Below are 1,153,433 nucleotides of genomic sequence, written 5' to 3'. Positions count from 1 at the left end.
ATAACAAAGTACCACAGACTGGTTAGTTTATGCAACAAAAACGTACTTCTCACAGTTCTGAAGGTGGGTAGTCCAGATGAAGTCCAAGATCAGGGTATCCAGGGATTCTCTTCCTGGTAAAGACCCTTTTCTCTGCTTGCCTTTTCCCTGTGTCCTCACATGGAGGAGGGTGCTCTCTCTTGGCTTCTTATAAAGCCACTAATCCTGTCCTGAGAGTCCCACCCTCATGGCTTCATCTAACCTGAAACTACCTTCCATAGGTCCCATTTCCAAATGTTGGGGGTTAGGGCTTCCACGTAAGGGTTTTTGGGGGGACACAGTTCACTTCATGGCAACTGTGGTTGAGAAAAGTAAATTTTAGGGCATTTGCAACTCATCTGTCCTGCTTACCTTCTACCTTTTACAGATATGTCTTGATGTGGTTAAGCTGGTTGTATTGGATGTTTCAGATGTCTTAGGGAGTCCTTCATTAACCATTCATCAAACAGTTACAGAACTAGGATTCAAAAGTCAACAAGATAATTTTGCCCTTAAAAGCCTTTAAAGCACAGCTGTAGTTTCTTAACTGCAGGGAAAGACAAACACATGTGCAGATTGTTATGGGAGTAATTGTCTCTTAGGGGTTGGGAATCAGAGAGGTACAAAATCAGAATATTGGCAAGAAGGTATTCTCTCGAGATCCCTTTCAAGGCCAATATGGTACTTTATGTGATGCTGAAATTGACATTGTATCCTGCTGTCATTGTGTCCTGTGATTAAGGTCATGATGGAGTTAATCTTCACCGCTAGCATACTAGCATGGATAATTTCCCTTCAGGTGTGGTCCTGAATTTAAGGAAGCTGTTAATTTCATTAAAGTTAGTATAATTTTACTTTAATGCTAAAACACATCTTTCCACATTTTAAGATCTCTGAAATCAGGATCTCTGATTTAAGATCTCTGATTACAATCGATGCATCTTAATTGGCACTTTTTTCTTTTCTTCCCTATTATGGTATTTATTTTATATTGTTTCTCATTTTCTTATTATAACATTGTAGTACATTTTATGGTTGGTACAGAATATTCACTGAAATACATTTGTAAAAGCTAGGCTAATACGTACCTGCATGAGCTCTTTACTTACCATCTCATTTAATGCTCGTAGTGACATGTTACCATGTTTAATTTATAGAAGTTTTGGTAATATTAATTGCTCAAGGTCATTTTTTTCTTATTAGTTTAAATTATTTTCTCCACGAAATAAATACATATTTTTTCTTAATAAGCAAGACCGCAAATCTTTTAGTAATTCTCCGAGACTGCATACCTTAAGTGAAAATTTTGATGAGTTTTGCTCTGAATTTCATGTGAATTTAAATTACATAGTTCTTGGGGAGAAGTTCTTGGGGGAGAAGTTCTATCTTCTTGCATTTGCTGACGTTCAATATGTGTGTAGTAGTTTTGTCCTTCAGCTTATTAGAAGATGAGTTCTTTCAGGACAGCTGAAATGATACCCTTGGATCCTGGCTTCCTCCAGTTTCAATCCCAATTCCATAGCTGGGATTCCTCAGCTCTTGTTTGCAGGATTATTTTCTTTCTAGTCACTGAGGGGAATCTCTCTCTTAGAGGAAATTTCAGAAACCCAGCCCATTGTCTTGATTGGCTTAGCATAAAATTAATCATGATACTGGTCCTGCTGTTTACAGTGGCTGTGTTCTGTTCACTGGGTTCTCTTGTGGACAGACTTTGAAGTCAGTAGCTGAGTGTATTTTCTTACCATGCTGCGGCCTGTGTAATGGTTCTTTGCCGATCTTATGGGATCCAGGCCTGGCTGCACTGATCCTCCCTGCCTATGGCCTGTGTCTGCTGTCTGATGCTACGTAGTAGGAGCCACATGCTGCCTTTCTTTGGAAAATTCCCTATAGAGCCCTGCTGGCATTACCTGTCCCTGTTTATGGTGGATGGGGTCTGGGGCTCTGTTCCCTCATTCTCTGCTTTGGGTTCTGATTCGGACCTGTGGGACCATACCTTGAATACCACCTAGGTCTCTCTTAGCCTGTTATTCAGGACTCTCCAAAATTGGCCTCTGACTTTTCTTTCCAACAGTTTACACTATTCAGTACGATCAAACTTCCCTATGGTAATTTGTTTTTACTATATTATGATTTTTGTTTGTGTATATTTGTTTAAACTTGACTGGTGTACTCTGAGCTCCTTGAACATGGGTCCATGTCTTTTATTTATTTATTTATTTATATTTTTTAAAAGGAATTTATTTATTTGACAGATCATAAGTTGGCAGAGAGGCAGAGAGAGAGAGAGAGAGAGAGAGAGAGAGGAGGACGCAGGCTCCCTGCTGAGCAGAGAGCACGACGCAGGACTCAATCCCAGGATCATGACCTGAGCTGAAGGCGGAGGCTTAACCCACTGAGCCACCCAGGTGCCTGGACCATGTCTTTTATATATAAAAGATGAAAACGATCCCCCCTCATAGTATCTTGCACATAGTAAGCAGAATGAGTGGATGGTAGAGTTAATGTCTGCTAGGCACCCAGTGCTGATGTGATGACTAAAAGCTTATAGTAAACAGAAAAGCATTCATAAGAAGTGGTCCCTGATCACATGATCTGTGCCTTATTGGGACCATATATCTGGACTTTGGAATGATGCTCTTTAGCTTTTGAATATTTGCTTCGATACATGTTAGATCCATCTAGTGTGTATAATCTCTTAACTTTCTTCAGAATTCTGGTTTTTTTCTCCAACTTCTGGGATCATAATTTACATATGACTTATACATGAAGTATGTACATTATATAGCCTTTATAAATGAGTGTTAAAATTCATTTAAGTTTTTCATGGTTTAAGTATTTTAGAACTGTTTAAATGTGTCACTAGCATAGTGACTAGCGGTAGATTTCTTGAGTTTATTTCTACATGCTCAGTTTCTGGAATAATGTCCAGGTACTCAATAAATATTGAACAATAGGTGGTCCATAAATTGGGAATGAATGAATAATTATAACAATGTCTGCTTTGGACAGCTGGGGAGACGGGGGAAAAATCAGTATTTCAAAATTCTTCTGTGGATTTTGTATATTGCTTACAGTTTGATTCAGCTTTAGTTTCCAAGTTGTATGAGCTTATAGACTCTAAGGTTTGGAAGGGAACTTTAATCTATTATAGTCCAGCTTCTCCACCACAGAATAGCTACAAAGTGAGTATCATACATGTCAGTTAGTAGAATATTTAGTTCAGAGATTGTCACAGGAAGCGTAGGACTGTGACACCAGTGACGAAGGACGGACCATTTCCTCAGGCTCTTTCCCCCTTTGCCCCCAACTTAACGCATTGTTTATATGGGAACTACGGAAAATTATGTTATATTAAAGCGATTTGTGAGGTCAGCTGAAGGGGCACAAAAGTGGCTTGTTGCTGATTTGAGAGATCAGAAGCAGTTCTTCTATTGTGTTTATTCTGTTTCTGTTCCATCTTTTCTGCCAGTGGAAAATGGCCTCAGGAATAGGAGAAAGAAAGGGTTATGAAACATTTGAGCTGTGTTTGGTGCCATATTGAATGTTAGTGCATTTGCTTTGTTCATTTGCTTAGCCCTATTTTGATTAAAACCATATTTCTGTAAAAAAAGGAAATAAATATTAATAACTTTTATAGTTGACCAGTTGGCATTAGCAGCAAGTAATAACTGGGTAGTTAATTAGTTCTTAGAGTGTTTCAGAGTAGAGTATATAGTTTTTTTCTACTCTTGGTTAATGATAGTTCCAGTGATGAGATATAGTCTATCTGGTCCAGAAAGACCTGAAGTGTGATGGAGTCATTTTCTCATTTGGATTTTCTCCATAACCTTCTTCTCAGGTGTTCTTTCTAGATGATCCTTCTATATTTTACTTGTTTTTTTTTAAAGTCTAATTTTTCAAAATAAAAATTTCCCTTATTTTCATTATGCTCTGTTTGCCCAAGCCTCTTACCTATTGTTACTGGTTTGATATCTGGTGCTATCAAGAGGTTGTCTAATTCCCCTCACATATATCTCCCTTCTTGAGTTGTCAGCTTCTCCAGACTAAATAACCATAGACCTTCAGCTGCTTCTCAGGTTCTGTTGCTGGATCCCCTACTCTCTTATTGTCTTTAGATTAGATACATCTCTTCTGTTACATGTTGTTTAAAAAAAATCATAGGCAACATGAGCAGAGAGTAATTATATTCTTGGATATGATTATAGGAGCTTCCTGTTGGAATAAGTGAAGTTTTGTGTATTGAGAAGTAACAATTTTATCTTAACAAATGAAGCAAACATCCCAACATCCCTTTTCTTCAGTTTGTAGTGTGTTTGAAAATGGTCCTTTGTATCTACTACTGTGATCTTTACAACAATTCAGTGATCATGGGTTTCCCCCCAAATATAAACATTTACAAACAGAAGGGACATAAACCTGAAAATGCATAGCTGAGATTTAATGCTAGAAAGATTGTGTAATAATGTCTTTAGCATACATAAATGAGATTAAAAATGAGAAGCTATCTCCCATGCGTTTGCTCCAGCCCAGTTCTGTTTGTTAAAATGAAAAATGGCTCATTCTGTTTTGGAGCATTGCCATTATAAAAATAAATGTCAATATGTTTCGTACTTGCAGACTTTTAACACTTGTCTGCAAAATGCCAGAGGATGACTACACTAGTACTTCTGGGTGTGGGCAGTATATTCACAGGAGAATGACATTGATTACAAAAATGTAAGATTGTCTTAGAGGAGTTTCCCCATTGTGATGTTTATTTAATTACACCAAATGCCTTCTTCCTTCGTGAATTCTTAGAAGGATAGGAACAGCCTAGGTGTGGACATATTTGGTGGTTTTCTCTCTACCACTTGCTGTCATCTAGTTTCTATTCTTTCATTTTCCCTCTGGCTTTTCTAACTCCCTCTTCAATCATTTTCCCCTTGCCTTGCACTGAGCAATGTGGGCACTGCTCTGTCCCAATGGTGGCATAGGGATTTAATAAGATTGCTGACCTCTGGGCCAGAATGACTCTTGCCTGGCTGACAGCTGTTAACTCCTAGTGGGCTATGTAGGTAGGAAAAGTGAAGTGATAGAATTCACAGGAGCTGCTGAAACAGAAGGTGTGGACGACCAGGGACCTCTGTCAACAATTATTATTTTTTATTTTTTTTTTTGCCTTTTTTCTTTTCTAGTACTGGGTCTGGATTGGTGGTGATCTAACTGGTTCAGAATTAAGTAACAGGAGGGGCTGATGGACTGGCTTTCCATGTTGCTTTTAATCACATGTTTTCCCTGTATTCAAGGCCTTTCACTTGGTAAAAGGGAGTGAGAACAGGGTAGAGAGATGTTAGAAAAAGCTGTTCGTATTTTCCTTGTTCTTAGAGAAAGGTTTCTGGTTGTGGGCGTGGAGATAGAGGTGCTGTATTAGCAATGAGGATTTGGACACAGAAAATGCGTTTGGGCCACCAGGTTCTGGGAATGTTGGGGATGATGCTGTAATTATAAGGACATTAGCAGAGTGGAGACCTAGAAGAAAATGCTAGTTCACTGTTGGCAAAAGTTAAGCCATCTTTGCAAATTATGTATTTGCCTAACTTAATCCTGTTCAAAATTTCTAACTTTGAGGGTACTTATTATCAAAGTTATGGAGATAGTTTTTTAATTTAATATTCCATTCTGGATGCTGATATCTTGTGATTTAGAATACGAATTCTCTCTCTTGTGTATCAGATTTGAAATACAATGATACTAATGACAAACCAGCATCCTGTGAGGTGCCTGGAATTCCTAGTTGTGACAACAGATGGATTAGAGTCAATTAAATAGCTTACTCCACTTGCTCATATGTAACCATTTTCTCTACAGAGCTAGGGGCATAGAGGGTAGGTAGGTAGTTTTTTCTCTAATCTATTGAGTTTTTTTTTTTTTACCCAGTACAAAGTCAAATAACTAAGGTAATAAATTTCTTTCCCTTCCCCCTCCAAATGCTTGATTGGGATATAGGATTTGAAATTTGAAAATGTTTCCTTAAACTATGCTGCAAATATTTCTATCCCAATTATTAAAAGTGGAAAGTTTTTTTGTTTTATTTGATCTTTTGCTCCACCCCATTCACCAGTAAAACAAAATAAAAGTTAGTATCAAGTAAGCCTTTGATTAAGTTAGCAATGATTTAGGGGGAGCCCGTTAACATATTGCACAGACAGGAATAGAAGAGATTTGATAAATCAACAAAGCAGAAAAAGGAAAGTACATTCCCATTCCTGAGTTTTGTGAGCCAAGAAACTCCTCGCTGGCTGTGTTTATGCCTATTATCAGTCCTGCAAAAGAGAAACTGATTTTCATTTGTGCTATCTATTATGCTTTGAAAATACTGTGTGCATTTTCATCTTTAGAGAAGATTTCTGCAAACAGAGATCTAAGAACTGAACATAAGTGATTGTGGGGATTGTCTTATTTATCCTTAAAAGCAATATGCTTCCTGTTAGAGCAAGGGATTAAAATGCAGAATCAATAACTTGGTTGCCGTGTAGGACTTGCTAATATACAAATTAATGTATGATGCTTATGAGCTTCATAAGCCCGAAAGGCCGTATTCTCCCAGTACTTCCTTGCCATGGAGTCAAAATGAAAGAATAGAGAGAAACAATGTAAAGGAATGAAACGATCTATATCCTGATCTTTCAAGGATGTTAATTCACATGTGTAGCGACAACAGCATTTATCTATGTGATAGCTAGTTGCTTGACAAACACTTGTGACATATCACTGGTGTTGCATGTGATATGGTTTCCTAAAGCAAAAATCAGAGAAAACCTGGTAGTGTTTTTCTGTTTGTTTTGTTTTAATAAGAACTCATGCTTTGGCATGTATAACTAGAAAGCATTGGCAAATGGACACCCGACCATGAGATTCATTCCCTGAAATGCTCTTTTCAGGGTTCCGTGTGAAAGCGTTAGCTGTGTCAATTAGTTGAGATGAAATGACATAATTTATTGACCTGTGGTGATAACTTCCTAAATACATTGAACATTTGGCACCACATAACTGAATGCCTCACTAATTGCTCAGACGCATGTCTGCTTTCGTAATCTGTGTGCTCCTTGGGCTAGGCTCAGCAGGATTTATTGCCTCATTTTCTATTTCAGACTGCTTAACCATTCACTGGGTGGTGTCCCTGAAAACGACATTCCCTACGGATCAGAATCAGTGTGTCAGAGGGCAGAGGTCTGTCTTTTTCATGGCTTTGGAATCACTCTTTCATATTCTAAGAGGAAGGCAAAGCTGGCCATTTGCATTTAAAGCACTGCTCTCCAAGGTTACATTCTGTTGAGTGTATATTTCAGATAGTGGACATTTATCATAGTGTAGCTCTCAAATCTGAAATTGCTGCTGAAGGTATAGCCGAAGAGCCATCCCAGTCTTGGGGAACAGGTAATAAATCAGAAGCTGCCACAGGATCGCTATGGTAACCGTCAGGTCCTGTCACACTGCGAGCATTATTGAAGGGTAGGTACAATGTTCAGCTTATCAAGGGTTTGTGATCATAAACCTATTGACACTATAGATTTGATATGACCACATTATTGTCTTTGTGAATGGAAAGGGACTGCTGTCATATTGAAGGTAACGTTTTATGACTCTAGACTTGAACTTGTTGCCAATGCCAATTGGCTTGATATGGTAGTAGTATGTAGTTTTTCTTTTTAAAGGTAAAAGCTAGTTTTTCAACACTGTGAAACTAAAAATTTTTTTTTTCTAATGAGACCTTCATGCTGAGCTGAACATGTAGACTTATGTAATTATGTATCCACATTGATCCAAATCACCTAATTCTAACATTTGAACAATATTTAACAGTGTTATTTGACAGTTTCTTTATCATGATTTTCTGAACTTTAAATGGTATATCTTGAGATGCTGTTTTCTGCCTTCATTTTTAAATATGCACACATAATTGTGTCTCGAAATTTTATAACATGACGTTTAGATTTAGATTTAGGTAACATCTTGATAACATTGTTGGTGAATTTGCTGTGAAGCAATTAGAATGTAAGGCCAAGATTCTGCAAGAAAATTACTTTTGTTTATAAGAAGGGTGCGTTCTTGAAATTATAATGACAACTTTAAGTAAAAACATATGTTCTCTAAGAGCAAAGTTCATATATCCAGTGTATTTTATATGGATGTAGGGAGTACTAGTATTTTCAGTTACATTTATTCATAACAGAAGGTCATTCCCCAAAACAGATTTAACATATAATTGTCTTGCGTTTTATTAAAGAACATATGTTTAGAACTAATCAGCAGGGGAGAAAAACCCCCATGTATTATTATTATAAAATTGTTAGTATTTTCCTAATTATTGCATTTGAACATCTTTCTTCCAACTGAACCAAAAGGGCATTCCTAAATGTTAAAGGCAGTAACTATGGTAATTCCCTTGTGAGAGAGACAAAAACTCATTAAGATCATAATAAGGCAGTCACTTCTACACATTCCTTAGAAGGATTTGGATTTTCCTCTCCCCTGTTTTAAAAGAGTGATCCAACATTACGTTAGTAAGCACCTATCCATCATTACATCTTGGAAGCATCCTATCCAGCCCCTTGCCCAGGGATAGTGCATTGTAAGGTTTGCACTGAGCTTGAGCATGGTGCTTACTGTCTGTATTGGAAGGTGGGAGGGAATGAGGGACAGAGGGGAAGAAAGAGGGAAGCCCTTGAGCATTTCCTATCCCCTTCCCTGCACAGAGCATGAGTTTTGGATCTTGGTATTCAGTGACTAGCCGAGGAGGAGGCACTGTAGATATTTAGCAGTTTTCAAAGAAAAAAATTTCTCCCTGCCATCCTTCTTTTTATAGGAATGGCAGCCTACAGCAGGGGCCTGTTCCTGCCGAACTGTGGTGGAATGCAGTGATAGGGCCGACGCGGTAGGGTCTGCCCTGGATCGTGAGTGCTGCCGTTTCATGTGGGATGCTGAGCAGCTGCCAGATACGGAACCACCCTGCACTACTTATGGGCCAGAGTGAAAGTCAGAGGCTTGGGGCCAGTCAACCAGCTTGTGAAGCTCTGTCTGAAAGAGTGTTTATAAAGGCGGCGGTTGGATCTACTTGTTATCTTCACTCAGTTCACTTTTCTTGGTTTCCATGTCCATTATCCTTATTACATTAGATTCTTATTCAGAGGCACTAGCTCTAGCATTCTGATACATTTTTGAAGATGTTCGGGAAAATTGCACATGGTAAAGGAAGACTGCAAATTCTTACTGCTTCCTTGCTGTGTGCTAGGTAACCTGGCAGGTCTTTGCATACATACTTTAATCCTGAGGGCAACCCTAGGAAGTGTTATAATGCCCATTTTACTGATAAGAGGGCTGAGCCTAAGAAAGATTTAAATGTCTGGAAAGTGGCTGAACTGGATTTTCAACACCCGTTTTCTCTTATGCCAGAGTCTGTCCTGTTTGTATGACTGTTCAAAAAGGTATAACTTCTCCCAGTTCCCTTTTTATATTCTTATTGTTGCTGTGGCAAGAGCACTTAATATGAAATCGACCATCTTAACAAATTTTTAAGTATACAATACAGTATTGTTTCCTATAGGCATAATATTGTATGCCTGATCTCTAGAAATTCTTCATCTTGTACATTTGAAATTTGATAACCATTGAATAGCAACTAGCTCCCGGTTTCAATCACCCCCTAGTGCCTGGCAACCAGCATTCTACTCTCAGCTTCTGAGTTTGACGACTTTGGATAACTCAGATAAGTAGAATTGCCCTTCTGTGACTGGCTTCACTCAGTGTAATGTCTGCAGGTTCATCCCTGTTGTCTACTATCCTACTATGTAGTTCATCAGTTCTCGAATTGCATTCAGACATTGTGCCTGGTGCTAGAAAAATCTATGTAAATTCAGTCGTCTGTACCCTTAGTTTTAATGGCGTCAGATTGGGGTAAGAAAATCATGCTCTAGCAGTCATATTTGGTATTTGATTTCAGGCCTTATTTTGTACTAACTGTTTAATTTTGGGCAAACAACTTTACCTTTTTGGATCAGATCCTTCTTTTGTAGGGAAGAGATGATAATGCCTAGCTCCCCACATTATAGTGAGGATTGAATGAATTAATGGATGCCAGAGACCTAGTGTGGAGTAGGTATTGCTCATCCTCATTTTTATTTGTCAACACTTGCAGTTATTAAATAGCTAAAGTGTTAGGTTAGGGTAAGCCAAAAAAATTGAGATGAAGGACAGTATTGATTTTTTTCATGCAACTGCACTGTATATAATAGATTCAATTGATAGAGTAGGCAATTATTCATACTAATGCTATTATATTTATATCTTCCTATTAGAGGCTGATTAATTTCTGTCTTCATTTATACATTGAAAATTGAGCTGCTCTTTTGACCATTGGAGGCAAATATAGAAAAGAAAATGAGGGGCGCTTTTCCGCCCAAATCTAAATCCACAGTGGAGCCCCCGAGGGTCTTTCACTGTCAATCCTGGAGTCTGTGCAGAAGGGAATCCTGCCGATTAGAATCAGGAAGGCAGAGCCCAATGCACTAATCCCTAGCGTTTTTCCAGGAATCGGTCCTACCTCCATGTCTGCTTTTGTTGATTTGCCTGCCTTTGTTTTCCTGTCACTCTTACTCTTCAGAGAAACATCTGAAGATTTGTACTTTGCACCTTCTGTTACAATAACAGAGTATAAACCTTGCTACAAGCAGGACCCTTTGTTCCATTTCATCTAGTTTGTTACAGTTACATTGGCCTTTTAAATGGTAAGCACTTGGTGTTGCCAGTCCGGTATCTCACGAAATCCAGATAGCATGTAAATAAAGGTTCAGCTCTCCCCTAACCGCTGAGAGCCGCACATGGAGGTGTTGCGGCTACAATGATGTCATTGCCGGACTGATTGCCTTTCTTTTGCAATAATGGCAATTACTTGATTAACTGAAAGATCCTTCTCATAATAAAGAGTTAGTTTTTTTTCTTTAAAAAAAAATATAAAACGTGTTTCAGACTTCTAATAACTTTTGTTCAATGCTGTTAGTAGTTTTTTTTTTTTTTGCAAAAAATACTAAAAAGTTTCAATTTTGTAATATCTTACTTGTTCATTGCTGTTGGTTGACTCTGTTTTGGTGTGTGCTTTTTACACAAAAGCTTATGATGTGTGCAGAAAGCAGATGAAATTCTCTAAGTTTTGTTATCTCAGGTAACACTTAAAGCAGAATTGCCATGGTAAGGCATCTTTGTGTAGAAATTCTGATGACATTGACTTTTCCTCTGTCGTCCATATTCAGTTCTCAACAACAGGCAGAAGCCTGAAATTCTTGTTTCTGTTAGGTGAAAACTCACCCTTTTTTGGAAATGTTTTATTTACCTTGGCTTGGCCTTTCCAGTGGTAAACAAATAAGCATTACCGTTTGCAGAGCCAAACTAAGATGAAAACAGGCCTTTTATATTTGGGCATCTTGATTCTAGTTACACTAATAATGTATATTTTGCTTCACTGCTTTCTAAGAAGTGGAAACAGAGATATACATAATTGATGAACCAGGGAATTGTGATTAAGTGCTTGATGTGTGTGTGCTTGCTTATTGGTTTTCTTGTTCCAAATGTGATTGCTATATTTTCTTGTAAGATTTGGGAAAACTGTAGCTAAATTAAAGGCAACGGGAGACTTAGGGTATAAAGATGACTTACTTATGAAATTTGTATATGTGGTTTTGAAAAAAAAATTTTAAAGACTTTATTTACGGGGGGTGAGGGACAGAAGGAGAGAGAGGGAAAAACTAAAGCTGACTCCCTGTTGAGCATGGAGCCCGTTGTGGGGCTCGATTTCACGACCCTGATACCATCACTTGAGCCAAAATCAGGAGTTGGATGCTTAACTAGCGAAACCACCAGAAACTCCTGAAACTTACACATGTTAAAAGTCACTTTTTTGAGGTGTTGTTCTGTGAGTTATGACAGATTGCATCAGCACAGTCAAGGTTCAGAATAATTTTTTCCCTTCCCTTAATTCCTTTATGCTGTCCCTTTGAAGTTAAACCCTTCTCCTGCTTCTAACCCCTGGCAACTGCATATTTGTTCTTCCCTATAATTTTACCTTTTCCAGAATGTTGGCCTATATGGACTCATATGTAGTCTTTTACATTTGAGCCTTTTCCCCTTTAGCATGATGCATTTGAGATTCATATAAGCTTTGTATCAGTAGTTCCTTTTTATTTTTGAGTAAAATTCCATTGTATGGATGTACCATGGTTTGCTCACTCACTCACCACTTGAGACATCTAGGATGTTTCCTGTTTTTTGCACTTATGAATAGGCAACTGTAAATATTTGGATATAAATTTGTGTGTAAACATAAGTATTCATCTCTCTTGGATAAATACCTAAGAGTATGATCATTGGATCATTTATTAAGTGCATATTTAACTTCGTAAGAAGTTGACAAACTTTATTTTTTTTGAAGTAACATTTTGAACTGCTTCAACCAGCAAAAGTATGAACTTCTCAGTTTCTCTTCCTCCTTGTTAGCACTAGCTATTTTCTTTCTTTTTTTTTTTTTTAAGATTTTATTTATTTATTTGACAGACAGATCACAAGTAGGCAGAGAGGCAGACAGATAGAGAGGTGGAAGCAGGCTCCCTGCTGAGCAGAGAGCCCAATGTGGGGCTTGATCCCAGGATTCTGGGATCATGACTTGAGCCATAGGCAGAGGATTTAACCCACTGAGCCACCCAGGAGACCCTATTTTTTTTCTTTCTTCCTCCCTCTGTCCCCTCCATCCCCTTCTGTTTAGCTATTCCAATAGTTATGTAATGGTATCTCATTATAGTATTAATCTGCATTTTGCTAATGACTAATGTTGAACATCTTTTCATGTACTTGTTATCTATATATCCTCAGTGAATTTTTGTTCAAATCTTTTACACATTTAAAAAAAAAAAGTTTGTTTTCTTACTAAGTGCTATTCATGTCCCCTGGATATAAGTCCTCTGTCAGTTATGTGACTTGAAAACACTTTTTCCCCAGTCTTTGGCTTGTCTTTTAAGTCTCAGAGGCTTTTGCAGAGCTAAGACTTAAATTTGATGTCCAGTTTAACCATATTTTCTCTTTTTTAGATTGTAGTTTTGATGTTGTGTCTTAGGAGTATTTGCCTAACTTAAGATAAAATACCTCCTCCCATGTTTTCTTATAAAAGTTTTATAAATTACATTTAGATCTGATCATCTATTCTCAATTTTTGTATAAAGTGTAAAGTATATGGCAAAGTTTTTTTGTTTGTTTTTGTGTTGTGTATGGATGTTCAGTTGTCCAACACTAATTATTGAGAAGCTGTTCCTTTGAATTTCTTTTGCATCCTGATCAAAATTGATCATATTTGTGTGGTTTTACTTTTCATACTTTTATGTTGCTCCACTTACATGTATCTGTTTTTTTTTTTTTTTTTTTGTAATACTATACTCTCTTTATTACTATATCTTTATGGGAAGACTTAGAATCAGGTATTGTGATTCTTCCAAATTTGTTTTCCAAAATTGTTTTTGGTATTTTGGTTCCTTTGTCTTCCCATAGAAATTTTAGAAGCAACTTGTTGATAGCTACAAAAAATACCTCCTGGCATATTTATAAGAATTATATTAACTGTTATTCAATTTCCATACATAAATTTTGGGATAATCTGTATCTTAATATTGAATCTTTCAATCCATGAATATGATGTATCTCTTAAAAAATTATATCTTCTTTACTTTCGTCAGTGCTTTTTGCATATTTTGTTAAATTTTCATTTCTCTAAATATTTTGGGGGGCTATTATGGTACTTAAGTTTTTTTTAATTCCAGTTGCTCATTGTTATTTATAGCAATATCACTATTTTTTGCATTTCTACCTTGTTTCTGGTGACCTTATTAAAACTCATTAATTTTAGAAGCTTCTTTTGAGGATTTCTTGAGATTTTCAGTCATGTTGTTTCCAGATAGGAATAGTTTTATTTCTTCCTTTCCAGTCTATATGCCTTTTCTTTTTTTAATCTTATTGCAGTGGTTAGCATTCTGAATGAGATGCTAAACACAATTGGTGAGAGGAGTTATCTTTATATTTTTCTCAATTTTAGGTGAAGGCATCCAGTCTCTTGTGAAGACTGATGTTAGCTGTAGATGTGTGTGTGTGTGTGTGTGTGTGTGCGCTCTTTGTTAGGTTTAGAGAATTCCGTTTTACTCATATTATGCTGCTAATACTTTTTTCTTAATTGTGAGTGGGTGTTAAATTCAATTTCTTTTCTGTATCTACTGATGTAATCCTATGATTTTTCTTTACTAGTCTGCAAATATGGTAAACTACATTTATTTTTAGAATGTTGAAGTAGATTTGCGTTGTTGGAAGAAACCCGAGTAAATTATGAAATAATGTATGTGTATATGGTGTGTGTGTGTGTGTATATAATATAATCTTATATTTTCTTGAGGATTTTTACATCTGTATTCATGAAGAATATCTGTACTTTTCTTGCATGTCTCTGGTTTTAGTCTCCGTGTAATGTCAGACTTCTATAAGGAAATGGGAGGTGTTCTTTCCTCTTCCAGTTTCTAAAAGAGATTTTGTGGAGTTGTTATGATTTCTTCCTGGAATATTTGGTAGAACTTCCCAGTGAAACCATCTGGGCCTTGAGTTTTCTTTGTTGGAAGGATTGTGATTATGATTTGAATTTTAAAAGTAGTTGTAGGCCTCTTCAGGTTCTCTTTTTCAGTTTGGTTGTTCCTGTCTTTCAAGGAGTTGTCTGTTTTATTTGTGGTTTTGTTTGAATTTATCTTATTTGTGGTTCACCAGGCTTAGTGAATCTGTAAATTAATGTGTTTAGCCCAATTTGGCCATTATTTCTTCTACTATTTTTTTCTGCACCATTGTCATTCTTTTTATCCTGCAGGAGCCCCATAACACAAATGTTTGTCCTTTTGATATTGTCCCACATATTTCTGTGATTCTGTTCATTTAAAAAAGAAATCCAATCTGAAGAACAGAGAGGACAGCTTCTATTACTCTGTCTTCAAGTTCACTGACCATTTCCTTTTCCGTCTTGGTTCTGCTATTGAGACCATGTCCTGAATTTTTGAATTTCAGAATTTTAAATTTCAGGGTATTTGTGTGTGTGTGTGTGTGTGTGTTAAAAATTTTATTTTTTTATTTTTTATTATTAGGCTCTTGGGTCAATATAAGGAGCTAAAGACGGAAAAACCAAACTAGTAAATGTGCTTGTTCTTTTCTATGGTTTCTTCATCTCTGGGGAGACCTTGCTCTTTTGGTTCATTTCAAGAGTGTGTTCAAATTTACCACAGTTATAATTGCCTCTTTAAAGATCTATATTAATTTAAAGATCAAGGTCATCTTGGGCTGGCCCCCTATTGTTTGTTTGTTTTTTCCTTATGAATTGGTTAGAATTTCCTGGTATTTCATATGTTGAGTAAGTTTGAATTATATTCTGAACTTTGGGAATATTACTTTATGAGACTGAGTCTTGTTAAAGTCCTCCTGAGATTGTTGACTTCTTTTGTTTCTTTGTTTTAGCTGGCAGTGAACCCATTTAGGTTTGTACCACTTCGGTGGGTGTTTGCTTAATGTTCTGTTTTCCAGGGCTTTGCTGTACTCTTTTGGGTCCATTTTGTACATTCCCACTCTGAGGTTCATTTGGGACTTGGGTGGTGGTTTTGATCATAACTTAGTTCTCAAAACCTTTGTTAGGTTTCTTTGTGTCTGTGTCATGAAAGTGCAGGTTTGTGGACCTGGGATTTGGATTGTTGACATACCCTGTTAGAGGATCTCTTCTCCAGTCTTTTCTCACTGGATTTTCTCCAGTACTTTCTGACTCCTAGTACTCTGTTTTCTTGTTTCTCTCATTAAAAAGTCTAGTGTTTCTCTCAGTTTATCACTCTGTGTGTTTTATAGTTCTGCCTATTTGGGCTGCCTTTGGGATTGAGCAATGGAGGGGTGGGGTGGGAAGTTTGGGGGAAGACAGAGACAGAAGAAAAATGCTGATATCCTCACATTCTTTAGATCACTTGTGTTCATTAGCTCTATTCCTTTGAATCAAGAGATAGGTTTTCTTTCCAGATTTTAAATGCCTGTGTCACAGCTGTGGCAGTAGTGTAAGACTGTGACTGCAAGAGGTCTCTGAGCAGAACTGGGAAAGGGAAAAAGCAAGGATTCCTTCCACACTCTTCTGTTCACAGGGGTCCCTTTTGCGCTCATCTGGAGAGAAAGAGAGAGACCTTCTCTTGGAGTTTTCTGCCATCTCTATCCACTATGGATTTCAGGGACCCAGACCCAGCCTTGGGCCAAAGCAGGGAAACCATTGTACTGATTGTTCCTTAACTTTTGACTTCTCTCCCTAAATCATCACTCTTCTTTATTTCTCAGAGTTTTCAAGTAGTTGCATTTTCTGTTTTGTCCAGAGTTTTTAGTTCTAGTCATTGATGGGGAGAGAGAAGGTATAGTAGAGTTATTCTATATTGGCTGGTATCAGGAGCACAAAATAATGTTTTTAAAATTAAACATTATTTTATTTTCTAATAATCAAATAGCAAAATATAATAACAATATGGAAAGTCTGGAAAATACAAAATTACAATTAAACTACCGATAATCCCACAGCTTAAAATTAAGTACTCCAACATTTTTTTGTATACCTGGTCTGCTCAGTTTCTAATGCGTAAGTTTTTTAGAGTTGACCATATTAAACACAGTTTTGTGTCTTGCTCTTTTTCACTTATTACAAAGGAAGCTTTTTAAATGTTATTAAAATTATACTTGCAATGAGTTTATAATGAGTTCATTGAATAAATCCATTATAGTTTATTGTTTTCCCCTATTGTTAGACATTTGTTTTTGAAGCATTTGCTACCAAAAAATTGCTGTGATTAACATCTTTGTGTATAAATATTTCTCTAAATTGAGATTATTCTTTAAGATATCTTTCTGGATGCATAATTACTAACTCAGAAGGTATGAATGCTTTAAGGGATTTGTTATGTAATTATGAATTGTATAATACCAGCATCTTACCAACAAACTGTTCCACTGGTATTAATGTAAGAGTGCCTAATTCTTGGCAATTGAGATTGCTCCACACATCTTCTGGAAGTCCTGATCCGAAGCAGGGCTCTGTCTACTCCCTTGAACCTTATGTACTTAATCCAGACTCTGCTCATCACCCAGGACACTCTTATTCTGAACCCTGTCTTGTCCCTTACAAGCTTGATCACATGTTGACCTGGTGCTATCATGACTTTGTAAGACTTGCACTATTGGAGACTGTCCCTTGAGAAGCTCAACTATGACCACCTCAATTTCCTGTTTAAGACCTATTAGCTGGATATTGCTTATGGGGAAAAGTGCAAGTTTCTTATTGTGGCCTAAAAGGCATTTGACCATCAGCCTTGCTTATTTCTGATGCCCCATTTCTTACCATTCTCATCTCCTTAGTTTGAGGCCTACTCAAACATTCATTTATAATATGTGCTTTCTTGCCTTCAGATCTTTATTTATGTTCTTCCTTTCTATGTTCTGCTTCCTTCTTTCTTCACCTACCCCTGCTACATATTTCCTGTTCTTCAACAACAGAAGCAGACACACACTTGTAAGTTCCTATGTCTTATATAATTTAGTTGATGTGTCACTTTTTCCTTCAGGATGTTTGTTCCTGAAGAAATCTCTGGACCACTCCACTCACTACAGTAGTGTATATATTTGATTAAGCTGCATTCAGATTATTTGCCTATAGGTTTCCTCCCTTCAGCAGATTATGAACTCTGCAAATGAGATATCCATGCATAATCTCCAGAACCCAACACAATGCCTGATGCATAGTAGGACTTTAAGAAACAATTGGTGAGTTGAATTAATGTGTATATATGAATGAATGAATAAATGAATGAATGACTACCTGTGAAATACCCTTCTGTTCACATGATAACAGTCACTGATGAACAAGGTTAAAATGGTCACAAATTCTTGAGCAGTTATTTCTGGCTATGGCTGAATATGGCTACAGTACACAAATCTTTGTGTATTTTGGGTTAGCTGATGGTGTGGGTCATGGAGTAAATGCTTTTTGTTACTGTCTTTTCTCTCTCTTTTTTTTCTACACTTACCCCCTGTTCTTTCAAGTTCTTCATTTCAGGATGTATGGTTGAAATTATTTTACAACTGGTCCATTAAAGTACTATGAGAACCATTTGATTTCACTCTTGTTAAGTAAAAACAGATTAAAAATGATGAGATGTGTAAATGGTTTTTTGGGGAATGGTATTTGAGGCTGTAAAATTGTTTATCTGTAAAAGTATTGCTTAGGCTTTTTGCTTTTTTCACTCCCCCAAATTCACTAGGACACACCCAAACTCTATTAAATACAGATTTTAATATTTTCCAAGCAGGTATTTGGTTTCAGGTAAAAAGTCCATAGAATCCAATGAAAGCAAGTAACTAAAACAGAATATAAGGCAGAAATAAAGAGAACATATCTCACTGGAGTATCCAGCTACATGCATTTCTTTTGCATCTTAACCTATTAATAGGGACTATAAGTAAAAAGTCAGAATTGTGATCCCTCACCATGCACCTTTTCCCCCCAATATTGTTTTTCATTTTTTCTTATTAATAATTATCCTTCTACATTCTTCCAGAAGCACCATCATGGGGCAAATGTCTACCTTTTTATACTCCCATTTTAAAAAATATTTTATGCTAGCTTGGAATGGTTGAGGTGGTCTTGAATTCTTCAGGAGTTGACTCCAGTTCATGTTCTTGTTGGATCTAAGGATCGGGGTTTAGCATCTGCCAGCTGGTTTGGTCTGCATTCATTCATTCATTCATTCATTCATCCAGCCAATTTCTTGAGTGTCTATTAATACGTCAGGCATATAGGATACATGAGGACAAGACCCTGTGTCTGTTGCTAGGGACCTCACAGGGAAAGCAGCCCAGGGATGAAGTGATCAAGTCAACAGGCAGTTGTAGGTGACACTGTAAATGTACAATGTACCAGGGTAAGAGTGAATGGGAGGTTCTTTGAGTGTATCTAGAGTAACTTTGGTGAATCAGGAATAATTTTTTGGAGGCAGTGAGAACTAAATGTTGATGTTCCTGAATTATAATTTGGAATATAAAAAATCCTTCTGTGCTTTTGGATAAGAGTGTTTAGCTCTTAGCACTTGGTTTCCAAGTATGTCCTTCTTACTCTGCACCTTACTACTCTGTCACTCTGTCCTTTCTCTTTCTGGCTTTTTATCTTTAACAGCATAGAGCATCCAAAGAGCTCTTCTTGGAATCTACAACCAAATCCATGAGGCATATTTATGCAGGGCACCTAGCTTTATTCCTCCCTTTGTATTTTTAGGCCAAGTGGGAACAGTATTGCCATCAATGTTTGCCAAGAGCAATTGCCAGCAGGAATAGTGCAGGAGGCAGGTTGTTAAGGTGTGGTTATGTGAGGCCCAGCTTACTCACTGGTGAGCTTCCATCTCTCTGGCTATTGACAAGTTGTAGTTGACATTACTCAGGGGCAAAAGAGGTAACTTTTGTCAGCAGTTTTGAATAGAGGAGGAAGTATTGTCTCTAGGGAAATGGTAATTTAAAGCATGCTGTTTTTCACTTTGGAGCTGGTTCTAGTATCTGTGTATATTTTCTCTTCCTAGCTGGGTGAATGACACTCTGCTGCACTCCAGCAAATTGGGGTGAGTCTCTTGGATCCATTCCCATGGTTATAGCTGAGTAACTGCTGGTGCCATGTTGGTTCCACATGTATCAGGAATTCACATCACGAAACAAACAAGGGTTTGTTGGTCTTGGGCATCACTTCTAAAATAGATTTTTAAGTATAATCTGGGGAGGGTCCATTTAAGTGGTTACAATCTTTATTATTTTGTATAGTCAGCAGTAGTGTGGACTGTAGATCAAGATTGTTGGGGTTTGCCTTCTGGCTCTGTGGATCCTTGCTAAGTCAGCTAATCACTCTGTGCCTCATTTTCTTCATTGGAACAGTCATAATAACTTATTGTAAGAAGTAAGTAATTTAATATACATAAAGCACTTAAAATACATGGAAGAGTGGACAAGTGCCGCTTAAAAATGAACAAACACTGCCTTCTATGGGGTCAGAGGATGAGAGAAAAAGGAATGAGGAGGGTTTTGTGATAAAGATCTGCATAGATAAAGCAATCCATTGAGGGTTGCTTTGTGGGAGGCATACATAGCTGAAAAAAAAAAAAAACAAAACCGGAGTCTGATGGCAATTTCTTTATCCAGGGCTATCATTCAAGTTTTTCATTTACACCTTCTCCAAATCCAAGGAAGCACTTCTGTTCCCTTTGAAATTTCTCATTCCTTTATCACAGCTCATCATCATATAAATTAATTTAAATCACCCTTGAGGTTTTGTAGTCTGGTTGTAACCTGTGGCAGCCTTTTTGAAAGAGCTCTCCTCTTGAACAGGCTTTATAAAATAAAGCTTGTTTCAGAGTTTTGGTTTGTTGGCATCCTCCTTCATGTTATTTATGTACTTCTTCTGTTATTTCTTTGGAGTGCCTTTTTCTTTTCGTGTGAACTTACTATGTTTTGTGAATTGAGGTTCTCCCTTTGTTTATAATGTGGCTTTGTCATGTGTTTTTTCCTCCTTTCTTCCTGTTTCATTTCCTTACCAACTGAAGGAAAATTTTTCCCTCAGTCACAGAGTCTTGAATGTAATTCAGTTTTTATACTGTTTTATTCTCATGTTCACATGTGAGCAGTGAGTGACTCCCCTGTTCTAGGCCAATTATTGCATTGCATGTGGGGGGCAACCTTAAAAGCAGTATAAAGCATAATTTCCATTTGGTGAAACAGGGCTATAGTCCTCATCTCTACAAAAATTCTGTAACATCTTTAGGTTAGGTTCTTCACTAAGTGTTTTGTGATACGTGTGGGTTCTGAATCTATGATAAAACTTTTAATGTTCATGTGTCTCATTTATATATGTCGCCCAAACTAGAAGGAACTTTTTATTATGCTTCATTTTAGTCTCCATTCAGGGGAGACCAAGAAATGTACCCTTTGGTTGGCTTAAATCTACTTCCTATTGAAGTTACTAAGCTTTCCCTGTATTGCCCTTCCCCTGGCATATATGAAAAATCTGACTTAAAAGCCAAAAGGTTGTTGAGTAAGGGCAAACATTATGTAGCAGCTGTTAGGAAAATTTCAGCAAGGGGTCATTGTGCACGTAAAATACAGTCTCATTTTTTCCTTATATATGGAACTTACTATTTATAAACCAATTTCTTTTTCTTTTTCTTTCTTTCTTTCTTTTCTTTTTTTTTTTTTTTTAATTTTATTTATTTGACACAGAGAGAGAACACAACAGGGGGAGCAGCAGGCAGAGGAGAGGGAGAAGCAGGCTCACTGAGCAGAGAGCCTGATGCGGGGCTGGATCCTAGGACACTGGGATTGATGACCTGAGTTGAAGGCAGATGGTTAATGATTGAGCCACCCAGGGACCTCTAAACCCATTTTTATAATGTCAGATACTTTCCCCTACACGTATATGCATTCTTCTGTGTTTCCCTTGGTATGGCCTTTTTCTATCGAGTCCTCTTAATTTTATACCTTTTTTATTGATCCGATAGCTTTGGACATACTCAGCTTGTTTTGAATGATCCTTTGTTTCTCAATTTCTTTTTTGCTTCTTGAGATTCTGTAAAGATATTGTTGCTGAGTCGTGAGATATCAAATGAGTTATTAAACTTAGAAGTGATTTGTTTTGCTGTTTCATTTACCTCAGCAAACATTTTGTAAGTGTCTATGTTGTGCCAAGATACTTAAATACAGAAGAACAAGTCTCCCCAGTTGAGGTTCAAAGCAATGGTGGAGATAGCTGTCAAGGGCAAATTTTTGTATATAGTGGTAATTGTAATGAGGGACACATGCATGGTAACTGCTTTAAGAGCTCAGAGGAAGGTCACCAAAATAGCTAGCATGGTCAGCCAGCAGAGGCTTTTTCCTGGATAGGTTAAGTCTTAAGGGGAAGCAGGATTTGACTAGGAAAGGAGCAATGAGCCTGAGCCTAAGATGTAGGATAGAACACCAGTCAATGGGCACAATTTTACGTGGTTGTGTAAAATGGGAGAGTGTATGTTTCACTACAGGTATGTTAGCTCTGCTTTAATGTGACCTGTGCATTCTTAAAAGTCACTGTCACAAAACTGCACAATGGGAAAAAAAAAAAAAAACTTGCTTATGAGAAAAAAAGGGGTCGGGACACCGCATTCAAACTTCGTGTGTCAGGGAAGAAGAAAAGTAGGAATCTAATAAACATGATAGCACCGTTTTACACATATCAGAAGGTTCAGAATTATATGAATACTGCAGCAAATATGGCACATGGACTTGAACAAGATCTGAAGTTTATTTTTGGAAGTTGGTGTCAGAAGGGTTGGAACTTGTGAATGATTGTGAAGTGGTGGCAAGAGGGTTATTTGAAATGGGAGTGAAAATTGTAATACCAGATGTGTGGCTCATAATATAGGAGCAAAGGGAACTTGGTGGATGTTGAAATGTGCGTGCGCGTGCTTTTTTATTTGGTTTTGTCTTCCTGTGTGGCTTGGTCTTAACTGGGCGCCCTTCTCTTTGTTCACCTAGTCTTTCCCAAAGATGAAATTGCACCTAACCAAATGCAGAATTTGGTTATGCTAAATTGTTTGCTAATATGATCAATCATGTTGGGACACAGCAAGTGCTGTAACAGAATCGACTGGTTTGTATTGTACTCTTGGGGGATAACAAGACATGCCCAGAGTGGCCAGAGATGTAGGATGTGGTTCCAGCATAGGACTTCTATTTCTGTCTCCAGCATCTTTCTAATATTTGCAGTGGAGTAAGATTGCTATTGAACCTGTAGCAAGTTCATATGATCTTTCATGACCTTACCGGCTTTCCTGTCAATTCTGTTCTCTTCAGCATGCTCCTTGCACCCCACCGGCAATTTTCAGTGTGGTCATATTGTCTATTTCTGACCCTTGTCACTCCTGGGAGTTGTCCACTGTGTTGTCAGCAGCCTGGCTTTTCCTCCACCTTCCATCCTGTCCTATCACGCCTTTTCTACATGAGTGCAAGGGCTGCTGGGAGTTAAGTCCTGTCCTACAGTTGCTACCCAGATTCTGTTTTCCCTTGAGTAACGACCTTGCTGTGGTTTGGTTTCTGTACGGACTGGTTGCTTGCGCCTCATACGTTGCTGCTGGTATGTTGTCATGCTTTTTGAAAATTTACCCTCAGGTGTTCACTGCTGGAATCTATGCTTAGCAATTTAAGTGCACCTGAGGGGAATCAGGATTTCTTTTAGATCATTTATCTGTGTAGGAAAAGTAAAACCTTGCATATCTCTAGTTGATGATCATTTAATTGTAATAAGGAAACTTTCCTGAGTATATCGTGTAAGGACAGGCACAGTGTCACATTAATTTTACCTGGATATTTTCATTTCATCCTTTCAATGGCCCTAGGAAGTACTGTTAATCTCCATTTTACACATACACTAGTGAGACTCAGAAAGTTAAGTCACTCATCCAAGGTCACACAGGCACTTGTTCAAGGTCATGTGGTAGAGTGTTTATAAGAACCTAGGTAGTTTAATCCAGACCCTATACGTTTAACCATCATTGCATAATTGACATCATTTCTTTCAAACACTATTGTAGGCACCTTAAGCTTGTACTGGGAAGAAGGCATACCTCAGTGTGAAGGACCATGATGCTTGGATAGTTTTCAGATAAGATCTACAAACAACTAAGTCTCAGTACTCAGTTACATAGATACATTATTTGTCACTTTGTATGTTAGACATTCATCAGAATATTTTAATAGTACTTGAATAGATGCAGGCTAAATTTTAGAACCACATTTTTGATAGTTTTTTTTTTTTTTTGAACTAGACTTCTTGGCTTGTACTGGTAGCATAGTTGGTGAGGGGAGAAACAAGACCTCTTGCTTTGCTATAATGGGTTATAGAGTGCTTCCATGTATCAAAGTGTAAAGTCCCACTGTAAATGTTGCGGTGGAGGTGGGAGAAAAGTGTACAAAATAATCATGAAAAATATGCTCAATCATGAAATATGAGAGTTCATGACTATAAATAAATAAGTCAACTATTTGGTTCTGTCTTTATGAGCAAGAGAATGAAGATGGAAACTGGAAACAAGGAAGCTCTAGCGCCACCTCGTGGAGAGATGGCCGCGGTCAGGTTCTGCCCTGTCCTTGCCTGTGCAGCATGCTACTGGTGGCCTGTGGTGATGGGGTGTGACAGCATGGATGGGGATGTTGTGGCATGCTTCTGCTAAGCACCTATGTTTCTAACCAAATGTTTGGCTTCCATGAATTAGAGATGATGAAATTGGATATCAAGCATAATGGGTAACCTTGACAGTTTACAGTAGCCTTCTATTTGTATTATTTTATTTATTGCATTTCTGTAATGTAGGCAGGGAAGCTATTATTCTTATTTAATAGGTGTGAAAATGGGTATTCTGAGAGGGTTAATTGACCTACCCAGGGTCACAGCCAGTAAGTGATAAAGCTTTGACTTGAAATACAGTCTTTTGTGTCTTAATCGAGGGGATTTTCCTGTTGTACTGTGTTCTTTATAATGCATGAGGCTGGTTCATGTGCAGACAGCAGCTGTCCCATCTGACAACTGCTTCCGCAGCTTCTTTTCCTTATAATTTTGTAGTATTTTCATGTCTTCGTCATTTTTTGTATGACTGGAGATCTGGGATCTGAGGACTTCAAATTCTTGTTAAGAAGATCCTAAATCTATTTTCTCTAGAGTTAGACAGATAACAAGTGGCAAGTTCTTATATAGACTCTTTGCTTGGAAATTGCCATCAAATGATCTTTGGTGGGGAGAGAGAGCTTCCTCTCTGAAAGGGGGGAGAGATTTCATTTTTGTTTTTAACAGTGCAGTGGACTCAGTATGTGAGTACACTCTGCACTAGGATTTTGTTTCTGTTTCAATCTGTGGACTTTATGGTTTGGTTGGAGTCTGGTGATAGGATCTCATTCTGCCTATTCTGTATAACTACTCGTTTCTGAATTGTCTGAGATCAAGGTGCTTGTGTGTCCTCTTCATTGCTGTGTTGTCAGCATTTATGAGGTGCTCAAATAATTGAGGGATCCATGAAGGAACATTGGCTGTTTTCTTTCTGTCAGATCAGTGCCCCGATTCCTTAGGAAGTTACCGTGGCACAATAGTTGAAGGTAGACTCTGGAGTCAGAGATACTCAGATTTGTCTCTTGAATGTTGTCTTTCTGATTGTAACCTTCTCCTTCTGAGTCTCAGAGTGGGTTTTTTTTTTTTTTTTTAAAGTATGGTTGACATGCAATGTGACATCAGTTTCAGGTGTCCAGCGTGGTGATTTGACAACTCTAGACATAATGCTATGCTCACCACAGTGCAGCCACCGTCTGTCACCGTGCAGTGCCATTTTCGTACCATTGACTGTAGTCTCCATGCTGACCTTTCATCCCCACAACTTCTTTATTCCATACCTGGAAGCCTGTATCTCCTACTCCTCTTTACCCATCTTGCAACCATCAGTTTCTTCTCTGTATTTATGGGTTTATTCCTTTTTGTTTGTTTGTTCATTTATTATGTTTTTCAGATTCCACATATACGTGAAATCAAATGGAATCTCTCTTTCTCTGACTTACTTCACTCAGCATAATACCCTCTAGGTTCATCTCGACCTTGGTTTCCTTAACTGTAGAGTGGATAGTTTACAAGATACTATGCATGTAAAGAATTTAGCACCTGTTTGGCACATTATAAGTCTTGAATCTGTGTTGGTTGATATGGTCATAGCCATCTGAATTCATTTGGACTTCTGTCCTTTTCATAGGATGGGTTAAAAACTCTGAGTTTATAATGTTTGCTTTTGCTACATCTCTAAATATGGTGCAGTTCTTTTTTTTTTTCTTTAAAGATTTTATTTATTTGACAGACAGAGATCACAAGTAGGCAGAGAGGCAGGCAGAGAGAGAGGGGGAAGCAGGTTCCCTGCTGAGCAGAGAGCCTAATGTGGGGCTTGATCCCAGAACCCTGAGCCAAAGGCAGAGGCTTCAACCCACTGAACCACCCAGGTGCCCCAATATGGTGCAGTTCTTAAGACTGTGGTATCTGTCCAACCCATAATTCTTCATCATGTCAAATCACTTTGCATATTTGAATGCCAGGGCTCTGACTCAGGCTCATTTTCTTTGGTCAGTTGGAGATGAAGCCTTGGATAAGAACTAGATCCTTTCACATGAATATCGACATTTGTCTTAAAGTTTTGGGGAAAACCTAGGCCTGATTCTGGGCTGTGCAGATGAATATAAGCAAAGTGAAATGTCTGGAAAACTTTTGTGTGCCTAGCAAGAGATCCTTGTTTAATTGTTCCTGCAATCATTTTTCATATTTTACACATGTCTAGACCAGAGTTTTACCACCTCAGCACTATTGGCATTCTGAGCTGGATAATTCTCTATTTTGAGTGGTTGTTCTGTGTACAGGAGGATGTTGGACAGCACCCCTAGCCCTATCTGTTAGGTGCCAGGAGCATTCCTTCTCTTCCAGTTGTGACAATCCAAAATGTCTCCAGATGTTGCAGATGTCTCCCAAGGAACAAAAACCACCCTGGTTTGAGAACCCCTGATATAAACCCATCTAGGTCTGTTTCCTGCTAGATAGTGTCTCCTTCTAACTAATGATAGAGTTTTCTCATTTATTCTTCCTTTCCTCCTGTTGTTCATTTTCACTCGCTTCTTTTCCCTCTGAGAATACCGATTTGCTAGGTTGAGGGAATTACTAAAGTGCTCTGTGTGAGGGCAAAGGTTTAGCATCAACACTATTTTAAATGGTCCAGTGATTATAAGTCCCAAGGGACATGTTTCCCAGAAAGTAAAAGTAGTAATTTTGCTCCTCTTTAGCACAGGAAATCTGTCCTTTCGAAGGAAGGATAGAATTTTGTCAACATGGAGGCAAGTGACATTAGTCTTGCTTGCTGCTCTTTCTTTTCTCTTATATCCTAATGCTCCCTTTCCAAACTTCAAACTTATTCCTGCTGCCCTTCTGTAATGTACAACATTTTATTGTCAATCTTCATTTTATAAGGAGTTCTGTATGCATTGGATCTCAGCTAATGAATAGGAGAGCCAGATGTTCAATCAAATTTGCTTGAAATTGGAAATAATTCAGAAGAGTCACCGTATTGGGTCTCTTAGCATGTGTGTTTTGTTAAAAGGACAGCTTTCTAACTTCGAGAAGTCTCAGGGGTTTTGCTATAGTGAAATGAAGAATTGTCAGCAAACGGGTGAGATAATTTCAGATATAAGAGTCTTCCCTGCACCTCGTAAGTCATGTCTTCTCAACCACCAATTTTTCTATATAGAGACAACCAACACCCATTTTGAGAGTTTTTTCTTTTTCTTTTTAAAAAAATATTTTATTTATTTATTTGACAGACAGAGATCCCAAGTAGGCAGAGAGGCGGGCAGAGAGAGAAGGGGGGAAGCAGGCTCCCTGCTTAGCAGAGAGCCTGATGTAGAGCTCGATCCCAGGACCCTGAGATCATGACCTGAACTGAAGGCAGAGGCTTTAACCCACTGAGCCACCCAGGCGCCCCTCTTTTTTTTTTTTTTTTTTTTTTTTAAGTAGGAGCCCAACTTGAGGCTTCAATATAATCCAGAGATCAATACCTGTGTTAAGATCAAGAGTTGGATGCATCGCTGACTGAGCAACCCAGGCACCCTTCAAGAGTTTTTAAGTAGAAGTTGTCCCACCTTTTTGCTATCCTTGTAACTTCTTGGAGTCTTCCTCTACTTGGTATGATCCTTTCTTCCGATTCTACTAATTTTTCTTGCTACTCGGGGTGGTGCGCTATTCGTGGTCTGTAAGTAGAGAAGGATGTCGAGTGGACGGATAGGTTGTGCATTGAGGCAGGCCACTGGAAGAGAGAAACAGAATTTTAAAATAGTATGTAAATTACGTGGGAGGCTTTGTAGAGGGGGTGGTACAGTTCTGGTTGTGGGAAAGAGTTAATTTATACTGAAGATTTAAATAACTCTGGAGGAGGAAAGACAGCTGGAAAAACATTTGTACGCGGCAGAGGTGAGGATGTTATAAAGAAGAAGACTGGGGGTAGACAGCTAGAAAAATATTTGCTGCCTTGCATATAAAAAGAGGGCTGGGAGGATTTCTATATGATCTGTAAAATGAGAATATTGGCTTGCTCCCCCTCTGAGTCTAATACTCTTGTTATTACTAGATGACATTCTTGAGAAGCCGGGAAAGAGGTAGTGTTTGCCATTTAATACCAGAAATGCAGTAGGAGCCGTCTCTTCTCTGGACCTCATTACTGCAAAAATCATGTAACAGAAACAACTGCAGAATGAAGAGTTGTTTTAGACAAAAACTTGGGTCTACTACTTCCTCTCCTTGGATATGTTCTGTGCTTGAGTATATTCCGTGTTCACAGACTCGACACTCACGTGAATCTGAGTCACATTCAACAGTGACTTTATCACTTAAAATATTTTCATAAGGTTAATTAGGCTTCTTAGGTCTTGCTTTCTTTCTGGATGTTTTAAAATATCCTATAAAAATATAGTCACATTGAGGGGATCAGTATTGCCTTTCATTATTCCTGAAATTTGTATAGGACAGTCTTTAGGAACACGGCAGCATGGATGCAGCCAAAATGGCCTACAGTCACAGATAGCACAGACCATTAAAAAAAAGAGAATTCTTCAACAACTCTTTGTTAAGTGTGTACAATATCTGATGTATTTTGCTATGTGCTGGGGCTATGAAAGAGGAAACAAATAATCAAACAAACACAACAGCAACCATTTCCAAATTATAGTTTGCTTTCTCAGTTTGCAAAAGCATGATGATTAGAATAGAGCCCATGCACAATGCTAGAGACCCTCATGCTTGGAATACAAATGCAAGTGAAGCCCCTTTGCTCTAGACCACGCTCTGCATAGGGTCAGCTGCAGAGGAAGTTACTGAAGGCAAGAGAAACAGAAAATGGTACATATATGCCGGGCAGTGGCCCAGAATGCCTCTGGATTCATTTCGTGTTGTTTGATAGATTCTTAGAACCCTGCCCCATCCACACTTTTCTGAAAGATTGATTCAGAGTTCAGATCTCATCAGCAAGTGGTGCAGTTTTTGGATCTCTTCTCATCATTTGGGAATTGACAAAAGCAGAATAAAATCCTGGGGCCAACTCTCCTGTCATAGAGGGTCCTCCTACCTACAATCGGTTCCCCCACATGCTTTTGCTTTTGTGGGTTCTTGAGGCTGAACTGCTCCCTTGGTTTTCTTCAGGGAAATTCTGGCAATTCCAAATGGACCAAGGTTGAGAGAGAGGCTCAGGACAGGAAGATCAGAGGTAGATTGTTAATGATGGTTTAATACAGTCAGTCCTTATCCCCTAGTAAAATGTCCAACTTGCAAAGAGATTGAGTCTTCTGTCTTGCAGCCCCTCTGTGACTTTGGGCAAGTCACGCTTCCTCTCCAGGACTCTGGTTTCATGTCAATAAAATGAAGGAACTGGAGTAGGTAATTTCTAAAGTCGATCAAAGGAGAAGTTACCTCTAATCATATGGCCTCTTGGTAATTCTCTTTGAAGAGAACAGGATTGGTTCGAAAGCAGTCTCATTGGGCCCTTCACTGAGTTTTGCTTGTACAGTTTTTACTTGTTTGCACTGAAGAGGGTAGCCTTTTAAGTTGAGATTGAGCACCCATACTCCATCTTGCGAATAAGGTACCCCTCAGTTTCTACTGTACAGAACAAGATGGATTCTTCAGTTACCTGTAGCATCCAGAATAGTGGTAATGGTAAAAGAATAAAGAGTAATTATTATTGCTACTTGAAGAGCCACAGGACTAGGGCTTCAGAGTTCCTAGCTACCATTTATTACTGTCTTGTCATTCTTGCCACCATTGCAAAGAAAATGCAATCGGGATGAGAGTTGTACTTCCAGCCTACAGATAAAATTTTTCTCAGGGACTACTTTATTTTTTTTCATTTGTTTGCTTTTTAAATCAGTGAAAGAAAATGGGTCCTAGAAGCTGCACTGATCTAAGCAGCAGTAAGTTTGTGCATTCATCTTTTTGTTTTGTTTTGTTTTTTGTTTAAATGTGGTTAAATTACCATACTTCTTGCACTTCTCATTTGCTTGTAGTTCTGCACCATACATAATAATAATTGTAGTAACATTACCCCCTATCCCAGGAAAAAAACAAAACAAAACAAATTACTCTGGAAGAATAATTTTCACTGAATTCTGACCTGACTTCGATAAGTGGACTGTGATAAGGTTAGAAATGATATGATAAGGGATATCAACAGATATAATTTCTGTGTGGAAATAAAAAGGTAAAAATGGAGGATTGTATCCAACTTCAGAAAATGCAAGACTGGTTTGAGATGAAAAGCCCATGATATCCAGAAAAGCGATGATGTACAAAAGGCACGTTCAGATGGAAGATGTCCTCACCCACAGTGTTTGAAGTATACCTATTTCTTTTTACTGGAAAAATAAAAGATAAGTACATGTTGGTATTGGCATCAAAGAAGCAGTCCAAATCTAAAGAAAGAGCAAGGATCTTTTTTTTTTTCTTTTTCTGGCATTATCTCCAAAAGCTGTCAGAAATGTAAATTATGATTGCAGAACTTCTATTATTGGGGCAGTATTAGAAGCAGGAAGAATGTAGCAGGATGTTCAGATCCCAGGTGGAATCTGTCTGACTGGCAATTACGTCCCAGATTTTGATTTATAAAGCAAGAGCAAAATCGTGAAGGGAGTGTGAGTTGCCCAACCTCCTCTGTCATTATTTGAGATTACATCCAATTTTATAATGTAGGGAAAGTTTTTTCTGCTTCCCTTTTATTTAGAAAAATAAATGCAATGCTATCATTGTGAGAAAGAGAATTCCAGAGTTGTATTTAGAGAGGATCACAAATGATCTATTTACATTCAAAAGGAGAGTTTCCAGAAGAGTGAGTAAAAAGGTTTTCAAACTCCGGATTAGAAATGGGGGAACTTCCCTTTGCACCAAACACATTTTTAAAAGTTACAGTCAGGTTGCCTGCTCTCTGGTCCGTCTCTGTACTGAATATATTGGGGACCACTAAATGTGTAGTGTCTGGGATCTGGTCATAGCTTCATAATGGTTGAATAAATGTGTAAGAGTTAAAAAAAAAAAGCTACCATTATATGACTCCTAGGAACCAATTAAAATTAGGTCTTTGAATTTTATTCTCTTCACGGCAGTGTAAACCTTACATGTTGTGAGTTTAGCCTTATTTTTGGCTTGGAATCAGAATGCCGACCATTCATTGGTATTTAAAAGTAGTAGGGTTCCCTGACTTAATGTAGTCGAAATGATTCCTAAGAGACACATCTCTTAGCCCTGATTAAACTCATTTTACTTTTACCTTCTCACGGCTAAACCAGAATAAGGGATGTTTGAACAGGACAGGATATCCAGGAATCACTAGTCATCCCTTTCCAATAGTCTTTCCTGGAAACATCTGGAAGATGACTAATGGTTTGGGGAATAGGACCTATGAGTAAAAGTTAACAGGAATTGAAAATTATTTCACATGCAGATAAATAAGTGGTGATTTAAATACAAATTGTAAGGTCATGAGGAACAGTTGGGAGGAGGACAGTAAATGTCATCCATTCTTACAGTCATCTATTCTTCTAAAGAATAAAGAAGAGCATATATAACATCAGGAGAAATTTGTGTTAGAAATGAAGGTGAAGGGTTGTAGGAGTCTCTGAGGTCGATGTTAACTTCTGTAGTATGTTAGAAAAAGGTAGAAAAAAGTTAGAAAAAGGGCAAATAGTTAACTCTAGATAAAGTCCCAGGATTTGGGGTCTGTGCACAAAATTTTTTCCAAGGTCTGTTGAAATTTGTTTTTCACTTATAAGCAAAGTGGTAAACATGTACCCATATCCTTAACAGTCATATCACTTGTATCCCTTATTCTGTGAAGCTGTGATGAGGACCGGGTATTCTTGGAAGCAAATCCGAGGTACCTAGGAATTGGTTGTTGTAGAATACAAATTCAAGGAGTTCAAGACTCTCCTGGGGTCTCTACTGAGTATGTTGGAGGTATTCTGGCAAGAAGAAAACCACAGTAAGCTGTTTATAACTACAAGGAGTCACTGATGTCATGATCCGTGAAAATCTGTGACTAGGGAGTCATAATTTGAGGTAGAGGAGTTGTGGGCAAAGAGAAGTCATTGGTCCAAAAAGAATCATTGGAAGATGGTTGTGGTTTTTTCTTTTTCTTTTTCTTTTTTTGGTTCTCAGACTTCCACTGCTGAAAATAGGTCCCAGTTTAAGGAACTCAAATTAAAATGTAGGAAGAGCAATGTATTAGACATAATTTTCATATATTTTTGAGAAACTGTTAAACACATTGTAGGTATTTCTTGGCTTAATGGCATTCTTTTTATTTCTTAGGATGCTATTTCATATGCATTCTTTTATTCTGCAAGCACCTCTTTTCTTCTTCTTTGCTTTTGTGTGGGATTGAAATAAAATAAAAAATTTAGAGCTATACAATGCTGTCAGGCCCATAATGAAATCTAGCTTTATTGATGTGTGCTTCGAGGATTTGGAGCAGTCTGAGCGGCTAACTGTGGTGTTAAACATTGTTTGATACTCCCCTCCCTTATATCCTTTGAAAAGAGCAGATTTTTTATGTTCATGCAAAAGATCCCTTAGAGGATAGTGAAGGAGGCATGTGGTTTACTCATACATGGGATTATTTTATTATTATGTAACCTATGCAATTGTTAAAGGAAGAAGCAGCTGTGTAGTAAAGTAGTACTGAGCGGTTTCCTGTGAAGTTCAAGAGCTCTACAGTTTAGGAAATTCACAGGAAATCTTAATCATGCCTATAAATTTCATTTATATAATGTGTGACCAATGTATTATGGTATAAGAGAGATCAGAATATGAGAATGGGACCCAGATTAGATTTCTTTTCTTTTCTTTCTTTTTTTTTTTTTTTTTTTTTTTTTTTTTAAGATTTTATTTATTTATTTGACAGATCACAAGTAGGCAGAGGCAGGCGTCTGGGTGGCCCAGTGGGTTAAGCCTCTGCCTTCGTCTCAGGTTATGATCTTAGGGTCCTGGGATCAAGCCCCGCATCAGGCTCTCTGCTCAGTGGGGAGCCTGCTTCCCCCTCTCTCTCTCTGCCTGCCTCTCTGCCTACTTGTGATCTTTCTCTCTGTCAAATAAATAAATAAAATCTTTAAAAAAAAAAAAAAAAGAAAGAAAAGAGAGATGGAGGGGGAGTAGGCTCCCTGCTGAGCGGAACTTGATTCCAGGACCTTGGGATCACAACCTGAGCTGAAGGCAGATGCTTAACCCACTGAGCCACCCAAGTGTCCCCAGATTAGATTTCTTAAGTTTATATATCTAATATGAATTATTTTAACTTGAATGACTGGGCAATTCAAAATTTTCTCATAGCCCAACTACAGATAAGTAGGATGTTGATTTTTTAATGGGGCTTCATGACCTAAAATATCTGAACTTTTTCCATTGATCTTAAATAATCACAGCCTTCTGTTTGTATCAGGATGTCACTGATAACATGTAGGAAGGGACGAGGGTACCTCATATTTAATCAGAGGAGTAGCCACACTGGAAGAGCAGGCGAGGCCTAATTTAGAAGTGTTAAGGTCCAAGAAACTAAGGGATGTACAGAATTAGGCTATTCAAAGTAGCAAGACCTACAGCCTAGGCATCACCTGGGAGCTTGTTAGAAATACAGAATCCGGGGAAGACAAATAAATAAAATGTTTAAGAAAAAAAAAAAAAGAAAAAGAAGTGCAGAATCCCAGGCACAACCCAGAGGTAGTGATCTGCATATTTAGCTCCTGAGGTTGTTGGTATTTGCTGATAGACTGAATGATGGGTCTGTCCCCGCCAACCCAATTCATACATTGAAACCTAACCCCCATTGTAATGGGATTTGGAGGTGGAGCCTCTGGGAGGTAATTAGGTCCAGAAGGTGAAGTCCTCCTGATTGGGATTAATGCTCTTATAAAAGAGGCACCAGATTGATCCCTCCCTGCTGCCTCGCTCATATGAAGTTACAGAGCGAAGACTGTGGTCTATGCGCATCAGCAAGCAGGTCCTCACCAGACACTGAATCTGCTGCTGCCTTGATCCTGCACTTCCCAGCCTCCAGAACTGGGAGAAGTAAATGTCTGTTGTTTATAAGCCCTCGGGTCTATGTTACAGCAGCCTGAGCTAAGATAGTGTATACCTTGGAGTTTAGGAACACTCATCTACCTCCCTCCGATGGAATGGGCCTTAAATCCAAATTGAAATGAGGGTACGCAGAGTGAGGCATCTTGAGCCTGGGAAGCTGGAGTATAGGATCAGGATCAAAGAAGGGCATGTGAGTTTGGGTTGGTCTGTTTTGGTGATGGGAGAGGGAGGGCTAAGGGAAGAGATAGTATCTTGAGTGGCTGCCTGGGTTAAAACCTCTGTTATTGCTTGGCATTTGGTTTTATGGCATGTGCATGAGGGACCTTGTTTACAATTAGGGGTAAAACATATACTGGCTGACTACAGAGTCTGGCAGCTGTTAAAGGCTGGAATGGATCAGAGACTTGGAAGTCTTGTGAGAGTGGAAGACCCCAGCTAAGTTTGGGGAAATGAATGTTGTTGGCTGAAAGTGAGCCAGCTTCTTGGGGGGTGGAAAACCAATCAAATCTTACTCCCAAGAGGAAAGGCATTTTACTGGTGGGTTGTTTGCAGAGTCTGGCTTAGCTGTGTCCATTTCTTAGGTCAGATGAGGCGCTATTGCATGCACATATTCCCCCCAGATGTGCATGAGCCCGGGACTTTGGGGCCAGGTCCAAGGATAGAACCAGTACTAAAGCATTAGGTTTTGCTAAGGTGAGATATGAGAAACAGTAAAACATACATTTTCTGCTGGAAACAATAGGAAGCCACCCATCTTATAGTTGGAGAAATGTCAATAGTTATTTTTTGTTAACTTTTGAAATTAAAATTTAATTTTAATTAAAAAATTTTCTGTTGACTTTTGTTAATTTTACTCAAATGGCAATACAACCCCTGGTGGCTCAGTCGTGAAGTGTCTCCCTTCGGCTCAAGTCATGATCCCAGTGTTCTGGGATCAAGCCCTGCATTGGGCTCCCTGCTAGGTGGGAAGCATGCTTCTGCCTCTCCCACTCCCCCTGCTTGTGTTCCCTCTCTTGCTCTCTCTGTCTCTTTGTCAAATAAATAAATAAATAAATAAAATTAAAAAAATTAAATACTGCATAAAAATCTAAATCATTTTGTACTATAGTATGTATGTAGCTTTCCATATTTCAGGAGGAAAAAGAATTTGTTCATGATAGCATTTGAAATTTTTAGAGGAGAACACAAGCATATTTTAGTAACAACAATTCTTCTGAATAAAAAGTGTATAGGGCTTACTAAGTCTATAATAAGGACCGAAAGTTGAGTTCTTTCTATGAATTACTAGCACTCTGTAGGCAGGAAATGATGAGATGGGTTGCAGTATATCTTGGTCTGTGCCAATTATGTCAATGAGATCAGAGGTATATATAAAATATATTTTTAGTGGTTGCACAGCACTTAAGCTGTGGCAGTCCTTATCCTACACTTTTGTGGTTTAGCTTGGCAGATCTGAGATGGGACATAAGCCACAAAGTGCCATGGGTCTTAAGACAAAATGAAGTCATGCATTACCGTAAGGGGTAGGGAGGAGGAAAATCAACATTTTCCAATAGCCGAGCTCTACATGTAGATACTGAAGATACATTTCACTCTTTCTGTATTTGTTTCCTATTAAAACTCTGTAAAGGTTGCCTTGATTTCTCTGCCTCTAAATTTAGGGGACTAGGTGTCTGGCCTTTGTTCATGTTCCTGGCTATTACTTGGTGCTATATGGAGTTCTCCAAAGCAGTGCTCTCTGGCTCTTCTCTGTATGCTGTGGGTGTTAACATGATCGGTTCTTTTGTTCATTGGCATTTTGTTGGGTGCCTGTGGTGCAACCTGTTTACATTGTAGCTAGTGTGGAAATACTGAGGTCATTCAATTGGTGGGAGAGGTGAGAGTCTAGATTGAAAGGTGAGTGTGGAGAAGTGAGGAGACGGTGTGGGTAGACTCCAGACAGACAGGAAGGATGGCGGTGACTAGGAGGCTGACACCTCGAGCTCCCTGGTACTCACGTCTTGGGATGCCCTCAGTAGAACATGTCTGGATGAGCTCCTGCCTGTGACAGAGTTGGCTGACTGACAGGCTGCCTTTGGTCTGCATTAATGTTTCAAGTTGGAAAATGGGAAAATTATCACCAGAGGGTAACCATCCCTAGTAAAAGGATGCTTTGTTGAGATAAGCTAATCTTGCTTGTGCTCTAATTACCTGAAAGTGTTAGAATGAGAATACATGTGGTAATATAAAAACAAATGGAGATGTTGATCTTATGGTTGATTTTATTGTGTTTTCCACTTAGAATCATGACTGTGTCTTGGTTCTGGCACCCAATGATATTACAAGAGGTCATAATATGAATCCCTTATAAGAAATGGGTATTTTTAACCATTTTTTTTTAAGTGAGGACATTGGTTTTTTTCAAGGGATAATTTGGTTGGTATAAAAATGCTCATTCTTTTGAGACATTTTCTTTTTGCATATTTCCTGTTATTTTAGCTTCATTTGAGCCAGTAATCTGTGCCTTGTGCATTTGTGTATTATTCCTTCTGATTTTGGGGGGGTATATTCCTAGGATTAAATCAGTCTCAACCGTAACACATGTATTATGAGTTCAGGAAGGGGAGCTGGGAACTATCCTCTGAAAAAACCTTTTTTTTCATTTTTTAGGGATTTTATTTATTTGAAAGACAGCAAGGGAGCATGCACAAGCTGGGGGTAATGGGAGGGAGGCTCAGAGGGGGAGGGAGGCACAGGTTGCCCAACACAGGGCTTGATCCCAGGACCCCAAGATCATGACCTGAGCTGAAGGCAGACACTTAGCCCACAGAGACACCCAGGCATCCTGGTTTTTTTTTTTTTCTTCTTCTTAAAAAACGCTATAGGATATCCTGAATTATCCCCATTAAGATTAATTTTTGTTTCTGAATGGTCATAGATAACTGAAAAGTAATTCAATGATTATTTAAAGATAGGTTGCTAAGATTCATCTGGAGAAAAAAATATTAGTACTACAATTTGCTATTTATCATAAGAATATACTATATATTAGACACTTAATATACATGTTTGTATGTTAAAATGTCCTAGACTAAATTTGTATAAGTATATGGTAGATATCCAATTGTTTTATATTAATGCCTCTGATTATTTTTGGTGTTCATGCTTTGAGCTGCTGTTTTTGAATCAGTTATATGTTTATTTGTTTTGTAGAGACAGACGATTTTTCATGGGAAAGAGAGACAGCCTTTTGTCTTTTGTAAGTGAATTCATGGAATGCATTTTAGAAATGGATTTTCTGTGGCAAGACTTGATCTCACACATTGTTGAAACTTTTATTAGTCAGACCTTACCAAATTTCCATTTAGCACTTTTCTCCCTCTATTTAAACATTAGGACATGAAGAGAATTTCAATAGCCTAGAAAATTTACATGTATCTATTCAGGGAATCAAAATATTTCTTTTAAAATTTTTTATTTGACTATGTAATGAAAATTGTGTAGTAAAGGGTGATAATTGTTAGTAAGACAATGTGGAATAATGGAACTCTAGGGCACCAGTGACCAGCAAAATGAGTTACAATTTTAACGTGGGTTTATTTTTTGTAGGGATAGTATTTAAGGTCCCAGTTTTTAAAAAATTGCCTTGACACCAGCTCTTAATTACATTTCTGCCTAAAAGCCCTCCTGTAATAATCAGTTAGCAAGCCAAGCTGGAGGAAACTTTCCTGTGTGTAAATACAAAGAGCTTGTGCTTCTGTGTGTGTGTGTATGTGTGCAAATGGCACTGAGGAGCGTGTGTATGTGTACGTATGTGTATGTACTTGGCTGTGTGTGTGGTGTGCATATGTACTAGGGGGAGGGTTGGGTCTTTCCTCCTAAAGATGCTTTGTAAACGTCTTTTGTTTTCATGTATTTCTCTTTCCCTTTGTCTGCAGTCACTTGGATTCTCCTCTGCACCGGTGCCCTAAGTGACAGCCACTGGCAGTAATGAGGCTGCACGCTCCTCTATAATGGAACCCTGTCAGCGCTGCCCATTAAGGCCGTGGTGTGCGTGCCAGCTCTTTAATCCAAAACCCATTTCTTCTCCTCCATCATTTTTCCTTTTACTCATGGCACTATTTCAAGTCCCGATCCCCTCATCGTGCATGTGGAGGTTCAGGAAAGGAGAGTAGTTTAAAAATGTAGGTGAGTCCTTAGAAATTAACCGCTCTAAATGAATCAGATTGATTAACATGATCACTTGCTTCTATATAACTTTGAATTTTTGTTTAAAGAAATGGGAACACTTTTTTAAATGAGTGGAAATTCTTGATGTTTGGTACTTAAGTCGTTATCTATTAAGCTGTTTTGTTAGGCAGGCTAACTTGGGTCTAAGTATTCTAGGACTCACTTTTTAACTTTTTTTCAGATTTTATTTATTTATTTGACAGAGACAGCAAAAGAGCAAATACAAGCAGGGGGAGTGGGAGCACGAGCAGCAAGCCCATGCAGGACTTGATCCCAGGACCCTGGGGATCATGACCTGAGCCGAAGGCAGATGCTTAATGACTGAGCCACTCAGGCACCCCTAGGACTCACTTTCTATAAAACTAAAAAAACAGAAATAGTTATCAGGAAAAAAATAAGTAAATTGTAACTTGAGGGTGAGATTTATTTGATTATTATATAGTGTTCTATACTTGCTGCAGTTCAGTGTTTGAACACAGTAAGAGTTTGAATTAAAATGTAGTCTAAATGATGAAAATTCTGTGTGGGTGGACATTTTTGCCCTTGTTGTACCTCTAGTTCTCAGAATGGCAGAAGTACTCAATACATTTTATTGACTTCATTAATTAATTCATTTTGTAATAAAGGCAAACATTACTGTTACAACAAAGGATTTCAATCTAGCTTCTAGGTTGTAAACAGAATAACCAAAGAAAATATCCTTTTATTTTTATTTATTTTTTAAAAGATTTTATTTATTTATTTGTCAGAGGCAAAGAGAGGGAGAGAGAGAGAGAGAGTGAGCGAGCACAAGCAGGGGGAGCAGCAGAAGGAGAGGGAGAAGCAGGCTCCTTGCTCAGCTGAAGGCAGATGCTTAACTGACTGAGTCAGCCAGGCGTCTTTTTATTATTAATATAAATATGTATCCAGGATGAAACTCAGTCTCCAACGTAAGCTTTTTAACTTTCCACAACCATCCAACTTTGTAATAGTTTCTCTCCTTATAATCAGAGGTCAAAATTACTTGTTTTAAACTCCTTATATTTTCCTGATAAGTTTCATTTCACTAATTGTAGTCAGGTAAGATAGTTTTTAAAACCCACAGTAACAAAAATCAAAATTTAGTCATTTAATCTCTATTAGAGGCACCATAACATATATCTTGATTTTTTTTTTTTAAGAACACAGTTCAGAAAAGTCTCCTTAAGATTATGTAGTTAGTTTGAGCTACATGAAATTGGCACATTTTTAGATGAAACCTACCAGTTTATATCTTATTTCCAGATCTTGAGGTCAGAAGACATTTGAATTTTTCTCCTGCTCCTTTCTCTCTTCCCCTACCCCCTGTGTGTGTGTGTGTGTGTGTGTGTGTGTGTATGTGTAGGGTTTGTGTGGTGAAAAATTTGAATACGGTATAGGGAGTAGCAGCACATGCCACAGAGTTCTAAATAAACCACCCAAGAAACAAGAGTGCTTAAAGTCTCTTTTTTCCTAAAAAAGGAGTTAAGGTGGGTGTGGGAGACAAGTGGACTCCACCCAATAATTTCAGGGCTCTCGTTGATTGTGATGTCATTAGCAATTTGACCCTTGATTATAACCATATGACCGGGAATTTTCACTAAGATTGAGATGTGATCCAACAACCTTTTCTTTTTTTCTACATAAAAGCCCAATTATTGTGGAGGGAAAATCAACATAAGTTATGTGTCTTGAAAAATGCTTGAAGAATTTGTCATTGTGGGAGTTTCCTATACTGTTTCAATGAAAACTCAGTATTTAAATTTGTTGCATTTTGAATACTTGTGTGAAAGAAGGCATCAGCAGATGATTTTCCTAACATTCCTTCTCCTCCACATTCACCCCCAATTTTTGAAGTCAGTCACGATTCCAGTTCTTGTAGATTCCCCAGTTATGCAAGGGTCCTCACAAAAATGAGTGTTTCAGAGAATGAGCCTCTTGGAGATGTAGATAGTGTTGTCATAGGAGTGGATGTATTTTCTGCCACAGGCAGAGGCCATGGCTTTTGCAGAAAACTTAATTAGACTTAAAGACTAATATACCTGTCCCCCTACACACCCTGTTTCTTGACTTTGATTTAGGCTTTGGATGCAATTGTAAATGGGATTGACTCCTTAATATCTCTTTCTTCTGTCTTGCTGTTGGTGTAGAGAAATGCAACTGATTTCTGTGCATTGATTTTATATCCTGACACTTTACTGAATTCCTGTATAAGTTCTAGCAGTTTTGGAGTGCATTCTTTTGGGTTTTCCACATATAGTATCATATCATCTGCGAAGAGTGATAATTTGACTTCTTCTTTGCCGATTTGGATGCCTTTAATTTCCTTTTGTTGTCTGATTGCTGAGGCTAGGACCTCTAGTACGATGTTGAATAGCAGTGGTGATAATGGACATCCCTGCCGTGTTCCTGACCTTAGCGGAAAAGCTTTCAGTTTTTCTCCATTGAGAATGATATTTGCGGTGGGTTTTTCATAGATGGCTTTGATGATATTGAGGTATGTGCCCTCTATCCCTACACTTTGAAGAGTTTTGATCAGGAAGGGATGTTGTACTTTGTCAAATGCTTTTTCAGCATCTATTGAGAGTATCATATGGTTCTTGTTCTTACTTTTATTGATGTGTTGTATCACATTGACTGATTTGCGGATGTTGAACCAACCTTGCAGCCCTGGAATAAATCCCACTTGGTCGTGGTGAATAATCCTTTTAATGTACTGTTGAATCCTATTGGCTAGTATTTTGTTGAGTATTTTCGCATCTGTGTTCATCAAGGATATCGGTCTATAGCTCTCTTTTTTGCTTAAGCAGACTGATACCACCTCTGTCTCATTGAAAACCAGTTTCTTTTTCTTTCTTTCTTTTTTTTTTTTTTAAGATTTTATTTATTTATTTGACAGACAGAGATCACAAGCAGGCAGAGAGAGAGGGAGGAAGGGAAGCAGGTTCCCTGCCAAGCAGAGAGCCCAATGCGGTGCTCGATCCCAGAACCCTGGGATCATGACCTGAGCCGAAGGCAGAGGCTTTAACCCACTGAGCCACCCAGGCGCCCCTGAAAACCAGTTTCTAAAGTCCTTACCGTATTCCTATTAGACTCTCCCCTGAGACTTTGGGGGCCTTCAAATCAGCTAATGGTTGTATTTTTAGTAAGAGTGTGATGTAGACTAGGGTCTATTGAAAGATCTTATAAATCAGAATGTAACTGCTTGAAAGTAACTTAGTTGAGTGGGTAAGTCATTTGGGGGAATCTAATGTTAGACTCTAATCTGTTGGAAGGTGACTGACATTAGGTACAGTGGACACCAATAAACAGATCTGTGAACAGAAAATTTGTGTATCATGCCCTGAAGAGTTATCATGTCCATTGACATGAGACAGCTCACCATACATTGGGTAAATTTATGTGTTAAACATTGATGATCTTACTGAACCTTCAAGAGGCTTTCACCCTTTTTATTTATTGTGCTAGGATTGATGTTGCCTGTTAAATTAATATGACATGATTGTTTCTGATTTGCCTGGGTTCTTTGTTTTAAATATATTTTTCAATATTTTTATTTGAGAGAGAGAGCACAAGTTTGTGTGCCTGTGTGAGCTTGCGCATGAGTTGGGGAAAGGGCAGGGACAAGTAGACTCTGCACTTATGGAGCCTGTTGCAGGGCTCCATCCCAGGTCCATCCCAGGACCTTGAGATCATGATCTGAGCTGAAGTCAGACACTTAAGTGACGGAGCCACCCAGGCTCCCCTGATTTGCTTTATTTATAATAATTTTCTTGGGAATATCATCTAGTAATCTTTGCTAAGAACATTACCTGTGTATGGTCCTTCCACCGCAGAAAAGCAGGAACATATGCCTTTTCCCCCAAGCATCTCACCTTTACTCCTTCAAACATTAATGAGAACCTGACTTCTTCTGAGTGAGATAAATGACTAATTTTCAGTATATTATCTTAATACTCTTATTGGCACAGAATTAAAGACTAAAATTTTACTTGATGAAGCTCATTCTTGTGTTCTTACATTTTTCACATGGAGTTATTTCTTCCATATTGAGCTCTGAGATTTTTTAAAAATTACCCTGTACTTCAGGACAAATCCTTGTTTTATATTATTTTAAAAATATGGTTGGTTTCCTGAAAAAAAAAAAAGCTAGATTTTAAAAAATTCTTGAAGTAACCATCACAGCCAGGTTGTGGTTTGATGGATGCTGTTTGTTGATGGTATGGTAGAAGGTGAAAAATGTGGGATTCTGGAGTTAGAACTTCTGACTTTTAGTCAAAACTCTGTAGATTAGTCTAATATATGGTAGCTTTTCTAAAGGATAGTTTGGAAATGTATAACAAAGGTTCTAAAATGTCCATTTGGTTTTCAAGAATGTTTCCTAAACTGTTAGGGATATGCAAAGACGTGACCAGAAGAATCTTTCCAGATGGAGGGAAAGATGAGAGGGGAGGAAGAATAATTTAAGTCTTCAAGAATACAGCTGTTTCTTTAATTTTCTGTATTTATAGAAGACTGCCCACATTGCCATTCATAATGAAACTCTGTGTTCTTATTTAGTACCAATAACATTTGGGAGAATGTAGCATAGAGGGTATAATTCTGTGTTTATTGGAAAAATATATATCTTGGAATATATGCACTAAGGGAAAAATAGACATTAAAGGTAAACCATGAGGATTATGAATATTTCTTTTCATCTTTAGATGCTGTCTTTTTTCTCCTCTTTCTACAACAGGTGCATTATACTCAGTTTGTATTATATTGTTTTGCATATAAGAGCCCTCCACATTTATTAAAACATAATTGTTGAATGCTTACTGTCAAACCCTGTTTTAAGTGCCGAAGGCATAATTGGAAGATAAAAGCAGATTTTTCCTGTAGAGATTATATAACTAGAATGAACTTGCTGTACTTATTAGCAGCCCTTCCGTAATGAACAAACAAAAAGGTTATTACTTTTATCGTCTTCACAAAATGAACATGGATATTTTCTACGGACTTGTAATTTTTATGGCCAAAGGTATTTCTGTTGCTAATGGTGGTTAAAAGGAAAGATGCTGAGGACCATCTTTCATTTTCAACCTTTTACTTGTAGAGCTCAGTCTCATTCCATTTGTTCTGAAATTTTAGGCCTGGAGGTTAAGTTTGTCAAGACACTGAGTGTACCTCTCATGCCCTATAACTGAGGCATGGTTTATACTTAAACGTCTCTACTGGTAAAGTTGGGAAGTATTATTTTACAAAAAGAGAACTAGGCCTAATTAGTAATTTCAGATACCGAGTGGACGAGTGATATATTTTATTTTGAATTTCATTAGTGGTGAGAGGGAGAGACTCAACAATCGTAAACTGTTACCTAAATTAAATTCTAAATTAGCTCTATAATAACTTTGTAAATGGTATTGCTTTAAGACCCTAAAATACTGTGGTGTCCTGTCAATGTGTGTTTTTTAAAGTTTAAATTATGTTTTATACTGTTGTGTTTACATGCCAAAGCAACCATGCTGCTGTTATTAGACTGAATCTAATCTTAGAGAAGCATAAATAACTTCTTGCAAATTAAAATTGCTTAAACTATTCAGGTTCATAGTAATAAATGTACTCCAGGTTAATTTTACTTAGTACTTAACACTATTTTTCAAACGGCTAGAAAAGCAAGGTACCTCGATTAAATCATTTTAGGAGGATGATTTCATACACTGGTATTCTACAAAGTGCTATTTCTTGAGATATGGTAATGCAGGTGGTGTAGAGTGAGGGGTTTTTTTGATCCCCAAATGTTATTTTGATGCCAAAAATGGTTGGGAAATACTGTATGTGAAGTGCTCTGGGAAATACAAAAGCATGCAAGCATATTGAAGGCTCTGAGAAGTCCTGCAGTAAAGAGTCCAATTTCAGTTTGTTTAAATTAGTGTTTTTTAAGTTTATTTAACCAGGCAGTTTTCACATATCTTAATATGCCACATTCTGGTGTTCCATGAACCGTCTTTGGCCAGGATGGTCTAAGTTCTGGAGCAGTGCTTCAGAAACTGCTATGGTAAAGTACTAACTTTTAACACCTCATCTCTCATAGTAGACTACTCATGTTGACTAGTATCCACAGCTTTTACCACGTGAGTCTGACTGTGTTAAACTGGCCATTATACTGTTTGATTTGTGAAGTTCAGTGATCCTGCAGTTGGATGTTGCAGCAATGTCAGGTTTCAGTAATACTGTCTAAATGCACCTCCTCACTTTCCTCATATTTTGTACCTCCCTCATTTTAGACTGATGACAGACGCTTGCAGACCAGTGGCCAGTGTAGCACACTTTGATAGCACATGTCCAGAGCCTCACTTACTCAAAGTGAGGTCTCCAAACCAGCCACATTGGGATTACCTAGGAATTTGTTAGAATGTAGCACCTCAGGCTTCACCCCAGACGTGCGGAGTCATGAATCTACATTTTATTCAGAATCCAGGTGTGTTCTGTGCACATTAAAATTTGGGGACCGTGAATCTAGAACTGTGTTCTAATAGATGTAGAATGAATGTGAGCCACATAGGTAATTTTAAATTCAGCATATCTATATAAAGTGGTAAGATAGTCTGTATTTTTACAAAATATGCCTTGGAAATTTGGTGTGTATTTGCACTTACAGCACATGTCAGCTCCTGCTGGCCACATTTCCAGTGCTCAGTGGCTGCATGTGGCCAGGGGCTATCATATTGGACAGCTCAGGATCTGGCGTGATATTTGCTCAGAAAATATTCATAGAGTGAAAGGAGTTGGGGGAAAATATTTATTGGAGACCAGCTCTGTACCAGCTACATTACTGCTTCATAATCTGTAGAATGGGTAGTTTTGGCAGAATAGCATTTAAAACTAGGTCTCTGATTCCTTGATTCACCATGTTCTTTTAAGCTCTTGATAGCTTTTTTTTTTTTTTTTAAAAAGATTTTATTTAGGGGCGCCTGGGTGGCTCATTGGGTTAAGCATCTGCCTTCGGCTCAGGTCATGGTCCCAGGGTCCTGGGATTGAGCCCCGCATCGGGCTCTCTGCTCAGAAGGGAGCCTGCTTCCTCCTCTTTCTCTGCCTACCTCTCTGCCTACTTGTGATCTCTGTCTGTCAAATAAATAAATGAAAAATATTAAAGAAAAAATAATAAAAAATATTAAAGAAAAAAACATTTTATTTATATTTATATTTATATATTTATTTATAAATAAAATGTTTTTTTCTTTAATATTTTTCATTTATTTATTTGACAGACAGAGATCACAAGTAGGCAGAGAGGTAGGCAGAGAGAGAGGAAGGGAAGCAGGCTCCCTGCTGAGCAGAGAAAGATCCCAATGTGGGGCTCGATTCCAGAACCCTGGGGTCATGACCTGAGCTGAAGGCAGAGGCTTTAACCCACTGAGCCACCCAGGCGCCCCGCTCTTGATTGTTTTTTATATTTTTATTTTTTTGTGAATCTCTTTAGTGCTCTTCAGTTATAATTTTTCTTATTCTTTAAGAACTCACTTTCCCAGATATTTATAGGTCTATTTTAAATCCTTTCTGGAAAAAGTGTAAATAGATAAACAAGACCGAGATTATGTTATTTCTTTGCTTCTCTGATAATTTCTTGAGGTGTTTTTTGTTGTTGTTGTTGTAGTTTGTAACTTAAATCTACTTTGGGAAAAATGATCAGATATGTCTTCCATTCTAGAAATTCTTTTTCTAAATTCGATAGGAGAAGCATTAGGAAATTAAAAGCAATTGGTCAAATGAAATATAAATTGGAGCTCTTTCCTATGTAATATGGGCCCATTTGATTAAAAATATTGTTGATTCCTGGTATCCAGGAGGTGCAGAACCTCCGTGTCCTTGGACAACAAAACAAAACAATCAGAGGATGCTGAGATAATGCTGTGCCTACAGATTTCCTTATCCTTGGTTGTAACAAGGTGGTAATTGGGAAGGTGTCCTAGCATAAGAGGGAGAAGAGTAAGTACTTCATTATTTTCACCTAAGTGTGCTGGTGAGGTTTTTCAAAGAATCAAAAACAGAAAATAAAAGTATTTCTTGTACTATCTTTAGTTTCTCTCCTACTTATGAGGCTAATAAAATCAGAATAGTGACTCTGTGCAACTTCTAAATGGAAATTCTACAGCTACTATTATATCCCAGTCATGTACTGCTTGCCTTATTCAAGGAATCCTCTGAAGACAGATGGTAGTACAAGTTCCAGAATTTTAATTAAGAACCCATAGTATGTTTGTTGACTCATACAGGAACTTAGCAGACTGGAAAAAGCTTGAATCTAGGAATAAGGTATTTCAGGTTTTAATCTTGGTTTTACACCAACCCAACTTTAATAAATCTCTGTGTCCTCCTCTGTTAAAAGAAGGATAATTCAGAACTTACAGGATGGTATTGAGAAGAGTAAAGGAAACATTAGGATGTAAGATGCTGATGTAAAATTGGGCCAACAGAAATGAGTGATCCATACTTTTTCCTGAGTGAGGGCGTGGGGAAATGGGAGTTTTCACATACCAATGATTGGTAGAGGGTTAATCGGGACACACTTTATGGAAGGCAGTTTGAAGAATTTTGACATCCCAACATTGACATCCATGTATTTGTACAGCTAAAGAATAAAGTCTTCGGATCTATGAACAGTTGTGCTCGTGATAGCATTTTTAGATAGCAGATCTGAAACTGCAGAGAAATGCGCCTACATGACAAACACGAAATCATAGCAAATCCATACAGTGAGAAGTATAGACATCACAATAAATGGCAGAGACCCTTGGGAAGATGTCCAAGGCCTATTAAGTGAAAAGAAATTGCAGGATGCTCTTCCTTGTACAGAAAATATATAAAGGAAAATGTAACTATTAAGTGGGTTACCCCTGAGAAATAGGAATAGGATTTAGAAGAGAAGAGGACTTTGATTTTTCTCCCTTCTCTGTTGCCAGAGATTTTTGTTAGGAGTAGACAGTACTTTTTCAAAGTATATCAATATTTATAATAGGGAATGTATTGCCTTCTAGCTAACTACTCTGATTTTTGGATGAAAAGACAATTTGGGGGAGGGAGCTCAATATCTTATAATACAGTAATTTTGAAGTTTTGCCAGCCAAGAACTCAAAATCAATTCAAAAGCCTGCATACTCTGTTAAATTTGATTCATTGTGTCAAGTTTGGTCTCGGAGTGATTGTTCCGGCGTTTTTATATTAAGCAATCTAGTGTTCTACATTGTGATTCAAGCATTTTCATAACAACTTAATTTGATATTTTGCAAGGATTCAAATGATTAAACTGGATGCGAAAAATGCAGCCTTAAAAAAGTCCTATTGATTCAGTTTTTCCTCAGCCATCAATGTAAAATAAACTAACGAGGTCTGACTTAATTTTTCTGGAGGTCAGTTTCTAACGCATTTTATTTGTACTGCATAAAGAAAAACGAAAGACGAAATAAATTCAAATAGATTTATTATAGGAGGGACACACTCTGAATGAGTTGAGCTAAGTAGATCCTAAAACAAATGTGGCTTATAAAAAAAAATACGATAATGTAAGGATTTTTTCTAATCCTGATTAGATTTTAAATTGTCCTTTCAGTAGTTTGCATAATTATAAGGCACTGCCATACAGTGAGTAACAATAGAAAATAACTCATTAATGCCTGTTTCTCTTTGGCATCGTTCCAGGGCGTGCAGCTTGATGTTTACAGAGCAGACAGTCTGTAGCATTTCCCTGTCTGATACTGAACATCAAAGATTGCTTGGATTTCTCTGTACTCAGACATTCCTGATTTTGTCTGAAGTGGTAATATCCTGAAAAGCCAATACCGGCATGAAATTTAAAGTATTTTGGCACTTCCTGGTCCTTGTATTATTTTCAAACGTCATGATATTAGAGAAGTAGATTGAGATTCCTTGGCTTTTAAACAAAGTGAACTGTTACAAATCTAGATTGGAACATAAGGTTATAAGGTCATTACAATGCTAGTAACTGAACTCCTAATCTCTTTCCGGAGCTAGGGTTTAAAATATCTACCACTTATAAGCCATCATGTTTGTTTCCTGAGCATTAGTGTATTTTCACTGGTGCTGAGACATTAGATATGCTTCCCTAATTAATAAATAATGAGGTGTTGAATCTAGAGTACTAGAATTTTATTCTTCACTATGCAATGTTTTTTAATACAGGTTGTGCCCAGTCATAGCCCATTAGGAAAGAGTTGTATATACGGCTGATGCCTTGCAAATACTTAAAAAATAAGGAGTTCCTATTTTATCAGAGTTAAACTGATGCCAGCAGCTGTGGGCTTAGACTGATCAGCCCACTTCAAAAAAAGCAGATCCTGGGGTGCCTGGCTGGCTCAGTCTGAGGAGCATGTGACTTTTGATCTTGGGGTTGTGAGTTTGAGTCCCATGTTGGGTATGAAGTTTACTTAAATGAATAAGTAAAAACTTAAAAAAGGAAAAGAATGGAATCCACTGATACATGGACGTGAATCCAACTGTGGATCCTAAAATATATATTCTTCATGGGATAGATGCTATGGAACCAATAAAGACCCTCTTATAAAATAGTTCAGTACTAACATATGGAGTAAATATTAAGATAATCTTAACCAGTCAGTCATTTACTATATAAATCTTTCTGTTGTTTCTTACTGGTAAATTCATCATTTATCAGTTTGAATCAATCAGAAATAATTATTCATTGCATCTCTGCATTTTTAAATGTTCTTTGGGTATGTCTACTTAAAAATATGTATATGTAAATATATGTATGTAAGCATATGAATGTGTGTGTGTGCGTGTGCGTGCACGTTTTTACTATCACCCAAAGACAGTTGGGCATTCAACAAGGATTACGTAGTTGTTAGATTTTTATAAGATAGTGATACATATAATATACGTGTGTGTATATACTCATAGATGTACAATGCCTCTGTACAGCACATGTTATCCATATTATATTAGTAATAATTAAAATGTGGGTATAGATATTAGTTGAAAATTTGTTTTATTAATTGGAAGACACAATTTTATCCTTTAACTTTTGACAGGGAATACCAAACTTAGATACTTGAGAAAATTACCTATTCTTGAGAAAATTACCTATCTTTCTCAACCAGAAATATGCCTTACTGGTAGCATCTGCTTCCTTTCTGGCTATCGTGGTTAATGAGCCCTGGACAGCCACGGCTATCAGGGCCCCTAGTTAGTTACATATTCCTAAGATTGTAGGTCACCCCTTTTGAGGTAGGACTAGCAAGATGAATGTTGTCCTTGTTGACACTGACAGAATACATGGAAAGGTAACCAAATTCAGAAAATGTCTTTTCTTTTGGACCTCTTTATTTCTGAGCTGTAGAATGAAATTTTCTGCAACAGACACAGATCTATAGATCTCTCAGCTACTATGTACCTTTCTGACTCCTGAATAACTCTGTCCTTCTGTTCTTCCTGTGAGGAATTTCATTTTGTGCATTAAGAAAGTGAAAAAAACCTCAATCAGCATAACATCTCTTTAAAAAACATATGGTTGGTTTTGGTTCAAGTATATGATTGTATTACTTTCATGACATTATTTGTTTAGTTTAAAAGAAGATGATCATGACCTAACATTTCAAAGGATAATTCTATCTGCATTCTGCAGTAGCCACTGCAATATAGGGAAAGACCTAATTCCAGAGGTTTTCCAGATGTGAGGAGTATCAAATATAGTATATCCAATGAAAATGTTGTGAGATCCTCTCTGTAGAGTTCTTGCATTTCAGAATATGCTCATCAGACATCAATTTATATTTTGATTATTATTTTCCTTGATTTTTAGATTTTCTCTGAAGGGTATGGATTTTCTAAATGAAATCTAAAATTTAACTTGTAAAAACAATATATAAATGAACCTATTATGAAAAATGCTGTTAAAGAAAATAATTTATTGCTGACATAGTTTGTTATATCAAGCCAACACAGAAGAGAAAATAGAAACCACCTGTAGATATGCCATCTGTATTAGTTTCTTAGGATTGCTGTAATGAACTATCAAAAACTGAGTGGTATAAGACAACAGAAATGTTTTGTCTAACAACTGTGGAGGTAGAAGTCTAAAATGAGGGTTTTGGCAAGGCCATGTTCTTTCTGAGAGCTCCAAGGGACTTGACTCTTATAGCCTGCAGTGTTTGCTATCATCCTTGCTGTTTGACTTCTAGACATGTAATTCTGGTCATGTGGCCATCTTTTTTTCTTTGTGTTTTTACACCATTGACTTTCTATGCATGTCTTTTTGTTTGTCCAAACCCTTTTGTTATTAGCAGGCCAGCATACTGAATTATGGTATCCTAGTGACCTCATTTTTGTCCTATTTCCAAATAAGGTTACATTCTGAGGTAGTAGGGGTTAAGATTTCAGTGTATTTTTGGCGGGTGGGGGGGCGGTGCGGGGCGGGGATGATTCAACCCATGAAATCATCTGAAGATGGAAATGTGGAGGATGTTTATTCATTTAGAAACTGTTTACTGAAAATAAATTATGGGATGTGGACAATAAACCAGGTAGTTGTAAAAAAAACCTCTCAATGATCTGTATCACTATTCATTATTCAGTTATTTAAATAAGGTTGAGAAATTGCATAGATTAAAGCACAAGCAGAGTTAGCAGAAATTTGTGTGTTAGGAATACCAGTGCCATAGACTATAGTTAGGAAAAAAAGGTATCATATGAGAAAAAGTTTCTGTGACTAGTAAATACATAAAATGCTGGGTTAAATAGTTTAAAAGGGTTCTTCACTGAGGGAATGCTCAGAACTTTGAATATGCTATTGTGCTTTGAGAATATCTCGCAGGAGAGTACAGTGTTTCTCAAACTTACTTGACCACATAACTCTTCTTTATCAATTATATCAGGGATTTATGTTCCTGGGAAAACACTGGAAACTAATTTAGTGTAAAAAAAAAATTTGGTTTCAAGAGCAGGTCACTTGATTCTAACTAGATTTTGGAGTAAATCAAATTTGCTAGATAAAATGTAGAATTCTGTTCACTAGTAGGTATTTTCTTGCATCTGTCATGGAGGAAATTGGCACTCTCTTGACGAAGATGGACTAGATTTACACGAGAGTTTTGTAGATTTCTGAAAACCTTTGGTTTAGTCCCCAGGGCCCTGAATTATCTTCGTAACCATTAGATTTCTTTAAGTTTTTAGTGACATCTTAAATGCTATTTTGGACCTTGAAAACATGGCATGTAGTTTTGAGACAGTACCATGTTACTGATTATGTATCGACTTGAGGAAACATGAGACTGTGTACCAAATTGTATTAGGAAAATCTTAACAGTGAATACACTTATAGTAACAGTTTAAAGCAGGAACAATTCTCATCTTCACTCTGAGAATTCTGGAAAATGAGTTGGCCAAGTAGTAGTCTTAATAGCATTAAAAACCACAGAGAGACTAAGAGATGTCTAAGTGTCTAGCCTGCCCCTGCCCAATTTGGTTGGGTCTGGGATATGGATGGGTTGGGATTGGGATGTTTCTGTTTTCTTAATAGCTTTATTGCTATTGTCTCTACCTTTTGGAAACCCATTTGGAGTCATGAAGTTATGGCCAATCTGAGGTGTGGTGGGGACTCAGACAATTATCCTCCCAGAATATGGAAATGAAAGTAAAATTTTCCTATAGTTTTCCAGGGACAGAATCCCCCAAGGATCACTAACTTGCCTTGCCTGTGGTTTCTGAATAATGGCCCACCTCCTAATTCATCACCTTTAGCATTCCACAGCTGTGTATCGAGCGTGGCAAGGCCATTCCCCCTGACTGGTTCCACAGAAGAGGAGGTGGTACACTTTTTAAGCACAGGTCAAATAACGGTGCAGGATTAAACATGAACTCTTCAGATGTCTAAGTCCCAGAGTAATGATTTTCCAAATTTTCAGACTCCAATATCTCATTAAATGTGTCTGTTTGGAGTTTTGTGAATGTCATTGCTATTCAATTTTTTAAAAATCAGCTCTCATTGTCATTTGTTTTGTATTTAACAGTATAATGGCCCAAACATTCTACATGTCTGGCACAGTGATGGTTGAATGGAATGAAAAAGTTTCTGATAGATATATTCATAGGAAAGTTAAGTGAATGCTTTTTGGAGCCAGACAACACTTTGAAATATTACAGTGTTCCAGAAATTGAAAGTCAGGGTAGTAGACAATGAATCTTGGTTGCCTTTTTGGGGCCTGTGTTGAGTCATCCAGCCTGTGGTAATTTTTTGGTTAGCTGAGTAATTCTGGAGGGCTTGATGAGTTCCTTTCTTCTGCCTTAATGATGGCTCAGTTTCAAAAATGGATGTAGAGACTCCTATATTTTTAAAAAAATGTTTGTCTATTCACATTAACAACATGGAAATGTAAAACATTTGTTATTATTATTGATTATCTTCTTATTCAAGGCTACTCCCTATAAAGAGAGGAAGCCAAGAACTTTCTATTCATTAAAGCTTCTAGGGAAAAGCAGAAGACAGCAGGGGAACCTCAGGGATAGATGGAGACTTGCCTCTGCAGTGACAAATGAGGGTCCAGAGATGTTCTTATTATCTGGCTGATAAATGGAAGGTCAACTCATTGTTTCAAAAATGTGCAACATTGATCAGTGTTCAAGCAAAAGTGTCTGTGTGGAACACTTTGATGATTGCATGTCCTGACATTTTGGAAGTGGAAGAGGAGGTAGATTTGGGGGTATATTGAAGATTATTGTTGTGGTGTGCATTTCAACTTCTTGAGGAACAACCAGGCAGTTGATTCATCCCCAAGCATGAATCCATAAGACACTGTTGTTTTTATTGAGATCATATGCAAAAGTTTTTGTGGACTTAGCAATCAGGGAGATTCAAATCAAAACCACATTGAGATACAACCTTACACCAGTTAGAATGGCCAAAATCACCAAGTCAGGAAACAACAAGTGTTGGAGAGGATGTGGAGAAAGGGGAACCCTCTTACACTGTTGATGGGAATGCAAGTTGGTGCAGCCACTTTGGAAAACAGTGTGGAGATTTCTTATGACCCTACAATTGCACTACTGGGTATTTACCTCGAAGATACAGATGTAGTGAAAAGAAGGGCCACTTGTACCCCAATGTTCATAGCAGCAAGGCCACAGTCACCAAACTGTGGAAAGAACCAAGATGCCCTTCAACGGACGAATGGATAAAGAAGATGGGGTCCATATGTACAATGGAGTATTATGCCTCCATCAGAAAGGATGAATACCCAACTTTTGTATCAGCATGGATGGGACTGGAGGAGATTATGCTGAGTGAAATAAGTCAAGCAGAGAGAGTCAATTATTGTATGGTTTCACTTACTTGTGGAGCATAAGGAATTACGCAGAGGACATTGGGAGATGGATAGGAGAAGTAAGTTGGGGGAAATCGGAGGGAGACAAACCATGAGAGACTGTGGACTCTGAGAAACAAACTGAGGGTTTTGGAGAGGAGGGGCTGGGGGGTTAGGTGAGACTGGTGGTGGTATTAAGAAGGGCACGTACTGCATGAGCGCTGGGTGTGGTGCATTAACAATGAATTTTGGAACACTGGAAAGAAATAAAATGGAAAAAAAAGTTTTTGTGGACTTAAGTTATCCTTATTTAATTGGAGAAGCTGTGGAAATGTATTTGGTTCAGTCATCTAAACTTAGAACAAACTTTTCATTAGAAATCCCATTGAGAACTGGAATTTCTCCCTTTCCCTTAAATCAGGACTTCCAATTTAATTTAATTTAATTTAATTTTTTTTTTTTTAAACTAGGCTTCACACCAGCATAGAGCTCATTGGAGCGCTTGAACTGAAGACCCCAAGATCAAGACCTGGGCTCCAGGACTTCCAATTTTAAATACATATCATCAAACTATGTTCTGAAACTTTAGATTTAGATTTTGTGTCTGTAACTCATTGTTACACAAGACAGTTGTCTTCAGACAACAGTATGTTGTTTCTTTGGACAGACAAACAAGATGCTTACATATAGCGGGCGACTTAATGTGTCCATTCTGCACAGTCCAGGATGTCTTGAAGCATTCCAAATGACTTTTATGGAGAGGTAGCTGTCTAAGACCTACCAAATTCTTATGTAGCACTTAAGTTTGGCAGGATTGAAACAATTTGCACATAGATAAAATTTTATAGGAAAAAAATATATTCTAATATTGCCTATGCATATATTAAGTGAAGAGAGGAAAAAAAAAAGAGCTGACCATATGACATCTAAAAGATTTGTTTTCAGTTCAGGCCATTAGTTTCTTGAGGACAGGGATATCTCTTGCCAGCTGATGTCTTTGACCCTCGTCATTACCTGACTCAAGGAGTTCAGGTTGAACAACATATGCAATAATTTTGAGGGGCTTTTTCAATAACCAATGAAGTGAAGTTTTACGTTTGATTCATTACAACTTTAAAATCTTAGTTACAGATCTACAGGATATGAATATAATTTGACTGTGATGGCTGTCACAACCCCACTGAGGGAGAAAGGCATATTTTCCTCACGTTTTTTGTAAGAGGAAAGAAACAGGAGCAGAAAGGGTACATGATAAACTTTCAAAGTTGCAAATAAGATTTACCCATAAGAATGAGGAACTCACCATTCTGACTGACCTCATATTTTATGAAAGAGAATAAGCTTTCCAACAATCTTTGGTTCTTTGGAATTACCTGTGAATTATGGGAATAGGTGAAATGTTTGATTTTTCAATTTTTTTAAAAAAGATTTTATTTATTTATTTGACAGACAGAGATTACAAGTAGGCAGAGAAAGAGAAAGGGAAGCAGGCTCGTTGCTTTGCAGAGAGCCCGATGCGGGGCTCTATCCCAGGACCCTGGGATCATGACCTGAGCGGAAGGCAGAGGCTTTAACCCGCTGAGCCACCCAGGCGCCCCAGGTTTTTTCAATTTTAAATGCATGAAAACTTGGAAAACTAGAGGGCACCTGGGTGGCTCAGTTGGTTAAGCGTCTGCCTTTGGCTCAGGTCATGTTCCTGGATTCCTGGGATCGAGCCCCACATCAGGCTCTCTGCTCAGCGGGGAGTCTCCTTCATCCTCTGTCCCTCCCCCTGCCTGTGCTCAGGCTCTCTCTCTCTAAAATAAATGAAGGAAATCTTTTTTAAGAACTTGGAATAGTAGAAATACAACAAATTAGAATTTTATTTAAAATGTTTCAATTTTGTTAGATTTATTTAATTTTGTTGACATTGCTGCCTGCTTGTACTTAGGAAGTACTTAGGTGACAGCAGTTCTGCCACCCTTCTGGAACTGAAGTAGATGATATATAATGTACGTGAAAAAACATAAAGCATGTCAACATGGCTTATCTCTGGGTGACTGACGACACACTGATGTCTCTTACAGTAGCTTTTTGGGCTTCTCGGGATATAAAAACTATAGCCATGTAAGGCATTATTATTTTAAAAATTTATTTAGGTAAACCGTACCTACCCTAAAACTCATTAGTTGCAGTGTACAATTCAGTGCTTTTTAATAAATTTCTAAATTGTGCCACTATTACCACGATTTAGTTTTAGAAAATTGCCACCAATCTCCAAGTCCCTGTGGGTATTATTGTAATTATTGTCATTCTGGGCAATTACTGATATCTTTTCTGTCTTTATAAATTTGCATTTTTCCATTTCATATAAATGTATTATGGAATGTATAAGTCTTTTGTGCCTGGCTTCTTTCACTTAGCATAATGTTTCTGAGGTAACACTATCAGTAATTCATTCCTATTTTATTATTAAATATTGCTTCATTTTATGAATATGTCATATTCACTTATGTATGGACATTTGGATTGTTTTTTGACTGTTAGGAATAATAATGCTATGGGCATTTGTGTACAAGTATGTGTGTGAACATGTGTTTTCATTCTTCTTAGATTCCTGGGAGTAGAATTGTTGGATCATATGTCTGTTTCACTTTGACAAAACTGCCAATCTATTTTCCAAAGTATCTAGATTAGTTTCTACCAGAAACAGACAAGTGGTTCCAGATTTTCCACATCCTCACCAACATTTGGTATTGTCTGTCTTTGATTTTAGCCATTCTAATTGATAGGTGTGTTTCATTGTGGATTTAATTTGCATTCCCTAATGAATAATGATATTGATTACTTTTTCAGATCCTTATTAGCCATTTTTTATCTTTAGTAAGATATCCATTGAATTGTTTTGTCAATTTTTAAATTGTTTTGTTTGTCTACTTATTATTGAGTTGTAAGAGTTCTTAATATATTCCAGATACAAGCCCTTTATATGACTTACAAATAATTCCTCACTCTCTGGTTTGTCTTTTCATTTTCTTTTTCGTGTTTTTGAAGTGGAAAAGTTTTTAGCGTTGAAGTCCACTTTTTGAATTTTTTAATTTTAGGCTTTGTGATTTTTGGAGTCAAGGTATTATTAATTGATATCATTATAGATTTTGAGTTCAGCATCCCTACTAACCTGTTTAGATAATTAAAAAATGAAAAATGAAACAGTAAAATAGGGCATTAAGGATGTCCTGTGAGAAATTTTCTTTGTAAGAAATATTAAGGGAAAGAAACCTTAGCTGATGGTTACAGTGCATGGTTGTGAACTCTGCATTGGCACTTGGGATTACTGGGTCCCTGTGAACAGTGGTGGTGCCCAAGGGCTGGCCTGGCTTCTTGTGATGACTGAGTCCTTGTACTGACACTGGTTTGCATGAAAAAAATGGTAAAACCTTTGTGGGAGAAATATCCACTCCATGGAGTCCCTCATCACATTAATGTTCTAGTTCTATTGCATACAAGCTTACTTTTATAAAAAGCAAAACATGGAGTTTTAACCCCTGGCTTGCATAGATTTTTCTGGTATGGATGTGTTTCCGAGAAGGTTATATTTTAAAAGTCTTTAGGCATTGTGTTGTTTGCTCAGTTATTTAAAAAAAAAAAAAAAGTAAAAGATATTAATGATCCTTGAAGCCCCTTTTTGGAAGCAGTCTCATCTAACTTAACTTCACTTTTTGGATTTCTTTTTCTTTTTTTTAAGATTTTATTTATTTATTTGTCAGAGAAAGAGAGCGCGAGCACGAGCGCACAAGCAGGCAGATTGACAGGCAGAGGCGGAGAGAGAAGTAGGCTCCCTGCAGAGCAAGGAGCCTGATGCAGAACTCAATCCCAGGACCCTGGGATCATAACCTGAGCTGAAGGCAGTGGCCTAACCGACTCAGCCACCCAGACGTCCCACTTTTTGGATTTGTTACACAGAGTGACACTATTCTGTGGATTTTTTCTCTTGCTCTTAACCAGCATGCTAGTATTAATACCAGGAATGACGAATGCCTGCAGCAGTCATGTTCCAGAAGCAGGCTGTTACATACAGAGTGCTGTAGAGGATGCTGCTACTGAGATAGTAGCATCAGGACAGAGGTAGTGCAGGGAAGACATCTCCGTCCTCTCATTGCATTTTCTACCTTATTGTGATAGGATCCCATCACAACTTCTCTAACCCCTTGGTCTTGGGATGAGGGCTTTAAGCTAATTTCAATTTGATTTCTAGCTCTTCTAGTTACTAGCTGAATGACCTTGGACAGGCTATTTGACATCATCAGCCTGTGATTTCATTGCTTGTAAAATGGTATCATGATATCTACTTGTACTAGATTATTTTAAGAAGGAGGGAAAATGCACATAGATCACCAAACATCATGATTAACACATGATAGATGTTTCATTGGAGAGAGGAGATTGTTACTATTATTGTTAACGTTTTATTTTCTAAATTCTTGATGATCCAGAGAACCCTTAAATACAGAAATCTGAAGAAGGAAAAACAGTCATATTGGAGATAGAACAGATAGACTTAACACGATAATGAAACTTAATTTTTTTTAAGTGGGGGGCGGGAGAGTGTTGTTGATTTTTCCCTAATATTCCAGGTAGGAATTCATGCATTTCTCTTCTCAAGTTCCATATTTTTCTTCTTTTTATATCCTCAAAAATAGAATTTTTAAGACATTTAATGGGGGGAGGGTTCTAGCATGAAAGGAGCCTCTATTTTTGAGAGGTTTGAGCCTTCTGTAAAAGCTGCAGAGTGTTCTGAGGTCTGTGGAATTCCCATATTTAAGTCATTTATTTGTACTCCTGGACCCTCAAAACTTGCAAGGTCAGAAGAGCCAAACCAGTTTTTGCTTTCTCTGAAATAACACTTCCTTTCTGATACGAGTTATGCAACATTTTTAAGCCTCAACGCAAAATTCTCTCTACATTTCAAAGGTGCTAAGATGTTGCAGCTTTAACATAAAATCAAGTTAAAATTCTATTATATTGCGTAGGCAAAGTTCAAACATCATTAGATAACCTAGACATAAAGTGAATAGTTTCTCTCTTGATATTTATGTATCATTCATTATTAAAGTGAGTAATTTATTTAATTAACAGCTGCTCAAAAGATTGGTTTTTCTGTCTTTTAGATTAATTTTACTAAAAGTGTAGGAAAACTGCAAGATAAATTGACTCTGTGTTTTTTCATGCTTAAAATTCCTAATTTCTCTCTCACATATATTTCCTCTCATAATTACACATCTAATTTTCTGAGCTCAAGTACAGATTTATCCATACTAATAGAAATAAAATCTCTCCTATTGAATTATTGCCTCTTATTGAATATTATAAGACATTTAATTAGTTCTCATATCTACCATTAAAAATACTGTTGCGCTCTCTTGACAACTAAGCCACATTATGTGTTAAAAATTGTCCCAATATGTATGGATTTACTGTATGCACAAGTCTTAAGTGTCAAAATTAGTTATTGCAACATGTAATCCACATAACCAGGAGCAGGCCTTGTACAGGTACCAGTCTGTAAATGGGGTATATAGCTTCTTCTGCAGACACATCTCCCCCTTTGGCCAAGAGGATCAACTCTTCAGTTATTCTCAGCAACCCAAGTCAGACTATCCTTCCATTGAAAGACTTCTTGTTTTTTGAAGGACACTTGTGATATTTCATTTCTTTGTTAATGTTTTCAGTATTCACTATTCCAGACAAAACTAGGGTGCTGTGTCATATATTTCTCTTGTAATTGAGATGAGACAAAGACAGGAGAGATGTTGGCTATTATAAGTGGAGTGATGGGCAATGTTCTTTCTTAATGCCTCATCAGCAGCAATTATAACAAAATTACTTAATGCACTCATTAATATACTCAAAACATGAATAGTATTGCATGTCTGTTTAAACATCACCTGGTGGATATCAATAGACCACCAACGATCCGTTGACCATATTTTGATAATCACTGCTTTAGAACTTCAAATGCCTTGGAAACGACACAAATAATTTAATTTTGATTTAAAGATATTCTAATGAGCTTCATAACTGCCTGCTGTATTTGCAAGTAGAATTGCTTCCTGCGACTTTTACAGAGATAGGAAGCCAGTCTTATTGATTGCATGGTTGCTGTAGAATTTTACCTTTATGGTATATTTATTTTTGGAGGCTGAGCTCAAGATCTTTCTAGTTTCTTCTGAATGATCATGTGTACTTAGTTTGCTCAATTTGATCAGTCCTGTGTTGGTTAAATTCTCTTAAGTTGACTCCAGAGAAAATTCCAATGAGCTAAGCATTTTAATGTGAAAAGGAAACTGAGAAATCTATGCAGTAAATAACATTTAGGATATAACAAATGGCTCTAAGAGTGGCTGTAAACGCTTTCTGTTTATTTGTCCCTATGTAGCTGAGATTGAAGTAGATCGAGCTCAAGCTGGAATCATGGCTACTTTAGTCATTAAACTTCAACATTCGGATGCCACTTCATTAAGTGTCCTTTATTAAGTGTCCTTCCAAACAATTTTGCACTATGAAGCAATTTTCAGACACATAAAAGAAAGAGATAGCTTGAAAATATCTTTAAGATCAAGATATTTTATTAAAAATGAACTTGATGGAGCAAATCATAACACTACAAATTTGGATCCACAAAAAAGATGATAGAGGTGAAAAAAGTTACGTCCGATGTTGAAAACTGTCTCTGACAAGGGAAGTCCAAACGTGATAGGCTGGGGGCACCTGGGTGGCTCAGTGGGTTAAGCCTCTGCCTTCAGCTCCGGTCATGATCTCAGGGTCCTGGGATCAAGCCCCACACCGGGCTCTCTGCTCAGTGGGGAGCCTGCTTCTCCCTCTCTCTCTCTCTGCCTGTCTCTCTGCCTGCTTGTGATCCCCCCCCCTCTGTCAAATAATAAAATCTTTTAAAAAACAAAACAAAACAAAAAAAACATGATAGGCTGGTAAGTACAACCTTTGGAGTCCTGAAAAAAAAAAAAAAAAAAAAAAAAAGAGAGAATCCAGAAACTACCAGGATTGTATCTAAAATGAGGTATTTTGTTTGGTTTTGTGAGCAGTTAATATTCGTCTTGCTTTTAGAAGCAGAGCCACATGTTAGAATTTATGTACTATAGTTAAGATGAATTTTCTGGAAATGATCCCTCAATTTCTCCAGTCAGTTTGGAGGAAAACGTCAATGTTTTTCTGCAAAGAAAACACACTTTGCCTAAGGATGGTTCTTATTAAGCATCACATCTGCAAGGTTAAGTAGGTAATCAGAATGCCAGCTCATCCAGTCAACATTGTTCTCCAGGCTGTACATTGGAAGAGAAAAAAATCCTCTAGGCACTTAAAAGACCAGCTTAAACCCAATGTACTCCTTTCTCTTTCTCCAAAGGTGGATTCCTATCATTTCTAAACATTTGCTATATAATCAGTTTCAGGAAATTTAGAGCACAGTATACTTTTGCAAAGAACAAAATGCTTTCAAAGGGTGTTGAGTTTCTAAACAAGTGCTAGATAGTTGTAACAAAGAGTTAGTAACATTGGATTTCAACTAAAATTCACTATTGTCTAAAATACTAAAATTAGGCTTTTAAGCATGTTTATTGAATTTAAAAATACTTTATTTCTTTCATATAGAGAGTTTTCATACGTTACATACTCACATGAAATTTGATATAATTACACATGGCAGGTACAGTTGTTAAATAGTGGATTACCAGTAATTTTCTTGCCTAAATGTTTAGAAGAATGATCAGTGATTTGAATTGCCTCTTTGAAATTTCTTTAAAATTCATCATTCCCATTTGGTTGCACATATTCACATTACTTGACTCTCACAACCACATAAGGATGTTTTAGTCCACAACTCAGGAGACCCAAACTTGAAGTAATTCACTTTAAAGCATACATGTTTTAATCAAGATTTTTTTAAAGTCCAAATTTAAAAAGCCCTCTCAATTTATCATAAGAGATATTTGTTATGATGCATTCTCACGTACATTGAAAGCTTGGAAATGAAGTCTATTTAAACCATATGGTGCCGCGTCTGGCAGACTGGGAGCTGATTGTCTGAAGTCATTTGTTATAAAGGTAAGCCATTCACCTGTCACAAACATGGCAGCACTTTCACAGGGGCGGTAAGATGGGGTCCCTTCCAAGTAGGGAAGTGTGGATAGGATTGGCATCTCAAAATAGAGCTGCTACAGAGCAGGTCTAAAATGCACACCTGGGTCTGCTCATTTCAAATGAAAGGTCTCCACCCCGTGTACTTGCGGTTAAAGTTAAGTGATTAATTATTCATTTAAAATACTTTGAATAATTTCATGGATCCTAGAATTTTAAGTTTTGATCATCCTTTTAAATAAAATATAGGACCTAAATATTTGAACGCTTTCAAGATTTTCGGAGTGAAATTTGAGTATGATTTATTTTTCCTTTGACTTTCCCTCTCCTCATAAGTAACACTAATAAAACCTAGGAACATTAAATAAAAAATTCTTAAGACAGAGAAATGGAGTCAGACTTCTACACTGTTCTGGCTGTGGAGCATGTGTGTAAGCTGGGAAGTGGTTGACAGAACCAAGGGATGCTTATATATAGATTGACCTCCCAAATTTAAGCTCTCAAGGCAGCATCCCAATTTCAGCCTAGCCTACAATTAACAACCCTCAAACCTTTGCATCTTATAAAAATAAAAGCTTCTTTCTCACAGAAAATTTTTGTTGTGATTCAGCTTTAACACCATTCCGCATTTTCTTCAATGGATTCCCTGCCCGAAAGGCAGGAGGATATTGCTGATCTTGTGTCAAAGAGAAAGAGTTAATGCACAACGCACCAGTTCTTAAAGCCAGAGATGGGGTATACCACTTGTGCCTACATTTCATTGGCCAAGTCAGGTCATGTAGCTATGGCTGAGTTAAACTGGTAAATCTTTGTGCAGTGAAGGGTCATCATGGGGCAGGGGACAGTGGGGAGAGCAGAACAAACATATAGGTGAACAGAAATCTAGTCTGCCACAGCCCCATTTTAACATTTTTACTTATTTCCCAGAATCCCCAGAGGCAGGGGGGGACTATCACTGATCTTTGTTATGTTAGTCTATATGGACATGTAAGAATACATAAGACTATATGGATTTTGATAGCATGTATATGTGTATGTATTCATACACACACACACACACACACAATGCCTACATTTAACAGTTACCTTTTTAGTCTTGAGATCTACATTTTTTTAACCCTTATCAGTACTTACTGCCTCTTACCCATTTTAAGTGTTTGTAGTATACTATGCATAATAGAACATTTAGGCTACATTATCCCTGATCTTGAATTTACATTTTAAAAGAAAAAATATATATGTATTTCTTCATTTTATTAAAGATTTATTTTAGGGAGAGTGTGTGTGTGTGAATCTGTGGGAGGGGCACAGGCAGCGGAAGTGGGAGCCTGATGTGGGGCTCAGTTCCAGGACCTCGAGATCATGACCTGAGCCAAAACCAAGAGCGGTCACTGAACTGACTGAACCACCAAGGTACCCCTGGGCTTTATTTTTTAGAGAAGTTTTAAGTTCACAGCCAAATTAGGGGAAGGTAGAGGGATTGTCCATATATCTCCTACACCCACAAACACATACCCCCATCATCAACATCCTTCATCAGAGTGATACATTTATTATCACTGAGGAACCTACATTGACACAAAATCCATAGTTTACATCAGGATTCCCTTTTGGTGTAGTACACTCTATGGGTTTGAATAAATTTATGATGATATATATCCACTGTTACAACCTTATAAAGAGTAGTTTCATTGCCCTGAAAATCTCTCGGCTCTACTGATTTGTCCCTTCCCCTGACCAGCATCTTACAACCACTGGACTTCTTATAGTCTCCAAAGTTTTGCCTTTTCCAAAATATATAGTTGGGATCATATAACTGGTAGCCTTTTTATATTGGGTGTTTCTACTTAATAATAGGATTTTTGTTTCCTCCATGTCTTATTCATGGTTTGATAGTTCATTTCTTTTCAGCACCGTCTTGAAAGCATTGTTTGGATGTACCGCAGTTATTTATCCATTTACTTACTAAGGATGTCTTAGTTGCTTCCAATTTCTACTAATCATGACTAAAGCTGCTCTAAACATCTGCGTGCAGGTTTTTGGGTGGACATAAATTTTCAACTGCTTTTGATGAGTGCTAAGGAATGTGATCACTGGATCCAATGGTTAGGGCATGCCATGTTTCCTTAGAAACCACCAAACTGTCTTCCAAAGTGAGTGCACCATTTTGCATTCCCACCAGCAATAGACGAGAGCTCCTATTGGATCACATCCTCACTCACACTTGGTGTTGTCAGTGTTCTGTCTAACATGTGTGTGCTGATATTTCAGTGTTGTTTCGGTTTGCATTTATCTGATGACATATGATGGGCAGTGTTTTTACAGACGCTTATTTGCTTCTTTATTTCTCTTTTAGTGAGGTGTCTATGAAGATCTTTGGCCCATTTTTAAACTGGGTCATTTGTTTTATTATTTTTGAGTTTTAATAGTTTACATTCCTTTAGCAGATACATCTTTTCTCCCTGTAGCTTCTCTTTTTGTTTTCTGGACAGTGACTTTTGCAAGACAAAAGTTTTTAACTTTAATGAAATCCAGCTTATCAATCCTTTTGCCTCCCCCCTGTCCCATGGATCATGCTTGTAGTGTTGTATTATAAGGCCCTTGCTAAATGCTAGATCATCTGGATTTCCTCTTATATTGTCTTCTAGGAGTTTTATAGTTGCATATTTTACATTTATGTCTGTGATCCATTTTAATTTTTATAATGAGTATACTGTAATATCTAGATGATTATTATTATTTTTGGCATGTGGATATCCAGTTGTTCCAGCACTATTTTTTTGAGGGAAAAAAAAGACAAACTTTTATTTATTTATTTTTATAGATTTTATTTATTATTTGATAGAGAGAGACACAGTGAGAGAGGGAACACAAGCAGGGGGAGTGGGAGAGAGAGAAGCAGGCTTCCTGCTGAGCAGAGAGCCCATGCGGGGCTTGATCCCAGGACTCTGGGATCATGACCTGAGCTGAAGGCAGCTGCTTAACGACAGCTACCCAGGCGTCCGATAAATGACAAACTTTTAAAATGGCATTTTTGTTTGATATTTTCAGCAAAGTGCTGAGCAGTATTCTGCAGGGTGAGATTCGTAGCCCCACAGTTAGAGAGTAAAGGAAGAGGAATGATTATTGAATGGCAACTCTGTCTTAAGCAATGTACTATACAGTCCATGTATATTATTTAGACTTTGTAACAAACTGAGTTAGGTATTGATCTACCCATACACGATAAGGAAGTTCAAATGTAGAGCTTAAATGCTGCTTCCAACCAGATTCACTTCATGTACACACGCACACACACACACATATGAGCGAGCACAGGCTCTGGGAATAAGCCTGTGTTTGAATCTGAACTTTGCCACTTTCTAGCTATGTGGCCTCTCAGATTATGTAACTCTTTGTTTTCAGTTTTTTCATATCATGTGGGTAACAATCACTTCTATTTTATAGGACTTTTGTAAGAATTAATGTCTGTGAATTGTTTACTGCCAGGCCTGTGCATAGTAATTGCTCAATAAAGTAGATGTTAGCTATCACTCAAACCCAAACATGTCATTTCTTTCCATCTGATAATACTAATCTTGAGAAGGGAAATAGTAGCCATGATTTAGGCCTGGTTTCATGGACAGAATACTGAAATTTAAGAGAAGGTGCCCATGTTACATCACAGGAAATGATACTAGGATTCTACCACATGGAGACGTAAAGTGTTTATAGTGGTATAAAATGTAGTATGACACTTTTAAAACATATGTTGCCATAATGAAATAATAAAGAGGAAACCATGAAAGCAGCAAATGGAGAATTAAAGCTGAATGTTAACATAAGACAACATCTGTCAAGATTGTACCCAAACTCTGATTAGCCTATTTTTCATAAGTGAAAATAAACCCATATCTGCAAAGGATTGCTAACTGTTAATACACCATTCCACTGAACTACTTTGTTTCATAGTAAACTTGTGGAAGGATGTTTGGGTATTTGGGGACTTTTTTTTTTTTTTTTTTTTTAATGAAGACATCAATGTAGTGGTTTTATCTGTAGTCAGTTTATGAACATTCAGAAATTTGTATTCATATAGTAGTTGTGGTAGCTTATCTTTGCGGACGATTCACCACATGCTAGGTTTTTCAAGTATTTACTCATTTAATCTCTTCCAACAGTCCTATGAGGTAGGTGGCGCTGTCATACTCATTTTATAGATTACGAAACTGAGAGATCAAGAAACATGGCTAAGATCATATGCCTAATTGATATGTGACTGTGGCTGAACTGAGATTCACATCAAGGTGGTTCTGCCCCCAGAGCCTGCATTTAAGCATTCTCTAAGGGAGCATGTAAGTTGTTTTCATTCTCAAAAACTCTAAGAGAAACAATGTATTTATCATTGTTACTGCTACATACACTATTTAAACATCCTGCAGTTTGGGCTGAAATTACAGCCAGTTCTTTGAAATACAAGGTCTAAGAGGGAAAGTAACAAGTGCAAAGGTTTCGATGAGGAACGAGATGGGATTAGGGTTTGCAGGTGGAGTTAGGAGCCGAGGTGCACATGGACTGCACTCCATCTGTACAGGTGTTTGTTTCCTCTAAACATGGTTTTTAAAAATACCTCAAGTCATAGGTTATACATATGTCAAGATAGGCACTTCACCTCCCACCTCAGTTCTTACCCTTCCTCGCTTGTTCTTTGTTGAGTGTGTGGTCCCCCTGGTCTGAAGAGGAGCTCCAAGTTAGTTTCCCAAAATCTTTGTTGCCGTTAGCATTTCATTGAAAATAGTAAAGCATTTCATTTGTCTTGTTTTTCATTTACTGAACTTTTTGAGACAATATAACTTTAAATACTATATGTAATATTTGGTTCTTGAGGTTAGGAAGTTGTGTTCACCGTACCTCTTTTGCATATAACATGATGAGCCAATTATTATCCTGACCAGTTAATCCATTCACTAATAGTTGCTTGTGGGTTTTATGAAGAAAGATGCCCTGTAAAAGGGTGTTCGAATTCTAAGGGTTGCAGTTGGACAATTAATTCTTACATTCTTTTGAGGAAATGTTCCTGCTAGACCTTGTTCATCACCAAAGCAGTTTAGTGGAATGTAAAGACAGCACTAAAATTCATAAACACAAAAAAGATGTTTACCATTGCATCTTTCTTTCTTTCTTTCTTTCTTCATGTGCTTTGACTTCTATGTGAAAGTCAAGAGACTTGGACAGGACTTTCTGCTTTTATTACCAACCATTTTGAACATTGTTGTCCATTGATGTTATTACATCGTGGGGGGAGGTAAGACTCTAGATGTTTAGACAAAATGTATATTTAATTCCCACAAGTTAGGTACATAAAGGAGTTGCTGAAAAGCTCATAACTTTGAGTGCGATGTAAGATAATAATTGTTTCTTTTGCACCCTATTTAAGCTTCAACTTTATTGTAGAAATGTTGCTAAATAGCCTCAGGGAAGATGTATTTTCAGGAAGGATGTTGAGAAGTAAATACTGAATACTTTTTGTTACAAAGAAATTTTAAAAGTCAGTCCGATAGTATGTTTTCACATGAGTCTTCAGCTGAATAACATTAGGAGGTATCAGGATGGCATTTGGAGTGTAGCTGAGAGACGGCATGGGATGAAGGACATAGAGTCCGGACTCACAGTGCCTGAGATTAAATCCTGGCTTGGCTACTTCCTTGTTGTTGTCCCTGTACCTTAGTTTCTTCACCTGTCCAATGAAGATAATATGACATCTCTCCTCATGCAGTTGTGATCAAGTTAACCTGAGTTAATATACAAAATTTGCTTTGAACCATGCCAGGCACTCGCTTATTAAGAAGGTATAGGGGCGCCTGGGTAGCTCCGTGGGTTAAGCCTCTGCCTTTGGCTCGGGTAATGATCCCAGGGTCCTGGGATCGAGCCCCACATCGGGCTCTCTGCTCAGTGGTGAACCTGCTTCCCTTCCTCTCTCTGCCTGCCTCTCTGCCTACTTGTGATCTCTGTCTGTCAAATAAATAAATAAAATCTTTAAAAAAAGAAAAACAAGGTATGAGTGTTAGCCTTTATCATGAACATTATTCTCATTGAGAACATCCTTGCTTCTTTAATACCAGAATAAAATAAATAACACTACAAGTATTCATACAATAGAAAATAATTTATTCTCAAACTCCTCAGACTGAAGAGTCATTAGGGAAAAAATCTCTGCAGTCCATGAAAGGTGTTTGTATTTATAAGCCCTAGTTATTCATGAAGTTCAAGCATCTCCATGTTGAGGTCAAGGTTTTTGACAATGAAAGCCTTCCTATCCATCATATTCAAGGAGTACTCACCTGTACAAGTACTCTGAATGGTACAGAACTGGTTTGAGTCATCTTTTTATTTTTTTCTACCCTAATTAGCTTTTCAGAAGTCAAATTTTATGGCAAAGTAAGTCTGTGATTGTTTTGGTAAATGAAGGAGGAATGAATGTAAAGGTTTTCATACCACATGTGTTCTGGAGCATGCTACATGGGTTGTTCCACACTGGCACAAAGGGCTGGAGTCCTCACCAAGAGCTGAGAGTAGGTCCAAAAAGATTCAAACCATTACAGATTTTTCAGGTGCTCACTTTTTAATGGTAATCATTGCATAAAGTTGACAGCAGGGCTAGTGACTGAATTTTCAGACAAAATCCCAGATTTGAGAAGTTAGGATGCTGAGAAAGGTATGCAATTAGCTGAGGATTGATAATAGTCCCTGAGGATTGACCATAGTCATGGCACATTTATGCAAACTCCTGAGCCTCCTGTATCACCATAATTGCTTCTGGGCCACAATAATGCACTATAGCTTGCTCTGGTGAACACCTCTAAATTAGCCATTTACTTTGGATGGGAGGAATCCATGAGTCTGTTTTTCTCTGGCCCCAGGAGACAATGGCCGGGGTGCTGTTAAATAAGATAGAATTAGAGAATAAGAGGGAGTTTTCTGGTTTGTGTACTCAATGAGGGAAGGAGAACAGTTCAGGAAGAAGTTATTTTTCTCTGGTTCTTCCATAGCAAAAATCTAAGCAGTCTGCCTAGTAGGGGGGAAAACTTAGGAGCTCTGTTTTCACCACCTCTTCAGCAGCTTGTAGACTCCTTATAGTAACAAGGTGCTCCTTAAAATTATATTTACTACCCTCAACACTCATTCCCCACTTGTCTCATTTGGGTGGAAGAGGTGAGAAGAGCCATGAAAGTCATGAAAATAACCACTATTAAGTTGGCTTAACTCTTACATCAATACACATTTAAAATAAACCTAGAATGTTCTTTTCCTGTTGATCCCTATTGTTGTAATTCTCCATGATAGTCTATTAACATTTATTCCACGTAGATTTTTTGATATCTTTTTTTAACAATTTTATTTATTTGAGAGAAAGAGGGGGAGAGAGAGAGAGCACAAGCAGAGGGGAGGAACAGAGGGAGAGGTGAAGCAGACTCTCCCCTAGGATCATGACCTGAGCCTAAGGCCAATGCCCAACCAATTAAGGCATTCATATGTCCCAGATTTTTTTCATATCTTAATATACTTGTGTGGGACCTTGTAAATTGCAGATAGGTCAATGTAAATTTTCACAACTTTGCATTGCTCTTCCAAAGTAGAAACTGGATTTTTTTTAAAAGAGTAATTGCCGTCTGGGGTGTAGTTACTCGTACTTTGTTACCTATGAGCTTATTCCTTAGTTATTTCTGGCCTTGTTTGTTCTTGAATTTAAAAGGGTATTTGGAATAATCTTTGTTAATCTCCTTTAGGGTCCATAACATGCCTTTGACTTCTCTTTTATTCCCCACAATACCTGGTAGTATTGGGCACTTAGTAGGTATTCAGTAAGTACATCACTTATACTTTCTGACTTTTCTGAAGAGGAGGTAGCGATAGCTGTTACTTAGATTTAAGAACTATTTCTTAAAATTCCCTCTGGCAAATGGGGTTGTTATTGGCATTTGTTGTTTGGGAATAAACCTTTTGCTTGTGATTACTAGCCTTTCTCATTTAGAGAGAGTTAGGCTCTATTCTGTCCTTATGGTTATATAGTTACTTGATTTTGCAGAGGCATATACAGTAGTGGCTAAGCCTGCTTCTGCCATTTATTAGAATGGGACCTTGGAGGCCTTAATAACAAGCACTTAACCTGTTTGGAGAGTTAAAGAGATGTAAATAACTTAGAAAAGAGCCTGGTTAATGGATTTATTCATGTTAGTTTTTTTTTTTTTTAAAGATTTTATTTATTTATTTGACAGGGAGAGACACAGTAAGAGAGGGAACACAAGCAGGGGGAGTGCAGAGGGAGAAGACAAGCAGGGAGCCTGATGCAGGACTTGATCCCAGGACCCTGGGATCATGACCTGAGCCGAAGGCAGAGGCTTAACGACTAAGCTACCCAGGCTCCCCTCATGTTAGCTTTTACTAGTAGCTTTTAAAAAGTGAGTTTATGAAGTCCTTTGCTTTCCTAAACTATGTAAATATTCAGAATTGGACAAGCTTTCTGGAAATGCAAGTGCTTATTTTATTTATACTAGTTTGAGCCTTTTGCATTCGGTTTATTTCCCTTGACCTTGGCTTACTTTCTTCATCAGAACCCTTTTCCTTTAAAGATTTTGCTCCCAGGAAAACTATAATCTTTGTGTCTAGAGGAGACAGGATAAATTATAGACAGGATACTTCTATGTTCACCAGTTTTTTTCAGAGTTCTACTGAATATAGTCTCGAATGGATTGATATGACCCTTGACAATACTAGTATGTAGCCAGTTTAGACTTGAAAATTATAAATTTTTTTTTGATGAAAAGGGAGTTTGGGATTTTTCTTTTTAGCTAAAACAATTTATATAAGACGAGCCTACAGTTGCTCTTTTCTTTCTTAAGCACTTTTGGACTATCAGGTCTTTATTAATTCTTGATATTGAGGCATCATAAAACATTCTTATGGCTTTAGTGAATGGGATAATATTGAGCCAAGCACTACAGAAAGCCATTGAACATTACCTTTCAAGAGTCCATGTAGACCATTAGATGAGTATTTAAAAATTGATCTTAAAGGGTTAAAAAGGCCTTTTATCCCTCATTGGATCTACACAGATTTCAATGACTTAGTTTTCAAATCCTGATATTTTTGAAATGAATTTATTCAGATCCATTATGGGTTTGTATGACCTCTCTTTTTAGCTCTAGGGAAATCGGCCCAATTTTACAACTCATCTACAATGCCAAGTTATCAATTAGCTGTCAAGTTTACTGCTTTAGAAATCAAACAGCCTCTAAAATCCAACTCTATGTCTCAGTAGATTTCTTTCTAACCACATCTGAATCATGGTCCACTGTTCTAAAGTGCTGAATTAAATCAACCACTGACTCTACTCTTCATTGTCAACATCAAACTTCTAGTGGATCAATTAGGAAACATATTGATTTTTTTAAAAGGCTCTTATGCTAGATAGAACTTATAAACCACAAGAGTATCTCTATATATTTACATACAGACTCGATCTGTAACTCAGACAGTTTCCCAATCTTTGCCAGTGTGATGTTGGAGTACAGTTTGAGGTGAACTATGGTCTGTTTTTTAAATGAGCACCCATGAGTATTTCATGCTTAATGCAAGCAGGAAACAGAGGCACCGTATTTAGAGTGCACATTTATTTCTGAAAGATACATTTCAGGACTAGAGATAGTAAAGGTTTTTAAATAAATCCACTTTGCTTATTTACAATCTGTATTAGTTATTGTCTATTTTGAGTAAATTAATTCAATAGGAATTTTAGGTTACTTATGGTCCAAATTAGAAAAAAAAATCTATGTTCTGTGATAGTATTTACTAAAAGGTCCTTCAAAAGCATTAATGATCCAATTGTATTTGTGTTTTACTTAAAATATACCTTATTATGAAATAAACTTATACATAAAGTGCAGAACACAGTGGGATTGATTCCATATCATCTTAATTATATTTCAAAGGCAATGCTTATAACTAGTAGTTCCTTTTTCACATGTGAGTGCTGGCATTTATGTACTATAATTATTTTTATAATGGAGTATCAAAAATCATACAAATGAATATGGCCATAAAATGATCACATGGAAGGTCATGTAGTTTTCCAACAAATGTTGCCACTATCTCAGACATTTGTGTGTGTGTGTGTGTGTGTGTATGTGTTAGAGAGGGAGAGAGCATGCGCATGCGTGCTTGGGGGTGGGGGAAGGGCAGAGGAAGAGAATCTCAAGTAGACTGTGCTGAGCTAGGAGCCTGATGCTGGGCTTGATCTCATGACCCTGAGATCCTGACCTGAGCCAAAACCAAGAGCTGGATGCTTAACCCATTGCACCACCCAGTTGTTCCTCAAACATTTTTTTGTTATTATTTTGAAATGTTACATACAGAGTTTTAGTCATACCAGTTAACTTTATAGAGCTAATTAACTTTTACTAAGCACAGTGGTACCACCCTCATTCATGAACTTTTGTCTGAATGGCTTGGCTGTAACCAAATACTAAATCCATTTTCAAATAAAGATACTCATGTGACAGTGACAGGGATTCTCAGATAGTTCAGCTTTGGAGCCATAATTATTGATGACTTTGGAGGCTTTTAAAAATAGAAACAGCTTTATCACTGTCAAAAGTGGCCAGAAGTTGGAAAGGGTGCAAGTTTGCTATTTGTCAGATGAGATAGAACTATCTCATCCCCATCCTGATTATTTTCACTTTCCTTTCTTCTTTCAAATATGTCTTAATGATGTTTCCTAAATTCTCAGAATTGGTTGCAGATCTCCTAATGAAATACCAGACTGGTTCTATTTTGGGGGGTGGGGAGAAATGATGGAAAAGTCCAAACAGTCTTTTGTACCAAATGGGACTTTTTCAGGTATAATTGATGACTGTAGAAAGATATGGAATCTAAAGGTTGATTACCTCCTCTTGCAATGGGTGTGATTAAGGAAGTAAACTAATTAAATAAAAAATATTTACTGTGTGCCAAATTGTCCTGGTTATTGTTGAAAACTCAAAATCTGGGAATCTTCTTTGTCTTCATATAATGAAGGTGTGATAGAGTTGTGAACGCATAAATCGCAGTCCAAGAGCTAAATAACAAGAGCTATGAAAAGTGAAAGAGCAGAAAGCATTTTATGATGTATTGATAATACCTTACATTTCTTTCATGTTTTATCATTGTGAGAGTACTTCTGTGTATATCATCTCATTTGCTTCTCAAAATCACCAGGTACACAGGCTAGATATCATCCTCATTAAATTGTGAGAAACAGGTTAGAGATTAAGGAAGCTTACATGAAGTCATAATTAACTAAATGTACTACAGGTGTCAAATGAAGATCTTTAAAAAATAAACTCCAACATTCGTCTGACATATTCAGAAAAAGCTTTTAGAAATGGGAAGATCACAATGGATCTTGAAGAGATACGGGTAGGATATCTGGCAAAGTACCAAAATGAGAAAGTCCAAGCAATATTCTAGAATACAACTGAGAACTGAGATAGATCAGGGGCTTTTTGTAGGGGCCTGTTGGGAGGAGGTTTCCTGGAAAGGTGATATGTGGCTAGGTCAATGATTTTCCATGCGGGTGAAATTTAGCAATGTCTGGAGATGATTTTTTGTTGTTGTAATTGGAGGAATGAAGTGGAGCGGCTGGCATGTAGTTGGTGCGTCATGAAAGATGCTCCTAAATATTGTATAATCCATAAGACAGTCCCATATAATAAATAACCTTCCAGCTCCAGACATCAATAGACATCAATAGTGAGGTTGAGAGACCCTGAGCTAGATCGTGGAGAGCCAAGATGCCCACTTAAGGAGTTAGAACTTCACGCGCCACTGAATTTTTCATTTGGGTTTAAGGAGGCGTGGCTACCCAATGGAAGTAGGTCAGAGATGGTGATCTAGAGAATAGATTCGATTTTTTCAAGTTCTTTGACAAAAATGAAACTCCAGACTTCTACCTTATGCATATAGGAATGGAAAAGAGACTACAGAATAATTATGTGATACGTTTTTCAGGAGGTTCTTGCAGGGAAGAGATGGGTCTTGAAAGGTACTGAAACCTTACAGGCAAATCCCTTCTATGTGTGTGAGATAATGAGAAGTCAGCTCACAAAGGATGGGATTTAACAGCCAATTGTAAGTTTCTTTCAGCGAAATGACTTGGGAGGATCCTGTCGCGCCCAGCAGAGCTGAAAGGGCACCATCAGGCTGCCGATGCCTATAAATCACAGAGATGGTTTATAGCAAGGGCAGACTGTGCTGACGTGATTGATGCTCTCCAAACCATCAACGGGACATTCCTCGCCTTGATGAGATGTGAATGCTGCCAGGGGTCATGAGAATCTTGGATTTATCCGGCCATCCTGGATTCTGAATAGCTTCATCAAGTGAGCGTTGTCACGGTCCCAGCCCCCATTTTTAACCTTCAGCTGCATGAGATTTCAAGTCTATGAGCTACAACACGAAGACATTTAGAGGCGAGTGTCTGTGACTTCTGTAATTATCTTCCAATCGCTTTTCCAGCGTTCTACTTTTCACTTACATAATGCTAGTGTTCATTCTGTCATTGAGTGTTATGCCATAAGAAGCTGGTTCCTCTCTCCTTTGCTGTTACATGCATTTCTTTGTAGGACATTCTCCTGTGAAAGAAATTATATACTAACAATGGATGGTATCTGTTGCTTTAATGGGAGAGAGAGAAATGAAAGATATGTGCCAAGTTATCTTTTGGTGCTGTGCTCGATACCAGGATTAATGAATGTGTTGCTATACCTAAGCAACTCCTATTTGGGGCTGCTCTCTGGGAAGACAGTGATTAATGTAATGCAAACTTCTCCCAATCTAAAATGGGTATGTTTTTACTTATCTGAGATAAGCTACCATTTGCTTTAAGAAAAAGTGCACATTTGGTATGGCTGTAAACTACCTTGAGGGCCCTGAAGAATAGCAAACTTTATAGATTGCTTCAAACTAATTCAATCCCAGAAAAAGGTCAGTCTGCAAAAATTTAATTTTTATTTTTCCAAATCAGAAGGTAGAGAACGTCTGTGTCCTGAGGCATATGCATTAGCTCCAGGGATGGTGGGGGGAGGGTGGGCGACGGGCATCATCTTTTATTAATATTCTTGGTTTTCTGTGGCGCTCTTGTAAGTCTGGTCAGTTTCATCCTCTGGACCAATGCTCATTTGCAGGGGAATGTAAATCTATTTTTAGGTAGTTGCCTTTACCCAGTCTTTAAGTGAAAAGAACATGACCATTACTCAAGAAGATATTTTAAGCCTTTTAGGTTGGTGTTTTTCTCAGGAAAAATCACAAATGCTGGTGGAAAATGACTTAGAAGGGCATGGAATGAGGTAGGTGACTCATCTGTTGGTTAGGTCCATCAACGCAGAAGAAATATATTATAAATGCTAAACATTAACCATGTGATAATGCAGGATTAACACAAATTTGCCTATTAGAATTAAGCTGCTTTCTGGATTTTATCAACTAATCTTCTTTTTTGGATACATAGCTATAGTTACTAAATATCCTTTGAATGTAAATATATGTTGATAGTTGGACGTTCTAATATTAGGGGCCTGAGGGGCACCTGGGTGGCACAGTGGGTTAAAGCCTCTGCCTTCAGCTCAGGTCATGATCCCAGGGTCCTGGGATCGAACCCCGCATCGTGCTCTCTGCTTAGCAGGGAGCCTGCTTCCTCCTCTCCCTCTCTCTGCCTGCCTCTCTTCCTGTTTGTGATCTCTGTCAAATAAATAAATAAAATCTTTTAAAAAAATATTAGAGGCATGACATATCCCTCATATTTTGAATATATATTAATACATTTAAACATACACACCCAGCATTTTATGCTTAGGTTTAAATTTTCTATTTTGATTTTTCTAATTTTTCATTTCAATAAGTTAATGGCTTAGATTAAAAAGAAAAAATGCAACTAATTAAAAATTTACAGGCACATACTACTTGGCAAACTTAAGAAAGGAGAGCTGTACATTGAATAGCCAGTTTTGGGAAGACAATTCCTATTTTGAATATGCTTGAAAAAGACCAATTTGATTTGGAAAGGGAATATATAAGGGAATTTATAACTTTACAAGAAAATAAAACATGCTTAGGAAAAGTCTTAAAAATTTTGAAGAGGCCTGACATGATTTTGATGATATTGTAAAAAATATTGCTATGGAGTCCTTTAAGAATTTTATGACACTACACTTGAGAAATAATAGAAACTCCAGTTATATGGCACTCAGGTCATATTAAGTAATATATAATATGATTGGTTACTGAATATTTTACTCCTGTGAACTTTGAAAATTTCTATACCTCTAGTACTGAAAATGGATAAATATAGTCATTTCTATAAAAAGGTGCTTGAACCTTGAACATGAGTTCAGTCTCCAGTTATAAAGTAATACTCATTTTGCTTAAATTAGCTTATAGAGTCTTTAGAAAAATAATTAGTCAAAGGAGTATAAACCATATTTTTCTTTTGGTTTTGGGTTCTCAGATCTAACATCTAAGGAGAGATCAATATTCCTAAACTGTGTTGGCTTGTTTGATTTAAATTATAGGAAGAGGAGCCAGGGCTATTAGATAATGAGAAAATTATCAACACAATCCTCTATGTGTCTTAAAATTCACTAAATGAAAATAAAACTTTAGGCAATTTGTGCTTGTTGAGGCATAATTTAGTTATGCATTGAACTCTAAATTATTGTCAACATTAGCATTCATCTTCCAAAAATAATATACTTAAATATCTAATCACTTGCTAAATGATATTTGAATGTTTGCTGAAGTGTGAGTTAGTTTGAATGAAAACCTTTGCCTTTATTTTACACTGTTTTATCTTTGATACATACATATACCCCTGCTTTTCTGTGAGAAAATTTTCACCCCATTTATTTAATTTTACAAATCTGTGTGAAGGAATCATCACGTTATAATTCCTCCCGATGGTAATCTATACATATTAGAAAAGTGGAGCTTTGACTTTGAATAATGAAAACAATCATTTATATAAATTTTAGTGTACTGTCTGCCAGCATGTAATAGACCGTCAATAAAAAATATTTTGGTATATTTAAATTGTGCTTTACTCTGGCCAGATTGAATCATCCTGGTTGCTTTCTTCTGTTTAACTTCACTGTGAGCCCATATGTGTGATGACTCTCTCTCTATGGCCAGCCACCAGTTGGAGTTGGCCAACATTGTTTTTCACAGGGATGGCTGTATTACTTTTCTTTTACTGCTACACCAAATCACCACAGATTTAGTGACTTAAAACAACACACATTTATTATCTCACGGTTCTGTGAGACGGAAACCTGGTTACCGTATGGCTCAGCTGGGTTCTGTGCTTTCAGTCTCACAAGACTGGTGAATCAGGGTGTTAGGTGGGCTCTGTTCCTTTCTGGGGATGGGTCCACTTCCAAACTCATTCTTGCTCTTAGCTGAATTCAGTTCCTCACAGTGGTAGGACAGAGGTTCCTGCTTCCTTGCTGGCCATCAGCCCAGAGCCAGTCTTTGCTGCTGGAGTCTGGCAGCATTCTTGCAAATGCTTTCTGTGTTCTGTGTTCTCCTCTCCACCCTCAGCAGCAGTGGGTCAGATTTCTCTGATTCCAGCCAGAGAAAGTTCCCTGTTTTAAGGAGCTTGTATTATTAGATTTAGCTCATCTGGATAACACAGGCTGATATCTTTATTTAAAAGTTTGTAACCTTAACCCCTTTGTAACAATCCCCTTTGCCATGTAACATATTCCGAGACTCCAGGGATTAGGGTTTTTGGACATCCATTTGATGCCATTCTGCCTACTAGGATGGCAATAGAAACAAACTCAAGAACAGCTCAAGTTCTCTTTAGTGTCTCCCTCACTAGCCAGGGGTATGATCTTGATCTTTCAGTTTGCTTATGTATGTTGGGCCATGAACTCTTAAAAGTCTCTTCTAGTTGTTTATACCATGAAAGCATGGTATAAAAGAAAGCATGCCTTCTTTCTTTATTCTTTTCTCCCTCATATCATTTAATTTTTGCCCAGACCTTTTTATTTTCTCTGTTATATTTATTTTCACTTTTCTTTGTGCTTTTTTTTTTTTTTTTTCTCCTTCAGTGTTTGCTTGGAATTCAAGGGACTCTTGGCTGGTGTGAAAGATTTTTATCTCATTTAATTGTAATATTTAACCTTTGTTTGTTCCAGTTAATGTGCGTTGTTTTTGTTCTTTGTTTTCTTTAATTGGGTTTTTTTGTTTCTTTATTTGTTTTTTAAGATAGAGCCAGAGAGAGCTTGGGAGGTATGGGCAGAGGGAAAGGGAGAGAGAAACTCAAGCAGACTCCATGCTGAGTGCAGAGCCCAGCTTAGGGCTCCATCTCATGATCCTGAGATCACTACCTCAGCTGAGACCAAGAGTCGACTCTTAACCGACTGTACCATGCCCCTTTTCTCTGTTTTACTACAGGATATTAATGTGCTTGATTTTACTTTGCTGCTCTAACCCTCTCCCCCCGCCACACACAGAGTTGTGTAATAGAATATTACTGTATTACCTTCCTAATATCTGAAACATTTTGAGTTCTGCAACAATCTGATTTCAGTCATTTCAGATAGTGACAGCTTATTGGGTGTTGTAGTAGTCCTACGTTCCTACAGTATGCCATATGGTTTTATGACTTTCTTTCCCTCTTCAGGATGCCAGGTATCAATTATTTGTTTAAAGTTAAACTGAATCATATTTTACTGTTTTGTTTAAGGTGTTTTTGAAAATTGCCCACCCATTGTGCTAATAACACACATCTCTTTTGAGAACTGGTGTCACAGAGCCAGGCCAAAGAAATACTCCCAAGAATCTGTTGCCAGAACTATCGAGATGCAAAATGTGCATTAACCACAGAGGGAGGAGACCTCTATCTATCAGGGATATGCTTGGTTTTCAGTTAACAAAAAATTCTGGGCATTATTCCAGAATTTAAATTTATAGTGTTGCTATCAACACATGAATCTGAAAGTTGGAAGATTGTGCTAATCATCGTGGATTCCCATAAGATGCTCTGGACCTGTCCTAAGCTAGATACAAATTGTGCTGGGAAACTTTACTGTGTGTACCTAGCAGCCTTGCTAATTTATTAATTTGTTTAATTTATGATGCTAAAAAGATACTTTTCTTTAGCTTATTCTTTTGTATTCAGCTACCGCTAACATTTCATCAACATTCTTCACTTGATTTTTAAAAGGCTAAACAAAGCTTATTCAAAAATCTGTGGTTGACTTTTAGATTGTTAATTTACAGAAAAGTAATCACATTTATTTTCTGACAGTGTTACACAATTAATATTTAAACCAAGAATCTTGTATGTTGGAGCTGTTGACATAGAGTTAAATTTCTCCTAGAGGAAGGGACCACCGTTCTGTGAAAATTCGCCACCCCCACCCTGTCCCTTCAGGAATTTTATCAGATAAGCTCCAGGTTAGTTATGTAAGACTTTGGCTCTTGTATTTCTATCAGGAGTTATTAGGATCTGGCCCTGGGAATGTTCTCTGGTACTGTGAGTTGTAAGCTAAAAGGATGAACATGGACTATGGACTTGTAGCTGTTCCTTATTTATGATTCTCCATGATTGCTGTGTTTTACTTACAGTTCTCCCTGTACCCCCCGACCCCCCGCTGGGGAGTACCAAGGAAGAGAATAGTAGTGTGGTTGCTCTTGTTCCTATTTTTCATATAATCTCATTGACTGATTTCTGGACTGAAATAACCTTATTTAGCTATCTGAGTACTCCTTTAAATGATATTTTCCGTGGCAAATGAGTATCGTCTAAAGCATGACTAGTCATGAAGTTCTATAGCAGCATTGCAAATAATTCGGTATTTTGATTTTCTTTTTCTTGGATGATTTTTCTCTTCCATAGAAAGTAAGTAGTAGGTAAAATGAGGAAATACTTTTTTTTACTTGTCTTCACTTCTTTTGGATACAGAACATTTATGAGGATTGAAATATTACTCTATTCTCTTAGCCATCATAAATCACCTATTAGTAATTTTTTTTTATCACCTGTTAGTATCTCAAAGTCCTTTGAATCAAAATTATCTGATTCCTTAAAAAATGTTAATTTTTTTACATTCTGTTTTTTCAAGCTTGAATTTGTCATCTAATGATAAAAGTAGCCCTTCCTTGTTTTTGTCCAAAAAATTTTATGTTTTAACCTTCAAGATGAGTGAGTGGTACAGGTAGAAATTATAGTTTTGGTGTTCTATAATTTGAGTAGTCAGGTTACCAGATAATTTTAGCCTGTTTTTACTGTAACATCATCGTACTTTTGATCAAATACTGCTTCAGCTTTTGAGTGTAAAGAAACCCTCCCTTGACCAGTGGTTCTTATACTTAGGTCTGAGGACCCCTGTAGGTCCCCCAAGTCTTTCTGAGGTCCACAAAACTTCCCTTTTGCAGCATTTCTGTGAGGTTAGATTATCTTTATATATTTCAACCAAAATAATATATCTTAACAGCATCTACTGGTTTTTATCAAGCCAAAGAGTAAAAAGATTTACAGAAATGGAGAACAAAGTTACTCTCTTCACTAATTATTTTTGTTTTAGAAAATGTGCCTATTTTTTTTTTTCCACAAAAGATATGTATTTACATTTAAGCATGCCATGGGCATAATATTGTTATTTAAAATGCATTCACAAATATTTAATGCGTCTCACTTTTAATTCTTATAGGTAAATGTTGATAGTTACAACCCATGGAAATAAAAGATCACTGTGGTTCTCAATAAATTTTAAGGGTTTGCAAGCCTTCTGAGCCCCCAAACTTGAGAAGAACCTGCCCTGTACACATTTTATAAGGCCTCCTAAACTTGTGTTTTCTTGACCTCTTTTCTTTGAGTTCCAGCACCTGGATACAGTGGGCTTTATAAATATTTTCTCTTTAGTGTCTGATACTTTTATGTAGTTTTCTGATGTAAAAAAAGATCAGAAAAGCAATGCTCTGTTTTCTGATAGATCTCCAGGAACAGTTGACTGGTTTAGGGAGGGACAGTCTGGGGAGGGGAATTTGCAACAGAATATTGGGTCTGAAACTCTCAAAGTCAACAAGGAGTAAAGGAAAGGGAATGTCAAAATTTTGCATACTCACTGCTCAACTTCACAACTTCACAAATCTCAATATTTTCTGTGTTTGCTCCCTGACTGTTCTACTTTCTTCTTAATATTTGGACCCCTGTAATTTCATTGAGTCCATCTGTATAATCTCCCCGTCTCAAATCCTTAATCAAATCTGGAAAATCTCTTTTGACATTTAATGTAATATATTCACAGGTTTCAGGGATTGGGAGGTGGTATCATTGGGAGAGCCATTATTCTGCCTATCATGGGAGTACATATCTGTGACCTTACTAGATGTTAGCACACTGGTCTCCAAAATTGTTTTGCCAAATTTTTCTTCCACTAGTAGTGTAAGAGTCAATCAGCTTCCTTGTGGACACCTGGTATTATCAGACTGTAATAGTTTTATTACTTTTTGTTATAAAAGACTATTTTCCTTATTGTTGGTGATATTGACCATCTTTTCATTTGTGTATTTTCCTTTTGTATAATGATTCTCTTCTTGTAAGTCACCCTCATACAAGCATAGCTTGGTTTATTTTGGCTAAGAATGTTTGCTCACATTTCTTTGCACTCACAGAGCCCTGTGCAGTCTTTTTGCTGGTTATTTCTGAGATTGGCACTTTACTAGCCAGAAATATTTAGCATAATCTGCAAATTGAGAGACATTTATCAAGGTGAAAAAAAAGATCTCAGATTTAATTATAATTGAAATTAATCCAGAGATTTACCAGAAAACTATTTGTATATAATGCTATTCCTTGTAAGTGTATCCTTGATGATTTAAAATGTGTATATATTCATAGACTTATTATGGTTACACACATGATTATGACAAGGACATTGTAGCCTACTGGTTTTATTCAGCAGGAATTCTTCCTTAGCTGCCTCACTTAGCATGTTGTCTTGTATCCTTTGTAGCCTGGGCATTTCCTATAGTCTCTTACCTGATTTCCTTTTCTTTAGTGTTATGCACTGTCTGCCCAATCTATATACACTTCCGTAACCAAGCTCATCTCTCCAAAGCATACCTGCTGGTAAATTCCCTTACAGATACTCCCAAAAGTTTTCATAACATTCCTTAATTTATGGACCCCTTTTAGAATGTAAAGACTCTGTAGATCCTTTCCCAGTGTGTGTATACACACACACACACACACGTGCACACACATTGTAATTATAGTCTCAGAGTGTTCAGAGACCACATCTATTGTCTGTGTGTTCCCAATTAAATCACCTAACTTGAAGGATAAAGACTGAACTGATTAGCCCACAATTGTATCAGGATGCCATTTATGATCTGTTCCCTAGGTACCTGCCTTTCCAGATTAATTTCCTACCACTCTATTCTGCATGAACATTTTACTATTTGAAATTCCTCAAACATTGCATGTTCTTATCCATTGAATCTAACTCTGAGATTTACTTATAGGATCCTGATAGCTATTTCTGGATGTCTGATGACCTTGGTATTAGTAGCTAGAAGTCTGTTTATGCCCTCCAAAGATTTTAGATTTTAGATAGCTTTCAGAGATTTTTGTTTTGTCCTTCTTTGTTCTTAGTTGTTATTTATCAGTGTATCAGATTTGAATCATTTTCATGCCAGTGGCCTTGGACAATGGAAGACTATTTCTTTCATAACTTAAAAAAAAAACCTTTGAGATAATTATTTATTGCTTATTGTCTGTCTTTCTCTTTCTCTCTTTCCTTCCTTCCCTCCTACCCTTCCCATTTCTTGATTTCTTGTAGTGTTGCACAAGTCAAAGCTTTCTGGGTGCTGGGCTGTGGTACAAGTGAGTGAGAGCCAGTATAGTTTGGTGTTTATGAAGGTGTGTCCTAAAGCTGGAAGGACCCTATGAATCAGTATCCTAACAGTTGCAAGTTTCAGAAAATGCATTGCAGATTGTTTTAATTAAGGACTTTTTTTTTTTTTTCTCCTGTGATCAGAAGTCCGGTAATATGTTCTCCTCTAGTTGAATTTGATCTCAACTCCAGAATTATTTATCTGTAATTATCTTATCTGTGTCTTTATATTTGAGTTGTCTTTTCTTTGGAATACTTTCTCTTAAGGAAGCTGGCTGGCCTAGCTCTAGGCCTCATACCCTGTATCACTCCATCTGAAAATGTAGAAAATGTTCTTCCTTTACCCTAGAATGGGAGACTTAGGATTTATTTCATTTAAAACAACATAGGCCACATGCCAACCCCTGTGGTTAAGGAAATCTCATGTACTAGTTGGCTCATAAGGGGATTAGTGCTCATCAATAAAACAGTTGTCTTTGAATAAATAAGTGAATTTGGCATATTTAACAATGAGTGTCTGGAGAAGAAGATTTCAAATCATGCCCAGGGGCACAGATTACCCATGCATCGCACCTGGGTGCATATCTGAAATAATTTGATCAATCAAAAAATTAAAGGAATAGTTGAAGACACTTCACTTGAGTTAGTAGAACCGCATCAGAAAAATGTCTGCCTCAGATGGTTATGACTGTTAAGAAATGGGAACAGTTTGAGGTTTTACCATACTTGGCAAACCAATAAGTTAGCCTGCCAAAGTCCATGTTTGCTGGCAAAAGGGACACAAGGCTCCTGATTCAGATACAAAGGGCTTTCTTACAACTAGAGCAATAGAGGAGTTTTCGCACTTGTTCCTACAGGGCAATGCGGAGAGGGCCAGATGAGGTCTGCACATGCAGTGGGTTGCATTATATAAAAGGAGCACCCAATCAAGATAAGGGAAACTGAATTTCTTCTGGTGTCCTCTAAGCAAATCTGCCTGACCTTTGCCTTGGACAGAGTCATCATCTTTATTATCCTGGACAGTAAACAAACATGCCTTTTCCTCCAGAGAGAGATAATTTGTTGTCGTCGTCTTCTTCTTCTTCTTCTTTTTTTTTTTTTTAAGATTTTATTTATTTATTTGACAGAGAGAGCTCACAAGTAGGCAGAGAGGCAGGCAGAGAGAGGGGGGAAGCTTGGGGTCATGACCCCGAGATCATGACCTGAACCAAAGGCAGAGGCTTAACCCACTGAGCCACCCAGGCGCCCCAAGATAATTTGTCTCCTAAGGCTATTTTCTACATAAGCATCCTTGATGGTCTAGAACAAAAGCTCTTAATGCGGGGCGCCTGGGTGGCTCAGTGGGTTAAACTGCTGCCTTCGGCTCAGGTCATGATCTCGGGGTCCTGGGATCGAGTCCCGCATCGGGTTCTCTGCTCCGCGGGGAGCCTGCTTCCTCCTCTCTCTCTCTCTGCCTGCCTCTCTGCCTACTTGTGATCTCTCTGTGTCAAATGAATAAATAAAATCTTTAAAAAAAAAAAAAAAGCTCTTAATGCTCCTGCTTGCAAGATGTATATAAACACAAGGGACTTATAGAAAATTGTTTCCCAATAACTATTCCACATTTCTGCTCCCTCTTGGCTTCTGGAGACTTGTCCCTTAAGTATCCCACACCATGGGCTGCTCTACTGTGGCCAACAGAAGCTGCCTCGAATCTATTTAATTAATTCATCGCAGAGAGTATTTAATTAATACTACTATCAACAGCATTCCACGCATTCTGAGCAGTATGGTGAGGCCAGCCTTCTCTTCCAGGGGCCCAACCCTACTCTCCAGGGTACCAAACCTAGCTAACTGAACAAATCCCATAAAATATCAGGGTCATTGAAACCTGATGGCTTTCTCTTTAAGTTTTTCTGTTGACCTTTCCACTTGGTTTAACATTAATTCAGGTGTAACTGGATGTGTTGGTGATTGTATCTACAGAGCCTCAGCCCAACAGGAGTTAAGTCTAAGGCACCTCTGTCATCCGTAACAGCCTTGGGCAGTGAGCTGAAGCTGACCTGAATGTTTTCCAGGGCCTACTTGGGATCATTGATCACTTCAGCTCAAGTCAGAGATCCATTTCATAGCACTTTTTCTAATTAGATGGCTTCCGTTGTAGGAAAAACTGCCCACAGGGTGTCCATAAATAACAAGTTAGTTATGCCTCTGGCTAGCTCCCCCAGGTAGGAAGGGTAACCTCATTTAATATGGATTTCAGCAGTTTTCTGATAGCTATGTGATCTCATGATATACTTCTAGAAGCAGCTGTAGGGCAACTTAAAATCATCTCTATCTCCCAATATTTAACAGAATCTTTGAATCTCTGTGTGACCTGGCCTTTGCCCACCTTAACAACTGTATCTTGTCCTAACTTCCCCCTCACTCTCTGCATTTTCTCATTCCCTTAGGTTTGGCCATGCTCGCTCTTAATACGCAGCCCTGTGCAAGCTGGGCCCTCAGTATAAGACGCTTTTCCTACCAGTCTCGGCCTAATCAGTTTCTACTTAAGCTTCGTTGACTCTCTCCTCTCCTTTCCTCCTTATCCTATTGTACTAGATCTTGTGCCTTTGAGGTGTTGGGTACGTACTGCTTCGTGGTACTTGTCACCATTTCAGTTTGCATCTATCAGAATGGTTTCATTAGCGTCTGTTCATTGTTACACTGTATGTTCTATGATGGCTGGGAATGTGTATGTTGTTTATGTTTTTGTTCCACAACTTCCTAGCACAGTCTCTGGGGAGTAGTTGGTAGTCAGTAAATATCTATTAAGTTAATTAATATTTTTATGTATTTAAAATTAAACATTTAGAAAGGATGTTGGTGTTTAAGCCCTTGGGAAGTAATCGTTCATGCACGAGGCATGGCTCTTCATAGTTGGTTGTAGCTTGACTGACCAGGAAACATGATCCAGCTGTAAGACACCAAGTTAAACACAGAATGGTGTGATTAGCAAAGATAGCAACAATTAAGGTGAGCCAAAGAGACTTTTTACTTTTGTAGCACTTAGGGAAACACAGTTTGAGCCTGAAGAGTGCAACATTTCTTTCTTGGAACTTATCAACAGTTGGGCAGGCCACAATTAATCAGGAGGTGACTCAGTGGGGTGCCTGGTGGGTGCTGTCGGTTCAGCATCCAACTCTTGGTTTCAGCTCAGGTAGTGATCTTAGGGTAGAGATATCGAACCCTGTGTTGGGCCCCACATTCAGTGGGGAGTCTGCTTGAGTTTTTCTCTCCTCCCTCTACCCTTCCCATTTGTGCCCTTTCTCTAAAATAAATAAATCAATCTTTTTTTTTTTTTTTTTAAAGAGGTAACTTAATAGGTAACTAAATCCCAGGTTACTTAAAGTCCTTCAAAGACCTGTCCTGCCAAGATGCAGGAGATGGATGTCACATCCTGCTGTTCCCCTCGTTCCTTAAGGGGTTCAGGGAAGGGAAAGCCTCAAGGTAGTGCTTAGGAGTTGGATCTGTTTGTTCAAATGAAGAATAGTGATTGTGTTCACACAAAGCTGTCATTCCAAATTTATTTGCAAGATCTTTTTATTTTACTTGCACTTTCAATTTTTTTATGAGGTAGTTATGTATTAGGGAATTGATTAGGAGACTGAAAATAGTCAAAATGTTTACTTTCAGTTCTTCTTCCACTTTGCTATAAGTTGATTAAAGTCAGGCACCCTACATATTCTCTGTCTTGGTTACTTGGGATAGTGCCCAAGGTGTACTGGGTAGTGACTCCATGGAGTTTTGTTATGTAGGGTCCAGAGAGAGACTGCCTAGTTTCATTTCATTTTGTTCCTTCTTTCCTTCCTTCCTTCCTTTCTTTTTTAAGATTTTATTTATTTATTTGGCACAGAGAGAGAGAGAGATCACAAGTAGGCAGAGAGGCAGGCAGAGAGGGGGAAAAACAGGCTCCCTGCTGAGCAGAGAGCCCAATGCGGGGCTCGATCCCAGGACCCTGAGATCATGACCTGAGCCAAAGGCACAGGTAACCCACTGAGCCACCCAGGCGCCCCGAGACTGCCTAGTTTCGGCCAAGCTCTACTTGCTGTGTAACCAAAGAGGTTTGCGGAATCTTGCTAGCTGCAGTTTCCTTGTGGAGATAGGAAAGCATGGAGGATTCTTGGGAGAACTGAATGACATATAGGAAACACTTAGGAATTGCCTGGCAAATATTTAATGCTCGATGAACATTAGTTTTCATTTTTAGGAACATAAGCTCACACTCTCCCTACATTTTGGTCAGAGTTTGAGAATCTTAAAATCAGCTGGAATATGAATAGCTATGTCAGTATCGGCAATTAGTGGTGATTGCCAGTTGAGAGGCTTACCTGGGCTGTTCTTCAAGAGGTGACTCAGGGATTCAGAATCCTTCTCTCATGTTTCTTTCTGTGCTCTAGACCCTCCTTGGAAATCCAGCTGCACCCCCCTCCCCCATCCAGCTGACTGAGGAGTGGAGATCAAGAGTATGTCAGATAAAGCAGGCAGATTTAGGGGCCAAGTGTAACAGTGATACAATTCTCTTCTACCCATGTTCTTATTGGCTAGAATTCAGTTACATAACCCCATAGAAATGCAAGAAAACTGGAGAGTGTAGTCTTAATGTGCCTAGGCAATGCCCTGAGGGAACTCACTGTACATCTGTAAGATTTTATTAATGATCATCAAATATCCATAATCAGCTTGAAATAATATCATTTTCACTGAATTGAATCTAGTTTTGTTGATGTTGCTCTTGTTGTTTTCATTCCATTTGTTTTCACAGATTGCCTGGTATGGCCATGTTCTGCCTATGGGTAGATTCAGTCTGACAGCTGGAAGAACAGTAGGAAAGATAGAAAAAACAGAGGACCTGCCTCCAAACAGGCACCATGAAATTGTCGAAGCTGTTTTATGCCTTGGAAATCATAAGAACTGCAGAGATAGGTCTTAATGATACCTATTGATTTCTCTTTAAATTCTCCTTTGATTTAATTGTAGTTTTACATAGATCCCATTTCAGACGTTAATATGCTCTAGCAACTGCATATTTGACTTTGAGATTCTAGTTAATCTAAAGCTTTATCTAGTAGTAATATATATATGGTATGTCTTATTTATTAGCTATATGATACATTTTTAGCAGTTATTTTTCAAGAGACATCTGCTCCATAGGTCAGGTATTAATCTCCATTCAACCAAGTAGAGAGACTTGGTTCTTACACTAAGGCAATTGACCATGTCATTTCGACATCCCCTGGTTCTTTTGCATTATTTTTAGTCGTTCTTTATTCTCTATATTCTTAATTCATTTGATAAAGAGGGTTTTAGATTCCCCAAGCTAAGAAACAAAAGTGGCTTGAGTGTCCTCCTTATTGCTTTTAAACCTGAGGGATTATCAGATGCATTACAACTCTGGAAAGCTCAAGGCAATTTAATAACTTGCACACTCCAAATCAGAAGAACATATAAAACAACTAGGACAGTAGCAGCTTAAGTAGGACATTTCCTTTCTAAACAGTGAGAAGTAGCAGCATTAGACTGAGTCATAATGGAACTAAAACTCGACAACCTAGACCTTGAACCTTTGCAGCCACTGAAACTATTTGTAGCAATTGGCTGCTTTACCTTTGAGTCTTACCAAGTGCTTTTCTTATATACCATCAAAAGTATATGTGATATAGTGATGGTTAGAATTATATCTGGGTAACTTAGATGTGGGTCATAAGGTTATGTTAATACTTCCCCCCACTTGGGGACACATGCTTTTATCAATATAATCCCTTGTCATGGCCCCCAGCTCTGGGAACATGGGGGTACACAAGAGTTGGGTGCAAGACTGAAGGTTTCTCCTTGATTTTAGAGAGCTCTAAATTGAGATCAGAGAGCTGTGGCATGCCTGGTGAGCATTCTTGTGTTAGGATTCATAATATTAGGATTAAAGGCTCACATGATTGAATACATTTCCCTCTAAGCCATATTCTTTCATATTTCCTGTCCCAAGAACTCCAGGAAAAGTTGGGGGAGGCTAAAGTTGAAGTTCAAATATAGTAGTCTTTTATCCATGGTATCCAAGTAGCTCTTTATTCAGCTGTACTTAGTGACCAAATCTAGGTTCTGTTTCAACCAACTATGTGTAACTAAGATCGTCTTAAAGGGGTTTGTTTGTCAGCATGAAACTTTAACTCTTTGGGAAGATGTCAAGGGCATATTTTTATTGGTGGGACCTTTTCTGGACCTTCGCCAGAACCTGAGGATTCAGAAAGAATAGCAACGTTGTTTCTCTTTGATTTACTTTTTTCTCGACAGTTGCATTTTTGTGTTTTATGTGTGCTTAGCAGCTCTGCGCACAGTTTTATTGACTTCTAAACTAAGCAAATAGAACAAACTCTGGTGGTATAAAGTGCTAAGTGAGCGAGCCGCAGGGAGCACATTATACCGAGGCTCTTCACTCACTGGGCTCTGGCTGCCAATTTGCTTTCAAGTGCAATTCAGGAAGCTGGTTATGGTCTATCAAGTCCTAAATAATCTAGGCCTTGTTCACCTCAGAAATTAGCTGCTGCTTTTTATACCATCACCACAATTAATCATGGCCCATCTTGTTCCTGTCATATGAGGGAAGGATCTGCAAATATTCCATTTGATGAACTCTTCCTAAAACCTGTCCCCTTTGCTATAATGAGTGGTAGTGTAGAGGAGTATTGGAGTTGGGCTTTTTGAGACTGGGCTCCAGTTCAAAATTCAGTGCTGCTACATGATAGCGGCGGGATGTTGATCAACATACTGTAGCCAGTGCTACTGTTAATTATAAGAGCAAACACACAACACTGTGTGTCGATACCATTGTGAGTTTTACAAATATTTATTCTTTTAATTATCACTCCCAACTTATTCTGTAGATTTTATTGTTTTCCCCAATATGTGAGTGAGGAAACAGGAAAAAATACTGGAACTCTGATTTCTCAGATTCCCCAACTGGAAGATGAGAATAATAGTACTAATGTAATAATAATGTGGTAAGGATTAAGTGAGATTTTGTACATAATAGTGTCTTTCACTAAATATGTGCTCAGGAACTATTAGCTATTAATATTATGATCACAGTTTTGTTAGGGTTCCCCAGAGAAAGAGAACCAATAGGATACATTAAGATATATTCATACAGTATAATTAGGATTTATTATAACTGATTAATATAATTAAAATATATATGAATATATTATATATGAAGGAAATAAATATATGTTAGTATATGTAAATTTATTATAAGGAATTGGCTCATGTTCTTATGGAGGCTAGGAAGTCCAAAATCTTCAGGGTCATTTGGGAGACTTGGCGAGAGCCAGCATTCCAGTTCGAAGGCTATCATGCAGAAATAGTCAATGGTACAGAAGAAGTTGAAGGCAGTTAGTGAGAGAATTCTGTCTTACCTGGAGGAGGGTCAGTCCACAGTCTATTCAGACTTTCAACTGATTGGATGAGGCCCACCCATGTTGTAGAAGGCAATCTATTGCCTTACTTAATGAAATGTTAATCTAATGTTGAAGTCTTCCCATTTAAATGTTAATCTCAAAAAAGAACATCCTCGTAGAACCATCTAGAAGAGCATTTAGCCAAATATTTGGGAAACTCATGGCCCAATCAAGTTGACACTTAAAATTAACCACCATTACAGTAGTCTTTTTGATATAATAATAAATGTGATGAAAGCATTTTCCCTACTGTGCATAATTTTCTCAAGAGAATGACCATGTCTAATGTATTTTTGATATATTAGGCTTTATTTTCACCCTAGATTATTGTTGTAAAAGACTATGGGTGCTTATGTATGTGTGTGTGTGTGTGTGTGTGTGTGTATTTTGTTTTGAATCTAAAATTGTCCATTTCATCCATGCAGACAAGGATATTATTTTTTGTTGGCCTTTTATTTTTTCCTGCTTACTTGAGGGAAGAAGTATCTTTCTTAACTCTTGGATTTCAGGGAATATGTGGTATCCTTAAGGAATTGTGAGCAATGACTCTATTTTGCTCCAGATGTGACTATTTTCAGACAAGGGTGTGCCTGTCTTTAGCATAATGGTTCTATGGCTGAGACCCAATAGAGCACTCTCATATCAAAATATGCCTTACCAGGAGGTAGGTTTTTTTTATTAATTATTTTTATTAATATATAATGTATTATTTGCCCCAGGGGTACAGTTCTGTGAATCGTCAGGCTTGTACACTTCACAGCACTCACCATGTTACATACCCTATCCAAAGTCCATAACCCAGCCACTCTACCCATACCGCCTCCCACCAGCCACCCTCAGTTTGTTTTGTGAGATTAAGAGTCTCTTATGCTTTGTCTCCCTCCTGATCCCATCTTGTTTCATTTCTTCCTTCTCTACCCCCCAAACCACCTGCCCTGCCTCTCAAATTCCTTATATTTGGGAGACCATATGATAATTGTCTTTCTCAGATTGACTTATTTCACTCAGCATACTACCCTCTAGTTCCACCCACGTTGTTGTAAATGGCAAGATTTCATTTCTTTTGATGACTGCATAGTATTCCTGTGTGTGTGTGTGTGTGTGTGTGTGTAAAACATATCTTCTTTATCCATCCATCTGTTGATTGATATCTAGGTTCTTTCCAAAATTTGGCTATTGTGGACATTGCTGCTATAAATATTCAGGTGCATGTGCCCCTTCGATTACTATATTTGTATCTTTAGGGTAAATACCCAGTGGTGTGATTGTTGGGTCATAGGGTAGCTTTTTTTCAATACTTTGAGGAACCTCCATACTGTTTTCCACAGTGGCTGCACCAGCTTGCATTCCCACCAACAGTGTAGGAGGAGTCCCTTTTTTTCTGCATCCGCTACAGCACCTGTCATTTCCTGACTTGTTAATTTTAGCCATTCTGACTGGTGTGAGGTGGTATCTCATTGTGGTTTTGCTATGTATTTCCCTGATGCCGAGTGATATGGAGCATCTCATGTGTCTGTTGGCCATTCTGCTTTGCAGAAATGTCTGTTCATGACCCCTGCCCATTTCTTGATTGGACTATTTGTTCTTTGGGTGTTGAGATTGATAAGTTCTTTATAGATTTTGGATACTAGCCCTTTATCTGACATGTCATTTGCGAATATTGTCTCCCATTCTGTTGGTTGTCTTTTGGTTTTGTTGACTGTTTCCTTCGCTGTGCAAAAGCCTTTGATCTTGATAAAGTCCCAATAGTTCATTTTTGCCTTTGCTTCTCTTGTCTTTGGCTATGTTTCTAGGAAGAAGTTGCTGTGAATGAGGTCGAAGAGGTTGCTGCCTGTTTTCTGCTCAGGGACTTCGATGGATTGCCGTCTCTCATTGAGGTCTTTCATCCATTTTGAGCCTATTTTTGTGTGTGGTATAAGGAAATGGTCCAGTTTCATTTTTCTGCATGTGGCTGTTCAATTTTCTCAACACGATTTGTTGAAGTGACTGTCTTTTTTCCATTGGACATTCTTTCCTGCTTTATTGAAGATTACTTGACCATAGAGTTGAGAGTCTATTTCTGGGCTGTCTATTCTGTTCCATTGATCTATATGTCTTCTTTTGTGCCAGTACCATATTGTCTTGATGATGACAGCTTTGTAATAGAGCTTGAAGTCCAGAATTGTGATGCCACCTACTTTGGCTTTCTTTTTCAATATTCCTTTGGCTATTTGAGGTCTTTTCTGGTTCCATATAAATTTTAGGATTATTTGTTCCATTTCTTTGAAAAAAGTTGATGATATTTTTATAGGGATTGCATTAAATGTGTAGACTGCTTTAGGTAGCATAGACATTTTCACAATATTTGTTCTTCCAATCCAGGAGCTTGGAACATTTTTCCATTTCTTTGTGTCTTCCTCAGTTTCTTTCATGAGTACTTTATAGTTTTCTGAGTATAGATGCTTTGCCTCTTTGGTTAGGTTTATTCCTAGGTATCTTATGGTTTTGGGTTTAATTGTAAATGGGATTGACTCCTTAATTTCTCTTTTTTCTGTCTTGCTGTTGGTGTATAGAAATGCAACTGATTTCTGTGCATTGATTTATATCCTGACACTTTACTGAATTCCTGTATGAGTTCTAGCAGATTTGGAGTGGAGTCTTTTGATACCTCCACATAAAGTATCATATCATTGGCAAAGAGGGCTAGTTTAACTACTTCTTTGCCAATTTGGATGCCTTTAATTTCTTTTTGTTGTCTGATTGCTGAGGCTAGGACTTCTAGTACTATGTTGAATAGCCCTAGTGAAAGTGGACATCCCTCTGTGTTCCTGAAAACCTTGGAAAACCTTTTAGTTTTTCTCCATTGAAAATAATATTTGCGGTGGGTTTTTCATAGAAGGTTTTGATGATATTGAGGAATGTATCCTCTATCCCTAAATTCTGAAGAGTTTAGATCAAGAAAGGATTCTGTACTTCGTCTTTTATTAATGTATTGTATCACATTGATTAATTTGCAGATGTTGAACCAACCTTGTAGCCCTGGAATAAATTCCACTTGGTTGTGATGCACAATTCTTTCAATGTACTGTTGGATCCTATTGGCTAGTATTTTGGTGAGAATTTTCACATCTGTGTTCACAAGGATATTGGTCTGTAATTCTCATTTTTGCTGGGGTCTTTGTCTGGTTTTGGGATCAAGGTAATGCTGGCCTCATAAAATGAGTTTGGTATTTTTCCTTCCATTTCTATTTTTTGGAACAATTTCAGGAGAATAGGTATTAATTCCTATTTAAATGTTTGGTAGAATTTGCTGGGAAGCCATCTGGCCCTGGGTTCTTGCTTGTTGGGAGATTTTTTATGACTCCTTCAATCTCTTTACTTGTTATGGGTCTGTTCAGGTTTTCTATTCTTCCTGATTCAGTTTTGGTAGTTTGTAGGCCTCTAGGAAAGCATCCATTTCTTCCAGATTGTCAAATTTGCAGGTGTATAATTGCTCATAATATGTTCTTATAATTGTATTTTTTTGGTGTTTGCTGTGATCTCTTCTTTTTCATTTATGATTTTATTTATTTGGGTTCTTTCTCTTTTCGTTTGGATAAGTCTGGCCAGGGGGTTATCAATCTTAATTCTTTCAAAAAAGCAGCTCCTAGTTTTGTTGATTTGTTCTAGTATTCTTTCAGTTTCTATTTCATTGATTTCTGCTTTGATCTTTATTATTTCTCTTCTCCTGATGGTTTTAGGTTTTCTTTGCTGTTCCTTTTCCAGCTCCTTTAGGTATAGGATTAGGTGGTATACTTGAGACCTTTCTTGTTTCTTTTGAAAGGCTTGTATGGCTATAACACTCTCTTCTCAGGACTACCTTTGCTGTGTCCCAGAGACTCTGAACAGTCATGTTTTCATTACCTTTGTTTCCATGAAATTTTTCAATTCTTCTTTAATTTCCTGGTTGACCCATTCATTCTTTAGTAGGATGCTCTTTAGCTTCCATGTATTTGAGTTCTTTCCAACGTCCATCTTGTGATTGAGTTCTAGCTTCAGAGCATTGTGGTCTGAAAATATGCAGGGAATGATCCCAATCTTTTGCTACTGGTTGAGATCTGATTTGTGACCCAGGAAGTGATCTATTCTGGAGAATGGTCCCTGTGCAGTAGAGAAGAATATATATTCTGTTGCTTTATCATGGAATGTTCTGAATATATCTGTGATGTCTCTTTGGTCAGTGTGTTATTGAAGGCCTTTATTTCCTTGTTGATCTTTTGCTTGGATGATCTGTCCATTTTAGTGAGAGGGGTGTTAAAGTCCCCTACTATTACTATATTATTGCCGATGTGTTTCTTTGATTTTTGTTTATATAGTTGGCTGCTCCCATGTTAGGGGCATAGATAGTTAAAACTGTTAGATTTGTTTGACAGACCCTTTGAGATATAGTGTTCTTCCTCATCTCTTATTATAGTCTTTGGCTTAAAAATCTCATTTATGTGATATAAGAATTGCCACCCCAGCTGTGTGTGTGTGTGTGTGTGTGTGTGTGTGTGTGTAAGAAAAAGCTGGGGTGGCAATTATATATATATTTGGGGTGGCAAAATTATATTTTGGGTGTATTTTGGTCTCTTAGAAGAAACTACCTCTGAAAATTTTGAAGAAAGAAAAATATATATATATATATATATATATATATATACACAAAAATTTGGGTAAATATGATGAGGGACTGTTATATGATTGTAGTGATGAAAATTAAAAGAAAATTCTAAAAAAGGAATTGATAAGTTTGTTGGAAAAAGAAAAAAAAATAGAGAATGTGCTCAGGCTGGAGACTAGAGCAAAGCCATGTGCTAGTTTAGGGTATATTTTGATCTATTAGAAGAAATACTACTCTATATTTTTTGGAAAAAAAAAACCCTATATATATAAAAAATAAGATTAAATACAATGAAGGAATAAAATATGTCTATAACAATGAAGGTTTAAAAAGATTTTTTTTTAAAGAAAGTATTGTTAAGATAAACTAGTTACAAAATGTTAAAAGAGGAAAGAGGAAAAGTTTAAAAAAATAGAATAAGAAAACAATAAAATTAAAAATATTTAACTTTGCAAGAGTAAAGGATCATGGGGAAGAAGCCATGACTTTTGTATGTTGCTTTCCCCTAAATCTGGATTTCCAGTATTCTCCTTGATCGATGAGCTTGGTCTTGGCTGGATGTTCTTGCTGATCTTCTGTTGTAGTGATTCTCAAATGTCTTTGCCCAAAATGAAATTGCGCCTCACTTGCCAGGGGCCGGGCTAAGTAACTGGCCCAGGTTCGCTCTCAGGAGTTTTTGTTCCCTCATGGCTTTTCATAGAGTTCTAGAGGAGGAAGATGAAGATGGCGGCCTCCCAGTCTCCCCATCTGGAGGAGCCGATAACTCAGGGCTCCACTCCTCAGTGCGCCCTCATAGAGAAGCAGTCAATTACTCCTGTCTCCCTGGTCTCCGGCTGTGCTCTGTGCTCACCCGGCCTGTGACACAGCATTTCTATCTCTGACACACGGTCCCATTTGTAGTCTCCAAACCCAGCTGATTCCTGCTGTGCTGCTCCTCCCAGAGGAGGAAGTTCAGTCCCTCCGGATCTGCCACTTGTGGGGTCCCTGCTTGAAGAGCAGTGGCCCAACTGTGCCTTGGATCATGGTTTAAGGTAACTCTGAGCTGAGAGCCCCCACCTCGGAACTGTCTCTGCAGTCGGTTCCCAGCTCTGATACATTGGAGCTTTGCCACACTCTGACACCCCTGATCTTTCTGTGACCCTGTGGGACCTGAGACCACTCTGTCCCCATGAGGGCTCCACCCCTGTTTAGCCTCTGGAGTGATGTCCCTCAGTGGAACCAACTTATAAAAGTTCAGATTTTGTGCTCCACTACTGCACTGCTTGCTGGGAGCCAGCCCCTCCCCACACAGTCTATCTTCCCATTGCTTTGGATTCTCTCCTTTGCAAGTCCTACCTTTCAGGAAGTGGTTGATTTTCTGTTCCTAGAATTGCTGCTCTTCTTCTCTGCTATCTCCTGTTGAGTTTGTAGGTGTTTAGAATGGTTTGATAACTATCTAGCTGAACTCCTGGGACCTGATGTCCTTTCAATCTGCCAGTTCTCTGCCATCTTGCCTCTCTCCCAGTAGGTGGAGATATCAAGTTCACCTTGATATTTGGAAGAAATCAGTTGAATCCACACTTTTAATACTCTGCTGCAGCTCAGTTCCCCTATTTTAGTTATTTTCTTAAAAAGGAGAGGAAATGATCCTCTCTGTCTGTCAAGCTCTTAAATCTTGATGGTGCTTTCATCGCTGGAATAGCATCTAGTTTCTCAAGGCCTTGAAATGGACCCTCGAAGATGTAATTTAACTGGCTTTGTGTACAAACATGCAGCAACCATAATGAAATCGATATTTTGTCTGGTTCTCTCTAATCACATGGTTAACGTGTATCTTTATATGCAATTGGAGTACATTCAAGCAAACCACCATTTAATTGGAAGACCTTTGGTAATTAATCACTTCCTATATTTCCATTTCCCCCTCTAGGCTTGTTTGCAAAAGTCAGTCTTCCAAACATTGACTTTAACTCCATTTGGTTCATGGTTGTTTAGTACCTTTTCAATACTGAAGTGACTCTTTGGCTTAATATTTTGTGTAATTTTTCCCCAAGCTGTTTTTGGATCTTCAGAACCATACTAATACTGAGATTGTGGATTGTAAGAGAAAAATCAGAAGCAGGGATGAAATACTGAAAAATTGATTCCATTTAGCAGGTGGAACCTCTATATTAAAAATAACAATAGGAGGGGCACCTGGGTGGCACAATGGGTTTAAGCATCTGACTCTTGATCTCAGCTCAGGTCTTGACCTCACAGTCATGGTTTAAGCCCTGGGTTGGGCGCCATGCTGGGCTTGGAGCCTACTTTAAAATAAGTAAGTAAGTAAATAAATAAATAAATAAATAAATAAGTAAAAATAGGTTATGATGAGTGTCACTATCTTACATGGAGGAAGCCAGGGTGGTAGAAAAACTATAAAAAATAAAACACCACAAAATCTTAAACAAATGGTTAGTAACCCTGCAGTTCTGTGAGTCTGTATTTTACACAAAGTAAGTCTGTCTAATCTTGCTTAAAAATCCTTTCAGTAAAGAGCTATAGGAAGGGAAAATGACAAAAAGAAGTCCGTGATACTGGAAGTTTCCCTCTAGCATATATATGGCCCAGTCTGTCTCTCTTAGAAGCAAATATGGTGCCTATTGTGACATCATTGTGCTATACGAGTCAGGTGTAAGGATTCCTGGTTGATTCTACTTTGTCAGTGGTCAGTAAGATTTCCAGTTCATTCTGCTTTGTTGTTGGTAAAAGAGAACATTGCTTTCCTCCTCTGAGACTTGAGAGATGCACATTTAGACATAGTATCTGCTGACTCTTGAGATGGTGCATACAATAGTTTATATCCTTGCAGTCATTCTGGAAAGAAAGTTTTTAGAGTTTATCAGTGGCTCATTGTGATTCCTTGATGATGGGGACTGTCTGGTGTTCAGGTCCATAGTCTTGAGTAAGGACAAATCTACTTTGTTAAACATGAGCATGGGGGAAAAAAAAAGATTAGGGAAGTAAGTAGAAGAAGAGCAAAGGGTAGATAGAGTAGTAGTTTGTTGATTTGGGGTTTGTTTTGTTTTACAACAATGTCCAGATAGAGTGACCCTGCAAATAATTTATCAAGGTTGACTTCTGCTTTTGACCTCAGAAATCTTCCTGACAACTATCTCTAACAATCGACTTTGGGATTTAATTTAATAGTTTCTGCCCCGTTATCTGCTGGATAAAATCCCAGTACAATAATTTCCTAAACTGAAGTATGATGGGTACATATCATGATGAGAAGAAAAACAATGTATTAACTATTGGCAAGGCGAGATTGTTGTGGACGTTTGGGATAAAATAAACAAACACGGTGGCCCCTTTTGCACACTCCACCACAATAAAGAATATCCGTGCGAAGTGATGGAGGTTCTCAGCTGAGACTCTTGGCTCAAAATACTGCAACAAGAGGCAGAAACCTCTCCCTGAAGATTCATGCTGCATATGAACAAAACAGTTTGTATTGGTATCTACTCTTCTGTTAGGATAATTCTGGGAGAGAAGCTCTTCTGAAGGTCCCTGGGGCTCCTTTCTGCCTTAGGGCCTCTGAACTTAATATTCTCTTCCCTGGAAGCTGCTGACCCAGATCTTCTCGAGAAAGGTAGCTCTCTGCTGTGTGGAAATGAAATATTTACTTCTCAGACTTCTTTCCTCACCCCAAACTAAAGCAGCTCTCCCTGTCACTCATTCACCTCGGCTTTATTTTTTACATCGATTTATGTGAAAACAAACACATTTTAGCAGAATGCTATTGCTGTTTGCCTGTGTATCTGTTGTCTGCCATTCTCCATTTCACGACTAGAATGGGAGATCCAGGAGAAGAATCAAGCTTGCCTTTCTAGTTGCTGTTGGATTTCCTATATATTTGTATCATCAGTGCTTTAAGAATATTTGTTGGTTGTATTGTTGACACACAGAAAATAGAGCCACCTTAGTTTTCATTTGCAGCTTTTTTATTTTTTAAGATTTAAAAAACATTATTTTTAATTTTTTTCTTTCTTTTGATTTAATTTAATTTTTTCAGTGTTGCAAGATTCATTGTTTATCCACTGCACCCAGTGCTCCATGCAATACGTGTTCTCCTTAAGACACACCACCAGGCTCACCCAACCTCCCACCGCCTCCTCCAAAATCCTCAGTTTGTTTCTCAGAGGCCACAGTCTCTCATGGTTCGTCTCCCCCTCTGATTTTCCCCAACTCACTTCTCCTCTCCATCTCCCAGTGTCCTCTGTATTATTCCTTATGCTCTACAAGTGAAACCATATGATAATTGACTCTCTCTGCTTATTTCATTCAGCATAATCTCCTCCTGTCCCGTCCATGTTGATACAAAAGTTGGGTGTTCTTCCTTTCTGATAGAAGCATAATACTCCATAGTGTATATAGACCACATCTTCTTTATCCATTCGTTCGTTGAAGGGCAACCTGGCTCTTCCCACAGTTCGGCGACTGTGGCCATTGCTGCTATGAATATTGGAGTATAGATGGCCCTTCTTTTCACTACATCTGTATCTTTGAGGCAAATACCCAGTAGTGCAATTGCACGGTCATAGGGTAGCTCTATATTTAATAGAAGATTTTATTTATTTTTAAGTAACCTCTACGCCCAGCATGGGGCTCAAACCCACAACCCTGAGATCAAGTCACATGCTCTACCCACTGAGCTGGCCAGGCACTTCTCATTTGTAGCTTTTCTTTTCTTTCTTTCTTTTTTTTTTTTTTTTAAAGGTTTTACTTATTTATTTATCAGAGAGAGAGAGAGAGAGTGAGAGAAAGTGAGCACAGGCAGGTAGAGTGGTAGGCAGAGGCAGAGGGAGAAGCAAGCTCCCTGCCAAGCAAGGAGCCTGATGTGGGACTCAATCCCAGGATGCTGGGATCACAACCTGAGCCGAAGGCAGCCGCTTAACCAATTGAGCCACCCAGGCGTCCCTCATTTGCAGCTTTTTATGAGTAACATGAATGGCACTAGTAACAACACTCTCTAACATACTTTGGGGGCAGTGGGCCAGCACAGTGCCTGACATACTTTCTTATGTCAACCTCAAAATAACCTTAAAATTTAGACACCATCATTTTCGCTATTTTGTAGAAGCAGAAAATGAGGTGCAGAAAAGTTCCTACCACTTGGCAAAAGGTCCTGTAGCTGGTAAGTGGCAAAGCTAGGATCTGGTTAAATCTTTGCAGCTAACTACATATTTCAGGTCCTGAGGCATTTTTCTCTGGAACATGACACAGTTTATGAGCTTTGCTTTTATATGAATAATTAAGAATATTTGATGCTTGGCAGTGTGATGTGCTATGATAGTTTCAGAATTTCATTCTGAGTTATACTGAATGACAGAGTCTCTGAAGATAGCTCTTTTTTCTCATACAGACTCTACAATCCATGTTTTTAACCTTTTGTAGACTATGCAAATGGTAATTTCTATTGTTTGAGGCATATTATGAAGTACATATTTCCTATCTTCTCGTCTATTGGTTAAATTTTTCTGTTCACATATATCGGTTGTTTGTACAAGAAGATGTTCCTTTGCTTTTTTGAGGCTTGTAGTGGTATCATTGGTTAGAAGCTGCTTTTTCGTTGTTATCACAGTCAAATTTGGTTCAGTCGGGAGCTTTAGGAGGGGTTTTCCTGTGATCTTTATATATAACGAAACCTAAGGTAATACGTTGTGTTGAAAATCCCTCAAATCTTAATGCTGAGACATTTGCCAGGTTTGTGTCAAATGTGAGTCGTAGCACCCTAGTGTCCATAAGCATGATACTGTGAAATGAAAAATGTACTTTAAGTTGACCCATAAAATCACTGCCCTAATCTTCTGTGAAGCTAGGATAGTAAGAGGGCTTAACCTGGCAAGTATTTGATGAACTCAGGAAAATATCAAAGTCGATAGCTATGTGGAGTCACCCTCCATAAACTTAAGAGAAGTGAAGATACTGCATTTCTTCACATTCTGTAATTAACAGAATTCTGATTTTTGGAATGCAACAACAGGGTAGGAAATTCAAGCTCATTTAGAAATTTCATGTGCTTTCCTTCTTCCACAGTTTTGCAGAGCTCCAAGGTTATGCACTCCAGCATGACAATGATGTGTGCCCTCTTGTCACTGGTGATTAGTCCAGTGGTAGTGATTTGAGGGATACCCACGTTTTTAGACCAGATGTTTCCTTGCAATCATCTCTCCATTAATTCCATACTGCAGTTTGGGCCCAGAGATCTTAAGCAAAGTTGAAAATCCAGGAGCCATGGTAACTAGTTCTCCTTTGCTTTTGTGTCCCACACAATAGTTCCCCTACTTGGCCCAGACACCTCTGTCAGTCCCCAGACCTCTGTCCCCATCCTAGTCTCAGGAAATCCTCCTTCCCCACCCCAGGTCTTCTCAAAATTACTTTCAGTGGGCCAGTCCAAATCTCCCAAATAAGGAATCACAAGGGAAGACAGAAAATTTAGTATTTCAATAAATTATTTTTATCATAGTAAATAGAGCACCTTTTAGAAAATGAATCCCAGGAAGCAACCTAACTTAGTCCATTTATTTTATATAACAAAAGAGCTATTTTGAAAAGAAAGTCCAGGTCTTGGTAATATCCGGAATGGAGATTGTAATATATGTTTATCCCAAATTGTTAAGAGCAGGGAGCAGGATGCTGTCTTGAAAAAATGCTGTTGACATAAAAGCCCTGTTCTCGTCATGAGGAAAGTTATTATATTGGGTAGCATTAAAATGCAAATAAACCAAAAAAGCATGTTTCTTTTACCAAGAAGGCCTCTGTGGCTCCCATAGACCTTTGGTTGATTCTTCTTTCCATGAATGAGACAACTAAAGAATTCAAAATGGTTAACATTCTGCAGTCGTACTGAATCACAGAGCTCAATGGCATATATCTCAGAGCTGCTAGGTGGGGAGATGGAAGGAAGAGCCCCACAGCACCCCTTCTGGTCTCCTCATGAATAACAGTCCTTGGAGGAGCAGTTTCTTCGTTTAGAGGATTAAAAAGGCAAGGTGTAAGGTATTTGATAATTATAATAGAATAAACACCAGCTGGCTATAGACTAATATGAGACAGATCAAGAAAGAGGACTTTTTATTAGCATTTATGTACAATTGATTATAAATGTCTCCCCCCCCCTTTTTATTACCATCATTCCAAATATTCTCAGATGTGTTTGGCATTTGGTTAAGAATTAGTTTCATCCACATTGTTTACTTGTGACTGTTCTCTTGTCTTGCTTCCACTGTTATTTAAGCCTTATTTCCAATTTCACTTTGAAAAGCACATGATAATGGAATTAATTTTGCTTTGATCTGGGGCCTTCTCTGATGAGTGAATACTGTAATTTACCCAATGCATTGACTTTGATATGTTTTTCTTGGTTAAGCTTACATAGGTATTACATGTCACAACTGGTGGGGCTATAATAATTTTACTGTTCACTGAATGTCAAATTAAAAATGTATATGAGATAGCTAAGGATTCTATTCCATTAATTATTCTCTTAGGATTTCTGAAATTCTGTGTTAATGAGCTGTAACATTCTGAAGACCAAATGCCTGAATGTATTAAAAGGGAGAGTGAGAAAACCTCCAACCTAAAAAATATACATGAAGGAGAATAAGATAAAAATAAATGTGCTATCCTTTGACCATTTTTTGAAATGAAGAAGTTGGTCACTTTGGAGATGAAGATCACTCTTGCTATTAATAAGTATCATTCCGAGTGTCAGTGGCTGTAAAGTCATGTGCATTGTTACAGCGTTCCTACAAAATCAAACCTACCCTCTTCATTGGAATTCAGTGCGTGGAACCGGCAAATGAATGAATGAATGAAAGAATGAGTGAGTGAGCCAGTAGGTTTTTTATTCTTTTTTTCCTCCGTGTTCTGAAACTGGGACAAGTTATTTGCTTCTCTGAACCACTTTTTCCTCATTTATTAAAAAAAAAAAAAAGTTCCTGTTTCCTAGTGGTTGAAGCCTGAATAGGTTGATCCACATGTAATTGTTACATATATTCTGAACTGTTTTTGTAATACTGTTTTGTTTTTTTTAACCTCATTAGCGTTTGAATATTAAAATTTCTCGCAGTCCATGGCCCTTTTGATTCAAGTGAAGGAGCTGGTGCTCTGAAGTATATGTTTGTGCTCTATGTTGGTTATTCATCTGGTTTATGGAGGGACATTCTGATAATTGCTTTTTCTATTTTTGTAAAGGAATAGTTTATTGGGAAGTGTAGCTTTAACAGTTTATTTTGGGTGATGTCATAAGAATCCCAGAGACATTATGGAAAGTTTGAGCTCAGTAGTCATGGTGATAAGATTTTGCTGTAAGCAGCCAGGTGGTCCCATATGGCAAAGGACCTAGTCTAAATGAAAGCTTTATTTTTGAAACTAAAGAATCTTCATTTTCAATCTTTCATTCATTTTCTCATGTAGCTCCCCAAAAGCTTTACTCAGAAATTTGTAGATGGTTACACTTGGCTGGGTTTTTAAATTATACAGAATTATGATCTATGGCTTTATTCTGAGAATAAATATTGCCAATGTGTTACATGATGTAAGCCTGTATTTACTGTTGGAAGAGTAATGAAGATTTTCTTTTATCTCATTTTGTTTTAATGAACTCTGAAAACTAAGTAAATGCAAAAGGGTTGTGGAAAAGTTACGTGGGCTAGATGTGATGACAAGCATAGGGTAAAGGCTGACAGAATCTTAGATACCTGTGCTTTCTTTAATGAGTCTTTAAATGAGACATTAAAGAATTAGACATTAAAGACATTTGAATTTGAAGACACTTTTTGCATAATCTAAATTACTTGGAAAGAGAAGCTAGCACTTAGAGTTCTTTTATGTTTTGAATATCCAATAGGGAGTACATTCTGCAGATGTACGAGCATGGACTGCCTTTCAATGACATGAAGCTACATTTTTAGCTTCATTCTTGGCTCTTTGGAGTCCCTACCCCCCTCACCTCATTTTGATCATGTTACATTGTATGGACTTGGTCCTCTATCTGAACCTTCATCTTAACCAGAATATACCTGTGATTGCCATGCAGTTTCTTTTCTTCCACTTCTCAAAATAAACAGAATATACCTGTGATTGCCATGCAGTTTCTTTTCTTCCATTTCTCAAAATATGTTTGAGAAAGTTTCCGTGTTCTTAGCTTCCACTAAAACTGCACATCCATAGGAAGGCAGATTTTCTGTGAAACTACCGAAGCCTCAAGATGAAGGTCCCCCATTTGTAAGCGGCTTTTTCTAGGCTCCTGTGCAAGGGTCCTGTGCAATTTTGTATTCATAATATTTTTCTTTGAAAGAGGACTTTAAAATTGATTAATTTTTGTGTCCCACGAGATCTGAATATGCCCTAAGTTCTGTTGCCAAATACTCTGTGAAATGTTGTTGCTAGAATGATCAGTAACTACAGCATTTAAAGTTTTGCCTGGACTTTGTTGTACATTATGCTCTTAATCTCTTTTCCATGAAAAGCTTTTCGTTTTGGTTCGTATTTCTTGCAGTTACTGTGGTTTCTTGAAAGTTCCTCCTCATTTGAGTTGTAGGCTGTTTTCTTATCTCTATTGACATTATCCAGGGTTCCAGTTCTAGTCCTTCCTTCTTTTTCAGTTTACACTCTCCATGTAACACACACATTTTCAAGTCTTCAACCACCCCCGCTCTGCAGTACACAATACAGTAGCCACTAGTCCCATATGGCTACTTAGCAGTTGAAATATAACTAGTGCCATATGCTGAAAAAAATATTTTGGATACGTTGGTAAAATAAAATATAACTTTATTTGTTATCAATATGTTATAACTTTTAAAAAAATGTAGCTAGCAGAAAATTTTAAATTTCATATGTGAAATGCGTCATGTTTCTATTTGAGAAGACAAGAAGATGCTGATGGCTGCCTTAATCTGTCTCCAGTGCAGACCCTTCACTGGAATCTTAAGCATGAAAATCCTGCTGGAAATCCTTCTGGGCATCTTATGAGGTCACAGACTGAACCCATCATCATCTTTGACAAATGCTCCAGTTTTCTTTATGTCAGTTGGAGGAATGCATTGCCTAGTAAGTCACCCAAACTAGAGACCTCATATCATATTTGATTCTACTTTATTGCTCATGCCCACAATGAATCAATCACAAATCTTAGTCAATTAGGTCTCATAATTACATTTCAAATGTATCTTTTTAATCCTCACTGTATCTAACCTTCTTTGAGCACTCATATATTTTAGGCAAAGTGTTGTAATAATCTTTCAAGTATTTTTCCCATTGGATTGATGGGAATACCTCTCAAATATATTCTCTGGTGTCTGATGGTTTGTATAGGAGAGGAAATATAGGAAGATGATTAAAAAAACCAAAAACATGAGGCTTACAGGAGGATTACCATAACTTTATGAGTGGAGAAGTGTACTATTCTAATATAAAGCAGGGGCTTTATATATGTGCAGTGGCTTCCTATATCAAACCTAACTCTCTAGCCTCACCAATGCGATCAGAAGATAGGCACATATCTCAAATTTCAATAAAGTGCTTCTGATTGCATTTTTCCTCCTTACAAAATATATTAAAAACATTATTTCCCAAGACTTTGCTCTTCAATCTGGCATGCTCACTGTACATGGGCAGTTGCTTATGTATATATACTACAACAATTGTTTTAATAACTCTCTGTTGCTTTTCTTCTATGATGTCTGTTTTGGTGGCTGTTTTAGATTATAAGTGCCTAGCATGAAGAAAATGAATTGCTGAAACAAGGTGGTGTATATTGTAAATTAATAAATTTATTTTAATTATGATGTCATATTAATATTTATGAAGGCAAATTTTAAGGAAAGTGAACAATAATCTTAAAATAGTAGAAGGTTCTTGGTGAGGAAGATTGAGTAAAAAACTAACCAAGTATCTTCTAACTGTTAATTGTTACATTAATATTCTCCTCTTTTTTGGCGGGAGGACAATGGGTAAGTTCATCAATACCTTTGCTGATTTTTTTTTTCTCTTGAGGATCTTTACATTTTACCAAGTAAAATTGGTACTTGGCTTCTCTTGATTCAGACTTCTCTGAGGTAGAAATACAATAATTCTACACTGTCTTTATCTGACTTGAAGAAGAAGGATTGCTTTATTCATAGAAAATGCTTAGTATAGTAAAAACATAAAAGAAGGAGCAGTTATCTTTAGATGTAGAAATAAATGATCTGTGTTATATATCATGAATGCAATGGTACATGATTGTAATCATACTTTGTCTTTTGAAGGTATAAAGGATCTCTGTTCTCCAATGATAACCCTCTACTTTGGTGTGATCCATTTCAATTTAAAATTTGTATCAAATATGCATTCAATTATTTAGATTTCAATACAACTTAATAAGTATTCTTATTAACGTTCTCTATCGTGAACCCTTCAATTTTACTTCTGTGCTAAACCAGGCTTGCCGGGATGATTACATTAATAATACATCTCTATCCAAAATTGAAGTGCCGAGTAGAGAACATGCTAATGGGTTTCATTGATTTCAACTTGGAAATGGGTGCAGGCAATCAGAAAGCAGGTGCAAACCTGACTAGCAGTGAACTACTGGGAGAATATTGAGCCAGGATCAGTGGCAAGATTCATAGCTGTGATTTGAGTTAGAAAAATGTTAAACATAATGAAGTTAAAGCGATTAAAGCCTTCTGAGAGAAATGTGAATGCTTCATTATGCTTTTCAGATGGTGGCTTTGAGTGATAAGAGTTCTAAATTCTGCCTTTGTAATTGTATTAGTTTTCTTCTATTTTTTACCCCCTGGAGTTAGCTGCATCTAGATTCATTCTTTTTTTTTTTTTTTTTTTTTTTTAGATTCATTCTTATTTTAGTGTTCTAAAAACTTCAACGATGCGGTTAAGGACACAGCTCAAAACATTCAAACTACCCCCATGCTCTTTTCTTTAAAATTAATTTGAATTTGATTCCAACATTTGTAAAAGTGCTGTCTCATTAAGGCTAATTCTTTACTTGAGTATGGACTCATTTGTATTTATTCCTTTAGCTTGGGCCCTCAAAATTTGAAAAGAATAGATGATACTGTCCGTAAAAAGTGATTTTAGAGTTAGTTGGAGCAAAGAGTTTCTTAAAATGCAGGACGGAAAGAGTAGTTATTTTCCTAAGTTCTCTTTTGTTTTCCTCCCTCTTAGGTTATGTTCTTTTGAAGCATGCCCCTTCTGCTTGATAGGCACACTTTCCTATCTTTTTTTTCCTATCTTTCCTACTTTTATGTGGTTTTGCACAGGTAGTAATTGATATGATTCTCATTAGAAATCTTCAGTAACATAGAAATTGACTCATTCCCTGGAAATTTAAGAGGTTCATTTGGTTTCTTCAAACAGCTTATGATAGGTGTCGGAAGGAATAGGTAATAAGCATTAGGCCTGTGTGTTCTATCCTGGAAATACCACCTATGACTAAGGAGCTGCTCTATGGGGCATGGTCTTCGTAATCTGGAGCACATGCTGAGAATTCAGGCTGTCTGAGAATTAATCCCTGCTCCCCCTACCTGCTGGCTCTGTGACTTCCTGTCTCACTTAAGAAATGGAGCTAATTCTGATACCTACCTGTAGAGCTGTTGTGAGAACTAAATGAGTCAATTCACTTAAATCTGTTGGAGCAATGCTTGGCACATGGTAAGTACCTTATAAATGTGAATATGTATAGTAGTAGTTGGTGCTGCTGGTACTGCTGTTATTATACTAATAGTAATAATAATTATTATTACAAATCTCCATATCTCCTTTCTCAGAAGTGGCCTCATAGCAAGTGCTGTTCTGTCCTGACCGTTTCCATGGTCATTCATTCCAGCTAACTCTCTTTCTTTTGCATTCTTGCTGAAATACTGTACTACGTCTAGATTTCTTTTCATTCCTGAGAAATCTGAATTTGATGCAGTCTACCAGATCTTTATGAGTGGATGTTGATAATTCCAGGTAGTGCGTTTTATTTGCTTCATTGAAGGAGAAGACGGCTCTTGTTTTGAGCAAGGACCAAATCTACTCCAGTGACTGCTTGTTAATCTGGGAATGTTGGAAGAATGTAAAAAAGAATAATTAGGTTGCATAAAGGATTCTCACTCCTGAGGCTGCCTTCCTAAATCTTCTCAGCTATTCTTTTACTGGTATAATTTTAACTTCTGATTTTTTTTTTTATGTATCTAAAGAATAGGAGAGATCTTTCTGGTTGTTCATGCTACTTAAACTGTATGTGGTTTTAATCAGGTAACTAAACCTCTCTAAGGCTGTTTTCGAATCTAAAATAATGATAAAAATAGTATCTACTTTGTAGGATTGTAGCTAGGATTTACTGTTTCAGTGAATATGATGTCCCTAATACATTATGTGATCCTTATAAGTTTTGTTCATCTTTTTTTTTTTTTAAGATTTTTTATTAATTTATTTGACAGAGAAATCACAAGTAGGCAGAAGTAGGCAGAGAGGCAGGCAGATAGAGAGGGAGAAGCAGGCTCCCCACTGAGCAGAGAGCCCGATGTGATGCGGGGCTAGATCCCAGGAGCCTGGGATCATGACCTGAACCAAAGGCAGAGGCTTTAGCCCACTGAGCCACCTAGGCGCCCCTCATCGGCTGATGTGGGTGCACAGCTTGTATTTTGTGGACCACGCTTTCTTCTATTCTGCCATCCATCCATGGCTGAAAATGGTCTAGATCCCTTCTGGTTTTTTTCACCCTCGGTGATGATATTAATTTGTTAATCTATCTGACTGTAAGCATTAGTCTTGGGGAGCCAGTGCTCATCTTGGCTTACTTCAGAAAAGGGTAGTAATATTTTAATATGTAAAAACTAGAGCAAGAAAAATATGAGGAACATAAGGAAGGAAGAATTTTAAAATGTAAGCATGAGACATGGTTGCCAGTATTTTTCTCTGTCCCACAACAAAAAGAATAGAGAGCAGATTTTCACAGATCCTTGTTCTTGATTAATGTTCAGTGAAAGCCTAAAGCCATCCTGGTCTCTTCCCACTGAAAACTAAATAAAAATGAAGAAATTTAGGTTCATTTCCCTGTGTAAAAACTTTCACTATAGCAAGGGCAAACCCAGAAATTCAGCCATTAGTTCATCAATCATACTCAAATTATTCCCTGGGGAATTCTCTTTTGTACTGGAAAGTTCTTAGCATTATTATCAAACATCTGAAGAAAACCTGTATCATTGTTACTTAATTCACCTGATCATCATGTTCACTAGAGAGTTTGTGCGGTGTACATGACCGGTGAAATTATCGGTGGTTAAACTGCCAATACGCATTCTGTGACTTTCAATTATATAATAATTTCTCAAATTATTCATTTTAATTTCTAAAGGCAAGAGTCACAAGAACACATTTTCCTTGAATGAATAAGCACTGGGGAAATCATTTGAGGCCACTGCATTAAACAGTAATTGTCCTTTTTTTCTACTAGTGCAGAGAACCCAAGAAGCTTTGGGAAATAATGGTTTCATTTGGTTACGGATATCTGAAGAAAAAAATAAAACCTTGCAAAGAGTTGCCACATATTTCTTTGGCTACATTTAGGAAAGAGATTCAACTGGTCAGCTATGGATACATATACTCTTCAAAATTATTGTTCCTCTTGTATCAATTAGATATTTGTAGACATATTCTTAATTTTGTAATACCACAGCAGATTAAATGAAATTGGCAAGAATACCTTAGTAAATCTATTAGGAAAAAGATTGATTACATGACCATATATACATATTTATAATTTTACTCTTCTTGCTGTGAATGTGTGTATGTGTGTGTGCACGCATGTATGCGTGTATTTGTGCTATCTCAGTCGCTTTGTCTTGGATTCCCCTCAACCACAAATTCACTTGAGGGAGAGGAGAATCTTTTTCTTATTGATTCTAGCCTATGTTTTTCTATTTCTGTGACCTCACTGGTGTGTGTAGTATATCTAAAATGTGTCATGTGCTAGACTTATTTTCCTTCCAAATCACCAAATTAAAAATATGAAACAACAGGCCTGAAGCTGATTTTGCTGGTGAGCCAATCGTTGTCACAGGAAACAAATATTATCAAATTGGCTTGAATATTCTACTCTCCCAGCTTCTCCCCCCCCCTTTTTTTGTCACCCACTGATCTTCAATTAAGAGTACATTTTGGGAAATTTTTCCATCTTGTTGTCTAGGGGGAAAGGAACCAGTGAGAATCTATAGCACAATTAATTCATAGTTTTCAGTCAACACTGTTTGAGGAAACATTCAGGATTCCGTACTTGGGCATTTATCATTCATTCATTCCTTCACTGACTCAAAAAAAAAAATTACTGACTACCTGTGTGTCATGTAGTATAATATAGATAAAGTCGTGTTTATGGAGTGTGGCTACTTGAAATGCTATATGTCCATTCTAGATTTAATTTGTGTACAACGCAATAAACATGCATTCAGGCACATTCTGATATATAAAAAAAAATACAGGAGTTAAAACACAGAAACAAACATAGAATATAGAAAAGCATGGAACTCATGTGTATAGTGGCAAGTAATATGGTACTCTCCCATTTTTTTGTCCAACACATTTTTAATATGTACAAATTTCACATTTAGGAGCTTCAAAAATAAGGTGATTTATATGTACTTTTATTTTTCTCTGTCATGTTTTTACTTACCTTGCAGTTTCAAGAGTTTTTGGTCGCTGTTGCTTTTCTTTCAATTCCTTTGGTATGAGTATGTGTCTCCTGACAACAGCTGTTTCAGTCCTGAGTACAAGATAGAGACCCAATGTGGACTCCTACAGGTACTTCAGAATGAATAGAGTGAAACTAGGAGACGATGTGTGAAATGCTGCAGCAATATCGATTGCCTTGCCACACGAACAGGAATAAACCGAATTACTGCTATTATGCAGGCCTTTTATAATTCTGGGCAAAGGCCAAGGTTAAGCTGGAAAGTGAATTGCATTCAGAATGCTGTAGGACATATGGATTTTTCAGAAAGGATAGAGATTGAAGACTTGGAGAGATTGTGAACTTTGCTCCATAACATGGAACATGTTTGCTTGACTGAGATTAAGAATCAGTTATAGGGGCACCTGAGTGGCTCAGTGGGCTAAAGCCTCTGCCTTCGGTTCCGGTCATGATCCCAGGGTTCTGGGATGGAGCCCCATGTCAGGCTCTCTGCTTAGCAGGGAGCCTGCTTCCTCCTCTCTCCCTGTCTGCCTGCCTCTCTGCCCACTTATGATCTCTGTCTGTCAAGTAAATAAAAAAAATTAAAAAAAAAAAGAATCAGTTATAACAGGCAGACATACCTACTTGTTAAATGCTATCCTTTGAATTGTAAACAAGGTGGTTGAAAATCATTACCTATAAAAAAAAAAGGAAAAATCACATAGTAGGTGATCGATAAACATTACTGAAAAATTTATGAACTGACATAAGCTGACCAACTTGAAGATACACCGAATGAAATACTGGGAAAATAATATTTCATCTACTTAGGTCCATAGCAGTTGGAACTCTGGGTTGCTTCCTTCTAAATAACAAATAAAAAAGTGCCAGTTTTTGCTTTGAAGTTTCCTCAGAATTCTTTTACATTCTCAGGGACCTTAATTCTTCATATATAAACGCTTCATGCATTTGTTCGCAAGCAAATAAAACCCTGAGTTTGTATGTGATTATATGATACCTGAGATGATATTCAAGTCCTTGCTTCATTAAAATGTTAAAGTCAAATATTCTTCTTTTATTTTTCTGTAAATCAATACTCCTCCCAACTTTTTTTTTTTTTTTTACATTTTAGTCAAATGCTTTGGAACAATACAGAGATAACCTTGTTGTCTCTGGTTCTAGCAGTTGACATTTAAGATGGAAATTTGGTAGGCAATAATTTATGCTTTTTTTTTTTTAAAGGAAATCATTATGATCTGTAGTTATGGTCCAGCCCACAAAAGTCACCCGTTGATTGCTTTCTTCTTTAAAATTTGAACTTAATGTTTTATATTTGATGTCTTACCTCATATATGGTGGCAAACCTCTTCAGGGCAGGGATCATAGAAAATCCCAAGAATTATCAACTTTTTTGAGGCCAGTGCTGAGTAATACAAACTGTGTCATGCTGAGAGGAAATAAGAGAGTAAATAAGAAAATGAATACTAAGTCCAACAATGTTTTAAAAATCTACATGCCGCAGGATTGAAGGGGCCATGGGGGTAGGAATATTCCAGTCTTCTAGTACTGGACAGTAGTGGCGGGGCAGTGGTGGAAGGAAAGACGACCCAGATCAGAAAAGCACAAGGGGTAGCATTAGTGGTAGTGATGGAGGAGGAAGGAGACAAAGCAGTGAGTAATAGTGGTTTTTTATATCTACATATTAGAAATGCACAATAAGTCAGGTATGTATTGCCTGTAGCTGAAAGATAGTGACAATCCAGTCCTGCAGGATTAGGTGTGTAATGAATAACTATTGATTTACATGATCTAGACCAGCATGTCCAGGAGAAATAGTGTATAAGCTTCAGATTTAATTTAAAATTTTCTGGTAGTGGGGCGCCTGGGTGGCTCAGTCATTTAAGCATCTGCCTATAGCTCTGGTCTTGATCCCAGGGTCCTGGGATTGAGCCCCACATTGGGCTCCCTGCTCTGGGGAGTCTGCTTCTCCCAACCCCCCTACCCCACCCTGCTCATGCTCACTCACACTCTTTCGTGCTCTCTGTCAAATCTTAAAAAAAAAAAAAAAGTTTCTAATAGCTACATCTTAAAAGCAAAAAGAAACCGAGAGAAAACAGTTTTAGTCGTTTCATTTACTTTACCCAATATTTCCAAATTATCATTTCTTCAGGTAATCAAATGAAAATGAGTGAGCTACTTTTTTTTTTTTTTAAAGATTTTATTTATTTATTTGACAGAGATCACAAGTAGGCAGAGAAGCAGGCAGAGAGAGAGGAAGAAACAGGCTCCCTGCTGAACAGAGAGTCTGATGCTGGGCTTGATGCCAGGACCCTGAGATCATGACCTGAGGCAAAGGCAGAGGCCTTAACCCACTGAGCCACCCAGACACCCCTGAACTACTTTATATATTTTTTGGTACTAAGTTTTAAAAATTTGGTCAATTAACAATGTACATATCTCCACTTAGACTAGTCGAATTTTTAGTGGTCAGTATCCCCACATGGTTACTAGTGATTATATTGGACAGTGAAGGTATGTGTTGTTGTTGGTTGTTTGTTTTTTTTTTTAACATAAAGTTTTTTTAAATACTAAAAATGAAGTGTATATGGTTTCTGTTTATTTCTCACATTTGTATGTTGCTATTTAAAATTTCAGAAGGATTTCTTCATGTATCGTGTAGAAGGCTGTTTAGAAATTTTAGCAGAATAGTCCCAGTGTTACTAAGGTCACACTGTGTCCTTGGGGTCCTTCCCTGGCCATGAATAATTAGGACCTCTGAGGAATCCCTGAAATTTTAGCTAAAATTCTTCATGTGAGTGTATAATGATGTATTCATGCACAGGCTCCCATGTGCCTCTCTAGGAAGAGAGTCTATGCCTTCTATCCAGTTCTCAAAGGGATCATGACACTCCCACCACCCCACGAAAAAGAGGCTAAGAACTTTGGTTAGAGTTTATTTTCTTTAGTAAAGAGACCAAATATTATATTAAAATGAAGTTGGTGAAATGAAAATCAGGGCTGTAGTTAATATTGGCTAGAAAGCTTACCATGATGACTCATATACACATTAGAGTAAATACCTAATTAGAAATCTGTGAGTCTGGTGCACAGAATGAATTAAGTGAAATTCTATAATATTGCATTCATTATTAAAATCTGACAAGTAATTGTTTAATCCTTTACAGTTTTTAATGAGGTATTTACATAACTTGCAAATGACACTTAATTAACATAACGTGTCTGAGGTCTCCACATTTTGTTCTTTAATGGCATATTTCTGGCAAGGCTACCTATTCAGAGTGTGATGAAAATAACTTGCGCTCATCCAGGATGCTTCGTTCCTGGTTTAGTGTATGCTGTATGCTTTCAGTCTAACTTTCCTGTAGAAGACAAATTTTAATTCTCTAGTTCTGTGATCTTTGTTCTAAAATCTATTATTTTGTTTTCAAGGGGATATTTTGTTGACTCAGATATCAGAATTACAGTAGACTCCCACCTTGATGGAATGTGGGGTGATGAGAAGTCTGTATTTCATTATTTGTGTGCAAGAGTTTCAGGTGATAAAGACTTTTTTGTCGTATTCCCTTTTCCTTTTCTAAATAATTCCCCCTTTATAAGTGCATTTGAATTGCAGAGACTGGAAAACAGTTTTAGCAATCTGTAATTATTAATTGATTACCTTTATATTACACAAGCTCCCTAGTGACTTGGCTAGAGACAGCTGTAATAAACCCCGACATTAACATAAATTAATCATGAAAGAAAATAGGAGATATGTGAAGAGCTGAAAATGAAATTAGAAGTAACTTTTTTTTCTAGAGAATACAAAATAAGAGCAAAGGTTTTAGGGAGAATGGAAATAGATAATCTCACATGCAAAGGAAAATGAGAAGCAAAGCCCAAAGTCTGGGTAACACGAATGCGCAGGTTTGGTAAAGGCCCCAGTTGTATGGACAGGCGGCCAAAGGGTTTGAGGACAGTGAAAAGCCAGTTAGCAGATCTAAAGGTGAGAAGTGACATCTAATACAAAGCCATTTTGGAAAGATTAGAAGGTAGTAAAGATAATTATAGTACAGAAGAAAGGAGAAAATTACATGGGTTAAAAAATAAAAAAGGAAAATTCAAGAAATAGGAACTAAAGCACCATAAGCTGGCAAAGCTGACAAGGAGCTCTGTCAGGCGGTGCTGACAGGCTCTCTGCAAGTGGCCGGTGTCTCTAAACAAGCAAGGGACAGAGGCTGCAGTCACAGTTGCAATGGCCCGAAATGGATTTGGAATGGTAATTGTATCTTAGTCCATTTGGGCTGCTATAACAGAATACCGTAGATTGGATGCCTTATTTAAAAAACTTTATTACTTACAGTCCTGAAGGCTGAGAAGTCCAGGGTCAAGGTGCCAGCAGATTCTATGACTGTTGAGGGTCCATGTCTTGGTTCATACCTCTCATTGTGTCTTCGCATGATGGAAGGGATGAAAGTGTTTTCTGGAGTCTCTTTTATTTTTATTTTTATTTATTTATTTTTTTAAGTATTTATTTATTTATTTGACAGAGGGAGAGAGAGAGAGAGATCACAAGTAGGCATAGTGGTAAGCAGAGGGTGAGGGAGAAGCAGGCTCCCTGCTCAGTGGCGAGCCTGATGTGGGGCTCGATCCCAGGACCCTGGGATCATGACCTGAGCCAAAGGCAGACACTCAACCGACTGAGCCACCCAGGCGCCCCTATTTTTTTCTTTTTTAAATTTTTATTTTTATTTTTTTTATTTTTAAAATTTTTATTTTTATTTTTAAAATTTTTAAATGATGCTGAGAAAACTGGACAGCTATATGTAGAAGAATGAAACTTGACCATTCTCTTAAATAATTTTGTTTTTAAGAAAAGGAGGGGTGGGAGATGGGAGGAAAGGGAAGGAGAGGGAGAGAATCTTAAACAGATGCCACACCCAGCACAGAAGCCGACACAAAGCTTGACCTCACAACCCTGAGATTATGACCTGAGCCAAAATCAAGAGTTGGATGCTTAACTGACTGAGCCACCCGGGCACCCCTGGACACTCTTTTATAAGGGCACTAATCCCATGCATGAGGATTCTGCCGTCATGACCTGATCACCTCCAAAAGTCCTACCTCCTAAAATGACACTGGAGATTAGGTTGCAACATAGGAGTTGGGAGGAGGCACAAGCATTCTTTCTATAGAAATTTGCTTTTTTTTCTTCTCTTGAAGGGGTTAAGTTTGGAAGTCATGTTGAACACATGGATGCACATTCACATGCACAAGCACTGAAATCTTCTGGGGCCGAATGGATTTAAAGTGCATATCACCTTGGCAGTACTGTCAAGCCAAAATCTGACAGATTTCAAATGAGTAAAAGCCAATGTGGCAAGGCCTGTCCTGGAACTCAAGCAGACTGGTTTATGGAATGTGGGCTACGGATGGAAATTTAGCGTTAAGGTGGTCAGATCATTAACACGGAGATGGGTTGGTTGATAGTTTAAACATCATTAACACCATCATTATCTTACTCCTGCTGACCCTTCCTCTTCTGTGCATGCGCGCGCGCGTGTGTGTGTGTGTGTGTTTGTGTGTGTATGTAGAATAAATCATGGCCTGGAAAGGGGAATGAGTAGCTACATTTGAACTAAACCAACATTAAGACATATGGATGGTCTGCCTGAATGTTGATGTATTAGGAGGAGTTTAACAGGTCAGATGCTCATATTTTTATAGCAAATATTGATGTATTAGAATTACAGCCAGAGAAGTCTGAATCCAGAAAGTTCCTGCAAGAGCAGGCAGAAATTGGTGCTTTCTGCTCCAGAGGAAGCAGAAGGGCAGGCTGCTGTCAAAAGCTTCATAGTACTGTGCTTGCCTTTTCCTTACCCCACAAACACTGGTGTGCTTCATATTGATAGAAGAATCCATCCAGGATCTCAATAAATTGTTCTGAAGCTCTGTATTGAAAGTTCTCAACAAACCTGGGCTCACTTCTTGCCCTTTGCTACAAGCACGAGATTTCTCTAGCAAGGAATACTTCTAAGACCACTGCAGGAATGTTCTGGGAGAGAGGTAGATAACCCCTTACAGCTCCTTTTTACCATGAATTGACCTGACTTCTTATGCCTAGAACTAAGCTGCTAAGTTTTAGAGTACTGTATCACTGATTTCTTCCCCTTCTCAGCTTTATAGAGGTACAGTTGATACTTAACACTGTATAAGTTTAAGGGGCACAACAATATGACTTGATTCTGGGTTATTTCTTTGGTCATTTGTTTACATATCTTTTCAAACTGCAAATTCTATTTTGGCATGTAGACTCAGCATATTCTGGAAGATGGAGGAATGTTGAATTGTCTAATAAAACATGGATATATCAGTCATTCCACCCACCGTTATATATTTTACTGAACATCCCATGGGGATGGTAAACCTATGCTTTATTTTTAACTACTATCTGGGCTTTCAAGAAGGAAAATGTATGCTGATGATGTCTATACTTTCAAAGAACATTATAACAAAGTAGATAAACAAGTTCATACTTTGGCCCTTAGGAATAACTGACCTCCAGCATAGCAGGGACTCTGTTTCCTCCCCTGGTCCCAAAGCTTGATGTCACCAGGTAATGTGCATAAACTTAAGTGGTGATCTGAACCATAAAATGTAAAACTTGTCCAGGAACACTTTACTGTCAAAGATACTAAGTCAATGCAATGGGGATTTATTTGCTTTCTTTTTTATTTAGAAAATGGAATCTTAGTAGAATATAAAGTGGTCTTAATATATAAGATTAATGGAAGTTGGTAATCAATGTATCCTATTCTGGATAATAAAGTTTACCAATAGAAAAAATTTCTCTTCAGTAACCTTGTCAACATAATATTTATTACTCTTCCTCATGCACATGGTCATATTCCATGAGAAAGGATTTTCTGCTCAATATTTCAATAGATTATGTATTTTCTCCTCAGCATGTGGTATATTTTAAGAGAATGTTGGTTTTGCTGTTTTAAAATACTGTGTCTAGAAACAATATAATGCTTCAACTTGAGCCAAAATATTTGCATTTGAGAAATAGCCCATTGGTTTTATTTATTGTTCTCTATTTTTTCCTGACTATTTCTGGTTACTCACAAGCTCAGTAAAAAAAAATATTAATGGTGCTAAGGTCTTAGATGTGGTATACTCAAGCCAGTTGGATTTGTGTGCATTTTGCCATGCTTTAGACTAATGTTTTGCATCTCCAAATGTAGATAAAGGGCTGAAAGAATTTGAAGGATAGCATCATTTTCCCTCTAATTGAGACAAAAAACTGTGTGATCACTTGTCTAATCTTCTTTTCACTGAGTAAGGGAAAAACATATTGATTGTACTCAAGGTCTGAATAGTCGTTCATCAGAAGAAAGTAAAATCACATTTTCCTCTGTGTTTCCAGATTTTTTATACCCTGTAGTATTTGAACAATTGCACTCACTGATTTAAATTTAGAGACACTTACCTGAGATGTTTTCTAGGAGTTGAAATAAAATGCACAGAGTGTATTATATTTTAAAAAGTAACTAGCACTATTATAAAAAGAAGTTTTCCAGTGTTTCCCAGCTCTTCAGACAGCTTGTACCTGTATACAACTATGTTTCTTGACACTGCATAGTTGAAAGATACAACCAAATACTACTGATTTATGTAGTATGTAAATGGTAATTACAAATTTAAAAACAGATCCAACGAGGTTATGGATTGGCAGACAGAATGTGTTCTAGAGAATTTAGCCTGAACCTAAGTTACGTAAAGTTGGAATAGAATCTAAAGGAGTGTTTCTTAGGCATCTAACCACTAATACACTTGCATCCATGTTTCTGTGTGTTCTCCTGAAAACCATGGACCTCCCTGCAGTGGGATGTTTCCACATTCCCCCAGTTCTCCTTACTAGTGAAACTCCACTGGTCTAAATATCTAAGTACATAGAACACTTGACAGAAGACATCCAGCCAGGTAGCTTTTATGGAGCCAGAGAGAATTCAGAAAAAGAGTATAATCAGAAATTAAAAGAACAGCCTGCTCATTGGGCTTGGCTATACATTCTAGGTTGGGGGAAGGTCACTTTTTTGTGATATACCCAAAGGAAATGAAATGAGTACCTTGAGGAGGTACCTGCCTTCTCCTGTTTATTGTGCCATTATTCACAATAGCCAATATATGAAAACAACCTAAGTGTGTTCTGATGGATGAGTGGATAAAGAAATTGTCATATATCTATTGTGTCTGTCAATGTATCTGACATATTTATGTATGTCTACATAGAATATACATATCTGGATATATATGTAAATATAGAATAATATTACAGATATGTTGATAAATATCTACATAGATATGTATGTGAATAAAAATATTAGGGAACATTATTTAACCTTAAAAAAGAGATCCTACCATAAGATAAAATTAGAGGACATAATGTCAAGTGAAATAAGCCAGACACAGAAAGGAAAATACTGCATGTTCTCACTTATGCGGAATCTAAAAAAGTTGAAATTACAAAATCAGAGAGTTGAAGGATGATTGTGCAGTGGGGAGATATTGGTCAAAGGGTACAAAATTGCAATTATGTAGGGTGAGAAAACCTAGAGATGTACAGTGTGATCAGTGTAGTTAATAATACTGTATCGAATGCTGGAAATTAGCTGAGAGTAGATTCAGGTGCTCTCACACACACATAAAAGGTAACTATTGAGTTGGAGCAGATGGCAGTGAACTTGACTGTAGTAATCTTTCACTATGTCCATGTATATTAAAACACTGAATATATACATTTTAACTTTTTTTTAGAGTACAGTGTTTCATTCTTACCAAATTAAAAGAGGAAAACAACAACAACAACAACAACAACAACAACAACACACTTGGAGTTCACCAGGAGTCTATAAGGGTAGATTGCAAACAATGGCAAACTACCACTACAAATTACAACTTCAGCCACAAGGCAAGGATCCACTCATCTGTGCCTGTCTTGTAGATGTATCTGGATCATAGAAGAGATTCTTGAACTTTACCATGTTCTTTTAACAAATGGCATCATTTTTAATAGAATATAACTTAGGGTTTGAAAAGAAGATTTTTTTCCCCCAGTATTTTCGATCTACTGTCATTTTTAGATAATAAAGATAATTCCTCAAGTAGGATAAAGAATATTTTCATGTCTTGCCAATTATCCTACTGGGAGCCCACTCAGTAAAGACTGATGTTAAAATCAGCAGGCTGGACATCAACTGGAGCTTTGTAGAGAAATATGAATACAGTTTGCCCAACAAAGAAAGGTGGAAGAGGGAATGTAAGACTTGAGCCGAGAGCCCTCCTATTAGGTCAGTGCATTAAATCTCTCAGGCAGATAAAAACCAAATGCTGCTGCTAAGTTAAAAGGGATGTCTTGTAGGATAAGTTCCAGGACTTCTTTGCTACCTTCAGAAGAAAATTCAAGATGAAATCTTTCTTACTGATGTTCGGTTGAAGATGTGTAGGATGGTACCCTTTGGGATCATACTTGATTGAAATCAGAATTTGCAAACTTGAAGCCAAGAGTCCCAGTTTGTCTTCTGGCCATGTTGGAAAACACGGAGATGTTTAGGGGAAAAAGTAAGCTGACAGTTACAAATTAGAGGTTTTAATTTAAATATGTAGGTAGAAATTGAGGGAGCATAAGAATTTCTGTCTAAGCAGCTGTATTGGACCAACTCCGTGCCTCACTGGGCCTTAGTAACTTGCCTAATGGAAGGCCTCACCACATGGTCACTACTTTATCTCACCATACATTCTCTGCTGGGGTGAGGCCTGGCCACAGCAGTTCTGACACCCAGGTCCAACCTCTAGGTCCAGACTAACAAGACTCATGGAGGGGCTTCTTAAAACTTCCGGGCTTAGAAGAGGTGCTGTCTGAACAGTTCATAGAGTCTGGCTTCTGTTCCAGCAGTTGTGCAGAGGGCAGGATGAAGGAAATGGGAAATATTAGAGGATTATTATGACTTGGGGCTGCTCTGACCAATGAGAGAAAAGTGCCTCGAAGAACTGTATAGATAGTTCAGTTCCCTTGGACCTGTACCTGATTCTGAAATATTTGCTTCAGACATGGGTTTTTAAAGAATTATATATTTATTTCTTAATTCCAGTAGAGTTAACACACAGTGTTATATTAGCTTCAAGTGTATAATTTAGTGATTCCACAATTCTGTACATTACTGAGTGCTCATTGTGACAAGTGTACTCTTAACCCCCTTCACCTATTTCACCTGCCCCTACCACCCCCACCCCTGACTCACCTTCCATCTGGTAACCATTGGCTTTTCTCTAGTTAAGAGTCTGTTTCGCTGGTTTCTCCTTTTTTTTTTTTTTTTTTTTCATTTGTTTTCTTTCTTAAATTCCATACATGAGCAAAATCACATAATATTTATCTTTCTCTGGCTGACTTATTTTACTTTACATAATCTACTCTAGCTCCATCCATGTTGTTGCAAATGGCAAGTTTTTTCTTTTTTATGGCTGAGTAATATTCCTTTGCATGATTTGCCATCTTCTTTATCTAGTCCTCTTTTGATGGACATTTGGTTGCTTCCATACTTTGGCTATTGTAAATAATGCTGCAGACAATGTAGAGATGCATATATCTTTTCTAGTGTTTTTTATTCTTTGGTAAATACCAATTAGTGGAATTAGTAAATGTTATAGTTCTATTTTATTTTTGCTGAGAAAATTCCATACTCTTTTCCACAGTGGCTGCGTGAGTTTGCATTCCCACCAACAGGGCACAAGGGTTCCTTTGTCTCCACATTCTCGCCAGCATTTGTTATTTCTTGTGTTTTTGGCATTAGCCATTCTGACAGGTGTGAGGTGATAGCTCATTGTGATTTTGATTTGTATTTCTCTGATGATGAGTGATGTTGAGCATCTTTTCATGTGTCTGTTGACCATCTGCATATCTTCTTGGAGAAATGTCTGTGTTTTCTGCCCACTCTTATTTTATTTTATTTTTTATTTACTTATTTTTATTTTTACCAATTAAAAAATTTTTATTTCTTTTTAAAAACTTTCCACTTAAATTCTAGTTAGTTGGGGGAGCCAGGGTGGCTCAGTCATTAAGCTTCTGCCTTCGGCTCAGGTCATGATCCCAGGGTGCTGGGATCCAGCCCCACATGGGTCTCCCTTCTCAGTGGGAAGCCTGCTTCTTCCTTTCCCACTCCCCCTGCTTGTGTTCCCTCTCTCACTGTCTCTCTGTCAAATAAATAAAATCTTTAAAATAAATAAATAAATAAATAAATAAATAAATAAATAAATAGATTCTCGTTAGTTAACATGCAGTGCATTATTGGTTTCAGGAGTAGAATTCAGTGATTCATCACTTACTTGTAACACCCAGTGTCCATCACAGCAGGTGCCCTCCATCACCCATCTAGCCCATCCCCCCTTCGTCCCCCTCCATTAACCCTCAGTTTGTTCTGTATCATTGGATTACTTGTGTTTTCTTGGTTTATAGTTGTATAAGCTCTTTATACATTTTGGGTACTAGCCCTTTATAGCGCATGTCATTTGCAAATACAAAGAATCGCATCCAAAAGAGACTAGTATCTTTGAGGATTGAGATACTAATCTATTATTCAAACAGGAATTCTAACAGATGGCCTGGTGACTTCTACTTGACTTCTACTTCTAAAAACTAGTTTAATTGTTAAGTCAGGATTTCAAGAAGTATACAGAATAAATGTAATTCCTTTTTCATGTGTATTTAGAGATAAATGAAATATTGCAAAAATGGTTAATAGTAAGGACTATTGGAATCAGGGAGCCCTGAGATCAAATGTTCTTTCTAGTACTTGCTAGGTGTCTGATTGTGGGCAAAGGTACACATTCTTTCCCAGCTTCAGTGTTCTTAAAATATAAGTCTATGACAGTTTGATTTGCATCCCTGGGTCTTGAGGCACTTGGCCATTGAGTGAAAAGGAGGGAAGATACTGGAGGTTGGTGAATGTGTGGTCCCTCTAGCTACTTTGCACTGTGTCAGTCAAATGGGTTCAAGTTGGGAGATTATTGGACAATAGAATTGCTAGTGAAGACTGGAGTTAAAAAGAGTACAATCAAAATGAGAAACCGCAGTTGTGCTCCTCAGCTTGTCAGCTGAAAACCAAATAAGAGGTTAGTAAAGGGCATCCAGGAATGTAAGATAAGATTAAATGTGACAGCTTTGCCAGGAGGTCTTCTTGGTGCTGTGGGAGAAGCAGAAGTGGAAATACACATTTTGGTTTCTCTCTTCTCTCTTTTAGGCATAGCCCAGGGAAAGCCTGTAAGTTGGAGACATCACCTTGAATATTGTTTTCTGTTTCTTCCAGGCAATTTAGTAATCACTGTTTTTCATTTTGAATTACTGAATATTTCATTTAAAAATATCCAAAATTCTAAGAGGAGGAAAGAAGAGTGGAGAGAGAAAAAGGGGCAGAAAAAAGAGAAACCATCTTAAGCATAAATTTATTTTCTGTTAGCTGATGTCTGTTAAAAGGAATTTTTTGTTTGTGAAAAACTACCCATTACTACATTTTATAGTATTTTATAAAGTTTTATAAGATAATTAAGTGTTATGAAATTAGGGCTTTGCAACAAAATACATTTGAGGTTAAAAATGTGTTTCAGAAAAATCTTTATCTGTGTAGTACTTACATATGATAATCTATAATCCATGCTATATAGATTTTTTTAACTCCTCTGCATTTTGCATTTTCATCTTGCAGAGAAGCAAATTTGTATTAGCATCCTTTTTCATAGCTCCTTTGATATTCTTATTAATGTATGTATGATATTTTTAGTTTATCAGGACTTTATATAAAGTCATAATAAATTACTGTTGGTGAAATATACCTAATGTGCAGGTTTTTTAAGCTGAGCTTTTAAATGAAGATGATAGAGTGCCATAGACTTAACTCTCTACATTGCAGTATATTGCAAACCAAAAGTTTCCTCTCCTGAAGAAAAATTAAGCTCAGTCTTAATTTTGCATAAACCCTGGAAATTCTATGTTGGTTACTCTCAGGCATTCTTGTAAAACAAAGGACACTTGCTTCCATGGAAGGGAATGTGAATAAGACTGTGTATGTGTTCTTTGGTCTTCATGAGTTTAGAAATACTGGTTTGCTCTAAGTTCTTAATTACATCTACAGTGATTGGGAAGGGAAATGATAGAGTAGATTGAAAAGTCCTTAATCATTCATGCATTCATTCATCCATCAACGATTTATTAAGCCACTAGTATTTGGAAGCCATTGTTCTAGTGATGTCCTTTAGGCTTGCATTGAAAAACAAAACAAAACAACACTGCAAAATTGAAATACTCACATACATATAATACATACCTTCATGTTCAAAGACAAGAGTCAAGTAAAATACTTAACATGAAAATAAGTGGCTAACTGCTTTTTGCCCAGCCTTACTGGGTGGAAAGGAAAAAGAAAATACAATTTGAGGGGCCTAATAGTTATTGAGAGTCTACTTGGGGTTGAATTCTTTACTAGTTATTTTTTTAGACATTGTTTCATTTAATCTACAGACCATGAGAGGTAGATGTGCTGTATGATGAGCACTGGTGGGACAAAGCTGGTGAACAGGCCACTCCCCTTGTCCCAAGGGATTTATACTCTAGTGGGGGTGGACATGGATCATTTTAATGGAACATTTAAATCCTCCAAGGATATTAATCCATACCTATTAATCTATATGAAGTGAAGGAGACCACATCATACACAGCTGATTCAGCCCAGGCCAAGTCAGGGACTCCCCTGTTTCATCAGAATTGACTTGCGTGGGGCTAAGTAGTTTGTCCAAAGTCAGTGTCCTCAGGGATTTTCTGCTCTTTAGGTGTTGCAGAATGAGAAAACTGGGGGCAGCAGATACATCAGCCGATACTGGTGTGTTATTCAGTATCTCAAGAAGAGCTAACAGTGAAGGATCTGTACCAGCCAGGATGTGCCCTCTGGCCTTGGAACAATGACCATATTGGAACATATTCACAGTGTATTGGGAGTTAGTAAGAGTTATAATGGGGTATCTACCTGCCATATCTTTTGGACATAAAACTAATGAGTAAGAGTAATTCGTTCTGGCAGGCCTTTCAAGAAGTGGTCTTGTGTGCTACAGGAGCAATAATAAAGGATGTTAACATTTTCCTGGCCTAGCTCAATGTTTGTGTTCCCTGGGACAGGACTGTGTAGGCTCAGCTTAGTACTGGGCCCATCCCTCGAGTGACTCACACTTTTATTCCTTTAGAAAAATTTGGGCCTTCTCTCTTGAGGCATCTCGACAGCCTCTTGAGAACCGAAGTGACATCTGGGTGGAATCAGCTGGCAGAGTTTTCATGTAAAATGCCTGCCTGTTTCTGAAGGCTTTCCCTCTCTTTCCAGTGGGCAGTTTTATGTTTGTACTTTGGGTACTCATGAGAAACTGAATTCTATACTTACTGGTAGGTTATTTTGACACATACACGATTCCCACAGTCTTTTAGGCAATATTGCTGAGGGCAGACCCCTATGAGACTGCACAGGCCACTTATCTGTGAAGCTGACCATGATTTTAGAAAACGGTATGGAGATTCCTCAAGACGTTAAAAATAGAGCTACCCTATGGCCCAGAAATGGCACTACTAGGTATTTACCCCAAAGATACAAATGTAGTGATGAGAAGGAACACCTGTACCCCAGTGGTTATAGCAGTAATGTCCACAATTGCCAAAGTGTGGAAGGAGCCGAGATGCCCTTCAATAGATGAATGGATAAAGAAGATCTGGTCCATATATACAATGGAATATTACTCAGCCATCAGAAAGGATGAATACCCACCATTTGCATCAACATGGATGGAACTGTAGGGGATTCTGCTAAGTGAAGTAAATCAAGCAGAGAAAGACAGCTACATGATTTCACTCATATGTGGAACATAAGCAATAGCATGGAGGACCGGAGTGGAAGGAAGGGAAAATCTGAAGGGGGAGAAATCAGAGAGGGAGATGAACCGTGAGACACTATGGACCCCAGGAAACAAGCTGAGGGTTTCAAAGGGAGGGAGATGGGGGGAGGGGGTAACCGGGTGTTGGGTATTAAGGAGGGCATGTGTTGTGATGAACACTGGGTGTCCTTGAACACTACATCAAAAACTAATGATGTATGATACAGTGGCTAACTGAACATAAAAAAAGGAAAATTAGAAAAAGGAAAATTATCTGAGGCACTGATCCCCAAAGCCTGTGTTCTGGTGCTGTTCTGTAGCAAACCTTTTACTGGTTGTGACAAATAAGAAAAATACATGTTCAAACTATGTAGCGATCTACCAAACATTTCATAAAATTTACTAAAGGACTAACTCTTTAACTTAATATTCCAACTTTTTTCTTTTGTTATTCAAATAGCTTTTCTTTTTTAAATGATTCTGATAGACATAAAAAATATTTCTCTGTCGAAAGTAGCACTCGGTAAACCCTTCCACTTGTGTTACTTTCTCCTCCCAGCTCCGGTTTACTCAGTAGACATTTTTACTGTTTTAGAATTACAGATCAAAAGTACCTAAAGAGAATATTTCATTGCTTTCTCTAAATTCTTCATGAGGTTCTATCTTCCAGAAAGCAACATATTATTTAAGCTTCATTGGTTAAACTTACTGTTTGGTCTCTAGTCTTTATCAAACATTGTTAGAAGAAATGGCCAAAAAAGATAGTTTTCCAATCCCGTATTTTTTTTAAGTTATTTTTCATCTCATTTTCAACAACTCCCTTACATATAAGGATCCACAAAATGTGTTCTTCCTAGACCTCAGTGCCAACAAAATCTGCCTCTCAAATGAACTCGCTTGCAAAGGGTAATGTGAAATCCCTCACAGAATTTTAGCTAAGTGCTACATTTGATCTCCAGTTGCAGCAGTGTCATACCGTTTTCCCAGTTTCTTTCTTCCTTTGCCTTAAATGGTTTCTGATCTCTCAGAAATCTGTATCTTAACTGCCCTTATTCCGCTTTAAATGTTCTTATTGTAAAATTTTTCAAATGTATTCTTAAGCTTGAAGTTGACTTAGTTAGGTAAATAAATAGTCAAAAGTAATAGATACTGAGTGACAAGAGCTATGAGTGCAGAGAAACATTTTGATGAGACTGTAGAGCTTGGATAATACTCAAGGCAAAGTTACATGCTTTTTCTTCCTGACACCTTCTGTATCTGCCTCATTAGCATTTTTCTCATATGATTGTGCCAAGTGGTAGTAATAGAAGGAAGATGAGGATGACTTAGTTTCTTGGAGAATGTGTCAATTCCAGGTTCTGAGACAGTGACAATGAGGCTGTCACTCCTTTCCCTCAGGTTTGTAGTCAGTGTGAAGTATGAAGCATTCTTTCTTCTCTGGAATTTAAGCTGCTTCTCTAAATTGCAGTTTCAAACACAAAGAGTAATCCTGGGTTCAGCTTCAAAATGCATAGGCAAAAATTGATGTGTCTTGAGAACAGTGCAGAAGGGAGCCCCCAGCTAGCCTGCTGTTACCTCCTCACCTGTCTGCATCTTAAACATCTAGCTGTACAAATGTTTCCTCTTTTAATAGATGACTTACACTTAAATAGATAAAAATCCAGTAAGCGGTACTCTCTCATCTTAAGAGAAGCTGATGGATATTTTTACTTTAATTTTCATAGTGGTTTGCTGTGTGATATCCATTATGAAACACTGTAGAATGGTGCGTATACTTTCCAAAAAAGAGGGGAAGGACTTCATTGAGTATCCTACTGGTACTGCATGTCAAGAGTTACCCATATATTACTTTATTTAATCTTGATAAGTTCATGACAATATATTATCTCCACTTTTTTGTGTATTGAAAAATGAGGCTCCGAGAAATAATTTGCCTTATGTGATATAGCCAGTAATTTGTAGAAGTAGAAGCTGTCTGTAGATCTGTCTGATTTCATCTGATCCCAGATACTGCACACTTATAGCTTAGAGTAAAGTTGTAACCCAGTGGAATATCTGAGGTCTTCAGGCAGCATGCAGGGAGGAAGCTGATGATGATGGCTATTGTATTACAGATCTGTTGTCACCAAGACGCACTTCACAGTGCAAAGACATACCTGAGCCAGCCCGTCCTCTTGTTAGGGCTTTCAGAGCTTTTTGGAAACTATACTTGTCATCTTTGGGGAAAACAAAGTAAGGAAGCCTTGGATATGAGAGAAGGTGTCTTTCTCCTGATGGTCTGTAGCTGTGACAACTCGTACATTCATTTGGTAAAAGAAATAAAGAAAAAATCTTACTATGTGCAGAGTATTGTGCTACATTATATTATCTTTTAGATACTATAATAAATAAATTCTTGACCTCATTTCTCATGGAGTTCATTGTTTGTTGGGATAAACAGTAAGCAGATAATCACTAACTAGAAATCATAACTAGAAATGTGACAAAGACTACAGTGAAGGAGAACAGGACGTGATGAGTGTGTAAGTAAAAGAAGAGAACAAGTAAGTCTGAAACTGAGTAGCGGTCAGTTGAATGAAGGGTCTGGAATGTGTTGAGCTTTCCAGGCAGAGGGTCCAGATAAGTGATAGAAGAATCACCTGGAAATAAGCAACCCTGATGCTAGTTTTCAAGAGGCCGGAATAAGCAGATCATGACAACCTGGGCCATCAGATACCTTCAGTTAATACTTGTGGAAGTTCTGAATTCCATCCCTGCCCAAAATAGTTTTGTAGCACATACATAACCTGGCAAGTGCCTGCTTATAGCAAGGGGTCCTATGTGTTTTTCCTGAATTTTCATTATCTGTTGCTGTGTAATGAATCATTACCAACCTTAGTAATAAATAAGTAACCATTTATTATCTGTCATGGTTCTGTGAGTTCACTGGGCTCAGCTGCATGGCTCCAGAAAGTACACATAGAAGCTCCAGGACTTTTTATTTATTTATTTATTTTTTAATTCTCAAATCATTTATTTGTGATTTCCATTTTTCTGTTAAAAGAGTTTATTATTTATTTATTTATTTATTTATTTTATGTAAAATGTATTTTTGGTCCCAGGGGTACAGGTCTGTGAATCATCAGGCTTACACATTTCAGAGCACTCACCGTAGCATGTACCCTCCCCAGTATCCATAACCCAGCCACCCGATCCCTCCTCTAGCACCCCCCAGCAACTCTCAGTTTGTTTCATGAGATTAAGAGTCTCTTTTGGTTTGTACCTTTCCCGAAACCACCTTGTTTCATTTTTTCCTTTCTTACCCCCCCAAATCCCCTGCCTTGCCCTGCCCTTTCTCATATCAGAGAGATCATATGATAATTATCTTTCTCTGATTGACTTATTTCACTTAGCGTAATACCCTCCAGTTCCATCCACATCCTTACAAATGACAAGATTTCGGTTTTTTTTTTTTTTTGATGCATATATATATATATATATATATAGAGAGAGAGAGAGAGAGAGAGAGAGAGAGATATCTCACATCTTCTTTGTCCATTCATCTGTTGATGGACATCTAGGTTCTTTCCATAGTTTGGCTATTGGGGACATTGCTGCTATAAACATTCGGGTGCATGTGCCCCTTTGGGTCACTGCATTTGTATTGTTGGGGTAAATACCCAGTAGTGCGATTGCTGGGTCATAGGGTAGCTCTATTTTAAACTTTCTGAGGAACCTCCATGCTGTTCTCCAGAGTGGCTGCACCAGCTTGCATTCCCACCAACAGTGTAGGAGGGTTCCCCTTTCTCCACATCCAACACCTGTCATTTCCTGACTTGTTAATTTTAGCCATTCTGACTGGTGTGAGGTGGTATCTGATTGTGGTTTTGCTTTGTATTTCCCTGTGTTTCCCGAGTGATGTTGAGCACTTTTTCATGTGTCTGTAGGCCATCTGGATGTCTTCTTTGCAGAAATGTGTGTTCATGTCCTCTGCCCATTTCTTGATTGAACTATTTGTTCTTTGGGTGTTGAGATTGATAAGTTCTTTATAGATTTTGGATACTAGCCCTTTATCTGACATGTCATTTGCAAATATCTTCTCCCATTCTGTCAGTCGTCCTTTGGATTTTTTGACTTTTCTCCTTTGCTGTGCAAAAACCTTTGATCTTGATGAAGTCCCAATATCATTTTTGCTCTTGCTTCCCTTGCCTTTGACGATGTTTCTAAGAAGAAGTTGCTGCAGCTGAGGTCGAAGAGTTTGCTCCCTGTGTTATCCTCAAGGACTTCAATGGATTCCTGCCTCACATTGAGGTCTTTCATCCATTTGGAATCTATTTTTGTGTGTGGTATAAGGAAATGGTCTAGTTTCACTGTTCTGCATGTGACTGTCCAGTTTTCTCAACACCATTTGTTGAAGAGACTTTTATCATTGGACATTCTTTCCTGCTTTGTCGAAGATTAGTTGACCATAGAGTTGAGGGTCAATTTCTGGGCTCTCTGTTCTGTTTCATTGATCTATGTGTATGCTTTTGTGCCAGTACCATACTGTCTTGATGATGACAGCTTCGTAATAGAACTTGAAGTCTGGAATTGTGATACCACCAACTTTGGCTTTTTCAACATTCATCTGTCTACTTGAGGTCTTTTCTTGTTCCATATAAATTTTAGGTTTATTTGTTCCATTTTTCTGAAAAAAGTTGATGGTATTTTCATATGGATTGCATTAAATCTGTAGATTGCTCTAGGTAGCATAGATATTTTAACAGTATTTGTTCTTCCAATCCATGATGGAACATTTTTTCATTTCTTTGTGTCTTGCTCCCTTTCTTTCATGAGTACTTAATAGTACAGAATCTTTGCCTTTTTGGTTCTGTTTATTCCTAGGTATCTTATGGTCTTGGGTGCAATTGTAAATGGGACTGACTCTTTAATTTCTCTTTCTTCTGTCTTGCTGTTGGTGTATGGAAATGCAACTGATTTCTGTGCATTGACTTTATATCCTGACACTTGACTGAATTCCTATATGAATTCTAGCAGTTTTGGAGTGGAATCTTTTGGGTTTTCCACATAAGGTATCCTATCATCTGCAAAGAGTGCTAGTTTAACTTCTTTCTTGCCAATTTGGATGCCTTTAATTTCTTTTTGTTTGTCCGATTGCTGAAGCTAGGACTTCCTAGTACTATGTTGAATAACAGTGCTGGTAGTGGGCATCCCTGCTGTGTCCCTGACCTTAGTGGAAAAGCTCTCAGTTTTTCCCATTGAGGATGATATTGGCTCTGGGTTTTTCATAGATGTCTTTGATGATATTGAGGTATGTGCCATCTATCCCTACGCTGTGAAGAATTTTGATCAAGAAAGGATGCTGTACTTTGTCAGGTGCTTTTTCAGCATCTATTGAGAGTATTGTATGGTTCTTGTTCTTTCTTTTATTAATGTATTGTATCACATTGATTGATTTGCTGATGTTGAGCCAACCTTGAGCCTTGGAATAAATCCCACTTGGTCATGGTGAATAATCCTTTTAATGTATTGTTGGATTCTATTGGCTAATATTTTGGTTAGAATTTTTTCATCTGTGTTCATCAAGTGTATTTGTCTGTAATTCTTCTTGCTGGGGTCTTTGCCTGGTTTTGGGATCAAGGTAATGCTGGCCTCATAAAATGAGTTTGGCAGTTTTCCTTCCATTTCTATTTTTTGGAACAATTTCAGGAGAATAGGTATTAATTCTTCTTTAAATGTTTGGTAGAATTCCCTGGGAAGCCGTCTGGCCCTGGGTTCTTGCTTGTTGGGAGATTTTTTTATGACTGCTTCAATCTCCTTACTTGTTATGGGTCTCTTCAGGTTTTCTATTCTTCCTGATTCAGTTTTGGTAGTTTGTAGGCCTCTAGGAAAGCATCCATTTCTTCCAGATTGTCAAATTTGCTGGTGTATAATTGCTCATAATATGTTCTTATGAATGTATTTTTTTGGTGTTGGTTGTGATCTCTTCTCTTTCATTCATGATTTTATTTATTTGGGTCCTTTCTCTTTTCTTTTTGATAAGTCTGGCCAGGGTTTATCAGTCTTATTTATTCTTTCAAAGAAACAGCTCCTAGTTTTATTTATTTGTTCTAGTATTCTTTTGGTTTCTATTTCATTGATTTCTGCTCTGATCTTTATTATTTCTCTTCTCCTGCCGGGTTTAGGCTTTCTCAGCTCTTTAGGTGTAGGGTTTGGTTTGTGTTTGAGCCCTTTCTCATTTCTTAAGAAATGCTTGTTTTGCTATGTACTTTCCTTTCAGTACTGCCTTTGCTGTGTCCCAAAGTTGTGTTTTTATTTTTGAACAGTTGTGTTTTTATTTTCATTTGTTTCCATGAATTTTTTCAATTCTACTTTAATTTCCTGGTTAACCCATTCACTCTTTAGTAGGATAGTCTTTCGCCTCTATGTATTTGGGTTCTTTCCAACTTTCCTCTTGAGATGAGTTCTAGTTTCAAAGCATTGTCATCTGAAAATATGCAGGGAATGATCCCAATCTTTGGTACTTGTTAGGACCTGATATGTGACCCAGGATGGTATCCATTCTGGAGAATGTTGCATGTGCATTAGAGAAGAATGTGTATTCTGTTGTTTTGGGATGGAATGTTCTGAATATATACATCACAGACAGATGTGATGTCTGTCTGGTCTAGTGTGTCTTTTAAAGCCTTTGTTTCATTGTTGATCAATAGCTTGGATGATCTGTACATTTCAGTAAGGGGGGTTTTAATGTCCCCTACTATTATTGCATTATTGTCAATGTGTTTCTTTGATTTTGTTATTAATTGGTTTATATAGTTCACTGCTCCTATGTTAGGGGCATCGATATTTAAAATTGTTGGATCTTCATGTTGACAGACTCTTTAAGCATGATATAGTGTCCTTTCTCATCTCTTATTATAGTCTTTGACTTAATATCTAATGTATCTAATGCAAGGACTGCCACCTCAGCTTTCTTTTGTTGTCTGTTACCATGGTAAATTGTTTTCCATCCCCTCACTTTCAATCTGGAGGTGTCTTTGGGTCTAAAATGAGTTTCTTGTAGAAAGCATATTGGTGGGTCTCTCTCTCTCTCTCTCTTTTTTTTTCTTTCCTTTCTGATACCCTGTGTCTTTTGATTGGGGGCATTTAGTCATTTACATTCAGGGTAACTATTGAAAGATATGAATTTAGTGCCATTATAATGCCTGTAAGGTGATTGTTACTGTATATTGTCTCTGTTCCTTTCTGGATCTGTTCCTTTTAGGATGTCCTTTTGCTTAGAGGACCCCTTTCAATATATCCTGTAGGGCTGGTTTGGTGGTTGCAAATTCTTTTAAATTTTTTTGTTTGTTTGTTTGTTTTAATAACTTTGTTTGTCTTGGAAGCTTTCTATTTCTTCTGTTTTTGATGACAGCCTAATTGGATATAGTATTCTTGGCTGCATATTTTTCTCATTTAGTGCTGTCAATATATCATGTCAGTCCTTTCTGGCTTCGTAGGTCTCTGTGGCATAAGTCTGCTGCCAATCTAGTTTTATACCATTGTATGTTACAGACCTCTTTTTCCAGGTTTCTTTCAGGATTTTCTCTTTGTCCCTGAGACTGTATGTTTTGGTATTAGATGATGGGGTGTGGACTTATTTTTATTGATTTTGAGGCAGGTTCTCTGTGCCTTCTGGATTTTGATGCTTGTTCCTTTTACTAAATTAAGGAAATTTCCTGCTCTAATTTGCTGCAATATACCTTCTGGCTCTCTCTTTCTTCTTCTTCTGGAATCCCAATTATTCTAATATTGTTTCATCATATGGTATCACTTTTCTCTTGATTTCTCCCCTTTTGGTCTAAGAGTTGTTTGCCTCTTCTTTATTCTCTGTCATTGTTCTTCTATATCACTAATACTCTCTTCTTCCTCATTTATCCTACCAGTAAGAGCCTCCATTTTTAATTATACCTCATTAATAGCCTTTTTTATTTCAACTTGGTTAGATTTTTGTTCTTTTATTTCTCCAGAAAGGGATTTTATTTCTCCAGCATGAGATTCTCTAGTATCTCCCATGCCTTTTTTGAGCTCATCTAGCCCCTTGATAATCATAATTTCGACTTTAGTTCTGACATATTACTAATGTCCGTATTGATTAAGTCCCTAGCTGTTGGTACCTCCCCTTCTTCCTCCTCCTCCTCCTCCTCCTCCTTCTTCTTCTTTTGTCAGGTTTTTCTGTTTTGTTATTTTATCCAGATAAGAACTGATGAATGAGAGAACAAAATACTAAAGGGGTAGCAGTGACCCCAGAGAAATATACAGTAACCAAATTAGAAGAGACCCAAAACTGTTGAGAGAAGAAACAGGGGAAAAAAAGAAAAAATATATATATATTAGACTGGTGAATAGAGCAAATACCTATGATTTTGGGTATATTTTGGTCTGTTAGAAGAATCTACCTCTCAAAATTTTAAAGAAAGAAAAACTTGTATATATACAAAAATGAGGGTAAACACAAAGGACAGAAAATTATCATAAAGATGAAAATTAGAAAAGATTCTAAAAAAGGAATCTATAAGAAACATTGGTTGGAAAAAAAAAAGAGGAAAGAATATGATCAGGCTGGAGAGTAGAACAAAGTCTTAGGCAATATATAGGGTATATTGTGATCTATAGAAATAACTGTATTTCAAAATTTTAAAGAAAAAAGACTATATGTATACAAAAAATGAGGTTAAATACAATGAAGGGATAAAATATGAGTATAAAAATTAAAAAATGTTTTAAAAATCTATTGATAATATAAAATATTTGAAAAATGTTAAATAGGAAATAGGAAAAATTTAAAAAATAGAATAAGAAAAAATAAAATTAAAAAATTTAACTTAAAAGACTAAAGGCTCATGGGGAAAAAAACCATAATTCTATATGTTACTTTCCCCTAGGTCTGGAGTTCCACAGTTCTCATTGATTGGTGAATTTTGTCTTGGCTGGATGTTTGTGCTGAGCTTCTGCAGGAAGGGCCTGTTACAGTGATTCTCACATGTCTTTGCTTGAGGCGGAATTACACCGCCCTTTCCAGGGGCCAGGTTAAATAATATGCTCGGCTTCACCTTCGAAGAGCTTTTCTTCCTTGAATGCTTTCTGTAGAGCTCTGGAGGATGGGAATGAAAATGGCAGCTTCCCGATCTCCAACCCCATAGGAGCCGAGAGTTCAGGGCTCCACTCCTCAATGTGCCTTCAGAGAAAAATAGTCAATCCCTCCCTTCTCCCTGGTCTCCAGCTGCACTCCGAGCTAACCTGGCCTGTGATCAAGCATTTCTATCTCTGGTGTGTGGCCCCATTTGGAGTCTCCAAATCCAACCGATTCCTGTTGCATACTCCTGTACCACTCCTTTTGGAGGAGTCTCTATGGATCTGCCACTTGTGGGGGCTGTGAGAAGAGCAGTGAGCCAACTGTGCCTTGGATCATGGTTTAAGGTAACCCTGAGCTGAGGGTCCCCTCAATTCCATCTCTGCAGCTAGCTTCCCTGCTCCGATAAATGGGAGCTCTGGCACACTCAGATACCCCTGGTCATTTTGTGACCCCTCGGTCCTGAGACCATACTGTCCCCATTAGGGGTTCACCCCCACTTAGCTTCTGTAGTGACATTCCTCAGTGGAGCAGACTTCTTAACATTCCAATTTTGTGCTCCGCTGCTCTCTCACTTTTCAGGAGCTGGTCCCTTCCCCTGTGTTCTCTCTTCCTGTATGTTGCCTTGGATTCACTTCTCCACATGTCCTACTTTCCAGAAATTAGTGGACTTTCTATTCCTAAAATTGCGGCTCTTTTTGTCTTCTATATTCTGTTGAGTTTGTGGGTGTTCAGAATGGTTTGATAACTATCTATCTGAACTTCTAGGACATGAGGATATTTAGGTCTCATACTTCTCGGCCATCTTGGTCCTCCCTCTGCTTCAGGACTTTTTTCTGGTCTTGTAAGTCCCAGGACTTCACTTCTGCCATATTCTTTTAGTCAGAGAAATGATTAAGACTTGCTCAAATTGAAGGGACGGGATAATGGACTTAACCTGCTGGCTTAAGAGTGAGTAGGTCACATTGCAGAAGAACATGCTGGAAGGAAGATATTGTTGCTACTCTCTTTGAAAAACTGAGTCTGCCATGCTGAATAAAAGAATTGGATGCTAGTCAAGACTGAGATAAGCTCAGGAGGCTGGTTTGTCTGCTCCTTATGGTCGCAAGTTTCTGATTTGATCCATATTTTAGGAACTGCCAAGATTAGATATGTCTCTCTTCTTTTAATCAGATCCTACTCTGATTCATTTAATCCCTATGAGATGGCATTACAGAATACATCCCTGCCAAGTATTTTTGGTCAACTTATATTATTTCTTTAGGTCTTAAAAAAAGATCTTGTAGAATCTAGACTGTAAAAGCTTCCTTATGTGCTACATTAGATTGTAGTAAGGTTGCCAGTGATTTACTCGTTTGTTCAACAAACACCAACAGCAAAGGCTTAGGGTACTTACTATAGGTCTGAAGATATTCTACTATTCTAAGAGCTATGTATTCAGTAGTCTTTAATAATAGGACTGAGGTCCAATTGTGTGCCAGGTAGTATGTTTTGTTCTGGGGATGTAAATATTAACAGAAAAATGTGTGGCCCTGCTCTTGTGAGTTTCTAGGGTAAAGGAGCGTTTAGAATAGTTAAATGTTCACACAAGTGTGAACTTAAATGTCAAACACAAACACATGTAATGAGAATAACAGCTTAATAAAGATACACAAGTACCTGCTTTGTGCTAGGTCTAGCATAATTTAATTTAGTAGGTGACAGTTTCTATTGTGGATGGTGTGTAAAGGTCATTATTCATGTGTTTTGGGGAATTTGGGGGGCCCTGAATAGTTGTAAGATTCTAGCTCAGTGAACTTAGGAAAGAAGCTAAAATATGGATTTGATGATGACATTTTTTTGAGTGCTTTGAAAGAATTTTCTCCTTATATTTGCATGGACAGTTATGACTGAAACATGATGGAAATTGCTTTAAAATGGTGTTTCTTATTAAGTTCTGTCATTTTTATGGCAAATCTGCCCACTTTCCCCTCTTAAGAAAAAAAAAAAAGAAAATAAAGTTTTCTTTCTGGTCCCATTATTTAGAGAGACATGTTTCCTTCCCAGAGAATAAGGCAAGATATTTCTCTGGCCTTTTTGTTAGAAAAATAGGAATATTCTTTAATAAGTATAGTGACACTATTTAGAAAACTAAAACCTTTATGTTTGGAGCCAAGAGAATCTGGCTTTGAATTTCTTCTCTACTTTTTTCTAACCATTCTTAGGGGAGTTACTCAGCGCTTCTGAGCCTCGATTTCCACTATCTGTAAAGTCAGGTGATAGTATCTTATTTTTATGTAATCTGTGCAACACTATGTAAAGTATTACAGTATCGTATAATTATCATTTAATACTATTGGGCAGCAATTGGGACTGTAGAATATTATGTTGCTAGCTGAGACAAAATCCATTGTACCTAATATATGTTCTCTTTTATTTTAAGGTCAATGGTTGATTTCAAAACAGTTGTATTGGACCTTGAAACGAATTGCTGTTAGAGCTAGTGGCTATGTTGTATGAGAGATCACCTTTAATATAGTCTTCTTAGTAATATATTAATTTGGCCATCTATGGTTTTAGTGACTAATCAGCTTATTTTTCTCTACAATCATGATTTCAAAGCAATACACAGAGTGCTTGTTATTCATATATAAGGTTGGGTACAGAGCAAAAATGGCTATAACATTAAGTTTTTTACTGATATTTATCTCAAAAAGTAGTCTCCATTCAGACATTTCTTATGCTTAATGATGCCATCTTTACCTACACCTGGTATCATATTCCACAGTGGGTAGTTACTTGTTGAAATATAATGTAAATTCAGTATGAATCCTTAGGAATTGAAATGATTGCTCTTTGAGTGAATCAAAAATGAACAATGTCTTGTAAATGTTTTCATGCAATTGTCTGAAAAATTTTGCCTCTGAAATTTGTATCTGATTTATTTTTGGTCAGTTTAAAAATATATATAACTTATTTTCCTTATTTTTGTTTTTTTGGTTCAGTTTTTATCAATCATTATTATAATATATTGATTTATGTATTTTAATTGACTGCTTTTGGTAACATTATCCTATAATACAGGGCACTTATTATATATTAAATTAGACCCTGATATCCAGTTTATGAGAGAGAGTGTGGCAGAGTGATGATAGAGATAAAGAAAAGAAATTATTTTTTGAGGGATAAGGTTATTTTCAAGAAGTTTAAAAACTGGATTTCCATTTCTTTTTTTTTTTAGAGATTTTATTCATTTATTTGACAGACAGAGTTCACAAGTAGGCAGAGAGGCAGGCAGAGAGAGAAGAGGGGAAGCAGACTTGCCACTGAGCAGAGTCCAATGTGGGGCTCCATCCCAGGACCCTGGGATCATGACCTAAGCTGAAGACAGAGATTTTAACCCACTGAGCCACCCAGGCGCCAATCCATTTCTTTTTTGTTTATTTATACTTATTATAGTTTATTTATAGTTAATTTAAAACGCATGCAAAAAAAATAAGTCAGCTTGTTAAAAATAGTTATTAGTTTACTATGAATTTTTGTTAATGAATTTGGATTGTTAGTTTAGTCATCAGTACTCTAAGGTCAAGACCCAAATTTGAAGAAGACCCAGAGAGGATTGGATAAAATATAACTTCTAATTTTTCTTCTAATTAACTTGACTTTCTTATATCTTGCCCTTGTTAACAGACATTTCAGTTTAAATTATACTCAGTATTTACTCTGACCAGCAGTTCACGAAAAAGTTAACAAACTTCAGAATCACCTAGGCAACTTGATAAAAGCTCCAATTCCCAGACCTGACCCAGTCCAATTAAATCAGAATATCTGGGAGGTATAAGGCCCAGGCCTGGCTATTTTTAAGACTTGTCCAAGTCACTCTGATGTATGACCAAGATTGAGAACTACTGACTCAGCAGATCCTGACACAGCAGTCCCTCACTTGGGGTCCTGGGATAGCAGTTAGCAGCCCTCCATCTCCTGGAACTCATTGGTTCAAAAATGGCTGCACCATTATTCTGCTCTGTACTCTCAGCTGTTCTTCCCCTTGCTCCCATGCAGGAGATGTAAGTGTCATTATTTAGAGCACGACTGGCCCCAGGATGCAGGTTTAGCAAGATTCCAGCTTGGCTGCCATGATTGACTGGAATTGCTTTCCATAGAGCCAAGCTATTTCTCTTTCGAACAACTTAAAACTTAGTATCATTGTAGACTGGGGAGGGTGAAATAGCTCTCTGGTTTTCTCTGTACCCCCAGACCCTGGTGTAGCTTTTTAGCTATTATATGTCACCCTTGAAATGGACTCCTCTGAGGTCATGGCTGGAAATTTAGCTGATTTTACATCAAGGAGCCATCCAGACAGGCTGTGAAGTGAAAAGACCCAGCTGCTGAGAAGGATGAAGCTGCCAGGAACAGCTTCGGTTCCGAAGCCTGGAACCTTGTCTGTCTTGTTCACTGTGGGGTCCCTGGCTCCTAGAACAGTATTAACCACAGAGTGGGCACATGATGGAAACTTGTTGAATGAAGGCACGAAGCATGAAACGCCTAAGTGCTTAATGGCTTTGGGAAAGGCTTTTTATTTATTTATTTTTTAAAAATATTTTATTTATTTATTTGACAGAGAGAGAGATCACAAGTAAGCAGAGAGGCAGGCAGAGAGAGGAGGAAGCAGGCTCCCTGCGGAGCAGAAAGCCTGATGTGGGGCTCGATCCCAGCACCCTGGGATCATAACCTGAGCCAAAGGCAGAGGCTTTAACCCACTGAGCCACCCAGGCACCCCTGGGAAAGGCTTTTAAACACTATCTATCATCCTACCCTCAACCCCATACTACTGAATGATTATAATATTAATTGTTATTACTGAGTGCTTTCTGAACACTGCACAATTCACCACCTCACATGTACACCTACGTACCTGGACACATGCACGTGGACACAGAAATACAAATATGTTATTTCCTGTTAATGACTCCCAATGATTCTGTTAAGTAATTGTTATTATCTATTATTATCCTCCTGTCATAATTGGGGAAACTGAGATTTAGGTCAAATGACACAAGCAATTAAAAGCAAAATTGGTATCGAATTTTGCATCTTCCAATTCCAAGGCTACATGATAAAATCACCGTTTGATGTTCATAATCTCTCTGTCTTTAGCTTCAGTTTCTTTAAACATTTTCACAAACATTATCCCATCCCTTCATAGCAGTTCCCACTCTCAGAATTGTGTTATTCCTGCATCCGTTCACTTACCTGCCTCTATTAGCATCTAAGTTCCACCCGAGAAGGGTGTTGGTTTTCTTGTTCACCACATTAGCTAAAGCCTAGAGAGTGGCTAAGTGCTTGCTGGATCCATGAATAAATGAACTTACTCTCATCTGTGGTCCCTGTTTGATTGATAAGCCCCACCGTCCAGTTGCTCAGTCAAGACAGCTGGGCATTATTGCTGCTTGGTCAGATTGTGTTTACTTCTCAAATGTTATTCAAATCTGTGTTTTTCCCTCCATTGCCCATGCTACTGCATTAATTCTGGTACCTATTACTTCCTATTTTGTGGTAGCATCCCCATCTTTGTCCCTAACTTGAGTTACCCTCTGCATCAAATTTCTTGTGTAGCGGTTTTCAACTGGAAGAAATTTTGCCCTCCAGGTGAAATTCAGCAATGTCTGCAGACGCATTTGGTTTTCACCGTTGGGGATTGCTACTGGCATCTAGTTGGCAGAGGCTAGAGATGTTGCCAAACATCCCAGAATGCGTAAGACTGCCCCCCCCCAAATGAGGAATTACCTAGCCAAAGGGTCAACAGTGTAGATATTGAAAAATACTGTTCTAGAGAAAGCTTGCTAAAACTTCATTCTTTTTTTTTTTTTTTTAAAGATTCTACTTATTTATTTGAGAGCGAGAGACTGAGAGAGAGCATGAGAAGGGGAGAGTCAGATGGAGAAGCAGATTCCCTGCTGAGTTGGAAGCCTGAAGCAGGACTCCATTCTGGGACTCTGGGGTCATGACCTGAGCCAAAGGCAGTTGCTTAACCAAAACCACCTAGGCACCCTGAAACTTCATTCTAATTTATGTGTTCAGATCCTTTCACTGACCGGACTCTGCCAATATGGTAAAGTAGGAAGTTCATAGCATGTAGAGTATAAGTATGATTTGCTTCCTCCTTCCTCCTTCAGCTACGTCTCATTCTTCTACCAAATGTGCATGAAATTCCAGTTACTTGAAGGAATTTGCATTTTTTAAAAAATATTTTATTTATTTATTTGACAGACAGAGATCACAAGTAGGCAGAGAGGCAGGCTGAGAGAGAGAGATCACTAGTAGGCAGAGAGGTAGGCAGAGAGAGAGGAAGGGAAGCAGGCTCCCTGCTGAGCAGAGAGTCCGATGTGGAGCTCGATCCCAGGACTCTGGGATCATGACCCAAGCCGAAGGCAGAGGCTTTAACCCACTGAGCCACCCAGATGCCCCAGGAATTTGCATGTTCTTGAAAGCTTTCTGGTATTTCCTATTGCTGACTTGTTAAGACTCTCAGGCAAGCTTCTGAGATGCCCTTTTAGTCTGTCCTAGATACGGTCATTCAGTAGATCCTAAGTGTTCAGGGTGTGGCCACTGTTAGGCACTCAGGATACAGATGTGAATAAAATAAATGAGGCCCCTCTCCTTGGGAGCTTCCCATCTTTACTGTGGTTAGCTGAGGGTAGAGCACTTACAGCCATCCCTTCGTCATCATTAGACCACTACATACAATTCCGCTGTCCCTTCAGATAAAATGAGCAATAGTTAAGTCATTCGCAGTTCTCAGCAAATTCACATATATTTGTCTAAAAACATGTGTGTTTTAAGCAGTTAGTTTCTTCAAATCAGGTTCTAAACAAGATCCATTCATTGTATTTGGTTATGTCCTTTGTCTGTATTGTCTTTTGGGTTCTTTTAATCTAAAAAGCAACTTCTCCCCTCCCTCTCTTTTCTCCCCTCTGTCTTTCCTTCATTCCTTCTTCATTCCTCTTTTCTTCTCCTCACCTATTCTTTTCTTTCTCCTATTTTGTTGTTTTGTGAAAGCAGTCAGCCAGTTGTCTAGATTTCTTTCTTTCTTTTTTTTCAGGTTTTATTTATTTATTTGACAAAGATCACAAGTAGGCAGAGAGGCAGCTGGGGGTGGGGTGGGGAGAAGCAGGCTCCCCGCTGAGCACAAAGCCCTATGCGGGGCTTGATCCCAGGACCCTGAGATCATGACCTGAGCCGAAGGCAGAGGCTTAAGACACTGAGCCACCCAGGCGTCCCTGGAGTCTAGAATTCTGACTTCTTTGTCCAGGCATTTAACTTATTCCTCTATTCTTCGTGTTCCCTTATAGAATGAAAATTAGGTAGGAAGGTTTAATTAACTTATGTACATTTTTGCAATAATAATTCATAAGTAAGTAGTGCTGTGTATTTCACATTTCATCATATAGTTGGTAAACAATGTGTGGTTGATTGATTTTTAATGATGTTTAGATTGGGTTCAGATGGTAACAGGTGACAACCCAATATCTTCCTTATAAACTTTCCTATCAACTCGCACCTAATGGCTTTAGCATTCATTGAGGACTATTGTATGAATCGGTTAATTAGATATTTAAAAATGGTGTCAGTCTAATTCTTCTATTCTGTTTCCATTTAGGAGGTAAAATTCCTCCATGTAGAACTTCCATTATGATTACCAAGAAATACAAATTAAAATAGAACAGCAGCATAAATTTTAATTTTCCTCTCTAGTCATTAATTTTCAGAGAAATAATTTGGTACCTTAACATTCTCTGGTGGCATCCAATTAATTTTAATTTGTTTTTATTTTTATCCTTTTTCTTTATTTTCTTCTCTAAGTATTATTATGAACTAATAGCCCCTTTATGCCTCTTACCTCTTTTTAATGCATGAGGCTCTAATATTCAGTACAAACTTTTGTACAGGCAGTACATAAGCAGTGGATATTTGTGGGTTTTCTTTTTCTGAAAATTAAAGAAATAATCTTTGTTTTAGAATTTAGGAACATTTTTATTAGAGAATGAAATGAAATAGATAGTAGATACTCTGCCTGATTTCTTACCTCAGTAGACATGGTCTGTCACCTACTAGACATCAGGCTAGATGGTGTTTTTGTTGAAAATTTGTTTTTGGTCATAGTATCTATCAATTATTTATAATCAAACACTATTGGAATATGCAGCTTGCTAGATAAGTTAGAGATGTCTCAGGAATTATACCCTTGGAGGGAACATTGGGAATGATTATGGGTCACTGTGGAATCTCTCTCACATTATATAATTCCCTTGTGTGAACAAGCATATAGAGGAACTTGGTCAGCGACATTTTCTAAATGAGCTGATTAGAAAGGACTTAGCCAAGTTAAAACAAGACAGTGAACTTAGAGTAGTTTGAATTTTTTGTTTTGCCCTTGATTTCCTAGACATTCTTGATCAAATCTTCTGATCTCTATTTTCCCCCAATTGCTTCACATTTAACAAATTATGTTTATGTTAATCTACTTATCTTGAGAGATATGGCATGTTTCAGTTAGTATTATAAAAATACATAAGTAATAATTAAGTTTTCAGTATCCCATTCCGGTATATGTTTTGCTATTAAATAATTTTACCTGGCTGGTGCACACCTGAAGTATTATTGCACTGTTAGTGGACTGTTGATTACAGCTTAAATTACTTTTCATTATTGGCAACTGGAACACAAAGAATGATATAACTTTTTTTTAAATATGTCACATCTCAATTTTAAAATTTATAATGAATATAGTTATGTGAACTGGCAGTAAAGATGGAATCACTGAATGGTGCTTGTCTTTGCTTATACTAGTGATGTTTTCATTTGTACCAATTATTTTCTCTTGTTTAAAATTGACTATATCATTAGAGTATCTGCTTTAAAATATTTTAAGACTTTTACAATTATTTAAATAAAAATAACATCGGTTTAATTGATTACTTACTATGTTGTTGGTCCAGGATATAGTACCTAATTTTAAAAATAAGCTTTATAACTATTTAACTTTTTAAAATAGTCCAGTGAGTTTCTAGAAGAAAGTTGAGTCTTACAGAGGTTGAGTAATTTTCCTAGTGCACCATATATAATTAGAACTAAAGTTGAGATTATCTAAAGTCAGGTTGACTCTAAAGTTCATGCTCTTAACTATAGCTACCGTCATCTTTGAAAAAGACAAATTCTTTTTCCTTAGAGAGCTATTAAGTCATCTTTTCCCATCATAATAAATGGTTGCTTACAAAGAGTGAGCATATATTTGTTAGTATGCATATATTGAATGACCCTAATAACCTAGAAACTCATTACTTAGTATCAGAGCAGCATGGCATGAAACAAAGTGAGTAGCCCAAGATAATTAAAAAATATATTCTATTCTTGACTTGCTCTGATCTTCAACAGACATTAAAGATGCTGAAGACCTAGCTCACGATCAGCATTTGTCCAACTTCCCCTTTCTTCTACAGCTCTTTTCTCCAGATTCTCCAAGTTCCTTTTCACAACACACCTTTTAAATTTTTAAAATTTGTGGTTTCAAGTCTTTCAGTTTGGGCAAGAATTCCTCTTTTTAGGGAAGAGGTAAGGGAGAATCAAACTTGTGACTTCAGCTGTGGCTTTCAAACTTTCTTGATCACATATAATAAGTGGAAAGTGTCAGAAGATAATGCAGTGACCTTTAACCCTTCTATGTTATTTTATTCCGTTCTGCTCCACTCTACCCCTTTCCTTTGTGCCCCTTTCCTCCTCTACTTAAGAATTTTAGTTATGATCCATCCAGTTGATTGATGATTCATCAGTGGGTCATGCACAGCAGTGAGAAACTGAGTTACACAATTATCTATTAAAACACCTGTCCTGTGATTTCCTTCTCATGGAATGTCCGAAATAGTCAAATTTATAGAGAGAGAAAGTGGACCAGTGGTTGACAGGATGAGGGTAAGGTGGGGTAGGAGAAGTGGCTGCTGAGGGTTACGAGGTTTCTGTTCCGGATGACAAAAATGTTCTAAAATTAGATCATGGTGATGGTTGTGCCTCTTTACTAATATACCCAAACCCACTAAATTGTATATTTTAAATGGGTGAATTTTATAATATATGAATTTGATCTCAGTAAGGTTGTTGAAAAGGAAATATTATTTTAGAATTGAGTGGAAATATTAAATAAATGTTATTGTTTGATAAATCATGTGATAGTCTTTATGTTTTTTGGATATTTTTAAAAAGATTTATTTATTTATTTATTTGATAGAGATCACAAGTAGGCAGAGAGGCAGGCAGAGAGAGAGAGGGAAGAAGACTTCCTGTTGAGCAGAGAGCCCGATGTGGGGCTCGACCCATGACCTGAGCTGAAGGCAGATGCTTAACCCACTGAGCCGCCCCTGTTTTGGATATTGTTTACATGTTTATTTTTCATATTAGAGTTCTTGCTCAAGGTGACTTCACCTTCTAAAGAGCACAACTAGCATAGCAATTTGGCTCAAGTTGTATAAAATCTGCATCTATAAGAAGAAAGTCAATAAAGAATGATATTTTCGGAAACATTTAAAATTAAGGCTAATAAAATGGCTAATAAAATAAAAAGGCTAATAAAGAAACTACAAACAGTAGATTTTTAATGTAGACTGTAGATTTCATGTTGCTAATTTTGCTTCAAGATTTTTATAACTGTACTTCAAAATTAACCTTTTATTTTTCTTATAATTTAACTGGGGACTGATTCCTTCTGTTTTGGCCATAGTTTAATTGTAATCTGAGGTAAGTCTGAAAAAAAATCAGGGTTTTGAGATAACTAAAAAATAAATTTAATTTTGAATAAACTTTGTTTTTGTTTTTGGAGTAATTTTGTATTTGTACAAAAGTTGTGAAGAGAGTAGACTGTTTCCTTAGACCTTTACGGATATCCCTAAAGGCTTGCCATGGTATAAATACTGGTGAAAACTAGGAAATTAGTATTAGCACATTGATATTAATTGATTTGGAATTCAGTTTTTTCCACTGATGTCCTTTTTTCTGTTCGTTGATCCAATCTAGGCTACCACCTTACGTGTAATCATCATGTCTTCTTAGTCTCCTCTAATGTGTGACAATTTTTTGGTATTTCCTTGTCTGTTGCATGACTTTGACGTATTTCAGGGGTCCTGGTCAGTTATGTTTTGGAATATTCCTTATTTAATAAAAGCAGTGAGAGGCAAGCCATAAGATACTCCTAACTAGGGAACTGAGGGTTCCTGGATGGGAGGTGGTGGGGGATGGGTAACTGGGTGATGCCGTAAGGAGGACACTTGATGTCATGAGCCCTGGGTGTTGTATGCCACTATGTGTCACTGAATTCTACCCTGACACTAATAACACACGGTATGTTAACTAACTTGCATTAAAAAAAAAAAAGGAATATTTCTTAATTGAGTTTTGATACATATTTTTTATCATTGTTAGATCTGAGTGGCGAGGGTTGGGGAGGGTTGGGGACAGCTATCACAGGGATGAAGGTCCCTCCTGCTTATCCACGTCTGGAGATGCATGGCATCAACACGATTTATTCCTGGTGATACTAATCTTGATCACTTGTATAAGGTAGTGTTTGCTGGGGTTTCTCCACTGAAAAGTTTCTGTTTTCCCTATCTCTTTCCTATTCTTTGGAGTGAGGAATCTAGTTTTATATGCTTCATTTTTATTTCTGTTTTTTATTTAGGCCCAAATACATCTTTTGAATCTGTGCAGTAGGGAGGTTCTTTTTTAATCTTTAATTAAAACATCTTATCCTTCCTATGGCAAGTTATAATGCTTCTTAAGCAAATTTTGATTTTCATAACAGACCGGAGATTCCACTATGCTGAGTAGTTTTTTTTTTTTTTTAATTTTTTTATTAGTAACAGTGAAGTTGTTAACATAAGATGAAAATTCTCTTACCAAAGGGAATATATTTTTAGGGAAATCTAATAAAAAAGCTTTTTCATGAGTGTTGTTTCATATGAACAATAAAGGAAAATACTATACCATAAATGGCATTTTGCATTTTGTCTGGAAAGATATGTAGCCCTAATTTTCATGTGCATTTTTCAGTCCATGTATGGAATGTTCTTCACAATATGAGTATTATAGTTTTACTCATTCCATGCACTTTATAGCATTATAAGGTCCTTCTTCAAAAATTGTGTTTTTTCTCCCCCCACAGACATTATGCTTTAATAACCTCCCAGGCCTCTCATATAGAAAGCAAATTCCTCTTGGTCCACTTCCTTCCTGTTTTCTTCAAGAATGGATTCCTTCAATTAATTCCTCATTTTATTTAATTTTCAACCCCTCCTGCAGTTTGGGCTCCTTCACTAAGGCTAGAAATAAGCCGTCTGGCTCAGCTTTAAAATGAGCATGTGTGCAGGGGCACCCATATGTGTGTGCACATGCACACACACATGCACGCGTGCACACACACATGTTCTTGCAGTCTCAGGCAAACACACCTGCTTTCTTGGCCTCTGATTGTATGTGTAGGTTTTTCAGTTCTTCTCCTGAATCTCTTAAAGGGTACATTTGTATTTAATATCACTTAATTGTATGTTTAAAAATGGATAAAAGTGGCAAATTTGGATGTGTTGTATCACATTAAAAATGAAAACAGGGGCACCTGGGTGGCTTAGTGGGTTAAAGCCTCTGCCTTTAGCTCAGGTCATGATCCCAGGGTCCTGGGATCGAGCCCCGCATCAGGCTTTCTGCTCAGCAGGCAGTCTGTTTCCTCCTCTCTATCTCTGCCTGCCTCTCTGCCTACTTGTGATCTCTGTCTGTCAAATAAATAAATAAAATATTTAAAAAAAAAGAAAACAAACAATAGGTTACATTTATCTCTTTTATGTCCCCATTTGCTGTCTTTAACCCAATTTCATTCTGAATTTTCCTGTACTCTCTCTCTCTCTCTACTGAAACAGTTTTGTCTGTGCCACCAGTCATCTCTAATTTTCTAAAATCTCTAATTTTTCAAATCAAATGGACTCTCTCCTGGAGTTGGACAGGTATGAACACACACAGTGTGTACTTAATAAATATCAGTTGATTGAATGTTGAAGGAACTTTTAATTCTCCATAAAAATGTTGGTATATATATGAATACCTCTCAGAAGTATCCCTTTCTAATTTGCTTGATGTGTAATGAGAAGTGATTCCTCCACTCCCACTTCTGTGTGGTACCCACTCATGTGTGTGAATGAAGCAGGAGTATCTGGGGTAGTCCGACAGTGTTCTTAGAACCCTTGCAATGTAGATACGATTACTGGGTATTTTTAGTTCATGCTCCACTGATAGTTTTAGTAACTGGTTTGGGGCCTGTTTGGTCAGTTCCCAGTGCTCTGATTTCTGCTTGCCTGTTCTTAAGATCCAAAGCGTCTGCAGAGGTCCAAAAACAAACAAACCAAAATAAAACAAAACAGAAGAAAACAAACAATGGTACCACTGGACTCCAGAGCTGCACTCACATTATGGAGGCCAGTCTGCTTAGATAGCTGCGGGTCTACAAGGCTTCCCTGTGCTGGAGAAGAGCATGTCTCAGAGGCTCTTAGCAAAATTCTGTCACCAAGGAACTGGGCAGGCGTGGTTGTGGAGGCGTGTGAATGAACGGTCATCCCATCAGGTGCCCATATCCCTTTTTGTGTCTTGTGAGTTCAAGTTCCAAATATGTTCCAAATACGTTCCAAATACACTTCAGTAATTCTGCTCTTTGCTTTGTCTGGCCCAGAAGTCGGTTAACTGTCCAAACGCAGGGAGCTCACAAATCAAAACAGTCAATTTCCAAGAAGAACAGCCTATTTAAATTCAATTCCAGGAAGGTACTGGAGTCAGGGGTATATAATAGGGCAGCTCAGAACAAAAGACTGAGATTGGCAAGGAGGGGAGGAGGGCCTTTCAGGCAGGGAATAATGTGTCTGTTATTACACTTGAGTAACTTTAAATTTTGGTCCTTTTATTTCCCCTTTCTACCTCTTTCCAGAAATTGCTGAAGAAATTGGACAGAAAGAATAAAAGACCATAAACCTTCTACCAGTTTAATAATTCTTATTTAAGTCTGAAATTTATTTAATTGAGATAATTTGATATTTAGTTGAAATCAAATATAGGAGCGAAACTCAGGTAACCAACACGATGAGAGCGTTTGAATGACTTGTTGAACAGCAGAGAGGCTTTTGTGTTTTTCAGAATCTTTTGCAAATTTGCAGCCAAAGAGAATTCTGGTGCAAACAAGATTTGTCTAATATTGCTTCCTATTTGTTAGAGAGTTGTAGTTGGTTAGCTGGAAATACAGTATTTCAGTTGCTAGGCAAAATACCTCTTCTGTAAGCATTAATGCTTTTACACAAATTTACCTGAGATTTTGGAAGAAATTAAATTCAACCTGTCCTCACTTATAACATTAATGCATGTCTTTGGACTGTGTTGATTCTAAAGCATTGGTTATGACTCTATGTTATATTGTTAATTTATATGGTCGTTCACTGTGTATAGAGTGGGATTTGAGGCAATTTGAAGAAGAGCAGGCTACTGCTCTTTCTTTAAACCTCTTGTTTTTTGTTGCTGTTGTTGTGGTTTTTGATGCATAAATTAGTTTATTTAATTTTTTTTAAATAAAACTTTTTATTTTCCCACTGAAGTTTCCTTACAATGATGGTGAATATCAACAGTACCAGAGAGCAGGTAGTGTCTGTATTTTCAATCTCCCAGTATTAGAGAGATATTCTATAACATCTTGTTTAAAACAGTAAATATTTGAGATTGCTGAAGTAGGATTTTTTTTGAAGATCATTGAATGTCCTTTATTTTATATTAAACAATGGGCACTGTGTGTCTTTCTTTATATGTAATAACAAACACTTTGGGGAAAATGTGTTCTCCAAAATTTTCTTTGGTATCAGTTTTGTGTCCATTCAACTTAATAACTATAAAAACCAAATAAAGCTATTAAAAAAAAACTATTTATTTTAGAGAGAGGGAGAGAGTGCAACTTGGAGGAAGGGGTAGAGGGAGAGGGAGACAGACTCCCTGCAGAGTGGGGAGCCCTACACAACAGTGGGGCTCAGTCCTAAGACCCTGAAATCATGACCTGAGCCAAAATCAAGAGTGGGATGCTACTGACTGAGCCACCCAGGTACTCCTAAAGCTATTTCTTTTATGAGCATAAAGTCCTCATTATTAGTGTTTTGGAAGTGGTAAAAAGTGCATTCTGAAGATGGACTCCCAGGATTCTCCTACTACCATCATTTACTAGCTGTATGCCTTTTAAACAACTTAAACACCTCTCTGTGCATTAGGTTTTTCAACCTTAACTGGAGATTATAATATAATAGTATGTGCTTACTTAGAACAATATCTGGCAAATAGTAAACACAATTTTTATAATAGCTTTTATAATTTGTTTAGTTTTGATTGGTAATTATATATCTAGGAATCAGAGTATTAGAATTAGACTTTCTGATTCTTGATCAAGCTGGTTTTCATTTACTGTAGTTACTTTAGATCTTATTTCAATAATTTGTAAAAAATATATTTTGAGAGAACCCAAAGATATTATGCCTGAGAATCAAATATAAATATACATACATACACATATTAAAATCATTTAGTCATGTTGCATTAACTTGAAATGTGAAACTATTTCAGCCCATTTCATTTGTTTGCAAGGTTTTCAAGTTAAAGTGCTTATTTTGGAAATTCTTATGAAAATTGTGTGCTGTATGCTATTTCCTTATTTTCCTTGTTAATCTTAGCCCTGTCCTTAATAGATGGACACTTTACAATTATAAAATCACTAAATGAGAATCATTCATTTTGGTAATTTATGTTTTTATATTTGTGCCCCTTCTTTAAAGGTATAATGGGAAAGCAAGTTGTATACTTGAAATTTATAGAGTCTAGTTTTATTTTGTTTTAATAAGTCATAGGATGTGAAGCTCTGAGATATGGTAATACCTTGATTTTCTGACATGTTGTGAAGAAATGATATATTCTAGATAAATGTGTGGGTGTTTTTTAAAGATTTTATTTATTTATTTGACAGACAGAGATCACAAGTAGGCAGAGAGGCAGGCAGAGAGAGAGGAAGGGAAGCAGGCTCCCTGCTGAGCAGAGAGCCCGATGCGGGACTTGATCCCAGGACCCTAAGATCATGACCCAAGCCGAAGGCAGCGGCTTAACCCACTGAGCCACCCAGGCACCCTGATAAATGTGTTTTTTTAAGGTGATTTCCCCTTTAATGGATTATTTTTTTTCTTGTCTCCTGGAGCAGTGCATAGTAAACATAAATTTTTCTTCATAATACAGGGTTATCATTAGGAATTTTAAGTATACTGCCCAGTGACATGGCATTGTCCTCAGGATATATTAAGATGAGTAGCTCTTCTTGATCGTGTACTAAATGAGTCCAGACAGCTGTCTTTCTGTGAATTCTCATGTCTGCTCTTGTTCTTTACCATTGGCAATGTGTCAGCTTCTAGAAAGCTAATCCTCTTTATTTGTTGATTCTGACTAAAAGCCATGCTCCCTGGATTTGTGTCTAAAATAACACTAAAATAGAGCTTGAGTAAGGACTTGATGTTTTCTCCTCAAGTGAAATTCATGGGATAAGGTGTTAGTATATATAAATGAGATATTAGCTCCCTTAGAGAGCTCTGCTGGAGGAATTAGTTTTGATGTCTGTACACGATTCCAGTGTATCATCAAAGAGCCTATTTCTATTTTAAATAGATGGCTAAGTGAAGAATTTGAGTATAAATGTGAATGCTACACAGATATAACTGAGATTCGCTATATCTGTACACAGGAGAAATATAATTTTGACTTTGTAAATTAGACATCTTAAATATAATGCTAGTAAAAATAGGAACATGATATAATATGGGTCATGAGGAGTCCCCATCCCTGGACATATTTCATAGTAAAACTTGAGAATGACCATCAACTATTTTTAGTTAATGCTTTGGTAGTGGAAGTTTTATTGGCCATTGGACCATTTGAAAACTCTTTGGCTCTGCCTTTGTTCTCTATTTCAGATATTGATGGATTGATTCATTGAATGATTATTTATGAGTTAATTTACTCCATTAAAGATACTGTGGGAAGTACTGCAGAGGTAACTAAAAGATATATGGCCTTTGTCCTCCTGAACAGAGGGGTAAATAATAAGGCAAAGGAATCCATATTTATCAATTGTAATAAAACTTATAAAAGTATTGGGTGTTGTGAGTTTACATATTAGCAAGAAAAGGTAATTTAGACCGGGAGTTTACTTATTTTTTTTTAAAGATTTTATTTATTGACTTGACAGAGATCACAGGTAGGCAGAGAGGCAGGCAGAGAGAGAGGAAGGGAATTAGGCTCCCTGCTGTGCAGAGAGCCCAATGTGGGGCTTGATCCCAGAACCCTGGGATCATGACCCAAGCCGAAGGCAGAAGCTTTAACCCACTGAGCCACCCAGGTACCCCTAGATTGGGAATTTAAAGGTGAGTTGATGAGCAAGTTGAGATCTAACAGGTGAAGAAAGACTAGATAAAACAATGCTCCTAACAGAGGAAGCAGTGTGGAGAGATTCTTAGAGATGGGAAAGAAATTGATGCATTATGAGAATTGAAAGAATTCCAGGAAACTGGAATGTGGTGAGTAAGGAAGACTGTGCTTTATGAGCTAGAGATGGACCTGTTTGTAGGTGACAGGTCATGAAGTACCTTGGAGGCCATTGTAAGGGTTTTCAACATTTTTCCAAGTGTAAAGACATTGAAGAGTTGTAAGTAGCGGGATGGCAACATCAGAGTTTAAAAAAATATATATATTTTCTTCTCAGCTCTTCACTGACTAATGGAAATTGGAGAAGGTATGAACAGGTGTAGAGACTGGCAGAGAGGCTATTGAAGCAACAGAGGGTAGGGAGACCGATGAAGGGCAGAGGTGGACAGAGCCAAGCTACACAGACCAAGTCCTCAGTTCCATTATCGTAAAATGGGGACAGTTGCTGTGTTTGATACAGGTTTACAGGTTCAGTAAGTATTAGCTATTATCATTTGTGTTATCCAGTGGAATTTGTACTAGTCAATTAGTTAATTGCAAAAACTGGTTAAAGGTGGGAAATGGTAAATAATATATAAGCATGTTCTATGTTTTAACCTAAAGCATATAAACACTCACTGCCAATCTTCTAATGCAGTGTTGGGATCATCTGTTGAATGTGAGTCTGTGAATTGTAGTTCTCAATGGATTTTGTTGGGTTTAGTTTTGTATGACCCATACCCATAGATGTATCCTCTGATTTATAGTTGTGGTTCTTTTGAAGTTCAGCAGGAAATTAAAGATATCTTTAGATGTCTTTGTAAGACAAAGGTGAAGATGGAAACAGAGACCGATTTTTTTTTTTCCAGTTTTTCCCAGTGTGTGATTTAAAAACAATTTATAAAACAATTTTTCTTGGCGGGGACACCTTGGTGGCACAGTCAGTTAAGTGTCTGACTATTGGTTTCAGCTCAGGTTGTGAGCTCATGGTCATGAGATAGAGCCCCGAATTGGGCTCTGTGCTCAGTGCAGAGTCTGCTTGAGATTCTCTCCCTCTTCCTCTGCCCCTTCCTCTTATGCTCTCTCTCTCTCTCATTCTCTAAAATAAATACATAAATCTTAAATTTTTTTTTCTTGGAAGTTTTAAAAATAGTTCATATAGTTTTGTAGAACTAAACTTTTTAAAATTCAAATGTTACCAGTTTATATAATATTTAATTAAAATACATAATTTCACTAATAAGTACATACTGATATAAACAGATTAGGGAAAAAAATTACAACTTAGTTCTGGCACAGATATCATTTGACTGGAGGGAGTTCTCATATAGGGTGATACTAGAAATTAACTTTGTGTAAACATTCAGTGTGCGGTAGCCATAAATTGGTGTCTTTATATAGAAGTAATGGAGGCTATCAGTAAACCTCACAGTAACTGTAGGATAGTTAAGAGAAATTGTAATGGGTTTTGGAAGTAGAATTGACAGGACAGGCCTTGATGAGGGTGGGGGAAAGGAGAGTTCCAAGCATGTCTCCCATATTTCTGGTGTAAGCAACCATTTGGAAGAAGGAATTATTTATCAAGATGGATGGGAAGTTGGGGAATAGGATCCAAATGTAGTTTGTAGCTTAAGATGCCTGGAAGACGTTCAAGGAGCATATTAAATAGGCCTTTGGCAATTCAGCTCTAGAGTTTAGAGAGATTTTGGCTGGCTTTGTGTCAGGAGCTGATGGGGAAGTGTGATGAAGGCTTGAACCAAGACAGAGTGGCCCATGCGCCAGGCTGGATTATATGGAACGAGGAATCAGGGTGGCTGGAGGCCAAGTGGTGAGAGGGAGGGTCTGAATCGTCCTTGCCGAGGAGACAGAGTGATGTAGCTGCAGGAATAGGGCTGATTGCCAGGTACTGGGGTCAAAGTGAACTTCCACATGCAGAAACTAATCAGAAAATCACAAGTCTACAGAATTAGAAGATAAGAACTAGGGCAAGAAACAAATTAAGGTAAATGCTTCAGCAGAAGACTGCTAGTATTAGAATGCCATTTTTGTGTTGTGGTTATTGAATAGTGTGGGCCAACATGATAGCTTTTCATGCGGTCACCTGCCGTAAACATTAATTTGATTTCCTAGAAGTGTCAATGGACTTTTCATAGTGGATCCTTGATGCCAGAGTGCTCTTGTAATCGGTGGTATGCATTTATGAACATATTAACCTCTGAGAGGGGGTTAGACTACAAAAAGCAATTTTGAATTCCCTAAAAATGGACTAAGCTCTTAACCTTGGCCTTGTTAACATTATTCTATAACAAAATAAACAAATGGATCCTACCAATTTATTATCTGCGTACACAGCAATACAGACATTTGTTCTCACCAGTGCCCTAGATTTATATTGACGTGCAAATCATTCCATTGTGTTGGAATTCATATGGAAAATGCAACATATTTAGAAACGGGTGGAAATTATAATTAGATCTGAAAGTATTCTGTCAATCAAAATGAATATTATGTTGTTTTACCCAGCTGAGTTAAGTAGCAAATTGTGGTAAGGAAGGAAGTATTTATTTTTAGTCAATGAGTATAGCTAATCTGGCCTCTCAGTATAGGGGTGTTGTGCTGGGATAGGAGAGATAATTTGGCTGACTAGCCGAATGATGGCTTATTAAATAATTTCAAACATGCCGGATTGAAGATTCTCATTAATTTTCCATTTCCTGAAAGACTAGAGAGCTGAATCTGGGTATTTTTTCCTTTTTGAAGAGACAGTCTCTTAAAAGATTTTTTCCTTCTAATGTGGATATTTACAGATTGAATATTAAAACTGGAAATAGGCATCTTTGATTTTTTTTGCAGGACTTGACGCCTTACCTATATAATGAATTTCTTAAAGGTTTTAATCTTCACAAATATTTGATGTTTATGAATTTTTTAAGCATCTATTTTTTTTTAAATCCCTGAAGAACTGTTTTTATGTATGAGAATTTGTCAGTATCTCATGTTCTTTTTTTTTTTTAATTTTATTTATTTATTTGACAGAGAGAGACAGCGAGAGGAAACATAAGCAGGGGGAGTGGGAGAGGGAAAAGCAGACTTCCTGCTGAGCAGGGAGCCTGATAGGATTTTGATCCCAGGACCCTGGGACCGTGACCTGAGCCGATGGCAGACACTTAAGTACTGAGCCAGGCAGGCGCCCCGATATTGCATGTTTATAATATAGTTTTTTTCGTTTTATATTTCGAAGGAGCCACGCATCTCGTACAACTACCATATTCTCTTGCCAGTTGTTCTTGATTCGCTTTCTCAGGCTCTGATGTTGTCATTCATTCCCTTGCCCAAGGTGGAAAACTGGACTTCAGGCTTGACTCTTAACTTTTCTCTTTCTTCTGTCTTTAATTCATTCTAGAGGCTGCTCAGAGCTCTGTCTTCTTAGGCCCTACTTAATTCAGTCCTTTGTCTCTGCCCTACATTGTTGCTGTGGCTTTCTGCATTCTCTCTGCCTTTCAACCCATTCTTTCTCCTGCAGTCAGCATGATGTATAATCATGCCATCTCCCTGCTTTAAACTTCAGGGTACTGCCCTTAGGATAAAACACAAACTACTTAGCATGTTGTATAAATGTTTTGAGGCCCGACATCCTCCTATTTCTTCAGGTTCAGACTCCTTTCTTCCCTCACATTCTAAGCTCCAGGCATATAGAAGCTTAATTTCTGTTCTCAAATGTCACATGGCTCTCTGGCAACTCCCCTCTTCACACATGATCTTCCTTTCGCTTACTGTCTTTCTACCTTCCAGTCTTCAGTTGAGATGTTACTGCGCAGAAGAGATTTCCTGTGAGTAGCACTGACGAGGTTAGGTGTTCATGTTGCACATACGCAATGCAGTCATTTCATCTGTATGGTGGCACTTTTCATTTGCCATTACTGCGGCTTACTTACTTGTTTTTACCTCCAGCAGATTGAGAGATGAGACCATATGTAATGTTCTGGTTATCTATTGCCTCATGTTTTAGTTTTGTTATGGTAGTACCCACCCCACTTCCAGGAACCCAAATTTGTTCCAGTTACTATTAAAACAAACAAACCCTCAAAACTTAATGGTATAAGACAGCCATCATTTTGATTTTTTTTTAAATTAACATATAATGTATTATTTGTTTCAGGGGTACAGGTCTGTGACTCATCAGTCTTACATAATTCACAGCACTCACCGTAACACATACCCTCCCCAGTGTCCCAACCACGCTATCCTTACCATCCCCCTCCTCTCCAGCAACCCTCATTTTGTTTCCTGGGATTAAGAGTCTCTTATGGTTTATCTCCTTCTCTGGTTTCATCTTGTTTCATTTTTCCCTCCCTTCCCCCATGATCCTCTGTCTTGTTTTTCAAATTACTCATAGCATTGACATCATATGATAATTGTCTTTTTCTGATTGACTTATTTTGCTTAGCATGATACCCTCTAGTTCTATCCACATCGTTGCAAATGGCAAGATTTCAGGTTTTTTGATGGCTGCATAATACTCCATTGTGTATATGTTTGTATATATACATACACATATATACATATACACATATATACATATATATAGATATATATCTATATATCTCACATCTTCTTTATCTATTCATCTGTTGATGGACATTTAGGCTCTTTTCATAGTTTGGCTATTGTGGACATTGCTGCTATAAACATTTGGGGGCATGTGCGCCTTCAAAGATACATTTGTATCTTTAGGATAAATACTCAGTAGTGCAATTCCTGGGTCATAAGGTAGTTCTATTTTCAACTTTCTGAGGAACCTCTATACTGTTTTCCAAAGTGGCTGCACCAGCTTGCATTCCCACAACAGTGTAGGAGAGATCCCCTTTCTCTGCATCCTCGTCAACATCTGTTGTTTCCTGACTTGTTAATTTTAGCCATTCTGACTGGTATCAGATGGTATCTCACTGTTGTTTTGATTTTTATTTCCATGATGCTGGGTGATGTAGAACACTTTTTCACGTGTCTGTTGGCCATCTGGATGCCTTCTTTGCACAAATGTCTGTTCATGTCCTCTGCCTATTTCTTCATTGGATTATTTGTTCTTTGGCTGTTGAGTCTGATAAGTTCTTTATTGATTTTGGTAACTAGCCCTTTATCTGATATGTCATTTGCGGATATCTTCTCCCATTCTGTGTTGTCTTTTGGTTTTGTTGATTGTTTCCTTTGCTGTGCAAAAGACTTTGATCTTGATGAAGTCCCAATAGTTCATTTTTGCCCTTGCTTCCCTTGCCTTTGATGATGTTCCTAGGAAGATATTGCTGCGGCTGAGGTCGAAGAGGTTGATACCTGTGTTCTCCTTAAGGATTTTGATGGATTCCTGTCTCACATTTATATCTCTCATCCATTTTGAGTCTGTTTTTGTGAGCGATATAAGGAAATTATCCAGTTTCATTCTTCTGTATGTGGAACAGCCATCATTTTCTATGTTCATGGCTTAAATGGGTCAGAAATTTGGACAAGGCACAGTCCAAATATGGGATGACTTGTCTCTGCTCCATGGTGTGTGAGGCATTAACTAGAAAGACTAGAAGGGCAGTAGATATAGGATGGAATCGTTTGAAGACTTCATTACCCATGTGTCTGGTTCCTAGGCTGATAAGGCTTGAAGACCTGATTCACTGGGTTTGTTCACAGAGTGGCAACCTGTGGCCTGTGTTCTTTGGTGTCTTCAGAGTATGGTAGATTCAGAATGCCAGGTTTCTTCTATGGCATCTCAGGGCTCCAGGAGCAAGTCAGAAGAAAGCAGAAGCTGCACACTAATCTCAGGGTCAGCTGATGGTCATCTTTAATTCCAACAACTTCAGTTCCCTTTTGCCATTGAACATAATGTATTTACAGGTTTTGACAATTAAAATGTTCACATCTTTGGGACTATTCCAGTCAGTCCCACTCAGATTCTAGGTCACTCTTGGCTATAGGGACGAGGTTGTAAGACTTGGTATTGACAGAAAGTCCTTGCATACATTGCCCCAATGTCCTTGCTTACACAGAGATTGAATCATCACCACAAAGAGACCAGAGCCCCAGCTGTATTCTCACCACCACTGGATAAGGCAAGAGGACATAGACTCACTTCTTATAGAAGAGGTTCAAGTAATTTGTAGCTGTAGTTTTATACCACCATATATGTCTCGCTCATCAACAGTCTGCTTCATTGTTTGACAAATAATAAGCACTTAATGAATGAATTCAAGGTACTTAAGGTTTGTATCATGATTGAATTGAATAATGTCAACTCATAGGGAGGAACATCAGAAAAAAATAAGCTATGAAGTCTGGTAAGAAGTTTGTGTGTCTAAGGAAATACAGATTTTCAGTCATTAGCTCTTTACATAAGCAGATATGCTCAGTGATTACTAATGAGCATCAATGATGTGTCAGGGTTATTATTGTGAACACTCCAGGAAGGCATGCTCATTTATGTGTTGTGATGTCTCTAGTCTATAAAAAGCTGAAGAACAGAAGATATAGAGGGAATGTATGATAAATATATAAGAAGTATAAGTTTATAGAAAAAACGAAAAGAGAGAGGAACCAGAATGAACATAAATCCTATGGAAGTTTTAAAATGGTGTTATGGTGGGGCACCTGGGAAGCTCAATCAGTTAAGAGGCCGAACCTTGATTTCATCTTGGGTTATGATCTTGGGGTCCTGGAATCAAGCCCTGAGCTCAGGAGGGAGTCTTCTTGAGGATTCTCTATCTTTGTCTCCCCCTTTCCCCCACTCATGCCTGCTTGTTTTGTCTCTCAAATAAATAAGCCTTCTAAAAAAAAATAAAATTATATTATGGAGTGAATTGTCTTCCCCATTCCCCATTCATATGTTGAAGCACTAGCCCCCAGTGTGACTGTGTTTGGAGATGGACCTTTGAGGGAGTAATTACTGGTAAGTAAGGTGTTAGGGAATGACCCTAATCTGATAGAACTGGTGTGATTGTTTCTTTTTCTTTGGCAGAAATGTGGCCTTAGAAAGTAAGGAATTTGCATCATGAATGCCACTGAGATTTTTTTTTAAAGACTTTATTTATTTATTTGACCGAGATCACAAGTAGGCAGAGGCAGGCAGAGAGAAAGAGGGAAGGAGTCTCCCTGCTGAGCAGGGAACCTGATGTGGGTCTCAATTCCAGGACACTGGGATCATGACCTGAGCTGAAGGCAGATGCTTTAACCCACTGAGCCACCCAGGTGCCCCGCCATTGAGATTCTTAATCTTATGGCAGTAGGTCACTTCATCAGGTTAATGTGGTAGTTCCCACATAAACCATCATCAATTTTTCTTATCTTCAAATTGAAGAAACATACCAATATTCATTTCCCCCCCTGGTTTTGGTATCCTTCACTAGTTAATATTCCCTTGAAAAGTGCTGGGAAAGCAGCTTGGCTGATTTCAGTCAAAACTATGTGAGAAATGGGTACATGTAGAGTCCCAACATCTGATGGGATGGTATTTTCCAGATAAAGAGATAAATTATGATATTAATGATTTTAGAAACCACCTGCTTAAACATGCTCATTAAATTAAGAGCTGTTGTGTAATTTGTGTTGACCTAGCTATTAGACTCTCTAAGAGAGATTATCAGTTTTCATTCATGGAGAAATCATATTAGAAAACAAGATTGAAATCTCTGGTGACACCTTTGGAATTGACTACATAAATTAGGGTTTTTTTGTTTGTTTTTTTGTTTTTGTTTTGTTTTTCCCCAAGCAGTGTATTACCATGGTTAGCTTCAGTAAATAAATGCATTTATTTGAATCTTTGGGTATAGTTCCCAGTATTCAAAATGATACTATAAGCCAGGCTTGGGATGGAATCAGGCCTACTCACATGGCTATTGGAAATAGGAAAGTTTTAACCATCTTTCTCTGGCAGCTTCATGGGATACATGAACTTAAAATACTCACTCTGCCCTTGCATTCCCTTACTTGGATTTCTAAGAGTTAGAATTTTAGGTTGCCCCACACTTTACCTGTATATGGATGGTTAGAGGAAAGAATCAGTGATGAAGACCTTCAGGGACTCCTTGGGGATCTGTAGTAGAAGAGTGAATTACGTTGATTTACTGTTCCACCAAGTTATGGCATAGGGAAAGAAAGTTATTTCCTAAAATGAAACTGGATACTACTAACAGATGCCCATTAGTCTGCTTCAAGGCAAGAGCTATCCACCATAGTAGGATTTTTTATTTTATTTTATTTTATTTAAGGGCTGGAAAGCAGTCAGGCCTTGCATAAGTAGTCCTGTTTTTACTCATATACACTCTTTAAAAGAGTGAACAGCCATAGTCCAGGTTATAACTAACTGAATAGATGTGTTTTGGACCTTCCTAGTGTTGTAAAGAGTCAATATATTATGCTTAGGACATTACCTAGCAAGTAAAGATTAGATTTTAAAACAAGCATTGCTTTTGAAGTGAAAATTGCTTGAGGGTTACTACCAGTTTAAACAGAGAGTTTGGGGATAGAACAACAAGAAAATCTTATAAAAGTGAACTATAATTGTAAAAATATTTAATAAAGTAATAAAAGTAGAGTTACATTGTCAACAGCTCTACATTTGCCTCTGAGAAGACACAGAGTGTTTAATAAGGGTGTCAAGATAATTCAGTGAGCAAAGAAGAGACTTTTCAGCAAATGGTGTTGGGACAACTGGATATCTCTGTGCAAAAGAATGAATTTGGACCTTCTATTCCATATACAAATATCAGCTCAAAATGTATCATTAGGTGTACATGTCAAAGTGGAAACTATAAAACTATTGAAAGAAAGTAGTCATAAATTTCCATGATCTTGGGTTAGGTAATGGTTTCTTAGGTATGACACCAAAAGTATGAGTAACAAAAGGAAAAATAGATAAAGTTGATTTTACCAAAATTAAAAATTGTTATATTTTAAAGTATGACATCACCAAGAAAGTGAATCAACAACCTTCAGTGGATTTTGTCTGTGTTTTCTCCAACAGAGTGGTAGAAAATACCTGCAATTCTTGTATTTGTGCTGTGTAAAGATTTATTCCAATTCAACAATAAAATAACTCAACTGAAAATAGGCAAAATATTTGAGCAGGTATTTTTCTAAAGACATACACATGTCCTGTAAACACTCATACATGTTATTTGTTATCAGAGAAATGCAAATCAAAACAACAGTCAGATACTACTTCATACTCCTTAGGATAGCTAAAATCAGAATGAGAGACAATAACAGGTGTTTTGAGGAGGTGGAGATATAAGAACATTCATACGTTGCTGCTGGGTTTGTAAAATGGTGCAGTCATTTGGAAAAACTTGTTAGCTGTTCCTCCAAATGTTAAGCATAGAGTTACCATGTGACCTAGCAATTCCAATTTATGTATATACCCAAAAGGACTATTTTTCATACAAAGACCTAGACCTGAATGTCCATAGCAGCATTATTCATAGTAGCCAAGAAGTGGAAACAACCCAAATATCCATCAATTGATGAATGGGTAAACAAAATATGATGTAACCATACAATGGAAGTTTATTTGGCGTTAAGAAGGAATGAATTAGTGATATGTACTACAGTACAAATTAACCTGGAAAACATGCTAATTGAAAGAAGACCGTTATAAAAGGCAACTTATTGTTTGATTATTTATACACAATGTTCACTTTAGGCGAATGCCCAGAAACAAAAAGTAGATTAGTAGTTGCCAGAGACTGGAGGGAGGAGGAAATGGGGAATGACTGCCTATGGGTCCAAAGGTTTTTTGTTTGTTTTTTGTTTGTTTCAGTGATAAAAATGTTCTGAATTATATAGTGGTGATGGTTGCACAATTCCATGAATCTTCTAAAAACCACTGACGTGTGTGCTTTAAAAGAGTGAATTTTGGGGTGCCTAGGTGGCTCACTTGGTTGAGCTGCTGGTTCTTGGTTTCAGCTCAGGTCATGATCTCAGGGTTCTGGGATCCAGCCTTGTAAAGCCCCTGCTCCGCTGGGAGGAGGCAGATGGAGGATTCTTTCTCATTCCCTCCTCTCCCTCCACCTCTTTCCACCACTCACGCATGGTCTCTCTCATGCTGTCTCTCTCAAATAAATTTTTAAAAAAGTGAATTTTGTGGCATGCAAAATACATGCTAATAAAAGTTGTTGGAGGGAAAAAAAAAAAAAGACAAGATGGTCATCAGGATCTGGATTTGTTTAGCTACCTCATTAGGAGGGCACCTGAGGCCTTCATTTTCAAGAGTGAGTCTGGTTTTCTGGTATGTTGTGTGATTTGGCTTTGTGCTGGCTCTAGGTGTAGTGCATGAAAATGTGGGCCTTCCTTACCCTTCAAGAGCTGTGACCCAAAGAAGGAAGTACAGAATATCATTTGGCAAACATTTGCATGCGGTTCAAGTCAACAAGCATTCACGGAGCGCCTCGTGTATGACAGCCTGTGTGTTAGACAAAAGATGCAAGGGTAACTGTGATTTATTTTCATTATTTCAGAAAGTCACTTGCTTAGAGTCTCAGTTCACACTTCCGCTGATAAAATAGCTAGAGGTCAGTGAAGGGGAGGGAGCATCTCTATTCTGAACTGAAATTTGATGTAATTTCAATAGAAATACTAAAATGAATAAAAAACAGCTATTAATTTTCATATTAAGGATAACTTTATTTACTTCATTTGAATATTTAATGCTGTAATTGGCTTTCTTGCTGTTAAGCAAATAACTTGCAAGTAATACAAGACTAGCAAAGAGTATTTTTTTGCCTACTATATTTTGTATGTTATACTTTATAATAATCTTTCTAGATATTTGAATAATACTGAGTTACATGCTTTAATCTATATTTTTAGCATACTTCAAAGATAATTCTATATTTTGAATAAAATTTTAACATTCTGTTATATTTTACTAGGAAGTGATTAATTAACATCATCATATGTTATAACTCAATTTAGTGAGAAGCAGAAAATCTATGTTCGTCATGTAAATGTTTCCTTCCTATTCTCATTTCCTATTTTTGGGAAAAACATGTACATTGCGGTCAATATACAAAGATATAAAGAATGAGATATGAGTAGATTATTTTGACACATGTATTCAGTAAAAGAAATAGGGTTGTCAGGAAAAGGGCTTAAAGCAAGCAGTGTAAATGAGTTCAGTGACAACATAGGAAGAATGAGTTTAGTTAAGTGTCAAAAGGTTTGAGGCATTTTTTGAGGCATATTTTCATGTTCTCAGTTGCTTCCAGTCACTCTTTCTGCTAACAGAATTTGATAGTTTTCAATTTTATGATCTGTGCTATTCAGTGATTTCTTTGGTAAAGGCAAAACATTATGTATATTCTTTAATGTGTAGTCATGAAAGCCACTATATGTATGTATATAGTTATTAAATACAATGGCTTATATAACATGTATTTTATTAGAAAATATATGAGACCCCAGAGTAATTTCATCCCTTGCTATAGTCACTTGTCTTATTCTTCAGGGAAAAAAAAAAGTTGATTAATTTTTGCAAATCTATTCTTCAACGTAACTAGAATTTATTTTATTTATCCTACTAATTTGGTTTACCAAAAATATAAACATACCCAAAGATGAAAAATTGGCTACTTTTCTGTAAATATATTAATTACCTGGTTTATAGTAGTATAAGAAAATTGTCATATTTTCATTTTTCTAATAATGCATAAGATTCCTTAGAGATTATCTGGTGAGAATGTTAGAAAAAAAGACCTCAGTATTATTTTCCTGTTCATACTAAGTATCCACAGCTCCATGATTTATAGCAAGTGTTATGAAATGCATACATAATAGGTTCTCCATTCTCGATAATTTGACAGTTACCATGTGTTTATTAGATATGCAAAAACTTTCTTAAGGATTTAAAAAAAATATGATTTTGGTGCACCTGGGTGTCTCAGTTGGCTAAGTGTCCAACTCTTGATTTTAGCTTGGGTCATGATCTCAAGGCCGTGAGATAGAGCCCCACGTTGTGCTCCATGCTCAGCAAGGAGTCTGCTTGAGATTCTCTCTCCCTCTCCTTCTGCTCCTCCACTGCCTGTGTGCCCCCCCTCAACTTGCATGTTTGTTCTCTCTCTCTTTCTCTCTCTCAAATAGATAAAGAAAATCTTTTTTAAAAAAATCTGTTTTTAACACTGTGGCATTTTCCTGGTGCCTTTGTTAAGGGTATTATGTGAAAAGTGAGTTTAGCCAATAAAAAGGCTTCGTGCCTGATATTCCTTCCAAATATGTTTGAATGCAGACATATTTGAATATTTTGAGAAAGATGTAAATGTCATTCTAGTATTTTTAATTCCTCTGTTGTATAATTTTTTGGATTCAGAGCATAGTAATGAAGTATCACAGAATGTTATAGTGTAACATTGTGTGTCAACGGTATGTGTCGATGGTACTTGAATTTAAAAACGTTATAGTGAGTAGTTAGGATCAAAAGTATACTTAATATTTTCAACATCAGGGTATATGCATATGAGTGAAGGAATGGGGAAACAGAATCAGAAGAAGAAGGAGAAAAACTGATTTTGCTAATATATCTGCATTTGAGTTTAATAAATGTCTACATAAGTCTATAAGACTTGTTATAATTTTTGACATAATGTTTAAGCCAAAAAGTTTAGTCCAACCAACAATGTTAAGCAATATTTATGCTCAATGATACTCAATATAAAAATGAAAGAGGAGGTGGGTGTAGTCCCATTTTTGTATTTGCTTTATCTAGAAATTGGAAGATTATTGGTAGGAAAAAGAAGGCACTGCAACCCTATTTAAATACATGATACAAAGAAAAATCTTATGATTACTGCTTGTCTGTGCCACAATTTGCATGCTATTTTCAGTTAAAAACATGGATACTGTAAAATCTGATTATTGAACAGTTATTGCCATTTATATACTCAAGATTTACTGTATGTACAAAAGAACTGAAAACAGGATTTTGAAGTGGTATTAGTGCATCCCTGTTCATTGCAGCATTATTTACAGTGTCCAAGAGGTGTCCATCAGTGGGTGAATTGACAAAGAAAAGTGGTATCTACATACAGAGGAATTTTGGAAGGAGGCTTTTTTATATGTTGAGATATGAATGAACCTGGAGGACTAAGTGGAATAAGTTAGTCATGGAAGGACAAATACTGCATGATTCCACTTATATGAGATATCTAAAGTAGTCAGACTTAAAGAAATAGAAAGTAGAATATAGTTACCAAGGACTGAGGGAGAAGCAGAAATTGGGTGTTGTTCAATGGGCACAATTTGTTTTGCAAGACGAAAAAGCTCTAGAAATCTGTTGCACAACAGTATGCATATAGTTAACATTAGTGTACTATACACTCAAAAAAATGGTTAGGGTGGTAAATTTTATGTTTCTTTACCACAAAATGATTCCTAAGATATATACACATGGAACACCAAAAAGGTATGGCATTGTATCTAGACTCTTTTTCCCAGCAGTGGGTGGTAGGGATAGTTTCTCCAGAAACTTGAATAAAATGAGATATTTTACAGGGAAACAATAAAAGTGATACACGAATCAAACCTTCACTATGAAAATTTAGAACTGCGGAAGCATCTGGGTGCCTTAGTCAATTGGTTGGCTGTCTTCAGCTCAGGTCATGATCTTAGGGTCCTGGGATCTAGCCCTGCTCTGCTTCTCCCTTTCTCTTTGCCCTCCCCTTACCTCCATGCTCATTCACACTGGGTCTCTCAAATGGATGGATAAGGGCCTTAAAAAAAATTAGAACTGCAAATTTTGAGTTGGAAAAATTTCACTTTGTAGAAAAATGAACAAAAAATAGAAGTTGTTATGCTTATTCATTCAGGGAAATTTTCTGTTAGGAGAATCCGATTAAGAAATACTATATTTTAAAAAGCCTTGGATATGGATGGACAGGCAGAATTTGAGACTGACCATGTCTTGGGTAGCACACTGTCTGGTGTGGGAAACAGATGCCTAAGTAAATAATAATGATGACGGTGAGTGCCCCAAGAGCTCAGACAGGGATGCAATGCCTGAGCAAGAGGCTGCAGAGCCTGGCTCTGCCCAGGGCACCAGTGAAGGAGCCTTTATGGTAGAGCGGGGATTGGAAGGCTGAGCAGTTGCCTGAGAGAAGTATAAATGATGTTATGTATGAAACAGCACAAGTAAAGCTCGGAGCTGTGGAAATAGAAGATGCCTCGAGGGTGATGAGAGGTGCAGTGTGCTTACAGTTTGAGAGGCACAATGAGAACATTGGGAGCCATGTCATAGTGCCTCCCAATGGCACACTGTGCCCTTAATAATTCATTAAACATTTGTTTTAATTTTATAAGATTTTTAATTCTTTAAAAAGATTTTATTTACTTATTTGACACAGAGAGAGAGCACGAACAAGAAAGCATAAGCAGGGGGAGCAGCAGAGAGAGTGAGAGAAGCAGGCTCTCTGCTGAGCAGGGATCCCGATGTGGTGCTCGATCCTAAGATCCTGGGATTATGACCATAGCCGAAGGCAGAGGCTTAACCGACTGAGCCACCCAGGCGCCCCACTTTATAATTCATTCTTCAGGTGTTGCGAAACTGTGCTATCTAGTGATTATAATAGTTCTTTACTGAGGCCTAACCATGCGTGACAAATGAAGTTATTTACACGTATTATCTTAGTCCCACTTGGTAGACAGGGAAACTAAGGCTTGAAGAAGCTAAGTAACTTAACTAAGGTCATATAACAGATAATTGGCAGAACCACGTTTGGAGCCACCTAGAGTCAAATTCCAAAGATTCTGCTCTTAAATAGTAGAAGACTTTGCAGCCTGCTAAGCCAGTATTTAAGGAGGGGAATAGAGGCCAATGTGAGATGTGTCTTAGGGAAGATATTGCAGTAATAATGTAGTGGAGGCTCCTGGTGGAAACATAGGTTACAGCAGTAGCGCAGGTGGAAAACCATGAGTCAGAATCAAAAGCATTGGTGGGAAGTTGTTGAATCTAAAACTGTACGGATCTGAGATATCACTCTCCTTAGAAGCTAAGAGGCTTGCCTGTGAGGGCATGTGTGCATATATGTGCTAACAGAAAGCCAGACTCTGGGTTCAAGAACAGACCATTTATTCACAGAGCATTTTCACAGCACTAATTCCTCATGCTGCAGTTCTCCACGGGGCTGTGCTATGCTGACTAGGTCTATCTGTTCACGCGGGAAATGCACCCATGGAGAGGGATGCCCAAATGATGAAGCTCAGAACTTATATAGGGCAGCAAACAGAGCCCTTACTCCCACATGGAGAGAGAAGTCCTGTCTGGGGAGGGGAAAGAAGGTCCTTAGATTTTTATTACCCATAAAATGTACACGAGTAGTGCTGAGGGAGATAAGCCCTTAAATCTCTCTAGAAAAATTTATCTCTAACTTCTAATGTGTGGTGACCATTCAATCATCCTTTAACCCAGGTTGCCAGTAATTTTTACTCAGAAAGTCCTGAATGTGCAGAAACATGAAAATCTTCGTAGAACATAGTTTCTCAACAGTGGTATGAGCAACCTATTGAAAGTAGATAGAATTTTTATACCTTTAATAAGATGCTTCCACTAGCTCTAAACACATCATCTCGATTATTCAAATGATAGTCCTTGTATGTCTATTCTTACTTGAAGTGCCAATAAATTATGTTTGAAAAGAATCCTATTTCTTCTGTACTTGGAAAGTTGCTGAAGCAGTATTGGTTAGTGGTCAAAAGAAGAACCAAGGAATCCTGGTTTTTGTTGTTGTTGTTGTTTTTAAGATTTTATTTATTTATTTATTTTGATGGACAGAGATCACAAGTAGGCAGACAGGCAGGCAGAGAGAGAGGAAGGGAAGCAGGCTCCTTGCTGAGCAGAGAGCCCAAGGCGAGTCTTGATCCCAGGACCCTGGGATCATGACCTGAGCCGAAGGCAGAGGCTTTAACTCACTGAGCCACTGAGGTGCCCCAGGAACCCTGCTTTTATTTAGAAACCCAGGAAGTTATCACAATTTTGGGAACACAGCAACATATCTCAGGAATAAATTATATATAATATAAAATTACATTGGTTGTGAAATTTTCAAAAGAGTTCCCATATTTCAGTTGTTAATGTGTATCTTAAGCTCTTTTCTAGAGCATAGTGACACTCAGTTTTGTTTTTCTTAAAAAAAAAAAAAAAAGATGTAGAGATGAGTTCTTGTTTCATAAAATTGGGCAGGTATCAGGTAATTCAATAACTGCATTAAATCACGATCATATTGAACCAAGAGGAGTCTGACATTTTGAGAGTTAAGAAAAAATTGTTATCAGTTTTTAGCATAATACAATGGCCTTTCATTTCCGACTTTTTTCTTTTGTGTGTGTGGGTGATGGAGGTTGGTCAAGGAATAGATAGAAGGGAGGAAATAAGGATGGAAATGGGGAATAAGCAGGAAATAAAGATGAGACTTCCAGGGATTTTCCAGTGCTGGTTTGACAGCAAGTAACTTTTCCAGTGTATTACATATAAAATGAAACTGTTAGGTGGTTTTGTTTGTTTTCATGTTTCTCCCGCCTTCTCTCATTGCCAGAGATGATATTAGCCTTGATCCTGTTACTTACATGCTAGAGAAGAGATGGCCTCTGTACCCCAAACCAAGAAGTGCACCTTGGTTGAAGCCCAGATTTCAATGTGTAGATCTTTTTGCTTTCTATACTTTTCAAGTGGAATAATGATAAAATAGCAATATGTTTTTAAAAATAAAAAGTTGCACTGTTATGCCACCATCAATTTGCTTTTCTATACTACCTTGTATTTTAGAGACATACCCAGCCCTGCCCTCCACATGCACAGTAAAGTTTTGGTAGATAGTAAGTACTTAATACATCTTTCCTATGGGCATTGTATTTGTTTATTCAGAGAGGCACAAAAAGCTCGAAATTGAATGCTAAAAATACAATTCAGGTGTAGTGAATCTTTTAAGTTTGCCAGAGTAGCACTAGGCTAATGTTACTCTTCCTAGTGACAGGGTAAAGTAGCAAGAGGCAAAAAATGATCTCTTGTCACCACTGTTAGGCAAGATGAAAGTGCCAATTTCACCTTTTTATTTTGCTGACCTCATAATTTTAATTTCATATGACCCATTTGTAAGCTTGACTGTTGCTTCATCAGAATAATTTATGATTCCTATAAATTATCAATTATTTTTGCATAGATGTTCATACATTCATAACTATTGGAAGAGAAATCATTTTGACAGATAAATCAAAGACAATTAGATCTGTTAAAAGCATGTGTATCTCTCATGTACCAAGGCTAGTCTCTAATTTTGTTGTAAAGCTAGGAATGCTGCTTTAAAATGGAGGTTCTTACCTATCTCTGAAGAATCGGGTTGGGTAGATCTAATGTGGGACCTACTAAATTTGTCTTTTTTAAGTGTGCTTCCTTGATTTTGATGCATGTGGTTGTTGGACCACATTGAGAAAATATCAGCTTTAGGGTTTGTTTTTTTGAGCACTTACTTAATAGATGAGTACACTGTGGACCAGGAGAGTGACAGGCAGGCATCAGGGAGCAAAAACACTCTTCCCTTGGGTTAAACAGTAAGAGATTTTACTGTCTCGTGAGAGGGAAATTCAAAGTGAGCTTCTGGTGCAGGTCAACTAGGGCCCCTGACCTGAATCTCTTGGGTCACTGAGATTTTGTTTTCTAGGTATCACATCACCATGCTTACTTCTCACGCAGTGGGATGGTGCAGTGGCCATTGGAACTGCTCGATTCCTCATTCATATTCAGCACTCACTTCCTTTGATACCTCTGACCCTCTCTGACATCTCCCATCTTATTGGCCAGAACTGGGTCACAGGTCTATCGCTCAGTTACTGATGGAGGAAGATAGGATTACCAGGATTGATACTCACGTAGTCTTTCTTAGACTTGGAATTACAGTCTGCTCCGTGATCTGCCTTGCCTCCTACTGAATGGGGAAAGATGGCATAACTATGGTGAAATTTTAAGGCTACAATGCCTTGTTTAAGAAAAGGAAGAATTCTCTTGAATTTAATTTCTGACTGAAATTGTGCAAATAGTTACCTCCATTCTCTGAATCTTTTCTGTTACCATTTTTTCTTTTTTCCAAACATTATGCTTCGTAACTTTGTTCTAGGATAACACTGTAAACGTTTAAGTGTTTTCAATATGTAAGAATGCACCAGAGAGTTTTAATTGAATTTAGTGAAGTTTCTATCAAGAAATACAGTTAATATGCCACATCGGCTTGCTATTTGCTGTGAGTTTCATTATTGACTGTGCTGCTATGGCAGGGGGAATGTCAGTGCTAGGACTGGTGTTGAACCCAGATGGACAAATCCTTGTGCCTATGGCATGTGCTTTCCAGCTGTGGATTCATACATGTGCAGGTAATTACAATGTCATCTCAGTTCAAGGCTACTATAACAACACAGACTTGGTGGCTTAAATAACACGTATTTCCGTTCTAGAGTCTTGAAATCTATGATCAGGTTGCCATGGTCAGGTTCTTGGTAAAAGTCCTTATTCTGTAATTTAGGAAGTAATTCAGTTATTTAGGAAGAGAGGGACTTGCAGGATTAATGCACCTGGTTATATCCTCTCAAGGTCTTTCTTTGGTGCATGCGCTGAAAGAGAAATCTTGTCTAATATTTTTATAAGGGCATGAATCCCACCGTGCATGTTCTGCCTTCATGTCTTCATCTAAACCTAATTACTTCCCAAAGGCCCCACCTCCAAAAACCATTACACTGGAGGTTGGGGCTTCATATGAATTTGAAGGATGGAGACAGAAACAATCAGTCCATATACAATACAGGGTAGTAAGTTCTGTGATAGGAAGAAGCATCAGGTGCTGTGGAGGCTGGGTTATGAGGCGCACCTAATCAAAAGTGAGAGGTCAGTGTCAAAAACCCAGAGGGGATAACATTTGAGCCAAGGTCAGAACTTTGAGTAGAATTTAAGTAAAAAGGGATATAAAGGGAGTTTCCAGGAAAAAAAAAAAAGGCAAAAATGAACATGGTTTATTTAAGGGAACCTGGCATTCAACATTTCAGTGTGTTTGGAGCAGAGATGGAATGCAGGGGGGTGTGGGTGCAGAGTAACCAGAGAGATCCTCAGTGCCAGATTCTTAAGGACTTTTGTAAGTTACACTACAGAGTTGGGGCTTCTTTGAGGCAAATAGGAAGCCAATGAATGCCATTTCAGGAGGCAACTGCCATAATGGGATCTGTATTTTCAAAGGGTGACTCTGTGAGCCCAGATGTCCATCAACAGATGGATTTTTTAAAAAAAGGAACATTACACAGCTGTCAAAAAATGAAATCTTGCTATTTGTAATGATGTGGATGGAACTGGAGGGCACTATGCTAAGTGAAATAAGTCAATCTGAGAAAAATAATTGTTATATGATCTCACCTATATGTAGAATTTAAGACTCAAAGGAGAGGATCATAGGGGAAGAGAGGGAAAAATAAGATGAAACCAGAGAGGGAGACAAACCATAAGAGACTCTTTTTTTTTTTTTAATTTTATGTATTTATTTGACATAGATCACAAGTAGGCAGAAAGGCAGGCAGAGAGAGAGGACGGGAAGCAGGCTCCCTGCTGAGCAAAAAGCCCCATGCGGGGCTCTATCCCAGGACCCTGGGACCATGACCTGAGCTGAAAGCAGAGGCTTTAACCCACTGAGCCACCCAGGCGCCCCCCATAAGAGACTCTTAATCATAGGAGGAAACTGAGGATTGTAGGAAGGGAGAGGCATAGGGGGATGGGGTAACTGGGTGATAGACATTAAGGAGGGCATGTGATGTGGTGAACACTGGGAATTATATAAGACTGAGGAATCACAGACCTGAAGCTCTGAAACCAATAATACATTTTATGGTAATCAATTGAATTTAAGTTAAAAAAATGCTTTGGCATTAAAAAAAAGGAAAAAAAAAGGATGACTCTGTGTGTGAATAGTGGATTTTAGAAGGGTAAGGTAAACCTTTCAGAAGGAAAGTTCTTAGTGATTCCTGTGAGGAATGAAGGAGGTTTAAGGTCAGTCTGAGGCAGCAGAACTATAAAAAAGTTAGGTTGAAGAAGAATTAAGAGATTAAATCAGCAAGTCTTTGTGAGTAAGTGAATATAGTAATTTAAGATGAGAAGAACTTGCAGGATTAATGCACCAGTGCCTGGGAAAACTGTCTAGTTGGTGGTACCAGCCACTGTGATAGTCATAAATTGAGCAATGCTCATGGACCTTTTTCAGCACAATAGTGTCTTTTTTTTCTAAAGATTTTATTTATTTGAGAGAGAGAGAGAGCATGAGAGGGGTGAGGGGCAGAGGGAGAAGCCTGCTGAGCAGAGGGCCCGATGTAGGACTTGATCCTGGGACTCCAGGATCATGACCTGAGCCGAAGGCAGTTGCTTAACCAACTGAGCCACCCAGGTGCCCCCAGCCCAATAGTATCTTTAAAAAAAAAAAAAAAAAAAAAAAAGATTTTATGAGAGAGAAGGAGAGAGAACTGGGGAGGGACAGAGGAAGAAGCAGATTGCGAGGCTCGATCCCAGGACTCTGAGCTAAGCCAGACACCCAAATGACTGAGCCACCCAGATGCCCCAGCCTAATAGTATCTTTAGGACTTGATGATAAACATGGTTGAGTGGGAAAAGTGATACATTTTGCACTTTCAACTCTTGTTCTTAAGTTTCCAGTTTTATGTCAGTATTGCTAAAATGCATATAACCATTTAAAAAATTGTACATAATTTTTCCTTGGAGCCCATCTGATTTCTGTCACCAAAATAACAATTACAAGCTTTCTCTTTGGTACTTATACATGTATTACCCTCAGCTACATCAGTTTTGAAGTGTATTGGGGTTTTGCTTTTATTTTCTTATGTCTTTATTTTTTATTTGTCCTCATTAGCTTTATTATTAAGCCCTTGGGAGTACCTTACCTTCTGTTCCTCTGTATCTTATTAAGGTATTCAGTTGTGTTGATTTGATAAAGGTTTTGACTGATTGAGATGTCTATAACATAGAACGTAAATGTGGATTCTGGCAAGGATAAACATTATGTAAAGTTCAAACAAACTAACCTCTAGGCCTGGGAGGTTTGATATGTTGGAAATTATTTCTATTCTCATTAATGTGTAATGAAGCTATCAGAAAACTATTGCATATGTATTTTTTGTTATATATTGACTCTATGCAGAGGACCAGTAAATGGATGAAGTATTTATTGATAAAATCTTCTGCACAGTAATTATTTCCTTATTATTGCAAGAAATAGAACTTTCTGAAATAAAATATAATCATATCTCTATCAGTAAATCCAAACCAATCAGACTCCTCTCACTTGTTTCTTACCGCTGACAGCAATGTTGAAATTCCTTGCCAGCTGCAAAAAATTCTACTGTGGCTTCAAAAAAAAAAACTATATGAAGAAAATGAAATGTATGATAATTTTTTTTCAATTTTCTAAGTTGAGCGTAAATGTTGACAGAGCTGACAGTTCTACATACACATGCACTTATATGCGAAGGATGTCTGATTTAGTATTCAAACACTCAGACTCTTTTTATGGTCTTGAGTTTTGCAATCATTTTTCTTAAAGGACCTCTTTTTTGTTCATGTTTTTATAGGGTAACTGGGATGTCACTGTCATTTATGGTGTTTAAGATTTTTGACAAAAAATAAATAAAAAGCAACTAAACTCTTGTTTTCCTATAAATCCTATGAATATTTTCATTTTTAGAAAAACGTGAATTATGAATGTTGTTTGGCTGAGTGCTTAAAATTCTGAGCCACAAGGCCATATTTGGTATCCTTCTTATTTCTTATCTTTTGAATGTTTTATCTCTAAGCAAATGTCTATGGCCTGATTTCTTTTTCTTTGCATGTATCTGTTGGAATGATTCTTTAATCTAATTCAACCCCATTATTCTATCTTTTATTATTGACTTGCATGTGCAGTGTCACTTCAATTGATTCTAAGGTCTTTATTTAGCTCTATTTTAAAATATGTTGGGTTACTATATTTCTTCTATTTGTTTTAGTTTCTTTGTCAAGAAAATAATGGATCTGTAATCCATATGTTTAAAATCTTTAATCTTATCATTAACTTTATTGTAGTCAACTTTTTAATTTTTTTCTTTACACTTTTGGAAAGTCTGTAAAATTTGACTGATAATTCTTGATTTGAATTTTACATTGTTTATTGCTTACCATCTCTAATGTTCTTTTGAATTCCAGTGTGTCTTTATAAATAACCCATCATTCTCTTATACAGCTGCATTAGTACATTATTTTGCCATGTTACGATTTATACTAATTAGGATAGACTAGCCTATGCAACAGGAATAAATAACCAAACCTGAAATCTATGTAGCTTAATGAAAAAAAGTGTATTTTTTTTTTCATGCTGTACATACATCTGAAGGTGATGGTGTGCTCTGCTTCTCACAGCCGCTCAGTGACCCAAGCTGATGGAACCCCACCGTTACTTACCAGCACCATCTGGGATATGTTACATTTTCAGTCACAGCACTGTGATTGAGTTTTTCTGTCTCATTGGCTGCAAGCAGTCACTTAGCCCAGCAAACTGTATGGACCTGGAGGAAGAGGAGAGTCAGCTATGAGGAGCACTAGATATCTCTATCAGAGCATTTATGAAGTCAGTGGTTATTTTTAAAAATTGTTTTGAGTGGGGTTGCCTGGGTGGCTCAGTGGGTTAAAGCTTCTGCCTTCAGCTCAGGTCATGATCTCAGGGTCTTGTGATCAAGCCCCGCATCCGACTCTCTGCTCAGCCGGGAGCCTGCTTCCCCGCGCCCTCCCCCCATCTCTGCCTGCTGCTCTGCTTACTTGTGAATTCTCTCTGTCAAATAAATAGATAAAATCTTAAAAAAAATTGTTTTGAGTGGATAAAGCAGACATTGTTTAAACTTCATCTGTGTTTTTGATGCTAAAACTTTTAGAGGTATGAATGTCCTCTCCTTTGCTTTGGCAGAATCTAGAATACAGAGTATGGGACTACTGTGTTTTAATGTATTTTAATATACTAAAAGAATATTTATATTATACAGGACCATTATAGGTATCTTAAGTTGCTTTCCCAAATTAGATACTGGGAAAGTGGTTTGCCTCAGTACCATTTACAAGATTTTTCCTTCTCATTGCTGATTTGAATTGAATGATCATCTTTGTATACGAAATGCTCATGTTTTTTAAGCACCTGGTAGGGAAAAGCATTACCTTTTTCCCCCCTGAACTTTTCTTACTGTTTGTGTATATTTAACCTTCAAGTGAATTTTAGAATCATATTCTCACCTTAAGATTTCTGAAAAGATGCATGACGTGGTTGTACCTCATCGTTATTACACACAATTAGTAGGAAGTCTTAGAACTCTTTTTCGTGGAGTCAGATTCCTGGGTTCTAATCTCAGCATTGCCATATAATAGCCATTTGACCTTGGGAAAATGCGAGTCTCTGTATCTCAGTTTCATCGTCTGTGAAATGTGGGTGATCACATCATCTGCCTTATTAGGGATATTATAAAGATGAAGGGTTAGTATTTGTGAGGCTTTTAAGACAATGTTTGATATTTCCTGTTAGTGGTTTTTTATCTTTTTTTTTTTTTTAAAGATTTTATTTATTTATTTGACAGACAGATATCACAAGTAGGCAGAGAGGCAGGCAGAGAGAGAGAGAGGAGGAAGAAGGCTTCCTGCAGAGCAGAAAGCCCAACATGGGGCTCATCCCAGGGCCCTGGGATCATGACCTGAGCTGAAGGCAGAGGCTTTAACCCACTGAGCCACCCAGGCGCCCCTGTTAGTGATTTTTTAAATGTAAATAAAGTGAATTAAAAACATAATGCTGTACTACACTAGAAATACATGAGGTTTTTGAGAATACTGTATAAGAAGAAATGTATTTGTATCACATAGGAGGAAAAAGACATCATGTGTGAACATGGGCATCATTATTCTTCCTGATACTGGTTTTCAGGGCAGATGAACGGTCGCTGTACCTGATGTGATGAGTGAGGTCATCTGAGATTAGAACATTTGATATTCCCAAAGAAACATTAAAATTCCTATCAGGGGGGGTGCCTGGGTGGCTCAGTGGGTTAAGCTGCTGCCTTCGGCTCAGGTCATGATCTCAGAGTCCTGGGATCGAGTCCCGCATCGGGCTCTCTGCTGAGCAGAGAGCCTGCTTTCCTCTCTCTCTGCCTGCCTCTGCATCTACTTGTGATTTCTCTCTGTCAAATAAATAAATAAAATCTTTAAAAAAAAATTACTATCAGGGGGCACCTAGGTGGCTCAGTGGGTTAAAGCCTCTGCCTTCAGCTCAGATCATGATCCCAGGGTCTTGGGATCGAGCCCCACATGGGGCTCTCTGCTCTGCAGGGAGCCTGCTTCCCCCTCTCTCTGCCTGCCTCTCTGCCTACTTGTGATCTCTGTCTGTCAAATAAATAAATAAAAAAATTAAAAAAAAATTCCTATCAGGAGTCTTATACATTCTGGGGGAAAGTCTACCCAACTCCCACCCTCAAAGCATTGTTCTTCATAGTAAAGCTTGCTTCTAGAGGCCTGTTAGTACCCATCTTCAGCAGAAATAAAGTTGTAGGCTGTGAATTTTTAAAATCAAAGATAGCAGTTCATTAAAAAAAATTGTGTGCAAGCAGTCATATATATTATTCTGAATGTTTTACTATTATGTCTGTTTGTTAGGGTATGCTAGAAGTTTTATGTGATTGTAATATTGTTTAAATATAGGGTTTTCAAAAATCAGACTTTATATTTGAAGGATAATGAGGCCTGCAAAGGCATAGCAAGAGCTGAATAATGTCCATCATAAATTAATATTCAAATATGGAGATGTAGGAACTATGGAGATGTAGGAACTGAAATATGAATCTGCTGTTTACATTGCAAACTGAAACATCACATGAATCCTCTCATTTTAAAATGTTAGGAATCCTGTGCCTCCCATTGCAAAAGCAAGAATATAGGAAATGAACCATTTACTGCTGTGCTAGCACAGAGCGATATACCTTTTTTATTACAGAATCAGGGAACAATCCTCTGAGATTCTTATTGAAGTAGAATGGAGTGAATTTTTATTGATTTGTTATTTCATTTAAGGCATCATTTTGCCCTCTTGCTCTCTTGTAGTATGAGTGTTCAATAAATAATACATTCTTTCTTGTACATGTTGCTATCGAAGAATTTGTTTGCCTCAAAATAAGCCAGTTGTTTCTACAGCCCACTGTTCTTGCTTCTCTGTTGTTTTGCATACCTGGACTGGTTTTCTTAATGGTTTTGTGTGAGAGGAATTCAGGTTGTGAGATGGAAGGTGGTCTGGGGTCAGCCGCTGAAGTACCCTGTGCTCGATGGCCAGGTTATGGACACATCTCTGGTTGAAATGTGGTCATGGTGGCTGACCCCTGAGTGTTATGCCTGACTGGTAACCGATCGATGGAACCCACCTCAGAATGATGATCGGTAGACAGGACTGACAGCAAGCAGATGTAAAAGTGCCTTTGCTGCTGAGAAACTCATTTCGTGGTCTGATTCAGCAGGGAGCATGGCTGTGACACAAGCTACAGTTTCATAATCCTGAAAACAAGTGACAAGACAGGTCTTTTCAGAGAGGGTTATTTATATATTTCAGTGATGATTCCTACTGGACTTAGAAATACTAGCAACGTCACTTTTAGATTGTTCTAGTAGGCTTGAAAAAGAAGGCAAAAGGAGACGGTTTTAAAATAGTACATAGTAGGATTTCAGTCAGTATTTCATTGAAGTCAGAATTAAATCAGAAAGCATCTTTGGGTATTTCCTGAAGTCCATTCTTCTGTGAAACTGCTGTACTCTACACCAGGACTGCATGATGGAAATGCATTCAAATGGCGGGAACCACCCCATTCCCCTGACAGGTCTAACTTTCCCCATTTCGAACCTTTCTTCAGGTGAGGAGTGCAGATTACGCATACGGGTATGCGATATATGCTACACAGACTGCATTAAGCCAGGGGTCAGATATTTGTTGTTAGTCAACAAATTTTTGGACAGAATATGTTCGTTCTTATTTATAGTATCCCATTTGGATCTTCCCTCTCTCATTAGAACCTTGGTTTCCTATATTCTGTACTTGACCTGGAAGAAATGATTGAGTACAGAGAGTGCACTTCTCTTCAGAGATGATTTGTAATGATGGGCCACTCTGGGACCTTACAGGCAGCCAATGTAGGATTTAGGTAGTAATTTTAAATGAAAGGTCATTTTACTTTCTACTTCAGATTTCAAATATAGGATGATTCTTTTTTTTTTCCAATTTATTTTTTTAAATTAACATATAATGTATTATTTGTCCTGGGTGTACAGGTCTGTGAATCATCAGGTTTAAACACTTCACAGCACTCACCATAGCACATACCCTCCCCAATGTCCATAACCCAACCATCCCCTCTCTCCTCCCCTTCACCCAGCAGCCCTCAGTTTGTTTGTGAGATTAAGAGTCTCTTATGGTTTGTCTCCCTCCTTATCCCATCTTGTTTCATTTTTTTCCTTCCCTACCCACTAAACCCCCCAACTTTGCCTCTAAAATTCCTCATATCGGGGCGATCATATGATAATTGTCTTTCTCTGATTGACTTATTTCGCTCAGCATAATACCCTATAGTTCCATCCATGTTGTCACAAAAGGCAAGATTTCATTTCTTTTGAGGCTGCATAGTATTCCATTGTATATGTTTGTACCACATTTTCATCCATTCATCTGTTGATGGACACCTAGGTTCTTTCCATAGTTTGGCTATTGTGGACATTGCTGCTATAAATATTCAGGTGCACGTGCCCCGTCATATCACTACATTTGTATTTTTGGGGTAAATACCCTATAGTGCGATTGCTGGGTTGTAGGGTAGCTCTATTTTCAATTTTTTGAGGGACCTCCATGCTGTTTGTTCAGAATGGTTGCACCAGCTTACATTCCCACCAACAGTGTAGGAGGGTTCCCCTTTCTCCACATCCTCTGCATCACCTGTCATTTCCTGACGTTAATTTTAGCCATTCTGACTGGTGTGAGGTAGTATCTCATTGTGGTTTTGATTTGTATTTCCCTGATGCCAAGTGATGTGGAGCACTTTTTCATGTATCTGTTGGCCATCTGGTTGTCTGCTTTGCAGAAATGTCTGTTCATGACCCCTGCCCATTTCTTGATTGGATTATTTGTTCTTTGGGTGTTGAGATTGATAAGTTCTTTATAGATTTTGGATACTAGCCCTTTATCTGACATGTCATTTGCAAATATCTTCTCCCATTCTGTCAGTTGTCTTTTGGTTTTGTTGACTGTTTCCTTTGCTGTGCAAAAGCCTTTGATCTTGATGAAGTCCCAATAGTTCATTTTCGCCATTGCTTCCCTTGCATTGGGCAATGTGTCTAGGAAGAAGTTGCTGTGGCTGAGGTCGAAGAGGTTGCTGCCTGTGTTCTCCTCAAGGATTTTGATGGATTCCTATCTCATATTGAGGTCCTTCATCCATTTTGAGTCTATTTTTGTGTGTGGTGTAAGGAAATGGTCCAGTTTCACTGTTCTGCATGTGGCTTCCAGTTTTCCCAACACCATTTGTTGAAGAGGCTCTCTTTTTTCCATTGGACATTCTTTCCTCCTTTGTTGAAGATTAGTTGACCATAGAGTTGAGAGTCTATTTCTGGGCTGTCTATTCTGTTCCATTGATCTATGTGTCTGTTTTTGTGCCAGTACCATACTGTTTTGATGATGACAGCTTTGTAATAAAGCTTGAAGTCTGGAATTGTGATGCCACCAACTTTGGCTTTCTTTTTCACCATTCCTCTGGCTATTTGGGGTCTTTTGTGGTTCCATATAAATTTTAGGATTATTAGTTCCATTTCTTTGAAAAAAAAAAAAAAAGGATGGGATTTTGATAGGGATTTCATTAAATGTGTAGATTGCTTTAGGTTGCATAGACATTTTCACAATATTTGTTCTTCCAATCCAGGAGCATGGAACATTTTTCCATTTCTTTGTATCTTCCTCTATTTCCTTCATGAGTACTTTATAGTTTTTTTAGTACAGATTCCTTGGCTCTTTGGTTAGGTTTATTCCTAGGTATCTTATGGTTTTGGGTGCAATTGTAAATGGGACTGACTCCTTAATTTCTCTTTTTTTCTGTCTTGTTGTTGGTGAATAGAAATGCAACTGATTTTTGTGCATTGATTTTATATCCTGACACTTCACTGAATTCCTGTACAAGTTATAGCAGATGTGGAATAGAGTCTTTTGGGTTTTCCACGTAAAGTATCATATCATCAGCAAAGAGTGAGAGTTTGACTTCTTCTTTGCTGATTCAGATGCCTGTAATTTCTTTTTGTTGTCTGATTGCTGAGGCTAGGACTTCTAGTACTATGTTGAATAGCCCTGGTGATAGTGGACGTCCTTCCGTGTTCTTGAAAACCTTGGAAAACCTTTTAGTTTTTCTCCATTGAGAATAATATCTGTGGTGGGTTTTTCATAGAAGGTTTTGATGATATTGAGGAATGTACCCTCTACCCCAAAATTCTGAAGAGTTTGATCAAGAAAGGATGCTGTACTTTGTCAAATGTTCTTTCAGCATCTATTGAGATTATCATATGGTTCTTGTTCTTTCTTTTATTTTATTGTATCACCTTGATTGATTTTCAGATGTTGAACCGAACTTGCAACCCAGGAAGTTGTGGTGAATGATCCTTTTAATGTACTGTTGGATCCTATTGGCTAGTATTTTGGTGAGAATTTTCACATCTGTGTTCATCAAGGATATTGGTCTATAATTCTCTTTGTCTGGTTTTGGGATCAAGGTAATGCTGGCCTCATAAAATGAGTTTGGCAGTTTTCCTTCCATTTCTATATTTTGGAACAGTTTCAGGAGAATAGGTATTCATTCTTCCTTAAATGTTTTGTAGAATTCCCCTGGGAAGCCATCTGGCCCTGGGTTCCTGTTCGTTGGGAGATTTTTTTTTATGACTGCTTCAGTCTCCTTACTTGTTATGGGTCTGTTCAGGTTTTCTATTCTTCCTGATTCAGTTTTTGTAGTTTGTAGGCCTCTAGGAATGCATCCATTTCTTCCAGATTGTCAAATTTGCTGGTGTATAATTGCTCATAATATGTTCTTATAATTGTATTTTTTTGGTGTTTGTTGTGATCTCTTCATTCATGATTTTATTTATTTGGGTCCTTTCTCTCTTCTTTTGGATAAGTCTGGCCAGGGGTTTATCAATCTTAATTCTTTCAAAAAAGCAGCTCCTACTTTTGTTGATTTGTTCTAGTATTCTTTCAGTTTCTATTTCATTGATTTCTGCTCTGATTCTTTATGATTTCCTTCTCTTGCTGGGATAGGCTTTCTCTGTGTTCTTTCTCCAGATTCTTTAGGTGTAGGGTTAGGTTGTATATTTGAGACTGTCCATTTTCGTGTGTGGTGTAAGGAAATGGTCCAATTTCATTTTTCTGCATGTGGCTGTCCAATTTTCCCAGCACCATTTATTGAAGAGGCTGTCTTTTTTCCATTGGATATTCTTTCCTGCTTTGTCGAAGATTAGTTGACTGTAGAGTTGAGAGTCTATTTCTGGGCTCTGTCCTTGTTTCTTTAAAAAGGCTGTATTGCTATATATTTTCCTGTCAATACTGCCATAGAATTTGAAGAGTTGTGTTTTCATTATCATTTGTCTCCATGAATTTTTTCAATTCTTCTTTAATTTCCTGGCTGACCCATTCATTCTTTAGAAGGATGTTGTTTAGTCTCCATGTATTTGGGTTCTTTCCAAATTTCCTCTTGTGATTGAGTTCTAGCATCAGAGCACTGTGGTCTGACATTATTCAGGGAGTAATCCCAGTCTTTTGGTACCGGTTGAGACCTGATTTGTGACCCAGGATGGGATCTCTTCTGGAGAATGTTCCATGTGCACTAGAAAAGAATGTGGATTCTGTTGCTTTGGGATGGAATGTTCTGAATATATCTGTGATGTCCATTTGGTACAGTGTGTTATTTAAGGCCTTTATTTCCTTGTTGATCTTTTGCTTGGATGATCTGTCCATTTCAGTGAGGGGGGTGTTAAAGTCCCCTATTATAACTGTATTATTGTCGATGTGTTTCTTTGATTTTGTTATTAATTGGTTTATATAATTGGGTGCTGCCAGGTTGGGGCATAAATCTAACAATTTAAAATTGTTAGATCTTCTTGTTGGACAGGCCCTTTGAGTATGATATAGTGTCCTTCCTCTCTCTGAGTATAGTCTTTGGCTTAAAATCTATTTTATCTGATATAAGGATTGCCATCCAGATTTCTTTTGACCATTAGCATGGTAAATTGTTTTCCACCCCCTCACTTTCAATCTGGAGATGTCTTTGGGTCTAAAATGAGTTTCCTGTAGACAGCATATTGCTGGGTTTTGTTTTGCTTTGTTTTTGTTTTTGCTTTTGTTTTTGTATATTGTCCCTGTTTCTTTCTGTCTACTACTTTTAGGCTCTTTCTTTGCTCATAGGACCCCTTTCAATATTTCCTATAGGGCTGGTTTGGTGTTTACAAATTCTTTTAGTTTTTGTTTGTCCTGGAAGGTTTTTATCTCTCTTTCTATTTTCAATGATAGCCTAGTTGGATATAGAATTCTTGGCTGCATGTTTTTCTCATTTAGTGCTCTGAATATGTCATGCCCATTCTTTCTGGCCTTCCAGGTCTCTGTGGATAGGTGTGCTGCCAATCTAATATTTCTACCATTGTATGTCACAGATTTCTTGTCCCAGGCTGCTTTCAGGGTTATCTCTTTGTCAGTAAGGCTTGTAAGTTTTACTATTAGATGACTGGATGTGGACCTATTTTTATTGATTTTCAGGGGGTTTCTGTGTGCCCCCTGGATTTTGATGCTTGCTCCCTTTGTCATATTAGGGAAATTCTCTACTATAATTCGCTCCAATGTATCTTTTGCCCCCCTCTCTCTTACTTCTTCTTCTGGAATCCCAATTATTCTAATACTGTTTCATCTTATACTATCACTTATCTCTCAAATTCTGCCTTTGTGGTCCAGTAGTTCTCTCTGTTTTGCTTAGCTTTCTTTATTCTCCATCATTTGGTGTTCTATATCACTAATTCTCTCTTATACCTCATTTTATCCAGCAGTAAGAGCCTCCATTTTTTATTGCACCTCATTAATAGCTTTTTTGATTTCAGCTTTGTTAGATTTTTGTTCTTTTATTTCTCCAAAAAGGGCTTTTATTTCTCCCGACAGCATTTCTCTAATATCTTCCATACCTTTATCGAGCCCAGCCAGCACCTTGAAAATCGTCATTCTGAATTCTAGATCTGACATATTACCAATGTCCATATTGATTAAGTCTCTAGCCTGTACTGCCTCTTGCTCTTTTTTTTTTTTTTTGTGGTGAGTTTTTCTGCCTTGTCATTTTATCCAGATAAAAATACATGAATGAGAGAATAAAGATACTAAAAGGGGGGCAAAGTTCTTAGAAAAATGTATGCTAACCAAATCAGAAGAGACCCCAAATCAGGGAAAGAATAAAGGGGGTAAAAAGAAGTTTCAAAACATTTTTAAAAATTAAAAAAATATATAAAAATATATATATATGAGACTGGTGAATAGAAAAGAATCTCCTACCTGATTTTTGGGTGTATTTTGTCTCTTAGAAGAAACTACCTCCCAAAATTTTAAAGAAAGAAAAACTGATATATATATATATATACACAAAAATAAGGATAAGCAGGATGAAGGGATGGAATATCACTGTAAAGATAAAAATTTAAAAAAATTCTGAAAAAGAAATTGATAAGATAAGTTTGTTGGAAAATGAAAGAAAAATAAAGTGAAGAAAATTTGCTCAGTCTGGAGAGTAGAACAAAGCCTTGTGCTGGATTTAGGGTATATTTTGATCTATTAGAGAAATTGTATCCCAAAAACATTTTAGAAAAAGAAAACCTTATATGTATATAAAAAATAAAGTTATATACAATAAAAGATAAATATGCCTATAATAACGAAGGTTTAAAAAATTTTTAGAAAGGTATTGTTAAGATAAACTAGTTAAAAAATGTTAAAAGAGGAAAGAAGAAACATTAAAAAAATAGAATAAGAAAAAAAATAAAATTAAAAAAATTTAATTAACTTTTACAAGACCAAGGAATCATGGAGAGAAAGCCATGAATTCCATGCTTTCCTTTCCCCACCTCTGGAGTTCCATTGTTCTCCTTTATCAGTGAGCTTGGTCTTGGATGGATGTTTTTGCTGATCTTCTTGGAGAAGGGCCAGTTGCAGTGATTCTCAAATGTCTTTCCTGGAGGCAGAATTGCGCCACCCTTCCTAGGGGCTGGTCTAAGTAATCTGCTCCGGTTCACTCTTGGAAGCTTTTATTCCCTGAATGGTTTCTGTAGAGCTCCCGGCCGGCTCTCAAATCTCCGGCCTGTAGCACCCGAGAGATCGGGGCCACACTCCTCAGTGTGCCCTTGGAGGAAAGTGATCAGTCACTCCTGTCTCCCTGGTTTCTGGCTGTGCTCTGAGCTCACCCAGCCTGTGACCAAGCATTTCTCTCTCTGGAACACAGCTCTGTTTGAAGTCTCCAAACCGAGCAGATTCTGCCGCTCTGATCTTTCAGCAGATAAAGGCTGGTCTCCCTGGATCTGCCACTCGGGGTAACCCCGAGGTGAGAGCTCACTCCTTGGCTCCATCTCTATAGCTGGCTTCCCCACTCTGATACCTGAGATACCTGTTACACTCAGACACCCCCCAACCCCCTGCCAATCTTTCAGTGACCCCGTGGGATGTGAGACCACACTGTCCCTGCAAGGGCTCCAGCCCTGCTTAGCCCCTGGAGTGATGTCCCTCAGTGGAGCAGACTTCTAAAAGTTCAGATTTTGTGTTCCACTGCTCCACCGCTTCCCCGGAGCTAGCCCCTTCCCCCTCGGTCTATCTTCCTGTCGCCTTCGGATTCACTTCTCTGCACTTCCTACCTTTCAGAAAGTGGTTCAATTTTCTGTTTCTTGAATTGCTGCTCTTCTTCTCTTTGATCTCCTCTTGGGTTTATAGGTGTTCAGAATGGTTTGATAACTATCTAGCTGAACTCCTGCAACCTGATGTCATCTCATTTTGCTACTCCTTGGCCATCTTGATTCCTGAGAGAGCTCAAATTTAGGATGATTCTTAAAAGGGTCATGTCATTATACCCTTTATCAAATAATGCATATTTCAATTACCAAAGAGCACTTATGAACAAAATGTATAGTTTGAAGCTACACTGTGAATTGTGTGTGATTTTTGTTAGGCTTTAAATACATAAATACCTTAGGTCATGATTTCTTCAGCATTTGAATTCTTTTTGGATTGGATAAAGGACATATGGATGATGCTAACACGTGTGGGGCACAAGATGGAGAAAATAGAGAAGGCAGAGGAAAATCTACAGCCAGGTATTGAGAGAGAAATTAGTATTTCGACCCTTATTTCATATGTTTGTGTTGTTTATTGTCAGTTTAGAGGCCTGTACATTCTCCCAAACTGAAAGCAATGAGAGGTAAAAAGATAATTGAAATAAGAAATGTTAGTAAGAGTTCTCTAATGCCAAGTCCATAAGTATTATAATCATGAGCCCTATTCCTTAATAATGTTGGTTTACCATTTGCATTTACTTGTTAATGGTCTCTTGGTACTGCCTTGGATTCCATATTTTTAATTTGATAGCATTTACTGTTTTTTTTTCTAATATAAAAGTAATCATTATGTTAAAAACTTTGGAAAATATGTTCAATAAAAATTTAATGAAAAGCATTTGTGGGAAAAAAAAAGCATTTGTGGGAAGATGATACATGATGAGATTTGCTTCACAATACTTTTAAATGAAAAAAGAGGTAGGATCTAGCTGAAGCTGTATTTGCTGTGATAAGTTTTGGGTACACAGATTCATTATGCTGTTTACTTTACTTCTCTATCGTTTGAATATTTCTCTGAGTAAATATAAAACACCTATAGTCCCACTTCTCAGAGATAACTGTTTCTTCTTCTGCACATACATATATTCATAAAAACACACACATACTCACACTTTCCAATTTAAACAAAATTGGCTCCCCCAAGGTGATAGATCCAATAGGCTCCAGTAGAGACTCTGTGGCTGGTAGAGACCAGGTTGCTCTTCTTAAATATCCTTGGCAGGGTCGTGTGCAAAGCACCACTTCAAATTTGTTGGCTTGTCGTTGGGTGGTCAGATGTGGTGAGGAACTGACTTGTGTACTCAATTATGGGGATCCATCTCCAAAACACAATGAAGTATTACATTCATTGGCGCTAAACTGTGGATAAATCTTAGAATTTTCTTGTATTTGGTTCTGTGTTTAGATAGCTTGCATATCTTTCATAGGATATGTGGGGAAAAGTAGAAAAAATAGGGAGGCTGCCTCATTGTCATCCTCTCTTCCTTTGTACTGTTTACTTCCTCTTCTTCTGAAAGAAATGGAGAGAAAACTGAGTAAGAACCTCGGAATGTTTAGCTCTGAGAGCAAAGTCTGAAAGAACTGGACCGCCACTCACTCTCCCTTCCTCCCGCCCCTCTCTGCCCTGCACCCCAAGCCCTTGCATGTGTCAATTTCATATGTACAAGTTCTTTTCCAGTATCTAGGCAATAATAAAGTATTTTCTGAAACAAAATTTCTAGGACAGATCTTTGGGTAACATGACTCAAAGGATTTTCTAGGTGCTAAGTGTTCCAGAATGATAATCCCTATAAAGATATTTAATTATAAATCTCTTACTTGCTTTAAAGATATTCAAAGTAACTTTTTACCTTGGTCCTTAGAAAAAATTCTTATGCTTTCAGTTTTGCATGAATGGCTTTATATTCTGGAGGCATGTGAGAAGCATTCTTAGCACTACACTAATTTTCGAACATTGGAAGTAGGTGTATGTCCAGGTGTGGAAAAGAATCACATTGATTATGGGAAATTCATTTCCATTCATGAAGAAAATGGCTGCATACTTTTAAAAACCCTTTTCTTAGTACAGCTCATTTTCTTTGCACTAGCCTTACTTTGCATGGGCAATTGTTCTTGAATATTTATTTCAGTACATTAGGCAAATACAGAGTTCTTACCATGCTGAGTTTACCATTCCAGATACCATGAATTCTGTTCATACCTATTTATTTTAAACATTTATCTTTATTAATATTTGTGTGTTACTGTATTCTTTCTACACTGTGATAATGAAATTTGATGCAGTACTTGTGAAGCAGTTCTGGGCACTGAGCTCTGGTGGCAAGACATGAGAGAAAAGGGAAATATGATTGTAAGGAAACAGTCTACACTGCAAAAGCATCAGTGAGTTGCACTGTAGAATTTTGGAGCAAACAAGATTTTTATGTATCTTTGGCAGAGTCAGTGACCTATGTTTGTTCCTGGTATAGGGCAGGAACTTAGAATATTTTAAAGCCTAACTGGGCTTTTAAAGCCCTATATTTTCAGATTGGGATTTATTATGAATTCAGCTCTCAGGTTAGTTGCTAGCTTGGTTTGTGGCTGGGACATGACATCAATGCACAAATAAAATTTATGATCAGTGATTTTTTTCATTACTGCCTATTTTAAAATTCTGTGCTTGGTTGACTGCAATTAAGAATTGAGTGATGGGGTGCCGGGGTGGCTTCGTGGGTTAAAGCCTCTGCCTTTGGCTCAGGTCATGATCTCAGGGTCCTGGGATCGAGCCCCGCATCAGGCTCTCTGCTCAGCAGGGAGCCTGCCTCCCCCCCCTCTCTCTGCCTGCCTCTCTGCCTACTTGTGATTTCTCTCTGTCAAATAAATAAATAAAACCTTTAAAAAAATTGAGTGATAATTTAGTTTTAGTATTTTTATATGCTATCATCTTTTATGTTAACTTCTGCTGTAATACCATAGATGTTCTTCCAATATCAGAAGATATGTCAACATTTAGTAAAAATCTTAATGTTTCCTTCAAATATAATATCATTCTATAATTCTTTTGTCTACTTATGTTTTAATTTCCCAACTTAGACCCTGTAAGAAATTAGTAAAATTATCATGTACTTTAAATTTTCAGTTGTTATATAACTACATTTCTGTTGAAAATTTTCACTCATTCCCAGACCCACGTAAAAAGTAGAAAAACATTTTTGGAACATATTGCCAAACCAAAGTGAGACACTGTTTTGGCCAGCTCCTGTAAGGTCAATAGACCTAGTCTACTCCCCACATTAATTTGGTAGCTTGCTAAACATAAATGTTTGAATTAATCCTTGGAAATAAGGAATCTCCTTTATTTCAAAAGGTTTGATTTCTTTTCCTTCACATTTTTATTTAAATTCCAGGTAGTTAACATGCAGTGTAATATTAGTTTCAGGTGTAGAATTTAGTGATTCATCACTCAGACACAACACCTAGTGCTCATCAAACCAAGTGTCCTCCTTAATGCCCATTGCCCATTTAACCCATCCCCTGCCCACCTCCCTCTACCAACCCTCAGTTTTTGATAGTTAAGGGTTTGTTTCATGGTTTGCCAGTGCCCCCCTTCCCTGCTGCCATGTTCCTCTGTTCTATGTGTTAAATCCCACATATGAGTGAAATCATACAGTATTTGTCTCTCTCTGACTGACTTATTTTGCTTAGCATAATACTCTCCATCCATGTTGTCGTAAATAGCAAGATTTCATTCTTTTTTATGGTTGAGTAATATTCCTGTGTGTGTGTGTATACACCATATTTTATCCATTCATCAGCTGATTGACATTTGGTCTTTTTCTATAGTTTGACTGTTGTTGATAATGCTGCTATAAACATCAGTATGTGTCCTTTCAAATCAGTATTTTGTATCCTTTGGGTAAATACCTAGGAGGGCAGTTGCTGGATTTTAGGGTAGCTCTATTTTTAACTTTTTGAGGAACCTCTGTACTGTTTATACTGTTTCCAGAGTGACTGCAGCAGCTTGCATTTCTACCAACAGTGTAGAAGGATTCCCCTTTCTCCACGTCCTCGCCAACATCTGTTATTTCCTGTGTTGTTAATTTTAGCCATTCTTTTTTTTTAAATTTATTTATTTATTTGACAGATATCATAAGTAGGCAGAGAAGCAGGCAGAGAGAAAGAGAGGGAGGCAGGCTCCCTACTGAGCAAAGAGCCCGATGTGGGGCTCAATCCCAGGACACTGAGATCATGACCTGAGCCGAACGCAGAGGCTTAACCCACTGAGCCACCCAGGCACCCAATTTTAGCCATTCTGACAGGTGCAAGGTAACATGTCATTGTGGTTTTGATTTTTATTTCCCTGATGATGAGTGATGTGTATCTTTTCATGTGTCTGTTGGCCATCTGTATGTCTTCTTTGAAAAAATGACTGTTCGTGTCTTCTGCCTATTTTTTAACTGGATTGTTTTTTAGGTGTTCACTTCTATAAGTTCTTTATATATATTGGATACTCACCCTTTATCAGCTATGCCATTTGCAAATATCTTCTCTCAATCACTTGGTTGCCTTTTAGTTTTGTTGATTGTTTCCTTTGCTGTGCATAAGCTTTTTACTTTGATGAAGTCCCAATAGTTTATTTTTGCTTTTGTTTCCCTTGCCTCAGGAAATGTATCTAGAAAAAAGTTGCTGTGGCCAGTGTCAGAGAGATTACTACCTGTGTTCTCCTTTAGGATTTTGATTGTTTTTTGTCTCACATTTAGTACTTTCATCATTTTGAATTTATTTTTGTGTATGATGTAAGAAAGTGGTCTAGTTTCCTTTTTCTGCCTATTGCTGTTCAGTTTTCCTAACATTATTTGTTGAAGAGAGTGTCTTTCCATTGGGTATTCTTTCCTGCTCTGTCAAAGATTAGTTGACCATGGAGTCATGGGTCCAAATTTGGGTTTTCTATTATGTTCCATTGATTAATGTATCTATTTCTGTGCCAGAACTATACTGTCTAAATCAATGCAGCTTTGTAATATAACTTGAAGTCTGAAAATGTGATGCATTTGGCTTTTCTATTTCAAGATCGCTTTAGCTTTTGAGGGTCTTTTATGGTTCCATAAAAGTTTTAGGATTGTTTGTTCTAGCTCTGTGAAAAGTACTGTTGGTAATTTGACGGGGATTGCATTAAATGTGTAGATTGCTTTGGGGAGTACAGATGATTTAACAATATTTGTTATTCCATTCCATGAGCATGGGCTGTTTTTCCTCTTCTTTGTGTCATCTTCAGTTTCTTTTATCAGTCTTACAATTTTCAGAATATAGATCTTTTACCTCTTTCATTAGGTTTATTTCTAGGTATCTTACTATTTTTGGTGGAATTGTAAATAAGATTGATTTCTTGATTTCTCTTTGAGCTGCTTCATTATAGGCATATGGAAATGCAACAGATTTCTGCACATTAATTTTGTCTCCTATAACTTTACTGAATTTGAGTACCGGTTCTAGCAATTTTTTAGTGAAATTGTTTGGGTTTTCTATATAGAGTATCATGTCATCTACAAACAGTGAAAATTTGACTTCCTCCTTGCTGACGTATATGTGGACATTCCCGACTTGTTCCTGACCGTAGAGGAAAAGCTCTCAGTTTTTCCCCATTGAAAATGATACCAGCTTTGGGTTTTTTGTATATGGTCTTTATGATGTTGAGATATGTTCCCTCTATCCCTACTTTGTTGAGAGTTTTTATCATGAATGGGTGTTGTACTTCGCCAGATGCTTTTTCTGATCTATTGAGAAGATCATATGGTTTTTATCTTTTCTTTTATTAATGTGGTGTATCATGGTGATTGATTTGTAAATATTGAACCACCCTTGCAGCCCAGAGACAAATCCCAATTGATCGTGGTGAATGATTTTTTCAGTATATTGTTGGATTTGATTTCCTAGTACTTTGCTGAGAATTTTTGCACCCACGTTCATCAGAGTATTAGCCTGTAGTTGTCTCTTTTTAGTGGAGTCTGTCCAGTTTTGGAATCAGAGTGAGACTGGATTCATAAAATGTTTGTAAGTTTTCCTTTTTTGTTTTTTAGAATAGTTTGAGAAGAATAGGTACGGACTCTTCTTTAAATGTTTGGTAGAATTTCCTTGGGAAGACATCTGGTCCCGGACTTTTGTTTGCTGGGAGAGTTTTTGATTACTGGTTCAAGTTCTTTGCTGATTGTCAGTCTTTCACAGTTTTCTATTTCTTCCTGTTTCAGTTTTGGTAGTTTATGTTTCTAGGAATTTGTCCATTTCTTCCTGATCGTCCAATTTGTTAACATAATTTTTCAAAATATTCTCTTATTTGTATTTCTATGGTGTTGGTTGTTACTTCTTTCTCATTTGTGATTTTATTAATTTGGGTTCGTTCTTTTTCCTTTTTGATAAGTCTGGCTAGGAGCTTATAGATTTAATTAGTTTTTTCTTTCAAAGAACCAGCTTCTGGTTTCATTGATCTGTTCTACTGCCTTTTTTTTTTTTTTAATTTTCTGTATCATTTATTTCTGTTCTAATCTTTATTATTTCCCTTCTTCTGGCTTTAGGCTTTGTTTTTCTTATTTATTTAGGTGTACAATTAGGTTGTTTATTTGAGATTTTTATTCTTATAGTAGGCCTGTATTGCTATATACTTACCTCTTATGACTGCTTTTCCTGTATCCCCAGGGGTTTGGACCATCAAGTTTTCATTTTCATTTGTTTTCATGTATTTTTAAAATTTATTCTTTAATTTCCTAGTTGACCTATTCATTCTTTAGTAACATGTTGTTTGACCTCCATGTATTTGTGGTCTTCCCAGATTTTTTTCTTGTGGTTGAGTTCAAATTTCAGAATATAGTCAGAAAATATGCATGGTATGATCTCACTCTTTTTTTACTCGTGGAGTCCCGATTTGTGCCCTTGTATGTGATCTATTCTGGATAATGTCCCATGTGTACCAGAAAAAAATGTGTATTCTGCTGCTTGGGGTGAAACAGTGCAGTGGGCAGTGTTTGGACTGTGGCCAGACTATGGCAACTTTTAATTAGGTGTGCTCTGGTCTTCTTGTTAAATGAGACCTGATGCCACTTCCACTAGAATTGAAGACTTGCAGAACTATGTCGTCCATAGACATGGTTCTTGTAGGGGTTTGTGTTGGTCTTTAGGGGAAGGAACCCACGCTCTGATGCTTAGGCACACTTGCTTAAGGAAAGCAGTACCAGCAGAGTGCACAGGGGCAGAATTACAAACGTTGTTGGCGCTGTGTTGTTTACTGAAGTTGGTTTATGCTGAGTGGCAGGGGAGGGAAATGGCACCATTTGTCCTTGGAAAGGGGACTCAGTGCTTGCTCCTCTCAGAGAAGCACTCCCAGAAGAGTGACTAGTTTCCCCTTGTATATCCCAGGCATTTTGGCATTTCTCAGATCACTGTTTTCACACTGTCCCTCTCCAGGTTGCTTGTCTGCCTGGAGCAGTGAGGTGCACATTAGGCTCTATCCCAGCCAGGTATGCTGACTTTTAAAACTCCATACTTTAGGGATCTGGTGTAGTGGGGACCTGTGCTGCTCTTCTGGGGGAGGGTCTTACTGCACTGGGATGGATTCAGGTATGACTAAGAAGGGCAATCGCGCCAGAGCACAGGGCCATGGAATTTGGAGCAGTGCAGGCTAACTAGCCATTGTTCGGGTTAGCTGTCCTCAGGAGATATCTCTGCTCCTGTGCTGAGGGTTGGGGGAGGGTAATGAGAACCAAGGGTTCCTTTATCTCCCAAGAGGCTTCTTTGTGAATGTATCTCTCACAGATGCTGGGAGAGCATTCTATTTCTGTGTACCTCAGGTGGTCCTCAGGTGGTACTGTCTGCTAGGAGGTTGTTTGTCTGCTTCCTCTCCAGGAGTAGGACAGTGTCCTTAGGGCTTTACCCCAGACAAGCCTGCTGACCTCTAAAACTCCAGTCTTTGAGCTCTGCTGGTTGCAAAAACTCAGGAAAATCAGCACCTCTCATTTTCCCAGCCAACAGCTTTGGGGTAATTGTTCTCCTTTTACATATTCCTATGTGCTCCACTTGCTCTCATCTTTCTCCAAGACCAGGGCTCCCTCCCCTGCTGCTGCATCTGCAATCTATTTCTCCTCCAAGCCACATTTCCCCATTACTACCTTCCTTGATGTGGCATCTTCTCTCCTTCTAGTTATGGGGTTTGTTCTGTCAATCCTCAGGTTACCTTTACACATATTCCATGTAATGGGAAGAGGAAAGTTCAGGTGAGCCTATAGCCATTTCTTCTAAGAGCAGTGGCACATAACAGTTCTACTAGGTTCCATTAGCTAGAAATGTGTCATAAGGTCACACCTAGATGCAAGGGAGGCCAGGAAGTGTCTCTAGTTATATAGTTGTTTATCTGTTTAATTTGCAACTTTTAATTTGGGATTTTTAAGGAAGAAGGGGATGATGAATATTCATGAAGAATCAGTGGTCTCTTCCAGAGATGTGCATGCTAATCAGTCCATGCTTTGGGTGAATCCACACTACTGCTTCTGATACTCACTGGGCCTGAGGAATATCATTTTATCATCTGTTATAACTGGCAGATGCAGAGAGATTGCATTCAAGAAAGTGACTGGGTATTATCTTAAAATGTTGACACTGGATATGTGGGGGATAACAGCAAGGACAGTTAAACCACTAAGTTGTGAGTTTCTTGAGAGTAGATGCTGTTGCTTGTTACTCATTTTACTATTCCAGAATTTAATGTGGTTCCTAGCTTGTATTGTATGACTAGTAAATACTAAGTGAATACATGAAAATATATCCATTAAGAGGGTAAGAAAGAAGGATATCATATAAGGAAAAGATGACAAGTGTTTAAATTATTTAATTCATTGTGTTTTTTAAAATTGTTTTCTGCTGTTTTTGTTTTCTTATTTTTGCACTTGACTTTCTCTTAATATTTGAAATTAGTGGTCCAAGACACATACTTTCTCTCTGAACCTTGTGTGAGACTAAAATATATAATGACTCATAGAAAGCATACCATTTTTCTATTCAAACATAAATATAACTTAAACTATACATCTGAATGTAATGTAAATACTTTCAACTCTGACATTGATAAATTAAAAGCAATTCCTCAAATAATAGAGACACTGTATTTTTATTTTAATAACATATGTGATGATAATGTTGACTCTTGTACATTGAAAATAGATTTGGGGATTTGTCAAGCTTTCACGTATAAGGATATAATACTTAGATTATATTGTATGAATTCATTTTGGTTTTCAATCACATCTCTAGTAGTACTTTGGTAAACAATATTATGTTAAAATTGATTAGTTCACATAATTAATTACCCTTTATGATATCCAGGCAAACATACGTTAAAACATGTGTAGATGCACACACACTCTGTGTATGTGTTTATAAATGTTTCCTATTAGGGAAGTATAAACCAAGTTGCCTTATTGGGAAATAGATCTTTTAAACCTTAAAATATAAAGAACTTATTTAGTTTATTTTGTTTTGGCATGCAAAGGAACTAGATAGCTCCACTGAACAATACATAAATGGGTAAGGTAATTTGTAGAAAAGTTTAAGGATACTCAGTTTACCTTAATTATAGTCAGAGCAGGAAAATATTCCATACTATATTTCCTACAAATATGGTACAGTTTTGCAGATATGTAATTAATGATATACCTTTTATAGTCTCTCCCTTCTCTGATATGAATAGAAATTGTTATCTTTAGTTAATTCACTTAAATATTTTGAACTCCTTGCATACCCCTGACCATATGTGAGGGTATGTACTTACATTACATATCATATTGTTTATCACTCTTGATATGAAGGGTGATGTTATTTTTTCTCATTTTATAGATGAAGACACTGTGTTCTTAGGTGGGATACAAACCTAGTTCTAATCACGAGATTCCCGTTTATTGCAATTAGCTCTGTTTACCCCACTCCTTTTTTTGTTTCTTATCTATTTTTACCTTGTACTTGTCTGTATTTTTATGTATTTACTAAACTGTGAGCTCCTTGTAGACAAGAATTGAATTATAAGAAAAAAAATATTTCTCACATGCCAACTATGAAGAAAGCAAGTAACATTTTTATACCAGCATACCAGAGATGATCATTTGGACTTGGAAAATTTACTGAGACTGTTTTATTTTCCTTTTGGTTCTGGGGCCTAGGTTTCCCAATATGTGATGGATCTGGGAAATCTTGCCTGAAATTTCTGCTGTACTTTCATTGCAAATTTTACTGCAAGCTCTGAATTTTTTAATGATGACTTCCAAACAAAATAGAAAATACAGGATAAAACTACTAAGGATTAAGCAATAAGTAAAGTGGATATTTTTAATTTTCCTTTTAACAAACAAACTCTCTTTAGAGGAACTAAGAATTTCCTCTTCTGTTGTTTGTAATTTAATAACACTTACTATTTTGATCCATAGAAATGTTTTATATAAAAAAGTTATTATACACATACTAATGAAAACATGGAAGTTTCCTCTTTGATATAAAGAAAAGCTTATTTAATTATGACAAAATTAAAAGCGATATAAAAAAATAATAATTCGACCACACACACATGCATACACAAACACATGCAGTTCAGGGGATAAAATACCATTTGCAAAGTTAAAGAAAACTGATGAATTGGCAGTAAATATTTGCAACATGTGCTACAGAGGGCTTAGTATATTCTTAATAAATAAATAAATTATGAAAGATAGGGAAACCCCTCCCCCCCAGAACTCCAAAAGAAAAAAGGGAAAAGATATAGCCAATTGAAATTTGTGAGAGAAGATACAAAGATGTCCCTTAGGTATAGGAAAAAAAGGTTCAAATTATTAAATGCCAGCAAAATAATAGTGAGATACTATTTCTCAACCATCAGCTGACTGAAAATGAGGAAGTATGATAACATATGCCATTCGTGAGTCTGTAAGGAAATAGGTGCTCTCCATCATTGCTTGTGGGAATGCAAAATGGTACAGTCCTGCTGAATGAGAATTTGAAAATACCTTGCAAAATTATATAAGCTATTACATTTGACCAGCAACTGCACTTTTGGAACTCTCCCCTGTAAATACATCTATAGCAGTATGGATATACCTATACAAACTTAGGTATCACTGCAAGTTAAATTAGAATTGCAGAATACTGGAAATGACCCAGATGTTCACATATGTAAGAATGATTGAGTAAGCAGTGTTATATCCACACAGTGGAATACTATACAACAGCAAAAAGCAAAACAAAAACAAGGAAAAATATAAAGCAGAAAACCACAATGTGAAGAAGATTGTATTATGCTATTTTTTTTTGTATCAGAAATAGGGAGTGTAAGAAAATATAGGATGTCTATTTGACCAAAATAAATATGGAAAGGATAAACCAGAAACTGAGATTGTTACCAGCAGAAGGAGAGTGAAAAGAGGGTTGAAATGAGAGTTATACTTAATAGAGATTATGTATAGCTGTGAGAGTTATAAACATAATAACCTTTCATGTATCTTTCCCCAAATAAACAATTAAAATCAATCAGGATGTAGGGAGGACCCAAAATGGAATTTAAGGAGTAACAAATGAACATAACTATATTATAGATGAATGCTATTATCAAAGTAAGATGAGGAAAGAAAAGATTTAGGTAAATTTGAAAAATGTATTTGGCCATGTACTGTAAGGTACTGTAAGGTTGGAGACAAAGATGAACATAATACAAATATTATACTTTATTAGTTAAGACATTTCACAGGTGTCTGCTTTAATTACTTCATGCATATTAGAACTAAAGAAATAAATGAGTATATTGTGGATAAAGAGCCAGATTTCTCAGAGAAAGAAGACACAAATAGAAAAGGGAGAAGAGAACCCTCATATGAACCCATGGTTTTGGTGAGAATCGGAGCTGTCAGTGTGATTTCATGTTTTTAATATATAATAAGAAAATGCAAACATAGATGTAGATGTGTGTGTGTGCATGCACGTGCATTGGTGTACATACCTGTACTTCTCAACCTTGTCTGCTTAACAGTGATATCTTAGTAGCAATGAATACCCCTGAGATGTTGATTTCTTAAAAAATTCTCCAATAAAAGGTACTGTGGCTACTGAGGGAAATGGTTGACTTCAGGATTGGGAAAAGGAAAATAGAACTTGGGTCATTGTATGCTGTCAGAAATTAAGTGCTTAAAAAGTGATGATAAGGGACGCCTGGGTGGCTTAGTTGGTTAAGCAGCTGCCTTCAGCTCAGGTCATGATCCCAGCGTCCTGGGATCGAGTCCCACATCGGGCTCCTTGCTCCGCAGGGAGCCTGCTTCTCCCTCTCCCTCTGACTCTGCCTTCCACTCTGTCTGCCTGTGCTCGCTCTTGCTCTCTCTCTGACAAATAAATAAATAAAATCTTTAAAAAAAAAAAAAAAGTGATGATAAGGGGCGCCTGGGTGGCTCAGTGGGTTAAGGCCTCTGCCTTCAGCTCGGGTCGTGATCCTGGGGTAAAATCATCAGAAGGATATAACAATTACACCCTACATCACAGCACTCAAATATATGAAGTAAAAATTGTATAGAGCTGAAGGAGGAAACAGACAGCAACATAATCATAGTAGACTTCTATACTCCACAATACACATTTGTCCCAAGTACAAATATGACATTTTCCAAGGTAGACTGTGTGTTGGTGATAACTTAAATTTCAGTTGATTTCAAAAGAATTCAGATTATAAAGGATGAAGTTAGAAATCAATAACAGAAAGATCACTGGAAAATTTTCAAACTTGTGAAAATTAACACACTTAAAAACAAACAGTTTCAAAGAAGAAATTAAAAAGTAAATTTGAAAATATTTAGAGACAAATGAAAATGAAATACAACATGCCAAATTTTATGGAATGCAGCAAAAATTCTAAGGGGAAATTTTATAACTATAAATGTATACATTAAAAATAAGAAATATCTCAAACTAAATCTAATTTCACAAAATAAGGATGTATGAAAAAGAACAAGCTAAACTCAAAACTAGCAGAAGGAATGAAACAATAGCGATTGGAACAGAGATAGAGAATAGAAAAACAAAAGAGAAATCAATAAAACAAAAAGTTGATTCTTTGAAAAGATCAACAAAATTGGCATTTAGCTAGGTAGGACTTAAGGGGAGCAAAAAGAAAACTCAGGTTACTGAAGTCAGAAATCTAAGTCGGGGGAACCTGGGTGGCTCAGTGAGTTGAGCCTCTGCCTTTGGCTCAGGTCATGATCTCAGGGTCCTGGGATCAAGCTCTGTGTCGGGCTGTCTGCTCGGCAGAGGGCCTGCTGCTTCTCTCTCTCTCTCTCTCTGCCTCTCTGCCTACTTTTGATCTCTCTTTCTCTCTCTCTGTCAAATAAATAAATAAATAAAATCTTAAAAAAAAAAAAAGAAATATAAGTGGGGCCATTACTACCAGTTCTATAGCCATATAAAGAAAAGATTATAAGAAAGTGCTATGAGCAGTTGTACAGAAAGAAATTGGATAATCTTATTGAAATGAGCAAATACCTAGAAACATAAAAATCTACCAAGATTAAGTCACAAACAAATGGAAAATCTAAATAGACCTATGACTAGTACGGAAATTGAGTAAGTAACCAGAAGTTTCCCAACAAAGAAAAGCTTGATGGCTTCACTGGAGAATTCTTCTAAGCATTTAAAGAAGAAATAATACTAATCATTCTCAGACTTCAAATAATCGAAGAGGAGGAAACATTTCACTTATTCTGTGAGGGCAGCATTGTCCTTATATCAAAACCAGACAAAGATACTACAAAACTGTAGACTAGTATCCCATATGAACATTCATGAAACAATCTTAAAAAAAAAAACACCCAAAATAACCCCCAAATTCCCCAAACACGTAGCAAACTGGATTTAGTGTATTAAAAAGGACTATATACCATGACTAAGTGGGATTTATTCCCAGAATGGAAGAGTGCTTCAACATGAAAATTGGTTGGTGTAATATGCCACCTCAGCAGAAGGAAGGATAAAATCTACATGATGATCTCAACTGATGCAGAAAAAAGCATTGGTAAAAAGTCAACAAACTAGGAATAGAAGGAAACTACCTCAAATAATAAAAGCTATCTATGAAAAACCCATAGCTGACATCATACTCGATGAGAAAAGACTGAAAATTTGCTCTAAGCTCAGGAACAAAGTAATGATGCCTTTTTTATCACTTTAAATATACTACTGGAAAATGTAGTCAGAGCAAATAAGCAAGAAAAATAAATAAAGAGCATCAAAATTGGAAAGTAAGAAGTATAATTATCTGTTTACATTTGATATGATCTTATACACAGAAAACTCTAAAGATTACACTCACACACCTGTTAGAACTAAATGAATTCAGCAAAGTAATAGGATATGAAACACAAAAATCAGTTGTACTTATATTCATAAACAATCTGAAAAGGAAATCACAATGTCCCATTTATAATAGTATCAAAAAGAATAAAGTACTTACAGATTAACTTAATCAAATTGGTGAAAGACACAAAGAAAACTACAAATCATTGCTGAAAGTAACTAAAGAGGATATAAATGAAACATCTCATGTTCATGGTTTGGATAACTTAATTTTTTAAAGAGGATTTATTTATTTGAGGGAAAGAAGTGGGGAGGGGCAAAGAGAGAGAGGATCTACAGCAGATTCTGCACTGAGCACCGAGCCTGATGTGGTGTTTAATCTCTAGACCCTCACTAGGGTTACGGTCATGACCAGAGCCAAAACCAAGAGACAGTTGCTCAACCAACTGTACCACCCAGGCTCCCCTGGACAACTGAATATCGTTAAAGTGTTAATACTAACAAAACCAATATACAGATCTAGTGCAATCTGTATCAAAATCCCAATAACTTTATTTTTTCCCTAGAAAATCTACCCTAAAATTCATGCAGAATCTCAAGGGGCTCTAAATAGCCAAAATAATCTTCAAAAAGAACAAAACTGAAGAATTTCTACTTCCTGATTTCAGTATTTTTCAAAGGTACAGGAACCAAAACTGTGGTACTGACATAGAGACAAATACATAGACCAATGGAATAGAATAGAGCCCACAAATAAATTCTCACATGTATGTTCAAATGATTTATGAAAATGTGCCAAGAGCAGTCAACAGGGAAAGGACATTCTTTAACAGATGGTGCTGGAAAGTGGATATCCACATGCAAAATTATGAAATTGGACTTTTATCTAACACAATATATAAAAATTAATTCAAAACGGATCAAGAGTCTAAATGTAAGAGCTAAAATGAGAAAATCTTAGAAGAAAGCACAGGACAAAATCTTTATAACATTGTATTTGATAATGACTTTTGGATATGACACCAATGGCACCGGTTACTAAAGGAAAAATAGACAAATTGGACTTCATGAAAAATGTCAAACATTTCAAAAGATACTCTAAACAGTAAAAAGGCAACTCACAGCATACGTTAAAATATTTGTTAATCAGGTATCTAGTAAGAGATTAATACCAGAATATATAGATAATTTCTAAACCTCAGCAACAAAATAAGCAGATTGAAAGATGACCAAAGTACTTGATTAGATGTATCTCCAAAGAAGATACAGAAGTGGCCAACAAGCACATGAAAAGATGCTCAACATCACTAGTCATTTAGGGAAATGTAAATCAAAAGCACAATGAAATACCACTTTTATACCCATTAGCATGACTGCTATTAAAAACAAATAGAAGGGGCACTCAGTGGGTTGGGCATCTGCCTTCGGCTCCGGTCATGATCTCAGGGTCCTGAGATCGAGTTCTGCGTCAGACTCTGCTTGGTGGAGAGCCTGCTTCCCCCTCTCTCTCCACCTGCCTCTCTGCCTACTTGTGATTTCTTTCTGTGTGTGTCAAATAAATAAATAAAATCTTTTTTTTTTTTTTTAAGATTTTATTTATTTATTTGACAGAGAGAAATCACAAGTAGGTAGAGAGGCAGGCAGAGAGAGAGAGAGGAGGAAGCAGGCTCCCTGCCGAGCAGAGAGCCCGATGCGGAACTCGATCCCAGGACCCTGAGATCATGACCTGAGCCGAAGGCAGCGGCTTAACCACTGAGCCACCCAGGCGCCCCAAATCTTAAAAAAAAAAAAAACAAATAGAAGACAGATGTTGGTGAGGATGTGGAAAAATTGGAACTTTTGCGTTCTCTTGATGGAAATGTAAAATGGCATAACTGCTGTAGAAAACAACATGGAGGTTCCTCAAAAAATGAAAAAGAGTTATCATAGGATTTTGCAATTCCACTTCTGTGTACACCCCAAATAATTGAAACCAGGATCTCAAAGAGGTATCTATCTGTATAGTCATGTTCATAGCATCATTCACTATAGCTAAAATAGAAACAACCGTATTGTTTATTAACAGTTGAATGAATAAAATGTACCATACATACAATGGTACATTGTATGTATACATACAAAGGTATTTAGCCTTTAAAAGGAAATAGATTCTGCATACTCTTACCTGGATAAACCTTAAGGATATTATCCTAAGTGAATAAATCAGTCACAAAAAGACAATTACTGTATGATTCTAAACTTATATGAAGTACTTAGAGTAATTAAAAACATAAAGGGTGTTACCAAGGCCTGGGAGCAAATGGAAAATAGTGAATTATTTAATAGATACAGAGTTTCAGTTTTACAGGTAAAAGAGCCATGGGGATGGAAATGCAAACAGAACTAATGGATAAATTTAAAGGAAATAGGTGCCAACTTGATGGAGTTTCTAGGTCAAAACAAGACCAATTTGAACAAGACAATAAATAATGAGAATGTTGGAGTATAGCTCATAGAATACAGCAAATATCCATACTGATATAAATAAATTACTGAATACATAGCTCCTGGAGTAGAGATAGCTTTTTCAGTAAGCCTTTTCTTAATCCCTTTAAGACCATTTTTAGGGAAGTCTGTGTATTTTTAGTGACATAGATAAAACATTTGTCTAAAAGTAGGGCAACTTGTTCAACAGGAGTCCTATATTCCAACTTTATCTGATTAAACTGCCATTAAGAAATGAAATATCAATTAAGTATTGGCATGAGAAATTGAATGTTTAAATGTAACAGGTAAATCCCTCATAAATAAGATGGGGAAAAAAAGGATAAAGAACAAAAGTTCATTAGCTGGGGTGGAACAGCTCAAAACTTTTATAGGAAGCAAGTCTTGAGGGAAGATGTGTAACTAAGAGATTTACATGCAAAGATTTGGGTTTATAATTAACATGCCCCAAGTAGCTATGAGCAAATTATTTTGAGTTAGAGAATCATAGAAATTTAGTTGTCCTTTGGGGTTCTTATTTTACAGAGGAAGAACCTGAAAATATGATGGAAACAGTGGGCTTAAATTAAAACTGTTAGGCTATTATATTGTTAATCGTGCAGTAATTTGTTGTTTGAAGAAGGTATTTTAGTGAGATAAGGGGTAGGAAAATGCCTTTGAAATTAGAATATGATATATGAAATTGGTTCATAAGTTAAAAAAAATCACTTGTTCTGAGCATGAGGGATCCTTTCCCTCCCTATCCTCACCAACACTTGTTATTTCCTGTTGTTTTGATTTTAGCTATTCTGGCAGGTGTAAGGTGATATCTTATTGTGATTTTGGTTTGCATTTCCCTGGTGATGTTGAGCATGTTTTTATGTGTCTATTGTCTGTCTGTGTGCCTTCCTTGGAAAAATGTCTATTTGGGTCCTTTGCCCATTTTTAATTCAGATTATTTGTTTTTGTGTGCGTGTGTGTTAAGATGTGAAATTTCTTTGTGTATTTTGAATATTAACCCCTTATTAGATATATCAGTTGAAAATATCCTCTTCCATTTAGTAGATTGCCTTTTTGTTATTACTGATGGTTACTTTCCTTATGTAAAAGCTTTTTATCTTGGTGTAGTCCTGATAGTTTAATTTCGCCCTATTGGTGGGAATGCAAATCAGTATATCCACTGTAGAAAACAATATGGAGGTTCCTCAAAAAAAAAAAAAAAAAGAAAAGAAAAGAAAAAAAAAAGACAACCTCTGGACATGATTTCACGGTTGTGAGATCAAGCCCTGCATCAGGTTCTATGCTGGGCTCCATGCTGGGCATGGAGCTTGCTTAAGATTCTTTTTTGCCCTCTTTCTCTGCCCCTCACCCTTTTCTGTCCCCCTGTCTAAAAAAACTACAGACACCATATGATCCACTAATTCCACTAGTGGGTATTTACCCAAAGATAAAAACACAAATTTAAAAAGATAAATGCGCCCCTTTGTTTTTTGTAGCATTGTTTACAGTAGTGAAGATGTGGAGCCAACCCAGGTGTTTATCCATAAATGAATGGATAAAGAAGATGTGGTATATATATACAGTGGAATATTATTCAACCATAAAAGGATGAGGTCTTGGTATTTATAGCAACATGGATGGACCTAAAGGATTTAATGCTAAGTGAAATCAGTCAGCCAGAGACAAACAAATACCATATAATTTCACTCATGTGGAATTTAAGAAGCTATCTTAAAACAAACAAAAATAGGAAGACAAACAAAAGACAGAATCTTAACTACAGAGAACAAAGTGATGGTTGCCAGCAGGGGTGAGGGGTGAAATAGATAATGCAGATCAAGGGTACATTAAGCTTGAGTACTGAGTAATGTATAGAATTGTTGAATCATTATATTGTACTGAAATTAATATAACAGTGTATGTTTAATTAGCTGCTCCCTGTCTCCCCCCAAAACAATAAAAAACAAAAATCAATTGGTATTTTATATCTGCAAGCTATTATTACTACCTTTCTTTCACTCATCTAACGAATATTCCCTGGAGACCCACTGTTCTGGAGGAAAGTAAAATTTTAAAGCCATACTTTTCTTTTCCCTTTCTTTCTTTCTTTTTTTTTTAAATTGAAATTTAATTGATATACAATGTTACAGGTTAGTCTCAGGTGTACAATATAGTGATCCAATAACTCTATACAGTGTTTACCACAAGCATAGCTACCATCTGTCACCATACAATAAAAGCACACTATTTTTAAAGTTTTTATTTAAACTTCATTTAGTTAAAATACAGTGTAATACTAGTTTCAGGTATAGAGTACAGTGATTCAACACTTCCATATATCACCCAGTGTTCATCACAACTGCCCTCCTTAATCTGTATCACCTATTTTACCCACCTTATGATGGTTACCCTTATGGTAACCATCAGTTTGTTCTGTGTAGTTAAGAGTCTATTTCTTGGTTTGTCTCTCTCTCTCTCCCTCCTTCTCTCTCCTCTCTGTCTCCTTTTTTCCTCATTTGCTTTTCCCCTTAAGTTCCACATGTCAGTGAAATCATATGGTATCTGTCTTTCTCTGACTTACTTTACTTAGCATAATACTCTCTGGCTCTGTCCATGTCATTACAAATGGGAAGATAGCATTCTTTTTTATTGCTGAGTAATATTCCACTGTGCATATGTGTGTGTGTGTGTGTGTGTGTGTGTGTATTGTGTATTATATATCTATGTCTATGTATGTATCTTTACATAACCATAATTCAGTGGACATTGGCTTGTTTCCTTAATATGGCTATTATAGATAATGTTGTCATAAATAGGGTGCATGTATCCCTGAATTATTATGTTTATATTCTTTGGGTAAATACCTAGTAGTGTGATTGCTAGATTGTAGGGTAGTCCTATTTTTAACTTTCTGAAGAACCTCCATAATGTTTTCCAGAGTAGTTGCACCAGGTTGCATTTCTACTAATAGTGCAAGAGAGTTTCCCTTTCTCTACATCCTTGTCAATATCTGTTCTTTCTTGTGTTGTTGATTAAGCCGTTCTGACATTTATAAAGTGATCTCTCATTGTAGGTGAATCTCATTTCTTCTATTTTTTTATTGGATTACTCATTTTTTGGGGTGTTGAGTTTTATAAGTTGTTTATATATTGTGGATACTAACCCTTTATGGATATTTATTTGCATGTATTTTCTCCCATTCTGTAGGTTGAATAAAAGCACCATTTTAATTCAGAATCAAGCTATCTCCTTCCACCATTTACAACCAGATGAACTTTGGTAGCTTATTTGACCTTCGTATACCTTACTGTAAACTAAAGAGAATGAAAGTCTCAAATTCACAGGTTTTCAATGAGATGGTAATGAACATGGTACTGAGCATGGCTTATAGAAAGTGCTGTGTATTTAAGCTATTATAAGCTGTAGTTCATTTGAAAGAAGAGTGTAAGGCTGAAGAGTAACTCTAGTACTGATAGCAACAGTACCTAAATGATCATCGTTGAAGCTGAGTTTCAATCCAATAGAATTCATATTTCTTCCTTTAAGCTCAATATGTATTTTTAGGTCCTGGAAGAACTAACGAGTCCTTACAAGCAAATCAAGGAATTATTTTTATTGACAGGCTGAAGAGATTTTCTGTACTATTCCTAAATAAATTGAGTGAGAAATTGCCTTTATGAAAGCCCATCAAAAGAAAATGTATATAGCACCTTAATATAGCCATTTTTTAAATTAATCAAAAAATGGTACTGCCGGGGCGCCTGGGTGGCTCAGTGGGTTAAAGCCTCTGCCTTCGGCTCAGGTCATGATCCCAGGGTCCTGGGATCGAGCCCCGCGTCGGGCTGTCTGCTCCACGGAGAGCCTGCTTCCTCCTCTCTCTCTCTCTCTGCCTGCCTCTCTGCCTACTTGTGATCTCTGTCTGTCAAATAAATAAACAAAATCTTTAAAAAAAAATGGTACTGCCATGTGAACTAGTGTTGCTGAATCATTTATGTAGATAAAATATATATTTGTATGTGTGTTTTTATATGTGTGTGCACACATTTTTTTAAAGTAAACTCTATGCTCGAAGAGGGACTTGAACTCATGACCCCAAGATCAAGAGTCATATGCTCTACTGACTGAGCCAGCCAGGCACCCATAATATTTGTATTTTAATGCAGAGCTAGGCAGATATTTCTGCAGGATTTCCTGTTTGCAGTTTAATTGAATAAGAGATGCTATCCATTGGAACCAATATTTTCCCCCAGAGAATAGCATCAAGGTCACCTGTTTTGAGTTGTTCTTTTTAAATTTTGTTTTGTTTTAAAATTATATCATGCTAGCTACCTTCTATAATTTGACTGTGAGGTTAAAGCTCTGCCATTGAGGGCGCCTGGGTGGCTCAGTGGGTTAAGCCGCTGCCTTCGGCTCAGGTCATGATCTCAGGGTCCTGGGATCGAGTCCCGCATAGGGCTCTCTGCTCAGCAGGGAGCCTGCTTCCTTCTCTCTCTCTCTCTCTGCCTGCCTCTCAGTGTACTTGTAATTTCTCTCTGTCAAACAAATAAATAAAATCTTTAAAAAAAAAAAAAAAAAGCTCTGCCATTGAATAAGGAAAGTGATGGCTTCATTCCTTGTGAGTGGTAGATCTTTTTTTTTTTTTTTTTAAGATTAATTATATTTGTTTAGAGCAAGGGTGAAAGCATGCATGCAAGCAAGGGGAGAGGCAATGGGAGAGGGAGAGAATCCCAAGCAGTACCTAACCTGAGTTAATTTTACGTAGTGGGGAGTGAGGGATAGAAAAGGTGAGGATGCTCCTTTCACGTGGGGGGAACCATGTAGATAACTACCTTCCACAGCAAGAAAACTAGAAAACATTTTAAAGCTGTTTTTTTAGCTCACCAAGTCTCAGTATATTTACTTCTATGATTATCTAGAAAAAAATGCCTATTTGCTGTTATAACAAGAAACAGCCATATGTTTCACATCTCCCTTATAGGCGCCTGTATTCTGTAAATAACCAAGTCCATGTACGGACTAAATGTAAGAAACTGATCAAATAAAAAGTGTGATTAAAATGACATAATAAGGCACTAAATTTTTGTAAACATGCATCATAAGTTTATGCACATAATGTGTGCCTTATCATCTTGGTTGTGACCTGAATTACTGGAATTATTGTGTACATATGTATGTTTTCCCCTTCTCTTCAAGGCTTAGAAACTCCATGTCAGAACTATTACTGAAGATTGAATTGATGTCAGCCAGGAAACTGTAATTTCCTGTCACTTGGCCTTGAATTAATACATTGAGTTTTCAGACAGTAAGTGAATTTAACTAAAAGACACAAGTTTTTTTTTTTTATTTCTACTTATCGTTTGTACCTAAGAATATGAATGCTTTATACTGTTTCATCTCCATTACACATACATTAATTGACTCAGAATGATATTCAACCCTCCTTGTGTACTTTTATCTTGAACTAATCAAGTCCAAACTGCCTCCTGAAAACCCATGTATGTTCTTTTAAATGTGGGCTGCAGAGCCAATTTATCTGATAAAGCAAATAACCTACCATTTCCAGTACAGCAATGAAGCAAGCAGCCATGTTGCAAGGAACATAATGTTTTCCCCTGCTGTTTTTATTAGTTCTGCATATCTCAAGTGAGAAAGATGGAATTTTATAAGAATTTAGTTGGTGAAGTACGATGCATGGCAGTTAATTTTTCTTTAAGTACTTTCCCCAAATATTTGTTATACAACAGAGAAGCTTGTTTTGTCTTACATAATTGGGTTGCAGTTTTCTGCAAACCCACAAAATTTGTGTTCTATTAGCCTTGACTTTCTGGTTGCCAGTTTCACTATGATGTTGCAAAAGGGGACTGATTTATTTGTGGGGCATTTATGGGGTAACTGGTAGCATGAGGTGTCTGTTTAATTGTGTGTAGCTAAATCAAGTAGGGCAGAAAGATTTCCTGAAGTTAACTTGATGGAACCCTCAGATGAAGGGATGAACTGGGAACTCAGCTTAGGCGTTGGGGCCAGGGTAGAACCTTAGGCATATTTTTTCTTTCTGGTCCAGGAACGATCCCTGACACATAGGAAGCTCTGAGAAAGGAAAAAAAAAAAAAAAAAAAAGTGTTGTTAAGGGAAGGATACCAAAGAAGAGTCCATTTTTTCATGATAAGTGATTTGAGCTAACATGGTGGTTAAGTCAGGCGTGTTTCAAGGCTGCTGATGTGGTGACTGTAACTGTCAGCAGGAAATCCAGGAATAATTTTTCCTTGACCTGAACTGTAGCAATGCATTGAAATTAGTGATCATTTGATCATTCTCCCCCTTCATCCCATAAATGTCAGCAGCTATTCTTGCAACAACCGAAAAGAGTCCCTGTCCCCTGGCACATTATCCAATGTCACTTATGAGGGGTTTAGCCCTGCAGAAACCCACTGGCTAGAGTCCCATAGTTAGTTTTTGGGTGATGGACTCATCTATTACAAGTATTTTTATATTCTACAACTCCTTCTTTTTAAACATTTATTTTTATTGTTGGGAAAAGCAGAATGATATAATAATGATTAACTTCTGGGTACTCAACATCCAACTTTACCATATTTTAATATTTTGCTTTAGACATTTTCTGAAGACGTGGAATACTGCATCATGATTAAGGCTTCCTCTGCAATCGTCTCCAATCTTATTTCCATGTCCTCACCTCAGAAAAAACCCTGCTAACCTGATTTTGGATTCATTACTTCTTACATGTTTTTATGCTTTTACCATACTCGCATGTATTTCTGAATGGTATTTAGTACTTCTTTATACGTTTAAACTACTTAAAAATGATATCACACTCCATTCTTGCATAACTTCCTTATTTGTTAAGTAATTATGCTATCAATATTTGTTTAGGTGGATGTGTAGGACTTTAGTTCATTCATTTTAAATGCTATAAACCATGTCCTTATACAGATATAAGCCACAATTTATCTAATTTCTGAGGCTGGATATTTGGATTACTTGAAATTTTTTGACCAATCCTAAGGATGCAATAATGAGCATTCCTATACACATCTTTTAATGTATGGATTTCTGCTTAGGAATTCAATTGATGTGTAAATAGTCTGCCGACATTTAATTTTACTAGATTTTACAAGGTTCCAGCAGAGCAGGTACACACCCACCAGCAATTCATGGAAGTTTTTGAATGATCCCATCTCTTCCATCAGTTGCTATCAGTAGCATTTAAAATGTTTTTAACACTGTATTAGGTAGGATATAGTATTTTTTTTAAAAAATGTATTTTCTCAATTCCTACTTTTCATATGCTCATTGGCCATTCCTATTTCCTCTTGAAGGAATTGCCTATTCATATACTTGGGCTCCTTTTTCTGCTGGGTCATTTGTCATCTTTGTTTTTATTTATTTTTATTAAGAATTTTGGTTTTAATTTGTACACACACTTATAGGTATATATATGTATGTTGTAAATATACTGATGTTTATCAAAATATTTAACATTTTTTTGAGTCAAAGTATTATAGTACTTTTCCAATATTTTTACAGTGGTAAAGTCCTTTATTGTAGGCAACACTGGAGTCTTTGGTCTGGGATAAGCAGTGGAAAGGCAAGTGGAACTTCTGACCACAAGAGCCTTTTTACTGGAACAACTCCTTAACCTTTTCCATTGTGCCTGGATCCTTTTCTTTGCACTTTAGAAATACTGATTTAGCCATATAAAGAATATTTAACAATTCAATATCAGAATTTAAAAAGTTGGACAATGACCATTTACCTCTAATACTTAAAATTCCAAAAGCAATTTCCAGTAATTTTAATAGTTTCTGGTGGTGTGATTTGTTACTTTGTCAGTGTTTACCACAGCAATTGTTGATTATTTTACATTCTCATGGACTTGAATAGAGGTCACAGAGCCTGGGAAAACTATGTGAAATAAAGCAAACCTTCTTATTTTTTTATTTGTAAAAATGAAGAGTCCAGAAAGCTTGAATTAGGATATTGAGTTCAAGATAATGAAAAATTCCATTGTTGAATTGGACTTTATTTTGGTCAGTTACATGAATTGGGACCTGTAAGCACTACCATCCCCTTCCTGGAGTGAAAGAATGAGCTATTGCTATTTGCAATTACACAGATGAATCCTCCAGATTTAATGCTAAAAAAAGAAGAATCAACATGATTTATGATTCCACTTAAGATATTTTAAGGACAGATAAATCTTCAGTGATAAAACAGAGGAGTGGTTACCTATTAAGGAATGGAAGAATGAAGGGATCTTCTGGAGTTCTGGAAATGTTCTGTATCTTCATGTAGGTGGTGATTAACTTACTGTATCATATGCTGTACACTTAAGATTTTTGTACTTTAGGGGCACCTGGGTGGCTCATGGGTTAAAGCCTCTGCCTTCGGCTCAGGTCATGATCTCTGGGTCCTGGGATCGAGCCCCGGCATCAGGCTCTCTGCTCAGTGGGAAGTCTGCTTCTCTGGCTGCCCCTCTACCCACTCTTGCTTGCACACACAGTCTCTCTCTCCCTGAAATAAATAAAATCTCAAAAAAATAAAATAAATTCAGAAAAAGGTTTTTTCTTTCTAAACGATATATATGGTTTTTGTTAGAATGAAAGAATTTTCGTATAAGCTTTTTAGGCTTACAGATTTTTGGTTAGAGTTGTGTGTGTGTGTGTGTGTGTGTGTGTGGTCAGCTCATATTTTTTTTCAGAATCACATGAATCCTTTAATGAATGATTAACACCCTCTACGTGTTGTGTTATAATTTGGGGATTCTAAGAAAGTATATCAGGGCTGACGGACAAGTAAGTATGTGTGAAAGCAAGGAGGGGTGGATATTTAGTCCCTCCCAGAATATTGGGGAAGAAGGGCCTGGCTTGTCTACGGTGGAGTTAGGGACATAAAATGAAACCTTCTGAAGACATAGCTTTGTGGAGAGTTTTTTTTTTTTTTTTAAAGATTTTATTTTATTTATTTGACAGAGAGAGATCACAAGTAGGCAGAGAGAGAGAGGAGGAAACAGGCTCCCTGCTGAGCAGAGAGCCCGATGCGGGACTCGATCCCAGGACCCTGAGATCATGACCCGAGCCAAAGGCAGCGGCTTAACCCACTGAGACACCCAGGCGCCCCTGTGGAGAGTTTTTAAGGATAAGTAAGACTTTGGCAAGTGGATTAGGTAGCCCTTATAGATACATTAGTCCTAAAGGTGTGAAATGATATTTTGTCCTCAGGGACTCTGACGTTTTTGGTATAACTACAAAAAAGTGTTGTAATTATTAATTTCACTAATACATGAAATTAGAAAGTTAAAAAGAGTCATGATCTGGAGAGTGTTGAAGGACATGCTAAGGAATTTTGATTTTGATTTTCTCTTTACTTTTAGGTGTTAGGGACCCATTGATTTTACTTAAGTGTTGTGATCAGGTTTGCATTTGGGAAATAATTCTGGCAGTATTATCAAGATAGTTTGGATCTTCCCCCTGGAGTTCTTCCCTTTGTGCTTTTCTTACTCTTTATAACGCCTGTGTATGGTCTCCTTTACAGACTGGTGATTCCTAAGTCTAAATCTGTTCCAAACATCTCTCCTGTTTCTTCAAACTTGTTAGTAGAATTAATTGTTTCTCTGTCCCTGGATGCAAATTTGGGTTGCTTCTTGTCACATTAGGTGACAAAAAATTTCCATTTACAATTTAAGAATATTTATTCCAATATATTTATAAATTCATTTTTATTCAAAAGCTTCTTCCCCTTCACCCAAACCCAAACTGGCTGTTAGTGCCCTTTACTACTTCATTCCCGTTATTTGGAAAGAACACTTTTCACCTCCTCCCCCCACTCACTGGGGTCTCTGTAGGGAAGATGGGGAACAGGGGAGAGGTACAGAGGTAGAAGTTTTGTTATTGGCTGTTACTATGGTAAGAAGGCTTCATTCTCTAGGCCTGGGGACTATTTAAACTGACTCTCTCTTTGTTATTTTGCCTGATATTTGAGGATTTCACTATGGAGTCCATTTGATCTTATGTCCCCTGACCTGAGTAATGATATCTTCTTGAACTGGACATTTCAGATCTCTCCTTAGCTCCCTTCCCAGTGGTACCTACAGCTTCCTCCTGCAGGAATTCTCTTACCTTGGCAAATTACTCTTTCAAGCAGAGTCCCTTTTATACATGAATTCAGGCAAACATTCCTACCACAAATTCCATATCTCGTTCCTAAGGTTTACATGTCTTTGATCTGCATTCAGAGAAGACTGTAATTTACTGTCCAGATGATCTCTTTAGCCTGACACCACAGGTCCCTTTACCTTGCTCAGGTACTGGGCTTCGTGAGTACATTTTCTGACATTTGACAGACCATGTAATGGTTAAAGGTTGACATTGTTCGTGGGCAAAATTCTATGCCATAATCAAACAGCTGGTCCATGACCTTAAAAAAGAATGATGCCCTGGAGTAACAGATCCCATCAGTCTAACTTAGATACTTACTTATTGCTTATTGGAGAGACCATTAACGGGACTACTAAAGAAAAGTTGTATCTGAATTTTTTCTCAGCTTATTTTTTTATCACAAGACTTATTAAACATCAAGAAAACTGCACAGAATGTAAATTTACAGTTCACTGAATCATTACAAAGCTAGCATCCAAGTCGTGCCCACCCAAGTCACAAAATGGAATATTGACAGCATTCCAATTAAATTCCATCCCAAACACTTTCTGTCCCAGAGTGCCCGGGTGGCACAGTCATTTGAGAGTCTGACTCTTGGTTTCAGCTCAGGTTGTGATCTCTGGGTAGTGGGATCGAGCCCTGAGCCCTATGTTGACTCCTCACTAAGCTTAGAATCTGCTTGTGTTTCTTCTCCCTCTCCTGCATCTCTCCACTGTGCTTGTACTCATCTCTCTCTCTCTCAAATAAATAAATAAATAAATAAATAAATAAATACTTAAAAAAAACCCCTTTCTGTCCCCTTCCCACCAAAGGTAACCACTATCCTAACTTACAATACCATAGTTATACATATTTTTTGAACTTACATAAGTGAGATCATACAGTATAAATTCTTTTAGTTTGGACTTCAAATTCTTAATATTTTGATAATTATATTGTTATGTATCTATTGTTTACTCATTTTATTTAATGTATGTTTATCTTTTGTATAAATATACCACAATTTATTTACCCATTGTAATGGTGGACTTTTGTGTTGTTTCCATATTTTTGGTAATTCTAAAGGAAACATCTTACACATTTTTCTTGATGCACATATACATATATTTTTGAAGAGTGCAAACCTCAGAGTATGATTGCTGGGTCATAAAGTATGTATAGCCTCAAACTTAATACGTTTAACAGTTACCGATTTTTGGTAAAATAAAAAGAAAAGAAAAAAGGTAACTTGTTTTGCAAAATTGTTGTTCCAGTTTGTACTTTGGCCATCATGTTCTTGTTTTTCCATGACTTTGCCAACATTTGGTATTGTCATTTAAAAAATATTTTTTTACTCAGTTTTTAATTTTAATTATAGTCTAATTAATATACAGTGTTATATTAGTTTCAGGTATACAATATAGCATTTCAACAATTCTATACATTTCTCAGTGCTCATCATAAGTGTGCTCCTATTCCCCATGGTTTATTTCACATCTCTCCCTCTATCCCTCTGGTAACCATTGGTTCTCTATAGTTAAGAGTCTGTTTATTGGTTTATTCCTCTTTCCCTTTTTTCCCTCTTTGTTCATTTGTTTTGTTTCTTAAATTTCATATATGAATGAAATCATATGGTCTTTCTCTGCTTGCTTTATTTTATATAGTATTCTACTCTCTAGCTCCATCAGTGTTGCAAATGGCAAGATTTCATTCTTTTTTATGGCTGAATAATATTCCTGTGTGTGTGTGTGTGTGTGTGTGTGTACACCACACACAATATATGTATCCATTCATCTATTGATAGACACTTGGGATGCTTCCAGATTTTAGATATTGTAAATAATGTTGTAATAAACATAGAGGTACATACATCTTTTTGAGTTAGTATTTTTGAATTTCTTGGGTAAATACTCAGTAGTCAGATAACATCATATGGTAATTCTGTTTTAATTTTTGGAGAAATCTCATTACTATTTTCTGGTGTCTGCACCAATTTGTATTCCCACCAACAGTGTTCAAGGGTTCCTTTTTCTCTACACCCTTGCTAATGTTCTTTTTTGTTTGTTTGTTTTGTTTTAGCTATTCTGATAGGTGTGAGGTGATATCTCAGTGTAATTTTGATTTTTATTTCCCTGATGATAAGTGATGTTGAACATATTTTCAGGTGTTTGTTGGCCATCTGCATGTCTTCTTTGGAGAAATATCTGTTCACATTTTCAGCCCATTTTTAATCAGATTATTTGTTGGTGTGTGCGTGTGTGTGTGTGTGTGTGTGTGCGTGCACGCATGCGTTGAGTTGTAGATATTTTGGATACTAGCCCTTCATTGGATAGGTCACCAGCAAATATCTTTTCCCATTCAATTGGTTGCCTTTTAGTTTTGTTGATTGTTTCCTTCACTGTGCAGAAACTTTATATTTTGATGTGGTCCCAATAATTTATTTTTACTTTTATTTCCCGTGCCTCAGGAGACAGATCTAGAAAGATGTTGCTGTGGCTGATGTAAGAGAAAATACTGCCTGTGCTCTCTTGTAAGATTTTTATGGCTTCAGGTCTCACATTTAGGTCTTTAATCCATTTTGAGTTTATTTTTGTGTATGGTGAAGGAAAGTGGTTCAATTTTATTCTTTTGCATATTGCTGTCTGGTATTCCCAGCACAGTTTGTTGAAGAGATTTTTTTCCTATTGTATATTCTTGCCTCTCTTTTTTTTTGCCTTTTTTTTTTTTTTTTAAGATTTTACTTATTTATTTAGAGATAGATCACAAGCTGAAGGAGGGGCAAAGGGAGAGAGAGAATCTTAAGCAGACTCCATGCTGAATGGGGAGCCCCACACAGGGGCTCAATCTCATGACACTGAGAACATGACCTGGGCTAAAACTGAGAGTGGGACACTTAACTGTCTGAGCCACCTAGGTGCCTCATCATTTGTTGGAGATTAATCGACAGTATAATCATGGGTTTGTTTCTGGGTTCTCTGTTCTGTTTCCTTTATCTATGTGTCTTGTTTTTGTGCCAGTACCATACTGTTTTGATTTACCTCTTTGTAGAATATCTTGAATCTGGAATGGTGATACTTCCAGCTTTGTTTTTCTTTTTCAAGATTATTTTGGCTATTCAGGATCTTTTATGGTTCCAAACAAATTTTAGTATTACTTGTTCTAGTTATGTGAAAATGCTATTGGTATTTTGATAGGGATTGTATTAAATGTGTAGATTGCTATGGGTAGTATGGACATTTTACCAATATTATTAGTGTATGGAAATGCAATTAATTTCTGGGTTTTGGTTTTGTATTCTCTGACCTTATCAGATTCATCTATCAATTCTGGTAGTTTCTTAGTTGAATCTTTAGGGTTTTCTATATATAGTATCATGTCAACTGCAAATACTGAAAATTTCATTTCTTTCTTCTTGATTTGGATGCCTTTTATTGCTTTTTGTTATCTGATTGCTGTGGATAGGACTTTCAGTACAATGTTGAATAAAAGTGGTGAGAGTGGATATCTTCTTCCTGATCTTAGAAGGGAAGTTTTAAGTTTTTCACCATGAAGTATGATATGGGTTTTTCATGTATTGTGTTTATTATGTTGTGGTATGTTCCCTTAAGCCTACTTTGTTAGGGTGTTGTCACTTTTTTTAAAATCCCCTTGGGTAGATGAGAAGTTATAAACCTTGGTTTACATTATCATTTTCTTAATACTAATGAGGGTGTTTACTTTTTAATGTTTTTTGGTCCTTTATACATCATCTTTTTTTCTCACTTTTTATTTTTAGATAATGTTAGATACACAAAAAATGTTGGGAAATAAAGTATAGGGAGGTTTAATGTACCTAGTTTCTCCCCATGGTAACACTGTGTATTACTATAGTATAGTATAGTATCAAAGCCAGGAAACTGGCATTGGTACAATTACAAGAGTTTACTTATATTTTGCCAGCTTTATATATACACATTTATGTGTATCTACAATAATCTTATTGCATGTATAGATTGATATAAACACCTCCAGAATCAAGATAGAATTATCCTTTTACTACAAGTCTTCCTTACACTAACTCTTTTAGCACACCTTTCTCCCCGTCTTTAACCCACAGCAAGCACTATTTTCTATGTCTGTTATTTTTTCTTTTTTTGGAGCACCTATTGAAATATTTTTGTATGTTTTCTTATTTTTTTTTGGATGTAGTTATATACATAATATGTATTTTTTCCTACACTATGGGTTGCATTTATATTTTCTTATTGGTGTAATCTGAGGAATAAAATTTCCTGATTTTGATACTATCTTAGTTATAATCTTTTTCTTTACATTTAGTGCTTTTGACCTCTTGTTTCCATTCCTTCAGATTATAAAACTATTCTCCCTGTCTTGTCACAAGTACATTCATAGTCTACCTGGAATTTATTATTGATGTGAAGTAGAGGTAAAATTTCTTTACTTTTTCTTTTCTTTTCTTTCTTTCTTTCTTTTTTTTTTTTCTCTTACCAACAGGGATATCTAATTGAGCCAGAACTCTATTGAAAAAATTCCTGTGGCAGAACGCCTGGGTGGCTCAGAGGGTTAAGCCTCTGCCTTCGGCTCAGGTCATGATCTCAGGGTCCTAGGTTCGAGCCCCGCATTGGGCTCTCTGTCCAGCAGGGAGCCTGCTTTCCCCCCTCTCTCTGCTCTGCCTCTCTGCCTACTTGTGATCTCTGTCTGTCAAATAAATAAATAAAATCTTTAAAAAAAATTCCTGTGGCTTTGTAAATGTAACGTTGTAATAAATCAAGTGACCCATATGTGTTACGAGTTTGTTTCTGGGCTTTCTGTGTGCATAGTTAACTTGTCTCTGCTAGTACCAGTTATATACCATTGTATTTATTGTTGGTTTATGTTTCTTAACATCTGGCAGAGCAAATAGTTGCAACTTGTTCTTCAAAAATGTCCTGGATTTTAATGGTATTTTGTTTTTCCATATATATTTTAGAAGCATCTTCTGAAGTTATAAAAATAAAACTGGGAATTTTGATTGATAATGTACTGAGTCTGTAAATTTTTTAGGAATAAATTGGCATTTCTGCAGTATTAAATCTTACAGTTTGTGAGTGTAGCATAATCTTTTTTTTAGATTTTTGTTTTTTGATGTTTTATTGCTTCATCATAAAGTCCTTACCATCTTTTATGAGATCTATTCCTAGATATTTTATATATTTAATGCCACTGTAAACAGTATCTTTCTAAAATTTTGTTTTTTGAATGTTTGCTGCTGTGATAAAGGAATATAAAGGGATGTTATATGTTAATTTTGTGTTTAGGAAACTCGCTAACTCAAATATTAATTCTAGTAATTTATCTCTTTATTCTTTAACATTCTGTATACATCATCATAATATTTATAAATAAAAGTTGTACTTCTTCCTTTCCATTGCTTATACTGCTTGCCTGCATACTGCTCCCTCCATTCATCTCTCTCTCATATTTTCTTATATCACTGCATGGTAGGACTTTAAGTACAATATTGAATAGAATTTATATTAGCAGGTATTTATGTGCTGTTCCTCAGCAAAAGGAAAGTCTTTAATTTTTTACCAATAAGTCTGATGTTTACTGTAGACATTTTGTGGATATGCTTTATCAGATGAAGGAATATTATTGAAGTCCTTTTCTAGTCTTCTAAGAGTTTGTGCGTGCATGGTGTGTGTGTGTGTGTGTGTGTGTGATGAATCAATGTTTAATTTGTCAAATTATATTAATGCTCCAGTAGAGATGAGCCTATCATTATTCTTCCTTATTTTGTTAATGTGGTAAATTATACTGATTGATTTTCAAATCTTAAACCAAGCTTTATTCCTGGCGTAGCACCAATTCGGAATTTGTATGTGATTCATTTTAGACACTGCTGGTTTCAGTTTGTTAATGTTCCTTTAGGATTTTTGCTTCTATGTCCGACAGTGAGATTGACTTCTAATTTTCTGGATTTTAGCAAGCATCTGTAGTTCGCTTTGCAAATTCTTTTATCCTATCCTGTCCAAAATGCTTCTTTTTTGGTATTTGCTGTTTTAGATGATATAATCCTCCCTGTGCTCATGCACCCTTTGCATCACACACCCACACTCGTGTCCAATCAATTAACAATTCCATCAACTACACCTTTTAAATACCACATTACTTAGTTTTGTCATTTTTTCCATCCCATCAGTTCCTACGCTAGTTCAGTTCAGAATACTGTTGTCTCTCTCTTTGATTGTTTAAGCAATCCCCATAAGATTTTTCTGTCACAAGTTTTGTTCCCTTCCATTTATCTTCCATATTGAAATTAAGATGAACTTTTAAAACCGGAAATTCTATTATGCTTCGTTTCTTCTTACACATTTTCCATGACTCCTCGTTGAATTTCTGTGAACTCCTCATATTAGCCCTGTGTTCCCTCATGTCCAAGCCTTGGCCCATGCTATTTTCTTTGCTGATAACATTCCAATTAATATGCAAACTAAATATACCTCTGCAGTGTATCAGAGGACTTCAAGAAAGACCACGGCTTGTCAAAATAATGGCTAGACAGGAGACAGTGTATGGAAAGGCCAAAACGTAGTTCAGGAGCTGATTTTTCAAACACTATCTACTTTATCATGTATTTTGTTCTTGGCTTGCTTGTTTTGTGGAACCTGGCAGTGATTTCTTAAAGGGAACACATCATGCTGAACCTTTGTGCTCAGCTCTTGATTGCACAGTTTATGAGTCCTGTAAAAATTGGAACCTCTCAAGTAAATAACCAGGGTGATGAGGAATTGTTGCGGGTGCTAGAAATGGTTAACCTGGCTAAGATGATACTTGAAGAATTGTCAGATAGAAGAATAAATTAATAGTATTTTAGGTATATTGGTGATTCCAAGAATGATCATCACAAAAATATAAATAATGTACAGAAGTATTTAGGAAAGCAGAATTAATATCTAAATTAGGAAGAATTGTCTAAAGACCAGAACTGCTTTGCTATGGAAGGAACTGCCTCCCAAGATACTGTTTCTTTTTGTTTAATGTATTCAAGCAGTGGTCCATCAATTATGTTAAGGGATTTTGTGTATTAGGGCTGTGGTTCCAAGACTCAGGTCATATCTAGACTAATTAAATCAGAGTCTCTGGGTATGGGATATAAGAATCAATAATTTTTGCAGCTTCCCTATGATTGCAAAATGCAGACAAGTTTGGGAAGCTCTATAGTAGAGGGAGATTTCAACTCCTCAGTGGTTTTACTGCATCAGGAATGTCTTGAAGAGTTGGAAAAAAAATGCACATTTTCAAGCACTACCCTGTAGTTTCTACATTAGCTGTGTTGGGTTGATACAAGGAGTCTCTATGAGTAGGCGTATTCCCAGATTATTCCATTTTCTAGCAGGGTTTGGAAACCACTAGATCATATGCATTTTTTTAAAAAGAGAATGACTTATGCATTCATAATTCAGCAAGGTACCTGGCAAACTCATTTATGGGATCCTTGTGGACAAAATATATAATGTGAATTGAGACAGCTATGTGGAGGACAAAGAATGGGTTTTGGATTCAAAAGAATCTGAATTCTAATTCTAGTCTTATTACTACTTATTTATTAAACTTACAAAAAATTTACTTACCCTCTCAAACTCATCTTAAAATAGACTAACAATTTAATTTTAATTTTAAATTTAAATTTTAAATTAAATTTTAAATTTAAATAAAATTTAAATGAAGTTATTTATGAAAACTGTCAGTCTAGCATCATGTCAACATGTATTGGGCTCTTTTCTAAATTCTGTAGTTATGCGAATACTGAAATTAATGAGTAGATCCACAGAGCAAATGCACATGTTTGATGAGTGTGTATGTTTATTCTTTGTTGATTTTTAACTCTGATAACCTGTGAATCCCTGGTTTTAATACTGTGCTTTAATTCAGTTATTGTATTTGGTTTTTTAAAGACTAGAAGAGTAAAGAATATTGCCTTTCACTTGCTGTTGATTTTATGTGAAATATAATCAATGCCTAAACTTGTTTTTTTCTAAATTTCACATTTTAGATAAGAATTTTTCATTATTTGTACTATAAACGATGGGGGAGAATTAACAGTGCGTATTATTTTTTTTTTTTAAATCACAGGTTTACAGGAACTGTATAATTATTTAAAATGGAAAACTGTGAAGAAAGAAAAAGATAGCAGTTGGAGTTAAAGTTCTGGATTGAATATTTTATTTTTGAGACATCAGCACTTAAAAACGATATGCTGATTTGGAAAGTCCTGGGAGTATATTGCAAAATTCATCTTTTCCATTCAATCAATGGACTTTTTAATCTTTCCCTGGAGTTGATGAAGTTCGGAGACAGTGTTTGATGGGAAATGTGGCATGCCAGTGTTTTCCTAGTGAATGCATCTTGGATTAGTTTGCTGCTTTTTTGAAGAGATTCCATTTTGAAAAACAAGAACCTAATGTGATGGATTTATCTTCAGAGATGAACAGACATGGGAAGAATCCAGTGAGTCACAAGCTAGAAGATCAGAAGAAGGTAAGACAATTTCCTTTTGCTTGGTCTTTTTTGTTTATGCTTAGAGAGAAGTTTGTAAATTGAAAATGAATGTGCTTTAGGAAATAAAGTAACATACTATTTCATGGAAGTAAATCCTACCCTATAGCCAAGCATATCTGTGGGTTTGGATTTCATTACCAGTTGGTGGTTTTGTTTCTGAAGTCTTCTGAATTCATCCATCCAGTGGGTTGGCAAAGGACTCTATGGTGTTCTCTCACTCTTGACTTTTAGAAATCCTAGTGACCTGCTGGCCTGATCTCATGGAACAGTTTTCTGAGATCCAGGGTGAGGTATGATTCATGGGGCATTGCTGGAGTAATGGAGCAAGTTGGAGCTCTCCTAAAGGAGAACACTTGCCTTGCTACCAGTAGAAGGTGCAGTTGACATTTGCAGTTCTCCAGTTTCATGTCCTTGGGGTACATCAATATAAGCTTTCTCGTTTTTACAGCTGGCCTGGAAAGAGAGTCATGAAGAAACTGTGAGCTTTGGTTTGACTCTTCATGTTTGATGTTGAAAGAACTAATGGAAAATATAAAAATAGGGCTTTACTAATATATATATATATATATATATATATATATATATATATATATTTTATGGATTTAAAGAAGTTCTGAGTGAGAACCTGGGAATTGAGTATCGAGGTTTGCACATAAACCTCATTTTTTCTACCTTCTTAGACATTCTTACCTGCTAAACTGCTGTAGAGTGGTGAGGTCATCAGAAGGGTCAAAGATGGTGCCCAGGAGAGGAATCCCACTCATAATGAAATATATTCTCTTTCGTAGTGCTTTCATTGACTCCATTAGTACAGGAGAGGTGTGTGGGGACCCAGTCAGTTGCTGAAGCACAAAAGCAAGGAATAGAGAGATAATAGAAAGGATATTTTGTGTCAGACCTGGATCTAGGGGGCATGATTAAAGTTTGCTTTTACATCTGGCTTGGAAATTTGCTTACTAGTCATCTGGTAGTTCCAGGAGACAACTAGCTCTTTTGCAGTTTTGGAGGTAAGATGTTTAGAAGAGGTCATATAGACAATAGCTTGTTAATTTGCTCTGACATTTAGACCAGGGCTACTAGGAAAGGTGCTACATTGATTGATCCTTTGCACGACTCCAAGCAAGAATGGGTGTGCTATTAATGTCCCGTTTGGTTCATTCACTGGGTTTACCTGCAGTATAAGTAAATCATGGAAATACTAAGTAATGTAAAATCCAAGATGCCTGGAATCCATTTTGACTTCAATGTGGATATAGATTTCTCAAAAGTAAATGTGTTACTAAGAATGCTGTTGGTGTTTCAAATGGGTCAGCACTTTTTTTTTCTTCTGCTGATACTAAGGGTGTTGTTCCAAAGGAGATGGTAAGATCGGTTTTCCGTCCAAAGCACAGTATGCAATTTCTTAACTATGGGGAGCAATTTAATCATTTTTCTCTAGCTACAATTTTAAAGTGTCCTTAACCCTGATGGATTTCTCTCTCAGATTGAAGACAAGGGAAGTGGGTAATAGGTAAGCAATTAATACCACAGAATTCTGATTTTTGAAGGCAGTCTTTCTTTACTGGAAGGGAAGTCCCTTTGCAGGTGTTATCATTTTCTTTCCTGAACAAAAAATATTTTCTGCAAACACAGAAGGGATAGCAAGCTACAGAATGGAGTGAACTCTCTCAAAATCATTCTGAAAATTCCTTGTATGGAACTTTACACAATGATCTGTCATGATGCTTAGTTTCCCAGGCGAGTTCACAAAGGGCCATTCAGCTCATAGAGAAAAGTAATAGCGTTTAGACAAACTATGGAGAGCCATGATTCTGTTTGTGTTGGATGAGAAGATCCCCATCTCACTGAAACCTCAGCTTTTAGTTGATAGGGAAGTGGGGAAGGCAGGAACATTTTCAATGAGCATTATCAAGGGGAAAATGGGATTCTAATGATTTGCTAGCTACCCAGTTGATTTGAACATTCACACTGAGTAAGCTGGAACCTCAGATATTGATCAATCAATTGATCAGTACTTCAGATTCAAATTTGCTAAGTGTCAGCAGGGATATCTAGTCTCAATGACAGTTTTGTGAGTTTGTATTAAGGAGAAAAAGGAAACGTTAATATCATAAATCTTTGCAGACTAAGCTCTGGGCGCAGCCCTGCCACCACACAATTACCCGTAGAGATTATAAGAGCATTCATGTAATTACTTCAAGTGTTTGTAGTCCTTCATGATGAATTAATTTAACAGGCACAGTGTTCCACATCAGAGAAATAAAATGCATTTATTCCAACTCATGACTTAATCCAGAGGTGAAGCGTCTTTTTGGTGTAACTGAAAAATGTGTTCTTCTCATAATGCTTGGCATGTGGTAGCTATTTAAAGCAAGGTGAATTGAACTGGCTTCAGTACATGCTCCTGTTTTGAACAATGTGCCACTGATTTTTTTGTTCAGTTTACGAATAGCTCACTAGTTTTTGTTCTCCCCTTAAAATATATGAGTTTGGCTTTGTATGCTCTGCTTCTGAGTAGGAACTGTTAGGACACTGAGCGTATGAGTTTGTGAGTATGGTTCTGCTGCACACAGTGAGTCCGTGAATGTCAGGGAAGAGAGAAATTTATGGAGTGCTTACTATACCATGTGCATGCTTGGTCCTTTCCAGTTTGTGAAGAACATATATTTCTACAGAGATAAAAGGTGCTTTTTTACCTTTTTTATATCTCCTTAAGAGATTTGGTCCTGTAAAAATAATGATCAGTTCGTTAAAAATATATATACAATAATAAGAATATATATATATGTGTATATATATATACATATGTGTATATGTATATATATATATATACCATTATTCAAAACTACAGAGTTCAGAAGTGTGTGTGACTTCTTGGGCTTCTTCAAAATAATACCCCATCACCTGACTAAATCTGGAAAACATACTTGAAAGTTAAAAGATATCATATCCACAAGTGCTATCTGAAGTACTCTTCATTATGGATAAAGCCGAGATGTGAATCTTACAGGGGTTGAGAATACTTCTAAGAATCTCAAATTGACTTGGATTAGTGTAAGGCTGGGTGAAATTCAACTCACTTTTTGATTCCTGTGATGTTTATCAGTAGAATTTTCAGTCAAGATTGGCCCATAATCCCTGCTTTTGGCATTCTGTTTCTGGAATGCCCCAGATGGGAAAATTTCCGTGGCATCTGAGTTCCTGCATGCCCATAATGTGGTGTTTTATTTTTGAAAACTTGACCTTTTGACCCATGTTTTCTCACTGATGCCAGTGTGTTTGGTGTATTGTTTTCGACTAATTTCATCGTTTTATGGGATTCTTTCTGCAAAAGCCCCTGGAACAGTAAAAGCCCAGTAGGTACAAATGTCACTTCAGTTTAATTAACTGTGACCTTGAATTGAAAAGCAGAGCTCAGTAGATTTTACTGTCAGTCTAATTGCAGTAGTTTACAGCTGAGACAGCCCTGGGACACTGCATTATTGCTCCATGAATATTTTGTGTATTAAACCAAAGCATTTGTCCTAGTCCACAGTTCGCTAGGTATTGCTAAAAAGGATAGCAGGATACATATTTTGAGATTGTAACAATGAAATGCAATACGTATTTAGGGACCGGTTGGAATGCTTTTGTTTCTCTGTTCCCTAAAGCAGAAAGGGATGACAGTATTATTGCTTGTTTGCAGAGATTGACATTCATGGAAATGTCTAAGATTGATGTCATCACATGTTCTCATTGCCTAAAATCAGGTCTTTCACATGCTAGTTAGCATTATTTTCACACTGCCTTGCTAGATCCTCCAGATAAATTCTAACGCATCTTGTCTTTATATATGATGGCGGTTGTTTCAGAAGTAACACAGTCTGGGTGTAGTGAGTGAGAGAGTCTGAGATGTGGAAAGCCATGTTAAGTGAGAGAAACAACTGAGTTAATTAATAGAAGAGGAGGTGCTGATTTGGAGAAAGCCTGCTGTTTTAAGGGCAGCCCCACTGGTATTGTGGCCTTAACATCAAGGTTAGGTTGGAGATTAGAAAAAGCTTCATCTACCGGTGACAATGAGGGCTTCCACAGTGTCTCTCCACATAGACTAGTTTTCATTTGTTTGTTTTTCAGTTGACTTCAGACAGAAGTGTGGTCTAGCCGTATCATCTCTGCATACAATGTGAGGCTACTCCAGTAATGTTGCTGAAAACCTTACTCATGATTACCAGTGCTTGAGAGAGTAAAGACAATTTATTAATTTAAATCTAGCCTAATTCTTCTCTTAGTATCTTTCTTTTTAGTGTGCTGATTCTTTTAGACAACATCTGTCGCATTTTCTTGCAGTATTGGTAAAATAGCATCATTTTAGTGTCAAAAAGTATATTGGGATTGTCATCACAGGTGTTGAGAACTACTTGATATTGTTTCTGTTGGAAATTGATTAAAAATCTGTTTTCTTAAGAGAAAATATGAAGATAAATCACTTAAGAAGAGAAGGTTTAGGATAGATCCAGGCTTTTCATTCTTAGATCTTCTTGAAGGATGGACTCATTCAGTGGTGTTTTATTTTTATAAATCTGCCTGACTTTTTTTTTTTGTTAGTGTATATGAGGTATGTTAAAAGGACTTTTAGGGATAATGTCGTTTCTGAAGCAAAGTTACATCATTTATTAATCATCTGATTGTGAAGCATGACTGCTAATATGAGTGGATTATCTAGTGGTCTCAACAAAATTGATTAGTCATCTGGTTACTGGTTATCCAAACTTTTAATTTTTGAAATTCATTGAGCAGCCATTATGCAATTCCGTTGTATAAATCTGGAATCCAGGTACAAATACAAATATGAATGTCATGTTCACAAGAAACTGGTACTGGAATTGTGGCATACTATGATATCATTAAAGATTGTCCCTATTTCTCCCTCTGCCTCATCATCTCTTAAAAAAGGGTACTGCAAACAACTGTCGCCAACCACTTTACCAGGAGTTCTCTAGGGATGAGTTATATAAGGTGGGCTTTTCTGTGAAGCAGTGATTCTAGAAATTTCTCTCTCAGACTGAAATTTCCAAGTTCAGACTTGGATAGAATTTCTTTTAAATCTTCTATCATATGATAGGTGGTTTATATGGCTACCTGCCTTTTGGGTCCTGGCAGCAGACATATTCAATGTCAACAGACTTGGGCTAATGGGAAGAACTGGAAATAGATAAAAGTGAATACTGTATACCATGCTTAATGGTTCTGTTCCTTTGTTCTAAACTAGACCATGTTCCATTTCCTGATTGGTGGATTTTAGATATCAACAGATGTAATGACTGCATATTCTTCCTAGAAATAGATAGATAAAACTGGCAGGTCCAAACTAGATGATACTTGAGTTTTGTGATACATGTTTTATGCATTTTGAAGACAGAATTATATGTAAATTCTTGTTATGATTACTAGTTATCATTAATTGTGATCTCAACAATGACTCCTAAGCTATAAGATTCAGTAAGTTTTAATTCCTGTTTCTTCTTAAACCCTTTTTCTTGTCTTGATATTAACATGTGAGTTCTGATTTTTATCATTCCATAAAGGAATGATGGAGACTAATTTTTTCTTCTAAAATATGTTGGAAAGGGGCGCCTGTGTGGCTCAGTGGGTTAAGTTGCTGCCTTCGGCTCAGGTCATGATCTCGGGGTCCCGGGATTGAGTCCCACATCAGGTTCTCTGCTCAGCAGGGAGCCTGCTTCCGCCTCTCTCTCTCTCTCCCTCTCTGCCTGCCTCTCTGCCTACTAGTGATCTCTTTCTGTCAAATAAATAAATAAAATCTTAAAAAAAAAATATGTTCGGGGTGCCTGGGTGGCTCAGTGGGTTAAGCCGCTGCCTTCGGCTCAGGTCATGATCGCAGGGTCCTGGGATAGAGCCCCGCATCGGGCTCTCTGCTTGGCAGGGAGCCTGCTTCCTTCTCTCTCTCTCTGCCTGCCTCTCTGCCTGCTTGTGATCTCTCTCTGTCAAATAAATAAATAAAATCTTAAAAAAAAATATGTTGAAAAAATGTGACCATATACAATGGAAAAAACTTGAAATACACTAATATACCAGTTTCCTCTCACCTTTCTATACATACATACATACATCCTTCAACAGATTTCTGTGTTAATGTTTATAATATTTATATTTATACACACACACAACTTTTTAAAGCAAAGATTAGAATATTGTGTGGCCTGTTTTGAATGGCTGATCATGTCATTGTCAGTTTCTCCTTAAGATTGTCTTCCTAAAAGGCCTGGGGCTTTTCTCCATTTGATCACATAAATACATACTTTTGAATATAACACAATGATTTTGAAACTGTAGTTTAACCATATCTGTTTCCTCCTTTGAGATTCCAGGTAAGTATAAAAGGGTGGACTGAGATTTCACAAATCTTACCCTGAGGTAACAAAGTAGCAAAACCTTGGAATGCATGTAAAAATACCATTAAAGAGTATTGAATGTTAAAATTGGGTGGGAGAGGAAAAAAAAGACTTTTGCTCATTTCCAATGGCCAAAGATGAGATTAATCACAAAATCGGGGTGTACTTTGGTACCGGAATGGAATGGGAAACAAGAACTGGATATATAAAGAGAGAGGAGGAGTCTGAGATGACCCCTGAGTGGATTGACATGCCCAGTGTGTTTCTGTGTACAGCAGGCTACCTGCTGGTGAGCAGAGCCATCTGATTTCATAGCCCTGGGACAGGGTAGACAGAACTTTTTGTTTTCCTTACACGTGGACTGACCAGATTTCTCCCAGGCACAATAGTCAGTGAATGTGCCATGCCTGGAATAAGAATTACATGAAAAAAAGCAAATTTAATGATATGTTATAAAAGCAGTGGACATAAAAAAAATTGTCAATTTTATTTGCAAATTTGGAAAATTTTTATGATAAACAGAAAACCATTAGATCTTCAAAGTGTGTTCTGAGGAACAGCAGTAGTATTCTCATCAGGGAATGTGTAAGAAATGCAGGGTCTCAGGCCCTACACCAAACCTGCTGAATCAGAATGTGCTTTTTCACAAGATTTCCAGGTGATTCTCATACACAGTAGTACTGGAGAAGCACTGGCCGAGAGCTCATGCCTGGGGCTCCTCAGTGGGACGAAGCTTTGTTTACCCATTGTTGCAATAAAATGCCCTTTATTTTCTATCTTCTGGTTCCCGTTTCCTTTCCTGACTTCTCTCCCAGTATTTCTGGAACGATCAGCTAAATAAACTACTTTCACAGGAATCATCGTTTCAAGGTCTACTCTGGCAGAAACCTAAACTAAGACATTCTATACTAGGGCTCTAGTATCCGTAGTGTTAATTTGTTTCAGTCAGCTAGTGTTGGACTCTATGTTAGCATAGTTATTTGGAATTCAAGTTTTTCAAGAATTCTTCTACCTCTTTTATTCATTCCTATTTTATTCTTGGATATCTGCAGTGCACACCCAGATAATAATATCAACACTGTACAGTCCCTGTCAATTAACAGGTGATCTGCACCCAGGCCAGCTGCTGCCACCTCCCACTGCCAGGCCATTGTCAGTGGCCTCTGCACAAATTGCTAATTGACCCAAGAAGTCGCTGGAGGAGCTGTGAGCACCTTTGCCCATCTTCTGCCTTCACCTTATTAACTAAAAAAACAAACAAGACACAATTAGTGAACCTGGTGTTTGGAGTGGGTTCTTGTGTGAAATCTTTCCATTTGTTCCTCTTTTCCTTTGCAATTCCTTGTTGGAGAAGCTCTATATACACAAAACAATCTCTACATGGAAACGAAGGACTAGCATTATAAAAAGAGTATCCATATAAAGGCTCCTAAACTCTCCTAAAAGTAGATCTTCTCTGAGAAACTGTAATGCCTCAGTTCCCGGAGCCAGATCTGGTTTCCTACTATCCTCAAAGCTGGAATCACAGCTCCAGTGAACGGATCTGAAAATACTAACCGTGTTAGTTGTATGGATGAAGATGAATCGTGAACCTGCCCCAAGAGGAGGACTCTGTTAGGGGAGTGGATCACAAATGAACAGTACGATGGAGAAAAAAAAATGGTGATACCCATGATCTTATGTTAATTAGGAAGAAACACGGCCCAATAATAAAACTTGGCTCAGTATTTCACACATGACCTCATCAGTCAGGCTAGCAGTGTCTTTGGGAGGATCCAGTAAAAAAGTAGCCTCGTAAATAGTTAAGAGCAAAGGATCTAGAATACGACTACCTGAGTTTGATTCTTGGGTCTGGTGCTTCCTCAGATTACTGAACCCCTGTCTTCTCTTAGTTTCTCTGTTGTGTTATTTTATAAAATGGGAGTATTGAAAAAAAAAACCCACATATATAAAACATTTGGAGCAATGTCTTGCACCTAGGAAACACTGAATAATTGGTAGTTTTGAAGGGTGAACTACAGTTGGGCATGGTTTAAAACTATGTATAAAAACTATGGGGGAATATATTAGTAAGAAGTGATGCATCTTGATTCTTACATTCTATAATTTCTGTGCCTTACTCTCCTGAGCTTGACTCTCCTCCTCTATATAATTTAGGGATCAAGAGAGCTTTGAGATTTTAGAGAGACACTGACTCGGGACTGCTATTACTAGTCTTTTAGCGGCATTGGGTATTGTTCCAGTTGGCATGGGACCCTAAGCAGTGTTTCTTACATGATATATATAGGAAATATATTCACAATTTCCAACCACTGACTTAAAAATCAATTATAGGATCCATCCCCTATCTGTATTGATTTTCCTTAACTCAAAAATAAATTTGTTATATACAATCATGTGTATATTTCATAGAAGAGCACAATTATCGTACTTCAATTTAAATCTGAAGATGTCAGTTCCAAGAATTAACACAAGAAAATACCTTTTTATCATTTTCGAAATCATTTATTATGATCGGTTTTCATGTTTCATGGAACTAGCTATTCTTTATAAATGTTTCCTGACACATATCATGGTAAACAGTGTAGCTGTGTAAAAGTTAATAAAAATGGGCACTGTTACATTGCCTGTTTAGAAGTAGTTCTTGTGAGTGTTTTTGCATAATGGTGAAGTTGTTCCTTAGTGCCCAGTGGATAGTCCTTAGCGAAGAATGTTCTACACATTCTTCTACAGAGGGTTCTCCGTAGTGCTTGCTCTCTTCCAGTTAACTAAGCCATTGTTTCAGAAACAGAGATGGAGGTTAGTGCATTCAGGATAGTATTGTTGCCCTTAGTTGTATTACACATTGCATTGTAGCATAATACTTTGTTTGAAGATGGAAATTATCAGTCTAAGAATCAAGCACAGATTTAAAAGATACGATGTTTTTACTGACTTCAGTGTGTATTTATATATTTATTGAGTGCCTACTAACACTCTTCGGTAGATAACAGTAATACATTTTACTGTGTTAACTGCATTACTAATGGCTAAATCCATATATATCCATCACTTCCGCCTTGCATAACAAAGCGGGTTGGGCTTCTAACTAATATTTAAATAGCAAGCAATCTGTAGTTTACAAAGGACTTTTCCTTGCATTTCTGTCCACCCTCACAACTTGTGGGTCCAATACTTTTACTGTCCATTTTAGCAATGAACTTGTCCTAGACGAGAGAACTTACCAGGTTGTACCTCCTTCTTTGGGTCAATGGTCTATGATTTTATTTTAAAGTTTATCTACCTATGTTTAGCATGTTTTCTATGTGCATGGAAATCATTTCTTAATCTAACATATTAATGTATTGTTAAAAATCTTTTTGAAAGATATAAATCTATGGAAGACTTTCTAGTGTTTCTGCTAAACTTTTATGCTATGTGAGTCTGAGTATAATACTTTTCTAAGCAAGTGGTTTTCTTTTTTCTTTTTCGTTTTAAAGCAAATGTTTTTCAAGAGCCCCTCCCAAATGATTTTGAAAAGATGTGAAAAATGTGAGCCCAGATTTGGGAAACTGCATTTCTTTATTGGCATTCAACCTGGTTTGGTCACATTTGACTTGTCACATTTGGGAACTTACACTCAAGGTTCTCTATCTATCTTATTAAAGGTGACGGATTTCATTAAATCACATTAGGAAGCTTCATTTAATTGTTAGGAAAATATGTTGTAAGGAACACAGGTCACATTTAAATTTGATAGGCTACATGGAGAAAAATCATTGCCAGTCCACACGGGTAGGGCCACACTCCATCTCAGCTTCTCATCAGCCAGCAGATAACCCGCAAAACTTGGCTCCCTGGTCTCCTGGCTGTGCCAGTGACACATGTGAGTACACGCAGGTATGTAAGCCACTGTGCTCTCCTGGAGGGAGGCAGGATGTTCTCTTGGACCACATTCACATTCAGAATTTGCTCATCATGGTGGAAATGAATGGAAAGTGGGATCTGTCCTGGAGATAAGACTGTTAGCCATTTTAACCCATGTCCATTTTTTTGAGGGAATATTAAAAAATAAAATGGATACGTGTCCATCATTGGACCTAATTTATAAGACGTTTGATTGATCTAATGCAAAATGAAGATGAGAATAGTGTTCTATATAAATAGCCATTTTGACTTTATACTGTAATAAGTATCTTTCAATAGTGCTCCAGTTACAAGAATCACATTTTCCTTTAGGTGTGTTTTCACACATACTAATAACCTTAAGGGATTAATTTAAATGGGCGCATTTAGTTCTGAGGCAAGACGGCCCCTCCTTAAGAATGTGCCTGAAAGCACATGAATTCTCCTGCTTATTTTTCACATTTTCTGCTGGTAGTTAATTTTACACCTTGTTTATTGTTTTGGGGTTTTTTTTTTTGTTAACATTAGTTGTTCTCCCTTGAAACTCTTACTAGCTGCTTGATGAAACAGCATTGTTAGGTGCCATGTAGTACTTTTACTTCATGCTGTCTCAGTAAGGAGGGCTTCTATCTTTTAACAGTTGCTGGTATTGGCAAATCGTCGTGCTTGCAAATAACAGATAAACAACACCTTGCAGGGACTTGTCACTCTCTAATTAACACTGGGAAAGGATGAGGGTTAAACTCAAAAAACAACATAATGCCTTACTCTGCTTTGCTTTGTAAAATATTTTTATAGAATCATGAACTGATGCAATGATTTCCACCTTGCTTTGGGGGAAGAGTACAATAAAAGTTAAATAAAAATGTGCCTTCACATTTCAGTCCCACTTGTTATTTTAGAAATGTCTTTCATATCCATTATCAGGTACCAAATTAGTGTTCTGGCTAAGTATATGATACCAAGAGGATTCATGGATATAACAATGATTTTCTTTTTAATGCATCCGGATTTATCACTTGCCTTCTGAAATGACTTTCTAGTGCATTTTGATTACAATCTGAACTCTTTGACATGGCCCATCGGGGTCCAGCATAATCCAATTCTCATTCTCCCTCCCATTTCCTGCCACCTTTCTCTCCCTCATTCTGTATGAGGCCTGTTGGTGATCCGCCAGTACGTTCTTTGAACAACCAAGGGCTTTCTCTCTTTCAGGTCTTTGCACTGTTCTTTCTGCCTGAAGTATCTGTTGCTCTATTTTTTTGCGTGAATGACCTCTCATCATTCAGGGATAGGGTATTAATGTAATTTCCTCCAGAAAGTGCTTCCTCGCCCACTCCATCATTGTGTTCTGTTGATTTTCTTTCTAGTAATCCTTTCAATGTGTCCTCTTACCCATGGAACTGCTTGCTTGTTTATAGTCTGCCTCTATTAGGTTAAGGACACTATCTTTCTTGGTCAGCATTGTGTTGGAAACCTTGCATGTGGTATAAACTCAAGAACTGTTGCTGTGGAACAAAGGAGAAAAATCCATGTAAATCCACAAACAACCATTTATTCAGCAAAGGTTTCGTGAGTACTTGCTAAATTGGGGTTATTTTTTTTATAAAAAACTAAAGAAGGAAGATTAAAAACAAAAACAAAAAACCATCTTACTCCCAAGCAGTTCTCTAAAAAATCATTAAATATGAAAATGGGCAAACTTTCACCCAAGACAAGGGCATTTTGGTTGGAGTAAATGCTTATGAAGATTCTCTGCCCAAACATACCTTTGGAACTTTATTTCTCTCTATGAGGGAAGAGTGGAATTTTCTTTTTGAAAGATTTATTTATTTGAGAGAGAGAGAAGAAGACAGTCCACAGCAGGGGAGGAGCTGAGGGAGAAGGAGAATCTCAAGCAGATTCCGGGCTGAAGGCAGAACTGGATTTGGGGATCCCTCCCATGACGCTGAGATCTTGACCCGCACTGAAACCAAGAGTCAGAGGCTTAACTGACTGTGCCACCCAGGTGCCTCAAGAGTGGAATTTTCAAAACACAACTATCTGTGCAGCCTCCTCTATTTTCACTGACTCTCTGAATCCTTTCAGCTCTAGAAGGTGAGAGAAATAACAGGTCTAAAAGTTTAAGTACTTTCATTACAAACCATCTAGCTATTTATTTATGAATTAATCCATGGTATTTTGTAAGTAGAAGAGATGATACCTCTTAGGATTTAAGATGGTTGGATACTGACTGATCTAAGTATTTCTGTGATATTTGGACCTTGTCTATTTAAGCAGTATCAACAGTGAAAGGCTAACATTATTGAACATGTAAGGTTTGATTGTTTTTACTCACAAATAGAGGGTAAAAGGATAGTCCAATTTTATTTAAGTTTTGAAATCATTATAAGTGCCTCACCTATCATCTTAGCACAGACACTATCAACTTCTTGAGTAGTAGTCCAGAATTCTGATTATTTAGTGGACAGTGGAAAAGGGCAGAGTCAGTCCTACTTACCCATGCAAGTAGAGCTAAACCCATCTCATCAGTCCATGCTATTGTTTTTTGCTGCCAGATGGTGCTGACAGGTGTTTCTTTATAGCCGAACTGGTAATGGCAACTAGTGGTGGATGTTCTCTGACAGAATATGATCTGCTTCCTAGGGCTAAGCTGGGCTATATTTTTGCCACTACCTGCAGTATTCAATGTTCCTTCTTTTCAGGTAAGATAATACCCATCTCCCAGACATTGGCCAGCACCAGGGATGCTGTTTCCAGGGTATTTGTCCTTCAGGCATTTAGATATCATTTTTGTCTCCTAGACCTCATTTTTCTTTTCTACCAACAAACACAATGTTTTACACCCTTTACCTGGGTAGTTGGCCTCTTCTAAAACTTCCTTAAGCCCTAGAATCTGAATCAGTGACTCCAGGGTAATTTCCAGCAGCTCACATGCTAGGAAAGAGAAAATACCAATATGAAAACTATACCAATATATTCCGTAATGAGCCGTGCTGCTGTGTAAAGTATATTAGTCAACAGATGTGTTGCTTTCCTTACCTCTGTAGTATTAAGCATATCCATTCTCAGAAACATTCTGTAGTATTATAATTTATACTGACCACCAGCTAGCTTCTTGCACCTGAAGTCTTAATCTGTTAATTCTGATAATATCATTTGGCCAAAAGTATTAGGATTCTTTCCTTGAAGAAAAAAACTTTATTTTTGGTAGTTAGGAGAGCACTTTCCTGGGTAAGAAAATATAATTAGCCCTTTATATGCTTGTTTTATACAGCTAGATTCTTTCCAATATTCAGAAAGACTGGGAGTCCATTAGCACACACTGTTGTTTTATTTTTTTCTCAAAGATAATGGGCTTTTCATACTCTTGTTTACAAACATAATTAAAAATAGGCTTTTATGGAGAGGAACTTAATTCTAATAGAATGTTGATTAACCAAAGTGTTATTTAGTTTTTTCTAAAAATCTTTGAGAGCACCTGATATAAATTTAGGATTATTCTAAGAGAAAGCAAAGCTAGAGCAGCTACTTCAAAGTAGAAAACAGAGCTTAAAAAGTATTCAGATGCTCTATCTGTGCTTACTGATACAGTATCCACTAGGCACTGTAGCTATTACAATTTAAATTAATAAAAATTAAAGAATTCAGTTCTGCAGTTTCAACAAGCATATTTCAAGTGCTCAATCTTTACATGTGACTAATGGCTACCATATAGGAAAACACATTTACATATTTATAGCAAATTCTATTGGACTGAAATACAGTCCTGGTTAGAATGCAATATAGAATGGGAAAGTAGGGGTATCAGAATCAGAGTTAGAACAATGAAAGTCAGAGGAACAGAACCGTCATGGAAGGTGTTTGGTCTTCCTTTTGCACACAAAGTTGGAGTGGGAAGCCATCATTGTTCCATGAAAAAGGGGATAATAACCTTTTTGCTTGCCACTAATTTAGTAAAATAAAGTGTTTGAAAAGATGTTAAAAGTCAGACCAATTACCAAGTTAATATTTAAAATGTTTTTATTGCTTATTTTTGCTTACATGGACTAATCCAAAGCACCCTACTTTAAGAGCAATGAGTGGGATGATCAGTTTTGCGTTATATATAAAGAAAAGAATTTGAATTGTCATAAGCTCTTATCCATAATAAATTAGTTGATAGTAAACTTTCACTACTAAACCAACATGAAGACTTTCCAAAAATGCTTTCCATGATCTCGTGGGGAACTAAATGCTGTTTCAAATCTTAGAACATGACAAGGTTGTCAGCCAACAAATGAGTCTCAGGGCAAAAGTACAGAGGTCAAAAAGGATCTCAGAATACTTGCAAAAATACATGTAATATTCCTTATCATTTTAGCAAATGATTTAACATCATGTTTATATCCATTTATGTTGTAGTTCAACTTGTCATATATATTTTATTGTCTTTTTGCCAAATGATAAGATGCACAAAGCCATATGTTTCCTAAGCTCCTCTTGGACAGAAATTTTACTAAAGCTAGAACAAGAAAAATATTACCCACTCAGCAAGGACTTTGTTAGTTAAATTTGTGTTCTAGAGGTGTTGTTCCAGAATGGGTATTATGGAAGCCCATTTTCCATGAGGTCATATCAGATCACTTTGGGTACAAATTGTAAAACCAATGGTACCTCAGAAAAGCTTGATGAAACTGTTATATTTATTAAAAATGAAAGAATATCATGGAGTTTAAATATTAATACAAATAAGATACATGAATACTTAATTTACCAGAAATGTGAAATCTCAGCAGACTGAATTGTGTTCCATGTAGTAATTACAGAATGATAAAGCCAAAAAAAAACCCCAAAAAACCAAAAACCCCCAAAAAACCTTAGGGATGGCATAGTTCACTCTGAAAGTAAGAAATCTGAGGCGCAGGGTGGCCATGTGACTTTTTCAAGTTCACACTATTGAATACTGTCAGAACTGTGATCAAAGATACATACAAAAGTAGTTTTGATTCCACTAGTTGATTTTAATTTTTTAAATTGAATTGAATCTTTTAAGGATGTATTTATTGATTTTAGAGAGAGAGAGCTTGAGCAGGAAAGGGAAAGGGAGAGAGATTCTCAAACAGTCTCTGCACTGAGCGTGGAGCCCAGTGTGAGGCTTGATCTCATGACCATGAGATCACGACCTGAGCAGAAACCCAGAGCAGACACTTAACTGATTGTACCACCCAGGAGCCCTGATTTAATTTTTTTTTAAATCAGGCAGTCCGTTACAATATTTAACATCTTATAATTCCCACATTTTATTTTATTTTATTTTTTAATATTTTATTTATTTATTTGTTAGAGAGAGCACAAGCAGGGGGAGCAGCAGGCAGAGCAGGTGAAGCAGGCTTCCCGCTGAGGAAGGAGCCCAACGAGGGACTCAATCTCAGGACCCTAGGATCATGACGTGAGCCATAGGCAGCCTCTTTTTTTTTTTTTTTTAAAGATTTTATTTATTTATTTGACAGAGAGAGAAATCACAAGTAGACGGAGAGGGAGGCAGAGAGAGAGGAAGGGAAGCAGGCTCCCTGCTGAGCAGAGAGCCCGATGCGGGACTCGATCCCATGACCCTGAGATCATGACCTGAGCCGAAGGCAGCGGCCTAACCCACTGAGCCACCCAGGTGCCCCAGCCGTAGGCAGCCTCTTAACCAACTGAGCCAACTAGGTGTTTCGTAATTCCTACATTTTAAAAACATAAATTTATATATGTATATACCAATGATTCCCAAATTTAACACTCTCAGAAATGCTTGTCTTAATTTTATGGGCTAATACATGTGTACTGTTAGAGGTGACCAGTGATAGGATAGGAACAACCCAGTAGTACACTTGAATTGAGCTTCATTTGCCATCTTCTTGCCAATTTCAGACACTGATGTTCACACCCCACCTTGTGTTGTAGTTCCTCATGACTGCAACTATTTGTTTGGTGACTGCAACTATTCAGGTACTTTATGTCCCCGGTCTTAAGCATCTCTGTATCCTGGTGCTTAGACTTAGGCCTAGTGCAGTCTCTGTTTTTGTTGATTGAATGAGTGAACGATCAGAATAATCTATCCTGTAAAGATCTCATTTTGGTTAAGTACCTATAAAAATAATTCACATGAAAAATATAGTCTGAAACTTAAAAATACTCTTTTTGTCTCTTCTTCTAAAAGAAAAATTTTAATGTTAATACAGCATTGTTTTTTGTTTGATGAGAAAAACAAAATTATGTAACTTTGATTCGTTTAAAAAAAAAGAAACTTTTTCCCCCCAAATTTCAAATCCCTTTTAGAAAAGAATTATAGTTGGCTCTCTGGACACTGAGTAGCGGGCGATGAAGGCAGTGGACTGTAAGTTAGCACTAGGTATAGCAAAGTAAAACCTAGGGATGACTGGTAGGAGCAAGCTAAAGAAACTGTCCATTTGGGGAATATTCCAGAGCTTTAAGTAAAGACAGGTCAGCATCCAGGAATCTGAGTTTCTCAAAGCAGTGTAGGAGCATCAAGCCCCATCAAAGCAAAACAGCCCAGATTAGCTGAGGCTGGAGATACAATATCTAAATATTGAAAGAAAGATTGCATAACGAAAAAACTTGAAGAAGATCTTGGTAGCATGAAATAGTAGGAAAAACATGGGCTTTGAAGAGGTAGTAGTTCAAATTCTGGCTCCCTCACTTAATAGATCTGTGAATTTAGTTCAGTAACTTAACCATAGTGAGACTCAGCTTTCCTTATCTGTAAAATGGGTTTGTAATGTTAGTTTCCCTTTCCAGAACATCGCCTGCCCAGAGACTACTAGTCAGCAAGCATTCTCTTACATAGGGCAAATGTGGATGCTCTTTTAAAATCACTTCTACTATCTTTATTTTGTAGATGACAAAGTAACACTATGTTCCAACAAATATATTGGACATCATCTTAGCAAAAAAGCTGAAAAGTACACTTTCTTAAAAGAAAATTTGCAAATAATATTTGTCCATACTTGGATCAACAGAGTGTATAAGTGCATATGATGTGTGTGTGCTTATTATATTGTCCATCAAGTATGATTTATGGATGTGATACATACTACACAGACATGTACACACATACACTCTGTAGTTAGCCAGTTGGGAATATCTGAAAATGACAGGTTAATTTATAATCAGGGAAATGTCATATGTAACAAAAATTGACTGATTTAAGACCTGAAAGTATTATTTTATACTGGGGTCATAGTTGAAAAGAAAATTAAAATTTCACTCTTCTTAGAAATCATTTCCCAGTGTTCTTACGGAGAGAACCTACTTTTGTTCCTCTTTTTGGATTCTAGTGACACTTAGTTGAGTGGTGTGGAGGATGGTAAGGGATTGCTGCTGCTGAAGTCCTATAATTATGGAAGAAGATAATTGTCCACGGACTAATGAGAAGGTTCACAAAATCCCTTATCCCTGACAAGGAGGTCAGTGGACTTTGGAGAAAGGAGTTTTAACCTAGTTGATCAGTTTAACTTTACCATCAAATCATATAAAGTCCCTTGCTGAAGTCTTAGCTTAAAACAATTTGTTTTTTACATAGAAACAATAATGAAGAGAGCCACAAGAGGACATCTTAAACTGACCTTGAATTTTAGTCATCTACCACGTATGTTTTACAAAAAATAGAGGTTAAAGGCATGGGTTCTGAAGTGGGACAGGCTGGGTCCAAGCATCAGTTCGTCTATTTCCTAGCTGCATCAGCCTGGTCAGGTGCCTTAGTCTCATGCTTTCGTTTCTTCATCTGCAAAATAGGGACAGTAATAATCTGTCTTCATAGGGTTTTTGAGAACATTAAAGATGCAACAGCAGATTCCCAGCAGGAGGAATGATGTTAAGATCCCACACTTGTGGTTTAAATAATTCATATCAGTGTGCTTATTCGTGGAGACTGATCATCAGGGGATTATACATAGAAGCTTATATGGAATTTGTGAATAGGCACAAAATTTTGCAGTGATTAGCGGCATGTTGTCGTCCTATAGATCTGTGTATGATTGTCAAGATTACTCTGTCTTTTCCTTGTGGTCATAGCTCCTTTAGCCTCAGTTTATTCATTTGAAAGATGGGGGTCATATCATTAGACGGTTATGATAATAAGGGTGATAAGCCATGTTAAGTCTCACTGTACAAAGCTCACTGTTCATTAAAATCACTGTCTTCTTAACAAAATCCCTCAGTGAATTATTTTCAATTTGAAACCTAATTTCTTAAAAGGAAAGTTACGATTAATTTAAAAATCTGTTACTTCTATCCATCTCAAACACTTTGAGAGATATTTGTCTATTTTATTAACTCTTGTGGACAATGGGATAAATTTTATCTGCTGGATTTCCTTGTAGGTTTTTAGGATTATTTTCTGTGGGAAACTTTACAGCATGAGTGTGATGTTCCTTATTTAATTATTTTGTGCAAACTCCAAAGTTGAAGATATTTCTGGGAGATATATAAAATATACATACAGTCAATCCTGTTAAACTCTACACAGATAGAAGAAGCTGGTACTTAGAGAATAACCAGATTTTTGAACTAGCCAATGTCGATACCTTGAGTGATTGGGAAGCCTTCTACTTGACCCGTCACATTCAAGCGTGTCAGCTGATTTCAAAATTTGAACATATAGCATATTATTCTAGATTTGCATATCTAAAACTGAGTGGCCCAGGAGGCAATCCTATATGAATATAAAATTATATGCATATATATATGTATATATATGATCTTGGATTTATGTATGCATATTATATGTGTGTTTATCTATGTGTGTGTTTAGATATACTCCGATACATTCATATGTGTGTAAATACACTCTCATATTTGATATTCATGCTAATTAATAAGAAAGTCTACCTGATTTTTAGTAACATGATGTTATGAATTTCTGAGATGGTTTAGGAATTGTGAAATATATTTTTCGTTCTGTTGAGGCAGATCATCTGAAACAGGATTCAGGGGTGGGTCACTGCGTTGTTGTTAGAGACTAGAAATTCTGGGCCTCTTGTTGGGCAAGCTCTGCAGGTGCTTTGCACAGTGTCTGGCTCTGAGACCCGCTTTGGATCCTGCTTAGCTCATTGGGCTTTCCTCCCAGGTTTTTTGATCAGAAAACTGAAGGCCAGCTGCTGCCTGTCATTAGGAAGCTTAGTGAAAGTCAACATGGGACTGAAAGCTGGCTGGGGGCTGGTGGGGCACCGTCCACACGCTGCCTAAAGGTCACCTAGAAAAGGGCTTTCTAATGCTGCTGAGGACTTGCTGCATAACGTTCCTGCTCTAAAGCAGCCCCAGAGAGGTAGTAGATCAGTTTCAGGATGTTCTGTCATTATAGATATGTCTGGGAAATTTTGAACAAGGCTTGGGTGAGAAAATGGTCTTTCCTTGATGGCACGTATATACTATTAGATTTGAATCAAGAGATTCCTTTTGTGTTTCTCTGAAGCTTTCACTGAAGTAGCTCCCTGTCCTTTCCTTGTCTCACAGCAGTCTTGCCCACTCATTGGCTTCTGTAATAGAGCCTTGAGGGGATGATTTATTTGCTCACCTTCCCTTAATGAAGACAATCAGATTTTGCCCTGTAGCCTAACTGTTCCCAGTCTCTGGTCTGGTATTTTTGGTTGGTGCTACTACATATGTCATGCTTGTTTACATATGCTAAATGGCTAAACTTTCCTACATTTCTCCAAATATTTTGGCTGAATATTTCCTCTGGCAGTTGATTAACCAGGTTGCCCATATACTAGGTATTGGGAATTTGTCCTGCTTTTATCTGACTATTTTATACAGTGGTGTATTTTTGTTGAGCAAAGCCCATTGGAGGAAAAGAAAATGCTGACATTTGAACGGCAAGCCCAGAGGGTGCAGGAAATGCCAGAGGAATTCTACAAATAGCCTTTCTCAGTGGCCTAGACAATTGGGATCTAATTCTTCTTGGGGAGCAGATGGAGGTGGTAAAAACTGAGCCGCTAAGTGGCCTGAGTCTCTGAGTTAAAGGGCTTGGTGCTGTGCCCTGGAAACAGCCCTGCTTTTTTCCAGCCTGCAGCAAGGAGAGAAGCCAGCTTCCAGGGAAGACTGGGCCTGGGAGAGAAAAGAGAAACCCACACCGCCCTGGGATGGCCAGAAATGATTCGTTTTTAAAAATAATGGATCTGTTGAAAAGGAATGCCACTGTCGTACCAACACTATTAACACTCATTAACTCTATGGAGTGTGTGTGTGTGCGTGCGTGCACGAGCGCTCGTGTGCGTGTATTTTTATCCCTTAGATTTTAAACAATATAAAGCGGATTAGATCTTACTCCACCACATTAGCTTCCCTCTCTCTCTCTCTCTCTCAATCTGTCTCTCCCCGCCCTTTCTCCTCCCCTTGCTCTCTACTCATCCCTCCCCCAGCTCTGCTTTTCCCTCTTTTTCTCTTTTTCTCTCTCCCAAACAGCCAAAGGATTGTATTTGTGTGTGTGTGTGTGTGTGTGTGTGTGTGTGTGTGTGATTTGTGGGGGGTGGGGGTGGGAGGGAGGGAGTATTTTGGGCAGAAGTGAGCAAAAACAAGGTGTTTATAGCTTGTTAACTTGTCTAATGTAATGCTCTCTTCTTGATATTTAACCTTCTACGTCGTATCCCACGGTTGCCGTCTAAAGCCTGTGAAACTTACACGTTTACTGGCACAGCCTCTGTCACGTGTTTAGTTACTAATTTTCGAACAAATTATACATGATTTTTACCTCTTCTCGTTTTCAGCAGATCTATTTAATGCCAATGACTAACAAAATCATAAAAGGAAAATCTTACTAAGTCCCCATGCTCTTGGAACAATAATAAAAAAGAGGCTAGGAAATTGTCTTTTAGCAGAGGAATTTTGGGTATTATCTCACACATTTACAACTACAGACACTTTATTTAATCATTTCTATTGCCCACAGGGGAGGTGGGGGTGGGAGCTAGGTAGTAGCTCATGTACACCTATTGAAAATACTGTCACGTCAAAGAGAGTAGCCACACAGAATTCTATAATCATCTTCTAGAATCATCTATCCCTGTTAAGAAAAAAAGAAAAAAAAAAAAAAAGAGCCGCTTAGCCCTTCTTCTGGTGTTTAAATGAACATGCCCAATTATTTTAACCGGTTTCCACTGACTTGTCAAAAATCCTTGTGTATAATAATGGTGTGCCGGCGGCAAGACTGGACAGAAATACTGTACAGTAATTGATTTTGTTAGCTGAACATCTGGCAAAACAGCCTGGATATTTACTCGGAAGGAATGTTCCCCAACCAGAATAAGTTCACGGTTAGGTTTTAGGGCACTAAAGTGCCAGATCAGGCTGCACTGGGCATAAAACACATAGATGACGATAGGCAAGTAAGTCAGTGAAAGAAATGAGGAGAAGATGAGAAATAAGGAGAAGGAAATGAGGAAGAGAAGGAACACTTAGAACACATGGACTGGAGGTTAGAGGACATTTTTTCCAGACTTCCTTACTGGTTTCAAAATGGAAACACACAGTGATTGTAGGATAATTATTTTACTTCATATGATTTGTAGTTAGCTATTCATTTTCTTTTTTTAAATCTTATTTATTTGTCGGGGAAAGAGAGAGCACAAGCAGGGGAGGAGCAGGCAGAGAGAGAAGCAGACTCCCCTCTGAGCAGGCAGTCTGATGTGGGGTGCCCCGCTGAGCAGGGACTCAATTCCAGGACCCTGGGATCACGACCTGAGCCAAAGGCAGATACTTAACTGACTGAGCTGCCCAGGTGTCCCTGCTATTCATGTTTTTTTTTTTTTTTTAAGATTTTATTTATTTATTTGACAGACAGAGATCACAAGTAGACAGAGAAGCAGGCAGAGAGAGAGAGAGAGGAGGAGGAAGCAGGCTCCCTGCTGAGCAGAGAGCCCAATGCGGGGCTCGATCCCAGAACCCTGGGATCATGACCTGAGCTGAAGGCAGAGGCTTTAACCCACGGAGCCACCCAGGTGCCCCTGCTATTCATTTTCTTAAATGGGAGTTTTGCTTTTATAAATGCCACTAAGGAAAACCCAACTATGAGGGAAAAAAAAAAAAAAAAAGAATTCATTATTAAAATATAGTATCTGCCAAATTGCATCTGTGAACTGAATGAAGTTCAGTACTAATGGTTATGATAAACACTGTTATTTGGTTTGTTTCCTAGCTAACCTGTCTGGTGTGTGTATCTGTTTGTTGTGTGGTTTAGTTGACTTTCCCATGGGTGTATGATTTGACATGGGTGTATGTTTTGACAACAAAAGAAAGTTCACAGTGTGTTTTCTCTCACCCTAACTGATTTCTCTAAGTGGGCTATAAGTTACAGATTGCACTTTGGACCATAAAACACAGCTGGGGATATTTTTGTTGTCTTTTTAATTCTGTGGATCTTGTGTTAGCATATATTTCTTGTGGGACATTAAGAAAAATGTGTTCTAAGAAAATGGTCGCTCTTACTAAATACAAACGGTAGGATATGTTGGCACAACCTCCTTATTGGTATTCCTCAAATTGCAGCAGTTAATTAATTGTACCTACTAAGGTGGACTCCACAGTAGACTGAGATTGGCTTGTGGGAATGTATCCTACCAGTTTTTATACTCTAGCCCAGTTGCTGACATATGTTAGTTATTAAACGAAACGTATTGAACAAATCCCTCCATAATTTATATTTATTTTCAGCTCATCTTTTATCACACCAAACAAAAGTTTGCGGAAGAAATAAGCCATCATATTACAAATGTGAAGTGTATTTGCTTTGCTATGTATATGTATAATTTGAATATTTGTCATATTCATATAGTTCTAACTGGCTTTGTGACACCTACACTGTCTGGCAGATAAGTAATAAGGAACAAAAGGTAATGCACTTGAAATTGTTTAAAATAGGAGGAAACTTACCTTAAGAGCACTGGAGATTCACTGAATTTGTAGTTTTTATTCAGTTGCTTGATGCATTCTGGGAATCTTTGAGCAACATCCTTTCAGTCATATAACTAGTTACTAAAAGGTTGGGCTCTGGGGCCAGGCAAATCTGGGTTCAAATCTCACCTCTTCCACATTGCTGGTTGACATTGGATTAGAGGCTTGATCTCTTTGAGTCTCTTATAATCAATGCAAATAATAATACAATCAATGGGAATAACCAACCACGGATGGTTACTATTAGATAAATGAAGCAATGTATTTAAGCCTTTAGGAGGTTCGTAATGCATGGCAAGAACTTTAAGAAAAAATCATAAATTTTGATTATTTGAGCAGATAAAAAAAAGAACCCTGATTTTACTTTGTAAAGACCCTGGATTTGATAAAAATTTAGCCTTTTATCAAATCATTCTTACTATTTATTGATTGGTATATTAGATCATAAATATTTTATGCTATAAATAACAGTAAAATAAAAATTCAAATGTAATGCTACCAAGAAATCTTCACAGCTCAGATTTCTTAGATATCAAGTAAAATTGCATAAACTTTTATTCAGATTTATTTCTGAACATTGCACGTTATTCCAATTTCATGGGTTATAGAGGTAAGTCAGAATTTTTAGCATATCTTTGTATTTGCAAATTAAAGATTAAACAATCTTTTCATGAAGCAGTCATCTCCAGATGCATCACTATCCATTGAGAATAGGGGATATAAATGACACCTTCTTATCTTTCAGGGCACACAGAGACTAAGAGAGAAAAATGTTTTAATGGAGTAATCTTAATGAAACAAGACAAGCTTATATAATAATGCACAAAGGTAACATCAAGGAAATAGTGATAAACTATGGAAGGAGTGGAGTTACGTGGCTATTTTGTTGGGGGATACAAGATACAAGTCATGGTTGTGTTTGAAGGTCCTGAGACTTGAACCAGGTTGGTGTGTTTGGGCGTCCATACGCAGTTTGACTTTGCCAGAAAGTAAAGTTGAAATATGAGATGGAGAGAGGGGAAATAAAGTTGTTGGTAAAGTGAAATAATGAAGGGTCTAGTGTGGCTAGTTCTCTGTGCATCGATTTATTCCATTCTCTGCGTTGCAACAACATGATCACTTTCTTCCATTCAACGAACAGAAATGTGCTGACAGAGATCTGTGTCCATCATTATTCTAAAATTAGCCAGCATTTTCTGGGCTCAAGATAGATGGTGACAGCTAACATGCAAGGTGAAAACCCTGAACAGTTCTTTCAAAGTGACAATTAGTAAGAGCTAATGATATTTAGGGTCTAAAGTAACAACTTTCTTTAGCCTGTTCTTTGTTGGGATGTGTTTGACGCTACCACGGTATGGTGTTGCTGACTTTTTTGTTTTCCCAAATCAAGTTGCAGTGGCTTCCATTCAGTATTGGCCATATGATATGAAATGATTTGTTTCTGTTCTTGTCTCCTGCACTAAGCCAGGAAGTCTGGATTATGTCCAGGGCACAGAGCAGGTACTCAATAAGTATTCATATTCTTTATCTTTAAGTATTAGGAATTTTCAGTGATATTATGAAAAACATCATTTTTTTAAAAATATTTTTTATGTATTTATTTGACAGAGAGAAAGAAAGTAGGCAGAGAGGCAGGCAGAGAGAGAGGGGGAAGCAGGCTCCCCGCCAAGCAGAGAGCCCGATGTGGGGCTCGATCCCAGGACCCTGGGATCATGACCCGAGCCGAAAGCAGAGGCCTCAACCCACTGAGCCACCCAGGCGCCCCAAACATCATTCTTTTAATCAATTGAAAAAGATCTTGGCTAGCATGGTGATTACATAGGTGATTAAATTTAGGGAATCTTTAGTTACTTGATTTTATTTTTAAGTAGGTGTTATTATATACTTTAATTCAAAAGTCACTGAACAAATATTGGGTCTTGGGCACTGTCCTGAATGGCAGGATTTAAACATGAAAATGAATGTTTTCTTGTCTCAAGTTCCAATTTCTGCCTTGTGATATATGCAAACAATTGAAATACAATAAGAAAACGGGTATGTTCAAAATGTGATAAGATCAAGTTGCATCCAGGTCAACTTGAGATGAGCAGAAAACTTTGACAGAGGATGTAATGTTTGACCTGGAAGCAAGATCCTAGTTTTCAGGTGGTAATGTGGGGAATGGATCTGGATGGAATTGGTCTCAAAAAGGAAAAAGAAAGCCTCCTTACATTTTTGACTTGATAGAAGAAGGAAAAAGGGAAAAGGTGGGAACAGGACAGGTACAGATGTGATAAATTTTTGAGGAAGAGTTTCAACCCTACAGAAATTCATACCTGGTAACCGCTGTCTTTCAGTTTTATAAAAATTCATTCCATCTTCCTATAAATAGCTTAAAATTGTTTTATAAGTTATATAGCTACATACATATATTATGGAAAGTTAAGTCATTTTTTCCAGAATGTTGTTCTCCTTTTTTGTTAGTGAAAATTTTTTGTTTCATGATAAGTGGCCATTTAAAAAATATCTAAGTGTTAGTCTACAATATCATTTTAAATGGTGAATAGTATTCTTTTTGTGGATGTATCCCAATCTAATAACCATTTCATTGTTGTTTGAGTATTGTTGTTTCAGTATTTGTGACAATTATGTATGATGTCATTGACACTTGAAATGATGAATATTTGCTAAATATTTCAACATATGTTTTAGGATAAATTTATAGAAATGAAATTGTTAGATGATAGTGCACATATATATTTGAAGGACTTTGTAGTGCCTAATTATCTTCCAGAAATTGCATAAAATGTTAAGCATACCATTTTATTTATTTGTTTCTTTATTTATGTGTAATTAGCTTTATTTCAATGTCATTTATATGTATACAATTTGATTACATTGTTTCCATGTGTACATCTGTAAGGGCCTACTTAGCCAGAGCGATTCCATCTCTCAGATTAAACAGCCATTGTGTTGTTTATATAGTAAAATATGGTCGACCAGCCCCTGATAACAGAGCCCAAATACAAGGGTGGGTCAGGTCAAGTAGAGATAACAGAGCCCAGATGCAGGGACCAGTAGGGCCAGGTGGAGACATTCAATCAGTGGGGTGCACATACTGTCTCCCTAGCTACCAAGGAACGTGGGTCCTGCCTTTTGGGCACCAATTTTGACCAAGGTGATAGGCTAGTTCAAATAGCTACTGTGGGGTGAACTGTAATTCAGTTGCCACCCATGTGTGACCTAGCATGACTATGCAGCCTTCTCTGTGTGTTGCAATCTCACTGGCCACCTGTGTGTGGCCAGGCTCAATCACATGGCCTTTGCTCTATAAAAGTTAGTCTGTGAGGCTGGGAGGAGTTGCCCTATCTGTAAGAGGCGCCCTGAACGGTGGGTTTGATTCTCAATGCTTGGCACGAAATAAAGCTTTGATTGACTTTCGCTTTGTATCAGTCTTGCTACTTGGATCATGGACCTATTATTGGGGCACCTTTCACATCCATGGGACTATTGCCACAATCAAGTTAATAAACATACCTCCAGATATTTCCTCCTGCCCTTTTCTTGTTTTTGTGTTAAGAACACTTAATCTGAGGGGCGCCTGGGTGGCTCGGTGGGTTAAGCCGCTGCCTTTGGCTCAGGTCATGATCTCAGGGTCCTGGGATCCAGTCCCGCATCGGGCTCTCTGCTCAGCAGGGAGCCTGCTTCCTCCTCTCTCTCTCTGCCTGCCTCTCTGCCTATTTGTGATCTCTCTCTGTCAAATAAATAAATGAAATCTTAAAAAAAAAAAAAAGAACACTTAATCTGAGATCTGCCCATTTTAGCAAATGTTTTAATTACATAATACATTTTTATTATCTGTGGGCATAATGTACATCTGGTCTCTAGAACTTACACTCATTTTGCATTAACTGAAATTTTATACCCACTGAACAGCTTTCTCCCAGCCACCCCTGGCAATCATCATTCTTGTCTCTGCTTCCATGAGTTGAATTATTTTAGTTTCCTCATATAGGTGGAATTATGGAGTATTTGCTTATTTCACTTAGGATAACATCCTTGAGTTTCATCCACATTGTCCCATATGGTGGGATTTTCTTTTTTGTTAATGCTGAACAGTATTCCATTGTATGTATATACCACCGTTTCTTTATCCATTCATCTGTCACTGGACATTGAGTTGTTTCCTTATCTTGGCTGTTGTGAATAATGTTGCAGTGAAGATGGAATGCAGATAACTCTTCAACATTGTGATTTCAGTTCTTTTGGAATATATCCAGAAGTGGGATTTAAGCATGACTTGTGAATATTCTACTCTGGGACTATTTTTCTGGTATATTTACCAGCAATGTGAATTATAACGTCATGCAGATTCCATTTACTGAAGTACAATTTGCGAACCCCCAATTTTTCATTAGTCAAAAAATAAAACAAAATTCTGTATGCTGAGAACCATTCCAACATAGAATATTTAAAGTTTGGGTAGTTGTGATGCATATTTGTGCAGGCATTTTAAAACTCGTTTTTATCACTTATATCAACACTTACTGTAGTCCTCTCAACAGTTACAATTTATAAAGTCTCAATAATTTTCTCAGATTTTATTTCTTTAAACATACTATTATTTTTAAAAAAGACTCAGATCAGGTTTTCTTCTCTCAAAAATGTTGTGATTTACATTTGAGAGATCATAAATTTTTAACTTGGTTAGTTTCCAATTTATAAGAAACCAAATACAAACAAGCCTTAAGGAATAGAGCGGGAAGGAACACTAATGATTATCCAGTATTTAGTCTAATCCTTTCGCTCTCCGAATAGAAAGTCAATTTGCAGAAATATTTTGCCATTAGGCCGGTAGCGCAGCTTTTTAATTTTTAAAGAAGCTTGTCAGATCTTTGAAAAACTACATAACATCACAGTTTTTCTTCTCCTTTGTAGCCATACTTGCTGTTGGAATATATTTAGAAACATTGATGCTTAAGCAAATGTGTAATACATGTGGTCAAAGTAATGCAGCATAAATGTAAGTTTACCCCAGGGAATGCAAAACTAGAGTTTTGATGTTTGTGCTGAAATATTTAGTACCTAGGCCAGCTCTAGGCAGAATTAGCAAAGCTTGTCTTTGACATTTTCATCTTCTTTCAGCCAGTTTCTACATAAGATTACTGATGTACTTGGCCTGGGTCTCTGATCTAGTACTGATCATTGCCCCAGTACATCTCAGTTCGTTCTTCAACTGAACTTTCCAACACAGATCCTTCTGCCTTCCTGACTGTCTCTTCTCTCCACCTCATTCTTCAACCTTCAAGTCTTCCCCAAGCTTCCAATCCAACCTATAAAGCAGGAATTTTGTAGCACAATGGGAATATGGGCTGTTTGGGTATGGGGAAAAGCCACAATGGTGGATATGGTCTTCAGATTAGACCAGCGACAAGAGAATTTAGCAGAAACACAACCAATAAGTGTGTTAGCTCAGAAGGGGAGAATCTATCATAAATCAGGGAGTTAATATATGAATTGGAAGCTAGAGGAAAAGCATCCATTGGATGGCATAGCTGGAGAGAAGAGTATAAATTTTGGTCAGAGAGAGAAGTCAGCTTCATCTCAGGACACATGGTGATGGATGACCTTTACATAGGGATGAAGGTCTAGTTCAGGATCTATCTAGCAGATACTGAGCTCTGGCTTCCAGTATCTTTACATATACTGGGCCTTAAAGTGGCAGACTTCTGCCAGGTATTTTATAACCCTTGAAACTCAAGAGATTATTTATGTAACAACTTCAAAACTGTACCCAGTTTTAGAAAAGTTTTCTCACTATCCTACTCAATAATAATAATTATAAGAAAAAGAAAAAGATACAAATAATTAGCCATCCTTTCTGTTCACTCAAAGATGCTAAGACCCTCTTTAGCTTTCCTTTACCATTTTCTTTTTGAAATTGTAGTAACAACCAGCTTTTTTACAGTGCTTGGTGTGCACTTTCTGTTTTAAGTGCTACTTTATATGCATACTTGTTACATATTTACAACTAACTGCAAATCCAAACTCACTTTATCCTGACAAATACTATATGATTAGGAAAAATTATTGTTCTTATACCAGATGAAAAAACTAAAGCACAAAGAGGGTGAGGGATGTGCCCAGGTGAATGGCATATACCTGGTGAGTAGTAGGGTTAGGGTTTAAAGTCAGGCACTGTGGCTTCAAAGTTCATGCATGTACTTTATGACATATAGGCTACTGCCTCAACTAATGCTTTTATCTTTTTTAACCAGAAAGAAGGATTATGAGAGGAAGAGTCCATCTGAACATAAGGGAGGGCTATCACCATTGTATTTTTTTTTTAAAGATTTATTTATTATAGAGAGTGAGAGCAAGGATGCAAGCAGAGAGAAGGATAGAGGGGAAGGGAGGGGGAGAATCTCAAGCAGACTCCCCACCCACGCTCATGACCTGAGCCAAAATTAAGAACCAGACGGTTAACTGACTGAGCCACCCAAGCACCTCACCATTGTACATTTTTATTCTGGTAAGATGCTTTCTTTCATTCATTAAATCAATCTTTGCAGATATACTGAAGTTTTGAAGGATTCATTTAGTTATTCAACAAATATTTATGACTATCCAATATATACCAGGGTGACAGAGATACAAAGATGAATAAGAAATGCTTTCTATTCTTCAGAAATTTAAAGTGAGTCAGACAGGCAAATGGGTAAGTTAAAATATGATTTACTGCTGCTGTTACAAAAATATGAGCAAACTCATATAATAGAACATAGATTATAAAGCAGTAATCACTACTGGGAGATTTCTAAGAAGCTTCATTGAAGATATGACATTTGTAATGGACTTAAGGGTTAAATAAGTGTTTTCATGATGAAGAAGAGGGAAAGGGATATTTCAGTCAAAAAAACTCCATGAGCAAAGGCATAGCATTTTAAGAAGGCTGAAATAATTATGGGAATAATCGGGACTCCTGTATGGCAGGAGCATGTGGTGTGTCGTGAGGAGTGGTAACAAGTGAGAAGGATTTAAAAAATCTGTATATGCCAAGCTAAGTGATTAGTATTGTATTTGGTAGATATTGGTTGGGAAGCCTTCAGAAGTAATACTGCAGAAGAGTGATATTAGGAGATGTGTGTGATAGGAAGATTATGCTCTAGGCTATTGGAGAATAGGCCACAATGTAAACATTATCAGGTACGAGCCTTAGAAAATTCTAAGCCTGCGGCTTTTACAGCTAGGGGCTCAAGCAGTGTCCGTGTACTTGGAAAAGAGGAAATGATTTTGAGATACTTTTCTCTGAGAGAATCAAGATTTGGTAAGTGATTGATGGTAGAGGGTGAGGTATATTGATTACGACCTTTGAAATTTCTAGATTTAAGAAAGAAGCAAAGCCTGCCGTTTGCAACCATGTGGATTAATGTTGAAGACATTATACTAAATGAAATAAGCCAGTTGCAGAAAGACAAATACTGTATGAACTCAGCTATATACAGAATCTAAAATATTCAAGCTCCTAGAAGCAGAGAATAGAATGGTGATTTCCAGGGTTGGAGGGAAGAAAAAATGGGGCATTGCTGGTAAAGGGGTATAGAATTTCAGTTATGCAAGATGAACTTACATACAACTAGTTAACAATGCCATATTGTATTTTATACTCAAAGTTTGCTATGAGAGTAAATCTTAAGTGTTCTTATCACACCAAAAGAAAAAAAAAAAAAGAGAGAGAGAGGAAGAAGGAAGGACGATATAACTATATGAGGTTATAGATATTTAGTTTTTGGTGATTATCTCACAATGTATACATATATCAAATTACCAAGTTGTATTGCTTAAGTGTATATAATTTTAATTGTCAATTATTAGAATAAACAACACGTAAGTTTATTTCTCTTTCAGCCAAACAATCCAAGTTTAACAGTCTAGAGATAATATGGCTTCTGTGGTATTACAGACCTGGATATATTCTTGTTGTTTTCTCCCTTTCTCAAGGTGATAACCTCATCCATGTGGCTGAAGAGGTCTCATCACCAAGACCTCCATAGTCCGTCAAATAAGAGGGAACAAATGTGAGAAGCAGCATGATTAGATGACTGCTCACATTTCTGTTGGCCACAACTTAGTCATATAATTTTTTCTGGAAGTAACGGAAGCTGGGGTTTGTAGTCGTTATTAGATGGCCATATACCCAGCCAAAAATAGAGATTCCATTGTTGAAGAGAGGGAGAATGGATGTTGAGGTACAACTGTAGTTTAGCTGCATAGTGTCTGATAACCACGCTAATAGAAATCTGAGGTGGACAAGATAGAGCAGATTTAGGGAGATAATGAGTTCCATTTAGATATGTTAAACTGTAGGGATCTGTGAAACCATCTAATAGCTATGTCCAGCAGGTGGTTTGAAATAAGGATTTTGATCATGACAGAAAAATTTGACAATCATCAGCAATTTGAGACTGTGTCAAATGAACTGAGAAGGGCATTGATAGCAAAGATTGAAGACTAAGAGCAAATCTAAAGGACAGCATGTTGGAAGGGATGTATTGGAGACAGAGCAGAAGCCAATCTGCTGAGTTGTTAAGAGAGTAGGGAAGGGGGCCAGGATGGGCAGAAAAATAGGAAAGAATGATATTAGAATTCTCCTTCAAAATTTTGGTCCCCATTTCACTATTCCTGTAGCAGCAGACTGCCATATCCTTGCACAGATTACTGAGCTCATAAAAGTGATTCTACTCTGTAGCCTCCTACCTATCAGAAAACAGTTTTCAGATTCTGAGGGTCCAATCACAGTGCTCTTCAATCTAGGCCCCCACCTATTCTTATTTTATTCATGAAAGCAAAGACCAGTGCAACAGAGGATACTAAGAAATTCTGAAGCACTTAGTGCTCAATTCAGAGAATTGAATAACATAATATCTTTCAGTTCCTTGCAATAATTTACCACTTAGCATCTTCAGAGTCAACTCCAGCATGGAATGTGCACATATTATCTTGTTATTACCATCTCTTTTCTTTCTATTTATTGCCATTGAGGAAATTATAAAAACAATGCTGTGGGATCCCAGACATACTGGTTTCCAAGCCTGGTAGACTTTAGAATTGGCTAACTGGCTCTCAGTAAGTGGTGCTGGCCCTCAGGTTTACCTGTAAGTACAACAATTTGTGTTCATTGGTATGTGAAAACCAAGTATGGAGTGAAGGTTGAGAAGAAGGTTGAAAACGTTGAGAAGGCACCTCAAATTGCAGATTAATGAAAATTGAGCAATGTAGATAGAAGATTTAGGTTATGCTTTCAAAAATTTTGCAGATGAGCAGAAGCTGGAGGGATGGTCATGATGAAGGGAGCAAGAGGAATGATAGACCCTTAAATTGAGGGCAAACCTACAACGAATTATAGCTTTTCTTTTGCTTTCCTTCTTCCCTTCTTTCTTTCCATGTGGGAGTTTTAAATGTGTTTATAGGCTGAAAGAAGAAGCCAGTGCAAAAGGAGATGCTTAAAGTACAGAAAAGAGATGTTTAATGTATAGAGGAAGTCTTTCATAAGAAAGGTAGGAACAAACGGTATAAAAAATAGTCTGTACTGGGTAAGTTTACAGACGGTATTTGAGAAGATAAGCTGGGAGAGCTCCTGATTGATATTTTTTCTCTATGAATTAGAGAGCCAGCTTATCCAGTGAGTATATGAGATGGTTGGAGCAGAAGACACAGAAGAGAGATGACTGCAGGGGGATATGAAAAAAAAAAAATCCATGCAGACAAAAATGATGAGGCAGACCAGTGCCCATGGCTCAGATGGAGTCACAAACCACCACACAGCCAAACTGCACAGATGATGCTCTTCAGCAACATTTTCAATTGCAAACATTGCAATTGAACAGTTAACTTTTCTTTCCAGGGCATCTAGGCGGGTGTATATAGAAGAGAAAAAGTTAATTAAGAATGCTGGAAAACTTGAGGTTCTAGATGGGCGAGGAAAGTAAGTGCAGTTGGCAATGAAAATGAAAAAGTCGTGGGACAGGATTAGCATTCAGAAAAAGATAAATGCTTAAAACCATACCTGCTGATACCTTAATAAAACTCGCAACAGAACCTAGAACAGTGCCTGTCAGAGAAGTCACAAATAAATATTCTTTAAATAAGTGACTGGGTTTTTTTTTCCCCCCTCTAGGAATCACCAGTGTATTCTTATGTAGTTTTGGGGGGAGCATTTTGAGAAATATAACTCTTTAGAATGTATTTGAGACCTAAATTGGGTGTTGGATTATGTGTTGTTTTTTCTTTGATGACGTTTCCTTTCTTTTGAGTGTTTAGTTGGTGCTGCTCTGGTCCTCAGTTCGTTTGTGTCTGTTGCCCCTATTTAGATAAACAGCTTTAAACTTTGTGTATAAATGGTGTTTATTGGTAAAATTACAACTAGCTTGGGGGATATTTAAGTAGCGTATTAAGAGGATTTACTCATTATCTCTCACAGAACTGGACTCTTGTATTAGCACTGTGAAATAAACTTTGTTCCATTAAACTCTAAATTTAATTAAAGACTTAACTATTTCAAGATGTTACACTTAAAAAATGGTTATTTGTTTTAGGAGTTGACCTTACATTGCTATTCTTTATTCAACATTTACTGAGAGCCTAATATTAAATCAAACAATAACTTAAATTATAAAAGATGGGCTGAGGACCCAGGGGCAAGAGAGAAAAGGCTTATTCATCAGTAATGATGATTCATTTAAAAAACAGTCCATTTTTCTTTGTTGTAGAAGTGGCCCTTAGCTATAGCAATTCTAATACTAATAGAGCAATTCTAAACAATTCTAATAATTTATAAGATAAATTAGAATCCTCTCTAACAAAATGCCTGATAGTCATTCATTCATTCAGTCAGGTATTTGAGCTTTCATAGTCTCAGTCTCTTCATCTGTAAAATGGGAATGATCATCCCAAGAAGATAGTTAATAATACCCTATGCTAATTACCTCTAAATAGTTTTCTTGCCCACTTTCCTGTTAAACTAGAAGATTCAGTTAGCCAGTTAATTGATCTGCATTATATTTCTTTCTCAGTGATAAAAAATCAAGGGAACAAAGCTCTAAACCATTTGGTTGTAGTTGTACAAACCCAAGTAAGACGAATAGTAGAGTAGTATTATAGTTCTTTATCATAGCACATTAATTTGTATCAGGACTTCTCTAATATGTTCAGTTTGTGCTCTAAGATGAAAGATACAATCTTTTTTTAGAGGTAACAGCATGAGATAATTGTACTTCCTGTATCTCTGATTATAATAACAGTGTGGACTCTAGAAGAATGACAATAACCAGCATTTGTCTGAGTGCTTTATAATCTGTAACTTGTTTTCGTATCCTGTATTGTTTGTGACTCCATGAGGATCATCCAGCCATACGGAAAGATATTTTAACACCCAACTACCTTTTTTCCACCTTGGCTTTTTAAAATAGCAGTTAATTTTTGTCTCGCCGTATTTGTTGACTTTCAGGTCCACGGAGATTCTTTCTGAAACACCACACAGGTAAAATAAATTACCTGGTAGTGGCCTAAGAGTCATTATGTTGCATTTTGTGCACTGGAAATGTCCTTTCATGCCATGAGATAAGTGACATTTTGTTTCAGAAATGAGTTGGTGAATTCAAGGGGCTAATATTGGGCGAGAGTATTAATATATAGCATTCAAGTCACAGGCATTTCACATTGACTATGAAAGAACTAGCCACGCTGTTAACAGAGAGGTGGTTGGGGCCCCTGGGTGGCTCAGTGGGTTAAGCCTCTGCCTTTGGCTCATGTGATGATCTCAGGTTCCTGGGATCGAGCCCAGCATTGGGCTCTCTGCTTAGTAGGGGAGCCTGCTTCCCTCCCTCTCTCTGCCTGCCTCTCTGCCTACTTGTGATCTCTCTCTGTGTGTCAAATAAATAAATAAGAGAAAAGTAAACAAACAAACAAACACAGACAGATGGTTGTCTATAAACCAGTGATGGGGTTTAGTCTGACATTTTGAGGTTAACTTTTTTTTTTTTTTTAATTTTTTTAAAGAGGCGGGAGTCGGGAGGAGCAGTGAGAGAATCCTAAAGAGGCTTTGTGCTCAGCACAGAGCCCAGTGGTGGGCTCCAGCTGAAGACCCAGAGATCAGACCTGAGCTAAAATAAGAGTCGAAACTGAACCAATCAAACTACCCAGATGCCCTTTGATGTTAACTTTTTAAACTTGTTTTTAGTGTACCAGTCAGTACTGTTTTGTGTGTCCTTCATTTTTAACGTTTCATTATCCTGTTATAGAGTTTAACCTTCTTAATTCATTAGAACACTATTGATTTAGTCCTTTTTTTTTTTTTTTTTTTTTTTAAATCTTTTCTGCTAAAATGTTAGCACCTTCAGGGCAGAGATTAAGTGTCATTCTTTGCTGCAGTGCTAGAACCTAGAGCATAATGTGTGCTCAACAAACATTTCCTGAATTCATTAGTCATACGTTTTTAGTTGCAGGGAAAGGGAGAATGCCTTGAACAGTAAAATAATTTGGCTTGGTACTTGAGGCCTAATTTGCTCAAGACTCCCTCCACCTCTCTTTGCAGTTTGGCCCTTTACCATTTCCATGTCAAAACTTCACTCTTCTGTAGGCTTTCCTCAGGGAGCAAAATGGCTGCAGCATTCGACTTTGCATATTTAGGGCAAGACATAATTCTGTGTCCTCAACTGCTAGGAACAGTCCTGACACTCATTCCCCTACCAGACTCTCTTAGGTCACATGCTGTCCTTTAACAGTAACTATCATCGGATATAGAATATACTGATTATTGGCATTGCCAAGATCATGTGTTCTATCCCTGAAAACTAGTTACAGTCAGGAGATGATTGCAAACAAATTATAAAAACAAATAAACAAACAAAAAACATTCACTACAATTAATCGATGGAGTTCCAAGGATCTAGTGCATTTTAATGAAGTATAGGGAAATGAAACCTTTTTTTAAAAGTTGTTTTAAATCTGAAAAAATATCACTCTTCAGTAGTTTAAAAATAGGTGCACACATGTTTACACAAGTATATTTAAGTGTGTTAGAAATAATTCTGGCAGCATACAGTTGACTGAAATCCCAGACTTACCTTAGCAAAGGTTATAGTGGGCAATTGTGGTCATGCTGCAATCTAGGAAAAATCTTCCATCACTTCCAATTCCTCTATCATTTTATTCCCTTGAATCCATGAGGAATCCCCTTCAATAAGGGGTGCATTTCCTTTTGATAATAGGAAGATCCCAAATAACTGCATAAGGGAAGGCAATCATGGGACAGGGAAAATGGAAGAAATTCAAACTTTGCAGACTCACAATTTTTCCTAGACCTATGCCAGGTATTTCTGATTTCTTAAAAATTGATTTTGTATGAACATTTACATTTTAGAAGGAAATAGATGAATGAATGAAATGTCTAAGAGAGGGGATTGTAACCAGGAAGCCAAAACCAACATGGTGTGGTAATGCAAATTTTGTATAAAACTTAAGTCATCTTCTTGTAGACTGTGTGCTTATCAAGTATTCGTCTCCATGGCCATCCACCTCCCTTCTGTTTCAACCCCATACAAATCCTATTGTCTGATCTATTTTTGTCTTATTCCTACTTGCCTTGCAATATCATTTAACTGTTTGCATTTGCATGTCTTGTTTCCCTAAAGAGAATGTAAGCATTCTGAGAGCAAGGAATTTGTCTAGTCTTTCTCTGGAATTAACCAGGGCATTCTGTAGAATTGCTCCGTAAATCACTGGTGCTGAAGAAATGCTTGTGAGATTTGGATCAAATCATTCATTTCACAGGGATCTGAGCAATGATGATTAGACCCCAGTGATGTGAAAATGTTTACCTAACATTTTTTCTTTTTTCCTCTATGAAACTCTGATGAAAACTTCAATTTTGACATGCAAAGAAAAAGATCCAATAAGAAAGGAGACTATTGAAAGGCTTTCAAAGGGAATAGAACCATTTGAAATTATTTTCATTGCTTTTCTGATGCCAAGTTTCTAATGGCTTTCAAACAAACTGATAATAAAGGAAGACATTTTAGGGGTGTGTCACTGCTTTTATATTGCTTCCATAAATCCGTAAAAATATTAAGATATGGACAGATGATAATGTTATTCAAACATTCTTTTTAAGTAGATGCAGGGCAGGGAGGAGAGATGGTACAATATCATTATCATTCCCATATTTGTTGTAAACAGTGAAGTCGTTGTTTTTTGTTGAACTGTCAGCTTAGAACATTCTGCCAAAAACCTTCTACAGCAAGTATTTATTAGAGTTAAATCACAAGTGTCAGTTGACACAGTATTATCATTTCTGGGTAGTTGAAACAGACTGTTATGTCCTATATGCAAAATATTGGCTTTGTTTTAGAAGCAGAGTTAGGCCATAGCAGGATGCTAGTAAAAGAAAGAGAATCTTTGGTTTGTTGGGTCTTAACCTGCCAAGTGGCTGAGGTCACACCATCTTGTATGTTGTAAAGATATTTGCTAAGTTTCCAACCTAATATTTCCAGGCTGGTGGCACAATTTCTGCACTCACACAGACCTATGGATTCCAGGGTAAACTAAGAATTCTCCATTTTATTCTCTTCATCTAATCACTGACCATGTCTCATTAGTCCTTTCTTTGAGAATCTTAGTGGAATGCCAGGGTGGCTTAGTCCTTTGGGGTGTCTGACTCTTGATTTTTGGCTCAATTCATGATTTCAGGGTCATGGGATCAAGCCCCACGTGGGGCTCCACACTCAGTGGGGCGTCTACTTGAGGTTCTCTCTCTCCCCCTCTGCTTCTTCCCTAACCTGTTCTCTCTCTCTCAAATAAATAAACAACTAAATCTTTAAAGAAAAGAAAAGAAAATCCTTTTCTGGCATGCAATGTGATATAAGGGAAATACCCCGTTTTGGGAGATGTGTGACCTTGGTCAAGTCATATAGAACTTCTTGGTCTCACTTTCCCCTACTTACAAGGTCCTCCAGCTCACATTTTGTGAAACCTCTGCCAACATCCTACCTGTCCTTCTGCTGTATTACACTCCAAGGTGTAATAACATTTTTTCTGGTGCCTTTACTGGAATCGCTGCCTCCTAAGTCAGGGCTCCTGACCATGCCTTGTAAATCTTTCTGAAGCATTGCTTTACCTGCTCATGTACCTTCTGTGCTAGCTATTTTGCATTAGTTCATTGAGATATGCAGGTATGTCTGTCTGGTGCACATTTCTACACTTAGATGGCTTTCTGTGAAATCATTGTGTTTTCCTCACTCTGCCTTTACTTATGATTCTCAAACCTCAGTCCACATTAAAATCACCTGGAATGATTATTAAAATTTAGATTGTGAGGTTCAACTTTAGGATTTCTGACTCAATAACTTAGGGGTGCGGCTTGAAAATTTGCATTTCCCATGTGATGCTGATGGTGTTGGTCCAGGGGTCACACTGTGGGAACCACTGGTTTATGCTAATGTCTTGCCTTAGAATGCTACTTTCTTACTCCAACATCTTTACCTACTGGTGTGTTTACCACCATTCTGATACTGCCTTCATAGATCAGTCTTTGAAGACCCAGATGAAATGATCTCTTCCTCCCATATTCTGCCCAGCACTTTATTTTTACCTTGGTTATCACTATTTTAATACTTGGATTAAAATTAGATCGTAAGCTCCATGAAACTTTATGTCATTTCTGTACAACATCCTATCCCCTTGTCTGTGGCTCAGTGATTTGTGTACGAGTGGGAATTCAATATATACTTTTTTTTTTAAGATTTTATTTATTTATCGGGGGGGGGGGAGCGAGCGAGCACAGGCAGACAGAATGGCAGCCAGAGGCAGAGGGAGAAGCAGGCTCCCCGCCGAGCAAGGAGCCTGATGTGGGACTCGATCCCAGCACGCTGGGATCATGACCTGAACCAAAGGCAGCTGCTCAACCAACTGAGCCAGGCGCCCCAATATATACTTTTTTTAAAAGATTTTATTTATTTATTTGACAGAGAGATCACAAGTAGGCAGAGAGGCAGGCAGAGAGAGAGAGAAGCAGGCTCCCCTCTGAGCAGAGAGCCCGACGCAGGGCTCAATCCCAGGACCCTGGGATCATAATCTGAGCCAAAGGCAGAGGCTTTAACCCACTGAGCCACCCAGGTGCCCCTCAATATACATTTTTGAATGAATATCAATCACTTGGAAATTTCTTCTTCCATAATTTTTTTCTACTTTTTGCTCATGGCTTTACATTCCCCCTTCCAGTGTATTTTTTTTAATCTAACGAGGCATTCTTTGAGTAATATTTCTATTTAAAATTTAAAAGGGCTCTGCTGAGTACTATTTTCAGGAAGATAAATTATGCCATTTAATTATTGATCTCTAAGATACACTAATTATTGCCTACCTTTTAAAAAGAGTGTTTTGCTTAGTCACTCTTAACCTCAAGTGTCATCACTTAGAATACATTTTGTTTGAAATTATCTTGACCATGGTCCTGATACCGCTTTGTTTTGTTTTTGTTTTTTAAACTATACCTTTTATTTGCTTTTCATTTTTTCCTTGTTGGCTATCTGGGTAGATAAATAGCTTTGGCATCATAGGGTATTTTGTTCACTTTGTTTGCTGTTGGCTTTATAACTTTTTATTTGTTCACAAATTAAAAGTGGCCATCACTGACACAGTTCACTCAGGGCCACAAGGTTAATGTTGGAAGAGATCAGTCCATTTGGCTAATCCATTCCATTTTGCTTCAGTAGATATATAGTCCAAGGGCAGGTACGATGAAAGAGTTGCTCTGGTCACGGATGGAATGGATGACAGAGCTGTAACGCTCTACTTGAGATCTCATCCTAGAGCTTTCTCTGCAATCAATTGGGCTCTGTTTTTGAGACTCAGAAGAAAATTTCAAAGAACGTCTCATAAGTGCTTAGAACTAAGGCTTCCTTTCACCTGGCAGCACAGAAAGAATCAAGCTCTGTAGATAGAACTGGGAATACATAGGATCCTGGTCTCCATGGACTCAAGAGAGGAGCAAAGCACCTCTTTTTGTCTTTTTATTTAGGAAGTGGAATATTTGAAGAGGCATATATGTTTGAGCAAAGAGGTGTGTGTTCTATACACTTTTCGAAATTGGCAAGTAGAATAAGAGAAAAGTAAAAACCAAACTTTTGAGGACAGAGGATGCCCAAATTTCAGATAATTTTTAAAAATATTACTTAAAAAAAATTTTAGCTCTACTTCATAGTAATTTCATGCTTGCTAATTTTGAACACTTTAATAATATTTTTTTCATTTTGAACACCAGTGTGAGAAAGATTTGTCTTATACCTAATAACCCACATCAGAGGGTGAAAATAAACCTACTTTAACCAGAGCACCCTGCATGCTCATTGTTGCTGGTGAAATCTCGGTCCTGACTGGCAATTTTGCTTTCTAATTTCCATTTATTTTATGTTTCATTTTGTTTATCTTTTCCTTTTGTTAGAAAGCTTTCTTCTTAAGTTGGAGAAAATTAGTTCCAATGCCTAGATCTTTATAATTTACTTTCTGGGAAAAAGAAATTTTAGTTTCTATTGAGTTTGATGAGACCAGGCAAAAAAAATGAAATGTTAAAAATAAATGGTCACTATTTATTCTCTTATAAAATATTTACTAACTTGAAACAAGTTTAACTTTTATTTAAAAGAAATATGTACACATAGTAGGAAATTCAAATGCATACAAGCTTTTATTTATTTATTTATTTATTAAGATTTTTTTATTTATTTGACAGACAGAGAGATCACAAGTAGGCAGAGAGGCAGGCAGAGAGTGAGAGGGGGAAGCCGACTCACCTCTGAGGAGGGAGCCTAATGCAGGGCTCGATCCCAGGATCCTGGGATCATGACCTGAGCCAAAGGCAGAGGCCTCAACTGAATGAGCCACCCAGGCACCCCACAAACAAGCTTTTAAAAATCCTCTGCTAATTGCCAATTTTGCCTCCAAAAGCAACCACTGTTAACAGGTTTTTGTGTATCTTTTCAATATATGTATCACACATACACAGCAGAAATTGAATTATACTTTACAAAGCCTTGATTTTTCCTGAAATATTTTTTAAAGTCTATACTTAAAAATTAACAAAATCTGCTATAATCAAAAGAGAGGAGAAGTAAATAATTGAATATAGCTTATTAAGTAAACTTTTTTTTTTTTTTAAACCCCAAACAGACTAAAAGTTTTTATCCATTGTGAAAAAAGGGACTGAAACTGAATGGCTTAATATGTTGATTCAGGAAGCTGGTGTTTATTTATTCAAAGAAATTTTCTACAACTCGTGGCTTTTTAAAATTATGTAAATGTGTGAAGAAGTGAAGGAGATAATGATCGCAGAAACTTCATATTAGATATTTTGGATTGCATTTACTGATATGATTTCATCGTACATCTCTCTTTTGATTCTTATTTAACTATTAGAAAAAATTATTTTTAGGTGATTTGCCAGAAAAGATTACACATTGTCATTTCATAATCCCATAGTAAAAAGTGTAGACAGACTTTTAGAAGTGTGATAGAGAAATTATTTTATATTACAATATTATTTTAAATATACCATCCTTTGTAAATCGGGTGGTAATACAGTCAGTATTTGACCCTCATTTTGCAAGGATCACTTACCAATCATTCATGGGAAACGTGTCTCCAATCATGGTCTGCACTTGCAGAAAATATGCAATTTTGAGTTTTTATAGAGTGAAGCTTAAGTATCTCATCCACTGTGGGTAGATGGGTAATGTCTGTAATTATGCCTTTCTTCCAGGTAGAGCTGGTTATGTGAAGGCACGTGGTGTATTCTCACAGGTCAAGGACCTTGTCAACTTCCCCCTTGTGTTTGCAGTCTCTTGTTCTCTGAATTAGTGTTTCCTTACCCACTCTGGAGGTGGGAGGCAGCAGGAGAAACTGGATATCCCCTTGGTCACATCAGTATTAATTTTCTATTGTAATGTGACTTAGTGAGGGCATGCATTTATTTGAATTTCTCAGTACCTATAGATTCTGAAGGTACTATGAACAGATTTTATAAGCCAGGAGTTATTTTTCTCTGACATTCTTTATTATTTTATACAGTTACCATTTTCCAGAAATATCTTTGATGACCTATTTTCTTTCTTCTCATTTTTAATATACTACCCCTGTAATTTGAAGGAGTCTTTATTTTTTATTTTATGTATTTTAAAATATTTAATTTATTTATTTGACAAGACAGAGATCACAAGTAGGCAGGGAGGCAGGCAGAGAGAGAGGAAGGGAGACAGGCTCCATGCTGAGCAGAAAGCCCCATGCAGGTCTCCATTCCAGAACCCTGGGAACATGACCTGAGCCGAAGGCAGAGGCTTTAACCCACTGAGCCACCCAGGTGCCCCTGAAGGAGTCTTTTTTGCAGCAGTGATCTCTCATTGACCACTGGACTTGTCTTGCCTTGTGAGCTGAATAAACTAGATTTTATTAATCTACTTATCAACTAGTTGTTTGCATATTTTGCTCAGAATAGGATTCTAAATGGTACAATGAGTAGATTTTATGTACATATGAGTTCTCTATATTCTAATTTGTTCTTCCTTTAAAAGGAACTTTTAAAAGCAACTTTCATTTCCCTTTACTGGTGTTTTTGGTGTGGAGGGACGTGTATTATTATATTGGTGCATAGTTAGGGAGTGTTGGGAACACTGCAGTGAGGAGGGAAATCTGGAAAATGAAGTTAGTAGCCTTTAGCCTCAGGGAGGGGTAAACAGTCTTTTTACATGATAATTCTTCTCTTCTTGAAGTTGGCCATCTCATTTCCCATTATTCTCTTTTGCCATTATTTGGTGTTTGCTTTACAGAAAATTGTAGAGGGAAATTCTTGGTATGCAAGGCATCCACTATCCTTCCAATATTTTTGCCTTCGAGCTAGAAAAGGGTATTGTTCTCAGTATTTGTGGGTGAGGCTAGAAGAGTAGTATATGGAAAATAAATGGCCTTTTCACAATATAAACCCACACATGCTGTCATTTGGTTTTATATTTCATATGGTAAATTACTGACTTTTTATGCTTCTTTGTGAGGTTGCCTTTTTGTCTGTTAGGAACGTCAGAATTTTTCTTCAAAGAAACCATTTATTTAACTACAAATCAAACTGATCTGGTAGCTGTTTATTAATTTGATATGTGTTGGTATGAACTAGGGAGGCTGGCTGTTTCTTTCTCCTGCTGGCCGCCTTCTCTATAACATTAAGTGTGTGATCATGTAAAGGGGAGCTTTGACTTTGGACTAAGCTCCCATAGGTCCAGGCCTTGCTACTTTATTGAACACGTGACCTCAGAAAGCCACTTTGCCTTTCTAAGACAGTGTTCCTTTCTATTTATTTATTTATTTATTTTTGTGATTTTTTTTTTTTTAACAGTGCTTCAAGATTCATTGTTTATGCACCACAACCAGTGCCCCATGCAATAAGTGCCTTCCTTAATACCCACAACCAGGCTCACCCAACCCCACCCTTCTCCCCTCCAAAACAATCAGTATGTTTCTCAGAGTCCACAGCCTCTTGTGATTTGTCTCCCCTTGTGGATTTCCCCCAACTCACTTCTGTCCACCTCCCAATGTCCTCTGTGTTATTCCTCATGCTCCACAAGTGAAAGAAACTGTATGATAATTGACTCTATCTGCTTGACTTATTTCGGTCAGCATAATCTCCTCCATTCTGTAATTGCACTACTGGGTATTTACCCCAAAGATACCAATGTAGTAAAAAGAAGGGCCATCTGTACCCCAATATTCATACCAGCAATGGCCACAGTCGCCAAACTGTGGAAAGAACCAAGAAGCCTTTCAACAGATGAATGGATAAAGAAGATATGGTCCATATATACTATGGAGTATTATGCCCCCATCAGAAAGGTTGAATACCCAACTTTTGTATCAGCATGGATGGGACTGGAGGAGATTATGCTGAGTGAAATAAGACAGGGTTCCTTTTTGAATGAAACATTGTAGAACATGGGATTGGGATATTCTGAATGTCTTGGCCATGGCCTGAACCAAATCACTGTATTCAGTATATACATCAACATTTCCTTATGAATCAAACTTTATGATGTTCTAGTGTTTTCTGAGGTTGTTGTTCATCTTCCCAGAGGTTATAATTTTCCAAAATATTGGTATCTCTCTTTGCCCTTTGGAACTGTGCTTTTTAACTCCTACTTAGCATGTAAAACATAATGGAATTTGGTAGTTAGTCAAGTTTCCTTAAATATTAGTAAGTATATTAAAGTTTAGGAAGAAATATGTATTCAGGACTGTCTTGGTCTATAGCTGATCTATTAGACTGGGTGATTCACCACATTATGGAATGCTCAGCAGCACCTGTGGCTTCTACCCAGTTGATGTCAGTAGCATCACCTTTCCACTTGTGACAGCCACATTGTCTTGAGCCTTGACCAAATGTCCCTTGGGAAGCAAAATCACCCCTAGTTGAGAACTGTCACAGGGACAGAAGCCTTTCATGATGCAGGAGTCTTCCTTTATTGGGACATTGGGAACCCTTCTAGAAACATTTCATCTTTGGTCTGAGTATATCAATATGAAAAAACTTTTTAGTAGTATTTAAAATTATTTATCACTATCCTATATTTTAAACCACTTATTTATTTTTTTGAAAAATGGAGTTGAGGGCCTGTGTCAGTCAGACACAGTCCTGTGTAATGAGTATTCAATGATGATACAGGCAGTGTTCACTTAGAAGTGAAGAGCTTAAGTTCTAGACTCAGGCTGCCCAGAATCAAGCACCGATTGTAGCATTTCTGGCTGTATGATCTTCAACAATGAATATTTCTATTTGATCATAAAATGGTAGTAAGGGTACCAATTACTTTTCACACACTTGTTGATCAAATTTAACAAAATCATAATATAAGGACTTAACACAGTGTCTGATGCATAGTAAGTACTTAAATCATATTGGTTGTGGTAGATCTTTTCATTATCTGTACCAACGACACTATTATCAAGGGTGTTGTACTCATGAAAGAGAATAGTGCCTAATCCTGGATAGAGGGGGATGATAGTAACATCAGAAGGCTTTCTGGAAAAGATAAGCCCTGAGCTGTGCCGCATAGGATGAGGTCAGCCAAAAGATAGTGAAGTGAAGAACAGGGAGAAGGGCATTCTAGCAAAAGTATTACATTTTCTTTTATGTGTAATTTGTGATACAGAAATTAAGTATTTTTTTGTTTGAAATATTTAAAAACACGGTAATATTTTTAGCTTGTATTACTCAGTCCACAATTCTTTATAATTTATAAGTTAATTTTGGTATCAGAAAAGTTTTATGAAGTGTTCTTTATACCATCTTAATGAAGTATTGATTTTAAATGAACCTTTTATTTTTCCTTGAGAACTACATGATGGTCTTGTCTAATTTTAGGATTCCTTCTGGTCACAGATGGAGGAGAGCCTGGTTATTTCTTACTTCTGTTTGCTTCTTTACAAATAATGTTGAAGCATAGGTTTTATCTAATCGAGGTTTTGTTCTGTCTTTCATATTCGTGTTAGCTACCTTATCTGTATGTGAATAGATATCTAATCATCCTTGGACAGTTCCTGATGAATGCTTAGCTGTCCTGGTAATTTGAGGGTAATATTCAAAAACAAGCCATACCCCTTCCTAACATATATATATGACATGGTGCCATTTCCACCATATGCATTCACTTCTGTGACCCATAAATAAACTAATGGAGTAGGTAGGACAAGTTTTTAAGTGAGCAAATTGGGCTTATAAATGTTACTTGTCTAGGTTGACTCAACATCAGAACTGGGCAGGAAAACCAGGTCGACTTGATTCTAAAACCTCCTCTTCCTACTTTCACAGTTATAATCAAGTGTACTCTCTTTGGTCATGTACCTCTTTTTCAAAGACCTCTTATTACCTATGAAGGTAGAATGATGTTCTGCAGAAGAGTTCAATATCTCTTCTATTTCTTTTGCATTTTATAATCCTTTTGCTATTGCTGATAGACTTAAAGTGCTGATTATTTGAACTTGTAACTAGTTTCATTTCTTTTTTATAATTCAATAAGAACATGTAGAATCCATCATAACATTTACATGATTCTGGATAATCAATTATAATAATATTGAATAATCAATAATCTTGGTCATCCTTGTGAGCTTCCTGAGGACATCTAGTGACTTTTTTTTTTTTAAAGATGAATTTATTTATTTTAAAGAGAGAGAAAGAGGGAGAGCGTGCTCAGTGGGGAGGGTTAGAAGGAGAGAGAATTTCAAACAAACTCCCTGAGATCATGACATAAGCCAAAATCAAGAGTTGGATGCTTAACTGACTGAGCCACCCAGGTCCCTCTGTGACTTTTTTTTTGGGGGGGGGCACATTTTGTAGTTTCTCTCACTGAGTTTCCACCTACTAGTAGCTCTTTGGAGAAATGACTGTTGAATTTGCCAGAGTGGATCAAATTGTTTTAAAATTTGCCCATCTTATAAGATAGGTGATTGTGGTATCCAGTCTCCAGATGTTCCCCAATAATGCCTAGTCTCTGTTATTTATGCCCTTGAGCAGTTCCTTCCCACGTGGAATAGGGATGACTTGTATAACCAATAGAATGATGCTGCAAAAACAGAGCATGGCTTACCAGGCTAGGTCATAAAACCCATTACAAACTTTTGTCTTGCCCTTTTGGATCACTTGTTCTGGGAGAAGCCATCTGCCATCTTATAAGTCTTCTCTGTGGAGAGGAGCGCATGGTAAAGAACTGAGGCCTCCCGTCTAGACCTTGTAAGTGAGCCATTAGGGAAGTGAATCCCTCAGCCCCTGTCAAACTTTCAGGTGACTGAAAACCTTGACCAATGTCTTGGCTACAGTGTCATGAGAGATGCTGAGCTAGATCAGCCTAGCTAGACTGCTACCAAATTCATGACCCACAGACACCACAAATAATAAATGTTTACTGTTTTAAGACACTAGGTTTGGGGATAACTTGTCATACTGAGCAATAATACTCCTTAGGAATGATTTTAACATTAAAACACATGTGAAATATTAAGCGTTCTGCATATTATTTTGTCTTTTTGAAATGGAATATGATTCTTATTTATCCTCAATCTTATAACAGTGATTCTATAAATTGTTTTTATCATTAGTCATTCATGTTTTAAATTTAAAATAAATGAGATATATGGAAAGCATTTATAAAATAGAAGTGTTATAGGGAAGTTCTATTTTTAATTTCTTGAGGAATCTCCACACTGTTCTCCAAAGAGGCTGCACCAACTTGCATTCCCACCAACAGTGTAAGAGGGTTCCCCTTTCTCCACATCCTCTCCAACACATGTTGTTTCCTGTCTTGCTAATTTTTGCCATTCTAACTGGTGAAAGGTGATATCTCAATTTAGTTTTAATTTGAATCTCCCTGATGGCTAGTGATGATGAACATTTTTTCATGTGTCTGATAGCCATTTGTATGTCTTGATTGGAGAAGTGTCTGTTCATATCTTCTGCCCATTTTTTGATATGATTGTCTGTTTCGTGTGTGTTGAGTTTGAGGAGTTCTTTATAGATCCTGGATATCCAACTGGTAAACTATTGATTTAAATTCATTTCTAAACTCTTGCAATGCATTTTTACGTATTTATATGATTTCTATTAATATTAACAAAATAATTTGAAGAGATTCCCCCTTAACAAAAAAATGGTCGTAATCCTTCAATAATACTTCTGTGTTACTGTTTTATAAAATGTGTTCATTAATGGCAAAGAGAAATACAGGAAGAAGAAGGAAGAAAGAAAGATACGGCAGTAAATATTATTAGATCTTGTCTACAAATCAAGAATTGAAAGCTCATCAATTCTAAATAAACTGGTTGTCCATAGCCTAGTAGAGGTAGCTTCTAATGTTAAAGGGGCTTCTGTTTAAGTTGCATTGTTGGGATAAGCTTTGTGTTATATAATCAAGAACTATGGCTTTGAAATCCAAGAAACATTAACATTGAGTGAGGAGATGGTATCACAAAATAAGAATCTTTTTTTTTTTTTAAAGATTTTATTTATTTATTTGACAGACAGAGATCACAAGCAGGCAGAGAGGCAGGCAGAGAGAGGAAGGAAAGTAGGCTCCCCACTGAGCAGAAAGCCCAATGTGGGGCTCGATCCCAGGACCCTGGGATCATGACCCGAGCTGAAGGCAGCAACTTAACCCACTGAGCCACCCAGGTGCCCCACAAAATAAGAATCTTATCATAATCATCGGAAATATATTTTTATAAATCAGCTTAGTATTGTATGGAATATTCTTAACATGATTCTTCCTTTATAAAAGGATTTTATTATCCTTTGCCATCTTTTGAAAAAGTGGTTTATGATATTGGTACAACATAATGATTACTGTCAACCATGACCCTTCATGCATCCTCAGAAAATAAAGCTGTCTCCTTACGGTCCCCGCTTAAGTTTATGAATGCTATTAAAAGCCACATAGCTTCCTGAACTATTTAAAAATGGTGCATATCCATCAGTCATATTTTTTAGATTCCATGCACTTCTGCTGATGAAGGTCATAAACCACATCAGGCAGATCCAGAACTCAGACTCTCTTTTCTACTGGTCCTTTATTCTGACCAGAGCAATTGTATGTCATTATTTCCATCAGACTTGACAATTTCCTCTTGGTAAAGTAAATAAAGCATATGTGTTAAAAACCTCGCTGTGAATCTTAGCATCCATTCTTGTCTTGAGCTTTGACTGCAGGTGTGCTCGGCCTTTTAGCAGGCCTTCCACAGCTGCTGCAGCTGCTGTGTCCTGTCTGTTGCACTCACGCATGATGTATGACATTAATTGTTTTTGGACAACGAAGGGATAAATGCTTTTGCTATCACAGGGAACACGTGGGAAAGAAAAATGAGTAAGTAGAGTTGTCATGGTATGAATTACTTTCTGTAAATCACCATTTTTATTCATGTGTATCTCTTGTTTTAAAAGAAACATGAGGCATTCCATTCTCAAAATGACTTTGGAGTAGAAGAATTTTTTAAGGGAAGAGGGGAATTGCAATTCTGCCTAACAAAAACATTCTAAGTCTGTCTGTCTCTCTCGCATGCGCTTTCTCTTTTTCTCTCTCTACACGCACACGCACACACTAACTTACTCATTCATCTGGTCTGGACGTTTACAAATGTTTAAACATCCCATTTCGGTCTAGAATTTTTATTTTTTATTTTTTTATTTTTCTTTTAAAGATTTTATTTATTTATTTGACAGAGAGAGATTACAAGTAGGCAGAGAGGCAGGCAGAGAGAGGAAGGGAAGCAGAATCTGATGCGGGGCTCAATCCCAGGACCCTGGGATCATGACCTTAGCTGAAGGCAGGGGCTTTAACCCACTGAACCACACAGGCACTCCTAGAATTTTTCAAAAGGATGTGAAAGGTAGAAAATTCTGAATTCAATTTTATTGCTAAAATATAACAAAAATTTTTCATTATAAGATTAAGGATGCTTTTCATTCAGAGAGCAACATTTAGGACAAATTATAAAAATAAGTACACATTTTGGAAATACTTCAGATGTTACAGTCACCTACCTAAAATTCAGCCGTTCTGTCCTCCAGTCCTCAGCTTCGCCACTCACTAGCTATGAAACACTGGGCAACTTACTTATTATCTCCCTGAGCCTCACCTTTCTGGTCCTTGTAAAGGGGTTTTATGAAGATTATGCTTGATAAAGACTGGTTATCACATGTTATACCATATATAGTAGTTGCTAAATAAATGTAGTTGTTTTTGCTCATCACAATGATGTTGGCAGGTGTCACTCAGTCAATAATGTAGATATACAGGGGCGCCTGGGTGGCTCAGTCGTTTAAGCGTCTGTCTTCAGCTCAGGTCATGATCCCAGAGTCCTGGGATTGGGCCCCACATGTGGGTCCCTGTTTCTCCCTGACCCACTTCCCTGGCTTGTGTTCCCTCTCTCGCTTTGTCTTTCTCTGTCAAATAAATAAATAATCTTTAAAAAAAATGCAGATACACCAGTGGAATCTATTTGCACAGAGGTTTACTTGTGCTTGTGCCATCTCTAAAATTCCGTTTCTGATTTTGAACATCCATTTTGTGAGAAAAGGACCAAAATAGCTGGCTATTGAAAGCATACAAAAAAGAAAATATTTTGGTATTTATATCAAAGAATTGAATGAACAGTGAAAATTTAGCAAATTATGAAAACTGAAAGTCATAAAATATGGGAATCGATTAAAAGAGTTGAGTAACATAGGTAACTTCATGATAAAAGTTTGAAACAAGCATGGATGTGGCAGAATGAGGGGTAAAATTGGAGGAAAGGAAGAGTGAAACAAGTGACTCACAGTTTTAGTGCTTGAGATAAGCTGTTCTTGAAGAAAGATTGGATTTTTTATGTGTTTGAGTTCATTGTGAAACTCAGTCCTTCTGTGAGATATAGTAGAAGTTATAAGCCGATAATCATGTTTATCATTTATAAAATTATTTCCCCTGTATTTTCTTTGAATCAATTACTACAAAATCCCAGGGGATGGTTAGTTAAGAAGTCTTCCTACAGCTGTTGGCCTCTATTTTGTTGCTGTGATTACAGACAGACATATACAAGCAATGTCCTCCTACTCAACAAAGCATCCAACAACTCATCAAAACTGAGCAATGAATCTCTATAGCCTCTGGGTATAATCATCACTTTGTTTAAACTCTAAGGAAGAAACCAGAAGTGATTGCAACATCATTGAACCTCAAACTCTCACCATAAGTTCCATTGTATATACCACCTTTGAGCTCAAGAAGTCTTATGAAAAGAAGGAAATAACAATCACAGAATTCACATTTCACCACCCATGATTATATCATTTTATATCTTGGAGCCAGAGAAATCAGATTTGGGTGAATACAGTATAAAGGCTTTTATGAAGAGGGTGGGAAATGGTAGACACATTCAAATTTAAAGTTCATCGTCTTCTAACAGTATTGTTTTGGCTCCTTTGTCTTTCTAGCATAGAGCTTGCCCTAGTCATTATTATTATTTCATTATACAGAGCAGGAAATTGAATAGAGGAATAGAGGAAGCAGGAGACCCTTGCACCCAATTCTAAGCCTTCAGTGTTTTTTCACCAAATCACATTGATCAAGGTCCATTGTGCTTTGTATATTGCTCAACCATATGAATTTTTCATTGGAAGTTGGAGGAGAAATGATTATGCAAGTCCCAAGAAAACATGATGCATCAGCTAGTTGTAGTTGCTCCAGAATATTTAGAAAAGCAATAACGCTCTTGTATTATAGTTCCTGGCTTGGCACATTGTGTTACATTAATCACATTAAATTAGATGTGGGGAATTTATGAAACAAAGATGATACATATATATGTGTGTGTGTTTGTATATATACACATATCTATAATTTATGCAGTTTAAAATATTTATTTTTCTACCACATTATCTGGTGTTATAAACAATGCTGGGATTTAGATGCAGACATAGTAATTCTCTTATCATCTAGATAGGTACAAGAGTGCATATTTGTATGTGCCAGAGAATGTGATTTATACACAGTGATTTTTTAGTCAATAATGTTTATAATGCAATTTCATGTTAGGCACTGTCACAATAGAAAGTGATGGATACAAAACTATATTGATAAAAGTGTGATTTGGCAAACATTGGAGCAGGGGGAGGAATGATTCATCAATGTGTCTCGTATAGATATTTTTGTATAGGATGGGCTTTGAGGCCCAAACATGTTAGCATGAATGTTCTTTTCAAATTATTGTAGTTTTCTTTTACCGAAAACAGATTCGTTTTTTAATTCTAAATTCTATATAAGACCAAAAATAATAAATAAAAATAAATGTAAAGATAACAAAGGTCTGTTTTTACGCATTGTCTCTTAGGCCCCAGAGAGCCAGGGGACATCCTGATTAGTGATTAGCTTCAGGAGGTTAATGTGATGATAATATATTCGATAGATTGTGAGCAAACAGAATCAAGTTTGACTGACTGAAGGGAGAATATTACAGAGGGACAAGAGTGAACCTCAAGGCCTTAGAGTTTATTACAGGTTCTTAGTTGGGGGTGTGGAAGTGTTGGGAGATGTTTTTAGTTATTACCGTGCCTGTGGAATGCCTCTGTTGTTGAGTCTGTGGAAATCTGGAAAGGAAAACATCCTACATTATGAGAGATCTTCTGCAGAACAGAGAGTTTTCTACCCAAGTCCAGGCATAACCCTTAAGTGAACGTGTAAAGAGTCAGTAGGATTTGGGGATGGTATTATCTTCCAAGGAGTGTAATTAGGAATGAGAAATTTCAGGGGAGTATGCTTTTTCTCTGTGTAACATTATTAAGGTCTAGCATGTTTATAGACAGAGGTGTCTTTGTATACTTGTTCTCACCTTACAGAATATTCAAACACCAAGGTTTTCCTTGAGTTTTTCTGTTGAAAGAGAATCAAGATAATTTCTATTAGTAACAAATAAATATTTCAACCTTGAAATAATTGACAGTGTTTTTCAGAGGAGAATTATAGATTAAAAAAAAAATCTGTAAAAAACTCAAGAGTATGAGTTTAAGGAACAATTTCCTTAAAAGAAAATATGAAGACAGGGACGCCTGGGTGGCTCAATTGGTTAAGCAGCTGCCTTCGGCTCAGGTCATGATCCCAGCGTCCTGGGATCGAGTCCTACATCAGGCTCCTTGCTCGGCAGGGAGCCTGCTTCTCTCTCTGCCTCTAGCCTGCCACTCTGTCTGCCTGTGCTTGCGCTCTCTAACAAATAAAATCTTTAAAAAAAAAAAAAAAAAAAAAGAAAATATGAAGACAAAGAACTAGATTCATTCCCTACTACACTAGTAAAATGAGAAATCTCATATTTGACTTCATCCATTCTTTCAGCATACATGTTTTCAGCATCCATTGTTTCAGGCACTGTTCTAGGATTTAAGCACCTAGCGAATTTGCATAAGTGGCAAGCATGTATTTGTGGTTTGATTACTTACCTAAGAATAAAGGAGACAATAATGAATAATGTCAGGTAGTGCAGTGATGGAAAGTGTTAAATGAGCTGGCCAAGAAGGTACTGAATGGTGATATTTTGAGGAGGAGCTAAGTAAGGGCTGGTACCAGCGTATATGAATACGTGTGGGAGAGAAGCAGTCCAGTAGAGAGATCAGTAAAAGTTCTGAGCATCACTGGTCATGATGAGGACCAATAAAGAGACCACAGAACAAGGGGAAAGTTGTAGACATAAAGTTGGAAAAGCAACCAAGTTCTAAACACATGGGAACTCTATGATAGCCCACAGAGCAACTTTTTTTCAGAGTTACCTTAAAAGCCACTGGAAGATCCCGAGTATAAGAGATACAATCTGACAAATGTTTCCAAAGGATCCCTCTGCATTCTTTGTGTTTTCATGGTCTTGCAAGAGTGGACTCAAACATTATGGATACCGTAGTCTATGAGTGATGAGGGTTGACTTGGACCAGGTGGAAGCACAGAAGTTGTAAGGTGACTATTGAAGATAAAGTCGACAACATGCTGTAGGCTGGGAGAGAGAGAAGAATCAAGACTCTAAGGCTTATGAATCACCCTCAATTTATGGGATGCTTGTTTGAGAAACATTGTATTACAAAATTAGAATTGGTATTATCTATTAGATTTAACTTCTTCAAGCTCTTCCAAATATTGCACTGTTATTCAAGGCAGTCATCCCTAATCCTTTGGGGCATTTTAGTGACTTCTTCTAGATTGGATATCTTTCTAACCTTTGACTTTGGTTTTCCATAGTTTTTTAGTAAAATAGTACACAGGAGGAAGTTTAAAATGCATATAAGAAATACGTTATGGAGGAATGAAGTATAAATAATCGTGAAGTAGCTGAGTGTGAGTTCTAGAAGCAGACTGTCTGGATTTACATGCTGATATCCCATTAATGAGCTTTATAACTTTAAGGAAATTGGTTACTCTCTTTTTCTTCATCTGTAAATTAGAAATAATAACATTCCCTACCTTAGAGGATTGTTGTGAGGATTTAATGGTTTACTACATATGTAATGCTCTGAGAAATGCTTGGCACATAGTAAATTATTAGTAAGTGTTAATGATTTTTATTACCTATTAATACCATTGCTAATAAGAACTGATATGTGATTCAAATTTTAAAAAGAGGCAGCTTCAGAAAAACAAAAGGAATAAGTAACCCTTAAATTGAGCAAGCCAAATGAATAATTGAAAGTGAACTCTATATAAAATTAATGAAAAAAAAAAACCCCTGAAAACTCAGTAAGTTCGTAAGTAAAAAGTTTGAAATTATATCGGATTATTCTTGCCTAACAACATGTTTTAGATTTGTAACCTGAGAGAAGAAACACATTAGCAGCAAAAGAAACAATTTTTCAATTATAACCTGTATCATTAAACTATTATTATGTTATACATTACTGGTATTTTTTCCCCTGTTTTGCAAATTGCTTTTTGGGAATCCAAATTTAAATATATTTTTTGCATTTTCCAGGATTTTCAGTTTCCTACTGACACACTCAATTCATTGGTGGTACTAAATTGAATAAACAAAGTGAAACTTAATTGCTCACATATTTGAAAATAATTTCATCATTTTGAAGAAAGTTCTTAAGAATGCCTAAAACACAGTTTATAAGATATTGACTAATATGTATAGTATTTAATAACAATTTTATCCTAGCATAGAAATAATAAAGTTGTAGAAAATGAGGGCTGGCTTATTTTCAATTCTATAAATACTTTTTTTCTTTAGAGTCTAGTTACAGGATTCCAATTGACTGGAGCATAAGTATACAAGAAGTATTTGTGGTACGATTAATGTTTGATTATGAATTTCATGTGCTGAATGAAGTAAAAAAAATTTTTGAAAATGCTGTCTGAATCACACAAATGACAGAAAATAATTTGACCTTTAAATTGTAATTGTGATAAATGGCCTTTAGTTTGACATTTCGAAACTGTCAACATCAGGGTCATCTACAAATGTTTATTCAGTATACATTATTTAATGTGCATTGTGATTAGACTTTGGGAATTTCACTTGTAAAGTTGTGAGTAAATATGGTTCATCTCTGGTTCTCTTTTTCTTTTGCTTAGACTGTTCCAATACCTTTTACTCTCTTTTTTTTTTCCTAGAATACAATTTCAAACATGAAATATTCTTTGGGATGTACCAACCTCCCTTTGCAAGCATGATGCTGCTTATGCAATAGTACTCCATTTTACCAAAATTATATACTATATATCTTAAATATATGCCAAATTAACTTTTTCTCCCTCAGTTTGAAACTTTCCTTTCTGCTTAAAGTGATATTCTAGTTGTTAGTCGGCTTTTTGGATATGCTAGGAGTACTCATATGCTGAAAATAGGAACAAAGTGGCTTTGGAGAATAATTAACCTGTAGTAAGAATGACTTCTTGACAGGCTGTTGACAAAAACACTACCACTAAGTCCAGTATTCTCAAAATTTCCATTATGGTATAACCCAGGGCTTTGTAAGAGACTCTATTTTGGGGCCAACTCATGGCAACAGTGATTGCAGAAGTGGTGGTTGGAGGAGGAGCGCCTGGGTTCAGCACAGGAGGTTATGGAAGCCAGGTGACAGGAAAGCAGCCATCATGAATTGGACACGACTCTAGGACTCAACTGACCAGGGTCACAGTTAGCTGGGGAAGCTGACACCAGCTTCTCTTTTAAATACTCTTTGAAGTTGGCATCTGAACAGCAGGCCAGTCCAGTTCCCCATTCTTGTCACTCATGGTGAAGGAACCTGTTAATTCAGTATCTGTACCATCTTATTGGGGCGTTCAGAGCCTGATTATGAGCGAGTCATTACTTCTGGCAGCTGTGAGCACCTCAGTCAGCTGGGGGTTTCACCATCCTTCAAAGATGCCAGCTGAAAACAGCTTCCTTCAGTCTCCGAGTCTAGATTTAATGTTTATCTTCTATGTTCCCAGTAGCATGTTTTTTTTCTGTCTTTTATGGAACTTAACAGAATTGGTTTTGCAAGAGTAAAACCATGTACCTTCAGACCAGGCCTCCATTCCTCCCCCATACCTAGCTAATAGTAAGCACCTAATACTTGTCTTTTGAGTGTGAAATATCTTAATAAAGTGAGGGAAAAACTAAATTTTTTTTCCTGTAGCAGCATTTTTCTATTGTCTTAACTGCTTGTATTTAAGGTTTTAGGCTTCAATAAGCCTACCATTCATGCTAAGATAAATGAGAGGAAGATAAGTCTTTTATTGCTTTATTTCAATAAATTTTGCAGATTCACACCTGATGATTTAATCATCTATTTTTAGGCTTCATTCACTTTCTGCATGCTGGGTGAACAACTTGCTGCTCATTAAACAGATTGTACATTAAAAACTATAGAGTACAAAAGCAGAAATATCATACATTTGGTGATAATTAGTAGTGTTCATTTCCTCACTAAGTACTAGGGCATACCACACTGTTTCCATAGCAACTTCTATTCTGTTCAATTAACTGCCTAATGTGAATATATGAATAAGTTTCTGTGTTTAAGGAAAAGGCCCCCAAACAAAAGGGTGTAAACAAAAGTTTACAGTTACAGACGTAAGCATATTGGTTTTATGTTATTTTCTACTTTACTTTTGCAAACACATTTTTTAATGTTTTCAGGTTCTGGTCATAACCAGAAAAAGCATAAGGAGTGAATGAATTTAATGAATTTTCAAATGGCCTACTGAACCAGATTCTCCTAGTCCCCAGCTACTCCCTGGTTGTAAATTATGCAAATATACAAGCTGCCTTAACTCTTTCAGGACACCAGGGTACCATTTGGCAAATAGCTACTCCAGGGAACTAATCCATCGTGGGGCGGGTGGGGTAAAGAAAGAAACAAAGGCCATTTCATAGCAATTAAATATGTGTTGCTTTAATTTATTAAATGTCCCTGGAAAGCAGGATTTGCATTATGTTAATTTTCCTAAAGAGAAAGCACTTAGATATTTTCAGCAGTCTCAGACTCTGTGGCTGACAGTATTGTGTAGAAGGGACAGCAAAGACTTTGAAGTTCAAAATCTAAGTTCGAATTCTGAAACCATTATGCTAAGTCTGAGACTGGAAACACCAACTCCCCTCATTATGAGGATGGTAATTACATTGACACTGAATAGTTTCTTAGCCTTTATGACCCTGTATGTGATTATATCAAAGTGCAACAGTTATGTGTTAAGAGCAGTCAGTTTCCCTCTTCTCTTTGGTGGCTCCTCAGCATTAATAATTTTTTACCTTAAAGAAAGTCATTTCATATAGTTCAGCTTACTAGATGGGAGAGAGAGACATGGAGGCACAGAAAGATTAAGTAAGGTATCTGATGTCACAGGGCCAGTGATTGTATATCAGGGCCTATTCCTTTCTCTCATTTTTGCCTAAATAACCTTGCATATTGCAGGGACCCCAAAAATCATTATACCTGCCACATCTCTAGTCATTGGCTGGGTACTGAATGGAAGGTAGAAGAGAACACACTTATGATCTGTCTGTCCTTGGAGGCATGATCTGGAGCTTGGTGGAAAGATTGAGATTAGGCTGGGAGTTAAAAAAAATTGTTCCACTGAGAGACGCACCTTGTAGTTTTACCATAATATTCGTCCATTTATCTAACTAAAATAAGAATGGTAACATGTATGTGTTTTTTTTTTTCAAAAGGGTTGTGATCTTTTGATGTTCTTTGTTAAAAAAAAAAAAAGTAAAGTAAGTTTACGTTTTCCATGCCTTTATATATATCATTGTCAAATGTTTATTCTTATCTCTATTATCTTTACTGGCTATTTCAAAGAAAATATTCTAAAGTCTATCCTTTATTTTTTTGTTTTTTAAGATTTTATTTATTTATTTAACAGATGGAGATCACAAGTAGGCAGAGAAGCAGGCAGAGAGAGGGGGAAAGCAGGCTCCCTGCTGAACAGAAACCCTGGGATCATGACCTGAGCTGAAGGCAGAGGCTTTAACCTCCTGAGCCACCCAGGCGCCCCTAAAGTCCATCCTTTATACTACCAGTTGTGAAGAGGCTTTTAAGAGCAATATTTCAGGTTTCCCCCCTATTCTATAAAGCTTTGTGTGTAAGCTATATATGGGGTTTTTTGGTAAGCTATATATGTTTATATGTGCCTTACTTTATACTTTATTTTAATAAAACACATATAAATTAAAATAAGTCACATATAAAAGTTTTTGGACAATAGTATATTGAATATAACTTAGAAAATGCAAAGCACACATATTCCATAATTTAAAACTTTTACTAACATTTAGCATTCCACCTACTAAGCACCCAGCAATGTTAGCTGTCATCGCAACTCGTCTTCTCTTATCTTTCATGTAATGATACTAATTTGAACAAAATTACTTTTCTAGATAATTCCCATTTTGATTTAGAGATTTGTATTCAGAGAGAAGTGAAAAAAAAATTTCTATCAGAATAAACATAGTTATTAGGTAAATTGTATTGATTTCTTATAATATGCTAGGCAGCATGTTAAATTTGTACCCATATTACCTCACTGTATTCTTAAAGGTTGTGCTTCACTGTTATCTATTTAGTATCTTAAGTCTAGACAGCAGCTGCAGTACTTTTATGAATCTGAAACTTTTTTACTGTTTTTATTTTTTGATTTATTATTATCACTATTATTTTTTAGAGAGAGGGGTGGGAAGAGAGAGAGAATCCCAAGGAAGCTTTATGTCCAGCCCAGAGCCCGATGCAAGGCTTAAGCTCACAACCCTGAGATCATGACCTGAGCCAAAAATCGAGTCAGATGCTTAACCAACTGAGCCACTTAGGCACCCCTCACTGTTTTTTTATTTAAGCAGAAAAAAGTGTTCTAAAGAATCTGTTCCCATTATAAGAATTAGACAAACACTTTTTCTTACTAGTTATTGTTAAAGCCATAGTATACCTAACATATCAAGAGTTGTTCTTAATGAATTAATCAAAATAAGTAATTTTTTCTTTAAAAATTGGTATTTCTCTTGAAGTTCATAAAAATATTCATCAAAGGAAACTGTATTATTCTTGACACTATGATAGAACTTAAACCTAAAAGATTCAAAGCACTTTCCAAATATTAAATAATTTGCTTTGAAAATCTAGAGGAGAAAGTAGATAAACCAGTTTGCATCCCAGAATCACATCTTATGTTATTATTGGGGTTGGAAATTGTGAATTATTGTTAGCATTGAGCAGTTATTTTTTAAAATGCTTGATAGTTCTTATATGAAGTTGGGTCAAAAAATACTTCAAATGTACACCATTATTTTGTTCATGAAAGAATTTACAAGAAAATTATTTATGTTTGCCACCCATTTCTTTTCAGTAAGGATATGCTTAGGTAAGGTAAAATGTGCTCAGTTTATTTTATTTGAAAAACAGTTTTATTGGAGTGCTAGTTGGAATCATGTTAAATTTAGTAACATTTTCATGATAAATCCCATCCTAGAATATGAAATGAGTTTCTGGTTGTTCAAATCTTGCTTTAAATCCTTCTAAATTATTTTGATGTTTTCTTCATATAATCCCTGTCTGTCTCATTAGATTTATTTCTAGGTGTTTAATAGATTTGTTGTATATGTGAATGGAGTATTTTTTTTCTTACTTCCATGTATTCATTTTTTGTGTATAATCTTGTTTCCAGCCACCTTGGCAAGTTTTTTAATTCAGCTTGTTTTACAAGAATCACTTGAGTTTTTGAGAGTTTTCAAATGTTATATGCTGTTGAGCTTAACTGTGATAGGTTCAGAGCAAGTCCTCAGTAAGCAGTGGCTGTTTTCATAACCTGCAGTTCCACTTTCAGACTTCATGGTCTTTATCTATATAACATCCTCTCCAGCATTAATTGCATGCATTTTTATTTTGGTGATTTAATTAATTAATTAATTAAATTGTAAATAGCATTTATTGAATATCTGTGATTAAATGCTACTTGCTTTTATGTAATGGCTTTCATACCATGAAGATTGCCGCAAGGGGACCAATCTGTAAAGTAATCTTGACTTGGGACCACAACTAGTGTAATGAAGATGTTTATAAAAAATGTTGAAAGAAGAAATACTCTTTTCTTTGCAGCTTGTTCACTTTTAACCAGTGACAATTTTTACATATTTAAGAACACAAAAAGACGTTTTAATATGTAAAACATAAAACTCATGGTGTGAAACTTTGGCATGGATGTCACTTTTTTATTCTATTTTGGAATTGTCTCTTAAGTTTTCTGCATTTTTCTCATTGATGAGCATTCCATATTATATTCTTATGCATCCTATAGTTTTATCAGTAGTTAACAAAACACATTATCTATATGACTGATAAAATTTACTGAGACAATATAAGTCTAAGAAAAGAAATGAGAAAAATCATTTGTATGTAAAGATTTATAAGTGGTGATCTTCATAATATAACCCTAACAAATGTCATTTTAAGGACAAAATTGCCTTCTAAATGAGAGAAGTGGTTATGTAAGATGAGAAATATAATTTAAGTTGAGAAAATATATGTAAGTAAAATTTTCTCCTTAGATGTTTATATGACAGCTTTGTGTTAATAGCAGTGGTTTCTTTAGAACAACAAAAAAATAAGGAGATGTTTTCTGATGTCTAAAGCTTTCATAACAGTAACTTTACTTGGGACCTCTTGATAAGTTAGGACTGATTAACTCCTCTAACCTACTGAAGAGGCACCTTAAAACTGATTTGAGAGGAGTTGACTATAAAAATTAATACTGTCTGCTAACATTTGTTGAGTATGTACATTGTTTTAGGCTCTGAGATTGAACACTATACTTGAATAAACCTCATTTCATCTTAAGAAAAATACGTGGGGGCGCCTGAGTGGCTCAGTGGGTTGGGCCTCTGCCTTCAGCTCGGGTCATGGTCTCAGGGTTCTGGGATCAAACTCCGCATCGGGCTCTCTGCTCAAGAAGGAGTCTGCTTCCTCCTCTCTACCTGCCTCTCTCCCTACTTGTGATCTCTCTGTGTCCAATAAATAAATAAAATCTTTAAAAGAAAAGAAAAGAAAAGAAAAATACTGTGAAGTTGGAAACAACCATTATTCCTATTTTGAAAATGAGGAAATTAAAACTCTGAGAACAAAATAAATTTTCCAAAGTTATAGAATTAATATAAGGCTGGTACAATACTCAAATCTTAGTTTAATTCCAAAGTCGTCGTCTTGTTTTCTAATCTACTATTTCATTACAAAAGAAGTACTGACGTGATTTTTCTTTACAATTATTGAACTAGTTTGGGTGCCTGGTTGGCCCAGTCAGTAAAGCGTCTGACTCTTGGTTTTAGCTCAGGTCATGATCTCATGGGTTGTGAGACCAAGCCACGGGTCAATCTCTGTGGTTGGCAGGAGTCTGCTTGAAGATTCTCTCCCTCTGCTCCTCTTCCCACTTGTGCACATGCACATACATATGTGCTCTCTCTCAAATAAATAAATCTTAAAAAAAAAATCAACTATTTATAAATATCTAGGAACCCATAAATCAGCTCTATAAATGTTTGACCTTGAGCTATTATTAATGTTTCTGACAAAAATATTTAAACCATCACTAAGATATAAAAGTTATTCTATGCTGCTTTTAGTTGTGATTATTTATTAGAACTTTTCAGAGAAAAATATCCCTGTGATCAAAGTATCTGTGATCAGGAAAATTGCAGCATTTTTTCAGTTTTTGATATTCAAACCTAGAATCAAAGCAGTTTTGAATGTGGATAAAAAATTTTAAAAAAGTATGTGTATATATATACACACATATATACACACACACGTATATATATTAAGTCATTTTTATCATACAGATATGTAGCAATTGCTATATTCTAGAGATTGTCATTAGGGCTTTAAAATATTAACTTATTTAATCCTCATATTGAGCCCTGCGAGGTAGGTTTTATTATCCCCATTATAAAGAAAAGAAAATAAGACAAAAAACTTGCTCTTGTTTGTGTAACTGGTAATTATAACCATTGGATTTAAACTACAGCTAATTCCAGAATCTGTGTTCAATGCTGCCTCTCACACATTGTCTTCGAAATACCTAATTCAATAGTTCAGTCAGTGTTTTATTTTAAATATATTACATATATTTCACAGCATCCTGTGTTCTATTAAGAAATGGATTTATACTAACTGTATTTCAAAGAATGTAATTATTTTTTAATTGTGTTGTGATATGGCAGAATTGTGCTTTTTAAATAGTATTTCCTTATTTCTTTATTTGACTACTGTCATAGCAAATTTCTGAATTAATTGACATTTTAATTAACAAGTCAAAGGTTCTCAACAGACATTGTTTGATGCATCATAAAGCAACCTTTGTGGTATACTTTGACACCGTTTGTCATCTTATTTGTGCACTAGAGCATAGAACATAATGTTTCTTGTCCATAGGGATTTCTTTAGCAATTGATCATTAATAGAAAAACATAACATAGCTAAGCCTTTGAGAGAAATTAATGTCTTGTCCCAATTAAATGCATTAATTAAAATTACAGGATCTTTGAATGATTTTTATGAATTGTCAAACTTCATTAATGCAGCCTCTTGCCAAAAATAATGGGGAATTATTTCTTCTGTTTTGTTTGAAAGCAAAGGATGATTTCTTAGAATTTTGCCTAATGCATCTTACCAGCCCCAAGAAAGGATAGGTCTTTGGTCTACTACATCATTATTCTCTCCCAAGTCCAGGGATCTGTGTAGTGTATTTCTTGGTAGCTCCCCACGACCTCACACCTGTTCTATTCTTCATTATCTTCTCTTTGCTGTTGCATTGGGTGTGAAAGTCTGCTTTCTCTGAGAAGCCGTAAGTCTCTTGTGTGTAATGGACCTGCTCAGTCTTTCAACAGAGTCTAGAGAAGACATTGCATGAGCTGCCATCCTCTCATTTACAAATTACCTTCTCAATATTCTGAAAATATTGATTGAAAAATAGAGCAACTTAAGAAGATCTTTACACTATCATATGATCTCCCTGATATGAGGAAGTGGTGATGCAACATGGGGGCTTAAGTGGGTAGGAGAAGAATAAATGAAAGAAGATGGGATTGGGAGGGAGACAAACCATAAGTGACTCTTAATCTCACAAAACAAACTGAGGGTTGCTGGGGGGAGGGGGTTTGGGAGAAGGGGGTGGGATTATGGACATTGGGGAGGGTATGTGCTTTGGTGAGTGCTGTGAAGTGTGTAAACCTGGTGATTCACAGACCTGTACCCCTGGGGATAAAAATATATGTTTATAAAAAATAAAAAATTATAAATTAAAAAAAAAAAGAAGATCTTTACACTATGTTCTGAACTTGTGACATTTTTACATACTAATAGTTTTGCCATCACACTTGCATGGATTAAAACTTTCCCAATAGCGATAGAATCAGTGTTATTGTTAGTGCATCACCGTAGAGATGTCTGCAATGGCCAGATCACAGATATCCTGTGAACTTGTGTATTCTAAATCTTGTGTCTGTATTTGAATAGAATCACTTTAAAAAAAATCTTAAACCGGCTCTTTAATGTACTTATAATATTTTCATACTTTAGAAAGGCCACAATATTTATTTGGACCCATGCTGTCTTTTTGTTTGTTTGTTTTACCTCTGCTGTGTTGCACATGGCATGTCCAAAGTTCTTTTAAAGATCATTGAGGGGGCGCCTGGGTGGCTCAGTGGGTTAAAGTCTTCGGCTCAGGTCATGATCCCAGGATCCTGGGATCGAGCCCCACATCGGGCTCTCTGCTCAGCAGGGAGCCTGCTTCCCCCCCCCCGACCCCCGCCTGCCTCTCTGCCTACTTGTGATCTCTGTCTGTCAAATAAATAAATAAAATCTTAAAAAAAAAATAAGATCATTGAGGTAGTGATATGTGTATTCAGAACAAAATTTTCACATGGGAAATAATTGGGGATAGACAGGTGGCACAGTGGTTTAGAACCCCTGAGGTAGATTTGGGGAAAACACCTGTTGAGGTAAAGTTTGGGATAACTAGACTGTCCCCACCTGGATTGGGATTGCCAACAATCTAGGATCTGTAAACAAACGTTTGTTTACCTTCATATGTGTAAAGGACTATGTGAGGTTTCTTCATTTATTAATTTTTTCAGTTAGCAGTTTAGATAACGGGCACTTGTCTAAGTGCAGGTGACTCAGAAATGAACAAGATGGCCCCATTCTGCTCTTGGGCAATTTATAATCTGTAGAGAAACACTGAAGGAAAAACTAAATGGTTCATTCATCCATTTACTTAATATACTTTCTGTTTCTCTGTAACACTCTTTATGATCTGATACCTTGTAGTTTATCAGTTTGTTTGTTGGCTGTCTCCTCCATCCAGACTGGAAATTCAGGGAGGGTAAGGATTTGTCTACTTTGGTCTTTGCTAAAACTCCAACAGCTAGAATTGTGGTTACCTCATGATATGAAGACAATGTTGAAGGAAAAAAGTGAAGAGACACACACCTCATACTTATCTATGAAGTATGAGGGTGCCCAGTGCCAAGTGTAAAGATGAATAGGAACCAGAGGGACTAGGAAAGCCATTGTGAGAACAGGCATTTTACTGAGAGAAGTTTATATGCAACAGCAGACAAGAACTCAGGTGTCTGGAGAAGCAAAAGCAGAATAACAAGCTCACATGTCTGAGAGGAGTAGCTTCCTGAAGAAAATGATGTCTGACTGATGAAAGCAGCAGTGGCCTTAAGGACTCTAGGCTTAACATTAATTCCCTCCTTATCTGTACACCCCATATCTAGCCACAGTTGCACACACAGAAATGTAGCACAGGTACAGTTCCTAGGATGGCAGGGAGGAAGCAGAGATTAAGTCTGGCTGGAGGCATAAAAAAGACAAGGAGAACTGTTTGCTCTAAGCTTTCAGAGGGGGACTCTGGTTATTTAAATGAGTTGAGAGTATTCTCCATGGCTGAAGGAATGGCACAGGCAAAGGTACTTAGATAGAGTCTTTCTGACCATCTTTTTCTGAATTCTTGGGTCTGGGTCTTAGAGTTTGTGACTGATCTGGTTTGTTGATGATTCTCACAGCAGGCACCTCCTCCATTGTACAGATATGCTTCCTTTGTTTCCATTAAATAAGTTTTGTGATATTAAAATGTTCCCAAGAAGCAGAAGACTGTAATTGCCAAGTATACTGTACAAAGGAAATGATGGATTTAGAAGGCTAATCATAGAGACGCAGAACAGAGAGAAGAAAGAGGCTTGTTTTGCAACACACAGGAAGAAACAATTCCTTGGTGGGAGATGAGCAATCATTTTGTAGAGGAGACTGTAGAATAAAACTTTCTTTGAAGTGTTCCTGATGAAGAAAATGTAAATTGCAAAACATTTTTGGAGAACAGTTTGGTAAAACCCAGGGATCCTGAAGTGACCTACTGGTCTCACTTGTATTTAGGTTGAAGCATCTGAAATTGCTGATGTTTAGCTGTTCTTAAATGACAACAGTGACAGTTTTATATGGTTTAATATATAGATATTATAATGGTTGTAGCCCTATATATAATATCCCTATATACAGGCCTGTGTGTACACATATGTCTTAGAGAAATTTATCCATGAATTGTGGCAACAAACACAATTGTATTAGCAAAACATTGGAAATAATCTAAGTGCCATCAAGAAAAGAATAAATTATGGCATAGTCATACAATAAAAAGAGTAAAAAACTAAGTATTTAATGACTGTAGTAAAAATAATAATAATAATAATAGTAATAATAATAATAATTAGGGAAGTGACTGTTTTTGGTAAAGGGGAGAGCCTCCCCAAGCATTAGAGAGGCTTCAAATGCCTTTGCTGTTACACCAAATTATATTTTATTCTGTGCATCAGCTAAAATCACAGTAAGCTAAACTCATTAGTCTAAAACAGCTCTGTGCCGTGACCAGCTGCAGACTTATAGCACATTTTTCTTTCCTGAAACTGGATAGACAGAAATTTGAGAAAGTTTGAGACTTGAGATTTTATCTCCATTTTATGTCTTTCCATCCTTCTAGAAACACTTGAAAAGCCACGTGACTTGAATCAAGCCGCTGCTTGTTTAGTGCTGCTTCTGATCCTATTCTATTTGATATAAAATGAAGTGAGTTATTAATATTTTATAGCTTATACTGTCGTTATACTATACCACCTCTGAGGGATGGAATGAAGTAATATAGACACACCACTGTTCTTACTAATATTACTACTGTGCTATGTTTTACTACTACAGAAAAATAAAGCCTGCAGTCAGAAAATTGATTTAAAGACACAGCTCTACCTTTCCTATGCCATATAAAAGAAGAATGTGGTTTTCTGCACTTTAATTTACAGTATACATCCCAGCTTCTCCTAAAACAGATGGGGAAATGCAATAATATTACATTCAAGGCCCCCAAGACCAAGGGGAAACCTGGCAGCCGTTCAAAAATAATGACATAACAAAGAGAAGAAAACAGATCCTGATTTTTCCCTGATGTTGGACTCTCCATCACTGGCCAAAGAGTGATTTTGGCCTATTTGAAAAATTATGCCTAGTTGAAAAGGCATACAAAATAAAATCCAGTGTTTCACTTTTGTCCAGTAAAAGTAAGTCCTGATTTCAAAGGAATTTCTTTGGAGCAGTTTAAAAGCCAAGAAGCTGCTGGAATTTATTATCAAACAGAGTCTGATCCTGAATTATGCTATAATTCAGCTGTAGTTAGAGACCCGATCTTTATTACTTTTTCAGAAACGTACACAGGCACGCACACATACATAAACACGCCTAATTTTAATTCACTGGGCTCTTGGTTGTAGCTCTGGTTAATTCACTGGGTTGGTGTTTTAAATCAGAAACATCAAAGGTGGTGAACATTGCAGACAAGCAACTTAATAGTAGTATTTATATTTCACAAATTATAGAGTCTTAGAGTATGTTACTGACTGGTTATTAAATGGCAATAGATGGATCAGGACCAATTGATTATTCAAGTATTTCTGCTTCTTCACTATGAGCGTGGTTCTCAGTGGAAGAGAGGTCTTCTGAACTCAAGATTGTTTATCCAGTTATGAAGAAACTATGAAAAATCGACAAAACAGGAGGTCTCCTAATAGATGTCATAAAAATTATGGTGACACTTTATTTGTTTTCAGTAATACCTCAGCTTTGCATCATGCATAAAGGGTAGACCTGATGAGACCATCTAAAATTTCTTTCAACTCTATTTTCTATGATGCTAGCATCCTAAACTTCCTACTTTTGCTAGCAAGGATCTTGGCTATGGTGTCTACTGAGGAAATAAGTTTTATCATTTGAATTGATTATAAATCCTGTGATTTCACCATAAATTGTTTCTGACATCATTAATTCTTGCAGCAAGTCATAGAGTAAGCCATTTGAGAACTAGGAAATTACCAGGGAGGTGATCCAGATAGAACCAGACTCAGGTGACACACTGTAATCATAGATTATCCCTGGTATCTGGGCTTCCTCAATGCTCTTTCAGCCTCAATTTCCTAAATAAATTTCCGAATGTAATTTAGACTAGACCTTGTTTAAGTCAGTACCTCTGCAGAGAGACCACTGCCACATTGGACCCAGAATGGAAATGAGAAGGTCATTCAAGTCAGTCAACAAATATTTACTGAGCACCTACTATATGGGAGGTATTCCAAGTACTGAGGATAATTTAGTGAATAAAACATAGGTTGTTATTGATCTTAGATTGTTCAAACTCTGATGATATTTGAGTATGTCAATTTCTATGTTGAGTATTAGTAATAAGGTACAAAGATAATTCGTTAAATACTACACCGTGTGTTATATTACTTTTTGTTCCATTGTTATTTCAAGTTTTAATTTATCTTGTTTAATTAAAGGCATAAATTAGCACATCATGTTGTTTGCATCAAATTATGCAGCTGAGTTCTTGGATTTCCTTTGATTCACAAAGTACAATTCAACATGCAAGAGGAATAAATCAGAAATATCTTTCAATTTGAATTTTAAAATAAAAGCATGAAATTCATGTGCCCTGTGACTATACATTTTGTGACCATTTTGTAATTTTATTTAAAATGATTTTGTTATCACAGACTGAATTTGAGCATTCTTCTGTAGTGTGACAAGATCATTTTGCCCAAATTGTTTTCTCTCTCCTATATTTTGTATGACTCAAGTTTTTCACATATGCCTTTGAAAATGAATGACTTAATCATTTAAAAATGATAAGTCTACACATTTGTTTCCCTTTGCAATAGTTTTAAGATGACCTTGAAGTCCTCTTTTAATTCACTTTGGGCTCCTTCATGAATCATTTAGCCAGAATAGGCCAAAATAAAGGACTTTTTGTTCAGTTATAATGAGAGATGGTGTTTAACTTCTGTGGAATGGCCCTGATATCCTTCCACCCTGTCTTTTTGTCTTGTAAGATGGTTTCCTTCAGATTTGGCTCATGTTAAACCTTCTGTTTCTCCCCCTCTTTAGGTATTTCCTAAGTACCAGGCTTTGTGTTGGCTCCTAGGGGTAGGAAAGGGAATCAATTAATCACATCCCCTTTGGATGTGATGGCAGAAAAATGTTCCTTACACACATAATCACACGTAGTAATTTAATTTCTTGTTTTAGTATCTTGAAAGAAGAAGTATGAAGTGCAATAAGAGTTGTGTTGGGGAATTTACCCCAGGCTGAGGAGGAGGGGGTGAATGAAGAAAGTCTTTCTTGAAGATAAAAGCCATTTAAGCTAAGCCTTGAGTATTTCTCAGTTGGAGAGAACAAAGAACTTAATGAGAAGAATCTCTAATTGCCACTCCTCTCCTGTCAGGAGATATTTCACTTGATGCTCGGTTTCAAGGAGGTACAGCTGGAAGCCTTGTTATTGGGTATGTTGAATTAATCTAATGCATGATTTGAAGGAGAAAAGATTTAAGTGCAAAATTCTGATGGAGAGAGGAGCATTCTGTCATATATTATGAACCATTACAGTATTTCTATATGTCCTCGACGTGAGTTTAGTGAGTTTGTTTAGTGAAGTTGTTTAGTGAGGCTTATTACTTCAATTTAAAAATTACCTAAATTGTGATTTACTTTTGTAAAAGGATATTTAGTTTCATGGGTATAGTAAGCCTGAAGATGTTTTTGGAACCTGGTAAACATTGGTTACAGTTAATGACTTAAATTTCTCATGCATGGTAATGTTTAATTGTTTTATTGTTTAGGATAATAAGTTTCATAGAGATGGTTCTCAAAGTACCTATGACTAGGTCACTGAAAGGATTAAGAATCAAACTAAAGATACTGATAATGATAGGCACTGCTTCCAAACTTTCTACCACTATTTAAGTGATGTGATCCAATCGAGTGAGAGACTGAGGATGGAAAACACATATTCTTACAAATTTTAACAGTCATTATAAATCTAGATGAAATTCAGCCGGATGACTCTGATAGTTATTTAAACTATTAGGTCACCTTTTAGACTCATCAAAGTGCAACTATATTGTACATTGTTGATACATTTTAATGAAGAATGCCTGGGACGACACAGGGCCTTTCTTTTTTTTTTTTTTTTAAAGATTTTATTTGTTTATTTGACAGACAGAGATCACAAGCAGGCAGAGAGGCAGACAGAGAGAGAGGAAAGGGAAGCAGGCCCCCGCAGAGCAGAGAGCCGGATGCCTGGCTCTGTCCCAGGACCCCAGGACCATGACCCGAGCCGAAGGCAGAGGCCCAACCCACTGAGCCACCCAGGCGCCCCTAACACAATCCCTTTGATTCAAATTAATTGTAAGACTTTTCTACATTTCGGCTCTGCTGTTTACATTAATGACCTACTAGCACACATAACTCTATTAATTTCTTAGGAAATTTGAGCCATTAAACCCCAAGGGAATTCCCCATCATGTTTATATTGACGTTAAAAGTTACTGAGGTAAAATTTCAACTGCTTTTTCTCCGTGAGCCCTTAATTCTTCCATACTTACGACTGATCGATTCTTGTGTTTCCTCCACTTTGGTGTTGATTAGTTTGTGACTCCCAACATATTTTCCCATGGTTTTTTCTTTTCTTTCATTATTCATACAGCCTATGAATGTGATTGCAGTAGATTATAATATAGCCACAGGGTTTTGAAATATCTTTCAATACACATAAATACACATACTCCCCAAAGGAAAACCTCTGAGACCTAGTCCATAGTTGGGGCAGCCTTTGCCCTTAACTTCTTGAAACCATATCTGTACACGGTATATATGCGTTTATGAGTAAGTAACGACTGCATCAGATAGCTAGTGTTCTTTCCATATCGTATGGCTCCAGGGGCTGGAATTGGACTATTAGCTGAGCTGGTGTTTATTTCTTAGTCTATTTCACTTACATACAGGAGGCTACAAGGTGGCCATTTAAACAAAAATTGAATTTTTGGAAAGAATGTCTCATAATTTAGGTAGTAAAAGGAAAAGCTGAAGATCTAGGCTTTGAAAAAGAAAGGGTTAGAGAGGCTCTTGGCTTTGTGTAGCAGGAGTTCACATCCCGTGCTTGGGAATATAACTTCAAGGAGAATCTAGTGGAATAGTATTTGGTCTGTTCTCCAGTTGCAGCTAGGGAAAGACAGGTATTAGTATGGGAAGAATGGCTTTCAAAGCATAGGGTTGGCAGAATGAGCAGAAGAAAGTAGAACGATGCCAGGAAAGCAAAAACAGTAGCTTTCTGCTCTGCTTTCTGGGATGAAGCTCTCTGGAGTGTCCTGGTCTCTAATATGGGAATAATATTACCGCTTACTTCTTAAGTTGCTAACAGTAGTGAAACTAGAAGCACTTAGAACAGGCTCTAACAAATAGTAAGCACTCAGTGTCATTAGTATCTCCATTTTATGGTTCAGAGAGGTTTAAGTAACCTAGCCTAGAGTCACAATAAGGAGTGGTTGATCTGTTGTTCAATCTCTGTCATTACAGAGCATTCATCCTTCACCACCTTGCCATTTTGCTCCAAAGTTCCATAGAGCCTAGTCCTGTAAAGTCAACTTTCTCTTTATTATAGTATTTCTTCTAACAGCTATCATTTTAAAGAAAAGTATGAATTCTACTCCTTTAGTCCCTATCATCTCAAACTGTAACATTTTTTTCTGGAATAGCATATGTTGCTCGATTTAATCTTTGCAGGCTTCCTTAGAGGCCAAAAAGATGATCCCTGTCTTTCAGGTAGTAAAAATACAGTGGAGAGAGGTTAAATGTTGTGGTCCAGTCCACAGAGTGAGTAAAGGTGGCAGCTGAGCTTTGAACTGAGCTCTGCCTGATTCTGGAGCCTTGTGGCTCTGACCCATCTTTGCTGCATCTTGGGAAACAGGAAAGTGCAGTGAGGGTCCTTTGTTCCCTACCAACAGAGAACAAGCTAAGTAAAAATGACATCTGTCCAAAGAAGAATATATAACCAGCATACAGGAAGGATGGAAGCTTCTAAAACAAATAGTGTTTTTGTCTATGTTTTTAAAATTCCAGACTGTGTTCTAGATCCTTGCAACAACCTCATTGGGCACACATATCTTTATTTTATAGCTAGGAGCATTTAGCACATTAATTTTGTTACTTCCCCAGGACTATTGTGTCTATAGGTGAAGGAACCAAACCTATAGGCTCTGTGAGGATATATTCAATTACCTACTGGTGAGGTCATTCAATAAGTAAGTGTTGAATGCATGAATGTCTTTCAGCCACAATTCCCGAAGTTCTGCACTTTTTTCCTATCTTTTCAGAAGCAATAAAATGTGAACAAAACAGCAATAGTTGAAAACCAAACTAGAGCACCAAAAGGATGTGGGTCTGGAATATGAAGTAAAAAACACATACCCCACGAATGCACCCAAATCCATAGGCTTGATGCCTTGTATTAGAAGATTTAGTCAAACACATGAGTCAAAAATATAATCTTTGATTTTAGAAAAGGATAAGGAATAAATATAAATCTAAGGGTTAGGAAAAGGTAAATATTATGTCCATCTTTGGTAAAAGAATGCTTTGTGAATTATAGACTGTTCAGTGTAATTTCCCCACTAGCTGGCAAAATGGTAGAAACTATTATCAAGCAATCAGTGTTTGTCCATCCACAAATATTATAATCAGCATGGGTCTGAGAAATGAAAGCAATGCTGGATGTGTCTGCTTCTCTTTTATAAAAGAGTTATAGATTTTATACAAGGAATTACAAAGTATTAGTGTTTTTCAAAGGGTGTTCAGTGGATGTTATTAGGATTAATAGCTGAAAAAAATCTGTAGTCAAGTAAATTTAAGAAAGTCTAGAACTTAAAAGGTGAAACAGGCTTCTTTACTATGGGACTGCTCAGAGTCTTTGATTTTATTAATTTTCAAGAAGGACTATAGGATGCAGCATTTCTTAAACTAACCCTACCCTGTCCCTTGAAGCTCTTATGTACCAAATTTGCAAAATACTTCAGTTGACTTCTACAAGTCCTCCTGTTTGGACTCTTAGACCACTTGAGGGCAGAGGCTGTCCCTGTTTCTCTTTCTATCACTGGTACCTAACATAGTGCATGATACAGACACAGTACTCACTGGGTATTTATTGACTGAATGAATAAATGATTAAGTATTGAAAAAATCCTAAAGAAAATGATGGAGTATTTAATATCTTGATGATATGAAAAGAGGCTGACTAAAAACTGGATTTAAATTACTCTTGCTCTAACTGTTCTTTTAGATTTGAGAATGGAAATTCTCTATTTTCTAATTAGATTGATAATCAAATTTAAATTAACTGAAAATAAATTTCTTGATATTTTAACGTATTAGAAATATCTTCAGAACAAACATTTTTGTAGCCATGCACCTTTATTGACATGTGCAAAACAGAAGTTAAAGCATCAATTTTTTTGTGTTTCTTCTTGACATGGAATATTGTTGGGAGGAGCTTCCAAAAGGAACTTTTGCCAGAGAATAGTGTAGTACTTTTGTGTGACTACAAAATAAAGCTATATATTTATAGTATGTTTATTAAAGATTATATATTTTTATAATATTTCATACCTAAAATATTTATTTTTTATATTTATACAAATATAATTTTATTGTGTAAAATGGATATGTGTATACATGCATACACATAAATGCATTACTGCTCTTTATATGTGCATATATTTTTGTTTGAAAACACATATATGCATCTATTGGGAAGTGTATTGAAAAATTCTGGTTTTCTGAATCAAGAAAAAACACAAATGTCCCCTGAAGTAAGAAATGTCAGGTAGCCATCTTATTTTATGGTTATTACATTAAAAAAATTAATTCCTCAGAAATTACTTACAATGGGTGGAACAAATTAAAGTTGTATTTTTTAAAAGACTTGTTTTATCTTTTTAAAGATAGTGAGAGGGAGCACAAGTGGGAAGTGGGAAGGAGAGGGAGAAGCTTCGAGCCGGGAGCCCAAAGCAGGACTTGATCCCAGGACCCTGGGATTGTTACCTGAGCTGAAGGCAGATGGTTAACCAACAAACCACCCAGGCGCCCCTTATTTTTTTATTTGAGAGAGAGAGAGAGAGAGAGTGAGCACAATGAGGAGGTGTAGAGGGGGAGGGAGAGTCTTAAGCTGACTCTGCACTGAACTCAAGGGCTTGATCTCTCGATCCTGAGATCATGACTTGAGCCAAAATCAAGAATCAGACGCTTAACTGACTGAGCCACCCAGGTGCCCCTAATTGAAGTTTTAAAATCAGCTACCACCATCAATTTAAAGTTATGGTTTGTTGCTCAGAACAGAAAAATTTTAACAAGATGATTTCCATTTTTTTAAAATTTTGAATGGAATTTATCTCAGAATTTTCATCAAATATTGTGATATCATAAAATGAAATACTGGAGCCAGAACTGTAGAAAAAAACAGTAGGGTCACATCTGTGAACCAGTTTTGTTTCTACAGATGGATTAGATATTTCTTCATTTTTATACATGAGGTTTGTACATGATTTGTCTAAAGGTATTCCTTGATTTTCAACAACTTTTTTAAAAGTATAACTTACTATACAGTTTACCATTGTATTTGCAGCATGACACTTTTGAGGAAATATATCCACTTGTGTGCGTTGATTACCTCAGCCCATTCTAGAGCACAGCTATCTTCACCACAAGTTCCTCTGTGCCCATTTGCAGTCAGTTCTCCTTCCATCACTGACAAATTTATTTTCCAAAGTGGGTGCACCATTGTCCATTCCAGCCAGCAATGTGTGAGATGTCCAGCTTTTCCATATCCTCAACAAAATCAGAAGTGTACGTCTTTAATTTTAGCCATTCTCCTGTGAGTAGAGGTATCTTACTAAAATTTTTATTTGTATTACATAGCGACTAATGATGTTGAGAGTGCTTTTATGTACTTACTTGCCATTTATATGTTGTCTTCAATGGAATATCTAATCAGACCTTTTGCCACTTTTATTTGATTTATTTCTTGAATTATTAGAGTTATTGATATATTACAGATCAAAGATTTTTATTAGATATCTGAGTTACAGTATTTTTACTTAGACTGTGGATTCTCTTTTTACTTACTTAGTGGTGTTTTTTGAAGAGAAAGGTTATTTAACTTTTCTGAAATTCAATTTAACAATTTGTTTCTTGGATGAATCATACCATTGGTATAAGAAATCTTTGCCTAATCCCAAAGCTAGGGATTTTCTCCTATTTTTTCTGTTGTCTTCTATTTCTTCCAGATGTTTTATGATTATAGTTTGTACATTCAGATATATGATCCATTTTTAGCTTATTTTTATATATGGTGTGAAACTAGAATCTAACTTTATTTTTTTTCATGTACATAATTAATCATTCCAGTATCATTTTTTGGAAAGGCTTTTTCCCTCCCTTGAGCTGCCTTGGTACCTTTGTCACGAATCAATTGACAGGGGTGCCTGGGTGGCTCAGTGGTTAAAGCCTCTGCCTTCAGCTCAGGACATGGTCTCAGGGTCCTGGGATCGATCCCCATGTTAGGCTCTCTGCCCAGCAGGGAGCCTGCTTCCCCCACCCCCACCCCTGCCTGCCTCTCTGCTTGCTTGTGGTCTCTCTCTCTCTGTGTCAAATAAGTAAAATCTTAAAAAAAAAAAAAAAGAATCAGTTGACATAATTAGAAGGTATATTTCTGGACTTTTTCTTTGGTTTCATTAATATATATATATATTTATCTTTGCAAAAATAATATCCTGTCTCAATTACTGTGGCTTTATATTGACTTGAAATCCAATAATATAAATCCTTTGAATTCAACCTTCTTTTTCAAAATTACTTTAACTATTCTTTTGCCTTTCATGTTAAAATTTATGATTATTTTGTCAATTTCTATAATAAGGATTGCTGGGATTTTCATAGAGAGTCTGTTAAATTTTATAGAGATCAGTTTGGAGAATTGCTGTCAATTATATTGATTCTTCTAATTTATGAACATGGCATTATCTCACTTTTTTGGGGGGTCTTTTAAAATTTTCTCAGTGATGTTTTATAGTTTTCAGTTTACAGTCTTACACTTCTGTTAAATTTATTCCTAAATACTCTATTCTTTTAATCTTTTTGCATGTCATTTGTTTTCCTAACTACATTTCAAGATTCTTTTTCCTATTGTAAACAATTTTTTTATATTGATCCTGTATCTTATAATATTGCTACATTATAGAACAAATATCCTAGTAGATTTTTTGTGAAACTCTTAGGAATTTTTAAAAGATATGAGTGTTTTCCTGAAACAGTCTGTATATGCTCCTTGAGAACAGATCCCTGTGCCTTGCATATAGAACAGATCCCTGTGCCTTGCATATAGAACAGATCCCTGTGCCTTGCATATAGAACAGATCCCTGTGCCTAGCATTAATATGTGCTTGTTGAATGATGGGATGGATTTTTGCATATATTTCTTCAAGGTATTATGGTTTTTCTAACTATAATTAATAAGTATTTTAACTTTATAAAAATGGGATTTACATCTCATTACAATTGCACTGAAAATGGCTTTGTGTTAGACTTTTTTCCTAAGGTATATAGACAATGTGAGGAAAAAAAGGAAGAAAACCCACAATTCGGCAGTAAAATAGATTTATTTTACTCGAGAGCATTTTGGTGATAAGATGCACCTTTTGCCTTTTTTTTTTTTTCCCTCAAAAAGATGAGCATTTTAAGTGAGTATGTGATCAATACTAAATGCATTAAGAATGAATTTCTTACTGTCAGGCTTTGATTCCATGAAAGAAAAATGCTTATGCCTTATCACGTTTATTGCATAATTTGCAATTTATAGCACCAATGTATCTATTTAAGTTTCACTTAAGTGCTGTAAATTACCGTTTAGGAAAACATTGAGTACAAATCTTTTTTATTCACTTAGGTTTTTTTTTTTAAACTAACAATTTGAGTCATTTTAAACACCTTACATTTTAATAAGAGGATCTTTCTTTTCTTAATTTCTGAGCAAAGATTTTGATTACATAAAACACAAACATCTGTTTCCCCCACAGTATTAGCTGATATAATGCTAAACATATATCATAATTTGACTACTATGTAAGAAATGTCAAAATGTACCTCTTCAAGCCAAAGGTGGGTTGATGAAGTTTTCAGTTTGTCAGTTCTGAAACTGCATCAGTTTAGAAATGAAGGACAAAAAGAAAAAATTCAACAAACACAAAGCAAAACATACAAAGCTAACTTTTTCAACTAGTAAGGATTATGCTACCTGTGAAGCAACATCTCTTTTAAGTATATGGAGTGAGCTTACCCTGTGAGTGCATGGGTGTTTCTCTGGAACTGTTCTCAATCAGATGTCTGTTCTAATAGTACATCCAGAGTATAATCCACATTAACTCAAGGGCTTTTACCAAATAGTCTCCCTTCAGTGTCACCACCACTTCCCAAACAACCCATTCATCCTTACCACCTGCCTTGTGTCTTTATTACCATTATTCCCAGAGACACCTATAAGCAATGGGTAAAAACCAGGGCTTTGCAGAGCATTACCTGGGTTCACATTTTGGCTTGCTTATTGACTGTGTAATCATAGGCAATTTATTTACACTATCTGATGCCATGATTCTGGTCTGCAAAACAGAGACAATAGCAGTACCCACTCCCTTGTGTTGTATGAAGATGGATGTATATTTATCACTTTGGCCCTGCATATATGTATGTGTGTATAGGGGGATATAACACATCTACATAGACACACATACATATGTACAAATACATGTGCTTGTGTATCTGTGTGTGAGTGTGTATACAGACAGATGGATAGATCGATAGCTATTGCTTTGAGCAGCAGTGTCTTGTACATAATAAATGATTACTCTGTTTTAGCTATTATTATTAAATCTGGCTGTCCTGATGTAGTATTTCTCAGAGTTCCTCCATGCAAACCATTTTTTTGTGTGTTAACACTTTAGCTTGGTACATAGTTTGATGACAATAGACATAATGGAAAACAAAATCAAAATGACAAGCTATGACATCATTCAGAATTTGTCATGTGCCAGTGGCAAGTATATACATAAAATAGCTAGTAATATGTTTAATATTTAATGGAGATTTTTGATCCATATTATTTTAGCAATATAATAACTGTACACTTCTTTAAATGCCCATGAAAATCAACCTGCTTGACATATAATTTTCCAGTTCTACACCAAATAATTGTGATAATCAATGAAGAATAAAGTTCTGTTTAACCTATTACTGCTTTTATTTCCTGGAAGAGTTGGCTCAATGGTCAGTGGACTGATATCCAGGGTTTCTTCACAATTCTTGAGGACATTTTAAAGTACTTCTTCTTTTTGACACTTTTACTGAGCACTTATAATTATATTACAGAAATAGATAATTTGACAATATCATTAATGATGACAAATATGATCTAGTAAGAACATATTATTTCAGTAGTACTCTGCTAAAGTCACAGATGCTCACAGTGCTGTTGTAATTGCTAATTCATTAGTTTTGTTGAATTTCAAAAGTAAAGTACTGTATTACTCTACACATCTTTGTTCAAACTTATTTATCAGTTACGTTTGATATCTTAATATTTATATATGTTTATTCAGGTTAAAAAACAGAAATCAAAATGCGTGCTAAAATCTTGTTAATCTGTGTAGATTCTTGTCTGATAACACATTATCTTTGTACAGTAAAAATATTGAGTGACATTTCCTGAAATTGAGTTTTCAACACTGTATTGTGCCCTACATAAGAGTTGTAATTTACGTCCACACTTCTGGAGTGGGGATACTTGAGCTTTTGTGCTTGGTTTATTTGCCCTTTTAAAAAGCTGTGGAAGATTCTGTGAAAACTCTGGACCTTTTCCTCTCCAAAAAGTGTGTGTGAACATATGTAAGTAAAATTTTGTATCTAGGTCCTTTAGGTCACTGGATCCTCTAAAGCTCAACCAAGAACATACTCCACAGTATAATTCTTACTGCTTTAAGAAACCCAATTCTAATATTTCTGTAAAGTTAGAGACAATTATCAGTGATTCACAATTTCTTTTTTTTTTTTTAGAATATATTAAAAAATTTTTTAATATAATTTTTTATTTTTTATAAACATATATTTTTATCCCCAGGGGTACAGGTCTGTGAATCACCAGGTTTACACACTTCACAGCACTCACCAAAGCACATACCCTCCCCAATGTCCATAATCCCACCCCCTTCTCCCAAACCCCCTCCCCCCAGCAACCCTCAGTTTGTTTTGTGAGATTAAGAGTCACTTATGGTTTGTCTCCCTCCCAATCCCATCTTCTTTCATTTATTCTTCTCCTACCCACTTAAGCCCCCATGTTGCATCACCACTTCCTCATATCAGGGAGATCATATGATAGTTGTCTTTCTCCGCTTGACTTATTTCGCTAAGCATGATACCCTCTAGTTCCATCCATGTTGTCGCAAATGGCAAGATTTCATTTCTTTTGATGGCTGCATAGTATTCCATTGTGTATATATACCACATCTTCTTGATCCATTCATCTGTTGATGGACATCTAGGTTCTTTCCATAGTTTGGCTATTGTGGACATTGCTGCTATAAACATTCGAGTACACGTGCCCCTTTGGATCACTACGTTTGTATCTTTAGGGTAAATACCCAATAGTGCAATTGCTGGGTCATAGGGCAGTATCACAGAAATCTTACTGCCTTTTGGGTTTTACATTTTTAGTATGATGGGACAAATCACTGTGGGCCTGTGTCATTTCATATTATAGTTTTTTGTGTGTGTATGAGGATTAAAATTTTAAAAAATAATGTATTATTCTGGAAAAAAAGAGCATTATTTCTGAATCTTCTTTTCCTTATCTACAAATGTGTCTTTTCTATCAGGAAATTGTGGGGAAGTCTTTGTTATTGGTCAAATGTTCTAGTATCTTAGGTAAATGAAGACTGTTTAGAGTTCACTGATCTTTAAAGTCATTTATATTCTGAAATTGTTGGCAAATTAAGCATTCATTATTGAACAACTCCTGCATGCTAGTCTCTTATACCTGGCACATTTTTGGCATATTCAATACATGATTATTCCTATTTTGCAGTTTGGGTACCTGAGACTGAGTTTCTTTGAGTAACTTTCCTAGGATTACTTAATCAGTAATTGCTCAGTTACTCAAAAGACAGATGGGGATCCCAGCTAATACAGTCCAAGGCTGAAAAGTCAGCCTTGCAACTGCATTATTCCACTGCAAGCTAAAATGATTTGCCTAGAATTATCACTGCAAGCTAAACATTCCACTGCAAGCTAAAATGATTTGCCTAGAATTATCAAAGGGCTATTACTTTGATAATTTCTTAAATTAGAAGAGAAATATACATCATATGACATCTTGAAATCTTTATACATTTCATTTTAATTCATTCAATAAATATTTAGCTAGTGCCTAGGATTATCTTACTTGACAAATGAGAAAACAGGAACCTATGAGATTAGGATTATAATTGATTGTTTATTAATCATAACTTATATGTCTAATTTTTGTTTCTAATTATCTGTTTTTACAAATTTCCACATTAAATTCTTTTATATATATTCATGCAGACACACCTAGTCCCAAGTGGTTCTAGTCATCTGTGTGATGAGTTTATTTAGTTAGAGACTGCTTTACTGTGTCTTTCAAATCACATTCAAATTACTAGCAGAACACTGGTCCTTGATTTGTGATTTCAGTAATTTTTCTGTTGAACCAAATGCCTTATACACAGGAGGCAAGGAACAAATAATTGCACAATGAGTGAATGAATTTATAATGCCTAGCTTGCAAAGTCAGATCAATTACATTAAATGAAGGAACACCGTGGTTGAATCTGTAGTATGTGAAAGAGGCCAAATGTCATGAATATTGTCTATTAGAAAAAAAATACTGCACAGGAAAATGATAGTTTCAATTTAATGTATGCTGAGAATGAATTCAAAGACTGTAGAGCAGTTGACTTGTACTAAATAAGTCTAGATATTCTGCTAAAGTATTGAATTATGAATCAAATCCTCTTATTTAAAGATATCTATCGTACTTCCTTGAAGTCTATTATATCTGGATTAAGTGTTTTTATTTGATTTAGAATTCTTCTTTGATATTCACATTAGATGGGGGATAGAATTTATTTGAAAGAAATTATTTTCAGATTAACTTGATTCATTATACTTCTATTCTTTGTATTACTTGCCATGGTAGGTAACAGTGGGGGTTTTTTTGGAAGTAGATTTGTTTTCTGGGTGTTTCCTATTTAATTTCTTAAAGAAGCCAAAACATGTAATGGTCACTATAAAATAAGGGTATCTTATAAATGAAGAATATATTAAGCAGAAATTATATAACTAAAATGGAGTTTGTGAGGATTGAGTACTGACTTACTTGGAAACAATAACCTCAAGTTTAATTTTCAGAATGCAAACAGAGTTTTTTCGGTCTCCATTCTCATGGATCATGTGAAGTGAGAATGCCAATTTTGTAGGAAAGGAGCTATTTTAGTTAGTGTGAAAATGGATTTGAAAAATTTCATGACTATTTTAGGATTATCTTGAAGGGTAATAAAAAAACAAACAAACAAAACTTCCAAAAAGTATGCATGCCTTTTGTTCTTCCTGTTTTTTTACAAACAAACAAACAAAACTTCCAAAAAGTATGCATGCCTTTTGTTCTTCCTGTTTTTTTTGCACTTAAAAAAAAAAAAAAAAGATGGGCATTTGCACATTGATTCATAGCTTTGCCCAAATTTGTAGTTAGTACCTGAAAGTGTTTTCTTATATTTAGTAGTAATCAACTCTATTTTGCTATATAAATTCTATTTTTTAAAATTTATTTATTTGAGAGAGAGGGGAGAGAGAGAGAGAGCATGAGTACAGGGAGTGGCAGAGAGAGAGAAAGAAACAGACTTCCCACTGAGGAGGGAGCCTGACCCAGGACAGGAATCATGACCTGAGCCAAAGGCAGATGCTTAACTGATTGAGCCACCCAGGTGCAGCTATAGTTTCTAATTTTAAGAAATATTTTTCATACTTAATCATTAAATCAGGTTATTAATTTATGGGAATATCATTTTTTTCCTCAACTTTTTGCCGAATGGTTTCTCTCTGTGATTAAAAAACTCCATTGATGATGAGTTTTGGTTTTATTGTTCTTACGTATATTGAATCTAAAATCCACTTTTTTATAATCAGATTGAATTGCAAGAGCCTTGCTGTATGAATGATTCAGCAGGGCTTAATAGCTAGAATAGCCATTTCCTATGATCCATTGATAGAAGTAGCATTAGTAAACACCACTGATAACCATTAAGAAGATTTTCTTTTTTATTAATACCCAAAGTGTAACATATATTTTCAGGTTCCTATGTCAGCTTTTAAACATGAAATTATTCTTGAGCCAATGAAGGTATTTGTCTTAGAGAATATTAAAGATGAAATAATTTGTTGAACACCATCCCAAGTAAATCTGATTCACAAATGGCATCAAATTGATTTGAAAGGAATATTTATTCCTGTATTTTTGTGTGGTGTGTTTGTTTTCACCTTCTCCTAAGATTAAGCTACTTATAAAAGAATAAGCGAAGAGGTAGTTGGAGATCCTTTTCTCTTGGGAAGAATTTTCAACAGGGAAGATTCATTTCTCAAACTGTGATACATAGGAGAAGAATTATAAGCAAGTTCTTTTTTATATCTATATATTTTTCTAATCTATTATGTCAATGCCCAGTGTAATTGTGCTTTGTAAAGTGGTGTTTGATATTCATATTTCAACCTTCCTGTGCCAAAAGAACAAGAATTTGGTTAGCCTTAGATTGTGAATATAGGTTTTTATTAAACATATTTACAGCCCCCTATATACTCGTTACCTAATTTTTAACATCCAAATTAATATCTCAAGTCATGAGATGAATCATTATTTCCAAAGGGATCTTAAAATACTATTAAGAATGTCATAAAATGTTGTGCCATTTAGCTGTCTCGGAGAACCGTAAAATCTATGTTTCTGCATAAATGTAAAATGGGCAAACAGATTTATGAGGTCTTCCTGCAGCATTGGCTTTGGGCCATCCTTAGTTCATGTGATTTGGGTCATATTAACTAAAAAGGAGTTCATGATTATTATGGTCTGAATATATCCCCCCAAATTCCAAGGTTACCCATAACCTCCAAGGTTATGGTCATGGGGGTGGGGCCTTTGGGAGGTGATTAGGTTATGATAGGGTAGTTCTCATGAATGGGATTTGTAATGTTTTGAAAAAGGCCTAGAAAGATCCCTTACCCCTTTGACAATGTGAGGATACACGAAGTCTGTAATCCAGAAGAAGGTCCTCACTTGATCATGCTGGCACACTGACCTCAGACCTCCAGCCTCTAGAACTGTGAGAAATAAATTTCTGTTGCTTATAAATCACTCCCTCTTTGTTACTGTGTTATAACAGCCCAAACTGACAGTGATATTCTGTGGCCTGCCTACACAGACAAAGATAATGATACCTGTATTTCTTACCTCTGAATGTTACAGTCTGACTCCCTGGACAATATAGTTTAGGGTCAGCAACCAAATGCAGATAGTTTCAAATCATATTCAAATTTGGAATATGCAGTTTTTAAAAATTCTATATCCATTTAAGCCCCTTCATTCATTCAGTTAATATGTTTTGACCACACACTGTATGTCCTAAGTGATATGTTTGGTGACCAAGTTAGCCCTGTCTACATAGAGCTTAAACTCTAAAGGGCAAAACAAATAAATGTTGAATAATTAAGCATTCATATCAACTGTAATAAGAGATGCAAGAGGAGAACAGGTGTGATGAGCATATTTAAGAGCAGAACCTGACCTTTATGGGTGGTCAGTGAAACATTCCTGGGGAAATAAATCTTTAGATTGGGACTTGGAGGGAAAAGGAGTAGGGTAAGAGCATTTCAAGCAAAGAGGGAGTATGCATGAAATCTTCAAGGTATGTAGGGTGTATTTACATATGCTAAAATATTCATGCTGTGCACCGGATGTGAAGAAAAATGTATTTTATATATTTCATCATTATTCGGTTCTCTTTGTGAATATCTGATTGTGTCAGTCTGAGTTTGACCAGAAAAAAAGAAATAGTAGGAGATACATATTAAAAGACTTAAGGCATATAATTGGCTTACACAACTGTGGGGACAGGCTAGGCTAGGTAAGTAAGGGAAATCCACAGGGCAGGCTTTCAAAAACGGTGGGATGGAATTCTCAGCAGGAGCTAGAGCTTCTGTCCAAAGGCTAAATTTTCCTCAGCTCTACTTTTAAGACCTATCAACTGAAAGGCTCACCCAGAATACCTTGGATAATTCTTCTTATTTAAAGTCTACTGATTATGGAGTTCAATCATATCCACACAGTACCTTCATAGCAAAACCTAGGTTAGTGTTTAATTGAATAACTGGGAACTGCAGCCTAGGCAGGTTGACACATGAAATTGACCATCACACCAATACAATTTAAATTAGTCCAGTTTTACATTTAATATTAAACAGCCCTTTGAGGTAAACCTCAGCCTCTCATTTAGACAAAAAAATGTGTTCTTTAGACTACCTCCCTTTCAACCTACTTCTGTCTCCATGATGACATCCAGGGGTTGAGGGCTGAGTGTTCTGGGAAGGTTGTGTCTCATGAGATGCGGAGTCAGGGGAGGGTTTTAAAGTTCCCTCTCATTGACCTGGTTGATGTATGCTTTTCTGTCCTATACAACTGTCCTGACCAGTGTTTCTAGACTCTTCTCAGAGGCTAGTAATGTAAACCTCTAACCCTGTCTTTTACCTCCTATTTGTCCCTCAACCTGGGAATTTCCATAGTCCATCAGTCATCAAGAGGGGTTGGTGGTAAACCCAACTAGTTCTCAAGACATCCTCTTCATGTGGGAAGTAGATTCCAAATGCTAGCTCTGAGACTGTCCTCTGCCTGCAAGCACTGCACCAGCTTGATGTGGTTGCTCCCTTCTTCAACAGATGGGGGCCAGCAAGGTGACACGCTCTCATGGCCTCTTTCAAGGAGATGATGGGCTATGCTCAGTGCTCCCCACTGCAGAGACAACGCATATCTAATGTTGGTTTTATTTTTATTTTTTTCCTTCCTAAAATCTACCGGGGTTAGAAAGGTGTGGGCTTCCTCTCTTTCTTTTTTTCCAGAACTGTTCTTTTTTGTAGCTTGCAAGCCTAACCCATTAATGTCTTTTGAAAGGTATAATTCAAACATTGATTATATTGTCCTTCACCTGCTCGTGGATTGAGGAGAAAGGACTTGCTTTTCTTCTGCTGATAAACTGTTTATTAGTGAAAGTTAAGGAATTAGGGGTGGGATGAGGGTTGTAAAATATTAGAGATGGGAGTGAGAGAAGTGAAAAGTGTTTGCTTAAAGCTTTGCTTTAGAGCCCCAGCATTTAAATGTCAACTAGATAGAAATGGTAATTAGATTGTAAAAATGGTTTCTTACAGTCATAAAAATTCCTAAACCACCATAAATGAACATGAAGTGTTTCCACCAGTGGTATGAATGGATTCCTAATGATTCATTTATTTTTTCTTAACCCATCCCTACATTAACTACAGGCATTTTCAGCATGAGTTATTGAAGAAGGGGCTTTAGTTCTAACTAAAGTAAGTTATTTATTCAGCAAATATTTATTGAGTATATCTAGGCTCATGCTGTAATATGAAATTTGAGTCTGAATTTATAATTGGCTAATATAATTACAAAGATTTATTCTTTGAAGGATATCATTTTAGATGGATTAAAAAAATAGGTTTTATATATTTTGTGATTTGGTGAAGCAGAAGCAGGGCTGAGTGCATGGGTTGCCTTAGAAGGACCCACACTTAAAAGAAAAAAAACAAAAAACAAGAAAAAACAAAAACCCCACTGTTCATTCAATGCTCTGCTGCTGCCATCATCCTAAAATTCTCCATTTTTGAACAAGGATCCCCCACATTTTCATTTTGTGCCAGGCCCAGCATACCATGAAGCCAGTTGTGAACAGAGGGATTTGCCTTCTAATCCTGACTTCATTTGCTAGCATTCAGGCAAGTTACTTGACTAAGCTAAACCTCATTGCCTCATCTGTAAAATGGGGACGTAGCAGTGCCTATAGAGGATTGCTGAGATGAGTGCCTTGCTTAGCAGCTATGGAGCAAGCAGTAGACTTTGGCAGCTGCTACTACTGTCACTAATACATAAATGAGTGTGTTTTGCAGCCAAACTATGTTTTAGGTCTGAACAACCTAGTGAAGTAGGAAATGAATTTCATTGCCCTAAAGTAAAATAAATATAAAGTCTTTAAAAAAAAATCCGGGACATTACCCTAATACTGTCAACCTCTTTATTTACTAGTGACTGGTTATTTTTTGTACAGCAAGTAGAAAGGACCTTTTCCCCCACAGATTTAAATTAAATTTGGAATTTTTTTTTTCTTATAACTTTAAGATTGCTAAATAGCAATGATTTTCTAAAGGAGAGGTAGCAGGCTCTGATATTGGGCCTCATTAGCATGGGTTTGCTACTTGGGATTCAACAATATTGCTTGTATTCTAAGGAATTAACATTTGATAGAGATTTATAAATAAACTCCAATGAGTAAAAAAAGATGGAACTGATGGATAAATTGGAGTGGTAAATTAGAAGGAAGGAACAAACATAATAAAATAATGTTCCATTTTTAAAAAGTACCCTATTTGAGAAATGATTAGAAGCACAATACCGCACACTTTCAGGGTACTAGAGGAATGGATATATGAACTTTTCTCATAACTGAAGCTTAAGCATTTAAACTTGCAGTGCTTGCTTTAACATATTTTAATGGAAAGGGTTTGTTTCTATGGAAATCTTAAGTATTGCAGACATCTGATTCAGAAAATAGAATGTACTAAGCAATGTGTAACTTTTATTAGTAACTCATGGTTATCCCTAAGAATATCATGCCTTAAAAGTGCTTTCTCTTGGGTGCCTGGGTGGCTCAGTGGGTTAAGCGCCTCCCTTCCACTCCGGTCATGATCCCAGGGTCCTGGGATCCAGTCCCATGTTGGGCTCCCAGGAGTCTGCTTCTCTCTCTGCCTTTTCTCCCACTCATTCTCTCAATCTCTCTCTTTCTTAAATAAAATCTTAAAAAAAAAATTGCTTTCTCTTTGGGAACTCTAAAGGAACCAAGGAATTCTCTACCTCTTTAAAGGAATCTTCCCAAACTCACAGAATGATTGTTGGGAAAATGTTTGTTTTCTTTTTCCTTTTATTAGTTTGTTTTATTTATTTTTTATTCAAGTGTAATTCACATACAGTGTTATATTAGTTGCAGGTGTACATAAAATGATTCAACAATTCTTTTTTTTTTTTAAAGATTTTATTTATTTATTTGCCAGAGAGAGAGCGAGCGCAGGCAGGAAGAGTGGAGGGAGAAGCAGGCTCCCGCCGAGCAAGGAGCCTGATGTGGGACTAGATCCCAGGACGCTGGGATCATGACCTGAGCCGAAGGCAGCCGCTTAACCAACTGAGCCACCCAGGCGCCCCTGATTCAACTATTCTATACTTTACACAAGTGTTCATCATGAGAAGTGGACCCTGAATCCCTTTCACCTCTTTCACTCATCCTTCCCACCTCTCTCCTCTGACAACCACCAAATCTCTACACTTGAGTCTTTTTTTTTTCTTTGTTCTGTTTCTTAAATTCCACATAGTTTCCTAATGACCTTTTAATTGCTGTAGGTGGATCTGTTTCTTCAGCTTCCCTCTTTTCCAGGATTCTTAAATACATTTGATAACAGTCTCCTCATTGTGGTTAAAATTCAGAGAGCTGTAAAAATACAGGAGCAGTACCTCAGCCATCTTCTACCATATGGTACCCTAAGAAGTAGTGAAATCTCCTCCCAGAGAGATCAGAAGTAAACAGAAGGACAGAGAGGAAAGGGAAGAGATGAAGAGAGTGTGCCCAGATTCCTGAACGCTTTCTGGCTTCTGTTTCTAGAGCCTTGAAGGTCCTGCTTCCTTTGAGATTCTTTAAGTATCTAATTATCTTTTAAGTAATTCCAAATCTGTAAAAAATATATAGTTTGAATTTGCATTATTTTGTGAACTGAAGGAATGCGAAATGTGATTGTATCTATATTAGATGCATGAGCAGTTACTATTCAACATTAACTCATTTGAATTTGCCTTTGACTAGTTCTGGATCTCTTTCTCTTTTAAACCGAATTCAGCATTTTATATTTAGTTCTGTTAAATTTCAGTGTTACTGAAGTGATGAATTTGAATATTATAGTAGTCTAAGAGATGATGGAGACCTACGTTAGTGGTAGGACCCTAATAGGGAGTCTGAGAAAATTATGAAGGATAGAATGAGATGAAGAAGATAGAGCACCGTGCAGGGTGGCCTGCCTTCCTTGGCACGTTCTGCAGCCCCCGCCCCCCGCCCCACCAGCCTCTATCCATCTGAGTCTGAATAGGATGGAGCTATTAGGGGTGACACAAGAGACCCTCAGCCCAACGCACGTTTCATCAGAACCTGGAGGGAAAAGTCCAATCTCAGGGCCACAATAAAGTTTGCTTTGCCAGGAAAAAAAAGGGGGGGGTGGTTAGGGATTGTCTTTTTTTGTTTCTCTGGTTTCTCTGGGTTTTTTTTTTTCCTTTTTCCCCCCTTTTTTCTTTTTGCTTTGCGTTATGATGCTCTGATCTGACAATTGACATGAACACAAAGTGCTAGATGCTCTTATTGACTTCCAGCAAATGGGATGGGGAAATATAGCAGTTTTTGGTAAAGTCCTTTATAATAATGGTTTGATTTTTTTATTTCGAGAGAATCATTTTTTCAATGTGTGCTTTTTTTTTCCTTTTTGCCCCGTTTCCTTTTCACTTGCTGTAGATGGCTTATTTTGCATTCATGCAGACTATGTTGCAAGTCTGTTTCATCTAGTAAACTGAAAATTATTGCTTAATCAAAAAAAATGGTGTTCACTGGAAATGATGAGATGAATGAGAGGTTGAATCCTCAGGAGAACTTAGGAGTAAATGAGTAGAATTTGATGTCATTCACTGAAGATAAAGTACCTACAAGGTGGTGAATAATTTGATGAGTTCCTTTCTGGTCATGTTGAGTTGCCCAACTTGTAAGAGGTAAGTTTATGAGTCTGGAGCTCAGGAGAGAAAACCAAAAGATAGTTGAAACATTCCACAAGTTACCCATTTTTAAAAAATTTTTTTATATAATTTTTAATTTTTTTATTAACATATATTATTAGCTCCAGGGGTACAGGTCTGTGAATTATCAGGCTTACACATTTCACAGCATTCACCATAGCACATACCTTCTCCAGTATTCATAACCCAACCATTTTTTTATTAATAACATACAATGAATTATTTGTTTCAGGGTTACAGGCCTGTGAATCATCAGTGTTATATGATTCACAGCACTCACCATAGCACATATCCTCCCCAATGTCCATCACCTATTTTTAAGTGATCATTCACCCCCGGGGTGTAGAATGAGCAGAGGTGTATAGTGTGAGAAGGGAAAGGTAGAGATGCGACCGTGAGGAACACCACAGAAGCAGCAGCCTGAGAGATCTGAGGGGAAGCAGGAAAAGAGAGCATCAGAAAAGATAACGAACATGTGTGTGAGGGAAAGAATGGTCAAGGTGCCAAATGGCGTTAAAGTCAAGTGAGATAAGGAGTGATGTGTGCCCATAACTTAGAGTGTTCAGAGGCAGTTGCTGGTTTGAGGTCCAGTACTGTCCGTGGGAGGAAGACCAGATTTTAGTGGATGGAGAAGTGAGAAGCAGTATGAAGTGAACATCATGTTATGTGCCCTTCGGAAGCTCAACTAAGGCTGGAAGGAGAGGATTGATATATACAAGAGGATGCATGGGCGAAGGAAAGGCTTTTTAACAGACATTGCATACTATTCTACTGAAGGAGGAAGGAAGCTAGGAGGTAGGGGGGAAGGGGGAATAACTGGGAGACAGAGAAAATAACAGGTTCAAGAGATCCGTGTCTGGATTAACTTCTGACAAAAGCTCAAAACACATACTTTCATGTCACTGTGGAGTTATGCAGCTGGGGTGGGGGTAGGAAATAGAGATATTCTTTTCCAGCCTGATGATGGTATTTCTTTCCCTAAGGAAAGAATATCAGAGTAACAAAGCTGCATTCCTTCCTCTTACCCACACTTCTTCAGGGAAAGTGGGAGGCATAATTTACTTAATTTGTGAATTTGTAAAAAGTAGGTGTTCATAGTTCATTTTCCTCTCTCATTCCGTTGGTGAATTCTCTGTTTCTCTGTTCCTGGGTTGGTAAGACTGCGTGGTTTTGGTTTTCGGTCAGACCTTTCAGTTAAGAACTTTATTCTAGTCTTAAAACTTTGGTCATGGTCTCCAGTGTTAGCTTCACCTGTAAGAAAGATGATATTTTTGGACTTCATTGACTTATTGTTTATTTCTCAAATGGCTCAGTACTCCGGAAAGAGGAATTCCTTATTCTTGGTGCCCCTTATTGATTTTTTAAAGAATATAGTCAACACACAATAATTATATTAGTTTCAGGTGTGTAACTTAGTGATTCAACAAGTTTATACATTATGATATGCTCACCAAAAGTGTAGCTACTGTCTGTCCCCATACATTTCCATTATAGTATCATTGACTATATTCTTTATGTTGTGTCTGTCTTTTATTTCTGTATTTATTCATTATAACTGGAAACCTTTATCTCCTAATCCCCTTCACCCATTGTGCCCACCCCCCACCCTCCTGGCAACCCTCAGCAAACTTTTGTTCTAAGATATGTGGAAAGTGGTTAATAATTGAAAATAAGCTATTTCCACATATATATTCGTGTATATATATATTTATATTTATGTGTATGTGTGTGTGTGTGTGTGTGTGTGTGTGTGTGTGTGTAAAGGTAACAAGATCTTGACCTTTTGGGTTCAAGTCTTGACCTTGACCCTTTCTAGGAGGAGAGGTCGGGTATGGAGTAGAATCTGAAGAGACAGCCAAATGTAGACATTTAGAGTACTGATTGGTATTTTACATCCACCAGAGAGAATTTATTAAAATAGTTTTCTCTTTTATTGTTTTCAGAGTGACTAAGGTTATGAGATGAGTTTTTGTGTTTTTTTTTTTTTTTTTTTTTAGTCACATTCTTTGTTAGATTTCTGGCCCTGGGATCTTATCTATCTTTAACTTTTTCTGAAGTTAGTTACATATCTAAATATTCCTCAAACTTCTGTCTTTGTTGTAATTAGCTCTAGGATAGCCTGATCACTTCTCTGATAAGCTCTTTACTCTAAACACCTTTAATTTGAAAATATTTAATAATTAATTTTGAAAATATTTCCTAACCCCATCTCTCTTTAGAGCAATGAAATTTAAAGTCTAAGTAAGAAAACTTCAATTTAGTAAACATACTTCAGATGCCTGTTTGGTGACAGGCAGGCAGGTAACATTTAAGCTGGTGATATCAAATATAGCAACCCTTTCTTGAATAGCAATTCTGACCCAGGAAGTCCTTGACATTCCTTGTGTGTCCTGTGAGTACAATGGAAAAAGATCATCAGTGCATAAGGACAGTAGCCAGTGTGTATTTTCAGTAAGATGAATGCTTCTTTTATTACAGAAATGTTCTGTTTTAAGAATTTCATTCAGAAGAGAATCTTACCTAGATTGAACCCACTGCATTTGAGTAGCATTGGCAGTTGAGAAGAGGTAAGAACAAGCAGTGTAATATGTTAAATAATCAATTTTTACCCTTATATAGATTTCTGACACAAGGGGTCCTATGCCTCTGGACGTGTTTTCCTTTTTTAGTGATAAAATTTAAGAAAGTCAGGTTTATGGATGCTAAGTGAAGCTTGATGAATTTTGATAAATGTATATACCCATGTAACCAACACCTCAGTCAGTATACAGAGCATTGCCATCTTTCCAATTTTTCCCACTCTCCTGGAGGCAAGGACACCTCCCATTTCTCTCTTCATAGAAAGGTTTTATTTTTTCTTCAACCTTGCAACAATGGATTACACGTTCTCCTGAGCATAATGTTTTTGAGATTTAATCTATTTACTGTGGATCAGGAATTTATTCCTTTTTATTACTGAATAGTAAGTCTCCTATTTTATGAATGTATTACAGTTGCCCTTTCTCCTGTTGTGTTGGATGTCTGGGTTGTTTCCAATTTTAGGTCATTATGAGTAAGATCACTGTGAATATTTGTGCATAGTATTTTGGGAGACATATGTTTTTATTATTTTGGATAAATACATAAGAGTGAAAATAATGGATTGGAAGGTAGATATATGTGATTTTAAAAGACACTGCTTAATGATTTTCCACAGATGATCAGTTTTGTTTTAAACTTCTACCAATAATATCTGAGTGGCCCTATTTTTCTGTAATACCTCCCACATTAAATGCTATTACTCTCTTTAATCTTAATCATTCTAATGAGCATGAAGTGATATCCTGTTGTGGTTTTAATTTACATTTCCCTGGTAACTCTAATGAGCATGTTTTCGTGTGCTTATTGGCATTCTGAAACACTTCTTTTTCTGAAACATCTTTCAAGTCTTCTGCCCATTTTTAACTGGTTAGTTTGATCATCACCATCATCATCATTATTTATTTGCAGGTATAACTCAAATAACATGAATATAATATGATTTATGTATTGGAATTTTTTTTCATTTCGTGGTTTGCCCTGTTTTCTTAATGGTGACTTTTGATGTGCAGAATTTTGATGAAGTCATATTTATTATACTTCTTTAATGATTAGTTGTTTTCTGTTCTATCTAAAAAACCATTTCCTAACTGGTCACAAGGATATTTTCATATGGTTTCTTCAATGAGTTTTATAGTTTGACTTTTACATTTAGATTTGTAGTCTAGACTTAATTAACGAAGTTAATTTTACATATGGCCTGAGGTATGAATTAAGTTTCAGGTTTTTTTCTCAAACAGACATACATTTAGTTTAGCAAAATATGTTGGAAAGACTTTCCTTTCCCCATTGAATTATACTGACACCTTTGTCAAAAATCCTTTGGGTCGTTGATGAACTCTCAACTCTGTTCCACTGACCTACTTGTTCTCGTGTATATACCAGACTATTATAATTATTTTAGCTTTATACTTAAAATCAGGCAGTGTTATTCCTTTAGTTTCATTATTCCTTTTCAAGATTCTGAAGCTGTAATTTTAAATAAGCATTACTTTGTACTTACATAGAACCTGTTAATCTTCTAATTTTACGAATGGGTTACTGAAGGTATCAAATATGTAAACATATATGCATCTTTTCACCATGCTTCTGAGAGGCAGTGTGAAAGGATATGAAATTTGTCAAGTGTCTTAGAGCCATTCTTTTGTGCAGTGAAAAAGGTTTCCTGACACTTGTGCCATCTGCTGATCGATGTTTCCAACTGCATTATATGATGATGAACTCTTAACTGTCTTTCCTCTCATTGTTCATTCAGCATCTTCAAAGACAGATCTTCCAGCTCAATCTTTAACATACTTCTAAACACACACACACACACACACACACACGCACACTGTTGTTTCTATATCTCATTTATATCTTTGCTTTTTATTCCCTTTCATCCTCTCTACCCAATTATCAACTTCAACACTTTTTTCTCCCTTCCCAAGACCCTTTGGAATGATCCTGAAGATTCAGATCTCCTCTGAGTAAGCCTCAGAGAATTCTAAAAATGCTTTTTTGGTCAGGTCATTGCCAATGTTTCAACCCTCATTAAAGATAATTAATTTTAGTGTTTGTATTAAACTACTCAATGCAGTCTCTAAGCCTAATGGGGAGTAGAACCCATTAACAAATTTGCAAATTATTTTTATAAGGAATCATTTATAAATAGAAAAATTTAACCGCATTGGATATATTTTGTTTCCCTATACTCTGGCCGTTTAGAATGCTCAAGAAACTTGAGAAAACTTTGAAAATGTTTACTACAGGTATAGAGCTATTACTGGCCAAGAGACTAGTGTTATTTTTTGTTTGTTTGTTTGTTTTAGCATCGCTAACTAAGTACAAATCTCTGGTGTTTGAAAGTCAGTATTTACTTGGAAAGAAATTGATATAGTTCTTATCTAGATGTGGAGTCCCTCTTCCTCCATCATGCCTGATTCTAAGTGTCCTGATAGATGAATATCCAAAGCTTACTGTAGTGACTAAGCTTAGCCATCGTGATTATTAAGCATTTTTTTGCATTAAAATCGGAGACTTTATTCTAAAGTTGGTTTTGTATTTTGTCTCTTCTTAATACAGTTGTTTTAAACCACATCTAAGTGTGTGTGTGCATGTATATATTCCATTAGATATTTATATCTAGTAGTTGGATTATCAGACTTTGATTTGTAAGGCTGTGTTAAGACTGAGAGTCCATGACCACACATAACATCCCTGAGTGCTAAGCATTTTGCATGTATTATTTCATTTTATTATCCTCACTTATAGAGATCATGGAGCACTTACATAGCTGATGTAACTTATCCCAGATCACAAGTACATGGCAGAGGGAAGCCAGTATTTTAATCAGGTCCATCTGACTTCATATCAAGCTCTTACTACACATTACCTCCTATTTCTCTTTTTCAGATATTTATTTCTATAAAACAACTTTCCATATAAAAGCTCTGATAAAGTTTTAAAATCTCAGTTCTTTTCTAATGAAGATTTATGTTATAATATATAAACATAGAGTTGTAAGAGAACAATAATTTTACAAAAGCCTAATTGTGTCTTCATGTCCAAAATGCAATGCTGCCTCTTAGTGGGGTTTTTTTTCCATAGCACTCTCCCCATCTTCATGGCCCATTAACCACTATGCATCTTACATTAACTAAACTTAAAATTTTCTGCAAATATTAGCCCGTGCACAATTAATTTTCTTTTTATCTGTTTGAATTTTATTGAGATATAGACATATAACTGTGTAAGTTTAAAATATACAATATAATCATAAGTACAAAATTTGATTTTTCTCACTAACATTTTCTGGTGCCTTATCTCTGGTCAACCCAGTTTTCTACTTCTGTACCTTCAGGCTGGAAGAACATGAGCAGCTGAGATGCAGGATTCTCTCTCTCTCTCTTTTTTTTTTTTTTTTTAAATAATGACTTATAATCAGTTATAAAAACAAAGACGTAACCTAGTGCATCTTCTTTTTTTTTTTTAAATATATTTATTTGAGAGAGAGAGAGATCACAAGTAGGCAGAGAGGCAAGCAGAGAGAGAGGTGGAAGCAGGCTCCCTGCTGAGCAGAGAGCCCAATGTGGGGCTCAATCCCAGGACCCTGAGATCATGACCTGGGCCGAAGACAGAGGCTTAACCCACTCAGCCACCCAGGCACCCCCCCTAGTGCATCTTCTTATCCTAAGTCTGATATTTGATTTTTATTAGGGATATTTTTTGTTGTTTGAATACACTATGTATTCATATGTGAGAATGCATGCACGTGTGTGTGTGTGTGTGTGTGTGTGTGTGTGTGTGTGAAAGCTGCGGCAGAGCCCATATTCATCAATGAGTCCTTCAATGTACACTTTATCCTTCCACCTGTGAATCTATACCAAACTCATTTCTGAGAATCCAAAATATAAACACTCTTCAAATATCTGAATCTATAGACAATCCAGAGTTTGGAAATAGACCCAGGAAATGCTTGGAGGTAATGAAAGAGACTTAATTAAGCTTATATCTGCCAGAATTTTAAATGGTCTGCTTAGGTGCTCAAAAACAGGCCAAGTATGAGTAAAAACAGCATATGGGAGCATTCTAGCATAGTAAAAAGAAAAAATTATGAGAAATACTGGATTCTTAGGCTCTCCACTGAACAGTAATATAAACTTAGATAGGCTCCATTAACTCTCTACCAAAGGCATGGTAATATGCTTGATTTCTTGATTATAAGCTACGCGAAGGTCAGGAACAAGTCTTGTGTATCATCTTACTGCATAATAACAACTTCAATATGTCATACTCATTTTTGACCATTTCTTCAAAATTATTTCTATACAAAATGTACCATAATCCGTATCTTGATTTTTCATTTTATCTCCAGAAGGATAAAATTTTCAGTGTATTATGAATATTGACTTTACATAAAACATTTATACACTTCTAATTGTATCCAGTGGAATATAAATATCATAGCAAATTGAAACCACTGATACCCATTTAAGTAGTATATGTACACACTCAATTTTAACAAATGGTTTTAAGTTACATTTTCTTAAAGTCTCCCTTCCGGTCCGCTTCTCCCACACAATTATTATCAGTCCACAAAAGTTCAAAATGGCATTAATATATTTATAGATACATGATATCTAGTGACTATTTGTCCAGTTGATTTTTGATAAGGAATCGGTGAGCAGAGACAGGGCAGAAAAAAATGTGACTAGGAGAGTAGGGTATTAGAAAAACTAGAGGTCAAATAAAACACAGTTGTTACAAGAAATCATTTACCTCAAAGGTATGGTAATATGCTTGGAGATGGAGACTGTATAACACTCCAAATGTATAACATTAATGTATAACTTGGAGAACGAAGTTTCAGTAGAATGGAGTTAATAGAAGTTAGATTGTGGAGAATACTAAAAACCAATGGTTAATGAGAAGGAGAGGCAGTAGAAGAAAAGAGAAATTCAATGACATTGGGTATGTGGGCATGGAGGGGGAAGGAAAGTATAGCTAACTGCTTTGAGCATTGTGCTATATGATCAATAAGAGGTGGATGAAAAGATTTCTGAGAAGTGATAAGAAACCAACTGAAATTAGAAAATCTGAATTATTGGTGGGCCAGATTTAAATAGTTCCATAGCTTTCTGCTAAAGGGCTCTGCTGAAACCAGGACACTGGGAAGTGGATAACAGGGCTAATTCAGGATTTAAGACTCAAATAGCAGAAGGGTTAAGAAGGTGATGAGATTGAGAGCATTATTGAAGACCTCATCGATAGGATTGAATATGGAACATTTCAACACACACAGCAGACTATTTCCGAGTATTAACAAGTCTAAAAAAGATAACATTTCCTGCTGAAACTGCTGCTTCTTTTCCAAGCAAAATATGTTATTCTCATGTCTTGAACATCTGCTGCTAGGAGAAAAAAAATCTAAAAGCTCAACATTATATACCAGTGTTCCAGTCAAAGCAGCACTAAAATCTCTGAATGAATCAAGATGAGCTCATCCAAGAGTCCGTTTTAGAACATATCTAGTCTTCCACCAGTGGTTGAAGGGCAATGAAAATTGTAAACTAAAAATAACAACCGTATGCAATGCCGTACATGATGTCGTCTGAGATGTATAACCAATGCAAGAGAGCCCAGATTTCTCTAGGCAGTGGCTTTTATGTTGGAGGTTTCAGGAAGGTGGGTTAAGATGTCTGTGAACTTGAAAGTTTTAATGGACTTGCAGATGGTGGTTACCTTAGCAACTGTAGCAGTGCACTGTATTCAGATGTTTTTCTCTGAGAGCTGATTGCAGAAACTCTATCCTGATGTTCAGATGTAGTAAAATGTAAAAACAAATAGGAAGCTAAACTGAAGTAGGGTTTATCATAAAGGTAATTTTTCCAAATGACTGTTGTTAGAGTAGAGTTTTATTTTTTTTGCAGTTTTTATTTGGTGTAATAATAAAAAGGTGAGTCAGCATTTTAAGTAATGTGTTTATTCTGTACTACTAGAATTTTATTATAAAATTGAATATTTTAGTATTTTCAGAAATTACAGTAGGACTAATTATCACCAAGTCAGCAATTAGACTTTGGAGTGTTATACATTATTGTTATACATTTGGAGTGTTATACAGTCTCCATCTCCAAGAGTGATGATCATATTGAAAATAAATACCATAAGTAGGTCTTTCTTCTATATGCCATTCTGAAATAAAATTGAATAATCACCAGTATTGAGCTGTTTTTTTTAAAAATTTTATTTTTATTTTTTTCCTATCATAGAAAAGTGGTCCTCATTTAGGGAATATTTAATATTCAGCTTTGTCAGTTTCTTCAGGGGCCATCAATATCAGAGTAATCTCTGGTGTTTGATAAAATGCAGATTTTCTGGTCTTTTCTCAAGCATTCTGATTCAGTGATGCTGAATATGAATATTTTCCAATTTCACAAGTTTTCTAATACAGATGGTTCCTAGGTAACACTTAAGAAGCAAACTGTCTCAGCTTGATGCCCCAGGGAAGTCTTGGGTCACTTTGACAAATGAGAGACTCCAGAGGAGATAGATAAATTTAGTGTTGATTGTGTGCATCTTGGGATATAAAAGCACTACTAAAATTTCTAGAAAAGTCATTGCTTAGAAAGGATAATATTTAGTTGCCATTACCGACAAAGTAATTAAGATGCAGTATATCTTTTTAAATGTTTTAATACTTTATAAACATCATTCTGATATAAATATATGTTAAATTCCTGAAACTTACATTTTTTAAATTTCTTTTTGTTTCAAAGGCATTCTTATCTCATCTCTGCTATGTGGGGCAATATGGTGCCACCATTCCATGGTGAAATGATGGAATGGCCAGACAATTATGCATTTCATTCTCAATTCCATCATATAGTAAAAGGATGTTAGGCAAGTTGTTTAACTTTCTAGACCTTCAGTTGTCTCCTTCATTAAAGTGATGATTATCTTAACTATAACCCGGGGTCATTGGGAATAATAAATAATAAAGTATAGGTGTATTTAAAATAATATTCACTCAAAAGTTGCCTCTTTTTCCTCCTTTCCTTATGTAAAAAGGAGCAGTTATTCAGTGTTAGTTTGAGTTTATGATTCATTAGGTTCCGATTGCTAAAATTTAAATAATGAACTATTAGCAATATTAGCAATAAATTGTGTTCTAAATTTGTTTCCTGTTATATTTCTTAGTTATATCCAAGCTAAATATCATTATTTTTATATTGATAATATAATCATTAAATAAATAAAGATTCTGGATGAAGTAATATCAGAAAAAATATTATTGAATCACAATCATCTTACAGACAGATAAGAAATAGAAAAAATTTCGCACAGCGAAGGTGGGATCAATCTATTATTCTGTTTTCCTAGCACCTGCCAAATTGCTTCATACGTGGCTTGAGTGAATAGTCAATCAAGTCTTGGCAAATGAAATGAAAGCAGATTAAATGGAACCTCAATTTAATCAAGTAGAAAGTTGGCTACTATTATGCATGTACTAAAAGGAAGCAAGTAAAACTATCCTGATAAGGATTACATGAGTGAACATTTGTCCTGTCACATACTTTTTTAAAATTCAAGAACTTTAAAATAGCACAAATATAAAATTATAATTTTGAAGTAAAATAAAACAGTAGCAGGAGAAATCAAATCGCTGGAAATCGTAAGATGGGGCAGCAGGTGGGAAAGCTTGTTAGAAGGGATTTGACCATTCTACAGCAAGTTCTTTTAGAGCCATTAACAACTGTATTATCGTCATGAGTTATGGCTTTAGAATTCAATTAGTGTATGACATGCCCTTGTAAGTGGAATCCCCTGTTTCTGTGCGGTGTATTTGAACTTGCATCTTTAATAATTTAGGTATCACAGTGGAAACTCATGGCAGGATCTCGTATAACCTCTATAAAAGTTTGAATAGTGCTGTTTCCTAGGAGGAAGTATCTAAAATCTTTTAAGATTAGATACTTAGGGCACCAACTTGAAAATAAAATTGAATTTCAAAAAAAATAATTCATCTCATAAGTTTAACTGAAAATCTTGTGATAGTTATGTTTTGTTTGTGTTAGGTTGTTAATAAAATTTTATATGAATGACCAGATATTAATGACAGTGACCCTTTATGACAAGTGTAATTTTTCTATCCTTGAATTTTCATGTAATCTTGTACCTTTATATTTATTGTATCTTAATACTATTGTTTTCATTTTTGAGTTATTTCTTTATACTAGATTGCTCTGAGATTGTTATCATTTGTGTATGAGATCGTTGAAACTCAGAAAGTAACTTGCGTCAGATTGTACAGCTAATAAATGGAGGAGCTACGCTATGCCATCATATGTTTCAGAATTCAAACCACTTAGGCTCTTACATCATTTCCTTATGTCAAGTTTAAAATTAAACTGAGTCCATTTAAAGATAGGGACTAATACCTTTCTTGCCATGGTGTTACTTTTAGCAATGTTGCCAAATACATGGATGCCAAATGTTACTTTGTACTTGTATACAGCTCTCTCCAATGATACTAGTACACAATTTACTTGGGAAGTTCCTATGCCTAAAATTGTATCTCAATAAACATTAAAATATATATAAGAAAGAGAAGAAAGAGTACCCAGGGTACTAAGTGTAAAGTATATCCATTCATACAGTATCTTATTTTGTAGGGATATAATGATCATATTTTAATTTTACATGACAACTAATAAAATATGTTACATTTATGGTTTTACTAAAGGTATAAGGATTTATTTTATTAATATAGCTATTTTGAATGGATTAAGACTCAAGCAACTTGAGTTAGAGGCACTGCTCTATCATTTAATAGCTTTATGGAATTAAGTAAATCATTTTTTTCTCTAAGCCTTAGTATTCTAAATTTGTAATAAGGAAATGATATTATCAGTCCTTACAGGATTATGTTAAGGATCAAATGAATTTGTTGAAGCACTTTACTGAGCATATGCTTTGAAGCTAGCGTTGTGTACTATTCATAGTGTGTCGAATAGCTCCTTCCCATCACCATCGAAAACACCATTAATTTAGCGACTGTTGTGAGCTACAGTAATTGCTTAGAACAAAGAAGCATGTTTAGCTATTTATATAAAAGTGTAGTAATTATATTTCATTAGCTCATTCCATTGTTCATTTTTGGTTGTTTTTGAGTGATATTATGGTATAAGATAATGTGCAAAAACACAATTTAAAAAAAAAAGATTTTTTTCTTGCCATTATAAAGCTTAAAAATCTATTGTGAGGCATAGATGTTAATTAAGGAATCACAGAAATTATATTATAATTATGGTAAGGCAAAAAAGAGCAGCACCTAATTTTAAGAACATAGCGACATCGAGGCCTGACCTAAGCCGGAAGGTCAGTGGATAAGCCAGAAGGTCAGTGGAAGTTTCTCTGAGCAAGTTATATCTGGGTTAAAATCTGAAAAATAAAAGTTAACCAAGTAGATATGGTGGAAGAAAAACGGTGACATTTTTGTTAGAGGAACAGCATATACAAAGAAAGACCCTCCAAATGACGAAAAGAAAGAGTGTCCAGAGCATGGAGAAGGAGAGGGTAAGGAGAGTTGTTAGGGGCCAAGCCATGGAGAATCCTGAGGTGTGACTTCTAGATTCCTATATTCCACGAGCAAGTACACTATACCAGTGTCTCAGCCCAGGAACCCAAATATGGAGTCATGAGAGAAATCTTGTCATCCTTTCCCTCTAAAACCCTGTGTCCCTTATAATCCAGTTTGTAATCTGGAAATCACAGTCTATAATCTAGAAATCTATCTGGCTTCAGTTGAATGACTGTGTTGTGAAACTGCCATTCCATGCTGACCCTGAAATCACTGAGGTGGAGGTACCTTTATGACAACCTGTTGCTTATTATGGTTTCTAGTTACCTGCTGTGGACTATGGGAAGTCCTACTAGACTATAGGAAATCCTACTAACCCTTCATACTGTGTAAGTGTAATCTTGGGTCTGAACAAATTATTCCATCCATTCTTCCATACCTAGATTCTACCATCTACCACACACCTGATTACCCTTGGGGGCACCGGGTTCATAGACTTCTTGTCCTTGTAGTTATCCAAACAAAATTACCCACTTTACCTCCTACCCTGTACTTTCACTCTTCTCTTAAACAGTCCTCATGCTTGATGACTTTTGAACCTTTGGAGTTCATTCATTTTCTTTTTCTCTTTGCCATTTTTAATGTCCATCAAAATAATGAGTATCTGCCTTTTCTTAAAATCTATAATCCCAACTGACACAATTGTTCTACTAAGATAATTGGGACACCTTGCAGGTCTCTGGGGTTTTTCTATAGCAGCACAATCCCCTAGTCCATCTTTAATATCAAGCTTTATGGTACCTATGTTCTCTATTCCTATATATCCCTGTTTTATTTTCTATAATCCTAGGACCTAAAATAGAATTTTGTTTTGAATATGTCATGGCCAATATTTTCTACCCCATAGATGGTTCTAAATGGAGTCCCTTTGTCTTCTGAATCTATAATCTGCCCACATGCAGACCTTCACAACTAATTTCAGTGTCTATCCCATGTGTTGACAGATGAAAACCAACTACTAGATCACCTTTAATATGGATGGTCTCTCCTTGAGCTGTCATCAGTTTGTCTAGCCCTCCTAGATACTTCATATTTTTTGAAGAAGAAATCATTCAGACACTTGTTAAGATAGTACAGAAGATTTCAATGTGTACTGTTGCAAAAAGGAGAGACATAGGGTTCAATGTTTAATATAGCAACAATGACTGGGGATTTATAGCCAAGGAGCAGGGTGAGTGATGAGTACATGAAGAAGACTAAGAGGAGACATCAGGGGTAGGAGGATTCTTTCTATAACTGGACCAGGCAGACTGAAGGCTGGGATCAAGGATGAGTCCTAGTTGAACAGGAGGCTCAGGGAAGCAACCTGTTTAAGGTTTGATCAGAAAGAGACTTTGTCAATGGCTATTTTTTTTTTCTATTTGTAGTTTCATCTTTTCCCAGCTGATAGCTTTCTGAACTAAGTGTGGTTTATAGTTAAAAGTAGGGACTTTGGAATCAAAAAGACCAGGGATCAGAACATATACCCACCACTTATTTTACCACCGGAAGGTTAAAATAATTCCTACAGATAAAATAGTATCTACTATACAAGATTATTATATAATGTATATAATGTATACAGTAGAAGAGGTATTTAAAGATAAAATACATGCAAAGCATTTAACTCATTGACTGCATGCAGTAATCACACAGTAAATGTAACCTCTTATCAAACCTCTAAATCAGGGCGCCTGGGTTGCTCAGTGGTTAAGCCGCTGCCTTCGGCTCAGGTCATGATCTCAGGGTCCTGGGATCGAGTCCCGCATCGGGCTCTCTGCTCAGCAGGGAGCCTGCTTCCTCCTCTCTATCTCTCTCTGCCTGCCTCTCTGCCTACTTGTGATTTCTCTCTGTCAAATAAATAAATAAAATCTTTAAAAAAAAAAAAAAAAAAAAAAAAAACCTCTAAATCATCACAGAAGCTCCCCTGGTGAGGTTTTAGACAGGGCTTTGTTCATTTGGATGCCAGTATATTTCCTAAACTTAAAACAATATTTGTTAAATGAATGAATGTCAAACTCACAAACTGTCATTTCATTCATATAGAAATTAAAAGGAAGAACTATGGCAACTATGTCCTGAAAAGATTTGCTACCACTCCACGTAATCTGGGACTGTAGCCAAAAAGGCATCCTTTGCCCATATACCACCGTTCCTGGTACTACGTGAATTGAGAAGATCGGATGCTAACCCTTGCTACGTTTGAGGAAACAAGCTGCTATGTTAGACTCATGTGGCAGAGAACTAAGGGTTGGGGGCCCTCTGGCCAACAGCCAGCAAAAAATGAGGCCCTCAGTCTAACAGCCTAGAAGGAATTGGATTTTGCCAACAACCGTGTGAGTTCAGAGACCGATTCCTCTTCAGTTGAGATGTGACCCTGGTCTTGGTCAACACCTTCAGTGCAGCCTTGTGAGCGACCCTGAAGCAGAGGCCCCAGTTCATTAATTCTGCCTGGTCTCATGCCCCACAGGAATCACGAAACAATAAACATGTTATTTTAAGTCTCTAAGGCTCTGTGGTAATTTGTAACTTACAAGAGATGATTAATACATCAGGTTAGCTTTTGGCAAAATTGGGAGGTTAAATTAGGAGCACAAAGTTGTCTAATCCTAACATGCTTGTGCACATTTTCCCTTTGTACTGCCTCTACCTCAGGCCCCATTCTCCATGGCTGATATCTTCTCAGTAACACATGCCGGGACAACACTGCCCATCCCTGCAGTGTATTCTTTTCTAGTCAGCTAGCTTCTTTTGTAACCATGTCCTGGGATTGGTACTTTAGGTGTATAGCAGAAAGTGGAGGCTACACATGGAGCTTTTGTATCTTTCACGGAATGAGAACTCTAATAAGGGGAATTTTTAGATGAGTCCATGTCTACCCTTGAGTAGGAGATATGACATTTTCCATCAAAGAGCTTAGTATCTAATATAGTCAATAAGGGCTTGAGGGGCATTCATGGCTCTCTGAATTTTCTGTGGGAGCTGTGACCAACACAGAAAGTCTGTCTCTTAGCTAGGTGCTCCCTGAGTTCCTTCCCTCACCCTTCCTGAGCTTAGCTCTGGCTTCCTAATCAACAGCACTGGCTCCATCCTAAAGATTTTTGGCAAGTCGTAGTCCTTGTCCTTAAGATATTTTTTTAAATTCTTAGACAAACCTAAAGTACCCCTTCTCTGTTACCGCTGAGTATGAATCTTTTTCCTGTAGGAAACACATGACATGATACTCTTGTTCTCCTTTCTGACAAGTGGCAAGATTCTGAGCTGCTTTAGTGCAAGGACCATACTTCTTTCTTCCCATTATCTCTGGCGACTATCCTTGCACCTGAGACATGATAGATACAAATGAATTTGCTGGATGAGTAAATAATGACATGGAGTCCTGTGTAGGCATTAGGCTTCCTACATTTGATCCAATCTAATCTAATCTAATCTAATCTAGTTTATAATCTAATGCTGTTTGAATATAACCATGTTAGAAATAAGCATGCTTTATCACTAACTCTTGCTTGGTTATAGATTTTGGCTCATGCACATTCTCTGTTTCTAACCACGACCAGTTCAAAATCAGCATATGTTTGGCTCATTAGCTTCATCTCTGGTGATGTAATTGAAAACCTCTTGCTGGTATCCTACTTCTAGCAGCTGGGCTTTTCACCTTCTTGCAGAGCTACATTTCTCTGCATCTGACCCAGTTTCCTTCTCTCAGGGGAGCAGCTCATGTTGGTATCTTTTGTAACTCTCCTGGCCTGGGGGAGCCTGGGATGTATGATTAACTCGCACAGCCTCCCTACCTACCAGTCACCTCTGTCTTAAGGCTTCCTTGAGCCCATTACTCCCCCAGCCTCGAGAGGCTCCATCAATGTGTCATCATCTACCTTTTCTTCCCTCTCCCTACAGCTGCCCTCAGTCTTGTCTTGGGGCATCTTCCGACAGTGACGGACAGGTCGAAATGGCTGCAACTAACTGACTAAGCACAATAGCTAAAATTAGGGACATTGGAGTCAGATCGTCCTAGATACAAATCCTGATTCTTTGTGAGTTTATAACCAGGACCAAATTGCTTATCTTTCTTTTTCAGTTTTTTTTCATCTGTAAAATAAAGATGATAATGTTTTATTTTATTTTATTTTATTTTGAACTTAAGTTCCCCTTTCTCACATTTTAACCTGGCAGAAATGTCCTATTAATTTCATGTTTTCATTTTTTCAGAATCATGTGCACTCATGGATTTGCATTTCACCACTCTCATTCCCTTAATAACTCATGTATTCAATAAATATTTCATAAGTGCCTATAGATGGCAGATCCTATGAAAAACAACATGGATAATAAGAGTAGTAAGATGTTATGCCTTCCCTGAAATAAGTTACAGACTGGAATGCAGGTACACAAAGGGCAAAAAGTTAAGAAATAAAAAATGTGCTAAGAGCTTAAGCAGGTTTGGGAACAATTAGCTAGGAATTAAGGGCTTTCTGAAAGAAGTTATCATTGAACAGGACTGTACAAAATGAGCAGGAATTTATAAGTAAAAAAGTAGTGCAGATGATAGTCTAGTCAGAAAACAGAAGATTTTTCTATCTTCTTAAGTTAGAAACCATTCATCTTTTCTAATGTAAGCATTTTAAATGTATAAATTCCCCTCTATCACTATTGGAGCTGCATTGCACAGATTTTTCTGTGTAGTATTTACATTATCCTTGAGTTCAAAATATTTCCTAGTTTCCATTGTGATTTCATCATTTTCTTTAATTCAGTTAGTTTAGTGGTCAGAGAACATATTTTGTAAGATTTATTTATTTTTTAAATTTATTAACACATTTTATGGCCCAACATAACCATATGGCCCAGCATATGGTTTATCTTGGTGAATGTCCCATGTGTATGTGGAACAAAATATGTATTCTTTAGTTATTGGGCATAATGTTCTGTGTATATTAGTTAACTCAAGTTAGTTGATAAATTTCACTCTCTTTATATCCTTATTGACTTTTTATGAAGAGAGGGGTCTTAATATGTTCAGCTCTGATTATGAATTTACTAATTTCTCCCCTTATTTTTCAGTTATGGGTTTATGTATTTTGAAGTTCTGTAATTAGATGCGTGCACATTTAGGATTTTTGTCTTTTTAATTAATTGACCCATTCATCAGTACAAAATATCCTTCTTTAACTCCAGTGATACTTTCTTTCTTGAAGATTACTTTGTCTGAAATCAATATAGTCATACTTGCTTTCAGTTTGCATATTATATTCTTATTGTTTTCATAGCATAACCTTTACATCTATTTTTCTTTTTTTATTTCCTACCTCTATTTTTTCTTTCTTTTTTTTTCAAGATTATATTCATTTATTTGACAGAGAAATCACAAGTGGGCAGAAAGGCAGGCAGAGAGAAAGAGCGGGGAAGCAGGATCCCCACTGAGCAGAGAGCCTGATGTGGGGCTCGATCCCAGGACTCTGGGATCATGACCTAGCCAAAGGCAGAGGCTTTAACCCACTGAGCCACCCAGGTACCCCATACCTCTGTATTTTTTTTCTATTTAAGGTCTGTCTTTTGCGGAAAGTATACTTTATTTATTTTTAAAGATATTATTTATTTATTTGAGGGAGAGAGAGAGCACAAGCAGGGAGAGCAGCAGACAGAGGGAGAAACAGGCTCCCCACTGAGCAGGGATTTCCCCACGCCAGGCTCAGTTCCAGGACCCTGGGATCATGACCTGATCCGAAGGCAGACACTTAACTGACTTATCCACCCACATGCCCCACAGAGAATATAATCTAATTTTGCCTTTTAATCCTGTTTGTCACTTTCTGCCTCTTATTGGACTAGTAAGTGCATTTATATTTATTGTTTTTATTCTTACATTTGGGATAAGTTTATTTTTATCTCTAAGCTTCCTATTTGCTGCATCCATTCTCTCGGATCTTTTCTTGGTTTCATTCAGATTAATCAAATTTTAACTTTTTTTTTTTTTTTACTGTTATAGTTCACTTACTGGCTTTTTTGTTTTTCAGTAGTTTTCCAGTTTTTCTAGTGGTTGCTCTTGGGATTGTAAGATTCATCCTTATCTGTCATAGTCTGCTTATGGTTAATATTGTATCACTTCACATAAAATGTAACAACCATATAAAAGTACATTTCTGCTTATTCCTAATCTGGGTGCTATTGTCATGTATTTTAATTCTATAAACATTAAAAATTCCACCATACGATATTGTTATTTTTGCTTCAAATAAACAAGTGCCTTTCAAAGAAATTAATAGGGAAATTAGTATTTTATGTTTATCTGCATATGAGAAATTTCCCTTTCTGTTTATTTCTTTCTGTAAATTTGAATTTTCTATTTGGTATTATTTTCCTTCAGCCTGAAGATTTTCTTTCAGAATTCTTGTAATGTGATGGTCTGCTGGTGACCAATTGCCTTCAATTTTGTTTATCTGAAGAATGTCTTTTTTTTTTCCTTAAAATTTTTTTAACAACAGGTTTATTGGTATATACATAAAAGTCATTCCTTAAACTGTATAGTTGGATAAGTTTTGATTAATATATATAGTTCTATACCTACTACAGCAACCCAGATACAGAACATTTCTTAATCCCAAAGACTTTTTTTCATGCATCTTTGAATTCAATCCCTTTCTCCCTTTCTGGCCCCTGACAACAGCTGATCTTTTTTTTCTGTCCCTGAAGTTTTTGTTTTATTCAACAATGTTATATAGATGGAATCATATACTATATAAGATTGTGTGTCTGTTCTTTCCCTCAGCATATTTTTGAGATTCACCCATGTATTGCATATATTACTAGTTTACTTTTATTGTGGAATAGTATTCAATTTTATGAATGTACTACAGTTTATTCATTTGTCTGTTGTGGATATTTGGGTTTTTCTGGATTTTGGCTATTTTGTATAAAGCTTACATGAACATTTCCAGATTGTTCTGTAGACATATATTTATCTTGATAAAGATTTAAGCATAAGCTTAATAGGTCATATAGAAAGGCATGCTTAGCTTTATAAGAAATTGCCTAAATTTTTCAAAATATCTTTAACATTTTCTATTTCCACAAGCAAACGTTGATGTTTCAGATTCTTGAGAATTGGCCTGCATTCAGCCATATGTGCACACCTTAGTCAGGAAAGAGTAGAATTCCTTTTCTGATAATTCCATGAGGTTAAAGTCAGTGAGAAGGCAGTAATTCTCCAAGGAAAATAAAACCCTGTAAACAGAAGAATGACTGTTGAGCAGATGAAAATAGTGATATTCTTTGCAATGTAAACCAATGAAAAAATACCACAGAAGTAGAAAGACTGCTGGTTTACTGGATTTGATTCTTTTTTTTTTTTTTAAGATTTTATTTATTTATTTGACATGCAGAGATCACAAGTAGGCAGAGAGAGAGGAGGGGGGTGGGAAGCAGGCTCCCCGCTGAGCAGAGAGCCCGATGCGGGGCTCGATCCCAGGACCTGAGCCGAAGACAGAGGCTTTAACCCACTGAACCACCCAGGCGCCCCTGGATTTGATTCTAATACTTCTCCTAGCCTTGCTGGTCATCATTTGCATGACCTTCTACCCCACATTTGACTTCTTTTTGTAACATTTCTCTCACTTCTAACACTGGAGGAGTGAGGTGGATGATCTTGGTGAGATCACGACCATTTTGAGTTTCATCTGGAGCCATGGAAGATGAATGAAACATGTATTGAATGAACAGATTTAAAAGGATATGCAGTTGAAGGTCTTCTTTATTCTATTTTCATATCTTTTGTTCATTCTTATTTTTAAATTGGATAAAGAACTTTTTCCTCTGTTAGTTTGAATATTTAAAGCTATTAAAAGGTTTAAGGTTAGAAATATGTGTGTGCGTGTGTAGTACTTAAAACTAATTGGCAAGTGATTCATGTAGATTGGATTAGTAGCAGTGGAGCCAATCTGGAGTTCATAATATATTGTTAACAGAGCTTACATTTTGAAGCACAAAGGAAATCTGCCTTATCCCAAATGCTATTCAGTCAAGCAGTCCTGATTCCTATTTGCTTGATTTCCAAACTAGTATTGGGTACACATGCTTTGGAAATCCCAGGATAATCCGGTAATTGTTGCTCTTAAATCCTTTTAAAATGTTATGCCATTCCACAAAAATTGCCTCGTAGAAAGCAAAACATATCATCTTTTTTTTCTTTTCCAGAGAAAATGTTCTTGTTAATAGTGTGGATGTTCCCTCCATTGTTAATTGTTAAGGAAAATAATAAAAAGCCAACTCTGGGTATTTGCTCTAATGGAGTGAACTGGATTCCACTTTAACACACTGGGCATTAGTAAACTAGATTAGATAAAGCTGTATGACAAAACAAAAACAAAGACAGAAAAACTAAATGCACTAAAGAAGAAGTATAGGAAATTTTTTATTTCCCACATTTTTTTTTTAAGATTTCATTTATTTGACAGAGAGAGATCACAAGTGGGCAGAGAGGCAGAGAGAGAGAAAGAGAGAGAGAGAGAGGAGGAAGCAGGCTCACTGCAGAGCAGAGAACCCGATGTGGGACTCGATCCCAGGACCCTGAGATCATGACCTGAGCTGAAGGCAGAGGCTTAACCCACTGAGCCACCCAGGAGCCCCTCCCACGTTTCTAAGATTTATTCATCTGTTCTCTCCATCCTGCCTTACCAGATCAAAGACCCTTAGTCCATCTAGTAATATTCAACTCACATGTGAGTTTCTGGAGTAGTAGTACTTCTTTCTAGGATATTTGAATTTTAAATCTAGTTTATATCTGTGAGATGCAAGATTTTATAGTACTGTTTTAAAAGCTTAATAGCAAATAGTAAGTCATTTTTAAGGTGCAAAAGACAGTGATAACCAGAACAGAGAAATCTTACTGCTACCCTGATGTTACCCTAACCCTATTTCTTGGTTAGTCTAAAGGTAAAGGTTTCTTTGTCCTATTTGAGTATGTATTACTCAGAAGTCTTTCATGATAATTAAAGCAATGACAGAAATTAGTTCTTGCTAGCTTGAAATTGAAAGGGAATATGTTGGCTAACAGAACTTGGAAATTTAAAATTATGAAATGACTTTAGACCCATTCCCCAAAATTGTATTTTTAGGATGTTGTCTTTCCAATTCTTATTTTTCTCTGTGTGTTTCCATTGTTGGCACAGGTTTTTTTTTTGGGGGGGGGGTGGTTGAGAGAAGAAGAGACATAGGGTTATCAGTAGCTCCAGCCAGGTGGACTGCGTCATTTGGTTTCAGTTGGGTCATTTGCTGCCCCTGGATTCAGGAATGGATTTATCCCCTCTGAAATCACAGGTACTGTCCTAAATGATGATAACAAAGATTCTGCCATCACCGAGTTTCTGTCTAGCCACAGATTGAGGAGGTAGAGCTCTCTGTTATTAATAATGGAAATTTCTTACAGTTGGATTACAGTTGCTGTTTTTCCCCTTAGCCTTATGAATTTTCAGTTACAATAACTATCTTATTTCTGATTTTAAGTTACATGCTTTTTCATATGTATTCATTTCTTCATTTGGAATGAGTTTTTGATGTGTTTATCCCCTGTGATTGGTTTTCCCTCCAAAGCTATTACAACAGACAGTGGCTTACAGTCCATGAGATCTGTAATTGGGAGGATATAACTACTTTATAAAAACAAGACAGTTATTATTAAACAAACTCTAGCTTTCATGATTCATACCTCAATTCAAAGGCGATTACCCTGTTGTGTAGCTAAGAGATATGAATTAATAAAAAGTTAATGAAATTTCAGGTAAACCTATCAGTGGCAAACTACCCCAGAGAGCACAGTTAATCATTTTGGGGAACTAAATTAACACAACAGAGCTCCATTATGAATGCTGAAGAAAATAATGTAATTTTAATAAGTGAGTTAAACTGCTAGAAGTGTATACTGTATTTCCCAAAAGTTGTTCAAAGACTTTGAGATACTTTTCTCATTAAACACAAAAAAGGTTTCTTCAAATCAGGGGCCAACTGCACATGTTGACCTGTCTCTTCTATCTGTTTCTGAGACCGGATTTGAAACTCTTGTTTTACTGTGCAGAATCTAAGACCTTCTAGTAGTAAGTTACCATGATTATCTTGTTTAGTCCTGATGGGTTTTTCCACTCTAGAAATGAAAATATAAGACAGACCCAGATGAGAAGCCCTGGGAGAGAAAAGTATGCTCTTTTTGCATCCTGATGGTCAGCAAGTCTGTGTATGTGTGTTCTGTTTGGGGTGTTTTATTTTCCTTTGTTTACCTATTAAATTCCTACTCCCTCTCTCAGGGACAAGCTTGAATTCTACTTTTTTTTTCTTTTCCTTTTACTGCCAAGTAGTTTTAATTTCTTTCTCTTGATGCTTCAAAACCCATTCATTTACACCCATGACTGGGTGCCTACTATGTATCTTCTCCATAAGGCATTGCATTTATAAACATCTGGCACCTTTAAGATACATGCAAAAGAGAGGAAAGGAACAGTATTTACAGGTTTACCCCAGAGATATTATGAGCTTAGTTCCAGACCATGCAATAAAGTGAACATTGCAGTAAAGTGAGTCAAATGAATTTTTTGGTTTCCTACTGCATATAAAAGTTACGTTTAGGGGTGCCTGGGTGGCTCAGTGGTTTAAAGCCTCTGCTTTCTGCTCTAGTCATGATCCCAGGGTCCTGGGATCGAGCCCCACATCAAGCTCTCTGCTCAGTAGGGAACCTGCTTCCCCCTTTCTTCCTTCCTGGTTCTCTGCCTACTTGTGATCTCTGTCTGTCAAATAAATAAATAAAACCTTTAAAAAAAGAAGTTATGTTTATGGGGCGCCTGGGTGGCTCAGTGAGTTAAAGCCTCTGCCTTCAGCTCAGGTCATGATCCCAGGGTCCTGGGATCGAGCCCCACATTGGGCTCGCTGCTCCATGGGGAGCCTGTTTCCTCCTCCCTCTTTCTCTGCCTGCATCTCTGCCTGCTTGTGATTTCCGTCTGTCAAATAAATAAAATCTTAAAAAAAAAAAAGTTACGTTTATACTGTACTATAATCTTATAAGGTGAGCAATAGTGTTATAGCTAAAAAAAAGTACATACCATAGTTTAAAATATACTTTAATTACTAAAAAATGCTAACCATCATCTGAGCTTTCAGTGAGTTATAATCTTTTTTGCGGGTGGGGGATCTAGCCTTGACGTTGATAGCTGCTGACTGGTCAGGGTAGTATCTGCAGAAGGCTGGGGTGACTGTGACAATTTCTTAAAATAAGACAACAATGAAGTTTGCCACATAGACTGAGTCTTCCTTTGATGTTAACAATTTCTCTGAAACACGTGATGCTATTTGATAACATTTTGCTCACAGTTAAATTTCTTTCAAAACTGAAATCAATCCTCTCATCCCCATTGCTGCTTTATTGATCACATTTATATAATATTCTAAATCCGTTGTTGTTAATTCTATAGTCTTTACAACATCTTCACCAGGAGAAAATTCCATTAAAAAAAGCCAAAACACTTTCTTTGCTCATCCATAAGAAGCAACTCCTCATCTGTTAAGTTTTTATCATGAGAGTTCAGTAATTTAGTCACATCTTCAGGCTTCATCTCTAATTCTGTATGTCTTGATCTTTCACCATGTCTGCAGTCACTTTTGCTACTGAAGTCTTGAACCCATCAGAGTCCTCCATGGAGGCTGGCATCACTCTTCCAAACTCCTGTTAATGTTGATATTTTGACATCTTCCCATGAATCACAATTGTTCTTAATGGCATTTCGAATGGTGAATCTTTTCCAAAGAATTTTTTTTTTTTTTTTTTTTAAAGACAGAGGGTGAAAGTATGTGGTAGAGGAAGAAAGAGTATTAAGCAGACTCCACATCCAGTGCACAGCCCCACTCAGGGCTCCATCTCACAACCCTGAGATCATGACCTGAGCTGAAATCAAGAGTTGGAAGCTTAACTGACTGAGCCACCAGGGGGCCCCCAGAAGATTTTCAATTTATTTTGCCCAGATCCATTAGAGGAAGGGTTACAGAAAGGATGTTGTATGAGCAGAAATAAAAACATTAATCTTATTGTATGTCCCCATCAGAGTTCTTGGGTGACTAGGAGCATTGTCAGTGAGCAGACATATTTTAGAAGGAATCTCATTTTCTAAGCAGTAGGTCTCAACAGTGGGCATAAAATATTCAGTAAACCATGCTGTAAACATATGTGCTGTCATCCAGATTTTGTTTTTCCATTTATAGAGCACAGACAGTAGATTGAGGATAATTCTTAAGGGCCCTACGACTTTCAGAATGGTAAATGAGCATTGTCTTCAACTTGAAGTCACCAGCTGCATTAGCCCCTAACATGGGAGTACCCCCCCCCTTTTGAAGCTTTGAAGTCAGGCATTGACTCATTTCTTGTAATGAAAGTCCTAGATGGCATCTTTTTCCAATAGAAGGCTATTCCATCTACACTGAAAATCTGTTGGTTAATGTAGCCACATTCATTAATTGTCTTAGCAGATCCTGGAGAACTTGCTGGAGCTTTGCCATCAGCACTTGCTGCTTCCCCTTGCACTTTGCTGTTACCGAGATGGCTTCTTTCCTCAGGAGCCAAGCTCTGCTAGCTTCAGACTTTTCTTCTGCATCTTCCACCCCTCCCTCAGCCTTCACAGAATTGAATACAGCCTTAGGCCTTGGCCTAAGGCAATATTGTGTCTGGTTTGATCTCCTGTTTAGCCCACTCCAACTTTCTCCACATCAGCAATAAGGCTGCTGCTTTGCTTTCTTATCATTCCTGTGTTCACAGGAGTAGCACTTCTAATTTCTTTCAAGAACTTTTCCTTTGCCTTTGCAACTTGGCTGACCATTGGACACAAGAAGCCTAGATTTCAGCTTAGTTTGGCTTTCGACATGCCTTCTTCACCAAGCTCCATCGTTTCTAGCTTTGATTGAAAGTGAGATGTGTAACTCTTCCTTGCACTTGAATACTTGGAGCCTATTGTAGGATTACTAACTGACTTAATTCAATAAATTGTTTTGTCTCAAGGAATGAGAATCTAATTGAATCAATTCAATATATTGTTTTGTTCCCCCAAGGAAAGGGAGAGAGATAGGGAATGATCCTGGAGGTGGAGCAGTCAAAACACATACAACATTCAAGTTCACTGTCTTAACTGGGGGTGGTCTGTGGTGCCCCCAAACAATTATCACTGATCACGGATCACCATAACAAATACTGTAACAATGAAAAACTACAAAATCTTGCAAGAATTACCCACGTGTGGCAGAAATAAGAAGTGAGTGAATGCTGTTGAGAAAAAGTGCTGAGAGACTTGATCAAAGCAGAGTTGCCACAAACCTTCAATTTATAGAGATATTAAAAAAATTATCTATGAAATGCAATAGAGCCAAGTGCAATAAAATGAGGGTTGCTTCTATAGAAATTCAATGGATTATTTTGGGTGCCATAATTTGCTAAGTATAGCAAGGGATCACATTACTATAAAACCTCCCTTAAATATGAAACTTCTGCTTACTGAAAAATGACAGGTATATATGCTTCTGACAGTTTAAAAACTGAGGTATTGAGAAATTAGGTAACATGCCCCAAAGTCTGACAAAGGGCTTGTGAATGTGAGGACTCTGTATTTCATTTGTCCAACCCTCTTGCTAAATTGCAGCCTTCTCAAAATTGATTTTTTTTTTTTCCAGCAGTTAGCATTGTGCCTGACATGGAGCAAACACTCAGTAAATTTTTTTTTAATTAAGATATTTATGTTTTGCTTTCATATATTTTCAAACTATCTATGAATCTTTGTTCAGTTTGTCACTATCGAGGACTGAGTCAAACTTTATAGATCCAATTATATGATATGAATCCAGTTGAGCTATATAGAATCTTGAACTTTCTAGACCTCCTCTGGGCATCAGTGGAGACAAATATCCGCTTACACTTGTTAAAGTAACTTGTTTTTATAGTAGTTTGTGTCTTAGAAAGCTGCATTTTGAAAGCCAATAGTTATTTAATAGTTCCTCACAGCAATAATAACAGCCAATCAGCCAATGATTATTCTTATTAGGGTGTGCATTTTTCCTTTTAAATATCCTAATGTATTCCAAACATAACATACTTCAAGTCATTAAAAAGATTTATCTCACTCCAAAACACTTGAAATCACTTCAGAAATGAAATGCTTTTGTGTGGACTCTTTCAATTATGATGCAAAATTAGAAATCCAAATGGAGAGTTAGCTTGTGAATCTAAAACTTTTGAGTTTTCCTGGACTTGATTCTGGCAACTTTACCTGTTTGGAACTCTTGGCAAGTAATTAATATTTTGGATGCCCTACACTTTACCAATCCAGTGAATTAAAAGCAGGAGTGGAAAACTGAGTTTAAGTTTGAATTTGCCAATGTGCTTTGTGATGTTGAAACTTATGTGTCCTCTGTACCAATTTTTTACATCTGGAAAATAGATGTTAATGTGATTTATGCCCCCCATAGGTGCCAATAGAAATTACTTACAAGTAATTAAAAATATATTACATAATTGTAATTTAATGAACAAATTAGTAGAGATGTTGTTCTGTACTTTTTAGAGAAGAAAGACCTGATAGAGTATTTCTGGTATGCACATAGATAAAGATTTGAGTTCTTTGTTTCTGCTTTCTTAAATCTTCGTAGAATTCCACTGACACATTAGAAAAATAACACTTCACGTTACTTATATTTCTAGAAGCAATCTAAGTGTTTTCCATGTTCTAGTTTTTGGCAGTGGATTAAATGAACTAATCTAATATGTTTGGCAAAATTTCTCTGAGTGGGGTTTTCCTTTTTTGGCAGCTAGCTTTAAACATAGCTTTAAAAAATTGTTTCTAAGAATTTTTATTCAATTTTTATTGGTTAGAACTTTTGTACCATGATATTTCTTGATTCCATCCCAAACTGATGACCTTATAAAACAACAAACTGAATTCAAACGCTCTTGAAATACTATGTCACTTTGCTCTTCTCAGAGAAATGAAGTAACTGAAAATTGTGTGTTTTGGAAATAATTGCTGATGGAGCCAGCTCAGTACCCAACAGAATGACTTGAGTGCTTTGCAGTGTGTGAAACATCAAGCCCACTTAGACTCTCTCAGTCATCTGCACACCCTTTGTGATTTTGCATGAAAATCACTAGTGTGAGCCACAGAGATTCCTAGCGTCTTCATTTTTGTTAATGTGGTTTAACCCCACGCGAATGGATGGAAGTAGAGAGGTTGGTTGGTTGGTGTGTTTGTTTAAAGCTTTGACCTCTGCCCTGCCTTTCATTGTCTGTGCATCCTGAATCTTGAGGGAAATTCCTAGTTTCTCTTTGTTGTCTTGTTATGTTTTCCCTCCCTGACTTCAGGGGAACTGGTCAAAACCTAAAAGAATATTGTGTAAATTTTCTTTTCTCAACTCTCCTGAAATCTGGGAGAGGAGGCAAGAACTTTGAACTGATCTTGAAATTACAGCTTAGCAACTGTAGGGAGTTACAACAAGGATCTGATCTTTTCATGGCCTTGGCATCCAGTGTGGTGTAAGGGACAACTGAGGGGCAGGTGCTCCTGAAGGCCTGATGGTTTTGTTTCCTTAGCTGCCTGAAGGAGGTGAGCCAGAAGTCAGGGGCACAGAGGCTCTCTGAAGGAGGAAGGTGTTTGCAGGCTGGAAGCTTTTGTGTGGCATCCTCATTGGTGTGAATCTAGTGATAATTTATTACCCCTATCAGCTGGGAGCCGAAAGGAGGTCTCTGTCCCTCTGAGCTCTTGGTGCCTATGTGTGTTTTTTTCCGTCTTTGCCTCCTAGAGGTCCAGGTCCATGCTTTAAGTCCCTGGACCTTCTCACAGAGGGAGGAAACCACAGCATGCAAACTATATTTGCTTGTAGTAAATCAGGAGTCATTACTTGGTTATAGGTAGATGCAGGCATGTGATGTTTAACAGTATGTTTGGGGACACTGCTCTACCAACCTTTTTCTCAGTTCTAGTCCCTCATCTTTAAATATTTTATTTATTTTAATTAATTAACTATAATAAAATTAATTTGAGAGAGAGCACACACACATGCATGTACATGCACAAGTGAGGGGAGAAGCAGAGGGGGAGAGACAGGGAGGGGGGAAAGATTTTGAAGCTGACTCCACCCTGAGCATGGAGACTGCTGGGGCTGCATCCCACAACCCACCATAAGTTCATGACCTGAGCCGAAGCCAAGAATCGCTTGCTTAACTGACCAAGCCACACAGGTGCCCCTAGGCCCTCGTCTTAACCACAGCTCCTGGACTTGGCTCTTTTCCAGGTCCAGGCTTTGGGAAGAGAGGTCTTCATTCCCAGTTTAGGTATCCTCTTCTGGCTGGTGGGAAGCTTCTATCCCAGTAGCTACTACAGAGCCACTAAATGAGCTCTCAGGAACCTCTAGTCATCTGGACCAAGCCTCTGTGCCAGCCTGTAGAGCTGAGGTTCTTTCTCCTTCAGTTTGATCTTCCTGTTTCCTATTCATTGCCTCCTGTATTTAGTTTTCCATTTCTCTGGTGGGCTATTTCTAAAGCCCGCTAGGTCTAGTGACTTCATTCTGTCTTCTCTCTCTCTTTTTCTCCCCTCAAAACCCACAACTCCATTATAAAGCTTTTGATTCTTTTGAATTAAGTCTGTCTACATTTGTCCTTCAAATGTTGGGTTATTTAAAACACCTGTAACTGGTTGAAAGCAAACACTGTTTTTAGCTGTCTTGTGTTTTTTTCTGCTACTGCATTTTATCATGTCTAATTTTGGCCCACTTATTTATTTATTTGTTTATTTACTTGACAGAGAGAGAGAGATCACAAGTAAGCAGAGAGGCAGGCAGAAGGGGAGGAGGCTCCACTGAGCCACCCAGGCGCCCCACTTTGGTCCACTTCTTAAGTCACAGTCTCCTTTTCATAGAGAAGATGTGTGTTCTTATAAAATTAAGCAGTGGTGGGGTGCCTGGGTGGCTCAGTGGGTTAAAGCCTCTGCCTTCGGCTCAGGTCATGATCCCAGGGTCCTGGGATCGAGCTCCACATCAGGCTCTCTGCTCTGCGGGGAGCCTGCTTCCTCCTCTCTCTCTCTCTCTCCCTCTCTCCCTGCCTGCCTCTCTGCCTACTTGTGATCTCTGTCAAATAAATAAATAAAATCTAAAAAAAAAAAAAAAAAAAAAAAGCGCAGTAGAGACTAAAGGAAACCCCAAAGAGAGAGAGAGAGAGAGAGAAAACGCTGGACCAATGAAAGCTATTGCAGGTTAAGTAGTGGGAAGATACCATTCTATGTTTATCATACACTATTTGCCCCTCATGAATTTGTTCCACTTGTAAGAACACTCATCGTTTCCAGGAAACACCAGTTTATTTATTTATTTATTTTAAAGATTTTATTTATTTATTTGACAGAGATCGCAAGTAGGCAGAGAGGCAGGCAGAGAGAGAGGGGGGAAGCAGGCTCCCTGCTGAGCAGAGAGCCTGATGGGGGGCTCAATCCCAGGATCCTGAGATCATGACCTGAGCCGAAGGCAGAGGCTTAAACCACTGAGCCACCCAGGCGCCCCGGAAACACCAGTTTAAATGTGCACAGGCTCCCATCAAAGTGAAATATATTGAAAAACCCCTTCTTCTTTTTTTTTTAAACATTTTATTTATTTATTTGAGAGAGTGACAGTGAGAGACAGCATGAACGAGGAGAAGGTCAGAGGGAGAAGCAGACTCCCCATGGAGCTGGGAGTCCTATATGGGACTTGATCCCGGGACTCCAGGATCATGACTTGACCTGAAGGCAATTGCTTAACCAACTGAGCCACCCAGGCATCCGACAAACCCTTCTTACATTAAAACTTAGGAAACAGAAGGATCCCAATCACTAATGAGTTAGAGACCAACATATTTTGGCACCCAAAAAGTGTTCCCCATGAAAGGCCACTTCTAGATAGAATTAAAACAATAGTAAATATTAACCTAATGTCTTAGCTAGAATATATTTAGAGTGACCCAGAGGTGCCTACAACCTTAGTCTTGCTTGTTGGATTCTTACTAACTGTTGGTTGTAGTACATCCTTGTCTATGGATAATTTCTTTTCCAATGGAGTTCATTTTAACCCACATAAAATGCTAAACAATTCAGATCTCTCTGAGCTCAGAGCCATTGCCTTAGGGTTCTGTGGACTAGAGTTTGCATGGAAACAAAACTCATACATACAAATTACTCATGTTGATAAACAGACAAGCAAGTTGAAGGAAGTCACTTAACACAGTTACACACAGTTGTACTTCATAAATCTTGCTCTATGGTTAATAGCTGACTTTCTGAACAAAGTGAGTAAGTGACTCAGTCCTGTGTGATTGTCTGTTTCCGTGATGGTTCCAGAGCCCACAGCTACTTGTGTCTGTGGCTCCAGCTGCCTGTAGTTCAGACACCGACTGCCCGCCCTACCGGAGTCAGGGTTCTAGCCCCAGCCCCGCATCTACAGTTAGACCAGCTTGGTTTCTTCCACCTAAGGCTATGCTAGGACCAAGAAGTGTCCTTTTCATTTGACCTAAGTGGTATATGCATACATACACATGAATATTTGCACATTCATTTAAGTGTAGAAAATAAAACCACAAGTAACTGGTCACCCTAAAGAGGGAGGTTGATAGATGTATGCATTGGTTTCTGATTCTTTAAGTACTTGTTTTTCTATTCAGTTATAAAAACTATATATCTTCACTGTCAAAAGTGAAGTGTGTTTAGAAATTAACTATCCTCTGTATCTGTACCTGTCTATTTAGTGATAAAGGTTTGAAATTTAGCTTATAATGTATATTTATCTCATATAGTGTTTTTAGAGAGGGAACGATTGCCATCATAAAATACTAGTCTGAAACTTGATAATGTGCCTGTTCTTAATTCCACATTTATGTGAAAGTCTGTGACCCCCAAAGTAGACATGGTGTTTAGTGAAATATATAGAGCATATGAAGCTCATGAAATGTTGAGAAACATTCCAGCTTATTTTGTTTTACTCTTTATCGTGTTTTAAAGTTTCAATCTGTGATCTCCCTTAGATCTTTTCTGTATGACCTTTTGATGTCTTCATTTCCTCTGTTGCACCCTTTTTATCTCTTTCCAATCTAAGATTAATTATGGATACATGCAAGCCAGAAATGGAAATATAACAAATGTGTATAATATCTTGTCGTGGCTAAAGGCATGGACTTTATAGTCAGACACTCCATCTGAATCCTGATTCTAACATATACCAGTTCAGTGGATGTTGTAGGCTAGATAATTATTCATTTATATTTATTCTTCTTATTTCTAAAATGGGGAGGATAATATTTCTAGCAAAATTAAATGCTCAATAGATGTTAGTTGCTCATATTGTTATTATATTATAACATTTTTATATTGACGAAATACTTTATCTTTTTCTGCACGACAGAAAGTATCATTCAATTTTCTGGGGATAAAAAGATATATTTTCTCTGTTTTCTTCTGGGAATATAGTTTATTATGTGCATGTAATGTATAGCTTGTGATTGGCTTTTGGAGAAATTCCAAAGAAATTGATGTTTCAGGCTCTGCTTCTGAGAATCTTGCTCAGAAATTGAGAATATAAGGCATAGAGATGTCAAATCTCCATAACTTAGAAATCTGAGAATCAAAGCTATGAAGCACTATCCAAAATAATACCACATGAATGAGCAGAGAAGATTCAATGCAACTCTACCCTATACTCAAATTTACCCTAAGAATTTAATCAGTCAGCTCTATATTTTATTGTTTTAGGTTGCTAGATGCACGCTTAACTATGCTACTAAGCCCTATGCGCAAAAACTGATTGATAGATCTAGTTCTTGATCTGTTGGACCTTGTTCAACTTCATGTCCTACAGCCTGTCAGATCTCTTTAGGATTGAAGGCACAGCCCCATGTGTGGGTTAGATTACATTCTTACCTATTCCTCCCATGTAGATTTGAATAAGGATACCTTAGAACATTAGTTGCTTTAGAGACTTCTGTAATAGGACCTAGTAGAATGCATCTGTCCATTAGATAATGAGGAAATCATTAAAATATATTAATCTCAATATCATTTATCTATGGTTTTGTTTATAATAAAACTTCTATATATTTTTAAGTTCCTTTTTTTTTTAAAATTTTGGGGTTGGAAGATTTCATTCTCAATTACATTATGTGCTGTCTGGAAGGAAATCCCCCCTCCTTTTGTTATAAAGTATCCCTTACAATTTGGGAATCTTTACCATCTTAGACTGCAGAAACTAAGTTTTTTTGTTTTGTTTTGTTTTTAGAACAAAAGTAAGTTTTTATAAAGATTATTAAAAGTTATACTTAGCATAAAAAATTAAATATATATATTTGTATTTAGAACATACAGCTTTTTTAGATCACCAGGTATCAGTACTTAACAATATATTTACTTTTCATGATTTGTTTAACCCACAAGAATTTAGATTATTGCTAGGGTATTAAGTGCCATATAAATGTAGATAAATGGCAGGTTACACTTGGTAGTGATTTGGCTTTCCCGTTGAAATTGTAACCACAAGAACAGTAATCCTATCAATAGAACTATTTTGGTAATTGCGGTATTATATCCATAAGTCAAAGGGAGCATCATAGGAAGTATGATTTGACAATGAAATTCGAGGAAAATGTATTCTTTCTTTTTTTAATTGAATATAATCGAAATAAAACATTACATTAGCTTTAGGTATAGAGCATAATGATTCAATATTTGAATATATTGAGGAATGATACCAGAATAAATCTAGTTAACATTCATTACTATCATGATAACAAATTTTTTCTTTGTGGTGGGAACTTTTAAATATACAACTTTCAAATATACAACACAGTATTATTATTATTTTTTAATATTTTATTTATTTATTTGCCAGAGACAGAGGGAGGAGAGCGAGCGAGCACAGACAGACAAAGAGGCAGGCAGAGGCAGAGGGAGAAGCAGGCTCCCTCCGAGCAAGGAGCCCAATGTGGGTCTCAATCCCAGGATGCTGGGATCATGACCTGAGCCGAGGGCAGCTGCTTAACCAACTGAGCTACCCAGGCGTCCCTACAACACAGTATTATTAACTAAAGTCACCATTCTGAAAATATACCTTATCTTTATCATATCACTGAAAAATGACATCTTTAGTCAATGTTCATTAATATATAGTTGATCTGGAACCAAATCTTAAGTAAAAATGCACACATTTAAACTTTCAAAATTAACTTTAAAACTTTGATTTCTATGTTTTATATTATGTCTACTTTTTTTATTGCTTTTTTAATACAGATGCTCAATATTTTTAAAAATGTTCAAAAAATATTTATGTCTATATGTGTAGTTGTTATTAAATTATTAAAATACTTATTTTAAATTTTTAATTTTAATTAATATAGTGTTAAAATATTTTTAAAATTTGTAGCTGGTAAAATATAATTTTTACCCCAGAAGAAATAAGATTATTAAATTATTATGATATAGATGTTAGCAGTGCAATGAAATTGACCATTACTGAGGACACATTTTTTTTTTTTAAGATTTTATTTATTTATTTGTCAGGCAGAGATCACAAGTAGGCAGAGCAGCAGGCAGAGAGAGAGGGGGAAGCAGGCTCCCCGCTGAGCAGAGAGCCCTATGTGGGGCTTGATCCCAAGACCCTGGGATCATGACCCAAGCCGAAGGCAGAGGCCCAACCCGCTGAGCCACCCAGGTGCCCCAAGGACACCATTTTTAAGTACTTTAAACCATTGGTGATTTTGCAGTAAAGTCCTTTTTCCAGTGTCTTTGTTACTATACCACAGGGTGCCTCATAAACATGAGTAGACACATGTGTGCTGAATACCAGAGCTTTTTTGACCCAGCCATTTTTTTTTTTTTTAACTTCTGGTTGTGTGTTCTCTCTGCACATTGTGCATGCAGCTTTACTGAATGAAGAAAAATTATGGTAGCCCTCAAACATTGTTGTAGGACTCCCATTTATTTATACCTTGAGAGTATGAGGTTTTTATAAAATTATTTTTTTAGGTACATTTATAGGCACTACTTTATACCTGTGCTGTAGATTTTCAGAGCTGTGTAGAGCTGAGGCCATTATCAAGATTTATAGGCAAAAGAAAAATCATTGTACTTTACAAGTACAATATATTTATAAATTATATTTACAGTGTAAAACCTATGACTATAACTTTGAACTTCTTAGAGTTTGTCAGACTCTTACAATGAAATGCAATCTCATTTTTCAAGTTTCCTTCCAGAGTATACAAATCTCGATGTCATCAGTAATTTTTTTTCTAAATGAGAGTTTAAATATTATAATATCTATGGTTTTTTTAAGTAAGTTTTGGATTTTGAGAAATCTAATTGCATTTCCCAGAAAGGAATAATGAGAATTCCTTTTTTTTACACATCTGAGCAGTTGCATTTGTCCAGTCTAGAATACACTCACTGATTTAGAGGAATAGAAGAAATAATCATGAACTTTAGTTTTCCTGCACATTTTTCAGTTATGACATAGAAATTTATAAGTGCCTTATCTAAGCAACTGAAATCATTTCTCATTTATAAGTTCCCAGAGATAAAGAATGACAGATTTATAAATACTGGATGTCATTGGGAAAATGATACATCACTTTCCCAATGACAGAGAATTTTAATTTAAGTAGTAAATTGTGTTTGTAGAAACATGTACATTATATAAAATGTTTATTTAAAAGTTTATTAAAATCAAAATTTTAACACTGTACTTGTACCACAGAGAAAAAGAATGGGTGAGAAGTGTTCTTGCTCTCAAGCAGCTTGTGTAATGAGGGGGAAATTATTAATAATAAGTAATACCCATAGTATAGGGTTGTACAAAGTATATACTGCAAAAGTAAGAATCACTAATTCTTGTGTTTCTGTAATTTTTTCAAAAGATTAACCTGTTAACCAATTAGCATGTGATTTACATATCACATGATGTGATGAGTACTGGGTGTTAAATGCAACTAATGAATCATTGAACACTACACCTAAAACTATAACAATGTACTATATGTTGGCTAATTGAATTTAATTTTTAAAAAAGGAAAAAAATAGAACTGTTTTATATTCTTGCCATCCTGTAAATAACTAAGTTTATGTATTACATTTTATAAGCTGCAAATATATAAGTGAAAATGAGATTATTTTTTTCCCAAGGTCACATAGTAACAAATCAAGCTCCCAAATTACCCAGTTCATCTCATAGACTAAAATCATGGATAGAACCTTTGACTTTTCAACAGATCTAACTTAAATATAAGCCATACCACTTATTATCTCTTTTCTTAAGAAAACTTTGCTGTAATTTCCATACCTGTAAAAAGGGATATACAACTAACACCTCCCCAGGCTTTGACGAATATTAAATGAGATATGCATGAAGCCGACTTCATCTGTGAAACAGTTTATAGACACCTATGTTGGTAGCAGAAAACTTATAGAACAAGGTTTTAGGAAACTGCCTGTTAGATTTACTATAAGAAAGTACTGTACGAATGACTAACACAACTATGCTATGCCCCTTGCTGAAAATTAAACACACGTCTATGCATGAGTATATGCATATATGTGGATGTCAGCAATTATTGAACATCTCTAAATTTTTATGCGTTTAAAAAATGTAGTAAAAACATGTAACATGAAATCCACCCTCTTAAATTTAAAAATTTTTAACTGTAGTGTGGTATTAAAACTCTATGCATATTATAGTACAACAGATCTCTTGAACTCTCTCATCTTGAAAGACTGAAACTCTATATCCATTGAACAGCAACTCCCAATTACCTACTTTTCTAGTCCTTGTCAACCACCAGTCTACTTCCTGCTTACGTGAGTTTGACTACCTTAGACACCTCACGTAAGTAGAATTGTACAGTATATGTTGTTCTGTGATTGGTTTATTTCATTCAGCATGATGTCCTCACGTTCTGTCCATATTGCAGCATATGTCAAGATTTCCTTCTTTCTTAAGGCTGAATATTTCATTGTATGTATACATCATATTCTTCTTATCCACTCATCAACTGATGGACATTTTGGTTTTTCTGTTTCATGTATGTTGTGAAATGCTGCAATGAATATGGTAGTTCAAGTATCTTTTTGAGAGCCTGTTTTCAGTGTTTCTTGGATAAATACCCAGAAGTGAGATTTCTGGGTCATATGGCAGTTCTATTTTTAAAAAATTTTAAAGGAAACTCCATGTTGTTTTCTATAGTGGTTGCACTATTTTGCATTACCAAGACAGTGCACAGGATTCCAGCTTCTTCATATCTTCATCAACATCCTTTTTTCTTTTTCAATATGTATTTTTTTTAATACTGGCCATCCTAACACGTATGCAGTGATAGCTTGTTGTGATTCTGATTTGCATTTTCCTGATTATTAGTGATGTTGAGCATATTTTATATAAAGATTGGTCATTTGTATGTCTTCTTTGGAGAAATATCTATTCAAGTCATTTGTCCGTTTTAGTAGGATTATTTATTTACTGTTGATTTGTAGGTATTCCGTATATATTTCAGATATTAAAGCCTGTGACAGATAGATAGTTTGCAAATATTTTCTCCCATTCCAAAGATTGCTTTATGCTCTCTTGCTTGTTTTCTTTGCTCTGCAGAAGCTTAGTTTAATGTAATCCCATTTGTCTATTTTTGCTTTAATTGCTTTGCTTTTGATGTCATATCCAAGAAATCATTTCAATGTTATGATCAGACCAGTCTCAAAAAGCTTTTATTCCTATGTTTTCTTTAGGATTTTTATAGTCTTAGGTCTTAAGTTTAAGCCATTAATCCATTTTGCTTTAATTTTCATCTATGGTGTAAAAGTCCAGTTTTATTTTCTTACATATGAGTATCTAGTTTTCCCAAAGCCAATGTTTTTAAAGATTTTTATTTATTTATTTGACAGACAGAGATCACAAGTAGGCAGAGAGGCAGGCAGAGAAGTGGTGGTAGGGGGAGCAGGCTCCCTGCTGAGCAGAGAGCCCGATGTGGGACTCCATCCCAGGACCCTGAGATCATGACCTGAGCCAAAGGCAGAGGCTTTAACCCACTGAGCCACCCAGGCGCCCCCCCAAAGCCATTTTTTGAAGAGATGTCCTTTCCCCAATGTAGTCTTGGCACCCTTATCAAAGATCATTTGACCATTACAAAAAATTATTTGATCAAATATGTGTGGGTGTATTTTTGGGTTCTCTACTCTGTTGCATTGGTCTATATGTTTGTCTTTATGCCAGTACAATACTCTTTTGATTGCTGAAGCTTTGTAATAGCTTTTGAAGTCAAAATGTGTGAGGCTTCCAGTTTTTTCTTCTGTCTCAAAATTGTTTTGGCAATTCAGGGTGTTTTAAGATTTCATATTAATTTTAGGAATTTTTTTTTTAAATTCTTTCTTGGCAAAAAATACCATTAAGATTTGCACTGACTCTTTGATTACTTTGGGTATTGTGAACATTTTAACAATAAGTCTTCCAGGGGTGTCTGGGTGGCTCAGTAAGTTAAACATTTGCCTTCAGCTCAGGTTCTGATCCTAGGGTTCTGGGATCAAACCCCAAGTCAGGTGCCCTGCCCAGTATGGAACCTGCTTCTCCCTCTACCCCACTCCCCACTCATGTGTGCTCTCTCTCTCTCTCTCTCTCAAATAAATAAATAAAATCTTAAGCAGGTCTTCCAATACATGAACACAGATTGTCTTTCCATTTATTTGTGTTTTCTTTAATTTCTTTCATCAGTGTTTTGTAGTTTTCAGTATGTAAATCTTTTGCCTCCTTGATAAATTTATTCCTGGTATTTTATTCTTTTGATGCTACTGTAAATGGGATTATGTCCATAATTTGCAGATTATTTGTTGTCAGGATATAAATGTGCAACTGATTTTTGTACATTGATTATGTATCTTGCAACTTCATTGCATTTGCTGAATTTGTGTATGTGGAATCTTTATGGTTTTCTACATCTAAGATAATGTCATTTGCAAACAGAGAATAAATGAACTTATTTCCAATTTAGATGGAATTTATGTCCTTTTCTTGCCTAGTTCCTTTGGCCAGGACTTTAGACTATATTAAATAGAAGTGACGAAGAGTGGACATCCATGCCTTGTTCCTGATCTTAGAGAAAAAACTCTCAGTTTTTCATTATTTAGTATATTAGTTGTGAACTTTTTACATATGGCCTTTACTATGTTGAGTTAATTTCTTTCCTGTCCTAGTTTGTTGAGTGCTTTTGTCATGAAAGTGTGTTGCATTTTGTCAAACCCTTTTTCTGCATAAATGGAGATGATCGTGTAGTTTTTGTCTTTTGTTCTGTTAATGTTATTGATTTCCATATGTTGAACCATCTTTGCCTCCCAGCGATAAATTCCACTTGGTCATGGCATATGATTCTAATATGTTGTCAAAGTTTTAATACATGTGAGTATTTTTTTGAGGATTTTTCATGTATATTCCTCAGGAGTATTTGCCCGTTTTTGGTTTTTGTTTGTTTTTCTTGTGTCTTTTTTTAGCTTCATATCAGGGTAATTCTGTCTTCATAATATATCTTTGTCTTCTATTTTCTGGAAGAGATTGAGAAGATTGGCATTAACTCATCTTAAAATGTTTGGTAGAATTCACCAGTGAAGCCATCGGTTATGGTTTTTTCTTTGATGAAAGGTTTTTGATTTCTGATTCAAATCTCCTTACTATTTACAATCTCCTTACTATTTACAATCTCCTTACTATTTATATAGTTACCAATCTGTCAGATTTTCTATTTCTTCATGATTCAGTTCTTCATACATTGTATTTTTTTAAAAAAACTTACTCATTTCTTCTGCCCAGTTTTTAGTTATCCAATTTTTGGGGCATATAACTGTTCATAGTAGTCTCTCATAACTCTTTTTATTTCTGTGGCATCAGTTATAATATCTCCTCATTCATTTATGATTTTATTTATTTGAGTTTTTTCCCTTTTTGTCTGGTTAATTTAGGTAAAGATTTGTCAATTTTGTCTGTCTTTTCACAAAACCTATTCCTAGTTTTATTGTCTCTTGTTAGTCTCTATTTTTTTAATTTCTGCTCTAATATTATTATTCCCTCTCTTCTGCTAACTTTGAGTTTAATGTAATTTTCTTCTTCTAGTTTCTTGAGGTATAAAATTAGGTTCTTTATTTGAGATCTCTCTTCTTTTTTAATGTAAGTATTTGCCACTCTAAACTATCCTTTTTATGATTTTGTTACTGTTTTATCCTATAAGTTTTGGTAATTTGTGCCTTTGTTTTATTTTCATTTATCTCAAGATATTTTCTAATTTCCCTTTTGATTTCCTCTTTGAATCATTTGTTGTCAAGAGTGTGTTTAGTTTTCACAAATCTGTAAATTTTCCAGTTGTCTTTCTAGAATTGATTTTTAGTTTCATTCCATTATCATCAGAAAAGATACTTGCTATAATTTTAAAATTCTTAAATCTGTTAACACTTATTTTGTAACCCAACATGTGTCTATCCTAGAGAATGTTTCATATACATTTTAGAAGAATGTGTATTCTACTGCTCTTGTGTAGATATTCCATACATGTTTATGAGGTATGTTTCATTTATAGTGTTGTTCATTTCCTATTTCTTTATTGATCTTCTGTTTGGATATCCTATTTATTATTGAAAGTGAGGTATTGCAATCTCCTATTATTATTGTGTTGTCTCTTTCTCTCCTCAGTTCTGTCAGTGTTTGCTTTATTTATATGGTCACTCCGATAATTCAGCCCATATGTACTTATAATTGATGTATCTACCTTTTGAATTGACTCTTCTTTTTTTATAATGTCCTTCCTTATCTGAGGACATTTTTTATTTAAAGTTAATTTGACTGATAAAAGTTGGCTATCCCTGATTTCTTTTGGTTAGCATTTGGATAGGTCTTTTTCCATCCTTTCACTTTTAGCTTATGTGTGCCCTTAAGTCTAAAGTGGGTCTCTTATAGAAGGCAAAAAAATGGATCTTTTTTTGTGTGTGTAAGGACTACAGGATATATCCTGAATATGTGGATTTTTTCCCCCAACTTAATTCATACAATTAGTTCATTTTGACCGCAGCTACTTTTTCCTCAGTGTTAGCATTGCAAAGACATTCAAATTTACTGCAAATTCTGAGTAATTAAAATTTCATTGTACCTCCTCTTTAGATTTAGCTTAATTCTGTCACATATATGAATGCATCTGTATTTTTAGTTATTTTTCTTTGCATCAGTAATTTTTCTTTGAATCAGTAATTCTTATTATTTATCCTTTACAGTAAAATAATTAAACATCACATTCAAGATCTGAAATGCTGTTAGCCTTATTAGCTGCTATATACCCATTTTGGGAAAGTACTTTATAGGTATGTAGCAATTACATAGTACATTTCCTCAAGGAATGCAAAACAGTTTATGACAATTATCTGATTTATGTGAAGTAAAATACTTTTCCTTTATTTAAGATCCCAAAGTCTTTTAATTAAAGGAAAAGTCTCTTCCTAGGCTTTTCTGATTCAGGACAGCCAATCCAAACCAGACCTGGAAACTACTACATTGTTCTGGGGTTCTTTGGGGAAGAAATGGAAGAATAGCACACCTGAAACAATTGTGATTTTGTGCTGTGCTGATAGTTGCCTAAACCATGTATTCTGTGTGTTTAAAGGGAAATGAAACTCAGCTAAATTTTCTGCTGGGCGAATGAGTGCACTGAAGAAAGCAGCAATGTAGCCTATGAACAACCCTTTCAACACGTCGCCTATTTTTGTGTATCCTCTTGTTTTATTTTGTGAGTAAGATTTCTGTAGAAAAGGAAAGACATCAAAATTATTTCAGTCCTCTTCAATAGTAGTTTTCTACCCTGTGTACTAGCCTATGACTCATTTGATAGGAATTATAAACACACTTTGTTCAGAAATAAGGGGAGTCAAGACTTCCTGTAATTAATATACTTGTACCATTTTAAGAAAAGTATGTGCTGTATATTTATACGTTAAAACACCAGGTAGTATAAAAATATTGTTGAAGTGATAAGTGATAGCTTTCAGAATTTTGGCATTTAAACCATTTCTTCTACAAAGCATTATGCTGGTAATGTTGTTTAGCAATAACTCTTGATTACTAAAGGCCTATGAGAGTTTCTTTCTTTTTCTTTCTTTCTTTCTTTCTTTCTTTCTTTCTTTCTTTTTTTCTTTCTTTCTTTCTTTCTTTCTTTTCAAATGGGCAGTATTCACATTACACATAAATTGCAGTAATGGAAAAAAATGAAAACTATTTTGCTATAGTCTGGGAGAAATTTTGTTAAATAATGTTATTATATGGGTCGTTGATTTCTTTAGAGTCTTTTGAAGAGCATCCAGGCTATTTCCATGCTTTGTTTATATGGGGAAATGGTTTAAATAAAAGAATGATCTGAACTATTTTTGAATTAGGCCAAATATTTATCTTATGGCATTATTGATAGAAATTTTGTCATGTTCCTTGAAAATCATGACATGTTTATGGGGATAGCAATTTTCTAGCCAAAACCTTACTCATGACGTTCAGTTCTCTGACTTAAGAGATGATTGCCCTTTTTCTCCTGCTTTGCCATGCGTACTTGGCATAAGCCTCAATGAAGCTGAGTCCAGATGAACGTATACAGTCTTCCTGCTGTGATGAATATACAGACGTGGCATATATTGTTTTCTATCCTTCAACAGATATCTGACTGTCTGTGTACCATGGGCCAAACACTGAGCAGGGTACTAGCATGCATCAGGGACAATAGCATGGTCTTAGCCCTCTTGGGAGATGGAGTGATAGATCAAACCTCTTCCCTCAGTCGCCTTCATTTACCTAGCTCTGCCTTTTCCTGCAGTGCCTATCAGTAAAGTAAACTGAGGAGTCTATCATTGTGTGCCTTAGCCCTTCACTTCTGCAGAATCATGCCACTTAATTGTCTTACTTAGTGGTATCAGCAAGTACTGACAATGTTGAGATAGATACAGGATAGTGTTGTGCTGAAGGACTGGGATGAGGAGATGTCCTTATGAAGGCTGGCATGATGCTTAGGCCATGTGGAGTCACGGAGCAGAGATTTAGCAAATCACACTATGTGCCCAGGCCTCTATTGGCTGTTGGGAAATCAATAATAAACAAGATAGAGATTGTCTTTGTTCACTTTACATAAATAAATGTCACATTTCGAATTATGACAGATACAGGGAAGGCTTCAAATCTTCTGGCTCCTGCTTCTTATCAAACCTGCAGGATGGCCAAGTACAAAACCAAAGTATGGTTCCTTGGTTGCTGTATGAGCATGGAAATAGAGGGTTACTGGGCAGATGCTCCTTCTGTGTCCTCATATACATTAAGGGCTTATCTTCTTGGGAGTCCAAACATTATATATATATATATATATCTCAGTTACAAAAGTTCCCATGATATTTTAATTGTTTCCTTTCTGCCTTTTGCAATTTAGTGAATGGTTTCAGTACAGTGATGAGTCTTTTTCATGTTAGATTCCCAGTGTTTGGGATTTTAAGTAATGATTTTAAGTAATGAATCCATTCATTTGAATATGAAAATGCATATTTGTATTTCTTTGTCTTTTAAGTTTTAAATACACCAAAGAAATTATTACTTTTTGGTATACATTAAATGAAGATAGTAACACTTAGCTCATTATCTTACTGAGTAATCAGATGAGATCCTGTATAGGACATATTTTAACATTATTCCAGGTACTTATGTAATATCTCAAGAAATATTAGATATTGTCAACATTAAATAACCCTACATTCTCAATCTAATGAGGAAAAGTTTGGCACATTTTAAAAATTATTCCTTTTATATATAATCCAGGCAAAGACCCTATATGTAGGGACCTGTATATTTGTCTATAGTCTTGTCATACTTGATCCTTCCTTTTTTCCTTTTTTTTTTTTTTCCTTTAAAGAGCAGAGATTGAAAACATTCGTGGTGTCTTGCATGGAAATTAGCTCAAAGATGTTCGATTCTGGAAGGAAACTTTGAAATTATCTTTTGGGATATGTTCAGATTATGAATGCATAACTGGAACTACAGAAAAAGTTAAAAATGTATGTAGACTGCTTTGGGAGGAATGAAGATATCGAGTAATATTTGAAGATTTAAATATTATTTGCAGTAAATTCTTCCTTCAGTGCTGTAGGAATCAGCAATACACTATGTTTGCCACTAGAAGGTGCTAGAGGGAAATGAAACTAGCTCCTATGAATGCTTTGTGGTACGTTTTTCCTTTTACTCTTGCTGTTCTGTCTCTTAGGTAATTTCCTATGCTCAGTGACAGGGTTCCATATGGTTTCAATACGACATCTATGAAGTTTCAGGGATTTGGGCATATGCAGAAACAAAAACAGATTCTTAATCTGTTTATTAACAAGGAAATAACTGGAAAAGTCTTTAGGAAAATAATTGTATGAATTATTAGAGAATGTAATGTTCATGTGATTGGTAATATTTTATATGTCTCTTTTAAAATTCTTCTCTCACATCAATTTTATGAGGAAAGTTTGTTTTATGCTAATTTAAACTTCACATTTTTCAAAGGTCATTTTATCCTGCACTCAAAATATGATAGAACTGAGAGTGGTATGTACTGCTGAAAGTATGATTTCAGAGTGCATTTTCTAATCTTGTAAGTAAATTCATTATCCTTAAAGACTCTGCTGTCTTCCAACGTTCCTCAATATAAAATATTACCAGGTGTCCTGTGTATTTTATTCTCATAGTATATTTCAAGACAATTTAAGCATCTAGGAGATGCTGGTATTAAAAAAAAAAAAAAAAATCATTGAGGATTTTTCCCTTTTCTTTCCCATTCAGCAGCTATGACATGCTTCCCAGACTCCAAAATCCAGTGGCTTTGGGGGAAAAATGCTTACATTTCTGAGCCAGATAATTCCCCACTTTTTTCTTCTTCTTCTTCTTTTTTTTTTAATTTCATGTGTTGAGTAGAAATAAGATAGTCTGTAGTGCAGTACTACAACTATACTGGTAAGATAAGACTAAAGGCTGGGAAAGTAGAAGTTGCAGAGAGCTTGCCTCCAAAACCATACAATATTTGAAAAGGAAAAAAAAAGTGAAGTCTCCTGTACACAAATATTTTATTGTATTAGCTTCCTATTGCTGCTGTAACAAATGAGCTACTGCAAACTACAGGTTTAAAATCCAAAATATTTTATCTTAAGATTCTGGAATTTAGAAGTCCAAAATGGATCTGCTTGGGATAAGAATGCATTTTTCTTGGTGTCTCTGAGAGAATTTATTTACTTGACTTTTTCAACTTCTAGTGGCTGTCCACAGTCCTTGGCTTGTGCTTCACTTCTGTCTTCAAAACCAGAAGTGGCTGAAAAGCAGTGGTCTTTCCTATCCTGCTTCACTCTGACTTTTCTGCTTCAGATACCATATTAAAAGACCCCTGTGACTACATCAAATAAATTTTGTCAATGGATTAGCAACTTTAATTTCCCCTTTCCCATGTAATAAAACATATTCACTGGTTCCAGGGATTAGAATGTGGACATCTGTAGAGAGGGGATCATTTTTGTGCCTACCACATATGTTTTGTGCAGTTTTACAGAATTAGAGAACCATGTATATAATTTATATTTTGCATTTTTCACCTATAGTTCTGATTCGCATTTGCACATATTCACACTTTTTCTGTGTTTTTTTCCCACAGTTATAGAATACTACATTGCAAGAATTTATTATAAATTATTTGCCTCCTTACCTAATGCCCATTTCACCTATTCACAAGACATTTATTGTGTACGAATTATGTGAGAGATATTCTGCAAAGAAATATGGATTTAGGGGCGCCTGGGTGGCTCAGGGGTTTAAGCCTCTGCCTTCGGCTCAGGTCATGATCTCGGGGTCCTGGGATCGAGCCCCGCAATGGGCTCTCTGCTCAGCGGGGAGCCTGTTTCCTCCCTCTCTCTGCCTTCCTCTCTGCCTACTTGTGATCTCTGGCTGTCAAATAAATAAATAAAATCTTTAAAAAAAAAAAGAAATATGGATTTAGTCATAAATAAGACAAAACCTCTGCCTTTGAGTTTATGAGAAAATGGGAAAGAAAGGAAAGTAAGGAATTAATTAAAAGATTATTAATTAAAATTATGACATAGCATGAAAATGAAGAATGGGGTGCTACAAAAATGAGAATGACATTCCTAATGCAGGGAGTAAGGTATGATTTCATGTGACATCTAAGCTGGGACAGAAAGGGTAGATGGATATATAGGCTTGAGGAAGTGGGACAAAAAGAAGAGCATGAGTGAAGTTCACAAATCAGGAAGCTGCTGGCCCATTGGAAGAATCTGAAGAAGTCAGACAAGTCTCCTTGATGAGGGCAAGAATGGCTTAAGATAAAGATGGAAAGGTAGGCGGGGTCTAGATCAAGACTTAACATGCCAGAGTTAGAATGTTGACCTTTCTTTTAAAGTCAAAGGAAAGCTATTGACTGCTTTTAAGCAAAGGAGAAACACAGTAAGGTTGCATTCAAAATGATCACTGGGGCTGCAACACTAATCATGATATAAGGGAATAGAAGTAGAAAGGGGTAATGGGGGACTGTGTTGAGAAACGTCTATAAGTTTTTTAATGAAGTGGATGGTCAGAGTGGCAGGAATGACTGGAAGGTTGATTGCATTTACTAGAATAGGTATAGGCAGAGAAGAAGCAGTTGCAGTAGGAAGATTGAGCTCACCCTTCAGGACTGAGTTTGAGAGGCTTTTGAGTCATAAACATGGAGGTTCAGTGGAGAGTGTAATAATTCATTTGATGTCTGAGAGTTTATTCTGGGCTAGAGCTCCATCTGTGGATGTCTTTAGTCTATGGAAAGCAAAAATAAGCATAGCACTGAAGTAAAGAGAGGGGAGAAATGGGGTTGCTTCCTATTTCAGGTCTTAAAAGGAATAAATAACATGTTTCCCCAATAACATTTTTGCATAAATATTTGACTATTTTTATATCACTTAGAAGTAATATTTGATTTAAGTAATATTGAAGGTATAAATATTTTAGTATTGAACTGTAGCTTGCATGGCAAATAGGCAGACCACATTAGGGGAAGGCATTCCAGGGAGAATGGCGTGAGCAAGGGCCAAGAGGCATGGAGAATGTATATTGTTCAGCAGAGTTTGGAAGTGTCAGTATGAGGAATGGATACGAAGTTATGCTCAAGTTTTTAGCCAGGGGACTGGTTGTAATGGGTTTTGTTTTTCACGTAAGAAGAATTCAGTTTGCTTATACATGACTGATATTTATTTAATACTTAGCATGGAGCTGTTTGTTCTAAGACTTTCACACTTAATACATCAACAAGCCAGTGAGTTAATGACATTTTATATCTTAGATCACTAAGGCACTGAGAAAGTAACTTGCCTTAGTTACATAGCTGAAGTGAGGCACCTGGGTAGCTCAGTCAGTTATGCATCTGACTCTTGATTTCAGCTCAGGTTATGATCTCAGTTCCCTGGTAACATTTAGCTGGGGTTGCTCAAGGGTTCTCTCTCTATCCCTCTCCCTCCATCCCTCCTCCCCCCCAAATGAATAAATAAATATTTATATTTGGGGAGTTGTTATATATTGGGGAGTTGTTGCACTGGGACTCAAGTCCAGGGGGGTCTGTATTACATAGTAGACAACCACTTTTGCCCAATATTCTTATAATTACTCTTTTTTGGGGGAAACTACTCCCTTATTCATTCTAATGAGGGTTGGCAATCATCTCCATTACCATTGGTTATCAGAGTTGGCAGTGAGCTCTAGCTAGCCTCATCAGTATCTTTCTTTAGGATTTCAAAAATTGGAAATGCAGGAGTAGAAATCCTTGGTCCTCTGGTAGCAGAGCTGGTAGAATGTATACTCCAAATTGAGTGACTGTCATTTCAGTTTTGTGGACATGGTTTAGCTAAAAAACCTGATACACTAAGAAAAAAAGGGAAGAGACCTAGTGAGTCTTTTGTGGTTTTGTTTGTTTGGTTGGTAGGTTTAGTGAGTCTTTTGAAGTTTTTTTTGAATCAACCTGTGATTCATTCCATTATGATGGGGGCAAGCATCCCCTTTCAGCAGTTCAGTCATATGAATAAAAAAAATGCCTAAAGTTGTTCGATTTGGTTACCATAGCTTGTGAGAAAAAAATGTTGCATTATTTTTCAACAGGCAATAACATGAAGATTTGTGTTTAGGAAAGTTCACTTTGCAATAACATGGGAAGTATGAGACTTGGGATAGAAATAATGTATTTAGACTATTTCTGTGACCTAGTTAAGTTGGGGAAAAAATGAACTAAAGCATTAGTGGCATTGAAAATAGAGGGGAAACAATTATATAGAGCTTTTTAGTTCAATTATACCTATTTAATTTTTTTATTAGATTGGGAAGGATAAGGGAGGTGGAGGAAATACCTAAGTCTTTAGCCTGGGTGAAGAGTTGAAGGCAGTGATGGCTTGAGGGTAGAGGAAACAGTGAGTCCAGTTTTGTAAATGATGCCTAGGCTTGATACACATAGGTTTAGACAGTTGTCAGTGTATTGGTCTCAGAATGCAGAATGTCATTGTTTATCCTTCCTGAAGCAGCTTTAGTGGCAAGAAAAGGATAGAAGCTTGATTTCATAATTGGAAAGGAAGAGGAAGTCTTCTACTTAAACACGGAAGATTGAGTTCACATGTTTGTTTTTATTTTCTCTGAAATCCAACTAAAATGTTAGCAAAGAATAAAAACCTTCAAGTAAAAGAGATGGGGGAGGATATGAGTGAGATTTATGGAGAAAAAGGAGTCCTAGTGCTCTAATGGAAGGATTGCAAACTGGTGCAGCCACTGTGGAGAACAGTATGGAGGTTCCTCAAAGAGTTAAAAATAGAATTACCAGATAACTCAGTGATTTTACTGCTGGGTACTTACCTGAAGAATATGAAAACACTAATTTAAAAAAGATGTATGTACCTTTATGTTTATTGCAGCATTGTTTACAAGGGCCAAATTATGGAATCAATTAAGTGTCCATCGTTGGCAAAAGGATAAGGAAGATGTGGTATAGATATACAATAGAACATTATATGCCATAAAGAAGAGTAGTATCATGCCATTTGTGACAACATGGATGGATCTAGAGCGTTTTGTGCTCAGTGACATAACTGAGATGGAAAAGTACAAATATCATATGATTTCACTCTTATGTGGAACCTTAAAAAAAATAAATGAATAAACAAAAAGAAGAATCAGACATATAAATACAGATAACAAACATGGCTGCCAGAGAGGAGGTTAGTCAGGGATTGGCAAAATAGACGAAGGGGAGTAGTAGATGCAAGCTTTCAGCTGTGGAATGAGTGTCATGGGGAAAAAAGGCACAGCATATGGGATATAGTCAATGATATTTTAATAGCATTGTATGGTGACAGATGATAGCAACACTGGTGAGAGTAGCATAACATACAGATTTGTCAAATCTCTATGTTGTATACCTGAAACTTATATAACACTGTCAACTGCACTCCGTTGAAAAATAAAAAAAAAAAAGAAGATACTTCAAAAAATATATGATACTAAAATTTTACCACTCACACCACTTAGAGTCCATCTGATCAAGGGACTAGATCAAGAATGAAGATAGCATGGCATTCATGAATGAAGAGGTCTAGTACGTAATAGTGGTGAAGAAGTCCCAGAAAAATGAAGTTGAAGATAAGGGTGATGCCTGTCTACGAGGCTAGTGCATCAGCCAGTCTGAGTAGGAGTAGGAGGGGAGGGCGCGAGAGGAAGGTCTTTGAAATGAAAGAAAAAGTTGAAATGATGGATCATCTATCCTATGTGCTGTACCTCAGAGATTTATAGAAGAATTAGGAATATAGAAAACTATGCAGATTTTTCAAAGAGGCAACTAATTCCAAGAGAAACAAAACCTTGTATAACAGAATAAATGAATTTATGATGTGATACATGACCCAGCAGTAAACACAATTACTTAGTTACTATAATACAAACACTGAATATTGGTTTCTATCCAAACTATGATTGTAGAAAGCTCACAAGGGAGTAAAATTTGGACTAGGAGAGAAGCATCCTCATCTATATAGGAATTCAAGAGATTATTGAACCTTGAAATAGTAAATAGTGTGGATATTGTTTGTACATTTGAGATAAATTCTAGAAGAATGACTAAATAGTTAAAATAATTGCCTTTAAGGAACTGAACTCATTGATGACACAGAGGACTGTTGTTCCTATTAAAATATTTCCAGTAGTATTTAATTTTTTAGAAAGTTTGCATGTAATATTTTGAATAAAAATTATATTTATATAATAGTAATTAAAAATTAGAGCTCGGGGTGCCTGGGTGGCTTAGTCAATTAAACATCTCACTCTTGATCTCAGCTCAGGTCTCAATCTCAGGGTGGTGAGCTCAAGCCCTCCATCGGGGTCCATGCTTGACATGGACCCTGCTTAAAAAAAAAAAATAAAATTTAGCAAATGGATGCTTAACGAAGTGGGGATTACCAATGTAGGATGAGAGTAGCTAGAATTAAGCTGTGAGGCTCAGATGAAAGAGAAGTGAGGAACCATTGCTGCATTTAGCACTGAAAGGAAGGATGATTTTAGTATGGAGAGGTATGAATTGATGTCGTGCGTAGAATTCAGAGACTGGAGGGGCACCTGGGTGGCTCATCCTTTAAGTGGCTGCCCTCAGCTCGAGTCATGATCCCAGGGTCCTGGGATCGAGCCCTGCATCAGGGTCCTTGCTCAGCAGGAAACCTGCTTCTCCCTCTCCCATTCCCTCTGCTTGTGTTTCCTTTCTCGCTGTGTTTCTCTCTTTGTCAAATAAATAAATAGTCTTAAATAATAGAGACTGAAAAAATTATAAAAGAAGAGAGTTTGAAAACAAGGCAAAAAATGAAAGAACCCACAAATTAAATTTCCTGAGTAGTAAAGTTTGCATTGACATCACCACAGACGATTGGAGCCACTGCAAATTTATATTCTTCTTCTTCTTCTTCTTCTTCTTTCTTTTTCTTCTTCTTTTTTTTTTTTTTAAAGATTTTATATACTTATCTGACACACAGAGAGAGAAAACACAAGTAGGCAGAGAGGCAGGCAGAGAGAGAGGGAGAAGCAGGCTCTCCGCCGAGCAGAGAGCCCCATGCAGGACTCGATCTCAGGACCCTAAGATCATGACCCAAGCCGAAGGCAGAGGCCCAACCCACTGAGCCACCCAAGCACCCCTATATTCTTCTTCTTTACCAAGGCTCCTGGTGCCTTCTCCCCACTCCCCCACAAATTCAGTAGCCTACTCTGCAGCTATGTGCAGGAGTGATGAAGTTGGGCTGTATCAGTTGATGAAAATTTCCAGAAAAAGGTTATGGCCTCGAAATAGAATGAAGAACAGATGGGGAGGGATTAAGGAAGGGAGCTGGACCTTAACTGAACTTGAGAAGAATTGGACTCAGAGAGTACATTCCTATACAGAGGGAGATTCGAGGAGAGGTTCTCCTCACTGCTGCTGAAGATGCTTCCCTGAGTGGGTGACACCTAGCTGCAGGACCTCAACATTGCATCTAAGTTGCTTGATTGTTTTTGTGAAATACTCCCCAAACTTACATAGAACTCAGCACTTCCTGTCAGTATTAATACATGGAACATAGGATGTATGGTGCATATATAAAAGATGTATATGACAGACTGATAGAGAAAATCTGTAGACATCAGAGAAACTAGTCCATGAAGATTCTTATTGTCACATTGAAGACCTTTAGTCTTTAACCTGATTAGCTGTAAGGATCCATTGAAAGATTTTAAGTGAGAAAATAATGTGATTGGATTTGTTTCAGAAAGGTTCTCTGACGTTGCAGAAGATTGTTGGAAAGATCTGAAAAGGGGATGCAGTGATGAGAACACTGAGACTGACACTCCAGTAGGAACAGGAGGAGGCAATAAATATGAGTGAGATGAGGAAGTAACATAATTAGATTTAATGGAAGATTGGAAGAGGGGAGGATGAGTCTGATTCCTTCAATTTTTGGCTTGGGTGACTATGTGAGCAAAACACCATTCACCTATATAAGAATACCAGGAAGAAGAGCATTTGGGAGACAAGGAAAACATTAGTTTAGTTTGAAATATATCAATTCTGTGTGATCTGGGAAACTTCTAGTAGAAATGTGCACAAATGTTGTGAGGATGAAAGTTAAGAACCTGGTGCAGAAAATCTAGCCACACGTGTCAAGTTGATAGATTCTCCGTTTTTTACATTTTGTCTTCCATGAGCAAGTCATTTTTCTTTTCTCTGAATTCTTGTTTTTTTTTCATTTCTTTGTTCTTTTCCATTTGAGTACTTAAATTGGTTCTGAGACCCAAATTGCAATATGTGTGTATGGAGGATTCTCCTACACCTCCAATAAACAGTTCTTTGATACCAAGAGGACACCAGCAGGGTATCTAAGAATTCAACTCAATTTTAATACTACTAACCCAGAGATAGCATCCAATTCCACAGGTTAAGGGTTTGGGTCCTAGAAAACTACCCCCTGGCTCAATCACCCCCCAAATCCTGTCACCCTAACACACATACACAACTTCAGATGCAAGAGCCCAGGCTGTTACCTGTACTTCTGACCAGCCGGCTATAGAACTGGAGGTTCCCACAACCCCTTCCTTAGGCCTCAAACACCAATTGCAATCTAGGTTGTTACTTCTACTTCTGACTGACCGGCTGCAAATTAGAGGTTCCCATGACCTCCTTTTGGGTTTAGGTAATTTGTTAGAGCAGCTCACAGAATTCAGAGAAACACTTCACTTACTAGATAACTGGTTTATTATGACAAGATATAACTCAGTGACAGCCAGATAACAGAGATGCATAGGGCAAGGTCTGAGGAAAGGGCCATGGAACTGTGCATTACCTTTCCATGCATGCCATGCTCTCTCGTTTCCATGTGTTTACTAACCCAAAACTGCTTCTTTTAGGTTTTTATGGAGACTTCATTGCATAGACACGATTGATTAAATGATTGGTCATGGATGATTGTTTCAACCTCTCTCTTTTTTTCTGCAGAAGTTTGGGGGTGGGACTGAAAGTTCCAATCCTGCTATCTATCACACAGTTGGCTTCTTTGACAACCACCCTTTCTTCCTTAGGTGTTTTCCAAAAGTTTCTCATTAACATATCACTTTCCATACTTATGAAATTTCAAGGATTTGGGGAGCTTTGAGCCGGGCCCTGTGCATGAAGACCAAATACACATGAGAAATGTATTCATTCATAGGACCGAATTATGTATATCTCAGAAATCACAATATTGCAATATTTTATCTTCATGATGAACTTGAAATCATAGGCCATGTCCATTTGTCCTTCTAATCCCCTAGATTCCATGTACATGTTATCCACATGGTAGTTTTTAAGGAAAATCTTGCTGATTGCTCAATCTATACTTGAGAAACACTTGGCATAGAATGAAACTGAATTTTAAAGGATTGTCTGGTGACTCTTATAAAAGTCAGAGTTACAGCAATTAAGTTTGAGGTTTTCAGTTTGCGTATTTGGATATAATTTTGCAGCCTGAGCAGATGATCTACAACCTGGCCTCAAAGATCTGCATGCAGTAAATTGTAAGATGTGCCTTATTTTTATTATTTTTTTTAACCTCCAAATGTGGAAGGGATGAGTCAGCCTATCTTGAATTTTAAACTGCCAGTTTCAGGGACACTACACAACCCAAAGCCATGCCTTCAGGAAATTACTATTAAAAATATTCTCTCCTAGGCAGGGCTGACTAATATGTCAAGCGTGGCCAGTTCCTTTAAGTAAAAACAAACATTAGGAAGAAAAAAATCAACAACAGAATTACTACTGAAGACAGTGATAAGGTTACTTCCTTCATTTGCCTTTGAAAATCCTGTTTTGTTATGTTTTTTTTTCCTGCTGGCCTTGATGTTTTATAAGAGTCATATATAACTCGTTTTACCAAGGACAAGAGGAAGTTGAATCAATTTTCTCTTTGAAAAAGCAAATAGTATGCAAATTGATACATCAGTGTTAGTGAGTACACTGTGTCTGTGCACTGGAATGGTATCATAAGCCTTCCTTTGCACAGATACCAAGAACATGGCATTATTCATATAACTTCATGTATTTAGACATAACAGGATAAAGAAGACATTGTAGATGAAATAAATGGAAAATTATGCAAAATTTGACAGGGTCTTTTTAAGTCTTGAATAAGACTTTGTTGAAAATGATATTGAAAATGAGTGCACTGGACATTTGTTTATAATATCATTTTAATAATAATAGGAGTGCTAGAAAATGATATTTACCTTTGAATATAAACACTTAGTTTAATTATTCTTAAATAGGATTTGAATTTCAATACACGTGAGTATGTGTAAAGAATATTATTAATAAATGAATTAACCTAAAGGAGAGTGCAGGCCATTATTCACAGTAGGAGCTCAACAATGGTTAGTGAATTTGAATGATAAAAAGATAAGAAGGAACACGTTAAACCCTCCTGTAAACAGAAGATGCCCCCTAGCAGGAGTCCATTTTTGTCTTAGGTTAATTAAAGACTTCCTTAGTATTTAGAGTGATTAGTTTTCTTTTTATAATTTTAAATATTCAGTTTCCTGAATTATTAGAAATATTTTATTATTGTTATGAGAAGAAAATAAATTTTGATTTTGGGAAGACAGATCATAAAAACCTACTTCCTTACATGGGATTTTACCTTGAGTGTGATTTTTCATACCTGCTTGAAACCTGCTTGTCTAATTCCAAATACAACCACTAATAAAATGAAGTACTGTGTGCAATAAATGAGTGAATGCCACTACTTCAGCTTAAAAGTGAAATAAAATCTTTAAGAAGAATTACCAAAATCACAGTAGGACATTTTGGAACACCATCATTCATAGGTTTGACTAGTATGCTTGTAACCTTCTGATGTCTACACTTCCCATCTGCTGTCTGAAGACAGATTCTAAAATGTATGTATCAAGTTTGTTAGCAGTTCAGCTAACTTATGTCTTCTTGTATTGTATCTTCCTTATATTTTGCAAAGACACTTGGGAAAATCTGTCATCATTGTAGTTGACCGACGTTGTACTCTGTATGATATATCCAAGGAAACATTATTCATATCATATGGATTAGAAGCTATTTTTTATTTGTTCAGTCTTACCAAATACTCATATATTACTAAATCAGTTTTCTCCCTGTGTAGATCAACATACACCACACGTCTATAGGGGCAACAGATAAGAAAATCCTTCCTCGAGGCAGAGGCTGTTTTAGTTTTTCATTGCTACATAATAAATCCCTCAAAACTTAATATCCTAGAAAAACAATCATTTGCTTATATTTCTGGAATCTGGGTTGGGTTCAGCTGAATGGTTCTTCCTCTGGTCTTGCTGGTAAGAACCAACGTGGATGCATCCAATTGGACTGGGGGCTGGGATCCATTGGACCCCTGGGACTGCTTTTCTTTCTTCTATGAAATCCCAAGACCCCTTTATGAGGTACCCCTGGAGGAGGTAGCTATATCTTCTGTGTCAGTTCAGAGTTCTCATGAGTATAACAGTTTAGGCTTAGATTATAGTTCAAGTGAAACAGAGATTCACAGGGAGAGAACTCCAACAAGAACATGAACACAGGAATCTGAGTTTCACTAGGGCCACCAATGCCATACTGTTGTAAAGAAGTTAAATTCAATATGTAGTGTATATTCTCACAGCTCTTGGGAGGCATTGTAGGTTACCGTAAGAAACTTGGCTCTTTCCCAAGAGAGTGGGGCGGACCCATTGCTATGATTTAGGTGAATGAGGGTCATGATCAAGGTAGGTCTCTTGGGCAGTGATGGGGAGGATGGGTTCAGAAGAACAAGGCTATCAAGGAGGCCAATTCAAAAGTAGTGTAGTAATATTCAGGTAAGACGTGGTTTGAGCCTAAAAATAGGCTGCTCTTTTTTTTTTTTTCCCCCTTCCTCCTAAAATTTCCTTCAGTCTTCTTTTAACTCGGGAGAGGGTGCAGAAATAAAGATATGGGGTAAAAGAGAAATTTAGTATGGTTCTTTGTTAACACTATCCACCCAGAGGAGGGAGGCAGAAGGAACTTTTTGTTTTTAAAAAGATCTGTTGACCTTGATGTTTCTTTGGATGTACAGGCAGAAATATGTACTAGTCACATGGCTATGTGGGTTTGGCATAAGAGAGATCTAGAATGGTGATCTCTCAGGAGTTGTTAATTTTGGAGTTGTTAAGATTGAAATGGTTTTTTGAAGCCTTAGGGGAGATTGAACTCACCTGAGGAGCCTTTACAACAGTGCTTTTTAAGGAAGAAGGCAATATATCAGGATTCACTAGGGGTCATTGGCAAACTCTACATTCTAAAACTCTACCTTGCCTCCCAGTATCACAGGGGTGGAGACGGAAGCATGTGCACTTAGAAAGAACTCCCAGGTGCTGCTTTTATATGCCCTCTCTCCCAGGGGATGTGGGCATTGATACTGTTTGAAAAGCTCTCTGGGATATTCTGATGTATGCTCAGGTTTAAGAACTAAAGGCAAATGAAAAGGGAAGAAGGGTGTTTCCAAATCTGAGGAAACAAAAGTCAAGGGACCAAGGTCAGACCTGGTAATGTTATCATTACATTGGGTCAGGAACAGCTAATGAATATTTATCAGCAACTTTCTCAAAATAAGGATAAGATTTATATATGTAATTTCAGGGAAGGGCTCATAGCCATTAATTGGGCTTTTCAACTATTAGTAAACCCTTTGCCATGAGAAATTCATTAACCACTATTTTTCTGATACAGGTGTTTCCAGTATTTCCCATTGATTTGATGATTAAGTCAGTCCATTTTCTGGAAGGGTTCAAACGTTTCCTATAGTTTTCTTTTGGGTGAAAGTCAGTTTCATTACCTCTCCTCAATTCTGCAGCTTTTGCCTTGCTCTTCTCTCTTCTCTTCCCTTGATATCCTGTCCCATCCTTCTTAATGTGGGCATCCTTTAGGAGTATTTCCTGTCTTCCATTTATTCTTCTTCCTTAGGTACTTGAATGTATGCTTTAACTTCAGCTTCCTTCTGTATGTTCTGTAGTTGGTCTCTCATGATAGGCAGTCTAGTCCACTTCTGGATGGGTTCTGGATTCTATCAAACATTTAAAAATGTTTGGTAGAATAGGTATTAATACCTATTCTCAAGTTGTTACAAAAAATAGAAATGGAAGGAAAACTACCAAACTCATTCTACCAGGCCAGCATTACCTTGATTCCAAAACCAGATGAAGACTCCACTAAAAAGGAGAATTATAGGCCAATATCCCTGATGAACATGGATGCAAAAATTCTCAACAAGATACTAGCAAATCGAATCCAACAGTACATTAAAAGAATCACTCACCACAATCAAGTGGGATTTATTCCTGGGCTGCAAGGGTGGTTCAATATTCAGAAATTAATCAGCGTGAGACACCACATTAATGAAAGAATGGATGGCAAATCAGATTTAAACTGGTGATTATGGAATTCTCTCTCTCTCTCTTTTGGCTTTATTTAAAAACTTCTTATAACATTCATCAATCTTGTCGTCTCTTTTTACCTCTTTACCTTTTTAATTGATCAGTTAGTAGAATGAGAAATGCCAAGGGTTGCTCCATCTTCTTTAGCTTATCTGTATTTCAGTTCCTGATCTGCGAATTGGAGAGTTGCAGCCTCTTCCTTTTGAGGTTGTTGGGAGGGTTATAGAAGGTATTACATGTAGGGTACCCTGTACACTGGTAGCCACTTAGTGAATGCTCTATAAATACTAGTTGTTATCACTGGTTCCTAATGACACTTCCCCATTAATCCAGGTTTGTTAGCATTTCTAAATAAATTTGCCGAAGTATAATTAATGGAAGCTAGACCTAAAAGTGTGCAAGTGGGCACACACACAGGCACACACAGATACATTTTGATTTGGGTGATGGTTACACAAGCATATACATATGCCAAAGTTTATTGAGCTTTGTACTTAAGATGTATGCATTTTCTAGATGTAATCATACCTTAATAAATTACTTGGAGAAAAGAAGTATAATTGGAAGTAGAATAGCAAAGTGGTTAAGATTGTGGGTTCTGGAACTGGGTTTAGGTTCAAGTCTTGACTTAAGCACCAATTAGCTGGGTGATTTGAGATGAATAATTGGCCTCTGTATTTCAGTTTCTTCTTCAGTTAGATGTTGATAAAAATACCTGAGAGATTTGTCGTAAACATTACAGGGAGGTAAGTTAAAATAGTGCTTGGTACATCTTACATAGCACATAAATGTTAACTGTTAAGTATTTTTTGATATATTTTCTTAAAATAAGGACATAACACATTTATAAATATATATCCTTTCCTATGTAATCCCATATCTTTACTTAGTTAGCACCTTTTTTCATGCAGAGAAAAAAGGTTTTATACTTTTTTGTAACCTCTGTGTATATCCAGCATTTAATATGATGCTGCATATACTAAGAAGAAAATCACCATTCACTGACTAAGTGCACATTGACTGGTAAGATCATATGAGATAAAAAAAAAAAGACAGTTTTTATTGGAAAAACTGATTAAATTGAGTGTTACTAACTAGTAGTGAAAATTGTATCTTACTGATTTAAACCAAATTCACCCAAAGCATAACTATTCCTTTAACAGCAAATTTAAAAATGATACAAAAATAAGTTTGTGAGAAGTAAACAGATTTTATTTTAACCTCAACTATTCTGCTCAACCTTTCAGATCCCAGAAAATTACAGTAATAATAAATTGGAATAATGTCAGATGATGGAAAATTCAAATCCACATGGATAATTGTCTCTTATAAGTAGAGAGTGGCTATGGTTCTGGAGCTTTAAACATTAAATCTAAAAGACAAATGTCCTCGTGTTTTATAATGATTCACACAGTGACTTTTTTTTACTATAATTTTAAATTATTGAGGTCAAATTTTAAAACAAAGTGTAACATCTAATTGAAGTCATCTGTATTAGAATAATGTCATCAATGCCTTAAAAGAAAATTTATATCAATTATAAGTTGATAGTACCCATTGTCAATTAATAATATTGTCCAGTCTTTCAGTTATATAGTTAAAAAAGAGATGCCACTTTATTTCTAGTTTTTGGTTGGGAACTGATAATTACATTTATTGCCTACTAATTATTTTTCAGTTCCTATGCTTGGTAGATTTTACATGTCTTCTGTTATTAGAACTTTTGCAATTTGATCAGTTAGTAGAATATCTCTATGTAGACTTGAGAAAACTAATAGCACTAAATTTAAAGCTTAAAATATGTGGGACACCTGAATAGTGCAGTCAGTTAAGTGTCCAACTCTTGATTTTATTTTATTTTATTATTTTTTTTATTCTAAGATTTTTATTTATTTATTTGAGAGAGAGACAATGAGAGAGAACATGAGAGGCGAGAAGGTCAGAGGGAGAAGCAGATTCCCCATGGAGCTGGGAGCCCGATGCGGGACTCGATCCCAGGACTCCGGGACTGTGACCTGAGTTGAAGGCTGTTGCTTAACCAACTGAGCCACCCACGCGCCCCCCAACTCTTGATTTTGACTCAGGTCATGATCTCAGGGTCATGCAGAGTCTGCTTGTCCCCATTCTCTGCCCCTCCCCCCTCCTCTTGTGCTCTCTCTCAAATAAATTAATAAATCTTTTAAAAAATAAAGCTTAAATATGCTTCACTGAATCTGTGGATTTTCCCTTTTTCATGTGACATTTCTAATATGCAAAAAACTGATGCCGAATATCAGAATGCTTTAAATATTAAGCAAATAGCTATTTAGAAAATGATTAGATGATATGTAGTAGAATAAAGGACATTATAGAAGTCAAAACATATATTGTTTGGAAGAAACCTGATTTTGCACAAAAAAAATCCATAAGAAAAAAACATGTGCTATATATTGGACTTAGGGTTATTCTTTTACACATTAATTTGAAATGATATGTTAAATAGTTCAGTTAAAAAAAAACAGAATTACAATGGAATTAGAACACATTATACATTCCTAGGGCAGATTTTCACTTAAAGGAAATATTTCAACCTTTGTACTACACTGCCAAATCCTATTCTCCAGTTAAGATGACATCTAGAGTATGGGATCCATCCATAGAGGACATTTTTTAAAAGATGAAATGGAAGAGTAAGAGGTCTTGAATGTTTTCCAGTGAGGAGAAGCTGCTGTGATTGTCTTGGAAAAGAGAAAGCTTGTCAGTAGGCTGCAAGCAGGCAGAAGTAGAACCAATGGGTGAATAATGCTGGAAAATGAATTATGCCTCCTGGAAGAGAAGCGTCAGCTCTTCCTAGCGCTATCCAACCATGATGCAAGCTGGTCTGCAAAGGAGTGAACTCCCAGATACTGTGAATACTTCAGCATAGTGATAGCATATCAGGGATGCGAGGACTAAGGATTCCTACTTGGGAGAAAAGGACTAGAAGAATCCTGAACAACTTTCTGGCCCTTAGTTTTTCAGATAAAAAGAAGTGGTCAAAAGTTTGGCAGATGGATTGTGTGTTATCAGGGTAAAAGAGATCCACCCCCCCCCCAAAAAAAAAAGGGGAAGAAGAAGAAGAAGAAAATCATTAACATGAGAAGTATTCTTTAAAATATCGTTCCTCATGGCAGTAAAGATTGGGACTATCATTGATTTTTGAAATAACATTAACAAGATCCATTTGGCAGAGATGGCAAAAGAAAAGAAAGTGAGAAAAAAATGGAGAAATGGAACAAAACAGAACCTGTATAAAGTATGACACACTTAGCAGTTTCAATTTTTTTTCTCACCTACGTCAATTTCTCCATTACTTTCTATTGTTATATGTATAATAATCTGAGGTTTGGGGCATAGGTTGCTGCTAAAGCTATTAATTTCTATATATGTATATTCTATCCTATGTACTTTTAGCTTTTTGTGCTGTTTTCAATTTTGTTTTTACCATTCTTACTACAATTAGATAACCTTTATTTCACTGGTTTTTATTCTCACTGTGAACATTTCTTCCTCGTTCAAGATCTGTTACATTTGACTCATTGCTCAGTCACCTAAAGTACATGTTCTTGTAGTTTGATAAATATCTTTCTCTTACCTTTGTATATGAATAAAAATGTGGCTAAATAGAAAATTATTGGTTGGCTATTAAAATTATAGGCATTGCTCAGGGGTTTTATTTTTTTAAGGAATTTGGTTTTGCAGATGGGCATGATGACAAATTAGTGTCTTTCTTTTTTCACTGGTAACTAATTTTTTATTACTTCATGCTTCTTGATGTTAATTGACCTTTATACAGAAGAAAATCTAAAAATTTTGGTTTTAAGCTCTTAATTAATTTGTTTCTTTGTTAAAAACACAGTGTTCCCTTTTGATGTTCAAATACAGCTTCATGAAGTTTCCTTTCATAATTATCATTTATTCTTCAGTAAATATTGAGGATCTCATTGCTTATTTTTCTGGTTTCCTCACTCATTACATATAAAAATCTTTGATTAGTGATCTGTTGTGCATCCTCTATATAAATTATCCTCCAGCATAGTGTTTAGCTCTTTGCTTTTTTTTTCCTCTACTTTGAGTTTTTCAAGTCTAACCTCTATGCTACAGTTTTTTTTTTTTAAGATTTTATTTATTTATTTGACAGAGAGAAATCACAAGTAGATGGAGAGGCAGGCAGAGAGAGAGAGGGAAGCAGGCTCTCTGCTGAGCAGAGAGCCCGATGCGGGACTCGATCTCAGGACTCTGAGATCATGATCTGAGCCGAAAGCAGCGGCTTAACCCACTGAGCCACCCAGGCGCCCTCTATGCTACAGTTTTAACCATAGCATGAGTTGTGTTCTTAATTCAGCTGGTACAATTTTAGCATCCTTGCAGCCCTTCCTCATTAAACTAGATTATCTCCTTTTATTGCCTTTGCTAGAGCAACATAAAAAGTACAACATTGTTACAAAATTAAGTGTATACCTCCCATGTGAACATAGCAATTCACTCCTAGGTATTTACCCAAAGACAAATGAAAGCATATATCTACAGAAACACTTAGACTCAAATATTCATAGATACTTTAGTCAGAATTTCCAGACTGTGAAAGCAGCCTACATGTGCATCAGCAAGTGAATGGATGAACAGAATGTGGTGTATCCATTAAATGGATTACTACTCAGCAATTAAAAGAAACGAATGGGGGTGCCTGGATGGCTCAGCCCGTTAAGCGTCCGACTTTTGATTTCTGCTCAGGTCATGATCTCAAGGCCATGAGATCAAGTACCACATAGGGCTCTGGACTCAGTAGGGAGTCTGCTTGAGATTCTCTCTGTTCCTTTCCCTCTGCTTCTCCCCCTCACCCTCCTAGTGCACGCTCTTTCTCTTTGTCTCTCTAAAATAAACAAATCTTAAAAAAAAAAAACAGCTAACACATACAACAAGATAAATGGGTTAGAGAATATGTTGATTAAAAGAAGAAGTGTATAAACCTGGTGATTCACAGACCTGTACCCCTGGGGATAAAAATATATGTTTATAAAAGAAGCCAGATATAAAAGAGCTACATGCTATAGTTCCATTTATAAAATCTATTAAGGAACTTTTACATCTTATAATTAAAAAATAAACCGGGGGTGCAATAAAAATTGCAGAACACGGGAAAAGAAACACCATTCTGAAAATTAACATAATGACCATATCTTTATGTCATTTTCTATAGAAACTAGGAGTGTATTTTTAAAACACTAATCATCGCTATAATAGGAGATTGAGGTGGAAACTTTAAGGAGAAATTAGCCGAGATAAAAGGATAGCATTATTTAATGGTGCATATTGATGGATTGGCAGACTTAATATTATTAAGGTGCTTGTTGATTTTACTTAAGCTGATCTGTTGATCTCTTGATCCAAAAATAATCCCAGTAAAGACTCTAGCTGCTTTTGTTGGTGTGTAGAGATAGACAATAATATTATGAGAGATAGATAGAGATAATAATTATTAGAGATAGACAATAATTATTTAGGAATGCAAACCACTTGAATAGGCAAAGGATTTTTAAATGGGTAAATAAAGCTATTTACTTATACTGTTTGATTCTAAAACCTGCTCTAAAGCTAGTTATTCAAACAGTGTGGTACAATGAAAGCATAAATTTATAGACCAGTTGAAGGGATTAGAGAATACAGAAATAGACCCACAGATGGTGAATTGATTTTTGACCAATATGCTAAGGGCATTTGATGGGTTAAGGAAAGATTTTTCAACAAATGGACCTCTAACATCTATAGGTTTTTTTGTGTGGTTTAAAGAGAACCTACTGCTCCCAGGCTGCAAACCCTTTTCTTTCCTTCCTTCTCTTATCTTTTCCTGCTTGGGCTTTAGGCCCAAGTAGAATATGAAAGATTGGAGTAAAGGACAGGTGGTAAAAGAAGATGGTGCTAGTATTTACATAATACAAAAGTATCTATCTAGGGTGCCTGGGTGGCTCAGTGGGTTGAGCCGCTGCCTTCGGCTCAGGTCATGATCTCAGGGTCCTGGGATCGAGTCCCGCATCGGGCTCTCTGCTCAGCAGGGAGCCTGCTTCCTCCACTCTCTCTCTGCCTGCCTCTCTGCCTACTTGTGATCTCTCTGTGTCAAATAAATAAATAAAATCTTTAAAAAAAAAGATGTATTATTAAAAAAAAAGTATCTATCTAGATCTAGTTTTTGAGTTCTTTAGTTTCTGAACATGAGGCTATAAGAGTAAGTGAGAAGCCTCATGTATAGCAAAAGGGCTTCTCTATTTAATAAGGGAAAGTGTATACAGGACACTGACTCTTTCTCCGCAATCTAATTTCTGGGAGCTTGTAGAGAATGGAACTTCCTAAGAGTGTATGTATGTCTTGGTCATGCTTAGGTCTTTTTGTTTATTTGTTTGTTTTGTTTGAAGATTTTATTGTTTATTTAACAGACAGGGAGAGAGAGGGAGAGCACAAGCAGGGGGAAGAGTAGAGGGAAAGGGAGAAGGAGGCTCCTCGCCAAGCAGAGAGCCTGATGTGGCATGATCCCAGGACCTGGGGATCATGACCTAAGCCACCCAGGTGCCCAATAATGCTTAGTTTTTGACTATGATGTGGAGCTGTTATTTTTTTCCCCCAGTGTTTTTAATGGTAAATTGATTTTTAAAAAGCAGGAGGAAGGTGTCCAGAAACAAATCTAGGTTTAGGATTAAGGTGGTGTCCTTTGTTTAAAAACTAGTGTTGCCATAATTTTTCTGATTTTAAGCTCATTGGACCTCATCAAACAAGGTAGTAGTTAAAACCAACACTTTTTTAGTGGTTAGTATACTGTATCTTTCATTCTTTGTGAAACTGAGGCTATCTCTTGCCCTCTCAATAACCCAGTAGGAATTTGGACGACTTAGCCAGATAGAAATCATTGGCTCTCATGAAAGCTGGAAATATCTGTGCCAGCTGGATGGGTGAGAGAAAGACATGATGATAAAGGAGCAAAGAGCAATTGATGGACCCAAGTGCGTAGGGGAAGACTGGGGATAAGATCAGGAGCAAAGATAAAATACATCAATTTGGAAAGTGGAGCTGAATGGAAGGATGTGTGCAGATAAAGCCAACCACATCTTTGAGTAGGGAGGAAGAAGATTGCAAGATATCTCCAGGGATCATGGTCTTCTCTAAATTAAGGAGTGTTGAATGTCTAATAAGTACTCCTTGAATGAGTTGAGGGCACTGAGGGAGGGAAGGAAGACAGACGATTTGAGGGTACTCAGAAAGTTTGAGGTCAGCTGTGGAGGAGAATGCAGTCCTTAGTCCAATAGGACCAAATCAAAGGCTTGCTGAGTAATAATGAGGTCTCATTGGAGTTACATGCCTATTCTAAGTCAAATAGGATGGCACTGTAACCTTTCTGGTAGTCTTTGACAGAGAAGTGGGACGATGGGACGATGAACTCTCAAGTGTGTAAGAGAAAAGGGATCTGTATGGGAAAATGGGGAAGGGATCAGGATAGCGCTACTATGAAAACTTAGACTAGAAACCCATGCAGACTCCACAAGATTAACTAAAGACCTAAGGTCAAAATATAGAAAGTTAGCGGGATGGCTGGGTGGCTCAGGCGGTTAAGTGTCTACCTTTGGCTCAGGACATGATCCCAGGATGCTGGAATCGGGTTCTGCAAGGGGCTCCTGGCTCACAGCATGGAGCCTGCTTCTCCCTCTCCCTGCTCCCCCCTTCACTCACATTCTCTCTTGCTATCTCTTTCTTTCTCAAATAAATAAATAAGATCTTTAAATATATATAAAATATATATATTTAAAGATTTATATATATAAATCTTTAAATAACTTTCCATATATATATGGAAAGTTAGTCTAGGATCCACTACTCAATAGCAGTAGCCTGATTTCCAGTTGGCAAGCTGATACTAACAACAGTAAAATCGCAATTAGAAGAAAATCTATGTTTGTAGTGCAGCTTCTACCATTACTTTTAGTTGAGATCTAATCTGCATATTTTACCTATATCATACATTGACAAACATTTTCTTATAGAACTACATAGCATATATTTTTGGCTTTGCAGACCATATTTTGTATCACAGCTTCTCAGATCTACCATCATAGCATGAAGACAGCCTTAGTTAATATGTAAATGCATTTACATGAAAACTGCAGGAGGTTCCCCAGAAACATGAAGAGATCCCCATTAGAAGTCAAAACAAAGAAGTCTCAGTGTAAGCAGTGATGTAAGTCCTTCTAAAAATAAACTTCCTAGCTCATGGGTTGTTAAATAGCCTTTTTCAGCCTATCTACAGGTTTGTATACCTCTGTGCCTGTTTGTGGGTGTGTTTATGTGTATGTTTTATTACATACCTAATACTGTTTCAGGCCTTAGGAGAAATACATAGAAATAAAAGAAATAATTTGTCTTCCAAGAAATGTACATCTGTCTGGAGAAGAAGATGGGGAGAAGACAGAAGATCAGGGCAAGAGAAATGACTATAAATTATCATGTAGTTGGGCAACAAATTACTGCTAAAAAAAAAAAAGTGACTAATAACTTTGAGTACAAAGTGCCTGTATACCAAGCAGGAGGAGGATTTCTCTGGCTTTGGACTTGAAATTTGAGATAGTAGCCAACTGGGAACTCTTTTTCTCACATACAGCATTTCAGTTACTCTCGTGCTTTGGAAAGACAAAATAATGACTCATTTTTCCAGGATTATTATTTCAACTGCTTAGTTCTGCTAAATGTCATGTATCCTGAATTATTATTAAAGGTTGGAAAAAACCTAAAAATTAAATAGACACGTTTCAGACTCAGTTGTACTTTAACAGGTATGGTAATGGTCTCCTGAACCTATTTGATGCCTTGAAAAGAGTGTCTTGGTATATTTGATATAGACTCTTTTTTCTCCTCCTCCTCCTCTTTCTCTTCTTGTTCTTCTTTTTTAAAGATTTTATTTATTTATTTGACAGAGAGATAGAGGGAGAGCACAAACAGAGCTGCAGGCAGAGGGAGAGGGAGAAGCAGGCTCTCTGCTGAGCAGGAAGCCCAGTTCGGGGCTTGATCCCAGAACCCTGAGCCGAAGCCAGATGCCCAACTGACGGTGCCACTCAGGCACTCCGACTCTTTCCTTTTCTTAAGTAAAAATCTTTCTGAATTGTAAAATGGATTTATGTGAAATTAGAGTAAGTCTGCTGAATATACATTGTGAAGTTTTATCTAAGAAAAATCAAGACTAGTGGATAAGTCTGTATAGCATTTGCCAGATTAAAATTATCAGTTTAAATTGTTAAACCTAATATTTTTAGAAGGTAGCATGTAAAAAACTAAATGACAGTATTATAAATTTGTTTCATTTTGATATCATATAACAATATGTTAGAAGGACCCAGGGCTGGCACATGCACCACAATGCTTATAGCAGCGATGTCCACAATAGCTAAACTATGGAAAGAACCTAGATGTCCATCAACTGATGAATGGATAAAGAAGATGTGGTCTGTATATACAGTGGAATATTATGCAGTCATCAAAAGAGCCCACGAAGTCTTGCTATTTGCAATGACATGGATGGAACTAGAAGATATTATGTTAAGCAAAATAAGTCAATCAGAAAAAGACAATTATCATATGATCTCTCTGATATGAGGAAATTGATAAATAAGACAGAGGATCATAGTGGAAGGGAGGGACAAATGAAAGAAGATGAAACCAGAGGGAGACAAACCATAGGAGACTCTTAATCTCAGTGAACAAACTGAGGGTTGCTGGAGGGGAAGGGGTGGAAAGGATGGGGTGTCTGGGTGATGGCCATGGGGGAGGATATGTGCTGTGGTGAGCTCTGTGAATTGTGTAAGACTGATGAATCACAGACGTGTACCCCTGAAACAAGTAATACATTGAATGTTAATTAAAAAAAAAAAAAGAAGGACCCAGCACTAGCAGTTCTTACTAGTGATTCTTCAATCAAACACGATCTATGATTCTTTTTTTTTTAAAGATTTTATTTATTTATTTGACAGACAGAGGTCACAAGTAGGCAGAGAGGCAGAGAGAGAGGGAGAAGCAGGGTCCCCCTGATCAGGGAGCCCGATGTGGGGCTTGATCCCAGGACCCTGGAATCATGACCTGAGCTGAAGGCAGAGGCTTTAGCCCACTAAGCCACCCACATGCCCCACAATCTGTAATTCTTGATGGAAAATCAGAGCATCAACTATTCAGTGTTATGGTGGTGTCTCTATAAATCTGCTTGAGCAATTTGGTTGACACAATCAATATACACATTCCATTTCCTTTACTGTTCCTTTACTCATTGTCGGATCTCAGATTTCCATAGTTCTAGCTGACGAAAGATTGTATATCCAACTTTAAAGATTATGGATAAGATTCCAATTGGCCTTCTAAGTTAATTGTGATATTAGACAAGTGCTAGAAACCATCCTGCATTGTTGGCAATGAACTCTCAATGCCACAGAATGAAGTGGGAAGGAGTCTCCCACTGTAGTCTCACCCAGAACTATTGAAAAGAGACGTTATTCTTTAATGCTGACAGACATGATGAGGGAAAACCTGATATGAACTACATTTCTAAAGAGACTGATTCGGACCCAGTTGTGCTGATGGACATCAGATGAACAGAGAGGAGATGTATAAGGATTAGACCATGAAGGGATCCCCCTGAGACTGGGTTTCACATTATTCTTATTTTTAAATTATTAGAACTTATCATAACTTACCTTATAAAAGATAATGTAATCAGCATTTGCAAAAGATAGAAATATAGGAGGGAGCATTGATAGGACGGATGAGAAAATCGGTGCACTGTTAATGGGTTGAGTTGACAGATTGCAAGAAATTATGGGATTCAATTTAAACATAAATATTTATTTTAAAAATCAATTTGGCCAATTTCAAGAGAGGGGAGACAAAGCTGACTAGTAAATGATGCTTCTTAAAACAGTCAAGCTGGGGCTTTTTGTGTGACTGTAAGGTTAATAGGAGCCACTAGTGTGAAGCAACTGCTTAAAATAGAAACCTTAGACACAATAGAAACACAGTAAAGATGAAAAGAAGTCACATCATAGACTCCATAATACCTAGGCTGAATCCACAGGCTTGTATTGTCTTCCGTGTGCCATGTTTCAAGAGAATACTCGGTAAACCAGAGTTGATCAAAAGAAGCTGACCGTTTCTTTTCAAATATTGGAATTGCCAATGGAACAGATGCTAGAATTATTTTCTTTCAAATAAAACCTTTAAGGAGCCAACTTGATTCTCCTGGGAAGTCATGGATCCCTGCAATCAAAGAATGTAGTAGAGCGGATTCTTTGGTTTGGTAAACATTAAATGGAATAGCTTCTGCTTTCCTTTTAAAAGTCAACGATGCCATGGTTATTTTTTTCTTTTTTATTTTTTATAAACATATATTTTTATCCCCAGGGGTACAGGTCAGTGAATCACCAGGAACTAGAGCGTATCATGCTTAGTGAAATAATGTCAAGCAGAGAAAGACAACTATCATATGATCTCCCTGATATGAGGAAGTGGTGATGCAACATGGGGGCTTAAGTGGGTAAGAGAAGAACCATGGTTATTTTAATATAGATAAAATTTTGAGAATGCAAAAAGAAAGACAGCCGTTGGTAAATACCGAGATGAGTATTCTTAGTAAGCTTTCCACGCTTCCTAGAGTATGTTGTGCGGACCTCAGGTCTCCAGTTAAAGACTGGAGTGGACTTCAAGAATTGTGACGTACAGCGGCACGTGGTAGAATAGCTTATCACAAGGGATACCATTAGCATTCAAAAGAGGTCAGAAATAGTGGCACAGGGACTTTCCCCCAAATCAGGCAAACAAAAAAGTCAAAACAGGAAACTCACCAAAGATGGTAGTATATCCACTTCAAAGTTTTTCACAAACTAACAGGATTACAGTTCTTTACATTATAGTTCATTAAGAATTGAAAAGGAAGGTGCTTCTGGTTACATGATAGCCCTTCTGATTTGCTTAATGATTCCTATAATCTCAAGACCAGTTGCAAGAATTGTCTAGAATTCTCTTTTTTGTTTATTTTAGAGTTGATGGGCTAAGGAGTTCTGTTGTTTGGAGTTTCACAAAGATATAGTAGGTCTTAGTTTGAACAAATTGATGCTTTTATTTCTTTAGAATCTACTAAGCCTATATGAAAGTTTAGTTTGGTGTGGGATTGGGGCAAAGTAAACAGGACACTTGATAACAAAAGAGACAAAAAAGATGATGAGTGTGTTACACCCTTAGAAGCCCTTCTGCTTCAAAAACACCAGTCTTGTACAGAGCTGTCTTTGAAAGGGTTCTTTTTCTCCCCCTCTCAAATCCAAATCCACCCCTGCCCAGACACATGTACAGATACATACATTCTTTTCTTTCATAATCTAGAAATATTATATGAATCTGAGAATTCACGTTGTATTATTAAATCACTCAGTACAAATAATACATTGTTCAAGTTTTTTTTCCCCCCTCTCACAACTGAGTTTATAGTTAGTTGTTCTGTGACATTAACACATTGCAGTTATTCTTAGTTTGTTATTAAAGAAAATATTGGAAATATTAGATATCTTCAGGGAAAATTAAAAAAAAAAACACATTACCAGATGGGTGAACATTTATCCTTTCCAAGAATATAAAATTTGTGACTCATTTTTATCTTTGGTTTTCCACTGTAAAGAATGGGTGTCAGCTTCCTATGTAATTTTGATTTGTTTATCCAGCAGTTTTGTTTGTCCGTGCAGTTTTCTGTGTGCCAATTGTGGTCGATATTTGGTTTCCATAAAAGGTATGAGTTTTCTTTGAGGCTATCTTTTCTTGCTATTGCCAAACCCACAACTGATGCACCATTACTTTGACTTTTGTTCTTAATTTAAACTTGGCGTGGATCCTCTTTTTGGTGTAAAACATGAAACAAACTCCATTTTGACATGGAATCTGGGGAGGAAACTATTTGCCTGACATTCTCTAAAGGAATATATAGACAGGATGTGTGTGTTGCTCTTACAGGGACAGAACAGCTACCTGAATGAGCCGTAATTCACATGTTCAGGGTTGGCACTGCTTTAAAGAAAGAAAGAAAGAAAGAAATCTAAGCAACGTCCATTTTTCTTAGTTTTTAGGTAAAAGTAGATAAATGTTCATCAGAATATCTCAGTTTAATGGAATGGAGAGCAATCCAGGAAAATTGGTACCTTTTTTTTTTTTTAAAGATTTTACGATTTATTTGACAGACAGAGATCACAAGCAGGCAGAGGCAGAGAGAGGAGGAAGCAGGCTCCCTGCTGAGCAGAGAGCTCGATGCGGGGCTATATCCCAGGACCCTAAGATCATGACCTGAGCTGAAGGCAGAGGCTTTAACACACTGAGCCACCCAGGTGCCCCGAGAATCACTACCCTTAAGCCCAGTGGCTTTTCACTGCTGCATTTCTACAGGACTAGATAGAATTTAGATATAGACTACCTGCCTGAGTTTGAATCCTAATTGGACCACTTAGATACCTAGACAAGTTACTTAACCTTCCTGAGTCTTTTGTTTTCTGTAAAATAAGGTATCAAAAGTTTTGGTTATCACGGAACTTTCGTAAAGATTAAATAAAGTGACTCAGTACAGTGATTAGTATAGAGTATCATTCTTCTCCTCCCTGTCTCTCAATATTTGAATGTATGAGTTCTATTCCTTTTTTTTGGCAAGATTTGGGATTAGCATCTTTAAAGAGGTAGTTTTGGTTATTCTGGTTTCATTACCCCACTGCTCCAACTTGCCAACTCATTGACATAGTCTTACACTCCTTACACAGCAAACGGAATAGTAACCCTGTGACTTGAAGGTGTTAATACACCTCTACTATGTGAAACTTTCAATTATATTTTATGAATAATTTATGTTTTATAAGTTCAGTTCATCCATGTTTTGTACAATTTTCAAGCTGTTTTCTGTAAGACCTATGGTGAGACTAGAAATTGAAAACATACAGAAATAGTAAAAAAGACTTCCTATCAACCTTGACCTGTCACATCAATCCATTTTTTCATATTTATTGAGTGTTTAGAACCTGCAGAGTGGAAAAAACTACTTATCATGTACTTATCATTTTCATGAGCTCCCTGCCTTGTATGTTGTAGACACCTAATAAAAATTTTTTTCAACTGAAGTTTATGACCAAGCTTTTCACAGGAAAGGTTCCTTTTAAAATATTCTTGAAATATCTTCTTTCTAAAGTAGATAACCAGTCAGAAGTGGAGAAGTAGCAATTGCTGAGCTTAGCAGTAGCCAAAAGCAAACTTCATCCCTAAGTCTAATGACAGCTTCTTGGAAGCAGCTCATGTGCGTTTCTTCTGTCTCTCTTCTTAAAGACAATCCCTAGGTCTGGATCTGCTGCTGATTTTGCAGTTTTTACTGGTTAGGTCATATTGACAATGATGATAGCATTAAAAATGAAGTGTTGCGTTCTTTTTTATCCATTGCCACAGTTTAGTAAAGGCAAGAGAAGGGGAGATCCATTGGCATTATTCTACAATACCAAACTCACTGCTTTTTAAGAAATGGCACCAAAGTTGTATGCATTACATAAGAAATTCTTGTCTGAAGCAAAATTGGTTTATAGATGGGGTGCCTGGCTGGCTCAGTTAATTAAGAATGCGACTCTTGATCTCAGGGTTGTGAGCTGGAGCCCCACATCAGATATGGAGCCTACTTAGAACAATTGTTGTACCGATGAAGATCATTAGTGCTTAATAAGCTAATCACGCACTGAATTATATTTAAACAAGAATTGAATAAGATGTTTTGCCATTCTACTCATAGTTCACTAAAAACGATCTGGATTTCTTTGAATTGATCAGACTCCCATATTTAGTGTCATTAAATTTCACATAATTAACTGATTTTGAGATTTGTTAAATGGAAAAAATAGGGGAAAAAAGGCTGAGTTTGTTTCAGAAACAAAAATTTTAGGTTTATCACTGAAATTATTTAATACATGCTTCTGAATGAACTCTTCAAAGGCATCCCATAGACATCTCATCATTTGGTATCACCAAAACTTTCTGTCAGCTTGATCCATTTCAAGTTCCTTTTTTAGCCACTTATGAAGGTTCTTCACCTCCTCAAGTTGATATTGACAGAGCATTAAGAATACCAAAGTCCCCAGTCACATGAAACCAGTGTCAAATACATTAACCGAATTATCCACTGGCCTAATTACGCGTTTGTGCTCACACAGGAAAGGGATAACAACATATATGAAAGTGCTTTTAAAGCTGTACCCCAATACACTGTATGGCTATTTTCATTTCCCCACATTGCATTATTATGATGACCTTCAATGCTCCTAAAGGACTACCTTACCTAGTCTGGTCTTTTTCTTCCGTGGACTCCATTCATAGCACGCAGTTGTTGCTCTCAATTTCTTTATAGCACAGACATTGAGGTTAATTTATTATCTAATTCTTCTCCACTCAAACTCGGACAGCTATAGAAAGCAGGTTTCTAAATCACAATTTCTTGTTTCTTGCTGCTTTTAAAACAGGCAGGAAGGCAACCCTGGTGACTAGTAACAGTGAGACTTTGTGAAATCCTCAGAAAATGTTAATGTTCATTTTGGCTATGCTTCCAATGAATTAACTGCTAATGTGAACCTTTGCCTGAATTGCTTGTGAGACCAATGATTCTATGAGGTTTTCCCCCCTTGCTTTGGAGAGAAGTGCTGCCGGAGTCATCCTTATGATTCTGTTATTTTGCTCCTAGTTTTGCACTAAACCCAAAGACATGGTCAGATAATGATTATTGAAAAAAATAAACAAAACTCATAGTTGTTGGAATGAATAGAGAATCTTTTATCAGGAGATTGAAATATGATATACTGAATGATTTTTTATCAATGTCAGGGTAAGTTTCTTTTCTGAGTTAAAGAACAAAAATCTTTTAATGTAATTTTTCCTCATTTCTCAGTTAGTTGTGAAGAGGATAGGTAGACCTTCTCAAATAGATGTAAACCTCACCATCTTGATGTATTTAAGTCTCTTCCTTTTTTCCTGAAATCTATCCTATTCACTAAATCCTTTTCTTCCCCCAATAGACTCTTCCTGACATTGATAATGATCTCCTGTGTCACAATTCATGGTCTCTAGTTTACATTTTCCCAACAAGCCTCCTCTAAGATATAAATGAAATATATGACTTTAAGTTATTATAGACTACAGATATTCTGACCCCTTTGCTCATTCCTGCTATGTACCAACTACATGCTGGGCATGTGAAGGGCACAAAGCCCTCTGCTTCTCTCTGCTGACAGTTACAGTCTTGAGAAACTATTGGATAATAAGCTTTACTGGGTTGAAATAGTAAGTCAAATTTGAAAGTATTTTAAATATTTGAAAATAAAAAAAAATTTTTAAAAATCTCCATATGTGTAAGGAAAGCATAGGAAAAAGTCTAATATACTTAGAATGGGCTTTGGAACAGAAATATCAACTTTTGAATCTTAGTGCAGTTACTTAACAGGTTCAGATCATACTTTTTGCATTCTCATTTTATTCTCTCTGAAATATAGAGATAACAAAAGTATCATTCTCATGATGGTATGTGAAGACTGTGTGAAATAATATGCACAAAGTCTACCAGCAAGTATGTTCTTAATGCATTGTGCCTTTTATTATTATTAATGTTATTAAAACCAAAAGCTTATGGGAAATTAAATAATGTTATAAAAATTTGGAAACCGTAGGATAGAATCATCTTTCACAATGTTGGCTCAGATGGTTTTTGAAGTTTATTACTACCACACTTATTTAACTGTCAAATTTATTTTTAAAATTTCAGTTCTCTCTCCTATCTCCAGGAAGCATGTATTTTTATTTTTTCACTCAGTATGTTATCCTACTTGTTATTCTAGACATGAGAATAAAGGAGTGGTTGGAAATGTCTAGATTATCTTGGCCATTCTCTTGTTACACTCAGTGATGTCCGTAAAACAAGCTTCTTCAGGAGCTGTGTAGTTTATGAGTCTGGAATGTCATGTAAAAAAGAAATATCCATAATTCTACATTTTATGGCTCAAGATTATATAAAGATTCTTGGTTGGCTTTTTTGGGGGGATTGAATATTTCAGTAATGGTTTAAAATTGATATTCTGAATTATTCTTATTATATTATTCTTATTTTCTTGTTTGAAAGTAAGGCTTTCCTAATAATGAAAATGTAGAGGTGCTTAGGACGTCTATGAGATACACGATATCCACAGATTCTCCCCATCTATATTTAGTTGGTACATTTTAGCTATGCTATTTATTTAACTGTTCCCTGCCATTTGAAAAAATACATATATTTGGGAGAACTGTCTCATTCCTGAAAAGACATTTCTTAATCATTCAACTTGCTTGAGACTCCTAACTTCACTCGTAGCTTAAGATTTTAATCACTACTACCATGAAGAAGGCCTTGCAGTTTTCAAATTATTCAGCATTCATCTTTTACTTCTGTTAGGTGACTTTTGAAAGTTTATACAGCAGGGATGAATTCACGAAGTCACAGCTTTATTTCTCATCCATGTTAAATATTGTCTGAGGCTCCCCTTTGTCTTGGGACTCATGCTGAGGAGCTACTATTATCAAGGCCATGCCAAAATCAGAGCAGATACATAAAGGGAGATTGTGAGAGTCTGGACTGGCTCTTACAGCTTCTGCTCTCCGGAGGCATGAGTCTCATTTCTCTTCCCCTTACACTTCATTAGCCCAGATCAGTCACATGGCCAAGCCTGAAAACCGTGAGATGGAAAACATTATCTTCCTCTAGCAATTGGCCTGGCGGGATGGTAGTTGGGGGATGGTGCTTGGCGGCGGTGTCTAGAATGGTTAATTCTACGGTCTACCACACTAATTAATTACAGTCTACCACGCTACCTTGATATTGCTATTTTTACACATCTTCAAATGTGCCTTTCTCTCTCCAGTTTGAAACCATCATGTATTCATTTCTTAAACATATATTGAATACCAGCTGCTATCTGGTCTCTATAGTAATTGTATACTTTAATATGAAGGATCAGAAACTCAAAGAAAAAACCTGTTGACATTCTTAGCTCTTATTCTCTGTTATGTCTATACATACTGAATAATTTTCATGTTTTCCTTGAAACCTTCTTCTCATTCACTTTTATGATGCCAAATTTCAAATGACTCAAAGTTTTTATGTAAGAGAGATAGGATTGGAATTCTACCTTTTGATTTATTAGCTATGTGATCTTGGTCAAATTATTTATTCTCTCTGACCTTCAGTTTCCTCAACGGTAAAGTGGAGATATTAGAACATTTGGGATTAAATTACATAAAAAATATAAACCCCTTGGTGCAATGTGTGATGTGTTACAAATCCCTGTGCAAGTTATATCTTGTGTCACTGCCATCAGAACTCTCTAAGACTTCTGATTTCACTCAGAATTAAAACTGATGTCCTCTTTTGTTCTGCAGACTCCAAAACAATCTGGCTCCGTGGCTCTCTCCCTTATTCCTTTGCTCCAGATATCTTGGCTTCTTGATAACCCAAAAACACACAAAGCACACTCCAGGTTCGGTGCCTTTGACACTGCTATTCCCACTGGAATGTTCTTTTTTTTTCAGTATTCATGAAACTTATTTCATTTTATTCTGCTTAAATGCCATCTCCTTAGAGAGGCCTCTGACCACTCAATGTAAGGTATCAATCCTTCTATTACTCTATCTTCTGACCTTGACGTATTTGGCTGTTTTGATTTCTCATCACTTTGGCATTCATATGTGTTTGTTTACTGGCTTATGATTTTTCCTCCTTCTGAAATTTAAACTTTATAGAAACAGAGACTTTCTTTTTTCTTACTGTTCACTTTAGTACCTACAATGGTACCTGGCTCATACTTGGTGCTTCATTAATGATGAGTAAATAAATGTATCTTATAATCATCAATTAAGAGAAAATATACTAAGACTGACCAGAAGGAAAAGAGATAGGGGCTCCATATCTCCTTTTTGTCACTGTATACACAAAAACTGGCCTAGAAAAGATGTTTGAGACATAATAATTGAATGTGTGTGTGTGTGTGTGTGTGTATGTATTCCAAGTCACTACCCAAGTAAATGCAGTCTAAATAGTTAGAAATTACTGGCAATTTCTTTATAAAGAACTATAAAACATAAATGATGATAGTACTTCCTAAAAGGATTTATTTTGCATTTTCTTTCCTATAGAAAGAAACTGACTTATTTGAAATGTAAACTACATAAGCTAACAAGAGAAGTAAAATTGCTCTTTTCCTTGGAAAACAGATGAGGAAAAAAAAAAATCAGTGTTTTGAATCCAGAGCAAAAAACTCAATAATAATGAAGTTAACTTTATGATATTTGAAAAGTTTAATAACCTAAGGTTTTCTACTTAATAAGCTAAGATTTTTCATTTAAGCCAAAGCATATGTTGAAATGTCAACATATAGTCAATATATAAATTGTTATGAAGTCATTTATATTTTTAATTCTAATTCTTTGAAATCCCTTGTTATTTATGATTACCACACATCTCAGTTTGGATTGACCACATCCAACATGTGATCAGTTGCCACTTGTGACTGGTAGCTACCATATTGAATATCACAGTTGCAGTCTAAATTGCCATACTAATAAGTAAGATGATTTCTAGGATGGCACCTTTAATCCACTTGTTTTGTGGACGAAACTCTTGATTTTTGTTGTTGTTGTTGTTTGTTTGTTTTTTGTTTTTAGTTTTTTGGAAGTTTAGTATAAAACAATGTTTCATCATTTTTAATTTCCATTTTTGATTAGTAGGAAGATTTATCATAAGTATAGTTTTGAGAGCCATCTATGTACTAGGATTATTGGGGTTGCTTTATAATTGTTCTCAAGCTCTTCACAAAAAAAGTGAAATGTGTTAAAAGGAATATGGGGCCCAGAAGGGTTACAAAATTTGTCTAAATTCACACAGCTTAAAATGGTGGAGCTGGGATTCAATTTCAGAACTATCTTACTTTTTTATTTTTTAAAGATTGATGGATTTAGAAAGAGAAAGAGAGCATGGGTGCATGCACACAAATGAGTGGAGGAGGGACAAAGGGAGAGAGTCTTTAACCCAACTGCCTGCTAAGTGTGGGGCTTGCCCCATGGGGCTTGATCTCAACACCCATGAAATTGTGACCTGAGCTGAAACCAAGAGTTGAAGGCTTAACTGACTGAGCCACCCAGACACCCCAAGAACTATCTTACTTTTTTACTGACTCAGATATGTTTATAGGTCTAGTGTTCTTGAGACTCTAGAGATCTATAAATTGAACTTAATTTAATAGGTAATGAAAATACGTCAACTGAAATAAATGTGAGGCTCTAAATATGGCCCTCTGACTTTTACAGGACATCTTTATTCATAGTAAAGTAGTTGGTCTGCCCAGTACTGCTGGTTTTCTGGATTCTGAAGCTCTGTCGCATAACTTCTGCTTAAAATTATGCTTCAGTAGTCAATGGGTTTCTGCACGTAGCAGATACTCAAAGAGCAAATTGAAAGTGATCATATATATATATATACACACACACATATACATATATGTATATATATATATATATATATATATAAATTTATATATAAATATTTTTTTATTTCCTTCCCAGGATCAGTTATAAGTCCAAAGGAACGGGAACGTTTTTAATGGTAATTTGAACAGTCTGGACTTTTAAACATTATGAACATCAAAAGGTCTCTGGTATAGGGTATGTTCAATGTTTTGAGTCTCGATTAGAACCAATATTAAATCCAGATATGGCAGGAAATATCCATGTGTATAAGGAAAGCAGTGTGTTTTTAAAGTCCTGAGTAGCAATGTAAAAAAACAAACAAAAAAAAACAACCCAAAATCTTTTGAATCTTACTCCAAAATAATTTTCCTTTTGTCAGGATTTTAGTTACACATTAAGGTGGGGATGATTTTTATTCTGAGGAAATATCTTGGCCTTGGTCCACTGTCCTGAATGGGGTAGGAGTGGACAGATGGATTTCTGGGGAACCACAGAGCAGCATGAAAGTTTGCTTTGGAGACAGGGTTTCTTGCCATAAGTGTGAATTTCAAAGTAAAATGTTAACCTGCATTAGCATCTCTAAGACTTTACTGTTGCTTTTGGCTATTGTTTAGTGTCACTTGTATTAGCAGCAGCTGAAGAGTTTGAAAAGGCATCAGTAGTCTTGTTTTTAATATTGCTTGAGCTGTCAGTAAGTGGAACTTCAAAGCCATCATTATGAAGAAGTTGTATTGAAAATGAACTCCATTTCAGATGAAATTCTTGGTAAAAGCAAAAGAAACATTATCAATCATATAAGGTCTATTTTGTGACTCTTTTTTAGTGTTGACTTATAGGTTGGACTTAGTATGGTATGATTCTAGGACTACACAGAGCCTCCAAAGGCAGGGAGAAAGGGAGATGATCACAGCCCTGGGCAAGTAGGGTGCCAAAATAAGATCAAGCACAAGTATGATTCAAGAAACTGGGAATACTAGGAAATAGTATAATTAGTTCATAGTGATAGGGTGTTTCCAGATAGATGGACCTGTAGGAAATGAATTATGATACGTCAAGCCCTGATCGCTTTAAAGCAGAAGAAAACACACCCAGCTACTGCTGATTCTCTGACAGAGGTCTTAAGCTTACCCCAGCTTACCCCAGGTGACTAAAGTTGATAGTCCCATCTCTGCAAGGGGTCCAACTGGTTGAGCACATCAGCAGAAAGTATAGGTATGCAGAAAGTGGCAGGGACTTGCCTGTGTAGCGTGAATATGGAATACATTTTAGAAGCAAAGTGCTATTCCATAAACAGTGCATTGCATAAAGTAGAGGGGTTTCTGGGTGCCCATCACTAGATGAATTTCCAAGTATAGTCCTTGTCCCAGAATGGTTTACAATCTTAGGCATAGTAATGAATCAGGGAAACATGATGGGAAATAGGGCAGTACCCCATTTCTGTTTACAGATTGCAAAAGACAAGAGTAGGAAACTTTTCTCCCAATGCATAGATTTTAGGTAATGAAGGAAAATATGGGCAATTTAGGACTCATATGATAGGAAGAGCACCATATCTGGGAAGTAGACCCATGGAACCATAAGAAAGTATCACTAAGGTGCTGAAAATCTGAGCCAAGATTTACTCAGGCACAGAACCTGTAAAACAGAGGTAACAGTGAGTCCTGCTGTGATTGATTACTGTGGACATTGGTTCTACATTAGATCCAGTAGAGAGACAGAAGGTGTATCTATAGATTAACCCCTAAGGTTGCTCCTTAATACAATGTGAAGAAGAAAAATAATTTACCATTTTAAAAAGAAAAAGCCAATTGAAGGTTATATTAGTACTGTGTCTGACATGTGGACATACTCAACCTTCCTTTCTTTTACTATTCTGGTCTCTGCTAGGTTGTTGTATGTTAGGAGAATATATAGTGGCACTCTTAACAATCTCATTTGAATTCAAATTCACTTAGAAGTCAAATGTAAGTTCAAAAAACTATTTGAGAATATCTTAGGTTTATTAGTAATAGTAGTTTATTAGTAATAGTAGCAGTAGTGAGAATACCAGCAGTAGTAGTAATATTTTAGTGGTAATGGTAATAGCAGTAGTTTTAGTAGTAGTTTTTTGTTTTTTGTTTTGTTTTGTTTTAGTAGTAATTTTAAGCAGTAGTAGTTTTTTTTTGCATTGTTTTTTATTTTTTATTTTTTATAAACATATATTTTTATCCCCAGGGGTACAGGTCTGTGAATCACCAGGTTTACACACTTCACAGCACTCACCAAAGCACATACCCTCCCCAATGTCCATAATCCCACCCCCTTCTTCCAAACCCCCTCCCCCCAGCAACCCTCAGTTTGTTTTGTGAGATTAAGAGTTTTAAGTAGTAGTTTCAAGTTATAAGAATACTTATAACTATGTGAAGTGGTGGAATTACACGAAGATGGTAATTAACTGGATGCCTCAGAGGAGAGAAGAGTGAATAAAATAGAAACCAAGTAACCTACAACCAACACTGTATGGTTTCCTATGTTAAGTGGGAACATGCATAGTCATTGCACGAAGCAATGTAGTTTAGTCTGTGTAACAGAGTAATGGAAGAACTGTGATCCTTTGCTGCTAAGGGGGCTGAGCAAAAGTGGTTCTAAGAGGGAAGGTCATAGTAATAAATACCTACCTCAAGAAATGAGTAAAGTCTAAAGTCTCAAATTAAACAATTCAAGTTCATAGCTAAGGGAACTAGAAAAAGAAAAGCGAATCCCAAAATTAGTAGAGGGAAGACAATAACAGAAAGCGACTTTGTTATAACTAATACCACAGAAATAGAAAGGATTGTAAGAAAGTACAATGGACAATTATATGCCAACAAATTGGACAACCTAGAAAATAATAAATTCCTATAAACATACAGTCTACCAAGACTCAATATGAGAAATAGAAAATCTGAAAAAACAAAAACAAAAAAATTTAATAATAAGGAGCTTGACTCAATAATCAAAATCCTCCCAACAAAAGAAGCCCAGGGCCTGATGGCTTCATTGGTGAATTTTACCAAATATTCAAGGATGAATTAATACCAATTCTTCCCAAACTCATCCAACAAATGGAAGAGGAGTAAACTCTTATAAACTCATTTTACAAAGCTAACATTACACTGATAACCAAAACCAGACAAGAATACCACAAAAAAGGGAAATTACAGGACAGTAACCCTGATGAACATAGATCCAGAAATTCTCAACAAAATATTAGCAAAGTAATCAACAGTACCGTAAAAGGATCATACACTATGATCAAGTGGGATTTATGGGATGCAAGCATGGTTCAATGTCCACAAATCAATGAATATCATACAACACATTCACAAAATGAAGGATTTAAAATCATCATCATCTCAAAGGATGCAGAAACAGCAATTTGACATAAGTCCACACCCATTTATGATTTAAAAAAAAGTCAACAAAGTATTGAGGGAACATACCTCAATATAATAAAGGCCATATTATGACAAACCTGCAGCTAACATATTCTTTTCTTTATTTAGAGAGAGTGCGAGCTGTTGGGGGGGGGTGGGCAGAGAGAGATAGAGATTTTTCTTTTTCCCCTAAGATTTTAGTCATTTATTTGGCAAAAAGAGAGAGAGAGAGCAAGAAGGGGGAGCAACAGAAAGAGGGAGAGGGAGAAGCAGGGAGCCTAATGCAGGGTTCAATCTCTAGACCCTGGGATCGTGACCTGAGCTGAAGACAGATGCTTAACCGACTGAGCCACCCAGGCACCCTGAGAGAGAATCTTAAGCAGGCTCCGTATGGAGCCATACACAGAGCTCCATCTTTCAACCCTGAGATTGTGACCTAAGCCAAAATGAAGTGTCAGATACTTAACATATTGAGCCATTGAGGCACCCAGCTAACATCGTATTCAATAGTGAAAAAGCTGTAAGCTTTTCCTCTAAGATCAGGAACAAGACAAGGATGCCCACCCTAGCCTTATTTAATGTGGTATTGGAAGTTCTAGCTAGACCATTAGGCAAGAAAAAGAAAAAAGCAATCAAATTGGAAAGGAAAAAGAAAACTATCAAAATTTGCAGATGGATGATAGTGTACAAGGAAAACCCTAAATGCTCTTTCAAAAAGAATTTTGGAACTAATAAATGAAGTCAGTAAAGTAGTAGCATACAAAACCAATGTGTGAAAATCTTTTGCATTTCTATGGTGTATTAATGCACTATCAGATAAATTAAGGAAACAATCCCATTTACAATTCCTTGTATAATCCTATTAAAGAAACACTGCACTAAGTAGTGGGAGGATCACTTACCAGGCTGCTGTCTTAGAACTAGGACAAAGCCATTAAGCCCTAAGATAGGTGTGAGTCCCTAAGCTCCTCAGAGCATCCCACTGACCCCATTCTTGGGATAAAGAATTAGAGAAGATCTTTAACAGGAAAAGTAGGAGTGGATACCATGTGGTCTGGTCTGGGTTTGGAGTGTCATACCTAGATAGCACTACAGACCTTGGCAGTTTCCAGACACCAGAGAGGAACTTACAGAATTTTAATGGAGTGATAGAGGTTTTAGTTTTGCAAGATGAGTAATTTCTAAAAGTCTGTTGTACAGTATAGCACCTAGAGTTAATAATACATTGTGCATTTAAGAGTTTGTCAAGAGGATAGAGCTCATGTTAAATGCTCTGACCACACACATGCACACACATGGACACACACACACACACGAAGGAAACTTTTGGAAGTGATAGATAAGTCTATTACTTGGTGGTGATGGTTTCATGGGTTTGTGCCTATGTCCAAACTCATCAAGTTGTATATATTAATTATGTGTAATTTTTGTATATCGATTTTATCTCAATAAAGCTATTTTGAAAATAAAAGAAAAAGGAAAAGAAAAAAGAAAATTTCCAGGAAGCAGTTTCAAATGTGGAAGGCCCTGAGGGCTGGGCCTTTCTTGCCTAGTTTTAAAAGGTGGTTTTACCTACTATAGCTATTTAATTATGGGAAAATAATTTTTTCTCTGCCCTAAGTCATCTTTTCTTTTCTAAACTTGTCCTCCTGATGTTGTTAACTCTTCTCACAGGTGAATGAATGCCTTCTGAAATGAATGCTGAATGCCTTCAGCATTTTAGATGCTGCTCTTTTCTGTGTGTGACCATTTGTGCACAATTCACAAATTCAGTTATACATAATATTATTGGCATTGTTTATGTGTTTGTATGACATTCATATACTGGATAATGGGATCTATTGAAAATCAATAAAATCACCCCAGTTGTCACTTATCAAGTGCAAATATTACCACATAGGCTGTCATAGAGATTTGGTGTAAGATTTAAGACCCACACATAGGACCCTAACCATTTTGGAACTGGGACCAGTCATTAATGATTTTGAAAGGAAGGTAAAAAGAAACTGCCTATATCTATTTAGGGATCCAAAGACAGATTTAACCCTGAAACATTTCAGGATCACTTTAATAAATTTCCAAAATAGGTTTCAGCTGCCTTTAAGTTGAGATCTCAATGATTTAAGCATGACATTAATTTTTTTATTACTTAATGGGATTATAGAAGGAGAGAATATTAAATTGGTTTTACACTGATTTTAACCCCAATAAAATATTTCATTGTTAATAGAATTATCGCATTTTCTTCTTTATTTTCTTACACGATGTCTGTGCCTCTGAATTATCTACAGGACCTCTCATTTTTAAATGGCATAACTGGGTGCATAAATTGCTATATATCCATGTCCGTGTATAGGTGACATTTGTAAAAGCAAGTCTGTGTCATTGTTTTGGACACTATCCCAGCTCATGTAATATATACCTCATCCAGGAAGTATCTGGGTATGCACCAGCAAGCCAGTCCTCCCTATGCCCTCTTGTAAAATCTCTTAATGATGTGTTGTCAGTTATGGTAGGTTAAGAAACCTGTTTAAAACTTTTCATGAGCATAAAACATTACGAAGGCTATTAAATTTAAAAATGGTATTTGGAAAGTGGAAATCCCTAGAAATCCTAATCCTTTAAACTTTCTTCTTTACTAAAATCCTTTTGGAATAGCATAATATTTTTATACCCTGGGTTAAAGGAAGATTTCTGACAGCAGTCTTGCTGTCAGACCTGAATTTTTCAGACCCCAAAGTTCTCTGCCCTTTCTGAGGCCCTCAGCCACAAATCCCTTTCTCAGCCACTTTGGCCTCAGCTCTATGCTCTGTTGCCTTTCTAAATATCCGTGTTGGCTACTTGCCCCATAACTCCAAATTTGCTCGCTGATCAAACTATCAAAAACTAATTGTGAGAGGGCCTGTGAATCCTAGGTACCATGACAATCACTAAGGTGATGAACATACATGATGTATTTTGAGATGCCTTTGAAGAGCTCATTCTCCTGGAAGAGTCCAAATTCCAAAGAATGTGATAGTTGCTGCAGACTAGTAAGAGTGCAGAAGCAGCAGCAGCTTAAACTGTTTCAAGAATTCAGTTAAGATGATTTTTAAGCTACACTGCCAGGAAATCAAAGAAGAAAAGGGCCATCCACGTAAAAGAAATGGCATGAAGAACCATATGCAGTTCTAAAGGAACATGGGATATTGGAGGAGCAGTATGGCTCAAGCCTAGAATTTGTGTGGCAGGTAGTAAGAGCTGAGTCTTGGAGAAAAGGAGACTCAAGTTCGGCTGACAGACTCAAAGTAGAAAGAAGACAGTGAAGCCTTGAGGAAACTCACTGGATAAGAAGAGAATATTAACATCAGAGAATGGGAGAAGAAGGAGAACCAAGAGTAAATTATAACATAGAAATGGGAAGAGGGGCGCCTTGGTGGCTCGGTCAGTTAAGTGACTCCCTTTGGCTCAGGTCATGATCCTGGTGTCCTGGGATCAAGTCCCACATCAGGCTCCCCGTGCAGGGAGTCTGCTTCTCCCTCTGATCCTCTCCCCTCTCATGCTCTCTCTCACTCTCTCCCCCAAATAAATAAACGAAATCTTAAACAACAACAACAACAAAAACAGGAAGAGAAAAATGCAACAAAGAAGGAAGGAATCCGTGGTGAACTTTGAAGGAGGCATGTGAAACCAAATGTGAAATGACTGTTGAATTTCAGAGCAAGACCTATTCTGGCTGACTGGTTGGGAGAGAGCAGTTGTTCTGGTTGAGGAATTTAAGGAATGTGAGAAAGAAGAGATGTTGAGTGGTCTCACATCTTGAAGGAGGAGAGAAAGGAAGTGACAACTGAACACTTACCCAGGCAGGCTTGTTTTGTTGCTGTTGCTCCCAGATAGATCGCATTTACATACATTTATCATATCAGATCCCACTTATCATACAAGAGAAATGATGGAGCTAGAAAAATGGAAGATAGTGAAGACACAAGACATGGAAAAAATTACAACTGGTTTTAAGGGGGATGTAGAAAATCTGTCAGTTCCTTTTCCATATCAACATTACCCATTTCCTTCTCTTCATTTTCTTGTCCAGTGAAACTTAACTCCCCTTTTGGCACAACTGTAATCCACCGACAACACTCTTCTTCTTATGTCAGTTTCAGAACCTGGCTTCCACTTTCCTTAGTGGTTGGCCCATTTCATTCCCTGTTTATCATGGCCTAATGCATATTCATCAAATCACTGTCTAATGTAGATAATGGCCAATGTACTGTTTTGTTTGTTTGTTTGTTTACATTCCAAGAGGATGATTGTAGCAGTAAAATATATTGATAAGTGAAGAAAGGAAAAAAGGGGATAGCTACATGGTCTCAAGACAAGACACTTCAACACTCTGGGCTTTAGGTCATCTCCTATTTTTTAAGACTTTATTATAATTTTTTAGGGCAGTTCCAGGTTTATAGGAAAATTAAGGAAGGTACAGGAATGGCCCATATGCTCCTTGCCCCCATACATTCATAGCATCATTCACCAGAATGTACATTTTTCTTTTTATATCAGGGATAAACCCACAATGACCCATCATAATCACCCATAATTAATCCATAGTTTGCCTAAAATTTCACTCTTGGTATTATACGTTGGAAAAATGTATGTTACATATCCACCATGAAAACATACAATATAATATCACTGCCCTAAAGTGAAGTGCCCTCCATGCCTTGCCCTATTCATTCCCCTACCCCCTCCCTACCGCCTGATAATCCCTTAACTTTTCATTGTCTCCATAGGTTTTGCATTCCTGGAATGTTATATAATTGGAATTATATAATATGTGGACTTTCTGAATTGTCTTCTTTTACATTGTAATATGCATTTAAGTTTTCTTTTTTTGGTTAAGACATTTTTACTGATTTGTCAGAGAGCAAGCAAGCACAAGAAGGGGGAGCTGCAGGTAGAGGGAGAAGCAGGCTCCCCGCTGAGCAAGAAGCCCAATCTAGGACTCTTTCCCATGACTTTGTGATCATGACCTGAGTCGAAGACAGATGCTTAACTGACTGAGCCACCCAGGCATCCTGTATTTGTTTTCATTATGTCTTTCCTTTATGTCTTGATAGCTCATTTCTTTTTACCACTGTATAATATTTCACTGTATAATATTTCATATTACAAGTTTCTTTTTCATTCACACATTGAAAGATATTTTGGTTGCTTCCAAGTTTTGGCAGTTTTGAATTAGGCTAGTAAGCATCCACATGCAAGCATTTGTGTGAACATGAATTTCCAACTCCTTTGCGTAAATACCAAGAAGAGTGATTACTGACTGCATGGCAATAGTATGTTTAGTTTTATAATAAGCTTCCAAACTGGTGTATCATTGTGCAGCCCCAGCAAGTGGCAGAGTTCCTGTCGTTTCATATCTTCGCCAGCATTTCTTGTTGTCAGTGTTCTGGATTTTGGCCATTTTTTTTTTTAAGATTTTATTTATATATTTGAGAGAGAGAGTGAATGAGAAAATGAGCTATGAGGGGGGTGGTTGCTGGGGGAGAGAAATAGTAGTAGACTCCCCGCTGAGCAGGGAGACCGATGTGGGGCTGGATCCCAGGATCCTGGGGATCATGATCGGAGCTGAAGGCAGATGCTCAACTGACTGAGCCACCCAGGTGCCCCTATTTTGGCCATTCTGGTACATAGATGGTGGTATTTCCTTATTGTCTTAATTCGCATTTCCTTGAGAGCATATAATGTGGAGAATATTTTTATGTTAATTTGCCATCTGTATATCTTCGTCGGTGAGGTGTTTGTTAAGGTTTTTGACCCATTTTTTTACTTGGTCTTTTTGTTTTGTTTTCTTTTTTTTTTTAAGATTTTATTTATTTATTTGACAGACAGAGATCACAAGTAGGCAGAGAAGCAGGCAGAGAGAGAGAGAGAAAAGGAAGTAGGCTCCCTGCTGAACAGAGAGCCTGATGCGGGGCTCAATCCCAGGACTCTGGGATTATGACCTGAGCCAAAGGCAGAGGCTTTAACCCACTGAGCCACCCAGGTGCCCCTGGATTTTTGTTTTCTTATTGTTGAGTTTTAGGAGACCTGTATATATTTTATATAACTGGACTTTATCAGTTTTTTTTTTTTTTGAAGATTCTCTTAAGTCTGTAGCTTGCCTTTTTTGCTCTCTTGATATTGTCTTTTGCAGAGCAGAAATTTTTCATTTAATGAAGTTCAGCTTGACAATGATTTCTTTCATGGGACGTATCTTTGGTGTTGTACCAAAAACGGCATCACCATGCCAAGGTCATCTAGGTCATCTTTTGAGAATTTTGTAGTTTTGTGTTTTTGTGTTTATATCTGTGATGCATTTTGATTTCATTTTTGTGAAGGATGTAAATTCTCTGTGTCCTACTTATAAAAGTGACTATATTGATTAGGTTCTACTTAAGATGTAATGCAGCTTAAAAATATGAGGGTTCTAAAATTAGTAAATTAAGAATTTTACTAAAAGGGAAGAAAAGACTATTAGGAGGTGTGGTGGAAAGTTAGAGAGGTAGGTTCAGATTTTGGCTTCTGGTGTGGTAGTTTTATACTCTTACCTAAGTTCCTTAAACTCAAGAAGTCTCAGTTTGACTTCTCCATAATGAATAGGTGTCGAATTTCCTATAGGACTATTGTGGGAACCACAGGAGACAATCTCTGTAAAGTAGTTAGTGCAAACTTGGCACATGTGGGTGCCTAATAATATTTGAGACTCACTTCTTCTTTAAATTCATTTTGCTCATTGATACTGCTTTGCTTGGGAAAATACTATTAGCAGATACTGAATAAAAATTTACTGTGAATTAATATATGTTCTACATGACTTATTGTATCTAATCCTCATTAAAAAACAGATATTTTCATTGCCATCATACAGTTAAGGAAGCAGCATAGAGAGCTTAAATGGTCTGCTCAAGGTAACTCCTATAGGAAAGAAGCAAGCTCCGATTTAAATTCAGGCAAGTCAGTTCCAGAGCCTTTGTATTTAACTACCACATGTAGTTTCTGTGTATTTATGAAAAAGTTCTCAGTCAATTCTGTGTTTAATACAAATTACATTTGATACAAAGCCCAGCTTTATATGGCTTCCAAGCTTTCAAATATAATTTCTAGGATAACTTTAGACATATGTAAAATGCACAGTTTGTTAGTAATAACTAACAGAAGAGCCCAGCTCCCAGAGTGGTCATACCATTTGTCAGAAGCATTTTCTGATAGTGCAGTAGTTACTGTATTTGAAAAGGGGAATGTTGATCTGTTTTGTACAGTTAGCCAGATAACTACTTTGACATCTGAAACTTCTTCTGTACATTTCCTTGTCCCAAAAGAGTAAATAGTACATCCACATCAAAGAGAAGTCAAAGGAAAGTTTGAGGAGACATTCTGATCATGGGTTAATAAATAAAGATATTGCCTTCTTGTAAATTAGTAAAATCAAACTTGAATCATTATAGTGATTTAATAATGTTCTCAACTAGAATGGCTTATTTTGTAATTAAATTAATGTCTCTGACATTAGTGTTAAAATATATTACCATTTTAGAAAGTCAGCTGACTCAACAATGAAGTGATTTTCAAAACAATTTACCATCATTATTATTAAACATTAATTGACCATATCCTATATTGCTTTTGATCCCACTTAACTTGATAGTGAATATTGTTAATTAAAAAAACAAACCTGTCAGTTCCTATTTTGAGGTAGTAAATTACCATCAGTACGTATGTCTAGTGAAATGAATGTTGGACCAATAACTGGGATATTTGAGTTACTTTCTTTTAAAACAGAGCTAGAGAAATAAATAAGAAGGAGAAGTTGCCTTTTTAGAGAATGTGGTGGACTTGAATTTGGGTATGTTGTATTTGAGATACCAGTAGGCATAGGAAAATGTAAGATGCATGACAGCTGTGAGGACTAGAGTTCTTGATTTTGTTTTGTTTTTTCTTTTGGGGAGTGTGGGGGGAGCATTGGAGGGTATTAAGAGCCTGAGGATAGAGGTGGTGTTCTTTGTTTTGCGAGAAAAATAGTGGCACTGAGGAGAACAATCACAGAAGTGAAGAAATCAGAAATGAGGAAGCTAAAATGCCTGTGGGAAGAGAGTAGATTTTCAGTTTACAATCTTAGAGATGGGGCATTTCTAAATGAAGAGAAGTCTGAGTTAGAGACCTCCGGAGGTTTGCTGCTGAAAGTAGCCTTGGAGATGGATGTTTCTGGGGTTGCGCATGTCACGGAATCAGGCCAATCAATAATTTGTCCTCCCAGGTAACAAGGGGAGTGTTATTTAGTAGGGACTTTTGTCTGAACTTCTCTAGATATCTTGAAAAATTGACCCAGAAAGTTGACTTTGATTTTGATACACCTTGTCCCAGTAGTTGCCAAGAGCTTCAGATATGAATAGTTAATGGTGTAGCCAAGCAGTCACACTTACCCCCAACTTTGAGGAGCCTGTCCACTCATTCCTTAACTTTTATCTGAAGTCTTAAGGCTTCACCATTTGGATTTAGATTAATCCAGAATGTGACCAGGTATGAAAAATTTATACCATATATTCAACATTGATATCTATTAATAATAGCTAGTATTTATCATCCTTTTAAGATGCATCAGGTATTGTGTTAGGGGTTTTGCATGATGATCTCATTTAGAACTTACATCAGCCCTGAATTTGGCAACACTATTAGTTCCACTTGCAGATGGGGCTTGGAGAGGTATGTAAGTTGCTTGAGGTAACAGTGCTAATTCAGGACAAACCCAGTATTCAAATTTAGGTATGTCCGATCTATAAGTTATACTGATTCTGTGAAGTGTTTTCAAGAACTTTGCCCCATACTTTCTGAGCAACACATCATAAAACATAAAAACGATTTCAAAAGAAAAGTAAGGGGAGATTGCTTTAATTTTGAAATCTTTTAGTTAATTAGGAAAAAACAAAAACTTGCCACCAAACTAAATATTTTTATTCATAAACCTTTGATTTTAACTCGACTTGCCACTCATTTTGTGGCTGTATGTTTTTCTAGAAGGAAATTTCAGAAGCAAAGCTTTGTTAAGTGTAATGATAGTGTTAACATTGATGGTGACTTCGCTGAACAAAATTAGTAAGAAGATGCTGGCAGGTAGGGAATTTTATATTACTTGAAAACTAAGCTGAGTTTTTCGGTTTGGTTATCCTTTTATCTTAAATTTCTTCTTGGTTTGAGAGGTTCTATTTCAATGGATAAACCTCACAGTCACATGAGAAGCTGTTTTAAAAGGAAAATCCTTGATGGTTCAAGCAGTTGGAATCCGTGTTGAATTCTTACTGAGGTTTAGGATGACTGTTGATGGCCAAAATGTGCTTGTGGGACACACATGTTACATGATAGCACCCAGACCTGACTTAATGCACTAAACAGATTGCTAGTCTTTCCTACCAGCTGTTCCTGTCTCCTTTAGTTGTTTGCGTTATGACCGTTCATGAACAACAGATAAATTTAAATGTTTCAAAAGCATATATATTAGATGAAGACCTGTAATAGTGAAAAAATAGGCTAGTTTCTGACCTTCTATCATCCCAATTTTTTAATCATCTTTAATCACAGAAACAGGTGAATGTTCCTATTAACTACAAAGACATCCAATAAAATAGATATTTCATTATATGATATATATCTGGTTGGCGTTTGAGTAACAAAACAATCAGAGATTTCTTTTTTCGTAAACTGTTGATTTTTTGGTCTCATCTTATCAGAAACCCCTTTGCCAAAGTCATCAGTTTTATACTGTTTTCTCTAGTGATAGTGTTCAAAGATAAGAATGTATTGAAATTACTGTAGACAAAAGCAGAAAGGCTTTGATTGTTACTGCCTAGATTTCAAAAGAAAAGCAACACAGATGACATCTTATATTGGAAAAATTGTATACTGTCTCTGTTATTTGGCGTGGGTTTTTGCAAGATCTTCTACACATTTTAAAGAAAAGTCACTGCAAATCATTCTGTTCATTCTGTTCAATCCTCCTTATCAAGTACCTACTAAGTGCTGGGAACATTTCTATATACTGAAGATATACAATCTCTGGCTTGGTGAAGTGGAAAAATAATTCTTGTCCTAGTAGAGTTTTAAATTTAGTAGGGGAGTCAGATAATAAGTAAGATAAATAAAGTAAAATATGTAATATGCTAGACACTGGTAAGATCTTTGGGGGAACAACGGCAGGAAAGGCAAGTAGAGATGGGTGTTGAGGGACATGAGGAGGTATACTTTTAATAGAAAAATTCTCATAGATTAGTTTTCAAATATGTATTTTGACAACTTCACATGCAACTGTGCCTCATATACATAGTATATAGCTTGATATTTTACCAACTTGATTTTTTAATTACACTGTATCTTATTTTTAAATATGTCAACCAATCCCTGCTGTCACATTAATGAATAAAAAGCAGTAGCTTTCACAATGATAAGAAATTGGCCATGGGTTAAAAACGCTTGAGTTCATATAGTGTATTTTTATTAGTATTACAGGATCATTGTGGATGAATTCGGTTTCCTGGGGGGATCAAATAGCAATTTCTAGTTGTGATTTTTATGTTCAGGTGAACAGCATGCACAGTTGCCAAGCTATAGAGGCTAGGAAAGTAAACATGTCATCTACTTAGATACTCAGATGGTAAAATTCTTAAAAACTGCACTAGGTCTATTAAGAAGTACCTTCTGTTATCCAATCATTGCTCTCCTTTCCTCCACTTCCATTAAGAGAGAGAAGGGACATTTGGATGTCTTCTTTGCAAAGATTAACTAGTCGGGAAATGACAGATGTTGGCGAAGATGCGGAGAAAGGGGAACCCTCCTACACTGTTGGTGGGAATGCAAGCTGGTGCAGCCACTCTGGAAAACAGTACGGAGGTTCCTCAAAAAGTTGAAAATAGAGCTACCCTATGACCCAGCAATCACACTACTGGGTATTTACTTTAAAGTTACAAATGTAGTGATCTGAAGGGGCACATGCACCTGAGTGTTTATAGCAGCAAAGTCCACAATAGCCAAACTATGGAAGGAACCTAGATGTCCATCAACAGATGAATGGATAAAGAAGAAGTGGTGTGTATATATATATATAATGGAATACTATGCAGCCATCAAAAGAAATGAAATCTTGCCATTTGTGACGATGTGGATGGAACTAGAGGGTATTATGCTGAGCGAAATAAGTCAATCAGAGGAACGCAATTGTCATATGATCTCTCTGATATGAGAAATTTGAGAGGCAGGTGGGGGATTATGGGGGGTAGGGAGGGAAAAAATGAAACAAGATGCAATCAGGAGGGAGGTAAACCAGAAGAGACTCTTAATCTCATGAAACAAACTGATGGTTGCTGGGGGGTGGGAGGATGGGAAGGGTATGTGTTATGGTGAGTGCTGTGAAATGTGTAGTAAGCCTGATGATTCACAGACCTGTACCCCCGGGGCAAATAATACATTATGTGTTTAAAAAAAAAAAAAACCTAACAACAATAACAACAAAAGAGATAGAATGGACTTTGTTAGCCTTCATAAGTTAATGCTGGTCATATCCTTGCTTACTTGTTTGTATAATCAGTACACAATCAACAACATAGACTAGCTACATTTGGGATAATATCCTCTTAGAGGATATTATTTTTGTATTACTGCTCCAAAATGCTTATCAAAAGCTGGAGTGAGAAAGAGTATTTATGGAAGATTCTTTGAAGAAGGTAGACGTCATCCATTCCTGTAGACTGGGTATTACAAACTGAAAGGACTAGAAAGACCAAGAAAATATCAAAATTGAATGAAGGCAACCATGGGACCTATGGGCTGCTGAAGGTCACATGCCCATTAAGGGACAGTTACTCTTCAGCATCACAGAATACTCTTGCAGGTTGATTCCTGCAAGCAGATGATTGCTTTGAAACTCTGCATTTAAATAGACTATAACCTCCCTCTTATTAAGATAGGCTGGCAAAGACTATATACCCAAACCACATTCTAATCTTTGTTAAAATCTAATATCTGAATTGTAATGTATTGTGAATCTGACAGTCTCCATTGAGAAAGTTAAAAGATAAAGATTTGTGAAACATATGATTCTGTTTACTGTATTTACAGTGTCCTCCTATGAGGACCTCTGGGAGAAATTTCTGTCTGGTCTTAGTACCAAGATTAGTTGTGCTTCTACTGTGAATAAAAATAAGTAGATTTGCAAACTACCATTCTATATCAGGAACTGATGGCTCTGGACATGGATATTCTATTTAAACAGTCTATTTGCCTCTGCAAAAGTTAATTTGAGTTCATGACCAGTCTCTAGGAGATGGATTTCATCTTACAATACATAATTGTCTTTAACTTCACTTTTGACTTATCTTTCTTATTTTCATGTTCCTTCAAATTAATTTCTTTATTCATTTATTTTGAAATGTATGTCTTGTCTTATTTCATGTAGCTATATAGACTACCTTAAAATTTTTGGCAACAGATAAAATTAAAAATAAATCAAGAAACAGCTTCCAAGATACATGTTGCTTGAAATATTTCTTTCTCACGATAGCATTGCACTCCACGTATTTTGAGGTAGGTCACAAATGCCAATATTTTGGGGCCAAACCTAACTAAATAATAATAGCAAACTGTTACATTTTAATATTAATTGTTGATAACTAGATGGTCCTTATAATGTGATCTTAAATAAGAGCCTTGTTCACTTCGGCAAATGTGCTAAAAGAGGTAAATTTACATCTAATGCTGGGAGTGGCATGTAAACAGAGGTTTGTCTTTTTACATGTGATGGCCACTAGTCCTTGTGGTAGCTTCATATGAATTAAAAAGAAGATATTTTGTCCTCCCAAAGAATACATCTGAAGATCAAGACTTGTGCTTTTGTCATCCGAGCATGACAAGGATTTTAGTCCCCATCTCTCTTGAGCCAGGAACTACTAGGGCAAGTACAACTTGCTGGACCATTCACAGAGCCCTACTGGTGTGTTACATGTGAATTTCACCTGCCCTATGTGTCTTGACCACTGAAAACCAAACTAAAGGCTGTTGAGGTAGATTCCAGGTTGGCAACATTTTATAACCCTATAAATAAAAATAACTAGCTCTTTCACAGAAAAGGAAGGTAAGCAATAGGATACATATGTCATATTACAAATTAATCTTTTGATATGTATTGAAATTTTCCTGTATTTTATTTTATTTTATTTTTTAAAGAGTTTATTTATTTATTTGACAGACAGAGATCATAAGTGGGCAGAGAGGCAGGCAGAGAGAAAGGAGGAAGCAGGCTCCCTGCTGAGCAGAGAGCCCAATGCCGGGCTCGATCCCAGGACCCTGAGATCATGACCTGAGCCGAAGGCAGAAGCTTAACCCACTGAGCCACCCAGGTGTCCCATTTTCCTGTATTTTAATAGCTAAATCCTTTCTGTGGGTCACAGACCTTTTGAACATCTGGTGAAAGCCGTGATCCCTCTCTAGGAAGACGCATGAGGGATAAGCATATAGACTTTCTACTGAATTTCTGCAGGTTACCAAATGTAGGGGACCAATTCCAGCTGTTGTTACCAAGAGCTTCATTCATTCAACCATTTGTTCAGTAGAAGAGTGATGATGGCCTTAAGAAGGTACGGTACCTTTCTAACCTTATGCCTCAAAGTCACCAATCCCTAAGCTCACTAGAGTCCTGCTCTATGATTGCACCACAGATAAACATGGCTTCTGAACCAGTCTAAACAAGAGCAGAGAGTTTTACACTCTTCAAACAGAGGTTAATAGAAATAAATGTGAGGATTCTTTTCCTTATCCATTTGGCCCAGTTCAGATTCTGTTTAGCATATTCCAACGTTTAAGCATATATTTAATAGGAAAGCAAGGATTGTGGGGCCTGGGTGGTGCAGTCTGTTAAGTGGCCATCTCTTGGTTTTGGGTCAGGTCCTGATCTCAGGGTTGAGAGATGGAACCCTGCATGGGGCTCTGTGCTCAGCAGGGCGTCTGTTTCAGATTCTCTGTTCCTCTCCCTCTGTCATTCCTACTCATTTTCTCTCTCTCTCTTTCTCTCTCTCTCTCTGTGTGTGTATGTCTAAAGTAAGTAAACAAGTCTTTTTAAAAAGTAGGAGGGCAAAAGATTAGGTGATCCATGATACATTTATTCCATGAAATATTGTGTGGCCACTTAAAAGGATGTTTGGAAAGAATTATTAATCACCTAGTGGAAAAAAATCCTTTATCAACCTGTTAAGATATAAGGCTGAGGATGGCTGAGGATGTTAAGAGTTTAATCAGGATGATTGCAAGTTGTGTTTTTTTTCTTTAAATAAAAATATCAAAAATATTAGCCATTATTTTTGGTAAAATTATAATTTTCATTGTTTTACACTTTTATTTTCTAAATTGTTGCAATAAATATGTATTATTTTATATTAAAATTGAGGGGGAAAGTTCATTTTAAAATGACAGAAAGTAGTTTGCTAGAACAAGGAAGATATATATATTAGTAAAGTAGAAAATTGTTGTCTTTAAGCAAAAGAGTTCTCAATCCTAGCTAATAAATGTGTATGTAATTACATAGTGTCAACTGTTCTCTTTGGGACAAAGAGACAGAATCAGTTTGTCTAGTGATTTTTGAGATTGGATGTCTCAAAGACTAAATTAAACTATAATATTTAGTGCATGTGTTGGAATTGGTATTTTCCTCAAATTATTAATAAAACACATAACATTAGTAGACTTTGAAAATGTAAATAAAAAAAGAAGTCTCTTAGGTACAAGCCTGGGTCACTCTGTAACAAAGTGAGAATGTATTATTGAAGTTCATACTTAAATTTTGTTTTTGTATGGACTCTTTTAGGGCAGTTGGTCACATCGTTTCTCCTGCAAGTGTCAGTTTTGCATAAATGTTGTGAAATCACTGACATTTGTGGTTTGGGGTTGTAACTTTGTCACAACCCTAAAAAATCACACCCAGAGGGTATAAATTAAATTTTTGGTTTCTACCCTTGAGCTGGGTGAAAGCAACACTAAAATAACATCTCAAGGGGTATAAAACTAACCATTCCACTAAAATGGACATATTCTCAAGTTGAATTCTATATGGCCTATATGTAAACTCAAACCTTCCAGGAGTGCTGAAGAAGAGAACTTTATAAACTGTTTTAAACAGCCCATTGGTAAGAACTATGTACAGTTCAACTACCATGTATCAAAATTCCATGAAGTTCTATGTGAATAAATATGAATGGTACCTCATGGAATTGGGCACATCCTGGATGTTGTTAAACAGACAAGGAAGACTTTATTCATAACTATTCCAATAGGAGACATGACTATTGCAGTGAGGCTCAAGACTATACAATAGAAGAGAGAAGCGTTTAGTGCTACTGAAACAGTTTGCTTTGAGCTAGTGGGAAAGTTCTGGAGGACATTAGTGGAGAGGCTGGTCAATGTGTTTGTTAGCTGATGGTGTCTTTAAATTAGATTGCTACTCCCACAGAGGCTGGGAGATTGAGACTCAATCCTTCTTTGTTACATTTCAAAGGGAAGGCTCCCAGGTTCTTGGAAAATATATTCCCAAGTAGTAGAATAGCCTAGAGGCCAAGGGAAGAGTTACATCTTAAACGGACAGAGAAAGAATTGACAGTAGCAAGTATTAAGTAAATTCTCCAGAAAAGAGAAGACAGAAAAAGAAATCTGTCTAAAGTTTAATCAAATTAAGATAATCCTTAAGGCCCTCTTGGTCACATTTATTTTCCTTGTGGGTAATGTGGAGATAGAAAGTTCTCATCATGAAAACTGACTGGCAACCTTGACTCTTGCTTAGGTATATTTTTTGAGTGTTGGTTCTTCTTATTAGTTGTTTATACTGCATAAAAATTACCACACACTTAGTGGCTTAAAACAATATATTTATTTTTCTCATAGTTTCTGTTGGTCAGAGGTCTGCTTAGGATCTGTGGAAATCAATGTGTTGAATAGGACTGTGTTTTGTTCTAGAAGCCTGACGAGGGAAGCATCTGCTTCCTCTACTTGCTTGGCTCTTGGCAAGATTCTTGGCACTTCTCTGGGGCTGTAGGATCCATGCCATCTTGTTTCTTCAAAGTGGGAAAGGGGAGAGATACTAGGGCAAATTGGTTAGCAAGAAGTTTTGCATATTATAGTGTAATCCTGGGAAAGGTGATGACGCCTCATCACCTTTGCTATAGTATAGTCTGTTGGTTAGAAGCAACTCACATGTCCCATGCACACTCGGGGGAGGTTTTTACACAAAGGTGTGAACCCCAAGAGGCCACCCTAACAGTCTATGCGCCACTTCCCTCATTTGTAAAACTAAAGCAATTTCACTAAAAATAAACTTTTAGATTCCTAGGAGTACTCCAAGTTGCATTTGGAACAGTTTGGGGAGATGGATAGAGGTGTTAGCATCGTTATAGAGCTCTGGTCCCTATGTTTACTTTAACCTAAGCAGCATGTTGAGATTCTTTATGAAATTTGTCTTGTCTTACCTTTTCTTTTCTTTTTTAATTGCTTCCCCTTCTCCTTCTCTCTCTTCTCTTCTCATTTTCTTTTCTTTTTCTCTTCCCATTTCTCTCTTTCCTTCCTTTCTTTCATGAAGCTCTTCTGTTTCCTTAAAATATAATTTTAAAATACATTAGACCAGATAATAATTATGATCACCTTAGTTGGAAAAGCTATGACTCAAATGAAATTTAAAATGAAAACTTGCTTCATAAATTAAAGCTTAGCCTCATGAATTTGACCATAATTATGATGTGACTTGTCCTAGGAAGAACTTAAGACTCTCTGTCTTGAGCAAACAGCCTTTAAGCCCGTAGCTCACCCTGCATAGAGACACATAAAGACAACTTAGTCAAACTTTTCTGCACAGGTTTTATCCTCTGTACATGCCTGAAAAAATTTTTTAAAGATTCTATTTATTTATTAGAGAGAGAGCAGGGTGAAGGGTGATGGGGAGGGACAGAAGGAGGGGGAGAAGCAGACTCCACACTGAGCAGGGTGTCCAATTCGGGGCCTCGATCCCAGGACCCTGAGATCAGGACCCAATCCTAAGGCAAAGCTTAACTGACTGAGCCGCCCAGGTGCCCCGCCTTGAGGTTTTCATAGCTGTATCTTCTCCAAAGGGATCATCTCACTTGCAACAGGAAAGCCTAAGAAAATCCTAGTGGAGCTTAAAATAGTATCCAGATGAAAACAGACCAAGTCACATGTTGCTATTATTCTAGAATATTTATGACTTAGTTGAGCTTTCCCCATCTGAGAACAAACTTGAAATTTTCCTCCTTTTATTTGCAGTTATCTTTTCCATCTTAGTGTGAAGATGGAATATATGCTGACGCAATGTTCCAGGCGGTGTTTACAGACTCTCTGGAGGTGAAGTGGAGGTGGGAGGGAGCAAGAGAGGAAGCAGTTCCTTAGCGATTGTTTTTCTCATTATGTTGTTAGACGGCCCATCACAAATTACCCATGGAAAATATTTTTTACATTCATTTATATCATCAAGTCTTTCTATATGTGACTGTCTCTCTGTTTTTCATCTTGTAATATTAAGGATGCCCTTTTACAAGGTGCTGTATTAACTTCAGCGTTGGCTATAGATTCCAGCTGCTGTTTAATGTTTTACTTATTACGACTATTGGAGCCAATCCTCTCCTTTGTACTTGTAAAGTATAAACACATGACCTTCTTAGGTCTGGTAGGAGAACCTCCCCAGATGGAGTGCCCGAAGCTTGCAGTTATGAAGGAAGAAGAGCAAGTGTAGATCTGGTGGCTTCTGATGGCCAGCATCTGACAGCCACATTCCGTTCCCTCAGGATGTGCTGGGAACATGATCAGGCAGTAATGCACTTAAGTGAATCCAGCAGCTGAACCTACCACAGAAGAGTTTGGTACAAAGCGGGCATATGGAGAAGAGAAGACCACAATGTGATCTTCCAAGGAACTCAACATCTAGTTGAGTTGGAGAGGTGTGAACTATGCAGCAAGAAAATAAAGTGGTATAGGACTGAAAATAATAGGCAGATTATTTTAAAGTCAGGAAATGGGGCAGGCTTCATGGTAAAAAAGGCATTTGATCTGGGTCGTGTGGAGTATATAGGACTGAAAATGGAGTTTATAAGGGTGAGACTGTTTTACATCAGAGGAAATCATATTACTAAGGGAATATCAATTAAGGGTATAGCTTATTGGTAGACACATGCACTTTAATTTGCCTGGAGTTCAGATTCCATGTGGCTGAGAGTGGTAAGGACAGAGGGAGAGATGAACCTGGAAAGGTAAATAGAGGTAAATCATGGAGGGCTCAATTACCAGGTTAGGATTTGTTGACTTTTTCATGGGTGTGTGTATGTAGGGGCAGATTGAAGTCAAAGTGTAGTAGTTAAAATAACAGATTTTGGGATCAGAATAATTTGGTTTTCTGTTCTGATTCTGCCACGCACTGATTATGTGAAGCTATATATATGCCTCTGACCTTCAGGATATTTTTTTTTTCATCAATAGATGAGGACAGTAATGCCAATTTAAGAGGGAAATTCTGAGGATCGAATAAGATTATACACGTTAAATTCTTAGGCTAGTGCCTGCCACCCAATAACAATACTCTGTGAGCTATGATTATGCTAAATACAATATGATTATGCTAAATAGAAGGATGTCAATCCCACAGAGTCAGCACAGCTACTCTCTTCAATTGTGGATGTGAATGTAACATTCCCTGTTTCCCTGTTCACACTAGCCTATTGCTAAATGGATTAGAACACTGGGCTTGGCAGGGAGTCCAATGATCTCATGGAGAAGAACTCAAACTAAAGTCATTTAGGATGTGCAACAGAATTATCAGTGAAGGAATAATCTAGAAGGACCAAAAAGCATAGAGAAACTAAAGAATATAGAAGGACTGTGGAATTCAGCCTAGAATGAATTCCTTGAGGTGGCAAGGCCGAGAGAGGTTTTTTATAGGAGCCTGCCATTCTGAATTAATAACAGCAGGAACATAAGATGGAGGAACTGATCAACATATAAAGATACACACCTTGAATGGAGGCTCAAACTATATATTGGTTAAAATCAGTATCTGAAAGTGTTGGTAGATGGGTAGATAGAGCTATCAGAAGTTAGAGTATGCATGGAACACAAAACCAGGACAACGTAACTAAAAGAACAGTAAAACTACTATCATCTAAGGCAGAAAGTTAGCTGCTAAGGGCATGTGAAGGTAGAGATACAGGTGAGAGTCAGCACTAGAACTCAGCTTATGCCAAAAAGTCCATTTGGTCATGAAGCAATTCTTTGAATTAGTATCTTATGTTACCTAAGGTATTGTGTGGGTGGAGGAGCAGTAGGCTGGATCAATTTAGGTGGAGTTGATGTTAGGAGATAGATCAGTCAAAGAATCTTAGTATCAAGTCATAGACTAACTCACAAAAGCAAAATGGAAATTAATGAGGATAATGCAAGTTCAGTGAATCAGTGGGGAGCTAGAGGTCCAGACTTGGAAATGGACAGGAACCATAGGCACAGCAGAGCGCTGATCAGCCGGAGCCAAAGTGAAGGTCATGTGGTTTTCACGTCTCCACTCTGACCCCTAGCTGCCCCCATATTAATTATGGTATCACTTGCTATTTTAAAAATGTTGGAGAGCCTCAGATTGGCCTGTGGCCTGAAGAAGGTAATGAAGATATTACTGTTTTGGTTTCCTTAGTGGGAAGTAAGCACCATTTCTCAAGATAATATACAATGAGGGGAGATCCCCGAAACAGAGATTGGGATGCTAATTGGAAAAGAGTTGGGGTTTGGGGATGCCTGGGTGGCTCAGTTGGTGAAGCGGCTGCCTTTGGCTCAGGTCATGATCCCAGGGTCCTGGGATTGAGTCCCACATCGGGCTCCCAGCTCAGCGGGGAGCCTGCTTCTCCTTCTGCCTGCTGCTTTCCCTGCTTATGCTCACTCACTCCTTCTCTCTGTAAGCTTATTAATATGCATAGAGTGCTGGATATGTGTGAGCGATTTACTCTGTGGCCTTTCTGATGAAAGTTATAATGGTGGTACTAATGGCATAGTACCTTCGAGAGGCTTTTTATCAGGGGCACTTTGCAAAGGACAGACGTTGGAAACACAAGAAACCAGTGGTCATCCCTCCTCCCCTTTTACTTCTGGTACAAATCCCTTACTAGAAAACCCTATGTATATTGAGATGAGGTGATGTTTTGTCATATTAAACCTTAAACAAGTTAAGGCTTAGCAGAATCTGAGTGATCTTTTTTTGATGAGTGTAGATTTATAAGAATTTTGGCTTGGAGTCTGAGATCAAATTCTCTCACCTAAGCTGTGGGAGCCCATGAAATCTTTCCAGTGAAAATCATTGCAGTCGAGATTTTGCCAAATAGTCTCTTAAAAAAACACACACACACACACACACATACACAAACCCCTCTAAGTGATTCCTCAAAAATAACTGAAATTATCTATTTTGTTATGCTTCTAACTGCTGTGTGGTACTACTTATTTCTATTTGAAAAGTAGATGATAGAGAATAAGATAATTCTGATTCCATTGAAATAAGAGAACACTGGTATTTTATTTGCTTCCCCCCGTCCTGAGTTAAAGCTTTGTGTTTTTGGATTGTTCATCATATACTCCTTTGCCTGCTATCATTTCCAAATGTTGACTATTATACATGTATTTTAATATTTTTCATATGTCATTTTAATGTTGTTCATATGTTAAAACTGCAGTGACTTTTTTGTCCTTGTAACACTAGGATAATTTAAAGAGAATGTTTTTTTGAAACATCATTTTATTTCATTGTAAAATGAGCCAAATAAAACATTTTTGTTCATTTGGGCAGTAAGTCAACAGCCATGTATTTCAAACAAAAAAAAAGTGTGATTTCTTTTAACATTTTGAAGCAGTTCAGATGGAGGCAGCATATGAGGTAGACCCTTGAGAAAGTTCCTGTTCAAGCTGATGTTACAAGTTAGGGGCACAGATGGAAGGATTATACGAAAGAAATCTCTGAATCTTTAAGTCTCTGCTCTTTCCTAGCCCCACATTGCTGGCTTCTGTCATTTCTAATGGCTCAAGGTCCGTCTTTTCTAATCCTCCTCATGGTGGAAGTTAGGTCTTAAGAGTATCACGTGTTCTTCTAAGGGATGTCTTATCCTTCAGGCTCTCAGCATACATCATCCCCAGTTCTGTTACCACTGATTGTTTCATTACTTAAAAATATCCAGGAAGAAGAGCTTTGAAGTTTTAGAACTATGCGTTACTTTAGGTTGGTTAAAAAGTACTCCCTTTATTCCCCCACCTGCTTGGACTGTGACTTTCTCAGGTTGAAGAGCTGATGGACACCAGTAGCAACTAAGGAGAAGCACAGAAGTTCTTATTTGTGTGGCTCATCTGTCACACGTGTCCTTTAGGACCAAGAGCAGCTTTGTAGATGTTTGAAGGGAACCTTATGCATAGACAACTGATGTGATCAACATATTTTATTGGCATTGCTGTTTTGATGACATGTTCATCGTCTAATGGGTCTGAAATCATAAGCCTTTACCTGGTAGTGATTCCTGGAGCTAAGTTAAGTAGTTTTTATAAAGAAACTTTCTTTTTTGTTGTTGTTATTTATCAGTCTTTGGGAGACTATTTATCTATATGTGATTTACCAGGTGGTATTAATATGGAGTATACACAAACACACACACACACACACACACACACACACTTTAAAATTATTCATGGACTTATCTTGATAATACTTAGGTCTAGATTTAAATAGCATGTTGTTGGAGATAATTTCAATATCATTATAATGTTTATTAGCCCCATTATTTTGAGGCAAAAAAAAAAGTAGTTGAGATACATTGTATGAGAGTTAAAGAATTTAGACTCTGCTCACATTGTTCAAGTCCTGATTCTAGAAGTTATTAGCTCTGTGACCCTGGGGAGGACATTTAACTTACCTTGGTGGCCTCAGCTATAAAATATGGATAATTCTCCTAGAATTATAGACCCAAATAATGTCCTGACTATGGATTTCTTAGAAGTATTTTGCATGTATTTATACATCTCTCTTTTTTTGTTGTTGTTAGTAGAGAGTATTCAGAATTATGTTGAGATGTTTCTAGTAAAATTAGAGATCCTGAATGTTTGGAAGCAATATCAATAGGTAAAATTATGCCACATTCTGTTGTCAGTCTGTGATAGACTTCGCCTTAAGTAAATACTGAGTGTGGTCAGCAGATAGCATGCTAGGAAGACCAGTCCTGTGCTGATCTCCCTTGTGTGGTCTTGGCCAAGTTTCTTATTCCCTCTCTACCCCTGTTGCCTCATCTATAAAAATGCTCACTTGGATTACATGATCTCTAAGGTGTCTTTCAATTCTAAAAGTCTATGAATCTTCCAATATACTTTGACATAATGAGTTTTACACATGGACTATCTTGAAAGCATTTAGGTTTTTTTTTTTTTTTTTTAAAGACTTTTGCAGGTGTTTCCTCTTCCTCTTCCTTCTCACCTCCCTTTTCCTTCTCCTTCCTTCTATTATGTTTAATCCGTAGAGATTCCAAATATGACTACTGCCTTCAGGATGGTGAAATCATAGGACTTCCATTTCCAAGACACACTAATTGAGATTCCATGAGATGAAATCCTTATAGTAGATCAAAACAAATACAAAATTTAATATTCTTCCTCAGTGGTTCATTATCTTCTCCATTCCCTTGCTCCCTGACCTCAGCCCTTCCTTTTCTTTCCCTTACCTCATATGTGGTGTCCTCTTCTGTATCTTTGCCAGCTAGAGCTCTGGCAGCCATTAGAGAAGTGTCCCTCTTACCTCGTGCCCCATTCACAATAGTGTAGTAACAAAAGTCATGACCATATTACCCAACTTATCTGATGGTTTATCCCCTCCTTTCCCCTTCTTTTGTCACAGTGTTAGTTCAGGCTCTAAGCATTTCTTGGTATGCTTTATTCCAATGAACCTATTTCCCTTATTCTGATCTTAACCCCCCAACCTCCCCTCCAATATATTCTCCATTTCTCTGCCGGAGTAGGATTTCCTGAAACATATATCTGATTATCATATCTATCCCTTAAGAAATTTTTTTTTTTCTAGTTTCTTACTGGCTCTTCATCAAATGCTTCTTGCTTAAGTTGTCACTTGGTTTATTAGTCATTGGCCGCTCCTTTTCCTCCAGCTATGACTGAACTACTTTCTTTTTTTTTTGGTCCTTTTTTTCTGGCACCTACTGCCTAACTTTCTCCTCCTGTTCCCACTGTTTGGAGAACATTTCTTCATGTGCGAGGTGATTACCCATTAGCTTTTCAAGATTCAACAAGTCTCTGTTTTGCATATTATAACTCTGAAACTTCTTTTACTACTACACCAGCTTCCACCAGCAGGAATAAGCTTGTTTTTGGTACCCCTACTGTCATTCATAATAGAAATAACCATAGAGGAAATGATAGCAAATTTACTCACAAAACTGAGATGCACAGTGGACCCATTCTTTTTCTTTAAGCAGAGTTGGTTTCCTTCTTAAAGGCCCACACTGGGGGAAAAAAAAAAATAGATAAGCTATATAACGATGGCTATTTAGGCGATTCTCAGCATCTCTAGGAGAATGTATGTAATCTTGGATCGCTCAGTCATCTGCTCCCGTTCTAGGGACAGGGTTTCCTAGATTAGTCTGAGTATAAGGTGATAAGGAGTGAGTGACTTGGATAATCTCATGGGTAAAAAGGTTGGGGTTCTTGGGTACTGAAGCTTCTGGTTTCTCTGATCCTAAAGGAGTACCTTTGTTCACCTGGCTCTTAGTCTTTGCAGGTGAGGACAGCTACTAGTGCACTGGGTAGACTAACTTTGTGATTTGGATAGAACCTACTTTGCACCCTGGTTGACTAGACCTTGGCTTATCTTAGTGGCTTGCTGGCCTTTGAGACTTTACAATGTCTTCTGTCTGGGTCTGGGATCCTGGACATTGCCCCTAACCTATGGGATTTACCACCAAGAGGCCCTTAGTGGCCCAGTAACTTAATTCAGAGTCCAGGCAATGCAGGTACCTTCAGGAGTGCAAGTTAGAGGCTCTATCCCTGACTACACCACTCTGGGCAGCCCCTACTGACTGAGGCCCACTTTATCTTTATGCTTTCCTCCATTTACTTCATGTTTTATTTTTTTGTTTGTTTGTTTTGTTTTATTTTTTAAAGATTTTTATATATTTATTTGACAGAGAGCATCCACAAGTAGGGGGAGCAGCAGGCAAAGGGACACACAGAATCAGGCTCCCCACTGAGCGGGGAGTCTGACTCAGGGCTCGATCCCAAGACCCTGGAATCATGACCTGAGCCAAAAGACAGACACTTAACAGACTGAGCTACCCAGGCGCCCCTTCATGTTTTCAAAGGCATTCTTATCTACCATCCCCCTCTCCACATATGCCCTGTTAGTGTCCTTCCCCAAAGGAAGAGAAAAAAGGGCAGCAATCTTGGTATCAACTTACTGGTTTCTTGGTTTCTTTAGGACAACCAAAAGTCCTCTCTTCTAAGGATCAGTAAAATCTTGGGCAAATAAATTAAACTGTTAGGAGCTTCATTTTCTTATTGTTTCTTGAACTAAGTAGTTTTTAAGATCTCTTCACCTCTAACTGTCCCCAAGTCAGGATCAGCTCCCCAGCTATTGATCTAGATTGATTTTGCCAGCGATCTATCTAAAACCGTGGTATTTAACACCAGGCTTTATATTTTTCAGAACATAATGCAACAATGTCAGAGATATTTAGATTTGAGTAGTGGTTTGCTTTCATTTTTAAAGTGTGAACTTGGTATAAATTTTTAACTTCCTTTTACTATGAAATGAAAATAATAACCCTTTTTCATACTGTCCATGAGGGTGGAGATTATGTATATACAACAGCTAACACAAATGAACTAGATGCAAAATAAACAGTATTTGCCACTTTAACTCTTTTCAAGTTTAATTTTCAGAGGCATTTAGTGCATTAGGATTGTTGTACAGTTATCACCTACATTTCTGCAGTCAATTTTTAAAATAATTTCTGCAAGGGGTGCCTGGGTGGTGCAGTCAGTTAAGCACCTGACTTTTGGTTTCGGCTCAAGTCATGATGTCAGGGTCATGAGACCAACCCCCACATCAGGCTCCGTGCTCAGCATAGAGTCTGCTTATGACTTCTCCCTCTGCTCTTCCCCCCACCCTGCTCTCTCTCTCTCTCTTTCTCTCTCTCAAATAAATAAATAATCCTTTAAAAAAATGATTTCTGCAATTCTTTTTTTTTTAAAGAAGGCATGTTGTTGGAGGAGGGGATGGAGGGGCAGAGGGAGAGGGAGAGAAAGAGGATATTAAGTAGGTTCCACACCCAATGCCAAACCCTCTCTGGGCTCTATCTCACTACTCTGAGATCAAGACCTGAGCCCCAAATCAAAAGTTGGATGCTTAACTGACTGAGCCATGATTTCTGCAATTCCGACGATCTTATACCCTCTACTGTGTATTCAGTCTGCAGTTCTGACATAGTCTATCATCAATTATGTACTCAGGAAAATTGGGTTTTTCTCACTTTTTTAAGTGTGTTCACCAGGATACATGTGATTTATTCAGTTGGAGGGGGCAAAAGCGGTATTTAGCTTATATAAGTTTCATGTATACAGCACTATAATTCGTCTTATGTGCATTGCAGATTGATGATCACCATAAGTCTGTACCATCCATCACCGTAAAGTTGAGTCCATTTACCTGTATCACTAAGCCACATCCCCTTCCCCTCTGGTAGTCACCAATCTGTTTTTTTAATCTATGTGTTTTTGTGTTTGATTTAGATTTCATATATAAATGAAGTAGTTCAATACTGACTCTATTGACCTTTCTCATTTCATTTAGCATAATACCTTCAGGTTCTATCCATGTTGTTGCAGATGGCAAGCTTTCCTTCCTTCTTATGGTTGAGTAGTATTTCACTGTGTTTGTCTGTCTGTCTATCTCACATCTTCTTTTTCCATTTGTCCAGCATTGGATACATTTTGTTTCTATATCTTGGCTGTCATAATGCAAGGAATATTAGGTGCACATGCCTTTTCAACTTACTATTTCGTATTCTTCATATAAATACCTAAAAGTGGAAGGGCTGGATCAAGTGTTCTATTTTAACTTTTTGAGAAACCTCTGTACTATTCTCCATTACAGTTGCACTAATTTATGTTGCTACCAACAGTGTGTGAGGTTTTGCTTTTCCTTCTTCTTCTTCTCCTCCTCCTCCTTCAACTCCTCCTCCTCCACCACCACCTTCTTCTTCTTCTTCTTTTAAGGAGAGATTTATTTATTTATTTGAGAGAGAGGGAGAGGGCACTAGGGAGCATGGGGGTGGGTGGAGAGGGAAAGAATCTCAAGCAGACTCCTTACTAAATGTAGAGCCTGAGGCAGGACTTGATCTCACCACTCCAAGATCTTAACTTGAGCCAAAAATCAAGAGTTGGATGCTTAACTGACCAAACCACCCAGGCACCCTGAGGGCTTCCTTTTTTCCACACCCTTGTCAATACTTGTTCTCTCTTGTCTTTTTGATAACACCAATTATAAAAGGTGTAATGTGTTTTCTCATTGTGGCTTTGATTTTCACTTCCCTCATATTAGTAATATCGAACATTTCTTCATGTACCTGTTGGCCAGCTGTGTCTTCTTTAGAAAAAAAATTTTTTTTGAGGATTTTTATTTCCAAGTCCATTAGGGATATTGGCTTATAATTTCCTTTTTTGTAGTGTCCATGTCTGGTTTTTGTATCAGGGTAAGTCTGGCTTTATAAAATGAATTTGGAAGCATTCCCTTCTTTCAAATTTTTTGAAAGAGTTTCAGAAGTTTAGATATTAAATTTTTTAATGTTTGGTAAGTTTCATCAGTGAAGCCATCTGTCCCTAGACTTCTGTTTTTTGGGGGGTTTTGATTACTGATTCAGTCTCTTTGCTAATAATTGGTTTGTTAAGATTTTCTGTATCTTCATGAGTTAGTCTTGGTAGATCATATTTTCTAGGAATTTATCCATTCCATATAGGTTGCCAGGATGTAATTATCTTAGTATTCTGTTATTCTCCTTTGTATTTCTGTGGTATTAGTTGTATCTTCTCTTTTACTTCCCATTTCATTTATTTGAGCCCTCTCTTTTTTTTTCTCTTGGTTATCTTAGCTAAAGTTTTTCAATTTTGTTTCTTTTGAATGAGGCAGCTCTTAATTTCATCAATATTGTCCATTGTCTTTTTATTTCATTTATTTTCATTCTGATTTTTACTGTTTCTATCCTTCCACTAACCATGGCCTTCTAATGTTCTTTTTTCTATATCTTTTAAGTATAGAGTTAGATTGTGTATTTCATATTGTGTTTTGAGGTAGGCCTGTATTGCTATAAACTTCTCTTTTAAAATGGCTTTTGCTGCATCCCATCCTATAGCTTTTGAACTGTTGCATTTCTATTTTCATTTGTATCCCAGATACATATTTCTTTTTTTTTTTTTAATTTCTTTTTTGGTCCACTGGTTGTTTAGTAGCATGTTCTTTAACCTCCACATATTTGGAATTTTTCCAGTTTTCCTCATATAATTGATTTCTTGTTTTATACCATTTTTGTCATAGAAGATGCTTAATATGATTTCAGTCCTTTAAGACTTGTTTTTTGACCTAGCATGTGGTCTATCTTGGAGAATGATTAGTGTGCACAAGAGAAGAATGTGTATTCTGCTCTCTACCCTTGTTGTTTGATGATTTTCTTTAGTGCTATTTTTAGATTTGTTTCTTATTCTCTTTTGTGTATTTGCTATAGATTTTTGGTTTGTGGTTACCATGAGGTTCACATATAACATCCTGTGTATGTAACAGTCTGTTGTGAGTTCATGGTCTTTTCAGTTTGAGTGCATTTTAAACTATATTTTTCCCCCTGCAAGTTTTCTTTTTTTGGATGTCATTGTTTGCCATCTTTTTATTTTGTGTATTCCTTAAGTAATTGTTGTAATTATATTTATTTTTTACTATTCTTGTCTTTTAACCCTCATGTTAGCTTTGTAAGTGGTTAATCCACTATCTTTACTACATATTTGCATTTAATAGTGAGATTTTTATTTTTATTTTTTTTGTTATTTGTTAGTTCCTTTCTTTTTAGTTTAATTAAGTCCATTTAACATTTCTTATAAACACAGTTTAGTAGTGGTGAGTATCTTCAGTTTTTGCTTGTCTGGAAAACTCTTTATCTTTTCTTCCACTATGAATGATAATTTTGCTGACTTTCACTATTTTAAAATTCTTTGTTCTTTTTGCTGCTCTGATTGGGTGATTTCCACTATACTATCTTCCAGGTTGCTGATCCATTCTTCTACTTTATCTAGTCCCCTACTTTATCTAATATGCTGTTGAACCCCTCACGTATGTATGTATGTATGGGTGTGTGTTTACATATTTATTTATTTATTTATAGTTCGATTGTGGTACTTTTCAGCTCTCTGACTACTGTTTATTACCTTCTTATGTTTTACATTTCTTTGTTCAAGTTCTCACTTTGTTTATCCATTTTTCTGTGTGTGGTGAGCATCTTTATGATTATTACTTTGAACTCTTTATCAGGTTCGTTGCTTTTCTCTGTTCCATTAAGGTCTTTTCCTAAACTTGTTCTTTTTGTTTGGAACATTTTCCTCTGTGTCCTCATTTTGCTTGACTCTTCGTATTTGTTTCTATGTATTAGGTGAAACAGCTATCTCTCCCAGTCATAAAGGAGAGGAACTTGTATAGATGAACCTTTTCATGCAAATTTGTCCCAGCTTTTGGTTGATTCTTGGACCTTTATGATTATCTAAATCTTGATGGGTCCCCATTGTTGAGGTTATTCCAAGACCTGTCAGTGTCCCAAAGGAAGGGGACTCAGATAGTGCCCAGGCTAATTGTAGGCCAGATTCTTGGACAGCAGTTTTTAAGATACGTAAATACAAACTGTCCAGTGGGCTATAATTGTAAACCATGCTGACTTCCAGAGCAGGAGATCTGGAGGTATGCCCTGAGTGAAAGTTGCAAAAATTGTGGCTTTAGATGTATATATAAGCTCTCTTCTTGGAGGTATCAGTGAGCTTTGGTGATGGCATAATAAGACACTAATATGGGGTTTTCTTGCCCGTGTCTTCTGAGGGCATCTCTGTAGCCATGGGATGTGTGGCAAACCTGAATGTTGCCCCTTGGTCTCCGTGACAAGAAAATTGGCTCTTTTCATAGGAAGCTGGAGTTGTGTTTCAATCTGCCATTTATACAGTGCACTGGAGTTGGTATCTTGCCAAGGACTATTTCTCTGATTATTTCAGAACTGTGGGTCCCATAAATGCACTCCCCTTTGGCCACCAGAGTCAGGCAGTCAAGAGGCATATCATGTGTGGCCGTGGCACTCTGAGGCTGGGTACTCCCCAGCCTGACTAGGATGGGACCTGCTGCCACTGTGTTACATGGGGATACTTGGCTACCCAACTGCAGAATACAGACTTTTGATTAGGGTCCCATGCAATATCATAACTGTGTGTATATCTTAGATATACATATAATTTTTAAATTTATTTATACTTATTTAATTACAATTATAGTCCATTTGTTTGTTCCAAAATGTCAACAAATTAATCTTGGTGAATGCTGGGAATTGATGTCAGAAAAATTTGATGACACAATTAATGTGCTAACAGGTTTTGTTCTCAACATCATATCCACTTGCTTTCTGAGAGTTATAACTTAGTTGAAGCATGTCAGACTATGGGTGAATAGCAGTTTTATAATAATGAACTTGTGCTCTTATGGAACATCAACAGTAATGTCATGAAATGGCTTTTGAGGACTTGAACTTGGCAGCCATTCTGAAAATTCAATTTGGCTTGCCGAGTATAGGAATAGGCCAAAAGGGAAAAGGGTAATGCAGGAAGAGACTGGCTATATTTATGGGTGGGCTTTAGAAATGAAACTGTTCCCAACGCAGAAATGGAACATAGAACTTAACTCCCAAAGCTAATAAACTGAAGCATTCACATCTACAAATCACACCAACTTCAGTTTGGCTATTGTTGTAGGAAAGTGATTTCTACTATGGTATAAAGTAGATGTACAGTGGTCTGATATTCTTGGGGCTCATATTTTTATTGAAGGAATCTGAAAAATATGATGATTACTAAATACTTAATGAAGTAATGAGAGCTTTTGCACCCTTCCTGCCTAAGTCATTGGCTTGATAGTAGCCTTAGTTTTATAATACTTACTAAGAAAGAAAATAGACATTTTTTTCACTTGGTTTTTAAGTACAATAGGAGCAACTATGGTCTATCAACAATTTATTATTTTACTTAGAAGTAATTATGTAACTGTACTTTTAAAACATGAAGAACACACTCTGACATCTGTTAAATTGCCTATATATCTGAGTTTGTACCAAAATAAGTTGTGAAGAATTAATTAGGAGAATATTTTTCAGATCTGCTTTTTAGTAAATACAGATATGTGAGATGAAACACATGAATAGAAAACCCCTTATTCATTTCTGTGCTTTTTATAGAGGTTATTAGATTTTTTTCTTTAACGTTTCTTTATTCCGGGCGCCTGGGTGGCTCAGTGGGTTAAAGCCTCTGCTTTCGGCTCAGGTCATGATCCCAGGGTCCTGGGATCGAGCCCCACGTCAGGCTCTCTGCTCAGCAGGGAGCCCGCTTCCCGCCGCCCTCTGCCTGCCTCTCTGCCTACTTGTGATCTCTCTCTGTCAAATAAATAAAATCTTTTTTAAAAAAAAGTTCCTTTATTCATCTAGGATGGTCCTCATCACTTTTTAGAACATTATGATTTTTCAGTTTATTCTATAATTTTGTTAAAGAGGAATTAGAAAAAACATGATAGCCATCTTTTCTCACCAACCCAATACCTGTTTCTTTGCTTTGAGTATTAGAGCATTAGAGTAACTGAGCATTAGAGTCTGAAAAAAAAATTATTCTCTAATCTAGATTCTAATCCAGACTAACCTTGAGTACAGCACTTAATCCTACAGGATCTTAATTCCAACAACAATAACAAATTGATATACCCTCCCTCAGAGTTTGGTGGTTGAGGATTCAGTGAACTAAGTACATGAAAGCAACTTGGCAGAGTGGCTGTCACGTAGACATTAGTCAGTGGCAATTCCTTTCTCCCAATTATATGATCATGTAACATACTGAATATGTCATTTCTATCATCATATAGAATACATGAAACAAACTGTAAACAAAACTAAACCTTGACTGAAAGTGGTTTTGGATATGTATTGATCTTAAATTATTATGTGAATTTTAATTTCCTCTCCTATTTTCCAAATCCACAGTCTTACCATTTCTTTTTATCTCTTTTGTACATACATAGATCCAGAAGGTGAGAAGACTGGCTGTTCCAGAACCTCTGGAAATTTCTCTCTCTCTCTTTTTAAAGATCTTATTTATTTATTTGACAGACAGAGATCACAAGTAGGCAGAGAGACAGGCAGAGAGAAGAGGAAGAAGGCTCCCCGCTGAACAGAGAGCCTGATGTGGGGCTCGATCCCAGGACCCTGGGATCATGACCTGAGCCGAAAGCAGAGGCTTTAAGCCACTGAGCCACTCAGGTGCCCCTGGAAATTTCTCTCTTGATAGTATGTGTTTACAGCACTGATTTTCAGAAACTTAGAAAACATTAGTATTTTTAAAAATTCTTTCTTTAGAAAATAAAAACTAAACTTGGAATATGTTTTATACTAAAGCTCTAAAAAAGTAATGAGCTCCTTACAAAATTGGAAAACTGAGTATATAAAATTAAATTTTACTTTCTTGGGTTTTGTTCTTACTAATACAACTCGGTGTGCTTTTTCTAAGTTGTTCCCTAAGACTTCCGGATATTACCTGGAAGAACTGAGTCCTGCCCCTCATGTTCTAGAGTTACTCCATTCTCTAGCCTTTTGTGTGTAGCACCCTTTCATCTTCCCCCTTCAGTGATTTCTAAATGAAAAGGTCCTTGTTTAAGCTTTCTTTTCAGTTAGTAACTTTACTGAGTGAGAGATGCCAAGTCTTCTGTCTCTCACTCTATAGCACTTTTGCTTATAGTTGTTGCTAACTGGATATTTAATGAGTGACTGGATGAATGGTTATTTAGTCTCTCAGGGTCCCCATTTTGAACATCCTTGAATTGTATCTATAGAGATAAAAGTGGCCAAAACCACTATTTAAAATAATCCACCTTTTATTTTTTTTATTTTTTTTTTAAGATTTTATTTATTTATTTGACAGAGATCACAAGTAGGCAGAGAGGCAGGCAGAGAGAGAGAGAGAGAGAGAGGGAGGGAAGCAGGCTCCCTGCGGAGCAGAGAGCCCGATGCGGGGCTCGATCCCAGGACCCTGAGATCATGACCCGAGCCGAAGGCAGCAGCCCAAACCACTGAGCCACCCAGGCGCCCCAATAATCCATCTTTTAAAAGAAGCTTCCGTCATTAAAGTATTGCATAAATAATATGGGAAAGGATTGTTGCCCACAGGGCTTGGGATAGGTCTTAATGCTACCTACGTCACCTTTTTCTTCTCTTTTCTCTTAGCCCAAACATAGTCTAGATGTTCACCAGTTACTGGACAGGAATAAGCTAAAAAGATTTGTATAACTTTTTATAGTAAATGTAATCAATCTTCCCACAATAATTGACTCTAGAAAATGAAACATAGGAGATTTGAGAAGTTGTTTATCAAGAATTTTAAAGATTTTTTTATTCACTTATTTAAGAGACAGAATGAGAGAGGGGGACAGAGAACACCATCAAGGGGAGCAGCAGGCAGAGGGAGAAGCAGACTCCCCAACTGAGCAGGGAGCCCAATGCAGGACTCACTCCTGGCAGTCTAGGATCAAGACCTGAGCTGAAGGCAGTCACCCAGCCAACAGAGCCACTCTTCTGCCCCAAGTGTGTCATGAATTTTATACTACGTTAACTGTGTGGTTTACATTTATAGCTCAATCAGTGTTATCTGTACATTTTTTAGGAAGGAAATAAGGAAAAAGAAGAAATGTGTTTGCTAGTATTCTTAGGTATTCAAAAATGAAACAGAACCCTTCTCTGAGATATTCAAATAATTAGTTTCTAAAAATGGATCCTAGGGTAGTGTAAACGTCCTGGAAGTAAATTATGTTAATGAAGCCTAAAAGAACTTTAAAAACTACATTCTTCTTATGCACTTAATACTTGGAAACTTCTTAATCATTTAGAAGGTTACATTTATTATATAATATCTATGTTCAATGACATTTTAATAGCAAATATCACAGTGCCTAGCTTTCTTGCTTGCTTTATTATTTTATGTTTTAGCCAGTGAACCTGAGGAATTAGTTACTATCTTTCTTGATTTTTTTTTAGTTATGATAGAATTCAGAATAAAAAAATGCTTTATTGATGTGAGCTGTTTATTCTTTATATTTGAACTCTGTTATTTAAATTGGGTTAAATAGCTAATTTCCATTTCACAGCAAAACCACTGTTGTGTGGCTTTTTCCACGGTGAATTACAAATCATTTTGGCTTTAATGTTTGGCAGATATGCACTTGGTTTTTGTATCAGATCTGTTTTTGGTTGGGTTCCTGGTTGCTCCAATGCAGCAAAAATTGAATTGCCAAATATTTTTATTGGCTTGTCACCTTTGCTGTTGTAAAAATATTAAATCAAGGATCTATTAAAACCAGATTCTCAAATGCTTGACTATTCAAACTGTTCTGCTCAAGATTGATCCAGGTTTTGCCTTCTTTTTCAGTTTAATTCCTCTTTCTGTTGGTCTGTTTTCTGAATTTCTTAGTTATTTTACACATTTCTATGTATAAGGAACATGATTTTGTGCCAATTAATAATCCGATCTGTTCTCAATGAATGAATGCTTTAAAATATTACATGATTTCATTAATTGACTGATAACTTTTAGAATGAGAAAGTATTTTAAAACTTAAGGCAGTCTTACAGATCAACAAGGGCTTGAACAGATTTTCTTTTCCAGGTTTAAACAGTTTCTTTAAGAAGTAGTTAAAGTAGAACTAAGAAATTTCAGGCACAATGTCAGCAAATGCTTTTCTTAAAAATGTTTTATTCTTGGGGCACTTGGGAGGCTCAGTTGGTTGGCATTCCAACTCTTGATTTTGGCTCAGGCCATGATCTCAGGGTCATAGGGTTGAGCCCTGCATTGGGCTTCATGTTTACCAGGGAGGCTAGTAAGGCTCTCTCCCCTTCTCCCTCTGCCCCTCCTTACTATGTACTCTGTCTCTGTCTCTAAAATAAATAAACAAATCTTTTAGAAAATGTTTTAATTCTTTTCACTTAACAAATATTTCTGCCTAGACAGTATGAATAAAAGTAGGCCAATATTCAAATTAAGGTTTCTTTCTAATTGTCACAAATTTTCTTTATCGTAAATCCATTTTCTCATTTTAATTCAAAATACTTGCTCATTTTAAAATGTGCAAACAATGATAAAACATAAAACAAATACCGTTATAATCTGACTCCCCCGATACGACTACTGATAATAAATATTCCAAGCAATTAGAATTCTTAAATGCAAAAATTTAACCTTTTCAATTTAAGAGATTTGTCTCAAACATGGCATGTAAACATGCATAGTGGATGAGTTTTTAAAACTGTAAGAATAAAGCATTAACTAGTATTGTGGTTTTTAGCTACTACTATACATTTCTCTAAGTATAGTTCTTCACCCTCTGTTTTTATTGTCCATAAATGTCTACTCATCATTTACCATTCTCCCATTTTTTTCAGTATCACTTATTTTTTTTTTAAAAGGTTTTATCTGTTTCTTTGAGAGAGGGAGAAAGCAAGAGGAGGGGCGCAGGCAGAGGGAGCTGCAGATTCCACGCTGAGCAAGGAGCCCTTCTCTGTGCTTAATCCCAGGACCCTGGGATCATGACCTGAGCTGAAGGCAGACTCTTAACCGACTGAGCCACTCAGGCTCTCCTCAGTATCACTTATGAGCGATAATTTGCATAGTTCCTGGGCACATTTTCTAGTATATAAAAGCTCCTGACCTCTAGGATATTATAATTTAATTACAAAAATTAATTATAGTTATTCATATTTAAGAGAGCATATGATAAAACATGTATTAAGAGAAGTCTTTCCTGATCACCACCTCTACCAAATCTCAGCCAGGTTATTTAGTTTTATGTCTTAAGGAATGTTTCTTTTTATTAAAGCACTTTTGTTGGTTTGATGCTAGGCTTTCTTTAGTTTGATTAAATAATTCTTTCCAGTTGTCAGAACAGGTTCACCAAAAAGTCTTTACAGTGCCCAAAAGATAGTAGGTTCTTAATAAATATCCGCTGACGGAATGACTGACTGTGAAATGCAACATAAACACTTGGGAAAGCGAAGGTTAACGGGTTTGGAATTGTCAAGGAAGTTCCTAGTAAGTAAATGGCATTTGAACTGGCTCTAGATGACAAGGACATGGATAAGTGGAAAAAAGGAAGAGAGACATTTGGTGCGGTGATGAAAAATAAGATAACACAAACTTAACCATTTTGAAGTGAACAATTCAGTGGCGTTTAGCACATTGCCAGTGTTGTGCGGCGACCAGCTCAATCTAAGGTTTTCAGTCACCTCAAAAGGAAACCTGTAATCATTAAGCAGTTGGTCCCCATTTCCTCTTTCTTCCCAGCCCCTGGCAAGCACCAGTCTGCATTCTGTCTCTGTGTGTTTACCTCTAATGGCTATTTCATCGAAGTTGGAATCCTAGGCTGTATAAGCTTTGTGTCTGGCTTCTTTCACTCACCGTAATGTTTTCAAGGTTCATTCACATTGTAGCATATATCAGTGCTTCATTCCTTTTTATGGCTGCATATTTTATTGTATGTATAAACCACAATTTGTTTTTCCACTCATCTGTTGATGGACCTTTGGTCTGTTTCCACCTTTTGGCTATTATGAATAGTGCTGCTATGACCATGCATGTGCGTGTGATTTTTTAGTATCTGTTTTTAATTCTTTAGGGTATCTGTCCAGGAGTGAAATTGCTGGATCATATTTTTATGACATGATAGTGATTTAGGGACAAATTATGACGTACTATTTATTTGATATACTAAGAAAGGATCATTTTGTAAATATTAAAACTGTATTCAGTTTAAATTTTTGCATTAATGGAAAACTTGTTTTTAAGTTTATGATTGTTTCTTTCATAAACCTATTTCATTATAATTGTTTTCTACTGTGTATGAATTTAAAATTGAAGTTTACTTCTTGTTTTATTTGAACCCTTTCCTTTTTATCTTTATAATACTCTAAATTGATCATCAATTAGGGTTATTCTTAGGAGATGCTGATTAATTCACCAATGAGTCCTGATTCCATTGTCAACATATTTTTATTTACCCTCAACCTTGACTTGACGTTTCTTCATAATTTTCAGCAAATTTGTAAACATAAGCATAGAAAAAAAATTTTCCATTCTCCTTGGATTCCTTCATTCCGTGAGATGTGTATTTTCCATTGTTTTCTTTTACTGTCCCTAGCCTGAAATAACAACCCATATCCTGTTGCTAAACTCCACGCAATTGAAATTCTTTAATTGGAACAAACGTCAACTTCCAGTTCTAGGCCTTTGACTTGCTTTATGCCCTCCTTGGACTGGAAATATCTGGAAATCCTATTCTGATGGAACCCAACCATTTAGTCTGTCAAACATGATGATAAATAACTTAAATAATGAAATGCAATTTAATAAGTATCTTCTTTCTACCCTGATTTCCATGATCACTTCAGAGATCAGAGATCTAGTCCCAGTCAAATACTGAGGAACTTTATTTCTAATATATTAAAACCCACATTTGATCACTGAGTAAAACTCAAGAATTGATACAGACAATTTATGTAAATAAAAAGTCACTGAACTCTTATAGATCTTATAGGTAATGGGATTCTCTCAACCATTGGCACCAAGGCAGTTTATATACAAGCAAGGAACCTGTGTGCATTGGACATCTTTTGTTTTCACCTGCCCGACATTTATTGCTAATTCTTTTGCTGATAGCACACTCATTTACTTTTGGAAACTAGCCACTGCAATTAGATACTGTCTTGGTGGGATGATATATCAAGGTACTTTACTTCTCCTGGCTGAAGGATAGGAATGTGACCCAAGTTTCATGAATCAAATTTCTTTCATAAGAACATGATCTTTAAGCAGAGTAAAAGACAAATCTGGAATTGATCTTAGGAGGCCCTGAAAGTGCCCATTAGTTCCTGCCACTCATGTCGCCAGGCTTCATTGATTAAGCTTTTCTGTCAGTTTGGCTAGCAACTAACTTTGCATCCTCCTTCCAGTAGTTACAGTCACACGTGAAGGATCTATTCTTAATTCTAAAGCCATCCCACAGAAAGTAGCCTGGGAGATAGAAGAACACATCCAAACAAAAGGGCTTAGAGAAGACAGAACAGATGTGTATCCTAAGCGATGGTTCAAAAAGAAGCATAAGGATGTGACTGGTCAGCAGCCACATGGCCAGTACTAGATTGGTTCATGTGACTAATATAATAGCAAGTACTTGAAAGATTAAAGTCTGGTGCTAATCAAAAATATTTCAGTAAAGAGTCGCAAATTTTAAAACTCCAATGTCCTCATATCATTCAGTATTTTTTTTTTTTTTTGGCATCTGATGTAAATGCATCTAAGTTATTTTTAGAAGTAGATCCTGTTTCTTGCTCTGCTCTTTATGGTACACTAGAAAACAGTGGTTCACAGGATAAGGTCCTAAGATCAACGGCATTTAGGAACTTGCTAGAGAAGCAAATTCTGAGGACCCAGATCAACCATTTCAGAGGCCCTGGTGGTGGGCCCTAGCCATCTGTGCTATAGCAAACTCTCCAGGTGATTCTGAAGCCAGACAATGTTAAAGACACCGACCTAATGTCATGCAAGAGGTTTATGAACAGTCACAAGTCTGATCTTTCAGAGGTGGTGATGTGTCAGTGCCCAAGAAGACGCATGGCCTTTCATAAGTTGAAGGAAAACTCTGATTTTGGGAGAACATCCCAACAGCTCTTAACATTTCCCTTCCTATGACGGATTTCTCAATCCTTTGGGAAGCTGTGGTCTCCAAGTCAGATGTCCTGCTTTCTCTGCCATGGTCTGGCATTGAACTCTACTTCCACCAAACTCTACACCATGCAGATTAAAAGAGAAATAAATAAAGTGACACCAAAGCAATGGAAATCTTTATTTGAAATGTTACACCAAGAAAACAACAACTGGGAGAGGAGGCTGAATTCAAAAGGATGGGCTGGGTTAGAGCCAATGAAAACAACTGATGTGTGGTAAGCAGAGGCAGTTACAGAAGGGGGGGGAAGAAAAGTGGGTTCTGTGAAATGGACTAAGAAACTGTGGGGAAGCAGTGTGTAACCTGAGAATGGGAGTCTTCGCTAGCACAGGCTCCCTTTCCTCCTTTATTAGACAGGAATTGCCCATTAGTACGACTCACCTGTGATTAAAAACCAACAAGAACCAAACAGTAAAACACTGGAGGTACAAGCTTTCAACCAACACCATCTCTGTGCTGCCTTGTGATTGGAATGCTGCTGCTGGTTCTGTGAATCAGGGAGGTCGGAAACTTCAAGAGTGCCTTGAGTGCGATCCCCACTTTGGGAAGAGGAAGAGAAATTTTTATTTTCCCAGAGAGCGGAGATGCACGCAGCAAGATGTACTAATTTTGCTCTCATTTAAGGTGGCACTGATAAGGGAAGGGTCCTTGAAAGCTGTCAGGGACGGGAACTGTGAGGCACGTCCCAGTAGAGCAGTGTCATGGACAAGGTGCTGAGCCCTGCTGTTGGAAGGATTACACATTGCTTGAATTTTAGTTCTGGCTCTATTCACCACCAGTCAGATGTTCTTCATTATTTCGAAGTAAAATTCTAGTCTGAATAAATAAGTAATGCAAAAAGCAAATAAATTGCAGAGAGTAATTTTAGTCATAGCTTACTATTTAGTTCAGTGCAGTCTTGTTATTTACAGCATAACAGTTTCTTCTATTGTCCATATAGAAGCCAATGAACATCTGCCTTGAGCAGGACGATACGTGAGTGGGCAGTGATGCAATCACTTTAAAAATCCAAGTGGCGAAACTTGAATATCTTATTCTAGGAAGACACGGCTATGTGGTGATGCTCCTATTTTCTCTGCTAGGATGACGGCATATGTATTTTCAGGAGCATACAATAAATATTCGCCTTTCCTTTTAAATGTTTAAAGAGGCTATTGGTCTCTACTATGATTAGCTGGGTTAAATATAATGCATCAGAAAAATCCTGACATGTGCCTTGATGAACAGCTTTCTAAATTGTTGTGTGTATGATCTCTAGTAAGTTGCAGCTTTTAAAATTATGTCATAGTCTCATATAATTATCACTTGATTTTAGAACAGTTTAGTTTTAATATAGAGTGTGGTCATGGCTTCCTGAGTTGTCATAATTCATCAGATCTTTTTTTCTCATACCTCTCATCTCCACATCCTTTCTGAACAGTACACTGTAATTTTTAGATTGCCAAGTATGATCTATCACAACTAGTACTTGGGTGTGGTACTTAACAACTTTTAGATATTCCAATAAAATAATAATCTGATGTCTAAGGAAAACTGGATAACTTTTTATTGATAATTTATGGTATTTTGGAACCTCTTAATATTTAAGTGTACACCAGGGTAGGTGAGAAATTGAAATGCATTAAATTATATATTGAGCTAGACTCATATATCAAGTGATTTTAGAATGCAGGGAATAAAAGCAGGAGTATTGAGGAAATAGAAGATAGAATTTCAAAGGCCGGAAGAATCTTGAGGGAAGAATAATTAAGAATGGATAGGTGGAGATTCGTGGATAATTACCAAGATGTGTTAGGGGGAGATGAATGTGATATTCGTGCGAAAGGGATTAAGAGTAAAAGCTGTTAAATATACCAGAAACAGAAAGTCTGGAAGCATAGAGAGACTTATTATATCATCTAATGTATTCATCTAGATTTTCAGAGTTGTGGTCGATATGTAAATAAATGTGTTAGCTCCATCAGAGAAGGTGTATGTTTGTGAAGAGAAGGACTTTGTCAGCCTTTTAAAAGTGAATATACTGGGGCGCCTGGGTGGCTCAGAGGGTTAAGCCTCTGCCTGGGTGGCTCAGAGGGTTAAGCCTCTGCCTTCGGCTCAGGTCATGATCTCAGGGTCCTGGGATGGAGTCCCACATTGGGCTCTCTCCTCAGCAGGGAGCCTGCTTCCTCCTCTCTCTCTGTCTACCTGCCGCTCTACCTGCTTGTGATCTCTGTCAAATAAATAAATAAAATCTTTAAAAAAAAAAGTAAATATACTGGAAAATCACTGTTCTCATTTTCAGAAAAGAGGTGGTACTGAGTCAATATTTTCAGATAGGTTCTGATGATGGAATTTATTTCCTTTTGCTTACTTTCCTATAAATGAATGCCTATCATTCAGGTCACTCCAGAAATCCTGCATCTTTATTTGGGGCAAGTACCAATGACTGGAGGAAGGAAGGTGGAACCACCAGGTAGCCTCTGACAAGCACAGTTCTCTGTTTCACACTCATACCCCAGCTGTGGGCCCCACACTGGCTCAGCTCTCTTTTTCCTGCACCCAGTGCACATGGCAGGCTTCCACTTTCCCTGACAGGAACATTGTCTTGTTCTACTTTGCTTTATGTTTACTTTATTATTATTTGCCACCCCTCGGCCCCCTTCCCTAAGCCAGGATTGGAGAAAAAAATAGATTTTTATATTAAAAGGCAAATACGTAACAAGTTATTTGAAATAAATAATGGAGGTGTAGGGTTTTATGTTTCTTTGCTCAATTCTAAGCATCTTTATGATCCCTAAACGATGGACAAAGTGCTTGTTTTTCAGTGAACTTTTAAAGCTTAAAGTTGAGAGAGAGAGAGTGGTCAAGTTCTAAATATGTGTTTCTTGCTGTGAATTCTTGCTAATTAACAAGCTGGATCTGGTGAAGATGTACCCGTAGAGCTGATGTTTTACCTCCTACCATCAGACTGTGCTCACTCTTTTTATTTTCGTTTTTTTTTTATCTGTTATCATGCTCTTTGCATCTTCTGATTGGCTCTTTTTTGACTCTCGTTTACCGTAGACATTTTGGGGGTCCATTTTTTGGAATTTATGTAGGGTCTCAAACGCCTAGGAAGAAATGGCCCCAGTAAAACGTAAATGGGACAGAGAAAGAAGAGGCAGATTTTAAAGCTCATGGAAATGGAGCTCCCTGTTTAGCATTGCCTGAAATCGCTACCCTCTTTAAGATTTACTGGTAATTTCACACTTACACTGAGTAGTCTGTGAAGGAATAATAAGCCTTATTCTTTGCCAGAGATGCTTTGTTTAAATCAAATCCTCTGGAGAAAAACTCAAGAGGAAAAGCTGCTGAGTTTACTTAATATTTAAAAAAAAAAAAATCTCTTTCTTTCTTTATTTCCTTTTTTTTTCCCCCTGTAAAGTGTCCTTGACAGCATTACTTGTTGATTAAAATGCTCTGCAAAGTTCTAGTACTCCTGTCAAGACCACACTCTGCTTTTTTACTGCAGAGGCAAATGTTAACCTCTCCTGAGGTTTCTCCAGCAAAGCATTTTCTCTTTTTCACTGCTTCACGTTGCCAGATGTGCAATTAAATGGTCATTTCACCTTTATTATAGTTTTCATGGTGTGTTATTTTCATTATTTTTCTTGTTTATGTACACTGTAGCAGTTATGGTGTCCACATGCTTGCTATGTAAGATAGTTCTTAAAACCTAGCTGAGGGATGCAAGCTGGTGGGGAAAACCTCGGCACCCGTCTCCCATTTATCTTCGTTGAACCCTCAGCGGTAGATTCAACTGGGGAAATGGGTTTCTAAGAATCTTCGAGAGATCAGGCAATATTTTTGCATATTTCCTAAGCAGTATGAAGAGGCCTACATCCGTAGAATCTGATTTTATCATTTAGTAGCTCCAGGCTCTTCAGAAAGTACTTTTTAAGTGAGATGCATTAAGCAGGTGAATTAGTAGCTGAGGTGCAGTGAAAGAAATATGTGTGGAGACCAGGCTGTGTGTGTGTGTGTGTGTGTGTGTGTGTGTGTGTGTGTGAGAGAGAGAGAGAGAGAGAGAGAGAGAAAGAGAGCAAGACAACAAGAAAACACAGGGGCAGGAGAAAGTTAAGGATTCCTTTTTGATGAATATAAACAAAAGCAATTTCAATGAAAATGGGAGTTTAATAATTTAAATAACTCTTAGTAATACATACAATTGAATTTATTTTTCCTAATGTTCTTCTCAGAGAAATCCCAAATATCTTGTTTCGTGAGAATCTGGAGTATGTACGGTAGAAAATGCAAATATGCCATTATTCCAGAAAGAATTACAGAAATTAAACTTGGAGCACGCATGTACTTTCAGGCATGGTTCTTAAAACTGTCCTATGAATTCATTTCTTTTGATGGCTGCATAGGGAAGGGGTTTGGGAGAAGGGGGTGGGATTATGGACATTGGGGAGGGTATGTGATTTGGTGAGTGCTGTGAAGTGTGTAAACCTGGTGATTCACAGACCTGTACCCCTGGGGATAAAAATATATGTTTATAAAAAATAAAAAAAAATCTTTAAAAAAAAAAAAAAAAAAAAAAAAAAAAAAACTGTCCTATGAAAATGATATATTTCTAATTAACAATTTTAATGTTTAATAGGAAACAGGGAAATTGGCTTTATGGGAGACGAATCTGTCCTATCCAATTAGAATTATGAAACTTTCCATTTATGTTTCTTCAAAGAGTTTTGTTTTGCTTTTTTTGCCCGTTTTTTGTCACAAAGTGTGGGGAGTTGGCTGTGTTGTGCCCAGGATTGAGAGTATGTGAATGTTAACACCATTTGTTTTCAATGGCCTCATGTAAAAATTAACACTTCTGTTAGGAAAGGCAGGAGTAAGATATTTCATTTGCAAGAATCCAGGTTAATATCTGATGGAGTCCATCAGCAAGTGTTTCCAGAAGAGGAGACAAATAATAGACTATTTTTCATCTTTGACATTTTACCTTGTATCCTACCTGAATTTGAGAGAAGAAGCTTTTATTCTATACATTTCAGAAATATATGTGAGGGATTTTAGTTTATTTGTGATAAAGAATATGAAAATCAATGTACCCATTAATAGCTAGATTTAATTAATGAAAAGTCATATCATTTTAAAAGTTAGCAAATGGCTTATTTTCCTAATTCTATATTCCAGGTTCACATGCTATGTGTTTTGTACCCATTGTTGATAGATTTCAGCCCATCTCATTTCAGCAAATCTAATGGTACTTTATTTCATTTTATTTTGGCTGTGCAAATTTCCTCTATATTCCTAAAATCCATTGCAGGCCTTTCCAGTGACTGAGATGGTATCTGTCAGTGATAGTGGAATTGATTGATTTCAAAAGCTTCTTGTTGCTATTATAGAACTTGGCAAAGAGAAAGCTCATGGCAGCAATAGATGTATCTGGGAACTTTTTATGAGACCAGTGGGAATCTTCTAAATATTTTTAGTGGTTCCTCCTCACCTCACTCCCTTTTGCATTTATGCCTGAACTGAATACTAACATAACTATGGTATATATATGCTACTCATCCTGAATGTACAAGAGTTGACTAATAATGAGAATTTTAATCTGACGTTACTAAGAGTTGAACTTCCTCTTGTATTAGATAAAAATCTTATTTATCACCAGCTAATAAATAGCAGATTATCAGCAAAAATTTCTTCATTCTCACTTCTTTTAAGTTTGTAGACTTCTCTGATTCATTAAAAAATTGTACCTATTGAATAAGAAATGTAGACTAAAATTTTGGGTATTAAGCTTAGTTATCTTTTTCTCTTTTTTTCTATTTTCATCCTTGCCCACCCTTTAAAGCTTAGAAATATTTTGTGGAAGCATTGTAGGGATATAAGAAACAGAATGTTGTAAAAATGTTTAGCAAGCATATATGAGTGCAAGGTAAAAGATTAAGAACACAAATAGAAATCGTAGTCTTAGTCTAAAATTTCAACTTTGCTAAAAATAAGAAGCTCATTCTATGTATCTTATCTTGATGATGATAAAAAAGTTCTTGAATTAAAAATCATCTTTACAGAAATCTGTCATACCTTTTCAACATTACGCTTTTCTATTCAGTCATTTTCACTGTTTAAGCATTTAGAACAGGAAGGAGATATTTTAGGTTGACATATATGTTGTTCATAAAACCAATAACCAAAGAATATGTAAGAAAGAGTTAGGCAGCAGTCTCTATTGCTGTCAGAAATCATCCTTTCATTCTGAAATTTCAGTAAAAGGAACCCTTGAGACTTAGCTAATATCGAAGTGAATAAAATGTATATCTGGACATCAACATTTGATTGAGAAAACTAATTGGCACAGAAAACAGATGGCGAAGTAGGATAAAAATAATGTCAGTAAAAGAAAATACATAAAGAAGATTATTCTGGTGAAGGCAGATAAGAAGGAAGAGGAAATCCTCAAATTTATTCACTCAGATTTTCTCTTCTAGGGATGTATTCAAAGCTTGCTCCTATTAATGGTCTATTTTCTATATATTTCTGAATCTAATGGATGAGATAGATATTCCTGACAGATGAACATGGCTCTCAGTTATTGGCCTCATCTTATTTCTGGGCAATTGAAAATCGGGTCATTGTATGTAGCTGAGAACATTGGGCCCTGCCATACTCCAGATGTAAAAGGTACTACAACCTCAAGTGGTGGCCCAGGATCACTAATTTTGCTCAGTGGATTAAACAGATGCTTAGAACACATACAGAATTTTGTGTTGCTGACCAAACAGCTGAATAATATACTCAGAATAGTAGGAGGTTAATCAAGAGACCCCATGTTTTTCTTCTTACACATCTAATCCCCCATTCTCTTTTCCGTGCTTTCAGGTAGGTTGCATAACAAGTAGATCTTGCCGAATCTCTCAATATCTTCCTCCTGCTCCACTCCTTGGCCCCATGCACACAGCTATTTTGAAATATCCCCAGAGTTCTCAGTAAAATGTTGCATGATTCGATAAAGACCACCTTTGTGAAACTGTTGATTTGAGTGGGTTTTCTGGGTGGTCTTGTAGATTGGATATGAATGTTAGCATATCTAAAATTCCCTTTGCTGGAACTAAGGGAAATATCTTCTGATCACAGGCAGCAATTTATTTAATTCAGTTTTTTAGTTGAAATCACAGGTGATTGTATTGCTACCCTGTGTTAAAACATAAAAATAAGTAGCTTAAAAAGAGAACTTTAGAAAATATTTCTTGTCAGTTCTTAAAAGAAATCTGAGGCACCCTCAGTTTTTTTTAAATATAGCAGAGGATAGTTAACACTTTTACTCCGAAAGAGTAAGGGCAGTGGTTATATTACATGCCCTGGGGTGTTTGGGATGTAAGAATATTGCGGTATTCCGAGTGATATTCCTACAGATTCTTCACAACTATAGTGTACAACCTTTGCAAGCAACATTTTTATTTTTACCTTTTAAGCAGTTATATTTTGATGGGTCATCCCTTTTTATTTTAAGCAAGTGTTATTTATATATAATATTCAAAACTAGCTGAAAGTAATAAAAGTGGCAAGGGAACAATAGTGAAAAAGATACTTTTATAAAATAATGTTTTATATATTGTTATGCCCAAAATTATTTGGCTGCACTTCCCAGGAGCAAACTCTCATGAATTGGATTAAGAGATGCCCTTATTTGCCTTTATAACACAATAAAAGTACATGCATGCCAACAAGAACAGTTCTTTCAAATATAACTATTTTAAAAGTTGTCCATGTCCTTTTTGAATGTTTTTTTTTTAGATTTGTAGGGTCTACTGCCTTGTTGGAGCACTAAAATTTATCTGGCAAGACTATCGAAGAGATTTTTTTTTAATAAAATAGCTGTCCCTTCTCCAGATGTATGTATTTTTGATCCCGGGGGATGATATTCTAAAAGGGAGAGTCTAACATGCAATGCCATTTCAAAGCTCACTACATTTGCTTTTCATTATACTTCATGGTTAAGCAGCCTTCTGAATTTGATGAATTTTATTTGCTCAATTAACTATATCAGTAGCATATTGTAAGGAAGCCTGTAAAATGGTAAATGTATGCCATAGAGCAGATATAAGCAGCTTCCACCTTTCCTGAGTTGTTCCTCATTTGAATGGGCATCGTTTGCATTTTCAAATGTCCATTAACTGTTTTATTATTGGCTTCTTTATACTCATCACTTGCCTTTATGTTTTAGACAGCTGGTTTACCTTCTTTTCCCATTCTCAGTACCACAATAAAGACATATCTTGGCTTATTGCCCCCTTAAATATACTATACATCTAATACTTCTCTATGTATCAGATTTTTCCCAGATCCCTGAAAAAAAAATGATGCCAATAGGGATTCTGGCAAGAGATATTCTGAAATAGACCTCAGTGTTTTAAGTGTTTCAAGACAAGTCTGGAGATAGTTTTAACTCCATGATCACTATATCTTATATTTTTTATTATTTATATTTCCTCATTAGATTTGGAAGACAATCTAATTCAGTCAATCAAACACTTTGCAAGCCATCAGTACAAAATATTTCTTCCCTATGGTTTAGTTCTTAGCTAGATGAAGAAAACTAAAAAAAACCAGTGGAAGTTTTTAAGGTCTAATGTGAAAAACTAACCCAATATGTTTTCAGGATGGATTTAAAAACAAAACAAAACAAAACAAAAAGAAAAAGAATGTAACACTTTACTTAATGCTTCTAGACATTGTAGACTAAGAGGGATCTGATACATTGTCATACCTGAAACAACTAGAAACTGGACAAGAGTGTGTAAAACAGTATTATTCAGCCTCTGGACAAAACGTAGCACAGCTCTGTGATTTCTGAGAGAAGGATAATAAAAGGAGAATCCTATTGTTGTGTCAGCTGAATTTCTGGAGATAATCTCCAGATCACAGGGTAGAGATGGAGAAAAATAAAATTCAGGAGTCATGCTGAGTTATAGAGACTGAAATCAAAGTTCAGGGTAGTATAGAGGTCTGAAATTTTTCAGACAATGTACTATAAAAGAAAAACTGTGGAGAGAGAGAGAGAAAAAAAATGAATGGGAGAGAGAAAGAATGAGAGAATGAGAATGGACACTGAAAACTTAGATGTTTCCCGCAGTGTTTCACAGAGGAAAAAACTGTGTATGTCTGAGAGGACACAAGCAAAGGCCAAGGAAAGAAGCATCAGAAGCCATATGATAAACAATTCCTACAACTCACACAAGTCTAAGAATACTTGGGATTTCCCCCAGTGAAAGTAGAGAAACCACGTAAGGCGTGAGGCGTTTGTTAGAGTTCAAAAAAGTTTATTTCTTTAGGAGTGGTATTAAATTAGTTCTAGACAATAAGCTTCTCTGTGCTTTCTTTAACATAGCTTATAATAAAGTTTCAAAAGTGACTTAATTGTATACTGTTACAAAGTCAAACACACCTTAAAATCCAACACACAACAATGTATAATTCAAAATGTCTAACATGCAGTAAAAAATTACCAGGCATGCAAAAAGTAGTGTAACAATGATTCATATCCCGAAGCAAAAAAGATCCATTAATAGAAACACCTCAAGATGACAGAGATGATGAAATCAGTGGACAAGAATGTTAAACAGCTACTATAAATATGCTCTGAAATTCATGAAGGTAGAAGAAAGCATAAATATGATGAGAAGACAAAGGGCGATTATCAGAGATACTCAATGGAACTTCTAGAGACTAAAATGTATTATCTGAAATAGAATTCACTGGATGAGCTTAACAATGGATTAAATATTGTAGAAGTAGACTGGTGTACTTGAAAATATAGAGGCAGAAGCTAATTGAATGCAAAATGAATAACAGAGTTAAAAAGATTTAAAGAATAAACAGGCAGGCACATGGGTGGCTCCGTTGATCAAGTGGCTGTCTTGGGTTCAGGTCATGATCCCGGAGTCCCAGGATGAAGTCCCGCATCTGGCTCCCCACTCAGGGGGGAGTCTGCTTCTCCCTCTGACCCTCTCTCCTTTCATACTCTCTCACTCTCTCAAATAGATAATATCTTAAAAAAAAAAAAGAAGAAGAAGAAACAGAGTATTAGTAACCTATGGAAGAAAACCAAATGGCCCAACACATGTGTAATGAGAGCCGCAGAAAGAGGGAAGTAGTCAAATACTTTTTAAAATAATTGTCAAAAATTTCTCCAATTTGACAAAGCTATAAAGAAGTTCAATGAACACAAAATAGAAGATACATAGTAAAAAGGCGTGAAAGGGAAAAAAAATTAACAGAAGCTGAATAAAATAGTCACAGTACATAGGAACAGAGATGAGAATTACAATGGACTTCTTAGAAGCCATGCACGCTGAAAACAGAGACATCTTTAAAATACTGAAAGAAAATACTGAAGGAAAATTTCCAACTTAGTTTAAAAATATTGAATTGATCCAAAGAAGGCAGTAAAGGGGAAAAACAATAAAGAACAAATAGAAGGGCGCCTGGGTGGCTCAGTGGGTTAAAGCCTCTGCTTTCGGCTCAGGTCATGATCTCAGGGTCCTGGGATCGAGTCCTGCGTCGGGATCTCTGCTCAGCAGAGAGCCTGCTTCCTCCTCTCTCTGCCTGCCTCTCTGCCTACTTGTGATCTTTTTCTGTCAAAGAAATAAATAAAATTAAAAAAAATAAAAAAAACAAATAGAAAAATAATGGCATATGGTAGACTTAAACCAATCATCTTCATAGTTACATGAATTTGAAATGGCTTAAATACTCCACTTGAGAGGCATAGATTATCAGACACAATAAAAGAACAGGGTAAAATATGCTGTCACTTTACATGTAAAGATACATACATATTCAAAGTAAAAAGATGGAAAAGTTCTACCAAACAGTAATCAAAAGAATCATCATCCATTGTGAAAATAGACTTCAGAGTAAGAAATATTAACAAATAAAATAAAGACTTTTCATTAAGTATGTTAAAGGAGTCAATTCATCAAAGGGAAATAATAATCTTTAATGTACATAAGGCCAATAATAATGCTTTAAAACACATAAAGCAAAAACTGACAATATTGTTAAAAGACAATATTAAGATAACAGATGGGTATAAAGAGCTATGAAGGGTCTGGGATTTTACTCTGTTTACAAGCCAATAAGCTAGCATGTTGCATCTTCATAAAAGATGCTGAAACACACTACCTGTTTGTAGTGCAGAGGACATTGCACTCCTCCCTTAGAGACCAGGGTCAATTTATTACTTACAGTAATAGCAATAGGAGAATATCCCATCTTCTTGTGCAAGTTCCTCAAGCCCCATTTCCTACAGGACAATGTGATAAGGACCAGAGGATGTCTGCACATGCCTTGAATTGGGTTATAGAAGAGAAACTTTGAACCTAAGAAGCACAAATCTTTTATAATTAGTTGTGAGCAACTGACATTTTTAGCTTGTGGGAGGCATTATCTTTTTTTGTAACAGGCAGTAAATAAGACTACTCTTTACTTCAGAGGGAAATGCCCACCATTTTTATCTTTCAAGCCTATTTTTTTCTATCTTCCATGCCTGTTTGCTTGAAAACAAGAAAAATTCTTGAAAACATATTTCAGCATAAAAGTGAAGTCAGTTATGGTGTCTGGTGCCAAGACTAAAAACGTGAGAAATATATGGATCATTTTCTCTTAAGAACCTTATATAAACTGGGAGAAAATGTTTTTAAAGTGTCTATCTAAGCAAACATGTGTTTCCAAAATATGTAAAGAGCTATTGAAACTCAATAGTAAGATTTAAAAAAAAAGAGCAAACATTTTAAACAGACATTTCAAAGATGATATATGGATTGCATGCAAATAAACATGAAAATACACTCAATGGAAATAAATTATTAGAAAAAACTTAAATTAAAACTGCACTAATATACCATTACACATCACTAGAATTGCTAAAATTAAAGTTCTGCAATATGAAGTATTGATGAGCACATGGAACAACTAAAATTTGTTTATAAATTTTAATTTGTTTAAAATTTTATAAATAAAATTTGTGCTTATTGCTAGTGGTAGGTCAAAATGATATGTTTGAAAGATGGTTAACAGTTTCTCTATACAATTGAATACTTTACTTATCAAATATGCCATCAATTTCTTCCCAGTTATTTATCCATGCAAACATATGATAAATATCACCACAAAACTATTCAAATATTAGTAGACCTTTATTCACAATATCCTCCGACTGGTGAATGCATAAACAAGTTGTGCTATATCCACACAGTAGAACACATCTCAGCCATACAAAAAGAAGACTCCTTGATCCACATAACATGGATAAATCTCAAAAGCATCATGTGAAGGGAAAAGACCAGACACTAAAATACTGCATAATTTCAATTAAAAGGAATCCTAGAAAAAATAAAACTAATGTCAGAAAATACTTCTTTGGTTGCCTGGGTTGGCAGGGAGAGAACTTTTTAGGATGAAGGAAATTTTCCATCTTACTGTAGTTCTGGTTACATTGAATTATTTCTTTAGAATTGCTGGATTTTACGTGTAATTTTTATTTCACGGAAATGTGACTCTCTTTATTTTAGCAAACCTCCGAATTGAGAGGCCAATTATATTTTATATTTTGTCCATTTATAAGCATGTTCTTAGTGTTGCTTGGTAGTTGGTTATTTTTTCTTTCTCTCTTTCTTATAAATAAATAATAGCAAATTGCCCATTTCATGAAGTGTTATTATTTATTTTTAAATTCACTGATGTTATAATTCAGCTAGGTTGTAATTTTCTTATTGCCTGAAACTCAGCTTGGCTTTAAAGATTTATTTATTTATTTATTTATTTGACAGACAGAGATCACAAGTAGGCAGAGAGGCAGGCAGAGAGAGAGAGAGAGGGAGAAGCAGGCTCCTCATTGAGCAGAGAGCCCGATGCGGAGCTCAATTTCAGGACCCTGGGATCATGACCTGAGCCGAAGGCAGAGGCTTTAACCCACTGAGCCACCTGAGCATCCCTCAGCTTGGCTTTCTTTAGATGGTAGTATATTTCAGGGAAAAAACAAATCATCTATCTTTTTTAAAGTTTTCAGTCTTTTACCCTGAGCTCAGTTCTGTTAACCTTTATGATCAGGGCCAAATTTCTCACTTAATGCTTCTTTAACTTACCTTGATAATTTTTAAGGTTATTATATGTTTTATAACGTTAATAGCCAACATTTACTGAGCACTTACTATGTGGCAGATCGTGTACTAATGACTTCATATATTTAATTCTTTTAATTCTCAGCAACATTGTAAAAGGAATGAAATTATTTTTCCCATTTTATAGATGGTAAAACTGATGTATACTAACTTCCAAATTCATACACTAATAAGTGGGGAAATAGAGATTTGACTCTAGGCAGTACAATTTTTTTTTTATAATTTTTTTTTAATTTTATTTATTTATTTGACAGAGAGAGATGACAAGCAGGCAGAGAGGCAGGCAGAGAGAGAGGAGGAAGCAGGCTCCTTGCTGAGCAGAGAGCCCGATGTGGGGCTCAATCCCAGGACCCTGAGATCACGACCTGAGCCGAAGGCAGCGGCTTAACCCACTGAGCCACCCAGGCGCCCCTAGGCAGTACAATTTTAATCTGTTTCCTGAACTGTCAATTTACAAATCATCTAAAATATAGACCTTAAATTTTAGTGTATAGGAGAATCAGTTTACTTAAATTCTATTCTCAGATTTTTCCCTTGCCCTTATGATCCTTACGTGGTGGGTTTAGGATGAATCCAGTAATCTGTATGTTTAGCAAGCACTGTAGGAGATGGTTTGTTGAACCTGGTTTGATAAACCCCATTTTCTGGGGTATCTGGGTGGCTCAGTAGGTTAAGCATTGGACACTTGGTTTGGGCTCAGGTCATGATCTCAGGGTTGTGAGATCAAGCCCTACTGTGCTCAGTGTGGAGTCTGCTTCTTCTTTCCTCCCTCTTCCCCTCTCCTGCTCCTCCCCTTTATCACATGCTCACGTCCTCTCTTTCTCTCTCTCTCAAATACATAAATCAACTAATTAATAAAAACCATTTTCTGTGACTTTAAGCTAACTGTTGAACTCTTCCAGGCCTTTGTCATCACCTACTCAAAGGTCATGTTTTTTAGGAGGGAATGGGATGACAGTTCTTGGCACACCAAAAATTCTCTAGAATAAATTAGTTTTTATTGCTCTTGGTGATAGATGTTATTTCGTAGAATTGGTCAACAGTGACAATTGTTTTCAAGCCTATATTTCAGTGAAATGATATTATCCAATAAGCAAAAGGTGTTTCAAAGTGAAAAGACATCTTACTGACTGTAAGCACTGTTCTTATTGTTTTTGCTTTTTTCAATTTGATTATATACAGTGTGTTCTGCTCTGGCATATGTTTCTAAAATACCAATTAGCTCACCTGCAATTGGTAAATAGAATCATGTTAGTGTAATGTAGAAGTTGCAAAGCTTTATATGTGATTTATGCCCCCAAGTTTTCAGAAAAGTCAGAATTGAATTATAACCTTGAGTGGAAAAAGAAGGCCCCCAGCTTTGATCTAAATAGTCAGTGGGGGCCCTCTTGGTTTTAAGAAAATTTTTTAAAAAAGCCAAGTACCAATATAAGGGGCTCCATGACCAAAGGAACATACCCCTTGTCTTAATGTGGCTCTTAAATATTTGCAGTTGCATTGCCCCCCACCCTGTGCCCATTTCAGTGGCAAGCCTGTTGGCTCAGAGTTTGCCTTCCAGCTGGATTTTTCCTGCCAATTCTTTTTTTTTTTTTAAGATTTTATTTATTTATTTGATAGACAGAAATCACAAATAGGCAGAGAGGCAGGCAGAGAGAGCGGGGGAAGCAGACTCCCCACTGAGCAGAGAGCCCGATGAGGGGCTAGATCCCAAGACCCTGCGATCATGACCTGAGCCGAAGGCAGAGGCTTTAACCCACTGAGCCACTCAGGTGCCCCTTTTCCTGTCAATTCTAATTAACATATTGCCAGTCATTCCCCCTCAATTGTGGAGCATTGTTGTTTGCTTTGTTTTTTGTTTGTTTGCTTGTATGCTTTTAGGCTCTGGGGTGACCTTCTTGCTTGGGTGGTCCAGATCATCTTCCAAGGTACAAATATTATGTTTGCTAGTGATCTGTTCCCAAAGTTGCATGTTTTTGGTGGTCTTCCCAGAAGTTATTTTCCCCCCAAGTTCTATTATTTTGGGTATGCCATTTTGTTTGCTATGTGGGGATTGCAGGATGCATGTGTCTTCTCAAATACTTTAAATCCCATTTTAGGAACATGAGTATATCCTGCTTTGCAATATCTTTCAGTCTCTGGAAGGGATGGTGTATTAATGGCTTGTTAATTACAAAGTAACTTACTTCCTCAGAGTGATCATGTCTTTCTTGCCTCTGGTGTTGTGTTTGTTTCTTACAATACAATTGAGTAAATCCCACTTGAGTTACTTTCTTTTTTACAGTTGGCAAGATTTCTAATTTGTATTTGAGTTTCTTCCATGTTTATATCAAAAGAAGATACAAATTCAACATTAATTATTAGCTTTTATCTGTAAATTACTGCTTCTTACCTAAAACTACAAAATAATTTATAGAGTTGGAAGTAGTAGAAAAATAATTTCTTACTATAAAGAGATTATTTTCTACAATAATAGTTATGATTCTTATAATTGCTATTATTTATTGAATATCCATTAAATGTCCACTCATTTTTCTAGGAACGTCACTTGTAATATTATTAATTCTTAAAATATTTCATGACTATAACATAGATTTTCTAAATAAAGAAAAAAAAAGGAGTACATCTGTGTCTTAGAATCTTCAACAAAAACTCAAGGGATATGAAATAAATTCCTGTTATTAGGTAATACTATTGAAATTTCAACACCATCACATAAATATATTTACTAAATGATGGAGGAATTTATTGGTATACCCACTGTCTAAGTGCAGCTACTTTAAAGACATTATTGCACACATCTCAGATATTTCTTAAAAACTTACCCCTTGCTTTTGTTATGGATTTAGACATGTTTTTACCAGAAATAGAACATAATCAAAATATAATAAAATAATTTTATGGGTAGAAGCAGCATTGTTCATAGTCACTGAGTATATATTTGGATATTTAGTACATTACGATTTCAGTTTGGACCTAAAGAGCTTGAATAACAGTGTTATTTTAAATTGTTTCTAAGGTGGTTTCTTAAGTTACTCTAAAGAGTACAGGCTCTTGTACTTTTTAACCGCATGACTTTGGTCAAATTACTTATACGAATCTGAGTCTTATCCTTTTTCTGTAGTGGAGAGAATAAGTGTGCCTATTCTTGCGTGGTCCCACTGGTGAAATGTGAAGTAACTGCTACATAAAACATTCCACATACATGTTAGCTGTGAATATGAATATCATTATTGTTATTAAATTTAGAACAATAATTGCTATGTATCTAGTGTCTTGCCATCCACATTTACTGTATTTTCATAACCTAGGCAGGTATAGTCTACTGAGTGATTTAACACATTTAGCTAGTTGCACTGTGGCATGAATTTAACCTGATTTCATGGGATAAAAACAGAATGAGCACAGTGGTTCATGGCTGTCAGTAGTGAAAAATAGCTGGAAATCAGACAAACAGCTTCATTGCTGAGATTGTTTCCGGGCTAAAAGTTCTTCCAACAGCTGTTTGTTTTGGCCATTAATCCTGTCCATTCTCTCTTTTTTTTTTTTAAACTGGGGGAAATACAGTTTTCTTTAAAAAGAGAATGTAGACTGGTTATTTCTGAAGTCAGGAAGAACTCCTGTCCTTCCACTATTGTGGTCTTTTGGCTGCCTTGACAGTTGGACTGAAGATTTTTCCTTTTGTTTCTCTCCTCTTTTTTATTCTCAGCTCTCAGATTCAGACTGCTGTAGTGGGAGGAAAAAATATAACTAGGAGCTCTTTAATCCTAGAGAAGGAGCTTTGTAACAGTTACCTTCAAGAAAAGTTTACTCCCCAAAGGAGTATTTAATATTACATAGGCACTGACTCACTGAACAGAGAGAGAGCGAGGCTAAGAGGGAGAGAGAGAATGATGAAAATATAAGCCATTTGAGCCAGCAAGAAAGAAAGATACTTAACTAAAGATGAAGGGAAGTTTTGCCTCTTCCTGGAAGTTATATTATTAGGGTTTTTTTTTTTTTTCTTTTTGAATCATGATGACCGCTAGTTTTGTTTAAAGTATTTGTTCTGGAAATACTAAAGTTGGAGTCTACCAGACTGAGGTTAGAAGCATTTTCTTTGGCAGCAAGAAGATACTTTTATAGAAGCCATGCCTGTACTTGGGGTTGCCTCAAAACTGAGACAGCCAGCTGTTGGGTCAAAGCCTGTTCATACTGCTCTTCTGATACCAAATCTTGGCACTACTGGGTCACAGCCCTATTCTTCAGGACCTTTGGAACTTACTGAAACAGAGAGCTCAATGCTTTCTTGTCAGCTCACATTAAAATCAACCTGTGAATTTGGAGAGAAGAAACTCCTCCAAGAAAAAGCTAAAGAGACAGAAGACAGTAAGGTTAGTAGCCGAAGGTAACTTGCAGACCTACAGAGCTAAAATGCAGATTTCCTTGTAGGTGGAATGTAAATCATGTTGTGAAATGGGGAGTGGTAGAGGAACACCGGTATAAAAAAGTAAGTAGTTTGTGCAGCTGAAAAGCTAAATATTTAGCTTATGTAAAAGTGTATTGATAATTTATGGTTATAGCAAAAGTCATTGACAAATTGCTCTGAAAATGCATGTTTGTTATCAGTACTATTTATTGATGAATTGCCTTGTTAGTCTTAGACAGCCCTTTGTTACTAATAGCCATAACAGTCACAAATATGAGAAAAAGGGACCTATTATTCATGTATATTAGAATGTAAAAGAAGGAGATTTATCTGTTAAAATCCATACAGATGCTGTCACATTTTCTAAATGCCATTTGTATTTTAAACATTTTCTGTTTGAATATATGTCTCTTAGACTTCTTAATTCATTGCTCTGTGAACAAAAATGAAATATTATTTTCCTTGATATTGCACATTTGTCTGGATTTTCACTTGTAAATTGAAACCCTACTGTTTTACTTATTACTGACATCTTTTTCAGTCATTTAATTTACGATATTTTCTGAGCAGTGGTTCGTAGCTCTTGGTTTCTAAGCCATACTGCAGTTGTTTTCTCCAGATGCACACTTGCATGGCCTTTCAGTTGCTGAACTTCAGGGAGCTCCATTTGTATCCTGATAAACATCACCTTTTAATGCAGCACTAAGTATGACGTCAGGCTTTCCAAAGTTGCTGTTCTCACTTCTGGTTAAGGGACTGCTTTGATTTTACTTTCCCACCCAAATGCAATTTTAAAATAATTTAAGAAAAAACTTTGTATTGAAATCCCATCTACAAGTTAAAAAGAGAGCCACCCCTTTGGTCTGAAATCTCCATTCGTGCAGCTCCACCTGTTCAAGTCCTCTAAGGAACAGCCAAATGCAAATTTTTCCCTAAAGTCTTTGCTAGCTGCCTCTTACTCTTCTTTCCTCTCTTGTGATTCTCTGGTTGTAGTAATAGTTAAAGCACACTTATTTACATTGTATTTTAATTATCTGGATGATTTATTTCTATTCTCCCTGAATTGAAAATATGCAGATGGCAGGGTCTTATTTATACTGTGACACAGCTTCCGCTGCCCCGTGCCTTATGCCTCAGAATTAAACAGTAGTTGAATGGATTAATAGATGAATGAATGAATCAATCAATCATCAATCATCAATCAATGAAGAATTATTCTGACAAAGATTTAGTTAAGTTCATTAGACTTTTTGGATCATTTACTCTTAAAACAGAAGGTGTGGAGTGAATGATTTTTAAAGTACTTGTAGCTCTAAAGTTATATTATTCCTTTTGTATTTTGAGAAAACTTTAGACAATCACACAAGAAAAATCAGTTAAAAGATAATTACTTGGGGGTGCCTGGGTGGCTCCGTGGGTTAGGTCACTGCCTTTGGCTAAAGTCATGATCTCAGGGTCCTGGGACCAAGCCCCACATGGCACTGGGCTCTTTGCTCAGCAGGGAGCCTGCTTCCCCCCTCTCTCTTTGCCTGCCGTTCTGCCTACTTGTGATCTCTTTCTCTGTCAAATAACTAAATAGAATATTTTAAAAAGTTAATTGTAGGCTTATAGTTCTCAGTCTAATGTAAGTAATTCAGGGTAAACGAAAGGAAGGATAAATTATTAACAAAAGACTAAAAGTATTTAACTTTATGCAAAAAATTAAAAGCAAATGCCACAAAGTTCTGTTTTAATGTTCCATGTACCCACTACAACTTGTTGGGATTAGATCGAAAGAATAGGTAGACCCTTTTTCTCTGCTGACCATGCCTCTGATCTGCAGGTTTAGTCAAACTTCCATTTTGCTAAACGGCCTTGGACCAAGACTTTTGCATCATAAATACTGTTTGCAATAGAATTTTGGTTCATCTCTTTGGTTAACAAACATATCAGTCACACATCTGATATTCCAATAAGACTCTGTGGTAAGCAATGTTGTAGTTAGGGGATGTTTTTAACATGCCACTTGGCAGATTAAAAAACTTTTTCAAACAAATTTAAAGAATGCCTTGTCAGCATTTCAGAATATTTTTAAATGTCAAAAAAGTATATTTAAAGATTTTTATAAACTCTGAAAAAATAAAACTTAAGAAAATAGCAGACATGACCAACAAAGTTGCATTAGAGATAATCAGATTTTACTGCAAATAGTAGGAAACTCAACAATAAGATAAACAGCACAGGCGTTTATTTCTTTTTCTTTTTTAAAAACTTAAATTCAGTTAATTAGCATATACTGTATAATTAGTTTCAGGTAAAGTTTAGTGATTCCATTCATTGCATATAACACCCAGTGTTCACTACATCAAGTGCCCTTCTTAGTGCCCATCACCTAGTTACCCATCTATCACACACCTCCCCTCCAGCAACCCTCAGTTTTTTCCCTAGTTAAGAGTCTCTTATGGTTTGTCTCCCTCTCTGATTTTGTCTTAATTTCTTTTTCCCCTCCCTTCCCCTATGATCCTCTGTCTTGTTTTTTTAAATTCCACATATGAGAAAAATCATATATGATAATTGTCTTTCTCTGATTGACTTATTTCACTTAGCCTATATTCTCATGTAAAGGATATCTGAAAGTAAGCAGTCCATAGCTGGTAGGGTGGCTTCTTGAAATTGTCAGGGAACCTGTCTTTCTTTTGCCCATCAGTTTGTGGCATCTGTCTCTCAGTCTTGAGTGGATAATTGAGTTTTGCTCCTTTAGAAAGACACACTCTGCTTCATTAAAGGTTCTTCCACATCCAGTTGGCCTGTTTACAATTCCAAGGCCTATGTAACCATTCCAGTCTTTAATTGTTGTCGCCTTTTCTTCTATTGTAGTTCTATCTATATTTCTCTAGCTGTTTCTTGTTCTGAATTCTTACTTTCTTTGACTTTTCTAATGTGTCTCTTCATATGATTGGTTTTTCCATTCTTCCTGGGTATTCATCCAAATAATGAAGAGTCACTTTGCTTTGGAAACTGAGAATCAAGAGATTAAAGTTAAGAAAGGGGCTTCTTTTTTGTCACAGCTCAGCAAATCACATGCAATTAAGCATTCCCCAGCCTCGTTCCAGCTCGGTCCGCCACCTCACTATTCTTCCTCCTTTTTACTGTCATTTCTCTCTCTTTACTGTCAGTTTCAGGCCCACTCATTTTTTCCCTCTTTGATTACCCATGCAAACTGAAGATTCTTTACATTATTATAGAAAATAATTTTGAGTACCTACTTTGTTCTTTATAGGATATTTCTTTTTTTTTCTCATGATATTTCAAAGAGGGCTTTATTATCCACATTTACAGAGAAATAAACTCAGATAGAGTGGGAGACATTCATAAGATGATCAGATGGTTAACCAGTACCAAAATCCAGAATTTGAATCTAGGTTTGCTCCTACAAAGCTTTTGTTTGTTTGTTTTTGTTTATTACATTATACTTTCTCTTCAAGATGTAATTGCAGTATTTTTTTGTAGCTATATCTTATCCCCCAAATCTCACCAACTCCTGAGTCAGTTCAGAAGTTAAAGAAAAGAATAAACAATTTGTTGTGGAGGTTAAAAGGAAGAGAAGTTTAAATTCAGTTAGGGAGGTCTGAAGGAAATTCTTGAAAGAGTAAAGGCCTCCTTGACCATGTTAGTATGGACATTTGTTTCATTTTCTTACTCTACCAGTTGCAAGGAAAATTAAGGTAGAGATCTGTTCTTAATATTACATTCATAGTGTGTTAGCACTGCTGTTTTAAAAACAGAAGATACTTAAACCTTAAGTTGAGTATTTTTTTTAAAAAGTATGAATAGCAATATAGAGAAGCAAATATGTTGTATGAATAGTATTGCTATTGAGGGCAATATTTTTGTCGATTTTAGGGATGAGAGAAATCCTTTTTGAATGGAGCCTTCAGGAGAGACTTCACCAAGTAGTTGGTATTCAATGGGCAGATAGGACTCAAGTATAGAAAGGACAAAAGTGTTTGTTGAATGAATGATTGGCAGAGAATGCCCAGTGAGTAAACCACTATAATTTGAGGATAATGTTTATGGAAAGGAGCAGGTTTAAGTCAGGTTATGCGTGGAAGCAAACTTCATTAGATAGACATTGGAGAAGGCTCTTAATGTAAGAATGAGACAAAATTACACAATAATGTTATTTAGGAGAAATCAGAGCAGAAAAGGGGTACTAATGTTTATAGAGGCTTGTTATATGCCTGATAGTGGGCTGGACAATTTATGGAGTGTCCCATCATTCCTCACAATAGCCCTATGTTATAGGTACTGTTATTACCCTCATTTCATAGATAAAGAAACTGAGACAGAGAGTGGTTATATTACTTACCAATATTTCAGTGCTAAAGTGTAGTAGAATAGAGATTCAGTCCAAGGCTGTGTGCCTCTAGAAGACATTACTCTTATCTAATAACACTGCAGTGAAGACTTTGCTGTGTCAGTGGGAGAGAACTATTCATTGACTTGATTCCTATATAGACTAGTAAGGTTTGTTTTAAATATTTGATTAGCACTGCTAGTGAATCGCAAATAAATCATGGTGTGCTCAAGTGCCTAGAATTTTCAGAAGACAATTAAGTTGACACATGGTCTCTACTGAATTTTTCAAATAACAGAAATAAATAAAAGAAACCCCATGATAGAATAATAGCAGCAGATGTCAATAAAGTAGATGACTGACTCTGGCCTCCAGCTGTTTCCTTCTTGGAGAAGATGCCTGATTGCTGAGGACTGTCGACACTCCTGTTGGCTCGCTCACATGGTAGCACTTCCAAAGCTTGCCAGACCTACAGCTGCACAGGTCAACCCTTGGGTCTCTCTAGATGTTCCGCCTTCCTTGCCTGTTTCTGCTGTGTTTGCACATTTACTTATTTGTACTTAACCATGGTATTTCTTTTTCTGGTTATGGCTCATATTCTATGTTTCACGGTTAAACTGTTAATGGTTGTTTTAATTGTTTTTGCCTTTGTGGTAGCAGTGGTATAAACAATGTTGTAATGATCCTTGAGTTTTAACATTTTCTCTACTGACAGAATGCTAAGCTTTTGAATATCATACATTTATTTCTCTTGAGTAACTGTTTGTAGAGCTGTAGCAATTTAATACTGTTTGTTATTTTAGGTTTGTGCTTTACAAAGTCCTTAAAGAATTATATCTCATGTTTTCAACTATGAAATTACCAAATATTCTTGGGTAAATTAAAAGTGATTAAATATTATTGAAAATCTCATACAACTTTTTTATTGTTTTTCTTCAACAGTCAATATTGTATGTATATTTGATGCCCATTTGCCCAACATGTTCTTCTGAGTTTCTTAAACTTTTCTACTAGACATGTTTCTTTTCTTTGATATAAAGGAAGGCAATAAATATATGTAGATATATAAAACAAATAGATATGTCACTAATTTTTTTTTAAAGATTTTATTTATTTATCAGAGAGAGAGGGGGGGAGAGAGCGAGCACAGGCAGACAGAATGGCAGGTAGAGGCAGAGGGAGAAGCAGGCTCCCTGCTGAGCAAGGAGCCCTACGTGGGACCCGATCCCGAACCCAGGACACTGGGATCATGACCTGAGCCGAAGGCAGCTGCTTAACCAACTGAGCCACCCAGGTGTCCCGATATGTCACTAATTTTTAAGCACAATTGCTTCATGGTTGTATGCTGTGACAATTCCAAAAATTATCTTCAATCTTGAACTTAATGCATTAGATGGCATAGTTAAAAGAACATCACATTAGAGCCCGGAGATTTGACTTAAACTTCTGCTAGAACCTGAAAAGTTAAGTCACTTAAATTCTCCAAACTTCAATGTCTTTATCCTTGGAAATGAAGTTAATAGCTCTTGATAAAGGTTTGCTGAAGGTAACATTTTTTATCCACTCCCTTTCTTCTTCTTCCCAATTTTGTCCTAGCAGTTACCTCTTCTATCTCATTTTTTCAATCTCCTCCTCTCCTCCAGTGGATCCTTTGGACCAGGAATTTTCAAACTTGGCACATTGTGGACCTAATAATTCTTTGTTGTCTGGGTCAGTCTTACTATTACAGATTATTTAGCAGCATCCATGCTATTAGTGATTACATGCCAGTAGCATTCTTCAGATGTGACAAACAAAAATGTCTCTAGACACTGTAAAACATATCCAGAGAGAGGGCAAAATCAAACCCAGCTGAGAAGCAGTGCTTTAGATTCAGCTTCCAAAATTGCTCAAGTTGTTGCTTTTTTTTTTTTTTTTTGCCATTTTTTTATTGAAGTAAAATTGACCCATGTTACCTTAGTTTCAAGTGTGTAACATAGTGGTTCAACAACCCTGCTGTTTATGCTGTGCTCACCACAAGTTTGCTATCATCCAACACTACACAATGCTATTACAGTATCATTAAATATATCTCCTATGCTGTATATTTCATCCCCATGACTTGTTCATTCCATAACTGGAAGACTGTACCTCTTACTCCCTTTTACCCATTTTCCCCATCTTTCCACTTCCCTTTTCTCTAGCAATCATCAGTTTGTTCTCTGTATTTATGAATCTGTTTCTGCTTTTTATTTTCTCTTTTGTTTTTTTGCCTAGATAAGTGAAAGCATATGATATTTGTCTTTCTCCAGCTGACTTATTTCACTTAGCATAATACCTTCTGGGTCCACCCATGTTTTGCAAATGGTAAGAGTCCATTCTTTCTTATGGCTGAGTAATATTCCATTGTATATATATATACTACATCTTCTTTTATCCATTTTTCTGTCAATGGGCACTTGGGTTGTTTCCATTTCTACACTATTGGAAATTATGCTGCAATAAACATAGGGGTCCATCTATCTTTTCAAATTGGTGTTTTCATATTCTTTGGGTAATACCCAGTAGTAGAATTACTGGATCGTATGGTCTATTTTAATTTTCTTTTTAGGAATTCTGTACTGTTTTCCACACTGGTTGTACCAGTTTACATTCCAATCAACAGTATAAGGGTTCCTTTTCCTCCACATCCTTATCAACACTTGTTATTTCTTGTCTTTTTTGATAATAGCCATTCTGACTAGTTTGAGGCAATATCTCATTGCTTTTGGATTGCATTTTCCTTATAATTAGGGAGGCCGAGCATCTGTTCATGTGTCTGTTGGTCATCTGTGTGTCTATTCAGGTCTTCTGCCCGTATCTTTGTTTTTTTTGGTGTTGAGCTGTATAAGTTCTTTATATATTTTGGATATTAAACCCTTATTAGATACGGTGTTTGCATATATCATTTGCCATTCTGTAGGTTGCCTTTTGTTTCAAAAGTTTCCTTTCTTGTAGGTTTCCTTTACTGTGAAAACATTTTTAATTTTGGTGTAGACCCAGTAGTTTTATTTTGCTTTTGTTCCACTTGCCTGTGGAGATGTAGTTAGATACATGTTGCTAAGGTTGGTGTTAAAGAGGTTACTTGCTGTGTTTTCTTCTAGGAGTTTTATGGTTTCATCCCTAATATTTTTTAATATTATCATTATTTCCTTCAATTTGTTTCAGATGATCATCCATCAATAATTTGCATATATATTTCTTGAAAGGTTATTATGTGTTCAGTGCCACTATTCCAGGCTTTGTGTTTGCTTTACTTTTTCTGATTTCTGACTCCTATTCTGTTTTCCTAGTGGTTACAAATAGCTTTTGAAAAGACATCTTTTTTTGATTAACATTTTAATTAATTACTTAATTAATTTTTAGTCACATTTTAGCTCTTGTTTTCATCCTGTTTGCAGCACTTCACATCTGCTGACCACAATTCTCTTTCTGGAATGCTCCAATATTTAATGGCCCAGTAATCTTGGTGAGTCAATTAGTACTTAAGCCTTAGTTTCTTCATTTACAAAATGTGGCCAATATAAACTACCTCATAAAATTAGTGTGAAGAATAAAGGAGATATTGCATATAAACTATATTCCAACAGAGCATCCAGTATGTACTTGTTAGTCAACTTACCTATTATATAATATTATAAAAATATCTGAGAATTTACCACAAAAGCTAGTGATAGTAAGAGCTGATTGTACAACCAAGAAGGCAGTGATTAATTCTCTCTGCACAGGGAAAATAACAGTCCTGACATTTGTTTACTGGTGGCTTTGTTTAGCCAGATATATTTTGGGGAGAAAACCCACATTTTAAGTAGACAGGTATTTACAAAGATGTGTACTATTGTGCTGTGTTTGGAACAGTATACATTAATTACTCAGTAATCCTAGAATGTAGGATGCAAGTTAAAGAGATGAAGTTGAGTCGAAGCATTGGGAAGATGGCTGTTAGATGTCCAGTAAGTTGTTTGAACTTATTTTGGTGGGAAGGGGGAGATGCCAACATGACACGAATAAATCTATATTTTAGAAAGGTGATGATGAAATGAAACATGGATAGAATAAGTGAAGGGAGAGAAGCTAAAAAATACAGAAGTGAAGAAAAGTGTGATAAAGCAAAATTTTTACTAAAAGACCCAGCTATAGAGCAATGGAAGAGGGACAAGTCTAGTAAAAGAAGCATTGGATGTTTGGGTACATTTATTATTTACTAGTAATCCACAGGATTTTAGGTCTTGATGGTTACATTTTTCTTCACGCAAAACTTATAGTTTGGTTGGAAATGATAATTTGTGAACTTAGTAGCAAGTATCAATTAAAACTAATGATAATTACTAATACTTTTTGAGCACTAGTCACATTCTATAGCCTATATCCAATTTATTATTATAATTAAACATATATAGGAGTTGAACTCAGATTGGTGCTAAAGTAGAGCAGGAATTTCAACCTCAGTGTGTTTGACTCCTATGTCAGTCTCCCTCTCCATCTCTCTCACAACAATTTAAAAACCATAGTCAAAATCAATGTTATTCACTTATCTGTGTGGACACTTAGTCACATAATGGGGGGGAACTATGGATTCTTGCAGGAATCATGAATTAATCTTTGACAAGATTCACTTTTAATGTTTCCTCTCTCCCAGCCCCCACTGCTGCTCCATTTTGGCTTTTAAAAAGTACTTTTCTTTGAATTTCTAGTCTCTAGGACCAATAGAGAAATTCAATATCTGTGGGAGAGTTCATTAATTGGATACATGGCAGGATTTCCCCACTCTTCCCAGTAAATGAAATGATTTGTTAAAAAGTGTTGCAATTCTGTCTGCAGATAAAGTCACCAGATGAGACAGCATCGGTAAAAATTTAGCATTTTCCTGATAAAATAATTGATGCAGTCTCCATGAAAGAAAAGAAAAGAAAACAAACAAAACGACAGAGCATTACTTTAAAAATTTTTTTTAAATTTTATTTCTTTATTTGACAGAGAGAGAGATCATAAGTAGGCAGAGAGGCAGGCGGGGGGGGGGGGGGAGCAGGCTCCCTGCTGAGCAGAGAGCCTGTTGTGGGGCTTGATCCCAGAATCCTGGGATCATGATCTGAGCCAAAGGCAGAAGCTTTAACCCACTCAGCCACCCAGGTGCCCCCAGACCATCACTTTTTGTTTTATTTCAGTGTCATAAAGGACTCTCATAAAACTGAAAACCTGAGGTGGACAGGTTACAGTTTTCCATCAGGAAATTTGTAAAATTTTATGAGCCATCAACATGGCATTGTGTTCAAGTAATGCTAACTTCTGTAACAGATGAACTCAAGGTCTCAGTGGCTTAACATTGTAGGAATTTACTTTTCATTTATATTTACCTGTTCCATACAGTGAGGCTTGATGAACTATGGTCTATAGACCAAATCTGGGCTGGCACCTGGTTTTATTAAGTGAAGTTTTATTGCAACACTGTCATACCATTGGTGTGTGTGTGGCCTGTGGTTGGTTTTGTGCTGTAATAGCAGAGTTGAGTAACTATAATAGAGTCTCGCCTGTAAAGACTAAAATATTTACTATCTGACCCTTTATAGAAAAAGTTTGCTGACACATGCATATGGTAACTCAACCAGATTCCTTCCAGTTTGAGGTTCCATCATCCCACCTCCAACTAGCCATCAGTGAAAGAGAAAAAAATGGAAGATTGCATAAGAGACTGAGAAATTTCACATATCACTTCCATTCACTTCCATTCTGACCAACTCAGAGTAATGAAACCTATTGTGAGACAGGCTAGGAATTAGTCTACTTGTGTGTCTCAAAATTAAAGGAAATGGTTTATTAGCCAGAGACTGCCTAATTTGTCAAATTTTCAAGATTAAGCAAAAATTTACCATATTGGGGCGCCTGGGTGGCTCAGTGGGTTAAAGCCTCTGCCTTCAGCTCAGGTCATGATCCCAGGCTCCTGGGATCAAGCCCCGCTTCGGGCTCTCTGCTCAGCGGAGAGCCTGCTTCCTCCTCTCTCTCTGCCTGCTTCTCTGCCTACTTGTGATCTCTGTCTGTCAAATAAATAAATAAAATATTAAAAAAAAAAAATTTACCATATTAAAAATATTCTTGGGTAATCCAAAGTATCTTTCAGGTTGTCAAGTTGTCCTGAAATATAAGGGTGTGTCTTTAAACACAACACATGAATACGTGAAGGGCCATAATTGCACTCAAGTCACTAAGTGTATAGAGAGAAAATCTTGCAGTTAGCTTAGCTTTTTAAAAAAATAGACTGGGTACATTTATACACAAGTATTAAAAAATTCACTGTGGTCTCATGACTCCTCTGGTTTGTCCCCACCTTGCAGTTTTGATAACCACCTTCAGTTTCTCCTGTTCCAATCTGCTGATCCAAACTCCCATCCTGAAAGTAACTCTATCTTGGTTATGTGCCTTCGTTTCTATTTGCTTCATTACTCAGTTTTTAGTATTCTTTTGCTGGATACGGAAGCTCTCCATTAGAGCTGGGAACCAGAAATCCAAGGCAGTATAAGATGTGAATTCTAGAAGGGTCATTTAGAGAATCAGGATGGACTTGGACATAATCCCAGGAGGGAGGCATTGGCTGGCTTCTAGCTGTGGTCCAGCTGGTGGCTGCCTAGTTGTGTGAGGGAGTATCTGCTCTCTTGGCCTGAAGACATGATCCAGCTTCTGTCAACACATTACAAATTTTTCCAAAGGGGACCTAGGGGGAATGTGTAAATGGTTCATTGACCAAACCCATCACCATCATTGAAAGAAGCAACTCAAGGTAATCCTTTCAGACCATGGTATGCAACTGTAAGAAACAATACATAAAACAACCTCTTTTCAAATTCGAGATAAATTTCTATATGACTTAATTGGTCTTTAAATTTAGTTGTGCATATAGGACTACTTCTATTCAGGTTTCTATTTCTCTTTGCCAGGGTTTACTGTTTAGCTTTGGATCAATTTAAATTGCTCACATTTTAGACTCTTAAAAATACACAGACATTATGTATTTCTCTTCATTGTCCCTGAATGCTCATATTTTTAATATAATTTTGTTGTGCTTTTTTTTTTGAAAGTTTATTGAATTTCTACAGTGATACTTTTGCCAGAACCTTTTGTTATTACTTTGACCCATATATTTTGGGGGGTTGTGTTTCACATTTCCTTTCTTTTTAAACCATCTGCTTTTTATAGCTGTTTCTTCCTTCCTGTGGCTGACTTTTTGATATCCATACTGTGTGCTGCCTTCTTACATTGAACATAGGGTTTATCATCTCCAACAATATGTTCTCTCTGTTGTTTTCCTCTGATTCAGGCTAGACCTATTCTATTCTAAAACCAGGCTACTATTTCACAAATGTAAACCCCTCCAATGGCCACTTCTAAATATACATCGTGGATCCTAGGTAACTTTTCTTGTCTTTGTTACTCATTCATCCAATCATTTAGTCCACCATCAACTATTTATTGCATACTTGCCATGCACAAGGCAAAATGCATGTGTGTGTGTGCACGTATATATTGGTATATGTGTGTATGTACCATGATAGGGTTTATGGGAAATATGTTTGCAACAACTGGGACTCTTTTAGAAATTTATATTCATTCTTTTTAGGGCAGTATTACATTTTTAATTAATATTACCTCAAAAAAAACAAATAATTACAATTCTGATTTTCAATAATCATTACTTTTATTATACATTTGGGGTATGTTTGTTTAATTTAGAATAGATTTATCCCCTCCAGTTGTGACAATCAAAAATGTCCCCAGACATGATCTGTTCCCTGGGGGAAAAATTGCTCCCAGTTTAGAATCACAGATTTAGACCCTGCTTTGTTTGAAAAAAGGATTTAGTAGAATTAAAAAGCAGAGACAACATAGAAGATTTCAAGACATTTGCAAATAAAATGGGATTATAAGAAGAAAAAAACAGAAAAAGATAATGGTAGAGGAAGGGCTGCAATATAAAAATATACCAAATTTGTGCTGTGATATTTTGTATCGTAGCTGGAGGTCACCTACACATTTGAATCTGAGCTTTCAAGTTGCTCATACATAAAGGTTAAGCAAGTGCTGTTTTAATCAGTGCCTAAAGCACGAGCTAATATTTGCTCAGGAGAGTCACATCTTTGTTTCTACGTGTACAAAGAAATATTTCCTATGGACATTTATAGAGACATTCCTATGTAATTTGAATAATAACTTTCTCAATATTTTCTTTACAGATTTTAGTTCTTGTTTTCTGTCCTCATCAGTACCTTCTATACAAAACCATTAAATAAAAATTTTGATCAAGTTTACTTAGGATGACCAGTTGTACTGGTTTTCTCGAGACTGTCCTGATTTTATCAGCACAGATCTCTTAATTTGGGAATCTTGCTGTCCGGACCATGCTGGGATGGTTAGTCACCCTAATTCTGAATCAGATGTTCTTGTTTTTCCTCTTTAGTTTTATTCTGGCTTTTTATAATTCTCTAATTATTCATTTCAAATCTGTAGTTGAAAATATATTTTTGATTAATCATTTTAAAAATATCTCCTTATTTAATTAGCAGTTTGGTGTCAGACGTTGTCAGTTCTCTGTTCGGATATAACAACATATATTTTCTTTAATGGCAAGTAATCTCTATGTATGTTGTGTTTTTCAAACGAGTGATGTTTTTAATGAGGTTCAAATATTTGCATCTCCTCTTTCCTTATCCATACAATTTTAACCAGTGTTGACAATAATGAATGTATTCTTCCTTCTGTGTGGAGGATGTAGAGTTGTCAATAAAACAAAGGTAGCCTGTTGCTCTGAGTTCATCGGGTGATTTCCAGCATAACTCCTATGGGCCCTGAGTTGAATGGAGTGATACCTTGAGGTATGTGCAGTTAGTTCTTTCTAGACCACAAAGAACAGGACTTCCAGCTTCCTTCAGTGGCATGCTTCTCCTGTGTAAGACAGACAGGATGTGGTCTGGGAGAAAGTCCGCACTTTAACAATAGACCATTGACAGAATGTTTGGGAAGCACAAAAAGGAAGAGAGCATCTGTCTACACCCAGAATTATCAGAGGCATTTGTGTGTGTGAGAATCTTGGGTTTCAGAAATATGTTTTTTTAAGGTCATCCGTTTTCCTTCTCTGTTTTTATTGGATGAGGACAGTTGCCTTCAAGATAACTAAACATTTTAAATTCAAGGGAGGAATTGCATCACATTTTGTCTCATTATCCCAGGCAGAAAATTAATTCCCTCAGGCAAAAAACGTTTTGTTTAGTCCTTATGTATGGCCTATGTGAACCAAGCTGAGAGAATTGGAAGGGAGAAGATAAAATCCAACTAGAAGAGAATGCTGCAGAGAATTCAGAAGGAAAAAAGTCCTTCTAGGTGAAGAGTGATTCAGGTGCTGACTTTATCTGCAATTCCTTCTGCTTGCAATATGAGAAAAGATGTTACGTGGAGCATGGATATCACAACACTGATATATCCCTTTTTCTTCTCAAGCTTTGAAAAAGAACAATCCAATTTTAATCAAATTTACCATTTTAAGAAGTTGCAAGAAAGTCTTTGCCCTTTTATCCCTGTGCTCATCCTGTTCCTCTTGTAGCTTATTTGTTCCAGAGGAAAGTTCCCATAGACACCACCCTGTCACAACATTGAGTTGCATGAACATATCCATTTGGTGCAGCTGCCATTAAGTTGAACAGAGAGTTAGAGTGAGTGCCAATGTCTGCCTTGTCTTCTGCTTTCTTCTTTTCAAAGGCGGTTGTGTAAAGCTTTTGTTCAAATGTCTTACCACCTGGATCCTCTTGTGCATACACTGCTCCTCTCCAAAGGACTTGGCAGCCGGTACTTCCTGTTGTGCAGCAGGCTTTCATTTGCAGGACATCTGTAAAACCACAACACGAATCGTCAGAATTGCAGAAGCGGCCTTCTCATGAACGTAGTAAACTTCAGAGCAAATTCTTCAGCCAGGAGAAAGTGCCCCAAAGAGCAGATGTGATTTAGGATGAGTAAGATGTAAAGTCAAGGTGCAGATCTTTTATTCTCCACCAGAAAGCAATGCTTTGATTTCCTGGCAATGCAATTATGTAATGACTGTGTGTGTGTGTGTTGTGTGTGTGTGTGTTTTGCAAACTGTGTCTCAGACAGGGAGGTAGAAGGAACCGACTTGATTGTGTAACTTTATAAATAGAAACAGCCATATTGAAATAAGACTGCTCTGAGTTGAGCTGGTGAATTTTGCTCCTTACTGAAAACGAATATAAGATCCAACCTGTGGAGTAATTTCTCAGGTTTACCCAAGAATGTTTAATGGGAAAAATCAGTAAGAAGTTCTTACCCTCCTTGCATTATACTCCCAAGTATTTTAGTCCAAATAAATCAAAACCATTTCTCTGTTGGAAGTAGTCAAGTTGGAGACACACAGGAACTTTGTCCTCTATTACAAATGATGAATAATGAGCTCGTACTATTTTTAATACAGCACATAATTTACTAAACACTCGGAACGGTTTACCCTGGCAGGGGCATAAAGAATACAGAGGTACTTACCTTATCATGTGTTGAACAAAATGTGACCTACATATGCCAAATGTTCTCCAAGAGTAGGTGATTTCAACTCTGCTGTTGCTCTTTATTTTAGAGGGCAGAATCCAGGTAAATAGAGAAAAATCTCCTTAAGAAAGACCACGAAACTTAGTCTTCCCAGCATGATTCCATTCAATTTGATATATACTCCAAAAGACTAAAAGACCGACTGTGCTATGTTTGCCAGTTTTTTGAGGTTTATAGATCATAGGTTTTGAACTTCTCAGAGTGATTGTATGACAGAAGTGTTTTCTTTGATTTTTGTGGCTATAAAAGTGATACTAGTCCTTCCTAGACACTGTTAACAAATTAATCTTCCCTAGCAAAGCTACAATCTTGGTAATTTCAAGGTTCTCTGTAATTTACTGAACTGAATTTTTTCACTTAAGCCCTTACTTTAAGAGGAGGCCAATTTGACTCATGGTTACATCCATTGAGATCTCTAAAACAGTGTCTTTAATTTTTTTTAATTAAAGTATAGTCAACACACATGTTACATGAGTTTCGGATGTACAACATAGTGATTCAACAGTCTATACAATGCTATGCTCATATGTAGTCGCCACCTACCACAATGACAGTACCATTGACTCTATTCCCTATGCGGTATCTTTCATCCCCGTGACCTCTTCATCCCATCACTGAAAGTCTGTACCTCTCACTCCCCTTCACCCATTTGCCCATCTCCCCATGCCCTCCCCTCTGGCAACTAGCCAGTTCTCTGTATTTTTGAATCTGTTTCTGCTTTTCTTGTTTGTTTCTTTGTTTTGTTTTCTAGATTCCACATATGAATGAAATCATATGGTCTTTGTCTTTCTCTGTATGACTCGTTTCACTTTATATAATACATCTAGGTCTATGCATATTTTCACAAATGGCAGGATTCCATTCTTTCTTATGGCTATACCACAACTTCTCGAGCCATTCATTTATCAGCAGACACTTGGATTGCTCCAGGGTCTGAACTTTTGCACGTAATGCTGAAATTAACCTGTAGGGAGGGGAGATATCTTTTTGAATTAGGGTTTTTGTTTTCTTTAAGTAAATATTCACTCCTGGAATTACTAGATCAAATTGTTTGTTTTTAATTTTTTGAGTAACCTCGGTACTGTTTCCCACACTGCTTGCACCAATTCACATTTGCCACATCCTCACCAACACTCGTTATTTCTTGTGTTTGGACACTAGCCATTCTGACTACTTTGAGGGAATATCTCATTGCTTTTGATTTGCGTTTTCCTGATAATTAGCTATGTTGAGCCTCTGTTTATGTGTCTGTTGATCATCTGCGTGTCTCCTTTGGAAAGGTCTTCTGCCCATTTTTAATGAAATTGTTTGGTTTTCTGGTGTTGAGTTGTGTAAGTTCTTTATATATTTTGGATATTAAACCCGTTTCAGATACATCATTTGAATGTATCTTCTGTTACTCCATAGGTTGCCTTTTTTTCATTGATGGTTTCCTTCACTGTGCAAGCATTTTTTTTTTTTTTTTTAATTTTGGTGTAGTCCCAATAATTTAATTTCGGTTTTGTTCCACTTTCCTAAGGAAACATACCTAGAGGAATGTTGCTCAGGTTGATGATAAAGGGACTACTGCATGTTTTCTACCAGGAGTTTTATGGTTTCAGGTCTCTAAAACTATTTTGGTCTTTGAAAACTGTTTTGAGTTTGTTTTCATGTATGCTATAAGAACCTAGTCCAGATTCATTCTTTTGCATGTAGCTGCCTAGTGTTTCCAGAATCATTTGTTGAATGTGCCTTGCACATAATAGGGATTTAAACTTAACAGTTGGACTTAAAAAAAAAAAAAAAGACACTGAATTTTTTATAATTTTATTCTTTTGTCTCATGATTTACCTTATGTATGTATTTCATGAAGAACTATCCTAAGATCCTACTTATGACTGGATATAAATTTTGGCTCTTCTATTTTATTATATTTCCGCTATTTCAGTGATTCAAGGTCAAAATCTTCATAATTTTTTTGTCTTTTTTTAGATTTTTCTTTTTTTATTTACTTATTTGAGAGTGAGAGTGACAGAAAGAGAGAAAGCGAGAGAGCAAACGAGTGGGAGAAGGGTCAGAGGGAAAAGCACAGTCCCCACTAAGTGAGAAGTCCAATGTGGGGGTTCCATCCCAGGACCCTGAGATAAGCCGAAAGCAGATGCTTAACTGACTGAGCCACCCAAAATCTTCATAAATCTTCATAATTTTGGCTTCAGTATAGTATACTAGTCCCTCTTGAGCAAATTTACCCTAATTCAGTGATGATTTCCTAAAATATTAAATATTACTTGTGGAAGAGATAGTGGAGGATCTTCTAATGCAAGTATCTCTTTTTTGTACATTGGTAAAATTAAGGCCAGCAAATTGAATTAGACTGTTTTAAAACAGTTTCATCTTAAAAAGCGAATATAAAAGCTATGATCTGAATGTTCTATTTGTTCATAACTATTACTTAGTTATCTTACAAACCTTCTTAGGAAAATGAATGTAACTTTTACATTAAATCCAAGACTCATAGTCTGTCTTAGAGCAAGCCAGCCATAGCCGTGTGCTGGAGAATCAGTAAGGAGATGGAATGTGTTCAAGTCATGGTCCAACACCTAAAAGCATCTTGGCATTCCTCGATTTTCTTGTCAGTTAGAACATAACTGGTGAGATCACTTTATTCAGTAACAATGTCCCATGTGCTATTGCCAGGGTAGGTTTATGGATATTGATAGAGTTTTCCCTTGTCTAGGGTGATGTATGGTCTGAATCTTCCTTTAACTAATCTCAAATCCATTGTAGTGTAGTAAATTCAGCCAAGTGCATTGTAATTTATATGTTTTATTTAAAGGGCTTTAAGACACACTACTTCTTAGATGTACAAGAAAATATAACTCAGTATTTTCTACAGCGTATCTCTTCTTGCTCTGAAATGCCATTCGTGATGGTGGTTGTGGAAAAGGAGGTTGGTGAGGATGGAGAAAACAAAATTGGACTTTTTGATGTTGTTTAATAAAGCCTCGTTAAAGAACTGCATAGTAATTTGAAGGTCAAACTTCTTATATGTGCTGTTTCCTTTCTTAATGAAGTTTCTCATCTTTTTTTCTCATTTATAAAATGGGGTCTGTGGATGAATCGAAGCAATGTGTTTAGGGAAGTTAGTGTGTACTCAAGGTAATAAGGTATGGAGAAGGAGCCACTTGGGTTTGCGTACTGCCATGTGGGTCCTTGCTGTTCAGTGCTGAGATAGCGCCATATGCCTGGTTACTGGGCATGCTATGCTGCTCTCTGCTGAGACTTGGGTTTTGGGTATTGTGTGGACGCCCACTGGTGGCTAACATTGCCCAAATTCTGCATCTACCTTGTCCTAATGCCAGCTCTCTTTGGGTACAATAGTCCTCTCCACATTTTTACATAACCCCATAGAGATACATAGAAACTGCTGGATTCATATATATAAGAAGTGCTTTTTCAAGTCCCACCTGTCTAACCATGTCCTGTTGCCATTTTCCCTTTACTGTGGCTCTTCAAAATGGACAAGGGACACTGTGCATTATAGGTGGGAAGTGAGACACAGATCCTCTTAGCTTTCAATCTACCTGGATATTTTTCTTGTTCAACACCCCTGTGGCTGTTCCTGGGGATATGGGGACAGCAGATTCTTTCTCAGATTCTAATGGCATTTTATCTTATATACAACCCTTCTGAATCTCCTGTCTTCCTGCTATTTGAACTTTTATTTATCTCACCATCACTGTTAGCCTCTCTGAATATACCTTCTGTATTCTCTGTGCTGTGTTTCAACATATAACTCTGTGGTCTAGATTTTCATTTGAAAGGTAAAGGAAAGCTTTTGCAACATGGAGAACACTTTATTTTGTTGAAAATCCTGACTTTCGAGACTATTTTGTCACTATGAACTTAAAAAAAAATTTGATATAAAGTTGAGCCATGATTTTTTGTTGTTCTTATGGCCTGAATTCTGTATTCTTGAAATAATAATTGTCATTTCAATTGGATGGAGGAACCAAAAATCAACTAAGAAATAGAGATAAATAAGGAAAAGAATATGGTGTTTTATTATCTCAAAAATGTGTTCCCTCCTATATAAATATAGAAATATATACATCATGATTTGATGAAATTCATAGCTTATTGTATTTTTTCCCAACTTTCATTGTAAACTGTTGAAAGTATTTTTTAATACCGGTCTCAATGTCTATTATGTAACTCATGAAAGACTATTACTAATAATGGCTATCACTCATTAAGTAATACTCGCCAGACACTGGTGGAGATACTTTAAATGCATTTCCATTTAGTATTTGTGTATATTATTAGTCGTGCTTTACAGACAAGGAAACCAAAACATAAAGGAGCCAGGTGACAAAAGTAAAATGACCCAGCTAATTCTGCCTTTTATGTAATTCCTCTGAAGTATGTGGAAGAATAAGAACTATTATGGTAGAAGCAGGAATTGAGTCAAAAGGGCAAGACTATAAAAGAAATGATGACTTTAAGGAAATAAAAGCTGATACTTGAAAGTATGAATAGATGTGGCCTGTTCATCACATAATTTAAGTTAGCAGTGGACTAACTGATCTTCACAATGGAATAGCTGTCCTAAAAGTTTCTATTATATTTAAGAAACATAATAACATGATATCACTCGAAACATAATAACATGATATCACTCGCTGTTTTAAAAGCACTTAGTAAAATATTTAGCTTGTTAGAAAACATTGTAACTTTTATTTTTAAATTTTTACTGAAGCATAATAAATACAAACAATGAAGTATACATGTTATAAATGTATAGCCCATGAATTTTCAGAAAAAGGACATATCTGTATAAGTTGCTCAGAGCAGGAAACAGCCATTGCCAGCATCCTAGAAATCCCTCCCCCTTGAGTTCTAGTGGTGGACATCACTATCCTAATTTCTAAGAGTATATATTAGTGTTTGCCTGTTTTGTCCTTTATATACAAATGAAATTATGAAATATGGATTCTGTTCTACTACATTTGTCCATCATTATCATTGCATATGTTTGCATATTGCTGTATGTGGACTTGACTGGTTTATTCTAAAGGATTCATGTTATTCCAGAGCATGTGTTTCTGCAAAATTTATTTATTTATTTATTTATTTTTTTTTTTTTTTTTTAAAGATTTTATTTATTTGACAGAGAGAAATCACAAGTAGATGGAGAAGCAGGCAGAGAGAGAGAGAGAGAGAGAGGGAAGCAGGCTCCCCGCTGAGCAGAAAGCCCGATGCGGGACTCGATCCCAGGACCCTGAGATCATGACCTGAGCCGAAGGCAGCGGCTTAACCCACTGAGCCACCCAGGCGCCCCAAAATTTATTTTTTTAATCCTACCATGAATGTAGCCATTTAGAAGGTTTAACATTGGGGGCTTTATGAATAATGTTGTGAAAATTCTTGTGCATGTCTTTTTGTGAACATATGAAACAGTGTCTGTTAGGTAAATACCTGGGAGTCAAACTGCAAGGTCACAGATAATGCACATGCTCAACTTTAGTGGATACTGTTGTGGTTTTCCTAAGTGCGCATACCACATTGCTTACCACCTTGCATATATCTCTGGCTTTTCCTCGTCTCTGGTCACAATAGGTATCCTTATTGATTGGTATGAGGCCACAGATTTATAGTTTCTTCTGTGTAGTGGGGTTGTAGTATTAATATACATTTTCCTGATGGCTAATGACATTGATCATCTTTTCATATATTTAATAGATCATTTAGATATCCTATTTTGTGAAGTGTCTGTTTAGGTTTTTTGCTCACTTCTACTGAGTCATGAGTTTCTTCACTTAATGGTCTAGAGAATGGTCTGACAGTAGGTCCTTTGTTGGATACACATTTTGTCAATATCTTTTTCCACACTGTGGATGCCTTTTCACTCTCTAGGAATGATTTCTTTTGAAGAATATAAATCCTTAATTTAATATAATCCCATATGTCAGTTTTTCTGTATCTTATATAAGACTGCCTATTCAAAGGACACTGAGCTACTCTACATATAAGAAAACATGATTTGAGATATAAAATTGAAAATGCATAATATATTTGATAGCTGCTTTTATATATTTAAGATGTTAAATATACTAAAACATGCAGAATTATTCATGGTATAGAATTGAGATAACCAGGTCCGTATTTTTAATAATTAAAGTCCATTTTATTTTGTGTCTTATTATCTTTGAATCCATGAAGTAATCTGATGAAACTTCTCATCTTAATGTAGAAACCCAGACAGAATCCTTCTTGTGACCAGGGATTAGTGTCTAAAAAATTATATTTTTTCTTATATTCAGGTAAAAACGGCCTCTCTGTAACATCCACTTACTGGTTCTACTTCACTAATGTATTTTTTCATTTACTTATTTATTCAACAGACATTATATGAGTCCTATCACATCCTAAACTTTATAGGTTTCAGGGGCACAAAGGTGAATAAAAGTCTGGAGGAGATCAGACATGGGGAAGCAGGCATGTGAAAGGATACTTTCAGCTTTACAAGGAGGTGGCGATGTGAAAATTTTATCCTTCATTTAGAGCATAAGGCTTTATTCTGTACATGATATGGAATCTAAGTTCTTTACTGTCTGGTTATTCTGCTTTTGGTTTAGCCTAATTAGTGACTGACATCTAAAATTAAAAGTTAATAGAAGGCAGCAGTTCTGTGAGGTTTTACCAAGAAAAGGACCATGATTCTATTGGTTCTTACACTGTATCCAGCCTGTTTCATTGATTCAACCTAAAGCAGTTTTATCTTCTTTTTAGCAGTGCTTCATTTTGTTTGTACATACTAAAGTTGAATTTGAATAAATCCTCTAGATTTATTTTATAATTAGTGTCAACCCAAGTGTCCTCCTACATTTTGAGTTTGTTTGTGGATATACAAAAATTACTTGTTATTAGAAACCTTGCTTTCTGAGAATATTTAACAATATAGGAATATATTTTTAATACAAAGATAAATGAACAAAATAGGATATAAAGCTGTATGATCACTATAACCCTATTTTGTGTGTGTGTGTGTGTGTGTGTATGTGTGTATGCATGTGTTTTCTATATTGAAATTAAAGATAAATGCACCAGGGTTACCTGGGTGACTCATTTAGTTAAGCATCAGACCCTTGATTTAGGCTCTCATCATAATATCAGGGTCCTAGGATTGAGTCCTGTGTCAGGCTCCCTGCTCTGGGGAGTCTGCTTGCAAATTAAAAAATATATATATATATATTTTTTTCTTAATTTACTGTAATATATATATATACATATATATATGCCACAATGTTCATAGCATTTTTCTTCAAATGATAGCATGTGATTTTAAGTCCAAGTATGCTATTTCCACTTTGTTTATCAGTCATGCTAGCTCTTTCTAGTATCTTTTATTTATTTATTTATTTTAATTTTATTTATTTACTTATTAAAGATTTTATTTCTTTATTTCACAAAGAGAGAGAGATCACAAGTAGGCAACCAGAGAGGGGGCAGAAACAGGCTCCCTGCTGAGCAGAGAGCCAGATGTGGGCTCCATCCCAGGACCCTGAGATCATGACCCAAGCCAAAGGCTGAGGCTTAACCCACTGAGCCACCCAGGCACCCCTCTAGTATCTTTTCTAATCTCTAAACTGAATGGGTTACCATCTAAATTTTTTTTTTAAGATTTATTTATTTATTTGACAGAGATCACAAGTAGGCAGAGAGGCAGGCAGAGAGAGAGAGGAGGAAGCAGGCTCCCTGCAGAGCAGAGAGCCCGATGTGGGGCTCCATCCCAGGAACCTGGAATCATGACCTGAGCCGAAGGCAGAGGCTTTAACCCACTGAGCCACCCAGGCGCCTCCCATCTAAATCTTTTAAGTGTAAGCATCTACTGCTTAGGAATGCTAATTATTATATCTTTTGGATGTTCCCTGAAATATTCATCACTCTTTAGTTATAATTCTGTAAATACCTTTGAAATTATGCAACTCTTCCCTATTGTATAGGCTGAATTTTAGTATGTTTTTGTGAAAAATCAGTGAAATCATCCCCAGAAATTTTTTCAAAATCAAACTATCTATGTCTTTGTCACTCCCTTGGCTGCCAACTTATTAACACTGTCACAAAATGAAAAAGTTTAATTTGTTAGAATCTGTTTTCGTCAGTCGGTGATATTTCTAAAGGACATTACATTATTCTTCTAATTTCTCACAGAGTGTTAATTTAGTGACATTGTGATATAAAAATTCTATAATATTTTGCAGCGCCTCCCATCAAAGCAGAGTACTAGAGTCTTTTTACCTCCATTTTTGAATCTGGGCTGCCTTGTAATTTGCTTTGAGCAATAGAATGTAGTTGAAGAGACACTGGCAATTCTGAGCCTAGGTTTCAGGAGGCCTGTAGCTTTTCCACTTGCTGATCTTGGGAACTGTTATGTGAGTAAGCCTGGGATGGCCTACTGGGTAATAAATGGGCACGTGACACAAGACCCCAACCAACAGCTAGCTAATGCTAGACATATGACAGATTCAACTACCAGCTCACCAGCATTCTGCAGATACCTGTGTGAGATTGGCCAAATTCAAGTGAATGACAGCTCAACTGATTATAGCCTGAACTGTCAACTCTTAGTATCATGAGCCAAAAAAAAAAAAAAGTTGTTTTAATTCACTAAATTTTTAGTAGTATATTTTATAGCAAATGCCAACTCACACAGATGTGTACTGGATTTTCGTAATAATACTATCAACTTTATTTGCATGTACATTTTATTATTAAAATTTAATTTTCCATAAGTTTTAGAATATTAATTTCACATCGGTATAATCTCTCAAAATACACTTTATTCTGGCACCTATGCTATGGAGTGAAAAGGGGCACTATATAATTATTTTTACCTCTGGATATATGTTAAGAATTTTACAGACCATGTTCTTTGTTCTCTGTCATAAAACAGTAGGGCTTTCAGGTCCTGTTATTTGTTCTTGTAGTGCATAGCTATTTAAATCTGAGCATGAATACCACTTTATGAGGTGATAATGGCAGGGTGAAAATTTGGAGGAAATACTGATAGATTGCTCATAAATTCTTAATGCTGGCTCTTGGTATCTTGTGAGCCTTGAGGTCTATTTTCTCATACTAGAATTGTTACCTTTGTTTTAAAGTGTAAAAATAGACATTGGAAATTTAGATTATTTGAACTAAGACTATATTTGGCTTATTAGGGGCTCAGTATAATCTTTCACTTAAAAAAGTTTTTAACTCCGGAAATAATTTCAAAATATTCGCTTCAATTATTTTCTAGTGGGGCGCTTGGGTGGGTCAGTTGGTTAAGTGACTGCCTTCAGCTCAGGTCATGATCCCAGAGTTCTGGGACTGAGTCCCATGTTGGGCTCCCAACTCCATGGGGAGTCTACTTCTCCCTCAGACCTTCTCCCCTCTCATGCTCTCTCTAACTCTCTTTCTCTCAAATAAATAAAGAAAATCTTAAAAAAAAAAAAAGGAATATTTTCTAATGGAAAAATTTCACAGAGTTTTTAACTGGTGCAACAAAAAGTAAATTAATAAAAATAATATTCTCACTATTAAATTATTTAAATTATTCTCACTATTAAATTATCTTTAAAAAAAGATTTTATGTATTTATTTGACAGAGATCACAAGTAGGCAGAGAAGCAGGCAGAGAGAGAGAGGAGGAAGCAGGCTCCCTGCTGAGCAGAGAGCCCATTTCGGGGCTCGATTCCAGATCATGTCCTGAGCTGAAGGCAGAGGCTTAACCCACTGAGCCACCCAGGCACCACTCACTATTAAATTATTTTACAGTGTTTGGGAATACATAACATTAAAATGTTAGGCTGAAAACAAGGAAATTATAGCTAATTATCCACTTCTGTTTTGTAAATAGCATTAAATATTTGAATATTAGGGAATGGCATTTTTATAAATTTCCCCCAAATAGTGTGGAATTCTGTGTTCTACACTTTGAATGGTTTAATTTGGCAATAAGAAGTGATATTTTCTGAAAATAAGCTTTATGGATCTTGACTGGTTCTAAATTTTTACTTACTTGGGACAATGAGAGGGTAAGAAAGATTAAATTCTAATTGTTTAGACTTCATTTAGCCTTGTTGAATATTTAAAACTATTTTTCTGGCTTTGTGTGGAATAAATCTTTAACTGTTTTAGAACAAACACGTTTATTATGATAATCTGAAAAATGAGATACCAGTTGGGAAATCCAAACCTACATGTTTCTGATACACTTGGGGAGGAATTCAAGCATGAATGTTGGAACCAGACAGTATTACATACAAATCCCAGCCCTACCACTTTTTGAGGGAATAGCCTTGAATATTTAACCTTTCTGAGTGCCTGTCTTTTATCTCTCAAACGGAGGTTATAATGTGGCCTTTATGGAGTTTCTTATAAGAATTAGATGTCTCTTTTACAGTACCTGAATAAAGTGGGCCTTTAATGAGTGATAACTATTGTCAGGTACTCCAAGATTTTGATTTCAATTTTCTTTGAAATCATATGATAATTGTGGAAAGTCTTCATTTTCTTTTCTTTTCTTTTCTTCCTTTCTTTTTTTTAGTGGTGATGGTTACATAAAATAGGGAGGTCAAAACTAAAAAGTTTCAAAAATTAAAGTCTCATTAATTCAGCCACTCAGATGAAAATGCAATCAATTCTATTTCTTTTCATATATCCAGCAATACTTGTAATGCTGAATGTTCAAGTGTCATCATTTTGGTTCCTAACAGTTCCTTTTGTCTGAATTTTTAAACTATTATCTTTAGTTATACATGACATTTCTTGGATTTTTTTCAAGGACAAGATGAAACAAGGTTTTGGGGAAAAAAAAGTCTGCCTTGGATAATATTTTCCACAAAAAAATTAATCATATTTGAATGCTCTTGCAAAAAATTTCATTCAATATTCAGATATAAAAGCATACCTTGAAACTGGGGCTAATAAAAATCTATATTGTACAGATGAAATCTATAGATGACAATGACCTCCCATCCGTACTTGTGTTTACGATCCCACAGTAGTTGCTTATATTTTTATGACACGAAGTTGATGAGCTTCTTTATTGTTGTTTTGTTTGCATATTTGTTTTTGATATCTTTGTAAGGATACAAATTACATGATTGAAAAGAAAATTCACATTAGATACCAAACGTTGCCCCTGCAATTTGCCAAGAATAAAAACACAGTTTGCATTTGAGACAAAATACTATCCATATTTATTTCATGGACTTAGGAATTTCAAGGGGTCACGTCTATAGGAGAGTTCCAAGGGAGTTAGGAATCTGGCCTGTGATTTTTACTTTTGGCAGTGGTTTCTAAAATAAAACACAATAGCTTATAATATTTCAGAAAGTTATCCATCATCCACGTTGTAAAGTACATTGCAGTATTTAAGCTCTGGAGTATGGCTTGAAAAATTCACTATTCATGGGAGGTGGAAAACATGAAAAGAAAATGAAAATGGGAGACAGGAGGTTTAGGGAAGATTGGATTCCATGTGAATGAAGAATTTGACTCAAAGTACATATGTTCCAAGAAATGTTTTGTGAGGACTGTGTTATTAATTAAGTTCCAAAGGTTCAGTAATACCTAAGGTTCTCAGGAAGTATAATGTGTATAGCTGCCATGTTAAAGTTAATATCTAAGACTCTAGCTGTTTATGTACACAATTTTAATAGAGATTTACCAGAAGAGTCAGTGAGAAAGCAGCTCTGTTGAAGAGAGATGGGGAACTCACAGCCATATTTTATTACCACTATCTCATTGTGGTTTTTCCCCACTGTGGGAATTCGACTTCCAGAACTAGGGGAGCCTCTTTTCTTTCACTGTAGTATGACCACTTTTCTTCAGGGAAAGCAAAACTCACAAATCAAAAGTTTGCTCATATTAAACCCCAGGAAAAATTTTAAAGGAAAATCCTGCAGCATAAGCACATCTATCTGAATAACAATAGTTGCTCTATCAAAGCCCAAACCAGTCCAAAACTATCTTATAAAATCTCATTAACTATACAATTGCATGTGGAGTGATTAGCAGAGGAGACATTGCCTTGGATAATTCTATTATGGTTTTCTATTGAGAGAGATACAAGTTTCTTTTGATGATTATCAATCCATGGATTATCATCCATTTGATGATAAGATAAGGGTTTGAGATTATAAACTTTTTATGTTTATTGACTGGCATATGTTGACAAAGATTTCTTCTAGTTTATTTTCATTACAATTTTAGAAAATGTGTATGTGTCATTCACTATAACGTACTTTTTAGCCACCCTAACAATGAATGAGAAACCCAAGTCAGTTTTATGACTGCTTGCAATCTCTCTTCAGACTTTTCAAGAGAGAAGAAAAAATTTTCAGTTAGTTGTCATTTTCTTTAATTCATCAAACTCTTTGCATATTTTAATCATGCTTATAAACTTTCCTTGAGAATCTCTTATGCTCCCAAGTTACCACTTTAGCAATTATATTGTAAGTCCTTGGAAATTTTTACTCCAGGTGTGTCTCAGAAATAACCCAACCTATTACTTCAGTCTTAAAATTACTCAGTTTTGTCTAAGAAAAATGCATAGTCCCATGAGATATGACTTTTGGCCCCCAGGGCAAAGGTTGTGTAAGAGAGTGAAAATATTTTAGGCTTAAAGAAAATCGGATGTGACTCTATTGGAAAAACAGTTTTTTGAGTGATAGCAAAGGCTATATTGAGAACTTTTTTGCTGTCTATTTCTGCTTTTCAAGAAAATATTTAAAATGATACTTTTGCCTTGAATTTGAACTTTGACGTGCCACATATTTCTTGTATTTCTTTTTCTTCTTTTGCTCACACTGTCACCATTTTCACTTATCTTATGCTTAATTCTATTTCAGCATAAGTTAGATCAACTTCTATTAATAAGTAAAGCATATTTAAAATATTTCTGTATTTATTAAAAAGAATGTGATTGATTATACATGTACTAATAATGAAAGAGACAAGAAAGTGGAAACAGTAGAGTATGATGGGTAGTATACTTCCATGATGGGTAGTATACTTCCATTTTTACAATCAAATACGCACAAAATATATGTATATGTATGTGTACATATGCATTTATTTATGTGCAGACTAGCCTTGGAAAGATACATATGAAAGTAGTAACATCCCACGGAGGGAAGGGAAACTGAGAAACTTAGGGATCAAAGATAGAGGGGTGCTTACTTGATTGGTATATATCTAGAGATATATGAATATCCAGTATACACATAAACATAAACACACATATATGTACACATTCAGCACACTCATTTTTATAAAGTATATAAATATATATTGCATATATAAAACTATACACATTCGTATATAAAACTATACATATAAACAGACATATATATGTACTGTGTATTGTTAAACATTTTATGTATACTATTTAAAAATTAGAGAATTAAAATATAGCTGAAGTTTAAATAGTAACATTTGTATCCTTTTCTATACTTGAATGAGAAATAACCATTTCCAGGGGTGCCTGGATGGCAGAGTTGGTTAAACATTCAACTCTTGATTTTAGCTCAGGTAATAATCTTGGGATCCTGGGATTGAGCTCTGAGTTATGTTCCATGCAAGTATGCTTGGGATTCTCCCTCTTCCTCTGTTCCCCCCACCCCCACCCCGCTAACTCTCTGTCTCAAATAAATAAATAAATCTTACAAAAAAAAAAAAAAAAAAGAAAGAACTATTTCCAAAATAGTGCTATACCAGAATTGACAATCATAAGTATTCAAACAAACAAACAAACAAAATATTTATTTTTCTAATTGCTAAATAATATTTCTCTTCTTAAAAAGTTTTTTCTTGGTATAGGCAGAAATTGCAGTTATTTAATAAAGCATTATTACTTTGGGATTGGAATAAATTGGCATTATTTTATTTGAATAAAATGCAATACTCCCAAGTCTGTATTTGACATTTAAAATACAATGAAGTTAGTTTTTACAGTCAAAATATTAGATGTAGATGTGAGATGCCTAAAGTCAGGTTTAAATTTTTAAGTAGAGCTCCATATGGGTTTACAACCAAGTGGGAAGGGTTGCTGGCAGTGTCTCATACAATTTTGAATGGCGGTGAATTTAGCATTTCAGTAATCCTTAGTCAAGCTGTTTTAATTGGCCCATTAAAGGGAAGCGAATAAAGGGCTTGAAGATCAAAACTATCCTTCACAGAGTGGGTAAACGTGATCATTTTTGTCTGAATTATTTGGCTATAATGTACAATATTCATTTGATATATGTTTGTGAAAAATGATAGTCACTTAAAAGCAGAATATTGGAAAATCCCATTAATCCCTTTTTTATAGATTTTTTTTATTTGAGAGAGAATATGTGCACATGTTTGCATGGAAGTGGGTGGCTCAGTATGTTAAGCATCTGCCTTCAGCTCAGGTCATGATCCCAGTGTCCTGGGATCGAGCCCCACGTCGGGCTCTCTGCTCAGCGGGGAGCCTGCTTCCCTTCTTCTCTCTCTGCCTGCCTCTCTGCCTACTTGTGTCTACTACTACTGTCTGTCCAATGGATAAATAAAATCTTAAAAAAAAAAAAGAATGAACTTCATTCTACAGAGTTTAAATATAGTGTACGATAAAATATATAATAGTAAACAAGCTTAGAAAACTTATTTAAAATCTCAGGAAACCTCCTCTAAGATTCTGAGTTGTTCCGTTTACTTTTGTTTTGTTTCCATACTCGACTCCCTCCCAACCCCAACAATTTAAAACTCAATTGGCTTCTATGATATTTGGCCAGAAGGTAATAGTAACCCTAAGGTATTCATCCAATTATCTATGCAGCAGGTTGCAAGTGTCCAAGAGAAACCTTCCACCACGTTTCATTTGTTATTTAACCATCTGCTTTATTTTTTCATGATACAACATGAAGCTTTACTTGCTAAAGCATTTCTGAATGTGTTCTTAAGACAGATATCCAGGACAGATTCATGGAAACATCATTTCAGATATCTTAGTATTTGACTAAAACATAAATGGCATTAATTTAGCCCATTAAAGATCATGCGCCCTAATCATGACCAACACCATATAACAGGAAGACGACAAGTCACAAACCCTCTAGATAGGGTTGATTTACTAAGGAGTTTCTTTTCTTTTTCTTATTTTTTCAAAGATTTTATTTGTTTATTTGACAGAGAGAGAAAGAGTGAACAAGCAGAGGGAGTAGCAGGCAGAGGGAGAGGGAGAAGCAGGCTCCTGAGAAGGTCACCCACTGAGCCACCCAGGCGCCCCTGAAGTTCATTCTTTTAAGCCATTGGAAAACTAGTCCTTCCCTTACCAGGCTACTACCAGTGTGCATAAACATTGGGTAGGATTTCAATCATTTTTGTCAACTGACATATAAATTGTATTTGTCTGGAGTGCCTTTAAAATATACAATTGATGGTCAAGAAGGAGTTCCACACACAAGAAAGATAAGGTTCTGCTGTCTCATTTCTGATGTGTTTTCTGATTTTTGCAATGGATAATATTGTGATGATTGTTATTTTAAATAATGGGCAAATACAGCTCTTCTGAGATTTCTCCAGATGTGGGACACACATTAAAATGAATTATATTTATGTTCATAGGTCTTTGGAGGAGTACCAAAAAAGTAACAATTGATTTTCTTTTGCATATCATCAAAATGATGTTTTTTAAGTGCTTTTAAGTTAAGTGTATAGAAAAGAGCAGTTTATCAGCTGTCCCTGACAAGGCTTTTGTCCAAAGGAAAATTTGGTGTGACATTTTAATTTTCTAAAGTTTCATGACAAAGGTAATGAGGTATCTGGCCTTTCTTGAATTAGTTCTGCTTGTCAACAAGATGAATTTGTTTAGCGTTTTGTAATGCCAAAGGAGTTGTTTGTGGGGAGGTGAAGAGAAAGTTGGAGCATCTTCTAAAATCAATGCTGAATCCGTTGTGGCCAGCTTATGGAATATGTAGAATAATTTGAGAGTGTTTACTTTGGCTTGATGTTCTGTTTTTGAGATGGAACCAAGAGCTAAAACATTTATTAAGTTAATAATCTGTCCTGTAATCCTTCCTAGCAGGGCCCAAGGAGTGTATCAAACAAATGATAAAATGGTATAAAAAGAGATTATTATTCTCTTTCTGTTTGAATTTGTTAAATAAATGAAAGCCCAAAGGGAAAGCATTGCTTCATTGATGGTGATATGAGACCTTTTTATTTTTTCCCAAAACATTATTTTGATTAAACAAATAGCTTATCTCGTGTTTCCATATAAATCAGGCAGAGGTTTCTTGGATGAAGCAACTATTTATTTTAAAACTTGAACGGGGACAGGATGAAGGAGGATACTGTCACCCTCAATCGGAGAAGGTCATGAAACCTTTGCCTTCTTTTTTCTCTCATCTTGATGAAAAAATATCTTGATGATAAAGTATTCCATTTCTCTATTTCTATCCATATTAAACACTGCATGTTACCATTCTGAATTCCCTTTCTTCTTTGTTAATGAAAACTTTTTTGCCAGTGACTTGATGAACTGCACGCATCTACTTAAGGAATTGACATCTTGAAAATCTTTGTTAAATTATTTGCAGCTGCTCATACCAAATACAACAGGTTTATATTTAAAATGGAAGGGCTGGGAGTGCCAACTGTCCAAACACTAGAGAAACAAAATGTAAAGTATAAACAAATAATACTTCTGCTAAAGATAGGTATATCAGAATACATACTTGTTTGACAAGGCTAACTTTTAACTTATTTTTGTAAGGAATGTTACAGTGAATCACCTATATTTAATGTCATAGAAGCTCAGGGCTCTTCAACAGATGTCAGGATATCTACGGGAAAGACCCCTGGCTACTGGTTAAACTTTTTTTATTTTTGATCCCTTCGTAGTTCCTTCTTGACAGTCACTATTCAGTGGACAGTTTTTTTAAGTCTTCATAATTAGGTATTGCATTTTTTTAAATGTAAAGAATAGCATAAGTGATTCTATTGAACATTTTAGATATTTCTAAAATCTATTGGTTTGGGTCATGACATATCTACTCAGAAGGAGGGCTCAGTAGTTTCCCAATGCATCACAGTATAATAATGAAATTTGTCTAAACATACTTTGTTATCATATGGCTTTGAGTCCTTTTCATGTCAATTAATTCTTATTTTAAATACCTATTTTAAAGTATCACGTGTAGTCTAGCTAATTTCCACTCTAAGAATTTCCCTGGTACAACGGAGAGGAGGACCTTGCTGTCCAAATGCCACTCTCTATGGTAAGTATTTATAAAGCTTTGTTGTAGAGAGTTATAATTTCTGAGATGTCTGAGAGAGCAAAGGTTATACAAATTCTTGTGGCTAATCTGAATAGAAGTGGACTTCTCTCAGAAATACATTCCAGTGGCAACGCTGCTCACCTCTTAAGCAACCCTTTCCTATCTGAAGTGCCCACTGCCAATCCACTATATATCATATTACCCTTTTAAAAATTTCCTTCAGGGGCGCCTGGGTGGCTCAGTGGGTTAAAGCCTCTGCCTTCGGCTCAGGTCATGATCTCAGGGTTCTGGCATCGAGTCCCGCATCGGGCTCTCTGCTCAGCGGGGAGCCTGCTTCCTCCTCTCTCTCTCTGCCTGCCTCTCTGCCTACTTGTGATCTCTGTCAAATGAATAAATAAAATCTTAAAAAAAAAATTTCCTTCAGAGTATGTATTTCAATCTGTAATTCTCTTATTCATTTGTTTTTTCAAGAATGCCTCTACCATGAGGGGGAAAGACCTTACCTGTCTTTTTTTTTTGTTTGTTTTATTTATTTATTTATTTGACAGAGAGAAAGAGATCACAAGTAGGCAGAGAGGCAGGCAGAGAGGCAGGCAGAGAGAGAGAGAGGAGGAAGCAGGCTCCCTGCTGAGCAGAGAGCCCAATGCGGGACTCGATCCCAGGACCCTGTGATCATGACCCAAGCCGAAGGCAGCGGCTTAACCCACTGAGCCACCCAGGTGCCTAGACCTTACCTGTCTTATTCTTGTTCAACCCTGACCCCTTTATGTCTTGAGTAGTAGTATCTTGAACAAAGTTAGTGCCCAGTAAATATTAATTCAAATAAAAAATGAGGGAATGTATGAATGAGCTAACTTAGGAGTAACCCAGAGAAGATTCAGAGCATTTACTATTCTCAGTGATTGGCATTGCTGGCATCAGGCACATTTTATTATTTATTTTAATTTGCTATGAACATTAAATGTGTCATTATAAGATCTAGAAGAAAGGCATTTGTATTGTCGACAAATGATGGATTTAGCTAGAACGTGACTAGTTGGTAAGGAAATTTAGAATGTTTATTTGCATTAGGCTATTCTGTAAAAATACATGATGAGACTGTAATTTATTCATTCTGCAATTCAAAATTCTTTTGTAGTTAATATAGATGAGTCTGTATTCTTTTCTTTTTTTCTTCAAGATTTATTTACTTAAGAGAGAAAATGAGCAGGGGGAGGGGCAGAGAGCAGGGAGAGAGACTCTCAAGCAGACTGCTCCTGAAGTGGGGAGCCTGACGCAGAGCTCCATCTCATGATGCTGAGATCATGACCTGATCCGAAATCAAGAGCCAATGAACCCTTAACCAAAAGAATCGTGCAGGTGCCCCAGATCTGTATGTTTTTATCCTATTTTTATTTTATTTTTCTTTTAAGTGAGAGGAAAAACTGAAACATTTCCAATGAGCAAGAAAGAATAGTTGTTTTCCTCCACCCTCATAATGTCTGTATCACCACTATTTCAAGTCCTTTTCCAACAAACACAGTGGAATTTGTTTTTCTTTTCTAGTCTTCTGTTATTACAAATATATTTTCCCAGGGAGAATTTGCAGTTCTTTGGAACTATGACTCTTTGTATGTGAGATGTGCTAATTAGTTAATGTTTGATCCTGAAAATGTTCTTTTGGTAGTACTAATAAAAATTTTGTTTTGCTTAAATTTTTTATGTATTATAATTTAAGAGAGTAATATTAAAGAATAGGGATGTTTATAAGTTATAAGATAAATTATTTAACAAGAAACTAGTGAATGAACAAAACTTCTACTATATAACTCTACAATGTAAGACAATTGATTGCCTCTCCTCTTCTGTATGCACTTTTTGTCACTCTAATCTGTTCATTTGGGGCACCTGGGTGGCTCAGTCATTGGGCGTCTGCCTGTGGCTCAGATCATGATCCCAAGGCTTTGGGATTGAGCCCTGAATAGGGTTCCCTACTCCACGGGGAGCTTGCTTCTCCCTCTCCCACTTGTTCTTCTTGTGTTCCCTCTCTTGCTGTGTGTCTCTTTGTCAAATAAATAAATAAAATCTTAAAAAAAAAAGAAAGAAAGAAATCTGTTTTTTTAATAGCCACTATCCATTTCTCCAATTTCCCTAAGTTTTGAGATCTCTTACTTTGTGTATAGTTGGTAATCAACATATATCTTTTTAAATTCATGGAAAGAGAACCAGCTGCTTTGGGACTATGGCTCATTGACCTTCATTATGGGATTTTGTCAGCCTGCCACTAAAACAATATTTGATAACATTTTTTCTATTATTTGTTTATCAAATATATTTTATATAATGTTACTAACAAAGTTCTGAGCATATGGTTTGAAGGCACAAAATATTTTAACTATAAAAAAGCAAAAATCCAAATCCATAAGAAAAGTAATTTTTGAACACAGTGAATTGAAATTGATCACATAAGGCTTAAGTTCCAATTAGTATGGTTTTGAGGATTCATACAACGATACCAGATGTAAGAAAGGAGTTTTTAAAAAAGATCTTGGTACAGTAGGAATGAGTTAGCTTAAGTGACTACTGGCTCATGCACATTCCACAAGCCTCCTGGTCTCTGCAGCCACAGAGGCACTTTGATTTGAATCAGAGAAGCAAGATGATCCAACAACCACAGGATGCTGAACAAAACATTTTTTTTCCTATCCCACATCAAGACCAATAATTAAGATTTTACACAATTTTAATTACTACCACAGAAAAATGTTGAGAAGTGACTCGAGAAAATTTTGCTGTGTTGGTTAGTTGCAAGAAGTTTGCCTTTTGATTAGGATTTAAAATGTCATAAGTTTGAGGCATAAATGATATATCAGTACTGTATATTCTTGAATAACTCCGTGAATAACTCTTGAATAGCTCATTTAATAGTTTTAAATGGAAAGAAATTCTTTTTATATTCCATCAAAGCTTTAGTGTATAGCTAAATTATTTCATCAAGTAAGAGAAAACATCTATCCTCAATGAAGATAATGTTTTGTAAACCTCTCACTTACACTTACCTTCCTTTTCAGTAGAACTATGAAAAGATAAATTTGTTCTTTAGAACATGCAGATAACTTGGTGTGAATTAAACTTAGTAACAGGACAGTCAAAACAAGCAATAAATAGAACAGTTTAAAAGATAGCCGGCATTTAGAATGATAAATGCAAATACTGAAGGTGGAAGTAGATGAAGTCTAAGATCCCATAATTATTCTTTGTTCTGGTTGACCACTGTATTTATTCCATATTGATTCCCATTAATCATTTCTCTGTAAGTGTGTCTGCATATCAAAGCTGAAATACATATACTGGACTTATACATTTTAAAAACATGTAGAAGTTGCTATTAAAATACAGGTTAGTATATAAAGTCCTAAGGTATTATTTAAACTAAGTGAAATTACGTATAGCTGAAGCTGATAGTTACAAGGAGGTCAGTGTTGAATGGCCCTTGAAAGTAATGAACAGATGGATGTGAGGAAAGGAGTAGAAGATGTGGTGGTTTTTTTTTTTTTTTTTTTTTTTTAAAGCGGGATCAAACATGTAGAATGTTCTAGAGCATAAGAATAAAATGCGACCATTTCTGAACGTGGTTTGCAGTCCATTCCTAGATCCATGACACTAAACCCTTGATGAGACCCACCAGTGTAATAAAAATGAAAACACTAAGGTAATTAGTTTGAGTAACTGTAGTATAGCGAAAAATATTTCTTGGATGACCACAGAGCATAGGAAGGTACTATTGTGAGCTCATCTCTTAGGTCAAGAACAATGTAAAAGGTAGCCTGCAGTTCTGGACTGCACTGACTTAGTAGACTACAGGGTGCCAAGGCCACTCAAGTTAGGATACGTGTAGGTGAGGCACGAGGGAACACCAGGGAGGGGAGTCTGCTCACACCACATACCATGCTTCACCTCAGTCACCAACTCTGCACTGTGGATTCTTTGGTTCTGTGGTAAACCAAAGTCATTTTCTTTGAGTCTTCAAACTTCACAGAGAACTATTAAAATTAGGTAGAATTTGAGCAGAACAAACAACATGCTGTGATCTCTGGACTGTAATGAGGAAAGAAACAGAGCCAGGGGATACATTCCTATGGACTATATATAAATATAGGTCCTCCTAAGAAACGCAACTCTTGGATGAAGCCTGGTTAATTTAAATGATTGTATGAGTGCCATACACATCACTCTGTGAAAACTACTCTTGTACATTAGTACAAACCATTTAAAATAATCATTTAAGAAGTGTGAGAATGTTCTGCTTACTAGCTGAGAATGTGGAGTCCTAATTAATATGGTGGAAATAAGCCCAAGTGGAAAGAAGCTGGGCTTTGGACTGGAATGATTGAGTTCCTTAAGTTTGCCCCTTATCAGCCCCGTGACCTTGGGCAAATTGCCTAACCTCTGTAAGTATCAATTCTCCAGCTGTTACAGGATTCCATTAAATAATGATATAAAATTCTTGACATATAGTAAGTAAATATCCCATTTGGGGCCATAAATGTCAAGTAACAATAATATTGTATTGAAAAATGTTATATGTTCAATATTGTATTGAAATATGTTATTGTAATGATGGTTTTTATGAAACTAATCATCCAATGCAATGGCAGTTTATGTCCATGATCATTAAATAAATGAAAATTTATCTTAATAGAAATGATCCTGATCATATCAGCCATTTTGAACATAGCATGTCACCCCTTAATCCTGAGGATTTGTGGAAATGCCATTTCTATTGGTAGCTTTCTTCCCTTACCCTCGACCTGGTTAACTCTTACTCATTTTCTGATTTTAGCTCAGACTTTACTGCCTCAGGTCCCATGACCACCTGTCAACACTCCTGAAGTCAAATCAATTTCCTTTGCTTTGTACTCTCTTTTGATAACATGTTATTTTCATCCAGAGATCTTATCTCATTTTTAAAAGTTTTATTTAAGTTCTAGTTAATTAGTAATTAATTAATTTATTAGTAATTAGTAAAATTGGTAAGTAATTAATCATATTATTTTCAGGTGTACAGTTTAGTGATTCAGCACTTATAACACTGGTGCTCATCACAAGTGTACTACTTAATCTCCATACTTATTTAGCCTAACCCCACAACCGTCTGCCCTCTGGTAATCCTCAGATTGTTCTGTGTAGTTAAGAGTCTTATTTCTTGGTTTGTCTCTCTCTTTTCCCTTAAGATCATTTGTTTTGATTCCTAAATTCCACATATGAGTGAAATCATATGGTATTTATCTTTGTCTGACTGACTGACTTTGCTTAGCATAATACTCCCTCGCTCTGTCCACATCATTCCAACATTTTTAAGAATATATTGATTATAGGGGCGCCTGGGTGGCTTAGTGAGGTAAAGCCTCTGCCTTTGACTCAGGTCATCATCCCAGGGTCCTGGGATAGAAACCCGTGTCTGGCTCACTGCTCAGCAGGGAGCCTGCTTCTTCCTCTCTCTCTCTGCCTTCTTATAATCTCTGTCTGTCAAATAAATAAATAAAATCTTTAAAAAAAAAAGAATATATTGAATATAATTATTTGTTGAATGTTTTTTTCCCATTAGGCCATTAGTTTTATGGGTACAAAACCTGTGATATTTTTGCCCAACAATGTATTTCTATATGTTTAATATATACTAGACATACTATGTAACATATTAATTAATGTAAGATGCATGTCTTCAATTCTTTTTTTTTAAATCATACATAAAAAATAAGTTTAAATAATATGTCACATAATTACAAGCAGAACACTTATTGAATTTCACTTGATGGTGTACCTATTCTTTTTTTATTAATCATTTTTATTAATATAATGTTTTATTTGCCCCAGGAGTACAGGTCTGTGAATCTTCATGCTTACACACTTCACAGCACTCACCATATCACATACTCTCACCAATGTCCATAACCCAACTAACCTCTCTAACCGCCCCTCTCCTGCAGCAACCCATAGTCTGTTTTGTAAGAAAAAGAGTCTATTATGGTTTGTCTCCCTCCTGTTCCCATCTTGTTTCATTTTTTCCCTTTCCTACCCCCCGAAACCCCCCACTCTCCCTCTCAAATTCCTCATAACAGGGAGATCATATGATAATTGTCTTTCTCAGATTGACTTATTTCACTCAGCATAATCCTCTCTAGTTCCATCCACGTCATTGCAAATGGCAAGATTTCATTTCTTTTGAGGGCTGCATAGTATTCCACTGTGTATATGTACCACATCTTCTTTATCCATACATCTGTTGATGGACATCTAGGTTCTTTCCATGGTTTGGCTATTGTGCACATTGCTGCTATAAATATTTGGGTACACCTGCCCCCTTGGAAAACTACATTTGTAACTTTAGGGTAAATACCCAGTAGTGCCATTGTTGGGTCATAGGGTAGCTCTATTTTCAACTTTTTGAGGAACCTCCATACTGTTTTCCAGAGTGGCTGCACCAGCTTGCATTCCCACCAACAGTGTAATAGGGTTCCCCTTTCTCTGCATCCTCTCCAACATCTGTCCTTTCCTGACTTGTTAATTTAGCCATTCTGACTTGTGTGAGGTGGTATCTCATTGTGGTTTTGATTTGCATTTCCCTGATACTGAGTCATGGTGAGCACTTTTTCATGAGTCTGTTGGCCATCTGGATGTCCTCTTTGCAGAAATGTGTGTTCATGTCTTCTGTCCATTTCTTGATTGGATTATTTGTTCTTTGGGTGTTGAGATTGATAAAGTCTTTATAGATTGTGGATACTAGCCCTTTATCTGACATGTCATTTTCAAATATCTTCTCCCATTCCGTCAGTTGTCTTTTGGTTTTTGGTTTTGTTGATGGTTTCCTTTGCTGTGCAAAAGCCTTTGATCTTGATAAAGTCCCAATAGTTCATTTTTGCCCTTGTTTCCCTTGCCTTTGGGGAAGTTTCTAGGAAGAAGTTGCTGCGGCTGAGGTGAAAGAGGTTGCTGCCTGTGTTCTCCTCAAGGACTTCGATGAATTCCTATCTCACATTGAGGTCTTTCATCCATTTGGAGTCTATTTTTGTGTGTGGTGTAGGGAAATGGTCCAGTTTCACTATTCTGCATATGGCTGTCCAATTTTCCCAACTCCATTTGTTGAAAAGACTGTCTTTTTTCCATTGGATATTCTTTCCTGCTTTGTTGAAGATTACTTGACCATAGAGTTGAGGGTCTATTTCTGGGCTCTCTATTCTGTTCCATTGATCTGTGTGTCTGTTTTTGTGCCAGTACCATGCTGTCTTGATGATGACAGCTTTGTAATAGAGCTTGAAGTCTGAAATTGTGATGCCACCAACTTTGGCTTTCTTTTTCAACATTCCTCTGGCTATTCGGGCTGTTCTCTGTTCCATACAAATGCTAATATTATTTGTTACATTTCATTGAAAAAAATCGATGGCATTTTGATAGGGATTGCATTAAATGCGTAGATTTCTTTAGGTAGCATAGACATTTTCACAATATTTGTTCTTCCAATCCATGAGCATGGAATATTATCCATTTCTTTGTGTCTTCCTCCATTTCTTTCTTGATAGAATTTCTTGATAGTACTTGATAGTTTTCTGAGTACAGATTCTTTGCCTCTTTGGTTAGGCTTACTTCTAGGTATCTTATGGTTTTGGGTGCAATTGTAAATGACATTGACTCCTGAATATCTCTTTCTTCTGCCTCGCTTTTGGTGTACAGAAATACAACTGATTTCTGTACATTGATTTTATATCCTGACACTTTACTGAATTCAGAACTGAGTTCTAGCAGTTCTGAACTGGTCTTTTGGGTTTTCCACATAGAGTATCAGAGAGTGAGAGTTTGACTTCTTTGCCAGTGCCTTTTATTTCTTTTTATTGTTTTATTGCTGAGACTAGGACTTCTAGTACTATGTTGAATAGCAGTGGTGATAATGGACATTACTGCCTTGTTCCTGACCTTAGGGGAAAAGTTCTCAGTTTTTCCCTATTAAGAATGATATTCACTGTGGGTTTTTCAGAGATGGATTTGATGATATTGAGTTATGTACCCATAATCCCTGCACTTTAAAGAATTTTGATCAAGAAAGGATGCTCTATTTGTCCAATGCTTTTTCAGCATCTATTGAGAGTATCATATGTATCATATCATTCTTGTTCTTGCTTTTATTAATGTATTGTATCATATTGATTGATTTGCAGATGTTGAACCAACCTTGCAGCTCAGGAATAAATCCCACTTGGTCGTGGTGAATAATCCTTTAAATGAACTGTTGGAGCCTATTGGCTAGTATTTTGGTGAAAATTTTCACATCTGTGTTCATCAAGGATATTGGTCTGTAATTCTCCTTTTGGGTGGGGCCTTTGTCTGGTTTCGGGATCAAGGTAATGCTAGCCTCATAAAATGTGTTTGGAAGTTCTCCTTCCATTTCTAATTTTTGGAACAGTTTCAAGAGAATAGGTATCAACTTTTCTTTAAATGTTTGCTAGAACTCCCCTGGGAAGCTGTCTGGCCCAGGCTCTTGTTTGTTGGGAGATTTTTGATGATTGCTTCAATCTCCTTACTGGCTATAGGTCTATTCATGTTTTCTATTTCTTTTTCATTTCTTTTTTTCTATACTTTCCTCTCAGGACTGCCTTTGCTGTGTCCCAAAGATTTTGAAGAGTTGTTTTCACTATCATTTGTTTCCATGAATTTTTTTCAGTTCTTCTTTATTTTCCTGGTTGACCCATTCATTCTTTAATAGGATGTTCTTTAGCCTTCATGTATCTGGGTTCTTTCCTCTTGTGATTGAGTTCTAGCTTCAGAGCATTATGGTCTGAAAATATGCAGGGAATGATCCCAATCTTTTGGTACCAATTGTATCCTGATTTGTGACCCAGATGTGATTTATTCTGGAGAATGTCCCATGTTCACTAGAGGCGAATGCATATTCTACTGCTTTGGGATGGAATGTTCTGAATATATCTGTGATGTCCATCTGGTCCTGTGTGTCTTTTAAGGCCTTTATTTCCTTGCTGATCTTTTGCTTGACTGATCTGTCCCTTTCAGTGAGCGGGATGTTAATATTCCCTGCTATTATTGTATTATTGTTGATGTGTTTCTTTGATTTTGTTATTAATTGGTTTATATAATTGGGTGCTCCCATGTTAGGGGCATAGATATTTAAAATTGTTAGATCTTCTTGTTGGACCGACCCTTTGAGTATGATATCTTGTCCTTCCTCATCTCTTATTATAGTCTTTGGCTTAAAATCTAATTTATCTGATATAAAGATTGCCACTCCAGCTTTCTTTTGATGTCCATTAGCACGGTAAATTATTTTCCACCCTTTCACTTTCATTCTGGAGGTGTCTTTGGATAAAGTGAGTTTCTTACAGACAGCATATCAATGGATCTTGGTTTTTTTTATCCATTCTGATACCCTATGGCTTTTGACTGGGGCATTTAGCCCATTTACATTCAGGGTAACTATTGAAAGATATGAATTTAGTGGCATTGTATTGCCTGTAAGGTGACTATTACTGTAGATTATCTCTGTTCCTTTCTGGTCTACTACCTTAGGCTTTCTCTTTGCTTAAAGGACCCCTTTCAATATTTCCTGTAGGGCTGGCTTGGTGTTTACAAATTCTTTTAGCTTTTGTTTGTCTTGAAAGCTTTTTATCTCTCCTATTTTCAGTGATAGCCTTGATGGATATAGTAGTTTTCTTGGCTGCACACTTTTCTCATTTAGTGCTCTGAATAAATCATGCCCGTTCTTTCTGGCCTGCCAGGTCTCTGTGGATAAGTCTGCTGCCAGTCTAATATTTTACCACTTTATGTTACAGACGACTTGTCCCGATCTGCTTTCAGGATTTTCTCTTTTTCAGTATGACTTGTAAGTTTTATTAGATGAGGAGTGTGGACCTATTTTTATTGATTTTGAGGGGGTTTCTGTCTTTTCTTGTTATCCAACCCAAACTTTATGTCTATGACAATTTAGCAAAAAAAAAAAAAATAGAATAAGTATGTTACTATAAAATAATATACAGTACTAGTATGAATAAAAATTTCTAATAGTCATCACAACTCTATTCTTTTCAGTCAAGAATATATAGAGATCAAATTATATAATTTAGGTCATCAAATAAGTCAGAATAAAGCCTAGAAAATTTTTTTTTTTTTTTTAGGAAATTTCTTGCAAATATTCTTAAGGAAAAATTAGATCTTTATTAGTGAGAGATTTAGGAATCAGAATTAGGGAGAAATATTGGGACTGAAAGTGAGATATTTAACAAGTCAGTAAGTTCATCATGGTGCTACTGTTGTGATGCTGGAGATGTGTGGATGGTGAGTCTACCACACACTGGGGAAAGGAGAGCGGGTAGAATGAAAAAAATATTTTAAAATATTTAAGGAGAATTAGGAAGAGGAAGACTGAAAGTGGGATGCCTGGCAAGAAGAAGCTAATTCATGAGGATCTAATAAACCAAGAGAGGAAGAGGGTTTAAATTAAATTCTGAAAAACACCTGTCATTTTTCATGAAATTCTCAGATATTCATTATCCTTAACTTAAATGCAAAGTAAGAACCTATGTAAACACTGCTTCCTTTCACTATTTTTATGTTACTTTAGGAAGGATTCTGTTCTTTGAAAACAAAAGGGACAAAAATATACTCCTCTGTATATGTATCTTCACACATGTGTGCATGCTCACACTGATAAGAGAAAGATGGAATAACCTAGCCATGAAAGTAACTAGCCCATGGTAGGTTCATTTATGTTCATTTATGTTAGCTTTAGCTGTTGAATCCAAGCACTTACAAGGGTGGTGAGAATTGAGAATGAATATAGCTAACTTTACAGGCTTTGTTTAAAAAAAATCTTAAAAATACTTTATTGCTAAAGCTGTTCGATAGTATTTTACTCACAGTAGAATTTCTTTCAGAATTGGAAATTCTTACACTTAACACAATAGAAAAAGGAAAGAAAAAAAATTACTCCTTGATCCATGGGCTCAAACCCCGCTGTAGCTTTATCAGCTAAGTTTATGTAGTATTCTGCCTCTGTCATTCCAACATCCTTTATAGCGTCTCCACGAGGACTAGATTCCATCTCAAGAAATCACTTTCTTTGCTCATCCATAAGAAATAACTCCTTGTTCATTGAAATTTTATCCTGAGATTGTGGCCATTCGGCTATATCTTCAAGCTCCACTTCTAATTCTAATTCTCTTTCTATTTCCACCACATCTGCAGCTACTTCATCCAATGAAGTCTTGAACCTCTCAGAGTCATCCGTGGGTGTTGGAATCAAGTTGTTCCAAACTCCTGTTAATGTTGATATTTTGACCTCCTCCCATGAATCATGAATGTTTTTAATGGCATCTAGAATGGTGAATCCTTTCCAGAAGGTTTTCAATTTACTCTGCCCAGATCTATTCAAGGAGTTATTATCTGTGGCAACTATAGCCTTATAAAACATTTGCCTGGCCGCCTGCCTTCCTTCCTTCTTTCCTTCTCTCCTTCCCTCACTTTTCTTCCTTTCTTATTTTTCAATTTTTAAGAATTTTAATTCTAGAATAATTAACATACAGTGTTATATTAGTTTTAGGGGTACAATATAGTGATTCAACAATTCCATATATTACTCAGTGCTCATCAAGCGAAGTATACACTTAATCCTCTTCACCTGTTTCACTCATAACCCCACCTTTGAAATGTATTTCTTAAATAAGACTTGAGAGTTGAAATTACTCTTTGATCCATGGGCTGAAGAATGAATCAACTTTGCTAAACCTTAATAGCTCATAGTCAATTTAAATACATGAAATACATTTCAATAAGGGATAAGTGCATAGAATTTTATATAAAAAATAACTTCTATAAATCAGTATGTAAGCAGAGAAGAAACTCTAGTAACAATTGCATTTGAGATTTTCCTAAATCAGAGCATACCACTCATGATGGTTTTGTGTATGATATCAGCTTACAATTTATTGGTCATTTTTTCCTCTAGTATAGGAAGAGATTGCTATTTCTTTAACTGAATATTAAATAATGTAAGCCTATGTTTGAGGCATAGTATGTTTGAGATATCATATGGGGGGAAAATACCCTGCGTATTGCTGCCAAAGTACCATGGAATTTGTGTTAACTTAAGTATATTGTAACTTTTAGTGCTAGACTTCTGAAAAACAAAAACACTCAGAGAATGAAGAGACCAATGAAGATAGCAAGATTTTAGCTGTCACCAAAAAAGGTAAAAGGAAGGTTTTGTTGTCATCTTTGTTTGTTTTCATATAGAACTAATAATTTTTAAAGTATGTTTTCCCCCAAAAACATTTTTTGGAAATCCTCTTAATTTAAAAATTTAAACTAACAACAGATTATAAACATTTAAATTGCTATTCACGAGCATGCCACCCATGGCTGCTTCAGGACCTTTGTACGTGTTGCCCTTCTACCTAAAGTATCTAGTCCTTCAGTGTTTATAAGCCTCATTCCTTTATTTCATACAGTTTTTTTGCTCAAATACCACCTTTTCAAAAAGATCTTCTCAGGTTGCCTGAGTGGCTCAGATGGTTATGTGTCTGCCTTCAGCTTAAGTCATGATCTCAACCTTCTTGGATGGAGCCCTGCATTGGGTTCCCTTCTCAGTGTGGAGTGTGCTTATCCCTCTCCTTCTGACCTTCCCTCCCTGTTAATGCTTTCTCTCTTCCTCTCTCAAATAAATTAATTAATTAATTCAAAAAAGATTTTCATTTGTTTATTTGAGAGAGAGTACAACAGGAGGAGTGGCAGGCAGAGGAAGAAACAGGCTCCCTGTTGAGCAAGGAGTCCAGTGAGGAACTTGATCCCAGGACCCTGGGATCATGACCTGACCCAACGGCTGATGCTTAACAAACTGGGTCACCCAGGTGTCTCTAAATAAATAAAATTTTGGGAAAAATAATCATCTCTGATTACATTTCTGAAAAGAACATCTTGCTACTCATCTAATTATCCTACTCTATTTTTCTTCATAACATTTATCAATGCATTGTAATTATCAATTAATTTTCTGATTAAAATGTTAGTCCTATGAGAACAAGGAGATTGTTTCATTTAATGTCATGTTCCTCATTACTAAGACATCAATTAGCATATCAAATCGCACAATAAATACTAAATGAGTGAATTTTTGAATAAAATGTTGAATATAGTAAAAATGAATCAAGTAATTATTTGATAAATATTATTTTTATTATATTCCTGCTACATGAGTTATATATTTTATTGATTGGAAATATTTAGGCTGTGTACAAATTACATGCTACGTAATACATTTCAAGCATTATTAGTGAGTAGTCCGCAATGTGCTTTTATGTCTCCATTCACATTCTTGTGCAAAGTCAATATTAATGAGTTTTCTCGAATGTTCTTTGCCTCAATTTCTATGCTCCTTTATTAATAAGCAATAGCTATAGAGATCCATCATGATTTCCTCTTCACCCTTGTAGTCATTTTAGAAAAATATGGCATATTGGAGAAGCAACTTAGTATTTCAAGTTCTAGTCTTTTTCCAGTGCATAGGATAGAGTGAGAGTGGTACTATTAATCTGCTATTGTCTTTATTTCCATCAAACTGTTAAAAGAAATAATGTAGATATGAAAATAAATGTAGAAATGTAATTGATTTATGTTTCTACTAGTATTTTATTTTCATTGTTTTGTATATATATTATTTTATTATATCATAAATGGTTTCATAGTCAATTGTTTTAGACATGAAAGTTATATCACCAAAGTCAAAATTAACATTCCTACCATATTTTATGATTAAAGAAATTGGTCATTGCTCTTCCACCTCTTCAACACTGATTGGATGAAAGATGATGTAAAATAAATAATCTACTTAGCTCTGATTTTACAAACACTCAGAACACTCATAGCATTCAGGGCAGGACTATAGGGAAGTGGGATTAACATAATAACGGTTTGGGATTATGCATGAAAGAGATGAAGTAAATATCCTGTTTCTTGAGGAATCGGTTTTTATTTTTTATTAATGAACCTTTAGCTGAATTGAAGAGTTTTTCATAGTTTTTGATAATGCATACATACATGCATTTAATTTAGTGGAAAGTGTCACTAAGTATGATGAATGTATTTGTAACATCATTTCAACATAAAGGGGGAAGTTTTTTCCATTAAAAGAAACTATAAAAGACAAAAGAAAAAATCATAGTTAAAAACAAATGTGTTTTTAATTGTATTTCCCATGATAAATATAAGATATATTGATGACTTATAATCCACTTTTAGACTCTTATTTTAATATAAAAGTTAATCTGGTGAATCAGTTTGTCAAGTCTTTAGGATTTGATTGTCTAGATATTTTTTTCTGCTTTTTGTGTTTCTTTCTTTTTCTTTTCTTTTCTTTTTTTTTTTTTTTTAGATTTTATTTATTTAATTGACATAGCGAGAGAGGGAACACATTGAGGGGAAGTGGGACAGGGAGAAGCAGGTTTCCCACTGAGCAGGGAGCCTGATGGGGGGCTTAATCCCAGGACCCCAGGATTATGACCTGAGCTGAAGGCAGATGCTTAATGACTGAGCCACACAGGTGCCCTAGCTTTAGTTGTTACTGATGAAAAGTTATTTTTATTCCCTCAGTTCTACATGAAAATGATCATAATCTTCGGTATGCATTTTGAAAGATAACAGAATGGGCACTTTTGTTCTTAATAACAGTACTTAAAAATTGTCTTAATTTGGCAATTTGCAGAAGATGGTGGAGTAGGAGGATCCTGTTTACCCTGTCCCTTGAATATAACTAGATAACACTCCCATCAGTATAAATAACCCATTAAATGACCAGAAGAATGGCAGAACAAATTCTTTACAGCTAAATGTAGAGAAGAGGCCACATTGAAGAGGGTAGGAAGAGCAAAGACATGTTTGGAAGCTAAATGGACCCGTGGGGCTGTTAGTGGGTTGGAGGGATGCCATGGATGCTGAGAGGGGGGAAAAACAGACCCTCACACCAGGCATGGGAAATTCACATGAGGAAACAAATCCTAAAAACATTTAGCTTTGGAAACCAGAGGAGCCAAATTTTGTGATTTCTTAAAATCAGCAAGAGTTAACACCAACAGCAGAGCTCTAAAAATTGGCAGAGTGCTCAGGAGAGTGGGGAAGGCGGGAGGAAACTGAGTCCCCACCCTTAAAGAGACAGCACTACAAACAGCCTTATAAATATCTGGCATAGAAGTAGCAGGTTGAAAATGTCTGAGGTATTTGGGAAGAAGATTTATTTACTAATCTCAGAGTGTATACTGGAGGGGCAGAGATCCTTGGGAGACTTCTCCAGGAACAAGGAAGCTGGTTGGTGCATTTTTCTTCCCTTCCTCCCACACAGACACCTACACTGTACCATGCGACCATGCCACATTCCCTACCTCAGTTGCTAACAGCACACCCATCCCCTGTGTTCTCCTGAAGACACACTTCCACCAGCCTTGCCTCAACTTCAGTCCCCTCGCACAGCAGAACTGAACAAATGTTGCTAACACTGTACACCCCACTCCTGCATGCTTTTATGGATCTGCCTCATACAACTCAGGATGCCTTGGTCTCCAGAGGAAGCAGATCCCCTCCTGCAGTGGACCTTCATGGACCTTGCTGACACCATGACCTGTCCCCCATGTTCTCCTACAGACCTGTCCCCTTCAATATGCCCTTGACCAGAGGCCATCCAAAGCTGTTCCACAAGCCTGGCAGTATGCAAGCAGTCCCAACAGGGACCAGCACTATTTCAGAATGACTCATGCCATATGGATACGGAAAATAACCACACACACCAGTCCAACTGTGTTCCAGAAGTGGGCTGGGGGCAGATATCTGGTCTGATTGCAGACTTCGCCCGCCAGCTAAAGTTTCTCATGGAACAACACAGGGAACGTGCCTTGAAGTTTGGTGCTACTGTATCTCTAGAAAACACCTTATCTAATGCAAATTAAACCCAGGGTGGTCTCAGATGGGCACACTAACAACTCAGGGACCAAATCCTGCCCACAACAGACAAAGACAGCCATTGCAGACTAATGAACTGAGGGTAAATCAGCTCAGCTACAACAGGAGGCTGCTTGCAACATACAGAGGAAAAATGCCTGAAGAGCCAGGTTCTGGTGAACAAGGGATACTGCAGGACATCATAGGACCTCTTCTTCATCAGACCACTACTTTCAAGAGCAGGAGACATAGCTGACATTCTTACCACACAGACAGAGAGTTAGACAAAATGAGGAGGTAGGGAAATATGTCCCAAATGAAAGAACAGAACAAAATCACAGCAAAAAAAGTAAATGAAATAGAAATAAGTAAAATGCCTATAGAGAATTTAAAGGAATGGTCATAGAGATACTCACTGAACTCAAAAAGAGTGGAGGACCTCAGTGAAACCCTTAACAAAGAGATAGAAAACATAAAAAAGAAACAATTGAGAGATGAAGAATTCATTACTGAAATTAAAAATTCACCAGATGGAATAAATAGTAGACCAGAGGAAACAGAAGAATGGACCAGTGACCTGGAGGACAGATTAATGCAAAGGAACCAAGCTGAATGGGAAGAGAGAGGGAAAAAAAAATGGCTAAGTAGTAAATGACTAATAATAATAAATGACTAAAAAATAAGAATAAGTAACTCAGGAATGGTGTCAGGAAATTCAGTGACACCATCCAGTGTAATAACATTTGCATTATAGGGATCCCAGAAAGAGAAGAGAGAGAAAAGGAGGCAGAAAATTTATCTGAAGAAATAATAACTGAAACCTTTTCAATCTAGGGAGGGAAAAAGTAATCCATATTCAGGAGATACTGAGAGCCACCAACAAAATCAACCCAAGGAGGTCCACAGCAAGACAAATAGTAATTAAAGCAGCAAAAAGTAGTGATAGAACAAGAATTTTAAAAGCCAAAAGAGAAAAGAAAACAGTTATATACAAGGAAAACCTCATAAGGATATCAGCTGAAATATCAGCAGAAACTTTGCAGGCCAGAAGAGAATGGCATAAAATAGTCAAAATGCCAAAAGAAAAACAAAAACAAAAACAAAAAACCTGAAGCTAAGAATTCTCTATCCAGCAAGGCTATCATTGGAATAGAAGGAGAGATAAAGAGTTTCTCAGACAAACAAAATTTAAAGGAATTATTTACCACTAACCCAGCAGTATAAGAAATGTTAAAGTAGACTCACTGAGTGGAAAGGAAAGATCAAAGTAAGAAAAGTAGGAAGCACAAAAGCAGTAAAATTAAGAAAATCTATAAATATCAATATAGGGATTCACAAAATAAAAAATGTAAACTAAGACACATACACCTCAAATGTCAGGTGGAGAGGAGTAAAGGATGTGTTCAAACTTAAGTGATCATCAACTTTAAACAGATTGTTATATGCATAAGATATTATGTACATACCTAATGGTAACCACAAGTCAAAATCAATAGATATTAAAAAAAAAAACAAAATAAAGAGAAAGGAATTCAAACATATCACCAAAGAAACCAGCAAACTCTAAGACAAAAGAACAAGAGAAGAAAGGAACAGAGAAGAACTACAAAAGCAATCAGAAAACAAGTAACAAATGGCAATAAGTACATACCTATCAATAATTACTTTCAATGTAAATGAACTGAACATTCCAATCAAAAGACACAGAGTGACAGAGTAGATAAAAAGAAAAACAAGACCCATCTATATGCTGCCAGTGAGAGACTCACTTCAGACCTAAAGGCACATGCAGATTGAAAGTGAAGGGATGGAGAATCATTTATCATGCAAAGGGAAGCAAAAAGAAAGCCAGGATAACACTACTTATATCAAACAAAATAGACTTTAAAAGAGAATGTAACAAGAGACGAAGAAGGACATTCCATAATTATAAAGGGAAAGATCCAACAAAAAGTTATAATAATTTGAAATATTTATGCACCCAACAGGGGAGCACTCAAGTACATAAAGCAGCCAATAACAAACATAAAGGAACTAATTAGTAGTAATACAATATTAGTAGGAGATTTTACCACCACACTTGATCATCATTGAATAGATCATCTAAACAGAAAATCAGTAAGGAAACACGGGTTTTACAGCATACATTGGATCAGATGGATTTAACAGATATATTCAGAATATTCCATCCTGAATCAGCAGAATACATCTTCCTTTCAAGTGCATATGGAACATTTTCCAGAATAGATCACATATTATGACATAAAACAAGCTTCAATAAATTCAAGAAGATTGAAGTCATTTGATGTGTCTTTTCTGACCACACCACCAAGAAACTAGAAATCAACCATGAGAAAAAATCTGGAAAGAACACAAATACATGGAGGCTTAAAAAACAGAGCAAAACACAAAACAGTCTACTAAACAATGGTTGGGTCAACCAAGAAATCAAAGAGGAAATAAAAAATATACGGAGAAAAATGAAAATGAAAACACAGCAATCCTAAAAGTTTGGGATACAGATAAAACTGTTCTGAGAGATGTTTATAGCAATACTGGCCTACCACAAGAAGGAAGAAAAATCTCAAATAACTTAATCTTACACCTTAAAAAGCTAGAAAAAGAACAACAAACAAAACAAATATAAGGAATGAAATAATAGAGATCAAAGCAGAAATAAATGCCATAGAAATTAAAAACAAAGACAAAACAAAACAATAGAACAGATCAGTAAAACTAGGAGCTGGTTCTTTGAAAAGATCAAAATCAATAAGCCTTTAGCCAGATTTAAAAACAGAGAGAGAGAGAGAGAGGACTCAAATAAACAATATCACAAATGTAAGAGGAAAAATAACAACCAATACCACAGTAATTCAAAGGATTATAAGAGATTTTTGTGAAAAATTATATGTCAGCACATTGAGCAATCTAGAAGGAATGGGTAAATTCCTAGAACTATATAACCTACCAAAACTGAATCAGGAAGAAATAGAAAATTTGAACAGATCAACTACCAGCAATGAAATTGAATTAGTAATCCAAAAAAAAAACAGAAGTCCAGGACCAGAGGGCTTCATAGATTAATTCTACCAAATATTTAAAGAGTTAATACCTATTCTTCTCAAACTATTCCAAAATATAGGAGAGGAAGGTTTCCAACTTCCTTCTAGGGGGTCAGCATTACCTCGATATCAAAACCAAGTAAAGACACTACAAAAAAATAAAACCACAGGCCAACATCTGTGATGAACATTAGTGCAAATATCCTCAACATAATATTAGTAAATTGGATCCAAAAATATGTTGAAAAAATCATTCATCACAATCAATTGGGATTTACTCCTGGGGTTTAAGGTTGATTCGTTATTTACAAATCCATTAACACAATACATCACATCAATAAAAGAAAAGACAAAAATCATATCATTTCAATAAATGCAGAAAAAGCATTTGACAAAGTATAACATCTATTCATGATTAAAACCCTCAAAAAAGTAGGCTTAGAGGGAACATACCTCAACATAATAAAGGTCATATATGAAAAAGTCACAGTTAACATCTTACCCAGTGTGAAAAACTAATAGCTTTTCCTCTGAAATGAGGAACAAGACAAGGATGTCCACTGTTTACCACTTTTCTTCAACATATGCTGGAAGTTTTAGACACAGCAATCAGAAAGGAAGAAAAATAAAAAGTCAGAGTCAAATTGTAAGGAAGATGTAAAATTTTATCATTTACAGATGACATGATACTATCTATATACAGAAAATCCAGAAACTCCACAAACAAACAAAAAACTACTAGAACTGGGGCACCTGGGTGGCTCTGTGGGTTGAGCCTCTGCCTTCGGCTCAGGTCATGATCTCAGAGTCCTGGGATTGAGCCCTGCATCGGGTTCTCTGCTCAACAGGGAGCCTGCTTCCCCCTCTTTCTCTACCTGCCTCTCCACCTACTTGTGATCTCTCTCTGTCAAATAAATAAATAAAATCTTAAAAACAAAAAAAAAACTACTAGAACTGATCAATGAATTCAGTAAAGTCTCAGGATACAAAATCAATATACAAAATCCACTGTGTTTCTATACACTAATAATAGTAACACAGAAATTAAGAAAAAAATCCCATTTACAATGGCTCCAAAATAATAAAATACCTAGGAATAAACTTAACCAAGAATGTGAAAGACCTTTACTACGGAAACTATAAAACACTGATGAAAGAATTGAAGACAGCACCAAGAAATGGAAAGATATTCCATGTTCATGGATTAGAAGAACAAATATTGTTAAAATGTCCAAACTGCCCAAAGCAATCTGCACATTTATTGAAATCCCTATCAAAATACCAACACCCTTTTCCACAAAACCGAAACAAATGTTCCTAAATTTTGTAAGGAACCACAAAAGACTGAATAAAAAGCAATCTTGAAAAAGAAGAACAATACCAGAGGTATCACAATCTCAGATTTCAATGTATACTTCATAATCAAACAGTATGATACTAGCACAAATATAGACATAGATCGATAGAAAAGAGTAGAGAGCCCAGAAATGAACCCACCATTTTTTTGTCAATTAATCTTCAATAAAGGAGTCAGGAATATGTAATGGGAAGAAGACAATTTCGTCAACAAATAGTGTTTGGAAAACTGAACAACTACCTGCAAAAACTGAAACTGGACCACTTTTTTACACTATACACAAAAAATTAGCTCAAAATGAATTCAAGACCTAAGTTGAAACCTGAAACCATAAAAATCCTAGAGGAGAGCACAGGCAGTAATTTTTCTGACATCTAACATACCAACATTTTTCTAGACATGGTCTCCTGAGGCTAGGAAAAGAAAAGCAAAATAAACTATTGAGATTATATAAAAGTAAAGCTTCTGCACAAAAAAAGAAATAACCAACAAAACTAAAAAGCAACCTATTGATTGGGAGAAGATAACTGCAAATGATATGTCTGATAAAGAGTACTAATGATTTTTTTTACATATTTATAAAGTTATACAACTTAACGCCTATAAAACCCCACACACCAGTTAAAAAATGGGCAGAAGACATGAGCAGATATTTCTCCGAAAAAAACATACAGATGGCCAACAGACACATGAAAAGATCTTAACATCACTCATAATCAGGAAAATACACCTCAAAAGCACAATGTGATATCACCTCACACCTCTCAGAATGGCTAAAATAAAAAACTCAAAGAACAAGTGTTGGCAAGGATGTGGAGAAAAAGGAAACCTCACACAGTGTTGGTGGGAATGCATAGTGGTGCAATCATTGTGGAAAAGTATTGATGTTCCTCAAAAAATTAAAAAATAGGATAACCATATGAGCCAATAATTCTACTACTGGGTGTGTACCCAAAGAATATGAAGACACCAATTTGAGAAGTTAAGTGCACCCCTATGTTTATTACAGCATTGTTTACATTTACAAGAGCCAAAATACGGAAACATCCCAAGTGTCCATTGAAAGATGAATGGACTAAGAAGTGGTGTATATACACAGTGGAATATTACAGCCATTAAAAAAAAAATAAGAATGGAATCTTGCCATTTGCAACAACATGGATGGATTTAGAGGATATAATGCTAAATGAAATAAGTCAGAGAAAGACAAATACCATGCTATTTCATTTATATATGATATTTAGAAAATAAAACAAGTGAGATAAGAAAAAAAGACAAACCAAAAAACAATCTCTTAACTATAGGGAACAAACTGGTGATTACCAGAGGGGAGATGAGTGGGGGATGGATGAAATAGATGAAGGGGATTAAAAGTACCCTTGTCATGATAAGCACTGAATAATTTATAGAATTATTGGATCACCATATTGTTCACCTGAATCTAATATAACACTATATGTTAACTGAACTGTAATTAAAATTTAAAAATAAATAAAAAATAAGAGAATTGCTAAAAAAAATTGTCTTAATTTGAAATATCTCACAAAATGTTTAGTACTCTCCATGAATATCTACATCCCTTCCTCAATTAAAATTGGAGGCGTTCACTTGGATTCATGTTTAGCTTAATATAAATTCAGATAGTTAAATATGGAAATATTTATAGATACATGCAGGAAGTTACCTGAGAATTTTTAGTTACTACTTTACATTCTTATAAAATCTTGATTTGTTGTACCTTAAGTTTCATAGGAAAAGCCAGAATACTTTAAACTGTGAAAAGTTTACAGTATATACATATATATATATGTAATGAACATGTCTCTTTTATTTTGTCCCCCCCAAGCTGATTCCATTTCTATGTCATAATCCTTGGGATTTTAATTCCATTGTTAATTATTTTTAAATTAGTAAATGTATTGAACTTAATAATTCCAGTGGGTTTTGTTCACTTGTATTTCTTTTAACTCTTAATATATCAGAATAAATTTTCTACTAATTCATTTTAATGCTTAGTATATTCATGAGGCTTTGCATGTTTGGAAACACTTTTATGTTGCCTTCACATGCAATGAATAAGAAATGCATATGATGGTTCTAGAATAAGAAATGCATATGATGATACTGGAGCTCTTGTAGTGCCATAAAATAAGAAAAGCAAAATGTGTGTATCATTTGTGGGAGTATATCCAGGTGGCATACAGAAGTCAACTAAATGTAGCTCCAGTAGTCAAAACTGAAGTAATTTATGGGACGTCTGGGTGGCTCAGTTGGTTGAGCAGCTGCCTTTGGCTCAGGTCATGATCCCAGCGTCCTGGGATCTAGTCCCACATCAGGCTCCTTGCTCAGCAGGGAGCCTGCTTCTCCCTCTGCCTCTACCTGCCATTCTGTCTGCCTGTGCTCGCTCCCTCTCTCTCTCTGATAAATAAATAAAATCTTAAAAAAAAAAAAAGAAGAAAGAAACTTAAAAAAAAAACAAACCTGAAGTAATTTAAAGAAGAAAAGTAATACCATAGGATAGCCCACAGAATAAAATAAATATCCATGAGCATTTACTGATACAAAGAATTGAGCAAATAAATAATTGGGGAGAAGAGACAACCTCCTGTGTGTAAGACTGCCAAATAAATTATGTAGATACACCACCCAAAATTGGAAAGCGTAACTCCCACCTTCTTAATCACAGGCTAAATAGTCACTACTTTCTGGAGAGTATAATATGGAAAGTAGTGGTGAAGAGAGTTAGGAAAACTTAACAGTGTAGAAACCTGTCAGACACTACTACTTCAGCCGTGTGACTAAGGTCAATATTAAAAGTGCTAAATCATGTTGGTAGTACTTACCTTTGATGTGATATGGGTAACATAATGCTTTTACTTCTGTGGTCTTCCTCCCCCAAACCTGTTAAATGAATATAATCATGAGAAAAACATTAGACAAATTTCAGTAGATGGACAGCCTATAAAATACCTTACTAGTGCTCCTCAGAACTGTCAAGGTCATCTAATTCAAAGGGAGTCTGAGAAATTGGCACAGGCAAGAGGAGCCTAAGCCAACATGCCAACTAAATGTATCATGGTATACTGAAAGAGATCCTGGAACAGAAAAAGGGCATTTGTTGAAAGCTAATGAAATCTGAATGAAATATGGATTTTAGTTAATAATAATGTAGCAAGGATGCCTGAGTGGCTCAGTTGGTTGAACATCTGACTCTTGATTTTAGCTTAGGTTGTGATCTCAGGGTTATGAGATCAAGCCTGTCCTATGGCTCTGCATTCAGTAGGAATCTGCTAGAGATTCTTTCCCTCTGCCTCTCTTCCCACTGGTACTCCTCGCTCCCTCTTTCTAAAATAAATAAATAAAAATCTTAAAAAAAAATAATGTAGCAACACTGATTCATTAAATGTAACAAATATCCATAGTATTATAAGATGTTAATAATAGAGGAAATTGGATGCTATATCTATGGGAACTCTGTGTACTATCTTCTTAATTTTCTGGAAAACTTGTAAAAAAAAAAAAAAGCTTAATTTGATCTGACCTTGATGTCTCTGTAGGATGGAGCTTAGACATGTTGATTATATTTGATTTATTTTAATTGTGTAATGGTTTTTAGAGTTCTCATTGTTTCTCTTCTCTGCTCTAGAAACAGCCTTTGGCCATCAAATTCTGACCTGACTGCTTTCTGAGAATGGCTGAGAAAATTTAATGTCTTTGTAAGAGTCATACAGTTCAATAAGGAGTTTATAGAGAGAGATACTTCCATGGATAGATTTGTTTCTAGTTGAACATATTTATGTGTATGTGTACACCGACTTTGTCCCAGACAAAATTGTTTTTTCATTTTACTGACTCTTTCAAGAGGAAGCAACTCTCAAAATGAGGAATGTAACAGTGCCTTGGAGGTCAGTTGCTCTATGCCATCACTTACAGTTGATGCCAGAGGAACTATTTCTAAGGTAGTAAGGGAGAATTACAAGAGTCCAGATTAACCAAGGGAACTTGGAAAGTCCCCAGGCTCAAAATTTCTCCTCAACACTTTTGGGGAGCCATAGGGATTTAGTAGCTATCTAAATCAGCTCTCTGCATAATGCAAGATTCATGTTCATAGATTTCATGTTGAACAGGAATTAAAATAATATTTGACCCACAGGGCTATATAAACTGAATGAGATCATGATGTGAAAAATATTTTACTACTATAAAGTGCTCTGCATATGGATGTATATAATTATCATGTGTAATTATCAGAGTTCACTACTTCAAGCCAATTTGGTTCACTGTTGGTGAGCTATAGCTTGTTAAAAAGCATTTTCTCATGTTAAGCCAATGTCTTCTTTTACATAATTTGTAATACAAAGCAGTTGATAATGGAGTCCCTTGGGTGTGGGTTCCAAAGCTGGCCCTCCTGCCTGCTAGCCAGGACCTTGGATAAATGACTTGATTTCTGTACTCTCTGTTTCCTTACTGATACATAATGGCGATAATGTCTCCCTTACAGGAATACCATAAATGTGACCACATTTATAAAAATGTGCCTAGCTCAAGTGCCTTATAAATGATAGCAGTTGTTATTATTAATATGAGTTTTCCTTTTATGATTCTGCAATGGGTAAGAGTGAATAGGAGTCCCAAGCCTTCCCAACTTCCCAATGGCACTTCATAAAAACCTGTCTTAATCTCCATTTCAGAGTAATAAAGATGTAACAACTGGCATAATTCTGTGCCTCTCGTTGTATTTCTCATTCTGGGAAGACATCAGCAAGGAGCCTGAGGGAGGAAACCTTTCTTTAGCAAATAGCAGATGTTTCCTAGTGGAGTCACATCCAGTAAAATGTGATTCCCCCTCACTGTGAGGACATCAGGCAATTCTGTTAGCATGCAATTATTTTATAGAGACTCCTCGTTAAGTAGAAGGAGGATAACCCTAAAAAAAAGTAGGAATTCTTTAATGTTCTCTACCTATTGCCTCTCTGTAGCACTCCTCAGCCTAATTCCTGGACAGCTTCGTAGATACTATCTACATAGCATAAGAACTGCACCCTTAGAATCTGACCAGTTCTTTAATGCTGTCTTCACCCACCTGCCAGTTAATGATACGGTCTAATTATTTTTAAGGCAGAATATGTAGATATTCGTGCTTTCATCTTCCCTTCAGGTTTAACTTAGTGAATTTCAGGATAAATATGAGTATATTGTGGACATGATGTTTTTCAAAGGAGGTTTTTGAATTTTTTTTTTTTAAGATTTTATTTATTTACTTGAGAGAGAGAGAAAAAAAACAAAGAAAGTGAGAGAGAGACCATGAAAGGGGAAGAGGGTCAGAGGGAGAAGCAGACTCCCTGCTGAGCAGGGAGCCTGATGCAGGACTTGATCTGGGATTCCAGGATCATGACCTGAGCCAAAGGCAGTTGCTTAACCAACTGAGCTACCCAGGCACCCCTAAAGGTGTTTTATTCTAGCGATTTTGACCTTAGGAGCTAGCTTTAAGATTGGTCTTTCTCCCTACCCCACTCCAGTGTTGACAGCCGTGTGTTCCCAGGTGAAATCTCAAGTCACTACCATGTTTCCAAATGCTTATTAGCTCAGCTGGAGTCTTTCATGACGTTTATGTGAGGATCAGATTTAATCATCCATTAGCATTCATTGAATATGGCTGTCAGTCATTAACAGCATTCCCACTGGTCAGCCAGCAGTTTGGAATTGTATTGGGTTAAAAAGCTGCTTTCTTCGAAGATGTTTATCAAGAGAGTGTATTTCACATTAAAAAGAATTACCTTTCTTTTTCTCAATGATGGTCTTGGCTGAATTAGGTTTTTGCTGTGATCTTTAGGTAGTTACTTGTTTTTCCTGTTTTTCCTGACTTTCAGTTTACCACCAGGAAATCAGAAAGCACAGTTCAAACTGAAAGTCTTTCCTAGGAAAGATGGATTATACTTTCCTGCCATTATTTTATAAAAGGTATAAAACAAATTACATTTGGCCACCTAAAATGTTTTTCCGGTAATTTTATAGTAATTTAAAACAGAACCCAAAGTAACCTTATGGGAGTCCTAGTATTCAGCGTAGCTTTGATCTTTGTTTATAGGTCATTTAAGTAACAAAGGCAGAGCTGCTTTCTAAGATTAGTTTGTTAAATTAATAACTGGGTGCCCTTTAGCTCAGTGCCTAAAAGCAACTCCATGTCTTAATAAATGGCAGCTCTGATTATTTCTTTATTCCTTCAATTCTCAGATTCACCATCAGTTTAATGAAAATTTAGAGGGAGGAAAAGAAATGTTGACAGTGCCAAATTATTATGAGATGTGCCTCATTTACAGAAATGATAAATTATGAAAAATATATCTTATCCCAAGTAGGATGATAAGGTGATAATGCTGATAGATGGAACATCCCTGGAATCTTATCTTCAGTGTTGGAAAAAATTGCATTCATGGAACATAACATCTGCAATAGCCAGTGTATCATGTCAAGTTTTGTGTCATTTGCTGTAAGGTAAAGGAGTCTAACCATTTAAGTATTTCACCATTGTTTCTGAAAATATGAGATTATTCCTATAGAGATTAAGAAAAAAAGCAATTAAGGATGTCTGGGTGGCTCATTCAGTTAAGCATTTGCCTTCAGCTCAGGCCATGATCTCAGGGGCCTGGGATTTAGCCCTGCATTGGGAATCCCTGCTCAGTGGGGAGTCTGCTTGTCCCTCTCCTTCTGCCCTTCCTTCCTACTCATGTCCTCTCTCTCTTTCTCAGATAGATAGATCTTTAAAAAAAAAAAAAAAAAAGAAAGAAAAAAAATAATAACAAACATTCTAGGAATTAATAAGTGTTTTATTATAGTAAACTATGACTGGATTTCCCCATTTATGTCACAGAGTTGCAATGGCTCTCTTAGAATTCAGTTGTCTAATTATAAAAACAATCAATCTAAAGTCTAAGACAGTCAAGCAGTTTGCCAGCAATTGCACTGCTACTGGTTTTTTTTGTAGCTATATACATAGATATGCTTTTTATTTTCAGGAAAGAAATGACAGAAGCTCACAGCATTACCTTGTGCAGAATAAGTGCTCAATAAATGTGTGATTGTTTGTTGTATAATAAGTGTTCACATAGAAATATAAGTGATGTTGGTCATATATGGAGATTGCTTGCTTTTTATACTTTGTATCTGCCCCAGAGGAGTCCTTTCATGAATCAAAAATGTTTGAATATGCTCTGATCTCCAATTCAGAGTAACTGCTAATGTTCATTCTAAATTTATCAATCTATGGTGATTTATTTCACATTAACATGAACTTAGATATATTGTAGGGATCAGATTCCTAAAAGAACATTGCTGAAGTAAAATATGTCATCCCTTAACTGTCTTCTTGCTTAAGACCAAATTTAATCCAAACTGAGCAAAAGTTCTAGTTGCAGGATCTTTCTCAACTTTCTTGACAATGGAAGCAATAAATCTTTTCATTTAAGAATACTTCTATTTAAACAAACAATAAAATTTTTTTGTGAATTCCTCCTCCACGTTAAATACAACATCGTTTTTCTATATAACCCAAATATCTATTCCTCATTCCTGTTATGAAATCAGGCACCAAGTCCTGCTTATTTTATGTCTTAAGCATTTCTTCAGTCCACCCCCCCAACTGTCCCTATGATCACTGCCCTAGTTCCAGTCATTATCATTTCTCATCAGTCCTCTCTAAAGGCATGTTTTTGATAGTCTCAATGCAGTCTTAGACCTCCCAACCAATCTTTCAGCTGTTGCCTGCGAGATGTAAATTTAACTACACCACATCCATGTAAATGTTCCCTATTGCTGCAGGGTAAAGTCCCATCTGCCCAAAATGGCATGTGGGGATGCCGTAACCTGGTCCCCGTGTTCATTCATATACAGCTTCAATTCTCTGCTCTAGTAACACTGAATGGCTTCTCCTCACGCAACCTGCTGTTCAGTGGTTACATTTTCCCAACTCTTTTGAACTTCTGTACCTCCCCCTACTATCATCACAGTGGATGTGTCTCTATCTCAGACTTAAGTTATGTTGAATATACATTATCCATCTCTTAGTTTAGCACATTAGATTGTAAGTCCCTCAAGGATAGTGACAGTGCCTTATTCATATAAGTTTTACATATATATATATAACTTATTTCAATTAAAAAATATCTCAAAGTAGATTTTGTATTTCTATAGTGGAAGGAAATTCTAGTCTTCACAATGCTGTAGGGAAATATGTCTAATAGTTACACCATTCCTATGCATCTGTTGTCTTCTCCACAATATACAAGAAACAGCTACTGTAAATTTAGTTTGTGTATAGATACATGTTGTAGGTATCACTTTTACCCTGTAGCTGTCTGAAGCCTGGTTTGGATAGCTATTCAAAACTTAAACCAGTGGGAGGTGAAAATAAGAGGAAAACCTAAGAATGATAAATGAATCTATCTAATCTTCATAATATTTAATTATGTCTATATTAGTCCCATATGGCTTCATTTTATGAATTCTTGTTCTAAACAAATTATATAATTCAAATTTAATCAAATCTTACTTCTTGGTTAAGTATATTTAATGAATGAACTGCATGAGAACTTTGCTATTTGCGTCTGTTTTTATTTCTTTAATTTTAAAGAAATTATGAAATAAAGATAATAAATATAATTGTTATGCCTTAGCTCATATCTTTCTCATATCTAGTTAGCCATGGTTGGAATTTTTGAAAAAAAAATTCTAGGGATGCGTGGGTGACTCAGTGGGTTAAAGCCTCTGCCTTTGGCTCAGGTCATGATCTCGGGGTCCTGGGATGGAGCCCCACATCGGGATTTCTGCTCAGCGGGGAGTCTGCTTCCTCCCTCTCTCTCTCTCTCTGCCTGCCTCTCTGCCTACTTGTGATCTCTGTCTGTCAAATAAATAAATAAAATCTTTTAAAAAAAATTCTATTTCTTACCTTTCCTTTTTAATTTATACAATATCCATTTTGCTTTGGCATTTATAAGTTCTTCTTACGGTAAATAGCCTGCTCTATTTTGACTTAGAAAATATCCCTAAACTTCACTATATAAATCAGAAGATTAGTATTTTAACTATGTGGATGACTTTTTGCACAAAGTGTTCATTGGATAAATCCAAAGTGTCTTAAAGAGCTATTTGTAAACTGTAGGAAAGCTGTAAGTTCTTCTAAAAGTAGCTTTAGGTCACACCAAATCTGAAATGCCTGCAACATTTCAGAAACTAGCTCAAAGGGAAGGAATTGTGCCCAGCATTCTAATATAGAAAATTATGTAACAATTTAGACACAAGATGATTCTCCAAAGCAGCTGTGGTTAATCGCATAATTTCTATCCTTTCTTAAGCAAGATTATCCCATTTTAGTAGGACTCCCTATTAAGCTAGTGTTTCTAATGAAATATTAGAACTTTTTCTCAGTATTATTGCTTTAAAAATAGGTAAGTGACACCAAACAAATTAACAAAATAAATCAAATATATTTTCCTGGTAGTTTATACAAGGTCTTCTCTATCTGTTGTGACTCTATGAATTTACTATCAAAGGTTATTTTGATATTAACTCAGTAACTATTTCTGTAGTGAGCATTGTTTTCCTATTATGTTGAACTCAAACTATGCCATAAAATGCCTTGTCTCATCTCCTTCTTTATACTCTTGGCAGATAAATATAAGTCTATTTGGGGTAGTGGCCATTTTACTTTTCTTCTCTCAAATGTAGGTTTTTTGTTTTTGTTTTGTGCAGTCCAGCACATTTCCAGTGCTTTTATTTTGTGGCTTGTTACATTTTTTGAAACAGTAATGACCCAAGTTAAATGATATAATATGATATATTATACTGTATAAAACATATAATAAGTCACAATCAAATATAGCAATTTAATAAATACTCCTTCCCTGAAACAGGTCAGCAGCTATAGAGATGGCATTGAAGCCTAATGCAGTCTTTACAATCTAATGCACTTCTGTTAACATTATGCTGCCTTCCAGGGATGAACAATTTATCATTAAGTCCATTTGTTCTTCTCCACCTTAATGTGTCATTGATCCCACCATTCTCTCCTCTTTGCTGCTCTGTGACCAATAACTTTGCAGATGTGACTTCCCCTCTTACTAGTCTAGCGGAAGCCTTTGAGAAGGCAAATCAGCCACTCTGTTGGTCTCATGGGTTTAGAGGAATTGGCCTACACACAAGCTTTTTCAAACTTATCTGACCATAGAACACTTTAATGATGATAATTTCTGGTCAGAGTACTATATTAACAATATTCCCACAGATGATAGGGAGAAATGATCTAAGCCAAGATTAAATTAAAAAGCATAAGTGGTTTTATTAATTGCTTGATAAATTATCAAAGTATGACTTATATTTAATGTATAATAAAGATACGGAAGTAGTAAGCCCGTGACATATCCTATAGCTACCAAATAGAAGCATTCTTAAAAAGGTGAGTTGATGAATGCTGTCCAAATCTTCTTGCTAATGAAAATAATTTCTTTGTGCATCAGATAATCAAGAAAGCTCTACAGTTTAAAAAAAAAAAAAAGCTCTACAGTAAGACTCTGAGTTTAAATTTGGCTTTACAATTCATTATCTGTACGATTTTGAGAAAACCATTTAAATCTATTAGGCCTCACTTTTTGTACCTCAAAACGGGAATAATATTGAGCAAATAGATGTGAGGTGCTTAGTACAGTACCCAGTAATAAGTGAAAATATATATTATCTATTATAAAACAAAAGGAGAGAGAGGTGATAATTAATGGTTAGACAACTAACTTTGACATTAGTGAAGTAATTAAAGTACCAGTGCCCATAAGTGATGAGTTTCATGGCAATCATTCACTGACATTCAGTGACAACTATTAATATCTCACTGGATGTTAGTTTACTAAAGAACAGTGCTTGGAAATACTGACACAGTTATAAGATCTTTCACTACATTTAAGTATAGTGTTTTTATTCCTTACATGGTGTGAAAATGTAAAATAGGATTCAAAGGAGCATGAAGGTAATAAGAAATGAAAGTTGGTATCTAAATACTAACTAAATGAGCTAAATAACCAATTATGACTAAGATCATACCACAAACTTTCTTTTTTTTTTTTTCCATAAATTTCCTAACTTCAAATTTTATGGAGATCCCGTCTATCAGATGAAGTATTTTCTTAGGAGTTTACTCTTGAGTCACCCTTTATTTGCTATCCAAGAGAAAGTTTTTCCTGAAGCATGAAACTCAGGAGAGTGACTAAGGTTGTTGAAGAAGAAAAAAGAAGAGACCCTGTTGAAGTCCATACTACTAATGTATTTCTATTAGAACTGAATTGCATAGAGTACTTATAACGACACTGTCTTAAGCAGATATTAAGAAAGAAAGCATCTTACCAAAATGAATTGATAAAAATAAAATCTATTAGTACTAAAAAAAAAACCAGAACCATCCTAAGTAAAAGGGTAGAATCAAAATTGTGTCAGCAAGCTTAATCAAACTTGCAAAGGATGAGGTTTGCTCAAAGATAAAATCCAGAGTTCAAGATCATGGAGTTAGAGGGCACAAAAAAGAAACCCTTTAAGGTTTTAGAATAGTGACTTCAGCAACTTCAATCCAATTTTTTCCCAGTGACCTTAAAAGCAGTGAGTTTCTCAGAACTGGAGAAGCATCTTTAAAGTGTTTTTAAGAACATCCTTTTAAGTGTTGTATAAAAATGAAAACTCTAACTATAATCATAAAACTCTTTTTGAGTCACATTAATGCATTCTTAAAAAACAAACCATTGACCAAGAACTGCTTATTTCCTGCAGAAAATGTCAAGGAAGACATAGGAAAACTTATTTTTGCTCATCAGGGCTGTTGTCTTTCTTGAAGTTCTTTACCTGGTTTCCTCTTTCAAGTGCATGATTTGACCCGAACTCCAGAACTTCAGCTTTGTCTTTACCTCCTGACTTCCAGAAAGGACAGGAACTTTAGTCTGTTGACTTTGGTACTTTGCCCCAGTATTTTTCCAATTAACTAACAAGAGAGTGTTGTCACTGTGCTCCAGCATGTCAATTATGAACACAACCTGGAAAGGTTCCTATCCCTAAAATAAGATTCAAAATAAGGCTCATAAGCCAAGATAAAAGTTAGGGAAAATAAAATCTGTTATATATTTTTAAATCTTGCTCTACATCATAGTTGATGTGAATATAAAAATTACAATAATTTGGGCTCGGAAAAATTTACTGCTAGTAAACCAGGCTTTAGTATTAAGGAAAAAGAAAAACCGATTCTCAGGACTTCATTATTTTCATCAACCCTACCAATTACAGCAGTAGAACTAGAAAGAATGTGGCAATATGTAGCATAGGAATTATAAACTCAAATGTCTACAATGACCAGAGAAGAAGAGCAAATGTATACAAAAGGCTGAGTATAAGAAGACAACAAGGGATGGTGAAGAGAATTGGCTAACTTGTGTAGGCTCCCAGCTCATTAGTGGCGTTCAAGAATGTGGGCCCAGTGTTGCTAGAACTTCCTAGAAAGTTCTCAAAAGAAGCTAAAAGTCTGAAATCTTATGTGAAATATTCTGAGTTTTAAAGACTAGCTAAAATATTTTTAAAATACTGTGCTTGCCAGATAAAGCATCTTGGGAGGGCTTAATCCAGTTTTCTACCTCTGCTCTGGCAGACACTTCTCACATATTCTACCTTCTTGTCATCAAATGTCCCATGTATAGAGGAGTAACTCATTAAAATATTAGCAAATTAGGACATGTTTGAAAGAGAAATAAGATAATGAGTTCTGAAGAAAACAGATAAGGAGATATATATAGCTATGAAAGATATATATATAGCTATATATATCTCCTTATCTGTCCTATATATATATATGTTCTGTGTGTGTGTGTGTGTGTGTGTGTGTGTGTGTATTTAAAGATTTTATTTATTTATTTGAGAGAGACAGAGCGGGGAGAAGCAGAGTCACCTCTGAGCAGGAGCTGGACTCAATCCCAGGACCCCGGGATCATGATCTGAGTTGAAGGCAGATGCTTAGCCAACTGAGCCACACAGGAGCCCCTGAACAGCCATATTTCTTGAAAAGCATATATTTTCACAGATTTATCCAGTTGGGGTCCCACATAGCTAGAACCCCAGTGACAAAGTACAATGAAGAGAATGGAGATATCAAGTATGAACAATACCAGCAGTAGGAATAAAATAGGTGAGAAGTCAGCAGATACTTGCTGGTTTATCTGGGGCTGACCAATTTTAAAATAGATTTTAAAAAGAAAGAAATTATGGTGTGTGTATATTTTGTGGGAAGGAAGGAGAAAGGGAAAAGTAGATTATAGGTGGTATAATTTTCAAAACTTGCCAGTCAGTCATTTTATGGTAATCACTAAAGGGAACATTTTTCTTTTTTAAATTCTTGGACATGCTATAGTATAGAAAACATAGAATATACTCTCCAAATACAAGATAAGTATTTTGATTAGAATTTGCCTTTATATTATTTTGGCTTTGATTGTACCTTGTTAATGTTCTCAGCTCTATTCTCAATGCAAAATTTACTTCCAAGCTTTATATAAAATATATTAACAGTGTATATTTTTTTAAGTATTTAAAAGTGTTTCCTTTAAGCAGGCATCATGATTTGTTTCAGGTCTGCCTTCCTTCCATGCTACTTTGTCCCATACTATACATATATAGTGTGTGTGTGTGTGTGTGTGTGTGTGTGTGTGTGTACACATAAGTATTTTAAAATTTCTGTCTGGAAACATTTACCCAAATGTTTCTTTTTAAACAGAATATACAGATCTGATAAAAGGAGTCATGTGTCTTTCTCCTTTGTAAAGAAGTCATATAAAAGTATAAATTATGATTTATAACCACTGAAAGTGGGATTTAATTTTATTCTGACCTTTTGAGGCAATGTAATTTGTCTTTTGATCTCAATTTCCAGTAAAAAAGGAAAAAGGAACACCCTTTTATGACTTTTTTGGGACAATGGAAACATGTCAAAAACTGAGAAAGTGCTAGTGTTAGAAAAGTAATGAATTAAGCAATATATGGTAAAGTTGGACTTCTAATTTTGTCATCATTGCTGTTACCAGTAACCATGATTTTTTTCAAGAGGCAGATCACTGTAGCCCCATCCTCTAATTCTTCAATTCACAAAATTCATCTAAAAGATGAATTATGGATGTATGGGTTAACTGTAGGTAGTTGTATAATACTTGAATCTGCCTGCATGTGGAAACCAGGTTCACAGTGGAAATATTGGTGTAACAAAACAGAGCACCACTAAAGGATTCCAAAATAATGCCCTTGATTCTGAGTCTCTGTTTTCTATTAGACATTCAGTTCACATTGCTGTTTGCCAGGCTCTGCCTTAGGTACTGGAAATAGGTAGTTGAATAAGACTACGTGTTACAAAGTCAAAATATAAAGGGGATTAGCAGATAATACAAATGATTGATGTGGGAAAAGTTCATGACATGATTCCACTTGGTTTAAGTTTGTTTTCTCAGTTTTGACAGATACATGAATATGGAAAACTATTTCTCTACTAAACAAAGTCAACCTAACAATTGCACAATGGATAGCAAATGGCCTCTGCATCTATGGGGGATGTACTTGGTAATGAAGGGGGATATGGGGTTTGGAGGGAACATGCCTTCTCTAAAGGGGGGACTTTCATTCGGTATAAAACTTCAGACCAAGTGATGCCAGCCATGCTAGTATTTTAAGGGAACCAGGAAACCCAGTGTTTGGGGAAATCTGCTTTTTAAATGTTATCTTTAAATTGTGTGGGTCAAATAGAGTAAAGCTGTAGGTTATGGCCTACAGGAGGCCAATGAACAGCCACAGAAATCCCATTTAGTCTCTCAAATTGCTTACACACCAGAAACTCACTGATGAAATTGTGGTCAGTGGGCCAGTGACCAGAGCATCACCTGTGAACTTCTTAAAAATGCAGAATCTCAGGGGCACCTGGATAGCTCAGTTGGAAGAACCTGTAACTCTTGATCTTCAGACCATGAGTTTGAGCCCCATGTTGGGTGTGAGATTACTTAAAACAATTAATAAATAAAATTTTAAAAATACAGAATCTCAGGATCTGTCCCAGGTCTTCAGAGACAGAATCTGCATTTCAGCAAGCCCGGAGGATTTCTAGGCTCATGAATATTTGACCACAATCTGTTCTAGAAAGGCATAGAAAAAAATTGATTTTTCTCTAAAGGTTGTGACTTTGAATTGTAGGTCTATCCTTTTTTTTTTTCTTGTGCTTGTCTCATGCCCATTATTGATTATCATTGATACTTCATCTAAACCCTCATGAAAGTAAATCTGAAACCATTACAGGGTGTTTTATTAAATGACTAATGCATACTGTCATAGCACATCCTTCCTTTAATTTGATAGAAGGTTTAGGGTGGTTTTTTTTTTTAAGATTTTATTTATTTGAGAGCATGAGGTATAGAGAGAACATGAGCAGAAAAAGGGACAGAGGGAGAGGGAGAGGCAGATACCCCAATGGGCAGGGAACCCAATGCAGGACTCAATCTGGACTCCAGGATCATGACCTGAGCCAAAGCCAAATGCTTAAGCAACTGAGCCACCCAGGCGCCCCGAAGGTTTAAGTATTTACTGGCATTCTCCTTGTAGTCTTAGAGTTCCGACCTCATTTTTTATTGCCCTTTCTTGCCATTTTGCTTCATCTCTACTTTCTCATATCTCTTACACCCAGGAACAAAGCAGCCTTTTGCTAGCTGGGCCCTTTGTTGACTTTGTCACAGCAATTCAAATTTTAAGTATTATATATTATATATATTATATATTAATACTTAGCAGGGCTACTGCTAAGTATTAATCTGGATATTGTGGCTCTTTATTTTATATCTCCATGAATGGTACATATAGTTTTTATCAGCTAATCCCGTGTTCCTAATTCCTCTTATTTTCTTTTATATTGGTATATTATGGACATGGGGTCATTTGCAGGTGTGTGGGGGGTATGCATGTATAAATGTCTGTGTTCATTGGTATTCATGTTATTCAAAGCCCTGCAGGGATTGTACAATTTATGGAAGCCTCCAGAGAGGAAATCTGTGTATTTGTTATGGATTCTACTCTTGTGGAGCTCAACTTGTTATTTTACACACATTTGCTTCTTCATAGCTCTGTCTCCAAGTAATCCACATCTGACCTAATACTAGAGTGCTTCAGATCATCAATCATTTTTATTATAAGTACCTATTTTCATATGGCATTTCATTTCTTTTGAGATTTATATTTCGTTTATTTCTTAAAACAGCCATTACAGATTGGATAATTCTATTACCATTTCAAAGAAGAGAATATGATGATTATGGGAGTCCATAGACTTAGTAGACTAAGACCACACACTCTTGGCCTGATACTGGATTTCTGGCTCTTGGTGTTTTTTTTTTAATCGTATCATATCAATCTTTCACAATATGATAAAGGAAGCTTCTCATAATACATTTGCATTTTGACTCTCATCAGGCTAGTCAAACCACATGAATATCATTTTTTTATTCAGTTAAAAACCTGTGAAATATAAATTAAAGCATAAAGTTACCAGAATTTCCTGACAGATCATACATAGAATAAGAGTAAGAGGGTAATCAAGGATCACACCAAGGTTTTAGATTGACCAGTTGGAAGGGTGTAATTGCTGTGAAATGAGATGGGAAAGAATGTAAGAGGGGAGCCAGTGTGGGTGAAGTAGGGATCAGCAGCTCAGTTGTGGAAATGTTAAGTTTGAGATGCGTATTAGGGTTCTTGAGAGAAATAGAACCAAAGGGGTATGTACATAATGAGATTTAGTATATGGCACTGGCTCATGATTTTAGGAGTCCGGCAAGTCCCACACTGCCTTCCGCAAGATGGTGACCCAAGTAAGCTGATGGCTTAGTTTGAAGGTCTGAGAGCCAGATGGCCATTGATGGATTCCAGTCTGAGTCTGAAGGCCTGAAACACGACTGCTAAGGCAGAAGATCTGTGTCCCAGCTTCATCAGTCAGGCATAGAGTGAATTCAACCTTCCTCTCCCTTTTTGTTCTATTCAGGCCCTCAAAGGATTAAGTGATGCCCATCCACTTTGGGGAGGGCCATAAACTCAAAATATCACTCTTATATTCAAAACAAACTCTCAAAACACAAAACAAAACAAAACAAAAAACAAACTCTCATGTTGTCTTTGGGAAAACCCTCACAGACACACCTAGAAATAATGTTTTAACAGATACCCGGGCATCTTGTGACTCCAACCACCTGACATATAAGATTCACTATCACAAGATACTTTTTGGATACCTAAATAGTTATATTGGGTTAGGAGTTGGAAATAGACATCTGGACTTCAGGGGAAGGGTGATAACTATAGTTAATCATTTTGGAGTAATAATGTATGGGTAGTACTTAAAGCCATGAAATCTGACAAAATCTCCAAGAGAATGTAAATTGAAAAGAGAGTAGGTTTAGGTACTGAAACTGGAGGAATATCAACGTGTAGAGGACAGAGAGAAGAGAAAAAACATTAGTGGAGACCAAGAAACAGCAGCCAGGGCTACAGAAGGAAAACCTAAGAATGTGTTATCCTGGAAGCCAAGTGAAGAAGGGGCTCAGGGAGCAGAACACTGCTATATCAAAAGTTGCTGACAAGTCAAGTAGATGAGAACTGAAAATTGGCCAGTGAATCTAACACTTGGAAGTCATTACTAACCTGGACACAGACAGTGTATTGGGAGGGCTAGAAGATGGGGTCATAAAATGCACTGGCCAGGGCTTTGTGAAGATTAAATTCTGGGGATTCAGGTTGATTTGTCCGAAGCTTCTTGAGAAAACAGATTTGGACTGATTCTTCCTGATGGTTTAATGTGAAATTTGGAGCAGGGAAGGGTATAGAGTCTAAAATTTTAATAACCTTTGAATCATGGGTTATGTGAGGCATATTTTATGAGGCATATTTTATGTGTTCAAAATTTTAAAATCTGTATACTTTTTTCAAAACACACTGTTCATTCACTAGTTACCAGAGACCCCTAATTTAGTCCACTTACTTACTATTCCTCAATCTCTTTTTCTTCAGTGTGTTCGAATAATTCCTTGGCTATGTACTAATTCTCTTTCTTTTCTTCGGCTACTCGTGAAATTTTGACCATTGTTTTGCTCCTTTCAACTCCAAATCTGCTAAATAGACTTCTCAGTAAAAGAGTCTATTTTGTTCTCATCTGATTTCTTCTAGCTTAAAATCTCATTAAGATTTCCATACAGGATGGGCCTGGTGTCTGCCTTTTTGCTTTTGTATGGAAAGAGAACCTGGCAGTTCTATTGCTTGATTCATTTGATCTTTTTTCACTATGCCATCCTTATCTCTGCTCTCACAGCCTAGTCATCTTGAGAGCAAGAAAAGTAAAAAAATTTTGGTCATAAAGGAAATTAAACAACATAATGTCAGCCTCTGAAAAACCTACCTGAGTCCAGCACAGAAAATGAAGCTCATGGGAAAATTGCTCCCTCTGTATAATTCCCCAAATCTAGACTATCTTTGTCATAGATCCTTTCTTCTCTTGTTCTCTGAGTCAACCATAATTGCTTGTTTGTTTGTTTTGCTATATTCCTTGTCTCTGCTTCAGATTCTGATTTAGCTGAAGCTTCCCTTTTCTACCATTTTCAGCTGAGCTACATTAGTTCCTTAAGGGGGAGAGCTTCTCTTTTATTTCTGTTTGGAGTCCCTGGATTTGCATGAATATGCAGCTCTGAAATTCTCCAGTAATGTCTAATCTGAGTGCCACATAGAAGAGCCCTCTCGATTTAGCAATACTCGTCCACCATATGAATATACATATGGCGCCAGGAGAAGAAGGGATGGAGCTGGATAGTAAGTGATTTCATCATAACTGTCCTTACCTTTATTCCTACCTCTGAAACAAGTGATTTCTATTTGTAATATTATTTCTGGCATTATATTTTGGTTGTTTTAAGTTGCTTTAAAAAATTACCTCTGACATTTTGACTTGATATTTTATTGATGGCAAGATTTCTTTGAATTATCTTTCTTACTTAATCTACTTTAATTAAGGTGGTGCTACATCCAAAATTGGCTTTTGGATGATGGTGCTTACTCTGTGAATTGGTTCAACTAAATTAGTTCCACAACACCGTTAATTTAACTAGCTGATCAGCCATTAGAATGAATGAACCATTTTGTTCTTTTTCCGTTGTGTAGACTATGAAATGGGGGCTGTGAAGAATGCAGTAAAGATTATCCCAAAAGGTAGGTGGTCATGAAAACCAAGTGAAGAGGGAATAGAAAGACACAGGAGTACTTGTTAAATTTACTTTAGAACTACTGCCATATTTCCTTAATTTTTTTCCTATCTTATTTTGTGCCGAGAGCCAAAAGTTGTTGTCATGACCATTTCATTATACTTCTCTCTACTCTAATTTCCTTCTACACTTTATCTGCACAAGAGTCAATGTATGTTTTCCTTCTGTACCAGTCTTGCCATATAGCTGCATTAGTTTAAGCACGCACCTCATTTTTAAAATACTAAGAAAAAGATCTAAAAAAAAAAAAGTATAAATTCAATGTGCAAATCAAGGAATGAAAAGTTCTTTCCATATTTACTGCTCAGTGATAGTAAAGTTAATATGCTCTTCCCCTGATCTCTGAATACCTTTTGATGTTCCTGAAATTATTTCACTAAAAACTCACCTTTTAGCATAACAAAATGTTACCTATGATCTTTAAATGCCAACTAGAATCTGAAAATTCAGATTTAAGATGAATAAATGTAGTATGAGCTGTAGAAACTACTTTGGGGGAAAACTCCCCAAAATATATAATTTCTATTTATTTATTTGTTTTACTGGTAGTGTACAGGTGGGAAGAATGGTTTTCTTTTCCATATATGTCTTTATATAGCCAATGAATCATTTTGTTAGAAGGAAATTCTCTTTATATTTAAGGTCATTTCCTCAAATACTATTTTTGTAGGAGGGAAAAAAGTACTGTATAATTTTAAAAGTAGAGAGGCTTTCAAAATGTATAAGTCAAATTATAAGATGACAAAAACCTGGAAAACTTGAGTGATTTGTCCAGATTTGGTGCCATAACAGTTTGCATTTTTTTCCTTTTTCACATTGACTTCCAAATACATTCAGCTTTTATTTTCAGTTTACATATTCAGTTATATATTTATATTCACTGGAATTCTATTTCCTCATTTAATGCATTTTCTCACTCTTGGAGGTTTTTTGAATTAATTGTAATGCAACTCAGACTCTAGAAATAATATGTTTATCATTTACAGCAATAGTAATTATTTCATTGTTTAATAAAAACTGTATTAACTGTGGCTGGCCAAACCCATGAAAATGTAAACACAAATATTACCACAGTGATTTTCTTTTTCAAAATTATTTTTTTGAGTTTTTGTTTACTCATTTCAGTAATCTCTATACCCCATGTAGGGTCTGAACTCATGACCCCAAGAAGAAGGTATGCCTTTCTTACTGAGCCAGCCAGGCATGCCATAGTAATTTACTTTTGTGTTTTGATCACAAAGGAAACTTTCTGAGCTAACTGGAACATTTGGATTGCTATTAAATACTAGAGTACAACTGTCATGAGGGCGTGTTGGCTGCCTTCACTTCTGTGAGTTCTTATCCCACAGTCTACTGCGTAGGTAGCATGCCATGAACCTTGCCCACTCTGGTCCCTTCTGGTTAGATAAAGAGTGGACTTTTGGTCCAAGCTATGCCGATTTTATTTCTTCTGCCTAGAAATTGCAGACCATGAGTGTAAATAGCTAGCTATATGTATTTGATATTAGCTCAGAAATCTCAGATGTGGATTTGCTATGGACACGCAGAACAGAGGAAGCCAATTTAGCCATACTAGCAAAGAATGAAGTGGGGAAAACAGTCATAAAAGACATTAGAGACAGAGACAGAGAGATGGAGAAGAGGGGAGTGGAGGGGAGAATGTGGGGAAGAGAAGAAAGGAAAGAGTAAGCTTTTTTCCCCAAGGGCTTTCCAATTAATTTCAATTATGTGTTTATGGGTTTTCCAGGCCCAGCACACTGTCCTTAGAACAGACAAACCTCTGAATCTTCAAAATAAACTCCCTTTTCAGCTAAATCTTTGCATGAGTTTACATTTATTGCAATCCACATAAATCAGGGTGACCATCAGTACTGCCTGGAAGGAACACTTACTGGAGTGTTGGGCTAGCTTTAAAGGATTCATAAATAATGTTGAAGCAGTGTAGCAGAGTATTAAAACTCTGAGCCAGACAACCTGGATTCAGATCTGATCTCTAACACATACTAGGTGTCTGATTTTGACAACCTTTTTTTGTTTGTTTCTTACCTCTTTTTCTGTGTAGGATAGAGTAAAAATATTGCCTACTTCACAGGGTTGTTGTGGGGACTTAATGATTTAATTCATATAAGGGCTCACATGAATGTTTGGTTCACAGGAAATCTATCTAGATGTTAGCTATTAAACTATTATTTTATAACATTTTATTCGCTGGGAGTAAAGTAGCTAGCACTATATAACTTTAAGGAGAGTAGTTCTTTTCACAGTGCTGAATAGCTAAATAAAGTTCGTGGCCTATGTATTGAACACATTGATTGCCACATAATTTTTTTCCATAATATTCTGGAAAGCCAAAAATAAACCACCCCCATGTAGAAACTATAGAATTGTGGTTAACAGTGGTTTTTGGCATATTTTCTTATATTTTATCCTCATTTTAAAATAAAATGAGGTTTTATATGTAAGTAGCAATCACAGATTATATGTTTATTTGTCAGCAGGATGTTTCACGATAACTTATTTTCAGAATTACTTGTTTCCACATAGACTACTAATTACATATTGGAAAATATACATAAATAATAAAATTTCCATATTGTAAAAATAATAAAATTGCCATATTGTAAATATAATATAAAACCAACAGCATAGCATATGCATCTAGAAAGTATTGAAGCTGACATATTGTTTACAACTTCTTATGGGCTAAATATATTGTGTTTCACTGAAAACTGGCAAGTTTTTATTTATTTAGGTAGTTAGTTATTTAAGAAATACAAAGTGTTTTCCAAATGGGCATCACATCAATATATACATAAATGTGTTTGTTAGAGGAAGAAGAAACAATGAAACAAATATTTTTAAGAGAGAGAGACTGCAATTTAAAATATATTACACACACACACACATACACACACAACTACGTAGGCACCAGAGGCACACAAGAATCTATTGTAATTATACACACACTCTGTGTGTCTGTGTGTGTGTGTGTGTGTGTGTGTGTGTGTATAATTACAATAGATTCTTGTTATTCTATGGCTTCTGGTGCCTAAGTAGTTTTAGAAATTGGATCAATTTCATTTTATAATAATATTTGGATTTTATACTCTTTTTCTGAAAATAATATTCATCATAAAAATGTATGCTTTCCTTTGATAACTGGCTTAGGTATAGCTAAATGACCTTGATTAATAGATGGATTTTTCCACTGCCTTACTATTCACAATATTTCAGAGAAACACTCAGCTTATGATTCTAAGAGATTTTTTTCCTTTGCATACTTTATATATCAGATTGCTCCTTCTGTTTAATAACAACATTTTACTCTTGCCTATGAAAATAGGTTGAACAGTTTGTATTTAAAGAACTTGAAAGGAAAAACAAACCATAAATTCCATAGTTCAGTGGAAAGAACATAGATGTGAAAATAGGCAGACTGGATTCAAATAGTGACCGTTTGTTGTTTGACACTGCTCAAGCTACTGAAGTTTTCTTAGTTGCTATTTCCTTATCTGTAAAACTGGGGTAATAATATTTGCCTTGTAGTATCACTGTGAGAATTACATTAGATACTGAACATAAAGCCCCTAATATAAGTCCTAGCATGTAACAAATGTGGCTCCAAATGTGGCTACTGTTGTTACAAGATTTACATATTTAGGTATAGAATTTTGTAACAGTTTGATAATTAAAGATGAAATAAATTTTAAAATAGGAAATAAAAATCAGTAAATGTGTCTCAGAACATATGTGGCTGAAAAATTTTCAAGGACATTATTCTTTCTTGATTTTGGTAGAACATCAGTTCAATATAGAGAGGACTGTTTCCATCTATATAAAGACTGTTTCAAACTGGTCAAGGTTGATCAACGTAAATTGTGATAGAAGGAAGGAACCCAAGAGATGCCAACTCCGTATGTAAAAAGAGAAATCATATGATAAGGATATTTTGGTACTACCTGCTGGAGTTTGTAGTCACAGAAAGAAAAGCAGACCAGCTTGTTCTCTTTTAAGTAGAAGTAGTTTTTTTCTGGAACATTTTATTGGAACACACAATATACTTATGTCTTTCAAAAATCAGCTACTGGCATGAAGTTCAGTCACCTTTTGAGTGCATCACCCATTCTCTACTTTGAGTCAGTGGAAATGGAGAATTTACTTTTATTTTTCTCATACAAATAATTTTTCATGAAAAATAAATTTAAAAAATAAATTCATAAATAAATAAATTATTTATTTATTTATGAATAAATTTATAAATAAATAAATTTAAAGATTTTATTTATTTATTTGACAGAGATCAGAAGCAGGCAGAGAGAGGGTGGGAAGCAGGCTCCCTGCTGAGCAGAAAGCCTGAAGTGGGGCTCGATCCCAGGACCCTGGGATCATGACCTGAGCCGAAGGCAGGGGCTTTAGCCCACTGAGCCACCCAGGTGCCCCTAGAATTGTACTATTTTGCTATTAAGGCCTTCTTAACCTATGCTCTACTAGGAGTTCAATGATAGGAAATATGGAGTATTATGTTTAACAGATTTCTAAAAATGTATTTAATCTAAAACTCTCTCTTGCATATGCATAAGTTTGTTTGCCCTGAACTCCAGCAACCTGCTCTCATCTGTCACAAGAAGCATTAAATCCTCCTATCTGGGAAACTGCAGTTCCAACAACTGTCTCTACATGTGAAATGAGTGACACAGAAAGCCCAGGACACCCAAAAAAAGTGACCTCTGTGGAAAAATAGAGCTAAAAGCTCACAGGCTGTACCCTATCATATGTGTCCAGTATGCTCCCTGAGAGCTCAGGAAGAAAATGTGCAATTCCTCCAAGTCCATATTGCTTAAAAGCTGGTGAATGGAATAAACCCCCCAAACCAAAAAACAAAACAAAACAAACACAAAAAGAGAGAATGATAAGTAAACCTTGGAGAGAAAGCCAGAGAGCTACATACTAAGGATACAGATAGATGCTAACAAGTAGAGACAAATGACAAAAGAGGTAGAAGGAAAAACCCCCAAATTTCTGTATTTGAGATAAAAGTGAATTGCCATCTTTTTATACTTTTATCAGCCAGTTATATAGTACCTAGCAAATAATATATGCATAATAAACAGATTCTGAATGAATGAAGAATAAATGAATATCCTTAGGGAAGTGGGGTATCGTTTTAACCAAACATTAGCTGAAGAATAATTATACAGCAGTGTGGCAGGGAAGAGAGCCGTAAGCCATCTTGATGAGAAAAGTGTTCCAGTGACTTAAAACTTGATGATAAAAGAAAATCGGATGCGTAATCAGTCCTAGATTTTGGAAGATCTAGAATTCCCTTGAGGAAATAGGATCAAAATCTGGCATTTTCATAAATTGTGTCTAACCTATTGACTAGTGAGAGCATGAAATTTTGCTACCAAGTCAAGTTATAAAACTATTGATCTATCATGCCCAAATTAAGATTTTCTATCGCAATCTTGTGTCTATTTCTGTTAAAAGATCAACTAATGTCATCAGATTATAGAGTACTTTGGCTTATTATCAGTTTAGATTCAAATAATTGCATCTTCTTCCAGGGGAGTTTGGCAAATGCTGGTCCATCCTATAGACAAAGACACCTATCATTCCAGAAACACTTCTCTAATTTCTTGTTAACTTAAAAAGTATCTATAGACTGATAGAGTCAATATGTACTTAAGTATTTGCCAAAAATCAGTCCTCTAGATGTGAATAATATATTTGAAGTGAAAATTATTTATAATACCCACTGTAAATTTTGTATTCCATTATGAAATGTTTTAACATAAAACTAATGTTTTAAGTCACATGTTGGTAGATGAAGTTGATCTCCATGAGATGGACCATGTTAACCAAAAAGATTCTTGTATGACAGATGACCACAATTTTTTGTAACTCCATGGTATTCATACTCCAGTTTCAGAAACGTAGGCTTCCGTAATAAGGTAGTTTCATGTTTATATCAAGACTGCCTTTTACTTGCTATGTCATTCTAAAAAAAATACCTTAATCTTAGCAAGGCTTGTTTGTCATCAGATGAGAATGAGATCTACACCATTGAGTTTATAGAAACCATTGAGGCAACATGATGTAAAACCTTGAATATAGTACTATTAGGGATTAAGTTGTGTCCTCTGAAAAGGTATGCTGGAGTCCTAACCTATTGTACCTTGTTTTGAAATACGGTCTTTGTCAGTGTAGTCAAGTTAGGATGATATCATACTGGATTATGGGGGCCTAATCCATATGGGATTATTAGTGAGCCCTAATCTAATGACTTGTGTCCTTTTGAAAAGAGGGAGATTTGGATACAAGCACACGAGGAAAAGACAGTGTACGCATGGAGGCAGAGAATGAAGTATGGGCCTATAAGCCAATAAATAATAATCCAATTGCAATGATATGATACTAATTTGAATTGACTTGTTCCTAGTAAACAAAATCTTATTGCTAGATATATCTTTTAATTTGTAAGTGCTCACAAATCAATTGCTCAGTATGTCTCACTAGAATTTTTCCCTAAGTCCACGTCAAGCTAGTGATCTGTAAATACACATTTTTCCCAGTTTTGAAAATTGGATCAGTCTCTCTTTCTTAAAGGTGTTGTTGTCGTTGTTATCTCTATACTGCTTTAATTTTTTTTTTTTCCAAGAGCTCTGGAAAATCACTAATGTGTACTTGAGGATTTTAGCATGTTTAAAGTATCTAGAAAACGTTTTCCTGGAGTTTCTCTGATCTTCAGTTATTTCGGTGACCCTTAATGATGCTATTTCCAGATTCCCCATAATATTTGAGTCCCTCTTGTTTGGTAGAATTTCTTACGTCCATTGTGACATGAAAAAATGTGCATAGTGAAGGGAAAAACAGTTAACATTGCATAATTGGCTCCAAAACATGTCGTATATGGCTATGCGTCATATATACATATACTTTTACTTCATATATCATAAACATAGACGTTCTTATATTCAGAGGAGAGCCATTTAGCTAAACTAAAGGAAGGAAGAAACAAAAGGAGAGTTCAAATGTGTATTCCAATAGTAGGCCACTTACAGTGGTGTGTGTGTTATGGGTAGAAAATTCTAAATAGTTCCTGTAACATTTACTCCACTCAGTAAACCACTCTAAGTTTAATATATCTTATAATAATAATGAAGATTGTGATGATGGTCGTAGGTAACATACTAATGTATGAGGCGTTTTTCTAAGAGTTTTATACGCACTGTATTTACTCTGTTTCGTTTTTTCTTGAAGTTTTCAGGATAGTTTGACCTAGGGAGGTCAAACTGGATTATACACACACACACACACACACACACACACACACACACACATACCATTCTTGGTAGAGAGGCTGGAAGGAAAACAGGAGTTGAGTGTTTTTATCTACTGTCACTTAAGTTCTGTCTTTAGAATGTAACTAATTACAGTGTTTAAACAATACTTATACTGGGCTTCATCTTTTTTTTTTTTTAAAGATTTTATTTATTTATTTGTAAGAGAGAGAGAGTGAGAGCGAGCACAGGCAGACAGAGTGGAAGGCAGAGTCAGAGGGAGAAGCAGGCTCCCTGCAGAGCAAGGAGCCCGATGTGGGACTCCATCCCAGGACCTGAGCCGAAGGCAGCTGCTTAACCAACTGAGCCACCCAGGCGTCCCTGGGCTTCATCTTTTTATGGAGGATTTTGAAAGTTTATGTTTCCTGAGTGAAGTGCCTCTTCTTCTTTTCTGTTGATTGTACGTACACTTTTTCAATCTGATGGGGATCTTGGATTTCTCACACACCTTTTTTTAAGCACTGTGCCCAGTGTACAATATAGAGCCATTGAATTTTGACTTATTTTTCTTAATTTTTTGTGATTCTTAATCATATCCATAGCACAAGTCCCCCTTCACCTCGGAGCCATGACATGTTAAGGAAGCCAAGTTGAGGTTTTATGATGCTCTGCTTTTAATTGAATGAAAATTTCAGCAGATGTTTAGCTGGTTAATGCTTCCCATAATTTTTATATTTTGTATCTATGCCAACTTTTTAAACTGCTTCAAGAGAGAATCATCCAACAATCTCTTCCATAGGCTAATACTTCTTGGTCTTCTTGACATAAAAAGATCATGCCTTTGATTCCTATGGAGGGCTTTAATCATTTATTCACTCATCAAGCAGTTAATCAGTCAATCAGTTGAGAAGGTATAAGATGTTTTTAGAGGTACACAGATGACTTATACTGCTTGTACTTCAGCTGGGCCTCGGAGTTTAGCAGTTACTTTGATACCTTAGTGAGGAGTGCTCTCTAGTGTTTTACTGCAGATGTTCTTCTGTCATGAAATTGCAAGATAAATGATTTTGCTTTGATTTAAAAATTATACTGGAAAGACGACTTCTTGTTCAGGGATTCCATTAAAATAAATTATGGTCACATGCATGGATTAAATTTCCTCAAAGGATTAGTTAGTGCCTGGTGGGATAACCTGTATGTCTTGCTCCCCCCACCGCCCCCCTTTTTGCATGAATATAGAGTGACAGTCCATAGGGTTTTGCCTCATCCATTGTGGACTAAAATGAATTGCTTGTAAAAAGCTATTTTCAGATATCTGTTCACATTCATAAAACAGACATTTTTAACTCAAAACTATTAATGAAAACCCATTACCATGCAAACAAATGCATAAATGTTTTGTCTTTATTTTATGGTCTCAGTGTTTTCCATTTTATCCGTAATGCATGTGTTATAGCATACATATTATTTACAGAATAGATCATTTAATGGCTTTTAAAAATCCACGCCAAATGCAGCTCATTAATTTCTGAGCTCATTGAGTTTAGTTATGTAATGTAAGTTTAGAGAGATAGGTTGCATCTTCTTCATTCAAGTTGAAACAATCTTGAAAACATCATAACAAAATCTTAATGTCTTCCTTCATGCTTTACAATCCTCCTATCTTCCTGAGCTCTGCAAAAATCTCTCCACCCTGGATTTACTTCCTGACCAGCTGCAAGTTTTCATTGACTTTTACCTCCTCCCTGAGCTGAATGGCTTAATTTCAATGTGTAATTAATTTTCATTTTTAAATGCAATAATGGACACATCACAGCATTTCACATTACATACTTTAAGAAGAAGAATGTAGCACTAAATTGCTGTTTGTGTGAATGATTGAATTAAACCTAACACATCTATAACAGTTACAAATTCTTCCTAGCATTGTATAGAGCTACAGAATTTGTTTAGGGCTTCTCTGAAATTTCCACTTGTATGGCCCTCTGGAGAGTTGTCAAATAAATAACAGATGTAGAGATTATCAGTTACTGTTGAACGTTTGACAAAAACACATGCAAGCCAGGCATTTCCCACTGGGTCTCTTCATGTTTAAAGAAAGAAAAGGTCTTCCAGCCAGAATCAAGTAATTCAACTAAATAGTGTATTCTTTGTGTCTTTTAATGTAACTATTGCCATTTTTTATCTGCAAAAATTTGTCAGGATCAGGAGGGTAAATTTTTTATGATCTTTGGCGGTAATTATTTATCTCCAAGCAATAATTAAATTGACTGCAATATTATCTTCTCTAGTAGAACTGTAGCAACAAAAAAGTTGTAAGATTGGTAAGATACTTACTGTGGTGTCATGCGTTCCTCATTCATTCATTTTACCCCATTGACATTTATTTATCCCATCAGTATTTATTCCTATGAGCTAAACCTTGTCCATGCCAGCTAAACCTTGTCCATGCCACTGGAGATACAGCAGTGAACAAGACAGAATGATGAATGACAGGAAGCTTCTCTAATTGAGGGAATGGAGGGAATTGGGAGACAAGTTAAAAAGTAACATGTGGACTTAGTGATAGAATTGCAGTAAGGAAAGTGTTCTATCACAGAATTTAATGACGGCGTCTCTGAAGTTGTCCTATTTGAGCACAGAGATGAATGAAATGGTTATGTGGACAGTTTACCCATGGAAGACCATTATGAGCAGACGGACCAGTGAAGGCGATGCCCCAAAGCTAGACTAGATTTATAGACGTCATCGATTGCACAAGTTTTCTTAATGTAGGAAATAAAGAAATATCTATTATTTGAAAATCATGAGGAAAATATAACTGATCCAGTATTTCATTTAGAGAAAAGGACAGAACAAATCCAGAGAACTGTTACGGAGAGAAAGACTAAAGCCCCTTTCTGATTGCACCTTGTGGGAGTCTAGCCCTTTCAACTGAAAGGCCCAGAAGCAAGGAAGAAGAAATGATTAAAATCCCACCCGGAGAGGAGCTCATGGTGTAGAGATTATATTAGAAACAGAGTAAAGAAGATCAGGCATTAGTTGAAAGAGAAGGAAGGCAGGTTTTCCATGCATTTTAGTGTATATTACCGCAAGAGTACAAAAAGTACAAAATCTACCTTCCACCTTTTTTTCTGTTGTATCAGGAAGTATTTTAATCAGCGATTGTTCTTGGGTGGTAGGTTGGCATTTTATGCAGTGGGTGTGTCCCCCCTTCTGTGGTCTCCTATCCTGCCAGCTCTAGTTTCCATCACTTAAATCTTCCTTCAGGGATTCAGAATACCACACTTACTTTCCCTCCTGCTGCAGGAGTCATTGTGGCCTTCTGCTCTTGCTAACACCTGGGGAAACATTCCCTGCTTCACCTCAAATTCATGATTGTTCCATTGTTTTTGTCATCAGTGGCCACAAATTTAGTTCCTTCTATGTAAAACATCAGGAGTGGGTTCCATTTTCCTGACTGGACCCTGTCTCAGTACAGTGACTTTTTGCATCTAAGGGCTGGCTCAGTTGGTAGAGCATGTGCCTCTTGATCTCAGGGCTATGAGTTCAAGCACCATGTTGGGTGTGGAGCCTACTTAAAAAAAAAAGTAAGTTGAATAAATAAAATAAAAATAAAGGCAGTGGTCAAATGGATCCTTTTAATTGATAGTTTCTATTCTTTAAGGTAGAAAGCATGGAATGGCATTTTGTAGAACTTCCATTCATCTATAGATGGTCAACAGCATTATTTTCAGGCAGGAGGATCAATAAACTATATAAAGCACAGATTGAACTAATCAAAATCAAGCATTAGCACTTTATTCCTGAAGAGCAATATTCTGGCATCTATCCTTCCATATGGAATGGTCAGTTGTGATATTTCTCTCTTTTCCCTGGACCCTAGGGATCACTTCTACTTTCATTATTAGAGTTCTTCCTAAATGAAACATATTAAACATCACTTTGTGACCCTTCCTTTGGACAAGCTTTCATGGTGGAGGCTATTTTCTTTGAGGAACCATATTAGCTTGCTTATAGCCACTGATCTATAAACAGAAACCATTTGGCTGAGTGTGGTTATAATCTGTATTATAGAAACCTTTTATGCTGGCTAGTCCACAGCTATTAGCTACTGATTCTGTTAGCACATCCACATCTAAGTTGAGTTACTAGAAAGTGTATTAGGTAGGTTTTGCTACAAAACCAACAGACTCTAAACTCCCTATCTCAAGATAACAACTGTTTATGGAGTCACAACTTAGTGGATTGAAGATTGGACTGGCCTTATCAGGGCAGTTATCTCTGCTTCCAGCCAGCCAGGTGACTGTTTCTAAGGGTTGTATGGCTCTCGGCAAGCTGGTGTATGTATGATGGCTTCATTGGATACAGCTGGGGCAACTGGGGCTTCTTGCCACATGGTCTTTCCTCGAATTCTCCAGGATTATTTGCATGGCAGCTCCGAGTTTTAAGAGTTGCAAATAGGAAAGACCCATTGTACAGTGTGCCTTTCTATTTCATTTATATCTTTCTGTGTACAGTGTGCCTATATCATGTTGCCAAAGTCACATTGAACAAAGCAAGTCAGATGGCCAGTCTCAATTCAAGGAGAGACAAGTAGATTCCATACCATCATGAGAAATGTGACAACTGTGACCATTATTATGAGCTACCAAAGAAAACATAAACAATTGGCCTGGTGATTTATTCAAGCAAGGCGAAAGAATGAGAACTGGCTTAAAGGGACTGTAAGAAAGAAGGGTATTTTCAAAGACAATAACATAGGGGAAGAAGGGGAATCTTTAGTGATTGAACTAGGGTTAGAAACTTTGGTTTGGAATGAAGTGTGACTATCAGTGAAAGAGAACAATCAAAACAAATATTTGGTGTCAATGGCAAAAAGAAATGGGTGCATGGAGAGAAGGTTCTTAATCATGGATTAGTCTGGGATGAGAGTCAAAGTGTAGTAAAAGATTTCTTGCCCTGCTAATTCTTAACCAGGAAGCCACATGAATTGAGACATTGTTCAAACCAAATGAAGGAAACAGATGAATTAGTCTACTTATATCATTTTATTTTATTTTATTTTAGAGAGAGGGAGTGCACATGCAAGGTAGAGGGGCAGAGGCAGAGGGGGAGAGAGAATCTCAACCATATACCCCTATGGAGCCCAACGCAGGGCTCGATCTCATGACCCTGAGATCATGATCTGAGCTGAAATCAAGTCGGATGCTTAGCTGACGGAGCCACCCAGGCACCCCAAGTTAGTCTCTTTAGAACTTTCATACCAGAAGGCTTACATCAATATTGTTCAATTAGACTTCAACTTTTGGGGGATAGGTAGAAAAGGAGACTTCATCTATCAAGGTCAAGCTTATCTTACGAAAATGCTCACACAGCATCATTGCAATTCTGCTTAGGTGGAAGTGGGACTGGCAAGGACTGAATCATGTCAAATTAAGTCATGACTTTCTGCCTTACTTTTTAAATCCCCTGCTTTATGAAAATATATAATTAAGAAAAATGCTCTAAAGTCTGGGGGCAGCCTGGGTGGCTCAGTGGGTTAAGCCTCTGCCTTCGGCTCAGGTCATGATTCTCGGGGTCCTGGGATCGAGCCCCGCATTGGGCTCTCTGCTCAGCAGGGAGCCTGCTTCCCTTCCTCTCTCTCTCTGCCTGCCTCTCTACCTACTTGTGATCTCTCTCTGTCAAGTAAATAAATAAAAATCTTAAAAAAAAATGTTCTAAGGTCTGTAGTTTAGCTTATTTTTTAAACTAAGTTACCTAGCAACCAGTGAAGAACATTGTTATGTATTTCAAGGCAAAATAATCATGTTAATTTAACAAACATCTGTTTTCTTATAAGAATAGACATGTTTTCATCAAGACCATTTGCATATATACTGTGCTTAGTGTCAATTATACTCCCTTTGCTTAAATTTTTCAGATCAACAGAATTCTGGCTTTCAGAGAGCCACTGTTTATTCAATGTAAAAACCCAATTGCGCTTTGATTATCTGGTGGCCTTTTGTCACAATAGTTGATGAACACATATTTTCCATATTATAAGAATGATATACTGTATTTTAAACAATAAAGTAAGCTAGAGAAAAATGTTATTAAGAAAATAACAACAACAATAATAATGTTATTATCCATTATTATAATAATAACTAAGCCTGGGTGGCTCAGTTGGTTAGGCATCCAATTCTTGGTTTCAGCTCAGGTCATGATCTCGGGACTTGAGATGGAGCCTGTGTCGGCCTCTGCACTTAGCGTGGAGTCAGCTTGAGATTCTCTCTCCACCTCTCCTGCCCCTCTCCCCTGCTTGTGTGTGCTCTTTCTCTCTAAAATAGATCAATAAAATCTTAATTCTAAAAAAAAGTCATAAGGAAGAACAAATACATTTATAGTACTATACTGTATTTACTGTAAAAAATATGTGTATAAGTGGATCTGCATAGTTCAAACCCATGTTGTTCAAGTGTCAGCTGTATTGTGAAAATAAGAACTTGCTGAAAGATAAATGCAAATGTTTGAACTACCTTTTATGCCCTGGTACTCAAACACTCAGCTCGTATAGCCAAATAGTTGTCATCATTTTGGACTTGATTTGCAACCATAAATCTAAATGTTAGCCATCAGTGTTTGTCACAAAATGTTATATTTTAAAATAATTATGCTTGGGGGGCACCTGGGTGGCTCAGTGGGTTAAGCCTCTGTCTTTGGCTCGGGTCGTGGTCTCAGGGTCCTGGGATCGAGCCCTGTATCGGGCTTTCTGCTCAGCGGGGAGCCTGCTTCTCTCTCTCTCTCTCTCTGCTGCCTCTCTGTCTACTTGTGATCTCTCTCTCTCTCTGTGTCAAATAAATAAAAATAAATCTTTTAAAAAAATTATGCTTGGATTCTGCTTGTCTTGGGAGAGAAAAGATTGTCAGAAAATGAAATGACATTAGTGACCACTTTTTCTTATAAATAGGAAAAGTATAAGATCTTCAAAAGTCACCATTATGGTTCTTTGTGGTATCTGCTCATACCCTTGTCAATAAAGGGAATGGAGCACTATATGTAGTTCTGAGTAGAGAATTTTAGTTAGAAAAAATGGCTTTCTAGAGATCTCATTATAAAAATATGAAAAGGATTCCCAGTCTCAAGAGTCAACTGCCAGTGAAGAATCTGAAATTTAAGGGTTGGGTTATGTGAAATATTCAATAGACATTTTGACAAAGACTTAACCTTCAATTTAGACTGCTTTGAGAAAAGACATGAAGGTTTTGGGTTTTGGTGTGTGTGTGTGTGTGTGTGTGTGTTTCTTGTTTTGTTTTGTTTTTGGTCATTATACATCTAGTAACTGAAGACATGTATCTTTAAGAAATGGAGTCCTATAAATGTTAATTTTTATTCAAATTATGATTCAGAATTTTAGTTTAGTAAATGTTCTTCTGCTAAATTAATACCAACTGCAAATAGTTGCTGGAGTCATAGCGATGAAGACCCACATTTCATCTTTCTTATCCACAGAACAGTTGGAGAACTGTAGCCATGGGGCAGTGGTGCCCTTTATAATTTGACAGCTCAGAATTAGGTATCCTTCCACACTCAGAGAGACTGGCAGTCTGGGGTAACCAACAAATTGTGCCTGTCATTAACCCAAATATATTATAACCAAAAAACAATGCTGTTTTTAACAGCTGCAGCTTGGGACTGACTTGAGAAGGCTTGTCTAACAATTTGTTTTTTTTTTTCTCATAGCTAAATTCCTTTACCTTGAAGTTAATGAACCTTCTAATGTGAAAAGATGAAAAATCTACTAGAAAACATAGGGTTAAAGTGACTTATTCTTGGGGAAAGCAGTTATTTTATGGGCATATAGAGGGCATCCCAAGGACAAACACCTTGAAAAATGCAAAGTCACCTTTTTTTTAATATTTATACCAACAGGAAGATAGTGTGGTAATGTTGAAAATGTATGGGTATTAGAATCAATTTCCAGCCTGGCTCTTTGACTAACTCTTTATTGACTTTGGGCAAGCTGGTAAACTGATTTGATCTTCCGTTGTCTCCTATGGAACATGAATATAGCAATGCCGATGTCATAGGGTTCTTTGGAGGATAAATGATATAATACCCGTAAAGTGCCGGCACATAGCAGTAAGTCCCATACTGGGGTGAGGTGCCCATCGTGACTTCATGGGAACTGTGCAATTAGATCAAAGCTGTTTCTCTGAATCTTTGTGTCAGTGAATTTGAAGGGCAGGAGTTTCTGGTCATTTGCTTAAAGGAAGCTGCTGCCTCTGCCAACCCTGAAGAGATTCCTTAATTCAGCCATCAGTTCCAATTACCTGCTCTCCCTGAAGATGTCAGAGTAGCAACTCTGGGATAGATCACTGCCTCTGTGTTTGAAAATCTCTGAGCTGTGACCACTGTTTTGCATTTGATCTTCTAATTGTTTTTCTGTTTCACTGGGCTCCTGTGAACATCCTACTTCTCCTCTGATCCTTTGTTCTTTTAGTTATTCACCTACCTCTGCTCTGCTCCTTCTGGGAGAATCTCTCATCATGTTTATCCTGACTTTTGCAGTTCCCACGTGCCTGCTCTCTGTTGTTACCCTACGAAAGTATTGGTCTGACTTTCTGGACCTCAAGGGGCCACTCCCAAGTACTTTGCCCTTGCAGGCCGTGTGCAAGCTTTGGCCCCTACCTTTGTCCAGAGTTGGCTTTACTCTTGTCAGCTTGACATATGTTCCTCAGCCTATGTGTGGTCCAAAACCCTCTTGTTAACTTGTGGCTCTCTCTGTGGGAATGATAGTAAATAATTAGAGTTCATACTGCTGATGTAAATTCAAAGTCAACTGCGTATTTTGTTTCCCCTTAGAAAACCAAAACTTTCCTCTCATAGTATTCTCACAGATTTTCTTGGAATACCTGTGAGGTAATGCTTTGAAATCAATTTTAATTATATATGAGATATAATTAAACAGAATTTTAAAATATAAAATGAAATATAAATCACATAAATATAATAAATTAAATAATATATACTTATATATAAAATTAAAATATAAAAAATCTGTAAAATTAATCACTCTCATTCCAAATACTAGTATAACCTGTTTTTAATTCTAATATTTTTTATATGCACATCTCAAGATTGTTTTATTTTCTACTTTGCTGCATCCTGCTTTTTCATTTTGCTATACAAGGATTGTAATCTCCATTTTTTATGCCTACACAATATTTTATAGTGTGAAGAAATCATATTTAATAATAATCTCCCTATTATTGGATATTTTATTTTCATTTTAAATACCATAATTAATATTATAAATGATATTTTCTTTGCATATAGATCCACCTAAAAAAGAGAGTAAAGGAATGTCACAGGAGTATATGGCAAAACATAAATCCAATTTGAGAAATTAAAAAATAAATTCTCTATCATTGCAGAATTCCATCAACTTGATTATGAGAGTGTAGATTCTGAATTTTTAAAAAACATTATATTTTTACATAATTTTAAGCCATCAAATTTAATTTAATACCCAAATGTCAGATGTTTAATACTTAGTCATGTTTTCATCATTGTTGAAAAAAAAAACACCCAAAATATTATACCAAGTTTCAAAGATCCCAGATATGGAAATTTGACAACCTGTGCCCACACCCCAGGACTGGTAGTAACAAACTGCATAGAGCTGCTGGGGGTCCAAGCTCAGAGCTTCTGAAAGAGGAGAGAGAGGAGCTCCTCGTGATGATGAGCTCATGCTCAAAGAATCCACATTCAGTCAATTAATGAAAGATAATCAAGAATAAAGAGAAAGTCCTTGCTAAGGTTTGTGGGTCCAGGGCAATGGCATCTGGAAGGGAAATAGAAATATTGGGAGTGGAAGTTAGCCCTCTATTGGATGCACAGTTGAATTCTTGGACATAAGGAAGGTGTTCTTCAAAGAGTCTTTGGCTATAAGGAGAAGGTAATTAAATTAACACTAGCCTGTAATAAACTCCTAGATTTCCGTGGTTCCACACGATAGCTGTTAATTTGTCATGCACATACAGACCAAGGGTTTCCTGGTTTTGGTGTGTAGAGTTGGGATTTTTTTTTAAAGATTTTATTTATTTATTTGACAGAGCGAGATCACAAGTAGGCAGAGAGGCAGGCAGAGAGAGAGACAGGGGGAAGCAGGCTCCCTGCTGAGCAGAGAGCCCGATGTGGGGCTTGATCCCAGGACCCCAAGACCATGACCTACCTGAGCTGAAGGCAGAGGCTTAAACACTGAGCCACCCAGGCGCCCCAGAGTTGGGATGTTCTGTTTCGTGGACTCACACAGAAACTCAGACTGATGGAAGCTCTGCCATTTTCATTAGGCAGCTTCTACATCCTGCTTAGTATGGGTTTCTAGCCAACCTGGGGAGACAAGGGATGGAAAATAGGGTAAGGAGTATTGTATGGGTGAAGCTTGGAGAAGAAGCATATCACTCCAGCTCACATTCCATTGTTGAGAACTAGTCTGCATGTCCTCACTTAACATGTAAGGAAAGAAGTCCCTTTGTGCTTGCTAGAGAATATTCTATGCTATGGAAGGTAGAGTACAAATTTTGCCAAACGGCAGCTTGAATGTAGTAAGTTCCCTGACAAGAGTTGGCTGTGGGGGAACTAGCAGTCATGAAGAAGTTGGAAGTGCATTCCTGGCCAGGTCAACTCTTCATAAAACTTGAGGAGTAGTTGCACAATCGTCAAATAGAGGGCTGGAGTATTATAACTTTTCTTGGAACAGACTAGATAATACCTCATTAATGAACAGGGAAGAAATTCAACGTAAGTTTATTTTATGGAAACAAATTAGTTTCTGTGTGACATTAATGCATTTAAAAAACAAAGAGTAGTCCCTCTTACTATGCATGGGCAAAATTCTTTGAAATAATGGTATGTTTGTTTTGGGGGAATATGGTTTCGAATGTAATTCATAGATAACATGTTATTGATTATAATAACGATGCCTTATAATGTGTAACACATTGTGCTTTTGCAAATGCTTTCTCATACCATTAATCCTCACAGTAATCCTAGGAGAGAGGCTGGGTAGGTCAGGATGTGATCCTTGCATCAAAAAGGAGGAAACTCAGGATCATCTAGTAAGTGTTGGGACTGGGAATGTAGTCTCGGATTTCTGACTCCAGGCTCTATCCTCTGGGCTCTGAAATCCTTCACAATTTAACTTTACCTTTCTTCATCTCTCTTTTATCTTTTTATTTTTTATCTTTTCTTTTCTATCTTTAACTTTCTTCTTGGAAGGTTTAGGAGCTAAAGAACATCAACTCAGATCAGCCTCCCTGCTTGTAAGAAGTTTAACTTCGGAGTCATCCGTTTTGGGTGAATGTTTCACACATTTCACATACCTCTTGAGGAGCAACTTCAATCATAGGAATAGGTTTTATAAGGAAACAGACTGTAAAATTTGGTTTATGGGCTTGAACTTAAAATAACAGCCTAGTTAGAATTTTTGGTTTTTCTCTGCTTGTACTTGCATATAGATACAATATAAAATCCTATAGTGAGCAATCTTTGTTTTTGGTTTCTTTTTTCCACCTTTTTCTCCATTTTATTTAATGCAGTACAATAATTTGTAAGGGATGCAAATGGTATTCTTAGAGATCTCTCAATTGGGGCTCATTTAAAAATGAAAGAATTTCAAGATGAAATCGGGCGGTTTTTAAGGTGACTGTTAATGTGGTGGCTTCTAAAGTCTTGATACCCTCTTAGTGGTCGGGAGCCTGACTAATGTGGTGGTTTCAGTCTGTCAGCAGTTTTCCTTTGCTTTGTGACAAAGCGGCATAGTAGCGACCACAGCGACTGTTGGGCTTGTGTTATGTGGCTCGAGCCCCTACCCGTGGTGATGTGGAGCTATAGCATGTCCCTGCAGGAGGAGAAACCACCTGCTGGAAGCTGATGAATAATTGGGTCTGATTGTAATATAACGTGGCTCCATCGAGTCATTTTTTTTTATTTACTCATTTTTTATTTTTTCATCAAAGTGTCTTTAGAGAAAAGCACGCTAGATGACAGATCTCACCATGTGTCACATTTGTTTGCGTATTTTATCATCATTTGTCATCGTTGGGAAGCATTTCCAGTATTTATGAAAATAGAATATATTCTAGTAAAGCTCAAAAAAATCTTCCAAATAGTGTTGCGTTTGCTTAGAGCTATATTAAAAAAGGAAAGAAAGATGTCAAGAGAACAAATATTTTGAAAAGTATCCTTTTTTTCTCCCCCAGAAATCTTACTCCTGCTGCCTCCTGAGGTCTGGCTGGATGTATTATAACCCCCAGGGTGATGCATTTGTATTTCCATTACTTTCCACTGTGGCTTTTTAGCACAGCAGGAAGTGTGTTCTCTCTCAGCTTCCAAGTTCTGTGTTTTCAGTCTAAGTAAATGCAAACCACTCCTTCTTCATTTCTTTCTAAATAAAGAAATGTGCTTTATTTTTTAATTTGGAAAAAAAAAAAAACCTTTGAAATAGATGCCTACCTTTATCACTCATCATTTAAAGGATTTAAAACATGGGAATGAATGGTTTGCAAAGGGCATTTTCAAATCAGTATTTTATGGGCCTGGTGTGTTTTTCTTGGTAGCAAGAAACATTTAGGAGATAAGGGGAAATAGTGTATAAACCATAAGCCTTTTCTGCCTTTCCCTTATGAAGAATAGCATCCTCTTTACAAGAAAATACAGTTTAAAGTGTTAGAAATAAAAGCAGTTCTATCTGTGAGCAGGGTTCATCTGTACCAAGGGTTCTTGAATACTAGCACACATCAGAATCACCTGGAGGTCTGGTTAAAACTCAAATCACTGATCCCACTTCCGGGCTTTCTGAGTCAGTAGATCTGGGTTGAGGACTGAGAATTTGCATTTCTAACAAGTTCCTAGATGATTCTGATGATGTTGATCCTGGATCATACCTCATGAAACTTTGGTTTACACTAAGAGTTTCCCTCAAGCCTATTCCTCACCACTTATTACTGGCATGTGATTGGAGATACCCAATTCAGAAGCCCAGAAACTGAAATGCTAAGACATAGACATGTTTATTCTCTCTTCACTTCATGTTTCATGGGCACTATTTTCTTTTTTTTTTTTTTTTTAAGATTTTATTTATTTTTTTTTTAAGATTATTTATTTATTTATTTGTCAGTGATGGAGAGAGAGCGAGCAAGCACAGGCAGACAGAGATTTTATTTATTTATTTGACATATAGAGATCACAAGTAGACAGAGAGGCAGGCAGGGAGAGAGGAGGAAGCAGGCCCCCTGCCGAGCAGAGAGCCTGATGTGGGGCTCGAACCAGGACTCTGGGGTGACTGAGCCGAAGGCAGAGGCTTTAACCCACTGAGCCACCCAGGCGCCCCATCATGGGCACTCTTTTACTTAAGCATTTCCTGCCACTTGATTTGGTCTTTGAAAGGGTGGTTGCTAGTATTTACCTTGAATTCATTTGCATTTTCAATTTACATCAATTACAGACTGAGATAAAAGAATCTCAAGGAGCATGACTTATTTCTCTCTAGAAAAATGTGAGTACTCAAAGTCCTCCTAACTGATTTCCTAAAATACTTCTTGGTACAGTTTAATATGCAGATTTTAGCTCATGTTGTCACCTGCATTATTACAATTTTGCAAGCTGTTAGGATGCATTCCCCATAGAACATTCTATAAATGCCAGATGTTGTAGCAGTCAGATAAAGGAGGTTTTTCACCGTATTTTGACATGGATGTCAGATACAATGGAAATAACTGTAGAGGCTAGAATTAAGCAAAGCTTGTAAATGAAATATTACCTTTGTTTGGGCTGAGAGTGTGGATTTGAGCCAGAAAATCTGGGTCCTGTGCAACATTTACTGTTGTAACATGGGGAAAACACTTCTCTGTTTCAAGATCCTCATCTCTCAAATGGAATGATAGTATCCTCTTAGGGAGTTTTGAGGATTGAGTGAGTTAAGTCATTTTACATGTTTAAAACAGTGCTTTATTCTCAACACTATTACTAATAGACATCATCTTGGAGAAAGAATTCTGCATAGCCCACCCCTCCCCTTTTTGTCATACTGCTGCTAGTAGTGGAAATGCAATTGAAGTCAAGTGAAATAAAATTTAAATTAAAACCAAAATTGGGTGCCTAGTTACCTTAGTTTGTAGCGCATGCAGCTTTTATTCTCAGGGTCATGAGTTCAAGCCCTTTGTTGGGTTGGAACACACACACACACACACACATACACACACACACATACACGTTAATACCAGAATCATGCTACATAATCTTAATATTCAAGTCCTTTTTCAAAAATTTACAAAATGTCATATAATCTGTAGAAGAAAAGATCATTAAAAATAGGCACTGTGCATTTAAGACAGGGTAGATGGTTCTTCATTATATATTTACTTTCTGGGCTAGTGTTTGATAGATTGTCCAAACCAAAAATGAAATTGCTCAGGATGATTAATACCTAAGGTTAGGGGAGAAAAATGGACTCGAGAGACAAAGTATTCTTTACATTTGGAGTAGGAAAGATTAGAGAGCAATACATATGGCCTCAAGTGAATGGTGAGGAGTCTTCACAAGAGTGTGGGAAGTGATGATTTGGACAAAGAGTCCAGGAGCTGGAATGCCACTCCATGGTTGAGGTGGGGGAAAGACTAGGCAGACATCATTATGGAGAAGACCTAGTAGTTTCTCAAAATTGGCTAACCTGTTCCCTCCGCCTGCCTTCTTTCCCTCCTCAAGGACAAACTCTGTGCCTTTTACTTTTTAGTGTTGCTTACAATACCCAGCGGAGCACTGCTCAGTCAGTGTTGGCCAGTTTGATTTGATCATGGGTGCCATGGTTCATATTATGGCCTTGGTTATTTTTTTCTATAAAGAAACCACAGGTGAAAGAAGTCGGAACATACTGGAGTTCACACAATAAGCCCTATCCATTCTTTTCCTATCAGCTTACCTCGAGGTCGTTATCTGTTCATCCTATCCACAGTGTGAAAATAAAGAGATTTCATTATAGTCCACAATAATAATTTGTGGCTATAAATGTAAACAGATATATGCAGTTGTAAGTGAAAATATCAATATAATTTTCAGTCCCAGTAAAATCTGAAATTTGAATTAAGGGGTACATTTTACAGCTACATATCGAGGAAATGTATCACTGGGATGCGTAGGATTCCATGTGCCAGATTTGAAAATATTGATGGTGATTACTTGTTCCATCTGGCTTACAGCCACAATAAATACCGTGGACAGCTTAGGTGTATTCTTAGTCAGGAAGTTCTCTCTCAAAGAACTGGGAAAGTTAAACGCAGTATTAATATAAAGTGACATTTATGCATGTATTTGAAACTTATTCATGTTTACTTAAGACTGGTAATCCCTTCACAGGGAATATATTATTGTTAATACATGTGACAAGGATTAAAATTTTAATATATTGGCCAGCACTAAGAAGTTTTCTCCTAAAATCAAAACTTTTTTTAAAAAAAATTAAATAAATATTTATATTTTCTTAAAAAAAAAAAAATGAAGGCATTTTTAGAATTCTTTTATATTTGCCTATCAAGGCCACTACACACAACTGTGCGACTCTGAGTGTGTCATTTATATGGGTGACGTAAAGATGGCTATAAAGGCTATAAGCCTGGCTATTTTTGGAGTCCAAGTAGGAGACTACTAATACTATAATTTTCTTGAGGTTTCCTTCTGCTTCTGATTTTCACTGTATTTTAGTCTGACTTCTTTTTTGTGTTTATCTAGCATCTATATTTTATTTTAAATGATCTCATCAAACATTTGGTAACCTCTAACTCTTTCTATGAAGAGAGACAGTATAAAGCTGTGCTCTTACAAACACACAATTCTTATTGTCCTCTAGAATTCATTATAGGCTATCCACAGGCCAGCTGGTTGATTGATGGGTCACCTTGAACTTGAATGTCTCTTGGTCTCAGGGATGACCACTGTTGTCAGAGAAAGATTTCCATTTCTGGCTGGATTGAGGGTGGGGGGTATATAATCCTGCATTTCTGAAAAGGGGGAAGACAGTTGCTGAAGTCGCAACATCAGGATGCATAATTTCATTTAACCTTCTGTTTTCATTCCTATGCCCCCACCCTCCTGTCTGCCTAGAAGCTCAAATCTGGCATTTCCCTGGCCTACATTTACTGGCTCTGCAGAGCATGATGGGGAGGCAAGTAGTCCTACATCTCTTGACTCTGATTCACCCCACCTTCTGTTTGGTCTGATGCCCGCACTTCCTGCACTCCACTGGAGTTCTCTGGGAAAATCTGTTGACATTGCTCTGCTATCTCCCTCGGCAGGCTCCTGTGGGTTTACTCTTTCTTTATTCCTCTTTGCTAAATCATTTATCATTCTTTCATCTGTTTTCCATATTCATGTATTGTGGTCATGGGAAATAGAGTTTGAGTTTTGTTTTCTTCCTCTTGCTGTATTGAAGAGATTTTCTAGAAAATACAGGGCAGAAAAGTATTTTCTGTCCATCTGGAAAGTTGAAGTCTTCCTCTAGCCTCTTAAGTAAGCTCCTTTTGTGCGAGTTTTCTCTGATCTCCACCAGCCTTTCTAGCTGCACCAGAGCTACAGTTTAGAAATATGAGGCCCCCTGGGTGGCTCAGTGGGTTAAAGCCTCTGCCTTCAGCTCAGATCATGATCCCAGGGTCCTGGATCGAATCCCACATCAGGCTCTCTGCTCAGCAGGGAGCCTGCTTCCCCTACCCTCTCTCTGCCTGCCTCTTTCCCTACTCGTGATCTCTGTCAAACAAATAAATAAAATCTTTAAAAAAAAAAAGAAATAGCCATAACTGTCACGTTTATAGTCCCTACATATAAATAAGCTAAAGTTCACCTAAAAGCATTGATGCAGCTATCAACTTTATATATATATAACCGCTCCCCTCACACATTGAGTCCTAGTCTCTTACCCCTAATCTTTCCATATGCCTCTTCCCCATGCTCCGACCAAATGGAATTATTCTATATTCAGTGAATTCAGTATGCTGTTTCATACCTCTGACCTGTATCTGCTGATGGAATATGCTTTCCCCTTTTTTCTGCTTAATAAAGCCCATCTTTTTATGTGTTTTTGTTCCCTGTGCCTGAAAAGACATATCCATAAATATGTTGTTAAGGACAATGGTGCAGAGATTATTGTCAGTGCTTTCTTCCAGGAGTTTTATGGTTTCAGGTCTCACTGTTAGGTGTCTAAACCATTTTGAAAAGCTGTTATTTTTTGCATATGATGTCAGAAGGTGGTTCACTTTCCTTGTTCTGCATGTAGCTGTCCAGTTTTCCCAGCACCATTTATTAAAGAGACTGCCTTTTCGCCATTGTATATTCCTACCTCCTTTGACATAAGTTAATTGACCATATAAACATGAGTGTATTTTGTTGTCTTGATCTATGTGTATTATTTTGTCCTAGTACCGTATTGTTTTGATGACCATAGTTTTGTAGCATATCTTGAAATCTGGAATTGGGATCCTCTAGCTTTGTACTTCTTTCTCAAGATTGCTTTGGCTTTTTAGGGTATTTTGTGGTCCTATACAAATTTAGGATTATCGAATTTAGTTGTATGAAAAATACTATTGGTATTTTGATACGGATTACCCTGAATCCGTAGATTGCTTTGGGTAGCAAAGGCATTTTAACAATACTAATTCTTCCAGTTGATGAGCATGGTATATTGTTCCATTTGTTTGTGTCTTCTTCAATTTATTTGCAGTTTTCAGAGTATAAGTCTTTCATCTCCTTGGTTAAATTTATTCTTAGATATTTTATTCCTTTCATTGCAGTTATACATAATAATGAGAAACTCCATAAAAACCCAGCATTTTCCTTGATGTAAAAATGAAATAAACCAGCTGAGTTCAACGATTTACGTGATAAATCTTTTTTTGTTTGTTTGTTTTTTGAGTTTCCTAATGATTTGGTTCACTTTTTATTTGACACCAGAGAAATTCCTACCTCACAAAGTAATTGACGGAGAGGTCTTGAGGTATTAGAGAGAGAGAGTTTTGATGAAGTTTTGTAGGCTATCTCTGCTTTGAGCAGGGAGTGGTCCTATCCAAATTTAGGATGAATTTAGGGAAAAATACGGTATCCCCTGGACTAGATTGCTTTGAGTATCGGGGCACCTGTTGATGAGCCGAAGTTCCATTTGTTTGTGTTCTTCTTCAATTTATTTGCAGTTTTCAGCTTAACCCACATCTCCTTGGTTAAATTTATCTTAAATACCCATTGCAGTTATACACCCTAAAAAACCCAGTGATAAATCTTTTAAAAATGAAATAAACCATGAGTTCATTGTGACCATATATTGTGAGTCAGTGACCACCAAAAACAATGAATGAGTTCCCTTCTTAGTAATACCACATAGTCTTCAGTATTGAGATGTCTGTAAGGATCATGAGATTAGACTCCATGGATCTCTTGTTCATACCAGTTCTGTAACAGCATCTAAAGTTTCAGTCTGTGATTGACTTTTTATCAAAAGAGAATGTTTCATGTCTAAATTCCATGTTGTAATTTCTCAACCCCCTTTATCCAGTATTGCATACATTCATGAATTTTTGAGTCCTAAAACTGAGATGTGCAAAATTACAGCTTTTAAAAATAATAAATGTATAAATTTACCTCTACTACTCTTTATGTACAGTAGCAGAAAATTTATTGCTCCCAGTGCAAAATAATTCAGTCGCTTCTGATTTGAAGTTCAGTCTTCGAGGAAAACCTTCAATTCAGTTCCAGATTCTTCACCTTCCTTTGTTCATCTTTTCTCCCTGGAATGATTGGTTCTGGGAGGGTTGGTAAGCATGGTTTCTAGTTATCATGGCGCCAGGATGGGACATCTTGCCATGGATACTAGTACCCACCAACACCCGTCTGGTGAGTGCTGAAACTTACAATCCCTGTCAGACTTGCATTGTAACTGTACTCACATCTCCCCCCACCTCTTCTAACTACTTTCCTGTATTAGAACTATGCATCCTTCCTGTCTTATTCCAAGTGCTCTCTAGGATAACTAGCTTCCTCTTTGATAATTCCATATGGTTCTCAGGACTTTAGAAATAAAATGGATGCTTTTCTATATTGTTTTGGTAGACCTTGTCTACCAAAGTCCCTTCTCAGGTCCAAATGATACTATGAAACTCAGCCGAGACAGTTGGCCTATTAGGTAAGCTCTCAGGACCTTGCCTTCCTTCAATTCTCTTACCACTATAAGTTTTCATCTTTGTGGGAAAAATACTTATGTCACAGTTACACTTCCCTAATCTACCATTTATTTGTCAATTTTATGTACTTAGTCTTACATAGCTTTTGAAGATATAGAAGCCTAGTTATTGCCGTTGAATTCATTGGTTTTCAACACAATTTCTGTTGTGGGTTAAAACATCTTATATGACTTCTCAAAGCCAATAGTTTGAAAATATCAGAGAGCAGTGCTTTGTAGGAATATATAGCTGCTGCTTGAATGTTGGGGAAAAAACTAGTTGTGTAAGTAGGTGCAGGAATAAATCTAGCTCAGCTAACATTTAAAAATCAATTGATGATATTTATAATATTTTCAATCAGGTTATAATTTTGTGTCTTTCTATTAAAGTAGACTCTTAAATGAGGTCTTTTTTTCCTTTAGTCTACTTTATAATTTCTGATCATTTAACACTCATTAAAAATATTGTATTTCTTTGAAACATTTATATACCTAAGAGTAGTGCATGTAATAACAAAAAGTCATAATTACTTTTCTATAACTGTTAGGTTACTTATAATATACTCATCAAATACCAAATTAAATATTGGTGTAAAACTTCAGGGGCAGTTTGCTGTGATATACAAAGGCTATGTGTCACATTATAGTAAAAAAAATAATACTTTAAACAAATGCTTAGGACTCTGTGGAGAATCAAAGTAGATGTTCTTCTGCTGTTTTTTTTTGCTGTGACAAGTTCACTGGACAGAAGCCATATGGGCACATTTATTTCCTTCTATTTGAACCAATTACCTTATAATGAGAAATAAGCACTGTAGGAGAAATATTATAAAAGCAAATGACTAAACTAAGAGATCATTAGGTCTTGCAGCAGTTTTCCTTAGTTAGGTTAACTATATTTGGGCAGGTAACTAGGATTTAAGGATTTGAAAATTATAATAGCTCATAATATTAATAATCTCATTATAATATAGTATATATTAAAATAGAGAATAATAATATTCAGCATTTGACAAATACTTGTTAAGTGAAAGGCTGTGTTCCAAAAGTATAAATTAATCCAATCCACACAATAATCCCATTAGTGGGTAATACTATGATTACCATTTTACAGATGACAAAAGCTCTGACACTGAGAGAAAATGATGTTCAGTCAGTGCCCACATGAACATTACGTGACAGAGCGGAAATTCCAACAATATAGAACGTTCCTCAAAGGATACATATATTGCATAATAGATCCTAAAATTCATGCTGATTAATATGAGATATAAATTATGCCACCATACCTTTGATTTTTATCATATTTAATTACGTTAAATGAATATATATATATATATATATATATATATATATATGATTTTACCTGAACTTCTAAGTATCGTTTGGTAAGTCTAATCTCATTAATTTTTCAGAATTTCCTAAAATATATTTACCATATGAGATGACATTTATATTTACAATAATGGAGTTAAAAAGGTGAGGAAAACTGGCTTCAGATGTTTAGAGATAAATTTTATTTAAAGAGATAAATTTTATTTAAAGCTTCAGCCAGGCCTTGATGACTAAATATTAATTTATGATTAATTTGATATTGTGCCCAATTATATCAATTTGTTCACTAAAAACCTATAGTTGTTACTTTATAGCATAATCCTACAGAAATCATTACCACTCATTTTGTAGCTCATTTCAAGTGAGGCCAAGGGATTACATATTGTGATTTATGAACCAAAGGCAGCCTGGAGTTCAGATAAAAAATATGGACATGATTTTACCATTCTGTTGTATGTATGTATTTATTTATTTATTTATTTTAATTTTTTATTTTTTTATAAACATGTATTTTTATCCCCAGGGATACAGGTCTGTGAATGGCCAGGTTTACACACTTCACAGCACTCACCAAAGCACATACCCTCCCCAATGTCCATAACCCCACCCCCCCTTCTCCCAACCCCCCACCCCCCAGCAACCCTCAGTTTGTTTTGTAAGATTAGGAGTCACTTATGGTTTGTCTCCCTCCCAATCCCATCTTGTTTCTTTGATATGAGGAAGTGGTGATGCAACATGGGGGCTGTTGTATTTATTTTAAGAGTTGATTCTAATATAACAGTTGACAAGGTTGTTTGTATCCTCTTTTATCAGAGTTGTACAATAATTTTACTGGTGAGTTTTGCATATATTTATATACTCTGTGCCCTTTGCTTGAAGACTATCTTCATTAGATATACCTCATGTTTCAACCACTTTTTTCTCCAATTTTTTATATATATATATATATATATATATATATATATGGTTTTCAACAACAAAAACAAGTTTAAATATGATATTAAAATATATTTATAAGTTACTTTGTAATTGTTTCATATTTCATCTAGGTTATAACATCTTTTTGAAAGGTACTAATTTGCTTGAAGGGGCTTAAGTATCTTTTACGCATACTAAGAAAGAATAAGTACAAGGTCTTTTTTAAATGGAGATTTATCTTCAGTTTATTTATATAGTGTGAATTGATTTTGCTGGGTGCAACTGAAGTCAGAAATTATGGTCTACACAATGCTTCACATATTAAAGATGCGAGACAAGTCAAAGCACTTAGGCTTGGGAATCCTCTGGAAGAAATCCTGGACCAAGTAAAAAACATTTCATGAGCTAAATCAGAGGCTTTTCCAGGCAGTCTTGAAGCCAATCAGCTAGTGTCCCATCTGTTTTCTCACCTAAGTTCCAGAAGTAATTTGGATAGAGGCTAAGACACTGGTGGAATGCATTAGGAGAATGAAAGTATTCTTATTTTCATTTCTAATACATTCCATTCTGTGTGTATTTGAGTAAGTGTTTTGTGCATGATTTAGTGCCTTCGTAAAACAGAGTACTTGCAACACAGAACCTGGTGGCCGTGGATCACAATGGGGGCGTTGCAGACCTGAATGAGAACACTGCAATCTTGGGATTAGATTCATGCCTCTGAGTTTGGATGGCAGACAGATCCGGGGCCACAATGAATCAGAAAGAAGTTAGGAGGAGTCAGAGACATGAGTGGTGTCAGAAGCACAGAGTCTGGGTTGGCAGGATGGTGGCTCAGGGGTTGAGTGTCTGCCTTCAGCTTGGTCATGACCCGAGGGTCCTGAGATCAAGCCCGATGCGGGGCTTCCTACTCATTGGGAAGTCTGCTTCTCCCCCCGACCCCTGCTTTTGCCCTCTCTCTCTCTCTCTCTCTCTGATAAATAAGTACAATCTTAAAACAAGAAAGAAACAAGGAGTCCGTTTTCTTTCAGTCTTCTGCCAATCCTCTCAAATTTGTTAAAGTCTACAAAACAAGACCCTTAATAAATACTTGCTGGAAAGCCACCGTGGCTAATACAACCGAATGCCATAATGACGATAATAAGAGCAGACATTTCTTCAGGTCTAGCTCTGTGAAGTGCTATCTTATTTAGTCCTGACACAGTCTCACAATGTAAGAATTATTATCATGCTTATTTTGCAGATGGGGAAATTAAGGTTTAGAAAGGATATGAAACTTGTCCAACATCTTGGGTTGGTAAGAGGTCTGCTAGGCCTAAAGCCAGGTGTACTGTCTCCAGAACTCCTTTTCTTCATCTTCATGGAGTGCTTTAAAGTCAGCTGGTCCTTATAACTTACTGCCTATGGGGATAAGGGCACAAATCAAGTCTGACTCAACCTAAAATTTGTAGTAGAAGGCCAACAGTTAATGCTATCATTTGAATGATGTATCGATAAGGGGAAAGTCCTCAACGTTTTGGATTCTGAACAGTATATCCTTGTAAAAATATATTTTTCTAGTGCAAAATAGAAAATACAAGTAGAATAAAATTTTGAGGAAAATGATCTCCAAGTAAGAGTATCGAAGAACCATGTTTTTGTTTTCTAATTTGGCAGACATGTACGCCAGTAACTTTTCTCCACTAATATCTTTGATATAAAGAGGATCATGAACGTAGGGAAAGGAGGTATAATATTCCTGCACATATTTTTTTCTTATCCGGTTGGATGCTTCCAATTATTTATAGTCTTTTAGGAAATTGAATCACCACTATTGCATTAAGATGCTACTTTATATTTTCTAAACTAAGGAAGTACTTTCTCTGACTTCTAAGTTTTATTTTGGAATGTTTGTATCTAGGATCCATTAAAAAAAAAAAAAACTTAACAGTCCCACTATTAGGTTTTGGTCCTATGAAATTACTAGGGTGTTAAGTGTGCAAAGATACATTTTAAGGATGTCTCTTACAACTTTAGATGCAATAGGAACATATTTAAACAAATTAAATATCTTTCAACAAGAGGATTGATATTATGTCCACTATAACATCAAAAATATTGAGGTACATATAGGTAAAATGGCTGTAGCAGTGTTATTAAAATATCATTATGTAAAAAGTTGAGAAGCAGAGAATGATATGTGAAATTTGAGCCATCTTTGGTTAAAAATCCTGTCGTGTGTCTATGTATGTGAAGGTATGTAATGTGATGTCATGTGGTGAAGTGTGTAGTCATGGAAAAAATTCTAGAATTTTTCATACCAAAGTATTCAAAAGTGAGTAGGGGTTGCAAGTTGTGGGGAAACTTTTACTTCTTAGTTTCTACACTTCTGATTTATTTTGTTTCATGTTAAAAGCATGTATTGGTCTTGTTAAAAACAAAAAGTAATGATTTTTTTAATAATTTGCTTTGCATTTGGTGCTTATGACTGAAAGATTCAATTTATCTTTCCAGTCTAATTTGTCCTAATTTAAGACTTGCTACCTTAACTATAAATTTTTCAACTGTTTCTTTGATTCCTTTGCCACTCTGCCTTTCTTTATCTGGTCACTTCTCTGCGGAAGGCCCTTCGCTCCCCCCCCCCCATTTTTTTTTTTTTTCTTAAAGATTTATTTATTTATTTGAGAGAGAGAAAGAACTGGCTGGCATGCAGGAACCTTGCAGGGGAGAGGCAGAGGAAGAGAATCTTCAGGTAGACTCCCTGCTGAGCTCAGAGCCCGAGTAAGGGGTTCCATCTCAGGACCCTGAGTTCAGGACATGGCTGAAACCAAGAGGCAGAAACTTAACCGACTGAGCCACCCACTGCCCCTTGACGTCACTTCTTGTGTCCAGGTTCCACTATGTTCCCAGTTCGTGTTTCTGTAGCACATTTTTGTATGTATATTTCTCAGTCAGGTCCTCTCCTCTATTGTCATTTCAGATATTGTGTTCTTCTTAGTCTGCCTTTTTATACACTTACTAATATATTTATAGGAGCCACCCATAAACCTGAAACATCTTAAAGCTTATTTATTCCCTTATAATTAGATGACCTTAGGTGTCTCATAACATTTGAAAAATCAGAAGTGTTTCAGTTTGTGAAAATTGTTAACAATTCCAGCTTTTCTCTATGTCCTAATTTACCATGGAAGAGTCACCTCTACTTTATGCCAGACTGCCAACCTTGTAATTTATAATCCACTCCTCGATTCTGTTTTGCAATTTCTATGTAATAACTGTATTTGCTTCCTCTATTTTCTTATATAAACACATTTCAAGAGGCTTAAATGGGAGATGACAGTCCAAGTAAAATATCTTTTATTGCGATTTTTTTATAGTGATTATTTCATAGCATGATGCCAAAATATTGTCACATACAGTATCTCACATGACAAATCCAATAAAGTCTTGGAGAAACAGAAATGTTCATAATAGGTTCCTGTATAAATCAGTCCAGGTGGTTTCCTTTTACAAGGACAGGCAGGATTATTTTCAGTATGACAGCACCAAGGGAAAGAGTGAAAACCCAACTGATTTGCAAACAGGAGTTTCCTCAGTAGTCATCCGGGAAGGGAGTTTTGCTGTGTCACAAGTGACGAGTCCCTGGTTTTGAAAGAGAGTGAATCATCCTCCTTTGAAACAAGAGATAAGTGGGAGAGAGAGCTGTATAAAATTATTTTACAACTATTTCCTTTTGAGCTATGACTTCTTAAACTGGAATGTGATCCAGAATAGCTTCCCTTTGAATCCAACATTTGTCTTAAGCATTTTTATTGTCTCTATTTTCTCTCACACCATCGCACTTCTTCTCTCCCTCTGTTCAACAGATTTATACTGACTGGGCCAACCACTACCTAGCAAAATCGGGCCACAAGCGGCTGATCAAGGATTTGCAACAAGACATTGCAGATGGAGTCCTGCTAGCTGAAATCATCCAGATCATCGGTAAGACCTGCCCTCTGGGGAGAACTGTGGAAGTCTCTGCCCCCACCCGCCTTGGTGAAACACAATTTCAGTTGAATGCATAGGAACTCTGTCCGTGAGTCTCTGAGATCCTTGTAGCTCTCCCAGGGTTTAATTATAAATGTTTATGTGAGAGTGTTTGAAAAAAGCAGTTGGGCTATACTTTTAAATGGCTAGAACTATATCTTTACATACACTGAACTGTCAGAAACGAACGCTTCATTAAACCATATGTCTCCCATGCGCGCATTTTGTTAGTTAGAGCGACTCATATACTCGGAGATTCCTTGAAACTGTATCCTGATCCAGCAGGGACAATTGTGAAAGGTTTCATGTCAGCAGTCATTTGGCACGAGCTAAAGAATTAGCAGCAACTTCCTTCTCACTCACTTTTTTTTTTTTTTTTTTGCCTGATTTGTGCATATGGAACTGGCAGCAGCTAACAAGTGTGTCCTCTCGTACATGGCTTGGGAGATAGAGTGAATGTAGCAGCAGCATTGTGCTTGTTTTGTTGTTTTGTTTTATTTTGTTTTGTTTTTCTTAGTCTCCTTTTTTTGTGTTTCACTTCATTGCTTAAGCATGTCATTCTTTTTTTCTCTCTTTTATTTTATTTCTTGGCTTTAGCAAATGAAAAAGTTGAAGATATCAATGGATGTCCTAGGAGTCAATCTCAGATGGTAAGAATCATATTTATTCTAAAATATAATGCTCATCTTCACTTCCGGTTAAACTACCTTTATAAATGGACTAGAAATTTCTTTGGCATGCCTTCCTGCTTAAGAAATCATTTGATCACATTCTATCATATGTATTTCTTTGGATGCAATTTATGAACAAGTGATAGCATCAGCACAGTTGAATATGTGTAACTCCTGAATAACTTATCTCCAGGTGTTTTCTCAGATCTTGATTTTTTGTTGTTATTCTGGTATCTGAATACTTTAACACTGGTTTTGCTGGCAGTGAATCCCATTTCCAATTTTAAGTGGAGTCTTTTTGTCTGAACAACTGGTTTGAAGAACAGAACTTGCCATGTGCATCTTAAAATATATATAAATGGTATTTTCTTTGTTCATAACAGAGTCCTGTGTTAAGACATGGACTCTTAAGCACTTTTGGAAATGGCTCCAAAGGCATGCTGCTGGAAGTTTTCTGAGGAGTGACTGATCGTGAGATATGATTCACAGCATTTTCCAGAAAGCTGTTGATCTAGAGGTGTGTCTTCCCCAGCCCTCTTTTTATCTTTACCAAATGGTAAAGCTTAAAGTTTTGTAATTAAAAAAAATAGATGGATAAAATGCTAAGATAAAACTCCTTGTTCTCTAAATTAAATAGCCACAACTTAATTTTATAGGAAAACCTGAAGTACAAATGCCTTCATTAAAATTATGTCCGTGGATATAATCAAGAGTGATATACAAAATCCATAAGATGAGGCTTCCTTCAAGACTTTTTAGCACCAAATAGGCATTTTAAGCGAATTGATGAGTGTTCTTAATTGTCAGAGATTGGAAGAGTTAAAAAAAAAAAAAAAAAAGTGAACTCTTTTGGTGTGCTGACTTACTTTTCTTAAGGTCAGAATACTGAAATCCAAAACAATAAAAGGAATTTATTCTTGAACAGTGACTAACTAGCACATCTGGTTGTGTGTGTGTGTGTGTGTGTGTATGTGTGTGTGAGTATGTGATTAATAAATGTTCTAAGAAACTACTACAATATCATAAATTCTATGTAACTGTTATGAAAAAAATCGCCATAAAAAACAATTTTCTGTAAAATACTTCAGTTTTAAGGAAATTCCTGATCTAATTATTCTGGGTGCATTTGTGACTCTCTGAAAATTAATTATAGTTTTACTGAAAGTAATTGTAACACCTTCAGACCCTCCTAAAATAATCACTGTGTGATACTGTAAAAGAGATGTAACCTCTCTGAGTCTCAGCTTTCTCATCTGTATAACGAACCTTAATTAGGATATGATAATGATATATAACCACGGACATTCTTTACTACCTAAACTGATATGGAAATACATAATAGTGCTGTTACAAACTCTATTTGGATGCATTCATGAATTAACACCTGCTTAAAGATTTTTAGGACTTTAGCTTAAAGAGCTCTATAGTCCCTGAGTATCATATATTATGTTTCTTAAACTCAACACTTGGTTTTTCTTTTATTATTTCAATTATATAGAAGTTCTAGATACTAAAACACATCTTCTGTGCTGTCATTCCAATTTGATTCTGATTACAGAGAGTCCAGTAAACAACCATGACGGAAGGGGGGGAGAAAGGAGCATCTCCAAAACTCATAACTATGGATAGGAATTTAGTCCTAGATATTTATCTGAAACATCTGTACCAAAGATCTGCAAATCTGTGAAAACATTCTCTTAAGTATTAGACTCTGTTAATTTTTTATTGCATCCTACTCCTTATTAGCTCCCAAATGTCAAATAACATCTAGTATATGTGTTATGTTAATATTTCTGCTTTTGATTGGACAAATAAAACACAGAAAAACCAAAGCCTAAGAAATGTAAATGCTGTGAAAAAGGTAGTTTTTCCAGCCACATGGTGTTAGTCAGAATCTCATTGAATTTTGAGTAGAGAGTGACTTGTATCCTCTCATTTTTTACATTAAAAAAAAATACATTTTTTCTGATGTGGTTGAATTTTGAATCTGAAATTGGCATGCCCCCCATGTGTTTATTCAGAATAATATGTATGACAAAAATGTAGCTTTTTTGGTTGAATTATTTTTGCCTCTGTTCTTAAGAACTGGCATTGGTACTATATTATTAATGAATAAAAATTCCAGGTTTTAACTAAGATGAGGAAGTAGAGGAAAGAGAGCATGAGAGAGCATGGCTAGGATTATGAATTTGATACATCTATTCCAAACAGGATGTTACCTGCTTCTATATTGCTTAACAACCAAAACGGTGAGTTCTGTCCTTACCCACAGAACTCTTTTCACTACACCCTTTTGTATTTCTCATCTTCTGTGATCTTTGCTTGCTGTTTGTGTTTAATAGCAAAAGGTAAGGTAAAACTAGGTGTGCTACTGTTTCTAGTCACCAATTGTCTTTGTTTTTAAATTTCAAATTTGATAACCTTTTTGGACTGTTCTAAGCCTTTAAGAATGTAAGTTCTCTCGTGGCATGGATCCATAATACATTGATAAATATTCTGATGAATAACAACCAGGTAATCCATACTGAGCCAATATTTGCTGAGCACTTGAGGGACAAGATGTAGGGATATTTGAGATCAGAGGGACAAATATTGAAATAAATAATACCAACAATGTTGCAGAAGCAAAAACAAAAAGTACTACGAAGGGAGTGAGCTTGGTGCATACCTCCAACAGATAGAAGACTGCTGTGGTGTGAGGACAGTGAGGTGTTTGGATGGGATGATGGAAGCCTGATCATCTAGGGCCAAAGTAAGGAGTTTGTATGTTATTCTAAGTTGGTTGGGGAGCATTTGGAAGACTTTTAGAGCTGGACTGAGGCATGATTTGATGATAATATTTAAAAATAGATCACCCTAGGTGCTTTCTGGGAATTGTAGAGTATGTGTTTTAGTCTCCATTTGGTTGTGGGAGGTGAAGAATATAGGAAGTATAAAATGATCCCGCATATATGGCCTGACAAGTTTTGTTAGACATGAAATTGTGTTTAGAACACAACTAAAGGTAGAAAGGGGAGGATAACAAATTCAAATTTTGAAAGTAGACTTTGATCTATCCACTGGGACATCAAGCAGAAAGGTGACTTCAGCCAATTAGGTGTGTGTTCCTAAAGGTGACAAGCAAGGTATTAGAATATACCTGGTACACAGGTAATGACTGAAGCCATGGAAAAGGATGAGATCTCAACAGAAGGCCTATATAAAGTCATGAGGGAAGAAATCTGAGGTTCTCACATTGGGGAATACCAATATATATGTGATGAGCAAAGGTGTAGAGTCAAGAAAAGGAAAGATTGGTGAGAGAATGAGCCCATCTTTAAGAGGGTGGATCCACAGATATGGTTTGTGGATCCTTAGGGTAGCTATGGTAACTTAAACTAGAGTATTTGGACTAACCCAGGGAGATGGGGCAAAGTAAGATGAGCAGAGAGTGGCAGATACTGTCAAATGCTACTTAACCAACTAGTTTGTGTGTTGGAACGAAGAATTTGGTTCTAGCAATCAGACAGACATTAATGACCTTTATGCAAATGTCTTCTAAAGGGTAACCATGTATTAAAGAGTAATAGAGGTACACATATCCACTGAGCCTTGAATAATCTTTCTAGGAGTTTTCCTATTGAAGGGAAAAATTATCTATGTATACACACATATGTATATATATTTACAAAATATATATAATTGTTTGAGAAGAAGGAAGAGTGAAGGGAGTTTTTGGAAGGAGGGAAATTGGTAGAGAAAGAAGAAGCAGCAAGGAGAGAGGAGGACCCAGGGATTGGGGAGACAAGAGATGATGCTAAATCCTAAAGGAAGTGGCAAAGGAAGAGATTTGAAGTCTGTGTAGAAGATTGGAAAAAAAGGGATACATTTTCCTTTGTTGATACAATGGGATATGATTGGGTGAAATGTGGATATCTGAAAATGGATTAAATAGAAATTGAAGGAATTCATCAATAAGATATCTTCAGAGTCCTAGAGAATAATAATATGCTTTTTTATGGGATTCTCTATATTACCTTATAATATAAAGAAAAATTCAATTATATCTCGAAATGGGTAAAGAAAATTTAACAATAAACCTTTCAAGTTACATAGGCCAACGAACACATATTTAAGAGAAATATGAACTTGCCTTGTACCAATTTATTGGCATAATTATTGAGATATTTGATTCACGTTTATTCTAAGTCTCAAAGTCATGGTTATGTTTCTTAATAAACTTGAGACTAAACTCATTCTAAAAAACAGAACTCAGTTTGAAGGAGCTTATTCAACACTATATTTAACCTTATCCAGAGATGAAGTTACTGATATGGGTTGCACCTGTTGAGTAATTTCTAGGTGGGTGGTATCAGAATTCAAAATATATGCAGCATGCCACACTTTGGTGAGATTACACAAGGAAATAAATTAGTAAACTATAAATACTCGGAATGTCCAGAATGCCCAGTAGATTAAAAATAGCAGAAAAATGCCCAACATGTATTTGAAAAGCAGAGGCACAAGTGCTAGGTTCTTAGACAAAAATGTAAGACATGTAGGGGAAAAGTTGTTGGGAAGACAAATTTTCCTTTATTTTAAAATAGACTATTACATTGAAAGAGCTTCACAAATGCATAGAGGGATTAGGAAATTTTATGATGTGAAGTAAACCAAGATTTTGATCATACTGTAGAGTTGAGGATCTAACAATTGGGGTTCACAACTCATCCTTCCTTCTTATTGGCTCCTCCCATGACCTCACTGTAATAGCTCAGTTATGTTTCAGCCACAACTTTCAGTCTTACTTTCCAACATATCACATTGTTTAACATTTGCTGATAAGAGGATTTGGGGAAATCTTATGCCTCTTAACCTTTTTTATTCCTTGAATGTAGAAAATTTGGTTTAATTCTCCATTTCCAAGTCCCACGGGATTATGACTTCCAGAATAATACAATTATGGAGTTTATAGACCTCTTCATTCCATTTCAATAATTTTATACTTATTTGGATGGTGAAACTGTTCTTCCTAGTAAAAGTATTTTATGCTTTTATCAGTATTCTGTCTTTTAAAGTTTTGATTCTTTTAGCCACTGCTTGTAATTGCTTCGCTTTTAAAGGATCTATTTAGGTAAGATAGGAAGATGAGGTTTCTGACCAAATAGGGAAGAGATAAAATATTGGAATGCTCTTAAAGGTTTAATAAAATCTTATAAATGGCACACTGCAGGATTCTAGCATTATGACTCAGAGGAGTGGAATATTGCTAAGTTAGTCCATTCACATGATCCCCTGCCATTTTTGAAACTGTTCATCTTCTGGAATGGCTAGAAAAAGATAGCTTAATGAAGACAAATGCTTTACTACAAATATAGTTCGGATCTCTAATGAAATGCTAAGTAGAAATTTCTATTTTGTAGTTTTCATCATAATTTCATTATTTTCATATGAGTTCAAACTTTGGAATAATAAGCGTAAACTACTAGCATCAATAAATTTATACTTATTAGAATATCACCCTGATTATTTTTAAAACTGTATTTGTCTCTAGAAGTTGCTCTGTATTACTAAAAAAGTTCAAAAAAATAATTGAAATGATATGGAAACATTAAAAGAAGTATGTTAAGTTGGAAGGACAATGGTCACTGGAATTCTAATTCCAATTCTAATTCAGACTTTGTGACCCATTCAGTGAATGCTCAGTCTCTGCTTATTTCTGCATTGAGGAAATTAGACCAATGGAACGCTGACTTGCTAGATTTATTTAACAAAACACCAATGACCATGGTTTCTGTTCATTATTTTATCTTAGAGATATGTTTGGGTTTTCACTCTCTATAGCTTTATAAAAGTATCTTCATAGTAAGTAAAATAAGATAGTTCTTAAAATGTATTAAGTCCAATTTACAAAGACAGACAAAAGTATCATGGGAGTCATATTCTTATTGGAGTTGTCTGGTTTACCATTAAGATATTAAATAAATGTTGAAAATACAAGAATGTTTTTCTACATTACTTTATATTACAGAATAAATAGTTTAAATGTGTTCATGAGTATCAATATTTATATTGGTTCATGCTATTATTAGGACAGATAGACACTGAAAGGAAGTAACTAGTTTTGAATTAGATTCAGAATCTGTGTAATTTCTTTCTTTTTTCTTTTGGAGAGAATATATATATATTTTTTCTTTTATTTGAGGAAAAATAGTAAGTTTTATATATGCATGTCTAGTAACCATTGTGAGCCATAGTTATTAATAAATCCAACTATATATTGGATTTCTTAAACATTTAGGATGTTCTTTATCCATTTTTTAAAGATTTATTTATTTATTTTAGAGAGAGAGAGAGAGAGGAAGGGGAAGCAGGAGCAGAGGGGAAGAGAAGAGGGAGAGAGAGAATCTCTAGCAGACTCCCCACTGATCACTGAGGCCCAAGTCAAGGCTTCTCAAAGGGCTGATCTCAGGACCCTGGGATCACAAGCTGAGCCAAAATTAAGAGTTGGATGCTTAGCTGACTGAGCTGTCCAGGTGCCCCATCCTGATATTTTTAACTTAAATGCTGTAAATTCTTTCCCACCACTAGGTCATATCCCAGTAAAGAAAAAGTGCAATCATACCTATTATTACAAAGTATATTTTGTAATAATCCTTTCATAAATGTAGTCTTTGTTACCTTCAATAATTTAATCTCTTTTAAAATGACTTACTGTTCCATATTTTTCAGTCTCTTTTTTGAAATTTCATAGAAAATGACCACATACAATACTCAGTGATAAACTATATAACAGAACAATTTTGAAAAACTGTAATTTCACAAATAATATACTAAGATATGAGGCCATTTTAAAAAAGAATTAAGACATTCTTAGTTTAAAAACTTATGACAAATAATGCACAAATTACTTCTATAAAAAGAGAAAAGGGAGATGAAATAGAGAGTCTTGTTCATTTGATCTCAGTATAATCACTTGAAAAGTTTATCTTGGATGAGATAAATTATTTGAAAAATCAGTAGAAATGTCCAAGCTAGTTACTTTATGATATTATATTTAAATGATTTTAACATAAATTGAGTCAAACTGACTCATTGAAGTAGATTCAGATAAAAATTCATGAAATACCCCTGAAAAATCATATTGCCCACTTGTTTATATTCGCTGTGTTTCAAACGTAACAAAAAATATTTTGAAATCATATCATAGAAACCAAATTGTAGAGCACTCAACAATATCTGCTTCACTTATTTAACCACTTTAATGATTGAATGTCAGCCATGTATGTCTGGTGTTGTGCTGAATGATTTGCTTGCATTTTTCATTTAGCATCACAGCAAACCTACAAAGGAACAGGGTCTCACTGAACAGGTTCAGGAAGAACCAGTATTGGTTCTCATGTCTCTTTGAGTCTAGACCAAGTTGCTTTTTAACTTATTAATAAATAAGTTTGACAAAAGAAGTCAAGTCTCTGGATTTTTATCCTCTCTTCTACCTCCCTCTCCTCTCCCCCCGACCTTCTTACTCCTTTCTGCCACTTCCTTCTTCTTCTTCTTCCTTTTTTTTTTTTTTTTTAAGATTTTATTTATTTGAGAGGTGCCAGGGTGGCTTAGTGGGTTAAGCCTCTGCCTTCGGTTCAGGTCATGATCTCAAGGTCCTTGGATCAAGCCCCACATGGGGCTCTCTGCTCAGCAGGGAGCCTGCTTCCCCCTCTCTCTCTGCCTGCTTCTCTGCCTACTTGTGATCTCTCTCTTTCTGTGTCCAATAAATAAATAAAATCTTTAAAGAAAAAAAAAGAAAAGAAAAAAAGATTTTATTTATTTGAGAGAGAGACAGAAATAGAGACAAAACAAGAGCGAGGGGGAGGGGCAGAGGGAGAGGGAGAAGAAGGTTCCCCACTGAGCAGGGATTTCCCCAATTTGGGACTCCATCCCAGGACTCTGAGATCATGACCTGAGCTGAAGTCAGATGCTTAACCAACTGAACCACCCAGGTGCCCCCCCTACTTCCTTCTTCTTTGATATTTTGGTTCCTCTCCCTTCCTTCTCCCACCCATGCAATATATATTATTTATTTTTTTTAAATACTATACTGTTTTTTTCCTATCTATGGATATAAACTTTGGTTAGATTGGGGAGGGTGTGGGTGCGTGAGATAAATAATAGTGTATAGATTGTGATGAAATTTGCATTTGCCAAAATAATTTCATCACAAAATAGCAAATTGGCAAATATGTAACTTTAGTCCTCTATATAAATAAACATTATTTAAGTTCAAGCCAAATTTATAACTTCATAGTAAAAGAGTAAGATTCTTTGTCTTATTCTCTGAAACAAACTGAAAAGCAGGAATTCATTAAAACCCAAGGAGTATATCTTCAAGTCAATGAATACTAATGTAATTTTTTATAATTTAATATTGATAATATATTAGTAATTATAGCTTATTAAGGTTAAATATCTATAATTCACAAAAATATTAAACAATGTTCACTATTCTCTAATTACCAAGTCAGTTAAAATACTATAGTAGAATTTAAACAAAATTAACTTTTATCTGATAAAATACTAATGACTTTCCATATCTATATCTATATCCATACACACACATATATATATATACACACACACAAACATCTATCTCTATTATATATATCCATCTATTTAAACATACACACATAGATTCTATTACAGCATAGATTTGTTTATATAAAGCATTTCTAGTATAATATATATTAGATATATCTACATATGCATAAGTATAAACACATACATATACACAGATGCCTCGTATAAACACCTTTAATTCTCATATATTATGTGGAAAATATTTTTAATCCTATTTCATAGATAAGGAAGCTGAGGCTTCAGGGGAATAAAAACTTTCTCAATGTCTTACATTGTATAAATTACAATAGTAGGAGGTAAATCACATTTTACTTGCCTGCAAAACTTAATTTTTATACTCTACTGCTTAATTAATAAAGTAACTCCTTGCAACTAACCACAGACCAATTCAGCACAAAAACAAACTGCAAAGTGAAACAAAATTACTGTCTCTCTCCTCTCCCTATCCCACAACACAAAGTAACTTGAGACGGAAAAGGGAAATATGTGGCTTAGTATAACAATGACATTACATTGCATGTCTTATGCCCTCCCCGAAGGCTTAACAAATCAAAATCCAGAGCACAAGGTCTGGAAATCTGCATGCTCACAGACCCCAGCTAACTCTGTCTTGCTAAAGTTGTGTAATCTACTGCTTTTTGATTAGATAATTATATTCATTACCTGTGGTTGGCGTTGCAAATTATCAAACAACTGGGTGCTTAAAACAAAAGAAATTTAAGCTCGCACAGTTCTATTGGCCAGAAGTCTGAAATCAGTACCACAGGACCAAAATCAAAAGTATTTTCAGTTCTGTGCTCCATTCAGAGACCCTGGGAGAAATTCATTCCTTGCCTATTGTAGCTTCTGGTGACTGCCAATATTCTTTGGCTTGTGGCCACATCAGTCATTCTATATGTTAATATGCCAGGGTTAAAAGTGCATTGGATATTTGAGATTTAATTTGGAAGAATTTAATCTTGAACTTAGAGAGTGTGTATAGAACAAGTAAATCTTGCATACTATTTCTGTCTTTACCTTCCCATTATACAGTTTTGCCTTTACAAATATTTTTGGAGCCCCTATTTTGGCCAAGTACTCTATCAGAGCTGCCTTTCAATCATGTAGAAAGCTTGATTCAGAGGCTCAAAATGTCTGTCAGAATGTCTAAATTACAATGGTAGGAAGCTTAGTGTGGTGGAGAGAGCATGCTCACTGGTGACAGGGTTGACTTTGAAGACTGGCTCTGCTACTTATTAATTGTGTAAGTTTATAAAAAGTACGTTATGCAGAAAAATAGTATAAAAATTTACCAAAGATGATGGTGAAGATGAAAAAGATTTTTCATTTGGGCTTAAAACTCTGCACGAACTCCCTGTGCTAGGTTGTTGAGAAGTAGAGGGAAAAGTAGCTTCCCAACCATTCTCTCTGCTTGCATTCTTGATATGTAGTATGCATATGCATTTTTCCAAATGCAGCTTGTTCACCTACTATCTTGTGAAGGTAACGTGTTAGGAATGGCTTTGTTAAAATACATTAAAGTATAATTTTGAAAAGTCAGAGAGCACTGCAGATAGTATGAGTAGAAATCGATGTGTGAAACTTTAATCGATAAATCTGTGTATGAGCTCTGTGATTATATAATAGAGATGTCTTCCAAGCATCACTGACCATTTCTTCCTTTGCATAAAATACACCATTAGCTACCTGGGCTTTGAGATCAAGCCCAGACTCCTACCAGGGCCTGAAGGATGTTCCCCAGCCAGCCTCTATGGGATAGATTCTGTCTTCTTGTCTCCTGCCACTAGATTCTCCAGATTTCAAGATTCTTGTTCCTGGCATCACTTCTGGTGATCTCACTTCCCACTTTGGATCTTGAAACTGATTGAAGGTTTCACCTTTTGGGGTAGCCTTTTTTCACATTGGTAAACAATGAAGGCGTGAAGAAAGATTTAGGTGAAGTTCACCCTCAACATTCTGAATTCTTTGCTGGTCCCTTAACTTGGGATGTTTCTCGACCATCACCAGTTCACATAGTGCTCCTTCCCTGGATTCGCCTCATGCTACATCCTCTTATTTTGTAAGCTTTCAGGGACTAGCTCAAGCTTCCTTTTAAAGAGAAAAATGTGGAGGTTAATAACATGCGCTCCGGTTTTGATATATTTTCTCTGTGTGACTTTGAGCATGTCAATTTAATTCTCTGATCAACATCTTCTTCATTATAAAAAAAGTATAGTAATGGCAACCTTGGATGAAAATATCTTTGTAACTATGTTACATAAGTCTTAGTTACTAACAACTTTATTATTTCCTAGTTACTTGACCTCTAGTCCAGTGTAGACCCTCCTTCATGCTTCTCCAGAAGTCCGTGCTTCTCTGACTATAAAATTGCTTGCACTACATTGGAAATATCTCTCTGTCCTACAGAACTATGTATTTTTAGAGAAATGGACATGCCCAATGAGCAACTAATTGTTGAATGAGTGAACAAAAACCAAAATCAAAAACTTTAATCAATGTAAAAATACTCTGCATTTTTTAAGATCTCTAGACAAATGTATATCTGATTAAAATCTTAGGCTAGGGTGCCAGGGTGGCTCAGTGGGTTAAGCCGCTGCCTTCGGCTCAGGTCATGATCTCAGGGTCCTGGGATCAAGTCCCACATCGGACTCTCTGCTCAGCAGGGAGCCTGCTTCCCTCTCTCTCTCTCTGCCTGCCTCTCCGTCTACTTGTGATCTCTCTCTGTCAAATAAATAAATAAAATCTTTAAATAAAATCTTAGGCTAAAACTTATATTACTATTTGAATTCTATGATAGAATGGGGATTCACTCAAACTGAGCAATTTTACCTATTTTTTTGGTTGAAATTACATTTATTTAAATTATGCACTGATATTACCAGCACACATTTATAATGAAAAAAGTAGGACATGTGCTTAATCAAAAATAGCATAAGTCACAAGAGAATCTACCATCCAGAGATTTTAAAAAAAAAGCTAAATTTTGTTTATATTCTTTTAGACATTCTCTATGTATGATTCATAACCACATAATCAAGTATGTCAGGCATGTTCTAACCAGGATGCATTGTATCTGTAGAGAGAACTCAGACTTTGAGGTATTATAGCTGCTACCTGATTTACTATTATTTCACTTTTTATATTACAGTGGTTTTCAGAATTCAAGGGCAACAAAGGCTTTTCAATTGCAGGCCAAATTCAGCTCTCTAAACATAACTGCAGAAAGTAGAGACTGGCACAATCTATTCTCAGACATCTTTATGAGCAATTTTGCTGTTGGTTGCTCTGATAGGCATGCCCAATCCTCCTTCTGACACTTGTCTAACTTACCAAAGTCAGACTAACCTTCAAGTTTTAATGATTCTTCTCTGATGCTTTTCCCAGATGTGTAGTGAAAATTGATAAATCCATTCTCTCTGTGGCTGTATTGTTTGTGATTCTTTTTTAGAATTTCTCATATTATGCCTTATGTGATAGTGATTTATCAGTCTTTTTTGTCTCCGGCTATTTTACAAGCTCACAAAGGCAAAGACTTTATAATTCATTTTTATATCCCTTCACCATCTAACAGAGCTCTTTGCATATAATAAACAGTCAGTAGTTGCTGAATGAATTTATCATTCATTGTTAAAATGATGGTGCCATGGTTTAAATTTAATCACAAAATATAAGGTTCATATTAATCATACCAGATATTTAGGACCTAAATATAGCTTTCATTAAGTATCCATAAGTTAAAGTGAAAGAAACATGTGAATGAACAAGGTATAACTTCATTAACACTGTGAAAGATGCCTCTAGTCACATTTTCCAAAACAGGTTGTACTAGTTTTATAGTAAAATTACTAAGACTAGCTGTCCTAAAACATGCAGCTGAAAGTGTATGAGTTCAGTAAAGAACTGTGCTCATTAAAAATTCTCTAATTTTTGGAATAGTTTATTCAACAATAAGATGAATAAGTACAAATATTTCCAGTATAATCTTCTGTGATTAGTATGTTGAGAATGTATATTGACCTTCAGGTTTAAAAAACTTTGAAAGCACAAATTCAATGATGACTGTCTGAGTTTTCATAAATGTAGATAATGAAAACACTTATTTTCCCTGTTTGAAACCCAGTTTGTGATTTAGCAGTATATATATTTGTATTTAGCAAGTTCATGAGAGTCAGGATAAAAGTACAATTATGAGATTAGACATTAAATTTGTTTTGAAAAATCCCTTTCATTTTTCATGAGAGTGTGGAAAATATTAGAAATGAGTCAATACTCTTTAGAAAATATGAGAATAATGGCTGTGTCTTGAAATTTTTATCTGTGTGCTGAGCATAATTCCACACATAAAATAAATTTAATAAATACTTGATGAATGAATAAATGAATAATTTAAACAAAATTAAATGGTAGTGCTCCAAAATACTATTACACAAATAGAAACTACTGAATTCCAAAACTATGAGCCAACTTCTATTGAATTTGTGTCTTTGATAAGGAAAACACACACAGCAGTCCATTTTCATGTGAATTTGAGCAAAAATGTCTTTTTGTTTATACATTGTGATAATTATAGATATTTTCATAGAATACAAAAGTCTCAAGTCTCAGTGTACCCAGAGATTTTCAAAGTTCTGACTAGATGTTATTGACTGGATTTAGAACTTAGAACCTGGATTTCAAACTTAGAAACTTTGTGGGTTTTTTTTTTTTTTTACAAAGTCAATATTTTTATATATTTCGTGTAGCCATGCTTAAATTTAACAGGAAAAGAGAGGCAAAGTGGCTGCGCCGAGCCAATAAAATGTAAGCCACATATAGACCCAATAAATTGTGCATGACATCAGAGTAGGGACGTAAAAGTCCTGGGAGTGACTATCCATGAGCTATGGATGTGACTGTGACTTGAGCCATGTCAGAAGCATGGTGCCCACAAAATGGAAAATGAATTTTTCTGGATCACTGCTATGTAGCAATGTATATATAAAATACCACAGGCATAAAATATAAAGTGCATGGATTCTATAGTATCATGGTCATCCTTGACCCCTCACCTTTTATTATTAGTAATGCCATATCTTCCAACTAAATTTCTTCAACTTCTACCCAGAATCTGAATCACTTCACTGTCACCATGATGGTCTAAAACACCATCATCATTCACTTAACTACTTGTAACAGTCTCCCATTATGTTTCTGTACTTCTATTCTTGTATGCTTTTATTTTTGATAAAATAGGGGGCTGATCGTTTTATTTTTATTTTTAATTGAAGTAAAACACACATATAAGAGTGTAAAGTACTCTAATAGGAATTAAGGTAAAACAAACATAGAAAATATATAAAATACTCCAATCTTAAGTACATAGCTGATTGATTTTTTTAATATGTATATACCTGTATAGTCACACTCAGATAAAACAAAGGACACTTCCAGCATGCCCCTTCCCCATATACAACTTTCCAGACTATAACCTTCCAAAGTTCATCACTATTCTAATATTTTTAGTGTTTAATTTTGTACATCTTGAATTTCATGGACATTGGGAATAAAAAATATAATACTTTTGTTGGCTTCTTTAGCTCATCTTTATATGAGATCTTCTCTGGAGGTCAGTTGCTTAGTCTGTAAATAGGAAGGTAGACTGACATTGGGAACTAAAATTTGAAAACAAACTGAATTTCAGCCCCAAACCACAGAGTTTTATGATTATTATTATTATTATTATTATTATTATTATTATTATTATTTTGGTCTGGAGTCTGTCAGGGACTCCAGAGTGGTTTATTACTAAAAATCCCAAAGAGAATTGAACTTACAGGCTCTGAATCAAATGATCTCTCTCCCTCCTTCTTTCTCCCTCTCTCTCTCTCTCTCTCTCTACTTTCTACTCCCTCCTTCTCTCCCTCTCTCCCTTTCCCTCTCCTCCTCCCTCTCCCTCTTTCTCCCTCCTCCTCCTCTCTCTCTCTTTCTGTGTCTATCCCTGAGCCCTCTACTCCTTTGCATAGGGATGGATTGGCCACCAATCCAGCCAATCCATCCACCAATCTCTATCCTTCCTTAAGTGTGCACAGAGCCCCTGTCAGATACCTTAGGTTGCTGAAGGTACATGAGTGAACAAAATAGAGTCCCTGTCATGCAGGGGCTCAGTCTCAAAAAACCCATACCTGAATATATAAACAAATATTCTTGAATATACTGTCAGTATATTTTCTCTACTCCATTAAGGCTCTAATAGGAATTATTTTATTTTCACAGAAAATAAATAAATATTTATTTATTAAATAAATAAAATTTATTTAATTTTATTTTCCCTAGTTTATGGTGCGTGCTAGGAGTTCTTTGTCTTTAATACCCACTCCAGACACTAGTTTATTTTTTTAAACGGTTTAAATGGTAGCCACAAAAAACAATCTGACAATATTATTATAGATGCTATTTGTTAACCTTTTTTAATGGCAAGCATTAAAAAATATTCAATTCAATTCTCTTGATATTAGACCACAATAATTATTTGGTGTGTTTCTCTTATTGTATTTAATGGTCCTAAAAAAAGTTTAAAAGAACATTTTTTTAAACTTATTAATTTGAGAGTGAGTGAGTGAGCACAGGCAGGGGCAGAGGGAATAGGAGAAGGAGAAGCATACTCCACTGCTGAGCAGAGAGCCCAACGTGGGGCTCAATCCCAGGACCCTGGGATCATGACCTGAGCCGAAGGTAGACATTTAACCAACTCAGCCACCCAGGTGCTCCTAAAAGGACATTTTAGATGAATGCAGTAGAACATCCTGTTTTTCCTATTTCTTTTCTTTTCTCCTTATTTTCTTCCTTATACAGTCTTACTTTCTAGTAGCAAAGTGAAAGGTGAAGAAAAGAAAAGATTTAAGCACCATAACCTTATTGGATATTTAGATACTGATGGGCAAAACAAGATTTGTTTGGTCATATTATATTCTGTGACTTCCAATTTTCTGGTTTTTGGGGGTTTTGTTTTGTTTTGTTTTGTTTTAGTAGAATGATTTCAATAAAACAAGTTTTCTTCTTAGTAACACTTATTTTGAAATAAATAAAAATCATTTTCCTCAAAGTAAATGTTTATATCTTAGCTGCAATCATTTTTAAACAAAGAACATCTCCTTGAATATTAGTTTTGCATAAAATTATATTTACAAAGGAATATAAATAATTGCCCACTGTATAAGGACAGATTTTGAGTCTCCTTTTTTTCTTTTTCTTTTCTTTAAAAGACATTTTGTCCTTTCTGTGAAGCTAGGCTAGAGAGGACATTGGCAGAATTTTGTATGTTCTTATGCATAGCTTTGGATGAGAATTTAATGGGATAGAAAACAATATCTTGCCAAGTATTAACTTTACATCTTCTATTTATTTTAGAATTTCAAGATTTATGGAATACCAGAACAACCCAGGGAGATGACTCATAAAGAACTAGAACTTTCTAGTTTCTTATATTCTTTTAAAGAAGTCTTAACTGTTTAACTTCACCATATAACACCATACATCAATATTGAGATCAACCTGTGAATTAACATAAATCAATCATTTAGAGTTTTTGGGTTTTTGTTTCTACCTATTACTCTAAATGGTTTCAAACCGGTAATCATATCAAAACCAACTGTTTAAAAGCCATGGCATCACAATCTTAAATTATAAAGATAATATCTAAATTTAATTAGAGGAATATACAACTGTTAATGTACAAATACACTTTTAAAAATAAAGACTTAGTTATAGTTTAAGATGAAAATACGCTTTATTTGTTTCATATCAACCCTCTGGCATAATGACCAACTATTACTGGTTGAATCCCAGTTACCCACATCCTAACATTCTACAACATGCATAAGCAGGTCTCCTCCTGTATGGATGCTTTCATTGAGACCTAGTTGTGAAATACAAAATCCAGTTTTATGTTAAGTAGGTGGGTTGCTAATCTGTGAGAATGCCATTCTTCATCAGGCCTTTATGAATTGTTTGTGACTACCAACCCAGACAATGCAAGCTTTATATTTGTTCTACAATTATCCGAAATAATTCTAGTTAAACTCTGGTAAAGATCTCTAGTATGAAATGAATGTAAAGTATTCATTCTTTCCTTATCTTACTCTCTGGTTTCATTTTAGCTCATTTGTTTATATAAAAATAACCCTCTAAGTTGCCTTTTCACTGCTTTTCATGTTACAGATTGAAAATGTTGATGTCTGCCTTAGTTTTCTAGCAGCCAGAGGAGTAAATGTTCAAGGTCTATCTGCTGAAGGTAAGAAAAGGCACAGTTGTCGCAAATAACACCCAAGTTTATAAAAAAAAAAAAATTGTTTTTGTATTATAAGAAACAAGTTTATAAAAAAAGTTTATAAAAAAAAAGTTTATAAAAAAATTGTTTTTGTATTATAAGAAATGTGAAGTGGGAGTACATAGCTTCTTAATGCATGAAGTCAAGTTTCCAAAGTAATAGAAACATAAATGCAATGGTTATTAATGTATGCTTTTATTACTTATATATGTTCCATATTTTGCCAAAACTGTTATTTTCATGACTGAGTGTGTGGGAGAGGGGTAGTTTAACAAAACATTTTTATGTTATTATCAGTGTATAGTATTTTTAGAGTCTTAAGTAGAGGGATGGATGATACATAGGTAATACTGCATTATAGATAGACTAAATTCAGGAAAAATAGTATAATTAATCTGCAAATATTATTTTGTCAGTATCATATCAAATTGGTAGTCCTAGTTGAAATATTTGGTAAGTTTAAATAAGTCGTCATGAGTTCTGAAATAATTAGCAATTAAAATATTTATAGCTGTCATATGTAAAAGCTTTAAAGTCATTAAAGATTTAAAGGATCATTACTAAAATTAAAATACAGAAAACTGGAAAAAGAGGGATTTTTTTTTTAAATCTTTGTCTTTCACATATAGTTTTAGGAAAACTTTTCAAGTACTATAACAAAATCTAGTTGCTAAGGCTATGAAGTAGCAAGTCTTTTGAGATCCACAATAACGACTATTTTATTAGAATATTAACTTATATGCTAAAATTCTGCTAGATACTGGTATATGCTGCAACAATTTAGATTGGTTAACGTTTCTACTTTAGTCCCTTATTCTGACTAGTCTTTTCCCCCAACACATACTAGAAATATTAGACAGGTCTAAGTAAAAATTTTCTGTCACTGAAAAAAGAGGAATTATGTGGCTTCTGAAATACAATGAACATTTAGTAGAATTACTAGGTTTTCCCAATTTTTCTTCTATATTCATTTTTGTTTGAAATTTCCTTTGTCTTTTACACTTAAATGATATGTTAATTGCACATTTGGGGGCCAAAAACCTTAGGTTCAAACCTAACTGAGGTTCTGTAACTTAGAATAAAAGTTGATAAAATTCCCCAGGAAAATATTTTACTTTTTCAGTGGTTAAAAGTAAGTTAAAAATGTTACCTTTTGTTCATATTATATCTCTGTTTTCTCATATGACATTCTTTAATAAAAGAAACCCATTGATTTTCATTTATCTTCTAAAAATATGTAAATGCTCAAAATAATTTTCTAAGTTAATAAAATATGCATAGTAAGAAAACAAGAAATTTTAAAAACCTTTAAGATCATCTAGATTTACATGAGAACATTAATACTTCCTTACTATAGCTTCATATTGATCAGACTAACTCTTCTATATATGACAACTGTGAGAAGGTTTGGGGGGGCATCTCATTTTCACTTTAAATGAATAATTCTACTGCATATATGGTGTGACATTTATAAACCATCAGAGAGCAAGAAATCAGAATAGTTTGTTAATACCCTAAACTACAAAAAGGAAACATAAAACCTTGGCTTCACAAGAGGATGTATTTTATTCCCAATATTATGTTTATTTAGTATATAATTACAGTTTTCATAGCCTTAGTTCAAGTTTTACTTCCATTTCTCCAAAATTTTAAATTATGACTACAAGTAAAAGAAAGCGAAGTTCAGATTGTAGCTTACTTTGGGTGTTTAAATTTTTATTCAGTGTAAGAAGACTTTAAGAGCTCCATGTACTAGAACTAGGATTTACGTTCAAGTTTATTCAGTTGTTATGTAAAGACATGAATAAGCTGATCTTTATTATTTATTAATATGTAATATGAGTCAAGAGAAAAATTGGACCATTAAAATACTTATTATATGTACTTTTGGGATATTACATGTATAGTCATACATATAAATACATAAACATTTTAATAAATTTATTGTTAGGTGATTTAGGAGGACAACTATAAATTTAGTTGCCATTATAAGGTGCACCCATGCCATCCTTACTTAAAATGTAGGACAACCAATATTTAAGTGGCCATCTTTCTCCAGTTCTTAGCCATCACTGTGTTGGTAGCAGCTGAGACTTTGTGAGGGAGGTAGAATGCTGAATCATATGATTAGCACAAGACAGAAAGCCCATCCATTTGTGGGAAGAAGAAAACTCTAGAAAAATTGCAGTTGACGATCAGCAAAGAGCCTTGCTCCTATACGTTTTGTTCTCTCTACCTTCCGTCCCATTACTCTGTCCCTGAAGCTCCAGGCTCTTTGGAAATGTATCATGCTTCAGTAAGTTCAGATTTGCTGGAATCTGTGACTTCGAGACTCGAGGTGCATTTCTATCCCCCAGATTTAGTCTAAGAGGATGGCAACTGGAATCGCGTTTGTGACAAATAAATAAATAAATAAAAAGGAAAACTGCATTCATTTCATATGCTACTGTTTTTATATTTTCCCTTTGATGCAGAAATAAGAAATGGAAACTTAAAAGCCATTCTAGGGCTGTTTTTCAGTTTGTCTCGCTACAAGCAGCAACAACACCATCAGCAACAGTATTACCAGTCCCTGGTAGAGCTTCAGCAGCGGGTCAGCCACGGCTCCCCTCAGGCAGAAGCCAGTCAGGCCAAAACCCAGCAAGATATGCAGTCCAGGTAAGGAAGGGAAGCAGGGCGTGTGTGTAAAACTAACTTGTCTGGACGTAAACTGTTTTTTGTTTGTTTGTCCTTTTGTTTTTTTAATGACTTACTGTTTGTGAGATTGGAAAACATATTTATGTAGCTGCATCCGTGTTATGATGTAATTTGACCAATGTCCTAGACGTTAAGACCACTTTTTCTTATGGTTGGATGAGCAACCTTTATTAATTTGAGGTCAGTTATTTGTTTTCTAAAGATAATGGTGGTTTGTATCAAAGTGTGTGAAATGTATTTCTTGTGAGTGACGTGGCACCGTTGTTTCCTTCTTCAGATTTTTGTTTAGAATGGGCTGTTGAGTCCTACTCTCTGGTTGTGTTGTTATCTCTTAATTGAGGCTTGTGTTCAGTTAATTAAATCTGTTAAAAATTTTGGGTCTGTTAAACTTTCGGATTTGAGTGTCTGAGGGACATACTGTTTTTAATGTGTGATTGTGTGCATGTGTGTGCGTGTGTGTGTATTTTTAAACACGCATGCATGTGTTCATCTGACTTGAGTCTGTTGGTGCATTGTAGACACAGCCTGGGTGGGGTGCTAACAAATCATGGCAACTTCCTTCCCTTTTCCGTTAGCACTGTTTTCCAATTTGGGATTATATCAGTCAGGGATCAACCAGAGATGCAGAATCAGGAAGGGATTAAGAGATTTACTGTGAAGAATTAGTTTACATGGTCCTTGGGACTAGCTGAGCAAGTCTGAAACCCTAAGGGCATCCCAGCAGGAAGGGCAGGCTGAAACTCTCTCAGCGGGTGCCAGAACTTTCATATACAGGTAGAATTTCTTCTTCAAGGAAGCCTCCATCCTGCCTTTAAGACCTTTCAAGCAGGGAATCAGACTTACCCAGATTATCTAGGAGCTTATCCTAGAGCCCAAAGTCAGCTGCTATGGGCTTTAACCGCCTCCACAAAATACTTTCTCAGCAGCACCTAGATTACTGTTTGATTGAACAAGTGGACTGAGTAAGCCTGGCTAAATTGACACATCAAAAAAAAAAAAAATGATCACAGAATGAAATGAAACTAACAAGTTTCCTGCGCTCTGCTCATTTGGTCCTCACCAATGACCAGAGTATTGGGTCATTAGCTCTATTGTGTAAATAGCTGATTGTTTTTTCTTCAGAGGGAGAATGTCTAATATGCAAATATTCATCATCTTTAAGAGTATATATACATATCAAACAGATGTAAATATTTACCTTTTTCCATCTTAGAAGACAAGCGTGAAACCTAGTAATGCTCAGTATGCCCTGAGTTTATTTTTGGTATTTAGTATTGACTCACAAAGTTAGAGTAAAATTTGAAATTACATTCACATACCATCTCCCCTGCCCCCACTTACTGTCAAATATTCAACAGTTGAGAATTCCTCTTCTCTTTCATCTGCCAGCCAGCCCTTTCTTCATATTAAGCAATACTTTTCTCTGTATGACCAAGTATCCGCTATTCATTTGGGCGGATTTGACTCACTAATGAATTATGAAGTCAATAAAGAAAAATTGTAACTTTATCAAAAAACATAGAGTATACTGCATGGTTCAGGGAGTGATAAAAGATGTTTCTCATTAGTCAGTAATGCAGATATGCTTTTCTTCTTAAAGCTCGTCCTGGCTCTTTGTGATGTAAGTAAAATCATACAAAAGTCAAAGTGAAAACAAAATTCTCCGCAGGGGAAGTTCTTTGGATTTCTTTAAGAATGGGGGAGAGGAAATATCTTTTTTTTATTATTATGATTATTTGGGGGAGATGGTTGTTAGAAAGAGATCCAGATTTTGAAAACTGCCAGAAATAATATTTCCTAGAGTTTGGTTTAAGTTATTTGAATTGACGAGAAGCAAGAATAGTAGCTGAGAAAACAGAGAGAGTTAAGTGGTATTATACAAAACATGTTAACTTTGGAAGTGATACGCAGTATCATTTGTCTTTGCTTTACCTCAGTCTATTTCTGTATCTGCCATGTGGAATTTCTTGCCTAGAATTTCTCAGTGGTTATGACCCTTCTGGGGAGATTGTTTTTCTCATTCTTGCTAGATATGCAGGGCTGTTATGGAACAATATTTTATTTAAAAATATAAAGCCCTATATATAGTAGGGATGGTAATTTTATACCATTTTGGAGAGAGCAATTTTATTCTTTTCATTGGAAGATTTTGAAAAGTATTCTTTTCACCAGTGTCCTTTGAGACTGAGGTAGACTCTTAAAGAATTTGCCTTGTGATAAACTTAATTACTTTTAATTAATTTGTAGACTGATAATGAGTTGACAATGTGGAGTACGTGCTGTACTACACATAATAGTTATGATCCTGATGTACAGGGGTAACATGTCTTCATCTTAATAGAATTTATTATCTGTTTTACAGAATATTATATTTCAAACATTAATACTTATTTCTGTTTACATAGATTTGGTACAGAGAAACAGCCTATGAATTAGAATTTATGTGCAACAATCAATGTATGTTAAGTATTTTTCAAAAGCCATAGTATATACATAAGAAAGGATGTTTACTTTATGTCTACATAGTAAAACAAAGATAATTAATGCAGAAAAAAAGAAACCCAGTGACACATTTATCTTCTTTGCTTCAGATGTGACTCATAAGTTATAAGCCATGATTTATGAAGACTTTCTGTTAATTCTAAAGCTCTTCCCAAGTAAATAGCTTAAATGACTGGTTGCTATATTATTCTAGATATTTTGCCAGAAAACATTCTTATATTTCTTCTCTGTCAACTCATAAAAAATTTTAAGGGCATATGATTTCAGTTCAATAAGAGTTTTGTTTTGTTCTTTTTATTTAAAATAAATTGATGTAATTATATATATTCCCACAATATTTATTTTATACATTAGGAATTTCTATTTTGCAAATAATTCCAAATGTTTTCAGTCATTTGAAACTTCTTTCATTTAAACAGACACTTAGACCTAAACGTTAACAAGTACACAAGAGAGAAAATAAAACATAGACCAGGAGCACCAGAGTATGCCTAACAAACTCTCCTTTACTGGTTTCTCAGCTCTTTCTCCACTCTTGTGTATAGTATATATATTTGTGGATATGTAGGTACATATACATGAGGACATACCCACGCGCGTGTGTGTGTACACATGTGCAAGTGTGTGTGTGTCCTGTTCCAGTGGCAACTAGAGCTCTAGTTACTCAAAGTTTGCCTCTAGAATCAAACTGCTGGCACCTGGATCTGAATTTCAACACTTTCTCATTGTTGGGCCTCAGGTAACTTACCTGACCTCTCAGTGCATCAGTGTTCTTGTTTGTTAAAAGAATTAAAAATGGCATCCATCTTATGAGGTTATTTTTGGGTTCCCTGAGTCACTACAATATAAAACATTTTGAACATACTAGGCACACATCACTCCCTGTTCAAAGCCTTGCAATGGTCTCAAATAGCTCAGGCTTGCTCCCACCTTCAGAGACCTGCTTTTGCTGATTCCTTTGCCTGGAACACTCTGTCTGCTAGCTGCTTGGTTAAATCTCTCACCTGCTTCACGGCAATGGCCCACATGTTATCTTGTCACTGATGCTTACCTTGACTAAGACCCTTTTACTACTACAAGCTGCCCGTGTTCACTCCCTGTTGTACTTTGCCATACTTTTAATTTTTTCTTACTTTTAATCAACCTTTAATCTCAATGTACTTATTTATTATATTCATTGTTTATTATTGCCATTTTCCTATAAAAGGTAGGCACTATTAATACAGCAGTATTTTTTATATTTTGGTCACTGGTATAGCCCAAGGGATAGACACAGAGCATACACACAATTTTCAACAATTATTTCTGCAACAAGATAATGTAAGAATTAACAAATTTATATTATGGCTGCTTCCAATTTTAAGTAAGAACATGCATATTTAAAATTGTAAGTGATTCATAGTGAAAATTGTGTGTATTTATAAAATTTATAGATTACAAGACCAGTGCTCTAACCATTGAGCTATGGAGCCTAAAATTTACAGATTAAGTTAAATTATTAAAAATAATTAAATTTGTTCTTGATGTTGGGGGTGGTCATGTATTGAACTGCAGTTAGTTTCAAAATGGTATACAGTGGAGATTATTATTATTATTGTTACTGGAATTATCCACTTACAGTATCTGTCTTAAAATAAAGCTGGGACTCAGGGAGGGAAGGAGAGAAGGAGGCAAGCAGGAAAAAAGAAAGAGACACAGAGAAAGAAAAAGAAGAAGAGGATGGAAGGAAAGAAAAAGGAAGGGAAGAAGGAAAGAAGGGAGGGAAGAAGAACGAAAGAAACTTTTAAAAAGTCATAGATTAAAGGTCCTTTCTTCAATCAACTGGGAAGATGTGAAAATGTTTTAATATAAAGTGATAAAAATCTTAGTTAAGAGTTGAAATCATAGTTATTTTCTCCAAGTATTAACTAAGAGATGGGAAGTATTATTTCTTTTTTTTAAAATTTTTTTAAAAAATTCATTTATTTGACAGAGAGAATGAGAGAGAGATCAATCACAAACATGCAGAGAGGCAGGCAGAGAGAGAGGAAGAAGCAGGCTCCCCACCGAGCAGAGAGCCCGAAGCAGGGCTCAATCCCAGGTCCCTGAGACCACGACCTGAGCTGAAGGTGGAGGCTTTAACCCCCTGAGCCACCCATGTGCCCCAATTTCTTATTCTAGAAAGCAAAGTAGAAATAAATGCCATATTTTCCAACTCAAAATTCATTTGATCAATAAATATGGTTTGAGCATCAGGATATTTCTGCCAATCATACTTTTCCCTGTGTTGAGTTTTGACAATGAAAGTTCTATTTGACATGAAAGGTAACAGGAAGTTTAATTTCACCAAACTCTTTCACAATGCCTGGCACATGAGACCAACCTACAATGAGCAGAATGCATGTCCTGAATGGATAATTTTCTTGAGTCTATCTGGTAAATAATTATAGTGAAAGAAAATTATATACTGAAAATTCGTTTTTCTTATGTACTGCTCAGTTATATATGAAGTATTAGCATGAAGGCCTTTGTAAAAGATGATGATTTTTATTTGCTAAAAGCTTTACAAACAAGTAGTTTTTCCTTTAAAATGTGGACCTTTTAGCTTAATTGTTGTTCAGACTATTAAATAGTTTTCCTTCCTATTACTAAATAGTGAATTTTACGAACTCACAAATAGTGATTATTGCATTGTGTGAACAAACATGTTTATGTTTTATAAAAAGAAAACATATAAAAAGAAAAGAAATTGATTATAAAGGTAGAGACAGGTAAGAAATTGTGTAGATCATAGAAACATGAAAGTCAGTAATGTTGATAAGTCTATTATAACTGCTATTTTCAGAATTTGCGAGATTATGATTTCCACATTTGCCCTTCTGCTTTTTATTTGTAGGAGAAAATCAAATATGCATCCACTTGCAGTTTAGATGAACTTTCTCAATAAGGACTCGCAAGTCAAAAAGCAACATCTATGGACACATGTTCTTTGAGTGACTTGTCTATTTCCTCTGCAGTCCCTTGCCAAGGTTCCCGTGACCCCTGCCACACACATTGCTCTTAGAACCCTCCTCCCATTAAGGACAATTGCTTTTCTCTTTTCCAGGAAACATCATTTCCTTCTGGGGGATTCACTCAGAAACTGGGACAGTTTACAGCTTTTCAGCCTGGGGTTATAAATCTTGCAAAGTATATGAGGAAGTTTAATTTAAGATGACAGGAAGGCTCTGGTAATTTAAGCCCTCATGAACCTGGCTTCAATTAGTTTCTTAACTCAGCTCTGTGTTGTGGCCTATAGTGTGCTCTTCAACAAAGTCAGTGAATCAATTAAACTTTAAACAAAACAAAACACAAAGGACATTTATTAATTTTTTTTTTAAGGCAGGATTTTTTTCTTTCCTAAAGAAAAAGAACTGAGGGGAAGGAAATTGCTCTTCAATTTGAAGATTTAGGAAACCAAGAGGGCATAATCTTAAAAGAGCATATATACACAACATACATGCTTTCCTTATGTTCTGTGCTTTTATTTCACCATTTTAAAAGCTTGACAACTACTTATACTTCTATTGTGATAGATGAAGCAGCATCTATATAATTTTAGTTATTTTAGAGTCAGACAAACATGGGTTTAAATTCTGCCTGCCAATCCCCAATGGTGTGGCATTGGGCAAATGATTTTAACCTGTTCAAATACCAGTGTTCTTACCTCTACAGTCAGAATGGAGATAACTTCCTCAAGAGGGCATTGAGAAGACCTCACAGAGTAATACATGTATAAAGTGCCCCCCATAGCACAACACTTATCACGTAATAGACACTCAACCCAGCCACTTTTACCTTACCTTCTACTCCCTTTACGATCACGTCACATGTATAATGAAATATTCTGACTCATGTTAGAAACCTCAAGTCAGCCTCATCCTTGGTCCCTACTTTCTCATTTTCTCTGATCGGTTCTGTCCATTCCACTTCTAATGTTTATTAACTATATAAAAGTAATGCACAGTAATAATATCCTCAATATTAAAAATAACAGCCTAATACTCAGACGTTTTCATGCCAGTCTAGGTACACAGAGGTAAGCCCTTCAATTATTTTAGGTGTTTACTTTAGTAGTCTTCCCATGTTGCCAATTAAAATACTTCTGCCTCTAGGTTTTATTCATTAATTTGATTATTATCTTTTGATTCACATACTCCCCATCTCTTCCATCTCCCATTAATGTGTTCAACAAATAAATATTTATTAAGCACTTAGTATGTTCCAGGCACTCTTCCAGATAGAGCAGAGGACAAAAGAGACTAAGGAATTCTTGCCTTTGTGAAGCTTACATCCTATTGATGGGAGACAATAAAATATTAAAATATGTACCACTAACTGCCCCACTGATGCTGGAGAAAAGTAAACCAGGAAAAAAGGAAACATGATGTGTAGAAGCTATATTCATGCAAATTTAATTTGGGTTCTGGGAAAATCTTCACTCTGATGACATTGAGGAGAGGAGGTGAGAGAACTAGTTAGTGGTTGTGGTTATGTTGTGGGAGAGAATTTCAGGCTGATAGAAGACAAGAGCTGAGACCTTGAGTTTGGAGCCTGTCTGGTTTATTTTAAGAAGAGGAAATACCACAGTTGGGACGGATCAGAAGGAAGGAGGCAGGAGAAGAGTAGGATTAATTCTGAGCAAGAGCAGGGAGACACTAATATACCCTGTTGCCATTATAAGGACATTGGATTTTACTCCAGGAGGGATGGAAAGTTACCATGTACCGTGAGGAGGAACCTAAACAGGTATAAAAAATCAAAGGGTCAGGCTGGCTGCTCTGCTGGGAATAGAATATAGTGAGGAAGAGGTGAAAACAAGGGGTTGTGGAGAAAAGCTTGGAGTACCATATTGGAAGCCGAGAGAGGAAGGTCAGTTTGAAATATATTTTGAAGACATTATCAGTAGAATTAGACCAGACTTGCAGTGGGATTGGTAAACAGAGAGGAGACTCTTCATTGGAAAGATGATGTTTCCATTTACTGAAAAGGATAAGAATGTGGGAAGAGCAGGCTTGGTATGGAGAAGGTCAAATATTTACCTATAAACGTGACAATTTTATGGTGTCTGCTACGTATATCCAAGTGGAAAGACTAAGAAGGCAATTGGAATTGCAAGACTGGAGTTTAAGGGACAGATGAAGGCTGTAGACAAAAATTCTGGAGATACGAGCATATAGAAATAATAGAAACTATGAGACTAGAGGTGATGAAGTCACCAAAAATATGTGTATAGTTGGGGAGAAGAAGACCCGAATTAGGGTCAGAAGCTCACTTGTATTGAGACAATGGGTGATAGCAGAACTCCTAGAGGAAACTTAAAAAGTGAGGTGGTCAGTAGTGTATGGACGGACCACATAGTTAAATTTCACTCTTTTTAGTTCTTTTATTGGTTAACTTTATAAATTTATATAATGAAATAACATCTTTGTTCTTTCTCAGTAGTATATCTCTTGCCATTCTGTGTTATAAAATATAGCTATTGGCATTTCTTGTTCTCCCCTCATCCACTAACAATTTCCAATCTCTGTCATCTGCACTTTCTTAAAATTAAGGTTCATGTGATTTACAGATTGATTCTAAAAGCTTTCAAACCAATGGAGTGTTTACCTAATGGCTATTAGCAATATGTTCTGTAGAATCAGGATATATACACTGTGATTCTTTCCTGTTCAAAGACTTTCTTGAATGTCTATTGAACGTTGGTATTTGTTTGAATGCAATCATAAACTGATCAATAACTTAAAGAATTGACCAGCGTTCATTTGACGATGCTTTAGAGGGATCAGTCAAGGTATATTGAGGAACCCGTCTATGCCAGCATCATTTTTCTGGGATTATTCAGTTATTGTAGTTAAAATTGCTTCTTGTTTATTTGGATGGTTAACTAATTGGTTTCCTTATTTCTGGCCACGGGGTGGTCATTGATAGTGTTTGACATAGATATTTGATTAATCTCCTTTTTATAATCTCTTCATTTTCTCTTCAATATCCTAGTCCAGCTTCCCTCCTATTTTTCTAGACTAAACCCTTCCTCTGTGTACACCAGGATGAAACTCCTCTCCTATGTGTTCTCCATTAATTCTATTCCATTTATTTTCAGTTTTTCAAAGTCTGTTGAAGTCTCTTGTCTATTGATGTCACTTGTTCTCAATCCTGTCATTCTTGATGTTGGAAACTTAAACTTTAATTATTCCCCTTTCAGCATGTTAATAGCATCATATTAGGAAAAAGAGAATAATGTGAATTTGAGTCTCAGAAGACACAGACAAAATCATTTTTGGTTCTCTTAATTTCCTTTTCTTCATTGAAAAAATAAAAGTCAATTAACTGAACTTAATTTCTTCGGGTAGAAAATAAAAATATCACAATTATACTCTAACTTTTTAATGGAACTGGGAGAATATAATATACATTTTAAAGTATTAGACTGCTACTAATTTACAAGTTAAGACTTGTGTTTTTGGACACAAATGTCTATGTAAAACGATGGTTAGTCAGTATTTCATCATTTGTTCTTGAAACAACCAAAATGTGATTCATGTATAATCACAATGACTCAGGATAACTAATATATTTTATGAACATGGTCTCCCAAGCACTCGACATTGTTTGGGCTCTATTTGGTTTTTAGTATTTATGGTACACTTTCTTCTCAAATAGAGCACTGACAATGTAGGCTTGGTTATTATACCTTCAATCTTGTACCATATGAAATTACTTTATATTAATCTATTTTCCAATAGAGACCGTATTCTGCTTACTGACTTAACAATAGAAAATGCAAGTCTTACAAATCCATAATAGTCATGTCAGTATGACCACTGAACTATTTTCTTGCAGTCAGAGCTACGTAGAAAACCAAATAATAATTGGAATGACAGGACGAACTCATAATTGGATTTTGGGGACTTGTAACATTTCTGTAGCTGAGACAGTCTCACCCATGAGATTTTAACTATTGGTCTAGGATCCCTTTCCTTCATAAAGCACACTGTCAACATTTGCCTCTTAGCATCCATTTCCTGTGCTGCAATTTCTGACAGTGTCCCCAGTCTCTCCCTTTCTGATTGACCTCTCAGTCTGAAAAGATGTATAAACAGAATCAGCCTTCCCTCCCTGGCAGACTCTAGGCCAAAGCTCAGCATCGAGATGTTTTGAAACCCCAGCCACTCCTTATTAGCATGAAACTGAATACAGTGATGATTGCATTTGCTCTGCCATAAATTGAGGATAGTCCAATTATTAAGACTCTATAAAGTAGACTCTTTCATAGATCTTCAAATACTGCATAGACATGCATTTATATAATTATTTTGTAAGTATAATAATTAAAGGCCATTTTCAGGAACTTGTGTACCAAGAAATAGGCATTAAATTTTGTGTTTAGTACAACACTTTTTGTCTTTTGAAAGTACTAAATAATTCAGTGTTTTCACCAACCAGGATAGTCTTTACCAAAGCTTGTTCAGACTTTTAGCTTAACAAAAAAACTTTGTCTACTAGTATTCAAGGTCCAGATATGGTATTGGTTGATTGATTGCATTGCATTAAAATAATCTTTTGTAATGGAGCACTCAATTTATTGTGATGCAATTTTACTCCATACTGAAAATTTTAAGTTGCAAAGATCCATGGAGCAGGGTAATGCTTTGAGCTATTTGTAAGTAAAAGCATTGTTGGAAAATTTCATTTATGGTAAGACTGTGAAAGAAATATGAGCCTGGTTTCCTGAGTTGCCCTTTATCTGAAAATTCTGCATTCCTAAAAGAGCATGAGACTTTGATGCCGTAATATCTTACATAGGCATCTCCCTCTTTAGTTACTGTTTTGAGATCCCACAAAGACAGACCATGCAGGTGGCCTTATTAACTGTCAGTTGAAATTTAAGATAACACAGAGGTTATAATATATTTACATACCATATTTCACTAATGGGATAAGTTATCACAGTAACCTGTCTCACATATAATCAGGATGATATTTCAGCCACCCAGCTACTAAAAAGAAACACATGTGGATGAAAGCTGAGTTTCTGACTCATTTATGGATTAGGCAATAACTGTTTTCAGTGAAGTCTCAGCAAAATTTAAGTATAGGGACCGTATTTTTATCACGTACTCTAATATGCATGTAGCTGTTGCAAAACATCTTAAATATTTTTGAAGGAGCATATTTAGTGTTGAGGTGTAAAAGATATTTTTGCACCAGTGGTCGAACACCTCCCTCTTTCTTAGAGCTATTAGCACATCAGTTACCATTCTATAACATTGCACAAGGATCCCGCAAAAGGGAAAGTCTTTACACTAAACGAAGAATTTGATTCAGAGAATTCTTTGGATCTTAATTCTGAATGTATGGTTTTCTATCTACCCTTACAATTATAGGATCTATAAGGGAATATATTTTAATTTTAAAATGTTAGTGGGTGTGCTTTACTATTTTCAAAACTTCTTACTTTGTTGTATTTGTTATTTTGTCTAAACATCTTTTAAGACTTTCTTCTCATATACTTAATTATAGTATGTGTTGGGTAACCTCCTCCTAATTTTCTCTCAAGCTATTTTCAGTATATTTGGGAGGAGAGAATTTCTACCTTTTTAACATGGTATCAATAGAACCATAATTGAAAGGTATAAATTGTCCACTAAAACCCATAGCCAAGAAATTTTTTACCTTCTATTTTGTGATTTCTTTGTATTTCTCTTTGGTTCCTTAAGAATAGTGCTGTTAAAAGGACAAATGTGATATTATGATTAAGCAGGTTTTTCTCTTTCTTTGGATATCAAAAGCACTAAATGTCTGACTGTAGAGGGACTCTGTGTAGGGACTTCTACTCATAGTATGTTTGTGTGGCTCTAAGACTTTTTTTTTTTTTTTAAGATTTTATTTATTTATTTGACAGACAGAGATCACAGGTAGGTAGAGAGAGAGGAGGAAGCAGGCTCCCTACTGAGCAGAGAGTCCAATGCGGGGCTCGATCTCAGGACCGTGGGATCATGACCTGAGTCGAAGGCAGAGAGGCTTTAACCCACTGAGCCACCCAGGCGCCCCTGTGTGGCTCTAAGACTTAATGGTAAATAGATAAGAGTGGAGTAAAGGGTTTCCTAAATAACTTTTTATACAATTTCTTAATATAGATGAGGAGTTAAAAGAACCTACATAGACAAAAAATTGCCTTTAGATTCTACCTTGTTCTGATAAACATAGTTTATTCAATTATGCTTGTATTAAGTACATACACTTTAAGAATAACTTTTGTGTCTGATTTTTATGTTTTGATGAGTCAGTCACTATACAGTCAGCGAATACCATATGGAAATGAAATGAAATATTTGAATGAAAGACGATATTGTTCCTAATGATTCTTCACATATTGCATTAGAGCCCAGTGTTGTTTTTCATCAGTGATTTGAAAGTTAAGCTATGACCTTTCAAAAAATAAAGATCTAGCCCTCACTGCGTGCCAAAATTATGCTAGATTTTTGGTCCAGATACGGTGATGTTTCTACCATTCAAATTGCTGACAGTGTAATAGAAGACCTAGATGTTTAAACAGGTAGTTCAATCAGGTATGCTACTGATGAAGTTCTAGAACCTAGGTGAGGTTCGGTGGGCTGAGGTCCGGAGCCGATGACCAAGAAAGAATTCTTGAGACATCTTTGGTGCAAAATGGTGGTTTATTAAAGCACGGGGACAGGACCTGTGGGCAGGAAAAGCTGCTTCCCCGGGGTTGTGAGGGATGGCAGGTTATGTACCCTGCGGTTGGGGGAAGGTGAGGGGAAGAGAGGTTTCAATGGAGTTTTTATATGTTAAAGAGGGCCTACAAGGTGCCTGGAGGAGGCCTTGCCCTTGTGGCTTCATCAATGTCATCTTTAGGCCAGCCATTAACATCAAGATAGTTGGGAGATTCTTGGGGTGTTATGATCCTGCTATCATTTACATTCCCTTCTACCTCAGCCTCCTCCAGTTTCGTTTATGATGGGGAGGGAGACATTAGGTCTTGAGGAACTGAGAGTTATTTGCCTCTGGAAATTTGTGCTATTGATAAGGGAACCTCCCTGTTTGTAGATCTCCAGGACATTTGTAGAGCAAGAGAGATTCCTGTCTTGCAGGATTGTGATCTCTGCAAGTTAACTATTTGTTTATCGTTTATGGCAGTCAGGGGTGCCTGAGGGATGCTACACACATTACGGAGGGGAGCGGGTGGAGAGGGGGCTGCAAGGCACCAGCATTTGCTTTGTCTTCAGCCAGCCTCGTGCTCCCTCATCACTACCGAATCCAACAGAGTTACTTAGTGACAGCAGTCAGAGGAGAGAGCCTAGATGAGGGCACTCATGAATTAAATGCCATTTACATTCAGGAAACTCCAAGTATTTGGACAAGGAAAAAGTGTAAATAGAAGTGTGTTCTGAGTATCCATTGTTGTTCGAAAAGAAATACCCCAAATATAGTTGTGCAAAACAATAACCATTTGATTAAACTCATGGATTTTGTGAGCCTTGGAATCAGACAGGGCCCAGTGGAGATGGCTTGTCTCTGCTCACAGTGTTTGGCACTGGGAAGGGTGGAGTGGCTGAGGTGTCACAGACTCCTGGGGGGCGGAATAGGTGGGGAAGAATCCACTGCCAGGGTGACTTTTCAGTCCATGTGTCTGGCAGCTTACCCAGAATAGCAACCACACAAAGCTTCTCCAACATGGCAGTCACAAAAACGTGGTGCTTCTTACATGGTGCTTCTTACATGGTTGATGGAGTGACAAGCCCACCCAGATTCAAGCAGAGGGTCAGTGGAATGAAGATTTTACCTCTTAATGAAAGGAATACCGAAAGGTGTATGATAGCTCTGTGTTTAAATTGCCACAGGGTATGATGACAGGTAAGACTAGAGACACGGGCGAAGGTCAGTAAATAGAGGCTTTGGTTGTTATGTCTAAGAGATGGGACTTATTTCCTGAACATAAAGGACGATTGTTTTTGAGATTTTTTTAGCAGAGGAAAGATGATGCCGTTTATAACTTAGGAGCATAACCATGGTGACAGGATAGAGGAAGGATGTGCTTTGGGGAGAGGAGTAGGAAGGGTACTGCAGCTAAAATGGTAGGAAAGTGAACAGAGTAATGTTAATAAGGCATGAGTTTCTGACTAGGAAAATGAACTTGGGGACTGTTTGGCAGTAAGGGTGAAACATTTATTTTGGTTTTATTTTTTATTTATTTATTTTTTTACTCGTTGGATAGTGATACTTTTCAGTAAGGAGAAAAATGATGCAATGGTGGAAACAGATGAAAAGAAGGAGGTGGAGGAAAAAAAATTCACCTTTGGGTTTCATGAATTTGATAATTTAATGGGAATTCTAGATAGTGGTGTCTAGTGTCTCTGGAGCCCAGAAGAGAGGTCAGGGCCAGAGATACAGACATGGGAAAGTTGTTTGACCCTGTTTTTTCTTTGTTTTGTTTTATTTTGTTTTTGTTTTTGTTTTAACTGAAACAGTAGAAGTGGAAGAGAACACTGAGGGAAAAAGTATAAAGCTGGGCAAAAAAGGGAGGTCTCAGAGCAAAATTGTAGCAACCGAACTTACTGGTAAAGTGAACAAACAAGAGAATGTTCTTTTCATTTGTTTTATAATACATTCAGACTTACAGTAGCTAGTTCAATATCTTCTTCAAGGCAAATTGTTTTGGTGTTGTTTTGAGGAATGTCTCATTTTTTGAGACATTTTATCCTTGTCTTTCAAATTAGATGTAAAACTAGAGTACAAATCTAAAACAAGACACTGGTTGAAATAGTAAAATAAATATACTATATTTTATAAGGATATCAAATTGTATTTTCATCTAAGCAGTATATTATATAACAGAAACATTCAATAAATCTATATTTGAGACACTTTTTGAATTATGTACATTGCTGAGAATTACAGGTCCTGAAAGTCTCATCCCACGCAAGCTGCTTTGGGAATGGTGTTTCATGGATGTCTTACTGGGACCTGTAGAGATTCATACTGTTGAGTTCAGGAAATGAGAAGAGTGTGTAGTATCCAGGGACGTTGGAGGGAGAAGGAGACTTCATTAACTTTGCTTTCAATAAATCATGGTCCCAAGGTAATTATAAATCTAGAGACTGAGAACCAGAGTTGAAGCTCAACTACTGTACCGAGAGGTCCATGCTTGTGGGATTTGGAGTAATCTAAAACAGAGTAACCTCAGAAGTGATAGGTGAGAACCAAAGATGTGTTGGGAAGACCAAGCACAAGAGAGCAGAGGAATTATAGGGATTGAGAAACGTAGGAAGTTATGTTGTATGAATTCATCATATTTATAGAGCTTCCTGTGGGGGCTAGTTCATTCAGGGACTCTCAAATGTACATCTGAATCCCTCTGAATTTTCCTTTTAACTGTTATAACGCTTATGTAAGCCAGACAGTCTTCTAAGTGATTTACAGCTTAAACCCCATAAAAACCTTGAGGTAAACTGAGGGTTGCAGGGGATGGGGGGGGGGAGGGCTAGGGAGAGGGTGGTTGTGTTAGGGACATTGGGGCAGGTATGTGCTATGGTGAGTGCCGTGAAGTGTGTAAGCCTGACGATTCACAGACCTGAACCCCGGGGGCAAATAATACATTATATGTTAATTAAAAAAGATGAAAAGCAACAACAACAAAACTTTGAGGTAGGTATAGTTACCATCCTGATTTAACAGTTGAGGAAATCGGGACAGAGAACAGCAAAAGCGAAGCTGGTATTCAGGTAGAGCAAGCAGCCCGACTCTAAATTCTGTGCTACAAACCAATGTATTAGATTGTTAATGCTGATATTTTAGTTTAATAATTCATGGAAGAGAAAGATTCGATTGTACCACTTGTACACACCTGCCTGATATTTTTATATTGCTCCTTTCAATGTTGCGGTAAATTCATTTTCCATTGAATATTAAATTACACTTTTAAGAAAGAAGTTTGAATTAGTGTACATGGTTTTAAGGGTTATACTTTCCATAGTGAAACAAGCCTGGCATGTATAAATCTAATTTTTCCAAATGGACTTTTTCTAGCATAATGCCAGTACATATAGGCAGGCAGTCAATAAAAGTCTTTCATGATGAATTAATTTCCTGACTACATCAATAAATATGTGCTTATTAGAATAAATAGAACACAAAACTGAATCAAATTTCACAGTATTTTTACCACTTTGCCACTTTGAAAACCTTAAGGATGTGAAGTCAATTTCTCATTTATTTATTCATTCAACATCCAAAAGTGTTTATGTACTTTATAAGAGAACCATTACAATAAGATCATAAAATGATCTTTACCTTAGCTGCACTGTAAAGGTGGGTTTACTCACCACAGAATATCCAGCTTCCAAGTATATCCTGTTACTTTATTCACTCTGTGACCGTAACATAATCTAGAAGTCGAGTCTTGCATTTTTTTTTCTCATCAGAAACTATACCAAGGATGTTCAGTCTCCTTTTCCTACTCTGCCTCTAGGTAACCATCCTGTGCCACTCAAGCCAGAGGCCCAGGAGCCATCCTAAATTCTTCCCTCTGCTTCAGTTCCTACGGCTACCATTATAACTCTTCTCATTTATCATTTACTTCTATATTCTCTACTTCTGTCTTCTTTCAGACCCTCACCAAATGGTGCCTGAATTATAGCAGCAATTTCCCATTTGGTCTCCTAAATGGGAAATTTGGTCTTATTAAATGTCCCTACCTCCTTCCTTCCCTAGTTCCTCCTTTATATATCTAAGAGAGGATCTCTTCAGTCTGAGAATTTATCATTTATTCTGCAGTCAAAAACTTTTGGTATTCCCTACTGCATCGGGACAAAGGTCCAATTGCCTAGCAAGTTGTTGTGGCTCTCCAGGTTCTTACCTGGGCAAACAATAGGTGTTAAAAGGATACTTTTGTAGAATGAATAAATAAGAAAAAAAAAGTTTTTAATTATCATAATAATTAAACACGAATTGAGACAATTCAAATATCCACTGTTTCAACTGAGATTTTTTCAGAAGAAACTTGGTAGTAGCTAATGAAAATAAGGAATGATAGATTGTGTGAAGCTGAGATATTATGTTTTGTTGATTTTTAATGATTCATGTGTGCGTTATGTCTGGATCCAGTTTGATTTTTGAGGATAAAAACTAAGGAATGAGATTATATACTTTTACTTCTACATGGAAGTTCACTGCTAGAATAACTATAATAGAAGTAGAATCTTTTTAAAAAAATCCTGTACTGAGCCACTCAAGTCTTAATATTTTGATGAGACAATAAAGAAGAAATTCAAATAAGTTTTCATTCTCATTCTAATTCTTTTGATTAATAAGGATTGCTTGAATCCTGGCCATGGATTTTGAATCTACCACAGGGCTTATGAGGAAAGAATTCTGTGATTGATTGATTAATCATCTGTGCAATGGACATGGAAGCCGTGGGCTATAATTATTGTGTCAGTTTCCTAGCCCCGATTAAATGTTGCTTAAAAATTTAAAAGAGAGCATTTACTTGGAAGATTTTTGAGGAGAGTTGCTTAAATACTGTGAAAGTATCTTACTCTTTCAAACTATCTTATTGCGTATTCTTGATTTCTTTATAAAATGATCTATTGAATGAAATTATTAATATTATCTGTCTGAATGCTAAAGAGTACCTTTTGAAGTAGACTTATTTGATATTAGAAGAGTTGCTATTTTATAACAGTATTGAAATAATAATAATAATAATAGTGACTTATTATGTCTTGGAGATATTCATAAATCCACAGGACAATGAATTAATAGAAAAAGAAGCATTAAAATACTGCAATTTGTTATCAATATGCAACAAAAAACGATAGTATAGCAGAACATAGCAAAGATTGTATAGAATCTAACAGACCAAAGTTCAAATTTTAGTACTGTTATTTTTAAGATGTATAATGTATACAGATAAGTTAATATATAATATCTTTGGTTTCATATTTCCAGTCAGGAACAGATGTCATCTTTGTAGCTCTATTACAAGGAATAAATGAGAAAATAAATAAACTGCAGATCACTTAATAAAGACACAATGAAGATGAATGCTTTTTTTTTCTTCCTTTAATATACTTCTGATAAACCCTTTCTTAAAACAGTCCCCCTTGCTTAAAAGTTGGAGATATAATAAATCATTGTTTGGTAATACTAGTTAGTAAATATAAATCAATTATTTAGTTACTGAACACATTATAAACCCATGAAAGGAGCTGAGAATGCGAAGTGGACATAACATCATTCCTGTCCTTGTAAATAAAACAATCTTCTCAGGATGCAGATATTTATGATAAATTCCCATATTAACCTAATAATTAGAGGAGAATTAAGATTTGTGGACCAGGAGAGGACAATTAACTCTGGGAAACTTGAGAAATGCTTCAACCAGAAGGCGAGATTTGAGCAGGATTTTGAACTAGCAGTAGGATTTTATAATGCAGGGAAAGGAAGGACTGGCATTTCAGATGAAGGAAACCTAATGTGAAAAGCCATGGACCCACAGGAACAGAGGCCATAGGCAAGAAGCAGAGGTATGGTGACAGTGGAGAACATGGGGTGGAAATATGCTGAGTGGATGAGGCTGTAAGAGTCTGAGGGGACGTACTGAAATATTGTAAACAAAATCACAGGGCTTGGATTTTATCTTGTGGACAACATCAGTCAACAGCAATTTCAAAGAAAGCAGTTGGCATTCATTTTTCCTTGGGAAAGTGCATTCTGTTGACTGAGAGGAATGATTTGATTTGTCTGGGAATAAAAATGGACTGAAAACAGTGAGACCAGTGAAGACGTATTATTAGAGTCTGTAAGAGAGATGACACAGAGGAAGAAAAACAGTAGGTAATGATCAAGACAACTCCTTATTGTTCAGTGGAGAAAATGGTGACAGTCAAGTTATGTAGCAAAGTTGGAGAGAGAGGATGGTTTGAAAGAAGGAAAATGAGTTGTTTTGAACGTTTTTGGAATATCTGGGAGAAATCTAGGTGATCTGGGTATAATGTTTAGGGATCTCAAGGTGATATTTAAGAAAGAGATTGAGTTTAGGATTGAGATTTGAGTATAGAATGTAGATCTGAAATAGAAAGAATAGAGGGGTAGATCAGCTGTTGCCTAGGATTACAATTTTGAAAATACTCATGGTAACAGTATAACAATTAAGTGGGGGGGTGGGTGGGAGTGAGTCAACAGTTACTTGGGAAGTAGGAGTAGCCGCAGAGGTAGCTGTTGCATTAGAAAAGCTAAGTGAGATAAGGATTTCTAAAAGGATGATATCAATAGTATCCAGAGTCCCTAGAGCATAGATGATGAAGCATGACTCCTGAGATGTTTAGATTACGCTGTTTCACTTTAGAAACTACAAAGTTTTTTCCCTCCAAGGTTGGATATTTGTGGGTATTCTGTAGAGCACAGCTTTCTCAATTTTATTATGCATCAGAATCCTGTTAAAATGCAGAGACTCCAGGATGAGACCTGAGATCCAGTATTTCTAAAAAGTTCCAGGTGATACCAGTTTTGTTGGTCTTTGGATAATACTTTGAATAGCAAGGTTCTGGCAATTGGTAAAACTGTGTAAGTTAAAATTCAGGATATGTTTATATTGAGAAGTTTTTCTTTCCTTATAATAAGTGGATATTATAGTTCTACATGGAGTTTGTGATAAAGGTCGATTAGAAAGTTCTGGTAGTTTGGTTCTTTGTATTGAGCACCAGATGAGTTTCATTTTTAAAAATTCATTTGACTGTCTCTAGTCTCCTTTCTTGTTTTCCATTTTAGGGAAGTAAAAAAGCACTCTCAATATTTTACTTTATCAAATGAGCAGATACTTTTTGATAGAACCCACAAGAAGTCTCAAAATATGCATTTCTTTTGTGCTTCTGTTTCTGATATTTTTACCACCCGTTAGCTAGAAGGAGTCTCATTTGGCAATCTTTCCAGGGAAAAAATACGCTATCCTCAATCCAGATACTTTGAAAATTCCTAGTTTATTAGTGTTCTGATTCTATTTATCTTCCCTGTCTTGCCTCAGAGCTGTGTCTACATGTCTCTTGTGTCTGTTTTACCAATAAATTGCATGAGCTGTACCACCTCACCTACTCTGTGACTAGACTGTAAGTCTGAAATGTGGGATATAGTATTGCAAGCAAATATGGGGGAAAAATAGTGGTTTTCTACTGAGTGTGGAGACAGGGCCAGGTAGAAGATTAAGAAAAACAAAAGGACCCAGAGACATTGTGGGAAGTGTTCTGGGCTTGATTTAGTGCAATAAAAAAGGAAATTGGAAGAGAACATAAATGTAAATGGATTTGTAGAGGTTGAATCAGAGTGACAACCTACTGACAATAATTAAAAGGAAAAAGAGAAGAGTCAACTACTGAGGTTTCATGCCCATTGGACTAAAGAAAATGATGATCCTGTGAATAGAAATCAAGAAATTAGAGGAAGGATCCGATTAAGACTAGGGGTTAAAAGAAGGAAAATGGTGTTTTAAAGTGGTGACTCTGAAAATCATAGAAGTGGACATCTTTTCCTCAGTTGATATTGGCAATTGGGAGTGTGACTCACATATTAACACTTGTGTATAGTAGATTTTACTTAAAGTCTGAGGTAAAAAATGAATTGCTAAGCGAAAGAATGCATACAAGTGTTTGAGGAAAGAGGACCTATGAAAAATCATGCCTTAAAGAGCTCAATAAAGGAAAAGGACTCAGTGAAGGAAAGAGAAAATGAATGAGAATGATGGACAAATCAAGTGAGCTCACTGGTATTACCATCTATGAAAGAGAGAGATTCACAAAGGCAGAGGGAGCAATATGGGTCAGATAAAAGATGTTGGAGTATGGTGGAATTAATTAAAGTCCTGTGTTCTTCATGCAACAGTTTCGCTAGTGCAAGGGAAGCAGAACAGAAGCCAAGTTTCAAAGGATTAAGTTATGAGAATTTGGAACAAAAATCTAGGCATTGTGTAGAATATTGTTCTCTCATAATAAATTAGAAAACACATGTGGGCCATAAAACCAAACTAATTTTAGCAAGTCAGTTGACCTTTCTAGGTTTTCTTCCCCTACCCCACTTCTATCCTGGAAATTACTGAACTTCCTTAAAATCATGCAAGAAAATGCTATGAGATGGTTTCTGTTCCCTGAAAGAAAGTACATTATTTCATTGTCATTTCTCCAGCTAATATTTGTGTTCAATTTGTAGAATACAGGGTAAGGCATAGTAGTGAACCTTGAGGTAGGTCTCTTTCTCTGGATTAACAAAATAGATTGAGAAGTTCACACACAATAAATATTTCTTCACTTTGGGTGCTTGTATTTGAAATTTAGATTTTAAATTAATATCTCATTTCATTCAGACACTTTGGTTTTTATTTTTACATTATTCTCTGGTATCATTGTTAACTGAAGCAGTTGGGAGAATTTTCTCAGTGTCCAATGTAGTTAGGATACAGAATTTATTATATGCAAATAAATAATATATATCGAATGTGAGAAATAAGTGTTCTGAAAAGCTTCCTAGCTATGAGGATATATTCCTTTCTGTCCAGGCTCTTTTTAAGGGCCTTCGTGCTCCCTCAAATTCACCTGAAAAGTGATTCTCCACTTAGGCATCAATCCATGACCAATCGCAGGATATGTGAACATGTTTCACATCTAATTGGGTCTCACCGTATGCTTCAAAACACTAATTTCAGAACACTCAGGTAATTCAGGAATTAGTTTAAGTGCAAAATTTCATTTTTGTTTGTAAAATATTCGCTGCTCTTCGGAACTTGGTTTAAATAATGCTTTCTTTTGTGTCTTTGATCAAAGATTTTGATTTAAAAATTATTAAGAACTACAACTCAAGAATGCCCAGAAACTGTCATTAATAGTTGTTCAGTTGTTCAGTTGGAGAATTTGACTCCAATTTATTCCATTTAACTTTTACATAGTTCTTTCTTTGGAAAACCATCTTGTTTTGTTCGTTTCCTTAGAACTTTCTATCCAGGACTCGAGATCAAACAATACATTTGTCAGAAACTAAATATTTTAGTCATTTGGTTCTGGAAATAATATTCAAGTGAAAGCAGCAGATTTGAAGAGTTTACTATAGAAAATAATGACTCTCATGCTCTTTCTGTTCATTTTAACCTCTTTGAGAAAGAGCTCATTGTATTATGTAAAGTCAAACTTCAGCTTTCCTGAAATTTTTCCAGTTATTTACAAAGGTTGAATTTCTTTATGAAATGAAATCCTACTCAAAATAATATGAACACTATCACATGGCCATAATTTTAAAGTCAATGATGACACACTTAATTCCAAGGGATGCCCTGCATTGTTTCATAGTGTGTTCATTTATCAAAGGTCACAGTATATATGTTGCATTATCATAATTTTCTAATTAATTTATCCTTTATACATGCTTATACATGTTCCAATCGCATTTCATTAACTCATAGTTTTCTTGTAATGTTGTGCTTTCTTTCCATGTTCAAAGAATCTCTTTAATTCAATTTCTCTGTTTCTCCTCATACAGTCTGGCAGCCAGATATGCAACTCAGTCTAATCACAGTGGAATTGCAACCAGTCAAAAAAAGCCTACTAGGTCAGTTAATATCTCTAATTTATTGCTTGTTAGTGATGATAAAGTAACTGCCCAGTGATATTTTGTCCTATCATACTAAATTTTTTTCATAAATTACATACTTCTGGATGAAAAGTTTAGAAGACTGAATTCCTCCAAGTGGATTTCCATATGCATTCTCCGGGATGAGCATGTCTGTGTTAGATCATTAAATGGGTTCTGACTTCTTCTGTTTTAGTTTTGTTATATATACTGTTATGACTGGGCTGAAGTCTAGCTTCTAGGCTTAGAGAAAGTCAGGGAAAACATGACTTTGAAGGCCCCATTCCTTCCAGGTTACAGAATCTGGAAGTTATATGACAAGAATGTAATTGTTTTTGGAGATGGGCATACATTAATTATTGCACATTTTGAGGCAGAATTGAGAAATACTGACAGTTTTTTGTGGGAAGGTTAGCACCAGGTCACCAAGTTAACCTGGATTGTTCCTTTACGTATAATAGTATAAAGTTTTGCTTCTTTATGACATACATATTTTAAAGACAGTCTGTTATAGGAAATGATTGTATGATGTACTTTTTGGAAAATACTGATAGATAAATGTATATTGAAAGTGTATGATTTATTAAAAAAAAATGTTAAGTTGCCAGAGGCATGATGGTACAGCTGAGTAAAGCCACAGCATATGTGTTTTGCACCCTTGATTATTATGTGATTATATGTGACATCTCCCTCACTGGTGGCTTCCTAATCACTGCTCTGATAATGTATCATATTATGCAGTGTTTGACCACAGGGACTGCTTATGATGCCTTGACATGAGGTATGTGCTTTTTCTCTTGCCTTGGTTTTCTAAGTTATGTTCATTTCCATAGTAATTAAAATGATTCTGGAGAGAAAAATTTAAAGGGCATTTAATTTAAAGTAGGAAAAATGATGTAAATTCAAATGTGCAAAAAAACAGTGACCTGCCTTGTACAGTTTTTTATTACTACTTCTAAGACTCATGCATAAAAATATATTTTAAGTACATTAATTTAATAGAACATTTCTCTCTCTCTCTCTCTCTCTCTCTGTCTTTTGTTGGCTTCATTCTCATTTCTCTTTTTATTACTTTGATGAATGATCTGGAGCTCTGGCTGCCTGTCAAATTAGGGTAATGAGAAGAGCAAATGGATTTTTTAATTTGTTTTAATTTGTTCTTCTGAGAACTAAAGATCACTTGCCTTCATGGGTCACAATAAAGATTAAAATGCACTTTAATTGCTTTCTAGAAACAGGTCAAGTCTCATTGCAAGCAGGGCAAGTTCTGTGACAAAATTTGTTTATACGTGTGAGTTTGGAATGAACTTTCTAAGTCTGTAGCTGTGTCTGCAGAGATAGTTCTTGGATTTATTATGAGTGGGGCATTTGGCCAAATTAATTAATTGAGTCATTTTTCAGAGTGCAGTCATTGGTACTCAAAATTCCTGGTGTCTGTGGTTTTGTGCTATACTTACATACCCTGTAGATCCATCTGAGTAAAAGTTAAATGCTGGAATCATTTGGAAAAGTTTCCATTCTTGTACATGGCACAGCTTCTAATTGGCAAAATAGCTGAAGGAACTATATTAGCCATATGTATTTAAACTCCAGAATACAGTCAATATTTTGAAACTAATAACTATTCCAAGAAAGCAACACTTCTGTTTTTAAGTTGGAATTTTTGTTTTCCTGATGTTCATTCCCTGTTGCAATACCTGTTACTATTTTAAAAAATAACTATGAGTGTTAAAAGTTTGATTTCCTAATAATTTATGGAAATAATATATTAATTATGAAAGTGAGTTAAAATATGAAAATAGTAACAACTGATCTTGAAATTGTGATATATTGGGCACAAATATATCAGGTATAAACGCTCTGTCATTTTAAAAACTTAGTATAGAGAACAGTAAAAATTTCTGTGCTTCATTTATAAGGCCTGGAGTTTCGTTTCTTTTAAAATAGAAATTATCTGAGCAGTACACAGTGACATTCACATGGTGGCAGCAAATGCTAGCAAAGAGGCTGACATCCTTTAGTACCATGTTGGTTAAATATGAATTAGAAGGCCAATATTTGTTCTTAATTACTAGTTCTTAATTTATCCAGATTGCTTACTGTACATATATAATATGTTAACAGGGTAGAGTAAAATACAGTGATTGTATATTGTAGGCACAGTTCATGAATAATTGATACTTGAAATTTCAAGATGGAGACTGCTTAAACAGTGACGGGAATGATCCACACTGATACTTAATTTTAGTCTGCATAGAATAACTGCAGATCACAACCTAATGTCAAACTTTCCCTAATTTTAACACAGTTTGCCTATTATTTCCTCTCGTCCTGTCTTTCATCCCCAAAGACTGGCTGAAGTCACTGTCCCTGTAGGTGTATTTTACATTGCCATTCTGTTAACAGAGATTCTCTGCTTCTGAGACCTGCATCCTTTCTTGTCATATCACCTTTGTGATCAGCTGGCCCCACTTGTAAGATAATTAGCTAATGTTTAGATAATTAGCTTATTTCTGGCAAAATGGTTAAAGAAAAAAAATTTTTTTGAGGCAGACCTGTAAAATACAAATTAACTCATTACTTTGGTCTCTGCATCATGCTTGAATCAGAATAGCTTACTATCTTAGATATGCAATAAGCATTTGCTATTAGCAATTTGTTCAGTAACTTTTTTCTTCTTGTTATTATCAAGTTGACTTAGGAAACAGCTATCTAAGAGGAAAACAAATGTCCCATACATCAATAAGAACCACTTAACAACAAATGCAAATAGGTGATTAACACCTCGAGAACACAGTATTTGTGTTATTTCCCTTGCTTTTCATGTAATTGTTATAGTATTTTTAAGTCAAAGTGCCATCCCTCAGAGGTGTTGTAAGTATGGCTTTTTTAGTTAAAGGTTATTTTATTTCTAATTGCTCTACGTTCTTAGTATCATTTGAGGGCATGTTTATTGAAAAGTGAAATAAGATTTCTCTGAAGATTCTAAATTCTTGTGTTTAGCTTATTTATCACTTAAACCACCATTTTCTACTAAACAGATTTTAGAACATCGTATGTTGTGCTTTTTCCACTAAGGCTTCCCTGATCAGAACCTCTTACCCCTTATCTTTTTGTAATATACAAAAATGATGTAATTTTTCTTATATTATTTCAGGCTTCCAGGTCCCTCTAGGGTGCCAACAGCAGGCAACAACAGCAAAGTCCAGGGAGCCTCTAATTTAAATAGGAGAAGTCAGAGCTTTAACAGCATTGACAAAAACAAGCCTCCAAATTATGCAAATGGCAATGAAAAAGGTAAGTGTTGGCCTATTACATCATTATGGCACAAGTCTAACGCATTGGTCTTATAAATTACATGCTAAGTCCAATATTTGAACAGTGTTAATGCCTTTTGGAATGGAGTTGTTATCAGTGTGGTTTCATGTTTTCTAACTGCCCCCTCCTGAATTCCAGTTTTCTTCAGGGCTTTTTTTATCTGAAGAATATTTTAAGAGAGTAAACTCATTTATTTTAAAGTGGTTAATTATAAACCTGAGCATAAAATCTGTTTCCCCAAAACATTTCCTCCTGGTTGCATATAAATAGCATTTCCTTTTATCTTTTTAAGTTTTAGGAACAATTATTATAAAATCATAAATCTGTATTAGGTTTGTTTGAGTCTTTAGCTTCAGTTGACATAAATGCCATAAGTGTTCTGGGAATCAAAACTTGAGTTGTAATTGGGATGGGTATTTCATCTTTGATAGGAGCAGGACACAGAAATAATGTGATCTTCGTTTTCTCTAAAGAGACAAATTATCCATGTTTATTTTATTTTCTCGATTAGAGTACAGGATAGAAATACCAGATCACAAAATCATTGGGGAAAAAAGACACTTAGTAAAAATCTGTGTTAAAGGCAAATTATATTTTAACCAGATGATACACAATTCTCTGTGTTGTGCACAGTGTACATTTAATGAGTGGCTTGCTTGATACATTACACTGTGGAGCATGGGTTCATGTAAGAGACTGTGCATTTCACATCTAAACCATAAGAAAATCAAGAAACTATACTCTCGTAGGCACAGTGACTGTGTGAGGGACTAAGGCCTGTGGCTGGCTTTTGAGGTAGTTTCTTCAACTTCAAAGAACTTTAACTTCACTTTATAGTATTTAACTTTCTATGCAACAAACAAAACAAGAAGTTCAAAAGTAACAAACATGCTTAGTTAGTAGAATAGCTGGCAAATTCAACCAGGTAGGAACTTTTTTGCTCAAATTAGATCATTTCAAATTGTTTCATGCAGAAGATGTGATCTAACAACCTTCTCTAATTTAGACATGAATTGACAGATAATCTATGAATCAGACACTTTAGTCAAAGTTTCTCTTGCTTTAAAACAGAATTGGACAGAACATAAATCTCTGAAGGCGAGGCAGTGTCTTGATCCCTAGAATATTCTCTGCTCTTGAGTGGAGTGGGAGGAAAAGAAAATAATGTATAATTGGAAGTCAGGAGTTTTTCTTTGAAATTTAAAATAACACCTCTGATTTAGGAACCTAAGAAATTTTACTGGACACTTATACTTTTTCTAAGGGAAAGGGAGACAACACTTACAAAAGCTTTCTTCTTTGGTTTGTGACTTTCCTAGGAAGTGTCATACAAAGTCTGTATGTGCTATGAAAGTCTAAAGGAAAGTTCATTTAGACATACAATGTGCTGGATGGACTGCTCATATACCCAGTTTAAATGCAGGATTCTACAATTATGTAATATTTTTGCAAGAACTACTAATAACATTGGCAAAGAGATTTAGAAATGCTTTAGATAAATGCAAGCTGGTGCAGCCACTCTGGAAAACAGCATGGAGGTTCCTCAAAATGTTGAAAATAGAACTGCCCTATGACCCAGCAATTGCACTATTGGGTATTTACCCTAAAGATACAAATGTAGTGATCCAAAGGGGCACATGCACCCAAATGTTTATAGCAGCAATGTCCACAATAGCCAAACTATGGAAAGAACCTAGATGTCCATCAACAGATGAATGGATCAAGAAGATGTGGTATATATACACAATGGAATACTATGCAGCCATCAAAAGAAATGAAATCTTGCCATTTGCGACAACATGGATGGAACTAGAGCGTATCATGCTTAGCGAAATAAGTCAAGCAGAGAAAGACAACTATCATATGATCTCCCTGATATGAGGAAGTGGTGATGCAACATGGAGGCTTAAGTGGGTAGGAGAAGAATAAATGAAACAAGATGGGATTGGGAGGGAGACCAACCATAAGTGACTCTTAATCTCACAAAACAAACTGAGGGTTGCTGGGGGGAGGGTATTTGGGAGAAGGGGGTGGGATTATGGACATTGGGGAGGGTATGTGCTTTGGTGAGTGCTGTGAAGTGGGTAAACCTGGTGATTCACAGACCTGTACCCCTGGGGATAAAAATATATGTTTATAAAAAATAAAAAATTTAAAAAAAAAAAAATTAAAAAAAATAAATTGGCCAAATTTGAAACAAAAAAAAAAAAAAAAAGAAAGAAATGCTTTAGATAATCTAACACTTTGGTTTCATAATGTATCGAAATTTTTGGTCATGTGAAAAGTTTTTCTGTATTTCTGGTGTCTAAAAGTAAAAACCTAAAGGTAGACAAGGATTTCTATTTTTTCATAGCCATTCAACTTCTCTGATGAACAAAATTAAGAAGTAGTCATCTTTACAATACCCACAAGGTGGAGACAGACAACATACATTATAACGTTTTTGATTCAAAAAAGCAGATTTCCTTAGGTCCACATCTACAGCAAAATATCAGGGTTTTCATTACTTTTAATTCCCAAATAACTAAAAATTCAATAGAATTGAAATATTTATAATATATCCAATATAGACATTAAGTGTCTGAAAACTGCCGATAAGAACTGAAGCATAAACTGCATCCTATGACTGTTACATGGCATTTTCTATTAACGTGGAGTTACAACTTTAGCAATACAACCAATATCAATGTTTCTAAATTACCATGCTATTTTGTATTTCTAAAATATTATCTTGGCACTTGGGTGGCTCAGGTGGTTAAGCATCTGGCTCCTGATTTCGGATCAGGTCATGATCTCAGAGTCGTGAGATGGTATGTCACATCAGGCTCCGCACTCAAGGTGGAGTCTGCTTGAGATTTTCTCTCTCTACCTCTCCCCCTGTCCTTTTTGCCACATGTGCACACACACTCTCTCCCTCTCTCTTAAATAAATAAATAAATAAATAAATAATCCTTTAAAAAATTATCTTAAATTATAAGAGCAAACAAAACAATAATAAACATCACACACAAAACAATTTATAATTTACTCTTTAGCCTATTAGAATGGTCTTTTTGGATAGGAATGTTTTATTAATCTTTTTGACATGGATATTTATAGTGGTAGCACAATCTATATAAAAATAGAAGATTCTTCTACTGACAAGCTGATCTCTGTCACAGACTGGCCTGAGTACATATCCTAGATATGATCAAGTAAGGTGAAAACTAAGTCAAAGTTTTCATATGTCACACTATTATAATGAGAGAATTCAGAAAGTACTAACTTGAGTATTCTAATCAATTGCTATTCCTTTTTTAGTTATTAGAAAGTATAACATATAAATTTAATGAATTAAGATGTTTTACTTGAGGGATTAACCACATTGTCTGCAGTGTGTTCCCCGAATGCTTCTACGTGGAAATATACTTTCTACTTTCTTTAACAAGTCTTGGGTGATGTGTTATATGAACCACTTGAAGAATCTCTAGAACATGTGATAGGAAATAAAGATTTATTCACAATTAAAACAGTTTCATTTCCCTATTAAAAAACATACTGTTGAAATTACAGTAGCTTTGTACCGTATAGCATTGTAAAACTAAATTATTTTCAAGTTGTGTGACTGATGAAAGGAAATAGAGAAATCACAAACTACCACTTCGAAAAATCCATCTAATATCATCGTGTTACTAATACAATTCAAGAACTAGGGTGTTCATTTCACCCTTTTACCAAATGAGTTCTAATATCAGTGAATGGAACCATAGCTGCTTCTTTGCAGGCCGAAAAGAAACGTTGTTACAGTCAGAGGCCATGGGGTGGCACCCTTCTGCTGAAATAGAATGTCGGAACAGATTTTTTTTTTTTTTTTTTCCACAAGAAATGGTGATGTGAGGATATCGCTGTTTGTGGAGAATTTATTCTGAGAGTCTCCAGTTTCTTCTCTCGGTGACCTACCATTCAGATACTGACAACGAGTAATATGTTCTGATGTCAGCATTTATCAGTTTGCCTATATATTATGGGCAAGATGTATGCTTTAAAGAAAAATTAAATATGTGTTCCCTGGAAATCAGGGATCACTGAAAAGAGTGCCCTGGTTCATTTATATCTACACTTTCCATGTTTGAAGCAGCTTATCCTAAGAAATCATTCTTGTTGTACAAAATTTGGGTATTAAATATTTAAAAAAAGCCACACAGTTTCATATTATTAGGAATGTAAATATCGCTAGATTTACTTGGAATTCAGTATCTGAATTATGCTCGGTAAACACTTGTTGCTTGACAGAGTTTGTAGCGGAGAGTTGTTTTTTATGTTGCTAAGAAACGTGCCACGGTACTGGAGGGCATTTTGCCATCTTTTGATTGTTTCTTCCAAGTGATTCTTACATTGTACCTGTACATCTACTAGGGAGATGTCCTTTCTGTTCTCCTGGGTCCTAAGAAAGTGTCTTCTGCTGTGGAAGGTTCACTTTCCTTTACACTCAACATAGATTGAAAAGGATTGATACTGAGAATTTGACAACATCGCTGTTAAAATTTTAAAACTATAAGTTTAATATGAATGTCGCATTAGTCATGGAACTTTGACTGCTAACATGTAGCTTTCTGATTCTTAATTACCTTCTTTTTTATTGCTGTTGTTGTTAATTGCTCTGAAATTACTGTAGTATCAAAAAACTAAACTGTTTATTTTCTTTTTGAGGCAAAGCAAATATATTTTACTTACTATATTGCTTTATTTCCTTGAGACTTAAAAAGCCTAAAATAAATGTCAAATGAAAATTATAGGCTAAAATTAGGGATTTTCATGAGATAATGTAAGTAAGTATGTATGTTAGTTGATACAATTAAAGAGACCTGAAAGTAAACTGAGGGTTGCTGGGGGTGGGGGATAGGGTGACTGGGTTATGGACATTGGGAAGGGTATGTGTTACGGTGAGTGCTGTGAATTGTGTAAGCGTGATAATTCACAGACCTGTACCCCTTGGGCAAATAATACATTATATGTTAATAATTTTAAAAAAGAGAGACGAGAATATATGTTGTTTGCTTATGTATAAATGCTTACATGTTGAGGTGTGCACGAATTATACATGCCTGTACATAAATTACATATTTTTTTCCAAAAACTGGCTGGTGAGTGAAAGCTTCCCTAAATTTCACGATACTCCACAAAGTGGCACTGTAACATTGCATGAGCAGAACGGACAGCTCCCCTAGGCTCCCTGTAATCCCATTCCGTGTTTCTGTTAGGTCATCCTAAAGTTGACAATTGAAACATTGCACGAGTAATCATTCATGGAAGGCCATGTGCTCAGGGGAACAAGGGCCCAGTTGGTAACAAGACATATTCGGATTTGAATGCTACATCTTTTTAAATTAAAAAAAAAAAATAAATCCTTTAAATGGTTCAAATGTATTTTGGTGTGTTCTTGTGAAATGAGAATCTAAGGTGACTAACTGCCATGGTCACATCAATAAATCATTTCCTTCCTTTCACAATGACCTGTGATACTGAAGTTTCCCTGTGTTTAGCAGGGATCAGAGATAACAGGGAGTACAGTGTCCCCTACATAGTGAATGCTTGAAAATACATGGTGCTATTGTCATCATTTTTGTTACTTGGTGTATTGTTATTCTGTTGTTACTTTTTTAAGTTGAAAGCTGGTTTGCTTGCCTCCAAGCACCATACTATTCAGCAAGGAAGAAGAGGTAAATAGGTTGAAGCCCATCACTGCGTCCTTTCTCAGACTAATGGCACTGTTGGCAACATGGCACTAAACTCTAAAGCTAGCTAACATTCCACAGAGAAATGTCCTTATCTAAACTTTCCATAAACCTGTTGTGACTATTCAATTTGTCTATGTGTATTAATTTTACTAGAATTAGATTGGCATTTTTTCCAGGTCATCAACTGTGTGTGTGTGTGTATGTGTGTGTGTGATAAGATAACTAAAATTTAACTCTGTCAATTTATATATTTTCTAAGCATGAATTAAAATTTATTCCTATATCAACTCAGAAGGATGATGCAGGTAGGTTGCCCAAGGAGATAGTATATAAGGTACTAAGTAGAAAGGGTCTCCTATCATATTCTCCCCACTTATATTTGGCTCATTCAAGGAATTACCCTTAAAATAACTTCACTACTGTGACAAAATGTGGCTTTCTGGAGAGCCACACCAGCAGAATTTGTGGGTAGGCAGTGAACACATAGAAACAAGAGAGATCGAAAAGCCTCCAAAATTTAGAGTCAGAAAAACCTGAGCTCCCATTTTGATTTTTCTCTTTTCTAAGTTTTTTATTATATGTGTGAATTGGAACAAGTTGCTTTTGCTTTTTAAGCTTCAGTTTTCCCATTTATAATAAGAGAAATAATAAGTATATTGTAGATTATTAAGGGTTTAAGTGAGATCCCCTGTATGAAGAGCTTTCCGTGTGATACTGTGGATCAAAGTGTTTGGGGAACAAGTAAGCAGTTGATAAACAATATTATTTGGTTGTAGCAGAGCTGATGATGGGGTATGTAGAGGTGGAGGAAGAGGAGGAAGGAAAGGAGAATGAGTGGAAGAAAATTTCTCTTTAGGGTCTAGAGACCAGAAGGCACGGCTGAAGGCAGAGACAGGCTCTGCAAATTCAAGGCAGATCCATTGCTAGGCTGCCTTTAAAAATATGTGCATTAGATATCTGGGCATTTCCTCATACCTAGATAACAACTCATTCAGTCAGAACCTGAGTTTTCAACATTCAGGTAAATACCTGTGAGACCGGGCTACTTAACATTGAACGTGGAAATCAGAGAGACTAGAATCTGTGGCAGTACCCACTTCCGAGGAGCTGGCGGGCTAGCTTTTTCTCCGCTGCTGTCATGCACGCTTGACTGTGAGGAGTGCAAGGTGACTCTTATTATTCCAATGCCTTTGTGATGTATAACAACTATGATTTGCCCTCTTAATGAGACCTGAAGCACCTCACTGTTGCTCAGTAAGACAGGCTTTGGACAGATTGAGAGTGGAGCTTCCAGAAGTAGTTTCTATGTGGGTACTCACCTGAGAATGCTTTTACACTGTTACTGTGACCATGGCTGTGGTTTGGATGTGGATGTCATAATGTTGAGTCTCTCCTGACTCATTTCTGAGAGTAGTGGTGTTGAAATTCCTCTTCTGCAATTGAACTGTTGTGGCAGTCTATCTAGCTGATGGCTATACACTTCAGAAGCCTCCTGCCACATTCTCTTCCACCTTTTTCTCATTCCCATGAGAGCTCCCAGGCCCACAGAGATAAGAGTCTCCTGACTTCTTAACCGAGTTGCAGTTGCGGATACACAGAAGCTCCACACTAAATAGGTAGCCATCAGGAAAACCTGATGGGCTTCTTTTGTTTGAAGAGCCTCTTGCCACAAACTGTCAGGCATCCAGTGAATTCAGAACTGGATGAGGCTCTGAAAGTTCACAGGGCAAAGAATATTCATGCTGCACAGCTAGGGAACATTTAGAAATTCAGCCCCATTGGGTACTGTCATAAGAAACATTCTTGAGAGTCGATACTGTCAGCAATTGCCAGGATTTCTGAGTCCATTCAACCTTTGTTATTCGAAACCTGGTTTGTGACCGGCAGCATCCTCTTCCTCTGGAGCTTGTTAGAAATGCAGAATCTCAGGGCCCACAGCAGATCTGCTGAATCATAATGTGGTGTGTAGTCCATGGGCCCTCATATCACTTACATGCACAGTAAACTTTGAGAACCTCTATTAAGTTGAACACGTAGAATGTCAAACAGTCTGTGCACAATCATAATAGGCATGGTCTTTGCTTTAATGGAACCTACAGTATAGTACAAAACAGGCAATTTTACCAGAGTTATAATGGTTATAGGAGAGGAAATAATAAGCTATGGAAAAATGCAAAGGAGCCACTGAATCTGAACTTGATACTGGGATGATCAGAAATGGGGGTAGGGATAATGCTTTTGGTTTCTTTTTTGGTTTTTGGTGGTGGTGGTTGTTGCTGTTTTTTCCGAAGCAAGTGAGGTCAAAGTTCAGACCTTACCAATAAATGTGAAATATTCTGAAGACATATTTGGTAGGCATTTCTTTTTTTTTTTTTTTTTTTAAGATTTTATTTATTTATTTGACAGAGATCACAATTAGGCAGAGAGGCAGGCAGAGAGAGAGAGAGGAGGAGGAAGCAGGCTCCCTGCTGAGCAGAGAACCCGATGTGGGGCTTGATCCCAGGACCCTGGAATCATGACCCAGGGGCCCCTGGTAGGCATTTCTAACTGCAGGTAGTCAGTGTGTTCATTCTGCTACTGCGAATGATTCAAATTATGATGAAATGTTACCAGTTTCTGGAAGGGATCTTAATGTGTAAGTGAAAAAAATTTAGAATTACCTGTATTTAAAAGAGATTGAAGTACCCATATTTAAAAGAAATTGAAGTAAAAGATTAAAATCCATTAATAGAGAGTGAATGTATTTGAGACATTGGGTACTTTGAAGCTTGTTGGATTTGTTTTGAACTGTTTTCCAGAACACTTTAATGTTTATGTACAAAACTAATGGATTTCTACAAATATTCTAGAAAAGGACACAATTACAGAATTAACATGAATACTGAAAAAATCAATTTATCATCATAGGTTGTACACTTTGCATATACCATGTAAGCATTTTGACTTTTCAGTAAACTATTACATTTTCATGTAGAGTATGTATGTACAGTCTTATACTAACTTTTGCCAGTTGAAATATGGAATTGTAGAAAAGCAAGGAGTATTAGAATTAAAGTTGTATACAATTTTTGTAAAAATTATTTTTATTAACATATAATATATAATTTGCTGCAGGGGTGCAGGTCTGCGAATTGTCAGGCTTACACACTTCTCAGCACTTACCATAGCACTTACCCTCCCAATGTCCATAATGCAACCACTCTCTCCCTACCCTTCCACCCACCAGCAACCCTCAGTTTATTTGTGAGATTAAGAGTCTCTTACAGTTTCTCTCCCTCCTGATTTCATCCTCTTTCATTTTTTCCTTCCCTTCCCCTCAGACCTCCTGCCCTGCCTCTCAAATTCCTCATATCAGAGAGATATGTCTTTATATCTTCCATATATTATATGGAAGACATATCAGATATGTCATATCAGATAAATGTCTTTCTCTGATTCACTTATTTTGTTCAACACAATACCCTCTACTTCCATCCACGTTGTTGCAACTGGCAAGATTTCATTTCTTTTGATGGCTGCATAGTATTCCATTGTGTATATATACCACATCTTCTTTATCCATTCATCTGTTGATGGACATCTAGGTTCTTTCCATATTTTGGCTATTGTGGATGTTGCTGCTATAAACATTCGAGTGTACATGCCCCTTCGGATCACTACATTTGTATCTTTAGGGTAAATACCCAGTAGTGTGATAGCTGAGTCATATTGTAGCTCTATTTTCAACTTTTTGGGGAACCTCCGTGCTCTTTTCCAGAGTGGCTACACCAGCTTTCATTCCCACCAACAGTATAGGAGGGTTCTTCTTCCTCTGCATCCTTGCCAACAGCTGTTGTTTCCTGACTTGTCAATTTTAGCCATTCTTGCTGGTGTGAGGTGGTATCTCATTGTGGTTTTGATTTGTATTTCCTTGATGCAGGGTGATGTGGAATACTTTTTCATGTGTCTATTGGCCATCTGGATGTCTTCTTTGCAGAAATGTGTATTAATATCCTCACCCATTTCTTTCTTTCTTTTTCAATTTTTTTTTAATTTTTAATTTTTTATAAACATATATTTTTATCCCCAGGGGTACAGGTCTGTGAATCACCAGGTTTGCACACTTCACAGCACTCACCAAAGCACATACCCTCCCCAATGTCCATAATCCCACCCCCTTCTCCCAACCCCCCTCCTCCCAGCAACCCTCAGTTTGTTTTGTGAGATTAAGAGTCACTTATGGTTTGTCTCCCTCCCAATTCCATCTTGTTTCATGAAATCTTGCCATTTGCGACAACATGGATGGAACTAGAGCGTATCATGCTTAGTGAAATAAGTCAAGCGGAGAAAGACAACTATCATATGATCTCCCTGATATGAGGAAGTGGTGATGCAACATGGGGGCTTAAGTGGGTAGAAGAAGAATCAATTTTTTTTAAAGATTTTATTTATTTATTTGACAGAGAGAGAGATCACAAGTAGGCAGAGAGGCAGACAGGGAGAGAGGAAGAAGCAGGCTTGCTGCTGAGCAGAGAGCCTGATGTGGGGCTTGATCCCAGGACCCTGAGATCATCACCTGAGCCTAAGGCAGAGGCTCAACCCACTGAGCCACCCAGGTGCCCCCCTCTGCACATTTCTGAATTGGATTACTTGTTCTTTGGGTGTTGAGTTTGATAAGTTCTTTATAGATTTTGGTAACTAGCCCTTTATCTGTGATGTCATTTGCAAATATCTTCTCCAAATTCTGTCAGTTGTCTTTTGCTTTTGTTGACTGTTTCCTTTGCTGTGCAAGAGCTTCTGATCTTGATGAAGTCCCAATAGTTCATTTTTGCCCTTGCTTCCGTTGTCTTTGGGGATGTTTATAGGGAGAAGTTGCTTCAGATGAGGTCGAAGAGGTTGTTGCCTGTATTCCCCTCAAGGATTTTGATGGATTCCTGTCTCACATTGAGGTCTTTTATCCATTTTGTGTCTATTTTTGTATGTGGTATAAAGAAATGGTCCAGGTTCATTGTTCTGCATGTGGCTGTCCAATTTTCCCAACACCATTTGTTGAAGAGACTGTCTTTTTTCCATTGGACATTCATTCCTGCTTTGTCGAAGATTAGTTGACCATAGAGTTGAGTGTCTATTTCTGGGCTCTCTACTCTGTTCCATTGATCTGTGTGTCTGTTTTTGTGCCGGTATCATACTGTCTTAATGATGACAGCTTTGTAATAGAGCTTGAAATCTGGAATTGTGATGCCACCAACTTTGGCTTAATTTTCTCATTTCTCTGACTACTTGGGGTCATTTCTGGTTCCATACAAATTTTAGGATTTTTTGTTCCATTTCATTGAAAAAAACATTGATGCTATTTTGATAGGGATCATGTTAAATGTGTAGATTGTTTTAGGTAGCATAGACATTTTCACAATATTTGTTCTTTCAATCCATGAGCATGGAATGCTTTTCCATTTCTTTGTGTCTTCCTCCGTTTCCTTCATGAGTACTTTATAGTTTTCTGAGTACAGATTCTTTGCCTCTTTGGTTAGGTTTAATACTAGGTATCTTATGGTTTTGGATGCAATTGTAAATGGAATCGACTTCTTAATTTCTATTTCTTCTGTCTTGTTGTTGGTGTATAAAAATGCAGGTGATTTCTGTGCATTGGTTTTATATCCTGATACTTTACTGAATTTCTGTATGAGTTTTAGCAGTTTTGGAGTGCAGTCTTTTGGATTTTCCCACATAAAGTATCCTATCATCTGCAAAGAGTGATAGTTTAACTCCTTTGCTAATTCGGATGCCTTTAATTTCTTTTTGTTTTCTGATTGCTGTGGCTAGGACTTCTAGTACTATGTTGAATAGCAGTGGTGATAATGGACCTCCCTGCCATGTTCCTGACCTTAGCTTAAAAGCTCTCTGTTTTTCCCCATTGAGAATGATATTCTTCACATGCGTTTCATAGATGGCTTTGATGATGTTGAGGTATGTGCCCTCTATCCCTACAATGTGAAGAGTTTTGTTGAAGAAAGGATGCTGTACTTTGTCAAATGCTTTTTCAGCATCTATTGAGAGTATTGTATGGTTCTTGTTCTTGCTTTTATTAATATATTGTATCACATTGATTGATTTGTGGATGTTGAACCAACCTTGCAGCTCAGGAAGAAATTCCACTTGGCTGTGGTGAATAATCCTTTTAGTGTACTATGGGATCCTACTGATAGTATTTGGGTGAGAATTTTCACATCTGTGTTCATCAAGGATATTATTCTGTAATTTTTCTATTTGATGGGATCTTTATCTGGTTTGGGGATCAAGGTAATGCTGGCCTCATAAAATGAGTTTGGAAGTTTTCCTTCCATTTGTATTTTTTGGAATAATTTCAGGAGAATAGGTATTAATTCTTCTTTGAATGTTTGGTAGAATTCCCCTGGGAAGCTGTCTGGCCCTGGGGTCTTTTTTATTTGGAGATTTTTGATGACTGCTTCCATCTCCTTACTGGTCATGGGTCTGTTCAGGTTTTCTGTTTCTTCTTGGTTCAGTTTTGGTAGTTTATAGGTTTCTAGGAATGCATCCATTTCTTCTGTATTGTCAAATATGCTGGTGTATAGTTGCTCATAATATGTTCTTATAATTGTTTGTATTTCTTTAGTTTTGGTCATGTTCTCTCCTCTTTCATTCATAATTTTATTTATTTGGTCCCTTTCTCTCTTTTTTTTTTTTTTTTGATAAGTTTGGCCAGGGCTTATCAATCTTATTAATTCTTTTAAAGAACCAGCTCCTAGATTTGTTGTTGTTGTTTTTTTTTTTTTTCCTACTGTTCTTTTGGTTTCTATTTTATTGATTTCTGCTCTGATCTTTATGATTTCTCTTCTCCTGCTGGGTTTAGGCTTTCTTTGCTGTTCTTTCTCCAGCTCCTTTAGGTGTAGTGTTAGGTTGTGTACTTGAGAACTTTCTTATTTCTTGAGAAAGGCTTTTATCGCTATATAGTTTCCTCTCAGGGCCACCTTTGCTGTGTCCCAAAGATTTTGAACAGTTGTTTTTCATTTTCATGAATTTTTTCAATTCTTTAATTTCCTGTTTGATGCATTCATTCTTTAGTAGGATGCTGTTTAGCTTCCATGCATTTAAGTTCTTTCCAACTTTCCTCTTGTAATTGAACTCTAGCTTCAGAGCATTGTGGTCTGAAAATGTGCAGGGAATGATCCTAATCTTTTGGTACAAGTTGAGACCTGATCTATGACCCAGGATGGGATCTATTCTGGAGAATGTTCCATATGCACTAAAGAAGAATGTGTATTCTGTTGCTTTGGCATGGAATGTTCTGAATATATCTGTGATGTCCATATGGTCCAGTGTGTCATTTAAGACCTATATTTCCTTGTTGATCTTTTGCTTGGATGATCTGTCCATTTCAGTGAGGTGGGTCCCCTACTATTACTGTATAATTATCAATGTGTTTCTTTGATTTTGTTGTTAATTGGTTTATATACTTATCTGCTTCCATGTTATGGGTATAGATATCTAAAATTGTTAGATCTTCTTGTTGGACAGACACTTTGAGTATGATATAGTGTCCTTCCTCCTCTCTTATTATAGTCTTTGACTTAAAATCTAATGTATCTGATATAAGGATTGCCACCTCATCTTTCTTTTGATGTTCATTAGCATGGTAAATTATTTTAAACCTCCTCACTTTCAATCTGGAGGTGTCTTTGGATCTAAAATGACTTTCTTGGGTACCTGGGTGGCTCAGTGGGTTAAGCTGCTGCCTTCGGCTCAGGTCATGATCTCAGGGTCCTGGAATCGAGTCCCGCATCTGGCTCTCTGCTCAGCAGGGAGCCTGCTTCCTCCTCTCTCTCTGCCTGCCTCTCTGCCTACTTGTGATCTCTCTCTGTCAAATAAATAAATAAAATCTTTAAAAAAAATAAAATAAAATGACTTTCTTGTAGACAACATATCGATGGATCTTGTTTTTGTTTTTTTGGTTTTTGGTTTTTCCATTCTGATACCCTGTGTCCTTTGAATGGGGCATTTAGCCCATTTACATTCAGGGTAACTATTGAAAGATATGAATTTAGTGCCATCATATTGCCTGTAAAGTGACTGTTACTGTAGATTGCCTCTGTTCCTTTCTGGTCTACTACTTTTAGACTTTCTCTTTGCTTTGAGGACCCTGTAAAATATTTTCTGTAGGACTGTTTTGGTGTTTGCAAATTCTTTTAATTTTTGTTAATCCTGGAAGCTTTTTATCTCTCCTTCTATTTTTAATGATAGCCTAGCTGGATATAGTATTCTTGGCTGCATATTTGTCTCATTTAGTCCTCTGAATATATCATGCCAGTTCTTTCTGGCCTGCCAGGTCTCTGTGGTTAAGTCTGCTGCCAATCTAATATTTCTACCATTTTATGTTAGAGACTTCTTGTCCTGAGCTGCTTTCAGGATTTTCTCTTTGTCACTAAGACTTGTAAGTTTTACTATTAGATGATGGGGTTGGACCTCTTTTTATTGATTTTGAGGACAATTCTCTATGCCTCCTGGATTTTGATGCTTGTTTCCTTGGCCATATTAGGGAAATTCTCTACTATAATTATCAATGTGTTTCTTTGATATATACATTCTGCCCCCCTCTCTCTTTCTTCTTCTTCTGGAATCCCAATTATTCTAATATTGTTTCATCTTATGATATCATTTATCTCTCAAATTCTCCCCTTGTGGCCCAGTAGTTGTTTTTCTTTCTTTTGCTCAGCTTCTTTATTCTCCATCATTTGTGCTTCTATATCACTAATTCTCTCTTCTGCCTTATTTGTCTTAGCAGTAAGAGCCTCATTTTTTATTGCATCTCATTAATAGCTTTTTTTGATTTTAGCTTGGTTGGATTTTAGTTCTTTTATTTCTCCAGAAAGGGCTTTTATTTCTCCAGACAGTATTTCTCTAATATGTTCCATGTCTTTTTTGATCCCAGCTACCCCCTTGAGAATCATCATTCTGGACTCTAGTTCTGACATAGTACATATGTCCATATTGATTAGGTCTCTAGCCATTGGTTCTGACTCTTGTTCTGTTTTTTTTGGGTTGTGTTTTTCTGCCTTATTATTTTATTCAGAGAAGAATATATGAAAAAGGGAATAAAATACTGAAATGGTGGGAAAGATCCCAGAAAAATATATGGTAACCAAATCAAAAGATACACTAAACCAGGAGGAGAAGAAAGAGGGGAAAAAGAAAAATAAAAAATAAAAAATTATATGTGTGTGTGTGTGTGTAGAGACACACACACACACACACACACATATGTATTAGGCTGTTTAGTAGAATAGAGCCACCCACTTGATTTTGGGTGTATTCTGGTCTCTTAGAAGAAACTAACTTCCAAAATTTTAAAGAAAGAAAAATTTATATGTATATATATAAAGAAGGGTAAACACAATGAAGGGATGGAATATGATTGTGAAGATGATAATTAAACAAAGATTCTAAAAAAGGAATCAATAAGATAAGTTGGTTGGAAAAAGAAGAAAAAAAGAAGGGATAAAATAGAACTATAAAAATGAATATTTTAAAAGGATCTTATTTTTTTTTAAAAAAGGTATTATTAAAATAGTTTTAAAAATTAAAAGAGGAGGGGTGCCTAGGTGGCTCAGTGGGTTAAAGCCTCTGCCTTTGGCCCAGGTCATGATCCCAGGGTCCTGGGATCGAGCCCCACATCAGGCTCTCTGCTCAGCAGGGAGCCTGCTTCCTCCTCTCTCTTTGCCTGCCTCTCTGCCTACTTGTGATCTCTGTCTGTCAAATAAATAAATAAAATCTTAAAAAAAAATTGAAAGAGGAAATAAGAAAAGTTTTAAAAAATAGAATAAGAAAAAAATAAAATTATTTAACTTTGCAAGACTGAAGGATCATGGGAAAAAGGCCATGAATTCTATTCATTGCTTTCCCCTAGCTCTAGAGTTCCACAGTTCTTGTCTATCAGTCAACTTGGTCTTGGCTGCATGTTCTTGCTGATCTTCTCGGGGAGGGGCCTGTTGCAGTGATTCTCAAGTGTCTTTTCCTGTGGCGGAATTGCACCACCCTTTCCAGGGGCCAGGCTAAGTTATCTGTTCTGGTTTTCTCTCAGAGCTTTTCTCCCCTGAACTTTTTCATTAAAGCTCTGGAGGACAGGAATGAAGATGGCGTCTTCCTAATCTCTGGCCCAGAGGAGCTGAGAGCTGGGGGACCCACTCCTCTTTGCACCCTCAGAGTAAAGCAATCAGTTCCTCCCATCTCCCTGGTCTCTGGCTGTGCTCTGTGCTCACCCTGCCTGTGACCAAGCGTTTCTCTCTGTGGCGCACAGCTACATTTAGATTCTCCAAATCCAGCAGATTCCTTTCACACGCTCCTGTGCTGGTCCTCCCTGATGAGGATGAAGGGGATCTCTCTGCATTTTCCACTTGTGGGATCCCTACTTGAAGAGCAGAGGTCCAAGTGTGCCTTGGATAATGGTTTAACACTGAGTTGAGATCTCACTCTTTGGCTCCATCTTTGTAGCTGGCTTCCCTGCTCTGATACCTGGTAACTCTGCCACACTCAGACATCCCCGGTCTTTCTGTGACCCCACAGGTCCTGAGACAAGACTGTCCCCACTAGGGCCCCACCCTTGCTTAGCCTCTGGAGCAACATCCCTCAGTGGAGCAGACTTGTCAAAGTTCTGATTTTGTGCTCCATTGCTCCACTGCTTGTCCCGAGCCGGCCCCTCCCCCCACGGATTATCTTCCCATTGCTTCAGATTCACTTTTCCGCCTGTCCTACCTTTCAAACCGCGAGAAAGTGGTCGATTTTCTGTTCCTAGGATTGCTGCTCTTCTTCTCTTCTATCTCTTGTTGAGTTTGTAGGTGTCAGATTGGACTGATTACTATCTAGCCTATCTCCTGAAACCTAATGATATTTCATTGGGTACTCCTCCACCATCATCTATAATCTCTAGTATACCAGTTTTTAAAACAAATATTAAGGAGGGCTCTTGGGATGAGCATTGGGTGTTGTATTTAAGTGATAAATCACTAAATCCTACACCTGAAACTAATATTTTACTGTATGTTAACTACTGGAATTTAAATAAAAATTTGGCAGAATAAATTATTGAATATAAAATGCATTTGTCCATTCTTGTTAACATAAAGTTCACAAATCTTATGTCATTTTAGGCTCACTTAGTTTAAAAAAGTTTAACTCACACAAATATTCAACTAATAATTTAACCTCTTTGTGTGTCTCTAATTTCTTTATTTTCTCTTTTTGTGTATTAATTTCCTTTCCTTTTTTTTTAAAAAATATTTTATTTATTTATTTGACAGACAGAGATCACAAGTAGGCAGAGAGGCAGGCAGAGAGAGAGGAAGGGAAGCCGGCTCCCTGCTGAGCAGAGAGCCCAATGTGGGGCTTGAGCCCAATGTGGGGCTCGATTCCAGGATCCTGGGATCATGACCTGAGACAAAGGCAGAGGCTTTAACCCACTGAGCCACCCAGGAGCCCCTTAATTTCCTTTTCTGAAAAATTGTTAAGAGTAGTACTTGGTACTGATTGGTTTGATTACCTATAATTTTTCATGCATTTTGAAGAAAACATTTAAAAATAATAACATTGTAGTATATCGTTGTGAATATTTAATGAAATTAAATTGGCTCTAATTCCTGAATATTATGGAGAGGATATTATTTATAAAATATTTCCATTGAACATTTCATCAAAAATAGCTCTGCAGGCATCTGGGTGGCCCAGTGGCTTAAAGCCTTTGCCTTCAGCTCAGGTCATGATCCTAGGGTTCTGGGATCGAACCCCACATCAGGCTCTCTGCTCTGCGGGGAGCCTGCTTCCTCCTCTCTCTCTCTCTCTCTCTCTCTCTCTCTCTCTGGCTGCCTCTCTGCCTACTTGTGACCTCTGTGAAATAAATAAATGAAATCTTAAAAAAAATAGCTCTGCATCTATTTACCAATATCTATTCTGTAAACAGTGCTAAATGACGCCTCTGTTACCTAGATATCTAATTTTGTCATTGATCATTTCATGTTTCCAAAAAAAAAAAAAAAAAAAAAAGATGAAAGAAGGAGGCATTTACAACAGATGAAGTTTAAGGTAAATGACCAGAATTCTATTGCTCCCCAATGCGAATTAACATTTATACTGAGGTCTTTAAACTCCAAGCTCAGTTCTTTCTATTCTATCCCATGTTATAAAATCCCTCTTTGATTTAGTTTTTTATACTTAAAAATGAGACTTGTAATCAGGCATCAATCAGTGTTAGAACCAAAGTCATAGAACAGTTCATACCATAATGAGATTTCTGAGCAAAAAGTAAGTAAACACATGCATTATAAAGTTCTTGTAGAAAAAGGCCTTATTTCCATAGCCCCACAAAAGTAGCTTGAGTTTTCACTAGTATTTCAAGTTTGTTCAGATCACTTCAGGAGGCTACAGGTATGCTGGTTAAGAGCACCAGCTCTAACTTGTGTTCAAATCCAGGCTGGGTGACCTTGAACAAGTTCTGCAGTTTTTCTTTCCTTCGTTTTTTATTTCTAAAATAGGGATAAAATATCAATACCTACCTTGTAGGGTTGTTATATGGATTTGTATAATATATATATAATATATATAATATATAATATGATGCATATATAATATAAATATATCTAGATATAAATGTATATTTTATATAAATACATAACATATATATAATATGTACAACAACATATATGTATTATATCTGACCCATATAAGCCTAAATTTCAATTTTTTTATAAAAATCAAAGTTAACAATATTAACTAAGAGCTAAGTCCTAATTCATAAGCACATTCAATCAGATAACAAGAAGGTAGTTTCTATATAAGGTCAAATAATTTCTTAACATTTATTTTATTTTTTTTTTATCTTAACAATTATTTTACAACATATTTTATATGACTATGCAGAATCAATTTATTGCTCTGAGGTACAGCAGTATTTGGAAAAAATATAAAGAATTGTTTAAAGGAAGGATAACATTTTGTCTTTAGATATCTCTGACTATCTATCTAATATTTATGATATCTATAATCCAAGTTCATCTAGGTAAGAGTAATTTTAGGAAGGAAAAAGCAAAAGTTGTTTTCCAAAATCAGTGGCTCTCAGGTCCTGAATTTTTGATGTACAATATGAAAACAGCCATATCACCAACGTGACTGATGCCATGGAGCAGGCTGTGTTCAGCTCACAGGAGAGATCCTTAACTGTGTCTGTGGTTAGAAGTACTCAGGGGTATGATACACATGATCAAATATCATTAACCTGTTCTTTATTATTTTGTTTTCACATCCAGATTCCTCCAAAGGACCTCAGCCATCTTCAGGTGTAAATGGTAACATGCAACCCCCTGGCACAGCGGGGCAGCCCCCCGCGTCTGCCATCCCTTCTCCGAGCTCCAGCAAGCCCTGGCGCAGCAAGTCCATGAATGTCAAGCACAGTGCCACCTCCACCATGCTGACTGTGAAGCAGTCCAGCCCAGCCACCTCCCCCACACCACCGGCAGACAGACTGAAGCCCCCTGTATCAGAAGGGGTCAAAACAGCCTCCTCGGGCCAGAAATCCATGCTTGAAAAATTCAAGCTGGTCAATTCCCGGACTGCTTTACGTCCCCCTCAGCCTCCCAGTTCAGGGCCCAGTGATGGGGGGAAGGATGATGATGCCTTTTCTGAATCTGGTGAGACGGAAGGTTTTAACAGTGGTCTGAATAGCGGTGGCTCAACCAACAGCAGCCCCAAAGTGTCCCCTAAATTAGCCCCTCCAAAAGCTGGAAGCAAACATCTCAGCAATAAAAAGTCTTTGCTACAGCCAAAGGAAAAAGAAGAAAAGAACAGGGACAAAAATAAAGTTTGCACTGAAAAACTGGTCAAGGATGAGAAGGATCAGGTGACAGAGACAGCTCCGAAAAAGACTTCTAAAATTGCAAGCTTGATCCCAAAGGGTAGCAAGACGGCAGCAGCCAAGAAAGAAAGCTTAATCCCTTCTTCCAGTGGCATTCCAAAACCGGGCTCGAAGGTGCCCACAGCAAAGCAGACCGTTTCACCTGGCAGTGCAGTGAGCAAAGAGTCAGAAAAATTCAGGACTACCAAGGGAAGCCCTTCCCAGTCCTTACCCAAGCCCATGACCACTGAGAAAGCAAGCACATCCAATTGCCCTGCTCCTTTGGAAGGAAGGGAAGCCAGTCAAGCCCCTCCCACTGGCTCCTGTGCTGCACTGGTGGCACAAGGTGGTGGGCAGACCACGGGGAACGGTGCTGTCCAACTCCCTCAGCAGCAGCAACACAGCCACCCCAACACCGCCACGGTGGCTCCGTTCATTTACAGGTAAGATGGCCGCTGTGCGTCCACGGTTGTGAACTCCTACAGCTCTTCCTACTCCGCGCATCATAATGAAGGTTACTAGAGCTGTGTTTGACTTTATCATTTTGGAACACTTTGGTCTGAAGATAAAGGGCTAGGATTTAATGTTTTAAGAAAAAAAATCTAGTATGCTCTAGTCCTATTCTTCCTCCTCTTCCTATCTTCTGTCCTCTCCTTCCTTCTTTGTAGGCCTTCCTCTTGAGGCCTTCAGAAGTTAGCTTACTTGTTCTCAGAGAAGAAGGAAAATCCAGATGCCATGATTCTCTCCTGTGTCTATTACCATTATGACTTCTACTGCTACTTTTATTATTAGTATTTTAAAGTAATTCTCAGTTTTATAGAGTTCACAGATATTTTTGTTTTCACCCTTGAGAGAAAATATGTCATGATGGTTAAAGGGGCAGGCTCTGGAATCAGACACCTGTGGATTAAAGGTCCTGCCCTGGTACTTACCAGCTGTGTGACTTTGAACAAGTTACTTAATATCTCTTAATCCCATTTTCTACAGTTGTCAAATAGGAGTAACAGTACCTACCTAAAAAGCTGAGAAGAATAACAGTGTCATGCATATGTTTATTATATATTCTGGTACACTGTGTTTGTTAAATGTTGTTTTTAAGGCATTGCTCTTCCAGCTTAAAATTTATATTACTTTCCTATAGCTAATCATAAGTTCCTAGCCCCAAATAATCATCTACATAATTCTTATAATAGTGCTTAATTTATTAGTTTTTGCATTATAATTCTTTATTTTATAAGATTTAAGATATGTCAATATATGCTATATTTTAAAATACTCATTCTACTCATAAAAATAGCACATTTTGTCTATTGTGTGGTTTGTTTTCATTGATTAGAAACATGTCAGTTGCTGCTTTATCTCCATTTTTATTCACTGCCTTTTCAGTGAGGAAATGCATAGGGAGGAATAACATCTGACCTTTCCGCAGGTTGGAAGTTCGACAACAGGAAAGAAATTTTCTGAATAGGAAGTAGGACCTGCTATAATTAAATAAGCATCAATATTATATAGCTTAAAAGCATATTAAATTTGTTAAATGTATGGGTTTTTTAAGTAAAGAAAATAATTATAAGGATTTGTTTTCCTTCAATGAAAAATGTAGGTGCTTTTCTGGTGCTTCATGTACTCAGCAAAGCAAGTTTCTAATTATTGCATTTCAGCTCTTTTTTAGGTCTGCTTTTCTGCCTTTAGTAGCAGCGATTCATTTAAAACTTTTGTCTTTGGATCATATGGGAGTCAGCTCTTTCTAAGTCCGGAGTCCCTATCTGACAAATGAAAATTTAAGATGTCAAATCATAATTCACATTCCAAATATGTAAGAAAAAAAAATCACAAAGTTTTAAATATGCCATACTCAGCCCACTCATGCATCTCTAATATATTCTGTAGAAGCATCAGTCATTTCAAATCACCACAAATGAGTTTCACAGGAAAGTGCAAATCTAAGCAGAAAGACTGTACCTGCCAGGTTGGCAAGCATCTTCCTGGAAGTAGCAATAGCATTGTTTGTTTCTTTGTCATAAAGTATCCAGTGGAGGGGCACCTGGGGGATTCAGTGATCAAGCATCTTCCTTTGCCTCCAGTCATGACCCAGGGTCCTGGGATTGAGCCCAGCATCCAGCTCCCTGCTCAGTGGGAAGCCTGCTTCTCCCCCTCCCACTCCCCCACTTGTGTTTCCTTTCTCACTCTCTCTCTCTCTGTCAAATAAATAAAATCTTTAGAAAAAAAAAAATAAAAAAACAAAAAATAAAATAAAAAGAGGAAGGAGTACAGCTTACAGTTTCAACCGTGGATCAGCTGCGTGTCCTTGCCAGGTTGTCCAACCTCTGAATTTATCCTTTTTGAAATGAGGATTATAAAACCGAGGTAATACAGCCAAGTAGCTAAGAATATAGGCTGTGAAGTCTGTTGGTTCTGTCATTGTTCAGAAACAACATCTTGCATTGTTGAGAAGATGACCCCAAGAGCCAGTTTGCCTGTGTTGGAATCAGTTTGCCTCTGTTGGTCATTTATTAGCCATGTGACTTTGGGCAAAATATTTAAAGATTCTGAGCCTCGATTCCTAATCTGTAAAATGGGGATGATAATAGACATTGTCTCATAAAGCTATTTTGAAGATTGAATTAATATTTATACAGGGCTTGGAACAGTACCTGCCACATGGTGAACAATCTTGCCCAAATTTCAGTTTATAACCCTATAAAGGGTGGTGGTTAAGAATATACACCTTATTTAGGTGTTTTAAAGATTAAGTAAGGCAACCCCATGTAAAGACTTTAGCACAGAGCCAGGTTCAGAGTGAATGACTTACAAATATCAGCAATTAGTTGTGTCATTATGAATAATATAAGGTAGTTGGAAATAAAACCATCTAATAAGAAAATTTCATATCATAGTCTATATAGGAGGCAATAATTGCTGGGAGTCTTCTATAAATTAAAAATAATTTTATAAATGATAATATAAATCTCCTCAAGGGAGAGTAGTTAACAGTTAAGCTTTTTTTTTTTTTTTTTTTTTTTTAACAGTTAAGCTTTTTAACTGTCAGTGAAAGCTATTTATATCACAGAGTCACATAGTTTGGATTATATGACCCCCTGATGTACTTTGGACTCTGCCTGCTCCAAGCCCATTTAAGAATTCTTCCTTCAAAATGTCTGACAGACTTTCTAGGAGTTGCTAATTATTTGATAAGATAATAATAATAATTAACTACTTTATAATGTTGTTGAGTAGGTAGTGCAAGTCTGTATGTTACAAGATTTATGTTCATTCTCTCATTTAAACTTTATCATAACCTCATGAGAAAAGAATGTTATCTCCTTTCTACAGAGGGGAAGAATCAGAGATTTCAAATCAGAACAGGACTCATCTCTTAAAGTCACAGGACTAGTAGGGTTTGCCTGTTAACCCAACTATACGTAGACCTCTAGTATGCCCCTTCTTTGCTCATCAGTTCTTTCTCTGTGTATAGAAATATGAAGTATTATTATAGAAAAATTCTGGCTGCCAAGATGTGAATAATAGATTGTAAAATTTCTAATAATTCATTTATGATGGGAAATGCTTAATTGGTTGGAAGTAATATAAATTTAGGATACCTATATTGGTATGTATGTGTTTAAATATACATATTTTTGACATTTAGAAATAATTAAATAACTTCTATAAAATGGGAATATAGATGGCTGATGGTAGTATTTTTCCCTTTTTCGCAGCCCAGTGAGGTCAGGCTAGGTTATTAATTATTTCTTCTGGGACTCTAATATATGCTTCATAATATTCTTTCTTACAAATTGAATGTCAAGAGTTCTATAAATATAATGTTGAGTCCTGGAAGTTGATGGATTTCATATTAGTCCTACTTCCTATATAATGCAAGGATGTTCTATATTAAGGTTTTGTAACTCATTTGTCACTACAATGTGAAAAAAGTCATTTTGAACTTAGTATATCTTTATCCATTTAATGAGTGGAGATAACTGAAGTCAAAGGTGAAAATTTTGAGAAAGAATATTTTAATTTAATGTTAAAAGTTCCCAATATTTAAACCTATTGGAATGGAATACGCTACCTTTGTAAGTATTAAGGTAACTACCAGAGATAATTTAAGAAATGATAGAATGACAGGTTGCCATAGTTTAGGTAAAGGAAAGGCACCAAATACTTTTTCATTTATGTACTCATCACTCATTCTGCCAATACTATGGCATAAGAGTTATGAAGGGTCTTTTTTTATTTTTTAAGCCTCTGCCTTCAGGAAGCTCAGTCTATGGGAGATAATTATAGAATATAATAAAAACAAAAACTCATTGCTCTTATGGAAGTATATGCAAAAAATAGTGTAGAATGGTTTTCCTAAGTCTTACATGAGGACGGAGTCAGCGAATGTATCCAGAGGAGTTAAGACAAGAGACAAGATTTACAGCATGAGTTAGAATTCGTCAATGTTGTGGCATCATCCAAATTTGACATTCTATAATTTTACAATCCAAGCCTTATGGAACAAATAGTAGGCAAATTAAAAAGAACTGGGCAAACGCTAGTAACGGAGATACTACAGAAACTAGAGGTTGCGATGCATGGTTTTTTGTGTGGGAGACTAAGGAAGAAAATTTAGAAAGAATCCATATTTTGTTCTGCAGTTCAGCCACTCTGTCCCTGTACATCTCTTTTTCAGCTACTCCTATTGGCTCTTTCCCCCAAACTTACCCTTAACTAGGTATTTTTTTTTTTATTTTTTAATTTTTTATTTTTTATAAACATATATTTTTATCCCCAGGGGTACAGGTCTGTGAATCACCAGGTTTACACACTTCACAGCACTCACCAAAGCACATACCCTCCCCAATGTCCATAATCCCACCCCCTTCTCCCAAACCCCCTCCCCCCAGCAACCCTCAGTTTGTTTTGTGAGATTAAGAGTCACTTATGGTTTGTCTCCCTCCCAATCCCATCTTGTTTCATTGATTCTTCTTGTACCCACTTAAGCCCCCATGTTGCATCACCACTTCCTCATATCAATAAGTCAAGCAGAGACAGACAACTATTATATGATCACCCTTAACTAGGTATTTATCTCGATTTCCACCCTCCCTGTCCTGGTCCAGGCCGTCATCACCAGTTCTTACCTACCTTTTGTTCTATTCCAGTAATATCATTCACACAGCAGGGACTCTCACCTTCTGAAGTATAAATCATATATATCATTCCAGTCCATGAGACAATCTATTGAATATCCATTATACTTAAAAAAAAAAAAAATGAAACCCAAACACCTTGCCCAACTAACCTGGCCCCTGTCTAGCCCACAAGCCATAGTCATACCATTCTCCCTGTAGTGCACTGAGCCCCTCCCTTCATCCTGTGTCTCAACAAACTAACCTATCCTGTTTAGGGGCCATAGTCATGGGCAATCTCTCTACCTATAATGACTCTCTTCCAGAGCAAAGCAGGGTACTTCTTCTTATCAGCTCTCTGTTTACATGCTACCTCTTCCCAGAAGCTCTCTCTAGTCATCTGGTTCAAAGAAACATTCAGTATGCCTCTCACCAAATCATATGACATCATCCTCTCATAATTTTTTGAAAATTTTTAAAATATTTTATTTATTTATTTGAAAGAGATCACAAGTAGGCAGAGAGGCAGGCAGAGAGAGCGCAGAAAAGCAGGCTCCCTGCTGAGTAGAGAGCCCTATGTAGGGCTCAATCCCAGGACCCTGGGACCATGACCGGAGCTGAAGGCAGAGGCTTTAACTCACTGAGCCACCCAGGTGCCCTTCCTCTTATACTTTATTCATGGAGTTTCTCATTATCTGTTATTATTTTGATAACTTATCATTAAGTATGATTTCAGCCATTTCCAGCTATAATGTAAGCTCATTGAGTGCAAGTGTTGTCTTTTTTATTTAGTAGCATAAGGCCCAGGATAGACCCAACCCACAGGAGACACCAAATAAAATTGTTGAATGTGGCACCATCAACACGGGTTGAATAGAATAGAACAGCTAACAAAAATGTGCAGTGGAACAGGGAAAATTCTGAAACCTCGTCCTATAAATGAGATGCTTAATTGACATATAAACAGCTTTGAAATATTTAAAGAATAAAATATCTTCTCTTCAGAACATTCATTTACTTATTTTTTTCCCTTCCTTTAATGACTACTTACTAAGTATCTACTACACAGAAGGCATCAAGGATAGAGTGAAACGCACACGTCCGTATGTCATTTTCCTTTCATCGTCCATAATACAGTAGGCAAAAGACGGTCTTAAAGATCACTACAGAATGAAGCAGGAAGTGTAAAGCTCTCTAGCAGTGAACCAGATTGGATACATTGAGACTTCAAAACAAGGCAAATTACTGCTAGCTGTTGGAATCAGAGATAGTGGCACTTGAGCTGGGTTCTGAAAGATTGATTTAAGCATGCAAAAATGAGGAGTACAGGGAAGGAATTGCAAGACTGAAGGAACCATAAAAACGGGATAAACACCAGATGCGTAGGGTAGTCAGTGAGTTGAATGGATTTTTCTGGAAAAGGAAGGTTGATTGGAGCCTAATTGTAGTAGAAATTCTTGAATATCAGGTACTTAGACTCCTATGTGTGTGTGTGTGTGAAGCATGGTCAGAAAAATTGATGTGTCTTCAGTGTGTAAAATAGATTGTTAATGGAAGAGGACAGCTTAGTTTATACCATGTTTAATGGCTAGAGGAGGGAGAAACTTCCAAACTTTCAGAGATAGCTTTGTTAAGACTTGAATTAAAGGTTCCAATTACAGGAAGAAAGGAAGGAGAATGGAGAATAGTAAGAAAAGAAGCTTCATTTGTTCCTGGTCTTTCTCCCTTCTTTCTTGGTGTTCCTTCTTGGTCTACCCTTTATGCTGCCTTCAAACTTATTTTCCTCTCCTGGAATTCAAAAATTGTTACCTAAGCTCCCTTCTTCCCCTGTGTTATTTTTCTTACATTGCTTTTGTATTCATTATTTTAGAGCTATATTCCTCATGGTTACAACGATAGATGGAGTCAAATAGTAAAGTAGATAGGCAAAGAAGGGGAAAAGAGAGACCTGTACATTTTTCCTAAACCTCAAGCATTTGAGCAACCAGCAATAAATTTAAAAACAGCTATTAACCAGATTAATAAGTTGTTACTTTGAGGTGTTTATTCTTTTCCTTATTTTCTGACTACTCGTGGGAAATGCCAGGAAAATAGTGTGCATTGGACATAAAGCAAACATCTAAAGGCAAAGGGAAGCAGAATCAGGAGTGCGGGTAATACACACACGCTTGTGTGAGCACGTGCGCACACGCACACACACCACACACACACACACAAAGAGCCCAACCCTTAGATAAGCCAAGACGTTGTTGTACAGAGAAGAAAATCATCATGCATCTCAAAGCTATGAATTAAATATAAGAAGAGACCCTCTATACACACTCGATTTGTAAAATTAGGTCACTAAAGTCTGAATTTAGAGGTTTTCTTCTTTCAGATATCTTATACCATAGCATCATGGGTTCTCAGGAGAAATTTTTGTTGTAACCAGTTTTTGCAAGATTTCAGATTTGCCTAGAAAGTGACATGGAAAATTGAAACTTGAATATACTAAGTTCTGAAAGGTAAAGAATGCAAAACATCAATTTTGAAAATGCTTACTCACGGGGTTTTAAGTTTGGCTAATTTGTTGAACCAGTAAATTGAGTAGGAGGAGCTGTGAATTTACCCAGATTGAAATGTAGAGCAGATAACCATCATGCAGTAAAAGCTTCTGTGAGCCCTGCAGCTACCATTACAGATTAGGCTGCAATTGTGGTTTTATGTGAACTGGACATAATTGGTCGTCAGGACGAACTGCAGCTTATTGAATGCTTGCCTTGGCGAGCTGATCTTTTGCTAGATTCGATATAGATCGGTGCGTCGAGTAGCAGTTGAAACTCCCTCACACAGCAGTATTTTGAAGATGGAATACAGAGACACCACTAGAAGAAGGCCTGTTGTGTGGGATAGTGCTAAGAGCTGGCATTCTCTCAGCAGAAAAGCTTCATCAAATACCTTCTGTAGTTAGCTTCCAGGGTTTACTGCCAGATTGCCCAATTGAACCACTGCTGTTTCTTCTTTCTATATTTTATGTGCTCTTGGAAAAATTTTAAGCTTACAGAAAATTTGCAAGTACAGTACAAAGAAGTCCCACATACACTTCACTCAGAGCACCCAGAGACTTTATTCAATTTCACTGATTGTGCCAGAGAGATCCCGTTGACGGATTCAGGATGACTATTGAATCCGGGTGTCCAGTTTTCCTAATATCCCTCAATCTGGAGCAGTCCTTTGGTCTTTTCTTGGCTTTCGTGAAGCTGATATGCTGAAGACAGGCTTTTGTAGAATGTTTCTTAATTTGGGTTTGTCTGCGATTTCCTCATGTTTAGCTGCATATTCTGTTTTTTGTTTGTTTGTTTGTTTTTTGTTTTCTAGAATTTGTCACAGAAATGCTGCTGTGTTCTTTCCATTGCACCCTATAAGGTAGCAACAATATCTCTGCTTCCCATTTTGGTGGTGTTAAATTTTCTCCCTTGATGAAGATAATGTCTGTCCGGGTTTTTCACTCTAGAGTTACTTTGCCTCATTTGTATTTAATAAGTATTTTTGTGGGAAGATATTTTGAGACTCTTTATGAAAAGTCTATTCCTTGATCTACTTTTACCTGTAAGGCTTAGCATCCATTGAGATTTCTTGTGGAAATTAGTATTTTACTTTAATAGAGGTCAAATGATTTCTAATCCTGCACATTCCTTGTGCATTTATGCCTTGACTTTCTTTCTTAAGAAAGAGATACGCTTTCTCCTTCTCCCTTCTTCTCTCTTCAAATTGCGTGGTCTAATGGATTCCGATTGTATTCAGTGGATTATAATCCATTGACATGACTATTTTAATGCTTAAATTTTCTCAGATGTCACTACTGGGATCCTCTTCAAGCTGGCTTCTGTTCTCATTATTCTTTGAGAGCTTCATTTCTTTTTGGCTCAAGGAGTTCCAGGCTCATCTTGTCCTCTCCCTGTCTTGGCAGCAGCTTCTACTAAGGAGTCCTGATTTCTTTTTGTAGAGAGTGATATTTAGAAACCAAGATCTCACTCCTCCCAATATATGTGTGCTCCCACATACACACTTATATCATTATTTTTCTCAGCATCTGTGAGCTATCTATGATATATATACACAAAGACAGACAGCCCTCAACTTACAATGGTGTCAAAGCAAATATGCACTCAGTAGAAACCATACGTTGGGATTTGATTTTTGCCCAGGCGACTGATATGCAGTACGGTCCTCTCTCTGGTGATGCCGAGTAGCAGGAGGAGCTCACAGCCTGTCAGCCAGCAATCATGGGAATAAAAAAACTGATGCCCATACAACCCTCTGTCCCCATACAACCATCCCGTGTGTCACTTTCAGTATAGTATTCAATAAATTACATGGGATATTCAACACTTTGTTGTAAAATGGGCTCTGTGTGAGATGGTTTTGCCCAGTGGAAGTTAATGTAAGTGTTCTGAGCACATCTAAGGTAGACTAGGCTGAGCTATGGTGTTCGGTCTCTTAGTAAATTCATTTTCAACTTACGGTATTTTCATATTTCCAACTTACAATGGGTTTATCGGAATTTAACTCATAAATTGAGGACAATATGTATTTTCCCTTCCTCTACTTGTATTTCCTTTAGTCAACTGAGAAACCTGGTTTCCATTATTCTCACTATGTTTTCTTTTCTTTTCTTTTTTTTTTTTTTTAAGATTTTATTTATTCATTTATTTGACAGAGAGAGATCAGAAGTAGGCAGAGAGTCCGGCCGGGGAAGGGGGGAAGGAGGCTCCCTGTTGAGCGTGCAAGGCTCTATCCTAGAACCCTGAGATCATGACCTGAGCCAAAGGCAGAGGCTTAACCCACTGAGCCACACAGGCACCCCCTCACTATGTTTTCTGATTTGCTCAACCCACCTGAATCTAACATATCTCCCTTCCACTCTGAACTGCTTTTTTACCCTGACAGATTTCTGTCCTTGGCCCTGGTTGTCACCATTCCGCCTTCCCACTGGGAAGGAAAGAAGAAAGCAGAACCATTGGTGGTTTTGGAAAGATACTTTTCTTTGCCTTTGTTGGATTTATAAATCAAGAACTGTAACAACATTAATTAATATTGCTACCTCAGACCAGTTCTATTTGTGTTCATATTTGTGACTAGATCCATGTTAAGATGAATGCACAGGAAGATATCTCTTTTTTATTATTATTATTTATTTACTTGACAGTCCGAGATCACAAGTAGGCAGAGAGGAAGGCAGAGAGAGAGGGAGGGAAGCAGGCTCCCTGCTGAGCAGAGAGCCCGATGTGGGGCTCGATCCCAGGACCCTGGGATCATGGCCTGAGCCAAAGACAGAGGCTTTAACCCACTGAGCCACCCAGGCACCCCAGGAAGATACATCTTGATTCATATAAATCAATAAGTAAACACCCATATTTATGAAATTTGAAATTTGCTAGTTAATGGTATCTAGGCTTATTGTTGAATTCTTTTAAGTGGTGTGTATAATAGCTTCTTTTTTCTCAAGAGTAAAAATTTAAGGTAGTAAAGAACAGAGAATAATATTTCAGGTAGACCAATAGATATTGTCACATTCAAATATTGTGTGTTATTAACTTAGTGAGTGAGGTATGTGTCAGCGAAGGAGAACTTAAATGTACTAAAATAGTGTCCAGGGGCATTTGGATGGTATTAAACTGGAGGGTAGCAGTTAAAAAACAGTATTTAGAGGCAGCCAGTTTCAAATACAGAATGACTGTCAACCAGCTTGATCCATAGACAAATTATTAATCTCTAGAAGCCTAAATTTATCTATAGTACCTACATTATAAGTGTCTTGATCTGTTCAAACTGCTATCACAAAAATATCATAGACCAAGTGGCTTAAACAGCAAATATTTATTTCTCATGATTCTGCAGGCCAGGAAGTCTGAGATCAAAGTGCTGGCACATTCCATGTCTGGTGAGAGCTTGCTTCTTGGTTCATAGATGACCATCTTCTCACTCCGCGCTCATATGGCAGAAGGGGCAATGGAGTTCTCTGAGGTCTCTTCTACAGCAGCACTAATCCCAGACATCAGTGCTCTACCCTGAAGACTTAATTAGCCCCCAAAGTCTCCATCCCTTAATACTATCATATTGGAGACTAGTTTTCAACATAAGAATTTGGGGGAAGAAACAAGACATTCATTCCATAACAACAGGAATACCAGGCCTAGTATTTAATACATAGTAAGTGCAGAGACAGGAAAGAGCTTTTATGTAAATCATCAGTGAAGTCTAGGTTTTTCACCACTATCCCCTTAGCAACAGATACTAACACTGAGAGCCTGGCTTATTAGCACTCTAAATGAATTAAATGGTGTTTTTTTGCAGTGTTGTATTTTACAGTTTTAATGGGTGTTTGTAACATATTGACCATGTTGTAAATGCAGTTATTAGTCTGCACAGGACATATCTTCTAAATATTTTAAAGGAACATTATGACACTTACTTTTTCTTTTTCCAATCAATATGAGGAAAATGCAGTATCAGTTTATGTGGGAACAGTGGATGATGCCACTTTAGTATCTATTATATCTGTCAAGATGTACCCTTTGATTGAAGAGCACTATTGATTCTGAACTCTTCAGAAATTGTTTCATGAAGCAACCCCAGATCCCTTTATTTTATTAGAATGAAACATGCACAAAAAGAGAGGACATGTTGGGAGTCTTCAGAGATTTAACTGAACTTCTTTGATCATTTGTATAAAAGTTAAATCTTTACCAGTTAGCGGTGATTGCCCCTCCGGAGACTGGAGTTAAAATCCAATTCCACTCTAATAAATACAAGTGGAAATCCTGGAGAAATGAATGGCTCATAACATACGTATGTAAAACAGAGATCTGGACCCATTTACAAGTCCATGCAAACCAGAGGTGACTTCCAAGTCCTTTTTATAATTATTTAAAATGTAACCTTTCTATGTTCCTTTCCTTGATCAACCTTTTTCCAATGATAGCATTGCTGATGTAGGGAATACCATGGAAAATACACCAAAAAACTTGAAAATAAGGTAAATAAGATTGCCTCTTGTGACTTAAAATAAAAAAGGATAATAAAGAGGGAATCAGCCAGAAACACACACTGACAGATTCATAAAAAAATAAAACAAAGGTTCCTAAGAGAAGACTGAGCTGTCAGAAGCATGCATACTTTTTATAAAAGAGACTCGGGGTGCCTGGGTGGCTTAGTAGGTTAAGGCTCTGCCTTCGGCTCAGGTCATGATCTCAGGGTCCTGGGATCGAGTTCTACATCGGGCTCTCTGCACAGCGGGAAACCTGCTTCCCTCTCTCTGCCTGACTCTGCCTACTTGTGGTCTCTGTCGTCGAATAAATAAGAAAAATCTTAAAAAGAGAGAGAGAGAGACAGAGAGACTCAGACAGGGGTGTGGAGACGGTTGATGGTACAGAGTACCAGGTCTCACATACTGAGGAAGATAGCCACAGTCAGCTCCTGAGCAGTATTTTTTAAGATCTGTTTGTTCAGAGCAAAGCAAAATTTGTACTCTCAAAACACGTTCTGAATATGCTTTTGCTCCATGCAGATTTTTCCAGAGGGGGATACTGTGAGTCTTTGTAACTAACATGACCACAGGCATTCAGGCTCCTATAACAGCTGCTGATCTTGTTCTAATAAGAACCAATTGGCACTGGGCTTTAGACAACCATCACAGTGAACTACTTAATGTGACTCAGCTTCTGAGATATGTCTGTGAATACTGAGTCTGCAGGACTAGAGGCTAATCCTGGCTCACAGCCAGTTTACCAAGGCACCCTGCCTTCCTGGCAAGCAGCCAGTCAGCTTTCCCTGGGGTCTCCCATCTCACTATATACTCTCCGTTTAAACTTCTTCAGTGAGTAATAAAAGTCCTTAGAAAACTTCAGAGGATTTTATCCCTTCATTCATAGACAGCTGGCTAAGGATCAGGTCAGGGAAGGACAGTGGCCAGTGAGAAATGAGCCCATGTAGAGGAGCCAACTATAGTGGGCTTCAGCAGTGAATAGCAAGGGGTATCAATAGACAGGGCTATAGGAGAACCTGGGAGCCAGAGAAGAAAAGAAATGGGCTATACAGAGAGCCAGATACATTCCCCACATTTTAATGTCGTCCAGAATCCTACATGCCTCAAGAGAATGCCTTTCCAAACCCTAAGTAATAATAACGCTTGGGTTCACAATTATTTTTCAAGGAGCATATTTTTCTTTGATTTCATACATGAGCAAATTGAGATTCAAGTAGGGTAGGTACCTTAACAAGGTTACATGAGTTAGTAAGTAGGTAGTTAGAGAGCCAAGTTTTACACTGAAGCCCAGTGCATGCACCCTTATACCATGCTTCCTTCCACGTGCTTTGCTCCAGTGATGCCATTTTATCGTCACTACTAGTAAGATTTTTTATTTATCAACTATTTCCTGAGTGCAGCATATTGTGAGACTAGGGCAAGGCATTGGGATACAATGAAGAGCATAAAAACATTTAATGATTGGGAAAAAGAGAACAAAAGAGGAGAAAAGTAGCATTCCTAGAGAATGGGGTACAAACTGGAAGATTTTTGTAATAGAAGCCAGGGTAGGGCAATTTCATGAAAAGACTAATGGTCTTCTGTTCTAAATGCTGCCAAAACATCAAGGAAGGTGAAGACTAAGATGTGTTGATTTTAGCAACATTGAGGTAAACTGGCCTTTATGGTACATCCTGTCACTTGGATACTATATTCTCTTTCTTAATTTTGCCATGCTTTTTATAATCAGTTTTAAGTTAGAATAAAATAAGGATAGTCTGCCAGAAATCAACAGAAACCATTTGTATAAATTCTTACATAGCTCTTTCTTTTCTGTATCAATCTCTGTATATACACATATACCCATACATACAGCATAAAGTTTTCCATGATTTCTTAAAATCCTAATGAGCTCAGAGTTTTTATATCTGTCAGATCAATTCAAAGTATTTTTGATGATTATGCTTTATTTCCTTTCAAACAACACCAGGATATAGAATAAAAATAACATATTAATTAAAAATTGATTCAGAAAAAAACATACTGTATTTTCCTTTCACATATAAATATTCTCTATAGATGTTTTTAAAAGTGAGAACTATTTAGTGAGCTCTTGCCATGGTCCAAACCCGGTCATACAAATGGGATGCCCAGCAAATGAGAAGTCTCCAAAGGACACAGTCTAGCATACAATACTATAGTGCCTTGCCTTCACTGTGTCTTAGTAGTTCACAAGGTAGATTTTTTTAAATGTGGTGATTTGGATCGAATATATGTAGATTTTGAAGCTGCATCAGGAAAGATCATGCTTCTTAAAACATTTGCCTGTGCATAAAAGGAAGGAGCAATGTATGAAGTAAGATTGGAATGTCAGAATATATGCAGTCGGTCTGTTGCATGCTTTTCATTTGGTTAGACCTACTCTCTACATGTTACTCACACACACAAATACATACCAATGCATACACACACACATAAACATAAAATATACAGTAGATGAAATTTTAATGAGAGTTTGGTTTTCATTGACCTCAACTTTTCTGAAATTTGTTTTTACTTATACTTCCAATTTTAGGATATATTTTCTAGAATTTTCATGGAAAAATAATTTTAGGGGTGCTTTCAGTACTTTTATTGGTTTTTCTGACAAGAACACAACTTAGCCAGACTTTTTTGTCTAAAACAGCAGAAAAAAAAGTTCAATCTTTTCGTCTTTTACTTCTCCAAAATACAACTACTGGTAATTATAAGCTTTCAAGTTTAGGAAAGTCTAGGAAATATGATTTAATATCTCACTCCTACTTGGGTTGTATATGAAAAGTATAATAAAGACTATCTCTAATAGATAGTTTTGGAATGTCTCCGTCATTAGGAAATGCTTACTTACCTTGATAGAAAACTTTTAACATGTTGATTTCTGCTTGTACAAGAGAAATTTGAGTCACTGGTGAAAACAATTGCTATATGTTTCTGTCTTTTTGGTTAATTTCAGATCGCATTCAGAAAATGAAGGTACCTCTTTACCATCTGCTGACTCCTGTACCAGTCCTACTAAGATGGATTTATCATATAATAAAACTGCTAAGCAGTGCCTAGAGGAGATATCTGGTAAGTGACCTGATTGATGGGTAGGTCAAACCTCAGAATTTTTGCAATCTCTCTGTAAGTGTTTTTATTAAGCGTTATTGTGCTACTGTTTTTTCTTAAGCATAAATGGACTGTGTACATCTCATACTTCAGAGATTCTTAGATATTTGGTTACTTTGCTCAGGGTGATCTCTTTGTTGTTCTGTGAAGAATTTTTTAAAGAATGGTAGTGCTTTTAGAGGTTGAGATCTTTAAGTCATTCTCGCCTTTAGTCAAGTTCAATATAAGAGAAGTTCTAGAAAACTTTCCATTGTTAATAAGACAGCCCTTGAATATATTTGGAGATTTAAAAAATGTTAAGGATCAGATGTTAATGCAAATATTCCATGTCCAATATAACCCTCTCTTTTTTCAATTCTATACAATTTAGAAAACTCTTACATGATGGCTCCAAATGTTTATTTAGGAAAAAAAATCTAATTATGGAAATATTTCATTATATAGAAATAATTAAAGAAAAAAAACCCATTTCATACCCAGACACAATTTGTCAGACTTTTAAGTATATAAAACACACTTTTCTGTGTTAGTCCAAGGTTTTTTTTTTTCCTAGGGCCCAGGTAAACATAGGCATATGTGGAAAACCTTTGGTGTAATTGTATTATATAGGTCCATATTTATGAGCAACTAAGAAAGCTCTTAGCAAAATATGTGCTCCTAGGGGAAAAAGAGTTTAAGAACATTTTATCTAAATGTAAGAATTCTTAGAAGTAGTGGTATATCTGTTATTCCAGTAAGTTTCTGGTCAGCCCTGGTAAATTCTGAAGAAAAAAAAAAAAATATTTAATATAAAAAAAGTTGCTATTGTACCCCAAAGATTCAAAGAATTGTCCTGAAGCTCATACAAATAACCATATCACAAATTTGGGTACTAAAGAGCTTCTCCACTTTGGTGAACTTGAGTACTTTGGCAGGCTGCAGTCATTAACACAGTATCCTCCAGTAGATAATGACCACATTGATAACACAAACAAGGGGTCCTTGTAGAATTATCAGTGGCATCATCAGGCATTAGAAGTTTGTGTGAAGATTACAGTGGGCCAGTACTGAGTAAAGGTAGAAAAGGTGATGGCAAGACATAGCAATCAGGATGGTATTTGCAGATTTTTCAGTCGTTGCGGGAAGCTTTGGCTTTCCCATAGCTCCAGGTAGTCTCGTAATCAGAATGATGATGGATATATGTATTGTGACTAGATATTTTAAAAACTTAATATGGCATGAAGATTCATATACTTCAGACATTTCTGTATTCATGAATGGCTTCAATTATGTATCAAGATACCTATGAAATACTAGAGCTCAAGTACGTAAGATGAAATGCATTTAGTACAGTTTGACTTCTAATTTTTATGGGAATTTCACAAGGAACATTGTTTCTTTGAAATTTATATATCACTGAATATCTCTACTTACATAATCCATATTTGATTTTTTTCTCTGGTTTCTTATTCTGTCTACTGCTTGATCATTTTTTCACATTTTCAGCTAATATTTCCATTTAATATTCTGCTGTTTTAAATATAACATTTAGAAGTGAAATATAAACTAAACTTGAACACAACATAATAACTTAATGGATTTATTGGAGGTATAATATTACTTTGCATTTTCGTTAATTATATAAAATTATAGATTTGAGTCTGTGATCTAGATAGGAGTATAATAAAGAAAACAGCAAATAAATGGTGAAATGAGTCTTATCTGTGTCATTTCTGTAATTTGTTTAAAATGATAAAATAGTGGGGCACCTGGGTGGCTTAGTGGGTTAAAGCCTCTGCCTTCGGCTCAGGTCATGATTCCAGGGTCCTGGGATCAAGCTCCACCTCGGGCTCTCTGCTCCATGGAGAGCCTGCTTCCTCCTCTCCCTGCCTGCCTCTCTGCCTACTTGTGATCTCTGTCTGTCAAATACATAAATAAAATCTTAAAATAATAGTAAAATAAAATGATAAAATAGTAAAAAATTCTCGGAGGCAAACTTGAGATTATCTAGAAGAGGATATTCATTTATGATTAGTAAGCTATAAATTGAGTGCTGTAATTGGAAGAATCTAGGCGAGAGTATACAGGTAGACCAGTGATGAGAGGATGATTAGCATACCCTGGTCTTTCTTCCAATGATCTTCTCTTCTTATCCCTTCTGAGTTACTTAAGCTCATGGTCCTACCCTCCATGCAGGCATCATCAATCAGTCTCTGCAGCTTCCCCACAGACTCACTTCAAGGCATCCCAATCTTGCTGATTTAATCCTGGCTTTTCAGTGCTCTTTCTTTTGGTCCAACTCTACCAGTGCTTCTACTAGAATTTCTAAATGCTGATTTAAATATGGATCCCATTTTAAAATTCTATTCCTATTGGGTCTAAATGGTGATCCCACCGCATTTCACTGACCCTCATCAAACTCTGTATATTCTTTCTCCATCCTGCCCGCCACCCCAACTCACTGAACTCCTGTGGAACTGAATGCAGTTTGACTTTTGCATATACCCTTTACTTTTGCTCCCCTCTTACTTCCTTTGATAAAGTCACAGTCCTGGTTATGTTCAACCCTCCACCAGTTCCGTAGCAGCACTGAATGAACCTGGAGGAAAACTCGTCCCATGGTGATGTGATTCACTTTATATTTATGGCCCCCAACATTTAAAGAATATTTAGTGCTGCCTAGCAATCATTTTGTATTTCTTCAGTACATTCATTCTTTTTTTTTTTTTTGTCATCTGAGAACCCTCTCAAACTCTTAGATGACAATTTTATACCTTTTCTTCTCAAACTTACCATTCCACTTCTTCTATCCTCTCCCTTAACTGATGACCTTGATGTTGATTTCATTGCAAAAAATTAAAGCAGAGAGATAAGAATTTCATACATACCTGCTACCACATCTACCCCTGCTACCACATCTACAACATTTATTCACATTCTTTCCACCTTTCCTCAGATTACTTTCTCTTCTACCTCCTTAATATCGCCCTCTGCTCCAAATCATTCTCTGTAGTCCTCAGGGTGCTAGTTATCTCCTGTTTTAATTTTTTAAGAAATCAAAAACAGAACTTCTCTTGACCCCTTCCTTTCTTTCTTTCTTCTCCTGATTTCTGTTGTCCCTACTGTATTCTGGCTGCTAGAGAAACCACAGACCACAAAAGTGCTTGAAATCATTGCTGAGCCCACAGAATATTTCTTCAAAGACAAGATGAAATAAGGGACGTGAAATGTTCTAGGAAGTAGAAAAATATACTTCCGGCCTCTGCGCTGCCATCATTTAGCTGAATTGTTCCTTGGTTTCCTTTGTGTGTGTGTGTGTGAGATGACTGTGATGCCTAATAAACTCACAGGACTGTTGTGAGATAGAGTTTTATTCATTCACCCATATTTTCAGTAATCTTCGCTGGGTACCTTATCCATGCTGGGCGTTGCAAGGATTGGGAAAACAAACATGACTAACACATGAGCCCTGTTATGGAAGGGTAAGACACAAAAGTTAACATCACAAATAATTAAATTACTAGATGCCTGGGAGCAGCTAAGTTAGCTGTGAAGAGTTAGATAGGGCTTAAAATCATATTCCAGGAAGAAACAACTTCAATGAAAACAATTTGAAAAAAAGATTCTACTTATTAATTTCATTTATTTTTTTATTATAAAAGTGGGAAATTTTCTTAAGTTTACTGGAATCTTGGTAGTTCACTGGTTTTTTATAACCAGAAATTTCAGTGCTATTGTTATTGTTGAATTCTTGCTGGTAATGGTTGGTGCGGGGGCCTCACTGGGGACTAATTCTGTCCTGCTCTCCAAGAGAAGTAGCCCTAATGATATAGAACTCTGATGGATTTAGTCTTGGCAGGCTAAGATCCGGTTTTGAGAATTTTTGAAGTCTATGCTATTTGAGGGAGCATGAAAATAATATAAAAATAGAAATATAAAATTACACGTAGTGTTTTAGGAAGAAGCATAAGCTGGTTAGAAGATCTGTATCTTAAGAACCATTGGCTTCATAGTAAATATGCCTTGATATCCTGGTATAGTTTTGGCTGACCAGCATCCCTTACCCTATCTGCTAATAATAATGGCACCTTAATCTTATTTTTTCTTCTTCTTCTTTTTTTCTGGTGGGGGAAACCATTGCCCTATCAATCACTGCTTTTGTGGTTCAAGTAAAATTGACACAAGCAGATCAAATCAGAACAACCTTTTCCCTTAACCACAGAGACCCTTTCAAGAAGGACATGTGGCCCAATTCAGGTTAGTCAGAACCAATGAGAATAAATCTCAGAACTTTTCCTAAGGCTATTAGAAGAGAGATGTGGTTTTTCCAGTAGACCCAACACTAATCAAAAGAAGCTAGGACCTTCCAGCAGTTACCTTCACCTTCAAGTGAAATAAACATCAAAAAACGGAACCAAGAGCAGGAGAGAATGAGCTCAAGGTCATTGTAGGTAATGTCTGAGCCCCTGTGCACAAGCGATGCCTAAAATTATCCATCCCCCTTCCCTGCATTCTTCTGTTTTGTTCCCCAGGAAAAATCCCTTTTTATGCTTAAACAATGTGAAAAGCATCCCTATTGCATGACCTGTAAGAGGTGTGACATGTAAAGATTCATGATACCATTAAGGAGCAGACTTGAATGTTTCACACTGAAAAGCAGGTTTACTAGATTCATGAAGTTAGCTTAGCTCTTTACACTTTCATTTACACGGTAATTCACATGAAGTTACAAAAAACACTGTCTTTGTGATTGAATGGTAGTAGAAGTTAAAATGGAGTTTAAAAATGGTGTGAAGAAACATATCAGAAATGAATGACAATAAAATGGCATACGGGAGAAAACGCAAGACCTTTTCAATTTGGTGACCTTCTATCCCTCAGAATTCTTTGTGTATATCATTCAAGTTTCCTATTACTTGTCATTTTCTTAGGGGGGAAACCTAGGGACTTTTTACCCTATCTAATAATGGGGGGGGTTCCATTAATTATTTCAGTCAGGTGGAAAATATTAAATAATTTGTGGCAATGGGTGAGTGAGCTTCTTGCCTATCCTTCAAGATTCATGCCACAACTTCGATACTCTAAGTCCAGCCAGAGTGGTGGCTCAGATTTTACTGCTATGGCTTGGCTTTCATTCTTACATTCATTGACAGAAAGAATGTGACCTCAGAGACTATCCCTTTCATGATGTGCCAAGAGAGCTTGCCAAATGTAAAGTGAGCTGTGTTTTTTAGTCCACTGGAATCATTCAGAAAAGTTTTTAGGTGTTTTTTGTTTTGTTTTGTTGCTTTTTGTTTGTTTGTTTTTGTATAGGTTCACCCTTGCCCCTTTTTTTGTGCCTAAGGCTTTTTACCAACATGTATAACATCTGTTTAATGCATTTTTTAACCTTTATCTAAAATTTGTACTCACTGAAAAACATTGAAAGTGCCAGACTGCCTTGGTATTAGCAAAGCTGTCATGTCATTTGTGAAAAGGTAATAACATAATTGAATGAATTTGGGAAATCATTTTAGAAGTGAGAATTTAGATGAAGCAGGATAAGGTAATGGTTACATGTGTTTTCTTTTCTGACTTATCAAACTTTGTCTTGAATATTTCCTGATCCATGAATCAGGATAGACCATGTGATTTAATTTGACCAATGAAATGTGAGTGGAAAAATGATGTGGGCCATTCCTGAACAGAAACTTTTAAGAGTCAGTTTGCTTGGATCTCTCATTGCTTGTTCCTCTGTCATAGTATGAACATGTCTGAAGAATCTTCCTCCTCTTTTAGCATAGGTCTTAGTATTAGGGGGAATTGGATTAGAGTTGCAGCCAACAGAGTGGATGTTCATGTGAACAAAAATGCATCTTTGTTTTTGTAAGCCACTAGAATTTCTAAAACATTTGTAGATTCAAAATAACTTAGTCTAAGCCAGAATTTTTCTACCTCGGCAATACTGATATTGTAGTCTGCATAATTCTTTGTTGTGGGGGGCTGTCCTGTCATTGTCGGGGTATCAACACCACTGGCCTCTACCTACTAGGTGTTAGAAGCACCACTGCCCAGATGTAACAACTGAAAATGTTTTCCGATGTTGCTGAATGTCCCCTAACCCAGTTGAATATCCTCAACCCAGTTGAAAAACACTAGTCTCAGGCTAGTAGTTATCAAAGTGGGGTCCCAGAACCAGCAGTATCTGCATCACCAAAATATGTTAGAATGCAGTCTCGAGCCCCTTTCAGACCTACTAAATGAGTAGGGATGGGGCTGGGGCCCAGCAAGCTATAACTCAATGAGTCCTCTGAGAGTTCTGAAGACTAAAGTTTAACCACTGGTTTAAGCTGATTGGTAACAAGCTCCTTTGTATAAGAAGAGGACATAATTATTGTTTTCACTAATTTTGATGTCTAAAGCATAAGAATTCCCTTTTTTATGAATCTGTGAGACTCAAGAGTACGCTACGTGTGTATTTTAGTGTAATACATGTCAGAGAAAATAAAGTTATATAGCATCATCAAATCTACTGTAGTCTTATAACCTGGTGATTTACTGGGTCGCAGTAATTCCAAATGAAAAAGAAATGTATTGCTTAGGAATCCAGAGGGGAGTGGCATTTTCATCTTTTAAAAAAACACTTTGTAAGATGATGTTTTTATAAGGATAATCATCAATTTCTATCCTCAGTTTCTATGATTTGACATTTGTACCCTCATTTAAGCACACTGCATATAAGAAATTAAGAAATTTATTTTTAAAGACCAAAGAATTGAAAATCAGTATTCACATTCACAGATTTGTTTGCTTAATTGCAATTTCTTTTCTGCAAATAATTGTAAAAAATTGCCTTTCATTTAATTTCCTTTTATATATGTGTGTGAAACAGATCTAGCTATGATCTTCCTTGGGGCTGATCTTAAGAATTAATTAGCTTTGCAAAGAAGATTATTATCATATGTAAAGGTATAGGCACTGTATATTATAATGCTAATTTATATAGTTAAGAAATTGAGCATTTCCCTTAGTTGAGGTACTCAATATGAAGTGAAAGCTCAGAGGTAATTTGATCTTATTAGTTCAGAAAATGATAGGGACTTATCAGTTGGAAAGGCACCAATATTTCTATGTATTTCTCCACTTTCCTCTTTTTCATATGGAATGTTTACGGGCAGAAAACCTCAAAAAAATTTTTAATACTCTTCTCCTTAGCTTTAAATAGTACACGTGGTCCCTACTAACTTAATAAGCATTTTAAAAGTTTTCCTAAATTTAGAATTTTGGGGTGCTGGTGAATATACACAATCAGTACAGGATAAATATAATAAATTGTCTGTTTTTATTAAAATAATAAATAACAAAGAGCTAGTGCTTCTGCAATAGTAGACTAGAAAAAATGCTCAGTATCAAAAAACACAATTTGTATTTTATATTTTTTTGTCACATACTTATTTTCTGCATTCTTGGACATCAACTTTTAATTATGCTTTGAGTGAAAATATTGGGGAAAATCCTCTTGAGTTATTTTCTTTGCTAATTTTTACAGGAAGAAGTCTTGATTTTTTAATTGTCCTGTTAGGATTTTACTAAATAGCTAAGCATAACAAGCCCTTGACAGATGAGGTGAAGTCTTTCCCTTTAAAGCATTATCTGCCAGCCAGTGGAGAGTGTCATGCTACGTTTTTTAGGTCCTTTACACTCTTGAATTTGATTTGTGCTTTTACAGCACAAATCCCAACATTCAGAAGGCAGATCTGCCTGCTTCAGCTGCCTGCAGCTATAGAGAATTAGTCTGTCATTCTCCGAATCAGAGAATGTGTGAGTGTGTGAGAGAGAGTGTGTGTGTGTGTGTGTGTGTGTGTGTCCGCATCTGGGGCTGGGTGGCCAGGAGTGATTTAAATGTGCAGAGGGCTAATAGTGTAGCCTCTCGTTCGGGCTTGGCTTTGAAACCTGTGGCATTCTAGGCTGGACAGCCGCTTTCGTGCTTCTGTTCTAATTTAGCAGGATGTTTGCTGCCATGGCAGCCAGCAGCATCCACTGCAGCAGCAAGGAAGGGCCATAGATCTGAGAATGCAGGTGGAATACTAAAGCCCCAGACGCTCGTGCAGCACTGGGCTTCGGTGCTAAATTTCTGCTCTTAGGAGGCTCCGATGCGGAGGCTGTATGCGTTGCAACGTGTCAGCTCATCTAGAGTCAAGAGCTGCAGACATAGATCAGTGAAAGGCTGGTGAGAAGTAGGGGGGGGAAAAGGAAGAAAGAAAGAAAGAAAGAAAGAGAAGAAAAGAATAAAACAAAAAACCGGGAGTGAGATCTCTGGTGCCTCACGTTTGGGAACACAGAAGTGATACAGGGAAATGTGGACCCATCGTCCTGCTGAGACACGTGATTGGATGAAGACTGGAAAACGTAGTTGGCTTCCTGTGCTACTTTCAGCTGGAGCAGTGTCTTTGGTGAACTCTTTTCTGCTTCAGACACACTCAAGCAAAATGCTTGTAAGTACTGCTGATTAGAAAGAGAATGTGGCAAGCTTGATTGTGGGCAACTGATTAATTGTACCATCGCTCTAGAGTCTTATGTGAATGTTGGCACCTGTTGGGATTTTTACTGAAGTGCATGTGTTAATTAAAACCAAAAATGCCAGTTGCTCTCTCTGTGTAAAAGACAATATGAGGTCCAGTTGAAAAGAAGAAGCCCCTAGAAGAGCCATGCAGCGGCCGGCTGAACTCTCTGTGTTTCGGAGCAAAGAAGTAAGGCGAAGGGGAGCTTGCCTTCAGAAGCAGAAGTCTCTGACCAATCTTGCCCTCACCAGCGAAGGGGAGGGGAGACCCACTGTGCGCATTTCCAACTGGTTTGGAAATGCCGCAAAGGCCAGCCAGAGAGAATCAGACTATGCGGAGAGGCGTTCGCTGTCCAGATTTGTCTCGCGCTCTGTCCAGTCCCTGTACCACACCGGCGGCCCGGGGGCCTGGAGCTTTCTGCCCGCTAGCCAGTCAGGCAGTGAGGGCTTGGAGGGCTGGTCTTCCAGAAAGGGCTTGGAAGGCGAGAGTGATGAAGATAGCAGGTCTGAAGATGAAAACGTGTCCTCCAGGCAAAGCAGCATCAGCAGGAGCTGGGCTGAGGAGGAGGGAGAAAGCTGCCTGCGGGAAGGCACAGCTCATCTGGACGAGGATGTGATCCTCACAATGCTGGGCGACCTGGAACAGGCACTTTACACTGACTTGTTAGGTAAGTCGGATTTGTTCCCCCAGAAGGAGGGGATTTTAAGAAGCTGCCCATTTGCATTGGCTAAATAGCTTCCATTCTTCTGATGGGATTTTTAAAGCTGGTGACTCAAAAAAAAAAAAAAAATTAATTACTTGTTGCCATTATTTTCTTTGTAAAGCTGAACTTTTCTCAAAGTCTATTTGGAGAAAATAGATAGCAGCAATCTGCCCTGGGCACTATTGGCCTCGTATCTGGGACATTCTAGACATCCATAAAGGAGTGGTTAATGTTTTACAATTGCAAACATGTTTGTTACTTAGTAATTAATGGGACTTATTTATTGAATTTTTCTCAAGGTGACCTCACCACAAACATGCAATGAACAGTGAAGGGGAAATGTCTTGGGGAAATGTTTTGTATAGTCAGTTTCTTCTGCTGCCTCAGTGGTATCCAAATAGATGGTCTTCGTTTGTACCTCAGTGACAAGCACCAGGCATGCTAGTAACACTTTCAGAAATTTAGAGGCCTCTTTTGAACAGCTTTACTCACACATTGCTTTTTGTGTGTGTGTGTGTGTGTTTGGCAAAAAAAATTCTCCCAAGTGTGTACATTATAACTATTTCAACTACTGTGTCAATGACTGTGAACTATATTTATACTTTACAAAGTAGGCCTTTTTGATGGCCTAAGTCTAGTAACAACTTCTCACATAATCTGTAATTAATAAACTGTGAAGATATCTGGAGTAATTCTTCTATTTTGTTTCAGTTTGGACTTTGCTGCCTACCTAAGTAGCCAGCCTGGGTCCATTTTAGTTGCTGTGTCTCACTGAGTGTTCTACCAAAGTGCATTTCCATCACAGGGTGTCTTCTGCAAAAATCCATAAGTTTCAAACTCTTGACCACATTGTATTTTGTTAATATGTATGTTTACAAGAAAATTTCATAAAAGTCTCCCCATGTTTGAAAGATTTAAACCTGACCAGTGATCTCTTTGTTTCTGGGTAGCTGATGCTAAATGTGGATGTGTTTTTATTCTCAGTGTAATCTCTCCTGTTACCAGATGTTTGATGAAGCTTTCTGGAATCTTAGTGAACCAGCTTTAGAAGAAGAAAGCTTAGAGAGACAGTGGCAAATAGTGCTTGATTTTTCATGTCTGTTTGGCTTTAGATGAGTAATGTTTCCACAGGCATAGGAATAGTGATTTCTGAATCTGAATCTGAATGCACCAGGTGCTCAGATGTAGAAGATTGACTTCTTCACCATTGTGTGGTATCTGTGATGAACTGTTTCTCATGAAAGTCCTCTATGCAGTACAAAGGCAGGGGAGGGAGTCTTACTTTTTTAGGATCTTTTTATTCTTTTGATCCTCTAAACTGCAGGATCAAATAATATTCATCTTTTGCCTTGAAAGTAGTAGCATTTATCTCGTTCTAAGTACCTTGTATATAAGTACTCTCGAAGATATGAACAGAGAGCAGTACCCTGCCAGTATTTGTTGGTTGCTCTGCTAAATTATACCATGCTGAATGTGGGTGTGTATGTGACATATGCCTTTTTGTGCATAAATAACTTGGAGCACTACTGTCAGAGGGTAATCTCTCAATAGAAGTCTGTATATTCTGTGGTTTTTAAACTGAGCATCTGCTTATTATATTTATGGGATTATTCTTTTTAAGGCTTCCTCCACCCAACTTGTGCCAGTATTCAAAATGCGAGCAAGGAAGTAAGGAAGAATTTATTCAGATAGTTGTGACATGAATAATCATATCAGGATAATGAAGCCCTCCAATGCAATTGCCTCAATAATGATGCATGTTAAATTGGCAAATATATCCAAGCCCAGAGCACACAAGAATTTCAGGATTTCTGCCACATGCTTGAATAGATTCTGCTTCGGACTCAAAATGGCCTCTTCCAGGTTAATTTTTAGGCCGGGTTCCTAGAATTCATCTCTTTAGTCTTGAGAATCCTAATAGACTAGAGTCTGTGCTGCAACTATATAGGAGAATATTTAAAAGGTAGTTGGCTGTGTTTTGGCTATTTTCTGCTCAAAGTATCTATCTTAAGAGAATTTGAAAATTTCCATCCAAATCACTGTTGGGGACATCTGTAAAATTAGGGTTCTCAAAATAAATCAGGCAGCTGTACTCTAAATAATAACATTTGCAAAGTAGGTGATGTAGAGGACATAATTCTCTGTGAATCAGGTTCATTCATATATAATTTGACTTCCTATTAAAAGATGACAGTGCTGGCAGTGTTAATTACAATGTATATAATTAAAGCCTAAAAAGTACGAGCAGGACCGCACAGATTAAGTGGCCCATCTACCCCTAAGCAAAAATGTAAAAGCTACTGGTTTTCCCAAAAGAGGCCTCCTGATTATCAGACAGGATAGTAAGGGCTTACACACATTTTCCAAAATGGCATATTCTGGAATTCACTTTAAGTTTTTAACTTAAAGGAAACTGTAAACTGCTTTCTCATTGCTTATAAAGTGTCTTCTGTAAGTGGGGCAAAGAGTAGGTCTCAACTGAGCCTTAATGGCTTTGAGAGTTTGGAAGTGAGAGGAGATATAACACTGAATGAATTTATCATATGTATTTTTCTCTGCTAACTTTTTTTGTCACTAATGTGTCATTTTACTTGTGCTTTTACATTTGGGCTTTTCAGCTGAGGCTCCCATCCCTCCCCCAATCTTCTAGACATCATTTGGATACAAATTTATAGGATGTTTCAGATTTGCATAATCCTAAAGGGGTTTGTAAAGTGTATATAATTGTATTTTGACTTTTGTGGGTCATTGAAAACATTCACTGCTTTAGATTTTGGCTTGGTTGTCATCTTCCATAACCTGAATGAGGCAGGGATTATGTTTTGTTCAATTAAGTACTGGGAGGAAAATATCTGTCTGGTTGTCATGAACGGTACAGTGCCATGTGAGTGAATATTGTGGTGAATAAAACCAAAGGAGGAAAGGAGCTTGTGGTTCTGAAATCGGAGAGAAGCTGTATAAACAAAAATGTATGCAGTTGGAAAAACCAAGGACCTAAGATGGCTTTTGGATTGGAAGAAGGATATTTATTTAATTATCTATCTATTTATTTATATTTATGTATTTGAGAGAGAGTGTGCATGGGGGTGGGGAAGGGCAGAGGGAGAGAATCTTCAAGCAGACTCTGAGCTGAGCAGGGAGCATGGCTTTGTGTGGGGCTCGATCCTACAACCCATGAGATCACAACCTGAGCTGAAACCAAGAGTCCAATGCGTAACGACCTGAGTCACCCGGGAACCCCAGAAGAAGGATGTTTAAAAGATGAGGATGTAAGAAAACATTTAGTGAAATGGAACTTCTGAAAATACAATGTTCCTATAATTTATATTAAGAAGGTACTGAAAATAATTCAAATATCATGCTAGGCTAGGGACAAGTGATTGAAATGCAACTTGATTACAGTGTAAGAGTTCTCACAGAGGGAAGGAGGCCAAGGACAGGTGATGTGTAATGGTATATATTGTGACCTTGTGTAGGGTCAATAACTGTATTCCCTCCTCCCTCCTGTAAAGGTCATCTCAATACTTCCCACCCTTAAGACTTCTCAGTTCTTACCATCGCTTAGAATCTTGTATTCTAATACTGGCTCTAGTGCTTCTCCAATTTTGTTTCATTCTGCACTATTTCTTTTACCCACTTGAACTAAAATCTCTCCGATCACCTCTGCCTTTCCTTCGGCTGTAATGATATCCTACTCTTTAAGATTTTCCTTACATGCTCCTTCTTTATCTTCAGGGTTTTACCAGGTTATTTAGAAGTAAAAAGTAGGCTTCTTTCTAGCCATTTTTCAAATATGCTGTTATATTTATGAGAAGGGTGAGATGAAGTTCTGGAGAGATTATTATTAGAATCTCAAGGGTTATTAACAGCTTTGAGTTTTAAAGTGATGTTAATTTATGAGGTTAAGGATTGCATGCCTTTAAATAGTGTAGGAAAAGTTTATGCCATGTGCATGAGTGTACAATACATATTTTTCTATCTTGATTATATATTAAGCATTTTTTATACTTTCTAAGGTTGAAGTAATAATGCTATTTTTAAGCATATTTTAATTGTCCAAATATTTTGTCAATTAAAAAGTAGACATTTACAGACTGGCAGCAGAATGGTGGATGTTTTGGCAACCACTTGGGATGAGGAAAAATGAACAACAGAGTGATGTTTGGCTGAAGAAGAAAATAGAGGAGTGGGCAGTTGGTGTGTTCCAGTCTCTGAAATTTAGTGGCCTACAGAGTAGCTAGGACCACTCGATGGAAATGAAAGGGAGGCAAATTGTCCATCCTCAGAAATGTTTTCACATTTAGACCTGTCCAAGAGTAGAAGGAGCCATCTCTTCCTGAGAGGATGCCTCTCCAATCTTGGAGGTTTAAGGCAGAGGCCCATGGCTATCTCCCACGTGAGGCATAGATGAGTTTCCTCACTGGCTGAGAGGCAAGGACAGACATTCTCTGAAATCCCTACCAACGCTATGCTGATATTATATATGTTAAGTGAGTGCATTTGCTGTATATATATATATTTTTTTTTTAATCTGGCATGAATTCTGTAGAAGAAAATGAACACATCAAATATCTACCAATATTCTTGAAACAGATTGTAGATATACATCTTCCCCTGTGTGATGGCTTTCATATAGAAGTTTAATATATGCTATTTTCTAACTTCACTTTCCCTTTTGTTTTTCCTTTCCTTCCATTCCCTTCTCTTTCCCCCATCCCTGTCCTTTACTTTCCTCTCTTCCCCTCTCCTTCCCATACCTTCCCTCCCCTTAGCCCATCCATTCCCTACCTCCCTTCTTCCCTCTCTTCCTTTCTTCGTTCATCTTTCCTTTTTTATTATATTAATTACTATATTAAATGTGATTGGATTAAAACTTACAATTAAAAACAGAGATTATCAGAATGAATAATATAAGACTGAAATTTATCTTGCCAATATGAATACATACTTTAGAGTCACAAAGAGTTTAAAAGTAAAAAGATAGAAAAAATATACACCATCCAAACACAAATCATAAGAAAGCTAGTGTAATTGCATTTCTATCAGACAAAGTAGACTTCAAACAAGAAATATTGTCCAAGTTAGAGACAGATACTTTATAATGATAAAGTATTGAATGTATCAACTGACAGGGCAATTCTGAACATAATACACCTAATAACAGAGCTTTGAAGTCCATAAAACAAAAACTGACAAAACTAAATGGGGAAGAAGATAAATTCACAATTATCACTAGAAACTTTAACAAGCAACTCTCAGAAATAGAACAAATAGATTTTTTTATTACTTGTTTTAAAGATTTTACTTATTGATTTGACACAGAGAGAGAACACAAGTAGGTAGAGAGAAAGACAGAGAGAGAAGGGGAAGCAGACTCCCTTCTGAGCAGAGAGCCTGATGTGGGGCTCGATCCCAGGACCCTGAGATCATGACCTGAGCTGAAGGCAGAGGCTTAACCCACTGAACCACCTGGTGTCCCTTTTTAATTACTTTAAAAAATTAACATATACTGGCCCCAGGGGGACAGGTCTGTAAATCGTCAGGCTTACACAACTCACAGCACTCACCATATCACATACCCTCCCCAATGTCCGTAACCCAACCACCCTCTCCCTACCCCCTGGCAACCCTCAGTTTGGTTTGTGAGACTAAGAGTCACTTAAAGATTAACTCCCTCCTGACCCCATCTTGTTTCATTTTTTTCTTCCCTACCCCCCAAGTCCCCCACTTTGCCTTTCAAATTTCTCATATCAGGGAGATCATATGATAATTGTCTTTCTCTGATTGACTTATTTCGCTCAGCATAATACCCTCTAGTTCCATCCACGTTGTTGCAAATGGGAAGATTTAGTTTCTTTTGATGGCTGCATAGTATTCCATTGTAGATATATACCACATATTCTTTATCCATTCATCTGTTGGTAGACATCTAGGTTCTTTCCATAGTTTGGCTACTGTGGACATTGCTGTTATAAACATTCGGATGCATGTGCCCTTTTGGGTGACTACATTCCTATCTTTAGGTTAAATACCCAGTAGTGCAATTGCTGGGTCATAGGGTAGCTCCATTTTCAACTTTTTGAGGAACCTCCATACTGTTTTCCAGAGTGGCTGCACCAGCTTGTTTTCTCACCAACAGTGTAGGAGGGTTCCCCTTTATCTGCATCCTCTCCAACATCTGTCATTTCCTGACTTGTTAATTTTAGCCATTCTGACTGGTGTGATGAGGTATCTTATTGTGATTTTGATTTGTATTTCCCTGACACCAAGGGATCTGGAGCACTTTTTCATGTGTCTGTTGGCCACCTGGATGTCTTCCTTGCAGAAATGTCTATTCATGTCCTCTGCCCATTTCTTGATTGGATTGTTTATTCTTTGGGTATTGAGTTTGATAAATTCTTTATAGATATTGGATACTACCCTTTATCTGATACGTTGTTTGCAAATATCTTCTCCCATTCTGTCAATTGTTTTTTGGTTTTGTTGACTGTTTCCTTTGCTGTGCAAAGCTTTTGATCTTGATGACGTCCCAATAGTTCATTTTTACCCTTGCTTCCCTTGCCTTTGGCTGTGTTTCTATGAAGAAGTTGCTGTGGCTGAGATCAAAGAGGTTGCTGCCTGTGTTCTCCTCCAGAATATTGATGGATTCCTTTCTCACATTGAGGTCTTTCATCCATTTGGAGTCTATTTTTGTGTGTGGTGTAAGGAAATGGTCCAGGTTCATCTTTCTGCATGTGGCTGTCCAGTTTTCCCAACACCATTTGTTGAAGAGACTGTCTTTTTTCCATTGGACATTCTTTCCTGCTTTGTCAAAGATTAATTGACCATAGAGTTGAGTGTCTATTTCTGGGCTCTCTGTTCTGCTCTATTGATCTATGTGTCTGTTTTTGTGCCAGTACCATATGTCTTAATGATTACAGCTTTGTAATAGAGCTTGAAGTCTGGAATCGTGATGCCACCAACTTTGGCTTTCCTTATCAACATTCCTCTGGCTATTTGGGGTCTTTTAGGTTCCATATAAATTTTAGGATTATATGTTCCATTTCTTTGAAAAAATTTGATGGTATTTGGTAGGGACTGCAATAAATGTGTAGATTGTTTTAGGTAGCATAGACATTTTCACAATATTTGTCCTTCCAATCCATGAGCATGGAACATTATCCATTTCTTTGTGTCTTCCTCCATTTCTTTCATGAGTACTTCATAGTTTTCTGAGTACAGATTCTTTGCCTCTTTGGTTAGGTTTATCCCTAGGTATCTTATGGTTTGGGTGTAATTGTAAATGGGATTGACTCCTTAATTTCTCTTTCTTCTGTCTTGTTGTTGGTGTATAGAAATGCAACTGATTTCTGTGCACTGATTTTATATCCTGACACATTACTGAATTCCAGTTTTGGAGTGAGTCTTTTAGGTTTTCCACATAAAGTATCATTTCATCTGCAAAGAGTGATTGTTTGACTCCTTATTTGCTGATTTGGCTGCCTTTAATTTTGTTGTTGTTTTTGTTGTCTGATTGAGGAGGCTAGGACTTCTGATACTATGTTGAATAGCAGTGGTGATAATGGATATCCCTGCCTTGTTCCTGAACTTAGCGGAAAAACTCTTAGTTTTTCTCCATTGAGAATGATATTTGCTGTGGGTTTTTCTATTGCTTGGGATGGAATGTTCCGAATATACTGTGATGTGCACCTGGTCCAGTGTGTCATTTAAGGCCTTTATTTCCTTGTTGATCTTTTACTTGGATGATCTGTCCGTTTCAGTGAGGGGGATGTTAATGTTCCGTACTATTATTGTATTATTGTTGATGTGTTTCTTTGATTTTGTTATTAATTGGTTTATATAGTTCGCTGCTCTTATGTTAGGGGCATAGATATTTAAAATTGTTATATCTCTTTGTTGGACAGATCCTTTGGGTTCGATATAGTGTCCTTCCTCATCTCTTAGTATAGTCTTTGACTTAAAATCTAATGTATCTGATATAAGGATTGCCAGCGCAGCTTTCTTTTGATGTCCATTAGCATGGTAAATGGTTTTCCACCCCCTCACTTTAAATCTGGAGGTGTCTTTGGGTCTAAAATGAGTTTCTTGTAGACAGCATATTGATGGCTTTTTTATTTTTTTAATCCATTTTGATACCTGTGTCTTTTGAATGGGGCATTTAGCCCATTTACATTCAGGGTAACTATTGAAAGATATGAATTTAGTGCCATTGTATTGCCTATAAGGTGACTGTTACTGTATATTGTCTCCATTCCTCTCTGGTCTACTACTTTCACACTCTCTTTGCTTAGAGGAACCCTTTCAATATTTCCTGTAGGGTTGGATTGGTGTATACAAATCTTTAAGTTTTTGTTTGTCCTGGAATCTTTTGGTCTCTCTTTCTATTTTTAATGATAGCCTAGCTGGATATAGTATTCTTGACTGCATGTTTTTCTCATTTAGTGCTCTGAATATATAATGCCAGTTCTTTCTGGCCTGCCAGGTCTCTGTGGATAAGTGTGCTGCCAATCTCATATTTTTACTATTGTATGTTACAGACTATTGTCTTGGGCTGCTTTCAGGATTTTCTCTTTGTCACTAATACTTGCTAGTTTTACTATTAGATGACGGGGTATGGACCTATTTTTATTGATTTTGATGGGGGTTGTGTGTGCCTCCTGGGTTTTGATGTTTGTTCCCTTGGCCATATTAGGGACATTCTCTATTATAATTCGCTCCAGTATACCTTCTGCCCCCCTCTCTCTTTCTTCTTCTTCTGGAATCCCAATTATTCTAATATTGTTTCATCTTATGATATCACTTATCTTGCAAATTCTCCCCTCATGGTCCAGTACTTGTTTGTCTCTTTTGCTTAGCTGCTTTATTCTCCATCATTTGGTCTTCTATATCACTAATTCTCTCTTCTGCCTCATTTGTTGTAGCAGTAAGAGCTTCCATTTTTTATTGCACCTCATTAATAGCTTTTTTATTTCAACCTGTTTAGATTTTAGTTCTTCTATTTCTCCAGAAAGGGCTTTTATTTCCCCAGACAGGGTTTCTCTGATATCTTCCATGCCTTTTTCGAGCCTAGCTAACACCTTGAGAATCATCATTCTGGACTCTGGATCTGACATATTGCCAATGTCTGTATCGATTAGGTCCATAGCCTTCAATACTGCCTCTTGTTCTTTTTTTGTGTGTGGTGATTTTTCCACCCTGTCATTTTATCCAGATAAGATTATATGAGTGAGAGAACAAAGTAGTAAAAGGGTGTTAAAGATGCCAGGAAAATGTATACCAACCAAATCAGAAGAGAACCAAAATTGGGGGGATAAGTGAGGGGGGTAAAAAGAAGTTTTAAAAAATTAAAGAAAAATCAATTTTCACATATATATATATATGCGTATATATATATATATATATATATAGGTTTATATAGTTTATATATATATATAAATTTATATATATACGCGTATATATATATGTGAAAATTGATTTTTCTTTAATTTTTTAAACTATATTTTGGGTATATTTTGGTCCCTTAGAAGAGAGTACCTCCTAAAATTTTAAAGAAAGAAAAACTTGTATATATACAAAAATAAGGTTAAAATGACGAAGGGATTGACTATGACTGTAAAGATGAAAATTTTTAAAAATTTCTAAAACAGGAATTGATAATTTGGTTGGAAAAAGAAAGTGGAGAGAATGTGCTCAGGCTGGAGACTAGAACAATACCCTGTGCTATATTTAGGGTATATTTTGATGTATTAGAAGAAATATTATGCCAAAAATTTTTTAGAAGATAAAACCCTATATGTATACAAAAAATAAAGTTAGATCCAATGAAGAATGAAATATGACTGTAATAATGGAGATTTTAAAAGTTTGGTCTTTTTAAGAAAGGTATTGTTAAGATAAACTAGTTAATAAAAGTTAAATAGGAAATAGGAAAGTTAAAAAAAACTTAGAATAAGAAAAAATTTAAAATTTAATCAACTTTGCAAGACTAAAGAATCATGGGGAGAAAGCCATGAATTCCATTCTTTGCTTTCCCTTCCTCTGGAATTCTGCTATTCTCCTTGAGCAGTGAGCTGGGTCTTGGCTGGATGTTCTTGCTGATCTTCTGGGGGAGGGACCTGTTTTAGTGATTCTCAGATGTCTTTGCCCTAGGTCCAACTGTGCCCCCCTTGCCAGGGGCCAGCTTAAGTAATCTGATCAGGTTTGTTCTTGGGAACTCTTGTTCCCTGAATGTTTTCCATAGAGCTTTGGAGGACGGGAATGCAAATGGTGGCCTCCCAATCTCTGGCCCGGATTAGCTGAGAGCTTGGTTCCCCACTCCTCAGTGAGCCCTCCTAGAAAAGCAGTCAGTCATTCCTGTCTCCCTGGCCTCCAGCTTTGCTCCAAGTGACCGAACATTTCAGTCTCTGGCACACAGCCCCGTTTGGATTCTCCAAACACAGAAGATTCCTGCCTCCAGAGAAGGAAGTTGGGTCTCCCCAGATCTGCCATTTATGGGGTCCCTGCTCAAAAAGCAGGGCCTGACTATGCCATGGATCACAGTTTAAGGTAACTCTGAGCTGAGAATCTGCTCCTCAGCTCCATCTCTGTAGCTGGCTTCCCCATTCTGATACCTGTGTGCTCTGCTACACTCAGACACCTCCGATCCTTCTGTGACCTCACAGCACCTGAGACCACACTGTCCCTTTGAGGGCTCCACCCCTGGTTGGACTCTGGAATGATGTCCCTCGGTGGAGCAGACTTTTTTTTTTTTTAAAAAGATTTTATTTATTTATTTGACAGAGATCACAAGTAAGCAGAGCAGCAGATGGGGCGGGGGGTATAAGCAGACTCGCTGCCAAGCAGAGAGCCCAATGTGGGGCTCGATCCCAGGACCCTGAGATCACGACCTGAGCTGAAGGCAGAGGCTTAATCCAATGAGCCACCCAGTCTGGAGCAGACTTTTGCTCTGTCACTTGTCGGGAGCTGGCCCTTCCTTCCACAGCCTCTCTTCCCGTCCCTTCAGATTCACTTCTCCACACATCCTACCTTTTAGAAAGTGGTCCATTTTCTGTTTCTACAATTGCTGCTCTTCTTTTCGATCTCCTGTTGGGTTGTCGGTGTTAGGAATGCTTTGATATCTACCTAGCTGAACTCCTGTGACCTAACATCATCTCAGTCTGCTAATCCTCTGCCATCTTGACTCCTACCCCTCATCTTTCTTTTTTTTTTTTTTTTTAAATTCTCTACTTCCTCTATTGTGTCCCCATGTTCTTTTCAGTCTCCAAATAGACCAGTTTCAGGTGGCCACTGGCTTGGAAGTATTACATGTCCATAATCAAACTCATTTAATGGTACCTCTGCATCTCAAAGAGAGGTGGTGGTTGAGCAAGGCCAGCATTTGTCACATTGGAAACCTGTGGGTTTCATGCGTATTAAACTCATGCTGGGTTTAGATGCTGGGAACTTTATTGGCACTCTGGTGTCACAGGGGTATTTTGTGAGTCCCTGTAGAAAGTGTAGAAAAATCAACATATTTTTATTTAAAAATATAGCCACGCAATGTTAATAGAAGACTTATAATGCTATTGCCTCTGTAAGAAAAGACCTCTGTCTTATTCCCCAGAGCCCAAATGTGTAATTGCTATAAGGTAAGTTTATCTTACTCTCCTGACTAGACCTAGAAATAGGTAATTATGAGATTAATTAGGTTCCAAATAATTTCAGATTTTTAAATTAAGCTCAATAATGTGGAGTACTAAATAGTATATTACTGAATTAATCACTGTCACTTCGCAATGATTAAGGTCATGGATCTACAAAGTATTATTGTATTATCATCACTCCTCATCAGTTATTACTTGTAATGATACATTTGTTTCTATTCACATTTTATTGAATGTGAATGTAGAAAGAAGAATTACACTTTTCAGAGAGTAGCCATTTGGAATTTCCTACCTATTGTTATATTTTTAAGGAGAAGAATTTATATTACTTATCTATGTATGCAGTTATTCTGAGATCAGTAAATGACTTGACTGGCAAATATATTATGTTACTTTTCCAGGTGAAGACCCTGAAACAAGAAGAATGAGAACAGTTAAAAACATAGCAGATTTGAGGCAAAATTTAGAGGAGACTATGTCCAGTCTTCGTGGGACCCAGATAAGCCACAGGTTTTTTTCTCAATTCTATATATTGTTGGGCCAATAAAGAAAAAAAATGACTATCAAGAACTTAACATCTTATAAGAATAAAGAAAAAATTTAATTTCCCCTTACTATTTTCTCACTTAAATTTTACATGACATTCAGCTGGCTACTTCTTAGCATATACCCTGGGACTTTTTTCTCCCATCCATCTCTTCTTCTATAGAGTATCCCTTTCAAATTAAAATAGCTACTGAAATTATCACCATCACAACCAAGTAGATTTCCGTGCCTGTGACAAAGAACAGTGGGCAGAAGTTGCAGTTGAAATGCATCTGGGGCAGGAGTGGGGATGGGGGGGGTACAGAGAGACTCTGAAACATAATTGGTCTCAACTTCCAGAATAGTTCTGGCAAGCCATTGGGGTTAGGTGAAGGGTTGGTTGAAACTGTGAAACACAATTTTGCTTTATCTACAATGTGACAATGACCTTTCTTTCAAAAGCAAAAAAGCAAAACAACAATCTTCTAATGAATGCCCCATCTCACATGCTGACATCTGCAGAGGTGTTTTGCATCTCATCATGAAAGTATAATTTGACTTTCATGAAAATGACATACTTCTAAGAAATGACTCAGCTCTAGCCTTTCCTGTCTTCATGTATTTTTGGTCTATGATCCCAAGTGAATCCGAGTATAGTTCTTTCTTCATTTGTTTGCCAGCACCCTGGAGACAACATTTGACAGCACTGTGACAACAGAAGTGAATGGAAGGACCATACCCAACCTGACAAGCCGACCCACTCCCATGACCTGGAGGTTGGGTCAGGCATGTCCTCGACTTCAGGCTGGAGATGCTCCCTCCCTGGGGGCTGGCTACCCTCGCAGTGGTACCAGCCGATTCATCCACACAGACCCCTCGAGGTTCATGTACACAACACCTCTCCGTCGAGCAGCTGTCTCTCGACTGGGAAACATATCCCAAATTGACATGAGTGAGAAAGCAAGCAGTGACCTGGACATGTCTTCTGAAGTCGACGTTGGTGGATATATGAGTGACGGTGATATCCTTGGGAAAAGTCTCAGGGCTGATGACATCAATAGTGGGTAAGTGGCCTTGGTCTCTACCAACATTACACACACAGGGAATGTTCTACTAAGATGCATGAGCTAGAGAAAAAGTCATTCTGTCAGCTCACAAAGTCATTAGAACTCATGAAAAATCGAAGGTTGTTTGGAGATATATCAGACCTTCTCTTCTGCTCATTCATGAAGAGTAAAATATCTAAAACTTCTATAAAATCTTTTCATTGTAGGCCCTTAAATCTTTCTGTTGTTAGTTGAGAGAACCAAATGTGCCCTGTGCTTTTTGGAGTGATTTTCACACAATTCTTAAGTCACAGATTTTGTAGTAAAAGACGTGGGAAGGGGACAGGAGGAGTTTTGCAGGGCTGCTGGATTTTATTTTTTCAATTTGGTTTGTCAAAACTGCCTCTAACTTCTTTGAAGACAGATATTTTCTAGCTTTCTTCAGTTATGCACCTCCAATCTAACTTGAGGGAAAATCGTTTTAAAATTGAGATTTTCAATCTCTTTTGATGGTATCAGATTTATTTTTTAAATCATAGCCTTTGTTTTTCTTCTGTTTTCTATTGTAATCTGCAAAAAATATTGTGATTATAAAACTCTTAAAGATTTTGGCAATGTGGAATATTCAGCCCAATCTGAAAATAAGCCCCAGTGGAGGCAATAGGATACTCTATTAAAGCTACTTCTATAAATAATTATAATTCCTTACAGATACAAAACCTTATCCTAACTAGCCACGATTGTATAATGCTAAGGAAAAGGGAGACTTGCATTAGAAGTCACATACATCTGGCTTCAAAACCTTGGCTCTGTAATGCAAGGAAAAGCTTCCCAAATCAAGTTTATAATTTTCATGATTTCCCAAAATGCTAAATTTAGGGATTTGACCTACTTTTTGTCCTTATACATCTGAGAGAACCAGTATCAAAAAGCATTCTTCTATATGAGTAACCTTCCTGACATCCTTCATGAAAGAAAAGAAAAGAAAAAGGAAAATGTTATTTGAAAGGAGACAGACCTAAAAAAAAAAAAAAAAAAATTACAGAAGACCTTTCGATGTATAGCTCTGCTGTGATGTCCCCATATCCAGTGCTTTCATATGTGCTCCTTCCCAGATGCCTAAATTCCAACAGTTTAGAATTCGGGAGACAGATTGCGGTCAGTTAGGGTAGGAGGTAGTTGAGATGCTGCTGGAGTCAGAGTCTAATTTAAATTCCTTTCTACAATTTGCTGTCTGTGGATGCCATGGGGGCTTAATTTGCCCAAACTCTTTGTTTTCTGTAATAAGGATGAAATTGCAGAATCTCCACAAAATTATTAGGAATTAAGGAAATAACCCACAAAATTGTACTTACTCAAAGCCTGTCACAGTATGAGAGTTGAGTCAATTTGTCATCAGCATCATAATTCCATTTATTATCATTAATAATCACACTAACTTGTAGATGTTATTGTTATCATTTTGGTCCATATTAAATACCATCTGGGGGTGAGATACCCAGTTTGGGCAGCACAGGAGCTACACTTTTGAAAGCATGAACTTTTTCTCCTGTCTCTCCCTTTTCTCACCCACTGTTTCTACTCTCACTCCTATCTCCTCCTCTTTTCTTTCTTCATCACTTTAAGTGAGAGCATATGTGGTTTTTTTTTTGTTTTTGTTTTTTGTTTTTTTGTTTTTTTGACAGACAGAGATTACAAGTAGGCAGAGAGGCAGTCAGAGAGAGGAGGAAGCAGGCTCCCTGCTGAGCAGAGAGCCCAGTGTGGGGCTCGGTCCCAGGACCCTGGGATCATGACCTGAGCCAAAGGCAGGCGCTTAACGACTGAGCCACCGAGGCAACCCTCATCAGTCTTACATAACACCCAGTGCTCATCACATCACCTGTCCTCCTTAATGCCCTTCACCCAGTTACCCCATCCCCTTACACCCCTTCCCTCCAGCAACCTTCACTTTATCTTTACGGTTAGGAGTCTCTTATGACTTGTCTACCTCTCTGATTTCATCTTGATTTATTTTTCCTTCCCTTGCCCTATGATCTTCTGCTTCTGTTTCTTAAATGCCACATATCAGTGAGATCAGATGACAATTTTCTTTCTCTGATTGACTTATTTCGCTCAGCATAATGCCCTCTAGTTCCATCCATGTAGTTACAAATGGCAAGATTTCATTTGTTTTGATGGCTGCATAGTATTCCATTGTATATATACACAACATCTTCTTTATCCATTCATCTGTTGATGGACTTCTGGGCTCTTTCCATGGTTTAGCTATTGTAGACATTGCTGCTATAAACATTGGGGTGCAGATTCCTCTTTGGATCACTACATTTGTATCTTTGGGGTAAATACCTAGTAGTTTAGTTGCTTGGTCTTAGGGTAGCTCTATTTTCAATGTTTTGAGGAACCTCCATACTGTTTTCCAGAGTGGCTGCCGCAGCTTGCATTCCCACCAGTAGTGTATGAGGTCTATTGTGACAGTCCTCAATAACATTATGCTTAGAAATTTAAACTGTGTACTCTAAGCAGTGGAAATCACTGTTTCTTAAGATTATTTAGTAGCCACACAGAAGAGGTCATGAAGATGATTTCTGAAAGCCCCCCTCAGGGGAAATCTGCAAAATGTATTGAGAGGAGAAGCTCTGATGGTAGATTTCAGACACTGCTGCAGAACTTGAGGTCCAAGGTCTATAAGCCAGAAATATGGGCGTAGCCTTGATGGGGATGAAAGGAGCAGAAAAACTGATATGGGAGATACTACGAAGGAGAAATTTACAGACAAAGTGATAGACGCTACTCATAAGGGCTTAAGAGAGGCAGTGAATTCAGATAAGATGCCCATTTTCTAAGCGCCAGAAAGGGGAAATTATAGCTTTAGAGAAAATAGGCAGAAAAAGAGGCTTTTTTTTTTTTTTCTTTTTTGAGAAAGCAGATGGGAGATGATGAGTGTAGAGTTAGAAACATAGAGTGGATGACATTGTGGTATAAGTTGGAAAAGCAGTAGTTTTCAGGGTAGAGATATGATGGCGAGTGTGGTCTCCTATAGAAGAAGATAGTGGAAATTGTGGGAGATGTGTGGACTTCCGGGAAAAGAATTGAGAGAAAGATCCTGAGGTAAAATGTGTATCCAAAATATATTTCTGAGTTCACCCTGTATGCCAGGCAGCATTTTGGGGCTGTGGGTGCAGGAGTGAGCAATATAGGCAAGATACCACATGACCCCCTTGCTAGTGTTTTTTATATTTTCATAGGTGCTCATTTGTTCAGTGAATGCGTAACTAATACATACACGCTTGTAAGTAAGTATGTGTGTATACATTCTTAGATTAGTAGTTTTTTCTTAAGGCAGTGTTTAAAAACAGCTGAGTTCTATATATAATAATATATATTACAGGCGTACCGATACTCAGAAACATTTTGTATTTTCCAGGATTCCTGCTGTATTAGTTAACAGTTACTTCTGTAAGCAAGAAATCTCAAAATCTTGTAACTTAACCCAGAGTTGATTTCTCCTTCAAATAAAACCCTCGCTGTTATTTCTGTCCTTCAGTTGGGAATGTCCACCATATAGTCTCTCAGAGAACAAGACTGAAGTGAATAATTCTGTTACAATCCCAGGATCACCCTGAGCATTGGCATTCAATAAGCAGGTGGCAAAAGAGACGAAGAATCTTGGTGTGAGAGTATTTCATATGTACAAGGCTTACGAGAGGTGCAGATAACTTCTACACACATTCCCTTATTCAAAACAGCTGAATGGCCACATCTAATTAGAAGAAAGGCCAGCAAATATGGTACAGCTTTATGCCTAGAAGGAAGAGGAAGTTGTTTGATGAGATCTGGGTAATTTCTGCTGAATTCATTCATGAGAAACAAGAATAAAATAATAATAATAATAAAGTCACGTCCATTGTCCTTCCTACTTGTTTCCTGCTTCAGTGGAAACCCAGTTCAGACTTCTGTTCAGTTTTGTTCCCTACCAGTCTTTCAAATAAAGTCTTGGGTTGAATGAGCCTATTTAAATATGCATCAGTGGTCCATGTGTTTTATGGTATCATTCACATCCAGTATATTTAAAGAAAAACTAAAAAACCCACAAATCCTATATGAAAGCTTCCCCTGGTGATGGTGACCTGTTGAGCATTTGGCATTTTCTCTTTCCTGTGGCAGAGTCCAGGAACACTGGAATTTAAAGTGTTCCTGGTGGCAGTTCTGTCCCCTGCATGGGAGGTGAGTAGGCATGGTCAGCAGATGATATGACTGGTCGTAACTCACCGTGCTTAGGACTGTTGTGCTTCATTGCTCACCAGTTTACACAGAAAATCATTGACATCTCTAGGATGTAGCCCAGTACCTCAGCCCAGAATTAAAAGGAGGGAAGATGAGAGGGTTAGAGATATCCCAGGGGGGATTTTAATTTGATGATGTTTAAAGTGAGGAAAAAAGGGCATTGAAATGTCTGTGCTACGGTTCATGAAAAAATTGAGTCACAAAGTTAATTTTCTGTTCCCAATTTTTATAAGTATGTTTCAGTGATTAAAGGGACAAAGAGCTCAAAAGACACAGTAATGAATGAAGGTGTTTAAGATTTTTTTCCTCATGTAACCACAAGGAATGTCATGAAGGGAATGGGAATGGAGTTTCACTTTCTCATGCGCCTTAGAACTCAGAAAACTAGTTAATCGGCATTCTGAGAATTCAGAATTTCCTGAAGCATAGAAAGACTTATCTTTTTCTTCTCTTTCTGAAAGTACTTTAAACACTTGGGAATGTGAATCTGCCAGTAATTAGGATTTAGTCAGAAGAAGCCCTCTTACTTATAATGAGTCTCTGAAAACACCTCCATTTATGAAATAAAAAAGGAACGTGATGGAAAATTGGGGAGAAAGTTACATTTTTTAATTGGGTGGCAATTGAAGTGATCTGCAGGTGTCATGGTATAAATAGTTAAGTCAGAACATAACCTAAAATTCTACTTTAAGTCATATGGCCCGAACACAAAGTAATTTAATTCTGAGAAGTGGCCTTTTTACAAAAGAAGGTGAATACTTTTATCCTTCTTCTCCCTCGATTCTCCCTCCATTCACCCTTAGTAAACTTGATGGTGTGAAGCATGTGTACCATTGGGAAGGGCAGGTTAAAGTGTTGGGGTGAAAGAATATATGTGACAAACCAAAGACTCCTAATTGTAATGCTTCTACTCCTTTCATATTCAAGACGGGAGATTTATGTTTGGTGGAGGTGGTGGTCCTATTGGAAAGAGAGATGATAGTACAAGCCAACACGGACATGGCACTTACTCTGTGCTAGACAGCATTCTATGCCTTTGACATTTGTTGACTCATTTATGTCTCACCGTTAACTGTAAGAGGTAAATCTATCATTATTATCTCCATTTTACCAGTGAAGCAGTGGAAGCATGAATAGTTTAAGTGACTTTAAATGGAACTCAGAAAATGAACCAGTTTCTGGGAATTTAAAATTTCTTAAAACAGGCAGTGCTGGACTTGAACCCAGCATTCTGTCTCCAGTCTGTACTCTCCGTCATTGTGACATGCTGACCCTGTGAGACTGTCAACATGTCTACATGTACACATTTCTCTCCTAGGAGTTAATTTTTTACAAAAGAACAGAGCTTCACAGCCATCAGTCATTATTAGTATAGTTTTTGTTTTGTTTTTTTTTTAAGCTAGCATGTATGATCTAGGGGACAGTAGTTAATATTATCTGTGTTCATCAAAAAGAAGATGCTGAATGATTGTGCCTTTGAAGGTTTAAAAAAAAAAAAAAAGAAAAGAAAAGCCTGTGTGTTCATGTCATTAAAAAATAGCTAATTGTGGGGTGCCTGGGTGGCTCAGTCATTAAGCATCTGCCTTTGGCCTAAGGTCATGGTCCCAGGATCCTGGGATCAAGCTCCGAAGCCAGCTTCTCCCTCTGCCACTCCCCTTGCTTGTGTTCCCTCTCTGGCTGTCTCTCTCTCTGTCAAATAAGTAAAATCTTTAAAAAAAAAAAAAAAAGAAGAAAGAAAGTGAATTGTAACATATAGTGGCTGACATGAAATTTGAATGTAAAAACGCAGAATTCTAATAAGTTATGGTGCAAGCCTAGGTTTTGAATCTTTCCAAATCCCCACGAAAACAGAAAAAGCAACCAGCCAGCACAACCAAAAAAAATCACAATCATTGTTCACACATAAAAGCTGATGACAAAGTATCATCTCAGCCCCCAAGTAAACAGCTGAGGACAGACATCCAAGAGCCAAAGGAGGGGATCACTGTCTGTTTCAGAGGAAACAGAGATAGGCACTGGGGCATCTGGTAACAAGAACAGAAGAACCCAACATAGTCAGAAAACTGACTAGAAAACTCACAGAGCATTTGAAGTTGGCAGCTGAAGCTGGAAGGGCTTTTGACCCCTTGACCAAAAGAGAGAATAAAGGCAGAAGGTCATGTCTGAACAGAATAGAACAGTCTAGTTCCTATGAACTAGTTTATTTAGGTGCCTAACGACAACCCCCTTTCAGGACAGGACCCCACACTAAGAGACATCTTCTGGGAGCAGGAGCAAATTGAAAAAAAAAAATTGGCAACGAAGGTGAACATGACAGTCTGGAAGAAAGTGAGAGATGGAAACAGAATCCAAAAATCTCAAAAAGCTAATGACTGCTTTTTAAAACAATATACAAAAACAATAGAGGCAGTTACTGTGTCAAGTTGGAAAGGTATCTGCATTGTTTCTTTTTATTCAGAAAAATGAATTTCACATAAAAATAAGCAGGAGAAAAGTGTCAGGATAAAACCCTATAGAAGCCACAAATAACTGCAACACATGTAACTAATAAAGGATTAGTATCAATGAGCAAAGAAAAAAGGAAAACAGAACATAGCATTGAATCCAATAGAAAAATGAGCAAGAGAAAGTAAGTAAAACAGAGAAAGGCAAATACCATATGATTTCACTCATATGTGGAATTTAAGAAACAAAACAAATGAACAAAGGAAAGATGAGAGAGAGAGAGAAACAGATTAAGAAACAGACTATTAAGTATAGAGAATTGGTGGTTGCCAGAGGGGCGGTAGGCAGGGGGATGGGTCAAATGGATAAAAGAAAAAAGAGTACACTTATCATGATGAGCACGGAGTAATGTATAGAAGTATTGAATCACTGTGTTGTACACCTGAAACTAGTGTAACACACTACATGTTAACTAGATTGGAATTAAAATTTTAAAAACTGAATACTACTTTTAAAATGAGCAAAAGATATAAACAGACCTTTCTTTTGATGGGTTATTGTATTTACTTGGTCATATATATTTATATCACTTAGAAAGCATCACAACTGGTTACACATGATTACAGATTGCACAAACAATCTGCTTGAAAATTTTGAAATGGAGTCTTTCTAATAAAGTCAGCATTTTTAAACATTTAAACCAACACCGATAAAACATAAATGGCTTATAACGAAGTGAAAATATAATCAACCTGCTTGGTAATCTGGAATTTGTAAACCAAACCAAAATGAGACTAGTAGGTGTTTATTCTGAAACTCTTTTAAAAACTGTTTATCAGTGACTAGTAAGGCTAAATATAGGTATATGTCTCTTATGACCCAGTGATTTCCTTTCTAGATCTAGATCTTAGTTAAGTTCTTGCTTTTGAGCACAAGAAATTGTCGGTATGCAAGTGTTCGTGGCAGCACAAAGACAAAACACAACTCAAATGTCTGTAATAGTCAAATGGATTAATCAACCAGTATATTTGTAAAACAGAATAATAAAACTATAAAATGAGTAATGCAATGATACACATGAAGATAAATAATTGCAAAAATTAATTTTGGGTGAAGGAAAGAAGTTAAAAAAGATTATGCATAGTGTGACTCGATTTATATAAAGTTCAAATCCAGGAGATACTAAACAGTATATTTTTAGGAATACAAGCCCATGTGGCAAAACCATGAAGAAAAGTAGGGGAAAGCTAATGAAATCCAGGACAGTAGATGCCTCCAGAAGGGAGGTTTGGGGATGTGAGTGGGAAAAACCTATATGGATATTGAAGAAACTGCAAATGTTGTATTTCTGAAGCCAGGTAGCAGGTGCATGAAAGTCAGTATTTTTATTATATTTGATATATACTTTTATATCTTATACACCTACAAAAATATATATTTCCCCAAAAGGTTTTTTTTTTTTTTCAGAAAGTATGTAATTACTCTGATGGTAGAATTGTATGTATTTCTGTTCATTGAGAAAGTAGGATTTGAACAATATAAAAAATAAGTTTTATAAATCATGTTTCAGTGAATTCCAGACATAATTAGAGCATAATTATGCAGATTCACAGATTTGAACAGACTCCATCTTATAGTAGCGGTGGGTAGTGAGTGACAAGAAGGAGTGATGTATCTAGATTATCGACTAGATAGATGGTGTCTTTCCCTTTAGCCATCATAGCATGCACAAAAGGAACATGAGTTTTAGTGGTGAAGTTAATATATGGTCAGTTTTTTCTATATTTGAAGTGCTTATGAGAAAGCCACCTATCTATGCATTGGTAACAGTTTAGTACCTTATTTTAGAGCAAGGTGGAATAATATGGTCTAGAAATATTAATTTGGATAGTAGACACCTAAAGTAAATGCCACGAGTATGCAAATTTGCCGACACGAAAAGAAGCAGGCTGTCAGTAGAAATGACAAAGAATTAGGAAATGCTTTGTGAGACTTTTTTTTTTATGTGAATTCTTTTACAACTTATTGAATTTGAACATGGCTAAAATTATTCTGACTTTCATAGTTAGAGGTAATTCATTTTTTGTCAGTAACCCTCACAAGTTTTGTTCCAACTTTTTGTACCAATCTTCCCTGTGTCTATTATGGTCTTCTTAAATTCATCTTGGCTGACAGTTTTGAAGTTTAGATATAACACTGTTAGGAAATCATTTTTTAAATTTTACATTATTCTTTCAAAATGACCCCCTAACATTGATAGCTCCCAGACCGTAGTATAATATTTCTAAAGGAGCTATAAAATTCATGTTCTTACAGATTTTTAAATCCTTCAGAAAGAATGAAAGAAGGAAGGATTACCAAGAAAAAATTCAAATCAGGGATATGTCTTACTTGTGTAATGCCTGATGTGGTTTTTTTTTTTTTAATTTAAATTCAATTAGCCAACATAAAATAGTACATCATTAGTTTCAGATGTACAGTTCAGTTACTCATCTGTTGCATATAACCCCCAGTGCATGTCACATCACATGCCCTCCTTAATGCCCATCACCCTGTTATCCCATCTCCCATCCAGCAACCTTCAGGTTTTTTTTTTTTTTTTTCATAGTTAAGAGTCTCTCATGATTTCTCTCTCTGACTTCCTCCCATTCAGTTTTCCTTCCCTTACCCTGTGGTACTCTGCTCTGTCTCTTGTATTACACATATATTGTGGATAATTATCTTTCTCTGATTGACTTATTTCACTCAGCATAATACCCTCCAGTTCCATCCAAGTCAGTGTGTATAAGAGGTCATCCTTTTTGATAGCTGAGTAATATTCCATTGTACAAATCCCACTTCTTCTTTATCCATTCATCCATCAATGGACATCTGTCTGGGCTCTTTCCATAGTTTGGCTATTGTGAACATTGCTGCAATAAACACTGCGGTGCAGGTGCCTCTTTGGATCATAGTATTTGTATCTTTGGCGTAAATCTCTCATAGTGCAATTGCTGGATTATATGGTAGCCCTATTTTTAACTTCTTGTGGGACCTCCATACTGTATATTGTTTTTTAAGTAACAAAGTCATGGTTCTGTTATGAAAATGCCCTACCAACACCCAAATGAGAGTATGTCTGTGTAAACGGAGGAATTATAACAGAGTACTTTTTTAAAAGATTTTATTTATTTAACAGAGATCTCAAGTAGGCAGAGAGACACACAGAGAGAGGGAGGGGGAAGGCAGAAAGAGAGAGAGAAGGAAGCAGGCTCCCCGCTGAGCAAAGAGTCCGATCCGGGGCTCGATCCCAGGACCCTGAGATCATGACCCAAGCAGACACCAGGGGCTTGACCCACTGAGCCACCCAGGCACCTCATATAACTGAGTATTTTTTGATTCAATTAATACCTCTTGTAAACCTACTTGATATGAACTGGAAAATTGAAGGGCCCAAGAAAAATGACTATCCTTTGAAATGTTTCCCCAAAAAATAGGTTTTCTCTTAATGTATTGAGGTTTTAAACACATGGTTTTTTTTTTTTTCCCTTTGGAAAATTAGTTTTCAAAAACAGTTAATATTTGTCTATAGAACTTACTCTTCTGTAAATATGGAAAATTGGAAGGTTATATTTCTAATAGAAGTGATCTGTCATCTTATTTCTTATTTTCATGCATCACCATTATGGGTAAAGTTACTGAAATCAGCTATAATGCTTTCTTTTTATAATATGGAAGCCTTTTGAATCACATAATATATTTGTTGATCCCCAGTTATATGGAAAACCTTTGTTAAACAGTTTCGGAGATGCACAGATGAAGAAGACAGACATGAAATGAGACCTATATGAAACATAGTGTGTTCACATTGTTACAGCTTCCTCCAAGGTTAAGATTAAGCATGTTGGTAGTTTTTATTTTTTATTTTTTTAGAAGATTTTATTTATTTATTTGAGAGGGAGAGAGTGAGAGAGAGCATGAGAGCTGAGAAGATCAGAGGGAGAAGCAGACTCCCTATGGAGTTGGGAGCCCAGTGTGGGACTCAATCCTGGGACTCTGAGATCAAGATCTGAGCCGAATGCAGTTGCTTAACCAACTTAGCCAAAAGGGCAGAGGAGTAGCTCACTTATCTGGAGAAATATCAACTACCTTCAACCTTTTGAAACACAATTTCAAAAGGAAAATGATTGAGAAAAACATTTGCCACTAAACACTTTTACTTTACCAGGAATTCTACAAACTCTACCTTACAAGGCCATAAAAACATTTAGATATTTGTCTAGTACTGTGTGGGAAATTCGGTAAGAAATTGAAAGTAAGAATAAACCCTGAACTACAACCCCAAGATGGGACAGCTGACAAATGAAAATGCATGAAGGACAAATGTCCCTTCACTCTTTTAATTTAACTGATTCTCCTAATCATGAATTAGTTATAAAAAAAAAAAGTGAAATTGTATCTAGTATTTCTTATCTAAAAGAGTAGATCAGTGTTTAATACATTTTGGAGCAAAAGTCCTTCTTTATTTTTTCTGGTTGGTGGGATTGAATTCTTTACTGATCAAGAAAACTCACCATGTAGAGTCCCTTATAAGGATAATGCAGTATGACCTAAGTTTTGTATATAAAATTCATCTATTTCCTTTTCAAAATATGTGGAAGAGACTTTGTAAATAACAAATAGCTACTTTTTATGAGGTTCTCATATTAAGATCTTTTTGTATTTTTTCTTTATCATAAAATCTGCCTGCAGATTTTATTCTTCCCATTTTCAGAGGAAGAAATTAAGGCACAGTTTAAGAAACTTGTTTAAGTTCCTTCAGCTAGTAAGGACAGAATTTATTGATCATGTAAGTCATTAGCCAGTTTCATAATCCTAGCTTTAACTATTTGGTCAGTCTTCAATATGGTCATGACTAAACATTTTTTATCACAAAAATTGAAATCAACTTAAATTTGCTTAAGCAAATTATGGTCATGATTATAAATAAGCAAGAGTACCTCTTAGAACCCAAGGATGAGTTGTGAAGTTGAAACTACGTGGCCAAGTGTCTGCTTCCTTTTGTGCACCTGGGGGTTGTTTTTACTTTGCTGAGCAGCTTTCTCTGTAGCTTCTTATGTTTGCTGGAGATAACTACATCTCCTGGGTGTTCATTATCATCAACTGTATTCACAAAGAAAGCCCGAGGAGCTGTCTTTTAATCCTAGTTCTCGAGAAAGAAAAATCTGATTAGCCCAGCGTGGGGTAGGAGATTAAACAATGTGCCCTAGTCCGCAGCCACGGAAGCAGGATTGCTAGTAGTATTTGGTCTACCATCCCTGTGCAATGATGGTGTTCCTGTGATGTCCTGGAAGTAGTTCTCAAAGATAGGAAGTGGGTCAGTCAGTGTGACCTTTCACTTCAGATAGTAATGTGTGGTGGTTAAAATCATTCTGGAGCCAACTTTCTAGATTTTTTTCTTAGTTCTGCCATGACTGGTTGAGTAAAATGTTACTTAACCCTTTTGTGCTTACTTACTTTCTTTCTCTAATATGGTGATAAAAATATTATTAACTATTTAATATTAATAATATTAAACATATTATTAAACTCTTTAGAACAGTTTCTGACAAACATTTGATGCATCTTGACTATTATTTTATCTTTGTGGTCAATTGGTAAGATACATTTTACTTATCAAATAACTTAATCTAGTTTTAGGTTTAGTAATATTCCATTACTCCTGTGACCTTGATTGCTTCAAAAATGATACTTATAAAATGAAATAATCTTGCTCTTATTTTTCTAAGAGTTAAATTATCTCCAAGCCTGTCCAAAATTTTAACAAAAGGCGAAAAAATGAATAGGCTAGTAGGCTAGTTAGTTGTTAGAGTAAGGAAGATTGATTTCCTAATATACTTGAAAAATACTCAAATTCTTCCTGTTGAGTAAAATGTTTTTATAGAAAAAACTGTAGTAAAGCACATTTGCATAATTATTAAAAATTGTGAACACTGTTAAATTACACAGATGAGATCATTTAATTTTATGTTGATTAATTACACATTTACTTTCAGGTACATGACAGATGGAGGGCTCAACCTGTATACTAGAAGTCTGAATAGAATACCAGATACAACTACTTCCAGAGAGGTCATCCAGAGAGGAGTTCATGACGTGACAGTGGATGCGGACAGGTAATGCTATCAGCATTTATGATAGTGAGAACAGCATAAAGCAATTTCAGAAATGAGATCCTAGGGTTTGACAGTATAAGTTAAAAGACTTTTTATTCCAATATAATAATTATTTTGAAATGTTTTTAAAACTAATCTAGTTTTTCTTACAAGACTTGTTTAGCTCTATATACTGCATTGGTAAGAATATTTAACAACTTTCAGGTACGTGGCAGCAAATTTTAATATCTGTAAAAGCAAAACGATACACATAGACTTAAGTTCCTTCCTTGAAAAGAACCCTGGCTGTTAAGTTTGTTTAGGTTTGGATATTCTCAGATTTACCTGGAGGCTAATGATATAAAGATTAAAAGAATTCAAATTATCAGGTACAATAAACTTGATGTTTTTCTTGAGGAGTTTGATGAAAGCATAGAACTCTTGCCTTAGGCTAATTTCTGTTTTGTAATTGTTTCAGGATGTTTAAAGCTGTGTGTGTGTGTGTGTGTGTGTGTGTGTGTGTATGCACGTGTGCATGCGTGTGCTAGTTATTTTGCTCAAAGTTGTTTTGTCAATTTGATCAGAACCACTGCTGTTAGAAAATATTGTTCTTGTAAAACAGTATTGTAAGACATACTTCTGACCTGATTTTGCCCTCTCTTTACTCAGAATTTTGACTTTATTCATCAGGAAGGTATATAGTTTTATTTCTAAAACTATGACATATCAGTACCTAGAGTGGTTCTTTACTAAAGTTAGCACTGAGGAAGAGGACAAAAGGTTGTGATTTAATGTATCCACATTCTGAAGTAGAAACTGTGCACAATTCATTGCACATTTTAACATAGCCAACTCAGAAGGCTTGGATTTTGATATTAGTTATCAGTTTCTCCTCACTCAAATTATGTTGATATATTTTGGTGGGGATTTGGGGCTTAACTCTTTTTTTTTTTAAGATTTTATTTATTTATTTGTCAGAGAAACATAGTGCACAAGCAGGCAGAGTGGCAGGCAGAGGCAGAGAGAGAAGCAGTCTCCCCATTGAGCAAGGAGCCAGATTCGGGACTCGATCCCAGGACCCTGGGATCATGACCTGAACGGAAGCCAGCAGCTTAACCAACTGAGCCACCCAGGTGTCCCAGGGCTTAACTCTTTAAAAGAGATATTCAGTTAATCCCTCTGTTTTTATCTCTATCTTCACACCCATTTTCAGAAATAGCACACTTTTTAAAAATTTGGGGTCTTCTCCAGGATAAGTAGGCTGTTTTGTAGCTTTTCTTATCCTGTGTTCAGGAAGCCACTCTCTTAGATCTAGGGTGAGGGGATGTGCCTGGTATCCTATAGTTCAGAGGCCTCTCTAGAGAATAAAACTGCAGATTTCTACTGGGGTGAGAATAGACATGACTGCCATCCACTGAGCTGGGGCAAGGAGGGGATTTGGGGCTCTAAATGCTCTTTAAATAATGCTGTTGATATTTTAATTCCTGCTGGCCAGAAGACAGTTTCCACTAGGAGACTAGGATAGACATATTTGGTCTATAGACCGGGTATATGTGAGAGAAGCAGGTGGTTACACAAAGATTATGAAAAATTTTGCTTCCCCACCACCAACCTGATCTCTTCAGCCATTTTCCCTTCCTGATGCCTTCAACCAGCCTGGTCTTCTTTCTGCTCTTGAATTGATGCTTCCTCCATTTGGAATGCCCTTTTCTACATTAGCTGCATTAATTCCTCTATCACAACATTGTTGAATGTTGCCTTCTCAGAGAAATGATTCCAGAGAGTCTAAGATACATTTGATTTACATACACTTTCTTACTCATTACTTTCTATTGTTTTCTTCAACGTGCCCCATCACTCCTGGAATATTTCATACTTACTTATTTTTTACATGTTTATCTTATATCTCCCCAGTTACGATGTAAGCCCATGAATGCAGAAGTTTTGTCATAGTCATTATATTAAGAGCCTTTAGCAAATACTTATGGAGTTAAAGAACAAAGGAATGACTAAAAGCTGTACATTCATATATAGCTAGCAATAGAGTTCAACTGGATAGAGAGGCAAATGAGGCCAGAGCCAACTTTATGGGAGGATATTACCAAGAGAGGGAAGGGGTTATGTGGGAAAACAGGAAGCAGTAATTCAAGGGGAAGAAATCTACAATTTGGACTGCATTTTGAAACTAAGGACCTGCACATTCTTAGTTGACAATGGAAGATACTAAAGAAGAGGGACAGGCCATTGGTCTTTAGGAAATAAGATCATGGTGGCAGAACCTAGGAATTGATACAAAGGATCCTTATTTTATAAGGGGTTAGTTGGGATAACCAGCTCTCATTGCTCTTAAGAAGTTCCAGCTTGGGGCCTGGTGGAGGAACCTCAGACCAGCTGGAAAGCCCAGATGTGTGTAGAACAAATTGAGACCTGTGAAAGCAGTGGTTCTTAAAGTGTGGTAACCAAGTCAGCAGCATCAGCATTGCTTGGGAACTTGATAGAAATACAGATTAGCTCTATCCAAGATTTACAATTAATGACACATTGCCCCTGAAATAAATTGTCTCCATTTGTTAGAGTCAGCTTCTGAGAATTGCATTTTTGAAAGAATTGTAGAATTTAAGGAATCCAAAAACGGCCTTAATCACTTGTATGTATTAAACACCAATAAGACCATAGGGAAAATCCTGCTATCAGCAGAGATAGGAGATTGTCTTTTATTATAGATAAGTCTGAAGATCTTTTAAAATCCTATATTCAGGAAGTGATTCAGGATGTAGATGGTCTAAAAATGTATAGTATTAAATATTATAGTTGTGTAAGTCCTTCTGTTAATTTAATAACCTCCTTGTACAGGATGTTGTTTCATAAAGCTTTCGTAATTCTGATATCCATTCCAAAGAGGATAGGCAAGAATAGCTCTTTGCTTAGTTTTACTCAGAAAAGATACTGAGAAGTCCTGTACTTCAAAATAAAAACTATTAAATTGATTTAATTCAGTGCTCCATAAAACATATTTCTTTTACTGATTTCCCCACTTTCTTCTCTATAATAATTTGTTCCTGTGATATTTTAAGAAATGCTGATTTTGCCTAATACCTTCGTTTAATAGTTATAATAGTGCAAAGACTTGGGTCTTTTACCTCCTGTACTTAACAGTTTCCCAGCTACCTTAGTCAGGGGTCTTTTAAATAAAATGAAAAATGTTAGTGCTTGGTTCGTTTCAGTAAATTAGTAAATGTAGGTCTTATAATAGCTCACTGGTTAAAAAAAAAACCTTAAGAGCAAAGAAAAAAGTGGCTTATTAATTTTTCATATTTCATAGACATTTTTTCTATAAGCGTGATCACTGAAAATGCATTACATAGGAGCAAAGTAGGCGGCTGGCTAGGATAGCAATGGATTTGAATTGCTTGTGCTAATTTAGTGAAGGTTATAATGTTTCCCCTTTAATCAAAGTTTGGTTAAAATGGGATGGGCAGGGGCACCTGAGTGGCTCAGTGGGTTAAAGCCTCTGCCTTTGGCTCAGGTCATGATCCCAGGGTCCTGGGATCGAGCCCTGCATTGCGCTCTTTACTTAGCGGGGAGCCTGCTTCCTCCTCTCTCTCTGCCTGCCTCTCTGTCTACTTGTGATCTCTGAGTGTCAAATAAATAAATAAAATCTTTTTAAAAAAAGGGGGGGATGGGCAATAGAGAACAGGTGAAATCTTCTTCCCAGCAGATTGAAACAGCCCCAAGGAAAGAGGATGCTTCAATGGACAACTGTGGTATATCTTAAGTATTTTATTACTCGAAGATATTACAATTCTTTCATTTTCCATATCAATCCAATACCATTCCCATGTCCTTATTATGCTGACCAAAAGAAGATTACAGAATGGGACTAATCCTTGTAGACATGTTGCAGACGCTTTGGGAAATTCATAACAGACAGTTAAAATGTGTGGCCTTTATCCATTTGGCCTTGGTTATAATGAAGTCAATCCTAATTCATATACACTTAAACAATTGGGTTACACTATATTGGAATGGTAATTTGGGGCAAAAGTTTGGAAATAGTTGTTTTTTTGGTTTTTATTAACTCCTATTACTGTCCTGACACTAGCTTCCCTGCTAGCATTAACAAATATTAACAAATATTTGATAAATATTTGATAAATTTGATAAATAAACATATAATTACCTCCTGAGTGTATTGACAGCATAATAATAGCACCTTGGGTAAAAACAAAACAGAAAAATAAAGATGAAAGACCTTGAATTTAATGGTCATACAGAATAATGTAAGCAAAAAATAAAGTGATAAATAAAATTGATTAAGTCATAATAGATGTATACACATAGTATCTTAGAAGCACCCCAAAGGGAAGTGATTATTCCTACTGGGAGGATGAGGAAAGACTTCAAAAAGCAGTAGGTTTTAAATGGGGTCATAAAGAAAGCAAAACTTTTTGACATATGGTCTGGGAGAAATTCAAAGAAATGTGGAATTGGAGAGCATGGAAGCATTGAAGAGTTTAGTTTAAGGGGATGTTATAGAAAACCAGAAGTGGCAGTTATTAAGGCAGTGAAAACAGATTTCATAAGGAATTGTTGCGGCTGGGGGAAGGGGATCTTAGTATATGATTGGGCTCAATTGTGAATACAACAAGAACATGTGGGGATTCATAGCCAATAAGCAGAATGAGGGGGTCAGTGGAGGGAAAATTACTAAGAGAAGACGTCACGGGTAGGGGGATTCTTGCTAAGCCCACTTAAGATTCTTGCTGAAAAGAGGCCAGGGTGATCAGGTAATTCGAGTGGGGGTTGAGTACTATAACCAGATATCACAGGCGCTCGCTTATCAAGGTGGAGGAATCTCTCTAAAATGCCCTAGCAGGCAGTATTCTTGCTAAAACTGGGCTAGGCAGGCCCAACAATGGGTCACAGTCAAGGCCTAGTCAAGAAGAGACCTCAGAGGAGCCTGAGTAAAGTTGGGTCAAAAAGAGTCCTCGTCAGACCCATTTATAATGGGATTTTGCTAGTGCACTGGGAATGTGGGCAAGGGTGACAACACAGGACCTGGGGGGCTGGTCTAGAGCTTTCGGACCTAGAAGTGATAAGGGACTATTTTACTAATTTTAATTAGTTTTCTTTTTAAATTTCAAAGCAAGAGCATGTGTCATACTGATTGTATTTTAATAATAACTCACCCACAGCAAATAGCGAAGAGAGATGGTGCAAAGATAGGCAGACTGCTCGGAAAGGAACTACAAAAGTCCAGGGGAAAGGAGATGAGCTTCTAGGTGGAGAGTGGGAATGGGGACTCTTCTCAGGCCGCCTTGACAAAATACACAGCCTGGGTGGCTTAAACAATGGATATGTACCAAAGACTACACGTCCATGAGTGCAGGGCTGGAAAAGTCATTATCCGGTGAGAGCTTTCTTCCTGATTCGTAGAAGGCCACCTTCTCGCCATGTCCTCACACAGCCTTTCCTCTGTGCTCCCTCAGGGAGAAAGAAGAAGATGTCTCACTTTTCTTCCTGTTTGTGTAAGGGTGTCAATTCTATTAGAGTAGGGCCCCACCACTAGGAGCTCATTGAACCTTAATTACCTCTCAAAAGGCCCTTCTTCAAATATCATCACATTGAGGGTTAGGGCTTCAGCTTTGAGGAAAGAGGGGCACAGTTCAATCCATCCCACTGTGTAACTCCCAGGTGGTTTTATCCTTGGTAATACAGGTTCATCTCCATATAAATGCTGGATTAAAGTACTGACTGTGTATATATGTATAGAGTGTGTGCATTATAAGCTCAAACCCTTTAGGGTCAGGAAGATCAGGTGAAATGAATGAAACAGAAGGGCTATGTTAAACATGACCAGTCAAAGGGGAGGTCACCATTAATTCTAGAAGTTGCTGTCTGTGAAAATGCAGAAACGTGGAAAGGAGGGGCTAATTATTGCCAGACCATTTGATTTTTCAAGTGAAGTCTGACTCTGGACTTTGTTGAGGTATCTCCCAATTTTTACATACTGGCAGCTGTGCTAAGAGATCTATAAGATCAATAATTAGTTAAAGATACACATTTTCTTCAATGGCAGAAAACAAAAGAAATTACAGAGAAGCCTATATAAAGCAAGGGACAGTGTACATTTTCATGTATGGTTGTGTAAACTTCCTAATGCCTTAAAGTTACCCACAGAGGCACACTGATGAGGATATCAGCTGTACAGAAAGAAAATGCCACGAGTCATGAGAAGCCAGCAAAACTCTTTGACCCCAGTTCCAAGTTTATAATGTAAGACAGGACAATCTCAGGTCCTGTTTCCTAGCCATAGCCTCCCTCAGTGGCGCTAATTAATCTTGTTTAAACCACTGTGTGAATCAGTACTGTGCAGGCTAAGGGCACATTTGTATCTATGATGTAGACTGGGGAAACAAGCCCTGAGAATGAACCCTTGATATTTAAAGAGAGGATATTTAAAGTAGCCACTGATGAGGCAGAGAAAAGAGCTCTCACACAAAATTTAAGAACAAATAGGGCTAACTGATATTTTTGAGATGGAGAGTAGAGGAACGAGGCAACAATGTAAAATTCCATGGACAGATGAAGTTAATTGGAAAAGCTTCATACCAAAGAATAGCCTATAATAGTATGAAGTTTAACATTGGAGCGGTAGTGCTGTCTTGGATGATTGAGCCAGGTACAAACAATAGCCAAGTTACTCAAGTAGCATGGTCAGAGAAGTCCAAATCTGGTTAGTAAGATGATTTACCCACATGACCAGCAACTCAGTAATGACAGAATGAGTCTCAAAGGAGGGGAAGATCAATTTCCAGGTGATAAACTCGTTTTGGAAAATGAGCAAAATTCCACAAATCCAGGCCCATTCCGGATTATCTGTTACATTGCTATCCAAGGCATATTCTTAAATCTATGATTGTTAATTTCAGTTGTAAACTCATCAGTTTAACTATTCATATTTTTTACTGATTTTTGTGTGTTGAATCATGACCTTTTGAAAATAGAAAGGCATAATACATCATAGAAATTGTTATTTTTGTATTTTGCTAACAGACAGATTAGCTTGATTTGTGATACTGCAGTTCAGATGCTGAGATCACAGTTGATGGAAGAGTTTACAAAAGGCATTAGGGGATTGTCATGATTTTACATGGCCCTCAGGTTATCAGTCATTGTAACTCAATATATCAAGGGAAGCCTACGACAAAACACTAGTCATACTAAATCCTTTGTTGGGGATGGCCAGGGAGTTTTCCTCTGTTCTCTTAGGTTTAGTGTTTGGGGGCCTTCAAATTATGCTGCAAAAAAAATTATCAATAAACAAGACACATTTTTATTCAAGTATGTATGTGGAAAGTGACAGAAAATGTGACTCAAGGAGGCAATTACAATTTGGACTTAAATGACATCTGTTTTCCCCCAGGTTTATTGAAAAATAATTGACATACATCACTGTACAAGTTAAGGGCAGACAGCATGGTGATTTGGTTTCCATGTATAGTGAAATGATTTCCACAATAGGTTGAGCTAACATTCATCTTTTCATATGAATAGAATAAAAAGAGAAGAGGAAAAAAATTTTCTCCTTGTGATGAGAATTTAGCATTTACTCTCTTAGTAGGAGAAAAGGATGGAAGAAGGGAAAACAGAGGACTTCTAGGAAAAATAAAAAGGATACTTAGAAGAAGAGATGAGAGATGTGATAGTTTTATGACAATGTCTGTTTAAGTGATTTCTTGTCCTTCTCATCTCTGGTGATAGGAGTCAATCTTCTCTGGTTACAGAACTCCCAGGGAGGGGATTGATGATTTATGAATTATTTGTGGAAGCTCGAAGGTTAGAAAAATAAGGGGATTTTCAAAAAAAAGGAAACTCTTCATAGTCGTATATTTTGCATCCCTTCGCCCTACTTCTACAGTATAAGTGTGCCGAATCCTAATCTGCCTTTACAACGGCATCCATGGCAAATTCTCACAAAATCACACGAGGAGTTATTTCTAAGGATGTGAGACCTTTGATATTTCCACAAGTCCTCCAAATAGGAGAAGTAAAGGCAGCAGAGATTTCTCCTAAGCCATCAAGCAAATATCTCGAGGGGTCGGATTCATGATGCTTGTCACTAGTGTGTGTACACTCTAATAATTCATCCTATTCTGTGTTGATTTGTTCTAATATAATCACAGAATCAGTATAGTCCCATATCTTAAGTATTTCCTTCATTAGCTTACTGGCTTTCCACTGTAATTAAAAGTAAACACAAAAAAGATGAATAAGCTGAGATGGAAATAGATAAAGTAAATATAATTATTTCATTTCATAAAGTGGCCTGCCTTTTTTTTTTTTTTTTTGCTCTTGTTTCTTTACTCTAAGTAGAAAGAGACCAGTGCAAAATATTAGAGATGTAGAAAAAGTTTTATTTGCCCTTACAACTTTCCTTTGACACTCTTGTAGGATGTCACCATTGTAGGCTTATGAATGGCTGCTGAACTTCTGTCCTGTGATCCAGGTCTCAGAATTAACTGACCTCATTTTTAATAATCTGTTAAATCTCCAATATTGTTACGTAGTACCCATCATAGAATTAATTCACATGAGAAAAACTATTGAGAACCTACCCTCTACCAACTTTGGTTTTCTTTTTCAAAATTCCTCCTATTTGGGGTCTTTTCTGGTTCCATACAAATGTTAGAATTATTTTTTCCATTTCTCTGAAAAAAAATGGATGGTTGCAATAAATGTGTAAATTGCTTTAGGTAGCATAGACATTTTCACAATATTTGTTCTTCAAATCCATGAGCATGGAACATTTTTCCATTTCTTTGTATCTTCCTCCATTTCTTTCATGAGTACTTTATACTTTTCTGAGTACGGATTCTTTGTCTTCTTGGTTAGGTTTATTCCTAGGTATCTTATGGTTTGGGGTGCAATTATAAATGGGATTGACTCCTTAATTTCTCTTTCTTCTGTCTTGTTGTTGGTATATAGAAATGCAACTCATTTCTGTGCATTGGTTTTTATATCCCGACACTTTACTGGAATTCCTGTATGAATGAGTTCTAGCAGTTTTGGAGTGGAGTTTTTGGGGTTTCCACATAAAGTATCATATCATCTGCAAAGAGTGAGAGTTTAACTTCTTTGCTGATTCGGATGCTTTTAATTCCTTTTTGTTGTCTGATTGCTGAGGGTAGGACTTCTAGTACTATGTTGAATAGCAGAGGTGATAGTCACATCCCTGCTATGTTCCTGATCTTAAGGGGAAAGCTCTCAGTTTTTCCCTATTAAGAATGATATTCTCTGTGGGTTTTTCATAGATGACTTTGATGATATTGAGATATGTGCCCTCTATCCCTACGCTGTGAAGAGTTTTGATCAAGAAAGAATGCTGTACTTTGTCAAATGCTTTTTCAGCATCTATTGAAAGTATCATATGGTTCTTGATCTTTCTTTAATTAATGTATTGTATCACATTGATTGATTTGTGGATGTTGAGCCAACCTTGCAGCCCAGGAATAAATTCCACTTGGTTGTGGTGAGTAATTTTTTTAATATACTGTTGGATCCTATTGGCTAGTATTTTGGTAAGAATTTTCATATCTGTGTTTGTTGGATATTGGTTTGTAATTTTCCTATTTGATGGGGTCTTTGTCTGGTTTGGGATCAAGGTAATCCTGGCCTCATAAAATGTTTGGAAGTTTTCCTTCCATTTGTATTTTTTGGAACAGTTTCAGGAGAATAGGTATTAATTTTCTTTAAATATTTGGTAGAATTCCCCTACAAAGCCATCTGGCCCTCAGCTCTTGTTTGCTGGGAGATTTTTGATGACTACTTTAATCTCCTTACTGGTTATGGGTATGTTCAGGTTTTCTGTTTCTTCCTGGTTAAGTTTTGATAGTTTATATGTCTCTAGGAATATATCCTTCTCTTCCAGATTGTCAAATTTGCTGGCATATAGTTGGTCATAATATGTTCTTATAATTATTTGTATTTCTTCAGTGTTGGTTGTGATCTTTCCTCTTTCATTCATGATTGTATTTATTTGGGTCCTTCCTCTTTTCTTTTTGATTAGTCTGGCCAGGGGTTTATCAATCTTATTAATTCTTTCATAGAACCAGCTCCTAGTTTTGTTGATTTGTTCTACTGTTCTTTTGGTTTCTATTTCATTGATTTTGCTCTGGTCTTTATTATTTCTTTTCTCCTGCTGGGATTAGGTTTTCTTTACTGTTCTTTCTCCAGCTTCTTTAGGTGTAGAGTTTGGTTGTGTACTTGAGACCCTTCTTATTTCTTGAGAAAGGCTTGTGTAGCTATATACTTTATTCTCAGGACTGCCTTTGCTATGTCCCACAGATTTTAACAGTTGTGGTTTCATTATCATTTGTTTCCATGAATTTTTTCAATACTTCTTTAATTTCCTGGTTGACCCATTCATTCTTATTAGGATGCTCTTTAGCTTCCAAGTATTTGAGTTTTTTCCATATTTTTCTTGTGATTGAGTTCTACCTTCAGAGCGTTGTGGTCTGAATATATGCAGGGAATAATCCCAGTCTTTTGGTACTGGTTAAGACCTGATTTGTGACCCAGGATGGGATCTATTCTGGAGAATGTTCCGTGTGCAGTAGAGAAGAGTGTATATTCTGTTGCTTTGGGATGGAATGTCTGAATATATCTGTGATGTCCATCTGGTCCAATGTGTTGTTTAAGGCCTTTATTTCCTTGTTGATCTTTTACTTGGATGATATGTCCATTTCAGCGAGGGGGATGTTAACATTCTCTACTATTATTGTATTATTGTCGATGTGTTTCTTTGATTTTGTTATTAATTCGTTTACATAGTTGGCTGCTTCCATGTTAGGGGCATAGATACTTAAATTGTTAGATCTCCCTGTTGGACAGACCCTTTGGGTTCAATATAGTGTCCTTCCTCATCTCTTAGTATAGTCTTTGGCTTAAAATCTAATCTATCTGATATAAGGATTGCCAGCTTTCTTTTGATGTCCATTAGCATGGTAAATGGTTTTTCACCCCCTCACTTTAAATCTGGAGGTGTCTTTGAGTGAAAAAAAAATGAGTTTCTTGTAGAAAGCATATTGATGGGTTTTGTTTTTTATCCATTCTGATCACCTGTGTCTTTTGATTTAGCTCATTTACATTCAGGGTAACTATTGAAAGATATGAATTTAGTACCTTTGTATTGTCTGTAAGGTGACTGTTACTGTATATTGTCTCTTTTCCTTTCTGATCTACTACTTTCAGGCTCTCTCTTTGCTTAGAGGAACCCTTTCAATATTTCCTGTAGGGCTGGTTTGGTGTTTGCAGGTTCTTTTAATATTTGTTTGTGCTGAAAGCTTTTTATCTCTCCTTCCATTTTCAATGACAGTCTAACTGGATATAGTATTCTTGGCTGCATATTTTCTCATTTAATGCTCTGAAATATCATGCCATTTCTTTCTGGCTTGCCAGGTCTCTGTGGCTAAGTCTGCTGCCAATCTACTATTTCTACCATTGTATGTTACAGATTTCTTGTCCCAAGCTGTTTTCAGGATTTTCTCTTTGTCACTAAGACTTGTAAGTTTTACTGTTAGATGACAGGGTGTGGACCTATTTTTATTGATTTTGAGGGGGCTCTCTCTGCCTCCTGGATTTTGATGTTTGTTCCCTTGGCCATATTAAGGAAATGCTCTATTATAATTCACTCCAGTATACCTTCTGTCCCCCTCTCTCTTCTTCTCCTGGAATCCCAATTATTCTAATATTTTTTTTGTCTTATAGTATACTTAACTCGCAAATTTTCCCTTCATGGTTCAGTAGTTGTTTGTCTCTCTTTTGCTCTTGGTTCTTTATATCTGTCATTTGGTCTTCTATATCACTAATTCTCTCTTCTGCCTCATTTATCCTAGCAGTAAGAGCCTCCATTTTATATTGCACCTCATTAATAACTTTTTTGATTTCAGCTTGGTTAGATTTTAGTTCTTTTATTTCTCCCGAAAGGGATTTCATTTCTCCAGAAAGGGTTTTTCTCATGTCCTCCATGCCTTTTTTGAGCCCAGCTAGCACCTTGAGAATCATCATTCTGAACTCTAGTTCTGATATATTACCAATGACTGTATTGATTAAGTCCCTAGCCATCAGTACTACCTCTTTCTTTTTTTGTGGTTAGCTTTTCTGCCTTGTCATTTTATCCAGATAAGAATATATGATTGAAGGAATAAAATACTGAAAGGGTGGAAAAGACCCCTGAAAAATGTATGCTAACCAAATCAGAAGAGATCCAAAAGTAGAGGGAGAAGCAAGGGAAAAAAGAGAAATAAAAATTTAAAAATGAAATGTATATATATATATATATATATTTATATGTATAAAGATATATAAATAAGTAAAATACACACATGCACGCACGCATGTGCACACACACACACACACACACTTTAGACTGGTGAATAGAACAGAGCCACCCACATAATTTTGCATGTATTTTGGTCTTTTAGAAGAAACTACCTTCCAAAATTTTAAAGAAAGAAAAACTTATATATATAGAACAATAAGGGCAAGTATTATGAAGGGATAGAATATGACTGTAAAGATGAAAATTTTAAAAAAAATCTAAAAAAAAGAATTGATAAGATAAGTTGGTTGGAAATAGAAAGAAAAAAAAAGAGGAGGAAATGTGCTTAGGCTGGAGACTAGAAAAAATCCATGTGTTAGATTTGGATATATTTTGATCTATTAGAAGAAATTGAGTCCCTAAATTAAAAAGAAAACAAAACAAAAACAAAAAACAAAAAACCTATATGTATACAAAAAATAAGTTTAAATAAAATGATGGGATAAGGGCACCTGAGTGGCTCAGTGGGTTAAGCCGCTGCCTTTGGCTCAGGTCATAATCTCAGGGTCCTGGGATCGAGTCCCACGTCTGGCTCTCTGCTCAGCAGGGGGCCTGCTTCCCTTCCTCTCTCTCTGCCTGCCTCTCTGCCTACTTGTGATCTCTGTCTGTCAAATAAATAAATAAAATCTTTAAAAAAAAATGATGGGATAAAATGTGACTACTACACTGAAGGTTTAAAAAGATGTTTTTTTAAAGAAGCATATTGTTAAGATAAACTAGTTAAAAAAACTTTAAAAGAGGAATGAGGAAAAGTTAAAAAATAGAGTAAGAGAAAAAAGAAAAGAAAAGAAAAATTTAACTTTGAAGGATTAAAGGATCATGGGGAAAAAGCCATGAATTTTATGCGTTACTTTCCCCTAGCTCTGGAGTTCTGCGTTTCTCCTTGATTGGTGAGCTTGGTCTTGTCTGGATGTTTTTGCTGGTCTTCTCTGGGAAAGGCCTGTTGCAGTGACTCTCAAATCTCTTTGCCCGAGGCGGAATTGCACCACCTTTGCAAGGGACCAAGCTAAGTAATCTGCTCAGGTTTGTTCTTGGAGCCTTTATTCCCTGAATGCTTTCCTTAGAGCTCTGGAGGACAGGTATGAAAATGGGGCCTCCCAATCTCTGGCCTGGGGGAGCTGAGAGCTTGGGCCCTAGTCCTTTGCACTCTCTCAGAGATAAGCAGATAGTCATTCCTGTCTCCCTGGTCTCTGGCCGTATTCCAAGTGCACCTGGCCTGTGACTGAGTGTTTCTATCTCTGGTGCACATCCCTGTTTGTAGTCTCCAAGCTCAGCAGATTCCTGCTGCATGCTCCTGCGCCAGTCCTCCTGGAGGAGGAAGGTGAGTCTCCCAAGATCTGCCACCTCTGGGGTCCCTGCTTGAAGAGCAGTGGCCCAACTGTGCCTTGGATCATGGTTTATGGTAACCATGATCTGAAAGCTCACTTCTCGGCTCTGTCTCTGTAGTCAGCTTTCCTGCTCTGATACCTGGCAGCTCTGCACACTCAGATACCCCTGATCTTTTTGTGACCCGTGGGACCTTGAGACCACACTGTCCCCCTGAGGGTTTTACCCCTGCTTAGCCTCTGGAGCGATGTCCCTCAGTGGAGCAGAGTTCTAAAAGTTCTGATTTTGAGTTTCCCTGCTCTGCCGCTTGCTGGGATCTGGCCCCTCCCCACATGGTCTCTCATCCCATTGCTTCCGGTTCCCATCTCTGCACGTCCTACCTTCCCCAAAGTGGTCGATTTACTGTTCCTAGAATTTCTGCTCTTCTTCTCTTGGATATCCTGTTGAGTTTGTAGGTGTTCAGAATGGTTTGATACCTATCTAGCTGAACTTCTGGGATCTGATGTCATTTCAGTCTTGTAGTCTTCTGCCATCTTGCCTCTCACTCTTGTTTTTCTATTTTATTTTAAACATGTCTGTAAAATATGAACAGATATATTTTATTCAACTTCATAGATGTTGCTATATTCCCTTATATATATAAAATCATATTCTATTCTAGTGCAGATTGCTGATAAACCTAAAAGCAAAATGGATTTTCACATGCATTAGAGATTCTCAAATGCTGGCTAGTTTGTTAATATGAGATATATATAATATATATCTATATAAATAGATACACATATCTATATATATATATTTACCTTGAAACCTAATGCATGTCAAAATATTTATTTCTTAAAACCTCTAGGAAACATTAGAAAAATGGAAAGGGGAGAAATATATTCAGATTTTATACAGAAAAATATTAAGAGAGTATTTATTTGAAGGGAAAGGTGATGTGGGCCTTTTATAGTACATCCCCCTCCCCAAGAGTAATAAAATAGGAGAAACTGTATCATCTAATTTAGTTGCTTAATTTGATTTAAGAAGTTTCATCTATAACATTAAACACTTGTGTATACTTTTGTGTGTTTTTTTTTTTCCTGCAAGAACTAGGAGTGAATTCTTTTTTTAACAGGCCAACTGATGGGATGAGACACTCAACTTGGGATCATTAAATTGAGGGCTTCCGGCTGGCAGTTGATATATTCTGTATCTTCCTCAGTCCAGCTGTATAGAGTGGGTGGCATGGACTTGTTTAATAGAGTCACATGTACTCCGTTTATATTCCTTTTCCTTGCTTGATTTAATTTGTGTTTGAAATGGTTGAAATTATTCTCAGTGAGCTGGATTTTTAAGCATTAGCAGAGCTTCCATATGTTTTTGGATAAGTTGCACATGTAAGTGTTTTCATTCCAAATGAGTACTTATTTTCTGAATTAAATTGTTATTTTGTTATTATATAAAGTTTTCTGTGATTACTGAAGAAAATTCACAGAATACATAAGGCCACAAAGAGGAATCTAAAAATAATCTATTTCCCACCCATCCCCAAACAACCAAGAATATTGCTTTGATGTATTTCCTCCAAAGTGTCCTAGCCACTTCCTTTACACAGTTTGGGTCACACCATCTAGACGATATAGTATCCTGTTTTCTTAATTTACATAATAAACAATACACATAGTATTAAATATTACTTTAAATTATGACTTGCAATGATTGCATGCTATTTTGGCATTTGGAATGAATATATCTAAGTAGTTTGTGTAATCAGCCATTAAATTGAAGACATTCATCAAATTTCTGATTGAATTGGCAAAGGCATTAATTAGCAGAATCTTACATATTTGTTTTTATGTCTATACCCATGTATTGTTTTCTAAAAAGATAAAATGAGTTTATAGAAGAGGATGCCTCACATGTCTACAGTTGCATGTTTGTGTGTGTGTGTGTGTGTATGTATATTTGGAATTTAATTTTATTTTTCCATGTAAATGTCTTTCCTTAGGATTAAAGCTTATAAATTATTTTTGCTTTTTTTTTTTTAATTTCAGGCATATATTTAGGTTTTGTATATTCTTAGAATTTGTGAATTCGTTATACTTTTACAATATTTTATCAGCCAGATTTTGCTGCTGAGGTAAACACTGTTGACTGAAACTGTGCTTGCTCTTCAAATTTAATTAAATATCCAGAGGTACCTCATTTCTTACAGAATAAAACCCTATTACTTGTTTCTCTAATAGTATATTATACTCTGATCCCAGATGGTTTGGATAATCCATGTCTGTTTGACAACCCAAATATTTATTATATAAAAGTAAAAATAGGGGCACCTGGGTGGCTTGGTTGGGTTAGCATCTGACTCTTGATCTCAGCTCAGTTTTTGATCTCAGGGTGTGAGTTCAAGCCCTGAATTGGGCCCCACAAAAAAAAAAAAAAAAAAAAAAAAAAAAAGAAAAAGAAAAAGAATTTTGGACAAGTGGAAGTAAAACAGATAAGCAGATTTAAAACTCATATTGATTTTTTTGAAATCTTTTCCAGCTTCAATTTGATGTCTCCTGATGTCTTTTCTAAGCCAGTTTGATTGGCTAGTGGCTAGAACAGGCTGATCCTAGTAAAAACCAATAGAAATGCTGTTCAGATTCCAATTAACTGCTAAGATCTTTTTAGAATACTTTGGTGTGGTTGATTTTATAGCAGAACTATTTTCACACTCAAATATCATAGCAGCTCTGATGCTACTAAAAACTCTCCCAATATATTAGTGAAAAGATTTTCTTAAATATGTAAAGCCACAGGAGCCAGAATACAGAGGACAACAATAACAAAAAAAGCTGTGAATGTGACAGAACAGAGGGAGAATGGCTATTGATTCAGCAACTGCAGGAAAGCACTGAGCACACTGTGAAACACTGTATTGAGTTCAGGAAGCAACGCAGTTCACACCATCGGCACCCCAGTAGGCTTGGGAATTTTAGGATTGGTTATCTTGGGATGTAAGGATCAATGTGATGTAAAAATGGAAGGAATTGGATCAAAGGGTATTTAAGAAATAATCTGATCCCCAAATTTCCAGCCCAACCCATGAATAACCGGGCAACTGTCCCTTTTCTAGCATAGCAAAATATTCTCTGAGATTATTCTCTGGAGAGGGAAAAATATGGCATCTCAATGGGACACAGGGTACAGTTGAGGGCTGACTACAAAGTATTTAAATAGGGCTTATACAATTACACGATGACTCTCAGCTTTCTCCTTTACTTGGTCCCATGACCCTGACAACAAGGTGTGAGGCCAAATGATCAGCACCATCATTTACCCTCTGCTTTTCCCATCTATCTGTCATGTGCTTACTGACCACATGTCATTACATCACTATAAGCAGTATACATACGGAGAAAACATGGTATTGTGAGATAGAAGTTGGCAAAATTGGTTATTAAAAAGGGGTTTTGAGTTTGAATTCTTGGTTTTGATCCCCATTAAGCCATTGGCCGCTCTTAGCCTCATTTTTTATGCTCACAAGTTGTATGAAATATTAATAATAGCTAGTTACATTCTTAGGCCTTTTGTGATTCTGACAGAAAATCTTACCAAAAATGGCTTAAGAAGAAAAGGCTTGCATTGTTCCCATAACTGAAAAGTCCATAGGTAGTTCTGAGTTTGGTTGTCGTTGGATATAGTATCCAGTTTTCTTTATCTCTTAGCTCCACTGTACTATTTTGTATAGGTAGGCTTCATGCTCCTTGGGTTAAACCAGCTTATTCTCAGTACTATATAATTCAAGGTTCAAGTCCAGTGGGAGGGAAGCATGCTTCTGCCAGGTTCCTAAGAATTACTAGGATTGGACATAAAAAAACCTTATCCTATGTACATTCTTGAACCAATCACTGTAGCCAAAAGCTCATTAACTGTCTAAGTCTTTTGCTTACATCTTAACATGCTTTATCTATAAAATTACCAGTGCATGCATGTCCTCCTTCCCTTCTTCTGTTCCAAACCTGGACATCCTAGCTTCTGCTCACAGCTTTACTTCGTCTCCTGCCTTGCCAGGACTCACAGTTACACTTGGAAAATACCGAACTATTTATTGTCCCCCAACCCCCCACTAAGTCTGCTGTTTCCTGCCTTTGCTTAGACTGGAATCCCATACTCAACGGGATGCTCATTCTGTCTTCCTTCATAATTCTTAACTTGTTCTGCAAGATTCGCTTCAGGTGTTCTGTCCTTTATGAACTCCCCTGAAAACCCTAGGCATCTCATTGTAGCATCTCTGTGCACTGGGTATATTTCATTCTTACAGCTCACTCTGTTATTTTGAAGACTCTGTTATGTGTCTGTCTCTCCCAGAAGCTTGTGATATATCCAAGGATAGGGACAGCATCCCATTCGTCCCTGTACCCCCAGTCTCAAATGCAGTTCTTATTACAAAATATATATCTGTTGTCCTGAAACCCCATTTTGTCTTATGCATCTTGTATTATATAGTGACCTACACATAATATCGAGATGATTTTTGCCATGTCTTATCTGATTTTATATTTTCAGCATCTAACACTGAGCCTAATACATTTCTGTTATGCAACAGATATTTATATAAATAAGTGAGGGTGTGAATGAATGAATTTATGCTTTATTTTGTGGAGAGTTGTTTTTAAAGCATAGGTTTAAAAAGAAACATGTATTTAAGGATGCTAACATTTGAAGACTTTGTGGAGAAGAATTATTATGTATGAATGTTTTGAAACCATATGATCCAGAATATTGCTATTTGCCTTTTTTTAAAAAAAAAAAATTGAGATGTAATTGACATGTAACATTTTATAGGTACAGTCTGTTGATTTTACTCTAGCGGGTGGTCTTTTTAAAAATATTTTAACCAGGACACTCAAACCAGAAACTTAAAGATTTATTTATTTATTTGAGAAATAGAGAGCCACAAGTGGGAGGGGCAGAGGGAGAAGAGAGAATCTCAAGATGACTCTTGCTGACCATGGAGCCTGAAGGTGAGGCTCAATCTTAGAACCCTGAGATCACAGCATGAGCTGAAATGAAGAATCAGATGCTTAACGGACTGTACCACTCAAGTATCCCTCAAACCAAAACTTAAATAGCAAGATGTAATACTAGGATATCCAAAGACAGTTTTCTTCAGAAGTTCTGAAGTGTGGGGTGTCTGGGTGGTGCAGTTGATTAAGTGTCTGCCTTCAGCTCATATCATGATCCCAGAGTCCCAGGATTGAATCCCATATGGTGCTCTCCACTCAGCAGGGTGTCTGCTTCTCCTTCTCCCTCTGCCTCCAAGTTGTGTCCTCTCTCTCTCTCTCTCTTCAGTATTCTGAGGATCTTTAAAAGAAAAAAAAAAAAGTTCTGAAGTGTGTTTTGATTTCATCTAAAATAGCACAGAACTGATCTCTGAGTTTAGAAAATTTATAGAGTGAAAGTATGCACTTTCAAAATTTGGCGCATGTATAGTTTATATTAATATATCTGGGAAAATTAATTATATGTGTATAGATATTTTTTACATTTCTTAAGTTATTCCACAATGTCATATTTTGTTTATTCCTTGACCCTAATTCTGTGAAATCAGGAGAGTTGTTAAAAAGACTTATTCTATATTAAGAAAGCTCAGTAAAGTTAACTGAACTTCTTATAATTAAATGACAAGGTTAAAAGTGAACTCAACTTGATTCTTATCTAAGCCAAGTGTCAGCAACTTCTTTCTGGAAAAGGTCAGGCTGAAAATATTTTTAAGCTTTGTAGAGTGAGAGGCAAAATCAAGAAATTGATTGGATGATGAGAGAAAAAAATTGCAGCAAGCCTTTTAACTATGTAAAAATATAAAGGACATTCTTAGCTCATGGGTCTATAATTTGAATTTGGTCCATAGCCATGGTTCAGTGACTCTTGTTCCAAGGCATTTTCAAGCCTGATATTTATTCTTTGTATGTTTGCAAGGGCTGCTGAAACAACTGTAAATTGGGTCATTTAAACAATAGAACTGTATTGTCTCACAGTCCTGGAGGCTAGAATTACAGTAGAAAACCTAGGTGTTGGTAGGTTTAACTCTTGAGAGTCTTGAGGGAGGGATCTGTCCTAGGCCTCCCTCTTGGTCTTGGATTTGCTGTCATCTCTCTTTTACATTGTCTTCCTTTGTGTGTGTCTATGTCCAGACTTCCCCTTCTTATAAGAATACAAGTCATATTGTGTGAGTGCATACCCTAATGACCTCACTTTAACTAAGTAACTTTGTAACTAAGTAACTAAAGAACACGTTAACTAAGTAACCCACCTCCCAATCCGGTCACATTCTGAAGTGATAGTGGTTAGGACTGGGACATTGGGTGGGGGAGGGGAATAGCAAACCATTCAACCATAACACCTTCATTCTCTTTGTGCTACATCAAACCCCATGGCTAGTAGGAGGCAAAGTAACAAGTATCAGACCTGTGTCTCCCTCTTTCTGTCCTTCTAAAGTGAAAGCCATAGCTTCTCTCTCAGCACCCCTGCTGCACAGTAACAGATATATAGAACTTAACAGAGAAAATGGAAAGATGACCCTGTATGAGTGGCTGCCTCCACCTTACAAAACACCCAGAAGAAAATGGGGCAGAGTATCAGCCATCTGAATGCTTCATCATTTTAGCAAAAGGACAGCAATATTTCTAAAAATCAGTTATAAGGAAAAGATATTCATTTGGGTCATATTTCTGATAAATAGGCTGCTGGTTAAGAGCCTTAGCTCTCTGGTTCTCTAAGTATATGAAGAATAAGACTCACACAAATCATATCCTCCTGTGTCCAAGCAGCAGACAGAATCGACTCTAAAATCAATCTGTCATTTGAAGTCCCCAGCTGGGACTGTGCCTTGCTGTTGGGAGGTGTCACGCATTTTGTAGCCAGAGCTCTCTCAGCATGCACAGCCTACGTATGATTGAGCCCTATAGCCAGGCCAAGGATGGGTTAGCGCAGGAATTCTACAAGATTCTTTCATATAATGAACTAGATTTATAGCTTACCTTCCTGAGACTGTCTTTAGAAAAATTACCCCATAGTCATCAATTTTTAAAGAAATATACCTCAAAACAATGCATGGTATCCTCCCTCTTTGATGTCTTAATTCAATGCATTATTTCCATGACTGATGACTTTTTTTTCTTTTTTAAAGATTTTATTCATTCATTTGACAGAGAGAGATCTTAAGTAGGTAGAGAGGCAGGCAGGGGTAGGGGGACAGGCTCCCTGCTGAGCAGAGAAGCACAATGTGGGGCTCGATCCCAGGACCCTGAGATCATGACCTGAGCTGAAGGCAGAGGCTTAATCCACTGAGTCACCCAGGCATCCCAGATGACTTTTCTTTTTTTTTTTTTTTTTTAAATCAGCAAAGAAGTCAGTGTTTTTTGGTATTTCTTGTTTGATGTTTAGTATTTACTATTTGCTTCATCAAATAGTCCTATTTCAATAGGACTATTGTAGGAAATACATAAAATAATATACAAAAGTATCTTATGTAGTGCCAAGAACAATTCCCCCTTTGTCTTCCCAGAAGAAAATGTTGAGTTGATTTTTATTTTGAGAGAGAGAGAGAAAGAGAGTGAATGGGGAGGGGCATCAGGAGAGGGAGAGAAGCCCGAGCCAGTTCCATGTTCACCCAAGTTGGGGTTCAGTCCTACGACCCTGAGATCATGACCTGAGCTGAAATCAAGAATCGGATACTTAACCAACTGAGACACTCAGGTGCCCCAAGTCGATTTTTTAAAACACTCACTTCTCTACAAATAAGAAAATAAACATGAGGCTTCTTTAATTAGAGAATAGTTAGATACCCTACTGCACTGATCATACCTCTAGAATGGAACCCTCTTCAAAGAGAACACAAAAGTGACTAGGCCTGTCCACCAGATGGAGTTTCCATCACTTCCATGGAGGATAAGTGAGGGTAACTCACTTCCCTGCATATGGCAGAAAGGGAAGGAGACTTAACATTCACCTAACCACATAAGAGATGCTGGGCTAAGTGCTTTGTATTTGTAGTCGAAGATACTGTATTCTGCATTTTTCAAATAAGGTAACTGAAGCATGGAGAGCAAACGCATTATATTATTAAATGTGTTTAGTTTATATTTTAATACCTTAAGAACATGTTCCTTCCTCCACACACATACATATCCTGTTGACAATAGAATCCCAAAGTATACCCGCATGGGCTTTCTTTTCTGACATTTCTGACTAGAGCAGTTTAGGGATAGGTTATAGATCAGATTCTTCTCACTTAAAATTATCTTTTCCAGAGTAGAGACTGATGGTTGAAGTCTAAAAGTACGAAGGGCTAGTGGAAGTGGAAAAGGAGAATGTCACATTCCCTTGACAAGCAGCAATAGTAGAACAGGCCTCTTTCTCTCATTTTCTAAAGATCCCCAGGAACCCTTTTATAAAATTAAGTTGTCTGTGTGATACATAGAGTGAGCCTTAAGTTAACTTTTAAATGCTTTCTATCTTCAAACATGTTTTTACAATAAATTTTCACCTGCATAAATGTTCTCTCTTGGATTAAATGTTTCCTCACCACACTTTCCTTAACCCTTTGACTCCATTGTTATTATAATAGCAGCAGCTCATTAACACAGCGGGCATCAGTATTGATTATGATTTTAGATTTTATCTTTTCCTGTTATAGTTTAGGGTTTGTTTGTTGTTGTTTTTTTTTTTTTCTAAAATAGATCATAACCATTGATTGGCTGCGGCCTGGGAGTTTTTCCAAGATATCAGGGTCCCGGTAAGATAATAGTGTTGAAATTGTCACTTAGGGACCCTGGACTTTTTTCTCCTATTGCAGTGCTCTGTTTCACAGAGGACAATCTGTGTAGTCTTTAATACGGAATTAATCACAAAAGTCAAGTGCATACTGCAAATACAATCAGCACCATCTAATTATCTCAAACTTGTTTGTCTTATGACTTTATTTAGCAGAGCACATGCACAGGATAATAATAAATAGGCTAATTCAAATCCTGTCACCCACCAGCAATTTAGCAGTCATAAATGGAGTCTGGTGTGTTTTAGAGATTATATATGTATGTCACAAGCTAGCAGGTATGAAGAGGAAAAGCAACAAGGCAGAAAATAAAGCAGTCTGAGTTTGATTTTTTCTTCCTACCTCAGGGAAAAAAACCTATCAAGTTATAGGAGTCTTTGTTTAATGTGTATATGAAACATTCAGTTACTTACATTTTATAGTATCTCTAATATATGATGAACTGTATCACACTGTAATATGTTAAGAGAGAGTGAGGTTGATTTTTCAAATTCAAAGGAATGTTCTTTTTTTGAAGGAATATTTATTGGTCAGAGTCAACAAACACTATGAAACCTTTCATTATTGCCAATAGATAGGTCCTGCTAATGAGCCTATTCGTTCAGCTCTGCAAGGTTTAGGGTGTGTCTAGTGCAGACACAGTTCTCAGCGCTCAGCACAGCTGGAGGGCCCTAGGCTGCTGATTGCAACCTTTATGGGATGTGAATGGCAGGAGATGAATACGGGAAATGTAGTCTGTCATCGGTGTCCCTCTCAGCTGTCTGTCCTCCTGACAGTCTCTCGCTCACTGTCAACAATCATTCACTCTCTTGGTCTCTTGCTGCCTTCTCTTTGAACCTCCTGGCCGAGACCTATTTACCCACAGGCGAAAGTTGATGGGGACAGATCTTGAAGTGGGGGAAAATCTTTTCTGAGGTGCTCCATTTCCTATGTGGAAATGATTCTCTCTCGCTCTGTTCCAGAAGAAGGGCATAGAGCTACTGGCTATCCTCCTCGGAGTCAGGCATCTCAGTGCTGAGTCCTCCGTGTTTACTGGTCCCTTTCCCTTTGTAACCCATACTGTGTATTTCTGCTTCTGATCACACCACAAAGGTACTTTTTCTTTCCTTTCCTTCTGTTTCGTTTGTTTCCTTTCCTTTCCTGTCTTCTTCTTTTAAAGATTTTTATTTATTTATTTGACAGAGAGAGATGACAAGCAGGCAGAGAGGCAGGCAGAGAGAGAGGAGGAAGCAGGCTCCCCACCGAGCAGGGAGCCCCATGCAGGGCTCAATCCCAGGACCCTGAGATCATGACCTGAGCCGAAGGCAGCAGCCTAACCCACTGAGCCACCCTGGCGCCCCTCCGGTCCTCTTCTTTCCTCTCTTCTCTTCTCTTCTCTTCTCTGTCTTTTCTCTTCTCCTCTCTCCTTTCTCTTCTCTTCTTTTCTTCTTTTGTCTTCTCTTTTTTATTTTAGAGGCAGCGGGTGTAGAGGAGCAAACAGAGAGAGAGAGAGAAAAGGAATCTTATGCAGGCTCTCTGCTAAGCATGGAGCCCAACTCAGGGTTCGATCTCATGACCCTGAGATCTTAACCTAAGCCCAAATCAAGAGTTGGATGCTTAACTGACTGAGCCCCCACAAAGATAATTTTTTATTTAAAAATGCCAAAATTCCTACAGAAAAGAAGCTTAGTTAACTCTTTCCCTGGTCACTATTTGATTTAGCTCATTCCCTGGCATATCCATAGTTTCAAATACAAATACATGGGCTAATGAATTATTTTAACTTAGTTGTTTACCAATTTAATGACCTGTTTTGAAAATGTCTGTGCACAAGCTCTAGGAAAAACATGGTCTTTTATTTATTTTTTTAAAATATTTATTTATTTATTTATTTATTTATTTTTGACAGACAGAGATCACAAGTAGGCAGAAAGGCAGGCAGAGACAGAGAGAGGGGGAAGCAGGCTCCCTGCTGAGCAGAGAGCCCGATGTGGGGCTCAATTCCAGGACCCTGGGATCATGACCTGAGCCAAAGGCAGAGGCTTTAATGCACTGAGCCACCCGGGTGCCCCAAAACATGTTTTTCAGGTTGAGTTTACCCCCCCCCCAGTAGGATTTACCTTGAGGGCAAACTTAGGTGTTGAATACTTTGATAACTTTGTTTCACACATACTGTGCATGATTTCTGTTCATCTATTATTATGTGAAAGCCGAGTATGGTATAGTTTCCCTATTGTTAACATTTTAACAGAAGGTATTTATTTTACAAACTTTGTGTTTACATTTATCAAAATTTTAAGACATACATTTAATGTGGTAATTAAAAGGTTCTCCCTCATACCTATATCCCCATAGTTGTATAGTTCTGTAAATCTTCCCTTATAAAACTCCATTTTCCATACCTCCCTAATACCTGGTGTAGTTTTACTGCGCTTCTTAGAATTCAAATCCACTGTCTGTTGCATTGCCTTATCAGTAATCTCTTCTTGAGTCACATCCTTCCCCCTATTGTTATTGAATTGCCTTTCCCACTGTGCTTGATTTCCATACAGTCCTTCGAATACTGCCTTCCTATCACTGGACCTGCATGAAGGGTAAATGTCCTTCTTCCTTGAATACATTTTCATTCCTTCTCCTCCCTAAAAACATCCAGTTTTAAAGTCCTCACCATTTGTCTACTCCACCTGTTACCTCCCCATGGTATTGTCATTCCCAGAATCTTAAGCCACTCTCCCTGAGTTATTTAAGATTTTTACTCTTGTCACAATATATCAGCATCTATATATACTTTGTAACAGCCTCATTTCTCAGAAACTTGACATCTCTTATCCTCCAGTGATCTTGCTTTCTACTTGAGCTTAGCCACACTCCCATTGTCACAACCTAGAACTGGTTGTTACTAAAAGCTTCACACTCTCCACTGAAACAATTTTGAATATCATATTTTCAATAACCACTACTACTTTTCTAGTTCACTGCTTTTATCATTCCAGCATCATGAATAATATTCTACCAGGACCTGTAGTCTATTGATTCCAAATTTGTCAGAATCCCATACTTTCATTGCATCCCCATATTCTTCTTTGTATAGGTTAGAGTCCATGGTTCATTAAAAAAAACAAAAAACAAAAAACAAAAAAAAAACATCTTTTTGGATATAGATACCCTTCTACTCTACTGCTTCTTTCTTTCTTTTTTCTTTTTCTTTTTTTTTTTTTGCTTAATTTACTAGCAAAACTTCAATCTTTAGCTGAGCCCAGCATTTCTTCTGCTCTGCACCTTCCCAGCTGAATATAATGAGAAAGTTTGAAAAATCATGCAGACCTATTTCCTAGTAAGTTCAGGACTAGTCATCTCAAGTGGATTCCTGGGGTTCCCAGAAATCCTACATTTTCTGAGCCACTCATGCTTCCATTTTCTGGCAAATAATTCATACTTGTTCCTTTTTCCTCAAACCTCTGATCTCTTCTTTCCATCCTTATCCTCAGTTAGCGTGTTTAAGGTTTCTCTGAGAAAACAGAAGCAATGCAAATATAACTCTCATCACCCTGGCAACCTCCTTCCTTATAGCTTACTTATATTACCTCCTGTTGCGCTGTAGGAATTGCCTCAGCTACTATCTAAGGCCAAATTCTCCAGTTAGGACAGAGGGTCCCATCCCCTCTCTTCTGTTCAGCATTAATAGCTCCATTGTTTCTAAGCTATCCTGTAGGTCAATTTTCCATTCCACTAGGTTATTATCATCAGTGAACCAACATGGGGGATTTCTCAAACAAACAAAACCAGACAAAACATAACAAAAGCCCCCTCACCAAATTCCATATTCCCCTTGAGCATACCCTCTTTATCTGTCCTTTTTTTAAACCAAAACTCTTGAAACTCTTTCCAGTTTTATCTTGCTATCTCTAATTTCTCTCTTCCTGTTGTCACTTAAATATACTCTACTTTTCCAAAACTGTTTTTACTAAAGTAATAAATGAACTTTCTTTTTAAGGTTAGGATGATTTTTGTTGATGTCAAACATGTTGCTAAGTCCAGTGTTCATTTCTTATTGCTCTTCTGATGGGACCTATAGCACTATTTCATAAATTAGTTACTTAGTCTTCTATGAGACTTCCCCCTCCAAACTTGGAGAATCATTTATGATATTTGAATAGGGAAGTAAAAGGATCAAATTGCATTTCAGAAACAGTTACCTTGATAGATCAGAAACTAGAGAAAAAGACACAAGGAATTACAATCACCAAAGAGATGCGTTATGATCAGCACAATGAGGGTATGGTGGTATATAAATAAATAGAAGATATATTATAAATGTAGAACTAATACAAATTGCAATGGATTTGATGTCAAGACGAAAGTAAAACAAAAGTCTATATTTGCAGTAACAAGAGATAATCCTCTAATATCAATGGCTTGCAATAACTGTAACATCTACTCCTTGTTTTCAATGTATGCCAAACTGTGGGTTGGATTCTATGGCTTGACTTGTTTTCTCATTCCTACATCTAGACTGAAGGAGTCATCCCTGTTTGGTATATCTTAAGACAGAGAAGAAGAACAAGAGACTTGATAGAAATAGTGCACTACTACCTAAAGGATGTAGGATATGCCATATCTGCTTACATCCCATTGGCTCAACACATCAGATGACCAATGTCAAAGTCAAACTGTGGCAAGTATAAGCCACAAACAGGGAAGAGGGGATAGAATATTTGTGAATAATACCATTTGCTATAGTGATGATTCATACTGGTTTCTGTTCTAAGTGATTGTCAGAATGATGGGCAGAAATAGAATATCTAGTAGAAAGGATGGATTTGGGAAGGAAGAAGATGAATTCAATAAGAAATGTATATTGTATCAGTTGAACATCCAGGAACTCAAGCAGGCAGTTTGAAATGCAAATCTGGCACTTAGGGAAAGGTCAGTGTTGGGATCTCAAATATAGCCAAGAACAGATAATTTGGGAGCGCCTACATTTGGCAAAGAAAGATGAAATGTGTAACTATAGGACACAGATTAGCCTGGTTCACAAATTTTGAAAATCCAAGCTCAAATGTGAAGTAAAAATGCATCCTGTTAGAAATGTGGATCAGTGATCCACTGTTAAGTCTCCTAGACTCACTAAGTGGTAGATTCAGGATTACATGAATTTATATGTCGTGGAAATTAAAAACACAAGCTCACAGGTCAAAGGTATGAGTTTACCTTTCCTGCTTTGTAACTTGTTCAGATTGGGCAAATTACTTCCTTTTTCTTAACCTGTTTCCTTCTCTGCAAAATAGTAACAATATTTACCTTATAGTATTGTTGAGAAGCTTAAATGAGATTATGCCTGTAAAATGTGAAGGTAGTTCCTGGCTTGTTTTGAATATTGAATCAGTATTAGCAGTATTATTAACAGAATTACAGAAAGAAAACATTAACTCTGGCTTTGTTTACCTTTCCTTTTCTTGAAGTCTTTCTGTAAAGCACATGTTCTTTATTTACTAGAGTTAAAAATTCATTTGACAATTTAACAAGAATGCCTGGGATTTGCGTTATTAGCCAATTATGTGAAAAATGCAAATAAAAATTAAATGAAATTAGAAAATGTATACAGCACTTTGAGTAATAACATTTATTTCTAGATCTATTACACCCAAATGCTTATTTCTTGTTCTTTGCAGAAGTATGGCTGTAAGCATGTGTATTTATTGCTACTGGAATTTTTATCATGGTGAGATTATGAAAGGCTCTTTGGACAATGTTGGTACTGTTTACCATCAGCTTCTTAAGCTTTATGCTTTATGAAAAAGCATATGGTGATGAAAAATTTTTAAAGGAATTAAGCACCACCAAGGGACAATTCCATTTGACTTGAAGAAATGATGAAGACCGAAATTAAACACTTGAAAAGAGATATCTATTTCACTCTTAGTATTTTTTGCAGCCCACTTTGTCCCAGATTCATTTTTGCATTTCGTTCTCTACCATCACTTCTTTAATTGAAATGTGGTTGCCATTGAGAGATAGCTCTGTGTTAAGGATACAGTGGTTTCTCCAGTCATCTTTCATACTAGCAAAAAAGAATCTTTGGTGAAGAACATTCCTTTTGTGACACCAACATTTTTTCCTGTTTTTGAGTTAAATGCCTATAAGTCTTCAGAGTTGTCAATGAAACAATATGTGTTCTCGGGCCTGTAGCCCATATTGTTCTTTTATGCTATCTTGTGGTTTTCCTGTGAAATGGTTTTTGGTATATATTTTCTTTGAGCATTACTAGCCATTTGTTAGAATGCAGGGCTGATTAAAACCCAGACTCCCATATGAGGCTTACAGATGTCATAGAATTAGAGGAAATTAGCTTCAGGTCTGGCAGTGATTTTCTAAAAATGGTTCTCTTGATCTCACTGAAATTGGGGATTTCTTTGCTAAGCTGCCAAGATACATAAATCTTCTATGAGTGCTGATTTTGTAGCAGACCTTGACATGTATGATCTAATTCTAGAAATCTGGCTTTTAGCTGGAAATCAACAGCCTCAGGGAGGATTAAAGATTTCTTTGGTATCCACATGTGTATTATGTCCTGTATGGCACAGATGAGTTTGGAAGACATTTGATATATTCAGAAGGAATGCATAAGCCTCTATACTCTATTAATGTAACATCCCTCCAAATTGCAACACACAGCCAAGAAATGGGTATTTAGGAGGTGGGGTAGTGACCTGGGTGGGAATTAACATATGGTTTTACGTTGTTTGATTTTTTTTTTTTTTCCCAACCTGATGACAGCAGTATTAGTGAATGGTAGCAGTGGTTAAGATTCTTCATAAAATGGAAGGTCTCACCTTCTTTTCTCTTTCTAGAAATAATAGTTTATAAAGTACAAACACTAAAATGAATTATTCTCTTGATTTTTTTCATTGTAAATTGTGCAAAGTGTTTTAGAATTCAGCAGCCAGTTGATTATTTTTTAGAGTCCTCTAGATCCTTTTAATTTAATTAGGATATATTTCTTTTCCCTAGTTTTATAGATGAGCTCCTAATAAAAGAATGATTTGAATATTCATTTATAGAACAACATGATTAATAGAAACTATTTTTTATTGCAAAACCAATAACATCATAGAAAGCTTTTGCTCAATAAAGAAAAACCCCACAGCTTTTTTCATATGCATATTTTTGTTTTCACCTAGATATTTCATTCAATTTTATATGTTGGTTATTCATTTAACATATACATCTTTTTTATGATGAGAGCAATAACATTTATTGTTATGTAATTCATGTAATATATAAAATACATTAAAATCAATTAGTGGTTCTGAAATGTATGTGAAGAAAAATATAGAGCATCTTACAGACAAAATATAACAGGTTAAAAATGTAAAATTCATTCAGTCATCCTCTCCTTTCCAAATATCTTTCCAAGAAAAAAATAAAACACTGTTATTATAGAGTGTGTGAATGGATAGCACTACAAACAATATTATCTCAACTAAATAGACAAGGAGGGAAGAACCAATGATCGCACTAGTTTTGCATCTGGTCCTTTTACTGTTTTGAGGAGTTTGTTGAAATGCACTAGATTGTAAACTTACAGGTGATGCTAATAGTGTCCCCTCCAGAAGAGAAAATCAAAAAGATCTTTATCCCATTTCTCTTTTTGTCCTTTCAATAGAAGCTCAGGGAGCAACTAAAGCCCTCTTAATCAGAACTTCATGTAAATGCAACTGCCTTTGTGACTGCTAAGCTCTCTAGGTCTTCCTTCTCTTAGACAGCAACAGCTTGCTTTTACAGGGGTCCCCAAAGAATTTGAAAGTCTCCCAGAATCTGACAACATGAGCTGGACCAAATCACTACATAGTGGGACAGAAGACAAACTGTACCAGCAAAGATGGGATAGAAAAACATATATGCATATTACAATCTCAAACATCTCTTACTGACATTTGGATTAGTACTTCCAGCTTTTAACATTTCATAAGAAGCTACACAGTTCATTGTTAGTAACTGCTTGTTGATCTCTTAGAATTTGGGAATATGAATAGACTCTATCTTCTTTACATTTTGACATCAGCATAGTAGACACATTTGTGCACTGTACTGTGCAGAAATGGCAGAAAAAGTAATTTATATTTGTGATTTAGTCAACCAGTTTATCATTGTTCCCTACCCCCCCCAAATTTACAACTTTATAGACTCAACCCATTTATAAGCTCAGATCTTCCCTCTATAAGTTCTTCCCTCTGAAGTTGCAGTAGAGATATAGCTAATACTGTTGAAACAAACAAGAAAGAGATAAATGTTAAGTGATACAGTGAGGTCATAATTATAATAAAACATTCAGATGAACATACAAACATATTTAACTTCATCTTAACATATGAAAAGAACCAAGACATACTGGTGTTTCTGATTTGTCAAAAAATACTTCCTAAGGGGCACCTGGGTGGCTCAGTGGGTTAAAGCCTCTGCTTTCAGCTCAGGTCATGGTCCCTGGGTCCTGGGATCGAGCCCCACGTTGGGGGGTCTCTGCTCAGCGGGGAGCCTGCTTCCCTTTCTCTCTCTCTGCCTGCCTCTCTGCCTACTTGTGGTCTCTGTCTGTCAAATAAATAAATAAAACCTTAAAAAAAAAATAGTCCATAAGTCCCCTGAATACTTAGGTTTTTTTCAAAGATATGTTGTATTTGTCTTTCCAAAGGTTTCTTTTATCTTACTTCTGAGATGAAATAAATTTCATTGCAGTTATTTTATCAGCTTAGATGATGGTTTTTAGGTTTAGCATTATGAATGATTTTTTAATCTAATTCAGTATATAAGTTGAATGCCCAGTTAGTAATAGATGTAAGAGTGGAAACTGTGACTCTGAAGCTATGATGAGATACTAGGTGTTGTAGGAAGTTCGTTCCCCTCTTCCTCCTTACCATATGTATGTTGATACCTGGGATCCCATATATATATATATATATATATATTATATATATATATATATATATATCCTACTTTACTGTTCTTCCTTAGCCACTACATCTGTGTCATCTATTAAGAAATAATTTCAGATCCCAAGTGCTCCATTGTATCTACTCAACCTCATATTTTATTCTTTTTCAGCTTATGTCTTGATTTCCATCTGGGCTGGTATCTTCAATCCTTCTATGATTTTGCTCTCCCTTCTATTATCTTTTCAAAATTACCTATCTCTGGGGCACCTGGTTGGCTAATGAGTAGAACATGCAACCTTTGATCTCAAATTCAAAACCCACCTTGGGTATAGAGATTATTTAAAGAGAAAAATCTTTTTTTTTTTTTTTTTTTTTTTTTTTTTTGATGGTCAAGGGAAAGAGCAGAGGGTGAGAATCCTAAGCAGGCTCCCCACCCAGAGTAGAGCCTGACATGGGGCTCAGTCTCATGACCCTGAGGTCATGACCTGAGGTGAAATCAAGAGTTGGACACTTAACCAACTGAGCCACCCTAGTGCTCCAAAAATAAAATCTTAAAAAAAAAAAAAAGATTTTTGAAAAATTATCTATCCCTCAAACTCTGGTATAAGCTCTCTCTTTCTAATCTGCACTGCCTAACTTTTATATGATTTTTGTTTACTTGTTTTATTAACCTCTATCACCTTTTTGCAAAATTAGAATCACCTTTTTGCAAAATTAGAATTATTACATAGGTTTCTCCTTCTCTTGTATCTTCATTATGCCCTACATCAAGTGATGGCTACTTTCCTTTGTATATAGAACCATCCAAAAAATAAACTGAAAGTTCAATTATTTTGCAAGTGTTCTTACAACCATACTTCTTTGGTCTTGTACTGCAGATGAATGTAAATGGTATTATATTAAGCAATGGAAAATTAACAGATGTTAAGAAATTTGTCCGAGTTTCTAATCTAAGCTTGTCTGAAATTAAAGCCTCGTTTTCTAATATTATCATATATTAACCATATTTTCTAAAGATGCCTGTTAAATCTGATGATGGGAATTGTGTCTTAAATGATTCCAAACTCTTAGATTAATATGCAGTATATGATGAATGAGCTTTGGGGGATATTTTTCCAATGATCATGATACCATTGACATTGACTAGAGCTTTGTAGTCAGTGTACTGTGAATTTTTTAGAGAGCTACCCTGGGTACTTCCTTTTTATATTCTTTTGTTAAAATTAGGTAAGAACCATGTATGTTTTTTAAATTTTCTCTAAAACAATAACTGCTATGGTGGACATCATAGGACTGTCTTCATGACCTATGTTTAAAGTGATGAAGAAGATCCATAATAGTTGCTTTCATGTTTCTAAGTCATTGATTTTAGAGATAAAAGTCCAAAAGATGTGAAAATACTTGTCTTTTCAGGGGATCCATCTTTTCACTTCCAAACTCTAACAATAAAATTGAAAGATGAATAGTATCTTGTAAAGTGCCTGAGCTATTTCTGCCCTGTGTGTATGTGTGTGTGTGAGAGAGAGAGAGAATATATCTGAAGAGATTTGGGCTTTTACTCAAGTGACTATTATATTGGAAAATGACATAATGTAATTGAAAAGTGTGAAGTTTACATTTAAAAATGCCTTTTTGAAAAAGAACTGATTTACTAACCTAGTTAATTAAGAAGACTCTGTTGAGGATATGTACTTGAAGTGATAAAGATCATAGAAATAATACCTACTGATTCTTACTGATGTTTTGACATTTATTTAAAGGCTCTTTGAGGATAAAACTTTAGATTTTTGTGGTGCCTGGGTTGCTCAGTGGGTTAAAGCCTCTGCCTTTGACTCAGGTCATGATCCCAGGGTTCTGGGATCGAGCCCCACATGGGGCTTTCCGCTCAGTGGGGAGCCTGCTTCCCCTGCCTCCTGCCTGCCTCTCTGCCTGCCTCTCCGCCTACTTGTGATCTCTGTCTATCAAGTAAATGGATAAAATCTTTAAAATAAAAAACCCAAAAACAAAACCTTAGTTTTATAAAACTTAAAGTTGGCTTCAGAAGATGATTCTGATGGGTTCTTTAGAGGTGCATTATTGGCCCTTTCTTGCTAAAATAAATTATTCTTGGGGATAAATGCTGACAATTTTTAAACTGTTGGAAATTAGTAGTTCAGCAACTGATCCTATGATAAATCCCCACTCAGCAGGTTCAATTGACCAAAAACTTAACTCAAAGTAAGTGTTAAGGTAAAACAATGTATGAATCACAGTATAGCCAGCAATTCATCTGTTAATGGGCTGCATTTCTAGTTTGGTTTCTCCTTTTCCTTTTGACTTTTCGTTTTGAACCTAGGCGTCATATAACAAAGCACTATCATGCTCAGTCCCTTATCAAAATAGCTCTCACGCAAAGTTAAAGAGCAGTCATGATGGTGAGAAAGAAGATGGTACTACTTTGATTTTCCTAATATTTTTCAGCCTTCAGCATTCATTCATTATTCTTCCAGCAAGTATTTAAACTACTGTATACAAAGCATTGGGAATACAATAATGCACAAGATAAACTAGGGCACAAATTCCACATAGCCTAGATTTTTTGCAGGCTCCCCTGCATTTATGGAAAGTTCACGTTCAAGTTCAAGGCTATTTTAAGTAACATTGCAAACTGGAACCTGTTTAAATTGGGAATTGAGAAGGCAGGGAGAGGTCAGCCCCATATGGAATAGTGGCTTATGTTGAAGGAACATTGTAATATATAATATAAATATATCTTTGAGCATGTGCTCATGTCGGTATGGCAGTAGATTTCTAACACAAAAATGAAACCCACCCTTTGAAAGTATTCATTATTTTCCAAACTACTTGATCCACATTCACTTGGGCCTTAAACTAAATTCTAAGGCTGTTTATTTCTAAGGGATGCAGACATTTTGTTTCTCCCTGCTACCTAGTACACACAAGGTGTGTATTTTATTTTTGTATGTTGATTAAATATTAACTAGTTAATTTTTCAAATCCCCCAAGGAAACGTGTTAACTCATGTCTACTTCCTGCAATAATTTTCATTTGGGGTCACTTTCTAGGTGGCTGGATTTTGTTCTGTTCATCTTTATAGGCTGAGTAGGCTCCTAGCAAATCCTTGGAGGAGGAGTGAATAAATGAAAGAAGAAATTATAAAACAGTAAACAATGAATGCGATTCATTGAATGACTTTTCAAGTTTTTGTGGCTAGATCTGTTACTTTGTTGTTGTTTGTTCTTTTTTTTTTTTTTTTTTTTTTGGGAGAACAAGCAAATTCAGATATAGGTTTTACAAGATGCATTCTTACTTTTCTGTTATTTGACTGAAAATAAGTTAAAATTCAGGTTCTCAGTTACAGAGGTTTACCCATCTATCTTTTTCTCCATCTTACATGCTTTTTGAGGACAAAATACAATTTTTATTTACCCTTTTATAATCGTGAATTAGTACCAAGCCTGGAATATAGATGGTGCCCAATAAATCAAGAATGGAATAAAAGAATAGACCGGGCATTTTAAGTTTTGGTTGGGAAATCTAAAGTACCCAAAATCGGGCACCTGGGTGGCTCGGTTAGGTAAACATCTGCTGTTGACTCAGGTCACCATCCCGGGGTCCTGGGATCCAGTCCCACATCAGGCTCTCTGCTCTCTGTAGAGCCTTCGTCTCCCTGTGCCTCTCTCTCTCTCTCTGCTTCTGTCTCTCATGAATAAATAAATGAAATCTTTAATAACTAACTAACTAAATAAATAAAGTACTCAAAGTCTAATAATATATGAAGCTGTGATGGAAGTGATACAACAAATCCAGGTATATATTTGGAAATAAAACACACAGCAGTATGGTATAAAGATTTGCAAAGCAGTGGAAAAGCTGTAGGGATTAGAGGCCTGAAACTGTGCTTCAGTTTGGCAAAACAAAAGGACTCTAGGGATTAACAAAAACAAAACAAAAGGACAGCAGAGCATTAAATGGAAATATAGACAAGCTTTTCCTTTCCCAGTAAACATTATTCTCTACCCAAAATCATCTTTACTTTTATATTAGGAGATATATTAATTCCAGAGCATATTCAAAGAAATGTCATTTACGGACATGGGTCTTTTTTTTTTTTTTTTTAAGATTTATTTATTTATTTATTTGACAGAGAGATCACGAGTAGGCAGAGAGGCAGGCAGAGAGAGAGGAGGAAGCAGGCTCCCTGCTGAGCAGAGAGCCCGATGCAGGGCTGGATCCCAGGACCCTGAGATCATGACCTGAGCCGAAGGCAGAGGCTTAACCACTGAGCCACCCAGGCGCCCCCAGACATGGGTCTTAAAAATAATAATCATTTTATTCCTGTTTTATTTTTTAAGAAGTTCTAAAGTACCAGTTTGAATACAGAGGATTAGGTATTCATTTTCTCTCCCTTCATTGAAGAGTTTATTAAAAATCTGTAGAAAAAAAAAAAAACAAAACCTGTAGAGATAATTGTGAAGTCTTGAGCTAGCTGAAAATTTCTTCCTAACATGAAACAATGAAGTTGGCTTGTCCTTGATCCCAATAGTAAGTCTAGAAAATATTAATTTGGAATACTTATGTTTACATTATGTCCAGGTTGTTAAGTAATGCAGTATTTGTTTTTAGTTGAAATGATTCGATGGATGTAATGTTATAAAATTTTAATGAGAATAAAATAATTCCCAAATCAAAAATTTGTACCTGATAAACTACAATAATTACTGAGATGGTTACAAATTACGTATTTAAACTTTGAGGACTACCTTAGCCTTGCCATACCATTCTGAGCATTCTAAAGCATTTAATTCTTTGAAGTCATAATTATCACACTTTGTAAATACATAATTATAAATGTGTCCTATTCTTTACAAAACTCAGGAACATGATAAAGACTGAAGAAAAAGTAAAGTTGTTTTTAATTGCCAGATTATAAAGCAGAAGGACATCATGCTTGTAGTGCCTTGCACATCAAAGATATTAGAAAATATTTCTTGATATGCTAGCTGACTTGGTATGATGGCAAAGTGTTTCCTACTATACATTTACTTTGTCAATACCTTGCACACTTAATGAGACCTCAGTTCCCAAGAGTCTTGTAAGTGATAATGGCTTCATAAGAAGATAATCCAGTTGCTGGAAGTGCCTTCTGTAAACTTCCTCAATCAATCCAAGCTCAAATCTTGATGGAAGAGTAAGGGTAAGAGAGAGAAAGAACATGAATGAATGTGGTTTATAAACATGAGGTATTTCTGGTATTCATTTCAGCATTCCCCTCAAAGAGCCCATCCTCTAGTGTGAGCACAGATGGAGAGTTATATTTGTAGTTCACTTAGTCGTAGTTTCTGCTTGTCCATAGAGTGAGTTAAGCAGTGATTCCAGTATTGGACATACTGTCTTTCATATTTTAGGCACTCAGTAAAACTTAGCTACTTTGTATAGGTCTGAACTGAAGATTTTGTTATAATGAGATTGAATGAGACCACTTAGGGAGGAGGTATGATAAAGGAAGGAAGATCATTGGAAAGACTTGGCTTAGGAATGCTGAAATCTACACCTTTTGCCTCACTGAAATCCTCAATGGACTCAAACCAGTCTTTCACATGTTAGCATTTGAAGAAAAAATGAAGGAGGTATTTTATTTTTAGAAACTTTGTTTAAAAGACAAGCAGAAATTAGAGGGCTTGTAATTGTTTAGCTTTCTGAGAATTAAATCCCCCAATCTGTTTAAACCTATTATTAATTTAACTTGGGACTTTTGTAAACATATCAATAAATATATATACATACACCTACACACACGTATATTTTACAAAATGTTTCATGTAATCAAAAATCTGTCCATAACTACCTCCAAACAGATCACCTCCCAATGGAAAATACAGATAAATAAAATAAGCAATATCAATTTGATGAGAAAGTGCTATAATGAAAATTATAAATACATGAACTAGAGACTCTCAGAATATAGAGGAAGTTCATTTGGAGAAGGTTTTTGAGAGGGAGGACAATTTAACTGGGGACACATAACAGTCTGAGAAGAATGTATGTGTAGAGAAATGCATTAATGAATGCATGAATTCATCAAATTGAGAGAACACTCTTAGGGCGAAGTAACTCAGTGTGACTGTATGCAAGGAAGAAATGGGGAACTAGGGTAAACCATACATTTTTTTAAAAGATTTTATTTATTTGAGAGAGAGAGAATGAGAAAGAGAACATAAGAAGGGGAAGGGTTGGAGGGAGAAGAAGGCTCCCTGCTAAGCAGGGAGCCTGATACGGGGCTCAATCCCGGGACTCCAGGATCATGACCTGAGCTGAAAGCAGATGCTTAACCAACTGAGCCACCCAGGTACCCCTAAATTATAGACTTTAAAGAGTCTTTGTACCATGCTGAGTTTTAACAGCCATGCTAAGTAATTTGTTCTGGCTCTTTGGAGGATACATTGGAAACCCAGACCTGAGACAGACATAGCAATTATGAGATGGCAGTAGGCTACTGGAAGTGGAGAGATCATTAGTTAAGACAGTGGCAGTAGGGATAAGAAATGCAAATGGAGACAATACAAATCAGATTGAGCTTGGTGACCAATTGGATATAGAGACTAAAGTTATGCAAGATGGAGAACTCTAGGTTTTTGTCCTGGGCAGGTGCTCCCATGGTGATACCCAGGATGGTCACGCAGGATTTCATAGGTTGTACACTACTCAAATATGCATGGCTGGATGACTTTGTAGCTGAAATCTAGACCACACTACTTTCAAATCCATGCTCCCCTCGAACCATATAAAGACATTTGCTGTCAAGCTATGGACAACCCTAGAAGGAACCTATATGGAAAATAGGAGACAGGGTAGATTGGAATAAACCCTACTGATAAAACTAAGTGTTGATCCTAATATTTTAAATAATTTTGGCCTGAGATGAGTTTTTTAGATATCTTATTACTGAAGCTAACACAAGGTAGTATTAAATTCACTATTTGGAAGAGACATAAAATTCTCAAGATCAGTCCTATGAATCAACATCACATAGGATGTGCTGCAACCAATGCTGGATTCTGCAATGATTATAGAATAAAGCCTTGTTCTTCTCCTTTGAGAAGAAAAAGGAATAACATCACAACCTGCATCACAAACGACCAGGAAAGGAGGAGTTGCTTTTCTTTATTAACTATTTTTATTAACACATAATGTATTATTTGCCCCAGGGTTACAGGTCTGTGAAATGTCAGGCTTGCACACTTCACAGCACTCACCATAGCACATACATTCCCCAATGCCCATAACCCAACCACCCTCTCTTTATCTCCCTACCCCCAGCAACCCTCAGTATGTTTTGTGAGATTAAGATTCTCTTATGGTTTGTCTCCCTCCCGATCCCATCTTGTTTCATTTCTTCCTACCCTACCCCCAAAACTGCCCACCCTGCCTCTCAACTTCCTCTTTTCAGGGAGATCATATGATAATTGTCTTTTTCTATTAGACTTATTTCACTCAGCATAATACCTCTAGTCCCATCGACATCATTGCAAATGGCAAGATTTCATTTCTTTTGATGGCTGCATAGTATTCCATTGGATATATATGCCACATCTTCTTTATCCGTTCATCTGTTGATGGATATCTAGGTTCTTTCCATAGGTTGGCTATTGTAGACATTTTCAGTGATAGTGTAGCTGGGTATTCTTGGCTGCACATTTTTCTCATTTAGGCCTCTGAATATACCATGCCAGTTCTTTCTGACCTGCCAGGTCTCTGTGGTTAAATCTGCTGACAATCTAATATTTCTACCATTGTATGTTACAGACTTCTTGTCCCGAGCTGCTTTCAGGATTTTCTCTTTGTCACTAAGACTTGTAAGTTTTACTATTAGATGATGGATGGGGCTAGACATATTTTTATTGATTTTGAGGACAGTTCTCTATGCTTCCTGGATTTTGATGCTTGTTCCCTTGGCCATATGAGGGAAATTCTCTACTATAATTTGCTCTAGTATACCTCTGCCCCCTCTGTCTTTCTTCTTCTTCTGGAATCTCAATTATTCTAATATTGTTTCATCTTATGACATCACTTATCTTGTGAATTCTCCCCTCATGGTACAGTAGTTGTTTTTTTCTCTTTTGTTAGTTTCTTTATTCTCTGTCATTTGGTCTTCTATATCACTAATTCTCTTTTTTGCCTCATTTATCCTAGCAGCAAGAGGCTTCATTTTTTATTTCACCTCATGAATGGCTTTTTTTTTTTTTTTCAGCTTGGTTAGATTTTAGTTCCTTTATTTCTCCAGAAAGGGGTTTTATTTCTCCAGACAGTGTTTCTCTAATATCTTCATGCCTTTTTTGAGCCCAGCTAGCTCCTTGAGATCCATCAATCTGAACTCTAGATCTGACATATTACTAATGTCCATATTGATTAGGTTCTTAGCTGTCAGTTCTGCCTCTTGTTCTGTGTGTGTATGTGAATTTTTCTGCCTTGTCATTTTATCTGGATATGAATTTATGAATGAGAGAATAAAATACTAAAAGAGTGGCAAAAATAATCCCCAATAATGTACGCAAACCAAACAGAAGAGATCCTAAACCAGGGGGAGAAGAAAGGGGTAAAAAGAAAAAAAAAATATATATATATATGACTGGTGAATAGAACAGAGCTACCGACTTGATTTTGTGTGTGTTTTGGTCTCTTAGAAGAAACTATATCCCAAAATTTTAAAGAAAAAAAAACTTATAAATATACAAAGATAAGAGTAAACACAATGAAGAGATGGAATTTGAATATAAAGATAAAAATTAAAAAAAAATTCTAAAAAAGGAATTGATAGATTGGTTGGATAAAGAGAGAAAGAAAAAAGAGGAAAGAATTTGCTTAGGCTGAAGACGAGGACAATGCCCTGTGCTAGATTTAGGTTATATTTTGATCTATTGGAAGAAATTGTATCCCTAAGTTTTTTATATTATAAAACACCCTATATGTATACAAAAAATAAGGTTGAATACAACGAAGGATAAGATATGAATATAATAATGAAGATTAAAAAATCTTTTTAGAAAGATATTGTTAAGATTACCTAGTTAAAAACATTAAAAGAGAAGTTAAAAAATTGAAATATGAAAAAAATAAAGTTAAAAAATTTAATTTAACTTTGAAAGACTAAAGGATCATGGGGAGAAAGCCATGAATTCTATGCATTGCTGTCCCCTCGCTCTGGAGTTCTGCTTTTCTCCTTGATCAGAGAGCTTGGTCTTGGTTGGATTTTCTTACTGAGCTTCTGGAGGAGAGGCTTGTTGCAGTGATTCTCAAATGTCTTTTTCTGAGGCAGAACTGCACCACCCTTGCCAGGGCCCGGGCTAAGTAATCTGCTCAGGTTCATTCTCTGAGCTTTTGTTCCCTGAATGCTTTCCATACTTCTTTGGAAGACAGGAATGAAAAGGGCGGTCTCCTAGTCTCTAGCCCATGGCAGCTGAGAGCTCAGGACCTCTCCCCTCACTGCGCCCTCAGAGAAAAGCAGTTAAACACTCCCATCTCCCTGGTCTATGGCTGCACTGGGGCTCATCCAGCCTGTGACCAAGTGTTTCTGTCTCTGATGCATGGCCCCAAACACAACAGATTCCTGCCGCACTGCTCCTCCAGAGGAGGAAGGTCAGTCTCCCCGGATCTGCCACTTGTGGGATTCCTGCTTGAAGAACAGTGGTCCAACTGTGCCTTGGATCATGGTTTCAGGTAACCCCGATCTGAACACTCACTCCTTGGCTCTTTCTCTGCAGCTGACTTCCCTGCTCCAATACCTGGCAGCTCTGGCACACTTAGACACCCCTGATCTTTCTGTGACTCCGTGGGACCTGAGACCACACCCCTGATCTTTCTGTGACTCCGTGGGACCTGAGACCACACTGTCCCCTGCTTAGCCTCTGGAGCAATATCCCTCAGTGGAGCAGACTTCTAAAAGTTCTGATTTTGTGCACTGCTGCTCCATGGCTTGCTGGGAGCCGTCCCCTCCCCCCACGGTCTATCTTCCTGTCACTTCGTATTCACTTCTTTGCACATCCTACCTTTCAGAACGTGGTTGATTTTTCTGTTCCTAGAATTACTGCTCTTCTTTTCTTCTATCTCCTGTTGAGTTTGTAGGTGTTCAGAATGGTTTGATACATATCTAGCTGAACTCCTGCAGCCTGATAGCATCTCAGTCTGCTACTGCTCCACCATCTTGCCTCTCCCCTCAGGAGTTGCTTTTCATCCGATCCTTATATCATTCTCTCTCTCAGACCCTTCTGTTTGCCTTCACCAAACCCTGGGATGTTGATTTCTGCTCTAGTGATAGAAATCCCCCCCCACTTTTTAAAAAGATTTTATTTATTTATTTGACAGTGACATAGTGAGAAAGAGAACACAAGCAGACGGGTGGGAGAGGGAGAGGCAGGCTCCCTGCCCACCAGAGAGCCCAATGCAGGGCTAGATCCCAGGACCCTGGGATCATGACCTGAGCCCAAGGCAGATGTTTAATGACTGAGCCACCCAGACTTCCCAGAAATGCTCCTTTTTGTGGATCAAAGAGTGCTCTGGATGACAAAGTCTTTTTTGTTTGTTTGTTTGTTTTTAATCACATCTGGATATCACATCTCTCCTGTTTATGTTTTGAGACTTTTCAACTCCTATAAATCCCCTAATTCTGCACTGTGCTAGGACTCTGTGACCTCTCTCTTGCTTGCTTCTGTTCTGCCTGACTTTCTTCTTGGGTGTGCCCTGACTCCACTTTGCTTGCCTGGGGTGACAGATGATCTCTTGACCCACCACTGTTTCATCTTTTAAGCATCACCTTTTCTGAATCCTTACCTCCTGCTGGAAGGAACGCAAATAAATCTGATCAGATGTTATGGTTCAGGATCAGCAATAAAAACCACTGGACTGAAATCTTCTAGAAGGAAGCAGAATCAAATGACAGTTACTAAGCAAGGCTCAGAAACACAGAGAAAAGGTGTGGGAAATATAACAGTAGCCTGGGAGACACTGGCAACCTTTCAAACCTGGAAGGAGTTTGGGCAAAGCATCAGTAATGGGTTTATGCCTGGGAAATCTCAGGATCTGACACCTGGCCAGAAGCTTGCTGTCACCTCAGCCTTGCTTTCAAGTTTATTTCTTTCCCTGTTAAGGCAATTCAAGTGTCATTATTGCATTTTTTTTCTTTCTATATCCATGCATACAGTATAAGGAGACAGCACTTAGCTGTTTGTGATAGGAAATATAAATGACCATTTTGAAAGTGTGCCAGACAGGATCTGCTGCAAGTTTTCATTGTTACTGCTGCCATCTGTTGTTTTTCAGAGCTGGGACGTGGATTTCCTGGCAAATATCTAATTGTGAACTGTCTTTCACCCCCTTTTAGAGATCTTCACTCACTAAAGTGACTGTTTTAAGGAGTGTTCTTTACCAAGACAGTGTTCTCAATGTTTTAAGATGGAGGAATCTGAAATGTTTTTATATTATCTATTTTAGATATCTCAGAGCAAAAATATTTCTTTATTGTTAAAAATATTTTTCTCTTAAAAGTGAATTCTTGTAACCTTAATGTAGGCTCTTTCAAGTAGGGTAACACAGAACAGGTTTGCATTTTCAACCTTGTTCACAGTTAGGTCTGCAGCTAAGTTGTTGAGCTTTATCTAAGCTCTTTTATTTCTACATAATGTTTCTCTTTCCATGCAACCTTGAAATTATAGTAATTTGGGTGCTTCTATTCTTCTGAAAGAAATAGCTAATGCCAAAAATATTTCAAGTGATAAAGAAGGTTTTTGAGAGGGGAGACAATTTAGCTAAAGATTAATAGCTATGATTGCTATTTATTAAGTAAAATGCCTGTGGCTAAATGTTCAGATATCGAAAAAGCCTGCGAATTCTCAAAAGAAAGAATTACACATTTTTCTCAATAAAGCAAAAGTCATATCTCTATACTATCATACTGCTTTCTTTATTCTTAATATCTGCCATAATGAAACCATTCAATAAATGTTTCATGTACTACTGAGTAAAACTATGCATGGTAATAATTTTTTAGAGTAACAGCTAGTTTCATTAATTTTGAGAAGGTTTTTGAAAGGCTTGAATTCTTAGTTAAATATGTATTTTAAAGTTGTAGTCTGCCTTAAAGAAAAACCTCTGGACATCATTATAAAAGCTAAAGCAGCATTGTATTACTAAAGAAATCACTAAATAGGTCAGTGGAACATACTTGATGATCATTAAAAATACCCTAATATGCGTCATATATTAAGGCTTGATAAGTGAACCATAATAATAAATAGAAAGAAATACTTACCAAAGTTTCTCACCTTACCACAAAAATGGAATATCAAAGAAGGGAAAGGAAGAGAAATCAAATTATATATCTAATATTTCTTGGGAGAAGATATTATAGAAGCAAGATTGATGGAATTGGTTAAAATATTTTTGAAACTTATATATTAAAATGTCAAAAAAATAGATAATCACTAATTAAAGTAAAAACCCAGAAATAGAGGGGAAAGATATTTGAAAGAATTTGTACATATAAAAATGTAATACAAATAAACTGTGAAAAAGACATAGATGATTTATGGATTTAACAATAGCCAATAAACCTACTGAACATTTAATCTCAAAATTTAATCAATGTAGATTAAAACTAAACTGAGCAATTTTCAGATTACTGACAAAAACCATGTTACCTGAAACTAATAGGATTTTGTAGGGTTAATATAGGTATATGGCTGGCAAGAATAGAAAATGATGTGTTCTTCAGCAGTTACATTGCATCTGTAGTGTTTCAAATGTTTATATCCTGTGAATCACTAATTCCCTTTCTAGGAATTTATGCCAAGAAAATAATCTTGAATGTAACCTTTTATGTAAACATAATTGTACAAAGGTATTCATTGAAGTCTTACTTAGAAGAGTAAGAAAATTACAAAGTATATCATATTTCCTAAAACAGAAATGGTTAAATATATAATAATTTATATGATATCATTATGTCAGAAAGATTTTAAGGACATTCAAAATCATGAAAATGTCATATAAAATAAGTGATTAATGAATAACAGATACTGATATTATAATCAGCAAGGTCTCAGCCAGATTAATTGGTTTCTGTTCATACAGTGCATCTAGAAAATGAATGGCTAGAAATCAGCAAAATGTTAGTGGTTGTTTCTTCTGGGTGGGATTGCAGATGATTCACTCTGTCTCTTTTATATATGTTGGGACTGCCTAGTTTTACACAATAAGCACATACTGGCTTTGAAATTAATATAAGATATAAAATGATGCCAGTGGATCTTAATGAGTCCTTGGGTTAACTCTCATGTCATACGTTATAGTCTCAGCTTATCACTAACAGAAACTTTTAAATAAACTTGTACCTATTCCAACCATATAACAGCATCATGAAAATGAACACTGGAAGAAACTAGCAAAATTACAGTAAGCGTTATGCTAGTAATGGGTTTCTGCAAAGTAATTTTAAGTAAGATCATTTTATCTCTTGTGATTTCAGCTCATATTATAATAAAAACAAAAATAGATGTTTCTTATCTGCTTCAGATATCATTAAAACATACAAATCTGCCTGACTGCATAAATTCATTTCACGCTAACATCCTTCATCCCATTTAACCACATCTACTTAGGGCTTTCTTTTGTAAAGAACAAGGGCTTTTCATTTTTCATTTATCTTACCTTATCTGATGCTACAATATAATAAATCTTCATTTTTTGTTTTCTAGAGAAAAGAAAAGGGAACTAAAAGTTTAGTACCTTGAGTTTATTGATTGCTCTCCTTACCCAAAACCCACATGGTAGAAATGTAATCTCTATGAATGTTTCATGGTAAATACATAGCATTTTGTACATACTAAAAATAATGAAAATAGAAAGGTTTTTACTTTATGTTTACATGAATTATCAGTTTATAAAGAGTTATCCACTTAAATTATGATACAGTAGACTATCAGTTTCCCATGGTATGTGAAACTCATGTTTCCAAGTGCAAACTGAATTTGGGATTAAAATTATATTTTGAATCCTACTGATGGATTCTTTACTTTTCTGAAAATACATTCATGCCTCTGGTGCTGGTAGAAAGTATACAAGAGATCTAAAATCTTTTTTTTCCCCTCTTTTACACATTATAACTAATAAAAGAAAACTAAAAAAATCTCTACTCATAGAATGCTTCTGACACCAAATGTTTGGGGCTTTTCCCACAGCAATCAATTCTCTCACCCCAGCTGCCAGTCCTACAGTTGAATTCAACTCAAGTCTGGCACTATCTGGATATGAACATCAGATCCCATAAGTTAAGGCTTCAGTCCCAAAAGACTTCCCCCACTTCAGATACAAATTGCAAGTCCAAGCTTCCTATATTTTTGACTTACTGGCTACAATGGGGGTTCCCACGACTCCCTCCACATTTGGTAATTTGCTAGGATGCCTCACAAAATTCAGGGTAGCAGCTATTTATATTTACTAGTTTGTTATAAAGAATATGACAAAAGATACTGAACATTATCTGAACAGCCAATAGCAGAGGTACATAGGGCAAAAATTAGAGAAGGAGTATAGAACTTTGAACTTCCATGCCCTCTCCCGGCACACGAGGCTCCCAACACCTCCATGTATTCACCATCTTGGAAACTCTCCAAAACTTGTAATTTATGAATTTTTATGGAAGCTTCATCACATAGGCGTGATACATTATTAACTGAATATTCTGCCTCTCTCCCATCCCAGAGGACAGAGGTGTGGGATAAGTCGATAAATGATCTCATCTTACATAGTCACAAAGTAAGGCCACTCATTCTACACTTAAATGTGCAAATGATTATGAATTGGGGTAAAATAAAAATCAGTGAGCTATCTGGAGCCAACCAAGGGTTCCCTCATTAGAACAGAAGATACTTCTATTACTCAGGAAATTCTAAGAGGCTCAGGAGCCCTATGTTAGGTACTGGGGTTGAAGACCAGATATTAGAACAAGAGATGATCCTGGTACCCTTATCACTCATGAAATTATGAAAGTTTAGGAGCTCTATATCAGGAATCCAGGAAAGAGAGAAATAAATATGTATTTATTATGATGTCACACCAACCAAGAACAAATTCTACCATTTTTACCTCCAAATATATCTTGAGAGTGCCTTCTGTTAAGTATTTCCCCGGTCAGAAACAAGAAGGTCACAATAGCCTCCTCCTTGAGCTTCTTGCTTCCATTCTTCCTTACCTCCAGTATATTCATAATACTAAAATACTTGTTAAAATATATATCCTCATGTCATTTAACTGCTTAAATCTATTTGATGTTTTTATTTTGCCTCTAAGGAGGTTGAGTTTCTCCACATTGTCTGTAAAATCCCTTAGGGGCTAGCAATGCCTACTTTTGCAATCTCAGAACTTCCCCATTTCCCCTTGCCTGCTGTACCTTGACTTCTGCTGTTTCTGGGTCTTTACACTTGTCTCCTCTTTCTTCAATGCTCTCTCCTCCACCACTTTCACAGATGGCCTTTCTTCAGCCTTCGCTTGTTTACATAATGCTTATTTAAAATTACCTCTTCAAAGAGATGGTTCTTTCTTCACTCAAACTTAGCAGGTCCCTCTAACTGGTTTCTCCCTCACTTTTTCCCTTTGATTTTTTTTTTTTTTTAACCACAATTCAAAATTATTTGCCCACTGAAGGGTTAGGATGAGTGAATGAATCAGATGAAGGCTATAGATTGTTACTATGTGAGACTAGATCATTTATTCATTTATTTTGCAAATGTGGAGAAACTGTCATGGGCCAGATGCCAACCTGGGTACAGAGATTCCAGGAAACAAGCCACTCTCCTTGCCCTCAAACGTGATCCTGTGGCTAAAATAGCTTTGTGAGCAGATAAACTACAGTACAGTGGAAGCATTCTAGAGTAAAACACAGATGTGGAAGAATTAGTTTCCTTGAATTTCATGAGAGGATTCACAGGGAAAAAGACATTACAACTAGATTCTAAACTTGCTCTTAAACTCTACTATTTTTGCATAATTAATGAGCATTGGCAGGATGAAATACCTTTGAAGGTAAGACACCTGGGTGGCTTAGGTTATGGTCCCAGAGTCTTAGGGTCAAGTCCCACATTGGGCTCCTTGCTTGATGGGGAGCCTCCTTCTCCCTCTGCCTGCTCTTACCCTGCTTTTGCTCTCTATCTCTGACAAGTAAATGAATGAAATCTTAAAAAAAAAAAAAAAGGAAAAAAAAAACACTTTTGGAAAGTATAAGCTAAAACTAAAACTAAAAAAAAAAAAAAAAAAAAAAACCTGCAATTAAAGACCATTTACATTTTATAATTTGAGGAGAATATATATATTCCTCATGATCTGAACCAAAATCAAGGGTTAGACTGCTAATAACTGAGCCACCCAAGCTCTCCAAAAGAATATTTTTAACATAAAATTATTTTTAGCATGTTCTTGTTGTTATATACTTGGGTTTTTCCAATTCAGAAGTCTTTTTTTCTTTTCTTTATAATGAAATATTTTTCCAGGGAGATGCTGAATAAATCTTTGTTGAAATACACTACATTGCTTTCTGTCAATGACCCTGAAGTAATATAGAATTTACACTTCAGTGGTTGCAATGCTCAAACTTGACAGGTAGTGCATTGTGTTTGCTGATAAACAAAGAAAGAAAGAAAGAAAGAAAGAAGATATGGCATAAGTCTAAGTGGTTTTGTGTTTATTTAGTTTTGAGAAGAAATTAATTGGTTTAACATAATGGTGCCAAAGCACAAAGCCTAGATAGACCCCAGATTCTTTGTATTTTTTAAATTATTATTGCAGATGTCATGGTGTCAAAGTATATATATATATTTTTTTAAAAGTGTCTGTCTCTTCTTTTGTGTATTATTTAAATTGCCATAAATAACGGAAATACAAAACAAAGCTATCTTGGAATAGGGTGTTTTTTGAAGTGATGCTTTCATTTTGTTATGCAAATGTTGTCTACTTTTCCCTTAGAAAGAATGAGTGTATCCAGAACTTTCTACACAACATTCTCATAATTGGAATTGCATTAGGGTTTGAACACAGTACTTCTAGAGGAATCAGTAGTAATATGCATGTTTATTTAGATCATTAATGGAGTATTTAATGAGCTATCAAATTGAGATTGAGGTTACTATTAAATGCCTGAAGTATCAGAATTATTTATTGAAAGAAAATGTGTTTTACTTGTTCATGTAGAAGTAGGACAGTTGACCAGGCAATATGAACTATTGTAGAGCCTGGCTGAGTACCTGCTGTATGAATTGCTACTACATGAAAAATGACTGTGTTGAAAAATAGCCTTTTCCTCCAGAATTCATTTTAAATCTGCAAACTTATTTTACCTGTTCTTTAGTTAGGCGCACCTGGGCAGCTCTGTTGGTTGGGCATCTGACTCTTGATTTTGGCTCAGGTCATGATCTCAGGGTTGTGAGACTGAGACCTGTGTTGGGCTCTGTGCTGGGCATGGAGTTTGCTTAAGATTCTCCTGCTTTCTCCTTTCTCCTGCTCTGTCTCTCTCTCTCTCTTTAAGGATAATAATAATAACAATAGTAATAATAATAATTTAATTAATATTTCAAAATTCTTCATTATAAAAAGGAAGAAAAAGAAGACCTTGAACATATAATACATCTGTTTTCAAGCAGGTCTACTTCTGCTTGAATTCAGAGGTACATATGGGGGTCAGAGCTACAAATGCATGACCAGATAAATAAAATAGATCCCTAGCCCCATTGAGTTATTGAACATTTAAATACGCACTCTTAAAAGACATGCCAAAAAAAAATCATTCTGTTCTTGTAATAGTTAGTAATCTAGTGTATATCTAAATTGTCATTTGCCAATAGGCTAACTGGCTACATTTTTGGCTTTTAACTGAGTAATAATTTTTTCCCTATAGTTCTGAGTTTTGACATATGCCTCAAGCCAAGTATGGCCACCATGAATCTTCACCTACTTCTGACCACTGGCCATCACTGGTCATTCCACATATCTGTCGTTTTGTCTGTTCTAAAATGTCACACAAGTAGAATATAGGAGAATGTTCTTAACAGTTTTATTCATAGTATTTAAAAACTGGGAACAATCCAATGTGTAAATGCAATCTATGTGGATAAAATCCACAGATTTGTCATGTTTTGAGCTGTCCTAGATTGTTGAGAAAAATTTAGGAGAGTAACAGATCTGTAACTTGGAAGAGAAAGAGAGTTGCCCTTTTATAAATAATATCATCAAGAATTCTTAGCACATCTTAATGAAATTAAAAATGAAAGGATGGAGAAAATATATTGATGAGGCTTGAGACCTCAGAGCTAATTATGTGAGTAAATTATCTTTTTTTTCAGTAAAAAACCCTATTTTTATGAAGCTTTTTCAACTTAATTAAGTGTGCCATAATAAACAAGATTAATTGCATACTAGCCAGGGAGAATTCTGGTACCCACAAAAATCAAAGATGAAAGTCAAAATCACAGGATAGATTAGGAAGATAATGTTGTCATCAATCAAAATTTGTCCCTTTAGGATTGTTTAGCAAAGAAATGTGTTGAACAAAATTTTCTCAAAATCTACATTTATTATGGGATTTGCTCTAACTTAACATTACTGGATAGAAGCAGCATTTTCCAAAGTAAAATCATTTCATTCATTTAACAAACATCTACTAGTCATCTCTTCAGCAGTAGACAACATGGAATGTACTGGGATTATAAAGATAAATCAAATACAATCCTGACTTTGGGTAAATCAGATTGTGATCAAGAATATAGAAAGGCACAAAAAATGGATATAACAGGTGATAGATGCTACATCATAGTGATTAACATAGATTATTTTATCACTCCACAATATTCGTATTGAGGAAATAATTCTTCAACTCTTCAAATAGGTGATAGAAGCTTTGCCATGCCATACATATTACACTCACCTCTAATTAAAACAGCTTACCATGTTATATTGTCATCTTTTGTTTAAATTTTTGTTTTCAACAATAAACACTGAGTTCTTCAAGGAGAGGGGTTATAATTTACTCATTGCTTAATGAAACGGAGTGGATACTTACTAATAACTTTTATGGAAGGAAGGACAAGCAGAGGCAGTGCATATATGGAAAAGGGTGGCCATGTTACCTGCAGCTGAGAAGGATTTTTCAAGGATTAGTGATAACTAAGAATAGAGCCAGGAAGAGAGGAAAAAACACTTAGATTTTATGACAGAAAGATTAATAGGTAATGTCAGTAACTTGAAAGCGAGAATAATTTTTAAGGAGAAATGATGGAATCTAGCAGAGTGATTTTGAGATGTTGAAAAGACATCCTAATATGTATGGCATGGCAAAGCTTCTATCACCTATTTGAAGAGTTGAAGAATTATTTCCTCAATACGAATATTGTGGAGTGATAAAATAATCTATGTTAATCACTATGATGTAGCATCTATCACCTGTTATATCCATTTTTTGTGCCTTTCTATATTCTTGATCACAATCTGATTTACCCAAAGTCAGGATTGTATTTGATTTATCTTTATAATCCCAGTACATTCCATGTTGTCTACTGCTGAAGAGATGACTAGTAGATGTTTGTTAAATGAATGAAATGATTTTACTTTGGAAAATGCTGCTTCTATCCAGTAATGTTAAGTTAGAGCAAATCCCATAATAAATGTAGATTTTGAGAAAATCTGTCCAGTAGAAGGCTGGAAATGCTGATTTGGTAGTCAGGAACAAGTCTGGTTAAAGATGTGAATTAAATGTCAAAACCACAGAGGTGATATGGAAGTTATGGAAGACTAGGGAATTTCCAAGAAAGAATGTAAAAGGTGAGTTAAGATACATTTCTAAATATTGACAAATTCAAAGGAATCCCATAGAAGAGGAAAAAATAAAGGATTTGCAGGACTCTGTGAACTTTGCAAAGAGCTTGAAGACTCATCATTGATATATTTCAAGAGAGAAGGGGTGAAAAGCTCGGAGGCAGGGGAGCATAATGCTAATCAAGCCATGGAACATAATTCCTGGGTTCAAATCCCAAGTCAATCATGTGCTCTTAGGCATGTCATTTAACCTACCTGAAACCACCTCCCTCCCTCACTTCTTTCCTTCCTTCCTTCCTCCCTCCCCCCTCCTCTCTCTCTCCCTCTCTCTCTCTCTCTCTCTCTCTCTCTCTTTCTTTCTTTCTCTTTTAAGATTTTATTTATTTATTTGTCAGAGAGAGAGAGAGCACACAAGCAGGGGGAATGGCAGGCAGAGGGAGAAGCAGTGTCCCGCCTGATGTGCGACTCAGTTTCAGGATCCTAGGATCGTGACATGAGCCAAAGACAGATGCTTAACTGACTGAGCCACCCAGGCACCCCCTACCTTAATCTTTGCAATGCCTGTCTCATAGATTTATTTGAGGATTATATAATATAAAGTAATTAGAAGAGTAGGACACATAGTAAGCATTCACTTCATGGATTTATTGACCTTTGTAAAGGCAATTCCAGTATTAGGAAGAAGATTCTGGAATCCAGAGGAGAAGAGAGAAATAACACTATACTTTTAAAATTTTAGGAAAATTACGTTTTTTTAAGTTTTTGTTTTAATTCCAGTTAATATACAGTGTTACATTAGTTTCAGGTGTTGAATACGTGATTCAACACTTCCATACCTCACTTGGTGCTCATCAGAAGTTCCTCGTTACTTCCCATCACCTGTTTCATGCATCCCACTATCTGCCTTCCCTCCGATAACTATCAGTTTGCTCCCTATAGTTAAAAGTCTGTTTCTTGGTTTGTCTCTCTCTACTCTCCCTCTCTTTCCCCCCCTTTCCTCACTTGTTTTGTCTCTTAAAGCCCACGTATGGGTAAAATCATGCGGTACTTGTGTTTCTGTGACTTATTTGGCTTGGTGTTGGCTAGTTCTATGTTTAAGTCTTTAAGGAACCTCCATACTGTTTCCCACAGTGGCTGCACCAGTTTTCATTCCTACCAACAGAGCATGAAGGTTCCTTTTTCTCCATATCCTTGCAAACACTTGTTGTTTCTTGTGTTGTTGATTTTAGCCATTCTAACAGGTATGAGGTAATATGTCATTGTGGTTTTGATTTGCGTTTCCCTGATGATAAGTGATGATGAGCATCTTTTTATGTGTCTGTTGGCCATCTGCACGTCTTCTTTGGAGAAATGTCTTTTCATGTCTTCTGCCCATTTTTCATTGGACTATGCTATCAGGAGCTAATATCACAAACAAAATATACAGCTAGGGAAGGATCATCATTAACACTGTTTGCTATAAATTCAAATTTTATTTTCTTCTTGATAGTTGCATTTCTTATTGGTTTCATGTGTGATCTCAACATATCACTGTTATTTTGAATTTATGACACACCTCATAAAACACACATACCAGAGGAGGCAAACTATCAGTTCACCACTGTTCCTCTGTGGTTTGCTTATGCTTTCATTATGGATATTCTCCTAATGTAGACATTGTTTTTAAAGACACTTATCCATTTTATAAAACTTAACTTTTGTCTGTATCTAATATATGTATCCTGTGGGTGTGAATTTGTTTAACAGAGCACAGGTAAGCAGCAGGACAGCACAGTAGACTGAGAACCAGCCAGTAAATGAGGGAACTGGGTCCCACCCCTTTGAACTGCAGAGCTGCCATTCTCATTCAAGTTACCCTGTTTATCCTACGTTAGTTCCACATCATCTGACACATTGACTCCATGAGAGTGCACACATTAGCCTGCATATGAATATTAATATAGCCTATTTTGTTTTTTCTTCTTTAGATTAAAAACAAATATATTCAGAATTTCAAATATTTTTTTCTTATGTCCCAATGGATTGCCTTGTTCATCCTGTGAGGCGAGTGCATTCTATTTTGGAATCTATGGCTTTGGTAAAGAAAAGTCTCTGAAGAAGGGAAGTGACAGGGCCAGATGTGAATTTTTGTGATCATTTTGATCATTGACCCAAATTTAGCAATGAAGTTGTATTGAGAAAGACCACAGGCAGGAAGGCCAAATAAGAGGTTATTGTTTATTGATTGCAGGCCAGAAACTGTGAGGTATGGCAGGAGTGATGATATGATAGAAATGAAACTCAAAGTTCAAGTGTTGGTGAATCCTTAGTAGTTGCTAAGGTAGGAGAAAGAATGTGGAATGACTTACTGATTCCTAACTGAAGCACAGTTGTTGGGTGTGTGTGTGTGTTTTGTTTTTTAAACTCTTAGAATAAAAACTAAATTCTTACATGCTATGTTGCTTTTTCCAGGGGGGAAAATCACTGGTGGTTTTATTCTTTTCTGATACCATGCCGTATTTGTTTTAGTGTTTTCATTCATTCTATAGATACTCCCCTGGAGCCTGGATCTGTACTAAACAGTGATTCTTTGCAAATATCAGATAAGGTTATCCTCAGGCCTGCTTTCAATTTCTTTTGTAATATGATTCTCCTAAAATGGAAAGTCAATAATTTTTCATCATGAGATTAAAAAAGTGAGGATTATCTTCCTGATACATGATAAATGTTATATAAAAATATAGGTGACTTCCCTCAAGCCTCCTGTGTGTAGCTCATTGCTGCTCTGTTTCTTGCCTTTAGCTGGGATGACAGCAGCTCTGTGAGCAGTGGTCTCAGTGACACCCTTGATAATATCAGCACGGACGACTTGAACACCACATCCTCGGTCAGCTCTTACTCCAACATCACAGTCCCCTCCAGGAAGAACACACAGGTGAGAATTGCCTGCCTTCTTTCTCCAGTACTTCTCCCAGGCTTACTCCCCAAACCGTTTCATCTGAGATTAAAATATAGCATGACCTTTGAATCTGATATAATCGTATAAATAGAAGCAACTTGTGTTTATGTATTTTTTTCCTATTGATTACAGGCCAACCGAGAAAGACTTACTGTTCCATATCTCTTTTTGTAATATTGATATTTTTAACCCTAAAAATTATTATTTTTTTTTAAAGATTTTATTTATTTATTTGACAGAGAGAAATCACAAGTAGATGGAGAGGCAGGCAGAGAGAGAGAGGGAAGCAGGCTCTCCGCTGAGCAGAGAGCCCGATGTGGGACTCGATCCCAGGACTCTGAGATCATGACCTGAGCCGAAGGCAGCGGCTTAACCCACTGAGCCACCCAGGCGCCCCTAAAAATTATTTTGATAGCCTCATTTTTAGATAGTTCTTGATTAATTTTATATTGATCTCTGAAATAAATCACTACATCTCTTGAGAATGGTAAATCAAGAGTGGGTATTAGATGATTAAGTTTTATCTTGTCCTCCTTTTCCTTGTTAAACTTGACATAGAAAATTCCTTCCTCTCTGGAGTATTTAATTTGGGGTTTTCTGCACATATTTATTCTGACATTCTCTAATATGTGCAAGTAAGAATTACGTGGCCAAAATTAATGAAACTTAAATGAAGACAGATAAAAATAGGAGTCTTTGGAATTCTTTTGAAATATAAATCCGTGCTTTTTTTTTTTTTAAACCAGTTATCTGAAGGTACATTCCAGGGCCTATTCACACTTCATAGATTTTTCTGCCCAAAGTTTCTTGGTAATATTTTCCCCATAGCTGAAGACAGATTCCGAGAAACGTTCTACGACAGATGAGACATGGGATACTACCGAGGAGCTGAAAAAACCAGAGGAGGACTTAGACAGCCATGGGGATGGCACTGGCAAGTGGAAAGGTGTTTCCTCAGGACTTCCTGAAGACCCCGAGAAGACAGCACAGAAAGCCTCCCTGTCCATCTCCCAGACAGGTTCCTGGAGAAGGGGCATGTCTGCCCAAGGAGGAGCGTCCTCTAGGCAGAAAGCTGGAACGAGCGCACTCAAGACCCCGGGTAGGCTTGTCACTTCACAGCTGTTATGCAAAAATGTTTTAATTTACGGTTTCCATTCCATCTTTGTTCACGTTAATACGAGCTTTATTTTTAATTACATCATATTCTTCTCTGTATAGTTATTCTTTTCCATGTAAATTTCACATACTTTACCATAGAAGCCCACATGAATATAACAATCTAGGCGTTCTTGAGGGAGCACCATTATAATTTGGGGCTATTGAGTGTCTTTATTCTGCCATAGTCATTTCTGTTCATGCAGAAATAAAAGAAGTCGGCTTCATAAAAATAAGATTGCTTTCCTTCTGCCTTCCTTATGAAAGTTTGGACTATTTATGTTAAATATGCCACTAAATTTCACTATCACCACTGAGAGGCAAGAGCAATCACACTAATGTGATGGGTTGGACGGCTGGAGATTTGAAACACCATTTGTGAATTATACTTTAAGAAAGAAGAGAGTGAAAGACTTCTGCCAAATTGTACTATCTTTTTTTTTTTTAAGATTTTTTTCCCTATTTTAAAAATGGTGCCCAATTTTAAATAGTGCCACGGGAGGTATTGTTGTACCAGAGGACTCTAAGTAGAAGCGTCTTCCAGCTATTCAAATGAATTCTTTTTCTAGCACTTAGCTTGATAAGATTAAGTGCTATCCTGATAAAGGAAGAGAGTTGTGAGATATAAGACAGTAACAAACTGCAAAAATATATGTTTTCATTTTATCTCCTTCATCACTGGTCACATTTCCTCGAAGAGCCATATTTTTATAGCTTTGTAGGCAATCCTCTTGGTATGTTAAAGCTTGTACCTATTGAGATCTAAATAAATAGATAGAAACTGAAGTAATTTAAGATGTATTCACATTTTTACACGTCGTTTACAAAAAGGTTACTGCGTTCATCAGAATGCACATGCATGTATATTTGTGTATTTCTCGTTAATTAGGGAAAACGGATGATGCCAAAGCTTCAGAGAAAGGCAAAACTCCTCTAAAAGGGTCATCTCTACAGAGGTCTCCTTCAGATGCAGGAAAAAGCAGCGGAGATGAGGGGAAAAAGCCCCCATCGGGCATTGGAAGATCAGCTGCTCCCAGCTCTTTTGGATTTAAGAAACCAAGCGGAGTAGGGTCATCTACTATGATCACAAGCAGTGGGGCAACAATAACAAGCGGGTCGGCCACCCTGGGTAAAATTCCCAAATCTGCTGCCATTGGTGGGAAGTCAAATGCAGGGAGAAAAACCAGTCTGGACGGTTCCCAGAATCAGGAAGATGGTGTGCTGCATGTGGGCTCCAAGACCTCTCTCCAGTACCGTAGTTTGCCTCGCCCTTCCAAATCCAGCACCAGCGGCATCCCCGGCCGAGGCGGCCACAGGTCCAGCACCAGCAGCATCGATTCCAACGTCAGCAGCAAGTCGGCTGGTGCCTCCACCTCGAAACTCAGAGAACCCACTAAGATTGGGTCAGGGCGCTCGAGCCCCGTCACTGTCAACCAGACAGACAAGGAGAAGGAAAAAGTAGCAGTCTCAGATTCAGAGAGTGTTTCTTTGTCAGGTTCCCCCAAATCCAGCCCTACCTCTGCCAGTGCCTGTGGGACACAAGGGCTCAGGCAGCCAGGATCCAAGTATCCTGACATTGCCTCACCTACGTTTCGAAGGTAAGAATGTATAAAATGACGCTGGGAAAACAGAAAATGCTATACTGTAGGATTCACGGGAACTGTTTAATAAATATAAATAATCCATGTGTGTCCTAAATCCTGTATCCTAAACGTGTGTGTGTGCGCACACACACACACACACACACACACACACACAAACACACGTTTAGGATATACATGTATATCCTAAATGTGTGTTCTAAAGTTCATATATCTTAGATTCTTTTAGTTTCTGAGTGCAGAGAGTTTTAAAGAGCTGATCTTATAAATAGCTAGGGGAAAAAATGGTGTTCGTTTTGAGAAATGCTCAAACTTCTCAGTCCCTCTATCCATCGAATATTAGCAACACAGACAGCATTTATAAGAAACTTAAAAATAGATGGTAATACCGAGAGGTAGTAATAAAATAATCACTTTAAAATTTCCATAGATTTCCATCTCTCCTTTTCACAATTAAAAATAAAATAAAATAGGTCTTCATGACTATTGGTATTCGTTTCCAGTGTTTATGGCTCTTAATGAGTCAATGATCATGAATGTAGATGAAACGGTTTTCCTTGTAAGAGATCAGATTGGAAAATGATGTAGCACCATATCTTAACATATTAATGAAAATCAAGGTATATCATGGACAGAATTTGAAACAGCTGGATGTTTCATATAGGGTTTCAGTTCCAGGGTGGGCGAGGATTCGTAGCTTCATCAGCTTTCTTGGATAGGACTCTGATGAGCAGTATAACTTGGTTTCTGTAGAGGGACTATCTTTAGTACTGAATGTGTGGACTATGATTGTTTCAAATACTAATATATTTTAAGTGGCAAGAAAATACATAGCATTAAAGACTTGGGACAAATGGTTAAACCTCTCTGGTTCTGTTTCCTTGTTTATGAAATGATAGAGTGTGGTTTAGAGTCCACTATATGTTAAGTATTTTAAATATTTGTTTTTATTACAATGAATAAACCAAGAACCTTGATAACTGGGAAATAAAGGGTCTTGGCATATTTACATTTCAAGCAATCTCAGATACATGATTGTTTGAAAGCCTAGATGTTATAAGCCTCAGTAGAAATACTAATTCTGAAAAACTGGCTTTTTGAAATGTTGATTCTCATTGGAAAGAATAATGACTCGTAGTGGGAGTAATTATTTCTGTTGTTTAAATAAAAGCCAATAGTGCCCTCCAGTGGCCCATTACCTATGAAACAATTTCTCATATTCGTCATAAAATATTTTTCACTATAGGAAATACAGATTTCATTGCAACTTAATTAGTTAGTAATCATTACGCCATTACTTCATATCACTTTATTTCCATATTTACATAAATTTGATTATATCATCTGCTCCATTTACAAAACTAAAATGTTTTCTGAACTGAACTCCTACATCTAAGTTAGCACCAACTATGTTTCAAATCACTATTATAAATATATACTTGAATAGCCCTGGCAACAGACATAAAACCTCTGGTCTCTCTTGAGGAAAATACACACAAACCAACATGTTGCCAACAGTGTCCAATCACATTTCTAACGGACTGCCGTCACTCAGGCCACCAGATAAGTAACATAACCTCCAAACCTTGCCTTAAGCACTCCTTTTAGTTTCTGAATAAACTGTTACAGTGAAAAAAAGAAAGAAAGAAAGAAAAGAAAAAACAATTTAAGTGTTACGTACCGAATGCGTAGAAGTTGTTTCATTATAATGGTTCTGTAAATAGGTAACAGCAAGTGTGCTCAAACTCTTTAATTTTCTCGAAAGAATCTCATAATCACTTAACCTGTGAAAGCCAAGGATTTTCATGTTTGATCTACTTTTATTTTTCCCCTTTCCTCCCCACCCCCTGGGTGGCAGCCCAGTACCAACTTACACTTATGGTGATATGAGAGATTTTTTGGCACGAGATTAAGAAGTTCGAGCTTATAAAGTTCATTAACATAGAGACAGGAAGTGCTTGGCAGCTCAGGCGCTAAAGCACACTTGGCTCTGTGTACTGTAACCCTAGATATTTAATGTGGATATTAGTGTCTCGGAACAACTGAAGTTGTTATTTGTTTTTCTTTTAGGTTGTTTGGTGCCAAGGCAGGTGGCAAATCTGCCTCTGCACCTAATACTGAGGGTGTGAAATCCTCCTCAGTAATGCCCAGTCCTAGTACCACATTAGCGCGGCAAGGCAGTCTGGAGTCACCGTCGTCTGGTACGGGCAGCATGGGCAGTGCTGGTGGGCTGAGTGGCAGCAGCAGCCCTCTCTTCAATAAACCCTCAGACTTAACTACAGATGTTATAAGCTTAAGTCACTCGTTGGCTTCCAGCCCAGCATCGGTCCACTCTTTCACCTCAGGTGGTCTCGTGTGGGCTGCCAATCTGAGCAGTTCCTCTGCTGGCAGCAAGGACACTCCAAGTTACCAGTCCATGACTAGCCTCCATACGAGCTCTGAGTCTATTGACCTCCCCCTCAGCCATCATGGCTCCCTGTCTGGACTGACCACAGGCACTCACGAGGTGCAGAGCCTGCTCATGAGAACGGGTAGTGTGAGATCTACTCTCTCAGAAAGGTGAGCTTTCCTAGAGGCATTGATGAAGTCTTCCCTCTCCTTCCTCCCCACGCTGTGCCTACCTTCCTCCCCCACCAAATTTCCTTGATGTCAGTGGGAATGCCACTCTGTGAAGGAATATAAAATTAAAGGGATAGAAGATAAAGGAGGCTGGGCCTTTTGTTTGCTCTTACTACCAAGTTCGTAGAAGGAAAAAAAAAAAAAGCCATGAAGAATAGGGTAATTGTATAATTAAGTTTCTTAATATGAATGCATACATATGTACCAAACAGGCAATTTGAATGAAATTTGAAGCATATGTTTATGTATTAAATGATGTCTTCTCAAGACATGTTAATGATTTGGCCTAAGCTCCAAGACAACGTAGCTCCTTATGATAATTTGAGCATTTTTAAAGACCGTATTTAAATGGATTCTACAATTAGGCTCTGAGCAATATGTTAAGTTTGCTTTATTAGTGCTTGTATAGGAAAAGAGCAAAAAGATCACTGGGGAATCGTAGTTGAGTTGGAAAAAAAGCCAATTGTCAGATATGAATTCTTAGAGAAAATTAATAACATCAGTAATATTTTTAATAGGCCTCTTGAAAATGAATCATTTTATAAAGTGTTTCCCATTGGTTTAAGCAGTTTTTTTTTTTTAATTTACAATGAGAAACATAAAGAGGCATTCTTTACTGAATATGCTTACCAGAAAGTGTCACTGTTAACCAAAATGTCTTTAGATTCTCTCACCCCAAAAATCCTTTCTCAGGTATTTTGGTGCTGACTCCTTCCTCCTGGAAAATGTCCTGAATTGCCTCTTTTCCCAGATAAACTTAATGTAATTTGTTTCTTGACACACCTAAAGCTTTTAAAAATGCTGTTGGCCACATGTCTTAGTTGTGTTGTTTGTGAAAGCACTACCAGCCACTGGAAATGCCCAATATGGTTCCCTAAGCTTTTGTTCAGTCTGTTACTGAGGATGACCTATCACCTCTTTTCCAGACTTCCAGCCTTAATTCCAGATTCATTTTTTTAAAACATTGACTAAAGCTCTTACCTAGACTCTTACCACATGGCACTAGTTGTCCCTCAATCTAAAATTTCCCACTGTTCTTCCATTTCTCTTGCCTTTGTGAAATGTAAAACATGGCTTCCCTCCCACTGTACCTCTTGGTGTCCTCATGGACACGGACGGCCATGTCCATGAGACATCCCCTGATAAGAGAATTATTTATATTCTCTAAATTCTTTCTAAATATCTATGCTTGATAGTTCCTATGGTAGGCTGCTGATTATAAAATGATGTTTTTCTTCATCAACAAAAAACTGGGCCAAGAGACACAAGACAAACGCAGGGGGATAGAGACTAAACTGTAGCCATTTGCATCTGTGTCCTTTCTAGTTTTGTCATTATAGATAGCATATGTAAAGATCAACTATATACATGAAAACAAGTACTGTTTCATTTAAGCTTCTGGCTCAGAAATTAGGCTTCCTCCAGCATCTTGGATTTAAGTTTCCATGCTTTAAGGTAATGGGCACTTTCGTATGACATTTTTAAGACTTGTAACAAGAAAATCAAATTGTATTGAAAATCTGTTAACAACCTATAGTTTTAACAAATGCATCTTTGATTGTATACTGATAATGTGAGGAAGCCAAGTAACAGTGTCATAAGCACATGCAAATAGGTCATTATTTATTAACCCAAGTCACCTTCCAAATTACTAATTTTTTAAATCACCAATATGGCTGTATTAAGCTGACCATTTAGCCATCAACTTATTTCGCTCACCTTCAGATATTAAAAAATCAGGCATTGGTGGTTCAGTGGTAGAATTCTTGCCTGTCAGGTATCAAAAACCCAGAAAAGTAGACAACTGTTTGTAACCAAGTAAACTTCAAATCAAACCAGAGAATAAATTGAGTTTTATAGATACAAATGTAATGTTAGTATTTGACTTTTATCTGTATTTTAGCAGATGCCAAGATACATTTTCATTTACAAATACACTGACAAATATGTAGTCACAAATTTTCTTTAAGTAAATCTTCTTGTTGTTGATCAGTTTTTGAAATAGACCAGCTTTACAAATGGGATGTTCCAGTATTAAAAATAACCAGATAAACAATTTTTCTAAAATAAAGCTTAGGCTAATTTAAAATAAATTCATATTTTGCCCTTGAGATTCTTAGTGCAATGTATTGATGAATAGTAAAGTGTGAAAAATAAAATAACTTTCCTAGGTATAATATATAATATAAATATTAATTAATTCCTCCCAGGATATTATTGGTTTGAAATAATTTTTGATATGAGAGGTTGTACTTTTTCTTGGGCAGGTAATAGCAATTTATTCTAATCTTTAAAAGTACATTTGAGAAAGTTTATGATCTATTGAAGAGAAAATAAGATCATATGAGAGATCCAGTCTTAATTAGAATTAAGCAGCCAGCTAAGGAAACCAAAGAGCCACACCTGACAGAAAATGTGCTAATGTGTAAATATTGCAAACAAAGTAATTAGAGTGATATGAAAGAGATGTGTAAAAGTTCAGGATTTACTTATCTACAATTTCAAAATATTTTACTGATATATTCATATCTTAACATTATTGAATCAATAGTTTTTCATAAAGCTTTTCACTTGGTTCAAATTCCTTTTTCATTAAAATGTCATAAAATAATAAATAATCACAAAAAATTCTTCAATAATTTTCCCTCCAGCTGCTCCAAATCATGGGTGGCCCCTGAGCCATAACCAGTTCCCAGTTACTTTGTTTAGTTTGTTTTGCTTTTTGTAACCTAACCAAACTTTTTTTTTCCTTACCTAATCAAACTTTAAAAATAATCTAAAGTAGTAATAAACTTTACACATTGCTGGCTTGTTTGGAAATACCAGCTCAAGGAGCCCTGCAGAGCTTCTGTTGGCTTGGAACAAACTGGGCCTGACCTCCTCAGACTGTTGGCTAAAATCCCCCCTCTCCCTTGTTGTTTCCACTGTCTGCGGGTCCTTGCAGGCATAGGAGCTTGTGACCTTTCAGGGTGTGTGGAAAGTGTCTACATTATAAAATGATCAGTATCCAGATTCAATCAGATATTTCTAAAGTTTGAAAAAAACTTCTATAGGCAAATTTAAATGTTTTTTTTTAATTTTTCTTTCATTCAATTCTCTGTGTGATATAAATACGTGCACTTTAGACAATTGATAATTTTGGCAAACAGTGCCTATTTTCAATCTCCTTGGCAATGTCAAGCTTTAATAAATCTGCACGCGTGAAAAAGATAACCTTTAAAATGGTTCATGACCATATTAATGCTTTAGCTTGACCATAGTTCCTATTTATAGGTTTTTCACATTTGTTCAGTCTGATTCCTTTTTGTTTGCTTATGCACACCATGAAAAAACTTTATGTAGTCAAAATGTATACTAGAACTGGTGTCTGCATAACAGGATATTTACCTTATGTGGACATTCCCAATAAATAAAGTCATTTAATGTCTTTGGTTGCTTTCTACTGCAGTGCTAAATAATGGAGTACACATAGAAGAAAACATTTTAGCTTTGAGTGATTAATTTTCAAATTGATGTGTTTGCATTTGTGTTATATCATCCCCATTTTGCATATCCTGTGTATTTATTTTGATCATTGGAGGTTCTACTGGAAGAGAGCTATCATTCCTCAAATTCAAGTTAATTTTATTCTTTGGTTATTCACATGCCAGAAATTGTAACAGAAACCCCTAGACTTGTCCCACTTAGCTGATGACACTCTCTTCTATTTTTAGAGAGGCCATTTCTCATTTTCTCCAGACACAACCTTTCATCCCTTTCTATGGCCAGTTGAGAATTCTTTAAAATAGAGCCAGATAAAACTTAGAGCCTTTTAAATACCTAACTTCGAATTTCCAAAAGATGGCATAGATTAATTCTATTAAATATTTAAATAAATGGTGCCAGAAACATTACATTTCAAGCAGATATTTATTATATTTTTCTTCTCTAATATACAAATGGATATATCTGCCTTTATTTTTATTAAAAATAATATGAATACAAAATTTAAGTATTAAGGTGTTTAATATCTCCTCTGCCCATTAGAAGTTATCACTTTAACTTAGGGAGAGCAGATCTATCCGATTTCTACCTATGATTCTCTTGCATTTGAAATCACAGTGGAAGTCTAGTCAGTTGCACACGGAAGCAAAAACCACCATAGCGGGACCTACAGGGGAATTATGTAAACAAATGACTTAGTCTACCTGCTCATAATCCTGTCACTAAATTATCACCGCACATGTTAAAACAGTAGACCTCTGGTCACTTTGGTTGGCCTTTTCCAATAAGTTAAGCATCAAATATGTGTGACAAAAATTTTATTTTGTGAAGTTTAGAGAACCGTTTTTGTTGGATGTGTAATTTGGAGGTTTTGTTTGCATTATGTCCTTAGGGGTTTTCTTTGTTTTAACAGCATGCAGCTTGACAGAAATACACTACCCAAAAAGGGACTAAGGTAGATATTTCTCTCAGCCCCATTGCTGCCTTTGTCTGTTGTTACGTAAACTTTGTGTGCTGTCTCTCTCCCTCTTTCTTTCTTTGTTTGCAATAAGGTATCTGCCATTGAGGATGGCATCAATTTTAATCCTAATGTTTTCTCTGGCCTGAGGAGTTGATGAGATAAGCCTCTGGTTAGAGATACCAGTAGAGGTCAAGACTACATAAATTAAATCCAGTCTAATGTCATTATTTGGGGAGCAGCAATTTTTGGTAGATTTCAGAACTCACTTCTATAAATTAAAATAAAATTAACTTCCCTAACCTTTGCATCTTGGAGGCATATGCTTGCAAAACCTCGACCCATATAGTCTACAGATGTGGCCAGTTAATGTTGAAAGGTTGAAGGATTCTCTAATTTGAATCAAAGAAAATACATTCTCATCATCAGAGGACAAATACTATAATTAAGGTATGAATTTTTAAAGAATCCTTTTGGTAAAAACTCCGGAGTTTTCATTTCTGTTTTTCAGGAGTGCTAGCCCATTTAGATAGTGAATTAGTCTAGGATAACATAATAATCTCAAAGTCATCATTCAGTTCATCATAAAAACTAAAATGAAAATTTAATCCATGGCCTTCCTTTACTATACAATTTAATCTGCGGAGAGGATAGAAAATGAATGACTAATAGAGGTATAACACATATGAACTTAATGAGTCAACTGTTCTTCGATGTTAAGAATTTATTTACTCTGGTGAAAATGAGCACTGGCCAAATAGGTCTTTCCCTGTTACCCTTTTTCTCGCCAGTCCCTTCATAATAGGAAACAGCTTGCAATTATTCCATTTCAAGATTTTGTTCCAGAAATTCATTTTCTACTAAAGTGAGCCCATTTTTCCCCCTTTTTAAAAAAAAAAAAATCTAGACATGATGTCAAGTGCCATTTTAACCAAATAAATGTGGTATTTTTTAATGTTTTCCTTTTTTTTTTTTTCCAAAAAAGATCTGTCAATTTGTGTTCCATTTCCTATGCCTTTCTGTGGCCATCACCCCAGTTCCCTTGGCTCCTGGCCTAGCCCTGTCTACCATATTTAGTCTGTGCTTTCACCATCTTCACATCCTTCCAAGCACTGTGCTTTTGAGTCCCTCTCAATTAACTTGGCTGTCTGCTCATTGCTTATGATTTTCAACTACATATCTCACAGAAGCATAATTTTCCTTTCAAAATCTTTTATTTTTTTTCCCCCTGTGAGATTCACACAGATGGTGTCAGATCATCTGGAAGAACTAAGCAATTATAATTAGATTCAATCTGTTTGAGAATGTTGTTCAGTCTGAATAGTAAGCTCCTCTCGATTGTTTCCTTGTCCTGGTATTGCCTTGCCCCCGTAGATGTGCTTCAGTGTCTGAGCTGTGCTGTTTTGCAGATACACCCCGTCGTCTCGGCAGGCCAACCAAGAAGAGGGCAAAGAGTGGCTGCGCTCGCATTCCACCGGAGGGCTGCAGGATGCTGGCAACCAGTCCCCTCTGCTCTCCCCTTCCGCCATGTCATCTTCTGCCACGGGAAAATACCACTTTTCCAACTTGGGTAAAATATTCTGAACACCATTTCATCTTGTTTCTTTGACCATCTGCCCTCACAGGAGCACTGCGATCTCTACGCAAAACATGTTATAAAACATATTCACTTAAGGAAAAGATAAAGACACCTTAAGAGTCCCTTTTATTTGTTTGATGGCTGGCTAGTCACAAAACACTTTCTAAAGGTTATGCAGCTTATTGTTGGTGACAATGAGCAACGACTTGACATTGGTACGACGGCTGTGATTTTACAGTCTAGGATCCAGAGGCACAGAGCGGTCATTTCACTCACAAAAAGGTCTCACCATTCATAAGAGGCAGAGGCAGGAATTGATCCCAGAACACCTGACTTCAAGCTTAGGGGTTTTTTTCAGAGTCCTCTTAAAAAACAGTAAAACATCTCCTTGTTTTTTGCTTAAAAACAAGCAAGTTTGCTTGTTTTTAAAGACATTTAAGAAAAAACATTTGCTTAATTTTTTTAAAATCCTTGACAAAATTTATCATACTGTTATAGAAAAACAAACTATAAAATAATTAAGAAGAAGGAAAAAGTAACTCCATGACTTTAAGATCACTTTTTTACAGGTAATCAAAATGAATAGAATTTCAAACCTCTCGTTAAAATGAATATGAATATTCCCTGTGAATGTTTTTTGATAAGTACAAGGAAAAAAAGTGACAAATTTAGCCATTGCATTACTTTGTACTTAGCATCATTTGTATGAAGTGTAAAATCATTTGTATAAATGTCACAGAAAACACAGGGAAGAGTGACAAAGTAATGAAAGAAGTCTAAACATGCCAGTTCTAATTTAATAGACCCAATGCTTTTAAAATTAGATTTCTATTCTATAAAATCACATATGAAGTAGTCTCATTATTATAATAATTATCATTATTTTGCTCCAACCATTTTTCTAGTAATGGACCCACCAGTTGTCCAAATTCTTGAATAGTTTGGGCTTTTCAACTTTTTCAATCCTATAGGACACTCACAGCTCTTTGTTTTCTCTTGTAATTTTTCCTGCTTTACAGAATAAAGCTTTGGCAATAGAAAACAATTATTTTGGTCATGGGTCCATATGAGCTAATGAATTCCTATTAAATACCAAGATTTTGCTGCTACACCTTCACAGGGAGACACTTATTTGCCTCATAATGAAAACAGATAGTATAGCCTTTACTTATAATTGTAATTATAAAACATAGCAAGAAGCTTAAAATTTTAACTTCAAAAACTAAATTGAAAATGTTTTTTATAAACTCATAAGAATATGAAATTAACTCTAATTTTATGCAACATCTGAAATAAAACCCAACTACTTGGAATGATGAGTTTGCTAGATACCCTCTGTCTCCTGTCAATCTTTTCAATACATGACATTAATTTGACTAACTGAATTCGTACCCCCACTATTTTATCATTTATATTGTTTTGATTAAATCCATGTGTTCCATTATTATTTGGAAAAAAAAATGCTCACCACTTACTATGTCTGACCTTGGCAAAGTCAATTTCCTCATCTGTGAAATGGATCCAAAATATCTAGGTTTTATTATGGGGGACTGATTTATGTGTACCAAGACTGATTTATGTGTACCAAGAGAGTATAAGACTTAAAAGACCTTGTTACCTCATCATTTTTATCAGAAACCATGCTTTATGTTATCAGAAAATAGCAGTGTAATTCAAATTCGTCTTACTGCCTCTACCATCATTATCAACATTTTTACCCATTGGGACTTAGAGAGGAAGACCTTCCCCTATATGTCAACACTTTCTCATGTGCCCATCCAAATTTTATAAGCATACATGGCTTAAAATCAGGTGTTCTGAGGTCTATATGCTGTGTTATTTTAAAGAAAAAATGACCCGTTTTAAAAACATGAAATTTATTTTTTGTTGCAGGGTACCTGGGTGGCTCATTTGGGCATCAGACTCTTGGCTTCAGCTTAGGTCATGACCTCAGGGTCATGAAATCAAGACCTGTATGGGGCTCCACACCCAGCACAGAGTCTGCTTAGGATTCTCTCTCCCTCTCCCTGTGCCCCTCCCCTCGCCCATGTGCTAGCTTTCTCTCTCTCAAATAAATCTTAAAAAAAAAAAAAAAAACCTTTTATTGATTTCCAGACCACCTGAATTTATATTTACTAGGTAAGACAGTGGGTACTATTAAAATGTAATCATAACTAAAGATTATTTTATTATTAAATTTTAAAAATGTATCATGGAATTTTTTAATGAGTATGGATAGCATTGTCTTCCAGTTCACTTTGGTCATCATTTGTCTTCAATTTGATCATTATCTCTTCTGAATGATCAGCAAGTGATTACTTAGTAGCAATTAAAATACCTGTGTTTTCTTCATCCTTTTTCCATATTAAAATATTTTAATACATAAAATTTTTAGAAATATTACTGTAAAAAGTCCTATATAATGAACAGAAATCTAAGATCACTTCAGTTACCTCATTATTGGTAGAGTAATATGAGTAAGCTGTGGTTTGTGTGTAGTTCTTGGTGTAGGTATGATCCCTGTAATAGAAACCATTCTACTCAAGAAAGCAAATCAGAACATAACTTGTGTAAACAAAATACATTTTTGTTTGAAATTTTGTTTACTGTTGGTCATAGTCTTTGTGAGGCATCTTATAACTGCCTGATACTTATTGTCATATTCCCACGAGTGACAGTTCCTCAGTCTCATTTTCTCCTTGCTGTAAGGGATAGTAGGAAGAAGTATTACTGTCAGCCGCTCACCTAGGAGTTCTATATATTTGTTGGCTCCTCTTGCATACAGAGTATTGTTTAAACAACTTTATGGAGAAATTTCTATGCTTTTGTGTTCACGGGTTCCTCTACCTTGAGTGCCCTCCTACTCCTCTCTCATATTTACCTTTTAAGCTATTGAGAATTGACCCTCTTCTTCTATATTCATGAAAGTACAGAATCTCAGAGACAGGAGACACCTACCTCTGGTTCAACTATTCAACTACTAGTTAAATACTTATGATAGCTCTAGCTTCTTCCCTAAACCCACCCATGACAGAAACTACTGAATCTAGATATATCACACTTTGAACTTCCTCTTTAAAAAAAAAATCAAATAAAATTTTCTTGAGTTGCTACCTAGTTTCTCTCATTTTTAGAAATTTTGCTGTGTCTCTAAGCTTTGAATGAGTCCAGAGGTTATTTATTCTGCTGTTTCAAAAAATTGTAATTCATGTTGAAACTGAAGGGCAGAGATTGAGACATTTGCCTGAAGCAAATGGAAAGCAAAGCCAGTATAGAATCCCTGTGCCAATTTGTGTACCATTGCAGAAATTCTTTTTGTCCATCATATTTTCATCCTCTGTTGTATAATTTTTCTTGGTTTACTTACATATTAATTTTTGTTCCTTTCAGTCACCACTGCTAGGGGCATGCCATATATATCTTTCTATTCAACCACTGACCCCAAAAACAGAACTGTCATAGACATTAACATAACTGAACATTCTTAAATAGCATGGGTGTAGTTTCAGTGGAGAAGCTATCAAAACTGTTTGTAAATGCAAACTCTTCACTTTAAAAATTCACCCTAATGGGGCCCCTGGGTGGCTAAGTAGGATAAGCCTCTGCCTTTGGCTCAGGTCATGATCTCAGGGTCATGGGATTGAGCCCTGCATCAGGCTCTCTGCTCAGCAGGGAGCCTGTTCCCAACCCCCGCCCCCCACCTGCTGCTCTGCCTACTTGTGATCTCTCTCTCTCTGTCAAAAAAAAAAAAAAAATCACCCTAATCCTCATTATCTCTTGGATGATTTAAGTCACATGTTTTGAAATTATAAAAGGACAATTTACTTGGATAGCTCTGCAACCATTATGCAAAGCCAAATAGTGAGTGAAATGACCTTCTAACTTCTAGATACATATTAACATAATACATTTACAAATGTGTTGAATACTCCATTCATTTAGCAAAGAGACAGTCCATACTGTGGACATAGAATAGGATGATTTACTCTAATCCAGACGCTCTAAACATAAACATCCAAGTCTAGAATGTCCTTCGGTATATCTTCTGGCAGTTGGTTAGCAATCAAATTGAACCATTCAATGCTGGCTGATGGAATGTACCTGAAAGATGTCTCTCTCCCTCCCTCCCACTCTCTCCCCTCGCTCACTCTCTCTCTCTCTCTCACTCTCCCTCTCTTCTCTCTCTCTGTCTCTCTCTCCACCCTCTGCCTCTCTCTCTCCCTTCCTCTCCTCACTCGCCCTCTTTCCCATCTCTCCCCTCTCCCCCCTCACTCTCTCTCTTCCTCACCCTCCCTTCTTTTCTTCTTTCTTTCCTTCCTTCAGGGTTTTCTTTTTTCCAACAGATTGTACACTTTGCACATCCACAATTTCTTTCATCTTTTATTGTATTTCATATATGCACACACAGATATAATTCTAAATCTTTTATTTCTTTCCTTTTTCTTGTCCTTTTTTTTTTTATTCCAATCCACAACCACTCTATCAGAGTGTTGTTCCGTGCATGAATTCATCAAAACCTATAAAACATCCAGCATAGTGTCTGGAAAATAGAAGATATTCCCTTTCATTTGCCTCTCAGTGTATATGCCTCTTACTTTACATTATTTTGAAAGCCAGTCATTATATTAAAAAGAAATGTAATTCCCATGTCAAAGAAAAAAATAGCAAAATTTGAAATGATAATCAGTCATTCTAAACCAGTGACGTGAGTTCCCTAAGTTTTTCAAAGTACCCACAGGTTTTGTGATGGGATAAGTGGTTCCTGTCTCCCACCTCACATTTTCGTAACAACTTACTTTTCTTAAATATGAACATTTGTGATAAATATCTTTCTCAATTTTGTGCTTTGCTTTTGTTCCACATTTTAAGATGGTATTGCTTCTGAAGCAGGTGTACTTTCGGTCAACCACATCTTTCTTTAAATTCATAATTATCAGTTGGCATAAAAAGCTGAGTGTTATTAGAACTCTTTGGCAATGAACCCTAAGTAAATAAATTCTTGTTTCAAATTATGAACATGAGATACTGTTTGGGAAATATAACAGGTTTGTGACATTAGACAGGCTTCCCTCTGGACTCTGGTCTTAGATGCAGTGGAAGAGTTCAGTGTGATTAAACTGATGATAAGCTATAAACCACATATTACATTTCATTTAAAGAAAAATTTCATATTCTTCTTTTATAACTAACTCTGATAATAATGATGGTACTGACCATGGACTTACATAAATTCAGAACTCAGAATGATGAAAGTCTTTGTCTGGAAGCTTCAAAAGCGTCTTCGTGGGACATTTAGGTTTCTTTTGTTTTCTTTTCAATTTTGTTTTTTTCCATTAAAGAGGTGTATTCTTCTTGAAAAGAAACCTACAGAGCCTACGCAGGCAATCTTTTCTTCATAATCTCCAGCAGGATATACCATGCTGTTGTATTTCTAGCATGAACAAAAGAGGTTGCTTGGCAGCTTTGTTTAATATTGCTTTAGAAATTGACATACTGCTGGCCTTGAAAGTGTTAGAGAAAAAAGGGACTCTCCTGAAACTGTTATTGAACATTTCAGGGGCAGACTGTCAGCCTGCCTTCAATAGAGACACCCATTAAATTCACGTTTCCGTAGAATTGGGATCACATTCTCACTTTCCAGCAGCCAACTGTTTTCATCATCCAAGCCCCAGAATAATGAGTCTATGTGTGCTTTGTTTTTCAGTGAGCCCAACCAATCTGTCTCAATTTAACCTTCCTGGGCCCAGCATGATGCGTTCAAATAGCATCCCAGCCCAAGACTCTTCCTTCAATCTCTATGATGACTCCCAGCTTTGTGGGAGTGCCACGTCTCTGGAAGAAAGGCCACGTGCCATCAGTCATTCAGGCTCATTCCGAGACAGCATGGAAGAAGGTAGGCGTAGGGGGAAATAAAGATGGAGTTCCTTTATTTAACTCAGAGATGAAAACTGTCACATCAGTTGCCATTACAAGGATTCCTGAAGAGTAAATAAATGAGTTAAGTGTAACTCTCATTTAGGGAGCCCTGAAGCTTGAGGAGGTTTTAATCTGCATTACCTTCTGTTTCTTTATGCATTTGGAAGTGTGCCAGAAATTGTGTAGATTAATACTTGGTTATATAACAGTTCAGAACAAATTTGGTGTTCTCATACTACCACACATTGCCAGCTTGTATTCTCAGAAACTCCCTCTGGTGTTGGTTCTTGTTATATCATAATAGAATTCATATCATGTCTACTTTTTGTCTTCTAAGTTTCATTTTCTTATCCAACGTAATAAGGTTCTATGTGAATACTTTCTAATAGTTCTATTCAAAAAACTCAGGAGACAATTGATGTTCAAAGGTATGTAATTTTTTTTAACTATATAACTGCAGGTATGAAATTTGATAATTAATATTTGAGAGATTTTCCTCTTTGATTTAATGAATGATTTTTAAAAGTATCCATAATGAAAAATTGTGGCAACACATACTATAAAGCATATCAGCTAAGAATAAAATAAAGGTAAACATAAAAGTTTAAATTGATCAGAATAAAATCAGACATTTTTATCTTTGGGGTAAATACCTAGGAGTGCAATTGCTTGCCCTCTGCAAGGATGTAGATAAAACTAGATGAAGCTAAGCAAAATAAGCCAATCGAAGGAAGATAATTATCACAGGATCTCACTCATATGTGGAATTTTAGAAACAAACCAGAGGAGCATAGGAGAAGGGCGGGAAAAATAAAACAAGACCTAATCAGAGAGGGAGGAAAACCACAAGAGACTTTTAACCATGGGAAACAAACAGAGCTGCTGAAGGGAATGGGGTAACTGGGTGAGGGGCATTAAAGAGGGCACGTCGTGTGATGAGCACTGGGTGTTGTATACAACTGAAGTATCTCTGACCTCTACCACTGAAACTAATAATACATTATATATTAATTGAATTTAAATTAAATTAAATTAAATTTTAAAAAAGAACAAAACCAATATAAAATCAGCCAACTATCCTAGTCTTTAATGATTATATATAAAAGAAAGGACTCCAGATCCTGAAATATATCGAGTTGTAAGCCTCTGTTCATCCATTTATTTGTGGTCTGAACTTCGGCCAATTTCTTAACTTTATCAGTCAGTGCTAATTCCTGCATCTGTAATCTCACAGATTTGTCATGAAAATGAAATGAGGGAGTAGTTCTGTTCCTTTCTCTTTCTCCTTCCTACTTTCTTAAAGGCTCTTCCGATTCAAAGTCTAGATAGCTATGAGCATTGATTTTATGCTTTCTGGCCACTACTGCCCATTTAATCTGCTGACACTAAATCAGTTGACCATCATTGCCACTACCTTTGGGGACATTAACTGAATGATGGAGTTCATCGTGACAGTAGATTACACCCTGGGAGTCTCCTGATTGTGGCAGACTAGATGGACCAAATTGAACTAATTGGAAATGTAAAGTCATTGCTTTTTTGAGATGGTTCTATCACTCTCTTCACAGACTGGCATCTTATAATACCATAAAAATAATTTGCTGTGCATACTGATGGCTCTTCTAGAGTGCCTCATTTACAGATGGAATGCTCTTCATATGCTTGGGAAAGTCTGGCCTTCTGTGTATGAGGTTTAAATAATCTCAATTACTGAACACCAGTCTGAGTGGGCAAGATGGCTTTCAGATGCCCATACACTGAACACTGACCTATTTTAATTCTTACATTGTGGTCTACAATCAAGGGATTATTGAACTAGTGAGGTGGAAGCGGCTTTACTGATGCCCTCTCTGCTCAATGATAACTGTGAAGATAAAGAAACAGCCACACAGTAGGAGGTTTAGACCCCTAAATAACAAGTAGCAGCAACAGAGCAGAATTAGGATCTCCCGATTCATTGTCCACCTGCCTTCTGCACACCGTGCCAAAAATCTTAGTGCATTCTGGTGCATACTTAGTGCATACTGTTGTTGGAGGTTGAAAGAATGTGGAATTGTATTTGTATTGTGTTCTTTAGATGACTAACATTTTGCCCACCTCACAGAGTGGTGACAGTTGCTTGAGCGAGATATCTGGGAGCTGTCCTTCATTGCTCTTTTGACCACATGTTTATATGAGTGAAGTCAGTTTTAAAGAGGTTCTTCCTGGAGTCCCTCAAATTCATCTCTATTTTGAGACCCACTGCCACAATCCTACCTTTGTAGTACCAGAGAGTATTTTTTACTCTATTGCAATTATCTTCTTAGTTGTATACCTTTCTACTTTTCTTTTTAAGCTCCTAGGATTGTGTCATCATTTTTATAGTGCCACAAACGAGGAAGGGCCTGTCACATTGGGTGGGCCCAACTAATGTTTGTTGAATGGATGAATATTCAGAAATAACTTTACCCCACAGTGAAAAGAGGAAGGACTTTTCTACAAATATAATTAAGCACACTTTTACCACCCATTGGGCTTCATACATCAGATGTGCAGAAATATAAAACAGTCTATCAATTGTTTAAAATGGTATTTTGGTATACCTCAGTAAAAGACAGTATGCAATTTCCATTCTTAATTTCAGTGAGACACTACCTTGAAATAAGCATTTTTTTCTATGATTAGAAGTACAAAAGAAACAATAATTTTCCATTTAAAAGAGTGTAATCAACTCATCACAGATAATGTTGAAATAGCAAGTTCAATAAAATGCTTATTCCCCTGAAAGCATACAGTGAAAACAGTGAAAATGGATCTCTGTTGTATAAAAATGAAATAAATAAAACACATAAAGTTTTTTTTTAAGTTTAAAAGTTTTTGGCAACTTTATTTTAGATTTCCACTATTTTCTGGTTATTTATTCTGTGGACGTTTACTATAACTTTAAATAAACCCAGTCTTCTCAAAGGGCTTGTGTTTGTCCAATCCTGTCTAACGTGATGAAGGAAGTATTTTAGGGGGACAGGTGTGGGACCTTCCCATGTCTCAACAATTTGACCTCAAAAAAAATAACAGCAGAATTGCCCTCCGATTCTTAGATCTAGCTGTTACTATTTTACTCCCCCGCCTCCCTATTCTCCGCTCTCCAGCAAAGACCTGCTGGTTCTGAGCTGACTTCATTGTTCTTTTTTGCTTTTTCCAGTTCATGGTTCTTCATTATCACTGGTCTCCAGCACTTCTTCTCTTTACTCAACAGTAAGTATCCGCTGTGAAAAGAAAGCTTCTACTGTTTCCAAGCACACAGATGATTCAGTAGATTGATATTGACACAGAAGTTACACGGTGAGATAAGGGTGTGTTCTGAGTGACCTCATACCCCATCCACGGACAGGTGCCGCTGGGCCAGCCCCTCTTTGGCCCGCTTAGATATGCCTTCACTTGACTTTTGTGTGCTTAGGAAAATCAGTGAGTGCATGAAAAACTGAATCTCGTAAAACCTATTGGGGTATGTCTGGGAATCCCTGAACCCATGTACTGGGCTATACCATAAATTTATGATATTGACTAGTTTTCCTTGTTCAGATCTCTGAGCCATGACTGGTGACGGTCCTATGGTATTTTCTCTATAAGAGTGATGTCTATTTATTTATTTTAAAGATTTTATTTATTTGTCAGAGAGAGAGAGAGCACAAACAGGGGGAGCAGCGAGCAGAAGGAGAGGCAGGTTCCCCACTGAGCAAGGAGCCTGAAGCAGGACTCGATCCCAGGACCCTGGGATCATGGACTAAGCCGAAGGCAGATGCTTAACTGACTAAGCCACCCAGGCATCCCAAGAGTGAGATCTATTTAGTTTACTGAATTTCACTGGGACTTGAGCAGTGAATAATCCTAAATCCAGTACTGAAACGTTCATAAAAAGTTCAGTCTTTGCTGTCACTGATCAATTAAGCGTGATGGGCAATACTAATTGTTTTACTCATTTCATTAGGTTTCAATGTTAGGGCCCTCCTTTTAGAAACTCATCTTGCATAGTTACTGCTTTGGATAGTTACTCAAGATCAGACTACTGTTGGGAGAGACAGTATTTTTCACATCATTTCTCCTTTTAATTTGCCAATTACACTCTATAAATGAAAAAATCACTATTGTTATTTAAATTTACTGCTTTGGCAAATGGATAAGAAGTGAGAAAGGTGAAATGTTTTGGAAAAAAACAGATAAAAGAAATACATTAACACTGAGTGTCCCTCCTAATTGGCCCAATGCCCCTGCTTGTTGCGGGATGTGCTCGGACTTAAACCATTGTGGTTGAATCTATGCTTAACATCAAAAGATGCAGCATGAGGGGTGCCTGGGTGGCTCAGAGGGTGAAGCTTCAGCCTTCGGCTCAGGTCATGATCTCAGGGTCCTGGGATCAAGCTCCGTGTCGGGGTCCCCGTGCAGTGAGGGGTCTGCTTTCCCCTCTGCCTCTCCCCTCCACTCTTGCTCTTTCTCCCTCTCAAATGAGTAAATAATTTTCTTTTTAAAAAGATGCAGATTGATTAAATATTTTAAATATGTGCAAAAATAGTATTTGGATAAAATTACCTTCATTCAGCCTGAGAAAAACTCAAGAAGAAAAGGAGAATGGTTTAAGGGAAGACAAATGGCCAGTTAGTATGTAACCAGAGTCCACTAGAAAATTGTGTGATAATAAAAATGCTCTGTCTTGCACTAATACAGTAACCTCTGGCCATGTGTGGCTGTTGAGTATTTGTTGTGTCTCTGGTGTGATGAAGGAACTGAATTTTTAAGTTTCATTAATTTAACTTTCAGTAGGCACATGTGCCTAGTAGCTACTATATTGGATATTGCAGGTTTATAGGGAACAGAGAAGGGACATTTAAAAACTGTAGAAACTGTAAAAACCGTCTGACTCTTGGTTTTGGCTCTGGTCATCATCTCAGGATTGTGAGATCCAGCCCCACATTGGGTTCCATGCTGGGAATGGAGCCTTCTTAAGATTGTCTCTCTCCCTTGGGGCACCTGTGTGGCTCAATTATTAAGCGTCTGCCTTCTTCACAACCCCAGCGTCCTGGGATGGAGCCCAAATCGGGCTCTCTGCTCAGTGGGAAGCCTGCTCCTCCCTCTCCCACTCCATTTGTGTTCCCTCTCTCGCTGTGTCTCTCTCTGGCAAATAAATAAAAGTCTTAAGGGGTGCCTGGTTGGCTCAGTGGGTTAAGGCCTCTGCCTTCGGCTCAGGTCATGATCCCAGGACCTGGGATCGAGCCCCGAATCAGGCTCTCTGCTCAGCAGGGAGCCTGCTTCCTCCTCTCTCTGCCTGCCTCACTGACTACTTGTGATCTCTATCAAATAAATAAATAAAAAATCTTAAAAAAAAAAAAGTCCTAAAAAATACATATATTTTCTCCCCCACCTAAATAAATAAATAAATAAGAGCAGATGTCAATCAGAAAGCATGAAAGAGAAATATTATAGTATCAGTATGATACAAAATGGAAACAGATTAAAATAAAGTGACTATATATGTATACGTTTATGCCAAAATTTAGAAATAAAAATACCCTTGTGTTATGTGTGAAAAGAATGGATTAGGTGATCAAGCCACATTAGAAGGTGATTTTTAGGATATTAGGGAATTCAAATAGTTGTACAGAACATGATAGAAATTATATTCTTGAGTTCATAAATAATCTAGAGTTAATTCAAATAAATGCGTATTTGGAGGACTGATAAAGAGAAAAATCAGAGATAATGAGGAGTCCTTTTGGCTTCTGTCCCCCATTATCATGCACTGAGATTCCACTGGCAATGAGAAAATATCTGTGAAAGTGCTTTTTAAACCATGAAGGCAAAAGGGAATTTTATCATTATTTTTCACGCCTATAAGGACTGGGGATCCAGATTCATTTGATTTGCATTCTTGCCTAACTCTATCAGCGGCTGTTGTGTGACATCAGGCAGGCTGCTAAGTGTCTCTGGACTATACCTGTGAAATAAAATTGGAAAACAACCGCCAGGCCTATCCCGTCTATCCCGTGGGTCTCACATAATTACTAGAGAAGACCAGGAATATTGTATACCATAATTATAAAAATTAATATTATAAATTAAAATTAATTATAAAAATGATAAGAAATAAATATTGTATACCATAAATTATAAAAATTATGGTGTCCTACATGGTTCTAAGAGCACTGTTTATATCAGAGTCTATGTGAATTGCATCTTTTGAAGTTCTGCAGTATATAGCTAATACACAACTGCATGGCGTGCCTTCATAAAATAATTTAAGTGTCTATGGGGAGAAAAAGTCCTTTTTTTTTTTTTTTGGTTAAAAGAAGAATATTAGGCTCACGACTCCTGGCTGGCTCAGTCGGCTAGCATCTACCTTTGATTTAGGTCATGATCCCAGAGTCTTGGAATCAAGCCCACCAGGCTCCTTGCTCAGTGGGAAACCTGCTTCTCCCTCTGCCTGCCCCTCCCACTGCTTGTGGGCCCTCTCTCTTATACTGACAAATAAATAAATAAAATCTTTAAAAAAAAATTCTGAACTTAACAACATTCTAAATTGAAAAAAAAAAGAATATTAAGCTCTATCTGCTCTTATTAGGCAAAATTCTGTTTTTATGAACCATGAGTACGAACCTTGTTTACTCTAACATCATGTATATAGATTATAGAAGTATATATTTGCTGTATGTATTTCACTTAGAGATAATAAAACTAATAGCAATGGCTTGTTGCAAAGAACATTTACCTGTAAAGTCATCAGTCTAACAAATCTCATTGGAAGGACTCTCCCCCTGTAGATCTTTTAAAGCTTCTGTCATTAATGGTTCGGTAAATTTTCCAGAGTATCTTGTTATACAGTTGAGTATATCACCTTACAGAATTCTGAGCAGAAAGATTGCAGGAATTTGTATATTGGTTGGAAATCACAGGCCTAATTTCATCTCCCAAGTTGTTACCTTTGGCAAACTTAAGATGTGTGCTTGTGTTTAAATCCAAGCCAACACTGTGAAATCTGGAGCTTTTATCTAAAAATGCAAATTGCTAAATTCTTTTAATGTCATCAGAATATGGAGCAACACTGAGGTTAAATTCCTCCAGGTTTACCGTCACTTGGCATCACCCTCTTTAGATGTTGGCCTGTCTTCTCAGGCTGGTTCCTGCCTCTGCCACCTCTTCTTTTCTTCCTCAGTTTGGGTTCTTAGTTATGACTGTGCTGTTGTTTTTCTCATAGGAAAGACCTACTGCTTATTATCCATATCTCTATGAAAAGTGGGGAAAATAGGCTGAGGAAGGCTGTGTGATTTTTCTTTTTAATTCTAGAGCTCTTTTTTTATTCTTTATATTCCTGGCACTTTGATCCTTGCAGTAAATAGCTTCTTTCTGACTGATTATATACTAAACACTTTATTGAATCTGTTTTGTACTTGGAATCTAATTTATAGTAATAAGAGCAGGAGCTACATTTGGTTCATTAACATATTTCTTAATACACAGCTAATGCTGAAGGAAATTTTTTTTAGTAACTTTGAATGGGTTAATGAATGGCCAATTAATGGTTTATGGAATAAAGAATCATCTGATGTATTTTTATTTAGGCAAAATGTTTTATACTGTCTACCATCCTTCAGGACACTGAGCTTGGTTCAAAACCATCATTTAAAAATGGCAAGTAATCACGTCCCATCATCATTAATCCCAAGCCTAAATCGCTGAAAGAAACATAATGTTAATATCCCGCCACACTGCTTCAGCTTGATGATAACACCTTACCTAGTATTAATAGCCACGGGGTATAAACAGAGGCAAAGATTAAGGAAAAAGATTATTCTGAAAACACAAGGACAAGAAAAGTCATTATTATATATAATACCTATAGAATTAATATATAATGGTTATGCTTATGGGTAGTATATATAACTTACTTGAGGCTATTTTAATGAGAAAATATATCTTCATAACTTTTTTGTTAAGTAGAATACATTGCTTTTTTTTAAACATACAAATTATTTATTATCAGTTTTACATAATCCTGGTAGGACTTGGAGCAGGATTTGGGCAGAATATAGTGGCAATAAACATGTGAAGTTCTAGGGAAAACAAATAGTCACAGTTAATTGTACCATATGTCTTAAGACAAACAACTTCCAGCTTTCTTTGGCTTTAAGATGAAATTTCTATCTTAAAATGAGTTCTCTACTTCTGATTTAGAAACAAACTGTATCTAAGACCTTAAAATTATTAGAATTAAAAAAATAAAATCTTCCCTTAAAAATTAAAGTTGGGATGTAAAATATTCAAGTCTTACAATAGCATTGATTTTTCTTGATTTTTATTTTTTTTTTTATTCTAAAGATTTTATTTATTTACTTGACAAAGAGAGATCACAAATAGTCAGAGAGGCAGGCAGAGAGAGAGAGAGGAGGAAGCAGGCTCCCTGCTGAGCAGAAAGCCCGATGCAGGGGCTCGATCCCAGGACCCTGAGATCATGACCTGAGCTGAAAGCAGAGGCTTAACCCACTGAGCCACCCTGGTGTACCTAGCATTGATTTTTAAAACAGTTTCCTTATAAAGGCTATTAGGATTCTACTGTTTAACTACTCTGTTATTTAAATACTATATTATTAACTATACATTATTTTTAAGAGTAGAGAAAATACAGGAAAGAGAACACTCAAGAAATACTTATGCATAAAAATATCTTTTTATTTATTTATTTTCCTTTGTTTTATTTTATGTTTTCTGTAGAAAAAAAAGGGGGGTATAAAAAAGTAGTTCAGGTACTTCTGCATCAATTAACCAGGCAATATCCCCAAAGGAGAGATATATGCATAAAAATATCTTTTTATTTATTTATTTTCCTCTGTTTTATTTTATATTTTCTGTAGAAAAAAAGGGGGTGGGGATAAAAAATAGTTCAGGTACTTCTGCATCAGTTAACCAGGAAATATCCCCAAGGGAGAGATAGGAGATAAGAGGTTTTTTGGTTTTTTTTGCTTTGAAATGGCTCAAGGGAACCGGCAGATTTGTAGTGTTCAGCGATATTTTCATTCTCCAGCTTTTTCCAGAGTAAGGGAGCTTCCCAAATGTAATGGTACACATAACTCATTTTCTGGCGTTTTGCAGCCCAGCACAAAGAAGAAAAACAGAACTAGGAATTTTCTGTAACTGAGTCCAAAACAGCCTGTGAGTTCCTCCAGCAGTCCTCATTGCCATAATGTGTATGACTCAAGATGTTTGCCAGCCACTTTTATCACCATCTTGACACTGGGCATTTTACTGTTTTGCTGACTTGCAGCTCAGTAAACTTAATGAATCATCATTAAAGACAGTGAAAGAAGATAGAAACTAATGAACTGCTTTTCTGTGGCTATCAGTAGAGGCCAATATGTTCTCTCCAGCTTTATTTGGCTTTTTTTTTTTTAATGATATATAAATCACAGAGTGAAATTAAGACTCCCAAGTCTCAGCTGAAGATCTCCCTAATATCATGGAGTGCATTTTCTATTATATGTCTGAAAAAAATCTGTCATTTCCTTTTTTAGAGTATAATTTTATAACTACTTTTGTTTTTGTTTCTTATAGACTGAATCTTAGAGTAACATTGTCTTTAATTCCAACTTTGCTTTTAAGGCATGTTATATATCCATGAATCAAATGACCTACATTTTCAATATACCATTTATATATAGGGAAGCATTAATTTGCAATACTAAAGGTTCCTATCATAATGATAATATAATAATACCATCATAATTATAATGTATAAATACAATATAAGTATCAGTCATTGATAATAATATAAAATAAGATGTATTTTACTATCATATGTATTTTACTAGTCTTATGTTGGGTCATAGTATCTTAATTATACAATGGAATGATTCATTTATACTTGTGGGACAAAATGACATTGGTTATTTATAGATGAATTTTTACCTTTTGTCTTTTACAGGCTGAAGAAAAAGCTCATTCAGAGGTAAAGTTTGTAGCATGCTTGTATTTGACCCTTTGTTTACATTTGTGATGAAATGAATGTTTCCACCACTGGAGGGCTCTATGATACAGTGGCATAGCTCTCCCGTGCTGCTGATGGAAGCAATGCTCTAGTTGTTAAATGGTTTTTGGTATTTACTCATAAAGAAAATGAAAGGAAGTTTTTAAAAGCAAGCCCTCCTCTCACGTTCTAGAATGGAGTTTGAGATCAACAACTAACAAATTGCCTGTAGTACTAAGCACTCATTGAATCTGCTGAATGAATGAATGTGTGGTCTTGCACGTTTATTGTAGTCTCCTTTCCCCAGCGCCTGTGAGATTAACTGCATAGGATTAATGAAACTGTTGAATCTTAGGCACCAGACCTCCACAGTAGAAGCTACCAGCATCCCAGCCCATCTGTTTCATGCCAGAATTTTTCTTCTCTAATAGCCACTTTATGTCTAGTGTGGTATATAGAACTAATCACACACATTTCACAAATACTTTGTTGCAATCATGTACGAATCAGATTGCAACCTGGAGAGAATATTCTTTTTATTTCCCTTTGTGAAATAATTGTCCTACCCAAGGAGAGCAGGACTTTAATTAGACCTTTATTCAGAATGTGGTAATGACTATTTGATTGGCTTACACTGAGGCAATCAGACCACAGAGAATATCAGTGTCTTGGTAGTAGCTTTTGCAAAGGAACTCCTTGCCTTACTTTGCTTTATGTAAAATTTATGCTGTGTTTAAAAATATCAAAATAGTATTGATTATAGCAATTTGATCTTTATAATTGCTATACAAAAAAGTGAATATGTTTAGGAAAAAAAAAAACCCTAGAGTATTTTATTTACATGGACAGGACAACACTTCTAATTTGGTTATAATATGGTTACTGAGGTATTCAAATGTTGCCTATTTGCCTGATTAGTACTTCTCTGACCTCGCCTTGTATCATTCCTCCCCTTAATGGGTCATGGTTTTTTAAAAATAGTTTACATTATTAAAAGGTTTCCAAGATCACATTGTAAAGGATCTTATAATAGATACTATTAATTTGAGAAAGGCTCTTTGGATTTGTATTGGTTTAAGATATAATAGATGGTCTGTTTTCTGGGACTATAGGTGGTCATCATTCAAATATAAGTCAAGTCCTATTTGGGGCTAGTGTATCTCCTTTTAAAAAAACCAGGAACAAAATGGATTCACATTTGGTGAAATTATGTAAGTGTCCACAGTTTCTGCTTCCAGCTTAAAGTCCACAACTTTCTTTGAGTTCCTCAATGTTGACTGCCATTTCTTTTCCACAAAAGAGGGGGGAAGAAAAAAAGACAGTTAATGAACTATGTCAGGAATGCTCTTTCAAACTGAAACAGTATCCCAAAAGTCCACCCACGGCAACAGAGACTTCTTTTTGCAGAAATGAGAAGAATTAGAGTGCAATGTTTGGCATCTAAGTAACTAAGAACCTTTGAGACCAGAAGTCTACTTATAGACTTAGCCTCAGATGGTAGTCGATGCTTTACCCTTACTAATCTGTGTTCACATGTCTCAGCAACAGGAGGCATGCAGATTTATTTGCAGAAAGTGCTTATATTAACCATTTAAATGCGATATGAAATATTGCCTTTATTTGGTTCAATTTTATTTCACTGTGAACTTAGCTAAAGAGGAAGGCAACTAGCATATTTGTTTTGTTGGCTTATCTAATTATTTGAACAGTATTACTAAATTCCCCCTCAGTTTTAAACTGTAGGTAATCTATAAAGCATTTCTTCTCTGAATTAATAGTAACTCAATGCATAACAGGAATTATAATAAAGATTTGGGAAGGTTTCTCTGAGTGTTAGTCATTGAAACGCTACCTAATAAAATTATTTTCAAATATGGACTCAATATATCTGGAAATAAGCCAACTTTCAGTGACTCCAGGATAGTCTACAGCTTCTGGAAGTTGCCAAACTACAGAAAATTAAAATAAGCATGCATCAAAAAAACTGAAATTTTTTTTGCTAAAACTCCATGCTAAACACTATGCTAGAATATTCAGTACTTTTTGCTAAATGAGGACCTAGAAGAAATGTGTATGTGTATATTTAGTTTTTAAAAAGAAAATATTTTACTGCCTGAGCTTTATTATCACTAATTCCCAGAGCTAGAAAAATCAATAGAGAAAGTCAGCTGATTCTAGAGCCAGGAAAGTGGAACCATGGAGCAAGCAAGCATCCTTTAAGCATTTGAGTCCTAACCTTGAACATAGTCACTTACCTCTCCTGACACGTGGAATTCCACTGTTACTATATATTTAGCTAGTGCTCACATTTCTTTGGTTTTTCAGGAATTAGTACTGATACACTAATTAAGAGGTTGCATGAGCGAAATACAGTATTTACTTTCTTGGATTGAATTCTTAGTTTTAAGGAAAAATCTAGCTTATTGAACTGATCTTTTTAAATTACACTCAGCAAATCCACAAACTGCGGCGAGAACTGGTTGCCTCACAAGAAAAAGTTGCTACCCTCACATCTCAACTTTCAGCAAATGTAAGTCACTTTTGATTCTTTTTTTGATATATTAAAACAGATTTGTATGTAGTAAATGGGATAATTTTGCAAACTTTAAATGTCCCAAAACAGTCTTCAGTCACTCATATAAAGGTAAACTTTCCTGCACATTGAGTAAACCCTAATTGACATGGTTAATTTTTATTTCTTCTAAAGTTGGAAATATTAGTAACAGTTTCAAGAGCTATCTCTTTTCTTATGTCTTATTTTTATTACTCTCCTTAGATTTTTTTTTTTTTTTCAAGCCACCATACGGTTGGGGGTTGATAGCTATTAACTTTGGAAGATAAAAAATTCTATGTGCCCTGACTTCTTCAGTGCAATTTAGTTAAGCATCCAATTAAATCCCATCCCCCCCCCCAAAAATAGGTTCAAATTTGGGTATCTAAGCAATACTGTAAATGAGAGATAGTTCTCTTAAAAATTTTGGCAGCCTTCTCACAACAGTTTGACCCATTGAGAATGGCAAAAAAAAAATGCCAACAAAGACCATCAATAATATTAACATTTATTGGATATCTTTCAGTGTGCTAGGGAGTCCTGAGAACAGATGCAGAATAGTACAGGGGACCGTGTGGCATTGTGCCTGGTCCTAAGCAGTGTAGAGTCGGGAGCAGCAGTGAGGACTAAGGAAGCTCCTGCTGTTTTGCCATATGTCCTGCCACATCCCTTCAACATTAATCTGCTCAGTTGGATGGTGTAGCTTTGGGACCCTCATCTGCCTCACTAATCCCTGCTCTCCATTGAGGTTTTTCTACATCCTGGACAAAGCAGGACATAGCAAGAGAGAGCAGGTGTAGTCCCACAGGGTAGGACTTGATTAAGAGGGATTTTAAGGATAAAAAGTATGGTAAAATATAACTTCCACAGCATGTAAGGAAGTCATTTCCCTCACCGTAGATTCATTTTCACAGTGTGTTTGAAGGGGTTTTATCTTCTCAACTTTGGGAGAATCAGATTAATTTGGGATTGTGTGTATTTATTTTTATAGATGTTGTCGGGGGATTGTTAAAATTCAGAGTTTTAGAGAATTTGGGGGCAATACTGGAAGAGAACGGAATTATTTAAGCTATAGTTTACATATAAGAATAAGTCTTAAATAGTTCAGAAGCAGCTATAAATTTTATACTAGAGGCTGGATGAATAATAGTTTAAAATACTCTGTCTGGGCTCCTGAATCTTTACCAAGAGGACATATGATAGTGTAAATGTCAAATGTAAGTGTCAAAAACACACTGGGTTGGGTTTATCTTTTATGAGGAAGGCTCAGTGACAGGCCCTATGCCTTGGATAACCAAGATATTTGTAGATGTCTTTAATGATTCATCAGGATTTTACTTTATTGTGTAAATGTCTCTCGCCTGAATTTATATACGCAGGTCTTAGCATAATAAACATCCTCTCTACATTATGGAATTGGGGCTTTTCTAGTATTTTTAAAGTGTTGCCGTTTAAAAAGCATTACATGCATATGGTATTAAAAGGGAAAACTGAAACTAAAAAAAGTATATAATAAAAAATATAGGGCGCCTGGGTGGCTCAGTGGGTTAAGCCGCTGCCTTCGGCTCAGGTCATGATCTCAGGGTCCTGGGATCGAGCCCCTGCATCGGGCTTTCTGCTCGGCAGGGAGCCTGCTTCCTCCTCTCTCTCTCTCTGCCTGCCTCTCTGCCTGCTTGTGATCTCTGTCTGTCAAATAAATAAATAAAATCTTTAAAAAAATATATATATATATATATATTTGTTTTTCCCTCAGATACCCTTCCTAAATATAGTTGTTGGGTTGGGGTGGGGGTAATAGTTGACACATGATGTGACATTGGTGTCAGGTGTGCAGCTTAGTGATATGACAAATTCGTACATTATGCTACGTTCACTGCAAGAACTGGTCACCATCTTTTCCATTACATCACTATTACAGTATCATTAACTGTATCGTTTGTGCTCTGTTTTCTGTTCCCATGATTTACTCATTCCACGAACTGAGGCCTGTGTCTCCCTCTCCCCTTCACCTGTTTGTCCACCTGCTTCCCCTCTGCCCCCATCAGTTCATTCTCTGTATTTTTAGTTCTGGTTCTACTTTTTGCTTGTTCGTTTTTTTTTTTTTTTTTCAGATTTCATTTAAAAGTGGAACCATACGCCATTTGCTTTTCTCTTTTCTCTCATTTGTGTTTCACTTAGCATAATAACTTAAGGTCCATTTATGTTGTCTCAAAAGGCACAATCTCCTCCTTTTTTATGGCCATGTAGTGTTCAATTGTTAGTTTCTTGCATTTCCTTTCAACATTGATCTGTTTTTATAGCCATGAATACAGATATGTAGTACACACTTGCAAAGGCTTACACGTACGTGCGCACGTACACACACGCACACACACACACACAGGAGCAACCAAATTTTAACATAAGGGAGCAGTCCTGAAATTTGACTCTGTGCCATTGTTTGGAAAGGGAGCAAAAATATTTTAAAGGTGTCAGTCATTGGCTACCTACCATTTGTGCTCCGGTCATACAGACCACACTGATTTTCACTAATGTGTTTTCATGACCTTACCTCAGATACTCTCTGCAGAGCATTGGTAGGACCACCAGAGGGTGAAAATTGTTTTTTTTTTTTTTTTTTTTTTTTTTTTTGGTGAAAAATCTTATACCTTTTATCCATAAAGCAATTACTCCTAGAGTACATAAACAGGTATCCCACACATCTATGGTATTATAACATCATGGAGAAAGGGGACTATTAGGAATAAAGCATCTACAATGTCTCCTCAAGGAACAATAATGGAAAAAGGAATGAATACAGAATTAGAGGAAGTAGTGGCAAATAGACAATTTTGTTTAAAAAGTGCTGATCTTAGAGAAAATGCCCAAATGTCTCCAGCTTCCCCTTGCCACATCTATGTTACCCTTAGTAGTGCTTTTTGCACATGGATGGGAACCTAAATTATATCCTATTTTGCATGCCTTTTTTTTTTCACTTCATAATACATTTTATAAATATTCTGAAATCACCTAAGAGCCACAGAAAAAAACTATATATATGGCAACTTTATTTTTTAAAAAATCACAAACAACCAAAATATCCCTTCATATGTCATTGGATAAAACAAACCATGATAAATTTCTATCATGGTTTTCTACTCAGTGGTCTTGTATGTCTATGTCAATTTGTATTTTTACACATATAATCTTTATACATTTAGAAATTCAAATTACTCATAAGTTACCTGTTCACTGTAAATCATTATGAACTTACTTTCTTTACCATTTGGTTTACAATGTCACTTTAGATCTCAGAGCATATAAATCATCATAGAATTTTTTTGTTAATATTTTATTTTTTCTAAAAAATAGTTCTAAAAAATACTGCATTTGAATTTCATTCAGAGAATATGTTCAAATATTCAAAGTAACAAATTCAGATATTTGCTAATATCTGTTGATGTGCGTAATATATGCTTATATTATACATATAAATATTATATATATACATATATTATACATATACATATTATACATATGCAGGAATTAATCATAATACAGACTGAATGAAATTCTCTGTACAGAACTTTTTAATATAAGCCAAAAATTATTTTTAACCTTGTAATCCTATTGGAAGTAAAGATAAACCTTGTATTTTTTTTAGTTTATTTTGACTAAAATAGTAAAACCTTTAGATAAAAGCTTTATTTAGACTAAAAGAGTAAAAGAGTAAACCTTTTAGTTTCTGGTTGAATAAGATCACTACAATGAGCATTATTGTATAGAAGTGAAGTAGCAAAGGAGCCATGATTTTTTAAAGATTTTATTTATTATTTGAGAGAGACGAGCAAGCACAAGCAAGGGAAGTGGCAAGCAGAGGGAGAAGTAGATTACCCGCTGAGTGGGGAGCCCTACGCCAGGCTTCATCCCGGGACCTTGGGATCATGACCTGAGTCAAAGGCAGACGCCTAACTGACTGAGCCACCCAGGTGCCCTGAGATAAGATTTTAATTATTTGTTATTTTTTGAAATTTAAAGATTATTTAAGTATCTAGATATTCATTTTTTACTCAATATTTAATCACTCTATCAGGACTAAAATGATTTTTCTTAATTTGGGTTTTTTTTTTTTTAAAGATTTTATTTATTTGTTTGACAGAGAGAGATCACAAGTAGGCAGAGAGAGAGAGAAGGAAGCAGGCTCCCAGATGAGCAGAGAGCCCGATGCGGGGCTCGATCCCAGGACATTGGGATCATGACCTGAGCCGAAGGCAGCGGCTTAACCCACTGAGCCATCCAGGCGCCCCTGGGTTTTTTTTTTTAATTGATCTCTTAGTTGATCTGTGTTTGATCCAGGCAATAATCTTTTTATAAAGAGTCCACACAATGACCCATGTTTTAATTTTTACGTTTGAAACTTACCTGCTTCTCTACTAAAATGCTTCATCCCCACTTTGTTAAAAGGAGCAGCAGCAGGTGTGCCTGGGTAGGGCAGTCAGTTAAGCATCTGACTCTTGGTTTTGGCTCAGGTCATGATCTCAGGGTCGTGAGATCAAGCCCCATGTTGGGCTCTGTGCTCAGGGTGGATTCTGCTTGAGATTCTCTTTCCCTCTCCCACTGCTTTCTCTCTCTCTCTCTCTCCCTCTCTAATAAATAAATAGACCTTAAAAAAAAAAAGGAGCAGTGGTAAATTAGAAAGGTGTCCAACCAACTCACTCCTCATTTGACTGGTAAAGCAAACCTTCATTCAGTAGAATGTGCACTGAGTCTTCCCATCCACTTTTGAAGTTCTCTCATTAGAGCTTCAGAAAGCCCCTGGAGGACTCTCTATAAAGCCCTTTCTACTAGGATGTTTTTAGAAAGGAGAGAGCGTATGTTGGCAGACTGCTGTCCAACCTTCCCTGAATCAGTACCCACCTATGAACAGGAAGAAAAGAGGAGCACCCCAGCAAGCATCTGTGAACATATGGTCATATCATGCAGGGGCCAGGGGCCCTCTGGCCTCTCACCTGCCCCTCCCTACAGCCAAGTCTGATGGGGAGCATTAGTTTATGTTCGAATATATTTTGTTTATGAACCTCAGCTCTTACATATTTAGAAATGGGTACTAAGACATTATTATTTCAATTTTTCAAAGATACCACTGAATGAATATGTCACAAAACAAAGGGTACTTTTTTTTTTTTTTTCCCTTTCAGCACATATGTCTTTTAGCCAAAAATCTCTCGGGTATTATTTTGTTTAGGATTGTGTCCTATTTTTTGCTCTATTTAATATTTTTATGTATTCTGGCAGTTACTCTTGCTTTTCTGCATCTCCTTTTACAGAAAACAATTTTGTACGTTTTAACAATGACAAACACTGAAGGAACGATTTTATGATGTGTAAAAGAAATGCAAAACCTTATTTATAATAATTTCAGAATCATTTTCAGTACATCTATTGATTTTCAAATGTAAAGTCACATTTATATACATCTCCATATAAATCTATGTATATCTTTTTTGGTTGATGGACTGTCACTAAATTCTGGGTGAGTGAGTACAATGCAGGCACTTTTCGTAATTTTCCATCTTACCACTTAGCAGCACAATAATTCTCTTTATGTAAAGATTCAGATTATATTATGGGATTCTAAAACTAAAGACAGTATGTACCAGAAATACCTTCCCTTAACTAATATGCATCTGTGTCTATTTTATTCCCTTGACAAACTTTAACTAATACAAGTCAGGGATTGTATCATATTGATATAATTTTGCTCTGGCTTGAAAATTATGCAGCTGGTAATGAAAAAGTCAGCAGCAAGTAAACCATGATCAATAGCCCCCATAAAAATCCACAATTAAAAAAAAAAGTCATCGTTTTATTAAGTTTTTCAGGTAAGATCTATTGCCCTATAGTCAATTGGTTTTATTTTCCATTTTCCTTCCACTGAGTTGACAAAGATCATCACTGGTAAGAATGGTTTCTGTTATTGGTCTCTTGGACTCCCTTTCCATTAATCCAACTGGTGAGAAATTTAACCTGTATTACCTTTAAAGTAACAAAGTTAATCTGACAACCTAAGCCAAGGCCTTAGGTTTAAATTTAAATTTAAACCTTTAAATTTAAAGCAGTATTGCACTAACATACTCACAACATATTTTTCATGGAGAATAATGTGACTTAAAATGTTCTTTGGTAACTACTTATACATTTTCGTATGAGTAATTAATGAACGGCAATGTTCCAAAAATTAAAAACTGACATTGTCATAGTGAATGTTTTGTATTAACTAATAGCTACAAAATACAAGCAGTATATTTATTCAGCATATTCACATTCCTATTTTCTTTGTCATATTTTAACTCCTGTTTAACTGAGAAAATATGCATAGAAGGTAAAAGTAAAATTTCCTTCTGAGTTTATACATTCAAGTTTACATATCTGATAATAAAGTTGCACAGTTGTTTGGGAGAATTAAAATTACAATATTGAGTAGAATCTTGCATTTCTTTTAGTACATATTAACAGTGATTTCCAGCCAGAATTTTCTCTATTCTAAAAGAAAGTGAGAGATTTTATTTTAGGAGTTAGTAACCCATTGTATAGTCACAGCAGGATTATTGTTAATAACCTAAATGGAAATCAGCACAAATGGTCAATCATGGACAAATATATTATAAATCACATAAAGCAATGCATTCCAGCAAAAATCTAACCCCTGTGACATACCACATGTTTGAATCTCAGAAACACAATGTTAAGAAAAGGAAAACAGTCACAAAAAAATTGTGGCATATGATTCCACTCTGATAGTTTTAAAAATAGACAAGCTAAAACATGGTGTTTAGAGATGCAAGCTTAGTTGTGTAACTATAAAGAGAAGGAAGAAAATAATTATCATAAGTGTTACAATAATAGTGGTTATCTTTGGGGCAGGGAGAGGGGAAGACAGGAGAAAGGAAAGGGAGAACTTCTACAATCTTCTTGACGTGGCTGGTGAGTGTATGAATGTTCACTTGAGAAACCAGTGAGCTGTGCGTTTTCATTTTGTTCACTTTTAATATGGTTAATATGGTTTTATTCACTTAAATTTTTTTTACAATAAAAAAGTTTTTGTATGAGAGAAAATGGAACATAACCTTATGCTAATCTCTGATATAGTAAGTCTGATGTAAGGATATTCCTTGTTGTTGGAAACATTTTCAACTACGAGATACTGTTTGTTTGTTTTTTTTAAAGAGTGTTATTTATCCTAATAAATCTGCTAACTAGCCTTGGAGTATAATTCTCAAGGTTATATGCATGTGTGTGTGTGTGTGTATGAGATTGAGAGAGAGAGAGAGAGAGCCAGCCAGTTGGTGGGACAGGGGGTGGGGAGATGGAGACAAGAGAGAGTGGAAAAAGAATAAAGAGTTGTACTGGTGGACTGAAGATTAATTGAAGTATTCTTCACAAATGATCTTTATATTGCTGTGTCAGGAAAAGAAAGGGAGCACAAGATAAGCTCAGAGCTAGGAACAAAGATGCCTTTATATGTGATACTAATGAAAGAGACTTATACATTCTAGCTGTTACCAATAATGGTATAAAATTCTTGCTGTTATCAGTAGTGGAATAAACTTCTAGCTGTTACAACTAATGGAATAAATTTCTAGTGCCCTAATTCTTGGGACTTCTGGCATCTGTCTGATAATAGTTACCTCAGCTTTTCAGCTCTACTAGAGTAACAAGGTGATGTATTTTAATAAGTCCTTTTACTCCCTTCTCTTAAAAAATTAACGTTTTGCCAAGGATTGCCAAATTTCCCCACCCTTGACACGTATAGTTTTTTACAGATGTAAGGTGTAAAATGTTCTATCATTGTATCTTTGTGAGGGCATAATAAAATTCAATCAGTCTAAGATAAGACAGGATAGGACTGGGAGAGGGAGACAAACCATAAGAGACTCTCAGTCTCAGAAAACAAACTGAGAATTGCTGGGGGGTGGGAGGGGTAGGGAGAGGGTGGCTGGGTGATGGACATTGGGGAGGGTATGTGCTTTGGTGGATGCTGTGAATTGTGGAAGACTGATGATTCGCAGACATGTACCCCGAAGCAAATAATACATTATATGTTGATTAAAATGTATAAATAAAAAATTTTTTAAAAGGCACCTGTAGGTCTCCTCCAGCAACAGTGAAAGATTGAAGCACCTCTCCATGCTTAATATTCTGTGAGTGAAGCTGTTGGATAACGGCATGCCAACAGACACTGGCCTATTCAAGAGCTGTAATATTGTCAAATACTTCTTAATCATAAGAGTTAGTGTCTTATACCTCAATATGTATAATTCCCTGAGATTTAAAATAAAACCCAAAATCCATGAAAACTTAAATAAAATGTGACTGAATATCATCTCTAGCTGGCCTCCCCGCACTTCCTTAGTTGAAGGGAATAAAGTAGAAATAAAAGCTCTCTTATTGAAAGGAGTTTGGAAAGTGAAGACAACTCTTTCTGATTCCATTCTTTGTACACACAAAAAGAGGAAAGATCGTGTGTTAGCTGTCAGCAGATGTCTGACACTTGAAAAAGAGGATCATGACAATGAAGGAGCTAACAGTATCTCCAAAGGTCATCATGCACGTATAAAAATGAGAAACATTTGTCCATTGACGGTGGCAGTGGCCTCCTCTTGAGCTTTAAGTCTAAAAACTTGGTAACTCTGAACTTTATTCAGTATTTTGGGTGTCAAATCCTCTGTGATATGCAAGTCAGAAGGTGTTGTTATTTGCAAAATACCATCCCTTTTCAGAAGTTGAACTCACATTAAATGTCAAGAGATGGAAGCGCTGAATTTAAACTGAATTTTAGAAATGACATAAACAAAGATTTACATTGAAGGAGAGTCGTCATTGAAAGCTAACCATGATGGTCTTGGTATTTAAAGAGTTAGAATACCTGAAATTAAGCATTTTATAAAATCAAGAGTTGTCATCCATCCACATAAGGTTCTGACATTCAAAACGTGTTCCTTCCATTTTTGTTCCCAGGCTCACCTCGTAGCAGCTTTTGAGAAGAGTTTAGGGAATATGACTGGCCGGCTGCAGAGTCTAACCATGACAGCAGAACAGAAGGTATGTCCAAGAATTGCCACGGGGGGCTTGAAATAAGACAGCAAGATGCAGAGAATGTTTAAACAATGCACGAGGGGCAGCTCCTTAAACATAATGTGGCAGAGGATACATTACACCCTAAACTGGAAAATGACAAGATAATACTTTTTCTTTTCAAATTTTAAGTTTTAAAGACATATGATTCAGTTTAACCCATAGCAGAGCTCACATATCACATGCACACACACACACACGGGCCCACACGCACGAAGTTCTTCCCAGGCATTCTATTATTTTACTCCCGGTTGGACCTATTAAAAGAATACCAATGTTTAGGAAGAGAAACAGTTGTATAGAAGAAGAGTTAGAATATTCTGGGAACAACTTGTTATACAGTTGGCAAGAATTACACTCCGATAAGAATTTTCACAAACATGTGGTCTGTAAGCCCAGATACAGATGATGGCTATAGGCAGAGATGGCTGTGGAGAAAGTCTGGAGGAGAGGTGAGGACTCTGTAAAGGAAGGGGCTCACGTTACATCATCTGTGGGACAAGAGGCTGAAACACTGATCCTGAGCTGAAGTTTAGAAATATAGAACGCTAAATGAAAATTTGTGTCCTTTTGGAGTAATGTGGGTTAATTGGCATCTGGGATTGCTGTCTTTGAAAAGTAAAGTTAACTCATATCAAAAATCTTAAAATAAACTCAAAGGGTTTTATGGAAGGGGGGGGAAGGAACTCTAAAAAGAAAGAAACAGGAGAATTTAGTTCATGAGGCAAACATATCAAAAAGGTTCATGTTGCCAGGAAAGAAAATGGACACTTTCCATGGGAGGACCAGTAACTTACCTCTCAGCCATTATTTTGGTAAACCTGACCTGAGACCTTGGATCAGTGTAAGAGACAGATGAAGTCTCCAAAACTATACGGAAACATTTGTAAAAACTGCATATGGGCATAATATGAGCAGACGTCCATAATTTTCGTCTAATTTCCAAAGAGATCCAAAATCAAGAAGGCTTTGGATATTTTCAGAATCAGTACCTATTTCTGTCCTGAGAAATGGCTTCAGTTTTGTCTTCAGTTCTGTAAAGTATGTCATTAGCTTTAGAGAACTAGTATATGTTACCATTTTGTCAGTTTACCATTTTTTTAAGTTAAAAAAAAAAAAAACAAAAAACACCTGAATGAACAGGCCAATTAAACTCAGGAGAAAACTAAATATTCCTGTACTAGCCTGGTGTAATTAGCAAGCTCTGTTTTATTCGCCCTTATCTTCATTCTCCTATTTCAGAGATTTTCCCCTGCCCATGGAAGAGAATACTGTGCATCCCTGTCAAACCTGTTCTGTAAGGGAAGGTGACAAATGCCTCTGGGGCACAGGAATTTTATCTTCATCTTTTTTTGAAGAAGAGAGAAGCCCTCCAGTTTACCACTTCACTATGTAACCTAAGAGCTCAGCAAACAGGATGACGAGGTCATTTAGGGCAGCCAAGTGGGGAAGAATATGAATGCTGGAGCCCAGGGAAGCTTGAGTATGAATCTCGGGGAACCTCTTAAGAGCTGTCGAATCTTCTTTTGCTGACCCTCACGGTCATCATTTCAGAAGTCAGGTTTATAATAACTACCTTGCAGAATCACTCTGAGCAATAAACAAGATACGATCTAAGGCCACATACAGTGGGTAGTCCAAAAAAAAATATTACCTTTCTTTACATTTCCCTCCTTTTTTCCCTTAAAAAAAAAAAATGTAGGTTAAACCAAATTCATCATTGATCATATGCCAGTGTCTTGCTAAAAATCATGGTTAGTATTTCAAGTCTCAGTGTCTTCAAGAAATCAAAATTAGCATTTTTTACCATCCCATATTTCCTTCGATTCTTTTGTATTTATAAGTTAAACTTCTCATAGATATTGAAAAACTATGATGCATTTGTTAATTTGTAATGCCTCTGAATAATGCCTGAGTGTTTTTAAATGTATCTGCATAATACACAGAATTTTATAACTGTGTGCACATTAACCATAAAGGAACATTGCCAAAATTATAAAATTTTCTCAGAAGATATCATGGTGCCTGAAATTGCCTTGCCATTTTTTAACTGAAAATAAAGTGATTGCATGTCTCAATCCAAGCTGTACACACACAACAACATTAGTAAGTTGTTTATTTTACTAATCTGAGATTTATAACTTGCGTACTTCCAAGGTGGCTTTGGGAATCATAAAATTAATTGCAATATGAAACGGCACAATTCCATAACAGAATCTAGTGCAAACAAGCAGAGGAATGTATATAATAAGATGCCTGAGCCTGTGTAATCGGTACCACAAAGCACTGAAAGGAGTTGAATGTCAAGGAGGCTAAGGCACAAAGGGAGATTGCTTGGCCCGTCTGTTCTCATTTTCTGACCAGAAGAGCACAATTTAGATCGAAGTGAAAAACTTTTTGGCACTGAATTCAAGGACAAATTTATTGTAAAGTTTCTTAAATTGGGGTCATGGAATAACAAAAGGCAAAACTGCTGTTCAAATAGACATTTCTCTAAAAGCTGAGGGCATAACATTTAATCATATTTCAGTAAAGTCATTTCTTTAGGGAGCTGAGATAAAAGGGTATATTGCTCTCTGGTGATCCAACAATCCTGGGAAAAAGATTAGTGCATATAGAGCAGAGGTTTTGAAACTCTGTTCTTCGAGTTCCAAGGCTCATTTGTCCATTTAATCATTCACCAAAGCTATGTTGAATTTCTACTGTGTATGAGAGATGGGTCTAGCTAGTGAGAATCCAGCAGTGAAATACATATATGTAGGTAACATATACTACATATAATATATGTATGCATTTTATTTATATACACATACACACATGCTGTTTATATCCTAGTTTATAACTGGTTCTAATATAAAATACAGTTTATTTTCTAATAGGTGACAGGTTAGGATTATAAATACAGGATTCCAGGTGAGGATCAGCACCACTGAGAATGTTGAGAGTGAGGATATTGGGAGGCAAGGTGGGATGCTAACACAGGAAGCAACAAAAACCAAGATGGTTACATGTTCTTGGCTACATACTTAAATGTAAATGAAGCTGGGACTCAAATCCAAGTGACCGGACTTCTTCTGGCTTCAAAGTATGATTTTCAACAATCATAGGGCATCAATAGCCTGAAAGCTGTATCAAAATTTTAGCTTGATTTTATAGACCAAGTCCACTTCCTTGAATAGTGTCTTAAAATCTTTCCTTGTTCCCAGGTGCCATATCTGGAATCCTGGTTCTCTTACCAGAGCACTTCTTTTATACATTTATAGCCTGGTGAGAAGGAAAAGACATGTATGAATCGCTCAGGAGGCAGAAAATTTGGGGTGCCATTGGAAATATAATAATATAGTGTCCTGAGTGGGCTCACAGGGGATTACTGCATCCTGACTTTGGTTCCAGAAGTGAAGATGGCACGGTTCGAAGTAGGGATAGGGGTAGAAGACGGCATGGGTGGGAGATGGGAGTAGATGCGGCACAGAGAGGGAGGGCCCTTTGGGCTCTAGGAGGATGAAGAAGAAGAATTCCAGGAAAACGGGGGACTACATGTTGTAGAAGAAGGGGCACAGTGAGCATGAGCAGCAAGGAGGGACATTAAGGGAGACATTAAGGGACTTGGAGAAGGAAAATGTGAAACTAAGCCTAGAAAGATGTCTAGGGAATTTGGTCCTTGAAAATAAGGAGCCATTCCAAGGCTTTTGACTCTAAACTAACATGATAAAAGTTAGTTAATGAAGATCAGTTCATCAGGATTTCCCGGACAGTTTAATAGCATCCTCAGTAGCGACTGGAAGGCTACATGCTACATAATAGTAAGTTTATAAGTAGGAAAAATTGAGATACTTGTCATGAATGCTTGTTAGCTGGACAGAGAAATTGTCTCTAAGTATTGCCCTATACCTAACCTAAGGTTCGACAGATGGCGACACTTACATAGTCTGATCAAGAATTTTGCCTGGAGTGGTGCCTGGGTGGCTCAGTAGGTTAAGCTTCTGACTTTGGTTCAGATCATAAGCTCAGGGTTCTGGGATCAAGTCCCACATCGGGCTCTCTGCTCAGCGGGGAGCCTGCTTTCCCCTCTCTCTCTGCCTGCCTCTCTGCCTTCTTGTGATCTCTGTCAAATAAAAAAATAAAATCTTAAGAAAAAAAGAAGAATTTTGCCTGGATTTATGGTCCTTGTTCCTTTATTAGCACTTCTCCATCAAGACTCTTTGAGAGAATTAAAATTTAATGGCCTGAGATATCTATTACATGTGATAAAAATAACTTTTTTCTCTGCATCTGGAGTGGTACGACCTTTGTACCATCCTTGTCAGAACTGAAAAAAAAAATGCCATTCAAATTTTTGTTCAGCACTTTATTTTGTTATAGAATACCAGATGACAAAGGCTGTAATGCAAGTCATCAAAATGGCAAGAATTTTACAAGTCTGTATTTTTATGAATGAATTTTTTCAGAACTACTGCTAAATTCCAGCGAACTTACTAAGGTTATACTCACTGATAATTTGAAGACTTTCAAATTATTTCCCTGTAGCAGTTGTGCCAGAGGCCATTAGAACATATATTGAGGTGTACTTGGTTAGTCTTTTTAGAATGTCAGAACACAGGGGCACGTGGGTGGCTCAGTTGATTAAATGTCTGACTCTTGATTTCAGCTCAGGTCATGATCTCAGGGTTGTGATACTGAGATCCAGCTCCCTGCTGGGCATGAAGCCTGCTTAAATGCTCTCTCTGCCTCTCTTTCTCTCTCGCTCTCTCTCAAAATAATTAATTAACAGGAATGTCAGAGACAACAGAGGGATATCTTTTTGTAGAAGTGGTAGAGCTCAGATATTGATCTTCATGCCAACTGTGAAGTCTGGGGTTTGCTCACTCTTACCTCTGTGAAGCTGCTTTTTTGGTGACTAGATGAATAGACGCTTAAGCATTAAAAATGAGAAAATGCAAAGCCAATCATCTGAAAATAGATAATGTGAAACTAGCTAAAAATTTCATTGAATTGGGTCTTTACATTAACTCTTCCCATTTCAGGTTAAAATATTTGTCATGTAGAAGTGTTTTTAAAAATGTATCACTAGAGGGGTGCCTGGGTAGCTCAGTGGGTTAAAACCTCTGCCTTTGGCTCAGTCATGATCCTTAGGGTCCTGGGATCGAGCACCTCATTGGACTCTCTGTTCAGCATGCTTCCCCCTCACTCTCTGCATACTGTGATCTCTCTCTGTCAGATAAATAATAAAATCTTTAAAAAATATGTATCACTAGAGTCAGAAAATATGTTCACTAGCCTTTTAGAGCAAAGGATAACTTGAATCCATGTTATTCATGGAATCAAGTTACTTGTGCTACTGGAATTCGGGGAACTTAGAGCATTTTGTTAGAGTCAGGGCTGGTTGGGTTCTTTCAGTAGAAAAATTTACAAGCTTTCAAGGCACATACATAGGCATGGAGAGTAGGACATGTTCAAAGAAGGTACAGCTAGATAGTGTAAGATTAACTGAGTGCCAGTGTAAGGAAGCAAAAGCAGGTTTGGAGCAAATTTTTAAGTCTTGCCTAGAATGTCAAATTGGTTGAGCCAAGCTTGTAGGATTTTCAGCAAGGCCTGTGTCCAGGAGAAATTTGGAAGGAGGTCAGATGTAGTTAGGAAATTAGGTTGGAAGAGCCAATAGGTTAGGGCTAGTATTATGACAAAAAGTATTTGATCACCTCATTTGAAGCGTTCTAAGTCTGACCTTGATAACTCGGTTAGCCTCAGAGACATGTACAAAGCAGTTAGAAAAGATACTGACTCCATCCAGCTTGTTTTACACGAGAAACTGTCTTGGAAAAAGCAGATGTCTGAGGCATTGTTATCTTGAAGAGCTTATTATAGGTGAATGAAATTTCAGTTTAGTTCCCACTTTTGAAAGGTGGAAAAATACCAACAAAGTATAATCTGATCATCTATTCCCAAGATCCTGTATAGAATCATCCTAGGTCCTGTCTTCTCTTTAGTATACAATGTATATACTGTATATACAGTATATAACTACTGAATTAGAAGAGGCATTAAGCCTATATCTTGATGGCATATACGTTTTCCAGGTTTTTCTTCTGAAAGTTGAATAAAGAGTCTCAAAACTGAAGTATCTTTTATTTGGTCCCCTTCAAAATAAAGAGACTAAATGAAAATATTTCAGAGTGTCAAAGGATTTTATATTTGGCTATTTCTAGAACTTGCTTCTTATTATATTTCTGATCTACTCCACACCAGGCACCCCCCCTCAGAAAAAGAGGCTTTCATAATTGTACTTGGAAGCAGCATTGTAATTTCTAAGCATTATAGTCATCTTAGAAAAATATAAATTAAGGGATACCCTGGGTGGCACAATCAGTTGAGGGTCTGACTCTGTCTTAGCTCAGGTCGTGATCTCAAGATAGTGATCTTAGAGTTGTGATATCTAGCCCCTCCTGGGGCCCTGTGCTCAGCTCACAGCCTGTTTGGGATTCTTTCTTCCTCTATCCTGCTTGGGTTCTCTCTCTAAAATAAATAAAAATATTTTTTAAAAAAGATACATAGCTTAAAAATAAATGTGAACCACCAACTGTAATTATGAAGAAGAAAGAAAAGAAGACTAGGAACAAACTATTATAAAACAATTTCTAAGTCTCAGCCAAGTTTCCATTATAAAGTGCTTTTATTAATCTTTACGTACTTACTCCTGGAAGAGAGAAAGGGAAACCTGACTTTGTTGCCATCCGAAGGAAACGATTTCACTGACTTAGCCATATCCAGACTTTCTGTTTAGAATGAATAATAACGTCACTGATGTTTTGATATGGCACTGTAGGTGATCAAACACCCCATTGTTAAAACATATGTAGAATTGAAGCTTTACATTATTCTTTGAAGGAGAGAAACACCTGTTTAACATAGACTAGAACATTTGAACAAAATCATCCCAAAATTTACTGAGATCATAAATATCAGTGAAAAGACAAAGTCTACAACAAGTAAATAAGCTGAATGCATTAAATGGTCTGAAAGTGCAGAGAAGGGACATTTTTACCTGAAAGGAAAGCTAAGAGGTTTCAAGCATATGAAGATATTTCACCAGGCCTTTAATGATGAGAAAAATACTTATAGCAAAGGGAGAGATCATACGGGAAAACTCGGTGAAAGGGATAGAGTGATAGTTGGAGTGATGTGGTAGGTGGATCTCATTAACTGAAATAAGGAAGAAGGAAGGATTTTTGCAGATATGAAGAGACACCTAGTTCAGGTTTGGAGAGATTATCAGTGTTGAATTTAACTATCTTTTTAATGAAAGTCACTGGAATATCTTATAAGCCCTTACTTATACTTATCAAGTTTCCCTGAAGAACTACTAATATGAATTTGGCTAACCTAATTTTTTCATACATATGATTTTCCCAATTTACATAATGAATGGACCTGTTACCTAGTTATTCTGCCTTTGGGTCTATTGTGCCATGCTGTATAACGACTAGCCTCTTAATAGCGGTTGTGTTTTTAAAGCTACTTAATTTTAAGGGCACCTGGGTGGCTCAGTTAATTGAGGTTCTGCCTTTGACCCGGGTCATGATCCCCAGGGTCTGGGGATCGAGCCCCACATCGGACTCCCTGTCCAGCAGGGAGTCTGCTTCTCCCTCTTCCTCTGCCCCTCCCCCTGCCACTTGTGTCCGCTCTTTCTCAAATAAATAAATAATCTTTTTAAAGAAAATACTTAATTTTAGGGGGTGCCTGGGTGGCTCAGTGGGTTAAGCCGCTGCCTTCGGCACAGATCATGATCTCAGGGTCCTGGGATCGAGCCCCTGCATTGGGCTCTCTGCTCAGCAGGGTGCCTGCTTCCTCCTCTCTCTCTCTCTGCCTGCCTCTCTGCCTACTTGTGATCTCTGTCATATAAATAAATAAAATCTTTAAAAAAAAAAAAAAATTTTAAAAGTGATCATTCTTCATTTTTTTTGCTCAGCTTCTTTATTCTCTGTCATTTGGTCTTCTATATCACTAATTCTTTCTTCTGCCTCATTTATCCTAGCAGTGAGAGCCTCCATTCTTCTATCTCATATTAAATGCAGTTTTCTGAAAAAACAATATTCCCTGAGCATTCCACTTCTAATCTTTTTAAAAACAGTTTTGAGGAGAGATTTCTCTAGAAAAGATTAAAGTTTAGACATTGAAATAAGTCAGCTTACTCATAAAATTAAGCTGTATTTTTTAGACCTTTGCATGAGATCTCATTCCATTTTTATTCTTTCAACCTAAGGCCACATTTTTCAGCAGATTTTTTTAATCCATAGTACGAGCACTCTTGATTTTAAATTCAAGGATGAAAATCTGATTTTCATTAAAATTTAATGTGTATTCTAGTCTATATGTTGTAAAATTACTATTTAAATTATGTGATTCATTAAGTATGCACTATAGAACTCCTTTTGTGAAGTTTTCTGGTAAAGGTAGAATGAATTTCTGTAAACATTTTACTATTGGGAGATTTATTTTAAATGGAAAATACATTAAATTTTGGAAAACTTACCTATTACTGATTGAGCAAGGGACAAAATTATAGATAGAACTTGGAGATAGTGAGAAATTATGATGAATTGGGTCTGAATTTTGTATTATGGCAGTGGAAATTTTCCACAAACATGTTATTTTTCCTTTTTGATGAATATATGCAAATTAAATTACAGTCAAATATTTGAAGATCCAGCTGTGAATCCGGGAGGTGGCTACCGATCGCTCATTATGAGATTCTTTGACTTATAAACTATTAGAAGTCTGTAAGAGGGTTTATTATTATTTTAATTATCTGTCCTCTATTAGAAATATGTCAGATATCCAGTGAAAATAGTTATAGGACATACTAGGTATCTGTTCCAAACTTGGCTATCATTTCACTTAGCATTGCCTATTTTATGTTTTTTGGGTTTTTTAGTTTTTTGGTTTTTTTTTTTTTTTTTTTCAAGTGTCCAGGGTTAGACTAGTCTCTGGATGTTCTTACATCTGAAGATGTTTCCTCCAAAAGCAATTGTGGTGATCTTACCTTTTTAATATATTCTGGGAGATGGAGACTAGGAATAAGCTATTTACTATAGAGTGAAGAAACTGAGCCTGATTCTTTGAATTCCTGCCAAAGATGCTACAGAAAATGATGAATGACAATTTACATTCCCTAGGGATTCTCCTTCTAAGAGGCTGACAACAATTCTAATTTTTAGAGTTGTTTTGAGCTCCTCAGGGAAATACTGCCCATGCTGAAACAATATTCTACTTCCTTTTTTGGAGAGGCATATATCCTATCTTCTTCATTCTTCCTTATAGTCGTTTCTGACAATTCACTTACATAACTGTGAAAAATCATGTCTATGTTCATTGGGACACATCTTTAAGTTATCTTGAGTTCAATAAGAAAAGAGATGTTTCATAACAATTTGATGTGTAGGCTACCTTTTTTTTTTTTTTAAATAAATTGGTATCATTTAAGGGCTGTAGATTGCATGTACTTCTATTCACTTAAAAAAAAAAAATTCCCATGTTGCTTTGGCTTGGTAAAATTGGGTCTCCATACTGGGAATATTACTGGATGAAAAGTATCAGAATCTAAGATGACCTTGATTTGCCCAGCAGAATTTAATAAGATGACGTGTAGTTAAGGCAAGGTAGGGATGAGTTCCTGCTTTTATACTTGAATATAAAGAATCAGTTCCCCAAGGGCAATGTAAAGGAGACAAAATCTGAAGTCATTCATTCAACAAGAATTCAGGGTTTCCGGCTGACAATAAATGCCATGTGAGGCACCTATGCAATTCTGCTCACTACTCTCTGATATAATCTTGGTGGTATTAATAAGTGTGGTATCAAATGTGCAGTGTGATGTCTTGCTTTATGTTGCATTGGTCAGCTTTAGATGCTACCCTTTGAAAGGAATAAAGACTATTAAGATCACATTTATATGAGAATAACTGAGACATTTTTCTAAAATTCTCCTTTACATTTAGATAAATAAGAAGTTGTTAGATATGACTTGACAAGGTCAGTCAGGCATCCAAATCTCCCCAGACATTAGTACTACATAAAATGAAACCCGTATGATGGTGAATTATGAACAAGGACATTTTACTTTTCTCTCTAGGCATTAAAACTTCTAAATTCTGTTTGTTTCACAGGAGTCTGAACTTATAGAACTAAGAGAAACCATTGAAATGCTGAAGGCCCAGAATTCTGCTGCCCAGGCCGCTATCCAGGGAGCACTGAATGGTCCAGACCATCCTCCCAAAGGTATATTTAGAAATACTGCCATTTTTTCATTCAATATAATAAATACCCATTTTATTTTATTTATTGGTGTGAAGCTGCTTTTACTCAGTGGCACTGCCTTTTATAATGAATAAGTAGGCCTTAATGCAGTCAAAATGCCAGAAATTAAGAACAATAGATTTCCTTATCAATAATTTTTTAGTTAACCTTAAGGAATTTGCCTCTATGCACACAATTTTCTCTTTGATTTGGTAAAAGTGGGGTGGGGGAGGTTGCTTAATGCATTTATATCTGACTTCAAGCAAAACACACCCTGTAAGGAGTCTGAAAATCTAGATCTGTAAACAAAAATAAAATAATCTATATGGTGAAATATCAAGTAATAGGTATGAGGAAAATATCATTTGGATGGAGGCAATAGACAGGTGCATATCTTACAGAAATGTTAAAAACAGTAAGAAAAAGGTCCAAAAGTCTGCTTTTCATTATTACTATGCTTCATCAGTTCTCAACAATAATAGGGGCACCTGGGTGGCTCAGATGGTAAAGTCTCTACCTTTGGCTCAGGTCACTATCTCCAGATCCTGGGATCGAGCTCTGCATAAAGCTCTTGGCTGGCTCAGCGGGGAGTCTGCTTCACCCTCTCCCTCTGCCTCTCCCTGCCTGCTTGTGTACTTTCTCTGTCTCTCTCTTTCAAATGAATAAATAAAATCTTAAAAAAATAATAATAATCTTATTTACTACCATACCTTCCTTAGTTTCCCACTGAAGAGATGCTTTGTATTCATGTCATGTCATTTTTTTTCTTTGCATAGGTTCTACTTATTCATGTCCTAACTCTTGACCAACATACCAAAAAAAAAAAAAAAAAAAAAAAAGCTTTTCTATACCCTGAATGCCCTATCATGTACTTTCCCATTTCCAAGTGAATCCTGCAGCCATTTTATGGAATCTTTTAATGTCTCCAAAATTCAGTCACACTTCAGACCTCTGGAATATGGCTTCTCCTACTATCAAACCAAAACTGTTCTCTCCAGGATCCATAATGACTTATAGGACACAAAATCCAGTACAACATTTTAAAATTCTTATCATATTTGACGTGTAAATAGCATTTGATATTGATGTCCTACTATACTACCCGACACATTCATCTCTTCACACTCTTAGTTTTTCTCTGGATTCTTTGAAATCTCTTTCAAAGTTTCTTTCTCAGGTTCACTCCTTTGTGTCCGTTTGTTAAATGTTGGAATTAAAAACCCAGTCCTCAATTGACTTCCTTTAAGATTTGGTACACGGTTATGGACATTGGGGAGGGTATGTGCTTTGGTGAATGCTGTGAAGTGTGTAAACCTGGCGATTCACAGACCTGTACCCCTGGGGATAAAAAAAAAAAAAAAAAATTTAAGGGAAAAAAAAAAGATTTGGTACACGGTGAGTCTCTTCATCCTCTCTAAAAGTCTGTACAAACTCATCTAATCCTCTAGCTATAATTATCATTTATGTGTTGATAGCTGTCAAATATATCTCTCCAGGCCTGGCTACTCTTTTGAGTTACAGATCTATAAGCCTAGCTGCCCCAGAGAGAGCTGTCTTTGGTCATCTTTGGATGTCTGTTTGTCACACTAAACTCAACATCTCCAAATTTGAACTTGTCATCTTCCCTCTTAGCCGGCTTTGCCTTCAGTGTTCCTTGCCTCAGTAAACGGTACCTCCGTCCTTCTATATAGCCATAAATCTAGATGTCATTCATAAATCCTCTTCTCTTCATTCACTAAATCGCTAAGCTCTATTGATTCTACCTGTTAAATATCTCTCGGATCTGTTCCCTTTTCTCTGATCCTCCTAACACCATCTCTCATCTCTCCCCTGAACTATGACCATAAACTCCTAAAGCCTTCCTGCCTTTCATCCTGCATCACTTTATATCATTCTGAAACCAAAGCTGTTGTCAACACCATATATATATATATATACAGATGTCCCGTTACCCTTAGGATGAAATGCAAACTTCTTAACATGACATAATCTTTCTTCACCAGCTTTGTTCATTCAGCAAATATTTATTGGCTGCCACTTACTAGCTAGACACTGCTTTAGACCGTATTCTCTGCTTTTTTGTCATGTTGTCTATTTCAGCTACCCTGAACTACTTCTAATTCTCTAGAAGTTCTTTTTTGTGTTCTGGTTATATCTCCTTAAAATTTTCAACATAAAAACTTTTTGAAACCTTATAAGAGTTGGACTAAATATGCCTCCTTGACCCTTAAGCTGGATGAGGTCCCCTTGTGATATCTTTCTGGAAATACTGTGCTTCTATCCAAATTTGTAGTATACTTTGGTGCCTTAATTTATTTAAGTTCAGTCTTTTCTGACCAATGGTAGGGTTGTTTGTTTTTTTTTTTCAATCCAAGTGGCCATGATGATGCCTTATGACACAAAAGGGGCTTATTTGAATTTCGATTTTAAAAATGTAATTTTTTAAAAACTTGAATTTAAATTTTAGGGAAAAAATTATATAAAGTGAGATATACTTAAATTGAAGGAAAAACTAGTTCTCTAGGGGCTACTTCTGTTAAGAATTTAGCAACTTTCCATGTGGGGGAGTTGATTTATATGCCACATGGAAAATTACTGCATATTTAAAGCTTATCTTAGAGCTATAATAAAGCAGCTTATGTTCTAAATCTTCATGTCGTAAATAGGTCCAGAAGGGATTTTAAAAGGCTTAATCCTTTCTTTAATGCAGTATAAGTCACTGAAGTAAAACTTTCTGGAAGGATTCTTTTTATTGTAGCCAACAGGTACCCTTGTATACCTACTGGAACTGAAAAAAAGGAACTCCTCTGCTGTATGTGGGAGAGACACATAAAATAAGCAAGATAATAACAGTTAATATTCAAATTGGTCAAGAAAGATTTAAAAATATTTTTACAAGATTTAAAATGCACAGAAACAGGAATTATAAATGTATATAGGATATTTAGATTAGGTTTATGTAATATTAAAACTTCGTATTCAATTCAGTGAACACAAACTGATTTTTACTATATTGACCATTGATGTAACATGGAGAAAATAAAGTCTCTTGGACTAATTATGTTGTTTTCCATTGGTTATTAAGGTGATTGTATAAGCTATAAACTTACAGTCTGAAATCATATTGAGATTTGGCTTTTGAGAATTTTATATATTTATCTTAGATAAATTTGTAACATATAATCTTACAATATATATTTGGAGTGGGGCAACACAGGCAGGCCAAACTATGAAAAAGTCACATAATGAATGTAACTTTCTATTTTCTATTTGTGCATCATGTTTATCAACCAGGCATGATAAATAATAGTAGTCTATAATATAATAAATTTATTTATTCATGCACAAATGTTCCTTGAACACCTAGTATATACTATCCACTCTATTATATCTCAAAATATAAAGATTTCCAAAAAAGTCCTTACTCAAGGGCTCACAGTCAATTGCCACAGAGATGTGAATAGATCTCTGTATAACTTTAACTATATAGAAATACATCTATATAACTATTTATGAAAAGTAAAGTAATGGAAAATTTTACTTTTATTTTTCAAAATATACTATTGTTTTTTAAGTCACTACCTTTGTGTACAAACATAGAATAAAATTTTTCCTTGTGATATGCCAATACAGTTCAACAAAACATGTAGTAAACTGCTATCAAGAGCGAATACTGTTTTAGGAATGTTAGGCAAACATAGTTATATTCAATGAATAATAATAATATTACTTACAAATGATTGTTGATTGCCTACTACTTGCCGTAATTTGTTCAGCATCCCGGGTATACAATGATAAACAAAACAGGTATAATCTTTGTATTCATTAAGCTTTTAGTCTTATGGGAGAGCAGGAAATAAATAATTGTGATCGCTGACATAGCTGAATATGTATGCCAAAATAGTTAGGTTATAAAAGCAACAGGCCTAGGTGCCCATGGAAAACAAGGGTACCAGGGAACCTCCTAGAGGTTCATAGTCAGGAAAGGCCTTCCCCAGATAGCAACATTTAAAGGGAGCTCCAAGGAATAATGATCAACTCAAGTATTGAGAGAGGACTATTCCAGAAGAGCCTTGAGATAGAAAATGGACTAGTGCCTTTATGGGACTGGTACAGTGAGCAAAGTTACAACACATAGAACCAGGTTAGAGAGAGAATTACTGACCAGACTACTGAGGGACTTTTAGGCCCTGTTTAAGAGTTAGAATGCTTTCTTTCTTATTAAAATGGGAATCTGTTGAAGAGTCTTAAGTATGGGAGTGATGATGTTTTCCTTTTAAAGAGAATTCTCTAGTTACCATCTATTGAAGCGTTTGAAGGTGAGAAATTTGGACAGCCATTCTTGCTGTCAAGCAGGTAAGTAAGTGATAGTGATAGCTTGAACTGGGGCAGTGCTGGTATGGAGGGTAAGAAAAGGAAATGAATGGATGAACAAGTACGTAACTGAAATACAGACTTGTAAAATAAGCTTCTCCATTCACTCATATTGTCGACATCCATTGGGCCAACCATTCTCTACAAAGCTCTATGATGCCACATGTACTGAATCAATACTTACAAGCACTAGGAAGGAATTGTTAGAGATGAGTAAAATGCATTCCTTTCATTCCATGATATCATTGAAATCATTCCTTTGCTAATCTTTATTGGTAAATGCCATCATAACTGAAAGTAAATAATACCCTTAAGGACTACTTTTGACTTACAATAGTAAGAATTAACTCATCTGCTTAAATTTTGAGGGTTAATCAAAGTCAAATACAATTTATAATTTTTGGATATATTAAAAACTCTGGAGTACTTTAACACCTAATATAATTGCTTTATTTGTAAAAGTCGGTTACTAGGGAAAAACCTAACAAATAATGTATCTTGATCACAAAAGCTTATAGACAGTCACAGCAGAAATTCAAAACACAAATAAATACCAGCATATTTTTCTTTTCTTTATTCATATAGCTTCCATATTTGTTGATTAAGGGATACTGTGCTCCTTTATTGTTCAATCAAAATAGCATGCATAAATAAATGCCTTTGTTGTGCCCAAATTCGGAGACCCCCCCAAAGACGACCACCAGAGTCCAGAGTCCAAGCCAAACAGCAAAGGGTCATTTATTACGAGTTCGAACCGGGACCTCCGCGCACTCGTTGCCGGTGACGCTAAGAGGTCCTGAGCTCAGGATCACAGCACTTTTCATACTCTATTTTTGGGGAGGCAGGGACTTAGCATACATCATAGTATCTCGTAACAAATCACTACATACCGCAGGAAAATCAAACAGCAACTCTATAATGTGACTGGCGCGCTACAGAGCGGGAAAAAGCTGAGAACAGATTATTGGTTAGGTCAACGGGCTGTTGTTCTTCAAACTGCTTGGTTGGCACCTCTAGGGTATGTGTCACCTCAGGATTGGCCGGGGTCTCCCTGTCAAGCCACAGGATGCCAGATGGTTATTATCTCCCGTACCCAAAGCTGGGTGGGGGTTCCTGGAGCAGTCACTTTGTCATGTCCAATTCTGGGTGGGGGTTTCTCTGGCGCCGGATGGCTGTTATCTCTCGGCCCAGAGCCAGTGGGGGTCTGGGATTGGCCACTCTGCTAGGTTCGATTCTGGGCAGGGGTTGTGTATGGTTAAAGAATGCCTATACAAAGTTTGCTGGTAATTTTCCATCTCCTCATGGGTTAGCAAGCGAAGGTACAGAAGCAGAAATAGTGGTTATGGTTATAATTTAGACATCTCACCTTCATTTAAGTTTTGACATTGATAGTATTTTGGGCAATATTTTGGGCATGTAACCACAGTAAAGTCTCATCATTATTTTTTAAAGGACTTTTAAGAGGCCAAACTCTATGGATTCTGAAAACTTGTTTTATTTTTTTTCCCTCCTATAAAATTGTCACCATGCTTATTATCTTAATGGAAAAATTAAGGTACTTAGTGATATGTATGTATATAACTCTAAGGTTAGAGATATGTATACATGTATTACGTACCCACACATATACTCCCTTATTATATTTGAAAGTAACAGTTATAGTTTCATTGTCATGGGGTGTTGTAATGTTAAATAAAGCAGTCAACCGGAAAGGCTTTGCTTTTATACTATTGTTTCTATGGAAGCTTTTTGAAAGCTATATTATAATTTCTGACACCTTGGAAGTTCCACTGAGATTTTTTGCTTGACAAATCTTAATTGATGCCGATTAAATATAGTAATAGGTTTGGCCTTAAAGCAGACTTGACCTTAAAAAAATTTTATAATTTCTTAGTGTCTCCACTAACACTTATTATCAGTTCGTAGTAAGTAGATGAAATTTCAGTTTCAACAATTATAAATAAATTTTATAAGCTGATTGTACGGAATAAGTGGGTATCTTCAAAACATGATTAAATATCAAATGTTATTTTTTTCAAGTTATCTTGTGTGACTAAAGAAGCACTACATGCTTTTGAGAAGTATGGCAAGCCCATATCACATAGCATTTAGCACAACAGATATTAGAGTCTGCCTAGGTGTTGGATTAGCTCTTTTGTGTTTCATCTGTGTGGCTCTGATGAAATTACTTTTCATAATTAAACTTACTTCAACACTTTGCTTTAAGAATAAAATTAGATAAGGGGCGCCTGGGTGGCTCAGTTGGTCAAACATCTGCCCTCAGCTCAGGTCACGCATGATCTCAGGGTCCTGGAATTGAGCCCTGTGTTGGGCTCCCTGCTCAATGGGGAATCTGCTTTTTCCTCTTTCTCTGCTACTTCCCCTGGTTGTGTTCTCTTTCTCTCTCAAATAAGTAAATAAAATCTTTAAAAGAAAAAAAAAAACAGAATGAAATTAGATAATCCCAGGACAGAGTAAACACATAGTAAAAGCTAGCTTTAATATTACATGTTGTTATTATTATTACTATTCCAGGTCACGGGTGGGACTATGATGGAAGAATTGCACCGTCTTAAATATGTTTCCTGTTTAGTTTACACATGCAGTCTATGCAGTTTCTCTCTTGAGCACCTTTCCCTCACAGGTTCTTTGACCTTGGTTAAGTTACTTCTTTGCACTTCAATTTCGTCACCTGAATTGAATTGCTTAAATGACTTCAAAAGTTTGTTTTGACTCTATTATGGTATGATTCTGTGAAATGGAAAATTAATATATTTGGCTTCGGTAGCTTTATTCAAAGCACTGATATTAAAAAGACACAATTAATTCTCATGCTATTATGAGTTTCCATTTATGCCATGGAAGTAATCATTTGGAATAAATCACTTTGGAAGATCTGCTTGATCCAGGTATTCAGGAGAAATCACTAGCATAGCATTTCATTTTTGGATAAAACTCAGAATTCATTAAACCAGCAGAGCTACAGACTTATGAGATACCAGTGAATCTTAATGCCGATAACCCAGTTAATTAAAGCAAATAAGGTGGTACTTTATTAAACTTACAAATCCAAAACTGCACTGAAACGATCTGTACAAAGCCATGTTGACTTTTATTCGCAGACTTCCCCTCAAAAAAGCATAAAAGTCTTATTTGTTCACAGTGAAAGTCTTTGGGAGCTAATGTGATGTTCTGTCTGTTGCTAGATCTCCGCATCAGAAGACAGCATTCTTCTGAAAGTGTTTCTAGTATCAACAGTGCCACAAGCCATTCCAGCATTGGTAGTGGTAATGATGCTGACTCCAAGAAAAAGAAGAAGAAAAACTGGGTAAGCCCTGGTCATCCATCTTATTCAAAAGCTTATTAGTGCACGATGAGTCAGATTTGTTTTGTTTAGAGATTTAGAAGTCTGTAGCAGTTTACAAAGGGACTCCCTCAAGTCACTGGCCCCCCGGAAGGCAGTACTCATCACCAGAATTAGGGTGGCCTGGTGCTGAGGAGGAGAGGTTTTGGTCAGAACTATTCTTGGGTTTGAATCCCAACTCTACCACTTAATACTTGGACCATAAGCAGGCGACTTCACTTTTTGAGGGGGCCTATGTTTTCTCATCTACAAAAATAGGATAATTAATACCGATTTTATAAAGTTGTTGTAAGAAAACTGAGATGACAGCTATTAATAAATGACAGGACAGGGATTTACCCTGGAGATGAGGGAGAAGAAAAGATGGTGGTGTGGTGGTGATACTGTGGCAGGGATGGAGGAAGAGGAGAGGAAATGAATTGTAAAGAAAGGGAAAGAAGAAACCTAGAAAGCCTCCCCACCTCTCACTTCAACGGGTTATAGTGTGAATAAAGCTTCACCTCCTCAGAAATCAACTACATTAATGTCTGCTTTCTGGGTCTGTTTGTTTTTGGGTTTTTGTTTATTTATTTTTTTTTAAGAGAATATAGCAGAAATATAGAAATGTACTTTCCCAGAACAATGCTTTACATGTGCTAGAGATAGAATTTATGATGATACTAAGCAATTGCTAAAAAACTGAGGGGAAGACGCTATCACAGCAAAATGTTTAAAAACCATGCAGTAAAGGATTTTTTTTTTTATACTATGAAATGAAGGTAATTTCTTAAATAAGTACAACTATTGATGAAATCCAAAACATAACCACCAGAGGATTTTGCTGAGTGCCTGCTATAAATAATGAAAGAAATATCTTTTTTTGTTTTAAAAAAAATGTTTATAAGGTAATATTTTAAAATACTGATCAGCCTTCATTCCCTTGATTTGTAATTCCACACTCTTTCATGTTTCTGCAAGGTGAACTCTAGAGGAAGTGAGGTGAATATAAACCGTGGACAATTTGGCATGCATCTATAAAAAATACCCTACCTTGGCATGAATGCTATTCATTTTGGCAGTAGGCTTTTTATACCTTTCAAAAACAGATTACCTTGTATGTCTTTTCTTTGTGTCTTTTCATTTTAATCTCAAATTTTAAAGAGAAGAGGTAAAAAAAAAAAAAAACAAAAAAAACACTTTCTGAATAGAGCTGTAGGGGATACCAATTCCGGTTTTGAATAGCATGGGAATTGAAAATTTGAATAGAAAAATCACAATTAAAGAGGTGTTAGGTGAATTTGATTTCATTTTCCTTTTTAAGTTTATACTGTCAGCAGGACATGACTTGATTGTAGCGCTAAAGTGGCCCATTTAAAACAAATTGCCTTGAAGAGAGAAGCATTGGGAGTGGAGATCCCTTCAAGGTACTTAGTTTTAAATGAGTGCTCTGACAGCCATGCCCTTGACCTTGCACTATTTCAAAGCCTTCCGTGTTTGCGCTGCGCTGGATTAATATAAGAATAAAACAAAACACAAAACGCGGTATCGTTGTTTTCTAGAGATACCGTGCTGCACCTGTTAATACTCTGCTTGTCCGTACTGACCCCAGGCAGTGGCTAGGATAGCACCTGCAAACTAACGCCCCAAAGCCAAATTCTCCACATGCACACAGACAAGAAAGGTCATTCCTGTCCTCTTTTCAGCTGAGAAGCTCATTCAAACAAGCCTTTGGGAAGAAGAAGTCCACCAAGCCTCCTTCCTCCCATTCGGACATCGAAGAGCTCACTGACTCATCCCTCCCAGCGTCGCCAAAAGTGCCCCACCATGCGGGGGACTGCGGGTCCGCATCCATGAAGCCCTCGCAGTCGGCCTCTGCGTAAGTCACTCCCCTCCGCAGGATGCTGAAGTCTCTTTTAAAAACAGCAGCAGGCCAAGCCCCTGTGTGTGTTGTAAATGCAGTCAGGTGACACGATCTGTGCCTGTGGTTTTCTGATCTACCTGAGAACCGTAGGCAGCCCTGGTTTCTCCTTCCTTTTTCACACATGAGAGTCCGTGTGCTTTGCGACCTCACGCTCCACTCTTCTGTGTCATCAGTCTCACTTCTTTGCAAAATGGCCTTTGTCCATGTCTCTGCCTCACTGTGCATTCCATGCAGGTCGCCCCTTGTCTGGCCACCAAAGAAACGGCAAAATGGCCCTGTGATCTACAAGCATAGATCCCGGTAAAATGGCATGTGATGCATGCAACTTGCCAAGATGCCAGTTCTAACTCAGCAGCGTTTGCCTTTGCTCTTTCTAAAATCCCTCGCATGCATTTCAATGATAGAAACCTCCTCCTCTGTCTTCCTGGTTTTGAAGTCCATCTTGTTTTCCTAAAAACCAGGCTGTAATCCATTTGCCTTTAATTCCATTAGATAACCTAGCATAGCATTTTTATAGTAGCTCACCGTTTGATGTTACAAGAATGGATGAAATCTTGAGAACTTACAACGTGTGCTTTGATGAGGTGATTCTGTTTTATATACTGTTTAAATCGGATTTCTTCGGGTGCCCATGACGATGACTAGCCTTGCACTGTCATGTAGAACAGAGCCACTAATAAGACCATTTAAGATGCTTGTGTATCCCAGATAATTTCATCACTTATGTAGGAAAGAGGAACCTACCACTAACATTTTGTAATCAACAAGGTAGTCCTCATATTTTTAAATGGGAAAGATACTAGTTCATCAAAAACAAGTTCTCGCACCTTCTTTACTGCAAAACTACCTACAAAACAACAATAACAACAAAATAATGAGGAAGTGATGTGGATGACCTTCAAGGAGCCCTCGACTAGTCCACTTGCATGGGTTGAAACCTGTGATTTAGCTTCATTAGCTTTGATCCCCTAAATCAGCTGAGCTGACCAGGGAGATTATATAACACTCATCCATTATTTAAATGTCCACAACTAATCTCCCTGATTTATTTTCTACAATATTTATATTGGATTTTCATGGTAACTTGAAGACAGTGTAGTAGCAAATAATGTTACACTTTGCACAGTTTTGCAAATAATAATAATAATAATAATCAGTTTTAAAAACATGAGTACTTTAAAAAAATATTTCCTAAATTGCAAATAGAAATTTAAGTCCCTTGAAGAATGGCAGAATGAGATGGTGTGATGCTATGCAGCCTCATGAATATCAGCCGCAAGGATATTTTGAAGATTACTTGGTCTTGAATAATAATGGATTGTTTTTAAACTTCAGAAAAATAGGAAGAAAGGATTAAAGGAAAAAGACAGTTCCTGTTTCCAGTTTTGAACCTGGAAATGTATTACTGTTTGTAAAACTCTTTCTCCTCCTCTTTAGGTTTTGCTGGCAGCACAGAACCTCTATAGCTGCTGGATAATATTGCATTTCAGCCTTAAAGGAAGCATTGCTTTTCCTGATCCCCTGGTTTCCCTCCTGGCAACTGATTGTGTGTTTGTTTCCTTCTTCAGGATCTGTGAGTGCACAGAGGCTGAGGCAGAGATAATTCTGCAGCTGAAGAGCGAGCTCAGAGAAAAGGAGTTAAAATTAACAGATATTCGACTAGAGGCCCTCAGCTCTGCTCATCACCTTGACCAGATCCGGGAAGCCATGAACCGGATGCAGGTCAGTGCTGACCACCTTGCAGGAGCGAAGAGGAGAGACGGAAAATACTGTATCGTTGCCACTCTTGCTTATTATAAAAACAAATCTCTCTTTGAAACCCACCATGGAAACAGTCTGTTTATTCAAACTTTGCCCCTCATCTCCCAACACTGAATGGAGCATTTTGTCAAAGCCAGGGTGCGAAGTGAGAGTACCCCCTGGCCAGTTGCACTCAAGGGCCATTCAAGACACTTGTACCAGTGATTCGGTTCACTTGAGAGCTGAGTTTGCCGAGAAACTACGACAAACGATAAACGTTGCGTCTTCACTTTCCCATGATTTACCTTTGTGTTGGCTTTTTTCCCTTCTTTTGAAATCTGACTTTCAGTTGCCTTTACCTATTTTGTATTGGGGGGGGGGGGTAATGAGGAAACTACAGAAGTTTAACACAAGCTTTCTAAATATGAAAATAAAAGTGATGTAGAATGCCATCTGTAGAAGTAAAGCTTTTGTATTTGGGGAAACATCTGAAGGTTAATTTCAGAACCAGTCTGTGCTCAGGCTAAGTTTTCGTTTTATTATTATAAACCGGTAATCGCTGGGTATTGTAGAGGGCTGAAATAAGAAAAGCTCATTGCTGAGCAGATTTATCTGCCACTGTGTATATTCACCAAAAGGTCTTTGTGGTTTTTAGAAGCTTAGCACCCCCATTTTGAAGGAACAGAAACTCTTTGAGATGTTAGCTGGGGTTTTAAAATAATTTTAAATCACCTTTTTTATATTGTTTTTCTTTGACTCTGGTTTTCAACTCTCCATGAGTTCAGGATATTATTACAGATGGAATTATTTACCTGTAAGATTTTAACAGTATGTTTAAAATGAGAAATTTGGGTGCGCATGGGTATCTCAGTCAGTTAAGTGTCTGTCTTTGACTTGGCTTTGACTCAGGTCATGATCCCAGGGTCCTGCTCAGCAGGGAGCCAGCTTCTCCCTCTCCTTCTGCTTGCTGTTCCCCTGCTTGTGCGCACTCTCTGTCTCTCTCTGTCAAATAAATAAATGAAATCTTCAAATGAGAAATTTTATGAATGCTTTAAAAATTGTTGTTCTTGATTCAAATGGTATCAAGTCCTGGAAGATTCCTCAAATATAAGGTATATTTAAAAAATGCTTAAACAAATTCTAATGGTTAGTACATCTATGTTTGTGAATACACAAATATACGTATGTAAGAAAGAGAGTAGGTTGACTTTCCTTCTGAGGAGGAAATCCTGTTTTCATAGTTTATAATTGTTTACTTAACATATCACCATATGCTTTATTTAATAAACCAAATAATCAACTCTGATAAAAGCATTGGTACCATTTTTCTCACTCAAACTAGCTGGATTTTTTTTTTTTTTTCATAATTCCCACCCTCACAACAGAATGAAATTGAAATACTGAAGGCGGAAAATGACCGATTGAAGGCAGAAACTGGTAACACAGCCAAACCCGCTCGCCCACCATCAGAGTCCTCAAGCACCACATCGTCCTCATCTTCACGGCAGTCGTTGGGCCTTTCCCTGAACAATCTGAACATTACAGAGTCTGTTACCTCAGGTAATTTTGTGTACACACCTGCCTGAATCAAATCATTCCTATGACTTCGTGAGTGGGGAGGGGGCTGGAATTTGGGGAATCTCACCCACCACTCTTCTCACTTCACCCTCATGAAAATGTGAGCCCTCTTAATTCTTGGAAATAGCCCCATTTCTTCTACCTTATGATAACTTCAAAAGAGCATTCTCTGTGAAAGAGTGAAAGACTTAAGAGATCATAGTTTTCATATCATTTAAAAAATTACTTGTGTTTGAGAAGTACCTCCTTAACAATTATGAACACCATAAAGAAAAATAATGTTCTCAGTGCTGAGCATTAGTGCTTATGACTATAATACTAGTAATCCCATGCAATTCTGTGGTGTCTTAAGGATATGAAGCCCATTGATGAATACGTCAACACCCCTCTGTAAATTTGACCAGATCTTGCATGATGTTATGTGGAGAGAACATAAGGCTACTACCTCACCCAGGGCACACAGTTCTATTAAACCTTCAACAAACAAACGAAAAGAACTCACTGGATTCTGTTACTGTGTTCAAGGGTACTAATGAAGGGACAAGGATGCAGTTTTATTTCATAGCAAATAGAATCATCTGACATAATGTTATCTTAGTATCTGACCAACTCTTCATTTATAAAGTGTAACAGCTCCTATGGCCCTGAATCATTTTATGTATAGAAGATTGAGTTGAGGAGAGGTTTACATGAAGATCTGTGGTAATTGCAAAACATAGCCACCAGATGACGCTTGAAAACCAATGATATACATGTTCCTGGGCAGCTGTAGATTCCATTATACAACTATATAATTCTTCCAGGCTTGCCTTAAATGACACTAAAATATAGCAGAAGATGAGGAAGAGAAACAGAGACACAGCATGCTGATGTTGATGAAATTGTTACTAAATCACATCTCTTCTACAAAATCAGAATTTTAGTAATTCTACCGTTAAATATGTCCTTCATAATGTAAAATGAATGGTTCAAGTATATAACTTGCTTTCTTCTTAGAAAAGACAGGTGAGGACTAAAAAGGCAAGTAGGAACTCCTTGAAATTCAGGAAACCATTTGGCAGGTTTGGGAGAAGAGAAATGAATTCGGAGAAAAAACATCAACTAAAATAAATATCAATAGCTTAGAAAATAAAGAGATGTCACAATTAAATGAACTCCTAAACCATACAGTAAATTAGAACTATGGGACTGTGATAGTAACTTGGATGTGTAAATTGTCCCTAAGGTGTTATCACCCAAGTTTTTCAAAAGATACTAAAAAAGGAAAAAACAGAAAATTTAAATGTGTAGATTCTGGGAGCCCTGAGTGATATCCTGTGTGTTGGCTTGTCCATGATGAACCTAATGGAGAAGAGAAGCAGTCAGTGACTCTCTTGTCCTGGCTTGACTCCTAAGGAAAGACAGGGGCCTGGACAACATCATGGCAGGATTTCCTTGCTTGTTACATGATTTTGTTTTATCTCATTGAAATATAATAAGGTTTAAAGGGGGCATAGTTAGTACTAAAGATAGCTTAGAAACTGAAGCCAAATAAAAATGAAACTAAAATTCATGTCCAGGAAAGACTAAAATTCATAAAGATAAATATAATTAAATAAATCAAATATAGTTTCTGTATTCATCAGACTGAAAATACTGATGTCTGTGATTCAGAATTTGAGGCAAATTTTTGGGGGGAGAGGGGTTTCAAAATTGTACTTTTTAATACTTATTTTATTACTTCTTTGTAGTTCATTATTATTTTATTTTCTTAATTATTTTTTACTAGTGACAATTGTATCTGAAGTAATAAAAGATTAAATCACATGACTAGGATACGGTTTTCACCATCTTCACTCTTGTTTACTGGGTTCAAAATTAGAAATCAGAAGTCCCTTTCCATTGGGGTTTTTTAAGTAAAAAAACTTTCTAGGGTTCATGATCAATTTGTTATAAAAGGTGAGGGGTAGGCAGGGCAGTGGATAATTGACAAATGTTTGGTTCCTAATTTATAACTGCATATTCTGTATAGCCAGTAAACACAGAATTTGAAAAGCCTTCATTTTTTTGTTCAGAATTTCACTTAATTATAACCAGAATGCCAGATCTTTTTATTCTTCCTTCAAAATATTGACAGAGGACCATAACTTGTTTTCTGCAAAACAAACAAAAAAATAAAACCAACCCCCATAGAAAAGTTTTGCCTCAAAAATTTGCTGTTTTCATTTTTTTCTTGGAGTTGTTTCTTCAGGTGATCATCTTATCAATATATTGGGAACAGGGGGAGACACATAGTGAGTCATGATGTGCTCCTCCCCCCACTATGAAGAGAAGGAGTTACAATAAACACACAGAAAAAGGGAATAATGGTTAGAACAGCTGACCTTATTAAACACTGAGGATAAAGTACTATAAAAGCATTATCTCTGATGGTCTCAGTAACCCTATGTAGTAGGTGCTGTGTGAGCCCCATTTTACAGATGAGGAAACCAAGACTGAGGAAAGAGATGATAATAATTTGTTCAAGATCATGTGAATAGTAGGAGGCAGAGCTAATATTTGAACCCAGATCTGTATGAAGCCAGTACCTGATCTTTTCACTACTATATTCATTTTGCTTTAATTAACCACATACAAGATGTCGAGAGTCATACATTCATTTATTGTAAATACTTACTTCTGCTCTCAGGAGAAATTCCATATTTTCAGCACATTTTTAAAAAAAATAAACATAACATGAAAGGAGTAATAGGTTCCAAAGCAAACCTGAACAGAAAAGTAGATGAGAAATCAGACTAAATGTCTTGCTGTGGAGAACTAGGCCGCTCACGACTTGGCCCTTGTCCATCTCATCATTTCATACTACTCTTCCCCGCCCCCAACTTGATTTCCACAGTCCGGCCACGCAGAGCATTGGTCTGAGCCTTGAACACACCCAGCTCTTTCATCAAGGGTTTTGCATCTGTTCTTGTTTTCTGGACCTCTTTTCCTAGGTCCTGCTGGTCTTATGTCTAAACAGCGCCTCCTCAAGGAAGGCTTCCAGGATGACCTATCCGTGTAGAGCCAACTTCCTTCGGTTATTGTTTCACTGCTTCATGCCCATTATTTCTTGCACTTAACACATTCTAAAATTACACTAGGAGAATGTATACTCCAAAGAGCAAAAAATTCATTTTGCTTCTTAGCCTTCATTCCTAATGCCCAACACAGTTCCTGGTATCATTTAGGTTTAATAAATATTTTTGAATATTTATAAACATTTATGACTAATGGAGCAAAGCACAAAGAGATAATTTGGTCACAGCCTACCAGAAATTTAGATGTAGGCAGTCAATGGTATCTATTCTAAACTTCTAAGAAAAAGAACAAGAGGATTAAATGACACTTAACAAAGAGTTTTATTTTTGACTGAGATAAGCAATAAGGTGAGAAGTTCTGAACATATTGATTTGGTAAAATAAATTTCTAGTAAGGAGATTATCTTTGATGATTTAAAAATTTCTAGCTACAATAAATGAAGGCAATGCGTGGCCTTCCAATTAAAAAAAAAAAAAAAAAGAATTCCAGCAAAAATATCCATGTTTCTCAAATTCTCTTGATTTTTGATGATTTTTACTTCTTCCTTTGTGAAATTACATACTCTTAATTATTAAGATAATAGGACCATTTCATTTTCAGAAGGTAATTGATTAAATTATCATTTCTCTGATAGTACATTCACAGCCTTTATCTCTATAAATTTAGTCAGAGTAATTGAGGCCTCATGTCACCAGACACATGTGCTTTTTAGCACGTAGCTGAGTTCTATAATAACATTATTGTCAAAGGAAAACTTATATGTGGGATAGTTGATGTTAGTAATTATCCAAATGGACATTAATCTCATATATTTTTTGAAAATTAATCTTTAATTGCATTTAAAGGCTGGTGCTTTGAAGATTAGCTAGCTTTATCATGCTTCTGTAAGTCTTAGCTGATTACTAGAAATACTATTTTGGTTTTAAACACTATAAGCATGAAGGGTACAGGAAAGTGATAATTAATGTACTTCCATAGGGAAGTATAATGCTACGGTTGAAATTCAATAACAGTACCTAACAATTATAGATATAAGGTAAGCAACAGTAAAGCTGGATATGTGCCAGATGCTTGAAAATAATTTCAGTTGACAGCCAATCTCAGCACCTTAGCATTCGTAAATTGCATGGGTATTGAGTTTGGATATTTTAGGTTGGTTAGAAAAGTCAAATTGCTTTTCAGTTTGTCACAGTTACAATGGTAACAGAGTATTACTCAGGTATTCCTCAGACCTGGGTATAATAGGAAAAGAAACCCTTTATTTCCTCATCTGAAGGCAATGGCCCAGCATGTGGGTGAAGGTCTTTGAAGGCAGAAATAAATTCTTAGACTGAACCTTCAGTCCAACCACACTAATTCATCTTCTTGAAAGCTGAGATTTTTCAAACTAGTTAGGCTAGAATGGGAAACAAAAAGACCAAATATTCCCACTGAAAGTTATAAAACTATGAGGGAGAAAACAATGAAAATAAACAGTTCCAAGCTAATGTGACTCTATTGTGGTGTGAAACTTTGGTAGATATTTTGCTAGATGATGCTGGCGATGCAACTGGACATAAAGATGGCCGCAGTGTGAAAATTATCGTCTCCATAAGCAAGGGCTATGGCCGAGCAAAGGTATGTTCTTAATTTTAAATTCTTTAACTGAATTATGAACATGACCATGAATCAAATCTATTTTATATTTGAGTGTTTGTCCTAGTAACTATACTATCAGCGTATGTATCTTGGCATTGGCTTAATATGTTGTAGAAGCATGGAAGTTAGGGACTTAAAAGAAATGATACGATCATATAAGTAGAAATGTGTCTCAGTACATCACGTTCATTCACTGGCGACAACCATTCTCATTGTTTGTCAACCATTCTCATTTCTAGAACTTCAAAAAAGTAACACTGCTTTGTTGGACAACAACATCTTGTCTAACATTCTTTTGGTGTCACCTTTAAAATACAGGTGTATTTATGACATGTAGTAACATGTTACCAGAGTTATCAATATAGTCATTGTACAAAGAGGAGACTAAAAGCTATATGAATATTATAGACCCTGGAAAGAAATATTCACTGAACTTAGTATGATATTTCCATTGATGCTACGTGTATGGATCATTTTTTAAGCAAAGTCTAAGTTGATGAGGAAAATATTTTAACTTTTCTGGAATCAAATTTTGTTATCATGACTCAAGTCCTTTTTTAAAACTAAAAGTATTATTTTAAGCTGAATTTTGTAGTTGAGTGGCCAAGAACACAAATTTGTAAGTCTCTGAATTTTTTCCTATCAAAAAGAAAAAACAAAAACTCCTTTGGAATTTTAAAATAATTGAAGTTTTGAAGCTTGAAAAGTAAGATAGCACTTGTGAATTTTTACACTGCGTAAATATTCAAAGAATTCCAATGCCATAAACTTTCTGCTTGAGCTGCAGATTTATGCCAGATTTTCCCAAGTGGGTCTTCATGCAAAAGGCTGTAATAGTCTCAGTGAAGCTTAAACTTGCTCTAATTTAAAAGCAGCTACTTACAAAACATAGTATGAGCATTCATTTTGCCTGGGTTACAATAATACTGGGAAACAAGTTTTCTTTTTAAAAATAATGCTAAAAAGTGATGTTTTTGAACATTGAAGGTAGTTGTCTTAGTTTTCTTGAGCTTCTATAACAAAATACTATAGATTGGGTGGCCCAAACATCAAAAATGTATTTTGTCATCACTGTGAAGCCCAAGATCAAGATGCTGGCTGATTTGGTTCCTAGTGAGGAATCTCTCATTGCATTGCAGATAGCTAACTTCTTGATATATCTTCTTATTATCCCTTTCCAAAGTGTGTGTACTTGGAGAGAGAGAGAGAGAGAGAGAGAGATGGAGGTCTCTCTCTCTTCCCGTATTTATAAGTTACTAATCTCATCATGAGAGCCCCATTCTACTGACCTACTCTGACTTCTTCCTAAAGTCTCCATTTCCAAAAATCATCACATTGAGGGTTATGGCTCTAACATATGGATTTGGGGGAGACATAAACATTCAGTCCATAAGAGTACTAAAAAAAATCACAATGGTTTGCTGTGAATTTCTTAACTCTTTCTGGAAAAGGTATTGGCTTCTAACTTGAATTATATCTAAATGATGACAATAATCATTTACCCTTATATTGGTAAAAGTTACAGATAAAAAATCAAGACTCTAAGGTGGCTAAGTGACTTACCTAAAGTCACATTTCTTTAATTAGGTGGTAGAATTAGGTAGGTAATTCTGTGTTGTAGGATCCGTATCTCCTAATATCTGACTTAGGTATTATTCTAACACCTTTTAAGGATGAATGCAGTAGGCGACCAGAGGATTATAATGTATCAACAAGCTAATTATATCTACTGGCCTCATGCTTACTTTTACATGACCATTTCCAGTCATCGTAAAAAAGGCTACACTTAGACTATAAATCTGGAATTATTTGTCCAATATATGTAGAAAGTCCTCAAAATCCCATGTGACAAAAAATAATAATAAATTTGGGACCATTCTCTGTTTTGAAAGGGATTCTTTCCTTGATAAAGTGAGTCCTGTAGGATTCCCTGACATGTTCTTTTAGTGGATTTTCTGATAAATTCAAAATGGGAATGCTACTGTGGATAACACATTTCTAAAAAGATGGATTAGACTTTAGAGGTGTCTGGGTGGCACAGTCTGTTAAATGTCCCACTTGGTTTTGGCTCAGTTTGTGATCTCAGGGTTGTGAGATTGAGCCCCACATCAGGCTCTGTGGTCAGTGGGGAAGCTGTTTGAGATTCTCCCTCTCCCTCTACCCTTCCCCAGGAGTGCTCTCTCTCTGTCTCTAAAATAGACAAAATAAATCTTAAAAAAAAAAAAAAAAAGACAGATTAGATTTTAGGTATAATCTAAATCAACAAATGAAAAAACTGATTTTTAGACTTAGCAAAGATAGGATCAAAAATGAGTAAGATGAAGTTCTAGGGCACATATGAGATAGTTCTCGTCCATCTCTGTTACCTTCTCCCTTCTACCAAGCTGCTTCTCTTCCAGAATGCACCCACTGCATTAAAGCAAAAGACTATTTTTCCTACTACCAAACAGGTCATGAATCAGTTTTCCATACCATTCCACTTCATCTCATCTCATTCTTTCTTGTTGTTGTTATTGATGTTACTTCATTTGTTTAGTTTGTTGGGATATGTTTTACTTTATATAATAAACTATACATGTCTGTTGCTATAACATCCATAGCATAGGCTTAATGAACATTTTAGTCCTTAATTATTAGTACATTAGTATGTTTTATTAGAAAATAGAGTAATAAAACAAGACATATAACTGGGTTTTATCATGTTTTATTTTATTCTTTCTTAGGATCAGAAGTCTCAGGCATATTTGATAGGATCCATTGGCGTTAGTGGAAAAACCAAGTGGGATGTCTTAGATGGTGTAATTAGACGTCTCTTTAAGGTAAGTTGTGCAAGATATCTTGATATTAATTTTTGAATATGCTTTATTTTAGATGCTTTTCTTAGCTTTAGTAATGTAGACACATCTGCTTTTTCTTCCCTCCATTTCAAGTAGTAAGGAAAGCTTTCTCTCTTTATGCTGCGTGATATTAATAATTCTTTTATTACCAATTCCAAAATTCTTGACAGCTAGCTTCATATCCCCATGAGTTTTATATTTGTTGTAGATGAGTTGAATCTCTGTTTTGACTTCCTTTTTGTATGTATCATTTTAGGAATATGTGTTCCGAATTGATACATCCTCTAGCCTTGGTCTGAGCTCTGACTGCATTGCTAGCTACTGTATAGGAGATTTAATTAGATCTCACAGCCTAGAAGTGCCTGAACTGCTGCCTTGTGGATACCTTGTTGGAGATAATAACATCATTACTGTGAACCTGAAAGGTAAAAACAAAAACGAAAAGAAAACAAACTGTATTTTTTAAACCAACATCCATTTTTTTCTTCCTTTCTTCTTTCCCTCCCCTCCTCCCTCCATTTCTCTCTCTCTCTCTCTCTTTTTTTTTTTTAGTTTTACTTCAGATTTTCGTATTTGAAAATTGTGTTAACTACATTGATAGTTTTAGTATGAAATGGGACATATTTATTTTTAAAACACTAAAATCTTACTAAAAACACTAAAATTCAAGTAAATGAAATTCTTTGACTTCTGGGATGTGAAACTTGGAATGTAATTTTGAAGATTCTCCAAGACTCAAGAATAGGAATGTGATTTAGGGAATTTCAAATTTCTAGGTTTTTCCCCATTATCATCTTTCATTTTGGGAGGGCACAAAGAATTTCTTGCCTATCCCAGAGTAATAAATTCATCACTGTACTTTGATTTTAAAATATGTGTACCCAATAAATACCCACTGGGGATAGAGAATAGATGTTAAGAATTGGGGCTAAGAAATTCTGTTTGCTTTGGATGATGTGATTAATTATAGGCAAATGGAATATCTGAAGTATACTTGTCTTCCTAATTCTTTGTTCATATATGTTAAAGAGCCAGAACAGATCTCTATAAACTGGATTAATAGAGGAATTTGCCAACATTTGATTTTGTGATTAAGGTGCTTGGGTTAGTAGTAAAAGGGGATACTGTTGCTTTACTTCTTAATTCCTTGCCAAATATCACAATTCATATTCTTCCAAAGCTTAAGTGGGTGAACAGCTGGGGTTTATAATGAGAGATAGAAGAGAATGAAGAGGAATGAAGAGGAAGAGAAAATAGGAAGAAAAAGGGAAGAAAATACATATGTATTTTAATTTGTACACTTATTCTTAACAAAACTACCCCCTTCAGAGGGAAGGAAGATATTATAATAGAATTTATAGTAATTCTTCCACTTCTCTCTGGAAACATAAGTGGGAAACCTGAAGTAGACAGTGGAGGAAAGCCTGAACAAAAGGAAAGCATTTAGGTTCATTTGGATGTTCACTCTGCCTTATTAGTAATGCTTTTTTGTCTTAAAATGGCAACACGTGGTTGTGAGTTAGAAATATCAAGGAAAGCATTTTACAAAGCCCGCATTCCCATGACCAATAAAACTCTGTTGTGGGTTAACACTGTATTTTAAATTCCAGCTTCTGTAGAACAATAAGGCATGCTGTTCCTTTTGTTTCTCCTTCAGGGGTAGAAGAAAACAGTTTGGACAGTTTTGTTTTTGATACACTGATTCCTAAACCAATTACCCAGAGGTACTTTAACTTGTTGATGGAGCATCACAGAATTATACTCTCAGGACCCAGTGGTACTGGAAAGACCTATTTAGCAAACAAACTTGCTGAATATGTAATAACCAAATCTGGGAGGAAAAAAACAGAGGATGCAATTGCCACTTTTAATGTGGACCACAAGTCAAGTAAGGTAGGTCACAAAGTCCTAAGAGAATTGTTGCTATTTATCGTAAGTGTTTTAAGCAATTAAGCTATAAGATTATGTGAAATCCATTTTGAACATGGAAACCTACCATCTCTCTGACTAAAACTAAAATCTGGTGAATGACTTAACCCTTTTTCATGAGTTTAAACAAGACTGCTCTTCGGTAACATGCAGTTATCAGGTACTTCTCAAGCATTGAGAATATACAGAAGAAAATGACAAGTCTCTATTGTCTGATTTCTCTTAGACATCCATCTGGGAAGTGTTAGAGTAGAAAGAGATCCATGCAGAGTTCTGTAGAAGCAAGAGGGGAAAATATAATTCTTCCTGGAAGAATTAGAGCTTTATAAAAAGTCAATACTTGACCTGGGTCTTAATAAATAGGTGGGAATTAACTGGGGTGTTACAGCCAGGAGGATGTGGGTATGATTAGAATAGTCCAGGCAGAAATTCTGGGAGTAGCAATTTGCTTACATTTTATTTCTATAGGATTTCTGCTTAAAAACCTTAGGAAATTGAACCATATTTCATTTTGCCATCAACAAAGGTCTAATGTACCATAATAATCAGCTTGAGCACTCTCAACTATTAAATAGGCATGAGGGGGCTATAAAGCCTAGCCAGTACTTTCATATATTATGAGTAAAACAAAGAATCCTAAAAAGAAAATACTTAATGCCTAACATTTCCTAATGCTGGAATATTTTTGCCTGTAAGTACACATTAGATTCTCAATCAATTCAGCCTAAGCTTCTCTTAAGAAACTTTGTCTGTTATGGGCAATACCTTGATGGAATCCACATGACAGTGGGTGATGTCATTTTTCCAAAGATAACCTGGTTAGATGATCTAAACTAACCCAGTGACTCAGAAAATTCAGGCTTACAAATTTTCAGAAATAAATTCAGGTCACAAAATTTGGATTGGATTCTTGAAATAAACCAGACATACAGTTTAGTGAACAAAACATTTCTTAATGTTATGAACAATAAACCAAAAAACTGGACAACCTAAGAGCAATGGAAAAGCTACAGAAAAAGCAACGGAAAAAAACTTAACAACTTACCATGACTGAATCCGGAAGAAATAGAAAATCTGAATAGACCAATTACTTGTAAGGAGATTGAATCAGTAACCAAAAATCTCCCAAAGAAGGAAAACTCAGGAGCAGATAGCTTTGCTGGTGAATTTTGTCAAACATTTAAAGAAGAACTAACACCAGTCCTTCTCAAACTCCTCCAAAACTTTGAAGATGATGGGACAATCCAAAACTCATGAGGCCAGCATCATCCTGATACCAAAACTAGAAAATGATACTGCTAGAAAAGAAAACTATAGACAATATTCTTGATGAGTATAGATGTAAAAGCTTTCAATAAAGATATTGAAATCAAATCAAATTCAGTAGCACATTAAAAAAGATCTTTCACCATGATCAAGTGGGATGTATCCCTAGGGTACAAAGATAGTTCAACATAGAGAAATTAATCAATGTGATATGGCACAGAGAATGAAAACAAATCATATGATAATCTCAATAGATGCAGAGACAACATTTGACAAAGTATATCATTCATGTAAAAACTCTTAACAAATTAGGTTTAGAAGGATCACTTCTTAACAAAGGCCAGACATGACAAGCCCACAGCTAACACCACAGTCAGTGGTAAAATGTTGTTAGATTTTCCTTTAAGATCAGGAACAAAACAAAGATGCTGACTCTCATCATTTCTATTCAGCATAGTCCTAGAAGTCCCTGCTAGAGCAATCAGGCAAAGAAGAAGGAGGAGGAGGAGGAGAAAGAGAAGAAGAAGGAAGAAGGGAAATGAGAGGGGGTGAAGAAAAGATATCAGAATCAGAAAGAAAGAAGTAAAGTTTGCTCTATAGGCAGATGACATATTTTTACATATAGAAAATCCTAAAGACTCCACCCCCAGAAAACCCTGTTAGATTTAATTAATGAATTTAATAAAGTTGCAGGATATAAAATTAACAAACAGAAATTAGTTGTGTTTCTATACACCAACAATGGATTTACTGAAAAAGAAATGAAGAAGTTGATCTCATTTATAGTAGCATCAAAAACAATAAAATACTTATAAATTAAAATTATTTTACATAATATTTACATAACTAAATTTACATTACATTGATGAAAGAAATTGAAGAAGACACAGATAGGCATCACATGTTCATGGGCTGGAAGAATTAATATTATTAAAACTAACAAAAACTATCTATAGATTCAATGCAATTGCTATCAGGATTCCAATGGCATTTCTTATAGAAGTCCAAAAAAAAAAAAAAAAACCCCTCATAAAATATATATGGAACCATGAAAGACTCTGAATAGACAAAGGAATCCTGAGAAAGAAGAACAAAGCAGGAGATCACACTTCCTAATTTCAAGTATACTATGAAAGTATAGTCATTAAGATAGTAAGGTAATGCCTTACTATCTTAATGCATAGAATTGGCAGGCACGATGAAACAGAATCAAAAGCCTGGAAATGAACCTAAGTCTATACCATCAACTAAAGATTTAAATGTAAGACCTGAAATCATGAAACTCCTAGAAGAAAACATAGCAATAAAACTCCTTGACATGGGTCTTGGTAATGATTTTTTGGATAGGACACCTGAAGTACAAGCAACAAAATAAAAAATAAACAAGTGGGAATACATCAAACTAAAAACTTCCACACAGCAAAATGAACCATCAACAAAGTGAAAAGACAACCTACAGAATTGGAGAAAATATTTACAAACGATATATATCTGTGAAGGGGTTCATATCCAAAATATAGAAAAAACTCATTCCACTCAATAGCAAGAAAACATATGAACCAATTAAAAAAATGAACAAAGGACCTGAACAGACAGTCTCCAAAGAAGGTATACAAAAGATCAACAGACACATGAAAAGATGCTCAACATTACTAGTCATTAGGAAAATGCAAATTAAAACCACAATGAGATATCACCTTATGCCTGTTAGAATGGCCATCATCAAAAAGACGGGACTGGAACTGGAAGAGATTATGCTGAGTGAAATAAGTCAAGCAGAGAGAGTCAATTATCCTATGGTTTCACTTATTTGTGGAGCATAACAAATAACATGGAGGACATGGGGAGTTAGGAGAAGGGAGTTGGGGGAAATTGGAAGGGGAGGTGAACCACGAGAGATTATGGACTCTGAAAAACAATCTGAGGGTTTTGAAGGGGCGGGGGGTGGGAGGTCGGGGTACCAGGTGGTGGGTATTATAGAGGGCACGGATTGCATGGAGCACTGGGTGTGGTGCAAAAATAATGAATACTGTTATGCTGAAAATAAATAAATTTAATTTAAAAAAAAAAAAAAAGACGGGCGATAACAAAAAGACGGGAGATACCAGGCTGGTAGGGATGTAGAGAAAAGGGGACCCTTGGCTGTTGGAGGGATTGCTAATTGAAATAGTCAGTGTGGAAAACAGTGGAAGGAACCTCAAAACTTAAAAATAGTACTGCCATATGATCCAGCAGTTCCATTTCTAGGAATGTATCCAAAGGAAATAAAAATACTAACTCAAAAAAAATTTGCATGCCCCCCATGTTTATAGAAGCATTACTTAAAATAACTAAGATATGGAAACAACTTAAGTGTCCCTGGAAAAAAAAAATTGGTGTATAGATACATATATGTGTGAGTGTGTGTGTGTATGTATATACACACAGTGAAATATTATCCAGCCGTAAAAAAGATGAGGAAATCCTACCATTTGCTAAAAATGGATAGACTTTGAAGGTATTATGTTAAGTGAAATGTCAGAGGAAGACAAATACTGTATCATCTCACTTATATATGGAATATCAAAAAAAAAATTACCTGAGGCAGAGGATGGGGGACAGGAATTGTAAGAAAATGGTTAAAAGTTACAAACTTGCAGTTACAGGATAAATAAGTACTTGGGATGTAATATTAAAATGATGACCATAGCTAACACTGCTGTATGACATACAGAAAAGTTGTTAAGGGAGTAAATTCTAAGAGTTTCTTTCACAAGAAAATTCTTCTTTCTCTTCTTTTTTATTGGATCTATATGAGAAGACGATGATAGCTGAACCTAAGGTGATAATTATCTCACGATATGTGCAAATCAAATCGTCATGCTGTTCACCTTAAGTTTATGCAAGGATGTATCTCAATTATTTCTCAATAAAAATGTTCTTAATGGAGTAGTTTATTAAGTCGCTATCACTGACCAACTGAAATCTAAGGCAGATAGCTGAGTTTCCTTTGGCTTGGTTTTCCCAGCTGTAATATGGAAAAAGTAGTAGGGGCATGGTAAGAGCTAAGAGTGTGGGGGTAGGTGGTGGGGAACGGGGGAGATATATATATGCAATTAATGTATAATAGCTTTCAGTGAAGATTTCTTTCACAAATATAGAGCCATTCAAACATGACCCCCCAAACTTTGTTCAAAACTATCTTATATGTTGTTTTCAAGGAGAGCAATCATGTACATAAAATATGCTGGGATCTCTTCAAGTTAAATAAATATAGCTCATGAATTCCAAATATTTCCTTGGAACTCATCACCCTTCAAATTTTTGAACCACCTATTCTCATTTCAATGAAATAGAGACATGTAACCTGAGGTCGAATATTTGACTCTTCTCTAAACAGAAGTATAAAGAGTAGAGTCATTTGTTTGCTTCAGCCTACATGTTTAATGCCTCCTGCAAACTCTAGGTCTCCTCAGAACGTTACTTAAAAAAGCATTTTTACCACCATTCTTTTTTCTTCTCTGCGAGAAAGAGGAAAGGATTATGTCTCTTAACCATCTTCAGTGTATTCTTTGAATTTCCCCCAATGTTGGTATGACTTTAGAAGTGACTTCCTTATGAAAAAAACAAGTGGTTGGTAAAAAGACAATAGATTTGTTATAGGAAACCATGTCATTTTGACAAAGTTGGGGATCACTTAAAATCAAATTTTTCGTCAAGTAGAGTGATTTGGGCTTCATTGGGATGTAGTTTAACATGGTATAATAAAACATTTGGTAATTTACACTAATAAAATTTACACTTAGAAAGTTATTTATACTTATAAAATCGGCCTCACTCCTCACATTTACTGTTATATTTATGTTCTTTTTATTTCAGTCAAAAAACTGTTTAGTGTTTGGAGATGTTCTTAATCAATAATATTATACTAATTTAAAAAAAAATTGTCACCAAATATTACCAGCACTCTTATTTTCTTCTTTTCCTGAATAAAATCACTTGTGTCATTAGTAGGTGAGCTTAATGTTTATTATTACAAAAAACAGTGACAAATAAAGCCTAGCCAAGAGCATTGGAACAGAATTAATGAGGCTTGGAAGTAGTAATAGGAAAAATCCCTGGACAAATCATGTGGCATTTGGCATCAAGAAAGCAAAAAACACAACTAACAAACGTGTATTGTTTCTTTCTGTTGTAAGATCTGAATGAGCTGTCAGCAATGCGGGATACTGTCGTTGCTAGAGAATTTAGCCAATTCTTGCCAAATTCTCAGAGATTCTGCGATGGTTTTTGTTTGCATTGGTTTGCTTTTATGTGAGGAATGGGTAAGTGAGAATGGTATAAAGGAGTCGGGATGAGTAGTTGAGACTGTCTGAGGGGCAGCTGCTCACAGTGTAGATGTACTAAAGTAAAGTGAGAACGAGGCATGAAGTAATAAATCCTGTCCCTGAAAAATGAAGCCATGTCACGGCTGACCGGCGATATGCTAGGCTATAGGAAGCAATGAAGAGACAAAGCCAAAAAAACACTTATGGATTCAAAAAAATGTCAAACAATAAAACCACCAAAAGAAAAAAAATCTTTTCACGTGTTTGGTACTCCCTGCATTTTACATTCTGTCCCTCTTCCTGCTCTCGAAGTCCTCCCTCGATCTGCCAGCTGGGATATTTTGATCGAGAGCAGTACACATAAGCAATTACACTTTGTGACATTTGATCTAGTGAGCCCAGAAGGCTAGAGATGGATTTAGTAAATAATATGTGGCCAGATGAAAACACTTGGAATGTTAGGTAGGAAAAGATCAGAAAACTGGTCTTGGCAGATTCATTTTTTTGGGGCCTAGAGTCAAAACCGGAGAAGGCAATGATCAACAGCTTTTACAGAACTGCCGATTTCTCCATATATTTTCAGAGTATGGGATTCATCTAATTATCAATGTCCATCTGATAGGTATACCTGTTTTCTTTTGCCTAATTAGATCTTGCACATGAAAATTTTAATGCTAATGTATCAGTATTTCGATCTAAGATTGAATCCCAATTAAGTGATAGTGGGGATTATAAAGTGATTTCAAAAGGGTGTGAGAAAAACTCAAGTTATATGACAAAATTGTTTGTGTCTAATTTTGTCCACTTGCAGCCATAGCTTTCATTAGATTCCCAAAGGGGACTACTGCCCTTCTCAAGATGAGAGAGAATCATGAGAATCGAACGGCCCTACTTTCCCACAATCCCTCAGGGATGTCTTAATTACCAAGTTCAATGCCCTTTGCTTCTCTTCTCTGTATCTCTCCCTCTCTCCCTCTCTCTCTTTCTCTCTTTATTGCTTATGGATAGCAAATTGCTATAGACCATCCTCCCTTTCTAGAAATTCCTCTAATTTTCGAGATTATCATTCTGTTTCCTTCTTACCCTCCAGCAAGCTCCTTCTCAGCCTCCTTCACCTCCTGGTAAATGAAAAGATGACCCAATATTCTGTTCTCTCCCACTTCTGTTCTCACCTGCATAACTCCCCTCATTTCAATTTGCATTGATTCACATTGGACACGGTTAGCCAAGCCCACCCTCCTGAATAGGAGGCCTTTCCCTTAGCATACACGTATGTTTCTACCACATACACAAGTTTAGAAAACCCAGGTTCAGCTCTGAAAAAATACCAAATCCATCTTCTTCCCTCCATCTCCGCTACCATCACCCTCCCACCAAAATCAACACTATCCCTGGGATGACAGCAACTGTTTTCTAACTGCTTGATTCACAACTTCTGTTAAATCTCCCTTCTCTCTCTTTCTGATTTTTCCCTTCATCTCATGAAAAATACAGTATCTTTTCATTATTGAATTCTGACTGCATTAAATCCTGCAACATTTTTCTATTCTTTTCTGTACAAAGTCAAAATCTTCCCACACCTGTACCATCCCTATTAAGTCCCATATTTTCTCTTGGCTTCAGCAGTTTTGTTATTCTCTTGACTGGTCCCTCTTCTCCTCTACAATATACTTACCACAATTAAATCATGATTCTGACTACATTACTCAGGACCCCACACAGAACATTCATTGTTTCTTTGCTGCCAGTAGGAAAAATCCAGTAACCTTTCAAATCATACCAGGTTGCAAACACTTCTTTCCAATTTACTTAACATTATTTATATTCACAAAACATATACTACTAGTTTCTTTCTTACCACGTTTTTTTTTTAAAGATTTTATTTATTCATTTGACAGAGAGAGATCACAAATAGATGGAGAGGCAGGCAGAGAGAGAGGGAAGCAGGCTCCCTGCTGAGCAGAGAGCCCCATACGGGACTCGATTCCAGGACCCTGAGATCATGACCTGAGCCGAAGGCAGCGGCTTAACCCACTGAGCCACCCAGGCACCCTCTTACCACGTTTTTTTTTTATGTTTCTGCCTTTAATTATTCTTTTCCCTCTATTTGGAAAGCTCTTCTTCCATTTTTAAGCATCAAAACATTACCTAATCCTAAAAATAAAAGGTTAGTAGAAAATAATACTATCACCAGAAAGTCTTTTTTGGCAGTACAAGTAAGGTTTACATGCTTTGAACAAAATCTTTCGTGTATGCTCTTTTAATACATTTTTTTAAAGATTTTATTTATTTATTTGACAAACAGAGATCACAAGCAGGCAGAGAGGCAGGCAGAGAGAGAGGAGAAAGCAGGCTCCCCAAGGAGCAGAGAGCCCGACGTGGGGCTCGATTCCAGGATCCTGAGATCGTGATCTGAGCCGAAGGCAGCGGCTTAACCCACTGAGCCACCCAGGCACCCCGATACATTATTTTTTTAAAGATTTTATTTATTTATTTGTCAGAGAGGGAGGCTGAGCGAGAAGGAGAAGCAAGCTCCACACTGAGCAAGGAGCCCGATGGGGGACTCTATCCCTGGGATAAGCTGAAGGCAGGCGCTTAACCCTCTGAGCCACCCAGCATCCGAGATACATAGGTTTTGTGTTTTTTTTTTAAGATTATTTATTTATTTATTTGACAGAGAGAGGGGGGGGAATCACAAGTAGGCAGAGAGAAAGAGAGGAGGAGGCTCCCCGCTGAGCAGAGAGCCCAACAGGGGGGCTGATCCCAGGACTCCTGAGACCACAACCGGAGCCGAAGGCAGAGGCTTAACCCACTGAGCCACCTAGGCACCCTACATTGTTTTTTCTACTGTGAATTACAGTTTGGTTTTTTACACACACACACACACACACACACACACACACACACACACGTAACCCACTATTCTGGGTAATAAGCTTCTTGAATGCTTTTCCATTTCTAATTAATCATTATCTCTTTGGTATTTCTGTTACCTTTGATAAATAAATTGCTCTTTCCCTACTGAAAAAAAAAAAGTTGTTCGTTCACATTTGTTTATGTAGAACGATCCAAATTTTTCTGCATAGATTCAAAGTCTATTTTCTTTTTCATTGCAACACCACTGCCATGCACAATTTCTCTTGTAAAAACAGAGCACTTATTTTTCCCCAAACACATCACACGCTCATACCTTCCAGCTTTCACTCTTTATTATTTGTACTTCAATAGTTTGTCCCCAAGGACCCTGTTCTCTGAACAAGTCTGGATGAGGTGCCTCTCTTAAGTTTCCCTATAATGTTTTGTGCATTTCACTTACCACACTGTTTTTGTGGTTTACTTTTTGAACTGCCTTTCTGCTTATCAATTCTAAATTCCTGGAATGGAGAAATATTCTCTGAATCCTTAATACCCAAAGTACCTGGAGCATAATAAGTGCTTGCTAAGGTGTTTGGAAAGGATAAATAACTGCTCAATTATCATTTAGAATTCTACTCACTATTCAGAATTCATCTCAAAATTTCACCTCGCTATGTAAGTCCATCAGGATCCCCCAGTTGGAATTAATCCTTCTTCTTCCTACAGACCATGACTCCCCTTTTAACCTCTCTAATGGGATGTTTTGTATTGCATTTTGTACATTTATTAGTTATGTATGTACCTACCATAACCATGAGTTACATATCACCCTCCCAAGCTCCAGCATTTCCTTCTCTAGAAAGCTTTCCTTGAAACCTGCCACCTAGGCAAAATCTCCTCCCCTGACCTTTCGTAGCTCATAATATATTATGATATCGTATTCAAATTGATATCATAATATATTATGATATCGATTTATCATATTTAAATTTTAGTACTTAATGTGACCATCTTAAAGCCTACAAGGGAAGTCTTTTCAACACCTATGCCAAGAAAAGTACTTGATTCAGTCATAATTACTGTTCAACTTACTAACTTGAATGATGATCCATTATTTTTGTACACCTCAGGGGATTGTCTAGAGCGATGAATGTAGAAGATAGGCAGTCAGTGTTTTATAAATGAATGAATGACTTAACATGGGTAAATTATTGATATAAATTCCATTTTTGTCTTTTAAGATGAATGAAATTCTCCAGACTATTCATTAGTTGAAGCATATTTTTCTGTATTCTCTGATTTAGGCTATATTTGTTCAATGTGATTGGCTCAATGTAAGATATCCAGTGCATTAGTTTTCTAATAAATTTTATATTTGAACTTAATATATTACTAAATGCCTCAAAACCCTGGCCACTGTTTTCTTAACCTTTTCTTCTTTTAGTTCTAAAAGTAGTATTACAGACAGAGGGTGGCGACCTCTAGGATGAGTGGTTATCCATGTTCACCTACCTGGCTGCCAGAAATGGTTTTTTAACCCTGACCAGGATTTACAAATTGAAAATGTCATTGTAAATATGCAAATATTATGGAAATGTTCTTCCTGATTAGGATAATTTTAAGAAACCTAATTATGTGTCTGGCCTACCCATCTGTGAGAGCAGTCAATCAATGAACTGGTTATCATATTTAGATTAAAAGCTATTAGAAAGGAATAATACCTTAAAAAAAAAACAATAAGCTCAAGAAATGCTAAATGCTAATGTCAAGTGACCCAGGGAACCACAGCAAATTTTGTCTTTGTTTAAAATCATAGAAGCTGCATGAAGATTATAAATAAAAGCCATACATCTCTCTAAGTCCTGGGGCTGTGATTTCATGTACCCTATTGAAATGAACTAGAATTAAAACATTTAAAGTATTAGTGGAAATTTAGGTGTGCCTCCTTGGATTTATTATAAGGTTTGCTGAAATCCACTTTTACCATTGTAATACCAAAAGCAAGAATGAAGTCTCAATATTTATGGTTTATTATAAGAGCTCATACGCAGAACTCACTGCCCCCTCTTTTTTTTTTTCTTCTTTTTTTAAGGGGACACAACAACTGAGAAACATGCTTTTGTTTTCAAAATTTTCTATTTGCAGCAACTGTTCTGTATTGGCTTTTCTGTTTGCTCTTTTCTTTAAAAAATATATTTTCTCAGCATTATATTTCTTTACTTGGTTTTATATCAGCGCCATGACCTATGGGTTTTAGTCAAAGTTAATGGATGGCGGACAAAGTGTGCTATTCCTAAACTATGAATTGCTTGCCATTGGTGTAAATCGATCATTGATGTATTTGTTTCCTTTATTTTTTTCCAAGGAGTTGCAACAGTATCTTGCTAACCTGGCTGAACAGTGCAGTGCGGATAATAATGGTGTAGAGCTCCCTGTTGTAATAATTCTTGATAATCTTCATCATGTGGGCTCTTTGAGTGATATCTTCAATGGTTTTCTCAACTGTAAATACAACAAATGGTATGCTTGTGAAATATTTTGAGTGATGAAATATGAAAAAAATGACCAGATTTGTTTCTAATGTCTTTATGCCTTTTAAAACCTGTGGTGGATGCCATGAATTTAAGAAGGCTTCATTAATATTAGAACATATTCCCCCCCCACAAAAAAAAAATCCCTGTGCATTTCTTGAAACATCTATTTATTCATTCAGCAATTATGTTCCAGGCAACTTTTATGGAAACATGATTTACTTGATGGCGTTAGCTTCTATGGATATGTGGAAGGTCTGGGAGACCAATGTCGATGACAGAACGTTTAGATCAAGGAAATTAAGAATTAAAATGAAGCTCAGAGCTCTGGTTTCACTTTTCCTCCATATCGAAGTTTAAATTCAACCTTCCGTAAAGATAAATTTAACGCGTTCAGATATATCATCATTAATGAGTCTAACTTTTAAAAATTTACAATGAAAGTAAAGGTTGAAGTAGGGTATAAAAAAATCTGAAAACCCACTAAAGATGGCATCTAAAGAAAGACATATAAGAGCAACCTAAATATTAGTTTTAATGGTGCAGTATCCCCATTAATCTCTGCTAGAGATTTTTTATATGTTGTAGATCATCATAAGATCAGCTTTGAAACAAGAATACAAATTTTCTCATCAAGAAACTTTAAAATACCTATGAAATAATGAAAGAGGGAAAATTAATGAATTTGATTATAATCATAAGAGTCACAAGACGTTAGAGTGAAATGAGATTACTGTGATTATTCCATCTAACCTTTTTATTTTATAGATGAGTAAACTCAGGCTCAGAAAGGTAAAATGATTCTCCTAGGATGCTAGAGCTGAAATTAGAAGCCTAAATCCAAATTTCCAGCTCAATGATCTTTGTTATTTTTCCACCTAACATTACAAAATCACCCTTGTAAAGCCTAATGTTAATTGGAATAATCCATATTTACCTACATTGTTTTTTAAGGCGATTTTAATAGACTGATCTCTTCTACCTTCAGCACATCAACATATTTAATTTTATTTTCCAGTCCATATATTATTGGAACAATGAATCAGGGAGTTTCTTCATCGCCAAATCTAGAGCTGCATCACAATTTCAGGTAAAGATAAATTGAATGCTTTGTTTTGTTTTGTTGTATTGTCTCTTTCTGTTTGCTTTTGGTTAGTGTTTTCCCGTTTGTACATTGACAGATCCTGCCAGTGGTGACCTGTGGTGTGAAAATAATTCTCACTTCTTCTGACACTCTTTCTCAAGCAGACATTTTGTGATCTTCAACCTGTAATTGGAATTGTTTCTTTAAAAAAAAAAAAAAAAAAAGAAAGAAAGAAAGAGAAAAGAAAAAAGAAAGGAAGGGAAAGAAATGTTTGTCCTGCTCACTATGTCACCAGCTAAAGTAGAGCACTTTTCTTCAAAGTGTGAGGAATGTGAAGAGAGTTCCTATTTCAGGATTTGTGATTCTCCTACAGAAGAGTACTCAGCGTGTAGACTCCCACTCACTTCTGACGCACATGAGCTTTGCTTTAGCTTAAAAAGAAAAGTTATTTTGTATACCTCTAATGCTAAGAGATCTCCTAACCCCTTTGATCATTAAAGTGAGCCACCAATTGACATAGGAACATTCTTTATTTATATTGGAAAGAGAATACCGTGGACTTAAAACTTAATTTATTTAAAGATTTCTGAATATATATATGTATATATATAATTTTTTTGTTGTTTTTTTTTTTTTTTTTTGTAGGTGGGTGCTATGTGCAAACCACACAGAACCTGTGAAAGGCTTTTTAGGTAGATACCTTCGAAGGAAACTGATCGAGATAGAGATTGAAAGGAATATACGCAATAATGACTTAGTCAAAATTATAGATTGGATTCCTAAGACATGGCATCATCTCAACAGTTTTTTGGAAACACACAGTTCTTCTGATGTTACCATTGGTGAGTTCCAAAACTGCAATATGCCATTTTCCAGGAACTAAGAGTATGTGGTAAGATGGCCAGATTGGATGGTAGAAAATAACAAGCAAAGCTAATTTTTTTCTTGCTCCCAAAGATTTAAGTTTTCTTTTTTCCTTCTGAAAGTTTGCCTTCTTCTAAGCTTTATATTTCTGATTAGATTCATTATGCTTGACAATTATGGTTTTCTAAGATTTGACTGAAATCACATGAGTTTAATATAGCCAAATATTTAAAAATTAGATAACCATTTGAAATAAATTATATCTGTTTAAATTCCCTTTTTATGATAAAAAACAAATTTTAGCCAATGGTTCACATCAAATATAGTTATGAGAGAAGATTTTAGTTAGAGATAATTTAGGTGTTTTGTGGATTATGGATAACTGAGTTGTTTCATATTTTTCATCAAGGCAAAACTGAATTAATTCTCTTTGGGTGGCATAAAAATATTTATTTTTCTAATCCTTCTAAAATTGCATGTGTAAAAGTCTCTTTCCTATTTTGCTGGATTATAAAGATATATTCACCAAAGATACAAGGTAAATGAAAAAGAAGAATTTGATAATTGAGATCAGAAGGCCAAAGCTGAGTCCCACTCTGCAAATAATAACATATTTTATATTTGGGAATTTAGTTCAGCACAGTTTCATCATCTATAAAATGGGGCAGGTTGACTGGATTATGACCTTCAGGGTTTCTCTTAACTCTAATAAGTTATGTTCTTCTGTTAAGATTTTAAGGTAAAAGGAAGAAGAGTTCAGGAGATTGAGTCTTCAGAAAAACACACTTTGATAATAATCAAGATGGCTAAGATTGTACTTGTTTAAGAATCCTGCAAGATATATTATTAATTCCCCCCAAATTATGTCTCGAATATTTATGTGTTTAGGTTGTTACATGTAATGGTTCTCAAAATGGTTTGCTTCTTTTTAGGCCCCCGACTTTTCCTTCCTTGCCCTATGGATGTAGAAGGTTCTAGAGTGTGGTTCATGGATCTCTGGAACTATTCTTTGGTACCTTACATTCTGGAGGCAGTGAGAGAAGGTCTTCAGGTATAGTATTCAATATTCTTTACTGTTTAAAAACAAGCAAAATCATCCTTGAAAGCAAAGAACATTCTTTTCTCTGGGTATTTATACAGAAACTGAAGGCAAGAACTATATAAACATATTGGTAAAGTTTTAAAGATCAATTAGTATGTAACTATTTATTGTGTATTCTGTTCTGAAAATTAATACATAGGAGAAGGAGAAAACCTTTATTCCAACAACTACCCATTTAAGGCCAAACAAAATTATTGCCATGGATAATAGCAATCTTTTGAAAGCCAGCTAACTGGACAGTTCTGTATCTTATAAGACAGACATGTTAACATGGGCCTTGATCATTTCTTCTCTTAACATATAGTTTGCAACAAGTAGTTTCTGCTTACGGGTTCCCTGTTTTTAGTATGTTTCATTGTCTGAAACCCTTTAACCTCACTCGTAGGATCCTTTACTATTTGGAGGGAATGCTCTACATTCTAAGGCAATTGACTTTTTAAAATCTATGGCAGGTTGATTTAGCAGCATTCCTGCTGTTCCTCTCATCTACCTCATGTCATGAGGCCCTACACTGTCTCTTCTACGTACTCTTAATGGAAAATTCAAAATACATCACTAATAAGAAAATTCTGTTTCTCAACAAAATTGACTATCTCCTCAAATTGGATTTGAGCTTTCATGAAATTGTAGAATTGTAAACCTCAAGGTTGAATCTTTAAGATTTTTACTTCATAATCATCCAGCTTATTGTAAAGGACCTAATCTTTTCTACAACTCCTCCAAAGTTTAGGAAGTTTTTGCTTAGGCATCTCTATCTCTGATTACTGCAACTGCTACTAGAATTAAGATAGAGTTCTTGATTTTCACATTTGTCATCTGCAATAGTGCTTTAGGTATTTACCCTTTAAAAAGTCACTGGTGATCTATACTCCTTCCTGCCCTTTCCTTCGAGTGGCTCACTGTCCTCACCTAGGAGAGCAGAATGGCAGTATTTAGAACCATCACGACGGTTCTGGTGAACACGATGAATAAATACTTGGAAGATGTGCTCAGAATCTTCAGAGATAATGATCCTAGAGCATACTATCTACTGGTTTTATTGCAGATTTAAATAATACAGTTTCCTATTTGAAGGCTATGAGCCAGTCTAGCCCCAGTTGTTGTTTGGTTCCAGTAAAACAAAAGACTATACCAAAAGTTTATATTTTTTAAATATAACATCTCACTTTTCTGGGTTCCTCTGAAACTGTTATGCTAAGGTGTGAGTTGATTTTCTCAATGTCAATCATTTTATACAAAAAAGAAATTTATGTGAAAGTTTTTAATAACGTAGAAGTCATTTTTTAAAAACCAATATTTATTTATTTATTATTTTTTAAAATTTCTTTTCAGTGTAACAGCATTCATTGTTTTTGCATCACACCCAGTGCTCCATGCAATACGTGCCCTCCCCAATACCCACCACCTGGTTCCCCCAATCTCCCACCCCCCGCCCCTTCAAAACCCTCAGGTTTTTTTTTCAGTTTCCATAGTCTCTCATGGTTCACCTCCCCTTCCAATTTCCCTCAACTTCCTTCTCCTCTCCATCTCCCCATGTCCTCCATGTTATTGTTTTGCTCCACAAATAAGTGAAACCATATGATAATTGGCTCTCTCTGCTTGACTTATTTCACTCAGCATCATCTCTTCCAGTCCCATCCATGTTGCTACAAAAGTTGGGTATTCATCCTTTCAATGGAGGCATAATACTCCATAAATGAAAATTCTCTTCATATAGTTTCAGTATTAATAAGCTGTTATCCAAGTTTTTATATATAAAATCTCTTTATTTCCCATGTGTTTACTAATACAGATAAAGAAAAAGAAGACTGCCTAAACTCAAAAATAGCAATACCTAACACTGCTTAGCTTCCTTAAGTCTAATTTTTAAAAACTGCTTCAGTTCTTTTTTTAAAAATGTTTAAGTCAATATTATTTTAAAAACATTATCCGGAGAATTAGAATTTTATACAGCTTCCATTTAGGCAAAAGTATAACCCTTAGAGTAATACCAGTTTCCTAGACTAAAATTAAGAGTTATTTCAAAATTATTTTTGAAGAGGAGAAAAAAATGTCTCGTTTCTCTTTGTGGTTCTAGATGTTTAGTAGTAGGTTAGTGTAAAAGCTGAATCAACTGTAATGTGTAGGGAATATATGGGGGAAGCCCAATACCCAGAAGAGATAAGAAAAATAGGTAGACATTTCTCATTGCTACTGAAGGATGTGCTCAGCCATAAGCCCATTGGCAGATGATATTCCTGGGGTTGGTCCATATATGTTTTCTGTAAGAAAAGGAAGAAAAGGAATCATGTGTGTTATGAACAATCCCCTGGGACCTACTGGTAACAAAGAACCTTGAATTGGAGCAAGAGATGAAAAAAACAAAGTCTTCTTGCAAAGATGAAACTCTGAGTTGAGTGGAATAGAAAAATCTCTTTTCAAATGCATGGTCTGATGAGGAACCATAGGGAATGCTCTCTGCCAGATGTTCTAGTTGGAAGAAAACACTGGTGATAAAATGGATTCTGAGTTTTATTCTAATGATTCTACCTTTATCGAAATGGCAACAGCAAATTCATATTATTCTAATTATTTAAATATTTAATATTTTATAATTTTATAATATTTTAATATTTAAATCTTCTTTCCATTATTTTTCTATAACATCTGTTTTACACTGAAATTTAGTATTGGACCTATTTAGCATTTTATTGGTCACCTCCAATTTTGCTATCTTGTATGATTCTTTAAAAGGCTGGTATCAGTTGATTCTAGACCTTCATAGTTTTTGTGTAACATTTACTTTCCAAGAATGACACATTTTCCTTCAGTTAGCTTAAGTTGTATAGCAAGCTGTGTCTTTAGGTTTATAAAGTAGGTTTTTAACTGAGAAAAACTTTTGCTTCAAAACTCTCCCTAGCCATAAAAACTATGTATCTACTATATAGTGATAGTGATTGCTACTCCTGCCTTCATCTCCCAAGGGATATGCAGGTATCAGGACCTGGCCTGCTTGCTTGCTTGCTTTCTCTCTGTCTCTTTCCTTCTTTCTCTTTTTCTCAAGGCAAGGCTGACACAACCTCATACTGTTCCTCTGGGAGAAACCTGAAAGATAACTCAAGGCAATTCATGTACCTGCTGTGGTGTCAGTATCCACCATTTTGCTGTTGATCACTGAACCACAGTAGGCCATGTAGAACACCTCCCAGGGTGCTGAGACCATATATGCACCTGGTAACCAGGCTTGTAGGAGGGAGGGAGGAGGAGGTCAAGGCAGGGTGGGGGGAAGTACATCATGGACCTAGTTTGCCCATGTTACTGCCCTCTTCTCTTCATTTTAGCTTTTCTTTCTGTCCCCCTGCAGTCTGGTACTTGTTTATAAAGTCCATTCTACCTCTGTTTCTGCAGTGTGCCCTTCCTAATTAAAAATCTGTAACATGTCTTACATTCATCTTCTCCCCTTTCCTCCACTACCAGCACTCGAGCCATTATCATCTCTTTCTTACTGACCCCTTGCTTCCTTTTGGGTCCCGACAACATGAATGCTTTCATTTCCCATTTTCCTCTTCTTTTACTGTTGGCCTTATAAATAAACATCTAAAAAGAGTTTTTACAGGAGCCAATGAGATTATTAGAGGAAATTAATCCAGAGAAAATGATTATCAGAAAAATTATTTTTATTTTCAAAGAAACTTTGAGTGGAGTGAGGTTAAAAAAGAGAAAGTGTCTTACTGTATTTGTCATCTTTGCAAAGTGCACCTTAGTAGAGAACTCTGTTTAGTGCCTAGCACAGCTTTCTTCAGTTCTCCATCACTGGAACTTTCCTTCCTCAACTGTGAGTTTTCTTTTGGTTTATAAAATCACTAATAAAGATAAATATGGGCAGTGAATTCTATATGCATTTAAAATAAATCCCCTTTGTACTCTTTCCCAAATGCTGACTACCTATCCCAGATGTTCATCTTTATTTTATCTCTCCTTCAAGTTTAAAGAGAGTTAGGTGGATGGACATATATTTATAAACTGGAAAATTGTATATGGACACAATTCTCTTGAAAGTTCCATAAGAACTCAATGTGCAAAGGAATCACTCAATTAGTGGTCACCTGTTTTACTGAGTAGGAATGTAGTAGATATGTATTAAATATGTGATCATTTTGTAGATGTATGGAAAGCGGGCACCTTGGGAAGACCCCTCAAAGTGGGTGCTTGACACATACCCATGGAGCTCAGCATCTCTGTCTCAGGATGGTCCAGCATTACTTCAGTTGAGACCAGAAGATGTTGGGTATGAGGGCTGCATATCCACTAAGGAAGCCACAACCTCAAAGCACATTCCACAAAGTGACACAGAAGGGGATCCTCTGGTAAGAAGCTGCTGTGTGATTCTTCCAATATAATCTTAACTACAGTGTGTTGTCATCAATATTTAGTCATTTGTATCAAAGATACTAGTTATCTTAGGTGGTATTTGGGACTGCTCTGATACAGGTATTCTGTTTTTAACTCTTTCCTTTGGCTTACTTTCCTTAGGTTAAATTCTTAAAATGAAAGACCAAACTTGTATGCTTAACAATCAAGAAACACTAAAACCGGGCTGAACTCTGTGACCATAATTTTTATTTTATTATGCAGAAAATTATGTAAATTAATAAGTCTTCAACATTACATGACTCGATTCACTAGGTATTTAAGAGAAAACTGGATTTTGTTCTTAATATAATATTTTACATATATCAACTATTCTGACTAGATTTACAATTTGTCTTTTGTTGCCTTCAGTTGAGAAGACTAAACTGTCTTGGAAATCAAAGGGAAATTATTCCCCCTGATTCTCCCTGTCTTTCTTAATTTGTAGTTATGTATGGTTTAATAAAGGTCAATAAAACTTCAAACTATGATTACTCTGATAATATTAAGTAAGTAGTATTATTAGGAAAAATATTTTATTTTTCATGTATTTTTTTCATGTTTATAGATGAATTTGTATAGATTGGTTTCAGGTGTAATGCATTTATTAGCTTACCATTCTATGGTTACAGAAGTCATTGGACCTGTACAATCAATACAGAAAAAAAAAATACTGAAATAAAGGCCATTATGTTATTTAAAACAAAAAAGGAAATTATTAAAAATCATAACCTATGACTATACTCAAGAACATAAAGTGATTTGATATTTTTTGGAATATTAGTATACTCACAACCCAACATATATACATTATCATCTCAGCTGACCAGACTTAATATTTTAGTGGTTATATGTGAACAAGATGATAGGTTTTTAAGATCTTTTCCAGGGCAAAAGACACGTGCGTGCGCAGAGACAAACCAAACACACACACACACACACACACACACAGAGGCAGAAAATTGTGCATACTATTTCAAAGGGTTCCGTAGAGTCATGGAAATATTTACAAAGCTCTTTTTAGAGTCCAGAGAACTCATATAGGACTTCCAAATTGGACTTTTGCTCTAGACCATAAAATCCTTAAGGGCCTGGATCTTTCTTTTTCTAACAGGTAGTTGGCCCTTTAGCTCAGAAATTACTTGAAATCAACAGTAATGGAGGAATTGGTCTAATGCAGTATAATTGTGAGCAAATACTAATTAATTGCCTATAGAATGGTTCATATTTAAGAGAAAATATTAACTTTACGATACAAGTACGGGTTATTACATCTGAATTTTATAAACTCTAGTCTTGCCTTTGTGTGTTGATATACTGTGTCTGTTCCAGGTAAGGAGAAGCTTTATAGAGTTTGTTTTGCTTAAACTGTCAAGTAAGGAACCCTCACAGGATGCCCTCAACTTCCCAGTTCCGATCAGCTAAACCCATCTAGCACTCTTCCCTGGCTCTGAATGCTCTTATCTTCTAGTATGGAAAAGAGATCCAAGGTCTCCCATACTGAATAAAAACGGGCTAAAAAATCTGATTCTTAAATGGCTGCTCAACTAAACCTCTTCAGAAACAGGAGATTATGGTGTGCTAAATAGCAAAAGACTTATCATCTAAAAGTCAATCTTTGGATCAGGCACCTTCTGATAAGAAAATAAATATTCTATCTGCTTTTATTTTGTTATAGTTCTATAATTACTGGTATCGAGTAAAAATATATTTGCAGTCCAATCTAAATCAAAAATATTTGGAAAAAATCCACTATTTAATGTCAGAAATATGTTGGATATTAACAAGGATACAAGTTTTTGGTGCATCTCACAGTATTTTATTTCTCATCAACAAACGCATTCATTCTTTCAACAAGTATTAATAAGTATATCCTCAGGGCTAAGACTTGGTAGATAAATTAAAAAGATAAATAAAATACCATTTTTGGCCTCCAGAAGCTCACAGTTCATTACTGGAAAGAGACGTCTACCTATATAAATTATAGTAAAATAATGGTAGAGTCGCATGCTAGATAAAGTTGTGAGTCCACAAGGAAAAAGCTTTATAAAGGAGGAGACTCTTAAGCTGCGTCTAGAAGGAAGAACAGATGTTCCATCATGTGATTGGATGGAATACATCCAAAATTAAGGAAGCAGCAGGTGAATTTAGAACACTGTAATAAAAATGAATATGAATAAAAACGCTATCTGCAGATGGATGGGATTAGAACAAAAAGGGCAAGAAAAATTAGAACTACAAAAGTCTGCAAGAAGAATGAGAGCTACAAAAGCCTACCAAGGCTTGTTTATCTTTATAGGATGTTAAAACTTTATCACACAGATAATGAAGAGCTATCAAAGGTGTTTGGGCAGGGGACTTATGTTAGCTGGATTTGCAGGTTATAAAGATCTCTTTGGTGACAGAGAAGAAGACAGATTAAAGAAGAGAGGATAGAGGCTAGGAGCCCAGCAGATTGGTAATAGCAGAGGTGATAAGGAACTGAGCAATGTGTTACAAATGATAGACATTATATTTATGATTATGAATGTGGGGAAAGCAGAGGAGAGGAGAGGAAGGACATTCTTTTGCAGAGAATAATGATCTATCCCAGTGACTATTGGATCATATTTGTAACCTTGCCCCCTCTTGTAATCCCCTTTGACTTGAATGCACAAATCAACACTATGAGAAGGCAAATTAAATCCCATGTGTACATTTATGATGAATCTAAGACTAGGAACTTATTCTAATAAAGCGTATTTACTATATGGCACCATTTAAAAAAATCAAGACTTTCATGATGCTTCTATTATACCATAAAACTTTTACAGCATTCAGCATTCAAGTGATATTTGACCGAGGTTAGAATCATAACCCTTAAAATAGACCTCATTTATAATTTCTACTCTTAGTAAATCAGGAGGACACTCAACACACAATGGTGTTTTACAAATTATCTTCACCCAAATGCTTGAACATAGAGCCAGTGACTAATGATGGAGGAACTGACATCAGAAAGGAGGGAGGCTATATGAATGTGCATGAGGAGGTGTGGGTGAGAGGGATAAGAAGAGAGAGAAAGTGCATGTTTATGGAGACATTTGGCTTTTGCTTTATTGGGTTTGATAGGCTGTCTCTAACTACTTTCATTTCATATCTGTATACAGCTGATTTAATAAATTCAGAGAGTTAGCCTAACAATTATATTGAAAAATGTTGTCCTGAAGAATATTAAAATGATTTTAAAATATGCTATCACTGTAGCCTCTCTGTCAGAAAGGCCTCCTTGCTAAAATTGTTGATTATCATCTATCATCTATTTCACAAGCATTTATTGAACATGCATTTTACACAGAACACACAAGCATCCATAGCCTAACATATGTCTAAGGAATCCTTTTTTTTAGATTTCTCTTTTTTATTGGATCAGATTCTCCAGGCCTCTAATTTGGAAAAGAAAAAAAAAGGAACAACTTGGATTACTTTATAAAATAATAAAATGACTGTGCATTAAACAATATAAAGATTAGGACCACTTCTAGAACCCCTCGACAAGAAAACAAGTCTTATTTCTTTCATGAAGACCCATGCCAGTTTTCCTGCACTTTCTAATAAAATCATTGAACAGGTTATCCACAATTTGCTTTTAAGCAATCTTTCCTTTTTCCTCTAACAGTGGATCTGCAGATCTATCAAAAACCAGCAAGCTGGCTGCCTTTTATTCTGTAGTACATGGAAACGCTGGCTGTCTTTCTCCCCAGGTGCTTTCAGGCGTACGTCCCTTTTTCTGGAACAAACATTACCATTGCCCTATCAACGGGGAAACCCGAGACAGCTGCTATTGTTCCAGAAGGTGGCTTTTGTTTTCAGTGACAGATCAATCATATTTTAGCCAGAAATTCAACAACAACAGAAACTTGACAGTGATCCTCTCCCTCTCCCTCTTCAAACGCTCATGGTCGGCTTCATTCAGTGACCCCTTTCGAGGTCAGCCCCTAAACAGCAGATGGTGCGTTTGTGTGCAGCAGCTGGCGTCATTCCACTCCATCCCCTCCTTCTCTCGCGGGAGCCCGTGCGCGCGCTCGCGCGCGCGTCTGCGTGTGTCTGAGCAGCCACGACTTTCACTTGCCATTCCATGCTTTCTGCTGCTCCGCGCCAGAAAGCCCAGAAGCTTGGCGTGCTCGCCAGCCACGAGCCCACATGTCCAGCTGTGATACAGTTTCTTTCCCAGTCGCCCTGCTGGAGCCGTATTCATTCACAACCCCAAATAAAAGAGCTATCTAGAGGCCCTGTTGGGTCCCGATGGTTTGGTGTCATAGCCGTGCTCGGGCAGAACCCGGGTGGGAGCCGGAGGCGACTGCGTCCGTGTGGCTCCGGGCCGTGTGTGTGTGTGTGTGTGTGTGTGTGTGTGTGTTATGGGGCTGGCTCGCTCACTGCATCACTGCCTACATCGATGTCTCTTTTTCTTTCTTCAGATGAATATGCTAATGAAACTCCAAGAAGCAGCCAATTACTCGGGCACACAAAGCTGTGACAGCGATAGCACCAGCCACCATGACGACATTTTAGATTCATCTCTTGAATCTACTCTCTAGGGGGTGAACGAAGTTAGGGGAAGAGAGGATGCTTTGGCTAAAGGTTTAACAAGGAAGGAAGGTATTTTCACGAAACCACTGCCAGTATGAAAGCACCCTGTCAAGGGCCCTGACCCAGAGTCGTGGTCTCCGAGGAGCAGAGCGAAGTCTGAACCGCCAAGATGCTCGATTGAAATGCAAGCTTAACTTTATTTTATTTCTAGGCATTTTTTTTTTTAATATCCGTGGAGTGGTGTCCGGCTCCATTACTCAACTGGAAAGGACCCTAAGGACAGGGCCACTGAATAGATTGCACATGGGGTAGCCAAACTGGACTTTCTGTTTTTTCCTCTTTAAAAGTTTACAATGCAGCCCCTTTCTTTGTCCCTTCCTTTCGTTTCCTCCCCCGAGCGGGGCCCCTTCTTCTCCGTCCAGCCTCCCTCGTGCCACATGGTGCTGGTCACAGGGCTCCAGCCGCGTTTGTGCTGTGCGCTCACCCCCGTCCGAAACGAAGCCAAGAGGCCCGTCCTCCGTCAGCGCAAGAGGAATCGCGCCACCGCCCGGCAGACGCGAGCACAGCAAGCTGGAGACGTGCCAATGTCATTCCTAACTGCCACGTTCACACGATGTGCTCCGCCAACTTTCTCGTGTATGAGTCACAGGTTTTATAAGGTTGTTTTTACCACAGGTTTTATAAGGTTGTTTTAAACCACCTGCCCACTCCCTTAACAAGAGTTTTATACCAATTATTAGTCAACACTGACAAAAGGCTTTCTTAGGGCTTTATTCGTTGGAGCCTTTTCAGTGAAAGAAGGAACATTTCCTATGGTGCTGTCTCACTGCCTTAAAACAGATTTCTATGACAGTTTAACAGTTGGTTTAAATCCTAAACCATTGGTAATCTTCACTGTCTTTTCATTTCTAACCAAGCAACACAAGTTAACACAGTAGCCTCACCTCTAGATATCTGTTTCAGTTTTGGGGTCTGGGGGTTCTTTTTTTTTTTTTTTTTTTTCCTTTGGAAGAATTGGACAAGAGAAAAAAAAAATCAGTGTTTTTGCTTTGGGAATAGATCGTCTGTCCTCCAAAATGTTCAAGTTAACCCAGAAACCCTCTTTGACCGTCACTTCAAAGCAAAGACATGTGGCTTACCTCCATCCAGTTCTAGGCAAAAGAGTTGTAAAAGGAGGGAGAATGAGAATTCTTACCCAGCAGAGCTGGAAGCACTAGTTGCAACATGAGCACAACTATTTGGCTTTTCCTCCCCTACTCTTTTTATTCTTCTTCTTACTAATTCTCTTGGTTTTGAGCATGTTGTTTTGATTACTATCGTTGTACATGAGAAATTCAGCATTAAAGAACACTGAAGCAGTGACATCACTGTGGAAGCGGAAGCGTTTATACTGTAAAAGAAGGTTAGATTTGCACAGTCTACTGGGTAGGTATTGTAAATAATCATTTAAAAAATCTTGCACAAATTGAAACAAACACACGCACACACACAAATGTACTTTAATCCTGTTGGTGTTAAGAGGTGTTTCACTTGCTGAGATTTCCTGTACATTGCAAACAAATACAGAATGCAAACCCTCAAAGCTGTTATTATCTGGTGTGTTTGTCCTGTATTTACAGTGGTTATGATGATGCAGGAGCTATCAGTGCTAGAATGAGCATGCTTCAAAACTGTTCATGAAGCCAATACATTTTTGGAAAAGTAAAAATGTCCGAAAGTGCATCTGTTGTGGCAGGCTTTGAAGAGCGTGCATGAAAACCAGTTGGGATCATGGGAGAAGTTACCACCACACACAAGAGGACGGGGTTTTGAGTTTTCCGAACCGAAGGGCCAGGCCATGCTGTAGACTTGTTCTAGGCGTGCGAATATTGGTTGCTTTCGTGATGTGCCATTGGTGCTACTCTCTGTGACCACCCGTGGGTCAGTTGCTAGAGAACAACAACAACACGAGACCTCTGAGCCCTTTTCAGAGTGTCGCTAAGTCTATAGGTCCTACACGGTGCTATTGCCCCAAGGGAAAACTGAACTGAATTTATGCACATAGAATTGTCACCCTGACTTTGAAGCCTCAAACATGGATCAGAGCTGTCGTAAAACATCAGTATATGTAGCTGGATGAGTGACTAGTTGCCCTTGTATGATACGTGATCTAAAAGAAATTGCTAATCTTTCCCTGTCATTTTGAGAAACACAGTCCAAACATGATCATAAACGCAAATTCCTGCAATACATCCCAGTAGGTTCACCTAGTTTACAACTTAAACTAGTTTGTGAAACATTTGTCTGTATACATTTTATATTTTGTACATTTTTGATGTAACATATCATGTAAATAGGCAGAAACAGTGAAATAAATCATCTGAAAAGTTTTGTAGTCTTTGTAAAGCCCCAATAATAAGTACTTGGTGTCAATGGACTTAACTGGATGATGTATTTTCTATTGGTTTATTGTTCCTCTAGCTTGTAAACCAGCTTGCATATATTTTTTTGCAAATGTGCACCCTGTATCTGTCTAAATTATTACTTTGCCATTAAAGTGGAATTATTTATTGACAACAAGGTGTGGTATCTATATATGGAGGAAAAACTGAATAATCGTGCACCAAAAGTGTCCAGCCTTAAAATGTTGCTTGTATTAATTTTTTTTTTTTTAGGATTTCATTAATTTGACAGACAGATCACAAGTAGGCAGAGAGGCAGGAAGAGAGAGAGGGAAGCAGGCTCCCCGCTGAGCAGAAAGCCCGACGACGCAGGACGACGCAGGGCACAATCCCAGGACTCTGAGACCATGACCTGAACCAAAGGCAGAGGCTTTAACCCACTGAGCCACCCAGGCGCCTCTTGTTTGTACTATTTATGTGCCATCAGTAGGGATGTATGTAAATGTTTCTTTTATATACCTTAGAGAGAGGATCACATAGCTTTGAGTAAATAAATTAACTAAAGGCCCAAGATACACTTTTTAATGAAGTTTATTCAGTGAATATTTTTAGAAAACTCTCACTAGTCTATCTAAATGCTTGATTATAAAATAAAAGTTAATATAAAATAGAAAGTTGATATTAGTTAAATCAACTTATTAAGTGTTTCTTTGCTTATATTTCACTAAACCCTCAACTAAACTTTTAGTTCTAAAAGATTATGTTAAAGCCAAATAATTTTTTGGTGGTGCTTAACTTTTAATAGAGATTAGAAAAAGAAAACTCCCTTTAAAATTAGACTTTTAAAAGAAATATCTTGAGCTACAACCCCAGTAATAAGAATCTACATTTGGATGATACACGTAGGGTTTTGGTTTTTAAAACAGGAAAACTTTTGATTAGGACAGTTGTGGAGGGGGAAGGCATTAGTTAAATTGAGTCAATCATCCAAAATTGATGCATTCGTTTCTTCATTCACAGTTTGGAAAATGAAGGAAATTTCCACCTTTCATTCTAACCAGGTAAGCACTGAATTAATACAAAACTTGAATACAATTTTGACACATGCACTATAGGAATCCCGCTGTCATTCTTATGTGTGTGATGTTGGCCCGTTTACCCACATTCTGGATGCCTCCGTTTCTCACCTATAAGATACTGATAATAATAGTACCCCCCCCCCTCACAGAGTACCATGATGATCAAGTAAGTTATTACATCTAAATGCCTGGAACAGTGCCCAACATTTACAAAGCCCTCCATAGATGTAGCTGCTTTTACAACTATTATTATAAACTAATAATTATAAAATATGTATTAGACTATTTTGAAACATTCTTGAGAACAATGTGTGAAGCATTTCAACTTACTAAAATTTTTTTTAAAGAATTTATCTTTTAATTCCCTCATTTAAAAAACGAAGTTTATAGTAAATGTATCTACCTATAGGGATGCTGGGGGATTAGGTTTGGATCTGTAAAGCGTTTAAAACAATGCCTACTCAGGAAAATTTGAACAAATATTAGCTGCTGCAATGACACTGTCATTATAATAAGTTAATTATATCCAGTAGTACAACACATATTTTCAGGATTCAGTTTGTAAATACATCCAAGGTAATACCTTAGTCTTGCTAAAAGTCCATCTTCCATCCAGTTTTCTCATCTGTAAAATGGGATAACTATAATATCTCTTCATAAGATTGTATTCAGGCACTGATAGAATGAATGGCCAAATGTATTATATTTGAATTTGGAGAAATTCAGGTGCTTTTATTTCAGCCTTTTAGATTTTCACATTTAAAAAACCCGTACATTTTTGTAAGAAATAAGCTACCTTAAAAACTGTTAATGCTCTAGTTCCACCTGTACCCCTGGGGATAAAAATATATGTTTATATAAAAAAATAAAAAATTAGATAATAAAAAAAAAAAAACTGTTAATGCTATGCCTTTGATAAGCTAAGATGTTTTAAAAGAAGCTTCCATTGTGTTTTGTTTTTTTGGATGGCGGGAGGCACTAACAGATAAAATATTGCATTTCTGAATGCAATGTTATTTTTAATTTGTTGGAAATGATCTCGATAATGATGTGGAGGATCTCCTCCTGAAGTATCCATTATCTCTTATTTATGCAGACACTCATCAATAAGAGAGCATATTCATACTTAAGCATAGTACATTTTGAACTATAATCTTATTAGAGGAAAAATGAAAGTTCTCCAGTTGTTTTCCATAAAATTGTAAAAAATAACAATAAACTCTTGTTACTGGAACTTTCAACAATTCACCTTCTATTCTAGAAGAGCACAGTATTGAGCTGAAGTTGATGAACAACTGAGTAAATAATTTTTTACATTCATTACATGTTAAAATGAAAACCCTGTCAATATCTTGGGTTATATTAATTGTGGTATATAATTAATTTACCTGATCCTCTTTACTTTTTCTGCTGCGACTGCTAGAAAATTTACATTAAATCTGTTGCTATATTGGTGACCCACGTATTTATATTCCTATTGGCTATCATATCCTAGAAAAACTGGTCACTATAAAATGTAAATATGATCACCCCCCCCTATCTTTTTTATATTTTGTGTTTATGAGTAAGATCAAAATATCAAAGAACAATTCCTTGCTTGATCTCGATTTTGCTTATCCATTGGTTTTCTTTTTCACCACATCCAGTGCCCCCATTTTGGTTGCGTTCTGTATGATGTTAACCTAATTATAGACCTAGAAGGAATTCTTGAGGCAATAACAACAACTTTCTAGACAATTTAGCTATGAGCACACGTCAGAGGTTTATTATAACCTTCCTGCATGGGAAAAACCTCTAGTGGGCCAATTTAAAAGTTTCTCTCCTAGTAGAGGCATTTATAGACTATATAGATTAGACAAAAAATACTCAGTTTCAAGGTCTGCAGACTCGTGGCTGTCAGATGGATGGATGTATGAGTGATTGGTCTGCCAAGACCAATATTGATCCCACAAATAATTAAACAATTATCAGAGTTCTAATTTATTCAAATAAGGAGATTACTAATTATATCAAAGCAATAAGGTTTTATCCCAGACCAGGATTGAAATAATATTTCTTTTTTCAGTAATTTACTTCCTTTTACCCCAAGGCCCTTATACATTCTCCAATGCTATTACCTTAGACAAGCCTTTCTGGTTCTTCAGACTAGGTCAAGAATCTGATTTATTGACTTTTCTAGAAATTATATATAATTATATTCTATAATAAGATAGATATTTTATATGCTTATCTTATGCCACTTAATTGTTCAATTTTAAGGCTTAGAATATAGTGCATTCTCAATACATATAAATTGAATAAAAATGTTTCTGTATGTGGAGAAGGCAACAGAACGTTAGCTTCTGTAAAGCAAAGGTATTAAATTCAAGAAGAACCACTTTTTCAGGTGAGGAGCTTCCTGGGAAGCCAGATTAATTAGAAGCTATGTGGTGACCAAGGAAGGAAGTAGATAACCCAAGGGTTTGTGTAATCTGGTAAAGACAAAATACTGCCTCACACTTAGAATTTGTTTTCCCTTTAGATGTAATGTACTACATACTTTCTACCAAGTTTTCTTTTTCTTTTTGCTTTTCAAGTCCTTTGAAGATTACTTGGTTATATATAGTGCAATTTAAATGTGTGGGGTTTTTGAGGAACGGATGAAACAGTTGGAAATGTAGCACTAGAGCCTTGAAGACAAGTGGAGGCTGAAAAGATCAAAATAGGAATCCTTAGTATAGAAATGAAAAGTGAAGTTGTGAATTTCATTTTGGGATGTTTTCCCACTGGGAAGATCTTGACCAAGTGAAGAAGATGGAGACTAAAATTTGAGAGATGTGGGGGACATCTTTATAAATCATCTAGCCTATATTTTTCAATTTGTATAATACGTAACATATCTTTGCCCATTAATGTGCCATTTATAAAGGAGGGGTATAAGGGAAGAAAAAAAAAACCATTGAATTTAGAGTCAGAAATCTTGACTCTCATCATGTTTTGTGATTTTTCTAGGAATAATCAACTAACCCATCATTTGCATTCATCTAGATTTTTATACCCTAAAGATGGTAACTTTAGGGTATATAAGATAACTAAAGGCACCCAGTGTAGCCGCTGTCATTCAAGACATTGCAATGCAAAAGATGTGTGTTTCTCAGTTCCCAGAAACCATATTCTCAGGGGATAGTAGAAAATTTAGAAGTCCTGTCAGAACCCATCTGTGAACACTTCAATGCTTGTATTTTCAGTAGTTGTGTCTGGTTTGGTTGGTCTTAATGCCGCGTGCTGATGTGAGGCAGCAAGTATAAGCTTGTTTGAGAGGTTAGTGTCCAAGGTGGAGAAGCGGGACCAAACTCTCTGTACATTACTAGAGTGGAGTGCAGAGATTATTTGCAGAACATCAGCACCTCTTAGAAGGTGGGCTGCCTAGTTCCAAGGCAAATGGCTGTCCTGGTATACAGCTTCCATCCCCTCGTCTAGCCCTCCCATGGGTTACCACTGTTATGGGCACTGGGCAGGCTCTTCAGCAGGTTGCTAGTGGGGCTAGAAGCCCTGACGTTCTGATAATGATGGAGAAATGCTGCCCAGAAACCTGGTATTGGTTGAACTTTCGAAGCCAAAAGCAAGCACAATGAATAGCCAGACTCGGTCTCATGGTGATTGAAGGTAAATCCTCCAGTCTGGTCACTACATAGAAATTAGAGAAGGGTCTTTTCCAGCACCAGTGATTTCTCAATGGACTATGCTCACGCTTCATAATCTGGGCTATTGCAGAACATATGGTGGAAATAAGAGAGGCACTTACACAATCTAAAAATGTTTAGTAGCCGTATTAACAAAAGGAGGAACAGGTGAAATTGATTATAATAATGTACTTTATTATCCCAACATACAGAAATGTTATCATTCCAACATATAATCAGGTTAAAATGCGTTTTAATAAGATTTTTAATAAAATTTTGTATTTTCTTTTATTTTTTGAACTAAATCTTTAAAATCCAGCAAGTATTTTATACTTTTAGCATATGTCAATTTGGACACAGCCTTTATTGGAATAACTTGATCTGTCCTCAGAATTCAAAAAATGGTTAGGGGGCACCTAGGTGGCTCAGTCAGTTGAGTGTCTAGATCTTGATTTCGGGTCAGGGCATGGTCTCATCGAGGAGTCTGCTTGTCTCCCTCTCCCCCTCCCTGACACCAAGGCACCTGTACACACATGTGTGCTTGCGCACTCTCAAATAAATAAATAAATCTTCTTAAAAAAATCAAATAGTTAAAAAAATAGATTCACACAGTAAGTTGTTCCAAACATAATTAGCATAAATTGAATATGAGTTTTAAGTTTAAATTTTGGATAATTACCCTTAAGTTAAAAATTTGAATTCTAATTTGCTCTATCATCCCAGGACAAAGGATACCTACTCATCCTCCATTTGGATAAAGAAGGAACTTAGCTCAAATTGTCCTTTTGCCTGACAGGAAATGATTCTCTTCTCTAGATTTAAAAAAAAAAAATAAAAATGAAGAAGAACAAGAAAAAGAAGAAAAATGTAACCATTCAAAAGACATTTGAAATAGCAGTATTACTCCTAACACAAGATCAGAATTTCAACTGCAAAACTATTGATAATATTAACATACATAAATACGAAGAGAAAATGGTTTAAGATATTGGAGACAGTGTAATAGAGCAATATCTACCAATACACTAAAAATGGATTTGCATATTCAGTGAGAGAGAAGAAGCAGATTAAAGTGGTGTTTTTCATGATCTGCATAAAACGTCCCTGGGGCGATTCACTTTTCTTGCCCACATTTTCTTGCCCACATTTACCAAATGACATTGTAATTGTTAATCTGGTTTCCTAGAAACCCTGAAACCTGCATGGGTATTTCTCAAATATAATTTTTTTTCCTTTCTTTAACTTACATATTAAAGTTTAGTGATTATTTATTTCCAAGACCTGAAAAACCATTATTTCCTTAACTACCTTTTTTTAAAGTGCTGCTATTAGAAATTTAGTTCATCTGCAGAAGACCCAGTGCTGACTATAAAGAACATAGTAGTCTTCTTGCCAGAGTAGCACAGTAATTAGCCTAGAGAGAGAGAGAGTCTTTAGCCATTTGCTTTTGTCAGTTTGAACCAAGTGTTTTACTAACAGGCTGGAGAAAAAGATGTCTGTCATACTGGTGGCACACTCAGAAATTTGAAATTATTAATAGTCCCAACATACATTAGGGTTTAAGTGAAAAGAATTAATTACCCTATCAAAGAAATTATAATTGATACTAATGTTATAGGAATCACCGGCCTGAAAATAAAATGTCATTAGCATAAAACAACAGTGGAGAGCAAAGTTTCTGGGTGACCAGCTGGTGTGGTGGCGACATGAGGTTGACTCCCGCCTTGCTCCTGTAGGACACCATGGATTTGCAGTCTGCTCTGGAAATTTCCTCCTTGCGGAATGAATTGCAAAAGATATGCAGGACCTTCAGAGAACTAGAAAATAAATTATGTGCAAACAGATGAAAACATTTTTTCTAGCCAAGCAAATATTGATACTGCTAGAACCCAACCTACAGTTACTGCGTGACCATTAATTTCAAAGAAAGGTCAAGTTGCAGATTTTAACACCAATAAGGTAAAAGTGGAAAAGGAGTTTGAACATACCATAGAAAAATGCTGCAGGCAAGTTTACATTGTTACCTCTCATTGACAAATCAACCCCAGGGTTAATGTGGAGTGAAAAAACAAAGCAAAACAGATTTTTGTGGCCAAAGAATTATAGCTGCTGGCATATTGTGATGTGTTAATAATATCATAGAGATATCTCTACAAAGTAGTCTAACCAATTTTTAGAAAGTAGCAAAAAAATCTCTTATATAACTTTATATAGAAAACATAGGACCTAAACTGAAGAAAAAGAAGAATTCCAGCATAAACACTACTGTTCAATCAAAGGATAACAAGTTAGCTAAATGCATGTCTTCTTTAAGATGCCTAGGAGACTAACTGGAAAATTCCAAAAGAAACAATAATGACACTGTGATAGTTATATTTTATGTAAGTTTCAGCATTCCCAAGCTGATAACTAAGAATCACCTGTGGTCTCTAACATTTAGACATTTGTTTTATTTCATGAATATCCATTACCTTATGACTCCACTGAGTAAACAAATGGCTGCTTTTAAAGACACAATAAGTGCTAATGAAAGGAAAATTTCTCTCCTCTCCCCACATTTTGGCCTTGGGCCTAGGGAATAGAAATGTCACCTGGGAGGAACTGTGGAAGGAAAGGACACTCTCTCTCCATCTCCACCCCCAGCGTGAGGGCTGGTGTGCAGGGGAGGAGGGAGCTGAGCCAGAGCCCAAACAAGTTGCATTTGTAAAAATCTCCTGCAAAAATTATTAGCCAGGTTACCCTCAAAAGTTCTCCAGAGCCCCAGCCTGCTCTCAAAAGCCCTACAGTTTAGTGGAATTTGCCCAGGCCAAGAGGAACTTAAGTGAATGGGAAGATACGCACCCGGTCACACTCATCTGCCCAAGAGGACAGAATGGTCTCTTAAATCCACTTGGGTGCAAATCCAGCTTACCAGCTTGTATGCAGTAAGCATCCCTGTGCAGGGTCTCTGCAAGCAGTTGGAGCCAATACCAGGGGTGGGGGGGGGGTAGCGGAAGTTCCCCAGCTTTTTCCCCTGCAACTGAGCGAGTCCAACTGTCTTCAAATTGATATTTGTGTGCATGGTCGTGGGGGGCAGTGGCGGGACGCATACCAAGAAATCTTGGTAACATGTTTAACAGAACCCCACACATGCTCACTTCTATCTATAACAGGAAGATTAAAGAAAGAAGAAAAAGGAGATACTTGCAGCTAGCTAGCTGCAGGCATGTCTTTTCAGTCATCTTTGTTCTCAGAGTTCTATCCACGACACAGTGTCTTGAACACACCAGTTGTTCAGTTAACTATGCTGAATAGATAAGGAGAGTCTTCGAAGGGCTGCCAGAGAAGGTACTTGCTGATTAGTCATTTTTATATTTAAGAAACAGTTCAGCTAAAGAATGTTATCTATGCAATGAGAAAAAGTTTATTCCCAGAGCCACTCAGAATACTCTTCTAAAAGTTATTTATCCAAATAAAAACTACCTCTCATGGAATTTCTGAATGTGCCCATATGCACTACATGGTATTCAAGCTGGAGAACTTTTAGGGATGACAACAGAATTCAGTTCCTTGGGGTTGTGGGACCAAAGTCCCCATTTTCTTGCTGGCTGTCAGCCTGACTACTCTCAGCCTCTACAGGCTTCTCAGTCCTTGAGTGTGGCCTTTCATAGCTCCAAAGCCAGCAAAAGCTTGTGGTATCCATGCACTTTCTCCTTTTGATAGTCTGGGATTATAGTAGGCTTACCTAGACAACCAACCTTCTGCCACGTAATGTCACAGGGGAGTGATAGTATCTCATTCATATAACAGAGCCCATTCACATTCTAAGAGAAAAGGATTCCACATGGAAGTGAATCATTAGGAGTCACTGTTAGAAATGCCTATCCCACTTAACAACATCTAAACATCAGGGTATTCCAAATAGATATTCAGAAATCTGGTTCCTCTTAAAATCAGAGGTTCTAGCAACATTGGGCCACGTTCCACTACAACAACAATTGGTGAGACTTGATAAATGAAAATCTCTTTCAGAAGGTCATTCTTCAATGGACTGCACCAGACCCTACTGGTGTATAGCTACCCAGGTTCACTCTGTACGTATTTCAGTTTTCCACAGTTGCACTGCCCAATAAATAATACTCAACACAACACTTCTGACGGAGTACATATTCACACCTTTCAAACCTAGATTTATCCAGGAAACTAATCATCTCAATGATATCTGCACTTTAAAGATAATGAGACAATCTCAGGCTACACATGAACGTTCCTTTTGCCTCTCAAGACTGATTCTTGCAATAACATTTCAATAACTTAGTAATTCTAAGCATGTACTGTCTTTTGGGCTGATAAGTGAATAATATGGCACAAATTAAATGCTACCACTGAGTTAGCCCATGCAAAAGACACAAATGTACTCTCAGTGGACAAATGGATTCCCGTGTAATCATGCCAGCAGCAGAAAATAGAATCTGTCATAAAACATAAATTATCCAGGAGTCAGACCATGTTCACACAGCTCGGCACTAAATTTCATTTTCCCTGTTCTTCAGCTGAGAGTCTAAATAAACACTTATAAAACAGTCTGAAAGATTACATTGTTTGTCAAAGTTGGATTCCTTAGCCTCAGAATTCAGATGTATGACACGGTGGCAGTTGGGAGTCCTGCTGCTTCTCATGTGCTGGTTTCTTTGTGATCACACCCCATTCAACAGGATTGTCCAGGTACAGAAGGCATGAAGGTGCAGACAGAGGTGGTGGAAAGCCGGCTGGCCACGTACTTGGGGACTGTGGGAGGGAAGGCGGGAGTTGATGAAGGTTAAAGTAATAGGATTAGCTAAGGGTTGTTGTGGGCTAGCTTGTAGAGGCTCTACTTAACAGGGTAAGAGGTCTAGAAATTTTTTCTGTTGTGAACAGGGATGTCATTTAGAGTAGCAGAAGAGTACAGCAGTTAGAAGCATAGCTCTTAGGGATAGCCTGGTGGCTAGTCAGTTAGGCATCTGCCTTTAGCTCAGGTCAGGGTCCCAGGGGCCTGGGATCAGAGTCCCATATTGGGCTCCTTCCTCATTGGGCTCCTTGCTCATTGGGGAGCCTGCTTCTCCCTCTGTCTGCTGCTTTCCTGTTTGTGCATCCTCTCTCTCTCTGACAAATAAATAAATAAAGTCTTAAAAAAAGAAAAAAGAAGAAGAAAAAGCATAGCCTTTTGGAGCCAGACTATGTGGATTCAAATCCCATTTCTGTCACTGAAGTGCTATAGGACTTATGACTTGGGACAGACTATTTTTATATTTATATGAAACATTAATGAAAGTATTAATATTATATAAACATAATTAATGCTATTATTATTAATTAATAATAATATTTCATATAGTTGTTCAGCTAAGCTATTCCCAAATTCCTGATTCGTGGAAACTCTGGGAGCAAATAAATGCTTGTTGTCTAAAGTTACTAAATTGCATGGGTACTTTGTTATACAAAGAGTCGTTTTAGTAATATTTTGTAAAGCCAATATTTGACAGGTATTCGGGAAAAGAAAGTACAGCTGCTGGCTATTAAGGCAGCTGGCAGCCACATATGGCTATTTAAATTTAAATTGGTTAAAATTAAATAAAATTTAATATTCAATTTGCCAATCCCATTAGTTACATTTTAAGTAACTCTACAGCCACATGTGGTCAGTGGCTGTTGTACAGATAGTGCAGATGGAAAATTCTTACTATCTCAGAAGTTTCTATTGGATAGACAGTGTTGCTTTGGAGTAATGAGACTCAAATTGGGACCTTCAAAGGCTTAGGAAAACGTGGATATATTTTGTTATTTTTATTTGGATTTAAACATTTCAGATGTTTGGGATAATGATTATTTTTTAAGGAAATTAACACATTCTAAATCATTTGAGCAACTATCTTAAAACCAAATACTGCTTCTGTGCTTCATTTAAGTCCTTGAATTTGGATATTTATAATGGAGCTCCAAGCGTGCTGTTCCAAATGGTAAGAACTATTGATGAAAGAAGGAAGTCAAAGTTATTTTATAACAAGGGGTGCATGAGATGTCTGTAACATCAACCCATCATGTCACACATGCTATCTGAATTAAGGTCAGTCATGGGAAAATTGGTTCATCATCTTAACACATTGAGCTTTCCATAGATTACTTTAAGCAAAACAGCATTCTCTTCACATGATCTTTATTATTTTGATTATTAGTGATTGTATAATTTTGTTTATTTGTAACTGTCTTTGATCTTTTAAATGGATAGTGGTTATAAATACAAATATAGGGTTATTCTTATTTATGATTTTGTCATTTTATAAAAAAATTTTATGATCATACTGGAATTCCATGATATTTTCCTCACTTAAAAGTGGTGCCTAGGTAATTCAGATTTGAGGGACAAAAATCCTAGAACTGTTTCATTCATCTCCATTTGCAACTCCTCATTTCTGCGTATCTCCGTTTAAATTCTTAAGCAAAAGATCCTGATGGGCTTAGCTAGAATCATGTAGCCTTCCTTGCCCAGTGGGCTCTGATCAAGATGGCAGGTTCACAGTAGTAAAATGTTTCTCTCCAGCCAACTCATATTAATTGGGGTTCTTTACAAAGAAGAAAAGCTGGGTAGGTAGCCCCATGTTGCCATCTATAGCTTTATTAGCCATTAGAGATGAGGATCCTGCCTAACAAAGAAGTCTAGCTTTTCTTTCAGTTAGCTAGCTGAGGACTTCAAAGAAAAGAATGCCTAACCCCATGACTATCCAAGGGGGAATTCCAACCCCCTCCTCTACCTCCCCACCTTAGCAAGCCCTGAGGGGAGGGATGTTTAAATGGAGAACCTCTCCTTGCGCTTCACAGCATATCCAGTAGGTGTTCCTGTCTATGCTTTCCCTAATGCATCTGAGCACAAGGGTTTCCTTGATGATGCCTTTCATTTTCTGTAAGACATCTAACAACTTGTGGAGAACAGGTTTTTAAGAGAGAAAGGCTTTTGATGAATGCAGTAGAATTATATTAAGTAATCGGCACACCTTTTGTTATGTTGATTGTGTCCTGGTTTTTATTGAACTAATGAAAAATAGAAAGGTCTGAATTTCTCCCTCAGCTATGCACACACAATTCTCTCTGACAGCTCACAGAGCTAGGTCAGCCTGTGCCCGGTACAACAGATTGGCCTTGGGGCATGCTGTTTTCTCCAGGGTCCTCTTTTTCTACTTCATGGAATGGCCTTGAGAAATGCCTCCACTTGTTATTGATGGGGATTTCACTGTTCCTGCTTCCTCTTTCCTCTTCTCCTCCCTCAAATCCGTTTGCAGAAGTCTTCCTTCATCTCCTTCCACTCTGCCTTGTTACCTCCCCGCATTCCCACATTTTTGCATTCTGTTTAGTTTCTTTCTTTCTTTAATGACACTTAAACCCAAAGCTATTTTTCACTTAGCTTCTGAGAAGTCTCTCCAGGTTTTTCTTCTTGAATGTGTTGCAATTAGCTTTTTTATTAAGTGCCACTGATTTTCCATTGATGGCATCCATTTACATGGTAATGCTATCTTTGTGATGCATTTACTCAGAGAAACAAGACCTGCCTTCATAAGTCTGAGTAGAGGAAGTTCCCATGTTTTCACTAAATTATTTGCTGATGCTCACGGAATATATTAGATCTCCTTGAAATGTATTATATAACCCATAGGGACTGTTTGATAACTGGGTAAATCACATATGTGACAGTGGACATTTAGTTATATAAAATGCATTTGTATCACAGCCACTGTCCAGTTCCTACCTGTTCTATAACTTAAGCCAAATATACCTGAATCTTTGGGGATTCCAGTAAGTAATGAAATCTCTTTACAGAGTAGCTCTCATATTTCAGGGTTTTGTTGTTGCTGTTGTTGTATTTTGTATGTGTGTGTCAATACAACTAGAACAGAAATACTCCGTGAGTCAGTTTAAGATACTCAGCGTGATGGCCTTCTACCTGTATAATAATTTAAAACAGTCAAGTTAGATGGTAGTTCTCTAATTGTGTCATCCTTATTTCTAGTAAAAGCTGTCTCATATCCTTAAAACACTGTCAAAAACCAAACTCAGCACACTGAGTAAAACAAAGGAAGAAGGTGAATTTATTCCAAGGGTTTCACCCTACGATCCCGGAAACCCAAGGCTACAGGAATAGTGAGTTCTGAGTTGCTTATAGATGAAGGAATTTTTACAAGGCAAACGTGGAAGTTTGGCTTTTTCAGCTGACTGGTTGCCTCTTCCTTGCTTGGATCAGGATAGGCGAGTCAGGGAAACAAGGAAAGCCCAGAGCTGGCATCAACAGACCGGGCCTGTGGGGTTCAGTAGGTACCCTCTGCTGATTTCTAAAAAGAGCTGTGAATTCCGGCATCTTATGTTAGGTAAGGCTACATTTTTTAAATTTTCTTTCTGTGCCTGCAATTGCCCCCTCCATTTTATTCCCAATGTAAATGACTCCATGTTAGGTGGGTTTGACAACATTAAAAATTTAAAATTTCACTCATATGTAGAATTGGGACACTGGATAAAGGAGGGCTTATTGAAATTTGATATTGTTAAGAAACAAAAATCCAACGGAGTAAATTTTAAAGATTTTGTTGGCTTCATTCAGTGATTCATGAATCGGGTACCATCCCGTCTAGCAGACAGGAAGAAGCTCCAAGGAACTGTGCAAAATGAAAGACTTTTAGGCAGAAAGGAGTGGGCGCAAGGAAGCTAAACTAGACAAAGCAGCAGGTTGCCTATTGTAAGGTCACTTTCCAGCAAGGGATCACAGGGGCCTCTGAGGCGGATTACCTAACTAGTGCTGATCAGGTGATTTGGATTTGACTGGTTTACGCTTCCATTTCTGGGAGAGCTGAAAGTGATTAAGTCTTGTTTTAAGAGATCTGAGACATAAAGGACTCCATTTTTGGCCTGGTGTCTTCTTTTTAACAATATGTTGCTAAAATAAATATAATTAAAAATAAATAATATTTTTCTTGACATTTTAGAATACAGAAGATTTATCTTAAAAGGCCATTAACTTTTGATTACTGATATCTTTAAAAAAAAAAAAAAACTATTCAAAGTTTATACAGATAAGGTACTGGGCTCTGTCAGAGCATTTTCTCTTGGTGTCTGCTCAGGCTATGATCTCAGGTCCTGGGTTTGAGCCCTGTATCAAGCTGCACGCTCAGTGCCTAATTAGCTTAAGATTCTTTCCCCCTCCCTCTCCTTCTCTCTCTCCTCCTCTCTCTCTCTTTCCCTGAAATAAATAAAATCTTTTAAAGAAGTCTGTATAGATAATTTCCCCAGAGTCAATATTCAGAATCCATTTATTGAGCGTTTAGTGGCATTCACATCTGCTATCATGCTTTTCAAAATAACCCCTGAAAGACTGGAATTATTTGTATTTTATTAGTTAATGTGAGTTTCTAGAATGCCTTTTGGCAATTAATATACTTTTACAGTTTGCAGTTAAATTGACAATTTCTTAAAGCTACAAAACCAAAAGCCACATTTTCCTAGAGTTTTTAAGTTGTTTTTCCCAAATTTTATCATGTCATTTATAAATCTAAATATTGCATTTGGGAAAGACCAGGCACCTTAACTCTTTTACTTATTCTTTAATTAATATTGATTAGCTCAAGTCTAATGATTTAAGCTCTTTTAAACACTCAATTCCTTGAGCAACTTAATTAAATCTCCTTAAGTATTTTAACAGAATTTGTAAGTTTAGTATCTTCAATTTGTTGTAAGCACTGACCTGAAAAATAGCATTTGAGAATGTCAGAAATGATCTACCTGCTGTGTGCCTGAGTTTGAAACTTATTTGTTTATATTTCAGTTGATTAATTTAACAAACACATAATGCTTACTTTACTCTCTCAGGCTGCCCTGCCAAGTTGGCCTTATTGTCAGCAGATCTCTATTCTCAAGGTTACCGCATAAACAATTCACTCCTCACCCCCGGGAGGGGAAGGATGAGACAGGGCTTCTACAGATGAGAAAGTGAAACCAAGGGACAGATGTTCCCTAACTCACCCATACAACACACGCACACATGTGCGTGTGTGTGTGCACACACTCACACCCAGGCACACACACTCAAAACCTCCAGTTATGTATTTTTGTTCCTTTGGGGGCTCAACCATTAAAACTATGCCTAAACAAGGCTCTGACTGTCTCTACCAACGGGCAACATCAGCCTGTGATCTGTCAAATTGCTACTGTGGAGTTCTAGAGGCAAGGAAGACTTTATTCAAGATTATTAGTATAAGAGTCGAGGTTATTGCAATAGGAGAGAGAGAATGAACTAAATTTCACTGCAACAAAAGGTGGGAGAGTTTTAAGCACTGAAGTGAGCTAGAATGAAAGGAGTGGACAGCCATGGATGTCTGTGTGATTAACCCGTCTGAGTTTGCTAATTAGTGCTTATCATTAAGTTAGGCTCCAGTCCTCCCACAGGAACGGGGAGACTGAGACCGAATTCATTCATTCATTCATTCATTCATTCCTTTCTCTCTTCTTTCTTTCTTTCTGACTACATTTCTAAAAACGTGGCTTATGGGTCTGAGAAGGGCATTCCTGGGTTGTAGAAAATTTGTGTTCCAAATGGTCAGAGAAAGAATAAAGTAAATGCTCTAAGAAAAGGGATGTCGGGGGGGAGGGAAGGAAAGAAAAGGGATGTCAGGAGCCTATACTTAGGAAGAAGGTGGTCTAAAATTTAGTTAAGCTGAGGGGTCAGACTTGAGGTGGGTGGTATTGGATTTGCATCCAGAAGGCTCAGAAATGGATAAAAAACAGGAGCCGAATAAATCAAATCTGAGTCACTCTGTATCCAAGGAGAAGGAATGAGGAAAAGGCAGCTGTTCTCTTGTCCAGGCTAATATTTGAAAGTACCTAAGAGCTCTTTGTACAACAGATCACCTTAGATCTGTTCTGTTCTTTCATGTGCTTAAAGTTTAACTACATCCTTCTATTTCTTCCTCCCATTTCTGAAATGCTACTTCATCCTCTTTTAGGAGGTACTTAGAGAAGTAAAAACAACAAAAATACATATGGATACTTATTATTCTGATATATATAGTGAGTATTATAAAAGGCAGAATGTTGTTTCTTGATTGAATGTAAATACAAATTAAGTTACTAAGTTCTATGTTCTGAGGAAGAAAAAAACAATTCACATTAAGGAAAATTCATGCCCGGAGAGTTTAATTCTTTTTTGAAAAAAAAAAAAAAAAAAAAAAGTAGTCAGTCTTCTTCGTGATATTCCAAGCTTTTGTGCCAACTTGCAATTTAATTTTTCAGTTTTTTTACAGCAGCTAAACTACCAAGAGCAGAGTTACTGGTTTTGATTTCATGAAAGCAGTGGGTATCATGCAGAAGTGAGAAGAGGTGGACTCTATTCATAAGGGAGGAAATTAAATTTTCAAATTCTGATTGATTCTGGAATCCACTTTTTGGTGATAAGTTGATAAGATACTTTAACTGAAGAAAAACTGAATTAAATAAAGTGCAAATATAAGTATGCTAATTGAAAAAAGTTAGTAAGTGTTAGAAAAACCAATTCATTTTGTAAGTGCGCTGATAAAGAAGGCACTGCAAGGGGATTTATAGAAATGCAATGAATTAAAGCATTTATCTCCCAAGCTTGATAAACAGCAGTAGACACTTTAGAGGGGGAAAATAATTAGTTCCTCAGTTCCTGTGTGTACCCAAATCATTGTTACAATTATATTTATTATCTCAAAATGACTTTTTATTTCAATGTAACATATAAACCTATAATCATATCACTTTTTTCCTAATAATTTTTGTTTATATTTCATGGAGGTGGATTCCCACCTTTAATAATGTTGTTGGCCCTTTTGTGTCTCTCTCCTTGAGAAGACACAGTAACACTGAGAGTCAGCTTATTATAGGCAAGATCATTTCAGGAGCAACCACTCAACTTCTTGGCCTCTCTACTACATTGTCTAAATTGCGATTTTAAGTTTATGATTTTATTTTTCGGAATAGAAATAGGCCTTGTCGCTTCCTTTCTTAAAATTTCCAGTGTCCCCCCCATTATCTGGCATAAAGTTCCCATAAGGCATTTTATAGTCAGCTCCTATAAACTAATCCAAATTTATCCCACACTAATCACCTGCACCTTGAACTTTGCATTTCAGTTAAATAAACTCATGTCCTCTGATGTGGAAGTGTTGGGGTTCAAGAGAAAATGGTCCAGAAAGAATTCTGCGACATCTTTGGTGCGAAAAGGTGGTTTTATTGAAGCATGGTTACAGGCCTGGTGGGCAGAAAGAGCTGCCCTGGGGTGGTGACTGGTGACTGATTCTATACTTCCAAGTTGGGAGGGTTTTAGGGATAGCATAAGTCACTAAAGAATTTTGGAAGCAAGGTTTCCAGGACCCTGAGGGGACTAGCTATTGTTAGAAAAAGGTCATTTATTACTCTTCAATAAAACTGTAGTCATGAGACCTTTCTAATGTGTATCAGTAGACCATATGCTTGGAGGATAATTGCTAACCTATATCTTGGCGGGTAGTGATGAAGGAAGTTTTCAAAGGAATTTCTATATGTTTAAACTAGACTCACAGGATCCTAGGCGGTCGAGATATTATTAAGCTAATATTGCCTTTTGCTCTTAGCAAAGTGTCAACATCAAGACAACTGATGAGATCACTTTACCTGTTTCAAGGCCTTGTCTGTGGATTGTAGGCAGATAAGAAACTTATCTTTTTCTTTTTTCCCACATCATTCCCTTATATTTGTTTCCTCTCCTATTGGTGCACTGCTTCTCCAGAGAATTCAGACTATGACAACTCCAAAGATTTGGGCATGTGAGGGTGAAACGACTGTGTTACTGTTAATTGCAATGGCAACAGGTGCAGGAGGAGTTGGTGGGTAGAAGCAGAGGCTCGAGGTTGACAGGTTGACTTTGAGATGTGTATTTGACATCCTCACAGAGATGCCCGGTGAGAGGTTGCAGATATAAATCTGGAGTTCTGCAAAGTATTCCCATCTGGATATTGTGAAATCAGGTCCTCTATAGTCACCAGGACGCCATGGAACCAATTCGAAACATTAAAACTAAAATAACATAAAGATATTCTGTTTTACTCATGTGGGCATCTTAAACTTCTAAATAATGCTCAATTCCATATTTCTTCTTGATCTTCTAAAAAAAGTGATTTTCTTCTATATCTTCAAATGTATATCTGAATGCTTTCCAACTGTCTGTCTGCTGACTGCTCTGTTTCAAACAGCCTTTTAAAGTTTGTTTATTTGTGAGTTCAAGGCTCTCCCTCTTTTGTGGATCACAAAGGAAGCCCCCGTGTGTTTCAGTGTGGGAGGCAGACAGTTAACAGGAGATCTTGTGCATGAAAGAAAACCTATAAAATTCTTGTCATGTAGGTGCCAGCTTCTAGATAACACAACATTCGAGACTTAGATCCCAACTGGTGAGCTGTCACAGTGTAGGTGGTATGGGAAGCCATGGCACTGGGTGAGATCACGTAGGGAGCAAGTAAGATAGAGAAGAGAGGAGTCCAAGCACAGTGCTGGGGCACTCCCACATTTAGAGTTCAGGAGAGGCAAATATACTTCATAAGAGGATATAGAAAGGTAAGAAGAATACCAGGTAGATACCAAGAGAAGAAAGTATTTTCAAGAAAACATAATCAAGGGGCACCTGGGTGGCTCAGTGGGTTAAAGCCTCTGCCTTCAGCTCAGGTCATGATCCCGGGGTCCTGGGATCGAGCTCCACATTGGGCTCTCTGCTTAGCAGGGAGCCTGCTTCTTCCTCTTTCTCTCTGCCTGCCTCTCTGCCTACTTGTGATCTCTGTCTGTCAAATAAATAAACAAAATAATAAAAAAAAAAAGATTAAAAAAAAAAAGAAAAGAAAACATAATCAATGGTATTCAATACTGTGGACATTTCTTGCACATCTCAGTGGGAACTCATACTCATCCTCAGCCATCCTTAATTTGGCACGAAAGGTGCCAGAATATGCTCCCTAAAAAATGCCCTTTTGACATTTGGATTATTCTGAGTTAAAGGCAACGGAGAACAGAGACAGAAAAAGCTCTTCACCTTCCCCTGTCTAAAAATAGAGTCTGTGTTTCCCTTTTGTAAAGAAATTTTCCATTTGTAAAGAAATCTCAGGAAGGGAGAAATCTCAGGAAATATCAGGAAGGGAGCTATTTCTGAAGAGAACTTTTATCACCTGAGAGACGTACCTGCATGCCGTGGGTTGCAACTCTTACTTACAACCCATTTCCCCCTTTCCCTTTCCGGTAAGTTTCTTTCCTTTCCTTTTGTTTAGCCTAGATGGTATATAAACCTCCTTCATCTGGCTGCCTCCTTGAGGACATGTTTCTTTGTGAAGTTTTGTGCATATTTACATAATTAAGCCTATATTTTCTCTTGTTAATCTGTCTTTTAGCCATGGGACTCATGGGCCCCAGCCATTGAGCACAGGAGGATTGAGGGAAAGATTTTCCTCCCCTTTGTCAGAATCGCCATATTTCTGTGAAGGGAAGTATGAGCAGAGCCTTACTCAAGACAATAACCTTAGGAATTGTTCCTCCTTCTTTTTATCTTTGATTCCTATTCATTACTGAGCCTTGCTGATCTTTATCCTTTAGATTTCTGTGAATCCACCGTTTCTATTTCCATTTAGGCTACTGTAATAACCTCTGCTCTACTAGTAGCCACTCAGATCCGTTCTCCACATGATTCTTTTGAAATACAAATCTAATCTCCATGGCCCCCGCAATAACTCTTCAGGAGCTTCTGTGGCACTTTAAAAGTTAAGACACAACTATTCAACACGGACTTCATCTCATCACACTTCATTCTTTGTTCACTCAGCTCCTATCACCCCCGCCTTGTTCGAGTTCTTCCCGCTCACGCTTTTCTTACTGTGTCTTCGCACATGTGGATCCCTGTGCTCAGAAGACTTCTTACATCTCCTTACCTGATTAATTTGTTTTCATTATTCATATCTCAAGACACATCTAACTACTTCAGTTAGTCTTTCTGGAGTTCCCCAGCCAGTTCAAAGTTCCCCATTTTGTGACTCTCTTTGCACCATAACCATCACCTACATTAGCAGCGTCATAACACTTTACGTAAGCTCAATAAAGACGGGCTGCAACCTCCTATTTGCTCTCCATTTTTCTGACTGGTGCATAGTAGGCACTCATTGATGAGTAAAGACTGAATGCTTTCATCCAGGATGGAATCATTCGTTTACTCTTCTTTTCTGCCACCAGACCTTTAGCTCCTGGAGGGGAAAATCACTATGTTCACCATACTGAATCCTGCATGTTCAGCAGGACACCAGTAAAAATAGGCTAGGGTTTGCCGCAGTGATAAATATCCCTAAATGATAGAAGCTTAATGCAACAAAAGTTTGCTTCTCTCTTCTTTAGTGAATGGCACTAATAACTACAACATATTTAGTGAATAGCACAATGACTATAACTCATGTTCTAGCATATACATGGACTAGAGACAAGGAGAGGAGTTGACTAGTAACTCATAGAAAAATCAGAAGGGAATTAATTATTTAGATTATAATCTAAGAATGACTGTCATGAATTTGTTTCTTTAAAACGTAATCACTTACAACCATGTCCAAGAGACAACACATGGATGTGGGCAAGTGTCCAGGAGTGTAAAACCAGCACTTGGAAAGTTTTAGCTTTCAAGGAACAGCTACAATCCAAGGAAAGAACTTTAGGAGTTACTCTAGACTTCCAGACAGCTCTAGATTACGTAAATGTTGACAGCAATGTGAGTTATGTTGAGTAAAAATAAATAACGGTCCTTGTTCTTCTTGTTCCTCTGCCCCTCACCACAGAATAAGGGATTATTAGAGAAAACAGGAAATTAAATACAGGAACCAACCCAATATTTTCACTTGACTAGATTCATCAAACCAAAATGATTTTACCAAATAAGATTTGTGTTTGTTTTGTTTTGCTCTGAAATATTTGCAGGCAATCAAAACTTCTCAGTGTAGATGGCATATCCCTAAGTGTTAAGAGACAGGAGGAAATGGGCAGCATAGCCTTCATTTTAAAATACCACAAAAGTACTGAGGAAGATGGTTCTCTGAAGATAAATTGTAGACAAAGCAGAATGCTATGATGAGCACAAGAAAGGTAAAGAATTAGTGCCATGGGAAGAAAACAATTAAATTACAAGAGATTAAATTAATGGTTGTTTTGTCTATACCATCATTTCTTTTCTTTTTATTGGTCTAAGCTAAAAAACTCTACTTTTTGTATAAAAGCACATCCTTTATTTAGATCATTGTTATTGTTTAAATCAAAGAAGATTCATACAAATATTATAGCCCTTATGTGATACCATATTTGCTTGTTTATCTGTTTTCCTACCAAAGTATGAAACTCTAATGGATGTTTTCTCATTTCACTCTCTCTATATAATTTTCAAATAAATAAATAGATAGATAAATAAGTAAATAAATGTATTATGTATGTATGTATGTATGTATGTATGTATGTATGTTTGAGTGAAAAAATGAGGAGGGTAAGAAAAGTGGATAAATTTCAGTTTCTTCACAATTTTGCCTAGTTTTAAACTAGCCCTATCATTAAATATATTTGCATTCTGATACAGACCTACATCAGAATCAGGGAGTTTTTACTGCAAACTCACAGTTAGATGGTATTTTAACTCTTATTTTTTAAAATTAGTGCTGTTGTATCCTGATGGAGATAGAGAGATTTGGAAGCCTCGGTAGATGGCAAGAGATGCAGAGATAGGAGTGAAGAGAGAAATAAGCCAGAAAATTAGTGTTGAAGATTCACAATGAGGAAATAGATATTTCCTGGGGAGTAAACACCTTCCACTCTGTTTGACATCACTCCTCGGTTTATATAACTTAGTACAGAAGAGGCTTCCAGATGTAGTCAGACAGGAAGTTGAGTCGTGGCATGTTAAAATTGAAAGTAGTAAAAATTATTATCAAAAGTCAACTTTGTCTTCTATTATCACTTCTTTCATCTGTCTCCTTGTACTCGTAATGAAATATTTCTCTAGATTTCAAAACTTGTTTTAACTCTTAAGACAACGTTTTATATTAAATGAAAGAAGGAAAGCTCACGTAGAACCCACTTTAAATTAAAAATTTTTTTCTTTCAATAAATTTTCCACTTGTATATAGAAAAACTAAACCTTGAAAATAGATTCAGAAAGTCATTCTTATAAACTAGCCAGGGTCAGTTATGTCTCTTGGATTATGAGCAAGCAGAGCTGGATTTTGGATGTGCTCTATAAAAGCAGCAGTGAATGTCTTATTGGGTAGGCATGTGGCAGCAAGGCATATACTCAAAGGAGAAGCCAAACAACCAGGACTCTTAAAGGATATATCACAGGAGAGTTCCAAGACTGGGTTGCAAGAAGAAACAATTAGATTATTTGGACCTTGCTGTTGTGATAAATCAGAGCCCAATAATTGTTTATATATGTGTGTGTGTGTATATATACATACATATATATATATATATTTTAACTTTAGACTTACAGGGGCGCTTGGGTGGCTCAGTGGGTTAAGCTGATGGGGTCCATTATCAAAGGAGCAAGACTGATACAACGTAAAAGTCAAGCAAAACTTTATTTTGCGCCAGTATCAAGAATCAAACCGACTGGTCGAGGCTGTCTCCTACAGAGACAGAGATGACCCCCAGCCTTACAAACTAGCTTTTATAGAGCAAAGGCCATGTGGTTGAGCCTGGCCACATACAGGTGGCCAATGAGAATGTAACACACAGAGAAAGTTGCATAGTCATGTTAGGTCACACGTGGGTGGCCAATTGAATTACAATTTACCCTACAGTAGCTGTTTAAACTAGCTATCACTCTGGTCAGAATTGGCGCTCAAGTTTGGCGCCCAAAAGGCAGGGTTTACATTCTTTGGTGGTTAGGGAGATAGTATGTGTGCTTTACTGATTGGATGTCTCCACCTGGCCTGACTCGTCCTTGCATTCTGGGCTCTGTTATCTCCACCTGACCTGACCCGTCCTTGTATTTGGGCTCTGTTATCAGGGACTGGTCAACCATATTTTACTGGTTTCCCAGACTTGCTTTTAAGTAAGTTCCTTTGGGTGGTGGGGGGGGGGGACAGGGACAGTTTAAGTTTTACTGCACAAACAACAAAATGGCTGTTTAACCGAGAGGGAGTTGTTCTGGCTAAGTAGGCCCTTACAAAGCCTCTGCCTTCGGCTCAGGTAATGATCTCAGGGTCCTGGGATCGAGCCCCATATCTGGCTCTCTGCTCAGGGGGGAGATTGCTCCCCCCCCCACCTGCCTCTCTGCCCACTTGTCATCTCTCTCTGTGTGTCAAATAAATAAATAAAATCTCCTGCAGTTGGTAACAGCCCCTTTGTCTTTTCTTATCTTTTATAAGTCACTGCTTGTCCTTCATGATCTTGATGCTTTCGAAGGTTATCAATCAGTGATTTGTGGAATGCTCTTCAACTGTGGATGCTTAATGTCTTCTCATAATTGAATTGAGGATATACTTTTTTGGCAAGTAGACCACAGAAATGATTTGTGTCTGCTTCAATACATCCTATCATGGGGTTCATATGTTGATAAGTTTGATTACCAGGAATGTTGACCTTGATTACTTGTTTAGGGTGGTTTCTGCTGGATTCCTTCACTGTAAAGTTACTATCTTCTCCTTTGCAGTTAACAAATTTCTTTGGAAGTTACTTTCAGAATGCACAAATCTATATTTTCTTCAAATGTTTGATTAATAATTTTAGCATCTATCTGCTGATCTTGTCTGCAAAAAGTTATTACTGTGGTATTTGCCAATAGTGAATTCATATTTCTCTCTATATTATTAAATAGAATTTTAAAGGGCTATCTTTTCTTCCTAATGTGTTAAATAAAGATGTGTGATTATTTATTTGTATCAATATGGACTTGTGGATTTTTCATTATTCCACCATTATGTATTTGTTTGTTTTATTGAAGTTTAATTGATGTACAATATCTTAATAGTTTCAGGTGTACAGCATAGTGATTCAAGGTTTTTATACATTACAAAAGGATCCCCATGATAACTCTGGTCACCATCTGTCACTATACAAAAGTATTACAATATTATTGATGATATTCCCTATGCTGTATATTATATCCCCATGACTTATTTATTTTATAACTAAAAATCTGTACTTCTCAGTCCTCTTCACCTACTTTGTCCACCTCCCCAGCCTCTCCTACTCTGGGAACTAATACTTTGTTTCCTGTATCTGTGCATCTGTTTCTGTTGTGTTTTGTGTATCTATTTGTTTTGTTTTATAGATTCAATATATAAATGAAATCATATAGCATTTGTCTTTGTCTGATATATTTCACTTAGAATAATATCTTCTACATTCATCTATGTTGTCAAAATTGCATTCTTTTTTACAGCTAATACTCCAGTTTTTATATATACCACATTTTCCTTAGCCATTCATCCATCGATGGACACTCAGGTTGCTTCCATATCTCGACTATTGTAAATAATACTGCTATGAACATAGGGGTGCATATATCTCTTCAAACTGGTGTTTTCATTTTCTTAGGATAAATATTCATAAGTGGAATCATATGTTGGTTCTCTTTTTAATTTTTTTAGAATTTTTTATGGGTTATAATCTAATACAATTTTTAAATTTTATTATTTATTTTAGTGAGGAGGGCCTCTAATTGTTCTGGCTTTATCCATTTGAAACTTCTTTAGATTGGTCCCTATGTTTTTGACAAGTTTCCATCTATTTTTTTCAACACTTTCATACTATCTGATACCACATAATTTTCAGGCTCATCTTATATTTTCACTCCCTCAGTCCTGCAACCAACTGTTTCTCCAGGGATCCCTGGTTCCTTTTATTGAAGGATAGCGTTTAGAAACCGGATCTGGGCACTATGTGTCCTCATTGTTACTGGGATGTCATTGCTTATCACCTATTTTCAGACAGAGGTAAGGGATACATATATATATGCTAATTCAGTCATACTCAAATACCTATATTTATGTATATAAATATACTTGCATATGAATTAAAACCCACAAGTTTTCACTGAGATAATTGAATTTTCAATCCAAAAACTAGGGTTCATTTTTAGCTTTCTTCCTTAGGTTTTTAGCTTCAAACTCCAACCTGGCTCTTCTTATCTACCGTATGTTTGCTTATTTATTTGCATCTAGAATACATATGAATTGTTTCTCAATTTCTCACCCATACCACTGGGAGAAATATTTTTATTCCTGGATCACAGCACTTATGCACAGTTCTTTTGGCCTTGCAATGTCCAAAGTTATATAGGTTAGTTCTTTTCCCCCCACCTCTTCCCTCTTGCAAATGAGTATGGTTGCTCTTCATATAATTCATGCAATAGAGTTCCCTTGTCAGGGCTTATATTCTATTTTGGGCTCCTCCCCATCCTTGTTGGTTTCCTTTTTTTCTTTTTTGGGTATGTGATACATTACTGTGGGTCTATACATTAGAGCTATACCAAAAAATAGACTCAGAGAAGTATGATTTCATCTTGTTCCTGCTACCCCCTTCCTAGTCCCTGCTTCTTGCCACCCCTTTCCATCATTTTTTATAGGGAATCAGTTCTTTATAGTTTTTGATTCATTCTTCCAGCACTTATTCTATACAAAGGAGCAAATAAGTGTGTTTTTCTTATATCCCCTGGTAGCGTAATCTTATGCTTTGTGTCTTTCACTTAACAGTATATTCTTGAAATCATTCCATATCCTTCCGTAGGCATCTTCCTAATGCTTCTATAACAGCTGCATAGGACTTGCATCATGGGGATGTCCTAGAGTTTACTCAACCACTTTCCTATGTATGGATATTTGGGTTGTTTTAATATTTTGTTACTACAAACAGTGCTGCAATGAATGACCTTAGGCATATGTGTTCATTCTTGGTGGTGTATTTTCAGAGTAGATTTCTAAAAGTAAGACTGTCGGGTTGAAAGATGTGTGAGTGTGTAGTTTTGTTAGTTGTTGCTATATTTCCCTATATATGGGGCTGTACCTATATGCATTCCTACTGGCAATTTCCCCCTCCCAAGTCTCACTCACAGAATGTTCTATTGTGTTTGAAATTTTTTTGCAATATGACATACGGACAATAATATTTTTGCATTGTCTTAATTTGCAATTCTTTCATTAGGAGTGAGCTTGAACTTTTTTTCCCTTGTGTTTGAGGATAATTTTTAATCTTTATTTATTTACTTATTTATTTTTGAGAATTGTCTGTTCATACCTTTTTGACATTTTTATTGGGTTGTTATAATTTTCCTTTTAATTTTTAAATTATTTTTATTAAGAAATAATGTATTATTTGTATTTTCCTCTAAATTTTAAGAGTTATTTATATGTTAGGGATATTAGCCCTTTGTGATATATATTGTGACTAGTTTCTCCCAGTTGGTTAGTTTTCTTTATACTTTGTTTAGGGCTTTATTTTCATGCAAATTACGGGGGGGGGGGACCCAACTGCTGTCAAGTTTATCTATCCTTTCTTAGAGTCTCTAGATTTTGAGCCACAGTTAGAAAGCCTTTCCCTATAATGAGGTTAAAGAGGAATTCATCTTTGTGTTCTCATATGATTTGTTTAGTTTCGTTTTTCAATTAGATTCCTGATTCATTTGGAGTTTATTCTTGTTTCTGGTGCTAGATATGGATCTAATTTTATCTTTTTTTCCAAACAACTCTTTAGTTGACTGAGCACCATTTATTTTAAAATGTCCAGCTTTAGGCAGGGATTCTCAATGCTGTCTGTGTTGTATATTAAGTTTCCATTTGTTGGTTTTTGTTGTTGTTCAGTTATGAGCTTTCTATTCTAATCCACTGATCAATTTGTCTAGAAATGCACAGTAACATACTCTTAATTATTGTGACTCTCTAACAGTCTGTTTTAGTATCTACTGGGCTAGTCGTCTCTCATAAATTTCCTTTAGTCATTTTTTTCCATGTTATTCCTACATGTTTGTTTTTCCATATGAATTTAAATAGCAAATTATCTAACTGCAAAAATAGCTTGTTTGCATTTTTATTGGGATTGCATTAATTTTGTAAATCAGTTGACGTCTCTATATTGAGGCATTCTATTCAAGAACAGGAAACGTCTTTCAGTTTTTCAGATTGACTTTTGTGACCTTTGGGTGTGTTGTACAGTTCTTCCTCATAGAGATTTTGTACATTTATTCCTAAGTAGTCTATTTTATTTGATGCTATTTTAAATGGATCTTTCCTTTACCTTTATGTTCTTTAACTATTGTTATATGTGTATATGAAGACTATTGATTTTTTATGTTAATTTAATATTTTCTTTCTTCACTGAATTATTTTATTGTTTAAGATAATTTTATCATTGATTCCCTAGGGATTTTCAGGTGTACTATCATATTATCTGCAAGTAGAAATGGTATTACTTTTTTTAAGTTTATATTAAATACTAATTAACATATAGTATAGTTTCAGAGGTAGAGTTCAGTTATTCATCAGTCATATATAACGCCCAGTGCTCATTATATCACATGCCCTCCTTAATGCCCATCATGCGGTTTCTCCATCTCCCCACCTTCTTCCCCTCCAGAGATGGTATTACTTCATTATTCCTAGTCTCTTGTTAACTTCTTTTCTGTAAGTACTTTGACTAACATTTCTAGCATGATATCAGCTAGCAGAAGAGATAGTAGAAATGCATGTAGGAGTTCCCCTTTAAATAAGATAATACCTTAAGAAGTAAGCTATTACTTCTTATACATACACACACATTTTAAGAAAGCATCTATGTCTCAATTCTTACCTTGAGGGTTTTTTTTTTTTTTTTAAATAATGGGTGTTGAATTTTGTCAAAGCTATTTGCAATACCACAATTATGAAGATAATCATAATTTTCCTCTAGATAAAATAATATGATATATAAAGTTAATAGATTTTCTAATATTAAAACAATCTTATATTTCTAGAATAAATCCCACTCAGTGATGGTGTATTATTTTCGTAGCCCTAACCTCTGGTATTTAGACTGTGATTCTATTTGGAGATAGGGCCTTTAAGGAGAAGATGAAGTTAAAAAAGCTCACAAGGGTGATTGGCTTCTCTTCTGCCACTAGACACTCTTCATTCTTTATCTGACCTCACCTGCTGCTCTGTGCTTGCTTAGATCACTCTAGCCATACTGGCTTCCCTTGCAGTCATTGACTACACAGGAATCTGCATTGCTCAGCACTTCTGTAATCGCCATTCTATATTCCTGGTGAGATCTTCTCCCAACATTTTGCATGGCTTACTCCTTTTCTGCCTGCTGTAGTTTCACTGATGGCCCCCAAAGACAGCCAGTTTCTAATCCTTGGTACCTGCAAATGTTATCTGATAAGGCCATCGAGTTTTGCAGATATGATTAAAATCAGGATCTGGAGATGGAAAGATTATCCTAAATTATCCAAGTGGGCCCTAAATACAACTGTGAATGTACTTACGTAAGAGGATACAGAGGGAAAGTAGATGCAGAAAGGGTACTGTGACCACCAGAGCCAGATACCGTACTTCTGGCTTGGAAGATGGAGGGAGGAGCTCTGAGCCAAGGAATGCAATCTAGAAACTGGAAACGGTCAGGAAACAAATTCTTCCTTAGGGACTCCAGAGTGAGCATGGCCCTGCTAACACCCTGGTTTCTTCCGAATGAAATTGATTTTGGATTTGTGACCATCAGAAATATAACAGAATAAATGTAGGTTGTTTTAAGCCACTTGGTTTGTGATAGTTTGTTACAGCAGCAATAGGAAACTAATGTACCGATGTTTGCCTAAATGTCACCTTGTCATTGAACCATTCTCCAACAACTTGATTTTAAAAAATTGCTACTGCCATCCCTACTCTCTATTCATCTCCCCTGTTTTTCATTTTCTGTGTAGCACTTTCCATTGTATTAAATAATTGACCTGTTATTTTTCTCATTTCTGTCTTTCTCCGATGGGTGTATGTTATATGAGGGAAGACTTTGGTCTGTTTGGTTACTGCTTTGTGTATGGTACCCAAACAGTGCCTAGGAAATAGCAGTTTCTCATTCAGAAAATTACACTGAACAAATCTGTCTCTCTTAGCATAGGGCTTAAGTTCCATCTGAGCCAAAGGCCTGAGAACGGGGAGAGCCAATGTCTCATCTCAGCAGTCAGGCCAAAGCAGTACCTTTTCCTACAGCCTTTTTGTTCTATTCAAAGTCTTCAACTGATTGGATGAAGGCCACCCACCTTAGGGAAGGCAATCTATTTTACTCCACCTACTGACTCAAATGTTAATCTCATTAAAAGCACACAGACATACACAGAATAATGTTTGTCCAAATGTCGGCATCCATTTTTTTGGTCTTTTGTTTCTTAAAAATTAAAAATTACACATCATTTACGGTGCTGGATATTATGACCACAATCTTCCCAGTCCTGAGAAATTCTAAAGACCTTACTGCTGCCTTATGTGGGATGTAAGCTATGGTTGGTTTAAAATGTGTGTTTCAGAAAACCTTTTATTTATTAGAAATACATTGCTTTAAAAACAGGTGCAAAATATAATCAGTATTTTTGTTTGGGTTGATAAAATTTGCTTACGTTAAAATGGATAAAATAAAATGTCAGTGAAAACCTTTTTAAAAATGTTGACATATAAAATTAACCATCACAAATCCATCCCTTTTCAAGTTGGTACCCATACTTAAACCATGCTTAATCTTCAAATAAAGACAATGACAAGGTCATAAATCTGACTAACATGATAACAACTCTTCTATGAACTACATCTGCTTTACTCAGTCTACTGATTCAAATGTTAATCTCATTCAAGAACACTCTCACAGACACCAGAATTATGTTTGACTTACTGTCTGGGCATCCAGTGACCTTGGCAAGTTGACACATGAAATTAATCATCACAGGAGTATATAATAAACCCCTTGGGATGAGTTGAACCAGGGTGGAGGCTGGTGACTACAGGGAACATGCTCAAAACTAAAGGTTTCCACTTTTCCTTCTTTAAGCATTTTCTAGAGACTCTGTAAAGAAAGATTCGCTCAAGATGGGGGGGGCGGTTAGGGTAAATTCTTTAGGGGCAAAAGCAAAAGATACAAAATAAATCTTTGTGTCTTCATCTCTTTTATTTATTTATTTATTTTTTAATGAGAATGTGATGAGAGAAGTACAAAATTTCCATAGCAGGGACAGCCCCAGCATGCAAGCTCTATTTTGAAATAGCAGAGAGAGGAAAAATTGCATTATTTTAAGGACTGGTATAGAGCTCCTTCTAGGGAGGGAATAGTCTTATTTGGTCATAAATAGAAGGATGAGGCCTTTTGGGTATGAGCAGATGTTTTGCAATAAAACAGAGGGCTAGCTAAATGGTTCTACAGAAAAAATTACCTAAAACCATTGGGAACCATGGGTGAGTGAGTTTGGGGAGAAAAAGAGCAGCAACATGGCACAAAGCAAAAACCCTGGTAGAAAAATGGTTGCCACAAATTCCCTGGGTAAGTTCCAGGATTTTCAAGGCCAGAGGCGTCTAATAGTCAATGTTAAGTTGTTTGTCCTGCTGTGCAGCTAAGTAAATCTACCTTTTGCACTCTTGTCTCCAAATTCTCAAATAAAATCTACAATATTTGTCATCTTGGGTTGGAGGAAATTGACAAGATAGAAGTATCCATGTGTGACTCGGTAGGGCTGTAGAGTATAGAACAAAGGATTGTACACATAGTAGACACAATTTGGAATTAAGATTGACAAGCAAGCTGAACTGATATGGAGAAATGTAGCTTGCCTTCCACATCTCTATCCAGATAATCATAGGAAATTTGAGGAATTCAAGCCAGTGTCATGCAAATATTAAGGATGGGACCACCACAGACAGCTGGCCCAATTAAGCATTGCCAGATGTTTAGATTACAAGTCTAACAAGAAACACTCTTATTGCACTTATTTATTTGGCTTTCAAAAAAAAAAATCGCTGGCCTATATAGGAAGCCACACCTAGGGTGAAAGTCAAGAGGATTATGAAATCTTGCCTTGGATATTTTGGTCCACATTTGTCCTTTGGTTCTTTCCTCTTAAAAACGAAGCTCTGGCACGTTTGTTCTGTCTCTTTCTGTAGCTCCGTGTACATGCTGTTGTTTTTGTGTTCATGCTCAGTGGTATGTTCTCTTAAATTTCTATCAGTCAGAGCCTTCCTTTCAAAACAGAGCTGACGTGGATAAGACCTGGAAGTCCACGCTGGAGTCTCACTTTAAGAAGTGCTTGCGAATCCCACAATCAGGGCAAACCCTGCTACTCATCAAAACAGGCTCAAAGGGATATTTGCCGGGCAGCATGACAGAGAGCAGCAATAAATAAATAAGTGCCTGTGGGAAGTTACAGATGAAAAAATATTTCTTTACTTGTGCAACGACAGATCAGTGGTAAAGCACACTGGGGTCTGAAAGGCCCTTTTTAGAGAGGAGCTGTCAGAGTGGTCATTTACATAGGACTGCAGGCCATCAGGGTTCCTAGTGTCCTAATAGCTCCTCTACTGTGGCTGCCAGGGGCTGTCAGTCACGTCTCACAAAATAAGCTAAGGGTTGGGTATCTCTTCATTGTTTCAAATTGGAGGCTAAATGTTTCAGGCAGTGGACACCTGAAAATGGGACTAAGTATTATGCCAGGGATTTGGAACACAGTCGGATCTTGGCTCTTAGAGTCTCATTGGTTCATTCATTGAGCCAACAGATTCTTACTGAGTTCATCATAGGCGCACACTTCTGGTGATACATACAGAACTTAGATACATATTCTTCCATAAATGAACTTCCCATTTAATGCCCCCCCCCTTTAAAAGATTTTATTTATTTGACAGACAGAGATCACAAGTGAGCAAAGAGACAGGCAGAGAGGGAGAGAGAGAGAGAGAGAGAGAGAGGGGAGGAAGCAGACTCCCCACTGGGCAGAGTGCCAATATGGGGCTCAATCCCAGGACCCTGGGATCATGGCCTGAGCCAAAGGCAGAGGCTTTAACCCACTGAGCCACCCAGGAGCCCCAGAACTTCCCATTTAACATGGAAGAAACAGCAAGTACACATATAGCCAAAAGGGTCACAGGTCAGGTGTGTTAAATGTTGGGGGAGTGTCTTTAGTTGGGGGAACTACTTTAACTATAGTTCTTATTTTGTCCTTCAGGGACTGCCATGGATAAGGCACTATAGAAAAGAAGTCTATGCTTCCAGCCCCCAATTCTTCACCTCTTACTCATTCCTCAACTCTCTGGATCCCGACCTTCATCCTCAGCAACCCATAAGAAGTGTTCTTTGCAAACATTACCAATGGCCTAATGCTAAGAACTGTGACAGTTCTTTAGTCTTCAAGCAACTCAATGTTCATATCTTCACTTCCTCCTTTATTTTCTGTAGGGTACTTACAAGATGGACCAACACTTCCACCAAGAAACTGATATCACCCTCAGCTTCCAAGATGGAAGCTGCATTTTCCTCTGGCTTGCCAACTCTTCTTTTCTAAATCTCAGCACTGGCTCCTCTTCCTCAGCCCCTGCCAGTGGTAGGAGCTCCTTCCCAGTTCTCATCCTGGCAGATTTTTCTCCTTCATACTTTCCTACTCCCTTTTCTTTGAAAAACCTCACACATGAACACAGCTTCTTCTATCAGCTTTATGCTGTGGACTTCCAGATTTCTATCTTTAGTTGTAACATTTTTGTGTGCTCTCTATTTCTAAATTCACAGTGAGAAATTCCTCCTGGATATTTCTCAGGCATCCCAAACTCCTAGTTTTGAAATGAAACTCATTAAATCCTTCCTATCTGTACTCCCCTCCTTCCCCCATCTACCCCCATCCTGTCTTCTTCATCTCCAAATGGTTCCTCCATAGTGATCACAATGATCAAGCCAGAAACCTAGTGGTCACCCTTTCTTCTGTCTGCTTGACACCAGATTCTTTTTTAATTAATTAATTCAATTATTGTGTTCCGTTAGCCAACATCATTACTTTTTGATGTAGTGTTCAACGATTCATTACTTATATATAGCACCCAGTGCTCATCACAGCACATGCCCTCCTTAATACCCATCAACCAGCTACCCCTTCCTCCCGCCCCCTCCCCTCTGCAACCCTTACTTTGTTTCCCAGAGTCACTTACCAGATTCTTAATATCATCTGAACCTGCCATAACTTCATTTCCAGAGTTCATCATGGCCCTCAGTACGTTTTACTTATACTATTGAAATAACACCAAGTGAGTCTTTTCATTTTTTAACCTCTTTTCTAACCTGCCCTTCATACTGGTAACAGAATTATCTGTGAGGAATTTCAGAGTTAAAGACAAGGATGGCTGTCTCTGTCCTTATGTCCTAGTATTTCTTCCTAAAATAATAGAGATCAACAAAGAGGGAAGAATAAAACTATGCCAAAACAACACCTTCAAAATAATTTACAGAGGGAGCACCTGGGTGGCTCAGTGGGTTAAAGCCTCTGCCTTCAGCTCGGGTCATGATCCCAGGGTCCTGGGATAGAGCCCCACATCCGGCTCTCTGCTCTGCGGGGAGCTTGCTTCCTCCACTCTCTCTGCCTGCCTCTCTGCCTACTTGTTATTTCTATCTGTCAAATAAGCAAATAAAATCTTAAAAAATAATAATTTACAGAGAATTTTAAACTTTGTATAAATTCAAAGACAGAAAGCCAAAACAGGAAAATCCAACTTGGGGTCTCTAACACTGTCGTCCAGCACCTCCTACCCCCAGGCCTTGTGGTAAGCAAAGGAGGCTACTAGCCATTATGGAGGGAGAAGATGGGAGCTAGCATGAGTCCACAGTTGATTCAAACCACTGTCAGAACGATCAAGTCTCCCTAGGAGGTGTGAAAATACTAAATACATACCCAATAGATCAGAGCATGGGCCACAGGACGGAGTTTGAGTGTTCATGAGATTTAAAGGGCCACTTTTTGAAAGTGTTAACTTCTGGGGAAAAAACAAATGCAAAAGGAAGGTAGAAATGCCACTTGGCGATTAAGCAATGTCTTAGTTTGTTCAGGCTGCTGTGACAAAAATCCCATAAACTGAATGGCTTATAAACAACAAACATTTAATTTTCACAGTTCTGGAGGCTGGAAGTCTGAGATCAGGTTGCCACCATGGTTGGGTGAGGATCCTTTTCTAGGATACAGATTTCTTGTTTTATACTCATAGCGGGGAAGGGGTAACTCCTCTCTCTGGGATCTCTTTTACAAGGGCACTAATCCTGTTCATGAGAGCTCCACCCTTATGACCTAATCACCTCCCAGAGGCCCCACCTCTTAATTCCATCACTTTGAGGTTTAAGATTTTAACATGTATTTTGTAGGGGGACACATTCAGACTGTAGCAACATCTGTGAATTGCCCTTATCCTAAATAGCAATCTTTTTCATCAGATTTTCAGAAACAACCATCAGCCAAAACAGTTTAAGAACCCTTGCTTTTGACAAAGGTAGGGAAAGTCTGTGAAGATATGTCAGTGCCTTGGGGAGAAGGATTATCAGAACAACACCATATGTGCTTTGGAAGAAAGTGAATGAGTGGGAGCATTTATTTCAGATGGTCAGGCAGAGGATAAACATATTCCCCTAATTAGACTAAAGGTTTATCAATGCAGACTGATACTGTATAGATTACCAGATAAAGTCTGGACTATTCTGTTGAGAAAATGATGAACAGTGAGGAAATGACGTCAAGTTAGAAGAAAAAAGTTAAACTGAAAGATGATCTATTTCTGGGTCAGACGAAAGGATAGAAGGCAGAGAGTAGGTATCGTATTTCATCATACAGAAAGCGAATAACCATCTTAGCTCTGGGACTGTAGCCACAAAGACTTTGGACAATTTGTGGTATTCAACCAGGGAGTGAAATTCACCCAAAGATGAATCAAACAATCCATATTTGTTTTGTAGCTTTGTTTATTTGTTTGGCTCCATGTGGAAAGTTCTCATTGACCTAATAGTATAATAAAATAATTATTATTTAATAAAATAATTATTTGATAACAATATTTTGTAGATACCAGGGGCTTAGCTGTAGGATTTTGATGTCATCTTTCATTATTATCATCATTATTATCAAAGCTAACATTTATCTGTTCCATGTTTCTTATTGTACCATAATAATATTGTACCATATTCAATCTATATCATAAGTCCTTCTGTGACATATGCTGTTATTGCATCAGTTTGAGGGAAAGGGGAAACTGAGGCTGAGAACAAGTAATGTGCTTCTCATATGGTAGCACACACTGAGGTCTGTGTGATGCTGAAACCCATTCTGCTGTGTTTCTAGCAGTTTATTTCCATTTTACTTTTGAGAGAGCACTGAACGAGAGAATTAGCATTAAGAGAACTTGGCACCAGCTCCTGCCTGGAAACAGTGATTCACAATGATGTATCCTCTAAAAAAGGATAAAAAACATTGATTATGATTTGCATCAAACCTCAAAAACATTGCAAAGTAGCACACCAGAACAGTCCCAGAGGAGAATGCAAAGGGAGGGCGAAAAGGACTTGGAGACTTGGAGAAAAGGGGAAAAAGGGGGAGGATGGAAAAATAGACAGAGGAGACTCAGTGAGCGGAGCCTAAAGACGTCTGAGGAAGAACAGGAACACGCCGCTTCCCCTCCGTTCCACCCACACAAGCACTTGTGCTGAACTGTGTGAAAATCTGTGAAGTATTGAGGAAAAGCCCACATTCTATTATCATCTCTTCTGAGTTATTATTGAGAAATATTCTAGAAATCAAGGAAACCATTTCCTTTCCTATATATGTAGTTTTCTGCAGTTTCCTAGCTTTCAGATCTTTTATTTAATAAATTTTTGTTGATTTATGAACTCTCCGAAGCATAATTTTTTTTCAGCACAATTTTTAACTCTTGGTTTAAACTATATTTCCTCCATACTCTATGACTTTTTAAAATCATTTCCTTTAAAATGCAATAAATACAAATAGACTAAGGGTATTTACATATTTCATAATAATAGATAATTTCCTTTTTAAGGAGTTTTAAATAGTAGAATTTAATATACCTGGCGATTAGCTGGCTTCTGAGTGCGACAATGTATCAGGCACTGTGCTCAGGGTTTAATATGTATTAACTCGTTTAATCTGCATGCAGTCCTTTGGGGAACATGGTGGTAGAGAGGACTGCTTGCCTACCAGTGTAATTCCCCTGTTCTCCTTTGTACCCAAAGTTTATCTACATGACAAACACTAGCTAAAGGACTCCATTGCAGCTTCATGCACTTACACGACTGAGTACCAACCTATAGCATGTGCACGGATTTCCCTTGTGGAAGGAACTTCAGGGAGGTCTTTCTTTTTGAGCTCACTCTCTTCCTCCACTTTCTCTTTTTAACTCTCTGGAGTGCAGACATGATTCCTAATGACTCAGCGGCTATCGTGGTCCATGGTAGCTTGAGGACGGAAGCCTGTGCTGAGCAAGAGAGAGCAGCACAAAGGTAGAGGATCCTAGGTCCTGGATAACTTTCTGGAGCCTTATACCAGTTGTAATTGCTTATACCTGTAATTCATTTATGAGAGTGATGTAACCATCTGTGTTTAAGTCACCGTTCTTTTGATTTGTCTATACATGCTATCCCACAGAATTCTTAACTGATATGCAGGCATTGTTACCTTCATTTTAGGGATGAAGAATCTTACAACATGACCATGTTAGGTAACTATTATAGTATTGGATCCAAGTTGGGGTCTGTCTGACTCTAGAACCCAATGATTTACTACTAATTATTACTGATAGAGTAATTTTATTGTAAATATTCATATACTGTAGCGATCAACAGAATACTTTTCAAACCATAATAGTACTTTATACATGGGTAGAGACCAGAACTAGTCAAGTCAAGGTCATGAATACCTCACCAAGGAAGTTGGTTTTATTTTAATAGCCACAGAGTGTTCCTGCCTTTGGCCATTCCTCAGCTCCCGCCACACGCTGCCTAGCAATCCTAGAGTAAGCTGGATTAGGGTGTGCACAGCTGCTCACCGCCAGTGAGAAACCACAGACAATTGCCCGTGACGCCCTGCATCTGTGTGCATGCGCGTGAAAAGATGTGCATTCTAGACACGTCAATCAGCTCATCTGCTACAATCTACTTTTCCTTCTTGGATACCCTTGACTATAAACACAGCCATTTAATTCAGGACCTGCCCTGCCCTCATCCCCCTCTAGACATTAATCGGACTAGTGGCATCGCCTAATATTAGCCAAATCCTTCATAGATCAGGCTAAGTTAATTAGATTGTCCATCAAACAAGAGAGACCATAGTCTGCCTGTAGGAGTCTAATGCATGCATGATTTCCAGATTTGCAGTCATCTGTATTTTGGGTCTGTGCAAAACTTATAAATTGCCCAATGAAACTGCATAGGCAGAAGAATGAAGAGAACATATCAATTTGAGACAACACACAATTGTACTAAAAAGTTCATAGCACAACCTGCCCGATTTACTTCTGTTTATTCTTATGATGCCAATCTCAACTTCATTTTATTTATTTTTTAAAAGATTTTATTTATTTATTTGACAGACAGATCACAAGTAGGCAGGGAGGCAGGAGAGAGAGAGGAGGAAGCAGGCTCCCTGCTGAGCAGAGAGCCTGATTTGAGGCTTCATTCCAGGACCCTGGGATCATGACCTGAGCCAAAGGGAGAGGCTTAACCCACTGAGCCACCGAGGCGCCCCCATAATTAATTTTTGATGTAGTGTTCAATGATTCATTAGTTGTATGTAATATCCAGTGCTCATCTTCATTTCTAAGCCAACTTTACTATACTCTCAATCTTATCTGAGCTCTGCATATCTACTATTTCTACTCCCTACAGTTTTTCTATTTTTGTAAAGTATTTTAAATAATTGGCTAATGTCCAATTTTTCATTTCTCTTGCTTAGACTGTGCCTGGCACATAGAGGTTATTCAATATATATGTGTTGTAGACACTATGACCCAAGAGAAAGAGACAGTCCTCTTAATCCGTGACTTTCTTGTCATGGTCTCAGTTAGATATAATGGTACTTTGGTTTCTATTTCTGAGCATCCAAAAAATCACAATGTTTATGGTTATAATTAATAACCTCACTTTTTCTTTGTTTTGGCTTAAGGTTTATCTGTTTCTTGAAAACAAAGGGAACATAACTAGAGAAAATGTGTATAAAGTAAATAGATGGTTAGGTAAACAAAGAAGGAAAAGGCCAAAGATTTAGGAAATTAGAAGTTGTATCATGTGAAATAATAGAGATGTTTAGTTCATTCACTGCTATATGGTTAAAATGAGTGTAATTATGAATTCAATGATGGCATCATATCAAACTTCTATTTTGACTAGCAGTTAAAGAATATCCTTTCATAGTACAGTATTTTTAATAAATGGTGATATTCAAACTGAAGAATGGTATAGATTTCTTTCATTGATTTTTTTTTTTTTACCCCAAAGAGGGAGAAATATAAGAATTAGCAATGCCAGAAATAAGTGGAGAAATCTTATGGGAAATGATGTTTATTAGGAAGCTCACTTGGGAGACTGACATGCCCATGAGAACCTCCCGACTGAAGAAAATAATGGTTTAAAAGTCTTCTGTGCAACCTATCCACTCAAGTGCAAATTTCCATTATATTTTATAAATTCATTTAGATACAAGTTATAAATAATAAGAAGTCATAAACAAATCAGGTGGCAGACAGGGAATAAACAGGTTTATGTCTATTCCTTTGGAAGTAGAGGTTGACTAGAACAATTTAAGCTAAGAGATGCCACACCATTGCTTTTCTTGAAATCGTGCTTCTTAGGTAACAGATGGCACCAAATCAATAGCTGATTAGAGAACAGCACTTGGCATTCTATCTGGTGGGTGGGAGGAAAAGGGTGTTTAAATTTTAAGGAAAAAACATAACTCCTAAGCAAGATTGGCATATAAAGCCTGAGAAGAATGCTAAGGGAAAGACTCACTCTTTTTCCACTTAATGTCCAGAAAGGCAGTGATCAGAAATCTTTTGGTCACAGCTGAATCAAAATGATAATTTCATATGGGCTTATTTCCTTAGAACTTTTTGTTTAATTTCAAACTATTGGTACTACTAGGGACACATTTCCTCCTTCCCTAGGTAAACCTATATGACCATTTCTTTATGTGATTTTGTGTATGGGGAAAAAAAAAATCAAGGGCTAGGGAGCTAATTGGTGCTCAAGCCCATCAAGGGACCTTGTTGTCATTTTACCGCCATCTCATTATACTGAGTTATATATCATCAGGGAAAAATTTCCAAGGATCTCTCCTCTGTCTTCCTCTTCTCATCTCAAGTTTGTGTAGAACTTGTCTCTCAGGTGTGTTGTGCTAATGGCACTTCTACAAAATGACATTTTGTTATTGCCAGATATTAAGTATAGAAGAAAACATTCAGAAATAGTGGTCGATGACCTGTGGATTTGTGTGTGTGTCTATATGAGAGAGAGAGACAGAGAGAGAGAAAGATTCAATTACTGACAAGGATTGAAGTTAGTTGATACTAAGACTAAAATGTAGCAAAACCCAGGAGTTTCTATAAGACCTTGAGTTGATGAAGGTGTACCTCGTGAATTAGTACAGACTTTATAAAGAAAACATTCATTACCTCTGAATAAAGGCAAAATCAGGTTTCCAGTCTAAGGAATGTGGCAGCCAGCCAGCCATCTGTCTGTAATGTAGAAACGAGATATTCATCTTGAACCGAGATCAGGGAGAATAAATGGACAAGAAACATGAGTGTGTATTTGTCATTACTGCTATTCCTTTTCCCTCAGAAAAGCTTTTGTAGCGAATTTCTAAAGCTGTTAATCCTAGTGGCAGAAGACCAGAATGGGAAAAGTTCAGCACGAGTTACTGGAGCCAGTAGTCCAAATGGGCACCCAGGGCCAGCCCCCCTGAAGATCTGCAGCTTTCATTGTGGGGACCAAAGACAAAGTTTGTCATTTTGGGGTTGAAACTGCCCTGCTTGTAGGTCTTTTATTAATGACCTCAGTTATGACCTCAGTTATGAGATCTGAGTCCTGCAGTTAAGAGGGGTGAGTAGAAACTCCCTAAAATTACCTGGAGCTGCATCTTAATGTGGGATAGCTTCTAAAGGTGAATTTAAAGTGAAATTCTCATACATTCAAATTCAGGCGAAAGTCATTTTGGATTTTTGTGTCAATTTAGACTATGTTATCCTACAGTAATAAAATGGCCCCCAGTTTTAGAAGTTTAAACACAAAGATCCATTTCTTTTTCATGTTAGATGTTGGCTAGATTTACTTGCCAGTTGATTCCAAAAGTTTTCTTCATTCTGAGATCCAAACTGTAGGAACAGTCAGTCCTTTTCTGGTACATACTATATTTGTGGTAGGGGAGAAAAGAGCCAAGGGGAAACCATTTGATGGCTCTTCAAGTTCAGGTATAAAAAGTTTCACCCCTGCTTATGTCCCACTGTCCAAGGTGAGTGACAAGGCTGAGGCCAAAAATGATGACAGTGGGAAGTGTATTGCTTTCACCGCGAAAGACATTTCAAGTCACGTGCACTGAGTAGGGGTGTATGATGCTATTACTGGGAGTTGCAGAGAACAGAGAATAAAAATAAAATCTTTAGCACAAATGGGATCAACAACACAATCTAGCACAACGTCCCTTTAGAAGGTGTCACATTGGCAATATGTGATATTTTAGTATGGAATGATGCAAGCTGCCTTAGTTCTTCCATATGCATACCTGATGTAGTACTTCTGTTGGGGGCGGGGGCGGGGAGATGGAGCGTGAGCCTTAACACAAGAGTCACATTCACCACTGGGAGAAGTACATGTTTTGGGGAGGCAATCAGGAACTAACTAAATTTACAGGTGATCACCTTTCCTGCTTTATGCTGACCCCAGGGATAACCTCCATTGACTGGAATGGCAGCGGACAACTTCCACACTGTTGAATTTGTGATGGCTTTCTTCTCTCCCTTTTGGTGTTAATCACATATATTTGACTTTGCAAAAGTGACATGTTTGCATGATGAAACCCCTGCAGTTGGGAGACCAGGCAATTGTGTCTCCATATGTGTGTCAACTGTAACATTTATTAACCCTTCCTGTTTGACCTAGACCTGGAGAGCACAGGAAGGCGTTTGCTGCACCTAGTAGCTCAGTCCACACTTGTGCAATGATCGCTTCTGCTCTGTAGTACAGCACAGTGCTTAAAATCACCCACTCCATGGGCTCCTGGGGGGCTCAGCTGCCCTGTGACTCTTGGTTTCTGCTCAGGTCGTGAACTCAGGTTTCTGGAATGGAGCCCCACTCTCAGTGGAGAGTCTACTCCTCCCCCTCTGTCCCCACCCCCCAACTCTCATGCTCTTTCTATCTCTCTGTCTTTCTCAAATAAATAAGTAAATCTTTGAAAAAATAAATAAATAAAAATAAAATCATCAACCCTAGAGCCAGTTTGCCTAGTTTCAGTTCTGAATTTACTACTCACTGTGTGTTTCTTAAAGATTTGATGCCTCACTTTTCTCACCTGCGAAATGGAGAAAATAGTTCTTATTAGATCCCACGAAGGGTGAGGCGAATACATATGCATTATAGTGCTTAGGACATATTAAAAACTCAATGGATATCCGACGTTATTACAATGCTGATACAGTGGCTCTGTGTTCAAGCATCTAGAATGGTACTTGGCATGTAGCCAGTATTCAATAAATATTTTCCAAATAAATGCATAAACCCCATTCTTGGTTCAGGTTACTGCTTCTCTTACCTTACCATTTCTTAAGCCAGAAATACAGGACTCATCTTTGAGAGCTCCTTTTTCCTTATTCTTTACTTTCCTCTGTTTTCCTCTATAAATAAGCATTTTGTCTATCTCCCCTCCTACCCAGTTGGTGCAGACTGCCCTCATTTTCCTGGACTAAGGAAATCTCCTTCATGGCCCCTCTGCCTCCCCTCTTACTCAACCATCAATTCTCCACACAGCACAGAGAGAGGTTTTTTCTGAAAGAGGTGAGTACTGTCATGACATCTTCTTGCTTGAAACCCTCAGGAGTCCCCCCCACTCTTAGAGTAGGTGGGCGCTCCGTCATGTCAGTAACCACACCTTCTTGGTCTGGACGCTCCCAGCCTCATGTCAGGCTTTCCTTTGCCCTGCTTTCTCCACCTTCATCACAGCGACTGATACTCTGTTTCTCAAGCTCGTTCTACTTCTTTCATCATCACACCCAGTGTTCTCTATGGCTGGATCGTGGTTTTCCTTCTCCTTTCCATTTGCTCCTCCCTTAGCTGATTTATATTAACTTGGAAGAACACAGGTTCAAAGCTCCTCAGAAAAGCCTTGCCTCCTTGCCAAGGAAGATGCCCTTGTTTAACTCCACCGGATACTTCTTACAATTCTCTTCTCTAGTGCTTATGCAAGAAAAATGCATATAAATAATTTTTGAAACTGACTGAATATAGGAGTGTGGCTATTTTTTTTTTTAATTTTTTTTGCCATGATTTAAAATAGCTACATGGGCTCAAGGAGGCCCTCAAAATCTACCTCCAAATCTTTCTCCTCTTGGATAAAAACTCTTCTATGGACTCCCCAAAGAATCTGTCCTGGATAGTGCAGGCTCCTCAAAACAAATATTTACTGGACTCCCAGATGGAAACTTGTATCATTATATTTATTTCAAAATGAATCTTTTAGCAGAGCAGTTTAAAGACAATTAAGACATGGTAGTCAGCACAAATAATTTCTAAATAGGCATTTTCTCCTCTCCTGATAGTGCTTACATGCTTAGTAACAAGGGACAAATTAAAACTGATTTAACATAGTAGAATTACAGCATCTCATGGGCTTGTCACTAGGTTACAAAAGGAATCATTTGGGTACATCCTGATTTGTCTAAGGAATTGAGTGGAGAGACACTCTTGACTCAGGGTCTTTAGATATCTTCATTGTGTTCCTTTTACCATTAGCATTAATTTTTTATAGGCTTCTTGTAAGGTATGCATTCATATTGATCAATATTAACATAATTTATGAGCACTTTGTATATGCCTACATTTTGTTCCCCAAAGCAAGAGCCTCAGGTTTAAGAGCTAACAAAAACATTTTAATAACACACACTGGAAATACAGCATGAACTGGAACAAATTAATGCTTATCCATTTTTCTCCACACCCCCTTTATGTTTGTTTTTAGTGAGCAGAAACCACAAAAAATATTGTTTTTCATTGTTCCTGAAAATATGGGAAATGGGGGTTCAAAAGTTCTTTTTCAACACAGAAGTGGCAGTATTTACGAACAAACTTTTTAACTTCTCAAGAAATCGCTATGTGCCGAGACATGGCAGTGAAGATAAAACATACCAGCAAATTACATCTTTAAGACCTGAAACTTCAAGTTTTCAAGTAGAGTACTTTACTGCAGGAAGGCTGACAAATTAGTCATTCTCAGACTTACCAAGCAGACAATTGAGGAGATTTCATAGCCAAACTATATTGCTACTATATTTGAAAATTATTCCCCTCACGGGCACCTGGGTGGTTCAGTTGGTCAAGCATTTGCCTTTGGCTCAGGTCATGATCTCAGGGTCCTGGGATGGAGTCCCTCATTGGGCTCCTGGTGCAGTATAGAGTCTGCTTCTCCTGTCACTGTGCCTCTCCTCCCCGCATTTGTGTGGGTGCACTCTCTCTTTCTCTCTCTCTCTCTCAAATAAATAAATAAATAAATAAAATCTTTAAAAAGAGAGAGAGAATTATTTCCCCCAACATTTAATTCTTATGGTAAAAAGCTCATAGTATATGCTTTTTTCCCCTCTTAAACAGAATATTCCATTGATTTACTTTCTAAGTACACAAGTTGAATGTTCTTGTAAAAGAAAGTGATTTAAGCCTGTGAAATCTTTAATTGGTGTATAAATTCAAGCAGCTGTCTTTCTGCAGATAGGCTGGGCGCTGGAGAACCCAACTAATACAATGCTCAGGCTTTGTTCAAGGCAACCTCCCCAGTCTATCTCTGGAGCGAAGATTTGCATGTTTCCCTCAAATTAGCTTCCTCTTTTAGAAACCAAATTGTGTGTGAGAAGCTTTAATGTAAAATGCCCATTTTGTTTCCTGAGCTGAAGTCAGTCTTGGCTGAAATACTAGCTCTTGAGTTTATACCTGTAAGCAGATAGTGGACAGAGTTTAGCCCTTAAGCCCAACAGATTCCAGAAGCTTGGATGCTTACTGTCTTTTGACTCTCATTTTCCCTGTAGAAGGATCATAAGAAATTGCTTCCTAGTATGTACGCCTTTTCTCTGCATTTTGACAGGCAAAACATGCTTTTTAAATTATTATGTAAACCATGCTTTGGTTGTCTTTGAGCTATAAACCACATTGTTGTGGGAAAGGGCTTCCTGTAATCATAAGATTGAAAGGGGTTTATTCCGTCTTGCTGTTATGAAGTAAGGCTGTAATTTACTGTGCTAGGGTGACAAAGTTTCTCTTGCTTTAAAGACAGCAAGCCAATAAACAATAGACTAAGGGCCAGTAGTTTCTGAACCACCTGGAAACTTTTTAGAAATGCAAATTATCTGACCTCTAGAATCTCCAGAGGTGGGCTGCATTGCATTTTAACAAGTCTTTCAAGTGATTCTCCCACCTGCTTAAGTTTGGGGTGGGCGGAGCTGTATAACAGATCAGCTGTACACTGTGGATGTAGAGTGTAGACTATGGAGTTTAGACAGCCTGCATTCAAATCCCGTTTGGGTGTCTGAAGTGTTCCTGGGTGTGCTAATGTTTTACGCATTGCCAAAATGTTCTGCTCTCAGGTGCCTTTTCTTTTCATGGAATCTTGGTGACGAAAAGGGTCAATTCTCTCCTTTGCAAGATTTTTCTTAATAGGTTCTATGATCAAAAGCCAAGCAAAATGAAAAGTGGTGATGATATATAATATATCCTAAAGTAACAGTGATTCATATATTCTTTGCTGAGATACATGTGGTATCTACTCTCTATGCTCTTTTAAAAAGAAAATAATTTGAAAACTTGGAGTCTATCATTAGCTGTAGGCATATAACTTTCAACGTTGCTCATGACTAGTTGGGATAAACCCATCAAACCACTGCAATTGATAACCATGAAGTTTAGAGAGTGATTTTATAAATATTTATGCCGTGAGAGTATTTGTAAATTTATGACAAGCTGTGTGGTTTGGGGAGGAAAAAAATAAAGAATTTTGACATGATTTTGGTTTATTTGGTATACTGGTATTTTCATACTAGCATTTTTTATTTCTTCAAATTTTATGTGGAAAAATGAAATTAACATATCATCTATAATGTTGCCCAAGCCATTAAAAAAACAAGCAAAACAACTATGTTAGTAGATCAAAGTAGAGACCTGAGTTGTACAGTATTAAAAAAAAAAATGAGATCCCTTAAAAGAAATAGATGAAGTTAGCCTTAAATAAATAAAGTTAGCCTGGTGTGACTTGTTCTGTTTTATTATAAGCCACCAGAACTTTAACCATGAGTTAGAAAATTTTTGAGTCAGTACCACAGAAATCCTGTCTGTAGGTTGTGTAATATTCCAATTATAGATACCATGTAAACATTGAAGGCATCTTTCTTTTCACTGCTGTTTTTTCTAGAGCCTAGCACTATGCCTGGCACACAGTGGAATTACAACGAATGTTTGTTGAAAGATGAATGGAAAATCTGTCCCTGTTCTCTTTTTAAAATAGGAGATCATCATTTGCCAAATTTCAAATTTCCTGCATCATTCCCAGTCTCTATAATTCTGTTTTTTAAAAGATATTTTTTATTTATTCATTTGAGAGAGAGACAGAACGAGCACAAGCAGGGGGAGAGGCAGAGGGAGAGGAAGAAGCAAACTCCTGGTGGAGCAGGGAGCCGGCCCCACAAGGGGCTCTGGGGCTCGATCCCAGGACCTGGAGATCATGACCTGAGTCGAAGGCAGATGCTTAACTATCTGAGCCACCCAGGTGCTCCTATAATTCTATTTTTTTAACTTTTATAATATTTCAAGGGCATGTACACAAAAGCATGGATAATATGAACATCCATAGGTTTATCACCAAGATGATGAAATAAAAGATTACAGATATTTTTGAAATTGAATTAACTACTCTGTTGAATTTTTTAATCAAAATCATATAAAGATAGTTTTACTAGACATTTAAACATACATAAACATTATTTTGGTTGATTTGAATACTTTATAACTTTATATAATTGGTATAAAATTATACAGCCCTCAAGCAATTTACTTTTTTTTCCCCTCTCAACATCGTATTTATGAGATTTACCTGTGTTTATAAGATAGCTCTATTTTATCAATTTTTACAGCTATCTGCTCTCCCATTATAAGGATATTCCAAATGTATTCATGCTTCTGCTCTGATAAGTTGGACTCCATTTTTCTGCTATTATAAACAATGCTGAAGAACCGTTCTTGTCTATATGGTCCACGGGTAAATGTGTGAAGGTTTCACTAGGTACTTTCAAGTTTATATTGTTAAATTATTCTCCAAAGAAATTGCACAAATTCATGCTTCTACGAGCATGATATGAATGTCCCTACTCTCTTAAAAACTTGTGTAATCTTTAGATAGCTTAAAATTTGCCAAATCATTTTAAATTTTCATTTGTCATTTTCAAAAAAACTAAATAACCCTTATTTATTTGTTGGATGTTTTGGATTTCCCACTTTTATTGTCTGTCCATATTATATGCTCATTTCTCTATCTTATCTTCATTTTCTTATTAACTTGAAGGTCTTAAAATATTTTCTGATAATAATATATTATCAGGTGATTCATTGCATTTGCTTTCTCTTGTGCTGTTGTTTATAATTTCTGTTTCTTACAATGTCTTTGGCTATGCAGAGTTTATAATTGTTAATGTAATCCCATTTATCTCTCTTTTACTTTATTCCTTGTGCTTTTGCTTCCTGTTAAAAATACTTTTCCTGGGGCGCTGGGTGGTTCAGTGGGTTAAAGCCTCTGCCTTGGGCTCAGGTCATGGTCCCAGGGTCCTGGGATCGAGCCCCGCTTCGGGCTCTCTGCTCAGTGGGGAGCCTGATTCCTCTTCTCACTCTCTGCCTGCCTCTCTGCCTACTTGTGATTCGCTGTCTGTCAAATAAATATATAAAATCTTTAAAAAAATATTTTTTCCTGTCTTTTATCAGAAACATTTCAGTGTTTTACTTTATACAATGAAATATTTAATCTGTTTTAAAGAAATATTATTATGCACTATGTGTTAGGAATAAAATTCATAACACATTCTTTCCCCACTACTTACTAATCACGCATCTACCATTTGTAAATTTTGAAGATATGAAGCATGTTTCTAGACTATTCTGTTTGTTTTCATTTGTCCCTATGACATATCCCTACAACAATGGCACATTGGCTTAATTAATATCTCTAATTAGGTCTTGATATGTAGTAGAGCAAGTCCCCAACTCTTGTTCATCTTCCTTCTCACATTTGTCTTGACTGTTCTTGGCTTTTCACACTTCAACATTAATTGTAACATTAATTTATTGGGTTTCATGGAAAATCTTATAATTTTCATTACAATTTCATTAAATTTACAGATTGATATTGAAAACATTATCTGCTTTATGATACTGGGAATCGTCCATTTGCAATCTCTCGCCACTACTTGGCATTCTTAAATGTCATTTTTCTCAAATAGGTCTTGAACATCTTTGCTGCATATTCTTATGTACTTTATGTTGACTTTTTGCTAATATATATATATCTTTTAAAATAAAAAATAAAACAATTTAAAAGTGTTGTGTTTATGGTTTGTAAAAATTATTTTCACATACTAATTTTATATTCAGATTATTGGCAGTAATGGTTTTGTTCTTACTTTTTTTTTCATTCTCTTAGATTTTCTGTATATACAATCATATAATCCTTAAATAAGTTTCCTCCCAATCCTTAATATCTTTATCATTATCATCTTTATCATGTTTTTCCTCCTTCTCATTTTAGTACGATGGATAAAAATCTCTAATGAAACTTGAAATGAAATGGCTGTGACAGATTAATACAGAGATGCCCAGTGAGCAAATTCTTCTCTATGTTCATGCCTTCATGTATTCTCCTCCCACAGTGAATCTGGCCTCGTATTTAGCTTCTGCTAAGCTATAGAACATTGCGACGACCGAGTTCAAAAGCCCGTACTTTAGGAAACCTTGCAGTTTCTGCGTTTTCCCTCTTGAGATTCCTGAGATGCAATGTAAAGGAGCCTGAGCATTCCCACTGAAGAGGCCACACACAGAGAGTCTAGGGAATGAAAGCCTATCCAGGAGAAGAGGCCCTAGAGGAGAAAAGTATACAAGTCGGGTGAGAGAGGACCCGACTATCCCAGGTTAGGAACTGGGCATGTGACTGAGACCATCTTGAATTCTTTACCCCGAACGAATATGAGCAGGCCCACAGAGACTTACATGGAATACACAAGTCATCCCATCTGAGCCCAGTCAAGTCACAGAATCATGAGAATCAGTAAATCATTGTTTTTATTTTATTTTATTTTATTTTTTTAAGATTTTATTTATTTATTTGACAGAGAGAAATCACAAGTAGATGGAGAGGCAAGCAGAGAGAGAGAGAGAGAGAGGGAAGCAGGCTCCCTGCCGAGCAGAGAGCCCGATGCGGGACTCGATCCCAGGACGCTGAGATCATGACCTGAGCCGAAGGCAGCAGTTCAACCCACTGAGCCACCCAGGCGCCCCAGGAAATCATTGTTTTTATACAGCACAAAGTTCTGGGGGCAATTGTTTCGCAGCAGTAGGTAACGGTTACAGTGGTAATGGTGAGATTCTTCTCCTCTGGTGACTTTAAAGGAAATGCTTCTCCTGTTTTACTTTTAAGCATGTTTTCTGTAGTTTTTTTTGCTCAGGTACCTTCTAACAGGTTAAGAAGGTTTCTATTTGTCCAGTTTCAAAAGTTGTTGTTTTTCTTTTTTTCCCAAGTACTTTCCCCATATCAATTGCAATTCCCTTTTTTTCTCTTATCTGTTAGCATAGTTAGTTGGATTTTCAACTATAAAATAATCTTTACATGTGCAAGATAAATAATATTTTATGATATTTTTATAAGCCTTGCTTCATTTTCTCTGACAATATTTTATGTAGGATTATTATATCTATGCTCCTAAATAAAATTCCTGCATTATTTTGTATTTAGTTGTTTGTATCTAGACTGGTATTAAGGTTTCATTGTCCTCATTCAATGATTATTAATATGGGCATCCCTTGTTATCAATACATAGTATGTACCTGGAAATATGTTGGACTGAATATTTTTGCCTATTCTATTCTGATTTTTAAATAGTACTCAAAATGCATTCTCAGACCATCCAAAGCCCTCAGTCAAGTTTCTCCACATGTCACGAAAACTTTAATACAAGGCTTTTTGTATAATAGAAAACATCTATAACCATTTTTGCTTTTATTTTCACTATTAAATAAAGATGCAGTATCAGATGCAAATGATATTTGTAATGCATACATAGTGTATGTTCCATAATATAAATAAATAATCAATGAAATAGTAGGTTAAAGATATTAATTTCAACTGGACCCAGGTTGGTACTATGCCAAGTTTCCCGATATTAGCAAACCATAGTGTCCAGGGAATATGTGGAGATAATCCAGCATAGACTGAAGCCACATTGCCTTCTATGGTCCTGGGTAGGGTATAAATTCAATATTTTTCCTGGTATACAGATGTTGATTTTTAATAGGACTTTTCAACTCAGGTAGGGAATTTGAGGAAAATTTGCAGTTCATTTTGAATATTCATATCAGGAAAGGTCGTGTTTAACAAGTTTAAACATGCATCATTTTCACATTTGGATATTTTAAATTTATTCCAATTTCTATTATTTTTTAAATCTGAGTTTAATGTTTTTTATGCTTTGCAAATGTGTTTCTCCTTAAGTTATTTAAAAATCATGTATACCTAAGGGACATGCTTTACCATTAAGAATGTGCTCTACATGATATCTATTTTTTGGTATTTGCTTGAAACTCATTTTATTTTTGATGCATGATAAATCTTTTGTAAAAATATCATGTGAGCTTGAAAAAATCATGTAGTCTTAAATCCCAGTGTGAGTGGTTCTATATATGCATCATCAGACCAAATATATTAATAGATAATATTCAACTCTTTTATATTCTTATTGACTGTTTATCCACTGACTATTCCAATTACCACAGGAGGTATGCAGATATTTTTAAATTTCCCACTATGGTAGCAGAATCTCTAATTTCTCTAGATAGTCATCTCAACCATATTCTGAGATTGTTCTTAGGTATATGCTGATATTTTAAATTGTCATATTTTCCTGTTAAGTATCATTTTTATTATGTAGAGACCACTTTTTATTTCCTAATCTTTTTATCTTAAAGCATATTGTGCTTGCCATTAATATAGTCATGCGGGCTCTCTTCAGGCCAACATGTTCATGGTATTTTAACATCATTTTTGCAAGTTTTGCATCTTACTCATTTTGCCATTCAGTTATCTTTATTGGTCCTAATTAGAGTCTCAATAATTTCCCTTGGATAATTCCTCCTCTCTTTGGGAGTTTTAATTTTCAGCAAAGCTAATATAGAACTTGTAAGACACTGTTTTGAGTGAAATGATTCTTTCAGCATACTGCTAAGTCTTATTTCTGAAGGAGTTTCTTATTCTCCATCTGGTGGCCCTAATCTGAATTTTACCCAATCTCCAACACTAACTCTGTGATCCAACCTCTAACTCCATAGCAAAATCTCACTGGGGCAATCATTGCTCTTTAATTTGTTTTTAAAGATTTTATTTATTTGTCAGAGAGAGAGTACAAGCAAGGGGAGCAGCAGGCAGAGGGGGAAGAAGGCTCCCTGCTGAGCAAGGAGCCAGACTTGATCCCAGAATGCTGGGATCATTACCTGAGCCAAAGGCAGACTGAGCCACCCTGGAGTCCCAATCACATTTTATTTATATATAATTATATTTATATCTATCTATCTATCTATCTACATATATATCTTCTAGGTGTTCTTCAGTAATCTTTACCTGTTTAGATACTGGTTTTCTAGGAGAACATAAAACTATGCCACTCTTTGTTGGTCTGCACATCCTTCTAACACTGTATTCCCCTCTTCATAGAACTCTACAAAGTCTACACATTGATTTTAATTTTTTTTCTTACAATTTAAAACTCACATTGGGCGCCTGGGTGGCTCAGTGGGTTAAGCCGCTGCCTTCGGCTCGGGTCATGATCTCAGGGTCCTGGGATGGAGCCCCGCATGGGGCTCTCTGTTCAGCAGGGAGCCTGCTTCCTCCTCTCTCTCTGCCTGCTTGTGTTCTCTCTCTGTCAGATAAATAAATAAAATCTTTTAAAAAAAGAAAAGAAAAAAAAAACTATTACAACTCACATTAATTGGGACCTTCACAATGATATATATTTACATTTGAGGTTATAAGTGTAATTAATGGTTGCTCATTCAATTGTTTTCTCCTATGACTTGCTGGCACCTCCCACAATGTTTTCCTTCTTTGAATATATTAGCTACTTGTTTGCCATAGGAAATTGATTTACATATTTATCTGAATGTTTTTCTCCACCCTCATCACACTTAGTTTCAATTCCTCTTGATTAGTTTATCTCGCCTCTGGGCAGACACATTCTCCAAGGGAAAAACAGAGCTTGACAAAGCTTAGAAAATAAAATGAAAAGAGGGAAGGCATCCTAGGTAAAATGGATGGTGCAGAGCTAGAAATAAAAATATGTGACGAGGGGACATTGTGTGGGTCATTGTGGGATTTCTGAAAGAAAATAGTGAGAGCTTAGGTAGAAATGACAGGAATAAGCCACCAAAATAGCCTTGAATTTCAGCTTGAGAAGTTTAGACTTAGCATACAGATTTTAAAATTTCATCTGAAGTTGAACGGTGTTGCTCAAAATGACATCTAAATAGATGACTGTGGGGAGTGGCACACAGAAGACAGAGAAGATGGAAATCAGATACACAGCTTTGCATAAAGAATCTGCCATGCTGGGCGCCTGGGTGGCTCAGTGGGTTAAGCCACTGCCTTCCGCTCAGGTCATGATCTCAGGATCTTGGGATCGAGTCCCACATGGGGCTCTCTGCTCAGCAGGGAGCCTGCTTTTCTTTTCTCTCTCTCTCTCTCTCTCTGCCTGCCTCTCCATCTACTTGTGATCTCTGTCAAAAAAATAAAATCTTAAAAAAAAAAAAAAAGAATCTGCAATGCTGAAAGAAAAAAAAAAAAGAATCTGCATTGCTATTCCAGAAAAAATGAATAGAAAGTAAGAAATTAAAGGGATAATGAAGAAATGCATAGGAAGTTACATAGGAACCATAGATGGGGGATAAAGGATGAATTTGTTTGTGTTACCCTTGGTGAATCAGAGGCACATCCAAGTGGCCTTGAATGAGAAGTCTGTTAAACAAAGATGGTTTCTACCAGATAGAATTTGAAAGACACAGTTGGGGTTTTCTGTGTTAGGGAGCACAGATGTGTGACCATCTAAGAAGGATGCTATATCATAGCATTTTCAGGTGCGAAGTGAAGGAAACCTAACCCAAATAAGTTTAAGCAATAAAAAGGATTTCTTGGAAAGGCGCTGGAGTAACTCACAATATAAAGAAACAACTTCAGGGCTCAGGCACTTCTGAGGGGGTTAAGGATTAAGAACTGGGGCTTGGCCTCAATCAGAAATTTTCCTCTCTCTCTTTCCCATCTCTTTTTGCTTGTCTCTCTTTGCTCGTCTCTCCTTGATTCAGTTTCTTTCTATAGTAGACAAGTTTTTTTTTTTTCCCCTGTGCTAAAAATAGTGGTTAGTGGACAATAGTGGAAGCACATTATTAGAAAATTTTTCTAAAGAGGAACTGTTAGCCTACCGGCAAAGGGCTCTGATTGATTTTGTTTTGGTCATGAATCCATTCCTGGGCCACTTACTGCGGTCAGGGGCAGGTGATAGGGTGGTTAACGTCTGTCTCTATGGACAGGAAGGTGAAATGTATCACTACCCAAGGTGATGGTGAAGAATATGTCGACTGAGGAAAAAAACCCCAAAGATGGCTCAACTTGTAATTCAATTTTATATTGCAATAATAACTAAAACATGTATTTACAACCGTATCGCTGTGCAAGATGTTAATACTAATTCGTGCTACCGTAGTCACCTGGCAACATCATCAGTAATGCTTAAAAGAAAACACAATGAAAAACTGGTGGACTGACACAAAAGTAGAAAAAATTTAAATGAAATGGCGACATACTGTGTCTTAGAGCAAATCTATATGCCTCTTAAGCAAGTAAGGATAACATCAAAGGCATTGTCTTTCTTTGAAATAATTAGGATCAAACATGATGAGACATCAAAGAAGAGGTTTCAGGATAAGCAAAAGAAAGTCTGCTTCAGGAAGAAAATTGCTTGTTATATAGCATTAGAGGAGGATGAAGTCAAAAGCATGAAAACAATAATCCATCAACCTGTGATAGCTCGACTCTGAACAAGTCAGAAAGCCAATGATCTAAGTTGGGCTCATCTGTAACGAAAGCCATGAAGCAATTGATGTCTACAGAAAGCAGAAGTCATGGAGAAGATTAAAGGCACTTAGGAGCAGAATAGGAATTAACAAAAAAAAAAAAAAAAAAAGGAAGAAGAAGAAGCACATGGAGAGAGAAAAAGAAATGAATAGATCTGTTGAGTCACAGTTATGCCAGGGCGTAAATATTTCAGTACATTGAGGAGCTGCTGAATTTGTTTTTATAAGATGCTGAACAGCATCTCAGCTCTGCAGGGGTTTGACTACATGGCAACTGGGACTGCTTCCTTTAGTTCTTTCCCTTGTGTCCTGAGGATGGATCTCCATTACTGAAATTTATCTCTCTTCCTTGAAACCTGAAGAATCTTCATTTTACACATTATCTTTTAGGCAAATCTTTTGTTTAAAGACAATGGGTTTCTAATGAAATCTATGAGTTTTGCAGTGCCGTGTTCTTGATTGATATGTGGGCTTTTTTGCACAATGCTGAGATTTGAACAGCAAGTATTTTAGAGCACACAGACCTTGAGAGCAAACAGACATGGCTTTTTTTTTTTTTTAAGATTTTATTTATTTATTTGACAGACAGATCACTAGTCAGAGAGAAAGAAAGACAGAGAGGAGGAAGCCAAGCAGAGAGCCCGATGCGGGGCTGGATCCCAGGACCCTGGGATCATGACCTGAGCTGAAGGCAGAGGCTTTAAAACACTGAGCCAATGAGGTGCCCCCAGACGTGGCTTTCAATCCTCGAAGAGCTCTATGTCCTCCAATAGGCTTTCCATGCTTAAATTTTAACCTGGCAATAGTGCTCTTAATAGAGCTGTTTTCAAGTTTAAATAAGATATAATGTCTTCAGCAGGATTAGTTTCACAGAACATTCAAATGTGTTAGCTATTAATTATCATTTGACTATAACTTCATATGAACTTATTGCTCTGTAGTTAATAAAATTAACTTTTGCAAATATTAATGTCCTATTACATATTTGAGCAGGTGGTTCAGGTAATTGTCATATTATGCTAAAATGCTTTTATGATATGCTGGTAGGTTAGGGGAAAAAAATAAAACAACATGAGAAAAGAATGGGTATTTGACTATTCCAAACATATAGTAATGGTCTTTTGATTATCCCTTCTAGTGGGTGATATCATTACATTTTACTTAATTTGCTGTGGTTCTTCAAACAATCTAGGGTTTGGGGAGCATAGGAAAAAAAATAAATTTGCCACCTGAGTTCTGAAGAAATGAGGTATAAGACAAAAGAGGAAAGCAGCAATATTGATAACACTGACATTGCAGATGGTGGCTTATAGCTAAAGGAAGGTGGAATATTTAATATAGAGCCAGAGACTTAGATAGACTTAGCCACGGGTAATCCTGGCTTTGGGGCCAGTCCTCCATGCTTGGGATGTGAACATAGAGAAACAAAACAAATATGTATATCCTGCAAACACCGTGGGTCCAAGGAGAAAGAGAAGGAGAGGTGAGTAAACTTCCCAGTTTTTCATTGCAAGAAACCAATAATTTTAAGTCATTATTTATACCTTGGGAGAAGTAAGTGATAGGACAGAGAAAATCTAGAAATGTTACCCTATTTGAGTCCCCTCCATGAGAAAGGGAACACCAGAAGAATGGAAAAGTATCTCTCCTAGTTTCTCCCAAATAAAACATATTTATTTACTCTATTTTAATTAGTGTTACATTTTTTTTTATAAATCCTACATCTGTCTTATATTACTGACATGAGTAACTGCCCGAATATTTCACATTATTATTTTTAGACAAGTCTCAAAGACTAAGTCTGAGGATTTCTTTTTCATATTTTCAAGACATGCATAACTCACTACGTGGGTCATGAGTGGAAAAGTAGATCATTGTTTGGAAAGAAAAAAAGGATAGTGGTGTCACTAGCAGAACAGAAGAACTGCTTTTGCCATGTTGACTTTGGAAAGGGAAAGAAAAGAGCATCGAAGTGCAATGATCTTGGGACTCACCATTGTGAAGGAGAGGGCAAGCCCATGGGTGAGCAGATCAGACTACACATCAGAGTTTGGTTGTGCTCTGGTGTGGAGGTATCAGAGGGTGTATTGGACCTAGATCATATGTCATTAGGTATAGATGGGAGATCTGGAGATAGCCCCAGTTCTGAATTGTGCTCCTTTGGAAAATTCATTTAAATATGAGAGATTTGGGACCAACTTCTTTTCACCAAAAACTTCCCAAATATCCCTTTCCTCTAAGGCCAAGACTCAACCAGGTGTTTAGGTACTCAGAGATTTCTGAATGGGTAAGAATTTGTATATAAACCTGTGGTGATGTGGAAATTTATGAGAGACCCATAGAGAGGTAATGTTTTAGTCCAGTCTGGTGTTCATGCCATGCCAAGGGGCTGACAGCTATAAATTGCCTCTTTGACTGTGATAGTTTTAGTTTCAGTGAAGCTTAGTGCTTCTTCCTGCTAGCCAACACTGTCTTTATGATAACTTGTGAAAAATGTCATTAGAGTGAGATCATCACAGAGGAAGCCTGGCTTCAGTGGAATAATTTCATTGATTGGTGTTTCCATTTGAGACATTGTTGGAGATTGTTAACAGGTGAGCCTGTGCCTGGGTGGCTAATACTGTAATCGCACTGACCATAATGGCTTAAGCTTTGATTCCCTTCTGGTGTATTCAAGTCAAAATGTTGAATTCATGAAGAGGAAATTGAAAAAGTTTCAAGGGGTGGAATATTTGAATTAAAATCTAAATTAATGTCCTGCTGGATATAAGAGGATGTTTAGTTGTATGCAGCAAAGATGTTATTTAAAATTTTTTTTTCAGTGACAGTAAAATTGTTAGGTAATTGCCATATTCTAACAGAATAGTACTGGTACAATCTGCTTCCCAGAAATCATCTGTTGTTTATTTTAGAAGAAGTGGCCACTTTAGAATGGTCTAGAAAAAGATCATTCTAGAAAAGAAATAATACAAAAACCATTAAATCTTTAAGAGAATTAGAAGAAAATCTTTGAATGTCACTTTTTAAAACAAAAAGTAATTCTCACTTTTATTTTGCTTTGCTGATGAATTTAGGAACTAAGATTTAGAACTTTAGATCCTTTAGAACTAGGATTCTCGGGTGTGACTCATGGTCTTTATTTTAGAAATGTACTATTTAGACTTAGATGGGATGGTGGGAATTTTCTTGGAGGAGTTATTCCTAACAAGTGCATTGATATTGTGAATTATCATATGTAATCAATTAAATTAAAATATTACTTAATATTTCTTAAAAAGATCTAATAAGCTTTTCTCAATGAGTTAAAGTGTGGTACAGAAGCAGGTTTCTCAAGAATCTCAAGGTGTGTAGTTCAGTTGTTAAGCATATGCTTTTGTTTTGGTTTTGGTTTTTTGTTGTTGTTGTTTTAAAGATTTTTTATTTTTATTTATTTGACAGAGACAGATCACAAGTAGGCAGAGAGGCAGGCAGAGAGAGAGAGAGAGAGGAGGAAGCAGGCTCCCTGCTGAGCAGGGAGCCTGATGCGGGACTCGATCCCAGGACCCTGAGATCATGACCTGAGCCGAAGGCAGCGGCTTAACCCACTGAGCCACCCAGGCGCCCAAGATATGCTTTTGGCTCGGGTCATGACCCCAGGGTCCCAGGATCAACTCCAGCATCGGGTTCCCTGTTCTGTGGAAAGTCTGCTTCTCCCGCTGCCTCTACATGTCTCCCCTTCTTGTGCTGTCTCTCTCAAACTCTCTCAAATAAATAAATAAATAAAATCTTCTAAAAAATAAAAATAAAATTAAAATTAAAAAATAGAACCTCAAGAGGGTCTGGGGAGTAACTGCTTTACATTAGTTCTAGTTTAAGTGAGAGAATATTAGATATTAGTATCCTATGTAACAATTATTTAATCATGGAATATTTAGGGTTATTTCACTGTTTTGAAAATTTTAAATTCCTAGCTTCTAAAATATCAGTCTTCAGGCATACAAAGCTGGATTGAAATAAGTGAGGATATTTGGCTGATTAGCAATGCATGAACTTGCCTCTTTCTGTATGTGAAGCATTCTCCCTGATATAAATTCTCATTAATCTTGGTTGCAAAGATATTTAGCACTCAGACCTCTATTCTTTGAAGTTGAGAGATCTTTAGTTTGGAGAAAAAAAGTCACAAGATATCTTTCCCACATTGTTGTGGCTCTCTTGGCCGCCAGGTGAGGCAATTTTATAAAGAGGATACTGATTTAGATTTTTATTTTATTTCCTGAATCTTCCAAGAGTAGTGACTTTTTTTTTTAAAAGATTTTATTTATTTATTTGACAGAGATCACAAGTAGGCAGAGAGGCAGGCAGAGAGAGAGAGGGGAGGAAGCAGGCTCTCCGCGGAGCAGACAGCCCGATGCGGGGCTCGATCCCAGGACCCTGGGATCATGACCCGAGCCGAAGGCAGAGGCTTTAACCCACTGAGCCACCCAGGTGCCCCCCAAGAGTAGTGACTTTTAATAAGCCCAAATATAAAGCTGAGATAAGAGGGTGGGTTATCCACCTCTACTTGGTATACACTCCTTCCTTTCATTCATCAAGCAGTCTTAAGTTCTGTTTTGTTTTGTCTTATTTTGTTTTTCTCAAGATAGAGTAAGAGAAAGACAGAGATCAAAAAATCACAGCTGTATTATTAATAAGCTGAAATAGAAAATGTGTTTCATATACCATCAAGCCTCCTCATTTTTTTCCTTTAGAATAAAGTCTGTACAGTCAGAAATGCGGACATCTCCCCTTGGCAGAGGCAGCACCTGCTTTCAGAAAGCAGAGAAAGTGTGTATCTTGAGGCAACACTGCTAGAAAGAAATACCAGGGCAGGGACTGACAGGTTCAGGTTCTTCTCCCTAATGAACCTATTAGTTATGTCACTCTCCTCCTTGGGAAGGAGAGGACTCCACGTGCTTCCAAGTTTTTCTCTCCTGGTTGTACACATTCTCCTTCATTTGTCTGAAAAGTATGGGATAGAGAACTGACTTCACCTCCTCATTTCTGTCCTCTTCACAAGTAATTGTTCCAAGCAGACAATTTGCTAGGTGTTGAGAGATATGCACAGGTAGGCAACGCAGATTCCCTGCCCCTAAAGCTATCGGGTATAGAAGGGAACTTGATACCCAAAGTGAACAACTCAAATGATACTTTCTTGGAAAATCCTTCCTTGAATACTCTAAAGTTGTTTCCTTCCTATCTTAGACACTGTGTTACAGCATCGGGTTCTATCGTCAATCAGGACATTTATGAAATTATCATCTCTGTCAAGTTATATCTTTTCTGTCTCCTTCCTCTACATAGAAAGTCTTTGGGATTGGGTGATGTTTCTTTCCCTGTATACTACTTTATGCTCAGCACACAGAATAATTCCTGTGAACCATCATGTTATCAATAAATATTGTTGGATGAATGAAGATTTGAATGGGCCATCTATTTGTAGAACTAACAGGTATAAATCTTACACCTTGATGATTTGGTAGCAATAAGTTAATCTTTGATACATCCTTAATGGATAATATGAATCCTTTGAGTAAATATTATACATGGTTCATTTTGTTTTCAAATAAGGATGTTGAAGTAAACAACGAGGTGAAAAAATAATGTATTTCTTTTGTAGTTTTCCTGTTCTCGTCTGTCAGAACCTTGTTTTTCACAGAGGTAGTTCCTAGGGTATATATAGAACCCAAGTGTTGATGGCTATATCAAGAAGTACGTGGGTAGAGAAAAAGCCAACCAATGGGATGCTTTCTCAATGGTGCCATGCAACCAATGAGGAGAACAGTTGCTCCTGCGGCCACATTTCCTTGATTCCTCAGAGTACTCCTGCTATTCGGTGCCCTTCCTGTGGAGAGTCATTCTCTAACATAGATACCAGAGAATGGATAAAAATCAAGAAAAACAGCAATAACAACAACAACATGAAGTTGGGCAGAACTTTTGACCTCATGTTTCATCTCTTGAAACAGTTGTGAAAAACCTGATACCTTTTAAGACATTTTAGGCCTGTGTTCTGTATTTCTGAGCACCTGAACTCCTATGAGACGAAGGCCATAATCTATCTGAAGAAAACATAGATTTGAGAAAACAGTAATCTAGCATTTTGAGTTATTTTGTTAGTCATTTTGAATCTTACAATGAACACTCATTTAAGAGTCCAGACACCTGCACTGATCCTCAATAGGTCAATTCACAGTCATATTCATTTCTTGTCGCTGTTTCCCCTGCACTGAGAAATTGAAGACGATTGTAATTCTGAAGCTACAAGCAAAGAGCATTTGAACCAAAACTTTCATCAGGAAAGGCCTTTTCATATACACAAAATGGAACGATTCTGTTTGAACAAAGCATATTTTTATATGATTTAGAATCATACAAATGATTTAATTCTAAATCACTAAAATTATTTAGAAATCATTTAAAACATCTTCTGATGTCTTAGTTTTTAGAATTTCTTTTGGCCTCTGTATCTCAAGATTACTGACTAAAGGTTACTGGGTAACTAATGTTTGTTCTAAATTCTCAAAAATAATGTTTGTGCTCTATCAAAGTGTTGAGGTATCCTAATATGTCATGATGTGAATTCACATATCTCAGAAAAAAATAATACATATATAATTAGATGTATAATCTATAATATAGATATTGGTAAGGAAGAATGAGTGTTGGGAGGAAAAGAAATAAATTTTAATGTAAGATGCTTGAGGAGTTTTGAATTTGATTTCCAGGGCAAAGAACACTAAAATATTTATTCTTGAAATATAAGAAACAAGAACTCTACATGGAAATCTAAATGCTGCAAAAGTGATAAAGTTTAATTCAAAAGAAAAAAAATAAGAAATGTGTTTTTAGCCAGTGCAATTTTATATACCAGCGCTAGAATTAGAAGAGCTTATACTTGGGCATTATGTATTACTTCACCTTTTACTATTTTTCTATGATAGAATGGAGGATGACAAAGCATGGCTTCAAAAGAGAATGAATTTATTTCATTCAGAGAACTTAATTACAAAATGTTTGCTAAATCCAAGTATAGGGAGAGCTAAAGTCAGCTTTTAGTTGTTCATACTCAGTATCTATGATAATCTTTGAAATCAATTGGAATTTTGATTCTTAAACAAGAAGGGTTTGCTGGGAAATGCAGTTTAGATGAGAAGTCTAGAAATCAATGTGCTGGCATTAAATCAGGGCTCATCCTTTTTCCCTTAAATTTTCTGTTTTCTCTTCTCCTGAACTTGTGGTTTTCCCCTTAGCTATGATCTCACTGTCATTGCATTTTCTCTTCTTAGAGAAACAATATTATTATTAGAAGCAGCATTGCTCTGCACGTGGAGAATTTCTGATTCTGTTATGCAAGCTTTAGGACATCAGCCTCCTCTCGGCTCTAAAATTACATTTGCTTCATTGCTTTCTTTCTCTTTCACAAAGGCCCTCATGCCAACATCCAGCCCCAAGATGGGAGTTTTGAAAGCACTAATCAGCAATCATCATGGCTGGAGGAGTTTAGAATAAATGGATGAAAATCTAGAGCAGCACCTTAGCGTTGCTACAGAACTTGAGAAGTCTTAGAGTATCTGGCTTGACATACGATTCCTAGGTTGACTGGTAACAAAATAGTCATTAGAGCCAGAGGGTAGAAAAAGAAAAAAAGTTTTGCCCATAAAATCTTGACAACTTCAGGGAAGAAGCTGCATTTCCTTTAGTATTCATGGGAAGGAATTCTGACTTGCTCTAAGACTGGTTGTTATTTTACAGTTCATTAATCACTGAGTATAAAGGGCTCTGGGGGAGCAGAGGAAAGCTGAGGTCAGCCATCCAGCAGACGGCCCATGATAATGACAGTGTGGCAGAGGTCTTTCTGCTGCCGGCAGCCAGCCCAGGCCCCAGGACTGTTAGGATTAGTCTCCATAACCAGTCTGGCTTGACGTGCCCTCTACTTTAAAAGAAAGCAATACTTAAATGTTCAAGTCCCTTGATGTAATTATTCAATGCAAATAGCATATTTTTCTAGATCTCTCAAAGTCATAAAAGCTGAGAGGGATTGAAAAGATAATGAGTAAATCAGAATGTACAATAATATTCCCTTTTCTTAAATAATTGCCATTTGATCTGCAAAAAAATGGCAGATTGGGCAGAATAATTATCACTCATTCCATATAAAATATACAGTTATTGTAGGTATGTTTTTTCAGTTGTTCTCCAATTCTTCCTTCTATCTCTTATTCCTCCCTGAATTCAGTCTGCAGACCTTGGTGATAAACATTATAAAAACTTGATTTACAGAGCTCTTATGGTCAAATACTCTGGGCAAAATGCAGGGCTCTGAAATGCACTGTAACTTGGTCAATATAATAGTTGAGTATTGTTTAAAAACAATAAAAAAATAAATATCTAGCACTTTCTTTGTAAAAGCCTTGTAAGAAATACATTTCTTCTCTCAGATAAAAATCATTTATAAGTACCAGGAAAGTGCTCAGAATTGAATGCCTTTGAAATAATATCAGACATTTTCTGGTATAGGACAGTTTTATTTAAAGGCTTTAGTGATAGTTTTTATGTTTTAAAACTTTGCCTTTAATATTTCTACTGTTTTGTGTCCTTACATAAAGAGAAGCATAATACACTGATAGAAAACTCAGTATTATACATATTTGAGATTTTAATTGAGAATGTATTATCTTTCATTTAGCACCTAAGATGAAGCTTAATTTTGCATTTCATGATTAGCAGTTTCGCTAAGGAAAGTGAATTATTCAAAGGGAATTGCCAAGAAAATGTTTTAAAATGCTTAAATGTTTTATATCAAAATATAATGAATATTGTGTTTGGACACACAAAGTATAGAAGAATGCATTTACTTATGGATAATTAAATTCCTAGGGACACCTGCCTCAGCTGGTTAAGTGCCTGACTTTTGGCTTTGGTTCAGATCATGATCTCAGGGTCATGAGATGGAGCCTCTAGTAAGGCCCCACCCTCAGGGTGCATCTAAAATTGACTTCCTCTCCCTCTCCCTCAGCTCCTCCCGCCCACATGAATGTTCTCTCTCACTCTCAAATAAATAAATGAATGAATTATTGATTCCTAATTATAAACCTTTTAAAATGTATTTTAAATACTTATAATGGGTAATGCTAAACTTTTGCAATCGTTCACTATGCTTGAAAGATATAATTTTTTGATATATGATAACATAGCATCCCTCTTTGGATTAATTTTTTTCCTCATTGAGAATGCAGTAAGTCTATTGAGAGTCACATTTAAAACTCGTTTTGATGTTTATCTTCCTTAAGGGAGTTAGTTTAAATATGACAGTGATAGGACAGATTATCTGGTCTTTAATTCCTTTTTCTTTTAAAGACATTCTAATTTTTATTCCTTCCATTTTAGAATAATGCTCTATATTAGCTTAGTCTAGATTGATAACAACCCTCAAATCTCAGAGGCTCACAACAATAAATATATATATTTTTAATCATATTACATATTACCTTCAGTTTGACTCTGACTCTACTTCACATCTTCAATCCAGGACGAAGTTGGAAAAACAGACCTTAATATCTTGGTACATGATGTTAGAAAAATATGTGACAGACAAAAATAGAAATGAGAAATGGCAGAACCTCATGTGGGATCCTAATATTTTGTTCAAAAAATGCTATGGGTCAGTTTCAATTACATTGGCCAAAGTACATCAAATGGCCTGATGTGGGACAAAGAGCATCTTTTTTTTTTCTTTTTTTAACTGAACTACAGTTGCATATATTATTAGTTTCAGGTGTACAGTACAATGATTTGACAATTATGTATATTACAAAATGCTTACCACAGTAAGCATAGTTACCATCCCATCACCACACAAAGTGATTACAATATTATTGATTGTATTCCTTGTGCTGTACATTTCATCCAAGTGACATATATTTTATTGGTCTTTGTTTTCTAATTGTCCTTATATAATACTATACAGATCCTAGAGGACTCCATCTCAGGTACCATCAAGGCTTCAATCAGATTTTATATCTGCCAAAACTCTGATCACTCCCCCCCCCAAATGCATATAGATCTGATAGAAGGGAATTTGTGAACTTCAAAATTTGAAACTTTATAGATACAATGAGGATCTTAGTAAACCAGGAGAGATACAGAGTTACTTAGAAGACAACATTTCATAGACCATAAAGTGACACCTAGACCTACCCTCAGCAAAGCTGGTTGGTAGAATCAAGCGGCTTCCAGATAAGATCACCTCATTTAGTAGAATTCTTGACTGGAAGAGTGTTGGCTTTTTCCCTGAACTACCTTTTGCTTCTCCTCTATCTCGCTGACAACTATTTAAACTGTTTGCTGACATCCTGGTTAACGCTTATATAATGGACTATAGCAAATGTTAGTGTCTTCCAATTTCTGCGTAGAGCAATATAAAAACCCAGCAGATAAATTATGGGCAAGGGAGAATTACATTTGTGAAAAGGTTTCACCGCAGGATTTCTTTAAATATTGTACTTCTCTAATGCAATTGAAATAATTCGATTAACTTTTAAAAAGACTTTCAGAAAGATAACCATATTTAGTTTTAGTTAATTCTTGTCATGTAGCTATTAGCACAGTGGTGATGTTTTGAAATGCCACTAAAACTCAAGGAGCTTTCCAAGTCCTCTTAATGTTTATAATTTGTCAGAATTAGAAATTTCATGGAATTATTCAAAAATATTTATGGAGTATTTACTGCATAGGCACTGGCAGGATGAAAACATACACACACACACACACACACACACACTAATATTAACATTAACATTTGGCTTCTTATAAAGATATATATTTATTTACTTTCATTTCATTTTGGAAATATGTTTGAAAATCCACAGGACTGAGGACTTGTAAATGTGAAAATTTTTTCAAGAAAAGTACAATGGAGATTTTAGGTATCTTAGAGAAGAATAATGTTGATTTTTTGGCAAAAAGTTCAGAGTAGATTATTAAATATGTGTCTCCTATCAGTTAAGATTGTGTTTGGCTGTTGGGTTACTGTTCTACTTGTAGGTCATCAAATCTACAAAAGATATTGTCAGCCATGTCGGTCCGTTTTGATCCAGAAAACAAAACCAGAAATAATCTTCTGTTTGCATCTCAAAGGCCAGGACAACATCACAAAAACACCTTCTAGATACAAGTTATTGTTTCTCACCTAGTGATCAGAATTGACCATTTCTAAATCTTTGCTTTGTTTCAGCCAAACTGTAGTCAGGCTTCTCTCTTCTCTAGAGAATGTCAGCTTGCCCCCTAAGCAAGTACTAACATGCAGAACTCTCCCCTCATCAGCTTAGGTTGAGAAGTAGCTGACCTAGGAAAGACATTCTCTGTCAAACCACAAAAAATATGCAGTCTGCTTACTCTGCATTCTTCTGTTAACTTTCCTTACTTACTGCTTACTCCCTCTACAAGAAAAGCCTTTCTGTTTGATATTGAGATGCTTCTAGATTTCTGAGATCAGTGAGTTCTTCCTAATGCTCTAGTCTTCCTTCCAAGTAAAGTCTCTATCTAAATCTGGATTTGTTTTTTATGACCCTTTGCTTTCTGGTTTGGGTGAGTAAGGAGAAAGGGAGGTAGTGACATTAGGTATTAGATTGGCCATGTGAAGTATCTGTTGAAGTTAGTAAGCACTTAGCAGTGTTGAAGTCGAAGGTAGCTTATTTGCTGGCATTGTTACGAAAGGAAATAATTTATTCATTGGAAAGAGGCTTGACCCAGATGATCTGAATGTTTCTCTCCAAATCCAGGAGAGTACTCTGCTAAGCATGGTTCGCACAACCCCCCAAATCAGCTTTTGGGCAGAGATCATATCTAATTTTAATCAATTGGGAAAACATTAAGAAACAATAAAATTTAAATTGGATTTTAATCATGTGGAGAATATTAACAGTTGGGACAATACCAGTACATATTTGGGCAGGAAAACATTCAGGATTTATAGTTCATTGCCATGAAGCTCTCTGGATCCTTTACTGAACCATCAACAATTTCCCAAGCTCCCAGCTCTTATGAGGAGAAGGACTAAAGTCAAGTTTACAGTACATGCCAATATTTGATCCCCAAATACATATTTTTTGTTAAAATTTTGCTTTTATTCCCATTTTAGATTAGTCTAATCTTGGTGAGAAGATAAAACTAATATGTAATTTTCTCTCCTCTTGGTTCAAGGAAGCAATGTGATAAAAGTATATCTTGAGCTCATCAAAAGTAATTTAAATCATCCAAAAGTGTCAAATATCTAATAATATTTGGAACTAGGATGAGAAAAATATCCTCCAGTAATTCCCCAGGAAAAAATAATCCTGTTTTATGGATATGCTGAAAGGTGTTAATCCAACTTTCAGACAGAAGATATGTATGATTTAGTGATTTAGTGTTTTCGCAGGAATGAATGTAGTACTTATGAATAAAATTGAGACTTAAAAAAATACATTGGAAAAATCTTGAAAAATATTATTTTCCTCAAAACTTACCTCACTTTGTTTCATAAATACTTTTCCAGTCACATTCACTTATTTGATTTCTTTCTGAATGAGTGAAGAGTACCACAGTTTTATAATATACTTATCTTGAGACTCTATATTGACATAATCATTTTAATGAAAACTGGGGCAGGAAATTACTTTGAGATTTTTTACTTAAGATTTTAATCCTATCATACTACTTTTTATGTACTTTTAAATAGACTCTCTTATTTCCTGGTTTCAAGCAGCAAATATTTTTAGGCAGACACTCTATGAAACATTTCTGCCTTTGTCCTAGGAATAAAATACCAGGTTCAAACTTTTACTTACAAAAAGCATTGGTAGGAAATTTATGTTATTAATTTATGTAGTAGAATATATTTTTCTTTTCAGAAACATGAAACTCCTTTTATTGATTTGTTTTTGTTTTGAAAAGTTAAAAAAGTATGCAGCAAGTTACAATAAGTAATATAAAAAATATCAATGTGCGCGCCACCCAAAATTGGCCAAGATGGACATGTTCTACTTTCTATATAAACATGAATCTGATCTATCTATCCACTTATCCATATTTGTGTACTTTAATAATTTTTTTTTCTTTGACTATTTCACACAATTTTAATTTAACTCAGTCCTAACAGGTACTAAAGGTGGATATAATTTGCATTGCTACTATGAATATTTATATCCTGCATAGGATTTTCTAATTTGTCATTGCTTACTTATAAGAATTCTAATGATTTTAGTATGTTGATTTTGTATTCAACAAACTTACTAAACCTTCTATTTGATAGAATGTAGTCTAAGATTGTCTTGAATGTTCTATGTAAATAGCAACTATTTTGTGACTTCTTTTTAAATTTGTATGCCTTGTATTTACTTTTCTTGAGTTATAATATTGGCCAGGACAACCCATGTGATGTTCAATAACTGAATGATAACAGAATACTTGTTTTATTTCTCACATTAGTAGGAAAGATTCTTACATTTGACTTTTAGGAATAATATTCCTACAGATTTTTGGTAGCACTTTAGCAGGTAAAGATGTTCCCGTTGTCTCCTAAATTGCTTTTTAAATAAATAGGTGCTGTATTTTTCAAACGGTATTTTTCTGCACCTATTTTTTTCTCCGTCATATGATCTTTGAGGTACTAGATACATGTTTTATATTGAATTGGTAATTTTTTAAAAAATGCATTATATGGGGCACCTGGGTGGCTCAGCGGGTTAAAGCCTCTGCCTTCAGCTCAGGTCATGATCTCGGGGTCCTTGGATCAAGCCCCACATCTGGCTCTCTGCTCAGCCGGGAGCCTGCTTCCGCCACCCCCCGCCCTGGGTCTGCCTCTCTGCCTACTTGTGATCTCTGTCTGTCAAATAAATAAGTTAATAAATAAATAAAAATGCATTATAGCAACCTCACATTCTCGAAATAAACATTTTTGGTATTTTTTACTACTTGTTACTATATTGGGTTGAATTTGATTTCCACTTTCTTTTTATTTCTTCATGTTTTTTGAAAGGTGAGATTTAACTATAATTTAATTTTTATACCTTACCTAATTACCATATATTCTATATTAGATTCATAAAATGAGTATCATTTTCCATTATTTTTTTATTTCAAAAATAATTTGGTAGAATAAGGATTACTAACAACTTTGTCATTGTTTCTTTGGATTTTTATTTGAGAGAGTGAGAGAGAGAGAGCATGAGGTGGGGGAGGGACAGAGGGAGAAGCAGACTCCCCGCTGAGCAGAGAGCCCAATGTGGGACTGGATCCCAGGACCCTGGGATCATGAACTGAGCTAAAGGCAAGCACTTAACTGACTTAGCCACCCAGACACCCATGGGTTATTAATAACTTTAACATCCTTTAAAACTTATGGGTGCAATGATCTGGATCTACTGCTTATTTTAGAGAAAGCTTCTTGTGGTTTTTTTTTTTTTTTTTCCCTCCGGTATCCCCAACCAATACAGTTTTTTAATGGCTGCTGGTCTATTCAATTTTTCTACTTATTAAATCAATTTTAGTAACTTATATTTTTAATAAAATTACCTATTTTGTCTATCTTTTCAAACACTGGCACAAAGTTACTTGTACTATTCTCTTGTGATTAAAAAAAACTCTATGTTCTATTACCATCTTGTCCCCTAAAATTGTTAATACTGTTTATTTTTACCATCATTCTATTTATTACTACTATATTTTTTCCCTAAATTTTGTTAGAGGAACACATGCTTAAGCCTGTAACACATGTAATTTTCTAGCAATAATAATTATTTCATGAATGAACACATGTCCTAATATACGACAGTGATGAAGGAGGAGAAGTTTTCTGGAACTGTTGGAAAATATGGACTTTCCCTTAAGAGGTAGATACAAGAAGAGGTGGCCCTGTTTTTTCCAAGCATTTTTGGGCCCAGATTTGTGGCTCCAAACTGCTCTAATCCTAGTCATACCTCCCAATAAGAAAAGACACAAAAACAATATCAGAAAGATTTAATTTAGCTACTAGATTAAAATCAATAATCTTATCTCTGAACTCTCAGATAAATGATTTAAAAAATTCCTGTTTAAGTCACTCTTTGAAAGGTTTTTGCTTATTTAAACTCTAACTGTTGCACCTGTATTATTTCTTCCATATAGTTGCCTATATACCATAACGTGTACTCAGAAGTTGGTCAGTAAATGTGTTGCATGGGAATGAAGCAAGCCACCATCTTTCCTCCTCCTTAACTCCTTCATATTTGTAAGTTCTCCATCAATGTCCCTTAGGGCCACTGGCTATTCTCCTTGCCCAGTGACACCACTATAGGTGGCCATTGGCATCTCTAATTTGGCTGATGGCAGACTCCCAGAACTAGACTCCTTGACTAGCCACCCTCCTTCATGTTATAAACTGCACAGTTAGACAAATTGTCCTAAACTGCAAACCTCTGTTGCAACTTTTCTGCTTATAATCCTTTAAAGACTGAATTATCAGGGAATTGGGTTGCAAATAAGAGCAACCAACTGTGACCAAGAATATGTTATAGACCAAGTCTTCTCTGATTGAGCGAGTTTGACCCCTGATAGGACCCTAGCTTTCCAGGGTTTGGGGGAAGGAATATTCCAATACCTTCCCTTTGGGAATTCTGCCAAAGGGAAGGATGTTCATATAAAACATTGTCAGGGGCATGTGGGTGTCCATTAAGTGTCCATCTCCTGATTTGGGTCAGGTCATGATCTCAGAGTAATGTACTTGGGCCCTTCATTAGATTCTACACTCTGTGGGGAGTCTGTTTGAGATTCTTTCCCTCTCCCTCTTGCTTGAACATGCTTGCTCTCTTTCTCTAAAATCAATCAATCAATCTTTAAGAGACTGTCAAAATGACAAGTGAAAATTGACAGTGGTTCTCAAATTCTCCAGTCCAAACTGAACAACATGGCTTATAAAAAAAATACATTGAGCTGCCATGTTTTTTTTTTCTTTGGAAATCTCCCTTGGCTAACTCTCATTCACCCTCCAGTTCTCAGCTTAATATCTACTTTCTCCACTGGAAGCTTTCCCATTGCCCTCATGTCCAGGTTGAAGTCCTATGTTCTCATAGAACAAATTGTACCTGAAATGTCTTACTATTTCATATATAATTCTAAATATCCTTCACTGGACTTCATACTGTCCTCTATTTCTGTCTTGAACATAAAATGATGTGTAACACAACTAGACATTCACTAAACATGTATTGAATAAATAAATAATGTTTGTGCAGGCATTCAAGGCAATGCCTAGAAAATACTATTCAGTAATGCCATCTTTCTCCCTTTTCTTTTTCTCTTTCCTAAGGTACAGTTGAAATTGAGATCTGTTGCCAACCTGAACTTAAACTCTGATGTACTAAAGGTGAACCTGGGGCAGGAACTTCGATATGCTTTTAAACTGACTACTCTCTTTCTACAATAATTACTTCACCCCAGTAATGCCTCTTGGGATTGCATTTTTCCATCTAACCAGAAGCCGTGGATGTGAGCTCTGGGGTATATCTAGGATGCTTGATATTTTACATAGCATAGTAGCCTTTATTCTTTGGAATTAGAGCTGTTTCTTACATGCCAGTGGAGGTTCATGCCAACCACATAGAGTTCCTTGACTATACCATCTTGATCCCAACATGTATTGCATGATAAATTTATAAAAAGTTGATCTTTTTTCATCTTACTTGGTAATAGTTTAAGTTTTTTCACTTTTTACATAAAATAAATCAATTTGGATATTTCTGAGTCAAAAGCTATTATTTTCAAAATAGAACTTCACTCTGTAACATTGAAATGCTTCATCTGTTTATTCAGCCAATCTTCCTTTAATTGGCATATATTGGGTACCTACTAGGTTTCAGGCACTGGAATAGGTGTAAATAGTCCTAAGGTAAATCACATTCAGCTTCTTCCTTGAGGGAGACAGACACCTAAACCATTCATTCTAAAACAAGCAAACAAAACCATGAATAAAATGGAAGCCCTGAGGAGAGGTACCCCTGGGTAAAGGCAATAGCAGCAACACTGTCCTTGATAGCCAAAGAGTGGTAAGGAATAAGAGTCTAATTGAAACACTAAGTCTTCTGATGACTCTTAAGTTTGCCAGTGCAATAGAGGACAGCTGTGGAGAATTAATTAAAACAAGTATCAGTTGTATTCTACACATGGGAATCAGACTACAGTTGTGAAAGCTTTTACTTAGAGGTACCTAGAAAACAATATACATTTAAAATCATATTAACTGTGTACATAATATCTAAAATAATTCACTTGCTATAGATACTACTATGAGCCAATAGGCAATAAGTTGAGGAGTTAGGTAAGAGTTTCCTGAGAATGACTCAAGATTCATGCTTTCTTTATTTAAAAAAAAAAATGATATAAAAATAGAAAAGGATGGCTTGTGTTAATACATATACAGTGTTAATAAGAGAATAGCTTGTAGATAGGAAGCATTTTTTTCTCTTTAAAAAAAATTTTTTTTAATTGAAGTATAATGGCATACCGAAATGTATGTTCCCTGGTCTGCTAGTCTGCACCTCCCGCCCTTGCTCATGCAGCTTTGTCATGGCCTCAGAAAACATGCACAGTGAAAGCCCACCCTAGACCTTGAGACACCTCTGTGGTGGATGACACCTTCAAGGAGGTGAAGATTTCTGACTACAGAGGTAAATACTCTGGTCCTCTTTTTCTATCCACTGCACATCACCTCTTGTCTGTCCCATGGAGATTATTTTCAGAGAACATGCTGAGGATTTTGGCAAGCTAGGCTGGTAGCGCTGGGCTTTCTGACTACTCTCAGTTCACCCACCTGGCTTGGATCAACAAGCCCGATCCTCTTGAGAAGGAAGGAGGCTTGGACCCCCTGAACATGCCCCTGCCTGCCAATGTAACCAGAAGCTTGTCCCAAGGTTCTGGTGTGCTGAAGGAAGATGAAGGCATTGCCTCCAGGGGCCTGTTTATCATTCATGGTAAGTGTGCACTTCACCAATCGTTGTCAATGATCTGCTTCTGGGTGTTCCATGGACACAGCTTTGCAGCTGGTCCAAGACTTCTAACCCACAAATGAGCATGGGGAAATCTGTTCTACTGGATGCAAGCCAGGCAATGACACAATAAAGCTCACTATGGATGACAGCAAGGAATACTCCAAACACAACTAGGCTCACAGGTGGAAATCTTGGGCTCTCGACCCCCACCTGTGCTCTTACATGGATACCCCATGCTGGCTCAGGAAAGGCTATACCTGCCCCTTCAATCCCTAACACTGGGAGGCTAAGAGCAAGGCCTTCTCATTCTCCCAGCTAGGAGCTGGTGAGTGGTGGCTCCTTCCTTACAGCCACCTAGCTGGGCACAGGCCTAGAGGTGACCAATAAAGAATTAGGACAAGCATGATAGATAGACAGACAGATGGATAGTAGACAGATAATGAACATGTAGAGTGATATTAGTTTTAGGTGCACAGTGTAACCATTCAGCAATTCTATATATGTCTCAGTGCTCAAGAAAAGTGTACTCTTAATCCCTTTATCTATTTCACCCAGCCCCCTACTCACTTTCCCTTTGGCAAACACCAGTTTGTTCTAATTTTAAGAGACTATTTTCTTTTGCCTTTCTCTCTTTTTCTGATTGTTTATTTGTTTTGTTTTGTTTCTTAAATCCCACATGAGTGAAATCATATGGTATTTGCTTTTTCTGACTGACTGATTACACTTAACATTAGTAATAAATATGTTATACACACAGCACCCCACATCTTTATTCATTCATATATAGATAGACACTTGGTGGCTTCTATATCTTGGTTATTGTAAATAATGCTGCAATAAACATAGGGGCACACATTTGTTTTCAAATTCGTGTTTACATTTTCTTTGTCTAAATACCCAGTAGTGGAATTACTGGATCACATGGCTATTCTATTCTTAATTTTTAGCGGAAACTCCATACTATTTTCCTTAGTAGCTGTACCAATTTCCATTCCCACCAATAGTGCACAAGAGTTCCTTTTCTTCCGTGTCCTTGCAAACACTTGTAATTTCTTGTCTTTTTGGTTCTAGTCATTCTGACAAGCATAAGGTGATCTCTCATTGTGGTTTTGATTTTCATTTCCCTGGTGATGAATGACGTTGACCATATTTTTATATGTCTGTTGGCCATCTAGATGTCTTCTTTGGAAAAATGTCTGTTCAGATCCTCTGCCCATTTTTTAATTGAATTGTTATTTTTGGTGTTGAGTTGTGTAAGTTCTTTAGTTTGAATATCAATCCCTTATCAAATAAATCATTTGCATATATCCTCTTTCATTCAGTAGGTTGTGTTTTTATTTTATTGACAGTCCCCTTTGCATAGAAATTAATTTTTATTTATTATTGATGTTTTTAGAAAGCAATTTTTAAGTTGTGCTAAAAGTATAGAATTTTCGGATATATAGAATTTAAACATTAAATATCCAACTATGTAGTGAATATTTTTTACATTTCCATGAATTCTGTGGTAAACTGTATTATTTATCTGAAATTCTTCCTTTCTTCTCCCTAGCATGATTCATTGTGAGCCTAGTCTATTTGCCTATGCCATTGACTTTGGGCTTGACCATGTGACTTCATTTGGCAATGGAAAGAGGGTGCATTTAGAATATACCAGTTTTGAGTTGAAGCCCCAAGAAACATTAAAAGCTTTCACTCAGTTTTCTTGGAAATTCTTTGATCTGAAATGAAAAGCACTTGACCTGGGTATTTGGGGGACTAGAATGAGAAATAAGTTCTTGAATCTAATTTAAGTGTAAAAGAGAACTTTCCCAGACAACCTATAGACCTGTAAGCATGAAATAAATGCTTGTTGCTTTAAACTTTGGAAATTTGGAGATAGTTATACAACACATGTCAATAGAAACATGGCAAATACAGTTATCTCACTGCCTCTCAAAACTATATTTGCATGAGGATGATGAAAAGAAAGAAATTAAGCTGGTGCTTTCTCAGTGCTAGATACTCTTTTAGATACATAACATAATTATCTTATTAATAGTATAGCTTAGTGATTAAAATTTCAGTTCATTACCCAGATTCACCACTTACTATCTGTGTGTCCTTGGGAAAGCTAACAATATTTCAGTGCCTAGTTTCCCTATTGATAAGTAGAAAAATAATAACAGAATCTATCTCATTGCCTCTTTTATGTTTTATATGAGATTTAAGAGAAAGAAAAATAATTGCTTACCGCATAATAATTATTCACCAAATGTTAGCTAGTATTATCTTAATACTCTTTGTCATAGGCCAATGATGCAAGTTTCATTGAAGTTTTAAAGATTAAAAGTTGAAGATTGGTAATAATAACTATTCTTGCATGGTTTTAAACTCAGGTTTACTTTATTATAAAGTCCATACTTTTTGCATGAACTTGTGAGTTAGAAATCTTTTTATCCTACAGATTCTACATTTAATAGAATCTCTTAAGGCTTTCTTCTTTATGTCAGGTTGCTTTTGGATAAATGTATCTAATTATATCAATATGCTCTAAAATATGTGGAAAAAACTAATTTAAAAAAATGAGGAACAATTCCTATAAGGAAATGTAAGAGGAAGAATATTTAATCTGAAGAGAAAAAGAGAAGTGGAAATGTAGATTCTCTTTCTGATTATATAAAGCATTTTAAGAAGTTTTGTGTTTTTTTTTAAATATACAAAGGTAAAGAATGTCATAAAACCCAATAGATTCATAACCCAATTTTAATTACTGTTAATATTTTCAAAACACTTTTAAATTCAGAAGCTAATCACAAGATATGATAAGTTAATTCTATTTTTCTAGAGATATAAAAAAGTAACTGAATTGTCTATTGCTGTATAGCAAACGGCCCCAAACCTTAGTGGCTCAAAAGAACACCATTATTATCTTAAAACTTCTCTGTTTCTAGAAACTAACACAGCTTAGCTGGGTGCCTCTCCTGAAGATTTCTCTTGATGTTTTAATCATGCTATATGTTGTGTTCTCATCCAAAAGCTCAAGTGGGAGAAAATTTACTTCCAAACTCAGTAATGTAGTTGGTAAGATTCAGTTCCTCACAGGATTTAATTTTTGATGGCTTGTTGGCAGGAGAATTCCTTGACTGCTGTTGGCAGGATTTAGATCCTTAATATTTGTTGGTCAGAGAACTTCTTCTTTTCCTTTCCATGTGTTCTCTGCATAGGGCAGCTCACAATGTGACAAATGGCTTCCCTTAGAACAAATGAGTGTGAAAGCAAGAGAGAACAAGCCGCCGAATGTAGGTCTTTTCTACAGCACAATCTCAGAAATAACATTCTAGTCACTTTTGTGGCATTCTGTTCTAAGTCAGTTAAGCCTAGGCCACACTCAAGGGACACAAAGGTGTGAATACCAGGAAGTGGGATGTTGGCAGCCATCTTGGAGGCGGCCTTCTGCAGGTTTGGTATAACGTTAATGGGGAAGATGCCCAAAACACCAACTTTATAAATACAAGAAGTGGAAATGAATGAAAATTCTTCTCTGACTTATACAACAACTGTGTTTGGCAGGTGGCAACAGAACTTTAGGCCTGGTTGGGGAATCCATATTCGCAAAACGCTTTATGAGAATATTATTATTTATCTGAAATAAACTAGACCAGTGTTTTTCTAGTAGGGATCCTTGGAATCCATGGATATTGAGAAATATTTTCAGAATTCTCTGCTTTTAGAAACACGAGGCTACTATTATGGTTTATAAAGTCTGTCCTTCCTTTTAAGCAGTTGAATCTTTAAAAGAAAAAAAAAATGTTAAGTGAGTCAATGAATGAGTGAATAAGTGAAACAAAAAAACCTGATTTGTCTATTAGGAATGCTAAATGATGGGTATCACTTAGGATTAATTACCTTAAGTAGGAGGTTCTTGAATGAAAATAAATTCTAGTTACTATGTATTTTCTTGTAAATTTTCTATGGACTACAATACCTAATAATTGACATTTTACTTAAAATCTTTTGTAAAATAAGCATTAATATTATATTTGCATTCATATAAGTTCTCTTTAAAATTATATTGAAATTTTGGTTGCATTTGAATGACATAAAGATTTTCTAAGAATTGTGAATGGATAAATTTTGCATCCAGGCCTCTGTTATGTTTTCCCAGTGATTGATGACTCTGTGAAGTTAGATTTTTACTTTCCTGTGCAAAATCAATTTTTCAACTAGAGTAACCTGCAACTGTAATGAGTTTGGAAAAATCTTTCTGGTTTCACGCTGAGATTCCATTAGTTGCATTTAGAGAATGCTATATACACAGATGCACAATACCAGCGGAATGCTGTTTTTCTGTAGTTGCCCCAAACCATTCAGTGACATAAAGTTTGAATGAGAGTCCTAAAATGACGGCCTTTGGAGAACCTTAAAAGTCTGGAACAAGTGTTATAGTGTCAATTAATGTAGTTGTCTTCAAATCTATAAGCTTATTACTCCAGAGTAAATGTTTTACTTGGGAAACTTCCAGAAAAAACAGGCTTTTGGTACCCAGTGAATTCTCCACCTAAAAATGTCTCTAAAATGTTTATGTTGAGAGGAAGGTAATTCTTCATTGTTTTTTGGAAATTCAACAATGCCAAAGCAAAATACATATATCATATTTAATAAACTGGATGGAAATTAGTATTAAATTTTATTTGAAAGTTGCAACATTTTAACAGTAATAAATCATTATAATGCTATATACTCTGGTATGAATTTGTTCATTTAAAAAAATGTGAAGCTTAGTCAATCAAGGATTTTACTAGTAGCATTAATAGTAACATAATACCCATGAAAGAAAATTTACTAAGTAAAACTCAAATTTCTGTAGTTATGATAAATCATTTGAAATAATATTTTTTACCTCTTTTCAAGAATGACTCTCTTTAGTTCCCCCCTTCCATTTCACTAATATGTGTTAAGCAAAATAATTTATTTGATCAATTGATCCCCTTCCTTACATAACGACAATGAGTTCACTAATTTTTTCTGCAAAAGTTCTTGATATCACCAGTGTTCTCCATCTCATATATTCACAGGCCTAGAATGTTTAAAAAATTGTTCTGAAGATGGCAAAAGGGAAGCCAATTTAGTATATAGGTGGGGGTGGGGGGGTAAGTCTAGTATGAAGCATGCAACATAAAGGAAAACTTGAGAAGAAATAATGTTAAAATATCCAGAGGTGAGAGCAGAGAGAGACTAGTGTATGACCTTGCATTATCCATCCAATTGTAGCAGGACTGCACACATGCCTTTGAGATTTCCCACTGGATACAATTCCATCATATTACCTATTAGGGTGGTGACAGGCTTTCTACTTATGTTGCCCTTGTGAGAAACCCCCTATAGTATTAAATTCAGTCCTGAACAATACAATACTAGAAAAATGGAAAGACTAAAGGGGGTTTTAAGAAAACAACACATTGTAGGAAATATCAAGGATCATAGGGCCGAGAGGGACCCAGAAAGGTCATCTAATCTCTCAGCCTCCTCTGGACATGATCGCATTTAAAGGATTGAATCTCCTTTAAGAAAGGAAATTGTACATTTCTACTGTTTTAATATTTCAGATGTGTATTTGGGACATTTAATCTAGGCTCATTAGACTAACTTTTTTTGTTAAACATTTTTAAAATTTGAAGTGTACAAATTTTAGGTTTAAAGCTCCCATAAATTTTTATAATGAAAACACTGATGGAATTACAAACCAAATCAAACCTGCAACATTCTCAGCATTCCAGAAACCTCCTTCAATCCACTTCAAGTCTCTATTTCCCTTTACACACTGGAAGTAACTACTGTTTTATTTCTATTCCCATTAATTGATTTTCTTATTTTTGAACTTCATATAAATATTATTATGTTTGTTGGTCTTTGTTTTTGGGCTATTCGGTTCAATGTTATATAAATCTGCCTTGAATAAAGGAACCTTTTTGTTGTTGTTGATGTTCTATGACATTCTGTTATATGAATATAGCACAATTTATGTATCCATCCTGGTGTTCATGAATATTTTCTTCCATTTTGTCTATTATGAATAAAGTTGTTTTGAGCATTCCTGTATATGTCATTTGGTGCAACTGTGTATGCATTTCTATTGGGGAAATAAGTAGGAGTGGGATTGCTAGATTACAGATTATGTGTATGATTAACTTTAGCAGTATCACCAAACTCTTTCTCAATTTATACTTTTATTATCAGTACATAAGAATTTCTGTTCTTTCATAGTCTTACCACTACTTGGCTATTTAAGTTATTACATCATGACCATTTTGATAGTAGGTATTAATATTTCATTGAGGTTTTAACTTGTGCTTTCTTGATAACTAATGAAGTTAATATCTTTTCATATCCTTATTGATATCCTTATTATTTGATATCTCTTTTTAAATACCTATTCGTGACTTCAGCTATTTCTAATTATGCATTTAAAAATCATATATGTGGGGTGCCTGGGTGGCTCAGTAGTTGGGCATCTGCCTTTGGCTTGTGTCATGATCTCGGGGTTCTGGGATTGATCTCTGCATCCAGCTCCCTGCTCAGCGGGGAGCCTGCTTCTCCCTCTCCTGCTCCCCCTGCTTGTGTTCCCTCTCTCACTGTGTCTCTCTCTGTCAAATAAATAAATAAAATCTTTAAAAACATAAAAAAGTAAAGATTGTATATGTATATGTATTTTTTTAGATCTGAGTCTGTTTTTGATTCAAGGCATCCAAATTTGCCTTGGAGGTTACTCTATGATAGGTGATCCAAAAAAAGAAAGAAAAAGAGGATGTGAGATTATATTAGGACAAATTTATAAGGAAGGCCTGAAATTGATGTATATCACTTCTATACACATTTTATTGGTCAAAATTTAATTTAGCTACAGGAGTTCCATTAGTTATGGGAAAATGTAACCTTACTGATTAACCTTAATATAGAGACTATAAGTTGTTTGAGCCCCTGCTGGACTCTGACATATAATAAAAAAATATTCTATAGAAAAATTTGTAGCAAGCAATGTATCTTAGAATCGTGCTTAAAACAACCTAACTTGCTAACGTATGTTTAGATTGTCTCTCTGTTGGAATCTAAAATCATGTCTGTGGCTACCATTCATTGCTGATTTTAATCATATGTAATATATATATTTTTGATGAATTAGTTTCATCTAGCATTTTGTTACATTGAACTCATTCCATATAAATTCCTGTTATATTGATTTCTCAGTCTTTTATAGAATCCCGGAGTTGAAAAAGACCACAGAGGTCATCTGGTCCAATCCTTATCCAATGCATAAATCCCCTCCAGCTGGTTAAACTCATTTTTAATTCCAAAGCTATTCTCCAAGCTTCTAGTCATTTCATCAGCAAACTTAATTAACAGGGACTCTATTCAATCTATTGACTCATGAGGCCAGCTTAACAAAATTAATAAATATATAATTTGGCTGACTGCACAGTGAGGTGAAATGTGGGAGTAATGTGCATTACTTCAATGCCTATAATTCCTTTCATAACATTATGAAGCAATATTAGATAATCTAAAATTCACTTTGCCGTAAAAAAAAAAATCTGTCTAGTTACAACAGCATGCTACTGGGAGATCAAAAATAAAATATTGTCTTGTAAGTTAAAACATGCTAGATGGCAAATTAAGACTTCAGATGGGCCATAGGAAGCAAACAACATTTAATTCAGTAACTTTTCAACTTTTGAAAAATGTACCATTTTTGGAAAAATTACTCTGACTATGAATGATCAGTGGCCATGCTGCTAATCTGAGGTGCACTATTTATATAAACTGTAATATGAAAAGTATCTCGTGGGGTTGTACCGTTCACAGACATTTGTTCTTCACTAGTTTATTCATATTCAAATCTCAACAGAGTAAAATAAATACTTGAATGCCTATTATGCAACATTATAAATTTAAATATGATAGCAAAGGTATCATTGAAAATATCTGAACTCCGGTTATAAGGTAGATTGACTAACTTTATTTCATATTAATGAGCAATTCTTATTATATTTTTAAGATTTCTTTATGAGAGAGAGAGAGAATGAGAAAGTGAGGTGGGGAGGGGCAGAAGGAGAGGGAGAGAATCTCTACTCCCTGTTGAGTGCAGATCCTGACATTTTGCTCAATATCAAGACCCTGAGATCATGACCTGAGATGAAATCAAGAGTCAGACACAATCGAATGAGCCACCCAGGTGCTCATAATATGAGCTCATAATATGTCTTATTATTAATATCATGAAAGTTTTCACAAGTCATACCATATCCAGTGAAGATTACTGACTGATCAATTGCATGTAAAACTTGTTTTCCTACAGGGGGACAATAAGACCCATGTTATGTTTGATAATATATGTTACAATTTACCCATAGTGCAAATCATGATTATGAAAAAGATAATTTCATCAACTTTTAAATTTTATATTGTTAATGTGAATTTTGATGACTTCAAAATGGCTTTTGCAGACTCAAAATATTATTCAGAGTTGAACTTTGGTTTTATTTATTTATTTATTTATTATTTTTTAAAGATTTATTTATTCATTTATTTGACAGAGCTCACAAGTAGGCAGACAGACAGTCAGGCAGAGAGAGGAGGAAGCAGGCTCCCTGCTGAGCATGGACCCTAGGATGGATCATGACCCGAGCCAAAGGCAGAGGCTTTAACCCACTGAGCCTCCCAGGCGTGCCTCAACTTTGGTTTTAAAATTTATATTTTATTTATAAAGAAGTTAGATATTCCTTTAGATTTTAGGCTTGGTTTATAAATATTGTTCTTTTGTTTGTGAGTCTAGGAATTGTAAACAATTACTTTAAAGAAAATTTTGATTAATATGTCATTGCTTTTATAAACTTGGAAAGTTAAATGCCTTTATATATTTCATATATACTTACATATTGTAACTATAAACTTTAAAATACTAAATTTCTTCTTTATGTACCTAAAGAATCACCTAAGAGATAAATCTTCTAATTTGTTCCAATTAATTTAGGAATGTGTCCATAAGGTAAATTTTTTAAGGTTACTTTCTTTGTTGATATTGCTTATCAACCAGAGATGTAATCCAGGGATATATTCTGAAGATGCTCTGAACCCGGGTGATTTTGTTTGTTTGTTTTGCATTCTTGTGATTACTTCAATGAAACCCTTTCTTATAGCCATTTACCACTGAGCACATTAGTCAGGTAGCACAAAATGGAGAATTTAAGACTTAACATTGCCTAATTTACAAGTCAGATTAGAATCTGCAATCCTCAATGAAGTGAGACTATGCCACTGGTTGGGTATAACTAATATATTTTCTCAGCCCTTCAATTTTGAGTTCTATTTATTTTTTCTTTCTTATCTGTTAGAACTATAATTTCTACAGGTAATGAATATGTTAACTAAGATTAGATATTTTTCATTGATATATTTGCGCCTTACATTCACTACTTTTAAAGTCTTCCTACTGACATAAAATAAAATGTTATGGGGATTAAAAGGTATAAACTTTCAGTTATAAAACAAAGCAGAAGGATATAATATACAGCACAGAGAATATAAATAAAAATATTATAACAACTTGTATGATGATAGCAAGATTTATTGTGGTGATCACTTCATAGTGTATATAAATATTGAAGGACTATATTATTATATTGTGTAATTGAAACTAATGTAATATTATATGTCAACTACAATTCAATAAAAAAAGTAAATTAAAAACCCATTATGTATTAATTTTGCATGCAATCATCTCATTTATTCATATTGTATGCACCAAGGTTGGGGTAGGGTAAGGTAGGGAGTAGAGGTGCAGAAATGAAGTTACTCTTGATCACCAAACACCTCCCACTCACTATTTTTAGTGATTTGCCTTTTATTTCATCTCTCTTATTTTCAAGGTGTATCTTGCAATGAACTTTCTTAAAGTAATGAGTTTTCCATTAAGTAACAGTAGTAACTAAAACATATCCAGAGAAGATACCTCTTTGTTTATTTAGTGAAAACATCATACTGAAGCACAGTTTGAATAAAGAAGACCAAGGAAATCTATTTAATGCAGCCAGTTCTCTGATGACCTGGCTTAAACCAGTGGTGTATTTCAGAGCACCTGAAGTCATGCTTCTCAAAGTAGAGTACCTTCCAGATGACATTCACAGAAGCATGACAGTGAGTTTCCCCTAGAATACTGTAGGTTTCTGTAGGATAACCAAAACACATTTCAGATCAATGGCAATTTTCTCTAAATATTTGAACAAAAAATGTTTTTTTAATGCAGAGAGTCTGTAAAAGTATTTTAATACAAGCTTATATGGAAAGTCAGTAGAATCCTACTTTACTGTGTCAGCCAATCTCACAGATACTTTTTAACAGTGAGTACTTTTGTGGTACCATGGAATTCCGTGGTACAGTTGCATCAATGTGAACAGGGCCTATTAGCTTAAACAAGAATATGCTAATATATAGCAGAGATGCACTGTGACAATTTCTTGTTGAAGTTAGAAATATAAGAGGATCACATTGAAAATCTCTTTTGAAGATTTTATTTATTACCTTATGAACTAGCTTAATTTTTGCTTTTAACTACTAAAAAAAAATTTGACTCTCAAATATCTATTCATCTAGCTGCAACTACTGTAGATCAGATCTTTTGGTTACATGTTGTATTCCTTGTTCTATTTTCTCAGTAGAAGTGTCAAATAGTTCCAGGTTTGTTATTCACTTGCATCCATAATTTTCCATTTATAACACTTTATTTAAAAAAATAATAACCTAAAACAACAATTCAGAAATTAAAAAAATTAAAGAATGATTGAAGTATAAGAATGAACCAGCTAAATATATCACAACCCAGTAAATTTAAAGGAACATTAAATTATTAAGACAACAGCAAAGTAGATATTATCATCATTCCAATCATAATAGGTGATTTGATGATAAGTGGCAATAAACAATCAAGAAAGATGAGGATGTATTTACATGCTTATTTAAAATATAAACACCAAAGATTAAAGTAAGTCAGCCTCCTCAGCAAAAATTACATAACTGTATGTCTTTTCTATGGAAAATTTAAATTAAAAATATCCAAAGATTTTATAGATAAAAGGAGAAAAGTTCTGTTTGTAAAACATAATAAAATAATAATTTAAAATAATTTCTTAAAGTTTATTTCAAGGTCAGCTTTAGCATTTCCTAAGAAGGTCAAGTTCTAGACTGCTATGTGAGCTTACCTTCTTAGGTACTTATTATTGTAGTCACTAATAACATATTGTAAAAGCAGTAAAAAATGTTTGGGTCAAAGAAAGGCAGCAAAACTGAAAAAAAAAAAGTCCTTATTAAACAATGCTATTTAATTACAATCTGAATGTAGTGAAAGATGTGTATAGAAATGGTTAAGAGACAATGATGGTATTTGATTCTTTATTTCACAGGTGAATTATATCATTAATATGAATTGTCCTATTTTGCCTTCAGTATATGTGTATCTTTATGATGATGGCTGTGAAAACATGACCATTTAAAGAATAATAGATGATAAATTACTTGGTGGAAAAATAGTATATATAACATGATTCACTGATTTTTTAAAAAAGGTTATTTATTGATGTGCCTGCGTGGCTCAGCTGGTTATGTGTCTGCCTTTGGCTCAGGTCATGACCCCAGGGTCCTGGGATCTAGCCCCACATTAGGCTCCTCACTCAGAGGAAAGCTTGCTTCTCTCTCTCCCTCTGCTGTCACTCCCCCCTGCTTGGGCTCTCCCTTTCTCTCTCTGTCAAATAAATAAATAAAATCTTTCAAAATAAAAAATAAATAAAAACTTATATACTGAGAAAAAATATAACCAAATTTATATGAGAGAAGATTGAGAATGGTCACCTACATATAGGTCATCATATAACCTCTATTTTCTTCACAGTGGTCTTGCTATCCTTGTCATTTTAAAATCAGTTTGTAAAATTCCATGAACAAATCTGGATTTTTAGTTGACATTTCATTAATATTACATATAAATTTGGAGAAAATTGATTCTTTACATTACTGAGTCTACTAATCTATGAAAATCCCTCCAAATATTTATGCATTGTTTAATGTCTCTCGGTAAGATTTTGTAGTTTAGTGTATAGACTTGTGTTCTGTATTTTTCTTTCTTTTTTACTGTCTATGCTTTAGTCTAGACATGTTCTACTAACTTTTCCATCTTCCAACTGGTCCTCCCTTTAGCTGTGTCTAATCTGCTGTCAAACCCATCTATTGAGTTATTTGTTTTTGATATTTATTATCTTCTCTAGTTCTAGATTTTCCACAGTTTCCCAGTAATTCTTCATAAATCCTGGTTTTATGCTGATGTTAACCATATACCCCCTGATTTTTCTTAATGTATAGATATTTCATAGATATTTCAAAAATCCATGCCTGATAGCTCAAATATCAGAATCTCCTACAGGTCTTTTTCTTTTTTACCCTTTATTATGGCAATGGGATATGTCAGGAGATGTCAGGATATGTCAGGAATGGTGTGGTTTATTGCTGTGTCAAGTAATTTTTGACTGCATGTTGAATATTATATATGAAAAATTACAGACATACTTTGAGTCTTTCAAATATGTTATTTTTCTTTGTTGAGGATTTTCTCCTGCCTCTAACAGGAGTTAGACTTAGGAGAAGGTTGTTTAAACCAACCATAGATGAAATTAGGTTTCTGACACTATGAAGACTTTCTGATTCTCCATTAAATCTTTAGTATAGACTTTCAAACATCTTAATTGAAAATTTGGGAATTTTACCAGAATCCCTCTCATTGACAGGCTCTTACTACGTTTGTTTTTTTCTTCTTTCTAGTCCTGTTTTGAAACTGCTAAAAGCTACTCAGTTGCTCATGCATTACTAATGAACTGTCAAATGCTTTCCGAACAAAAGATGTACTAAATGTAAGATTGTGCCTCTGTACTTCTCTTCAGAATCTTGGCTATCAGTTTAGGTATCTTAGTAGTTTCCCCATGTCTTGAAACAGATGTTTTAACATTTGTTTTCCATCTTCCCATATTGTTATTGGTGAGAGGATTTGTCTGAAACAAACTAGTTCTTTATAGCCAGAGTTAAAAGTAGTACTCCTACCTCTATTTGGAAAAAAAAAAAAAAATCTTCAAGGGGTATTTATATGAAACATTCAGTACAATGAATCAATGAATTCTAGACACTTGTAGCAATTCATGTAAAAAGAAGATACATATCAAAATTTCCAGTACCAGTTACCTATGTTATACAATGTTTTAGAGAATACTCTGGACATTTCTCCTTTGTGATCACTGCAAGTTGCTTACCAAGTGGTAAAAACCTCTTGCCATTTTCTTCCATATACTAAATTTTATTGTGTTCAAGACAATATTGATTTTAACAAGTAACATTATACACACATACACACACACACACACATCACAATTTATTTATTTTTTTTAAAGATTTTATTTATTTATTTGACAGAGAGAGAGATCACAAAAAGGCAGAGAGGCAGGCAGAGAGAGTGGGGGGAAGCAGGCTCCCCGCTGAACAGAGAGCCCGATGCGGAACTCGATCCCGGGACCCCGGGATCATGACCTGAGCTGAAGGCAGCGGCTTAACCCACTGAGCCACCCAGGCACCCACACATCACAATTTAAAGAAAAAATTTTAACGATTATAATCACAAAGGTCAAAGACTTTAAAATGCTTCTCAATGTCAAAAATACCAGTATGGTAACAATATAAACTATATGTAGTTTCATATAGTAAGAAAAATAGTTTTAAAATTAAACATGGGATCTCAAAATATTCAAAAAGAAAGAAAAAATTTCCTACTATAAAAATCTGATACATACTGTGGATTTTTCTCAATTCAGGTCTTTTTTCTGGTGTTGATATCTTAAAAGCATCATTAATTAGGGGTACCTGGGTGGCTCAGTCAGTTGAACAGTTGAGTGACCTGTTGATTTTGGCTCAAGTCATGATCTCGGGTCCTAAGATCAAGCCCTGCATTGAGCCCAGACTGAGGTTCTCTTTTTCCCTTCCCCACCAACTCTCAGCCTACCCACCACGACCCCATTGCCACTCACATGTATTCTTTCTCTCTCAAAAAAAGGGCATCATTAATTAATGAAAGAGACCAGAAATAGATTAGAAAATAAAAAACATTTTATAAAAATTAATGTAAAATCTTTATGTTTTAAAATCAACACACAAAAATACATTATATAATAGGATACATAAGATTTCAAACATGATACAGTTCTTTTGTAAAGAGTTTTAATATTACTGACTATGAATAATGGGTCAATTTACATCATTTTAGAAATTATTTACAATAGTGATCTTTTAATATGTATTGAGTGGTAGCTAGCTAAAAATTATTATATTCCTTGATGAGTGAAAATTGTCCTGAATGAGTGAGAGGAATGGCTTTATAAGCATGAATATATCATTTTAGCTCTGATTATCATTAATTCAACAAGTATTTAGCACCAAGTAGTACAATGAAACTAACATTAAGTTCTCACTATTCTACAGACTGCTGAAGGTACACTGATGCAGGACTGTTGCTTCCAGGTATGTAGCATATAATAGTGGGAGAATCAAGGGAGTAACTGTATCATTTTAAAAAAATCCATATGATAAACTATATAATGCAAGAAGAGTAAGATAATAAAGGTCTATTGCGTGGAAGATACTTTGTATTTGCCTGGAAGGTGAAATACACTTGACTTCTAGTGCTCTTATTCTCTTAAAGGCATAGAGATAACAGAAAACATGGCCTATTTAGTCTGATACTTCAGTGTAGCTAAAGATGGAGAGCTAGAAAGTAGTACTAGAGGGATAATTACAAGTCTGGTTAAGTTTCTTTCTTCTCTTTTCTTTTCGTTTCTTTTTTAAAAATATTTTATTTATTTGCCAGAGAGAAAGAGAGAGCACAAGCAGGGAGACCAGCAGGCAGAGGAAAAGCAGGCTCCCTGATAAGCAAGAACCCCGATGCGGGACTTGATCCTAGGACCCTGAGATCATGACCAGCTAAAGGCAGACTCTGAACCAACTGAACCACCAGGCAACCCAAGCCAGGTTAAGTTTCATAACCATGTCAATGAATTATGACTCTACCCTGTAGCCTTAGAAGGGCTATTAAAGAAATATAATAAGAGATGATCATGAATATAATCAGGTATTGCAGGTGTTTTCAAGATCTATTAATAGAATTTGGACCATTTACTAAGGATCTTTGTTTGAAGAACAGATGAAGTATTCTTTAATGAAGTAGGTTTCCCTGTCTTTCTTATGATCACATTTAACAGATGAGGACGCAGTCTTCAAGAAATTAAATAATTTTTTCATATTCACATATTTATGAAAAGCTGGTGCTGGAATTTGATGGATTATAACTCCAGAACCTGTGCATTGCTACTTGATTGCATACCCTAACCAGCATCACTGACATCATCTGAAATTTTGTTGGAAATACAAAACTTTAGACCTCACCCAGACCTGCATTTTTACATCTGCAAATAAATTACATGCACACAAAAGTTTGAGAAAAACTGTATAGTCCTTCTTTATCTAAAACTTTTTTGGAGGGAGGTCATTCTGGGTTAATAGAATACCTTCTGTTCTTATGGCCTTTGTTATGATTTTTTAGTCAAAGTCAGAGATGATACCCAAACAATATCAGTAAATCTAGATGAAAATTGGAAAATTCAATTTGGATATTTTACTTGTACACTAAAATGGTTTTTATACTTCTGCTTTATCCTTTTAAGTAGGAGACCAGAATTGGAGGTTAAATAGCTCAAAAGACACATCATGAAAAAATATAACATTACTGTGTTTCCAAAGGATAGGTATCACTGGATATAGAGAAATCTTTTAGGTGGTACATAGACACGGTTTTACATAACAATGACTAAGAACATAACTCCATTTCCAATTCTCTGTCAGTCCTCTGATCAACTAAGAGCAAACATTTTTGGGACTATTTCTCTTAACACTTTTCTACCACTTTCTCTTTCAAAAAGCGGGAAATAGCTTCAACAGTAAGTTTTTACCATTTTGTTTTTATTGCACTGTTATTGGTAATCATTTTATAAGTACAGTTTTAAAGTATGTATATTTGAAACTCCCTTTAAAATAAATTTTAAGTAAAAATTTGTCACCTTTAAAGTAAGGTCATAATAGTACAGTTAATACAAGGATAGGACAAAAACTATTATGGATGTGTGTTAATACTGCACGTTAAGATCACCAATGCACAGGATAATCAGTGTTAAAAAGAAACAAAAAAAAAACAAACTAAATACAAGAGTCAATGACAAAATTTAGTCTCAGAGGGTTTTAAGCAAGTTTAAGAATTCTTTGCAATGTCTATATTTCCTTCTGTTTATGGTGGGGTGCAAGCTGAATGACCTTTTAAGAAGGCAAAGGGTCTGGGTCATCAGATGACTCACCACTCTTCTTTCTAACCAAGATGACACCTGGCTTGAAGAGGGACACAATGCAGTTGGTTGAGATCAGGACACATATTTCCTTTTGACAGGAGCACAGATTTTTCCCTATCTGGGAGGATCCCTAAAGACAGCAGCTAGTGACTGCTCAGTCTCACCTCTACCACATCCTTGACCTTGTCTCTTTTGGAGGAGGACTAAGAAATTCAGGGAGAAGTCAAAGTTAAGGATACATTACATAAAAAATCCTTGTGATAGAAAAAGTACTTTACAAATATTGATAAGATATATTATTATTAAGAGGAAAAAATCATCTTTCCCTATTTAGACATTAAATAGAATGAGGGAAAAAATTTGGACTCTAACTTACAATTTTTTTTTTAATCCATGCTTACTTAAATAACAACTAACTCCTATCTTAGAACTGTGGAGATCTATAAATCACTACATTTTTTAATGCTGAGGAAAAGAAAAGATTACCTCTAAGTGCTTCAAATCCCAGCAGTGTTTTTAATGAACCAAGCTTGATTTTAATCAATACTTAAGCTATGAGGGTTTTATTTTTTATTTTTTTATGGTGTTGCTTTTAGATTTGTGTGCTTGCAAAGAGATAATAGCAAATGTCACGCTTGGAAGAAGGAAGTGACTTTGTTGCTGAAAATCAATAAGAAACATTGTTCGTCTAAGTAGAACAGATAAAAGTGAAAACAAATGCCATTTCCCCGATCTTATAAGAAATCGCCATGATGATGCATCATCTGTAGGTGGGTACTGGAAGCCATAGCCTCTGAGTCTGGAGCTTGAGAATGTTTGCAGAAATCTTTTCAGGTTAATATGAATTGAGTAGAGTGCATTCCAGAACATTAAACCTATCTTTAATTGTTAATCTCTTTTATTTGTAGACCATTTTATTGTGTATGGAGTGCTTTTGCTCCATTTTACATTGTTTAAATCTCACAACAATCCTGATAAGCTGGTAAAGTGGGGTTTATTATATTCATCCCACTAATGGAATATTGGAGACTCAAAGATATTAAGTAATCAGCCAAAGGTCATAAGAACTGGTGAGTAGCAGAGCACAGTGGGTATGTAACTCATGTGGAATGTGAGGAGAGAGAATTTATCCTTAAATTTCCTTGGCAAAATGTTCTCAACAATATGTCAAAGAAGAGGGGCTAAGAACAGTTGGAGTCAGTTTCAAATATAAAACTAATTACATGCAAATTAAATATTTAAAAGTCAATCAAACCATTATTAATTTATTCAACTAATATTTATTGGGTGCTAACTACATGCTAGTTCTGACATTGAAAATAGAGCAAAGCCCAAGATAATAGCAACCCTGAGCTTGAGAAATTTAGTCTAACAACTATAACTAAGGATTTTCCTTGAAAATTTATACCCAGTTTCACTATTGGCATAATCCATTCAAACTTAAAATGAATAAATTTACTATAGTAGCTCTACCTTTAAGAGTTTCTAATAAAGAATATCAAATATACATATAAAAATGTATATATTAGGTGTGCTCAGAGCTTTATAGTAATAAAAAGTGGAAATATGTGCATCATGTAGGATTAGTTAAATATGATACAATCACACAGGAAACATTTCACTATTATAAGTTGGTCTGTTGATTGATAGTTAACGGATATTAAAAGTTGCCCATAGAAATTGGAGGTGGAGACAAACCATGAGAGAATATGGATTCTGAGAAATAAACTGAGGGTTTTGGAGGGGAACAGGGTGGGGGCTTGGGTGAGCCTGGTGGTGGGTATTATGGAGGGCACGTATTGCATGGAGCACGGGGTGTGGTTCATAAACAATGAATTTTGGAACATTGAAAAAAATTAAGTTAAAAAATAAAAAAAGAGATTAAAAATAGAGCTACCTTATGATCTTGCAATTGCACTACTAGGTATTTACCCCAAAGATACAGATGTAGTGAAAGGAAGGGCCATCTGTACCCAAATGTTCATAGCAGCAATGACCACAGTCACCAAACTGTGGAAAGAGCCAAGATGACCTTCAATGGACAAATGGATAAAGAAGATATAGTCCATATATACAATGGAATATTATGCCTCCATCAGAAAGGATGAATTGTATCTACATGGAAGGGACTGGAGGAGATTATGCTGAGTGAAATAAGTCAAGCAGAGAGAGTCAAGTATCGTATGGTTTCACTTACTTGTGGAGCATAAGGAATAACACAGAGGACATTAGTAGAAGGAAAGGAAGAGTGAGTTGGGGGAAATCAGAAGGGGAGACAAACCATGAGAGACTGTGGACTCTGAGAAACAAACTGAGGGTTTTGGAGGGGAGGGGGGTTGGGGGTTAGGTGAGGCTGGTGGTGGGTATTAAGGAGGGCATGTATTGCACGGAGCACTGGGTGTAGTACATAAACAATGAATATTGGAACAGTGAAAAATAAAATTTAAAAAATTAAAAATAAAATTGCCCATAAACAATGATTATTTTTTAATAAATAAGTTAGAGAATATAACTTTTGTTTTATCAAATTTATGTAATGTTCTTAGAGTAAAAGCATGATGGATTTTCTGAAAAGATAACCAAATGTTTGCTATTATCTCTGAATGGTTATATTTCTCATTTTTTCTTTTGTTTTTAAGCTTTTGGTAATATTTCATTTTTTTAATAATAAGTATGTTGCATTTTAAGATTGAAAAATAATACCATTTTATTTAAATATAATTCATTAAAGATCAATCATTTAAAGAACATGCAGTCTTGCAATGAACTATGTTTTTAGGGAAATTTTAGAACATATTTTTATGATATAAATAATGTAGGACTTTTTGTTTGTATTGCCTTGTGCAATTTTTTAGATTATTTTGTTACTTCAATTGCTCCATTTGGAGCCTGTTAGATTATACCATATGTTTTATATGTTAGAAGCTTACATTGGTATCACTTTTTAAAATTTGAATTTGGTTATTCTATGGATTATGATGTGGGGGACAAAGACAAAATCCTATGTAGATAAAATTAAATTTCCTTATGTCTTGCAGACACCATTGACAAATACCTGAGGCAGGCAAGAGTATGACATTCCTCCAGGAACTCCCAATCTCAATGTCAATGCCTTGCTAGAGGGAAAAACAACCTTAGTTTGCGAGGGAAACAGAGGCAAAAATGAACTATTGGGACTTCATTAAGATAAAAAGCTTTCACACAACAAAGGAAAATTAACAAAACCAAAAGACAACCAACAGAATGAGAGAAGATATTTGCAAAATTTTATCAGAAGAAGGCTAGCATCCAAAATCTACAAAGAATTTATCAAACTCAGCACCCAAAGAATAATCCAATCAAGAAATGGGCAGAAGACATCAACAGACATTTTGGCAAGGAAGACATGCAAACAAACGGCTAACACACACATGGAAAAATGCTCAACATCACTCAGCATCAGGGAAATACAAATCAAAACCACAATTAGGTATCACCTCACACCAGTCAAAATGGCTAAAGTAATAAGTCAGGAAACGACAGATGTTGACAAGGATGCAGAGAAAGGGGAACCATCTTATACTGTTGGTGGGAATGGAAGCTGGTGCAGCCACTCTGGAAGACAGTATGGAGCTTCCTCAAAAAACTGAAAATAGAGCTACCCGGTGACCCAACAATCGCACTACTAAGTATTTACTCCAAAGATACAAATGTAGTGATCTGAGGGGGCAGGTGTGCCCCAATGTTTATAGCAGCAATGTCCACAATAGCCAAACTATGGAAAGAGACCAGATGTCCATCAACAAATGAATGGATAAAGAAGATGTAAAAATATATATATATATATACACACACACATATATACACACACACACTAGTATCTATATATACACACACAGTGGAATGTGATATATATATGTCTGTGTTTGTGTGTGTGTAATGAAATTCTACTCATCCATCAAAAAAAGTGAAATTTTGCATTTGCAACGACAGGGAAGAAACTAAAGGGTGTTGTGGTAAGCAAAAATAAGTCAATCAGAGAAAGACAATTATCATATGATCTCACTCGTATGTGGAATATAAGAAACAAAATAGAGGATCATAGGGGAAGAGAGGAAAAAATAATACAAGATGAAATTAGGGAAATAAACCACAAGAGACTCTTAATCATAGGAGACAAGCTGAGGTTTGCTGGAGGGGAAGGGGGTGAGAGGAGGGGTAACTGGGTGATGGATATTAAGGAGGGCATGTGACGTAATGAGCACTAGGTATTATATAAGACTATGAATCACTGACCCTCTACCTCTGGAAATAATAATAAAGTTTACGTTAATTAATTGAATTTAAAGGAAACAACAACAATCACCTTAACTTGAGTTTTCTTAAGCACAGGAAAGTCCTTTTGGAAACTTCCCTAGTTTTTAACCTCTCCCTAGTTTACAACTCCATTGTGTATAATCAAGTTGCTCCTCACAATCCCAGGGCAGCTCTCCCTGCCCATGGGTCCTGTTCTGGTGGTTTAATAAAACCACATTTCTGCACCAAAAACATCTTGAGAATTCTTTCTTAGTCATGGGCTCTGCACCCCAACATTTCCATTTCAGATTCCATTATATTCTCTTCTTATGTTTGGTTTCTGACTATCAAAACTCTCTAAAAGGAATAAAAAGGACAGCTCTTTTTTCAACTACCATCAGAACCATGCTAAAATCCCTGTGAAGACATTTGACTCAGCATTTAGTTTATATTTCCTTGCAGGTAGGAATTTTCCACAAACAAGCAATTATTCTTCCTAAATTCCATCTAAGAGGATACAATTTCTTTCACCTTTCTGAGGCCGGATCTTAATAATGCAACAAAAATGCCAGTTTTGTTTTGTCTGAGATGAATGCAGAAAAGAAGGTAATCTGTTTATTTAATGCCTTGACTCAGACAATGCAGATTTACCGAAGCTTTTATTCATTCTCCCTTTGGAAATCTCTGAGTTTGGTAAAGTTGTTGTAAACTTCTACTCAGTAGAAACTTCTGTGAATTCTCATGTTCAGTGTTTAGGTTGCCAAAGGTGAAGGCTGTGCCATTCCTGATATAAATGAACAGATTCTCTTGCTGACATGGTACAATATATCACCAAAGATTGTCTACTCTATCAATGCCAGGAACTGGAAAAGGGGGAGGTAGATAAAACTGGAGAAGTCCTAACTTTGAGCTCCAACCTCAGGACTCTGGTCTGTAAAGCTCTTTAATCTCGTGTTGAGAAGAGTCAGGAAAACATGGAGGGGAAAATAAATGTGTGGTCTTAATTGCCAGCTCTTAATATAGGGAGTGGTTGCTCATTTAATGGTCCAAAGGATCTCCGTTTTGAGGCCAGCTTTTCCACTCATAATACGTGCTTTAAATGGGACTGAGCAATCATTATGTGTCTTGGTCAGATCCATTTAACTTCATATATTCATGTAATTACCTTTTTAGAATGATATTGCCAATCTCTATACAGGGATGATGACATTGACTTGTTAATGGTGGCGGCTGGAGCTTGCTGAGGAAGACTTTGAGGGCCAGCAGGAGCTCATTGGCAGAGTGCTAAAACCTATCAGTGATATCTGCCATCTGCAGAAACACCCCACATTTGCCCTCTGTTGAAGTTGCCAACTGGCAGTCTATGTTCTGGAAAGTTACATAAGCCAGGCTTCATTGGCTGGTTTAGAGGAGAAGTCCTTAAGAATTAAAGTATTAGTGAAAATTCTTATTTTAGGGGGGGAAAAAAAGAGGCAGTTTGCTGTGGGGATGGAGAGAAGAGGACTCCAACCTAAGCCTGTCTGATCTGTGTTACCTGAACAAGTTATTAGAATTGTCTGTGTTGTTTCTTCATTGGTAAACGGGGATGTTAATTATCTTTCCTCAGAAGGTCATTATGAGGATATTTTCAACCTTTCACTCTGAGCCAAGCACTTTGTGCCACACATTATATTTGTCTTCAGTGAATAGACTCAGTTCTAGTGGATACAGTAGTTCTAATGGATTTAAAATTTGGTGGTTGAACTCAGGTTTAGTGGAGTAGCAAGGGTGGTAGATGATGAGGGGAAGAAAGGCTAAAAGGAAAAGTGGATCTATTTCCCTGTAACTTGCAGCCTGTAGAGGAATACTTGAGGCAGCCTTTGATGAATACTTCCTCCAGGAACTCCCCAATCTTAAGGTTAACACCTTGGTAGAGGGAAAAACAGCCTTAGCTTGGCAATAGCCAGGCCTCCAGCACCCTCTGATTCTCCTGTAGCATATGAAAACCCCTCTGGAGACTTCCCTTGTCTTTACCTCCCCCAACTCCATAGCATATAATCAGTCGCTCCTCACATCCTGGGGGAGCCCTTTCTGCCCATGTGTCCTGTGCTGTGCTTTAAATAAAACCACATTTTGCACCAAAGTCATCTAGAGAATTCTTTCTTGGTCCTTGGCTCTGAACTCCAACATTTCCCCATCAGTAAATGGTCTTTCAGCATGATAAGGCTAGGTTTGTTAGCCTTTGACAATTTTGGTCAAAATTACATTAATATCAGGGCACCTGGGTGGCTCAGTGGGTTAAGCCTCTGCCTTGGGCTCAGGTCATGAACTTTGGGTCCTGGGATCGATTCCCGCATCGGGCTCTCTGCCCAGCGGGGAGCCTGCTCCCCCCACCCCAGCCTGTCCTTCTGCCTACTTGTGATCTCTGTCTCTTTTGAATAAATAAATAAAATCTTTTTAAAAAATTACATTAATATCATCTCACTAGCGATGAGCACAACTAGCGCATAGATTTTGAATATAAGGGCTCCTTGGAGAAATTGCTAGTTCTTACCCTGAGTCAATAAATACATAAGATGAGGTGAAGCATCTTGTGATTCCAGAAAGTAAGGCAGTATTCCCATACACACGATGTGATGTGGGTATGTCAAAGCAACGCAGGAGCCAGCTGTGCTATGATTTTGGTGACTTGTTTTGTTCTGCGTCTTCTTCTAAGGTTCTGGGATCTATAATTACTTTTTCATTATTATTCACTCTGGCTTCTAATTTTTCATAGCTTTGGCTTTCTAAAGGCTTTTTCAAATATCATCAAAATCTCTGCCTGCCTCATCCTTAAAAGATAATCTGGTTGATTTGGAACTTCTCCATCTGGTTTAAGAAATGCTTTTGGGGCAGGGCTTTTTGCTGCATAGACCAGCGGCCACCCTTTAGTTTGGTAGCCAATGGCAGAGCCAACATGACTGTAGAAAACTGTCCTTTGGGTCGCCTGGGTGGCTCAATCGGTTAAGTGTCTGCCTATGGTTGGGGTCAGGATCAGGATTGAGCCTCAAGGTGGGGCTCCCTGCTCAGGGGGAATCTACTTTTCACTCTCCCTCTGCCCCTTCTCCCTGATCGTGCTGTCTTACTTGCTAGTTCTCACTCCCAAGTAAATAAACAGAATCAGAAAGAAAGAAAGAAAGAAAGAAAGAAAGAAAGAAAGAAAGAAAGAAAGAAAGAAAGAAAGAAAGCATGATTCATGGCAGGGGTGAGGCATGCTGTTAGAAGTAGGTGGCTTTCTTCTTCCACCTGGATTTTTTTTTTTTTTAATTTTACTTATTTATTTGACAGAGAGAGAGAGTGAGCGAGAGAGGGAACAAGCAGGGGAAGAGGGAGAACCAGGCTTCCCGTCAAGCGGGGAGCCCAATGCGGGACTCCATCCCAAGACTGGGGATTATGTATGACCTGAGCCAAACAGACGCTTAATGACTGAGCCATTCAGAATTTTCTCATCGTGGGCAGTTCATCACTGGACTCCCTTAACTCCAAAGTAGTCCCCCAGCAAGTCCTTAAGGCTTCCAAATATAGCACTGTGGTTTGTCCTTATGATTTAATTTCAATAATTAATAAACTGCCTTTTTTGTAATTGCAGTTTTTTTTTAAATTAAAGCCTTTCAGTTTAATTGCCTCTGTTTGCATGTGTAACTAGTACTTTTTGGTGTGCACTTGGGTAATTTTTATGATTTAATTAAAAACATAAAAATAATAAAATCATTTGACTCCGTTATTGCATATTATAACTATTGGGATTGTATTAAACTGTTGTACAAATATGGTCCCTAAAGAATTCTGTATAATAGAGATTGGGTTTCCTCCGAATTTATTTCATAGAACATTAAAATCAATTCTCTTTCAGAGCAACTCACAAAAGAAGGGCCAGAATTGTAATTTTCTACCAATTCCATCTAAATTACAGTCTGTTAAATAAAGCATAAAATTTACAGACAAATGGATTGCTATAAGATTCTATATATACTCAAGGTATTTTTTGACTAGTTTTTCTTATTTTTTTTATAGTGAAAATTTGAATGCTAAAAATGTATTTGCAATTTTTTTAGTTAATAGGTATAATGGCTAAATTTTAGATCCTGTAGTGATAAAGTGTTACCCTTCACCTTGATCTGACCATGGAGACCTGAATATCTTTTATTTCTTCTTTAGGATACATTCTATTTCATCATAGTTCAAAGATAATAAAGATCCCAGGTATAGTAAAAACTATTTCTTTAAGTGTGGAGTTGGCAACAGTTCTAATTCCAATTAGAAGTAGATCTAGAGAGAAATATACCATATACCATATATATATATGCTCTAGCAAGTTGTATCACATGTGCATTTACTCATGTGATTGTTTATTGAAAACAGGTAATAATTGCTTTTACTATTATTGTTGAAGTTGAGTACTTGGAACCATATTTATGATCTTTATTACACAGAGCATTTTCAAAATCTTAATGGGTATCTTTTGCATTTTTAAATAAATAGAATATTTAAATTCATAAAATGCTGCTGAAATACTATTCTTTCTAAAACTGAATTCTGTCTCAAGTTGTTTTTGTTAGTCCCTCGTTATTGCTGACAGCTAATATCCTCAAATATCCAAGTATCCTCAAATACTTGGCCAAGAGATAGAAACTGTATTAGGCTCAACCCAATAAATGTCTAGGTCTAAAACAGGAAATTGTGGCCAAGTTTTATCAGTTCCCTACTTGGCCATCTGATTTGGGTCCTCCTTTTGTTTCCAATGTCACCAACCTAATTCAGATCCTTATACCCTTCTCCCCTGGTTTCAATAGCCTGAACTATTCAGGCTATCTTACTTGGAGCTTCTAAATTAATGTATTCAAGGCACATTGTCCGATCATGTCACTTTCCTACACATGAAAAGTACTACTAAATAGTAGTCATTTAATTTAACTCAATGACCGTCTAAGAGATACTGTAGATACTTACCAAGTTCAGAAATTGCATTACACCCTACTAATATAAAAATGAATAAAAGAGCATTCTTCCTTTGAGATGTTTATAGATCCCTAAGGAAAAAATTATGTGGTATTTACTATGTATAATTTATTAGACATTAAATCCACAATAGTATAGCTATATTGATATGTCTGTAAGTGTATTTAAATACATATTATGAAGTGACACAGAGCTAGGATATGTAGAGTAGGTATAAACCTGAGTCCATTAATTCAGCTGCGTAAAAAATAACATTGTATTTCATAGAAATATTCAATTTCCAATCTAAGTTTCACATGACAGAAATGTAATAACATTTCTCACATGACATAAATGTAGTAACATCTTGAACCCTCTCCTTTTTAGGATTGTGGCTAAATACTGGAAGTTTATGTATGTACTATCTCTGCTACAAACTCAATGTGTTTCCCCAAAATTTCTATGTAGGAACCTACTTTCCACTCTGATGGTGTTCAGAGGTCAAGCCTTTGAAATGTGATTCTGTCACGAGGGTGTTACTGCATGCACAGGATTGGTGGTTTTATAGAGACCCCACAGGAGACAACTGGAAATCACAATTGCCAGATGGGGCCCATGGACCATACGATGGAAGGGCCAGAAGGTGTCTGATGGCAGCCACCAATCAGCTCCATCAGTGGCACAGTTCTGGAAAGCTCTGGCTCCAGGAGAGCTCCTATGCAACAGGCCAGGAGAGCTTGAGTGAGGGCAGGTGTGTGTAAACTGCACAGGTGCGGGCTGCTGACATCCCGTTCAGGCTTCGTGGATTCCGTTCAGGGTCTGGGCTGGGTAGAAATAGGTCATGTCACAAACAGGAGCTTTTGGGGACCACACCCGGCTGCCAGGGCCTGTTAAGCAAAATTAATAAAAAATAGAGACCTCAGAGAACTACTTTGCTCTTTCTGTGGAAGGACACAGTGAGAAAACAGTCATTTGTGAGCCAGGGAGGGAGCCAGGGAGCGGGCTCTGCCCGGACTAGGAATCTACTGCGCTTTGATCTTGGACTTCCCAGCTTCCTGAAAGGTGAGAAAGAATTTTTTATTGTTTATAGGTCCCCCAGTCCATGCTATTTTTGTGATCACAGTCTGAAGGGAGGAAGACAACTCCTGTAGAGGGAGAGTTTATGGTTTTTCATGTTGTCTGAGTTTGTAGGTATCCACTCAATTAACTGGTCTGGTCCACACAAACCTCTTTGAAAACCTGTTTTTTTCCGTTTACCCGACCACATTGGGCTCGATCTGACAGTCTTCCTTCTTTTTTGTTTGTTACTCAGAATTCTGGGCCGGACTATTTTCTTCAACCTGCCTTTCTCAAAGAATTTGTTTATGCTTACAATTCTCTCTTTTTCTCTAAAACGACTACTAAGCTTTAACACATTGCAGCTGAGGGACTCCTCTTTGGCTCTGCTTTCTGCTCCCGTAGTAAGTCCTGAAGAGCTCCACCACAGGCATGGAATGGCCGCCAGGGGAGGCGATGTTCCCAGGGCAGAGCGGGAGCTGAGCAGAGGGCAAAAGAGGAAATTAACAAGTGGGAAATTATTTACTCTTGCAAAAATATTATTCTACTCCTTGCAACCTGCGTGATAGACATTAGCAAGGTAATCATATACTGGTCCCTGTGTACTATCACAGGAGCTGTGTAACACGATGGTGTCCCTTACAACACTTTTCAGAACCCACGGGCATGAGGGGCATGGGCCAGAATGTGAGGTCCTCAGCTGTTTGCAGTAATGCCAGATATTAGCAGTATTTGTGTATTTCCACCTAATTACATTAAACGCAGTGTTGTTTGTTGAGGGCTTATAGTCTAGACACTGTTAAAGAAGTTTTTCAGAAATTCATAATTGATATGAAACGAGGCTTTTATTTTTAAGCCAATATCCACCCTGATGTATTATAAAATATAAAATATTGGTCAGTTAACCACGGGGGCAAATCCTACGATCTTGATGCTTAATATTGGTTTCTAATCAGCTAACACGGATGATGATGGTAAGGATAATAACTCTTTTAATTTATTTATTGAGTCTTTATTTTGTTCCAGCTATAAATGAAATAATTTTATATGACTTATCTTCTTCAACGATACTGATATGCTCACTTTTATTTATTTTAAATATGAAGAATTGAGACTTCAAGAGGGAAAATAACCTTATGCAAGGTTACATTAATTATCTGAACGCTTCTTTTAGACTCCAGCATTTATGTCAAGTTTTTGGGAGGCCATGGAGGGGCAAATGGAAAGGAACATGATGATTTAATCCCTGTGTTTTATAATTTCTTCAACCAGAAAGCTGCATCATGGTGTATGATAATTGTGTATGTGTGTGTATACACACACCTCATGGAGAGCTGATTATTAAGAACAGATAATGTTTCTTAAGCATTTAACATGTTGACCTACAAACAACTCAGTGAATGTTATCATTATTAAATTTGTCATGAAATGGTTTAGGAGTAACTATATTTGGAATAATAGTTATGCAGAGATTTTATTGCAAGTATAGATAACATAGTGTCAGCAGAGTTGAGGCATTGCATCTCACAAATTACTAGTGACCTGTGATGTGATGAACTAATGCGTTGGTACCACCGTCCAGCATATTGCTTGAGTATCTTTTTACCTCCTAATAACATCAATTATCTGTTTTTCTCACACCTCCTCTCTTTTCCTATCTTAATCTTCATCTATTCTCTCTCTGGCTCTGAGTTTCCTTATCCTTCTTGCTTCAAATTATCTAGCAATTTTCCTATATGTTTCTCTTTCCCTGTATGACTCGTCTCCTAGGTTCTTAGAATTGGTGGTAATGTTGCATTTAGGAGCATACCCAGGATTTTTTTTTTTTTCTTTCCCCAAAAAGGACCTTAGGGACTGACCTCTCCCACCAAAATGTTAATTGAGCAGTATAAATCTTAACAGAGGTAGGGCAAAAATAGATGGAAACACTCTTCTGGTTCCAGAATTCTAAAGATCAGGAGGAAATACCTCAGTTTATGTGTAGGAAAATCATTTTTCAATGTGGAATCATTTTTTGAAAAATTACATTCATATGGAGATATGTTTCATAATGACAAAGACTTGTTATTATGATAATGATGATGATGAAGATGATGTCACTTCCTTGAGAACAGGCTATGATCCTCTTCCTTATATTTCCAGCTCCCAGCACAGTGATTGGCATATAGTAGATGCTTAAAAAAGTGTTGAAGAAAAGAATAAATTATAGTTAACTATAACTGTGATAATTATATAAGTATTATTAAAATATAATAATAATTATGGTGTATGAATCTGTATTTTGGGGCAATATACTTGTTGACAGTGTTCAAACTCAGGTCTCATGAATTCTGGGAGACTTACGGGTAGAAACATACAAGTATGTCACACATGGATCCCAAACTTCACTTAATCAGTAACTTAAATACTTGCCTTACCCTGGAAGCCTAATATTGATGGCATGAGGCACAATTTTTTAAGACTCTCCAAAGAAGCCCAGTACACTTTGTAGAACTACTTCATTCCCTGAGAAAGTCCCAGGATTAAAGCTCTGGGGACTTTCCTTTTCTGTTTGCAGACATGTTTTAGCTGGCCTACTTGAAATACTGTTAAGAGGCTTAGGAAATCCATAATTATTGTCTGAGAATTCTGTGTTTATATTTTTGGTTATAGCAAAGAGACTTTAAGATTTGACTTATAAAGGACTCTGAATACCAGATGATTAATATTTTACAAAAACAAAGATCAAATCGAGAAGCAAAGGAATTCATTACCCGTACTAAAATAAAATCACTAATGTACAAATACAAGAAAGGTCATTGTATTTGATACTTGCATTATGCATAAAGAAATAAGGCTTCTTTTGAAGTGTTTATTATAATGATTTGCCATGGGACTGAGTTATGAAATCACTGTGTATAATTAAAATGCAGTCTCTACGTCCTGCAGTAACACACTAGGGGTTTAATAGAACCTAGGACGCACTCCTGGCTATTTGTAAACATGCTTTATGTTTAGAAAAGAAAAAGGAATTAGCTGCCTATGCACCAGATGAGTAATCTCATAATAAAACATAATTGCCGTGAGACAGTTGACATCTCAATATGATTTGATTTCTTCCAATCTGGTAAAAGATTATTTCATGGGTTTTACCGTGGGAGTGTTAGAGTAGAAGGTTATAGAAAAAAACACAGAGGGGTATCGTGACCGGATATACAAACTTAGGAGTCAGAACACATGAATTCGTATTTTTGCTTTCTTCTTTCTCCTTCTGATAAAACTGGGCAAATATCAGTAACTTCCCCAAGGCAACAATTCCTCATTCTTAAATGGTGGAAACTATCTGCTCACCTAACCCAAAAAAGAATTTTAGACTGAAATTAAAAAAAAAAATTAAGTGACACAAAGTGCTGTTTAAGCTTTACGAGTACTAATTTTCATTTTTACAAAGACCAATAAGATCCTATTGCTATTCCCTGTGACCGCACTCAGATAAAGATGGCTCCTAGGATCCTTTCTGACTTCTTAATGACCTTTGTACAATCTGCTAGAGTTCTGAGAGGTGTTTGTGCAAGTGAGGCTTTAGTTTTAGCTCTTAATCAGATGTTTTCATTGTTTTTGGTGCTACTTTTTCAGGATGAGGCAGATTTTTTCAAGCATTTTACCACTTACCCTTTAACATCTATGCAAGAGACTTAGTTGTGCTATTTTTGAAACATTTCTAAGGGAATCCTTGGAATAATTTTATCCTTTCTATTGATTATTTTCTTTGGCTCAGTTAATAGGTTGCCACATTACTTAGTGAGTCTAAAACTGAGTATTCTGTTTGTGTATCTGAAAGAGGTAATGGATAATAATTATCCCCGTGATGTGGGCAGTATTCACTTGAGGGTAAAAATTACATTGATTCTCTGACTTGAGTAAAAATATCTTCTTCAGAAAATGTTATGACAATTCCTTCTACTTTTCCTTCCTTCTCTTTATAATTGTTATATCTCGGTTCCACAAATTCTGGGTAAAAATAAGCTTAGAGTTCTACTGAGAACAATTACCTCCAAATACTATTTGTTTTGCTATTTACATCACTCCTATACTGGAGAAGCTGTGGAATGGTCTTAATTAATGAAATGATTTTCTATGTACTTTCATGGAATAAACCTTTATAGGCAGTTCAGGCAGAACTCGATTATTTAATGATGTATCTGAAGAATATGGATTTTGCAGTCCTGGACTGGCAGCTGTGTAACCTGGGGGGGTTAGCTAACCTGTCTGACCTTCAGTTTTCTCTTCCATAAAATAAGAGGAATAATATTACCTAATCTAGTCACAGATTTGTGACAGAGATCAAAGGATACTTGTACATTGTACAAGAATGTACTATAAAGTGTTAAATAGGATATACATGTATCTTTTTCATATTAATGGATATCTTTGTCACACTGGAAGCATTTAAATACATTTCAATATAGCAGACTCTCTTCTTGAAATGCCTTTGTTGAAGAAAAGCTGTCCATTTCTGGCTTTCTTGTTTGTCTACCTCTCTATAAGCATCATTTGGTATTTGATATTCTCTCTTCACTTCTTAGAGTCTTACTGGTTGGGATTTTCTATAATTCACTAATCCATCTGCCCATGTCCATGTTCTGAATCATATTTCTCATTGTAGAAAACTGTAACAACATTCACCGAATCACTCATGCCTGAAATAATTCCTCCTTTTTAACCTCTATATTCACTAGGTTACCAAGATTTGTTGAAGTTACATTCAAAGTTTTCCCAAATCTCCTTATAGACACTGTATTTGTTCAAGTCCGTCTCACTTGGACTGTGCAAGTAGCCTCCTGTCTTCAACCTCACCTCAGTCCAAATGCATCCTCTATCATTCTCTTAGAGTAATCTTTCTAAAACCCTTTGAGTTTGTGTTCTCATGTCTTGTAATTTTTTGGTGGGTCCCTGTACTTTATAGGACAAAGTATGGATTCTATATTGTGCTAAACATTTTTAATACTATTTTCCCACCTGCACCTCCCTCTAGGAATACAGACCTGATGGGATTCCCAAAATAGGGTCTGAATCCCCAAGTTTTGTGTCCTTTCCTTGAAATCGTCCCTCTCCTTTTCATCCTTCATTGCCTGGAAAATTGCTTGCCTGAAACATAACCTCTCCTCTAGAGCTTTATCTGTGCCAAGAGGCTCTTTGAGCCCTACACTTTGTGATTTTATGGAATCTTCTACATTTCAGGATTAGAGCCTTTAAGGAAATTGTAATATAATTACAATTTTTCTCACATTTGCCTTCCTCTCTGGGCTGAGATGTTTTTCTCTCATCTTTTTTTGTACTAAAAAATAAAAATGCTTGTTCTATGTTTACTGAAAGAATGAAATGGTAATGCAGCATAGCTTCCCATTTGTTATCACTTCCAAAACAGTAAGATAAGGACAAGGCAAGGAAAATCTGGGGAAGAGGATGAGGGACTCCTGGTAGGTTGCCCTCTGCCTAGACAGATAGAAAATCCTCTTACCCTGTTTGTCTTGTGCTTCAAAAGAGATTCTTTTTGACTCAGGTTCTTTGTGACAAGTTAGGGCCTGTCCTCTGTTCCTCTCTCTTTTTTAAAAAGCGTATTGGTAGACATTATTATGAAATGAATAAGATATCACCATAAATATCTGTGAGGTTTCTGATTAATAAATGGTTTGTCATGGAAGCATTAAAAACCAGCGACTCTGACAAGTGACACTTACCATTATTGAACAATGGACTTTATTTGTCTAATTTAAAGATTTTCTGGTTAAGTTCACAGTTAGCACAAACATCAGGTCAATCATTTTGGAAGAAATAATATGTAATACTTGTTTGTGCTAGGTTATTTGCCTGTGACATTCTATTATTTTAAGGCTAAAAACAAACATCTGAGTGATAAATTAATAAGATTTAAAAGCAGCACATTGTTATCAGAGAATGCTGAAGTACAGGGTGTGATCATATTCCAGAAGCCCACGATCCATGATGACAGGGAGCTAGTGTATCATGTCGTCATGGCAACAGGATGTCTTCTTGGGTTTAAATTTGTTTGTGTTGCAGATCCATAACTTTAAAAGCTTATCCAAAGCTTTTAAAGAACAACTTGTATCGCTTCCATGGTTCATGCTATATGCTAAAAATTTATGTTATTTTGCAAATGGTAATTTGAGTGTTCCTTACTTTTGTTCTTTTTGTCTACAAAATGCACAGCTATCAGACTAAAATGGTCACGCTTGAGCGTTTTTTGTGTGTGTGTTTTTTTTTTTTTTGTCACTCACATTGCTTCAGTATAGAACTGTGGGGGTAAAGAGTCTCTTCCCCATATTTGCTTTACAGAGACTCTGGATTTATGTTTTTAGATGTAAGTACATATATTTCTTCACTGAGGCAAACATGATGAAAAGCAAACAGTTATTTTAACGTGTGGAATATTCTGAACTTAATAAGCTTAATGCATCGTTCCAAAATACCAAAACCATGCAGCACTCTCAGTTCTTTCTGCCTGGCCAAGACTCTTCTCTTGCCCAGAGATTCTCTGTAAGCAGTGAAGATAAACAGTGATCCATGGTCCTGTTCATTGCCTAGCACAACGCCCTTCACACCACTCCCCCTGCAGCTCCATGCTGACAGCTGGGACCTTATTTGGAACCTAGGGACCGAGAGCCAGGGAAGTGAGAACCACAAAGGATGAGGAGACAGCAAGGGAGGATGGAGGGAGGAGAGAGAGAGCTATTTGTTGTTGTCTTTGGGATTGTTAACCCCTTAGAGTGAGGGCTGGAAATTCCCCACATCAGTAGGCATTGTATTATTCCCTCCAGTGAAGCAAACTGTGTTTGCAAGTTAGCTTTGTCTTTAAAGAGGCAAACAGATGAAGGTTATGGAGTGAATGCGAAGTAGAGAAGGTGCTTTGTGATGTTATTAATACCGAATTAAGAGGAAGGGCCTCTGCAGAATTAAAAAAAAAATAACTACATTGGGAACTAAACTCTGCAAAGTACTGGCTTCATTTTTCTACTACCAATTATTCGCCGCAAGGTATCCATACATGGGGGATGGGTAAGATAATGCAGGACATGCAGTGGGTTTTTGAAATGGATCTCGGGTTGTTTTCATCACATCATGGTTTTTGTTGTTTGATTTTTATTTTCTGCTTCTTCCTGAGTATGACATAGATTACAGTAGTTAAAATCTTGGAGTGCTTATGTCCATTTATCTACTATTAGTTTGCCAAGAAACACGATAACTTTCATAAGGTCCATTCTGTTATGTATCATTTGATTTTTAAAACTCAATTAGTGGGTCTAATTGTAATTAATATTCATAACTCCTTCTGAAGTCCTTGGCCATATGCTTTGGGAGAGAAAAAGTATTGTATTCCGGAAGTCCACAATCTTATTCTTATGTAATCTATTAGATAAGAGTAGAGAAGCAACCCTTAGTTTGGTCACCTATAATCAGTCCTTCACTTCCTGCATTAGCAAATTGCTTAAGCTTCTAACACCCATGGTGACGATGCCCATTTTGGAAACATAGACAATAACACTTCAGTATCACATCAAGCCAGATGTTCAAGGACAAGATTTACTCTGGGTCTTGGATGCAGATTAGACATTTTTCTTTTAGGTTGTTCAGACCTGGAATTTATGACTGTTATTGGTCTTCAGTAGATCCCTGGTGGCCTGAAAGAGTGAGGATTGGCTCTAATCTTGTAGCTTGTCCTAAGAAAATTGCTTTTGGTGATGTAAAGGGTGGTTTTTTTCTTCACATATTTCTGTTGGTAGTAGGTATCATAATATTAAGAAGCCATCTTTAGAACACTTTTCAAAGAACTAGGATTTTATATGGGCTGGAGAAGAAGTCCAGTCTTTCATAAAGAATAACTGTACCCCATTATCTTTGTTCTCTGTCCCCCACATACTTGCACCAAGGGAAGACTGAGCTCAAACTCATCTGAAGGAGGGAAGAATTATCCCTAGGAAAAGAGACAACATGTTGCACTTTGTCAGAGACTGAATTTATGAGAAATATTTAATCAGGTTGTGGTTGGTTGAATGGCACTCCCTGTCCCTTGTCCAAAAGGTACACATTTGTCAAACCCTTGGAACCTATTAATATTACCTTACTTGGAAAAAAGAATTTTGGCAGATGTGATTCAGGTGATGATCTTGAGATGAGATCATCCAGAGTATCCTGGTGGGCCCTAAATCCAATGATAAGTGTCCATGTAAGAGAAAGAAGGAGATTTGAGAGAACCTAATGCAAAGGAAAAAAAAAAAAAAGTGATGTGACACATAGGCAGAGATTGGAGTGATGCCACCACAGTCTAGAAATGCCAAGCACCACCAGGAACTGGAAGAGACTAGCAACTGAAGAATCTTTTCTAGATAGAATCTTCAGAGGGAGGCCAGCCCTGCTGATACCTTGATTTCAGACTTCCCAGGCCCCCATCACTGTGAGAGAATATTTTTCTGTCTTGTTCAATGACACAAAGTCTGTGGTCATTTGTTACAGCAGCCACAGGAAACCGATCCACAGAGGATCACAGGGATGGACTATGTGGTATTTACTGACTCAGGTGAATATGGGATATTTGAATATGTGATGGATGTTTCTTCACTGGCATCCCTCCTCCCACCCTTGCCCCCATCTCAGCCTGTGCAGAGACCTGGTAGAGAACCAGCTACTTGAAAACTGAAAAAGCCATCTCAAGGGCTTCGAATTATTTCTGTTTCCTTTGGTAAACACTCTCCCTTGGCTCTCTGTGTCATCCTGTTGCAAATATACCAACTTCAACTCAGTGGCTTTTGCTTCTCCCGTATATCCTCTCTTCTGCCTTCCCCTCTTTGCCCTCAATCTCAATCCCAGATTTCATGTTGGTAAAATGTCTTTTCTTCCCAGTAAAATATTGTGTCTCTTAACACCTTGAAGTTTGTTGTTTTTATTTGTTTGTTGTTTGTTTGTTTGTTTTTTTAAGATTTAATTATTTGGGGGAGGGTTGCAGTGGGAGAGGGAGAGAGAGTCTTAAGCAGATTCTGTATGGAGCATAGAGTCCAACATGGGGCTTGATCTCATAACCCTGAGATCATGACCTGAGCCAAAACCAGAGTCATTTCCTTAACTGACTGGGCCATCCAGGTGCTCCTGTTGTTGTTGTTTTTTCTTTCATCAAAGATCTTGCCACTTCTGGCCTTTGCTCCAGAAAATTCTAGTTTAAGAACTGGTCCTAACTTAGAGGAATATCAATCAAATGGAATATATAGAAAAAGGATGACTGACAAATGTAATCTATTCTGTTTTTAGTGATCTGTGTATTTTTTTCCCCTTGTGATGATCAATATGCGTTATAGCTAGTACCTGCCATCCTCCTAAAATCATAGCCATCTGACTGAATGGTAACTGGTGAGTCTGTTTCTTTCTAGAATTTTTAGGCCAAAAGATGTTGAGAGATTCTAGTCATAAAAAATAGGAGTTTGAGAGCTTTTCTTAATAGCAACAAATATAATTTCCCAGACATCATATGAAATGATTGACTTCGAAGACACAGATTGTTTGTGTACGTTTGCTTTCATATCCAGGGGACCAAGATAGCACTGTTATTGCAGTGGTTTAAAAGGCTAGACAAAGCTGTAAGCTTTCCTGGCTTCATCCTTTATCACCATCTGATATATAAAAATGTAGTGACAAAGACTAGACTTTAATATGTGGTAGCTGATAAAATTAACTTTTTCCAACTACATATTTCTTATTATGTGTATAGAGTATGGAGACTGATGGCTAGGGATGGAGAAAAATTTGAAGAAAGAATGAAGATTTTTAAAATGTCAGAATATAATGAGAATATATCAATTATATATATATATTTTTGGTAGCACCAAGTAAAAAATCACATTCTTATCCATGATGTGATTCTTGTGGAATTGTTCTGTTACATAATAGTTGGACATTGTGTTGATAAGACAAAACTATTCCAAGTTTAACATAGGAGTTAGTGTAATAATTAAGCCTAAGATCTTTGGAATCAGATAGGATTAAAATTCTGACTCTGAAACCTATTTTGAGATTTGTCTGTCCTCCGATTTTTTTGTGCCTCATTTTACACATTTTCATTGGGATGGTTATAATAGCTCAAAGAATTGTGAAAATTAAAGGAGGCAGGAGCAAACAGAACAATGGTTGTCATGTAAAAAGTGCTCAGAATTGTGTATTATTGCTATATCTCTATCAAACCCTGGGAATTCTCAATTATACTTTCTAATATAAATGCAGAGATGAAAAAGAACATACAAATTAATATGTTAAGCATTTTCTGCCCTGCTCAAGGTCTTAACAATAATTCAAGGAAGCATTAAACTCTGGAAAATGGATTGAACAGGATGCAAGGAAGGGAGGATTTTTATAACGGGGTGACACCTAATTTAAACACTAATAAATACAAATAGGAAATGAATTAAAGTCAACTTAGAAAGCTAACAGCAAGAAACAAAGCTTAATCAACAGAGATCTTAACTTCAGAACAATTATATTCTACACCAAGACCAAACATAGAAGCGTGGTAAAGTATAGTGTTTCCCTATAATATCTGTTTTTAATCTTTACTTTTAATGAAATATTAGAATAATCAGAGGTAGGAGGAAGAGGGAAAAGAGAAAAAGCAATCAGCAAAATTTCATGGCTCAGCGATGGGGAATGTTAGAGATTTCGTCCCTATAAAAATAGGAGGAGGCAAATTGCATTACTACTGCTTTATAAATGAAGGCATTGAGGCTTTGAGAGATTAAATAACCTGTCTTATATCCTCATTTTGTAAGTGGTTTTTTTTTAAAAAGTGTTGTATTGGAGTCTAAGGTTGAGTTGAAAATAATGAATAGGGAATCTGGGGGACAGTTTCACTTTGGAAGAATTGGCTTTTCTCTCTCTTTTTAAAATTTTTTTTTACTTTGTTAAGATTTTATTTTTATACTTATTTATTTGAGAGAAAGAGTGGCTGGGCTGGGCCGGGCAGGGAGAGGGAGAAGGAGAAGCAGGTTCCCTGCCGAGCAGGGTTCCCCGACATGAGGCTCAGTTCCAGGACCCCAGGATCATGATCTGAGCCAAAGGCAGAAGCTTAATGACTGAGCCACCCAGGTGCTCCTGGACTTTCTCTTTCTTTTAGGTCCTGAATTTACTTATCATAGTGTGCTTATTTATAAGTGTTTGGGATGGTTATTATGGGGGAGAAAACAAACAGAAGATATGCTTCTACAGCAAGGGAAAGAAGACGAGAAAGAACTGTATCCTCTCCCTTGGATAAATGCTCCTACACCAATAACTCCGTGGATGGGGCATGACGTCGTCAAGGCTCATCTCAGATGTCTGTTCACATTCCTGTTCTGTGTAATTCAGGGATCGAGGCAAGCCGGCCAACGGGTCTATTCTGCACATGAAGCTAGGAATTTCAGACTTTCAAAATGTATACTGTTAACAAAAATGATATTTGGGGGGCAGTAAAATAGTTTGCTATTAAAAATATACTTGAGTGTGGAAAATAATATGCAGCTTGATTCTTGGTGGGTACCCCAACCCGCTGGGGCTCTGGAATGGTGTTCTCCAGGGCAGCAGGGGCAGCATCCCTTGGTGCTTGTTAGAACTGCAAATTCTCAGGTGGATCTCTAGAATCAGAAACTGCCGGCAGGGCCCAGCAATCTGCGCTTTAACAAACCTTCTAGGTAATTCTGATTCAAGTTAAAATTTGAGAACCACTGCCCTAGAACTGCCGATGAAGATTTACATGAAGGGGCCGAGATGGGACGAGAGGTACAAATCCTCCCGCAGAGGTCCTTCTTTTGAAGGAAGAAAGTGAAACGGTGCTAGAAAAGCAAGAGAAAGGCCATCTTTCACAAAGTCTTTTGGAAATGATTTAGACACACATTCAGGGCACCAAAGGTAGGCTTTTGTCTTCTCAGCACCCCCTTGCAGAGAAACTCAGAGATCTGTCTCAAAAGGATGGAAAGCAAAACACAAAGAGAATTTCAAAGAGGCTTTGCACCCACACTCTGCTCCCTAATATAACTGAGGACAGAAATCTTGTGAACTCCAGAGCCTTGCATAGATGGTGAACACGTGTGTAAATTGCTCTCACCTCCCTACCCTATCGGGGGCGGGGGGGGTGGGGGGGGCTCTGAGTCAGCACTGCAGAGGTCCGTGCTGTGATGTGGCTGGACTGCGTTCCTGAGACCTAACCGCTCTCCTTAGGCTGAAACTGCAGGACAAGAAGGAAGCAAGGCAAACCTCCCAAATCCTTGTTGGGATTCATTTGTCTTCAGCTGTTCCTCTGCTCTTCTGAGGGATGTGGCTGTGCCACAGTCTCCTTTGTCACTGATTTGTGAGTAGTTCAGAGCTACTTTTTCCATCAGTCAACACCCATGGGGGGCACTTCAGAATAAATGCTGGCTCTTGGCGGCATCTGAGAAGATTGAGTCTTGGCTCTGAAGGTCACAGATGTCACCGTGGGTGCAACAGAACAGAATCATGGAGCTAGCCAGAATCCTTGAAGTCTTCTCATCTGAACTCCTCACGTTTCAGATGAGGAAGTAAACGCATGGAGGAGTTACTGTTTACCCCATTAGTCTCTTTTGTCACTTTTTTTTTTTTTTTTTTTTTTTACAAAAAATGGAGTTCTCTTCTCTTCCTTCAAAATATTAGTAGATATTTAAGAGCTATTAGAACATAAGTGCCATGAATACAGAAATTTAGTCTGATTTAATTACAGCTGTGTCCACTGTAGCTAGCATCTTTTGTTGCATGAAAAGGTATACGCTCAAAGCACATTGTTGTGTGCATGTATGTGTCCCATAACTGATTTTCCTTATTATGACTAATAAAGTAGTTTTTTTTAATAATTCCTCAGAATGCAGCCTTGATTAGAAAGGAGTGTCTCTCCTGTAGTGTAGGGTGTGCATGCAGGACCAAATTATATTATTTCCCCACTCCCCTCTGCAGCGTGCATCCATAGTTACCCCGGAAATACACATTACTTGTTCCTTCAGTGAAGCTCTGTTAGTATGTTTGGGGTTTTGACTCGCAAAGGAGACAGATTTTTCTATACTATGGCTAGCACTGATGTTGTTAGGAACTGAATCCTGTGTGTCCCGCCTGACTCCACCCCCCACCTCAAGTCATTTGTTGAAGCCCTAACCCTCATTATGACTATGACTGTTTTTGGAGATAAGGCCTTTGAAGAAAGAATTAAGGCTAAATGAGATCCTAAGGGTGGGTCCCTAATCCCACAGGACTGTGTCCTTGTAAGAAGAGTTGCCCGAAGAAAAAGCCAAGTGAGGACCCTGTCCCTGAGCCATAGTGGCTTCCCCACCTAGCTAGAAATATTCATCCCGCAGCCTCATGCTTGAGCCTGCAGACAGAGTTTGACTATCCCTTGCTTCTCATGGGGAAGATCTTAGATTCTCCTCTCTGCAGCTCCATTATTGCACATGAGTTAAAAGGGAAATATTGGAAGCTAATTATTTAAAACATGTTTTTCACTAATAAGCAGCTGTTTAACTGTGCATCCAAGGATAAGTTTAAAACTGCATATAAACCACTATATGGAGGAACAGTTTTGTTTTGAAAAATGGCATTAAAATTCCTATAGTAAAATGTAAATTAAAAACTTTGAAAAATAGCCACAAGATAATGTGAATAAAGCATATCATCCTTACAGTGGAAGGTTTACAGAATTGTGAAATAATCTCTCTTATGGTAAAACTTAGTAAACACCCGAAACGCACAAGCTTATATAATAAACGTGCAGGCAGTGTGAATGAGAAAAACAGTAAACAAAGAGGCAAAGTGGAAGACAAACACATCGCTGAGGCAGAGATTCAAATGGAATTACAATGAGTAAGTGCTGGGCTTGTATCTTTTTAGCTGTCAGTGTTTCAACATTTAGTGCATTATTTTAGCAAAATAATAAATATTTCAAAAATGACAGAAGCTACTGTTTACCTACAGATCTATAATTCTGGAGACTAGAAGGATAGAAAATAATAGGCTTTGTGTACCATTCCAAAGGTTGTCAACTTTCAGAGGTGCAGAGCATGCTAAAATGTCTTTTACTAAGTTCCTTCCAGTGAGGTTTTTGGAAATAATAGCTGTGAAATCCTAATTCTGGTAAGACATTCTAGGAAGGAATAATGAAGACTAGCCGTAATGGAGTGGGACCATTGTAATTCCTATCTTGCAGGGAGATAGCGTAAATTCTATTCCCAGGTAAGGATATAGGGTCTGAAAGCTCCAATGACTTGAGGGTCCCCCCATTATACATAGAGGCACATCTAATCTCAAAGTCAAGACATTTTCCCATGATACTTGCCATATGGCTAGAACGTTCAGTGACTTCTGAGGGTTGATTATACTGTCAGAGGGCTCCTGAATGAAAAATATGAAGTATTGAGATCTCCCTTACTCCACTAGATTTGGGAACAGATTAAATAGCCATACACTAAAACACAGAAAATATGCACCATAAAAGCTTATTGTTCTCTTCAGAATGAGGAATGTAAACTACCTGCAAGAAAAAAATATATATATTAGGGGTGCCTATATTAGTGGGTTAAGCCTCTGCCTTCCGCTCAGGTCATGATCCCAGGGTCCTGGGATTGAGCCCCGCTTCTGGCTCTCTGCTCAGCAGGGAGCCTACTCCTCCCACGCCCCGCCTCTCTCTGCCTGCTTCTCTGCCTACTTGTGATCTCTGTCAAATAAATAAACAAACAAAACCTTAAAAATATATATATTAAGAGTGTATTTCTGAATTTTTATATTCAGAAAGTATTCCACATTAAATAGGGCTGTTCTAAGCTATTTTTGCATAGACACAACTGCTCAGAGACTTAGTTAACTCACTCATTAAGTTCTATTCTTCTTTCAAGACTTAATTTGGGAAAGGGAGAATTTTTTTTGGGGGGGGGGGTGAAGGCCCAAATAGTTTAAAAATGGTTTTATTTATTTATTGATGTTCCTTGGCAGCAATGGGCCTCATAGTCCCAGAGGGCTGGTTAAGAAGAAATATTGAAATGTTTTTCGTGAGGAGTAAAATAAGGAATTTCAGAAATTATAGATTACATAAATACCAAAATTGATGATCACATATTATGCTATAACTTAGTTTAGTGTTATGTAGTAGCATGGCTAGTGAAGACAGAGTTATGCAGATTAATAGGAAAGAAGAGATAATTACTGATTTTAGTTCTTATTCTGCTTAATGACAAATTCTCCATAATCTAGGAATTCTAATTTGGACTGTCCCCATGTAATGCATGACAGATACAGTAATTATCCCTTGTTCCATTCCTGGGCTTATTATTAGGTGAGAGAAATACAATCTGTTTGATTAAAGCAAGTTTTATTATATGGAGTTGATTCACATGTTGATAACAAGTAGGATCACAGCATAGGTAGCTATCTGTGGCTCTGGATCATCTTGATATTTCAGATGATAATTCAGATGATAATTCATAGAGATCTTCTCTATCTTATTTGATAATTTTATGATAACTTGTCAAAGGTATCAAAATCTGATTACTACATTTATAGATATAAAAATGATGTAGTCCCACAAAACACAATGGAATTCAAAAGAAGAAGAAATATCAGTAAGTAGGTACTAATGGTAAAGATAATAATTTACAGTGTCAAAGAAATAGCTTAGACAAATAGTAAAGCATTTTTTAGGTCCTGAGGTAAATACAGTTATTATTGTGGTTCTCTGGTGAACAACTAAGCATTCTTGCCAACCTGCTACAATATGCTTGAATATCACATGTAGTACTTGGAAAATAATCCTTCCATTTTAATTTCCATTAGACAAAATCTTCCTGTTGCAGAGGAAGCAAATTTTTACCTGGAGCCTCTCAGGGTTTTTCAGCTGTGCCTAAGAATTAAGCTGACAAACAGCAGATTAACAGGAGAAAAGCACACATATTTATATTAAGTTTTATATGACATGGGAGCGTTCATAAAGAATGAAGACTCAAATGACGAAACCGATTTGCTTTTATATTAGGTCAAATAAAGATTAATTGTGGGGAAGCTAAAGGCAAATAAGAATTATTTTAACTAGGTCCATATAATTTTTTTCTCAGTCTCAAACTTTTGTCCCTAATAATTCCCTTTGCTTCTTGTTTTCATATTGGAATTTTTCTGCTTTTAAGAAAAAGAGAGGAGGTCAGCACTCTGGTGTTTTTCAAGAGCCTGTAACTCACAATAGTAAAATGTAAAGCAGCATATTTTGGGGTGACATGTTCTAAATGCCTTCACTGAACAGTTTATGTGCATATGTGATTACCACATTTTAAATAAGTGTTTAGAAACTGTACAGAATTTGTAGAAGAGTGACAGTGACATAATGATTAAAGGGTTGAAAAGTCAGTCCTACATGGAAAGGTTAAAAGAATTGGCATTTAGCCTGGAGAGGAATAATATGATTACTAACTTCAAATACATGAAGTTTGTGTGTGTGTGTGTGTGTGTGTGTGTGTGCGCAACACTGCGGTAGACTACCAAAATTGGTTACTCTGTGGAGAGAATTTATTATCTATTCAGTACATATTTCTTAGTACATAATTTCTTGAAGCCTACTGGGGGCCAGGCTTTGGATTAGGTAAATAAGTCGTTTACTTTCCTTTAAGAATTTCACAGTATAGGGTGCTATACTGAATAGGATGAGAAGAGTTGTATTCCTTAGGGTAAAGGCTAAATTGCTTTATCAATGAGATCCTCAAATATAATTATTCAAACATGCTGTAATTTAATTTTTTTTTTTTAATTTAGTAATCCAGCTAGTCGTAGGTTGATGAGGCAGACCAGCTTGAGAAGGCACTAGGGAAATTTTCCTTCCATTCTCTCCCTCCTCCCTCACAGATAATATGTGTGTTTGAAGTGGGTCATCACCTATCTGGAAGGTGATAAAAACAGCAAATGGATTCACAGATGACATGATACTATATATAGAAAACCCGAAAGACTCTACAAAAAAATTGCTAGGACTGATACAGGAATTCAGTAAAGTCACAGGATATAAAATCAACGCAGGGAACTCTGTTGCATTTCTATACACCAAAAACAAAACAGCAGAAAGAGAAATCAAGGAATTGATCCCATTTACAATTGCTCCCCAAACCATAAGATACCTAGTAATAAACCTAACCAAAGAGGTAAAAAGATCTGTACTCTGAAAACTACAGAATACTTATGAAAGAAATTGAGGAAGACACAAGAAATGTAAAAACATCCCATGCTCATGGATTGGAAGAAAAAGTGTTGTTAAAATATCTAAACTACCTAAAACAATCTACACATTCAATACAATTCCTATCAAAATAACACCAGCATTTTTCACAGGGTTGGAATAAATAATCCTAAAATTTGTATAGAACCAGAAAAGACCCCCAAATAGTCAAAGTAATGTTGAAAAAGAAAACCAAACTAGAGGCATCACAATTCCAGGCTTCAAGCTGTATTACAGAGCTGTCATCATCAAGACACTATTGTACTGGCACAAAAACAGACACATAGATCCATGGAATAGAAAAAAGAACCCAGAACTAGGCCCTCAACTCTATGGTCAGCTAATCTCTGACAAAGCAGGAAAGAATATCCAATGGAAAAAAGGCAGTCTTTTCTTTATTTTTATTTTTTTAACATCTTTAGTTTATTTTTTTTTTACTTTTCCAAGGTTCATTGTTTATTCATTGCTTATGCACCACACCCAGTGCTCCATGCAATATGTGCCCTCCCTAATACCCACCACCAGGCTCACCTCCCCTACCCCCTACTCTCTCACCCCCTCCCCTCCAAAACCCTCAGTTTCTATATCATCTTTCATTTTATGACCTTACCCAATGCACTATATACTACCTCAATAAAATCATTTCAATTTTGAGAATTTCCTATCTCATAAGAAGACAAAGAACATTTTTAGAAGTTAGGTTTATGAAACTGCATTATTACTATTATAATCTCTTTGTGGCCATTAGATTCTGTCTGATACAGTTGCACATGACAGGTGAGAGATCATCACTTTAAATGAAAATGATAGAATGGCTCTGAAATGATTCAGCTACTTTTATCTCTTACTCAAGGAGGCAAAAAATTACATTGTTTAATGGAAGTAGATAACTAACTCTGGGTATTTTCTAGTATAAAGTAGGGAAGTTAAAATATTGTATATTGCATTTTTTAGTTCTTGGGTTTATTTTTACTTTTTACTGAAATTATTATTTTTTCTTTTTATTTAATTTATTTTCAGTAACAGAATTCATTGTTTATGCACCACACCCAGTGCTCCATGCAATATGTGCCCTCCATAATACCCACCACCAGGCTCCCCCACCACCCTGCCCCTTCAAAACCCTCAGATTGTTTTTCAGAGTCCATAGTCTCTCATGGTTCATCTCCCCCTCCAATTTCCCTCAACTCCCTTTTCCTCTCCATCTCCCCATGTCCTCCGTGTTATTTCTTATGCTCCACAAATAAGTGAAACCATATGATAATTGACTCTCTCTGCTTGACTTATTTCACTCAGCATAATCTCTTCCAATCCCATCCATGTTGATACAAAAGTTGGGTATTCATCCTTTCTGATGGAGGCATAATACTGCATAGTGTATATGGACCACACCTTCCTTATCCATTCATCCATTGAAGGGCATGTTGGTTCTTTCCATAGTTTGGCGACTGTGGCCATTGCTGCTATGAACATTGGGGTACAAATGGCCCTTCTTTTCACTACATCTGTATCTTTGGGGTAAATACCAGTAGTACAATTGCAGGGCCATAGGGAAGCTATGTCATAGGGAAGCTCTATTTTTAATTTCTTGAGGAATATCTACACTGTTCTCAATTGGCTGCACCAACTTGCATTCCCACCAACAGTGTAAGAGGGTTCCCCTTTCTCCACATCATCTCCCACACACATTGTTTCCTGTCTTGCTAATTTTGGCCATTCTAACTGGTGTAAGGTGGTATCTCAATGTGGTTTTAATTTGAATCTCCTTGATGGCTAGTGATGATGAACATTTTTTCATGTGTCTGATAGCCATTTGTATGTCTTCATTGGAGAAGTGTCTGTTCATGTCTTCTGCCCACTTTTTGACATGATTATATGTTTTGTATGTGTTAAGTTTGAGAAGTTCTTTATAGATCCTGGATATCAGCCTTTTGTCTGTACTGTCATTTGCAAATATCTTCTCCCATTCTGTGGGTTGCCTCTTCCTTTTGTTGACTGTTTCCTTTGCTGGTCAGAAGCTTTTGATCTTGATGAAGTTTCAAAAGTTCATTTTGCTTTTGTTTCCTTTGCCTTTGGAGACATATATTGAAAAAAGTTGCTGTGGCTGATGTCAAAGAGGTTACTGCCTATGTTCTTCTCTAGGATTCTGATGGATTCCTGTCTCACGTTGAGATCTTTTATCCATTTCAAGTTTATCTTTGTGTACGGAGTAAGAGAATTGTCGAGTTTCATTCTTCTACATATAGCTGTCCAATTTTCCCAGAACCATTTATTGAAGAGACTGCCTTTTTTTCACTGTATATTTTTTCCTGCTTTGTTGAAGATTATTTGACCAGAGAGTTGAGGGTCCATATCTGGGCTCTCTACTCTGTTCCACTGTCTATTTTTATGCCAGAACCATGCTGAAAAGACAGTCATTTTAATAAATGGTATTGGGAGGCACCTGGGTGGCTCAGTGGGTTAAGCCTCTGCTTTCAGCTCATATCATGATCTCAAAGTCCTGGGATCGAGCCCCATCTCCGGCTCTCTGCCCAGCAGGGAGCCTGCTTCCCCCTCACTCTGCCTGCCTCTCTGCCTACTTGTGATCTCTCTCTTTCTATCAAATAAATAAATAAATAGAATCTTTAAAAAAAATAAACAGTATTGGAAAAATTGGACAGCCACACGCAGAAAAATGAAACTGAACCACTTTCTTAAACCATACACAAAAATAAACTAAAAATGGATGAAAGAGCTAAATGTGAGACAGGAGTCCATCAAAATCCTAGAGTAGTAAAGAAAGAAATTGAGGCAGACAAGCAGCAACTTCTTTGACCTTGGCCACAGTAACTTTTTTTTAAGATTTTATTTATTTGACAGAGAGAGAGACAGTGAGAGAAGGAATAAAAACAGAGGGGAGTGGGAGAGGGAGAAGCAGGCTTCCTGCTGAGCTAGAAGCCTGATGCAGGGCTTGATCTCATAACCCTGGGATCATGACCTGAGCTAAAGGCAGATGCTTAATGACTAAGCCACCCAGGTGACCCAGCCATATCAAATTTTTACTAGACTTGTCTACAGAAGCAAGGGAAACAAAAGCAAACATGAACTATTGGGACTTCATCAAGATAAAAAGTTTCAGCAAAGGAAACAGCCAACGAAACTGAAAGACCACCAACAAAATGGGGAAGATATTTGCAAGTGTCTTATCAGATAAAGGGCTGATATCCAAAATCTCTAAAGAACTTACCAAACTCAACACCCCAAAACAAAAAAAGCCAGTCAAGAAATGGGCAGAAGACATGAACAGACATTTCTCCAAAGAAGACATACAACTAGTAACAGACACATGCAAAAATTCTCAACATCACTCATCATCAGGGAAATACAAATCAAAACTTCAATGTGCTACCTCACACCAGTCAGAATGGCTAAAATTAACAACTCAGGAAACAATAGATGTTGGTGAGGATGTGGAGAAAAGGGAACACTGCTATCTTGTCAGAGGAAATGCAAACTGGTATGTCCACTCTGGAAAGTATGGATATTTCTCAAAAAGTTAAAAATAAAAATTACTGTATGACCCAGCAATTGCACTACTGGGTATTTATCCAAAGTTTATAAAGATAGTGATTCAAAGGGGCACATGCACTCCTATGTTTATAGCAATGTCCCCATTAGCCAAAGTATGGAGAGAGCCCAGATGTCCATTGACTAATGAAAGCATGAAGAAGATGTGGTATTACCCAGCCATCAAAAAAGAATGAAATCTTGCCATTTGCAATGGCATGGATGGAAATAGAGTGTATTATGCTAAGCAAAATAAGTCTTTCAGAGGAAGACAAATCTATGAATTCACTCATATGTGGAATTTAAGAAACAAAACAGATGAGCAAAGGGGAAGGGAAGGAAAAATAAGATAAAAACAGAGATGGAGGCCAACCATAAGAGACTCTTAACTACAGGGAACAAACCGAGGGTTGCTGGAGGGAAGGCGGGTTGGGGGGATAGTGTAATTGGGTGATGGACATTAAGGAGGGCACTTAATGTAATGTAACACTGGATGCAGCTGGTGAATTAACCCCTGAAACTAAACAATAGCAACAACAGAAATAAACAACAACAACAAAAACCCCACAAAAAACCAGCAAGTGGAGGGCATCAATTTCATTTAAAGTAAGTGAAGAGGTGGGTTGCTCGTTAGTGCACATTCTATTGTGACTTTAGTCCTACAACCATCCCCTGCAAGGGGCCTGGAAATTTTGTCTCTAGCTAGGTAGCCACATGCTCAGCTATAATCCCATTATTTTGGAAGATGGAGAAAAGGATGTCAGGAAACAACTATCCGTTTTCCATAGATAAAAAATATTAATATATTTTTTAGCATATCAGTATTTCCATTCTTAAAAGCTATGTAGAGAGCAGCCAACAATGCTGCTGGGTAATTGAGATATACTTTGCCTGAAGTCCAAAGGGTGAGTTGATCATATACATACTATGTGTAATAGTGTTGGGGTTATTATTATTATTTTCTTTTTTTTTACCACTTCTCAAAACTGGTTTTTCAAATCTTTTTGTCCTCTAAGGATTCGTATCTATAGATATGTCAAGAATACCAGAAATTTCTTAAATTCTATGAGTGAAAGATATGATCAGAGTGAATTTGGTCTGGGGTGTCTATCTGTTTTCTTTGAGGCTTCTAGTCCTAGAGAAACCTCTTTTCCTAACCAATGAAGGGTACTCTAACCAACTTATGTTCTGTTCTACTTTTGTAGACAAAGCCCTTGTGTCGCCATGTTCTCTTAACATCTACTAATACTCAAGCACAGAATTTTATTGAAATCTCCCAGCAATGGATACTCTTCATCTACATTTTTTGGTATTTAGTTTAAATGGGCATTTTCTTCAAAATCCTATCTGATCCTGACATCATAGGCAGTACATTGACAAAGTCTCGTGATTTAATAACATTTCCAGGGTCAGAATTAATTTAGTTCAATTCTTACAGCTCAAATTCCATAAGCACTGGAACAAACAATTTTGTAATACATGGCAAGACTATTAAAATAATCAGTCAAAAAACAAGACTTTCAAAAACCCTTCTAATGAAATTGTTTATAATTTATTTATAAGAAGATATTATTCCAAACAGAATAAATCATATCCTACATCATCCAGTAAGTGCTGCACGTTTTGCAGAATGATATATATGTCCTATCAGTGGTTCCATCTTATAGCAGTAATTGGAGATAGGAATTCTTAGAAAAAAAATGTTACTAGATAGATGGACAAATACATATTATACATATTAGATCACATTGCTAACTCTCATTTGTCCATCTATAAAACAAAGTAATTAAAAATATTAATTATCCACTTAATAGACTCTTTTGCATAAAATGTCCAGTTAATTTAAGTAATCACTTTTCTTTTAAAAAAAAAAAAAGTCCAGTAAACAAAATTAGCCTGACAACTTTTTGAACTAATCAACTAGTCATTTAACTCAAAATGTTCCTATCGATTGTGCGTATAATTAAAAGTCAATGTATCTTAAAGCCTCAGTTCTACTAACTTCCATCTAATAAAATTGTGATTTATATATGCTTAAGGTATCGAAACTTAAACTATATATTACAAAATGATTTAATCAGTTAGATTTCTGTGGCTAAAATATGGCCTCCTGAGACTTTACATATTCAGAAATTATAGCCTTAGCACTTGCAAGACTATTTTAAATAATCACAGAGGACAAGAAAACTTAATGTTCTAGTTACAGCTGGACCTGTGCACATAGAAAAATTCCTTCTGCTTTTTTATGCACAACAGAAGTGATCCTTTTCAAATTTGTTTGGCTATTGTTTAATGCAGCTCTAACAAATTTCTAAATAACTGATTCAGACCTATTGCTACATCTAGAATATCTGATTGCTGCTCAGTTTTTCCTGCATCTTTTTGATTTCCTGACAATTGCCCAGATTGCCAGTATGATTAGAATAAGATTCAGCATTTTAAAGGCGGGCTTCATTGTTATGAGTATTATAAGTAATTATTTCCTTGTACTTAGGATAGCACAGATAATGGAAGTATGAAAAGCTAGCACGTCTGGATTACAGCAAGACATTTAAGAGGATTTATCATGAAAAACTCATGTTTAAGCTTTGGGTATCAGCAAAAAGATGAGGTAACTTACTAAGTGAGAAAACAAATTATAACCATGCTAATCAGAAGAAAGTATCTACTCATATAGGCTAGAGGATTCTATATAATCCAGTATTGTATCCACAGATAGGGGATTTGTGTAGGTATATTGATAAAATCTGTGGTGATACAAGGTGTAGCCTTACAAATGCAATGCATTTTTATATCAAGGTGTGAAATTCCATGACAGTTTTTTGGGCTGAATCCAATAAATCAAGTCCAGGACTTCAAGTTTTACCCTAACATCGCCCATTTTCACCAATGAAAAAAAGGACAATGAGATATTGACATACGGCTCAGAACCAAAAACTGACCAAAAAGCCTTTGAAATCTAAGTGAAAATTTACAAATTTATGAAAGTATAATATTTCAAATTAGCATGTGCAAGATGGCTCTCTATTTTCATCAATCAGTTTATGATTGGAATTTTGATTTTCCAATGTTTAAGGTTACGATAAATCACATGGTGAAGAGACACAAAAAGAAGGATTGATGGCGTGAGGGATGATCATGCTATAGGAGAGTAGATTTAGGGGAGACAATAACATTTTTCTTCATTGTCACAGGAATAAAAGACTAAGCCTGCTGTACATGGTTCCAACAGTATAAACAGGAAACTGAAAGTTAAAGAGATTTAGCCTTGACTTAAAGGGAATTTTTGGAAAAGAGTTATCCTATGCCAAGTTAGAATGAGTCACTCAAGAATAATCATTTCCTAATTTGGGGTTATTCCAGAATAGGCTAGACTGTTGTTAGATAAATATATCATTTCAGGAGTTCAACTGTTAAATAGATGATAAGATAAAATGATCATATCCTTTCCAAGACTCTGACCTCTATCCTACATATTTTACTAGATTTTTCAGGAGATTATTTATATTTTTTCTTCTGGAGAGTAATTGATGTAATATAAACAGAAGCCCTCTGAAAAATATATGTTTATTTTAAGTCTTTAATTTTAATAATTCAACATCTATAGAAACATTATATAGAAACATTTTAATATAAACTCAAATTTTCTAAAAAAGTAGCTGAAATTAAAATTAATAACTACCAATCCTGTGAGGTAATTTTTATATTATTGAGGTAGTAGAAAAAAAATAGTGAAAGTGTTTATAGAGTCTTCCACAATTCAAAAACAAAAAAACTTCTAAGTTCTTTTTATAAGGTATAATAAAATGAAAATAAGACAAAATGGAAAGCCATTTTACTACATACAAACAATTAATATCTATATTTTATAAAGAAACATTCAAAATACACTTTGAAATTCTGAGAGAAACATACAAATAAACAATTTTCTCAGAAGAATATACCAATATTAAATATAATTGCATGGGGATCATTATTTTATAGTAGAACAGATGTCAATTCAATCTTGTGAATAATTCTACATCTTAGTTATTAAGTTAATAGTGTTATGGAGACGATTGTACCCAGGTACAGATGAATTTATTGGGAAAGTTATACACATAAACTCTTCAGAAGGAATTTCAAATTATTACAAATTCTTTGTGAAACAATAGTACAATATGATCCTTCATTTGGTGTTAGGAGACAGTTCTTCACAGGTCTCTCTCATTTCTGGACATTTTGTGAACAGAACCACAGATGGCTTTTTTTTGTGGCTAATCTTTTCAAGGATGTTTCATAGCAAATCGCCTTACATGATAGGGATAGCACCTTTTTACTATTCAGTATAATAGGAATGATGTCTCCTCCTAGGGCTAAAGGCAGTTGTACTTATCATATTATATGGATTATTAAAATACCTGAGGGTTCTCCTCTGGTAACACAGCCCACTGCATGTGTGGGTATCACCTGCACTTCTTTATGTCACCCTGGGGGAAGTGGAACTTGAGGAACTGATACATAAAAAATTATGATATTCTGGCTTTTTTCTATTTCTGTGACTAATAAACTATCCTCTGTCTCTGATCCAGGAGTCTCATGTATTCTGCAAGTACCATGAAAACTATGGCAGACTAACCTGTTAGTTTGCAAATCTCTGTTCTTGGCTTTTGGTATAGAGACAATGCGGTGTAGTTTCCGAGGAGTGTAAACTTTAGAATCAGGCCATTCATATTCACGTTTGATCTCTGCCACTAGAGTAGTCTTAAAACCCATCAAAATCCCAATTTTCTCATCTCCAAAATGAAGGATAATAATGCCTAATATTCCCCTCCCCCCAACCCATCATAATTGGTATTCAACATTTCAATACCACTATTGAAATAAAAAAGCTCTTTCAATAGCAAGTAATTGGTCACTGTCTTTGTAATTGTAATTCAACTTAAGGATATTAATCAGCAGAAGATAAACTTGTAATTTATTAATAAAATATATTTATTGTGTATTAGTCTCCCTCTGTCTCTCTTTTTTTTTTTTAACCTGACATGATGGTAAAACCACGATCCAGAGCTCTACTTCTTGGCAAGTAAGAATATTTCTTAGTCATGTAATATGTTAAAAGCTTTCTTACCATTAATGAATCAAGTTCTGAAATGTTCCTATACTGTGTTAAGACCAACTGCAAAAGTTTCTGGGAAGACACATGAAGCTTGGCAATCCTGCAGTCCTGTCAGGCAACATCTTAGTAAATCTATCCTGACCTCGTTGGGGATAGGAAAAAAGGTGGTATTCGCTTATTTGCTTTTTTTTTTTTTTTTTTTTTTTTTTTGTCCTGAGGTATTTCTTATCTCCTCAGGGCTCTGACATTACTCTCAAATTATGAGTCAAATTTTTCAGGAAAATTATCTGAAATATATATTTTTTTCTTTCTCACCATTTCTGAAAGACCTGTGTATCTTTCAAATGACTCTTCCTTCTGTTTCTTCTTCTAATGCCATGACCTCAGTCTTCTTCCTTAGAGTTATACTTCCCTTTGAAATTAATTACTGCCTGGGATCTAGCTCAAATTTGCCTCCCTCCTCTGACTTGGTGATCATACAAAGCAGGGAGGTCAGGTGAGTTCTGTTACCATGTTTCCTCAGCAACTTTAATTTGGCTCTATCTGGGTCTCACTCACTCCCAGAATTCCATGCTGTCACAGCCCAATTTATGTTGTTTCCCTTCTTGGCTGGGGCATATAATATTGGGAGAGAAAGGTGAAAAAGGGAAAACAGTTCAACCAAAGGATAGTGGTTAAGTCAATTATAACATATGTACCTAATGATAGGCCTGTTGTTGCTTTTATTCTCAGTCTTTGGCTATTACAGAAAAATATTACAATGAATAACCCTGTAGACATGCCCTATTATACATATGTATGTAAATTGGCAGACTAGATTCTTAGACGTAGGGATGGATGGATTGAACAGTAAATGCATTTTTGTTTTGAGTCATCATCAAGTTGTCTCCACTGGGGTTGCACCTTTTTACTCCCACAAGTAGTATATTAGAGGAATTATTTCCTCACAACTGGCTAAGAGAGTTTGCTGTATATTTTAGATTTTTGCTATATTTATAGGGGTTAAAATTATATCTTGGTATAGTTTTTGGTATGCTGTTTTTTTTATTCTGAGAGATATTGAGTATGCTTTCATATGTTTGAGACTTTGTTTTTCTTTTAACCTATAAACATTAGGTTCTGGGCGCCTGGGTGTCTCAGTGGGTTAAAGCCTCTGCCTTCAGCTCAGGTCATGATCCCAGGGACCTGGGATCAAGCCCTGGCATCACATAGGGCTCTCTGCTCAGCAGGAGCCTGCTTTCTCCTCTCTCTCTGCCTGCTTGTGAGCTCTATCTGTCAAATAAATAAATAAAATCTTAAAAAGAATTAGGTTCACTTTCTTTGCCTATTTTTCTACATATATATATACACATATATATATGTATATATATATATACACACATACATATTTTACTTTTTAATCCACTAGGAGCTTCTTATCTATTCTTTCTGTGAGATATATAATTTGAAGATTTTTACTTGTAATTTGCTTTTGCTTGTAGTGTTTTTCATGCAAAAGTTGAATTTATACAGCTTTTAATGACTTTGGAATTGAGGTTGTAATTTGGAAGGTTTTCTCTACTCTAAGGCAATAAAGAAATGTGCCTGTATTTTCTTCTTCTATTTACATGGCCTTATTTTACCTTCTAGACTTAGGCTACCACCTGTTCTGTTGCTCTGTAACAATGTGATAATTTACTTTTGACTCAATTTGAGTTCTCAATAAAGAGTCAATTCACAGTGTAGAATAAAAACATAATATAGTGGATTAAAGTTCATAAAGTTATGATTTTAAATTCATTTAATATCGGGAAAAAAAGAATACTCCGCACTGTTATAAAAGTGAAAGAAATAATTTCTGTTGACCATTCTGGACAACTTGTGGAAAAGTAAGGATTGCTTTGGAGTATATTAAATGGCTACATGTCCTGTTTTTTTCAAAGTAGGGTTTTTCTGTGAAGGAAATGTGTCTATTTTCACACATGAAGGACTAGAACACTTAATTATCTCCAGGTACATTCCTAGCTAGGCATAGAGGAGAATGATCAAGAGCATGGCACACTAGGCTTACCTTCCCACTAGCTGTGTTACTTTGGGAAAGTCATATACCTCTTACTTTCAGTTTTCTTATGGGAAAACTATGGAAAAATGGTGTCTTCTTCATAACCCTGAAAGGATTAAATGAGATGAAACAAGCACATACATATCATATATATTATTCAATAAATAGCTGATTTATAGTTGGACTTTTAGAGGACTCCATATTTTTTAAAGATTGAAAATATTAATAAGAACATATACTTTTATGTTAACTCAAAGTAAAGGCAACAATGAAGATATATGATAGCATAAGTCTTCAAATGTATTGTCTCATCTCACTGATTGAACATGGCACTTTTAGTCTATTAGATGAGGCCTTGGAGGTATTCATCTTCAAGGTATTTGGAGAATAACCTTGCAAGAACTCAGTGGCTGGTGACAGTAATTCAGTTAGTTCTACATCTTCCTAGTGGAATCTAGAGTAAAATATACAAAACCAGGTGATAAATTTTGAAAAAGTCCCCGATATGGCAGTGGCGTGCATTTTAAGTGTACATCAAGTTTTCAGGAGACAGCTTGAGATGGATGTTCAGTGTGTTGGTGTCACATTTTTAGACATGTTCACAAGGTCTCATTTTTTTTTTTTTGTCTCTTCATTCTTGCATTTCAGCAGCAAGAAATGGCTTTGCTGTTTCAAAATCCTGTGGTATCTCTTTACTATAAATTTAGATTTTAAATGCCATTGTCACTTGCTAAATGCATTTGTGAGAACCGCACAAATCAGCAAGTCTTTTTGAAGTGTATTTTGGCTAAATTATCTTTACTTAATGAATAGTTCCAAAACAAAAGGCATGGGTGATAATCATTATCCTGCTTTTGTTCTTGTTACCTTGGCAAAACTACAGGAGCCAATTGGAAGCAAGCAATTGTTCTAATTTATGAATAGTAATGAATTTGTATTACTGTGGCTTCTAGAATTTGGCTTTGTTCAAAGTACTGTTGGAGAGCTGGAGCTGTAGAAATATAAGTGGTATAGTTACAAAATGAAAATGCCTTCACAAATACACACAAGTAACACCTTGCTCAGATGGCCAGACCATAAGCAATTATTTTCTTCTGATAGAGCATTCACTTCAGTAGTGGTATTGAAATGTTGAATAGCAATAAAGTTAACATTATTAAATATCCTTATGTAATTATAAATGTTTGTCAATTGTTACTGTAATAAAGACAGAATGCAGCATTCAACTGTAACATTCATGAACTGGGTGAATTTTTAAAAATTACAAACTAGTGTGATTCTTCCCTTTTTCATGTGTTTAATAGGGATGATAGATAGTACCTAGCTCAGTAGATGATTATGAGAATAAAATGAGAATATGCATCTAAAGTTATAAGCACAGTGTCTAGCTTATAGTAAGTACATACTTCTAGTTATTCAAGTAAAGATGAAAAAAAGAATATATGCTTATATTATTGGCACAGATACTTAGTTTATATCCATATGTGTGCCTTCATATGAATTTATTTTAGACATGACGCTCATTGCTGTACTTTTATTTATAGATTAAGTGGTAGATTTAATAAAAATCATCAAAATAAAGACCATGCATAAATTCATACTTACAACTGGATTTTTGTTCTGAAAGTCTGTTTATAAACCTATTTGTATAGCAGTTCAAGATTTACAAAGGATGGTTTAAGTTTCTAGTTCTTTCTGGAGTTATAAGAATATGACTATGTTTTTGGAACTTTAAAAAAAAATTGGTGGTATTTTTCCTTGCAAATGTATGCTCTGTACAACAAATTTATTTAAAATAGGCCACCCATTTTATTAATATTGAAAATATGTGGAATCAGATTATGTTCCAACTTGATGGTCTTTGAGTTTGTCTTAGAGCTGTGCTATCCAGTAAGACAGCCACTTGCCCCTTGTGGTTATTTAAATTTACATATAGATTAATGAAAATTTAATTATAACATTAATTTTAAAATATTTATTAACAAACTGATATCCAAACTTTAGAACTATATCAAAATTAGTAATTTCTTCAGTCCTGTTTGTCCCTTTCCAGTCCTCAGTAATCACATGTGGCAAGTGGTATTGTATTAGAAAGTGAAGATAGAGAACATTTCCATCATTGTAGAAAGTTCTATTGGCCAGTGTTCCCTTATAGAATCTAAGGGTCTACTTCATTATAAATGGGATAATAGGCTTTGACCTGTGGCTTGAGATAGTTTTATAATCAGACCCTTCTGCAATCCTAAATTTAAGGTTTTGAATGAATTCCCAAACTTCTCTTGTCTTAATATTAGTTGGTAATATTACCTATTACCTTAATTCAGTGATACTCAATCTTGGCTGTACATTAGCGCTATTTGGAGAGATTTAAGAGATCTAGATATCCAGGCCACATACTATATCACAGACTAATTAAATTAGAATCTCTGGGCAGGGGCAAGCAGAAATCAGTCAATATTTTTAATGCCCTTGCAATGAGTTCAACATCTGGCAAAGTTTGTTAGCTAGAATAGAGATCCAGCCACACAGATGTGGTTTTCCCATTTGTAACTCATTTTTCTTATCACTTGATGGCTACATATTGGAAAGGCCCATAACTCTTTCCATACATTGCATGATTTACTCTTCGTCTTTAAGATAATGCTTTGTACTATGATTTCTTTAGGTACATGCAACATTATTTTCTCATAAATTCCTTATTTTTGTCAATACTATTTTCCTTCCAAATCAGAAACCTTCTTTTCTAAGAACTTTTCACATTCTCACATCCTTTTGCATTTTACCAGTGTTGGTAAGCATAAATTCATAAAATATGTAAAGCCAACCTGAAACATACCAAAAAAAAAAAAAAGGTGAAGGAAAATAAAATAACCTTATATTACCCCTCTTCCATATTCCTATAAAGAGTTATGGTACTTTTGCCTTATAGTGCAGTTTTTTAACATGCACGAAACTTGTTACTTTAAAAGTTCATGAATATAGGAGCTTCTGTATTGACATTCTTCCAAACAACATGATTTTCTAGGAATAAATTTTAAACTACCTGACTATTTTTGGGAAGGCTCACGATGAAAGAAAGAGTTTATATTGAGAACTTTAGGCAAATGTTAACAATTTCTTAAAATAACAGGAGAGGAAAATCTATGGTTGGTGATAATTGAGAAATACATTTGTTAAATAATATTTTAAGCCCATGCACCACTAAAAATTGTATTTTCATTTATTAATATAATCTGACATGACAAACTGCTAGATGTCCAATATCTATTCATTTTTTTGCATTGTAATAACACGTTTTGTTGAGCATGTTAAGTTTTTTTTTAAAGAGAAAATGAAAAAAATTAAAACATTATGTATATAAAGGACCAAATATAAGATGTATATAGAGAGGATGAATGCCAAATCATTATGGAGGTGAGTGAATATAATAGTTTAAATATTGGTTCAGCTCAGTAATAGAGAGCAAAGATCATAGAGGCTTGATCAAAAGGTAATTTTTTCTCTTTCATGTGCAAGCCTAGGAATTTGGTCCTGGCTAGCATGGTAATTCCTTAAATATCAAAAATCCAGGCTCCTTCTATTCTGTTGCCCTTTCATCTTTAACAAACAACTTCCATCTCATGGTACAATATTTTTGCTAGTTAGAGGAAAGAAGAATAAAAATGGAAAACAGAAGGCATATTTCCTTCCTTTATGGCCATAATTTGGAAATTGGACACAACAACCCCATTCACATTTCATTGGCCAGAACTTAGCCATGAGTCCACACATAGCTGTAAGGGAAGTGGGGAAATGTTGTGCAGCTTTGTGCCCAACCAAAAACCCTATTCTTATGTAAGATGGAAAGAGTGGATTTGAGAGCAAAATTTTAGTTTCCACAATAAGACATTGAAATATCCAGACACATACTCCTTCCTCTAACTTAAGCATACTTCCCCAAACCCCTCCTCAAATGAAACAACCTTTTACTGAACTCAGCTTAAAATCCAGGATTTCTCCAGGATGTACAGTCTTTCTTTTCAGATCTCACACCACAATAAAAATTTGATCTGTGGCCAGTTTCAGAATCTGGCTTTTTGTTAGGAAGAACTCATACAGAGTTAATTAGAGGGAAGAAAGCATCAAATATCACTGTTCAGATGTCTTCTGAAATATTATTGTCCTGCTTGAGTTGCTATTTTATATTTCTCATAAAAAATAAAAGTTATAGAAACTGACAAGGAGATACCATTAAGGGCTCAATTGCCAAATCACATTCACAAAGTCCAGAGATACTACCCTGTATCAAACTTTTCTAAAAACTCAAAGGAAATTGGGGTGAAATATGGTAAAGTCCAGGACTAATGACACAGTTTTCTATGCTTTTCCTTAAAACAGTAGTATCCATCCTGCCCCAGATTTAATATAATTCTAATTTTCTAAGTGGTACATTCAGGGCATTACTGACACAAAGAGAGATGTGATGGTCATAAAACTCTTTATTTTATGTTTTGTTAATTATGTAGCTGCCATGACATTTTGTAGCTGGTCATGCCTCATAAATTCATAAATTCCAGGTTTGTTTACCATTAACAATCTGATCAAGATAGATTCTGTTAAAAGCCTCTAGAGATAAGAGCTCTCCGTTACCTTTCTATTTGTAACTACTAGTAAGATGTTTAACATGTTTTTTAGAGACTTAATTAGGTCATTTTTCCTAAACAAAGATGGTTTACACAAGGTGGAAAAGTAATAGCTCAGAAATACATACAAGGGTAGAATGTCTCCAAGTTGCTTCAGAAACTTTACTATGACATTTGGGACTCAAGTGCTTTCCCCCTTTCTGCTCTCCAATTTCCATGTACTGGCTTGTATTCATAGGTATGTTTCCTCATGGTCACTAGAAGGCTACCAAAGTTTCAGGCAGCATATCCTCTTTTTTATGAAGAACAAAAGTGTTTCTCAGGAACCTATCAGCAAGCTTAACCTTGGGTTTCATTAAGAGAAGTTGAGTCATATGCCCATGCTCTACTTTAGAGACTATGTGGCATTTTTCACCTCTATGTTTTGGAAAGTAGGATCTACCAATAAAGGGCAGGACAGAGAAGGGAATGCCTGTTGTTTAAATGACTGAAAGTGTCCTCCTCCACACCTTATAAATGTAATTTTTAATGTAAAAATACAAAGAACAAGACTGTTTCATATATATATATGTAGATGGATTGTGTGTGTGTGTGTGTGTGTATATATATATATATCTTCCTAGCCCAAAGCTTATCTTTTATACTGAACTTTGGTGAAATTTCATTTCAAATTGCCATTGACTAGAAAAATTGAAGGTTACCCATGAGAACTCACTTGTGGAATTAACTCAGGAGATCCTTCAATCAAATTAATCACTAAGAAGAGATAGAAAGCAAGTCTCAAAGATGTTTCAGAGGGATTTTTTGAATTAGTGCTATTATATTGTCCCTATTAGTAATTCCGTATCACTATGAAAAGGTTTATAATTTAAAAATCATGATGATGTGTGTAAGCCTACACATATTGTGTGAAAAATATGCAGTCTAGGTGGTGGTATTGTCATTATTGAACAAATTAATCTAAAAACATTTTAAAGCTCATAAAACCAATTATGTTTTAGGATAATGATATGTACATTTTAAATTGGTCATATAAAAACATTCATTCACTTATTTAAAAAATATTTTAACCTTTTGTTTCCTTCTTCATTAGTGGTTATGGTGTCCCTTAACAACTTGATTAATGCTCATGATAATCAGTGACTTTTCCATATTAAAAGAAAAACTGTATCAAACTCTCTCCTCTATAATTGGGTCTCTTAACTGTGAGGAAATTTTAGATCAATATAATGGTGAAATATAGCTGAAACCCAATATTTAGTATCGTAGTAATTCTTCAGCACACTGTTATTTTGATGAAATTCCCAAATTGATCAAATTATCAACCTAATTAATTCTACCTGGTTGCTTTAAAATAAATGATTGCTTAGTTTTGGGCAATACTTTCATTTCATCATTGGATTTTGCCATAAGATTGAAGGTACAGAGTGCTAGAGGAAAAGACAGCTGTAGTTCACAGGCTGTGAGTGATTTATGGGAAGTGAGAAAGTACAACTACCTTAATGTAGCTATAGTGGTGGGAATTCAGAAGCAAGAAATAGTACAGTGGAGGGAAAGGTGTGCTGTAAGAAAGTATAAGTTCTGAGCATATGGAGTCTTTGGGAAAGCTGGAGAGAAGATCTTTGTTAAGATTCAGTGAGAGAGAAGAAGAGACCAGCACTGGATCCAGGAAAAATTCAGTAAATCTTCAAGGGAAGATTCAGGAAAGGAACTTTCTGGTTAGACATACTGAGATGGTTAAAGTCTATGGGAGATAGAACTGCAAAATAGAAGAATTAAATGATGGAATAGATCTCTTACCTTCCCAGCTTTGTTTCATATGTTCATTCTTTTGTCCTTTAAATACCTAGAGCATTTGCTCATACATTCTGATTCTCTGTGTCTCCTTTAAACCACTGTACCTACACTTGGGGCTGACTGCAGGAAAAGGAAAACCAATCTCTCATCTTTGGCCGGCTTAGATCTTAACTGCTTTTGCAAAGGCAACTCTGATCACGCCATATCTTTGCATAACTGACTTCACTGGCTTTCCATTGGGCTTTCAATAAAGATCAGAATGTAGGGGCACCTGGGTGGCTCAGTGGATTGAGCTACTGCCGTTGGCTCGGGTCATGATCTCAGGGTCCTGGGATCGAGCCCCACATCGGGCTCTCTGCTCAGTGGGGAGCCTGCTCCCCGCCGCCCCGCCCTTGCCTGTTTCTCTGCCTACTTGTTATCTCTCTGTGAAATAAATAAATAAAATCTTTAAAAAAAATCAGAATTTAGAAAATGACCTAGCAGATTCTAAATGGCATAATTCTGCCTCTCTCCCAACCTTGTCACTCCCTGTTTTCATCATTCTCCTTTCTATGATCCTCCCTCACTGGCCTCTTACCAGTTTCTCCAAGGCCCATTCCAGGGTCTTTGTGCATACTCTTTCTTCTCCTTTTTGCCTTTTCTCCTCTTCTTTCAGACGTCAGCTCAATATTTACCCCCTCCTTTCACAACACTTGACAGAATTGGTAAATGCATAGTTATGTAACATTAATATCCATCTCATTGGGACCAGGATTTCTAGGAATCACAAAAGCCTGGACATATCTAGCAAACTGTACAATAGGTTTAGTGGGAACATACTTGCAAGGGGCACAGAGTATCCTTAGAGAAAACTTGTTTTAAATAATAAATTCCCAGTGGAGGTGGCATAAAGCCACACTTCTCCAAAGAGGCACATCTGAATTACACGGAAGGGGGTATTCTAGCTGTGGTGCATACTGACACAGCCTCCTCTAGAAATGTGGCCCAGTAACTACGCACCCTGAAGTAGGCTAGCTCTTGTTTGTCCATCAGGGGAAGATGGTATATATTTCAGAGATGTGAACTGGAAAAGATCCAATACCTCCTCTCCATTCTGCAATCTGAGTTTCTTATTATACTGAAGAAAATTTGAAGTGATCAGTAAATAACATCCAGCCCTCTGCCATTACATATCTACTATTGCCATGGATTAAATGCTCTTGCACTTAAGACTTTCTTATTTGCGGGGCACCTGGGTGGCTCAGTGGGTTAAGGCTCTGCCTTCGGCTCAGGTCATGATCCCGGGGTCCTGGGATGGAACCCTGCGTCAGGCTCTCTGCTCAGCAGGGAGCCTGTTTCCCTTCCTCTCTCTCTGCCTGCCTCTCTGCCTACTTGTGATCTCTGTCTGTCAAATAAATAAATAAAATCTTTAAAAAAAAAAAAGACTCTTATTTGCATACCTGATTTTCTCCCCTCTTACTTAAAAACATTTCCCATTAATTTCTCCTTCTCTATTCAGTATCTTTATTTTTTTCCCACTTTACTGACTCATTCCCACAGACATATAAAACATACTGTGCTAGCAACTGTGTTAAAAGCAAAACAACTTCCTTGACCTAGCATATATCTTTATCCGCCTAGCCTCTACCCTGCCAGTCTCCAAAATCCTATGCAACAAAACTCTGTGAAAAGGTCTCTACTCTCTCAAGTTTCTCTACTCACATTTTTTTTCTTGAATCTTCTCTAACCAGTATTTCATCCATGCTACTCCATCAAAACACATCAATGTTACCAAAGACCTCAAATTGCTAAATCCAGTCAATCTCATCTTACAAAAATTTGAGGAGAATTTGACACTTACTGATCCCTTCCTTCTTAAAACAGGTTTTCCACATAGCTTTCAAAACACTATACTTCTCTTTTCTTGCTGACTGTTCCTCTGAGTCTTTTTTATTGGTTTCTTCTCGTTACTCTGACCCCACAATGTTGCGGTCCCTCAGAGCTCAACCGTACTTCTGTAACCACACCTGCTCTCTGGAAGGACCTTATTCGGTTTCATGGCCTTAAAAAAATCTGAAATACACCAAAAATTTCCAAATATATAATTAGGGACATATTCATATAACTTACTTGCCTTTCAACATCTATGTTATCTAATAGACACCTCAAACTTAATAAGTAAAAAACCAAACTACCAATGTTCTTCTATCTTCCCTCAACCTGTTTCTACCAGAGCAACACAGCAATGGCAGAGTTCCCTTTAAAATGTAGATCAGGTCATGACACTCTTTACTCAAGACTTTTCAACTGCTTTCTTACCTGGAGTAAAATCTAAAATACTTGCAGTGGCATATAGACACCTGTATCAATCATCTGCAGTCTTTGACTTTTCTGGCATTGTGTCCTACCACTGTGGTCTGTGTTTTTCCAAATTCTGTATTTGTCTATTTGGCATCCACTAATCATGGGGCCAAATTAATGGCCAAATGTGTTTACATCCCCCAGTGATCCAGTTTTTACAGGCACGTGAAGATCACCTTGCAAACCCTCCAACAAGCCTGAGTCTACGTTTCCAACCACTTCCTATACCTAACTCCCACACCAAGCCAGTGTTTTTCCTACCCTTAACGAAGTAAGGGCCAGATATTAGAACACTACAGATAGCTCCAATGTTCCTAAATCTGCTGGACTTATTGAAACTAGCCAGTCCTCAGCTATTTACCTTGCCCTGCCTTACTTTTCCCACAGAAACTCCAATAAAATCTGTGTCCTATGCTTTCCCCTCACTCGCACTTCTACGTCCTGACAAAACCTACTGCATCCCTATGTAGCTTTGCGTGGTATGGTGTGTCACTTTCTCTCTCGAACTATCAACAATATATTCCTTCATTGATACTTTCCAATCTGTGTGGTCATTCAGTCACTTTTATAAATTAAGACCTGGGCACAAGTCACCCTGCTACCTCATACTCCTTCAGATTTACTGGTCAGTCTTCTTACACTTCCTCAAGTAAACCAAGCACTCTTCCTTCTCAGGTTCTTTGTCTTGCTCTTTCATTTACCTGGAATTCTCTTCTACCATTTATCCACATGGTTTAATACTTCTTCTCCTTTGGGATTTGTTCAAATGTCATCTTATCAGCAAGGTCTTCACTGAGTCCCCTTTAAAGTCCCCTTTCCCTTCACCCCACCCCAACCCTAAGTTGACGTTACTCTCCTTAATACTCTTTGTTTTCCCATAGAAAGTATCACCACCTAAACTATTACCCATTTGTTTTTCTGGAAGCATAACTATTACATAAGCTCCTTGGAGAAAAGAGTTTTGTTCACAATGTACCTCCAGTGTCTAGGACAGGATTTGGAATAAAGTAGATATTCAGGAAATATTTACTAGTTGGATAAAGAAATGAATGAATGAAGAGTAAGGCCACTTCCAGGTTAGTTTAAGAGTCTGTGAACAAGTAAGTGATCAGATCATTACAATTCCTGTTGTGATGATCCCAGCTTGCCCAGATTCTTCATCAGCCATAGATAATGCATGCTTTAGTCTGATCTGGGAGGAAAATGAATACATTTAAATGTGAAAGAGAAAAGCTAATCTACATAGGAAAAAAATCCCTATTATAATGGAATAATTAAAAGCAACAAAATATAACAAAAATAGGGAGACAGTCCCCTGGGGCTACCCTAGGCTGGCAGATGGAGTGGCAATAGAATTCAGTGAGACCCCATGGGACCCAGGAGACAGGAAGACACTAGAAATTAACTGGCTTTCTATTTGTTCCAATATCTTGCAACAGCATGTTGATTTAAATTGCATTCAGAAATTTACATAAGATGGAAACAAAAATCTGATCCAAGTCCTGACATTACATAGGTTGTTGAGGGCTTTCCTCTCACCAGTCATGCTGGCCTCTCTGCCGTGTAGAGAGATATAAACTTTCAGATATTTTCTTTCCAGTCATCATAAACACTTATATGTATATAATGTTGTACTTTCTGCTTTTTCTAGACGGTAGCAAACTGATCATCATCATAGGATTTTTAAAAATTTTCACCCAGAGAAAAGTTAAATTTTCTTAAAATTTAACTTCTGGATTAATTCTCCCTCCTTTTCTCATACAAATATTTTCCAAGGTTAAGAACTTATCCTGGCCCCAAAGATAGACATTTTCAGATATTATTTTCAACCATATAATTTATATAGAAACATTAAGTGAGTTTCAGGCAGGCTTTTGAGTGGTTGTGGTCTTTAGTTGTGCTTACAGAGTACAATTTTTTCATACTTGACCTTTAAAAAATTCACTAAGTGAAAATTTATTAAATGTTGTGCTTGGCATTGTTAGATACCATTTTGTGGCAGAAAGAATGAAATCATGTACATCTATACCGTTATTCAGTTGATGTGGTTATTGTTATTATAAAGCTACATTATTTAGAAACCCAAATAGAAGTCTACACACAAAAGCCTGATTGAAAAATGGAAACATCAAATTGATGTGACAGGTAGTTTTAGGAATCATGTGGTCATAGCCAAGCTATTTCTTTCTTCAACTTGCTTTTTTTTATTCCCTACCTTCATTTCTTAAGTTAGAGATTGGTTGGCTCTCTCCTCGACCATCTCTACACTTCTTTTTCTTTGTAGTTTATTGAATTATTTTAATTTAATTTCAACTAGCCAACATATTCTACATCATTGGTTTCAGATGCAGAGATCAGTAATTCCTCAGTTGTGTATAACACCTAGTGCTCATCACATTCCATGCCTTCCTTAATGCCCATCACCCAATTACCCTATTCCCTCCACCACCTCCCCTCCAGCAACCCTTAGTTTTTTCCTTATAGTTAAGAATCTCTCATGGATTTTGTCTGTCTCTGATGACTTCCCATTCACTTTTCCCTCCTTTCCCCTATGTTCCTCTGCACTGTTTCTTATACTCCACATTTGAGTGAAACCATATAATTGCCTTTCTCTGATTGACTTATTTTGTTCAGCATAATACCCTCTAGTTCCATCCGTGTTGATGTAAATGGTAAGGATTCATCCTTTCTGATGGCTGAGTAATATTCCATTGTATACATATACCACATCTTCTTCTTCTTCTTTTTTTTTTTTTTTAGAGATTTTATTTTTTCATTTGACAGAAAGAGATCACAACTAGGCAGACAGGCAGGCAGAAAGAGAGGAAGGGAAGCAGGCTCCCTGCTGAGCAGAGAGCCCAACGCGGGGCTCGATCCCAGGACCCTGAGATCATGACCTGAGCCAAAGGCAGAGGCTTTAACCTACTGAGCCACCCAGGCACCCCACCACATCTTCTTTATCCATTCATCTGTTGATATTCCTTTTATTTACTTATTTAAGATTTTATTTATTTGAGAGGTAGAGAGAGAGTGCACAAGTGTCCCATGATTCTGGGATCATGACCTGAGCCAAAGGCAGAGGCCTAACCAGCTGAACTGTCCTGGTGCCCCTACACTTTTTCCTTTTAAATTACTCTTTAATATAGGTGACAGAAGAATGTTTCTACATCAGTGTGTTAAACATGTGTGTACTTCCTAAAAATACTTGGAAGCTATCTCATTGTCAGTAAAATAAAGCCTATTCCCTAGCATGGGATCCAAGCCCTTTTAATTTCACCCCCCTGAGCTTTTATCTCTTGCCTTTATCCTTCCTCCGGATTACTCTTTCCTCAAGCCATGATGTGTATTGTTCCTTCTACATGACCCAGACTTTTTTTTTAAAACCTCCGTGTTTTGCTCAAGCTTTCTTCTCTGCCTAGAAGGCCTGAATGTTATTCTACCTTTAAAATTGTCACCTCTTTGGTGTAATCTTTTTAAATACCCCTAGTTGGAATTAGCTTTCTATAGTTTTTACTTATAATATTTTAATAGCCCTTGCAACATTCATCTTTCATTTTAATTGTTTATTTTAACTGCTTACCACATTTCACATTAACCTACATGCTTGAAATCAGACTCTTCCCAATCCATAGCTATGCTTTCATAGCACCAGTTTTAGATCCTTGAATATACAAGATCCTTAAATATTTATCAAACCAGAAAGGATATAGTTATATTTAATATAATAAAGTTAAATAATCTTTCCTGTCTTCATGAGCATCCATATGTTTGATTTATTTTTTACTCTTTTCCTGTCTTTGAAACAGCCTGGCTAGGAACTAGTACATAGATCTCGCTGACAGGCCTTCTGTCAACATTTTCTCAGGGAGATCTAATTTTGAATTTTTAATGTCTCAGTCTAGTGTAGTATTGGGTAACACTACATTTCTATGCACAGATAATACGAATCAGTAATTGATAATAGTTACTTAGTAAATTGCTAGGTAAATTAATAAATGTAAACACAATACCCACAGATGATTACCTCATTTTTATGTTTTTTACTTTTGGCTTCAGTTTCCTCTTCCAAAATAGGATGTAGGTGATCCCTCCTAACCTGTGTATCCTGACTTAACAGTATTTTTTGTTAAGACCAGTTCAATTTTGCTACTTTTGTTTTCTTATTCTGAAGTTGGTTATTTGAGTAAGCAATCACTGGTAGAAACACTGTATTCATTACACAAGTGACAATATTGTCAACCCTGAAGTGTCTTCTGCTGGAGGACAACAGATGGACTCTCAGGTAGGCATGCAGTTCCGTATCCATCCTGAATGCATAAGCCAGCTTCCCAGCATTGCCTCTCATCTGTCTTGAGAACCAATTAAAATTATGGAGGTGAAACTGCTTAGTAAGGTCTAAAGCACTAGTCCCATCTAGGGGATCATGATTATTAGTGTTGTCACCAGCTTTATAGTGTGGTTATAAGACCATGACATTTTGGTTTTAAACAAATTTACTAGCAATTATACATTTGAATGCGTTTTAGCCTCTTCAAATGATATTTGGGAAGTTGTCCTGTTATTGCAATGATGGTATTATTGCTCAAGCATGATTTAGAATCCATTTAAAAATAGAGAGTCATTGATAATGGTCTCACTGTGACTTTAAACAAAACTGTTGTCAATGTTGGCATCATTGCACACATTAAAGCTACATAATGCTGGATACATGATTTTGGACAAATAGACATTTAATAAAGAATGAAGCAGAGATGGGGAACTTCACAAAAAAGGGACTATTTGACATTTTTTTGTCATCTGATATAATGCAGTAAGAACTATTGTAGTACAACCTATGAAATATTCTTTTCAAAAATTTGAACCTGAGTCTGATCAACATCTAGCTCTAAATACCAAATTAGAGGGTAGACACAGGAGAAAGGATATTAAATAGTAAAGAAATAGAGTTAGCAAAGTCCATAATTTAGAAAATTCTATAAGACAAATAATCCAGTTTCTTTGACCAATCAAAAGGACTAGGAAAAAAAAAAAAAAAAGGAGCACCCAGGAAGTGTTATAGATTGAAACGCATTTAAGTGACAAATCAAAGAAGTACTAAATATTGAACTTGTTTGGACACTAGTTTGAACAAATCAACAATTAAAATACATTTGTGAGACAATCAAGGACCTTTAACACTGATGGGATATTTGATAGTATCAACAAATTAATTTTCATTTGAATTTAAATGTAATAATGGTTTATGGTTATAGTACAAAACAGTGCACATCTTTCAGCAGTATGTACAAAAATATTTTCTAATGAAATGTTATAATGTTTAGAATGTGCTTTTGTATGCTTCAATAGTGTAGAATGGAAAAGGGAAGTAAAATATGAGATGAGAATACAGAATATTGTAATTGAAGAACTTGAGTTATGGGTGAATTGGTGTTAATTATACTTTTCCCTAGAATTTTGTGTATAATTGAAAATTTTCATGGTAAAATGTTTAAAATAAAAATATAAAGTAGGCATATAATGAGAACAGGAATCATAATATTTCTGGGCTTCACAATATCCCAGATAGCCTCCTGGCCTTGGATTGGACAAGATATCCTCAAACTCTCCTTTCTTTAAATGATATTTGCACTGAGGTCCTATCTGCAACTGAGATCCTTAACTAATACATTAAGCCAGTCCCAAAAAATGCTCATGAGCTTTCTTAATAATCATATTAGAAAACTAAAAATGTTTAAACCTACTTAAAAATACCTTGTAAAAGCTGTGCTTTATATAAATATCACTGCTTCCATTCAAGTGTCAATCTTTGTCTTAGTTACATGTTGGGCATATTTCTAATCTAAAATGAAATTAGATAAGATTGAGACTATGGAAGCATCACTAAGAAAAAAAGAAAAAGCTAGAAATACTCAAATTAGTAATTCTCAACCAGGGATGACTTTGCTCTGCAGAAGACATTTTGCAATGTCTGTAGACATTTTTCTTTTAAAGATTTTACTTATTTATTTGAAAGAGAGACAGCAATAAAGCACGAACATGAGTGGGGTAAAGGGTAGAGGGAGAGGCTAGATTCCAGTACTCTGGGATCCAGACCTGATCCAAAGACAGAAACTTAACCAACTGAGCCACCCAGGTGGCCTCTGTGGACATTTTTGACCATCACAATTTCAGGGAAGGAGGGGGAAGAACCAGGGCGGTACTGTACTGCCTGTGTATAACGGGTAAAGACCAGGGATGCTGCTTAACATCCTGCAATGCACAGGACAGCCTCCTTCCCCCTCCCCACAGACAATCAAGAATTACCCAGTTCAAACTTTCTTTAGTGCTAAGACCATTGCTTTAAATGTGAAGCAGTCAGATACTCCTACAATTTCTTTATTTTAATACTTCTTAATGTGTTTAGTACTACATACATTATGTACATCATACCTGAAAATATAGAAAAAAAAATCTGGTTTTGTTTTTAATTAAGTTTGGGAAACAGATATACTGTGACCAGTAAAAAAAAAAAAAAAAAAAAAATATTTAATGATTGTTTTTCTAGAAAATTAAAAAAAGTTCTATCTCTAAAATGATCTCTTTTCACATATTTGGAGTCCCAAATTCTTTGCTTGCTTGATGAGTTGTAAGTAGTAATTTTTTTATCTGTCTAATTATAGGTAACTACTATATTAATTTCCAGCTGACCTAGTATATGATTTATCAAAAAAGTGAAGACATATACTTCAGAGTCTCTAGCTGAAACTTTATTTCATTTTGCAATCTCTAGACAGGTACTATAGTAATCATTTAATGACTATCAAATTTGCTTCAAAAGTTATCTCTTATAATGTATGATATTCATTTATACTTAGTGCAGAAAAGGTACTTTAAGAAAGTAGTTTCTTGGGGCGCCTGGGTGGCTCAGTGGGTTAAGCCGCTGCCTTCGGCTCAGGTCATGATCTCGGGGTCCTGGGATCGAGTCCCGCATCGGGCTCTCTCTGCTCAGCAGGGAGCCTGCTTCCTCCTCTCTCTCTCTGCCTCTCTGCCCACTTGTGATTTCTCTCTGTCAAATAAATAAATAAAATCTTTAAAAAAAAAAAAAAAAAGAAAGCAGTTTCTTGTCTTTGTGGAGTCTTAATGTTTTAATTTAGAAAAGTAAATTTTTTATTAAAAACAACATATTTTTCAGCTATTAAAAAGGAAAGAAGAACTAATATTTTCTACCTAATTATCTGTTGTTATATAAATAATATATGCCGCCTTTTAGTGGGGATGGGAAATAACTATTATAAAATAGTTTATAAGGCTATGCCATGAATTTTAATTTATTTTCTTAAGGTGTTTTTTTTTTTTTTTTTAATTTGAGAGAGAGAGAGAGAGCATGAAAGGGGGAGGGTCAGAGGGAGAAGCACACTCCCTGCCGAGTGGGGACCCTGATGTGGGATTCTATCCTGGGACTCCAGGATCATGGTCTGAGCAGAAGGCAGTTGCTTAGGGAACTGAGCCACCCAGGCACCCTATTTTATTTGTATTTATTTTTTACACACACACACACACACACACGCATGCACGCACAGAGAGGGAGAGAGAGAGAAAGTACACTTGCATGTGTGTGTAGGTGAGAGGTGAGGGTGGGGTGGGGGGAGCCACAGAGGGAGAATTTTAGGCAGACTCCACTCCCCTGGGAAGAGCCTGTTGTGAGGTGGGGCTCAGTCTCAGGACCCTGAAATCTCTATCTCAGTTTGAGCTAAAATCAAGAGTTGGTGGCTTAACTGACTGAGCCATCCAGGCACCTGTCTGCCACGCATTTTTTAAAGATATACCAAAGGATATTTTACTCTTATAACCACCCCTATGATATTTTTTTAAATTCTTTTCCCAAACAGCTTCTCAGAATTTCTTTAGACACCTGGTTATATGTGAGCATGTTCTTAAGTTTTTTTTTGTAAATGATATTGCTAGATTTTACTTTTTAATCTTACTTTTTTCTTTAGACTGTTGAATTTAGTATATTTTAAGATAAATGCCATATTAATATGTGCAGTCACCTCACTATGTACTTTCTATTTTCCGTGTATTTATGTATTTCCTTCTTATTTATTGCCTTCTTTCTTTTTAAATTAAACTTTTGTTTTCAATTCTCTTCTGCCCCCTCCAATTGATTTTGGAAGTACACGTCCTATTTCTGTTATTCATTCCATAATTTTCCCATGAATGCTTAAAATCTGCTATTAATACCTCCATTACATTCTTGGGCTTTAGAGTTTTAAAGCCAGCCAGTCTTACTTGTCATTAATGACAAAGTTATAATTCTAACTTTGGTTTTTAGCCACAGTCTATGTCGCTTAAAACACAGAACTTTGTTGTCTCAAAGTTTTAGAGTCTAGATATCCAGAATCAAGGTGTTGGTTCTTTCTGGGGGCTGGGAGAGAAGGATCTGTTTCAGCTGCTCTTCTTGGCTTGTGGAAGGTTATTTTTCCCTTTGTTTCTTTGTATCAGCTTCCTTCTATGCATGTCACTGGGTCCAAATTTCCTTTTTATAAAGACTCCAGTCAGATTAGGGTCTACCCCCATGAGGTCATTATGACCTTGATTTTCGACCCTTTCTCCAAGTATTGTCACATTCTGAACTACTAGGGGTTAAGGACTTTAATACATGAATGCTGGTGGACACAGTTCAACCCCATAACACTGCCCAAATTTGACATTATCATGATGGTAATGATCAACTTTTACTGTTAATGTTTCTTTCAATTTATTTATGTTTATTATTTTTTTTGCTCTAAAATGATATATTCGATTCTTTGGTGTTTCTGGATTTGTTTCCTTACTTTCCCCAAGCAAGATTTTAAATGAGGTTTTATTTATAATAAAGTATTCACCTTTATCTGAAAATGACTTTATTGCACCTAGCTCTTTTATGGTAGTTTATTAGTGGACTTGATTCCGTGTGAACAGTTATTTTGTTCTTGAAGTTTGAAGGTATTATTCCTCTGGCTTTTGGCTTCCTTTGTTCCTTTATCTCTATGTGCATATTACATCTTTCCCCTATCATTGCTTTGAAATTCTCCCTTTTTTAAAATGAAATTTTTACTATTATAAGTTTAGGCTTTGATTCATTTTTGCGTATTCAGCTTGGGATGGATTGAGCTCCCTGTACCCGAAGAGTACAGGGAGTCTAGAAGTTTTTAGACATTACTTCTTTGGGAATTTTGTTTCCCCTCTTTTCCTTTTATTCTCCTCTTTGATCTGAAAGACATTTCTCCTCATGTCTTTCATGTTATTTTTTCTTCTCTGTTTTCTATCTATCTCTGTTTTTCTGTGATTTTATAAGTATTTCTCAGTTTCTGGAGAAAACATTTCTGTATTTGTAAGTATTTTTTGAATTTTATCTAAGATTTTTGTTCACTAAGGTTTTTCAAGAAAATTCAGTTTTACATAAACTTTCATCCCTGATCTTTGCAGGGCTTAGGACAAGTGTGTAAATAGAGGCCTATATATCGTATCTCTACATATTTAAACAAATTAATTCATCAAATAAATTCTATCTTCCAGTCTTAACAAATAAACCTTCAGAATGATATGAAAAACCAAGTTTTGAATTTAGAATGCATGGACTCCTCATATATCTGTGCTACAAAGAATGCCATCTTCTAGCCCTAGGAGCCCTGGCCTATGGCCTGCTGCCTTCTCCCCTTTTCTATCCACCATTGTGTCCAACCCATAATGTAGGAGACTCTCTGACTCACATGTAGACATGGCATTCCTGCATCCAGGCTTCATCCCTGACTCCACCCACAGCTGTCCCTTAGTCTTCCCATTCCAGCCTAGTGATGTGAATACCAGTGGCTAGGCTTGCTCTTAGGATGAGCAACATAAGGAAGAGATGCTAGCAAAATGTGGGGCGGGCTACGGTCACATGGCCATGGAATTTGGGTTTCTTTGTACCAGGAGTATGATACAGAAGGGGAGGACTAGAGACTCTAATTGGGCAGGTCTCCTTGAATCTATCTTCCTTACGCTCTGAAGATGGGTGTGGCCAGAAGAGAAACATTTCAGGCTCTCTGCATAGACCTCTCATGCTTAGATGTAGGGCCATTATTGCTGTTGCATTGTTGAGAATAGAAGGATCCTTATCAATACCTTAAACAACCAGGAGATTTTTCTGAGCCCACTACTTTACTAAAAGTAATCTGCTTGTGGATAATAAATACAACACATATAGTCAATACATATTTAGTAATTTCTATTTGCCCAACAGCAAGCTAGTGCTTATATATATTTTCTCATTAACATTTCTTGGTTTAACCACTTCTTATCTATTTTTACCATCACTGAATCATCCAAGACTTTATTATTTTCCTCTTGGACCACTGGAATAGTTCCCTGAGGGGTGCCCTTGTTGCAATTTATTTTCAGGCTCTTTGTGGACTTCAAGATGATATTCAAACACCTAGTGTGATTTGCAGATTGGCATTAGTGATATCAACCTTTACCATTTTTCCTACCTTAACTCCTTTGCCACCTTTCCTTACCTCTTCCAACTATATCAACAAATTTGTAGTGTCTCAGATGTCCTTTTCTATTTCCTGACCCATCTCTTTCGTTTCTCTGCCCTTTTTTTTTTTTTAACATTTCTCTATGTGTTATTTGCCCTATGAGGACTTTCCTTGATAAGCAGATAGAATTCTTTGTGTCCTGACTTTTTGCCTAGAGACTGCTATTTGTGTTCAAAAATGGATTGCATACATTGTCTCCCATGTGTGTCCCCCCTACTAGACTCTAAGCAACTCATCTTGATTGACTTTGGCCTCAGGTGCTAGTGCTCAGTGAGTACACACCAAACAGTAATATTTTCTGAACAAGTAAGTAAATAAGCAATCCAGTTCTATCTTGCTGCCTGATTAATCCTAAGGTAGGATATTACAGCCTGTTCTTTTTCTTTCTGTTTGAGTCTACCTTGCAAGATAGTGTAGGGACATGCACGCTTCAGGAAAAAGCAACTATTTATTTATGAGGAGGGTTGAGTTTCTTAGCGGCTTCTCATATCATACGGAATTGGCCGTGGTTTTGTAGCTGGGTCAATTCCTGCAGGTACCCTTTGTGAAATCACTTTAAAATTGAGGTTCTTTCTCAATTGACTGTGGTTTGTTTGTTTATTTATTTGTCCCAAATTTTCTCTATTATTAAGAAAAAAAATCAGACATATTATGGCAGAAGAGAGGAATGCTACCTCTTATCAGTCTGTTTCACAGAAGGCCTTAGGCAAATCTTCCTAAGAACAAAACAGTTTTAATTGCCTTCCACTGTTATTCCTTATTACTACTATTATTATTGGTATATAATTTAAAACAGTGTGAGTCACTTTTGTTGTGTGCTACGGACCATGCGATATCAGTGTAAATGCTAGAAGTCTTAGTTCTTAATGATTAAATACTATCTAAGAGGAAACAGTGTATACATGCTAGCTGTAACTAAAGAAGCTATAGAAATAAATTTAAAAATTTATTGAAGGGGCGCCTGGGTGGCTCAGTGGATTCTCTGCCTTCGGCTCGGGTCATGGTCTCAGGATCCTGGGATCGAGCCCCACATAGGGCTCTCTGCTCAGCAGGAGCCTGTTTCCCCTTCTCTCTCTCTGCCTGCTTCTCTGCCTACTTGTGATTTCTGTCTGTCAAATAAATAAATAAAATCTTTAAAAAAAAAATTTATTGAAAATTATGGGTGCCCAGGTGGCTCAGTCAGTTAAGCTTCTACTATTGGCTTAGGTCATGATCCTGGTGTCCTGGGATCAAGTCCAGGACTGGGCTCCTTGCTCAGCGGGGGAGGCTGCTTTTCCCTCTGCCTGCTGCATTCCCTGCTTATGCTCTTTCTCTCTTTCAAATAAATAAATAAAATCTTTAAAAAAATTATTGAAAAAATTTTTAAAAACTTTATCTATTGCTTTCTTCCATTACATATTTTATTTGTAAACTCAATACTCAACCAAATATTATCTTGTTGTATTCTTGTTAAGACACAAAGGAGCATTCTGATACTTTCTCCACATTGCTTTATAATGGCCAATTCTGGCCTCCTCTGGAAGATTGTTGATGGCTTGGTAGATGTTAGTCACCAAATGACTTCCATTTTGAGCTATCACAGGTGCTCTAGCTGCTAGCCCAGAAAACTCAGGTTTAGCATCAGAATCTGAGACTTAAGGATGATTGTTACTTGGGTTGGGCAAAATTTCAGCCTTTGCAAATTAAGAGAATAAAAATGTTTACCCAATTCAATACTTAACGTATTTTATAAATGTTGTAATTGCATCCAAATCAACTTTAAATTTGGAAAATGCCCATGAGTCGGAAATATGAGATGTGAATGTTTAATGGTGACTTTCCTGTCGCAGTTTATTAAACATTCTCTCCCTTCATCCTCCCCACCCTCCCGCTCCTTCCACTCCCACTCCATGGCACTGTGTGTTCTTGCTGTTATAAGCCCTTTCATAGTCTCATGTTGATGAATTCATTAGAGAAGGTGTTATTATGTATGGTGCTGTTCTAGATGCTGGCGTAAACAAGATGAACTGGGTACAGGCAACATTCTTAGCTTATTCATGGTCTGAGTAAAAGGGCAGTTATGAACACAGGTAATTGCAGTCTGTTAAATACAAACTCCAGGTAAGCATGAGATTTTAAGGGTGCATACAGGAGAGGGGGTGGCATTAGGATTACTAAAAGCAGGAAAGTAATCGCAAATAAAGCAGATGCCATGAACAACACCACTTGGAGCCGGAGTTATATAATGTTTAGGTGACGGCACAGTGCTCAAGGTTCAGGTATGAGATAAAGAGAGATGGGATTTAAAGCTAACATTTGTGTGGCGCCTGGGTGGCTCAGTGGGTTAAGCCTCTGCCTTCGGCTCAGGTCATGATCCCAGGGGCCTGGGATCGAGTCCCGTATTGGGCTCTCTGTCCCAGGTCTACTGGAGGCCTTGGGCTGGATCAATGTTGTCTTTAGACCAGCCATTAACATTAAGATAGTTGGGAGACTTTTTGCTTCTCCTCATCTCTCTCTCTGGCTGTCTCTCTGCCTATTTGTGATCTCTCTCTCTGTCAAATAAATAAATAAAATCTTTAAAAAAAAAAAAAGCTAACATTTGTGTGCATAAATACAACTAATGTGGGTCACTGTGCAGTTTGTATAAGCCAAAAAACAGGTCAGCTAGACTCCTCTCTATCATGGTCAAAGGGAAGCTTGGTTAGGGGCTCAGGAGAGAGGGAACATAAAAGAGTAGTGATTCTGAAATAGAATTACTTAAATGCCATCTGTTTGGAATTACCACTTGTTTTCTTATATATGTTAGAAAAATTGGCACTTATGAAATAGCATCTTTTAATGGTCAAGGAAAAATAGTTTCTAGATATTATACCTTATTATGTCAAAACACTGGGAACATCAGAGCAGTGGTAATCAATTCAGACTGTGGTTGAACTGAAGAAGAATGAAAAGTGATAAATGTGTTAGATATGGTCTTCATTACAGTGGGGGTGGCTGGAAAAAGAGCCGGGATTCTTTGTTAGCTTGTCCTCATAGATAAAATAATACCTAAATGCTCAGACATGGATTTGCATTTTATATCTGCCTTGGAAATACTTATGAGATGTTGAATTCATTATTTCTGTGACTAAAAACCTTAATGGCATATGCTATTTTAAAAGCAATTTTATTTAAATAACAATAATAATAATAAAAAAAACCCAGAAGCATCAGAGTTCAGCAGTACCACCTTCTCTGAAGAGTCAATATATTGTTTCAAACCACAGTTTTAAAATAAAGCGTTGCCTAAAATTCATTTATGTTTGAACACTCGCAAAACCTCGTTCACTGTTGAAATTTTTATCTAGTGAGAATTAGTGTTTATTTTCCTCTGGGATTTCATGTAATTCCAAAACTGAAATTTTTAAAAAGCTAAAAAGGAAAAACAATTACTTTAAAAAAATGTACATTTATATATATATATATTTTTATTGTGAAGCCATATGGAGTACACCCTCAGACCTGTTCTGAGAAAAAGACAGCTGCTTTTTCTTGTCCTAGTCATGTGCTGGGGATAAATGCAGTCTGAAAAGGATGTGATTGTGAGCTCAGAGGGATCCTAAGACTTTGAGGAATGGTAGCAGGGGTATTATTATTTATTTTGAATAGCAAATATAGTAGACTATAGTTACCCTGCAGGGTGTGAAATCCACAGAAACTCATTCACAGTCATGTGTTTATATCTCCAGGTACTTGCATCTCCAAGCTTTTTATATCTAAGTGTGGAGGACTTTTTTTTTTTTTTCCAGTTAAAGGCTGATAGGAGAGATTTATTTTCCCTTTCTTCTCTTTTGTGCTTGTTATTTTGTACTGTGTCTGGGAGGAGGCTTTTTTGTTTGTTGTTCTGAAACCATCCCACACCTGAGATTATCATTAAGGTTCTTTTAATAATCAAAGATGCAGAATTCTTAAATTTGCCTTCTAGACCCATAGACTGCAAAGTGCAAAATTAAATTTGTGGGATTGACTAGCATTATTACTAGAATAGACTGTTGTAGAAAATATTGGAGGGTAATTTAAATGCTAGAGTAGGCAGTTAGGTTATAAAAGGATGTCCAAAGGCCAGCAAAGAGGAAATCCTGGCCAATTAGGAGCAAGTCAGAGGCTTGTCCTGGCAGTACTCCCAAACAAAACCACAAGAAACTGGATCAAACCAGACAGCCCCAAGATGGCTGACAAAGTAGGCCACAGTTTAGATTATTCCTTCATTACACTACATTCATGATGAAGTTCAAGAACCTAGGTGAGGTTCTGTGGGCTGAGGTCCGGAGCCGATGACCAAGAAAGAATTCTTGAGACATCTTTGGTGCAAAATGGTGGTTTATTAAAGCACGGGGACAGGACCCATGGGCAGGAAGAGCTGCTGTCCCGGGTTGTGAGGGATGGCAGGTTCTGTACCCTGCGGTTGGGGGAAGGTGAGGGGAAGAGAGGTTTCAATGGAGTTTTCATATGCTGAAGAGGGGCTACAAGGTGCCAGGATGTCCCAGGTCTACTGGAGGCCTTGGGCTGGATCAATGTTGTCTTTAGACCAGCCATTAACATTAAGATAGTTGGGAGACTTTTTGGTGGGGTGACGCAATCCTGCTATCAATCGTCTTTGTTAGTGAGATTTAGGATATTTGTAAGCCAAGGGAGACTCCTGTCTAGCAGGATTGTGAGCTCTGCAAGTTAACTATTTGCTTATTGTTCATGGCAGTCAGGGCTGCCTGAGGGATGCTACACATATGACAGAGGGGGAGCCGATGGAGAGGGGGTGCAAGGCGCCAGCTTTTGCTTTGTCCTCAGCCAGCCTCGTGCTCCCTCATCATTCACATACTAAAATCGCCTGTCTAAGGGGCCATGACAGGAGACCCTTGACCAAATAAGGAAGAAAATGCCTATAACCCCTGCTTCCAAGAAATCCCTGCCTCAAGTAATCAATATTTCATCCTCTTGTTACCAACTGTCAATGAAAGATAGAAACTTAAACCCCAGGGGGCACAGCTCTTTTTGGAGCTCACCCACTCCCATCTTGAGAGTATACTTCTTCCTTAATGAACTTTCCTCCTTGGACTGTTTATCCTCTTGTGTTGTGCCTGCCCTTGAATCTTTTCTTGGGATGAGGCCAAGAGGCTCCAGCCACATGTTTTGGGTGGGCTGGGTTGAGGTCTCAGATCCTAAGGTCTTCCCCAGTTTACAGGGCTACAGAAATGGGGGGGATTTCATGTTGTTGGATTTCTGTTTCACTTATATAACAAAGGAATGGAAAAGACTGTTAGTTTTTCACAGATACCTACTCTTCTCTTCTTTAAATAATAAATAACTACATTTCAACTACATTTGCCTAGCACCCTGTAGCTGTATGGGCTTAACATTTCAAAGGGTACTGTACTATGCCACCCCAAATTGCCTCTGGCATATGGACTTATTTTGAGCTAACACCCATTCAAAATTAGCATAGGCAGGAAAAGCTCTAAAAATAGGGCACACATCTTCCCTTTATAAGGGAAATTTACATTTGTAAAAGATGTCTCCCTCTCCCATACCAGGAAGTGGAGGGCTCTTAACAATTTACCAGGGGAAAGGCCCCTCCCCCTAAGTTAAATATGTATAACAAATCTTAGTAAATAATTTGTTTATCATTCTTATCTGGTCATCTTCCTGATGAGGGAGCAGGAGGCTGGCTGAGGACAAAGCAAAAGCTGTCACCTTGCACCCCCTCTCGGCTCGCTCCCCTCGGTAATATGTGTGACATTCCTCAGGCACTCCTGGCTGCCCTAAAGAAAAAGCAAATAGTTAACTTGCAGAGATCACAATCCTGCAGGAGAGGAGTCTCCCTTGGCTTACAAATGTCCTAGAGATCTACAAACAAAGAAGTTACCTTATCAATAACACAATTTCCAGAGGCCTATAACTCAGTTCCTCAAGCCCTAATGTCACCTTCCCCTCTATAAACAAAACTGAAGGAGGCTGAGATAGAAGGAAATGTAAATAAAGTTAAATCTCTTCTGAACCTAAATCTCACTAACAGTGATGCTAGATACCAGAAATGTGACATCCCACCAGGAATCTCCCAACTATCTTGATATTAATGGCTTCCCGAAAGACAACATTGATCAAGCTGCAAGACCGCTGACCTCCAGTGTCCCAGCACCTTGTAGGCCCTCTTTAGCATATGAAAGCTCCATTGAAATCTCCCTGTTCCCTCACCTTCCCCCTACCACAGGGTACATAACCTGCCATCCCTCACATCCCTCACATCCCTGGCAGCAGCTCTTCCTGCCCACAGGTCCTGTCCCGGTGCTTTAATAAGCCACCATTTTGCACCAAAGATGTCTCAAGAATTCTTTCTTGGTCATCAGCTCTGGACGTCACCCCACCGAACCTCACCTATGTTCTAAAACTTCATCATTCCCATAACAAAGTCCCCTGCCCAGAACCTCTGAACTTCTTTTCCTTTGTTTTGCCTAAGGTGGTATAAGCCCAAGTTCTAATCAGCCCTTTGGGGAGCGCCTTGATGGGTGTTCCCATGTGCCTATGCACAGTGTACATGTTAATAAACTGCTGCTTGTCTTTCTCTTGTTAGTCTGTCTTTGGCCAGTCTAATTTATCGGTTTTCCATTGGAAAATCCAAGATGGATGGGCAAAAAGATTATTTTCCTCCCCTACATCCTAATTCTGGCTAAAGGGATATGAACAGAAGTGAAGTATGCTATTTTCATGTTGTGCCTTTGAGGGAGTGAAATGCAACACCTTCCTTTCTGTGACCTCCCCTTTAGCTAGAATGCACACATACTGATGACAGCTAGAGTAGCCAAACCACTAAACAGAAATCATATACTGAAAATGACCAGATAAGATCTAGTGAGCTTGGATCCCTGATTATTATGGAAACTTTACATCAGCCCAGGACTTTCTAGCTCACTTCTAATTAAGACATCAACAACACTCTTATTTATTTATTTATTTTTTTGGATTCTCTTTACTCTTTTGGATTCTCTCTAACCGTGGTTGAATGGATATTCCAATTAATACCGACCATGGTATCTGGGACTGGAGCTGTAGAAACAACACTTAAAAATATTATAGTGGCTTAGTGATTAGGTGGCATGGAGTGAAGACATAAATGTTGGACTAGAAAGCTGTTGACAATCGGTATGTTGTAACAAAATACTTGCCAAATGACTTGGGGAGCTCTTGAACGTAAGATCATGTGCCAACAAACTGTTAATACTTGTGTTATCTATAGGCTGTGTAGGGGCCAAGGCAGGCTGCTCCAAGATGGGCCACTCTGGCACAAACATTATTTTGAGCTAAAAGTAATCAAAACCCAGTAGGTGCAGGCAGAGCTCTTGGTCCTTGGCTGCCTAGATTTACTTTGAAAAGGACAAGGTGTACCAGGCAATTAACAGACACTCCCCTTAATCAAGAAGCTTATCTGCATAATAAGGCAACTTTTGTTTTTCAAGACATCTCCTTCATCTTCCCCTTAAAGGCCTTTCTCAGCTTTGTATCCTCAGTCCCTGCCTCCCTCTTTAGGTCACAGAAGCTTCCCTTGCTTCATTTTCTTTGGAATTTCATGTTTTTGTGCATTTCCCGTGTGTATACCTATTAAATTTGATTTTCCCCTTTTAATTGTTCTCATGTCAATTTGATTCTAAGTCCAGCTATAAGGACGTTATAGGGCAGAGGTTCTTCCTCCCTGACAGCTGTTTATTTTTTTTAATTAAAAACTTTTTTTTTTTTTTCCAACTGACATTTACCAGAGAGGTGAACTCAAGTTAGAACTGGCCACTTGCAAGGAGGAAAAGAAGACAATGAAACAAGTTCTGGCAAGGTAGACTTTCTGTTTCTTTGGCCTGCAGTCTAAATTGAGAGTCTTATAATGCAAGGCCTTGTAAATCAGTTCTGACAAGAAACAATGCCATTTGTGCCCAAATGGAGGCAGTGATAAAATGAGTCTCTAAATCAAGAAACAGCCTTTGCAGGAGATAAGACTGGACAAACCATAAGACTATCAGACAGTAGGAGCCAGCCCAGTGGGAAACATTAGATTAAAGATGTTGCCTTCTTACTGAAGACAATTGTTTTATTTGGCCTGAAGGTAGTCACTATTAAATTGAGCAAGAGAGTGATTGACAGGGCACAGAAGCAAGTAAACGAAAGACCAGAATTTTCAGGCTAAAAAGCAATGTACCAATGAGAACTTTTTATTTACTTGCAACCAGAACTGATGGAAATAAAGAGTCCATTGACCTTCTATAGTTTTTTGTTGGCTGGTGTTAACCAGAGAACTTGTGGGCCAGACTTGCAAAATTCTGTTATAGTTCACCCCTTAAAACCAACATTTGTCTCCCTAAACCTGTCCAACCAGGAGGAAGCAGCCTGCCAAAATTCTGAAGCTTCCAAGTTGGGAATCCGTTCTGATGTGTATCTCTTATGTGGCCGGGAAAGTAATGGACATGCAAGAGCATCGCTCAAGGCAAAGTCACACATTGGCAAGATAAAGACTAAGGTGGGATGCCCCAGAAAAGGGAACCAAAGGCTGCCAGATAGCTTAACATAGGAAATTACTGCCATGATAGTGAGTTCTTTCTGTGGTGCTGTTCTTTTCCTGTTTCAAAACTGAGTTCATGATGTTCATCTCATTAGATAGTAACTACCATATATTAGTCTGGCTGGATAACTCAATTTTGAGTTACAGATTGTCAGTTCATGCAAAGCCACTTCCAGCTTGGTAGAAATGCCTATCACCCAGAGATGCCAGACTTAGAACCGGAGGCAGGACTTAGATGAGTCTTTGGGGTTGTTTATCTCAGCTGGTGGGTTGGAAGGAGCATGTTCTAAGGAAGGGAGATGTGGTCTGGATGGACCAGGAAGGCAAAGCCACAGGTAGACCTCCATATCTGTTCTCCTTTTCTGGTGCAGAGAAAACCCTTTCCACCAGAATTCACATTCCCTTTCATAGGACAGAGTCAATCTTGGGATTCAGGGACTACATTTTCTAGCCCTTCTAATTCCCAGATGGGATCACATAACCAACTACTTGCCAAAGAATGCAACTCCATGTGACATGTAGAGTCTGTCATTTCTTGACCAAGTTGTTTAAGAAACAAGAATACCTTCTTTATCCTCTTTCCTCCCTTTCTCATGGCTGGAAAGGACAGGACAACCCCTCTGCTAACCCCCAGTGATGGAATCCATATATTGAATATGACAGAGCCAGCATCAGCCTGGGTTTCTGAACAAATGCCAAACATAAGTGAGGAAGAAACTTTTATTGTGTTTGATCTATTTTGCATTTGAAGGGGACACACCTTTTTTTTTTTTTTTTTTTTTAAGAGTGATTGAGTGAGAGGGTGTATGTAGCAGCGGAGGGACAGAGGGAGAGGGAAAGAGAAAGAGAATCTTAAGCAGGTTGCACACCCAATGAGGAGCCTGAAATGGGACTAGATCTCAGGACCCTGAAATCAAGGACTGAGCTGAAACCATGAGTCAGATGCTTAATCAACGAAGCCACCCAGTCACCCCTCTTTTTCTGTTTTTAAATAGCAGCTAGTGTTACTGTATCTAACACACCTTTTTGCATGTAATAGGATATTAATTTGGGACATGGTCACTCAGCACAAGCCTGTATCTTCCAGTCTTTTTTGCATCTGAATGTGGCTATATGATTAAGTCCTGCCACTGGAATATATTCAAATAAAGTGATTTTTATAACTTCTGTGGTATGTCCTTTAAGAGAAGAGGTATGTCACCTTTTTCTCTTCTCCTTCCCACTAATTGAATGTGGGCATTGTGACTGGAAGTAAAGCACCCATCTTACACAAAAAGGGGTCTGATCAGGAAATCAGGACACCAAGATAGGAGGAACCTGGGTCAACACTGCAGGCCTGGATCACCCTTTTGGAATTTTACATGAGAGCAATGAACTTTTCTCTTGTTGAAATCATTGTTATATAAGAAGTCTCTCTGGGGATGCCTGGGTGGCTCAGTCGGGTAAGTGGCTGCCTTCAGCTCAGGCCATGATGCCAGGAATCCCAGGGTCCTGGAATCGAGTCTTGCATCAGGCTCCCTGCTCAGTGGGGAGCCCGCTTACCCTCTCCCTCTGCTTGCCGCTCTGCCTATTTGTACTTGCTTTCTCTGTGTCAAATAAATAAAAGAACCTTAAAAAAAGAAGTCTCTCTGTTACAGCATTTGAATGGACACTTACCTTATGTATATATGTGTGTGTGATTGACAATAAAATTTATTTTTGCTGCAGTTTGTAGTTTTAAAAAGTTTAGACTGTTCCATTGTATTAATTCCATTAATATATTTTTTTATTGTGATGTCTCCTAAGCCTCTCTTCTTGACACCTCAGTAGATAAAGGGCTCATAAACTCAATGCCTTTCTATGGTATTTATGCTGTCAGCTTTCCCTAGGTAGGACATCTGTAGCTGTTTAGGGAAGGTCAAACAACTTACTCTTAAAACTTCTAGGTTCTTGGCTGAGACCCCCACAATAAAAAAACAGATTGGGGTGCCTTGGTGGCTCAGTTAAGCATCTGACTTCCGCCCAGGTCATGATCTTGGGGTGCTGGGATGAAGGAGTCTGTTCTCCCTCTGCCCCCCCATTTGTGTGCTCTCTCTCTCTCTTTCTCAAAAACAAACAAAAAGAGTTAGAAAGAAAGAAAGAAAGAAAGAAAGAAAGAAAGAAAGAAAGAAAGAAAAGCTTTTCTAGAGATTTGGTCTTCTTCCTTTTCCTGGGATAGAGAGGGAGATACCCTTACAAACGGAGTTTTCTCTTGAAAACATAAACATCTCTTGCCGAAAGGTGACCTAGTTTTCAGAGCTTCCCCTGTATCTGCAGTTTCTCAAAAATAACCAGCTCAAGATAATCCTCGTGCCTAAGTGGCATATTCTGGCACAGTAAATTTTGCTTCCCTTTACCAGTTATTCCAAATGCAAAATGCTTTGAGCTGTCTGGTATGCAGGCTTCCAGAAGTTTGGCTAAGAAAGTAAGGTATCCTATCTATTATGCCTAAAGGATTGGACAGATAGAGGAAGCCCTGCAGGGATTCACAGGATGATGGTGCTGGTTCCAATGCAGAAGTGTCACACCCTTGGGAATCCTGTCCATTGAAGAAAAAGATTTAGGACTTTTGAATTTTAATGCAAGTAAGGATGAGTTAATTTTAGCTCCTGTCAATACGTTGCCCAGTCCCTTTTGAACAGGAATGTTATAAAAACTGATGAACAAATGAAACGAGCAGTGTTACTGTTGCATATATACAGAAAATAAGTTAAAAATTAACAGAAAAAAAAAAAGGTGACCACAAGAAGCCATGTTTCTTGGTAATTCATGATTTATTTCTGCTTCTCATATAACCCAATGACTAGCTGTCTTACTAAACAGAGGTCAAATTAATGTGATTTCGGTTTTCTGTTTTCGTTTGTTTTGTTTTTTTAAAATTCATAATGTGGTGCGCCTGGGTGGCTCAGTCTGTTAAGCATCTGCATTTGGCCCAGGTCATGATCCCAGGGTTCTGGGATCAAGTCGTACACTGGGCTCTCTGTTCAGCGGGGAATCTTCTCCTACATCTGCCCCTCACTGGGCTTATGCTTTCTCTCACTCTCAAATAAATAAAAAAATCTTTAAAAAAAGTAAATTTATAATGTTAACTACATTAGTATCTTATTTATCTGCCTTCCAACAACAATGAAAATGTATGTGGAACCTTAGAGTCAAAACTTGTACTTGTGTTTTACTATTGGAAGTCTAAGTGTGTTTACAAGGTTGGGAACTATCTATGTTCTGATATTTTGGGGAACAAGGTCTTGCCAAAATGAGGGCATTCCACTGGGAGACAAGGACTTAGGTCGTGGATTCACCAGTAGTAAGTTATAATGACATGGCAAGTTGTAGCAATATTTGGACTTCCATTTCATTATCTCTGCAATTAGGAATTTATGACAGACAACCCCTACAATTCATTTGAGTTCAAATTATGACTTATAGGAAATGAAATATAATTTAAAATAGAAAGTGATACATCATAATAACAAAACCCTATTTTGAAAGAAGGGATTTAGATGTATATATTTTATTTTTGGTAAACAATCCAAAGTAGAGTACAGGTCTTCACATTGTATCTGAGAAACATTCTCATTGTTCCAGATTTCTTCAGATTGTTGGGGAATTTCGCCCCTCTCTCCCTCCCGGCTCAACAGCAAATGACTGTTAAAATTTTATCCCCCAGATGGCAGTGCAGCATTCCAAGTTTAGAATGGTCTGGTCCAGTGCTGTGGCAAAAAGTGATACAAGCTTGTCTCGGGCACATTTATGTGCCATGTTTCTTTCTTTTGGAGGAAATACACTACAATTCTAGGGTCACAAGAGTTGAGTAATCAGAGCCAAATAGCTCATTTCGAAGTGAACACAGCAGCTATCCACTTTCATGTTGATGTAGTTCCACGTCCAACAAACAACATGGAAAACCATTGCACAAAATAGTCTCATGAAATAATGGGAGTTTAAAAGGTTATTAGGGGGGTGCCTGGGTGACTCAGTGGTTTGGGCTGCTGCCTTCGGCTCGGGTCATGATCTCAGGGTCCTGGGATCGAGCCCCGCATCGGGCTCCCTGCTCCGCAGGAAGCCTGCTTCCCTCTCTCTCTCTCTCTCTCTGTCTGCCTCTCTGCCTACTTGTGATCTCTGTCTGTCAAATAAATAAATAAAATCTTTAAAAAAAAAAGGTTATTAGGTTGAAGAGATCACCTGATTTTTAAATTTTTATTTTTACAAATTATTTAAGTTAACTGCTCAGAGATTACTTTTCAAACACACTATCATTGAAACGTATAGCATCTGCCATACCTTCCTTTAAATGACTGCAAGCTGCTTATGCTGTTCTGGTTGCTGAAACTTGCTTATGAGAAAGATGGAAACAAACAAATGATGGAGCTTCAGGGATTGAGCAAGAAAGAAGTGGGGAAAAGAGCCACGTTTCCGTTGTATGATTAAAAATCCCATGGAATTAATCGGATCAAAACAATATCTGGTCATTTGTGATGTGGAGAACAAAGGCAAAAGAAATTTAGGGGAAAAAAATGAAATTTCTTTACTACCTACAGACCATTGACAAGTCCTTGAGATAGGCAGAGTGACATTCCTCTAGGAATTCAACTGCCTCAATGTTAATACTATGCTAAGGGGAAAAAGCAACCTTAGCTTATCATTAGTCTGACCACCGGGATCCTGTTAGTCTCCTTTAACAAATAAAAATTCCTTTGGAAGCTTCCTTTAATCTCTGCTTCCCAGAGATATATATTAGCAATCATCCTTCAAGCATATGGCTCACTGATAGACATCTGAAGGGTCTCGTGACTAAGATTTTACTAGACAGAAAAAAATGACCTTTCCTAACAACAGCTAGCCTCCTCAAGGTCCTGAAAACCTTGCTCCCAAATTCCTTAGAGACTTAAGGCATCTCTAACCCCTTCCCAACTTCAAGGTATATAATGGGGCACTCCTCATGACCCCAGTGCAGCTCTTTCTGCCCATGGGTCCTGTCCCCGTGCTTTAATTAAACTAATGTCCTTTTTGCACCATAGACACCTCAAGAATTTTTTCTTGACCATTGGCTCCTAAATCCCAACATTTTCACATCAACTTGTATAATGGCCACAGAGATTAGAATTAATCCTTTAAGTTTCCACTATATATTGGGGGATATTATTATATAAATATTATACATTCACAATACTAAAGCAATATTGATTGGTAATGCCCCAAAACAGCACAAATAAAGATAGGAAAACAGAGTGTAAAAAGGCTATGCAAGACTATCTTGAATATAAGAAACATTTCATTTTGATGAATTGTGGAATGTGGTCCTATTTCTATGTTCTGGAGATTCCTTTACCATCAGGCTCAATGAAGTCTTCTTTCCAAATAGGTGGGAAGTTAGGAAAAAGAAAAATGTAAGCCCAAACATATATGTTAAGGACATTTTGCATTGTACTAGTTAGGAAATACTGCTTAATTTGAAAATATGGCATGACATGAGGAGTTTTTACACAAGACATGGTTAGTCAGATTTATGGTATTAACATATAACGAGAGAAGTTGAGTGCAGAAGGTACTAGAGACAGGATGCTCAGAGATGAACAAAGCAACACAATCTAGAACGATAGGAGCAGGCATCATCATTGCTTGAAAATAATGATTGGTTGGCTTGCCAACCAATTTAATAATTGCATCATCTATACAAAGACCTTTCAGTAGTCTGCAAATTTTTACTTGCTTTTCCCATCAGGATGTTGATTCCCACTCTCCCCATCTACATAGCGTTCAGATGCATGGTTTAACAGTTCTACAGAGAAACTGCTGCACTTTCCAACAGCTCTCCACCCCTTCCCCCCACTACCCTGCCAATACTTTAGACCCAAACACAGGAAGATCCTTATCTTTTCCTCATAACAGCAGTTTGTTTCCAGGAAGATTGAGCCAGTTGAGGCTTGTAAGAGCAAAAAAAATTTTTTTTTCCTTTTAGTTGTTTTTGATTCTACCATTAGTGATAAACTTGACCAGCCAGCAGGAGGCATATCGGAGAACGTACAATGTCAGCTTTCCCTACTTTTCTCAGTTTTTTTTCAGCCTTATTTTTCCTTTCCACCTGCAGATACTATGTTTCTTATCCACCATCAATTTCTTTTGTCTTCCCTTCCTTCTTCCTAAATTGCATCAGAATATTTGAACCCATTCCTTCTTTCCCTCTTCTCACCAGAGGCCAGAGGGGTCTTCATTTAGCTAATGGGCCTCGCTGTTCTGAACAAACAGCGTGACTTGAAATAAAGCAACAGGCAGTCCAGATGGGATAGTGGTTCTTGCTCCCCATTGCAATTGTGGAAGAATAACTCTAATTACTGAACAGAAACAGTATAATTTGAATTCTTGAATCTTCACTGGAATGAATTCAATTATAAGTCTCAGGAAGAAAAGCAATAAATGGCCTTGATAGGAAGCCTTCTGTAGGAATTCTTCCAACTCCCAGCTTCCATCAGAAGACTAAAGTTAAAAGAGAAGATTGGTATCATGAGCGGAGAGAACCAGGAAATAGCAGATTTTCAAGACACCGAGCTGTTGCATCACATCTCACATTATCTCTCTGTGGCCTCACGGTCACTCTCCTGTGCAGTCTGCCTGCTTGCCCATTTCCACAGACTGGTTTTATTTGCTTCCACCTGCATGCAACCAAAGGAGGCTGCTCCAAGCTCCTAAACTGCTATGTCCTGAGTTCCAGAGGTCAGTAGCCAGAGATGGGAAGCTGGCTCAACAAGAGTGAGCTACTCACTCTTGGGCCAATTACCTTGGATCCTGGAGTTGTAAGACATGGTTCATCAAGATTATATTTCTTATGGTATGATACTGCCATGATAAAAGAATAGATAAAAATGAATCAGGGGATTTTGTGACTTCAGCTTCTTCTATGGTATCAGAGCTCTCTGCTGGATCTTCTGTAATGGGGATGCCAACAGGTGGAGAGAGAGAACCAGTGGAGCAGCTCCTGGAAGAGTTTTCAGGCCCCAGGCTTGGGAGTGACATTCAGCACTTCCACCCATTTGCCGTGGGCGGAGCTCAGTCACAGGACCCATCTGCCTGCAAGGGAGCCTGGGAAATTCTCTCTACCCTTGAGCCAAGGAGTAAAGGAAATAGAATTATCTTTGCCAAAGGGACCCATCCTCATTGGTCAGCAGGGGAGTCCTCAGAAAAACTGTGCTGGGCAGCTATCCCAAAGGTGTCTTCTAATCTTTGAGGACTGCCTGGCTCTTCCTGCATAGGACTTCAGCAATGTCTTGGTCTCTGCAGCCTAGTTTGAATTACTTGTTTCAACCAAATTATGTTATTTTCTGACAGCATTCAAGAGAATTAAAGAAATGATTTGACTTCCTTTCATGGCTACTCATCTAGGTTCTCAGATGGTTTATTGGTCATCTCTATTTCTTTTTAATGTCTTTTCTAGGGGAGACAATCCTATTTCAGCCAAGAGATTTCATTCTGTAATTACATCACAAAGGATCACCTTATAAGGAAGGTATTGACTTTGAATTTCTGTCAACTTCAATTTAAGTAGATGGAAAACTATGGAATATATACCATAAACAACAATCTTTTTTAAACTTCGTAACCAGAAATATTTTGGCTCTCCAAGTCAGCTGACAAGCCTAGGACCTGCTCATCAATCCTATGCCAGAATAACTCAAACACTTTGTTCATAGAACACAGAATGGATATGAGCTGTCTCTCAAAGTTTTCATTGTTTCAATATCTCAGATTCCTTCCCCAACCCCCATCTATTCTAGCAAGGCTGGCTGCAATTGCTATGTGTGCTAAACTTCAAGAAATCTATAATAATCAAACCTTTAAATTACCTCTTCTGTTTAACACAAATCTGCCAGGGAATGCTCTGTGGGAGTGTAGAAGGAATCCTAGCTGTTAAGAACCATGTTGCAGAAATGTGATTTTCACTACTATTACCACACCAGTAGTAAAAATTTAGGAAATGCGCCTTTTCATCTCTTGTTACCATTTCGGTTGCTAAAGCCAAAAAGGGACCCCTTTGGTATGCAGTCCCTTGAAGTCCAGAGTGCCCTGTAGACGTATATAGATCTGTACACTTGCGAGACTAAAGATACTGAATGTGCATGTTGCTATGTAGACAGAGAGCTAATCCCTAGACTGTTTGTCTTTAAAAAACCCAAATACTGTATCAAGGCAATATGCCTAAGCTTATGCGTTTTGTAAGCCACTTAACACATTTTAGAATAAATATATCAGATTTTATAGACCAGAGACAACGGACTGGAGAAAACTTGTTATATTTATGAGAGGCTGAAAATTATTAAGAGTTTTGTTTTGAATTATAAAAAATATGTTTAAAGCCACCACAAACCCTACGTCTCTATTTGCTAAGCCCCAGGAGGCATCCTTTTTTCATCTCCCATAGCAATCAGTTATGAAGACTAACTAAAGTACATTTTCTAAAACTCACCTGAACCCATCTACTTCTCTTCCAACTGCCCTGCTGTCACCTCCACCAGTCTCTGTCATTTCTCACCCAGTAGCCTTCTATTCTTCTATCTGTCCTCAAAGTGAGGACCTTAGCTCATTAGCATCCATCACCGAGGAGCTTATTAGAAATATGGAATCCCAGCCCTCACCTGAACCTACTTATTATCTGCATTGTGATCCCAAGGTAATTTACATGCATGCTACATTTTTGAGAAACATTGACATATCCCCCTTCCTCTAGCTTTATTTATCTTCATCCCATTCTGAACACCAAAGCTAGAGCAACCATTACACAATTCAAATCTGATCATGTCAGTATCTTATTAAAACCTTTGTCCTTTGGCTAAAATATAAAACCGTAAGTGACTCTTGATCTCACAAAACAAACTGAGGGTTGCTGGCAGGAGGGGGGTTGGGAGAAGGGGGGTGGGGTTATGGACATTGGGGAGGGTATGTGCTTTGGTGAGTGCTGTGAAGTGTGTAAACCTGGTGATTCACAGACCTGTACCCCTGGGGATAAAAATATATGTTTATAAAAAATAAAAAATAAAAAAAAAAGAACAGGAGAGAAGAATCTAGAAATAAAATAGGTGAATAAAATAAAAAAAAAACCTTCAAATTAAATTACAAAATCCTTCACTACCTGATCACTCTCCCACCCTAGCTTCGTCTTACTAACACTTTCCCTTCATATTCTATGCTTGAGCCATCTTTGTTCCAGATGTGGCCTTCTCTTTCTTAAATGGGATGTTTGCACCTGCTGTTCCCTAGTCTCGGATATTCTTCCCCCCACACCGGTAAACCTCAATCCTTTAGATTTCAGTTTAAATGTCAGTTTGTTAGGAACCCTACCCTCTGACCACCTGGATCTCAGAGCATCGTTTCTTGTCTTGTCATCATACTCAGTATTGTATCAACTTGTTGAATGCAAGTACTTCCAGATGAAGTTTAATGTCAATGGGGACAAGGACCATGTCTGTCTTGTGCAGAACAATATCCCTGGTGCTTAGGCCAGCAGCTGGCACATGACAGTTGTGAAAGAACCACCAAATAAAATACCTTCTCATAAAGATGAATGGGTAGCTTTCCATGTCTTTAAGAATAACTGTCTTCCAAAATTATGAGATGCTGTCACAGAGAAGATAGATCAGATGTATTCTGATGGACTCCAGAGGGCAGAATGATATAAGTGGGGCCCATGCATGACTATACTGCTATATCTTAGCTATTTGTTGGATCTTAGCATCTGTTGGCTAGATGAACCAGAACCAGTAGATGAAAGTTTTAGGAAGAGAGAAATCATTCAAGTAGTAACTTAGTATCATTTGCCAGGTACTAGTCATGGAATGGATTGTTTCGTAAGGATTCAAAGGCAGGCTATGGAATAAAAAGCTCCTATCTTAAAGTATTTGAACTAGATAATCTCTCAGATCCTTTGCAACATTTACATACTATTATTTTGTCAGTTCTTCTGTAAGTGGAAATGTTAATCATAAATAGTGCTAGCCTTAATTTTTGAAGAAAACGTGATTCATATTTGTTAATGATTGTATCACTAGTTTTGTGCAGAGACTGTCAGTAAATTGTATTATTTGGTATAATCAAAAGGACACTGATAAAAGGACAAATACTTCTCTATTCAGTTGTCATTAGTCATCAAACTCCACCATGAGAGAGTCATTCTTTAGAAAATATTCCTTCTCCCAGCACCATTTGGAATGCAAATGTCATAGGCAACATATTTGACTCTTATCCATAATTTTTATCTTTATTTGAATTATTTCATGATGACCCATTCTTATAGTTGAGAATAAGCAATGGAGGGAATAGGGACACTGTGATGACATTCAGAAAGGAAGAGGGCTCCGGATATTGTTATTTATTCAGTCTCAGCTAAAATATTTCTCCATCAGAGACCTTTTTAGATACCTCAGTCTAAATGATCTGTCTCTCCATGTGATTTTCTCTTATATCAATTTTCATTCATGTAAAATGTATTTATTGAGTATTTACTCAGTGCCTAAGCACTGTTATGTACTAAGCACTGTTCAAGGTACTTTGGATACATCAGTTAATCACAGAGGTAACAGTAGACACAAATGACCACCCTTGTGAACTCTGCATTTGAATGAACTGTTCCAAGGACCAAGAATACCAGCCTCACCTAGAAGCTCGTATGACATGTATTATGTAGGTATCATCCAGACCTGCTAGATCATGTTCTACCTTCTAACAAGATCCTCAGATTACATAAACATATGGATGCTTAAGTTTGACCAACACACTTCTAGTATACTCATCCCTTATTTTGTAGCATTTTCACATTCTTAAAGCAATATATCGGTTTCTTTGCTTTGAAGCGCACTTTGTCTACTAGACTATTAACTATATGAAGTCAGGGACTAATGGGCAAAGATGGAAGAGATGGGTAAAAAACTTCATCTGTTTTTCAGCTTTACCAAGACACAGACTTCACTCTGCACAGATTTCTCTTTTCAGTCTCGCTGGCTAATTCACCTACTGCCCAGCAGGCAGGGCAAACTGAAACTTATGCAGGAGAATTAGCTAACATCTGTGAGTTCTTTTCTACCTTCTGTCTCAGCTTCATCATCTCTTGCATTTTTAAGACTTGTATGAGAAAAATCTCCTGACAGGGTTCCTAGCTGGCTCAGTCAGAAGAGCATTGCAACTCTTGATCTTGGGGTTTTGAGTTTGAGCCTCGTGTTGGGTGTGGAGATGAATAAAAAAAGAAAATTTTAAAAATTTACTATTTACTAGAATATTTGTGATAAAAATTAATAGTATTAATTGCTGTGGATTTTAAAAAAAAGGGATTTCTGTGGTTTGTGACACATGCAAAATCAATCTGGTAATCTGGCCTCTTTTTTCAACCCTGCAAATCTCATTTAAGGTTTTCTTTTCTCTCCTAATCTTCTAACATAACTTGGTCATGTTTAGCATGGACAATAAGCTTTGTTGGATGATTGAATTGTCCCTACATTGCACTTTCTGTAACACATATTTCATAGGACTAGGCAAAATTTGTCCCATGGGCAAATTCTAACAGACTGTGCCCCCATCCATTCTTATGTGACCTGTGAAGACTCTTTTTCGTATTTTTAAATTGCTGGGAGAAAATCAAAAGAAGAAGAATAGTATTTTATGACACATGAAAATTACATGAAATTCAAATTTCAGTGTTCATGAATAAAGTTTTATTGGAACACAGCCATGTTCATTCATCTGTGTATTGTCTATGGCTGCTTTCATGCTATCCTGGTGGAGATGAGTAATTGAAACAGAGACCATATGGCTGCAAAACCTAAAATATTTACTATCTGAGCCTTCACAAGAAAAAAATTGCCAACTTCTGCTCTATAGTATTCTTGTCCAGTGGAAATAGAATAAGTCACATGTATAGTTCTAATTTTTCTGATAAGTACACTAAAAAATGTTTTAGAAAAGGTAAAATTAATTTTAAAGATAAATTTTAGCCACATGTATCCCAATTATTATTTCAACATATAATCAGTATTAAACATTATTGAGATATTTTGATTTTTTTTGTACTAAGTCTTCAATGTCCAGTGTGTATTTTGCACTGAACAGTGCAGCTCAATTTGAACTCATCACATTTCAAGGACTAATAGGACCAGATAGCTGGAGACTATGATATTGCTGCCACTTCAGAGTAGGTAGCTAAAAGTTGAGTAATTTAGTTTATCTGAAACATCATTGACATACGTGTGGTAGAAAAAATGTATACTTCATAGCTTAAAGTGACACTACCCTTATGTATCAAAGAGGCAAAACATCATGGGCACATGGAAAATAATCTCATAATAGCAAAGTATCCAGATTCCCTGGTCCTCAAGTTTGCATTACAGAAGGCATGTTTTTCCCCCTAAAGTTTCTGTAGTGAGAAGCTAAATCTTGCTAGGGTGGAATCTATTTGTCAGAGGAAAAAGGGATAGACTTAATCTGTGGATTTAGAGTTGTCTGAATGCTCTGCAGAAATGAATGGCAGAGGGAGACGGAGACAGGGAGAGAGAAATCACTAAGCGATGGTAGCTGATTGCTTAAGGTGATCCATTTTAAACAGACCACTGAGAAGACCACCTGCTATTAAAAAAAAACAAAAAACAAAAACACCCGTTTGAACTGAACCCCCTGAAAATAGGACACAGGATATTTTAAATATAGGCCACCCTTTACAAAGAAAACTATTTTTACAGCCTCCTATAAGGCAATGTGGCTTGCTTTCAATGTCTGGAATTTCTTTGCTATTTAGCATGCAGAATAGCACCCGACAGCCTTCCCAGTTACTAAAGGAAGGACTCTGTCTTCGTCCTTCCTTTACTTACCATCTGTTCTTTTTCAAAACCACAGTGCCTCAGCTGTGCTGTGGAAATTGACAAAAGTTAATGACTTCTAGCGCTGGCTTCTGCTTCCTAGCACTAGGTAGCTCCAATTACATTTCACGATCTCAATTTCCTCACCTGCTAAATGGGGATAATGATGATCAAATGATGGGCACCATGTAAGCAGGGGTTAGAAGTGTTCTATTTGCTTCGATGAAAAGAACATGGTGTTAGTGCTGTAGAAAAACACAGAAAATGCCCTTTACTATTTAGCAACTCATATGCTCTCCTGCTCTAAAAGATCCAACTTCCCTTAATGAAGTTTGGCAACAAATGGGCATCTCCTTCAGGTAAAACCTGCTTCATAACAAAAATAAAAGGATTTGACAAGGCGCTGGGACAGTTCCCAGTTCAGTGCAGGGCATTAGAAGATAATTCAATGAAAGAGATATAAGGTCTGAGAAGGCAAAAGATGACTCCAAATTTTACAGAGCAACAGAGTATGTTTGCAGCAGGCAAAGGTGGCATCAAACAAGAGAAGTTTTGTAAGGAAAATGTACTTATACCTGAAGAGGATTTGAAGTTTTTGTTTGATGTGGCCCTATTCTGTGCTGATAAAACACATTCTTTTGTATATTATTCTTTGTGGTTGTTTGCTCTTACGGCCCGGAGCCCTGTGTAATGATGTATTATTTTTACTGAGGCAGGGTGTGCCTTATGATGGATGAGAGGTCCCACAGTGAAGGAGATCCATCATCTAGTACAGTTGAGTTAATTGAAGTGACTCTGCCTGTGGCCAGTTTTCTGAAAACACACTGTAAAAAAGAACCTGGATATGGCATGACATGTATTTTATTTCTGGAATGTGGCTGACTCTCAGTAAAGAACCCAAGTCAACCTAAGTAAAAACCTGTAACCATGTGGCAAACTAAAATGAGAAGCAAAATCATGAGAAGGTGACTTGTGATGATTTTTGGAGAGTTGACTGACTTCAGGAAAAGAGTAAAATGTGAGCCCTAAAAGTGCCCATTTCTCCTCACCACTCTGTACAGCCCCTGCGTATGTCACAAAGAGCTCCATTTGGAAACTTCAGAATTTTATAGCATAATCAATGAATTCATTTTCATCTAGCTGAGCTATTAAATAATAAAAACTAGAGCTAGTCCTCAAAATTTTCTACTTTAGGGTGTGAAATGTCAACTTAGCACTTTTCAGTTCAATAAAACTTTACATAGAAGAAATATCATAAGCCCACACATGCACACACAAAAGGTTCTAGTTGAGGGTGCATGACTCTCTAGCAAAGTAGTCTTAAGAAGTTCATTTTTTTCTACATGAACTTCTGTTTCCTCAACTTTTCCATGAGTGTGCATTGAACCTGATGTGTTCCCAGGTTGTATATTATAGTATTGGAGCTGCTGACCACGTGTGGCTATTGGGCTCTTGAAATGTAGTCATTACAACTGAGAGACTACCTTTTAATTTTATTTAATTTTAATTCAAATTTCAAAACAAATACAGTGTATGTTTGATTTAATCTTAATTATTTATTAAAATAAAATTAGTTTAAATATATTAAAATTCATTTCTCTCTCTTTTATTTTACTTCAAGATGGCTACTAGAGAATTTAAAATTGCATATGGTGTCTCTGTTTATATTTCTTTTGGACAGTATTGTTCTAGATGAATAATTTCCATTCACTATCTGACTTTTGTGGACATTTATAAAAATACCTATAAATGTTCAATGAAAAATATTAATGAGTGAGCCTGGTGGTAGGTATTATGGAGAGCATGTATTGCATGGAACACTGGGTGTGGTACATAAACAATGAATTTTGGTACACTGAAAAGAAATTAAAAAAATAAAAAATAAATAAACCACAATAAATAAATAAATATATCAATGAGCTGTATTTGTCCTTTCTATAAATATATATGTTTTTCCTTATTCCCACTTTAAACTTTGAAACAGTTTTCAAGAAAGAGAACCCATATGCTAGGCGATCAGGGGTGAAAATATCACTTTCCTTAGGAGTATAAGCTCTTCATGTTTACCGTTAATCAATGTCTGCTCTGCAACTCCAGGAGGCCCACTTATCTCAGATTTAACTTCCCTCCCTTTGAGAAGATGCTTCAGATACATCTTTTGGATATTAAGGATTACCTTTAGGAGAGTTGTTGAGAATAATAGTTTTCTCTTAGTTGAAGGACAAAAGAGACAAAGGTTGGCCCATGCTTGCAATTTGGGGAACATAAATTTTCTAGATTAAAAAAAAAATGAGATACCTGCTTCATATTCATCAGCAGGGAGGGTCGTGGCACTGCTAGATCTTTAAGAGGAGTGTTTCGACCTTTTCTGAACAGCCTCTGACATTTAAAGGCCAGGGCCATCAAGCCTGTCTCAGAGGTGAAAACTTCAGTTCAAGGTTTCATTGGCCAACTTCTACTAGATGCCATATTCATGGCTAGGGATTAAGACCAGCATGTCATAATGCCCTAAAGAGAGCACAGAAGCAAACACACTTAGGCAGATGGTTCCACGTGGGCTGTAGCTTTCCTGAACAGCTGAGATTGATACTGAGGCCGAGATCAGGCATGTTTATCAAATAGTTATACTTATCAATTCAGATATTATTAGAAATAATATTGCCCCATGAAAATACTTTCTCGGCCGCATAGTAGTTTCCCTTAGGAAAACATCTTTTATTCCTAACATCTTATAATTGATCATCCAAATCAGAAGCTTTACTCCTTTAGTTCAGAATAGCATACTCTATTTTTGAATATTGAGACTATTTTCCTTTTTTTTTTTTGGTATCATTTTCCCGCTTAAAACAAACAAACAAACAAACTGGGACATTTAGGTTTCTCTGGCTGCCCCGTCTAATATCTAATCAACATCATTCAAAGTTCTCTCTTTTGTCTTTTCTCTGGTTTTTGAGGGAGAGAAGCCTAGTTTCTTTCCTGCAGATATTTATTTCTAATCATTGTCATTTCAACAAATTTCATCAAAGACCAAGAGATTTCCTTCACTCTAACCGCTTTTGAAGAGCTTTTGCTGATCACTGAACAGTGAAACAGCATTGCTATACCTGTTTGCTTTTATACCTTTCATTTGTGTATATTTTATTTTTCTAGAAGGAGAAAACATAGGAAACAGTTCATCGAACTGAGAGCGTTTTTTAACTTTTATCCCCCACCCCTTTCTCAGAATGATAATTATTAAAAATCTCTTTCTAGGACAAGACGTTTGTGTACTCTGGATGTTAGAACTCTCCTCCATTTGCTGCAGACTCCTGTCTGAGGGAGATGAGCACGGACTCGTGAAGAGGAAATCACTTTTTACAGGCAAGTCAGAATGACAGACCTTGCAAATAAAGATGTTGTTGATACAGATATGAAAACAAAACCATATCCGTAGTCAGACATTAGGTGCCTGGTATAGCAGGGTAACTGCTAGACTTCTTGAAGACTGACCATCTTTCATCTAAAGGTAGAATTTGAAAATTATTAGTGAGACAGACCATCTTTTTAAGAATAGCATACAATTAAGGCCTCCACAGTGTAGCTTAAATTGAGAAAACATCTTGATATTTTCATTTTCTTAGTCTGGTAAACTTGTTGTTTTACTGGCTCACATTTTATAATGAGCTGGAAAATCTATCCATGTGTTATTATAAAAGAAGACTTTCCTAACTCCAAATCTTTCTCAGAAAGCATATTCTGAAGTTCTTCTATTTTTAACAGAAAAGGTGATATAATAAAGCATGTCCATTCCGTTTCTGAGGCCACTGTGTGGCTTATTGCTCTGACTCTCCTCCTCCTGTCCTGTCCCTCTCTTTCTTCCTTTATCCCCTCCTTTTCCCCTCCCTACCTCTCTTTCAGGATGACTGACGCTAATCAGTAATCTGCATCATTATGCATATGCACCTAGTCACCTCCTTGTAGTTTAGATATGATCTATCAGACTTGTTATATGGCAATAAATAAATAATCCTCAAAAGTCGCAATAAAAGCCCATTAACAACTACTAGAAATGAAAGGAATACCGAGATGTTTACACTGTAAAATCACTCCTCAGTCGCAGCACTTCAAGTACAAAATGAGAAGTGAAGTGGGAAAATTTGGGCTTTGAACCAAAGAACATTTTCCTCTGCATTTAATGTTTCTCATTGGACCAGGGAGCAGGGCTTTTTTTTGTTGTTCTTAGAAAAAAAAAATTAAATGTACGTACTTCTTTCAGAAAGTGGAATAATTATATGTGGTTTCACCAATTATGTTTTTCACTCTTGGTTCTCTATATGAAAATATTCTAAAAGGAGAAAGCTCACATTATTGCAGTCATGGCTTAAACTTGGGTGTGATAATTTTATTTAATAGGCTTGGATAAAATCTGGTTAACAAAGAGAATTTTTAAAGCAAAACGATTTCTATGTCCTGTTACATGACCACAGCAACAATAATTTGTTCACTGTTTGCAATTAATTCCTTATAATAAGTGAGCTTATTGAATAAATTCTTCTAGAGGTTCTAATGTGTGAATAATGGCTAGTTAATCCCTTGAAACAAATTATCAACTATTTCCAAGGCAATTTGATGGAAAGTATATTAGAGACGATAGGTTAGGTAATTCTGAGGCAACAACTACAAAATATTAGTGACTTACCTAAAAAAAAATTCTTTTTCATACTACATGTCCATTGTAGGACACCTGTGGCTTTTTTCCGTGTTATCTTTATGTCACGATCCATGATCAAGTAGTCATTCCTTGGAACACTGCCCAGTGGCTGAGATGACAAAGACATTAGAGAACACGCAAATCATGCACTCACTCTTCAAGTTTGGTTCAGAAGTGATACCATCACCCCCCTCACATTTTATTGGCCCAAACAAGTCACATGGCCAATTGATTAAAGAGGGTGGAGATGTAACATCCTTCTGCAAGAAGGAGCTCTGAAAGGAGTCACCAAATATGTGTGAACTGAAATAAAATCTGCCTCAGAGATTATATCTCCCTCAGAGAAGGAGATAAGAATTTAAAAAATAGCTGATTCTTTATAGTTTTACAAACTAATTTCTCTTACAATTTTTCACCCTAAATGCTTAATTGCCTCAGTTGCAATATATGCCTCATTTGCATATACCAAAAAGGAATCAGCATGTTTATATTTCTAAAACCTAAATTAGAACAAAAGTATATATAATATCCAAATGCTTAGAACAGGAGAAAGTCAAGTTGACAAGTGAAGGGGGGATGAAATCTGACTGCCCTCCATTAGGACTAAAATTAAAATAAATTTGTTATTAGCCAATTTATCCAATAAAAATTTGGTGCATTTCTGCACCAGGGAAACTAAAAGTTAAGCACAATTATTCATTATACCAGAACTTTACTGTAGTAGTTCAATATGCTTTTAGGATAAACTATTAATTATTTATTTAATAACATTTCTTTAAAGAGATATAAATTGGGAAACAATTTCATAGGAGTGTCTAATCCTTTGCCCCAAATATTTGGTTTAATAATTATGAAAGGAGCTATGAAAAATTCTCTTGTATACACTTTTTTTTTAATAAATCACTGCTCTGGTTTTATATAGCAGTGACCAACATTGGAAATTTTTAGAGAAACTTACATTTGGAGGAACATACTCATATGCTCTCTGTTTCTGCATCTGGAGATCATTTTATGTAATTTGGCATTAATATTTTTATCCTAAGCAATCTGTCTGAGAGTTCTTCTGTTAAATTCCCTCCTTAGTTCTGGATTCATTAAGTCTTCACGCATTTCTTTATCCTCTTGGAATTGGAGTATAATGTTTAAGTTGATCAATTTAACTATAGTTATTTTTCTACTATTTGATAAAGTAGAGACCTTTGTTGTACTTCATAAATTCAGCCCTATTAAGAAGCTAATTTCAGGGGCACCTGAGTGGCTCAGCGGGTTAAGCCTCTGCCTTCAGCTCAGGTCATGATCTCAAGGTCCTAGGATCGAGCCCCGCATCGGACTCTCTGCTCAGCAGGGAGCCTGCTTCTCCCTCTCTCTCTCTGCCTGCCTCTCTGCCTACTTGTGTTCTCTCTCTCTGTGAAATAAATAAATAAAATCTTTAAAAAAAAAAAAAGCTAATTTCAAAATTACTTCATAAGATTTAGCCAATGTTAGTAACTGCTGGATTTGAAGGTTAAGGTAAGTCTTTAGGTATATGGAAAGAGCAACTCATTGGGAAGAAGCTCAGAGGTCCTGAGAATTTGAATCAGAGCCAAAAGAAATTGAAGGGCACGCATAAATTGAGAAGTTGGGTCACCGTGGACTTCGTTCTCTTGCTGTAATGTTTGTGTTCCTGTGTATCTTATTATATATTTATGGAGCATGGCTAGGTTGTGGTGATTTATACAGCATAGATGAAACACAAATCTTTACTCTCAAGAGCTTAGAAACTAAAAAACTAAAAATAACAAAATCTCCCAACCAAACACCACCCCCCCCCAAAAAGAAACCAGCAAATATCTATGTTACCAGTATGAAGGAAAGGGTATCCCTTTTTATTTACTTGTCATTTTTAAATCTCTGTTAAATCATCTCTGTGCAAAATACACACTGTCATGCTTTCTTTCTGGCTTATCTTCACTGCAGAGCTGTGGAAAGGGCATATAACTGTTTCCTTTCTCCAAAATGTTCAAGGTTATCAAAGCAGGACCTCGCCTCGTTAGCCTCAATTTTAGATTTAGAAGTTGACTTTTATTAGAATGGTTACCGCTTATCTTGTTTTGCATGAAATAAAACTCCGAGTCTTTAAACTATCAAACCCATTCACAAAGCAATCTACAGAAGCTAATTTTTCTTTAATATGATGGGTGAATATTTTATCTTGAATGTTCTAGTTTGAATTATGTTATTTTATTTATGAATGTAGGATCAAATGAGGTGCTACAGTTGAGGTTTATATTTCAATATTCAAAACAGGCTAACTAAAGAGGGAAGCCTCGTATATGAGGATAAAGTATGGATTTCAGATTGTGAAGTCCAACAAGTGTTGTGGATACTGACCAAATTCTTTAAACCGGAAGGACCTGGGAATTTGTATCTTATGCATATTAGCATTTTAAAAAATCTCTTTGAAGCTAAATATTTACTATTATATTCAGGAAATTAAAATAAATCTCACTGACTATATGAAACATCATGTAGTATGGACATTGGAGTTTGATTTTTGAGGTTCAAATCCTTCCCGAGTTCTTTGAGAAGTTAAAAATATAAAGTACTCAACACATAGTAAGTAGTCATTTTCTGGTCCTCTGACCTTGGGCAACTATTTTCACATTTTGAAGCTTCCTTTTTATATCTGTGAAATTGGAATAATAACAGTCACCTCTCAAGACTCTGATGAGGATTCAATGAGTATTGACAATGCCTAGTGATGTTTCTTACAGTTTGGGGATGATACATTAAATCTTTTGTCATTGGTTATAAATTTTTGAATCATTCAAGTCACTGATGTCACTTTGAAAACTAGATTTAAGGTCAGAAGTTCTGGTTTGAATTTCAACTCAGTCACTTGCCAGTTTCATCTTCTTGGGAAAAAAGATGTAACTACCTCATTTAAAATACAGAATAATAATAGCATATCTAAAACCTTTGTTATGAAGTCTAAGCAGGGTCATGATGTATCAATAGTGACCAAAGAATTTGTTCACAAATGTTTGTTGAATATACAGTATATGACGTCACTCTTTTAAGTTTAGGAGACAAAAGAATAAATAAGATGTGATCATTGACCTTAAGATATGCTATAATAGGTGATCGTCAGCGTGTCAAATGTCAAATCTGGCTTTACTAATTTATCCACTCTCATTAAACAAGTAGTATTCTAGTACTTCTGATTTGTAACTCTAATCCTAGGTTTAAGCTCAAGGAAACTTTTAGTAGTTCATGGCTAGGTCTGCCTTGCAAAAAGGCTTTAAGCTAAAAAGATTTTATGCAATGTGGAATAACCTTTATGTTGTTTGGAAAACTCAGGGATGCAAAATCCTACTTCCTGTGACATTGAAAGAAATTGCACATTGAGAAGAACCTTTCTCTGGGCTTCAGGCAGCTCGTTGTTAGGGCACTTGTCAATTGGTTATCATAGTGATTATGTTACTTCTCAAATGAGTAAAGAGTAAAAACTTGAGGTGGAGGCGGTCTGATGCTCCTCTGAACCGGCTGGATTCTTGACCCTGCACTAACTGTTCAAGCCCACCTGGGGATAATAGAACTTAAAAATCTAATCTTTTTAGTTTTATTAGTTGTTTCCTTCACTGTGCAGAAGCTTTTCATCTTGATGAGGTCCCAATAGTTCATTTTTCCTTTTGTTTTCCTTGCAACTGATGGATTGGGAGAAGATATTTGCGAATGACCTATCTGATAAAGAGTTGGTATCCAGAATCTATAAAGAACACATCAAAATCAACATCCCCAAATTAAATAATCCAGTTAAGAAATGGGCAGAAGACACAAACAGTCATTTCTCCCAAGAAGACATACAAATGGCTAACAGACACATGAAAAAATGCTTAACATCACTCCTGATCAGGGAAACACAAATCAAAATCACAGTGAGATACGACCACACACCTGTTCTCAACAGATGTTGAGAACATAGATCTTACATTGTTGGTGGGGATGCAAGCGGGTGCAGCCACTCTGGAAAACTGTGGAGTTTCCTCAAAAAGCTAAAAAGAGAACTACCCTATGATCCAGCAAGGGACTACTGGGTATTTATCCAAAGGGTACAAAAGTGATGATTCAAAGGAGCACATGCACCCCAATGTTTATAGCAGCACTACTCAACAATAGCCAGATTATAGAAAGAACCCCAATGTCCATTGACTGATGAATGTATTCAAAAAGAATGAAATCTTGTAATTTGCAACAACATGGATGGAATTAGAGTGTATTATGCTAACTGAAATAAGTAAGAGAAAGGCAAATATGATTTCACTAACATGGAATTTAAGAAACAAAACAGATGGACAAAGGGGAAGGGAAGAAAAATAGAATAAGATAAAAACAGAGAGGCACAACATAAGAGACCTTATAGCTAAGAGAACAAACTGAGGGTTGCTGGAGGGGTGGTGGGTGGGGGGGGATGGGCTAAATGGGTGATGGGCAACTTGTTTTGATGACCATTGTGTATTATATGTAAGTGATGAATCACTAAATTCTACTCCTGAAACCAACACCACATTGTGTGTTAACTAACTTGAATTTAAATAAAGCAAAAAATAAAATCTAATCCTTAGTTCTAATTAGCAAAGGTACATTTTCTTTTCTGCTGGATAAACAGTTGTTTACCAGCATTGAGGCTGTTATTTCTGCTGATTTACTAATCTAGAACAGTTTAGGCTTCCATAGAAATGTGTAGAACTTGGATTGAATCCTTTGTATATGCCTCACTCTTTTGCTAGTAGCCATTCAAGGACTTATTAGCTGGGTAAAAATTGGAAATGTAGTGTATCCTTCATTCAAATTCTAGTTCTCGTCTTAAACCAGGTGTATGACTTTGGACAAATCTCTTGATTTCTGTTCACCTTGGATTTTTTTCTTCTCTAAAATAGAAAATAGAAGTAAAAGTTTACAGAATGCTTAACATGGTGACTAGTACAGATTAAAAATTAATTAAATCGAGGCACCTGGATGGCTCAGTCAGTTAAGTCGCTGCCTTCGGCTTGGGTCATGATCCTGGGGTCCTGAGATCGAGCCCCGCATCAGGCGCTCTCCTCAGTGGGGAGCCTGCTTCTCCCTCTCCCTCTGCCTGCCGCTCTGCCTGCTTGTGCGCGTGCTCTCTCTCTCTTTCTCTCTATCACTCTGTCAAATACATAAATAAAAATGTTTAAAAAAATTCAATAAATCTTGGTGGTAGAGTCCTGTTTCCAGGCGAAGTAGGAAAAGTCATATGAGGGGGAGATGCCCATTCTTGGTCAGAATATACATTTAGAAATAGTGGCATTTGTATGGTTTAGTGTTAATCAATATAGGTCATAAGAAATTTTCTAACTTTTTTTTTTTTAAGATTTTTATTTATTTATTTGACAGACAGATCCCAAGTAGGCAGAGAGGCAGGCAGAGAGAGAGGAGGAAGCAGGCTCCCTGCTGAGCAGAGAGCCCGATGTGGGGCTCGATCCCAGGACCCTGGGATCATGACCTGAGCCAAAGGCAGAGGCTTTAACCCACTGAACCACCCAGGTGCCCAAGAATTTTCAAACTGTTGATACATAATGTATTTGGCCTCCCAAATTGTCCCTGTGCCAGAACATTAGCTCTGTAATTTCAGGAGATATTATTCATGTTCTAGTCTGAGCACATGATGCCTTCCCAGAGCTGTTAGGGCTCATTTTGGGTTGGTTGTGGATTGCAACCCACCCTGCCCATCAGAGCATTGAGTAAAGAATTTCACAGTGGTCAGCCCCACACCAATCTGCAGAAACTGACATAAATGTTTTGAGTGAGAAAATATTGCTAGCAAATATATTAGCTTATGCAGACTCAAATACTTTTTGTTCCACAGAAATATCCACATGTGAGAATATGTTGCATATACATTTATATTTCCAATAGAGAGTATACAAATTGTCTTTCAATGTACTAAAAAAATGCAATTACTTCATGATTAACAAGAGAAAACTCATTTCCCCAAAGATAATAGAAAACAAAATTACTTAAAAACTGTATTTTTAATCAAGAAAAGGAAATTAATTAATATAAATTGATGATCTCCCTGATATGAGGAAGTGGAGATGCAATGTTGGGGGTTGGGGGGTAGGAGAAGGAAAAATGAATGAAGGTGGGATTGGGAGGGAAACAAACCATGAAAGACTCAATCTCAAAAAACAGACTGAGGGTTGCTGGGGGGAGGGGGGATGGGAGAGGGTGGTGGGAATATGGACATTGGGGAGGGTTTGTGCTATGATGAATGCTGTGAAATGTGTAAACCTGGCGATTCACAGACCTGTACCCCTGGGGATAAAAGTACATTGTATGTTTATTTAAAAAAATAAATTAATTAAAAAAAATGAGTTGATGAGTTGCCAGGAATGTTGACTTTTCCCTTATATTATGAATAAGGGAATTTCAAATTCTTGGAAAAAAATTGAGTTCACCTTTGTTTTTTTGTTTTATGAAAATCATTTATATGATCTGTCTTTTTCTCCTACCTGAATTTCATATAAGTAATGTGTCTTCCCATGTAACTCAGGTGTTGTGCTTTTACAATCATAATATAAGGATGAGTAAGAAACATTTAAACTAAGATATAGCATTTCTCTCTTGCTTACATATTTTTATCCTGAAGCATAAACTCTATTCCATGGACTAATGTGTTAGGTGAGAATGGAAGCTGCCATTTTACATTGAGAACTGTTTCCAGTGCCTGGGGGGCTCAGTCCGTTAATCCTCTGCTTTTGCTCAGGTCATGATCCCAGGGTTCTGGGATGGAGCCCCACATCAGGCTCCCTGCTCAGAGGGAGTCAGCTTTTCCTTCTCCCTCTGCTCCTCCCCCCTGGCTTATGTGCTCTTGCATGTGCTATCTCTCTCTTTAGGTTGCTCTTTCTCAAATAAATAAATAAAATCTTAAAAGAGAGAGAGAGAGAGAGAGAGAGAGAGAGAATTGTTTCAACAATAAGCTAGGTCAACCTAGAAAACCCCTCCTGGAAGGCTCCACTCAAACATCCCTCTTTGTCATACCACTTCAGCCATCATTTATTATTTCTTCACTTGTGTTCTTCTGACCTTTCATGGATACCTTTTTAATATACTCTATACTGTTTATTACTTATGTGTCTTTCTCTTTTAGTGTGCTGTGAGCTTGTTCTTATTTTTAACTTTTTCCTTTTTAAAATACTTTATTTCCAAATTTAGTGCTGTTGCACCAACTAAGTTCTTAAAACATGGTTGTAGAGTTGAATTAGTAGAAGATCTTTCTATTTTTTCTATCACTTAGAAATTTTCTAGATATAATAATCTTTCAACGAAAAAGGAGTACTGTGTCTAGGTTCATATGGCTAGGAAGTACAGATTTGGGACTCAGATTTAGACATTCTGTTCCTACAGACTAGTCCTCTGAACACCTAAAATATGAGAATTCTCAATTCTCAATATGAGAATTCTCTAATGTTGATATTTGAATTGGAAAATATGGGTAAAGTTGCAATGATATTTAGGCTTTTTAAAATGAGAGACCATTAAATAAAATATTAAGACAAATAGAACAGTAGCTAGTAAAACATTAAAGAGATTTAAGTGGTGGTATGGTTCAATCTGTTGTTTGTTTAGATCAATCTGTTGTTCTTACATTGTAAGAGGAACATTTCCAAATTTGGGGTGAAATTATTACATTGTTTTAATTAGTCATTTAATTTATATATTCTGTTTCCATAGATAAAAAAATAATGACTTACTTAATAACTTACTTCCTTAACATTTTCTGATATGTCTTCATATTGAAATATTACTAGATCATGGAATTAGAGACAATGTATTGCTTCACGAGGTGCTATCTTTGGATAGGTCGAGAGTTTCTACAGATAATGAAAATGAGTATTAGTGAATAGTGATGTTCATGACTGTGAAGAGGTCATGTAGGGGTAGGTAAGTGCTGTGGCATAAGAATAGCTTAAATCCCATTTATAGATTCCTGCATGTAAGTTGTTTATCTAATGGGGCTGATGAGGAAATTAAATGATATAGCATAAGTACAGAACTGGTTTTAGAAGGTGTAAAATGCATGCTGTCTAGATAGTTCTCACTGTCATTCATTGCTTGAGGAGTAAAGTCCAAATTCCTCAGCTTGGTATTCAAGAACATGGAGGATATTTATCAAATTGCCTTTTCTGGATTCCTTTTCCCACTCTGTTCTCTAGTCAGACTGGATTATTCAGTCTCAGGAACCACATCCACCTTCTCATGCCTCTTTGTTCTTGTTAATGTATCCACTGTGTCTAACATTCATCCTTATGTATAATTTGCACAAGTGTTAAGGCCCAATTCAAGGGCTCCTACTTCAATAAAACCTTTGCTACTTTCTCTATGAAGAACTATTTCTTTTTTTTTTTTTTTATTCCTCTCAATTTCACAGCACTCTGTAACCTTTCATAATTTTGAATATGTTTTATTTAACAAAAAGGATAATGTAATCTTTGACCTAAGGATCATATAGCCTAAGAGAAGCTATATGATCCTTAGGTCAAAGATTACATTTTCCTTGACTTTTGTTTGCTTAAAACCCAGAAAAAGCTGAATATAAATCTGTGGGATTACTGAATGATTCCAGGCAACTCCCTTCCTGCAGACAGAAATAAATTTCTAATTTTCTAAGCATGTGTACATCTATGTTATCCTATACTGAGCACTTACAATAAGCTCTCTGGCGTGAAGGACATAAAATTCAAATTCAAAAAAATAAAATATCTCCCTTTCCTTCAGAAGAAAACATGATGGAATTCGTGTAACACCAAAGGCACCATCAGAGCCTACTCATGCATAGAATCCTGAGATAATTGAGATTTAGATGCTTACAAAAAAAAAAAGAAAAGAAAAAAGAGATCAGTTTGTTTTATAAAGTTAGTTAACCTTGCTTTCAAAGTAATAAGACTCCCCATAAATATTAACTACAGAACTTATAGTTGTTTCCCCTTTTTACTTTTAGTCCATTTCAGTGAGTCTTTTGTGAAATAACTTTTGTTTCAGAACTGGCTGTCCTGACTTCCTAATCAAATTACCACCCACTCCCTTCCTTTCAAGCTACATCTCCCTGATCTACTTCGATTCCCAACTCTCTTTGTTTGCATTAGCTGAATATTTCAAGAGAAAATGTTCCAGGCAACACTATTGTAGAATATTAAGAAGAAATATCTTGCCAGTGGGAAGCCATTGCTATTTTAACCTCTCATATTTCCACACGGGAAGGACAAAAGTTCAAGAGTTTTCTTTTAGTAAAATAAAGGCCTGTACAAGCATGACCTGTTTATAATCAGTTTTAATGGTGTCTATTGATTATTTGACACTCAGTAGATGTGATAATTTAGGTGTTGAACTTTCACTTTTATAAAAGGTTTTCACTTTTGTGTAGCCAGAAACTCAATGTTAACTAATCCCTACTTTCCAGAGGTCAGAGTTTGGCAAAGAAATACCTGTCACAGTTTCTAATCACCCTTAGGTTTTTCCCCTTTTCACCAAAATGTTTTATGAAAAAGTGAGAGATAGAGTGGGTCATGGGGAAGACAGTTGTGTTGGGGATAGTACTCAGTGAACTTAGGTGGAATAAAATTTCTTGCTTGTGGTGAAACCAATCAATCTCAGGAACATTGAGAAACTTATTTATTGATCATAAGGCATATTGCAAGGAAAATATATAAGAAGAGATTAAAGTTATCACAAAATGGTTCTAGAAATTGGCTTCCCTCTCTCAGTGACTTGCTGCACATTGTCTTTATCTGTCTATCAAAACACCATTGCTAGTTGCTTCCAACAACAGCTGAGATTGTAGGAAACATAACACATACACACACACACACACACACACACACACACACTCGCATATCCCCAGCAACCTTTGAATGGGAAATAAAGCATTTTGATAAGAATTTCTCTAAATCTTTATATTAAAACAATGGTTTGCTTAAAAGAAGATGAGATTTTGAGAAACCTTGATAAACCTTGATTTCACCTGCATTAATCAAGTAGCCTCTCTCTGAAAATGTGAGGGCTGTGCTAGGATATTTTTAGAACCATTTTATCATACATTTCATGCCTTTACAGCATGTAGTTGCTAATTTTCCTAATAAGGTCACCTTTCAGTAAATGGCATGTGTTCTCAAATTCATGTGGGGTACTTGCCTAAAAATAAGGCCAATTTGTGTGAGCTAAGGATCCTTATTTTTATCTCACCTGTCTTTCTCATTATAGTATGCTCAAATCTGCATCTTTCTCTATATAGTCCAGTAAAAGAAATGTATGCAGGATTTAACTTGCCCACGTATCTCATGTTTGGAAATCTTCAAAGGCAAAGATAATTTCCTCTCACACCCCAGTTCTTCTTTGCTGATAAACAGTATGGCAGTATAGCCTCTCCCTGGAAAAGAAGCTCAGTAACCTTGTTGGCTGGTGGTTGGAGCCACATAGTCAAATGGGGAAAGATGAAAGAAATGTTCTTACCTTCTCAGCTCAAGGGCAGGCAGAATGAGAAAGCAGGTTTGTAATCTAGTTGATGAGGAAGATGGTTTAGGAATCAAAGTCTCTCTCATTCGGAGAGCTAGAAAAATGTGTTTCTAGCGTTTTAACCTCAGCTATGCCCTAATATAGGGACTTGGTTATTTTGCTAAGCTGCAGGAGGGACTGACGATCACTTTCTCTGAATGTTGTGACTAAGGTCTTCCACCGCTTATAATTTTCATCCCTATATGAGTCCCTTAATAAAAACCCTAAACCTTTTACCTCTGAACAGTCAAAAAACATATTTCATGCTGAAGGGTGTTACGGTTTCAAAGATAGTTTCTACTAAAGATAATGAGTGTTCTAGAGTGCTAATTGAAACAGCAGGAGAGAATGGTTACTTTCCAAATATCCCAGGGGAGTCCTGTGTGCCAAGGTGATGACATAAATAAAGCTAGACTAATGGACTTTGGTTTCTTATGGCATAGACCAAATACAGAAGATTTAAGGAAGAATACTTTTTCATGCCATAAAAATTTAATAAACACCACTCATAAATTAATATTAAAGATCTGTTTAACACAGATGAAAGGACTCTACCATATGTTAGTGTTTCATTTGTTTAGAATCTAAGGTGTAAATACTCTTATTTTGATGCACAAGTTTTCTTTGATATGAAATAATTACTCAGGGGATTATTCTGATTGAGCCCATATTTTAAATGTCTGAGTGAAACACAAAACTATTTTGGTTTGAATTGACTCATTTGTGAGTCAGTACTTATTGAACACATACTATAAAGAAATCAGTGAGGTTGCAAAAATGAATTAAACATGAATCTTGTACTCAAGAATTTATAAATCAGTAGAGGTTAAAACATGTCTATACAAACTATAGTGAATGTATAAAGTGAAAAATGCCATATGAAAACACACCATGCTATATTTTCCAATGTTTTTGGTCAAAACTTTAATGAAAACATATTATCTAGTTTTTCCTGATTTGTAAATAAACTTGCTAGATATAATTGGCTATTCAATGTTAGAAAATTTACAATTCCCTCTTCCTAAACATCTCTTTTCATTATACAACAATATAGATAATAACAAAAAAGAAAGGAATCATTTGTAACCCCATAACAATAAATGTAGCAGTAATCATGCTGACAGTAACAGAGTTCTGCTTAAATAATTGAGGTATTTCTGCATTATATCTTAGGTACTTTAAATAGTGATTAATACATTTCGCCATTCAATTTTAAGGCACAAATTATAAACCTACAAGTTTCAGTGGGTCTTAGTGTTTTGAGGAGCTGAATTAGTTGTTATAATTATTACTATAATTAATAATTTGAAATTATTAGCAATTATAAATAACTTAATACATATACTGATTGCTAGTATTGTCATTGCCTACCAAGGTACAAAAAGTTTTTTTGAACTTCCTTCACCAAGGACAATTATCATAGAAGAAATTAAGCCCAGGGTCACCTGGGTGGCTCAGCTGATTAAGTGTCTGCCCTCGGCTCCGTTCATGATCCCAGGGACCTGGGATGGAGTCATGCATTGGACTTCCTGTTCAATGGGGAGTCTCCTTCTCCTTCTACCTGCAGCTTCCCCTGCCTGAGCTCTCACTCTCTCTCTCCCACACACAAATAAATATATAAAATCTTAAAAAAAAATAAGTCTAATAAAATTAGGACACAGAAGTGACATCGTGATAGAATAAGAATTAAAGTGAAAGTACTTGGGTTCAAGTCCCAGCTGTGCATACTGGACAAGCAAACCTGCAGACTGAAGTCTACAAATCTACTTCTGGGGTTGATAGCATTAAACAAAAGAGGGCTGGGAGAAGTACACAGCAAATATTAGTTGCTCTGCATTTATCTTTATTATTTCTCTGAAATTATTGTACATTTACTATTATGTTTACCTTCATCCCTAAGTGGTCTTTTTTTTTCAAAAAAAGAGGGTAATAGCCTCTGATTGTTGTCTTCTTTATAGGAGCAGAAATCACCTGTCCTCCATCAATTTGCTCGTTATTCTCAATTAATGCCAAGAAAGACCGTGTTTAGATTCTTGTCTTAGTTTCTTAAGGCTTTCATGAGAGAATACTACAGAATAGGTAATAAAAACATCCGAAATTTTATTTTCTCATGATCAAAATGTCTACAGGGGTTGGTTCCTTCTGAGGGCTAGAAAGAAAGAATGTGTTTGAGGAGTCTCTCTGTGGCCTGTAGACGGCCGTCATCTCTCCTTGTCTTCACATGGGCTTTCCTCTGTACATGCCTATGTCCATATTTTCTCTTCTTACAAGGACATTAGATTGAATTAGAGCTCTCACAATGACCTCATCCTATTAATTAGTTAATTAATTTTTAAAGATTTTATTTATTTTATATGTAGAAAGTGTGTGCACGAATAGGGGAGGTACAGAGGGAGGGGGAGAGAGAGAATCTCAAGCAGACTCCACACTGAGCATGGCCACCAACATGGGGCTCTATCTAACAATCCTGAGATCATGACCTGAGCTGAAACCAAGAGTTGGACACTTAAACGACTCAGCCACCCAAGCACTCCTCTGTTCTTTAAATAAAGAAGAAATAAAAAAAGAAAGTGGGGAAAAATTAGTAGACTGCATCATTTGGCATTGGTTTAATGGATCCTCAAAATAAAATATTTATTTAAATAGTAAAATATATATATATAAAATTCAACCCCACAGATTTGGAAAGAGCTTGTGTCTCATTGTAAAGTTCTAAACTTCAATATAAGAAATGGCAAATTTCTGTTTAGAAAATGATTCTTTGTGACATTTCAGTGAGTTGTCAAATCTATAACCTCCAATTTCTGAACTGTTGCTGGAGGACAGATGCTTTTCCTGTGGGGGTTACACCTCTGTGAGTGGTTAAAAAAGGAAGGCAGAGCTTTCTGCACACAGTACCACTATTCACTGAAGAAGGTTATTTTCGTGCTAAATCATCTGCACAAAACCATATGGCTAGAAGAAAATAGACTGCAAGCCAATATACAGCATCTCCAGAGGGCACTAGACTGGCGTTAGATGCCTGCTGATATGTTTGCTATTTGAATAGACACCTTCTTTTCCTTGGCTCATTGAAGGAAACTGTTTTGGAACATCAATTCCACTTTAGAAGATAGAATAGAACAGACTGTTTTCAAGTAAGAAAAATATATATGTCTATATATTTGTGTATATATATATGTAATATTTATGTATACTTTTCTGATTTCTAGATATTATCTAAGGTCTTTTGCTGATCTTTGTCACAGAAATTATATAAATTTCTCTCAACCCATCCTAATTCCTCTTATGCCCTGAATTTTGTTCCCTCCTTCAAAATTTATATGTTAAAGACCTAATCCCAATGCTTCAGAATAACTGTATTTGGAGACAGTGTCTTTAAAATAGTGATTACATTTAAATGAAGTCTAGGGTGCCTGGGTGGTTTAGTTGGTTGAGCGTCCAGCTCTTGGTTTCAGCTCAGGTCATGATCTCAGGGTTGTGAGATCAAGCCCCATGTTGGTCTCCATGCTCAGTGCAGAGTCAGCTTGACCTCTTTTCTCTCCCTTCTCCCTTCTCCCTCTGCTCTTCCCCAGCCCACCCTCACTTGCACATATGGGCATGCTCTCTCTTTCAAAATAAAATCTTAAAAAAATAAAAGAATGGAGACTAGCAGATGATTAAATACTTTCAGTATTTAACACTATGCTGCCACAAGAAATTATACATAATTGTGCTATATGGTCATAAGTCTGTTTCTGATTTTATTGCATAAATGCTTTGAGACTAGAAGAAAATGCAGTATTTTTCAAACCATACAGTTTATGTTTAAAAAATGAAGGCAGGAAGAGTAATTTATAGTAAATAGGTAATACAGAGACAAAATGTTAGAGCCAACACTGAAAACTATGCTCCCAGTGGTTTCATTTCTATCTGGTAGAAAAAAAAAAAGATCCTGGTTAATACATATCATAGTACTTTTCATTCAGTTCATACACAAATATGTTGTGTAGGCATTATTCAACACTCTTGGGATACACGAATGATTAAAACAAAGACCTTTGCCCTTGTAGATTTTATATTTTCATAGGAAAAGATCTGCAATAAAAAAGAAACACAGAAGATATGTAAATTACATGGTTATTTTAGAATTCACAAGAAAGAAAAAGTAGAACAAGTTAAGGTTAATCAGGATGCCCTGTTGGAGATGAGGGGCTGGATTTTAAGTGAGTGGTCAGGACAGGACCTCAGAGGCTGCTATAGGTCATACCATTTTATAATAGAAAACATAGTGCCTGAAATGAATCATTTTCTCATTAAGTCTTCTTCCTTAAAATAAACTTTCAGAGTAGGTTATGAAAAAATTTGCAAAGTACATCTACTTTTAAGGTATTTTATTAAATAGCATGTTGCTTTGTCCGTCTGTTTAATAAGTGGTGATACCTTACTTCCGTAGTTTTCCATTGTCCCTAAGAAACCTGCTTTGAACTAGCTAGCTAGTTTCCCATTTCCTTCTTCTGACTCTAAACCTGTGCCTCACATTTCACTTCTATATCTTTAGACACGAGAATGTCACCGATACTGCAACATCATAAGGCATTTGTTTCTTTTAGGCACTCTCTGTAATCGTTATTCATTTTTGTATCTAAATGCCATGTGACATAAAATGGAAAGAAGCCCAAACTTCCAAATAAAAATTACCAATGGTAATGTGTTATTGAATAACCCCAAGGTGCGTATTCTCCCAGGTTAATTTGCTGTTAGCAGTGCTGATCCCACAATTCATGGTTTTGTTGTTAGGTTTTAAAAGAAAGTCCCTAAGCCCATGAAAGGTTAGCAAAAGGGCAAAATCGTATTTTTAACGAGAGAGGAAACGAAGATAAAGGAGCACAAAGGCAGAGAGGGTAACTTTAAAATATACAATGCTCTGTGAAGCTGGCAAAACATTATGAGACATCTAATTTCAGCTGTCAAAGGGGCTCCCATTGATTTTAAGGCTCATTATACGCACTCTTAGGGTCCTCTAAAGGGAGTCTTATTTATTTGGCTCTTATATAACCTATCTTTCTCAGGGGAGAGTTAATAGTACTCTCTAGTAGGAAAATAGCAGCTTATTTTGGATTAGAATAGTTGTCAGTCCATTTTACTTCTGTTTGGATTCAAGAAAATAAAAGGCTTTGACTTTTTCAAGGTATAGAAGTCAAGAGAAATCCAGGAACCCAAAATCGCAACTCTAAATGCTAGCCATCTTTGTCCTCCTCCACATGCTTTTGTTAGTATCTGATCCATTTATTTTTAGCCTCCCAACACTGATCCCATAACACTGTTTCTGAAAATGAAAAGAATATCATGACTCAGCTAAAAATATTTCTTTTGTATAAAAGCATTTAAAAGCTGGCCAAAAATTAAACCCAGACCCTGATCAAAAGAATCTGTTTAGAAAATATAATGTGTATTTACGGATGACTCATTTCTGTTGTTGTAAAATATTCTTTTCTAAAAATACCTTGGCAGTAGCTTATTCAAAGAAGCCATTTTACTATCTCACTTTCACAATATGACATAGTTATTCTAATGGTACTTATAAATGGAAAATGTAATTGTTTTCCTTTGGGCATTATAGATTCTTTTGTCATTTTATATTAAGTCTATTTGTTACAGAATGAGGGGTTTTGTCTTTAGATCTCTTGTAATGAGTTCAGTAGGTTATTTCAACTTCTGATGTGGTGTGCCGTGTAATCCCAAATGTTAGACTCTAGAATCTAATCATGCTTTCACTGGCCTAATTGTTTAAAGGTAAAATAACAGGCCAAGTAATATTTTACAGCTTAATTAACTATACCAGAGAGGGAATAATTTGGTAAAGTTCCAAAAATGATTGATTTTCTGCAATCAACCAAACCCTCAGATTGGTGGGGGTCTGAGTAAACCTTGTGTTTCCTAAGTCAAAATGTGAAATCTGTGAATCTTGATAGATAGCTGGAACATGGCAGGTCTGGGTTTGCATGACATGTCTCAGGTCCCCAGAAGTCTGTGTTGCGTGTTCTATAATATCACCCACTTGTGTGGATTCTGAGCACATTTCATGAAGTTAGAAGAAAAGACAGACAGTGCAGAGAAATATCTTAGAATTCCAACTTGCATATTCTGGAAAATCTTTCAAGGCAGCTAACTTTTGAGGAGACAGTCTTAAATTCACAAACACAACAGGACCTTATTTATTTATTTATTTATTTATGTATTTATTTAAAGATTTTATTTATTTATTAGAGAGAGAGAGAGAGAAAGAAAGATCATGATCTGGGGGGTGGGGTGGAAGGAGGCTGAGGGAGAAGCAAACTCCCCACTGAGCAGGGAGCCCAACGCAGGGCTTGATCATAGGACCCTGAGATCATGATCTGAGCTGAAGGCAGATGCTTAACTGACTGAGCCACCCAGGTGCCCCAACAGGACTTCTTAAATGCACGGCAATTTTAGAATGTCAGTGGAGACATCCTGGGGATGGCATTTTGGCATTTTGAACACAGTAACTCCTGGGACAAGAGTGATATGCAGAAATCTTGGTAAAGGAACAAAAAATAGTGTGGAAGAAGTAATGAGCAAAGGCCAAAAATTGATAACTGAAAAATAAGCCTACTCTTTTCTTTTGGAGGCAAACATATATACCTCTTACCCTGAAAACCTTCCTATACCAGTTGCCAGGCCTAGAAGAAGTCAAAGAACTATCAGTAGCATCCAGATGGCTGGACCAATATAAGGTGTCTTTTTCCTTGCTGGCATTTAAAACTCGGTACGAAAATTTATATCATGATATGAGTGATTTTATTTGTGTGTGTGTACTTTTTTGTTTTCGTTTGTTTATTTTGTTTTTAGATTTTACCTATTGATATGACAGAGAGAGGCAGTGCAAGCGTAAGGAACAGCAGGCAGAGGGAGAAGCAGGCTCCCCATCATACAGAGAGCCCGAGGTGGGGCTCAATTCCAGACCCTGAGTTTATGACCTGAGCTGAAAGCTCGGTTGACTGAACAACACAGATGCCCTTTTATTTGTGTTTTGTAGAGACATTTAAGAAGGAAGGTATGGGAATTAATGCACCTACAATTTGGGTAGCGCTTTTATATTTTTTTTTTATCTCATTTCACCTTACATAAACTCCATGAGTTAAGTACAGTTTCCTCCACCTTAGAAATGAGGAAACTGAGGCTCACAGGTTGTGTAGCTTGATCAGTGGCAGACCCAAGAAGTGGTGCAGGTATTTATGAACCTGATTAATAAAGCTTGTACTTTGGCAACTTCAAAATACTGGTATTGGGCTCGGAACTTGAGTTAGGTTATTTATGTCTTATAGCAAGTAGTGACTCCAGTATCATTGTCTTGTTATTATCCCATTATAATCATCATTTTACAGAGGCAGAGACAATTTTAGAGAGGTTTAGAGGAATGTTTCCTAAAACTCACTGACTCATCAGAATTATATGACAACTTTTTAAAATTTTGGACTCAAGGGATCCATGCTTAGATATTCTTATTTAATCACTCTTTCGTGAGGTATTTATAATTTTTTAAACTTTCCCAGGTATTTGTAACATGCCACTAGGGTTTGGAAGCACTGATGAGTGGACATTTTTACAAATTGGAAGAACAGGTATTTGAATGCTTATCTATCTATGCTCTACCATGATGTGAAGCTGGGATATAGGAGATATTTGTATACTATTATCATCTTATTGACATTTTGTAATTTAATGCTTACAGTGATGCTCTGTGATAAATACTTCCCTCCTGGGGCTTAATGGACACAAATACCATTACATGTTGTATTATTTATTGTTGTGTAACAATCTTACTACAAATTTATCAGCTTTACATAAAACACACTGGGGAATTCTACCTCCAGGAAGATAGAATGGATATAACTTTGCCTATTTTTTTTTTTTTTTGATAAGTGAAAGTAAAATCTCTGGGCATTATATAGAAAGCAAACAGAAGGAAACTGAAAGGTGGAGAGAAGAAGAAAGACTGGCGAGGGATCTTGGGACCTAGAAATTGACATGATTGTGAGTTTTCTTTATTTGTTTTTTGAGATGACATTATTTGTTTTTCAACATGATAATTTATAATTTAATCATAATCATATTTCTATTATTTATTTATTTTTAAGATTTTATTCATTTATTTGATGGAGAGAACAGCAGAGGGAGAGGGAGAAGCAGACTCCCTGCTGAGTAGGGGGCCTTATGCAGGGCTTGATCTCAGGACCCTGGGATCATGATCTGAGCTGAAGACAGATACTTAACTGACTAAGCTACCCAGGCATCCCACATTCATATTTTTTAAAAAACAGCTTTATTGAGATGTAATTTACTTACTCTATAATTCATTCATTTCAAATGTAAAATTCAATGGCTTTTACTATACTCCCAGTTATGTGCAACCATCATCACAATTTCAGAACCCTTTCATTGCCATAAAAAGAACCAACCCTATAAAATTTAGCTGTCATCCCTACTTCCCTAAGTTCTAAGAAACCTCTATTACACTTTCTTTCTCTACAAACTTAACCTACTCTGGATATTTCATATAAATGAAATCATATAATATGTGGCCTTTTGTCTCTGGCTTCTTTCACTTAGTATTGTATTATCAAAGTTCATTTATGTTGTGGCACGTATCAGTATTTTATTCTTTTTTATGGCTGAATTATATTCCCTCATATGCATTTGTTTATGCATTTGTTGACTAATATTTGGATTGTTTTCACTTTTGGCTAATGTAAACAGTACTGCTAGGAACATTCATGGATTAGTTTTTCCTTGAACACATGTTTTCAATTCTTTTGGGTCTTTCCACTCTACAAGTGGAATTGCTGGATCATCGGGGTAATTGGTGTTTGCTTTTTTGAGGAGCTGTCAAATGTTTTTCACAGCTGCATACTTTGCAGTATTCAATTTATGATGGTTCTTTTCCACAACATCACCAACACTTGTTTTTGTCTATTATTATTAGCATTATTATTACTACAAGTGCTACAACTAGCCTAGTTGGTTTGAAGTGTTATCTCATTGTGGTTCTGATTTATATTTCCCTAATGATTAATGATGAGCATATTTTATGTGCCTGTTGGCTATTACTATATATGTGGGAGATGTTTTTTTCAAGTCCTTTGTCTATTTTTTAAATTTGGTTGTCTGTCTTTGTTGTTGAGTTGTAAGAGTTCTTTATGTTTTCTCAGTACTGGACTCATCAGATACATTATTTGGAATTAAACTGGAAATTGGTAACAGAAAAATAACAGAAAAATTTCCAACACCTGGAAAACTGAATAGCACATTTCTAAATAATTCATTGATCAAAGAGAATATCTCAAGGAAAATTTAGAAGTACGCATTGAGCTGAATAAAATGAAAATGCAACATATTAAAATTTGTGGAGTACAGTTAAATCAGTGCCAACAAGGAAATTTATAGTATTAAAAGAATATATTGGAAATAATGTAATGTTTCCTCCTAAGAAATCTTAAAAAAGAAAAGAAAAAGAAATCCCAAAGTAAGCATGAGGGAGGAAATAAAGATGAGAGTAGAAATCAATAAAATTCATTCACTACATCAGAAACATGATGTGCTATATGCTGGCTAACTGAACATAATAAAAAATACATTGTACTAATAAAAAAAAGAAGTCAATAAAATTGAACACAGAATAGTAAAAACCAACAATATAAAGGTCTGGTTCTTTAAAAAGATCAATAAGATTGGCAAATCTTCAGCAAAACTAACAAAAAACCCCAAACAAAACAGAAATTACTGGTATCAGGGATGAAACAGGGTACATCACTACAGATCCTGAAAACATTAAAAACATAATGAGGAATCCATGAACAAATCTACACATATAAATTTGACAACAGACACATATTTCAAAAAATACAAACTGCCTTAATTCACTCAATATAAAATATATAACTAGAGGGTGCCTGGGTGGCTCAGTGGGTTAAGCCGCTGCCTTTGGCTCAGGTCATGATCTCAGGGTCCTGGGATCTAGTCCCACATCGGGCTCTCTGCTCAGCAGGGAGCCTGCTTCCTCCTCTCACTCTCTATCTGCCTGCCTCTCTGCCTACTTGTGATCTCTGTCTGTCAAATAAATAAAATCTTTAAGAAAGAAAAAAAAAATATATATAACTAGAACAGCCCCATAAATATTAAGGAATTTGAATTAACAATTTAAAACAAAACAAAACAAAATCTAGTTCCAGATGGTTTCACTGGAGAATTATATACCAAACTTTTAAAGAAGAATTAACACCAGTTCAAAATAGCTTCTTCCAGAAAATAGAAAAAGAATGATCATTCCCAATTCATTTTATGAGCTAGTATTATTGGGATACAAAAACTAGACAAAGACAGTAGTACAAGAAAAGGGAACTACAGACTGATATCCCTCATGAATTAGATGCATCATTCCTTAAGAAATTATTAGCAGGTAGAATTTAGTCATAAATAATTATATATCACGATCAAGTAGGTTTTATTACAAGATGCAAGGCTGTTTCAATATTTGAAAATACATGAATATAATCCACCAAACTAACAAGCTAAAGGAAAATCCACATGATCACATCACTCATTTCAGAAAAAGAATTTGACAAAATTTCCCACTCTTTTATGATAAAGTCTTTCAGAAAACTAGTAATAAAGGGAAACTTCCTCAGCTTGATAAAAAATCATATATAAATCCTACAGTCAAAATTATACTTCATGAAGAAAGACTGAGTGCTTCCTTCTTAATTTCAAGAACAAAGCAAGGATATCTGTTCTTATCACTCTTACTTAACATAGTACAATTTAACCAGTACAGTAAGAAAGGAAATTTTAAAAATGCAGATTAAAAAAAAGAGCTTAAATTGTCTTTCCTTATAAATGACACGATAGTCTACATAGATTATTCCAAGAATTCTTTTTTTTTTTAAGGTTTTATTTATTTATTTGACAGACAGAGATCACAAGTAGGCAGAGAGGCAGGCAGAGAGAGAGGAAGGGAAACAGGCTCCCCGCTGAGCAGAGAGCCTGATGCGGGGCTCAATCCCAGGACCATGAGATCATGACCTGAGCTGAAGCAGAGGCTTTAACCCACTGAGCCACCCAGGCGCCCCTAATCCAAGAATTCTTAAACAAACAAAAACAGTTTAAGCAACATCACAGGTTACAGAATAAATGTACAAAAATCAATTTTAGTTCTAAATGCTCGCAAACACGTTGACAGAATTACTAAAACAAATGAAAAAGGAATGATGGGTATAAATTTTACAAAAAAAAGGACATGTGCAGGACTCATGATGATAACGAAACAATGCTGATTACAAAAAAATCATGGAATCTATGCCTAAGAATCTAAATAAATGGAGAAATATGATGTTTTCATAGATTGGGAGATTCAGATAGTAAATATGTCAATTCTCTCTGAATTGATATACAGATTTAAAATGATCATAATAAAAATCCCATCATGATATTTTGTAGAAATAGACAAGATTATTCTAAATTTATATCAAAGGCAAAGAAACTGAAAAAGGTGATCAATTTGGTAAAAGATGAATAATGAAGAGGAATCAACCTACCAGATTTTAAGACTGATTATGTTACTCCAACAGAAAATGGCAACATGAGGGTCCTTATACTGATGGGAATTTTTTATACCTTGAGGGTATCAATATCAATATCCTGGTTGAGATACTATGCTGTAATTTTGCAAAAATGTTTCCATTAGGGAAACTGAGGAAAGGGTACATAGTATATCTCTGTAGTATTTCATATAACTACATGGAAATCCACAACAATCTCAAAATTAAAAATTTAATAAAAATATTTGCATTCATTATCTCACATTTTCTGTGTGCTGGAGCTCCAAGCATAGCTTCACTGGGTCTGCTACAAAGCTAGAGTCAAATGGTTAGGCACAACTGCATTCTCATCTAAAAGCTTGATAAATGTGCTTTTAAACTCGGGTAGTTACTGTCAGTATTCACTTTTTGTGGATGGTTAGAGCTAAGTCTTCAGTTTTGTGCTGGCTGTTAGTTAGAGGCCACTTTCAGTTCATTCATATGTGGCTTTCCCAATATTGCTTTGTCAAAGCCAGTAAGAGAGGTGGACTCTTAGCTGGACAGATGTCATAACTTTATGTAAGAATATCATGGAAGTGACATTCCATCACCTTTGCTGTATTCTATTGGTTAGAAACAGTATCACCACCCTCAAGGAGAGGGGATTGTACAACGTCATGAGTACCAGAAGATAAGGATGATTGGAGCTCTCTTAGAATCTCTCCTGCAGATATGTTTATACACGATCCATTCAAAAATCACTGGTTTTGATATAATTGGGGATGTCTACCTTATTTTACAGTATGATTTAAAGTATTCCTGTGGGGGTGCCTGGGTGGCTCAGTGGGTTGAGTGGCCAACTCTTGAATTCAGCTCAGGGTCATGGGATAGAGCCCTGCCCTGGGCTCTGGGCTCTGTGCTCTGTGGGGATTCTGCTTGGTATTCTCTCTCTCCCTCTGCCCCTCCTGGATCTAAAGTAAATAAATAAATCTTTAAAAAGTAAAGTATTACCACCTATGTTCTACATTTGGAACGTCTATAGCAGGTTGTAGAACTGAAGGAGGTTAAAATATTTTTATCGTAGGAAATAAGATATATAGAAGCAGATTGGGAAATACTGCATCTTATTTACATTACATATTTTTAGATTATGATATATCTTTTGGACTTACAGAGAACTGTTATGTTTATAACTTAATAATCAGGAGAGGTTGACATAATATCCTAAGAAACAACATTATTTTTTGGAAAAAAATTATTCTTTGGAAGAAACTTTTCTACTGCATCCTACCTTTGTGGCAAAAGTTCTCTTTTTAGAGGCTCCTGACTTGCCCTTTCAGTAGAGCATGTGGCTCTTGATCTTGGGGTTGTAGGTTCAAGGCCTTGGTTGGGTATAGAGATTATTTAAAAATAAAATCTTAAAAAAATTGTCTTTTTAGGAAACTCAGTTGCCTTATAAAGCTTAGAAATATCTTTAAAATAGAAAAAATATTCCATGTGACATTTTTTTTTGTGGAGAGAATGTATTCAAATTCTTAGTGACCTAGTAAATATATTCAAAGTACAATTCTTTAGTTAAGTAATAAATTTTAGGGTTTTGTGAAGACTTACATTGTTAACCTATTTTTATATACTAGAACATAAACTATTTCCTTCTTAGAGGATTATGATATGACACTTTTCATTCTTTTTATGCTTCTTGGGTATTCCCAAGATCTCTTAAATATTCCTTATGATGCCTCTGAAAAAAATTTCAAATATCTCCTTTTTTAAAAGACTTTTTAAAATTTATTTACCAGAGAGAGAGAACAAGCAGGGGGAGCAGCAGGCAGAGGGAGAAGCAGACTCCTCACTGAGCAAGGAAGCCAATGTGGGACTCCATCCCAGGATGCTGGTTCATGACCTGAGCTGAAGGCAGATGCTTACCCGACTGAGCTACCCAGGCGTCCCTCAGATATTTCTTAATGTTGAAATAATGTAGATCACCTGGAAATAATAACAAAAACTATAATCATCATTGTAACATGAATAATTCACCAAAATAATAACTGGTATCTGGAGAGCACTAATTTCTGTAACAGAAAATAGGTGAGATCAGAAATGAACAACTCCCTCTGCTTTCCTTTTTCTCAAAAAAGAAAAAAAAAACAGTTTTCCTTCCTCTAGTACATTTGGAAAAAAAAGAGATTTTTCTCATATCCCTGATGAGTCACTCTCCATATGGCCCTCACTTATCTGTGTGCCTGATCTAACCATGCCCACTGCATGCTCAGGCTGCTTTGTACCCAGCTGATCACTGGCCCTTTTTGCCTCATTCCCCATGGCGCCACTAAAACCAGAGTGCTGATGGAAACCACCTTCTACTAAAATTATAACAGGTAATAGAGGGGTTTGGCACTGTACTGAACAAAGAACAACATATCCATTGTTATAATCAGGATTTTTACAAGTCTTTTGGCTTTCTCTGTGTTAGAGAATAATTTTACTGACCAATAGTCTCATCTGGCCTCTGCTTTTGTCATAATGCTGGACCTTCCCTCCATGGCCTTGTCCATCTCTACAAAATTCCCTCCTGTATCCCTGTATCCAAATGTGGTTTTTTTTTTTTTTTAATTACTTCACTATCCTCCTACACCACATCCACAAGGCCTTAGCTTTCATAATCCTAAAAGCCCCTATTTAGATGTCTAGATAAGGTAGTTTTTTTGTCTAAAAATAATTCTGTTATTTTCCAAAGGCATCTAACTTAAATTCTTGGTAGGTTTAAAAGGAACACTTTTTCCAGCTTTGTAATGATAACCGCTACCATTCCTTGAGACATAAAATGCTGATAAGTATTATTTATTGAGCTCTTTCATCATGTTATGGATCATTTTATGTATTTCACACTTTATATATTTTGAGTCATTTAAGTCTCAAAATAACTCATTGTTCCATTTACAATGCAGTGATTGTGAGAAGAGACTTTATGTTTTAAAAGCATGTATATCCCACAACACTACCAGAGAAAAATTAATTTTCCCCAGACTTCAAGACTAGGGACCTCCTATATAGGGAGTTTTGATAATTTTTCTGGTAAGGATTGCAAGGTATTTCTGTCTACGGAATCTCCCAAATTAATCATGAGACCTCACTATAAACAAACCTAGATTTCTTAAAAAAAAAAAAAAAAAAAAAGAGGGGCTCCTGGGTGGCTCAGTGGGTTAACTTTGGATCAGATCATGATCCCAGGGTCCTGGGATAGAGCTCTGCATTGGGCTCTCTGCTTAGCAGGGAGTCTGCTTCCTTCTCTCTCTCTACCTGTCTCTCTGCCTACTTGTGATCTCTGTCAAATAAACAAATAAAATCTTAAAAAAAAAAAAGGATGTATACTTTTGTGATATCATTATCTGTTGTGGTACCTAGAATAATGTATCCTTACCCCACCTCCAAGATGTCTACATCTTAGTTTCAGGAAACTATGAGTATGATTACATGACAAGGGGAAATTAAGATCACAGAAGTAATTAAGTTTGTTTATCAACTGACCTTAAAATAGATTATCCTTGATTATTGAATAGGTTCAAAGCAATTGTAAGGCTTTAGAAAGAGGGAGAGAGAAGAATCAATATCAGAGTGTTTCAATGTAAGCAAGACTTGACTGGCCAATACTGGTTTTGAAAGTGGAGGAGGATATGAACCAAGGAATGAAGGCAACCTCAAGAAGATGGAAAAAATGAGAAAATAAAATCTTCTCTAGAGTCTCCAGAAAGGATTACAGTCCTGCTGACACCTTGATTCAGTTCAGTGAGACAGACCCATTTTTGCACATCTGACCTCCAGAACTATAGGATAACACATTTGTATTACTTTAAGCCACAAAACTTGTGATGATTTTTTATAGTAGCAATGGGAAATTATTAATTCATTTTTGACTTTTTGTTATTTCTTATTCCCTGTTTCCAGTTTGAAAATCATGCTTATTTGATGTGTCAGTTGACACATGATTTTGGCATTATTTCTGTTTCACTATTTTCCCTCTCCTTGACACTTCCAAGTAGCAGAACTTGCATTTTCTCTTCTTCTTAATCCTAACAAATTCCAAAGATCATTTTATCTTTCATAAAAAAGAAAAGCAAAAATAAAATAAAATAAAATAAAATAAAATAAAAAGCAAAATGAAAACAGCAACAAAAAATTCAGCCTTCCTTGGAATTAGGCTTTCAAAACTTTATTTTAGTCAAAGGCAATAGAAGATAAGGCAATAAAGTGTTCTTTAGATGGCATGAAGCTTAGAGGAGGTGAAACATAAGAATTGTGTGGAAGGGGGGCACCTGGGTGGCTCAGTCATTAAACGTCTGCCTTCAGCTCAGGTCATCATCCCAAGGTCCTAGGATTGAGCCCCGCATTGGGCTCCCTACTCAACAGGAAGCCTGCTTCTCCCTCTCCTACTCCCCTTGCTTATATTCCCTTTCTCACTGTGTGTCTCTCTATCAAATGAATTTTTAAAAAAGAGAGAGAGAGAATTGTGTGGAAGATTTAAGGTATAAGTTGTCTAGGTATAAAGGAGTTGGAGTAGGAGTATGGTCAAGGCAGCCAGATACTACAACATAAATCCAATATGAAAATTGCTTGAAGTGTAAGATCACTGGTTGGGTGTAAGAGATGAAGAAAGGTCATAGATTGACCTTCTAGGAAATTTGGATTTTATCTTGGAAGCTACAAGGAGTCTGGGACATATATAACCTAAGAGGGACTTGATCATAGTTGATTTGGAAAACAAATGATGAAAGCAATGCAGTGAATGGAATTATGCAGCAAATCTAGAGGCAGACAAATGAGTCAAGAAACTTTTGAAGTACACCAAGGGAAGGATAATAATAGTTACAACATACACTGGTTGCCTTGGGTGTGGGTGGAAAGAAGTAAGGAGATTTGAAAAATATCAAGAAGACAGAATCAATAGTATTTATTGACTAAATGTGGAGTGTAAGAAGGCAAAAGAAGTCATGTTGCTGGTGTGGATGAAAGAATGTATGGTGTATTCACCAATCTGCAAAATATAACAGATTTGAGAGAGAAGATGTGGTGTTGGATTTTAGTTGGGTTTGAGTTACTCTGGATAATTCCATTGGAAATGTGAATCACTTTCTTCTAGAATTTTACTTTGTGTTCCTATTGAGTATCTCTAAGATTCAGGACCTACTTCTTGCAAACTGATAAATAACCAAAGTCTTTCCTTGGGATGTGTTGTGCCAGCACCTGCCAAGTAATCTATGATCATATGCAGATCTCTTCCATTAACTCAAGTTCACTTTTTTTTTGTTTTTTTTATTTTGTTTTGTTTTTAGCAAATTAACAAAATAATCAAACATTGGAACATCATGAAGACATAGTGGGAAACCACAGGGAGGCCTGATATTTAATAAAGAAGTAGTGGTACAAATTAAAGCTTAGATATATAACAAAATGATACAGTTGAAGCAAATGTAAGAGACAATGATATCACAAAGCCTGTAAGAGGTCAATATGATATTTGGGACAATTGGTGAAAAGGTTTTATTGACTACTTTAACACTGAAGTTTGGCCACATGAAAAACTGTGAATGATTTAATAATGCCAGATCAATGACAATAGACCCTGCTAATCAAAATCTACTTACTGTTCTGCTTATTGAACTGACTGGGGCTATTATTTGTACCTCACGAAGTAAAAATGAATTGTTATAACTTGTAGTATTAAAGGTTCATTGTTAGTACTTTTGAGGATTACCTATGAGCGTTGGTACTGTGCTAAATATGGTAATGAAATTAAGAAGAATGTAAGATGGAATACCTGTCTCCAGGGAGCTTACATACCTTTTAGGAGAAGAAAGGTTAACAAGCACAGGAAGTCTCTAAAATTATTTAAAAAACAAACAAACAAACAACTAAATAAAAATCAATTATCTGTGTATCTTATACATGGGGAATTCAATAAATGCTAGAAAAATTTATCTGTAATATTTTATTTTATTATTATGACAGTTCTATAGAGCAAACTATTATTTGCCTTATCGAATTAGTAGAACTACTTGAAAATAAATCTCTTACATGTATGAAAGATTCCAAAAAGTAAAGACAATGTGCTGTTTAGCTAAACAACCAAAGTATCAAAAAGGCACATCTACTAATTGCTGATTGCTATATTTTTAGCGTGTAACTTTTGTATAATTCAAGAATATCCTGTAATAAATGAGCATGTACTTAAACTAATGTGATTTTAATTGAGGCTTGGGGGCCTTTGAAAATATGCCTCTACAAACAGCCCCAGGAACAATGACTTCCTGCAAGGGGAAGAGACAGATATTTTGAAAGTCTAGGAGAGCCTGTCTAGCATTTTAGTCTCTGCTCTGCAGAGCAAATCCCTTGCATGCTTTAAAAAAGATTGATTTTTGATGTAAAGGCACATTTAATCATAGCTTTGAAAGTCTAAAAAGTGTCTGTGAGGGTTTCTCAGTGGACTGGAAATCTATTAGTATATAGTCAAGAGGCCACTGAATAACAGACATCAAACTTTTCAAGTGTTCTGATGCAAAATTTGATGGGACATACCAAAGTACTACATTTCTAAAAGCATAGCATTGAAGGTCCACCAAACAGAAATAAGAATAACAAAATAATTTCTTATGAGGTATTATTGTGGTCATGGATCCTCCATCTTATAGTAGAAGTTAACCAACCCTGTAAGCATTTCAAAATAAACCTGAGCTTATAAAAAATACTACCATCTAGAAAAGATTCAGTGGCATTGGCTATCATATTAAAAGATTCTAGGTTCTTCCAAACCCATTGTAAAACAAGGTATATGCTTTATTCCCTATCATTTAAGTTATGTTTCTGTGCCTTTAGAGTATATTGATAAGCTGTGGTCATAATCATGTCCTACTGGTCTACAGGACAGAGTAATTCCTTTGTATCTTCTCTCATTTGGTTTTATAGTGCTAATTTCTGAAGTGTTCTCCATTTTGATTCCATTTTCATTAATTTTCCTCTCTGCCACCACAGTTAACTCTTTAAAATGCAATCCAAGGCATGTTACCTACTACTTAAAATCTTTCTATTGTTACTATTACCAGAAAAATAAATTCAACACCAGAAGCTGTGACTTGACTCAGGAAAATTACGTGGACAAGCAGGCAGAGAATATATGCCAGCTGTCCCCCGGTCTTCTCATTGGTCCCCCAACATAGGAGGTGTGGTGCAACCAACCAAGTGAGATAGCACTTGGGGGATGGCAGTTTCTAAAGTACATTTGTTATTTCAATAGTCCAGATTAATCTGGTTAGTTTGTCAAATTCACACTGTAATTGAAATTTTGCCCAATTTGTTATTTTTTTTTTAAGATTTTATTTATTTATTTGACAGAGAGAGATTACAAGCAGGCAGAGAGGAAGGTAGAGAGAGAGGAGGAAGCAGGCTCCCTGCTGAGAAGAGAGCCCGATGCGGGACTCGATCCCAGGACCCTGAGATCATGACCTGAGCCGAAGGCAGCAGCTTAACCCACTGAGCCACCCAGGCGCCCTAATTTGTTATTTTTATATCTCATATCTCATGTACTATATTTATAAATTCTACTCAAATTCAGGAAGAGTGAAGTTTGGTCATAATAATTTCCAAAGAACTGCTAAAATGAAGACAACATGAATGATAAGAAAGCTATGTAAAAAAAGAGGATATCATTTCAGTTATCTTTTAGTCAATGTATACTGACTCCTCCTGTTTCTCCTAACCTGGCTATTGACACGATTTCTCCAAAAACATTTTTTTCTTCTCATTTTACCTAGTTTTTCTTTCTAGAATTGACATCCCTTTGTACTTAGTTATTCCTGTTTACTTCTAATGGCTTCTGTGCTCACATTTTCCTTTTTAAAATTTGGGGTCCACATTCTTCCACGAATATGTAAATAAGTGTCATACTCTCGGCACATACTGTTTCTCTTTAGTTTTCCTCTTTTCAAAGGCACTAAAACTCACAATCTCAGAAAAAGACTTCAACATTCTCAAGGGAGAATCTAGGATGTTTCCTTTAATAAAATTCATGTGCTTTACCTATTGCACTTCCTTTGTTGTTTTGAAGGCACCTGCCTACCGCCCAAAGAAGATAATTCTTTCCTCAAGATTTCAACATTTGTTTCACAGTCCTTTGTTCTACCCTGTATTTTAACATTGCTTCTGAAACTACTAATTACCTTACATTTATGCAGACTTCCAATATGCAGGCTTCATTTCTTCTTTTAACGAAGAACCTCATTATATTTATTAGAACACTGTCAACCAGCCAGAGACTATCGATCTAAACCTTCTTTGCAACTGTCCCTGTCTTCCATGTTCCTTAAATGTGCCATGTGACTAAGCTCTGGCCTGTGGGCTAGGAGTGTAAGAGCTATATGATTTCCAGGTCAGTTGCTTGCCTTAAGCTTCCCTTCTTCTGCTTCTTGCAGACTATTTAGAAAAGGAAAGCAGCCTAGGGGAAGGTGAAGGAACAAAACAGAGAGAACCTGAGATTCTGGATTACTTTGAGGAGCTAACCACCTACCCACACCTACATTTGAACTGGAATTTTAGGAAACCGTGTACTTCATGCAAGTATAATTTAGAATGCGTTGTAAAACCAGTTTAGCCTGTATACAATTCAACAAAACATCTTGATGATGCTGCTGAAATTTCTGAGGCCATAGTCCCTCTATGCAAAAACTACAATTCCTTTTTCTGTCTCAGCCACCTACATATTTTAGTAATCTCTGTAATCCAAGAAGCAAAATATCAAAATCTTCTTTCTGGTTACAATCTTTTATACACCTTAATTTTTGTATACTTTAACTTTCTTCTAAGCACCATCTGCTCAGACTTGCTAAGTCTAGACTTGCTTCTCTATCTACATGGATGCCAATTCAGAAGGAGTATCAAGAGAATAGTCAAGGAGGAAAAAGTAAGCATCTGTTTGAAAAAAAGAGGGGGGAGGTTTTTACCAATGTCACATGCTACTCCTAAAATCAAATAAGGTGAAATGTGCCTCTTATAGAAAGTTTAGATGGATGTAGAAAGTTCAGGGATGTGGTGAGTATATGCTGAGTATTTACTATAGGAATAAGTAGACACATATGATGTCATTAATTCTAGAGAGCTGGAAATGTAGTGGAAAAGAAAGCAAAAGATAATTAATCTTACTTAATCTATCATGTTTTAGGCATGGAATTCATTCCCTCTCATGACTCTCTAACCCCATTTTTGTTTCCTCTGCTTTCCCCTGACACTTTCTTTGTCTCACTGTTCCATAGTGCCATGTGATCCGGCATCTTTCCCAACATTCTCTCTGAGAAGTTGCAAATGATCTAATCATCAAGCAATCTGGTCTGTATTATCCTCATCTACCTCAGCCATTCCGCATTTTTCTTTCTTTTTTCTTTTTGTCTTGATTTTTAAAAGGTAGGCTTAATTGTCCTATTGATATAAATAATATCTACTAACTATAAAAACTTTGGAATGTATATAAAGTCATTAAAGTGACTCATAACCTTAAAAATAACCACTGATAAGATTATTATGAGTTGTTTAAGTTTTCTTTGAAATCTCTTATATGATCTGTTTTTAGAAATATTTCCATGATTATGAAAATTTTTATTTTTTAAGGTAAAAATATATAAACTCAGTCCTACCAAGTATATCATTAAAATATTTTATTTAATGTAAGAAATAATAACATGTTAAATCTGTCAGTCATATGGTCAGTTAAATTTGTGTTACTACAGATATTATTTTATGCATTCTGTTGCCATTTAAACAGAGCATAATAGAGGTGCCTGGGTGGCTTAGTCAGTTAAGTATATGACTCTTGGTTTCAGCTTAGGTCATGATCTCATGGATGTGGGATCAAGCCCCACATGAGGTTCTTTGCTCAAGTGGGGAGTCTGCTTGGTATTCTTTCCTTCTGTCCTCCTACTCAACAACCCCCTACCCTACATACATGCTCTTTCTCTGTCTCACTCTAAAATAAATAAATAAATCTTTAAAAAAAATAAAGAGAACATAATATTCTTTTTCAAAAAAAGATTCATTTATTTGAGAGACAGAGTGGAAGCAGGGAGATGGGCTGAGGGCAATGGAAAGAGAGAGAATCTCGAGCAGACCCCCTGCTGAGTTACTTGATCCCATGACCCTGACATCACGACCTTAGCTGGAATCAAGAGTGAACACTAGACAGATTGAGATAATGCTTTCAATTGTATGGAAAAGCTTGGACTTTATCCTAAGGATAAAGAAACAAACCATGAATCAAAGGATTCATTCAAAGAAGTGAAATTATCAAAACAGCATTTTAGAAAAGATCATTCTGGTGGCAATGTGGAGAATGACTTCGATTCTGTTAGTAGTTAAATATGTGAGTCTGGAGCTCAGGAAACAGATTTAAGTAGAAGATCAAGATTTGATGGTCATAAACATGTGGGATAGATATTAACTGGGTGGATAAATAATTGTTTTATTTTTATTTTTTATTTAAATTCTACTAGCTAACATATAGTACATTTGTTTCACATATAGGGTTCAATAATTTATCAGTTGTGTAAAACACCCTAGGCTCATCATATCTTAATGGTCTATTTTATGAGACTTTGTCCAGCTACTGCCTTCACATTTGAACAGCAGCTAGGCAGAATGTGGAAATCATGGGTCACAGTCTTTCCTTTCAACCTCTAGGGGTGTTGTTCCCTTGTGCTCTGGCATTTGGTGTTTGAAAGGAATGTTGGCTCAGTCTTACACTTTGCCTTTTCTTTGTGTGAAGCATTTTTTATGCTTAGAACTCACTAATGTCACCAAGCTATTTTTTGTTGTGTAAATTTTGTTATTAGTTTGCTTGGAAGATGGCTAGTCTCTCAATCTCAAAATATAGATTATTTTTAAAAACTGAGTATTTTTCTAGAATTCCTCTTTGATTATTGTTATAATGTACTTATTCTTCTTTCTTTTATAAATCTCTTATATTATCTGCATTTCCATGAGACTTGCCATTTCTCTCACTTTCTCTGACTGTACACTCTCTTTGTTCTTTTCTTCTGGATTCCTCAGTTCCTTCTCAGTCTTGCCCTGTAAATCACTAATTAAATTTTCTGTGATGTCAGGTCTGCTAATTATTGATTCAGACTAAAGTGTTCTTTAATTCAATAAGTATACTGTTTATCAACACTTTTCCTCATCTTTGTCATCAGTTTCTATTTTATAAGGGCAATGTTTCACTGATTTGGGTGTTTTTTGTTTTTTGGTTTTTTTCTTCTTTTCCTTAAGGAGAATGGGAATCTACCGGATCAGGCACTGTTCTCCTTTTCTTACACTGAAACACTTTCTTATATGCTTTTTATTGATTTTCTTCTCCTTTTTTTTTTTTTTTGTTAATTATCTCTTACAAATAAATGCACATTTCATATAGTTTTTTAATTAAACATTGCTTTGTGTTTCATTACAAATTGTCACGACTCTCTATCAAAATCTTTCATAAAGGACCCCACTACTAGTCAGTGCTTCAGTCTGCCTCTTGAAAATCTTTGTAGAGTGTCTCACTTTTCACACAAAATTAACATGTCCAAACTAGACTAAGAATCACCTTCTTCCCCTTCTGAACTCCCACAACTATTATGTTATCATTCTGCCAATCATTCAGGATTAATTGGAGTATCTTTTACTTTTCTTTTTGACCCTTTCTTAAAGATAGTTTCTTGTATCACAATGATTCATGTAGTGTCTCCTTCTTTTTCATGTTACAAATTAATAACTATTTTAATAACTATTTGGTCTTGTCCTACTTCAAAGCAACTCGGGTAATATTGTCAAATTATTCAACTCTCATAATGCCTCTCTTTGAAGCTTTTTATAACTTTTTTGCTTGCTGAATTAAGTACACATTTATTCCTCCCCATGGCATTCAAGACCTGTCAGAATATCACCTAATATTGATCTGATCTACATTTAAAGCCTTGTCTTCCACAAGTTAATGCATACTACATTCTAGATTGATCTACTGGTCTGCAAGTGTGTCTGTGGCTACCCACCTACATCCCAGTAAAAACCATTCCTTTTCCAGTTCATTTTTATTCTATTATGAGACAACAATGTCTAGTTAAGTTAATAGAAATTAAATCTACAAATGTAATGTTTCTTCTTAACTAATAGATGATTCTGACATATACAGCTCAAAATATAACATAATGATGTGTTGGCGTGGATCAATAAAGCACAGCAGGAGCACTGAATAAAAGGAAGAATGCTGCAGGGAATTCAGGGTCAGCTCCACAGAGAAGGTGATTTTAGAGAAGTGAAAGATGAATTTGAAGTTACTATTCAGAGAAGAATGAAATGGTATTCCATAAAGTGGAGATGACCTGAGAAGAATTAAAAAAACTGTATAGTTTATGATATATTTGAGAAAAGATAAGTAGTTTGACATATTCACCCTTGATATGCATACAAGGTCTAGAACCTGATCTGGAACGTTGTTGTGCTTAAATAGGTATTTGTTGAATGAATGAGTTAAAGACTATAACACTTGAAAGTATTACAGGTACATAATGGAACACAAGATTGGGAAGCAAATATGAAGCTATATTGTAAACATGTGAATGCTAGTTCAGAAGTTTAGACTTTATCTTATGAGTAATTGGGGAGTAGAGAAGATTTTTGCCTCTGTGATTGCATTTGATGTTAGAATGAAAGTTTCAGCCAAATTTTAAGAATACAGGTACCATACCAGGGACTGAAATAAACAGTGAGGCAGACAGTTCTATAGAATTTTCACAAACAACAACTGGCCACAAGTCAAGTTTGCCACAGTCATTGGTCAAAAGGTTATCAAATATATATAAGGTTCATTGAGTGGAGACTGAGAGATAATAGAGAAGGCTGTGATGTGTCTCAGTTCCATTCATAATGGGGAGAGTTGGGTGTGCTTTTCCTTCACCTGTGGTCAAAAGATGTGTTTTAAGACCACTCCAATATCTTAATATGTACTTTCTGCAATTTTTGCAGGGGACTGGGGGGCAGAGATAGAGTAAGCAGATAGTTGACTCCTACTTTCAAATTCTAAAAGCAGAAAAACAACTGGATAACCAACCCAATAGCTAGGGTAAAAGAGATGTTCTTTTTGTTGTAGCAAAAATGATTGAATTTTTGAGTGTTTTCTTTGAGCCCCAGGTAGGTCAGGAACTAATGGAAGTTTCTTTCTAAGGTCTTATGTAAAAGGCTGCCTGCAGGAGCAAACACACTTGAATTTCTGGAATTTGGATTATGTGGGATGTAGAAGTAGTAACTGGGCGTTCAGACTAAAGATACTTTTGTTTGGATTTAGGGAACTGCCAGTAAGAGATCATCAGTAATTGAGCAATCTCCAGAGAGCCCGTGAAAGCTCTAATGAGGGAGAGTCTGCTCTGAACAGCTGCTAGACCTACGAACTGCAGCTCGGACAATAAGTTCTGTTATGTCCTCCATTCTGCTCTGTCCTTCCTGGATTTAACCCACTAGTGTTCAGAAACTAGTATTTTCAAGCTGGGAAGAGGGAGGGAGAAGCTCAACCATGCCCCTTTCTTTATTGTGAGCTCCCTTCTCTCTGCAAACTTCCCCCACCACAGTGGAAAGGATACATGTCTGTGTTTTAAAAAAAAAAGTTGTACTTAATAATTTACTTATAAAAGTACTTCTAATAATTTACTTATAAAAGTGAGATAGTAATTTTGATTAAAAGTCACCATTTCCTTAGAATGATGAAAAGAATCATAAGAATTTCATCCAGTGGAAAGAAAACACCTAAATATATGACAAGGACAAAGTAAACTTGTTTTATGATCATATCTTATGAGTCATACTTATCTACTATATAGTTACATAGAGAAATTTTATGAACTTATCTGTGTTTGAGAAATATCTTCTACATGATGAAAGAGTAATACTCTGAAGAAGGATAGATGATTCAGGAAGACCATCTCTTCCTGTCAAAGTTCTTCTTTATCATCAAGGTACCGCCTCATATATTAAGTCATGAGTGATTTTCTTCCACTGACTTTTCCCTCCAATCAAAGCTGATCATTCATTAATTTATTCAGTAGTTGTTTATTGAATAGGGTTAGGGTTAGGATTAGGGTTAGATATTGATCTGATGCTTAGAATGAATCAAGGAATGAAACAGGAAAGAGAATCCCTATCTACATGGGGTTTATATTCTATTTGGCAGAGATGAACAAGATACACACATGATAGCTGAGTAATTTTTACAGGACACTAATAGATAATAATCATAATAGAATAAAAAAACAAGAGTAGGATAAAGGAATTTGAAAAAGGGTGGTGGAGTCCGTATCTCAATTTTAAGTAAAGGAGCCATTAGTCCTCCTTTACAAGGCAATATTTGAGACTGGTCTTGAGAGAGGTGAGAGAGTTAGCCAGGTGATTATATAGAGGAAAGAACCAGATCTAAAGGCTTCATGTGGGATAGTGTCTGGTGATTTGTGTACCACACAGATCTTGTGTGGTCGAACAGAGTAAGCTAGGTGATAGGAGTTGATGAGGTCAAAGATACAATAGTAGACAGATTGTGTAGGGTCTTGAACCTCATTGCAAGGATATTGACATTTATATTCAGTGAGGCAGGAAGCCATTTGAAAATCTCAGTGGAGGAGTGATGTAATCTGATTTATGTTGTAAAAGAATTGCTCCTTTGATTTTTGGCAGCCTTTTTTTTTTTTTAATTGTTTATATGGCATTTACCATACCTATTTTTTTTTTTTTTTGTAATGTGGTTATTTGTGTGTGTAAGTCTCTTCCAAATTATAAACTCACAAGTGGAAAAAGTCTAGGTCTTACTCAGCTCTCTATCACTTATACTGGATAGTCAGTACCTTGCATATAAATGATACTGAATCCACATGTGTCAGAACATATTTTACATTCCTTTCAGTAAGTGATATTGATATTGTCTGACATTCAAAGAATTACTTCATCAACTATAGCATTTGATTATTCTGGACTCATTATTCTCTTATGCCAAATAGCATAAAATTGACTATAAAATTGCATTTTCTCTATGTTTGACTATGGTATACAAATCAGGTTATTCTGTTCTATCTTGTTATTGTTTGTAATAATGAACTATTTCTTCTTACTCTATCATAGCAAACTGTTTAACCATAACTGGATCTGATTTTTTAATTTGTCATTTTCCTTCTTTAGAACCTGAGCTTCCTGAATATCTTGTTCATTGTTGAATCCCTAGTGTCTAATTCGCTGACACATAGTGGGTAGTCATAGACATTATTGAATGTATAAAAGAATGAAAGGTATCCTATTATCATAACAGCCTCACAACTATAAAGATTCATCCAACTGAATGTGAATCATCCAAGTTTATTTCCATATGTCTCATGGCTTGTCAGAAGTATGGAGTAAATCATGGCATTTCCAAACTTTGAAAGAAAGAGAAAAGAATGAATGAATGAAAGAAGGAAGAAAAAAAGAGAGAACAGAAAGAAAGGAAGGAAGGTTGAAAGGAAGGATGGAAAGAGAGAAAGGAAGGGAAAGAGGGATGTTGGGAAGGAAATAGTGACGGAGAAAGGGAGAGAGGTACAAGAAAGCAGAATTTCCAAATGTATCTCTGTGACGATAGATATATATATATGGTTTATTTTTAACTAAGACATGGAAGAAGCTCTGGAAACCAGGTAGAAGTTACCCTTTTGTAGGAGAACTTTATAAGATGAATCTTCTTTTGTAAGGGTGTCCCTCTGTGTAGCTAGAGGAAAAGAACACTAAATTTCTAGAAACTCTGTTAATGGTGAAGGCACTTAGTTAAATGTGCATAACAATCATACTCTTGTTTACTGTGCTTTGTTTGATAACCTCCCAGGATTAGGCTCCCTGCCTTCCCCAACATCTTCTTTTGTCATTAGCTGAGGTTAGTATTTAAGTTGCTGGATAGGGCTATTTTGGGGAGTTACTTAGTTTTCCTGAGTATCTCTCATGTTTGCAGGAGGTGTACATATTATTAAACTGCTGTTTGTTTTGTTTGTTTTTCTCCTGTTAAACTCTCTCTCTTTTTTTTTTTTTTTTTTTACAGCGAACAAGATAGGATGGGTCTTAGCCAAGAACCTAGAAGGGTAAAGAATTGTTTCTCTTCCTTCATCAAGGAAAAGAGGGAGAAAGGAAAAAAAGCAAATTTCTCAGTGCTGTTGAGGCTAATTTTCTCCCCAAATCCTTTTAAGTTGCCACCTTATCCTCTGCATACAATTTGTTCCATATTGCTTTGTACCTCACCATTTTTAATGTTTAAACACTGAAAAGTACATTATGAACTAATACTTTCTGACTTGCTTGACATTGAGTGATCAAAAAAAATTCATTTTTTAGTAGGATTCTTATTCTGTAATAAAGAATAAAAAACTATATAGCTGCTTGTCAAAGAACTGGTAAGATTTACCCAGCCTCTTTTACATATTAGGCAGCAAACATGCCAAACCTAACAGCTGAGAACCTAGTGATTAATGTAGCTGACTGTGGAAATCAACTCCAGTGAACTCATTTCATTGTAGAATGCTTCTTGACCAGAACTTAATAGGCACTTTCTGTGTTTTCATCCAGTCAGCCTGCTGTGTGCAAGATGAATGCAGGTTTAGATAGATTCATTATATCATTTGGAATGTTCTAATCTAGAGAGGTCCAAATTTAAGATTCGAACAATTCAGGTTCATATGGCTTTATAGGTAGTCAGAGACTGTAAGGCACTATTTCTAGGGAGATAAAAGGCATACTTCACGAAATCAGGTTTTCTAGGTCCCTGACCATTAAAACTCCTTACATAAAGGAAGGCACCATGGTCATTATTTCGACTGCAAAGGAGAATGCAGGATTTCTAAAAACATCAGAGAACTGAAATCTTATCCTGCCAACATCTTACACAATCTTGTAAGATGTCAAATACATGTTATCTGTGATTCTTTTCAGAATCTCACACGATAAATATAGCATCAGCTTTGTCTAGGAGGTAAGGGAGGAATCCTGCAGTAAGGCATAACAGAGAGGCAGAAATATAGAGGTCAACAGACATGCTTTTCCCTGAGAAAATAGAATTCTATCTTCATGAACAAAATTATCCAGACATTGATCATTTGCTCTATTATATATACACTAAAAAAGAAAAAAAGGAAAATAATAAAATAAACCTTTTACTGAGGCTTCATCAACAGTTTTGTTGTCATGTATCAATAGTTCCTTTTCATAATATCATCTAGGTTTTGGTCTGGATGATTTTTGTCTATGTTGCTCAAACGCTATTACTGGCAACACTTACCTGACTGTATTTGATTTATCCAGACACTAGCTTCTTTTTTAAGTTTTGTCTTTATCACATGCTAAGGAGAAAAGTTCTCATGGGTTAGAGTGATCAGTTTATCCTGGAATCAGGCAACCTGAGTCTCTTGTTTAGTTTTAAAATAGATTATTGCAGTGATGAGTTGACTAAAGCCTCCCAAAAGATAGATATCCAAGTCCTAATCTTTAAAATTTGTGAATGTGACCTTATTTGGAAAAGGCTCTTCTTAAATGCAGTTAAGGATCTTGAGATGAAACCATCCTGGATTTGGACTGGGTCCTACATCCAGTGTCAGGTGTCCCTATAATAGAAAGTTAGAGGAAGATTGAAGATACAGATACAAACAAGGAGAAAGTGAAATGTGGAAGCAGAGATGGGAGTTACATAGTGGTAAACCAAGACACAGGAAAGATGGCTGCCAGGTACCAGAAGCTAAAACCAGTGGGACAGATTTTTCCTCAGAGGCTCAGAAGGAGCTCTTCACTCGCCTTATTTTTGAACTTCTGGAATCCAGAATAAGTTTCTGTTGTTTAAACAAATTACCTGCTTTGTGGTAATTTGTTACGGCAACCTTAGCAAACCAATACAAATGCCTTAGGGCATTGCTAGAGGAATCAGCCTGGACTCTTTCTGAGTTTACTAAATGTACTCTCTGCATTCAACACTAATGATAATTAAGAGGCGAAAGAAGTTCCAAGATACTTTTCAAAGTATGTTCCACACTTGCACTAATGGATATGAATCTGTTTGATTAGAATGACTATATGTAGTGTGGAGATATTAAAATTTGTTCCCTTTCTTTTAAAAATCAAATAGGCTCAACTTCCATTCTAAAAGTGACATTTCATATTTGAGGTGCAAAGTTATGTCCCATTGTTGCAATTTAAGCAAAAATTATTTGAAGAAATTTAAGTACATTTTCAACCTCTTCTAAACAGTCAATATATTCGTGTTTCATTTTTGATATGCATAAATATCTACTCCAAACATTACATTTGTTTTATTTATTTGGAACTATTATTGACGAAAATAGTTTTGAAAAATACATTCTTTGGGCCAATTATCTGAGTAATAGACTTAATTATGAAATGTAATTTGTTAGGGGCACCTGGGCGGCTCAGTGAGTTAAAGCCTCTGCCTTTGGCTCAGGTCATGATCTCAGGGTCCACATCAGGTTCTCTGCTCAGCAGGGAGCTTGCTTCTCCCCTCCTGCCAAAAAAAGGAAGTCTGTAGAGGTCCAAGTTCGTTCAGAAATACTCAGCAAAAATACTGCAAAAGTTCTCTTGCTTCTGGATCACATGGGGCTTTGGGAATGAACCATTGAACAGTTGAAGAAACAAAGATTCTCAAAGATTCCCGAAAAGGGATCCCCTTGAATTTTCTCAACGTGAAGGAGCCCTGCAGAGAATACCTAGTCTTCTCTTTAGGTCTGTCCTCTTCTTGTGGTTACCAAAGATTAGGCCAGGGGTTCTTGAATTTTTTGTGCCATGTGCTCCTTTTGCAGCCTGAGGTCTACGGACCCCTTTTCCGAATTATGCTTTCTTTGTTTTTGTATTTTGTCCATTTTTTAACTGTTCATTTTGAAGCAGTTATAGACTCAGGAAGTTGAAAAAATAATATATAGAATCTGTATATCTTCATCCAGCTTTCCACAATGGTGACAACTTATGTAACTGTAAGCACAATATATAAACCAGGAAACTGACTTTGGTACAAAAATATTTAACTAGATTATGGAACTTATTCAGTTGTCATAATCTTTTTGCCTACAGTCATTTTTATGTGTGTATGTGTGTCTCTCTGTAGATGTATTACATTTTTGTCGGGATTGCTGTCTTTGAATTTATTGTGTCCTACTACATTTTGCATATCAAATCAAAACTTATGATACATCTATGTCTTATGCCATATATTGTCACAGTATCTTTCTAACATCTCTGTAATTATCTCAGATCAGCAAACACTTAGAAAAAATTTATTGATTGATAAAATGATAAGGGAAATTAAAAAAAAAAAAGTAAAACTTAAACCAAACGTTTAGCTCACTGTATATATGGAACACTTGGTAGGTACATAGAGTTTTTTTAATAGGAACTGGGAGATTTTCTTCCAAAAAAGGAAAACTCAGCTCCCATGGCAAAAATCATTAGGAATAATCCACCAAAAAGGAGACAAGAGTATCATAAGTTTATTGTAAGAATCTTTCATTTTTAAGATGATATTTAGAGGTTTAGAAGTCAAAGAGTATTACTTTGATGGAAGACCTGAATTTAAGACCAAATCTCAGCTCTATGGCCTGAGGTAAATCACTTGATCTCTTGGAGTCTCAGCTTATATAGCTCTAAAAGAGGATATCAGTTGCTCTAAAAATAATTTTTTTCCATATACTATGACAGGTGTATATTCAGCAAAAGTGCAAAGTAAGAAACTTTCTCGTTGAGATTTCATGTCCCTTTGCATTGTGACTCTCACTGGATTTCTAGCTAGAAATTCCTACATTCCTCCTTCAGAGTGTCCTACCATTTTAACCTATTTGGTTTGCCCTTTTTAGATGCATGATATGATCTTGGCAAGTATTTCCCAAATTGATTTGACTATAGACCCCAACTACCCCTTTCAGCAAAATCTGTTAGCAAATCACTTTGGGAAATGCTTTCCTCAGGTTTTATCCACTTTCTATTTCATGTGTCTATCCTACTAGATCTTTTAGGAAAAGATATTTGATAAACCTATTCACTTTATTCTCATGGAGGAGCTAATGCTTCTACATACAGTTAATGTATTAGATTTTTAAAACCATAAATCAAAAAACTATTTAAAAAAAATCTCTAAATCATAGAGTAAATATCTTAATGGAGCAAAATTGTTTTCCATAATCTGTATTCTGTGAAGGATGACCTACAGGATTTTATCTGCTCTTACATTATACAAGAGAGTCTAGTGTTATTCTACCATTTTTATTTATGCCTATTGATATATTTTTCCTATGTAAGTTATATCTCAGGAAACATTTCACTCCTATTTTTGACATTAAAAAGTATTTAATTTCATTTCATTTTTTGGCTCACAAAAATCTACCTTCCTGCCTGAGTAGGGACGGAAAAAGACAAGTCAGACATTTTCATCATGGCAAATATCATTTTCGTTCTTAGTTTTCCCAGTAGCAAGCACTGTCACTTAATATTGGTGACATGCTTGACTTGGGATTGAGTTTTTCCTCCCATATTTTACATTCACTTCTGAGTTTTCCATCTGATGGATTGATCTGCCATCTAGCATTGTGGCCTCCTGTCAGCACCTCTACAACATTATCCCTGTAAAGCTCTTATACATACTTTATATCCTATCATTCTCACAACTATAAAGATCTTCTAAAAATTTGACTTTCTAGCCTCAGCGTAGACTTTCTCACTCCTGATAGAAAGGACTATAATCGCTGTGACAACCAAAATGTACACAAGATCGTCATCAACTCGAGCTGTAAGACACCCCATATTGATCTGACACTTTATCTTTCTTCCATGATCTCCCCAGTTCCTCAAACCATTCTGAGAGAGACACATAGCAGGTAACATTATTCTTTACAACTTTTTGGAGACAGAGAGAAATTAAATGACTCACTTATCACACAGGAAACCTGGCACTACTCAGTTCTCCTGTGTTCTAAGCAGGTGTTTTAGTGTGTTATCCTTATAGTGCCTCATCTCATATGAGACAAGTCATGCTTTGTGTATGAGAATAAACTTCACTTTCTAAAATGTTCATGCCATCTCAAGGCAATATATTTTACAACATCAACATCACGATATGCCTCTGCCTGAAACCTGCCGGTGAGTCCTCATTTTTTTTTCAGATTATTACTCTAAACACTTACTTGACCTGTTCCCTTTTCCCTTAATTTGTACTTTGCCTACTATGTTTACCCTCACTCATTCTATGCCTAACCCCCAGTGGCTTCCTTCATATTTTTCAAACTCACTGGGCATGTCCTGACCTCAAGCCTATTGTATAGGCTATGTCCTCTCTCTGAAGCATTCTTCTCCAAGATAAGAACCACTCAGATATTCAAATGTTTCCTTTTCAATGAGGCCTGCATTTTTTCTACTATTTCTTTTAAAATTGTAACTCCCCCAACTTCAGTCCTTCTTACCTTGCTTTATTTTTTTTCCCATTGTATTGAACATCTTTAATATACTATGTAATTCACTTGTTTGCTACATTTTTTTTTGTTGTTGTTGTTTTCTGTATCCCTCAACTGGAAGGTAAACTCCACTTTGGTGGGGATTTTTGTCTGCTTCTTCTTCTTTTTTTTTTTTTTTTTTCTGCTGATGTATCCTTTGGAGAGGAAAGATATTCTTTCCTCTTCCTCTTCAAGATTCCTCTAGCTGGAAGATTTCCTTCTCCTTCTTCAAGATTCTTCTAGCTGGTCTAACAGTAAAATTCATCTAATACAGATTAACAGAAGAAAAAAACAACAACAAAGTTTACTTATGTACACATGGAGGCCAACATTGAAATTGAGACCCAGAGAAATGACCAAGACAAGCATTTTTATACTTTTTAAACAAAGAAACATAAATCTGTGAGAATTGACAAGACAGAGAAAATGTGTGTTTGGAAGCTTCAACTAAGAAGCAATTCTAATCAGAATTTGGGCTGAGATAGTAAATTAGTAAAAAAAAAAGAAAGAAAGAAAGAAAGAAAGAAAGAAAGAAAGAAAGAAAGAACAACTTTTTTCTGCAGTTTCTAACTAAATTTCCCATGTCTGACAATAAGGATATCTATCTAACCCCTGGTAAAAGGAAGTCACCTTTCACATGGGAGAGTTATATTCTGCTTTCTGGAGACCAAAGGAGGTCAGAGCATTCTTTTGTTTGCACTGGCTTCTTCTTAAGTGATTTTAATTTAAAACAATTCATATGCCAAAGTGTCACATTTGGGGGAAGCCTACCCTTGGCCCCCATATATCCACAGCATCTACTGGGCACAATAAATAATAGTTGAATTAGTGAACACACACTCTGCCAGGCTCTCTATACATTCTCAGATGCCAACTTCTCTCCGAACTAGGCTTTGGAATATTGTCTGCATTTCTTAAGTTAGACGGTTAATAACCCTGGAGCTCCCTCAAAGGAGATTGTAGCAGAACAACAAGCTCACTTTTGCAGCTTGAGGGAAATCCAATTTAAAAAGCCGCCATATTCTGTAATAGAATATAGCTTGATAAAAGATTTTGAAAATAATTTAAAAGCTTCCTGGTCAGCATTACTTTTATCAGCTGATATATCTCTATCCTGTCACTCTTCTTTTCAGCTTTGAAATTGTAAAATGCTTTTTTCTCTGGCTCCATGTCTGAGGAAAACAGTATCTAAATGCTATTTCTCTTAAGACAGAGTGAGCAAGCTATGGAGAAGCCCACATAAAGCATTCCAATTTTTACATTTTCCAGCAACTAAAAGGATTGTCTTAATTCATGGGACTAGTTCGCAAGTATCTAGCTTTGTCCAGTTACATATTTATGTGTAAATGCTTTTGGGGTGTGTGTGTGTGTGTGTGTGTGTGTGTGTGTGTGTTTGGTGAATTTGTTGTTTAAGACCTTAGTGATTGTTTCAGGGCCTGGATGAGCATTTTGATCGTTTTCATCCTGAAAGCATACAATGATGTGCTTCACTTCTTATATGGAATTTAGTGTTCAAGGTCTGCTAGCCATCACAGAGCAGTATTTCAATCAATCTGGACGATGATGACTTCAAAATAAATGGGAAATATTTTAAGGACTCTGTTTCTTCTTTTAAGAGTTGACTAAGAGGAAAAAAAAAAGATATCCACTTAGATGTAATCCTAACAAGCCCAATCCAAAATATTCCTCTCTCTTTCATCAATTTACACCTGTTTCCTTAAGATGTTGACTGGAGACAAAGGGAACTTTATTTCAGTGTGGATTGCCCAGAGGAAATGTTAATTGAGGGCAATAGTATTGTGTAGCAATTCTCTGGCTCTGTTATCTGTTCAAATTTGTTGATTTCCTTGGAAAATGAGAAATGGAAAGTTGAGTTTGTGGCTCAGCGCTTTCACTGATTCGGATTTGTCTTGGGCACCAAAAATGGAGGTAAGGAAGTCAAAGGATTAAAAAAAAAAAAAAAAAAAGAGCACAGTCATGTCTCAGGAGGACTATCTGGTACAATAAGTGACATGCTAATTTTCTCTCTATTACATTTTTATTTTCCTTGAAGTTTATCATCGAGTAAATGAAACGGCGACTTACTTATTCCGGTGTTTCATGAAGCCCAAGAACAAATACATCTCTCTATCTCTTAGCAAAGCAAAAAAGAAAATTGACTCTATTTCGAGATGTACATCAAGCAGAGTAATGGCGCATAGCCTGGGCCAAACATTAGGTGTGGTCTTTCAAGCTCTTTCACCACATAGCCCTCTTTGTGAAAAGTCAGGTTAGATTGTTAAATAAAATAAAGAGAATGTCCTCAGTTTTAAAGTCAGTTATAATGAACCTGAAGCAGTTTTTACAAGTATAGTAAATTAAGAAGTATTGGATTTGGCTCCTAAAACATGACATTACTTTGGAGAGCAAGACTGATGTGCTGAGCTAACAAATTCATGTTCCTGTAGGAGTGCCTGTGTGAACAGACAAACTGAAGACACACGCAGGGGGGTAGCGGCATACGGTGGAGTAGGTGAAGAAGTTTTGGAGACAGCAATCCTTTCTCTTAGTGTATGGAAATAAAGACAATCCTTGGCTTTTCAGTAAGTGCTGTAAAACTTTATTCATTTATTTATTTTTTGAAGAGGGTCAGTAAATATTTTAAGCTTTGTTGGCCATGGATTCTCTCACAGTTACTGAATTCTATCAACACTATTCTTTTTTTTTTTTTAAGATTTTATTTATTTATTTGACAGACAGGGATCACCAGTAGGCAGAGAGGCAGGCAGAGAGAGAGAGGAGGAAGCAGGTTCCCTGCTGAGCAGAGAGTCCGATGCGGGACTTGATCCCAGGACCCTGGGATCATGACCTGAGCCGAAGGCAGAGACTTAACCCACCGAGTGACCCAGGTGCCCCATCAACACTATTCTGTGAAGACTGTGTTTCAACAGATCATTATTCATGGACATTGAAACTTGCATTTCATATCTAATTCTCAGGTTGTCTTGAAAAAGCCTCCCTTTTAATTTTTTTCAGCTGTTTAAAATTGTACTACCTATTCTTAACTCATAGGTTGTGTAAAACCCAATATTTAGATCACAAGCGGAACCATGGATTGTTGACTCCTGTTTCAGGAAAACAACTGATATGGCTCTGAATACATTTTTAAACCCAAGTGAACATTTGTTGAGTTTTATAAAAGTCAAATTCAATATGTATAGTCTGTGTTATTGCCAGTTAGTCTGACAAAAATAAAAACTCTCTGTGGCCCAATAAAAACAATAATAAGAAAAAATTGGCCTTTTGTGGATTAATTTAATTCCTGATGACCATGAAATCAGCTGTGAATGTACAGAGGAAAATTCCTTCTCAATACATATCAAACTTTTAGTCCCACATGTTTTTTTTTACAGGAAGTAAAGATAATTATGTGCAGTTTCTTGGATTCATGCTCGTCATTTTAACCATAAGCTCCTTCCCCACCTCTAACAGTTGTCTTCTCTATTTAGTACTTGCTATGTCCTAGGCACTATGGTAAACTTTTCAGAAATGTCATCTTATCTAATCCTCATGAAAACTCTTTAGAAATTTTTACAATTCTGTCTTGAGGTGATGGAACTGTCTTCCATGGATTGCATAATGTGCTTAAAGTCACCCTGTTACCAAGGGGTGGGTCTGAATTATGAAACAGGGCTTTCTAGTTCCCAGCCCCAAATTTATGCTATATTTTTTCCTGTAGACATTAATACAGTATTAGCAAATCTGTAGGTCTCTAAGCACTCTGAAGATTGTCAGACAGATTGACTATGCATTCACTAAAATGTTTGAGTCCTTCTCTGTAATAGGCACTGGGGCTAGATAGGTAAACAAATATGATTTCTGCATCAAAGGATTTTTAGTTTAGCAGAAGAGACAGATACCTAAATAGTTAAATATAAATTTGGCACTCTAGCAGAGGTAGGTATAAAAAAAGTAGATGTAGGAATTTAGATTCAGTAGTGATTAATTTAACTGAGAAGAGTGGAGGGCTCTAGGGATGCTTCACACAATATTATGAGATTGAGTAGGACCTTGTAAGATTGGAGCATGAATGAATGATTTCTGCCCCCTAGATTGATTTGTTTATAGCTGTAGTTCCTAATATTCCCTGGCTAAGACAGTGTTTGGAGCTGTAATATTTGTTTCAATTCTTCTGTAAGAATTTGATTGTTTTTTGAGTGTGCATTTTAGAGAATAAGCTAATGTGTTCTGCCCAAATAAGATAAACAACAAAGGCTTTTCCAAACCAAAGTGAAGTATTAACTCTCTTTAGCAGAAATCAATTAGAACACCAAATGAATAATTGCTTATACTTCTGAAAAACATCATAAACTATAATGGAAAGAATAAGAGGGTGAAAAATAAAATCAAAGAGGCAGGTTTTGCATCCATTTGTTCATTTATTCAGCCAAATATTTATGGTAAGTTTCTATTAGGTGCCAGAGACAGTTTTGAATGATGGAGATATAGCAGCAAATAATTAAAAAAAAAATCCCTGATTACTAGAGCTTGTATCTAGGATAAGACAATAACATGTAACACAAAATAAGAATTTTAAAGAATAAAAGTGCTCTGAGGATTAAAAAAAAAACTATTATAATGGAATAGCAAGTGAACTAGGAGAGGAACACTTTTAAAAGCACAGGCAGAGAAGGTTATTGTGAGAAAATGATATTTCAACTGAGATTTCAATGGATGTTAAAAGTTAGCTATGGAAAGACCTGGAACCAGAGAATTCTGGCCAGAGGTCATGTCAAATACAAGAGAAGGCGCTTGGTGATATATTCTAGAATCTGGAAGTCCAGAATTATGAAGATAGAAGGTAATATCAATCTTTAACATTATATTAAATAGTTTTAGTTTTATTCTAATTGCAATGGAAAGTTATTAAAGGGTTTCATGTAATGAAGTGATATTTGTTTTATAATTTGTAAACTCAGCTGTTGTCTGGACATGAAATATAGTTGAGCAAAGGTAAAAGTCTATTACAGGTGCTTATTCATTTCCAATATGGATAGAATCTTTGTACCAACTAAGAATGGTAATGATTTTTTCTGCTTCTAGATAAGTCTAAATGTTTATTTGAATTTTGAGGTAGAGAGAATAGGTCAATTTGCAAATAAATTTGTCTATTGGCAAATGGGCCAATTTGCACATATGGGCCATTAACATTTATAAGAAGGTGGACCTACATGTGTCATAAATGAAATCTCACTGAAATGTTTATTAAAGTCTATCACGAAGATTCTAGTCAAAATCTGATTTAAAAATATTTAAAGGTAGTCTTAAATATTTAAAAATATTTAAGGTGGTCTCATTTTGGAGAAATGTCCATGTCATCTGAGGTTTACATGATTTAATGGAGATGTTTACTTAAACACTTGAAGGTCTCTTAAAGAATCAAATTTTCACAACACTTGTTTAACCCATATGAGTGTGCTGCTTTCATTCACGTTGCTGACAAATACCCCAGTTGCTTTCTTGGTAAATGAAACATTGGGCTGGCCAGTTGTAGTTAGTGTCTGTTTCTAATACTGTCTTCTGCTGTGATGAGCATCACTTCAGTATGCTTTCTTACGATCCTTCTCTTGCCATGATTAAAGTTGCTTTGACAGTCCTTTATTGCCATCATCCAGGTTTCTATGTAAGTGTTGTTTACCTGAGTCCCGGTGAATAACATGATCAGTAAGTGTTTGAACAGCTGGTCCTAGAGTTTATGTAATAATACCTAATACGTATTGTGTGTTTGCTAAAGGTCCACCACTGTACTAATGCTTTTGCAATTCTTATCTTATGCTTCTTATAAATGAGGACTCTGAGACACAGAGAATATAAGTAATTTTTCCAAGGTCTCATTTGGAGCAGATACTGAACCCTGACAGCCTGACTCAGAACATGCACTCAGATGGGGCCTCTGTTTTTTGTCCCCACAGACCTGAATTGGGGAAATTTCCTAAGCAAAATGCAAAGGGAAACTTCACCCTGTCTATCTCTCTGGCCACAACTTCACTTATACTCCCTTCACACTCCATGAAGACCTCACAGCAGGACTATGCCAGGTTTGCTGGACACACCTCTGGCTCATGCTTCTATGCCTTTGAAAAAGGGCATGCTTCATGAACATGCCATCTGTGTGGTTGGACAGAGTTCCATACATGCAAGGACCCCATGCTTCACTGAATGCTGTACTCTAATGGTCTGAAAAGTGTACGTAATTTTAACTTTGAACTTGTGTTTTTTAAGTGATGTTCCAAGGAACAAGGGAACATGAACATGAACAGAGAGAATTGATAACAACATGTATCTGACTTTGCTTTTGTTTATTTACCCATGAAATGCCCCATGGATGCAGCATATAGTGGAAGTTGTTGTTGAAGGTCAGCGTAACTCTAAACAAGGTACGTGTATGAAATCTATAGTTGAGGCAGCAGGGTCACAGGCAGCCTGAGAGGCCACACTTTCCTATTGAGTCTGAGTAGGCTTCAGATGCAAAAGGAAGACAATGGTGTTGTAAGAAACTCAAAATACCAGGGAATCCTATAAAATTCTTTATCACTTGTATTACTTCTCTATATTAGTCAACTACTTATATGGAAATGATGACATGGAATAAAAGGGAAAGTTAGAGACAGCCTGTAGGTCCTTTTTGTTCAGTCTTTCTCTTCTCTTCTTCACTAAGCCTGAAAGTAGAGAGTGGTAGAATGTGTGTGTATCAAAAAGTGAACTAGAATTGATATGCTTTCGTAGCACTTCTGTTATTTGATACACACATATGAGTGGTGAGATACAAATTCTGTGATTCAGTGACTCCCCACACAAATTAAGTGTTTTTATATTTTCATTTAAAACTGATATCATAAAAAATAAAATGATGAATAGCACAATTTATGATCATATTTAAAAAATTTAATTTTTCTGCTTAGAACAATATTAAAAGGCAAATAATAAACCTGATGGGAAGTGGGCGAAAGACCGTGGAAGAAGGAAAAACTTTGTATTTTAAGTACTTTTAACACCACCTTCACCCCTACTTTTTGCACACGGGATCTGATCTTGTGTTTTCATCTTGTGCAGGGCCCCATAATTTCTGTAGCTCAGCTTAGCACGTACTGTTCCTATATTCAACAAATCATCCTTCCCTGATGCATCTAGCAAATAGCTAAGCAAACTTCAGATCTATCTCAGATGATACCTGTGCAGTGATTCCTTCTGCATAGAGCTAGAGATTAGGTGTTTAATTTTCTGTCAACTCAGAATAATTAGTGCCTCCTTACTCATTCATTTTCATTCATCCCTCAAATATCTGTGACCTACTATATAACAGGCACTGTTCTAGGTGGATTTTATAACTGCCTTAATGGCAGTGCTCTTCTATTGTGCTTGCCTTCCTATCTTGTCTGCTAAAGAGAATGTCTTTGGAGATAGATATTATGTTTGTCAGTCATCAATTTATTATTATTATTATTATTATTTTAAAGATTTTTAAAATTTATTTATTTATTTGACAGACAGATCACAAGTAGGCAGAGAGGCAGGCAGAGAGAGAGAGAGAGAGGAGGAAGCAAGCTCCCCACTAAGCAGAGAGCCCAGTGTGGGGCTCGATCCCAGGACCCTGGGATCATGACCTGAGCCAAAGGCAGAGGCTTTAACCCACTGAGCCACCCAGGTGCCCCTTTTTATTATTATTTAAAAGTACTATTCAGTGCCTATACATATCAGCCACTGTGCTTCATTCTTTTTTTTTTTTTTCTTCATCCTCAGGCAGAAGCAATGTGTGAACAGAAATGGGTAATAAATATTTTATAGGCAACCAAATGGACAAAATAAATAGGAGCCATAAATGTAGCTGAGTAATACCCAAGCATCAGCATGAATTTGAGTAGAAAGAATAAACTTACTGTAAAGAAATATAGTCATCCATGATGATTTTATCAGTTATCTTTCATCTACATTTTCTAGTTCCCTCCCAGAGGATGTAAATAGTCTTCTGGATGAGTTCCATTAGAGTTATCTCTGATTCATCATATGGCAGACCTGAAGCAGCAATGGTAGTCTCCTGAACGACAGCGTCTGCCAGCAGGGAGACTAGCCTGCCGCCCTTGAACTCCAGTGAACTAGGTATAGGCAACGGAGAGATGACAGGAAGAAGTTACTAGGACATCAGAAGGGGGAAACAACAGTCCACAGACCTCTGAGGGCATAACATCAGGAAGGATAGCTGTGAAATATTGTGGGGAGAACAACAGTGCACTCAGTAAGCCAATATACGTGATCAGAGTGAGCACATTTTTCCTTTATTTTTTGTAGCAAAGTGTCCAACCATGGATGAAAAGAGGCAGAACCACAGGCATCAAGTTGCCTTGAGTTCAAATATTGTAATTACAACCCAGAAGAATTTCTTGCAGTCATCATGGGAAAATTATCATAGAAAGAAACCTGACAGCATTTATTGATAATTAAATATGGCATCTAAGAGAAAGAGAGAAGATGAGTATAATTTCAATGTTAGGTGAATTTTGGGGCCAGGATGAGAGATGGCAGGGCTATGGGGTAGGGGTGACCTGACGGTAGTGAGATAATTTTCAAGTTCAGTTTTTCTATATGTTAAATTTGAAATGCATATTAGATAACCCTGCAGAGATATGAGATATGCAGTTGTATGTGGTTTGGAGGTGAAATCATAGACAAAGGAGGTCAGTTCATTTTATAAGAGAAAGAGTACCCCACGCCAGAAGATAATCTGTTTTAAGTCTATCAGGTACCAGAATGGACTCATACTTAAATTGCAGTATTTAATCCCCATCATAACCCCTTCAAGGAAAGTGGTATCCTCATGTTACAGACAGGGAAACTGAGATGCAGCAATTTAAAATTAAATTAAATTAAATTAAAAATTAAAAACTGTCCAGTGGTGAATTCGCTATTCTAAAACCTGTGTTTCTAGGGGCGCCTGGTTGGATCAGTGGGAATTAAGCCCCGCATTGGGCTCTGCTCAGCGGGAAGCCTGCTTCTCTTCCTCTCTCTCTCCGCCTGCCTCTCTGCCTATTTGTGATCTCTGTCTGTCAAATAAATAAATTAAAAAAAAAAGTTTAAAACCTGTGTTTCTATCATGACACCTAATAATCTTCTCAAAGTGAAGGAAGGTAGCAATTATGGTGTGTAGCTGGGGATAAAATGAAACATGACAACCAGAAAGAACACAAGTTGGGGCTACTCTTACCCTTTCTTGTGGGAATGTATTCGAAATGGGAGTCCATGCAGAGGTATATGGAATAAAGGTGGGTCATTCTTGCGTTTTCCATATACATGTATCCCTGGACTGAAGTCTGTGCTTTCCAACTTCTCAATGGCTCTTTGCTTTCAAGAATAAAGCAATAATCACTGTAGACAAAAACTGAAGGGCATAGCATGGGTTAAATTAGGTCCCTCATCTCCTCATATAACTCTTCCCATGTTATAAATGGGTATTTGCAGCATTATTTCATTAATTCCTGCCTCTTCCGTCAGAACTTAAGATGTCTGAGTACAGGCTCTTTTTCTGCTTTAACTACAATTATCACCTCAGCCTGCAACACTGATATATTTTAAGTACTTTCGCAATATTTATTGACTGAATTAGTGAGTAAACAAAAGACTATGGCAAAATTCACTTAGGTTTCATGAGGCAGTCTGACTGTCTTTCAATGGTACTGTTCTTCTTTATGAAGGAAGACCATGTATGATTCCCTTTGAAATGTTCTGTTATATTCAAGGAAATGGCCAGAAGAAAATTGAGAGTAAATTTTAATTTGGGGACTATGAGTGATAGTCTCTCTATAAACAAATTTAATAGGCTCTTTATGCATATTATTTATTCTTTAAATATTTAATTAGCACCATGAGCTCAACCCCTTCATTTCATGTCCCCCTTTCTTAAAAGAAAGGCTTGGTTTGAGCCTCACAGACTAGTCTTGGTAAACATTTGTTAAATCGTAATAGGATTATGTATTGATTTAAAACTCTGGAAAAGCAAAAAGTTGTAAAGTGATATAACAGGTTAAAAAATGCAGCTGCTACATGCAGCTATATGCTATATGGGTATATGTTGGTTTTTATATTGTTCTTTGCCTTGTAGGGACAATATTAGCATTTACTCAGGTACCTCTTTTGACCTGCCTGAAACTTCTTTGATGTGTGAAATTCTCTTAGCCATAAAATAAAGCAAAAGTTTGAATATAAAGTTATTCAAAGAAAGGCCATAACTGTGATAGGACAGCATGGGCCTAGCAGGATTTTTTTTTTTAGTAAAGTGAAAAAAGGCTTTTCAAAGCCCAGCAGTTGCTACTATGTATTTGACCCCCTGTTTCAGTCTGCAATTTCAGATGTTGTGCAAACTTGGATAGAATATAACACCGCCAAAAGAGCAGCGTTCTCCTCCTGAACCTTGCCTCTTGCTGATAGAATATAAAGTGTAATAGCAAAGAAAATTTTAGGCTGAGACTTGAGCTTCAAAAGACAAAACATGTGGGTTGCTTCTTAGCAGGAATGAAACATACACATCTCAATGGGAAAGTCGGGAAGTCAGAGGTTACAATTGCTGTGGAACACATCTCAAGATGGAATCAATATCAAAATGATCATTTAAGATACTATGGAGGGCACCGAGGGCCAGAGCAATAATGCTTCAGGACTCTCAAAAAAGAGGTGAGGGAGGAAAAGCTTTCTTCCTGTCAAGTAAATGTGCTTTTATTTTACTTTATTTTATTAAAAAAAAATCAAATGTAAAGCATCACACTCTAACATTTCAAAAGTGTTTTTTTAAATAAAAAATTGTTAAAATGGGTACAGAATGCAAATATTCTTTTTCTCTCAATATGTTCCTAACAAAGTCATCAGCAAACAGTCTGCTATTTTAATTTGATTATTTTATTTTATTTTTATTTTATGGTTCAACCAATTTTATTAACAACCTTAATTGCAGTATAGTTAAAAGTGTGATATTAGTTTGAGGTGTACAATATAGTGATTCACCAATTCTACACATGACTCCGTGCTCATCATGACAAGTGTACTCTTCATCCCCTTCACTTTCTTCACTCATCTCCCAACCCACCTCCTTCTGGCAAACATTGGTTTGTTCTCTGTATTTAAGAGTCTAGCTTTTTGTTTGTTTTTTTTTTGTCTGTTTTTTTTTTTTTTTAATTGAGGGGTTTGTCTCTTTTTTCTTTCTGTGTTTTGTTTCTTAAATTTGACACGAGTGAAATCATATGGTATTTGTCTTTTTTGACTGACTTATTTAACTTTATGCCCTCTAGATCCATCTATGTTTCTTGAAAATGGCAAGATTTTATCCTTTTTTATGACTAATATTCCACTATGCATATACATACATATTTGTATGTACATATTCCACACCTTCTTTATTCATTCCTCTATCAGTGAACACCTAGGCTATTTCTATAATTTGGCTATTGTAAATAATGCTGCAACAAACAGAGGGGTGCCTATATCTTTCTATAATGGTGTTTTATATTCTTTGGGTAAATACCCAAAAGAATATAATAATTCTGGATCATATAATAATTCTATTTTTATTTTTTGAGGAACATCCATACTGTTTTCCACAGTGGCTGTGCCAGTTTGCATTCCCACCAGCAGTGCATGCATCAAGGTTTCTTTTTCTCCACATCCTTGCCAACACCTTGTTTCTTGTGTTGTTTATTTTAGCCATTCTGATATGTATAAAGTGGTGTCTCGTTTGGTTTTGATTTTCATTTACCTAATGATGATGATGATGAGGGATGTTAAACATCTTTCCATGTGTCTGTTGGTCTCTGAATATCTTCTTTGTAGAAATATCTGCCCATTTTTAATTGGATTATTTGCGGGTTTTTTTAAATGTTTAGGTGGATAAGCTCTTTATATATTTTGGATACTAATCCTTTAACAGATATGTCATTTGCAAATATCTTTTCCCATTCAGTAGGTTGCCTTTTAGTTTTGTTGAAGGTTTACTTCACTGTGCAGAAACTTTTTATTTTGTTGTAGTCCCAATAGTATATTTTCGCTTTTGTTTCCTTTGTCTCAGGAGACATATCTAGAAAAATTGCTGTGGCCAATGTCAGAGAAAGTATTGCCCATGATCTCTTCTAGGATTTTTATGGTTTTGGGTTTCACATTTAGGTCTTTAATCCATTTTGAATTTATTTTTGTTTATGGTGTAAGAAAATAGTATAGTTTCATTCTTTTGTATCTAGCTATCCAGTTCTCCAAACACTATTTGTTGAAGAGACTGTCATTTTCCCATTGCATATTCTTGCCTTCTTTTTTAAAAATATTTTTAAAAGATTTTGTTTATTTATTTAACAGAGATCACAAGTAGGCAGAGAGAGAGGAAGGGAAGCAGGCTTCCCGCTGAGCAGAGAGCCTGATGCGGGGCCCCAGGATCATGACCTGAGCCAAAGGCAGAGGCCTTAACCCACTGAGCTACCCAGATGTCCCATATTCTTGCCTTCTTTTAAAAAAATTAATTGACTGTATAAATGTGAGTTTATTTCTGGGCTTTCTGTTCTGTTCCATTGATTTATGTGTCTTTTTTTTTTAACCAGTATTATACTGTTTTGATTGCTAAAGCTTTGTAGTATATGGAAATAGTATGTTTTAGAGAATCAACCTTCATGATTGATGAGGTTGACTTTGTGTGGGGTATGGAGAGTAAGGAGGAAGAATTAAGTATGTCAGGCAAGACTCTGACTTTACCAATTGGTTAATTGGTGATGCCACTCACTGAATTAAAAAATATGGAATAATGAATTGATTCTAGTGAAAGATTTGGCTTTTTTGGGGGACGTGTTCTGGTTGGGATATCTATTTTGTTCACTACTAAATAATCAATGCTTAGCAGAGATTTGGCATCTAGCAGTTGCTAAATAAATATTTGTTGAATGAATGAATGAGAGAATGAATGAATAAAATATAACTGTTAAAGATATAGTTGGGGAGATTTGGGTTGGAGACATAGAATTAGGAATCATCAGTACTTAGGTGGTATATTAAGGGAATTTTAAAAGAATGAGCATAGAAAGAAGTTACAAAAGTAAAGGACATTTAAGCTAACTTTTTTTTGTTTTTTTGTTTTGTTTTGTTTTGTTTTTAACAGATAACGAATTATCTGTAGCTCCTGGAGTTGGACAAAGCCTTTTTTAGGCCCTCATCTAAGTGTAGAATTTTCTGAAAATGGTGTCCTTGTGAACAAAAATGGTACATGGAGTCAATCTTGGGCAGTGAGTCAAGGACAAGTTATAAAAAGAAGCAGAAAAACAAGATAAATAATTTGACCTCCTATTTAGATATTGTGCTGTTACAGTTTTTATTGCCATATCATTGAATCACCATATCAACTTTGTGGGAAGAGGGAAGGCAGATATTAAGCTCTAATTCACTATCTGTATTTGTTTTCACTGGTCACACTTCTGTGCTGATTGATTGGAACTTGTACCTTACTAATTTTTAACTACTTTGAATATCACCTTTGAAGTCAGGTATTATGGGCCACATTTAGTAAGCAAGGAAGATGAGGCTCAGGAACTGAAAGTCCGAGGTCACAGCACTTATCATTATTTTAACCAAATGTGAGCTGGCTGGAGATTTATGCAATTAAAGCTTTCCTTAACTTCTCTCCTGGCTTCCTCCTCTCTGTTTCTCCCATCCCAAATGGCAGAGAAAACACTGAGGGTCAAGAACTCTTTGTCTCTTTGGTTAGGTTTATTCCTAGGTATCTTATGGTTTTGGGTGCAATTGTAAATGGGATTGACTCCTTAATTTCTCTTTCTTCTGTCTTGCTGTTGGTGTAGAGAAATGCAACTGATTTCTGTGCATTGATTTTATATCCTGACACTTTACTGAATTCCTGTATAAGTTCTAGCAGTTTTGGAGTGGAGTCTTTTGTGTTTTCCACATATAGTGTCATATCATCTGCGAAGAATGATAATTTGACTTCTTCTTTGCCGATTTGGATGCCTTTAATTTCCTTTTGTTGTCTGATTGCTGAGGCTAGGACCTCTAGTACTATGTTGAATAGCAATGGTGATAATGGACATCCCTGCCGTGTTCCTGACCTTAGCGGAAAAGCTTTCAGTTTTTCTCCATTGAGAATGATATTTGCGGTGGGTTTTTCATAGATGGCTTTGATGATATTGAGGTATGTGCCCTCTATCCCTACACTTTGAAGAGTTTTGGTCAGGAAGGGATGCTGTACTTTGTCAAATGCTTTTTCAGCATCTATTGAGAGTATCATATGGTTCTTGTTCTTTCTTTTATTGATGTGTTGTATCACATTGACTGATTTGCGGATGTTGAACCAACCTTGCAGCCCTGGAATCAATCCCACTTGGTCGTGGTGAATAATCCTTTTAATGTACTGTTGAATCCTATTGGCTAATATTTTGGTGAGAATTTTCGCATCTGTATTCATCAAGGATATTGGTCTATAGCTCTCTTTTTTGATGGGATCCTTGTCTGGTTTTGGGATCAAGGTGATGGGTTTGGGAGAAGGGGGTGGGATTATGGACATTGGGGAGGGTATGTGCTTTGGTGAGTGCTGTGAAGTGTGTAAACCTGGTGATTCACAGACCTGTACCCCTGGGAATAAAAATATATGTTTATAAAAAATAAAAAATTAAAAAAAAATTATTAAAAAAAATAAAGAAAGAAAAGAAAAAAAATAACTCTTTGTCTCTGTAGATTGTGACTTCCATCATATTTGCCTCCTGGATGAGTGTCCATTTAATAGGTGTTTTTTCTAGTTGGAATTCCCCATGAAAATATCATGAGTATTGCCAATTTCTGTGCAGATTTGTAGAGTCTTCTTGCATCCTGGCTTGTTCATGTTCTTACTCTAATTTTTAAGTCACTGAATCTGAAGAATGTGACTACAACTTGCCTTCTTTGTTCTACCTTCTTCTAACTCCTTACAGTTGCCCTCAAACCAGCATAAAACACATTTTAAATACATGGTCTTCTTATAAGAATATATTTTATGTAACAAGTACAAAGCAGACATGCGTTGTCTATGACTTTTGAGTGAAGTCTAGATGTAATACGTTTTAAGTGTGTAGACAATCATGAAAGTGGTGTGTCAGTAAAATACTGAATAACATAGTTAAATGGGATCTGGAATTACTCTGTCAAGGAATGTTCAGATACAGATGACAGCTACTTAAAGGGATTCATTTAGGTAATTTAAATTGCTTGCATATTGTGTATAAAACATTCTATCTTTTTAAATAATGAGCAGTAAGTTGAAAGACTAATGGAGTAGACAAGACTGAAAAAATGTTATTTCCAATGGATCCTTTGATTAGCTCAATCTAAAATTTACCTTTTATATTTAGCATCCTTTAAAGTAAACAAAGAGTTTTTGAATTAGTTCTATTATAACAATTCCAATTTGTTTAAAATACCTTTTGCTGAAGCTGTTTTCAAGCAGTAATTAAGGATATTTTTGAACAGTTAAAATCAAATAATAGAAACATTTCAGAGTCATGTTTCTTTTCAAGGACTCATAGGGATACCTTTTTAAAAGTTTCTTCTGAAAAGTCAGCTCTAATGGCAATAACAGTATCACAAACTCACAATTTTAATTAACATTGCATTAATTAGCAGCACATAGATTAAAATCCAAGAAAATGTATGCTTCTGTGTTTATGTGAGGGTATATTAGTGCAAGATTCTCAGTGTGTTCATAGTCTTAATTATTGCAGAGAGATTTAGCATCTACTCATTTGGATCTTACAAGCACAGAGACTACCCAGAGAAAGTGTGAAGATACCGCTAACATGGGGCTCAGTTGTGCATATAAACGGTGATGTTAGTGGCAGTGAAATGTAGAAACTTGAGTTGGCATCAACTCTGCCTCCACCCCCTCTCCCTATCATCCGAGGCTTAATAGATCCTACTAAATAAATGATTTCATATTTTGTTTCTCCTCCTGAACTCCATCTAATTGAATTTAGGCTATTATCTTTTGTTTTGACTGATGTCAGTTTCTTTTCACTCAATTCTTCAGCCTGCTACCAGAATTACTTGTTATAATATATATTGTTTGTTGCTGATACTCAGCATTCAAACCTCCCCCCCTTTTGGGGGGGGGGCTTTTCAATGAGAGTACCAAATTCCCCTAATCACAGGGTTGCTTTAGATGGCTATTTGGCCAGTCCTGACCAATCAACTTCCCCGGCCATCCCCTCTCATCTCCCAATGCAGTGATTTGTTCAGGGGTCAGACTCTAAGCCGAATTGGTACAATTGGATTGGTTCTTAGAACGTGTTTTAGAGCTATGGAAGAAACACTCTCATTCTGCCTGGATTAGAACCTGCAAGCACCAGGCCCTGACAAACAGTTATCAACTGTCTGGACACTTGAAAGAACCTCTGGAGATTCAGAAGAGAGCTATGGAAAATTGACATTGTTTTCCTTTGGATTAGTATGTGGGAAGAATGTAGCTCTAACTCTCTGGCAGTTGTTTTTTTTTTTTTTAAGATTTTATTTATTGATTTTTGTGAGAAAGAGAGAGCCCACAAGGGTGGGGAGGCACAGAGGGAGAAGCAGGCTCCCCACTGAGCAGGGAGCCCAATGTGGGACAGTGGGATCATGACCTCAGCAGAAGGCAGACGCTTAACCACCAGAGCCACCCAGGTGTCCATCTCTGGCAATATTGTTGTCACCAGGTAAATCCTGAGATAAAAAACAGCATGGAAGAAAACCAAGATGTCAGAGAGGGAGTCCTGGGGTGGGGTTTAGACTCCTGATGCTACTCCCGAGACAGTTTTATCTGAGATTTCTGTCCCTTGCAACCAAATGGATCCTCCTGATCTATCTTTGGGCTAAGGTAGAAACAACATAGCAGGGCATTCAAATTCCTTCACAGTGGGGCTTCTTCAGTCATGCTTTCAGTATCATCCCTCTGTCCACCAGCTCTATAATCCAGAGCCCAGGAAGACTGTACCATTTACCATTTTCCCATCTTGTAGTGTTTGTCTTTGCGTACTTGGCAAACTACTCATCTTTTGACCTGTGTAAATATCACCTCTTCCAATAACATTTTCCCTAACTCTCCAAGGAAGAGTTACCTACTTTCTAGACCTCTCCCATAGGTCTTTGCTCCTATTTCTATTGTGTTTAAAATTCATCTGTTTCTTGTTATTTTCCCCTTCTTATAGTTGCATTATTGCAAAAACAACACCTCAGTCATTTTTCTTTCTCTATGGCCTGGTATAGTAACTGGGAAAGCCCAGTATGGTTCTCTGTAAGTATTTGATGACTATGCAAGGAAATGCCCCAAATATCTAAAATTACTTTTCTTTAGGAGTTTTGCCACTGAATGTCCTGTTAAAATGCAGACAAGATCCTGAAGAATGTAAATGTAACAATCTGTTGTTTCTTGGATTTATTTTTTTAAAACTTGTCAGCTATCTCAGCTGGTTGATCAGTCTTCCCATACTTGATTATCAAAATCATCAGGGAAGCAAATTTAAACACTGGACCTTAATTTCAGTATTCTGGATTTGTTTATCTCAAGTGGAGCCCAGATCTGTTATATTTTTAAAGATACCTAGATGATTCTGATTCTCAGACAGGTGGGGGAAATATTAATCTAACACATAGAGAAAATGGCTCTTTAAATTGAGAACCTTAGATAATGGAGTAGAGAGGATGAAGAAAATCTTGAGACATAAATTGATTTGGAGTCAGAGAGGATTGAAAATCAGCATTTGGCACATGGAGGGAAAGAAGGAGCAAAGGAGTGAGGACAGAGAGAACAAAGTGACATTGATGTCAAAGATAGACTTACTTCTCATTTTTCCTCCTTAATTTCTTTTTTATTTTGCCAAGAATATTTTTTCCCACATGTCTTTAAAATATAACATTAAAAAAATAAAATAAAATATAACATTATTATTCTGTGGCTGGCTTTAGAGAAGTAGCTTATTTATAATTTTATTTAACTTGCTTATCAGTGTTTTCTATACATTATAAACTAAGTTGATCACATATTTCATCAACTGACAGAACATTTGAAGTTGTTTTGTTTGGTTTGGTTTTGTTTTCACTTTATTTGTAAAATGGAATCTCTGTGTTATGAAAGACACTGGAGGTTACAGGAATGCTATCAGAGTGGCAAGAAGAAAATTTACTGAGTCTCTAATAATCTGTTGATAGCTTCAGACCTGAGAACATTTCATGAATTAGGTGAAATGTGCTAACATTTGGAAAAAACTGGAGGATTAACTTTTAAGTTCATTAGTTCTTCAAATGGCTAAAAAATAATGCCCAGCTGCAAAACATAGATCAATTTCTTTTTCCCAAAGGCTTTCAATAGCATGTTTATTACTTTTGCACTTAGTACTTTTATTCCTTCCGTTCTCATTTCTGTGTATCTGGTGTTTGGTTGTCTCTCATTTTTTGACAAATAAGGTTATTTTTGGGGTGCCTAGGTGGGTCAGTGGGTTAAAGCCTCTGCCTTTGGCTCGGGTCATGATCCTGGGGTCTTAGGATCAAGCCCCACATCGCATTGGGCGCTCTGCTCAGTGGGGAGCCTGCTTCCTCCTCTCTGTCTGCCACTCTACTTGTAATCTCTGTCAAGTGAATAAAAAAAACTTTTAAAAAAATGTTATTTTTATTATTTTTATTTTTTTATCGTGTTATGTTAGTCACCATACAGTACATCATTAGTTTTTGATGTCGTGTTCCATGATTCATTGTTTGTGTTTAACACCCAGTGCTTCATGCAATCTGTGTTCTCCTTAATACCCATCACCAGATTTACCCATCCCCACACCCACCTTCCTTCTAAAGCTCTCAGTTTGTTTCCTGGAGTCCATAGTCTCTCATGGTTTGTCTCCCACTCTGATTTCTCCCCCTTCATTTTTCCCTTCTCCTAATGTCCTCCATGCTATTACTTACATTCCACAAATAAGTGAAGCCATATGATCATTGACTTTCTCTGTTTAACATTTGACTTAGCATAATTTCCTCCAGTCCCATCCAAGTTGTTGCAAAAGTTAGGTATTCATCCTTTCTGAGGGCTAATATTCCATTGTGTATATGAACCACATCTTCTTTATGCATTCATCTGTTGAAAGGCATCTTGTCTCTTTCCACATTTTGGCTATTATGGACATTGCTGCTATGAATATTGGGGTGCATATGGTCCTTTCCCTACATATGTATCTTTGGGGTAACACCTAGTAATGCAATTGCTGGGTAATAGGGTAGCTCTATTTTTAATGTTTTGAGGAACCTCCACACTGTTTTCCAAAGTGGCTACACTAACTTGCATTCCCATCAACAGTGTAGCAGGGTTCCCCTTTCTTCACATCCTCTCCAACATTTGTTGTTTCTTGCCTTGTCATTGCCATTCTAACTGGTGTAAGGTGGTATCTCGATGTGGTTTTAATTTTAATTTCCCTGATGGCCAATGATGATGAACACTTTTTCATTTCTTTGTTAGCCATTTGTATGTCTTCTTTGGAGAAGTATCTGCTCATGTTCTCTGCCCATTTTTTGACTTGATTATCTATTTTTTGGGTGTTGAGTTTGAGAAGTTCTTTATGCATCTTGGATATCAGCCCTTTGTCTATAGTGGGACTGATTTTCTAATTTCTCTTTCTACAGTTTCATTGTTAGTGTATAAGAAAGCAACTGATTTATGTGCATTGATTTTGTATCCTGCCACATTACTGAATTGCTATCTGAGTTCTACTAATTTGGAGGTGGAGAATTTTGGGTTTTCCACATGGAATATCATGTCATCTGCAAAGAGAGAGTTTGACTTCTTCTTTGCCAATTTAAATACCTTTTATTTCTTTTCCTTGTCTGATTGTTGTTGCTAGGACTTCTAGTACTATGTTGAATAGTGGCAAGACTGGGCATCCTTCTCGTGTTCCAGATCTCAATGGGAAGGCTCTCAGCTTTTCTCCATTGAGAATGATAAGCCCTGTGGGTTTTTCATAGATGGATTTTATGAAGTTGAGGAATGTTCCCTCTATCCCTATACTTTGAAGAGTTTTAATCAGGAAAGGATGTTATATTTTACTAAATGCTTTTTCTGCATCAATTGAGAGAACCTTGTGGTTCTTCTCTCTTCTCTTATTGATTTGTTCTATCACATTGATTGATTTGTGAATGTTGAACCACCCTTGCATCTTAGGGATAAATTTCACCTGGTCATGATGGATAATTCTTTTAATGTACTGTTGGATTCTATTAGCTAATATCTTGTTGAGAATTTTGGCATCCACATTCCTCAGGGATATTGATCTGAAAGTATCCTTTTTGATGGGGTCTTTGCCTGGTTTTGGGATCAAGATAATGCTGGCCTGATAGAGTCTGGAAGTTCTCCTTCTATTTCTATTTTTTGAAATAGCTTCAGAAGAATAGGAATATATATATATATATATTTTTTTTTTTTTTTTTTTTTTTGGTAGAATTCCACAGGGAAGCCATCAGGCCTCTGTTTTGGGGGAGGTTTTTGATCACTGCTTCAATCTCATTACTAGTTATTGGTCTATTCAGGTTGTCAGTTTCTTTCTGTGTAAGTCTTAGAAGTTTATAGGTTTCTTGGAATGTATCCATTTCTGCAAGATTGCTTAACTTATTGGATTGTAGCTGTTGTTAATAGTTTCTGATGATTATTTCTATTTTCTTGGTGTTAATCATGATCTCCCCCTTTCATTCATAATTTTATTAATTTGAGTCCTTTCTCTTTTCTTTTGGATAAGTCTGGCCAGTGGTTTATTGAGCTTTTTAATTCTTTAAAGAACCAGCTTCTAGTTTCATTAATGTGTTCTACTGTATTTCTGATTTCTAATTCATTGATCTCTGCTCTAATCTTTTTTTTTAAAGATTTTATTTATTTATTTGAGAGACAGAGATCGCAAGTAGGCAGAGAGGCAGGCAGAGAGAGAGAGGAGGAAGCAGGCTCCCCGCCAAGCAGAGAGCCCAATGTGGAGCTTGATCCCAGGACCCTGGGATCATGACCTGAGCAGAAGGCAGAGGCTTTAACCCACTGAGCCACCCAGGCGCCCAATCTCTGCTCTAATCTTAATTATTTCCCTTCTCATGCATGGGTTAAGTTTAATTTGTTCTTGATTCTCCAGATCTTTAAGTTATATAGATAATTTGTGTATTCAGGATTTTTCTATTTTTCTAAGTGAGGCTTAATGGCAATGGATTTCCCCCTTAGGACTGTCTTTGCTGTATCCCATAGGTTTTGGATTGATGTGTCTTCATTCTCTTTGGTTTCCATAAATTGATTAAGTTCTTTTTTAATTTCCTGATTGACCGAAACATTCTTGAGTAGGATGGTCTTTAGCTTCTAAGTGTTTGAATTTCTTCCAAACTTTTTCTTGTGATTTTGTTGTCTGAGAATATGCAAGGAATTATCTCAATCTTTTGGTATCAGTTGAGATATATATATCGAGAGATAGATATCTATATATAGATATAAATATCTATATATAGATAGATATAGAGATACATATATATCTATCTATATCTAGATAGATATAGATCTAGATATAGATAGAGAATTCAAATTTCCAGAGATACACCAGTTTTATGTGTGTGTGTGTGTATATATACACCTACATACATACATACATACATACTGGTATATATTTACAGTTTTATGGGGACCCTGTGGTTGTTGTCCTCTTATTATTTCAGCTTGTCTTCTGGGGGAGGGGGCCTGACATGTTGTTTTTCAATTAATCCTGCTAGGGTGGAGTTGCCCTGCCTGCTGTCAAGGGGCTGGGCTCCATGGAAACCAGTTTTTCTGGCTTTTGTTCTCTGGAGGCTTTTGTTTTCTAGAGGCTTTTTGTGCCTTTTCGGAGGGTCAGAGCAAAGTAAACTGTCCGCACCCAGACCTCTGCCTCAGAGAGAAGCCACAATCTGTTCTTCTCTGAATGGTCCAGAACACACAGACTCCCCCTCTGCAAATGCTGTTGAATACTGCAGCCTTCCACAGGTGGTTCATGCCCCCAGCAGTCCTCTAAGTGGTATCTTTGTCCTTGAATAGCCTGTATTTTTCAGTAATATGTTTATTTAATATGCTCTTTTGTTCTCAGATCATGCTTGTCTCTATGCCCCTGTGCCACCAATACCATGAGAGATACTGGTCTAGATGACAGCTGTGGTTGATCCTAGGACCAGCCATCTTCCCAACAATTATATCTTAAGTCCTTTTGTTCTATTTGAGTGCTGTTTTCAGTCCCTTCTTATCTCACAGTAACTGTCTCCAAGCTATCACTATTCCCCAAGCGCAGGGCAATTTTTCACTGGGGTATTACTTTCCAATGGCTGGCTTCTGGTGGCTCCCTTCCCCTTCTGTCTGTCCTCTGATATCTGTCCTCACAGTCCCAACTCCTTCCTTTGTACCTCTCCACTGATGATCATCTGGCCCCATAGAGATCCAGAAGTGTATAATCTTATATGTCAGGATGTTTCAGGGTGTTCAGAATGTTCTGATAGGTATCCAGCTCAATTCAGGGGACGTGTTGTTATAGGGTCCCCTACTTCTCCACCATCTTGCCCCTTCCCACTGTCTCTTTAAAATATTTCTGAAATTGCCTGAATACAACTCTGATATAGAATTACTGGTAAAAGCAAATGTGAACTCTCCCATTTGTAGTTCTCTATCTGAAAGCAATATCATGGTTGACTTAGTTACCTTTCAAGGGGAAAATAAGAATTTTTTCCAAATTCATAAAATTTTTCTCATGACCACGAGTTTGAGGAATTAAAAAATAAAATTCTAATCAATTAGTTTGTATAGCTAATTATGAATGGTAGTAGACTGTGCACTATGACTTATGAAGATAACAACTGAGAACAAAAGAGCATATTAAATAAACATATTACTGAAAAATACAGGCTATTCAAGGACAAAGATACCATATACAAGCTTCTTTTCATTTATAATCACAGTTATACCTATTTATTTGATTTTAAATTAATATTTTATTATAAAAGTATTAGAGTAATTGAAAACTATGCCTATATAATAAGGTTGCAGACATAATACTTTCTGAAGCCAGAAGTATTGATTTATGATATATATTTAAGTAGTAAGAAAACCTCTAAATTGCAGATAAAGCAGTTCTAACACAGTATTCCTTTACTCCAAATTATAGTTGTTTAGTATAACCTTCTTTTTCCCCCAAACTTTACTGAGATGTAACTGACATATAGCATTGTATAAGTTTAAAGTATAAAACATGATGATTTGAGACACAAATATACAATGAAGTGATGAGTAAAATAAGGTCAGTTATATCCATCACCTCACATAAATACTTTGTGTGTGTGTGGTAAGAATATTTGAGATTTAGTGTCCTCGCAAACTCTAACTATTATAATACAGCATTATTAACTATAGTTGCCATGCTGTACATTAGATCTCCAGAAATCATTCATCTGACAGCTAAAGGTTTATACTCTTCAACCAACATCTCCCCATTTTCCTTAGCCCTTAGCTCCTGGAAACTACCATTCTACTCTTTGTTTCTATAAGTTTAACTTTTTGAGATTCCCCATATAAGTAAGATCATATAGTTTTGTCTTTCTGTCTCACTTATTACACTTAGCATAATGTGCTCAATGTCCACCTATTTTGTTGCAAACAGCAGAAGGTCCTTCCTTTTGATAGCCAAGTGATATTCAATTGTATATATATCCCCATATTCTTTATCCATTCATTCATTTAACATTTAGATTGTTTCCATGTCTTGGCTATTATAAATAATGATGCAGTTAACCTGGGGGTGCCAGTATCTCTTTGATATAGTGAGTTCATTTCTTTTGGAAATAATCCCATAAGTGAAATTGCTGGATCATATGGTAGATCTAGTTTTCATGTTTTAAGGAATCTCCGTACTTTTCCCATATGGCTGTACCAGTTTACATTCCCTTCTATAGTACATTCCCTTCTATACATTCCCTTGCTATAGCATAGCAAGTATTTTGCTTTTTCTCTATCCTTGCCAACACTTGTTATCTCTTGTATGTTTGATGATAGAGGTGTGAGATATCTCCTTATGGTTTTGATTTGTATTTCCCTGATAATTGGTGATGTCAAGCACCTTTTCATCTACCTGTTGGCTGTTTGTATGTCTTATTTGGAAAAATGTTTATTTGGGTCCTTTGCTCTTTTTTTCCCCCCTCCTTTTTGCTATTGAATTGTATGTGTTCTTTATATATTTTGGATATTAACAATTTGTCATATATATATGATTTGCAAATAATTTGTGGCATCGATTGTAATGTCTTTTCTTTCTTTATAATTTCTTTGAGTCCTCTCTTTTTTGTTGGATTCCAGTTTACCTCAAGTTTTTTCAATTTCGTTTATCTTTTCAAAAACAAACGACTTTTAGTTTTGTTGAGTTTTTAAAAAATTGTCTTTCTTGTCTCTATTTCATTTATTTTACTTTGATTTCTCCCATTTTTTTCCTCTGCTATTTTTAGCTGTTTGCTCTTTTTCTAGTTCTTTGAGTTAAGAAGTTAAGTGTTTTGAATTTTTCCTTTCTTTTTTTAAATGTAGACATCCATTGTTATAAACTTCCTTTTTAAAATTACTTTTGCTATTCTCATAAATTTTGATATGTTGTGTTCCCATTTTTGTATGTTTCAATATACCTTCTGATTTATTTTGTGATTTCTTCTTTGACCCATTGATTATTCAGGAGTATGTTGTTTAATTTCCACATATTTGTGAAATTTCTAATTTTCTTCCTGTTCTTGAGCTCTGGTTTCATGCCATTGTGCTCAGAGAAGATACTTTATATGAAGTCAATTTTCCTAAATCTGTTAAGAGTTTCTTTTTGACCCAACATCTGATTTATCCTGGAAAATGTTCCATGTGCACTTTTGAAGAATGTGTATTCTGATGCATTTGAATGAAATGTTCTGTATATGTCTATTAGGTCCATTTGGTGTGTAGTGTTAGTCAGGTCTGCTATTTCTGTATTGATTTTCTGTCTGGATGATCTATTCAATTTTAGAAGTGGAGTAATAAATCCACTTATTATTACTATATTGCTATTTATTTCTCCCTTCAGTTTTATTAATTTTTTGCCTTAAATAAAGCTGTTATTGGGTCTGCAGTGAGGTCAGTGGTTGGCAGGTTTATTACTAGGGTCTTGGGTATACATGGATCCTGTTTGGCCCCTAAGTGGAAGGGACTGCCTCTAGGACCTAGTTCAGTAGGTGATGTTGGGACAAGGATCCACTTCTGGGTCCACAGCTGGGTCCTTAAATAGCAGATCTGTTACCGGGTACACAGATCTATGGCTCCTGTCAGATATCTGGGAGGGCTTCTGCCAGGACACTGGATGTGTCCTTGGGTGGAGAGGATTAAATCCAGACATTAGCTGGGAAGGGCTACAACTGAGTCCTAGGGCTACTTCTGGTCCACAGCCAAGGTTGAGGTTTATAGACCTTGCTCTGGAGGCATAGAGAGACTAGTTTTCCACCACTTCCTGGGTAGTTAGGACCACTCCATGACCATGGCTGAGAGAGACTGATGTTGAGTTACAAGACCATTTCAGACTCTGTAGTCATACTGAGGTTGACAGGCTTACTTCCAGGAGCACAGGTGGGTATGTCTCCTAGTAGGTCTCTGAGTGGACTGAACTTCTTGTGGACCGCAACGGGGAGAAACTGAACCTCAGGTCTGTTCTAGGGCCTTCTTTTAACTGTGGTTTGGCCTGCCTCTAGGGCTAGCAGGAAGGTTTCTAACATGAGGCTGGGAGGGGCTGGAACAAAGTATCAGACCATTTCATTCATTAGGGGCCTAGGAGAGAGGGTCTCCCATCAGTTTCGTGCCAGCTGGACTGCTCATAGACTGTAGTGGTTTCATATAACTCAACCATATTTTTTATTTCCACAAAATAACACTTCACTGGCCTAAATATAGCATTAATGAAATGATATTTAGCTCTGATTGCTGCGGGTTTTACTTGAGAGCCAATGCCAAAATGAGACTGAATTCTCTCTCTCTCCCTCCCTTTGTTTTCCCTACACATTCACCATGCTATACTCTGGTCTATATAGTCCAGTTCAGTTTAAGGAAGGAGCATACATCTTTATTTTTAAGTTAAGTAGAAGGCATATCTAGTTAAGTGGATGAATAAATGAGGTTATAGGTACATGAATGAAATGAAGGTTACATAGCAATAATGGAAATATTGCTGGATATTCTCCTCTGACAGTCAATAAAAGGACTGATCAATGGAGCTTTTGAATTGCTCTTTTGGTAAGAGAAAAATTTAACCTGGTGCTGAGAGCCTGACTGAAGATGTCTTCCTTGAACTCTGCCTTTGATGTTAAGCCTGCGTGATGAACTTACATTGATTAAATCTAAGATGCTGTGTGTCAGTCGTGAAAACGCTGGCTTTTAGAGAAGATAATATATTATTTTTAGAATAGGAATCAGGTTATTTGAGGGAAAATGAGGGGGGGAGTAGAAAGAGGATGTTTCAGTTGAACATACCTAAAAGACCAAAACAGTGGTTATGTCTGTATTTCAAATAGGTTTATTTTCTTCTTTTTTTGTTTTCATATTTAATTTGTTTTCTGTTTTGCTTTTGCAATCAGTGAAAAAATCAAATTGAATAAAAATATTTGAATAAAAACTACCTGTAGTTAAGAATAAAGGCCTGATGGTTAACAAGTTCTTTCCTGTAATTAAAACACTCTCTCTTTTAATTTTAACTAAAGAAATGACAAGAGACAGGCTTAGGAAGGAAAAAACATATTTGGGGTATTCACCTCAAAAATGATTGAGTATTCCTTTTTATAGAAATTAAATATAAATGGCTAAAGTATTTCCCATTTAGTTATGACTTGAAGAAATAAATGTTTAGGGTAGTATTTCTTAAACTTGTTCAATGGAACATCAACATCCTGAAGATTTGCTAATAGGCATTCCTCAGAACAAGAGTTTTATAATCAAATCAGTTTGGGAAATGAAGCTAAACAAAAATCAAGCAGCCTTCTTTTACAGCTAGTTTCTGAGAGCCATTTCATGTAATAATGTGCCTTGTGATTTTTCCATGAGGAGATACAATTTGTAATGTTTCCTAAACTTTCACCAAGAATTCCCATTAACACATGTCATAATACAGTGTGGGGAAAAACATGATGGTAGATATTGGCTACTGCATTCCAATAAGACATAATGCTTTGCAATGGTTAATTTACTCTAATTTTACTTTGACCTTGTTTTGTTCACCTTATGAAATGTATTTCTATCCTCAAGCATAAAATTATCTTCTATTGCTTTCTTTTTATTTTGAGAGATTGAACCATTTATCTTTTTTCAAGAAAGTGCTATGAATTGAATTCTATTATAAGAGATATATAGGGCGTATTTATTTCTTTGTTAGTTTGTTTTTGATGACAAAATTTCCAGGCATACAAAAAGACATAAACAGTGATATAATGAATACTTGTGTAGCATCCCCAAAAAATAAAACATTACAAAAAATGTTTCCTTAGTCTCGAACCACATACTCTTTATCTACTACCTCTAAGAGGTGGGCATCTTGAACTTGAAAACTTAAAATACAGGTTTATATTTTTACTGTTAATGGTATGATGCTCCATATGTTTACCTGTCCTACAATTTTCCCTCTCAGTAATGTGCTTGTGAGTTTTATATTAATTTTTTTCATGGCTACCATGGTAAACAAGCAAACAAAAATATGGGATGAGTGGCAAACTCAGCTTCCTGGTGTGGAAATCTTGATTGATTAAGGCTTGATTATTTAATGTACTGTGTTGTTAATTAGCATAAATGTCCCATTTGTTCCTGAGACCATTTTTCAATTTTTGAATGCTATTTTATACAAGCATATGATACATGGGCATATTTTTATCCTATTGTTCAAGCTTCTATAAACTCACACATTTATTTTGTTTGCTGACCTATCAACTAAGAATGATGTTTTCAAATTTTCTGTATCCAAGTATATATAATTTCCACACTTTAACTTAGCCTCACTAATTTCTTCTTGTAATTCTTTCATTTTTTGCCTTATGTCCTTCTAAGTTTGTGTTATTATGTTTAAATTAATTTTAGGATTATTATATTATGTCTTCCTGGTGAATTTAACTACTTAATTGTTATATTGTGTTCCCCTTTATTTTAGCATGTTTTTCTTTTTTTTAACGTTTAAGTTTATTGTATTTGATGGTTATATAGCTGTCGTAATTTTCATTTTTAATGTATTTCTGGGTCTTTATGTTTTCAATTTGTCTTTTTAAACAATAGAGCTAGAATAATTTAACATAATCTCAAAATACCTATTTTAACAGATAAATTGAATTATTTTATATTTATTTTATTTATGAAGATACTTGCTCTTATTTCTTTTTTTTTAAAATTTTTATTTTATTTATTTGTTTATTTATTTGACAGAGAGAGATCTCAAGTAGGCAGAGAGGCAGGCAGAGAGAAAGGAGGAAGCAGTCTCGCCGCTGAGCAGAGAGCCCGATGCGGGACTCGATCCCAGGACCCTGAGATCATGACCTGAGCTGAAGGCAGAGGCTTTAACCCACTGAGCCACCCAGGTGCCCCACTTGCTCTTATTTCTAATAGCTACTTCTAGCTTTCAATTTGTCATGCTTTTTCTTCTTTTTTTTTTAATACACAGTGCCTTCTTTCAGAATGTTTGAGATAGTTTTACCTTATATGCTTTCCTCTGCTGATTCAGAAGTTAAAACCTCAATTCTTTTCTTTAGTGGTCACCCCTAAACATTGAATTTAACATGCATATTTAACAAAATCCAAAGTTAATGAATATCTCTAGGCTGATTCTAAACAATTCAGTATGCTTTGACATCCATAACTTCCTTCCAATTTACATAGTATTGTTTTCCAGTATTGTAGTTCCATCAGAACAATCTTGGTTTTTACCTCCCAGATAATTATTAATTCTGTTGCTTTATGCAATTATCATTTGCTTAGATTCAGTCACACTTTTATGATTTCCTTTGATCACCATTAACTTCTTTCATTGAGCTTTTTCCTTTTTGTTTCACTCTCCTTCCAGAAGTTCCTTTATTGAATCTCTGTTTGTGGTAAATGCTCAGTTTTCATTTTTCTGAAATATCATTATTTTACTTCCTTTCCAGGTGAACATTTATGCTAGTCCATGATTCTAGATTAACAGTTCAGAACAGTTTAGAACTGTGTATCACTATCCCATGGTCTCTGGCTTCTTCTTGTATTGTTGAAAAGTCTGCTTTAATGTGTTTGTCCTTCCTACAACGTGTCTAGATTGTTAGAGACAGTTAACCATCAGGTTCTTGAGTCGTATCATACTCAGGAAGCTGCATCTTAATGCCCAATCCTCTATCCATTTACAGACAAATCACTGCTACCTAATCCCTCTGAAATCCTATAGGTTTATAAGTGATTTAACCCCAAGATCTCTAGAAAGTTTTATTAATAACCCTTTCTACCTTCAGCTTCACCTGTTGCCACCCACAGAACCCCCTTTCATTGACACTGAGTGAATTGTAAGATCTTTAGATTGAAAAGCTCAGAGCAGGTCATGTGACCATTAGGCTGGGAGTGAGCATCCCTCTGAAAATGTGACATTCAGGTCACCAAAATACCTCGACCCTTTGGTATCAGAGAAGCCTGGAAAATAACTCGTCTTTTTTATTAGGGCATGATTCACCAGCTGCATCTAGAGAGGACCGAGTTAGACTAAAATTCCCCTTGAGCCCTTTAATTATTATTTTATTTTATTATATTTATTTTATTTATTTTATTTTAGTAGGCTCCACACCCAGTGCAGAGCCCAACGTGGGGCTTGAACTCACAACACTGAGATCCAGACCTTGAGATCATGACCTGAGCTGAAATCAAGAGTTAGACACTTAGCTGATGGAGCCACCCAGATGCCCTACCCTTGAACACTTTAAAAGAACTGGGTGTGCACCAGGAGATTTGGGAACCAGAGAAAGGAACTGACAGGCTTCTCTGTGTGTCATGCATAGAGAATTTAGGCATTTACTTTGAGTCATGTTAGATTCCGTGTAGGTGGAGAAGCGAGTAATGCTGTAATTTGTCATGAGTGCTAAACTGGAAGGAAGAGTACCTACCTAAATTGATATCACAAGATTATTTTGAACCTGGACTCTTCAAAGCTTCTCCTGTTGTTTCCAGAACAGTGTGTTTAAACTGTGCATGTGGGTGGTGGGGGGGGGGGTGGAGGTGTGTAGGGATGACTTGGGGCATCTTACAACTTCCATCTCCTTTCAGTTTGTCCTTTATGATCTCTAGCTCTCAAGTGACTAAACTGGCTTTCCCTGGCTTTCCTCAACAACTCATGCACCATTCAAGGAATCCATAAAGCTTCCAAGAAACCTATATATTGCCTGAACTATGGAGGTGCTATTTTTTTTACCACAGCAACTATACTTAGGCCCAGGATAACACCACCTCATAGAGATAGAAGCCTCCTCTCTTTGGAAGGGGATCTAGGCTCCAGAAACAATCTCAAACAAAGTGACAAACTTTATGTCAGTTGGGAGCTTCTGCTTCCCAAGAGTAAGTATTCTTATTTTCTCCTGCTGCTATGACCTTCATATAGCTCCCCTCTGAGAAGCGGTAGTTCTGATCCAGCTACTGCCTGTCAGTCATGGCATCCAACAAGACTTTTCCTCAGCCTCACCCACCCCTGGCTAACCACAGTCTGTTGCACATCTTGTCCACTCTCTTCACTGGCACAAATGACACCAGTTTTACATTTCTGGGTGGGGCCTTCACCTGTTTCTTAGGGTACCTCTGCACGGCTTCTTTTTAGCTTGAGCCTCTGTTCTTAACTGAGCAATCATTTTCTTCCCATTATCTGGATCAGATTTGGTCATTTGTTTACAGGTCTCCTCCTCACCCCCTGGAACATCTGTCATCTCCACCTATCCACTCTGACCCTTCAAATTTCCATCGGCTCATTTGTTTAAATTGTTTGCCTTTGTTTATTTGCATATCATATTATTAGGGGAGATGGAATAAGTAATGATTCATTAGTTTCCGTAAAAATGTTTTTTGTTTGTTTCTTCACGATGTTTACTATGTGTGTTACTGTTATCTGAAATACATAAGTCTTTAAGGTCTTTTTCAGTAGTTTAAATAAACATCATTCTCAGAGTGAAAGACTTCTTTAACTCTTAAGGGCATGAAATAATATTGAAAAGTGATCTGTCAGCTGTCTCAGTAGGGCAAATACGTGAGAGTTAATCGTGGACATCAAGAAAGAGAAGTGGAAGTTAGGCCTAAAGTCGAATTACTGTCAAAGGCAACCAAAGCAGCTGACTGAATGGAGGCATTTTATAGGACCTGTATCAATAAATAAAGTAGATATTGTTGTAGACTTAAGAGACCTGAAATGGAACATTTGAAAATTAAAAATATGTCTTGAGGTATTTTTTTCTTTTGTTTTGTTTTCCTCTCCCAAGCTAATGAGTACCCAACTGGAATTTTGTGGCACACTTACATAGTAAAAGTGGAATTCCCTGAGTTATGCACAATGTTCTTAACTGCACACGTTCACTACAACCATTGTCACCCACCCTCACATCTTGTCTCTCCATCCAAAAAAGAGAATACCCATGCTGCTAGACATGTCGCATCTAATTACAGGGAAGAAGTCTGAAGAATATCCAACTCTCCACGTCCAAAACTGAAGCACTAAATTTGCACACTGAATGTATTTTTCAGATGAAAAACACTAAATTTCTTTTGATTTTTACAATAGTGTATACTGCTTGGAAATTATGGGCTGGCATTTCAAAGTAACATTTTAGAAGAGGAGAAAGTATATTTTAGAAGAATATTTCTTTTGGCATATGCTGTGTCAGAATGGATTTTTTTTTTTATTTCCAAATGGTGAAAATCCCTATAAGGCTGGATTCTATCTTTGAAGGCAGAGGAGACAGGATAGAAAATATTTTGTGACTTAAATACATCTTTCTTTATCTTACCTCCCAATTGTTTCTTTTAGAATGGCCTCAGAAAGACTGATTTTACTCTACAGAAAACTATCTGAAGGTGAGAAACAGTTTCAGTAAGAGAAGCAGAGAGTAAACAAAGCTAAGATACTAAAGTGAATGTCATTAATCCTGCGTAGAACATGGTATGGATAAACTGATTGGTTCCACTTCATCAAGTTACATTGAAATAGAAGTTTGTGGGACTCTACTGTACATAGAGGTTAAAGTGGTATGTGTTTTTATCAAAATGAATTATAATTGTTCAGAGGTATAAAGATGAATAATGGCAATAAGGCACCATGGGTAGAAGAGCATGAACTTTGTGGTCAAACTGAAACTGGCTTCAAATCCCAAGTGAGGGCAAGTTACTTAATCTCAGTTTTATGTCTTCCTTTGGTCTGTGTCACAGAGTAATTGTTTATTATACGAAGGGTAAGAAGTATATAAATTGTCATCAAAAGTAAGTAAAATGGGGGGCGCCTGGGTGGCTCAGTGGGTTAAGCCGCTGCCTTCGGCTCAGGTCATGATCTCAGGGTCCTGGGATCGAGTCCCACATCGGGCTCTCTTCTCAGCAGGGAGCCTGCTTCCTCCTCTCTCTGACTGCCTCTCTGTCTACTTGTAATCTCTGTCTGTCAAATAAATAAATAAATAAATCTTAAAAAAAAAGTAAGTAAAATAAAAGAACTCAGCACAATGCCTGACATGCATATATTAAGCTCTTAGTAGATGCTACTTATTATTTCCCATTTATTATTATGGTAAGAGAAAAGGCTGTTATATAAGAAGCAGCCAAATACTGATTTTAAACTTTTTCAAAAAATTTTTAAATATTTATTGAGAGAGAGAGAGAAACAGAAGAAGAATCAGATACCCTGCCAAGCAGGGATGCTGATGTGGAGATCGATCCCAGGACTCCGAACCCAGATCATGACCTGAGCCAAAGTCAGGCTCTTAACCCTCTAAGCCACCCAGGCACTCCTAAACCTTCCCAAATTTTTATAGTAAATTACAGCAACTCCTCTTATCTGGAGGGGTTATTTTCCAAGACTCCTAACAAATGCTTGAAACCACAGATAGTACCAAACCCTATATATATACTATAGTTTTTCCTATATATACATACCTACGATCAGTTTAATATATAAATTAGACACAGCAATTAACAGCAGTAATAAAATAGAACAATGATAATAATAGAGTGTAATAAAAGTTATGTGAATGTGGTCTCTTTTTTTTTTTTGTACTTAACTCTTCTTCCTATGGTGCTATGAGAGAATAAAATGCCTATGTGATGAGATGAAGTGAGATGAATGACATGAGCATTGTGACATTATATTGGGCCACTCTTGCCCTTCTGATGATATGTAACAAGGAGGATCATGTTACTTCTGGATCTTGGTTGACAGTGAGTAACAGAAACCACGGAAAGCAAAACTGTGGATAAGGGAAGACTACTGTAATACTATTAATAATTTCATAGATGAAAGTTACCATAAACCTTGAGGAACTATGGCAAAAAAATTTTAAGCACACCTTTATATCATTTCAACTCTACTTTATCCACTTGCCTGATTATTCATAAGCTTAGAACTCTTCTTCCAAAAGCAAGTACTTGTCAGTCCTCTTAATGGCTTCCAAGGAAAGGGATGTCAAGAAATTCATTTGAAGCCTATCTTGATGTTTAAGCCTGCTAAGGCTGTGTCTCTACACTCTGACATTCAGTGGAAGCAATAAATGGTGATCATATCATCAAGAAATCAGATTCACCCTTCAAAACATTTGAGTTACCCATTCCTTTCATATTTCTATGTGAAGAGGTTTATACTCAGAATGGGTGTGTGTGTGTGTGTGTGTGTGTGTGTGTGTGTGTTTTGTGCATGCATGTACATTCAAAATGCCAAATTCTGGGTCTTTCTCATGGTGTAGCCGTGTGTTTGGAGAATGGTACTAGCTTTACCATTTAGTCATACAACATAATACATTTTATCTATGTGCTGCCACATTAAACAAATCCAGTACTTTCTTTACTTGATTGCATATACATATAGAAAGACTTAACCTGAAAAACATATCTTCATTTGGATAAAAATTTCTTCTATTCTAGATTTTCAATTCTCCCTACATTGGCCAGGACTATTGATTACCAGTATGAGAAATGAACTTCAACAAGATTAAGAGTGGAGGAAATTTATTATAAGAAAGTATAGGACAGAGAGCTTTCATGAAACCAAAGAAAAAAGTACTAAAGTCTCAAAAAGAGGGATTGCAATCAGGAAATAGATAACTTTTAGAAATGTTGTAGCCTACCTCTGTATATTTGTTGTATTATTCTACCCTTAAAGGTTGACTATTTCTTTTTAAGATTTTACTTATTTATTTGAGAGACAGAGGGGGGAGGGGCAGAGAGAGAGGGACAAATAGACTCCCCACTGAGTAGGGGAACTGGAGGAGGGACTGGATCCCAGGACTCTGAGATCATGAACTGAGCTGAAGTCAGATATTAAACCCACTGAGCCACCCAGGAACCCCAGGCTGACTATTTCCTTTTTATGGCCTATATGGCTTGTGTAAAATGTCTGGCTTTTATTTGCTTATTCATGCTTAAAAGATAAAAAGAAAAGATCAGTTTACTTGAACCAGAATTCTTAACCTTTTAAATTCTAGATTTTCAGGGGAAAGAAACTCAGGGGAAAGAAGCTTGGGTCAAGTATACAGTAAGAGTTCAATAAAGATTTCCTAGTTGTTTCCCTTGTATGTTTTTGAGGAGGTAAATTACAGGGTCATAATGAGCTAGGCTGATACTGTAAAGGAAGTCTGCTACTCTCTTATTCCAGTGTCTGCTCTGTGTCTCAGAATATTATAGGAGGTATAATATTTATTGCACCTCTACTTTGACCCACCTCCCCCCATGTTTTCTTTGCTATATTTGTGGTGATCTTTCTTCATGTTCTTTTGAAAAATCTTTTTTTTTTTATGTGACTACTTCCAAAATTAACTGTAATTGCATTGGATCATATTTCTGCATTCTATCGGTAGTATACTTACCCTGAATATGTTGCTATTCATAATTTTACTAAGATATTATTCATTCTAATATCTATGACATTCATAAATACCCTCCTTGATTCAGCTTTTAGAATATTACTAAATATGTTGTCCTGAATAGATATACATATAGTCAGCTATAAGTCACCAGCTGGTCTCATTTAAATTTATCAAACAAAAGCCAAGATATAACAGATATCAAGTGTGTGTGTACATGTGTGTGTGCATGTGCATGTGTGGGTTTGGTAGTAGATAATGTTGTGTAATGGTATGTAGGAGCTGTCAAACATAGGAGAAATGTAGACTTTTTCTTGACAGAAATAGAGGGAAATAGAACTATATCCACATCTCTTAGGATCTTGAGGAGCCTGAAAAGGTTTTAAAACACGTACGAATCAACCGAAATGAGCATAATTGTCTATTGCAATGTCTCTTTGAGCATAGTTTCACAAGTTTGAGGTTTTCATGCTTAGACTTCTATTAATTTGCTTGGCACACTATTTTCCTAGACTATAAAAAGGTTCCTACTGTCTACTTCAATCAGTTCTCTATTTAACAGAGTTGGCAGTCAACACGCAGTTGAGCTAGTGAGACTCCCAAGAGGACTCTTAAGGACATCTGTTGCTAATCTCCATTCCTCGATTTTCTGAAGAATCACTCCCTTTCCCCACATCTCTCACTCTTAGCAAATCACGTTACTTACAGCTTTCCTGAGAAATGAAGCTCATCTGACACAGATCGCCTCATCTTTAGTCTGTGTTATTGCTTCTATCACTTCCGACACCTGATGAGACATTACTCTAAATATAATCTGTCCTTCCATCTTCTTTTCCTGTTGTCTAATAATATGATTACTATTTTTTCCTATTACTTATTTATTCATATATTTTCTATTATTTATTTCTCTTTTCTATCACTTATTTTCTATTATTTATTTATTTTCTTTTCTATTTTCTATTTTTTCTATTATTTTCTATTTTTTTCTATTTATCTTTTCTATTTTTTCTATTATTTATTTATTTTTATATTTTTTGAGAAAGTGAGAGAGAGAGAGAGTGGGCAGGACACGGGGAGAGAGAGAGAGATTCTTAAGAGGGCTCCATGCCCAGTGTGGAGATTGATGTAGGGCTTGATGCAGAACTCAATCTTATGACTCTGAGATCATGACCTGAGCAAAAATCAAGAGCTGGGTGCCTAACCCACTAAGCCACCCAGGCACCCCTCAACTCCTCTCTTCTAAAAGGCATTCTCATCTGATTCCTTAAGTTCCTGCTCTTTTTCCCTTTCTTCTCCACCAGACATCTTAACATAACTATCTACTTACTGCCCCCTTTTCATGACTACCCGCATTTTACTTATTTTTTTTTTTCAGTAGGTTCTATACCCAACATGAGGTCTGAATTCATAATGGTGAGATCAAGAGTTTGCATGCCCTACGGACTGAGCCAGCAAGGCATGCCCTCACTGTCCACATTTTAATCAGGCCCCTAGAATCCAGTTTCTATACAGACTATGTTTAATTTGTTTTTACCAAGTGAACAACTGTTATCAGAATTTTCTAATGCTTATGACATAGGTAAGCTTCATCTCAATTTTATAAGAATATTGTTTTGAGGAAAAAAATGACTGGTTTCCATCAAGGTTATTTAAAAATGTGTTTAGAATAAAGTTATTATTTTATCAATTTAATTACAAGACACTATAAAAATAAAATCCAAAAAGAAATCAAAATTTCTGCCTAGATTGTGATAGTCTATTACAGAAAAGAGTTAAAGATAAAAATATAACTAAAAACAAATATAAGGGAAGAAATGAATATTGGTATTTAACAAGGTTATAATACCTACATCAAAAGAGACCTGGAAGGATCAAAATTTTCCCAATATGTTCCCTGCATGTCCTTGGTACCCACAGCTGTTTCTTTCAAACCCCTCTTGAACTTGACCACTAACATCCTTCCAATAAAAATAGGTAAAAATACAACATTATATTAGGTGGTATGGATCTTAAATAGAGGTTGGTGCAGTTTGCTGTTTTTTAAAACCACTTTATTGAGATTTGATTGACATACTAAAAGGCATGCCTGTTTAATGTAAAAATCTTAGTGAATTTGGAGATGAGCAAAACCTGCACTACAAAACCATCACTATAGTCTATTATCTTATTCATCACCTTTAAAAGTTTCCTCCCATCCTCTTTATTTAAATATTATGAACTCTTAGCACAAAATCTATCTAGCAAATTTTTAAGTGTATAACACAGTATAGTTGCATAGTAGAGCTCTAGGACTATTTATGTTGCATAACTAAAATTTTGTACTCTAATATCTCCTCATTCCCATTTTTCCCTAGCCCCTGGCAACCACCATTCTAATTTGCTTCTGCATGACTAGTTTAGATTCCTCCTATAGGTGGCATCATACAACATTTGTCTTTCTGTGTCAAGTTTATTGCACTTACCCTAAAGTCCTTCAGGTTCATCCATGTGTCACAAATGACAGAATTTCCTATTTTTTTATAGACTGAATAATATTCCATTGCATGTCAGTACCACAACGTATTTATCCATTCATCCACTGATGGGCATTTATGTTGCTTTCATCTTGTGGCTGTTATGAACACTGCTGCAGTAAACATGGGACTGTAGCTATCTGCTCAACATCCTGGTTTCAGTTCCTTAAGAGCTAACATTCAGACCTGGAGTTGCTGGATTACATAGTGGTTTTATTTTTAATTTTGGGGGGAAACTCCATATGGTTTTTCATAGTAGTTGCATGAATTTATGTTCTTGGTAGGAGTCTATAGGGATTTCTTTTTCTCCATGTCCTCGCCAATACGTATTACCTTTTGTGGTATTTTGTTTTGTTTTTTTTTTTTTATAATAACCATCCTAACAGGTGTGAGTTGATGTCTCATTATGGTTTTAATTTGTGAGGATGATTGGTGATATTGAGTACCTTTTCATATATCTGTCAGCCATTTATTTGTCTTTGGAGAGATGTCTATTCATTTCCTTTGATCACTTTATATTAGGATGATGATGGTGATGATGATGATAATTACTATTGACTTGTACAAGTTTCTTATATATCTTGGATATTAACTCTTTTTAAAAAATATTTATTTATTTTAGAGAGAACAAGTAGGGGGAGGGGCAGAAGGAAAGGAAGAGAGAATCCTCAGGCAAACTCCTTGCTGAGCATGGAGCCTGACACCGGGCTCAATCAAGACCTTGGGCTCAGTCCCAGGACTCAGACCATGACCTGAGCCAAAATCAAGAGTTGACACTCTTTACTGGGCGCCCCTTGGATATTAACATTTTATCAGATATATGGCTTGCAAATATTTTCCCCCATTCCATAGGTTCCTTTTTCATTTTGTTAATTGTTTCTTTTGCTGTGCAGAAGATTTTTATTTTGATATAGTTTCATTTGTCTATTTTTGCTTTGTTGCCTGTGGTTCTGGTCATATCCAAGAAGTCACTGCCCTAACCAATGTCCAGAAGATTTACTCTTAAATTTTTTTCTAGGCCTGGGGTCCCTACTTGAGAGTATGAAGTATCTGTAACATTTTCTTACAAGAAGGTAGTGGAAGTAGAATGTAATTTATTTATTCTTAACTTTTAAGAGCTATGTGATATTTGATACATATAAAAATATATGTTAAAAAGAGATTAACTATTTACATGTAGGGAGAATAAGACATGTTGGACCATTTGATTCCAACCTCACACATGTTACTTCATAAAGATTCCTGATGTGCACATACACATCTGGGTTTTAAGAATCAGACACATTAAAAAATAGATTTCAGTAAATCAGACTGAGAAAGTCAAATACCGTATGGTTTAACTGACACATGGAATCTAAAAAACAAAACAAAGGACTAAACAAAGAACAAAATCAGACCTATAAATATTGAGAACAAAGTAATGGTTGCCAGAAGGAGGGGGGGTACTGTAATGGGTGAAGTGGGTAAAGGGGAGTGAGATACAGGCTTTCAGGTATGGAATGAATAAGTTATGGGAAAGAAAGGTACAATGTAGAGAATATAGTCAGTGGTATTGTAATAGCACATGCTGACAAATGGTAGCTATACTTGTGGTGAGTATAGCATAACACATAGAGATGTTGAATCACTATGTTGTGTACCTCAAACTAAGGTAACATTGTGTCAATGATACTCAAATAAAAAAATAAAAATAACTAAATAATAAGATAAATTTCATGAATCTTGGCTACTTTTGACCCTGTGAACTTACAAAGCAGGACAAATGGTTGGAAATTTTATGTACTACTGAATTCACTTAATTTTTGAATACAACAGTTCTAGCTATTAAAACTATATGTGCAACTCGTGATTTTTCTTAGCATACACAGACTACTTTTGAATTCCTATTTCAAAAGTGTTCTGAAAAATACTCAGTGACCTCATGGGCCAGTGGCATGAAGTATATATTAGAATAGGTGTTTGCCTGGACTTGTTTTTAATAAAATCTCAAAAGGTGTCCCTTACATCTCAGAAAAACTCAGACGAATATTTTGGTTTGTGGTGTAATGATAAAATGAAACACTGTCCCCTGTACGTAATAGGGAGCAATAATACACTGGTGATAAAGTAAAGTTTCTCTTCCTTTATAAATATGTTTTTAATTTAACTTCTTTGTTGATTTTCATCACATTTCTGTGTAATTTATTGGGGATTTCTCTCTAAGCCTATTTTCATACAGTTAGAGCTTTAAAAGAAAAGTAATTCCAATGTAAACAACTTTAACATGAGTTTGTATTCTGTAACATTTGTAACCTGTTTGTAGTGTTATATTAACAACATTTTTCTTTTGTTGCAGAGCTACTCAGATATAATTCAATAGCATAAATATTTTATTCAGATAACTGGAAATGTCTATATTAGTAATGTTGTCCATCTCACACTCTGGAATAATATATTGGTAATGTTTTTATTCTACTTTTAACGTTGGTTGTCAATCAGGTGGGGCAATGAGAATCTTTCAGCAACTTCTATAGCCCTATAAGATAAAGAAGACAGGAGAAAGGGGGAAAAAAAAACCCATAAAATTTCTGGCTTCCATTTTTCCTCCTCTAACACTTTTGAACACCCAGTTCCAGTTATTATCTATTTGAGAAAAGACCAATCAAGAGTCAACTTCCTCATTTTTAGGGTGAGAATAAGGAGGACCTGAATATTATTAGAAAGTTTACCCGTCTTCCAACTAATCTTTTTGCTCTGTTTGTTTTAGATAGTCTGTGTATATTGTAGATATTAAGGAAGTAAATGTTGATTTCATTTTGAGAGTTGAATCTATTTATTATATTCTTCATTTATTCTTAAAATCATATAAAAAATAATTAGAAATTTCCTTTCTTATGCTTCCCAAGGCAGCTTTATCTTGTAAGCCTTGAGATACTTCTTGAAGTTCACCACTTTTGCTTCCTTGTCATTTGTGTCCAATTGAGATAAAACCTAACATTTTATCACTGTTTGTTGCCTAGTTAAATTTCGAGACAATCTAACCATTCATGGTTTATTGATAATTTCAAAACAAGTTATCTCTTCAGCCCGCTGGTATTGTTCATTTTAAAAATCACGTAACATTCGGGTGAAATTTAAACACTGAATGCCACGAATAATGTATTTTAGGCTTTGCCTCCAAGTTTAAAAACTATGTGCTTCTCTTGGGTTTGCTGGAAATAATTATTTCATGTGAATCTTCATGCATCAGACAAGACATGGAACAGCTTATTTTTTTGGCATAGAACTTCACAAATTTTTTGTTTCTCCAACAGGAAGGAAAGAGGTTGTTAAAATTTTCATAATAAATTGCTTCAATTTAATTGATTAATATTGTTTACAACTTAACTTCTATTCTTGTTATATTAATCATAAAGCTCTTATTAAACTCCACAAAGGAACAGTATAAATTTTAATATTTATATGAAACATGAACTTAATAAACAAGATTTCAGCTTTTCTGCAGTCAAATAATCATTTTCTTAATGTAAATAGATAACAAGCACTTCTATAGATCATAAAGAGAAAAAGTCATTACAGAGCCATCCCAGATGTAAAATTTTCCAAGCTACTTTCCCAAAATATTTTCCACAGAAGGATTCTTCTTTCACATCCTGGTCTCAGGTCAACCCAACATAGCTTGCTTTTAAATAAAGACAAAGAATTCTTGGAAATTTGGAGAATTGTTATTAAGAGAAATATACTGTTGATGTAGAAGAAACAGTAACCAACTTTCTGTAATTATATAAAGAATGAATGCTGCTTTGGACTTTAACAGGATACACAAATTGGTTTGGCTTTTGAAAAGTATATAAATAAAGGGAGGCAGTTGAGTGAAAATGGTCACATTGTGCAGGCAGCTCTAACCCAAGGGGAAATTAAATAGGGTACATGTACAAAGGCTTATATTTTATGTAAGAAGAAGGAGAAAATTTCTTCCTTTTCAGCACATTAAACATGTTTGGCCCGGGGCAAAGCAAGAGGATTATACACTTGGTCTTTTCCCTCATAAACAGAGGTTTTGCTATTTCAACCTCTATAGCAGTTTTATAGGCTACGTCTTTACAGTTTTTGAAATGGAAAGGAAAGATTTCTGATGTACCCCTGCAAGCAGGAGAATTGTTTTTTTGCCAGGAGTATAGTGCATTTTCCATCTGGTGTGAAGGTTAGAGAAACCGAAAGGGTCACTTCTTAGTGCAGAGGGAGGCAAATGCTTCTAAGTCTGTACAAATAAGCTCTGTTTTCCACATTGATAGAGATGATCAGTAACTCATATATCTTCAGAAAATACTTCAACCAGAAATGAACATTTCGTTTTTTTCTATTTTTTAACTTTAGCTGAATATTCTCAAAATGGCCCACTTTATAAACTCTCTTCATCAAGGCATTGTTTTTATGAAGCTTTCTGCTAATAGAAATCTCATTTTGTTTTTCCATTCAACTAGGTGAAAGGGCATCCGAGCTATCATCAAGCAACTACTGGGTGTCGGTTCTGCCCCAGATGAAGTCCAGCTATGATTCCTAAATAGTACAATGTTACTATGTAAGGGAGACAGTATCAAAGATCCTGAAGGCACTGGCAAACACGTAAGATAGTGTATGAAAATTATGCAAATTCTATCTATTTTTAAGTATTGTGTTGTGTGATATAAATGTATGACCATATGTTACAAAACCAAAAATCAGTATCCTTGTTCCAATAAATTATTTTTGTTTCATTACTGGGTGTAAGAAACTGTCGGGAAATTAGTTTAAGTGCTTCAGGATGTTTTAAGAGCTTCTGGGGAGAGCAAACATTTGAAATTAGATTTGTCCCACAAAATCTGAGATATAAATGTATTCTGGAAATTCAAACAGAACAAAGAATGATGAGAACTGGAACGTTACTACTCAGTACTTTATATTCATGGGCTAACATAAAATATTTTTTTTCCCTTGTCCCTATGTTAGTGAAAAATTTATCATGGATCACATTTGAGAAAATGGTGTCAGAAGCAATGTAAAATGACTCTATAGACACAATGAGCTGAATTTCTTCAGCAAAGTGGATTTTGGTGAACAGGAAGGATTAGAAAACATAGTAGGTCAGGGGAATGAAATGTTTAAAGAAATAGAATCTAGCCCAGTTTTAGAACTATGATGGAGGTCGAACCATTGAAGTAAAAAGTACATGTTGTTGATTGGAGGACATGAGAAATTGGCAGCAAAATGAAACCAGGATTATGGAAGGCTTGAAAACCAGAGTCTGGGTGTGAGGGATTATCTGGATTATTTATACACTGTGATTTCAGTAAGACCTTGAGTCAATTATAAGATGATTATGATGACTGTGTTCCTTTAAAAGTTTATACTGGCAGATGAACATATTTCATGGTGACTATACTTCGATACTGTTATAAAATTTGAGTTCCCTCCTTTCCCCAAATCATTTATTATTATTTTTTTAAAGATTTATTTATTTATTTGACAGGCAGAGATCACAAGCAGGCAGAGAGTCAGGCATATAGAGAGAGAGGAGGAAGCAGGCTCCCGGCTGAGCAGAGAGCTCGATGCGGGGCTCCATCCCAGGACCCTGAGATCATGACCTGAGCTGAAGGCAGAGGCTTAACCCACTGAGCCACCCAGGCGCCCCTCCCCAAATCATTTTAAAAATGTAAAATAACTTCTCCTTCTTTTCTTCCTTGTCCTCCTCCTTCTCTTTCACCTAGTCTGTTTCTCTGTCTCAATCTTTCTCTCCATGTGCACTACATGCATACACACGCGCACACACACACACACACACACACACACACAGAGTAATCAAATGACTGAATATACAGAAATCAATTGATTACTTTTCCAGCATTCCTTTTCTTTCCCCTGTGATACTGTGGTTCCTCCTAGTTCTTATGCCCTAAAAATATTTTTGAAAAATAAAACAAAAACAAATCCCACCCTAACTTATTGGAAGGAAAAAATCCTACCCTAATTTATTGGAAGGAAAAATCTTATATGTATTAAGCAAAAACTACTTGATAATCACTATTTTGGATGTTAACATACACACATCCATTAATGTTGTAAGAAACCACAGTACAGGGTAATTTCCATGTAACAGATGAGAATATTAAAAATCAGAGAGGTCAATCAACTTGCCCAAGACCATACAACAGGCTAATCTGAGAGGCTGGATTTGAACCCAGGTTTTCTGGCTCTAAAACTACCATTCACAACTCTGCATAACACTTCACTCAAAGTATTGCCACTGTAGAGTTAGCGATCTAGAAGATTAAAATTAAATTAATCTTTTCAATACCGCATTTGTTTGACATAATTTAGTGAAATGTGTGTTTCTGTTTTACCTTTCAATTATGGACCATGAAACAGTCACTTTCAATTGCTTTAATGGGGGGAAAAACCCCACAACAACTGATTAGAGTCTTATTTGTTCATAAGAAGCTGTAAGATAAGTTAGGAATCATGGATCTCATGAGAACTGTTTGTAGTCAACAGAGAAAATAAACTACAGGCTGTTTTGCTGATAAGAAAAAGTGAAAACACAGATTATGGCAGAAAGAAATAGTTAGCAAAATGGAATTAGCCTTTTTTTTTTCTTTATAACTCTCGGCTTACATTCTTACTGCTAATTCTATTCTGTTTTCTGAATAATGGAAGGTACTAATGGAAAAATCACAATCTAATCATATGCTAATCTTATAAACTGGTCCCTGATCTGTGACTTTTCTGAATCATAAATGCTTCCCTCATCTACTTTGTCCCTATGTATCAGCCACTCCTAGCTACCTGAGAGATTATTAAGGAAACGGAAAAAACAAAGCTTTTCATAGCTTTTTGGTTCTGTGCAGTAGTTCTCATTCTTGCCCGATTCATCTGACCCAGTTACTTCCATTGCTTTTGTTGAAGAAAATATATCACCTAGTATTTGTTTAGTCCTTGCTGTATGGGAGGCCCAGCTTGAAGCCCATTATAGGTGACGGCTGACTTATTCCTATACTTCACCCTATGAAGCTACTTCTCTTGCAGACATAGACCCTGAAGCAGAAACTGGCTATGAAGAAGGGATTTGAACCTGGGTACTCTGACTATAGGGGCCAAACAATTAAACCCAACATTGTAGCACTCAATGCCAACAAGAAATTTAAGCCTCACTTTCATTCTTGTTAACAAGTAGAAATATTTCCTAACTTTCTAAATTGTCAAGATTAAATTAGATAATGTGTTATGATGATTACCATAGCATTTGACACAAAGTGTATTCTCAGTAACTAGTAGTTGCTATTAATTATAATATATTTTATTTAATGGAACATTAAGCTCAGTTATATATCAAACATAACTGAAATATGAATTATATATTATTTTCTTCATTATCTTCATTTTCATCCTGACATGCCTGGGTCCTCTTATAGGTATAGCAGGATTCATTCTTATTTATTTATTTTTGATTCAAGATGAACAGCATCCAAAACTTAGCATCTAGTTAACATATTCACTAAAAATATTAATATTAACATTAATATTAAGATTAACTAAAATATTAACATGTTGAACCATTTAGAAATGTACAAATTGATTAGGTAAATTCATGTGTTTGGAAAGTTATTTTGAAATTAACTTTATACTTTCCATGTTACAGTTAAACCCTTGTAGAATGGAGGTATTTAAAGCCCCTTAAAATTCCTTAAGATGAGATATACCATGTGTTTTATAATGAGGGATGAAGAAAGGTAAATTTGGACCATTAAGTAAGAAATGCTAGAAAATTGATAAATATATATAAAAATGTGTCTGTTGACATTTTCTGTAATAGATCTGTCTCAAAGTGAAACCTTCAGAAACTCGTAGATAAAGCCTACATATTTATTTCACAGTGGTTGCAAACAAAGATCTGTTTTGTCCAATTATAATGTAAATAACACTAATATGTTTTCTGGGAGTGTCATCATTTAGGGAAGGTACTGTCAAATGATGGACTACATTTAAAAATGACTCTGGTGCACTGGTAGCTTAACATTTATATATATAAATACAAATATCATGTAATTGCAGTATCATAACTATTGTATCATAGCATGTATTACTGACAATTGTTTAAAGAAGTGACAGCTTTATCAACTTAGTTGTGTAGAGTGAAATCAGTGAGGAAGGTCTGGAGCCTTGGAAGGACATTGGGATGTGACAAAACATTGAAATGACTAAGTAAATTCAGAGGCACTTGATTCTTTCTTCTTTTCTCTTTGTTTTTAACTGTTTGTTGTTCTCATTCATGGTCTAATTCAAGTGAGGAATTTCTCTTTAATTCATCCTCCTCTTCCTTCCCATCATGCATGCATTATCTGTCTGTCTTTCCTTCTTTCTTCCTTCCTTCCTTTCTTTTTAAAATGATTTTATGGATTTATTTGACAGAGAAAGACACAGCAAGAGAGGAAAAAGTAGGAAGGGAGAAGCTGTCTTCCTGCTGAGCAGGGATCCCAATGCAATGTGGGCTTGATTCCAGGACCCTGGGATCATGACCTGAATCGGAGGCAAATACTTAATGACTGAGCCACCCAAGTGCCCCATTCATGCATTTTCTCAATTCTCTTGCTCTTTCCACTGTTTCTGTAGTGGAAATGGCATTTACTGTTCTGCAAATATTTATTATGTGCCCACTAAGCCAATGGACTTTGGAATGAGACACATGGTTTGACCACATAGTAGCCATATGATTTTTCTTTTCTTTTCTAATGATCAATTATCAAACCCCTGAGTTGGTTGTATGAAAGAAATCTTGCCACATGTGAAGAAAGGCCACTCAAAATAAATCTCAGAAATAGGCAGGAAACACACAAATAAACAGAAATATAAGAATGCATTCTATAAACAGTACAACACAATACAAATATTTGCAGGAAGAGAAGTAGAGAGGTATTTACCCATTTTCCAGGAATATGTGTTGTTTCTTACCTCAAACCACTGTTGAAAGTCTAGGTCAAAGTTTGCACTAAGTAAAAAAGTGAATATTCTAAGAAATAAAGTTAAGGAAAAATTTTCTACGGGAAGTTAGGATACTTCCAGGATTTAGAGTATGTAAGTTAGGATTTAGGAAGGGAGACATTGTGCAACATTAGAAAACATAGCATTGAAGTCAGAATAAAGTATGTCCCTGTGTTTTCATTTCTAAATCCCATGGTTCCTCTTGATTTGATTCAATGAATCCAATTCATATAAACAGGCATTAGTGGGAAAGGTAGACCCCCACTGGATTATGATGGAGACGGAAGGAGAAGGGTGGCTTTGTTTGTAAAGAGCATGAATACATCCAGGAATAGAAGAGCTCAACAAATCCAAGAAATGAATATTGATCTTGATCACTTTACTTTGTGAAGTAATATTCAATATCCATTTGAAAATGAACTTCACAGATACCTCTTCTGAAAAAACAATTATTACAAAAAAGCCCAACTCTTCCCTCCTTTACTCTTCTGCTTTCTCTCCCTTCCTCTCAAATACTTTGGCATGAACACAGACATGTGCAACAATCATCAGTTTTACAAAGGCTATTTGAACAATGCTAGTACTTTGAACAAAATAGCATGGCATGTACTCATCATTTTAAAAGCAAACTTTAAAGAACTTACTGAAAACACAACTTATAGGAAAACACAATGACTCAATTTCACAGCTAATGAACACATATTTATAGTTAGTCACATCTTTTAATGTGAATCCCTCTATTTGCCTGAAGGTGACAGAACCTTCCCAGAAGGGCCTACTAATAGGGTGGCTCAGTGGATTAAAGCCTCTGCCTTCGGCTCAGGTCATGATCTCAGGGTTCTGCGATGGAGCCCCACATCAGGCTCTCTGCTCAGCGGGGAGCCTGCTTTCTCCTCTCTCTCTATGCCTGCCTCTCTGCCTAACTGTGATCTCTTTCTGTCAAATAAATAAATAAATAAAATCTTAAAAAAAAAAAAGGAGGGCCTTACTAATAAATAAATCCTTGATACCCTGAAGAAATCTTGCATTTTTATTTTGCTTTTTTTGTTTGTTTTGGTTCTATGTTCAGACTGATCAGGAATATGTGATTTATTGCTTTACAATAATTATGTAAACCTCTGCATCTACTCCTTGACGCAAAGTGAAAAAAAAAAAAATAGGCCGAATGGAAAACTAAACAGGTGATGGGGATTAAGGAGTGCTCTTCTCGTGATGAGCATCAGGTGATGTATAGAATGTTGAATTACTATACTGTATACCTGAAACCAGTATTACACTCTATTAAACTAACTGGAATTTAAATAAAAACTTAAAAAAAAAAAAGAAAAGAAAAAAGGAATATGTGATTCATACATCTTAGCATGCTCTTTATACCAGTAAGGACAACAACTTTGCATATGTAGAGAAAATATATTCTTTAAGAAAACATCATAGAGTAGATACTACAAAAATAGTCTTAGGAACAGTGAAGGAGATTATAACTTGGCAACATACCTTTGGTTTTTACAGCTTCTAGTGCAAGGACTGTTTTTTCTGTATAATTTAGGCTTTCCAAAGAATGAAATATAAGAATTCTTGATGACCCTTAGCGAGAAACACCACAGATCAGATGGCTTAATCTGAACATGAAAGACACTGCCTTTGGAGAGATAAGAACTGCTCTTATTTAGAAAGATCTAGAAATATCAAGAAAAAGAAGGAGTAGAAACAAATTACCATAATACTAGCAAGTCTACGTGAAGTGAGGAAGATGAGATATTAGGTCCGTGGTATTGGTGGAAGCTTGTGGCATGAATCCTGGCCATAGTCTAAGTTGATGTATATGATTAAGTAAAGACATAAATTATGTTCAAAGACAAATATACTGGGAGAAAATGACATTTGTGATATACATACCAAAGTATTAATATGCATAATATAAAGAACTTTGCAGATAATATAGTAGATTAGGAGACAAACTCTGGAGCCGCCTCTAACTGCTGCTAAATTTGAGTCCTAGTTTGGTTACTTACCAGCTGTGTGACCTTGGAAAAGTATTTCAACCTCTCTGGACCCAGTCAGTGTTCCCAGTCATAACAATATATTCATATGTGAATAGCTTGAAAATATTCAAATAATTTATTCAAATAGAGTTTTGAAACTCATTTATTTATCTTTTTTTTTTTTTGAGAGAGAGCATGTGAGGGCAGAGGGGCAGAGGGGCAGAAGGAGAGAATCTTTTTTTTCCCTTGGGAGGAGGGGTGAAGGGAGAGGGAGAGAAAGAATCTCAAGCAGGCTCCACATTCAGTGTGAAACCTAAGTGGGGCTCAGTCTCATGACCTTGAGATCAAGACCGGAGTGAAACCAAGAGCTGAAGGCTTAACTGACTGAGCCACCCAGGTGCCCTGAAACTTACTATGTATAAAAACCAAATTTCTCTAGAATAAAATTGGTGGTGGCTGAAGACTTAGTTATAGTTCACTAAGATTGTTAGGACTTAAGATCATATGAAAAATTACAGAATTAACCTTCAGGGAAAGAGACTTATCTCCTACCAGTTTCCTTTTATTTAAAACAAACAAAACACTACCCAAACAAACAACAGTTGTTCATCTGTTTCTTTTTTTTTTTTAAAGATTATTTATTTATTTATTTGACAGACAGAGATCACAAGTAGACAGAGAAGCAGTCAGAGAGGAGGAAGCAGGCTCCCCGCAGAGCAGAGAGCCTGACGAGGGGCTCGATCCCAGGACCTGAGATCATGACCCGAGCCGAAGGCAGCGGCTCAACCCACTGAGCCACCCAGGAGCCCCTCATCTGTTTCATTTTTAATGACAAAGTCAATATTTGGTAATTTGTGATATATGTACTAGGTTCTACTTCTTTTGATTATTCAAAAATTAGTTTAGGGGCATGGGGTGCCTGAGTGGCTGGCTCAGTTGGTTAAGCACCCAACTCGATCTTGATACAGGTCATGATCTCAAGGTCTTGGGATTGAGCCCTGAATAGGGGTCCACATGGAGTCTACTTGAGATTCTCTCTCTCACTGTCCCCCTCTGCCCTTCTCCCTGTGCTTTCTCTTTCTCAAAAAAATAAATAAACCTTAAAAAAAAAAAAAAGTTTATTTCCTGGAGTCCAGAGTCTCTCATGGTTTGTCTCCCTTTCTGATTTCTTCCCATTCAGTAAAGAAAGAAATAAAAAAGTTTAGGGGCAGTTCTTTGGTAATATGTTCAGTCTCTGGGTCATGCTTTTGGTTTTGAAAGTGATACATTTGATCTCTCAATTAGTCAGTTGCAGAAAAATTCTCCACATTGAATACTCTTTGAATACCTTTTGAGTGTTTGTTTCTGAGACAAAAAATGCTTTAAACTGATGCACAAAACATTCTTAAAACCCATAGATTTGCATAATGGAGTATATTTCCCATTTTGATTATGTATTTTTTGGAATATACAGTTTTTATGGAACATGTCCTATGATGTAAGAATATTCTTTAAATAACAACTTCAATAATCTCTTAAAGTTTCAGTGGAAATGTGCCATAATATGTGGTTTTATTGATACTAATTACATTTGCAAACATTCATTTATAATGTTTTCTCATGAAAGTCAAATTTTGAGTGTCACAAATTGATGCAGTTTGATTAGTCTCTTTGGGACTGAAGGAGTATGTTCTGGGGCTTTGGTTATGCTGGGACCAGAACTTTCTCTGGGGAGAAAATTAGCTTGACTTACGTAGGGAATTTCAAAAAGAAGAACTTGTTATTCAAAAGAAGGTTTTGTTTAGAATCAGTACTTCATAAAACCAGAGAGAGAGATGTTTACCAAGAAATGGAATTTGGGGAGCTAGTTAATGTTTATGAAGCAAAGATATGTACTTTCTCTCTTCATTCTTTCATTCATATTCTTTGCCATGTTGTTTGCTTTTCTACTTACATTAATAAAACAAGTCCAGCAATGCAAATTAGATTACCAGGGACAAAAATGTGATTTTAATTAAGTTTGAACTTTTGGCTCATTTTGATTCCCTTAGGATTTGAATAATCGGCATTCCTTTTTTATGGCAATTCTCCTGTGCCATGACAGCCGATGTGTCTAAACCTTGACAGTCATTTTCTCCAAGTCTTTTGAGAGTTTCCAAGTCTGTGTAAGAGCTGATTTCTCTCATCATCAATGAGAGGCAAGAGAAGTCTGAGTGGAAACTTCCCATTATCCTTATCTTTAGTGTGTCAGTAAAGTGCAGTTCAAACAACAGCTGTAAAGTCAGATTTTTCTAAGTGTTCCATTTACTAGCTGCATGGATTTAAGATAATCCTCAAAGATTCAGTTTTCTTAGTCAGCAATAATGATAATACCTCTTAAAATGATGATGAAGACAATGTGAAAAGATCATCTGTAAAAGAACATATGTGTATAAAAACCTAGCCCAGGGGCACCTGGGTGGCTCAGTGGGTTAAAACCTCTACCTTCGGCTCAGGTCATGATCCCAGGGTCCTGGGATCGAGCTCCCAATCAGGCTCTCTGCTCAGCGGGGAGCTTGCTTCCTTCTCTCTCTCTCCCTACTTTTGATTTCTGTCTGTGAAATAAAAAATCTTAAAAAAAAAAAAAAAAAAAAACCTAGCCCAGTTTCTGACCTGTAGGGATATTCAACAAATGTATTTATATTCATCTTTTTCCATTTCCTTTCCTTTCTCTCTCTCAAACTTAAGAAGTTTTTGCTAAACTAAATTGTATTAATAGTCAATATTTTCTATTTGGTAGAAAATTTCATACAGGCCTTTTCCAACTATTTTCATTGGAAAATATATTAAGAGAGAAAAGAGACTTGATCTAATTGTGAATCATGTTAAATTATTTCACATTCATGTGAGTGAGAAGTTTGTAAGCTTGCTCAAAATGCATTTTTGTATTTCTGAGCATAATTTTAAAATATTTAATAGCTTTCCATTTTCAATCAGTTTTATTGAGTGAATACCACCTAGTTGTTTTGATGTCATCCCGTTTTCAATTTCTTTCTTGCCACTTATTTTGACTCAGCAGTGGACTTGTTCAATAATGTGTTTATTTGGAATATTTACTTGATAATGCTATTTTAATGATAATGATACATTTTCATAGAGATCATTGGTAGGTAGGCACGAGGGAATTCAGGAGAACATATGTAGAATAGCCGAGTATTTTAGTAAAGAAAAACCAGGTTAATGATAGAGATTTTCTCTGATGAAGGCAAATTAATGGGAGAGGAAGAAATCTCCATTCACATTTAAGATCACTTGATATAAGTTCCCAGGTTCACTTATGGGCCATGCATATGAGAAGAAATAAGTAAACTAGCATACTAGTGTACTAGTATTCTAGCATACTTCTATTTAAAATGCCATCAGGACCCATCTCTCTATAGCCTCTAGAAGCACAAAGATTAACGGATGTATTCTTTGTTAATTCATTCACTCAGTATTTACTGAGCCCCAGTTATTTGCCTGAATCTTTTGGGATACTTTGGATACAGCAATGTCCCAAACAGAATATAATCCCTGGCCCTGCAGAGTTTACATTTTACCAGAAGCTTTCATTAGACAAGCAATAGGTATTAAACATAATAAATAAAGTATATACTTTGCTTATAGGTGATAAATGTTTGAAAAAGAAAGAAGATCAAGTAAAAGAGCACTCAAAGTACTGGGAAAGAGAGTTTGTTGCATTTGCCCTACTGTTGTGAATTTAAGATTATACCAAACAATAGACCAAAAGGTCAGGAAATAAGACTGTAACTAGAACACTATCCAAATACAATGAGAAAATGGTTACTGAGTGTTATCAGTCAATGTTCTTAGGTGAAAACAGGTAGAAATTTATTAAAGTTCATTAGGTAGTTCAAAGTATCTTCTGGAGACCCAATGACTAAGCATGAACAAACCCCAACAAGGCCTAGTGAACTGTTGTAGAGAAGAAATCACTCTTAGGCCCAACCTGCACAAATAGCATAGTTCTGAGTCAACACAGTTTGAACCAACAATGCCAATGATAATCACACAACAAATTCTACTACTGTTGCTATCAAAGTGTCTTAACCCTTCACCATGTTATCACTCAAAGATGGATTCTGCACATGCTTACTTCTTGTTTTTCTTATAGAGATTCTTCTTGCTCCTTCTAGTTGCCTCACATAGGTATGTCTAATTGGCAGAATCAAATGTGCCTGATGCCCCAGCAGTGGTAAAGCTGGCACAATGAGTCCTGGGATTGACTTTAGAAGTGTGGGAAATTCCCCAATACCCAAAAACTACTCAAATAAATGATTTGGGACAATGCAAGCCCAACAAATATAGATTGCAGCTAAGAATCATTGATTAGCTTCTGAGCCATATAACCTAATTTTAAGCTTTACTTTACTTTTTAATTATTGATTTTTTTTTTCTCAAACAGATTCATAAGAGTGTAGCTCTATGTCTTTTGATAGCAGGGATTTGGAGCATTTTAGTGTTCCAAGCAGCATGGATTTTTCTTTCAAATCGGTTAGACAGAAAATCAGTTGATGTTTTTGATAATGGTTTTCATGATGATTATATGTGAATATCTACTAAAGGACGAGAGAAGCTTTCTTAAAGACTACAAGCGAGATGTAGTTTTAAACACAAAACTCTAAATTTTGGCATGTTCTGGGAAGGCTACACTCTAAGTTAGCAATCTCTTTTTTAACATATATATTCCTTCCTAGAAACAGGCTAAAAAATATATTCCTCTCTCCTTTACAACTGGTAAGATTAGAAGATTATTGACCTAAATATTATCTTTGAAAGAGTATATGCAACTATTGTAAAAATCACAGTTGTAGAATTATATACATACTATGGATACCGATGTAGGTATTTTAGTTATGATTTATGAACTACATATTTTTAACTTATGGATGAAATATTTTTCTGCTTAGCTTTTTTTCCCCCTTTCCTTAACTTAAATCTAATTTTAATAGTTCTCATCTATACTTCTCAAGAATTCTTAAATATATACATTACTCATTTAAATACTTCATATTTTTAAAGAAATCCAATGCACATAAATAATGGGTTGTTTCCATGTTTTCTTTTTTTTTTTAACCTCTTTTAAGCAAAACAGAACTGAGCTGAAAACTGTAGTGAAATATCTTTCCTGAAGAAAGATGTTTCAGAACAGAGTTTTCAGTTTTTACGTCATCGTTAAAGAAAGGCAGGAGTACGTGAGGCTGAAATCATGTCAGAACTGGAAGGGGGTGGGGCACATGTGAGCATGTTGAAGAACTGCTGGTAAATCGTATGAGAGGCAGAAAGAAATTGGCATAAAATGAATACCCTGAAAGATGGGCTGGACAGGCTTACTGGAGACACATTCTTCCTTTCAGGATCACTTCCAGACTCAAGCTGTCGACAGGTGCTAATGTTCCCTTCACTCTCTGGATTATTCCGTCCACACACCTGCCTGCCTGCCTGTGAAGGAAGACGTCTAATTGTGGCCTCTGTGAGATTGTAAAGCAAATGTTACTTACTTCCATGGGCTTATTACTGGGTGTTTCTATGCAAAGCTGGCAGAAAATTGGGCCACGCATGAGCTCCTTTTGAGTTAGTCAGCCAGACGACAACTTACCACAACTGAAAATGCTTTGTAACCGTTGCCAAGGTTGTTTGGACAAGCCAGATTTCCACAGCTTCCCACAGGGGAATCCTGACACATTTGTCACTTCCTAAATCAATCAGTGGCCTTGTTGTTTTGCTAACTTTACCAATGGCAGGTCTACTCTCCCTAGAGATAACTGAGAGCCTGGCGAGGAGGCTGGGCAGTCTGCAGAAATAGGTACCACAGCCAGGATTGTCAAGCTGTGTGAGTTCTCCCTTGAGCTGAGAAACTTCAAACACTATCAGGATGCAATTCCTTGGACTGTAAGCAGAGGAATTTTCAAAATAAAGCCTTCTTGTATGCTTGGCAGTGTAACAGATACAACATGCAGAGAGATTAATCTGATCATTATCCAAAGAATAGAACAGAAGGGAGAATCTGGCCTAGCACACCTTCAACTATGTCAAACACAACAACAAAATAAAACAGCAATCTATTTGGAACACACTTTATCTTTTCTACTGCTTTCTCACATGTATTAGCTCACTTGACTAGAACAGCTCCATGAGACAAGACAATGTACCATGTGACTGAACACAGGATTGGGAATCCTAAAATGTGGATCCAAGCCATAATTAAATATGTGTGTCATTTGCATCTGAGTGCCATTGTGTACAAGATAAAGGGAGGATAAATGAGATGAAGAGTGAGCAAGTGGGCCCTGCAGATATAGAGCAATTTTATTATTATTCAAGTAGACCATACCTTGGTAAGCGGGGTTGTATAGTATTATTTAGATGACCTGGAACACCTGTAAAGATTCCCAAAAATAGATAAAGAAGGAAACCCAGTTAAAAAAACACACAAACAAACAAACAAACAAAAAACAAAAAAAAACCTTGTTTAAAAAAAAAAGTGAAACAAAAAACTAGACCCCTGTAGGCAAGGAAGTTGAGGATTTGGACTATACTTATTTGGGCTTTGTAGGAAAAGATGACCCTGGAAAGCTGGAAAAATCTAGGACATCTGGATTACATAAGCAGTTCTTTGAAAGGCAGCTATTACTTTTGGTCAGATAACACCAGAGGGAAGCTTTTATAATTCCGTTGTGTGTGGAACAAACAGTACCTGTCCAGGTACTGGGAACTGAATGATGTTCCTCATTCGTAGAAGCAGCAGCTATGAGGTAGCCATTTTGACACGACTCTGAAGCCGTGGCCATAAGTAGAAAGAGAGAAATGATCCAACAGACAGTAATTTTATTTTCAGACTCTAGAGCTGTTTGTCTCAATTTCCCATGAAAATATTAAATGTGTATGCACGCATATGCACACATATCACAAATGCAAAAAAAAATGCTTACTATAGGACAAGGCTCAGGAATTTGGATGAAATTGTGAACAACACTATTGAAGCTGCTCTAATTTTAAATTCCCTCTCGCAGCTGCAGCATCCTGCCCTATTCTCTATGAATACAACACACTGATTTAAATAAAAATAGTTATCTGCCTCATGCTTCCCTTTACCAGCTGCAGGACTTTCATAAGCCTTTGATTTACTCTCTATTAGCAGTATAGAAATAAAGTCGTTTAAGATTAAAATAGTACTGTCTCTTAGTCCAGCCCCTAGATCCTGTCAAATTTAACCTAACATCAATTAATGTGGCTGGTTTTGTATTTAACAAAGGAACGAATCTGGTCCTTTCTGTAGAGTTAGAGAGGAAACCTTTTTGAACATTGGCCTTTTTCTCTGTTGTTCATAGATTTTGTGCTACAGTTGATGGTATAGTTGGCATCTTTTGTAGTAGTTCCTGAAAACCCCATGGTCTTTACTCTCTTTTTTTACTTGTAAAGCTTCTCCCTCTTCCTCCTACATATTATTGGAAAACCTGTCTTGGTAATACTTTTTATCTCTTACCTACCCCCTTATCCACATGGTACACAGAGACAGAAGTTATTTTAGGGGACCCTCCTTAGTGCTTTCAAAGTCCTATGAGCCTCACTCTGTGGTAACATGCGTTAGATCTCGGTAAGAACAGTGGCCCCATCTGTATTTCTCCCATCATTGTATCCCCTGCACATAGCCCAGTAGATGCTTAATAAAAACAATGCAAAAATGGAAGATGGCAATGAGTCCATTGCTTGCTTTCTGGCTTGTCTTTTCTCATGCCTAATGCTATGTTAGCATGACATACATGCTTAGTAAGAAATATCTGTTGCGGGGTGCCTGGGTAGCTCAGTGGGTTAAAGGCTCTGCCTTCGGGTCAGGTCATGATCCCAGGTCCTGGGATCGAACCCCACATCGGGCTCTCTGCTCAGCAGAGAACCTGTTTCCCCCAACCCCCACCTGCCTCTCTACCTACTTGTGATCTCTGTCTGTCAAATAAATAAAATCTTAAAAAAGAAAGAAAGAAAGAAAGAGAGAGAGAGAGAAATATCTGTTGCAAGAGCAAATCCAGTGTACCATGGTGGTTTTACTTGTTTATGTTGACCACAAGAGGAAGACAACTATGAGAGCAGGAGAGAGGATACTTCCTTCACTATTATCATTGCCTCTAGAATAAAGCTAACAGTCCCTATGGTGGTTAGAGCTCATCTTGATTCAAAGCTTGCTCACCTCTTCTGTTCCATCTCTTTTCTTTTGCCAGACCTTTTGCCCTCCTCCACCCCAAACTCCCCACTGCATAACTTCAGACCTAATGTGTCCCACCCTCTCTTTGCCAGGGCATTGTATGTTTTCCTTCTATCAGAAATATCTTTCATAACTTCTTCACCTTGCTGCCTCAACCTTCAGGTCTTGGTATCAACATCCCTCTCCCAGAAGACACTTTTCTAACATACCAGGCTGGTATGAGTTGAGTTTTTATGTGTTCTTGTTGCCTATTGAGCCCACCCTGCTTTAATAACTATATTTTTGTGATAAATTATGAGATTTCTGGTCCTTTAAGTACTTTTCTACTCTATGATTTTGAAGGTCATTTTATTGAAGATAAAGCTCAAGGGTCTGAAATAAGGAACACAAGGTCCTGGGAGATCAAAGCACTATTTACCATCCCAGTCTCGTCTCAGCCGTAGGCTCTTTCACCATAATGTTTCTTGCAGTTGAAAAATTCTTCCTCCTTCCCAGAAATTTCCTTCTCATCTTTTAGTTCTCTCTTGGAACACAGAATCTCTTCAGTTCACCCACTAACTAATTAATTCCTAGTTCAAAATATTTGTTGCATAAGCAAACGACCCATCACTATGCAGCCAAGTATAGTGACCAACACAAATAAGATATAGGCATATGATATTTGATTAAATCTGTACATGCCTTAACAAAATTCAGCAATTATATGCTTTTAAAAACAGGTCATATGTGCATATATATTATTTCTTTCTTTTTTCTCATTAGGCTCTAACAGGTAAGACCCAGGGGTTTGTTGTGTTGTTCTTTTCTTGCTTACATCAATTAAACCCTTCAACAAGGAAATCAAGGTATTTAAAAGGGAAAATGTTGTTTAGAGCCCACTGTAGTTGAGAGTGCAGGAGTTTAATCCTCATATCAATAAATAATCACTGCTGGGTTGTATTATTCACCTGTACAGATTGGGCAAACTAGATGCTCATTGTTTTAATTAAACTTCAGTGCTATTCCAATTAAGACAAGCTATAGAAAGATGTGAAGGGAGAGGAAAGTGGAAGTAGGGCATTGAGTGTGAGAAAGAAAAAAAAAAGTGATGGGGAATCTGAACAATCAATTCTATATTACATAACAAAATCAATTTGAGAAGTCAGATCACAGGAACTGGTTTTCTCACATTTTTATGCAGCATCTAGCCTGCAATCTGTATGCCTTAATGAATTGAGTCCTTCTTGTGCCCAGGGAATATACAGGAAGGACTAAGAGATGCCTCATAAGCCTGCTGTGCAGATACATGAAATATTAGGAATAGAAATTAAAATGTTACACAGAAGGCAATGGTGAGTCAGTGAAGGGATTTAAAAGAAGAGATGAATAATGTGTGATCATTTCATTTGCGTTTTAAGCTGATTGAAGTCAGGGGTAATTAATAATGCCTCACAAAAAAAAAAAGGACTTGGAATTATCATGGACTCTGTTCCCAAAGATACAAAAAATTGATAATATAAAATATTCCACTCAATGGGCGCCTGGGTGGCTCAGTGGGTTAAGCCGCTGCCTTCGGCTCAGGTCATGATCTCAGGGTCCTGGGATCGAGTCCCGCATCGGGCTCTCTGCTCAGCAGGGAGCCTGCTTCCTCCTCTCTCTCTCTCTGCCTGCCTCTCTGCCTACTTGTGATCTCTCTCTGTCAAATAAATAAATAAAATCTTTTAAAAAAAATATTCCACTCAACTACATATTAAACTCTTGCTATATGTCAGTTCAATTACAAGCTTTCTATATTTTCTCTCTCAGCTTCCTGTAACTCTATGAGACTCAGGTTGGTATCATTGTTACCATTTGAGAGGTGGGAAAATTAGTAACTGTCCCCATAACCCATACACATCAGATTCAGAGCTAGAACTTGGATGCAAGACAGTTGTACCCCAAAGACCAGGAAATCGCCTTTCCACATAGCATATATTATTTAATTCTTTTATTTCTGACAGTAATCCTATTGAGATAATGTCATTATTCTTATTTCATAGATGAGAAAATTGAAATCCAGAAGAGGTCACTAACTAACAGAAGGTCATAATCCCAGTCAGAAATAGGACCAGGACTTGAACCCTTCCTGTCTTCAATCCTGTGCAAGGTCTTTTTCTTTTTTTCCTATTATATTAGCTTTGATGTGATAATCCTATGCCATGCTCTGGTAACTCTGTAGGTAAGGAAGCAAACAATCATTTCACTTTTACATAATTAAGAGAGTTATTTTTAAATGTGTAAGTAAACAAGGGTACTTTAAAATTATGACTACACATAATAAACATTTATTAATATAAAGCTTACTTATACATGTTTATATTTCAATTTGATTTTAGTGTTTGGAAATTAATTCCATTTATTATCAATGCATTTGAAATAACTAAGTGCCAAGGACAATTGAATCAAGTTACTTAAATTTGGAATTCATTTATTGATTAATTTATGACATCAAAATCCAGCCTCTTCTGACTAAAAAATTCTTGCTTCTTTTCAGCTCTGTCACATTCTAGCTGGGTAACCTGGGATAAATCCCTTAATCTTTTCTATACTTCAGCATTCTTGCCTGCAAAATGGGGGTGATAATAATGCTGATCTTATAGGGGAATTGTGGAGTGAAACTAGTTAATATATTTATGGTTCTTAGACCAGTGTCAGTACAAAGTAAAAATTCTTCTTTTGCTTCAATCCCCCATTATCTCAGCTGCTTATAGATAAAAAAGATAGAACACTTTGTATGGTCTAAGAAGTCAACCAGGCTCTTCAAAGTAGTCATTTCAAAGCTTCTGCTGAATTTTTGGACATGTAAAGAGAAGCTCTGACCTGAGTTGATAGCAGAGGCAAACTGCTCTGCGTTAGGAAATGGGAAGGATTGTTGGTAGTGTCATTACTGGGTTTATAACTGTATGTTTTTACTTTTATCATGAAAAAAATGAGAAAGGAGGGATGAGTTACATTGAATCACTGAATGCCATACTGGGCAAGGACAAGAAATAATAACAATCAATTTAAAGATATTTTTGTTCTTCTGTTGTAATGCTATTTTCATCTCCTCCAAAACTTCTAGTCATATGAAAACCTTTATAAATATTGTTTTTTGTTGTTGTTGTTGTTTCTTTGTTTTGGTGTTTGCTTTTGCTTTTTATTTTATGGTTGCAGTTGGTTTTTGGACATTACAAAATAGAGCTGAGGACAATGCCATAGCAGAGATAAAGGAACATAAGTGTAAGAATCAGAAATAGGATTCAGAGAAATGTTGTAGGACATCATCTATGGCTTAACTATAATGTACTCATAGTTGATACCAGTCTTAGCCACTTCCATCCCATGATATCATTATCAGAAACTATTAAGTTTCTTTATTCAAATGAGATTAATTTTTTTTTAAGGGGGGAATGATACTAGTGGCATCAATTACCTGGACTCTCCAATCCTCCATCTTTCATCCAAGGGTTGATGACTCTCATGAGTCTGGCATGCTTCCCACAGGGATGGATGAAGGTTCTGATCATGGTTAAATCTTGGAAGTTTCGCATCATTCTCCTCTAGAAATAGCAGACTCCAAGTGGATCATAATTAGGGAATGAATATTTGATCAATTCAAATAGCCTCTGTCTGTACTTGTTCACAATTTTTATTGATTCCCCCTTACCACCTGCAACACAAATACCACATTTCTCTCCTTCCACTAGAAGATAATGCTTTTCTCTTAGACTGTTTCTTGAAAAACAATAGACAAATGTTTCCCCCTGACTTATGTCCTCCACAGTTCTGACAGAGGTGAGGAGGTCTGACATTTTTGATTCAACATTTTTATTTTTTATTTTATTGTTTTCAACATTTTTGTTTTTTATATAAGGAAATAAATTCATTGCAGTAATTTTTTTCCCAATTGGACTGTGTTTGATCAGAAATAAAGAAAATTTTAAATTTGTCAAAATTTTGATCCAAATATACCTTTTACTTTTTCTGAAGGGATAAAAGTCACCTACAAAAGAAAATGTACATGCTCAGGGTAAAATGTGCTTCACCCATTTTATGGAAATATTTGATAATAAAAAGCATAACTTCTTTAATAAAATTAAAAGATGATCCTCATATTCCACTTTTTCTCCCCCTTTACCAAAATATAGTACATATTTTGATGAAGGAATTGGATTGTTCATAAGACATTGCACAGGAATTCTAGCCAATTTCATCTGACTTTCACAAGGGCAATTGATAAGTGCATGAAATATACATTATTTTATTTAATCTTCACACAGACTCTGTACAGATGATGAAATTGAGGCTGAAGGTAGATTTAGGTATTTTTTTCAAGTCAGATACTAATGAGGACAGAACTAGAATCTCTGGTCATGTCTGCATCTACATTACTGCAATGAGGACTCCTACAATAATAGTTTCCTATGAATTAAGCACTGATTAGATAATGGTTACTATATTAGGTCATTATCTCATTTGGTCTTTAGAACATTTTCAGAGTAGAAATCATTACTCTCACTTTAGTGTACTAGGTCTTTACCTTATTTGAACCTTATAGCTAAGGAAATTTGGGATCATACAGCTATAGTCAGTAAGTGGTAAAGTTATGAATTGAAGCCATACATCTTGGTTCCCAAAGCTTTCCTTTAACTGTGATCTACATCTTTCTGCCTACCTCTCATTCTTATCCCTTCAGCTCCTAAAAAATCCTCCTTGGAAGCTATTGCTGTTTGCTCTTGTTTCTTCCTATCTGTTCTTGAAACAATCTTCAAGGTCCTTGTTCTACTAATAATGCTCAAGTATTGGGAAGGGTGGTTTCACTCAGAAATTCCAGTTTTATCAGACTATCATAAAGTTTCTGACTCTTATTTGATTACTTCTGTTTTAAGCCAGTGAAAAGTGGCATTTACAGTCTCTTGTAGCTTATTTTACCCTAGTTTGAGTGGAAAGAATTTAATGTCAACTCGAAGTTGAACACAGTAGGTTCTCCTGGCCTATCAAAATTTTGCAGATCTCATTCTCTGAAATTTTGAGGTATTACTTCACATTCTAGGAATACTGCCCTTCAAAATTTGGGATTCTGATTACCTTCCATTTTTTTTTTCTTTAATCTTGATGCTACTAAGATCCTAAATGTGCTAATATTGGTGTCATTTTGTGTCATGACTATGTTTGTGTTACTAGATGTGAGATAAAATTTCACTTTAAAATAAGAAGCAGGAAAAAGCCATTTTACCACACATCATTTTATATTTAATAAAGAAATTATTATTAGGTATCCACTCTTGTAAGTGGATGAATCAAGTGCCCTGTCTTAAAGGAACTTTCATTATTATGGTGAGATACATATACAAATAACTGTAAGATAAGGTAAAAATGATGAGTATAATTTAGAAATGAAAAAAAGTGATATTGGAATTCAGAGAATTTAGAGAAGACTTCTAAAAGGGTGGAATGTGGGAGTGCCTGGGTGGCTCAGTGGGCTAAAGCCTCTGCCTTTGGCTCAGGTCATGATCCCGGGTCCTGGGATAGAGCCCCGCATGGGGCTCTCTGCTGGACAGGGAGTCTGCTTCCTCCTCTCTCTCTCTCTACCTGCCTCTCTGCCTACTTGTGCTCTCTGCCTGATAAAGAAATAGATAAATATTTTAAAAATATAATTAAAAGGGTGGAATGTGATAGAGAGTAGGAAGAACTGTTTTGAGAGAGATAGTATTTCAACTGCTGATATGGGATTTGGATTAATACTAGATATGCAGGAAGGGCACTATTGGCACCAGAAATGAGCTGATCAATAAAGAAAACAGTGAAAGTATATATATATAGGAGGCAATATTTTGCTGTTAGTGAGAATTGAGGTGCATAAAAAAAGCAAAGGGGTTAAAATTGGGGAAGAATTGCATACCAGGCAAAGGCATTTGGGTTTGTTCATGATTCACTGGAAAGCCACTGAGGATTTCGAACAAAAAATTTACAGGGTCAGATTGAGCTTCAGAAATACTTTTTTAAAGATGTATTTATTTATTTGATAGTGACAGAGAGAGTCAGGGGAAAGGCAGAAGGAGAGGGAAAGAGAAAATCCCAAGCAGACTCCAGCCTGAGCTTGGAGCCTGATGCAAGGCTCAATCTCATGACCCTGGGATCATGATCTGAGCTGAAACCAAGAGTTGGACACTTAACCAGTTGAGCCACTCAGGTGACCCTTGAGCTTCAAAAATATTAATCTGACAATAAAGTCTAAAGTGAATTGGAATGAAGAAAGTCCAAATAAGGAAAGTTAGGAAACTAGGACAATGCTTTGGGAATCTGAGTAAGTACAGGTTGTAAAAAGGAAATGAGGATCAGAATGAAATCCAGTAGGACTTGGTTGCCAATTAGAAATTAAAGGTAAAGAGAAGAAGGAGTCAAATATGACTTAATCCTAGAATCAGTAATAGAACTAAGGAAACCAGAAAAGGGAAAAGGATTGAAGAAAATAAATTGAGCATTGTACATACTGAGCCTGATGCACAAGAAAAATGTCCAGGTGGAAAAATTCTAAGAGAAATGGGAAATATAGTCTGAACTATTAATTTCTTCAGAGAAGAACATAAAGAATTTTCTCTTTTCAGAATTTTTTAGAATTTATTTTTAGATCAGCTTGCACTTGCAGCTCAATGTATTCTGGGAACAGAAATGTTTAGAAGGAAAAGGGAAAAAATTGCTTTAAAATTATATTAGATAGTTGATAAATCTGATTGGAAAATATTTTAGACATTCTTATAATGCATGTTTTCTTTTCCTAAACCAAAGATATCTATTCTCTTAAATAGCTCTTGAGAGACAATTCTAACTCATGTTGAAAACTGGAATGGTCAAGAAATGACCATTATAACTTTTACAAGCTAAATATAATCCATTGTAATTTAAAACTACTTACTTTCATTTTTTAGAGACATTTTCTATTGTTAAATTACATTTTTTACTCAAATTTTATTCATTACTTACTGTGATCTGCAGATCCACTTTTGTATTAATGACCTTTATATTTGTATTTTGCTCTTGAATTCAAATTTACTGAGAGGTATTGCCAGGAATTTATCATTATACCTTGACATGTTTAAGAGATTTTCCATTCTTTTCTGTTTGATAGTATTTATAGTATACTTCAGTATAGTATTACCTGGATGTCTGATTGAAATAATTTAATGATTCAGTAATTTAATGAAGATATTTATGACAGAACACACAAAAATTATTTTAACTTTTCTGTGGTCTCAAAGGTTTGAAGGCAGAAAGTAATGATTATTTGGGAACAACTGAAGTGGCATTTGGGAATGTTTTTCTTCTTATTTAGATGTGGTTTTAGGCATGTATAAGAAACTATTGAGGTTGTTTAAGTCTTAGTATACAAGGCTCTTTCTCCTATATATGTAATTGTATAGTGTAAGTTTTTTTCTGCATTAGGCAAAAAATGTTGCAATTTTATCTGGAAATTAAATTTAAAAGTATATATATAAAGGATATCTTCTAGCCCCTTCTAAAGTCCATTAATAATTTACTTTAACCTTAGACATAATTCTACCTTATCATAGATCATATTTGTTCTCTTGGTATCATTTGAAACAATGCTGGTCATCATTTCCCTTTTATAGAAGTTCTTGTCACCTAATGTCAGTAATATTGAATGCTGGTCATTTTGCTCCCATGACTCTAAATCACCTTGTAGAGATGTAGCCATATTTGACTCTTTTTATATTTAAATTGTAGCCATATCCTGTCTAATCTATATCATAAATAATCTCTGTGTACTCCTTTCTGTGTAACTCTACTGGTACAATCATCATTTTCTGGATGGTTGAAATCAACTTCTAATTGACCCTCTTCCCCTGTCTCTCATTATCTACCTTTCTATGTCATAGTCTAAGACATCTCTGTAGCATGTGCCCAATTCTTATTTAAATTATTTTTATTAACATATAATGTATTATTTGCCCCAGGTGTACAAGTCTGTGAATCATCAGGCTTACACATATTACAGCACTCACCATAGCATATACTCTCCCCAATGTCCATATCCCAACCATCCTCTCCCTACCCCCTTACCCCCTTACCCCCTACCAACCCTCAGTTTGTTTTGTGAGATTGAGTCTCTTATGGTTCATCTCCCTCCCAATCCCATCTTGTTTCATTTTTATCCTTCCTTACCCCCCCAAGACCTCTGTCCTGCCTCTCAAATTCCTCATATCAGAGAGATCATATGATAATTGTCTTTCTCTGATTGATTTATTTCGCTCAGCATAATACCCTCTAGTTCCATCCATGTCATAGCAAATGGCAAGATGTCATTTTTTTTGATGGTTGCATAGTATTCCATTGTATATATATATACCACTTCTTTATCCATTCATCTGTTGATGGACATCTAGGTTCTTTCCATAGTTTGGCTATTGTGGACATTGCTGCTATAAACATTCAGGTACATGTGCCCCTTCGGATCACTATATTTGTATCTTTAGGGTAAATACCCAGTGGTGTGATTGCTGGGTCATAGGGTAGCTCTATTTTTAACTTTTTGTGGAACCTCATCCTGTTTTCCAGAGTAGTTGCACCAGCTTGCATTCCCACCAACAGTATAGGAGGGTTCCTCTTTCTCTGCACCCTCGCCAACATCTGTCATTTCCTGACTTGTTAATTTTAGCCATTCTGACTGGTGTGAGGTGATATCTCAATGTGGTTTTGATTTGTATTTCCCTGATGCCGAGTGATGTGGAGCACTTTCATGTGTCTGTTGGCCGTCTGGATGTCATCTTTGCAGAAATGTCTGTTCATGTCTTCTGCCCATTTCTTGATTGGATTATTTGTTCTTTGGGTGTTGAGATTGATAAGTTCCTTATAGATTTTGGATACTAGCCCTTTATCTGATATGTAATTTGAGAATATCTTCTCCCATTCTGTCAGTTGTTTTTTGGTTTTGTTGACTACTTCCTTTGCTATGCAAAAGCTTTTGATCTTGATGAAGTCCCAATAGTTCATATTTGCCCTTGCTTCCCTTGCCTTTGGTGATGTTTCTGGGAAGAAGTTACTGTGGCTGAGGTCGAAGAGATTGCTGCCTGTGTTCCCCTCAAAGATTTTGGTGGATTCCTGTCTCACTTTGAGGTCGTTCAACCATTTAGAGTCTATTTTTGTGTGTGGTGTAAGGAAATGGTCCAATTTCATTTTTCTGCATGTGGCTGTCCAATTTTCCCAACACCATTTATTGAAGAGACTGTATTTTTTCCATTGGACATTCTTTCCTGCTTTGTTGAAGATTAGTTGACCATAGAGTTGAGGGCCATTTCTGTGCTCTCTATTCTGTTCCATTGATCTATGTGTCTGTTTTTGTGCCTCCACTATACTGTGTTGATGGTGACAGCTTTATAATAGAGCTAGAGCATCTTGTGATGCCACCAACTTTGGCGTTCTATTTCAACATTGCTCTGGCTATTTGAGGTCTTTTCTGGTTCCATATAAATTTTAGGATTATTTCTTCCATTTCTTTGGAAAAAATTTGATGACATTTTGATAAGGATTGCATTAAATGTGTAGATTGCTTTAGGTAATATAGTCATTTACACAATATTTGTTCCTCTAATCTATGAGCATGGAATGTTTTTTGATTTGTGTCTTCCTCAATTTCGTTCATGATTACTTTATAATTTTCTGAGTACAGATTCTTTGCCTCTTTGGTTAGATTTATTCCTAGGTTTATTATGATTTTGGGCGCAATTGTAAAAGGGATTAACTCCTTAACTTCTCTTTCTTCTGTCTTGCTGCTGGTGTATAGAAATGCAACTGATTTCTGTGGTTGATTTTATATCCTGACACTTTACTGAATTCCTGTACAAGTTCTAGCAGATTGGGACATAAAGTATCATATCATCTGCAAAGAGTGAGAGTTTGACTTCTTCTTTGCCAATTTGGATGCCTTTTATTTCTTTTTGTTGTCTGATTGCTGAGGCTAGGACTTCTAGTACTATGTTGAATAGCAGTGGTGATAGTGGACATCCCTGCCGTGTTCCTGATGTTAGCGGAGAAGCTCTCAGCTTTTCAGCATTGAGAATAATATTCGTGGTGGGTTTTTCATAGGTGGTTTTGATGATATTGAGGTATGTACCCTCTATTTCTACAATTTGAAGAGTTTTGATTGAGAAAGGATACTGTACTTTGTCAAATGCTTTTTCAGCATCTATTGAGAGTATCATATGGTTCCTGTCCTTTCTTTTATTAATGTATTGTATCACATCAATTGATTTGTGGATGTTGAACTAACCTTGCAGCCCTGGAATAAATCCCAGTTGGTTGTAGCGAATAATCCTTTTAATGTATTGTTGGAACATATTGGCTATTTCTTCCTGGTTCAGTTTTGGTAGTTATATGTCTCTAGGAATGCATCCATTACTTCCAGACTCTCAAATTTGCTGGTATATAGTTGCTCATTATAGTTCTTATAATTGTTTGTATTTCTTTGGTATTGGTTATGATCTTTCCTCTTTCACTCATGATTTTATTTATTTGGGTCTTTTCTCTCTCTCTCTCTCTCTTTTTTTTATAAGTCTAGCCAGGCATTTATCAATCTTATTAATTCTTTCAAATAACCATCTCCTAGTTTTGTTGATATGTTCTACTGTTCTTTTGGTTTCTATTTCATTGATTTCTACTTTATCTTTATTATTTCTCTTCTCCAGCTGGGCTTGGGCTTTCTTTGCTCTTCTTTCTCTAGCTCTTTTAGGTGTAGAGTTAGGTTGTATACTTGAGACCTTTCTTGCTTCTTGAGAAAGGCTTGTATTGCTATATACTTTCCCCTCAGGACTGCCTTGACTGTGTCCCAAAGATTTTGAACAGTTGTGCGTTCATTTTCATTTATTTCCATGAATTTTTTCACTTCTTCTTTAAATTTCCTGGTTGACCCATTCATTCTTTAGTAGGATGCTTTTTGGCCTCCATGTATTTGGGTTCTTTCCAAATTTCCTCTTATGATTGAGTTCTAGCCTTAGAGCATTGTGGTCTGAAATTATGCAGGGTATGCTCCCAGTCTTTTGGTATTGGTTGAGACCTGATTTGTGACCCAGGATATGATCTATTCTGCAGAATGTTTCATATGCACTAGAGAAGAATATGTATTCTGTACTTTGAGATGGAATGTTCTGAATATATCTGTGATGTCCATCTGGTCCAGTGTGTCATTTAAGGCCATTATTTCCTTGTTGATCTTTTGCTTGGATGATCTGTCCATTTCAGTGAGGGGTTGTTAAAGTCCCCTACTATTATTGTATTATTGTCAATGTGTTGCTTTGATTTTATTATTATTGGTTTATATAGTTTGCTGCTCCCATGTTAGGGGCAGGTATTTAAAATTGTTAGATCTTCTTGTTGGACAGATCCTTTGGGTTCTTCTTCATCTCTTCTTATAGTCTTTGGCCTAAAACCCAATTTATCTGATATAAGGATTGCCACTCCAGCTTTCTTAGCATCGTAAATTGTTTTCTACCACCTCACTTTAAATCTGAAGATGTCTTTGGGTCCAAAATGAGTTTCTTATAGAGAGCATATCAATGGGTCTTTTTTTTTTTTAAGCCATTCTGATACCTCCTATCTTTTGATTGGGGCATTTGGTAGTTATATGTCTCTAGGAATGCATCCATTACTTCCAGACTGTCAAATTTGCTGGTATATAGTTGCTCATTATATGTTCTTATAATTGTTTGTATTTCTTTGGTATTGGTTGTGATCTTTCCTCTTTCACTCATGATTTTATTTATTTGGGTCTTTACATTCAGGGTAACTATTGAAAGATATGAATTTAGTGCCATTGTATTGCCTGTAGGGTGACTGTTTACTGTATATTGTCTCTGTTCCTTTCTGGTCTACTACTTGTAGGCTCTCTCTTTGCTTAGAAGAACCCTTTCAATATTTCCTGTAGGGCTGGTTTGGTGTTTGTAAATTCTTTTAGTATTTGTTTGTGCTGAAAATTTTTTATCTTTCCTTCTATTTTCAATGACAGCCTGGCTGGATATAGTATTCTTGGCTGCATATTTTTCTCATTTAGTGCTCTGAATATATCATGCCAGTTCTTTCAGGCCTGCCAGGTCTCTGTGGTTAAGTCTACTGCCCAACTAATATTTCTAGGATTGTATGTTACAGACATCTTGTCCCAAGCTGCTTTCAGGATTTTTTCTTTGTCACTAAGACTTGTAAGTTGTACTATTAAATGACAGGGTGTGGACCTATTTGTAGTGATTTTTGAAAGGGATTTTTTGTGCCTTCTGGATTTTGATGCTTGTTCCCTTAGCTGTATTAGGAATGTGCATAATTTGCTCCAATATACCTTCTGCCCCTCTCCCTCTTTCTTCTTCTTCTGGAATCCCAATTATTCTAATATTGTTTTGTCTTATGGTATCACTTCTCTCTTGAATTCTCCCTTCATGGCCCAGTAGTTGTTTGTCTCTCTTTTGCTCAGCTTTCTTATTTTCTGTCATTTGGTGTTCTATATTACTAATTCTCTCTTCTGCCTCATTTATCCCAGCAGTAAGAGCCTCTGATTTTGATTGTACCTCATTAATAACTTTTTCGATTTCAGCTTGGTTAGATTTTAGTCCTTTTATTTCTCCATAAAGGGATTTTATTTCTCCAGAAAGGGATTCTCTGATATATTCCATGCCTTTTTTGAGCCCAGCTAGCACCTTGACAATCATCTTTCTGAACTCTAGTTCTGACATATTACCAATGTCCATATTGATTAGGTCCTTAGCTGTCAGTACTGCCTCTTTTTCTTCTTCCTCTTCTTCTTCTTCTTTTTTTATTTTTGTGGTGAGTTTTTCCACCTTGTCATTTTATACAGATAAGAAAATATGAATTAGAGACTAAAATACTAAAAGGGTGGCAAAGACCCCAGAAAAATATATGCTGATCAAATCAGAAGAGACCTGAAACTGGGGGGAGAAGAAAGGGAGAAAGGGGGCGGGAATATATTTAGAGTGGTGAGTAGAACAGAGCCACCCACTTGGTTTTGGGTGTATTCTGGTCTCTTTAGAAGAAACTAGCTCCCAAAATTTTAAAGAAAGAAAAACTTCTATGTATACAAAAATAAGGGTAAACACAATGAAGGGATGGAATATGAGTGTAAAGATGAAAATAAAAGAAGTATTCTAAAAAAGGAATTGATAAGATAAGTTGGTTGGAAAAAAAAAAAAAAAAAAAGAGGAGAGAATGTGGTCAGGCTTGAGACTAAAACAAAGCCCTGTGCTAGATTTAGGGTATATTTTGATCTATTAGAAGAAATTGTAACCCAAAATTTTAAAGAAAAAAAAAAAAAACCCTGTATGTGTACAAAAAAAAGGTTAAATAAAATAAAGGGATAAAATATGACTATAAAAATGAAAAGTTTTAAAGATTCTTTTAAAAGGGTATTTTAAGAGAGTTAAAAAACATTACAGGAGGGAAAAGTTTAAAAAAATAGAATAAAAAATAAAATAAAATAAGTTTAACTTTACAAGACTAAGGGATCATGGTAGGGGGGAAGCCATGAATTCTATGCCTTGCTTTCCATTAGCTCTGGAGTTCCACAGTTCTTGTTGATCAGTGAACTTGGTCTTGGCTGGATGTTCTTGCTGATCTTCTTAGGCAGGGGCCTGTGGCAGTGATTCTCAAATGTCTTTGTCCAAAGTGGAACTGTACTACGGTTGCCAGGGGCCAGGCTAAGTAATCTGCTTGGGTTTGCTCTTGGTATCTTTTGTTACCTGAATGCTTTCTACAGAGCTTTGGAGAACGGGAATGAAAATGGTGGCCTCCCAATCTTCAGCCTAGAGGAGCCAAGAGCTCAGAGCCCCACTCCTCAGTGTGCCCTCAGAGAAAAGCAGTCATTCTCTTCCATCTCCCTGGTCTCCAGTCACACTCCTTGCTCACCCAGTGTATGACCAAGCATTTCTATCTCTGGCACACAGCCCCGTTTGGAATCTCCAAACCCAGCAGATTCCTGCGATTTTCTGTTCCTAGAGTTGCTGTTCTTCTTCTCTTCTATCTCATTTTGAGTTTGTAGGTGTTCAGAATGGTTTGATACCTATCTAGCTTAACTCCTGGGACCTAATGATATTTCAGTCTGCCATTCCTCACCATCTTGCTTCCTCCCTCTCGGGTGTGCTCATTTTTTACAGACCTTTCTTAACATGCAAGCTAAGGCCTGGACATGCTTGCCATAAAATCCTTTTCAAAGCAAACTCAAAACCTCTCCCCTTAGCAATATGTATTTTTTTTTTAAAGATTTTATTTATTTGACAGAGAGAGATCACAAGTAGATGGAGAGGCAGGCAGAGAGAGAGAGAGAGAGAGAGAGAGGGAAGCAGGCTCTCTGCTGAGCAGAGAGCCCTATGCGGGACTCGATCCCAGACCCTGAGATCATGACCTGAGCCGAAGGCCCCAGCTTAACCCACTGAGCCACCCAGGCGCCCCAGCAATATGTATTCTTTGTTGATGAAAATATATCTTGTTCCTTTTGTTTCTATTCCTTTTCTCGTGATCTTCCATATTTCCAGGACACTTTTCCACTTCCTTCTCTGCTTTGTAAATTCCTCCCATTCTAAAAGGCTTAGTACAAATATCACCTCCTGTAATTTTCCTTGATTCTTCTTCCAGAATCACTTTTTAATCTTCATCTGAGTTTCCACAGACACCTCCCTTATAGAACTCATCATGTTGTACTGGAGTGAATTGCTTATGTACTTGACTGCTTGTAAAAGACTGAAATCTTCTTATGAATAGATGTGTCTTATTTCCCTATGTATCCAATGCCAAAGATAGTACCAAAAATTAACCAGCCCCAAATAATTGTTTGAATCTCTATGTTATCATATTCAGAGACATAGAAAAACCAACTACCTTTTTAAGATCTAAGAGTCTCAAAATTTACTGAAGTTTATTTTTTCCCCACGGGATTATTATAATAATCAAGACAGATATCATTAACAGGGTATAGAGAGCAGAGCAACAGACCTTCTGAGGTTCAAGCTGCACTTGCACAGGTTGTCCTGTTGATATGTTGTAGGGAAAACACTTTTTCTTGAGCAACTAGCCAGACAAGACAGAGAATGGTAGGAGTGAGAGAAGCACATGAGTATTAGCAACAGAGGATGGCCTTTAAGAGTCTCATAATAAGCAGACCTTCCTGAGGTTTAGGACCTACAGACCAATGGGTAATTGGACAAGATGAGGCCCTGTACTCATGTATCTTCTTTCTCCATACTATCTTCACTCTTATTTCTTCCTTATTCTTCCTTTTTTGTTCACATTATTCTAGATTAAAAAGAAATGTGTATTGGGAAAGAGAGGAATATGGTTAAGAACAATTAATAAGAAAGAATTTCTTGGAATTTACACATTTGTTCTCAGATGCACGTTTATTCTGTACTAGAGAAAGTAGTGCTACCTATACTACCAAGTAAATTCCCAAATCTCAGTAGTTGAACATCATGGAGGTCCATTTCTTGCCCACATAAATTTCAACTGACAGTTTGTTTGTCAGGGAGAGGGTGGGGTGAATGTGTAGTGGGTATGTGAGAAAGTAAATGTGTGGAGTACGTGTACGTGAGGGGATTTCTGCTCCAGACAGTTATTCAGGAATCCAAGCTGATAGAGACTCTGCGTTCTTCAGCATAGAACTCAATTAAGTAGACATTTCTAACTAACATCTATAAAAAGAACTCTAGGAAGTGCCAAGGAGGAAAGGGAATTGAGTCATTGAACAAGTGGCCAATCTCTGTCACACTAAATGCAAGTAGTGCTACCTAGAATTAGCAAGAAGAAAGTTTTAGCTGTTATATTTATATCCGTGTGCACACATACGTATGTGTGTATCCACAAAAAGCCACAAAACAAATTCTGTTAGAATAGTCTTTAAAAGCATAACAATAACTAATCCCATACTTTTCAAATGTCTCCATATGACATTAATACACTGTGCTTCAGTAAATTCATTTTATAGTTTGGAGATAGTGACTAGAATATTACAAGTATATTTTTTTGCTTATTTTTGTAAAAACAGAGCAGTTAGAACTTTAAATTACAGTTGCCTAAGCACTCAAAAGTAGAGATTTGTAGATGTAAGTGATTTATGTGTCATATAAATAATCTTATTTCTGTTTTAAGACAATTGTATGCAGCATAAAAAAAGTACAGATGTTCTATTGAGTGAACATAGGAAACCTTATTGTGGAGACATGCTGGAGAACTGGAGTCAATAACAGATTTGCTTGACCTTTGCATAGTTTGAGCTGTATTTTCCACAATAAGAAGACTTATTTTACAGAAAAATTAAGTCAAATTTTGAAATAAAATGATGCTTATGCCTAATAATGAATAATATGTCAGATTAATCCATTTCTGTCTGCTACAAAGCATTTTTTTTTTTTTAAGAGAGAGACTGTATGAGCAGGGGAGGGAACAGAGGGAGAGACAGAGAGAAGAGAATCTCAAACAGGTTCCAGCTCAGTGACAAACCTGATGTGGGGTGTAATCTCAGTATCCTTAGAATATGACCTGAGCCAAAAGCAAGAGTCAGACACTTAATGGAGCCACTGTGGCGCCCCTACAAAGCATTTTCAGATGCACTATCTTCATAATTACAAAACCTCACCCCTGGGAATTTAACAAACTCTAGTTAGAAAGAGCCAGAATCCAGGTTTGGAGTTGATAAAACACAGGCCCCAAATTATTTTTCTTAGGGTTAAGAAATAACACTAATAAATGAGACCTTTATTTTTTGGTTTGGTTTTGTTTTATTTTGTTTAGTATGCTGCCAGGACTAATTTCACTGTAAGCTACTTCCCCATATCGCACACTTACTTAACCATGGTTTTATAGGATTTCAGGTTCATTAATTTCACCTCTGTGACAGATCAGCAGTGTGATTCAGGCTCATCTCAGTGGGCCAGTGTCCTGTGTGCTCCAGTACTGAATGAAAGATGCTCTCCTTTGAAATGGACTTCTTCATGCCTTTGCTGTCCATGATTCTTCTATGTTCAATATGTCAAATTCAAGTTAAATTGTGCCCCAAGTAAAACGGTAATTGCATTTGATACCTGGAGGGGTGAACGTCAATTAGCTACAAGTGTTCAAAGGCTCCTGACTGGCAGGTTACATTTTTCTTGAATGATAATTTCCAATTGCTTTGAAGGCATTTTTAATAATGTCAACAGATAGCAAAACTTTTAAATAATTTTGCCACTTATCTTTGCCACTATTCCATTAAAACCTTCTATTTATTTACCTTATCTAACAAAGCTTGATTCTGGTTTCTCTGGATTCAAAATTTGATTTCTTTCTTTTCTTATTCTTTTATTTTTAATGAAATTAATAACATAACTATGTAGGGGAAAGAACTTTAATCACTTACAAGGAAGGGCTCAAAAAGTCAAAGTGATTTACAGCAGCTTCTCAAATTTTCATGTACATACAAATCACCTGAGGATTTTGTGAAAATGCGTATTATGATTTAGTAGGTCTGGGGATCACCACAGAGTCTACATTTCTAATAAAATCCCAGATATGGCTGATGTTGTAGGTCTGTGGATCAAAATTTGAGTGGCAAGGAATAATAATAGTTGAGTAGTATGCAAAGTTAAAGGTTAGCCACCAGGCTAACACATAGCCACAAATTTAGGTCTCTCATTTTCTGATTAGTGGAATAAATTCTAATATATTATTTTAAAATACATATTTTTAGATGTCTTTGGGTCCACTAATAGCTACTCATAATTCCTGAACTTTAACCCCTGGCAATGAAAAAATTCTAGTAAGGAGAGCCAGAAGTCCCAGAAACCTGGCCTGAGGAGAACAAAGGGAATAAATAAGAAATCTGGCCTCATAATTTGCTTTGTAGTTGTCTGATTGCAGAGCCACAAAAAAAGCAGGTCTAGATGAATGTCCCTAGAGTTTAACAGAATGTATGACACTTATTTATTTCTTGGCGAATGTTGAATGAATAAAATTATATAATAATCTCTAATTGTTAAGAGATGTTGCTAACTGATGGCCTATATAGTTTGAGAGGTCAGTTTTCCTGTTAAATATATATTCTTTCCTATATAACTGTATTAAATAAAAAATGTACTCTTCTTCAAGAATATGAGTAGTTTTGTTGAAAAGCTCTCACTATACAGACTTATTAGTAATAATTTCTGTTCAGCAAGAAATTCAAGTAAGAAGTCACCAAATGGATGATAGAGAGGATAACACAATTAGTTACAAGAAATTAACAAATAGAAGAAGGCATAGTAGAGAAGGAGACAATACAAAGAAGTTCTAGCTAATTAAAAAGTAGGTAAAAAGCATTGTGTCTGGCATCTACTATATATGGAATGTATTAAAGAGTAAATAAATGAACAAAGTTATCATCCTTCTCCAAAAAAACTTGAACCCATGTTTATAGGAAAAGGAAAAAGCTAATTTTTCTATAATAGAAAAGGCAAAAAATTTTAACCTTAAGAATAATATATATAGTGTAGTGTTTGTTGTCTCAGTGCTGAAAATGAGATAGACAACCACAGGAAATGTAAAAGAAAAAACTTTTGCTCACAGCTGCATTTGTTTAGGGTGTCAGTAAAAATTAGAGGTGTGTTTCATCATAACAGGTTCAAATCAACTGAAGCTGATAAAGGACAATGAACTTTGAGAGACTCTGGGATACTAGACCTTTACCAAAACCAAATGAAGACTTTCCTAAACAATGAACAATGGAGCCTGTTTTAATTAACTGTGTTCAAAGAGATAAACTCATTGGAGTCATAACTGGAATGCAAATTTTCACTCCTTAATTGGCAAAAACACCATGAACCCTCTTCTTCTAACACTTAAAAGACCTTGAAATTTCCCTTTATCCAGGAAGTTAATAAACTCTTGCTGTGGACTGAAAGTTTGTTCCCTACCAAATTCATATGTTGAGACCCTAACTTCTAGCATGATGGTATTAGGAGACAGGGCCTTTGATAGGTGGCTAGGTCATGAGAATGGAACCCTTATGAATGGGATTAGTTCCCTTATAAAAGAGAAGGGTTCTCTGGAAGGATCTCCTCACCCCTTCCACCAGGTGAGGACATAGGGAGAAGTGAGCGATCTGCAAGCAGAAGAGAGCTCTTACCGCAACCCTTCTATGCTGGCACTCTGATCTTGGACCCTTTAACTTCTGAAACTGTGAGGAACAAATTTCAAATTCTTCTGTGATAGCAGACTAAGACACTAGCTACTTTTAAAAATCTGGGGATCTTTGTTTTATTTTTAACCAGTCTCTGAACTGGCCAATTTCCAGGAGGTTGTACATTTGTTGAGGACGAAACCTGTTTAAAGTATCAGTTAAGCTGACAGTAGTCATGTAGTCCTGGACTACCCCTGACACAAAATGAATGATGCCATTAGGACAAATATAGGAGATATTTTAAGGATTGTGAAGATGCTAACTCAACTTGAATGACAGGAATGCATGGCAGATATTTCTCTCTCTCCTTCCAGTTTAACTCTGATACTCTGGTAGAAAAAAGGACATGGGAAATAAATAGCAAGTGATAGTCATGGTGCCAGATAATGTGACTACATATTGTGGGGAAGATGGGATTTGTCTCAACTATATCTATCTATATCTATATAAATATATATATGCTTCCAGATAAAACTGAGACATCATACACAGTGAGAGAGGTTAGATAAGATATTTTCATTCATTTGACAAATATTTATTGAATTCCTAATAGGTACCAGGCTGCATTCTATATTCTTAGGAAATAGCAGTGGACAAAAGTGAAAATGCCTACACTCTTAATGTGTATGTGTAAATAGACATTTATAAAAATAACTAAATTATATTGTGTAATACCATATAATATATTAAATAGAGTCTGGAGAAAATTCAACCATAAAAGTGGGATAAGAAATGCTGGGAATGTGGGTTGGAGAGAATTGCAATTACAAATCAGGCAGTTGAAGAAGGTCTGGTTGAGAAGGCGATGTTTCAGCAAAGACTGAAGAAGGAGAGGGAATGACCCGTGTGCAAACCTGAGATCAGAGGATCCAAGTAGATGAAGCTGCAGGGACTTAGGAGGGTGCCCTGGGTATTGTGGAAAAGGGCAGTGTGGCTGTAGCAGAGTGAGCTACAGGGAACAAATAGGGAGATGAAGTCAGAGAGGTAAGGTTGGAGGGAAGGAGCAGATCCTGAAGAAAAATGTATCAGAGACGGGAGATGAGCAGCGCTCTGTGTGTGTGTGTGTGTGTGCATGTGTAAGGAGGTATACTTACAAATTAGGTGGTGATTATATGTAATTAAGAAGTTTTGGCTTTAAACTTGAGTAAAAAGGGAAATTTGGAAAGGGTTTTGAAACAGAAGGAAAAACACAACCTCATGTCTTGATGATACCACAGGATCAATCTGGCCATTGTGTTAGGAACAAATTGAAATAGAATGATGTGAAAGCAGAGGCCAGTTAGGGTCCTATTAAAATATCTGGGTGAGAGAAAACTGTGACTTCACTAAGGGGGTAGCAGTGGAGATGAGGGGATGCATTGGATTCTGGATATATTTTGAAGTCAATAATAGAAATATTTGTTCATGGATCTAATGTGGGATATGAAAAAAAAATGAGAGAAGTTAATATAACTCCAAGATTTGGGGACTTAGCAAATGGAAGGTCTAGGACTGAGATATGAATCAGCTTATAGACAGTATTTAAAGCCAGGAGACTGGATAAACTAATCTTGATATCAAAGAGAAGAGGCTCAAACATTGACTCTTGTGATGCTTCAGGATGAAGTTGGGGATATATGAGCAGGAACCAGCTAAGGAATCCAAGACTGACCAGCTAGTAAGGTAGAAGAACAAATAATTAGTACTCAGAAAGTAACTCTCAGAGATGAATTACTTTCAGTCATACACAGGAGAAACCTCTAGTAATTCAAAAGTGAAAATAAGTGAGAAGAAAGAAAGAAATGGTTTCAGAACTCTATGTATCAATATACAGAATATGAGAGGATTACTTAGAAATGTGAAGGGAGATCATCATTATTATTAACAATGTAATGAAAAACAAGTACCATTTAAGTTACACATTTTATTTAATCTTCACAAAAGTGATAATATTATTATTCATTTTTTATGGAAAATGAAGAGAAAAGTAAGTAACATCAACGTCCTTCAGTTACAAAAGAATGGAAGAAATGGAAGTTAAAACTGGAATTCAGATGTCAAATGGAATACAAGGATATAACTTTGAATTTAGAACATGCCTTTTAATGAATTTAAAATTGTTAAGATAGCATACATTCAGCAGTGTGTATTACATATAAATACAGTTTAAAGAATTGTTATAAAGCAAATATTAGTATAATTACCACCAAGGGCGTGAAATTGAAATATGTCAGAATTCTAGAAAATTTTCAAGTGCCCTTTTTATTGTATTTTTTAAAAGATTTTATTTATTTATTTGTCAGAGAGAGCGAGCGAGCGCACGCACAATTAGGGGAAGCAGCACAGAATTAGTGGGAGAGAAAGAAGCAGGCTCCCCACTGAGCAAGGAGCCCAATGTGGGACTAGATCCTAGGACCCTGAGCCAAAGCTAGATGTTTAACTGGCTGAGCCACCCAGGCATCCTGTAAGTACCCCTTTTAGGTCAACACTTTCTAATTCATCCCAGAGGTAACCATTATCCTGGTTTCTTGGTTCTAAATAATTCTTTAGAATTATTTCTAAATAATTGAGTAATTCTGCGACCAACATATGAAATAAATGAGTAATTCTGCCACCAATGTATGAACCTATAAACCACATAATTATTTTATTTCCTTTTGAGAATTTCATAAACAGTCCCATATTCCTTTTAGTATTTGGAGATAAGAACTATAGTTGCATCAAGCATAGCTATTAGAACTAAGAACTGAATGTTATCAACATGATTTAATTTTGTGTTCCAGGAAATCTTTGCTCAAGAAAAATAAAACTATCAACCAATGAATGACACAACTGCCTGCTTTAGAAAACTTATGCAAAAATTTCTATGAGATAACTGCCCAGGACAATTGTAGATTACCACTTTGCTATGTTTATTAAGCTGGAAATGATATCACTGACTGCAAAATCCAGTTAGTTCCCTGACTTGAAATCCTCACATTAAACCACTTGTGCCAAAACCCCAAGATCTTACAAATATCCCTCTTCAGACTCCCACCTTCTGAATCACTGCTAAGATCTCACTAAGGTAGGGTATTCCCTTAGTGCAGTGACTCTAGTAAGTTTAGCTTTTCTTTATTAACAAGGGGTCTGATGATGTTTTGGGGTATTCACCGAACTTGAAGAACTTCTGATGAGTCCCACTGAGATCCACTCAAGAATTCCTCATTGCCATTGTCAAAAAGACTTAACTCAGAAATTGTGTGTTCCAGAGGTCCTCTGATCTCTCACTCAGTGGTCTATGGAATAAGTCTCCGTGGGTCTCAACACTGACTTCTCTGAGCTCCAAGTATTGTTGACTTTGTATCCCAAAAAGTAGGATATTTTAGGGGAGTGTTTTGGGTTTTGGATCAGATTTTAAATCTCTAATTTTTAGCAGAAATTTGTTTGTGATTACAGACACTACTGTTTATGTTATCTCTCCTTTTAAATTTACATTGTAAATCTGTAAAAAGATTTCATAGGGAGATGAGCATTGGCTCTGTCTCCAGAAGTATGCAGTAAAACAGGTTCTAAAATTTCTTTACAAATCCCTTGGGCACACTTTGCCTTGGGCCATATTTTCAAGACCCTATGAGGAACTTCCTCAGTTGCTTTTATTAACTGATCTGTTTAATTCTGTCTATTTGGGTTTGAGAAATTTGTTGGACTGTTGATTGGTGGTACGTCGTCTGGTGGCTCATATCCGAGGACACGTTTTTTACATCTGGGCACCACACTTAATGACAGTTGCAATTCTCATGGGCTGTTCACATTTAGGTCTTGAGTCCACATGGAACTAATTTTTATGCAAGGCATGAAATAAGTATTTAATTTCATTCTTCTTCCATGTGGATGCATCATTTCCCAGAACATTTATAGAAAAGGCTGCCTTTTCCTACTAATCTGGAATGCCATTTCTGTCATGTATTATGTCTCTGTATGTGTGGATCAATTTCTGATTCCTATTATGTTCCTTTTTGTCTATATGTCTAGCTCAGGATTATCATCACACTGTTCCAATTACTATATTTTTATAAAAAGCTTTGTTGTATGTTAGTGCAATGCATCTTCCTTCCTTCTTCTTTAAAAGATTTTATTTATTTATTTGACAGACAGAGATCACAAGTAGGCAGAGAGGCAGGCGGAGAGAGAGGAAGGGAAGCAGGCTCCCCATTGAGCAGAGAGCCTGACGTGGGGCTCCATCCCAGGACCCTGGGATCATGACCTGGGCGGAAGGCAGAGGCTTTAACCCACTGAACCACTCAGGTGCCCTGTCCTTCCTTCTTCTTTATGGATGTCTTGGATATTTAGACTTTTTTTTGCTGTTTTATACAATAAATTCAAATTTAACCCAAAAAAGTAAGGATTTTGTTTAAGATTGCATTGAATTCATAAGATAATATGGAGAACAGTGACATTTTTCAATATTTCAGGTTTTCCGGTCATAAACATGGTATATCTATTTAGGTCTTCCTTAAGGCCTCTCAATTAAATTTTATAATTTTATTTACCAATATATCAGAGGATGTTTGCATTTCTGATTATATTATAAATGGTATATTTTTTTAAAATTTCATATTCTAACTAGTTTGTGATGGTTTATAGAAAAGCAATAGGTGTTTATATTTTTATTTTTCTCTGGTCATCCTGCTAATCTCTCTTATAAATTCTAATAACGTACTTCTATATTCTTTTGATAGTGCAGATCACAATCATGGAATACAGATACCAGCCCTGAACAGTGAGAGTTTTGACTTTTCCATCCAGTCTTGAGTCTCCTTGTTTTATTGCTCTGTTGTGCGATAAAGACCTCTTCGCTAAATGTCGAGTAGAAATGTTGAGGATAGAAGTAAGTTTTAGTCCTCTCATAAAGGGAAGGCTGTCAGTATTTCCCTGTTAAGTCTGCTATTTGCTTTAATTAAAGTGGGGTTACCAGTTAGCTGGTTAAGGGAGGTCCTTTCTAACAAGTTTTCTAAGAGTATTACTTTTCAGATCATGAATGTAAACTTTTATCAAGCTTTTTGTTCATAAACCCTACAAATAAACTTGGTACTATCCTCCCTGCTCTTTTTCTCAGATTCCTACCATTATTCTGTCGGTCTCCATCTCCAAAATATCCATGATTTGCCCACTTCTTCCCATCCCTTCTATGCTACTACCCTTTGTTGAGGTCTTCATCATCTGTCACCAGGTTGTTCAAATGTCTCCATCCTCACTGTACTCTCTCCCTTGCCCTTGTGCAGACATGGAAAATTTTTTAATGTCTAAGTTAGTCAGACCTCATGACTTTTCAAAACCCTCTAATCGCTAGCCCCTCACTCAGGATAATAATCCCTAAGTAACAAGACTGTTCATTAAGACTCTTCAGGATCTCCTTTTCCCAGCTCTGTGCATGTGTAGCTTCTCCTGCTTCATTTTTTAACGTTCTTCCGTGGCTGGCTCTCAGGACGCCAGCATAGTAGTGTTTGTTCTCTTCCATGGATATTCCAGGCTTGTTCTTGAGTCAGCGCTGTGCACTCTGCGATCCACTACTGAGAATGCTCCTCATCCAGCTGCATGAATGATGTTCTCATATCCTTGTGTTTTATTAGTTATAATTAACCTGCTACACATCATAATAATAGCCCATTCATTTATACTTATTTTTAATACTGATTTATTTTGCATTATTTTAAATTGCTTTGACTATTATAAATATATACTGCGATGGGCATTAATGAATATCACCTTTTTCCATATTTAGATTATTTCCTGAGGAGAATCTGAAACAGTTATTACCCCACTACATGTGTATATTTATTGTTTTGATACATCATGCCAAACACAAATTCAAAAGGACTCTGCCAATGTACAATAAAGGTTCTACCAGCTTAAATTTTATAATGTTGAATTATTGCTAATAGGTAAATGTGTTTTCTGTTGTTATTTTGATTTGCATCTGATTACTTGTATGAATGAATGTTTCCCTTATGATTGTTTCTTATTTGTATTTCTGCTTTTGGAAAGTATGTTCATTTGGTCATTTGTGTTTTGAGATATATTTTCTTCTATTAATTTTAAGAACTTTTCTATAAAATAAAGAGGTTGACCTTTAGTCTATCATTTTTGTTGCCCCTGTTTTTCCTACTCTCTTTGCCTTTTAATTCTGGTTTTTGTTTTTACATGCAAAAACTTACAATTTTTATACCTTTGAATCTGTAGATTTGAATCCTTTGAGATTTTTCCTCTTGCTTCTAGATTAAGAAAATTCCTATACAGAAGATATTTAATAGGCAGTATTTTTTTTTTTTATTGTTTGGCTAAAGTTTAATGTTTACCTTTGGGTACTTGGTTAAAATTCAATCTATTTGGTATATGATACTATAAGAACCACAAGGAAACTTTTCTGTTTTGCTAACTGTATATTATAAATCTATTTATTACCTGCTTTTCCACTAATCTGAGATATCTTTTTTTATATGTATTTATTTATTAACTGTGTTAAGATTTTCAGTGTGATTTTAATTTTTTTCTTCAAAGTAAGTCAATATATTGGGGTGCCTGGGTGGCTCAGTGGGTTAAGCCACTGCCTTCGGCTCAGGTCATGATCTCAGGGTCCTGGGATCGAGTCCCGCACCAGGCTCTCTGCTCAGCAGGGAGCCTGCTTCCCCCCTCTCTCTCTGCCTGCCTCTCCATCTACTTGTGATTTCTCTCTGTCAAATAAATAAATAAAATCTTTAAAAAAAAAAGTAAGTCAATATATTTATGGTCCTTGAACTACCTTTACAATAATGTATATTATATTTTGAAATAGAGACTCCTTCCTTATTAAATAACAAATTCATAATAAACAGATTTAGAGGTTATCAGGTATGTATTTTTGTTCTGAAGGATAGATATCCTTCTTCATTAAAAGCTGCTGAATGGAAAAGAGACCAAATCACTTCATTTGTCTTGAAAACTACAGTAAGTTAGATTGGAACATTAAGAATTCTCTCACAATTAGAGCTTTTCAAATGAAATTGACCATCTCAGGAAGCATTGAGTTCTCCTTCACCAAATGTCATTAAAGAAAGTAGTTAAATAAGAGCTCATTACCAATTGGACAGTTTTCATAAAGGGTCCTTGTTGTTTCATGCTTGAGGACTCCTAGGTCCATTACAGCTTTAAGAATCCATGTTTCTTTAATCTTCCTGTGACTAAGTTTTGTTTTTTTTTGTTTTTGTTTTTTTTTTCAAAATTTGAGAAGATTCGGAGGGCAGGAGTATTTTGGTTAATTTTGGGGTATCTCCTAAACCACAGAGGAACTCAATTGTTTCATTTAACTCTATTTGATGACCGAATTTGCATAGGTTCTCATCAAGTTTAATGTCTATACTAATTCTATCTTTCTCAGTAGACAACAGAGTCCTAGGGAATAGGTCCATACCTAAGAAAAACACAGGCTTGTTCAGAGGTTCCCCAGGTAGTTTTAGAAGTTGAATAAAACAGTTAACTGGTCTTACCCAACAGGAACCTCATGCCTTTACTGAGAGAGTATGTATATATATCTTTTAAGGAGGGTAATGATGATGAATCCATAAAACCATGGGTAAGTTGCAGTGAAAACAAAGTTATGTCTCATCTATTTAGATAATTAAGAAAAAAATCTAATACTGAATTATAGAATATTTTAAATAAAAATGTATAAAGCAGTAAACAAAACAATAAAATATGATCATGATGGAGAAAAAGTATATTTATTCTCCAAGAAGCATTCTATTTTCAAATAAATTGACACCAGAATGTAGGTTAAGAAATAAAAGTAATAGTGTTTTAACATGGTTAAATATTGCACAAGAAACAAGATGAAAATTTTCCTGTTTTGGAGTTTTGTGAGAAAGATAATAACACCCACGTCAGTGGGTATTTAAAAAAATTAGTAAGTATAAAGCATAAATGCTCTGTTCCATTACAATGAATATGTTTAATATTGTTCCTTAGCATTGAATGAAATGAGTTCATTTTGTCTCATCTGTTCCATATGACAGGTTTATAAAGTCTTTCTAGGCAGTATAGAGAGGGCAGGATGGATGAGATTGGATACATGCAAGAGACAGATACTAGGTTAGCCAGTTATTAGACTGGTGATGGTGCTGGAACACATGGGATAGAGGAGACACATGCCTGGCTGGAGGGGGGTGGATGGCTGAAGAAGAAGAACTGGGGGGATAAGTTTAAGCAGTAATCCATGTTGTGATTTCCCTTAGACCAAATGTATTCCTTATACACATAATCCAAACATCCCCATTGTACTCTCTTAAGTAGTCCAATATCCTATCACTGGAAACATCCTCAGCTGAGTTCAGAAACTTTTAAAACATATTCATCCTCCAGCTATCTTCTAAATCTGTTATGTCTTATCTCTAGGCCTTTGAAAGTGCAGCTCTCTCGGCCTGGAATGCTCTCCCCTTCCTGCCCACGGTGGACTTTATCAGACAACTTGTAAGCCCCCTCCAAAACCCACCTGAAAATAATTTCTTCTTTGGCACCTTCCTCATATCCTCCAGTCTGGTGAGCTGCCCTTTTCTGGGGAGTTTTCATAGTGCTTTGCTCTGTATTTCATCATGTACTTATCTGACTGAATATCAATTTATCTATACTCCTGAAAACAGTGTTGAGCTCCCTAGAAACAAGGACTGTATCTTAGCCATAACAGATTTCCTAAAATCTAGCATCCATGGTGTTTCTAACAGATGTTTTTGCTTGAGTTGATGGATATAGTAGTATTTATATCATAACTTGCTAAAAATAACATGGAGACAGAAACATAGCTGAGGGAGAAGGAGGGGTAAGTCAGAGGTAATGAGAAATCTTTAGGAATGCCAGTTCTAGGAAGATACCTGGAAGCAAGATTCCAGTAACTTCCAAATGAGAGGAAGGGTTTCCAAGTGGTGAAAAGGGCTACAGACTTAGAGGCAAAAATTAAAAGAATAAATTGTCTGCTTCTCAATTCTGCCCAGGTCAAACTCTGAGAAAAGAGTCCTCAAATTCAAATTGCTGTCTTTTATTAATTGAGCCCCCTCCAAAAAAGCCACCAAAGACACACTATAGTAGACATGATTGACTTTCATTATTTCTGTGCTCTTACTCTTTTTAATCACCATTTAATTAATGTGCTGCGTTTAGTTTTTAAGTTTTCATGCTTCTTTGTATTTTCCCTTTCCGGGGAAATTCTGTAGAAATAATTCTCTACAAATTTTAAAGCAAAGCATTACTTCTCTTACTACTAGTTTAAAAAAATGTATTTTATGAAATCTAAACTGTGTCCCAGCTATGTGTGACTGTGAAGAAGGAAAAAAAAAAAATAGTACAGAGCTATCAAAATATGGGGTCTGCTCCCAAGGAGCTCTTGTGGGCATGGGAAAGTAAGACATTTATAACATTTTATAGGGGAAAAGATGCTTTCATATGTTGAGTCTCATTTCACATTTTTACAACTTACTTGTCATCATTATCATTTACTTCTTAATAGAGAAGACAACTTCAGGTAAGAATGTGAATGGCTGTTGTGGTCACAGATATTAAGTGGAAAAGTGTGGGCTTTGAAAATGGATTTTCTGGGGCACCTGGGTGGCTCAGTGGGTTAAGCCGCTGCCTTCGGCTCGGGTCATGATCTTGGGGTCCTGGGATCGAGTCCCACATCGGGCTCTCTGCTCAGCAGGGAGCCTGCTTCCTCCTCTCTCTCTCTCTGCCTGCCTCTCTGCCTGCTTGTGATCTTTCTCTGTCTAATAAATAAATAAATAAATCTTTAAAAAAAAAAAAAGAAAATGGATTTTCTGACTACAGCTCACATATGCTTCGAAACGCACCCTACTTTGTTCTCTTGTAAGACTCATAATGAGATTGATTAAGATTGATCTGGAGAAGCTCAGTTTATCATTGGAGACAGGCACATTTCCAGTGTTTTTTATGGAACTCATGCATGGTATGTATGTATGCACAAAGTGAAACAAGAACCCAAAAGGGTTGAACTGTAATATTGGGAAGTAGGATGAGAATGTGACTTCCAAAAGGAATTGATTCTTAAGCTGAGTTTTGAAGAATAAGTAAATGCTCGCTCAAGAAAGATTCAGGAGATTACCTTCATGCAGAGAGGACAAAGTGTATGCATGTGCAGAGGTGGGAAGGGCCAGGATGTATTTGGAGAATTAGAAGTACTGCAGAGAGACTGAAATAGAGAATAAAGGCGTGGAAGGAACTGAGGAAAAGGCAGACATTAGCTTCTAAAGAGGTTGATGGATTCTGAAAATAAATCTTTTGTTTAGAGAGTGAGGACTCTGCAGAAGTGTGACATGATTGAATTTATATTTTGAGAAGTTTGTTCAGTTGGCACAGTAGATGATTATTTGGAGGGAGGACAGGGATTATTTAAAGGCACAGAGTGGAGGAAACCATCACAACTACTCAGGGAAAAAGGAAAGAAAGTTTAAAACACAGAATGACAGTATGACTGAAAAAGAAGGTATGAAAGATTTAGGCAGGTAAATATCCATGATACTTGATAAGAGATTTTATGATTGAGATGGAAAAGAATGCAGGATCCGTGATAATTGTCAAATTTATGGTTTGGAAAAACAAAAGAGGTGATGTGATGTTGCTATTTGCTGAGGGAGAAATTTGGGGCAGTTCTGAAAAAAGATACAATGGGTTTAAGTTGCCATATATTAGATGTGATGCATTTTTGAGCACTAGACCATGTAACCCAGCATTAACGATTGCAGTCTGTTACATTTAGGTGACTTGCATATCATGCCCTCTCACCACCTATCCACCTGCATGACTTTAAGCAACTTATTTATTTATTTATTTATTTAGTTAGTTAGTTCAATTACCCAACATATAGTATATCGTTAGTTTTTGATGTATTGTTCAATGATTCATTAGTTGTGTGTCTTAAAATCTTATTTTGGTAACCAGTAAAAATAAGTTTAAGATAACTACCTCAAAAATTGTTTTGAGGATTAAATATGAGGATTAAATATTAAAATAATTATTTATGGTCTATCTGCTCAACTGAATTGTCTCCTATTTGAGAATAATGACTAAGTCTCTTGTTTAATTCTGCATCTCGGGATTTAGAGCTGGTCTGGAACAGAGTAGGTACTCAGTAAATACTGAGTCAGTTGATTGACCAAATACATAGGGACTCTTGCATGGTAGGTGCTCAATAAATTGTTGGTCTAAGTATCATATGTGAGATTGGAGCTTAGCAAAGAGTTAAGAGAGAAGATATATTTGTGTAATTGATTCTAGCCATGGGTTGAGAGTAGGCCACTCCTTTGCCAGCTGGGTGAATTCTCCAAAAACGTGCATTGGTCAACCAAGGATAGGACCAGCTTAAATTTAAAGATCTTCCTTTGGGCAGTGTATCATCCATCTGCCTTCTGAATTGGGGAGTTCCAGCAACATTCAAGAGTGTCACTGGCTTTAATGGGGGCATTTAGGGAACAGACAGGAACAGCTGTTCCTTCTATGCATTCCTGTATATAGCAAGATGTAGGTGTTCACTTTATCTGGATATATCTCATAACTAACTTCTGTGCTGCTGCTATTAAAACATGAAACAACTGTGGCATCTTTAGATGGGAAAATCTAATTTGTTTCATGCTATTCTGGATTTAAGTTTCTAATTAGACTCAGAGAGGTGACAACATTGTGGGTGTGTGAAGTTGCCTTCCTGCCAGCTGAGTGTTTCTCCTTTTCCTTGTGTGGCAGAGAAGGTTGTACTTTGCTTTGTTAACAATACATAACAGATGCTTTCTCAGGCTTTCTGTCAACAGCTGGCCATTTGGTGTACACTCAACTGTTCTTCAATCAGATGACTGAAATGTCTTAGGATGGTTCTCTAATCACAACCAAAAGAGTTTTTCTGTATATCTGAGTGATAACAATGATTTTCTGAGTTTTTATTACATTTTAAGACATGAAGAAGACAAAGAAGGTAAGAATGGAAGGCTGTTAAGGAGTTGTTTGTTGTGATTAAAGGGCAAGGTGATGATGACCTGAGCTGAGATGGGGGTTGTGGGATTAGAGGGAAATGAGGGGATTTAAGGATATAAGGAGCTATCAGTTACATGCCTTGGTACTAGATTGGGGGTAATAAGTAAGAGGGACAATCAGTGATGACCCCCTGCCATCCCTAATAATTATGTGTCCCATATATATGTTCTATGTACTTTACCTTTTCCAACAGTCTTAATATCGGCTATTTCTTGTTAAAATTTATCTTTACTATTGAAATGAAGCTGCAGGAAGGCAGGGACCACATCTGTCTTGTGTACCAGGGGATCTTTAGCAGCCAGTAGTGTTAATAAATGCCATTTTCTAATGGACCATTTTCTAGTGGACCACAGAGAAAGGAGCAGATTGGAGTTGGGTGAAAAAATGATAGTTTGGGGCATGTGAGGCATGCAGATGGAGCTGTGTCATAACAAGTCTGGGACAGCATTCTGGGCTGAGGAGAGAGTTCTCTGGTGAACATTTAGATTAGGGAACTATCAATGCTTAAACAGGAATTTCAACTATTGGAAGATTTGCAATCTGTGAAGAATTTATAGGGCGATGGAAAACATATCAGAACTCTCCTAATACAAGGACTTAAGAGGATAGAGAAAAGCCCTACTCTCCTTAAAGAAATTAAGTAAACTGAGGAATTAAAAGCAACCTTTGGGTTAAGTACTCAAGATCTCATTGATTACCTTGCTAAGGGGAGATTCCGTGGAGTCTTGGCAATGAAAATAAATTTGTAACAGATAATCTAGCTTCTGTCACTGTTATTTTGGAATGGCTATTTCCTTTTGTGCTGATTGAGAATACTTGTCTTTTTCTCTCCACAACTGCTCCAACTGTACACTTGCAGGACAAAGCTGTGACTCTTTTCTCTCCTGCTCTGTACATTCCCTTTATATTGGTTCTGTTAGGCTTATGTGAGGCCCTGAAATGATGAGACATACTTTCTCTAAGTTTCTGGTAAGTTTGGGAGAAAGAGAGAAGTGTCCAAGCTGACCTGCAAATGAGTTTTATAGCTGTTATGAAGCTTTGGGTTACAATATCATGGACAGCCTTGACTTTAGAAGCTCAATGTTTTTCCTAAATTTTCATGCTCCCATAGGTGAAAGCCATATAAATCTCACCCACATTGTGTCAGCTAGAGACAGGGGAGTGGGCAGAAGTAATAATCCACCACCATGGCAGTCACATCTGAACTAAAATAAAAACACTTCTTAGTAATCTTGACCTTTAAAGCATCCATTGTCTCTACAACCATGTTCAAAACAAACTCATCACCAAATGTCCTGTGGATGCAGCTGGAGAAACTGATGAAGGGAATAATGGAATCCATATCAAAGAGCTTATGCAAACTTGGCTAAAGAGTCAAAGCAAAGATTTACTGGCAAAGACCTCTGAAGAGCAATCATCTTGGCCTTGAGATGCAACAGGTGTACACATTGGACAGGAACTGAGTCATCCTCTGAGGCCAACAAAGAACCTCGTCCCTACACTGCTAGGTGAGAGCATGTGAGTTCCCTTAGTTCCCTGAGATATTGCTAAATTGAATTCTGGCTGCCATTATAACAGATAGAGCTTGAATTATTTGTAGGACTTCACTTATCATGGGCATACCATGGGGCTTGAGGAAGAGATTATTTGACTTCTAATGTTGTAAATTTAATTTTCTTTCTGAACACCCACTAAAGGACTAACTAAATCATTTGCCAGTATGAAATACAGGCTTACCTCTGAGATACTGGGGATTCAGTTCCAGATTAGTGCAATAAAGTGAGTATCACAATAAAGTGACTCAAGTGAATATTTGGTTTCCCAGTGCATATAAAAGTTATGTTTACACTCTACTGTACTCTATTAAGTATGCAATAGTATTATGTATAAGAAAAGTATGAATATTAATTAAATAATACTTTTTTATAAACATGTTAGCTATCATCTAAGCTTTCCGTGAATCATAATCACTGATTATAGATCACCATAACAAATATAATAATGAAAAAGTCTGAAATCTTGTGAGAATTAACAAACTATAGCACAGAGACATGAAATGAGCAAATGCTATTGGAAAATGCTTGACATAGGGTTGCCACAAATGTTCAGTTTGTAAGAAGTGCGATAAAGCAAAGTATAGTAAAACAACGTATGCCTGTATATCATATTGAAAGCTGACAGTGGCTATAATTACTCTCCTGGAGCCCTATTGCCCAAGAAGTCTGCCTCAGTCTATAGAGGCAGAAATGAATTTCTTTTTTTCTTTTTAAAGATTGATTTATTTTAGAGAGAGAGAGAGAACATGTGAGCCAGGAGAGAGGCAGAGGGAGAGAATCTCAGATTCCTGATGAACCTGGAGCCTGATGCTGGGCTTGATCCCAGAACCCTGAGATCATGATCTGGGCTGAAACCAAGAGTTGGTCGTTCAACCACCTGAGCCGCTCAGGCACCCCTGAATTTCTTTTCTTCTCTCTCTCTCTTTTAAAAGATTTATTTATTTATTTAAGATTTCTTTATTTTAAAGATTATAAAGTTAAATGTCCCAAGAGTGGGACATTTAACCGACTGACATCACCTAGGTGCCCTGTGAATTTCTTTCTCTTTTTAAGTTTTAATTTAAATTCCAGTTAGTTAACATATGGTGTAATATTACATTCAGATATAGAATTTAGTGATTCATCATTTATATACAACACCCAGTGCTCATCACAAGTGCCCTCCTTAATACTCATCACCCATTTAGCCCATTCCCCCCCTCACATACCCAGTGGTAACCATCAGTTTGTTCTCTATAGTTAAGAGTCTATTTCTCGGTTTGCCTCTCTTTTTTCCCCCCTATGTTCATTTGTTTTGTTTCTTAAATAACACATATGAGTGAAATTATATGGTATTTGTCTTTCTGTGAATGACTTTTGTCACTTACCATTATAGTCTCTAGCTCTGTCCCTGTCATTGGAAATAGCAATGTTTTATCTTTTTTTCAAATCACAGAGTAATATTCCACTCTATAAATATACCTATCACATTTTTTTTTAAGATTTTGTTTATTTATTTGAGAGAGAGAGAGAGAGATCACAAGTAGGCAGAATCAGGCAGAGAGAGGGGGAAGCAGGCTCCCTGCCGAACAGAGAGCCCCATGTGGGGCTCAATCCCAGGACCCTGAGATCATGACCTGAGCGGAAGGCAGAGGCTTAACCCACGGAGCCACTCAGGCACCCCACCTATCACATCTTCTTTATCCATTCACCAACTGATGAACATTTGGGTTGTTTCCATACCTTGACTATTATAAATAATGCTGCTATAAACATCAGGGTGCATGTATCCCATTGATTTAGTATTTTGTGTTCTTTGGGTAAATACCCAGTAGTACAATTGCTGGATCATAGGGTAGTTCAATTTTTGACTTTTTGAGGAAACTTCATACTGTTTTTCACAGTAGCTATGCCAGTTTGCCTTCTTGACCAACAGTCAAGAGGGTTCCATTTTCTCCACATCCTCGCCAACACCTGTTTTTTCTTGTGTTGTTGATTTTAGTTATGGAAATAAAATTCTTAATGAAGATTTTACAGCAGTTAAATCTTTTCAGGCTAAAGGTTGAGTAATTGTAGGTTATACCTACTAGTCAGAGTATTGATTATAATGTAGAAGAACTTTAGAATTTTTGTGGTACATTTGTCTCACATATTTAGTCTCAGTTGTGAAACTGTCACATGCAGTCATCACACTTTTATCCAAAGAAGCCCTGACTGTATTCTCACTAACAGTCTCACTGAGAGTCTCCACAAACAAGTCAAATAATTAATAGGTAGGAAAACCAAACTGTCCTCCTACTACAAAAAGCAGGACAGAATTAGGGCAGACACATTTGGGAGAAAACTTAGGAACTTTGCCTTGCTTTTTGAAAGAAAACTAAAGTTTCCTTTTAACATCTTCTTGATACTTTCCTGAAATAAAAAATGAGCTACTCAGTTAAAATTAGGGAAATAAGTTAATAATATGTACAATTAATTAGTATTTGCCTTAGCTCTATAAATCTTTTGGAACAGTAGAAAAAAAATTGATTTTATACCTCTGGTATCCTAAATAGTATAAGTGAACTTGAACAAAGTATACTTTATAATGGAATACCCCATGATTTATAAAAATTAATATAAAGTTGATGTTGTATAATATGAACAATATTCCAGTGAATAGAAATTTAACACTGTATCATCACCAGGGTTTACTTATTTACTTCAGAATATAGAATAACAAAATCATATGTGTGGAGAAAAAAGGAAATATATTTCTAAATTGAAAATGATCTTTAGGAAAATAGTTTGGTAAGTTCCTCTTTGGGAGCACCTTCAGAATCAGACTCACACATAAAATTCAGATTTTTATATTATAGTAATATATTTGGGACCCTACATTTCATAATTTCTCTCTTAAGACCTTTATTTACTTATTCCATTAATTGTATGCATGTCTGTCGTCACAAGTAGATTATAAACTCCTTAAAGTGTACAAACCATGGTTCATTGAAATTTACATCCTTCACATAATCTAACGGAGTGTTTTCTATTCGATCATTTTGATTTTTGAAACTTTTAGGGCATATGAGAATTCATGTGGATAAAATGACAAAGCCCAAAAAGAAAGCGAAATGTGGGAAGGTTGGGTCACACCCTCTAGTTCCACACAGGCTGTTTTCCTAGGCAACCCAAATAAGCAACAGTTGTTTTCCTCAAAGAGCTGTGCTACCTATAGTTGCTGCTGTGAGTTTAACAAGGAGTGGGAGCTCTTAGCAGGTGCTCTAAAATTATTGCAGTAAAGTGGCAGAAGTCTACCTTATAAAGTCCGTTTACTAAAGCCGATGCAGAAAACTGACGTACAACCAAAATGAATGATCATTAAAATGAGGACCAATAGCTGAGAGAAGGACCAATAATCAATAAGAATTGATGAGCTGAGAATATATGTGCCACTGAAATTGTACTATGACCAGGTCTTCAGTTTTCAGGTGGAGAAAGAGCCGGGAATTAAACAGGAAATAAGAGAAGAGAAAGGAAAGAAAGAAAAACACAACTCCTTTAGAAATGTTTGGCAATGAAGTACTAGGGTTTCATCATTACAGTTTGTCACCTAACTCCTTCATAGAATTAGAGTACTTAGTGGGTTTCAGTGTATATTTCTAATTTTAATTTAATTTATATTTATTTTTAATTTGTCTTAAGTTTAATTTCAATCTCTGTTCTATTTTAAAAACCACTGAACTTATTTATTTCTAAAGAAGACAAAATATCTGGGCTCATGTCAATTTTCTTAGCTCTGTTAAAGCAGATTGAAAATGGATTATGCAGTTGTTCATTCATGATCAAATATCCTATTCTTTGCTGAAATGACAGCTTTGGTTATTTCCTTCTGTTGCAGGCATTTCCACTTCTGTGGGCAGAGGCCCATGGTCCAAGTTGCTCTTGGGAGCAGCTTCAAGATTGTCCTACTCTTAATACATATTATTAAAAGGACTTAGCCTGGGTGCCTGGGTGGCTCAGTGGGTTAAAGCCTCTGCCTTTGGCTCAGGTCATGATCTCAGGGTCCTGGGATCAAGTCCCGCATTGGGCTCTCTGCTCAGCAGGGAGCCTGCTTCCTCCTCTCTCTCTCTCTCTCTCTGCCTGCCTTTCGGCCTACTTGTGATCTCTCTGTGTCAAATAAATAAATAAAATCTCTTTTAAAAAAAAAGGACTTAGCCTATTAAAAAAATATATTTTCATTAATGATCATTTTCTCTCTCTCTCTCTGTCTCTCACTTCCCTACTTAAAGCTTTGTTAATGTAAACCTAAATGACCGGTAGTTCTCACCACGGATATTGAATGAATGGTTTTGTCTGAAAATGTCATTGTTTCCTAAGCTTTCAATTTCTAGTAGATCCTAGAATTCTTCACCCTCTACCCTTGAAATGTTCCTTCGCCTTCAGTTTATATGTCAACAACTCAACCCACCTCATCAATCTCTCTTGTCTCTGCTGTTGCAGAAACTTCAATAGTAGAAATGGAAGATATAAGATTCGAGCTTTAATTTTCAATTCCATATGCTCTTTGACCATGTCCTGAGGAAGCTGTGAGATTTCAGTATCCCATTTTTTTAAAGCAAGCATTTGTTGTGAATAAGTCTGGCAGATGGCCACAACACCTGGGACAATTAAGCCCTAGGGATGGATGAGTAGTTTCTAAGGGGAGCAGAATTTTCCATCTGCTCAAATGGCACTTTAGGGGTTTAAGCAAGCCAGTGTTGGCAGTCTGGGGTGTATGCCTCATATAAGCCCACCTTTTGGTCCCCCAGAGACTTGCTGGCTGTCCCTCTAAAAAGTGGGAAAGACTGGAAAGTAAATATTTACTGTAGGTTACAGCTGTCTGGCTGCTGGAAATGGATAACTTTGCTCCTTTAAGTTTATCTTTCAGAAGCAAGATCAAACAGTTTTCATGAAATTCCACTTACATCTTAAATGCATGTCTTATTTTGGTTTGTTATGTTGCAGAATATTCTAAAGTCAGAATTGAATGCCAAAGAATAAATTAGCCCATTTAAAAGAGATCATTGTGCCATGAAACAGGTGTGGCCACCCATATTCTGAGTCAGGCCTTCCCCTCCAAATTCCCCACTATTCCCTTCACCTATACCACCCACTAATTAATGTTGTATGATGGAATCATCTCAAATCAGTTTTACGAATGGGTTATTTAGAACCTAGGTTATTGTTTTGAAGATTTGTTTCTTAGGATAATGCCCTAGGAAATCTTTTGCGAATTGGGAAGGTTGGTTGTTTGTTTTCTGTTTGAGGGTGTACAGTAAGTTGGCTTGTCCAAGGAAGCTCTTACATCCCTGCAAACTTGAGTCACATTGCCATGTAAAGTCATTGCCAAGTTTTCAAAAATGAGCCTGGACTGCTATTCGAATTCACCAGTGTTCCGCCTCCGTGGCAGATGGTGTTCGCTTATGCAGGGGACACAGCTGAAACTGCGCAGTGGAGGTGTCATTCCATTGCTAAGGTTTTGGAATTTGTTGCTTTGGAGAACTCACATGCTGAAGAGTTACAGCTTCTCTGTCTTCTTTGCTCTGCATCACCGGCTGGTGCTCATCCTAGACCAGCCACCCCGGTATCGCTTCTGGACCACCCCTCTTCCCTTTCTAAACTTTTTTTTTTCTTCTTTTTATAAGCACATTGAGTTATATGATTTACTGGTAATTTCTGAATATGCATTTCAGCCTTGAATCTCAGTGCCTTTCTGGCATAAATATCTGGACGATCTTGTGGCAGTACTTGGAGAATCCTCTAAATGCTGAGAACCAACCTGTCGAAAAGTTGAGCAAGCATGAAGGACAAAAAGAGCATGGCTCTTGAATTCAGAGAGACCAGATTTGAACTTGGCTTTGCCACTTGCTATCAGTGTAGCTTTAGGGCATATACTTGACCTATGCTATTTATAAAATGGAAATCATTCTTTAGAAACCTCACAGGGTTTGGAGGATTAAATGAGATTGAATCTATGTTTGATAGAAGAAATGATAAATGATCGTATTTTTCTCCGGCCCAATTTGTTAATAGTAAACTTCCAGCATTGGCCTTATCTTTAATTTTTCACTCCTTTACTTCTAAATCAAATCTGTTGCCATGTTTTATTAATTATAGTGCCTCTCTTTTTCTGTGTCCATGGCTGCATTTTTTTTTATTGGTTCAGACCATCATTGCTTACCAGGAATACCACTATATTTTATATTCAAAATTCTTTACATTTTTCTATCCTAAATTATATTTAATGAATTAAATTAATTCATTAAATTTAATTTAACTAAATTTTTATCCTAAATTTTATTTAATTAATATAATTAAATTTTCTTTCAATTTAGCAGACACAATTTTGAACCTACTATATGCCATAGAAATTATGAGGCTATCTCATAAATGGGGTTGCTAGACTTGGGCTCTGGAGCCAAATAGAGTTCAAATACCAGCTCAGTCATGTATTAGCTATGTAACTTTGGGCAGTATCTCTTTTTAATATTTTTTTGATCTCAACTTCCTCATTTCTAATAAAGATATAATAATAGTATCTCATGTCCTAATGATTGTTATAAGGAAATAAAAGAAATGGTGCATTAACCATCCAACCTGCCAACCATGTAGAAAGCACTCATAATTGTTACTTTTTATTATTAATAATCTTCAAATATTTCTTGCAGCCTTAGCCTCCCACTGTGAACACCTACAATGACCACATCTTCCTTTTTTTTTTTTTTAAGGTTTTATTTATTCATTTGACAGGCAGAGATAACAAGTAGGCAGAAAGGCAGGCAGAGAGAAAGGAGGAAGCAGGCTCCCTGCTGAGCAAAGAGCCCGATGTGGGGCTCAATCCCAGGACCCTGAGATCATGACCTGAGCCAAAGGCAGCGGCTTAACTTCCTGAGCCACCCAGGTGCCCCGATCACCTCTTCCTTTTATACAAAATTGAAGTTTGTGTATTTGAGTTCTCCATTAACTTCCTTTTAATCAACTTACACCAAGTTTGTTTTTTTGACACCTGCCTAAATAACACACATTCAGCCTACATATATACTCATTTGTCTTCTCTCCTCTATTATTCCCTAGACTTCCAATCACCCACATGTTTTGTCCACAGTAGACATTCTCTGTCTCACTCATTATTCACATTTACGTATCTTCATTTTCACCTGATGTACAGAATCTGATAACCGATTCCATGTATTTACCTAACTCATTTCTGCTTTTCTGTTTTTAATTTTGCTAATTTCAGACATTCTACTTAGAACTCACTTTTCAAGAATCTTTTCCTTAATAAATGCTCCTAAACTAACCACTCTTGTATTCCCTCTGCCTTTAGAACACTTATGTTCTGTTTGTGCTATATTGAATCTATTATTCTGTATGTCTGCTTAAATCTTTCTTCTCCAGGCACTTTGGTCTCCTGTTGTTCCTGAAGTATGTCAAGCATTGATCTATCTTAGGGCTATTGCACTTGCTCTCCCTTTTAACTGAAACTGATGTTTTTCTTTAGATATCTACATGGTTTATGCTCTTACTTCATTCAGGTGTCTGCTCATATATTAGCTACCATGGAGAATTATCCCCATCATCCTTACATGGCTTTGTTTTTCTTTGTAGTATTTGATAAAGGCAGCTCTGATATTTATTTGTTCATTTTCATTTTTCCCTGCTAGGGAGAAGGGCCATTGTCTATTTTGTTCACTGTTCTATCTCCAACTCCTAACACAATGCACTTTATATAGTAGACTCTCAATTAAAATTTTGGGTGGATGAATGAGTAAACTGTAACCAGGCATCCCCCACTCAAAGTAATCTTAAGTGCTTAAAATGGTAAGATAATATTTTTTATTTTGTAACATACCACCATATACTGTGATATAGAGGAAAACATACTGGTTTTTGGACAAATCTGGTCCAAATTCCCAAATTCTCAATCATTATCTGAGTGAATCTGGGTCGATATCTCTCTGAGCTTCAACATCTTTATATATAAAATATAATAATACCAACTGTGATGATTAACTTTATGTCAACTTGCCAAGGGTATAGTGTCTAGTCTTTAGTCAAACACTAACCCAGATGCTCCTGTGAAAGCATGTTTTAGATGCGGTTAATATTTAGGTAAGTAGACTGACGAAAACAGATTACCTTCCAATATTTAGGCAGGCCTTAAGAGAAATGACTAATGTTTTCTGAAGGAAAAACAATTCTATCTCAAGGCTGCAACATAAAAATCCTTTCTGAGTTTCCAGTGGGCAGATTTTGCACTCAAGATGGCAACATCAGTTCTTCTCTGGATTTTCAGCCTTCTGGCCATCCCTGAGCATTTCAGATTTAGCTCCAATTGTGTGAAATCAGTTCCTTGAAACCTCTCCTCTCCTCCCCCCTCCTCATCCGTCTCTTCCCCTCCCCTCACCCACCCCTCCTTTTCTTCTCTCTTCCTCTTCAACCCCTATCCCCTCCTCTTCTCTCTCTCTGTCCAATGTCCTGTGCATGTGTATATGTGTACGTGTGTATCCACTCATATACATATATACCATATTGTATTGGTTCATTTTCTCAGGAGAACACTGACTGATAAACCTATTTTGCCTGATTAGGTTAACATTAAGTGAGAGAATATGTTTAAAACTCTTTAATATGTTTAAAAAGGTAGTGATTATTATATGGTCAGTAAATTCTTTTGGCAGGTTAATATGCCAGTCTCATAGTAGAGGGTCAGTAAATATGTGATGAATGAATGAGTCATGAATGCCAGGAATTGGATGCCCTTTGAACAAATATTATTCCAGATGACTGTAAAAGCTCATATGATTTGGTCACCATTAATCATCTCTGAATAATCTTTGAGGCTAGATATAGAGCATGTTGCATTCTCTGTGAAGGTCTAAGGAGGCCTATTCATATGCAATATCATTCACTGAAAGAAAGTATTTCTTTTGTGATGGCAAAAGTACTGTTTGAGATTGAAAGGAAGTCAGTCACATGCCAAATCATCCCATGAATCTTCCAGTGGCTTTAAAATAAACCTCATTTTCTGTATCTGAAAACATTCCATAAGAGTGTTTTGAACACTACTTGGCTAATTGGGGCAATGTTCTTTGAAGGGAGAAACACACACACACACACACACACATATTATGTAAATGTTAAGTATTTTGGTTCAGATGGAAATGGAGGTGGTAAGGATTTTTAAAATGTCTGAGCATCTGGAAATTAGGTACACAAAACTTAAGAATATATAAATTCATATGGTGTTCTAATGAGAACATATTATGCTCTAAGAATTGAGGAGACTGAAATAGTCATTGCTGAAATTTAGCAGATTCACACTTATTGTAGAGGTATTTAGTAGTATGTGGACTTGGAGGCTTATTAGATGCCTTCATATTTGGGGCTTCCCTAAAGGTATCAACTACAAGTCTAAGAGGTAGGCCCATGTGTCAGGGATGACAGAAGGAATACTGGACAATGGTAAGAGTCTTTGGTGTCAACCAAGCATACTCACCAAAGCCCATGCTCTAGACAGACATTTAGGGAGTAGATAAGAGGAGAGAATGACTGAAAGATCCAAAATCAGATGCTGGAAACGAAGTTGTCATCTCTTAGGTTCACGTTGCTTCCCAACTAGAGTCCTTCAAAGAAAATGGTATTTTAAAACTCTATTGACATTTTTACTGTGAAAGAAATATCTCGAGAATTAGCAGCAATTCTAGTCAATTCAAATCAAGCCTGATTTAGGACAATTTTATAACCCTACTACCACTATCTTTCCAATTCCCCCTGATTTGATAGCTGGGGATAAATGCTCTAATGTGAATGTTTTTGTTAATTAAAATAGGAACCTAAAATAGGAAAACGTCTCTACCACTTTTAAATACACTTGCATTATAAACCTACTGACTGGAATTACCAGCTCCTCAAACATTATTAAATACTTATTTAAAAATTCATTTTTAATATTTCCATATTACATTGAGTTTTGTTTATTTCAACAGATGCTAAAGTAAGCCTGCCAGTTCCATGGGAATTTTAGCAACAAGACAGAGGAAATATCTAGATTTCAGTTATTTTCTAAGCATTTGAATTCAGGCCAAATATAGGGTATCAGCTTCTAGATGTGTTCAAGCTGTCAGATTTTTTCTCTTTTTTCTTTCTTTCTTTCTTTTTTTTTTTTTTAAAGGAAAATTATACAGATTAGATTATGAGTGCAATGGAGATATTTTGGGGAAAAGAGGGACACATTAAAGAACTCAAAGCTAATTTATAGATTTGCCTCTTGTATCCTAGGTTCCCTAAATGACATAAAATGCCTTGGGGCTATAAAGTATGGCTAAGTAAAGTGACATATTGGACATAAATTGAATTCCTTATTGTAAAGAAGAGAGGTCTGTGCTAGAGCAATAGAGCTTGCAAAAATAAAGTGTTATAAGCTGAACTGTACTTAAAATTCACATGAAGCACTTGTGCCCTGTGCCATAAGCATTTGGGTGTTGTCCTCCGTTGTCCCTTGGTGTCATCAGTGCTCCTTTGACTTGTAGTGGGCCCATGGCTGGGAAGCAAGCACAAGTTAAGAGCACGCATCACCTGGGAAGCAGATAGATAATAATAGGAGTGTATTTGAAGGGGGAGGGCACAAAAGAGGGCTTAGGCAGACATCCACTGAGATTTGCTACTGTATGCAGAAGAGGTCAAGGACCAACAGAGTGACTTAGAAAGTGCCACTGTGGGACTTGTTCTAATCCAAGTGATCTATAATTTGAGGGATGCAGTTTCCATGTGTGCCCAGCTATATCATCATTTTTCACTAAGCAAAATGAAATTTGTTACAAATGACTGTTTTGTATTGATATATTCAGGTCTAAAGTACCTTCAATCTGATAATACTATTAAATAAGCTGTGATACACCACTCAGCATATGTATCTTAATAGAAATTCAGATAGTTACCACCCAGAGCATTCAGCAGAAGGGAGGGACTTTCTTTCACCCCAATTCTTTAATTTCTATCTCTAAGTTGCATGGTTGCTTCTTGGGCTTTTTTAGAAATCCTTGTCACCAAAGTTAAACATATCTGCCAAATTGGATTTTAAGAAGAACAGTGCATATGTGTACTGATTTTTGCTTGTTTGTTTTCAATTTTGCTAAATTGCAGATACATAATTCTCTGCACAGCTGAGCACTGTGCTCTTTCAAATATTTTTCCCTTATCAGAAATTTAAACAGGACTGCAATTGCACTACTGGGTATTTACCCCAAAGATATTGATGTACTGAAAAGAAGGGCCATCTGTACCCCAATGTTCATAGCAGCAATGGCCACAATTGCCAAACTGTGGAAAGAGCCAAGATGTCCTTCAACGGATGAATAGAGAAAGAAGATATGGTTTATATATACAATGGAATATTACACCTCCATCCGAAAGGATGAATACCTAACTTTTGTATCAACAAGGACGGGACTGGAGGAGATTATGCTGAGTGAAAGAAGTCAAGCAGAGAGAGTCAATTATCATATGGTTCCACTTACTTATGAAGCATAAGGAATAACATGGAGGACATTAACAGAAGGAAAGGAAAAGTGAGTTGGGGGAAATTGGAGGGGGAGATGAAGCACGAGACACTGTGGACTCTGAGAAACAAACTGAGGGTTTTGGAGGGGAGGGGTTTTGGGGGATAGGTGAGCCTGGTGGTGGGTATTAAGGAGGGCACGTATTACATGGAGCATTGAGTACAGTGCATAAACAATAAATCTTGGAACACTGAAAAAATAAAATTAATCTAAAAAAAACCTTAAAAAATTAAAAATATACATATGTATTAGCCAAATTATCTTTCACCAAAACATGTACAAAAATTAATTTTATTAATATTTTTTAAGTTTCAAGGTGGTATATCTACCTTCAGAAACCTGTCACTAAAGGTTACTTGCCATCACTTTAAACAGGCAGCCAAAATGTTGGCCCCAGGTTTTATTGTCCAAATCTGCTCAGTGAAACCCCAGCCTAACCTTGATCATTATGCAATAAGGCTACAGATATTGTCAGAGAATCTAGAGACCATAACATTTGCATGTTGTATGCATAAATTTGCATAGGAAATTATAGAGGGCTTCACTCCAAGTGGGAAAACTAAGTGGTTTCCTGAGCTTAAATGCTTTTATGTTTCATCTCAATGGTCTTGTCTGAACATCTGAAATTTACAACTGGTTGTGCCGCAATGCTTAAGAAGAGTGGGGTAGGAGTTAGCCCATTCCTAGCAACGAACAGGTAATCAAGCTTCAGGTGATGCATATAGGCAAAAATGGACAGGAAAGGTTTCCGGTTTTCTGCTTGTTTCTATTTCTACAATGAGTGTCACATTTTAACTATATATTATAATGAATCTGGTAGCCACAGTTTAACAGTAGCTGGTGGTAAAGAAAGAACTGGACAGATTTTTCTGACTCCTATTTTGATATTTCTCTTCTATCAGACTGTCTTAACAGGCTAAAACCATAGCCACAATAAAGTACAGAATTTGGAGATAATCCACATCATTTTTTAAGTACTTTGTAGATCTCTCCCTTTCTAACCCTGCAAGAGTCACTTGAATGATGTTCATGGAAGCTGAAAATAGCTAATAACTTATTCATACAACTCCATTTCTGAGGAAAATACATCAGGGAAAGACTTGCTCTGGCTTTTCCAGTATGCAAACCCATTCATATCAGTTTAACATACAAAAATAATTTAGTGAAACACTTAAAGACTCACTCCCCCTGGGCCCAAGGTCATATCTATGTGGAATTGATAAATTGAAAGTTTTTTGACAATATTATTGATTTTCAATTATTTTTAACTTAGCCAAACCAAGTAATATTCACAAATTCTAAATATAATTCTTAATCATTAGGATGATTAAAAATAACATGTCAACAACTTTTCTAAGCAGTGCTTTGCATTCCTTCTTTATAATCATAACATTCTCAATTATTAATTTAACACCTACTTATTGAAAATAGCCTGCTCTAGGCATTGTAAAAAGCTTTGAGAATATAAAGATAAATAGCAAAATCCCCTCCCTGAGAAGCTCAGAAATATTAACTGCTTGAAAAGAATTGCAGAAGAGCTTTTAATCCACTCTGTCACTATAGTCTTCACAGCTGCTATCACACAGTGGATGGAAAGGCTAGTGGCAAAAACCCCAGTAGGGGAATCAGAGGACCTGAGTTAGAGTCCTGCCTCTGTCATCTGTTTGCTGAGCAACCTGGGTAGTTTAGCGAAGAGATATACTCTTAAGCCCGTTTCCTAATTTATAAAATAGGGATGTAATAATGCCTATCAGTTGGGATTATTTTCAAAGTGAAATGAATTGATACCATGTCAAGTGCCTAGTACTGTGTTTTGTGTAGAGTCTGCATTATAAATAGCAGCTATTTTCAAGGAATTAACATTTAAATAAGGCATCTCATTCTGTTTTTCAACAATTCTAATGTCACAAAGTTCTGAAATCTGCCCCCCTGCAAATTCCAACCACTGGAACTCATTATGTTTACTAGAGCAGATACTCTTAATTCTTTCTTCCACATGAACACCCTTAAGATATTGAAACGGTTTCTACCCATCTTCATTTTTTCCCAGCTGAACATCTGCAGTGAACTTTTATTGTTACTTAACTGCTTTTTCTTAAGTGTAATGAATATATTAGAACCTTCAAAACCATTTATGCTAGAGTAGGAATCAATATAAATAGAACATTTTGTACTTAATTTAAATCTGTTTAATAATTAAAATTAGAAAATAACCTCTCCTCCTAGTTTTTCTTGTAAAATAAACTCCCTTAAACTCTCCCTGGGACAGCAATCTCCTAGCCTGTTTCCGGTCTGCTCACCGGGTCGTGTTTCAAATACAAATCTGTTTTTCTATGTAATGTCATAAATTAAAGTTTTCAGCTTACTTATTAGAGTGGTTATAAACTTTTTGGTCTCCTGACCACTTTACACACTTAAAATTTATTGATGACTTCTAAAAGCTTTTGTTTATTTATCTCAGAGAAGAAATCCTAGCACTATAATTACTTCTTGAACTAGTTTCTTAACCATTCTGTGTCGCTAATCTCTCATCTGTACAATGAAGTACTATTAGTACCCCAGAGAAATATTGTGAGGATTAAAGGAGAAAATGTATACATAGTTCAAAATATTAAGTATCATCATTATTACTAAGTGTGTGTGTGTGTGTGTGTGTGTGTGTGTGTGTTTTAAGATTTCACTTATTTATTTGACAGAGATCACAAGTAGGCAGAGAAGCAGGCAGAGAGAGGGGGAAGCAGGCTCCCTGCTCAGCAGAGAGCCCGATGCGGGGCTCAATTCCAGGACCCTGGGATCATAACCTGAGCTGAAGGCAGAGGCTTTAACCCACTGAGCCACCCAGGTGCCCCTTACTAAATGTTTTTGAGGGATTACTCCAATGATGAGAGGATTCCTGTCTTGATATGAAAATAATTAGTCAGCATTGAGTCTATAAAACTGAGTTTACAAAGGTTTCTTGTTTTGTATTTTTCTGTCTAGGGTCTAAATTCTAAACAATAATTTACTTGGGTAATTTTTTATCCTTCATGAATTCTTTTTGGTAAGCGAACATTTGCAGGTAAGATGCTTCCGTCACTGTGTTTACTCTGTGAAGCTCCATATTTTTAGAAAAAGATTTATTTACTAATTTAAGAAAGAGAAAGAAAGAGTGGGGGGAGGACAGAGGAAGAGTGTCTTCAAGCAGACTCCGCACTGAGCGTGGAGCCTGATGAGGGTCTCAATGCCATGACCAGTGAGATCATGAGCTGAGCCAAAACTGAGAGTTAGATGCTTAACCAACTGAGCCACCCAGGCACCCCTTTGAAGCTCCACATTTTAAGCACCCTTAAATGGTTCAGGCTCTCACTGACATGGTCTATCTAGACTCTATCCTTTCGCTGATCAAGAAATCCATTAACCACATCCTGCTCTTAGATTCTCTCATCTCCACTGCTTCCATTTCAGTTTAGTTCCTATCCCTTTTCACTTGAACTATTCCAGATAATTTCCATTCTCCTTCACCTGCAATTTAACTGCATTCTGATTCCAGAAAGATCTTTATAAAATGCAAATATAACTAAAAACCATTGTTAGCTACCTGTCACACACACCAAAAAAAAAAAAACTCAAATTTTTTTTGCATGTGTATGAAGAGTCTTGTGCCCTTACCTCTTTATTTCTTGCTAAACTGCTTTCTCAGCTCATTTCCTGTGCCCCGCCCTACTTCTTTATGCACCTGCTGTTAAACAAATTGCAGCTTCTGGAATGTGCTCTAACTCTAGTTTATGGCTCAGATATATATATTTTTCTATTCCTGGGATATCATTTTGAAAATTATCACTAGGTTTTCCAGACTCAGCTCTTCTATGCCGTGATGTCATTCTGCTATGACTTTCTCCTCTCCTGAGTATATTTAAGCTCTGTATTTAATAATGATTTATGTCATAGCCCATGGCACTTTGTTATCTCTATATGTGCTTATATTTTACTTTCTTCACACAGAAGACGTATTTATAGAACCTACCAGTCATAAACTCTTCCAAGAAAAACTTCTCCCTTCATCCCTGCTGTATAATGATCTATGAGTTGGAGCACAGTTCTGTTCTTCTAGTAAGGTCTTCCATCCAGGGATGTTTAGCTAACAGGAGGGTCATTAATCTAAAGAGTGCAAAGGATTGAACGTGATCTATGACTTATGACCAATGGCATACCAGGTATCAACCTTTGAGCTAGGCTGATCAGGTTCTCTGGGCAAACCCAGTCACGAAGAACTGAGTCATAACTTGAAGGTGAAAAAATTTCTAGGAGAACTTTCACAAGTTCCTATCTCTATATCTGCTCACCTGCCTACATCCATACCCACACGTCAACTTCACCACAGCTGTACTTACTGACAATGCTTGTGTAAGGCCAGCCCTCCACCAGTACACTCCATTCTACCCTTTCTCATGTATTCAAGAATATCAATGATTCTCTCCTTTTCTTTTACCTTATTGTTCTCTACTCTAATAAATCATTCTCACCAGCATACACATATCCTATAATTTCTTCTATTTAAAAACATATATATATATATATATATATATATATATATATATATGGTTTCCTATTTCTCTTCTCCCTTTTGTGGCAAAATTTCTAGAATAAAATCATCTCTAGTAGATGTAATAACAGAATCTCGAACTCGAAAAGAACAGTTCTCGAGTTCCCTGAGCCCTCTCCAGTCAAGCTTTTACTCCCCTACTACAGAGCTGAGCTTTGATCATTCTCTTCCCTGATGATTCAGTGGTTTTATACCGCTGGTCAAGCTCTCTCCCATGAAACACTTTCTCCACCTGACCTGCAGGAGACCAAACGTCAACTTTGTGACCCTCTTTGGGAGTTGCCCTGCCATTTTCTCCCTGTTTTCATGCATTAGGGAAATTATTTTCCTTGTCTATACTTTTCTTGTTAGTATATTCATCTAGTCAGGTGGTTTTATATAACACCCCTACAATGATCATTCACACATTTTAATCTCCAGCTCACACTCCTTTCCTTAACTGCAGATTCCAAATGTCTCCCAGATATATCCCCCTTCTCCCAACTTCTGCATTTACCCCTCCCAGCAACACTTTTACTAATGCAGTAGCCAGACCAATGCTTTTATCATGTTAGTCACAGATTACCCTTCCTCTGTGGCCCTCACATAGAAAGATAAGTCAGAGTCCCTGGTATGACCTCAAGGGCCCTACCTGGTCTGGTAGACTTCATCTACTGCTCTTCTTGTTGGTGTCAGTACTCCCATTAAACATGCTCCTCACTCAGAGATTTTGCACTGGTTCTTACCTCTCCCTGGAATTCTCTTTCCTTAAATATTTCCTTGGCTTAACCTTACTCCCCTCAGAACTTTGCTCAAGATTACTCTATTAGTGAGGACATGTATGACCCTGTTTTAAAACTGAACTACCCCTCCATCCCCTGCTTTCTTCCCTGCTTTGCTTTCCACTATAGTGCTTATTCAGATACACTGCTTTATTTACTTAAATTCTATCTTTTTTATTAATATAGTCTCCTAGAATATAAGAATCAAGAGAACAGGGATTAGTGCCTAACTTTCTGCGTGCCATATCTCTGACCAACAGTCTTAATTTCCCCCTTAGCTTCACTAAACTTTAGACAAGTTTATTTCTGACTTTAGGCCCCTGACCTCCCTTTTCTTAGAGCATTCACTTTAGAAAACTTGCAACTGTAAATTTTTTATCTTCTCCTTTGTGATGTAAATTTTCTCCAAACCTCTTGCCAGTTTTATAACCCACGCACGGATGTCTTTCTCAAAGACCGGGGAGTCATCCCTTTGAAACATAATCATCATGAAAAATTTAACTCCTGTCTCCCAGTCTGGACGGTAGGAGCCTAATGTCGGTGAGCACCAATAAGCAAACACAGGTGACCCAATCCCATTACTGACCTACATCCCCCTTCACTTCTCCTAGTGCTTTTTCCCTGGCTCACTCCAGTGCCTAAAAACTCTTCTGCCTTTTGTTTCAATGGGTTTGAGGTCAGTTCTATAATTAAGTCCTCTCCCCCACACAGTAACTTGAATAATCGCTATCTTGCCATATTTAATGAGTGCAATTTCTTTTTAACATCCCTGTCACTTCTCTTTGGCATTCCACAGACCGCGCTTACACACAGTATATATTTAAGAAATGTTTGTTGAGTAAATAAATGGATGCAAAGCCTCATAAAAACAAAAGCTTTGGGAGCGTGGGAAGGAAGCATAGAAGATAAAGATTCTAGTAGGCAGAGGGAAGATGAAAGAGAATATGCTTAGGAAACAGAAAAAGGAAAAGAAAGAGGTGGGGGAGAACAAAGCACAAGCCACCTCTGGGCTGTGTCTGTCAGCTCCTGCTGCCTAAAATGTATCACAGTGATGCCCTGGGTGGTGCAGCCTCTTGGTTTCAGTTCAGGTCGTGATCTCAGTGTTATGGGATCGAGCCCTGTGTCAGGCTCTGCACAGAGCGAGGAGCCTGCCTGAGATCCTCTCTCCCTATCCCTCTGCCCCTCCCATCTGTGCTTTCTCTCTCTCAAATAAATACATTTAAAAATAAAATATATTACATATGCATCACAAGAAATTGCCAGAGATACATATTAAATATTATGCATATATGATTTATGTAAAATATGTTAAGAGACTATACATACTACATATGATAATGATATTAAAACAGTATCCTTACAATAAACCTGCTTTTTCTTGAGTTTAATTGAGTGAATTTCCTGAATCCCTGATGCTAGCTATTAGATGAAGCCAATTAGAACTCTCCATTAGTCTGTGAACTCTTCTAAAAGACCCCATCTTTGAATTTGGAGTCCCTCGCATGGAACCTACTACATATTAGGTATTCACTGGCCAATTTTAAAATAAAAACATAAGGATATCATTATCTTACTATTCTACCATCCTCATAAGTAGGTCTTCTAACAGTTTATGATGAAATTTTGGACAGAGTAAGTTTTATGTGGTCAAGATTGGGAAGAGAGTTAGTTATATGATTGTCTTACCTTGGGATAGCATTAATAACTTTGACTATGAGTGGAAACAAATCAAATTCTTTTGGAGTTAATGATTGTTAACTGAGGCCCTCACCAATTTCTGGTTGGCAGAAACTCGAGGTAATCTAAACCCACTGATAAGAGAAAAATACATTTAGATTTCAAGTTCCAATTTTATTATTACTTCTTTACATTTTGCCAACAGAGGTGGACTGATTTTTCTGGAAAACCCAATTAAAGGTCTCAGAGGAAGTAGTCAATAAATGTATAGTAAAGAGAAGCATTTTCCTTTTGTTCAAATGACCCCTCTACCCACTGGCTCTTCCCAATTCTAGTCTTCAAACCAGACACCTTCTTAAAGCTGGATGAACTGTCTTACTTCTCTACTGTCTTCATAGGGCAGCAGATCTTGTTCCGTTCTCATATATATTTTTTATTTAGGAGGCAGAAAGTTGTCGTGCATAGCTTCACAGTGCAGTGTTTTGCCAGTTAACTTTGATGAACTCTGTGTCAATTCACAACAAAGCAGGGTTTGTGCCATCCCCTCAGAAAATGAAAGTCTCTTTTGACCTTTAAGCAAAACAAAAAAAGTAACTAAAGGATTCTTAAGTCCCCCATGCTAATTATCTTAGCAATTTGGTCAAACAGGAAGATAGATTTTACGCTTCTGTGTATCGATCTATTTCAACTGCACAACCTTTTGTGTGAAATAATTCTTTTTTTAAGCAGTCAAGTGAGATATGAGGCAAACATCTGTCTTTGACTTTAATTCAGGGCTTTTTTTTAAGGACCAGGCTAAAGGGATGTGTATCGAATGCTTCATGATGAGACCAAAGACATGGAATTTGCTTCTTTTTCTAAGGTCCAAATGTCAAAGCCAAATCGAGATTCTTAAGGCAGTCTTCAGCTATTAGGCTCTAAAAAACAATGCTCTACCCAATTCTCAACTGCTTCGACCTGCCCGAGCTAAATGCTAACTACAAGCCAAGCACAGACTACACGAAGAGGAGCCAGAGGGGATATGTTGTTCTGTAAAGGGGTCAAATGCATGGTTCAAATCAGTCTCACAGCATCCTGGTTTCTTAGAAGAGGGAATTACTGTATTGAGTGCTAGAGATGGTCCAACGGGACTACAGTGTGCTTTATTCTGCCTCTATTGTGTAAAAGGATTTAGGGAAGGTTGGAAACAAAATACATATACACTACCCACGTGGGTGTGCGCATACACATTCATTTAATCATCTACTGATTTGCTTTTATTTGACAAAGGCTGACTCTTCAATGCGAAGGATTGAATAGAGTTCTCAAGAGACCAGCTTTGGAACACCGTTTATTAACGTTATGGTGAGATGATCAAATAGTTCATGTTTTTCTTACTCTGTGGGAAATGTGGTCAGATGGTAGCAATAAAAAACAGGGTTTTTCCTGATCCTCCCTCCACGCTCATATTGTTCTTCCTTGTTTTACTTCAGCTTTTAATTATATTTAGCACTTATGATGGCGTTTTCCCAATTAGGTAGGACCTTGAACCTGCTGAGATATGCTCTATCTGCCCTCTCCTGGAATGACTTCTACTGACTTTTTAAATTATTATTTAAATTTTAAATTGACACATAGTGCAATATTGGGTTTCTGGAGTGGAATTCAGTGACCCAACACCTGCATACCACCCCCAGGGCTCATCACAACAAAGGACCCTCTGACATTTCACATGCACTCTTTAGATGTGTTTTCCACTTTTCAGTCCAGGGGGAAATGATGAGAAGGCTAATTTGGATAAACAAGCCTCCCAGAAAATACTGCTTTTTAAAGAAGTTTAAGATATTTTATTTATTGCATTTATTGTTAGGAGGAATTAGATTGAACTTCAACAACTACTATTTAAAAATTATTGTTATAACTTGTACTACCAAGGAAAATGTGGTGATTGGACTTAGAATAATATTTGTGGGGGTGCCTGGGTGGCTCAGTCAGCTAAGTGTCTGCTTTCAGCTCGGGTCATGATTCTAGGGTTCTGGGATCAAGTTTTACGTCAGCAGGGAATCTGCTTCTCCCTCTTCCTCAGCCTGCTGCTCCCCCTGCTTGTGCTCTCTTTCTTATGCACTTTCTCATGCTTGCTTTCTCTCCCGCTCTCTCAAATAAATAAATAAAATCTTTAAAAAAATAGTATTTTTGGTTCTGATTAACATTTTGGAAACTACTAGGAAGACTTGAACAAAGAGTGGGACTTTTGAGACCAATATGCAAAAAGTTTTAAGATTACATAGGACCATATCAACCACATATTATCAATAATTCAAATGTTTCTCTATTAAATACATAAATAAAAATACGAAAAGATAAACTCTGATAGAATGTAAGATTGGTGCAGAAAGCAAAGTCTGCTAAATTCCTTACTGAAGTTGTTTTCCTTGACGGTAGACTGGTAGTTGGTGGAGAGAACGTATTTATCTAGTAGGTGATTCAATCATTCATTGAACAAAGGTCTAATAAACATCCTACCATACACTAAGCAGTGTGTCAGAACTTGGAATTTAAAAATGAATAAGATGGGGCACCTGGGTGACTCAGTTTGTTAAACATCTGCTTTCAGCTCAGGTCATGATCTTGGGGTCCTGGGATTGAGTCCCAGGTGGAGGGTAGGGACCTACCTGTTCAGCTGGGAGTCTGCTTCTCCCTCCCCCTCTGCTGCTCCCTTTGTTTGTGCTCTCTATTTTTTCTCTCTCTCAAATAAATAAATAAAATCTTTGTGAAAAAAAAGCTTAAAGAAGCTCGGGCTTGCTCAAGAGGGTACAATATGTTATAGGAAATATATGATTTTATTAGTACTGAAATAGGTAAACAGCCTGATGGCAGAAATGAGAACTCTCTCAAAAATATTCAAGGGCTTCCCATTGTGTTTAGAATACTTGAAATTACCTGGTATGGCCTTTCTCTACCAAACCACTTCCTACAATTTTCCTTCTGACCACTTCGCTCCAACTGACTGGTCTTTCAGTTTCTTGGTCATTTCAGGACTTTTCTTAACTTAAAGGCTTCTGCCACAGCTTCTCCCTCTACCTGAGCTGCTCCTGTCCTGCTTTGTTCTCTCAACCTTTAGACCTGGAGTAACTGCCGTAGTCACATTTTGGTTTTCCCAGACCATCTTATCTAAGCAGGCTCCCCCCATCAGTTTCTATTCTTTTGCTTTGTATGTAAGCTTAATCAACACAACTCATAATCATATGCTAATTTATTTATTTATTCAGCTATTTATTTATATCCAGACTCTCTCTAAGTTGTAAACTTGATGAAAGCCACTTTATGAAAAATTTTAGTGTTCGTAGGAACTCCATAAATATTTTAAGAATAAACGCAAAAGAAAGGAAATGATCAGGAAAATTTTCAGACAATGATAATATTTTTAATATTTTTCTTCTTTAACAGTTCCAAAATTTCTGAGGTTTTGAATATTTCTTTGCTTTTTTCTTTTTCATCTTGAGAAAATTCTTCCAATCAAATGAAATGGAGCTAAAACCTAGGCTAGCACCAAAATTCCAGTAAAGCTTTTAGAAAGCTCTGTTTGTCTACCTATAGCTCCACAGGGGGAATATTTGTAAGGATATTAAACCATAATCATCTCTTTCTGTTGTTGTTGAACACCAAATGTTGTAAAGTATTTGCTGCCACGAGGCAGGTGAGAATGTGACCCAAAAGAGAGAAGAATGGTTAGTGGTTATCATTCTAGTCACTTTGAAATAAATGAGAAGAGACCACTTCTATCTGATTATTATTTACCTTTGATCCCTTACCTTTTGAAAATTCCAACCATCAAAACTGCAGTCTATCTCACTGTAAGAAATATGATCCACCAGATTTATATTTCTCTCTTTCTGAGTGGAACAATAGAAGGAAGAAGTGGTGAGAAGTCAGAGTCCTTCTAGAGAATGTCTAGCAACTCTTTTGCACTTGAAGAAATGTGGATGAGGGGTCCCTGGGGGCTCAGTGGGTTAAAGCCTCTGCCTTCAGCTCAGGTCATGATTCCAGGGTCTTGAGATCAAGTCCCCCTTTGGACTCTCTGCTCAGCAGAAACCCTGCTTCCTCCTCTCTCTCTCACTGCCTGCCTCTCTGACTACTTGTGATCTCTGTCAAATAAATAAATAAAAATCTTTTGGCGTACCTGGTTGGCTGAGTGGGTTAAAGTCTCTGCTTTCGGCTCAGGTCATGATCTCAGGGTCCTGGGTTCGAGCCCCACATCGGGCTCTCTGCTCATCAGGGAGCCTGCTTTCCTTCCTCTCTCTCTCTGCCTGCCTCTCTGCCTACTTGTGATCTCTGTCTGTCAAATAAATTTAAAAATTTTTTTTTAAATCTTTTAAAAAATGTGGATGAAAGCTTATCTATTTGTGCATTCAGTTTTCATAGCCAAGTGTCCTTCCATCACAAAACAATCCTCTCTGATATTACTGCAGGAAATCTGGGTTTGATATAAATATATACAAAAATATCCAACATAAAAATATGTAAAATAATCTATGTGACATTTTTAAGAAGAAGATAATTACTGCAAAGATTTTTCCGGCCACATTAGAACAGAGAAAAGTACAAAGCTGCATTTATTTTTCCCAGTAAGTCCTTAGTGACTAATGTGTGAGGATTTGGCAGGTAAGGAAGGTCATTTCTCAGACTCGTAGATCCACAGACGAGACAGAAATAAATACGAAGTGTGCCAAATCACACCGTTTCCTGTTTTGGACCCCTGGCCTCAAAGGACAGGTATTTTCCATGTCCAGATATTCCATCCCTGATGATAACTGGAAACTTCAGTTTACCTATCATTATGTAACAAAACGTCTAGAACATTGATATGAAAAAAAAACCCTTTGATGTCTAGGCATTATTTAGTCTAAATCTCTATTTAAACTGTACAGAAATAGTGTTTTAAACCCTACACCTAAAGGAGCTGGAGAAAGAACAAGAAAGAAACCCTAAGCCCAGCAGGAGAAGAGAAATCATAAAGATCAGAGCAGAAATCAATGAAATAGAAACCAAAAAAACAATAGAACAAATCAACGAAACTAGGAGCTGGTTCTTTGAAAGAATTAATAAAATTGATAAACCCCTGGCCCGACTTACCAAAAAGAAAAGAGAAAGGACCCAAATAAATAAAATCATGAATGAAAGAGGAGAGATCACAACTAACACCAAAGAAATACAAACTATTATAAGAACATACTATGAGCAACTCTACGGCAATAAATTTGACAATCTGGAAGAAATGGATGCATTCCTAGAAACATATAAACTACCACAACTGAGCCAGGAAGAAATAGAAAGCCTGAACAGACCCATAACCAGTAAGGAGATTGAAACAGTCATTAAAAATCTCCAAACAAACAAAAGCCCAGGGCCAGACGGCTTCCTGGGGGAATTCTACCAAACATTTAAAGAAGAACTAATTCCTATTCTCCTGAAACTGTTCCAAAAAATAGAAATGGAAGGAAAACTTCCAAACTCATTTTATGAGGCCAGCATCACCTTGATCCCAAAACCAGACAAGGATCCCACCAAAAAAGAGAGCTATAGACCGATATCCTTGATGAACACAGATGCGAAAATACTCAACAAAATACTAGCCAATAGGATTCAACAGTACATTAAAAGGATTATTCACCACGACCAAGTGGGATTTATTCCAGGGCTGCAAGGTTGGTTCAACATCCGCAAATCAGTCAATGTAATACAACACATCAATAAAAGAAAGAACAAGAACCATATGATACTCTCAATAGATGCTGAAAAAGCATTTGACAAAGTACAGCATCCCTTCCTGATCAAAACTCTTCAAAGTGTAGGGATAGAGGGCACATACCTCAATATCATCAAAGCCATCTATGAAAAACCCACCGCAAATATCATTCTCAATGGAGAAAAACTGAAAGCTTTTCCGCTAAGGTCAGGAACACGGCAGGGATGTCCATTATCACCACTGCTATTCAACATCGTACTAGAGGTCCTAGCCTCAGCAATCAGACAACAAAAGGAAATTAAAGGCATCCAAATCGGCAAAGAAGAAGTCAAATTATCACTCTTCGCAGATGATATGATACTATATGTGGAAAACCCAAAAGACTCCACTCCAAAACTGCTAGAACTTATACAGGAATTCAGTAAAGTGTCAGGATATAAAATCAATGCACAGAAATCAGTTGCATTTCTCTACACCAACAGCAAGACAGAAGAAAGAGATATTAAGGAGTCAATCCCATTTACAATTGCATCCAAAACCATAAGATACCTAGGAATAAACCTAACCAAAGAGACACAGAATCTATACTCAGAAAAACTATAAAGTACTCATGAAAGAAATTGAGGAAGACACAAAGAAATGGAAAAATGTTCCATGCTCCTGGATTGGAAGAATAAATATTGTGAAAATGTCTATGCTACCTAAAGCAATCTACACATTTAATGCAATTCCTATCAAAGTACCATCCATCTTTTTCAAAGAAATGGAACAAATAATGCTAAAATTTATATGGAACCAGAAAAGACCTCGAATAGCCAAAGGGATATTGAAAAAGAAAGCCAACGTTGGTGGCATCACAATTCCAGACTTCAGGCTCTATTACAAAGCTGTCATCATCAAGACAGCATGGTACTGGCACAAACACAGACACATAGATCAATGGAACAGAATAGAGAGCCCAGAAATAGACCCTCAAATCTATGGTCAACTAATCTTCGACAAAGCAGGAAAGAATGTCCAATGGAAAAAAGACAGCCTTTTCAATAAATGGTGCTGGGAAAATTGGACAGCCACATGCAGAAAAATGAAATTGGACCATTCCCTTACACCACACACAAAAATAGACTCAAAATGGATGAAGGACCTCAATGTACGAAAGGAATCCATCAAAATCCTTGAGGAGAACACGGGCAGCAACCTCTTCGACCTCTGCCGCAGCAACATCTTCCTAGGAACAACGCAAAAGGCAAGGGAAGCAAGGGAAAAAATGAACTACTGGGATTTCATCAAGATCAAAAGCTTTTGCACAGCAAAGGAAACAATTAACAAAATCAAAAGACAACTGACAGAATGGGAGAAGATATTTGCAAACGACATATCAGATAAAGGACTAGTGTCCAGAATCTATAAAGAACTTAGCAAACTCAACACCCAAAGAACAAATAATCCAATCAAGAAATGGGCAGAGGACATGAACAGACATTTCTGCAAAGAAGACATCCAGATGGCGAACAGACACATGAAAAAGTGCTCCATATCACTCGGCATCAGGGAAATACAAATCAAAACCACAATGAGATATCACCTCACACCAGTCAGAATAGCTAAAATCAACAAGTCAGGAAATGACAGATGCTGGCGAGGATGCGGAGAAAGGGGAACCCTCCTACACTGTTGGTGGGAATGCAAGCTGGTGCAGCCACTCTGGAAAACAGCATGGAGGTTCCTCAAAATGTTGAAAATAGAACTGCCCTATGACCCAGCAATTGCACTATTGGGTATTTACCCTAAAGATACAAATGTAGTGATCCAAAGGGGCACATGCACCCGAATGTTTATAGCAGCAATGTCCACAATAGCCAAACTATGGAAAGAACCTAGATGTCCATCAACAGATGAATGGATCAAGAAGATGTGGTATATATACACAATGGAATACTATGCAGCCATCAAAAGAAATGAAATCTTGCCATTTGCAACAACGTGGATGGAACTAGAGCGTATCATGCTTAGCGAAATAAGTCAAGCAGAGAAAGACAACTATCATATGATCTCCCTGATATGAGGAAGTGGTGATACAACATGGAGGCTTAAGTGGGTAGAAGAAGAATAAATGAAACAAGATGGGATTGGGAGGGAGACAAACCATAAGTGACTCTTAATCTCACAAAACAAACTGAGGGTTGCCGGGGGGAGGGGGTTTGGGAGAAGGGGGTGGGATTATGGACATTGGGGAGGGTATGTGATTTGGTGAGTGCTGTGAAGTGTGTAAACCTGGTGATTCACAGACCTGTACCCCTGGGGATAAAAATATATGTTTATCAAAAATTAAAAATTTAAAAAAAATAAAAAAAATAAAATAAAATAAAACACCAAAAAAAAAAAAAAGAAATAGTGTTTTAGAGTATTTTTCTTATGAAATACTTATTTATAAATTCACAATATCTTTCTGCCTTTTTTTTTTTAAGATTTTATTTATTTATTTGACAGACAGAGATCCAAGTAGGCAGAGAGGCAGGCAGAGAGAGAGGAGGAAGCAGGCTCCCCACTGAGCAGAGAACCCGATGCGGGGCTCGATCCCAGGACCCCGAGATCATGACCTGAGCTGAAGGCAGAGGCATTAGCCCTCTGAGCCACCCAGGCGCCCCATCTTTCTGCCTTTTAAAAGTTGTCTTAAATGTCAGAAAACATTTAAAATTATGAGGGTTGTATATCCTAATAATACGCGGTATGCTTTTGGCATTTTTCTGTGCAAGTTTAGTCTGTTACTTCACTGTCCTTTATATTGTATTATATAAACCTAAATTACAATTTCCTTATGCTCCTACTTTTCTCTCTTTTATGGAAAGTAGCTTCATAGTTCTTTATAAAAATCCAATCATCACACTTGTCCATATAAACCATTTTCTCAGAAGAGGCTATTTGCTGTAAGAGCTCACATCATTCTTGAAAAATTCTGCTCATCTCTCTGTTGTGGTTAAAAATAAACTGTTGTACTTCTTGGAAAACAGAACTACTGAAATTCTAACTTGTAAATAAAATAGTAAGTCAAATACAATGACTTGTAAATCAAACATAGTGACTCTCTAATCTGAGCAATAATTTTAGCATACCTGATTAGATAGAGTATGTAGTATCTGAACAATTGAAATAAATCCCCAAATAACAAACGAGTTGAATTTCAGTAAAATTTTGGAGAAAATAGTATAAGTTGTCCTATAAGGAATAAAACTAATTTCTGTCTTTTAAGTTCTCTGTTTTTACATTAGCAGAGCAGAATGGGGTTAGCTAGTGAACTAAAAACCAAAAATGAGTCACTGTGCTAGTTTTAAAATCAGCAGTTATTGGAATATAAAATCAGATGTATAAATTCTAGAAGCCACAGAATATTTGTTTCTAGAAATAAAAAAGACTCCTTGGCCACTGAACTGTTTTTTTTTTCCTGGAAGCAGAATGTGGATAGGTTTATGAATCTCTTATGTTTGTTTGAAAACGTGATGCTATTTTATAAACAAATCTACAATTTCTTAAGAGAGACTTAAAAAATAAATTTCTGTTACAGAAGCGTAAGTTGGATTATACTGAAATTTCAGGCCTGAAATCGGGAGAAGAAAAAAAACACACACACACACACAATGCAGATTATCTGTTGAAAATGAGAAACCTGGTATCAAGGATTTTGCTAAAAGTGGTTGGTTGCCATGGTAACAAGAAGTAAATGTAGATACTAATGGGGAAGAAAATACCATGTAGTGGTATCAGATAGGATCAGAGTGGCAGGAGAGCGTTTTATTTTCCTTCTAATTTAGAAGGAAAAAAGAAGTAAAGAATGAAGTTGGCTAGGGCAGATCAGAATCCAACTGAAACAGAGCCAAAATAGTCAGTATATTACTTCAGGTTTATGGGTGAAAGTATTGTAACCCCAAACGGCTAATGATGGGCTCTCAAAGCCACCCTCGCGGTGGGAGGGAGGGAAGACAAGGGCTGGACAGGTTTTCCATGATTCTGGATGTAGTACAGATGATCAAATACATGAGTTTGTCTAATGGCAAACAGTAATCAAATACGTAGATGTGTATCTTTTAGATTTTTTTTCCAAAGGAGTTCTATTTTTCAATTCAAGGTTACCCATGGGTGGAAGATACATCAAAGTAATAACTTTTTTAAAAGTAAGGGTATATGTTACCTTTAATATATCATATATGTATCTCATTTGTTGTTACACGATAATGCTTTTTTCATGTTTTAACTCTTTCACATCATTTTTAAAATTTAAATTCCTGTTAGTTAAAATATAGTGTAATATTAGTTTCAAGAGTAGAATTTAGTGATTCCTCCCGTGTATACAACACCAGTGCTCGTCAAAATAAGTGCCTTCCGGGGGTGGGGGTGGGGTGCCTGAGTGGCTCAGTCTGTTATGCAGCTACCTTTGGCATTGAGGGTGGGGGGCGCTCCCTGCTCAGCGGGGAGCCTCTTTCTCCCTCTGCTTCCTGCTCCCCCTGCTTGTGCTCTCTCTCTCTCTGTCTCAAATAAACAAGTATGTTCCTTCAAAAAATACATTAAAAAAATAAGTGCCCTCCTTAATCCCTATCATCCATTTAGCCCATTCCCGAACCCCTCCCTCCAGCAACCCTCAGTTTGTTGTCTGTCATTAAGAGTCTCTTACGGTTTGTCTCTCTCGTCTCACTTTTCTTTCCTTCCCCTATGTTCCTTTTGTTTGTTTCTTTTTCTTTCTTTCTTTCTTTTTTATTTAAGAAACTACAAAGTGTGAACATCTAGGATTTATTTGATGTTTGACAGAAGTTCTTTATACACACATCATACAAACTAATGTAAAATATAACTTGTAATCTAGATTAACATCAATAAGCTTCACATACGATGTTTAATTCTTATTTGCTTTTCAAATGTGATGAAGTATAATCAAAACAGAAATCCTACCATTTCTCTCCTTCTCAGAGTCCTTACCCGCTCTGCTTTTTCTTCCTGTCCCTCATTCCAGCTCTGGTCTGAGGTATGAGAAGGCATTGGTGCTTCCCTCAAGAATCCCGGGTCTCCGCTCATGTTCTGAAGTTAGAGGAGGCGGCTCTTTCTGGAGTGGTTTGCACTTTCCAAAACGCCTTTTTTCCCACACACACAAAAAAACTTGTCCTTCTTTTGCCAAAAGCCCTGAGATCAAATAAAAAAGGAGAGTGATCCTTTTGGTTTTAGCATGGGCATAGAACAGAAGAGAGGCTGTGACTATGTAAAGTTTTTGCTTTTGGCCAATTTTGTCTTGTGCAGCTGGGCCACCTCCTAACCATTTGTAGGTTTATGGAATCCTTGCCTTGTACAAAGATGCTTGGCCATACAACACACATAGACGATGAATTCCAGCTCACAGTTTGCTTGCCAAAGCATAAACATGGTCTTAGGGGTTTGTCATCTGAGAGGAAGTGTAGGGGGCTGCTTTTCAGCAGCAGCAGTGGAAACCATAAAATGATAATCCTAACCATTGTTCATTTGGCATTTAATATACACCTTCCTTTGTATTTTATCTGAATGATCTCTTTATCTCTTTTTAATTCTTAAAAAGAAACTTGTGAGATCTGTGGTTTGAATCCCCAAATTTTAGAGAGGCTGAGGAAAATTAAGTACCTCATCCAAGGAAAGCCCCGGGAAGCAGAAGAAACAGGACTCCCTCTCAGGGCTGACTGATGCCAATGGCAGGGCTCTTAATGCTTTGCTGTCTTGATGCTTCAGAGTGACAAACACCAAACTTCTAAGAAACTTGGCCTTCAAAAGTGTCAGTGACTAAAGTTCTAGGAGAATTTCATAGGCCTAGAAATGATACATCAGTGGATGTCAGCCTCAGAGACAACACTTGTTTGGAATGGAATAAAATCAGAAGTCTACTCACACAGATGTATTTCTGTACAAAACTAATGACAGAGGAAGATTATGTAGTTATCAAGATAAATGCCCCCCAAAACGATTACTGAAATTCAACACTCATTTTAACTTTCCTCAGCCTTCACACGAACACAAAAGAAAAACTAAAACAAACATAAAAGATTCTTGAGCCAGAAATAAAATAAAGCATTATGTATGTACGTCTGTTTCTGAACACTCTTTTCTCCTCTGACCTATATTCCTTTCTTTATCTCAATAATACATGGTCTTGATTATTGTGTCTTTTGTTGTCTTGGAATCAGTTAGCATAAGTCCTCCAATTTTGTTCTGTCTTTAAAATTGTTTTGACACTTCTAGGTCCTTTGAATTTTCAGGTAGCATTTAGAATCTGCTTGTCAATTTCTACAAAAAGACTCCAGGAACTTCTATTGAGATTGCATGATTTATTCATCTTTATGTGAATACATATATAAATTTATTCATTTGATGTATAAAATAAATTTGGGGAGAATACATATCTTAAATATACTGTCTTCTAATCCATAAAATCATGATGTGTATCTTCACTTATTTAATTTTTCTGACCAG

At 36.5% G+C, this 1,153,433-nt stretch overlaps 1 protein-coding gene, 2 long non-coding RNA genes and 1 pseudogene across 10 annotated transcripts; 2 read left to right on the top strand and 2 right to left on the bottom strand.

Moving 5' to 3' along the window:
- Nucleotides 1-220,284: 220,284 nt before the first annotated feature.
- Nucleotides 220,285-818,075, top strand: NAV3 (neuron navigator 3). Of its 8 annotated transcripts, XM_045069071.1 has the most exons (39): nucleotides 220,285-220,684; nucleotides 550,598-550,715; nucleotides 551,358-551,410; nucleotides 568,235-568,307; nucleotides 570,818-571,001; nucleotides 593,103-593,171; nucleotides 596,350-596,489; nucleotides 615,517-616,543; nucleotides 631,219-631,334; nucleotides 652,639-652,747; nucleotides 653,443-653,826; nucleotides 666,573-666,692; nucleotides 720,727-720,859; nucleotides 721,712-721,982; nucleotides 722,928-723,636; nucleotides 725,710-726,198; nucleotides 730,655-730,696; nucleotides 732,109-732,269; nucleotides 737,983-738,171; nucleotides 741,376-741,428; nucleotides 748,141-748,164; nucleotides 750,635-750,712; nucleotides 759,731-759,814; nucleotides 770,008-770,119; nucleotides 777,718-777,839; nucleotides 778,833-778,853; nucleotides 779,558-779,730; nucleotides 781,344-781,497; nucleotides 782,901-783,075; nucleotides 787,670-787,767; nucleotides 790,512-790,607; nucleotides 790,882-791,050; nucleotides 792,283-792,518; nucleotides 803,349-803,503; nucleotides 804,533-804,604; nucleotides 805,244-805,440; nucleotides 806,395-806,513; nucleotides 810,707-810,910; nucleotides 815,411-818,075. In XM_045069071.1, exons 1-39 carry the CDS (start codon nucleotides 220,613-220,615, stop codon nucleotides 815,528-815,530), a joined length of 6,921 nt encoding a protein of 2,306 aa, XP_044925006.1. In that variant the 5' UTR covers nucleotides 220,285-220,612; the 3' UTR covers nucleotides 815,531-818,075. The 8 variants fall into 8 exon arrangements, with proteins under 8 accessions (XP_044925006.1, XP_044925009.1, XP_044925010.1 ...); XM_045069074.1 differs by lacking the exon at nucleotides 593,103-593,171; XM_045069075.1 differs by lacking the exon at nucleotides 725,710-726,198.
- On the bottom strand, nucleotides 696,270-710,008 carry LOC123388823. Its single transcript, XR_006603333.1, has 3 exons — nucleotides 708,922-710,008; nucleotides 703,152-703,273; nucleotides 696,270-697,427 (listed from the first exon to the last, which is right to left on the bottom strand). It is a non-coding gene; the product is annotated as an uncharacterized LOC123388823 (long non-coding RNA).
- On the bottom strand, nucleotides 722,823-725,663 carry LOC123388822. The gene is made up of 3 exons (XR_006603332.1): nucleotides 725,514-725,663; nucleotides 725,321-725,423; nucleotides 722,823-723,464 (listed from the first exon to the last, which is right to left on the bottom strand). It is a non-coding gene; the product is annotated as an uncharacterized LOC123388822 (long non-coding RNA).
- A 12,739-nt stretch (nucleotides 818,076-830,814) lies between the features above and the next one.
- LOC101685387 lies at nucleotides 830,815-889,486 on the top strand (annotated as a pseudogene).
- The last annotated feature ends 263,947 nt before the right edge of the window (nucleotides 889,487-1,153,433 follow it).

Source organism: Mustela putorius, unplaced genomic scaffold (genome assembly GCF_011764305.1).
Source record: "Mustela putorius furo isolate JIRA1106 unplaced genomic scaffold, ASM1176430v1.1 tig00003911_pilon_pilon_pilon, whole genome shotgun sequence".
Lineage (NCBI taxonomy): Eukaryota > Metazoa > Chordata > Mammalia > Carnivora > Mustelidae > Mustela > Mustela putorius.
This window is presented reverse-complemented; position numbering and strand designations above follow the sequence as displayed.

What these genes read in the sequence shown, in the direction of transcription:
- NAV3 (XM_045069071.1), top strand. Translation starts at nt 220,613, where the DNA reads ATGGATTTATCTTCAGAGATGAACAGACATGGGAAGAATCCAGTGAGT. An exon ending in CTACCCAAAAAGGGACTAAG is followed by an intron (nt 730,697 to 732,108) that starts GTAGATATTTCT and finishes GCTGTTTTGCAG; the next exon opens with ATACACCCCGTCGTCTCGGC. An exon ending in AACTGTAAATACAACAAATG is followed by an intron (nt 803,504 to 804,532) that starts GTATGCTTGTGA and finishes TTTATTTTCCAG; the next exon opens with TCCATATATTATTGGAACAA.